The sequence below is a fragment of the Canis aureus genome, chromosome 18, assembly GCF_053574225.1.
Source record: "Canis aureus isolate CA01 chromosome 18, VMU_Caureus_v.1.0, whole genome shotgun sequence".
NCBI lineage: Eukaryota > Metazoa > Chordata > Mammalia > Carnivora > Canidae > Canis > Canis aureus.
This window is the reverse complement of record NC_135628.1, coordinates 9,555,837-10,658,547: the sequence shown is the minus strand read 5'-3', so window position 1 is coordinate 10,658,547 and position 1,102,711 is coordinate 9,555,837. Positions and strand designations below refer to the sequence as shown.

Genomic DNA, 1,102,711 nt, shown 5'->3' with positions numbered 1-1,102,711 from the left:
CTTTCTGTTTTTTAATGGACACATGGCAATTTCTATTTTCTATATGTTCTTGTTTCACTTTTGGTAATTTGTATCTTTCAAAGAATTTATTCATTTTGCCTAAATGACAAAATTTTTCAAAATGTGCCCTTATAATCCTTTCAATATCTGTAGAATTTGTAGTGATATGTCATTCTGCTATAGGTCATTTGTACTTTTTTCTTGGTTAATTGAGCTAGATGTTTACAAATGTAAATGATTTTGCTAAAGAACCACTTTTTATTTCATTTTCTTTTTATTCCTTTTATTGATTTAGTAGCTTTATATTTTCTTAATTTTCTCTTTTGAAAGCTTTTTAATATTGAAGCTTTGATAATTTTTGACTTTCCTTACTTTTTAATATAAATGTTTAAAGCTATAAATTTCCCTCTGAGTACTGCTTTATTTGTATCTCACAATTGTTTATATGTTTTCTTTCATTATCATTTGCTCAAAATATTTTGTAATATGCTATGTGACTTCTCTAATCTTTGGTTATTTAAGATAGTATTCCTAATTTTCCAAACATTTGGCAGTATTCCATGACAATCTAAAAAACACAATCAGATCGTTAATTTAATGATGTTGTAGTTAACATACTCAATTTGAGTTCAGTAGTTTTGTATTTATTGAGACTGTATTCATGGCCCAACAGATTATTTATCTATTTTTGGTAAATGTCCCATTGGCACTTGAAATATAAGATTCAGTGTTCAATGAATGTTGATTATATCAAGTTAGTTGATAGAGTAATTCAATAATTTTTACTTAAATTAAAAAAAATATTTCTAATGATTACTGAGCACAAAGTGCTAAAGTCATCATTCAAGAATGGTACCAACACATTTATATTATTATGTCTTCTTAATGAATTTTTCCTTTTATTATTGACAAATTTCTGTCCCTGTCCTTGATAATTTCTTGTCCTACAATCTGTTCTGATATTAATATACCCACTTCCACCTTCCTTATGATTAACGTTTTTATAGCGTATCTTTGTTCATCCTTTTACTTTTTAAGCTATGTATGTCTTTATATTTAAAGAGCATTTCTGGGCAGCCCGGGTGGCTCAGCGGTTTAGCGCTGCCTTCAGCCCAGGTCGTGATCCTGGAGACCGAGGATCGAGTCCCACGGCCGACTCCCTGCATGGAGCCTGCTTCTCCCTCCGCCTGTGTCTCTGTCTCTGTCTGTCTGTCTGTCTGTCTGTCTCTCTGTCTCTCATGAATAAATAAAAATCTTTAAAAAAAAAATAAAGAGCATTTCTGTTAAAAAGAAAATCAAAAACGTATCTTGTCGATAGATCTACATTTTTGTCATGTTTTTGGTCCAGTCTAATAACTTCTTTTAATCAATTGGTTTGATCTGTTTATATTGTAAAATCTGATATAACTGAGTTTAAACGCAAAATGTTTGTTTTCTTTTCATACCATTGTGGGTTTTGTTACTTTTGTTGTTCCCTTGTCCCCCTTTTTCCTGCCCTCCCTTGGATTAAGTTCTTTTTGTCTTTCATTTTAAATTATTATTGAAGTATAATTTACGACTTTATTTCATTTGTATCTTATTAGGTTATTATGGGGTTTATAGTAACTAACCTTATCAGATTCAACTTAAAAATATGGTAACACTCCATACGCTGTAAGACTTTAAAAGTTTACTTCTAATTCCCTCCCATCCTCCCATCCTTTATACTGTTGTAATACATGTTATTTCTACATGGGGGATAATTCTGTAATACATTGTTACTCCTCAATCATTTATCCTTTTCTTTAAATTAATTAATTGATTAATTAATTAATTAATTAATTAATGAGAGAGAGAGAAGCAGGCTCCCCACGGAGCAGGGAGTCCAGTGCGAGACTCATCCCAGGATCCCGGGATCATGACCTGAGCTGAAAGCAGAGGATTTGCCACTTAGCCACCCAGATGCCCTTCATCATTTATCTTTTAAAGAAATTTTAAAATGTGAACAATAGCCTCACCTGGGTAGCCCAGTCAGTTAAGTAGCCATTTCTTGATTTTGGCTCAGGTCATGATCTCAGGAATTCAGCCCTGTGTTACTCCCCTACTCATTGGGGAGACTGCTTCAGAACTCTCTCTGCCCCCCAGAACCCCCTAAAATAAATAAACAAATCTTTAAAAAATGTGAACAAGATATCATTTTTATTTACACATGTAATTATCATTTAAGAAATTCTTCATGGTTTATTCAGATCAGTTTCCATTTAGTACTATTTTTATTGTCCCTGGAGAAATTTTTTTTAACCATTCCTTATAATGCGTATCTAGTGGTGATACATATTTTTTAGCTTTCATTTGTCTAAATATGACTTATGTTCTTGTTCTCTGAGTATAAAATTCTGAAATAACTTTTTTTAGTGCCCTAAAGTTCTGTTTTCTCATGGCTATCATTGTTTTTCAGGAAGTCTCAAATCATTATCTTTTTCATATGTACAAAATGTTTTTTTCTATGATTGCTTTAAGGATTTTCTCTATTTGATTATGGCATGCCTTGGTGTGGCTTACTTCATAGTTCATTTTATTCTTGCTTTTGAGTCATTGAATTTCTTACCTCATGATTTCTTCACAATTTTTTTTTTTTTTTTTGCTGATTTCCCTTGTGTCATTGAAATTAAACATGTCAGACCACTTTAAATTGTCCCACAGGTCACTATGGTTTTGTTCATTTTCTTTTAGACATTTTCTCTCTGCTTCAATTTGTATATTTTCTATTGCTGTGTCATGAAATGTATATATATATATTTATAAATATTTAATATAAATATATGTATATATGTTTCTGTGTGTGTGTATATATATATATATATATATATAGAGAGAGAGAGAGAGAGAGAGAGAGTAGATAGATATATAGTCAGATAGATCTATATCTTGGTAATGTTCTTTGCACTTAGCTTAGCCTTACTTCTAAGGTACTGAAGTCTCTTGTTGTCTCCTATGATAATTCAGCAAGGTTTCCCCATTCTGGCTGATGGGTATGTGAATGCCTCCCGGGGTAGTCTGATCTCTGGGAATTGTTCTTACTAGCTCTCCATTAGCTATCTGCTTGGAATTTGGAATTTTATCCTATGCTTGATAGCTTAGCATTCAAAAACAGACTTAAGAAAAACACCACAAATGTTTCTAGAGTTCTTCCTCTGTATATTTAATCCTCTCTACACTCTTCCAAGAAAACTGCAGCTTCCTGAGAAAACCTTAATTCTTATCCTGGTGTAAGTTCAATGAAACGGCCATGCTGTGCTTGGGTTTCCCCTCCATGTGTGGCAGTCCACAGTGTTTCTCCAGGTCAAAAGCCAGGAAGATTGAAGAGCACACCTTTGTTACCTTTCTCTCAGAGATCACAATGTTCAATTCCTAAAAGCAGTTAGTTCATATATGTTTTCAGGGGTCTGGCTGTTTGGGTTTGGGCAAGACCAAATTGCTTACTTCAGTGTGGTATATAAGCCTTAGGAAATGGCATACGGTGACAAGTCAAGAGGCTTCTTTTAATGTCTGAAAGTGATGTCAGTGTTATAGGAAGAGGAAGCTTTCAAAGTATGTTTGGTGACAAACAGAAAAGAAAAAGTAAAACCATTTCATATTTGCAACTCTCCAAGTTGAGACTGTTTAGTAGACTAGGAATTAGGATAATAATACTGCTTTTTAGAAATTCTTTTCTTGGTTTGCATCTGTATAGGGAAATAATTTGAGCAGAAATAAAAGTGGAATGGTTGCTCTGGTGTTGATATCAAGTTCAGAGGAGACTGATGTCCAGATTCCTGGTTTGTATTAGAGAAACCAACTTCTTTATGCTCCGATTTAAATCCCTGTTAAGTTCAATATGGTTTCCTTCAGTATTTACATCACTTCTGCCAAGTTTCATAATGTCTGCTTGGATATCTGATCATATTTTGTTGTTCTTTTAACCTCTCTCTATACTTTGAATCCCACAGAGTTATTATTTCTGGGGATTGGTGGTGGGATCAATTAAACCACTGAGAAATTTAGAATATTGCTTTTCTGTGGACCATGCCTCTAGGGAAAAGAGAATCAATCAAAATAAAAAATTCCTCACCACATTTATCTATAAACACAATGTGCTGAAGTGGAATAAATCTTGGGGTAATTTAGCTTAGACATTCTGTGATTTTGACCTCTGAACTTTTGTCTATGAGACCTGTCTTTCTCATCCTCTTTGCTTATTTTAATTACTATCTGGGGCCCAGCTAAAGTTCCATTTCATCTACCAAGTCTTTCTTGACCACATCAGTGCATATTGATCTCTTTGCCCTCTAAATTCTTAAACCATTTTGTGACTTGCATATAATTGACCATATATTGTTAGATATTTCACATATTTAATTTATGCAGTGTTCTTGTTTCTATCTCCACATATATGAAGTAATTACTATTTGCTTGTTTGCTCATTTATTCAATATTCATTAGATATCTGCTCCTTTGGGCATTGTGCTAGGAGATATCTATATTGATGAAGTAAACAGACATAGTCCCCACCCTCATGTAGTTTGCAGTGACAGAAGACATATGGATCAAGAAAAATATATACAAATGTATAATAATAAATTGTGATAAGTTCCTTGATAGAAAGGAACTGGGTTCTATAAAAACTATTAAATGAGAATTAATTAACTTTGGGTGTTTAGGAAAAGTCTATCCATGAAAAAGATAATTGTGCTATGAAGAATGAAAAGTAGTTAGCTAGGCAAAGAGTGTAGGAGAAGAATCTTCTCAACATTAGACATGGTATTATACAAAACTATGGGCTGGTAGGAATTCAACAAAATAAAGAAAGTGGAAGACAAATCGTTGCTAGAGCACAGCTGACATTAGTAAGGGATGAGTTTGAAAAGGAAGACAGATTTGTGGGTCCCTATAGCTCCATTGTAGAGAAAATTGTATTCTCACATCTATAGAAGTTACTTAATTGGGACTTCTGGGTGGTTCAGTCAGTTAAGCATCTTGATTTTGGCTCAGGTCATGACCACACGGTTGTGAGATCAAGCCCTTCCTTGGGCTCTGTGCTGAGCATGGGGTCTGCTTAAGATTCTCTCTCTCCTTCTCCCTCTGCCTCTGCAGGCTCGCACTCCCCAACCCCCAAACCGAGCAATCAAAAAGAATTTGGTTAATCATTATATTGTGAATAAAAATGAGCCTAGGAGGCAGAACATTACTTAAACGATGAATAACCTAATCCCTAAGAGTATAAGATAAAGATGTGCTAGAGTGATAGTTTTCAAACTTTAGTGTTAATCAAAAAAAAATCTGTGTGCTTATTAAAAATGGAGATTGCTGAGATTTCTGCAGAATCTCAACCTGAGAGGTTTTGCATCCTTATCTTCTGTGTTTTTATAAATACCTAAGCTATTCTTTCAGATGTAGGTAGTTATGATTCCATTTTATGAAATATAGGTCTAAGCAATTAATCTTTTCCTTTTAAAAAACAAATATTAGACTAGAAATTAAGCTGAGCAACTACAAGGGGAATAAATAGAAACATAGACAACTTACTGGAATAAAAGGTCTGTATAAGAATTTGTTGTGCAATGGAATATAGATTAAGTATTGAAATATTAAAAGTTCCACTCTTAAACTCAAAATTACAAAAGTCCCAACTTGATTTCTCAACATCAAAGAATAGGTAGCAATGCCTGATAGAGCTTTTCATCCTGCACAGTACTTGTCATAGAGTTGGGGTTTAATGCATAAATGTTGAATGCATGAATGACTGCATTAATGAATATTTTCCTGATACCTCTTATCTTGCTTTAATTTTCCCAACATACTTATCACACTCCTCATAGCTTAGGGGAGAGGCAAGGTCCTGATAGTTTCCGTAACCAATGTATTGCATCTTGGAATAATTTGAATAAAATACTGTCTGGGAAAGAACAAGGATTAACCCAAAGAAAATGATATTCAGCCTATATACTCATAACACTTCATAAATGTTTTATATACGCATGTAAAGTAATTATGTTATTTCAAATTGGACTGAGGTTCTTAAGAGTAGGAACTATGTCTTTATTATGTATAAAGTCACCCATTGTCTCTGCTTTGGTTGATACTAAAATAATTTATGTTGAATTAAATTATGATTATATTGTGAATTTTGGCACCTGGATTGAGACAATTTTTGGGATAAAAAACATCTTTTTAATATTTCTCAATTCTTACAGTTGTACTTTTCATCGTTCTCCCAAATCACAATGGGAGCCAAAGACACAGACATTGACTATGCAAGCACCATTGAGGGAAAAGATCAGCACTCCCCAGCTCTAGGGTTAGAATTTAAGTTATGGAAAAAGTTCTATAACAGATGCTGAAATGCCACATTTTGTTGACCTTGAAACTGGTGCCAGCAACAATAGAACAAACTGTCATTAGATAGAGATAACCTTAGTTTGTGGGTTGAAGGGCTGAGGAAATACATAGGTTGATAAAGAATGATCTCAGAACTCTGAGCTGGGTGGTCGAAGGTCCATAATTTGGGAGTTGGGTCATCTGAATCCAGAGCTATAATCTAATGATGATGGCAGTGGAAATAGAATGGGAGTTATATGGTGGTGTTCAATTTGTAACACAAGCAGATGCCATTTGGCCAATAGAGGTTATTCCATGTGTGAATTTTGGAGATGGAATCACATGGGAAGGCATGGGTAGCAGAATATAGGTCAGGTGAAAATGGTTTGTTAAGAAGGCCATAAGCTGCAGCTTATGTCAGGATCTCAGCTTTAGAAAGGGGGCTGGAGAACTAGAAAACTAGGTAAATTGATGTGGAAATCATGCCAAATCAATGTCCAGTAAAAGACTTCTAGTTAATCTGTTATATTGATATGACAGTCACTTTACATATGTGGAGGGCTGCAGAATGTGCATAAACAATTCACTTAAACTGCACTTGATCTGATCATTTTATAAGGCTGACCTCACTCATTTTGAAGCAAGCAGTAGACAGAAGCAGTATTAACTTGCTTGGTTAAGAAAAACATTGCCTTAATAGCCTTAGTATTATTTTACAGAAGAGCTCCCTGCCCCCATCCACTAAATCTTATTTATGAAGAGCATTTTCAGTTTTTCTCTAAGAACATTTTCAACGGACGATTTTGTGTCAGCTGGTGCCTGGCTCTTCATCAGCTTCTTTCTAAATTTAATTTTCCTGTTTCCTTTCCTTGCTCCACTGAGCCCTTCCTTAATTATCAGATTACAGTGTTCAGCATGATTCCTGGAATTGTTCGTTTTGTCAACCAGAAAGAAAACAGACCTTTGATATATGTAAGACTGTGCCTTCTCATTTAATGATTCTCCAATTAGTGTCCCAGTCAATCTCAGGAACTGCATCTAAAATAACCAGTGAGCAAACTTCCCTTCTTTGCTGCACCCCAATCTCTCTTCCACTGTTGGCTTTCTCCATAAATTATAAGATAGGATTTTGGTGCAATAGTCATATAATGTTATGTGGATATCACATCATTGGGCTCAACTCTCTTACTCAGTGAGTCTGTCCTAATCTCTTTTCATGTAGAACTCAGGATGTGCATGTCTTGCTCTGCCCCTGTACCTAACAAATTTTACTTTCATTAATTATGTAAGTAGCTATTATAAGCTTTTGGGTGCACTGAAAAGTACTTTGGCCAAAAAGCCAAAGTAATACATCAGGGCTGGTGTCATGGATGTGCAACCTACAGAGCTACAGGGACCTGTATTCAGAAAGGCCCCACCTTTGATTTAATGCTGTGGTGCTGGTGTTTGAAATTCTTAACAATCTTATCTTTGAACTTGTATTTTGTAAGTGGCATTTGATGGCGATGGAGCATGTCTATGAGTAGAGAAGATTAGAACAAAATGTATGCTCACGTTTCTGGCTCCTTCATTTGCATGTCATGCTTATGATGTTCCGTGAGCATAGAATTCTGGTGGATGGAAAACATATGGATGTCCAGCAGAACAAAAAGGGAGTATAAGATAAGCATATTATACCTACAACTAAGCTAGCAATTGTGAACCAATCTGAGGTGCTGTGCTTTCTATCTGAACCCGAACTTGCTTCAAATGGAGAAAGAGGTCAGTGACACTCTAAAAATATACGGATGACTGTGAAATAATAGAAAATAAGTATGTTGGTTTCTGCCTCAGTTCCTAGAGCTTCTAAAACCTTTGTAATTTCCAAAGTGATAAGAGCGCTATGAGCGTCTTTCATGTTAATATTTGGTTTTTGATCCTAGTTCCTGACATAACATCTAAAGCCCTTGCAATTCCCTGGGTGATAGACAGGAGTGCCCTTGGTCTAAGGAGTGTCTCTTGGTAGGCTCCTGGATAACTTCAGGATACGGGCTGGTTACCAGAAAGATGAATCCATGATTAGAATCTTGAAATGTTCAGCTCTACCCTTCATCCTCTAGAACGAGGAGAGGGGCTGGAGACTGAGTTCATGATAAATCACACCTTTGCACTGAAGCCTCCGTAATAATCCCAGGTGTGGGGTTTGGAGGGCTTCTGGGTTGGTAAACACATCCATGTGCCAAGGGGACGATCAACTCCTATTCCATGGAACAGAAGAAGCTCCTTTGCTTGGGATCCTTTCAGACCTTGCTGTACACGTCTTCCATCTGGATATTTATCTGTATTCTTCATCATATCCTTTTATAATAAATTGGTAAATATAGGGTGTTTCCCTGAGTTCTGTGAGCCATTCCAGCCAATTACTGAACCCAAGAATATGTCATGGGAACCCCACTTAATTGTCATCAGTCAGAACCACAGAAGACAATCTGGAACTTGAGATTGGCATCCGAAGTAAGGATGAGAGACAGTCTTGTAGGACTGAACCTGTAATCTTGGGGATCTCCAGATAGTATCAGAGCTGAGTTACAAGATATCCAGCTTGTTGGAAAATTACTGGTTTGGGAAACCTCCTCCCTGACGCACACGCACATACACACACACACACGCACACACACGCACATACACATACACACACAGCTAGTGATCAGAGGTGTCAGAAGTGAAGCCTTCTGTGTGAGTAGTAGTAAAGGGGAAACACTAACAGTATTTTTTTTTCTACACAATGTCCAAGGAATCATGTTGTATCCTTTCTTGCTCATGTTACTTCCCTGTATTAACCAACCACTTAGGCTGAAAATGATGACATGGAAGGAAAGGGAGATAGGGAAACCATAGTTGCTTTCCTTCTTCACTCATCAGTAAGCTTCAAGTAGAGAATATTGGTATAATGTGTGCACATCAAGAAGTGAAATAAAAACAATTGAGATATTTTATGCAGTATTTCCATTGTTCTAAGGACAACATGATGAATATGCATGTACAAGCTACAAAATATGAATTGTATAATTTTGGTGATTCTGTAGTTGAGTTAAATGTTTCTGTGTTTGGATTTAAAATAGGTATTGCATGATATATACAGGAATGGTAAAATTCATGTTAAAAATAAAAAATTTAATATTTTCTCTCCTTAGAATGACATCCAATGCAAACAAACAAACAAAAAAAACACCATGACGAGTCAGGAGAAAGACCAGGAAGAAAGGGAAAAGTTTTGTTTTAGCACCTTTAATGGCACTTTGTTCCCACTTTTCAGAGAAGAAGCCATACATTTTCATTTTACTTGGGACCCTGCAATTTTATAGCCTGCTCTGTAGAGTGTTCTCAGGATCACTTCTATTTCTCCTTTCTTTATTCGTGGCTCTGGGAAGAGGCTGAGCGAAAGACCTGTCTGTGTAAACCTCCACAGTGTCATGCACATCATACAGGCTGGTGACTTTGGTACATCTAGAGGGCAGTCTTTATTTAAAAAAAAAAAAAAAAAAAAAAAAAAAAAAAAAAAAAGTCCCTATTTTCCAGAGATGGAGACTCCATCAGAGAAGAGGTCTTGCTGTGTGAGTCCTTGCATTGCCTTTTTTCCCCTTTTCTTTATTCACAGTTGATGGTGGCCCCACAGCACTTTGGTTACCCGAGGCTTTAGAGTCAAAAATGGAGAGGACTCTGCTTCAAATGATGCATCAGTTCTAGGTTACTGGCAGCTAAGAACACACAGTTGGAGTTCTATAGTTAGTGACTCTGGTCCAGCATAGCTCTTAGATGTCAAGGCCCTGAACCTGTAGTAGCATCATCGTGTGAGTGAGTTTGTGTGTGTGTGTGTGTGTGTGTGTGTGTGTGTGTGTGTGTGTTTGAGAGAGAGAGAGAGAGAGAGTAAGGGCATGTGTTAGTAGTGACAGAAGACCATGTGTGGGGATCATTTTTCTTCTTCCCCACTTCTCTACAATGAACCTACCCAAACAATGAGAATTTTCTGAAGATTATTTTCTTCATGTGAAGACCATACAGTATGTGTTCTAACTTTTAAAATACTGGCTTCTTCTGATTATAGAAGTAGCACATAGGCTACTTTGGAAAATATATGACAGAGTATAAAGATGAAAGAAAAAAATACCTATAATTTCATCGAGTAGCCAGTACTAATATTTTAGTATATTTCTGTCTCTTTCTCTTCCTTTCCTTTTCCTCTTTCTCTCCTCCTAATGAAGCCCTTCTTCATTTCCCTCTTTATGTATAACATGCAGCATTGTGGGTTTATACTCTTTTTGTAGTTTTGTCACTTGCCTTCTTCTTTAACATTTTGTGAACCTTTCCCATGTCGTTAACTTGTCTCTGAAAACGTTGTTTTAAAAGTCACGTCAGAACAGTGCTTACATAGATGTGCTGTAGTTTGCAAATCAGTCTCTTAACACTTGTACATGTGGGTAGTTTACAAATTAATCTTCTAAGGCCGTTTATGTATGATGTCCACACTTCTTAAACATTTAGAAAATATCATAGAGACTAGTTATGTCCACAATATCCATTGAATTAAGCAATGGCCAATCTGGTACTTTCTGTAGTTTTAAGATTTAGATTACAGTACAGTCAATTCAATCAATTGCATGGTGACAAAGAATTTTAAATGACCAAAAATAGAATAGATTCAATTTGATATCCGTGAATAGGAATAGCTTTAGTCATCACAAGATTAATCAGTAAGGTGTTAACATAAACCAATAAAGCAGAGAGACTTCACATTAAGAACTTTATATCATTTAAAGTCTCACCCCATTATCCTTTCCATGCAAGTGCCCTCAGGCTTTCGAATTAATTGCGTGCGGTTTAAGAAGATTTAAGATGAGGGCGATACACTCAGCAGAGAGCAAACTTGACCATTGCTATCTTACTTTAATTAATCTCTTTATTCTCTATCTTTTCAGTTCACCCAACACCTGAATCAAAAAAAGTAAAATCATGTCCTTTTGAGGTGAGGAAACAATTGAGTTACAAAGTAATCTGATATAGAGAGGATCAAGGGCTGTAAAACTTAGAATTCCTAACAAGTGGACCAGAATTGAAAATCCTTTTACTGTGGGTTTTTCATGCTTCAGTGGCAGACTTTTCTTCCAGGTTCCCTGGATCGTGCCCTTAACCCCTTGGGGTTTGTGAGCATAAAGCTTTCTCCCTTTGACTTACAGCCTAGGCTAGCATTCTAAAAATGATCAGGTTCAAAAAGCTACAACTTTTTTTTTTTAACTCTGTAAGAATTTAAGTCTCCTTTAGAAACCAAAATCCTCTTGAGACAACTGAAAAGTGCTTTCTTTTTCCATAGCAACCCTTTTATTGTACATTTGGGAACTTGATAAGATTGTACTTTTGTTCATGCATTCATTCATTTACCCTCGAATATTTATTGACTACATATTGTGCTCGACACCATGCTATATGAATAAAACCATAGCCTCTTTCGTCTTGGAGCTTACTTTTTGGGGAGAAATAGGCATCAATCATATGATCAAAGTGAAATAACAAATGTGAAAGATGCTGGGAGAAGAGGTGATTGGTGTTATAAATGCCTATAATAGAGAGATAATAGTCACAGAGAATAGGAGGCTTCTGTGAGATTAAAAGATGAGTAGATATGTGCCATGGGAATGGGCAGGGGAAGTAAGAGCATTTCAGAAAAGGGAATTGTATTGGCAAAGGCTGTGAGGAGAAGCAGTATAGCAAGTAAGAGTGTATGACCTGATCAGATTCACATTTACAAAAGATCACACTGGCTATAGTGAACTAAGTAGATGGGTCTTGAGGTCCTAAAGCTGTGAGCTTCTCTGGGTTGCTGACGAAATCCCTGCTATAAAAACCCTCAGAGATGATACAGATTAGTCATATAAAAATGTTGCTAAAGCTGTTCACCAGTATACTGTATTATTTACAATTCATTTTACTCAAACCATGAAAACATAATTAAGAAAAAAAAAAAAGGTTGCACCATTAAAGGCCCTGTGGTGCAAACCATGTTTGACAGAGAAATAGTCTGATAAGAAAAGACAAAACATAGCATCTTCAGGCATCTTCAGAAATGTTCTGTTCAGGAAAAAGATGACAGCAAAGTAGGAGGACCCTAGGCTTGTCTTGTCCCACAATCACAACTAGATAACTATCAAATTATCTTAAATACCCCAGAAATTGACCTAGCGATTGACAGAACAAACCCCACAACTAAAGGGAGAGAAGAGGCCATATAGAAGAAGATAGAAACTGATCCTGGGTGCAGAGGGGAGGAAGCTGTGGTTACAAGTGAGAGAGGAAGACACAGAGGAATGCACACGGAGAACTTTCCCCAAAGCCATTGTCTTTGAAAATAAGAGGAGCTAAATTTCAGGAGTTGTCACAACCAGCAGGGCTTTAAGACTAGAGTTTAAGGTCAGCAGCTTGGCTAGGATAGAGCCCAGAGGGCACTGTGCTGCTCCTGGAAAGAAGGCAAGCAAACAACCTGGGGACAGTGTGGACACAAAAATCTGAAGAATGCCTGGAGCACAAAGGGAAAGATTATTCACTCTTCTCAGAGCTATTCCCTCACAGGCAACATTCATAGAAGCACATCTGTGGGAACAAAGAAGCTGGCTGGTGCCATTTCTCCACCACCACCTCTCAGCATAAACATAGAGCCACCTGAAGGAAGCAGCACAACACCAATACTGGAGACCTAACTTGCTTACGTCAAGCCCCACCCCCCTGACCTTGGCAGGACTGTCTTGCTCAGTCATGCTTGATTCAGTCCCAGTGGGCTACTCCCCTACAAGACCAGCCCAAACGCCTGCCCACACCATGTCTCCCAACCAGAGAGATCTGCAGGGTCTCCTTTCTGGTGGAAATGGTGGCAGGTCTCCTTTCACAAGAAGACCAGAGCCGCCTACTTAAAACTTGTCACATTCAGGCCAGGGACCAAATACTGCCCACAGAAGGCAAAGGAAGCCTCTGCAGATGACTGGCCTGAAGGATAGAGCAGCCAAAATACAACAGCAGAGTGCATGCAGTACCCACCACACAAACTCCCTGAAGTACCAGGCCCAGTGCACTACTTGACCTTTTCTTCATAAGGCCGTTATTTCAGGAGCAGAGGCATTACTAGCTCTTCTAACACAGAGAAGAAGGCAGAAACTCGGACAAAATGCCAAAGTGGAGGAATTTATCCCAAATGAAAAAACAAGATAAGGCCACACACAGAGATCTAAGTAAAAAGGTGTAAGTATCATGCCTGATGGAGAATTTAAAGCTATAATAATAAGAAAACCCCTGGGATTGAGAAAAGATTACACATCAGTGAGACCCTTACCATAGAGATAAAAGAGTTAAACCAGAAACGGAGATGAGGAATGCAATAAACAAGATAGGAAACAGATTTGATGAAAAGAACATCAGGTTGGAAGAAACAGGAAAAAATCCATGGCCCAGAAGACAAAATAATGGAAAATAATGAATAGAGAAGGAAGAATTATGCAATATGAGACTAGACTCTGGGAACTCAGCAACTCCATCCAACCTAATAAGATTCATATTATAGGAGCCCCAGAAGAAGAAGAAAGGGAAAAGGGAACAGGAAATTTACTTGGAATTTTCTGAAAATAGCTGAAAACTTCCCTAATCTAGAGAAGGAAACAGACATCCAGATCTAAGAGGCACAGAGAACTCCCATCAAAAAAAAAAAAAAAAACAAAAAAAAAAACCTTAAATTTACAAAACAGAGTGATAAAGAAAAAAATGGTAAAAGCTGCAAGACAAAAGTTCTTAACTTATAAGGGAAAACCCATAATGTTAACTGCAGATTTCTCAATAGAGATGTGGCAAACCAGAAGAGAGTGGCATGATATATTCAAAGTGATGAATGAGAAAGACCTGAAGACAGGAGGAATCTATTCAGCAAGGCTACCATTCAGAATAGAAGGGAGAGAATCTTTCAGACAAACACTAAAGGCATTAATGACCATTAAACCAGCTCTGCAGAAATATTATAGTGGACTCTTTAAATAAAGGAGAGACTAAAAGTGACAGGAAAGAATCAGAGAAAATCCCCAGAAACAATAAAATAAGTAATAAAATGGCAATAAGTACATATCTTCCAATAATTACTTTGAATATAAATGGAGTAAATACTCCAATCCAAAGACATATTGTGTCAAAATGGGTAAAAATAAAGACCCATTTATATACTGCCTACAAGGGACGTATTTTAGACCTAAAGTCACCTGCAGATTGAGGTAATAGAAAAACCTTTATCACACAACTGGATGTCAAAAGCCAGAGTAGCAACAATTGAATCAGATAAACTATACTTTAAAACAAAGACTGTAACAAGAGACAAATAAAAGCGCCATATAATCATAAAGGGGACAATCCAACAAGAAGATAGAACAATTATAAATATTTATGCACCCAACATGGGAACAGCCAAATATATAAAACAGTAACAAACATAAAGGAACAGATTGATAATAACACAGTTACTACTATTGTAGTAACCTTTGATATTCAACTTACATCAATGGACAGATCCTCTAAACAGAAAATAAATAAGGAAACAATGGCTCTGAATGACATACTGGCCCAGATGGATTTATAGATATATTCAGAAAATTCCATCCTAAAACAGACTATACATTCTTTTCAAGAACACACAGGACATTGTCTGAATAGATCACATACTAGGTCACAAATAAGGCCTCAACAAGTACAAACAGATCAAAATTTCTGACCACAATGCTATGAAATTAGAAGTTAACCACACAAAGTTTAGACCACAAATACATTGAGGTTAAACAACATGCTACTAAACAATGAGTGGGTCAACCAGGAAGTCAAAGAAGAAATTAAAAATACTTGAAAAACAAATAAAAATTAAAACACAACCATCCAAAACTTTTGGGATATAGCAAAGTCAGTACTAACAGGAAAATAAATAGGATATATATATATATATATATATATATATATATATATATATATACAGGTCTACTTCAAGAAGCAAGAAAAATTTCAACTGAACAACCTAATCTTACACATAAAGGAACTAAAAAAATAACAACAAATGAAGCCTAAAGCTAGCAAAAGGAAGGTAATAATAAAGATGAGAGCAGAAATAAATGATATAGAAACTAAAAATAATCACAATAGAACTGATCAATGAAACCAGGAGCTGGTTCTTTGAAAAAATTAATGAAACTGATAAACCTCTAGCCAAACTTATCAAAAAGAAAAGAGAAAGGATGCAGTTAAATAAAATCAGAAATAAAAGGGGAGAAATAACAACGAACACCACAGAAATACAAATAATTACAAGAGAATTTTATGAAAAACTATATGCAACAAATTGGGCAACCTTGAAGAAATGAATAAATCCCTAGAAACCTCTAAACAACCAAAACTGAAATAGGAAGAAATAAAAAATTTGAACATACTAATAACCAGCAAAGAAATGGAGTCAATAATCGAAACTCCCAACAAACAAAAATCCATTACCGGGTGGCTTCACAGGTGTATTCTACCAAACATTTAAAGAAGAATTAATAAGTATTCTTTTCAAACTAATCCAAAAAATAGAAAAGGAAAAAAAGAAACTTCTATGAGGCCAACATTCCCCTGATACCAAAACCAGATAAAGACATCGTATGCACACACAAAACAAAAACAAAAACTGCAGGTCAATATCTCTGATGAACATAGATTCAAAAATACTCAATAAAATATTAGCATACTAAACTCAATAATACATCAAAAAAATTCTCCATGCTCAAGTGATATTTATTTGTGGGTTACAAAGGTTGTCCAATATTCACAAATCAATCAATGTCATACACTACATTAATAAAGGATAACCATATGGTCATTTAAGTAGATGAATAAAAATCATTTGGCAAAGTACAATATCTGTTCATGATAAAAAAAAAACCCTCATAAAGTAGGTGTAGAGGGAACATACCTCAATATGATAAAGGCCATCTATGAAAAACCCACAACTAATATCATCCTAATTGGGGAACAACTGAGAGCTTTTCCTCTAAGTCAAGAACAAGACTAAGATGTGTACTCTCGTCACTGTTATTTAATATAGTATTGCAAGTCCTAGCCACCATAATCAGACAACAGAAAAAAATCCCAACCAAATTGGCAAGGAAGAAGTCAAACTTTCACTGTTTGCAGATGACGTGTTATTCTATATGAAAAATCTGAAAGAAAAAAAGAAATCCGAAAGATTCCACCAAAAACATGCTAGAACTGATACATGAATTCAGTAAAGTTTCAGGGTACAAAATCAATACGCAGAAATCTGTTGAATTTCAATACACTGATAATGAAGCACCAGAAAGAGAAATGAAGAATACAATCCCATTTGCAATTGCACCAAAAATAATAAAATGCCTAGGAATAAACTTAACCAAAGAAGTGAATGATCAATCCCATTTAAAATTGCTCCAAAAACAAAAAGATATCTAGAGTTAACCTAACCAAAAAGTGAAAGTCCTGTACTCTGAACACTATAAAACACTGATGAAGGAAATTGAAGGTGAAACAAAGAATGGAAAGTTATTCCAAAGTTAATCCATACTCATGGATTGGAAGAACAAATATTGAAATGTCTATACTATCCAAGGCAATCTACACATTTAATGCAGTCCCTATCAAAATACCAATAGCATTTTTTTTATAGAACTAGAACAAGCAATCTTAAAATTTGTGTGAAACCACAAAATCCCTGAATAGACAAAGCAATCTTGAAAAAGAAAAGTTGGAATCATCACAATTCTGGACTTCTAGTTATATCACAAAGCTATAGTGATCAAAACAGTATCATACTAGCACAAAAGAAAATAGACACAGAGATCAACAGAACAGAATAAAAAATCCAGAAATAAACCCACAACTATGTGGCCAAATTAATCTTTGACAAAACAGGAAGGAAATATTCCAAGGGAAAAGTCTCTTCAATAAGTGATGTTGGGAAAACTGGACAGCAACATGCAAAAGAATGAAACTGGCCCACTTTCTATACACAAAGAAATTCAAAATTGATGAAAGACCTCAATGTGAGACTCAAAACCATTAAAATCCTTGAGAACAGAAGCAGTAACCTTTTGACATCAGCTGTAGCAACTTCTTTCTTGATATGTCTTCTCAGGCGCAGGAAACAAAAGCAAAATAAACTATTGGGACTTTATCAAAATAAAATCCTCTGCACAGCAAAGGAAACAATCAGCAAAACTAAAAGGCAACTCTTGGAATGGGAGATGTTTTCAAAACATATCCAATAAAGGTTTTTATATTATATGCAATATATATATAAAGAACTGATAAAACTCAACACTCAAAAATTGAATTTTCCAATTAAAAAAAGGGTCAGGGGACCTGGGTAACTCAGTTAGTAAAGCATCTGACTCTCCATCTCAGCTCAAGTCTTCATCTCGGGATTGTGCATTTAAGCCCTGCTTTAGGTTCCATGCTGGGCATGGAGCTTACTTTAAAAAATGGGCAGAAGCTAGGAGTAGACATTTTTCTGATGAGGACATACAGATGGCCAATTGATACATGAAAATATGCTCAACATCGCTGACCATCAAGGAAATACAAATCAAAGCTACGATGAGATGTTACCTCACACCAGTCAGAATGGCTATAATCAAGAATATAAAAACAAAACAAGACAAAACAAGAAACAATAGGTTTTGGTGAGGATGTGAAGAAAGGGGAATGCTCTTGCACTTTTGGTGGGGGGTGCAAACTGGTGCAGCCACGCTGGAAAACAGAATGGAGTTTCCTCAAAAAGTTAAAAACAGAACTACCCTTATGATCTAGCAATTGCACCACTAGATATTTACCCAAAGAACACAAAAACAGTAATTCAAAGGGATACAGGCACCCCAATGTCTTTAGCAGCATTATATGCAATAGCCAGATAATAGAAACAGCCCAAGTGTTCATCGGCTGATGAATGGATAAAGAAGTAGTAGCACACACACACACACACACACACACACACACACACACACACACACACTGGAATATTCCTTAGCCATAAAAAAGAATGAAATCTTGCCATTTGCAATGACATGAGTGGAGCTAGAGAGTATTGTGCTAAGTGAAATAAGTCAGACAAATACCATATGATTTCATTCATATGTGGAATTTATGAAGTAAAAAAAATGAACAAAGGAAAAGACAGGGAGGCAAACAAGGGGTAGACTCTTCAGAGAGCAAACTGATGGAGGGGAGAGTGGTGGGGGGATGGGTTAAATAGGTGACGGGGGATTAAGGAAGAGACTTGGGATGAGTACTGAGTTTTGTATGAAACTGTTGAGTCGCTACATTGTACACCTGAAGCTAATATTACACCATATGTTAACTAACTGGGATTTAAATAAAATATTAAAAAAAAAAAGGAACTCTCTCCTCAACAGCAGAGTGTATCAGACTAGGATGGCAGTGGTAGAAAAGTTCTGAGAGAGACACTGTTCTAGGCAGTAAAGGTACAGTGAATGACAAAGGACCAACCAAGTGCCTCCACCAGTACTCAGTCTGGTGATATAGACACGTGACCAAGTCACTACATGACATGTTTTCAGACAAGGGACCATGGAACACAGATCAAAGAAGCTACAGGACAGAGCATCCATCCCGATGGTATGGGCCATCAACAAGGTTTCATGGAGGGTGAGATGCTGAATCTGATGCTGAAAAGGAAGAATTTTTGAGGTGATTGTGAGGAGGAAAAGCAAAAGGAGACAAAGAAAGGATAGAATGAGTGAAGGCATTATGTAATGCTGCGGAAATTACTACGGAACAATGTTTTCCAAAAGTTGGTTTGTGGTTGTGTTTTCATGGCTACCTAACAAAATGTAAAAAAAAAAAAAAAAAAAAAAAAAAGAGAGAGAGAGAGAGAGAGAGAGAGAGTGATAAGGAACACATATATTTTCAAAGAGAAGCAGATGCCCCAGGGGGGAAGGAACACAACAGTAAAGAAAGGGTGCCTGTGTGAAGCTTACCTTCTCTTCAAGAGACAACCAATAGCCACATGAGTGCAAAGTGCTTTTAAATAGAGATCAGTGCTTTGGAGAAAAGTAAAGTTGTATGAAAGAAAGTGACTGGAGGTGATATTTTAGGGACTGTGGGAGGCATTTCTGCTGAGGCGACACTTACATGAAGACAGGAATGAAGTGAGAAAGTGAGTCATGTCACTAGCTGGACAAATATCTGTTCCTGGTAGAGGGGATAGCAGGAACGAAAGCACAGGGGCAGGAGTGTCTTGGCATGTTTCAAGAGTGAGAAGAGCAGAGCTGGGGTGAAGAGAGTGGAAAGCAAGGAGATAGGATGTGAGCATGACCAGACAGCCGGGGACCAGGTTAGATGGGTCACGTTTCTGCCTCACGTTTTCTCGTAGGAGCTCAAAACAGGGAATTTGGATTGTATTCTATGTTGAAAGAGAACAAATGTATCTCTTTGTTTCCATGAATGTATTCTTTGGAGCATCAGAGATAAGAAAGGTTCTTTTAAAAAAATTGTTTCACGGGAAAATAAATTATGAACCAGCATGCTAGGTCCCCCTGTGGCCCAATTCATTATGTGTCTTAGCATGGTTCTTCTCGAAAGAAAACCTGGCACAAGGATGTAGGAGTCAATGCTTTTTTTTTTCTCCCAGAAGTGAGCCTCAAGGAACAGGAGTGAGGGATTGGGAAAAGGGGGAAAAAAAAGGAATGTTAAGCTGAGGGTGCTTTCCTGAGTTGCTGGTTGAGAAAGGGTATCTAGAACTATGTAAATCTCCACTTGGGGCCTGATCCACCGAGAATGTTCTCTTTAGCGCTGGGCATTATTCTTTTGTTAATTTGATTTAAAAGAACATCTTTTTCATAATTACTTCACATTTTGAGGTGAGAGCCCATGAGCACTCCCGAGGTTTTGTCCCACATGTGGTAATGTGCTGACTCACTGATAACGAGGTTGGAGACCTCACGTGGGCGTTCTGGGCAGCTGCTAATAATTGTTGCTTTAGTCCTATCTCTCTTGACAAGGACATCTATTTCCCTGTTACTTAAGGGGCTTAGAATAGCTCTGAGATTGTTTTTATTCATTTGGTATGTGTTTGAATTACTTTTTAAGGACTTGAATGAAGGACTTTTAATCTAATTAAGCTTTACCTTGTTAGAATTAGAGTATCAGTTGAGTACTGGTGGTATTTTTAACACTCTATTGGATACTGTATGAACTTTTGTCCCTCTTAGCTTCATCATTAGACATGAACATCTCATCAAATGCCATAAATGTTTCTAGACAAGTCATAGATAAGCACAGACCATAATGGTTCTTTCGAATTTTAGTCCTGGGGAGAAAGCTCAGTGACAATATTACATGCTGCAATCCTACATACTATGACTAGGTTTTTTGAGATATATTTTGCACAGGGCCACTCAGTGAAAAATCATAAGCTATTGGGAATCCGAATGAAGAAATTCAAGTGACATTGATTGATTTGCTACAGGTTACTTTGAAGAAAATACTTCACCCAACTCAATTGTTCTGCTAATATTAATTTACACATGGAATTAAAAGACGCAGATCTCAATATATCTAATGCAGGAAACTAACATACCTAAATACCAGAGCAAAGCAAAACAAATGTTTTTAAATCCTCACAACAAATAAGATGCAATAGGAATGCAATTAGTTTTATTTAATGAGTTACCATTTTTATGAGGAACAGTGGCAAACATGACATGATCTAATAATTTAAGATCTGAGAGCTTTTTGCATTCTACATTCCCTATTAGACAGTGAGGGGTTTTTTTTTTTTTCACAGAAAGTTTATGGGAGTTTAATTATTCTCCAGAGCCTAATATCTGCCAAACAGCTCACTACTCCTTTAAATTTGGTTAAATTCCCCGTGGAGTAGTAATATGCAACTTTTGACCTCCATTTTAATGGAAGGAAGGATTTCATTTATGCCCTTCCTTAACTACCACTCTAATTAATATGTACAAGTCAGGGATCCCTGGGTGGCGCAGCGGTTTGGCGCCTGCCTTTGGCCCAGGGCGCGATCCTGGAGACCCGGGATCGAATCCCACATCGGGCTCCCGGTGCATGGAGCCTGCTTCTCCCTCTGCCTGTGTCTCTGCCTCTCTCTCTCTCACTGTGTGCCTATCATAAATAAAAAAAAAAAAAAAAAAAAAAAAAAAAAAAAAATGTACAAGTCAAAAGAGCTGATTTACACTACCTGGCTTTCATAAAAAAGAGAACCAGGAAAGCATGCAATAAAAGCTTTATCTAAATACACAATAAGATGCTCAACAATGCATACTGAAAGTGAATTTCTCATAGGGGAGCATCTAGCCAAAATTCCAGTGCCAAGCGATTCCACTGGCAAAGTATAAAGTTGTGTTTTCTATCATCAGGGGGCTCTGCTGTAAAGAGAGCTCAACAAAATTAGTGGTGTTTGAATGAAGGCCAGGTGAAAAGAAAGGCAACTTCTGTTTTATGGGGACTGTCTTAAAACATTTCAATACCTTTTAAAGGCATTTCAATAACTCTGGTTTTATTTTAGTCTTTTCTCTGCCTCACAAACAAGCAATGGGAAAAAGGTTGGTCACTCTTATTTCTTTTATATCATCTTCCTAAGAATGTTATCTAAAGCGGGTTCCTTTTTATCTCCACCCCCTGAGAGTCAATTTGTGATGACAACAATCAAAGAAACTTAAAAATTCTTTAAAAATTCCAAATTTCACCTTCATCTTGTGTTCTAGAATTACAGCAAAACCTACCCAAGAAAACCCTGAATATAAAAGGGATTAAGAAATATGAGCTATGGGGACACCTGGGTGGCTCAGTGGTTGAGCGTCTGCCTTTGGCTCAGGGCGTGATCTTGTTCTGGGGATTGAGTCCTGCATTGGGCTCCCTATGAGGAGCCTGCTTCTCTACATCCTTGCCTCTTTCTCTCTCTCATGAATAAATAAAAATAAAATCTTTAAAAAAATAAGAAAGAGGGCACCCTGGGTGGTTCAGCAATTTAGCACCACCTTCAGCCCAGGATGTGATCCTGGAGACCTGGGATCGAGTCCCACATCAGGCTCCCTGCATGGAGCCTGCTTTTCTCTCTCTTTCTCTCTCTCTCTCTCTCTCTCAAATAAATAAATTATATCTTAAAAAAATAAGAAAGAAATATGAGCTATGATTACTCTGTGAAGGTAGCATGTACAGATTTTAAGGAAATCCCTGCAGTAGGAGGGGGAGGAGCAAGATGGCGGAAGAGCAGGGTCCCCAAATCACCTGTCTCCACCAAATTACCTAGAAAACCTTCCAATCATCCTGAAAATCTATGAATTCGGCCTGAGATTCAAAGAGAGACCAGCTGGAATGCTACAGTGAGAAGAGTTCGCGCATCTATCAAGGTAGGAAGACGGGGAAAAAGAAATAAAGGAACAAAGGCCTCCAAGGGGGAGGGGCCCCGCGAGGAGCCGGGCTGAGGCCGGGGCGAGTGTCCCCAGGACAGGAGAGCCCCGTCCCGGAGACGCAGGAGCTGCACCGACCTTCCCGGGTGGAAAGGGGCTCTCGGGGAGGTGGAGCAGGACCCAGGAGGGCGGGGATGCCCTCGGGCTCCCGGGGACACTGACAGACACCTGCGCCCCGGGAGAGTGCGCCGAGCTCCCTAAGGGCTGCAGCGCGCACGGCGGGACCCGGCGGGACCCGGAGCAGCTGAAGGGGCTCGGGCGGCGGCTCCGCGGAGGGGGCTGCGCGGCCCCGGGAGCAGCTCGGAGGGGCTCGGGCAGAGGAAGAGGCTCCGTGCGGAGGGGCCTGCGCGGTTCCAGGAGCAGCTCGGAGGGGCTCGGGCGGCGGCTCCGCGGAGGGGGCTGCGCGGCCCGGGAGCGCGTATCCAACAGCGCAGGCCCCGGAGCACAGGGCGCCGGGACACAGCCCAGGATCCCGCCTCCCCCGGGACAGGCAGAGGCCGGGAGGGCCCAGGACAGCGAGGACGCTCCTGCCCCAGCTGAGCACATCAGCGGCCCCGCCCCGGAGCCTCCAGGCCCTGCAGACGGAGAGCTCCGTGGTTCCTGCCGGAGCTGACTCCAGGGCTCCAGAGCTGGCCCCGCCACTGGGGCTGTTCCTCCTGCGGCCTCACGGGGTAAACAACCCCCACTGAGCCCTGCACCAGGCAGGGGCACAGCAGCTCCCCCAACTGCCTACACCTGAAAATCAGCACAGCAGGCCCCTCCCCCAGAAGACCAGCTAGACGGACAACTTCCAGGAGAAGCCAAGGGACTTAAAGTACACAGAATCAGAAGATACTCCCCGGTGGTTCTTCTTTTTGTTTTGTTTTTTTTTTTTTGTTTTGTTTTGATTTTTGATTTGTTTCCTTCCCCACCCCCTTTTTTTCTCCTTTCTTTTTCTTTCTCTTTTTCTTCTTTTTTTTTTTTTTCGTTTTCTTTCTTCCCCTTTTTTTTTCTCTTTCTCTTTTCTTTCCTTCTTTCTCTCCTCTCTTTTTCTCTTATTCCCAATACAACTTGCTTTTGGCCACTCTGCACTGAGCAAAATGACTAGAAGGAAAACCTCACCTCAAAAGAAAGAATCAGAAACAGTCCTCTCTCCCACAGAGTTACAAAATCTGGATTACAATTCAATGTCAGAAAGCCAATTCAGAAGCACTATTATACAGCTACTGGTGGCTCTAGAAAAAAGTATAAAGGACTCAAGAGACTTCATGACTGCAGAATTTAGAGCTAATCAGGCAGAAATTAAAAATCAATTGAATGAGATGCAATCCAAACTAGAAGTCCTAACGACGAGGGTTAACGAGGTGGAAGAACGAGTGAGTGACCTAGAAGACAAGTTGATAGCAAAGAGGGAAACTGAGGAAAAAAGAGACAATTAAAAGACCATGAGGATAGATTAAGGGAAATAAACGACAGCCTGAGAAAGAAAAACCTACGTTTAATTGGGGTTCCCGAGGGCGCCGAAAGGGACAGAGGGCCAGAATATGTATTTGAACAAATTCTAGCTGAAAACTTTCCTAACCTGGGAAGGGAAACAGGCATTCAGATCCAGGAAATAGAGAGATCCCCCCCTAAAATCAATAAAAACCGTTCAACACCTCGACATTTAATAGTGAAGCTTGCAAATTCCAAAGATAAAGAGATGATCCTTAAAGCAGCAAGAGACAAGAAATCCCTGACTTTTATGGGGAGGAGTATTAGGGTAACAGCAGACCTCTCCACAGAGACCTGGCAGGCCAGAAAGGGCTGGCAGGATATATTCAGGGTCCTAAATGAAAAGAACATGCAACCAAGAATACTTTATCCAGCAAGGCTCTCATTCAAAATGGAAGGAGAGATAAAGAGCTTCCAAGACAGGCAGCAACTAAAAGAATATGTGACCTCCAAACCAGCTCTGCAAGAAATTTTAAGGGGGACTCTTAAAATTCCCCTTTAAGAAGAAGTTCAGTGGAACAGTCCACAAAAACAAGGACTGAATAGATATCATGATGACACTAAACTCATATCTCTCAATAGTAACTCTGAATGTGAACAGGCTTAATGACCCCATCAAAAGGCGCAGGGTTTCAGACTGGTTAAAAAAGCAGGACCCATCTATTTGCTGTCGACAAGAGACTCATTTTAGACAGAAGGACACCTACAGCCTGAAAATAAAAGGTTGGAGAACCATTTACCATTCGAATGGTCCTCAAAAGAAAGCAGGGGTAGCCATCCTTATATCAGATAAACTAAAATTTACCCCAAAGACTGTAGTGAGAGATGAAGAGGGACACTATATCATACTTCAAGGATCTATTCAACAAGAGGACTTAACAATCCTCAATATATATGCCCCGAATGTGGGAGCTGCCAAATATATCAATCATTAACCAAAGTGAAGAAATACTTAGATAATAATACACTTATACTTGGTGACTTCAATCTAGCTCTTTCTATACTCGATAGGTCTTCTAAGCACAACATCTCCAAAGAAACGAGAGCTTTAAATGATACACTGGACCAGATGGATTTCACAGATATCTACAGAACTTTACATCCAAACTCAACTGAATACACATTCTTCTCAAGCGCACATGGAACTTTCTCCAGAATAGACCACATATTGGGTCACAAATCGGGTCTGAACCGATACCAAAAGATTGGGATCGTCCCCTGCAGATTCTCAGACCATAATGCCTTGAAATTAGAACTAAATCACAACAAGAAGTTTGGAAGGACCTCAAACACGTGGAGGTTAAGGACCATCCTGCTAAAAGATAAAAGGGTCAACCAGGAAATTAAGGAAGAATTAAAAAGATTCATGGAAACTAATGAGAATGAAGATACAACCGTTCAAAATCTTTGGGATGCAGCAAAAGCAGTCCTAAGGGGGAAATACATCGCAATACAAGCATCCATTCAAAAACTGGAAAGAACTCAAATACAAAAGCTAACCTTACACATAAAGGAGCTAGAGAAAAAAACAGCAAATAGATCCTACACCCAAGAGAAGAAGGGAGTTAATAAAGATTCGAGCAGAACTCCACGAAATCGAGACCAGAAGAACTGTGGAACAGATCAACAAAACCAGGAGTTGTTCTTTGAAAGAATTAACAAGATAGATAAACCATTAGCCAGCCTTATTAAAAAGAAGAGAGAGAAGACTCAAATTAATAAAATCATGAATGAGAAAGGAGAGATCACTACCAACACCAAGGAAATACAAACGATTTTAAAAACATATTATGAACAGCTATACACCAATAAATTAGGCAATCTAGAAGAAATGGATGCATTCCTGGAAAGCCACAAACTACCAAAACTGGAACAGGAAGAAATAGAAAACCTGAACAGGCCAATAACCAGGGAGGAAATTGAAGCAGTCATCATAAACCTCCCAAGACACAAGAGTCCAGGGCCAGATGGCTTCCCAGGGGAATTTTATCAAACGTTTAAAGAAGAAACCATACCTATTCTCCTAAAGCTGTTTGGAAAGATAGAAAGAGATGGAGTACTTCCAAATTCGTTCTATGAGGCCAGCATCACCTTAATTCCAAAACCAGACAAAGACCCCACCAAAAAGGAGAATTACAGACCAATATCCCTGATGAACATGGATGCAAAAATTCTCAACAAGATACTGGCCAATAGGATCCAACAGTACATTAAAAAAATTATTCACCATGACCAAGTAGGATTTATCCCTGGGACACAAGGCTGGTTCAACACCCGTAAAACAATCAATGTGATTCATCATATCAGCAAGAGAAAAACCAAGAACCATATGATCCTCTCATTAGATGCAGAGAAAGCATTTGACAAAATACAGCATCCATTCCTGATCAAAACTCTTCAGAGTGTAGGGATAGAGGGAACATTCCTCGACATCTTAAAAGCCATCTATGAAAAGCCCACAGCAAATATCATTCTCAATGGGGAAGCACTGGGAGCCTTTCCCCTAAGATCAGGAACAAGACAGGGATGTCCACTCTCACCACTGCTGTTCAACATAGTACTGGAAGTCCTAGCCTCAGCAATCAGACAACAAAAAGACATTAAAGGCATTCAAATTGGCAAAGAAGAAGTCAAACTCTCCCTCTTCGCCGGTGACATGATACTCTACATAGAAAACCCAAAAGTCTCCACCCCAAGATTGCTAGAACTCATACAGCAATTCGGTAGCGTGGCAGGATACAAAATCAATGCCCAGAAGTCAGTGGCATTTCTATACACTAACAATGAGACTGAAGAAAGAGAAATTAAGGAGTCAATCCCATTTACAATTGCACCCAAAAGCATAAGATACCTAGGAATAAACCTAACCAAAGATGTAAAGGATCTATACCCTCAAAACTATAGAACACTTCTGAAAGAAATTGAGGAAGACACAAAGAGATGGAAAAATATTCCATGCTCATGGATTGGCAGAATTAATATTGTGAAAATGTCAATGTTACCCAGGGCAATATACACGTTTAATGCAATCCCTTTCAAAATACCATGGACTTTCTTCAGAGAGTTAGAACAAATTATTTTAAGATTTGTGTGGAATCAGAAAAGACCCTGAATAGCCAGGGGAATTTTAAAAAAGAAAACCATATCTGGGGGCATCACAATGCCAGATTTCAGGTTGTACTACAAAGCTGTGGTCATCAAGACAGTGTGGTACTGGCACAAAAACAGACACATAGATCAGTGGAACAGAATAGAGAATCCAGAAGTGGACCCTGAACTTTATGGGCAACTAATATTCGATAAAGGAGGAAAGACTATCCATTGGAAGAAAGACAGTCTCTTCAATAAATGGTGCTGGGAAAATTGGACATCCACATGCAGAAGAATGAAACTAGACCACTCTCTTTCACCAGACACAAAGATAAACTCAAAATGGATGAAAGATCTAAATGTGAGACAAGATTCCATCAAAATCCTAGAGAAGAACACAGGCAACACCCTTTTTGAACTCGGCCATAGTAACTTCTTGCAAGATACATCCACGAAGGCAAAAGAAACAAAAGCAAAAATGAACTATTGGGACTTCATCAAGATAAGAAGCTTTTGCACAGCAAAGGATACAGTCAACAAAGACAAAGACAGAATTGTTGTCTGTTGACAGGTTGTCAAAGACAACCTACAGAATGGGAGAAGATATTTGCAAATGACATATCAGATAAAGGGCTAGTTTCCAAGATCTATAAAGAACTTATTAAACTCAACACCAAAGAAACAAACAATCCAATCATGAAATGGGCAAAAGACATGAACAGAAATCTCACAGAGGAAGACATAGACATGGCCAACATGCACATGAGAAAATGTTCTGCATCACTTGCCATCAGGGAAATACAAATCAAAACCACAATGAGATACCACCTCACACCAGTGAGAATGGGGAAAATTAACAAGGCAGGAAACAACAAATGTTGGAGAGGATGTGGAGAAAAGGGAACCCTCTTACACTGTTGGTGGGAATGTGAACTGGTGCAGCCACTCTGGAAAACTGTGTGGAGGTTCCTCAATCAGTTAAAAATATACCTGCCCTACGACCCAGCAATTGCACTGTTGGGGATTTACCCCAAAGATACAAATGCAATGAAACGCCGGGACACCTGCACCCCGATGTTTATAGCAGCAATGGCCACGATAGCCAAACTGTGGAAGGAGCCTCGGTGTCCATCGAAAGATGAATGGATAAAGAAGATGTGGTTTATGTATACAATGGAATATTACTCAGCTATTAGAAATGACAAATACCCACCATTTGCTTCAACGTGGATGGAACTGGAGGGTATTATGCTGAGTGAAGTAAGCCAGTCGGAGAAGGACAAACATTATATGTTCTCATTCATTTGGGGAATATAAATAATAGTGAAAGGGAATATAAGGGAAGGGGGAAGAAATGTGTGGGAAATATCAGAAAGGGAGACAGAACGTAAAGACTGCTAACTCTGGGAAACGAACTAGGGGTGGTGGAAGGGGAGGAGGGCGGGGGGTGGGAGTGAATGGGTGACGGGCACTGGGGGTTATTCTGTATGTTAGTAAATTGAACACCAATAAAAAATAAATTAAAAAAAAAAGAAATCCCTGCAGTATTTAGTTAAGAAGTTAATGTATACAATCTTCCTTCATCTGTCTTTTCAGACCTAATGTTGGTAACAATTCCAAATTCTTACTCTTTCAATTTGCCATCCGCACCTGAAAACCTATGAAGGAGTTTTACAACAGTTTTCTCTCTCTGGAGTGATAATCTCCCATGGAATTTTTGCAAAAATTCACATGAAAAACTCATTTGACTAATCCATAAAGGTGTTATGCTAGTTGCTAGGGATTATTCATATATGATGAAAGCATGATTTCTCCTCTTGGAGACTGTGCAAGGGAGAAGAAAGATAAGCAATTAGGTAAAAATAAAAAGAAAAAACAAAACAAAAAAACAGGATGTGCTCAATACTGTAACAGATACACATAATAATTGGGAGGGAATTGTGAGTAAGGATGTTGTATCTGAGAAGCTTTACGATGGCAAGAACATTTGAGTGGGTCTGAAAAGGTTTGATTTGGGAAGGGTCAGTTCAAACAATTGACTACATGAGCAGAGGCAAAAAGAGTGGAAAGTGTTGCCTACCTCAAAACTATGGTGAAGAATCTTGATTGCTTAAGTGCAGAATTTTGAAGGGAAAGACCTCTTGAGGGGAAGAGGTGGGCAAGAAAGCTGGAGAAACTGGCTGGGGTCGCAACTCAGGTGGGTTGGAATGGGGCTGTGATGGTGGTACATGCAGGTTTTCCCTCAGAGGAATGGCATGAATGAAGCTATGTTATAGGAAGGTTCATTTGAAACTTGGAGTAGGGTAGATTGAGGAGAAAAGGCTATGATAAGGAGGATAATTAGGAAGTAAATATAGTAGTTCCAGGTAACAGTAGTGAACATGTTAGGCTGGGGCAGTGACAGTGTGAATAATACATATATACACCTGTTGGTTAGTGTGTCTTTGTACTTCTAACACCCTGATTCTAGAAAGGGATTTGTGAGCTGAAAAATTATATTTTTTATACTAGAAGATAAGGATTTTAAAATATTTAACTTTTTTGATGTCTTCCTCACCCTCCTTTTAGATAATTAAAAAATTCTCATTGTCTAATGGCTATTTATATCAGAAATACAGCCTCAAGGTGTCTAAGTATTCAAAACAAAGTATCACAGCTCATGTTAAAAATGTAGGCCTTTTACTATTTATATGGATTCGTCTACTTCTGCACAGGAAGCATAAAGTATTCTTATGATCACATCCTGTCTGCAAAAGAAGTCTTTTTTTGAGATATATTTTGCACAGGGCCACTCAGTGAAAAATCATAAGCTATTGGGAATCCGAATGAAGAAATTCAAGTGACATTGATTGATTTGCTACAGGTTACTTTGAAGAAAATACTTCACCCAACTCAATTGTTCTGCTAATATTAATTTAAATGCTGATACTTACAATGTTCACAATTTAAACATAAATGAAATGTCCCAAGGTTTCATTATGTAACCCAATTTAAGGATTATAAAAGATGGCTGATGCCATACATTTTTCATTTAAATATTTGTGGATAATCACAGAGTTAAATCTATTCCTGCTGTTACAATGTGATAGAATCATCATTCCTCAAAAGTTTCTATTAAAAAAAAAAAAACTGCAAGTGTACTGTTAAGCTTTGGCTCAAGGGCACACTAACCCTCACACATCAATACAATTTAATCATCAACGTAACTAATGGAAAATTAAACTTGATGTTCAATATGTTGTAATTCCTGCCTCATACATCCCATGACTATAGATTTTCTAAAATGAGTTAATTTTACATAATGAAATGGCATACTAGACATAAAAACTCTTCTGTATTCTTTTGTAATTTTATTTTGGGGTAGGAATTATCTCATTTTTCCTTTATCTAATTGGTAAATGATTTTTTTTACGTTTGAAAATAATTCTTGAAAGAATAATTTGTTTTCATAGACCTACATAACAATGAAAATTAACAGAAATTTGAGAAATGGAATCAACTTGGACTTTACAGTTTGTGTAATGTTTCACTAACCGTCTTACCAACTCTACTAGGTTTGAAATAGTGTCCTCCCCAAAATTTGTATCTACTTAGATAGAACCTGTAAATGAGACATTACTTGAAAATTGGATCTTTGCAGATATAATCAAGTTAGGATGAGTTAGAATGAACCCTAAATCCAATATGACTGAAGTCTTTGTAAGAAAAGGAAATTTGAATACGGAGACACATAAGGATAATGTCAGGTAATGATGAGGCAGAGATTGGAACAATGGGTCCATACATCAGGAAATGCCAAGGATATAAGCAACTACTGGAAAATAAAGAGAGGCCAGGAAGTATGCTCTGCAAACTTCAGAGAAGTTATGGTTTTGCCAATACCTTAATTTGGTACTTCTGGGCTGCAGAACCATGAGAGAATAAATTTCTATTGCTTTAAGCCACCAAGTTTGTTGTAATTGTTATGACAGCTCTAGGAAACCAAAGTGTCTAGGCAGAAGCAAATTATTTTTTTCCGTAAAATATTTCACCTTTCTTCCCTCCCCAGAAATAATCAGCTTTTAATTTGGTCTGTATATTTCTGTTTCACATATGTATGCGTGTGTATTGCACGCAAACACTTCTCTACAAAAATACAGTACTATGTTATGATTTAAAATTTTATACTTTTAAAGACTATATCATAGTATATATACTATTATTCAATTTCCTTTTCACTCAACTTCTGCTTTTGTGTCATTTTCTTTTCGGTAAATATAGATCAAGGGTTTTTTTTTTCATTTTTAAAAATTTCAGTATAATTAACATACAGTGTTATACTTTTTGCCTAAGTTTATTAATAAAGTATCTGTGGGGAACATGAGTATTTTTGACTGCCTACTGGGGGAGAGATCTTTATTTAATTTTTTAAATCTGATCTTCATAGTAACCTGCAAGGCAGATACTAGACCCTACATTTTAAAAACTTAGGAAATGGAGGCTCAAAAAAGTTAAGAACATTTAGTGTCATCACTTACATGTTTTAATTTCAAAGTCTTCCATTCCTTCTCTTGCTTAAGGCTGCCTTGTGAAGTAGTACAGTGTTAACAGAAGTTCTGGCCGTGTCTGGGTGCTTGTCTATAAGAGTTGTTCTATGAAGGATTCATGTGTTAGGTGAAATGTTAAGGAAGATAACTCCTAGGACTTTTCCAATTCTGAGATTCTAAAAAAGATCCACTCAGTTACACAGAATTCTAGAATATTAATGGATTTTAGATCCCCTACTAAAGCCTAGGACTCTCCACCGAAGCATCAAGGCTGCATCCCCATATAGTGCACGGAATGGGGAGGCAGCACTTACTGAGAATTGTTCAACTCATTTAATCCCTGACCACAATGCTGTGTTCTGTAAAGGCACAACAAAAGTGTTCTTGGTTCCCGTTGAGGTGATGACTTTTAAAAATCTTCAGTCTCTAAGTGGAAATTTTCATATATCTAAATTCTTCTTTATTATATTTGTAACATATCAAAATTCTTATATCTGTATAATGTTAACAGTACAACTAGACTATGGGGTCAGAAGGCTTGGATTCTAAATCTGGATTTGCCATAAATTAACAAATGGTGCAATCTCTTTACATAGCCATATCTATAAAATGAGGGAGAGAGAGATCATTGTTTATTCAACAAGCATTCAGTGAGCTTTACTATATACCTGGTACTGGAACTGATCCCTCAAATGGTAGAAAGCATAGAATGGAAAAGATAAACATGTCAGTATGTGCCACATGCTACCTATATCTGCGTTACATTTTTATAGGTATCATTTCTTCTGACATTCTATAATTTTTTGTGTCTATAAGAAAAATATTTTCTAAACCACTTTTTAGTATTATATTAATTAACCAGAATCCTTTCAAAAAGATATTTGTCTTCATTTATTTTTTTTATTTCCATAGATATTTAGATCAGAAAGCTAGAGCAGACCATCACTCACTGATAAACACTAAGAAAAGTATTTTTTTTTAAAGATTTTATTCATTTAATCATGAGAGACACAGAGAGAGAGGCAGAGACACAGGAGGAGGGAGAAGCAGGCTGCATGCAGGGAGCCCAACATGGGACTCGATCCCAGGTCTCCAGGATCACGTCCTGGGCCAAAGGCAGGCGCTAAACTGCTGAGCCACCCGGGCTGCTACACTAAGAAAAGTATTAAACAAGGCAGCCAACTTTTTTTTTTTTTCAGAGTCAACATTTTAATACGAGCATTTGAGGAAAAATTTATCCAGTGTATATATGTAGATACTATATTCCAAGTTGAAGTAGTAGCAAATGACACAATTCCCAGATCAAAATAAAAGCAAAAAAAAGAACATTAAGTTACGTCTTTATACTCAGGCTAGTTTACAAAACAAAAGGAGAACTTGTAAGATTTTGGATTGACACTTCAGAGTGAATAATGGTTAGAGATCATCTTTCCTCATAGTTCCAAGATTCCTAGTACATGAAGAGATTGAATTCTGGGTGCCTTCATGGAACTACAGAATAATATCAGAACAAGAAGGAACCCTAAGAAAAGATCATCTAGTTTAATTTCCCAGATAAAATCCCTGAAGTCCAGAGTTGACTAGAGGCTTGCTCAATGTTTACTTCATAAAGAAGCCAAGAATGGCTAGGATGAACACTGGGTATGTCTGTCTGTATTCAGGTTGAATATAATAATTGGTTTCCTATACCTCAGTCTTTTAAGAGAATTTTTTAAATGACTTTTTACATCTATGTGTATTTATCTATTGAGCATTTTACACATTTTGGTATAAAATTCAAAGAACTCTTTCATAATTTTCCCAGCAAAACAATATCATTATTTTTATTCTTCAGTCATCCAATTAGACTGACTCGATTATATAGTTGATGCACTCTTGCATATCTTTGTCTGTAATTATGTATGTAGAATATGACATCTACATTTTTTAGTATTTTTTAATTCATGTCAATAATGGTATGGATCATGTGATGTTATCAATTAAGCATGAGCTATCTTATGTTAGAGGTTAATTGTTCTCATTTTTTCTTAATAGCAGTTAGTTACTCTATCTCCATTAAATACCCCAAGATGCCCAGTAGATGATGGTAAATGATGTCATTAACATTTATGAAGCTACTTAAAAGCTCATTTCTCAAAAAATAATGGCAGTTTATCCACAGTCAAATAATATACACCAGACCAATTATAAAAGTACTAACCAACCAAAAAGTACTTTGAAAAATAGTAATTGCCAGCAATGCTGTCTCTATGTATTAGGCAATTGTTAAATAGCAAATGGTATCCCATTCTAACTATTATATAAGAGCTTATCAAAATATCAAGGAAGAGTTAAGATACAGTTTGAGAAAGCATAACCAACCATATCACTTTTATTTTGGAAAGAAATGCACATCTATTGGTTTCAGAAGGAAAGTCACTGACAGTAAAATTGGGCAAAATTCTTCTTGACTTGATGGGGACACACAGAAGAGATTTATTTTCAACTCTTACAGGGTAACCTCCTAAAATCTATGTCTGAATCTTTAATGGTTTATGGAGTTTTTATGTTTATTCAAAGTGATAATAGGTTTAAAAATATTTGAGAAGCCTGTTTCTTGGTTAATACTTCTGGAGCATGCATTAAAAATAAAAAAATCCTGAGATGCAAAGTGAGTGCCCAAATCATCAATGAACAGTTTTATAAGAATAGGACAAGCAATCTACATTTTATATTCTGGGTTTTGACACTTAGCCAGGTCGTTTGCACGTTAGAGTTACATTAGTTCAAGAGCTGTTCTGTTTTCATTTATTTTTGTCTTCCTCCATCTCTCTCTCCTCTTTTTCTTTATTTTTGCACAGACATAATGATTATCATAGCTGCTTACTATATTCCTCCTTACCCCATATTCCTTTTTGCTAGTTTACTCTCTGATTTAAATACGACGAAATTTCATGAAAACTATTAACATTGTTTTGCTGACTTTTAGTGGGAAAAATATCAGAAATTATACAATAAAGTCTATCTTTTTAAGACAGTTTGCCCTTCATAATAGACCCAAAGGAGCAGATGGCTTAATAGCCAACCATACATTTTTTAATCTAAGGCTACCTATGAATAAATCCAGGTTGAGATCAGTTGAACTTACTTTTATAAAACAATAGCTACATTTCACATATAGATAAAAATCTGGTTATGAAAAATATTCAGTGACAGATATTACTTGGTACTTGGATATGCTCAAAAGATCATAATGAATAAAGGTTTATCTATGTCAGATGGCATACTGCCAAAAAAAAAAAAAAAAAACTATTTTGTATTTGTCTTTCTTTGGAGTTCCCCAAATCAACTGACTGAAAGATTACAACTGTTGTTAGTTACTTTATGACTGAACAGTTTAGCTAAATTCACATTTTAAGGACAAATCTGAATCCAGTCAAATCATTACTGACTCAAAAAAACTGTGGACAAACTTCCCCAAGCTTAATATGGTAGTACATGAAGACTATGAATACTTTAAAAAAGTTCTCCAAAATAATTGTTAAATGATGAGAATATACTTTTTTTTATGAGAATATACTTAGATTGCCCAAGCCAAGTGGGAAATCATTCTTAAACTATTCTTTAAATATATGTATATTAAATGGGATAATATATGTTTAAAATTATAGTGGATTGTAGATTTTATAGAAGTAAAAAGATATCAATAATAAAAGGTCTTTTGCATGTTAAATTTTCCTAATTCAAAAGGGGGATATAAAGTTGACCCTAATAATCTTGCTGATACATGGATTGGAGTATAAAATTCATGAACTACTGAAAGATGTCAGGATTTTATTATAATTCATATTTTAGCCCTGTCATTCTGAGTCTCAGGCAAATCCTTAAACCTTGTGTTGCTTCACTTTCCTCTCGTGCAAAAAATGGTTTAGTAGTATTTCCCAACCCACCTATTGCAAGATTATTTAAGGACTTATTGTGATACCTGGCACAAAGTAGGTCCTTAAATGTCTGTGAAACATTGGTGAACATGATTTTAAGGTTAAAAGAGTAAGGCAGAATGCAAATAATGTGCCTAGCTGTCTAAATGTTTACCTGACTGTTTCGTTTTGTTATTTGGATTTCATCAGATTTTCCACTGATGTCCTTTTTCTGTTCCAGGATTCAATCATTCCATTTAGTTATCATGTCTCCTTAAGTCTCTAGCATTTTCTTAGTCTTTCCTTATCCCTGAGAGCTTGAAACTTTTTGAAGAGTACTGAAACTTGTGAAGAGTACAGTCCTTTTGTAGCATGTCTTTTAGTACAGATCTGATATTTTTCTCATGATTAGATTAAGGCTATGCATTTTTAGCAAAAAACTTCAAGTGATGTACTTCCCTTTGAGGGTGCATAATGTCAATGTATAAAGTGGATTCAGAATTTCTAATCCATAGACTTATGAGAAACAAGTTTACTAACCAAGGTACAGTACCTGAGTGTTTTTTTAAGTGCTGAGATAGACATATATGCTACTTCAGATCCCCGGAGGCCCTTTTGAGTGCATTTTCTCTTAATTCCATACCTGATACAAGAGCTAGAGTTCCCTGAGAGCCACTCCATGCCTGCATGCCCACACAGCTACAGGGAATATCTGGTTTCTTTCCATTTTCACTTGGGACCATAGGCTCAAGTGTAGAATTCAATGATTTGTAGCTAAGGTTATTCTGTGTATGCTCTTAAAATGGGTAGTTAATCTCTTGATTTTTATAATCTAGTATATACACTTATGTACAAGTTTATTTCACACACTCAAACATGTGAAAGCAGTCAAGAACTGAAGGGGCTGAGATTTTTTTCCCCCTATTTGAAAACCAATATGATAGCTTGTTTGAGTTTCATTGATTAGCATAGGACATATGACTCCTGGGTCAGAAGCCAAAATGTTATAACTCATAGCACAGCAGCTTTATTTGCATATTGGTTGCCTCATCCCCAAGTCGTACAGAAGTGGCACGGAGGCAGATCCAATGGGATGCTGTGCACACAATAGCTTTGTGTCACAGTTAAGAGACCTCAAACTTTTATAAGGAAACCGCAAGCCAATGTGCTTACTTCTTGCCCTAGAGGAAGATATCGTCTGTTTTGCAAAGCTATTAACTACGTAAACACTCTTGAATAGAAAGTACAGAAAAAAAAAAAAAACAGTGCCCATGCTCCCAAGATGTGCAGAAATGGGAGTCCCATTGAGAATTTTATCATGAGAAGAGAATGCAGACATCACCACACTTTATTCCTAGATACTTTAATGTGTATTCCCTAAGATTGAGGACATTCTCTTACAAGGCCTCATTACCATTATCTCTCCTAAGAAAATTAGCATTGGCAATTAACTTTCTCTCCGTTATTTGTTCACTTTCTTCTCATGCTAGAATATTAGTATCTTTGGTACATACAAGTATATGTGATGGTGACTACTAATTCACTAGTGTTCTATTTAGAGTTGTCCAGTAAAAGCAGTTATGTGTAAATATATATTAGGATCCTTGTTGTGTCCTATGGGACCATGAGAAAGATTTGAACTGGTAAAACTTTTTGCTAGAAAAGAAAATGTGATTTTTAAACATTGCTGCAAATATAACTGTGGCGAATACAATAATAGCAGCATCAATAATAATAGCTGGCATTTATAAAGCTCTTATTATGTACTAGGCAGTATGCCAAGGTTTTACACCACTTATTTAGTTCATTCTTACAGCTATACCATCAAGTTTTTGTAGATGAAAAATTAAAGGAACTTTCTCAAGGTCAGTGAGTAAACATTAGAACCAGCGCCTGAGCCCAGGTTTGCAGAACTATGCTCTCAACTGCTATTCAGTATTTTACTGTTCACCCCCTGCTGGTGTGAACTTGCCAGTGTGAGCTGTGCCTGTGTCCCATTAGCACAAATCATTTCCACAAAGCTATCTACTCTTTGAAGGTGGTCCTATACAGGCTTGGTGATTTCCCACACCCTTTAGAAACATCACCATATTCAAGATTTGAACAAGAGAGACCATGTGGTGTCAGAGGAAATGGTTTCAAAGTCATCATTAGATACCTCAGTCATAGAGTCAGACATAACAAAATTCAGATCCCAGCATATCATTTAACTTGTGTAGGAATTTGGCAGGACAGCAAATCTCCGTGTGATTACTCTTCTATAAAATGTGGATGTTGGTGGTACTTGTGGCCTAGAACAAAGTCAGTGATCAAAATACTCATGTCATTGATGATTCTTCACTTAACACCTACCTCTGGGAAGGGTCCTATCCCCATTTCCATGGGTGGAGAGAGTGAGAACGGCAAGAGCAACCTAAGCCTGAGGCAGAGAACTTGCTCTAGTCTCAGGACAAAAGTATACACACAAGACCGCAGAAGAGAGTATGTCACATTTAGCCAGTTCTTGGCTCCCTTCAGGCAGCACTGATGACAAGCAAAAACCATGAATGTGCAACAGCATTATTTATTGGCTGAACTGCCTTGACCTGACTCAGTGAATAAATCAACTGGTGTCCTCTACTCAGAAACACTCATGAGAACACTGACTTAAACATATCTCTTTTGCAACTTTATTCTTTTTCTGTGTTAAATACCCTTTAATAAACTCCCTCTGATCTTGTAGAGTGGATGCAGCCAAGTTGACTTTGCTTCTAATTACTGTTCACTTCATTTGCCTGATACCACCTTTTTTTTTAAGACTTATTTATTTATTTATTCATGAAAGACAGAGAGAGGCAGACACATAGGCAGAGGGAGAACCAGGCTCCCCGGGGGAAGCTTGATGTAAGGCTCGATACCAGGACCCCAGGATCATGCCCTAAGCTAAAGGCAAACACTCAAACACTGAGCCACCCACGCATCCCTGATACATACCCTCTAATCCCATAGCCATGAGATTTTTGGGGGAACGGTGGGGGCTCTCACTACCAGTGCACCTGAGCTTGGGGAATGGGCAGTGTAATTCCAGTTTAAGCCCCCAGTCAGACTCTAGCCATGTTCTGGGCTTTCCTTACTTTTATAATCAGTTTTGTGTACTTGTAACTTTCCAACATTAAGTTAAAAGTTGCCACATGATCTGGCTAATACTAGGCTTTTCCCCATCCTCTTAATATGTAGTAGGGATAGTTGCTTCACAAGACTATTTCATTGAATATGGTATCAACCTCTTATTGCAATAAGGGATTCTGGGAAGTGCCTCCTCAGAGAATAATCTCTAATAAAGTTTATTGTTGTCCATGATCGGTAGTAAAACCCCCCAAATTTGGTATGATTCATGCCTCCTCTCAATCATGATGTCCTTTCAACATTCCTGAAAATCAGATGAGGGAATCTTTCCCAAAGACTCACATTCTAGAACTTGGTGAATTTGACATGTTGGATTATTCTACAATTTTCTTCCATGAGATTCTGGAACACTTTACACAAATGAAGTACACCACACCCACCAACACCAATTTCCCACAGCAACTTCTGTTATGTAAATGCGTGACATACATTTGATTACATGGATTCAGCTATGGAGTCTTAAGAGGAAAGTGGATACCAATGACATAAATTCGGAAGTGAAAGAGGGACCATTTAATCCAATAGTTTTAAACCTTTTTTAGCCATACATTGCTTTGTTCAAACAAAGTGTTCAATAGAAAAAAAGATGAAAGAAAAAGCACTCTGACTGATGTAGGGTTAACTGTGACTTTGCTGACGGTGCAGACTAGAACTCCTGCATGATCAGCACCGTCTCCCTGCAATTCTAGTGCCTCTCCTCACATCAAGCAAGCCCTAAATAATTCTTAGAGTTCCATGGAGCACATATGGGAAATTATTTATCTAACCAATCCTCTCAGTTCAATGATAACTCACCAAATGTTTGTGGAGCGCTTCCTCCATCGCTGATACTCTACAAAGTGCTTAAGATACAATTGACCTCAGTTCTGCCTTCAAAGGGCTTACATTTTAGAGAGGATCCCATTTCATAATTTAGTGGGTTTGGTATTCTGATTGAACTTTGTTTGGGGCACATGGAACTGCAGAAGTACAGTCTGGGAGCTGTAACAGTGGGCTGCTTGTAGACGTTGATCAGATGTTTGGCTCACTAGAATGAAACTACACTACGAATGTAAACATGATCCAGAATTGAATTGGCTGGTATAGAGTTAAGAACCTCAGCTTTGGAGTCAGGCTGACTGGGTGGATCAATTTGGTGTAGAGAAATTAAACCTCAGTGCTCACCTATAAGATAGTGGATCACACTCGATGGAAGGTGTTACAAATATTAAAGTAGATAAAGTGTGCACAGTCCTGGATCTCATGCCCAGAGCATGGTAGCCATGTGAAGACTCCTCCTTCTGCCTCAAGCCCATGATTTCAGGTGAAAGAAAGACTAGTTATTAGGCACAGCGCCACAGAAGAGACTGCTCTCTAGAAAGTCTCTTCAGGGTGCTACCATTTTAAAAATTGCCACTTCGTGCACTTTGGGTCGAAGAATAAATGCCTCAAAAAGTACAGGCTTCTGGAATTGCTACTGACACTGCAGAAAAGCTTTTTAGCATTTAGAATCTTTTACCTACCCTCTACACTTGGTTGTTAGGGGATAAGCTTGATGCCATGAGTCATTTCTGCAACAGTTCCCTCTACAATTTGAGAGGCACATAAATTCAAGAGTAAAGGTGATCTGCTATAAAAGGAAGTGGTAATTGATACATACCTACCATTATTGCTTTAATGCAATTCAACTGAGAACGTGTACACATCTTTCATTATAGGGCAATTTAAATTTATATATTTTAATCATGTCTGATAGAGATGAAACAGGTGAATTGCTATCGACTTTTTTTTTTTTTCCCAAGAAACTCTTTGGAAATAAGTAACAGGTAGATAGAATGAGCTGTGTCAGACCAGGACAGTTGGCTGTTTTCAGTTTCTCCTAAATTTGTCACCATGACTGAAAATAAGATTCTACAAAGGAGCCTTCCCCTAATCTCTGTGTATGCAGAAGATGAGTGATATTTTCATGTTACTATTTTTCATGTTTCTTATGATTGACTGATGAAAATTTCATTTGCTGTTACTTTTTCTCCAGTTCCTATCAGTTTGAAATAGATGTTGAAAGATGCCCCTAGGTATATCATAATTGTTTCCCATCAACTTTTTTTGCCTTCGGGTTTCTGTGCATGCCCTTATTAAATAAATGTTTGTAAAAGTAACCTTACTATTCTGATTTTCCACTGTGACTTTACTAGATAGATTGTTCATCATTTATTATTATCTAGCAGACATGCCTCAAGACTTTGATTTGAATCCGATGAGGCTTGCTCAGGGGAAAAAATAAATGAACCTACTACTAACAGAAGCTTTAAAGGGATTTGGCTTTACTTGGTGCATGATTTCTTCTTTGTGTGCTTCAAAAGGAAGAAATGACCTGTTCTGGGGGGAATTACAGCTAGATTTTAATTTTCACCTCTTCCCAGAGTGCTTGGAAATTCACACATCCTCACCCAAGTTTTCTTAGCTATATTTTAAAGGCTTGACATTAAAAATTCTTTGCTTGCATTTTCTATTCTGCTTCTATTGTCTGACCTAAATGACACAGAACAATATCTTAAGTGGCTGTACTCTGAAATTCATTTCAAAATGGACTACGTTTAGCATCCAGTCCAGTGACATTTCAGAACTTCTTTCATATTGATCTCCAATTGTGGATCATGCAGAAACAGTACAACTGGGTTCATTCCAGCCAGTTCTGGGAAATGTGGCTCCTAAGCATAAGTGGTCAACAAAAATACCTGTTTACAGTAACTGTGTATTTTGTGAACAGTTCATAAACACTTTCAAAGTAAGGCAGAAAAACATTCTTATGAAAAAACATCTGTCCATCCAAGAGAATTCCCCCTCACTCTTCTATAATTCCCACTGGAGACTGTTCTGAGAACTAGATTAATTTATTTCTTGATTGTCAGACACTCACAGTAAAATTGTGAGTCAGACTAAATTCCAGATTTCAAGAGTTCAGAAGTACTCTGCGCTCAAAACAAAGAAGTTGTCATGCAGTTTACTGCACTCAGTCATTACTGTGCTTGTTGAAAACATAAGTAACAATTCCCTCCCTCTATCCCTCCCTCCCTCCCTCCCTCCCTTCCTTCCTTCCTTCCTTCCTTCCTTCCTTCCTTCCTTCCTTCCTTCCTTCCTTCCTTCCTTCCTTCCTTTTCTCCTTTCTTTCTGAGTGAGCAGTGGGGGGAGGGGCAGAGGGAGAGAGAATCTTAAGCAGACTCCACACCCTATGCAGAGTCCCACACAGGGCTTGATCTCAGGACCCTAAGATCATGCTTAACTCACTGAGCCAGCCAGTGATGCCCCAGGACATCAATTTGTTTGGCAGATGATTCTACAGTGAGGCTGTGTAGCCCATTGTGAATCTTGGTGGGGGGGGATGTTTTTCTATGATGTGTGGTGAACATTTTTAATGGTCTCATGCATTTATAATTTTCTGTATTCTCCTAATAGAAACAAATTTTAGGATAATAGCTATGACTACCTCTGGGACTTCTTCCTACTATGCTATGGCACTCAAAGGGCACCAGTGGAATGGAACATACATTAACATAATTATATTCATTCTTCCATGCAACAAATTATGTTAAGTTTATACTATATGTGGGTACTGTAGGAAATATTGGAGGGAATAGAGGTAGACCAGACGATTTATTCTTCAGGGATTTCTTGATGAAAGAGAAGCCAACAAGTGAGTCAACAGTCTAAGTAGAGTGAAGAATGTTTTGGCAGAACTATCACTTGCTATGCGGGGGCACAGCAAGGCAACTGACTCAGCCTGCTCCTGGGATCACGAAAAGTACAGCTAACATTTAGCTCTGAAAGACAAAAGAGGAGTTGCAGGGGTTGTTGGGGAGAATAAGGCCTGGGATAATGTAAACTAGAACATCAAGTATGTGGTGAAAGAGACTAACAATAGATAGGAGTGGGAGTTACAAGAGATGAACTGAAGAGGGTAACAGGAGCCATGTCATGGAAGGGCATGGATATGATGTGAAGACGAGGTACTATGCTGAGAGCTCACAGAAGACCCTATGGGTTGTTTTTTCCTCCCTTCTACTCTTCCTTTCTCCATTCTACCCGAACCCCCACCCCCACCCCCAAACTCTCTCTCTCTCTAAATCTTTATTAGGTATAATAAAGGCCACATATTTTTAAAAGGTAAAAATTAATATATTTTTCACAGACCTCTTTACCCATGAAAGCATCATCACAATCAACATAATGAATATATCCATCATCCCGAAGGTCTCCCCCTGTTCCTTTGTAATGGATTTCTTCACCATAGGTTAGTTTGCATTTTTTAGAAAACTATATAAAAGAATAGCAAAGTAAGTACTGGAAAAAAAATCTGGCTTTTCATTCAGCTTAAGTATTTGATATTCACTGATATTGTTCAATACTCGATTGTATGAATATACCAAATTTGTTTATCCACATACCTATTGGAAGACATTTAGGTTGTTTTGGTTTATAAAGCTATTAAGGACATCCCCACAAAAGTGTGTATGGAAATATGGTTTCACTTTTCTTGGGCAAATATCTAGGAAGGAAGTAGATGGACAGTATAACAGGTGTTTAGTGTTTAAGAAAATGTCAATCTTTTTTTTTTTCAAAGTATTTCATGTTTTCTCCTGCAGTTATGAGAATTCCAGTTGCTTTCTATCCCTACCAACACTTACTATAGTCATGTTCTAAATTTTAATTATTTTAGTGGATCTGTAGCGGTATAGCATTTTGGTTTTAATCTGCATTCTTCTAATGATGAATGATGTTGAACATCTTTTTCTTTGCCTATTGGCCATTGACATATCATCTTTGGTAAAAATTTCTATTCAGATAGTATGCTTATTTGCTTTTCTTTTTGTTATTTAGAGGGTTCTTTGTATATTCTGGATACTAGTACTTCAACAGAAATGTGAATTGCAAATATTTTCTCCCATTTTGTGGCTTATCTTTTATTTTCCCAGTAATATATTTTATTTATTTTATTTTATTTTATTTTAAAGATTTTATTTATTCATGAGAGACACAGAGGCAGAGAGAGGCAGAGACACAGGCAGAGGGAGAAGCAGGTTCCCTGTGGGGAGCCCAATGTGGGACTCCATCCCGGGACCCCAGGATCATGCCCTGGGCCAAAGGCAGGCACTAAACTGCTGAGCCACCCAGGCATCCCCACCAATAATGTATTTTAAAGAATAGAATTTCTTAATTTTGAGTTTATCAAAATTTTATGTTGTGGATTATAATTTTGGTATTGTACCTATGAAGTCATTGTCTAAGCCAAGGTCACAAAAATATTCTGTTTCTTTAGGAAATTTTGGACTTTTAAATTTAATATTTAGATAATAAAATTTGAATTTATTTTTATGTTATCAAGTGTATTATTATTATGCTCTTTATCAAGTGTAGGGAGGTCCCTTCTTTTTCTGGTTGCCTAAGAGTTTTGAGTTTGTTTGTTTGTTTTTTTTTTAAATGAGGAATAGATACTAGATTTTGTCAGATGTTTTGTTCTGCATCTACTGAGATAGTCCTATGTATTTTTCTTTTTTTAGTTTGTTGATGTAGTGAAATACATCAATTTTCAAATGTGCTTTTTTAAAATATTTTATTTATTTATTCATGAAAGACACAGAAAGGCAGAGGGAGAGGCAGGCTCCCTGCAGGAAGCCTGATGCGGGACTCAATCCCAGTACTCCAGGATCACGTCCTGAGCCAAAGGTAGATGCCCACTGAGCCACCCAGGTGTCGCCAATTTTCAAATGTTAAACTACCCCCGTACTTCCCCAATGAACCCAAATTGGTCATGACGTATTAGACTTTTTGTATGTTGTTGAATTTGATTTGCTAAAATAATAAATTTTCCATGTATATTCATGAGAAATTTTGGTTTGTAATTGTCTTGTAACATCGTTGTCTAGTTTTGAAATCAGGGTCAACTTGTTCTCCTAGGATAAATTTGAAAATAGTCTCTCTTCAATTCTTTGTATAGATTTGGTAGTCCTTCTTCCTTAAAACTTGGTAGATGTCACATCTGAAGCCATCTGGACTGGATTTTTCCTTGTGAGAAAATTTTAAACTGCAAATTCAATTTCTCTAATACTTAGGGGCTACTCAGATTATTTCCTTCTTCTTGAGTAAGTTTTAGCAGTTTGTGTCTTTCAAGGAATTTCACCCAAATTACTGATTTGGGGGGCATACATCTGTTTAAAATATTTCTTTATCTTTATAATATCTGCAGAATCTGTAGTGATGTCACCTCTCTAATTTGTGATAATGTATTTACTTTCTTTTTCCTCATTCTGGTTAAAGATTTACATATTTTATTGATTTCAAAGAATTTGTTGATATCTGCTCTCTATTATTTCCTTTGTTCTGTTCCATAGCTAGTTAATTTAGTCTTTTTCTAGTTTCTTAAGTTGATGCTGAGGTTACTGATTCAAAATGTAGGCATTTAATGCTACAAATCTCCCTACTTTTTTAGCTGCATCTCATAAATATTGTTATGTTACAATTTAATTTTAATTGAATTGAAAAAAGTTTAAAATTAATTTCTTCTCTTTTAATTTCTCCTTTGGCCTCTGAGTTATTTTGAATCCGTTGTTAGGTTTTCAATTTTTTCTTAAATGTTTTTCTGCTATTGCTTTCTAATTTAATTATGTTTTGGTCTGAAATAGATTCTGCTCAGTTTGAGTAATTTTAAGTTTATTAAGATTTATTTTATGCCCTGGAGTATTATGGTCTGTCTTAATAAATGTTTTGTGTGCACATGAAAAAGATGTGCATTTTACTTTTGTATGGTGAAAAAGTCAATAAATGACAATTTTGTCAAGTTGGTTGGTAGTGCTCTTCCATTCTTATTTTATCCTTAGTGGTTTTAATCTAATCTTTCCATCAATTAATTGAGAGAGAAGGATATTAAAATGTCGGACTATAATTATGGATTTGTCTATTTTTCTTTGTAGTTCTATTGGTTATACTTCATGTGCTTTTGAAGCTCTGCTGTTGCATGTTTAGATTTCTTAGGTCTTCTTGATGAATTGATTTATTTGTCCCTCTGCAATAACCTTCTCTATCCCTGATTATATTCTTTGCTATAAAATTCATATGATGGGGCCGCCTTGGTGGCTCAGCAGATGAGCTTCTGCCTTTGGCTCACGGTGTGATCCTGGATCCCAAGTCCTGACATGGAGCCCCACATCTGGCTCCCTTCAGGGAGCCTGCTTCTCCCTCCGCCCGCATCTCAGTTTCTCTCTGTATGTCTCATGAATAAATTAATAAAATCTTTAAAAAAATCCATCATCTGATACTATTTTAGTCACTCCAGCTTTCTTTTGATTTATGTTAGCTTGACCTATCTTTTCCCATTCTTTTACTTTTAAGTTAACTGTGCTTTTATTTTTAAAGTAGGTTTCTTATAGATAGCTTATGGGTGAATCTTGATATTTTTCATCCAATCTGATGATCTCTACCATTTATTTAGGGCTTTAGATCATTTATATTTAATGTTATGACTGATGTGGTCAGGTTGAAATCTATCATTTGCTATTATCTATTTTTCCCATATATCTTTGTTACCTTTTAATTGTTTTCTTCTTTCTTTTGGATTGAATATTTTGAGTTTCCATTTAATTTTCTTTGACTTGAAAGTTAAGACATGTTCTGTTTGTTTTACTTTTTTTTGCATGTGGTTGTTTTAGTTTTTTTGCATACATTCTTAATATATCACAATCTAATTTCAGATAATATTATACCATTTGCATACAGGGTAAGAATTTTACAACAGATTAGTCCCATTTCCTTCCTCCTGGTCTTTTTGCTATTGTTGCCATAAATTATGTCTCCAATGTTATAATGTCTCAATATTTGTTGTTACTTATCTTTATGGGTCATTTAAATTTTAAAGAAAAACTATTATATTTGCCTGCATATCTTCCATTTCTTGTACTCTTTTATTTCTTCATGTGGATCCAGATTTCCATCTAGCATCATTTTCTTCCTGCTTGGAATGGTTCTCTCTCTCTCTCTCACTCTCTCTCTCTTTCTCTCTCCTCTCTCTCTCTCTCTAGTGCAAGTCGGCGGGTGATGAATTATACCAACTTCCATATATCTCAAAAAAACTTTGTTTTCTCTTAATTTCTGAAATGTATTTTCATCAGTTAATTCTAGATTGGTAGATATTTTTTCTTCCTCTACTCTAGAGGTGTTATATGCTCTTCTGTTTAGTATTACTTCTGATGAGAAATCTGCCATCATTTTATCTTCACTTCTCTGTACACAATATTCTTCCCCTCCTTCTTCAACCTAGACTTTTTTTTTAGATTTTTGATGTTTTACTGATTTTAAACCATTATTATTATCCTAATATTATTGACTTTATTTTTATTTTGCTTGGGGTTCACTAAGCCTGTTGAATTTATTTGCATTTTCTTCAAATTTGAAAGCATTTGGCCATTTTTAAAAATATTTTTTCTGCACCCACTCGTCATCCTTTGGAGACCGCCATTATCATTACATGTGTCTTAGACTGCTTGATGTTACTCCATAGTTCAGATATCCTCTGCTCAGTTTTTAGAGAGGAATGGTTTAAATAACTTTTATAATATAGAAAAAAATGCAATGTGAACCTGAATACAGTCTGTTATAGGTGGAACATGAGGTAATTAAATATTTTGCTAGCCATTTAAAAATAGAGTTTACAAGGACCAAATGGCATGATTGAAAACAAGTTATAACATTAAATTTTAAGAAGCAAAGTACTAAATCATTTATATTATATTTTACTAAGTAAAAAAACAAAAGCCTCCTATAAAATTCTGCTTTGGGACAAAAAGTGTTGCAGAAGCACATAGCATTTGTACTTATTGTATAGTAAAATTATGAGTGATTATATTTTTTACCATTTTCCTGTATTTTCTGAATTTTATTTCATTAGCATTTTCATTTTAATAAAAATAAACTTTCCAAGATTTTTAGAACCTAGAATAAATAACACTAAACATTGACTGATGTTAGTAAATAAGTATGAAAAAGGGGTTTAGGCTAACCATTTTTAATTTGGACTTAGATAACTAATTATATAGCCACATGGAAGAAGCTAGTTTATTTTGAAGCTGTTAAATATGAGAGCTGGGTAGAAATGTCTAGTAGGGCATTGGTTTCAAGTTTTTGAAACTCAAAACTGAGCTCTTGGCTAAAAATACACATTTGGGAATCATTGATAGTAGTTGAAGCTGTAGATTTAAATAAGGTTACCTAAATGTCATAAAACTTAATATTTTATTATGATATTTTTAATTTAGCTCCTTAAATGGACACACTCTATATAAAAATCATAATTAAGCAAATGTCCTGTTTGTTGGCCTAATAATAAATTACAGAATAATTCATGTACTTATGATGTATGCTTGATTTTAATATAATTGGTTCTAACATTATAGTACTGTTGATTAATATTAATACTTCCCCAAATATAAAAAATTTTCCAAGTCTAGAAACTAACACTGCATGATGATAGTGCCTGATTAAACATTTTATCTATATTGAATCTTTAGATGCCACTCTACTCCAAGCTTTTTGAAATCAGTGCTTCTTGTTCATCTTGCATGCAGGCTGGTACATAGTAGAAACTCAATGAATTTCTGCTGCATGTGTGACAAAGACTGTATAGCAATGAAATGAAACTGGAGATTATACATAGAGAGAAAATTGTATCTGCCTGGATGTTGTTTCTTGCCCTCTTTTTCTCTTTCCTTCCTCATTACATTCTCTTTAATCATTTCACATAGATAAAGACTGAAGGAGTAAAGTTTTTCCAACCTGTTATGTACATTTTCAGACATACAGTGAATTCAAAGAATACAGTGGCCACAACATTTAAGTGGATTCTTACTATTTTACTATTGTTCAAATATATTTGCTCTATCATATATTTATCCATCTGTCCCTCTATTAATCATCAGTCCATCTTATTTCTTGATATGCTTAAATTGAAGATAGTAGTTAAGCTCATTTTAAGTACTTCAGTGTATATTTTATAAATATATTAAAATGAATATCAATAAGTAAAAAATAAATAATTTTAAATAAAAATATTTTAGGAATTTAAACCTTTTAAACAATCTTTTTAAGATAAAAATGACATACAATGGAAAACACATAAGTAAATATTTGCTGATTTTTGGCAAGTGCATACAGAGTGTGACCCAAATTTCCATTATAATATCACTCCGGAAAGTTCTCTCATGCTCCTTTCCATTTTATTCCCCTATCACTATTTTAGAGGACATTGATGTATTATCACTACACATCATTAACAAATCACTGATTTGTTATCACTACAGATTAGCTTTATTTGTTCTAGACCTTATAATAAAAAGGAACATAAACATAAACATAAAGAATCCCATAAAGAAATAGGGATTCTTTCACTCAGTATGTTTTGAATTTTTAAAATTTTACATTACCAGTATTTTCTTCTTTTTTATTGTAGAGTATAATTTCATGAGTTAAATATTTCATTTTGTTTATCCATTCTCCTATAGAATACTTCTGGCTGTTTCCAGTGCCAGACTCTTATGACTAAGCTGCTGTAAGCATTTCAGTGCAAGTTTCTTGGTGGGCATATATTTTAATTTCTCTTGGGTAAATACCTGCTGGACTACAGGGCATATGTATGTTTACTTTTATTAAATAACCTCTAGACATCACTTTTCCAAAGTAGTTATACCTTTTACATTGCCACTAGAAATATATGGGAATTCCAGTTGATCTCACCCTTACCTGGTCTTATCAGACTTTTTTTTAATGGTTATATAGTCTTACTTTGAATACCACTAGTATTTATTTGCATTTTCCCTTATGATTAATGATGTTGAGCACCTTTTCAGGTGCTTATTGGCTATTGATATCATCTTTAATGAAGTATCTGTTCAAATATTTTGCCCACATTTTATGCAGTTTTTGTATTATTTAAGTTATGGGAATACAAAACTAGATAAATATTAGAAGGAAGGTCATTTTATAGACTGTATTTTTCACTGAAACTAGTTCCAGGGTCTTGCACATAAGGAGTGACAAAAATATTTGCTACTTTTAATTTGAAATACACACTTTGAAAATACTTTATATATTGTGCCCACAATTTACTACACTCTGCTCTCCAACCAGTAAAGAACTTAACTGGCTTATTCTTTCATGATTTGATGGAATTTTTTGTTTTGTTTTGTTTTTGTTTTTGTCAATTACTTTTATTGAAAGAACATCAGGAAGAGAGAAACAGCTTTTTGTGTCTTGCAGTGGACTATGCCTGGGGTTGTCATTTCAATGCGACTATGACAACCTTGGAAAGGAGAGATTTTTTTTTCAGCCTTCAGAGGACTGGTTGAGTTGTTAGAAATCACAGAGAAGCCTGGGAGTTATCTGTGATAAAGGCATAGCAAGACAAAAAAGATTTTGTTTTAAAAGAGATGCGCTAATCTTGACTGAATTTTCCGCAGTAATAGTCATAAGCGTTACAAATTACAGTGTTACAAGCAAGGCCCACTTGAAGGGAAGGGGTTTGATGCTAACAAAAGTGTAAGGCATTGATGTTCATTCAATAGTAGACATTTTGTTGTTGTTGTTGTGTTTTGTTGTTAGTTTGTTTTAAATAGTGGCCAGTTTTTAATAGAGGGTAGATTTGCTAGTTGGATGGCATTCTCTTTTGCCTTTCAGAAGCCTGAAGGACCAAGTATGACAATGGTGTTCAGTGATGCTAAGCCTCAGGTGCATACCATGAGAATTTGCACGTAGCCAGAGCACTGGTTCTTAGCTCTGCTCCTTACTTACTCTTTGATTTGGGGGAAGTTACTGGTTTTTTCTGAACCTCAGTTTCTTGAAGATGGGCATGAGGATAGTGCTTGTATTAGAACAATGTGTGGAAATTACTGAGATGATACGTGTGAAAAACCTGGCACACAAATTAACACTTCGTAAATGGCAGCTAGTATTATTTTTACTGTTTATAGTAGTAGAAGTAGTAGTAGCAGCAACAATGTCAGCACTCCAGCTTTAAGGGGGATGTCAACACCAAGCCTTTCCCAGTGATGTAGCCTTGGTGACAGACCATTTTTATCTTTTTCCTTAATTTGCACATAGTTAGAGATACACTGATTCATCTTGAAGCCTTTCTTCCTTCTCTAACATCCAAATCAGTTGCCATGGTCACGCTTCCTCCTTCATCACAATTTTAATTCCTAGACCAACTCTCTTTCTCCCTTTTGGAAAAATCAGCACTTAGAGAGTCACCACCTGTGGTCATTGACTTCTATTGTCAGCATTTTCCCACCCCTGATGATCATAAAACCTGAGGGAACTGAAAACTTGTACCTTATCAGAAAGATGCAGAGGCTCCTGTCCTGATGCTCCCATCAGGTTTGCAATTAAACCTGGCTTTAGGGAAGAGGGATGTTTCACAGGAACCAGGGACATTCACCCTAGACAGGACTGTGGTTGTCTTGCACTTGTTTAAAGCAGAGACAAGAGAACTCAGAGCAAGTACTTTGGGTGACCAAGAGGTAGGGAGAAGCTACTGCTCCTTGAGGCCTCCTCTCTTCCAGGATTCTAGGCCTGGAATTTTGAGTTGTGATACTGTTGAGGCCACTTCTGGTGAACTGACCATATATATCTATGTCTTTCTTTAAATGCAAAGGAGTTAACCCTTTCTCCCGTAGATCCTGCTTGGAGTTTGGCTCAACCTAAGGTCCAGCAGCCTAGATGTACCTGTTGGAGGGCAGCGTGATTTTGTCAGAGTCATGCAGCCTTCAGGTGTGTGTTCAGGCAGCAGGAGAGGAAAGGAAGCATATGGGCTTCTGCTTTCCTACTCTTCCCCATGCTGGGGTCAGTATTGGGTTGTGCCAAAAAAAGATACCTTTCTGATTCCTCTTCATTTAAAGAGACTTTTTAATATAAAGTGAAAGTCTTGCAATAATCCAACTTGAGTTTATTGTGGCCAATAAAAGAAGAGGTTAATTTAACAAATTTCTTCCAATAAATAAAACTGCAAGTGCTAGTGAAATTGTGTTTTCTTTCTTTATGCCTTCGAAAAATGAAAATTTTCTTTTCAACATCTAATTATATTTTTGTAGGATTAGGAGCAGGAAATCTACTCTTTCATTTAGTGACCCAGAATTTGCTATTATGGAATAAGAATGACTAAAAGCAAGAGACATTAATGCCAAATGAAGAAGAAAAGAGTAAATTACATATTAATTTGGTTTTGAGTTTTCAATAGCTTTGTCTAAAGGATTTTTTTGAGCTAAAGATAAAGTAATAATTCAGTCATTAATCTAGTTTCCCTCTCCACCCTGTTTGCCCTGCATGGTAATATAAGATCTACCAAAAGTGGTGAAGTTGCTACATTAAAATATATGATAAAGAATGATCCATCTGGAAACACCATATCTCAGAAAATAGTAATATTTTCAAAAATACTAATTAAGGGGACACTTGGGTGGGTCAGTGGTTGAGCGTCTGCCTTTGGCCCGGGATCCGGGATCGAGTCCCACATCAGGTTCCTTGCAGGGAGCCTGCTTCTCCCTCTGCCTATGTCTCTCCATCTCTTTGTCTCTCATGAATAAACAAATAAAATCTTTTAAAAAAATACTAATTAAGGAAATAATGTCCTTGGAATTACGATCAAAATTTTAGTTGGCCTCACTGAATACTTTCTGGCCTGTGGTAATAAGAGTATCAAGGAGAGTCCCTTCAATTATGAAAACAGAAATGCACTTTGATCTCAGGGAATGATCATATTCCATGAAAAGATTGCATTAATTACCTTCTTCCTGGAAGGGGTTGTAGAGGCTTCTGGTTATCATGAGTCTTTTACTCACAGGCACCTGGTGCCCAGGGTAAGAACACCTTTAAAGTCTGTAGGAGTGAGACTATAATATGGGGAGATAGCAGGAAGGGCTTGTGTCCAGCGGTAGTTGAAGCTCTGCTGAGCCTCTTCAGGTGGATTATCTTAAATCTTAAGGAAATCCAGCAGGTCTCGAGGATGTAAGGGAAAGAGTTGCAACCCCTTTTATTTCTTTTCTTCTACAGGTGGGGTTTTAATCAGTCCTATGATTTTGTTTTTCATTTTGGTGTTCAGAAAATAATTTCTAAATGTACAGTGACACTTGTGATTACCACTGCTCTTTGTCTTAGGAATTAAGTAGAATCTAACTCATAAGCAATATACCTTAAAAATAATTCTTGATACACACATAACACTTTGACCCATTTGTTCATTTTCATGCAAAGAGTGGAGCTTTATTCTGACTTTGGAAGTTTATTATAGAACATATTTATATTTTTTATTTTTTTATAAAAACAAAAATAATCACTCATAATTTTACCAGCCAACACTAATGTCTGTAACTATTCAGTATATATTCCTACAGTCTTTTAAGTTTTGTGCATATATAGCCATTTTATTCAGTAGCCCAAACATAGTGGAGGAGGAACTTGAAATCTTTAATTTTTCTTCTATTACTGCCTATCTTGCAGACTAGGTTGCTGAATTCTTTAACAAAAACTTGTGTAGATTCCAAAACTTTCTGGTCACTTCCAGTTTTTAAAGCAAATAAACAACAAGAAACAAGAACAAAAATAGACCACTGTCTTCTCTAGTCGAAAACTCCTGTCTCATATCCCACATAAAGCACTTTCTTGGCTTCATCTTTAGCCAAGTTTCAGATTTAGGGCATGAGAAAAGGGTATGCTTTACTCTTTGCATTCTTTCCACTCCCTCACCATAGTGTGAGAGATGTGTGGTCTGCTCAAATACCCCACACTCTCATTCCTGCACCTGGGAATTAGCTTGGATGTGTCTCCCTCTGGGCCAGAAAGAGGGAGATGAAATGGACTAATTTCACTTAGGGGACAAACACTGCCTTACTTGTGGAGCCTGCATGACTCTTTCAACTCCAGTAGCTATTTAATTTCTGTTCCTTCTTCCTTACTCTTCCACGTACATAGAGTAAGAGTTGGGGCAGTTGGGGAGAGGAGCCAGTGAAGTCGCTGGAACAGTAGAGCTTGCGTAGTCATCTCTTAATAAAACTCCAAGGGAGGTTTCTGACACCTCTCATTGGTGTGTCTCTTTGGAAAGTAAAGTACTTGAAGCCGCTTCATCCACAGTTTTTGATCCTAGCAGGTAATTGTAGGATTACAGAAAAGTCCTCCTTAACATCCTGTTACATGTACACCGAGGAGATGAATGTAATGCGTTGAAACATGTTAACATACTTTTCTCTTTTGCCTTTTTTCATACATGCTCTTCTCCAGTAAGACTAAGGCATCCTTCTGTCTGGAAGTTGTGTGTGTGTGTGTGTGTGTGTGTGTGTAGGGAGGTTGGGCTTTTAGACTTCAAAGTTATTTATGATATTGCTTATAAATGTCATTAAAAGGCTATCAAATTTTATTCTAATTATTCACTATTACAAAAATATTGCTATGTTTAGGAGCACCTGGGTGGCTCAGTAGGTTAAGTGTATGACTCTTGATTTTGGCTCAGGTCACCATCTCCAGGTGGTGATTTCGAGCCCCACAGTAGGCTCTGTGCTGATTGTGGAATCTGCTTAAGATTCTCTCTCTCCCTCTCCCTTGGCCCCTCCTCCCTGTTCATGCTCTCTCTCTCAAAAAAACCTAAAAAATGCTATATTTAGTTCTGAAAATACATTTATGTACACATGAGCAAGTATGTTGTTAAGATATATTTTTAGACATAGAATTCCTCAGCCAAAAGTTACATGTATTTTCAATGTTGGTATATTTTAACAAATAACTATCATGAAGTCTATACCAATTTTCACTGCTTACGATTATGTATGAGAAAGGCCTGCTTTGTCACTCAGTCTTTTTGGCAATATTCAGTAAAGTTAGAAATGCTTAGAGCCCCAAACTCGTGTTTAACTTCTTAGATCTGTAACAGAAAAGTTATTTATGTTTACCAGAAGACATGCATTGAGATACTAATTTTTGAAATGTGAAATGTTTCTCAAATGAAAAATTGGAAGTAAACCAAATATCCACCAATAGTAATGAATAAAGGGTGATACATTCAAACAATAGGATGCTGTATAAAAGTTGAGTACACTAGGATGTGAATAGATCTCAAAAACATAGTAGGGGTTAAAAACAAGTTCCAGAAAGTAATGTATTATGTATAACATATATTTATGTGTGTGTGTATATATATTATATATATATATATAATATACGTGTATATATGTCTCTCATGAATGAAAAATAAAATCGTTTAAAAAATTTACCAATTCTTTGTAAGACCTATATAAATCTGATTTCTTCTTGTAATTTTAAAAAGTTTTTTCAAAAAGAGAAGAAACCCAGGTCCCTTTGTTCTTAGCTTCTTAGAAGTACCTTAACCCAACAGCTTTCAGGGTTCCTGCCTATTTATTTTACAAATATTACACATACAGTAGTGGAGTGTTTAAATCTGCTAAAGTCCCAAGGCTAATATATTAATAACCAAGTCTCTTTAGTTTGCTCTATTTTCTTGGAATATTTTTCTTTTCCCAAGTAAAATTCACTGAAACACTTTGAGATTGGTTGATCATTTTTCATTATTAATTAAATCCAAAGTTTTCATTTTCTTGCACTTTTTTTTTTTTAAGACTTTATTTATTCGTGAGAGACACAGAGAGAGAGGCAGAGACACAGGCAGAGGGAGAAGCAGGCTCCATGCAGGGAGCCCGACCTGGACTCCATCTGGTCTCCAGGATCAGGCCCTGAGCCGAAGGTGGCGCTAAACCGCTGAGCCGCCCGGGGTGCCCATTTTCTTGGACTCTTAAAGTAGCAATGAAAATTGCTTTTTCAACAGTAGATAGTGAAATTCTCACTTTAGTTGAGCTGAGTGAAGTTTTAATGGAAAAGTTTTAGATTCAACCAAACCAGCTTTAGACTGGAAACCAAAATATTATGAGAACTAGTGAAGTGAGTTTGGACTCTGGCATTTGTGTTGCATGTGTGAAAAATTCTCTTTGAAGTTACAAAATATAATAACCTGCCAATTGCTTGTCCTATTGCATTGGACAAAACCACTTTATTTTATGTACATTGGTGGAGCTGCTGACTGAAATGTGTAGAAATAGATGAGACACTGAGAACCTAAGCTGATTTAAGAATGCTGAAGAGGGAGCCCACAGCACCAAAATGATAGCTCTTAGATGGGCTCGTAACCTGCAGCTACAATATTTTTTGAGCCCGCTGTGAGTATATTATGAAGTTATATTTGTGGATTACACAGGAAGAAATGCATGCTATTTGTTTTGTAAGGGAAAGAGCATGAATTTTGGAGATAAACGGGTGGCTGAGACTAAACATTCCCTCCAACACACCCCCCTCAGCTCTGGCTAGATTACTATGCAAAATATGATCCAATTTGACACTTCTACCTGCAGAGCAGGAGAGTTCTTGTTGGCTACAACTTCCTTAGCATTTGGTATATTCAGACTTTTTAATTTTGGCCGCCGTTGGTATTTATTTATTGTTTCATTTACATTTCCCTTATTGCTAATGAGGTGGAGCTGTTATAAGTTTATTGGCCACTTGGTTTCCTCTTCTGTGAATTGTAGCTTCATAGACTTTCTTCATTGATTTGACCTTTTCTTATTGATTTGTAGTTCATTGATATTCTGAGTGAACATCTTTTGACTGTTATATATATTGCCAACTATTCTTGCAGTCTTTAATATGTCTTTTAATTTTGCTTATGGAGTTTCTTGTCAAGCAGAATTTTAAAATTTTGATATTGTCAAATTTATCAACCTATTTCCTTCTTTGATTATGCTATTTGTGTCCAGTTTAAGAAATTCTTTACTATGTCAAGGCCATAAAAATAGTCTTTTGTAAGTTTCTTCTGAGGGTTTCAAAGGCTTTTTATTCTTTGGGTTTTGTTTTGTTTTCATTTAGTTCTCCAAAATATCTCGATCTCACTTCAAAGTAGTTTTAAGTAATGATCTAATTTTTTCCATATGGAAAGCCAATTTACTTGTGCCATTTACTAAATATCTAAACTTTCTCCATGATATTTTGTTCCATTTCTATTTTATATACCATGTTTCTACATATTTTAGGATCTATTTTGACATCTGTTATTTTGTTCTAAATATGTAATTTTTCATAGCTTTCATTATGATTTATTCTTCAACCTATATATTATTTAGCAGTATGACTTTTAGTTACACACATTTTTAAAAAGCTCTTTTATTAGCTATATCTAATTTAATTGTTATGTGATGATAGATTATGATCTGTAAAATAGCTATTTTGGGGAATTTTTTGAGTCTTCCTTTGTGGACTAGTGAATGGTCAGCCTTTGAAAATGTTTATATGCAGACTTTTAAATAAAAAAAAAAGAAAGACAAAAAAAAATTATTTGTGCCCTGGAAAATTAGTTGAATGGAGAGTTCAAAGCATACCTAATAGATGCAGCCTGGTAATGTGTGGTGTTCAAATCTTCTCTACCCATACTAGCTTTATAAACACTCGATCTCAGTTTCTTAAAAATAATTTAAAATGTTCTGCTTGGATGGCGGATTACTGACTTACTCCTTGTAATTCTGTAAGTTTTTGCCTTATATGTTTTCCATAGTGATGTTAGTTACGTAGAAGTCAGGATTTCTGTGTTTTCTTTATGTATTTTTCATGATTATATATTGTGTGCTTATCTTCATTTTTTTCTGTTATTTGTTTTCCTTTGCAAGTTTCCTGATGTGAAGTCAATTTTAAAATGTAGTTTCCCATTCCCTCAGTCTCACCCCATGGTTTCCATCATTTCTGATGTAATTTCATAGTAACTTATTGGGTTTTGGTCTTGGTTAATTACTTCTATGTAGAATTCTAGTTTCTTATGGTTGACTCTTTTTTCGTTTATGGCCCTATGTGAATTGTAAACTTCTTTTTTTTTTAACTTAAATTCAATTAATTAACATATCGTATATTATGGTAGAGTTCAGTCATTCATCAGTTTTTTTAAAGATTTTATTTATTTATTAATGAGAGACACACACACAGAGGGAGAGACATAGACAGAGGGAGAAGCAGGCTCCATGCAGGAAGCTCAATGTGGGACTTGATTCTGGGATCACTCCCTGAGCCAAAGGCAAACGCTCAACCGCTGAGCCACCTAGGCATCCCTCATCAGTCTTATATAATACCCAGTGCTCATTACATCACAGGCCCTCCTGAATGCCCATCACCCAATTACCCCATCCCTCTACCCTCCTCCCCGCCAGCAACCCTCAGTTTGTTTTCTATAAGTAAGAATCTATTATAGTTTGTTGCCCTCTCTGATTTTGTCTTATTTTTCCCTCCCTTCCCTTATGCTCCTCTGTTTTGTTTCTAAAATTCCACATATGCGTGAAATCATATGATAATTATTCTCTGACTGACTTATTTCATTTAGCGTAATACCTTCTAGTTCCATTCACGCCATTGCAAATGATAAGTTCCACTGTATAGATGTATATGCCACATCTTCTTTATTCATCTTTTTATGTACATCTGGGCTCTTTCCATAGTTTGGCTGTTGTGGACATTGGGGTGCAGGTGCCCTTTCAGATCACTACATGTATATCTTTAGGCTAAATACCTAGAAGTACATTGCTGGGTCGTGGGGTAGCTCTCTTTGAAATTTTTGAGGAACCTGCGTACTATTTTCCAGAGTGGCTGTACCAGCTTGCAATCTCCCTAACCACCCTTACCAATATCTGTTGTTTCCTGTGTTGTTCATTTTAGCCATTCTGACTCGCGTTAGGTAGTATCTCATGGTGGCTTTGATTTGTATTTCCCTGATGCCAAGTGACATGGAGCATCTTTTCATGTGTCTGTTGGCCATTTTTATGTCATCTTTGGAATTGTAAGCTTTTTAGTATATTCTCAGAGTAGGTGGAATTTTTCAGGTCTCATATCCAGGTCTTCTTTGAAGCCATTTGTGTCTCTCAGTGTTATGCTGCTAGAGCAGCTCTAGCACCAGGAGAGGTTTGGATGCATGTTGCATGCCTTCTTTTCCATAACCCTTTAATATTAGGGTTTATATTTGTTCTAATGGCTTGTAAACCATTTATCTGCAACCTCAGATCACCCCACTGTATGTGTCCTGTTATTTCTAGCTCCTGAATTTTCAAGGAGCTCTTTTCAATTTTATGTTAGTTATGTATTTTCAATTTTTTTCAATGTAATTTTACTACATTTCCTCTTTAATTTCTGCATGACTGTGTTTGTGTGTATGTGTATGTAAGAGGAGAAGAGATAATAATTCCAAGTAATTTAATTTGCCAAATTAACCACATATACCCAAATACATGAGTATTTTTTTGTTTTAAAATTAAAAAGAATTAAAAATAATGTCTTAGAGACATGAGATGATAGATTTTTCTTTTTTTGACATATTTCTCTTATTAAACTATAAATGATTCTCCTGACCCTAGATAAAATCTAAAATAAGTATTTTGAGGGGTGCCTAGGTGGCTCAGTTGGTTGAGCAGCTAGATCTTGGTTTAAGCTCAGGTCATGAACTCAGGGTCCTGGGATTAAGCTCTGCATCTGGCTCCACAGTCAGCATGGAGTCAGCTTGAGTATTTTCTCTCCCTCCCTCTGCTCTTCCTCCCCTGCTCATGCTCACTCTCTCTCAAATAAAGACGTCTTTTAAAAAATAAAAAATTGGAAAAAATAAATAAAAATAAAAAAATTGGGGTGCCTGGGTGGCTCAGTTGGTTAAGCATCTGCTTTTGGCTCAGGTCATGATCCCTTGTTCATGATCTCTGCTCAGCTGGAGTCTACTTATCCCTCTCCCTTTGCCCCTCCCCTTCATGCTTGCTCATGCTCTCTTTCAAATAGATAAAATCTTTAAAAATGAAAATAAATAATTATTTTGAGTAGTGGCATAATAGTACATGAAAGAGGAAAAATACATATACTATTTTCCTATTAGTTTCATTTATTGCTACTATATGCAATGCTGTACTAAAAATATCTTCCACTTATTATTAAATATTTGCATTTTTAATCTTTAAAGTAGATAGCCAAAAGTAGAATTTCTTAGTTGTATACATTTTATTTTACCTCATTTTAACAGTTATATAGATTATCCTAATTTTTCCTATAAAATTTACATCCCTGTCAACATTTGATATTGTCAGTTTCACCACATCCTTTCAGCATCATTGGGTATGACTGCAGCTTATTTTTTAACTGAAGTTTAGATGACATACAATACTACATCCATTTCAGGAGTATAACATAGTGATTCATTAATTATATACATTATAAAATATTCACCATGATAAATCTAGTTACCATCTGTCATCATACAAAATTATTACAGTATAATTAACTATAATCCCTATGCTTTACTTTTCATCCCTGTGACTTAGTTATTTTACAACTAAAAATTTGTACCTCTTAATCCCTTTCACTTATTTCTCCCCCTTCTCCCCGCCCCCATCCCTTCTGGCAACCACAATTTGTTCTCTGTATTTATAAGTCTAGCTCTGTTTTTGTTTATTTGTTTTGTTATTTAGGTTACACATTTGGTGAAATCATATGGTATTTGTCTTTCTCTGTCATATTTAACTTAGAATAATGCCTTCCAAATCCATTTCTTTTGTCATGAATGACAAAAGTTCATTCTTTCTCATGGCTGAGTAATGTTCCTGTGTGTGTGTGTGTGTGTGTGTGTGTGTGTGTTCACATATTCTTTACTCATTTTTTGATAGATACTTAGGTTCCTTCCATATCTTGGCTATTGTAAATAATGCTGCAATGAACATAGGGGTGCATATATTCTTTCAAATAGTGTTTTCTATTATTTATCTTCCTTGAGTAAACACCAAGGATTGGAATCGCTGGAATTTATGGTATTTCTATTTTAACATTTTTGAGGAAACTCCATACTGTTTTCCAAGCGGCTGCACCAATATACATTCCCATCAACAATACACTAGTGTTCCTTTTCTCTACATCCTTGCCAACATTTATTATTTCTTGTCTTGTTGATACTAGCCACTCTGACAGCTATAAGGTGACACCTCATTGTGATTTTGATTTACATGTCTCTGATGATGGAAGATGTTGGGCATCTTTTCATATACCTGTTGACCATCTGTATGTCTTCCTTAGAAAACTGTTCAGATTCTCTGCCCATTTTTATTTATTTCTTAGATGTCTTTATTAGAGAGCACTAGCAGGAGGTACAGAGAAGAGGAAGAGAGAATGTCAAGCAGACCCTGTCCTGAGAGTGGGGAGATATCATGAATTATTATGATTTCATAACCCCGAAATCATGACCTGAGCCAAAACCGAATCCAATGGACTGCTCTGGCCATTTTCAAATCAGATTTATTATTTTTTTTTTTGCTCCTGAGTTGGATGAGTTCTTGATATATTTTGGATATTAACCCTTTATTAAATACATAATTTGCAAATTTACTGCCTATGTTTCTTGAGGAGTTTCATGGTTTCTTCACATCTTACTTTTAGGTCTTTAATCCATTTTGAGTTTATTTTTGTATATTGTTTGTGAAAGTGGTCCATTTTCATTCTTTTGCAGGTAGCTGTCCAGTTTTCTTAATGCCATTTGTTGAAGAAACTGTCTTTTCCTTATTGTATATTCTTACTCCTTTGTCCTAGATTAATGGACCATATAAACGTTGGTTTATTTCTGGGCCCTGTATTTTAATCTATACGTGTCTATTTTTGTTCTGGTTCCATACTATCTAGATTACTGTAGCTATCTAGATTACTGTAGCTTTGCAGTATAGCTTGAAATCTTGTGATACCTCCAGTTTTGTTCTTTCTCAAGACTATTTTGTCTGCTCAGGGTGTTTGGTGGTTCCATGTTAATTTTATGATTATTTTTTTCTAGTTTGTTGGAAAATAATAGTAGTATTTTAAGAGGAATATATTGCACTCAATCTGTAGATTACTTTGGCTATGATGGACATTTTAACGATGTTAATTTTTCTAATCCATAAGCATGGTATACCCACTTCATTTATTTGTGTTATTTTCAAATTCTTACATCAGTGTCTTATCAGAATTCAGAATTTTACTTCTTTTTTTTTTTTTTTTTTTTTTTTAGAATTTTACTTCTTGATTAAATTTATTCTTAGGTATTTTATTCGTTTTGGTGCAATTATAGATGGTTTTCTTTATTTGTCTTCCTACTAGTTAATATGTATAGAAATGCAACAGATTTCAGTAATTGGTTTTGTATCTTAACTACTGAATTCATTTATTCTATTTTAACGTTATTCTATTTTCTGAATTCATTTATTCTAAGAGTTTTTTCCTCAAGTTTTTAGAATTTTCTGTATATAGTATCATGTCATCTATGAATAGTGAAAGTTTTACTTCTTCCTTACCAATTTGGATGCCTTTTATTTATTTTTCTTATCCGATTGCAATGGCTGGGACTTCCAGTATTATGTTGAATACAAGTGGCAAGAGTGGACATCCTTATTTTGTCCCTGATCTTAAAGGAAAACCTTTCAGCTTTTCATCGTTGAGTATCACATTAGTTGTGAGTTTTTCATAGATCATCTTTATTATGTTATGTTCCCTCTAAATTCATTATTTTAAGAACATTTATTATGAAGGGATGTTGAACTTTGTCAAATACTTTTTTCTTCCTCTATTGAGGTGATCATATATTTTTTATGTCTCTTTTTGTGAATTCGATACTTCACATTGATTGATTTGTGGATATTGATCCCTGGAATAAATCTTACTTGACAGTGGTGAATGATTCTTTTAATGTATTGTCAGATTTGGTTTGTTAATATTTGGATAAGGATTTTTGCATCTATGATTTTCAGGGTTATTGATCTGATCTGTAATTTTGTTCTTCTTGTTCCTTTGGGTTTGGTATCAGGGTAATGCTGGCCTTATAGAATGAGTTTTAAAACATCCTTTCTTCTATTTTTGGAATAGTTTGAGAAGGGTAGGTATTAACTCATCTTTAAGTATCTGGTGGAATTCAACTATGAAGCCATCTGGTCTTGGAGTTTTTATCATTTCAATTTTATTACTAGTATCAGTCTGCTGAGATTTTCTGTTTTCCTGATTCAGTCCTGGAATCTTGTGTGTTTCTTAGAATTACCCCATTTATTCTAGGTTGTCCAATTTTTTGGTGCATAAGTTTTTGTGGTAGTCTCTTAAACCCTTTTTTTTCTGTGTTACAGTTTGTATCTTCTCTTTCATTTCTGATTTTTGAGTTTCTTTTTCTTGACAGATTTTCTTGCAGTTTTTAATTTTTGTGAATTTTATACATGGGATATATAGTTCAATTAGCATTTCTCTGGCTACACATGGAATTGAGTATCATGTCAGAAATTATTTCTTTTTCTGTGATTGCTCTGTATTCTTCCCTTTTGATCATTTTCTTTTTATAGATTAGTCACTGCAGATAATATTGAGGATGTTCATATGGCCAAACAAACTTTTGTGATTAAATATGGATTTTGTGTGTAAGAAGCTGTTTCCAATACTGTTTATTCAGATAAAACATTTTTTATAATTTGATGCTTTTGAATATAACTTTTTAACTTTATATATATATATATATATATATATATATATATATATATGTTGTTAAGGGTATTTTTTGGTCATGAAGCTGATTATGTTGGCATAATTTATTTTTTTTACAAATGGGAAAGCTGATTTTGACCAGCAGTACTTGGTGCTATCAAAGTAAATTATTTTTTATCTGAATAGAGTTAATCTTTCATCCTTTTTACCCCTCCCTCACCCATATATTTTTTATCATAGAAGTCTGGAGTTACTTATTGTTTTCTTATTTAGGCTCCGGCCCAAATATTCAGGTCAATAAGAGTCCTCTAAATTAGATTCTTCACTCCACTAAGAGTAGAGGTTCTTAAACTAACATACAGCATATTTATCCAAATACTTATTAAAACACAAATTGCTGGACTACATATCTGTAGTCTGCAATTTAGTAGATTTAGCATAGGGTCAGATAAGTTCCATGTCTAATAAGTTCTCTAATGTTGGTGAAGCTGCTATCCCAGGTACCACACTTTGAGAACTATTAGCTTAGGAAAATGGCCTTTAACTCCAGAGTCATCAAGAGAATTAAAAAAATTGAAAGTTGAAGTCCTACCCCAGATCAATTATATTAGCTTCTAATTTAGAAAATGTTTCCTTGGCTCTATCCTGAGGACAAAATCCACAGTCAGCTCTTTTTATATGTGGAGATGGGGAGGGGCCTGATTATCTCAGCTTTTTGGAAGAAAGTTTTGTAATTAGTTATTCTGGACATCATTGTATTTTACATCCCATTCTTCATAGTTATTGCTTCTACATGCAGAGTTTCTTAGCAGCTTCATTTGGAGGAACAGCTCACAAGTTGTCAGTTCACTGCTGTTTCTGTTTTAGAATGTGGACTGCTTTGCTCTGGTTTCAGAATTTATCTGGTATTTTTTGTCTCTTTAGTATTTATGTTTGAGACTTGGGGAAAAATAATAAAAATAACAAATAATTATAGCTGCATGAGTAGATAGGTTATTATTAACTCTTTACAGATAAGTAAATTGATTCTCCAAGGAAGCAAGTACTATGGTTAGGATTTCATAGTCAGTATGATTATGAGTCCCAGTTACTTACAGACAGTGTAGCTCCAGGTGAGTATACTGAATTGTCCTAGACCGTGTTGGCTCATAACCTCCTCAGGAGCTTCCCAGATGTAATCTGAAACTGACCCCCAAACATGGAGGGTGGGGAAAGACCAAAGGAAAAAGCCAAATCTACTCTAGGTTGGTAGGTGATAGTTTTAATAAACAAATTAGGTGGCAGCAAGATGAATGTGTCCTCATACCCATTTGCCAAATCTTAAAGATTTATGTAGAGGCCTTAACTGAGGTCAGTCAGTATATTCTACAATTATTCTCAACACCTCGTCACTATCTCAGGGCTATGTCCTTAGAGCAGCCTCTGGGAGTGGGAAAGGCAAGTGGAACCCACATTCCAAGGATAGGAGAACAGGTGAGGAGCCTCCAAGCACACAGTCCAACAGCTTACAGGTCAGTCAGTGGTTATATCTTCTTTAAAAATCTTCCCAAGTTACACTGGGTGGCTCAGTTAGTTAAGCATCCGACTCTTGATTTCAGCTCAGGTCATGATCTCAGGGTCATGGGATCAAGCCCCACATCAGGCTCTGAACTCAGTGGGGAATCTACTTGAGATTCTCTCTCTCTCTCTCTCCCCTTATTCCCCTTCTTCTCTCTCTCTCTCTCTCTCAAATAATAAATTTTAAAAAGCCCACCTTCCCCAACAAGATGAACTGTCAGAATGATTTATTTCTTACTCTTGTGTGAACCTACTTACTAGGTAGCAGGCAGTAGGCTAAAGAACCACCTCCTTGACTCTAAGCAGAGAGGTCCACCTTGTTGAAGTCACTGAATGGGGCAAGGAAAGAAATAAGTGTTCTCAAGATGTATACAAATGGATCCAAGAGACAGAGAGGCTGTCTTGTATCTTATAGAAATTTTTTGGCATTTCTGTTCTGCTGATAATACCCTCTTTAGATTCTTCTAGAAATTTTTTGGCATTTCTGTTCTGCTGATAATACCCTCTTTAGATTCTTAGCACAATTATACAGTTACATTTCTTCCTATGTCTTTTCTATTGCTGTGCAGTGTGTTGAGACAGGATAAGGTTAATTTTGTGCTCAGTTTATCAACTGAAAAGAAATATATCTGAATTTCTGGCTTAATTCTACAACAGTCTATGACCTTGAAATAAATACTTTATCTTATTGGGCTTGATTTTTTTTTCTTATGAAAATGTAATAATTTGAAATAGGTTAATTTAATAAAATTATTTCTAATTCTAACATTATAAAATTGAATGATATAGCTCCAAGTATGACAAGTGAAATCTTTTAGCAACGATGAACTGTTCCCATAACGTTATTCTCAAATTAGTTATGTGTCTCATTATACTGATTTGTTGTGATCATGCTATAATTTCTCAGCCCCCCAAAGAACAATCTGCTTACCTGGTTTTTATAAAAACATTAGAGAAAACAGAAATTACTCCCAAACCAAAGCCAAAATTTTTTTTGGGGGGGGGGCGGGGAGGAGAGAGAGGCAATGAGAATATGAATCTCTGATCTTGAGGTGCTGTTAGTCAAACAAATGAGAAAAGAAATAATTCCAACTGACTGTATTTCTATTTTACTGGAATTTATTAATGCATATATAAAATGCTTTGTGGTGCATAGTTAGAATTACTATATCTATGTCATATATTGTCAGGGTGATTGCTATTACCAGAATACATTATATTATAAACCTCTCTTCTGTTTCCAGGGAGATGAACTGACAGTGGCATACAGATGTCTCCAATGGCAGGCAATGTTTCTTTTTGTTTAAAATACTTTACAAAAGAATCCCCAATCGAGAGAGCACTTCTAAGAATATTCACCTATGAGTACATATATTTGCAGATGGGAACCTGACTGGAGACATAGAGATATGGATATATAGGGAGAAGGTGTTTATTTTATTAATGACTGAGTAGTTGAGGAACTTAGAGAACAGTCTCAAATATAACTGCTTTCATCTCTTTCCAAGATGCATGCATGCTCAAGTAATTATGTCATATACTTCTGATTTCTAAGGACAGCTATTTTTAAAATTCTGCATGTATGTTTGCTGTAATTTGCAGAATAGGGAATACATTTTATACAGCAGCAAAACACTTTCCCTTGAAAGTTAGCTGCTCATTTTAAAAGCTTTTCCTTAAAATAAATAACAAACTGATATAGTAAGCAATTTGGAGATTAGATCAGAATTAAAATTTACAATAGTGGTAGTTAACATTCATTCCTTTTGTTGTGTATTCCTTTTTAAAAAAAAAAGCTGCTGAAATTCTGGCTATATCTATGGCTTCACTCTTCAATTTCACTAAACAACAGCTGTACAAATATGGTCATGATGTCTTAGTTTGGGCCCTGAGAAGTAGAATTTGAAATAGAGATTTACAGGTAATAAGTTTATTAGGCAAATGTGAGGGAGTAAAAAAAGCAGGACTTGCAGCAAGAGAAGCTGAACTCTGATGCAGCTGCAACAGAGACCTTGGCAAAGTCCACAGGGGGCTCTGGAGCTGGCATGGTCCTTCAGAGTTGTGAATCCAGGCAAGGTGGCCCTGTCCCCTGCACAGACCAGTCATTGGATGTGGGCTACCCTGAGGAGAGGATGCAACCTTAAGTGAGGCAGATTACTTCTGCAAAAGGTGACTTCTGAATATTTTATTTAGGACTAAGTGCTAAAACAAGCATGGCATAAGAGAATCAGAGTTTTATAGTGTTTTCCACAAATTATGACAGGCTAGGGAGAAATATTATATAGAGTATGAGTATTAGATGGCAATGGTGAATTTCCATTTAGTAATTACACTTAAGTATGAAAATGTATTCTAAAATTGTGTGTATGTAGAATGTGCTTTTCCTAAGGAACTCAAAGTTTAAGTCATCAAATTTGTTTGAATCAAGATGCTTCTTATAATGGGATAACTAAGAATAAATATGCAATCTGAGTAGGGAACATAAGTGAATGCGAGGAATGAATATGAATTTATGTAGATCTTTTCACTACTCATGTTTGCAGAGGACATCATATATTCTGTGTACCCTATGAGTGTTTAAAAGGACTTTCTTGTGGTTGTGAACCTGACGCAGTATTTATTTGACTAAAGTGGCATATGTGGATATATCCAGAATCTGACCCTGTCTTTCAAGTCCATACCATCAACACTCTGGGGAAAAAAAAAAAAACAAAAAAACAAAACCAAAAAAAAACCTGTCACCTCTTGAATAGATCACTGCAGTCGCCTCTTACATTGTCCCCCATCCTTGTTCCTTATATGGTCTGACTTCAGCACATCAGCCTGCATGATATTATTAAAATGTGAGATGATGCAACTGCTTTGCTTAAAAGCCTCTCCTGGTTTCTGATGTTACTCAGTAAAAGCAGAAGTCCTTACAATGGCCTCCAGGCCCTACCCGATGTGACTGCTGACTTCTCTACCTATTCTGTTGTCCCTTGCTCTGCTCTGGGCATCTGGGCACTTTTGCCATTTCCAGGACATGCCCTGTCTCAGCTTGAACCTGATATTTTCTCTGTTTAGAATGCCCTTTCTCGAGATAATTGTATGGCTTGCTTCCTCACTCCCTTTAAATCCTTACTCAAAAATATTCTCAGATATCCTTCCTGGATATCCTACCTAAAATTTCAACAGTCTTTTCTCGCTCCAACCTGCTGGGCTCTTTTCCTTATCTGCTTAATATTTATGATTCTTTATCAGGTACATATTTTACTTATTCTCCTTAATTATTGTCTATCTGTCCTACGGAAATAAAAATCCCATGAAGGCTGAGATTTTTTTCGTCCTTTTTTTCTTTTATCCTTCTAGCCACAGTGTCAAAAACTATTGCTTGGCCCATAATAGATACTCAGTACATTTTTACTGACTGAAAGAAGATTTAGATGACAAGTGTGAATATATAGTCAGTGATTTTCTCAATTGGTCCCCAGTCTCAAGTTGCTACAAGACATAGCTAACACTAGAAGGAAGAAGAAAAGTATTTCTCTGAGGCCTACCTCTTCTGCTTCCTCCAGAGAGCAAGGGTTTTCAGAATAGTGAGAAAACTTAATTAGTGTTAATTATGCCGTGGGCCTTCCTACATGAGTCAACAAGAAAGCTTAAAGGAGAGATGGCTCTCCAGAATCATGTAGACGCATTTGCGCCCAACTATGAATCTGAGAGACAACACTTATCCTGTAGGTGTCAATAAAAAGAAACTTAGGGCTAGTGAGAACAATAAAAATGTCATGCTGATTTTTAACAAACTATATCCTATTTTTTTCTCCCCAAACTAACGATTACCTAGTTCCTGTTCAAAACGGGAGAAGAAACTCCAAGACCAATGTCAGAGATTTGCTCCAGGTTTGCCCCAAGGTCTGCTATCTATGAAATACTCTCTGTATCCAGTATCTAAAAACTGTTTCAGTGCCATTTGCAGCATGAGGATAGCAATTCTTATGAAGTTGCAGGAGAAATGCTTTAGCCTGACAACTTTTTGAAAAGTATGTTGAAATTTGGTTTTCAGTTTGCATTGAAAATTACTTTTTTGTAACACCGTAGGACGTCAAATGCAAAGCTTGCTTCTTGCATGTGACTTCTGTCAGTTTTATAAATCTAAAACTGTGAGATCTGTGCTGTCAGATGTTAGCTCTTCCCCTACGATGCTTCTAGAACCAATACAACATCAGAAAAGTTGTGTCTAACTGCTGGTAGGCCATCTGAGGCATAGTGGGAAATTGAGAACAAAGCGCATGGCTGGTGACTGTATAAGGCTCGTGTAGCTCTACCTTCCCCACGTGTAATCTGAGGCCATCACGCTTACAATCATCTCAGGACTGTAACAGTGAGGAATCTGAAACAAATGTCATGGGCACCACAGGCATTAACCAGTCTGTGGCCTCTTACTTCAAGATCACTTTGGATGCTATTCTAAAACCATCCGATATAGCGGGACCCCCCTCCCCTGCGTGTCTGTGCTGACAGGAAAGCAGAAGAGATGGCTTATAGCGCAGTTCTTCTCAGTTCAGAATACTAAAGATGGAGCATGCTGCTTATCCTTTTTACTTTCAGCAAAGCCTCAGAAAAACCAGAATAGCTTATGGCCCATTAGAATGCAGGTGGTATAGGATGCTAAGCACCTCATCACTGTGGCTAAGTCCCCAGGAGCAAAATCCTGACTTATACATTTTCCAGTCTTCCTTGGCTACAGAATTTTGAAGCTTGGGGGCCTGACAGGAATCGGATTTGGAGAAGCACAGAAGCTTACACAGTATTCAGATGCCCCTAAATGTTCAGTTGCATGCCTGGTCCTTCCTATTCTCTTGGGAAGGAAACATAGGGAGGCCAATAAGCCAGTTGTTTTATTTCAAAAGCTATGTGTACCTACATATATGGCTTTGTTAAAAATGGAATTTATTAAAAATGGGATTTCAGTGCCCAAGGGTGGCACTGATACAGTGTGGTCCACTGCCTCTCTGACATGGTCTGTGAGCATATCCTGCTGCCGGGGATACTGTGATGGCATCATCATAGTCTGTATGGGTTGAGGGCTGTCAGTGCCTGAAAAGGAGAATGGAGCCCACCATGCCCAGGCCCTGACTAAACCTAAGAGCATTGAGGACCTCTCTAAACCTAAGAGCATTGCAGGCAGACATTGGCCAGTCAGAAGCTAAAGAGGGTGGATGCTCTCCATTTTTCACTCTGCTCAGCCATCAGAGGAGTTACCACCTCTGTGTGGAATGCCAGCATGTCCCAAAGGAAACTAAACATTTCACCCGATCCCAAATGGCTTTTCATCATTATGGCTCCAGAATCTTAGAGCCTGAGGTGATTTGTTTACATGCTGCTTAATTCATGCATGTTTTGCCATCAAAGAGACCGCGTCTAATGTAGCTCATCCTACGTATTTGAATCTTAAGCCAGAAGAAAGCTCTCCACCCTATACTGGAACATCTGTCTTTCTCCAGCAAGTCCCAGGTTGTGTCAGTGGAGCCACAAAACCTTGCTCCTGCTTCCTTTCTTCAGGCTCGTGCATGTCAAAACAGCACCTTTTGTAGCACACCTCCCTTTCTCTGTAGCCACAGCACTCGAGTGTGGGGATAATTAGGTATCTTAGAGGCACGGGGCAGTGAGGCATGGAATACTTGGCAACACAAACTGTACAGAGGGTTCTCCACATTCTCTGTGCCTTGGACTGAAAGGGGAGAACAGCATTGACTGTACGGCTGCGGGGAGGATTAGAAGGGATTAAAGCAAAGCCTGGCTGGAAGGGTCTGTTAACCATGTGACTCTCCGAAGGTATTATGAGTTATGAGCATCTCAGATAAAAGGGCGAGGCGCTCACAGTCTCTTTCTGAGAACACCAACACTGTTTCTCTCATAGGCTATTTGACTGTATCTCCACATTACAGACTCCATGGAAGTGGAGGGGGACAACTGTCCTGTTGTTTGCAGAAAGAAAGAAGGAATAATTTTCCTAATATGAAAAGATTAGTTTGTTGTCATTCAGCCCTCCCCCACCTTGTATTCAGCAAGCCTGACGTTTGTCATCCAGGCCTTTGTGGAGGAGCTCATATATAGTCTAACTTCTCTGTTAGACTACATCTCACTGTAGCTGCTGATAAAATCTATGGTAAAGGAACACAAAGACAATCTCATGAAAATGGAAAGAAATTATTCTATGTACCATAGAGCAGATAAGACAGAGGCATATCTTACACTTCGTTCTGCCTTTGGATTGCTAGCCTATCAAAAGCCCAAAGCTAAAAGTGGTATCTGTATTCATGTAACTTGGGAATGTTCCTTGCATTGAGGCATCATTTGACAAGGAGATAACAACCTGCATTAAGAAAGTGAGAGCATCTCTTGGAAGACTGGCAGGAATGGTAATGGAGCAATGTGCCGTGCAGATGAAAATCAACACTTCAAAGTGAGAGTGGTATTGAATTCTCTTTGGAGACAGGGTGGAATTTTTGGTACTTTTTGCCCTAAAGCAAATAGTTTTACTTTTCATCCAAAAGGAAGACTGTCTGATAGAAGGTACTAGACTATTGTAGATTCCACTGAGGCAGGTCCTCTTTCCTCTCTGGGCACATGCCATGCATTCCCAGTTCCTGGCCTTTAATGGTGCTAAAGGCACCATTTTGCTAAAGTTCCTTCCTAGACCATCTTCCCATGCAAATACCATCCACCCTTCATAATATCAGCCATATGATACCTTCTGTCCCCAATCACTAAATTAAACCTTTATATATCGTATTTGCTGCAACACTCATCACTACTAACTCTATAAGGCAAAAACTATTACTACATATTTACAAATAATTAAATTTATGTCATAGAAATCCAGAAACTTGTCCAAAGCCATTCATTCAGTGAATGGAAAAATCCAAATTTGAATCTAGGATCTCTGCACCTGTCCATGCTCTCTTAACCATTATGCCACATTGCTTCCTATAGTAGGCCAAATGTCCTTGCATGCTCATAAATCTTTTACCACAATGTCCTGTCCATAGCCATTTGCTTTCTTTTAATTTAACTTGTACACATTGTTTGCACCTTTCATTCCAGCACTTGACCTTATACTATCCCAGATAAATCTCTAAGGTGTTTATTAAAATAAATTTCCCCCATAAAGTTGTATCTTCTGTAAGAGCACTATATATTTTTCAGTCTGCCAATATATATAATATATTTCTAGTACTATACTGGCTTGATAGTAAATATTCAGTAATACCTAGTAATTGAACTAATTAGGTCAGTTAATATAGATGCAATAAGGTGAGGAAGTGTTGAAAGTAACATCATTCTGAAACCCATTTTGCCAAGTATTACTAAAATATGGCCAAGGAAGCTTCCACACACCTGTATGATCACCCTTTGAAGTATCCAGCTGATCAGAATACTGTAGAAATTCGGCTCTATTCTGCAGGCAGGACAAGTGAGTACATTCCTGAACAACAATTCAGTAGTGAATAGGTCAGAGGGCTGTCAAGTAAGACACTAAAGTGATGTGCTGAAAACAAGCCAGAAGCAATACAAAAATCAATAAAGACATCTGAGAAATAGCTGGGGTTGACCAGACCTTCTGGGCAGGATGTGATCTAGTTTATCCAGAAACCAACCACTACTACAGAGACCAAACAGAAGAGACCCAAGTGGCATTGGGCTTCCTTTTTTTGAGGCTCTGGGAGACATAACAAGATAAACACATATGTATAATTGACACTTCTGAGTGTACTGGTCATCAGTGAGCCTGTAAGCTAATTCTAAGCCTCTTGGGGACCATCCTTGGCATAGAACAAGAAGGAGTTAAATGTCTATTCCAGGGATGCCCCCTAGTCTAGTGATTAAGAAGATGGGCACTAAGCTGAGACTGCCTGACCTTCACTCACACATGTGGGAATTTACACAAGTTATCCAACCGCTCTGTGCCTCAGTCCTTATTGCAAGTTATAGCACACAGTAAAAAGTAGTCTTATTATATTAGCTATTTTAAATAAGGTGGTGATATAAATACTATTACATTCCTTAGCATAGTGCTTGGCCATAATATATACTCAATTATGAAAAAAATACAGTGATAGAGACAGATGAATGTGACAGATGCAAGCAATTAGAAGGTATAAAGTCACTCATTTATTCTATAAATATTTATTGAGAATCTACTCTGATAGGTGCTGGGTACAGACTCTAACAAAATAAATCTGAGCCCTACTTATATGGAGCTTAAAATCTAGTGAAGGAGATAGACCGTAAGCAAGTAAACAGAACTGTATAATTTTCAATTATGAAAAAGTGTGATGAAGGAAAATTAGGGGCAGGGAAGAGGAGTTACTTCAGTATTTTTTTTATTTAAAGTATAGTTGACACACAATGTTATATTAGTTTCAAGTGTACAACAGTAATTTGACAAATCTATACAGTATGCTATGCTCACCATGAGTGTCGCTACCATCTGTCACCATACAACACTAGTAATACCACTAACTCCGTTCCCTATGCTGTGTCTTTATCCCTATGACTTATTCACCCCTTAACTGGAAGCCTATACTTCCCACTACTCATCACTCATTTTGCCCGTCTACCGACCTACCCTCTACCCCTGTGGCAACCATAACTTGTTCCTCAAATTTATGGATCCATTTCTGTTCTTTTTCATTTGTTTGTTTTGTTCTTTAGATTCTGCATATAAGTGATACCATGGGATATTTGTCTTTCTCTCTCTGACCGACTTAGCAGAATACCAAAGAGGACCTATTTTAAGTTGGATGATAGGGACAACCTTGTTTGGGGCATAACATCAAAGCTGAAACTTTATAAAGACCAAGACAATGCAACAATGTCAACAGACATTGGATGGAATGGAAAAGACATCCAGGCAGAAGGAGTACTATCACTTCAAGTCGTAAGGAACAATCTTGACTTGATATATTAGTTGAAAGAAAGCTAAAATGATAAAGCAGAATTGGAGAAGGAGAGAATGAGTTAGAGACAGGTTGGAGGCAGGAGTGTGGGTGTAAGTTGGTTCAGGGCTTCATAAGCTACAATGAGGATCTTGTATTTAATCGTAAGGGCAATGGGAGGTTACTGAACGAATCTAATTTAATTTGTCTGTTTTATGGTGTTGCTGGGACAAGACTGGAAGAATGAAGACCAATGAGGAAGCCTTCCTAGAAGCCCATGCTAGAGGTGACTATGGTCATGAGAGCAGTGGGTAAAAAGGCAGGTAAATAGAATTGAGATGTATTTTAGAGGAAGCACATATAGGGCACACATGCAAAGCCACATTTATTTTTTATTTTAAAAAGGATATAGGGTACCTGGGTGGTTCAGGTTAAGTCTCCGACTCTTGGTTTGGGCTCAGGTCATTGATCTCGGGGTGGTGGGATCAAATCCCAGGTAGGGCTTTATGTTCACCACTGAGTCTGCTTGAGATTCTCTCTCTCTCCCTCTCCCTTCGCCCCTACCTCCCTCCTCACATGTATACACACACTCTGTCTCTAAATAAATAAAATCCTAAAAAAAAAAGATACAGATTGATGATCTCAGTAAAATTCATATTAAACAGTATAATATGAAGATAGCTTTTAAGTCACTTTTGATCTGCAGCCCACTATTTAAAGGTCTTATCAATTCTAAGATGTGAATTTAAAGAAAAGCTCTCTGAAATCAGTATTCTATAATTGAAGACAGATTAAAAGCAATACCATATTTTTCATTTATTTAAACAGTATGAAAAATTCCCAGGTCTTAAATTTATAACACTTTGTCCATGTGTTATTTTAAATTTATCCAGTGAAAGTATCTTTCAAAGAAATCTTCAGGCTCACTCTAAGCAGGACCCTAAAGCTATGAAATTCAGAGCTTCTGACATCAAAGCACACTACAGACAGGACACAACAAGAAATGTTGTATACCAAATGTTTTTCCTATAAATTAATTCCCATCAGCTGAGAAAGTGGGATAGGACTGCCAAAGAAAATGTAGTGGAGCCCATAAACTCAGGGTTGTTATTTATTTCCTGTTAGAAAATTATTCAGCAAGGAATACATTTTTAAAGCATTTATAGGAATTGGGCAGCCAGATCCCCTTGTGATGTTTTGAAATTTCATCCTAAAGGTTTAACTACGTTCATAATAATACCATAATTATTTTCTATCTGACTACATCCAGATTTCTAACTTTTAGCATTACTGTATTTTGTACTCTAATAACATTGCCCATGCACTAGTTATAGGATAACTTACTAGTTTTGCTAATGTAAATCTTGTTCTTTGCTAGATCATCAGGTGGCATAGCCTTTCTGAGTTCATGTGGGATTTCTATAACTATGGCCTGGGAGCTTCCATCAGCGAATCCTAAGAACTGACCATCCTATGCCAGCAGAGCTTTGGATTGCTGCTGAGTCACTACAGCTGACAGACCCATCTGGCCTGTAGCCATGACAGATAAAGAGTTCATTTTGAACAAATGGACCATGTGATCCAGGTGGCAGTGAGCTGGAGTGGCAATCCAGAGCCGGCTAAACACATAGACTCAATGAGCAGCTGTCTCTTTCCTGGCATTCTAAATAACCTTAAAACCCACTCCCCAGCTAGTACCTTTCTTACTGGATACTACCGTGTTGGCTTACATGACAACATCACTAACTCACTAGGGTGATGTTACTGAAGGCTCCACTGAAATGAATATTTCTTAGGAATAATTGTCTTTAGGTTTCTAGGGTCTCCCTACACTATTCAACCAGCCCCATAGAAAAATATGTGCCCAGCATCCTTGGGTTATCTATAGGCACTCTTCAGAATTCATCTCAAGTGACTTGCTCTCTCCTTCTGTACTTCTTTTTGAATCTCCTGATTTCAATTTAGGTCTTCCTTCTAGATCTGGTATTTTCATAACAACTATAAAGAGGCATTTAACACTTAGAAACAATTATAATGAGTTATTTGGTCATGTAGTAAATACTTTGGCCATAGTCTGGCATAGGACAGTGTTCAAGTGTAAATTGATGAATGTGATTGAGGTAGCAAAGTTGCTTAAAATTAGATGTTAGGGGGCTTAGAATCACAGAATAAGGAAAGTAATGGATCAGAATATTGGATTGGGACAGTTAGGAGTCTAAATATAGGCACAGAACGGTTGACTGTAAGAAGAATTTAACTCAGGAAGTAGAGGAGCTACATGAGTTAATTTTACTTTTATCACAATTTAGCTAATCATTAGAGCTACAGGCTTATTTATTAGAGTTCTATAAATAGTAGATAAAAATCAAAGAATGTTTACCAGTGTATTCCAAAGTGCCTTAATCAGAACATCAATTCTGTGAGATGTTTTATGAAAATAGGGTTCTGTGGATTAATAAAACTGAGAAATGCTGTACATGCAATCCTCCTTGTAGAGATTGACTTGGCACATTAGCATACTGGAGACTTTGAGATGTCTAGATTAAAACTTCTATTTTTAACCTCTATTTATTTAACCTCTATTTTTCCAAATAGAAGATTAGCTTCGAAGAACATAGTTTAATAAATTTTGTTTATGCAATTTAATGAAGAAAAAAAAGCCTTTATGAATACTTATACTAATAAGCAAGATTGTAAACCAGGGCTTCCAAAATTTTGAGGTCTCAGCTCTAACAAACCTATTATATTCCTATTATATTTATTTATAGATTATATTACCATGTTATGATATATTACATATATTAAAGCATACATAAAATAGATATCCAGAAGTTGAGAAAAATTAAAATATTTAAAATATGTATATTTCATTTTTTTGGTGTTGGAAAACATTTTTCTCTTGCCAGAGGATTTTAATTAATGACACCTTTTAGTCAACAATGTGATTAAAAATTTTTTTGATTATTGAAATTCTTTGTTTAAATCCTGGTTTAAAATTTGTGCTGCAATGAATGAAAGGAGTGGTTCTAAGTTGAGTTTATTTCCATACTAGTTGTAAATGACTGTTATATATAAAAAAGTTACCTCAAAGATAAATAAAAAAACAATGGAAGATGGCACTGAATTACATTAACTAATACCTGAGGGGATAATATGCATACATGGAACCAAGAATGCCATTAACAATGGTGGTCAGGAGTTTATATTTTAAGTAATCTTTTTGTTATTTATATACTTTGGGCTTCATGTCAGATCTGGTAATGACCCCATATTCTTTTATGGTATTTGGAGAGCGTCACCCAACAATAGAAATGTCTTTTTTTCTAATGATTTTTTTTTCAGTTTCAGAAGTAGAATTTAGTGATTCAGTTGCATATAACACCCAGTGCTCATTACAGCAAGTGCCCTCCTTAATGCCCATCATCCCATTATCCTTTGCCCCCCACCCATCTCTCCTCCAGCAACCCTCAATTTGTTTCCTAGAGTTCAGCATCTCTTATGGTTTGCTTCCCTCTCAGTTATACATGGTTCCTCAGTGGGACCCTTCTAAGGCTTCCCAGACATTTTAACAGGGTTAGTTAGAATCACGTAATATGTCTACTTAACTAGACACAATAAAGTGTAAAACACCACAATATGCTAAAAGCAAGTGAATAATTGAGGTCTCAATTGTCAATCTTTAACCTCACATTTCCTTCAGGATATTCCAAATGCATAGATGACCTATGACTCTGTGACATGCAAATTAATAAGTACCCAAGGCTCATATATTAATAATATATAGTGGTAAAACATCATTCTTCTATTTTTGTATTTACACGTATACATCCCAATATTCTTCCAGCTTTCAGTTGTCTTGCTCATTGCCTGGGCTACCTGCAACCAATTTTGGAGACTGCTTGTCCTATGTCTTGGAATTTCAATTCTAATCTATGAGAGACCTGTCGTACTTTTCAGAGGAGTGGTTTTTTTTTTCTTTTTTTTTAAGCACCTGAGCAAATGAAGCAAATGAAAAGATAAAATTTCCCTTAGCCACCAGGACTGCTTCAAGTGTGTTTTAAAATCCCTTAGACAGGGGATCCCTGGGTGGCTCAGTGGTTTAGCGCCTGCCTTAGGCCCAGGGCATGATCCTGGAGCCCCAGGATCGAGTCCCACGTTGGGCTCCCTGCATGGAGCCTGCTTCTCCCTCTGCCTGTGTCTCTGCTTCTGTCTCTCTCTGTGTGTCTCTCATGAATAAATAAAATAAAATAAAATCCCTTAGACAACTAGTACTCCCAGTTCATTTTTCAACAGAGTTTAGCAGAATATTTTCTGGGAGAAATTATTTGGACCTGGATGTGCAACCAGACAAAATAACAAAAGTTTTTACAAAGGAAAAGAATGATATTCTAGCTAAGACAAGGGGCTATCAGAGCCATTTTCTTTTATATAACATTATGGAAATTATCACTTTAAGCGTGTATGTGTATATACACACATGTATAGTGCCTTACTAGAGTGGGGCACATGCGAAACTTAGATGTGCAATAGACTTGCCCAGATTTCTAGTTTTATATTAGCTAGCAATTCTGTTAAATCCAGCCACATTAAAATTTTAGATCCTGGGCAGCTTGGGTGGCCCAGCAGTTTAGCGCCGCCTTCGGCCCAGGGAGTGATCCTGGAGACCCAGGATCGAGTACCACATCAGGCTCCCTGCATGGAGCCTGCTTCTCCCTCTGCCTGTGTCTCTGCCATTCTCTCTCTCTCTCTCTCTGTCTCTCATGAAAAAATAAATAAAATCTTTAAAAAAATTTTAGTTCCTTTAATTGCTAGTCTTATTCTTTAAAAGTAGTTCCAGAATATGAATGTCTTCACATTTCATGTGTTTCTCTATACCTTACCATGGTGCAAGAGTGGCTTCTGCCCATGCATTTCTGTGTTTTCTCAGCACACTAACTTGCTATAAATGGCATTCTTTCTCTTCCCTTGGAAATTATCCCTTTCCTCCCTACTTAACCCTCCTCACCTCAAACACCAGTGGTAACAACACAGTGGGAAAAGCTATAATTCTTTTACCTACATGTGTGGTCCGTGGTAGATGTGCACTTAGAATATCTTGATTTTTCTGTAAACTCTTAAAATTACTTGTGGATATGATGGACACATCCAAAATCAACCCTCCAAGATACACATCCATGTCTAGTCCCATTGCCTTGGAAGTGTGTGGGGAGGGGAAGCCAGTGGCTCACTTCTAATCAAGTCAATTAGGCAAAGGTGATGGAATGTCACTCCCATTATTATGTTTCATTATAGAGGACTCTATTTTAGTGACTGGAGAGATGCTGGATCCCATCAATCCCATTGATGGGAAGTAAAATGCCATGCTGTGAGAGGGCCATATGGCAAGTAACTCTGTGTGGCCTCCAGAAGCTGAGAATGACTTCTGCCTAACAGCCAGCAAGAAAACAGGGACATGTGTCCTACAACATAAGATGAATTTTACAATCTTGGAAACATATCTTTCCCCAGTCAGGCCTTCATACGAGAACCAAGCCCTGGCAGACGTCTTGATGGCAGTCTTGCAGAGAACCCACTTAAGTTGTACTCTGTTCTGACCTGCAGAAACAGTGAGACAGTAAATGTGTGTGTCTCAAGCTTACACTGTGGTAATTTGTTATATAACAACGAAACTAATAAAGTGAAAAGGTTAATTTTATTTTTTACATGTCTGTAAACTTCAGTTTTTCATAGGTAAACTTACAGGCATGAAATGTCATTGTTTCTTAAACTTTAGAAAAAGAACCCTTGCCTCCATTTGAAAAATTGTATTCTGTTCTGGAAATTATGTCATTTTCCCCACCTCTGTAAAGAGGTAGCCCCTTCTCTTCTGTGGGATCCCCAACACAAACCATATACAGTTTAACTTTGGTTTCACTCCATCAAATTTGTAGTTCTAGACTGTTGTACTTTTTAAGCTTGAATGATAAAAACAATAACAGCTAAGAGCTTATGACCTTAAATGAGTTGTGTTTTTTTTTTTTTCAAACAACAGATGAATCTACCCCACCAGGATATAGACAGCTGTTTATTAAGAATCACTCGATTAGTGGGGCCTTGATACTATTCCCAACACTAATAATCTGTGATTTTTGTGGTTTAAATTTATTGTACCACATGGGCATCTGGACAGCTCAGTCAGTTAAGTGTCCCACTCTTGATTTCCACTCAAGTCGTGATTTCAGGGTCATAGGATCAAACCCCACCTCAGGCTCCTTGCTCAGTGTGGCATCTGCTTCTTCCTCTCCCTCTGCTCCTCCCTACTACTTTCTCGCTCTCTCTCAAATAAATAAATAAAGAGATAGATAGATAAATAAATAAATAAATAAATAGATAAATAAATAAATAAATAAAATCTTTTAAAATAAGTAAATTTATTCTAACCCAGTCTAATGTGATACCAAAACAAACAGGCTCTAGGATAACTTCCCAGTCACACCACTGCTTTCCATACCATGCGCTCTCCAGAAAGGAGCAGACATTTTATGAGTGGGTGATTTTTATCAGGATAATCAGTGAACCACATTTGTCAGAGGCTATTTAAATTGACGCCTAAACTCTTATTGTAAATAAAGAAATCATCTCTTTTACTAAGGTATCCTGAGTCCGAAGGGAGTGGGGAAGACTAGATTTGTGGCTTCTCTGAAATCATAGCTGGAAAGCAGGATTCAATTCCTTCTATGCATACAACTGGGTTTTAGGATTTTCCTACCAAAAGTCAGACTGTTTCCTACTACTTGAAGAATCTTCTGGCCTCTACTTACTTTAGGAACCTGCATCCATCAACCATCATTTAAATGTGCATTGACAACTCTGAGTTTTTTCTGTATAGCTGCCTGGTGATGACTGAGCTATGTCTTTCATACCCTGGGTGGTTTAAGAGTTAGAGTTTGCCTCCTTTAGTTGTGTATGTTACTTAAAACGTACCGTTTATGCAGAAGTTGGTCCATAGTGTTTCAGGATTGGAGTAACTAGAAAATGAAGTCAATCAAGAAACCATATGCCTAATAAATTTCCTGCAGTTTTCAAAATCCATACTTAAAATAAATAGGTTGGTAAGTGTGGAGGTTGTTTATGTCATACCATCTTGGATTTGATTCCCGGTGTAACCATTGCCAGTTAAGTAGTTTAGAGCAAGCAATTTCATATCTCTGAATCTTAGTTTACTCAGGGCAAAATTAGATTTATGACTGTAACAAAATGGAGAATTTGGGCAGCCCAGGTGGCTCAGTGGTTTAGCGCTGCCTTCAGCCCAGGGAGTGATCCTGGAGACCCGGGATCGAGTCCCACGTCGGGCTCCCTGCATGGAGCCTGCTTCTCCCTCTGCCTGTGTCTGTTCCCCCTCTGTGTGTGTGTGTGTGTGTCTGTCTGTCTGTCTCATGAATAAATAAAATATTTTTAAAAAATGGAGAATTTTATTTTCTTAGCAGATAGTGAGAAGAGGTATTCATTAGATTATGTGGAGAAGAATGTCCAAAATGAGACATTTCCAGGGGAAAAAAATAACATTACTTTGCATAACCATGAGATTGAGAGAGAGGAGGGGCAGAAATGAGTAATATACTGGATTAGGCAGATTAGGAGAAGAAAGAAGGCTGCATGTGAAGGAGTCAAACTCTCCTCTGTCTCCTCCAGTACACTTTGGCTAAAATCTGTATTGCTCAATAATTCTTTCAGTAAAAGTGGCTTATTTTTTTTTTCTGAAAAATTCAAAGCAATGCTAGGGTTTTCAATAAAGTTTACAAGAAAAACAAAGACATGTAGGAAAAACTAACCTCTGATTTACATAATATCTGTATCTTAAGGTTGTTGTGAGCATTAATCCAGATAGGGTAAGTGAAGTACCTAGTATAGTGCCAAACACATGTGTCTGCAATAAATTCTTACTATTATGCCTGCTACTTCATCACCTTGTACTGTGGGAAGATCACAAGCCCTGTGCAATGATAATTAAAATTTTCCTTTACGGATACAGTAATGCAGAAGTGTTATTGATATATAATAGCAATAATTAAAAGTTACAAGTGGATATAATATATTCAGTAACACATATTTAAGTGAGAAGTGCAGTAGCCCTTTGAGACTAAAATGGAAAATTAAAGGATAGGAAGGTTTAATAAAGAAAGATCAGGCAATCCCCAAGAATATATAGAAAGGAGCAAAATCTCATTAAAAATCAAGTAGGACATTGTGGATTGTCAGTGAATAAAATCTTAATAATTTGCATTGTAATACATAAAGTTGAGTTATTGTTTTCCAAGTTTTCCCTGGCTACTGAATGATTTACTGTTTATCATATCAACACTTTCTAAAGAAAATTTCCCAATGATAAAATGTCACAGTTGGTTAAAAAAATGTGGCATCTGGCATCATAGTTGGATCCCATTTTAGTGCCAAGCCATGGGCATGATAAAGAAGAGATTGCTAAATTGCCTGAAAATGATAAAAGCTGGTAGTTAAAGGGAATAGTCACCAGAAAGGCAAAATTTTGAAACTCTAATACAGTGCTGGTAGGAGTGAAATGTGTTCAAGTGCTTCAGAAAAAAATTTGGGAGCATCTGTTCAAGTGAACTGCATCTGGATCCTATCACCTAGAAATTCTACTCTTAATTTTGTGCCCAAGAGAAATGCATACACATGCTCAAAGAGACCTATGTAAGAATATTTTAAGAATCTCTTAATAGAAAACTGAAAATTAAATGTCTATTAACAGAATAGAAGGGAAAATTATGATATATAACAAGATACAATGAAAATATATGAACTATAGCTATGTTCAAGAATCCGAGTGATTTTAACAAGCACAATATGGAGTTAAAAATAGATATTGTAATTCCATTTGTATGAACTTCCAAAACCTCAAATGTGATCTATGGTTTGTAATCAGGATAGTTGTTGAGAGGAAGAGGAGCATTGTGTAGTAATTAGGAAAATATATTTGTGGCTCATGACCTAAGGTGGAGGTTCTATGGGTGGACTTACCTTTTGACTCATCGAGCTATATGCTTATGAGTGGTGTTCTTTTCTGTATGTGTACTATAATTCTCTAAAAAATGTTTTTGAAAGATAGAATGGGAAAAAATTTAACAAATAGTAAGGATTCTAAAACATATTTATTTCAGACTTTGTGTCAGGCATTTTTTTCAAGTGCTTTAAATATTGTATAAGTATGTGATATTTTATCCCTAGAATAACCCACCTCCATTTTGCAAAGGAGAGACCATAGATGCAAAGAGATTTTGTATTTTTCCCCATTTCTCACAGCTAGTAAAGTAGAAGTGGAATTTAACCTGAGGCATTTGGCACCTAGGTCCATGTTCCTAACCCTACACCGGAAGGCTTCCCATAGTTGCTAAGTACATACAATGACCCAGAAACTGTGAAGTACTTCCACATGTATCACAGCTGCCTGGGCACCAGGTACTTATCCTTATTTCTCTTTAGCAGAGTTGCATCTTACATCAGGGTCAGGCTCCAAGTCAAAGAAGAAGACAAATACTGCACAGAATCAAAATTGTTCTCAAAAAATATATGGAAAGTGCCTGTATCTACTTTGAGTCTAAGTCCAACCCTATCAGTTCTGTCTTTAGTGTGGATGGAGGACTGTTTCCTCCATTGAGCATGAACGTTTTGAGTTTGTATTTAGTGTCTTTCTTATATAAGAAGTGGTTATTCCATGAAAAATTACATTTAAATCAGGGTGGAGAGCTATCTCACTATGAAAAGCTGTAAGTACTGACACTAGCTAAAGGAACAAGAGATTTAGTCCTCTGTCTTATGATCAATATGAGATACATGCAGAATCAGTCACATGATTTCCATGTGAGTAGAAATACTCTTTCTTTCCTCCTCTGAGGTCTTTATATGGTTGAATTAGGATGACTTAAATGTATGAGAAGCCCCTCTCACTGTTCCAAAGAGGGGAGTTGTAATACATGGAATCTGGGCTTTTAAAACCATGGGGAGAACTCTGAAGTGGCTTCAGAACTCTGAAGTGGCTGCCAGAGGGGTAAACAACTGGAGTGTGCCTAAAAGCTGCTATGAATCTCAGGCACCTGGGGAGGTGGGGTGCATGGATGATCTTCTTATTCACCTGATGTATCAAAGAGGGGGTGATTCTCAGGAGTCAGTCCTCCTAAAAACAGCTGCAAATCTCAGTCTAATTTCCCTGGCATCCTGGTGTGGGCTGAATTGTGTCCTTCCGCCTCCCAGTTTATATGTTGAAGTCCTGACTGCCACTACCTCAGAATGTGAATCTATGTAGAGATACTGCCTTTAAAGAGGTAATTAATTTCGAATTGGGGGTCATTAGGTGAGCTGTAATCCAATATGATTAGTGTCCTATAGGAAGAGGTTAAGTCACCAGATACATGCATGCGCATACAATCATGTGAACACATAGTGAGAAGACAGCCAACTGTAAGTCAGGGAGAATAGACTCAGAAGGATTTAGACCTGCTGACACCTTGAGCTCATCTTCTGGCCTCCCAAGCTGAAAGGAGAAATAAAATGTTGTTTAAGCCAGTGTCTCTGCACTATTTTGTGATGGCAGTCTGAGTAAACTAGTAAGGAACCAAAGTGGGCAATTCTCCAACCGCTGCCAGCAAACATTGGTTTCCTCTTATCTTCTGCCTTCCAAAGCAGTGCCTCTCACTGGAATGTTGTTATCCAGAATTATATGAGAAAGGGGATTCTGAGCAGGGGAGTTCCAGGCCCAGTGATGCTGAGTTGACATCAAAGAGTTCACTACAATTGATCCTCTAAAAATCTAGAACTCTAGGATATCTAAACGTTGAATGTCTAGTAGTCTAAAAATCTAGAACTCTAGACAAAAAATCTACATATCTGGATGTTTTCTTTTCCCAGCATGAAAATGTATGCATACTAATTCTGTTATTTCTAAAGGTAAATTGTAAACACTGTGGAAAAGAAAGGGGAGGGTATGTGGGAGTGGTTGTGAAAGGGGCTGCAACCAGAAAGGAAGAGGCATCTTGAAGACAACATTCGCTGAAGGGTCTTAAAGAACCTACAAACTCAGGGAAGTAGCATACTGGCTACAATTGTCATCAAGACCCATTAGGATAAAGTATTTAATTTCAAAAATATATTGTAAACAGTCTTCAAAATAGAACAAATTACTTGGAAAGGACCGTAAATATGTATGTGTATGTTCCTACACTATGTGCAGTTCACTAAACTGTTCATTGAAAGCAGATAAATGTAATGTATGTGCACAGACCCCTGTAGTAGGATTCTCCAGAGAAACAGAACCAACAGCATGTGTGTGTACATATGTATAATAAGGTTTATTATAAGGCCTTGGCTCACATGATTATGGAGACTGGCAAGTCCAAGAGCTGCAGTGGCAAGCTGGAGACACAGGAGAGCCATTGGTTCACGTGAAGCCCGAAGGCAGTCTGCTGAAAAAAATCCTTGTTCATGGAAAACAGTCGTTTTGTTCTAATCCATTTTCCAACTGATTGAATGAGGCCTACCCACGTTATGAATGCAATCTGCTTTACTCAGGGTTCACGAATTTAAATATTAATGTCATCCAAAAACACCCTGCAAGTTGACCCTTAAGTTTAAGCATCACAACCTCCCACATATAACTACAAATAGTCTAATATACGGTTTGGGCATTAATTTCTATTTCCTGCTCACAAAAGAACTGATCTTTACTCAGACAGGTTTGATTAAAAAGATGCGCTTGTCTTGTTTCCAATTTTTCCACCCTAGTTTTGCTTCATCTTTCTACATCGTTTGTGAGCATTGAAATCTCATGCCCTGGTACACTGTACTATAGTAATTGAAAAGAATTTGTTGAGTTATGGGGTTGACACATTCTTTATAATCTTCATCAACTACTTATTTTTAAACTTCTTGGCCAATCCCTGCTCCTAGATTTATGTCATAGCCCTATGACATGCTAGAGAGTAAGGTAATGCTCAATCGCTCTGTAAAAATGCCTCTTGCAGTTGGCTGTCACTGAGGCCTGCCTCTTCTTCCTGCTTCCGTGTTGTGGTCATGAGAGGGATTAACCATTTTAGTCTGCTGTGCTTCTGGATGGAAATCGAACAGCTTCTCTTAGATTCCTTCTGACCATATAGTCACCCTCCTCTCTTTGTATTTTTACTCTCCAGGGGGCCCGGGATTTAGCTATAGTGTGGAGAACTCAATCGTGGTTCTATCAAGAGCAGCTATGCCAACCTGAACTCATTTCTTTAATGGGTTGGATTTACTAGCTTAGCAAATCAGGGACATGTACTACTGTGTTTATCATGATATCCTTGTGAACAGGAGGGAAAAATGAGGACTAAACATGAGCACAATTGCAGTTGATTGAAAAACCACGATCAAAGAATGTTAAGGGATTGATTTCATCCCCAAATAGATGAGTACATATGGCTTGTTATGAAGCTACTTTGTTTTCTTCATTTTTGTGATTGTTCTGTTCATGAATGGAGGAGAGCTATTTAGAATGCTGTTGAATGCGAGATATCACATATAAAAGATAATAATTTAACAGTGTTGTAGGGTACAATGATAAAGGCACGTGTAGGTAGGGTTACTATGGTGGTACTGTGGAAGCTACCTTCTCCACATGGGCAGAGGTGGGTAGAGAGAAGTGAGAGTCAGGTACAACTTACAGAAGCAGGTGAATCCCAGGTTGACTCAGTTTCTGGATTTCAGCAACTTCTTACAATACTTGTATCCAAGTAAGTGCCTCCATGGGGGAAGTTATTAGAGAGTATTATTTACCTAAAACAGCAACAAAAACCAAAAGACCAAACAACCTTGTCCCCATCCTACCCCCACAATCTAGGCTGATAGGAGCATGCAAAGATTAGAGTAAAGGCATTAGTAATTGTCACTGGTAACATCTGGGAACAAGATTAGAAGTAGGATTTTAAATCATTAGCCTTTTTCCTCTTCAGTAAGCTTGTGACTTCTATAACAAAAAACTAATCTACTTCCCAATTTTAAAAAGAAATAATCTCGGATGCCTGGGTGGCTCAGTGGTTGAGCATCTGCCTTCTGGCACAGGGTGTGATCCTGGAGTCCTGGGATCGAGTCCCACGTCAGGCTCCCTGCATGGAGCCTGTTTCTCCCTCTGCCTATGTCTCTGCTTCTCTCTCTCTCTCTGTCTCTCTCATGAATGAATGAATGAATGAATAAATAAATAAATAAATAAATAAATAAATAAATAAATAAATGAAATCTCTAAAAAAAAGAAATCTATAACCACATATTGGAATAAAGAAAAAGCTACACCCTCTCTCAATAAAAATTCCATAACTTGCTTGAGATCTCCTCCCCTCTTCCTTTTCCAGGTCATAGTGCTGTTATGTGTCTTGAAAGGACACTTGACCAGCTTTGGAATGTCATTTGTTTCTTTATGCCACTAATACTAGCTTCTCTAAAACTGTTATATGGCAGAATGACTTAACGCAAAGAAATATGTCATCTTCAATAATATTCTTAATATCTTGTGCATTTGTCCTTCTCTAAATAATACTGATTGTTTTTGCTTGGGTTCACTAGATTAGTGCCAAGAAAGAAAATAGATTTGTCAGAGATATGGGTAATAATTGATGACAATCAACATGCAATTGAATGTCATTCTTTTCAGGTGTAGAGGTAGCAAAGTACTTTTAGGCACTGTTGCTATTGATACAACTTCCTGACATGGGTTAAAAGCACAGGTACCCACTCCTTTTCCTCCTATCACCTCCCATTTCATTTCACACATCCAGAATCCACTGTTCACACATTTGTGGAGTTCAAAGCCTTTGTAAAAGTAAATCCCTTGGGTATCGTGACTTCCTTATGTCCTGTTTGGAAGGCTGGTTCTCAGAACTTCTAGATAGGATTTCCTACCCTAAATGCATGTTAACTATTGTAATGAGGTAATGGGACAATATCTGCCAAATTTCTCAGGTAATAAACCAGAAACCCCAAAATATTGATGGATAAGTGAGTCATAAGTTTCCATCTGTGGTTTGCTTAATAGTGTTTCCCCAAAACTATATGCCCAAGCCCTAACCCTCAATACCTAGGAGTGTGACCTTTCCTGGAAATAGGGCCTTTACACTGAAAACTGAAAACTGAAATCGTCCTGAGTTTGGAGCAAACTGTAAATCGAGTGACTGATATAATTTTAAGGGAAGACGACACAGATACACAGGAGAGAAGTTCATGCAAAGATGGAGGAGTCATGCAGCCCTAAGCCAGAAAACCATTCAAGATACCAGAAATTGGGAAGCCCGGGTGGCTCAGCGGTTTAGCACCGCCTTTGGCCCAGGTTGTGATCCTGGAGACCCGGGATCGAGTCCCACTTCTCCCTCTGCCTGTGTCTCTGCCTTTCTCTCTCTGTGTGTTTCTCATGAATAAATAAATAAAAGCTTTAAAAAAAATACCAGAAATTGAAAGAACTAAAGGAGTTCTTACCTCCGGAGTCTCTGATGAGATGGTGGCCTTGTCAACACCTTGATTTTCAAATTCTGGCCTCCAGAAGTATGAGAGATTCCATTTATGTTGTTTTTAGCCACCAAATTTGTGGTAATTCGTTACAGCAGCCCTGGGAAACTAGCAGAGGTTTTGGTGCCAGGAAGTAGGGTGCTGCTATAATAAACAACAAAAAATGCAGAAGTTGCTTTTGAATTGGGTAATGGGAAAGGTTGGAAGAGTTTTGACATGCATGATAGAAAAAGCCCAGATGGCACTGAGAAGATAGCTATTAGAAATATGGAATTAAAGGTGATTTTGGTGAGGGCTCAAAAGGAAGTGAAGAATACAGTAGGGAAAGCTTCCATTGTTTTAAAGAATATATATATTGCCATGAACAGAAGGCTAAGAGAAAGATGAATGTTAAAGGTACTTCTGGCAATGTCTCAAGGAGTAGAGGAACACACCATTGGAACCTGGAGGAAAGGTGGCTCTTGTTACAAAGTGTAAGACGACTTGACTAAGTTGTATTCTATGTGGAAAGCAGAACTTTAAGTGATGAATTTGGATACTTAGCTGAGGCGATTTCCAAAGTGTTGAAGATGTGGCCTGATTTCTCTTTGCCATTTATAGTAAAATGCAAAAAGAAAGAGAATTGAAGTAGGAAATGCTGAGCAAAAAGGAAGCAGCACTTAGTGATTTGGGAGGTTCTCTGTGTAGCCAGATTGCAAAGGATGCTAAAATTATAAAATTGGTTATTGAGAAAACATATTCTAGAGGGAAGGCCAGGAAAACTTTTTGCTGAAGAGATGAGGTATGGGACACGTGGGCCCAGCTGACCATTTCAACAGACAGGAGCAATAGAGATGGGGTTATCCAGGAAAGATCTGTGGAGGACCCTCTTGTCTAATGGTGTGGGTGCCTGTGACAGACATCGTAGGACTACAAGGTTTTTGAAAATATTTCATCTCTAGAAGCACAGAAAAAATGAACTGAAGGGGAAGAGACAGGTGTATAGAGAAAGCTATGTAAAGATGGAGGCAGAAATTGGATTAAATCTGACAAGCTATGGAACCCCAGGAGCTACCTGAAGCTAGAAGCAAGGACACATTATCCCCTAGAGGCTTCAGTAGGATGGTAGTTCCGCTGACACCTTGATTTTAGGCTTCTGGCCCCCCAGACCTGGGAGAAAATAAATTTATGTCGTTTTAGGCTGCCAAGCTTGTAGTAACCTGTTATGGTATCTCTAGGAAACATATCATCTGCTTCTTTTTTTTTTTTAATCTTTTTTTTTAATTTTTATTTACTTATGATAGTCACAGAGAGAGAGAGAGAGAGAGAGAGAAGCAGAGACACAGGCAGAGGGAGAAGCAGGCTCCATGCAGGGATCCCGATGCGGGACTCGACCCCGGGTCTCCAGGATCGCGCCCTGGGCCAAAGGCAGGCGCCAAACCGCTGCACCACCCAGGGATCCCTCATCTTCTTTACTTTACTTCTTACTTCTTTAGGAAGTGGTTTACTTCTTTACTTCTTCTTTACTTCTGGTTCTGCTGATGCACATGAAGAGATCTCTCTCACCTAAGCTCAGACTCTGAATAGCTCAAATGCAGTCACAGATACACTTACTCTGGTCCTGGATATTCCAAGAGAATAAATCCCCCTCTTGTCTCCTGTTAACTGATTCTGTGAACTTGCAAAGCACTGTGAATTGTAACAAAGCCTCATAAGCATCTAAATCTTATCTTCTTGGAAACAATTAATTAGAAGTCATTTTAAGTGTTTTGAAAGACTTAATTAAAATTTTGCAGTCATAAGGGGGCTGGGGGATGGATGAAATAGGTGACAGGGATTAAGGAGGGCACTTGTCATGATGAGCACTGGGTGATATATGGAAGTGTTGAGTCACTATATGGTATACCTGAAACTAATATTATGCAGTATGCTAATTAACTGGAATTCAAATAAAAGAATTTAAACTAAAAAATTGATAGTCATGATGATAAGTAAAAGACCATAGGTTCATGTACATACTCTATCAGACCCTAATTGTTAGACTTCTTTGCAAGTGACAATGAAATAATATATAAATCATTTGCTTTCAATTTCAGAACCTCTTAAACTTTGATATAGGAGGGAAAAAAGAGCAGGACAAAGGGCTGAGAATATCAGAGAAAGGTAGTGAATCTTTGGAGTACATTGTGTGGATATTGTGAGAGTTGGTCTCTTTTTAAACTAATGTAAACTCATGCATGAATAATCATTCCTTTAACTATCAAGTGAGTGAATGGAAATAAAAAGTATCTAATAATAGTTCACCTTCTAGATTCCATCATGTGTCTTAAGCACCTAATAATTATAGCAGTAATAATGATTTAAGCTAATATTTAACTTCACAGTTTACAAAAGGTTTATTAGTAAATTATGTATCTGGGTATCCATAAAAATTGATTTTTACAACTCTGAGTGCTACATAAGGGAAGTTGTTATTTCCCCAACTTACAAATAAGGAAGTTGAAACACAGGCTTTCTAAGTTTACAGAACGAGTATCAGAACATTGACCAGAACTCAGGCCTCCTGATTTCAGCCAGTGATCTTTTGACCATTGACTGTGGAAACATTGACCAAATTATATGGATCTAATCAAGATATATTTTATAGATTTTATTCCACTTCTATATTATGATTTGAAAATTCACACCTATGGGAAAAAAGGTGCAAGTCTCTTTGTTTAGTGGCTTGCTTCTCTGAACACATGCTTTGATATTTTATGGCTTGATAATGAAGTGAAGCAAAAGGTGGAAATGAGCTGTATTTCAACTTATTTGTTTCATTGTGAAAAATGGCATGCTACTATTAATATTGGTGGTTTAAGGAGAAAATGCTCACATTGTGTTGGACATAGGATGGTGATTTTTTTATGATACAAGATGATGGAATAGATTTTTTTTTTTATGTTATCTAGGACCTATGGGTGGAATGAAGTTGACCCAAAAGGGCAATTCATTATTGCTGTAAGGCCAAAAAAACTTCTAGGAAATACTTTTAAAATATTTATATACTGAGTTCCCCTAAATCCTTAAGAAAGGAAAATGATTCATGATTCAATGCAATGAAAGACCAATGTGTTTTATGCTAGTAATTTGGCAGGTTTACAAAAATAACTGTTAAGGTTTTTTCTTTGAACAGAATGAATATGGACATATTTTGAGGGAATATTCAAAGACGTCCTTTAAAATTAATTATTCAGTTTTTAAAAAGAACCATTAAGGAACTAATGACTTAGCTGAATTGATACCTGGAAAATAATCTCTCTCTAATAGAAATTTGCTTCAAATGCAGAATGCTTCCCAGAAAATTGCTAAAAATATAATAAATTAAGCATACCAGTCATGACTATTTTCTTCTTGCCACTGTTGATGATGATACAATAATGTATTTCCAGGATAACAGCTATTCAGGGTATTTGCAACACTGGTGAGTTGAAAATATGTGTCTTTGGGAAATGTATACTCATGAGCCTGAAGGAAGTGGTTAGTCAAGTAGTGTGATATGTTTCTATATACCTATGTAAATGCACATAAGAACAAAATGAAAACACCTATAGCATTTGAATATTTAAATTGAAGATATAAACTTGAGAGTCAAGAAATGCAAATGTTAATATTTTTGTGCCAACCTTGACATACATGGTGCATAAGGAGGTTTTCTGAGATGACTATCATAATAACAGACACCTCGAGTGGGAGGTGGGAACACATGCTGATGTTCTCAGAAGGGGCATAGACTGTGGATGTTACCGGTCCTAGAAGTATAGGAAGTACTCTAGGAATGCCTGGGCATCTCAAGGATGTGGAATCCTCATCTCCCTTTTCCTGAATCTGTAATGTGGGCTTTCCTTCCTGTCTACCATGAGTGACCATTTAATATTTTCTGATTTATTTGCTCTCTAAAGTAAGTCAAAATTTGAGTATATCTGTTTATCCGATTAAGGCCTTGATAGTTGGAAAAAGGGAAACAGGCCATTTGGGTTCATGCATTGAGTTGTTTTTAAAAGTCAAGATTTGGCCATCCAAACTGGTTTGATAATCCATGCATCGTTTTACTTTGCGAGTGAATTCCAGGTTCCAAATCAGAGTCATTAGTAACCACTACTTTATTGTGGTTCTCACACGAATATGCCAACAGAAAACATAAAAGCCTTGTTTCAACTATCTAAACCAGAGAATTCCAAAAAAGATTTAGAAATTCCTATCTCTAACTTGTCTGCTTTCCCCACCACTAGCTACTGAGGCACGCAGCTATGGTGTCATTGACCTGCCACTGTTTATTTTTCTTACCTCTGACAACTACTAGTTCCCTAGTCTATTAATCTTTTTTTGGGGGGAACTAGATGCTGCTTAGAGCCTGTTCTCTTCTTTCTGTTTCTGTTTATAGATCCAAAAACTTCTCTCCGGGGCATAGCCTTCCCTTTTCTCTTTGTTCAAGTTTGATGAGCTCACTCTATACACACAACTCCCAGGGCAGCTTTGCACAGTGGCTGAGGTGGGAAATTGGTGGAAATGTGTTTGATAGTAAAAATAATAGCTGCTGAGTACAGATCACTGGTAGAGGATAGTGAGCTGACTGTCACAGGTGTTAAAGCTCTTGATGAGGAGGGAATATCAAAAGGTACTACTGAGCAGCCTGTGAGTTCCTGGGAAGATTGACCCTATCATGAGGGAGCTGGGAGGGCACATTCGAAAGATCCTTGTGTGATCCTGATGTTTCTCTTTGACCTCAGCTTGTTTTTGATACAACTGAAGAAATGACACGCTTAGCTGTGTATACACCTGTCAAGAGGCTGTCCTCTTCACACAATGCCACAAATACTATCACCCCCTTAGAAAACACCAGTATGAACTCCATTGTGCCCTCTGCCTGAATTTCTGCAGTCACACAGGAGCCCAGGACCACACGGGTGCTCATTCTCAAACAGCTGGGAATATTCTGTAATTAGGATGCATCTCCCACCTTCCTCAACCCCAAGCCATTCTTATTTACCATCTGGAATATACATTCAGTCATCAGAAAAGCCTCCCTTCATACTTAAGCTCTTCTCGGAGTATTCCCACTTTTAACTAAAATCTGGCTTTCCCTTGAGGACACTTAAGTCTTTTCAAGTAGCAGTGGCATCTCATACTACTGCATCTGGATTTAGGATAATTGTCTTTCATGATTCTTGTCACTGTCAGACCTTTATTCCTCCTTCTCTTCTTTAAAACCCCTGATTCCTTTTAAAGTTGATACTGGAAGATTACCCACTATCCCAAAGTATGGAGTTTATCTAACCAACTCCCAGACTATTTTTCTTCTTTCTTGAGGATCTTAATACACAATTTGTTCTATCCCTACTTCTGTCACAATTTTTTATTTTAATATCCATGCAGAGAATCCCGCTAATATACCCCCCAAAAACTTTTTCGTTCCTTGTTCTCTTTTTGTTTGTCTAGAATCTCATCCTCTATGTACTTTACCCACTCTCATGGGGTTATCCCAGACTTTATCATTAGGTAATAGCTCTCCCTACACAATCTCAACGTCAAGCACCCCACTCTCCAATCCAGTCTTCACATTTCTCTAACACATTACTTCTATTTCTTTTCCCAATTCATTGGCCCATCTCATTTTTCAGTCCATACCATTGACCATACCATTTTTTCACCCCATACATTTCTCAACTCCCTCAAATTCTCATATTCCTTCCTCTAAACTTAATTTCTATGGTTCACTTTAATGCTTACCTTTAGCTTAAGGCTTCATTTCTTTGACCCCTTTCATTGCATCTTCTCATATACTTGCAAAATTCAACTCTGGTCATAATTCAATTCTCAGCTTGCTCCATATCCGCAGTCTTCTTCATTCTCAACCACCCATCTCTGCCACCTTCACTCTCTGAGATGTCAAACTCACTTTCCTATTTCACTGAGAACAAAGAAACAATCAGAAGAGAACAGACACACACTGCCACGACCAAATCTACCCATCTACGTGTTTAGTGACAATGGAAGAATTCTCAGTGACCCTTATCTAAGGGCTAGGTCCATGAAAAAAGCACTGGATTTCATACTTTCTGCCCACTGCAGGGCATGGCTCCTGTAAGAGGTCATTCTCTGCTGCAGCATCCATTTTTCCCTCTTATCTTTTTCATTCTCATCAGGGGATAAAGAGGCTATAATACCATCTCAAAAATAACCTGACTTCCTTATTTCTCTCAACATCACCACTTACCTAAGAGCTATCCTTGGCTCCTCCCTATACCTTTGCTCTACTCAATTAGTTATGCCTCCTTCATCTATTGTTTCCTGGCGCAACTTGGCTCAGTCCCTTCCTGCCATCTCCCTAAATATTTGAATAGACTCCTATTACCATTCCTTTCCTTGGTTCTCCAGCCCAGACAAGAGCATAGGGTTATATCAACATACAATGAATACATGCAGATATCAAGAACTGAATCTTATAAATTCTTTTTTGGGGGGGTTCAGTAGCTAAAAGAACAACATCTATCACATTTTTCAAAAACTTCATCAGGCTACTTACTGCTTATTGAAGAAAATCAGGATTTCTTACTCTGGTAATGAAAGTACACAATAATATTTTCTGATTTATAAATCTTGATGGCCTTGCTGCATTATTGACCATTTCCTCAATATGTATTGTGGTCTTTTTTCCATTCCCTGTCTGTATATTTAAAGAAATTCTTCCATCCTGTTTTAAAAGAAAAAATAATTATAAATAGTAATATAATAAATATCCATATTCTCCCCACTCAGAGTGAAAAGCAGTTAATAATTTAGCATCTTTACTACAAACTTTTTGCCAAAAGAAAAAAATATCATTGTAAAGGGAGTAAGAGGGTCTTTAATCGCCACCTCTAGTCTCATTTCTTATTCTTCTAGATTATCCCCTATCATAGGTCATACTATCATCTTTATTGACCTATATTCTCCCATTTACTCTATTTTTTTATCTATAAAAATGTATGATCGAATGCTTTCTCAATGTTCTCTTCTCTGGAGCAGAATCAAGGGGTGAGGAATATTCAGGCATATTCCTGCATGAACTTAATGTCATATAGACATAGAATTCTCTACCCTACTTTAAGCCCAGATCTAGCACTACCTCTCCATGATCCATCATGATATACAGAACTCCAATGACAATGAACTTGGGAATCTTTTTTATGCCATGTACCATGAAAGTTTGTGTGTGTGTGTGTGTGTGTGTGTGTGTAAAATTTAAGTGTAAATATGTTTCTTAAGATGGGTGCTATCTTTTGTTATTTTTGACACTATCTTTAAGCATCTACATCTATAAATCGCCTAGCAGAACACACACATGTACACACAACCCCCTTTACGTATACTCACATAGATGTATAAAATATATCTTTCTCTCTGTTCACTTCTCCTACTCCTATATAAGAATAAATGAATGAACAATAGAATGGTTGACTAAGGAACATGTAATGCTTCAAATTCAGTAGGTGCTCATTATCTAAGTGATGTGCTATACTGCTAATTCTTCATTCCTTTATTACACATAGCACTAGTAAAAAGTAATAAAGGGCTCTTAGCTACTTGAAGTGTTCCCATAACCTATAGGAGCATCATTTGTCTTGGTGGCAGCTAGGAAAGGAGCAAAGAACAATTTGTCTTTTTTCGACTCATATTTCCACTTAAATGTAGAGAGATAAAAAGCAAGAGACAGCTTGTACTAATTAGAAGGAGAAAATTTAAGAGAATATTGCTCTTGGCAGTGTTCAAAATACCAAGGTCAAACATGTACATTCTGTAACTCTTTACTTCTCAACAGAATAGTGCATTGGGCGAGAGGATTTCATGGAGGAATCTCTTTGGATTCTACAACCAGGGCCTACCAACGAAGAGTCAAGAGGTTGCATGTCAATTTCTTAAATGGTCACTGGGAAACCATAAGATCCTGTTTATTCATTAAATATAGTTCTTAAGAAGATTAATCTAAGCCAGAAAGATGAATAAATCCGGGTCTATTGCTTCTTTGGGGTGCCATTACATTATTTTAAAATGGCTTAAACAAAGGTTCAAGGACTCCTTCTCCTACTCTCACCCTTTTATACATCATACAATTTAACAATGTCATGACTACTTGACTGACTTATGGCTCATTTGTATGGAATAACTAGTTACCAACGATCTAGTTAACTTTCCTCCACAGAAAACAATACTTCCTGAAAAAAATAAGTCTGTGCACTGTCTTTTGATCATTTACAGACAGGTTAAGAAATAAAATAGATGTTTTGTAAAGATTCTACAATTCTTAGTTTGTTAATCTGAAAACCCAGGTATGCCCATAAAGCCACTCATCAATACTATCCATTTCTTAGGGAAGAAGCAATAAATCAGTTTTCTGAAATGTTCTACAAGATCAATAACACAATACTACCAAAATTATCTTCACTAATTGAAGCTAAATTGTACCTGTCAAATAAGTATATTTTGGAATGTGGTTCCTATGATTTCTACAATACACATTGAATTTCTAATTTATACATTTTGATAGCCCATAATGGATCTCTTAGGGTCTCTCATCTAATTGTCAAGGTTCCTGTGGAGATCATTAAACCCTAAGCAGAATGAAACACAACTTTTCTTTCCATTTTAAACTGCTAATAAAACCTGTTAGTCCTCTTTGTTCAAAGGAGGCTTAAATTCAGTTCCCTTCTTGGCTTTTTTTTTTTTTCAATTTGGCATTGCAAAATAATTGCAATATGCTTAGGTGTGATTTTACCTCATCTGGACTAGTTCCTTTTATCACTAATACCATTAGGTAGGTGTCTCAATAAAGGAAGCAGGCTTTTAATAACCCCACAAAGAGAGAGAAATCCCATAACAGGAACATACTATGTTTCCTAAGAACTACATTTTATTCTACCAAGTGTAAGCTCCGTGGGGATAGTCGCTCTTTCTAGCTTACTCATGACTATATCATTGAGTCTAGTGCTTGAAATAACCAATGCTCAGTAAACATCAAATAAGTGATGTTTCTGACGTTATTTTACTAACACTAAATTATCCAAATTCTAAGGTCAGTGTGGTAAATATCTGGCCTTTAGTGGTTTAAACAAACTAACTATATATCCTTGTTATTTTACACACTAACCTAGAGCATTGACCTTAAACTTCTACATGATGCATGACTTAAAGCTGTGTTTTAGATTTGTTGTAACTCATCCACCTAAATCCCACACGTGAGAGATTGGATTTTTTTATTTCAATCAGGAATAAAAGAACACTCCGCTAGGTGAATGCCATTCCTCTCTTCAGTTAGAAAACTAAGGTAGATCCTATTTCAGTGGCCCAACAAGAAAAAGAGATTAGCTCATAACTGAGAACTATTGCTTTTCTTCACCTCTGTATTATACTTGGATTCTTCCATTTGAGATACCCTGGAATTTTCCCCGTTTTTAGGGCTTTTTATTTAGGTCTTCAAATCTCTGTATCTGGTGTGTTGTCTAACAGACTGTCATTTGGCTTTTCTTTAAGGAAGCAACTTTGGAGAACACCACAGACTCCAGCTTTTCATGCTATATTTAGAAGATAATTTGCTGCACCTTCTCGGATCGATTCTGCTGTCTTGGTGACTTTGTGAGAGATAATTGACATTCTTTGTGCTATGACAACTGTATGTGATGGATTAGTTCTAGTGGTTGACACTGGTTAGCTTCATATCAGTCACAGAATTTCATGAGCAACCAGATTCAAATTCTATGCAAGACCCAAGAGATTTCCGGAATACAGCCAGACTGAACTTTAGTAAAAGAGCAAACACGTTCCGTCTTTAAAGAAACCTTCAGTTTTCCAAAGTCATGAGAAAGATGCAAACTCAGTAGACTATTAGTAAACCGGTATCTACCGGTCAGCATATGTTGGAATTGTGGATTTTCAGGGTATGACTATAGCTAAACATTATGGTTCTTTTATATTTAAGCATTTGAGCCTTAAAAACAATATAATTGAAATCGCTTTTTATGAATTAATCAAGAGAAAAATTTAGTGTATGAAAAATTAAAAATTATTTCAGAAGGCTATAGTGAGAAATACTTTAGTTATCTTTAAAGGAGTATATATGTTCTAGAGACAATTTCCACTTATATTCTTGAAGATTAATGAAATATTTATAGAAATAGTAATGTCTGTTAAAACATTGAATGGCAGGGAGGGATCCCTGGGTGGCTCAGCCGTTTGGCGCCTGCCTTCAGCCCAGGGCATGCTCTTGGAGTCCCAGGATTGAGTCCCACATCGGGCTCCCTTGCATGGAGCCTGCCTCTTCCTCTGCCTGTGTCTCTGCCTCTCTCTCTCTCTCTCTGTGTCTCATGAATAAATAAATAAAATCTTAAAAAAAAAAAAAAACACTGAATGGCAGAAGGCACATCCATAAGAGTTAGCATCTTTTGAGAGACCTTGAAATTTTATGTTATATTTTCTTTTGTGATCATTTATCTAGTTATTTATCTCCTCATATTCTATACTCCCAAAACTTATTTTGCTTTAGTATTCAAGTTTAGGTATAATTTAAAGACCTAGTCTCTGTAGCCCTAAAAATAAGTATTATTCACTCTTTCATTTAAGTGTTTTCGTATCTTGCAGTTCTTCTACACGCATCTGATATTACTGTATTTAACCTCCCATTATTCTGACTGAGAAGTGATGGGACTGAGTAATATCATCAGTATGTTGGTGACAGGACAGGAATGACTTGAATTTGAACTAATGCCAGCACAAGGCCAAAATACCCGATTACATAGTACAATTTTTATATCACCCCAAAGTATCCCAAAAAAATATAGAGAATAGTTTACTAATACACAGATTTGTTATTAAAATGGATAGAGGGAACTTATTAATTCTGGTCAAATTCTTACTGTGTGTTTCTGTTTCATGGAAATTGGCCAGATGGTCCGTATTTCCAGACCTTCAGAACCATGTCTCTATACTTTGTTTTTGTAAAACTATTTGCATTCAGACTTCATGGGTCTTGATTCCTGTGAGTGTATTTTTGGCCACCAATCATATTGTTCTTTACTGAATCTTGTCTAACTGAACCAAATCACTTTAAAGGATTTTCCTCACTTTCAAATATTTTTTATAGTACTTTTAGCTTTTTTACTCCTTTTTAAATTAGACATCTTCCCTCCTTCTCTTCCTTCCCTCTGTATTCTTCCTACCTCCTTCCCTCCCACCCTCCCTCTTTCCTCCTTTCTTTCATTAGTTCTTCTTTATTCAGTTAACCCATCCTAGGTCGAGGCTTTTTTTTGTGCCAAAGTGTTTCCATCAAAATGAATTCTCATTTGCAACAGTTTCAGAGCTATATACATAGAGCATCTTTTCTGTATTCCAGTAAATAGAGATAGCAACATAATTCACCCCAAATTACGGGCCATGTAATTTAGCCCATGGTGGCTAAGTGATGCCAAATACTGATAGTGCTCATTTGCTGAACATTCCTTCCTTGGGAAATGGATGATTTGCTCAATTTTATAAAACAGGAGCTATGGTGAATTGTCCCATTCTCAAAGGCATGTCTAGTTTAGTTATCTCAGCTTTTTATAAATAGGGGAGCTATTGGTCTATGTAAATATGGGTTTTATGAAGGTCATTTTTGTAATAGACAGTAATTAGCCAGGGGAGACTTTGTAAAAAGGTACGCACTTCCAATACAACATGAATACATTCTGGGCATTTAATGTACAGTACGGTGATTGTAGTTAATAATACTGTACTGCAAACCTAAAATTTGCCAAGAGAGTAGATCTCACACACAAATGTAACTGCGAGGTAATGAATATGCTAATTAGCCTGATTGCAGTAATCAATTCACAATATAGAGGTATGTATCAAATTGTCATGCTGTACCTGGTAAGTATGTTAATTTTTTTGTCAATTATACCAAAAATTACCAAATATTAAAGTAGCAGATACTATGGTTGTGTATGGAGAAGTGTGCTAGAGGAGTTACTGGGTGAAAAATACTCTAAAATAAAGAAGGATAACTCTGAATTAAGAAGCCATTATTGAGGGTGAGTATTCTTTATTCAACAGTGAGAGACAGAGAAAGCATCTGAGTAATACGACATGGGGCACTTAGAGAACAATATAAAAAGTATAGATATCTGTACATACACACGTGCGTATACACCTTCTACTTATGTACACGCATACCTTGTGCCATGTGTCCATCAAGAAAGCATCAAGGAGAAAGGGTGGGTTGTCATTTGCTAAGGGAAATAGTTTCAGTCTCGGTCTGGACTAACCAGTCAGAATAGCCCAGGTTTCCTTAAGAATCAGAGATGTATGCAATTCGAATTAGCTCAGGTAACTTACCTGTGGTCATTAGGATGAGAATTTAGACTTCTCTCTAATTTGCTTGCCCCCAGATTCCTTACTTGGGAAACTAGATAAACTTCCATATCCCAAATAAAAGCTGAATATGAGGTGAAACCACCACTTTACCCTAGAGATGAAAGAATTCAAACTTGAAACTTCAGAATTCTTTTTTTTAAAAGATTTTATTTATTTATTCATGAGAGACACAGAGAGAGAGAGAGGCAGAGACACAGGCAGAGGGAGAAGCAGGCGGCTCCATGCAGGGAGCCTGATGTGGGACTCCATCCCGGAACCCCGGGATCACAACCTGAGCCAAAGGGAGCCACTCAACCGCCTAGCCACGTAGGCGTCCCAAAATTTCAGAATTCTCTACTTTATTTTACCTACCCCAAGATACCTACCTGGAAAATAAAGCAGATTTCTATACACTAAATATAAGCTAAACCTGCAGTGAAATCAGGAAATGCAAAGGAGAGGGAAAGGGGAAAATGCTAGGGTCCCAGAGCTTCAGGGATGATGGTGATTATATATATTTCTTTAATTACTGGGATGATGATGATATGAAGAAAACTTGCCAAGAGCTATGGTGGGCCTGGAAAGAAGGCTTATGTTGATATGATTATGGACAGTTCATTAGAGAAACAGAATTGGCACATAACGCAAAAACATTTCTGCATCATTTTGCTGAATAGTACTTAGAATTTTCTGGATTTCTAAAATAACCTCAGTTTTAATTTTGGATTCCCTTAAATTATTTCTCGAAACAATTCAAGGTCAATTTATAGATAAAGAATAAAAATTTATGAGTTTATTCAACTTATGATCAAGAGTTTTTCCTTCACTTAGGTATTTCTATTTGAGGACAGCTTACACAAGGAAACTTCTAAGCTGGCATGGGGTAAGCAAAGTTTGCTATTTTTGTTGTTGTTGTTGTTGTTAGGACTTTTGAACTGTTATGTTGCTGTAAGTAAAAAGATTTTGTTTGTTTATTTATTTATTTTTGAAATTTGCAAATCCTTTCATTTAAGATCAGCAAGAGTAGCCACATACCTGCTACTGTGGTTTAAATTTTAGAATGAATAGAAAAAAAAAAAAAGACATTTGGGAAATTTAAAAAGCCAGAAATACTCAAATTCCAGAGATCCTACATACACGAATATTTCCTATCCTTCTTTTTTTAATCTATTCATTGTTGAAATAAATGTATACTCTTTTGTATGTAAAAATGAGACATGAAGTGAGGTTTTTGCCGGATGCTGCTTGTTCGTTCAATATTTGTATTGGAGTTGGAACTTCCCAGCCCAGCAACCCTGCCTGTCATAAAACACCCATGGTGGCTTGATGACTTGTTACTATTTGTTCTTCCTGCTTTATGTAGACATCATTCTCTCAGACATTCATCATCACTCTAATGTAAATAATCATCCTTCAAAAGCTAAAGCTCCAGTGGTTTCATTTGATCAGAAATCCTTCAGTAGCAACCTCACGTGGGTTGTAGAGGTTGACTCAGCATGAAAGCCTGTTTCTTCTGTTCAGCCCCTGTGACCTGCCTATGTTTTAAATGGAACATTCAATTACTATTACTCTTCCTGTTTTCTAACCTTTGCCCATTGGGAGCCCTTCAATATGAATACAAAGTTCAGTGTTCCAAAGTGGAAATAATGAGTCCAAAATATATCCATCAAGTATAATGTAGTTGCCTGGACAGCTCTAGGCATAGAAAAAGAAGGACTCCCTGCAGTGCCCTCCTGTCTGAGAAAAGTGTTCGCTGACATCTTTTAGTCTTTTCTCCATGGGAGCTTATTTCCTTTTTCTCCATCCACAGCATTTCTAAGATCCACATCCTCATAAAAAGAAAAGGAGAAGGAAAAAGACAAGCATGAAATGCAACTGTAAACAGCATCTTGAAATCTATAGTAGCAATAGGACAATAAGGCAGAGGCTCCATGGCCTTCTCTCAGGGTTCAGTTTCAAGGGATGACTAAATATGCCTGAGACTTTTGCTGCAACCAGGAGGCTACTACCCATCAGTTTCAGGCATCAAACTGCAGCCCTTTCTTTGATCTCAATAACGGATGATTGGGAGGTGGCTGAGGTGGAGGCTAAACACCATAGTTGGAAAGCTATGTAACTTTGAAGTTTGTGAGTAGCTGCCTGTGTTAGGGAGCAAGAGGATATGGACTATGAATAAATGCCCTGAACAAAACAAGTAGATATCATAATACCTTTTTCTAAATCTTACTCATCTTTTTTTTAATATTTTATTTATTTATTTATTCATTCATTCATTCATTCATTCATTCATGAGAGACACAGAGGGAAAGAGAGAGGCAGAGACACAGGCAGAGGGAGAAGCAGGCTCCATGCAGGGAGCCTGACGTGGGACTCGATCCTGTATCTTCAGGATCAGGCCCTGGGCCAAAGGCGGTGCTAAACTGCTGAGCCACCTGGGCTCCCCTAAATCTTACTCTTCCAGTATTATCCATCTCAGTGACAGGAGACCCAGTAGTAACCTGGAGACAGATGGTAACCTCCCTGTCTCATGTTCTCTCAATTCAAACTTCAAATCCTACCATAATTAACTCATCCATTCACTTTTGTCTACCTTAGTCTCTAATTTATGCCATCACCAAATTTTGCCTGGATTCCTAAAAACTGTCCTGAGAATGATCTTCCTAGCTTCAGTTTCTGTTTTCGTTCATTCTAATGTATAGTCTACACTGCAGACAAGATGACCGTTCCGAAACATAGAAATCCTTACAATTTCCAATATTGTTATTGTACCCAAAGGCTCAGATTCCTTGGTATTGGTTTGCAGTACTGTGCAGTATCCATTCCCTACTAATATCCCCATACTCCTCTCTCATCCTTTGTCCATAGTAAACTAAGTGCTCCCCAAGCTCTCCTACCTCTCATCCTACATTTTGACATATGTTTTTTCCCCCTCTAGAACATAATTTCGGCTTACTGGCTTCCTTCTACTGATCTTTCAGGTCTCAGACTTCTCTGGTCCTTGGATGTGGTTAGGCTCCTCTACAGCTATCCTTTTAGTTCCTTATTACCCTCATTTACATTGTTGTAATCCCTGCAGGTATATCATACCTGTCAGAATGGAACTCCATGATGGCTCTAAGGACAGAGAAGGCACCTCAACCATTGTTTACTGTCATATGCCCATGACTCTATAATGTCTGTTGAATGAAAGGATGCATAAACTTATTTTTTTACACCCTCTGAGACCCTTCCTTGCTTCCTTCTTTCTCTCCCTCTTTTCCTCCCTTCTACCATCCTTTATTTCTTCCTCTTCCCTCCTTCCCTCTCTTCTTTCCATGAGCACATAGTATTTATGAGCCTAAAACATGCCAGGTACAGTTCTAGGTCTTGAGGATGCAATGGTGATGATATGAAAAACAGAATCAGATTCGCTGAGCTCATATTTTAGTGGAGAGTCTAATAAATGTATAATACAGTGTCAGGTATTGATAAGTGATACAAAGGAAAATAAAGCAGAACAAGGCATAAAGAGTGATTAGATTTAGGCATGGCGAGGGTGATGAGAATAGGCTATTCTAGGGGTCAGAGCAGGCTCTCTGAGTAGATGTCAAGGAAAAATTGCACTGGACAGATGTAAACAGGCAAGAAAGACTTTATTCAAGATACTGTAATGGGGGTCAAGACTATTCCAATAGAAGAAAGAGATTGAGCCAACACTGCTGATACAAAAAGTAGAATTTCTAAACACTGGGGTGAGCTACTGGAAAAGTATTGGAGAATATTAGAGGTAGATGGTCAAGTGATTTGGGCAACTCTGTTTGCTAATTTTCCCTTATAGAACTTAGGCTCCTGTCCTCTCATAGAATGGAAAATAGTGGTGCTACCTTCCTTGATGATTACATATCAAAGGGATGGCTCCCAATTTCTTGAGAAACACATCCCCAGGTAGTAAAACTGGCAAGTGACTGGAAGAAGATTTATGTCTCAAATTGGACAGAGGAAATTTTCTAAAGACAATTCTCTAAGAAAGGGGAGGTCAGGAGCCTAAATTCAGGAATAAACCTATCTAAAGAAAGCCATATTTGTTAATGGTGGCATTTGTCCAGAGACCTAGGAGAAGTGAAAAGGGGAGTCCTGAACAGATTCTGAGCATAAACACTGTCAACTGATGCGAGCAGGTCCAAAGGCAGGAATGAAGCATCAAGCTTGAATTTGGAAAAGGCCTGTAGAGTTCTTATGGAGCAAGCAAAGAGGCGACAAACAGGAAGTGAAACCAGAGAGCTGGGCCAAAGTCAGATCATGGAAGACTTCCAGAGGGAGAAGCTTGAAATATATTGTGAAAACCCTGAGAAACCACTGGAGGGTTTAAGGAAGAGAATTTCATGGTCATATAAGAGGACCTCTCAGGCTGCTGTATAAAAAAATGAGTTTAGAGATTTGGGGGTAAAAGAAGGGAGAATGGTTAAGAGGCTGATACAATACTCTGGGCATAAATCCTGGAAAGGGTGGTAATAGCGGAGGTACAGAGGCTTGACATACACAGAGATGTATATTCTTTGCTGAAGAAATAGATAGGAGATAAAAATAAAAGTGAAAGGAGGCTCAAAATATTTTGTCCTGAGTGACAAGGTGAATATTGGTGCTTCCATGGGATGGAGAAGCCTAGGTGGAAGAACAGATTTGAAGGCTTATAGGGGATATACGATAAAGAGCTCAGTATGGGTAAGCTAAATTTGAGGAGCTAAGTATGTCACTTGGACAGTTGTATATATGACCCAGTAGCTCAAGGGAGATGTCTGAGAGGGAAAGCGTTACTTGGGTGTCATTGGAATGTAACTAGTACTTAGAGATGGGCCAGATTTCCTCCAGGGTATGCAGGTAAGAAGAAAATGGATTCATTTTTTAAAATTTACCTCTAACTGACAAGGCTCTATTTACCGATCCATCCTAATATTTTTTTAAAAAATTCCATTTGAATTAATAGCTACTCACTTTTTCTTTCAGTAAGTCTTTCTTCTGATATATCCAGGGCTGAATTATAGACTACACAAGTGCTGTAAGGCAAGAGCAAAGCAAATGTATTAGTCTGTTCAGGCTGCTATAACAAAATACCATAGACTGGGTGGCTTACAAACAATAGCAGTTGATATCTCACATTTCTTGAGGTTGGAAGTCTGAAATCAGGGTGCCAGCAGAGTCACATCCTGGTGAGAGCACTTTTCCCAGATGCACACTGCCAACCTCTTTTTGTATCCTCTCATGGTGGGGAACAGAGAAAGGAAACAAGCTCTCTTGAGACTCCTGCAGGGGGATTGATCCCATTCATGAGGGTTTTACCCTTATGACTTCTACTAATAACCTCCCAGAGATCCCACTTCCTAATATTACCACATTAGGGGGTAGGGTCTCAACATAGAATCTTGGGACAACATAAACATTCAGTCTATAACAGCACAGATACTGATATGTTTTAAGAAATGCACTTGATATTACAAGACTTTATATAAATACAAGTAATTGGAGAAATTTCCCAACCTTATTTTATAATTTTGTATTTATAGGATAAGTGTAAACAGGGATAGAATATACTGTAATTTTCAGTCTTAATACTGCCTTGGGCAGACTCTTAACTTGATACTGGCCCCCATAAGAAACAAATGTCAGTTCATCCTGTTCATTTTTTGGTATTTTTAATTTTTTTTTTTTTAGTTTTTACTTAAATTCCAGTTAGGTAACATACAGTGTTGTGTTAGTTTCAGGAGTACAATATAATAGTTCAACACGTCCATGCAACACCTGGTGCTCATCATAACAGGTGCACTCCTTGATCCCCATCACCTGTTTAACCCATCCTTCTCTCTCCTCTCCCCTGGTAATCATCACTTTATAGCTGAGTCTGTTTCGTGGTTTGACTCTCTCTCTTCCTAAGATGATTTTTATTTTTTTTCTTGAATTCCACATTTGAGTGAATCTGAAATCAGATGTGGAATGATTTCTCTGACTTTTTTCACTTAGCATAATATACTTTAGCTTCATCCATGTCATCGCGAATGGCAAGATTTCATTATTTTTGATGATTGAGGAATATTTCATTATATATGGGAATATATACCATATATATTCCATTGTAATATTCCACATATTACATATGTGTGTGTGTATATATACACACATATATACATGCACACACACATACTGCACTTCTTCTTTACCCATTTGTTAGTCAATGGATGGACACCTGGGTTATGGGCTATTTACATAATTTGGCTATTGTAGATAATACTTCTATAAACATTGGGATGCATATATTCCTTTGAATTAGGATTTTTTTTTATTCTTTGGATAAATACCTAGTAGTACAATTGCTGGATCATAGAGTAGTTCTATTTTTAATTTTTTGAGGAAACTCCATACTGTTTTTTAAACTGCATTTTTTAAATTTCAGAATTAAACAAAGTAAAGGTGACTATGCATAAATGTATAATGGTCCTCTGCATTTAACTAGTGGGTATTTTACTTCTTTATTAATTTTAATCAGTGGTGGATGAAAATTAAGGGACTTAAAGAATCAAGTAAACCTAGATGAGCTTCACAAAAGCAACATTTTCGTCAGAACTCTTGAGTGTCTACTATAAGCCTGGCCTGATTCTAAGTGCTGGGGTTATAGTAGCCATTTGTGAAATGGATAAAGTATTTGCTGTTAATGCACCAAATATCCAACAAGCTAAATGAATTAGTGAAATTTGTATGCTAAATGATAATGCTACAGATAAACACAAAACAGTGTTGAGGAAACAGGGAGGGTTGGGTTTTGGGTAGGTTTGCATTTTAAGTAGAATGATTATTTCATTGAGGGATTGCCTCAATGAAAATATTTGAGCAAGAGTGTGAAAGAGGTAAAGGATCAAATCATATAGACATCTCTGAAAAGAGCATTGCCAGTAGAGGGGACAGGGAAAGCAGAAATGAAGAGACTGAAACATGTCTGGCATGTTTGAGAAACAACAGAACAGCCAGTCTGGAGCCAAGTAAAGAAGAAGGGAAAGTAATAAGAAATGAAGTTGGAGAAATGGTGGGGATCAAATCATGAAAAACCTTTAAACCATTGTGACTGGACACTAAAATTAGTAGAAAACCTTTGGAGTTTTTAATCAGAGGAGTAACATAAGCTGATTCACAATTTGAAAGGATCCCTTCGGTTGCCATGTAAAGAAGAGATATCAGGAACAGGGGACAAGAGGGAAAGCAAGGAGAACTCTAGAAGGCCATGGCAATAATACAGGTGAGGTAATGATGAGCAATGACAGTGTACCCTAAAGGTACCAGTGGAGGTAGTGAGTCGTGACCATAAATATTTTGGAAGTACAGCTAGTAGTACTTGCTAAAGCAGTGTACAAGGATTGCAAGAGAAAGGAGTCAAGAAGGGCATCAGGGTTTTTGGTCGATAAAATTGAAAGAAAGCTATTACCATTTACTGAAATAGTGAAGACTGTAGGAGATCCAGGTTTGAGGATGAAGATCATGAATTTGTTTTAGAACATTTTAAGTTTGATGTGCCTATGAGAGATGAAGGTGGAGTTATCATTGAGAACGCTAAATCTGGTGTTCTGGGCTGAGATCTAGGGATATCTGTTTGGGATTCATCTCCTTCTCTCTGGTATTTAAACGGATGACTATAAGTAGACAGTCTGAAGACTAAAGCCAGGAGGGCTCCATCTACATACATTTGGAAAGATGAAGAGGAGCCAGCAATGCAGAGTGAAAGCAGTGATTATAAGGAAGAAATTCAGCAGAGTGATGTTGTGGAACTCGAAGGAAGCATTTGAAGGAGTGATCAACTGTGTTCAATAAAGCTTCCAGGTCTAGTGAGATGAGGACGGAGCATGGAACATGACATTTATCAAGATGGAAGCCGCTGGTGAACTTGACTCAGCAACCTTAGAGGGACGGTAGGGCAGAGGCCTTGGTTAACAGAGAATTGAAGGAGAGGAGGTTGGGATTAGTGACTACAGGTAACCCTAAAAAAAATGTGTTAAAGGTGAGAAAATGAAAAAGGTCTTGACTAGAAGAACAGAAGTCAGTAGGGTTTTTTTGTTTATTACTGTCTTTAGATGAGAAAAACATATGTCAGTGGCTACAAATGGATTATCAAAGAGAGATGGATATATTGGCGTTACAGGAGAGGGGGGTGGAATTGCTACAGTCATGTACTTGAATAGGAACTAGGTATGGGCTTTAGTGCTCAAGTGGAGAAGATGCCCTTGATTAAGAAAGGAGACCAAGAAGCTCTCTCTTCTCTGTGTCTGTTTCTTCTTCCTTTGTTTTTAGAATTAAGATGTGAAAAAGGAGGTGAAAACCTACCAGGAGCTTAGTATTTTTAGCACTAAAATGAGAGTAATGAGCTTAGTATTTCTGGCCCCTAGAAGTATTAAAATCCAATAAATTTGTAATATATTAATGATGTTATCTCCTATGAACTATCTACTAGTTCAAATATTACTATTCCTTTTGTAAGTTTGACCCAAATATATAACGCACTCCATTTGTGTGTTTGTTTTTTTTATGTAGAACAAGTTACTTTCAAAAAGTATAGGGTAAATACTTGTGATATTCCATCACGGTATGGCTTACACATGATTTTAAGAACATTTATTAGGACTAGCTTTATATGGGATTTCAAACCTTTTTATCAATTCATTAATTTTCCTAAATAAAATGAACTCTACAAAATGGTGATAAGTACAAAACTGAACTATGCATCAAGAATAACTAGACATTGAACTTTAAAAAAAAAAAACCTCTTAAATGTTTTTATTCCATTATCTTCTTAACTCTCCAGGAAAATGAAGCTAATGTGCATAATATTGGAATCCAAGTTCCTTTGCAAACCAGAGTGAAAGTATGAATTGTTCATTATATGCTGAAATCTAAAATAGATGAATTTTTATCATCCTTATCATCCTTTAACTGCTCTAAATGGTCCCTCTGGAGGTCTATCTTTCCCACTCTCTTTCTTTCTCTCTCTTCCTACCCCACCTCTTTCACCTCCCCCCCCCCTTTTTTTTTTTTTTTACATAAAAAGCTGTGAATTCTGTTATCTCTTAAAAACAATATCATGGGCAGCCTGGGTGGCTCAGTGGTTTAGCACCTGCCTTTGGCCCAGGGCGTGATCCTGGAGTCCTGGATCCAGTCCCACATCAGGCTCCCTGCATGGAGCCTGCTTCTCCCTCTGCCTGTTTCTCTGCCTCTCTCTCTCACTCTCTCTCTCTCTCTGTGTCTCTCATGAATACATAAACAAAATCTTAAAAAAAAATTTCACTTCCTATCAATTTTCGTGCCTGAAGACTTCCTTGATACTATAATCACCAGCAAAATCTTCAATCCATATTTTATGTGTAGCAATTCAGCACTTTTGTTGTAGTTTCTCAAACATGGTTTCTCAAACACACCTGACGGATGTGTGACATTGATGGCTTCTCACAAAAATGGCTGGATAGTCAGCAAGTCTTTGACTCTGCTCAGTACTCACAACACTATGTTGAGGCTTATTGGCTCTTTCAAGCCTAAAGACTGAAGAGCTTCAGTCTATTTCTGGCAACCCAAAATATAAAGGCTGAATAACTAGTGAAGTAATTCCCAGACTGGATTGGTTCTTAAAAATCTGTTCTTTGGCATTTAATGATGCCCCCATTTGGTTTATAATTGGATCTTCCATTACAAATCAAACCAAACCAAATAAAAATTCTTAAAATTTTCTTTCAGCCCAGCTGTCACTCTTTTTCCTCTTTAAAGCCAGCCTCCCTTCCCACACAGACTGCTGAAACTGTTTTCATCACAGGTGATCTTTGAATTGACAAGTCCAGGGAGGCCTCTTATATCCTTCTCTCTGTTTTTTAAAATTTATTTTTAAATTTTATTTTAAGTAGGTTCCACACCCAATATGGGGCTTGAACTCATGACCCTGAGATTAAGAGTTGCATGCTCTACTGACTGAGCCAGCCAGGCACTTCTATCTTTCCTTTTCTGTGACCTGAGCATTTAATTCTCTTGGTCCAAACACATCTAACCAAACTCTTCTCCCCTTTGCTCTCATGACACTATGCTCTCTTTGTTTTATTCCCATGTTTACTCCTTTATTAGTAGGGCCCTCTAATTCTGCTTTTCCTTAAATAGTGATATTTAATTCATCTTCCTGACTCGGAATTCTTCTTGATTTGTGAGAAGGGTGACCTTAAAAGTGCTGACTACAGGTCAAAGACATGAGAGCTAAAATTTTAATCAACTGGCATTTTAATATATGTAGAACTTTCATTATAATAGGACAGATATGGAAATAATTGAGAAGAGAATAAAGCAATAAATAGATCAGAGGAAGCTAAGCATGTGGTGTGGTCACAGTATGGGCTTATAGACTAACACATGAAAGTGATAAAATGCTTGACAATCAGTGACTTGGAGTATTGAATCCTCATCCTCTTAAATTTTGGAATTTATGATATAAAAACTGCTAAATATTGGCAACGGTATGTCCTTGGTGAATGATAATGTCTCCCTAACAGATAAGTCTACTCAACTCTGCAAATACGTAGATTTAAGAACAGGAATGTTTAAGATAGAAAGTAGTATATAATTGTTTTTATGTCTATAATATTTAGTATTTTATACTATTCAAGAAAAATTTGTCATATATGAGTTATAGGCTGGTCTTAAATTGTTATTTACAATGAATAGTGGCACCTGGATGGCTCAGTTGGTTAAGCATCTGCCTTCAGCTTGGGTCATGATCTCTGAGTCCTGGGATCCAGCACCACATCAGGCTCCCTGCTCAGTGGGGAGCCTGCTTGTCCCTCTCCCTCTGCCCTTACCCCTCCCCCATGTAGTGCTCACTCTCTCTCTCTCTCCCACTCTCTCAAATAAAGAAATAAAATCTTTAAAATGGATACTTATTTTAACTTGTGATTTTAAGTGGAAATCCATGACAGAAATTGGGTTTGGGTTATTCACTGCTCATTCTAAATCAAAACTAGAAAGCTGAAAGCTACATTTTCCAGATTCCCTTGCAGCTCTGGTTCTACCCACAAATGAGATGCAATCTTGCATAAGACTTGGGTTCATGGGCAGCCCGGGTGGCTCAGCAGTTTAGCACCACTTTCAGCCCAGGGTGTGATCCTGCAGACCAGGGATCGAGTCCCACATCAGGCTCCCTGCATGGAGCCTATTTCTCCCTCTGCCTGTGTCTCTGCCTCTCTCTCTCTCCCTGTGTCTGTCATGAATAAATAAATAAAATCTTTAAAAAAAAAAAAGACTTGGGTTCATAACTGAGTGACCTGAGGCTAAGGGGCACCCATTGTGTGGGTAAAGATTATAGCAGAAGCAGCATCGCTCTGGAGCCAATAGCCCTAACAGTGGCTTCCTGATTCAACAGATAGCAGCTTCGTCGTTTGGAATCTTCCTGATGGTGTGGCTTCCTTCAGGAGTCAACACTGGGCAATACCTTAGTGATTCTAGATCGACCATGTACAGAAACAGGAGCAGCAGCAGCCTATTTTTTCCCCCACTCTCCTGTGTCTTTAGTAAGCTGTTCTCTGCCTCTGAAAGGCTTTTCCTTTATCTGCCTGAATCACACAAACTTGGCTTTCCAGACTCCGTCAATGTATAAGTTTATCATAGAAGGTTTTCCTAATAGTCCCTACACTTACACCCTGTTGTCTTGGCTATTAGGTCACCCTCCCATGTATTCTCTTTTATACTTTGTTTATTATCCCCAATTTACTAGGTGCCACCCTCCACTATACTCACTGGTTTATTTGCTAGTTCCTAACCATCCAGGAAAAAGCTTGGAGATAGAAACACTCATTTTTGCTTTTAATTATAAAACCCTACCCCCAAGTATGAGACTTAGTACATAGTAGGTGTTCAATACAGGAATTAATGAAGTAATAAGTAAATGGATATCTGAGTGCCCGTGAAAAGTTTCAATAGGCAATTCGGCCTTTCCATTAAAATAATTATTTCTAAACACATATGTGAAAATATTCCCCAAAGGAGAAACCTAATCACTCTGTAATTCAAATGAAGTAGCAATCTAATCCACTCCTGTACAGAGTTTTCATGAATATCAGGTCCATGAAGCACCATCAAATTCCCTAATTCTTTTCCCGATAAGAGCCCATTAACTTAACTGAAAAAAGGGGCTTGCTGCCAGGCTCTGTTTTGGTGTGAGGCGAACATTATACTACCAAAAATTGTAAGAGGGCGTAGTGAAATTAAAGTAACAAGGCTGGTTTCTTTAGTAGCTTTTAGCCTTGAAATTGTCCTAATTTGTTCAGTTAGTACCAAAGGAGAGACAGAATTTGGACTCGGGATAGTTGGAAGAATTTTTTTTAATGTTAGATTCACAATATAGACATTTTAGAATTGCAGCACACAGATAAAAAAAAAATTAAAAAGAACCTTTTCATTCAAGTTCTTTTACATGTGATTTTGGCAATGGTTGTAGGTTTTTATATCAATCAATGGTTGTAGGTTTTACAATAGTATTGTCACAAGGGAAACATAAAATTGTAATACAGAGGAAAATTTGGTAGTTGTGTCTGTTGATGACAATACCTGGTAAATTAAGTATAACTGTCTTTTAAAATCTGAATTAATTGTGTTTGTCTTCTAAACATCTAACTGCATTGGTAAAGGTAACAGTAAACTTTTCCTTTTCTGATAAAGTAAGAAGAATGTTTTATGTGCCAAATTATAGATCGTTAATGAAAACATGAAACCATTAAGATGGTGTTATACTACTATGCTGTCTATATAATAAACTGATTTTTTTTTTTTAAGTAGGCTCCATACACTGGGCATAGAGCCCGATGCAGGCTTGAACTCACAACCCTGAGATCAAGACCTAAGCTGAGATTGAGTAAGATTTTAATCAACTGAGTTACTCAGGTACTCTGAGTTGAGGAAACTTTTAACCTAATATGGTTACTGTGGTACAGTGAAAATCTTATTTTTGATTTATTTTTTTTTAATTTTCTGTGTTTGCCAACTGGCTTTCACTGGATATGTGTTCCCATCAACAAAACGCAGGAGCACAGCCTGTCATTCAGCGTCCCTTACTTAGAGCTGCAAACCTTCCAGCAGTGCTCTTATTTGGACTGGCGTATGTTGCCTCTCACATTGCTGTGAGCACCATTCATTCAATAAAGATGCATTTTTGTCCCTATTCTGTACTTAGCACTATTGCAGATACTAAGGAGCCAGTGGTAATAAAACCAGGGACACGGCGCTGGTATTGGCCTTGTTCAAATTTATAGGTGGTGGTTAAAAAACAAACAAAAAACCAAATTTATAGGTAGTGGCTAGAAAAGGGATGGATAAGTAACATTAAACAAAGAAAGGATAGTAATAAGTGCTATGAGGGAAATTATCAGTAGACATGACTGTTCGTGAGCTCTCAGCTCACAGTGTCTTTGCACACCGCTGGGCATCTCCAGACTGCCCCCCAAATTCCCCATGATGTTGACATGTCCCCCTACACAGCTATTAACTATGCTAAATAGCTCTCACGTCATGCTGGGCAGGCTTTTCTGGGAAGAGGAGCATCTGGCCATCTTGCACCGGGCTTACCAACACTTAATGGTCCTCCAGCTCCTTTCTCTCTTATAGAACTTTATACTTATTACAGAATACTTAATACCTAATCAGAAGTGTTTGCATTTGAATGACTTTAGTGGTCTGGGCTTTCCTGACAACACATGTGAGTATCTGTTCAACTATAATTAGGCAGGAAGAATCACTCGTGGTGGTATCACTTAGGTAGACAAAGTGGTTCTGCACTGAAACAGTGAATATGCTACTCATTTTATGTAGTCAAAAATCAAGAATTAGGAAAAAAATAAGAATAAGGTAAATTTTGATTTGGGATGATTTGTAGAACCTCATTAGCAGCATCGTATGGCCATCTAGCTTGGACTTTGAGGCATGGCAGTGTTCGGATTTATCTCAGGAAAATGGGTTCAAGTCCAGGTGCTACTAGTCATCAGATTTCCTACAATGACATTGTACAAATTATGTTTCTGACACGGGTTCTATCCCTGATAAACCCAAGTAGAGACAACTGCTCTGCTTGATTTCCAGTAGCCTGGGGGGGTTAAATGGAAGTATGCCACAGAATTATATATTGATATTGCTTTTCCCTAAATTTAAAATTAAAAAAGAGAATAAATTATATTTGTGAGGACCAGCTATAAGCCAGGAATTAGTTAATATAGGCAAAGTTGTCCTGATTTTATTTTATTATTTATTTTATAGTGAATATACTAATACAGGGTAAGTGATTTCCCCAAAGACACACTGGCAATAGGTATTGCTGAAATGAGAAGTCATTTGGTACAATGTCCTGATCTCTTTTTCTTACGTAGAAACATTTACAATGTGACTTGTATGTTATGTCATTAGAAGACGAGTATTCAAACGTGGTTTTCAAACTCCACTCTTCAGAGTGGAGACTTTCAGAATGATTTGGTTCTTGCTCTTATCCACCAAAATGGGCCTTTTTCCACCTGATTTGCCCACTGTCCTCTTTAAAAATCTAGATTTCTTAGACTAACATGAATGAGTGAACGATGAATGAATGAATGCCCTTCATACAGGCGATTGTTGGCAAAATTACTTGAGAACTAGGGAGCAGTTTGCCCTCCTAAGGAAGGGTGCATAGATTCTCATGATAATTTTATAAAACAATTGAAAAATACCCAAGCAAAGGCTAAGGAATGTTGGTTGGTTTATTCAGTATTGTCTCCAAGGAAACTCTCTCTCCCTCTTTTTTTTTTTTTCCGTGTAGCTTGAAAATTAGTGTGTAGGAGGGATCCTGTGGAAGGACCTGCTAAATTATGTTAAATATTCATTTGCTCATTTTAGCATCTGGATAAAGACTTCTTTACACTTTGGAAGATGCATTTCCAAAGGAAACTTTAATTGACTTGGAGAACTATCTTTCTCCCAACAAGAAGGATAAATAAACTGGAACCATTATATTTTCTCACATTGCAAAAAATATAAAAATACCATTAAAGGGAAATCAAAGTAGTAATGGGTTGATAGAACTGTTGAGATAGTTGTAATATTGTTTCAAACACTTGAGCATAGTAGTATTGATTTTTCTCTCATATGTATGAAGAGATATACAGGTGTTTACAATCTTGGTATAGTTTGTAATGAATTTTAAAGGTGTTACAAACAACAGCAGCAACCCATGAATGATTAGAATTTCAAATCCAAGGTGGATAGAAGGTATGATGAAACAGCAAATTATACTTTTTAATAAGTGCATTGTTCTACTGAAAGAGATTATTGTATTCACTGACAGCCAATTCTGTAGTGATGAATTATTGTTTAAAAGCCTTTCCTGATGATATTTTTGGTAAGCAGTTAACAAATAACTACTCAGCTAATTTTTATGTGTGCATTTATAAATCTTTGCTTCAGTTTAATGGATACATGTTTTTGATGGTATATGTACCTTCCCTACCTTCTCTTTCACTTAAATTTTCCAAAACAGAATAGTTTTCCCAACCATGAAAATGGAACATAAATATGAAAAACGGCATGGTTGAGCGTATAATTTTGGGTTTTGTACCTGTTGCCCTTTCTAACAAGAGGCACTAATCACCACCTAGAATTCCATTGTCACCTTGTCTTCAAATAATGAAATATTTGTTATGGTCCTTCAAATTGTGATTAACCCAAGAGTGAATTTCCATCTTACTTAGAACTTCTCTCTACGGGTCTTTAAAAATTAAAGAAATTCTTCTATCCCTACACATTTTTTGACCTTAAGGTAGGTAAAGCATAAGGAAAACTAGCTTGTTTATTTTTAAATCAGAAAAAGTTAAAAGTTTACATGGCATTGAAGTTTTATATTCAAAAAATGTTATCAGAGTTCAGGGGTATATTATTAATTATCATTATGGTTTTCTGATTGACCAATAGTTTTCAGATTAGTCAATCATATGAGCTATTTGTTTCTGCGTAAAATATCTAATGACAAATAGGTGACAGCAGAGATTATTTAGTTATGGAAATTTAAGGTGTGCAGAAAGCTTGCCTTCCAAACAAAACAGTGTCCTTCAAGGATCTGAAAGATAAACATTGGATGCTTTACTTTTTGATTTTGAGAGCTTTTTGGTCAATAAGAACCTCCAAATGAAGTGCAGATATCCAGCTAGTGGGCTCAGGCTGTGTCCTTCCCAGAAACAGCAGGAGCAAAGAAGACCAATAGAAAGGGAGGAATGTTAGTTAGAAACTACACTGATTTACCTTAAAATTTTGCCTCCAGGTGCACTGAAAATTCATGGCCTCATCATGTCATCTTCTCCTTCACATCAAGTTGTTTAAATTTAATTTTTTTGGAATATTTCTCTTGTAAGGAATTTATTTTTAAAAAAGATTTTATTCATTTATTTGATAGAGTAGAGAGAGAGAGAGAGAGAGGACAGGCGGTGGGGAGGTGCAGAGGAAGAGAGCGCGAAGCAGACACCCTGCTGAGCAGACTTGGGGACTTGATCCCAGGACACAGGATCATGACTTGCACTGAAGGCAGACGCTTAACCGAATGAGTCACCCAGGTGCCCTCTCTTGTAATGAATTTCTTTTATTCACCTTTGAAAGGTGATTCGCCTTTTAATCACCTTTGGCTGATTTCCATTTTAAGTAAATAACAGGACAATAGTAATTATGCATTTTACCAGGTTTTTTTTTTTTATCATATAGTTCTAAACAATAATGGCTAATACAAGGCATGGATACTTGGAAAAGTTTACAACTTTCTGTCCTTTACCTCACCAATACCTTTATATTCATATATATTTACAAATTTCCTCTACCTGCAGAGGGGGTCCCTAGAAGAAGGACTATTCTATAGCATTAGTCAATTAATAGTCTATTGAGGATTAAGGGGAAACAATGAAATGCAGAACAGGCTTTTTAATCTCCACATTATCCAGTTTCCTCTTAACATTCTTTCATTCATTTTATTCTTTAAATGTCAGTAAATTATCATCCACCTAAAAAGGAATGAGTAACTACGAAAAGCATTTTGCTTACCAATGAAGTTCTCTATGATTGTTCTTGCCTTTAAAGATTCAGGTCGTGTGTGAGGATTATTTATTCCTTGGTTGGTAAGGATTTCTTACTTTTGGTCCTACAGAAGTAGTCTGGACTGACCATGGTGTGGATTGCTCCCCTGGAAATAGGTTGGACTAACGGGTAAAATTACATCCTGTGGATGACTGAGCCTCTCTCTTTCCTGGGCTGTCCATTCAGGAGAGCTGCTTCCCTTTCTCGCCGAAGGAACCCTTACTGACACCCAGAACTGGCATGGAGATTGCATGTTCTTCTTCCAATTCAATCAAGCCTCTCACCTTTCAGAAGGCCGTGTGAGGTTGTTCTATTTAAATAAGCTTTCGCTGACAGAAGAGTGCCTGAGGCCAGCTGGTTAGCCTAGGTAAGCTAGAGCTCATCACAGTAGACAACAGAAACAGCAGTTCAGATAATGATTTTTTTTTTTTTTTGGTCTCTTAGGGAGCATGTTTTTCATTGCACCAATGCAAAAATTGCATTGGACAAAGTTGAGCAAGGAAGACTTTGTTCTGGTTATTGTGGTAGGGAAAAGAAACTGAACTCAATTCCCCTGAAACAAAGGATATGAGTGTTGCGCGTGTATATATAGATTTATATATACACACCACATCTTCTTTATCCATTCCTCTGTCGTTGGACATCTGGGCTCTTTCCACAGTTGGGCCGTTGTGGACATTGCCGCTATAAACATTGATGTGCCAGTGCCCCTTCAAATCACTACATTTCTATCTTTGGGGTAAATACCCAGTAGTGCAATTGCTGGATCATAGGGTAGTTCTATTTTCAACTTTTTGAGGAAACTTCATACTGTTTTCCAGAGAGGCTGTACTAGCTTCGAATCCCACCAGCTGGAGGGGAGGGGTTAGGGGATGGGGGTAACCGGGTGATAGGCATTGAGGAGGACACATGATGTGATGAGCACTGGGTATTATATGCAATTGAGGAATTACTGAACTCTACATCTGAAACCAAGGATGTACTATATGCTGGGTAATTGAAAGTGAATAAATTTTAAAAAAGGATACGAGTGTTTTTAAGTACCGGAGGAAGTCTGAAGGTTGTAAGGGAAAGAGGTCAGTCCATGGGATATATCCGGCACATTGACTTATTCTTGAATTAGGAAATATTTTTTCTTTATCATTAGATCATCTGTGCTGGCTAATGGGTTCCCTTCTAAATTAGGCTCCTGCCCTCCCACAGAAACTTGGGGATAGGGTAGCTATCTTCCTTGATTATATTTCAAAGAATTGGCTCTCAAATCGTGAAGAAAGACCTTCCTGGATTATAAACCTAGCAAGAGGATTTTTAAATGATTTATATCTCAAAGGGGCAGAGAAAGAATTTACAATTACAAGTTTTCTAAAGCAAGTGCTGTAAGAAAAGGATTGCCAGGGGCCTAGGGTTAGGAAGAAGCTTGTTTAAAGTTTCCTTAAGCTGAAGGAGATGTTAAGGTAAGATGTTAAGGCCTTCTTGATCAATAGTAAATATGATTCTGCTCCTACTAAGCCAACCATAAAGTCTCCTTGGTTTTTTGAAAATCTGTATTATTTTGGACTAAGCTTGAACTGATGTGCATCTCTATAATCGATCTATAAAATATTCTAAACAAATGAATCGTTGAAGTTAAAGGATTGAGGGCATTTTAAAATTTCTGGAGAAACTTTTTAAGGTACACTTTGAATTCTTAAACTGAACCCAATATTATCTTGCCACTGGTTTAAAAATTATGAATCTTTCCTATCCATTAAAACAAATCACTTGACACCTCTACCAGTCATTTTCACTAAATTTACTTATCAGAGAACTGGTGATTTTTTTGCATAATCATATAATCTCTAATTTTAGCTATTCACTAATTCCTCTAAATTAGAAATATAATCTGGGCTCCATTTGTGATCATAATATAGCTATCATATAACATATGTATATGTAATACAACCCAAGTAGTTGAAACTTGAAATAGTATTTATGATTTGAAGGAAAGAATAAATGAGCAACTAGTCTATTAGAAAGTTTAAGTTTTTGGATAGAGGCCAGAATGGAGTGTTATTTTAATTATTGTACTAATATTCTACTTGCTAACATGACATTGTTCATGAGTATTTAATGACAAGTGCTACTGGACAATTGCTGAGTTTGATGCTCTTCCTTGAGTGAAATGAAGACCTTAGCATATTTTACCTTCTCTAACACTCTTTTAGTCCTCAGAAGCAGCTCTTAGTATGATACCCTGCCTGACATTCAGCACAGCAGCATTTTGAGTACCTTACCATAAAAAAAAAAAAAAGTGATTTGCATATTTCATTTTATCACTGTGAAATTCAGGTCTCTATAGTTCTTTTTTCCCTACTTAACTTTATTATTGTCTATGTTCTTGGGGTTACTTATTTTTTTTCCCAATTCCTTTGTATTGTGCTAGAATTACACATAACATAAAATTTACCATCTTAGCCATTTTTAAGTGTACAGATCAGTGATATTAAGTATATTAATAATGTTGTGCTTCTGTCACCACCATCCATCTTCAGACCCTTTTTCATCTTGTAAAACTGAAACTCTATACCTATTAAACAATAACTCATTATTTCCCTCTCCACCCAGTGCCTGGATACTACCATTCTACCTGCTGTCTCTATGATGTTGACCCTTCTTAAGTACCTCATACAAATGGAATGCATTATTTGTCTTTTTGCAACTGGCTTATTTCACCTACCATACACTGTATTAAAGTCTCATTCATGTTGTAGCTTATGCCAGAATTTCTTTGCTTCAGGTTGAATAATATTCCATTGTACACACACACACACACACACACACACACACACACACACACCCTGTAATGTAGTTATCCATCCATCCAGAGATGAATGCTTGGTTTGCTTCCACATTTTAGCTATTGTGAATAATGCTGCCATCAGCACAGGGTGTACAATGTCCATTAACTCTTTGAGACCCTACTTTCAATTCCTTTACGCATATACCTGGAAGTGGAATTGCTGGATCATAATCATAATTCTACTTTTAAATTTTTGAGGAACAACCATGTTTTTCCCCCCACCCTGTTGTCATTATTCCCACCAACAATGCACAAGGGTTCTAAATTCTCCACATTTTTGCCAGTTTGTTACTGTTTATTTTATAGTAGCCATCTTAATGAGTGTGAAATGGTATCTCACCGTAGTTTTGACCTCGCATTTCCATAATAATTAATGATTTGAACATCTTTTCATGTGCTTTTTGGCCATTTGAGTATCCTCTTCAGAGAAATGTCTGTTCAATCCCTTTGTCCCTTTGAATTGTATGGTTTATTTTTTTGTTGAGTTTTAAGAGTTCTTTGTATGTTCTGGACATTAATTCCTTACCATACATATAATTTGTAAATATTTTCTCCCATTCTGTGGATTGCCTTTTCACTCTGGTGAATAGTGTCTTTTGATGTACAAAATATTAAAATTATCATTAAGTCCAATTGGTTTGTTTTTTTCTTCTGTTGCCTAAGCTTTTACCATCTTATCCAATAAATCACTGCCAAATTCAATGCTGTAAAGATTACACCTTGTTTTTTTTCTAAAATTTTTATCATTTTAATTGTTGCATTTAAGTCTTTGACCCATTTTGACTTAATCTTTGTATACAGTGCTAGCTAAGGGTCCACCTTCATTCTTTTGCATGTGGATATCCACTTTTCCCAGTACTATTTGTTGCAGACTATCTTTTCCCCATTGAGTGATCTTAGCAGCTTAAATGATAATGTATGTGAGGGTTTATTTCTGGGCTTCCTATTTTATTCTATTGGTCTTTACATCTGCTGTCTTTATACTAGTACCTCACTGTTTTGATTACTGTGACTTTGTAGTAAGTTTTGAAATCAGCAAATGTGAGTCCTCCTCCTTTGCTCTTCTGTTTCAAGATTGTTTTTGGTTATTTGTGGTCCTTTGAGACTATATATGAATTTTAGAATGAGTTTTTGTATTTCTTTTTTTTTTTTTTTTTTTTTTTAGTTTTATGATAGTCACAGAGAGAGAGAGAGAGAGAGGCAGAGACACAGGCAGAGGGAGAAGCAGGCTCCATGCACTGGGAGCCCGATGTGGGATTCGATCCCGGGTCTCCAGGATCGCGCCCTGGGCCAAAGGCAGGCGCCAAACCGCTGCGCCACCCAGGGATCCCGAGTTTTTGTATTTCTTACAAATTTTCATTGGGATTTTGATAGGGATGACATTGAATCTGGATATCACTTTAGGTACATGGAGATCTTAACGATATTAAGTCTTCCATGAGAATGAGATTTCTTTCTGCTAATTTATAACTAAACTTCTTCAGTTTCTTTCAGCAGTGTTTTATAGTTTTCATTATATAAGTCTTTCATCTCCTTGGTTAATTTATAATTATTTTATTCTTTTTGATTCCCTGTAAATGGAATTGTTTCTTTAGCTCCCTTTTCAGTTGTTCATTGTTAGGATATAGAAATGCAACTGGTTTTTGTGTGTTGTATTTGTAAGCTGATACTTTGCTGAATTCATTGATTAGTTTTAACTGTTTTGAACTGTAGTGAACAGAGATCATTTTACTTCTTCCTTTCTGATGTGATTGATTTTTATTTCTTTTTCTTGCCTCTGGCTAGAACTTCTAGTACTTTGTTGAATGGAAGTAGTGAAAGTGGGCATTCTTGCTTTGTTCTTTATCTTAGAGGAAAATCTTTGTCTTACCTCATTAAATATGATGATCACTGCATATTTTTCATGCATGACTTTTATTATGTTGAGGTGGTTTCTACTATTAATTTGTTGAGTTTTTATCATGAAAGGGTGTTAAATTTTGTCAAATTCCTTGTTGGCATCAATTGAGATGATCACTTTGCTACTGAATTCAGTTTGCTAGTATTCTGTTGAGGTGTTTTTCATCAGTGTTCAAAAGGGATATTGGTCTATAGTCTTCTAATGTTTTTGGTTTTGATGTTAGGGTAGTGTTGGCCTCAAAGAATAAGTTTGGAACTCTTCCTTGTTCTTCAAATTTTTGGAAAAGTTTGAGAAGTATTGGTGTTTATTCTTATTTAAATTTTTGGTAGACTTCATCAATGAAGCCATCAGGCCCAGAGCTTTTTTTTAAATTGGGAGATGTATGATAATTTATTCAATTTCCTTACTAGTTGTAGGTTTTGCATTTCGAGGAATTTGTCCATTTGATCTTGGTTATCCAAGTCATTGACATAAAGTTGTTTATAGTATTAGTATTCTCTTATAATATTTTTCATTTCTGTAGACTTTGTAGGAATGTCCTCATGTTAATTTCTGATTTCAGTGATTTGAATAATCTCTCTTTCTTTTTTTAGTCTAGTTAAAAGTCTGTCAAGTTTGTTCATCCAGATCCCTATTGTTATAGGCTATTTCCAGCTTGACAATGTTCAAATTTTGAGTGCCTAATATGTGCCAACCAGTATACAATACATGGGGTTTTATTTGTAAAACCATGAAGACTGTCTATATCACTTTGTTTTATCTTCACAATAACCCAGTGGGTAACAGTGTTATTATTTTAATTATATGGATTAGAAAACTAAGATACAGAGAAGCTTGTCCAAGATCACAAAACTTGTAAGTAGCAAAACCAGTTTTTAAATCCAGGCAGTCTTCCTACAGTTAACATACTTAACCACCAAGCCAAGCAAGTAAATGTAAAAATAAATCAATAATTATTTCTTCTGATTTTGATTTTAGCCATTCTGACAGATGTGAGGTGATATATCACTGTGGTTTTTACTTGCATTTCCCTGTGATTAGTGAGCATCTTATATTGAGCATCCTCTCATGTGTCTTTTGGTCATCTGTATATTTTCTTTGGAGGAAAGTCTGTTCATGTCTTCTGCCTGTTTTTTAATTGGATTATTCTTTTTTTATGGTGTTAAGTTGTATAAGTTCTCTATATATTTTGAATATTAACCCCTTATCATATATATCATTTGCAAATATCTTCTCCCATTTGATGAGTTGTCTTTCTGTTTTGGTAATGGTTTTCTTTGCTGTGCTAAAGCTTTTTATTTTGGTATAGTCCCAAAAGTTTATTTTTACTTTTGATTCCCTTACCTTAGGAGACATATCTAGAAAAATGCTTTTACAGCTGATATCAAAGAGATTACTGCCTATGTTTTCTTTCTGTGTTTTATGGTTTCAGGTCTCACATTTAGGTCCTTAATCCATTTTGAGTTTGTTTTTGTGTATGGCATAAGAAAGTGGTCCAGTTTCATTCTTTTGCATGAAGCTGCCCAGATTTCCCAACACCATTTGTTGAAGAAACAGTACTTTTCCCATTGCATATACTTTCCTCCTTTGTCATAGATTAATTGGCCATACAATCATGAGTTTATTTCTGGGCACTTCATTCTGTTCCATTGGTAAATAGGTACATTTTGTGTGTGTGCCAGTACCATAGTGTTTTGATTACTATGCTTTGTAGTATGTCTTGAAACCTGGAATTGTGATACCTCTACTTTTGCTGTTCTTAAGATTGCTTTGGCTATTTGGGATCTCTTGTGGTTCCATACAAATCAATATTTGATAAACGCTGTAAAAGGGAGGAAAAAGTTGACATGAGAGAAGATACAAATATGATTCTCTTTTAGAATGGGTAGTCTGACAAGGCCATTCTGGGTGAGAATGTCATGAGTTTTAAGCTTGAATAAGAACCATCATCTAAAAGACTGAGACCTCAGTAATCTTTTATAGTAATTAATTAACCAAGCCAAACGCCTCCAACCACCATGTTTGACCTCGTCCTTCCTACTTTCATGACTTGACCTGTGCCCTCCTACTCTTCCCTGCATTGTCATCTTTTCCACTTAAGGATCTTTTTTTGGCCAAATATAAAATTTACCTTCGTATTACTCTGAAATCTTATGACATATGCTAATTTATGTGCAAGTTGCCTGATAGTCCCTGGTCTTATATTATTGGTATATATGTTTATATTCAATGAGCTATTCAAACACTGGCTCAGTTACATGGCCCCTCCACTTAATCTGAGAGGTTTGTTATCTCTGTAGGTCATGACATGTAATACCATGTGAACATTACCATGCTAGTTACAGGGTCTAAAACCAGAGCTGGACCTCTGAGCTGAGAGTGGTCAGTCTTGAGACTGTTAAAGGACATAGCAACATGAGGAATCTCTCTTGTTATCTCTCATGAAGTCCTGACTATTCACTGTTTGAATAAACCTGACTCTTCCTTTTGTGGAATTTAAATAGAAAACACAAAGATAGAAGGTCACTGGTTTTTGTTTTGTTTTGTTTTTGTGTTTTGCCTATAGACTTTAAAGAAAGGCAAAAGAACCTTTCTTAAAACCATTCTGCCTTTCAGAGTAAAGAGACACAGCATAGGAAAAAAAAAAAAAACATACCTGAGAGGGGAGAAAGAAGACTTTCCATTTGATATGATGGATCAGTCAGTAAAGTCTATAATTTATCCTATGGAAGGATTGCTATGGAAAGAGTTGGGAAGATTGAGGGAAGAGTCCTTGTGCTAAGAATAATCACATCAGTGCTAGGGACCTGAGAAAGGGGAATCTAGGGAAAGACAATGTAGTTTCTTGTTAAATGTCAGTTGAGGAGCTGAAGCTTTGGAACTAGAGAAGGAAAGGAAAAATATCTGCATGTTGTATAGATCATTGCTTTGAGCAAAACTGAGATCAAATATCTGAGAAAGTATATGAAAAAAATTAATCCAGCTTACATAAATGACAGGTTATTGAGATGAAAGAACTGTAACCCACTAAGTTTAGGTACTATCACCCAGGTAGACTAAGCTCTCCTCCTCAGATTTGAAGTCCTTCTCACCTATGTGGCTAGAGACCAGTTATATTCATGCTTAAGCTCTATAATTCAGACATTTTTGGTCTCTCACCTATAGTGACTGTGTATGAGAGATTTGGGTTCTTGGAGTATAGTCCTCACAGAACTTGAATGGTGCTTTTTAAAAATCCGACAAAAATTATTAATTTAAGAGAGTCTTGAGAGAAGTAATTTTCCTTTCATCGAGTATTTTCAAACAGAAACTGTTGCTTGAGGGAATGCTGTAGAGATTATTAATCAAACATTAGCTGGATGTTGGATTAATCGACCTCTTAGAATCTTTCTACTCTTTAACTCTGTTTCTTTGAAATAAAAAGAATTAAAAGAGAAAAGGAGGCAAACTGTTTTACTCTGTATCATGTACCAAAACTCTGGGATATCCAAAATGAGTAGATAAAGATCTTGCCTTTTTCTGATATTTTATTTGCAATAATTAGGGAAAGTTTAACTCACATTTGGTTCTATTTTATTTCCAAAAATTGGTTAGTTTTACATTTTGGAAATATTTCTAAGCTGATTCCATTAAATAAATTTGTTACCAAATAATTCAGAGGCTTACTGAAAAGCATTGATCTTTTGGAAGTCAAACATTATTTAAAGATCATTTGCTGAATTAAATGTGCTATAAAAATTGCAAAAAGAATTTATAACTTACAAAGCTCATTTTTTGTATTTAATGTTTGCATTTTAATGTTTTATAGGGATATTTGCATAGGATATTTATTTTCTTAAAAGAAAGCATAACACCTAAAATTAAGGTCTACTTTTAAAAAGTCTGTGAATCTATCTGATCTCTTTCATCTCTGTATTCTCGTAAGTGGAAAAAAGAACCACTGGGAAAACTTAAAATACTCAAAAAGCATACAAACTGGAATTTTTTATATTGTTGAAAGAATTGTTGATAAAATAAAAAAATACAAAGACTGACATGATGTATTCAAACTTCTGAGTAAAACTGACTAGTGCACCTAAGAGTAATGTTTAAAGATAGTTAATTTTTTGTTTGATGGTGTAAAGAAAGAAGTTTATAGTAAAATTAGATATTCATCTTGGCCATTAAGATATTAAAATCATGCATAAGGATAATGTAATGCTATTGAACATTCTACGGGTTAGACTTAATATATTGAACGCAGATTTTAGAGGCTGCTTTCTCTTATTCTCATTTCCTTTAAGTGTCGCTCCCTTTTTCCCTTTTCTCTCATTATTATTATATATATGCCTTAACCCACACCAGAGACACAGACAAAACCACATACTTTGAGCACACACATACACAGATAAAAAACACAAATGTGTGTGTGTGTGTGTGGTGTACGTGCATTAGAGATGGTTTGCTGTACACTTTCTGCACTCCCCCAATTTTGGTAGAAGAGGTTAAAAACTAGAAAATCTATGATAAATAGTAAGTATGTATGTAACAGGCAACAGTAGCCCAGGCGATAGCAGTGCTAGATTGCCTAGGGGTTGATATGCCAACTCTCAAGGAGAAGCTGTTGTCTGATGTGAAATAGATGTGATAAACGGAGAAGCTAATCATTGATTTTGGACCCTGCCAGGTATATGTATATCCTGTATCCTGTCACTCCAGAACAGCTAAAATAATGTGTTATCCACTACCAGCAGCTAAGTTTTCTTCCTTGAGGGAAAGCCTCAGGAAGAATGTTTACCCATAAGGATGCAAAACTATCCTACTAGCAATAAATGTTATAAATTTGATTCATATCTATGACAAACTCAAAATTAAGGTAGAAATAATTTTGTCTAGATTGGTTTTGAAATACTTTAAATGACTACCAAAGGGCCCAAATTGGTTTTTGTTGCCATGGAACTGAATTTATTAAATGGATCATATTTGTGAGGTAAAATAGCTGGAACAACTTCCCGCTACCTTAGAGGGAGGAAGAGAATTAGAAACCAAAAGAGATGATGAAAGTTGTCCACTTGGAAATCTTTTAAGAAGTCATATCTACTGCCAGTCCCTTTTAGGGGAAAGCTACCTGTAAGGCGGAGGGAGAGAAATAACGAATCAGGGATTAATGTTCATCTTTATAAAGACCTGGCCAACAGGAATCGCTTTCTTCCATTCCCTACTCCTAGCTTCACTGAGGTATGACTGACGAATAGAAATTAAAAATTGTACATTTAAGGGGTACAATGTGATGTTTTATAATATACATATTGCTATATATATAGTTTTGTAATGTATATATATATATATCACTTTATATATAGAGAGAGAAATAATAACCACAAACTATTTAGCATACCAGTCACATAACAGAGTGACCATTTCCTCCTTTTTTTCCTTCCTCTTTCCTTTCTTTCTCAGTGATAAAAACACTAAGACCTACCTTTCAGCAAACTTCAAGGATACCATACTGTGTTGTTAACCATAGTCACATTGCTATACTGTAGTATGGCCCCAGAACTGTTTCATCTTACAGAACTGAAACTTTGTGGAGAGGCCAGAATGTAGATTACCTAAAGGATGTAGGAGTTCCGGCTGCCATTAGCGAGACATGAGCTAATATAGTCTCACTTGCACAGTGTCCTCCAATCCACATGGGCATTGGCATGAGGTAGTCCAACTTGTGAGGATTAGGTCAGAGAACGCATGTGAAGCTCTTAAGTGCAGTGAATGTCAGGCACATAGCAAATGCCTTAATAAATGTTTGCTGTGGACTGGTGGTGCCAGTGGTGATAAAGATAATGGTGATGGTGTCATCTACACCATCTACCAGTCATACACCGTCTTCCAGCCAGGGACTATGGCATCAATGAACTATATCACTGACCTTGCTTGACCCGGGGCAGAGTTCTCCAGTGGACCAAAGCACTGTATAACTTGTGTGTGGCCTAAATGATTATTGCTTACCTTCATGTGAGTGACTTATTAGCAAATGCCCTGGAAAGACAAAATAAAACATAGCTCGGAGAAGTAGGGTGAGACTTTCTGTTGGGTAATAATCCTCATTCTAAGTTTGCTGGCTTTGTTCATTTCAAACATGATACCCCATTACAGTGTTTAATATCTCTCCCTTTAGGATGGTCCTTTACACACCTAATCAAATCCCCTTTTCTCTCTTTTAAGTTACTTTTTTTATTCTCTCTGAAGGATCTCCGAGAATTGCTGGACAACCTACTTGATCAAATAACCTTTCTGATACTTGTAGTCATTCATGAGTTGACCCTTTGACAATCTATTCAGGATAAATAACTTGTTTCCTTCTAATGTTTCTGTATAGATTTTATTTTATATATAAAAAAACTTTGATCAATTTTTTGTGGTTCTTCCCTTGATCTTTAAATAGTTTTCTTAAAAATGGTCTTCCCGTTGTAAGATGCCTTTTATCTATAGCATCCAACACAATGCCACGCACATAGTGGATGCTCCATAAATAATAGTTGAAGGAAGGTAGGCAGAGAAGAATAAAGGAAGAAGGAAGAAAGGTGACAGCAGGGTGTAAGTATTTGCTTGTGTTGTATAGGTTAAAGGATTTTTGAGAGGGACTTCTTTTAAAATGCTCCTCTAAAATATCTGAAATTCCATCACTGAAATTTATTTCCAAATATTACACATTTCTGTTTTCAAATACACCTAGAATGAGTCCTTAACACCTTAGTGAGAATTAGTTCATGGGGACACTTTGTTTTTCCTCTCATAGAAAAGGCTATAATAGTGTCAGAATATCTGTTCCTGTAACAACTATTATCTTGTTGCCTTTATTAATATGGGAATGATGTCAACATAAAGGTGAAGTCACATGGATTGATAGGTCACTGATGCTAGGCAAAGAGAGCTGCTGTAGCAATAATTAGAAACTTCTGCAGGAAAAGAAAATCCATTCGCTTGGATGTTACACAGATGGGAGTCCTTTTGGCTATATTTTAAGACAATGGAAAATGAGCTCTTACACTTTGGGATGCATCTACAGAAAGCTGAACCCCTACTTTACCCAGCTTTCCACTTTTGGCAGTTCATTCATCCTCCTGTGTTCCATCCACAGTGCCTCTGCACCTGTAAGCCAGCATTCCTACATTACTGGTTTTTTGTAAATTTTTCATGTCCTCAGAGCAGCTTCTAGTCATGCTGAGTGCCTGTGTAGCTGTCCAAGTTATCTCTGGAGGTACCAGTTAGGGTTTTGGTGAGTGCCTCTGCTTACCAAGTAGCCCAGAATGTGAGTGGTCTTCTCAATTCTGTTTTCCCCCACCAGTCCTGACTTTAGTACAATCTGGAAGAACATGCATTTGGGGGATTACATTTATAGGGTTATAGTAGACATTTTCTTAAACATTACCAAGGTGTTAGTAGGGGAGTCGGCGATGCTGCTTCGAGACAAGTACACATAAAGCAGGGCTTCTCAAAATTTAAATGTGTTGGAATCATCCCAAGATCTTGTTAAAATGCAGATTCTGATTCACTAGGTCTGGGTGGAATCCAAGATCTTGTCTTTCTAACAAGCTCCAGGTGATGCTTTCTGGTGATCCAGGGATGACACTTCAAGAAGCGAGAGGCTGAAAGGTAACAATTTGAAGAAGCATCATCTAGGCCTGGACCAGTATGGAACATATTTTTTAGGAGACTGTGATGTGTTTTTCTGACTTGCAAACCAGGATCATTACTAAAAGCTTCGGTTAAAACAAAAGTTTGGCCAGTGTTCCTGTTCCTTTTCTTTTTTTCACACATGCACTTAGAAATCCAGGTTTATCAACTGGTTGTTAAAATATTAATACTCAGAAAGAGACTTGTTCTTTTATCTTGTGTTAGAAACAACTTAAGTTATAATCTCTAGATGTCTCCTGGGCTAATGAAATAGGCAGGGAAGGTAACCAGGTCCAATCACTTTTATTGACTAAACAAAGTGAGTTCCCTGCCTTACTCTTAGTACTTGACATTTCGCTTTTACTTGTCTGGTTTCACAATAACTACGTTGTGTTTTCAGTGACCTTCAGCACTACGAAAGGATGCCAAGATATATTGTAAGTTTGAGCTAGCATTTAAAAAACAAAATAGGGCCTACAGAAGCTTAAAAATAATTTCCTTCTATAAATTAAAAGTTTTGAAGCCATTTCACATATAGTTAGATGTTGTGTGGGTATATATATGATTGCACTAACTGAGACCCACTCTTGATGACAGGCAAAATATTAATAATTTTAAAAATAGGTTTTAGTTCTCATGTCTTGTGTTGCTTTACATATGTTATCTTATCCAGCTCTCATGAAAACTGTGAGACATTATTGGCCTCATTTCACAGAGAAAGGAACCAAAGCTTGGAGAAGGGAACTAACTCAACGTCACATAGCTAGTGAGTGACATGCCAAGATTTACATCTAGATTTGCTTGAGTCCAAAATCTCTGATCTTAATCACTAAGCTCTCAATCCATTTGGAGCCACTAAAATCTAGGTGGAAATTATGTCTGATTTATATGTTATGACAAACAAAAAGACCATGAAATTCTCTTTGGCATGTGGCCCTTCCTCTCTGGCAGTTACCTAAAGTCATTTTTAGAAGTAAGTGGTGTGTAAATTTCAAATAAATAAAATTTTAAAATGCCTTTTGCTCACCTCCACAGACATCTTAAGTAGAATCTTTTTTTTTTTTTTTTTTTTTTTTTTTAATGAGTACCATTAGCATTAGCCCACAACCTCCAGCTCCAGGATCAATGTAGTATAAGTACTTGAGGGTTTCTGTCCCGTGACTGTAGAAAAGCACATAAAATAAAATCCCCAGGGTCTGAAATACCTGGTACTGTATAGTCTGTTTTACTACAGTCTGTTTCTTTGAGTTGAACTGCCTTGTGTGCTATTGGTAAATTAGGTTAATGGTATGACTGTAATGTGGAGTTATGTTGGTTCACACACAATTATTCTCAGCCTGTTGGTATTTTGAAGCAATCAGGGGCAAGCTTCTCCAAATTAAAAAGACCACCTTTGCAAGACATGAATACTTTCATTTAGAAGAAGTGGCTGTTTACTTGCTTCAAGAACTGTGAGGCTTTCCACAATGTTCAGCTGTCTGGGGAAGTGCAGATGAAGCAGATGTGGAGACATTTCACCCTCAATTAAAATAACGTAGCAAAGGAGAATTCTGATGGAAAGTCTCTATCAAAAGTGAATGCCTTCCAGATTCTGAATCTGGAAGCAGGAAACACAGATAAAACATTGCAAAGGATTTTTTGACAATGATACTAGTAGAAATGTAACTTTACTAGGATTCTTTAAATTAGGACTGTTATTGTTTTTGTTAGACCTTTAGTCACAAAGTTCTACAATAGCCCCAATTCTGTTTTTCCACAGGTCCTGTTACCTTTAGTGCTCATTCTTCCAGAATATGAGACTATTTAGGACAAGCCTGTATTATGTGTATAGCTAGGTTGAAGCAGAGAATAAACAATTCTCAGAAGCGCATCATTTTTCTTTTTTTAGAGAGTACCTGAAATTTGTTGTGTACATGACCTAAAGCTGCTTTTCTATGCAGCAATGGCTTAAGCATTTTTTTGGACATCTTGTGGGCTAAGCCTGGGAAAAATACCTTAAGGCATGACTTCATAACATGGAGCGTATGGAATTAATAGATGTCTGATCTTTCGCAAAGAATGTTCCTGACACAATTACTTTTGACACAAAATTAAAACATGTATGGGGCAGCCCCGGTGGCATAGTGGTTTAGTGCTACCTGCAGCCCGGGCTGTGATCCTGGAGACCCGGGATCGAGTCCCACGTCGGGCTCCCTGCATGGAGCCTGCTTCTCCCTCTGCCTGTGTCTCTGCCTCTCTCTCTCTCTCTGAATAAATAAATAAATAAATCTTAAAAAAAAAAAAAACATGTATGTTTATATTGGATTACTCTAGAGGGTATTAATAAGACTCCATATATATATTTATAAATATATTTATATATTTATAATATATTACATATTTATATATTTATAAATTTACATTTATATATTTATATATGCAAATATGTAATATTTATATATGTAATAAAAATGATGATCCACCTAAGAAGGGATCTGCACAAGGAAAAAAAATTAAAAATTAGGATTGTCCATGAATGGATTGGCCCACCTTGTAAGCTTAGTGAGTTCCCTGTCAATGGAAATGTTTTCATGGAGATTGCTTAAATCTCAGTCAGAAAGATTATAGCAAAAAAAAAAACAAAAACAAAAAACAAAAAATAAATAAAAAATAAAAATAAAAAAAAAGAAAGATTATAGCAGTGGCATCTACACTGTGTGAGATGTTGGAGGAGACAACAAAACGTTATTTTCTAAAATAAAAGTAGCTATCGTTTCTTGAATGTTAAACAGGTATCAGGCCCTGCACTAAATTTTTGCAGTGATTATCTGTACAAGGAGGAGATATTATCCTCAGTATACAGATGATAAAAAGCTTAACTAGCTAGTCCAGGGTGATAAATATCAGAGCCAGTAAGAATTAGTGAGAATTCAACTATACTATGATGCTTTTCAACTTAAAGGATATATGATTCTGTGCCCTATGTAATTAAGATGATCCTGGAATGCTACATCTCTTCATAACCAACCACTCCAGGTTCTAAAGTGAGACATGAATGTTGTATACTTGTTCATCCATTATAAGAAATGTATTTAGCACACATAGTATGGTTGGTACTTTATTTCAAAAGATGTGGAGGATAAGAAACAATGCTGAACAGATGAAATGAGAAAAAACTGGCAATGGCTTTAAAATTCCTCATAGCACAGATGAGAATAAATATTGCTGAGTGAATGAATGAATTTATTTTGTGCTAGCTCTTTAAAAATATCCTCAAATTATTCTTACGATGTCATATTCCAAATAAAGTTGTATTGACCTATAATTTTTGTTCAGACCTCCTTTCGTTGGTATGTCATTATCTTGCTCTTTACTTTGGTTTCTGACCGTGACACACATTACAAGGGATCTCAAATTCTTTCTGTTTCATATGTAATAATGGACCTTCTTTCATTCTTAGACTCTGCTCTTGCCCCTGTGTGTTATTTAGTTTACCTGCTCATCTCTGGAACTGTGTTGTGACCAATGTGTGACACATAAGGGCTCTGTTAACTCAGTGAAAAAAATATTGAGCCATAAGATTAGCTTTGAATAAAAATGATCATTGATATTGAGTTTATTGCCTGAGGATGGTAATTGATTTTACTACAGTTTGTTCAAAGAATGTGAAGTGTATAAACGATCCAGGAACTTCTTGGGGTATGTAAATATTGTGTCACCTATACATCAATTTTGATCCTGAACATCAATATTTATGATAAAAAAGGAACTAAGTAGAATTGGAATTTTTCCTAGAACATCTGAATCAAGCACACAGATTAATCAAATTTACTGCATCAATTGGTATGGAGCAGTTGCATTACCTATTCATATTAACAAAAATGGAAAAGATAAATTTATAATTGATATGTAAAAATGAATAGCCTTCACATTCAGAATTCTCAACATTTTTGCACATAATCATTTACAAAATCAATCTAGGTTGTTGAAGCTGTGTAGAGGTAGTGATGCTCATCCAATACCCCATGTGTTCGTCTGTATTCTCCAGCCCTCTTGCAGTTAGATGAGGCCACGTATGTCTGGTTTCAGTCAGTGGGTTGGAAAGAGAAGTAATTTTGTTACTCCTAGGCTGAGGCAGTGAAATGCCATGTTGAGTTTTCCATCTCCCTTTCCCTGGCATAGAGAACCAAGCACATCTTCTAGTCCTGCTCTTCTCAAACTTTAATGTGTGTATAGATCTTGTTAAAACGCAGATTCCGAATTGTGTCTGAGACAGCATTTCTAACAAAGCTCCTAATGATACAGTGATGCTAATCTGCAGGCTATGCCTTGAGCAGCCAGTTTCTAAATGAAATACCTTCAAGATAGCACAAACTTCCTCAGCCAGGGGCCCTGAATGACTGTGTGGAATAGAGCCTTACACTGAGCATATAGTGTGAGTGAAATAAATGTTGTATTGGGTAAATTTCTCTAGAAACTGACTTTATGAGTAATTTAGAAGCCAATTATAGATGAGTTAACGGGAACTAAATGATTCTAGTTCATGGGTTCATAAATTTAAAAAAATGTGCCACACTAAGGCAAGATGTTCACAATAGGGGAAACTGTGCATGTGGCATGGTGAGGGGTATCTGGGCACTCTACTTTCCTTGATTTTCCTATAAACCTGAGACTTATCTAAGAAAGGTCTATTTTTTAAAGTTTAAACAAATTAAAAACACTTTTTCCATCTTTTTTCCACTCCGATAAATAAATAAATAAATAAACAAATAAATAAATAAATAAATAAATACAAATGCTAATTTGATCATGGAAGTAAAGAAACAGAGACTGTAATATTACGGTTTTCTTAGTAAGGCAATAAATTCAATTTAAAGAGTAAAACTAAAAGTAAAGAGTAAAATTCAAATTTTGCTATAGATGAGATTGATTATATCTCTTAGTTCAATATCTACTTCATATGTGAAATAAAAGATTAATGCAAGTACCCTTTTATCAGGACACCTTTCTTTAAAACATAACAAAAATTAAGCACACAGAAAAGATAAAATTGTAGTTGGAATTAAAGGGAGATTAATTTTTTGTATAAGAAGAAATATGACTATGGGAATTTTCAGAATTCTGAAAATGCATATTTTAAAAGTTAAGAGCTTCATACTTGCAGAAGCAGTATAAATTCGGGATATGGTGAAGTATGAAAAATTGTATTTTTTTAAAAAATTATACAACTAATAGAGTTAGAAACAAATTATAAAAATATGCATTAAAAAATAAAAGCCTCTTTCACACCCTTTCCTGTTTCCAATTTCAGTCTAATTTTGAAAATTATATTTCTAACACTAAATAATATATCTGCATTGATTATCAAAATTAAGAATGAGGAATTAATTGCATTTATATTACTTCTCTTTCACTTCCTCCTCATTTTGTCTTTTATAGTATCATTATTTTATTCCTGATTGAATATCAAGTATTTTACATAGTTCAATCTGACCATGAAGGTTCAGGATTCATTTATATATGAACAGATAAATGTGTATATGTTAGCTTTTTTAACTTTAAATTGAATATAGACTTTAAACCAAGTTATAGTCTAAACTTTGACAATGTATCTGGGTTCCCTATATGTAAAATTAGGAGATCTGTGTTCCTCATATGCTCATCTCTATCCTCTATGCTCCACCTCATAATTTTCTTAGCCATGGTAATATTTTAACATGATACAGATGGATGACATGACCAGTAGTCTAATTCTATGACTATAACTAAATCTATGATATAACTAAATACGGTCTAAAACTGAAATGAATAAACTTTTAAAGAAAAATTAATGTTACACTTACCTACAACATTGTTATCCCTGTAAAATACTAAATGTCAGTGTGTTTTAAGTATCAAGGTATAGGTATAATAATTGCCTCAACATCGGAATGTAGAAGCTGAGATTTAGAAAGGTGGAGGTACTTCTGGCATTACAGAGTTCCCTAAGTGGTGGAACAAGATAAAAACCAAAGTCTGTCTGCCTTTGAACAGAATGCTTTTAAGTATTCTAGGCTCTTAACCATTTACATCAAGAACATACATTCTAATACTTCGGTTTGTTTGCTTCACTTCTCAATAAGTACGATCAGTAAAGTGTTCAATGATCTCTGAATCTTTGTCCAGCTCTGAGTATGTGTGGTTCTGATTCATTACTTACCATAGTTAAGAAATATTGTTTAAGGGGGACGCCCGGGTAGGTCGGTGGTTGAGCATCTGCTTTAGCTCAGGGTGTGATCCTGGGGTCCTGGGATCAAGTCCCACATCCGGTTCCCTGCATGGAGCCTGCTTCTCCCTCTGCCTGTGTCTCTTCCTCTCTCTCTAGGTCTCCCATGAATAAATTAAACAATTTTTTAAAGTATTTTTATTTAATACTATTGTAGACTAGGCTCGATGCCCCTTGAAAAATGCATCACCACTGTAGGATTTCTTTTTCCTGAAAAAACACACATAGAGCGTATCATACTTTTTATAGGCTATATTTATTGTACTAATAGAGCTACAAAGTAATTTTTCTTATTTCTACGTAACTGCATTTATAAAATTATTACTATTTTCTCCACAAATGAGGGTTCAGCAGTGGATTATATGTTAAACTGTATAAAAGGGACACCTTAAATGAATAGTCCAGTTTCAGACATACAGAATAGTGGAACTTTTTAATATTTTCCCATTTTTAAAAAATATCTTCCCTTGATACTTTTTCCATATCACCAAAATTTCAATAGGTATTTCCATTTCGAGATGTAGGGTTGTGTGAAATGACAGTAATAATATATGAAATAAAGTTCTAGCAATAGAAGATGGGTGCATGGCATTAGTGAATTGGGGACTTTGATTCCTGTAAGAATGACAGCAAATAAAACCCCGCCAAATTGTATTTTTTACCTTAAAAATATATGTGCATCTTTGTTTCTCTGACTTATTTCACTTGGTATAATGCCCTCCAGCTCCATCCACGTCATTGTAAATGGCAAGATTTCATTCTTTTTGATGACTGAGTAAAAGTTTCATAGTTCGGCTTTTTCCATATAGTTTGGCTGTTGATAATACTGCGATAAACATCAGGATGCAGGTGCCCCTTTGAATCAGTGCTTTTGTATCCTTTGGGTAAACAGAAATGCAATTGCTGGGTCATAGGGTAGTTCTATTTTTAACTTTTTGAGGAACCCCCATAATGTTTTCCAGAGTGGCTTTAATATTTTACTTATGTGGAATTAAAGAAAACAAATAAAGGGAAAGGGGGAAAAAGGAGAGAAGCAAAACATAAGACACTCTTAACTATAGAGAACAAACTGAGAGTTGATGGAAGGCGATGGGTGGGGAATGGGGAGATGGGTGATGGGTATTTAGGAGGGCATTTGTTGTGATGAGCACTGAGTGCTGCACATAAATGATGAATCATTTAATTCTACTCCCAAAACCAATTTTACTATATATTTATCATACTAACTAGAATTTAAATAAAAACTTGAAACAAAAAAATAGAGATGCTAATTTTATGTTCTACTTGGTAATATAGCTGTAGTTGTGTTAAGATAAATACACTTTTTAAATTACCATTAGTTAAAAATAGCATTCTAAGTTTCTCATCCCAGAACACCACAAGTGTGTTCCAGTTTGAGAAACAGAAAACTAAGGTCAAGAACAGTTATCTCACATACAATTGCTGTTTACTATCAGTTTGCTAAGTCTTTTAAATAGTCCATTTCTTTGCTCCCTACTTAGGACCACATGGCCTGCCTTTCCTTTCCCTTTCACATTCCTCAGGGATTCTTTTGGCAATAGGCTACTCTTTCTCCATGCACTTTGTCAGTGTTGCTTTTACAACTTAATTGCCATATATGGGTCTATTTCCCATATAGGGTCTGTGTTCTTGACTGTATGTGGGTGTGAGAGTTTTGTCCTACACCTGCTCCTTCTTTTGTCTCTGCTCTAGCTACTTTTTTTGTTCTTGTCTAGTTCCTATTGGTAACTGAGCTTTATTGCTGCTGTGAATCAGTCCCTGGAACTCTAGGCTAGCCATCTGTCTTCCAGTAGCATCATGATACCGTCAGTGGATGCTCATTCCTTCACTGCAGTATCCCCACACTTCAGCTAACGCAGAGGAATAGAGTTCAACAGAGTATGATGATGGTGTGGAAATTTATGGAAGATATTATAATGTAGTAAAAAGAACACTCTTTGAGCTGGAAACTAAATAAAACTTTTCATCAGGTCCAAAGGGAATACATGAAATCCATCAAAGGGTTCCCTCATGGGAGCATTTGTTTCTCTCTGGTTCTACCTACATAGCTGTCTGTGCCAAAACAAGAAAAAAAAAGTGAGAAGAGGGGCATCATGTTATATTTTTTCCAAATCTAGTCTTTTGTCTGGCTTAATAGAAGATAGCTTGATTCTTGTATTTCCTTGTACTTTCAACCTCTTACAATATCATACGTCATGTTGCCTCTGGACAACTCAGCCGTACGCTCATGAGACAATAGGGAATGAAAATGTCAAATGATGAATTACTATTATTATGGAAATAAGTTGGAACATGGGGATACATCAAAGTTCCCTTGATCATACTTTGAAGACTCCTGATAGAGAGTATTTAAAGGTACCTGACATAGAGTAAGTCTAATTGAAATGATCAGTTATTATTATTAACTTTATTTTAAAAACTAATAGGAATGTCTTAGCTAATATCAGTTCATGTTTTTAGTATCCCCTGCCTGTATCAATTCTCATATTTCCTTCACTTCCCTGGTTGTTCTGTTTTACCTTCTTTCTCTAGCTCTCTTTGTTAGTCTATCTTTTCAAAATTGCAGACTTTATTTTGAGCTGTTCTTGGTTGGACTTTTGTTTTACTTTGAACACATAGCTGCTATTTACTCTCATAAATATGTGTTGGGGCCCCTGGACTTGCTACTTCATTATCCTATCCTGTGTACTCAGATAAAGCTACTTTTTACCTCGTCTTGCAACTAGGGAAGGAAACCCTAGCCGTGATGTTGGTATGAACAGGCCACCAAAGCAGAGATTAGGCGCTACATTGGACCCATATGAATACAAATACTTTTCCCAGGGTTGATACATTGCCTCTTTGGTGTTAAACAAACCTGAGATAGGACCAGGTGATCGTGAAATGGAGGAGGTGAATGACAAAAAAAGGAAAGTAAGAATAAAAATGCTAAATATATGAGGAGGTAACCAGAAATAAATAACAAAAATTATTTGTGACCTAGAATTAGGCAGATATTTCGTAGACATAACACCAAAGGCATGACCCATAAAATTGTAAAAATGGATTAGACTTCATAAAAATTAAAATGACAAAGCACTATTGCTCTACAAAAGACCCTATTAAGAAGGTAAAAAGGCTAAAGAGGATATAAAGTTTTTCAGCCACTAGAAAATATTTGCGAATCACATTATCAGGTAAATTGCTTGCATCTAGAATCTATAATGAGCCCTAAACTGAATAGTAAGAAATCAATCAATCCAATTAGAAAATGGACAAAATAATTAAAAAGACACTTCACCAAAGATGAAATATGGATGGCAAATAAACACACAGGAAAGATGTTTAACACTGCTTGCCTTTAGGGAAATGAAAGTGAAAATCATTGTAAGTTATAGCTCCATACTTATCAAAATGGCTAAAATAAAAGAATATTGATGTAACAAATGCTGGTAAAGATGCAGACGAACTATCTTTCGTACACTGTTAGTGTAAATGTAAACCACTACAGCCGCTATGGAACAGAGTAAGGTCGTTTCTTAAAAAGTTAAACATTCATCTACCATATGACCTGGCACTTTCCTCCCTTTTTCTTTTTTTTTAAATTATTATTTTTTATTTTTTATTTATTTTTTTATAAATAAATTTATTTTTTATTGGTGTTCAATTTACCAACATACAGAATAACACCCAGTGCTCATCCCGTCAAGTGCCCCCCTCAGTGCCCGTCACCCATTCACCCCCATACCTATTCTCCTAAAGCTGTTTGGAAAGATAGAAAGAGATGGAGTACTTCCAAATTCGTTCTATGAGGCCAGCATCACCTTAATTCCAAAACCAGACAAAGACCCCACCAAAAAAGAGAATTGCAGACCAATATCCCTGATGAACATGGATGCAAAAATTCTCAACAAGATACTAGCAAATAGGATCCAACAGTACATTAAGATTATTCACCACGACCAAGTAGGATTTATTCCTGGGACACAAGGCTGGTTCAACACTTGTAAAACAATCAGTGTGATTCATCATATCAGCAAGAGAAAAACCAAGAACCATATGATCCTCTCATTAGATGCAGAGAAAGCATTTGACAAAATACAGCATCCATTTCTGATCAAAACTCTTCAGAGTGTAGGGATAGAGGGAACATTCCTCAACATCTTAAAAGCCATCTACGAAAAGCCCACAGCAAATATCATTCTCAACGGGGAAGCACTGGGAGCCTTTCCCCTAAGATCAGGAACAAGACAGGGATGTCCACTCCCACCACTGCTGTTCAACATAGTACTGGAAGTCCTAGCCTCAGCAATCAGACAACGAAAAGACATAAAAGGCATTCAAATTGGCAAAGAAGAAGTCAAACTCTCCCTCTTCACCGATGACATGATACTCTACATAGAAAACCCAAAAGCCTCCACCCCAAGATTGCTAGAACTCATACAGCAATTTGGTAGCGTGGCAGGATACAAAATCTTCCCTTTTTCTTTCTCTTCATCCCTCATTGCTTTCTCCAGCCTCTCTTTCTTCCTTTCTACTCCTCTTTTCTCCTTCTGCTCTAACCAAGACATATCCATTAGCTTTGGTTAAGTCTTAGGCAGAGAGTTATTAAGCAACTCTAAAACATGCTTCAGTTACTTTAAATAGACATCTACTCAGCACATATTAGAATGATACTGGCTGCGAGTAACAGAATGATTCACTCACATAAGTAGAAGTCTAAATTGCAGAAAACATTTAGGATCAGCAAAATTTCAATGACTTCAGCTCCATCTTTTGTGGTCCTTTGGTTCATTTCCCATTTCCTTTTGGCTTTATAACCATACACTGTGGTGCTGAGAGGGAGAGAGTTGCTTAAAGCAACCCCAACCGGACGCCTGGGTGGCTCAGTGGTTGAGCATCTGCCTTCAGCTCAGGGTGTGATCCCAGGATCTGGGATCAAGTCCCACATCAGGCTCCCTGCGAGGAGCCTGCTTCTCCCTTTACCTGTGTCTCTTCTCTCTCTCTCTCTCTCTCTCTCTCTCTATCTATCTCTCATGAATAAATAAATAAACCTTAAAAAAAAACAACAGTGAGAAAATATTCTTCCTAGAAGAACCCACGAAACCTCTTCTTGGGTCTCAGTGTTTTGGAATGAGTCCCATATCAATTTTCAAGCAATGCCTGTAGAGAAGAAACTTTCAGGTCTGTTTATCCCTAAGCCACACATTTTAGCAAGACTCATGAGATCATCCTAACTACCTTAGGCTAATCGCAGCTTACCTTTGGAGGTGGGGGGTCAGTCCCCCAAGCTGCATGTTACAGAGACCAGGCAACCTGGAAAGAGATGTTCAGATGTAAATTACAACGTCAGCTGCGCAATATGTAAATCTCTTCTTGTGCACATTGTTGGAGGGAGCAAAGCATTTTATACCAATCATGTAAGCTATATTTTAGAAGATGACAAAAATGCTTAAGCTTGTCCTGCAAACTGAAAGAACATTAGTTCTATCAAAATATTACATTTGCTTATATCAAGCCAAGAAACGTCACATTAGAGAACAAATGTGAAACATTCACCTATTTGAGAATTCTGTAGTAGTTCTGCTATCCAGCTAGGTAGCCCTTAATGTTTTTGACAATTGAGATGTCATCTCTATGGTAATACGTATAATATAATTTTCTGCAGTGAGAGCAATATTCTGGCTGAGATATCCATCTAGAGCCATTATTGAATGATGAGAGAAAAAAAAAGATTGCTTTGTAATAAGACTCATTGCCAATTCATTGGTTTCTCTTTTCCTCAAATAATAATAAATGTGCTTAGAGATATTTACACATGGGGCCAAATTTTGCCTAGATTTCAGTTCTGGCAGAAAGTTTGACTAAAGGCTTTTTTCTATTTCATTGACTAACCTTATTTAGTGACCCAGGTTTTCCTTCCTTTGTGATTCAATGTCAAGGCATAGATTTCCCATTGGGTAAGATAACAAATCAAACAAAAGTAGACTTGAGACAGCAAGCTGGGTGAACAAACCTGTCTTTTCTTGCAGTACCTTCCAGAAGATTAACTACCTGCCTTATCTTTTCAGTCTCTCTAGTGTCCCCTGGATTTTGGCCAGTTTGAGTCTTTTAATATTCTCTTTGTCATGGTGCCCAGGAACTAGTGACAAAAGCCCAGCTCTTTAAAGATCCTTGCAGTAATTGTGCACACATACATACACAGTAAATTTAGAGTGAGACTTTCTAGAAGAATACATTTAAAGCAGCAATCTTGGTGATCTTGGAGTGGCTCCAAGGGAATCATGGAAATGAAATGAGATCTTTCTCCTTGTGACTGTCAACATTTTCAGCATGGTCGCCTCACCTCCCTGTTACCATCTGTTCCTCGCCTCATTTCCCGATTGTCTCATTTTCCACTTTGTCATTATTTCTTCAGGCTCTCGAATCCGAAAAAAGAAAGACCATAAATCTGAATGAATAATATTATTTACAAATTTTGGTATTACCTCTTATATTAGTGATTCATCCTGTCCCTGTTTAGCGAGCACTTCTATATGCAAAGCTCTAGTAAGGTGTTTCAAAAGATACAGAAATGAGGCCTAAAACTTTAGAAAGCTTTGCAAGAGGCTTAAAAATAAATACCACGTGAGAAGAGCAGATAAAGCACTATGGCCACTCAGAGGAATGAGAGTGAATGTGTAAATGGGGAGATAATGGTATCAGAATTGATCCTGTGTGTTCTAGGGTCAGTGTGGGGAGGCAGCCTCTTGCCCCAAATAGTTTTTCCTCTACTTTTTGATGCTTTACTATCTGCTGTGCCACACAGTGATTCTCTTTAATTATGGGTTTGATCTTTAATGAACTGATTAATGCTTAAATCGTATCTACCTTGTGGCAAACAATTGGGTGTTATCGGAGCCCGCCTGTTTTATTCCTTCTCTCTGGCTCTCAGCAAATAAAGGAAGCCTTGAAAGTGTACTGCACTCCTGTCACCCTCTCTGCCTTAGGAGTATCTTCAATGGAATGGGTGCTTTTTCCTATCTGCTCTCCACAGCATTCTACATGCTTCTCCGTTACACATTGTAGGGCATTTTACTGCAGTTACCTACTTGTACAGTTATCTTCCTCATTAGATGGTGAGTCCTCAAGGACTGAGGCTGGATCCTGAGCATGCCTACTTTCTCAGCATTTTTACAGCGCTCAAAAAACAACGGGTAACTGTTGGTTAAATGAATGAGTGAATAAACAAATTACTAAATCAACCTAACGTGTAGTCTACGCTTACTGGACTCCATGACCTGGAACTTCACGATACAGAGATAAAATGAATAATGCTTTTCAACTGCTCCTTGCCAGTGGAGCTGTCACTGAGGGGAGCTGTAGGAAAAAAAGGAGCATCATCATCATCCCGTCTCCACAGAACTCTTTCCAGTTTGAGAGCACACACTGTTTTCATTTTCCTTGCAAAGACAGTGTGGCGCCCACTCAACACTCCCCACTTATGTTAATTTATTGATGCTTTAGAACCTTTTTGTCCTGAGACTTGCCTACACATAAATGTGTTATGAGAGAATCTCAAACATGCACAAAAGTGAAGAGAATATTACAAAGAGTCTCCATAAGCCTATCACCTTAATTTAATAATTAGCAAGATTTTGCCCAAAAAGGGGGCGTAAATGATTCCCTTTCTCAAGCCTCACACCCCAAAAATAGAGAGGTGTAAGAGGGATTTCATATCATTCCAACTTTCCATTTAGCATAATTTCTTTGTGTTTTGGTGATAGTTTCAGGACCTTAGTTGAGTCAGAAGTTTTAAAACTGATATCTGGAAACTTATAATTTGCACACATTCTCCAAATCCTGAGATCCTCAGTCTAACTTAGATTGAAATAGGCTCAGAATCATTTGAAGGTTCTAGGCTTTCCTAAGGACAGAAATGACTTCCGAGCTCTAAAGTGTCGGGAAAACACATGGTGATTCTGAATTTTCAATGCCTTAGGAATGAATCAGGTGAGATCTGAATTCTGAATAATCAGAATTTCAGCTTACGACAGAATTGGGCCGAATTCCTAGCATTTCCTTATAGGGTATGGATGTTTGGTTATAGGACGTGACACAGAAAAATCTCTTTATGTAGGTCCAATATGTATTACCTAATAGTTGCTAAGAGACCTCTGTACTAAACTAGTACCCGTAAAGTGGCTTCTACCCAAGGACTCAAGGGAAAGGAATCAACTGTGGGCTTAGTGTACCTACACTGTGTAGATGCAAAGTAGATTAACTCTCCTCTGAAACTCTCTGGCCTTGGCATCTTATTTTTGTCTCGCCAATATGTTATAAAGCTGAAATTCTTTTCAATGTATTATTCCAAGTTCCAAATGAACCTCTTATTAGGTGAAATAAAAGTACTAAAGGATTTTAAAATAATAAATCTCTCTTGGAACTAAAAAAGACAGTAGAGAGAGAAAGAAAAAGGTGGTAAATAGTAGACATATTTAATGTGAGGATTCTGTTTACAAGAAGTGAAAAAAAAGTCATACTTGGTATAGAATAGGAAACAGAAAACAAAACCAATAATATATAATATGTTATAGAATAGGAAACAGAAAACAAAACCAGTAATATATATTTCATGTACTAAAACTCAAATATCAGGAATAAATTATTTTTGAACTCAATTTTAAAAGAATTAAATGAACTAAAAGGTGAAATCATTCTATCATGTGCCATAAAAACTTAGGCCCCTGCAATTCTTGAAAAGGTGATCACTGATAAAAATTCGATAGTCTTTCATACCTAGTCTCTCTTCTTATGTGCACACACACACACACACACACACACACAGGTTTTCACCTGAAGTGTGCACATATCTGAGTGCTCTCTTTAGAAAAAGAACACAAAATTATAGACACAAAATTAGGTACAGTGATAAAATTTTTTAGAATGAGAAAAGGAAATACAGCAAATTAAAAAAAAAAACCTAACAAATACCACAAGATTATAAAATCTAGGAAAAAAATGTCTCTGTTAACTACCTGACACACCTCTGTAATACTTATTCCTTTGTATTTTGGGGAGAAAAATAGGCAACTTTATCACGAAGGAGGTATAAAAGAGCACAGAACCAGAGGCAGGGCTCAATTCCATGACCTGGAGATCAGGATTGGAACTGAAACCAAGAGTTGGATCCCTAACTGACTGAGCCACCTAGGCAGTCCCTGGCATTTGAAATTTCTATCAAAAAGTCAGTCAACAAACCACAGCTGTGCCCTTCCCTAGCATGTCTTTTTTTTTATTGCAGTATAGTTAACACACAATGTTACATTAATTTCAGGTGTACAATACAGTGATTTGACAAGTTTATACCATATGCTGTGCTCACATGTGTAGCTGCCACCTGTCACCATAAAATGCTACGTCCCATCTCCCACCCCACACCCCTCTGGCAGCCACTAGTTTGGCTCTCTGTATTTATTGGTCTGTTTTGCTTTCTGTTTGTTTGCTTTGTTTTTTAGATTCCAGATATAAATGAAATCATGTAGTATTTGTCTTTCCCTGTCTGACTTACTTCACTTGGCATAATACCCTCTAGATCCACCCATTTTGTCATAAATGGCAAGTTCTCACTCTTTCTTACAGCTAAGCAATATTCTTTTTCAAAAAAAATCTGAGAGAGAGCACAAGCTGGCAGAGGGAGAGGGAGAAACAGACTACTGAGTGGGGAGCCCAACACAGGACTTGATCCCAGGACCCAGGGATCATGACCTGAGCTAAAGGCAGGTGCTTAACTGACTGAGCCACCCACATGCCCCCACAGCTGAGTAGTAGTTTTTCTTCTTTATCCATTCATCTATCAGTGGACACTTGAGTCACTTCCATATCTTGGCTATGTTAAATAATACTGCAATAAACATAGGGATACATTTTTTCTTGAAATAATGTTTTCATTTTCTTTGGGTAAATATCCAGTAGTAGAATTACTGGATCACTTGATATTTCTGCTTTTAATTTTTTGGGGGACCTCAATACTGTTTTCCACAGTGGTTGCACCAATTTACATTATGTTGCAATTTACAATGAAATTACACTACAGTTTCCAACGGTGCCTGAAGGTTCATTTCCATGTTTTTGCCAACATGTGTTATTTCATGTCCTTCTGATTCTAGCCATTCTGATATAAGATGATATCTCACGGTGGTTTTGTTTTTCATTTCCCTGATGACTAGAGGTTGAGCATCTTTTAATGTGTCTGTTAGCCATTTGTATGTCTTCTTTGGGAAAATATCTATTTAAAAATCAGATTATTTGTGTTTTTTGGTTTGTTTTTTGTTTTGCTGTTGAGTTGTCCAAGTTCTTTATATATTTCAGATATTAACCCCTTATTAGATATATAATCTGTAAATATGTACCCTATACAGTAGGTTGCCTTTTCATTTTGTTGATAGCTTCCTTTTCTATGCAAAAGCTTTTTATTTTGAAATAGTCTCAATAGTTTATTTTTGCTTTTGTTTCCCTTGCCTTAGGAGACATATCTACAAAAATGTTACTATGGCTGATATCAAAGAAAGTACTGCCTATGTTTTTTCCTATGAGTTTCATGGTTTGAGGTCTAACATTTAAGTCTTTAATGCATTTTGAATTTATTTTTGGGTATCATGTAAGAAAGTGGTCTAGTTTTCCTAGTTCGATTTATTGTATTCTTTTCTCCATTATATATTCCTGCTTCCTTATCATAGACTGATTAGCCATGTAAGCATGGATTTATCTGGAGACTATATATTCTGTTCCATTGTACTGTGTGTCTGTTTTTGTGCCGGTACCACACTGTTTTGATTACTGCAGGTTTGTAGTTTATCTTGAAATCTGGAATTGTGATACTTCCAGCTTTGTTGTTCTTTCTCAAGATTGCTTTGGCTATTTGGGACCTTCCTTTAGGGTTCCATACAAAGTTCATAATTGTTGTATTTCTGTGAAAAATGCTATTGGTACTTTGATAGAGATTGCATTGAATCTGTGGATTGTTTTCTGTAGAATGGACATTTAAATGATATTAATTCTTCCAATCCATGAGTACGGGATATTTTTCCATTTGTTTGTATCATCGTTATTTCTACATTTTATAGAACTCTTTCATGGCTTCTTCATATGGTAACAATTATTAAAACTTATTTTCTATGGAGATAATGAAAGATAATTCAGTCTTTAGGTGCAACAGAATTTTTTTTTAAATTCGAATTGATTTATGATTTTAAAGTTTATTTCAGCTTCATAAAATTTTTCATATTGTGTCTTGTGAAAATTTAGCACTGTTGTTGAATTAGGAAAAGTCCCTTTTATGTTGTTTTTTAAAAATGTACTGTAAAATTTGAAAGAATTTTCTACAAATTAGATTCTGGCTCCATAAGTTGCCAATTTTGTTTCTCCATCATTATTCACATGCTTCCAGTAGAGGTGCTATAGAATAACTCATGTCATAGGATGACTTCTGTCCCTGCACCATTGCGTCTCAACCCTGAAGGCTTTTCCTATACCAGACTACTGTCAGTAATGAGGCTATGCATGGAAGCAACTATACACTATATATATATATATATATATATATATATCACTAAACCCAAATCAAATGCATTTCTAAGGTGACTTCCAAGTAGCCAAGTCACAAAATGTCTTTATTAATTCCAGGTATAATGAAAGGAAGTAGGTCTCAGTGGAAAGAGAAAACAGTAAAATGATGTCAATATATTTCTTTAAAAAAAAACTTGTCTTATGACTGTCACCTAGATTCTTGATTTCATTCAAGTGTGTGGCTATAAAGCTTATGCCTCATTAACCCTATAGTAAGTCTTTCTGCATACAAATCACCAAAACAAGATTCTAGGAAAGATAGGTGGGTAGATAGTAATATAAAAATAGTGATGTAGATAGATAAAGATATAGTAATCTTTCACTATAAATCAATTTATACAAATTAACATAAATATTAGAAAAAGTCACTTATAATCATAATCTAGATACTAAAAATTACTATGTATGCTGCATGATGTAATATAGTAATTAGACATAATTATAAACATCAGAAAAATTTTTCATTCTTTATATTTGCAACATTAATAGATTTTTATGGCAAAAGATGCTGACAATATAGAATGAAAAAGGAAGTCAATAAAAATAAATAATTATATAACATGGATAATTATAGTTTACACAATTATATATATATATATATATTTAAATTTATATATGTAGATACACTCCTGTGATCATACTGTATATATACTGTGGTACTCTCACTTTTTCTGCTTGAAGCTTTATTATTATTTTTTTAAGATTTTATTTATTTATTGATGAGAGACACAGAGAGAAAGAGAGGCAGAGACACAGGCAGAGGGAGAAGCAGGCTCCACGCAGGGATCCCTACATGGGACTCATTCCCAGGTCTCCAAGATCATGCCCTAGGCTGACGGTGGCACTAAAACACTGAGCCACCTGGGCTGCCCTTGAAGCTTTATTATGATCCTTTACCAAAGTCACTATTTTTAAAAGAAAGAATTCTAATGCACGCATAGTGTCCAACCTCCAAGATGTGCCATGATATTTGGGCATTTAAATGGTTGTCAATACTTTTTCACAGTATTCAAAGTCCTGTTGATCATTTATTCAGTTAAAATGTGACTAAAACTACAGCAAACAAGGTATTCTTCTAGACACTGAAATTTATGTACATAGAACTTTGTACACATTTTGATTATTATTTAAGATAAATTAATAGAAATAAAATTATAGGCCCAAGGTCATGCTGACATCTTAGGTTTGATACCCCTTCAGAAATGTAATAGTTGATGTTCTCAGAATGATGTGTAAGCAATCCCCTTCTTACTTTGACAATTTTATAAAGTAAAAATATGTTGTACACTCATTATTTGTGATGGAGATAGCAGTAAGGAATAAGGATGGGGAAAGAATAGAATGACAGTTGCATAAATGAGATTTTGTAGAGGATTTTATCTGGGGTCACAGTTTGTTTGCTTAACCAAAAGTATGTGAGCACTTTTCTCAAGTTGCTTTTGTTTCTTTAATTTTTGTAGATTTTTTTTTTAAAGATTTTATTTACTTATTCATGAGAGACAGAGAGAGAAAGAGAGAGAGAGAGAGAGAGGCAGAGACACAGATAGAGAAGCAGGCTCCACGCAGGGAGCCCGTCGCGGGACTGGATCCCAGGTCCCCAGGATCACTCCCTGGGCTGAAGGCAGGCACCAAACCCCTGAGCCACCCAGGGATCCCCCTTTTATCACTTTTTTTTTAATTGAAGTATAGTTGACACACGATGTTACATTAGTTTCAGGTGTAAAACATAGTGATGCAACAATTCTGTGTGTTAGGCTGTGCTCACCCCAAGTGTGGCTACCATCTGTCACCATGCAGAGCTATTACATATCATTGACTATGTTCCATATGCTTCACCTTTCAACCCCCTGACTTACTCATCCATAACCGGAAGCGTGTATCTCCCGCTCCCTTTCATTCCTTTTCCCCATACCCCTACCTCCACAGTTATATCCTCTTCACATTATGTTTTTTCTCTGTATGAAGTATACTATTAGTAATTGTGTATAATCCTGATACTATTTAGAAGGATTTTTAAAATTCAGTTAGAAAACTTTCTTCCTTGTCTGTTGCTCTGAGGTGTTGCTAGGTTGGTTCAATAATCAGAAATAGAAACCCTTCCAAATGAGATTTAAAAAAAAAAATGAAAGTAACTTGCTGCTTAAAAACACAAAAGCAAATTTGTCATTAAGCCAAATTGGATTAGAAGACTACACCTTCTTCCCTCATTTTTTTTCTCTCAGTGTTAGGAGAGAACTGTAAGAAGCGACACAGAGAACAAAGGTTACATGAAAGCCTCTCCTTTAGGGAAGGCTTGAAAGAAAACTTCTTGACATATTTCTCTCTCCTTCCCGTATTTTGAGTTACTTCAGGGCTCTGAACTGGGACCAAGGCCTAGGGATTCAATCGCAGCTATGATCATGTTTGTCAGAGGTCTGACTTATGTCATTCTTTTTTTTTTTTTTTAAGATTGTATTTATTTATTCAGAGAGAGAGGCAGAGGGAGAAGCAGGGTCCCTGCAGGGAGCACGACTTGGGAATTGATCCTGGGACCCCGGGGTCGGACCCCGGGGTCACACCCCGAGCCGAAGGCAGATGATCAACCACTGAGCCACCCAGGCATCCCCTGACTTATGTCACCCTCTTCAAAGAATTAGTGTGTGAATTTATTCATCCATAGTATTGCTTTAAAAAATCTTTTTGTACATTAAGCTTATGCCTTTATTTTACTTCTTGTTTTGAGTGAAACGCTTAATAAGTTTCCTCTATACATTTTCTTTTAAATATTACAAAAAGTTATAAAAATTTTTCTCCAAGCACACACTGGTTGCATTTATTAACTTTTGTGTATGCTGTTTTATTTCATGTATATTCTAAATTGTTTGTATTTGTATATTCACCTCTAAGTTCGGGGATTTTTTTTCTTTTTATTTTCTTTTTTTTTTTTAGGGTTTGATTTTTAGGCTCCCAGATGTGCAACTCTGATAATTGCAAACTTTATTAAATTCTTATCAGAGAATTTGATTATCATAATTTCTGTTTTGAGAACTTGTCAGTGTTTTCCTTGTAACCTGCCGTGTAACTTTTAAAAAGACTGCTTGGACATTTGAAAGTAATGTGTAGGGAATTAGCGTTTGGCCTATGAATTATATTTTAAAAAAAAGTGATAGTTTATGTATTCAGTAGTCCAGTTCTTGGCAAATAAATATTTAGACTATCACATGTGCATTAGGACGTGCCTTCTATTAACATAAAACAGCTGTGAGCCATTTACTGTTTTGAGGTCCTGACTTACATCTTTTATAAAGACAATGATCTTGGAGATTTCAATGCTAAGTTGATGGAGTAACTGCTGTGCGTACAATGCCTCTCCGTGAGGCCAGAATAGGAAGGGCACGGAAAGACCGTGGAGAAGCCTGCAAAAATATTGCTTTGCTTTTCAGAAAGGTGTTAAATTGACTCTTTAGTATATTCCAAAAGCAATAGGCCTTATGAGGAAATGAGAGGATTTAGGCGAAGCCTGCTCTTGAGGTATCTTTTGATGGAATTTTAATAGAGAATCTCAAAAAATTATTTTGTCAAAATTCTGCAGCAAGAAAGGAATTCAAACATTTTATCTCTTGCAGTTCTCTGCTCAAAGTACCTCAAGATTTTTCACTATTCGGACTATATATATATTTTTAGAAACTCTCAATTCTCTTCCCTTCCTTACATTTTTTTTTCTATTTCCCGACTATCTAAATGCCTATTCTCTCTAGACTGCCAGGGCTTCTCTACTCGTATAATATTCCTCTTCTGTGTGTTGACTGCCAACTTCTCAAAAGCCCACCAGAAAACTTGGTTAAGCGAAGTCACAGCTGTAGATGTACTACAGTAGGGGGGGATAGAACTTCCCTCAAATTTTACTAGTGAGATCTCAAAATGGGGAGATTACGAGAAGGTATTTCAAAGGACCTGGGACCTGGGATGTATCACTTTAGGATGGATCTAACAAGAAGGGGGAATTTGGGACTAGACAAGATGATGTAATATGACATAATAGCCTTGGATTAGTGGACAAAACAAAGTCACAGTCTTGAAGTTAGTCTTGATGACTAAGCTGTCTGGACAGTTCACGGTCTTAATTTCTAGAACGGTTACTGCAGCTAGGTTAATTTTTGCTCAATCTCAGTACTGTTTAACCCAGGGATGGAGAATTAGGTCACTGTATAAAATGTGCCCCCTCCCCAACTTTCTTGCTATTACAGTCATTTCCTTTTCACTCTCAAGATGTTTTCAACTCCTCTTTCTCTTCACAGCCATTTCTACCCTTTTCCCTCAGAAACATGAAAACAATTGAGGACGGAAAGAACTCTTATGAGTGAGAGGACTATATCTCCTCTCAGAAAGGAAGACCTCTGAATAGTCCCACCAATTCTAAAAATAATTCATTTTCCCTCTGACTATACTTGTTACTCTGTTAGTCTTTTCCCCACATCCTTTTCCTCCTCTCTCCCTGCTTCTCTTCATGGTTATATTCTCTACATGTTATTCTACTCAACTCCACTTCACCTGCCCAAAACACCCACAGAACAAATGAATGGAAACTGGGCAAGAGGGGAAGAGTATAACGTAGGTAGAAAATAGTCATGAATAGTAAGCACTCCTGGAAGCTTTTTAAAAGAGTTCTTTTTCGTAATGGATTCCCCTTTCCCAGTTTTCTATCTTGGTTTTTCTTGCAGATGATATATGAAAGTAATTAGGAAGACTTCCTTGTTATAGAAGGAAAAGAAAAAGCCAAAACACAAACTAATCCCTGAAAGAGCAGCATGAAGATTGTACTGAAACAGATTGCAGTATCATTGTCGTGGTGTTATTTATACATTTTCCAGGAAGCTGTAGAGGGAGAGTAGTAAGGCAGGAAGCTATTGCTTTATCCTTATTTCTTATACCCTCCTTCCCACTCCCATTTTTAAAATTTTGAAACTTTCAAAACTGTAGAAAAATTGAAAGAATGATATGATGGGCACCTATATCCCCATCACTTATACTCAACTATTTAAACATTTTTGTAGGATACCATACCATACTCTAGTAGTATGTAGCCCTAAATACTTCTGCATGTATTTCCTAAGAATAATCACATCTTACTTCATAGCCACAGTGCACCTGTCACCATTGTCATTATGTTGATAATTGGTGGGGGTCGGTATAGATATTGGGCTCATTTCTCTATTGCACATGTAAGATACTCTACTAAAGAAGGGCTTGGTTCTTTACATTTAATTTATAAATATAATGGGAATTTCAAATTTGTCACTCAAAGAGTATTTAAGAATGATCTTGTCTCTGGAAATAAGGCTTGAGAATATTTTCCTGGTGATTTTAATACTCATGTCTCATTTTGAAAAGTGAAAGCCATTTTTTACTCTCCACTCTTTTCTCTTTTTTCCCAGCTTTACTGAGGTATGATTGACAAAAGATACATATTTAATGTGTACAATATGATGATTTGATATACATAGATATTGTGAAACAATTACCGCCATCAAGCTAAAAAATTCTGCATAGCAAAGGAAACAATCAACAGAATGAAAAAGCAGCCAGTGGAATGAAAGAAAATATGTGTAATGAATTATTTTTCTAGCTGTAGTTCTCAGATGGTTCCAAGGTCACAGCATCCTGAGCAGAAACTCTCCTTTCCCCAAGACTCAGAGATCACTAATGGGATGATTATACACACAAAAAAGAAGAGGTTGAAAGACCCCTGGAGGGTGCTAATAGGAAGAAGTTGAGAAGATGACGAGGAAATTACTAAATAGGCATTGTTAGTGAAATATAGGGACACCAAGGAATGCTCACTTCCCAGGAGGCAAGTGAATGAAACATATAAGGGAGAGAATGAAAAGCAGTATCAAATTGTTGAAAGGTCAAGTAAAATGAGGGCTGCGAATTGACTGGCATATTGGAGTTTTCAGTGACCTTGACATGCAAGATTGTAGTTGAGTGGTGGGAATCAAAGCTGGAGTGGCTTTGGTTTCAAAGGGAAGAAGTAGGGAAGAAACTAGAGACTAGGTATGTGAGCAATTCTTTTGAGGAGATGTTTCATAAATGGAGAAGAGATCTAAAACAGGGACTAGACTACAAGGGAACAGGTGTCAAGGGAAAGGTCTGTTAGGTGGAAGAAACTATAGCGTATTTATATACTGATAGGAAGGATTAGGAGATAAGGAAAAAATTGATGACATAGGGGAGAGGAGTCAGTTACTGGAAGACTTTCCTTGACTAGGTTAGAGGGCTTGGATCTAGTACACGTTGGACATAAGATAATTCTTATGTACATTTTTTCAAGTACTTTGTACTGCAGTCTAGATGTATTTTCAAATTTATCTTCCCAGTCATGAATTTAATTTTCTGAAGTAGAAAAGTGCATTTTAATTACTTTATCCATAAGAACAGGAAGGAAGCAGATTACATAGATTCTTATATTCTTGTACATTCTCATTAGATTGAAAGTCATTGGTTGAGGGTGAGCATTAGGAGAGGGTGTAAAAGGTTTTGGAAAGTATGAACTCATCTTTTAGGAAGGTGAATAGATGAATTGGATAGATATAGTGGGAAAGGAATAAAGATATGCTGTGGTTTGGAGTCTGGACAGCATTTTTATCTAGGACATCTCTCCAGAAAAGAATAATGCTCTGGACAAAGAAGGCAGAAGCTGCAGCAGTGTGAGAAAATTGATGAGAATTTTGTTCTTGAAGAAAAGAGTAGGGTTGGGATGATCTGAAGGGAAAATAGGTATACTTAGTACTCCCATTTTCTTCTGTGATCTTGGATATAAGATTTGACAAGAATGAAAAGAGTGGAACTGGAAATCCATGTTGGAGAATGTCGGAGGAACCTTACTTATTCTCACGCCTTGGAAGCTGAGTTTGGAGATGCACTCTCTTGTTAGGGTCCTTAGGTTCTTTATGTGTACTTCCAGTTAGTTCAGTGATGGGTAAATCTAGAAAATTTGCATTGGGGGATTGGATCCTACCCTCTTTTTAAGCTCTTACTAGGACTAAATAAAGGCCTTGTTAATCTTGTGATTAAAAATGCATAAAAATTGTTATAACTTCAACATAAATGCGAGGTCAAACTAATGTGGAAAACAAGTTGAATCTCTTTGATCATGTACACTCTTCAAGATAGACACTATTTTTCCTGAATTTGGTATATTTCCTCCTGGTGAATCTGACACCCTTCCCATTTTGTCCTGCCCAGTGAAATTTCACATTCTATAATCTGTCCAAGTGCGTGTATATCAACATGGTTCAGAATGGTGTTTTGTGTATTTGAAGACCAATATTGAGTAATGAGCTGATTAGCTGATTATAGACTAAAAATGTATATAAGGTTATCAAATCTGTCAAATAGAAACCGGAACTTTTTAACGGTGGACATGGTAGTCTTGGCGCAAAGCAGAGCTGACCCAAAGACAATTATTTTTAAAACTATACTAACAATTTTTTTTCTATAGAAACCTCTCTTAAATACCCTACATTAATTAGGGTAGACTTGCTTGTGCTAACTGACATCACTATTTCAGTGATCTTACACAACAGAAATTTGTTTCTTACTCACTAATCCTGGGAGGAAGTTCAAGTTGGGTTTTGTTACCATTAGGGTCTTATAATCATGAACATCCCACTGGAAGAAATAGGAAAAGCCTGGAATTGTTCACAAGAGGTTTTAAATGTCAGGTATGTTACAATCACTTTTAATCATAGTCTGAGTTGGCAAGAACTCAGAAACATGGTCATAACCTAGAAAACATAAGTCAGTGATATTTAGGGGAAAAGAGGAAGATGGTGTCTGTGAACTATTTGGTCTCTGCCATACTCACGAAGGAGAGTGAGACTATGTGAAGATAAGTACCTTAGTGAGGATTTTGTTATCAAAAGCCATTTGTGAGGGAGTTTCTCAAAGTATTACTTTTTAAAAGATTTATGTATTCAAGAGAGATACACAGAGAAAGGTAGAGACACGGCAGAGGGAGAAGCAGGCTCCCTGCAAGGAGCCCGATGTGGGACTCGATCCTGAGACTCCGGAATCACATCCTGAGCCAAAGGCAGATACTCAACCACTGAGCCATTAAGGCATCCCTCTTAAGAGATTTCTAACTTTGAAAATGTTTTTAACAGAGGTTTATTCTTATGTTTTAAGGAGGAAAATGGGTAGTGTGGGAGGATGGTTTTTGCTGGAAAGTCTGTAATTTGGCTCACTTCTTTCTCTTGGATTTAGTGGGAGTGGAGAGAATTTATAAGATATCAATGAAGGAAGACCCAAACTGGCAGCATAGATGTCTCCAAATTATTGTTTTTTTTTTTTTAATTTGAGGTATAATTGTCATTTAACAATATGTTAGTTTCAGATGGGCCGCATAATTCAGTATTTATATACATTGTAAAATGGTCACTACAATAAATCTAGTTAATGTGCATTGCTGCCCAGTTAAAATTTTTTCCCTGTAATGAGAACTTTTAAGATTCTCATTTTACCCTGCCAACCCACCATCTTTCCTCTATATCTGTTAGCTAATATTTTTTTTTGTTTTTAGATTCCACTGTAAAGAGATGACACAGTTTTTCACTTAGCATGTGTAGTCAAGGTCCATTCATGTTGTCAAAAACAGGGAGATTTCTTTCTTTTCAGGGCTGAATAACAGTCCATTGGATCTATGCGGCCTATTTTCTTTACCCATTCATCTGTCAATGGACATTTAGGTTGTATCCATGTCTTGGCCACTGCAAACATTGCCGTAATGAACATGGGAGTGCTTACATCTTTTCAAATTACTGATTTCATTTTCATCCAATAAATTCCCAGAAGTGGAATTGCTAGATGATGTGGTAGTTCTATTTTTAATTTTTTGAGGAACTTTCATACTGTTTTCTATCGTGGCTGTACCAGTTTACATTTCTACCATTAGTGCACAGGGTTTCCTTTTCTCCATATCCTCATCAACACTTGTTATTTCTTGTCTTTTTGATCTTAGCCATCCTAACAGCTGTGAGGTGACATCTCATTGCGGTTTTGATTTGCATTTCCCTGATAATTAGTGATGTTGAGCATCTTTTCATGTGTCTGTTTGCCATCTGTATGTCTTCTTTGGAAAAACGTTCAGATCCCCTGCCCATTTTTTATTTATTTTTTTTAAAGATTTTGTTTTGTTTTGCTACTAAGGTATATGAATTTCTTACATATTTTAGAAATTAGCCTCTTATCATATATATGGTTTGTAAATATATTCTCTCATTCAATAAGTTGCTTTTTTATTTTGTTGATTTTTTTTCTTGCTGTGCAGAAGCTTTTTACTTTGATGTGGTCCCACTTCTTTATTTTTGCTTTCACTGCCTTTTCTTTTTGTGTCAGATCTAAAATATCATCACCAGTACTGACATCAGGAGCTTATTGCCCAAGTTTTCTTCGTTTTATAATTTTAGGTCTTATGTTCAAGTCTGTAATCTATTTTGAATTAACTTTTATGTATGGTATAAGATAGTGGTCCAGTTTACTTTTCTTGCATTTGGCTATCCAGCTTTCCCAACATCATTTTTTAAAAGATTTTATTTATTTGACAGAGAGAGAGTGAGAACAAGAGACAGAGTGAGTGAGCGAGCATGCGCACGCAGGGAGAATGGCAGAGGGAGAGGGAGAAGCAGACTCTCCACTGAGCAGGGAGCCTGATGTGGGGCTCAATCCCAGGACTCTGGGATAATGATCTGAGCCGAAGGCAGATGCTTAACTGACTGACCCACTCAGCACCCCATCAGCACCACTTCTTGAAGAGACTGTCCTTTCCTTGTTTTATATTCTTGACTCCTTTGTCATAAAGCAATTGCCTATATTTGTGTATGTTTAGTTCTGGGGTCTGTTCTGTATCTGTTGAAATGATCATATGATTTTATTCCTTATTTGGTTAATGTGGTGTATTACATTGATTTGCAAATGTTAAGCCATTTTTTCTACCCTAGTTAATCTCATGGTGTATGATCCTTTAAATGTATTGAATTCAGTTTGCTTACATACTATTGAGGACTTTTGCATCTAGGTTTATCAGGGATATTGACCTGTAGTTTTCTCTTCTTTTGACATCCTTGAATGGTTTCATTATAGGGTAATACTGGTCTTTTAGAATGAGTTTGAAAGTGTTCCTTCCTCATCTATTTTTTAGAAGAGTTTGAGAAAAACTGGCAGTAATTATCCTTTCAATGTTTAATAGAATTCACTCATGAAGGTTTCTGGTCCTGCCCTTTTGTTTGAGAGCTTTTGGTCATTGATTCAGTCTCTGTGCTAGTGATCAATGTATTTAGATTTTCTATTTATTGGGATGCTTGGGTGGCTCAATGGTTGAAGATCTGCCTTCAGTTCGGGGTGTGACCCCGGGTCCAGGGATCAAGTCCCACATCAGGGAGCCTGCTACTTCCTCTGCCTGTGTCTCTTATGAATAAATAAAATCTAAAAAAAATCTTCTATTTATTTATAATTCAGTCTTGGTAGGATGTATGTTGCTAGGAATTTATCAATTTCTTCTGGGTTGTCCGATTGTTGGCATATAATTGTTCATAATAGTCTACTATGAGTAGGTTTGCTTTTTCATTTTGCTATGTAATGCCATTCTTTGTCTCTTATTAAGTGTGTGTGAGTGAATAATGTAGGTATAGGAACCCCAGCTTTCTCTTGGTTTCAATATGCATGAAACACATTTTTCCATCCCCTGACTTTGTCATTGTGTGTCCTTAAGTTTGAAGTGAATCTCTTGTAAGCAGCCTAAAAATGGGTCTTTTAAAAAAAAGTCCAGGACCTCCTGGATGGCACAGTCAGTTGAGCAGCAGACTCTTGGTTTTTGCTCAGGTTGTGATCTCGGGATTGTGAGATTGAGCCCTGTATCAGCTGTGTTCAGTGCAGAGTCTGCTTGAGATTCTCTCTCCCTCTCTTTCTGCCTCTCCCCCAACACTCATACTCTCTCTAAAATCTTTAAAAATACGTTAAGCTGATCTTTTGATGGAGAATTTAATCCATTTACCTTTAAAGTAATTACTGGTAGGCATGTCCTTATTGCCATTTTGTTGTCTTCTGTATGTTTGTGATTCCTTTATTCCTTTCTTCTCTTGTTCCCTTCCTTGGTGATTTTCGGATTTTCTTTAGTGCTATACTTTGTTTCCTTTCTCTTTATCTTTGGTTTATCTAGCATAGGTTTTTGCTTTGTGGTTACCATGAGGCTTAGATACAACAACGTATTTTTATAATGGTCTATTTTAAGTTGATAACAAATTTAAACACATTCTAATGACCTACATTTTTACTTTTCCCTCCCCACGTTTTATGGTTTTGATGTCACATTTTACAACATTTTACATTTTTATCTTTTATATTCCTTCACTAATAATAACTATAGCTATAATATTGCCAAAATTTTAGCTTCATACTAGCTTTATAAGTGATTAATCTACCACCTGTTCTAATATTGTTCTGGATTTTAAGTTCTTTATTTATTTAAGCAATCTCTACACCAAACTTGGGGCTTGAACTTGTGACTCCAAGATCAAGAATTGCGTATTATTCCTAAAGAGCCAACCAAGCACCCCTAGATTTTACTCTATATTTACCTTTACCCGTGAGATTTGTACTTGCACATTTTTCCCTGACTAATTGGTGCCCTTTTATTTCAGCTTAAAGAAGTCCCTTTCACATTTCTTGTAAAATTGGCTTAGTCATGATGAACTCCTTTAGCTGTTCATCAATTCTACGTGACAACTTTACCAGATAGAGTATTCTTTTTTTTCCACTGTTCAAAATGTATTTAGTTTTTAGTTGGTAGGATAGATAGTTGGTTGCATTGTCTTTTTACATTATATGGCAATGTACACTATATTCTGACATACATAGTACACAAAATAAGATCCTTTAGAAGAGTTATGCACAATATATGCAATATTGAATTTATATATTGGATCCCAGGATGTGACTGAAGAAAAAAAGATGGACTAGGCATGTTGGGTGTTGGGGTGAAGGAATCAGAAGCTACAGAACACAGTAAATACACATATGGTTTGAGGAGTAACTGCAGCATATAGGACATTGGCAGTGGTGCCTGTGAGATGGTGAAACTATATTACATTAACCAATTTAGGACTACACAAGACAGGCATCATCCAGCATCAGGATATAGCTGCAGGGTTTTGTGAACCATTCCCATTTGTAATGTTAGGAAACTGATGTTTTTCTTGGGCCGTTTTAATATTACTACTTGAGTAACAGGTCAGATAATAAGAACATACACAACCTCCAACTAAAATCTTGTAGTCTAGACAGTGATGTGGTACATTAGAAAATTTTAAAACTGCAGCTCCTTTTGGATCCCCCAAAGTGTATCTGCACCCTTCTTCAAACGGGCCTCTTCCTCAGGAGTCAGAGTCACCTTCACAACATCGGAGATTCCTTTCTGTCCCAAGATGCAAGGAACAATAAGGAAGACATCATCTTTTATTCCATAGAGACGCTTAATCATGGTGGAAATTGGATGCACCCGCCTAAGATTCTTCATTGTACTTTCTGCCAAATCTGCCACAGACAGTCCAATGACCCAGGAAGTGTAGCCTTTCCATTTGATCACCTCAAAGGCACTGTCAACCACCTGTTTGTGAACCTCTTTCCACTGTTCCTTGTCTGCATCAGTGCCTAAGTCAGGGTGCAGATTCTTCAAAGAGACACCATCAACATTTACTCCACTCCATACAGGCACACTGGAGTCACCATGCTCTCTCCAAGGACACACCCATGACAGCTTAATGGGTGAACTCCCAGCCTTTCTCCCATTCAGTAATGGAACCGGGCTGAATCCAGATTGCAACCACTTCCAATAACACAGTTTTTGGGAAAGCCACTTATCTTCCAAGTCACATAGGTCAAGAGATCCACTGGATTGGAAACAAGATATTCACTGGATTGGAAACAACAAGCAACTTGAAGTTTGGGCTGTATTTGACAATATTAGGAATAATGAACTTAAAGATGTTCACGTTACACTGGACCAAATTAAGACAACTTTCTCCCTCTTGCTGATGTGCCCCAACTGTGATAATAACCTGCTTGGAGTTTGCAGTCACATTATAGTCTTTGCCAAAGACAATTTTTGGTGTTCTAAGGAAAAGGCTGCCGTTGTAGAGATCCATCATCTCTCATGACATCAACAAATCCTTCATTAAGATACTGATGACATGAGCCATGCCAACAGCACCAACCCCAACAACTGTAATCTTATTCTGGGGAATATGGTCTTCCTTAAGATTCTGAATCGGCTGATCCTTGAGAGTTACCATTTTAGACTTAAAACCAAAAGGAATCGGGAGTGCACATTGGGCAGCAGCAGCATGCAGGGTCAGGTTGGGACTTGGCAATGGTGGCTCTGACTCCCAGATAGAGTATTCTTGATTGAAGGATTTTTCTTTCAACACTTTGAAGGCCAGAGGGAGTGATATAATATAGTCAAAGTTTCTGCTAAAAAATCTGATGGCCTTAAGGAGTTCCTTGTTTGCAATAAGTTGCCTTTTCTTGCTGCCTGTAAGACTGTCTCCTGATCTTAAACTTTGGCATTTTAGTTATAATGTGTCTTAGTGAGGGTCTCTTTGGATTCATCTTCTTTGGAACTATGAGATTCCTGGATCTGGATGTCTGTTTCCCTCCATGGGTCAGGAAATTTTCAGTCACTAATTCTTCAAATAAGTTTTCTGCCCATCTTTCTCTTCTCCTCCTGGGACCCCTATAACATGAATATCAGTCCACCTGATGTTGTCCCATGAGGCCCTTAAACTAGCTTTTTTTTTTTTTAAAATCCTTTGTTTTTCCTGTTTTGGTTGGATGAGTTCCATGACCTTGGCTTTGATTTCATTAATCTTTTCTCTGCCTTATCTAGTCAGCTGTCGAATCCCTCTAGTTTGTTTTTCAGTTCAGTTACTGGATCCTTCAGCTCCGTGACTTCTATGTGGTGCTTTATTATATTTTCTCATTGTTGAATCCTCAGGGTGTTTATGCATTCTCCTGAGTTCAGTAAGCATTTCTATGATGCACTATCATTTCTTGCTGTTTTTAACTTTTAACAGGTAGATCATTTATCTCTCTTTCATTAAGGACCTTTTTATGAGGTTTTATCTTGCTATTTCATTTGGAACATATTCCTGTTTCTTCGTATTCATGACTCTGTTGGTTTCTATGCATTAGCTGCCATCTCTCCCAGTTTTGAAGAAGTGTCCTTGTATAGGAGATGAACCTTATTGTTCTACCCTTCTCTATCTCTTGGTTGTCTCTCAAGACTTGGTGATTGGCCAAGCCACCTATTTTATTTCTAGTGGTTCCCAATATTTAAAGGTTCCCCTAGACTTGCATGGTTCCTGGGGGTGGGGGTGGGTGGGGAATCTTAGCCTCTAGATTCAGGCTCTTTGGAAGCAGAAACTCTTAGGTGGCAGCTTTTAAAGTAGGCAAATGTGTACAGTTCTGTGGGACCACAAGTGTAGTCTTACTGACACAATAGCCAGACAAGGTAGAAATGTCCCCTGGGTGTCATTAATAAAAATTAGAGCAACAGACAAGCATATACATCCCTTTCTGGGAGTTGCTGGAAATCTGGAGTGAGAGAAAGTGCAAAGATAGTGTGCACCAACTTTTATCCCCGTATCCCTACCTCTTTAGGCCCCTAGGTCTATACCAGACAGTCTGCTTGCCCACTCATGCCAAAGCTCCAGGAATCAAAAAGGCCTCTTCAACAAAATAATGTGGTGTGTTTCAGTCCACTGTATTGTGGCCTGGGTGGGGTAGCCAGATAAGAACTCACTTTCAGATTGTTACCAGAGCTAGGTGCTCAAGAATGTCCCCTGGGCAGCAGCCATAAACAAAACAAGGCACCAGACAAGCATATAGGCTTCTGTCTGGGAGATACTGGCACTTTGGAAATTGTCAAAGAATATAAAGATCATTCCTGCCCTCTGAGGTCTCTGGGATGTGTATTTAATTAGAAACTTGGCCCTCACATTGCAACCATGGAGATAAACGAACAGGCCTTTTTCACAGAAAGACTGGCTCCTGGGTCTGGTGCCTCTTGCTGTGTCCAGGGAGTGGTAGCTGATGATGAACTCTTTCTCCATTGGTTAATATTAGGTGATTGTCTTATCTGGTAAATAATAAGTGCACCAATGATTAAGTCTGCCTAGAGTTGCATTTTTGAGGCGGTAACTTATAAGCTGAGTTGTTTGACAGCATCAAGTATTAACTCTGCTGGTGATGTGTTAGATGGCTAGAGAATATGAAATCAAATAAAGAGCATTTATCAGCTTCATCAGGAATCGTACAAGTAGTGAGTAAGGTAGCAAGGATGATAACCAGTTTGGTAAACTGTTAAAATATCCAATTTTTCTACACTGGCTGGTAAATAGTAGCTATTCTCACAGAACTTCTCTATTTGTTTTGTCTGCCCTCAGCAGTACCTCCAAACCCCTCTTCCGTGGTCCCCAGAATTTGCTATTTTCTAGCAACTAAAAGGCCAATGCTCTTACACACTCACTAGTTTACATCTAATCCCAGGGGATGCAGTCAAGAGACAAGTTACAAGCCTTGAAATACTAATGAGTAATCAGTAAACTGGAGTTAAAGGTCAGAGCATGAAATACATGCTGGGGAACAGAGAGAAATGGAATTGATAAGGGGCCACCAACAGATTTTAGGCAGATAATTTTGACCAACCTTAGTCTGTAAGTACTCACTGCTACTTGCAGACTGAGCTGCTACATATAGTGTTTAAGGAATTATTAGTAACAGCTGCTGTTAAAATGCCTATGGGTTTTTACTGTTACTCTCTAAATATAGACTTGCATGAAGGAATTTACCTCTTTACCTATGCAGTTACAGGATATATTATGCTAACATTACCCCGCTTTGCAGTTGGTGATTTCACTTTTACAGATGTAAACATGAAAATCACTGGGAAGGAAAATAAAACTTGGAAAAAAGTCAGTCACGTTTGACCATTTCACTCAGAACATTTCACATAGTGGCTGAATACTGATAAATCAGTTTATTCATCAGTGTGAGCAGGCAAGAGATCACTCAGAAGTTTTGATTTAAAAGGGTCAATAAAGAAGGTTTATTTATATGGAAGTATTGATAGAATTGGTTCTCCTTCCTTTAAATTCCTTGCTTAAAAAAAAAAAAGATATTCCTCATTAATGAAGGTATGGGTTAAATGATAAATACTCAATACAATACCTGAGCAAATCAATGTTTTATTTTTACATCACAGTTTACTGTTCTTCCTAACTGGCAGTCACTGCATTGTATATACCTTCAATTCCAATATAATTTCCATCACTGTATGTTTCTTCATGTTCTATCTTAAGAGTAAATGATATTACTGAATTACTTTCATCAAATACTAATTTTCATAGTCTTTCATCAGCAAGCACCAAAATTAAAACCCAACAATCGATGGGATAAGTATACATAACAAATTCCCTGTCAGACATGGGAATAAAATGTTCATATTCCCAAAGGTCTGCATTTTTTTTGGCATTACACAATAGGGTATTACAATTAAACATAAAATCAGTTGCTATTTAATACTGTTTAATAACGCAGATCACTTCATTTGAAACAAGCTTTGCCTTTTGAAGGTTCCTCCTTCCCATCCCTTCTACAATGCTTCCCAATGCCGCAGCTGAGGGAGCTCCATGCCATCATTCACTCCTCTTCTCTCTGAACTGGCAAGCGCTCTGGAGGAAGAACAGATTCCAACTTCTGCCAGCGCTCTGGCGGCCACAGGATATGTGTAGCATGGGCATGCAGAAGTCCTAGGGAAACCTGAACCCATGAGAGACACAAAGAAAGCAAGCAAGGAATTATTTTATCAGAATTATCATTAATATCTTAAAAACAGAATTTGATCCAGGTCTGATAGATGATTAAAAATAGTTAACATTTATACAGTACTTTTCTAGGTGCTTTATGTACCTAAATGCCTTTAAATTCTCACAACCATTGGAAGTAGGTGTTACACTCATTTTTCATATAAGAAAACTAAAATTGAACTGGTTAAAGATCTTGCCAAAAGTCTTACAGCAACCGACTGGTAGAGGCTGGCTTCAGGGCTGAGCTGTCCAACCCCAGGGTCTGCAAACTTAACCCTCATCCTCAATAATCAGTTTGCATGCAGCCAGGGAACACAAATCTGGTTTGCATTCTCAGAATTTCCTATGGAATTACCAGTATTTTAGACACTTTACTTTGTGGATAAGTCAGAGACTTTTTTTTTTTTTTTTGTATAAAGCATTTCCCTGCCTACTGGCCAAGCAGCAAGAGTTACAGTGAGACTAAGTAAACCACATGGAGCAACACAGAACTAGTGCTCACAGAGGGAGGTGGAAAACTAAGGGAAAGAGCAATGGAGAATAGGAAGCAAGGAAAAAGAATAAATATGTGCTAACTAGCTACTGCAGGTTACTGCAGGTTCACTTTATATTTTCAAATGTTTTTCCTATAAATTGGAGGTCCATAGAGATTAACATACAAGACTGCTTTCATTGAAGTTGTTTCCTAGCATATGCATTCAAGGAGAGACTCAACTGCATGTCCAGGGAGGGACTCTAACAAGAAAACTAGAAACACATTGATTTGAAAAACAAAACCAACTTCACAACTTGGAGTACAAATAAAATAAGCTCAGGGGCCCAGTAAAGGAACATTACTTTGGAAAAAAAAAATCAAACATACAGAAAATTTGAAAATGTGGGGGGCGGGGGGTGGAGGGAGCAAGCTCTATTCACCCAAACTCACTAGTTATTTACATTTTGTTGCATTTGTTACTTTTCCCTTGTGTGTGTGTGTCTGTGTACATACTTTTTTTAATGACCCATTTGAAATTTGCTGACATTCTGAATTTACTCTGAATATTTCCACATGTATCTCCTCAGAAGTAAGACTCTTTCCTACATAAACATAATACATTCTATGTAAGATATTATTGATACAATATTAACATATAGCCAACATTCTAAGTTTTTCAGTTACAATAGTGTCTTTTATAGCTATTTTAAAAATTCTTAAGGGTCAAAAATTGCATCATAATTGTTGTTATTTTTGTTCAGACCTGTTGCCTTGTAAAATGTCCTACATTTATAATGGCTTGACTTTTCCCCTCCTAAATAGATTCAAGGTAAGGGTTCTGGGCAAGAACACAATGTACTTGGTAATGCATTCTTCTTATTCTCTCATGTCAGAAGACACAAAATACCTCTCCCATTCCTGTGAAGTTTGGTCACTTGATTAAGGTGTTATGGACTAGGTTTCTCTACTGTAAGCAAATTGTTTCCCTTTTATAATTAGTAACTAATCTGTGGGGTGATATTTTGAAATATGTAACTATCCTGTGTCAACATTTCACATAAAATAATTTCACGGTCTCTCAAGGAAGCTGGTTTCTAAACCATCTAATGAGTTTAATATCCATCGATGATCCTCCCTGAATCAGTTATTACATCGATGATTATAATAGTGAGTTTCCAAACTTATTATTCCTTTTATATTTATTCGCTGCTATTCTTCTCTAAAGTGATTCCCCTTCCAACCCTGAACGCCTCTTTTAATATCATTTTTTTTTTTTTAAGTCTGTTATGAGTTCTGGGTTCAACATTGCAGACTTACTTGTACCTGTTCAGCCTGAGATCAGACATCTCGTTAAGGAGGCTTGGGTCTACTCAGGAAAGTATTTAGAAACCACCACCTGCTACTCTATGTACTCATTGCTCCATGGGTGTCAATATTCAAGGCCATTTCAGAGAATAAACAGAAAATATCCAAAAACCCAGGGTTTTCCCTCATCTTCCCCCATTTGATATGTCTATCTTCCTTCTTCCAGAGTGAGCACTCTGGCTCCCAAACAAAAATTTACTGAGTAAAAATCAAAGATTCTTTACAACTATTTTAATCCCTACAGTAAAACTCATTTTAAGGGTATATTTATTGGAATCTGACCTTTTTTCCTCCACAGTGTAGCTGTGTTAAATACTGTGTGGTTTGTTTCTATTTGTATTCAATTTTAGTGTGCTTTTGGGATCCTTTTTGATGAAATGTTATTGTTAAAGGGTGAGGTAGGCAGAAATGCCCCTTGAATACACACTCCAAAGCGGTCCATATCCCAATCCCCAGAAGGTATGAATATGTAGTGCTATGGAGCTAAGAGGAATTAAGGTTACAGATGGACTTAAGGTTGCTGATTAGTTGATCTTAAGATAAGGAGACTATCCTATCGCATTCTAGGAACCCAAATGTAATCATGAGATTCCATTAATGTAGATGAGGTAGGCAGAAAGGTTGGATTCAGACAGATAATGTTATACTGCTGGATTTTGAAGATGGAGAAAATGGCCACGAGCCAAGGAATGCAGGTGGCCTCCAGAACCTAGCAAGGAACCAGATGATCCCCTAGAGCTTTTTTTTTTTTTTTTCTCCCATAGAGCTTTCTGGGTAAATGCAGCCTTGCTGATACCTTGGTTTTAGCCCAGTGATCCATACTGGACTCATGACCTCCAGGACTGTAAAATAATTTTGTTGTTTTAAGTTACATTATTTGTGGCAATTATACTAACAATGGGAAAACAATACAAAAAATATACACAAATGACAGTCTACCATCTACTACTATACCTCTAAATGCTTCCATTTCTAGCAGTATATTTTCCTTTTTTGGAAAAAGAAACCCAAATATACACTTATTTCCTCATACCAATGGTAGAACACTACACATTCCCCTCTGCACGTGGCTTTTAATTCTCACCAGTATATCTTAGAAACCATTTCCTAACACTTCATAGGAAAGGGAGACTGGTTTTTACAACCCTCCTCCCCCCAACACCCCCCCCCCCTTAGTGATTCTGATTGACCTCGTTGGGAATCCAGCATCTGAAGTTGCCACTTGGTGTCACACCCAGAAAAAGCAAACTTAACCAACTTGAAAGAATCCCTGAAACATATTTTGGAACATGCTAAGTAACCATCACAACCATGTAACCTGGCAGGAACCTAGATCTAAATGGTCTGTAATAGTGAAGTTTTTATCTACTTTTATTTTTTTTTTTCTGGACTCAGTGGAGCTATAGGGCAGCTGATTTCTATCTTCTCCACAATAACCCTTTTTAGATTTGATAACTGCTACTCTGTTTTCCCTCAAGCCTTTATTTGCCGTTTCAAGTTGTTGAACTTTTCCCATATGGTTGATTTGCCAGGACTCCTGCCAATATATTTGCTTGCTTGGTGCTTCAATTTGTTTTAATCAACATTCATTTTCCTAAAACCTAGGATTCTTTTATTCCAAATATTTATTAGGTATACTATGTATTTCCTGAAAAAAATAATTTATAGTCATGAATGTGAAGAATCTCACAGATGTAGAATATTACTATTGTTTAAAAGTATGGAATGCAAAATTTAAGCATTTCTTTAAGAAAGGCTGATAAGAGGGCCTATGTACGCTCAGCTTTCTTGTCACAGATCTTTATTAGTATGTATATAGACATGCAAAGAGCATAGTGAATACAGGGCAGGAAAAAAATCCAGAATTAATCCAGAAATAAAAAAAACTTAAAAGCTGTACTTCAAGGTACAGCTTTGGTTTCCACACATACTGTAGTAAGCAGGGTCCTCCAGAGAAACAGAGCCAATAGGATATGTGTTTATATATAGAAATAAATTTATGTGAAACATTTAGTTCCTGTAATTATGGAGGCTTGGTGGGTTCAAAATCTATCTAATGGGGAAGGCCAGAAGGCGGAAGACTCAGAAAAGAGTTGCAGTTTAAGTTCAAAGGCAATCTGCTCACAAATCGCTTATTGCTTGGGGAGGTTATCCTTTGGTTCTGTGCAGGCCTTCAACTGATTGAACAAAGCCCACCCACCTATTGGAGAATAAAATGCTTTACTCACCCTTACAGAAACCTTCAAAGGGCTGGGCACCATAGCCCAGCTAAGCTGACACACAAAATTAACCATCACACCTGACAAATACAATCCTCCTCCTTATTGCTTACTATACCCGGGGCAGTGTTCTGAGTGACTTAGGCATCCTGATGCATTGAATCCTCACACTAACTCTGTGATGCAGGTTCTATTATAGTCTCCACCGTGGAGGAAACCTATGTACAACATGAGATTTTTTTTGAGCCAAGACTGATGTGTATGCCCTCTGGCTCTTGAACCTATCAAGATCCATCATATAATTTATTTTCTAGATAAGACACTTTGACCGTCAAATGGGGTACTTTTTAAATTAAGTCAGGACAATAGTAAAATGGAGCTATGCTAGACAAATCAAGATCGGGTCAACTTAATCATACTGCTGTTCCACATACTTTCCTGAAACACCTAGATTGATCAGAAGGAAATGATTGTTAGGAGCTGTATTTTTTTCAAAACTCATATGTTGAGGCCTTAATGCCCCAGTAGCTCAGAACAAGACTCTATTTGAAAATAGTTACCTCAGTAAAGGTTCTAAGTTAAAATGAGGCCACTAGGGTGGCCCTAATTCAATCAGGCTGGAATTTTGTTAAAGGAGGACATTAAGACACACAAAGAACCAATAGGGGTGCATGTGGAGACACAGAAAAAAAAGTCAGCCATTTGCAAGCTAAGGAGCAAAGTCTTGAAAGAAAACAAAACAGTCTTCAGAACTGAGAATTTTTTGTTGTCACTCAAGCCATGCAGTTTATGGTATTTGGTTATGGCAGTCCTAGCAAACTAAGACATAAATAAAAAGGAATAACTGTGCTGGAAGCTGCTTTCCTAAGATGTGCCAGTATTCAGTCAAAATAGGTAAACAAAGAAACATGTTGAAGAAAAAAAATCCATTTGTTATTAAAGAGAGAGATGCTTAAGCACGTATAGGCATACCTAGTTTTATTAGGCTTTGCAGCAACACTGTGATAAGTCTTTCAGTGCCATTTTCCAATAGCATTTGCTCATTTGTGTCTGTGTTACATTTTGATAATGCTTACATTATTTCAAATTTCATTATATTTGTTATGGTGATCTATGATCTTTGAAGTTACTACTGTAATTGCTTAGGCGATCTACAAACTGTGCCTGTAGTAGATGGCAAACTTAATAAACGTGGTATGTGTTGTGACTGCTCCACTGGCTGGCTGTTGCCTCATTTCTTTCCCTCTCTCCAGACCTCCCTATTTCCTGAGATGTAGTAATATTAAAAGTAGGCCAATTAATAACCCCATATGGCCTCTAAGTGTTCAAGTAAAATTAAGAGTCACAGGTCTCTCACTGGGAATCCAAACTACAATAAAGTAAACTTAGTGAGGAAACATATCAAAAGCCAAGACTGGCACAAGAGGCTTAGCTTTTGTCCTAAGCCAAGTTGTGAATGAAAAAGAAAAGTTCAAAGAAATTAAAAAGCTATCAATGGTAAGAAAGTGAAACAGCCTTATTGCAGATATGGACAAAATTTTAGTGGTCTGGACAGATGATCAAACCAGCCAAAGCCAGACCAAGGCCCTAACTCCCCTCACCTGTTTGAAGGCAGAAAGGTGAGGAACCTGCAGAAGAAAAGTTTGATTTAGCAGAGATTGGTTCATACGGTTTTAGGAAAGAAGCTATCTCCATAAGGTAAAGGAGCAAGTTATCCAAAAGATCTAAGATCATTAATGTATGTGGCTACACTAAAAAAACAGATTTTTAATGTAGATGAAACAGTCTTCTATTGGAAGAGGATGTTAGCTAGGGTTTCCATAGCTAGAGAGAAGTCAATGTCTGGCTTCAAAGAACAGGCTCTCTTACAAGGGGATAATGCAGCTAGTGACCTTAAATGGAAGCCAATGTTCATTTACCATTTCAAAAATCCAAGGGAGGGGATCCCTGGGGGGCTCAGCAGTTTAGCGCCTGCCTTTGGCCCAGGGCCTGATCCTGGAGACCCTGGATCGAGTCCCACGTCAGGCTCCCTGCATGGAGCCTGCTTCTCCCTCTGCCTGTGTCTCTGCTTCTCTCTCGCTGTGTGTCTCTCATAAATAAAATCTTAAAAAAAAAAAAAAATCCAAGGGACCTTAAAGATTATGTCAAATTTACTCGTCCTGAGCTCTGACATAGAACAATAAAGCCTGAATGACAGCACATCTGTATACAGTGTGGTTTACTGAACATTGTCAGCCTTCTGTCAAGACCTACTGATTAGAAAGAGTCCTTTCAAAATATTAGTGCTTATTGACAATGTACCTGGTCTTCCAAGAGCTCGGATGGAGACATACAATGAGATTCATGTTTTCATGCATGCTAACACAACATCTATTCTTCAGCCTGTGCATCAAGGACTCATTTTGACTTTCAAAGCTTATTCATTAACAAATGCATTTCTTAGGGCTATAGTTGCCACAGATAATTATTACTGATGGGTATGGGCAAAGTCAATTGAAAACCTCCTGGAAAGGATTTGTCAATCTAAGTGTCATGAAGTATACTTCCAATGAATGCATGGAAAAGGAGTCAAAATATCAACGTTCACAGAAATTTGGAAGAAGTTGCTTCTAACCCTCATGGAGAACTTTGAGGGGTTCAAGACTTCAGTGGAGAAAGTAGCTATGTATGTGGTAGAAATAGAAATTCAAGAAAACTTGAATTAGAAAAGGAGCCTGAAGAAGTGAGTGCATTGCTACAATCTCAAGAAAAAACTTTAATGGATGAGGAGTTAATCATCATTTTATGAATGAGCACAGAACAGGATTTCTTAAAATGGACTCCTTTCCTGGTGGAGATGTTGTGAAGATTCTTGAAATGAAGACAAAGGGTTTAGAATATTATATAAGCTTAGTTGATAAAGCAGCAGTAGGGTTGGAGAAGACTGACTCCAAGTTTTGAAAATGCTATCAAATAGCATCACATGCTACAGAGAAATTGTTCATGAAAGGAAGAGTATATCAATGTGACAAGCTTCACTGTTGTCTGAAGAAACTGCCACAGCTGTCCCAACCTTCAGCAACCACCACCTAGCCATCAACAATGATGGCAAGACCTTCTATCCACACACTCAAAAAATATGACTTTTTGAAAGCTCAAGTGATGATTAATTTAAAAATATCCTCTAAAAAAAGGTTAAAGCATATACATTGCAATAGTATTATATCTAAAAAAGTAAACCTAATAGAATACAGTATAATGTGTTTACATTTATAACTTTTATATGTACTGAGAAACCAAAAATTCATTTAACACACTTTAGTATAATATTCACTTTGCTGCAGTAATCTAGAATAGAACCTAAAATATCTTTAAGATATGACTAAAATTTTTTCGAAGTTAGATTACTTGACCAACCAAACTAGTACTTTCCTGGGACTTGACTCTCCCCTATGCTCTTTTGTGTCCCATGTGTAACTGTGTCTACTCTTCAAAGGATTCACAACAGTTTTAGGCATAAATCTTTACAGTAAATTTTAGGACATGACAAAATCATTAAATCATATAATCCCTTAGCAGATCATTGTGTTTTTAGTGTCTGCTGAATGAAAAGACAGATCCACATATATCAATGGGCTTCTTAAAATAATTGTTGCCCATAGACTGGGAATCAGTGATCTAGAATAGTCTATTTTTATTGTGTACCCTAACAGCAAAAATACTAGAGAATTGACTTTGATATATATTTTAAAATATATATTAAACATTTATATTTACTGTATATATTATATATATGTGTGTGTGTGTGCAGTAGTGTTAACATTCCATAAAACCAAATGTTAGTGAAACTTAAACTCTTATTTTTTCAGATCAAGAGTTCTAATTTTTTATTTTTGCCTCCAGGGGATCCTTATACACACCCTCTCCTATTCTTGCTCCCCTCTTAAGAGATCTCTGCTCTAGGAAACACCAAAATTAGTAGCTGAAAATTGATCAGTGCTATTAGTCAATTAGTTTGTTTTATCCACACAATGCCAAGTAAGCACATGGACTAAATTTACACTGAATTACCTATCTTTAATTGAATTGGCTCAACTGAGAAGTTATGTTGGCATGTAGTAGACACAGCTTTCATGAGCCCAGACTTTTCTTCAGGTTCCAGAGGCACAGGTGTGTTACTATGGTTCCCTCCACTCCCTATTCATAGGCCTATAGTCACAGAGAACTCTTCCAATTCTTGGCTTCAGGATACCATCTCTTAAAGGAAGAGCTTGCAAAGATAAGATAAGGGCAAGCAAAGCAAAAGAGCCCAAAGGTAGGACAAAGGGAAAAACACAGAAAAAAAAGGAAAGATGACTGTAAATGGGAGCAAAGACTTTTTAAAAACAAAGATGAGTCGGAACCAGAGCCAGGGTCAGAAGAGGATCAGGATGAGAAAGAGAACAAGCACAAAAGTTCATCTGATTAAAATATTTTCCATAAAGAAAATACAAACACATGTTATATGCACTATTAGCAAATAAAATCTGTTCCCTAATGAATTTACTTAGTGTAAGAAGAGAGAAAAATTTCCACATAAACAAGGCAGCAGTCAGATGATATTTATTCTACAATATTAAATTACCTACAATTACTTTTGCAAGTCAAATCAAAATGGAACAATATTGGAACCGGGAAGAACACTGTTTAAAAGAAGGGTTGATTTGCTAGAGCTTAAAGAAGTCAGTCAGCTTTGCTGCATGATACCTCAGTATGCAAGTTCTACTCTAACGGCCTCTCCACCTAACAGCACATGCCGTGTCCACCTTTCTGCTTCTGATGATTGCTCTACTCCAGTTTATAATCCTCTTCCTCATATCCGTGGGACCCTCCTGTAAAATCCACTTTAATCCAACTTTTCCATGGAGTCCTTTCCAGCCACCTCAATTCTCCTCTTTACCCAAGTATTTGAGGCCTGCTGTTGGTCTATCCAACATCCGTTCTCAAAAAGAAATGAAGAAAAGGACCAATGACTTCTGGGGAATAGAGCTGAGTAAGAGGGCCCTAAGCTCACTGCCTCCCACTGATGCAACTAGATAACACCACATCAGTGTAAATTACTGAGAAAATGACCTGAAACTGGCAGAACAGACTCTCCACAGCTAAAGGTAGAGAAGAGGCCACATGGAAGAGGATAGAAGAGCAGAGACATGGTTGGGAGCTAAATGGACTTGCAGAGACTGTGCATAGACAGGAGGGATGCCTTAGGCATTCTCCCCTGGATAAAGGAAAAAAAAAGAGCCCTCACAGCAGGCACCCCAGGCATGGGGAACCCTCACAGGGAAGATGAATTCCTGTAACATTTGGCTTTGAAAACCAGAGGAGCCAAATTTCATGGGCCCTTACAGTAAGTGGGGCTTAACACCTGGAACTTTCAAAATTAACAGGCTCTGCCCTGGGAGAGCATGGAAGGCTAGAGGAAATTGAATCTATGCCTTCCTTTCAAGAGACAGCACAACAAAGAGCCTGCCGAGACACAGCATAGAAGCAGCAGTTTGAAAAATGGCTGAAATATAAAAGAGAGAGATTTGTTCACTCATCTCAGAGTATGTGCTGGAGGGAGAAGGAGCCTTTGGAGATTTCTCAAAAAAGAAAAGTGCTGGCAGGAGCCATTTACCTCCCCCATACCCTAGCCTAGACACACAGGTATCTGCAGGAACTAGTGCCAACACTTGCTACCTAGCTTGCTAACAATGTGCTCACAAATATCCATCCTCATACGTTTGCTAATCCATGCCCTCCAAACCTGCCTGCCTTAGTTTGGGGCAGCTGTAGGTCCCCTCTTGCAGAATGCAAACTGTGAGAGAAGAGAGCAAGTGAAGAAGGAACAGAACTACAGAAAACAACCATAAAACAAAAGCAAAATGGCCAAGAAGTACATAATGATCAAAAATTACTTTGAATGTAAATGGACCAAGCACTCCCATCCAAAGACATAGGATGATAGAGTAGATTTAAAAAATAATAATAAAAAAAGCAAGATCCACCTACATATTACCTACAGGAACTCATTTCATACCTAAAGACACATGCAGATTCAAAGTGAAGGGATGGAAAAACATTTATCATGCAAATGGAAGTGAAAAAATTGGAAAAGCAATACTTATATTGGACAAAACAGGCTTTAAAACAAAGACTGTAACAGACAAAAACACTATGTAGTCATAAAGGGAACAATCCAGTAAGAAGTTATGACAATTGTAAATATAGCACCCAAATACATAAAGCAGCTAATAACAAACATAAAGCACCTAATCAATAGTAATACAATAGTAGGGGACTTTAATACCCCACTGACATCAAGAGACAGATCATCCAAACAGAAAACCAACAAAGAAACAGTGGCTTTGAATAACACACTAGACCAGATGGATCTAACAGATATATTCAGAACATTCCATCCTGAAAGAGCAGAATACACATTCTTTTCTGGAAAATGTTCTCTCTGCACTTTAAAAAAGATTGAAGTCCTACATCTTTCCTGATGACAATACTGTAAAACTAGAAATCAACCATAAGAAAAAAATGAAAAAGCAACATAAATTCATAGAGGTTAAACAACATGTTACTAAAGAATGAATGGGTCAAGCAAGAAATCCAAGAGGAAATTTTAAAAAAATACATGGAGATAAGTGAAACTGAAAACACAATAAACCAAAGTCTTCTCATTGCAGCAAAAGCTGTTCTCAGAGGGAAGTTTATACCAATATAGGCCTGCCTACCTCACGAAGCAAGAAAAATCTCAAATGACTTAACTTTACCCACAAAGGATCTAGAAAAAAACCAAACAAACAAAACCCTAAACCAGCAGAGGTAAAGCAATGCTAATGATTAGAACAGATATAAAACCAGGAACTGGCTCTTTGAAAAGATCAATAAAACTGTCAGACTTTACTCAGACTGATTAGAAGAAAAAATAGGACTCAAAATTACAAATGAAAGGTGAGAAATAACAATTGATATTACAGAAATATAAAGGATTATAAGAGAGATTATGAACAATCAGATGCCAACAACCTAGAAGAAATGGATACATTCCTAAAAACATACCAACTCCCAAAACTGAAATCAGGAATAGAAAATTTGAAGAGACTATCAATAATGAAATTGAATCAGTAAAAAAAAAAAAAAAAAACTCTCCAGAAACAAAGTCCAGAATCAGACAGCTTCAGGGTAAAATCTAGCAACATTTAAAGAAGAGTTAATACCTATTCTTAAACTATTCCAAATAATAGAAGAAGGAAAGCTTCCACATTCATTCTATGAGGCCAGAATTCTCCCAGATACCAAAACTAGGTAAGGATACTACAAAAAGGACAACTATAGGCCACTATTTCTGATTAACATAAATGCAAAACTCCTCAACAAAATACTAGTAAACCAAATCCAACCTACATTTTTAAAAAATGATGTATCACAAACAAGTGGGATTTATTTCTGGGTTGTAAGGATGGTTTGATATTTGCTAAATCAATCAACATGATCACATGTCAGCAAGAGAAAAGATAAAAATCATATTATCATTTCAAAAGATGCATAAAAGCATTCGACAAAGTACAAGATTGATTTATGATTAAAACCCTCAACAAAGTAGGTCTATGGGGAACATACCTCAATATAATAAAGGCCATATATGAAAAGCCCACAGTGAACATTATCCTCAGTGATGAAAAACTCAGAGCTTTTCCCCTAAGATCCAGAACAAAACAAGGATGTCCACTCTCACTCGTTCTATTCAACACAATACTGGAATTCCTCATCCCAACAATCAGACAAGAAATTAAAAGCATCCAAATTAGTAAGGGGGAAGTAAAACTGTCACTTTTTTTTGCAGATGAGATGATACTATATATAGAAAACCCAAAGACTCCACCAACCAACTACTGGAACTGATACATGAATTCAGTAAAGTTGGAGGATACAAAATCAATATACAGAAATCAGCTTCATTCCTATACTAATAATGAAGCAGCAGAAAGAGAAATTAAGAATTCCATTTACAATTGCACCAAAAATAATAAAATGCCAAGGAATAAACTTAACCAAAGAGGTAAAAGACCAGTACTTCATAAACCATGAAACATTGATGGATTGACACAATATTGTCAAAGCAATCTCTAGATTTAATGTACTATCTATCAAAATACCAACAGCATTTTTCCAGAATTAGAACAAATAATTCTAAAGTTTGTAAAGAACTACAGAAGACGTTGAATAGCCAAAACAGTCTTGAGTTATCCAAAGCTGCAGATATCACAATCCCAGATTTCAAGATATACTACACAAAGCTCTAGTAATCATAAACAGCATGGTATTGGCACAAAATTAGACACAAAGATCAAGGGCCGCCTGGGTGGCTCAGCGGTTTAGCGCCTGCCTTTGGCCCGGGGCGTGATCCTGGAGACCCAGGATCGAGTCCCACATCAGGCTCCCTGCATGGAGCCTGCTTCTCCCTCTGCCTGTGTCTCTGCCTCTCTCTCTGTGTCTCTCATGAATAAATAAATAAAATCTTAAAAAATAATTTAAAAAAAAAGACACAAAGATCAAGAGAACAGAATAGAAAGCCCAGAAATAAACCCATATATATATATATATATATATATATATATATATATATAAATTATATGAACCATAAATATATGGCCGATTTATATATATTATTTATATAATATATATATAATATATATATGATCAATTAATCTTTAAGAAAGAAGGCAAGAACAAGCAATGGAAAAAAAGAATCTCTCCAGCACCTGGTGTTGGGAAAAGTGGACAGCTACATGCAAAAGCTTGAAACTTGACCCCTTTCTCAAACCATATACAAAAACATTCAAATAGATTAAAGACTTAAATGTGAGAGGTGGGATCATAAAAATTCTAAAGTGAGAACAGTTCCTAATTTCTCTGACATTAGCTGCAGCAACATTTTTCTAGATATATCTCCTGAGGCAAGGGAAACAAAAACAAAAATAAGTTATTGGGACTATATTCAAATTAAAACCTTCTGCATATGGGATCCCTGGGTGGCGCAGAGGTTTGGCGCCTGCCTTTGGCCCAGGGCGCGATCCTGGAGACCCAGGATCGAATCCCACGTCAGGCTCCCGGTGCATGGAGCCTTCTTCTCCCTCTGCCTGTGTCTCTGCCTCTCTCTCTCTCTCTCTCTGTGACTATCCTAAATAAATAAATAAAATATTAAAAAAAAAAAAAACCTTCTGCATAGTACAAAGTAAACAATCAGCAAAACTAACAGGCAACATACTGGATGGGAAAAGATATTTACAAATGACATATCCCATGAAAGGTTAGTATCCAAAATATATAAAGAATTTATACAACTCAACACTCAAAAAACAAATAATCCAATTTAAAAATGGGCAGAAGACACAGACATTTCTCCAAAGAACTAATCCATATGGCCAACAGACACACGGAAAGATGCTCATCATCACTTATCATCAGGGAAATGCAAATCAAAACCACGATGAGATAACACAAAAAACAACAGGCATTGGTGAGGATGTGGAGAAAAAAGAACTCTCACGCAGTGTTGGGGTTAATGTAAATTGGTACAGCCACTGTGGAAAGTATGGCGGTGCCTTCAAAAATTAAAAATGGAAATACTGTATGATCCAAAAATTATACTCCTGGGTATTTACCCAAAGAAAATGAAAACTAATTTGAAAAGACATATGAACTCTTATGATTATTACAACTTTACAATAGTCTCTTTAATATTTTTGCTGCATAATTAACGTGTTTGAGTATATAGAAGCTTCCCCAGACCTTGCTGGGAATGTTATGTTACATAGTGTGTAGACATTGTTTACAGACAGACACTGTTTATAGACACTGACACCACCTTTCTGACATCTGAAAAGTCCAAATTCTGAAACATCTGCCTTCCAAGGTTTGAGATAAAATATTAATATCTTTAAATATCTGTAGAGGTGAATATTTACCAAAGAGGAAAAATGTAATCAGAGTTGTGGATTTAGTCCAGGGCAGGACGGACACCTTGCTAGATGCTGGAAATATAAACTATAAAGATGAACCCTGTCCTCTAGGATCTCATGATCTGGTGGGAAGGACAGACATTTCAACAAACCATCAAAGTACAACCTGACGTGGTAGACGTACAAAGGAGCCAAGTACCCTAAGCAGAGACTGTGGCCAACCCTTAGGAAGGCTCCATGGAGTGGATGCATTTAGGGTGGCTCTAAAGAATACTGAAGATTTCCCTCTCCTGAGCGCGGATCTTCACTCATGACAATCCCCTTGCCAGATTTTTATCTAGAATACTCTCCAAGTCCTCCTTGTCCTCCACTGAATTTCAAATTGAGACAATGTAATAGGTTTATACAAGCCAATATTTTGCAATGAAAAAGTAAAGCCATATGCTTTACAAAAGATTCAAAATGAGATTCTCTCTTTTAAAGTCCTCATTCTAGGACAAGTGTTTTCCTTCATTACCAACAATTTTAACTTTAATCATTTCAAAGCAATTTTCCTGTTCAAGACTTAGCTTTAATCAGAATGCATTTTAGGTCACTTCATGGCCTCTTCATGATTCTCTCTAGATAACTACAGAATCATGCATAATCATTCTAGTTCCCCCAAGACACCTTCAGTAAGTAGTTAGTTCAACATTTTATGCAAAAATAGATACAAAACAGGCCTCTAGGGGTATCTTCAGCTAATTTTCATGAATTAATTTCCCAGGATTAATGTTTATGCACCACTCTCTTTACCACATAATCAAATCACTGGAGTTGAAGTGGTCTAACTCCTTATTTTGCAGCTTGATTAAGCAGGTGATGAAATACTTGAATATCATTTGGATAGTTAGCAACTCATAGTATCCACAATAATCCACAGTAGATGGATGACATTACTGACGTCTCATTGTTTACTTGTGCTCTCTCTAGTAGCTGATGTCCCACATGCCATTTTTGTGTAGGAGGTAAAACAGTTCATGTAAATACATGAGGGGAGGGGTGTGGAACTCTTTGTTGTTGACACTGTTTTAAGCCATAATTAGAACAAGTGGACAGGCAGCTGCAGGAATAGATTAGTTTGCCCTGGGTAGGAGGATTCAGGCCAACAACGTAACTGATATCCATTGCCAGGCCTGCTGCTGTGGCGGATGCCACTACTTCTCTGCCATGGTTACCTCTATTCATTGGGTGGCTGGCATCCATCTCTCCCCACTTCACATCCCTCTTTCATTCCTTCCTTCAAAAAGATTGTGAGGGTTTTTACAAAGTAAACAACCAGGAACAAAAGAAGGTAAATAAAAATGACAACTACAAGGGTGAAGACAGTTGCTGTAGAGAGCCACACCCTGGGTTCTTGGCTGCCTGAGAGCCAACGTAAAGCAGAGAACATGCTAACTTACGTAGCTCTTACAGGACAAGATGAAAGTTTTCCTCTGATTAAATTTCTGCAAGCTAGTCCTCACATCAGATCTATGACAACATACTCTTAAGTACCTTAATGGACTGTGTCACTGGAAGGCTCTCCCAGATAGTCACAACAGAATTCACCTTGTAGGCAGTTGGGTGAGTGTTGTTCTGCAAGAGACTAAGGCAATGTAGTCTTACATTTAATCTAGGAATCTAACTCCTTCCAAGGATAGGTATTTATATTACCTAGAAGTCTCGATGGGTAACACACTCTTTAAATGGTCTTTTCTAAATATTATGTCCTCAACTATGTTTTTCCTCTACAGGATCTATGCTGGGCTCAGCCAATTGGATGCCCACCTGTGGGACTCCAAACACAGAGGGGGAGATGCAGAAACAAGGATACCATCAGAGTTACTGGCAGAGAAATGAATGCCAGGAAGTGTCCAGTGGCACCAACTGCCAAACTCATCACCCTGCTCCTGTGTGAACATAGGAGCACCCTGTGCGGATGTCAAATTCCTCTACCTGGTTTTCATCCTATCCATTCAGCAGAATCTTCAATATCCTTCCAATAACACCTTTTCTTCTCAAATGAGTCAGGATGGAAAAAAAAAAAAAAAAAAGGAAGCCAGGATAGCTTTGTGATTTTTGTATCCAAGATAACTGATTGACGTGCTACTATGAAAATCCTGGTAATAGAATATTGATGAGGATATTTGGAATTAATGTCTGATTCCTAATTCTAAAGGTGTAGAAATCAAGGCTCAGAAATGTTGCCTACAGGTACCCAGTTAGTTATGGCTGGGACACAAATCCTAGCCCTGGCTCCTAGTTCAAAGCCCTTTTCAACATACCTGTCAGTGAAATGAGGTGTAGAGCCCTGGAAATTGTAAAGGTTGGCAAGGGGCCCTGCATCAGTGCTTTCTAAACCTGCTTTTACCCCAGGGAAAAGTGAGGCCTTTCACTTTCTGCAGACAAAAACAAACATTGTGCATTAAGGTTTGTACACATCCATGCCACTCTGTTTGGGAACTGTTGCTGATATGTAGCAGCGGGGCATGTTACAAGCCACTGGGCTGTAAGGAACACTCGCTGGCAGGGACAAGAAAGCCGGTGCTTATTACAGTAATGCGGTTATGTCGATGTGCATAAAAGCACTTGGAAAATGAAGAAATGTGGAAAGACTCTAAAGTGTGTTCCTTTTACTCGATACAACCGATCTAAAAAAGCCTACTATGTACAAAGTATAGGTCATGGGGTTCTAAACAAACCGAGATGAAGGAGCCATGGACTCTGGCCTGAGGAGTTTTAACTTAGAAGGAAAGACAGTTGTCACAGGCTTGATCCACGGGACGCGTTTGGCACAAGTGAAGGTTGCAGACGATGAGTGTCATCGGTCCACACAGGCCAGTGAAGGATTAGGAGAGAGGTGGGTTCTAAACTCTAACAGGGGGGCCACCTCTGACTGCAATCTAAGCAGGATCGTGCCCTGGGCCAAAGGCAGGCGCCAAACCGCTGCGCCACCCAGGGATCCCTATAAAATGGTTTTAATCATAAAAACAAACCATAAAAAATGATAAAATGGCATAGACCTATACATACGCATCATTCCAACGTCCATTTCTTAGTTTTGCTATGGTTCTGTAGTTCATGTAAGATGTAACCATCCAGGGGAATTGGGTGAAGGACCTTTCTGTACGATTTTTGTTGCTGCCTGTGAATCTATAACTATTTCAAAATTAAAGGTTCCAACAAACTTAAAAAAAAAAAAAAAAGGCGAGCATAGAGAACAAGAGAGCAGTCAGGAGATTTTTTTGCACGTTTCGGGGAAGAAGAATGAAATCCAAGTTTCATGCTCAGTGTACAGAGCCCTTCATAAATGTCCCCCCGCTTTATTTCTTGGCACTCCTTAACGTGTACCTGGGTCACTCAAACACCTCCTGGAAAAGACCTCGCTGTCTCTCACATTTCTGTACCTTCGCATATACTACTTTTCGTCTACCTTCTGAAAGCCTTTCTTCTGCTATTTACATAGGTCACTCCTCTTCATCTTTCCAGGTGTAGCTTAGATATCACTTCCTCCTGGACGTGGAAGGCTTCCACCTTCTCCTCCCAGTCTCAGCAACCGGTGCCTAGTTAATGCCAGCTAATAATTATTATACTGTCTGTTAAATAGTATATTTCAAGAACGCCTGGGTGGCTCAGGGATTGAGCCTCTGCCTTCACCTCAGGTCCTGATCCCAGGATCTGGGTTCGAGTCCTACATCAGGCTCCTCGCAGGGAGCCTGCTTCTCCTCTGCCTGTGTCTCTGCCTCTCTCTGTCTCTCTCTCTCTCATAAAATCTTTTAAAAAAATAAAAAATAATAATCTATTTCATTATTTCTCTCTTACTAGGTGTGGAGCTTCTCAAAGTGGGCGCTATCTCACATATTAAATCCATGGCATGAAAATAGAAGTTCAACAAATGTTGATTAAAGAAGTGAAACTACACAATATTCATTTAAACTGGATATAAAGAAAAAAAGAAAAAAAGAAAAATAAACTGGATATAATTTGGCAACTGATTGGACATGGGGGTAGAGCAAGGAAGGAAGAATGGAGAGGACTAAATTCTCCTCTGCCTAGAAAGATGGTAATTCCTTTAACCCCAGAGGAATCATGGAAGAAGGAGCAGATTTGAGAAACAATGAGTTCGATTTGGGATTATTCAATCTGAGATTACTACCGACTGTCACAGAATACCACAGACCATTCTCTGCAAGAGTTCAGGCAAGTGTGTGAAGTAGAACTTAGAGATCTAGGAATCATCTGGTTGTACCCACAGGAATTAAAGTGCTTTCCTAGAGAAGAAGAAAGTAAGAGTGCTAAGGACAGACACCTAGGGGAACACAGCATTTCAAAGATAATGCTAGGAAGCCATCAGCTATATGTAAGAATTAATAAACTTCCTTGAGCAGTAACACATGCACCCCTAGATCAGAACTCATGGGACTTCTGTGCAAGTAGAGTCCTAGTGCTCAGCTATACAAAGGTGAGCCTTGACATTAGGCATAACAGAACAGAGCAAAGATTAGGGGAGGAAATATTTGTAAATCACCTATAAAACTGCAGCTATTAGTTCTGCTAGAGCCTGCAGAACCTATAAAGATCCAGACAAAAGCCTATTAAAATTTCTACATTCCAACTTGTTATTTGCTTGATTAAATCATTTGAAAATCATGTCTCTTTTCATTACATTTATGTATCTATGCCTGGGAAAAGGCTGGTAACTTCCATAGTAGCCTAAGGAAAATACAGCAGGGACAAATTTATTTTTTCCAGTATAAAGTTACAAATTATCTAGAGATTATCCACTGCTATGGATTATATATGACTTTACTCCACTGACTCAGATAATTGAATGCTGACTCTTATAAAAATTTTTTGCAAATGATACAAACTTGTTGTGTGATGCATAGATTGATTTTGATAGTGCAGGAAGCTGAGATTTACTGTTAAAACTCCTGATGCTTTATAAATCCATGGATACTATTAAATTGTCAGGACTTCAACCTAAAGAGTGAGGAGGGCTTAGGCCTTATGGACACACTGCTGGGTAGAAACACTTACTGTCCTATGGAGAGGAAGAGAGGTTTGGCTGATGATGAAGGTTCCACAGATTTGGCACTCATCCTCATGCATGCTACGTGCCATCCTCCTACTGTTAGGAGACTGTCATCAATCATTTCCTCTAACAAACTGGAGAGGAATGAGGTATGCACAAAGCACCAGGAGTAGACCCATGAATATTCCTGGCCATATTTAGCCCACTGTGTCTAGTACTGACATTTGAAACTACAGCTCCAATTAGTTTTCCTTTTCTTTTCCATGTCTTCCATAACTTGAAAAGACAACTGCTTCATTACTTTAAGGAAATTTTAACTGAATGGGGTGGAGGGAATTAATCAGCCTAAACTTATTTTTTCAATCAGGGGGTCAAAAGAGATTTTTCTTTAATCATCAGAAACCTTGATAATTCAGCATCGATAGCAGACTACCCCTATTCCTGGAATACCATGATGTACATATGGTCAAAAGAAGAGAAAAGGGGAACCATCAGTAAGCAGCATGCATGCATGGTTTTCTGACCCCAGAAGATTTAGGGTCAGAAAACCACATAGGGATGCAGACTCAGAAAATTAATAGCCATTTCATCTTTGGTAAACGATTTGACTTCTTTCAGTCTTTTGTCCTTGTCAAAACTGGAGCAACAAGATCAGCTTGGTGAGGTAGCTGCAATAATTAAAGGGTGTAAAGTTTACATTTTTCTAGCACAGAGCCCTGCTACACACTAACTGCAATGACAGCCCCACAGTAAGTCAGGTACAGATGAAGCCTGAGGTGTAATACATTAATAACAAGAGATAAGAAAATGAGGTATTGAAAACAGCTACAATGTATTGTTTCCCATTGTTGACTGTTAATGCTTCCCAATTAGAAGTTATGCCTTTGAGAAAAATTCTATTCAGTTGACTTGTGTTAATCGTTTATAACTATAAAAATGATTGCAAGAAAAAAAAATGATTGCAAGAAATCTTGTCCCAACAAATTTCCTGTTTGGGAACTCTTTTCTCCAACAGCAGTAAGACGTGGCTGTTGTTAGGTTTCATTTTTGATGCAGAGCTGAACTTTGAAGGAGCTTTTTTTTTTTTTTTTTTTTTTTTTCCTGTACCAAGATGAGCTCAATAAAAACAAAATCCTTTGGATTAAGGTAACATCCCTAAGAGACCTCTGCCTCTCGTAAAAGCATTTGCAGTAATGAACGACGACAAAAAAAGAGTGGAGGCCTTCTTGTTGCTTTAAATTACATATCTGACAGATCACAAGGAAACTGCTTTTAGGTAAATGAGCATTATTTTTCTTGATTTTTCTTCTAGCTCCACAATACCAGTTAAAAGGTCCACTGGAAATATGAATTTTCTTAGCAAAATAAAGCATTATAAATGGTGCCAGCTCCTGACCACTGACTCATTCCTTAACCCCTGCAGGCATCTGTTTTCACTATTCAACAGAACTGAGTTTTTAAAGATCACCAACATTTCCAGGGAATGTCTTCAATCTCCACCTTCCTCTGCAATATTCAACCCTGCGGACGATGCCCACCTAGAACGTCACCCTAATGACTACCTTACTCCCCTTCTTAGTGCTCTGAACACACTGTAAAGCTCTGCTCACTCATCTTTAGCCACCTGTTTCCTGAACATAGATATACCCTGAGGTTATGCTTTGTTTTTCTCCACTCTTTATATGTTTTCCCTTGGTGAACTCATCCACTGCCATTTCTTTAATTCCCACTAGGACAAAAATCCCTCAAATATCTATATCCAGACTTACCTTTCCTCTTAACCTCCAGATTGGATTCTCAGTTGCCTGATGGATGTACTCAAGTGGGTGTCCTCTTTATTACACAAACATGAGGTACACGATGTACCAGCTCATTATCAAATCTCTCAAATGAGTATCTGACCCTAGCTTCTCAGTTTGAGGATCTCCCTTGTGCCCAGCTTTATTTTTTTTTTTTTTTAAATTTTTTTTAATTTTTATTTATTTGTGATAGTCACAGAGAGAGAGAGAGAATGAGGCAGAGACACAGGCAGAGGGAGAAGCAGGCTCCATGCACCGGGAGCCCGATGTGGGATTCGATCCCGGGTCTCCAGGATCACGCCCTGGGCCAAAGGCAGGCGCCAAACCGCTGCACCACCCAGGGATCCCTTGTGCCCAGCTTTAACCACAACTTTATTTTTTTAAGATTTTATTTATTCATGAGAGACACACACACATACAGAGAGGGAGAGAGAGATAGAGATAGAGATAGAGATAGAGAGAGAGAGAGAGAGAGAGAGAGGCAGAGACACAGGCAGAGAGAGAAGCAGGCTCCATGCAGGGACCCAATGTGGGACTCGATCTGGAGTCTCCAGGATCATGCCCTGGGCTGAAGGTGGCGCTAAACTGCTGAGCCACCCAGGCTGCCCTTAACCACAACTTTAGATCCATAATTAGACTTCTATCTTGGCTTTGCCATCTTCTTATCAAATTAGTTGCCAAGATTCTTCCTTGTATGAATTCCTCTGCTCCTTTCCATTCACACTGCCATCATCAAGGGACAGGTTCAGAGCTCCTCTTCCCTGGATGAACTCGGTCATCTATATACCAAATTCCCCAATTCTAGCCTTGTTTTGCTCCATCTGCTATATTCTCTGGTACCAGATCAATTTTCTAAAGCTTGGCTTCAATCAGATCATTCTCATAATTAATATATTTCAATGGTTCCTCACTTCATAACACAAAAGATGTGCAGTCTGGTATTCAAGAACCATCACAATATTATGGCCACTACTGATCTTCCTATTCTTTTTGTTCAGTATTCCTTTACTCTATACCCTATACAAGCTCCACACAAGTTCTCCAGGGTGACTTAATTGCCCACCAAAGCCTGAACACTACTGCTCTAAACTACAACCGAACTGAAATGGTCACAATTATTATTTGGTTACTCTATATTTATGCCTTTACTCCTGTTCCTCTAAGTATTCATCATTATCTCCAATCCTCATCATACCTATCTCTTGACATCCAGTGACACTTTCCATAAAGCCTTTGTAAAATGTCACTCTTCCATTCCCAATTCTGTTGCTCTGATCTTATTTATAACTCTATATGATGCCCCATCTGCTCTAGATTACTATAAGATCGTGTAAGTGAGAACTCATGTCTAATTTATCTTTTATTCCTTAAAGAACTTAATGTAACATGTTTTTTCCAAATAGGATGTCAAAAATGACACTTAGACAAGGCTAGGTTAGGAAGGAACTACCACATGTGCATGGCTAACAAAGGCATATATTATTAATTGTAGCATAAAGTATGTTTCATAAATTACTTAAAATTTAGATATATTTATTGATCAGAACAACTTATTTTTAAAACTCAAGATTATACATTTTGATGGAACAGTCAATGCATGTACACATTAACAATTCTTATTTATTTAAGCAACCAACTTGTGGCACGTTGTATTTTTCAAAGATGATGACAAAAATAAATGCTCTTAAGCAATGTGATCTTTCTACCTTATGCTCCTTTCAAGAGGTGGAGTTTATTTCTTCATCTGCTCAAATCTAGTCGGGGGTGGGTACCTCTCTCTGCCTTTTTTTTTTTTTTGCTTTTATTTATTCATGAGACAGAGACAGAGACAGAGAGAGAGAGAGAGAGAGAGAGAGAGAGAAAGGCAGAGACACAGGCAGAGGGAGAAGTAGGCTCCATGCAGGGAGCCTGACGTGGTACTTGATCCCAGGTCTCCAGGATCAGGCCCTGGGCTGAAGGTGGCACTAAACCACTGAGTCACCTGGACTGCCCCCCCTCTGACTGCTTTGATCAATTCTGGGTATAGTACTTAACTGGACTGGCAGCTTTTTTTCTTGCCTCTTGGAAACCAGCCATCATGTCACAAGTGTAGCTCTGTGAGATCACCACGCTGGGAGAAGACCAAGCTATACTGAGACACTTGGATCATGAAATGTCATATGGAGAGAGAAGGGCAAAGGCCAAAGAACACTGAACACCAAACATCTCAGTGAAGAAGCCATGTTGGATTGGATCTTTCAGCCCTGGCTGCTCCACTTGATACCATATGAGTCAGACACAAACTATCCAGCTGACTCCTTCCCAATTTCCTAACACATACAATTGTGAGCACAATAAAATGGTTGTTTTATATCACTAAATTCTGGTGTATTGTGTTAAATAGCAATTTATAATAGAAACACTACTTATCACCACTTAGGACATGTAGAGCTGTGGTCATGCAGGAACAAAAGGAAAATGGTATGCTTACAAAAGAGGTAGTTAATCGTACAAAAACCCTGCTATGTTTGCAATTTAAGGGATGCTGAATAAAACCTAATGCTGGCCAATTTACTCACTTTCCTTTAATTTTGTCCTTAGCAAAAAAAAAAAAAATCAATCATAGGAAAATATTAAAGATATTTGTCATATTTTTCAAAGTCAAGCCTCCATTACAGAAGTTACACTAAAGAGTAAGTTACACAGTAAGCTGAAGACTATCGAGAAACACAGGATATAAGTAAACAATAGGGAAAGTTTGCAAAAATGTGTTCTGGTAAGCCCATTATTAGTTTATACAAATTATGATGTATTCTAACACTGAAATTCTACATAGCCATTACAAATGATGATGTAGCTATAAGGATAATAAGAATGTACATGACACATTAAATGCAAAGAGCCAGTTACAAAACTAGATGAACACTACGATCTCATTTTGGGTTGTTAAAGAAAAGATACATATTGGTCCTCTACCTCCTACCTCCATACATACACACACATACACAGTCTTTTTCTGCAGGAAAAAAAAAAGTCTGAAAGGATGTATGTCCATATGTCATTATCCTTAGGGGTGGCATTATAGGTCATCTCTATTTTCTTTAACTTTATGGCAGTGATTCTTAAAATATGTTCACCAACTAGCAGAATCAGCATCACTTGGGAATTTGTTAGAAATGCAAGATTACAGGCCCTACCTTGGGCCTCCTGAGCAGAAACTCTAGGTGTAGGGTTCAGCATTCTGTGTTTCTACACTGCTACCGATATAAGCTAAAGCTTAAGAACTACTTGAGTCTTACTGCATTTTATGAGTTTTAAATAAGTGTTTCCAGCACTGCCTAATTTTTAAAAAGTGAGTTTCTTGAACTTCTGAGAAAGATAGAGTGGGAGGATCCTAGGCTGACCACATCCCACTGATATACCTATATAACACCCATGTCCGGGAAATAACCCAGAAAACAACCCAAAGACTGATACAATGGACTTTCCACAGGAAAATGTAGAGAAGAAGCCACAATGAAGAGGGTAGGGATAGCTAAGATGCAGTTGGGGACCAAATGGATCCATGAGACTGTCCACAGGAAGATGCCACATTCGGCTTTGAAAACCACAGGGACTTAACCTTCCAAGTTCTTACAATAAGGGGGGATTACAACATAGAGCTTTAAAAATCAGAAGCTTGGCTCTGGGAGAACAAGAGGGAGATAGGAAATGGAGTCCTTGTCTTTAAAGAAACAGCATAACAAACAACTACTATGAGATACAGCATAGAAACAGCAGTTTGAAAACTGCCTGGGGTGGGGTGCCTGTGTGGCTCAGTTGGTTAAGTGTCCAATTCTTGATTTCCACTCTGGTCATTACCTCATGGTTTTGAGATCGAGTCCCACATCAGACTCCATGCTGGGCATGAAGCCTGCTTGAGATTATCTCAACCTCTGCTCTCCACCTACCCTACCAATTGTATGGTTGCTTTCCATTAAAAGAAGAAGAAGAAGAAAAGAAAATGGAAAATCTCTGGGGTATACCAAACATCTCAGTGTTAGAGATGTAAAATCTCCTCTCTCAGGAGAGAGATTTGTTCATTAATCTCAGAGCATGTGCTAGAGGTGCTGGTATGTTCAGGAGACTTCTCTAAGAACAAGAGTTGGTGGGTACCATTTCCCTCCCACCCCAGCCTAAGTACACTAATAACTACAGGACAGGAACCAATGCAGGACAATATTCAGCTGGTATCTAAAAGTGTGCCCTGTCCTTGCATTCTCCTGCAGACCTGTCCCCTACAACACACCTGCATGGGAGTCCATCCAAAGCAGCACCACAAGCCTAGCAGTGTGCAAGCTGTCTGGACAGTAGTCAGCACTCCAAGGACTCCTGCCCCAGAGAGAGGAGAAGAAAATCACACATACCAATTCAACTGCAGCATCAGCAGCGGACTGGGCCAAACATCTAGTCTGATTGCAGGCCCCACCCACCAGCAAAAGCTTCAAGGGAACACAGGAAGAACATTCTGCAGTTTGGAGCTTTTTCAACTCTGTAAAACTACTGTTCTGATTCAACCTAAGATCAAAGCAACCCCAGACTGGCCCACTAACAACAGAGGGACCACACCCTGCCCACCAACAGGCCAGACAGTTATCACAGATGATCGGACTGAAGGCAAACACAGATCAGCCACATTAGCAAGGTTCACACAACACACATAGGAGACACCCCTGAAGAGGTCAGGTTCTGCATGGTAGGGCACTACAGGACCTCTTCTTCATAATGCCATTACTTACAAGGCAGAAGATATAATTGACTTTCCTAACATAGAAACAGCCACAGGGAGTTAGACAAAATGAGGAGACAGAAGAATATGTCCCAAATGACAGAACAGGAAAAAATTTCAAAAAGAGCTAAATAAAATGGATATAAGTAATATGCCTGAAGGAAAATTTAAAGTTATGATCATAAAGGTACTAACTGGACTTGAGAAAAGAGTGGAGTATCTCAGTGAGACCCTTAACAAATAGATAGAAAACAAAATAAAGAGGAGTAAAGAAAGGACTCAAACATAAGTGACTATCAACATAATATGCTCTGTATGCAGAAGATGTTATATATAATACCTAATGGTAAACACAAATTGAAAACCAGTAATAAATATACAAAAAATGAGGAGAAAGGACTTCAACTAAGTATATCACTAAAGAAAGCCAACAAACCATGAAAGAGAGCAAGACAGGAAAGGATGAGAGAAGAACTATAAAAACAACCATGAAACAAGTAATAAAATGACAATAAATACATACTTATCAATAATTATTTCAAATGTAAGTGTACTAAATGCTCTAATCAAAAGACTTAGGGTGATAGAATGGATAAAAAAAAAAAAAACAAGACCTCTATATGCTCTATAAGAAACTAACTTCAGATCTAAAGACATAGGCAGACTGAAAGTGAGGGGATGTTTCTCCATGAAACATTTATCATGCAAATGGATGTCAAAAGAAAGCCAGGGTAGCAATACTCATATTGGACAAAATAGGCTTTAAAGCAAAGAGGGTAACAAGAGATAAAACAAAAAAAGGACACTAAATAATAAAGGGGAAATTTCACAAGAAGACTTAAGAACTATAAGTAATTATGTACCCAATATGAGAGTACTCTTATGCATAAAAAGGTTAATAAGTAAAGAAAATTACAGTAATAAAAAATAGTAGGGGACTTTAACACCTCACTTACATCAATGGAAAGCCATCCAAACAGAAAATCAAAAAGGAAGCAGAGTCTTTGAATGACACACTAGACAAGATGGATTTATAAGATAGATTCAAAATATTCTATCCTGAAAGAGAATACACATTCAAATGCACATGTGAACATTCTCCAGAATAGATCACATATTAAGCCATAACACAAATCTCAACAAATTCAAGAAGATTGAAGTAATACAGTACATCCTTCCTGACCACAACATTATGAAACTAGAAACAAACCTCAAGAAAAACCTGGAAAGAACACAAAAAACAATGTGCTACTAAAAGATGAATGGGCCAACCAGGAAATCAAAGAAGAAATAAAAAACTACATGGAGGAAAATGAGACATAATGGTACAAAATCTCTGGGATGCAGCAAAGGAGGTTCTTTTTTTTTTTTTTTAAATCTTTTTTTTTTAATTTTTATTTATTTATGATAGTCACAGAGAGAGAGAGAGAGAGAGAGAGAGAGAGAGGCAGAGACATAGGCAGAGGGAGAAGCAGGCTCCATGCACCGGGAGCCTGATGTGGGATTCGATTCCGGGTCTCCAGGATCGCGCCCTGGGCCAAAGGCAGGCGCCAAACCGCTGCGCCACCCAGGGATCCCGCAAAGGAGGTTCTAAGAGGGAAGTTCGGAGCAACAGATTTACTTCAGAAGCAGGAAAAATCTCACAACCTAACTTTATATATGAAGGACCTAGAAAAAGAACAAATGAATCCCCAAAGCAGCAGAAGGAAGGAAATAATAAAGATTAGCATAAAAATAAATTATATAGAAACTAAAAAAATAATAGAATGAACAATGAAACCAGGAGCTGGTTCTTTGAAAAGATCAACAAAAGAGAGAAACATTTTGCCAGATTTATTGAAGGGGATAGATTCAAATAAAATCACAAATGGAATAGGAGAAATAATAACTGACATCAAAGAAATACAAAGGATTATAAAAGAATATTATGAAAAATTACATATCAACAAATTCAATAACCTAGAATAAAATGAATAAATTTCTAGGAACATATAACCTCCAAAAATTGAAGCAGGAAGAAAGAGAAAATATGAATAGACCAATTACCAGCAATGAAATTGAACCAGTCATCAAAAAACTCCCAAGATACAAAAGACCAGCTTCACAGGTGAATTCTAGCAAACATTTAGGGAGGAGTTAACACTTGCTCTTCTTAAACGTTTCCAGAAAACAGAAGATGAAAGAGACTTTCTAGATCCATTTTATGAGACCAGAATTACGCTGACACCACTATCTTTGGTGAACATAGAGGCAAAAATCCTCAACAAAAATATTGGCAAACTAAATCCAACAATACATTTTAAAAAGTCATTCATCATGGTCAAGTGTGATTTATCCCTGGGATGCAAGGGTGGTTCGATATCCACAAATCGATCAGTGTGATAGATCACATCAATAATAGAAAGGATAGGAACCATATGATCATTTCAATAAATACAGAAAAAGCACTTGGCAAAATACAACCATCCATTCATGACAAAAAAAAAAAAACTCTCAATAAAGCATGTATAGAGGGAACATATCTCAATATAATGAAGGCCATCTATAAAAAATTCACAGCTAATATCCTCAATGGGAAAAAAATGAGAGCTTTTCACCTAAGGTTGGGAACAAGACAAGATGTGCACTCTTACCACTTTTATTCGACATAGTACTGGAAATCCTAGCCATAATAGTAGAAGTCAGACAAGAAAAAGAAATGAAAGGCATCTAAACTGGCAAGGAAGAGGTAAAACTGTCACTATTTGCAGATATGATACTATATATAGAAAATCGTAAACATTTCACCAAAAAAACTATTAGAAGTGATACATGAATTCAGTAAAGTCACAGAATACAAAATCAACCTACAGAAATCTGCAGCACTTCTAGACACTAATAATGAAATAGAAGAATAAAGGAAAACAATCCCATTTACAACTGCACCAAAAAGGATAAAACACTTAGGAATAAACTTAACCAAAGAGATGAAAGACCTGTACTTTGTAAACTATGATGAAAGAAGTTGAAATAAATAAATAAATAAAAATTTTTTAAAGGGATGTCTGGGTGGCTCAGCAGTTGAGCATCTGCTTTTGGCTCAGGGTGTGATCCCAGAGTCCAGGATCGAGTCCCACATCAGGCTCCTTGCAGGAAGCCTGCTTCTCCCTCTGTCTATGTCTCTGCCTTTCTCTATCTCTCTGTGTCTCTCATGAATAAATAAATAAAATATTTTAAAAAGAAAGAAATTGAAGACGACACAAAGAAATGGAAGGCTATTCTATGCTCATGGACTGGAAGATCAAATACTGTTAAAATGTCTATACTATCCAAAGCAATCTACAGATATAATGTAATCTCTATCGAAATGCCAGGAACATTTTTCACAGAACTAGAACCACTAATCCTAAAATTTATATAGAACCATAAAAGACCTCGGGTAGCCAAAGCAATCTTGAAAGAGAAAACCAAAACTGGAGGTATCACAATTTTGATTTTCAAGTTATATTATAAAGCTGTAATAATCAAAACAGGACAGTGCTGACACACAAAAAAATAGACACATAGATCAATGGAACAGAATAGAAAACCCAGAAATAAACCAATGATTTTACAGTCAACTAATCTTTGGTAAAGGAGGCAAGAATATGCAATGGGAAAAAGCCAGTCTCTTCAACAATGGTTTCAGGAAGATGAGGCAGCTATACACAAGAGAATGAAACTGGACCACTTTACCACACCATCCATAAAAATAAGCAAAATAGATGAAGGACCTAAATATGTGACCTGAAACCATAAAAAATCCTAGAAGAAAATGCAGGGAGTAATTTCTCTGACATTGACTGTAATAACATCTTTCTAGGTATGTCTCCTAAGGCAAGGGAAAACAAAACAAAATTAAACCACAGGGACTACATCAAAATAGAAAGCTTCTGCACAGTGAAAAAAACAATCGACAAAACTAAAAGACAACCAACCTACTGAATAGGAGAAGATATTTCCAAATTACATGTCTGATAAATGGTTAATATCCAAAATATAAAAAGAATTTATACAACTCACTACCACAACAAATAATCTAATTAAAAATGGGCAGAAGACATGTACAGACATTTTTCTGAAGAAGATAAACAGATGGCCAACAGACACAAGAAAAGATGCTTAACATCAGAGAAAAGCAAATCTAAACCATAGTGAGATATCACCTCACACCTGTCAGAATAGCTCAAATCAAAACCACAAGAAACAACAAGTACTGGCAAGGATGTAGAGAAAAAGGAGCCCTCATGCACGGTTGGTGGGAATGCAAACTGGGCAATCACTGTGTCAAACAGTATGGAGGTTCCTCAAAAGACTAAAAATAGAATTACCATATGATCTGGTAATTCCACTGAGTATTTACCCAAATAATACAAACAGCATGACTTTGAAAAGGCATATGCACCCCTATGCTTACTGCAGCATTATTTACCATAGCCAAATTATGGAAGCAGTCCACAGGTCTATCAATAGGTGAATGAATAAAGAAGATGTGACATTACACACACACGCACACACACACACACACGAACATTCCTCAGCCATAAAAAGAAGGGAATTTTATCATTTGAGACGACATGGATGGACCTAAAAAGTATATTGCTACGTGAAATAAGTCAGTGAGATAAAGACAAATGCCCTATGATTTCACTGATATGTGGAATTGCAGAGACAAAAGAAAGAAACAAAGAGAAAAGAGATGATCAACAAAACAGATTCTTTTTTTTTTTTTTTATGATAGTCACACAGAGAGAGAGAGAGAGAGAGAGAGAGAGAGAGAGGCAGAGACACAGGCAGAGGGAGAAGCAGGCTCCATGCACCGGGAGCCTGATGTGGGATTCGATCCCGGGTCTTCAGGATTGCGCCCTGGGCCAAAGACAGGCGCTAAACCGCTGCGCCACCCAGGGATCCCAAAACAGATTCTTAACTATAGAGAACTGGTGGTTACCAGAGGGGAGGTGGGGGGGATGGGTGGAATAGGTGATGGGGATGAAGAGTTCCCTTATCTTGATGACCACTGAGCAATGCATAGTAGTGTTCTATCACTATATTGTACACCTGAAACTAATATAATTGTATGTTAATTATACTGGAATTAAAATTTTAAAGTAGATATTTCGTTTATAAAAAGTTTAAGTAGCTATAGAAAACAAAATCAAAGTAAAAGAAAGTTAAGGTGGTATGCACATGATTTTTTCCCCTTATTCAATTGTTCACACACTTCAGCTTTGTTATTTCGCAAACCTTCATATTTCTCTGTACTTAGTTCCCAGTTTGCCAGTTTTTTAAACTGCAATTTGCCTGTTTAACCTGTCCATTAAGTTTTAATTTCAAGCTGTGTTATTTTTCACTTTTTTAAAAAAAGATTCTATTTATTTAATCATGAAAGACAGAGGCAGAGGGAGAAGCAGGCTCCCTAAGGAAAGCTGGATGTGGGACTTGATCCCAGGACCCCAGATCACAACCTGAACCAAAGGCAGATGCTCAACCACTGAGCCACCCGGGGGTCCCTATTTTTCACTTTTTAAAGTTTTTATTTTGTTTTCAAATCTGTCTGCTTTTTTCATAGTGACCTCTTTTTCCCTTTGGGGTGTATCCCTGTTTTTTTATCTTTTTCATCATTGTAAGTACACATTATGCTACTCTCTTCGAGATCATTTTTGTACCCTAAGGTCTTTTTTTTTTTGTATGCCAATTGTCATGTTTGTTTTACCTACTGACCCTCCTTCGTGGTGGATATTTTCATCATATAGTTTGTAATTTTTCTAAAGATTTTATTTATTTATTCATGAGAGACACACACAGAGAGGCAAAGACATAGGCAGAGGGAGAAGCAGGCCTGATATACCGGACTCGATCCGAGTACCCTGGGATCACGCCCTGGGCCAAAGACAGACGCTCAACCACTGAGCCACCCAGGGGTCCCTAGTTTGTAATTTTTTATTCTGAGCCAATCTTTAGAGTATAGAATAAAAGCCTAGGCTCTTTTTCTCGTAGGAGCCCCTTTTTTGTTATCATTTTTCAGTGTCCCAGGTCAAAACAGCTGAGTTAGTTGTTGTCTCCTTCTACCTTGGGTAAGTTTCCCGGTTGGCCTTTTAGAGAACAGGCCTGATCAGGTTTCTGGCTCAGGTGCCACTTACTCCTCAGTTCATACCATGCCACATCTCCTGCCCCATGATGCTAGGACCTGATCATCTTCCAAACTGTGATAGCTTCACATCTTGAGTTCACCCCTGCTAGTTTCATGCCTTTTCTTTGTCTTCTCTGCATATAAATTTTTTTTACCCTTCAAAGTCAAAATTAATAATGCTTATGGTGGGGGGATATTTGATATGAGTTTAGTCTGCCATATTGATGGAACCTCATATTTTCTTTACTGTCGTTATATTGTTCTTCCAATTATTTTAATTCCTATATTAAAAATGGGCTCTGCTGAATATAGTATCTCAGATTCAAATCTATGGATTGTAATTAGAATAGTTGAATGTGATTTTAGGAGCTGAAGTCTTATTAAAGAAAATAAGGCTCAAACTTTATTAATGATTTAAGATTTTATTTTTTGGTATAGAGTATTGCTAGAGGTAGCAATACTCTATACCAAATAGCTCTTTCTAGGAAGAGTTATAACTCAGAGCAATTTGAACAAGCGTGAAAATTGCTAGAAGCAGAAAATTAAACTATCATTTATTCCTACGAAAGGCAAGAGAGTCTATGAGATATGTTAAATGGCACTTATAATCACTTAGTGATCTCTTTGTTAGTTGCTAGCAATATGGTAATTTATTAGTTTAACAATACATCACAGAGGAACTAGTACTGTTTAAGAAGGACGGAGTAGGCTCGGATACTAAATATGCCTGTTACTAGCTGTGTGAACTTATACAAACCATCACATTCTTTTAGAGTTATGATGATCAGAAGACAGACACTGCTTAATAAGTACTATTTTTATTGATTTTATTATTAATAGCAGATTGGAACTTGAGAGAACAGGGTTAAGAGCATCATTTCTCGAAATGCAGTCTAAGACCTAAGTGTATGAATCTACCAGGTGCTGTTTAATCTCCATTTAATTTTTTTAATTTAATTAATTTGAGAGAGAAAGAGCACATGAGCGGTAGGGAGGGGCAGAGGGAGCAAGAGAGAGAAACTTGAGCAGACACCACACCAAGCAAGGAGCCTGACACAGGGCTTGATCTTACCACCCTGAGATCATGACCTGAGACAAAACCAAGAGTTGGATGCTTAACCGACTGCACCACCCAGGCGCCCTGAATCTTCATTTTAAACAATCCCTATGTGTGATGCTTATTAACATTGAAGCCTGAGATTAATTAGTAAGTGTATAAAAGTAATAATTTTTATGAGAAAACATAGGTCATATCAAGAAGAATATCAACTGCATTTGTGACAAAGAAGAATGAAAACCAAAGACACTTTGTGTCAACTACAGGATATGTAGTAAATTGTCTACTTCTCAAGAAGGGCAGGAGTCTTGTGCACTTTAATGGTGGGTGATAGCCCAGCTTTAGGAGAACACAGCAGAAGAAAATCACATCTACTCAACCACTCTAGTCTTAGACACCAGGATGATTGCATTAGCCTCCTGATTGGTTTCAAATGTCATCTCAGAAAAGCCTTCTAAGTCCCCCATATTTAAAACAGAATCATCTGGTGTCTCCCTCTGTTTTCCTTACCCTGTGCTGCTTTTCTCCATACTACTTATCTTACCATATATATTCATATGTAAATATTACATATTATACAATTATTAATTTTTCTGGGTCTATAGTCCACTTGCTAAGCTGTGAAACTCTGAAAACGTGGACTTGGTTTTGTAAACTGCTGTATCCCTAGTGCCTAAAAGACTGCCTGGCACATACAGAGGCCTGACAAATATTAACTGAATAAATAAATGAAAGGGCTTCAGGAAGGCCTGTCTTCCTTTTGGATTATTATAAAGAATAGAGGATTCTGAGAGAGAGTAGGAAATAATCCAGAGTGGAAGATGCCCTATGGATGTTGCACAAATCACACCAATGTCATGAGTTTGATGTGGGGAAGAATTTCCCAGCAAAGGGTGGAGAAAAGGAAGAACTTCTGAGCCTCTGGAACTATTTGACAGAAATCAGTTTCTTAAAATAGAAAGTCAAACCAGTCCTCCTGGAATAACAGCAGTAGCAGTGATACAAGAGAACCTAGCAAGTAGGAGGTCCTGTGCTGGTGATGGATGCTTTCCTTCTGAGAAACCACGGGTGGACAATCATCTCTACCAGGTGCTAGGTTTCCTCCCTGGGATAAATATTCCAATATAGGAGACTACAGATACTGCAATTTCTGATGACTGACCCTGGGAGAAAGACATATTTATAAAAATATAAAACTATTTCCTGTGTGAAATCCTGGAATACACAAGAAGTATTTTTTTTTCTTCCTTTTTTGCCAGTTAAAGTTCTCGCCTTTGAAAAAAAGAAAAGATCACATACAAATGAATAGCTGGCTTTAAAAGAGGACTAGACTAGAATTTCTTTTTCTGGATGATGACTAATTTTAGAATAATTGGCTCCTGGCAGGGACAGAGCACAATCTCAAGGAGACAAGGAAGAAAATGTTCAGCAGCCTTGCCCACTAGATGAAGATGTTGTAAACCCAGATAAAATCAGATACAAAAGAGAACAACAGATGCGATATAGAAAAAAAAAAAGAAGGAACCACAGTGGAGGATAGAGTTCAGTGACTCCCCAGGAAAATTAAGGGAAAGAGAAATTAAGTCTACTACTCAGATCCTTAACTGCCTGTGAATCAGAGCATTCGTTCTGATACAGAAGAGTAAATGTGATCTCTCAGATATTATTAAGGCTTTGTGAGAAGGTACTCAGGGCTGAACACATACTGATTAAAACAGAGAGAGTGAGTGTTTGGTGGTTCCTCTTAAACATAAGATTTCCTTGTGACCCAGCAATTATACTTCTAGGTATGTATTCTAAAGAATTGAAAATAGAGATGTATTCAAACAAATACTTGTTCAGGAATGCTTATCAGCAGCCCTATTTATAATACATAATAGCCCAAAGTGGAAACAACCCCAAATCCATCAGTGGATGAACAGAGAACTAAAATGTGATTTATACATATAATGGAAAATTACTCAGCTATAAAAAGGAATCAAGTACTGATACATGAATATGGATGAACCTCAAAAGAGAAACCAAAAAGCACTATTCTAACTGAAAGAAGCCAGACACAAAAGGTCATATCTTATTTGGTTTCATTTATATGAAATATCCAAAATAGGTAAATCCTTGAGACAGAAAGCAGATTTCTCATTGCCAAGGACTAGAGAGGGAGAAATGGGGATTAAGTGCTTAATGGGTATAGGGTTTCCCCTTGGGGTAATGAGAATGTTTTGGAACTTGAGAGAAGTGGTGGCTGCACAGCATTATAAGTGTACAAATGCCACAGAATTGTTCACTTTAAGGTCATGTGCATTTCATCTCAAGAAAATAATAAGCACAGTCTGAAAGGTTAAAAAAATTCTAAAATTTTTTTAAAGTACAGGGAGAGAAAAGGTGGAGAGGGAACAGCAATACATGATCAAAAAATGATATGCTGATAGGAACAGCTTAAACCGAGAGTAGCAGCACAATGTAGGCGACTTCATGAGGCCAACAGCGTAGAGACACACTGAAGCAACAGAATTATGAAAGGAAGATGCAGACAACCTAGTCAGACAAGACCATTAACAACAATGTTTCCCAATTAAGGATGCAAACATAAGGAAAAGATGAACGATGTCTTGCACAGAGGACATATACTCGGGGGACTGCAAAGGTTAATAAGGGGAAGTCGCTGTCTCCAAAAGCTAACACTAACGTAGCTGAGACTTTCAGAAGGCCTCGTGCCATGATGAAGGTAAATATAGGTGTCAGGATCATTTGGAGGAAGAAGAACTTGCTTTTCAACATTTGGAACAGCAAAAACTTCATCAACATTTGCACTGTTCCTTGTTGAATGAGCAGAGAAAGATGGGGGTGGGGGAAAAGAAGGGTGAACGAGCACATGGAGACACAAGAGACTCTACAAGCAATGAAACCCGCAAGGAAGGCTGTGTCCAGACTAGTGCCGAGTGCCAGGCTGAACAGTCTGGATCTTATTCATTAGTTGATGGGGAGCCATGCAGATTCCTAAGTAGCGAATGACATAAGCTGTGTTTCAGGAAAATAATCTGGCAGGCATGTGTAGGGTTGATGAGAGGGTAAAAGAGTCTAGTAGTCAGGTAAGAGATTTTCATGCATGCATTGAGATAATGGCCATGAGTTGAGGAAAGGGACAGATAAAACACATATTAGAAAGGTGATGAGAAGTAGGGGTTAAAGAGGACACTCTAAGAATTTGATTTGGGGAGACTGGGCCGGTGACTGGGTCATTATTAGCTAATAGGTAGTACCACAGGTAATTAGAAGGCAGATATGGCACTGACATGAGTTCCATCTTACAGATATTTGAAATGCTGGAAGAACGTGCAGGGGAAGATGCCTAATAGACAGCAATAAAGCCTGAGGGAGATGAGAAAACTAGTAGACCTCCAAAAAAGTTTAAAGGTTAAAATTTGATTGAGGTTTGTTATGCAGATGGCCAGTGAGCTCCTGGGGAAATGAAATCAACCAGAAGGAAGTACAAGTTTGCTGCCAACTAGTTATGCCAAATCAACTTCAATTTCTTTGTGACAAGGCTTCTAGACTATAAATCAAACAAGTGTTCTAGACATAGCATATCTTGATTTTAGCTAAATATTTCACAAGCATTTTGTGATTATGACCAAAATGAAAACATGTCAGGGACTACAGCAGATAGAGATAGAATCACAGTGGATTGAGCATCATACCTGAAGTACACTGATTTTGACATTCGTAGCAACATAACCACAAACACAGGAGAGCCTAGAAGAGTATAACTTTATACTAAAATGTATTTACTTTAAAGAAGTGGCTTATTTATCTCATTGGGGACTTGGAAATCCAATAGAATTATGACAGAATATTCTGTTGGTTTAAAGTGCTATCTGATGGTTTGGAATTTTTCCTAAAACTGACCAGAGAGATAATTCTTATGAAATTATCACAAAAGAATAGAGTTTCTTGTGAACATTATTTGGAAGGAAACTGATAAAGCATGTTGTTGTCTCTGCACAGTGTCCACACATAAGTTTTCTATTTAATAATTTGGGAGGCCTAAATGATCTGCTGTTAAAATACCACAGCTAATTGTACATGTCACTGTATGTTAATCTCTGTTAAAATATTCATTATAAAAATGCCTTTCAATATTTTAAATCATCAGCTAGTTCTGTTTGAAGAATTCATTGTTCAAATTCCAAGAGGAGGTGGCAGGACCTGGGAATTAAACACAAGGGAAGATGCAGAGAAGTTCCTATCCAAACTCTCCACAGTCGAGTCTCTGGCTCTATATAATGGAAGAGCCAATATGTAATTGCAAAACACACTAAAAATAAGGTGTTAGAAAGGTGCCTAATGAAGACAACATGTTCTCTGCAAAGAGAAATCTATCATCTCTAAATGCCGCCCAATAAAATAGGTGTAATCATTATGTAGTCTTGAGATATTAATAGTGTCTCCATATAAAACATAAGCTAATATTGTCTCTTACTAAAAAAACTTACAAAGTAATTACCCCTAAATATATAAACTGTACCATTTCATTTTAATTCAACCTTTAAAATACAGAATTGTACAAGAATCAATGGATGGATGAATGGATGGGTGGACAGACGGATGGGTAATCCTTTCCCCAGTTTAGACACTACTACAAGATCATAGTTTGTGGTATGTGGGAGAGCTTGCTGCTTGCATAACCAACACTTTTTTTTCTGATTACAATAACCTTGATTTTCTCCCTATGGCAATATACCATAAAGACTGCATTTTCCAGCCTCCCTTGTTACTACCAAGGTTGGCCAGTGATATGAAAATGGAAGTTAATGGGTAGAACTTCCACAAAGGATCTTTAAGAAGGGATTGAGGGGATATTCTTTTCCCTACACTTCCCACTGCCTTCCCCTTTCATCCTTTCTAGAATTTAGAAGTAATGGCTGGCATCTTAAGCTCAGCGGCCATAAAAACTGACATAGAAACTTCAGTTGTCTTTTTTTTTTTTTTTTATTGGTGTTCAATTTACTAACATACAGAATAACACCCAGTGCCCGTCACCCATTCACTCCCACCCCCCGCCCTCCTCCCCTTCTACCACCCCTAGTTCGTTTCCCAGAGTTAGCAGTCTTTACGTTCTGTCTCCCTTTCTGATATTTCCCACACATTTCTTCTCCCTTCCCTTATTTTCCCTTTCACTATTATTTATATTCCCCAAATGAATGAGAACATATAATGTTTGTCCTTCTCCGACTGACTTACTTCACTCAGCATAATACCCTCCAGTTCCATCCACGTTGAAGCAAATGGTGGGTATTTGTCATTTCTAATAGCTGAGTAATATTCCATTGTATACATAAACCACATCTTCTTTATCCATTCATCTTTCGTTGGACACCGAGGCTCCTTCCACAGTTTGGCTATAGTGGCCATTGCTGCTAGAAACATCGGGGTGCAGGTGTCCCGGCGTTTCATTGCATTTGTATCTTTGGGGTAAATCCCCAACAGTGCAATTGCTGGGTCGTAGGGCAGGTATATTTTTAACTGTTTGAGGAACCTCCACACAGTTTTCCAGAGTGGCTGCACCAGTTCACATTCCCACCAACAGTGTAGGAGGGTTCCCTTTTCTCCGCATCCTCTCCAACATTTGTTGTTTCCTGCCTTGTTAATTTTCCCCATTCTCACTGGTGTGAGGTGGTATCTCATTGTAGTTTTGATTTGTATTTCCCTGATGGCAAGTGATGCAGAGCATTTTCTCATATGCATGTTGGCCATGTCTATGTCTTCCTCTGTGAGATTTCTGTCCACAGCAAATATCATTCTCAATGGGGAAGCACTGGGAGCCTTTCCCCTAAGATCAGGAACAAGACAGGGATGTCCACTCTCACCACTGCTATTCAACATAGTACTGGAAGTCCTAGCCTCAGCAATCAGACAACAAAAAGACATTAAAGGCATTCAAATTGGCAAAGAAGAAGTCAAACTCTCTCTCTTCGCCGATGACATGATACTCTACATAGAAAACCCAAAAGTCTCCACCCCAAGATTGCTAGAACTCATACAGCAATTCGGTAGCGTGGCAGGATACAAAATCAATGCCCAGAAGTCAGTGGCATTTCTATACACTAACAATGAGACTGAAGAAAGAGAAATTAAGGAGTCAATCCCATTTACAATTGCACCCAAAAGCATAAGATACCTAGGAATAAACCTCACCAAAGATGTAAAGGATCTATACCCTCAAAACTATAGAACACTTCTGAAAGAAATTGAGGAAGACACAAAGAGATGGAAAAATATTCCATGCTCATGGATTGGCAGAATTAATATTGTGAAAATGTCAATGTTACCCAGGGCAATATACACGTTTAATGCAATCCCTATCAAAATACCATGGACTTTCTTCAGAGAGTTAGAACAAATTATTTTAAGATTTGTGTGGAATCAGAAAAGACCCCGAATAGCCAGGGGAATTTTAAAAAAGAAAACCATATCTGGGGGCATCACAATGCCAGATTTCAGGTTGTACTACAAAGCTGTGGTCATCAAGACAGTGTGGTACTGGCACAAAAACAGACACATAGATCAGTGGAACAGAATAGAGAATCCAGAAGTGGACCCTGAACTTTATGGGCAACTAATATTCGATAAAGGAGGAAAGACTATCCATTGGAAGAAAGACAGTCTCTTCAATAAATGGTGCTGGGAAAATTGGACATCCACATGCAGAAGAATGAAACTAGACCACTCTCTTTCACCATACACAAAGATAAACTCAAAATGGATGAAAGATCTAAATGTGAGACAAGATTCCATCAAAATCCTAGAGAAGAACACAGGCAACACCCTTTTTGAACTCGGCCATAGTAACTTCTTGCAAGATACATCCACAAAGGCAAAAGAAACAAAAGCAAAAATGAACTATTGGGACTTCATCAAGATAAGAAGCTTTTGCACAGCAAAGGATACAGTCAACAAAACTCAAAGACAACCTACAGAATGGGAGAAGATATTTGCAAATGACATATCAGATAAAGGGCTAGTTTCCAAGATCTATAAAGAACTTCTTAAACTCAACACCAAAGAAACAAACAATCCAATCATGAAATGGGCAAAAGACATGATCAGTTGTCTTTAAAAGTTGTGCTGTGAGGACAGCAGGGCTGAAAGACAGAAGGTGTTCTGGGTTCTTTAAGAGTGGGGAAAAAGCCAAATGGATGTTCCATTATATATAGTTAAACTTAACCACAACTAATGTACACTGTGTCCAGTATTCAGTTCTCACCTTTCCACTACATACATCCTTCTTGTCTTAAGATGCTGACTAATTCAAGGTTATAATGTTTGCAACTCATTCAAAGGTTTTCACAAATATCAAAGCAGAGAAAGGCACTATCGCATGCCTGGATAGTCCATAGCCTTGCGTCCATCTGAGGTACTTTGAGAAATGCTTTGAGTTTATATTTTTAAAGTAAATGTTAAAGACATGGTAATTGTTTTTATGAATTTTCCAGTGATGGGTGAGATGGTGTGACAGCTGTCAGCAAAGCGTCAGATAGACTGTGGCAGCAAAAGTAAGAGGATTTAAAAGTCCTTATTCATGGTAGCCTTAATTTCGTCTGATACCAAGCTGCTAAAAAATTGGTATCCGCTGAAGAAATCATGGTTACTCACCCTCATAACCTCTCCACCTCCTATGTTTTGCCTAGCCTCAGCTTTCCCAAGCTTCTTTCAGTTGTTTTCAGAGATGACGTTAGTTGTAGAAATGATTCTGCCCTAGACGGTCAGTCTCAATTGAGTCTTGAAGCACCTATCATTTCTAATAACCCATTTAATGGGGTCTACGCTATTAATCCACACATTAAGACCTAGGGCTTCTCACTCCTAGGAACATCGCTGAGCTTACTCCATGTGGTAGGAGGAATCCTGAGATGGCCTCTGTAATCTCCACTCACTGAGTAGCCTACCTCCCTTTGAGTGCAGGTGGAACCTGCAACTTGATTCTAATCAGGGAATGTGGAAACAGTGGTTCCATGATTCCACTGCACTATGTCTATAAGACTCTGTCTTAGCATGCTTGGGTGTGAAGAATTTTCCTCTTGGTCGTGAAGTAGCAAACATGCCCTACTGTAAACTGCGGATAGAGAGGGCCACATGGTAGGGAACTGAAAGCAGCTCCCATGACCTAATGGGGGCCGACAGTTGACATCCATCAAGAAGCCAGAGACCTCCGTTTTACAGTCACAAAGAAATTAATTCTGCCAACAACCTGAATGAGCTTGGAAACGGCTTTTTCCCTAGTTGAGCCTTCAGGTAATACCACAGCTCAGAGAACACTTTGATTATTTGAGAGGATCCAACTCAGTCAGTCGTGATCCTTGACACACTGTGAGACAATAAGACTGGTTTTAAACTATGAGCTTGTGGTGATTTGTTACATATCCCAGGAAATGAGTACTCTACTCCCGGGCCTCTTTTGCTTCCAGCTTGACCTGGGACCAGGCAACCCAGGGTTGACTTTCTCACTTTCTCCCAATTGAAGCCCTTTGAGTCCAAGAGTTCTAGGCCACAGCATTGAAGCTTTGGTCACTTTTCTAAGAACCACTCCTTCCTCCATCCCTACACACACACACACACACACACACGCACATTTCCACATACTCATCAACTGGTAGACCTGCTGAGCCTTGTAGATTCTACCTTATGTCGGTGAATCCCATTATTTCTAAATATACAGGTCCTAACTACTGCAGTGCTCACAAAGACTGGCACAAAGCTTGTCCAGAATTTAGACATTACCCATGAATGGGTTTCCTAGTCAATAGCTACCTGACAGCCTGGATTTCTAGAAATATTCTCCCCAGCCCTCCCATCTCCAAGTCCTTGTATCACCCTACCTTGTATGCTATCTTTTCTCTTACTGTAGACTCTCGGTGTTGATGAGTTTACTTTAACTCTAACTTGAGATTACAACATGTACTGGATAGCAGACTTTCTTACTTGGTCAGTTATTTCAACCTCTACTTCCTTCTACATCTAAAACAAAACAAGGCAAAACTAACAAGAACAACAACAACCAAAATAAGCAAAAAACAAAGGCCTACTCATTAATTCTAAGAATAAAGCAAATTCAGTATCTTTACTTACTAAGGCCAGCATGTCAGTGCTTCTATACACTGATATAAATACATAATTTAATCTTGTGTATGTTCAATTTTGGGAAATAGAAATGAATTTTAACGTCAAGGGAATATTTGCAAAATGTTTGCATCCATTTTACAGGTCTTGAAACATAGTTTTTTTTTCAAATCTATTTTTAACAGAAATTGTTATGAAGTATCATAATTAACAAATCTGTTTTATGATCTAAGTTATACTTCTGAAAAACTTGAGGGCATCTTGAAGCTATCTTGAATAGGAAAGAAGTATCATTTAATACCATATTCATGTGAGAAAGTTATGTGCTTTAACTGATCATACTGTAGATTTTATAAATTAACTGAAGTGAATATTGGTTATTCATTTGTTATTTTCTGTAATATATGATGTAGTATATAGTATTTATTGCCCCTAATAGATTACTATCATTATCAATAATAAAAGCTACCAACAATTTAGTGCTTACTAATAGTAAGGCATTATTTAAAATGCTTTATGTACATTATCTCACTACATCTGGGCAAAACATGATGTCAAAGGAGTGATTAATCCTATTTTGTAGATGAGAAACTAGGAGATTAAAGACCCTAGATAAACTTCAAAAGATAACATAAACCTAAATCAGGATTTAAACCCAGGCTTTTCTGACATCTCCTATATTGGTGTGCTGGCCTAATTCATTTCCTTTATCTACACATCCAAATAAACTGTATTGCTGTGAGGTTCCTAAGTTTTAAGTTGCATTGAAAGATAGCGTATGTTATTAACTTAAGACAAAAATCTCCATTCTTTTTGCTCACATGTTATTTGGATTTAATACACACAAGCATATATATGCATGTATGTTTGTGTATTACATATTAACAGAAAATTTTGATTCAGCAATTACTTATAAATAAAAAGTGCTAAATATATTATAAATAAAACTTTCAGGAAAATAGCCAATGCTAATCATAAATATTAAAACCAGAGGGACTGGGATTTCATGGAGTCTGAAAATTAAATTATGGATAAACAACATCTTAACAATAGTGAGTCTCCAAGGACATTATATATTTTTCTATTTACTTAGATCTTCTTTATTTCAGCATTGTTTTATAGTTTCCAGAGTGTAAATGTTGTGCATATTTTACTAAATGTATCCCTGAACATTTCATGTTGTGATGCTATTGTAAATAATATTTAAAATTTTTAACTTTCAATTGTTCATTCCCATTGTACAGAAACACAACTGATTTTTTTAAAATAAATTTACTTTTTATTGGTGTTCAATTTACCAACATACAGAATAACACCCAGTGCTCATCCCGTCAAGTGCCCCTCTCAGTGCCCTTCACCCATTCACCCCCAACCTCCGCCCTCCTCCCCTTCCACCACCCCTAGTTCGTTTCCCAGAGTTAGGAGTCTTTATGTTCTGTCTCCCTTTCTGATATTTCCCACACATTTCTTCTCCCTTCCCTTATATTCCCTTTCACTATTATTTATATTCCCCAAATGAATGAGAACATATAATGTTTGTCTTTCTCCGATTGACTTATTTCACTCAGCATAATACCCTCCAGTTCCATCCACGTCGAAGCAAATGGTGGGTATTTGTCGTTTCTAATGGCTGAGGAATATTCCGTTGTACACATAAACCACATCTTCTTTATCCATTCATCTTTCGATGGACACCAAGGCTCCTTCCACAGTTTAGCTATTGTGGACATTGCTGCTAGAAACATCGGGGTGCAGGTGTCCCGGTATTTCACTGCATCTGTATCTTTTTTAAAATATTGGTCTTATATTCCTAAACTTGTTAAACTTGCGTATTAGTGGTATTTTTATACATACCTTAATATTTTATGTACATAGAATCGTGTTGTTTTAAAAACTTTTACTTTTTTACTTACTAATCTATATGCCTATTTTTACTGTAGTATTGTACTACCAAGGACCTCCAGGACGACACTGAAAAAGTGGTGAGATCAGTTATCCATGCTTTGTTTCCTATCTCAAAGAAGAAGCATTTTGATGCTTTATGGCTATGAAATTCCTTATGATTTAGTAAAGGATTAGGATTAACTCTGTGGTACTGTAGATTTTTATAGATAACTTTTCTCAGAATAATGGAGTTTCCTTATATTTCCAGCTTTCTCAGAATTTATATTATGGATGTTGAATTTTGTCAATTTCTTTTTCTGCATCAATTTAGATAATTGATTTTGCTCCTTCATTATGTTAGAATGATAATTTACAATGACTGATGTTTGAAAGTTAAACAACACTGCATTAAACCACTGCATTTGCTCATGATATATTATCCTTTTAAAAACATACTGTTGTATTCAATCTGCTAATATTTTGGTAAGGATTTTGTTTGTGGGAATATTAGTCTGTAGTTTTCTTTCAAGGTCTTTGTCTAGTTTTGATATCGAATAATTACTGCCTTTTCAAATTGCGAAATGTTTCTCCTCCTCTTTATATATGGCTATATTTAGAAATAAATGTCCAGATTTCAGTAGTTTTACCAGCATAATTTCTGCTTCACTTACCCACACACATCCATCCCCCAGAGATAATCCCTTTTACTTAGGTGTTTCGAAATCTCAGTGTGTAGCTCATTCATATTTTAAAATAGATCGATATAAAATCAGTTGGCCTTGTAGAAATAATTTTGTAGAAGTATGAACTATGAGAAACAATGAGGTGCAAGGAAATTCAAAATATCATTAGAATACTGTGGTTCAGAAAATAACTGATGTTTTCAAATAAGTCTTTGGGTGATGAAGACTACTGCTCATATAATGACTAGGTTTCAAAATAAAACACATAATATAGTCAAAATCTTATTGAATTCTAATTATATAGAAACGGATAGTTTTCTAAGCACTCTCAAAAGGGTTTTCCTTTTCTTTCTTAAGATTTTATGAGTTACCCCCCTCAAATTCCTAATATTCTCAGTTGGTTTTATAATTTCTAAGGAAGAGAGTCAAAGTAACTGTAAGTGCTAAATGTGTATAGTGGGAAAATCACCAATTTAATGTGTTAATAACAACTTTTAGATTGCTGAATAAGAAAAACCAAGCCAAAGTTACTTCAGGTTGAATAATTTCCTTTAGGAATATCACTCCTTGCTAACATTTCTAAGTTTCTCTTACAGTATTATCACACCTATTAAATAGTGCAACTGTACAATGCAATGTGTGACTATAAATTATTCTCAGAAACATAGCTCTTATCTTAATTGCTAAGAGACTTTATCCTAACCATTAGTTATGTGGTGAATTCAGCATCATGGAGAATCACTGCTGTGACAGTGCTCCCTCACACTGTCCCTACCAGAACTCAGGTGACAACATGGAACATTAGATCACATGCTAAGCCATTTATTAAGCTATTAACTTTGTCTGACCCAGTTTTAAGTTTTTGTGTTCTAAATGTCAATTTCCATTCACTTGATTTCTTTCCACTTGGCTTTGCTAGACTAAGAATAAATTGTCTTTTTCAAGGAAAAGCAAAGGAAGTGAGACTATCAGGAAAAGTAAACTCAGAGGACTCTTGGGGAAAAATTAAGTACTGTTGAGAATCATCTTTAAGTTAATTAACCAGTTTGGGAGGTAATTGAGATTCCTGCTTCATCTTCTTTGCCTAACACTGCCCTTCTGCCCTGCATTTTACACTTGGGTACTTACTACTGTTTACCCTGATTCCATAGCACATGGCAAATCTAAAGCATTTGCTTAGATTAGATCCAGTTTTTTTTAAATCAATTTACTTTATAATATAGTGATAGAGAGTCAGTAGTCATTTTTATACACAATCAGTTCATTATTATTATTTCCACTGGAAATAATAGAGAACTAAAAGGAGATTAAACTAGACATATACTTTCTGCTCTTTATTAGTATGTATCATGAGGGATTTGGTGATCAAGGAATTTATGGCTACTGGCTAAAGAGACCGTTTAAAATGACCTGTGAATATCTTTCATCCATGCTGATCCATTACCAAGGATAATCAAAAGTTGGCTAAAAAACTTCCAACATCTCATCAAATACATTATTTTCAACAGTTGGTTGGGCTTAGAGAAAAGAGACTGTTAAATGGTTTCTAGCAATGTTTCAGGTGAACAGGAAGTATCTGATTATACCTCAGACTGGGGGGGAGGGGAGTGCAATTTTAAACTTACATCATAGTACTTTTATTATTTACTAAGAAATACCATATTTGCTTGTTGTAAACTGATTTATCCAAGCCCTAAAATATATTCTCTCAGGTAATTAATGTTGCCAACCTGATAAAAGGTTAAAAAATGTCAAAACAAATGCAAAGTGTTGAGGAGGGTAAAAATAATTTGTTTCATAAGTTTTCAGTGTTATGCCAGTGCAGAAATTTTTAAAAATCCCAGTATTTCTGGTGTTAATATTATTGAAGGAAGGAATGCTCAATTCTGGGAAGAGGAGATAGCTATTAAAGATTCATAATCTGTAGAATATCTTGACTGGTGAGATGTGATTTAAAATGAGAGGGAATGGGTAGAGTCCAAGATAACTCCCAAGTTTCTAGTGTAAAATGGTGGTACCAGTCATTGGAAATGGAAACTGTGGAAGCAGTAAGTATTTAGAAATATGAAATTAAAGCCCATGCTAGCTGTCTGGACTGGAGAAATAATTCAATCATGAGAACATGAGAAATTGAAGTCACTGAAGATTTGGGTAAGTCATTTTAGGAAACAACTTAGAATGTAAAAGAAGACTTGAAGAGGGAATCCTAATGGCCAATGATATCTAAGGGTTTATTTGAAAGGTGAGGAAGCATCTAAATGGACTTGAAGGGCACAATCTAAAATATAAACAATGCCTAGGTAAGCTCTAAACACTAGGCATGATGTCTGTATGGCTTACCATGGTGTGTATTCACGGTACCTGGAACACAACAGGTAAACATTTGTTATACTCCCTGGAACACAACAGGTAAACATTTGTTAACTAAAGACCAAACAATCAAGAGAATGGTGTCCTATCAAACCAAATGCATAGAGCACGTCAAGAAGAAATAATGTGCAGTAGTGACTACTGGATTTGGCAGTTAGAAAGTCAGTAAAAAATCTTATCAAGAACAACTTCTATGGAGGGTTGCCTGGCTGGCTCAGTTGGTAGAGCATGTGACTTTTCCTCCTGGGATTGTGTTTGAACCCCAGGTTGGGTGTAGAGATTACTGAAATCTTAAAACAACAACAACAACAACAACAACAACAACAACAACTTCTGTGGAGTTTTGGTGGTAAATTGAAATGCATTGAGGGGCAAATGCCTGATGAAGCTATGGAGATGTTCAAGACTGATGTCTTTTTCTTTTCTTTTAAGATTTTATTTATTTATTCATGAGAGACACAGAGAGAGGGATGCCTGAGTGGCTTAGTGGTTGGGCATCTGCCTTTAGCTCAGGTGTGATCCCGCAGTCCTGGGATCGAGTCCCACATCAGGCTCCCTGCATGGAGCCTGCTTCTCCCTCTGCCTGTGTCTCTGCTTCTCTCTCTTTCATGAATAAATAAAATCTTAAAAAGAAACTTAAAAAAGAGAGAGAGACAGAGAGAGGCAGAGACACAGGGAGAAGGAGAAGCAGGCTCATGCAAGGAGCCCAATGTGGGACTTGATCCCAGGACTCCAGGATCGTGCATGGAGCCAAAGGCAGACGCTCAACTGCTGAGCCACCCAGGCAACCCAAGACTGATGTCTTTTTCAAAAAGAATGGCAGAGAAGAACAGAAATTATTAATAGATCAATCTAAGAAGGAAATATTAAGAATTTTTTTCATAAATTGGGGGAGATTGAGCAGTTTTACGTACTGAGGGAAAAAGCCAAAAGGGAAAAGAAATTGAAAAAGAAAAAAAAAAAAAAAGGAGGGGGCTTGAGGAAGATTTGATAAAGTATGGTCAGTCCCTGGGACAAGGGAATGAGTTCTAGATCAGAGATGGAGAAATCAGTCTAAAATGAGAGGAAAGTCCTCTCTGTCAACAGGAGTAAATGTGAGGAGCAAGTGGAAGAGTCAATGTTAACACTGAGGTTTCTGACGTAAGGTATGCTCATTAGTCTACAAATAGGAAGTCTGAGGCTTTTATGCTTTAAATTTCTCAGTGAAGTAGCAATGACATCATCTTTTTAGAAGGGTTGGGGTAAAGTAGGGATTGTGAAAAGAGTGGTAGATATTTGGGGCCAACTGTGACACCAGATTAGGTAATTAGACAAGGATATATGGAAATGGTTACCACTGTCCAAGTGAAGAGGAGATGATAGATTTTGGTTAGTTGTACCAATTTGCTTCAGTGGTTTGATTTTCTCTAGTGGCATTCACCAGTCCTGGTATAGGAACCCAAAAGTGGATGGCAGGTTTAATTCAAAGCTAGAAGTTGACAGAGAAGTATGATAGAATGGATAGGAACTAGGGAGGTGACAGTGCTAAAATTGATGCACTTGAAAGTTAGACTGTGTGGAAAGGGAGGAAAGTGGCAATGTTTTAAGTTTACAAGAAAGAGGTGGCAGTGATTGAAGTGCTTCAAGAGTGTGAAGGGGAACAAGGTGTTACGTAAGAGGGTATGGGAGCCTCAGAGCTAAGAGATTATGGTCCTGAATCCCTCCATCAGGGTGGGAGAGAAAGGGCCCAAAATACATGGTAGATTTATCTGGGTATGGTTCCACACCTAAGTGGGATCATCCAATGCAGACATCGGGTCAGCTGTTTCTTTTCTTTTCTTTTTTTTTTTTTTTTTAAGATTTTATTTGATTTATTCATGAGAGACACACAGAGAGAGGCAGAGACACAGGCAGAGGGAGAAACAGGCTCCATGCAGGGAGCCTGATGCGGGACTCAATCCCGGGTCTCCAGGATCACATCCTGAGCCAAAGGCAGATGCTTAACTGCTGAGACACCCAGGCGTCCCAGCTCAGTTGCTTACGTGAAAAATCCAGAAGCAGCAAGAGCAAAAGGACAGATGTAAGCACCCTACAGCAGTTGGGGCACATATTAAAAATGTTAGTATTTGTTTGGCATGCTGGAATAAAGAAATGAGGCTGCCTGAAGCTGTAGATGACTGGATCAAGGGGTTGCCTACTGCTTGATGTACATCCCAGACACACCTATCATCCATTCCAATTCATTCATTTCCTGTACACTAGAGCACACTGATTCAGAAAAACTTTACCTTAGAAAACACTGAAAGACAAAATTAAGAAAATCAAATGACTAATGACATAGGTCAGAAGTTAAGGATGAGGGGTCCAAAACAAAAATATTAGGGTCTGAATCCAGGCAAACACTGGACTGGACATAGGAGAAAGGAGCAGGGATAGGAATGAAGGAAGAGTCTAGGACTTTTGTTACAAATTGTCCTTGTGTGCCATCTGACATAAACCTATGATATATGGATGAGTCAACATTGATGTTGGTTGAATATGAAGGCGATACTTGGAGTTCCTAACTTCAGAAGTGGGTATTTTAAGGTAATAAGCAGTAAGGATTACTTCCACTAGTTCTTTTTTATTCATATAACATAAAACCAAGCATTGGAGGCAATTAATCAGGAAATTAAAGAAAATAGGTTATTTAAAACTGTAGAGTTTTTACAAATTAAGTAATAGTACTCTGGGGAAAAAAAGAAATCCAAACCATTGTTTAAATACAAAAATTTACTTCTAAAAATATATCCTAATATTTTTCTCTTTGGCTACTGTGTAAACTAACAGGAAATTCTTTTAAGTCCGGGATGCTTATAAGTATAGCCTTGCCTGTGCGTCAGTAGGATACAAGATGCTTTATTCTGCTTGAACATCTTTGAAGGAATGATCAAACAAGTAGAATGTCATTTGCATTGTCAAATGACCTTCGTCTGTGATCTTCATAGAAAACAAACAGCTTTAAAAGAGAAGAAGCTGTTAATTGGCCATATTACAATAACAAGACTTCATCACATGCTCTATCCTATAGTTCAGAATTATGGCACTCTTTTATGTAGTTACACTGTAAATCACTATTTATGGCATTTCTGCACTTCTAGCCAAAATATCCAGTAAATCAAATTGGAGATGAAATATTTTTGGCTTAAACCAATTCAATATGTTCTCACTTCTGACAGCTGTAAAACTCAAGAGTTATTTTACATCTCAGTGTTTGAAGTCTAAAAATCACAATTTTGGATGACCAGATGCACTCCAACTAAAATCCTGGAAATCTCATGATGTCTGGGGAAATTAGCTAAGAGGGGCATGAGCAGGTCGTTGTTACTGGATGAAACTCATAGGGAATCATAGCAAGGGATCATTAACTAAAAAGTCAAAAGCAAGAGATTATAAACCACAAAATTTTAGGAGATACCCCAATTGGAATTAAAGTGTGCCTGTTAACAGGATGATAAAACAAACGACATACACTCTGTTTTATTCTAGAAAGTCAGCTAAGGGGGCACTTGGGTGGCTCAGTCAGTTAAGAGTCTGCCTTAGGCCCAGGTCATGATCCTGGAGTCCTAGGATCCAGGCCCAGTTTGGGCTCCCTGCAGGGTCTGCTTCTTTCTCTCCCTCTGTCTCACCCTCAGCTTGTGTCCTCTCTCATTTACTCTCTGTCTCTCAAATAAATACAATCTTAAAAAAAAAAAAAAAAAGTCAGCTAAGGATAGAGTCAGAGCCCCAGTTGAGTGTGGTGATCATTCTAACAAAACATTTATGTAGAAGGTAATCACTCTTCTTCAAGGCTGTTGTAACATTTAGTAAAAGAAGTAAAAGGACTGAAGGGATGAGCTCAAGCAAGAATATAAACAATAATGGAACAGTTCACCACCATAGGGGAATGTTGACATAATTCTTTGAGGTTTTCCAAATAAGAACAGCTATGTCTGTGTTGTTATTTTAAAATAATTTAGTAAAGCCACAGATTTATATACATGTACTAGAACCATTCAAATTTTGAAAAATAAGATGTAATGTAGTCTTTGCTCTATTATCACTGGTTGAGATTATGATACTGGCCTCAACCACAGTGTGGAGCCAAGCCTGTGGCCCTTCTGTCCTTACGTGAGCTGTCTTCTAGTCACTGGAATATGACTGTTGGAAATGCAGTATTTATGCTAAATATTTCTGGAATCTTTTAAACGTACTTCACTTAGTGGCTATGACTACTTTAAAATAGCAAAGAAATAGACCTGCCCTATGACCCAGCAATTGCACTGTTGGGGATTTACCCCAAAGATACAGATGCAATGAAACGCCGGGACACCTGCACTCCAATGTTTATAGCAGCAATGGCCACAATAGCCAAACTGTGGAAGGAGCCTCGGTGTCCATCGAAAGATGAGTGGATAAAAAAGATGTGGTTTATGTATACAATGGAATATTCCTCAGCCATTAGAAACGACAAATACCCACCATTTGCTTCAACGTGGATGGACCTGGAGGGTATTATGCTGAGTGAAGTAAGTCAGTCGGAGAAGGACAAACATTATATGTTCTCATTCATTTGGGGAATATAAATAATAGTGAAAGGGAATATAAGGGAAGGGAGAAATGTGTGGGAAATATCAGAAAGGGAGACAGAACGTAAAGACTGCTAACTCTGGGAAACGAACTAGGGGTGGTGGAAGGGGAGGAGGGTGGGGGGTGGGAGTGAATGGGTGACGGGCACTGGGGGTTATTCTGTATGTTGGTAAATTGAACACCAATAAAAAATAAATTAAAAAAAAGAAAAAAATCTAAAAAAAAAAACAAATAAAATAGCAAAGAAAAAAGAAATATTTTTAGATTCTTACCACCCTTTTTCCTGAATAGGGGGAATCCAAAAGTGAATTTTCATTCACAGGTATGTTAAAACACAGACTTCTTTCCCTTTGTGACTGTGGATTGGAACTGTAGAACCAAGTGGTGCTTTGGGAGGGTTTAGTCCTCCCTCTTTCTCTCAGCTGCTCCCCACCCTTAGGCACCACCAAGATTAATACACAACATGAAAAAATAGTCTTTGTTCTATCAGATCAGCTGCAGGAAGAATTATCTTGCTTCCCTTCCGAAGGAATCACCACCCTACACCCATCCTATTCCTAGTGTCATCACTGAGTGGCAACACTGTATATTGGTCAGCTACATGGATTTGAGCATCAAACAGATTCTGACCCATACCAGAGACAAGCTGAAAGAAACAGACAGCATCTCTTTCTATGTATTTGACCTTGAGAAACTTAATACCTCTCTAGGTCTCAGATCTTTTTAGAGTGGGTACACTGACCTAAAGTATTCCAAAATGCTTCAGTAGTATCTGGCAATATTGAGTGTTCAATTAAGGTCCTCCATTTTTAATATTGCTATTACTGGTATTATTATTATTGCAAATAGTTGATCTAACGAAAAGTATCCACAATAAAAACCACAAGAAGTAATGGGAAATGAAGACTATAAAGAGGTTTTGCTTACTAATAAGCAATATAAAATATGGTACAGGTTACTTAAAGATTTCATCTGTGAAGAATTGTAGGACCATATGTTATATTATTTTGAGGGGGACTGATTATCAGGAAATGAGGTTTTCTTGTTCATCAAAAGTCCTGGTTAAAAATGAGTTGTTGTTTGTTGTGGAATAAACTATGTTGACTCAAAATCCAGATGTTGAAGTTTTAACATCCAGTACCTCAGAATGCATTTGGAAATAGGAGCTTAAAAGAGATGATGAACTTAACATAAGATTCAGGATGAGCCCCAATCCACTGACCAGTGTGTCCTTCTAAGAAGAGGAAGGTAGGGTAGACAGACACCAGGGGTACACATGCACAGATGGACAGCCATGTGATGAAGCAGCAAGAGGGCAGCCAGCTACAAGCCGAGGAGAGACACTTCAGAGGAAACCAACCATGCCGGCACTTTTGTCTTGTATTTCTAGCCCCTGAAGCAAGAGAAAATAAATTTCTGGTAAGCCACCCCATCTGTGGTATTTTGTTAAGGCGGCCCTAGAAAAGTAATCTACCATCTATGGGTGAACAACTATTGAAAGAACAGAATATGACAAAACAATTCTAAAACACGTTGAATGTGATTTGATCATTTAAAGAACATTTTGGTCTCTCATATTGCCTCAGAGTTATCTATAGGACTATCAATTTTCATTTTATTAGCAAAGAAATGCTATTAGAGAATTATGTATAACAATTTAATTCAACAAATATTGATTGAATTATGACCATGTGGAAGACTTGTGCTCAAGTGAAGACTATACGGAGTAAGAGAAAATAAAGATAAGCAAGAAAGTATTTCAAATACCTCACAATACAAGGGGAGAGAGAGAGTGTGTGTGTGTTGTAAACAGCTGTAAGATAAGAATGAATTAAAGTGTTGTAATAAGGTGAAAACGAAGGGCTTTGAGAGCATAGCCATATAAAGGATTGATTTTAACTGGGTACACTGATAAAGATTTAATGAGAAAACACATTTGAGCTGGAATTTTCAAGATGAATAGGATTTTAATAGATGAGAAGCAGGAGAAAATTCCAGGATGAACACGAACACAAAAATATTTTGGAGTATTTGGAAAAACATAGGTAAAGGCAAAATAGTCAAATAAGGAGAAAAGGGTAGGGTTGGAGCAACGGTAAGCCAGAAGAGTTCTGAATAGTGGAGTGGACTAATGACAAGTATTAATAGAAATATAGCAGTAGGAGCAACATCAGGAATTATATTAGTAAGAGTAGAATTTGTTAAGTAGCTAATACTTTTTACCACCCACTATGGGCCAGGCTCCTAATAAGCACTTCATGTCCACGATCTCATTTAATTCTCAAAAACCAGTCATTGAGATGTGTAGCACCTATTTTGAAAAATGAGAAACTTGGTGCAAGGAAGGTAAGGAACTTGCCAGAAGTTATAAAGGTAGTAAGTGGTAAAGCTAGAGTCCCAACAGATCTCGCTGACTTTGAAACCAATTTATTTAATTCACATTAATATTTTCTCTGTAAGATGAAAACTTAGGGGGTGCCTCGGTGGCTGCATCGGTTAAGTGGCCAACTCCTGATTTCCGCTCAGACATGATTCCAGGGTTGTGAGATAGAACCCCAAGTCAGGCTCAGGGCTCAGCATGGAGTCTGCTTGAGGTTCTCTCTTTCCCACTCTGCCCCATCCCCCTGCTCATGCTCTTTCTCTAAAATAAAATCTTTTTAAAAAATGAAAACTAAGAAATCATAAAATCCACCCTCTCCACATAGTTGGATCTAGTTTTGTTTGTTTTGCAAATAGATGTCATACTTTATAATCAATGTGAAAATCAAGTCAAACTTTTGTTTCTATGGAAAATGCTAAGGGTTTAAAAAGCAAACTTAAAACATTTTCATTCTTTCTGGCAGGAAATCAAGGCCTCTCTTCTAGGCCTTTCCTATAATGACTAGGGAAGAGATCCTAACTCAATCAGCTTTTCCTAGGAGTTACCAAGTGGGGTAGTTTAAGGATAAATGTTAGGCATTAAGGATAAATGTTAGGCATAGGGTGGTGTTGTGGAGCAGAGAAATGTGTAAGCAAAGCAAGTTTCTAAAAACAAAAGCTCTTCATTGTTCACTACCGTGTTTTTCAGGCCACAAAAATCTGGGGAAAAAAATGGTGTAGGGAGCAGGCACTCATGGAAAACCCATCAAAACTCTCTAGCTCTGTGTCCTTATCAAGCCTTCATTAGAAGAAAGAGTTCTTTGTTCCTAGGATTTTGCATTGCCTTCTCTAAAACAGATATACCAAATATAAGCTAAAAAATATTCTCGTATAAGTAACAAAGAATAAAATGGCCACTACACTATAGCCTGAAACCTTGGTCATTGAACCATAAATGGGGATGTCAAACTCTATTAAAGTAGGGACTTTGAGGGATTCACCAAAAGGGACAGAAATTATATGTGTGTAAACATTCTCCTCCAAGCAAAGATGGTGGCTGCAAGTCAATGTCACACCAGCAAATGAAATAAACTAGCACCAGTCTGATACAAAGACCTGACCCAAGCTTTTGTTCCTACGGTTGTGATGCACCTGCCACAGGGCAATCCTACTCATAAACAAACTTAAATTCACAGTGTATGTGTTTTTTAAGTTTTTGAGATCAATATCTTTTTAAAAGATTGTATTTATTTATTTATTCATTCATTCATTCGAGACACAGAGAGGCAGAGACCTAGGCAGAGGGACAAGCAGGCTCCTTGCAGGCAATCCAATGTGGGATTGATTCCTGGACCCTGGGATCATGCCCTGAGCGGAAGGCACAGGCTCAACTGCTGAGCCACTCAGGCATCCCAAGATCAATATCATTTTCATTGACCAAAAGGAATAAGAGGTAACTGATAGTGATTCATTCTTGAGTGTTGTTTGTTTGCTTGTTTTATATATACTGTTAACGAATCTTTGCTGGTTAGCAACTGAAACAGTTCTAAAAAGCAAGTGTTGGAGAAAGAAACAATCTATTTGTCCAGAAATAGGTTTTAATAAAATGCTTTTTGTAAAAAATAAAATAAAATAAAATAAAAAATAAAAATTACAACTCCCACAGTATTGAAAGACAGTTACTGGAACCTTTATTCCATAGCCTCTGGTTATGGTCATGAAGACAAATGAGTTAGAAAAAAGAAGTAATTCTAGAGCTATCCCATGTAACCCTCAGCAATGATCTCAAATATTCTTACACCTAACTAAGAACATAGATCTTGGATTAGTAATAAGGAATTTAGAAGGGAAACTCTAAGAAAATATTTAGCAGATACATTTGCAAATGTTGAAAAGAAAGGGCTTATAACTAATTTCTATGAATAATAAGTTACTCAAGTGTTTATGCTACATTTTGAGATCTTATTTTGACTAATATCTTTTCTAGTTATTTTCTGTTTCTTACCTAATTCTTATCAACAAGTCCTCAAAATACTGTAGGACACTTAGGATATTTAAAGTGATGTGTGGGCAGACTGGGTGGCTCCACGGTTTAGCGCCACCTTCAGCCCAGGGCCTGATCCTGGAGACTCGGAATCGAGTCCCGCGTCGGGCTCCCAGCATGCAGCCTGCCTCTCCCTCTACCTGTGTCTCTGCCTCTCTCTCTCTTTCTCTCTCTCATTAATAAATAAATAAAATCTTTAAAAAAATAAAATGATGTGTGATGGTGTCAAAATATCACTTTATATTTTAAGTGTGGAAAATATTGTTAGTCTTATTAATAACTATAAAATAGATTTCAAAGGATCACCATTTATTTGGTTGGAAATTTTAGTGAGTGTGGTTTGCCATATGGAATAGAATTATGCTTCAGTAGAGTTAAGGAGAACTTTTAGTGAGATCTTGCCCCATATCCAATTCCTGCAAATTAACCTTAGATGGAGAAAACACTCGTGACAGAGTTAACACTTTAACTTCCAAACTGGATCCCTTTAATGACATCGTTTGCAATGTATCCCTATTGAGAAATGTTACTGTGCTTCATTCAGGAATAATCTGGAACCAAAGCGTCCATTTGCTTTACTGTAGGGACGCAATTACTTTGAGAGTAATGTTATAGGTTCCTGAGGAATGTTGGGTAGGTGGCTCTTCAAGGTTGCTAAGTATTAGGGAAAATGTCCCCAGCCTCTTTTTGGGTCAGAAAAGAGGTATTTTAAAACTTAGATTTGGGGTAGGGGGAAGGCATCCCAATCATTCCAATAGTTTTGTAAATATGTTTTCATAAATATGGTTCTTAGCCTTCACGGTTTTTGTTTGGTTTGAATCTATCAAAGTTCACAAGAACTAAAAACCAGGCTTCTTAGCTTCAAGAATCACCTGACCTTTCCTCTTAACCCAAGAATCATCCACATTAAGGGCATCATATACTCTGAGTGGCTTATCAGGGTTTGGCTGTGAGATGTTAAAACCTTCATGACCTTCACTAAAATGAAAGCATTTCTAAGTACAATTCATTTAACTACACCATTATACTGGATGACAGGTCTGAGACTGAGGGAGTAGGAGAATGGTAAAGCTCCAAGTCCCCTGAGGTAGACAGATAAAATGAGGCAGAACCTGTCCAAACAACACATTTGTTACAACTAGTTGTGGTGATTTCAAAGTCTTTGCTCTGGAAACTACACGGACTATGCCAAAGTTCACCTTATCACTACTGCCACGAGAGCATTTTAGACACACATCGAACTTGCCCACCTTGATTAAACCAGAAATGACAATATATATAAATGACTGAATCCAGATTCACATTCTTCATTAATATGTAACTCAGTTACTAATGAAATTCTTGTCCTAGATGTTTTGCCACTCTACTTCTTCTAAGTCAGTGTTGGCTAAATCTTGGCTTTTGATACTTTAAGCACAAAACAGAATGTTTTCTTGATCCAAAATCAACTGTAAACATATAGCAGACTTCATTAATAATTAGCAGACTTCAGTTTTAATTTATATGATATTTGCCTTCTACACACTACTTTTAAAAAGAATATTCTTACTTTACAATATTCTTTAAATATTATAAATTAACTTCGATCTTAAGGGTTAGATGTAACCATTCAACAAAAATGGTAAGGGAAAAAAAACACTACTATTTGCTGACTGGGTCTACTGTGTTTAAGCACTGTGCCCAGCGAGGCAAACCACGACCTTGAAATGATCACTGGCTAGTGGGAAAGGTGATATGCTAACATTGACCTTGTTACCCTGGGACAAGGGTGGTAGTAAAGCAAAGAAAGTGCTGTAAGAACAGATTAAAAGCAGGCTTATTCTGACTGAAATAATCGGTGTAATTTCCAGTACCAAAAGACTTCATAATGTAGGTGACATTAAACTGAACCTTAAGGGATAAATAGGAGTAGTAATAATAATGATAATTACAACTTCTGCTACTACTCATATAGCACTTGCTAAATGGCATGCATTGTTCTAAGAGTCACACAAATGTTAATTCATTTCTCATAATAACTCTGCAAGCCAAGTACTATTATCCCCATTCTACACATGAGAAAACTGAGGTTCAAAATGCTTAAATGAATTGTCCAAGGATACACAACCTAAAAAGTGGTAGGGCTTAGATTTGATCCAGACGATCCAGCCCTAGAATCTACACTCAACTACTATATCAATTTGTCTCCCATACGGAAATTCACCAAGAAGGATGGTTAACAGGCCAACCCAAGCAGAGGGAATAATAACACAGCATGAAGTTAGGAGATAAATGATTATGCTGTCTTAATTCAGTGGGCTCCCTGAATATCTTTCTCACTATCTGAGTAGATATGGGAGATATTCAGTACTCCCTTATTTCTCCCACCATAGGCTTCCATTTCAGTTGTTTTGATAGGAAAGGCAAAAAAGGAAGAAAGTGATACAAAGCATACAAAGCATGGAAATCCATTTTATCTGAAATTACTATAGATATAATAGAATATTAAAATGAAAGTCCTGGCTGAAACAATAATTAACAAGACAATAATTAACACATTCCAAAGGAGGTGTTAGACCATATGCTGAATATCCAAAGGAGGATTCTGAGAACCAGTTACACAATTCTTAAATGCCACGTCCACACCAATGTTCTGAAGTCGGAAATTAGGGAGAAGAATTTATTTGGACTGATAAGCTGTGAATTAAACTCTAAGGAATAGGAGATGTCTGCCTGGGCAAGAGACTTTAACAGGACCTTTCGGAGACTTTAATATGTGTCCCCTGCATGGGACTAGTGTCTGATTTATGCAGGAGAAACCTAAATGCCAAGTGATTGGTTAGTTCCACTTATGGTGGAAAAAAGGGGAGACTGCTATATTGGGAATCACCTGTGTGATTCTTAGAGTACATTGGAGTTCATAATGTGTATGTTTCCTATGGATCAGACATGAGCATTTTGTAAGAAGAATCAGAATGAGGTCACCTATAGTTATATCCAAGACGACCATATGGATAAGGTCAACAGCTCTCAAAAACTACAGGGACCATTTGCTTTCTGAGCCAGAATAGGGATGCTTTGTCCCATTAAAACGACTGCAGATGGGGAGGTGCCTAGGTGACTCAGTCAGTTAAGTGTCCAACTCTTGACATCACCTCAGGTTATAATCTCAGTGTTGTGAGACCAATTGAGCCCCACACTGGGCTCCAGGCTAGGGGTGAAGACTGCTTGGCATTCTCTGTCTCCCTCTGCCCACCCCCACACTGTGCATGTGTGCTCTAAAAATAAAACAAAACAAAAATAGAGGAGAGAGTCTACAAATAACCAATAAAAGCATTTAAAAGGAAGCCAGCTTTTATATAGTCAATTAATCTATAACAAAGAAGGCAAGAATATGCAATGGGGAAAAGACGGTTTCTTTAGTAAATAGTGCTTTGAAAATGAGACAGCTACATGCCAAAGTATGAAACTGTACCACTTCCTAATATCATACACAAAAATAAATTCAAAATGGACTAAGGACCTAAGCATAAGAAATGAGACCCTAAAAATCCTAGGAGAACAGAAGTAGTGATTTCTCTAACATTGGCTGTATGTAGCAATATTTATTTAGGTAGGTCTCCTAAGACAAGGGAAAACAAAACAAAAATAAACTATTGTAACTACATAAAAATGACACCACCCTCCCCTGAAGTGGTTATACTTGTTATCCCCCATCTTATTGATGAGAAACTAGGACTTAGAAGGATTAAGGACTTTGCACCAACAAAACCGGTATGTGGTAGGACCAGGAAAAACAGTTACTGTCAAAGTTTTCCCAATTAAGGATAAGCATTTTATTCATAAAAACTTGTTTCATCCTGGCATCAAGTTTTCACTATGCTATATGTCATAGGGGTTTCACTAGAGACCACTAGTAACTCTAAAGCAATGCATCTTTTAGGAAGAAATAATCTCTCTTTAGTCATGTTCTATAATCTAGTTTTAGAATCTATTTGAAGTTGTAAAGTTAAATTAAAGATTGTCTTTTAATTTCAAGTTAAAGATTTTAATGTTAGAACACATATAAAAACCCAAATAATAATTAAACATACTGCAACTGATGGGTTCACTATTTAATGTGTGTGAATAGAAAGAGGTAGCAATTTAAATGTACTTAAGGCATAATATCCAATCAGGTGAACTCTTCTGAACAGTCATGTTTTATCTCATGCCTTTTTGACCACTTAGCCTCAGGCTCCTGACATCTAAAATTGGGATTTGTTGTTAAAATTTAAGGAAATCATATATACACATGTAAAAACTACGTTTTTCACTGGAAAAAGCTATAAAATGTTCTAACTATGTTTACTATAAGAGACATCACAAATATGCAAAATATCACCTAAACTTTAAAGATAAATATTAAGCTGCCCAAATGCATGTGATGCTTGACATATGGAGGGTGCTCAAAAAATGTTAAATAAATGTCTGTGCTCTGAGTTCCTTATTAACAGCAAGATAGGCAAATACACAAACACAACCATGAAAAGCAACATTAAAAATAATACCTTCTGAAAAGTAGGTGAAGAATTCTTGACATGCTCAAATTTTACAGTTTGTGTCATGACTATGAGATCAAGAAATCTGTTTTCTCCACTGACATCATAATAAGATAGGTAAAAGAGACACAACTAATGATATATCATGTAGTCATCATCCTGGTTTTTTTTTTATTTTTTTATTTTTATTATTATTATTTTTTTTTTATTGAGCACTTGCTATGTGCCGGCTACTGAATTAGGTGCTGGATAAAAAAGTGGCTTCCTTGGGAAGTTTTTAGACTAGTTAGGGACACATACAATTAACTAGCACTTGGGAAAGAGTAAGACATCTTCTAGGAGTGGGAAAGTACTGGAGATCAGAACACACAAGAGAGATATTTTTCAGAAGAGTTCCTTGTGCACAGTGATGTCAAAGCTGATACTTAGGTGGGGGTTGCGCAGGGAACTGTCCTAGGGGAACAGGTATGATGGTGATGTTCAGAGGATGGAGAGCATGAAGAACTCAGTGGCCTAGGAAGTGTGGGTCAGTAAAGAGGGTGCTGAAGAGGTCACCGGGGACAGATCATAAAAAAGTCTTATGAGCTAGGACTTCTCAGGAGAAATGTAAAGAGTAATGATACTGCATAAAAATATATCCTTGTATTGCAAGCATATTCATTTCTTTCCCTCTATTAATTATTATTAATGATAGCTAGTTGCTTACTAAGAAGCTTCAAAATTTAATAAAAAGGAAAGAGTACAAAGATCTAGAACAAGCTACTCTAAATCTTTCTTAAATTAACAATAGAGATATTTGGAATGGCCTCTCCCCACTTCTGGCAGCGTGCATTTTGAGAGCTTGGAAAAGGGTACTGATTCGCCTTCCTTGAGAAGGAATGGACACAGATTGCAGGAAGGAGATTATTCCTTTGGCCTTACACTAGTTTGCTTTCACAAGGGTTTTATACTTTGTCCATGAACACCAGAAATCCATAAGAAAATTAGTGTTCCCTAAGCTAAATAACTGACTCTTAGAAACATGTCAATAGGTTCAATCTGCTGATAGTGATTTCCTAAGGGCAGGGCAAGCACCTATATACTCTTTGCTTACTAAATGACCTAGGCATCTGGTCTAAGAGTTGTTAAATGCAAAGGATGAACACTCAGGTTCAGTGGACTCCAACTTTGATACCTTATTAAAGACTGGAGTTGGCTGCAAGGAAGAGAGACCCCCAAAACAGTGACTTAAACAAGATACAAGTTGTAGTTATGCTGTCTGTTGCTAGTGTGACAGCTCCACACGGTTTTTAGGTCTAGTCCATCTCTATCTCAGCTTTCTAGCTTTAGTAGCTGCTATTCCCCGGATGAACACAAAGTTCAAGCTAGCTGCTGAAGTGCAGTCATGACATTAAGGGTGAAGATGGAGGAAAAAGATGAAGAATGCCACGCATTCTCCCTTTTAAACCATCCTCTGCAAAGTATACATAGTTCTGCTTAAATTTTATTGACCAAAATTGAGTCATAGGGCTCTGCTAAACTGCAAAGAGAGGCCAGGGAATATAATTTTCAAGATAGGTGGCAAAGTGCACAGCTGAAAAAGCGAGGTGTTTTGAAGGAAGAAGGAAGAAAGGAAGACAATTGAAAGTCAATGGTCGATCTCTGCCATAAGCACATAAATTAAAAAATGTAAACTTGTAATCTATGTTGGTTTATTTCTAAATTTTATACATGCTCTATTGTGCTACTGTTTTACAGAATTTATAAAGTATGAACAAAGGATTTAAAGAATAAAATAAAAAATAAATATAAATAACATTTTCTGTATTAATCTTTCAAACCTCAGTGGACTGAAGATCCACTTTGAAAAATCACTGCTCAAGAAGACAATTAGTAAAAACACTTAAGATGCTACTTCTACAGATTGGCAAGAAAACATCCAAAAAATGTAATTCTATATGAACTATTCCCTAGATTGTTAAGGAAAAAAATCAACTTCCACTAGGTTTACCACTCAGACAGCTAGACTAATTCTGAGTATTGGCAAGATGAGGAGCTTTAATATAGCCTCAAGAATTATAACTTTAGCATATGTAGCAAATGCCAGTATTATAGAACAAAAATGTGAAAAATAGAAACTATATAAATTAATATGTATTAGTTTATGAAGACACTAGGTTATTTTTGTGTACTTCCCTTAAACTGGGACTTTTTTTCCCCTAAAATGTAATTATACCAATATTTATGGAAAGTATAATGGCAGTATGAATTCAAAAGCATTAAAAATGTTTATATTTCATGAGTAAACTTACAAGAATTAATCTTAACAATCTGAGATGTGATGATGTAAGTTTATAAATAAAAGTTTTCAGGGCAGCCCAGGTGGCTCAGTGGTTTAGCACCGCCTTTGGCGCAGGGTGGGATCCTGGAGAACGGGGATCAAGTCCCACATGGGGCTCCCTGCGTGGAGCCTGCTTCTCTCTCTGCCCCCCTCCCCTTCTCATGAGTAAATAAGTAAAATCTTAAAAATAATAAAAAATAATAAAATAAAATAAATAAAAGTTTTCATTGTAAAATAATTTATAATAATATGTAACTAGAAACAACTTGTATATCCCCAAATAGGCAAAAATAGTTAAGTGAATTGTGATACATCCATACAATGAAACATTATGTAACTACAAAACATTATATTTTCAAAGACTATTTTATGACACAGAAAAAAATGCCCATGATATAACAGTGAGGAAAGCAACAAGAGATTAATTAACATACACCTCTTTTTCCCTCTTACACACATGTTCCTATATAGATTACAAAGATGATAGTCTAAAAGGAAGTATATTCAAATTGTAATGTTCTCTAGGGAGTTATATTGGTGATCATTGTTACTACTCTTTATAGTTTTCTGTATTTTCCAAATTTCCTAGTACAAATACATGTTACATTTATATAACCGGACTCAATGTTCCTGAACATCAATCTTACTGAAAGTTATCTAGATAGAAAATACAAGTATGTAGATTCTCAAAATTAATAAATATTAAAAAGAGCAATATAGATATATGTGCTAGGCAACAGAGTGACTCACAGTCCTTAGATTTCAGAAAGGGTAGTTTAAGGACATTCAGGTAGGCAGTTATATTTCATGTGACAAGAAACATCTAAATTATAATTTAGATAGCAATTCTTCATATTATAGTGATAATGCACTATCAAATAATGCATTTGAATGTGAATGCACATAATTCATATCAGTATTAGTTAGAGATAACTTTCAGAGTTTTAAATCAAAGTTAATCAAAACAGAGTATGCTATTTATTTAAAATGTTTTGTAAACAATTGTCATTATCTTAAACTTCAGATCAAACTTTATAGCTAAGATAGCTAAGATTCGGCTCCCAGAAAGTAATGACTTTACTTAAAAAGCTTCCAGGACCAAACTGTAACAGCAAAAGTATGTCACTAATATAAAAAATTTCCAATAGATAAACACTACAAGGATTACCTGGTTTAAGTTTCCAAGTGCAAATTCAATCTGAAATGATATTGCCAAAATCTCTGTGGTCTAAAGGATTTTTTTTTTAAACAACTACAAAGAGAGTGTACAGTTATAGCTTCTCCTCACTGATCTGGGCCTTCAGAAACACATCAATACATGCAGTACATAAGAACCAGCTGTAAGAGATTTTTCTGTCAATACAAAGCAAGGTCACTGCGTTATAGGAAGACTCAGCACTGTTTATTTCACATCCATAAAGGGATTGTTCAAGGGCAAATTCTAAAAGAATGATTCTGAGGAACACTGAAACCCCTGGAAGGACAGACAACTTTGGGAAAACTCTGAATATCTACTGGAGTATTTTTGAATTATGCTGCAAAGAGAAACAAAGAGTATATATATTATATATATGTACATAATAAAATATTATTTTAATGCATATTATGTTCCATTTATCTTTATAGATTTCAACTAAATGTTCTTAGTCCTCATTTTATAGCAATTAAAAGGAATATAAAGGGATGCCTGGGGGGCTCAGTGGTTGAGCATCTGCCTTAGGCTCAGGTTGTGATTCCAGGGTCCTGGGATCGAGTCCCACATCAGTCTCCCTGCAGAGAGCCTGCTTCTCCCTCTGCCTATGTCTCTACCATTCTCTCTGCGTCTCTGATGAATAAATAAAATCTTAAGAAAAGGAATATAAATACCAAAAAAATAATAAATTGATGGCAATTATGGTGATTCACTCAGTAAAATTTACAATAACAAAGAGAAAAACTTGCAACAACCAAATGCTGACCAAAATTTTAATCTAATTTGGGGGATGCTGGACACTGTGCTGGTTGCTGATGTCTAGTGTTAAGACTTCCTAAATACTGTACTTCCTCTCTATTCAGCATATTAACAATGAGGAATAGGGCCAGTTTTAAGTGAGACCACTTAAGCATTTACTTCAGGCACCAAATTTAAAGAGGGACCACAAAATCCCTCTTAACCAATAAGTATTTTAATGAAATGTTTCAAAAAATAAAATTAATGCAAAAAAACCATGATGAAAAGAGCAAACATTTTAATTTAGGTAAGATCCATCAGAAAGCATGCACCAAATACTACTTTGTTCGAGTGGAAATAAAAAAATTTCCACATTAAAAGTTTAGGTACCAACTTTGAGATATCAAATAAATAAGTCATGGGGATATAATAACGTACAGCATGGTGAAAGTCAATAATACAACATTGCATATTTGAAAGCTGATGAAAATAGATCTTAAAAGTTCTCATCACAAGAAAAAAGAAATGGAACCTACGTAAGCTGCAGTTATTAACTAGACCTACTGCGGTGGTCATTTTGCAATGTATACAAATACTGAGTATGTTATATACGTGAAGCTAATACACTGTTATATGTTAATTAAAACTCACTTTTAAAGAGAGGGAATTTAACATTATAGGAAAAAATGTTTTAGAATCAAAAGAAGACACTTTTTTTTTTGTAGAACATCTCTATTTTTAATACTTTAGGATCTCTACCAATCTCTACCTAGTTTCCTCTTGAGAACATCATGACAAAACACCAGCCAGAGTAGTTCCACTTTGTCCCTCACTAAGTGACTGAAAAAAAAAAATTGTGTGTGTGAGACACAGATCTTCAGAAGAAAGCCATTATGGAAAAATAATACATCAGTATCTACAAAGCAAATCTCATTATATATTATGGATGGTTAGAAAAGAAAAAAAAACTTAAAAAAGTCATATGATACTCCTCTAGAAACATGTATTTAATATTTGGCTAATCTCATATTTTCATTGTCTAGACATTTCAACTTATTTCCCCAAGCCTTTTACAAACAATCTTTTCAAAAGCCAACATTCAAGCAACTCTAAGAGGCCTTGAGGAAATGAGATGAAACATTCACAAGAAACAAAAGCAAGAACACTACAGAGGATAAAGAATAGCCCTGATAACCAGTCAGGGCTCCAGGAAATTTTCTTTGGAACATTGAAATACAATCTAGCTGTAACATAATAAATGGTAATAAGGTAAAAAGGGAGCCTTGTAACCATGACACAGTAACTTAATAACCAGGAAACTCTAATATTTAATGAACTAAAGACTAGCTTGTTTAATCCTCTATTGGATGAATGAAAATAGTTACTTTCAAATTAATAATTCAGTGATTACATGTAACATTAAAATATTTTATATTCATTTATGTTATTGTTATACATACTCTGTTAATTACATTATATGATTATTTTATGCCTTATGAGTTTAAAAAGTAAATTAGTACTATTTTATTAGTACTATTTTAAAATAAATGAATATATGGATATGACTTTAGAAGATTTAGAAAATTTGATTACCTTCTGAGTGACTCTCTTCCACTCTAAATTCTCATCTCATAAATCCTCATCCTTTTGGTGGGGTAAGATTATTGAAATTGCTAATTCCTAAGTCCCATATTAAGGTTTCTATTTTAATTTTTTTTTTTTTTATTTATGATAGTCAGAGAGAGAGAGAGAGAGAGAGAGGCAGAGACACAGGCAGAGGGAGAAGCAGGCTCCATGCACCGGGAGCCTGACGTGGGATTCGATCCTGGGTCTCCAGGATCACGCCCTGGGCCAAAGGCAGGCGCTAAACCGCTGCGCCACCCAGGGATCCCCATATTAAGGTTTCTAAATCAGTGTCTTTAGGCGTAGGACCCCAGAAACTGCATTTTTAAAAAGCTCCTCTGGTAATGCTTATATGTCCAAGGCTGAGAACTACTGTTGAATGTAGAGGCTTAATCAGGGATTTTAAAAATCAGCTCATGGGACAGATTTGAGGTTTAGTATTATAGAAATGATCAGCTACAAAACATCTTATAGGCCCAAAGATCTCTTCCTCTGATTCAGTCCCACTGAGGCTGACTCATGGTAAGTACAATAGCTTGCTTCGGGCTCAGGATAGACCGTTACTGCAGAAGAAGAAAACAACAACCAAAAGCACATTTCAATGCCTATCTTAGGATGTCTAAAATTAGTTTTTCTGATTTTTTTTTTTTGAAGTTTTGGTGTCCTATATTACAAAAGCTTATGGTTACTAACTTCTTGCCTCTTTATGTATCATATACAAGTAAAACTTACTTTAAAATCTTGGTTTCAATTCTGTTAAACAACAGAATGACTGGAACAATCTGTATTGTTAATGCTGCCATTGTTTTCAAGTCTAGCAATCGAGCATTTTTGGATTCTCCACCCTCCCATGCCATGCAGCATGGTTGTTCTGGCATTGTGAAGATTCTCTGATACACATCTCTCTGCCTCTTCAGGGAGGCAGCAGGCCTACCTTCAACTAATCTAGGAGGAAATCCCCGCACTGCAAAGGGAGGTGGGGGAGAAGAAAGGACAGCTTGCCTAAAGAAGAGGTGAAGTTGAGAATATATTGGTGGGAAACAAGGAAAACTATATCTGCAACAAACAAAATGTCACAGATTATAAAAGGTTAAAGGTAGAACTTTACAGAAAAGTTGACAGAAAAAAAATAAGACTCCTCATTTTAGCGATGAAGAAGTAAAAAGCAGAAAGAAGTTAAATAAATTATTAGGTCCTTTAAAAGAAAACGTCTCATGGAGCATCACAGTGACACTACTATGGGTTCCATGAAGTTTCTTTAACCCTTACTAGAACATGTAAGCTTTTTCTCCATAGTAGTTATGCTTTTTGGAAATGCTTGATTGATTTTAGGGAAGTTGAAGATAAAGAAACTGGAGGAAAAGACTGTAAATATCCCCTTAACCAAGTATTTTATCCTACATCAACAATCACTTTTTAAATCCCCTCAAATCTTTCTCCCTCCAATAGTCTAGTTAAGGAGTCTAATAAGCTTTCAAACTATCTACTCAGATAGAAGACTCAACTCAAAAACATAGGAGATATTAGAAAAAGGGAAGGGAGGAAAGTATGAATGTCCCATGGCGGTTTCCTTTGATCACAACACTTATTTTTAATTGCTAATTCATAACCAAGAAGTCAAGATCCAGTTTATTTTTACTACTGACCTCTGTAAATGGGCAACTAAATTCTGACACTCTTTAACTCTTACAACAAAATCCCATACAATGGTATAATGGAATTATAAAGAATTTCATGTTTCAGTGAAATGTTGAATCCTAAACTGACAGAGTAATGACAAGATACTTCCATTTTCTAACCATGCACAGAAATCACAACTTATTCATGGCTGATGGCTCTTAAATGGACATTCATACCGGTACATACCAAGGACATATGGTAGCATATCATGTCCGATCTTTCAAAGGAAAACAGCTAAAAAGAAATGGCAATAGAGATAAGAAGCTTTCATTTGAAAGTGTGTTTCTGTGTGTGTAGTTTGTTAATGGAAGAGGAAGGGAAATGAAACACGAAGAGAATATAGGCAACCGAAGAAAATTGCATCTAAACATCATTGTAATTAACTGACCACCCACGGTCTTGAATTACTTTATACTGGATGTGGATGGACAAGTGGAGGTCCAGCTACCTTTACTTCTTGTCAGAAGGTTTTGGGTAGCACCCAAGCTTCCCAGAAGACTGGTCTTGAATTTCTTTCTACAATATCTGGTGCATAATATAAAACCTCCATCAGGTGTATTTCAGTATGAGGGAAATTCTTCTGGGCAACATTTTCCCAATCCTCTCTCCAAGCTTACACATCCCCATCAAATAATGGATCTTTTTTTGAAGTCATCCTTAAAAATGGGGTCAAAGGATAGAAGATATCAACATTCAATTCACAGTATCAGAGAAGGAAATATTATGGATTTCTACTTCTCTTTGTATATTTTATTGCTATTTTAAAAATAATCCTGTTCCAATTAATGATCAGTAAATACTGATACTACTACAAGGTGAATAATACCTTACTTCAGAGATGACAAGGGTTAGCTAGATTGTCTTTGTTCAGAAAGTCCACATTTAATAGCCTGTAGATGTATAGTTTTTCTACCTATGAACTGTACTTTTTGTAGAAATCTGTCAGCTTTACTCAGGAGCTATCTCTACCCAAAGGCATATCTATTCTAGATTAAATGTCAGTCTCTCTTCCCTTCTTCTTGCTTTTCTATGGGCACAGAAATAGTTTATAGAAAGTGAAAAGTTATTTTTGGGTCCAGTGATATTAACTTGGATTTTGATTTTGAAAATTCAATTTAGGATTTTTTAAGTGTACACATCTGCTTACTGCTTAGTGTAAAGCTAATAATCAGGCTCATTAAATAATATGTAATAAAAACTAATATACAAAAGGAAATTTTCATGGTACTGTAACATATTTGCAATAAGCCTTTTGCCTGTAATTAGAAGATTCGGCTTCACTTCCCTGTTTAATCACCCACAAAACTGTTTATTGCCCTATATATTCCTCCAACAAGAACATTATCCTTTTAATGTGTCCCTCAGAAAATCAGGGAACACTGCACAGTTATAGCACATGCTACTCTTTTCAAACATTATAGCCAAATTTTAATCTGACCATCAGGCTCTGATAATGCATTCTAAAATTAGTATATATTTGAGCAGAATGCAGTTATTATTTGATGCAGAATGACACAATTATGGGGCTAAGACATATATGGCAATAACTGCAACATAAACTGTGTATATAAAATATTAACTTTTAATTAAAAGTGGTTGATCCTCAATTTAGACCATAAAACTACAATTTTTTAAAAACTTCTGAGATATTTTATTCATAAGTGTCATTAAGTGGTGAGTACTTGTGTACATCCTAAAAGATATATTTATTCTCCTTCTAAAGCTTTTAAACAAATTTAACAGTTAAAAACTAGTAATTTTTTACTTATAAAGTAACTTCTCACAATCAGTCTAAACAGATCATTACAATGTGCTATGCAAGGCTATCACAGAGTTGTTACATGGTACAGTAGAAATAGTTGAGAGGGAAGTGAATCTTCTTGGAGAAGCAGAAGTGTGTTGGGTTGATAAGACTAGGGAAAGCATCCTCCATAGGATGAACAACATTAGATAGAATGGAAAAGATCTGGTTGGGTAAGTACAGTTGCTTGGTAAAGTAGCATATGTTGAAAAGACTTTGAGAGAATACCTTGGAGGATTTTATTTGCTATCTAAAAAAGCTCAGATGTTATGCTATAGGTGAGAAGGAGCTACTGAATGAACTTTACCAGCAAGAGACATGGTAAGATTTTCATACGAGAAGGCCACTTCAGGAGCATTGTGAATGTCAGAATTAACAACATATTAAAGGCAAGAAGACCACTTAAGGGATTACTGTCAAAGTAAATTAGGGCAAGAGAGGCAAAGGTGAGAAGGAAGACAAGGATAAGAGAGATTTTTAAGAAGTGAATAGCAATGGTCTGTGGGGTCCATTTGATGGTGCTTGAGGAAGAGGGAGAAGTCACCAACGAGTCCCAGATTCCTGACACTGCTAATGGGGGATAAAGATGCAGGAAGAGCATACTGGTGGCTAAAAAGAGAAAAAGGAATTGCAATTACATGCATGCTGCGCGAGTTTGAGATCCTTAGGAAGTCTTCAAGTAATGATATGTGGTAGGCACTTAGACTGTAGCACATACACTTCAAAGTTCATGTGGAAAGTAGAGGCTAGAGACCATGTTAGTGCCCCATTTGCTTTGAGTGTTATTTTGATCTGATGGCTATAGGGGAGTTTGTTACAGGCAATGCATACATAGTGAGAAAAGAAGTAGGCCAACCACTGACTCTGGCAAACACTGACTGTGGAGTGAGTGGGAAAAACCCCAAAGAATATTAGCTAAGTTCATACTAGAGAAATAATCCTTAGAAACCTTAAAAATATTCACATGCACATTTTTATTCTAAACATCAACTGCTAATTTGTAAGAGGCCTTGTTTTGAGTTCTGCTTTTATATAGGAAATTGTTAAGACAGATGACCTTAAATACTGAGAGTTTAAAAATTACCCTTTCCGATGGGAGACAGGAGCCCGCACTTAACTTTGAGCTATGGTGGGTGAAGAGAAAGAGTAGGGCTATTTACCAATGTAAATCATTAGATGGTCCCTTCCTGTAGTCTTTCTTCTCTTTTTTAGGAGAATGGTTTATTCATGTAAATTGTATATATTTACACATATTTATTGCATTTACTATATATCAGGCAGTGTTTGAAGCATTATATGCACAATAATAAATAAACAAAATAGGCAAATTAAATTATACGTCATTAAGATCAAGACAGGTGTCAAGGAGAAAAACACAGTAGGGAAGAGTAGTAGGGAATTCAGTGCTGGACTCAAGGATTGAAATCAAAGCTGGCTTCATCCATATGTGGCCTAAACTGTCACACAGGGCCTCAGACTCAGAAGGGTTCCATACTGTCTGTGATGCTCCACTGTCACCATCTTGAACTTCCTAATAATTTTTCAACACGTGGCCCCTTAAATGATAGAGTTGGACCTGGTTGCAAAATTTGCATATGGTGGATGAAGAAGCTCTTTGTATTTGGCTCACCATGTATACTCTCCATCTTCCTCTAGTCTCTTCTGTTGCAGGGGGCTGGCCACATAGGCTATATCAATTTACCCCTTTGCCTCTGGTTTCAGATTTCGTTCAGACAATAAGGACCCTAAATAGGAGTTCAAAGTTGCTGTTTTTCTAAGGGGCCCTTGTCTACCCACTTCTGTTCTAGGTTCCATAACTGTTCCCACTGCTTGTCCCACCTGAGGCTCATCTAAGGCTCTGCAATACCAGGCCTGGTATATACATATCCCTCCTTGGTCTCCCTAATCTCTGCTCACATCATTGCTAAACTTTAATTTTTCTCATATGAGTGTGCCATCTGTGTTCCGCCAGTACTCAGATTGAAAAAAAAAATCTCATTAAGAAGAACAATCTTTTGAGTAGATCTACTTGAGTAGATTCCAGTAAGAGGTGAAGGAGAAGCCAAGCAGCTCTCTGGAGGAAGAGGATTCCAGGCATTGGGAACAGTCAGTTTTAAGGTAGGGGTTTGCCTCATGAATCCAAACGGGTCTACAAACCACAGTGAGACAAATCCAGGCTGTGGTCTTTTATTGTAAATGAAGTTTAATTGGACACAGCCACATCTATTCATGGTATTATCCATGGCAATTTTTGTGCTACAACATCAGAGTTCAGTAGTTGTGACTGAAACCATATGCCCACAAAGCCTGAATTATTTACTCTTTCCCGTTGCAGAAAACATGTGCCAACCTCTGAATTAGCGGCATAGGAAGAAGACCAGAGAGTCTAGAGTTTCATGGGTGAGGGGGAGAATAATAGAAGACAGTGTCACAGAGATAACAGGAGGGTAGATGACTTAGAGCCTTATGTGCCATTGTAATGGGAAATTGGGAAGTTTCGAGAAGACTTCTATTTTACCAGGATAACTAAGACTGATGCCTTAAGAATAGTATGAAGAATAGATGCAAGAGATTAATAAGGGACTAGTGTGAAGGCCAGGAATAAAATGATGATTGTTTAGATCAGGGTGGTAGCACTGAAGCTAGTGAGAAGTTGTCAGAGTTTAGATGGATAGTGATGGTAAAGTCAAAATGATTTGCTGTTGGATTGAATGTGAGGTGTGAAAGAGACTGAGTAACAGTTGTCCTACAGGAGCAACTAGAAGTATGGAGTTGCCATTAACTGAGTTGGGGAAACTGGTCGGAGGGAATGGGGATGTAGAGGTGGGAGTGGCATAATTCCTAAATTCAGTTTCAGACACTATAAGCTTTATATTTGGATTACACATCCAAATGGTTATGACATGGGAGGAAAACATGTTGTCCTGAGAGTTCAGAAAATGTTTCCAGTAGGAAGGAAGGAGGGATCTACTATATCAATGCAACTGGAGGTCAACTAAGACGAGATTGGGGAAAGATGCTGAAGTCAACTACTTGGAGTGCACTGATAACCTTCCCAAGAGCAGTTTATGTGGAGTGGTGTGGGTAAAAGCCTGATGAGAGGGGGCTTGAGAGAGATTAGACAGGAGAAGAAATACACACTGAGTATAGCCAACTGTCTGAAAAGAGTTTTGCAGTGAAGAAAAGGAGAGAAGTAGTAGGTTATTAGAGGTAGAAGCTGAGGAGACAGACTTTTTTCTAAAAAAAAAAAAAACAGATTAAAGAACATCATGTTAGTATGCTCTTAGGAAAGATCTTATAGACAGGAAAATATTGATGATGCAGGGGAGAGGTTAAGGATTACTGGAGTGATGTCCTTGTAGGTGAAAAGGGATGGGTTCTAATAAGTCAGTACCAGTCTTAGCTATAAGCAGAGAGAGTTCTCAGGGCATGCGACACTGAGCTATTTAGTAAATAATCAATCAATCAATATTGACTTTCAGTCTTCCTACAATAAAAACCTCCTAATACTTTGTGAACAGTTAGGACATTAGTGTATAATTAAGATCTTGAAGTTCAATTTACCATTTTGTTACTGATGAGCTCCGAGACCCCAAACAAGGCATCCAACCTTTCTATGACTTAGTTTGCCTTTGACTATAAAATATAGATTCTACTGGTCATTGCAGTGTCTGGAAAAAATTAATAGATTATATAAGTAAGCCTTCCCAGGCTTCAAATATCTCTGATTTTTGCTGCTATAGAACTGCATATAGAGTAAAAAGCAAAAGGTACTTACAGACTCAGATGTCTACCTACTAGCAAGAGTCATGTGGAGGTCTTTTCACAGTGCATTGTTCCTATTTTGTGGATCTTCTTAAACTTCCTCCAAAAGAAAAATATTTACTCTCCATGACTTCACACTCTCTAAAATTAAGCTTCATTTCTGAGAAGATTTGTCTTTTATATAAACAGCATACATATAATCCAGATGAGATTATTTCCACAAGAATCTTGCATGGTAAGCTTGACTACAGATTCTAAATATACCCTTTTCATCCTTAGAGAGACAGCTCAAAGGTCATCGCCACTGAGAGGCATCCCTGGGTCCCCCTGAGGAGAATGTCTTCTTCTGTGTCTCCATTTCATTCTGTTTATCCCTGTGCTGCAACCTAGATCAGGCTGCCTTGGAGTCATCTGTTGACATTTCTGTCTCCTCCTCTAGACTATGAGCATCGTATCTTACCCTTCCCAGAGTTCTCAGAGACTTCCACGGAGTAGATAGGAAATAAATACTTGCTGAATGAATGAATTTCGATGTACAAATTTCAGAATGGAGGCTGGCCAAATAGAATGGAATGATACTGAAGTCAAAAAATGGAGTCTGTGAGTACTAAGAAGATGTATGTGTTCGTGAGAGAGACTCATAGTACATATACTGACCAGTTCTGACTGTTTTACAAAAGATTCTAGTTTTAAAGATTGCTTTGGTAAGCAGAGTCAGGGGACACTTTCTTGACTAGGCATTTTAATATTAAGAGCATATTTCTGAGCTGTTCTGCTTCTTCTCTTTGTGACATGTGTGTTACATACACTGGGGGGTTTACATGTTTCTTTCAGAAAGTAGACAAATGCCCTTAGCCAGCTTTTATTTCAGACAGAAATGAACTACTGACGCCATAGCTCTAATATTCTCAAATAAGAGAGCACATAAACAACCTGACTTTACATTATGTCAATTTTCAGCATTGCACTTCCTGGCGGAAGAACTAAAGTTGCTTATCACTATTAGATTCACTCTTTCCCAACCTAGTTACTCTCTTTCCCCTGCTGTGAGGTCTCTGTCTTTGAATTTTCTATTAAGTTTTTTTAATAGACAATCTGCTTCAGCACTTTCTGAGGAAAAAAAGAGAAAGCTTCCTTCCCCCTCCCCACAATGGCAGTGAAGCCTTCCATTTATGATGAAATCTAGTGGAGACATCTGTGCTTTGTCATCTGAAAACAAAAACAAAAAAACAAAACTTTTATTTTTCTAATTATTATCTACTTATCAGCCTCAGTTTAAGAATTCACATGCTTTTGTGTCACTTTGAGAATTCATTCTTAATTTTCCACAACCAGGCCTAAGATTGAATCGCTCCTTTTCTGTTAGTGTTTATTTACATCTGCCTCAGAGAAGTTGTTAATGTCCAAAGTTGGACCCCCACTCACATTAAGTTTAAATTGGAAACATTTTTTTCCTAATAAAGATAATCTGTATCCCATTTGTCTTCAGGAAGCTCTATAATTCAGCAATAGAAGGTGTTTCAGGGCTGTGAAGGGCTTTGAAGCTGATGTTTTCCATCACCAATTGCTTATGTAGATAAATATATTAAAGGTCAGGGATGAAATGGCCACATCAACCTCTATGAAGTCAAAGGCTTTCATCTATTATGAACGGCTTTCAGAAGGAGGAAAGAAGGGAAAGGGAGAAAGGGAGAAAGGGAGAAAGGAAGGAAGAAAGGAAGAAAGAAAAGAAAAGAAAGAAAGAAAGAAAGAAGAGTTGTTGTCCCCACCTCCTAGGAAGGCAACTACTGGGAAGGAATGAGGTGCCTCAAGATACCAGATTACACTGAAAGACAGGAAAGAAAGTGGTCTTTTTTCCTCTAGACACACCACAGAAATGGACTTTCTGAGGTTTCTGTTTTTGTTGTAGACTATATTTATTTGGAAATCTCTCATAGTCCTTGATACTCAGAAAACCTCAAAAGGTTTGCTGACTATTACATTTCTGACTGAACACTCATTTCTTACCACAAATGTAGAACACCACCTGGTCACTTCCACTGGAATCTTCTAAGCATCTTGCAGATCTCAGAGAAAATTGGGGCCCAGCTAACCACAGGAGCCAGACCATAAGTCAAACCAGATTTCTGAGTTACATAAATGGACCTACTGGGATGGAGAAGAGAGCACACACTGCAAAGCAAGGAAATTTAGTGAATTAACAGCATTTGCTGCCAAACACAGGACTTGCTGTTGAGTCAGGAGTAAGGTGAGCTGTTAGTTGAATCAAAGTAGCTGTCTCCCTGGACAGGTGAGATTCCAAGGTAGTCCAACATCCAGAACAATCAAATTGTAAACTTTTGGTCTTTGCAAACCTAACATGGTGGTGTGTTCCACATGGACTGCTAGTGATTTCTTAGTCTTTGGGACACCTACCACTCCACCAGGAAACCAATGGACTGCTTTGAAAGAAATCACGACATCTTGAGGTTGAAGGTGGTAAAAAAATAGGAAAGTATAGCAACTCCTTTTTATTCACTTAACATCAAGCCCCGCTGATTAAACAGAGAAGAGAGCTGTCTGATGATCAATGATGTCATTTCCATGACAGAAAAATCTTGACTTCTTCACCTAGATTGGGATACATTAAGGTAGACTTAGAGCCATCTATACTCATTATAAGAGATCAACAACAATATGCTTGAGCCCCTCCTAATGATCTCCAAAACTCAACATATTTTACAGAAGAACCGTAACACCATAAAATTAAAGTATAAATGCATCCATCAAGTAGATTTTAAATTTTTACAAGAATAATTCTACTTATCAGGTGCTTACTCTATGCTCGGAACGATGCATAAATGGCTAACCTAATTTGCATGTATCATCTAATTTAATCATTACAACTATCTTATGAGGTAAATACAATTATGAATCCAATTTCACAGATGAGGAATTTGAGGCTTAAAGAGTTCAAACAAACACACTCAACTGTTAATTGGAAGCCTGAGCTCTTAACCTCTATACTGTGCCGACAATAAGTCACACCCTGTTCGTTTCTCTAGCTTTTGACCCCTGGTGTCATGATGACAATTGTCAGGTCTATGTGACATACTTCAAGTGTTTGGTTTTTTCTAAACCTAACTAAGGCCCATAGTCCATCTGGCCAACATTAGGTCCACACTCCAACCCCCAGCACATTTGTGCAGATTCTGTTTAGACCAGTGTTCTCTAAGCAGACAATGCCTTGAATTCTCTCTACAGCAAAGACATCATCCTTTGCCTTCCAAAGGATCATGAAATATGAAAATATCTTAACAGCTATATTAAAGTATTTTATAAGATTTAATTGTGACTCATTTCATTTGCCTCTTAATGTATTTCTAAATTTTATTTCCCCTAAAAGTTGTAAAAAATGACTTTTCAGAGCTTCTATGGCGGGGGGGGGGGCATGGATAAAAAGCTTTTGGTAAACATACCACTTTTTTCATCATTAATGTACTTCAAAGTGGTATAAAATGTACAAAATACTTGAGCATTAGTACAATGGAAAAATTCTAAATTGCTAAGCTTGTGTGGGTGGACCCAGAAGAACTATAAATCCTGGTCTCTCAATCCATGGAAGTAAAACAGGTTACAGCCTTCATGGTAAGGTCATTACTGGCTGTAAAGTGGCAGGTTATGTGTATGATACAGACCTTCACTTGGAGAATTTATCACATTGCCTCAACATGCCCTCCAGATTTGCGTTAGTGTCAGGGTTACCTTCATTCTCCTAGTCACCTTTGCCTCAATATCTTGTATTTATCCTTCATTCCTCTGGGTCCATCTTAATCTTCACAACAGCACCAAATCTTACTATTTTTTCTTTAAGTAGCTTTGTCTGGGAGGGCACAGGTCAGAGACAGGTTGGTAGAAATGGACTAGTGAAGTCTTTGGGAGGCCTCTAAGGAAATCTTATCTGCTGAATTGAGTTAATGTCCACTTGTATTTTGGACATTTGCCCAGAAGCTAGTGGACAGCAGGGACTTTTAGAAGCAATACAATTCCCAAAAACATAAAGCAAAAAATAAAAGGCAATGTTTGGAGAGCAAGGGCGCCATAAAAATGTATTGTACTCCACCTTATATTTGATTTGGAAAACATTTTCCCCATGTCTATTATTAATCAGCATTTTTTAAGGTTTAATTTTAATCGTTCTCCTTTCCTGTAACACTGTATGTAATAAAACCATCCTTTGAGCTGGGGAATAGCTCCATGGTAACAGATTCTCAAACATCAGCGCAGGATGGAGCTTTCAGTGCGTGATCACAGTTCAGAAAAGGAGGAGAAAATGATGAAATTCCATATTGGGTCTCTTTCCGTCTTCGGGATAACATCCCGAGAAAGAAGTCCACAGTCTTGTGAAACAATTGGTAGTGTGGGGGAGGGGGGGAGAGGGTAGGGAGTCAAGTGACAGACAAGCTTAAACTGTTAGTAAGCTAGTTATGGAATTTCAAGGTATGAAATAAGTCCTTTATGGTAATTCCCTAAAGAGACAGAAAATGTATTTCCTATTCAATAGAGCAGAAAAGAATTCTCTACCCTGATGCCACACTTTCCAGCACATACTAAAATAGATTCACTCATTCATTCACTCATTCAAAATCTGCTGGGTACTTACTATTCACAACGCCCTGTGGTGGCAGTGTGCTAGGGTCCAAGGCCATCGACTTTTGTATGGCCGATTTTTGTGAAAAACTAATGTACAGCATATCCAGACAATGGATTATTATTCAATGCTAAAAAGAAATGAGCCATCAAGCCATGAAAAGACGTGGAAAAAACTTAAATGTATATTGCTAAGCATAAGAAATCAATGTGAAAAGGCTATATACTGTATGATTCCAACCCCATGACATTCTAGAAAAGGCAAAACTATGGAGACAGTAAGAAGATCAATGATTGCTGGGTAAGAGGGAAGAGATGAATACTTAGATCATGAGGTATTTTTAGGGCAGCCAAAATATTCTGTATGATATTATAAGGATGGATATAGGCCATTATACATTTGTCCAAACCCACAGAATGCACAACACTAAGAGGGAAACCTAAGGTCAACTATAGTCTTCGGGTGATGCTGATGTGGCAATGTAGGACCATCCTTGGTTAAATAAGTAAGTAAGTAAATAAGAAATGCACCATTTCCATGAGTAATGTTGATAGTGAGGAGGCTAGGCATGTGTGGGAACAGAGAGTACATGGGAAATCTCTGTACCTCCCTCTCAGTTTTGTTGTAAAGCGGAGAACTACTCTGAAAAAGTTAAGGTCTCTAAAGGAATTAAAACACTTAAAAGTGAGTATTATACACAAGATGAATTAAACATTCCCATTTGAAATGGTTGGCTGTTCTAGAAGCTGGAGCCCAAAGCTGGACCTGAACATTACTAATCAGGAAGGATCTTCTCCACTCGTCTAGTCATCATTATGTAAAACTCACAAAATCCACTGGGATTTATATAAACCTAGTCTTTATATAAAACTTCATACTTGGCCTGCCCAGTTCAGGTAAGCCTCACTAATTTGGAATAACTGAGTTTAAAGCAGGGGAACAGTGAATTAAGGAAGTATCTCAAACAGGGGCCATTTTGAACTCTCAGCATTGCTGCTGGACATAGATCCTGCTTTAAAAAAAAAAAAAACTGGGAATATTTTATATTTTGAGTTTAGATAGTCTTTAGGCATATGGGTGCTTTTAAAGTGCTTCAGGGTGTTTAATGCCATTTGTTCTTCCAATCTTGTTTGCACTATTAATTTGGCTAATGGGTTAGTAATCCTTTCTTTATAGATAGCAGGAAAGTAAACTTCAGTCCAGCACTTTTCTAAATTATTACATCCTCTGAACAAATGGGGTACAGATTAATGAGGTTTTACTCAAAGCTTTGAATTCACAGGAGCCTTAAATGAAGGGACACATCCCTGTTTCCATTTAATGAAAACAACAATCAAGAAATGTAAATCTGACTTGAATGCAGGGCAAAAAAATTGGATAACTACCTGCCAACACTGAAATCACCTTCAAAGTGGATCTTCTAGCAAAATGAGAGGACTCTGACCACCCGCTGACAATGCCAACTACATAATAATTTAAAGAGAAAAAAAAAAGTCACATATCCTCCCTTCTTTGTCACAATGAGGCTCGCAGTATCACATAAAAAGGTACAACCTTGCTGCATAAAAATGTACAACCTTATCACATATTAACAATAACCAGAGTTTCTGATTTTTAGGTTTTGGGTTCAAAAACTTAAGTCTCTCCTTCTCCAAAATGCCAAACATTCCCATTTATTTCACCTAAAAAGAAAATGATGAGACAATACAGTTCCATAAAATATTTTCTATCGTATCAGTATATCATGTCCAAGCTTTTAAATAACTCATTGGTATTAGGAATTCTCCATATAAGCCATAATTAATTTCAACAAAACTTGTGTATAAAAAATATGAATTTGCCAAATCAACAAACATGTATTTTGAAATGATTGCCCATAAAGTAGCACTAATTACAATAATAAAAAATTCAAATGTAGGAGGAACGAGTACATAGATGAGAGAGTTATGACCTCATAGAGGGAAAACAAGTATCTAGCTTCTTCTGTGTTGCTAAATTACTTGAGAAGAAAATGTTAATATTTAAGTAAAGCATCACTACCCTTGAAACAAAGTACTCGTAAATCTATCAAACTCAAAATAAATGCTACTATCCTTTTACTTCTAATCTTCTAGCCAACCAAGATGCTATTAAAAGTATTTAAAAATGCTTACTAACTTTGTGGTTTCTTGTATTGATCCAAGATGACAAAGGGAAGAGCTACCGAAATCCACACTACTCTAATAAAGGCTCAAACTCAAATCCCAAACCACAATTTTTCATCTGTAAAATATGAAGAAATATTGCTAAACTAGAGAATAAACTACATTGGTTTATTCTCAGCCGGCAATCTGAAAAGAAAAAGCTTCATGTCCATAATGCAACGCAATGTCAAGGTACAAGATAGTTTGTACACTTGAAGGTGCATTATTTCAATGCAAAATTAGGTAGAACAAGAGGAACAGTTTTCTTTTCCCTTCATAAAGTATTATATGCCTACAGTAAATCAGATTGCCAAGGTTAATGATGAATAGAAGTTTCTAACCATAAACATTATCATAGGAAATTAAATACTTACAGAGGAGAGTGATAGGCATATTTATACCCCTGAGGAGAAGGCAAGATTACTAATGAGATCCCAAGTTTGCAAAAATCCTGGGTAGACTGCAGCAGTTCGGGCTCCAAGTATACGCCCATTAAGAGTGAGGTGGGGGGTCAGTATGGACAGAGAAGAAGGCTCAGTATCTTTCAAATGATTTCCTCAACATGATATTACCATAATCACTTTATATATTTAAGATTTTAAAGTCAGTCCATCATACTTTGCCTATAATTAGGGTATGTTGCCACTAGATGGCAGCAGTGGTTAGATCATAACCGCTGCCGATACAATTTGTTCACTGAAGATCTCTTTAAAGTACTTATTATATAATATACATATTACATAATGATATATATATATATCCTTACACTTTTCCTTACAGAAAGCTTACTTTTAAATAAATCTTCACATGACAGCTAAGCTTAACAAATTACTTAGTACTAGAAAACAGTTTTTAAAAAATCCAGATTCACCTTTAAAGTCACTGATTTAGTCCAGTTTCTACCAATTTTTATACATTAACCCAATCTCTAGCCATTTTTATGCATTAATCAAAATATCTGGGACTTCAGGGTATTTTGGTGTCAGAGCTATTTCTGTCGATAATACTCTATTTATTTGAAGTATTTTTCCATTTTATCTACAGGATGCTTATGCTGCTAAAATTGTTAGACTCACTTAAAAAGAAGGGCTTTAGTTTATATTTTAAGGCTTCTTAGGACATTTAAATATATTTTTAAATGTTGTGATACATGATAGTATGTCACTTATCTGTGTACCTAATATGAAGAATAACAAAAGGATACTCAAGGCCTATTTAATTCTGATACAGAATGTATCAGAATTAAATAATGGTAAATATTGTTTAAGATGCTTCGTCCCAATTCCATTCTCTGTGGTCCTTCCAAGATTTAGTCCCTATCTAGTCTTTTGTGTTCATCATTTTCTTGATCTCTTAAAAAAATCTTGGTTTCCAACTGGTTCATTTTAGTCTAATTTAATTTCTTTTAATTGCTGATACACTTCGATTTCTTTCCAGTATCTTGGCATGCATGCATGCACGCACACAACATGGATGCACTTAAAATCTATTCCACCTTCTCTATTTTTCTCCTTTCATGGTTCTTTTGCCCTATTGATTTACAATTTCACTTTTTTCCTTGACTAGTTTGACAATTCCCATTCTATAGGTTCTCCCTGAGGGATTTCCCTAGAAATTTCAGTGTGCTCATTGTATTAATTTTTCCTTTCCAATTTATTATTGTTATTTTTAAGTCTAAGACCTATACTACTAGGTAAAAATAAGTGATGACAACAGATATCTTGAGCTTCTTATTGAAAGGTAAAAGGAAAGGTTTCTAACTTTTTACCCTAGAATGGTATTTTGTTGTTCATTTTTGGTAGATACCAAAATGAGGTATGAGGATAGCAGAGACCCCTTCTATACTTAGTTCACCTGGAAAATTTTTAATAAATGAAGGTAAAATAGTATCAAACATTTTCTTCATCTGAGATAACCACATTCTTTTCTCCCTTAATCTGTTAATAAAAATGAACTAAATTTTGTTTTCTAATGTTAAACCCTGCATATATGTAATAAACCCCCCTGGTCATACAGATTGTTATTTGTTATATATTGGACTTGGTTTACTAATATTTAAAGAACCTCACAATATGGTTATCAATTTTTTTAAACGTGGAAATTCCTCATTTTCTTCTAAGTATAGAAGGCATTATAAATATTTTTTGGTCCATGTTTTCCACATCTAGTTATACTGCTATAGATGTCTTTCAGAACTTTTTTTTTTTAAAGATTGTATTTATTTATTCATGAGAGGCACAGAGAGAGAGAGAGAGAGAGAGAGAGACAGAGGCAGAGACACAGGGAGAGGGAGAAGCGGGCTCCATGCAGGGAGCCCGATGTGGGACTCGATGTGGGACTCGACCCCGGGTCTCCAGGATCATGCCCTGGGCGGAAGGCGGTGCTAAACCACTGAGCCACCCGGCTGCCCTGTCTTTCAGAACTTAATGAGTTTCCTATACTTCCAGAACCAAAACTCAGGTTTCATTCTTTGTTTTTTGTTTTTTCTTCTTTAGGGAGGGTGTTCTTTAACTTCTGGCTTTTCTGGCCTTCCTATAAAATTTATGGCAGAGCAATTATAGTCCTAAGATTGTAAGTAAAACTCCATCATTATTAACTTGGTGAAAAGAAATATTCCATTCCCTGTATCACCTTTTCAGAAGTGAAGACAAAAAAAGATCTCAACAGTCATTTCCTAAGGTTCTTCTTCTTTTTTTTAATGGGTGGGGAGGAGATTGGGGAAAGGGCTATGTTACAAAGACTTCAAAACAGCTAAATTTACCACCAAAAAAACAAAGTTTATTAAGTCTAGGCTTTTCCCTAATTTTTCCAATTCACTGTGAAGAAATGCCACAAGGGGATCCATCGTTTTGGGGTATAGCTAGCACCCATCTAGATGTCCTAAGAGACCTAATTTGTACCTTTGAGAAAAGCCTTTGGTGCAGAGTTGACCAGTAAGATACAACTTCTTTAAGGAAAGGCCTTCTTCAAGGTGAATAAAGAAGTAGGCATGGGATCCCTGGGTGGCGCAGCAGTTTGGCGCCTGCCGTTGGCCCAGGGCGCTATCCCGGAGACCCGGGATCGAATCCCACGTCGGGCTCCCGGTGCATGGAGCCTGCTTCTCCCTCTGCCTGTGTCTCTGCCTCTCTCTCTCTCTCTGTAACTATCATAAATAAATAAAAAAATTAAAAAAAATATTAAAAAGAAGTAGGCAGAATGTCACAAAGGGTTTTTATTTAACCATTACAATGTACTTATGGAGCACTTTCTGTGTGTCAGCTACTTTGGCAAGCTCTTGTCCTACATTATCTTCTATAACCTTCCAACAACATAGGAAGCAGGTGATATCACTAGTCCCATTTTAAAGACAAGAAACAGAGGGCTACAAGTTATGTATCTTGCCCCCAAACAACCCAGAATGCAGGTAGAAGACGCTGGATTTGAAATCAAGCATTTTGTCTCTAAAGGTAATGTTTGTCTCTTCTGAAGACAGAAGTTAGGAACTTGGGATTATTAGGGTTAAGAGCTTTATAAGCTATAGATTTAAAAGTTATCAGCTTGGCCAGAAATTCCCATTACAGTGTTGTACCAATTACTTAGTTGCAGGTAGAGTCTCTTCTGCTAAGGAATGAAGTCAGAAAAACATGGATGTAGCATTGTGTCAATGCAGTGTTCTAGTATTTTCCCCAGAAGAAAACAAGTAACTAAACACATCTGAATACAGTACTGTGTGAGATGCCCCATCATCTCATTCAATCCTTCCCAGCTCAGGTTGTCTACCCACCTGTCTCGAGAAGAGCTTAATGGAGTTCTCTCATGCATTTGTTCATTTCATCTTGGTCTTGTTTTTATAACAGCCTACAACCTTACTTCTGCTGATTTTCCATCAAGCTACCTTCAGTTTTCCTTCCTTTCCTTACTAAATTCTGTACTTACTATAAAATCCACCTACTTACTAAAGAGGAATTTAGCATGTCTTTCAACCAGGTTAGTATTATTATTATTATTTTAACTAGGTTCCATACCTAGCATGGAGTCCAGTACAGAACTTGAACTCACAACCCTGAAACTGAGACTTGAGCTGAAATCAAGAGTTGGATGCTTTAGCAACTGAGCCACCTGCATGCCCTAACCAGGCTAGTTATTTTGTTAGATTTCTTTCAAGTTTGTTTTTGCCACTGCTCTGGTTGCAATGTTGCGTAAGTTCTCAGTGGTCTACCTCAAGTCTATTTTCTTCCCATAAACTTGGTTACTTTCAGAGTGTGGTTTTTGTGGATTTTGAGTATTTTCAGGACTACATGTAGAAGGTTACAAGGTTACAGCAGAAATTCTGTATCACTTGGCATAATTTATTTACCATGTAATTCTTGGTTCTTAGGACTTTATTAAATACTAGAATTTGCTGTGACTATATTGACTATTGAGTTATCTGCAAATAGATAAATTAAACATTTCCTTTTTAAGATTTTATTTATTTATTTGATAGAAAGTGCTTGACCCAGCGAGAGCACACAAGCAGGGGGAGTGGCAGGCAGAGGGAGAGGGAGAAGCAGGCTCCCCTAGGAGCAGGGAGCCTTATGCTGGGCTCCATTCCAGAATGCTGGGATCAAGACCTGAGCCAAAAAAAAAAAAAAAAGACCTGAGCCAAAGGCAGAGGCTTAACCGACTGAGCCACCCAAGCACCCGAATTAAACATTTCCAAACAGCACAGAGATCATTTAAATGAATTAGTGAAACACAGGTTAAATATAGGCTATTCCCAATTATTTTCTGGCTCTTAATACATTTATATTTGACTCCAATTCTGAAGGGTTTTAACTTGTCAAGTATTAGTGAAACAATATATATGTATGTGACCTAGAAAAATAGTTTTTCATTTCTTATATGGGAATAAGAGATTTTCATGGTGGTGATGAGGATAAGGAATGAAATCACATTAACTTATTTTTTAATCCCTTTTGAACTCTGTTTCCCTTATGAAAACTGGGAATTTACATTTGTTCTAACTTCTTATTTTTTCAAGAGAACATGCTTAATATCTTGGCTTTCGAGTCTCCTACAAAGAAGACAGAATCATAACTAATTAGAAATTCTGATGAATTCAGAGAAACTGTAATCAGTAACTTCGGGCAATAAGTATTCAGAGGGTAGGACCTGGTGTTCGAGTTCCCGGTGCTTCTGATGAAACTTCTGGCAGTTTTCATGCTTAATTGGGCCATTGGATCTTGTCTGTATGAGGGGAGGAAAACAAGGTCCTGCTTGTTTGGCATTTAAAATGACTTGATTAATGATTACCTGGAAGCATTAACTTAGAGTCATTATAATGCTATCAGTATTTCCTGTTTTTCTTGTGCTAATATTTATTTTGCAAGATGCAAAACTGACCTTTCAGTCTGTCATATAATTTATTTGCCCCATTATGCTATATTGCTGTTGTTTATGAGTCAGGCAGAATGACTGTCAATACGACCTTACCTACCACAGAACTAGTTTACCTGTTTTAGCAAAGTCGAAAATATCGACCAGAGACACAAACACACAGAACCAGAAAGAGGCTTCACACAAGAGAGGAATTACGTCCTCATACCCAAATTTTCTAATTACTTTACTTTCCATATGGCTTTAAACTTAAAAAAAAAAAACTGATTTTGAATCTATATGTGTACCTCAGGATGTCAGCCTTTCGGGTCTCCAGGTTTCAATTTCTCCACCCTCTCTCCTGGATGATCTTCCCCAGGTTCATGGCTTTGTTTACTATTCATTTGCTAAGGACTCTCATTTCCAGATCGCTGCCGGTGCATACTTCTCTCTTCACTCAGTTATGCAAGAAAAACACCCGGATATCATCTTGACTCCTCTTTCTGCTTCCTATGCTTATGCCATTAATCATCAAGTTCAAAGTATTATGTTTCTATCTCACTCTGTTTCCTATGCCATGCCTGTGGCCCAGGTCAGCATTTGGGATGGGGAGAGAACTGGACTAACCTCAATAGTCTCTTAATTAGTCTTTCTGCTTCCACCAAGCCTCAAACTCATACTTTATGATTCTGCAAGGATGGTTTTCCTAAAGCACAAACTTCTGAAAATGTCCCTACTGTGCTTAAAACCCAGAGCTTTCCATGTAAAGCCCTAAGCTTGGTAATTTAAGATATTTTATGGAGCTGATCTCTTCTTTCTCTGCTTTTATTAAATACCTAGTAGTATGTGCTTAGTACTATCCGGTACTGAGAATATAGCAAGAACTGGTGTAAAGAGTCCCTGCCCACCAGACCTTACCATTAGGGATAGAAGGTAGAAAACAAACAAATGACACATTTTTACCAATTTCAGGACTGAGAGATTCTATGAATAAAATAAGAAGAAATTATAGATAGTAACTTGAAATGCTGCTTAAAGAATGGTTGGGAAAGTTCTCAAGGAAGAGATGGCATGTGAGTGGAGGCTTAAATAAGCAAGAACACGTAAAACCCAGAGGGAACCTGACTTTACAGACTCTGAGGCTGGAAGGAGCTTAATATAATATGTCTCAGGGAAAGAAAGAAGAAGAACAGACAGACCAGAGCAAAGAAGACGAGGCCAGTGTTGAAAGGGGAGCAGATACACAGGGCTTTGCAGGCCATTATGCAGAATTTCAATTCTGTTTCACTCCCAGCAGGAAAGCACTGCAGGGATTTAAGTAGAAAGAGGAGTAACCTGACTTATAATTTTAAAAGCTCTCCTCATCTATACACCGAAAACCATAGGACATTGGTGACAGATATTGAAGAAGACACAAATAAATGGAAAGATACCCTATGTTCATGGATTAGAAGTTAACGTTGTTACAATATACATATGACCCAAAGCCATATATAGATTCAATATGCAATCTTTATCAAAATCCCAAGGGCTTTCTTCACAGAAATAGAATGAACATTCCTAAAATTCACACAGAACCACGTAAGACTCTGAATCACCAAAGCAATATTAGAAAGGACAAAGCTGGAGGGATCACCATCATCTTTCATCATTGTCTTATAGTTTTCAGTGTACAGCTCTTTCACCTCCTTGGTGAATTTATTCCTAGGTACTTGATTCTTTTTGATGCAGTTATAAATTGGATGGTTTTCTTAATTTCTCTGACAGTCTCTTCAATAAACGGTAATGGGGAAACTGGTCAGCTACATGCAGAAGATTACAACCAGATCACTAACCTATACCATAAACAAAGACTAACTCAATCAGATTTGACACATGAATGCAAGACCTGAAACTGTAAAATTCCTAGAAGAAAACATAGGTGGTAAGCTCCTTGAAATCTTTTTTAGTGATGTTTTTGTGGATCAGATTCCAAAGTTAAGGGAGACAAAAGCAAAAATAAAAAAGTAGGACCACATCAAACTAAAAAGCTTCTGCAAAACAAAGGAAATCATCATCAAAACAAAAAGTCAATTGAATGGAGAGATACTGAATGGGAGAAAATATTTGTAAAGCAATACCTCTGATAAAGGGTTAACATCCGAAATATGTGAAGAACTCAACAACAAAACACAAACCTAATGAAAATGGGCAGAGGATCTGAACAGACACTTTTCTCAAAACATACAGATGGCCAATAGACAATAAAGAATATGTGGTATTTATATCCAATGGAATTGCTGTTCAGTCATAAAAAGGAGGAAACCTATCACTTGTGATGACATGGATGGACCTTCAGGGTATTATGCTAAGTGAAATAAGAAATCTACTGTACACTATTATTCATATGTGGCATCTAAAAATATTGAACTTACAGAAATAATATTGTGAAAGCTAAGGGGTAGGGGAATTGGGGAGATGTTGGTAAAAGGGTACAAACTTTCTGTTATAAAATGACGAAGTCATGAGAATCTAATGCACATAGTCAACCATACTGTATTGCACACATAAAAGTTGCTATGAGAGTATATTTTAAATATTCTCCATAGCAACAACAAAATGGTAATTTTGTGAGGTGAAGGATATATTACACAGCCTCATTGTGGTAAACATTTCACAATATACGCATGTATCAAATTATCACATTGTATACTTTAACTTTACACGATGTTGTATGTCCAGCATATCTCAATAACCCTAGCAAAATATATTCAATAAGTTCCCTTGAGCCCTCTTCCCTTTCTTCTCTCTCAGGCTATGCTGTAACTACAGTGAACTACTTTTGGCCTCACAGAGTTCCATTCTCTCTCCCCAGGTGGGTACACACTTTATTCCTTTTGCTTAGAATATCTTCATTGACATCTCTTCCCATACCTCCTAGCTTCCACTTACCCTTTGGCGCTCTCAATCAGGTATCATTGTATGGAGGAAGCCTTTTCTCCCTCCCAGACTGAGGTAGGTCTCCTTCCTTCCATTTTCAAGCTTTAGCATCATAGCATTTGTTATGACATGTCAAGTTCTCTGCGTCCCTTACCAGATAATTAGCTTCTTGAAAACATGCCTTGCTTGGTTGATTACTGTTTATCTGGCACTAGCACAGAGCCCTAATACAGAGCAGACATTTAAAATGTATTTTCTGATTAAATGAAGGATTTTTTTAGTGACTACTGAGTGCCTACAGGAGAGAGAGGTAGCTTTAAGGAAATAAACACAGAAGTATGTATGTTTAAAATTTTTCAAAGAAAATAGAGTATGTTCCTAAAATCCTTGTAAATGTCCTGATACCTTTTGGCCTGATAGCACAATTCTGTAAGTACCTTGATCCCTCTGACCCAGTCTTTTGAATGCATTTTCATTTTTTTTAACAAGCATTTCTCAATTGCAACTGTATTCTTCTACTCTTTTCTGCTATTTTTCTAATTATTTTTTTTATTGCAGGTGCTCTTTGTTATTTTCTTTACCTTCTTCGATTATTATTCACTCTTTCCTGGCTCCATCTCATATTTCACCCCCATCCCCTTTGGCTCATCATCTTCCACATTCACTTCTGTGCCATTTTGTATTCATCCAGCATTACAGAAATGATTTCTTATACAGAAAAGACACACATTGTTCTATATCGCCATCCATTTGCCTATATGTAATTTCGTAGTAATTTAGGCTTGTAATTTAGTAGTCAGCTAATTCTTAATTATTCTGAGATTGATTATCCAACTGATAGATTACCTAGGTCTCCTCTCCTTCATTCTCCCACTGCCCATCTTTTGGGCATAGCGTTTTCATATTTTCACTAGATAATACGCAGAGATGAAGGGTAGCAGTGAAATGCAAATTAATCAATTCTGGTCATTTTGAGCAGCTCTCATAAAAAGATTTGATGGAAGACAAGGTTGAAATTATTGGCTCAATTGAGAATTATAAACTGTCCATGAATGTCACTTATCCATGCTATTTCTAGTTACCATTTAGTATGGATAATTGGAAAGGAAATGGGAAGAGAAAAAAACAAAAGTTAGTAATAAATGAAAAGTAAGAAAAAAAGAGAGCTCAAAGATAGAAGTTATACTACAAAATGGCTCTTCCAAACTCTGCCCTGGATTTGAAGCAGTTTCCACTGACTATGTCTCATGATGGGGAAACAGTTCAAATCTGCAGACAGATAAACATCCATATGATTGATTATTAAGCACAGTAGAGACTTAAAAACCAACAGGTCAATTATCTAAACTGCTCTGCTTTATAATGGTTCTTTATTCAAGCAGATATGAGTCACTGCAGAGTCCCCGGCCCCTATCTGCCCTCACGGACCCACAAACATAGACATATTACGAGATGGCACAAATTAAACTCTCAGGAATCTAGTGAGTCAAATTTTAAGAAAATCTACAAGAAAAAACTACTAGTGCTCTGAAACCTAAGGCACTTAAGTAAAGCAGTAACTATTTTCTGTGAAGAACTCAAAGGATGGAGGTTCTCATCCTTAATTCCCTGATAGTCAATGTGAAGCCATCTGCATTTATGCAGGGTCATTCTCGCATAAATGCAATCCTCTGTGTGCAATGTGCCCCTCAATATAATGGCACTCATTAGCGAATGTACAAACATTTCTGTGAATATATTAAAAGGTTTAAGAGAAATTAGCCTTTGTTTATAATTAGAAAATATCAGTAAAAATGTATTTTATTTCAAAGACTTTTCTGAATACATTAAAATTAACAACAAAATAAGCTCCATTCCACCTCCCAAACTTCTTCATAGAAGTACAAATCCTTACATTGTCATGCATTGTCTTGTTCCTGTCAAAATCCTTTTGATGTCTGGGTGTTAGATTTTTCTAGAGTTATTTATATATATGGCAAGTGTTGCTCTGAAGCCGGTTCTGCATCTTCATAGGAAGGTACTGAAAGTTGTACTAACGTTCTTATTTCTGTAGCAATGTACAGAAAATTGTTGGGTTAAAGATGTTTGCCTGAAGATACTATGTTATCAGGTGGATATAACATTACTGGAATATCTGATCTTCTATAAGACATTCTAGGAGGATTGGGAACTCCTATGCAGCACATTTCACTTTACAGTAAAAAGAATATCCCTCTGGCAAATTCACCATGTAATTAACATTAATATGGCTCCCACAGAACCAATTTCTCCCAGTGGGACTTACATGGCACTTGCTCTGTGAGTCTGTGTTGTACTCATAGGATTCATATCCAGGATTGGTTTAACTATTAAGGCCTGAGCAGGATTCTGAATGTACACGGTAAAAAGGAAAAGAAAACATTGGACAATGGACAGTAAAATTTAATCGTTGGAGGATCCTAATGGTAAATACCTGGGATTTCCCTAAAGGAGGAATAGCGGTTTTGTGATTTTGTGGCAAAATTGCTGTAAGTTGGGAGGTGAGATTTGGTCAAGAAGGCCACCTGGGATGGAGATACTGGACAAAAATCTCAGTGAGTTGGATCTGGCAAAGCATTAGTTTGATGTCAGTAAGGAGGAGTATGTTGCCCAGGACTTCCTTGCTAGGGGCTGGAGTCTCTGGGTTTTGCTATACCTTTAAGAACTGGGGAAAAGACAAGACTCATCTTAACAGGAGAGAATGAGGCTACTGAATAATGGAAAGGCCTTGGAAATGAAGAATTAGTACAGCAGAATGGTTAAGAGCAGGGACCACCAGAATGCCTGACACCCAGCTCTGCCACTTATTACCCATGTGCCCTCAGGCAAGTTATTGAACCTAGCTAGATCTCAGTTTCCTTACTTGAAAACAAGGATAACAAGGCACCCATTGCTTAGGCTTGTCATGATGTTTGAACAAGATAAAATATAAACACACTTAAAATGGTGCCTGATACATATCAAATGTTATATGAGAGCAACTTTTGCTAGAAGGGTGAAAACAACAAAACACAACGACTAAGACTCCTATGGCACTTACTGTATGCCAGATGTTATTCACATGGTTTAACAGGTATTATACAATGCAATCTTCATAATGACCCTAGGAGGTAAGTACTGTTCCTTTACAGATGAGGGATATGAGACCTCTAAAGTTTTAGCAAGGTAGAGAAGCAACATCTGGACACAGGCACTTGATTCCAAAATCTGTGTTCTTCACCAGTATGCTAGACTCCTTCTTATGTATTATTAAGGAGAGGTCTTAATCATGACCTTTCGGTAAAAGGGTCTCTAAAGAGTCTAAATCTTACAGAATTGAATTTGGCAATGTATCAACCCTTACATAGCTTCCTGGTCCCTTGTGGATGATGGTCAGGCTTTAATCATCAGAGTGAAGGAGAAGACAGTGGTTCTGGATCACAGAGGTGGGAGAAGAGGAAACAAATCCTGCATAGTGCTCTTGAGTGCCTGGAGTCTTGGCTCAGCCAACAAATTGAGAATGGTGATTCCTACGTGCTGCAGAATGCTGGGTAGTATTCATAGGACACAAGGGCACATGTCTGAGCATGATGCCAGAGTCCAGCCTGCTCTCTTCTCATCCTAAAGGCTATACTCTGGTGTTTGGTCACAGGATTTGGCTCCTGTCTGCTGGATCCCTCAGGAGAGCTTCACCCAAACAGAGGCAGCCGCCCACGCCTCCTGACCCACAGCTGCCACACAGCTCACATTTCCAAAGTTTCACCTCCACAATAGCCATGGCCAGCTTGGCTGGGAGTTGTCTCAGTGAATGTGATGCAGAGGAACCAGCAAATTCTCTCTCAAAGGGAATGTTGCTGCTCTAACACTTGTAGGTACCACTGGAGGGGGGCATTTTTTCAGCATTTTTGGCTTTGGACAAAGCTCACCAAGGCCAGTTTTTATTCAATAGGTAGGGCCTCCTGACTGCTGCGAGATGGGGCCAAGTCATTTGTAAGCACACGTAACCCCAGGGGTACAGAGCACCAGGAGGGTAAAAGTTGGACTTCTGGGCTTCACACTGTTACTAGGAAGAAGGCTTTAAGCACTGCATTCCAGGGACTAAATGCAATAACTTACTTGCACTCTAAATTGTGTTGAGCGAAACCCCAGTTAGAACCAGAAGCACTATCTGCCATTCTCATTTCTTTTTCCCTTTGGATTTTCAAATGTATGTATGTAATTACTCTTAAAGTAATTACAAACATGGAATTTTAGGTAGTAATTAAGCATTTATGTACATGCATATACACATAGATACATGTATACATTTATATGTGTACACACATGAATACATGTACATATACACAGGTACGCATGTGTATACATATTCCCAAGGCAATATATAAGCTACAAATAACAAGACCTAAAAAGGTTTCTGGTCATCTTGGAGCAAGGTTTTATAAGAGTGTATTAAATCAGAAGTGGTATTATTAGACGGTGTGTGCTAGAAAACCAAGAATTTTCAACTGTATAAACAAATGAAATATTGAACCTTTCAATATTTCAAGGTCTCTATACTGACAAAATGTTCACAATCTGCCTAGGGCTATGATCTTGCAAGTACTTTAAGCAAAGAACCCTTAAATCTACCTCCTAATTGGATGAAACATACACAAAAATTCAGGTGTTTCAGGAAATAGTAAAAATGATTCATTAGAACACTCTTATCAGAAGACATTCTGAGCCAGCACCTCAGCCTAATATTATGAAACATTTTATATCAGGGGTCTGTCTATAAGGTCAAAAAAAAAAATCCGTCATTAAGTGTCAGGTGCAGAAATAGATTACATTTGGAACTTTGGCCAAATGCTGTCTTACAACATATAGTTGTAAGAACAATTTTCCTCAGACTCTATTTCCCACAGAGCTACAAACATAAAAACAACTGCAACAAAAAGCTATGCTAATATACAACCTGACTAGTCTGTTCAGAAATTGATCTAGCAACTTGGCCATCTGAGCTTGAAGTTGTAGGTTAGAATGAACAGTTAAGTCATCCACTTCACTTGAGGGGTTAGATGGTCTCAGAGGGTAATCAAGCTCAAAGGCAACTGAACAGTCTGCTTTTAAAAATATATATATTTTTAAAAATTTCTGGACGTGTATTAACTATTTTCCACTAGTTCCAAGCCATCACATTGGAGGAAAGAATTTGAAAAGTTACATGATTAGCCATTTCAAAAGGATAGTACTGGAAATGGACACATTTACTTTATCTTTAGAAATGAGATCACTTTGGGACGCCTGGGTGGCTCAGCGGTTGAGCATCTGTCTTTGGCTCAGGGCATGATCTTGGAGTCCTGGGATTGAGTCCCACATTGGGCTCCCTGCATGGAACCTCCTTCTCCCTCTGCCTATATCTCTGCCTCTCTGTGTCTCTCATGAGTAAATAAATAAAATCTTAAAAAAAAAATGAAATCACTTTCTTCTTGTCTTTGCTCACTGCTACTGTTTGAAATGTTGATTTTCAGCAATGCTTTGGGAACAGGGCAGACTGAAAAACTGTATGTGTGCCACATAAAGATATGGTCTACTGTTTTGTAGTTTCATCAGATTTGAAAATAACTAGTCCACATAACTGTGGGAACATTTTACAAGGGGAAAGAAAATAAAATCAGGGATTTGTAAATCCTCAGTTATGCAAAATTTGATCATGCTCTTTGTTTGGCTAGTAGTTGAAATTGTTCCTCAGAACAGCTACCCTGACCAAGCAAGGAAGGAAAGGGCAAAATTCATATATAAACATATTACCAAATGAATATCACCAGCTACTTGGCCTGGCCCCAATACAAATGGTCATCTATAATATTCTTCTATTTCTAAAAATAATTTTATTATTTTTATCGGGATGCAAATAAAAAAAACCCTTTACTATATCAAAACAATTTAAGTCTTATTTTAAAACTTTGTTGTAATCAACTTAAATATATGTATATACACACATATTTAGAAAATAGATTTTAAATTGTACACCCAAAACCCCAAAGTTTCAAAAAGAATAAAAAGGTGGTTAAATCAATTATGGTAACTCCATAGAATAGAATATTATACAGCCAAAAAAATCAGATCTTTGATGACTAGTGGTATATGCAGATGATCATAATAGGTAAAATGGAAGATATCAAACTTTAAATACTTTATTGCAATTTTAAAATAACAAAGTATGCATATAGAAACTAATAGCAGGGAACATTAATACCTCAAGCATTCACCATCTCTTGATATTGTGATTATGCACATTCTCATACTTAATTTTCCAACATTTTCCAGTGAGCATGTAATGCTTAAGTCAACCATGTTTGTGTGTGTGTGTGGTTCTAATCTAACATTAGCTTATATTTGTAGCTTAAAGTGAAAACAGTTTCAAAACATTGACAATAGGTTGAGTTCATTGCTGACAGTAATGTCACCTATTTAAATTACAATTAAACACTTGACAGCAGTTGGAAACCTAAAGAAGGAAATTGTATGAAGTCTTTTCTAGACCTAACCTGGTAGAGAAAACTATTATTGAAGAAAAGACCATGTGGCTTTTGATATTCCAAGAAAAAAAAAAAAAAAAAAAGGATGTTGAACGTTTTAAACTTTCAAACAAACATATTTATCGTTAGTTCAAAGCCATTTGCAGAGAAACCCTCAACCACTTTCATCTTGTTCAAGCGCTCTTCTTTCATAATTGAAAGCAATGAGGAAGAAAAATTTATTTTGCTTTTGTTGCATCTAATGTTACTCTCCTTTACTTGGAAAACAAAATATTAAATGTAAATATAGAGTAAAAGTAAAGCAGCTACCAGAGACAAAGTGATCTCAGTTTCTCCTACAGAAAACAACAACAACAAAACCCCATGGGAGCTGTTCCTGAACAGGAAAACTGTTTCTCCGTGTTAGTATACCATGCCCACACATCACCCTAGTTCTGTGCAAGCCCAGAGGTAACAAGATCAACTTGCTGTTAAAAAAACAAAAAACAAAACACACAGACACACAAACATCTGTGAAGGAATAACTTAAGAACTTATAAACCTCAGAGTTAAAGCAGCACACTCTGGCCAAAAATAAATAGTCTATTACTTATAAGAAATATTTCATAATAAATAGCGACTGAGTATATATAAATTACATTTAATCTATACCCTGTTAAGTTTAATGAACACTTAAGTACTCCTAATCAGTAATTCACACTTCAGGGTAGTTAGCATGTGAAGATCATTATCAAGAGTCCACACTCCAGAGATGACTATGTCATATACTTAAAATATCACTAGTATATCTGTACCACAGGGTAAGTTAAGTGGCTTAAGTGATATTAAAAATAAATATTCTTTAGTAAAATTATATTTATGAGAAGTGGCTTCCTAAAAAGATTGTACAGGTTTCTCTGCCCTTCCTTGTGCAAAGTGTGAAACCCAATAGGTCTACTAGTCAACAGTACTCAAGGTCTAGAATTTCTTTTAGCTGTGTGCTCCTTTAATGGAGGTCACTATCACCTGAGAAAACCAGAGGGCTTCCCGATCTCACCCCAATATCCTTGCACCTTCTTTGGAAGGAAGCTTTCATTAAAGCTACTTGGAGTTTTTAAATGGGCAAAGAAGAGACTGATTTTGTGCTTGGCCTGTTAATAAAAGTATGGCAAGATTCAGATGAAGACTTGCTTTTTTTTTTTTTTTTTGACTTGCTTTCTTTTAATAAGGGGGGAGGGAACTCTATCTCCCACTTATCCTCAAATTCTGGTAGTTACCGGTATTTAACAAACAAAAAAAGCCCGACAACTATACTATAGCTCAGTTCAAGGGTCATCTTCTTTGCGCTATATTCTCCTGTATGCTTCCCACTGTAAATGGTAATGTATTTATTCTATCATATTGAGAAGTATTAACCTTTTTTTTTTTAAATTTGTGTATTTCCCACTGATTGTTTCTTTTTTACACTTTAAAATTTAGAGTCGGAGGGATCCCTGGGTGGCTCAGTGGTTTAGCGCCTGCTTTCAGCCCAGGGCGTGATCCTGGAGACCCAGGATCAAGTCCCACGTAGGGCTCCCTGCATGGAGCCTGCTTCTCCCTCTGCCTGTGTCTCTGCCTCTCTCTCTCTCTCTCTCTCTCTCTCCCTGTCTCTCATGAATAAATAAATAAAATATTTTAAAAAATAAAAATAAGTAAGATTTAGAGTAGGGACCATTTTAACTACATCCCTCTTACTTCCAGGATGGTGTTAATATTTGTTTGACAAATATTAGCTCTAAGTTTGACAGAGGCATCATATTAAACTTGGGTTAAAAAAATAAAAAAGTAGTGAGGGCTTAGTTTCACTGGAAGTTCCTGGGAATATCTCAAGTCCTCTTCTATGGGTTTTCATCAGCACACTATACTGGACTGTGGGTTTCTTGGATAGGACTCTGTATCCCTGTGCAACCATCACAGGAGCCCATCTCAGTAGGTATGCCTGAAAATCACCCAAGCAGGCCACATTTGGCCAATACAGGGAATAAATAAATATACAAACGTAACTCATCTGAGCTATGACAGCCCCAGAAGCCATTGTTTCTTATGAGGGAAAAATAGGTTTGTAGCAATATTAATAAGCAAGATGCAATTATTTGGGACAATTTGGGAGCAATCAAATCTGCCACTCATACACATTCCTCATGCTACATTTTTCCCCAGGGGAAAAAAAAAAGTTTAAACCTTCTGCTCCAATAAGACCCCATTAATTGAAGTTTCTTTAGACCATTAATTTAATATGAACATTCTATACCAAAAATAATATTGAGGAATACTGCTGAGAAAGCTGCCGAGCTAGAGAATGAACACTGCTTCTAGAATAGGATGTCTTATGTTATATAAGCTTCATTCTATAAATACATCTAGCAGAAGTGTCATTTCTGCATTATTTTTGCTACAATATGTGTTATTCTGAGGATCTGTTATAGTGGTGGCTTGTATGTAGATCTACTATACTAAAACTTCCATATTGACAGTTACAAGAGAGAAAATAATCTTAATACAAAATAAGCTGTCAAAAAAGACCTATGGTTTGGTGGTTATAGATGTAGTCTCATTTTAAAACTAACTAAAATTATTTTAATTTTAAGATGCTGGAAATCAGTCTTTCCTGTTCTAAGACTTTAACTTGTTTTTCATTTATTGTTCTGGCAGTCTAAAAAAGGAAACCTAACATTTCCTAACTGATGGACAGCAGTGAATTTTTTTTTACTGAAACACCCACACTTAAAACTTCTTGGCAGTTTTTAAGGCAGTGCTGGGTTAGGAAGAAGACGACGAGAATATGTCACCTTTACTAAGACGAACATCTGGCTTCTACAGCCACCAAATGAAGGCAAAAATGTAAGATTTGAAAAATATTTTGTCATATAAAAGTTTTCCAGTGAAGAAATTTAATGGACACACAGTCTGAAAGCTTTTGTGAATAAAAAAGAAAAATAGAGTTGAAATTTGGTGGGTGTTTTCACATGTGTGAGTAAATAGGGATCTTAAAGGAAACAGTGTTTAAGACACAAAATAGCAAATAGAGGACAAAAAACTCAGAATGTTGTGTTTAATTCAAGGAACATCTATTTAGCATACATGCCAAAATTGGAAGAACTGGAGATATAAAGATAATCTCTTAGGATGCATATATTCATCATCATTTACTTCTGTTTAACTAAGTGAATGATTTTATTCTTATTGTTTTTGCACTACTGTTATGTGATTTAACCTTTTTTTAACAATGTAAAAATAGACTAAAACAGAGCAAAATTATTATTACTTCCACCATAATTTAGAAAGCTCTACAACAGTTTTCAAATTTTAGTGTATAAAATAATTTAGTTGGACAAAAGAACTGACATTCAGGGATAGAATCAAAGAAGCTATGGTTTTAGATAAGCCCGGGAGGGGACTATAATTTATAATTTAGGGGATATGAGAGCCAGCATTCGAGAGATGCTGCGTAAGAACTGTAATAGCACCTACCTATTCTTTTCTGATAAAACTCAGCTATAAGAAGTGGTGTGTTGGAAAATGTTCAACAATGGACTCTCAGTAGGATGGGCTGCTATTAACTTGCAGTGTCTGCCTAGTTCCATGGTGTAAATACTCCCAATGTGGCCAGTTTCAAGCTACCAACATGAAATCACTAAACATGGAGGTGGGAAGACATGCTCAGTAGCACACCATATGTCTACCATATGTAATAGTCAAGTGTAGCTAAATAGTTAGAAAGGATGTTTTGAGGATTTATTACTTTCATTTTTAGTTCAGTTGATTTGTAAGTTTATAAAATGGTTGTTTTATCAACCATTCAAAAAGTCCTTAAAATTTTAATGATGGGCTCCTATAAGCCAGTTCAAGCCAGCTCTAATGCATATTGGCTATTAGAGTCCTTATTTTGTCTGCTTAGCATCAGTTTGATATATAAGTAAAAAAGAGAAAGATTCCACCATTTGCCTTATACCTGTTACTATATGCCAAATACAACTGAACTGAAAATTTTAAAATATAATGACTAATAAATTTTCTTTTTATTCAAACTTCTTCCACATTGGAAAGATAGTGTTACCACAAATACATCATGGTGGAAGCAACGCAAATTTGGGTCACAAGGCTCTGTCTTTACTAAACTTGAACACTGGAGGTTCAGTTACTGACAAGGGCATGACTTGGAATGAGATACAGCAGGGAGAATATGGTACTTCTAACTCATGGGCATTTTTCGTCATGTGCTAATGTATGCAACTAGTTCTTAAACTATCAATAGTATATGTAGTAAAATAGTCTACAATGTACACACAGTGGCATTTTACGAATAGCCTGACGGCTTATTTAAGACTTCCTGACTTCCACTTATGAGTAAGGAAACATTGTTTAAGAGGTATATTATCACCTCTCAACACTATAGCAAATAATAAAAAGTAATTGAATAAATGTTAATCAAGTGATCTACAAAAGTTGGTGTTTCTTTCTTTTCCTGGAAGGATCCCATTTGTTAGCTGTTCATGGGCTGTGGTAACAGCAATAATTGCTATTGCTCTTTCTACAATAAGAGAAACAGAAAAATAAAGTTCTTAGAGAACTTTCTACCTGTGACATTAGTAGCCAACTTGGACTTTCAGGGTTTTTTTTTTCCTTTAAACCACAGGAAGACCATTTTTGTATGGTCTTGAAAGTCATCTTTGACACGCAAACTATTTATCTGGCTTGCTTAGGAAAGAATGCCCTCAGTGCTAAGATTCCCTTGTTCTTTCCTCTGCTTTATTATATTAAAATGTTTTGTACCAAAGCTTTAGAAACAAGGCTGATCCAAATCAGTGTTCAGAAAATTAAATGTTCTGTTCAATTTCTATAATTGAAGTAGAAAGTGACTGTCTGGGTTATTTTCCTATAAATTAGATGGGAAAGGGGTATCGTGTTAAAAAAAAAAGTCACATATTATGGTTTACACTGGTGTTGAAAAGCAATTTGGGAATTCACCATTGGTGAATTAAGGGAAGTATTATTTAAGAATATCATTTCCCAAGGTGTCTATATACCTGCAAATGTTGTAGAACTAACTCTCATGTAGACATCAAGAGTATACTTCTGGACTCTGATTGATTTGGACTTCTATTACCTCTCCTTTCATAATTCTTCAAGCATACAACCTTCTCTACCCTGACAGTGTCTCCCCATTGCCACTCCCCCTTACCCTCTGCCAATTTTATGCCATGTCCATTCCCTCTGTGGTTTGTTCTTAATCAGGAGTTAATTAAATCTCGACAAAGTGTCAGCTGATTTTTTTAAAAATCTAGAAGTCTTACCTTAAAACTTCTCTCCATTTAAATGGCATACTTGTACTTAAATTCAAAAGTGTATATAGTATTAACCTACAATTACATGATCATCTATCTAAACTTTGACAAAGCAGCAAAGAATATCCAATGGAAAAAAGACAGTCTCTTCAACAAGTGGTGTTGGGAAAACTAGACAGTCACATGCAGAAGAATGAAACCGGGCCACTTTCTCACACCATACACAAAAATAAATTCAAAGTGGATGAAAGACGTAAATGTGAGACAGGAAAGCATCAAAATCCTAAAGAACACAGGCAGAAACCTCTTGGACCTTGACCATAGCAACTTCTTACTAGGCACGCTGCCAGAGAAAGGGAAACAAAAACAAAAATAAACTATTTGGACTTCCTCAAGATAAAAACCTTCTGCACAGTAAATAAAACAATCAACAAAACTAAAAGGCAGTCTAGGGAACAGGAGAAGATATTTGGAAATGACATATCCGATAAAGGGTTAGTATCTAAAACATATAAAGAACTTACCAAACAACCAGAAAATTAATAATCCAGTTAAGAAATAGGCATACAACATGAATAGACACTGTTCCAAAGAAGACATCCAGAGGGCTAATAGACTCATGAAAAGATGCTCAATATCACTCATCATCAGGGAAATACAAATCAAAATCATAATGAGATACCACTCATATCGGTCAGTGTAGCTAAAACTAACATAGGTATTAACAAATATTAGTGAGGATGCAGAGAAAGGGGAATCCTCTTACACTTTTGGTGGGAATACAAAATGGTGCAGCCACTCTGGAAAACAGTACAGAAGATGCTCAACAAATTAATGCTATAACTACCATATGATCCAGTAATTGCACCACTATTTCCTCAAAGGATACAAAATACTGATTTGAAGGAGCACCTGCACCCCAATGTTTATAGCCGCATTGTCAACGATAACCAAATTATGGAGAGAGACCAAATGCTCATTGACTGATGAATGGATAAAGAAGATGTGGTGTGTGTGTGTATAATGCACTACTACTCAGACATCAAAAAGCATGGTATCTTGCCATTTGCAACGACGTGGATTAGAGCTCAAGTGTTTTATGCTAATTGAAACAAGTCAGTCAGAGAAAGACAAATACCATATGATTTCACTCACATGTGGAATTTAAGAAACAAAACAGATGAACATAGAGGAAAGAAAAAAGAGAGAGAGGGAGGCAAACCATAAGGGACTATTAACTATAAAGATGACACTGAGGGTTGCTGAGGGGAGGTGGATGGGGGATGGGCCAAATTGGTGTTGGTTATTGAGGAGGGTACTTGTGATGAGCACTAGGTGTTTTATGTAAGCGATGAATCACTAAATTCTACTCCTGACACCAATGTTACACTTATGTTAACTATAAATAATATTTTTAAACAAACCAACAAAAATAACAATAAACTAAGTTAACTGTTAAAAAAAAATGGGTATGGTATCTCAATTAGGGAAGGAATGTCCCTTCACCAAATCTTTAGGTCCCCACAGCATACTTCAGAGTGCCAGCCTTCTTTCTCTGAGTCCCTGCCTCTCTCATGATTTGCATTCACTGTCTCTTGAGTTTAGAAGCTGCATGAAACAGTAGTTCTACTAGCGTGTTGTTTTTTTTTTTTTTTTTTTTTTTTTTTTAGCGTGGGTTTATTATCTGCTAATGCCGACTTTTCACCAGGAGCCTAAAAAGTTCAGAGTTAAGGTTTTATATGTGTATCACTTGTTAACCTTGCAAAATATAAGGATAATTGTGGATTATAATTTTATAAGAATGCATGGATCACTGGAGAGGATTTTAGTTATTTATGTCATGTTTGACATTAATAGGGGGCAAGCACCAAGTGTGTACGTTTTTCTTAGTAATGTATTTGATCTCAGGCTATATAAAACCCTCTATTTGTTAAATAAACAGTTGAAGAACTGTGCCCTTTCTTCTCCAGTAATGCAGAACATCTATATAACTATACTAAGTAAAAATTCTCAGCATAGTGCAACTTATATTATATTGCAATGTTGTAAATATATTTTATTGGATTTTTGAAAATAGTGTTAAAGTGAATTAAACACATTGCTTTGCCCTTTAGTATAATAAAATTTATTCTCCAACTTCAAGATGTCATAAAACGAATTACCAAATTTTAATTTACCATTATGGTATTATTATTTGTGATCAATAATATCAAATACCTACTTAATTCATTATTTCTAAGATAAAGACAATTTATAATTTATCCCAAGAAAACTATGCGTAGAATATGTTCTTAAAATGAACTAAAATATTCATTTTCCACATTCAAATATAATTTAGGCAAGATATAAATGGAACATATCTGACAACATGTTATGAATTGTCAAAAATCTTCATCCAAAATAAAACAGACCCATATAAAATATTAACAATAGCCTACGCCTGAAATAAAACTTTATAGAGATAATTATAAGGGAAGTCAGCCTATCTAATTATACTTATTTTAATAACAAAAAGTACATATAAAGTTTCATTATAATTACATACTAAAGTGATATGCTATATAGCCCTTAAACTTCTTTGAAAAATAGGCTATAGAAATCAAATTCTCACTTCCATTAGAGGAGAATAATCACTTTATTCAATTAACTTAAAGCCCTCTCCTTGAATATAAAGCAGGTAAAGATTAGCTTGTTATCCCAGTTGCAGGTGAAAGAAATGAGACTTGAAGATTAACTTAGCCACTGGCTGAATCAGCCCCATTAGCGCCTGGAATGGGGTATGACCCAGTCTGGGGCAGTAACGTCTCAGCTCCCTTCAGCCTTGCTTCAATAGGACTCCTCGGCCATCTCCAGCCTTTAAATCCAGGCATACATAAAAAAGAGTTTCACAGACATGCATTGGACTTATAATTTATGACTGCAACATATTTTAAAGCCTAAGGTGGAGAAGGTACAATTTTAATCCGCAGGAAGATTATATTTTCTAAGACAGGCAATACACATGACTACTTTAAATCTGAATCAGTAGGGGGAAAAAATCAAACAGGATAAGAGTATAACCTGCCATGTGATTCTGACAGTTTTAGGAGGTTTTACATTAGCATTTCCAATTTGACAGCTTCCTTTTCTGACAATATGTTGTTTGCTTAAATGTGTTAATGCAACCTAGCTGGGGAGGGAGAACAGATGGAAAGGCACCTGTATGAACCATGTAAGCCCTTCTCAAAACTTCATTTTTTTATACTGTGTTGATAGTCTTCAAAGAAATTGCACACAGTATTCCCTTTACAGCATGTAAAATTTGCACATATTCAGTCCCTCAATTAAAAAATATATGTGAGAAAATTGCATTTATATCCACAAAAAAGCTAAGACTTAAACTAGGTAATTACTGTGTGCTAGGCACTGGGCTATCTCCATATGAATTTGAGAGCACTAGATCCTCTAGCAAAGCCTGGTTTAGAATTGCTTTAAATCTTCAGGTATGTATAAAAGTATCACCTTTCTTGGAGAGAAGAAATGGTTAGGTGGTATTTTCAATACTGTGGGAAGTTATTGCCTCCTTGCACTAAGAAGAGGTTCAAAGAGTAAGGGTAAAGAAAAAAAAAAAAAACAGAAAAGACTGAAAATAAAGCTTCAGAAAGGACCAGAAGTCCTCATGAAGATAAATAAATTTTAGTGCATGGTTTCTAGTCATGAAAGAGTAATAAATAAAGGAAAATCGTAACTTTTCCCAGGAGAACATAAGCTGGAAATGGGACCTCTTGAGTATGCCGTTGTCAGAGCAGAGACAGGGGTACATGGCGACAAGTTTCATCGTTGTCTTTCTCAGATCTAATTTGCTTAAACCCAGTTCCCAGGGAACATGTAAAACAGGGAGAGCAATAATATGCTGTTACTCAGAGACAAATATTTTCCTCCCAAGGATCTTAATGGGTCAGGAGTGCAACAATCAAGGAATTACTCTTCCATTTGCCTTTCCCTTGGATGACACCTTCTAGGTAACAGGAGTGGGACAAGTAATATTTCTCTATGATATAATTCTTAAACACCGTCAGTGCTACAGTTAATGAATTAAACACATGATAGCAAAACCTGGGGGGCATCTTCAGCAATGGAAACATCCTATTTCACCTTTTTAAAGCATCTGGACAACACACAGGCTCAAAACTCATGATAATGTAAAAACTTGTGTGTTTGACCTTTCAAAAGCGTGTAAGTTTTCCATCTTCCTGCAGCATCCACCATGGCAGTGAAGGAACAGCATTTCTCCGTCCTGCTCCACATTTAATCTGTAATCAAGACTTTTCATTTTTTTTAAAGGATTCTTGATTCCACCTCGATCTACCATGAAGCCATCATCACTGAACTGGGCTTCTGTCAAACCCACCTAAAGGAACCAGTAGCATTTCTGTGTATGGTATTTTCCTCTAATCTGTTCTCCGTGATTTCACCAGAGAGAACTTTTAAAAATGTAAACCTGCTTTATGCTATACCCCTATTTAAGACTCTTTAAAGATTTGTCATTGTTCTAAAATAAAAGAAAAACCCCTCAACTAGGTCCCCAGTCCACACATTTGTCCTATTTGGCTGCACATTAAAATTCCTTGGGAAGTTTCTAAAAAATATCCTGACACCTGGGCTCCACTCTCAATTATGATGTAATTGGTCTGGGTGGGTCTGGGCAGCGACTTTTTTTTTTTTTTTAAAGTTCCACTGACAGCAAGCCTGTGCCACCAGCACTGAGAATCCGTGCTTTAGAAGCCACTTGCCACATGCGGCCATCATGCACCTGAAGCGTGGCTAGTCTGAATGCAGACATGCTGTTACTGTAAAATGCACACTGGGTTTTAAAGACAGTATGCAAAAGAGTAAAATACCTTAAATCTTTCTACATATCAAAATGATAATGTTTTGGAAATATGTATGAATTAAAACAATATAAAAATTAATTTTGTTTAACTTCTTAATGTGGCTAATGGAAACTTCTAAATTCCATATGTGGCTCCCATTACTTTTCTTTCAGACGGCATTACGGTAGAGCCTTATCCAGCATCACATTCCTACTTCTTCTGCTTTACTCTGACCTTTTAGCTTCCCATTTTGTTCTTTATACCGTGAAGTCTTTGCCCTCTGACTGGGCTGCATTCTTTCCCTTCTCTCTTCTAGCTAGCTCTGTTATCCTTCAGATCTCAAGTGAAGAAGTATAGGCCACATCCCTCTCCAATGGGCAAACACACATACACACATTTCTGAGACTGTGTAATGTCCACTTCTGCTGTAGTAACCTTTGTTTTCCCAGAGCTTAATATCTGCTTTTGCATAATAACTGGATTTAGATATCTGCTAAAAAAAAAAAAATGCCCTAACACCAGAATAAAAAGTATAGAAACAGTCATACTAGAAATACTAAATTTTATACATTTGTCCACATAATCCTTTGCATAACATATACATATACACACATATATAGTATATAATAAACTTTAGACAACTTACTGATCTGGGATGCACATACACACACGCATGCATGTATGTATATATATTCTCTACTTCTTCCTATAGTGATACTCTTGGAGTATAATTTATATATATATACATATATATACACATACATATATACACACATACACATGTATATATGTATATGCACACACATGTGCACATATTTATATACATATAAGCTTATATGTATATATGTTTTTAATGATATTTTTCTTATTTAATATTTTATTGCTAAATCTAACCATGGGGATAAAAATTTGCTTTTAGCACAGTAAAAGGAACTATATTATTTATGAAGATGATTAAGAAAAACACTACTTTCTATATGAAAAGAAGGAAATATCTTTCTTTTTTTTAGAAGGAAATATCTCAATGCTGCTCAGTTCTTCAGAATGTCTATAACCATTTCTAAGTGAAAAACACGTACTTCTCCAACATTTTAGTAAATAATTCCTTCCTTTTTGCCTCAGTAAATTATGCTCAGGAATAACCTCATTCTATAGTCTTAATACATAATGATGGTATTCAATGCAAAAAGAGGGTCATATTTAAGTTAATATGACCCTCATCCCTAGCCTTACTCTATAAACCAAGTTGAGTCCCAGCAACTCATTATTGGATCCTTATCATTGCAAAGTGGGTCTCTGTGAGGGAGACAAATGGGGTGTGAGGCCTTTTTATTTCTGACTTGTCCACTCAGTAAGATGCAATTCTTCCTATTTTAAGAGTACATGATGTAACTCTCAAGAGATGACCAGGCAATTAAGCTGAAGTACACAGTTCATAGACCTAATTGGAGAAGTACTTTGTCCCACGTAACGGATTTTAAATTTTCTTTTGAAAATTAACTTTTCAACATTTTTCATTAAACATGATTCAACTCAATATGAGGATTTAGATCAGAAGTCAACAAACTTTTTCTGTGAAGAGACAGAGTTAATATTTTAGGTTTGGTGGGCCATATTGTCTCTGTTGCAAACATTCATCTTTGATGTTCGGGCATGAAAACAGCCATAGGCAATGCATAAAGGAATGAGCATGGCTGTTTTAAAGTGACTTTACTTCAAAATAAGTAGTGGGCCTGATTTGGCCTGTCAGCTGTTGGTGACCAATCAACTTAGATGAAAAACAGTAAATGGCTCTAAAAAAATTAACCATAGACTTATCAAAAGGAAACTATGCAAACAACTCCCCAACTGAAATTTTACTATAATATTTTTGCTCCTAGAGCAAAATACTTTTTCTTCCCGTAACTGAGTGTTGATTTGCAGTTAACATAGCTGCTGATGTTACCTGATGACTTCTTACAAGAACCATGCAAGGTAGCTCTTACTGTTTCTCACTTAATAATTGAGGAAACTGAGGTCAGATATAAGAAATTATTCTGCTAAGATCATACAGGTAAAAAAAGCAGAGCTGGAAGTCACACAGTCCTATATTCGTGTGTGTGTGTGTGTGTGTGTGTGTGTGTGCATGCACATGTATTTCCCTACTGTAAATCACTGGTAAGTTTTAAGATTGTAGTTATATTTCCATGTTATAAAAGTCATGATACTTTTTTGGTAGGATACCAGAAACATATTTGTAGTATATTTTGTGAACCATGACATCAGAGGTTATATTTAATGAGAAATAAGCCAATTGTAATTTGCCACTAATTTCATAATATATCCCTTATTTGAAATTTTTAAAGATTTTATTTACTTATTTGAAAGACAGAGAAAGAGAGAGAGCGTATGCAGGAGTGGGGGTAAGGGGCAGAGAGAGAGAGACAGGAAGACTCCCCCATTGAGCAGGAAGCCCAACAAGGAGCTGGATCCCAGGACCCTGGGATCATGACCTGAGCCAAAGGCAGCACTTAACCAACTGAGCCACTCATGGACCCTTCATTATATACTCCTTTTAGAACAATAGTTCAGATAGAAGTGAATTTTGATGTTAAGGAGGTTTTAAGTTAGCAAGGCTATAAGTAAAAACATTTAATAATGGAAAAACAGTGCAACCAAACAACTTTACTCCAACCTGTAACACTTATTCATTCCACATAATTTGTCAGCTACACATTGATATCTTTTCATATGTTTATATCTAGTTTTTCAAAAACACTTTAGGTTCCTCAAGAGAAAAGAGAAGTTATCTTAAGTGTCTCTCACGTTTTCCATAAGGCAGCCCGAACTTGGCAGCCAATAGATGTACCATAAGTCCATTTATAAGTGAAAATAAGGAATTCAGAAAAATAATACTTATTAGATTGCCATATTTTTGTACACTGAGTTCTAATATGTCCTTTTAAACTAACATAAGTTTCCATATTTGTTCAAATAGTCTATGATGGAACTAGGCACATAAAGGGGAAAATAATTATTTTAGTATAATGTTCCTAGAATTATTTTTCTAATAAACTGTATGAAATATAATACATGGTTACTTGAATCTAAATATATATCTTGTCACAGAAAATAGATAAGATGGGATTTTCAGACATTTAAATGCTAGCCAGCATTATAAATTTACAGGAGAATTATTCCTCTGGAGACACATGAGAGTTCATATAAGAGCTGTTCTATCTTTTTACAGAGTAAAGACACTAAAAATAGCACGGGCTTAAGCTGGGCCAGTTTTGTGAAATTGCTATCACTTCAATGGAAAATGCAGGAAATGAAACCAGTCTGTTCTGGGGGGCCTCCCGTAGATGATGGATTGGCACTCACACACCAGCCCTTCAGTGCCGTTACAACAAAAGCCTTTTACAGTTTATGGTTAAACTTAACACTAAGTATAATCTAAATATACGACACCTCATTGTACTTGTATTACAGTATGCAAATATAAATAAAGTTACCACAAATTGGTGAACAATTAATGAGATTCATTGCAGGGATATTTCATCACTGAATGCTGTTTTCCTGCCAACTGAGACATAATGTATTTAATTCTAAATGACACCACCTGCTCCCACCTCTAAGTGAAATGAAAAAGCTGCCAAAGGGCATGTTGGGAATTAACTTGCAGGCTTCCTTTTAATCAGGCATTTCTCCATAATACTGAAAGCCAAAAACATAACATAATGAAAAATAACACAGCTTTGTAAGTCGATAGTTGAATTTGGAGTGCTTGTTAAATAAAAGAAACTTCGGATATACAGCATGATATTCCACGACAACAGTTTTCTTCTCTTGCTGTGAAATTACTTTCTTACGCTAAGGTAGGAAAAGAAAAAAGATGTGTAATAAGATACAGTATTATCTGACATGACACCAGTAAGGGGTGACTTACATAAGACAGGAAAGTGAAGTGAATGTTTTCATTTGTCATAGTTACCATGACAATGACAACTGTGAACTTTGAGTGTCTTTTATTGGAGGATTTGAAAGTGCTTCCCTAACATTAATTGACAATATTTCAATATATAGCCCCCAGTGAAGAATCCATGGGTTATCACGCGCATCTTCCAAACAAGGAAGACGACGTAGAGTGTGGACATTTTCTTTTCTAAGAACCTTGCAGTACCTTCCTTATAACTTTTCTCTTGATTTTTTAATCCTCTTTCCTGACCAACAGCACCTTCAGCGTGAAGACTAGAGGGTGGCAAAAGGCATCCACACTGGCTTTACACCCATTTCTTACCTAGGGAGCTTGTGAAATGAGGATTCATTTTCAGAACCTGAGTTGCAAACCACAAACTTAGTACTAGGCAGTGTAAAAATCTGCCAGATTATTTTCCCATTAAATTCCGTTTTCATCCTCAGAAGTCTCAAAATGGTGCCCTAGTTAAAAAGCGATGTCAAAATCACATTTGAACTGCTTGTGTTTGTAAAATCATTGTGCAAGGTGCTAAGCCGGTACAAAATGATTCATTTGGAGATAGGCACTCTCCCCTCCATTCAGCAGTCAGTCACTCCCTTGAAACATTTTCCTCAGTTCCCTCTGTGTGCCAGGATTCAGGTGCTAGGAACGGGTCAGTGAATGAGACAGGCAAAATCCTTGCCCTCATGGAGTTTACAATCTGAGGAAAGATAGGAGATAAATACCTAATGGAAGAATGCCACGAAGAACAATAAAGAAGGCTAAGGGAATGGGGTAGGAGCTTCTACAGAGTAGTTAGAGCAGGTGTGCCTGAGGAGAGGGCATTTGAACAGGAATTGGGATAGTGAGGAACAGCATCATGCAAATGATGATTACACCACATGCCTCCCCTTCTTGCCTGCTCAAGGACTTTGCTCCTACAGGTCCCCTCCCCATAGTTATTTATTCCACTTTCTACTCTTTTTTCCCCTCACCAGCACACAAATGTGTTCTAACATATTCCATTCTAAAAATAATAAAATGCGTAAATATTTATTTTATATTTGACCTGGTAGCTTCCTCTAAAATCCATCCCACTTTATTAATCTATTTCCCTTTACAGCCGAAGTCCTCAAAATAATCATCTATACTCAGTCTTTTTTCCTTCCCATTTGTTCTTGAACCCACACAAAACTGGTTTTGAGCTTCACCACTCAATGAAATAGCTTTTAAAAGTCATCAATAACCTTCGTATTGCCAGAGTCAATTCTCAGTCTACGTCTTTCAACAGCAGTTGACATAGTGGATTCTTCTTGAAATACTTTATTCTCTTGGTTTTGAGCACGCCAATCTCTTAGCAGCCCTGGCAACTCATATCAGTCTTCTTCACTGGTTCCTTCTCATCATCCTAACTCAGAACAAGTGTTTCAGGCCTCTACCCTTGCACCTTCCTTTCACTATCTACACTCACCCTGGCTCATCCAGGCCATGCTTGCCAGCTAGAGGACCTGCAAATGTACCTGGCACATAGAACCTTTGCAGATTCAGATACCCAACTGATTACTTGACATCTCCACTTAGTTGTCTAATAGCTATCACAAATTAAAGGTCTGAAATCTAATTCTTTATCTCATATCCTCACACACACTTGATACTCCCACAGTCTTCCCAATCATGGTAAATGTGGCTGTTACAACATTGTCCACCCAATATGTTCTTGCAATGTGACTTTAACCCGCCTTCATTGAGTGGTATTGTGTCTGTCTCTCTCCCTTTAATCCGAGTGTACCTTTGTGACTACCTTGCCCAATAAAGTATGGATGAAGTGACAGGTGATTTTTTTTTAAGACTACATCTTGAAAATTCCATGAATTTCCATTTGATTCTCTTGAGTCATTCATTCTCGGAACCTACCTGCTGTGCTATATGGAAGCCTGATCTGACCCACATGGAAAGATTGCCTGAGAGGTCATATGTAGGTCCACCTAACAGCAAAGCTGAGGTCCTGACCAAAAGATAGTATCAACTGCTAGACAAGTGAATGAAGATAATTCCAGTCCTCCACTGTTGAGTCAAGCCCAGGCTTTCCAGATATTGTAAAAGAGAGACAAGGGGTCCCCTGGATTCTGTTTAAACCTACCCATTGAACCTGTGAGCAAAATATGGCTATGTTTTCACCACTTAGTACAACAATAGTAACTGAAATGGATTTGCCAGTTGTAAAACACCTATTTTTTTCCTTTTTCTCATACCCACACTCAACCTATCAGTAAATCCTGTGAAATCTAGCTCTTCCTTTGAAATCCATTTAGAGTCTATGAATTCACATCACTCTCACTCTGTTTGGACTATTACAGTAGCCTCATAATTAATCTTGCTTCTACCTTCCCTCTTATACTATCTATTCTCTACATGATGTAAAGAACAGTCTTTTAAAAATATATGTCACTTCAACACCCAAAACCCTCCAATGTCTTTCTCTGTGATACAGCTTAAAAGCTAAAGTCCTTATGGCCTATAAGACACTTCACGATCTGGACCTCTACCAACTTGCTAACCTTATTCTTCTTTCCTCTCTCCGCCTTGCTTATCTTATTCTAGGTGCAATGACCTCCTTGCTCTGCCTTAAAAATACCTAGCACACTCATACCTCAGGGCCTTTGTACTTGCTGTTCCCTCTGCCTGGAATATGTATGCCCCAAATAGCCATGTGACCACCTGCTCATTTCCTCAAGTTCTGTGGTCAAAAGTTACTTTGTAAAAGAGGTCTTCTCCAAACAATTTACATAAAATAGCATATCTTATACCCATCATTCTCTATTCTTTTTTTTTTTCATTCTCTATTCTTATTCTGATTTACCATCACCTGAATTGTTATACATTTGACTTTTTTTTTTTTTTTTGCTTATGGTCTCTCTCCTATAGGAGGAAAGCTTCTTACAGACAAAAACTTTGTCTTATTCCAAGTTCTAGTCCCCAGAACTACAGTGGTCCCTCGTGATAGCAGAACTCAATACTTATTGCTTTGTCGTTAAATATCATTCCAAGCAAAGGGAAGATTAAGTATAAAGACCCTAAAATAGGAACCAGCTTGACTTGCCTCAGAAGCAGTGTGACCATGCCAGAGTGTTCATGGGGGAGAGCAAATCATGTGAGGCAGCACAGAAATCAAAGGGCAGACCACACAGGTCCGTTTAAGGCTACGGCAAAAACCAAGGGGAAAAAACTGAAGGACAGTGATGTGATCTCATTGGCGTTTTAAGAACGTAAGTCTGGATATCTATGGAAGATAGCCTGTAGGAAGGCTAAGAGAAGAACTGTTAGGGAGATCTGTTCAGATGGCTTTAGTAATTCAGATAAGCAGAAGATGACTGTGACGGTCATGACAAAGGGCTCCTAGGTGATCAGACACAGAATGTGTTTTGAAAGCAGAGGTGTCTCTCATGTATTGTCACCCTCAAAAAAAAATACAAAAAAAAAAAGAAAGAGGAAAAAAAAAAGAAAGCAGAGGTGAACAGATTTGTATTTTGAATATAAGTTGATGAAAGCCACTAGGGAGGACTCCTAGATTTTTGCCCTTAGCAAATGGCTAAACCATGGTACTGTTTTAGCAGAGGTCTGACTTTTTTTTTTTTTTTTTTTGAGGTCTGATTTTAAACAAGGGTCCTATTTTCATATGATGAATTCAGAATTGACAATCAAGTCTCAAAGTGATGCTCAATTATATGATGATTTAGAAAAACTTAAGTTCTGAGAACCAATGAGAAAATACTTGGGAGTCTCAGAAAGCCCTAGACATGGTACCTAAACTGGAATAAAAATATGCTTAGAGGTTAGCAGTGACATCCTCACATAATGGAAACCCATGAATGCCCCTGTCTTGGAGAAGCACCCACAACACCTGCATGCATAGACAGCCTAGAACAACCTGGTATCTGGCAGGCAAGCCATCAAGAAAATTCCATAAACAAAGACTTCTGTCCATGGAGACATAGCCCTTCAGAACATTTATAGATGCTCCAGGAAAAGAAATTATGATAAAACCCCCAATATGAAACTACTCATATAAAGAATTAAGTACTTACACATCTTTCTCTGCACATAAAAGAAAACAAATTTGTAGGGCAGCTGTTGACGAGGGCTAAAAGGGAATGTAAAATATTGAACCACGTATAAGAAGTATAGGTCTGGAGGGAACAGCCATTAAAATGGGCTCCAGTGACTTGGCGCTATCAAAACAGAAAAAGGAAGCTTGCCTAAATATCTCTTCTCTTCCATAACTATGAAGACTTTCAACATATTTGTCATTCAGTTCCCTGAAAATATTTTGGCAGTCATTTTCTCCCTTTCTTCTCCAGAAGTAGAAATGAAAACTGATACTGTATTATCTTTTTTTTTTAAGATTTTTTTTTAATTTATTCATGAGAGACACACAGAGAGAAGCAGAGATATAGACAGAAGGAAAAGCAGGCTCCTCGCAGGGTGCCAGATGTGGGACTTGATCCTGGACTCAGGGATCAAGCCCTGAGCCAAAGCCAGATGCTCAATTGCTGAGCCACCCAGGCGTCCCTATTACTGTATTATCTTTAGTGTAATTATTCTGATATATATATATTTTTTTTTATTTTTTCTTTAAATATTGACCCTATGGACTTTCTTTGTCCTGCCTATTTTTTAATTTTTCAATGGCCAAAAAAATAAAATGATTTTCTTCTCCTAGTCTGGAATCAACTGAGAGATAGACAAGTAAGAGGATCAAATGTCAGCTTTATTACTGATAAAGCTGATCAAAGAATGTAGCTTACAGGTGCAACCACAGTGAGCCCTTTAACACCCTCTAATACCCCCTGAATTGGACAGTTGCCAGCAATACTGGATAGCTGCCAGCCACTCAGGGGAGACCCTGTCCTGAAAGCTTCCGATAGAGGAGCAGAGAATGTCTGTGTCAGAGAGGAAGGAGCCTAAAGGCGCAATCTGGGCACAATCATTTCCTCCTGCCAAACCTAACCCCGATAGGAAGAAATGATGAGATGGAGAGAAACAGACATCTTCCTCTCATCCTTTTCTCTCCTGGAGAATGGAATAGAAATTACCCTCCTCCATGAAAACATGAAGAGTTAGGAATAAATGTTCCTCCATCTGACCCTCCTAAATTGGACAAATGAACTAAATTTTATCTTTACTTGTGGAGCTGGATTTAAAAAAAGAAAAACAGGGATCCCTGGGTGGCGCAGCGGTTTAGCGCCTGCCTTTGGCCCAGGGCGCGATCTTGGAGACCCGGGATCAAATCCCACGTCAGGCTCCCGGTGCATGGAGCCTGCTTCTCCCTCTGCCTCTCTCTCTCTCTCTCTCTCTCTCTGTCTGTGACTATCATAAATAAATAAAAATTAAAAAAAAAGAAAAACACAAAACAATCTTCTACATATGTTTTTCCTTTTCATTATATCTGACATACATGAATGAGATTGTTGGTGACTACAGGTCACAGATGCAGAAGTTTGAAACCTACTCCTTCCACCTCTATCTTATGGAATTAAGCAAAAACCAACCTTTTTGTTTTACCTGAAAAGTGACTCTACTCTTTCCTAGGGCTTTGTTAGAATCAAATGGAAACACATTTGAAGGGCTTGGTACTTGAGTGCTGAATTAATACCATCTTCTTTTTTCTAAGTCTGATTCAAGGCTGGTATAAGAATTAACATTTGTTTTGAATAAAACTTCACAACTTTGCCACTTGGTTGATCCTCACAGTCACTGGGACTAAAACTCAGGTTTATAAGGTCTTGTTTTCCATGTTAATGAAAGATTCCTTTCTAAAAACAAGAAACTACCATTGTTTATATATATATAAACTTTTTTAAACATTCAGGACATCAATCTTTGAAACACACACACAACAAAAGAAAACCCCACTACAAAACAAATATCTGCAGACCCTGAGGACTCTACCACAGTGCATGAACATGGCTAATATCACCTTGGGACAAAGTACTTTTCCAGGTTTACTTAGTAGGCCATGTGGAAAACATCAGATGTTTCGATCATGAGATGAAGATACTTTACAATCATGTATATTAAAAGCTAAAGAGAGTTTTATATACTTCCAACTCCTTTATTTTAGAAATATCTCAGAATCAAGATAAAGAATGGTTAAATGACTCAACATTGCACAATTCGTGTTCTAATTGTGTTTGGACTCCCGGCTCTGTGCTCCTTCCTCTCCTTCAGATCAAGGAGGGAAACACAGAGAAGGGGATGTAGTGGGGATGTAGGATGACTGCAGACAACAGTACTATGAGAACCGAAAGAATAAGATAAGGGATGAAAGCAGAAAGTGGCCGGAACATTCTGAACACAAACATTGCTAATTTTGTGATAAGGTCCCAAATAAAATGTGTATTATGATTGCACCTTAGCCCTGTCCTGATCACAGAAGCAAGCTTGTACAATTTCCCTGGCCATTGACGCATTTATCACATTGATTCCATATTTCTACTTAGTGATGATTAAAAAATCTAAAGCAAGCAGACCGTTTGTAAAAATCAGTATCCTATCATGGTTTAAATATGAATTATTGAGCAAGTGGGCCAGAAATGGGCATGGAACTTTCCTGTAGCAGTAATAATGAACATTGTCATACAATTCTCTTGAGGGCAAGAGAGTGTGCTGACAGTGCTTTTTACTTAACAACCCTGACAACCAACTCAAGCATAAGCATAGCCTCCATAGAGAAACATCTGCTGAACCAGAAATGTGGAGACACATGAAATCTGTGACCAAAAGAGAAGACAGCAATGGAAATGTGACTGCTCTGGGATTCAAGTCTGTAACCTGCTCCTTAGCCCTACAGCTGATGCCCTGTACATTGAATGAAGCACTCACTCTAGGCCTGGTCATATATATGTGGGGAATCAATAGGAACCAACCAATATTCAAGAAGCAACTACTAAATCCCAAGCTCTGGGATGCAGAGAATGAACCATCTTTCTTAGTTTCAGGAAAAGGGTACGAAGAGCCCTACAGAGCAGGGAGACAGAGACAGACTTAGAACTCATCCAATGTCTCCCCTGGAAGCCAAGGCACAGAATGGTAAGGAGTTCCAGGTAGTGGCAAAAACAGAATGCCAGTTTCCTGACTCCTGGCACAGTGTGGTTTCCCATATACCAGCTCAAAATGAAACTACTCTATTTGACACCATTTTTTCCCTTTCTTTCGGGTTTAAAAATCTTCGTTTCCAACTTTTAGAAGAAATTTTCTAGCCAAAACTTTCTAATTAAATATCATTGAACCAGGGTAGCCTGGGTGGCTCAGTGGTTGAGCAGCTACCTTTGGCTCAGGTCCTGATCCTGGGGTCCTGGAATCAAGTCCCTCCATTGGGCTTCCTGCAGGAAGCCTGCTTCTTCCTCTGCCTATGTCTCTGCCTCTCTTTCTGTGTCTCTCATGAATAGATAAAATATTTAAAAAATATATATATCATGGAACTATATTCCCATCTGATAGCATAAAACAATCTCAAACTGAGGGATTTCCCCCAAATACTAAAAAAAAAAAAAAAAAAAAAAAAAAAATACACTGTTATAGCACATAGTCTATTTTATTTGTATTTTTAAAAATAATCTCTACACTCAAAATGGAGCTCAAACTCACAACCCCAAGATCAAGAGTCACACACTCCACCAACTGAGCCAGCCAGGCACCCCAGCACAGAATATATTTAAAGGGAAAAGAAAACCATTTAATCTACAGAAGGAAGAATCTAAGCAGGTTCTGCAGACCAATAAGAATTATGCAGTCACAACCCACAGCTCCAGTTCTCTCCTAAGCAAGCCCTGCAATGGTAACAAGTGAAAAGATGGGCTTTATTCTTTGAACATTGGACAAAGATGGCCTAGGTTACCCGAGACCTCCCAAAACTACTGCATTTACAATGCACACTGCATATACAATGTATAACTAAATTATACAGAGTGTGAGTTATGCACTCTGATATAACTCACATTAGCTACTCTCTTATTGAGAATTAGGAGCTCTCCAAATAATGAGTTAGTTCTACACAAACCCCTCTCCAAAAAATGTCCCCTGACAAGGCCTCATTTTCCTTACCACCTTTAAGTAAACAACTCCTTTGGAACGATTAAAATGCAGGCATCTAGAGAGCTTCAACTCTCAATGTAAAAGGCAGAGACTGAGGTTATCTTTCCTGATCTTTTTGTTCAGGGAATAAGTTGTTTTTGTTTCTGCCTCAGCACAACAACAAAAACAAAACTGCTATGAAACTGAAATTATTACCTTAGCTCAACAAATGGAAAAATCTGAGTGAAAAAACACAAAACCCAAACCAGAAAAACCCTTAATTTTACGTGAAACATTTCACCTAATTTGAAGCTTCACCAAAATCACATGATATACCTTATGCAAAATACCAGAGCTGGCTTGAGGGGATAAATACTGTTTGATTAAAAACAAAACAAAACAAAACAAAACAAAACAAAACAACAACAAAAAAAACCCTGCCTTTATGTAAGGATTAAAAAAAAAGGCAGTTTGAATTTTTGGAATGAATTAAAGCATAATCTTCCTATCTTTCTTGTCCTTGCTATAATTAACTAATTCAGACAGGTGAAATTTATCTTATTTTGAAACATTTAAATATATTAAGCCTGAAAATTAAGAGGCAATCAGTTATAAAACCTATTTCTGTTGAGCTAGAGCAAGTTCATGCTTTCAAATGTGAACACAGCAGATCCAAGAGTACCTGCCACTGCACACGCCTATATTATACACTGGGACCTAATTTATTCATCCGTTATTTATCGGTTAACTTATTATGGGGAAGAGATTCTGCTAGACCCTAGGGGAGATTCAAGTTATAAAATAATCCCTGCCCTCCTGGAAGTTGAAACATAATAGAAATAAAACACATACATCAATAATTATAGTACACGATTGCATGAAGTAAGGATCATGTCTGTATCGAGAAGTACCGAAAATATCCAAACATAGGTTATTTGCTTTTAAATAAATTCCTTTAAGAAGATAAATTTAAAGACTAATCACTACGCCTGAGAATAAAAGAAGGGCAAAATAAGGGTTATTTAAGAAACAAGAAATATCAAAATATAGAATCAGGTATACTTTGCAATTCATCACAAAGTCATAGGAACTCTTGAGATCAGAGAGTTTATGACTAATTTTTACTAAACAAAATATAAAATATTATGTTCTTCATGTAACTAATACAAGGACACAATTACAGGGGGCAAAATGCGACCTTTTAAAGTTTAAGTGCTACAAGTAACTAATTCAGGCAGGTGAAATTTATCTTATTTAAAAACATTCAAATAAATGAAGCCTGAAAAATAAAAGAGGCAGTTAGATAACAACACATACCTGCTGAACATTTACGCTCTGCTTGATGCACAAAGAATCAGAAAGGAAGCTCCCTGAAAGTAGGGAATATATGTCATTCACAACTCCATCCACAGTGCCCAGTATACTCCCTGGTGCAAAGGACACAGGCAGTTAATACTGTTAAGAAATTAACTTAAGGGGCACTTAGCTGGCTCAGTCAGTTGGGTGTCTGCCTTCGGCCACAATCCCAGGGTTCTGGGATCAAGCCCCACATGGGTTTCCCAACTCCACAGGGAGCCTGCCTGTCCCTTACCCACTCTCCCTGCTTGTGCTCTAAGAAACAAAGTCTTTAAAAAAATAAACTTTGAGGAATAATTGAATACATGAATGATAGAATCCTAACTTTTGGCATTTATCTCAGTTAACTTGTTCCAAACTACTCCTAGGGAAAAAAAAAAATCTATCAATTTGCAGTGGGGAAGCTAAGAATAAAGCAACAACAACAACAACACAAAACAAAGTGAAAAAAGAAAAAGGGGAACAAAGATGATTAATGTCAACACAACATATCTATTTCTGAGTTTCCTAGCAGTCAAGAGAAAAGGGAAGCAATTAATTTTGCAGTTCTCATTGTCTGACTAAAGGAAGCACCAGTCTTCAGAGAAGCAGATATTTTCTTGAAACTTTATTATAAGAGAAATTTTTCTTGAATAAAGTTGTACGTATAGGACTTACATATATATGGAACTCTGAGTATCTTAATGGGCAATGATGTCAATAGCCTTTTGCAGAAGATACACAAAAGCTCTTTCTGGGGTCCTTTGTTTTAACAGACTTGATAAAAACCAAAAGAATGGGAATAAACTGTAACTAAAATAAGGCATTTTTATTGGAAGTTAAGTTTGCTGCTTTCTGATACTTTAACATAAATAAATTTTGGAAAAATGTTGAGGAATAAGTGTAGAATGCCACCAATCTCAAGTGCCAGTCATCTCTCCTTGATGCTATTGATAGGAACTGGATGGTAGTCAATTCAAGGTCGTTGAGGTCTTTGGAAAGAATGCTCAAACTCTAGACTCCTGTCTTTCTTAATTAGAGGCTTACCACATATACCTCTAAAGCTTAGAATTAAGACATAAAAGTCTAAATTTGAAGACATTAAAACCAGTTTTTAAAAGGGGGCTCACACTAAAAACAAGTCAGAAGGAAACTTGGAGATAATTTAATAAAAACTATGTGGACAACTTGCTTTGATCATATTTTTAAATCTAATTTATTGAAGATATTGTAAGACCAATTTAGATTTTAAGATTTCTATAAAGATTAAAAATTATCTCCTGTTTTTAGATCTTTAAACTTGTTTTTGGAAACAGTTCATGTAAAGGATGAATTATCCACCATTTTGATTATCTATATAATTTCTCAAATACTTTAGTAAAGAGGAACTTACTAGATTTAGTAAAGAGGAACTTACTAGATTTAGTAAAGAGGAACTTACTAGAACTTACTAAAACTGGATTTCTAACTATGTTAGAAATTTACTCAAGGAACTCAAGGAACATTACTCACATTTACTCAAGGAACTAGAATATATAATTTCTAGAAGATCAAAGATTACAATTTACCATTCTTCCTTACCAACAATCATTTTATTTCTCCAAACCAAAGACAGAAAATATTCAGTAGCGGCATCTAGAAGCAAAGTCAAGCACCACAGGCCAAGGAGATGGCAATATTAACAGTTTTGCAGAAGTTACCAATTCCACTGGTTGAAGCTTTGTTTCAGTTCACCTAAGAGTCTTAACAACTAGCTTAGCTGTACACCAGTACAAATCCATTGCAAATCATCCCATGACAATAAGGATGGGATTTGAAATTCATTTTCATAGAAGTTCCCTGAAGTCATGCTATAAATTTTTTTAGCACAAAATTGACCTTAAAGGTCTGCTAAAATATTAAATGCATGTTTAAAATATTAATCATTTCTTTATTGTAAAATCCTATCTGTTCAAACAGTATTCATGCACTTGAAAGAAAAATCTGATTGCTTTTATTTCTAATCCCTATTTTCTTATCACTTCCAAGTTTCTAATTTGTTATGGTTGTATATTCCACAAAGCGCTTAACTAAAAGAGATCATTAGGAAATGCGGGGAAATAGCAAGCAAGAAGTCTGAGGGATGAGTACTTAAAGCGGTTTGAAAACAAATAGGACATTATATAAAGCAAGTTATCAAGCTCCCTCCCACCCACAACTGAATAGCAAGTACATTTGATTTAATGATGTGTAGCTGATTTTTTAGTGTTTACCACAGATCTGTAGGGAATTTCTGAATGACCAACTAGGCAGATGGAGAACCAAACCAGAAAACATGCAAATACATATTAAGCATCGAAAATGCCAAATCAACAAAAATTTGTAAAGTATCTCCTGCAATAAAGGGTCTCCTGTTGGAAATTATAAAGTATTTCCAACTATGTGCATACCTGCCAACTCCATGAGATGTTATGAAAAGAATGAATGAAAAGATGGGTTCTGCCCAGAGTTTATATGCTTGTTGGAATGAAAACATATTTATGTAACTCATTTTTTCTCATAACCAGTTTTCCATGACACAATACTTTAAAACCGTATTATACTTTTACTCATTGTACGAAGGACACCTGTACATTTTCTTAAGAATGGTAACAGGTTAGAATCCTTTGGCTTGGGGGATCCCTGTGTGGCTCAGTGGTTTAGCGCCTGCCTTTGGCCCAGGGCGCGATCTTGGAGTCCCGGGATCGAGTCCCGCGTCGGGCTCTTGGCATGGAGCCTGCTTCTCCCTCTGCCTGTGTCTCTGCCTCTCTCTCTCTCTCTCTCTCTCTCTCTCTATGTCTATCATAAATAAATAAATATTTAAAAAATTTTTAAAAAAAGAATCCTTTGGCTTGTGTTAGAAATGTATGCTTTGTAGACCTTGTCCACAAAACTGGATTTCTAACTATGTGCTTGACTTATACTTTTGTTGTTGTTCTCATGAGAACTAAGTTGGTTGACATCTTGAATGATTGTCCTCCCAAAACAAACAAAACCATAAACAGCAATATTCTTTAATCAGATGCTACAAGATGGTTAAGAGAATGCTACAATAGATGCTACAAGATGGTTTATTTATGCTACTTAAAAGTCAAAGTAGAAGTAGAAACTGAATAGGATGGTTGAACGTGAAGACAACTTTACTCTTCAATAATTCCAGCTGAAACCCTCTGAAATTAATGAAGTAGCTAGTGATGTCCAAAAACAGTTCCAATATGGGTATATATGAAAAATACCTAGGCCCTGTACACATGCATTGGCAAAGAATAATTTCCCAGGGCTGGCACAACAAGACTGTCAAGGCCTGGAGCTCTGGATGACAGATAATAGGCTGAGTGACATGGCTTGTTGACCAGAAGAATTACTGCTTTGTATGGCTCTGTCTGGTGCTGACAGGCTGGGTGGGAGAGAAGGCAGCAAGTCCATAGTTTTAGGCTCCTCTGACTTGGCAAAGAGATCTCACATTCCATGTGGCAGCCATAATCACAAAAACCTCAGGTGTGTCTCTATGAAACACATGAAGCCCTGCATATACCTTGCAATATATATTCTTTGTCAGAAATGACCCAGAGTAAAAGCAAATTTGAACTCCAAGTCAATGATCTTGCCCATTTTGAATCTAAGTAAGACTCCTAGGTCTAGCCTAGCAGAAATACAAAGTAGGATTTAGAATTAAAGTTAAAAGTGGGTTACTAATAATTATCTTCTAAACTTTCATGAAATTGGAAGACTTGAGGTTAACTCAGTGGTATAATTGCATTGTGTGTGTGGCCACTGCTACTTTTTATATCATTTCCACATTGTTAGGTAGAATGCTGTGGTTTACTTCAAATTAATATCCTATAGCACTATTCCATAATTTTATTTATATATGCACTGTAAAATATTTAGGTTACAAAGAACTCATTATCTTGGGATATTATAAGTATTCAAATACTAAGGAATGTGTAATAAAATTGTAAGACATGGTCTTCTATTCAGGATATATATTATTAGCATGTTCTTTGTTATGGGTCATAAAAACCACTAACTATACAAAGTTTTTTTATTCACTAAGTATTTATGGAACATCTGCTTTCTTCAAACCACAACACTCAGAACCATGAGAACATAAAGCCAGGAAACAAAGCCGGTCCCTGAGGAACTTATAAAGAGAATGAAGTGTGAAGATACCTACGGAAGGCCAGGAGAGAAATTTCAAGGCACAGAGGCACATTCCTCAGCCCTGCCCAACACTGTGGTGCCTACTTCTGGACCAATTCTCTGTTCAAAGAGAGCTACAGGTGTGCTCCTTGCCCTCAGGGAGTTCACAGTCTACTAGAAGGATAGGTATGAACATTAAAAATGTCCATTTCTCAATACTACATGATGTTCCAGAAATATGCACAAGTACAGATTAAAAATGTAATTACTAGGAGAATGTCAAGATCAGCTCTACAGTGGTTTTATAGAGATGACTTCCTGTAATAAGGGAGTCTGAATCTGGGCATTAAAAAGGACACAGAGGATGAGGACAGAAGAAAGGACAGCATTGCAGAGGCATTTTGGGTGATGGGAACAAAATGCACTTAATCCCTGAGACAGGAATCCATAGCAGGAGCTGTGTAGGGCTAATAAGGATCAGACAGACAGGAGACAAGGGATAGGAAAGCAGTGGTGAGGCAGGAGTTGCAGAGTTCAGGAATGGTCAGTGGAGATCAGATTTGAATATCAAACTGCAGGGTGGGACTCAGTTTGATGGCCACTGAGACGTACTAGGGGTGGAATCATTACTGTTGAAGAGTGAGATCTCTAGAAAGGCAGACTCTGAAACAAAGTTAAGGTTTAGAGAGGTTCTCTTGGGATCAACGCCTGGGCAGGAAAAAGGAGAAAGCAGAATGGGCCCCAGGGAGAAGTCCTGACTCCACAGGGAGCTTTGCAGCAGAAACGGCCATGGAGCAAGAGTGTCAGGTGTTGGGTCTTTATGCTTCTGCTGCAGGCTGTCATTGTATGTGGCCCATTCTGGGACAGGTGTGACCTTGGACCAGACAGCTCTCTGACACCACAGCAATCCCTAAAAGGGGCTGTCCACTTGTAATCCTTGCACTAGCTGGGACAAATCACTTTTTGAAAGAGGATCTGGAGAATTATGGATGTCAGATTTATGTAACAGTGCAATGCAGTGGTTCTTGATGTATGGACCTGCAACCAGCAATAGTCCATCACTTGAGGCCTTGTTAGATATGCAAAATTCCTGACATCACACAAGACTTAGTGAAATAATCTCTAAGGAGATTGGAGAACAGGACCATCCAGGAATTTGCTTACCTAGATTTCCAGGTGCTTAGGATACACATTGAAAAATGAGTTAAGTAAACCAGTGAGTAAATAAAGAATAGTCTCATTTCCCAAAGTTCTACATTTACTGCTTTGAAACATGTAAACGCTCTTAAAAAATAATGAATAAGAAGCTTTATTATCTATATACAATAAACTCAAATATCAAGGATTGATAAACACTCACACTATGATCATGCTATTGGATATTTAATAGTCTCATTTCCCAAAGTTCTACATCTACTGCTTTGAAACATGTAAACCCTCTTAAAAAATAATGAATAAGAAGCTTTATTATCTATATACAATAAACTCAAATATCAAGGATTGATAAACACTCAGTATGATCATGCTATTGGATATTTAATTTTTTTTGGATATTTAATATTTAAATACTATCCTCCTTTCACTCCAATTACTATTTTTGGATTAAAAAATTCTGCATAGTAAGAAGCTTGTGAACCCTGAATATGTTCATAGCACAAGTTCATATCACCCTAAACTCTTCTGTTACAGGTTGGTCTGCATTTCTGGAGCAAAACCTAACTTCATGCAGTCTGAGGTCTCATGACTAATAAATAGTTCACCTATCACTCATGGGATTGACCAAACCCAGTCAGAAGTCAGGGTACTTGGAACTCTGGTTTCAAATGTACACTGAATCCTGTGGTACCCTAACCCCCAAATGCATTCTCCTGTTCTTTCTGGGCACATGATGGCTCAGCTAGAGGCAATACCTCCTAGCCTTCCTTGCAGCGTGGAATGGCCATGTAAGTCCGGGTCAGTAGAATGTGAACAAAATGAAGCATGCAATTTCTGGCTATCTTCAAATAAAAGACAACCAGCTTTCCTTGAACTTCTTTCCCAACCCATTTTCACCAGGGGCTGGAATGCAGAAGTGTCAGGAATCTAGCTTTGACTATGCTGAGGAGTATAATTTAGAAGACATAAGTAAAGCACATAAGGAATCTAGGTCTCCAAATGGTGTAAATGTGCAAAAGCAACCCAGACAGTCTAGGACGGAAATTTGAGAAATAAACCTCTCCCATTTTTGTTCAACCGCTTTACCTTTACCCTGACTTGTACACTTATAGCCAACTGTGTCACAAGGCAGCATCCGTAATTAAATAAGGAAAGGAGGTCACTGATGTCCTTCATATTCCTGAACAGCTTGGAAATAATTTTTTTGTAAATATTATTATGGATACCACATTGAAGTGTTTCTCCTATTCTTGGACAGAGGATAAGTTAGCCCCATCTGCTTTTCAAAGATAGGAGAGCAATTCAGAAGTCCTACGGAATAAATAACAAAGACACCCAGTAAATACTTCATCTACTACTGATATAATGTAGATTACTTAAAGTTTAACAGAAAACTTAAATTTCCAAGGACCAGACTTACCAGAATGCTATCTGGTAAACTTTGGTCAGTAGTACAAATCAGTACTAGATTTGAAGGTAAGCTTCATGAGGGTAATGAATAGCATATTAGATAAATCCACAGAACCCAGAAAAAATTCCTGGCACGTAATAGGCACTAGGTAAGATTATAGAATGAATGACTTCTCTTGTGCTCTAATATTTGAATGATCAGAGTAGACAAGTAGAGAATAGCTAAAGATTTTCATGTATCCTAAAATACATTAAGCTTTCTCAAAATAAACTATAATCAAGTATTTTGTTATTACATAAAGAAAAATCCCATGATCTAATTAACCTAACTTTTGCTATTGAACTTACTGATTAAATTCAAGATTTATGAACAATTGTGTCAAGGGAAAAATATAAATTCCTAGAGCTATTAAGAAAAATATAGAATATGAAATTGCATCTTATCACAACTGAATAAACACAGGGAGTTCTCCTATAACAATGGAATAACATTGGCCATTACAATCAGGCTTGTTATGTTTAGACATGGTATTTTGAAGCTTTTCTAAAATCTGTAAATTAATAAAGAGATATGTCTAATGCTAAACGCAGAGCACATATTTTATATCAGGTAAAAAGATTTAAAAAAAAAGACTATTTTGACATTCTCTAGTCTGTTTTCAAGCTTTCAGTAAACGACTCCAGCTGGATCAGTTGCTAAAGCAGGCAAACCATTAATCCAATAAATCCATTAGTGGACCAGTTATCTTTGTTCCATTTTAAGGAAAAAGACTCTACCCTTTACTAGGAAGGCTTATTATTGATCACTGAGGGAGTAGTAAGATGGATAGGTTAATCCATAAAACTGTGTACTAGGAAAACAGTGCAAACCTTTTGTATATTTTCAAGGCAAGGAGTTCAAATGTTAGTGTTCAAGAGAGTTGGTTCATGTTCTGGCTCTGAAGTTCATCAGTCTGGGTGACTCACGTTAGACTTCACTGTACCATAATTTTTCATTATATCCAATGCACATGTTATTTCTCATCCATTTACCTCATGGAAACATTAACAGATTAACATGATTAACTGTCATAAAATAGAACCAAGACTATGGAAAGATGTATGGATCCAAGATACTATTAAACCTATTTTATTACTAGACAAGATTTATCCATAGTTTCAAAAGTATTCCATGTCTCAGTCCTTATTATCTGTGTGCTTTAGAAGATAATCCTCTTCATTCTATGTTAAGCATGAAGAATTTTTAATCTTAGGAGAAAAAAAAAAAGAAATGGTTGGCCTCAAAAAACATATCCAATTAAAGGGATACTACACACTAAAATAGCAATTAAGATAATAAGATATTTCTGTGCTCAGATCTGTGCCTGCCAAATTTCTGGTTAACTTCCCAATATAGAAATATGATCCAATTCAAACGCTTTAAAAAAAAAAAAAACCCTCACATTTTCTGGCATATTCAGAGAATGGTGATGTGAAAGAGGAGAAAATCTTAATCTTGCCAGAATTTACAAGGGAATGTGAGAAACTAAAAAGCATTAAAAAAAGTTAAATATTTTCTTAGGATGAATTGCTCCCATAATCAAGCAGTCAGTATCCATCTCCATATCACTTCTTGGTCACTATTGATCGGCTTATTATGGCTCTTAGTTTTAAAATGTTTCTGCGTGCACATTAAAGTCAATAACATGCTCTCATTTTAAATATCCTTGAAGACACTTACCCTGGTTTTCCCTTTTCTGAGCAGCTTTATTCTTGGAGCAGATTCTTCTAGTCCTCCTGGAGTTCTGCTCCATTTTAAAACTGATAAAAAAAAAAAAAAAAAAAAAAAAAAGGAACTAACTCTAATTTAGTAGCCTCTTCCTTATTTTCAACCCAGAAAGACATTTCTCTGTTTGGCCGTGAACAAAAAAAAAAAAACAAAAAAAAAAACCTTAAAGGGGCATCTAAACTTTCCAACATTTGGATAGAAAACTCTTTTACTCCATCTCCATCGTGAACAAAAGAAAAAGAGGGAACAAACATCCCCAACACTTCCTAATGATTTCCCTTTGTTAGTGGCACCTTCCTCTTCCTAGTCACTCAGACACAAAGTCTAATTTATGCCAAGGAGTACTTGATAATTTGAAATACATTACTTAGGATTCACGTGAAAGTAACTGGTATTCCCAAAACAGGGATCTGAGATAATCACTTAAATACACACACACACACACACACACACACAAATTTTAAAAATGATTAAACTTTAATATTTTGGAATCTTTAAATTCATTCTTTTTTTTACACCACCTCATTAATTTTATAGTTATTTAGAGTGTCAGCCTCCCAGGTAAACAACAAATTATCAATTCCATATAGAAGTCCTATCATCCTCACAAAACTGACGCCCTCCCCCGGCTAACTTACTGACTCTGGACTTTCCTTCAAACCTGATAGGTCAGAAGAAATCAGGGTAACTTCTGCTCCAGTTGATGTTATGCATTGCCTTAATATCTGTGTGTTAGGATTATAATGGTTTTCTAGAGCTACACACCGCCTAAAGGTTCTTGCTTAAGAAAAAGTTACAAGTGAGCTGGCTGAAATATTTTCAAACAGTTTTAATTTTACCTTAAAAAAAAAAAAGATTGCTAAAGGTAAGGACAGGAAGTTGTAAAATAATGATTTTCTTACAATAATTACGTTTCACTACATACTCTTCACTCAATGTCCGCTTAAAATACATATTTGGATAGAGACATAAGCTGTCTTAAGATAAGCTAAGGACTGTAAAATTCCATTTAGATACCTTCTGTTGAGAATAATTTCATTTTTATTTTGTGCCAATATCCTAGCACACACCTAGGAAGGTGGCATGGTGGCAGTAGGCTACAGAAATTGGAACATCCGCCATGGGCTAATGATCTCGTACATTTGCTGTCATCCAACATTTCAAATCTTTAGTCTGCAATTATAATAGGGGCAGGGAATCAAGAGTTTCTTTATTTTAGGCAGCCCTTTATTAATGAATGCAGTCACTAAAAGGCTAATTGTATCTTCTGAGCTATTAATTGACTTAGCTCCAAGACGACTGTATAAAACATATGGTGCAAGATCCAAGCAACTGTCCAGGGCTGTGCACAGGGGGCATTTGGCTTCTTTTTGAAAAGAAGAACCAAAGGTAATCCCTTTGCAGCTGCAGTGCAGATGGTTTTCTTTACACCATTTCACTGAATACTAAACAGAAACTGGGAAAAGTTTGAAAACATAATAAACAAACAGCTGAGTGTTAGCTTAAATGCTCTCTGCATCTATCAGAGAGAAGCATTCAGAATCTCTGGATGTTTACCAGATAGTTTAAAAGAAAAACAGAGATGTGAAAACTGAATGAAATGATTTTAAATTTGTACCTAAATACGGTTCTATGTGGTTCTCTTCAAAGTAACAATATAATTAAATCTCTCTGAAACTTCATTTATGGGTGTCATGATTCATAATCCTCGACATCATCAAAAGTTTAGGTTTTTCTGAAAATATGCTGAGATGAGTAAAGCTGCAATCACCTTTCCCTAAAGGAGTTACATGGAATCATGGAGACATCTGTTACTTTCATTCTTCTTCCTTTCTGTGGCAACCTAACACTGCCTTCCCTCAAAATAAAAATGTGCAGTGAAGCTCAGTTACCGTTTCAACTTCACACTCACTTATTCTACTTTAGCAGGAAGAGAATATTAAATTGAAGACTGGTTTGTAGACAGGAAAAGAGCAAAATCATATCAATGAATGGGTGTGGCCTCTTAATAGCCTCAAGGTAATAAAAGTATATTAAGTTCAATGAAGAACACTAAGATATTAATATTAAAAAAAAATCTGGTTACACAGATAGGGATTTGACACTCCTCTAGACATTGGAGTTGCAGCAATAACAAAACACTGTCATGCATATAGACATACACACCTAATACTTCGTATGTAACTAGAAAGAAGACCAAAATATCACCACTTTTAGTTTCAAATTATGGATTCAACTAATAGGATTATGGCTACTATTTATGCGTAATGTTTCTTGTTTTTGCTTAGCTGCTATCTGAATTTTCCAAAACTAACATATATTACATTTATAAGAAAGAGTTATTTAGAAGACTATGGTAGATGCATATTAACAGCAAGCAGTTTCCAACCAAATTATGGTATCACTCTATGTAAACTTACGGACTAGGTAAACACAGTAATTTCTTCCTGGGTTCTCAAACCTCCTAGAAAAATCAAGTATTAAAATAAAGACCTTCAAAAATCGAAATAAACCATTACTGCATTTCTCGAACAGGGCAACGAGGTGCTTCATCACTTAGATAGTTCTTGAGCTTGTAAACAGCACAACAATTCAGTCGAAATATGTTCTGAAGCCCGGCTAGCCAATGGGATCACACCCAGAATAACCTCAAAGAAAAGAAACACTCTACCTCTTCTCCACTGCTCTCCTCTTCCCCATACTTGAGTTCCATAAGCTTTTCACACACTTTGCAAAACAGCAATAGCCTTGCATTATGGAAAAAAAAAAAAAAAAAGCAAAGACAAACCAAGCCAACGCCAGCTCTAAGTGGTTGGTCGCTGGCGTGACGTCTCGTCTCCTAAATGCCTGCCATCTGGAGCGGGCATCCTTGCCGCTCTGCCTTGCCAGCATCCAGCTCCTTCCCGACTCTCAGCTCAGAGTGTGTTTGCTCATCCCTTGTTTAGGCCTCTTAATTTCTTTCTTCTCACTTGCTTGCCTTTCACTTAACTTGGTAAAACACTACAGCGGCTGCATTTCATTCACTTACCAATGTTCAGCTAGAAAGGACCATACAGGATTATCATATGGCTGCTGTTATCATTTCCAGCCCAACAAGTACAAAGATTCCATCGAGATCCTTCGGGCAGAGAAGTTGTGCTGTGCCACACTGGGGAGGCAACTGGTTGAAAGTTGAGAGGGTGCGTTTCCCATAGGAACCATCTTTTCTCCCCACCACCCTCCAAAAAAAAAAAATGTTAATAAACTGGGAAGCGTGGGAGCCCTTTCTGTATATTCGTTAGTTACTAAACAGCCTACAAAGAAAAAGATATGTTGAATTTTTGACATGAGTATGAAGGTCGAAGTCTAGGATACACAGCTGCTTGTGAGGACTTGGGCCATGAGGAGAGCTTCGATGGGCCTCAAATATCCCTAGAAGGTTACTGCTTCTCAGTAGCAGAGCTCGAAGCTGAAGGAGAAAGAGCCTACAGCCTAATTCAGCTTGAGAGTGGATTAGTGATGATGAAAGATACTCGAATTCGTTATAGGCTGCTGGGAAATTACTTGGGTCTCAAATATGTGGTCTTCTTCAAAGTAATAATACAATTAATCTCTCTCAAACTTTAATCATGAGTGCCATGACTCATTATGAAAAGCTTAGGTTTCTCTGAAAATGTTCTGTGATGGGTAAAGCTGAAGCCAATTCCATCTCTGTCAGGCCTGCAACCCAGAACACCACCGTACATTCCATAGGAGGGCAAAAGAGGCTGAGGTGGGTGACAAGGGACAGAGTTTTCAGGTGAACCAAAGACTCCCAGACCCATTTCCGAGGCTGAGGGTTTCTCCCATATGCTTGGATGTTTCTAACTTGTTTGTCAGGTAATGAGACCAGTAAAATGTATTAGTTCTTTATTGGATTGTTAGTCCTTTTTCTTAAGGAACATTATTACTTCTTAGCAATTTTCTCTATTCCTACAATATTGCAAAATACTTTAATTTCCACATGGAATCCAAAAGCATCATAAGGTTTAATGAAAAAACTTTTACTTTGCAATTCTAGAATAAGCTTAGTGACTATAAAAGACGAGGTCACAGAAAAAAATCCTAAAATTCACAACTCTGAGACCTTAATGTCAAGCATTAGTCTAATGAGCAATGTGGTAAAGGGTAATATATTCATAAACAAATGAGGGTGGCAATTTATTTAGAAATAGCATACGGGGTTTATTCATCAAAGTGTCTGAACAGGTGAGGGCTGGGTATACAAACAACTTTACATTTTCTTTCTGTTTGGTTTTATCCCTATGAATTCTGGCATAAATGGTAGTTCAACTTCTGTAACAATTTACTTAGAATTGAAAATATTCTATGTATTTTGTTGTTTTATTTATTTTTAAATAATTTACCATATGTGACCTTGATTACTGGAGTAGTACGCAAATCTTGTAAACAAATCAAGAAATCTGTGACAATATTATCATGGAGAGCAGCTCTGTTTACTGTCCAGCATTCAGTACCCCTTCCTTTGGGAAAAGCCACCCTTTCCCAGCTGCTAACACGTGTGGTTTGGGTGGGCCTCACACTACCTCCTGGTTTTAGGGTGAGGCCCCCCCATGAACAATAAGTTAACCATCTGACCACAGAGATTGGCTCAGATACACCAATAACCCAAACCATTTATCAAGTAATGTTGAGAGCTTTGCTGCTACTTCTGCCTCTATTTCTCTTATGTAAGGATAATCACTGATACCAATTTGGTATGATTCCTTCCAGACTTATTTTTCTGTCACATGTAAGCCTATATATACACATATGCACACACGTATATAGACATTTATATACACCAATGCTTGCACAAATACCCCTACATGTATAGCTTCTAATTAGAGTGAAAGACTGTATGATACTAATTTACTTCTTTCTTTTACACTTAGATTATTCACATCTTTCCATTTAAGGGGAACATAGGTACTTTTTTTTTTTTAAGATTTTATTTATTCACGAGAGACACAGAGAGAGAGAGAGGCAGAGACACAGGCAGAGGGAGAAGCAGGCTCCATGCTGGGAGCCTGATGTAGGACTCGATCCTGGGTCTCCAGGATCACACCCTGGGCTGAAGGCTGTGCTAAACTGCTGAGCCACCCAGGCTGCCCCAGAGGTACTTTCATTCGCTTAATTACTGCATAATATTTTACCATATATAGAAAACAATCTATCAAATAACCAGCAGGATATTCTATCCCACAGTGATCTATTAAAGGAGAAAAATACTGGCTCGAAGCAATCATCTCATTTCTGGAACACACCCTGTATCACTATTTGCCACCGCAGGAATGCCACCGACTTAGAGGGAGCTGTTGCTGGAGGGACAGAGTCCTGTGAAGAAGGTGGTGTTGAGGAAAATGAGAACAGAAACTCAGGACAACTCAAAAATAAATAAATAAATAAAAGAATGTAATCGGAACCAAATCTCATTTGCTATCTTCCTCAGATTCTCATCTGGAAGGATAGGATCTAGTCTCAGGAGGTTTTCTTTATTAGCAGGGGGGACAATGATCATTCGTTGGTTCTAGTAAAACCAAGTTGAGGTTAGCCCTGGACCTGAGCTAGGACTTCTGAGTTGGGAGTGGAAGTTTGCAATGATGATTTCAGTGGACTCACAGGAGAGGGAGAAGGGGGGTGGGGGGTAGGAATGAAGGCAGCATCCAGGGAAATTGTAAGTAAGTGAACACAGAGCTCTAGGACCACTGATGGGCTCATAACTGAGCTTCTGAAAGCCCAAAACTCCACAGGTTATCCAACTGTCCAGCTCACAGGAAATGCCCATATGTGAACCCTAGTGACTAGTAGGTCCTAAAGTGTCAATTTCTTAGGTCTGGAACCTTATTTACTCAATATTCCACAGACACAATTTTTTTAATGTACACTCATTCTATTGTATACAGAGTAATTACTGAAAATTGGTATCCCTAACCCTCCCTAGTTTTGAAAATTTAATCGACTGTAATGATTGGCTTAAAGCCTATTTTATTAGAATTTTAGTTCCTTAGGGACAGTAACCACATCTGTTTTATTCTGTAGTATATGACTGGCACATGTGCCATATGCTTCGCCTAGCCAATACATTCTATTCAGTATATCTGTACAGTGAACTGTGAGTGAGGGAAAGGAGGGGAGAAGAGAAGGAAATGAAGGAAGGAAGTGACAGAAAGAGCCTAAAGAAGAAAAAACTCATTTCAAAAATCATGTATGTTCATTGGTAACAGTATTCCATGAAGAGGAGATCTTTCTTGCAAAGAATAGGACACAGGATGAAAAGGAGATTACAATGGCTCCATTTGGTTTTTCTTCCATTCTTACCTAAAATTCTATATATAAATTGTACTTCCTTACACATTGTCCCTTCTTAAAAAGGCAAGTCAGGCAAATGCCAAGTCTATTTTTATTATATCATGATATATCTACACCCACATAACTGGCATTTTCAAATGGTATTGTGTTTTTTGTTTTTTGTTTTTTTCTCCAGCTGGTTTGCTTAATAAATCACCCTAGTAGACCAAAAGCTGCCAGAAATGGAGTAAGGGTTATGAGAAATCACTCTACAGTTAAAGTGTTTTCCCCTTTATTTTAAGGCTATGCTTTCTTATCAGGATTACATACATTGCGAAAAAGTTATCATAAAAACCAAAGGATATTGAGTGCAAAGGGGTATCTGAAGGGTTTTTCTAACTTTCTAAATCATCTTATTTTTGCATCTTGATATTCAATAACTAGTTCCCATTCTAAATGAAACTTTTGTCATTTGAGCAAAAAATGAGGTCAAACTACTTTTCCTTTTTGATTGGGTCATTTCAGGAGGAAAAATGCAGAATTACTTCAGGTCTGTGCTGAATATGATGATTCCTAATTGTAGATTTTGGATTATTTAAAAACATCAAGGTAAAACATTTTTTAATCAAAGTGGAGCTACCAGCGGGAATGGGAGAAGGATGTTTGACTGTAGTTAATTGTAAATCTGACATAAGCAAGCCAAGGTTTTAATTCCACATAGAAAGATCAAAAATTCTAGGTAAATACTCAAGATTTCTTCATTTCCATATAGATACTGCCCTTGGCTATTTTAATATTTATTAAAATACATTTTTAGTACTTTATCTGAGTTTAAGATTAAAAAAAAGGAACACTTTAAAATTACACCCAAAGGAAAGTCATTTTACCATGCTGTTTCTGCAGATAAAACATTTTCATCTAAACTAACTACTAGACAGAAAAATATTTTCTGTACTTAATTTAGAACATAATCTATCCTCAAAAGCTTAAAAAAATATTTTAACTAAAGACCTTAATTCCCAATGAAGCAAAGGGTACTCTTGCTTTGATTGGCAGGACTGGGCCCCCTCTGCTTATGAAATTAGCCAGGAAATTGCTACATTTCAATTCCACTTTTTTCTTTTCAAGACCGCTCTAGATGAAGAGTCAAGCACCCTTCCACATGCCATTCCTGTTTTTTTCTATGTCACAGAAATGGGGTAGAATGTTTTTATATCAGCAATTCCCATTTCAGTTGATAGCAAAGTCATTAAACAGGGCCCACTTGAATTTTTAATTTTGATCAGTTTTGCATATTTTGGCACAGAAGTCATGATTAAACAAAGACTGAACAACAATATCTGCGCTTAACTTACTCCCAAGACTGAAACGTCTAGAACCTTGAATAAACAAAGTAAAACAGTTTTATATAGAAAACAGCAGCAACAACCCATTATCAGAGTATATGAATAATAGACAAAGGATTAAAACAGGTAGGGCTCTGGTCTAAAAATACCATTACAAATGAATTAAGTGTTTTGGCTGTTAATATGTTCTACATTTAACAAGACAATTTGATTTCTTTTTCACCAAAAATGGTGTCATGCATAGAGCTGTATACAATTAGAAGTAATTTTATATAAATTGCTAATGATTGATGGCTCAGAAAAAGTTGAATCTCACTATGAACAAGTATTGTAAATACAAAATGGACTTTTAAAAGCACGGTGCAGTCACAGTACTTAACTTGCTAACAGACATTTATGATGACGTTTAATCTATTTTCTCCTCACTGTGCTGGGTACTATGCAGGTTACAGAAATGAAACACATGGTCCTTTTCCTTTAGAAGCTTAAAATATAATTGAGACAATAGCAAGCCTCATAAAACCAACTGAACAATAATTGCTCAACTGTGAGGTGTCAAAAGAGAGTGCTCTAGTAGCAGATCATCAATCAGTGTAGACTGGAAAAGTCCACACAGGGTTCAGGATAAAAATGGAGATTTGTGTGGGACCCTGATGGAAAACAGGAGAGAGAAGCAAAGAGAAGAGAAGCAGCTTTCTGTGTGTTTGGAGAGGTTATGAAGGCTTCAGGAAATGAGGCTATGATAGGGATGAGAAAGGCCTTCAAGCCAAGACAATCAGTGTGTGAGCTGGACATTCCTCTACATGAAAATGTGAGGTACATGTTCTGGCTGACACGCAGAAGTGGGCCCATTAAGGCACAGAGTTGGAAATCCGGGAGGGCTGGTAAAAAAAAATGTAGTAGAGGTAAGAACAGGGACTCTGTACGTATGTTGATGAAGGGTTGCTTTCACTCACCTTTTTATCCACTTGAGCAAACCCAAGGTGCCAAGATCACACAGCAACAAGAATATGCCCACAGTAGCATGAGATTGCTAGATATTCACTATGAACTTTTCCCCCCAAGTTTTTATTTAAATTCCAGTTAGTGAACAGTGTACTATGAGTTTCAGTTGTGGAATTTAGTCATTCATCACTTACATACAACACCCAATGTTCATCATAAATCCTTTCCTAATACCCATCACCCATTTAACCCATCCCCTTGCTCCCATCGCCTCTAGTATCCCTCAGTTTGTCCTCTATTGTTGAGGATCTGGTTTGCCTCTCTCTTTTTCACCCCCCTAAATTCATTTGTTTTGTTTCTTAAATTCCACATATGAGTGGAACCATATGGTATTTGTCTTTCTCTGACTGACTTTTTCACTTGGCATAATACTCTCTAGCTCCATCCACATTGTTGTAATTGCACTACTAGGTATTTACCCAAAGGATACAAAAATATTGATCTGAAGAGGCACCTGCACCCTGATGTCTATAGCGTCATTATGAACAATAGCCAAATTATGGAAAGAGCCCCCAAGTCTATCAATTGATAAATGGATAAAGAGGATGTGTGTATACACACACACACACACACACACACACACACACACACACAGGAATATTACTCAGCCATCAAAAAGAATCTTTCTAGTCACCGTGAACTTCTTAAAACTGCGCAGTATGATTTTTTTTAGAAGGTAGGTCTTAATTATTTTTACAAAGTAAGATGTCCCACTGAAAAAAAAAACATGAATTTTAGAGCTAAACAAACTCAGAATGGAAAAAATGAGTAACACAAAATGAAAAAGAGGAAGAAAGTCCAATTATAAAACGTATCTTCCAAGCAAAGTGATAATTATTCATTTTCATAATGTGCTTAAATTAAGGCTGTATAAACATGTGTTAAGATCAACTCTATGTTTTAATTTCTCTATACCATTATAATTAGTATTTGCCTTATTGTTCATTTTGTTTTATTTGTCACCTTTATCTTGGTTTCTCATATTTAAGGTCTGACAATTCAGCTATTGTCTGGTAACACTCTCAAAGGTTTTATTTGGCACCACTTATTATGGGCAGATGATAAAAGTCTGTGCTCATTTTTATCACTTCTACCTAACTCCTAAAGTAGACTACACAAATTCAATAAGAATCCAAATCTACTTATCTTCAGGGTACAATGCAAAATCCATCTATTTATTCAAGTCTTTGATTAACAGCATCTATATTTATGAAATGCTCTGGGCTCTGCAGGTGAAAATATTTTATATGAAGCTCAAGTATTATTAAATAATATTCCTTGATGCTATCAGTGTTTTGTGTGCATATGTGCAAGTTCAATAACTTTAGCCTCAGGTCTATTATTTTAAGTTTGTAAACTCAGAAAACAAGAAAATATCTTCTTTATGTAGGAATTTAACTTATTAACAAATCAGAAAAATTAATAAGATCAAAGTTATATCAAGAAAATGTCTCTGGTTATCTTGGTGTTTTGTTTCCCATTGAATGCTGGGAAGTCTGAAACTACTACTGAGTAACTATTAAATACTATTGGCATGTGTGTGTGTATATATATTTTTCTCAATATTATCTGATACTCACACATACATGGCCCCATAATAGTTCATGTTCAACTTGAAGTAACATCCATAAACAAGGAACTTCTGACCATTGGAAAATTCAAAGAATAAGGTTTCCAACTCCATTGTGCATGAGACCTACATATTACTGACTACAATTATATTTTCTTTTAACCTACTCATGAAGGCACAAGGTTCTACTTTAACGAACGGTGGCAAGAAGTGCACTGAGCTGAACAGTAGTTGAGCTTCAGTCCTGTCTTTTGCTAGGTGTACATGTTGGAAAATATCTTAATTATTCTGAGCTTCCCTTTCCTCATCTCTACCACAGACATAATTATCTCCGACACTACCCCCCCACCCCCTGGCCCCACCACTGCCTGCCCTCACTGCATTAACATCCTGCCAGTTGATGACAACAAGGGAGGATGATGCCATCATCATCTGATGAGGATAGTAAAAATAGCTCTTACACATGAGGACTTAATTACTTGTTGGCCACTGTCCTCTATACTCTATATATACTCATTTAATTTTCACAACAACCTATGTGGTAGAAACTCTATTTTCAGTTTAGAATAGAGGTTAAACATTTGGCCTAAAGTCCAAGAGGTAAGTAAGTGGTTGGTATCCAAATCCAGGCAGTTTGACTCTGAGCTCACACTCCTAAGTGTCATGCTACTTTATGAAAAATGATCATGTCTATAATGGAACTATAAATTGCACTTTTAATCAATAAATTTACTAATCATTCCATTGCTGCTGACCTGAATCTAAATCTTTAATTGCTATTTTTGTCATTCTCTGCTTGTATGTGCAACATTTTAAAGGGATTTGAATCATCAAAAAATGTGATCCTTAAACTTGTGAAGAATATTGAATAGTTTTTTTTAATTTGAATTTCATTTGAAAAATTTTAGAATTAAGACCCAGACATTGAGGAGACTTCCTAATTACAAAGTTAAGTTGCTTTTAAGCTCTCACAGAATAAGGTAGAACTTGCTAGTCATGAAGCCAATGGACAACATAGCCAGGTTAGAAACTTGGGATGCCTGACTTCTACTCTTGTCTAAATGTTTAGCATTCTTGAACCTTTTCTCCAACCTAGGTCTCTCCCCTAAGGTCTTGACCAACCATATTTAACAAAATGAAATAAAGGTTATTATTTTGTTGCAAACCTATACCTCCTAAATTCCTTCTTCTGATTAATGTTACCAATACTTACTTCCTTAATCAAAAATCTATAAAGCTCTTTTCTCCCACAATCTCACATTGTCAATCAATTCCATAAAAATCTACCTTCAAAATACTGCTCAAATCTATTTATGTCATTCCTATAGAAATAAATCATTTGTAGGATATAAAATGTCCTCTGTGATTAAGGACCATTAACTTACCCACATCATTTCAACTCTTCCATATTTAGGCTACAACTTCCACAAAGATCCACTGTTCCTTATAGTTTAGCACAAGTTCCATGCCTTTGTGCATGAAAAGTTCTCTGCTTGGAACTCTTCCCTTTGTTATGAACACCTCCCTCCTTATCCTACATACTCCCTCCTCTAAGAAATTTCTCCTTACCTGTCCCCATCTTCGAATTCATGACTCTTTACTTTCTTGTCAATGCCTATATTATAGTACCTTTCATGTTGTAGGTTAAGGGTAATAAGTACATTTCTTTTGTGAGATTTAGATCTAGACTTTGTTCATTGAATAGGTTTTGTTTAATCCACAAAAAAGCCCATGGGCTGAAAGTATCATCCCCATTTTACAGATGAAATCCTTGAAGCAAGGAGAGGTTAGAAGATTAATTCAAAAGTGATGAAAGTTTTAAATTTATTGATCTCAAAACCCCATACTCTTCCTATTTTACCATAGTACTTTCTTACATGCTTGTATCTGTCTGTTCTACTGGCCATTGAACTCTTAAAAATGCAATAAACCGATCTTATTCAACACTGAGGCTGCAGGATCTGGTACATGGTCTGGCGTGCAACAAATGTCTGGTAAGTAAATGAATGAGCCCATGTATTGTTTGGCTCACCAAAATCCCACTGTTATTAACTACCATTTAAATAGAAATGGTCGCTTCATGAATATGACTAATAGGGAAAGAAGATTTGACCAATGTTTATGAGTTTTTAATGTAATTTTTATTGAGTTTTTTGTATCCTAATTCATTAATATAAGAAATAAAGAATAATACTGGTATGCTTTATCTCCCAACATTATTCAAATCGGCCTTTTCCTTTCAATAAGATGCGTAGGATAAATTATTAATTTCTGTTCTTCCAGAAAGGTCCACCTGTTTTTTTTTTCACACAATAACCTAATAATGTCTTATAAAAATATTTTTTCATATAGTCTGTATACATTTGTGCAACCATATTTTGACCCTTCAAAAAGCAGTATTGGCAATCACTAAGTGATTTTTAAGGAATACAATAAAATCTGAAATGTCTTTAAGAAGGCAAATGTGTTCTTTGTTTTTTAGCCGAAACTTATCTTAAAGATAAGCTTATCCTAAGAACAGAGGCATCCTATGAAACAAATTCTCCTTTATTGAAATTAACTATTATGAAACAAGCATATTAAATTGTCATATATTATAAAGGACAGAGAGCTCCTAGCCACTGCAGAGCACCAAACAAAGTGTGTAATAGTCTCTATCCCAGGAACCCCTCCGACTTGGAGCGCAAAATTGAAGGGAAAAAGTGAATGCTGTGAAAATTAATGGATGAAAAGAATTATGAAGATTTTTAAAGTGGCTCAGAGAGAACCTTTTGGTGGAAGACATTTGGTATACATCTTCCATTCTTGAAATACTATGGCTGTTCTTTCACAAATATGAAGATCAGAGAGCATCAGAATTCAACCCTAGAAGTCAGATGTATTCAGGCTGAACTCTTGTCTCGGACACTTCTGTCAAGCCAGTATTTAGTAATTTCTTAGAGAATGCTCTGCTGATGGCATCATACAAATACATGAAGCAGTAATTCACTTGTCCAGCTGATACTTAGCATATAAGTCATGAGACTTAGCATTATCTCAACAAGTATCATCACCTCAATTTTTTAAAGAAGAAAGCACATGTGATAAAGAATAATAAAACAGTGTGGAAAGGAATGAAGCAAAAAGCAAATGCCCCTCAACTATCCCGTTCCTCAGTCTCTCATTACTGTTTCTCCAATACAACTCTGGATCCTGGTTTATGGCCATTTAGCTCTATAAAGAGAAATATGCAAATTATATACATAATGTAATCTTATTAAAAATAATTCTCTGGATCTTTAAAAATACTGTCATACTTTACTACCTTGAAAATATTTTCATAAGTTCCACATAAATATGCATTTTAATACCTATTTTTAATGTCTGCAACATATAGCTACCTTACTGTATAGGTAGCCTATTTAACCTGCCTCTATTATTATGTGTTTTTTTTTTGTTTTTTTTTTAAGAACAGGAGGGCAGGGGTAGAGGCAGAGGGAGAGAAAGCATCTCACCCAGGTTTCATGCATAGATCAGAGTTCAATATGGGGCTCAATCTCATGACCCTGAGATCATGACCTGAGTCAGATGCTTAACCCACTGGGCCACCCCAGGCATTCCCCCTATTTCCTTGTTTGGCTGTTACAAACAACATTGTATTACATTGCTGATTCGGTGACCATGTGAAGTTTTGATAGGTATTGCCAAATTGTTTCCAAAGAGTTAATACAAATTTACACTCACCACAAGCTTAAGAGAATGCCCATTTGCCCCACATCATCTTAGGACCCCTGCCTACTCTTAATAATGAAAGAACTCTGTTTTTATTACATGAGTTTTACCTCCTGGTATTTAACATATTTGAAATTAGAGAAATTAAGCATTTATCTAAAATGAAAATTATAACCATTATAATCATTTTTATGATCAGTAACCATAATCTGAACTTTCAACTAAGGTTCATAGATTAAGTAACCTAGTCAAAGCCAACAAAAAAATTAGTGAAAATAGCTTTGTTTTACATTTTTCTGCAGGTTGGCTTTAATATCAGCCTCAACAGAAGACCCCTGGATTTTCCTATCTGCTCCAGCTTTCAATCTGTTGTAGGATGTTTTGCTTGAAGTATACAAATAAAAGTGACCTCACACAGCAAATATATAGTTGGAAAAGGGCAGTGCACTTTAATAGCCCTTTCACCTATTTGCAGATACTCTTCTTTGATACTACACCAAAATTTGACAGTAGTAATTTCTAAAAATCATTGCAATGTAAAATCTGAAACTTTATCAAAACTCTTAATGTAATAACTCTTGCATTAAAATTTATTAGTTGAGACATATCCATCTTGTACTTTGAAGGGATCTTTACCTGTGCAGGACTTTGTAAACTCATGTACTGGTCAAACACCAGTCTTAAACTATGAAGATCTTCCAAATATTATCTTATGATACAATATTCTAAAATCCCATTTATATCACCACCCATTTTTCAGAAAAGTCTAAGTACTGAGAAGTTCTCAAGCTCATGGTACAAGATACAAGTTTTCCAACATTTGCAACATTGCAAAAAAGCTTAATTCTATAATTGACAACAAATATTAGTTATTTTCCTTGAAGTGATAAGTTCATTTCATTAACTTTTGAGAAGATATCGGTCAAATACCAAAGTCTGAATAATTATAATGTGTTAGCGACTCTTCCAAGTTAAAAATAGCATTACTAGAAGCAGTGGCTAGTTCAGCTGGCAACTCAACAACACTAGTACTTTAAGGCCACAACTGTACTTCAAAATGTAGCAAAATGGATTTATACATATTTCCCATTTCATCACACAAAATATATCACACTGTATCTAAAGGTTGAAACTTACAATTAGTAATTTTACTCCTTCATCAAGGAAATTCTTAAACTAAATGACAGGCTTTTGTTTTTCTGACAGTGTATGATGAAGAGAAAATAATTACTATTGGTTAAACTTGGTATCTTTACTTGTGCAGAGGCAACAAGAGCTTCCCTACCATTGCTCTTGCACTACCAGTGAAACTCAGTTACAAAGGCAAATAAGGTCTTAGTGTTCTTATAAAAATAGTTTTGACTTCCCAGACTTCTTAGAAGTATGTTAGGGATCCCCAGGGTTCTACCGACCATAGCTAAAAATTGCTACCTCTATCACTTCCACTTCAAAAGACAAGGAAACTGAGGTACATACATTAGGTCATCTACTCAAACGGTAAACAGCAAAGCCAAAATTCAAACCCATGCATTCTTACCTCGAGTTCTGGTCTCTTGAGGATGGTGCAGCTTAGAATATCTTTCTACCAGTTGGCAGTGCTGTTGCAAAGTTGTTTGTACTAAAATGTCACACTGGTCCTTGCTTTGCCCTCTCAGATTATAATATACATTCATTCATCAATCATTTAGATCTACTATGAGCCAGAGACTGAGCCCTACGATGGGGACGCCAAAATGAATAAGGTATTGTCCTCACTTTCAAGGATTTCACCATCGATTGGGGAGACAAATGTGTGAACCACTACCTGTAATTCAGTGTGATAAATGCCATAATAGTACACTGTACAAAATATTTTGGAAGCACAGGAGAGTGATTAATTCTGCCCCAGAAAGGGAGGAGGGGGATCAGGGGCTTACCAGCAGAAGTGCATTTTAGTTGGACTTGAAGGACAAATACATCAAATCCCTTTTTTCACAGGATAGTCCTTCACATACTTGAATACAGCTACTGTGCTTCCTGCTAAGTTTCCACTACTTCGTATTAAGTATCCATTGCTCTCAAAATGTATTATGAGGACAGGAAACAAATCCCTGTATTTTGGGAAAGGCCTTCTGAACATATGTATTGACCTTTCTTTTGCAAGCATATATTCACATCTATTAACAGTAACCTGTAATTAATTGTGAGAGCCAGAAAATTTTGCCTAATAACCAAACAGCTTATACTAAATTACAATCAGGACCAAATGTACTCAAGAAGCTGTTCACAAAGTGCCCCAATCAGACCTTTCAGTCACCTTTTTTTTTCTTCTAAAGCAGAGGGCAGCAAACTTTTTCTGCAAATATAGTCAATATTTTACACTTTATGGGCCAGATGGCTCCTGACTCAACTATTTAGCTCTGCACTTAAAGTGTGAAAGCAGCCATAGACAATATGCAAATGAATAGGCAAGGCAGTGTTCCCATAAAACATTACAAAATAGTCCGCGGGTCACATATAACCCATAGGTCACTGTTTGCTGGTTGCTGCTGATTTCAGCCATGTTTCTTTTTGTATCCTTTTCCTCACTGCATACTGGAATGAACATTAGACTTGGAATTAGGACAACTGACTCTTAATTATGCCTTGCTAAAAACCCACTGTGTGATCTTAAGTCAGTTGGTTTACCACTGTTAGCTCTTTCTTGATCAAATCAACTATCTTTAGATTTTATGATACATAATGACCCTTTACACTAAAATCTGAAGATTCACTGCAAAGTAACTTTGTCCCCCCAGGTATTCCTATTTTATTCCATCATGGGATCAAAAGAGTGACATTGATTAAAAAAAAAAAAAACGAATACGACCTTAGGTGATACTAATAGAAATGTTTATCTCAAATGAAGAGACCCTGCTTCACTCTACAAAAGCATAATTCTGAGTAAAACACTAATAAGACTGTCCAGGGGAAAGCAACCCACGACCTAAAAAAATTTGGAAGTTTTAGCAAAAAGAAAGAACAGGGCAAAGAGTAGAAAGCAGAAATTCAGCAGGCATAATACTACTTTTTAAGTGCTTGGAATCAAGGATTAGAGCCTAATTAAAATATTCTAGGCTGGAATGATCACTCTGGTTCCTGGATTTTGACCAATCAACAATTCTATGCCTTCTGAACTGTAACTCTATAAAGTTATTGCTAATAACAGTGTTGAAATAACATGATCACTAATCTCATATTTGTATCACTGTGGAGTTTACATGCTTAAGCATTCCATCATTTGAGTTTCCGGCCCCATAAGACTGGAAAAGATAAGTATTACTACCTTTTTGCAAGTAAGACGGCAGAAAATTCAAAGGCTTATATCGTCTCCCTAGAAGATTCTTGACTTAATGTCCTAAAAAGGGGCAGGGCTAGAGCTAAACTCCCAAATCAGATTAGACAATGTAGACCGAATCCTGAAATCAGCACCAAATATTTTGTACAAGACGGTCTCTTTTATATCCTCAGGGGAAGGAGAGCTTGGGGGCAGTGGGATTTAACAGCTTAACAGCTTCAAAGCACTTCAAATTTGGAAATAGTTGTTTAGCATTTCACTTTAGCTGTTAGTGTTCAATTCACCTAGTTTTTCTGCTAAGTGCTTCAATCAAATGTAAACGCTTTATTAATACACCTCATAAAATGTACAAGGGGGGTTCTATGCTAAAACAAATTCCGCTGGTAAGGGCTCTAAAAACATAAGGTATTCCTTCAATGTGACTGGCCTCATAGATAAAAGCCATATTCTTATAAAGATAAAATATAAGTGGCTGTGGGTAATTCAAATTGCTAAATGGCATGAATGGATTAATATTTTAATGCTATACTTGCCTTTTATCCAGACATAACTTTGAACATAATAAATTTGGTTTTAGAATGGAAATCCTCAAAATTCTGAATTTGGTTTCTTCTTTTGATATGTATAATTAAATCCACCTTTGAAGCCTCCTAAAGGTTATGGAGGGCAGAAGAAATGTATTTTTATTAAAATGAGTCTATCTGTGGCAGACCTACAGAGAAAACTACAAAGAGATTTGAGAAAGCAGCAACAAAGAAGCTAGATCATGCAACGACCCAATCTATTATGGATGAGGAAACTCCTCTTCACTGGCTTGTTGTTCCCTGGCAAAGAGGACGCCAGGGTGGAAACTACACTGGAGTAAATCATAGCTCGTGATTCCATCCTCTCCCTCATCCTCCATTTTGTCCATAGATTGGGTCAGGTTACTTATCACTAATACCTCAGACTACCTTGTCTGGGGATAAAAGTAAAAAGGAACCATCCGTGATGTGTTTAGAAAAGAGAAACGTTAGGGTCTACTTTTGCTTGGAGAAAATTGAGGGAACTCATGTGCTGACCTTGTACACAAATCTCAGGACTTTCTAGCAACACAGGGTGAGGCTCCTTCACTTTCCTGGGGACTGCCTCCTTCTAGAGCTTCAAATTCTCCAAAGGCTGTGGCTGGGAGAGAGCATGTGGGACAATGGTGTATGTTACATGTGAGTTTGTTTCTAAAATCAGCCTATAAGGCAAAAGTGACCTAAAAATCAAGAGATACTTGAAGATCCCTTATATTTTCCTTAAGGCATAGCAGGTATGGTTTTGCAAATACAACCTTGTACGTAACATACATAAATAAAATGCACAAAATGTACAGTTTATAGTAAAGAAGGCCATCTTGTAACAACAAAAAACCATGAATTATTTAAGTGTTAGAAGTACACTCAGTCCTGTGACAGACTAATATCATGAGGCATGCAACAATCCATTTGGTATCAGTCTCCTTAAGAAAAATGGAGGCTGACTTGCTTTCATTGTTCTTCCTGTTAGACCCCTTCTCTCCTTTTAGTTCTCATTCTTTCTTCCTCCCTTAATAGATCTCTCTTCCTGACTAGTTACATTCAAATTCAAGTAACAGTGGACCCTGAGGTACCCTAAGGCATTCTGAGTCTTACAAGCATGCGTTTTTTATTGCCACTGTAACTAATTACCACAAACTTAACTCTGACCAAATACACACTTGAAACAACACAGATCTGTTATCTTATGGTTCTGTAGATCAGAAAGTCTGAGGGGCTGCCCTGAGTCATCGGCTCTGGATTTTCCAAGGCTGAAATCAAGGTCCAGCAGACAAGGCTCTTGGAGGGAAATCCATCCGAAAGGTCATTCAGGTTGTGGGCTAAATTCAAGTCCACACAGCTGGAGGCCTTGGTCTTATATTTCCTTGCTGGCTGAGTTCCAGGGGTCTTTCTCAACTTCTAGAGGCTCCTAAGTCCCCTTTGTCCATTTTTTTTTCCCTTTGTCCATTTTTTAAAGCTAGTGGTGATGGGTTGAGCCCTTCTCATGCTTCAAAACTCTCTGCTTTCCTCATCAAGCACCTCTCTCTGTGCAGTGTTCCATCCCACCAACCCAACAACCTCTGATTTTAAAGACTTCTGTGATTTTATTGGATTCACCTGATAAAACCTAGGCTCCTTGCCCTATTTTAAAGTCAGCTGATTACTAACCTTCATTTGGTGTGCAAAATGCTTTCACAGCAATTTCTGGGTGAGCCTTGGTTAAATAACATGAGATGGGAGTCTTGGTCTTCAGTATTCTGTGCCCCCCCACCACCACCACTGTAAGGACAAACTCTTGGTCTCTCAAACATACTTCCTTATAGCCCCGAAAATGTATCACACATCTAGGCACAAGTTGCAGGCTTTTAGCACTGGTTGCAGGCAGCCAAATTGGTAAATGAAAATTTGTTTGCAAAATGAAGAACCTGATGAAAGCGTATCAAAGGAAACATTTTGAGACATTACAAATATTTCAATAAAACCATAAAGAGGTGCAATATCAAGTGTAAAAATAAGCACACACTAAAGGAAGAATGCCCTGGCCTGACAAAGACAACCACAGAGAAAGAGCCTGCAGAAGCTTCATTGTTCTCTAGACATTTGGGGTCACTGATTTATTGAGAGGTGCCCAGGTGTTCCTTCTTGTCAGGTGAAACCTGAAGTGCTTCATGCTTTGAAACAAACAGCACTCCGAGTCTTGTTGGAGGCCTCACTGAAAGTCCCTAATTGAATCTAAAGATCCCAGCTGGAGTTTGAGAAACTTGCTTCCAAACTGACTTGACTTCAAAACCACTCTGTCATTCTTAGTGAGTGTTCGCACTGCGCTGTCTCTATCGTGGCACGTTCATGGGTTTTGCTAAGTAACGTCGGAGCAAAGTAAGCCATCCAAGAATTCAGGATTCCCAGCAGTTAATATATTTCTTGTCTAGTTGCCAGAGGTTTGTCTCCTCTTTTCAGACAAATCAGCCTCCCTTTATTGTTTCATTGTCTAAAAGGGGACTGCTGGTGATGTTTTGTCGCTTTACTTGGTCTGGGTGCCACTGGTCAACTCAGAACATTGTGAAACCCAAGTGTTGCGGGATGCAACCTCCCCTCCCCTCACAGTCACTTGGAACTAGGTATCTATCATGTGGCCTGCCAGTCAACCCTGGACAGGGATTTCGCTGAAATTTCACATTGACAATGCTGAAAAGTTTGTTTTCTCACAAGTACCACCAACCAACTAAGAATTCTTCATAGGGATTCCAGAAACCAGAAATTACTACATAGTAAGAGAGTGCAGAGGGGGAATTCAAATGATAGAACCATATGTAACCTGGAGATGACTTTTTTTTCTGACCTGAAAAGCTAACTTTAGGTAACCAGGCCAGTAGGAGGGAGGATTAGAGGAGGCTTTTCTAATCCTTCTAGTACATTTTCTGATCTGTTTTCCTCAGGGAACTTTAGAGATGATGTACAATGCTCCTCAAACACAAGATGTAATCAATACACCTTGAATGGCATTGCTTCTTATTTAACTCAAGGGCTGCAGAAAGTTTTTTGCATTGCTAACTCCCAGGAATGGGAGATATTCTCTCCAGCACACGGAAAACAGGAGTTCTTGGAAGTGCTCTAATCACCAAATCGAAGTATCCTTAATTAAGTGTGTCCTGCCACCTAGGGGCATTCTTAGGCCACTCTGGGGCATATTCAATTTCTAAAGACTTCAAAGTATATTCAGTAAGGCAAAACAATAATATTAAATCTTCAGCTTTTCCAGAAGTTCAACTTTAGAAAGACCCTTAAAAGCAACGACCATTTCTGGGCTTTTCCAATAAAATAACTTATGCATTGTCCATTGTATTTTATGTTATAGGATGCCAAACAGACCTGTGTGATGCATTTCTTCTAGATTTCAATTGTAGTGAGAGTTACTAATTGATGTCTCAGGTTTTATTCAGTCAGCAAGGATTTTCCTCCAGTTTGGTTTTAGTTTGAATTCCTTTGGACGGTACAAAAAGAGGCTGGACCATTCTCTCTGGTTCACACCTAGCCTCTTTACCTACTTTCCTACCATCCTTGGCCCTGAGCCCCGGAATAAATAAGGAAGCTCTCTTTAGTTAAACAATGGGATCTAGATAAAGTAAAATATTTTCTTTCTTTCTTTTTTTTTTTTTTTGGCTTTAGCTGCCAATAACTTCAGAATTCAGTTTAGTGCTCATCTACATAAATAAATCCATTTGAAGTTGCTTCTATATCCTTTCTCCTTATACTTTCATTGTTCTGAATTTATATCAAATTTTCTGTTTTATTTTACTGCAATTTATTTTTAAAGCTTTCTCAAATCTTCTTTATAAATAATAAATAAATCTTACTTGTATTTTTAAAATAGGGGCTTATACAGAAATGTACCAGATGTGTGTTTCTTGCCTTAATAGAGGCTGCTCCTATCCTACCACAGTTGTCTATAATTTAAGACACAGCTGCTAGATGTAAATCAGACTTTATCCATCATATTAATACAAAAATCTAAGTGTGGTTTAAGCCTACATACCCATTACATACTGAAGGAGATTGTGACATGTCACCCCCCAAAATACCACTTTGGCATATTGAGTATTTTGAGCAGAAGACACTTAAGAGACAGCAGATGCAGAAAGGGCTCTCTGACCTCCCCCTTTCTACCTAAAAGCAGGTCAAAATTATCCCATAAGACACATCCACTCTCTGTAACAGAGAACATTCTTAACGCTGGAGACTAGGAATCTTTGGGAAAATAGATCTATAAACAAACAACAACCATAAACCCTATTAAAACAGCCCTTTTCTTTCATTAATTTTCCCCATACATATCCTAGTAATGTTCCCACAATTTACTACCCTTAACCCAAATTCTTTTGCTTGTCAAATTTGTCATCCACTGATTGGGGGAAAAAAAAGTATATAAGCTCTAAGTTCTAACTGCTTCTTTGAGTCTTTGATTTTTCTTATGAGGTGAGGACTCTCCTGTGCCTGTCAAAGTATTCAATAAAATTGGATGTTTTTTTCTTGTTGATCTGTCTTAGGTTAGTTTAATTCTCAGGCCTAGTCACAGAACCTAAGAGAACAGAAGGAAGATTTCCCTCCCTCACAATACATATACATTTACATAGCATATATGTATAAAAATTAGCCCAAATTAGTCCTGCAAGGAAGTGTCTAATCATTGTTCTTGCAACCAGTCATAAGGGAGAGTGACAATAGAACAAGAGACAACTGCTGGAGGGAAGAAATCTTTGTCTTCCTTCTAACTGTGTTACCAGTATAACATTTTTGAACAAACAACTGTAACTTTTGTGCTTTGGTATTTATTATATAATCAGAAACTTGTGAATATCACCCAGGTTGAAGAAAAGAAAATTATAGCATGTGACAGCACAGGGCAGGAAAGTAGACAAGGGTTAGGGTTTCCTCCTACAAAGAGAAATTGTAGAAATTAAAAAAAAAAAAAAAAAAACAGAAAGCACTAGAAGAATTGATTACAGTCAGCAGTGGTGATCTCAGGGATCCTGACGTTATGGAGCAAAGCAGAACCTGGTTCCGTGACATGAGTGCCTTTTGCCACCAGCCAGAAGGCCATGTGCTTTCCATGGAACCAATCAGCCTCAAAGAACAGACTGAGAGCCATCTGTTAAGGGTGGGCTTCAGGTAGAAGGCCTCACGTGGAAATTTCTTCCTGGATATGGACATGTCATCAGGGCTCGTAATGCCACCATAAGAGTAACTCAGAAGGAATAAGTATGTCAAACAGGTAACACATCACCTCCAGCACTCAGAGCAGGAAGAGCAAAATGGATTCTTGTCGCAAAAGGCTCAAAAAAGATATGGCCCAAGGACCCATGTTAGGGAACACTGTGCAAGAATGTGTCTGGATAAGGTTAGTGTGATCTGTCATTGTATACTGAAGAATACAGGTGGTTATTACCTGAGACCAAAGGTCTCATCACCTACCTAATGTGGGGTGTGGCCGAGCTTTTTATAAACTGGATAGTTTTGTCCTCAGAAGTCTTGGGTTATCAGACAAAGACTTAGAAAAATGCCAAGAAGTTAAACATCTCTGGCTTATCAACCTGTTCTCCCCAATGTAGAGAACCCTGGGGCCACACACAAACAGAAACTGAAGCAAATGACCAGGGGTAGCAAAGCCAGAAAAATTAGGTTATTTGGCTATAAATTTCTAATTATTTCTCCAACTGACACATTTGCCTTTGTTCCTAAAGATAGTTTTGTGCTAAAATTAGCAGCTGTTTTTCTTTTCCTAAATAGTTTCCCCTACTTTGTGAATTCAACTGGATAGGAATGAGATCTATTATTTTTGTGTATATGAAATTATTTGACAAATGCTAAATAATAGATTAGAAATTTTTTTTGATTAGTATTTTTTTTAATAACCCTGTTTATTATTCTCATGGTCTATTTTCTCTTGTTCTTCTCGTTTAACAAATCTTTCTTTAAATGCATCACATTGGGGGGTTGCTATCTACCTGGATGGGTCATTGACTTTGTAGAGCATGGCATATGCTGAATTGAACACTGTAATTACATTTAGACCTAGGGCAACACCCAATTGTTCATTCTCATGTGAATCTGGAAGCACCTACAAATGACATATATTAATGAATTACAGATCCTGTGGTGAGTTAATAGGATAACAAATCTCAGTCAGTATTGGATAAATTGGGGTGGGGAGTAGCTGAACTCTCTGTAAACATATGAGCTGGTGTGATGGAATTCCTCTGGAAGCAGTTAAGAAATGATAAGTTTGAGTTAATATCAGTCCCTGTGTTCTCATTGTTCTGTCAACCTACTCGATTCATATGTTCCAGCTAGTTGTTTCCCTGAATTTCTCTTAGGGTAAGGCTTGAACTTACAAGTATTATTGTAATTTGGGGAGAGGGAGCATACACATAAACACACATGGAAAAATTCTCTCATGCATCATAGATTATTAAAGATCCCCTTAAAAACCTCTGTGACACTAGACTTCTGTTTACTATGCTCACATTTAGGTGGCTGATATGGTATGATGAAACATAAAGCATTAATGGAAGTCTATTTTATTTTTAGCCATCAAATTGGAAAAAAAAAAACATGGAAGAGATTGATAACATCCAGAACTAGCAAGGATAACTAGGGACACAGGGAAACTCTCATTCACTGCTAGTGGTCATGTTTACCATCACCACCTTTCTGGAAAGGGATACAGTAACACATGCTATAATTTAAAGGTAGAGATACCTTTGAATCAGCAAATCTCAGGTTGGGAGATGTTTTTGTACATATTTAAAGGAACATACATAAGGATTCATGTCCAAGGTTGCTTATTCCAGTACCGTTAGTAATGGCACAAAACTGGAAACAGGCTGAATGTTCACAGTAGAGGAATGATTAAATATAATACACCCGTGTGGAATATTATACAGCTATTAGAATGAATTAGATCAACAGTTATGAGCATCAGGAGAATGTCTATGATGCACTGTATAAAGAGAAGCCAGTTGCATGATGCATGTGTAAACTATCATTCCAATTTAGGAAGAGGAGGGAAAAGGAGTGGGGAGGAGAAAAGAGTGGAGAGTAATGGGGGGGGGAGAGAAGAAAGAGATGAGTATAGGAAAACATAAAAATCTGTTTATGTATCTATTTTTATATGAGCATAGAGAAGGGATGCTTAGCTGCAGGTAACCACCTAACACTGGGCATTCAGAGTAATAACACAGTAGGAGAGAAGGTAAAGTTATAAATGTTTCTTAATACAGCTCTGTAGAGTATTACTTGGCTACAGAGAACGTGAATAATCTCTGTTGTCTTTGTTTAAAAATAGCAATAATTAAATGTGAAAATGACAGAGTGATTATGACCATGTACGGACCCTCAACTACCTGGTGAGAAGGAACCAATTTTTGGTTCAGTGAAGCTTTCAGATGGCCAGAGTGGAGTTGAGGGTGAAGGCTAAAAGCTGCTTTCCTTTCTAGCAGGAAGTCCAGCCTGGTCTGGACATGAAAAGGCCTGGAAGGCCTGGCAATTGAGTCTTCAATTTCTACCTGTAAATTTCAACCTATAGATTAGGAAACATTCCTGTTGACAGGCCAGCAGACCATGGAAGACCATACTGCTTCCTTCCCCATACTAGGGGCACCCACATTGTTTTTGCCTAATAATCCCTGAAATAATCGAATGCCACTGTTCTTCCAGGACAAGCCTTGGCTTAAGATATATGCTTATTGTCTTAGGAAGAAACAGTAGTTAGAATTTTTTAAAGACTAGTTCCTAGCCCCTTAAATAATCACTTTCAGTGAGCAGCTATCTGTGCCTTTAATCATATATTCCCGGAGTATCTCTGAACATGCATTCCAAATAAATGTAAATTTATTTATAACTAATATATATGTTCTACTGTCAATCAATAATTTAAGTAGGCTCCACATCCAGTGTGGGGCTTGAATTCACGATGCTGAGATCAAGAGTCACATTCTACACTGACGGAGCCAGCCAGGTGCCCTGTTAATCAATAATTTTATTTAATATTTGATGAAGAGAAATAGTAGGTATTTTATTATTTTTTCCTAATGCATCCCTGATGGATTGTTCTTTTTGTGTGTGTGAAGTGTATAGCCCTCTTTGGGATCTATGGCTTTATACGTACTAATTATTTATTAAATCCATTTATACTTTCCATTAGAAACAGTTAATTCATTTGACTCAGAAATCATATCATAAGGATATCTGCCATTCAATTGTTGTTCTTAATGTAGCCTTAAATGTTTTGAAAACTAGTAATTTTATTTCCCACGAATATTCAACATTTTAGATCTATTAAGATGTCCTTATTAATATGGCTGATAAAACACCGCAATCACTGCATTCTTCAAAGATCAGGTCTACTGTGGTTCAACAAGTCATGTCAGTGCTGTTGTTTGACCCTGAAATCCCTTGAGTTGAGCCATCCTGATACACAAAAGTCTAGACTTAAAAAATAAATTAGGAGATAAAGGTTCACATTAAAGGATTCTTTTGTTCGGTGAAGAAAAGATCTTGGGATATCTCTAAATAACTAACTCCATTAGTTATTTGCAAAATGATGTTATTTACATATGTTAGTTATGGATAGACAGCAGTAGAAACAGCATTCATTAGGTCTCGTAAACAAGCCTAGCTAGTCAAAACAAAAACAAAAAAAGTCTATTAGACTAGTCCAGGTTATGCGGAAAGGCTAATTTATTTTCAATTTAGGTTAATACAAATGTCATTCTCTGTTGACCTGGGTACATATTTATCAGAAATCATATTTATGACAGCAAAGATCAGTCCCTACAAAAATATGTTGGGTATGCCTCCCTGAACTCCTGTCTCCTCCTATTGTTATCCCCTTTCCCAAGTATTCGAATAGATATATGCTCAAATTAATGGCGTGAGAAAGAACAATGAAGTTTATTTAAGCCCTTTATGCCCCTACACCATCAACCAGAATTAAGCAAATATATTTTAGTAAGTTGAAACCTTTAAAGACTTTATCATTAATTCAACATCTCTGAAGCTAGGTCATCCCTGTTTGCAGGAGTGTCTGCCTCCCGCACATCCATCTCCTCTCTTTCTCCATCTTGCCCTATGCTTGTGGCTACAATCTTTGACAGAATATGCTGACTGACTTCTTTGCCTCTGGTTTTTGTTTGGGCTTAGACAATGGCTGGCCGATGAAAAGCAGTGGGAAGGCATCAGAGGACGAGGCTCCCTTTCTTCTGGGCTTCAGTTTTGCAGTAGCTGAGCTCCTCTAAAGGCCACAGCTCTTACCAGCAGTTCCTTCCTTTAGCTACAACTCTTGCAGATCTCTTCCCACTTCTCCCCCTCCAACCAAGGCACAGTAATAGCTCCCTGCTTTTGCTAGCCCAAGAATACTTCACAGTCCTTGTTCTCCCTATCTCAGCTTCTACCTTCATAAATGACCCCCTTAGTAAATACCCCACAATTACACCAATTAAGCAAGCCATCTATTTCTTTGTGGGATCCTGACTGACCATACATATGTATGCAAAAAGAAAAAAAAATCTACTAAGGGCTCCAGAACACATAAAAATAAATTAGAAATCGATTCCGCTCAAACAGTTTAAAATCTGGTGTAGGAGATGAGTGTGGTTCTTCTGATATCATTGGCTAAGGTCTGTTCAGATACAACTGAGAAGGTGATAGTATTGTCACATTAATGTAGGTGATAAAAAAGAAAGAAAATTCCATGGGATGACTTGTTATCTCCTGATTGGAATAATTCATGTTTACATATGACAGAATGAAACTGTATGTAGAAGCACTTTAACAATACTTTAAAATGTCTATAAAATTCAGTGTGATAATTGAAAGGGCAATTAAAAATTATGTGCCCATATGACAAAAAAAAAAAAAATTATGTGCCTTGCCCCAAATAATAATTTCATATAGACTTACTTTATGAAAAAACATCTTGTTTTCTACATATTTTTTAAACTTTCGCATATAAGCCCACATACCAGAAGTTACTTTCATAGGATTTTTTAAATAATCTGGAATTTAAAAGGGATACATTTTAGCAATTTGGTGGGGATATGCTCAATTTTGTTACTAATTTGATTGTAGTAAACAACTGGCTGTGTTCTTACAGTAAAAGACACTAAGCTTTCAAGCAAAAAGGATACTATTTAGTGCTTGTTTAATTCAAGGGTCCCTTCAACAAACTGGAAAAAGTAGCACATTTACATTTATAGTTAGCTTTAGATTTTAAAGCTCTAGAGGTAAATTAGCTGGGTTAACAAGTGTATAACACCTCTCAATAGAACATTTACTTCAAAAATTTTAACCGAGATTTATATTTTGTCAATATATAAACAATTTTTAAAAAAGAGATGGCTCTTATCCTTACAATTTGTAAGGGGAAATCTTTGCATGGAAATTACTGATAGATTACAAAGTGGGATCATTTCTCTATAGGTATTTCTTTTTAGACAACTTACTTGTTGTCTAGGCTAATCTAGAATCATCTAATTTAATTGGAATTTAGACAAATATTCCTACATGAAAATGCTCATGCTTGCCTTCCAGCTTCCTCCAGCTTTTCTTTTATCATAATAGATTTGTCATTCATACTGCATTTCAAATCAAAATTTACATGACTTCAATAGATACAGTAGGAAATTAAAAATATTGAAATACTATCCTTGAAGTTTTCTTTTAAAAACTATAGAGTTTAGGAGAAAATTAATGTGTAGGTAAGAGCTACTGAGTACAGGTTGGATTATATCTGGACTGGCAAAGGAATGGTGCTGAAGTATTTGCACAGGTAAGTGTAAAAAACGAGCACATGATCAAATCCTCTAAGAACAGAAGAAAGATTTTAAAACTTGCCTCTGTCCCAATGGCCTGGTTTTCAAAAGGGCACAAACATAAATATGTCTCAGTTAAAATAAACACTGGGCCAATAAATCTCAAATTCATAAAATACACTCAAAGCTTTGAACTGTTTAGCCTCAAGTGATACATTAGCAGTACAGACATACATTAAAGCATTTAGCATGAAAACCATCCACTATAAAATAGGGCAGAGACACATTAAATATTCTTATCAATCTCAAATCCAAAAGGATTACAATTTAGAACATATGCAGGATCAGTTATGCAAAATGGACTCAACAGCTTCCCCAATAATTTTCTCACTATTTGGGGATTTTTTTTTCCTCCTCTACTTCTGAATCAGCTGAACAGAACGAACAGAAAGGAAATATTTCAATAATTTATTTTTGTTTATTTGGCTAGAATAGCAAATCATGAAACACTCACTGAACATAATTAGCTCCTCTACACTGTGATTCCAAATCTCTTTGAATACAGGGCCAGCTGACCAGATGGTGTGCTGTAACATAATGCCTTTGAAATAGAGGCTTGAGTTCAGGTTCACAGGCCACAGGACAACAGAGGCAGATTGCGACGTGCAAGTGATATATTCAACTAGGAAGGACCTGGGCTGCCAAGAGCTGCCGTACTTTGCTGCCAAAGGGCAAATCAAATGCCATCTTCCTTACGCCCCTGCTCTATCTTAGTATGTGGCTGCTTACTGTGTTTTTAACCTTTTGGGGGTAGGGAGGGTAGGGCAACTTGGAGAGGTCAGAGAGACAAAAAAGGTGGGGAAACAAGTCCCCAAAAATCAGTTTCCAAAATACTCATAACCTGTTATGCTGAGAAAGAATATGTGGGCATTTGAAAATGATGGGCCATTCCTCTAAATTACCTTGTATACAAAGGGATTTTCTTAGAAATCTTATATTGCTCTTAATTAATGAAACTGATTGGTTAGCAGTCTGCCTTATGACTAAGTCTGACAGAGCTTAATGGAAGAGAAGCTTAATTGCAGAAAAGCAATGGAAGAAATTCATTAGAGAAGTCTTGAAACCTGAAAATTATGGGCAAAGCAGGCTACTCGAATGGAAATTGAGCAATTTAAGATGTCTTAATTAGATTTAAAACCAGAGCTTAGAAAAACTAAATTAGCTCTATCGAATCAGATAAAAAAAATCTAAGATAAAATGCATGGTTATTATTGGATTACTCAAGATAGTCTGTATAGCACTGTGTTGGTGATTCTACAAGTTAGCTTTTATGAGGAATAATATAACAACAACGAAAAGACAAAGAAGATACCAAGCATGAACTTTAAAAGTATTGCATTTATTCCTAACCTCACAGTATAGATTTTAAGATGTTTTAATAACTGCCCCCTGCCAAAATATCATTAAGAAAAGAAAGAAAAATGGGACGCCTGGGTGGCTCAGTGTTTAAGCACCTGCCTTCAGCCCAGGGCCTGATCCTGGAGTTCCCAGATAGAGTCTCACATCGGGCTCCCTGCATGGAGCCTGCTTCTCCCTCTGCCTGTGTCTCTGACTCTCTCTCTTTATCTCTCATGAATAAATAAAATCTTTTAAAAAAATAAAAAAAGCAAAGGAAAGTTTAATTTCAACTCTGCTGGGCAAAAAAAAAATAGAAGAAACAAACCAAATATTCCAATTTATTATTCATTTGAGTTAAAATTTATGCAAAAGACTGATTCAACAAAGGTGGTAACAGTATGAGTATTGAGAGGGCCAAAGAGTCTAAGAATAATATATTTAGTAGATAAGCATGGGGCATCAGGATTAACAATAAAGGGAGTGGAAAGGAAGAGAAAAATATCTACAGTATGCACAATTCTAGAGCTTGTCACTCTTTCATTCATATTCACTGGACAAGTAAGTCTCAGGCAGCATGCTGAGAATACATCTTGGAACAAAATATTGAAGGTTCCTGCTCTAATGGAGAATAAAGGCTGGTAAACAACACAGGCATTAAACAAAAATAACATAGATAAATATAAATTATACCTGGAAATGAGTACCATAAAATGTATAAAGTCACCAGTATAAGGTGATACTAGGGAAATGTGACTTGGAGGCAGGCCTGGAGGAGGGAGTGATGTTCAACCCAAGACCTGAAACTGGAGGAAGGAAGAGCTAATCACTCCAAAGGGAAGAATGCCCCTCTGAGGGAGCAGCCCTGTGGAGGCGCCATATATTTGAGGCGGAAAGGGTGGTCAGGGTGGCTGAGGCATGCTGCATGAGGTGCATGGAGGAAACGGAGGACAGAGGAGCCAAATGAAGGGTAGGGGCAGCCGGGTGGCTCAGTGGCGTGATCCCAGGGTCCCGGGATCCATCGAATTCCATGTGGGGCTCCCCGCAGAGAGCCTGCTTCTCCCTCTGCCTATGCCTCTGTTTCTCTCTGTGTGTCTCTCAAGAGTAAACAAAATCTTTAAACAAAGGAGGGGTGGGTAACAAACAAAGGGACTGCAGGCTAGTAAAGATTGTGGATTTTATGCCAAGGTTTATCATCTACATGAAGCATGGAGATTGGATGGGTTTAAGCAGAAAGGTGACATGATTAGATGTGGGTTTTTAAGAGAGTGCAAAGCCAACAGTGAGCCAACAGTATTGCAAAGCAGAGGTCTCTGGATTCCCAGAGCACACTGGTTAGTGTATTCATTTAATACTCATTTAAGAACCATTTTTCAAAATCTATTGTTTGTTGGTTCCACTGAAAAAGAGAGAAATGCAAAGACTGATAAGGCTTGAGAGTTTGCTCTCAGGAAATGTAACAAACCATTAAATAAATATTATTAGAGGTAAATGCACATTTAGAAGTATGTATAAAATGCTAAGGGAGACCAGGGGAAACACTTCGCAGAAGTGATAAACTTTGATCTGGGTCTTGTAAGGCAGGAAGAGAGGAAAAATATCCCAGGTAATGGCAAAATGATGCAGGCATGCAAGAATATGGAATGAGGGCACCTGGGTGCCTCAGTCTGTTAGGCGGCCAATGCCCGACTTCTGCTCAGGTCACGATCTCAGGGTCATGAGACTGAGCCCCATGTCAGGCTCCATGCTCAGCAGGGAGTCTGCCTGAGATTCTCTCCCTCCCTTCTGCCCCCCACCCCTGCTTGTGTCCTCTCTCTCTCGAAAATAAATAAATAAATCTTTGTAAAAAGAGAAGAAGAGGGACGCCTGGGTGGCTCAGTGGTTGAGCATCTGCCTTCAGCTCAGGGCATGATCCCGGGTCTGGGGATCCAGTCGCACATCGGGCTCCCTGTGGGGAGCCTGCTATGTCTATGTCTCTACCTCTCTCTCTCATGTCTCTCATGAATAAATAAATAAAATCCTTAAAAAGAGAGAGAGAAGAAGAATATAGAATGGAATGGAAACAAAAAGGGTTCAGGAGTACTAGATCTAGAGAAAAGTATGGAACAGGGGGATGGGAAACAACTGGATTGGGATATTTTAGCTACTAAGGGATTTGAATTTTATTCTATGGTTAATGAGGAAACTGAATGAATTCAAGCAGAATTCAAGTCAGATGACATATTGTATTTTAGAACAATAATTCTAGACCCATGGTAAAGGCTGATGGAAGAGGAAAGCTTTAGGGAAAGGAGTATAGTTTAGAAATTTTTGTAGTAGTCTAGAGAAGAGATGCTGTTACCAACTGAGTATGTAGTAATGAATTCATATGTTAAAATCTAACCTCCAGTGTGATGGTATTTTATATATAGATACACATTTATTTACTTATATTTTTACATATATATATATATGCATACTTTACATTTTTATTTATTTAAATAATCTCTACACCCAATGTGGAGCTTGAACTCATGACCCTGAGACCGAGAGTCATGCACTCCTCCAACTGAGCCAGCCAGGTGCCCCTCCACTGTGATAGTATTAGAAGGTGACATCTTTGAGAAGTGATTAGATCATGAGAGTAGAGTCCTCACAAATGGATTAGTGTCCGTAGTAGCTCTCTTTCTGCCATGTAAGGACACACCAAGAAGTTAGCAGTCTAAACCCTGAAGTGGGGTTCTCACCAGAACCCAACCATACCAGCACACTTGATCTCAGATTTTCAGTCTCTGGAACTGTGAGAAATAAATTTCTCTGATTCAACCCGGTCTAACGTAACCAGGTCTATGTTATCTTGTTACAGCAGCCACAGCTGATGAAGACAGGAAAGGCATGACCCAAGGGAAAGTATGGAGATGCCAAGGATGGACAGAATTGCTCTCAATTCCTTCACATTTCTATCTTGGCTCCTCCCACGATGAACCTATAGACAAGAATTTTACAGGAGAGCCACGAGGTTCAGTAATCTGCACACCAAGGGCAGTATAAGAGCCCCCGAGGTCAGTATGTAATAAGGAGGAATAGAAGAGGGGTCCCAGAAAAGGAGACCAGGGAGCCCGAAGCATAGATTTCCGACTTCCTCATTTTGTCTACAAAACTGGATGGCTTCAGCTTCTATCTGCAAACTCTCATTAGCTGAGATTTTAAAGTGGCACGTGCCACAACTCCTTCGTTTCAACCTGGCATTCAAGAAAGCAGCTGCTTCACTGCCAAAACCTGCCCAGACTTCTCTGTCTCCCCTTCCTTTCCCCCTTCTCCTCCATTAATTGTCTATCATTTATTTGCATATCTGTCTTCCTCAGCACCTAGCACAGTGCTTAGCAAGTAGTGTTCACTGAATTAATATTGGTTTAATGTTTATTTATGAAGATAGTAATTGATGACTGAACGGATGAATGGAAATACACATTATTTATTTTTCTTTCAGTCCAAGAGCTTTTGAAAGTTCTGCTCCCCAATCCCCAGATTCTGATTTAATTTAATGATCTAGGGTGGGGACTGATCATCAATATATATATATATATCTTTTTTAAAGTCCCAGGTCATTCTCCTCTGCAGCCAGGTGAAGAACTTGTGTCCTATAAAATGACTGACTTTGTTGAGAGAGAATCAGAATAAGAATAATGCCTAATAAGGAAATAAATTCAGGGGGGAAAAAGACACATACCAGTTAATGCCTAATAAGGAAATAATAACGCCTAATAACGAAATAAATTCAGGGGGGAAAAAGACACATACCAGTTAAAACAAATCTGGAAATACAATATAAAATAAAACATAAGACTGAATGCTCAAAAGTTAGAAACTACACAACAAAAGACAGATTTTCATCCTCTGACAAGGGAGATGATAAACAAAATTAAAAGATGAATGAAAACTGGAAAATACATTTGTAAACTTAGACAAACCCTTCTTATTTATAATCTGTATAGTAAGTGAAAACATCAAAAAGAAAATACCCTCTATAAGGAAAACAGAAAAAGATACAAAAAAACAATTTACTAAAGGGAAAATGAGGATGATCCATAAACATGTGAAAAGATGTTCATCCTGACCAAAAGAAAAAGCAAGCAAGCAAGCAAGAAAGAAAGAAAGAAATCAAATAGAAACTAGGAAAACAAAAAGATTCGTTGGTTCATTTGCCTATTAGATTGGCAGTAATTAGAACACTGATTAAGTCTGGAGTATGAGATTAAGTTTTATTTTTGGTTCCTTGGTAGAGCATAAATGTGTATAAATTTTGCAGAGGGAAAATAAGTAATAATTGTCAATAAACAATAAAATTTAAAATATATATTCAATGATCTTGAGACTGTGATTCTTTAACTTATTTTCAGTATATAATTTGTTAAGTCCACATAGATTTATGTAGCCAAACAATCTTTCCACTATAATTCATGATGGTAAAAAAATAAACGTTCAATGCTTCTTATAAGCCACTTCAGGTTTACTAAGTTTGATGCAGAAGAGGCGTCATCCAAGTACTGCAAGATGCAGAGAGGAATGAATGTCTGATGAGAACACTTTGACCAACGGGAGATGAAACTCAACAGATGAACTACTCTCCCTTCCCTCCATGTCCTGAGACAATATTTATGCTGCTTCTTAGGAGTTCTGCAAGACTAGCAATCAGTTGGATACTGAGTGGTTAACTCAATGAATCAACCTCATTTTGGTTCTTCTTGTCATCCTTGTCTCACTCCCTTTCTCTCTCTCTCACTTACCCCCTAGGACTAGACTAACCCATAAAGTCATGGCACAAAATCTTTTGTCTCATACATTGCTATCTAGGAATTTCCAGGTTAAATGGAAAGTCTAAATGTCCATCATGAGGAATTGAAATATGCAGAAGTTAAAAAGGATGAGATTCCTCCATTTATTTTCATATGTGCAACAGATTGAATTTTCCAAAATGGCCTACCAATATTTTGATTTCACATTCTCTTCTAGAATATTGATCCTGTCCTATTAAGGATTAAATCTACTTCCTCTACTCCTGAACCTATCAGGCCTTTCGGAGTGACTGACTCATGAAATCCAGCAAGACCAATACAGTGGCTTCTGAGGCTATTCTATTAAAGGGGATACGACGTCCACCTGGTTCTGTCTCTCTCTCAAGACACTTGCCTTTTGAAGAAAAACACCATTTTTTTAAAAGATTTTTTTTTTATTTGGGAGAGAGAGAGAAGCAGAGACACAGGCAGAGGGAGAAGCAGGCTCCATGCAGGGGGCCTGATGTGGGACTCAATCCCGGGTCTCCAGGATCAGGCCCTGGGTTGAAGGCAGCGCTAAACCGCTGAGCCACCTGGGCTGCCGGAAAAACACCATTTTGTGAGGAAACTGTTATGTCAGAAACTGTGAAGGGTCTGAGATTTTACCTACTTGCAAGTAAATGATTTAGTCTGGCACAGCATGTGTGTCTGCATGCATGCATGTATGTATACAGATATACCCATGTATCTAATATTATAAATATTATCTGATACACACACACACACACACACACATACACGTAGAGACAGACAGAAGACATGAGGCCTCTGGGTTAGAGATGAAAACTATTATAGCAAAAGCATCAACCAGAACAACATCTTATGTGTTTCCCAGCCCTAGTCCCACCCTGCAGGATGACACAGTAATGGCCAGATGGTACCTACATAGGCAGTGGAGTGTATCATAGGATAGAAACCCCCAAATTAGGAAACTCTGATCTTAAACAGACCTGCTGGTGATGTGCCAATCCTCCCTTCAAGAGAGAGAGATTGGCTTTATCTCTGTTCTGGAACATAATCAAATCTTCGGGGGCGGAGAAAGACGAGTTTTTATATTTACTACCCTGATTACCTCCAGGGAGAGAGAGAGACAGAGAGATACCTCGAAGCTTTACCATCTCCTGGAATATCTCCTTATAAAAACACTTCTAAACTGGCTGTTATGATCTTTGTTCAGAGGACCAGGACCATATAGAGACATGACATACTCATGGATCATCATCTCCCAGGCCATGTGGAGAGCCCAAGTGGAGATGTTCCATGGGGAGGCACAGCCAAGAACCATCATCAATTGCCAGATACATGAAGTGAACAAGATTTTTACTTTTGGCCTTAGACTTTGAGCCATTCTGGCTGATGCTGGGTACAATAGAGATGGGCTGTCTCTGGTGAGTCTTCCCCAAGACTGAGGATGCTACTATTGTTTTTAATCCTTAACTGCATCTTCAGCTGGTTTGTTAGGCAGCAATAGATTACTGGAACAAAGGAAAATGTCATGACAAATTAAACAACATAAGCAGTTGCAGAATGAAATGAATAACTTGGTTTTGATTAAGACATATACCTGAGTATGCATAGACAGACATAAACGGAAAGCAGATAAACACAAAAATATGATGATGATATACCAAAATGTTTCATTTGGTGGGACTTGAAACTTCTACTTTGTCCATATTTGTATTTATTAATTTTTTAAACAAAGACATGTATTAGTTTTATCAGAAAAAAAGATTTTTGCTTTTGTAAAAGAGTATGTATATACCTTAATCTTTGAAGTGTGTGTTCATATGTCTTTGGTTTTCCTTGTATTTTCCACCCGCCCTCCCCACCCCACTAAGTTTCTATAAAGAGTAGGCATTGAGTACATATATAGTGATGTGAGGTAATTAGGATAGCAGTGGGAATGCTTTTAGACAGTAAAAGCTGGTTTCTTTTAAAGTAGAAATGTCAGGCCATTTTTCTACAGCCTTGGTTACCATGTGAGATGATAGGACCTTTAGAGAACTTTTAAAGAAGAAAGTGCTCTCCCATATATGAAGATAGATAGCACTGGTTCTATTATTATTTCAAAACTTGATCTTGACTATCATGTTCCTATTTTTCTCTCTAGAAGTACCTGTTGAGAAAAGATTTAAGAAATTCTAAAAATTGAAATGATAATTCTTAAAGATAAAATGCTAGATACAATAACTTTACATAGCATTTTTCATGAAATAAAAATTCAATTAAAGATACTTTAAAGCAAAGTACTCAATGACTATTTATGTAGGTTATCTAGCAAACTTGTATTTCATTGGAAAATGTACTTTATTATGAAATAGCCAAAGAAACTATAACTTTTATTGTAAACAATAAAAAATCTGTATGGACTTCAGTACACCTTATAAATGCTGTCCTAACATTAGACAGAATTTTTTTCCTCATTAAAAGTGTGACTCACTGGAGCATTTGTCTGGCTCAGTGGGCAGAGCATGTGACTCTGGATCCCCAGGTGGTGAATTCAAGCCCCATGTTGGGTATAGAGCTCACTTAAAAGAAAGAAGGAAAGAAGGAAAGAAGGAAAGAAGGAAAGAAGGAAAGAAAAGAAAAGAAAAGAAAAGAAAAGAAAAGAAAAGAAAAGAAAAGAAAAGAAAGAAAAGAAAAGAAAGAAAACAAATGTATATTTAAAGTGTAACTTATTATTTACTAAGAATATTTTCAAATCAAAATGAAAACAAAAGAATGTATTTCTTATAATCATCAGTAAATAGTCCCAAATTCTTAAAACTAATTAGTTTTACTAATGAGGTGCATATGTTTTTTAAACACGTGCATTCTAATATTCTACAGATATATGATACTACCATAAATTTAGAAAAAAATAATTACCTACTTTTCCACTTAGCACCCTATACTTTCTAAAAAAATTTTGACAATGGTTATGAGTCAGCAAGAAACATAAAGAATAATTTTAATAGTATACCCACTATGCTTTACTACATCCCTCTGGAATGGATCCTGTGGGACAGTAACAAGGAACACATATTTACTCTGAGTAATTTTGGAAAATCCACAGGAAAGAACTATGTAGTCTTTCTTAACATTAATATAAAATACTGCTCTCTGAAACTGTCACACATTAAGGTTCATCTGTCAAAATAATACAACTATGCTATTTGCTCCTCCATCCTAATAATAGTAAAACTTAAGAAGTACACTGGAAACATTACTGAATAGAATACAATATTACTTGACCTTGAATTCTATGACAAATAGTTAATCTGGTCAAATGAAATAAAAAGAAAAGATAATTGATATGTGAACATGCTAAGATTCCAAGACTATCATTACTTTAAAAAACATATCTAAGTCACACAGACTCTGAAGACCAATACATAAGAATTGGCTAAGGGGATTTTTATCAAATGATCAGACGTCAAATTACATGACCTGAAATACAATGGTTTGCCTGAGTTCCTGGTATTATCTTTTGGCTTCCTTAGACTATTCCCTACCAGACTGTCATGTTCTGGAATCAGTGACCACATACATCTTTGTATTCCCTGGGCTTAGACCATGCCTGGTATATAGCAAATGCAAACAAAGAAACAAATCTCTTGAATAATACCAAAAAACAGGTTTCTAGAATTGTGGAATTTATTCTCTAAAAAACTATGTATTTTTTTATTCCCAAACTCATGTTAATGATGAATCCTATGAAAGGATTATTACTTTTTTTTAGGCCAGTTCCACCACAGTTTAAGAAAATACACCAAGATGAGAACAGTCCAAAGATATTCAGTCAATTTAAGAATACACACTAAGATAACAGGGAAAATATACCACTGTAATTGAAGATCAATCTTATCTTAAATGATTACTAAAGCTTTTGCCCAAGAAGAAATAGCTTGAAATAGGAACAAAGAAGATTAAATGGGTAATGAAAGTTATATAACCTAAAGTCCTGCACACTGGACACTTCTATCTTCTAAGTCTACAATGTTTAGAATAATAGAGATTCAGTGCCTAGGGGGTATATAGGGCTGTAATGTAGTGTAATGAACTGTTAGAAACCGGACATTCCGGCTGCACCTCAATTGCTGCCAGTTGTTTGGCCTATAGAAAGCCAGCTCGCTTATCAAGGCTTCATTTCATAAGGTACAATATGCAGGATAACTTAGCCGATCTTCCAAACACTTTTGATTCTACATTAAGAATCATCCTGAGCAGAAGCAGCCCCTGAAAAAAAAGGGAGGTCATGCTTCATGATCCTAAAGAGAACACCTAGTATCCCTTGTACCCTTAGCCATCTGTCAATTTGTTCAACTGGGATATTTCTATTTTCTCAGTCCAAACTTGCCCCTCCTCTTTCAAAATCTGTCAAAACTCATCTTCTTCAAGATTCCTTGCCAAACATCTCACCTTTATTTGATCACTATAATCAGTCCCACAATAGCTCAATTAGCTGTGCCACTCCTTAAAGTTAAAATTAAACAGGCACTTGTCAATCTGTGTCTTAATTTATATAGGGGCACCTATCTGGGTAATCTCTTCACAAATTATACTTAATATAGGAGCATTAACTAATCAATCAACTCTATGCTCAAAAAAATAATGTGATAGGCACAACAATGGAAAACTGTGTGCTTATAGTACAATACGTTTTAGAAAAAGTTTTGAAAATATCTAGTCTCAAATTGCCTCTTCCACATACTTCTTATGAGGTTTGAGCTGCTCATCCACTATAGCACCATTTTTCTGATTTTAAAGTAATCTTTTTCAAAACTATCACATTTGTAAAACTTTCAGAAAAAAAAAAACAGAACTGTATCAAAACTACCACCTAAAAATACTCATAATCAAGTCTGTTAAAGTGAGATTATAGGGGAAAAAGGCAGTTGAAGGGTTTATATCTTTTTAAGACAAGGGTCTTTTTTGTGCCAAAAAAATTTTTTTTAATTCCTCAACTAAAAAGCCTGTAGAGATTCTGGAAGTTTATAAGTATACTTAGTTAAGGGCAGAGTACAGCCATGCCAAGATAGGTAGAAAACCCATGTTAATTTCTAGAAGAGAAACCAATCACCTAGAGCATGAGGCAAGGCATCTAGAAATTAAGGCAAGACAAAAGCAGTCGTCCATAAGTCTAGTGATGTATAGTGGAAGTGACATTATTTTATCTGATACAAATTCATGAAAAGGGAAAATAAGGCTACTTTCTTATAAGAGATCAAAAATTATATAAGTGTCTTGAGCAGCTAGCAAGACCTGACATGTCAACTCAATCTTCCACTTAAGAGAAATTGATTTGAAAATGGGAGAATGTCGATCTCATCTTTCTTTCTGATACAAAACATAATAGTGGTGTTTAATGAACACTTACAACCCGATATGCTTTATAATGTTACCGTCATTCTAAAGTTAACCATCAGCAGCTGGGACCAAGGGCCTTTAATGAATAAGAAATAAAGACTCTGTATTTTAGCTCTCCTAAATGCCGATGAAATGGCTTGATGTTCATGAAACAAGAGTGGACTGAAGACACAAGGGGTTCTGGGATCCACCAGCTGTTTAGAAGAATGATTCATCATTAACCTTGATGAAACAAAAACCACTGCCTCTGGCAGACATTCCCTAACATTCCTCTGATCGATATTAAATAGCACCATATTAGAGGTCAATGTGTTCAATCATCTGGGGGAACATTTAGCCGTTCAACTCATCCTGGCAGAAGTATCTGGAGACTTGTACAGGGTCATTGTTAAGGCTTCCTGGACAGCTATGATGTTACATTGGTAACACTTTTTCCAAAGATTTCCAAACAAATACTATCTCTGACTGGTTCTAACCTGACATTTGAATTCATTAGTGACCTAAGTGCTGGAACAAACTCAAACTTGTTTCTTAAGGGAAATCTGGCCTTGACCAGGAGACACCTATGGATGGATGATGGCCTCTTATCTAGCCAACGGTGCAGGCCTGGCTCTGTAAGTTTTATAATAGAATAAAAGTCCTAGCATCTGCATGATCTCTGTATCAGCACTATACAATACCTGTCATCTAGGCTGTCTTCAGATAGTGTCACACTGAGTTATGTGTAATCTAATTTCTATAAAAATTGTTGACTAACATAGAAGAAATCTGAAAAAGAAAGTCCAAGATAATTGTCTTCAAATGCTAGTTTGACTAGCTGAATTACAGTTGTATCATGACAATTCAAACTCATGACTTAGAATTCAGCAAAAATATAGGGGGCTGAATCTTATCTCAAACTGACTAAAGTATACATTCCAGGAAAAGAGCCCAAGAATCTGTATTTTAAACAAGGACTTTATTAGATTTTCATAAACACTCAAATTGAAGACACCAGTTTAAGGAATTCAGAATTCAATCAGTCTTTAAGGTACCTGAGGCTCTTGTCTTTGACTTGCATTAAACCACTGCAGAGATTAACTACAACTTCACCATATGAAATATTACTTTGATTTATAAGTGTTTCAATGTTAAAACATCAGCTTTTTTATTTTGCTCACTATCACAAACAACTGTGATTTCTGCTTCTGTCTTTGCTATTAAAATTGTTAAGAAGGGCACTGCTAATATAACACTCAGTGTTAACTCTAAGAAGTCGTTTGAATTCATTTTCCTAATTATAAAAACTGTTATTCATAACATCTCCTTTTCCCCCTGGGCTGCCAGGAAGCTCAGAACCAAAACAATGCCTAGCTACAGCAGTCACATTAAACTCTACTATAAGCATGGTTGTGTTTTCCTTCTTTTTGATCTCTTCTCCCTTTCAATGATATTTATAATAATCTTTTTTTCTGTGAGTTAAAAAAGGACAAACTCATATTTCTCTTGGAAAGAGGCAGCCCACAAATTTCTGAATTTTAGTGATATTATAATTTTTAACCTCTTTGATTTAGAATATTCATTGGTAGCCATTTGGGGACGGGCTTGCTCTATTTTTCTCCAACACTTACCTGGACAGAAATGTAGTAGGTTGAGATTAGTCATAAGGAATCCTTAGCTCCTAATAAGAACTCTAGAGTGATATCACTTAGCTCCTAATAAGAACTCTAGAGTGATATCACTGTTTCCACACTAAAGTTTTCATAACATCCAAAAATAAATAAAATTCCTTGGAATAGCAAGGGGAGAGAAAATTAAAACTAACCATTAAACTGTTTGAAATCCTACAGTCCACTGCCAATCCAAACTCATGACTTAGAATTCAGCATTGTGCTTTAAAAATGCCTGAAATTCATCAGATTGGCTTGAGTAGACTTGTGGGAAGCTTGTATCAATTTGAATGAACTTTCAAATTACTCCTTTCTGCTTTCTAATCGAATCTTTTTAAGATGATTAGATCAACTCTTTCGGTGAAAAAGATAGGCCAAAACAGATAAATAACTGGTTGATGTTCTTTTTCTTTATTGTTTCTTTCCTCTTTCACTGGAAATGACTAATTGATTAGACCCTTTGATTAGTGTAAAATGTTGATTTAGAATTCTATAGGCAGAAATGACAATTTCATGATAAAACTGAGAATGCTCATCAAAATTCTGAGGATCTCAAGGTCTCTTTAAAGCCTTTTGACTGAAGGAACCGTATTAGAGAACTTTGAGCTTTTGCAAGTCATTTTTTTTTTCAGTTTTTAACTATGGCAGTCTGATATCTACTACACAGAAAATCATGAATGCAAAAATAGAAGAAATTCAAATAAAGTTCTTAGAAAACATTTCAGGGTAAAGTAGGATATTGAAATGTTTAGTCTACAAACTGATTTTTGCCAATAGAGATTTGATATTTCAAAATATGGTGCTCAGACAACTGGACATTCACATTTATAAAAAGTTAACTAAAAATGGATCATAGATCTAAATGTAAAACACAAAACTATCAAAATCCTAGAGGATAACACAGGAAAACATTTGGATATGTCTGGGTACAGTAAGGACTTTTAGATATAACACCAAAGCCATGCATCATCAGTGAAAGAAATAATTAATAAGCTGAACTTCATTAAAATCAAAACTTTTCTGTGAAAGAATGAGAAGACAAGCCACAGCCTGGGAAAAAAAAATATTTCCAAAGCACCTCTCTTATAAAGAACTGCTATCCAAAATCTATAAAGTACTCTTAAAACTCAACAATAAGAAAACAACCTGATTAAAAATCGGGCAAAAGACCTCAATAGACACTTCCCAGTGAGGATACATAGATGGCACATAAGCATATGAAAAGATGTTCTGCATCAGAGTCATTAGGAAATTACAAATCCAAACGATAATAAGATACCGCATATCTATTAGAATGGACCAGATCTCAAACACTGACAATGTTCAAATGCTAGGACAGGATGTGGAGCAAAGGGAACTTTCATAGTATTGCTGGTGGAAATGAAAACTGGTACAGCTGTTTTGGAAGATAATTCAGCAATTTTTTTTAACACTAAACATACTTGTACCATATGATCAAGTAGCACACTCCCTGGCATTTTGTTGAATGAGTTGAAAAGTTAGTGTCCACACAAAAACCTGCACATGGGTGTTTATAACAGCTTTACTCATAAATGCCAAAACTCAAAAGCAACCAAGATGCCCTATATCAGGCGAATGGATAAATAAACCATGATACATCTAGAAAATGGAGTATTCTACAGCAATAAAGAAGTGACCTGCAAACCAGGAAGAGACATGGAGGAACTTAAAGGAATATTACTCAGTAAAAGAAGCCAATCTGAGAAGGCTGCATACTGTATGATTTCAACTATATGACATTCTAGAAAAGCCAAAACTATGCAGCTGGTAAAAAAAAAAAAAAAAAATCTGTGGTTGCCAGGTGTTAGTGGGGAGTGAGAAATAAATAGGTAGAACAGAAAAGATGTTTAAGGCAGTGAAACTATTCTGTATGATGGTGAATACAAGTTATTATACATTTGTCAAAACACACAGAATGAATGCACACCACCAAGAGTGAACCTGATGTAAATTGTGGCCTTTGTACGGTAATGATGTGTTAGTAGAAGTCCATTGATTGTAATAAATGTGCCGTGCTGGTGTGGGCTATTAATAGTGGGAGAGGCTCTGAGTATGTAGGGACAGGGGCTTTGGGGGAAATTTCTGTAACTACTGCTCAAGTTTGTTGTACACCTAAAATTGCTCTAAAAAACAAAGTCTATTAAAAACATGTCTTTGGGGAATAAAATGTCATACAAATACAATCTTAAAAACTGTCCCCTTCATCAGTGGTATAGTTTTTCAGTTTTAAACTTAGAAATAAATGCAAAATATCTAAGTTATTAGAGACCATCCTTCATAATCATACTTCTATGGAATTCTGAATTATAAATTTATTGCTTGATCTTATCTACAATGGACTTACATGCCTGCTATATTTTTGGTTTAAAATATTAATATTAGGAATTCATGAACTAATCTGCAATGCGTATTATTGTTTATTTTTGCCATTGTTATATTCAGCAGTTAGTCTGTTCTGAACTGATGAGGCTGAGATCAACCTCAGTGTTCAGTATGGTCAGAGCAAACAAATCAACTGCTGGGCAGCATTATGTTCCATTGTGTAGTGTGGGCAAAGTAAACAAACTGCATTGGGTTAAAAGACAACTATTAAAGGATTAAACTACCTAACTTTTAAATAACACATTTTCCACTTTCCCTCATATTTCTAAGCTGTTTCAGTCATTTGAGTATGCTATGAATAGAAGAGTAAGTTGATAGAGAATATTATCTCCAATAGAGAGGTGTTTGCATATATAGTGTGTTCTTGGATTCCCGAATATCAGTTAAAAAGCAATGTCAAGTTGAGGGTAGTATTTTTATTGGCCAATTTAATGTTGACACACATACTTATAGAACTGAAAAATATATTTCCTGGAATGCACAGAAAAGATATCTTCTTCCCTGAAAGCATGTCTGTCGCTACTGTATAGTTAGTACAATGAAGGTATTATCAGAAGCTTAGCTTAAAGATTCATACAGCTGGATTAGTGCTAGTATCATTTGCTATTCAAATGGGGAAAAATAATTTGTCCTTCCATTGATGCTACAACTCTACTGACAGTTTACTAATATAGAGATTAAATTTATAGCAGCAGCCTTTACATCTGTCATCAATACCTCCAAAATCACAATGTGCTCTCTTCCAGTCACACTTTGTGAGTGAAATCACATACTTCTTTTTGCATTTCTCAAAGCCATTTTGGGGAAAACAACAACACAACAACAACAAACTAAGAAAACTAAAACAAAAGTTAACTTCCTTTGTTAAAGTTTAAAAAAGAATCAAAACAGTGCTTTGAATTTTGAAAGCTCAAATAGTTACACTTACATGAAATTAGTCATATTAGAAATATTAAGCAATTCAAGTGTATATAAAGAACCCAAGCAACTATGGAAAAATACTGACATCAATATTTTCATTCTTTTCTGTGTGTGTGTGTGAGAGAGGTAGGAGGAGGGGCAATGGGAGAAGGAGAAAGAGAATCTCAAGCAGGCTCCACATCCAGCCAGGAGCCCAATGAGGGGCTCGATCTCACAACCCTGAGATCATGACCTGAGCCAAAATCAAGGGTAGGACACTTAACCAACTGAGCCACGCAGGCACTCCTGACATCAGTGTTTTCTGATTACAAAAAACTTACAAATTATTTGAAGAGATTTGTTTTATCTTAAAGTCAAGAGCAAAAAGAATGATGAACATGTTTTGGGTTGTCCCGCTGATGGATTTATTGTGTGTGAGGAAAGAATCTATTGTAGAAAAAAGAGAAGACAACTGAGCTAAAATCAGTTTGGCTAATTTAGTTTCCATTAGGAGAAAATCAACTATATTTCTACCAGATAATGCTTTTCGGTGGTTTTCATTAAGGAGAAAAATCATTAAAAAAAAAAAAAAAGGAAAGGCTTTACATACCAAAACATTGGCAAACCTTTGAGAGGTAATTTTCTTACACTGATTAAGAGCTTAAATTTTGGTAATCTGAAAACACAATTCAAAAGTCTCCAAAGCTGTGACTTAACCAGAGGCCAGAAAGAAGAAAAAAACAAACAGAAATATGTATTTCTTATTTCTCAATTAGCTCTAGAGTTTGACCAATTATAAGTATATTTCTGAGAAAAAATTTAATATAATGACTAAAGTAATATAATATAAAAATATATTTATTGCAATGTCCAAATGCCTAGAGTACATTCAGAGAACACGGAAAATAGAGTTATTAATTCAAATTAACATTATAATTTTACAAAAATCATGTTATGTCTACATGACCAACATGATTTATTTCTAAAACGTGTATTTTATGTGGTACATACATACCTTAACTTATATTTTTTTAACTTTTTTTCATTAACTTATGTTTTAGAAATTTTTTAGGGGATCCCTGGGTGACTCAGCAGTTTAGTACCTGTCTTTGGCCCAGGCCATGATCCTGGAGTTCCAGGATCAAGTCCCACATCAGCTTTGGATGGAGCCTACTTCACCCTCTGCCTGTGTCTCTGCCTCAATCTCTCTCTCTCTGTGTCTATCATAAATAAATAAATAAAATATTTAAAAAAAAAATTTACACCTCCAGTATACCATGTGTCTTTTTAAACAAATTGTGTGTAGTTGTATAAACAGCATACATTACACATTCATACATACATATATGCAGATTTTTACACAGTCATTTTTCCCCAGGGGGTAGCTGGAATTTCTTTAAAGTAGATTTTTAAAGTGAAAGTCAATAGAAAAAGAAAACCTTTAATTTGGATTCTCAACATGATTAATCTTTATTCATTATTCCAGTGTCTATAAAGACCTCTGTATTTTCTGAACATACTAATTTATTTCAAATGATTTTTTGGGGGGGATGCCTGGGTGGCTCAGTGGTTGAGTAATGGCCTTTTGGCTCAGGATGTAATCCCGGAGTCCTGGGATTGAGCCCCACACTGGGCTTCCTGTATGGAGCCTGCTTCTCCTTCTGCCTATGTCTCTGCCTCTCTCTCTGTGTCTCTCGTGAATAAATAAATAAAATCTTTAAAAATTAATTAATAAATATTTTTTCGATGAGGATCAATTATATTTTTATTATTATATATTTAAATGTATTTAATAATAATGCAAAATAATGACAAATATCTAAATTTTGTCATGAGAATATGATAATTTTGAATATATTCTTCTTAATTGATTAATGTCACGGTTTGTTCTGCATCACTGCTGGAAAATATATAGAGGATAGAAAAGAAAAAAATTATATTTGGTCCCAGCCTTCTGAAATTGTAAAAGGAAAGAAAACAGTCTCAATGCCTCCCCTTATAAGGGTCAGGAGACACTACCATCGATAGATGGTAGTGTGTATGCCCATTTTATCTCTTCTTACTAATCTTTCCCTAACTTCTCATTAGAATGGAAGGTACTTGAGGGCTGGACTGGTTCTCAGCACTCAACACATTATTTGTTGACCCAATTATTCAAGAGACTCTACCCTTCAGGTTTACAGGTTCAAATTATTTCAACAACCTAAAGGTTCTAGAAAAAAATGCTCCTGCTCTTCATTGCATAGAAATTGTGATGATGTTTGTTTAAATTGGTGATTTTCTGGAATACAGATGTCTGTGGGAAAAAGGCCATTTATCTACGGCATATTTGCTGTATCCAATCCTCTTTACCTGTGGATAATAATTTTTAAAAATAGAAACTGACTACCTTCCCCACAGACACTGGTTCATTTCCTTATTTTATAAATTCTCTTGGCATGATGTGGGCTTTATTTTGTAGCATTTGTTTTGGTTATCATTTTATATACTATTTATGAATGTCTAATGGCTTCTGTTGGCCATGTGATCCATAAAGGCTGATCCCATTTCTGTATTGTCCTCCTCCTAGCTTAACATTATATATAATATATAAATAATTACATAAAACATATAATTAAAATATAAATACATACATACATATATACACAGAAATTAACTTTGAATCAGGCCCTCAAAATTCCATATACAAACTCTCAAAAGAATATACACCTATATTCATTTAGAAGTTTATTTTGTTCCCAGAACAGATCATGAGATTGCTATTGGGGTGTGCTAAATACCTATTCCTTAGTTTCTTTTGTTATGAATCCTAAATCAGCAATGGCAGTGTTCCAAGGGGTCTAAACTACAAGCAACATTCAACAACCCAAATTTGCTTAACAAAGTACATAAAAGTTCTGAAAATGATGGTCCCAGAAACCATGGATGCATATACAACCATTTAGAAAGGAAAGCATGGTTTAAAGGGGCCAACTTTGTTTAGTAAGAAAAATACAAGAAAAGACATGCAATGTAACATGCATTCTCTTTTGTGATAGGGCCACTTGATGGCTAGGTTGAGCAGTTTGACCAAAATCCCCTCACAATATCCTACGGCAAAATGAAAATGTGAGGGATGGATGACAATCCAGGTGGGTGGATTCATAGGTGGTTAAACACTAATACCCAGAAAGTTGCTGATGAGGAAGTAGATCCAAGGTACAACAGGAATTTTTCCTTGGCTCATTTCTTGCTGATGATTTCATCAGAAAGACTTGGTAGCATATTTATTTGATGTAAAATCACAGCTTAGTGGGAAGGACTGACTTGAGGGACACACAAGTCCAAATCTCAGCTCCTCAGATTAATAATAGTATCACCTTGGGCAAACTATTTAACCTCTTTGGAGTTTGGTTTTCTCATATGCAGAACAGAAATAATAATAATACCTAGCAGACAGAAGTTATATGTTTCAGTTCCTAGTACTGTGCAGAGCACTTATATAATGAGCACTCGATAAATTATTGTTATTTTTATGATAACACAACAAATGAAGAGTCCTTGACATATAGGAAATGTTTTATTTCCAGTATGGTGTATGTGGTGGCTTTTGCTAGATTATACTGAACTAAGAATTGCTAGGAGACCATTTCTCATAAGTCTCTTGCAATATGGTGCATCTGCTGGGCAGGGACATAGACTATCTTCATTCCAAGCTATTTTTCAAGGACGTTTGTAGAGTAAACAGCCTTGGAAAATGAAGATAATGTCTTCCCCGCCAGCAAAGGACAGGTTTCCTTATAGCCTTAGAAGATGGAGATATCTCCCTCAGAAGCCTTGGGCTGGCATACGTACCTCTCCTCATAGAAGATTCAGATTCCCTAAGCTCAGGATTCCTCTCCTGTAACACAATGCACTATATGTGTGGTTGCCACCTGGCCCACTTCACATCGCCCTGTAGAAATTAGAGCTAAGGGAACCAGCACGAATTCTGATCGTATAATCGCTGGGGTTGCTGTGAGTAGTAAACTACCCTCTGCCTCTGGGCCAGGAGTCTGTAGTCCTCTGCCAGCATCCATGATCCTAGTGCAGACTAACTCATTAGCTTACAAGTAGGGTAAAATTTCAGACCCTCTACAGCTCTTAACAAGTATCTCCAACTCTCAGGAGTTTATCCTGGCATAGGTTTATTTCTCACTTTCCTTACATTTTGTTCACCATAGGTCAGCTTGGCTCTGCTCCCCTTATCTTCTTCCAAGGCGAAAAGAACAGCCCCAGTCTGGGACATGTCTGTTCTCAAGGCACAGAGAAATGAGCAATAAAGAAGCCATATTATGGTGGGTTTTTTTTTTTTTAGATTTTTTAATTTATTCATGACAGAGAGAGAGACAGAGAGACAGAGAGACAGAGACAGAGACAGAGGCAGAAACACATGCAGAGGGAGAAGCAGGCTCCATGCAGGGAGCCCGACATGGGACGCAATCCTGGGTCTCCAGGATCAGGCCCTGGGCCAAAGGCAGGCGCTAAACTGCTGAGCCTCTCAGGGATCCCCCATATTATGGCTTTTAAAGTGTTTATTTGGTTATGGCATCCACCACTTTCTCTTATACTCTGTTAGCCAAAGCAAGTCACTTGACAAGCCTGATATCAATAGGGTGAGGAAGTATACTCTTCCCACAGAAGGACTAAAGTATTCTCATCCCATGTGGAAAAAAAGCAATGATGCATAATCTTCCTACAAGGAAGGAGAGTGAACAGTGGAGACATACTCAGTAATGATAGTTACATTAGGACTAGTTATATTAGGATATGGCATAATGTAACAACTAATTGTATTAGGACAAAACAAACACCTTAAGAGATCTAAATTATTTCAAATATTACTACTTGTTCTGTATTATACTTAGGATAGTAAAGAATATACCAAACTTCAATGATTATTTTTCTAAAACTTGACAAGATAGAAATGGGCCCAATAAGATGGTATATAAATTGGAATAAATGTAGTACAATTTGTATGCATGTGTTCAAACATGCACGGGGCGGGGGGGATTCAATCCTTTTAAAAGGAATGAGGAGAAATAAGTTTGTTATAAGTTTGTTACTATTAACAGAATATGTATATAATGCAAAGTTTTAACCAAGCTATAATTTAATAATCACAACCAAAGCTCTGAGAATTCTTTAAAACTGTGCTTAGCCTCTCCCACGTTACCTTTTAAATTTTTCTGTTGTTTTTCTCAAATTACAAGCAGGAAACAGAGGGTGCATAAAGGGTTATTTATCACTTTTCCCGTAAATTATTTTAGACATAATCATCCTCTGAGCCATCTTTTCATCAAATAAGATCTTTGAACTCATTACCTGTGCATTGCTACATATTATACTCTAACTGGGCATGAAATAAACATGTTTTAATTTGAAGCCAATGAACCAACTAAAAATTATCTACTTACCTGATACAATTTCAAATCAGAAGTCATAATTTTGGAATTCAAAGACCTATCAATCAACTTCATTCTACCCCCCTCCCCCTTTTTTAACCTTTAAAGGTCTTTTACCTCCTCTTCAATTTAACAGGCCCCTGTACCCTGGTGTATTGATTACAACTTTTTTTCTGTAAGTGGCTATGTTCCACTCAAGGGGTATTTTCTAAATTATCTAAATGATTAAATATCTAAATATTTATCTGTTATCATGCTATTTATCTAACATTATCTGGGATATTCAATTACTTAACCATTCTCATCCACATGTATCATAAATGTATTTACTGTAGTATTTGAAATCTATATTTTAAAAATAAATTTTATCTATTTTTATTACTCATATGAGATTTCGAGTGGCAAGAAGTGCATATACCTCTGTGTACACACACATACACACACATATACGCACACATAGTTTCTTCACTCATTGTTGAGACAAGTATTCATTCAATGAGTGAAAAGACAAATACATTAAATTTTAACCATCTTCTTAAAGAATTAAGATTGCAATTTTTCTGATATTTTTCCAAAAAGAAATGTAAACACACTTCCTGTCCACATCTTGTCTCAGCTCTCCCATGTTATCCTTCATTTCATTCTTATCAACTACATTCAATCAGCGTTTACTCTGAATTCTATTTCTTAATTATGAACAATTGTTTGAAACTCTAGCTATAGCTGATGTATTTTTACCTTACAAATGCTATTCTCTTGAACTTCCTGCCGCAAGAATGTTAGTAACAGATGGCGGAGCTTCTTGAGATATAAAATGAGACTTTGCATATCAATGCAAATCTGACAAGTGACTTAATCACAAAAGACACTCTCCTTCAAAAAACAATCAGCGAGGCAGCATTGATGAACCCGAAGGAAAAAAGTCATCTTAGATATAGACTTTTCTGTATTTTTCTCTTTTCATTAATTGAGCAGGTTAACATTTGAGGTAGCTTTCCATTTATAGTGTTTAACCTGATTTCAGCTCCATTTTTAATGAAGGACATTAAGAACCTCATATTAGTTTTTCAAATAAATTTTTTCAAGGAGTATGTGGGCCTTGGTGCACTTAAGTATAGATGAATAATTAATCAAAGCAGAATTACTTCAAAAATCATCTAGGTATGTCAGGATGCATCTAAGCATTGGGTGGTGTGGGAATAAAGGAGTAGAGAGAAGGCAAAAGTATCTCTGAGAAAAATTAATTCAAGGATTTTGTCTAGCCAAGAGATTTCTATGATTTCTATCCTTTGGATAATATTTTAAGAACATAATTGACACGTTTTAAAAATTGTGATTTTTTTCAATAGCAAAAACCTGATCACAAATCCTTACCCACCATAGGACTTACTATATTTGTTGTTTTGGCTTGAATTTCAGGCTCTCTGCTGTTACTGTACTTTGGGTAATTTCTTATTGTGTAAAGAGAAGAAAAGATGGAAACCATTAATTTCAGCAAGAAATCTAAGTGACAGAAAGGGAAATGGGAATAAGCAAAATGTAAGGGTCATATAACTAGTCTGGGGTCTGGTACTTAGTTAACAGAGATGGGAGCAAGGATTTAAAAAACAAAACAAAACAAAACAAAACAAAACAAAACAAAACAAAACAAAACACAGAGGGCAGCCCAGTGGCTCAGCAGTTTGGTGCCTGCCTTCAGCCCAGGGTGTGATCCTGGAGACCCAGGATCAAGTCCCACGTTGGGCTCCCTGCATGGAGCCTGCTTCTCCCTCTTCCTGTGTTTCTGCCTCTCTCTCACTCTCTCTCGTGAATAAATAAATAAAATCTTAAAAAAAAACCCACAGAGGTAGTGGTTCGAGAACATTCAGATTATAGGGCAATGGCAGAGAGAAGGGAGACTGAGCCACAAAACAGAGAGGACAAAGTAGCTCCTCCTCCAGGCACATTCCAGGTGCTTGGTGCCATCGGTGCTCCCTTTGTCACCTGAGCTCTCCCATGAAGCACTCTGTGGTGCTTCCCCTATCTCCCCGTCCCTGTGGCATGTCATGGGCCCTCACTGTGCAACTCCCCTATTCTAATCTCCTCTCCCTCAGCTGCTTAACTCTTCTTTCTAAAATAACAATTTGCCAATCTTCAAGATTACTCCAATCTTGGAGAAATTACTTGAGAAAAGTAATAGCAAAGTTTCAATTTATTATTCTTTGAGGAATATTTACATTTTACCAAGGGTTTTCTGGAGACACAAAGGCTCAAACCTAAAGGAATGAATCTCAAATCCTGGACATTTCATATTCATGGAGCAGTTCTTAGGACATTTCAGTGTTCCCTAAGTCAAGCCATAGATATGCAGTTGCCTGCTCTGCTGTGCACCAGCCATGGCAGGATTTTACAAGATGCCAAAGAATCTAAAATGAGTGCAAAGAACCTTCAACTACAGTTAACCAACTACTAACACACCGATAAATTTTCATATACAAAAAAAAAAAAATCACACTTCTGTGTACACTGTTGGCCAAAAGAAATTTTATTTAGGTGAGATCTTGTTAGTCACACCCTCCTCAACCAGTAACCCATTTATATGGTAACTAATTATTACTATGTGAGTGTATTAGTCTACTCAGGATGGGTCAACGAAATACCATAGCCTGGGTGGCTAACAGAAATCTATTTTCCCACAGATCTGGACACTGGAAGTTAGAGACCAGGGCACCATTGTGGCCCACCTCTGATGAGAGCCCCCTTCCTGGCTTGCAGATGGCTGCCTCCTTGCTGTCTTCACATGGCAGAGAGAGCTCTAGTGTTTCTTCCTTTTCTTCTAAGAGCACTAGTCCATTCACGAGGGCCCTACTCTAGTGACCTCATTTAAAACTAATTACTTCCTGGAGGCCCTCACCTCCAAATGTAATCATGTTGGGGGCCAAGGCTTCAACATATGAATTATGGGAAGACGTAATTCAGTCCATAGAAGTGACAGAGGACTCCTGAGAAACCCTTTTACAATAAAATGTAACGGAGTAATAAAACAATGTATGTGAACGTGGTGGAAATGAAAGGTGAGGGGAAAAAGCACAATAATTACCAGAAAATTTAAAAAAAAAAAAAAACTACCATTTTTTTTTAAAGAAGTTTCTCTGAGTTTAATTGTCCCTGCATATCTTTTCTTTACCCTCATCTCTAGATTTCACTTTGGATCAAGTTGAATGGCAATGCTATTCCCTGGCATGTGAAAGCAACCACCAATCCGGATTCCTCCAGGCTTTTGTTTGAAAGCTCCTTATTTTAGCAGGTGAGCCTCAAGCTCTTATATTTCAAAAATAAGCATGACTACACTTGAGTGCTGTTCTCTGAAGCTGGTTGGCTTCTGAAATGCCTGAACTCATTATCCTCATGTTGAGCTTTCTGACGCTGACATCCCCCAGCCCCTTGAATGCACTGCTCAGTCAAGGCCCTGCCACATTAGGGACGACTGACCCCCCTCCCACCCCCCACACTCCCGCTCTTTAGGGCTCCAGATGAAAATAACACACAGGCAACAAAAGAGACCAATTAACTAAAAAGTCAGCTGGCCTTTAAAGACACACAAACTCAAACTGAAAAGTTCCTATCTGAAGTTCCTTTTATTTTAAATATAAAGTTCTTGGGAGTTAAAAAAAAATGTGTAACCGACTTTAAAATTCAGTGATACAGACAAGCATGAGGTAGTGGATGAGCAAGACTAACTACATCAAGCCGAGAAAAAGAACACCTGGTGTGTATTATTTTGGCTAAAGGTTTGTTTGTTTTTCTTATTCCCCTAGCCAATTTTTTTTTCCTGTTTGAAACAAGAGGCATGAAATCTGTAGATTCAGTAATTACAGAAATAGTAACTATGGTGGATCAAGACTAGTCTCTGAGCTGGTTTAGCCACAAGAACCAAAATCAATCATCCCAAGTCTACCAGCAGCCTAGAAGGTCACCTAGGCTGACCTAGGTGACCTAGGATTATAATTTTGATCATCAGATGTGGGCCCAGGGGCTCAGGGGTCCAAATGACAGCACAATTATTGGACACCATATTCCAAACTGCTCCAGTCAAATCTAGACATTCATTAACCTTTGAGTGTCAGGCTTTGGTATGGGCAAAGACACAGGAAGATCACGAAGGCTTTTCTATCTTCAGAAAATCTCTAACCGTAGGATATATGAAGTGGTATAGGGCAGGCACTGCTCTGTTTATACCAGCAGTCAGCCACTGTCTTTAAATGAGTCATTGTAATGCACAGAACACCTCACTAAACACTGTATTTGGTGCTTTTTACACATGCAATTTTCCTTGAATCAACTCGCCTATCCCCATTATTCTTTCTACAATCTAATCAATGCCTTACTCTGGAAAATAGCCAAGTTTTAACAGTTCTTGAACTGAATGCAAAGAGAAACTTCAGAAAAAGGAACAACATTTCTGGGGGAAAAAAAGGGAGGGGGGAAGGAGCAAGGAAGACTATTTTAACATTCTCTTGGAAAAGTAGCTCTACATATTTCTAAGGCAAGAATGTTTCTCTCTATGGATTGCAATCACTTTTGCCATTTTTACAATTTAAATAGTTTCTTGGGGGACTTGGGAGGCCCAGTCAGTTGGGCGTCCAACTCTTGGTTTTGGCTCAGGTTGTAATCTCATGGTCGGGGGATCAAGCCCCACAGTGGGCTCCATGCTCAGTCCAGAGTATGCTTGAAATTATCCTTCCCTTTCCCTCTGCCCCTCTGCTCGTGCTCTCTCATTCTCTCTCTCTGAAATAAATAAATCTTTTTGGGGGGATTCCTGGGTGGCTCAGAGGTTTAGCACCGCCTTTAGCCCAGGGTGTGATTCTGGAGTCCTGGGATCGAGTCCTGCATCAGGCTCCCTGCATGGAGCCTGCTTCTCCCTCTGCTTGTATCTCTACCTGCCTCTCTCTCTATGTCTCTCATGAATAAATAAAAAATCTTTAATAATAAAAAAATCTTTTTTTTTTTTTTTAAGTTTCTTTAAGGGCACCTAGGTGGCAGAGTTGGTTAAGCACCAACTCTTGGTTTCAATTCAGGTCATAATCTCAAGGGGGTAAGAGTGAGCCTGGACTCTGCACTAGGTGTAGAGCCTGCTTAAGATTCTCTCTCCCTCTCACTCTGCCCCTCCTGCTCATTCTTTCTCTCTCTCAAATCAATAAATAAATATCTAAAAAGTTTTTTTTTCTTCAGTTTTTACTTGGTCATATGCGAACTACTTAAGTAAGTAACAAATAGTGGAAATTTTGCTCTCAGAGTTCAGGAAAATTATGTTGGGTAGAAGCAATTACATGTGGGGCCATTAAAACTTCTAATAAGAGAAAATACATATTTAATTAACATACTCTCCCATTTGTCCCTTCTAATTTCCTAATTTAAAGTCTGATTCTGTAAATTCAAATAATTTGTAAATTATCTGAAACTAATTACGTTTTACAAAACTCAACCAAGAAAAAAAAAAGGTAGAGCATGCATAAGTGTAATAAAAATGAGAATGTTCAATCCTTAGAATGAGATGTGTCTGGAGTTCGCTATATCTATATAACCAACAATTACAAACACACACACATACTTCAGCATTCCCAGTATTTCTGAACTCTGTTTAAATGCTATGTGAAAACAGATAAAACTATAGGCTTCTATAAGTCAGTGTTTATCAAGGCATGGCCTGACCTTGCATTAGAATGGCCTTCCAAGTCCAACTGACTTGGAAAATACTTGCTAAAACGCACCTTTCCAAAACCCACACAAGTCCTACTAAATCAGGATCTTAAGGAGGCCAGAAAATCTCTATGGTTAACAAGCACCCTCAGCTGTTTCTGATGCACCCTAAATTTTGAAAAACATTGTTATTTTAGTATGGATCATAGAATTCTGTTGAGAAAGCTTCAGAATGAAATGAGAAGCTTTGGCTCCATCCTTTCTACTTTCCGAGGGATATTTTATCTACCCTTAGATGTCAGGTTATCCTGTGCCTTCTTGGCAACCCAGTGATATCCTGATAGCACCAATATCTTATAGTCCTACTACTTATACCTTAGATGAGGAAGTTAGCTTTCTGTTGTCGCCATAGATTCCTATCACCCCCATTTCTACTGAGTCCCTCTCTTCCAGGTCTCAGCCAGCCTGGTCCACTGACCTATTACAAAAGCCCTATGTGCCACCTAAAATAAATCCTTTCCTTGGCCCTGTTTTACCTTGTCCTGTTTGCTTTTGAATGAATCTCTATCATCTGTTTTTTTTTCTTTGATTGTTTTATTGTTCTTTTATTGTTAGTTTAGAGCATGAGTGTTCTAGAGCAAGTGCCTATTTAAGTAAGCTTTATTTTATCCATTGTCTTTTCTATTTTTTTCAATTTTTTCAGTTTTATTGAGTTATAATTGACAAATGCTATTTTTAAAGATATTTAAAGTATACATTGTGATAGCTTCATATATGTATGCACTATGAAAGCATGCTGCCCATCTAGTTAGTTAACCCATCCATCACTTCAACATTATATATTCAACCATTGTCCTCAAGTTACATGTTACATTCTCAGGCCTTAATCATCTTATATATGATACTCTTAAACTTTTACCAACATCTCTTTATTTCCCCAACCCCTAGTGCCTGGCAACCACTTTTCTACTTTTTGTTTCTATGAGGTTTGATTTTTTTTTTTTTTTCAGATTTCACCTGTAAGTGATATCATGCAGTATTTGTGTTTCTATGGCTTATTTTACTTAACATAATGCCCTCCAAGTCCATCCATGTTGTCCTAAATGGCAGGATTATTTTCTTTCTCACAGGTGAATTATATTCCACTGTGTGTGTGTGTGTGTACACAGAGCTAAGCTCATTTACAGAATGAAATTCACTTACCGATTTAAAAAAAATAGATGTTAAGTGCCTATTACGAGCTAGGCACTGTTCTACAATAATGAACCCAAAAAGACAAGGTCTCTGATCTCATGAAGTTTAATTTCTATTAGAGGAGATAAAATTTAAAAAAATAAAAAGTAAATAAATAAATGAAATGTAAGATAGTGATAAGAATTATGAAGAAAAGTAGTGCCTGGGTGGCTCAGTCAGTTAAGTGTCTGCATTTAGCTCAAGTCATGATCTCAGGGTCCTGGGATGGAGCCCCACATGGGGCTTCCTGTTCAGCAGGGAGTCTCCTTCTCCCTCTCCCTCTCCCTCTCCCTCTGCCCCTCCCCACACTTGTTTTCTCTCTCTCTCTCTCTCTCTCCCCTCTCAAATAAATAAAATATTGAAAAAAAAGTTATGAAGAAAATAACAGTAATGATAGTGATGGCAGAGGTGTGTGTTCCATTTTATAATGGGTATACAAACAAATCTTCTCTGAAGTACGGAAAGTAAGGAGCCAGCTATACAAAAACCTAAGAGAAGAGAATTTAAGAAAGAAGAGTCATTTAGCACAGAAAATCTTGGCTTGCTCAAGGAACTGAAAAAAGACCAGAGTGGTAACCAGCATTGAGAGGAGAACTATGCAGGGAGGCCCCTGAAGGCCATGGTCAAATGAGTCAGAGAAAACTTGGTGAGGGAGGCCTTTCATTCTGATAGGCAGAGAGCCACTGAAGTGTTTCATGTAGGGAAGGTACCCATTTGAGGTACAATGACCTCAACTGCTATTTAGATATTAGAGTTGAGAAGATTAAGAGGGAAAGCCCGGAGGCCAGTCAGGAGGCTATTATGAGAGATATGACGATGACTTGAATTAGAGAGGCAGCAGAGCAGATGGAAGAAAGCAGAGGAGTTTGGTATATATGATGGTGGAAGAGCTGATAGGCCTTGATGGTGGGCTGCAGTTGGGAGTGATGCAAAGTGAGACATCAAAGAGGCCTCCTAACTGCTTGTCTTGTGTAACTGGGTGGATAGTGACGCCCTCTACTGAGGTGGGGGAAGTCTGAGGAAAGAAGATGGGGGCGGGAAGAAACGGAACAGAGAGTTTCATTTTAGACACCTTAACTTTGAGACGCTTATCGAACATCCAAGTGTGATAAGATCTAAAGATATAAATCTGAGCACCAGTGCATAAGAACATCATTGAAAGACCTGGGATCGATTTTCTTAGGGAGAGCTTTAAATAGAGATGGGAGTTCAGGACACAGCTCAGGAGCATGCCAAATTTACAGAGCTGGCAGGGAAGGGTGGAAATGCAAAAAAGGCCTAGAAACAGTGGCTGGTTGTACAGGTTCGAGGAAGCTAAGGGAAGAAAAAAAATCTCAAAATGTTTTAAAGAGGAAGTGGTCAACCATATCGAATACTGCTGAAAGGCTGAATAAGATGAATACATGGAAACCATCACTGGTGTTGGCAACAGGAACGTAACCCTGACAAACCCTGAGCCAAGTGAATGAATTATCTTTTCAAAGCCTAGGCATCTAGCTGAGCTGCAAAAGAAAATTACGGAAGAAAGGTAGAATGGTGAAAAGGAAAAAGAAGAGGATATGAAGAAAATCTTACTACGGTTTCAGGACTTTAATAGCTTTTAATCTTCGATAAATTATGGTGAGACATACAAAGCACGCAAGAATGACTTACAGTAGAATAAAAAAAATACTATCTGGCACACACATGAAATCCATCTAAATTTGGATCTTAGAATTTATCAGCACAGAGTAACCATGTTATTGCTCCTAATTCAGGAGACATAAGGAGACTTTTTAAAAAGATTTATAATTATTTAACAAAGAACAGCCACACAAAATCTACTAATACACCTTTCCTATGTAAGTATTCCTGGGAGTACTTAGCACTCCTCCCTCTCTCCAGAGCAAGACTGCCAAAAACCAGATGATTAATACCAATTTCCCATGTGTTAAACAGCCCAAATCACCCTTTGTCATTTAAATTGCACTGAATTTGAATTTGCATAGGTTGCAAGTAGAGAACAGAATCTTGAAGCCACATAAAATAATCACACTTAGTCTTAAAACAGAATACATTAATCTTTTCTGGCACTGCTCCCCCACTGTAACCACAGAACTCAGTGCTACTCTTCGAGTGAGTCATGCTGTAAAATTTCTGGTTGACTTCTCCACAGAGAGACGGCACCACGTGAAACAGAGCCCACGTAAACTTTAGAGAGGAGAGAGCCTTCATGCCTTCAGCTTTCTGCGTGGCTCAGTGTACGACACCAAGACCAAGGCTGACTTCCAGAACTCTGAAAGATCAGCAAGTTGCAAGGGTGAATAAGGGCTCTTTAAAGCAGCAGGCCTAGACATCTGCATTTTATTTATTTATTTTTGACGTCTGCATTTTTAATAAGCTACCCAAGTGCCTCCCAGTAGACTGAAGTCTGATCTGTTTACTGTGGATTATCCTGTAGATTCTGTAGGTTCAGGATTTTCAGCTTGTGTTTCTTCATTCTCCAACTCATTTTACACAATACTGCCAGATGTTGCTCTTAACTGGCTGTTCTAATCATTTCTCCACTATGCTCAAAGCCTTCTGGGTGCTTCATGGCCCGCAGGATAATGTCCAGACTTCTTTGTGTGACATTCAAGGTCCTTAGTCATGGCTTCAGACTTTGCCCTTTCCATAGCTGAACTTCAACCCACATGAAACTGCTCAAATACTCACTATATGTCCTAAGCACTTCCACCTCCCTGCTTCTGCTAATTTGCCTTCTACCCCTAGAAAGTGACTTTCCACTTGCCCACAACCCAAATACTACATATTCTTCAGAGTTGAACTCATGGAAGCCTTTCCTGCTGGAAATAACCACCTCTATAAACTTGGTACTGTCTCTGTTGTGACATTGATGCTTTCTACTTTCTATTATATGATAGTATGGTCTATTCTTTGGTCTGCCCAGCACTCTATAGAAACAACAACCTCCTTCTCTATGCTGGCACCAGCAAAATAGGTTTTCAGGGAACTGCCACACATTTTATAAACCCTTGCCCCCTGGCCATACTAGTTGGTCTAGAGGTAGATATCTGATCCAAACTACAGTTACCAGAGCACTCCACCCCTTGACAATAATTGTGCCAGGACGCGCACCTGACTCAAGCGAGGCCAGTCATAGTCTTTTCTTACCTAGATCTTGCTCCACTGGTCACAATTAATTGGTTCAGGATTGGCACATAATCTGAACTGACCCTGTAGATTGAGAGCCAGAGGTTATCCCCTCTCCTCTGGCTCAAACTGGGAAGCTGTCCAGAGGAGCCATGGCCAAGGGATCAGGCTTCTTCACAGCTTCAGAGGGCCTTGAGACGCAGGGAGATACGCATCTGGTCAGCATGAGGCTTTAGCTCTCACAGTACAAAACACTCTCAAAGCACTATTCACCGCTGCCTTCAGAGACAAGGGAGGGGACCTGGTGATATTTTGAGAGAGTATCACCACACAATTCCTCTGCCCACTAGTTGATATCTATATTATTTTTAAATTTTTTATGGTGATGCTGAGTGGAAGAGAAAGGTTCATGCTACATTTATAAAAAGTTAAAAGTAACTCACTCTGTGAAGGTTATTAGATCTCCTCCTATGGGGGGAGGAGCAGAGGAAGAGGATTTTGAGAGCAAGAGAGATCAGACTCCTGAGGTAGAAGGAGGAGGTTTACTGCGGGGTAAGAGAAATCAGGAGCTGGGAACACAGAAGGTATGATGAGCCTTGAAGATGTTAAAATTTACTCTAGGCTAGTTTACTTTCAATTAAGCATGAAGAATGTACAAAGCATATTTTTCATGCATTTGAAAATGATTCTGCTTTGCATGATTCACGATGTTTTGGGCTGGTTTATTTTTAAACTGGACTGAGGTTAGAGAAAAGCACATTTGAACAGATATACTAATCCAGGGATCATGGTAATAGTCCCCATGGCCATGTTGGAGATGTTTAGAAATTAAAAACAGAGAATATAGAAAATAACTTTATAAAATTTTATAATTATTATCCTAAACCTAAAGGATAATAATATATCACTTCAGTGTAATGTCCTCATACACAGGCATATCCTATTTAAACCCCTTCCTATAAAGGGACATCTTATTCATAATCTTTTTTTTTAAAATCAAATACCAAATTTCTTTTGGTGAGATAAAAAAAAAGATATTGTGAATAATGAACTCCAAAAGAATGAGGAGTGAAATAGGGGCGATGACAGAGTGTAGAAACAAATAATAAAATTTCACATTAATATTACTGTTATATGACACATACAAAGGCTATAGAGGGAATTTCCTGCAATCAAATAATAGTTTCGTCTAAAGGGGAAAATACTGCGGCTAACATGTGATGATTTTTTTTTCAAACTATAATAAAATCAAATAAGAACTTACTCTTGAAATTTTATTTAAAGTTCTTATAAAGTATACTATTATGTGACTCAACAGTGTCATACTAGTTGAAAAGATATTGCAGTTTAACCAGCTATGTCCATCTGGGCAAAAAAGGTTATTCAAATACCATGCACTTTGATGAATGACCTTTTAAATGGCCTTGCCCATTTTGTTCTATTAGTTTGCAGTTAGTTCAGGGTAATGTATTAAATCTGGAACAGCAGCCCAGTGAAACCATACCTGTAGATGTAAAGAATTCATTCATTTAATGGCATTACCATTCTCAAATCAGTACTTAATTTTTTCTTTGTCTGAAAGACTGAGCAAATACTTATATTTTTATTTGGGGGAGGTTTTTTTGTTTTGTTTTGTTTTTGTCTTCAATGTCAGAAGAAGCACACAATTAAGTTTATTTTAAAAACCTCTGGACAGGGCAGCCCGGGTGGCTCAGCGGTTTAGCACCACCTTCAACCCAGGGCCTGATCCTGGGGACTCAGGATCAAGTCCCACGTCGGGCTCCTTGCATGGAGCCTGCTTCTCCCTCTGCCTGTGTCTCTGCCTCTCTCTCTCTCTCTGTCTCTCATGAATGAATAAATAAAATCTTTAAAAAAAAAAAAACCCTCTGGACAAAATATTTTAAGATTATAATTTTTCCTTGACCAGATTTACAAAATTTCAATCATAAATAGTAGAAATGACATAATATATAAGCTCATTAGCCTTTCTTGTAAATGTAATAATTTATATGAATGACCTAAATATAATCATGGCTCATTTAAGAGGGATCTTTCATTTGCCTGCAGTTTCCCAGTAGATAGGAGACAGATAGAATTTAAAGCCTCTGTAGGGAAGAGCAAATATAGTTCACAACAAGAGATATTTAAGTAGCTTTGAAAATGGTTTGGTTAAAGCTCTTCAATTATAAATAAAGTCACTGGAAATCTATGTAAAACTTTACCCTAATATAGTTGTTAGTCTGAAAGTAGATTCTAATTAATAATTATTATGGTAATAGAAATCAGATTTAGTATCAACCCCAGATTTCACAACTTAAACCCCAGATTTCACAACTTGATGAAGACTTATAATTTCCCCTTTCCCTTCACAGATCACAATATCAATATATTTTTAATACTACAATTTTATTTAAAAAACAGATTAGTTATTGTAAACTGAAATTAGTGTGAATGTTTTCTATATTATTCCATCATCTAAACAAATAATTTCTTTTCTTTTTTAAAAACACTTTAAATTTTGAAATATATAAATTTATATTTTAAATAATAATTTTAAATAGTAATAATATTGGAAAGGAAATCTTTTTTAAAGAGAATGAGAGCACATAAGGGGGAGGAGGAGGGACAGAGGAAGAGAAAGAATCTTAAGCAGGCTCCATGCCCAGTGCAGAGTCAAATGCGGGACTCTATCTCAGGACCCTGAGATCATGACCCGAGCCAAAATCAAGAGTCAGATGCTTAACCAACTGAACCACCAAGAAGCCCTGAAAGGAAATTTTTTTAAACTTGCTTTTCTGTCAGCCAGTTTAATAGTAAAAATATTTACTTTTACAAAATATATTTCCTTCTCGGTGTCTACATTTCTAGGAATTCCCTTCTCCTCTTGAAATATGTGAGAACTTTAGAAAAAGAACAAAGAAGGTCTGTGAAATGGGTGGGTAGTGCATCAGCTGGGATGGATGCTAAGTGTATGGGGACAGAATTTTGATGGAATAATACTTTGCTCTAAGTTTTAATGAGTCATGAGCACGACTCAATTATCTCTCCCACGGTCAGGACAGCAAGTGTAATCATGACGAGGCACGAAAACTCTTGTCAGGTAGCCAAGACTGCTCACTGGAATCTCTCTCCAAGTGCTCTGCAAACTAAAGGAGCTTGGATACATAACTTTATCACTTCCATCTTTTGATCTTCAACATAAAAATGATCACAAATATATGGTTATTCTTTAAGCTCTTCATGCTTAATTTTAAGGTTTGATCTGTCATAGGTGAACATGAAGGCAGTTCAGTATTTTAGCTGGTGAACTTCTCTAACAGATATGGTGCATTAATTCCAGGCCACAGAATCTAACATGCATCCAATCAATTCTTGGTTCCCAAGGACTCTCAAATCAATCCACTTCTTCATATTTTTATTACAGCCATTTTAGTCTAGGGACTAATCATCTCCCACTTGAACCAATGCTATCATCAATAATTGCATTCTCTACCAATAGCCTGTTTGCAATCTAATCTTTCACTCATAATATTCCCAAATAAATCTTCCTGACATGCCTCTTCTTATTATGCTCCAGTCCAAAAATTTAAATAACTTTTTAGTGCCTCTTAAATTTGTATGTATGTAGTTCAGGATGTAACATGCATGAAACACAAGACTAACTCTTTACAGGGACAACTATAGAAACAGACCCTTAACATGTACATACCTTTATTTTTATAACAACATATGAGATTAATAGATTTTTCAAATATTTTAAAATTCAGTTTTATTCCAATAATTTTGATTTTTTATGTCTGTTAGCATTCATTTTATCTTGCCTTTTGATTTTAAAGGGGATTTTTGATATTTTTCCAAAAAAGGTTTTGGAAAAAATCCAAAAAGAAGTTACTTTTGTTTATATTTATTTTCACTTACATATTGATAAATATATATTCAGATTTTCTCCACCACAAATGAAGTTAAATACTATGTTAATCTCTTATATAACTATTATAAATACAATTATGTGAAAATCTGTATATAACAGCATAGTAATTTTGCTGAAATGGAGACCAGAAAAATTTTAGTGATATATATAATAAATTTTGAATTATATGTGTTTTTATTATATTACTCTTCCAAACATCACAGGCCTTTCAACAGAATATGCAGACTAGAAACAATTAAATTCAGTCATCTTTGTTGTGTTTGCCAGTTTTAGCCATCCGAAGGTACATTTATCAAGTTAAGAGAAAGGAATATATTTAATTTAATAGTTTTTTAGTTTGATTTAAACCTGTTAAATATTTAAATATATAGTGTGTGAGCTTCTGTGCCGTAGACCCCACAAATATTAGGGGAAACCTGCCATGTGACATATGGCCACTGATACCAACTTTTAATATTTTTTATGTAGTTATTAACAATATTATCACTCATAATCAGGGAAATACAAATCAAAACCACAATGAGATATCATCTCACACCTGCCAGGATGGCTAAAATTAACAACACAAGTAATAATAGGTGTTGGTGAGGATGCAGAAAAAGGGGAACCCTCTTGCACTACTGGTGGGAAAACTGGTGCAGCCACTCGAGAATAGTATGGAGATTCCTCAAAATGTTAAAAATAGAACTATCTTACCATCCAGCAATTGCACTAGTAGATATTTACCCAAAGGACACAAAAATATGGATTCAAAGGACACATGTGCCCCAGTGTTTATAGCGGCATTATCAACAATAGCCAAATTATGGAGAAAATTCTAATGTCCATCAACTGATGAACGGAAAAAGAAGATATACATATACAATTGAATATTACTCAGCCATCAAAAGAATGAAATCTTGCCATTTGTAACAACATGGATGGCGCTAGAGTGTATTATGCTAAGTGAAATAAGTCAGCCAGAGAAAGACAAATACTATATGATCTCACTCATATGTGAACTTAGAGAAAACAGATGAACATATGGAAGGCAGAAAAGACAAAAAAAGAGAGAGGGAAAGAAGCCATAAGAGACTCTTAATGATAGAGAACAAACTGAGGGCTGATGGAGGGAGGTGGGAGGGGAATGCGCTAGATAGGCGATGGGTGGTTAGGGAGGTACTTGTGATGATGAGCACTGGGAGTTGTATGTAAGTAATAAATTGCCGAATTCTACTCCAGAAGCCAATATTGCACTGTAGGTTAACAGCCCAAAGTTTAAATTAAAAAAAAAAAATTCTATCATATTTAAGACATAAAAGGCATAAAGTATAATATCATGAACACCTAAATACCTCCCCCAACTCAAAATATAAGATTGGACCAGTAATTCGGTATCCCTATTCACCCCTGCCTAATCACATTTGCACCTTCCCCTTCCAGAAGCAACTACTATCATGAATACTTTATTGCTATTTTAAATGGCAAATTCTTTAAGGGTGTATTTTTATTTGTTGATGATGTCCACACAGGGTTAATGTTAATGATTGTGTATGATATGATACTAGTAAAGTTGCAAGATTGTCTTAATAATTCTGCTGATTTTTCTTTGGTTTTCTAAGTAGATAGTAACATACTTAAAGGGGAAAACAGTTTGGAATCCTCCTTTCTGAGCTCTACATCTTTTGTCTCTCTCTCTTGCCTTAACCTGTACTAGTATTGACATTTAGCACAACACTCAACAGAAGTGGTGAGGGTGGACCTTCTTGCCTTGTTTCTGACTCAAAAGGGAAGACTTCTAACATTTGTTCATTAATTATGATAGGTGCTGTAGGCTGATGATACTGCTTTAAGAAGTGGCATGATGTATGTGATCAGAGCTCTTCTGAGAAAAATTCTTAGTAACAGGATGGATTGGAGCAGAATTCTCAGGGAGTTGCTGGGTCAGAAATCACTTATTGAGCACAGAAGCCTTGATGTCTCCAAGGTCCCATCAATAGGACACGTGTTTCTTGGCTCTGATTCTGACCACCGTACCAGAGAACTGCCCTTTCACTTGCTCGATCCACCAAGTTTGACAAATTTTATTATACCACAAACCCACATGGGTCTTCCTATCAATAATATCTAAAACTGTGGTTACTGTGATTCATTATAGGCTCCACACATGGTTCTATTACACAGAAAAAAATCACCCAAGTCACTGACAATCAACTGATCTTTTAATTCTCTTTCAAGTAATTTCAATAAATAGAACCTGTAAGATGCTGACACAAAGCAGTCATTTCTTTATATTATCTTACAAGCTTTAGGAAAATTTAAAATTTCCAAAGGAAGTTATCTACCAGAATCTCAGTCAAAAGACAAAGTCTTTTATATAACTCATTGTTTGCATACTTAGAGAAGTGGAGAGCAAAAAATTATCTGGTAAATATTTTATAAGTAGATATCCATTGAAATGAGGAAATTCACTCTCAAACTTTGAATCACTATATTTAATAGCAGATATTTTTCTCCTTTTATTGTCTAGACTAGGCAATAGCAAGTTTGTCTCCTCTTCTGGACTCCTATTTTCCATTTTATTTTTCTGTGAAGACACCAATCATGTAGACAGACACCAATTATGTCTTACAAATAATAAGATAAAGGTTTCAATTCCACTTTAAAAAATTCTAAAGGCTTATGAAATTGCTAAATTAATAACACTGCATGGATTTCACCAAATCTTGGCTCCTGACCCACTGTCAGTAAATATACATTTCTAATAAAATGAACATGCTTAATTCTGTAACTAAACAGCCCAAAGGAACGGTATCTGCCATAGCAATGAAGTCTAATGACAATTCTGCTGACATTTCTCCTATCTGAAAATGAAGCCATGTGGAAAATGATTTCTACACCAGCAGAATAATTAAGATAGAAGGCAAAATTTGATTCGGTGGAAATGGAAGCTCAGATTGTCCGTGTTCTCAGTGGGGCGCATGGGGAAGATGATATTATTTCCTTCACCACTGTCTTTAGTTGGCATCATCTTTCCACACTCTCGTTTTTAAATCATATTTTTTGATGTTCTAGCTGTACAGTAACAAATCCAACTAAAAGCAGTGCTAATCCCAAGGGACCTTGGTTTCCTTTTGCTGGACATACCTTCCTCTATTCTGAACATTGATCCAGAGAACAGGCTCTTTACTGACTCTTGGCTGTCTTTGGCTATACAGATGTTTTAATTAAAGGGTATTTCTTTTAGCTGGCTTTGGAGTTTTTATGAAACACGTGCCTTTGTTGACATCAGCCAAATGAAAATTGTACCTAAATAAAAGGTGAAGTTGTTCAGTTCCAGTACTACTTAAGGGGAACTGTTAGAAACAATGGAAGGAAAACACCAAGCTATAGATGTTAAGAATCATTATTTTTCTATAACATATAGATTATTTTAGTTCCTAACAAAAATTTTTAATGAACAAAAGCATGTACTACAAGAAAACCAGAAAATATCACCAATTAAAGTCTAAGCAACATGTTTCAAAGAAAGTGTGAATAGAATACTTTATTTGGATCCTGTCAACATAGTCTAATGACCTTCTTCTCTATTTGAAAATGGCTGATTTTAAATAAAAGTTACTCTAGCTGCTCAAGAGAACTTATGCAAGGAAAGTGCTACACTTCAACAATAAATAAAATGAAATGTCAATTCATTCTCATATGTCCACAAGATTATTCTGTATTGTATAAGCAGAGTGTTTTCAATGCAGCTGAAACCAATTAACCACTCCAGGCATAAACCACTTCATTCACAAAACATGCAGCATCTAAAGTGTTTCATGCAATATGAGATTTTAACCAAATAGTTATTATTTCACAGATTTCAGAACACTCTGTTCTATCAAATCCCCCCCAGGAAATTATCCAGTTTTTTTTTTTTTTTCCTTAAGGTTTTTTAGTACACAAACATCTACTCCTCTAAGAGGCCCCATCACATTCCTACTTAGATCACCTCTTATACTGTGTTGTGACTGTCTGATTGTCTGCCTCCCCTCTAGGCTATCCCTCCTTAAAGTAGAGGTTAAAATTTAGTCATTGTTGTATCTGTTGACTCTCATTCCTGATTCCTCCAAGTATCCCTGGTGACAGAGACAAAGGTTTGGGAAGACCCAGAACACTCCTTATGATCCAGAACGTGAATCTCTGTCCTTATAACCCCCGAAAGTCTTTAATGTCTCCCAAAATACCACCCCAATTCCTCCTTTTGTGCTGTGGTTTTAAAAATACAAAAACTTCCCAACTGTTATCTTTCTTTCAGCCTTCTTGCATCCTAAGAATCTTGTTTTGTTGCCCTAATCACCTATTGTATTTCTCCTTTACCAAAAATGTGTAATGTAAGGGAAAAGTTCCAAACAGGCAAGGCTAGATAGTAAACTTCTTAAAATGTTCATTTCCCAAATGTATTACATAATCTAGCAATCTATCTCTAGTTAATACAATCCCCATCTCTGCTAATCTATTCTACCCATCAGAATCCAGGCCCAAATCAAATCTGGACTAATAGCAGATGCTCAAAATGTGCTCTGATGACATAAACAAAAGGTTCACATGATATAAAAACAGAAAATTTGCTCCTCTCCTTTACTTTTTCACTAGTTTTTTAATGAATATTTTATATTTTTATTTGAGAGACAGAGATAGAGAAAGCATGAACAGGGAAGAGAGGGAGAAGCAGGCTTCCCACTGAACAGGGAGCCCTATGGGGAGTTTAATCCCAGGGCCCCAGGATCACAACCTGAGCCAAAGGCAGACACTTAACCTACTAACCATCTGAGTGCCCCTCACCAGGTTTTGTTTTGTTTTGTTTTGTTTTGTTTTTTAAGTAAAAGACTGGAGGGCAGGGCAAGATGGTGGAGAAGTAGGGTCCTCATGTCACCTGTCCCGACCAACTTACCTAGATAATTTTCAAATCATCCTGAAAACCTATGAATTCGACCTGATATTTAAAGAGAAAATAGCTGGAATGCTACAGAGAGAAGAGTTTGTGCTCCTAACAAGTACAACTCGTTTTTAGCCACTCTGCACTGAGCAAAATGACTAGAAAGAACTCACCACAAAAGAAAGAATCAGAAACAGTCCTCTCTGCCACAGAGTTACAGAATTTGGATTACAATTCGATGTCAGAAAGCCAATTCAGAAGCACAATTATAAAGCTACTGGTGGCTCTGGAAAAAAAGCACAAAGGATTCAAGAGACTTCATGACTGCAGAATTTAGATCTAATCAGGCTGAAATTTAAAATCAATTAAATGAGATGCGATCCAAACTGGAGGTCCTAACGATAAGGGTTAATGAGGTAGAAGAAAGAGTGAGTGACACAGAAGACAAGTTGATGGCAAGGAAGGAAGCTGAGGAAAAAAAGAGAAAAACAATGAAAAAAACATGAGAAAAGATTAAGGGAAATAAATGACAGCCTCAGAAGGAAAAAAAAACTATGTTTAATTGGGGTTCCAGAAGGCGCCGAGAGGGACAGAGGACCAGAAAGCATATTTGAACAAATCATAGCTGACAACTTCCCTAACTTGGGGAGGGAAACAGACATTCAGATCCAGGAGATAGAGAGATCCCCCCTAAAATCAATAAAGACCGTTCAACACCAAGACATTTAATAGTGAAACTTGCAAATTCCAAAGATAAAGAGAAAATGCTTAAAGCAGCAAGAGACAAGAGATCCCTAATTTATATGGGGAGAAATATTTGATTAGCAGCAGACCTCTCCACAGAGACCTGGCAGGCCAGAAAGGGCTGGCAGGATAATTTCAGGGTCCTAAATGAGAAGAACATGCAGCCAAGAATACTTTATCCAGCAAGGCTCTCATTCAGAATAGAAGGAGAGTAAAGAGTTTCCAACATAGGCAGAAACTGAAAGATTATGTGACCACCAAACCAGCTCTGCAAGAAATATTAAAGGGGAACCTGTAAAAGAAAGAGGACCCCCAAAGAAATAATCCAAAAAACAGGGACTGAATAGGTATTATGATGACATTAATTCATATCTTTCGATAGTAACTCTGAATGTGAATGGGCTTAATGATCCCAACAAAAGGCATAGGGTTTCAGACTGGATAAAAAAGCAGGACCCATCTATTTGCTGCCTACAAGAGACTCATTTTAGACCTAAGGACACCTACAGCCTAAAAATGAAAGGTTGGAGAACCATTTACCAATCAAATGGTCCTCAAAAGAAAGCAGGGGGAGCAATCCTCATATCAGATAAATTAAAGTTTATCCCAAAGACTGCAGTAAGAGATGAAGAGAGTAAAGGATCTATTCAACAAAAGGACCTAACAATTATGAATATTTATGCCCCTAATGTGGGAGCTGCCAAGTATATCAATCAATTAATAACCAAAGCAAAGACATACTTAGATAATAATACACTAATAATGGGAGACTTCAACACGACACTTTCTGCAAATGACAGATTTTCTAAGCACAACATCTCCAAGAAACAAGAGCTTTAAATGATACACTGGACCAGATAGATTTACAGATATTTACAGAACTTTGCATCCAAATGCAACTGAATATTCTTCTCAAGTGCCCATGGAACTTTCTCCAGAATAGACCACATACTGGGTCACAAATCAGGTCTCAAGGGATACCAAAAGATTGGGATTGTCCCCTGCATATTTTCAGACCATAGTGCTTTGAAACTTGAACTCAGTCACAAGAAGAAATTTGGAAGAAACTCAAACATGTGGAGGTTAAACAGCATCCTGCTAAAAGATGAAAGGGTCAACCAGTAAATTAGAGAAGAGTTAAAAAGATTCAGGAAACTAATGAGAATGAAGATACAACCATTCAAAACCTTTGGGATACAGCAAAAGCAGTCCTGAGAGGGAAATACATTGTAATACAAGCATCCCTCAAAAAAATTGGAAAAAACTCAAATACACAAGCTAACCTTGCACCTAAAGGAACTGGAGAAAGAACAGCAAATAAAACCTACACCCAGCAGAAGAAGAGAGTTAATAAAGATTTGAGCAGTACTCAATTAAAAAGAGACCAGAAGAACTGCAGAACAGATAAACAAAACCAGGAGTTGGTTCTTTGAAAGAATTAGTAAGACAGATAAACCATTAACCAGCATTATTAAAACCAAAAGAGAAAATACTCTAATTAATAAAATCACAAATGAAAAAGGAGAGATCACAACCAATACCAAGGAAATACAAACGATTTTAAAAACATATTATGAGCAGCTATACACCAATAAACTAGGCAGTCTAGAAGAAATGGACACATTTCTGGAAAACCACAAACTACCAAAACTGGAATAGGAAGAAAGAGAAAACCTGAACAGGCCAAAAACCAGGGAGAAAATTGAAGCAGTCATCAAAAACATCCCAAGACTCAAAAGTCCAGGGTCACATGGCTTCCCAGGGGAATTCTATCAAACATTTAAAGAAGAATCAATACCTATTATACTAAAGCTGTTCCGAAAGATAGAAAGGGATGGAATACTTCCAAACTTGTTTTATGAGGCCAGCATCACCCTAATTCCAAAGCCAGACAAAGACCCCACCAAAAAGGAGAATTATGATGAACACAGATGCAAAAATTCTCAACAAGATATGAACACAGATGAACACAGATGCAAAAATTCTCAACAATATACTAGCCAATAGGATCCAACAGTACATTAAGATTATTCACCATGACCAAGTGGGATTTATTCCCGGGATGCAAGGCTGGTTCAACAGTCATAAAGCAATCAATGTGATAGATCGTATCAACAAGAAAAAAAACAAAAACCATTTGATCCTCTCAACAGATGCAGAGAAAGCATTTGACAAAATACAGCATCCATTCCTGATCAAAACTCTTCAGAGTATAGGGATAGAGGGAACATTCCTCAGCATCTTAAAAGCCATCTACGAAAAGGCCACAGCAAATAGCATTCTCAATGGCGAAACACTGAGAGCCTTTCCCCTAAGATCAGGAACAAGACAGGGATGTCCACTTTCACCACTGCTATGCAACATAGTACTAGAAGTCCTAGCCTCAGCAATCAGGCAACAAAAAGAAATAAAAGGCATTCAGATTGGCAAAGAAAAAGTCAAATTCTCCCTCTTTGCAGATGACATGATACTGTACATAGGAAACCCAAAAGAGTCCACCCCAAGATTGCTAAAACTCATAGAGCAATTCGGCAGTGTGGCAGGACACAAAATCAATGCCCAGAAATCGGTGGCATTTCTATACACTTACAATGAAACTGAAGTAAGAGAAATTAAGGAGTCAATCCCATTTACAATTGCACCCAAAAGCATAAGAAACCTGGGAATAAACATAACCAAAGAGGTAAAGGATCTATACTCTAACAACTACAGAACACTTCTGAAAGAAATTGAGGGAGACACAAAGAGATGGAAAAATATTCCATACTCATGGATTGGAAGAATTAATATTGTGAAAAAGTCAATGCTACCCAGGGCAATTTACACATTCAGTGCAATCCCTATCAAAATACCATGAACTTTCTTCAGAGAGTTGGAACAAATCATCTTAAGATTTGTGTGGAATCAGAAGAGACCCCAAAGAGCTACAGGAATATTGAAAAAAGAAAACCAGAGCTGGGGGCATCACAATGCTATATTTCAGGTTGTACTACAAAGCTGTGATCATCAAGATAGTGTGGTACTGGCACAAAAACAGACACATAGATCAATGGAACAGAATAGAGAATCCAGAAATGGGCCCTCAACTCTATGGTCAACTAATATTCGACAAAGCAGGAAAGACTATCCACTGGAAAGAAAGACAGTCTCTTCAATGAATTGTGCTGGGAAAATTGGATAGCCATATGCAGAAGAATGAAACTAGACCATTCTCTTAAACCAGACACAAAGATAAACTCAAAATGGATGAAAGATCTAAATGTGAGAGAAGATTCCATCAAAATCCTAGAGGAGAACACAGGCAACACCCTTTTGGAACTTGGCCACAGCAACTTCTTGCAAGATACGTCTATGAAGGCAAGAGAAACAAAAGCAAAAATGAACTATTGGGACTTCATCAAGATAAAAAGCTTCTGCACAGCAAAGAAACAGTCAACACAACTAAAAGACAACCTACAGAATGGGAGAAGATCTTTGCAAATGACCTATCAGATAAAGGGCTAGTGTCCAAGATCTATAAGGAACTTATTAAACTCAACAGCAAAGAAACAAACAATTCAATCATGAAATGGGCAAAAGACATGAACAGAAATTTCACCAAAGAAGACATAGACATGGCCAACAAGCACATGAGAAAATGCTCTGCATCACTTGCCATCAGGGAAATACCAAACAAAACCACAATGAGATACCACCTCACACCAGTGAGAATGGGGAAAATTAACAAGACAGGAAACCACAAATGTTGGAGAGGATGTGGAGAAAGGGAACCTTCTTGCACTGTTGAGGGAATGTGAACTGGTGCAGCCACTCTGGAAAACTGTATGGAGGTTCCTCAGAGTTAACAGTAGAGCTACCCTGTGACCCAGCAACTGCACTGCTGGGGATTTACCCCAAAGATACAGATGCAGTGAAACAGCAGGACACCTGCACCCCGATGTTTATAGCAGCAATGTCCACAATAGCCAAACTGTGGAAGGAGCCTCGGTGCCATCGACAGATGAATGGATAAAGATGTGGCCTCTGTATTCAATGGAATATTCGTCAGCCATTAGAAAAGACAAATACCCACCATTTGCTTCAACGTGGATGGAACTGGAGGGTATTATGCTGAGTGAAGTAAGTCAGTCGGAGAAGGACAAACATTATATAGTCTCATTCATTTGGGGAATATAAAAAATAGTGAAAGGGAATAAAGGGGAAAGAAGAGAAAATAAGTGGGAAATATCAGAGAAGGTGACAGATCATGAGAGACTCCTAACTCTGGGAAACGAACAAGGGTTAGTGCAAAGGGAGGTGGGCAGGGCGTTGGGGTGACTGGGTGACGGGCACTGAGGGGGGCACTTGACAGGATGAGCACTGGGTGTTATACTATATATTGGCAAATCGAACTCCAATTAAAAAATATATAAAATATTTAAAAAAATAAAGTAAAACACTTTTTGAACTTCATTAGGTTCAAAAGGAATTCTATAGAATTTTAATCTTCATTTCAATGACTGCTTTTATATCATTACTTTTAGAGAATCAGTTCATTTAATTAATACGTAATATTTCTATTACTCATTTATTCTAAAACTATAATTTCCTGTTAGGTATATTTTCTTCAAGAAAAAATTCTAGAGGGCTAATATTTTATTTCATTATGTATCCATGAAATAGGTGATTAGATTGCCTCTTTTCCAGATGACTTGGAACTAAAAAGAATTCATATTTAGTATAACTTGCAGTTTCCATTCTTAGATAAAGGCAGTATATCATGCATAGTTTCTACATCCAAATTGTTCAGTTCTGCTTCATGGCATCTGCACAGAAATTGTTCACAAGGTGACACTATGATCACAAACCTAAAAATCAAAACACTTTCATACATTTTTGGAAAGGTTATCTTTGCCTTGAAATGTTTAAGCCAAAAGTTCTCTTTCTAATGCTCCTTGATCAATGAAGTAAAAATAAATTACTCAATTTAGATACTAAGTAACTAGAATTATAACATATATTCTTTACAACAAATCACTAGACAGCAACCACTGAGAGGATCTCAGTGGCTCATGACTTAGAGCTAGATGGAATGAAAAAAAATTTCAAAGAGAGAAAATGTATAAACACAATGGAAGACATGGAGAGTCACATTTGTGTTTTCACCACATAGAATGAACAGCTCTGAGAATATTTCAAATATAAGTAGTGAAAGGATACAATAAATGGAAGAATGAAATGCTATATACATTTTAAACTGATGAAAGTTCTGCTAATCTGAAATAGTTAAAATTTTCTATTTGAAAATTCACAACTATGCATGCATACACACAAATACTTGCTTTTTAATGCGCTTTCATTTAAATGTTTTTTAAAGATCTTATTTATTTATTTACTTATTTACATATTTATTTATTTTGAGATAGAGAGAGAGAGCATGAGCAGGGGTTGGAGCAGATAGAGGAGCAGAGGGAGAGGGACAACCAGACTCCCTGCTGAGCAAGGAGCTAAACACAGCCTGGATTCCAGGACTGGGATCATGACCTGAGTCAAAGGCAGTCACTTAACAGACTAAGCCACCCAGGAGCCCCAAATGCACTTTCATTTTCAAGCAAGCAGAAAATTCATCAATATCGATTATAATCAGTTACTCCTGAGCGCTAGCAAAGAACAACAACATGGCTACAGGAGAAAATGTCTTAATGTTATCTATGTGGAAGTAGGTACAGTAATTTCATAGAACAAAAGAATTGGTTAGAGAAGAGTTTATCAAATATCCTAAACAATAATAAACCAATATATCAGAATCATCAGATATCTTTAATACATAATCCAGTAAAATAAGGTAGTTAAAAACACAGGAAAATACTGTGAGATAATTATCATAATTTTAAAGGAAAACCACAGAAGCTATATTTCACACTGGAAATCTAAACTAAAGTCATACACTAGTGAATCCATATTATGAGAAAATAGGACATTTTCTATCATTGTGTTATGATGATATATTCAGGAGTTTTAATATGATGATATTCCACAGAGATATTTTTCATAATTGAAACATTACCTACCCAGCGACACCTGTGATACTTTTCCCTCTGGCCATAGAACCATAAAACATATTTATAAAACTTAAGAGTCAGGATGAAACTTGGAAGTCATTTACTTTAAATACCTTTATCCTCCTTTTTAAAAGTGTTAGTTTTTCTTTTTCTAATTATAAAAATGATAAAAACTTGTTGCAAACCTTTAAAATAAAAAGTACAAAAGTATAAAAAAGAATCAACCGTAGTCATAACATCTGTAGACAATTAATATAATACTCTACATTCATGTCTTTGTGTTTTTATTTAAAACAATGTCATGAATATTATGTCATGCCATGTCACAAATATAATTTTTAATGATTGCATAATATTTCAATCTCTGAATGAACCACACTTTATTTAATTATGCTCCTATTTTAGGTTCCTGAGGATGCTCACTAAAATTGTGATGATATATCTTTTGAATATATATATTGTAGGAGTACAATTAAATAAATTTTATCACTCATTGATAAAATATATACCCATTTTTATTTATTTAAGATGAATTCAGAGAAAAAAAAAAAACTCTTCCTTTTATACATATGGAAATGTAGACCCATACAAGTTTACTGACTGATGAGGTCCATAACCAAAATTATCTGATTTTCTGTTTCTTACTATAATGTCATTCTCTATAATTTAAAAGTACAGCTGTTGGATCTTATTCTGCTGTATGTATTCTATCACTATATCAATATTGCTATCTTTAAATTCATAATCCATTATTCATCTTTTACTCATAACTATTTCATTCCCTCTTGAAAGCCTACATGGAGTGGCAATAAAACAAATCAGAAAAGCAAATTGAAATGTTAAAGAATAAATAAGAAATAATAAAACAAACAAGAAAAACACCAGTATGAGACACTCTTTCTTATTCTTCTTTAGATTTCAACCGAAAGTCTACCTGAATATGGAAAAAGGCAGCTCCATTATGATTGCTAGTAGGCCACAATTTAAAATAAACTAGGTAGATTCTATCAAAAGTACAATTACTATTCAAAGAGTTAAAGCATGTAAAATGATTTGGATACATTTCTGAAATTATTTGGGAGGCAATTGAAGGGTAAAGGCTTCAATCAGTTTCCACAAAGTCACGATAAGCATCTCAGAGACAATCCTGGCTGCCTTAAGATAGATTGTTTACATCAAGAAGATGTGCATTCCCTACTTCCAAGGGGAGAAATGAATCAACCATCCAGAAAGCCTAAAGTTTACTGACCTTCCACATATGACCTTCAAGTACGCTGATAAGCCAAAAAATGCAACTTAGAATTATTGGAAAAATATAATTTTCAAGTATATATGAATTTTAAAATTCAAGATTATTTTAGTTTTTTAGAATTACCAAACTTACCTTTTAGTTTTTAGAATTATAAAAACTTTAAAATAATCACTAAAATATTACAATGACCATTTTTTAATAAAAAATGCAATAAGAAAAAAAATGCAATAAGAGGGATGCTTGGATGGCTCATTAGGTTAAGCACCTGCTTCTTGATTTTGGTTTAGGTCATGATCTCCAGGACCTGGGACCCAGCCCCATATCAAGCTCCATGTTCAGTGCTCAGTGCAGAGTCTACTTGAGATTCTCTCTCTCTCCCTTTGTCCCTCTCGCCACTCATGCTCTCTCTCTCTTTATATATATATATGATATAATATAATATAATATAATATAATATAATATAATATAATATAAATAAAATATTGTAAAAAATGTAGTAAGAAAACTCTATACTCCAACATCACAGTTTAGCTTTAAAAAAGGATTTCAGGGTTTTATTTCACTTCTTTCCCCTTTTGTCCTTTTAACATGTGCTTAGGATCATCAATATATTAACTTTTCATACTCATAAGTGCTATTGGTACACAAAACATGAGAGTTCATTGTAAAAGTAAAAAAGATGTACTGTTAACTCATCAAATACAAATAGCTTTATACATGAGATGACAAATGTTTTCCTTTATCCTAGAAAGGTTCTTCACCTAATTATGACAAATAAAAATGAAACTAGTTAAGTGAATGGATATTGATAGTTTAGCCCACCCCATCAACCAAGAGCCTTGTGCTTGTTTGTTTATAGAAATTAAAAAGAGAAGAAAAAAAAACACTAACTTTCAAATGCTTTTTTTTGTGCCTCTGACTCTTATGATCAGTCATGTTATATTGAACAAGCATATTTCATTTAAAAGCACAATTTAAACCAAATGACATCAAAGTGCTGCACACAATATAAATGTCAATGTTTTGAATACTGTAGTTTCTTATTATAATAAACACACAGAGATCCTTCATACATGGTTCTTACTTTCTTCATTTTATTTATTTATTTAGAGAACATGAATGTGAGCAGAGGAGGAACAGAAGGAGAGGGAGAGAGAGAATATTAAGCAGGCTCCACCTCTAGTAAGGAGCTCTCTGAGGGCTCGATCTCAGGACCCTGATATCACAACCTGAAGAAAATCAAGAGTCAGATGCTTAATGACTCATGTGCCCAGCTCTCTCTTCCTTTTAATTTTTTTTTATTTATTTATGATAGTCACAGAGAGAGAGAGAGAGAGAGGCAGAGACATAGGTAGAGGGAGAAGCAGGCTCCATGCACCGGGAGCCTGACGTGGGATTTGATCCCGGGTCTCCAGGATCGCGCCCTGGGCCAAAGGTAGGCGCTAAACCGCTGCACCACCCAGGGATCCCTCTCTCTTCCTTTTAAAGATACAAGTGACAGAGGATATTCCCAGAGCTGATACATCTTCCTGGGTATACTCATAGTTCAATGGTACAAAATGTTGTTAATAAATGCACAACAGAAGACTGAGCCCAGTAAGAACTGCACAATAGATATGATACACTGAGGGTTACATGCAATTTCTAGTATTCTGGCTATCAACTCTATCCTTTTCTCCCCCAAGTAAGAAAGCATATGGAATAGGATTGATTGACAATAATATTAATTATATAAGCATTATTGTATTGGCTTTATTCATAAAGAAAAAACTAAGCAATTTCAAACTTTATTACTTCATTATGAGTATCTAATTATTCACTACACATCCCACACCTGATAACAAAACATAATAAATTTAACATTTGATTTCAGAGTCACTATCCAGATTAATTAAAATCCAAACTAAAGATAAAAAAAAATTTTAAAGATTTTATTTATTTATTCACTAGAGACAAAGAGAGAGAGAGAGGCAGAGGCATAGACAGAAGGAGAAGCAGGTTCCCTATGGGGAGCCTGATGAGAGACTTGATTCCAGGACCCTGGGAACATGACCTGAGGGGAAGGCAGACACTCAACCACTGAGCCACTCAGTTCCCCCTAAAGGTAACCAAAATTTTAATGTGGACTTGGTCAACAATTTGATACACTAAATAGATTTAATCTAATTGATGAGAGAGAAATAAAACTGCTTTTAGATTATCTATTTTCGCTTTCAAGTTGTTACTAAATTTTTTCCTAAGTCACTTCTACTACACTCTTGATGACCTACAACATCTCCACTCTGTTCATCCCATCTTTGATATACCCTAAAAAGATTAAATTACATTTTAGTAATGATTACTATTCAAAAGCAAAAAAGACCTTAGAAGGTTCTATCATCATTGCAACATCTCCTCCAAAAAAAGAAGTAAGAGTAGCCTCCGATAAAGTTTTCTTCCACTTATCCACAACACCCATCCAGCCCTACCTTTCTTACTGTACTTTTAGCCAAAGGTAAGTCAAAGTGGCTGCTTCTCTAGTAACAATAACAGTGATCACTCATAATATGTGATAGAAATCCTTTTATAGACCACCGACATTTAATTTTAGACCAACGAATGTGGGTAACTGTTTTTGCAAACATATCTAAAGGTGCTCAATTTTAATTTATACATACATAACAAGGATAGAGAGGTCTAGCTATAGGAAAATGTGCTAAAGATCCAAGTTTTTAAACAGATTAGGTAACTAGAAGTCAGGTTCACTTTCTGTTAACTAAAATATTCTTCACTTTACATAATGATTTATTTCAGGAGTTCATAGAGAACTTCTATATGCATTCAAAATGAAAACAATTACAAAATATCAGTCTAGTCGCATATTTCATAGGATATAAACAAGGTACAAGGAATGTCTGCATTTCTGATATAAATTAAATGTGGACAAAATGGGACTCACCGATATGATTTCCATTATAGCTTTCATTTAAAAAAATGATTTAGAAAATTGATGCTTATAGGTCTTTTACACTTTAGATCTGTTAAACACTAACTGAAAACACACGGCACAAAGTGTTTCTGTGGAGAGAAAAACCTCCTACTGGGTTTAGACTTCCTACTAGGATTACTTTCTCAGCTAAAACCATCTTTGGTACTTTACTGACAGTCTAAGTTCTTTTCTATGAAACACACACACATACAGCTTGACAGCTTATATTTTCTGTATAATATTTAAAAGGAACTTTTCAAATATAAACTGCTTCGCTATACAATTCACAATCACTCTTGGCTGGACTACCAGAGCAACCCGCCTGACATAATTTTGTTCCCACATGTGATATCCAATAATTATCATGAAACAAGACGACTTACCGGCCCAAAAGAATTACTGTCAAAACTGTGTCCATGATGATCACCTTCAACCCAGATGTGACCCCGGGGAACTTTGACATACCGGTTTTTGTGGCCCATGGTTCTAGAAATAAAGAGCATACATAACCATTGAGATAAGAACAGAAAGACCAAGTAGTTGAGCATACAAAGAAACAAAGGGCAAAAATGCTATTATAAAAATGCCACAGATATTTACAGGTGACCATGAAGCTACCCTATAACTATTTTTAAATAACATATAGTTAGGACCTTATAAACCTATGCACAGTATTTTTTTTACTCTTCTGTTAAATATAATGTACTAGCACCAAATACAATGTTTTACTATCATATTAAATTCTCAATATCCTAAGTATGGTTTTTATGAAATAAACTCTAACAAAAATACAGATCAATTTATTTTCTGATATTTGCTTTTATGTCAATGTTCAACATGATCAACTGTAACTTCGTTTTTTTAGTCAAACTTTTCAAACCAACAGATGGCATTTTTCATGACTTCTTAATAGTCTAAAAATCGGCATATATAGAAACAACAACAAAAAAACCCCTGAGAGATCTCCTGTCAGATTTAAACTATCAATATCAGCTGAAAATTTTTTATCAGTATTATTTTATTTAGTCAATTATTCTTGAAAATGAGGAACTTTTTAACAATTTTTAAGACTATTAAATATTAATAATCAGTAATACACATTTAGTGGAACATTCTTTACATTGCTTTTTTAAAAGATATTTATTTATTTGAGAGCGAGAGAGACAGGAGAGGGAGAGAGAGAGAGAGAGAATCCTCCAGCACTCACCACTGAGCACAGAGCTAGATTCCACAACCCTTAGATCATGACCTGAGCTGAAATCAAAAATCAGACGCTGAACTGACTGAGCCGCCCAGGCTCCCCAGGAACATTCTGTATTCTTAAGGCTAACATGGAAAAGGAATAAGGAAAGGCTCTCTCATACAGTATTGGTGGCAATATAAATTTTTTTCCCCTTTTTGCAATTTGGGGCTTATTTTCATTAAATTTGTTAAGAGACTAAAATGTACATGCCTTTGATCTAGTTATTACACTGTTCTGTAGAAATCCATTCCAAAGAAATAATCAGAAATACGAATAACTATTTATTTTCAGGAGTATTCAACACAAGCTTTTTTTTCTTTCTTTCTTTTTTTTTTTTTTTTTTTTAAGAAGGGCAAACTGCCACATGTAGTGCCTCATTTGGATGTCTGGAGCTTGACTACATTACTTTCTACAAATGGACCTGGACAGCTCATTTGGAGGTTTTAGCAGGGGAATGCAGCTACTCCTGTACTCTTGACTGAAGAAAATTCCTTCCCTATTGGGAAAGGTCCCTCTCTTCTACAGATCACGTGTCAGGAGGGATGCTCAGGGAGCAGTGATGAGAAGGGACACCTGCCTAGCCAGCCAGATCAGCTGAATCAACCCCGGTGATCAATGGGGTGACAGATATCGCAGCAAGATCTCCCTCATATCTGCAACACAAGCTTTTTAAAAGAAATACATAAGCTTTTTATATCATATATGTATTTTCTAAATATTCTACAACATGGCAATGGTTAAATAAATTATGACATAACCAATTTAATAAAATGAACAAGATTATAATAAAATATTACCTGATATATAATAATAAATTATTTTGAAGACAGAGACTATTTTTTTTTCTTTTTTTACTCCCCAAAGCATCTGGGAAAATGCCCAGCCTAAAGAAACCTATCAATAAATATTGGTTGAATGAATGAATGAATGAATGAGTACATCTCACCCCTAAGTGTACAGAGTTAAGCACAGAAACTGAGCTTTGTGAGCTATTCTTTGATGTAGAGTCCCTTTCAGGCCATTTTTGTTAGTTAGCACGTTGTATGTGTGCAGAAGAATACATAAAAAAAAAGACTACGCATAAATTGGTGCTATAGAAATTGAAACTATTCATTATCTAGAATGGTTTTTAATTTTCAAGATAACTTCAGTGTTGAATTACTTTACTTGAGATCAGTAAATCATTCATGCAAGGAAGCAATGTTGTGGCCATTAGAAGCCCACAGTAAGTTAATGACTGCTGTTTATTTTTAATTACTACTGGCAAGAAGAGTTTCAGCTTTTTAAAGAAAAGCAAAAGACAAGCTGAACACATCTCACCGTCATATACTCTGTAATATAAGTGTTCTTCAATTAAAATCTGTCAATTAGTTCTTGACATCACTACTGCTTTTATCATGAGATTGCCTCTAAGAACTAATATCCCACATCAAGTGTTAATGATAGGAGAAGACCCTTTTATTTAATTGTTGGCAAGGCACACTTTCCTAAAAAAGTCCAAATGTTTGTTCACCTTATAAAGCTGACTATTTTGGATAGTTAGAAAGAAAACAATTACTCATTTTGTCTCTTCAAAAAAAATTATGAATTAAAACCAGCATAAAATCATTTCTGCAATGAGATGGTAGATGTGAAGTCAAGCATATTCTTTTGGAAACCAGAATGTTATGAAACTCAGATTCAGTTTCAATGTCATATGAACCAGGGAGTCAAGATACTTGTGATAGAAAATGACAGTATCGTAAAATTACCAGTGACAGTTGCATATTCCCTTGCATTGACCATCTTATCTAACAGATTTGAATACACCCATCTTCCCATCATTGTCTAGCCTCTTACAATGCCTTATTTTTCTTCATTGCAGCTACCAGCACTTGACATTCATGTATTGGTTTTTTTGTTTATTGCCTATCTCCCTCTCTACTAGAATGTAAACTTCAGAACTTTGTCTTTCTTCTTCCCTTTCTTTGTATCCCCAGAGCCCAAAGGAAAGCACTGTACAAAGTGTTCAACAAATATGTGTTAAATAAATGACCAAATGACTGAATAACTGAAGAATAAAAAAACACTGCAACAATGGCAGAATAATAGAATAGAAAGTTCAGAGTCTGGAACCAGACTAAACTAGTTCTACTCTTGCTACTAGGACTCATAAGTAATCCTGTGCAAGTCACTTAGTTTCTACTTCCATCTGCCTATTTTTAAAATAGAGTGAACAAAATATGCCCCAACTGGGTTGAGATGAAGGTCAATAGTTAAATGAGAATATAATGGAGAAGTTAATAGAGAGCGTAGTCTCTGCAATCAGCCTATTTTGGCTTTTATAGCTGACTGAATGCTTTCAAGTTCATGTAACCTTGGGAAAGTTGATGCAACTCTGTCAGTGTTCTCACTTGAACAATGGAGCAAATAATGGTACCTAACTCAAAAAGTTGTTCCATGAATCAAGTGGTATGTATTAGACACTTGATAAATGGATTCTGGTATACTTGAGACTGTTTTTAAGACTCAGTACCATTCTGATATATGGTAAGAATCCAATAAGTGGTAGTTATTATTGCTATTGTCTTCCTTGGTCCACTATTTCCTTTCTTTTCATAATTCAGAATGTATTCAGCTTCCACTATCTATTAGCATCAGTCTCTTAAAATTACCTGAGCTACGCTTCAATAATTTCTTTTCCTCACAGTTGCACTGTGACTATAGACTATTTTTTATGGTACAATAAATCTTTTTTTTTTTTTCTTTTTATTTGTATGTCCTTCTGGGATACTCTAAAACTTCTATGTGAAAACACAACCTATCTGTTTGTGCACATTTAAATATGCAGGAAGTAGTAGGTGAAAACACAAATAGATTGTATTTTCACTTACTAATCACTTGCATTTTTGAATGTCACAGCGCTAATAGGAGTGGTTTACTGTGATACCAGACAGGTGTGAAAGAACACTTTGAGCTACAGAATTCTCATAAAATTCATTCCATTTGCATAGTGCATATTTCTTAGGTTTCAATCTAACTTTTAAAAAAATAACCCAAAGTAGCTTTAAAAAATATGATGTTAAAATATCGAGCTGGTTCCTTTTAGGACTGCCAAAGAAATATAAGACTCCTAATAGAAGTCCTCTGGAGAAGGAATTTTAAATAGCTTTGTGCTTCCGAATTCACATAAAAGAAAGACAAGATAATCTTTCAGGTGATTTAACAGTTAAGTGAGGTGTCAGCATACAAGGTTGTATGTATCTATGGCTTGCAAATAATTTTGGTTTGACAGTCAAAATGAGTTCTGTATGGTATTTTAACTACCTGTCTACAAAGAGGCATTTTTTTGTACTAGCTTTACCATGACAAGTTACTAGATCTTTTAAATGGAATGAAGAATGATTGCCTCCAATTTGATCTGACCTTGAAAACATTTTTTAAAAAAATTCAGTCTTTAGAGGTCATCAGTTGAATACAAAATTATCAATATGATCCTTGATTACCACAAGAAGGAAACAAATTCATACTCAAAGTATGTCCCAAATACACACACACACATATACACACATTCGTAACTTAGGTAACTAGTATTAATAATTCATGATTTATTGTAGTATTTTTATTTTTTCAAATAATATTTTTCAAACAATTGCATTGATTCTCATTATGCAAAGTAGGGGCTTCCATGAATATGTTTACTACTCCCTAGGTGCTAGACCCCTGGGATTTCATTGTCCTGAAGGAACTAGATGTCAAGAGTTCAGGACTCGGCTAGATCAGGTTTTTGAACTAGATCTCTTTCACCATCATCATCACTGATAGACTAGACTAGAAAGACATAATCTACCATCAGGAAAGGAGAACAAGAAGGACACTTGTCTCTCAAGGGTTGGCATCTAGAAGAGACAATAATTCTCCTGGGGGAATCCACATCCTGCCTGTAGGTGAGATGGTGGTTCAAATTCACACTGCTTGTGTGGTCTAAGAAAATTAAGAATTAACTTTAATTGGTCCCCAGGAATCTGGCAGAAGGAAATATGAGTCTCTTTAAGAAAAATCACTCATTTCAGAATTTTCAGTTTCTATAGGTAAGTACCAGTTGGTAAGAACTCATAATCCAAAATAACGGAACCCACAAGGAAACAGCAATATTAATGAGTCAAGGCATATAATATACAGCAGAATTAGATCCTCAGAAACTTAAAATACTGTATTTATCAAACACAGATTATAAATTATACATATTTAATTATTTTTTAAATTAAAAAGGGAACTTTTAAAAATGAACAAGAAACACTACCCTATTTTTAAAGGCCACTCGAAAAAAATCAAATAGAACTTCGAAAAAAATCAAGTAGCACTTCTAAATTTTATTTTATTTTTTTATTTTATTTTTTAAAGATTTTATTTATCTATTCATGAGAGACACAAGAGAGAAAAGCAGAGATGCAGGCAGAAGGAGAAGCAGGCTCCATGCAGGGAGCCCAATGCGGGACTCGATCCCGGACTCCAGGATCACACCCTGGGTCAAAGGCAGGCATTAAACCACTGAACCACCCAGGGATCCCAGAACTTCTAAATTCTAAAATGCAGTGGAACCTTGAATAGTGTGGGAGTTGGGTGCTGACTCCCACCCAGTGCAGTAGAAAATCCTCATAAAAATTTTGACTCTCCCAAAACTTAACTACTAATAACCCAATGTTGACCAGAAACCTTAATGATAACAAAAGCAGTCAATTCACACATATTTTTATGTTATGTGTGTTCTATACTGTATTCCTACAACAGAGTAAGCTGAAGAAAATAAAACGCTATCAAGAAAATCATAATGAAGAAAAGATATATTAATAGTAGTGCACTATGTTTGTCAAAAGAAATCCACATATAAATGGACCCACCCAGGTCAAATCCACATTATTCAGGGTTCAACTGTATATAATTAAATAGGTGGACAAAAAAGCAGATTACTAAATGCTAAAGAAAAAGCTATTTAGAATTTAGAATGGAGGGGTAAAGAAATAAAAGAAAGTATAAGAGGTGCTAAGAGACATGGAGGACATTACTAACAAATGTAACATACATAAGTGTAATCCAAGTCTCAAAGGAAGAGAATAAAAGAAAACAAGGGAAGGCAATATTTGAAGAGATAATGGTAGAGAACTTTTCAGAACTGATGAAATCAAGAATTCTGAGTATGCAAAGTGAACCAAACACAAGGAAGATCAATATGAGGAAATCACATCTTGATACAATGTAATGAATCTGTAGAACCCTAAAGATCCTCTTGCCTCCACTATTTTTTGAGAAGCTGCCAGAGGAAAAAAAAGGTAGATTATCTTTAAACTAACAGTAGAGTTCCCATACAAGGGTATAATTTACATGAAATATAACCCAGTCGTTTTTAAGTATATAATCAATGGATTTTAACAATCTATACAATCATATAATCACTAGATCAAGATATAAAACACTTTAGGGCAGCCCTGGTGGCTCAGCGGTTTAGCACCGCCTGCAGCCCAGGGCCTGATCCTGGAGACTCCAGATCGAGTCCCACGTCGGGCTCCCTGCATGGAGCCTGCTTTTCCCTCTGCGTGTCTCTGCCTCTCTCTCTCTCTCTCTCTCTCTCTCTCTCTCTCTCTTTGTGTCTCTATGAATAAATAAATTAAAAATCTTTAAAAAAAAAAACACTTTAATGATCCAACAAAGTTTCCTCACACCCCTCAGGAGGCACATCTGTCCTCACTCACATCTTTGGTTCTAGGTAACTGGGCTGAGCTGCTCTTATCACTACAGTTTTGCCTTCCTAGACTTTCCTTCAGATTGTATCATTCAATATGCATTCTTCTATTCTTGGTGTGTTTAAATTAGTCTAATGTTTTTGAGATCAATTTATGATGTTGCATGTACTAGAAATTTGCTATCATTTTTTTCTTAATAATATATCATATAGGTAAACAGTTGGTTTGTCAAGTAATAGTTCATGGACACATGGGTTGTTTCCAGTTGGGGCCATTATCAACTAAGTAGCTATGAATATATCAGTATATATATTTATGTGGGCAAGTTTCTATAAGTGAAATATGGTAACTGAATGCTAACCTGTCTTTTCCCTAATGACTAATATTTCTGAGTATGTATTTGTTATTTGCTTTCTTCTCTGGTGAACTATTAAAGCTTTTATAAATTAATTTCAGTGGTTTGTCTTCTTATTATCAAGTTGTATAACTTCTTCATACTGGATATAACTCTTACCAGATACATGTTTTTGCAAATATTTTCTCCTAATCTGCGGCATGCTTTTTTTCATTTTCTTAACAGTTTTTCTTCAAAGAACAAGCATTTTTTTTAATTTTCATGAAGACTATTTAGCAATTTTTTTCTTTTATAACACCTGTTTTTTATGCCATAAGAAATCTTTGCGTAATCCAAAGTCACAAAGCTTTTTCTATTTTTTTCTTCTACCTTTCTAGTTTTAGGCCTTTTTTTAAAATATGGTACAAAAGAAAGTACATGTTTCTTTCTTTCTTTCTTCTTTCTTTCTTTCTTTCTTTCTTTCTTTCTTTCTTTCTTTCTTTCTTTCTTTCCTTCCTTCCTTCCTTCCTTCCTTCCTTCCTTCCTTCCTTCCTTCCTTCCCTTCTTCTTCTTCTTCTTCTTCTTCTTCTTCTTCTTCTTCTTCTTCTTCTTCTTCTTCTTCCTCTTCTCGCATATGGACATCCAAATTTTCTAGCCCATTTTTTAAAAAAGATTATTCATTCTTAATTGAATTACCTTGTGCTATGGACTGAGTTATATCTCCTCAGAATTCATATGCTGAAGCACTATCTCCCAGGTGGAAGGGTAGGGCCCTCATGAGAGGATTTGTACCCTTATAAGAAGAGATCAGAGAAAGCTTGCATGATCTCTCTCTTCTTCCCCCACTCTCCATTCCTCTCTCACTCTACCACATGATAACTTCATAAAATAACATGCAGAAAAGGAGGAAAGTGATTGAAAATAAATTTTAAGGTTTTTGAATTTTTCTAGTAAAGAGTAGAGATATTTATTATCTTTGGACTTTGGTATACATTTAAATAATATTTTACAAATCATAATGGAAATGTAATCTACAACTCCCCAGCCAGTAGACGGAAAATAGAATTTAAAAATCTCAGTTAATGCAGGCCTGCCTGGGTTGCTCAATTGGTTAAGCTTCATCACACTCTTGGTTTCAGCTCCAACTTACGTGTGTGCTGTCTCTCTCTAAAATAAATAAAACTTTAAAAAATCTCAGTCAATGCAAAAGAATGCAGAAAATTAAAAAGTAGAGGGGCGCTTGGGTGGTTCACTTGGTTAAGCATTGTCTTAGGTAAAGATCTTGGAGTTCCAAGATTGAGCCCTGCATCAGGGTCCTTGCTTCTTCCTCTGCCCCTCACCCCACTTGGGCTCTCTCTCTCGCTCACTCTCTCTCTCTCAAATAATGTTAAAAATATTTAAGAAGATTAAGTAGAAAAAGCAGGATCAATAGAAAGCACAAAATAAGATGGTATTTAAATACATCACTAATCATAATAAAAGTAGATGAACTACTATAGCTAATTGAAAAAAAATTATTGTCCAACTGTGAAAAATTCTAGCTACATGATGCTCATAAGAAAGATACATAAAACAAAAAGATACAGAGAATTTGATGATCATAATAAAATGATAAATCAGGAAAATAATAGCTTCATTAGTACCCAGACAAAATAAGATCAGGTCTCTGAGACATGATTAAAATGTTTATGGGACCTAATCATGAAGCCATTGTTGCTTATTTGATCCTATAGAAAGATTTTAAGAAGGGAAGTGAGCTTGAAACTGTTTAACGAATAAAGTTAAATTTTGTACATCAAAATCCATGATCAGCACCAATATTCTAAAAAGCCCAAAGACCTCTGCTATAAACATGGTAAGCTTTTCTGCTGCTCAATAGACCCATTCTCTACTTTAACTTTAAATGTTACCAACTGTTATATTTGCATAGTATAAAAATGCTAAGGTATAATACTCTTTTCTTTGGAGCTTATATTGAATTAGAAAAGCATGTAATTAAAAAAATAAATGTATATAATTAAAAGAGGGTGAATTTAAGCAAATTAGGTGATACTCTTTCTAGGAAGTTGGATCACCTGAGCTACCTATAAGTGAGGACATTTCCTAAGATCACAGTTGGAAAGACACCAGCGATGATCTAATAAAATTCATCTTTGTATACATAAAGCAGAGGCCAAAAGCATTTAGGTGAAGTCACCTAGTTAGTTAGTGTCAGGGCAAAGACTATATACAGCAGATTCCATAATTTCCTTTCCATTGCAACATGGATCATAATTATTTGAGATTCCAAAGAATAGGTCCTTAACATATTTTCACTGGAAAAAAATGAAATGTCATCTTCTAAATAGACTGCAGATTGTTGCTAGGTGATTAGAGCAAATCTATTTAGTTCATTTAAACAAGAAGTAAGGTTTATACATCTTCACAATAAAGTCATAGAATTAATTTTGTAAGTTTAATATGAATGCTCTTAGTACAACTAAGATTTTTTATAGTGAATATTTCTGATGTACATTTTTTTTCTAAATTTGGATTATAGGAGCATAGATGTGACAATTTCCTTAAAAGAATGTTTTCTCCTGTATTAATAATATCTACAGCTAGCCATAAAAATCGCTGTAGTCATTAATGAAAATTTGAAAAAGATATCAACATTAAGAATTAGATTCTAAATCAGGCCACATATATAATATTTAGGCTGTGTTGATTAATCCAGCAATGAATGAGGTGGCAGTTTATGCTGTGTTATTTTGTGAGTTAGGGTTAGTTTATGAGGGTAAGTTTAAGAATTCTGTGAGAATGTGGACTCTGCTTTTTATTTCCTGTTATAAACACACTTTTATTGAGTGACTACTATGTGGAACAGTATAACTAGTGTGCCTGTGAGCACAGAAAGGAATAAAATCTTGTCCCTACTACCAAGATTATAACTTATATCATGATTTGAACATAAGCAACTGAAGTCTGTAAAATATATATGACATGAAATTTAACAAGTTGGAAGCATCTGCAAGAAATATAATTGACGAATTGAGGAATAAATAAATATCAAATGTTGCTAACCAAATAGGTGTTCAAAGGATGGTATTTTATTTTAGTCTACAACAGCCAGGAAAGGTATTATGAATATCTGGATCAAGCTATGAGGAAGGGATAGGAGAAAGCTAACAGGTAAAGAACATAAAATTAATTCAAATCCCATTCTCTTACAAAAAAAAAAAAAATTCTCTTTTCCTTAGTGCATTATTTCCTGAAGATATAGCATCATAAATTAAGGAGATATTTTATAGGAAACTTTATAATGAAGATTTCCAGTCATTACAATAGTATGGAAAATTAAGTATATTTAAATTATTTCATTCTAGGGGCATGTGGGTGGCTCAGTGGTTGAGCATCTGCCTTCAGCTCAGGTCGTGATCCTGGGATCGAGTTCTGCATCGGGCTCCTCCCTCTGCCTATGTCTCTACTTCTCTCTCTGTGTCTCTCATGAATAAACAAATAAAATCCTTTAAAAAAAAAATCATTTCAGGGCAGCCCCGGTGGCGCAGCGGTTTAGCGCCGCCTGCAGCCTGGGGTATGATCTTGGAGACCCGTGATCGAGTCCCATGTCGGGTTCCCTGCATGGAGCCTGCTTCTCCCTCTGCCTGTGTCTCTGCTTCTGTCTCTGCCTCTCTCTCTCTCTCTCTGTGTCTCTCATGAATAAATAAATAAAATTTAAAAATTAAAAAAAATAAAAAATAAAAAAATTGTTTCATTCTAAAGATACTATTATTAATTATTCTCTAATTCTCCTTAATTTCTTATTCTTCTCCTATTCTAAATGCTATTATAATACATCCCATATTAAGTTATTTCAGATAAGATTAAGTCAAAAATTTTTATGTAGGTAAATGAATTATTGAGTTATAGCATAATTATAAACATTATACAAACTATCTGAATATAGAAAAGATAACTCCACATAGCAAAGAAAAGAATGTATCTAACTTGTATATATTCAGAATGAGTTTTTGCTAAAAATGATAAAAACATGAAATATCAAAGGTTTAAGCACCATAATCAGTATAGTTACTGTTAAACTGGATCTTATCAGGAATAAAAAAAGTGACTCATATCATTATTCCATGCAAAGCTTTCTAGCAAAACAATTTAAATAAAATAGTGGGCTTGTAATACATAATTTTATTTTTTTTTAAATCAATATTTATTATAAATGGTATTGTACTTGTTTACAAAGTCCTCTCTCAAAATAATTTCCTGGGTATCTGTATCATTCATCATTTATGTTAGTAGGTTTTTCCTACTTTATATTTATACAGGGGGAAAAGCACATCTCAGTGCTTCTTAATGTAAGGTCCAATAATGCTTAGATATTGGAGGAAATATGAACAATTTTCCATGTGTTTGCTTTGATCTCAGTTCTGCAAACTGAATATTCCTTTTAATATTAATAGGAATGTATGCTATTTTCTTTATTTTCTACAAACAAAATTAATGAGCCTTTGGGTTCATTATTAGTAATTAATCTTTAAATTACTAGTAATTAATTTTTAAATCACTAGTAATTGATTACTAGTAATTAATTTTTAAATCACTGTTTAAAGTTTTAATTACACACCAATAACATTTCTAAATACAACCACATCACAAGAAGCAATTGGAATTTGGTTAAATTTGAATTGAGATCCTTCTTTTTACATGACCACTATTGCAAAATAGTAGACTACCTAATTAATGTCAGCAGGGATTCATTTAATCATCAATCATTTCTTCCAACTGAATATTCCTTAATATATCTTTAACAATTTCATTCAAACAAATAGTATTATACAGAGAGAATATAAGGACTTCGTAGAAGTCACTATACTAGATTACACATCCAACAGCTACAGATTACTCTTCATAAAATGTAAATGTGAATAAAATTGGTTTTAGTAAGTACCAAATATGAGATCTTGCTAATTCAAGCCCTACTTGTTCCAGCCTACATGAATTTATTATAAAACCATAATGTCTAGAACACCAGAATACCATGTAAATATGTGACTGAATTGCTTGAAAGTCAGAAAAGATGTTTTTTTTCCCCTTACATAGGACTATGATGTGGTGACACAATCCTGACCAATGAAGACTCTGGGCTACAGAGCATGAATGAAATTATGGATCAGAATGCCTGCATGCCATGTTGTTTTGTTATAAACATAAAGCTTATCTAAAGCTTCCTAGGATATTTTGTTTCATACTTATCTTTGAATATTTGCCATGAATGACCTAAACCCCAAGTAAGCAGAAAGCAATCCTCTCAGCTTCCAAGGAATGTGCTCTCGAACATAAGCCTGACTTTTCCATTTTGGAAGACAAAATTCAGGGGATGTTCAATTCAGATAGGAAGAACAGGAATTCACTTTAGATGAGCTCTTATTAAACTTCTAATGTAACCCAAAATAATATTACACAACATAAAATAGGCTACTATATCCACTGAGTTTGTACGGGGATCCTCTTGCTTGCAAGAAATCAGATGCATGTGCAAAAAGTGAATTTTGAAAAGATGTGATCTCTTATATTGTGTGCCATAGAAATTGAAAAGTCAGTCCTCCATAAGTCACATCTTCTCGATAGTCTTCTATATAGACAAATTACTGTCCTCTTAAAGTACATTTTTAAATAATATAAATCACTGTGTAAAACTTGAAACCACAGAGAAAACCCATAGCTTAAAAGAAAAAAAATTGGATTCACTTTTATTTATACCTGAAATCCAACAACTACCTTCTTCTTCCTGAACTATACCACTCAGCCCAAGCCACCACCATCTCCTACCTGGACTCCTGTAGTCACTTTCTCACTGGTGTTTATATCTCTGTTTTCCACGTCATTTGCCAAACAAACCTAATTGTGTCATACTCCTGCCCTGTCAAAAAGTTTCCAATGGCTTCCCATCACACGGAATAAAATCCAAATTGCTTACTGTGAACCAACAAGCCCTTACATCCAAGATTCCCAGGCTTGGCACTCTAGATAGGATGAGCCAGAAAAATTCTTAGTCATGAATTAGAATGTTTATTAACATCCCTGGCTCCCATTCACTAGATGTCAATAGCATCCCTTCCACAGTTTGACAACCAAAAATGTCACCAAGCATTGCTAAATATCTCCAGGGTGGCTGTGGGGGCACAAAATTGCCCCCTCCGGGAATCACTGCTTTACAGGATCTGTTTCCTCACAACACCTTCAGTCTCAACTCCTCTTGTTCATTATACCTCATCACACTAGCCTCTTCCATGTTCTTTCAACATACCATGAGTCCTCTTGACTCTGGCCCTTTTCCGTACTTGGCTATCCTCTGCATGGAATGTTCTTTGCATTCTGTGTTCCCATTTAAATATTCTATCTAAAATAACTCCTCTTGTCACCCTCTACCCCTTAGCATACCTTTCTTCACAGCACTATCTGTTCCCTGGTTTTAAAATCTATCTCACGGTATACTTGATTTTTATCTATCTTCTGGACTTCACTGTAAATTCCATGGAGGCAGAGACTTTAAATATCTTGTTCAACACTGTCTTATTAATTCTTAAAATAGTTTCTGTCTATATTCTCAATAGGTGCTTGGTAAACATATATTAACTAAATGGACAGTGCGAAGTTTGGTAGTAGTCCCCTTTATAATACTATTAAAAAATAAGTTATTCTTTTTCTCATTTTTGACAATAGCATCATATAGTATCTTGAATTAAAAAGGAGTTTATATCTTCAGACAACACAGTCATTTTACAGATAAGAAATTTGAGACTTGGAGAGGTTACTTTGTTAAAAGTAAATTGCCTTAGTTTGTGTTAATTGATCTTTAAAAATCAAAATGGTGAGTACCAAATTTGAAGGCTTCTCTCTATAGTCTTCCTCATGGGCATTTCATCCACATTGCTGGAAGCTTCATTTACAAATTAATTTTTTTTAAAGATTTTATTTGTTTATTCATGACAGACAGAGAGAGAGAGACAGAGACAGAAGCAGGCTCCATGCAGGGAGCCCGATGTGGGACTCGATCCCAGGTCTCCAGGATCAGGCCCTGGCTGAAGGTGGCGCTAAACCACTGAGCCACCAGGGCTGCCCTACAAATTAATTTTTAAGAGAATTTGAACCAAACCTAAGTATAGGTATTGAGTATTAGATACTTATTTAAGGAGGCTATCAGTTGACATCTTGATAAGGGAAGAGCATTTTGTCTTAGATTTTTAGATAGGAAATTCCCACAACATACCAGATAGGGGAAAAAATCGATGGCTTATAGTTAATAGAAATGAAATTAACTTATGATCAAAGCTAAAATAATTCAAAATATTATATAAAGGATAGAATTAGATCACCGGCATCAGCACTATCTGAATGGATTAATTTCATGGGCACTGTAGACTAATTTGAACAAAGTGTATTCAGGAAGATTAAAAAGTTAAAGGATGGCAAAGCCTCTGACCTCAAGAAACATAATATAGAGCAAAAGATGATGTACATAGAAGTTAAAACACAAAGCAGAATGCCATAAATGATGGATGTGAGATCAAGTGATAATGATAATCGAGTACTATTTACTGAGTACTTATCGTGGTCCAGGTAGTATAGTAAATGACAATAATTTAGGCTTTGTCAAACCAAGAAAATAGCAAAGGATATGAACCCACAAAGCCTGTGCACTTAATGACTATGATATCTTCCTTTAAAAAAAGATTAATTCTGGGGCAGCCTGGTGGCTTAGCGGTTTAGCGCCGCCTTTAGCCCAGGGTGTGATCCTGGAGACCGAAGATCAAGTCCCACATCGGGCTCCCTGCATGAAGCCCGCTTCTCCCTCTGCCTGTGTCTCTGCCTCACTCTCTGTCTCTCATGAATAAATAAATAAAATCTTAAAAATAATGATTAATTCTGACTGAGTTGATCCTGTTCTAGAAATCAGAAAAATATAAATATGGGCATGAGTGGTACAAAATGTGACCAGAAATATGCAGATGATAAAATATATCAAGGATTCATGTTACAAAAAACCCTGAATTCCCTGGGTTAGGCTGGAATGCAGTTTAGTGGAAGTTAGCAAATGTACATTATAAGCTGGGGATGGACTTATTGTAGAGAAACTTAAATATCAATCTATGAAGTATCTACCCTATGTTGGAGGCAAAGGGGGAACATTTGAAAGGTGTTAATAAAAAGTGACAAGATCTTGTCATACATAATTATCTTCATAGGACTAGCAGCCCAGAGCAAAATGGACGCAGTTGAATGTTGAGCTGTCACTGAAAACTGTTCTTCCACTTCCAGATATATTCAAATCCATGAATCTCTACTATAGTAGAGCCCTTGCTTCCTACACATACCAAGTTCCTATTGATTATAGAGATAATATTTTGGTGTACATGGTGTGTGGCCACTTCACCCTTGGGGTAATGGTTCTTATTGAGACGTAACTGCATTCATCTCACCCGCTTGTTTTGGGGGCTTGCTATATAGACAGATCACTAGGGAAGCACAACATTTAAGTACTGCAGCTTCACAGCTCTAGTGCATCTTAGGTTAAATGGCTATTCGCCAGTGAAAGTGAGTCCAAGAGAAGCATATGTTCTCTCTTAAGCACCAGAACCACATAATTACCATAATCTTTATACCTTCTGATTGGATTTCTATCTCATTCTAATAAAAGCAATCCTGTTTTACCCTTATCAAAAATCATCCCACTTAGATAATAAATGCTTATAATTATATCCTCTTCATGATTACAAAGTATCACTTTGATTAGATGAAACAGGCTTACCATGGAAACCACTACATCCACCTGAACCTACTTTGTTGTTTACTGCTAGTTATATACCAAATTTTGTAATCTGCTTTGAAGTTGCATAACTATTACTAACAGCTTTCCCTTTCACAAATAATCAGAATGATCACGATACTTTAAAAAAATCAAGTTTTGGAGCTTGGTATTCTCAAATCAAAATTTCGTATGATTCCTTTGTCATATGGGTTCTATCTTCAGCACCGTAATATTATTAATCTTTAAGTCATAGCCAAGTATGTGATTACCCTGTAAATTTATTTTGGATGGGAAACTAGGATTAGAAAGGTTTATTACTTTTCATTCTATTTTTAAAAACCATCCTACCATGTCTTCCCCATAAGAGAAAAAAAAAAGTGTAGAAAAGGCTGAATACATTTATTTCCTCCAAATTTTTAATTACAATACATTTTGTCTCGGTAGTTGCTTCTAATAGACATTTAGAGAAATATACAGCCAATCTTGAAAGGAAGGAAAGATATTGCAGACTTGGTAATATCTAAAACTAACAGATGAATCAGTTAGCAAAAAGAAGGTTAGGAAAAGGCATTTCAGGCAAAAGGGAAGCACATTCAAAGGCAGAAAATGAGACATCAGAAAGTGCCTCATAGGTAAATACTGGAAGAACCCTAAGTTCTGTGGTTTGGCTAGCATGTGGGTGTGACACTAAGTATGGTATCATATTCCAAAGACAGATATCCTCGCATCCAACACAATCCAGATTGATATTTGTCAGAGTGATATTTTTTAAGTTGGCAAGGGATGGAACTATACTAAAAGAAATTATAAATTCATATTTCTTTTTCTTTAGAGAGAGAGAGTGACTGCAAGTACAGGAGGGGCAGAGGGAGAGTGTGAGAGAGAATCTTAAGCAGGCTCTACACCTAGTGCAGAGACACACCCAGGGCTTGATGTCACAATCCTGAGATCATGACCTCAGCCAAAATCAAAAGGCAGACCAACTGAGCCACCCAGGCACCCCTCATACATTCATTTCTTAATCATATCATTGTATTACGAAGCACATAATGCTCAACTAATTCAATTTCTTGAGATAAGAAGTCATTCTCTTTGGGTAGACGCTCAAAATTTGAAGCTCTGGTAAATCTTTTCTAAACCATATTCATATAACAGCGTTTAGAATTCCCAGTTAAGCTTCTTTACTTTGGAGTAAAAACTTTAAAAATCATATTTCAAAATCTGAATAAAAAAGCATTCTAGACTTTCACAAATTTTTCCCAGGCATTTATAGTTGTCTGATCATATGTGACCGCTGTTTTAAAAAAGAAAACTCATTGTACATTAGTCTTTCAAGACACTTGACTCTTTCTTTCTTATTCGTATTTCATCAATTCATATAATAATTAAAGTAAATGTGGACCATAATAGGCAAAACTAGCATAAATATGTTTGGAAATAACTACAGCTGATTTTTTTTTTCTTTAGGCTGTCCGTTTTAGCAGGTGGGAACAAGAGTACATAGTATTACTAGTGTGTAACCTTTCAGCTGTGAACATGCTGGGTCATAACCTCAGACAAATGTTTTACAGAAGCAATGAAGAGCTTGAGTGAACCAACGTGGTCCAGGAGAAGGATTCATTTACAAGAGCGTCTGTGTAGTTCAGTGTGATAGAAGTCAGAAGAATGCAATGCCAATGGAAACTGAGGTTGGTGAAGGAAAGCCGGATAAGTTGGCGAATTAGGCACTAAAATCAGGGAGCTTCTCTGGAAAGGCAGCAGGAGCAGGGCTTCAGAACATGGACTCTGGAGCTAGTCTGTCTGGGTTTGAATGCTGTGTTTCCACTCATTAGCCATATTACCTCGGGCAAGATGCTTAACCTTTTGTTAATGATTCACAATTTAGTTTCCACAATTAAAAAAAAAAAAGGTCGTTATTCATGAAATGTTGTTGGGATTAGATGAGTTAATATTGTCAGGATTGTCAGGTGTGTGCTGAGAACAGTGCCTGGTCAAAACAGGTACTCACCCAACATCAACTTTATTATTATAGAAAAGTGATGACTACTAACAGTTTCTAGATTTACTGTCTCAGGACACAGTCATGACTTAATATATGTAAAATACTTTGAATGGTACTGGCATATGTTACAATTTTTATATTAATGTGTTGTTGTTGTTGCTATGGGTCATTTAAAGTTTTTAAATGATAGAGTGGTTAGATTTGTATTTCAGAAGAACCACCATGTCAATAGTGAGAGAGAGGGACTGTCGGGTGGGTGGGGGCCAAACCCCAAAGTGAGAGAATGCTTAGTAGGTTGTTGGTGCTGAACATGGACATTCCTAGAATGGAGAGGTAGAAGACATAACAATCAAGACAGTCCTGTGGCAGAACTGACAGTAGTCACTTCTTGACTGGATGTGGCTCATGAGGGAGAGGCAGGGAGGTGAACACATTGACCATGTATGCTGTTTTCTAGGCAGCTGTACTCAAACATCGCCTATCTTTTGGTTTATGGGTATACTCAGGAAAGTAGTAAGAAAGTCAAAGCAGATTCTTGCTAAGAAATTCAGAAAATCGGCTATGGAAGGAGAAAAAAGCTTTATCTTTACAAACAGTATCTCTGCATTCGCAACCTCAGGGTCAAGAGTGAACTGACCCCTTTCTTATTAAGCCATCAAACTTCTCTCTCTCCTTCAGAATTATTTATAGTTTAGTATCACTAAACCATGCAGGCATTCCTTGAAGATCTAGGCATAAGAAGTCTTGTGGAATAATTCTTTGAACATCTTGCCTTTAATATGAACTTGCTGGATAACTGATTTAGTGTTCACTCTACTGAGAAAACTCTGTACAACAAAGTAGAGTAGTAAAAGCATTATGCTCCCTCTATTGAAATGTACCAGGCTTTGAGGATGTTTCAGATATTTCTGTGTATATTCTTCCCAGGAATCAGACAAATATTGGTGCTTAAATTGTATTTAAGGTTTCCAAAACCACATGGAGGAAGGTACTCTATCCTTAAAAAAACTGTCAACATACCCTCTTTATTGTGGAAAATACAAAAATTAATATTTGGCTAGATAGGCAATTATGTAACAAGCAAAGCCCTGTTTTCAACTATTTATGCTTAGAAGTCTTTTCACATGTATTTGGATTTTTTTTTTTTGGTATATTAGAGGGTTTAGAGAACAGGGATAACAATGTTATAGAAAACTGTATCTATGGAGTAGTAAAATAACGGGGTTCACAAGTGAAATTTAAATTCTCACTTCATTTATTATACATTTACTGAGTACCTTGTAGATACTGGGATACAAAAATGAGCAAAAATTAGATACAGTCCATCTTTTCAAAGAACTTCAATTCTCGTGGGAAAGATGGACATTAATCAAGTCATCACCCAACAATGTGTTAAGAACTTAGCTGTCCTATGAACTATGTGAAAGGTACCCGAAGCCACAAATATTTCTAAAAGAGGAATGTGACCTAGCCTGGGAGAGTGAAGAGGACTGTGTAGGGAAGGGACATTTCAGGTTAGATTGAGAACATACACGAAAGTCCTGTGTCCAGAGGAAATCCTGGGGACTTGAGTAACTCAAAGAAAGAGTAGTGGGAAGGCAAGGAGAGTGGGGGAGTAGTACGAAATGAGGGAGAAGTTGTGAGCAGTAACCAAACCGTGGTGCACTTTGCTGGCAGAATTAAGAATATTAATGCAGTGATTTTGTTTATTCAGCTGGTTAGGTGCCTAAATAAATAGTTTAGTCAAGGTAGATGAGATAATTGCATATTCAGTCCGAAGAAATATGAGTCCATTTTATATAGAAATTCACTTATTGACGGCCCTAAAAGAAGTACCTTATGAGGCATGATAGGGTGTAATGAGGTTATACGACTTTCACCTAAAGGTTCTCGAACAAACTTCCAGTGCATTAATGGCCAGAGTACAATGCCATGAAATTACTCTAGTTCTGCAGCCCAGGAAACAGGCTTATACTAAAGCAAAATTTTGAAGAAGGAAACATTCATTTCTAGAGCTTTTTATTTTGGTGAACTTCCTTCTCTTTCAGAGGCTACTCTCTGGGTGTTACAGGAACTGTCCCAGCCTCTGTGCCTTCTTGAACTCCCCTCTACCCTGATGCAGTCTACAATAGCAACCTCCTGCTCCATTCATCCTTCTCCATCCTCTATCTGCAGACACTCAGAGATTATAAATTCCACCTACCATTCCCACTGTTCAGAAAGCTATATCTGCATTCCTCAGGGGAAGAGAAGAGTACAGAAGATTCTTACCATCACGAGTTAGGAGAAGAAGCCTAGTATTCAAGAAAAAATGGCAGTGTTAAGGAAGAGTGGTACTTCCTTGGGAGCACCAAGGAAGGAGATACTAATGTGGATCAAAGTTGATTAGGTGAACTTTTAAGCATGGAAGTTAAGCCTTTGGCTTAGAGGAGAATGGACAGGTTAGGTGATTCTAGAGTATACAACACCCTGGCATCCGGCCTGAAAATACAGACTAAAGGAACAAGGCATGATAGACCTGGGGTGAAGCATGAAATATTAGAGCTGGTTTAAAAATTAGCATGACTGCAACAGAACATCCAGAGGAGAGTAGCGATAAAAACAAAACAAGGACAGCAAGTTCTCAATGGCTCTTAACACTACAGTGAGGAGTTTGGTCTTTCCCCTGTTGCTATCTGAGATCTACCGAGAATCTGCAGGCTGCAGAGTAACTTGATGAGAGTTGTACTTTAATAAACTATTACAATGAATCTTTGTAGGGTTTATCCACTCATTCAACATATATTTACTTAGTTCCTATAATGCCCCCAACCCAGAGCTAGGTGCCCCAAGAGTAGACCATAAACCAGTAGGGGGATATTCATTATTACAAATGCTGAAAAGTTTGATGTGAGACAACAACATTGTGAAAAGAAGTAGCCCCAAGACTTTGCCATTTTTATCATAGATTAATTGTTGAGCTGAGAAAAGGGCGTCAGAGCTGACTCCATAGTTTGAAGTCTGTGAGATGAGGAGACTGTTATATCAAGCAGAAGACTGGGTCACATTTGGGGGAAAGGTGATGAATCTCATCTATCAAATTTGCTTCAGGTGATGAGTGACTTCATCAAGTGGAGACATCCTCCTGACAAATGGAGCTCATGATAATCTTATCTTCTCACTCATTATTTTTGGTTGGCAATACATAATTCTAGTAGTTTGGACACATAATATTAATACCTAGTCACTGAAGATGATATTTTTTTTGATTCAGGAGAAGCTTTTATTTCAACATTCTCCCTGCAGGCTCATGTTAATGAGATTTAATATAGAAGGTACCAAATGGGAGATGGCAGGATGTGTGAAAATCAAAGGTATTTAAGAAAAAACACTATAATTTACTCTTAAGTATATGTGAAGCATGTTTATGTGTTTATGAATATACATAACCACTTATATATACATAAATATATGTGTCTGTATACATACGTATACATATTTTATATATATAAACATGTGTCTGTGTGTATGTGTGTGTATTAGCCATTTCTTCAAGACACCACTCAAATAAACCATCAATAATTCTGCATATATAAAAGGAATTTTTGAATGCTTTTTACTGAAGACAAGGCATAAATATGAGCAATTAGAAATTAAAATTAGAATATACACACAGCCACAGGACAGGAAATTACACAACCACCAAGTACACACTACTTCACAACCATTTACCTAAGCTATCGTGTATGGTAAGAAGTTTAAATCTAAAAGACAGAAGTTATAAAAATGCATGAATTCAAATTCAGCTCACAAAAGTAAAATTAAAAATACATTACAGGGGGTTGGGGTGACTGGATGATGGGCGAAAAAAAAAAATACATTACAAAATGTAAATCAAAAAGCATTAATTTATGCTAAAATTACCTTTCCCTCCAAGGGTTTTTAAGCATTCTGCAAACTTGATTTTAGCAGTGAAGGTCTAATTTCTATTATGTGGATATTATTCTATCTTCATGGACACAAAAACAGAAGAATAAAGAATCAATGACTTGTCCTTGTTTAGACAGTACATCAGAAACTGTACAAATAGGGAGATTTATATGTGAGAAATAAGTACCCCTATTACACCAAGTTGACTAAAAGAGGCTGAAAGGGGAGTTTTGAAAAAATCCTCTGGGGGGTCAGGAATTAAAGGCATGCCACTGTACAGAATTGCATATGTTTTTATTTCTCCATCTTGACAACAATATTCCTATTCTCTATTCCTGGAAATGCATGCAAAAATATTTTCTCTACCTTAACCCACACTTATCAAGGAAGGAAGAGACAATTATTACTGCTACTACTTGTCTAATCCTTCAAATTCTTTTCAACATTTCCCAGAAAATTCATGTATTTATTTCAGGTACTTGATGGGATAGTAAATATGTATCAAAATAATTTCTGCTACTGAAATCACAGTAAATGCACTTAGAAATTTCTCCTCTTGGGAGGGGGAAGGGGTTCCTAGGAGGCTTTCTATGGTACATGCAATGTTAACCATAGTGGTTAGGCATCCATACCCCAAAACATAAGTCTAGCCTTTACAGATATACACTCCTTTCCAGTATCCAGTTAAATGCAAGAAATAAATATACAAACAAATCAAAGATAAAAATTCTCAAGTACACTATACATGAGAGGGGGTAAAATCATTTATCCCTCCCCCACCTTTTTTTTTAACATGCAATTTGGCTGAAACTACTAGATTTTAAAAAGTGTGAATCTCTAAGCCCAGCAAATTTGAGACTCCATACAGCAGAAGCAATCGTAAAGCTTGTATGAACATGAGCACTGCAACATTATTTGTAATAGCAGGAAAATTATAAACAATATGCATTCAACAATGAATAAACGGCTTAAAATTTATAAGACATTTAAACTGAGGAATGCTGGGCACAGATGACAAATAATGAACTAGATTTTTTTTTTTTAAGATTTTATTTACTTATTCATGAGAGACTCTATGCAGGGAACCTGAGGTGGGACTCGATCTGAGGACCCCGGGATCACGACCCAAGACAAAGGCAGACACTCAACCACTGAGCCACACAGGTACGCCACAAATTAGACTGTGATGACATAGACAATGTTCATGATAGATCTCAGACTAGAAGTATAAAGTTAGAGAAAATCCAAATTTTGGATTTTAAAAAAAGTCAAATACATTCAGGGATGTACAAATGCGGTTCTATGAGCATTAAAAATAATTGGAAAAGACATTTAAATGTTAAGATTGCTCACCTCATGTGAATAGGATACTTTTTTTTTTAAGTTAGAGAAACTCTTATCTCTATTTTATACAATTCAGTATTTGGGTTTTGTTTTGTTTTGTTTTAATGTCATGTGAAAACAAGAAAGCAAGCAAAAGTTTGACTAAATGCCAGAGAGTTTCTGGGAAGCAGTTGCTATTTGCTCCTTAAATATCAAGGTTTACAACCTATATAAAATTGAGGTAGCTACCTCTTCTCTGCCCTGCTGTCCCAGCATCCCATGAGAACCTGCTCCTTTCCATCCATCCAGGGACGACATATCCTAGGAGACAGCAATGACAGGGAGGACAGACATGGCTAGAGAAGGAATAGAGAGTGGCAAATGAATTTGGGAAGGTTGAGATTATCTCGTAGTAAAAATATGTGAGTGAAGAAGAGTTAGAAAAAAAAAACTGGGGGCAGTAAAGTTGGGTAGTTGTGGTTTTTGATGTGATGTCAAAGAAATCCAAAGTCTGACTAAGGACTGCTTGGTAACATGCAGTCTTCCTTAGGGATGGAGAAGGAAGTAGGGAGGGACAGATGTCTCACCTGCAACAGGAAGGTCCTGGTAAGATTAATAACCACTGGGTATTGGACAATAGGTGAGACCTATGCATATACCCTGTCCTTCCACTTATTTTTTAAAAGTTTTTTTTAAAATTTATTTATTCATGAGAGACACACAGAGAGAGGCAGAGACAAAGGCAGAGGGAGAGGCAGGCTCCCTGCAGGGAGCCTGATGTAGGACTCGATCCCAGGACCCCGGGATTGTGACCTGAGCAGAAGGCAGACGCTTAATCACTGAGCCACCCAGGCATCCCACCCTTCCACTTTAGATCTGACAATGAGATTGCATCAATACTGGAGGGCCAAGAATAATCTTGCTGGACAAATATCAAACAGAACTAAGTTTTACCTTCCTCAAAAAACCACCAAACAAAGTTGCATCAGTGAAAATATTCTGTTAATTAAGAGAGGAAAGCATATCTCTGAGTAGGATTTAGAAAAGCTTTAAGGGTGAAAAGTTTAATAATACACTGGAAGCTATTTACTAGTGAAAATCATACATCTCTTAAAGCATTCCTAACACATAGGCTGAGGAGTGAATTAAAAAGACTAGTAAGGCATTTCTTAGCCAGTGAGAGGTTAATTGTTTAACATGGCCAAGAGTTTTTACATTCTGCCAACTAAAAAAATGTTTATGAAAAGGCTAACATCACAGACAATGCCTCTAGCACTCGATTACTTTATGGACGTATGATGTTGCTATAAGTTAATCAACTGCAAAAGAAATCAGAATTAGAAATCAGTGTCTTGGCCATATACAGATTTAGGACATTGCAGTGATGATGATGATACTGGTGGATGAAATGAAGACTTTGTAGCATAAGTTACCTCTGTTTGAATGCTTGTATAGCAATCAAGAGTCTACTTTCTTAGAAATGGCGGTTCTTTGAAGCAGAATCATATGTATTCTAAACAAAAATTTTAATATTCTCTCTCCTCTTGTTGTTCCAAAAGATATAGAGGAAATACATCTGGTGCCTCTATATCTTCCGTCTCTTTTGCACTAGGACAGCATGAATAGGCCATTCCACTATTATGTACAGAAGGTGGGTCCCCATTGGGATAGGAAATTTACAACAGAGAGTAAAAGTGAATCCTTGAAGATGTGACAAGCCGATTCAAGTTTCTGTTCTCAGGTGGGATTAAAATCCTCATCAGTGTATCCTTTTTTTTTTTCTTTAAACCTCCGACTCCATTTCCTTCCCTATTCCCTGCACAAACATACATATAGCGCCAAAGAGTGGCAGGAAAACCAAACAATTTATTGGCAAAAAAAATAATATTTATGCCTATTTTATTACCACCAATTTGATAATTTTATATTTTGTAGGTTGCCAGTAAACTTTCACTATGTGAGTATCACTATGTGTGATACTGATATAAAACAAAATGCCAATTAATGCTTCCATGTTTGCAGTATGACGGTTTGCAGTACATTAACGGTTCTCAAGGATACCTTCTGTATTATTAAATGAATCATCTGTATTATTAAATGAATCATCCTGAAATAAGCAAAAAAAGAAAAAAAAAACACACATTTTAATTGGATTGGTTGGTGTCCCCTCCATCCCAAAAGATAAGCCTGCATTGTAATTCCGGTCATCTCTAATCCCCAAATGGGGCCTTATTGGGGAAAAGGGTCTTTGCAGATGTAATTCAGTTAAGGATCTTGAGATGAGATTATCCTCCGTGATCTGGGCAGGCCCTAAATCCAGTGACAAGTCCTTATAAGAGACACACAGAGGAACAAGGAGGTGGAGATTAAATCCATACAGACAGGGATCCCTGGGTGGCGCAGCCACTTAGCGCCTGCCTTCAGCCCAGGGCGTGGTCCTGGATCCCGGGATCGAGTCCCACGTCGGGCTCCCAGCATGGAGCCTGCTTCTCCCTCTGCCTGTGTCTCTGCCTCTCTCTCTCTCTGTGTGTCTTTCATGAATGAATGAATAAATAAATAAAATCTTTAAATCAATGCAGACAGCCTAGAGCCTAGGAACATGTCAACAACCAGAAGTGGAAGAAGCAAAGCGCAGAGTACCACCTTATAAACAGACTTCTGGCTTCAAGAAATGGGAAAGAAGACATTTCTATTGTTTTAAGCCTCCAAGATTGTGGTAATTTGTTCTGGCAGCCCTTGGAAATGAATGCATTTTTTTCTTTTCACGCCCCTCCATTCATTCAAAGGTTATAAATAATGATAATCATGCTCACTGAGCACTAGCTGCATGTCAGAAATAGTGGTAAGTTTTTTACATTCCTTGTCTCATTTAACCTTTCTAACTGTCCTGTGAAGATGACATTATTAGCTCATATTAGCGATGAAGAACTGAGAATCCAAGTCAGTCTGATCCCAGGCCATGCTCTTCCATTAAAAATACCAGAGAAGAAGGACAAGCAGAAAGTAAATGAATACTTTTCTGCTTGCATACGTGTTTATAGAGTCTCTGGAAGGAGGGGGGATGAAGAGGGAGGTGAAAGACAAGGTAAGACAGTATCTTGCATTCCATCCCATTTTTAAAAATATCTGAGGCATGTTAAAGTAGTATATACTTTTAAAAATTAATAATGAAATTCCCTTTCACTATTATTTATATTCCCCAAATGAATGAGAACATATAATGTTTGTCCTTCTCCGATTGACTCATTTCACTCAGCATGAGACCCTCCAGTTCCATCCTCGTTGAAGCAAATGGTGGGTATTTGTCATTTCTAATGGCTGAGGAATAAAGGGAATAGAAGGGAAGGGAGAAGAAATGTGTGGGAAATATCAGAAAGGGAGACAGAACATAAAGACTCCTAACTCTGGGAAACGAACTAGGGGTGGTGGAAGGGGAGGAGGGCGGGGGGTGGGGGTGAATGGGTGACAGGCACTGAGGGGGGCACTTGACAGGATGAGCACTGGGTGTTATTCTGTATGTTGGCAAATTGAACACCAATAAAAAATAAATTTATTTTTTAAAAAAATTAATAACGAAAGAAAAGTGCAGTTGCCAAGCAAAAGAAAAAAATATTAAATCTCTAAATGAATCACCAGAAATGAGTGAAAATAAAAAATATATAAGCAAAATGAACAATTTTCAGAATCTAACTGAGAAAACAGGGAGATGCACCAAGAAAGTATTAATGATCACTAGTGATCATAGTAATAAAAGTGATCACTAGAATGCTGCTGTCCTTTTTGTTGTTATTCAAATAAAAGTCAAGCCTCTTCTACCTACGTCCCACCTTCTGCTCCACTCCTAGGCATCTACCATGTCCCCGACGAGAGGCCACCAGCGAGCAACAGGAGCTAAATATGCCAGTGTTAGGTGTGCAAGTCTCTCTCGCAGGCATTTCTCTTCTGTTTGCTCTAGTTCTTACAAGGTTACTAATGTGGCCTGAGAGACAGGAGAAATTGGGTGTCTCAAAACACAGATTATGAAATTATTATCAAGGGAGTTATAAGTCTGTGTTCTCTGGATGTCATTTAAGAAAATGGAGATTTTCGGGCCTGAGCGATTTGCATTTAGACTTAGAATTCAGAGAAGGAAATGTTTATGGCCTCTGATGGTTACTCCTGAACCTACAGCTCTAGAATGTTGGTGCCTTTCACCATGATCCTCCGATCTAAGATGTGGGAGCTACAAAGATACCAGCGAAATCGGATCCTTACTTTTATTTCCCTCTTCCTGGGATTCTTTCTTACTAAGCCACTCCTCTTTTCATTAAAAAGGAATTTCTCTAATAATTTTCAAAAAAACAAGAAAATATTTATCAAAGTAGTGACTCAATCTTTTGATTATTATCAATTAGCATTTTATCAAATCTTTACAACTACTCAATATGCCAGTCGAAGTCAGTGCTTCATCCTTCCCAGAGACACATGAAAACCCCCAAAGATAATTGAGTAGATTAGAGTGAACACCAATAAAATCTAGGTCAAACTTAATAACCTTCAAACAGCAGCACCCACACTGCATACTAAACGCACCAACCATGGTACAGGATGCTTCAATGAAGTCAAAGCCAGTCCAGGGCTGTTTGAGGATGATCCATTTCCATATGCTGACTTCTGCCTGACTTTCTCTTTTCATTATATTTTCTTTCAAATGGTATTTTTCCCCTTTTACTTTCAATAGCATGTTCAAAATGACAAACTGATAACTGGCAATTAATTTTTGATTGATTTGCCCTCTTGGGACTTATTGAAATGAGCCATAAGAGACAGAAACTGGCCCAGGTAGAAATTGTGAGATATGTTCGTCTCGCCTATACCCTCAGGTAACCAGGATTTCAGTATTAGAAACCACAGATGGAACTTTAAAAGAACAAACTGACAAATGTATTGAGACTATGCCACCCAAGGCTTTTCTCATAGAGGCCCCACTTGTTTTCAGGATCATTTAAATTTAATTCTATATAGCAGTGAGGGCATATTTCAAGCACCCTCAAGTTGGCAAGGGCTTCAGAGAAGTGTTTTCCTCATGGCTTGTTCCTCACTTGAACTCTGGGGAGGACACTGAACCAAAGGTGCTCTTACAAAAAAGGTTTTACACTGTACATGTTCTGCTCCCCCCCTTACCCCCTCCCACGCCAAACAAATTCACTGATTCCTTGAAAAAAAAAAAAACTTCTCCAAGTACCTATTGTGAATTAAGGCGTGAGGGAAGATAAACAATAAATAGGTATCTGCCTTGAGGGGTTGGCACCCGAGTTAGGAACGCACTGAGATTTGTTAAGTGCCATAGGCGGTGGTGATGTGGGAAACACGGGGGCGGGGGGGGAGTTCATTTATTCTGGAGGGATCAGAAACATCTCACAGATATCTCTGAGGTAGAAAAGCCATCGAAGACCTATTCTTTTAAAGGTTTTGGAAGTAACTTGGCTTTTTGCTTCTTTCAGTTGGAGTATCTCATAATTTACCCTGCATTATTGAGGTTCTTGCTAGGCGTCAGGTAAATCTGAAAGTCTGAATGCTGGAAATTGATTACATGTGATCCTATACTTTTGAAGTCGCATTTTCATATTTGATGGGCATTCCTAAGCTTCTAGCTCTCCTATACCTAGGCTTTTTAAAAAGACTTTGTCATTACAGGGTATATCCCATTCATTTAGTTTATATTCGTGTCACCCCTTTCCCCCAATAACTAGTCTGAGGTTTTTGTCAAAAAAGTAGTTTGAGATACTTATAGACTTAGAGAGTTACAAAAATAGTAGGGAGGGTACCCATATACGTTTCACCCAGATTTCCCTAATGTTAATATCTTATGTAACCAAATATAAGAAATTAGCATTGGTCTAATACTATTGACTAAATTGCAAACCTGATTTAGATTTCAACAGTTCTACTGATGTCCTTTTCCTTCTTCAACACCTTGACTTTTTCTTTTAACTATTTTTTTATATATAGTTTAGTAAATGACCAGTTATATGAGTGAGAAAAAGGAACAGGGATTAGAATTGCCAGCTTCCTCAATGAAACATTCATAGTTAAGAATATTTCTTCTTTTATCCTTTGAAACAAACGTAAGCTTTGTTCAAAGAGATAAGCTTTGATCAATGTCATTTTATATCCACTCATTGTATAATCTTGGCTGAACTGGGATACATGATAAATGCACAAAAATACATTTTCACAATTCCATTCTCTACCAACAGGAGATGGTTCCGTATGCTAGGGATAGGAGTTTTGGTCCCGTAGGGTGAGGTTTCACAAGAAAGTAGCATCTGAAAGTTCTATGTTTCAGCAGGAGAGTGGCAGTTGCCGACACCCACATCAAGATTCTCATCTGCTGGAAGCCAGAGCTCCTCCACTGCCTAACGTCAAAGCAAGAAGTGACTTGTTATCAGAATCTCTGTACATCCCTCATTTTTCCTCTGCATTATTTCTTATCCAATTGCCCAAGAGAACCCATGGTGGGTGCTTTGTTTCATATCATTCCTTCTTTGAAGGGTTTTGTTTTAAACCCTTCAACATTATTTAAACAAAATAATGAAAGGAAACCAGGCCAGGGATGAAATACCTGAGATGATCCCCTCATGTTTGTTTCTTCTTCCATTCTCCTTTTCAGATTGGTAGCATTTGCTGGGATCACATTATATTTTCATTCATTCAGTAATGTGAAAGCTTGGATCTTGGAATAACAAATGTGCTCAACTACCCATGGTACACCACAAGGAACATTATTTTGACATATATATGAAAACTGGGAGTAAAAATTGCTCTGGCACAAGGAGGATACTCCATCTCTCCTAGAAGTTAACAGTAGACTACTTTGATATAACTGATCAGGGAGTTGCTTTTTTATATTCTCCAGAGTCCCTGGCATTCATCAGAAATTATCTCTTCTTGCAGTGTCATTTCTAAGTGCACTGCAAGGCGCTTGCAGCACGGCTGGAACCTGTAGCCTTATAGATTTGGTCCATTAGCCAGAAAAACATATTAATAGCAACAGTATTTCCTTTGGTTAAATAAGAATAAATTTCAGGCCATTAGTTTTTCACCACTCCCACCCAGATGCTATGAAAATAATAATTCCACTCTGCTTTGAAAAGAGAAGCATTTATAAAATTATGGAAAAAATTGTTACTTATTTAAGAAGTTGTTGGAAGGCCTAGGTTTCAGGAGAGAATGTATGTGCTAATGTTTGCAAACTGTAAAGAAGTGTGTAAACTTCAGGCTTCAATGCAATTCTACATCTTTACCTTTTCCATAGACCCCTGCATATAAAAATCCTAAGATGTTTGTCAACTGCCTGATATTCTTGGTCCAAGGGAACTTGATAGTAAAAAGAGATGCTAAAATAATTAATTATATTTAAATAAACATAATAGGGGCACCTGTGTGGCTCAGTTGGTTAAGTGTCTGCCTTTGGCTCAGGTTATGATCTCAGTACTGAGCTTCACATTGGGCTCCCTGCTTCTAGAAGCCAGGAGCCTGCTTCTACCTCTACCTCTCCCCCTCCCTGTGCGCTCTTTCTTTTTCTCTCAAATAAATAAAATATTTTTTTAAAATTTTAAATAAATAAACAAACATAATAGAAACATATACTGTATACAAGATATAAAAGCCATAATCATATGAAGGTTGCTATAATTTGTTAACATATTTTAAAAGGGTGGGGTTTGTTTTTGTTAATTTACTTGAACCATTTAAACCCATTTGACACATTTACATCCCTAGGAGAAGACTTTAAAAATTAAACGAAGCTTTAAAATATTATTTTTTCTCTTCTCACTTACACTATTGATTGGGTTTGGCTGACGGGCCCACAGAAATTAGACCTATACCTCAAGCAGAACTTAGGATCATGAAAAATTCTTCCACCACCTACCAAGAGATGAGGAGGCTGACCTGTTGCTCCAGACATCTATCATGAGCAAGGCATTTCTTTAGCAAGCTTTCTTGCTAAATTTTGGACGTAATGTTTTTCTTATTAGATTGATTGTCAAGACTTTCATTTGATGTGTAACGAGATAGGAGCTGGAAACTGGGGGCACTTGATTGATTTTCTGATTTGCCCCACTGCATGGCAACAATTAGATTAGTTGTTTCAAAGAGTTTCCACATTTCAGATCTCCACCCAGGAAGAAGCAAGCCCGGGGCAGTTGCTGTGGTGACCGTGCCCAGGCCAGGCCCACAGGCATAAACACACTAGTCCCACCAGCAATCTTTGAATTTTAGCTCTTGGACTGCAATAAGGAAAAAGAACGCATAAGCAGTGAGTCATCTGTTGATCATGAATCAGCCTTGATGATGAAGAAAAATGGATATAACTTTTTAAATTTTTTTTCAAGAATAAGTAATTACTTGTAATACTGTACATTAACTATATAGGAATTTAAAAAATTTTTAAAAAGATATAAGTAATCTTGTACTATTAGAGAAAACTTCTATCTTTTGACCACAAATACAGGAAAGAAGTTTTTTACTTTTTATTTATTTTTTAATTTTTTTAAATATTTATTTATTTATTTATTCATGAGAGACAGAGAGAGAGGCAGAGACACAGGCAGAGGGAGAAGCAGGATCCATGTAGGGAGCCCAATGTGGGACTTGATCCCGGGACTCCAGGATCCCGCCCTGGGCCAAAGGCAGACACTCAACCACTGAGCTACCCAGGCATCCCAAGAAGTTTTTTTAAAACGTACTATTTTGAGAATTAATTAAAATAAAGTTTTTGTTAGGGTCACTTACCCAACAAATGATCTTTCCATATAAAGATAAAGCACATATGCATTTGGTGTCATTAATATCACAAGAAAAGAAACAAATAGAAGGTGAACTCTTAAAAAAAAAAGTGAACTCACAAAAAGTAAACTCTTCAATACAATGGGTTTTACCTGAAAGGAATCTTTACTATCATTTTACTTTTAAGAGAGATTCTACTCTTGTGTTACTAAGACTTTAAAAATAATTCACTAAGGCTACTATACTTAAACATTACTTCTTCATAAAATCTGTCAAACATTTAAACGTAAATATTTTGGTCACAGTTAATTATTGCTTAATAGCTGAAATACATTGTCAACACATTGTTAATTTCATCTAACTTGTGACTCAAAGGATCTCATTTTTCAGTTAGAACATTACAGTCTTTAAGTGCTCCTTTGGGATAGAATGGAAACTGACTTCCAAGAACTTAGGTTAATGAGAACACTATATCCCAAGGTCCTACAGATTATTTCACATTGTAGCCTTAATCTTACTGATCGACATCAGAAGCCCAGATTCACACTTGCCCAGGAGTAGTTACTCATAGTTGTACTGGGGAATCAAAAGCCTACCCTTCTCTGAGGCTTTAAGGTAACATTCCGCTCACCTTGTCACTCAGTGGCTAGTCCACCTGATTGAATCTAATGTGTAACAAAGTAACAGTTCACAGTATAAATTAAAATTCTGTGTTTTATCTAAAACTTCCTTCCCCCATCCCCTTGTAATTTTATGTGGGATACCTCTTTTTTTGAACAGCCAGCCTGTATCAGCAGGAAGCCAGGCTTTGACCAAAGAGGACACGGACAAACTTTATTTTTCTCCCCAGAGTTTCTCCGATCCACTTTATTAAAGGAAAACTGAGAAAAGTTTTCTGGTGAAGACATTTGTAGTTTTGTAGGCACATACAGTGGTGTGGACAGGGATTGGGATTTTTTTTTTTTTTTTTTTTTTTTTTTTTAGGGATTGGGATTTATTTGTTTTTGGTTTCCTTCAATATCTTAGAATCAATAATAATAATCAATAATCAATAATAATAATAATAATCAATAATCATCCCCGGGGAAAGGATCTCCAGATGTTAGAAGGCCTCAGAAGAGTCCAATCTAGTAGTACCTTTGCCAAAGGAGTCCTGCAAAACCTTACAGGAGCCCCATCCTTCCCGTCAGTCACGGGGCCCTCTTGGCTGCAGGTACCACATTTATCTGATGTTTCTGTTGCAGTGGGGGGCTGCACAGACAGGTTGTATTTTAAATATTGTATATTCTGATAACATAAATGAACTATGGGTAATAAAGTTCTGACTTGAAAAACAGGAATCTCAAGTAAGAGAAAAATATGTGGATAGTTGTTGGATGTTTCACTTTTTACCACATCTTTGTGTTGTGATTATTACTCCAAAGCAGAATTGGTATACAGATGGTTAACCAATTTGAAGGAATGCTCTTACTTATGCCTCTGCCCCTACATTGCCCTAGAGCCTCTCATACCTATCTTTGGAGAAAAAGTTAAGGGTGTTTTCTCTAAGAGAGAGAAAACAAAAGGAACAATTGAAAAACTTTAACTATCTCTAACCACTCATGGCTATTCATGATAACAATGGAAAAATAGGTAGCAGTTGGCAGGAGAAAGGTCCTCTCTTAAAACTTGTTTTGCCTGGGTGAACAATCAACTCAAGGCACAAGAGGTAAGGAAAAAAAAGATGATAAGAAACATAGTAGAGCTACATAGCAGGGACAAAGGAAAACCAGCTTTTATTTTCCACACAGATATATTCAAACATTGAACTATGTTATTTTTTCATAGGTTGCATGAACTGAAAATAAGCAGCTGTGCATACTTTTGGATATTTGGTCTTGAGTTAACTCTAATTTCAAGGGTATGGCCTCACGCAACAGCAGTCTTTCTAGGCATAACGAGTAAATAAGGAGCTATCTTTGAAAAGAAAAACAGCCCTTGGAGGGCCCCTCCTCTAAATACTGTCACAGCTCCACTTTGCCATACACTTTTATAGGAGAGGCTGCCTACCATTTCCATGGAGATCCACTGTCATTATGTCTGAGGTAAAATGATATGAGACTACTTGACAGGCATTCAGAAGATCTTTGTAATTTCCTGTTTTATTGGGTAGCAGTAGGAAAAAAACCCACAGCAATAATCAAGTATGGATACTTAAATGAAAGTACATTAAAAGCTGGTGAACTTGGCTCTCTTAAGTGCGCCAAGTAATTAGCTTTTATTCATTCATTTCACAGTCTGCATCCTGTAACACTCATTGCAAAGAAAGGAGGAGACTGCTCTCGTGTGCACACTAATTGCTAAACGTGTAAGTGACTTGAATGATCCTGATCTCAATCCATGACAGAAAAATATATTAATGAAGACAGTATGACTAAGGCAAAAATAGGAGGACAGAGTCAACAGAAGTTTATACTGCTCTCGTAGTAAAACATGATTCAAGAACAGATAGCAGAAGGACACATTTAATTAACTCTTGTACTTGATCTTACTCATTTTATTCATACTCCAAATTAAAACAAAATATACGTTACACAAGGTTTAAATATCTGCAAGGAAATAGTGATGATGACAATCGATTACTATAACGATTTTACCCACAAGAATGGGAGCTCAAGAACAGCAAAGTACATTTGCTAAAAAGCTGTTCCAATGAAACTTGAAAACAACCATATTTAAGTTGATATGTTTTCATCTATATTAATAAATGGTCTGTGTTTATTTCTGTCTGAAATTGGTGACTATGTGAGGAGGAGTGCAGTTTACTCACTTCATCCAAAAACTGAATGTCAAACGAGTTTAAAAACCAAAAGACCGGGACACCTGGGTGGATCAGCAGTTGAGCGTCTGCCTTAAGCTCAGGGCGTGATCCCAGAGTCCCAGGATCGAGTCCCACATCAGACTCCCTGCATGGAGTCTGCTTCTCCCTCTGCCTGTGTCTCTGCTTCTTTCTCTCTGTGTCTCTCATGAAAAAATAAATAAAATCTTTAAAAACAAAAAAAAACAAAAGACCTACCCTTAAGTAGCCATGAAGATTAGTCTTACTCTTGGTTCTTGTCAAGGAATATAATCCTGACCTCTGTGATGCAGAAGTCTTTTAAAATGTTTTATCATAAAATATATTTGTGAAGGATCAGGAAAGGATGCATAGTCCATTAATTTCCCTTCTATAGTCTTTAAATTTTTGCCTGGATTCTCTTTAGTCCATTGGAGATCTGTACACTTTAGATAAAAGCTTTAGCAATTTATAGAATTTTTTTTCCTGAAATGTACTTTGGTGCTAGCACCTAGAAATGCTATAATAAACATCTCTATGAATTTTATTAATGCATTTTTTTAGGCATAGATACTGGTGAGGCCATCATCTTTTACATCACACCAGTGTGCTTTTATGAGACCTATGTAAAATATGTATTTGTTATTCCCAAGAAAAGATGTTTAGAGGACACAGTAAATCTTTTAAGAGACTATAGTGGTTTTAAAACATGTCTGCAAATTCTTTGACACTCTTCAATCTAATACCCCTCCATTGACTATGACTTGCTGTTGTGACTTGGTTCTAGCGAAAAGAAGGTGATAGAAGTGATGCTGCATGATTTGGGAAGCTAGGGAATGAAAGGCAACACAGTTTTCAGCCATTCCCTGCCCACCACCACCACCACCATGCCTTGGAGACCTTAGCCAACATATGTAAGATATGTAGCTTCCTGAGCCACTGTGCGAGGGAGACCCACATGGAACAACCATACAGACATAGACATGCCCAAGGAATGCCAACTGTTCCAGTGTCAGCTTTTTGAATCTTCCTATCATCAACTGCCAAATATTTGAGTGGGAAAAACTTCAAATGATTCTAGTCCCAGCGTTCCAGCCAAGCTGGCTGATGCCAGGTGGTACAGAAATGAGCTGTCCCCATTAAGTTCTGCCCAAATTACAGATTCATGAGCGGAATAAATGTTGTTACTCTTATGTGATAGGCATAATAATGGCTCCCCAAAGATGCCCATATCCTGTCCCCTGAGGCCTACGGATATGTTAGTCTACGGGGCAAAGGGGAATTAAGTTTGCAGACGGAATGAAACCTGTTAATTAGTTGACCTCAGGATAGGGAGTTTATCCTGGATTATCCAAGTGGGCCAAAGTTATCAAAAGGCCCCTAAAAAGGGAGGAAGGAGAAGAGAGTCAGAAGGAGAGAGGAGTGCAAAAAGTAGGGCCAGAGAGATGCAACATCACTGGCTTTGAAGATGTCGGAATGGGACCATGAGCCAAATAATATGGAGAGCCCCCAGAAGCTGTAAAAGGCAAAGAAACAGATTCTCTCCTAGAGCTGAAGAAATTCAGCTCCATTTTAGCCTAAGACCTAGGTGGGACTGCTGATCTCCACAATTTTAATTATAAAGGTTGTTTAAGTTACTAAGCTTGTGATACTTCATTGCAGCAGCAAGAGAAAACTCCATACTCTGGTTTAAGTCTCTAAGTTTGGAGCGCTTTCTTTTTTTTCTTTCTTTCTTTCTTTCTTTCTTTCTTTCTTTCTTTCTTTCTTTCAAGATTTTATTATTTATGTGAGAGAGAGAGAGAGTGAACGAGTGAGAGAGAGAGTACAAGCTGAGGAGAAAGGCAGAGAGAGAGGGATAAGCAGACTCCCTGATGAGCAGCAGGCCCAAAGCAGGGCTCCATCCCAGGATCCTAGGATCATGACCTGAGCCAAAGGCAGATGTTTAACCAACTGAGCCACCCAGGCGCCCCATGGGGGGCTTTCTTACTTGCCATCCTATAGTTGGGATAGTGACCTTGTCCAATTCTCACATCTGGCCTATAGGAAGCTTAACCAAATCAACAAACAACCTATGGCAACTTTGCAGCATCTCCTTTTTCCACCCTCATGCTCCCTTTCTCCTGATATGTTTCCTCGCTTTTGTTATGTCTATTGTTTTATACTACCTCGAATTCTTTTAGAATAGGACCATTAATAAATAAATAAGATGGGTTAAAATGATATATTTGCTATGACCTACCAGAAGTAATGAAGTAGACTGAATGAAAAGTATCTTTTCTTTGTCTCTGCTAAAAACAAAACCGAACTTCTAAAGCTGATCCACAGCTACGGACAGCATCAACTGAAGACAAAAGCAATGTTAGTTTAATTTTTTTAATGTTTAATGTTTTTCTAAAAATAGGGAAATAAAGTGTCTAACACTTCTGTTTTTCAATTTAAGAACAGGAAATGAAAACTCATAGAAAATGTAATAAGAACATCTATGTATGTACATATGTTTGTGTATGTATATCTATATGCACATTTTATGCATATAATATAAATATATAATCAATGTATAAATACATAATATATATATATATATATATATATATATATATTTCAGCTTTGTATTGTATCTGCTTAAGGAAGAGAGAATTAAAAAAGAGGTAAATAGAAACCAGAAATTGACAGAGAAAGACACAGAAACAGAAGGGAAAACGAAATGGTATTAAAATGTTTGCTATTCAGGGAAGGAAAGAGACACCTGGGAGCTCACAGAGACACACAAGAGATAAAGAACCAAAAAGGAATCCATACGAAATGCTCACAAAAAGAGGAACATTAAGTAAAAAGAGAAAGACTTTCATGGAGTAAGTAACACTCCTAGCATATGCCTTTTGAAGATATTCTCATTGAGAATTTCTGATACTACACTAGATTTTAATATTCTAAAATGACAATAGGGAGATTATATATCTCTCAGCAATACCTGGCCCTCCCTCAGGTCTTCCCAGCTGCAGAAACCAGGGGCAGAGGTCACCAGGGCCAAGAGTGCAGAGCAGAAGCATCACCTGACAACTGGGATCCTTCCTGATATATTAGCTGACTCTTCTGTACTTGCCTGTCCTCTACCTGCCACCTGTCTGCAATCATCGCATATGCGTAACATCTGTGTCCCTAAGCCTCTACCTCAGCTTCCCTTGCCTGCCCTGCCCCCAGCACACTTCAGGCTGCACAACCCAGTAAACATGCACCTGTTTCTTTTATGTACTTTATGCTACTGGTTGGGGTCTTGCTCCAAAACATATGTACCATACAAAGCCACAATACATAGTGACCTAGCCACAGACTCCTGCTATTCCCACCTGGCCAGTTTCCTATTCCCTTTCAAAATTATAATTCGTATTTTGGGTCACCTTACTGAAGTCACTATCCCAGCTCTGTCTGTATACTTTTGCTTATAAAAGAAAAGGCAGAAGAGTCCCCTCACGGGGTGGGGGCGGGGGGGGGGATGCAAAAGCAAAGTTACCCTATATGCCAACTACCAGCCAGAAAAAAGAGAAACAAAAATGATGCTTGAGTATATATATATATATACACACACACACACTCCCATCTCAGCAGAGTCCTTTGACTTGGCAAAGTGATTCGTCTGTTGGGAGTCAATGTGGAAAGAGAACAAAATCTTGGGAATTCTTAAGGAGACTGTATCTTATGCTTCCTTGTATCTCTACAGAGGTAGGGACTTGATGCCCAAAGGCTTTAATGACTACTGAAATTGCTCTCATCATCATAATCGATAATACATGGAAACCTGCAAAGCAGTATATGGAATTAAGTAATACCAAGGTATCTACCCTTTTTGAGAGAGTAAGGTCCCCTTTAATCTTGGGTGTCAAGAGGAACTCTTCATTATCCTTGGGAAAGGTCCATCCATGTTCACATCAATGTTGCCTGTGAATTCTACTTTATCTCAGTAGAGTATGTCACAGTTTATAAAGCACTTGTGCATTAATCATATAGAATGAAGTCTCTTTCTGTTCAGGCTGCTTCTATACAAGTACAGAGTATTATTTGCAGATAATGTGCTTCACTGAGCCTGCACTGAATTGTTCACGCAACAGCTGTAAATCAAGATTGACTTTTTGAACCTAACTTTGCATAATTCAACAAGCTACTGAACATCTTCTGCCTAAGCAGGCTCATGACTTAGAGGAATCGGCAAAGCTAAATAACTACCCAATGCTGCCTCAAAACGATTAAATAACAAAAGGTTTCGCATTAACAAATCAGGAATGAGTCACTTACTGTCTGATTCTTCACTGATCAAGAAGTGACAGAGAAGGTGCCATTTACAAAAAGAAATGTCATAAAATGATTGAATTGTGAATTTCTTCTAGTCTCCAATAACAAGAAAATGACCATAAAAGGAGGTGGTAGATGGGGAAAGATAAGTGCTATTAAATACTAGTCTGTCAAGAGACAAATCTATCGTTGTCTTGATGGTAGAGTTAGTCTGAGCTCAGAAGAAGTAATCAGTTCTGTAGCTAATGAGTATACGGCTCTTAATAATTGCATTATAGTGAGGACTAAGCTGTATAAATCAGAAACCCTGTTATGTCAATACATAGTTAACAGGTGCTTCAAGACGGCACAACAATAAAACTTCATTATTGTGCTGAAACTTTTACTTCCTTTCCTTCTGCAGTACAATTATTTAGAAAGATGGTGACCAGCTCCTCCACCAGCCCATTTCCTTTAGTAGCTCGTTTCTTTTATCTTTTTCCACCGATATCACCCTCCTTCCCTTGTGGCATGGTCTTGAGCAGCATTAGACCTGCTGTTACCGTCTTTTTCTCCAGATCCACCTGCCCCAGGAATTGACCTATCGTCAGGCAGCCTGTACCTGAAAACTCTCAATGTTTACACCACTCATGCCAGCAAATGATAATGATGATAAGAAGGAGGAGGACAGCTGAGTTACTTTTTACCACATGTCAGACAGTTTTTTCAAATACTTGTCACAAAAAACATATAGGCAGCAATACCATTATTACCTTTTTTCCAAGGAGGATGGTGAGATTTGGAAGACTTAAGAAACTTGCCTAGAATCACACAAAGTAGCACAGAAAGGGCTTAAACTGTGCTATAAAACTCAGTGCACTTAATCATCACATTAATGATTTACATTACTAGTAAAGTTTTTAAGTCATAGGAGATCAGAATTACTATGATATCACTATAATCATACTCCAGTGAGTAAGCAATCATATGGGGCCGGATGGTAAACTCTGCCCTATGTTTTCCACAAAGCTTAATTATCTAGTATTATTATTTCATATGAATGTGTTTTATATCTTCAAATATACTCTAAACTCATAAATAACAAAAGCTATGTTCATATAAGTTAAATTTGTTCTTTAGCGCCAAACACAGTGTTATCCATGAGAATGATCAATATACAATGATTGAATGAATTCTAAATTGTGTGATCTCAAAATACTCTTTTAGGCCTTTAAAGGATATAATTACCTAAAATCTAAAAAATGGAAATGCAATTCTTTGGGGGAGAGGGGGATAAACAAAGAGAAAAGTGATAATGGTCCAAGAAGGATGGGGTGGGGGATAAGTGGTGGGATGCTACACTTAAGTAGAGCTCAGAAAGGCAAGCAGATGGAAAGTAGAGCAACCCCTGATGAGATGAAAGGATGAGAGTCCTAGATTGGGGATGCATAAGGGATACACTTTCCTTCCTTATTATGTTCTAGGAATGTTCCAAATGTTTCTGTGGGGACAAAGAAGAGAGATGATCAGGAATTTTCCTGGCCTAAGACATACTGGAATGAAGGCATGTTACTAATCCCTAAAAAAGGATGCCACTGGCAGGAATAAAAGAAAGTAACACTTCTTTCTTTTTTATAAATTCTATTTATTTATTTGAGAGAGAGAGAGAGAGAGAGAGAACACATGAGCAGGGCAGAGAGAGAAGCAGCTTCCCTGCTGAGTAGAAAGCCTGATGTGGAGCCTGATCCCAGGACCCTGGGATCACGACCTGAGACAAAAGCAGCTGCTTAACCAACTGAGCCACCCAAGTGCCCCAAAAGTAATCCTTCTTAATTGAGTACAGTGTTCAGGTCATTTTTACCTCATTCCTATTGACCTATATTCCCATCTAACTTATTCTCTCTTGCATATCTCTTCTCAGTGAACATTCCTACCATGGACCAAATAGTTCAAACCAAAACCCATGCAAGGGGACATCTTCCATTCTTCCCTTTTCCCTCAGCCCCTATATCTAATCCTCAGCAAATCTTTTGACTCTATCTTTAAAACACATGCCAACTCCATCTACTACAGCTCCTTTCCATTTCCGCTCTATTTCCCTGGTTGAAATCACCATCACCTCTTGTCTGGATTAGTAAAGCCCCCACCTCTGCTACTTAGCTTCTTGCTTCTATTCTTGTCTCTTCCTGTCATAGCCTTACACATACCAGCCTCATGATCATTACACATATCAATCAGACCACATCCTTCTCTTACTTCAAACACTCTAGAGGCTTCTTATCTCACTGAACTAAAGTCCAAGCTCTGCCATGGCTCCCTGGCTTTACATGGCCTTCCCCTACCTCTTTCTCTGGGTTCATCTTCTACTCTTGTCCACTTCATAGCCTACAAAAGGACCATTCTTTCTTTTTGTCATATGTGCTAGCTCATTAACCCTTTAAAGTCTTACCTTTACTTCTCCCTTAAATCAACTCCGTATCTTCACAGTACTCCAGTTGCTCAGTCTGGGCCATCTACTCTGACTACCTAAACCGTCAAACATGGTTACTCCACTGAATCCAGTCAATGGATGTCACTACATCTTCTATTTTCTTCATAGATCCTACCATTGTCATTTATTTATTTGCTTGTGCATTGTCTTTGTGTCCTGTTTCTGGCCCCTACCTGCTTAAACCACAGTTCATATAGACTCAGGGGAGTAGGAATTCTAATTTATCCACATTGTCTAGAACAACACCGGTTACATAGCAAGTCTTGATAACTATTTCCGGAATGAATGGATGAATGAATCACATGAATAGTCTTATGTGCTTAAGCCCCTTGTGAAATGCTAGGTAAGAATTTACTTTGGAGCGTGTGAAATATGGTTTTTACTTTCTCAGATGATATAAGAGAAAATATTTGATATTTTTGCCTTCGCAAAGAAACGAGGGCATATCACCTACATCTCCCTTATACATACACTTTCAAAACTGTGATTTCCCTCTATGGGAATCTAACCTCAGAATTATAATGTGAGGATAAAAGAGATAATTGAAAGAATAGCATAAAAAACTCCATGTTGCCTTGCTGGAGAATGCAATAGAATTTTCTAGCATGATATAGTACTACACATGCCCTCAGTAATAAGGAGAACCTGCGAAAATGTTATTTCATAATATTACATCAGGGAAGAGCTCTAACTCTCTTCAGTTTTGCCACAGGGTTTTTAAGATTGCTGTTACTGTGCTTACTTGAAACATAATCACAAACAAGAAGTGTGTGGAAACGACAGCTATATTAACTTTATCATGTATAGTTAAGTATTCAGCACACTTGAAAGCAGCGCTCCTTCATTTTCATAGCACGCTACATAGAGAAATAGACTTGGCAGAAGGGCCTGGTGAAGATGTAGCTGCACTCAACTCCAATAGTATGGCCAGATGCCCACAGGCTGGTGGGGCGGTAATGGGGCACTTATCAAACACTGAGGTCTCTGGCTCACACCTCGCAGAACAGAGATGAAATATCTAGAAACGCTCAAAGTACAAAACCCAAGGGAGGAAGTAGTTAAGACTATGACGTTTGTCTTTGCAGACTTTCTACCTCCTTTAAAGGAACTCCCACCTACCTCTCTCCATAGTTTCAGACACTTTTCTGTGAATACAATAGATACATAATGGAGGATTAATTTTCCTTTGATATTAGAAGTGAGAAATCATATGATTCTTTGTAGTAAGTATGTACTTTTAAAAAAACAGGACGCCTAACGATTTTTAGGGTTGTCAGCCTTGCTCTATACTTGTCCACTCAGATGCAAAAGTTTCAGGCTCTAGGACTTTGGGTTCAGGAGATGTTTTCAGTCTTTCTTCATAGTTTTTTTTTAAAGATTTTATTTATTTATTCATGACAGACACACAGAGAGAGAGAGAGAAGACAGAGACACAGGCAGAAGGAGAAGCAGGCTCCATGCAGGGAGCCCAGTGTGGAACCCAATCCCGGGACTCCAGGATCACACCCTGGGCTGAAAGGCTTAACTGCTAAACCACCCAGGCGTCCTTTAATCTTTCTTCAAATCTCATTCCATGGATAAGGCCTTTGGGCTTTAACTACTTATAGGGCTCTCCCTGGCCCCTGGTTCTTTTTCTATAAAGAGAAAGTACATGTTCTCTTTTTCTTCAGATTTCTGTTCCTAATAAATAATGAAAATAAGCACAAACAGCAAAAACAGTAAGAAGTAGCATTTTTGATAAAGGTCCCCTCTCAGGATGTAAATGTTATTAAGAAGAGTGGACCAGGGCACCTGGGGGGCTCAATCAGTTAAGTGTCTGACTGTTGGTTTTGCTCAAGTCATGATCCCAGGGCCCCGAGTTCGAGTTCCACATGCAGCTCTAGGCTGGGCAGCAGCCTGCTCCCTCTGCTCCTACCATTGCCTCTCCCTCCATATGCATGCTATCTAGGAGGAGGAGGAGAGAAGAAGGAGGAGGAGGAGGGGGAGGAGGAGAAGGAGGAAAAGAAGGAGGAGGACGGGGAGAAGAAGGAGAAGAAGAAAAAGAAGAAGAAGAAGAAAAATAAGAAGAAGAAGAAAAAAAAAAGAAAAAAAGAAGAAGAGGAGGAGGAGGATGAAAGAGGAGTGGAGCATAAGTGGGCTCATGTTCACCTAGTCTACAGCAGTGGTGTGAGGAGACACGTAGTTCAAGACTCCAGTACCAAGACTTTCCACATTTGAGGATAGGTTCAGAGCACTCTAAATTCTAGAAGTGACTTACAGCTCTGAGACATAATGGCAAGAGTCTCTGTGGAATGATTCTAGTCCTTCTAGCCCAGGTGTTATGCAACTGCTCAAACTGGACCATATTCGGCTGACAAGATGGCAGTATCATTTGGTTTCATCTCCTACAACTGGGGTGTGAGAACAAGAAGACGTTGACTTTACAAAGCCAGTGCAGCTGGGCTCATACTACTAGTCTGTCATTTGCGGAAGTACAAAAGCCACTTTGTACTTTATCCCATGTCCCAGTAGAAGAGAGAAGGGACTTTTTATGCTCTCACAGAACCTCAGTCTCCGGACCCTCCACTGGTGAATCTTGTCTAAGTTTCACCTGTGCCCACAAAAATTCATTCAGAGCCCCTGCTGGCTTCTACAAGAAAGCCGCAGACACGAAGCATTTGAATTTAGAGGCTCGTTGGAGAACTTGGGAGTCTACTGAGTGGCCTCTTGTCCCCTGAGTAGCCCCTTTCTCCCTCTCCCCTTCCTGCTCCTCACATTCCCTGGTCTGTCCTCACTCCCTGGTCTGTCCCCTTGGCTTTTGCACATTGTTTCAGCTCCTCCTGGCTCCTGATCCCCCAGCTTCAGTGTTATCATCTATTAGGTAGATGGCAAAACAACTGAGGAGGATCTATCCTCTTTACAATGCAGTCCAGGTTATCAACACATGATTCAACACACATTTATGGCCTGCCAACTAACTCACTGATGTGTGGTCAGCGTCATGCTAGGTGCTGGAGGGGGTATAAAACAATGGGCCCACAATGCCTCCTGGCTGAGGAATTGTATAGCCAGGTAGGGCAGACATTTCAAAATAAAAAGTTTACTGCAAAGGAATAAGGATACATACTATGTGATGGCATTTTCTGAGCCAAACGGACTTGGAAACCATAAGACAGGAATCACATATTCTTACTAAAAATACGCCTCTAATAAATACTTTTCTATAAATAGAACAAGAAAAATATCCAAATAGTCCCTTTAAAACTAGTTCCTGTATATGTGCCAATTGCGGCTTAAACATTTGGATAAAGTAAACATTGATAGAGTCTTGATGAAAACGAAAATGGATTTTTTTCCTAATGGTCACCTAAGAGGAGGACTATCCTTAAAATATAATGTTCAGTTCCTCCTAGAAGATGAGTTGGCAGCGAGTGAGATAAAGCAGAGGCCAGAATGCTAGATTATTTTCTATGCAAATCACTTTCCTTAAAACTATCGGGAAGTCTAGATAGACCACTAAAAGTTAAGCTTCCAATAGTTCAGATTCTGCAGCTGACAGCACGGAGATCACCTCACCACTTCCCTCATAAACATACAAATGACAGGCAGAGAGCGAAGCTTACCTTACCCTGAAGGAAAGATGCTGAATCCAAGGGATGGAGGAAAGTTTAGAGAGGTGGTTTTCAACCCTGGTTCCACATGAAAGTCACCTAGGGAGCTTCTTTAGTGCTGGATTCTAGGGCATTACCTCCATCAATTCAGATTTAATTGGCCTGGCAGGGAACCCAGCCATTGTTTTCTTAAGTGTCCCAGGCAAGCTTTTAAGAATGACAGATTCCTGGGCTCCATTCCTAGTTGTTTCCAAGTCAGTTGATTTGAAGTGACTTCTAGGAATCTGTGTTTTAAAAGGTGTCCCAAGATCTTCCCTGTTTGGCCAGGTTTAAAAAACCACGGACCTAATGCACAATTGCAGAAAGCAGAGGCAGTTGGTTCCAAAAATCATAAAGCTAGAGCAAAAGGGTCTGAAAATAATGTATGTATGTGCTGAGACTCCTTGCGCTGTGGGACAAAGGGCCCGAAGACTTAATGATTTCTGGGCTACCTGGAAAGTAGTGCTGCAACACTATAAAGCAGTGATCAAACCTCCACTTCTTGAATCCTTCCTCCTAAAAAGTAAACCAAAGAACTTCCACTTTGCTCCTATTTTAAGGGAAGACAAATACATCTACCCCTAAAAAAGCACACCTAAGGCAGCCTGGGTGGCTCAGCGGTTTAGCGCCCCCTACGGCCTAGGGCGTGATCCTGGAAACCCAGAATCCAGTCCCACGTCGGGCTCCCTGCATGGAGTCTGCTTCTCCCTCTGCCTGCGTCCCTGCCTCTTTCCCTCTGTGTGTCTCTCATGAGTAAATGGGTGAAATCTTTAAAAAAAATAAAATAAAAATAAAAATAAATAATAAATAAATAAATAAATAAGCACACCCACATTAAGCAGCCATATAATCAGGCTTTAGGGCAACAGCTCAGTAGTTAACTTTAAGTAAAATGCAGGCATCTCACTGTACTCATTATACCAACAATAGAAGGATCCAGTAGGCTGTTAGAAAAAGTTACCATGTGACACACCAAAGCACAAGTGCAGCAAAAGAGATCTTACACAGAAAAGACCACTAGGAGTTTCAACACAGACACAAAACAGAGGGGAACCCTCTGCTGAATCTTGTTGCAAGGTGAAACAGATCTTGACATTATAAACTCACACGGACAAAACAGTAGCACTAAGGCCCACCATTAACCTTAAATTCCCCACATCTGGAAATAAAGATCTAATTTCAGAAATTTCATATCCAGGTAACCCTTAAAAAAGATAAAAATAAATATTTAAATGTAATAACACAGACAAGTAGAAGTAAAATTTCAGATATGCACAGCTTGTGGTTATTCATTAGAAATCATACAGTTAGAGAATCTCAGAAATAAGACCCAACCACTTATCCACCCACCCAACGAAACAAAGGACAGCGGCAGTGAAATTTAGATTTCCAATGAGTAACATCTGATCAGGCCAGACTACGAGTTCTAGTTCATTAGCAGCTAGCTGTGGAAGCTTGGGCGAGTCGCATAACTTCTCAGGCCTCAGAGTCCTTATCGATGACATGAATGAACTGAACTCCATCTCCGAAGTTCAGACGCACAGATGCAAACGTATATTCCCGTCTTTTAGTAAACTAGTAACTGAACGAAAACAACAAATATCCTTAGATGCGCTGGCCCACTCAGTAGGCCTCTTCTAAAGGAGACTGACCTCCTGGAACAACTTACGGATCTGGAGATGCCTCAGGTGTCGTGAGAAAGAAAAAGTGCAAGATTATGTTTCAATTACTAGATGGCTTAGGGGGAAAAATGAAAGAATTTAGAAAGTCTTTATGACTAATACACTTCTGAGTGGTGTTTTAATAATTACCACATCACAGGCTGACAGTGTGCTGCATGAAGGAAGCTGGTCTGATAAGATGCTTTTGGGACCCATCATCGCTGTTGACACTCGTCCAGCTTGACAGAGGAAATCGCTACTCTGGAGAGTTATGTTCAGCATAATCAGTGGTAATACTGCCTTTAAAATGGAAAGCAGAACCTAAAGTAACACCACCCTTTTAGGTTGAATGCATCTCTCAAAGGAGTGGTTTGTGCATTTCTCATCTCCAGCATAAGTAAAACATTTCATTTTACCCAGCAACCTACTGGGAGAAACATCCCATTTTCAGGGATATTCTGTTGATGACAGTATTATAGCTACACGGTATATCAACTGAAGCACCACAAGACGACTTGCCTTACAAGCTACCTTGCTTAGCATAATTCCTTTTTAAATCTTCATTTATTTGCAGCTATTGTGACTGTCTAGAAAAACTTACTGAGGATCTCAAACATCTTTCTTATTCTTTGGTGGTCTTTTGAATAAACAGTGCCTTATAAACCTTTTGCTTAACACAAGCAAAAAAGAGATTTGTTCAGTTGGGATGAAGTAATACTTTGAAATTCTTATAATTACATTAATGCACTTAAGAATATAGTCAATGTTGAATTTACAGTTCGTACTTCTATTTAGAGAATAAAGCAGGACACACTGTTGCATGGGAAACAAGAGGTTTGAACCTGTGAATAATTTAAATAAATCACAATTTGGTTTATTTACTGCATTCATACCCAGCAGGCTTAATTTAAACACCTTTATGCTTTTAAAGTTTTTCCTGCATGCCTTCCCTATTGAGAAGGTGAAATCTAAATCTTAAGAGTGTTCCTTCACAGATTCAATGCATAATAAGACACAAAGGAAAATCATGAATGCAATTCAATAACTGAATGCATCTGCAAGTTTCTTAGGGTCTGACAGTATGGTAACAAATTCTAATTCATTAGGCTTTTTTGTTCCTTCTCCTTCACAGAATTATGGGTGTACTGTTGAGCTCAAGTTTTTGTTAAAACAGCATAGCTCTCCTTTAGTAATTTAAAAAAAAAAATTGTAACTTGGTTAAAAGACTTAAGGATAAGCTCAAAAACACCACAACTGAATATTAAATCTGTTTTATCAGTCTCATTGTGATGTTCAGAATCTGCTGGTAATTTAATAAGTTTTTAAAAACCAGTGGGTTGCTCTGGATTATTTTCGCGGCTTATATAACAAATTCTATTTGCAAAGTATAAATTCACCATTTATTTTCATCGATGGGTTGCATTTCATTCAAGAGTTAAGTTTCTTGCAATGAATATTAACACAACGTGGGAAGATCTTACAATTTTCCAACTGACTAGGAATCTTTGACATCCAAATGCTGAACTTAAATTGTAGAATAACTCATTAGGAAATATGCAATAGCAGTGTCAAGATTTACAACAAATACACTGGAAGCATTTTAAAAATTAATATTAAGCTGCTATGCTTGGCTTAATTAACTTTCTTCTTCATTTACAAAGCATATCTGTCTGGTTTTATGAACTCGGTCTCCAGTCCCCTTTCTTACAAACCTGTTTAATTAAAGTTTAACAGCTGTGTATGCTTTAGAAACAGCAGAATGGTTTTTCTCCCTTGAAATACTTAATCCGTTCTTAAAGTATGATCCTTCTGAATATATATTTAATAGGCAATGGACAAGGAATAATCTACCAACAGAAAAACTCTCGCAGCTTAGGCATCAGCACTACGTATTCAGTTTGTAGACAGAATAGTAATTTCTAAGCTAGGAAATCCAAGGCCACATGGGGCATGAACAGATTTTTATTCTCAAAAAAAAATAAAAAAGATAGGTACATAAAACAAATAAGTAAATAGAAAAATAAACAGAATACTTAAAAATACAATACTTTGCGGGTTTTAGATGCTACCATATACATCCAATACCCAAGGAGTACGACGAATGAGGTAACACCAGATATTTTGATCAGTGTTACCACTTCATCATCAACATTAAATTATTTATTAAATAAATATCTACAAGTACATATATGTGTATATATAACATACATTGACATACACACAACATAATATTTCTGAAATGATGAAAATAATTGAAGAGCAAATGGATGTGATGAAACCTTGAAAGGTATAGTAACAATATGGAATTAATTCCAATATCAGTAGCTAATGCATATGATTTCATGCTTATGCCAATCCTAACTATCTCTCCTCCAGGTGCTCTCTCCACCAGCACCCACCTGCCCACTGTGCAGGGAGGTATTTTTATGCCCTTCTGGTTGTTAGGTCCTTGTAAAGAGTCTCTGACTTAACGTCATCGCCCCTCCCAACACTGCACTCCATTTGTGGTACACATTCAATTAATGTGTGTGAAATAAGCACACTGATGCAAGAACAAAACCAACTTATTTTCAAGAGAAGAACTCTGAAAGAGGCTTCAGTAGAGCACACTATTGTTCAACCTGTTTGCCTCCCATCCCTGAGGGAGAGTTGTACAGACCCACCATATTGATAGCAGGTGGTGCCATGTGACTGGTTTTGGCCAAGGACACAGGAGTAGAAATAGAAGCCTCAAATTCCATCTCATGGTTCTATCATGCTTCCTCTTCCATCTCCCCTATGACTATTAAAACCTGTCATCTTGAACCCCTAAGGGAATAAAACATGGAACAGTGTTTCAGGCAGCCTATGGTAAACCTATAATAGAGTGAGAAGAAAGCCTCTACTACAATAAACCACTGAGATTTGGGGGTCCTTTGTTATCACGGAATAAGTCTAGACTGACTGACAGAGCACCCATTTAAGCCGTCTCAATAAGAAACAAGCATATTCTCATCCCCTTTGCTTTGCGGGAACAATCCCTACAGCATTTATGCTGCTGGAGAGAGCAAAGAAAGACAGATGGCTGAGACTCATGTTCTTTAGCGCTTGCTTTCCTTAACCTTCAGCAACATTGAAAACGTTCAGCAAATTAGAGAGTTTACATTTTTAAAGATAAGGAGTTGGGACTGATACTAATTGGACTAAGCTGAAATATTTCCAGAATAAACAGAATCATTTCACAGAGTGATATTCAGGATTGATGTTTTATAAATACTGCACAGGGCTTTCTGCAGTCATTTAATTTGACAAATACTTATTAGGCACACCCTCAATATGCTAAATTTTGTAAGATGGGACTGTGCTAGATGCCAAGCCCCAGAAGTGAGTCACTGCCCTTGATTCAAATTGGACACCAGCAGAAAGATGCATGTACGACTGGCTCTAATACAATTAGGTGCATTTTATACCTGTAGGATCAATACAGTACTTTGGAAACAGAGAAGAGGACAATCATTTCTGTCAGCGTAAGGCTGCAGGATTCTGCTAGATGGGTGGGGGAGGGTGAAGCATCTGCCATGCACAGGATGAAACATGAGCACGGATAGAGAAGCATGAAAGCAGTTTTTAAACTGTAAGAATATAGCTGTAGCACTGTGTGTGAGAGAGAAAGAGAGAGAAAGAGAGAGCACATGTGCACGCACACACACGTGCGCCCACACGGGCACATGGGTGTAGGAAGAGTGGGTAGGGGAAGGAGATGAAAGCGAAAAACCGCCCACCGTGAGTGGTAAATGTTATGAAAGAGGAAGCTAGTATTCAATAGGAGCACAAAAGGGATGTAATCCCAACCATGGAAGGTTTTAAAAAGAGATGCCAGAATGGAATCTTTGGCTTACACACACATCTACACATAAGTGTGCATATATCTCTACACATAATATGTGTTTGTATGTGTGTCTGTATGAGACAGAGAGACAGAGAGAGAGAGAGAAATGTTAAAGACACAATCCAACAGTATTAAAGGATATACTGTAAAATTCCCCTCACACTCCTGCCCCCTCAAGCCTTCCAGTTCTCTTCTCTAAAAGTGGAAGTTACACATTACTAGTAATTACTGAGCAATTTAGAGAAACTGAGTATGAATGCCTAGAAAAATGACAGGGGTGGAAGTGGTGTTCAGGATCTGATATCAGGATCGGAGAGTTTACCCATGTACGGAAACTACGTGTACTACGTACACATCTATGTGTGTACGTATAGGTCTATCCTTTTTTGTTGATCGTCCTGAGTCTCTATTTTATGAACGCATCACAATGTCCTTACCTGTACGGATGTCCATTTAGGGTTCAATCTTTTGCTATTATAAACAGCCCTGCAAGTAACTCCCTTGTACACACTCCTCTGCACTCACGTGCAGGTCTGTGTACCAGATAAATTCCTAGAAATGCAATTGTTGAGTGGGAGTTAGCAAGGCAAAAGCAAAACAAAGGAACTGGACAAAAAAAAAAGTGAGGGTGCTTCCTATAAAGGCAAATGTATGTGAGAAGATGCGGAACTGCCGAGAAACTACAAACTATCACTCCCCCTGGCTAGAACACAGGGGGAGACTGCAGCTTGAGAGACACAGGGGTGGACCAGGGGGGACCTTTATAAACCGGGTTCGTGGAACGCATAAAGGATTAACACTTTATTTTTTTTTAGGATTAACACTTTAAAAAACATCATTCTCATGGGAGTGTGGAAGATGAACTGGCAAGGGAATGAAAGGGAAATCAGTTAGGAGACAGACACGGTAATCCAGGGAGGAAATCATGAAGGCCGAGTAGCCCATCTTCCCTGACACTATTAGAGCAAGTCCTCCCAGGCTCGTCTCTCAAGCTCTCTCCTCTGGGGAGACTTCCGAGACCCACGTCTCATGGTAAAGCAGCAGCCCTGGGGAATGAGCCAGGGATGGGATCCACCTCTCTACTCTGGAATGGGAAAATAATCCTCCCTGGTACTAATCCTACAAAAATTTGTGTACTGACTGCCTCCCTCTTTTCTATAGAATAAACATCATAGAATTTAAGAGCTGAAAAACATGTCCCAAATCACTTAGTCCAGAAGTCCTTAAATTTGTGAGATGCTTTCCATTTTCCTAAAAGCATGACATAACAGGGAGGTCAGAGATTATGAGGAAAGTAAGGGCCAGCTCCTTAGAAAAAGATTATCATGGTTTGGTGGTCAGGATCTGACACCTCGTTAAAGCTGCAAAGGGAACAAGGGGTCATGACACTACTGTTTTTTCCACTTCCAAAATTCCCAACCCAAATCCCAGCACTGGAAGTTTAAACTTACCCAGGGTGGCATTAGAGCCAACTTGAAGAAAACACCATTTCATACCTGAGTAGACCAAAATCTAAACAGGGTAAACTACTCAAGTAAGAACAGATAACTGGTGACAGACCTAATATTGCAACATTTCCTCAAATTTCAGCATGCACCAGTCACCTTCAGGGCTTATTAAAACATAGATTTCTGGCTCCGGCCTCAGAGTTTCTGATTCATTACGGGGAAGCGGGGAATCAAGAATTTGCATTTTTAACAAGTTCCTTGGTGTGGTTGATGCTATAGTCTGGAGATCACACTTTGAGAGACATTCTGCTAGAACAATGCCACCCTCCATATGGTAGATATGTTGCCTATAGAACATACATACATATATGTGAATGTATATAAATATGTATGGTCTTCTACAATAAAGTATTACTAGATATTTGTAACTTTGCAATATTGAGAGAAACACATTACAAACTTTTAGTGAAGTCTCATTTCTCTTTATTTGTAAAACTCATAGATTAGCATTAACACACTAATAGCATTAACTCAGCAGATAAACGCATACAAGTTATGTCAAAGAATTCAATTTCTAAAGTTCTACTTCATGGAGCTTTAATCACCAAAACTAAAATTAAATGGCTTAAAAAAAAAAAAAAAGACCTAATTTCCTTAAGTAACCTATGAGAATGACTAAAGCTAAAAGGCAAATCGTAAATTGGAAATATATTTGATCTAAATATGACAAGGAATTAACATACACCTGGGTAGTTCAGCCACTTAAGAGACCGATTCTTGATTTTGGCCTAGGTCATGATCTCAGGGTGGTGAGATGGAGCCCTGCCTTTGGCTCTGCACTGGGCGTGGAGCCTGCTTAAGACCCTCTCTCTCCATCACCCTTTAACCTCTCTCCCCCTGGTACTCCCCGTGCACACACACAGACACACACACTCTCTCTTCCCCCTTCAGGAAAAAAGATAATAAATACAAACAGAAGAAAACTGAATACCATTTTTTTTTTTTTTTTTATGATAGGCACACAGTGAGAGAGAGAGAGAGGCAGAGGCACAGGCAGAGGGAGAAGCAGGCTCCATGCACCGGGAGCCCGACGTGGGATTCGATCCCGGGTCTCCAGGATCACGCCCTGGGCCAAAGGCAGGCGCCAAACCGCTGCGCCACCCAGGGATCCCTGAATACCATTTAAAAATGGGCAATTCTGAAATAGTTCTTAGAAAAGGAAGTAAAAGACCAATAAATGCATAAAATACTCATCCTTATAAACAATGAAAATTATACAACAGTGAGAAACATTGCTTCACCTTTTATATTAGCACCGACGGAAAATGATTGTTAGTATTCATCACTGGCTCAATACACAGTGCAATATTCATACATTGCCAGAAATATGAAAAGTGAAACTTTCAGATAAGTTGCATATGCATATCCTCTTGATTTCCTTCACTTCATTGGCAAGGAAGTTGTAAGTTTTAATTTTAACAAATCATTATTTTTTAAAAGTAATTTGAGAATACTAGAGCTCAGATGCATAAAGTTAGGAGTCACTTCAATTTCCATCAGGCAGTAAGCATTCTCTTGATTTTAATGATAGTCATATGAGACTTAGAGTTCAGGCTTGATTTACATAATCCCCCAAAGTCGGCCCCAGAAATCCATTTAAGGTCACCTTACTTTTCCATACACATACCAAATTCTAATCTGTTCATTCATTTCCCCTTCTATTATCATACGCCTTGCTCTTGTAAAGCTTACTGCTTATTATACTTTCATCTCAAATAGAAAATCTTTCAGGTTGGCTTTCCGTCCTACTAAACTCCATTCCAGTATGTATTACTTGCTCCTCTTCATGTTATAGTCACAGATTAAATAGTCATTTACTTTTTGATATATGTAAAATTGGAATCCAAACTGCAGAAATGTTCCTTGGAAGCATCAAAACACCTTGAGGTGTAGCAGTGTGGGATACAGCGTTTATCACTGCCTGCTCTGGGCTGCATATTAAAACCAGGTATCGCATAATGGGCAGGGAGTAGAATTTATTTTTGTAATAAGCAAAGTAGAAAATCTCCTTAGTTCCCAAGTGTCCAGTCGCAGAAGCCCAAAGTTAATGACTTGCTATTCATCATACCCCAGATATACAACTTTCATCACGTAATCGACTCTTCTGAAAGGAAAGATCAACAACTGTCAGCTCCCTTAATAATGAAAAAAAAAATTAATTATTTTCACTCAGATTCTCCTTTGAGTTGAGGATGATCAATTTCAAAGTCTTATTAGTTCTGCTAGTGTGAACCATTCAGATTCTTGGGAGAAAAAAAAAAAAGAAAAACTAGGGAGGCACTCTTCTTCTAAATGAACAATTTATGATTAACATTTCTGTCAACGAACATTTTCCAATTTTATTAAAACTGCAAACATAGACTTTAGTTTCCCAATTGACATTTTAAATATGGGAATGATTACTGCCTGTGCCTAACTGAGATGCTATAATGTATAAAGGTACCCCTCATAATAAATTAGATAACATTTGAACATTTTCCTTAACACAATGAATAAACTGAGGAACTAAAATAAATTATTTTATTTTTAAAAAAGATTTTATTATTTATTCATGAGAGACACAGAAAGAGAGAGAGAGAGAGAGAGAGGGGCAGAGACACAGGCAGAGGGAGAAGCAGGCTCCATGCAGGGAGCCCAATGTGGGAGTCGATCCCAGGACTCCAGGATCAGGCCCCAGGGCTGAAGGTCGCGCTAAACTGCTGAGCCACTGGGCTATCCGAATAAATTACTTAATAAAAAAAAAAAAAAAAAAGAAGATTGCCTAGATTATTAGCTCCTTCTGCATGGCACTATCAGTTTAGTCCAGTACGGGCAAGATTGAGCTCAAATAACAGCCAGAAGATAATTGGAGTTCTAATGCTGGGCTTATAAGAAGAGCTTAAATAGCCTGGGGTAGTATTCTGATACAGAATTTTCCCATCTGCAGGGCTATTCCTTTTGTATTAGGAAGAAACTATTTGGGCAATGAAATTTATTCTACTCTTTTATGAGCATTGTGGCTGCTCACCAGTGAAGACACTCTGCAGCGTTCTTAACGTATAATAGCTCTTCCCCATCCAGCTCAAGACAAATATCTTCACTGTCCAGGTGTATCTGTGCGGCTTCGAGCAATGCAGCAAAAATCTCACCTCGAGTAGCAGAGCTACTCCGTCTCAACCAACATATAACCAAAGAACCCATGGCTCTTAGCCGAATTCTTCCCTACTATTTAAACTGCTGGCCAGGACTAGAAAAAAGTTTAGTATTTTCTATTTATTTCTAAGGTTAAAGGAATGAGAGTAGATAATATATTCTATTTTTTAAAGATTTTTATTTATTTATTCACAAGAGACACAGGCAGAGGGAGAAGCAGGCTCCCTGCAGGGAGCCCGACACAGGACTCGATCCCAGGACCCCAGGATCACACCCTGGGCTAAAGGCAGACGCTCAACCGCTGAGCCACTCAGGCATCCCAAAAGTGATAATATAGACCAGGATTAGCAAACGAGGGCCGAGGGGCCAAATCTAGTCCAGGATCCGTTTTGTAATTAACGCTTTATTGGAACACTCACTTTATATGTCATTTATAGTTGCTTTTATGCTACAGTATCAGGATTGAGTCATTCTGTCAGAGACAGTATAGCCTGCAAAGCCAAAATTATTTTCTATCTGACTGTTTACAAAAAAAGCATATTGACCCCTGCTATAAACATCAGGTAACTGTGCCTGAGGAACCAGTTCAAGATATCAAAGATACAGTAGCTAGCATTTGAGTACTTGCATGGAACATTGTAAAAGTGTTTTTTTTTCCAAGCTTCAGAATTTACAAAATATGGAACTATACCTTGATTGAATGGTACAATTAAATTTTTTTAACAACAACAAAAAATTGATAATCTAAAGTGGCCAAGGCATTCTGTTAAGATCTGGGGAAGCCAAATAGAAAATCAGTTAATAATACACTAAATATATTAGATGTATTTAAATGTATACATTAAACAATACATTTTAGTAGTGTGTTAAAAATTACAAAGAATTGGGAGATATTTGGTCTTCAAAATAACCCTGATAATAGAGAGTTGTCTTGTGTTTTTTTTTTTCTTTTTTTCCAAATCAGAGAGGTCAATGACCTTTCCAAGGCCACAAAGCTTTTAAGGAACAGCTAGAATTGAATCTATCATCTTACTCCAAGTGTAACGTTCCTTCTACTATATTGCGCTACCCCATTGCCCTTAGATACCTAAAAGCAGCTTTCATACAAAAAAAAAAAGTTACAGAAATTTAATAGCATCCACAACTAACTTAATACCTTAAACACACCTGCTCCCCACATGAAATTGTTTCTCCAAACATTTTAAAAGAGGAACAGTGGTCAATGTTAAGTTTAAGCAAGGTTAACTAAAACTGCACAAAAACAGAAGAGCTATCTGTTCCTTAATTATTAAGTAATTATTCAGGTTGAAATATTCTTAAGTCTTTCTGGCATGCTTCTTAAGCTTAGTTAAAAAGGTATTTTAAGACAATCTTTTTAGCTTCCTACTAAGATAATTATACTTATATGCCTTTTCCAAATATTTGACAGACTTATATTACTGTGAGCAGAGGAAAAAAATAAAAATCAATATTTAGTTCAAAGGAATGTACAAAAGTCAGCATTTTTCTATATTTTTACTTGGAGGTCACAACTTCAAAAAGTTATACTACTAAGAAACATGATTAAGCCAGCAGCGAAGAGGGATAATAGACTAATACGCTAGCTGGCCCCCGGAGTGATGTGCTTCGTGCTAGGAAACAGCAGACTGCACAAGAGCACTTCACATGATCTGTCTGCCCTGGGGGAGGTAAGGGGGCTCACGGCAGAATTGGGGAGTAGAGTCCCCAAAGCCAGCCCAAGAAGGGAGAAAACCAACTTAGTGGAAAGCATTCAAGTTAGAAACTGACCACTATATTTTGGAGAGCAGCGAGGAGATGTTGACAAGGATGGAGTCAGATCAGAGCATCCTGCTAGGCAACCAGCTGCAGAACATTTTCCCTAATTAAGCTAAGCCAATGGGTTTCCCACCTGAAGCACCCTGGTCATTGTAGTCCAGGCACTACCTGGAGAGAACACGATGGTTCTAATGCTTTTAAGATTTTTTTATTTATTCGAGAGAGAGAGCAAGAGCACAATCACCGGGGATGGTCAGAGGGAGAGGGAGAAACAGACCCTCAGTTGACCAGGGAACCTGATGGGGGGCTGGATCCCAGGGCCCCAGGATCATGACCTGAGCCTAAGGCAGACAACCAACTGAGCCACCCAGGTGCCCTATTGCCTGTAATTTTCTATAAATGGTTTTGTCTGGATCACATTTTATTGTTACCCAGTAATTTGCTCATAGTCTCTTTGTGTACATAAGTCCCAGGACTATAATTTATTATTTAGAACTTAACAAATGAGTAATTCTGGAGTTGCCATGTTTTCAAATACCTACTAGTAAAGGTATACGAGTATATTACTATAACGTAGGTATATCTACCTGTGTAACACACACACGGGGAAACATAAATTCTTGTAGTTATATCTGAATCATTTTTTTTCTGGAATATTCAAGGGAAAATGCTATCATATAAATACTTTTCTAATCCTTTCAATCTCCTACTATAAGACAAAAATCAGGACTTCTAATCATACTCCCAGAAGTATATATACTGTGTATATATACTGTCTATAAAAATTAAAAAATACACAGTATATATACCTCTGGGAGTATTATTAGAAGTATGAGGGAAAAAAGGACTTTTTCTTTTTATCCCATTTTCCCCAGTATTATTTCAGTTTTCCTAGATTATATTAAGCCTATATTGTTTTTGCAATTAAGGAGGGAGCTGTGGATCTCTTATTCATCTCAAATTTTATCCAAAGAGTTGAACACAACACAGCCCAGCCCCTCAGGCAGACCAGATGCTCTTCCTCTGGGGATGCTCCAGGGACCTTTGTACAATTTAATGGTGACAATTCTCTTGTTATATTGTATTTGTTGCTTTTGTTGTCTTTCCACCAGAGCATAAACTTCAGAAAGGCAAGAACTATCTATGGCTTTTAATCTTATAATCTCAGAATTCCACACAATGTCTAGCAACAGTAAATACTCCAAGCACTCAATAAATAGTGATTAAATCATGACTACTGCTAAGAATATCTGATAATTACTGAATACATTCTTATGTGCTGAGCGCTGTGCTAACAAAATCATATATATTATGTCATGTTATCCTGAAGAAAACCTTATGCAGTATGTGCTATTATAATTTCCACCTTACAGATGAGGAAAATTAAGTGTAGAAAATTAAGTGATTTGTAACGCAAGAAGCGGCAAAGCTGGGATACAAATCAAGGAAGTCTGAATTTGTAGTTTGTGCTCTTGACCCCCACACCATACTACATGAATAAATGACTATGCATGAGAGAATAAATAGTGAAGATGTTCATATCTAAAGAAGAATCTTATTCAAGAGACAGACTAAGGTAGAAAATGAAACCAGAGAAACCATTGATGGGCTTGGGGAGAGTACCACAATACTTACTGTCACCATTATAAGAAAAAGCAATTCAATCTAAACGGTCTAGTGACTTCCAGCAACTGTCACATCCTCCTACACGAAAGTGTACACACTATGTTTGGTGTAGTGCCTCAGAAAACCTCCCTATATTGCTAAATTGATTACAGAAATAATCTTGACTTTAAAAATCAGGATCAACATTTTTACATATAAACCTAAAGTGACTATCTCTCTGATGGTGAGGAAGAAATATCTATTGCTAATGCACATAGTTTTTATTAGCAATTCCATTTTTGTTCACTGATACAGCAGCAGTGTGATAATCATCTACGACTACATAAAAGAAAGAAAGATCTCCAACAAAGTCATGGGTTACCTACCAATCTATAATTCTTTAGTAAAGAAGAATTATTATTCTTTCAAAAAGAAAGGAAGAATGTCCTGAAGAAATTAATAATTACTCAAGTTGATATCAGAGCAAAACTATGATTTTTTTCACAAATGCTTCTAATTTACTGGTACCTAAACCTTATTGGACAGATCTTGGGATGCTTAATTTCACGGTGAACATCTTATGTATTAAATAATTGTATTGGTCAGACCCTAAGTACTAAACAAGAATGCACCATGCTATTTTGATTTGGGAGAATTCAGAATTCAAACTAAACCAGGCTTAAGAGGCTCAGAAATTTGTAAAAACCTCCTGTTCAGGGATCCCTGGGTGGCGCAGCAGTTTGGCGCCTGCCTTTGGCCCAGGGTGCGATCCTGGAGACCCGGGATCGAGTCCCACGTCGGGCTCCCGGTGCATGGAGCCTGCTCTTCCCTCTGCCTGTGTCTCTGCCTCTCTCTCTCTCTCTCTCCTCTCTCTCTGTGACTATCATAAATAAATAAAAATTAAAAAAAAAAACCTCCTGTTCAAATTACTAACAAATAGGGCCCAGAATAATATCCTCCTGTCTTCAAAAGCAACCACCTACCTGGGTCCCATTTGAGGGACATTAGCTTTCATGCTCTAAAACATTCCATTCAACAATCTTAATCAGGGTCCTTGACACAATTTCTTTTCAAATTTCTTCTTCATTCTGTCCTTTCTTTTAGTAAAGAATATATTCCTAATTCCTAATCTACCAAAAATGTCATAAATCAATGCATGGTTTTAAAATAGTGCCATAGAGATACATTAGGCTTCTATAATTCAAAGCTACTGCACACACACACACACACACACACACACACACACACACGAAAAAGAATAAAGAAAAAAGTTATTAACCAAGCATTACTTTTAGTTTTACTGGGGAAAACTCAATTTAGTTCTGTTTTTCTTCCTATAAAACTTCATCATTTCCTGGAACATAATATGATTCAACCATCTGTGATAGGCTAATATTGATTTCTGTATCTTCACTAGCACGTTTAAAATCAACAAGCTTTAAAATGTTTAATTTCTAATGATTCAATGGACTTTTTTGCTAATATCAAGTTATTTTTAATAAGTTAGGCTGTTTTTACATTTTACAATATAGTCTCTAGACTTGAAGAGGAAATATCATTTAAATGTTTTGCAGTGAGAGAATACTTCTGTACTTGTAATTGTTATAGAAAGTCCTGCACTGTGCTTTCTAGCATGGAAATGACTATGTTGTGGGCAGGACATGCTTCTCCATAAAGCCATTGATCCTGCCCAACCTAAGGCCTCCCTGGGGCCAGGAAGTGATTGTTTTCTATGAACACTTCTTGGAATTCTCCTGAACAAGGAGAACCACAAACTAAAGAAAATCAAATTACGTAAAGTAAATTATAAAGTAGATTACATATTGCTGGTGACCATTTATTGCAGTTTGTCTTGGCAGCCACTGTATGCTGATTATTACAATATAATAATCATCCCCTTTTGCTCTCAAAAGTATCCTAATTTAAGTGATGAATTATATGGCTACTCTCTTCACTGGTGACTAACTTCACTGAGGTTGCTAACTGCAAGGATTCCCAGATGCTGAGTACCTGTAAGTGTATTTCAGTAGGTAACAAGAGAAATGATAAGAGGCTTCATTTCTGATGGGGCTGAGAAAATCTGTGAAACAGAAACACAAGTGCCCAATAAAAAATGTTGATGTCCTACAAATTTCAGTTGTGGTTGATTCATATTGACTTCCTGCAGTTTGGTGCTTTGTATTCATTTTATCTTTTTCTAAAAGAGTCCTTCTATATGAGTCATAAGAAATTAGTAAGAAAAAGCAAATAACTATGAAAAATATTTTGGTGGATCTAATGGCCTTGTCTAAATATTACTTTCATTAGCTTTTTACTATTCGTGTTATAGATAAGTAGACCCATTTGGGCTAACATTATGAAAATGGCTATACTCCTAGCTAAGCTATCCACACCATCAAGTAACTGTCTTGTGATGTTAATCAATGTTGACATCATGACAGCAGAAGAAAGTTCAAACTTGCAAAAGTCACCTCTCTTACCATCCTAGGAATATCTGGCTGAATTCACTGAACAAATACTTCAACTCTACTTTTGCCTTGTGTAATAACTGTGATTACAAATAATGTGACTACGTTTATGAGTCACTCTGAAAATATCGAATCAAAGTAGTCATCATTCATGTCATAAACAAGAATACTTAAAAGAAGAAGCTACATATTATTTAGAGGAAGCTACATATTATTTCCCCAAGAGAAAAATGCTTTGACCAGTTAGTTGGGTCAGACTGCACACAGCAGACAGAGGGATTCTTTAAAAATGCCAATCACACCCTATGTATCGCTCATAGCTCAGACCATTCCACGAGCTTGCCATCCCACTATAATAAAATGCAAAGTCCTTACTATGACCCACAAAGTTCTGCAAGCCTCTTATATCTAGTCTCCTACCTCAATTTTCCCACCTCAATTTGATATGCTGATTTCTTGTAATTCCTTAAAGTCACTTAATATGTATCCATCTCAGGATTGCATTTATTTCTTTGGTGTGAACCACTTTTGTTCCAGATACTAGTATGGCTCTCTTTCTTTCTCCCTTAATTTAGAAGTTTGCTCAAGTATCTTCTTATTAGAGAAGTTTATAGTGAATATCCTACCTAAAATAGCAGTCCCAGACCCCTACTCTATACATCCTTTATGACTTTTTCTTTAGCACTTCTAGCTCAGGACATTGCATTATGTGTCATGTATTTTCCTATTATCTCCTTCTAATCACTAGAATGTAATCTCCACGAGGGCAGGGACTTTGTCTCTTCTATTCCATCATGTCTCTCTAGTGGCTAGACTAGTGCTCATTAAATGGATGTTTCTAAGGCCTACTATGTTAGCAAACTGATTAAAGTAAATAGAACCTACTCAATCTAAACTAATTTCAAAATTTGTGTTGAAATGTTGACTTCTGAATCTGAACTCCACGACTTCCCCATCACATTTGATCTTTAAATCAACTTCCTCTGAAAAGCAGATTTCATGCAGTTATTGGTAAGATGTAAAACAAACCACTTAGGAGGGAAATCTGGCTGTATGCATTAGAACTAAAAATAACAACAACAACAACCACAACATATGTTAACCCAGTATTTCTACTTCTAGCTATCAATTCTACAACAATAAACACACAAATGTCCAAAAGTATGCCTGCAAGGATGTTCATTACAGCATTTTGAATTTTTCCAGTTTGTGTTATTTCTATAACTTAAATAAGTAAGTAATTAAGTAAATAAATAAGTAAATCTTCTCCAGAGAGTCATGTCGAAGCAATTACCAGGGAGAATATAGTTTTATTGAACACAAAGTTTCAAAGGGTAATGCTGAGTGAAATGAGTGATAATCACAATGCACCAATTTGGGAGGCCTTGCAGTACCTGCCATATCTACAAGCCCCTTCCAAGAGGTTCCTCACAGCCACAGGGTCTGTATAGTAGACTGGCCTACACAGCCACGACTGACCAGACCAAGGAAAGGCACCTACCAAGGAAGGCCATTGACTGATTGACCAGTAGCCTGTCAGGTGGATATATCCTAGTTTCATACTGAAAGGAACACACTCAGATTTGTCTCAGGTAGTTTAAATGAGAGGCACACCCAAGGAAGTTAGCAGTTGGCAATGGGGCAAAAGCCAACTGGAACACAAACAGAAAAACAAGAACAACATGCCAGTAGACATCATACAGAAAGTCCTGCTGTAGTCACATTTCTATTCTTCAGTGAGGCAAGCCTGATCCTTGGCTTCCACCACCCTTCTTTTCCCAGGTAGAAAAGTAATATGATTCAACCATCTGCTGAACTATCTTTAAAATAAGTGCTCTTTAAAACTATATTTTACTGCATACCTGTTTTTTATAACTAACAGAACACTAAATTGAGGTTTAGATTAAGCCTTTAAAGTGCTTAGCTCTGAAGAGATAATCGCTTCTTCTCTACCCTCTAATTATGTGTAATTCACAATAAAAAATACTACAAAACCCACAATAAGGGTAACTGAGTTCTAATAAGACAGATTTTTTTCTTTCATCACTTTATGAAATATCGAGTTCTTTCCAAAAAAAAAATATTCTGGTGATATGCATTTATGTTTAACTTGCCTACCAAGTAATCAAGTATTATCCAAGACAAAAGTGGGAAAGGAAAATCCACACCACAGACCAAAGCATCTTGTATACTACAAGTTATGACACCAAATAGACAAATGACTTCTGGTAGTAGAAAGACAGCATATTTTTAAATTTGTTTTTTAGATGTTCTGGCATTTAAAAAAAAATGAGTCACAGACCACAGCATGTCAGTAAATAATACTGTAATATCCCTTAATGTTTTTCAATGCCATTAGAAAATTATTATAGGAATATATCCAATTATAAATTTAAAGCCCAGGAAGCCTAGAATTTCTAAGTACCTATTTTATTCAGAGGAATAAAATTTTAAATTTTCTTTCAAAACAACAAATTAAATGTTTTTTTTCTTATCAATTACCAAAAGGTCTGTAGAGGCTACGTACTAGCAGAGTCTTGAGCCTTGATAGCTCCATACTTTATGTTATCCAAAACTTCATGATAGATGTGTAGTGAAAGGGGAAGGAAAGGGCCATGTGTCCAAAGTGTTAATTTTCAGTATTAGAATAGAATAATGAAGCCAGCCTTTGCACATGTGGGGAAAATAAGGTATAAATCTCTTAGATCCCCATCTGCCTTCACTCATCTCCCAACACTACACCAGTAATGCTTATTCTATCTCAGTCCATGGACCCAATACAGTATTTACATTTACTGAGGAAAGTTAACAACCCAGGTTTTTCTTCAGGGAGGTCTCCTGTAGGATTTCTAATTACACAAGAGTTTTTTTTATGTCTGATCAAGTTTTACAATCTCACATTGTTGACTCTTCAGCTAGTGACCAATAATGATACATCTGAATTAAAGCTATGTTCTCTTTGGATTATAACGTAAAATGAATCCCTTGGCATTCCTAATCTTGTAGATTATTTGACATAGATAAAATTTTCGCTCCCTTTGTTGACCAGTTCTCTCTTTTTTTTTTTTAATTTTTATTTATTTATGATAGTCACACAGAGAGAGAGAGAGAGAGAGAGAGAGAGAGAGGCAGAGACACAGGCAGAGGGAGAAGCAGGCCCCATGCACCGGGAGCCCGACGTGGGATTCGATCCCGGGTCTCCAGGATCGCGCCCTGGGCCAAAGTCAGGCGCCAAACCGCTGCGCCACCCAGGGATCCCAGTTCTCTCTTTTTTTTAATAGCTTTATGGAGATGTACTTTATATGACGTGTACTTTACCCATTTAAAATGTACAACTTTTTGTTTTTAATATATTCACAGAGCAGTGTGACTTTCACAATTTATTTTGGAATGTTTTCTTGCCCCCTACCAAAACAAACAAACAAAAGCAAAAATCACGAAAATCATTGTATCCATATCTCTTATTCCCCTTTTTAATGCCCCTAGGAACCCCTAATCTATTTTTTGCCTCTATGAATTTGCCTATTCCAGACACTTCATATAGCATAAATAGAATCAAATTCTAGATGGTCTTTTGTGACAGGCTTCTTTCATCTAACATAATGTATTCACGGTTGCTGACTCATTCCTTGAATGGGATTTGTATCATATCCACACAAACTGTTTTCCAAATATTAAAAGCACATTTTAGATATTTATGGGTGTCTATGAAATAGTATTCCAAATTTATTGCTCTTCTCAGTTTCTTACTGAAATCAGAAGGCTAGATAGAATCTTCAAAACAGAAAGCAGTCACCAAATTCTGCAAATTGACTATGCAAATCCTACAGGTAACATAACTAAACTCTTTGATATTAATACCTTTACACCTGATTAAAATCACATTATTAAACACACACATTCACCTTCCCCTAAATGCCCAATCTATTTAAGGAATCAAAATCAATGGACCTCTTATAATTCAAAATATTAAATAACCAAAATGAGCAAATGCATTGAATAGACACTTCACTCAAGAAAATATACAAAAGGCAAGTAAGCACATGGAAACATAATCAACATTAGGAGTCTTCAGGGAAATGGAAATCAAAACCACAAGATTCTACCTCACACAAATGAGGATGGCTAGAATCAAAAATATTCATAATACCAAGTGCTGGCAAGGACACAAAGAAACTGAAACCCTTGTACATTGCTGGTAGAACATAAAAAATTAGTTACTTTTGAAATAGTTTGGTAGCTACCAAAGTTAAACATATACTTCACCATAAAAGCCAGCATCTTCACCAATACAGCCAGCACTGTATCTTCACAGTGATATATGTGACTACATCTGAATAGAAATAAAAACGTTTTTCCACCCAAAGACACAAATGTCCATAGTATTTACACAAATGTCCCTATCTCTACTAATAATATTACCAAACTGGAAAAATCCTAATGTTCATTAGCTCATGAATGAACAAACAAAATGTGGTGGTTCTATACAATGGAATATATTCAACAATAAAAAGGAACAAACTACAGATATACACACATGGGGAAACTGAAAAATCATTCTTATATGGGGGAAAACACAAATAAGAGACTACATTTTGTATAACACCATCTAAATAGATTTTCTAGAAAAGGCTAAACTATGGAGACAAAAAGCAGATCCATGGTTACCTCAGACAGGCGGAAGCCACTGGGACTGTGGGAGCCTCAGTTAAGTGTAAATGGGAGGAGGGAACTTTTGAAGGCTTTTAAATCGAAAACTAGATTGTGGTGAGGCTTGAACAATCGTGTATATTAAAACTAAAACTCATTAAACTGTATATTTTAAATGGGTGAGTTGTTCAGTATATAAATTTTACTTCAATAAAGCTTTTAAAACAAAAAAAGACTGAACAAATATTCATAATTATAAACCACTGAAACCATACCACACCACTCCATTCATACCACACAGACTACTCATGACCAGGTCATCATGACACAAAAATTTTTACCATTCGTTCCTATATCAGCAATTTCTCAAACTGTTTGGGATGAGGGCTCCTTTATATTCTTAAAAATAACTGAGGCTCTCAAAGAACTGTTTGTCAATATTAACCACATTAGAAAATATACTCTGTCAATATTTACCATATGGGAAATTAAAATGGTAAATTAAAAAAATCTTTATAGATTCAGTCTAAAATAATAACCTATATGTTAACACACACAAAAATATGTTTAATGAAAAGTATAACTATTTTCCAAAACAAGGGAAAAAATAATGAGATCAGTAGCATTTTTTATATTTTTGCCAATCCATGCAGTGTAGCTTAATAGAAGACAACCATATTCCAATATCTGCTCCTGTATTCCCTCTGATGCCACAGCCCACATCACATACCCTCTGGAAAACTCCGCTGCACACTCAAGAGAAAATGAGAGGGCAAAAGGCAAACAGCATCTTAGTATTATTAGGAAAGTAGTTCTGATCTCATTGACCCCCACAAAGGATCTTGAGAATGCCCAGAGATCCTCTGGCCACCCTTTGAGAACTGCTGGCCTTGATTCTGCCCTAAAACCAATTGAGATTCATTTTAATGAGACTGTTTAATCCGTAGGATCACTAATACTTGAGGATTAAGTTTTTTGGCAAACAGGATCAGAAAATTTTCTGAATATTGGGGGCGCCTCGGCGCAGTCAGGTTTAAGCATGTGACTCGGTTTCAGCACAGGTCATGATCTCAGGGTCATGGGTATATAAATATAAAAGCTCCCACTTAGTTTCTGTAGTCACTTCTAAAATGATAAAATGTTCATGATTTTTTTCTAAAAGAAACTCGATACCATAACCTAAAACAATCATGCTAATTTTAATATTTGAAAAAATAACTATTTAGTGGTCATTTTAGAAAATATAGTTAATTTCAGTTAATATTTATTTCTCCTGTGGCTCACAATTAAAAGATAATAATATAATCAGAAGTTTATGTATGCCTCACATCCTGAAATGGTTGATGATTCTTGCTGAAGACATACCAGTGCATTTGGGATGTCTCCAAAGCTTTGGTCCTCTTTGAATTGAGTGGTACTTCCCAAGTGATATGACTTAAAATTCAACAAAGTTCCAGAATTTCTAACTTAAACTCAAAAACAACAGTTTCAGTACTTACTTTACAATATCTCCTTCAAGAGCAATCACTCTTTTAATGATCTTCTGTTCTGGGTTTTTAGGGGACCTAGAATAAAATAAGGTTATACAATCAGTTATGTCTTTATTGTTTTAAGACAATGAAAAGCAATTTTGCAACTAAATGGACTATCTTAAAATCATGACAGAGTCTTTCACACCCATGACAGTGACATCAATCCTACTTAGGTCCCAAGTGATGGAAAGCTCCTATTGATGTCACTCATTTTAAACCTCTGCAGAAGGAGAAGCCATGCTGAAAGTGTATTAAAATAAAAAAAATATGGAGTGGTAAGAATTTTAATATTAGGGCTAAGCACTTGTAAGAAAGAGGATTCATATAGAAGAAAATGATTAGGCATTTCTTTAAAATCACATACTTCAGTTTCTTTATTTCATTTAAAATAAACAGTGGAATTTGATTTAAATCCTCAAGAAAACAATGAAGATGAGAGGTGTTTAAAAAACACAGAAGATCCTCTTAAACTGCATTTAGGTTTAGCCCTTTGAAAATTATGTGATTCAGAGTGCTAAAACAAGGGTACCGACATCCCAGTCCATCCCTAGAATTGCACTCTGGGGAAAGTCATGTCTGTCCTAAGCAGCCCTACTGAGAGACTCATTTGGTGAGGAAATACGGTCTGCCAACCGTGTGAGGGAGCTTTAGCAGCAGAACTTTCAGGCCTAGTCAAGTATTCAGAGACTGTAGCTCTGGCCAACAGTGTTACAACAGTCTCATGAGAGACCATAAGCCAGACCACCCATCCACACTGCTTCTGGCTTCCTGATACTCAGAAAATGTGTGAGATAATAAACATCTGTGGTTTTAAGCTTCAAGATGTTGGGGTAATTTGTTACACAGCAATGACTAAATCTTAATAAGGCCAATTTCCTGCCAATAACATTTTAAGTCTTTTAACAGACACATTTCAAGGAACATCTCATACATCATCACAAAAATGATCATTTAATATGAATTTGGAAATCAAGGATAGATATTTTCCTTGGAAAATATTTTCAATCCAAGTCACATTTTGAATTGAGTTGCTTTTAAAAAGGAAAGTAAATGCACAAAAACTAAGATTAAACATATTCAAAATGTAACATTTCATCAAAGTAAATATGCAGTTTCAATAAGATTTATATTTCACATTATATCTTGCAGAGAAAATGAAATCATCTAAACCATTTGCATCTACTTGTGAAAATCAGTCTCACAATTTTTCACTAAATTTCAAAAATTCTTTATTTTAAGAGGAAATTTGATCAGAGTCTTTGACGGAACTGTCCCCTTCACTGAACTGATTAATCATTATATTTCTATAATTTTCCTGTCATTTATATATAGCCAGAGCAAGAGATCTCAGCACAGTGAAACTAGTAAAATTGTGCAGGACTACTTACAGACATTTAGAAAATTCTCCTCTCATGTCGCTCTGTTTTAGATAACCAGAAATGTATAAGATAATATTCAGCCTCAGTGGTCATCAAAGAATTGAATATTAGAACTGACAAATAATAATAATAATAATAATAGCAATACTAGTAATATGATTTTTTGTTGAGGTCTAGGAACATGGGCACTCTATATATGAAGCATATGGTCATGTAACATGCCTTTCTGTAAAAGTGTCAAGGTTTTATATTCTCTTTAACATGACAATTATAGGGATCCCTGGGTGGCTCAGCAGTTTAGCACCTGCCTTTGGCCCAAGACATGATCCTGGAGTCCCAGGATTGAGTCCCACACAGGGCTCCCTAAATGCAGCCTGCTTCTCCTGCTGCCTGTGTCTGCCTCTCTCTCTGTCTCTCAGGAATAAATAAATAAATAAAATCTTTTAAAAAAATGACAATTCTATTTTTAGGAATTTATCCTAACGAACTGATTATGAATATATGCAAAATTTTAGCTATATGGATGTTACATATTTTTAAAAGGAAAAAAAAATCAGTAAAAGTAGATTGGTTAAATAGCCCATTTGCATAATAAAACATTTTCCAGTCATTTAAAATTATATTATAAAAGAATTTTTAATGATGTAAAAATATCAACATAATCTATTGATTAAAATGGAAATAGACAATATTGTGTGTACTATGACCTTGCCTCCATAATTAGAGAGAGAAAATTCACAGGTAACTGTACTAGAAAAAAATCAGGAAGGACATAAAAACAAAGTTGGAGGGTATGGAGTTCTGTATCTGATTAAAAAAAAAAAAAAAAAAAAAAACAGGCCTAGATTTTTTGGTTCAGATTTGTGGGAAGTCTATTAACAGATGACAACTGTTTGTGTCATATGACATTATCTGAGAAGAAATGCTTCAAGAAAGGGGTGAGACCTGAACTAATTGCCAAGTTCCCCCATCTAATATGGATGCAGTATTACCATCAATGAATATGAAAAGCAATCCTTATCACTGTAAAACAATATTTTATGCCAACAACTTTTGAGCTTTTGAGGTACTTGAAAAGTATTTCATATTGTAAAATAATCTATATTTTAAGATCATGAGGCAAAATAGAATATGCAAAGTGAACTATCTATATAATTAAAGTCTTATGAATTACCACTTCAAATATATCTATAAATTTTAATGTAATATTAAACTCATGAATCTAATCAAATGATTCAAAATAGAAAAAAAGCTATTACTAACATTAATCCCATTACTGCTCAAAATCTATATCTATATTTTAATCATTAGACTGTTGAATGCACTACTTTGATGTAAGTAGAAGTGGTATGAGAGTTATTATAGATTTACACTGTGAAAGTCATTGAACTTCCCTTTGTCTAAATTTTATTGGCCATTTGGCTATCTCCTGGGAAGTGTCAAGAATAACTATGAAGGATTATATGCCTTCCTTTAGGGATACGATGTATGCTGTCCAATAAATACTAAAATTTGCATTTAAATTTGTAATTTCAGTGTTTTCATATTAAGCATTGTTTTACAATATTTATTTCTGGAGCCTGAATTTTAAACATTCTGTTTTATGCCACTGATTTAATTAGGCAAGATTTCTCCAGAGGCTTGGACAGGATGCTTCAAATTGTCTGCACAGGTCTCAGATCAGTTTAGTGTGGAAGAATGTGTGTCTAACGGGAACAGCTGTAGGGAGGGGAACAGGGTCTAGCACAGTCCTAAGATTTCTATGACACTTAATGTTCTTCTTGAATTTCACTTCCTATCTTGATAAAAATGCTGTTTTTGGGTCTCATAATCTCTGAAACTGATTTCATGTTCTCTTATGTTCTCGCTGCACACTGTAATTTTGATCCTGTCTGGAGCACTAGGAAGGTACTTTGGAATACTCAGGAGATGCCCTCTTGTGTTTTGTGGGGATGGAAAGATTAGCAAGTATGCCACACTCTCTGTTTCTGCTTTCATGCCCATCCTGACATCACACATATACCTTAAATCTTTGTCTAGGCTCTCAGTCTTCTCTCATTTATAGTAAAATCCTAAAACCTCCCTCTGGATTGTATGGATTTTTATGTTTGCATGGCTCAGGGCTGCCCCAGATTACACTAGAATTAATCTAATTACCAAAAGTTATCTTAGCTACAGTCTAATTTAAGCATTAATTCCTCAAAAATGCCATAGTATATTGGTCACTAATTACATACATCCCAATGCAGTCTAAATTCTAACTCTTCATTAATGAGATAAAAGATCTAATATTCTGGGAATGCCTCACATTGGTTTTTTTTGTTGTTGTTGTCTTAAAGAATGGTCATTCATTAAAACATATAATTTTACATCATCACAATAAAAAATGAACATTGCTGTTTGAATCATCAAAAGTCTATTCAACATAGTTATATATATATATATATATATATATATATATATATATATATATATATATAAAAAGTAAGTCACACCAAATGATGGCTTCCCTCTTCCTTTTGAGATTAAGTAACATAAAATATTTTATTAGTTTTAGGTGTACAACATACTGATTTGATATTTGTATATAGTGCAAAATGATCACCAAAGTAAGTTTTGTTAACATCCATCATCACATAGCTACAATTGTTTGTTTGTTTGTTTTTTTAGATTTTGGAAAATGTTGCCTGGGTTTGGCATGGTTTTCATAAAAGGCTAGAGCTAGAAAGGCCCGAGTGTATCTAGTCCTTTCCCTGCTGCTTGTGATCTCACCCATTCTCTGCAGCCTAAGTGTTTGCCCTGGGTCACCTCATGCTTTGCAAAGGCTGGAGTGGGGTACAGTTTCCATGGGGTACAACCCCATTACGATGGAGATGGCTATCACTTTTCTGCTACAAGCAAGCTGCCGACTATAGGCACCATCATAACCAACCTGGGTCTCAATTTCAGGGAGATAAGGCTAGATCAGAGGTCATAAACCAAAAGTCAGATAATCAAGGCTAGCTTGTAGAAATGTTTTGTTTGGTTCATGTATAATTTTTTCTTTTATCCTGAACTAGCCAAGCAAGCAGGAGACAATATAAAAATTCTAATTTCTTGTTCCTCTTGAAAAAAATAGGAAGATCCAGCAATCCTAGGCCCACATTCTTGCATGAAACAAAGTCCACAGGAGCTGAGAAGCAGATACTGAGGATGAGCCAGAGTCCCCACAGCGTATTTAACAAATCTCTAGCGCCTGAGGACGTGTGAGGTTAGGAATCTCTAGAAATCTTGGTGACATATAACCACTGGGTCAACATGTATGAAATCTCTAGAAGGGTAGGTCTAGCGCACAGTAATTAGATACATTTTAGAGTGATCTTTTCCTAAAATAAATTCATAAACAAGATCAACTAACTGGGCTCAAGCAAACGTCACAATCTTTCTTTTATGCTCATAGAATATTTATTTCAAAAACCCTCTAATAAATGGATTTTCACAGTCTGTTGCGTTAGAAGGCAAAAAAGGAATTTTAAAGGTTTGGTCAAGTTTTATTATACAATTAACTAAAGAAATATTAAAACTAAATATAATATTATTCACATGGAAAAGGACAGATTAGCCTTAAATGGATATTATCTGTAAAACCAAGATTAAAATGAGTAATTTTCAATGTTAGATTCTGTACACTTGCTTCACCATCAGTAATGTGAACTTTGTGCAAACAGCTGCATTTTTAATAACTCTTTTTTTTTTAATTCAGTGCAGTTTCATTAATTAGTTCTCTGCAAACTTTTTACTTGTGTCATTATTTCAGCCACATTGTTGCCCCTTGTAGACTTTGCTTTGTATCACGTGACTCTTAAATTTAAACAAAAGAAACTACATTGACTTTTGTTGCTCTTTGGGTTCATTCTTGAAATCATCACAAATGTGGAACTTACTATTTCAGCTATATTTTCAGAATTTTAATATTCTATATTTCAATATGTTTATATATTCAATATGATTTTCAATATAATGCTGAATACGTTTATTTATTATTTTGTATTTCAATCCCAATCACTTCTGCCCTGATACCTCAGAAAGTGCTCCAACCCAACAGCCTTACTATTTGTTAAGGTGAAGTACAGATGAGGTTGTTAAAACCAGGTTAAAATTTTTTTTAAGATTTTATTTATTTATTTATTTATGAGAGACAGAGAGAGGCAGAGACATAGGCAGAGGGAGAAGCAGGCTCCACGCAGGGAGCCCGATGTGGGACTCGATCCCGGAACCCTGGGATCAGGCCCTGAGCCAAAGGCAGACTTTCAACTGCTGAGCCATCCAGGCGTCCCACAAGTCAATGTTTCAAATGTGTTTTCTAGAATACCTTAGTTTCTTAGATAGGGGTCAGCTCTTGGGGGGAAGGAAGATTATGGGAAAAGCACCATTAGGCAGGGGCATAGGTGATTATGTGCATAGAAAACCCTGAGAAATGAAATGGGCTCCAGAGCACTGAAGCCACCGCTCTTCAGTAGGCTTCTATGTAGGGTAGGGATGGCATAGGGAAGGGATGATTTATGTACTTTGGCTATTTCCTCACAGCATATCCTACCTGAATCAGACCACTGAGCAGCAGCAAGAGAGTCTTTCAGAGAACCCAAGAGATTCTACTTGGGGTTCTCAGTGATCTAAGAACGTGGCAGCAGGAGCAACAAGCTGTATCAGATTTATCTACCATAATTACTAATTACTTACTCAAAAGTATTTTAACAGTACTGATGAAACAACAGGAGCATGGACTTCAGAGAATTAAGATGTTGTTTACTGATAAAAAATTTTTCTTGGTTAAATTGGAGAGTTGTTTCACTGTCGATAACCAGGATTGTAAGAAATTTAAAAAGCAAATGGTGACAACTGGCCTTCTAAGTAAATCAGCCTTGATACAGAAAATCAATCAAATGCGTATTATGACTTTTTACTTCTGTACTTGGGAAGAGCCGAAACAGCCTCATAATTGTGTATTTTGATTATGAAATAAATGTTGTCACCTAACTGTGAACATTTTGAGGAATTTAGTATAATCATAACAATGAGTTAATTTCCACCAGTTTATTAACTCAAGCATGTCAAAACCCAGAACACTGCAATATTTGGGTATTGAACATAATTACAACGATACCTCATGGTCTAGGATAGGTTGTATGTAAATGAATATATTTATATAGCACACATATAAAATACACAACACATATGTAATACTTATATATCATGTGTATCTGTGTGTGTCCTACCATGCAATATGGAATCTTGCTATTTAAAGAAATGCCTCTGATCTATAAAGAAACTCCTGGACTGAAAAATATATTCACTGAATTTATTTTGTAAATCTGGGTTTTCACACATTGAATATGCTTAGAGTTGGCATGTCTGTGGAACTGGAGGAGATGAACACTTAACATAAATATGTATACTGACTATACTTTTAGTTAGAATCTACTGGACCTTCAGACCTTCACATAGAACTACTACTATTCTGTTCCCAAAGTACAACATGCACTCAGGAGTATCGGAGTTGTTCCTACTATAGTCAAGATAGATTTTGTCCCTTTATCCACATATCAATCAGCATGTCTTTGTAACAGAGCACCAGTTAAGGCCACAGAATGAAAATTAACCAGTCTTCAAAGGAATCAAACTAGCCTCATAACCCTAATTCTGCAATTAGGGTTTGTACTTTTAGCTTCAACCAGGCTAGCAAATAGTGCCACATTCTTATGGTAGGCTTGAGGAAAATACAAACCATGAAAAAGCCTGAAAGTACAAGATACATCAAGCCATCTGCATCCATTAATACATCATGGAAATGGCAGGCCAACTGAGATACAAAACAAATACAGCACACAGGAGCAGAAATGAGAACACTTAAATTGATGGCCATGTAAGACGTCCATAGCATGTGCAATCACCTAGAGAATGTTTTTGGAAGAACGGGCCAGGGGCCAGTCTGTGTCTAACATCCTATTTACAGTTGGCCTCCATGTTGTTCAGGTTGTGGGGTGTGAGATAACAAGCTTCGGGCAGGAGGTATCTTGGTAAAAGTGAGGAGAGAGAACAAAGGCAGTCTTGACTATTTTACCTGGAGCCAGCCTTTAACCCCCACCCATAACTAATTTCTCACTGGACAAATATCAAAAAGAAGAAGGAGAGGAAGAAACAGAATTATTTTCCTTACAAATATAAAGTGAACATTTTCTCTTGGGTAAAGTAAGCTTCTGAAATCTGCCTAATTGTACTCAACAGGTGTTTGTGATGGACAGAACCTGTGAAATTCACATGTACACATTAGAGCTGTGCACTCCAAGCAACATGGCTAGAGCGTCTTCGTGGTAACTTTTTGTGGTCATAACAAATGTGAGGTATACATTGATGTGCCGATCTGCCACCTTTTTGTTTTATGGTGATGGTTACCATAGACACTTTCCAAAATCAGGCAACAGACCATCAAGAGTCAGATAGGGAGGGGGGCATTTCAAGGGCTGCCAGCATGGATGTGGGGGTGGAGGATCTTTACAACCAGACAGGCCAGACATACCATTCAATGGATAAAAGCCCAGAGAGATGTCAACTGAGGTTAAGGTGCCCTCCCCTGATGTTATCACACTATAAACTCCCCAGAGCTTACAAGCTACTCTGACAAGAGGAAGACCATAAACAGATTTAATTTGACTTGAATTACCTTCGAAAGTTCTTGAGCTTAGCCTGATTTGAAAAGAATTAGGTTTTGCTTGCAATAAGAAACCTAAATCCCAACAATGGCAAACTAAAGTTGTATGTTTCCGCATACCTTATTGTTATGACATGAGAATGGGCACCCATTCCATTTTCTTTATTTCACCAAATATATCAGTGGACTAATCTGCTCTCTAGTGACTGTGGTGACAAGCACTATTAATGTTTCAAGTGAACTGCTGAATTCAAATTCTTCTAGTAAACTTGAATTAGATATATATATGGGGAGAAGTGAAATGCTACATGATCATTGAAAGTATCATAATTTCTCTAAAATGCTCAGTCTCCTAGAGAATATTGACAGTGTGAGGACAGAATATAAGTAGACTATAAAGCATCCTGGCTTATTTCTGTCCTAACCCTGTCGAACTTATTAATTTTTAAAATACTGTAGAGTACCATTGCTCTGTGGAAGAGTTTTCAGCGAGGCTCCAATAACTAAACACAATTTGTTCCCTTGAAAATGTCAACTTTATGCTCCCAGTAGTAAACTGAACAGCATTAGCAAATTGTCTCCAGGAAAAAAAAAAAAAATCCATGAGGTTCAGGATTTTACAAAATCAACTATAACTGGTCACCTCTGAAAACAGCAGTATCGTTTACTTGCTCAGCTTGAGAGCCGTTACATAGCTCCAGACACTCAGCTATCAGTAACTTTTTCCATATCTATTTTTTTTCTGCTATTTATGCTGCAATAACCTGCTCCTGTGATGATCAATGCTTTAAACTAAAAAAACTACTAATGTTAAAAAAATACTAATGGTAAGTTTAAATGTCTAATTCTTTGTTTAATGGTTTGCATTTGTATCCAGGTATCCTAGTATGTATGACTTTCTTCCCCCTCTGCTGGATGGAGTCCATGGAGTGACAGAGGACAAGAAGAATATCATGTCCAAGAAGCTATAAGGGTTTCAAATTAGAAAGAATTTTGAATCGCCGAGAATAAATGTCTTTTGGTGAGAAGAGGAGAGTTGAGAATGGCAAAAAAAAAAAAAAAAAAAAAAAAGAAAGAAAAAAAAGTGATGAGGAGTTAGAAGAATTATGAGCGATTGTAAGGGAACTTTGGGGACAATGAAAGGAAAATGGAGAGAATATTTCCAAGGACTGAAGTTACCTGATTAGAGTAAACCAATCACAGAGGAATAGAGCTGTGACTAGAGCAACACAGCTAGGTGAAGCACAGTGTTGTGCCAATGGATTCACCAAAGGGAGCGCAGAAGCCCTGCCCACCCTACTTGGAGACCAAAGACCCTTGGAGTTGCTCAATTTGCTTTCTAGCAGCTTAACAGAGCCTCAGAATCGGGGCAAGTTGGTTACGTTGTCATCACAATCCCATGATTGTCCTTTCCCTTTTTAGGTTATCCTGGAGAAGTTTTATTTTTTTGCAAGAAAATTCAGAGATCAAAATATACCTCATTGCACCAGTTCTAGCTCTAGAACATCAGGGAACTCCCGTTCCAAAAATCACAACCACATCTCCACCTATGATGCATCCTTTCACAAGGCTAAGGATTGTCCTGCTATTTTTAGTTGATTGTACATAATGAGCCAGAACTACAAAATGTGCTCAAGTAAGCTTTTTTTTTTTTTTTTTTTTTTGTAAAACCTGAGTTATGTTGAGGCTACAGTGTGCCAGATTATTTACCCCTTCCTATCATCCTTTAGTATGCACATACCGTAGTCACTTTTTTTTTTTTTAGCCCATAAAATTGTATTTTGAATAATGGGTACCCACTTAGAATGGAACATATGATGTCTACCCACATGTGTTGTTCCTTACAGGAAGTCACTTTGATTCTAGGATGAAAGACAGTGATTAATGTGAGAAGGCTCGCCTGCTTTTCTGAGCACCGGTCTCCTAATTCTGTACACACACAAAATGGACTCTAATCTCTACAGCTGTCATGTTGATGCTCTTCGTGAGCTGTACATTTCACAGGCTCTAAAACCACTCTGCAGCTCAAACATGATCAACAGCTCTCCTCAAACCAGAACAGCAGTGTGAGATTATTAAATCAAAACGGGAGCGAACCCTCATCTTCACATGTGCAGGAAATTCATAGGGGGCCTGATTTCCATACGGTTCCCACAGCTAAAGCTTAATGAGTATCTTCCAGATACAGGTAAAACCGTTCATAATCCTCAAACACCTTTACAACGGAGTAAAACAAGTCCACGTAGAATTAAGGGAAATAATCTCCAACTGGTTTTATATGCCTGTGGGTTAAATGTATGAAGGAGGCTTTGATTTAAATAAAAGCAGATTCTCAGAAACATATGCTCACCACCCACCATTCTTCATCTGAATGGTAGAAACTAAGGAGTTTCATTTCACTGTAGCATTGGAGCTTTGCCAAGAGGCAGGAGCACAAACATCAGCAATTAAGAAAGATCTCCAGTATAAAAGATGTTTTCAGGGGTCTAATCTACCTTAGAATAGGTTTATAGGCAACGGCATCCTGTTTTGGACTGACCACATGAAGAGATGTTCTCATTTATATAACATTATTAAACTCTATTTTGGACTTTTAAATAACCTAAACCTACTGCCTAACATAAAATACCTTCCTTGAAAAGATATAACAAAATCATAAAAAGACTTCTCTCAGAAATCTTCTGATTCAGCTTCATTTAAAAATGTATAGCCCCAAAACTGTGCTAATGTATACCCTGTCTCCCCCACCTTTTATCAGTTCTTTCTTGCCACTGCCATCTGTTTGCCTGGCTTTTTCCAGCACACTGCCCCTCTGTCCAGTCTGTTTACTGGCACCTGGACACCTCCTTCTAATTCTTTATAGAACAATCCAAGAAATGTCCATGTCTTTTCCAAGTCATCTTCCCAAGGATTCTCCTTAACACCACCCCTTGTATATTTTGGATACGCAGGCTTCTCGGATGTCATTTTTCAATTAGGTAATGTGCAAGTTTGGTTTTGGTTTTGGTTTTGGTTTTAACACAATGATTTGCTCCGTGCCATGCTTAGGAGGAAACTTTCTGGCTATCTCAGCTTTTACAATTACAATTCAACAAAGTCCTTGTAATTCCAGGCTTTAATGATTTAAACACCATCTTCAGAGAAGTTCTATGGTGAAGAAGTAGTTAGTTCAAATGTTTCTGGAAAAGTAATGCTTCCTTTTCATTAACTTTTAATACATAAAATCTGTCTACTCATAGGTACACTGACCTAATCACATAATCAATATGCAACTGCAGAATGATCACAAATTTAAAACAAATATGTAACATGATTTAATAAAAAGAAAAGGCGAGGAAATGGAATTCAAAGGTTGTAACTCTACAAAACCAATGAGAAGACAATAAATAAGGTAAATGACCATATTTGAATCTCTTATAGTATCTTTCAAGCTATATGACTACCTTCTAAATTAAAATCTCACTTTAATTAGTTCCCAACAATCCAACCTAATCACTTTCAAGTCAAAGACTCGGCTGTTTAGAATGCAGACTGTATCACTGCTGTGGTTATGTGTACTTGACCTCCTGCCTGTTAACAAAGAGACTCAATTAATTATTTGCTGTTTTGAATGGCTATTTCATTTCACCTCCACCTTTCTTTAAGTGTTAAAAGGCTCAATTGCTTTATCACCTTAACCTTAGCTTTGGAGAATGCACACAGAATTTCTTAACTGCCAACTAATAAACCATCTTGATCCAGAAAGCTAATTTACAGGACCATAGCTCCTACGTATCTTATGCTAGAGTCAGCTAAAGTAACATATTGACCTGGTGGCACATCATCTTCTAAGAGGGCCTCTTCATTCTGAATGGCAGCTTGGGTGCTAAGCTATTACCTTGGTATAGATAAAGAGACACACAAGCACTACAAAGAGCTGTGTGGTGTCACGGTTACAGGGAAACGCCGGTTTCATCAGAAATCTTACCAAACAAAAATGAAAGGCTTACACTATATACTGAAGGTATGTAAATTAATAGTGTATTGGTTTTTTCAACATACTTTTCACTTTTCCTATACACTTTTAGTTACATTAAACTCAATAGTATAATCTCATATTGCAATCCTGAAACACCAAAACAGAACAAGAAAATAGCTTCAAAGGAAATGTAAAAAAGGCTTTTGCAATGTATATGCAAAGTATTACTGATACCTGTGAAGGTCTAACTGTGAAAAACGAGCCACAAAGCCAAAAGATAGCAAAGAACCTTCCTATTTCTTTTAAATTCCTTTAATACTGATACTGTGTAACATTTTACAAGTTCCTATTTGCTACATATCTGTTTATAGATTATTCCTGTCTTCACAAGTGTATCATAAGATTGAAAACATTGATTATCTTAACTGTTTCATTGTATCCAGTCCTAAACCAGTTACTGGCACTCAAAATAATAATAATAATAATAATAATAATAATAATAATAATAATAATAATAATTTCATGTAATTATAATAATAACTATTATTATTAGATGATGATGATCTAATAATCTAACAAATATACCAAGGTCATAACAAATATACCAAGATACTGCTTCCAGGCATCTTGTGTAAGTAGAATCACACAATAACTGTTCTTTTGTGCCTGGCTTATTTCACTTAGCATAAGGTTTTCAAGGTTTCAGCCATGGTGTTGCATGTATCTGAATTTCATTCTTTGTCATTTTTATGACTGATACTAGTTACTGTTTCATGAATACCCAAAAAGATTTATCAACCTAGTAGCAATATCTTGGTATATTTCTTTATTTCTTATAATCTAATTTTTTAAATGGCAACTGAAATTTTGAAAACAAAACAAAACAAAAAAACTCGTAACTACTCAATTATTTCCAAGAGAATTTCTACTGACACAAAAATAAATGATTCTGTTGTCTGCTGATCTTGGTCTGTAGATAAGTGGTTCTAAAACATTAAAATCTAGAGTTCAGCCCTGGAAATCTAGAATCCACATTTTAAAAAGCATCTAGATAAATAAATAAATAAATAAATAAATAAATAAATAAATAAATACATACATACATACATACATACATACATACATACTAATAAAAATAAAGCAAAACCACTTAGGTGATTTTTTTTTTCACTTAGGTGATTATGATGCAGGTGGTCCTAGCCCAGCTTTCATAAACACAGTTGGGAACCCTCACATGAAAAACATAAGTTTCATAGGATACTGCCCCCCCATACACATTCAATAAAGATATAGGGCATAAAGAAATATTTTAAAAATGAACATAACAAATAATACAAATATAATAAAAGGTACACGTTTCTAAATCAGTATGAAAGCAAAAATTTCCTACTAGGAAAAAACATTCTAATAATTCCATATTTAAATTCAACCTTGAACTGAATCTACAACTACTATGAAATAGCATAACTCAAGCAAGAAAAAGCAAGACATTCCATTTCCAAGGTTTTTTAGAATATAAAAACAGCATTTAGAACAAACACAATGATGAGAAACTATGACGTATCAGAAAGGCTATGGTATTAGATACAAAATTTCTTTCTTTTTTAAAAAGATTTTATTTGAGAAAAAAAGAGCACCAGCAGCAGGGAGGGACAGTGGGAGAGGGAGAAGCAGGCTCCCTGCTGAGCAGAGAGCCCATCATGGGGCTCAATCCCAAGACCCTGAGATCCTGACCTGAGCCAAAGGCAAATGCTTAACTGATTGAACCATCCAGGCGCCTCCAGAAAAATTTATTTCTTGGAGTCATGAATCCATACAACAAATATTTGTGAAATGAAAACCAGGTGCCAGGCACTCTGTCTACATATAGCACTAGTTTACTAAAGAACTCTTATTAAAATTAATGACACTCATGGTATTTTTAGGATTCAGGACCAATGCTAGCTGTATTATCTTGAGCAAGTCCTGTACGACTCTAGGCATCTGTTTTTTTCTTGAGTAAAGAGAAGTGATGATAACTGGTACAGCTGACCCTCCCAAATGCTGCTGTAGGGATCAAATGGGCTGTTAAGCATAAGCTGATTCTAAGCATCTGATTTTTATAGAAGGAATCACAGAATGTGATAAATTATACTGGGGAGCTCCAAGGGTCCAATTCCTACTTTAAGTAGGAGAGAAGTTATATTCTCTGAAACTAAGGCCACGCAATGAACTTCTCACTACAAAGATCACCAGGTAACTTTCTGTGAAGTGTGTGTTGTGCTCTCTTATACCTAGACAGCAACTGTGCCACCAAAAAGAAAGCTTGACCCTACTTCCAAATAAATGTCAATAGTTCTTTTTTTTCTCTCTCTCTCCTTCTTTCCTTCTTTCTACTCTTCTTCCTACCCTTTTACTTTTTTATCCTTCCACCTTCCTTCCTTCTTTCTTAGAACTTTCTTCAGAGGATCTTGTTAATAAACTGAGGATGGTATACACAGATGAAGCCATTCTGAGGCCCAGTAATTTGATTTTTTTCATTAGTTTGTGAGTTGTTAAGTTTGTAGCTAAATGTATTTTTAGTGTGCAATTTAATTGTTCCAATGAAATGCAAAAGTTCAATCAACCAATTTTGTGTAGAAAGTGAAGGGACTCTAATTATTCTATCTGTTGTGTATTTTAATTAATTGTCCCTCACTCAAAAATGAGGTAGCAAAATGAAGACATGATATTGTATTTAAAATGCTCAGGAAATACAGCAAACGGTTCACAGAACATCCTTGAGAACAAGCACAGAGAAATACAAGGCCTAAGAAATATTCAACATAACCCACTAGCAGGTTGACAAATGACAGACATTTGTCCCCTTTTCAGTCCCACGTTGTTTCAGTTGTTTCTGTCTAGGATAAGGGACTATGCTATTTTTTAGGTTTTTATTTTGAATATTTTAAAGTGTTCTGACTTAATTATGGTAGTATTTTAAAAGAGTGAAATAGTGGGTATCTACATTTTACAATACGAAAGGTACACCATAAACCAATGAGTATTTTCCGAAAAAGTACAAATCGGATTCGAACTAAAACCAAGACAACAGGTATGAGGCTATTACATCTATTACTCAGAATACTATATTATAATTTCTCATGGCGGCATTATTTCCAGTAAGCTCTCAGTGAACAAAATAAATCAATATGAAGAAATGTGTTAAGTAACACCATCATAGAGAAATCAGCGGTGGCAGCCTAAAATTACTAAAATTACTTTCGTTCTTCTAAAAAGTTGTATATCCACAATAAATTTGATATGAGATAAACGTATCAAACCACACTTATTAAAAGTGACAAATCTTATTTAAAATAAGATTATCATCTACACTAAATACATCATATTTTCATGTGAGAAAGAAAAAAATATTTAATCCTAGTTTGGGTAGATTAATGGTTGATACAAAGACCCTGTAAAACCCTCCAGCTAATTTTCTGACTTTTTTGATCTCTAAAATTCACTGATAGATCTTTCAAGGTGTATATCAAAACCATAAAGCCTTCTTTCTAAAAAAGGAAAACTCTATAATTTTGCTAAACTCAACACATTTTGTGTTAAAGTGTGAGTTAAAAAAATAAATTTATTTATAAATTCAAAATATATAAACTTAAAATAATTCTTACTAGAAATTTAAATTAATTAATGAAGAGGAAATTAAGAAGGTTTGGTGTTATTAAGAATTTAAGGTCAACAGTTGGTATACACTTAGAGAGGATCATGATTTAGACCAACTGTTGGTCCAATAATGTGTTCTTCAAGAGTTTCATATGAATTATATACAACTTCCCAAGAATATCTATACAACATGACTATCCACATAAACCCACATAGATTAAGCTAATTTTCTCTGGGGCAGAATGTACTATGTTGTCTAGCTATCACTACAAATCGCACTCCTGGTACTTTGGGTTTCTTACTACTTATTTTTTCTTTCTTTCTTTCTTTCTTTCTTTCTTTCTTTCTTTCTTTCTTTCTTTCTTTCTTTCTTTTTTTTTTTTTTTTCAAAGTCAACCTTGTTCCCATCATCCAGAAATAACTGCTAGTAACATTTTGGTATTCATCAATTCACATTTCTTTTCTAACTCTATTTTTTTCCTAAGAAAGGTTTTTGTTTTTTGTTTTTATTGAAGCCTAGTTGACATACAATGTTACATTAGTTTCAGGTATACAACATAGTGATTCAACAAGTCTATATATGATGCTATGCTATGTTCACGAGTATGACTATCATCTGTCCATATAACCATCATACATACTTATATTTTTATATTTTATAATTTATGATGTTTTGCAGTCTTCTTTTTTCAAAATTTACTAGTTTGTCATGACAAGTTCTTCCAATTCTTAACCCCTAACAGAAAGAGAAGTTTCAGATAGGACAAACACAAATTAAAAGTGAAAGATTTGTGATTATCTGATTAATTCTATCAATACTAATGGTCGATCAGATACTAACCCAAAGTAGGGCTTTGAGATAATTGAATTATTGGGTTTGGCAGCACTCACACTGTTAAATTATGTGGGTGATTAGCAATTCTTGCCTACAGTTAGATCTGCCTTTGGCAATTCAGGCCAATTGGTCATGCTTCCTACAGCATTTAGGAAAACCTTGCTCTACTTACAATTAAGACTGGGACAGACAAACAATTATGACTACTCTTCTGGGGCATAACAAAATATTTAAAATAAATGTGAGGGTTGTCTTACTAACTCACTCACTTTTCTTTCCCTGCATCTGGTCCTCTTCATTTCTGCTGCCTTCCTTATTTTTGCTCCATGGAGACAAACCCTGCACAAAAGCAACACCTGCCACTTTCTCAGTTAGGAGAGTTGAAACAACAGTATTCAGTGTCTGGAATAATAAGTACCTTCTCTTAACCTTTGTTCTCTCATTTAGTGGAAAAATGAATGGGAGGCTAAATATAGAGGGATTAATTAAAAAGCTAATAGTAGGACATCTAGGGTGGAACATACATTGCAAGGTCTTTTTCAAAGACTTTTTAAAATGGTAAATGTGAGGACTGGTCATGTACTAACTGCAAATTCACTAATACCTGCATCTAATTTTAGTTTTGATGAGAAAATCTGAACCAACCTAGTGATTTGTCCTGTGTAACTCTCATGTCTTCAAAAATAATACAGATACAGTTCAGCCACCGTCCTCCAAAAGCTAGACCCTGCTGCGTCATTGAGGCAAAGGCATAAAACTGAATCAGGTCACATATCCAGAGACACGCCTCCATGAAGAAGCCATTGATTTGGAACTCCCGTTTAGGGCAACATTTTGACCCTAGCTAGATCACTAGTTACTCAAAGTCAAGTAGTTTTAGTTGAGTTCTTACTGCGTAAGTGCTCATATTAGGGGGGAAAAGATACACAGAACATCAAAATTTGCACCTCTGTTGGCAGTCTCAGTAGAGAATCCTGGGGCTGAATAGACATGAAGACCTCGCAACTCTCTGATCCCTGGAGGTGGTCCTACTAGGTCAAAAATGAAGCATATTGGTGGGCATCATGAAGGAGCTAACACAAGAGAGTCCATGAACCACCTAAAAAGACCCACTGTGACTGCACAAGCATGCTTTGTAAGAGCTAATGTATATTTGAAAAGACACGAACAGTATATACCAACCACATTTATTTTTTCTTATAAGTTAAAGTTTTCTCAATTATCATAAATTAAACAATCCAGTTTCAAGTACATAGTAACTAAAGGTATTCTTTTTAGATAGGATTTCTGCAATTCAAGACTCTTGTGGAAATGGTAGTTTGCCAATTTTCTGAAGTCACATAATTTGTCTTATCTAATTTGAAAAGCCATGTGAGAGTACCACTATGATCCCTTAGTCCCTCAAAACAGAAAGCCATAGGTTAAAGATTATTACCTATAACCTCTTAGCACCCTCCCCCACCTTGATTTAGGAGCATATCTTTAAAACAATACTTACCATCATTAAACATCACACATATAGAATTTTAATTTTATTTATACTCATGCAACTATCAACCAATAAATTCTCCTTGAAATGAAAGCATGTGATGAATTCCACATAAGTAATTTTTGTAAAGAAATATAGATAAATTGGCCAGTTCTTCCATTAAATATAAGTTATTGGAAATTATTCTACATGAAACAAAAAACAACTAAGTATTAAGAGAAAGTAGAGTAAGTGAATTGACACCAGACTTCAAGGAAGTCTAACAGCCTGATTGCTCAAGTATAATGCAGCCGTCAATATAATAAAAGATATGCCCTCCTTTCCAAAAATAGTTGATATAGTCTTAATACTATTATTTTGGCAGATTGATAGTAAATATTTACTATTGCTTCTTTACAATTACTTAAAAAAAAAAAAAAAAAACAAGATCTTCTCAATGTTCATTTCAGAAATCAGTGCCTCCACACATTGCCTCCCTTCCCCTCGTCACTTAGAAATTTAATTACCAGTTGAGGAGTGCAACTCCATCAACAAGTCACGTAAGAAATGATCTTAACACATTCTACCATTACAATCTCTCTTAGCTCCTATACGCAACTTAAATATTGGACTATACCTGTTTTGTTAAAATTGTACAAAGAACTAGAGATGAAATTCAAAGTACTTATGCAGTGTCATGATAAAGCACAGACCAATTACAAGAAAGGTAGGCTGTAAATGAGCATCTAGGTATACCAGCGCATACTGGCTGAACATCAGCACTTTGAAGTACTTTATGTCTACACACATTCAGGCAGCGTGTAGTACTTATCCAGGGAAGAAAATGGGAAAGAGAGCTATTCCTCATTATTTATTTAGTCACCAATATTTTAGTACTTAAACTGTATGTTGGAGTACTTGGCTGATTCAGTTGAAAAAGCATACGACTCTTGATCTTGGGGCCATGAGCTCAAGCCCCATGCTGAGTATAGTGATTACTTAAAAATAAACTTAAAAAAAAAATAAAGAAACTATGTATGGTTTTATCTTCCCAGTTCATGACCACTTAACCACTCCCCAAAAGGGATAAGACTATGCTCTATAATTTTATCCCTTCCAGTCTTTCAAGACTTAGTAAAGGACAAACACCTGACACAAACTAGAATAAGCAGAGTCGGGCACTTGGGAGGCTCAGAGGTTAAGCGTCTGCCTTCGGCTCAGGGTGTGATCCCGAGGTCCTGGGATCGAGTCCTGCATTGGGCTCCCTGCATGGAGCCTGCCTTGTCCTCTGCCTATGTCTCTGTCTCTCTCTTGTGTCTCTCGTGAAAAAATAAATAAAATCTTAAAAAAAAAGAAAGAAAGAAAGAAAGCAAGCAAGCAAGCAGATTCTCTTCCCTGGGGATTCAGATATGACTCAATCACTTAAGACTTTAACAGAGGGCTTGTAAATGCAGCTCTGTGAGGTAGGCATGTACAGTGGTATACACTCTGAGGAATGAAACCTAATTTTTGAGGAAATAGGGAAATGGGTATTTCAGACCTCAGATTCATTTTAAACATCCACTTTATCCTCAAGCTAGTTTAGGGGTTTAGTGTTTCATCGTACAACACACAAAAAAAGCCTGATTCTTAGAGAAGGAGCATCAGTAAAAGCAAACTCCTGTCTTTAAATCAAATTCAAGAAAACTTTGGATTATCAAGCTAAATCAATGAATGTCTTTAAATACAGTGTTTTAGATTTAATCTCAAAACACTGGAATTGAGAATATACCCCAGAAGAGTTAATGATTTAGGTTGCATAAAAATTAAGACAATCGCTTAAGCCTTTCTAAAACCAGAGATGTATTAGTGACCAAACTTGAAAAGATTAGGAATAATTTTAAGTGTTCATGTTTCCTTAAATCGTCTTTTAGTGATATTTTACCCTTTCCAAAATCAATAGTCAATGTTTATGCATGGCTATTTTGATAAAAAAAAAAAATTTTGTTCACAAACAAAAACCATTACTCTTTTCTTCTGTTATGATTACTTAATTATTAGGCCTTGACCCTAGGTGCAGTAAAACATCTAAGAAACAGTAGTGTCTTCAGGGCTGATCTTACATTTCAAACTTTTATTTAAAGCCAGCATGGTAGGCAGAATAACTGCCCCTCCACGATGCCTCCATCCAAGTCCCCAGGCCCTATGAATGTTAGTTTATAAGGCAAAAGGACATGAAGGCTGACCTTAAAGTCCCTATCTTAAAATAGACCATTCTGGATTATTCAGCTGGTCCCAATGTAATCAGTAAGGCCATTAAAAGCAGGGAGGGGGAGGCAGGAAAAAAAGAATCAAAGAAAGAGGTGTAATGACAGAAGTAGGGTCAGAGATCTTATGTTGCTGGCTTTGAAGACAGAGGAAACTCCAGAGCCACTTTTTTTTTTTTTAAGATTTTATTAATTTATTCATGAAAGACAAAGAGAGAGAGAGAGACAGAGAGAGAGGCAGAGACACAGGCAGAGGAGAAGCAGGCTCCATGCAGGGAGCCTGACATGGGACTCGATCCCAGGTCTCCAGGAGCACGCCCTGGGCTGAGGGCAGCGCTAAACCACTGAGCCACCCGGGCTGCCCAAAATGCCATGGTTCTTAAAAGCGTTTTTTTTTTTTTTTTCCCCTCTCAAGTGAGTTAGAACATCAAAATCAAAGTGATGAATGCAGTTTCACATGAAGTCAACAAAATCTATATTTTATTCGATATCCATAGGCAGAAGGTACTATACATCCCTAAAAGGATAAAGGTTATTAAAATGCAATGTTTATTAGTAAAAACCAAAACAGCAAGTCACATTTACTAACTTAATGGTAGTGTAATAATAACACAACTTGTAAACTTGAGCGAGTACACGAAGTTCACTGGAATATTTCCTTTAAAAATAAAAACAGGCACCTGAAAAAATAAATAAATAAAAGCAGGGGCATCTGGGTGGCTCAGTGGTTGAGCGTCTGCCTTCAGCTCAGGGCATGACCCCGGGGTCCCGGGATCCAGTCTCTCATTGGGCTCCCTGCAGGGAGCCTGCTTTTCCCTCTGCCTTGTCCCTGCCTCTCTCTCTGGGTCTCTCATGAATAAATAAACAAAATCTTAAAAAATAAATAAATAAATAAAAATAAAACCAAAGTATCACAGGTAGAACCAGTAATCATGCAGGACTTCTGAAACTTGAGAAACATACAAAAAAAAAAAAAAAAAGGTTACTCATTATCTCATTGAGCTTTCAGCATAGACTGAGCATTGGCAAACCCAAGTTGCCATCTGGCTCCAATTTCTGCCTTGCAATATCAGTGATTCCATCTATCCACTCAGAATTTGTTAACTCTCCATTTCATTTCAAATCTACTGATTGAACAACAATAATTTATACAGGGCTGGTTCTGCTTCTAAGGGAGGCAAAACTTTAGAACCCTGTTACCTACCTTGCCTGCTGAGCCACATACCAGCCCCTACTTGGGGCTGTCCTGTTTACTCTTCTCCCCAGGGTATTTGCTCTCAGCCATCCTGGTTAGAAACCAATTTAATCATGTAATCTCTGAGACAAAATTTGAGCCTAGCTTGACTTTTAGAGAGATTCCTCCAGGCATAGTTACATTTTAACAAGAGGCCCTTAATGACTAAAAGGCCATTAAAAACATGGAGGGGTCCATCTCTATCAAGTCAAACAGGACAGGGGGTGGGAGAAATAATCTGGATTTGGGGGCTTCCTGAAAATCCTACCATAGAGATTGTCATCTACTACCCCCAGGTGAAGCCTGTCCCAGCTAAGAGAATTTTTAAAAGATAAATGAGAAACAATATGCTATTATAGCAGAAAGAACACATACTTCAGATTCGAGAAACTTAGTTTTGATTCCTGGCGAAATCTCATAGCCTCCCGGATCTCAAGGGTTTATTTGTAAAATGTGATCTCTACACCCCCTCCAGTGCTGTCACTATGACAAGGGCAGGTTAAAGCACATCTTCACGGCTGGTAAACAAAAACAAAACAAACCAAAACAAAATCAAACAATAATATTGTTTCTCTCAAGAAAACACTCTAGGACTTGCTATAATGCTCCATATATTTTGTTTTCTAAATATTTTCCCTCTTGGATTACCTATTTTCTTATGAGATAAAGTGCTATATAATGTGATAGTTCAGATCTCTAGTCTTTAGTTAATTCTCACTGAAATAGTCAAAAATTCTTAATCCAAATAGCAACAACAAAATAAGAAAAATAAACATCAAACTAGTGGATAGGAAGGATAAAAACTTGAAAGTATCAAAAATATCCCTTTTTAAGATTACTCCATCACTTTTATATTCACCTACAATGTATGGGCAGGTAACAAGTTAAAATTCAAGAAAGAGACAAGTTGAACAGCTTACTTAACTGAATTAGATAATCTATAATATTTGTAAAGATGTCAAGGAAGAAAATAAGAGTTGAATTCTCACAAAAACAAGTGTTCTTGTTATTTTTAAACTCTTGACAGAGGAGAGGATAATCAGAGTTGACAGGTATTCACAATGCACCGTATTCTGCTCAATAAACCTATTTTTTGAAAACACAATTGACAACGCTTTTTGAATCAGAATAGTTATCTCTTTAATACTACATGCAAAGTTTTCAATGGTCTTTCCATTTGATTTTGTGTGTGTCAGCCATTTCAAAGTGTTCTTTGATTCAAACATCCTGAGGAAAGCATGTCCCAAATTGTGCATCATGGAACACTAGCTTAGGAAATGCTAGCTTTCCAAAATGATAATGGCAGAACACTAAGGCAAGGGATCTATGGGCATGTAAGCTTTGGAAACACAAGGTCAGAGAAGGGAGAGGGGCTTCTTCACTGCAAGGTTTCTTAGAGCTTTTCATCTGCTAATATGAACTATACATTGCTAACAGATGGATAGAGTATGCAGGTGTCCAAAATGTCTTTAAGAATAGAATCTCTTTTTTTGCCGAAAACGTGTTAACATCTCACAGATGGTATGGACGGCATTGCTCTATGATTTAGTTAAGAAGCATTACATGCATTTAAAGATAATAATTAAAAACTGAAAGTTGTCCTCTTAGCTAAGGTCCTTAATCTCCCAGAATATTCTACTAAAATAAAAATATTCTTGAGAAAGATGGCATATTATCCTATTGTCTATCTCTAATAGCTTGGTTCTAGATCAATTTAACAGAAATGCCAGAAAAATAAATGGAAGAAAGTAAAAGAGATGTTTAGGAAGCATGGGAGGCTGACTATGGAGGGCAAAGTAGAGAGTCACTTCTCAATCTCTAGAGGCTCAAGGAAGAAGCTTTAGAGTAACTTTAAGGTAGGCCAACTGCTCCGACAGAGTGACCCCAAAATGCATCAAACCTTGTAGTGATGTTGTCATGGCTCTTTCCTCTTCAAAACATGGCTACCAAGATCAACAAAGGGGTTGCCTCCATCCCAGTAGTGGGAAAAAAAGTTAAAATAGAGGTGCAAGCACGGGAGATATTTTGGGCCAGACCTATAGTTGGTGAATCCTGTTCACATTTCTTCGGCTAGAATACAGTCACGTGACTGTAATAACTGCAGAGGAAGGAGTGAAATGTGGTCCAGCTGATGCACAGGAAGAAGAAACAAGCAGAGATTTTTTTATCTGTGCCACATAGGGGGGAAAAGATGTAAAAATGAGGTTGTAAAGGAAAAGGAAAAGTCACAAAGCACAACAAGGGCAACACAAAATGTGTCATATGTGATTATCAAGTGTTAAAATTGTACCATAGGGGATCCCTGGATGGCGCAGCGGTTTAGTGCCTGCCTTTGGCCCAGGGCGCAATCCTGGAGACCCGGGATCGAATCCCACGTCAGGCTCCCGGTGCATGGAGCCTGCTTCTCCCTCTGCCTATGTCTCTGCCTCTCTCTCTCTCTCTCTCTCTCTCTCTCTCTCTGTGTGACTATCATAAATAAATAAAAATTTAAAAAAATAAAAAAATAAAATTGTACCATAAAAAATAAGAAAAAAGAACTATTTTTGAAAAGATTAAAATTAATCCAAACATCAAAAGTAAGAGAGAAATTAAGTAAATTAAAGTGTTAAGAGTATTCCTAAAATAGACTAGTTATGTACTCAATAAACATGGTGTTGTGGAAAAATATCTGAAAATCTGGAAGGACTCCACAATATATTAAGATGTAACAAATATGGTGTGTTCAATCTGATATAACTTTTATAAAAAAAATCTATAGGGTTATGAGCATATGGAAGAAAATACCTGGAGAGAGAGAGATATTAAGATATTATTTCTGGGTAGCTTTATTTGAGTGTTGGGATTATATGTGTTTAATGTTAAAATTTTTATCTGTAATTTCTCATGTTTGAAAATATGTACTATAGTTATAATAAATAGTATTTCTAAATAAAAATATAAATATGTAATTAAATATGTGCCAATGACAAAATTTGGGGGATGTTTTATAGTAAAAGTAAAAAAAAAAAACAAAAATTATATATTTCATCTCTTTCCCCACACATATCCAGAGGGCAAATTCTTTTAAGACACAAAAAAAGAATGGAAAAAGTGATTGCTTATGGTGAAAAAGTTACTAACTTCAACTTTTATTGTAATCTACTTGTTTTATTTTATAATTTCAACAAAGAAAAAAAATATTTCTGAGCATTCACTATGAACCTATGTAGACAAATGTCAACACTATTTTGTGCCACCAATTATCTGTGCCGACTGATGTGCCGGCAATTACTTTCCATTAAGAGTCTTGCACAATAAAAACCCATACATTATTTTCTGTTTACTGATCCTAATTAGAAGCATATAGGAATGAGTAACAAATGATGGTTTATAAAGCAATGATTCTAATATGTAAGTAAATATATTACATGCATTTAAAGATAATAATTAAAAACTGAAAGTTGTCCTCTTAGCTAAGATCCTTAATCTCCCAGAATATTCTACTAAGATAAAAATACTCTTGAGAAAGATGGCATATTATCCCATTATCTATCTCTAATAGCTTGGTTCTAGGTCAGTTTAACAGAGAATGCCAGAAAAATAAATGGAAGAAAAAGAGATATTTAGGAAGGCCATATTTAAGACTAGAGAAGAATTTACATACATATTCTTATATCTGTCACCACTGTTGTCCTGATAGCTAGCACCATTCCTCTAAATATAGAATCCCAGGTATTATAATTATATCCCAACTAGATGGTAAGTATCAAGAAGACAGGATCCTTACACTTATTTTTCATGAACAACCTGTAATAGTAGAAATTTTTCACAGACATTGGAGTCAGACTGACTGGTTTTGATTTCTTATCTTGTAGCTGCATTACTGTATAAACCTCATAACCACATTCCCTAACTCCAGTGCAGATCTGCTTTTAGCTACCCTACTATCAAGATTGGCTTGTAAACACAAAAGCCTAAGGACATCATTTACTACTTAAAAAACCTTTATTGGTTGTCCAGTTAAATGACATATAGGAAGTTAGGACTTTAAGATCTGACCCCACTGCAGTGAGCTGTGCACTCTTAATGGCAAATTCTAAAGTGTTACTGGACAAGAATAAACCCATATTCACACGTGGTACCTTTCTGTTAATAGCACATGTTAATGTTCTTTCTTTTTTCTCTCTCAGAATTTTTTCTAATTTTCATGCAATAAGATGAAAATGTGTGTTTCATAATTAAAAGTAAATTTCATGAGTTACACTGGATTAGCACAAATCCTATCAACTGTTTACACAGTACTGGTATTTCAAACCACATCATTTAGAATGATCAATGAAAAGTCTACAGAAGATTAATAAATGATAATGCTCTGTACATAAAAGAAAATGTTATGGCCCTGACAAAGCCTCTCAGAGGTCAAGGTAGGACCATGCCACTTCCATTTTTTGAGCCTCTCAGCAAATTAAAAAGTGGAGAAGGGCTAAAACATAACTATATATTGTGTAGCTCGTTCTAAATGTTTATATTTAATAGATTAACATGTTCAAGATTTAAAAATAGAATGCAATATAATTGTATTCCTCACAAAATAATTAAGATTCATTATCATCACAATGGCTATTTCACAATTTACTAAAGGTGGTCCAGTAACAGGAGCAAAGCTTAAAGTTTTTTGATGACCACCTTTTTTCAGTCTCGTTAGCATGTCTTTGTCACTGTATGATGACATTAAAGTCTCTCATTTTAGGCCTTTTCTCAAATGGAAACCAGGTCCACAGGGCCATTCTTCCCCTTGCCCCCCATGGTTCACGCTCCTGTCTTCAAACATAGATCAATTGACTAACCTCCTAATTTTTGGAAGACATAACTATGACTAGACTCTGGAAATTGCAAAGGAAACACACAGCTCTAACAATAACAATCACCGCCAAACAGCTTCCTCTTATCTACGAGTCTAAGTAGTTGTCTATACCTTCCGCTAGCTAACATGCTTTCCACAATAACTCCCTCCTCATCAATCTTCAGGTTCAGTCCTGCATCCAGTCTACCTCTTCAACTCCAAATTTAGATCATGCTCTTCTTCTCTTTGCTTTTGCTGAGGCTATTCACTTTACCTGGGAAACCCTTCTTATTTCAAAGCCCAACCATTGGCCAAAACTTTTTTGAAACATACTTCTCTTTTACGAAACTGTCCGTATTCTTGATTTTTAAAACCTTGATTATATTTCATATATTTTTCATTACATAAATTATAGGTTGCAATTATATGCACATTTCTTTTATTTCCCCAAGGTATTATAGGTCTATGAGGGACAAGGAAAATCTTGTATACATCTCTACATTACCTGTGCCCTCCAGCAAAATGTATTACACATGGTAAACATTTGATAAATATACATTAATTAGAAATTACAATAGCTGCAGATTTTTGCAACATGCTTATTCGAGAAAATATTTTTTGTGGCCTCAGTAACTTAAATACCCAACTATGTATTTAACAGGAGAGTTATTAAATAACACGCATAATAATTTAGATTTGCTACTCATTTCAAGCATAAGAGGCATAAAATATATAGTTCATAAATATTAAGCAAAGAAAGAAGTCTATTGTTAATGCATCAATAATGTTATCAGCCCTTAAAAGATAAATCAGAATCATGATATAATTTCCAACAAAAATCTAAGCCATATTTGAAATTCGAATAAAGATGTATTACTTCTTTTTTTATTTTAACTTAACTGAGTTCCTAAATGTCTTGGCAAGAGCTTTATAATATACAACAGATTCATTAGAAAGTTTAATCAGATCAGTCAGGCATTTGTCCATATGGAAAGTTCATCCAAATGCATCAAAACTCTTAGCCAATATCAATATAATTATAATTAAGAATATATTCAGAAATAATGCCATAATTAATGTTTATTCAAATTGCCAACTTCTTAGCAAATAAATTAATGTTGTCCTTGTAGGCCACTCATATTCAGTCCCTGGAGTTAAAATAACTTGGCTGGGCTCCAACGACAAATCACTTAGGGAAGAAGATCATTTCGTTAGTGAGAATTCACTGCATCAAAGAGGGTACATAATGTAGAAAAACAATAACCTACTTACATGTACTTAGTTCTCAGTCTAATCCTGTTATGTAAAAACAAGATTGTGTATCTATTAAAAACACAAGAGTAATGCAACTAATTGAGAAAAAAGTCATATTACAGTACCCTGTCAAAAATTTTAAAGAAAAAAAGGCCAGGTCTCCTTAAGTCTTACCTGCCTTTTCCACCTTTCAACCTGTGCCAGCTCCTTCCAGCTCAAAATAATAGACAGATACATGCCATTTTAAATGACAGAAATAAGAAAGAAAAGGAGAGATCCAGCACCCTGGCTCCCCTTCTGTTTGCTGCCCACTCTGCACATTAGTTATTTGTGTAGTTGTGGCTCGAATCCCTGCTACTCTCCTGAAACTGGTCTCTTAAATGTTATAATAATTTTTTCAGTAAGTAAATCCATTGGGCTGAATTCTTTCTTCTTATTTTCACTAGAAATTCTACCCTGGTGACTGCTTCTCTCCAGGAAGTGTCTTGGGGTTTTTGTTTATATTAGCTCCTTTACTAGCCCTTCTTGCTATCCTCCAATAAATGGGTCCCCCCCCAAAAAAAAATTGGCCTTTTCCTCTCTTTACCTGGGAATCCTCATGTCTCCAATTATTAGATCCATAAAAATGACATGAAGATCTAAAATCTCTTTTCTTTATCATACAGTTCTAAAGCTCTTCTTATTTCCCATCCAACAGTCTGACTTCTTGTGAACATAACCACCTGCATGTTGCATTATACCCCAAACTCAAACCGTCAAAAATCAAATATACATCTTTCTCTTCTCCCATACTGCCACAAACCACAAAAAACAAACACAATAAAACACAAAACAAAAACACTCCTCCAAATTTCCCTATTTCTCCTACTGAAGACAAGGTCCCCCTAGAGGCCCGGGCTTGACACTTTAGCGCCAAATTTGACTCCTAGACCCTCACTTCCCATTACAGGAGTCTGCCTCTCCCCTGTCTCTCCTGTCTTTGCCCTTTTCCTAGTACACAGTCCACAGCCAGCTTTCATTGGTTCTTCCTTAGAATAAAAAGATTAAGTCTTTTATTTACCCCTAGCCATTCCATTCATGCCAGTCTCATGTTAATGTGCTAGGAATGGCTCTGATTATTCACTCACGTTCACTACTTTTGTCTTTTTTTTTTTTTTTAAGATTTTATTTATTTATATATGAGAGACCAGGGAGAGAGAGAGAGAGAGAGAGAGGCAGAGACACAGGCAGAGGGAGAAGCAGGCTCCATGCAGGGAGCCCGATGTGGGACTCGATCCCGGGTCCCCGGGATCGCACCCTGGGCTGAAGGCGGCACTAAACGGCTGAGCCACCCGGGCTGCCCTATCTTTTGTTTTTGTTTTTTAATAGAGAAACCACCGCACCTGGCTTTCCACTGATCAACTCCTGATAACCTTTGGTCAGGTCCACATCAGTTTCCTATGTTCTCTCTTCATTTGCCACAAGCCCTAGGAACTTTGCCTACTGTGAACGATGTTCTTGGGATTCCTTTTCCTCCCTTGAGCCTAAACACACATGGGCTAAGTTGTTCCTGAATGATCACTCTCACTTTACTGCGTTTAGCAATAGAAAAAACTTAGTGCCCAGCTAAAGGTGCCATTTCCTAGTCTCCCTGACTGCTGACTGCAGCCAAATGACCATCTTTTCGTCAATGAGATACAAGCAAGTGGATAACACCTGAAGCTTCCAGATTGTGCCCTTAAAAGGAAGAAGTATGCCCTCCACTTCTTTCCCACTTACCGTCATTGACAACACAGATGCCAGAAACACCCTAGGGGTTGGGGAAGAATAAGGAGTTTGGTTCCTCAAGAACCTCCAGGACCAGAACCATGCTCTCTATCCTCCTTTTCCAGACTACTTGTCTGGATGCTTGTACATGAGAGAAATAAACTTCTACCTTGTTCAAGCCTTTGTTATTTTGGTTTCTGTTAAATTAGCCAATATGACAGGCTATCTGATAGACACAATCTCTTCAACACCTCTCCTACTTGTTAGGAGCAGTGGCCTGTGTGGCTCGCGAGAGACTATATAGCAAGAAGGACGTAAGCAGACACATTCTTGAGCTTCTAACACCAGGAGAAAGGTTTGATTAGTATTACATAGAGACGAACACGGTGCAAGAAGTGAAGAAATCTATTTTCAGTTTGGCCCCTAATAAGAAAATAAATCTTCCCTGAGAAAGGCCCATAGTTACAGCGCAGTCAACGTAGATAGAAGATTAGAGAGCTACAGCAACCAACCCCACTTCTCTTAAAAAGGAAAGGAGACATTTTGAAGAGACAATAGAGAGAAATAAAACCAACAAGAACATTACTCATTTTCTCATACAAGGACCTCAAAATGGGAAATAAGGAGCCGAAAGAACAAGGCTACAATTCTGAAGTGGACCACCATGGTGTGTGCACATTATGGGGGCCAGTGAAGAAGAGAGGTGGAATCGGAAGAGCACAGGAAGAGAAACTATCAAAGGATCAGAACAGAGACAGAACCTCAACCAAACATTATCACAATCTCTGTGCTAAGGAAACATCAGGAGTTGATACCAGAACCCCACTGGAACGTATCTGTGGTTTTCTGGTCATCGATCATATATGTGTCTATGTTAAACAGTAGTTGTGAGAAATTGGATTCCCCCAGATGCTGATCATCAAGAGGCTAACAAAGTGATCAGGGACACAGTGAAATCACTTTGTTTCTTCCCTGAGACAAGGAGGTGCACTGTTGTTACAAAGTTTGGTTCAATGACAAAAGGGGTCCCAACAGCAGAAATAGTCCTTGAAATAGACATGTGTGGCACACAAACTCTATGTCGATTCTTTCTGGTCCAACTTTCTAAGAAGCAGGTAGTTTCTCAGATCTGGCAAGATCCTAAATATTCTTGCAGCATCACAAGCCAACTGTGAGCCCTGTTAGGGTCCCTGGATGAAGGAAAGACCGGCTAGCAGATGCTGCAACTCCCTCCTGGTTTCTGCTAGTCTTGGTATCGTTAGCCAAATGAATCACAAGCTGTGTGTGTGTGTGTGTGTGTGTGTGTGTGTGTGTGTTTCTTACCTATCTAAAATCCTCCAGAAAAACTGCAATTGTAAGGAAATATAATTCTACGGGCTAGGTCACTTCAACAAATCCTTTTGTGGCATTTATAAAATCCTAAAGTAAGAAATCCCTCCAGATATAATAGATGTAGGATGCCATAGAACACAAGAATAAAAGCATGGGGTTAGATCTTAGGTTTACCCAAGTAGGAGGTAATTTTGGAGAACTTACAGAACATCTCTGAGGTTTGGTGTATTACACTACAAAATTAAGATCAAATAACAATACAGACAAGCATACAATTGCATCTGTGGTAAGTGCTACGACAAGTCAAAAAACGGCAGGAGTCTGTTACACGGCACTTGACTCGGTTTGGAAAATCAGGAAGGCTTCTCTGAAGATGCAGTATTACAGCTAAGATCTGAAGGAAAGAAAGGGCTAAGCAGGGGTTGGCAAAGAGTTCTAGGTGAAGAGAACAGCAAGAGAAATGGCCTGTGGTGGGAGAAAGTATGACATGTTTTTGGAACTGAAAGAAAGCAACTGTAGTTGGAGCACAGGACATGGGTGGAGCTCGGCAGACAGTGAAATCAGAGAAGTATGCAAATGTCAGACAATACAGAACAGGATATGACACTTCCAATGAGGGCTCTGAGGTAGCAGGATGACATGCACAAGGTAAGTACTTAGTAAATATTAGTTTTATCACCACTGGTGGGAAATAGCACCTAAGCTGGGTAGAGGTTGACTTAAGGTCATTGATTCTGGGCCCAGAAGACAGGAGAGCCACCAAGTAATCCCTCCTTATAGAGTGTTATCTTTTTTTTTTTTTTTTTTTAAGATTTTATGTATTCATGAAAGACACACACACACAGAGGCAGAGACACAGGCAGAGGGAGAAGCAGGCTCCCCATAGGGAGCCCGATGTGGAACTCAACCCCCGGAACTCCGGGATGACGCCCTGAGCCAAAGGCAGACACCCAAATGATGAGCCACCCAGGCGTCCCTAGATGGTATCTTTAAAAGCCTCAATCTGTCTGAGTGGGCTACAACAACACACAGGTCTTTTAGTTATTTTTCTCGATTTTTAATTTTGAGATAATTGTAGATTGACATGCAGTTGTAAGAAATAATACAGACAGATGCTGTATAACCTTCACTCGGTTTCCCCTCTACATAACTATCATAAGATATCTCGGCCAGAATACTGCCATCGACTTAATCCATTGACCTTACTCGGATTTCACCAGGTTTACATGTACCTTCGTAGTATGTACGTTCTATGCGATTTCTCCATACATATCCATTCACGTGACTATTGCCATGGTCAAGATCCTGAACAGCTCCATTACAAGGGGCCTTCATGTTATCCTTGAATAGCCACACCCATCTCTCGCCTTCCCTCCCATCTCCCTAAACCCAGGCAACCACTAAATCTGTTCTATCTCTGTAGTTTGGTAATATCAAGAATGTGATATAAATGGAATCATACCAAATTTATCTTTTCTGGATTTTTTTTTCACTCAGTATAATCCTTAGAGATCCATCCAAGTAATTACATGTGTCAAAAGCTCATCTCTCTCTTTACTCCATAGTATAGACATACAGAGTTTTGTTGAAGCATTTGCCTGTTGAGGGCTATATGAATTTTCTCTACTTCTGGCTATCACTAGCAGCAACATTCATGTTCAGGGTTTTGTGTGAACACATGTTTTCATTTCTCTAGGATAACTGCCTAAGTGTACCATTGCTGGATCATGGTACTTAGTCACATGCTGAGTTTTACAAGAAACTGTTAAACTATTTTCCAAAGCTGCAGGATCATTTACATTCTACTTCACACATTACATCCCAATAATGTACGGATGAGCCACGATGGCATTTGGTGCTGTCACTATTTATTTTAGCCATTCTAATAGTTGTGTAGTAGCATCTTATTGTGGTTTTAATTTGTGTCTGCCTAATGACTAATGATGTTTAATATCTTTTCTTGTGCTTAACTGCCAACTGTATAACCTTTTCAATTATTTTTTTGTCTGTAGCTTTTGCCCATTTTATAATTGGATTTTTGGCTTTTTACCGTTGAATTTTGAGGGTTCTTATATATTTTGGGCATATGGTTTGCACTGCAACCACTACTTCACCCACTCCCACATCTGCCTACTATTTGTATGGACTATTTCTTTTCATAATATGTCATTATTCTTAGGAGTTAATCAATACCAACAAGAGCATATTTCTGTGTCCAAAATTGATGTTTCTCATGAAATCTGATTAGATGGGTCCCAGATCCAGGACTAAGCTTTTGTCCTCTTCCCAGGATGGCCTGAGAGCAATCTTTCCTTCTACTTACCAGCTCAAAAATCTTTAGTAATCCTCACGGACTACAAAAGGTATGAATTTGTCAACCCAATATTTAAAGATTATCATAGTGTGACCCAAAGTGCCTCCTTCTTCCTACTTCCTCTGCCCTAAAATTTTTACCAGAGTCATTATACCTTAAAAATTGCCTCTAAGACTTGACAAAAGGCCCCAGTACTGAGAGGCCTATATTTGGTCTCCTAGATGGGAGCTGTCATGGGAACAAAGAATATGCAGAGTTCTATAACACAAGGCACATAATCCTCTTACTCTGAAATTAAATGCCTCATCTACATTTACTTTCTCTAGCAATTATCACTCATCATTGCAAAATAGTAAATATTTAATCTAAGTAATCAAAGTTTGCTTACTTGGCAATATATATACTCTGCTCTTTCAAATTTCATATATTCAAGTCGTTTCTCATGAAAATTTTGTTAATTCAAATATGGTATCACTCACATGCCCTTGGCAGAGGTGACTGGAAAGCTGGGCTCATCAACTAGAAAGCTGACAGGGAGCCAATTCAAGAAGGCAGTTGCAGGGCAGTTGGACTCCTAACATGGTGACTCAGGGATCCCATCAAGAGTTTTCCAAATGATAGGAAGTAAAAGTTGATATATTCAGAAGGCATGGGCTAGGCAACTGACACGGTGTCCCTTCCACTGTGCTTCACTAGTCAAAGCTGACATAAAACCTCAGATTCAAGAGGGAGAGGATACAGGGATCACATCTCTCAATTCAAAGTATGCTGAAAAGTTTCTGGCAATTTTTAACCCACCATAGGATTTGGTGGTAGATTAGGAGAGAAATGGTCTGAGTTCTTAAATATGTGAAAATGCCTTTAGTCTGCCATTACAGAATAAAGGACAGACACTATCGAAAGTTGAAAAAGAGATTTTCCCTCAGAATTTCTAAAACCATCTCTGCCTTCTGGTACCCTGTACTGTGCCTGAGAAATCAGATGTAAATCTGATCCATGGTCTTCTGTAAGACATTTTTTTTTCTTCTATTGAAGTTTTTATGACCTCATACTTATCCTTGGTGTTTTAAAAATTCAATACCTTCATGTGGATAATTGTATAGAGGTAATCAAAGGACAAATTTCCTTCTACAGGTCTTCTACTATTTTCTTGTTAAGTCTTGGTTTTTATTTTCCATATTTTTTTCTGAGATTTCTACCTTATACCTCTTTTCTTGGTATCTATGCCTTACAGCTTTATTCTTTATACTTATTCTCTATCTTTTTGCTCTATTTTCTGCATGATTTCCTCAGAGTTGTTTTCTAACTTTATTGATATAATTTTGACAATCATATTTTTCGTGCTCTATGAGTGTGCTCTATTTCCCTCACGGATCCTTTATCGTATATCCTTAATTCTTAGTTTAAGAATACAAAATGCCCTCAAATATTTCTGATTGTCAGATGAGTAAATAAAAAAAAAATAACAGATGTATGTTCCCTGATTGTCACATTTCATCTGGCCCATCTTTCTTCTATTTTTATTTGATCTTTTACTTTCATGTTGTTGGGTAGCAAGAGGGAGTTGCTGGTGTAGGTTTCATCTCCAGTTGTTAAAGAAGGATTTTTTTTTTTTCCTTGTTAGGTCTTTTCCATGAATGAAAATTCTGCCTGGGATATTTGTTTGTGGTAGGGTATCATGGAAGGAAGGAATCAAAGGCAAAGAGTTAAATTTATCAGCTTGTAAATGAAGGTAAAAGAGTGAGAAGCCACCAGACAGATTTAATGGAGCCCCCCTCTCCGCAATCTTTCAACTGACAGAACAGGAGGAGGTTGACTCCCTTTGCTCTGGAACATCAATATCCATAAAGAAGCCTTAGCTTTCCCAAGTCAATCCTTCAATTTCTTTATAGAAGAACCATCTGTTTTGTTGTTGTTGTTGTTGTTTTAAGTGAATAGCTGCCATATGAGTCTGTTCTAAGAACAGAAAGTAGGGAAGAGGATGGAGGGATTCTCCATTAATCCCTGCTTATAGCTGAACTTCTTACCAAACCCCCTATGAGCCTTGCTAACTCTCAGCCCAGAATTCCTCTTCTCTGAAAGGTTTATCCCTTTTAAAATATTTCATGAGAAATGGAAGGCAAGCACATGTTCCTGGTCTTCTACCTCTAACTAAAAGTTCTTAATAATCTTTTATATATAGTCTCCACTTAGCAGTGGTAATAGCTCTTGCCTTTACAAATTTCAAGATCACCAGAAGATAATACGATAGAACAGAAAAGGAAGTTGGGTGACAATATATCTGAATGAAGGTAGGGCTTCATTTTGTAAATGCCTTTTATTATATACCATTTAGAATGTATTAACAAGTGCTCACTAAAAACCAGATGAGTGACTTCCCTGTGATAGGCTGAAAACATGGAACATCTTACTAATATTTCGACATACTTTTATCTGTTTTGCAAATGTTGAAAAAAGATAATGAAAGACCTAGAAAAGCCAAAGTTAGTAGCAAAAGCAGTAACAAGAATCGCTTATAGATGTTTCTATGTTGACAATGATATCAATTGGCCAATTCATGAATGTGTCAAAAGTTGGTGGTAATGTGTAGACAGAGCATTATCAATGAATCACAAGTTATCCTTCGCATGTACAATCACAGTGTATGGACTTCATTGTCACAGAGGATTCGCCAAAACATCAGTTTTAAATCTCTAACACAGGCACCAAAACATCTGTCAGTTGTTATTATACAAAACATTATTTTGCTGCTATAAAATAAAATAACATAGTATTTAATTATTTCAAACATCTTTTTAAGCAATCTTTCATGAGGGTCCCAATGTAATTAAAATCCAGTGAGGCATAACTTCAACTTACATATTTTTCATACCTTATATTATTGCATTCAATCATGTATGAAAGTATGATAAAAATATAAAACTATTTAAAAAATATAGTAGGTCCTTTAAAAATGCTTTGACAGATTCATTTTAAAGATTAAAAAAACTTGTGAGGACAGGCTAAAGTCAGCTGTTTTATATCAAAAAGGAGATCTTGTTTCACTATAACTAAGTATTTGAAAAAGGACTATTATGGAATTTGGAAGGTGATTATACTCTTACCTGACTCAATTAAAGAACCATTTATTAGAATCTCACAATTAATAATCTGTCAAAATCTTTCATTGCTAAAACATGATGAAAATGATATTGAAGTGTTAGGCCAATTTCCAATATGAACCGCTAACAGTGTTAGTGGCACACTAAGGTCAATCGACAATTCCCATCTGTAATGGACTCGGGACTCTTTTACTCTTTACCGAAAGATTTCAGCCTGACATCATCCCCAAAACCATTCACTAGGAAAACTAGATACATGATCCACTTCCGTATTTGTAAGATAGAAGAAAACAATTAGTGGTAGAGAACTTGCTACAGCTATGGGTGACAAAACCGACCACACTCAAATTCTTCCAACACACCAATGCAATCTAGAAAGGGCCTCAAGGAGTTATAATGGAACTGAGCAAACTAAAATGAAACTTCAGGACCCACTGATGCATCAAACATCAATATGTTACAATAGCTGCTTGACAAAACTAACTGAACTTCCAGATACTGTGAGAGTGAAGTGAAGGAGGTATAAATGAAGAGGTCCTGTGGGATACCTGCAGAATTCTGAAAAGGAGTTTTAATAACATCAGCACTAGGCAAAGAAGTGAACGAAAAGCAAAGTTACCCTAAAGAATTCTCAGGTCCGCAAGGCTGGCTATTATCCAGTCAAACTTATCACCCACATAGGAGAAGAACATGTTAATGGGTGAAGTTGGTCAGGAAAAAAAAGAACAAGGAATGGAGTCAGGGAGCAACCAAATTGGTCAAAGTTTTATGCAGCAAGGTCTTCAGGGAAAGAGGATGAATTTGGGGGATTTGGGCTATCTGTCCCTTTCCCTAAAGATGTGTGTCTTTTTTAAGACAAAGATACTTCTTTGCAATTCTCTATGTCCCAGAGGAGTGGTTTCCAACCCTCTATGCCTTGAGTTCTTGCAGCCACTTCAGAAGCTGCAGTGGGAAATGGGGGGAGGGTGCAGGGTATGGTGGATTGTTTTGTTTTCTGTTCTGTTTTCATTGGCTTTTATACTTCATCTACATCTCTAAAACCATGGAAAAAATATGGGCTTAGTTGAAATTGTTTCTGCTACTCTGGTTGCAGGTTCATCGCATGGTATTCCAGACAGCGTTTCACTTTCCGTGCATCCTGGCTCTAGAAATGATCATGGGCAGCAGTCTCAAGCAAGTAAGGTCACTAGAAAGTAAGATTCTTTTTGGAGATAACACACTTGCACTCTGTTTCTTTTGTCTTGGTATAAGTGGCTCTTAAGAGTTTGGTGAGGGTGAGCCGGTGCACAGAAGACTGAGTATATTGGGGAATGTGGGTAAAAACATTTCCCAAGCTGCACAACCCAAGGTTGTGCCAATGATGCCACCCAGGTGACGTCTCCCCATATATCTCCTCTGAGAAACTAGAACATTCTCTTGCTTACAAGGCATTGCCACTGGAACCTTCAAACCATAAGTGCCCTTTGAGAGAATTTTTACACTTCTATGTCACTATTGTTACTACTTTTATTATTCTTAGTTTATGTTAGCATTTTATCATACACTGAGTCAGAACAATCTGGGTTTAGCCTGGTTTTAAAACTTTTTTGTTTTTGTTTTTGTTTTTTTTTTGTGAGAGAGAGAGAGAGAGAGAGAGAGAGGAGAAAGACTGCACACAAGGGGTGGGGGGCAGAGCAGAGGGAGAGAGAAGCACACAGACTGCCCTGGACATGGAGCCCAATGCAGGGCTCGATCTCATGATCCATGAGATCACCAGCTGAGCCAAAACCAAGAGTTGTATGCTTAACCAACTGTGCCACTGAGGCACCTCAAGGTTTTAAAATTTTATTACTGATAATTTGATGTAATTTTTCTTCACTATAATTAGAGAGAATACTAATCTATATCCTCTGTTCTCCATCCTAGAGGCTTGTGTGATCCAAAGACCAAATAATATATTCTTTTTGAAACAGTATGTGAGCTATTAAACTACTTGTTTCTTACATATTCACTCACTCCCTTACTTAATCAAAATATCATCAAAATATCCCTTATTAAAGCAGAGGTCATAAAGACATCTTCTTATTTTGTAAAGTACTACACAAATAAAAAAATATTACTGCTATTAAAATATCAGTGATTTTAATTTTTGTAAATCCCAGATAGATTGTTGAACACAAAATATCACAATAAACAGTAAATTTGGTAAAATAAGAAAAAAATGTTTGAGTGATTCAACATCAAGAATTCCAAATCATATATTCTTTTCCCACTCCTCTCAGGGCATCTCTTATTTTGTGACTTGAAATTTCACTTAAACCAACTTTTTTTTTTTTTAAACCAACTTTTTATTAAAAAAAATATTTAACAAATCAAATGATAGCACTTTGTATATTTTCAACTAATATATATTGATACATTTTAGAAAGGAAGCCCTGAATCATTGCCAAACATTACAGATTCTCTAAAAAGGTGAGAGATGGGCAGCCCCAATGGCCCAGCGGTTTGGGGCCACCTTCAGCCTGGGGTGTGATCCTGGAGTCCCGGGATCAAGTCCCACGTCGGGCTCCCTGCATGGAGCCTGCTTCTCCTTCTGCCTGTGTCTCTGCCTCTCTCTCTCTCTCTCTCTCTCTCTCTCGTCATGATTAAATAAATAAAACCTTTAAATAAATAAATAAATAAATAAATAGGTGAGAGACGATGAGAATAGGATACCCCAATATAGCCAGTGAAGTCCGAGTTTGGGAAGCAGACTACCTCGGTAGGAACACTTGGTTTTACCACATATTATCTTAGTGAGCTTATACAAATTGTCCAGGAAAAGGAAATGATATCTCACCTTCAGAGAGTTGCCATGAGGCTTAAATAATTCTCACAAAGCACTTAGCCTAAAACTATCTGATAAATGTTATTTGACACAACTATCATTAGAGTTCCAAGTTTCCACTCCTACCTCCTTACAAAAAGGGTGTTCCATGATCTTCTGAGAAACAAATCATTATACCCAGAATGAAAGCAATACCATGGCATATAACATCTGACCAGAGCTGAATAAAATGAAAGGTGTTCTCGACCACCCGTTCTCTTCCAAGAATGCAAAGCTTTACAGAGTCTGCATGAAGCATATATTTCTTGTGATGTGCTCTGTGACTCCTATATCTGGGTATGGTTATTTCTTCAGTGCTTGTTGCAGGGGTGGTTTACTTCCTTACCCTCCAGAAATAAATTCATTAGCAAAACAACTAAGCATTTGGGAATATACAGAAGTTAGATTTTGAAATCTCAAGGTGGATGTGCAAAGGAAGACAAAAATACTGTCACTTATCACATCAAAATATCAAATAAATGTATCTAAATCCATTTCAGTATGTCCCAGGTTGCAATAGATCCAATATATGGCACAGCTACTAAGTCATGAGCAACTTAGGAGCCCATCCTAAGGACAGCGAATTTTATCACCAGAAACATTGGAATATGTGACTTTAATATTTCCAGAGTCAAAGAATTTGAACCTGTAATCCTGCCTGTGTGACCATTTCGTCAGTATTTTGCTCTGCTGCTTTGCAAATTAGTGGTTTCATTTCGAATCTCACCTGCTTTATTGGAGGTCTACAAATTGGTCTACCCAGAATCACTGGCATACCTCCAGTAAAAATTGTTCCAGCATCATGCTATCTCTTCTATAGGTTGAAAAAGAAGGAAATCAGATGCAATGTTTCTTTTTATTTATTTATTTATTTTTAAGATTTTATTTATTTATTTGACAGAGCGAGCACAAGCAGGAGGAGGTGCAAAGGGAGATGGAGCAGGAGAAGTAGATTCCCCGCTGAGCAGGGAAGCCTGCCATGGGGCAGGGGGGGCTTGATCCCAGGACCCCGGGATCATGACCTGAGCCAAAGGCAGATGCTTAACTGACTGAGCCACCTGGGTGCCCCAGATACGGTGTTTCCTTTTAGCAACAAGACTTCTGTTTCATAAAGTAGCCCTCAGAAATCACTGAGCAGTTTTGACCTATATGTAAAGCTAAATAAGACCTAAATTACACAGAGAAAAGAAACTTAAGCATACCTTGCTATGATACAGTCCTGAGAAACCACTTACATCTAGTATATACATCACCATTCTACACAAAACTACCCTAGCATCTGTTGATCACATACAAGCAGAGTCCTGAATTTGCGATTGCCTCAATGAAGCAGATAATTAGTCTATACAGTTCATGACTTACGGAGAGTCACAATTGTGAATAGTGGCCAGACTGCTTTCTGTAATTAAACAGTTACTAAAGACCTTTAATCCCTTTCTTTGAGTTTGATTTTGAAGACAGTCATTCAGGAGTACTCTTTGATAAGGTCCTCCTCTCCTTTCTACTCACTAAAGGACTAGTCACTTACGACTGCCCTCGGGGATAATTCTTCCTAGCTGGAGGATGCATAAAAACTAAACTAGTAGCTACTAGTAACTACTGAACTAGTAGGGAATGAATATGGCTTAGTGAGCAATAGAATATGAAGTATACAGAAACTAGTTTCAACTAGGTCAGTGGTTTTCCCAATTTCTTAAAACTATAGACCGCTTGGTACTGGATCACTGCTGATGAAAGTCGAACTGCTCTAGTCCCTCCACACACCCTCTCCTCTCTACCAGCTCTCAAGGGGTCCATCCAGTCCTGAGCTGAAAGGCATGCTCAGGTTTGGGGTACTACACCTCATACGTGGTTTAAGAAGGACTTAACTGTTGCTGTCATCTTGTAAGTATATATTAGTGATGCTATATAAATTTGATCTTGAATGTCAAACCAATCATAAAGTAGTAGCTGACGAACTTAAAAAAAATATTCTAAGGACAATTTAAGACTAATTGAGAATGAAAAGAGTACAATGACCAATATACCATGACTGATAAGGTTATAACAAAGGAAAAATGACAGCATTTGTATCTTATTATTTGCCCTCTGCATTGTATAATATGCTCTTTTTTATAGGTTCGTAGACTTTCAGCACAAAAAGTGATTTTATAAAACAACCAGTTTAATCCCCTCAAGCAAAAGCACATTTCCCCACAACAGCCATTTATTTTAATATTCATTCATTCATGAGACATTTATTAAGCACAAATCGTTGACAGATGCTATGCTGGAGGAAGCATATTTTCCTGCTTTTCTATGTCTTTCATGAGCAACAGTTTTATTCAGTGTCCCAGATGCCAAAGTCCTCACTGTCATCAGGTGACTGTCACCAGTTCCTTCCAGGGTCTCAAAATCTGATTGTTCCAGTTACCTCCTTATCGGAACCACTGCCGCCGGGCTCTGATCTTTTAAGACCATGTGCTTCTCCTTCCCTTCCTGAAACCCCGTCATAATCATAGAAGCTCTCTGAGAAGCCATCTCCATTCACCCAGCCAAGGAAGTTGCTCTAAGAATTCTCTCCTCTATCACTTGCTTCATCAATTTCTTTCCCTTTGCTGAATTATTCCTAACAACACACACATAAGCTCACTCCCTTGACCCCGTATCTCTGCAAAATCCCTGTCTTCCCTACTTTCCTCCTTGTTTCTCTTCAACCCATATCGCTTGGACTTTGGTTCCAACCATTCCATCGAAAGCTCTTGCTAGGGCCTCTCCATGTGACATGGTTGATCACTCTCTCTCTGAAACTCACACTTCACTGGGTTTCTGGGATACAATCTTGTCTTAATTCTACTTCTGCCTTATAAGCGGCAACTTTTCAGTCTGCCTTGTCAATTTTTCCTTCTCTCCCTGACCTCTAAATGTTAGAATTCTGTGGGGCTGACCTCATGCTTCCCTTCATCTACACTCCCTCACTAGTTCACCTCATCTGGTCTCATGTGTTTAAATACTATTGATAGGCATACGTGTACATATATACAACACACACAAGTGTGTACACACACACATATGCATATATGTACATATATTCATTCCAAACTTCTTCCTCTGGATTTCACATTCATATATCCAACTGCCTAATTGTTATCCCCACGTGCATGTATCATATGCATCTAAAACTTAACATATCCCTAATAAAAAGCCTGATTATTCTTCACTTTCCACCCGATTTCTGTCTTCCAAACTTCAGTTAATAGCAACTTTGTCTTTCTAGGCTAAAAACCTTAAGGCATTATTGACTCTTCTCTGTAGGTCTCTCCTATATCCAATTTATCAGCAAATCTTGTTCACTTTTTCTTCAAAATATATCCAGAATCCAACGACTTTTCATCACTTCTACTACTATTGGTTCAAGCTACAATCATCTCTTTTCTGGACTATTGCAAGAAGCTCCTAACCATTTTTTCCTATTTATTTCCTTGCCCCTCCTTCTTCTCCATTCTCAACACAACACCAATGTGAATATTTTTGCCATGTTAAGATTGGCACAGTCCTCTGCCTATACCCACCAACAGCCTCTAAAGCTCTATAGAGCAGGACTCCCCAGTTTTTCCCTGAAGTCATTTCCTTCCTTCCACCCTCTCTGGCTCTACTCTCAGTGGCAATGGCTGTCCTATGCCTTGAGCATGGCACAACTGGTACTATCTCTAGGGACTTTGTAACTGATAGTCTCTTTGCCTAGATCACTCCTGCACCAGATATCTATCTGTAGGGTTCCCTTTCTCATTTCCTTCAAGTCTCTGGCCAAATGTCATCGTATTAGGAAAAGTCTTCCCTGACACTTTTAATATAAGACATCCTCCTGCAGGCTCCTAGGTACTTCCTATCCATTTTAAATGTTATTTTTAACCCTAACCCTATTTACGCTCCCCCCCCACACACAAGGTCACTATTGCTGTTTACTTTTATGTCTCCTCCCCCATCCCTACATATACACAGAACAATGTGGGTTACATGTGGACAGGGACTTTGGTCAGCTGGATTTACTGCTGCATCCTCAGGGACTAAAATAATGCCAGGCACATAGTCAGCACTCAAAACTCTTCGTTGTATGAGTATCAAGGAGGAAGATACAAAGAAACATATAATACTGGCCTTTCCTGAGTTCTAAAGAATGAATTGAAGATTCCCATAAATGAAATAGGCTATTCTAAGCAAAAGCAGAAATATGCGTTCATCTTGTGCCACATTTAGTAAACTTGGAGGTCAGTTATTCATGAAGGACTCCTCCCCAGACACACATCAGTCTCAGTGTATACTGACTGTTTTCATATCTAAATATTTTTGGTATGTGTGATCTATAATACATAATCTAGCATTTACTTCAATGTTATTTTTTTCTGGCTATTCTTTTAATATAATCAATAAGTATTTACGTTTACCTATTTTGTGCCTACCATAATAATCTACCAGGGTATCTCCTCCCTAAAAACAATAAAAACCTTAGTGATCTGGCCTTATTAGATTGTTCTAGATAGGAAAAATTTTGCCACTTGAGTACCTTTACTGTAACACACTATTCTTTTAGTTTAGCCAATATGAGTACCTATTTATTCAGTAAAAAGCTAAAATACAATGATATTAATAAGATATATTAGCAAGTCAAATCAATTGCAAACATAATGCAGAACATACGTATATTTCTCAGCCAATTTTTTCATATTAATTTTGATTGTAACAATTTTCCTAAGACTGTAAATTCCACCAGGGCAGAGACTATGTACAGCTCAAGGCACCTAGCAAAGTACCTCACACATAAGAGGCCCTAAAAACATGCCAATAATGATGAACCAAGGCATGAAGCACACATATGAGTATCTTGCAAATGAAATCGTTCCAATTTAGATTGTTAATCTGTGAAAATTTAAAATTTTGACATACTGAAAATGTTATATATGGCTTTAACCACATTTATTTTTTGTGTTTGTTTTCAGTCTGTCTCTGAATTGAATAAAAAGAAAGAGTCAAGCTTTGGCAACTGTAAACACAGTGCAAAGGCTCTCAAAGCCACTCCTCCATTCATATTCATATGCCACCATGGAGAAGGGATTTAAGGCTCTTGGAGCATCCTGAGTAGGAGCTGAAAAATAAATGCTAAGGTTTTGAGAGTGCTGCAAAGGCACTGAAGAGAAATTAAACAAAGGCTCTGAACCTTATTTGTGTTCGGTAACACTGCTTCAAGGCAACATTTTTACTTCTAAATGTATGCCCTCATTTACTTAGGAAATTAAGAAATGAACTCCCTGTGTCAGTGTCCCTGCTACCAAAATAACCTACCCATCGGCTGATTTACAATTGAATCCTAATTGAACAGTTATGGTTTTAACTATATCAGCATATCTGCAGGTTCCTTAGATAAATATTCCAAGCCATTTCCCATAGATTTTATATGCAAAGAAAACAGTAAAGAGAGTGTTAGAGCAGACAAGATTCTGTGGAATATTTAGCATATCATTCTGCTTATTTTTCTTAGTTCTATCTCATTTTTGACACATATTTTCAAAGATCTGCTATTTAAAATATAAATGTTTTCATTAGCAACAAATAAGAGGGTTTAGAGAAATCAGAGTTTTCTGTCTTTAGTAATGTAACAGATACTTTAGTTTAACAATTATTTGTATGGAGACAGATCTTAACTTCCTTCCTGTTACCCTGCTTCTTTTTCCTCCTAGTCCCAATAATCACGTTTAATCATTTTAATGAGTTCTTCCATTCGCATGGCAGTATATTCACTTAGATGCTTCAGATGAGGAAAAAACTAATCAAGTAGCAAACTCTCACACGTATGTATAAGGGAGCAAAAATGGATACTTCCCATTAGAGCTATAGAGAATTTATAATTTAACTCAGCATGCTTACCTCAAAGATGCTTATTACCGATCATAATTTATAAAATTTTACAGCTGGAAGGGAACATACAGCTCTAGGCCAGCAACCATTTTGCACAGAAAGCAATCATGGTTTGTGAGCATCTAGTGGATATTTCAAGGTCATAGAGCTACCTGGGTCATCCACTCAAGTAGGCTGAGAGAAATTAGATAACTGAAGCTCATGTTAGTGCACAGGGTGGGTTCACTGAGCATAAAGGAAAGAGAGAATTGCAAGCATAGGCCATTTGTTGGCCTGAGAAGGAGTATTCTAGGCTCAAGACCACAAAAGTAGCCTGATTTCAACTAAAGCCAAGTGTGACGGATACCTTCACAGATGAATAATGAGGCTATGAGAGTTTTAAAGAAAAAAGTCAAGATGTAGACTCAGGTGTTGACAGTGTCCCCAGGATGAGATGTGTCAGGTGCCTCATCACCATGGATGGCAAGAGAGTGCTGCCCGTATCAGCAGACAATTAGGACAGGGCTGTAGAAGTGAGTAGCACAGAAGGCTAGAGGGACAGGAGTGCCTGCGGAGAGTAGGAAGAATCACAGAAGATCTTCAAATGCATGAAGCCAGTCACCATGGGAAAGAGAGATAATGGTGTGCCGGTTTAATTATGTGGTGTTACTGGGACTAAATCTTACAAGAACTTCTACTTGCTGAGAGCAGGATTCATTAATATCTAATTCAGTGACACTTACTACTAACATTGTGAGATTGTTCACCTAGAGAAATCCTGCTCTTGCCCTTTTCTGAATGCCATGTGTTGGCCAAACAGACGGGTATATATATTATCATCGAAGAATAAAAACACATGCTCAAGGGACATTTTCCTGCAGGGATGCAGCACATCTGAAAAACAGTTTGCTGAAGAAAAGAGGCCCTTCCTATATCATCCCTCTTAAATGAAACCTGTGGGGAGGGAGGTAACAAATAGAGCACTTGAAGGATATTAAAGCCTCCTTCCGTAGACCATGATCATCCCCTACATTCATTATCCTCCTAGCCAATATGCTTCTTTGACATGATCTGGTAGTCTGTAACTTTGCACCAGGCAAGGAGTGAATTCTGACACCTTGTTGTACTGAAGACTTGAACAACTGAGAAAGAGTGTCAGGTGATTAGTTTCTCCCCAAAGAATGAATGAGGAGTAAGCAAGTGAACAAAAGGGGAAACTATTTATCTGCTCATGTGATTTTGGTAGGGGATGGATCTGGTCTCACCAGGAAGAAGCTGTGCCTGGTGTGGGGAAGGACAGAGCATCATCAGCTTGGAAATGGTACATCTTCAGGAGAAGAACAGAGCCAAATTCTCCTGACGTGCCACTTCCTGTCATGCCACATGTCCCTCTGGGACTTTGAAGCCCGGGAAACATATAACTGAGGCTCGCTTTTCCAGAGCCACTTCTACTCACATGTGGGAATGCAACAGAGGCCAGTATATTCAATTCCTTAGCTCCTGGCCATGTTGGGCAACACAGGAATTTGGTGAGATTAAGTGTGTAAAGAGATACAGGGAAGGAGAATTCTGTTAGTAAAAAAGCTGGGATGTGGTGTAGATCAGAAGTACATGAATAAAATAAATTTCTATGGCTTTTTCAGTTAATATTTGATCTAGCTAATTTTTATATACATCATTTCTAATAAGATGTCCAAGCATGAGTTTTCAGAGTAGGCAATACAATTATTTCCATTATTATTTTGAATCTATATTGTATTATTTCTCCAAAGAGCTTCAGTAATTCATACAGTACAGCAATTGCCCTCAGAAATATCCTCACTGGAGTGGCAACAGTACTTCATAATAAAGCAACTATTAAAATAAAAACAAATACTATTTCACAGAGGCAAATAAACATGAATGCATTCATTTCTTGCACTTTTATAGCTTTTCAGTTCAGAGTGAAGGGATTTACATATAGTAATCTTTATATATGATTCTAACATAGAGGCAAATCCAACATAACTTGAAAAAGACACATACTTGACATTAAAAACAATTAAACAAACCTTAACAGAGATTAGGTTTAAAAAGGCAAATAAATATAAATTTAGAACATTTATATATTTATATAAATTATTATGTATTATCATATATTAGGCATAAATAAGATATTATAGATATTAATATAGATATAGATATAGATATAGATACACACATGCATGTATATGTGTAAAGAGAGAGTTTTAGGTGAAGTGAGAGTGCCCCATGTATATAGGATCACGGAACTGAATTTCAGAAATGGCCTGGTTTAGCCCCTTTCAATTATAGATTTATCTGCAAAGGCTTTAGTCTTTATGTTGCACATGAGGAAATGGAAACTTGGAGAATCCACTGTCTGATTTCTTCAGAACTTGTCCAAGCCTCCTCAGAAGTCAGAAAATAGTATAAGTACTATGTTATTATCAGAAAATTTGAAATTAAGAAAAGGACAAGGGTTCCATATAACCTACCCACACTGTAGCTCTCATTCATTCAACACATTCTCACGGAATGACTCCTGTGTTGCACATTGTGCTAAGCAGGCTCTCAGGCAGTAGCAGTGGGCTACAGAGACAGGATCCCTGACCTCATGCCTCACAGTCCACCGAGGAATATAGACAGGTAGAGAGGCACTCAGAAGACTCCAAGATAAAGGCTCAAAGTGGGGTGTTTAAATGACGGCAGACGAGGTTGTTGGGAGTATGTCTGTGCCCAACTGTGGACGGTCTTGTGAGCTATGCCAGCAAGTGTAACATTAGTCTTAAGAATAAGTGAGAATTGTGTTAGGAGTTCTAAGGAAGAGAGAGATGTGAACAACTTGTATTTTAGAAAAACGACTTCTGATTTTAAGGGGGGCAAGTCAAGGCAGCCAGACCAACGAGAAGGCTGGGGTAGTATCTGAGGCAGAATGCTATGTCCTGCACAAGGAAAGCAGGAGTCACAATGAAGAGAAGTGGCCTTATATTTTGGAGGTAAAACTGAAAGAATTTTATGACTGACTAGGTGTGAAATATGAGGGAGATGAAGACAGAGATGGCGCCCATCTTCCCATTTCAGTAAGTAAATAGGAAGCCATCCATGCATAAATAAATAAATACATACATAAATACATACATACATACATACCATAAAACAGAGGTGCCTAGTAGCTCAGTCAAATGACTGACTCTTGTTTTCAGCTCTGGTCATGATCTCAGAGTCCTGAGATCGAGCCCCAAGTCAGGCTCTGCACTGGATATAGAGCCTACTTAAGATTTTCTCTCCCCTCTGCTTCTGCCCCTTCTCTTGCTCACTCTGTCTTTCTCTCTAAAATATATAGTAAAATAAAGTAAAAATAAAATAAAAACCATAATACAAACAAGAAACACAGGAGGAGAAAGAGGAAGCATTGAATGTAGGGTATACACTCAATGACCCAAACTAACTCCTCCCACATATAAACATATATATATATATACACACACACACACACCTCTGCTGGAAAGTGGGAAAAATAATTAATTTCATAGCAAAGTAGCATAAGTCCCTCTAACTTGGGCATTCTTATAACCAGAAGCTGACCATGCATATACATTTGTAAAAGACTTTTAGAATGATGTCTTGAATATGTGACAAAAAACACAAGCAAGAAAAGCAAACACCGGCAAACATGACCACATCAAACTTAAAAACTTATGTATTAAAGAATACAAACAACAGAATGAAAAGGCAACCTACAGGATGGAAGAAAATGTTTGCGAATCTTACATCTGACAAGCAGCTACATCTAGACTTTGAAAAAAGGGGGACACCTGGGTAGCTCAGTGGTTGAGTGTCTGCCTTTAGCTCAGGCCATGTGATGGAGTTCTGGGATTGAGTCCCACATCAGGCTCCCCGTGGGGAGCCTGCTTCTTCCTCTGCCTGTGTCTCTGCTTCTCTGTGTGCCTCATATGAATAAATAAAATCTTAAAAAAATAGAATTTAAAAAAGAATCCCTACAACTCAAAAACAAAAATGATCCAATTTAAAAATAGGCAAAAAACTTGATTAAATATTTCTCCAAAGATTATATACAAATGGTAAAAAAAAAAAAATGTAAAAAATAAAGCAAGATCACTAATCATCAGAGAAATGCAAATCAAAAGAACAATGACATATAATCCCATACCCATTAGGATGGCTACAATAAAAGGCAATGAAGAAACAGAAAATAAGTGTTGGCAAGGATGTGGAGAGATAGGAACCTTTGTGTACTATTGGTACAACTGTAAACTGATGCAACAGCTGAAACAGTACAGTGGTTCCTCAAAAAAAAAAAATTAAAAATACAACTACTATAGCATCCAGCAATCCCACCTCTGGGTATACATCCAAAATAATTGAAAACAGGGTCTCCAGGAGGTATGCATGCATCCATGTTAAGAACAGCATTATTACAATAGCCAGAGGTGGAAGCAACTCAAATGTCCATTGACAGCTGAGTGGATAAATCAAATGCAGTATGTACATACAATGGAACATTACTCAGCCTTAAAAAGGAAATCCTGTCACATGTCACAACATGGATGAACCTTGAGGACATGATGCTAAGCGATGTAAGCCAGTCACAAAAAGACAATTAGTGTATGATCCCACTTACATGAGGCAGGAAAGTAGTCCAATTAATAGAAACAAAAAGTATAATTGTGGTTAGCAGGGGCTGTGAAGAAGTGGGGAGTAGGGATTTGCTTTTTCATGGGTATAGAATTTCAGATTTTCAAGACAAAAAGTTTTGGAGATGTGTGTCACAATGATGTGCATATACTGCTGAACTGTACACTTAAAAACGACTAAGATTTTTTTTAATGGTCAATTTTAAGTTTCCTGATTTTGATCACATTAAAAGAAAAAAAACCACATGTCTTGACATATGGAATGTCAAGAATAGGGAAATCTATAGAAACAAAGTAGAGTAATAGCTGCCCAGGGCTGGGGAGATTAGAAGAAATGAGGAGTGACTGCCAATGGATATAGTTTCTTTTGGGGGTAATGAAAATGTTCTGGAATTAATATTGGTGATGGTTAGCACTCTGTGGATATTAAAAAACCTTTGAATTGTGCAATTAAAAGGCTTTTTGATGTCTAGTGATTGGCATACTTGTTGTGTTCCCGCCCATACAGCCTCTCTTAGCTGCCAAACAAAGATTGTTTTAAGCAATTTCCCACTATTCAGCACCCCCTTCAAACACTAATATATAAAGTATTTCTTTCGGGTATCTTAATAATTATTTTCTTTGAGCCACTGCATTCAGCTCCCTAGGAATCCTAAGGCAACAAACTCGAATGCAGCATTAATAATGTTATGCTAAAAACAAGGGCATAATGCCAGAGAATTTCAAGGATAAAAACATGAAATTCCTTGCTTGAGATTTAGTGTGCACTGAAGAAACAACTATATGGATCACTCAGCTTGAATAAGATGTTTTGACATCTTATCTCAACATCTAAAATTAAAACTACATCTTCAATTTGCACTAAAAGCTTTGTGTTTCATCTAGGTTAAACTCAGATAAGAATTCAGGATGAAGATTAGTTATAAGAATACTTGTTTGTCTTCTTCCTCTCTCAAATGTGAAAAAAGTTCAGTAATTTGTAAATATCTTGCAATAACATGATAGCTATTTTGAAGATATATCATGATTACACTTTAATAACAGTTTGAGCTGAAAAATAAAGTAGAAATTTCACTAAGATGACAGCAATCACTTCATCTCAACAGATAATTCACAATGATTATAATCAATAGAACTTCAAATTGTATTTTCTAAACATATTTGCTTATTTTTTAACTCTATTGCTATTACTTATTTTCCAGCAATCTCGAAAGTCCAGGATAATAGAATGTGTCTTACTTCTAACAAAAACCAATATGTGGGCAGCCCAAGTGGCTCAGCGGTTTAACACTGCCTTCAGCCCCGGGCCTGATCCTGGAGACCCGGGATGGAGTCCCACGTCAGGCTCCCTGCATGGAGCCTGTTTCTCCCTCTGCCTGTGTCTCTGCCTCTGTCTCTGTCTCTCTCTCTGTGTCTCTCATGAATAAATAAATAAAATCTTAAAAAAAAAAAACTAATATGTGCGTCAGCTGGAAGGGAGGGTATGTGTATGCCAATCTTTGCCTATAAACTCAAAGATCACAGATCAGTGAACAAAAAACAATAGATTTATATATCCCAGTCCTGGTTATAGAAATTGTCTTCAAGCCTCTTCCTTTTATTATCCTTTCTTTTCACTCCCCATTCAATTTACTTTCAACTTGTCCTTATGTTTGATATAATCTCTTCTTTACAGTCATACAGACAGGTGGAGGTCTCTCTGGTTTTGACCTTTGGTGCTGTGTTCATGTCCTTTCCCCCAAGAGACTGAACTCGGACCCACCACGAAGCCTCCACCCACTCAAGGCTCAGAAAAGTTGCCTAGAAAGTAGACAGATATAGCAGGAACCACCAGGAGAACAGATTCCACAGAAACAACATCAGAGAAAACACCCATTGAGCAGAAAGAAAGGCTCCTGACTTTCCAAAAAGATGTGATTCTGAATTTTACAAAGGTTTATTTCTTTCCAAAGCAACATATCCACTTAATATCTTTTGGGCAAACCGTTACCCATTTTGGCAAATGAAAGAGATGGGCATCTTTAGTTTAGGCTCGAATCTGGAGTATCAGTCACCTGTAAGTCACATCCATTCTTAAACTGTCTTGGTTTGCTTCTCTAGTTTTCAAATCTAAGGCAGCACCACCATGCTATTACTTGAACTCAAGCTATTGCTCAGAAGTAGGAAAAAATCTAATAATTCCCTACAAGTTCATTATTATGAAAGGTAGCAAGACAATTTTCACCGCTGCAGAGCCAGCCTGGGTGTTCATTAAAAGCACCAGGCAGCACGGTGGGACCCAGAATTAATGGAACAGTGTTAGCAGCTCTGAGGAGCAAGCATTGATACTGATTGCGAATTGTGCCTGCTGACATACACAGGAATCTCTAGATAATGGTGTATGAAAGGCAGGGCCCCGAAACACAGGCCAGTTTCTGGGAAAAGAAACATTTTCTTGTGTTCAAACCATGAATTTAAGTCCTGCTGCCTGCTCCATCATTAAGACCTAAAGAAGTAAAAACACTTCCAGTAGTGACTAAACACTTCCATTGCACTTTACAAGCACCAGCCACTGTTTTCTGTGCTTTGCATATACCTCTTTAATCCTTAAATACCTCAGCTACCCCAAAACATAGATAGCACTACTGTTGCCATTTCACATAAGGAAACTGAAGCTCAGGGCGGGTTGAATCACTCACCCCATACCACACAGGGAGAAACCAAAATTTGAGTCACATAGTATGGCTTCCAAGTCTATGCTCTTAACCAATCAAAAATAGTGTGTAATTTCCAAGTATCAGTATCAGTACCTTTTTTTAACAACTCTCCATTTTATAGCAGCATTGACTTTTTTTTTTTAATTACTTAGGCAACACCTACATATGCCTGATTTAATCTTTCCAATAAACATGCTTAGTTAGTCAAGACAAATTGTCAGCTATGTCAGTGAACATGTGCAGCCTAACTAGGGGTACAGGCAAGCCCAGTGGGGAAGCCCACTGTGAAGACCAGTTATGCTACCTCACATCACTACTCGGATAATCCTACTCCGGAAATCAGGACTTGCCATGTTTGTATTCTGAGCACCTAAACTAGGGTAAACATTCAAGAAATGTGTGGAATGAGGATGGCAGGTAAATAAATCACCAGTACGTGAAGGGACTGTCTGGTGGCACGAGAGGGGAGCCCGAAGAGGGAGGATGAAGGGGAAGGAGTGGTGTTCAGCAGCTCCTCCTTGCTGCTTTGGCCATGTGGCTTCCTTATTCTTTGCAGAAGCCGGTGGTGGCCCCAGCTCTGCACATCTCACTGTGCTTGAAAGGAGTTCAGGCAGCAGAGCAAGGGGCTGGGAAAGCCAAGAGGGAAGTCAGAAATCAGAGGGCCTCTGGTGGGGAGCGGCAGGGGCTGAGTCACACCCCCATCCAGGGGCACCGGCAGGAGGGAGGCAAGGCCTGAGGGGGTGGAGTGGGAGGCAGGCAGCAAGGGTCCCCCCTCCTTCCTTCTCACACAAAGAACCCAGGAGTCAAACTGAAAGAAAAAAGGATTTTTTGCCTCCTCCTACTCAGGGTCTTCTGTCTCCCTTTGAAGATGATCTTAGAAAAGAAAAGGCAGGGTTGAAAGGGAGCACACAGGAAAGTCAGATTCATGCCTGGAGTTAAAACACATTTTAAGAGCCAGTGTAAATCAGCAGTTAATACCTTTGGAAGGGACACGCTACCACGGGGTTCTGGAGCCCGGCCTGCTGACACTGTTAATTATTCCCAGAAAAAAAATTATCAGAGGTAAGGGCATAAATTGAAAGAAAACTCAATGACCTTGCTTCTCCGGGCTTTCCTGAATCACACCTTCACCTTTTCCTGGAATACTGCCATACATATCCACATCATGGTCAAAATACCGTCTTTCTGGTGAGGCCTTTCCTCATCACCGGAATGATGCTTTATCTAGATAGCTCTTAGCTGTCAGTGGCATATCCTATTCACTTATCCAACACACATATACTGCATGCCTGCCCTGTGCCAGGTTATCCTTCTAGACAATGGAGATAGGATGAATAGAACAAACTCTGGCATCAAGGGGGCTCATACTCCACCATAATATATTGTGTATTAAATTATAGTTGTTTTACTATATATTACATATTTTATAAGCTTCATATTGAACAATAAACTTGTGATAGGCAGCCTTCATGTTTCATATATTTTTAAAATCTCATCTTGCCTAACACAGTGTCTTGCACAGACCAGGCAATGCTTTAAAAAAAAACAAACAAACAAAAACTGAGTTTAACCTTTTGAAATCAGTAGGAAATCTGGACTGGAACATGCTACCTTTGATGAACTTGCAGGAGACAACTTCACCTTTGTATTTGGCATAAATTCTTATATATGACCACATAACTCTAGACATGAAAGAGTGAAAACATCACACTTTGTCAGAGGAAAGGAAAAAGTCCATTTCTATTTCCAATGTAATAAAAATGATATAAGAAAAAAAGATAATATTGTGAAGCTTCTATCCCCAAAAGGGTATTTACTAAAACAAGTTAAGGGAGAGGGGCAGAGGGAAGCATTTTTAAAATCAGTGACTGACATAATTCAAATTATTCTCAAAGGAATCTAAATAAGTATGTTATTAAGTGTTTCTCAAATTCCTGCTCATTTTGAGAAAGTATGACAACTGTAATAACTAGAATAGATTAAGTACTTCCTCATCTGACTTTAATCTCTAAAACAGTCAAATGCATTGATGGAAATCCCAGTGTAATTAATAAATCACCCTGTAGTGACCACACCATTGAGAGTGATACTGCTCAATATAGATAGCAAGTCTATAATGCACTATTATTTATACCAAAAAACACTTAAGTTATAGGTTAGTGACTTCTTTGGGGGAGATGGTTCAATCCATCTTCTCTTCTCCCTCTTCTCATTTCCTTTTCTCATTTAATTTGCAAATATTTGTTTTTCACATAAGCCTCAGAAAATTCTATCTCAAAGTAAGCAGGGTATAAATAATAAATATTCTTCACAACTCCATCCCTTGCTTATCCTAATCAATCAACAGTGTTTCTTAAGTGGACTGCCCTGTCCTGAGCATTATGCTACGCTCCTTTCACCTGAACTAAAACTAGTCTGGTTGTGTCAACAAACCCTCCTCTGAAGATAGAGCCATTTTCTAAATCTCATCTCTCCCACCTGAGTATAGGTGAGACATGAACTTAGCTTTAAAAATTCCTAAGGGACTAGTGTGATAGGTCATGGCAGAAATTCAGCTCTCTGGCATCATCATTTCAGGATTTAAGTAACATCCTTAGAATGAAGACCTCATCAAGCCAACTAAGGAAACACCAGAGCTTAAAGTTTGGTCTCCATTGCCATGATCCTCCAACAGATGCAATATCATGCATCAGCCTATAAGTATCTTTCAACTTGGGAGCGTGGAGATGAACAGGCTTCTCCAGAGGTGTTGGGAGAAGTTAGGATCTCTTAAACTCTACTTCCCTTCAGACATTCTGAGACATCCTGCTCCTTAAAAATCTTAGAAATTAGCTGGTGTTGATGGCCCTTGCAAATGTTGGGGGGATAGGAGAAAGAGAAACACTGATCTGCACTCACTAAAACCCTTGACTCTCCTCAAGGATGAACTATATCCTATAGTTCCAACACTAAAAACAGAAGCAGAAGTCACCAATTCATGTCATGACACCCAACTGTTGGGTCACCAAATTGGCTGATCCTTTCTCCAACCTCCTGTTTAACAGACTCAAGATGACCTTAAAAAACATCCTGAAAATCTGATCAAAAATAAATTTCATTAATTTTTAATGCTGACCTTTTTTCTCTTTTTTTCCTTTTTTTTAATAATGGGAAAATGTTGAAAGATTGAATGAGAAAGACAAAGCAGATGTGACACGTTTCTGACTAGATACAATACAAAATCACTCTTGCAGTTTTGTACCAAATGCTCATAACCTCAATAAAAGAGTCATACATAGTGTAGCAGTGAAACTGTTGACAGGGCTACATGGTCACAGAAGACCCTGCAAATCTGCTGCTGTGGACATGAGGATGTGATGTGTAAAGTTGGACCCTTTGAGATTTTGCATCTGCTTTAACAGTGTCCTGAAGGCAAACTCTATTCTTTGCTTAGCATCTGCAGTAATGTGAGCACGTATTCAAAGTAAAGTTTTGACTTCATACACTTTCTGTATAAGCTAAATACATGTGCACGCAAAATGACATCAATTCCTTGTTAAACTGATACCTAAATATTTGGGTGTTCCTAGTCTTGGTAAAAAATATATAAATAAATCATCCAGATTATTAAAGCTCAAAATGCCCCCATTTCAAACACATATATTTGTAATTTCCTTCAAGTCATGGCTTCTCAAACTTCATGATGTTGGAGGTGAGTGGTTAAGCCACAGGCCTTCAGAGGGTTATAAAAACACTCAGAATCCCCTGTGTATTTCTTCCCCATGACTCTCTACAAATTTCCAAGAGGCTAAATGACTCTAGGAAGGTTAATAATCACTATTTTAGAGAAATGAGTGAATAGTCAAGGGTATATTCCATTGTAATCCCATGCCACAAGCAAGAGAAAACAGAAAATATCAGTTATGTGTAAATGGCCATGTTAGACTCATAACCTGAATAGATCCAAAATATTAGGCCATGAGGAGCTCTACTATAAAATTATGAATCTGGAATTTATTATTTGGGGGAACCTATGCTACCAAAGACAAATTCTGGGTTACAATTTCAGTAAGATATTCCCTATACTTAAAAAATAGCTTTATTAAACTATAAGTGGTATATAATAAACAGTTCATATGTAAATTATACAATTAGGTAGGTTTTGACACATGAATACATTTGTGATACCATCACCACAATCAAGATAATGACTATGCCCATCATCACCAAAAGTTTTCTCATAATCCCTTAGTAATCCCACTTTCCAGCCCTGTCCCTGTTGCTATACATTAGTTTACATTTCCCAGAATTTTATATAAATGGAAACATACATAGTAATTTATACTAATTTACAATATATATAGTAATTTATACTATATACATGGTATAAAATTATACTAATTTACTATATATACTAATTTATAATAAGATGCTAATTTAATACTAAATATAGTTGGTTGAATGGTGGTCCCTCAAAATATATGTCTATGTTCTAATCCGTGCAACCTGTGAACATTGCCACATTTGGGAAAAGGGTCTTTGCAGATATAATAAAGTAAAGCTTTTGGAGATGAGGAGATCATCCTAGATTACTAAAATAGGCCCTAAATCTAATGAGAAGTGTGATATCACTCAGAGATGAAAACAAGAGAGAACACAATGTCAGCACTGAGGCAGAGAAGAAACAGAGTCTACCAGTTTCAAGCCATAAGACAAGGAATGATGTAAGCCACCAGAAGCCGAAGAAGGAAAAGAAGAGATTCTCCCCTGGAACCTCTGTGGAGAGTACACCTCTGTCAACACCCTGATTGTTTTACTTCTAGCCTTCAGACCTGTGAGGGAAGAAATTTCTGTTTTAAGCCACCAAGTTGTGGTAATTAGATATGACAGTCACAGGAAATTAATTCATATTCTCTTTTGTCTGGTTTCTTCCACTCAACATAATTACTTTGAGATTCATCCACATTGCAGTATATATCAATTACCCTATTCTTTTTTATCGGTGAATAATATTTTATTATATGGATATACCAGAGTTTATTCATTCAACTGTTGATAAATATTTGAGTTGTTTTTAGTTTGGGACTATTACAAATACTAAAAAAAAAAAAAAAAAAACAACTTTGATTTACAATTGAATTTTTGGTACTACCATCCTTTTAACTTGATTTCCTAAACTGTTAAATGCATGGTTAAATTAGTGTTCCATTAGGAATAGGGCCAGGAAGAAATCAAAGAAGACCTGCAGGCAGCAAAAATAAATTTAGCAGAGAAGACGTATTTATTCATAGAAGACATTCTCACTTTATAAAGGACCTCTTATTTTAAAAATAGTTATAATTATTTTAATAAGGCTAGTAGTCCTGTGTCCATACTCATCAGAGATTAAAAAGATTAATAAGAGGGGTGAGAGAAAAGGAAAGTTTCTGCTATGGAAGCAAACACAATGACCAGCAAGAATACAATATCTGACAGTCTGGTAGTCAGAAAAGAAATACAAACCCAAATCAAAAAGAATAATGTGGCCACCTAGGTTATTTAGGTATTGAGTTACAGGTCAACATAATCTCTAAAACGATGATCCCAAAAATAAAATTATTATACCAAATACTTTCTACATAGGGGTTTATCTATTAGAAAGATTTCCATCTGAAACTGTTAAGCTTAAACAGTTAACTCTTAACCAACCATCTATCTGGAAAGAAAATATTCAGAACCATGTAGCTCCTGAAAATGGAAAGTAGCTAAACTTTTAATGTAGTTTTCATTCAACTGTGTATGTTGGTTTACAGATTATAAGACAGTACTTCCCATGGGGGCAATGTGAGTTTTCTGATTACTACTGTAGTCCCAGCAGCCAGCCCAGTGCTCAGGCCCAGCTGGGTATGATATTTCTCGAAGGAACAGATAGATGAATGAAGATTATCTGAATGCATAGCTAGAGGGCTGCATGAATAACAAATCTCTATCTGAGCTAATTTAATACTAAGTCTTTTCCTTACCATTGCTTGCTCCAGAATAGAATTTGGAATTCAAGTATCTTCTTCTCAGATTCCTTAAAGTTTAAACATTCCATGATTTAGGGGTGCCTGGGTGCTCAGTCCATTAAGCATTTGCCTTTGGCTCAGGTCATGTCATGATCCCAGACTCTTAGGATGAGTCTTGTGTCTGGCTCTCCGCTGAGCACAGAGCCCACCAGGGAGCCCTCTTTTCCCTCTTCCCACCCCCACCCCTGTGCTCTCTATCCCGCTCCCTCTTTCTCACAAATACATCTTTAAAAATAAAAAATAAATAAACATCCCATTTTTTAGAATAGGCATGTAACAAGTTCCCTGGAGAATTAACATAGTTAAATGTCTCTATCTGATAGCTCTTTTTGCTAATATTTGCCCCCCCCAAAAAAAACAAATTAAGAAAAACACAAGAAAAGAAAAATTACTTTGGTACCATTATTACCAAAGCCTCAAGTAGCACCTATTTTAAAAAATAAAATAAAATTCAATAAAACAGTCACAGCCCAAACAATTGTGCAATCTTCCTTTCATTCTACTACCCGAAGCAAATAATTTAAATTCCTATTCCAAGTAGTTAGAAGTTAATGATATCTTTTTGCTCCCTATAAGACCTGGCAGCTCCATCTAAGACGGTGTGTCACAAAAAAATTTCACCATTTAATCCTTAAAACAAAGTTTCCCTATTCTTCGCCTTATTGCAAAAGAGAGTGATGTTGACACAAGGATCAAACTGTTTGCCCTCAAATGCCACGATGAATGTATAACAGAGAAGAAAAAAATGTGCAACTTAGATTAGATTACTGGACCTCTAGCAAGCTCTCCCGTGCCAATTACAGAAGACTTTCCATTTACATATAAATAGCTCCGAAATTCCAATACAAATGTACTTGAAAACACTGAATCAAGTAGTTCAGAAAAACATGGATTAGGTGTATTGCAATTTAATTTGAAGGTGTTTACAACAAGCATGTGTTCCAGTAAATAAAAGAAATGGAATCCATTTTTATTACAGAAAGCAACATCTTTTTAACTTATTGAAATTATTCCCGCACTGCTCTTAAATCCTTCAGTCCAGTTTCTTTTAGCATGCTGTCACGCGGGGGCCGGGGCGGGGGGTGGGGGGGGGTGGTGGTTTACTTTAAAAAAAAAAAAAAAAACAGAATAAGTAGTTGTATAAAGTTGTAGTGTGATGTCTGGAATATATACTGCAGTTTTTTGGTTTTTCCTGCCTACGTTAGAGATGAGTCTTGAACTAGCCAGTGCCTTGTAAAAGATACAATGGAATCGAGGTGCTTTGGCCAAGAGAACTTGTTTTTCTCTTTCTGTACAACCTGGTTTAAATTTCTAGTCCTTGTCATGTTCTCTCCCACTGGAAGACATTCTGTCCTGAGTATAACCTCATCGGCAGTCTTAACCTACCAACTCACCACAGATTGACCACTCCATTTATTGATCTATTGCTTATAAAGAGCCACCTCTACTTCCACTGCCGTTTCACAACTGGATTTGGTACACGGCTTACACAAACAATTCTGTCTGTGACCAGTATGAGCTGAGTTCAGATTTCTCAATTCACCTGTGGGTCTAGATGGATACACAGAGACAAGGAGGCTGCTTTGGTAACCGCTCATGCATTGAAATAATATTGGTGTTTTTTTATGTTTTACAAATTATATCACAATTATTCGTCCTGTGTAAATAACTGAAAATACTTAGTTCACTGAATTTTGCAGATAAAAATGGCTAAAATCTCTCCTCCTAATAATGGTGTGTGTGGGGGTGTCAAAGGGGAAGAGAGGGAGAGAGAAGGAGAAAGAGTAATAGAGACAGAGATGGAGAGAAGTGGACACCATTCTGTAAATGGCAGGGGTAAGGGGATTTAGTGGGAAGTCTGGGGGGTACGATACTGCAGAGTGTATGACAGAAATACAACTGATGTACATACATAGCTCAAGTGTTTGCAAAAAATGACTACTATGTAAGTTTCATGTGTAATTGATAAACCACATACATCACTGAGTATCTACCATGTGCAGGAAGTCTAATACTGTTTCTCTGAGTTGCACAGTGTTCAGACACAAACCTTGATATACGTACAGAAAAAAACAACAACACTAACTTCACATTTCATGGGGTAGATGATCTCAGAATAGAAAAAAAAACTAAATTCACAGACTAAAGCAGTATTGTTATTATTTTTAATCTCAAAAGTTTAACAACTTAGACTAGGAGAAATGATTTCTTCCAAGTAAAAGGCAGGAGCATCTGGGTGGCTCAGTCAGTTAAATGTCTGCCTTAGGCTCAGGTCATGACCTCAGGATCCTGGTATCAAACCCTGCTCAGCGGGGAGTCTGAGCCTCCCTCTGCCTCTCCCCCCATGCTCTCTCCGTCAAATTAATGAATAAAATATTAAGAAAACAAAAAAGCAAAAGGCAAAAGCAAAATGAAACAGATATGTAGCTAAGAGATTTTAATGTAGGGTAAAAAATAAATATGATGTATTACAGAGAATTAATTTCTTAAAGTTTATAATTTAAAGGTTTGTACCCTTAAGAATTTTAGAAGCTCAGAAACAAATGGCAGATTAAATTTTATGAAAATAATCAAAGTGCAATTGTCAATCAACTTCTGCTGTTTCTTTCTTTTTATAGACCTGTGAACAACCCTGAAGTATAAAACTATTCTTTATTAATGTTTGCAAATAAGTCACCAAATTCAGCACTGAACATGAGATTTTTTTGTATTCTTAGCCAAAACATGGCAAAATGAATCTGCATTATTAGGGCAAGCAATCATAAACTACAGTAGCTCTGCCATTAACTTCCACATCAAACACACTCATGCTGAACACACGAGTCAGTGATAAATTACAAGTATATCGTTTGGCATGTGACTTTTTCCTTGTAGTCAACCAATGTCCTCTCCCTTCTGCTCTTGCTCTACACATTATACAAATTAGATTTTGCAATCAGCATTAAAAAAATCAGCACAGGGAAATCTCTGTGCCTGCCATTATTGTTGAATATACTCAATAATCATCTTCTTTCCAAACAAAGATAACAGCAAAAGGCTACGATGAATTTTTTATGCAATGGAAAAACTGTGTAATTTATTTGTAATGCACATGGTACTGTCTGTTAATTGGCTTACTAAAAATGCCAACTAAAAGGAGTTTTCTGGAAAAAAAGAATAAACTAAGTTGTGGTTCATATAGGCCTCATTATTTGAGAACTTGTTTTCTCTAACAGGTATTACCTGCTGCTAACACACTAAGCTTTTAGTATTCCATGGTTTTCCTTGCTCTTTCCCTTTAATTTTCTCTTTTTTTTTAAAAAAAAATTTTCTCTTAATATCACAATATGTTGCTAAGGAAAAGCCTATGTATTTAAAAAGAAAAAAATGACATATGTTCACAATCTAAAATGATTGGGTTTGGGATAGGGAAAATTTGTATGAGTAGTACTGTGAAAACTAAGTTATAAAATAAGATTTTCTTCAAATGTCACTGGAATTTGAAACTTTCTCTTAAGAAAATCTGAGCTATACCCTAATGATTAGGATATATAGTACATCAATTAAAATTAAATACTCTTTATATAATCTCATATCTTTAACTAATCTTTACTACTCTTTGGTATCCAGTGGAACTTGTAAAGAGATTTTTGAAATGTTTCCACTTGTGATAAGCATAACTCAAGATATAGAGAGTAGTTGAAACACTATGCTGTATACCTGAAACTAATGTAACATTGAGCATCAACAGTACTCAAATAAAATTTTTAAAGATTATTTCCATTAATAAATTTCAGTAAACAGCTTTTATTAAAGAGTCTTCTGAAAAATCACTATTTAAAAGATACTGAAGAAACCAGACAGACTTAATTTAAATGGAGCAAACATGATTCTTCTGCGTAGTTATAGTTGATCAGATGTCACTATAGAACAGTCAGGTATCACATGAGTTTTCAACAAATTTAAAACTCGCGGACATTGATCCAATTTCCATAAACCAGTGGTATGACCTAGGTGCAATAATGGAGACTTTAACAACTTCCATGGGGTATAGTTCATGGAAGGTCAAGGAGAGAATTATATAAGCAAAAGAAAGAGGTGGTTTCAGCTCACTGCTTCCTGGGGCCAGCCGAGATGAGAACAGACAATGTCTCACAGTTTTCGGAGTCATCTTCTGAGAAGTGGGGTCCTCTGGGGAGGCACTCTTTCCATTTTAGAGGTGAAAAAAATTGAAATATAAAAGGTCAAGTGACATATTCAGGTCAAGTTACCAATAAGCCATCAAAGAGATGGAGCTACCTGTCTCTCCCTATCAGGTGGCTCTGGACAAGCAGGAGTAAACTCCTTTCAAAGACTTGTTTTGTCCCCAGAACCAAAGGTTATAATGAAACTCACACAGCCTCAGCAGAGAACTAAATATGTCAAATTCCCTTATCAATACCTAGAGTCCACCAGTAATGGTCAAACACCTTGTGACTCTTCTGCCATGAACCTAAAAGCAGATATAAATGTAGGCCTGCCATGTTTAGAGGAAAGTGAAATGACTATTATACTTAGAAAATAAGGTATTGGGGTATTTCAATTTATTGTTCAGCACTTTCCACACCAGCTACAATTTCAGCCAGCAACACATTTCTAAAATGACTGAAGGAGCAAACCTGATTTTTAAGAAAATCATTGTTAGTCAAAGAGGACAGCAGCTTTTAAAAAATATATATTGACAGTGTAAGAGAGGTTTCTGGCCAGACTCCAGATCATGTTTCACAGGCAGTGTAAAAAGAGAACAAAAAAGGCAGTCATTGTAATGGGACAGTGACAGAACACAGTGACAATTCTCCAACTCAGTCTGCCAGATTTGCTGCTCCTCCCGAGTTCCCCCATTCCTTCCAGGCAGCCATGCAGCCATTATCCAGCTCCATCCAGCTCCTTCCTACAAAGGAAGCCTGGATCCTGACAGAGCTGCTGGGGTTGGGAGGGTTGTTCAGGGTTCTGCCTCCAGAGCCAATGGCAGTTAGAAGGAGGTGCAGAGCTTGGGGCTGAAATCCCATCTAATCATTGAATGGAAATTAGAGAGTTGAGTCAGTTACTTTTTAAAAATCAGCCACTTTCTACAATTTCCCCATCACTGAAAATGTAAAAAAAAAAAAAAAAAAAAAAGGAACAAAAACTATAAATGTGCTGAAGATTGATGACACTTAAAAAGCTTTTTCCCTTTTCTTAAATCCTTAATTTCTCTGTTAATGTGAAAACATATGATCAGATAATAAATGTCAATAGATGGCGGGACGAGTTGTGTTATCATGAAATATGTTGGCTTCTTTTCCTCTTCTTTACATGGACGTTGTACATTTGGAAGGTTCTACAGAACAATAATGAGGAAATCATAGAAGATGCCAATTTTGAGTCATAGTAAAGATTTAGCTTTGTTGCTCCTGAAGAAATCTCACTGAGTGCTGTCACTAACACTCAAGCTAAGAAACGTCCTGGGAGGAAGGAAAGGCTACTGAAATGATCATGTATGTGTGGCTGAATAGAGTAATAGTAACATTGTTTACATTAGTAAAACATGATTTGCATAGGTACCCATTGTATTTACCACACTTTCAAGCAAAAATGTATATGGTGTGGACCAAAGCTGAAAGCTAAAGAAAGTCATCAGTGATACTATACTGATTTTACAAAATCACTCTCATGTTGAATTACTGACCTGATAAAATGGACACATAAAAACATTAATAGTATTAGTTGATAGATAGATAATATTAGTGATAGATAACCACTCTTAGAGGTTTATAATACTTCTCAGTTGAAAAAGCACTGTCTTGTATATTTCTAGATTTTCCTACATAAATTGCTACCCTTCACTTATGTATTTTGAATGGCTGACCCTGGAGTCAACCTGATAAATGAAGTGTAAACATTTTAAAAAGGCTAAAAAAACTTAAGGGAGAAAAATATGCCAAGATGAGGATGACAACAACAACAACAACAACAACAACAACAAAACTGTATGACTCCTCCCCCTCCCATACTGAACAATCAAGTAAATGGGTAATGAATGGTGGGAGCCAGATTCCTTGATGTTGCAGTGGGAGGGCAGGGGTAAGCAAGGGAATGAAGGCTAGGATGATCCATATGCTAACAGATTAGAATAGGAGACACCAGTATAAACTCATGTTTAGCTTAATATATACATAGATGATTACATGTAAAAATGTGTATACTTGTATGTATATACATATATAGACAGGTAAGTAATAGACAAATCTATTTCTTTGCTCTATAAGGTAAGAGGGCCAAAAAGCAACCACCTTCAGTAGCAAAAATAACTCCATGTCTTAGTTTCTGAAGAATTCTGACTAATTCAAGCACACACAGAAAGGAGATGGGATGGAGAGGAAAGGAAGGAAAAAAAAAAAGAAAAGAAATACTGAGGTATAAGTCTAGCAAAACATGCACAAGGTCTATATGAGGAAAACAGCAAAACTTAGGAAAGAAATCAAAGAAGATCTAAATAAATGGAGAGCTGTTCCATGTATATGGGTAGAAAGGCTGAATTCTTTCAAGATATCAGTTTTTCCTAACTTGATATACAGATTCAATGAAATTCCAATCAAAACCGCAGTGGATTATTTCTCAGATATCAGCAAACTGTTTCTAAAGTTTATGTTGGAAGGCAAAAGACCCAGAAGGGCCAACATAATGTGGAAGAAGAGCAGAGTTGGAAGACTGACACCACCTGACTGCAAAACTTATTAGACAGCTACTAGAATCAAGACAATGTGGTATTGGCAAAAGAACACACAAATCAGTGGAACAGAATAGACAGCCCAGAGACAGATCCATTCAGATATAGTAAACCGATCTGTGACAAATGAGCAAAGGTAATTCGGTAGAGAAAAGGATATTCTTTTTTAGTAATGGTGCTCCAACAACTGGACATCCACCTGCAAAAGAATGAATCTAGACACAGACTTTTCATCTCTCATAACAACTCAAAACAGATCAGAGATCTGAGTGGAAAACAGAAAATTATAAAAGGCCTGTTATATAATTTAGGAGAAAAGCTAGGTGACCCTGGGTGACCCTGCTAAGGACTGTTAATGAGACTGATATGCTGTCTACAGTGCTAAGGAGGCAGGTGGTAGGCACTTTTTAGATATAACACCAAAAGTACAATCCATGAAAGGAAAAAATGGATGACTTGGATTTTGTTAAAATTACAAAAAATACACTGTTAGTAAAATGAAGACAATCCATAGACTGTGAGAAAATATTTGTAAGACATATATCTGATAAATGACTTATATCCAGAATATAAAAAGTACTGTTAAAACTAATAGTAACAGCAAGAACAGATTAAAAAATGGGCAAGAGACATGAACAGACATGTCACCAAAGGAAATATAGATTGCAAGTGAGCATATAAAAAGATGCTCAACATATGTCATTAGTGAATTACAAGTTAAAACAGTGACATACCACTACACCCCTATCAGAATGGCTAAAATCCCAAAAACTGAATACCAAAAGCTAACAAGGATGTGGAGCAAGAGGAACTCTCATTCATCAGTGGTGGAAAAGAAAAATGGTACAGCTACACTGGAAGACAGTTTGGCAGTTTCTTACAAAACTGCACATACCTTTACCATACGATCCATACTCTTTGGTATTTACCCAAAATAGTTGAAAAAATGTCCACACAAAAACCTGTACATGGATGTTTCTAGCAATTTTGCTCACATAGCAGTTTTTTTCGCCAAAACTTGGAAGAAAGCAAGATGGGCTTCAGTAGATAAATGGATAAATAAACTGTGGTATACCAAGATGGTAGAATATTAAGTGCTAAAACAAAAGAGCTATCAACTCATGAAAGACATGGAAGAATGTTAAATATATATTACCAGGTGAAACAAGGCAATCTAAAAAGGCTACATACTGAATGAGTCCAAATATATGATATATCCTGAGAAAAGCAAACCATGGACACAGTAAAAATATCAGTGGTTTCCAGGGGTTGGGATCAAGGGAGAAAAGGGGATGGATGAATACGCAGAGCAGAGGACATTTTTAGGGAAGTGAAAGTATTCTGTATAATAATTCTGTCATTGTGGATACACGTCACTACACATTTGGCACAACCCAAAGAATCTATAACACAAAGAGCAAAATCAAATGTAAACTATGGATTTTAGCTAATAATAATATATGAATATTCACTTGTCCACTGTAACAAATGTATTATGTTTAGAAGATATTTATGATAGGGGAACTTTGTGCATTCTGTTCATTTTTGTGTAAATCCAAAAGCGTCTCTAAAAATAGTCTATCAAATTAAAATTCTTACATATGTGACAAAAAAGCTAAATGACAATACAATGTAAAATCTCACATGTTGAATGGTAGAGATTATAGCTCTGAAGGAAATTTAGAGGGAGTAGAAGTAATTTCCAATAAGGCTGATTAGGAAAAACTCCAAGGAGCAGAAATTTGAGCTGGTCTGTGATGCATGGGTAGTATTTGGACAGGAAAAGAATGCACCAATTATTAATTATTAACATGCAATCTGGCTGAAACAAAATAAAATTACATTTCTCTCTATATAGCTCCAATGTGCTTTGAAGACATCTGTAAGATGTTATTTTGATATATGCAAATCATTTTATGTTGCCATACTACAACTATTTTTTATAAAGGGAAAGTTGTTCAATCTTGATATGGTAGTTTGCATTATATTACAAATGTGATTAAGAAAGTAATATTTTTTTCATATGACTACACAAAAGAATATGTCCATAGTCATAGGAATCACCAGATTTTTCCTCTATTGCAAAATGCAACCATATAGTCTACTTAATACAATTAGTCTGTTAATTTATATATTAATTTTTATAATATATCCTATCCATTCCATTAGATTTCCCATGAATTATCTAGTGAGTACATGTAAAAGAAATGTTGCAGTCAAGACCAAGGTTTATCTTCCCTAGGAGAATATAGGGGGAAATAAACAAGATATTCACCAAGAGAGTGTACCTTAAAGCTTAGCAGAGTTCTCAATACTGTTTATTTTTTAATCACACACACACACACACACACACACACACACACACACACACACTAAAAGAAGGAATTAAGATACATGTAGGAGTAAGAAATGTTGCAGTCAAGACCAAGGTTTATCTTCCCCAGGAGAATATAGAGGAAAATGAACAAGATATTCACCAAGAGAATGTACCTTAAAGCTCAGCAGAGTTCTTAATAAATACTGTTTAAAAAAAATACACACACACACTAAAAGAATGAATTAAGATATGTTTAGCCTAGAATTTATTTTTCAATTTGGCCCTGACTCAGTTGATTAACTGTCTGACTCTTAATTTTGGCTCAAGTCACGAACTCAGGGTCCTGAGATTGAGCCCTGCGTAGAGCCCCTTGCTTAGAGTCAAGGATGCTTGTCCCTCTAAAAAATATAAAAACAGATTTGGCCCTGGCTAGGACTTCCAGTGCAGTGTTGCAAAAAACAATGTTGAACAGAAGAGTGTTGACATCCTTTTCCTAAATCTTAAAAGGAAATATTCAATCTTTTGCTACTAAGTATGACATTCCTTGTAGATGTTTTTCATAGATTCTTTTGGAAAGCCAGGCTGCAGGATTTCCCTTCCATTTAGTTTGCTGATAGTTTTTGTTTGTTTGTTTGTTTGTTTGAATCATGAATGGGTGTTGAATTGTCAGATGCTTTATCTACATCTTTAGAAATGATCATGTTTTCTCTTTCTTAGTCGATTAACTTGGTAGATTACCTTAGGTTGTTTTCATGTTAAACCAGCCTTTCATTCCTGGAATAAACCCTATGCAGTCATAATTATTTATCCTTTTTATATATTAATGGATTTGATTTGTAAAACGTTTGTTAAACATTCTTGCACCTGTGTTTATGAACAACACCGGTCTTCATTTTTTTCTTGTAAATTCCTTTTTATCACCAGGTCTGTACTAGAAGAAATGTTTAAAGAAATTCTTCAAGCGGAAGGAAAAATGACACGAGATGGAAATGTGGATCAATACAAAAGAATGAAAAATGCCAAATAAGAATCCTAGTAGAAATTGACAAGCTGATTTTAACAGATGTGCAGAAGACTTGAAATAGACCAAATATTTTTGAAAAAGACAAAATTGACCCACTTACACTACCTGATTTTATGACTCACCAAAAAGCTATTTTAATAAAGATACTGTACTAGTGGCATAAAGATAAACATAAGGTTAATTGAACAAAATAGTCTAAAAATAGGCCCATATTTATATGGTCCAATTATTATCATTTTTTACAGAGCCTCCAAGGCAAATTAACTCAAAATGAATCATAGACCTAAATATAAAACTTAAATTTATAAAATTTTAAGAATACAAGAGAAATTCTTTATCACATTATGCTAAGCAAATATTTCTTAGAGAGAACACTACCCACATGCAGAATCATAAAAGAAACAGCTGGTTGATTGTACTTCCACAAAATTTAAACTTTTGAAAGACCCTTTGAAAGACTCTCTTAAAATGAAGTTTAGACTAGACTGGTGGGAAGTATTTAGGAGACACATATCTGATAAAGACTTGAATGCAGTAAATATAAAGAGATCTTGCACTTCAATGAGAAATAGAACCCCCTGCAAAAAAACAAAAAAAACAAAAAACAAAAAAACAAAAACCAAACCTGAATTTTAAGATGTGCAAAATACTTGAACATACACCTTAGCAAGAGTTATACAGACTATGGCAAATAAATTCATCAAAAGATGGTTAAATCATCAGTCACTGGGAAATGCAAAATAAAACCACAGTGGGATACCACCACACCTGTTGGAATAAGTTAAAAAAGTCAAGACGAACCAGTATCAAATGTTCGCAAGGATGTAGAACAAGCTGAGTTCTCATGCATTGCTGGTATAGATGCAAAGTGGTACATCCACTTTGCACAACATTTAACAATTCCTTGTAAGTTAAAACATATCTTTACCATGAGATTCAACGATTGCACTTCTAGATATTTACCCAGGAGAAATGAAAACATTACGTGAATATAAAAATGTATATGTCAGCATTCGCAGCAGTGTTATTTATAATAGCCAAAAACTGAAAATAACTAAATGTCCATCAAAAGGTTAAAGGATAAACAAATTGTGGTATTATCCATATAATGGAATACTACTCAGTAATAAAATGAAACACATTACTGATACACACAAAAACATGGATAAATCTCAAAAAGTATTATGTTAAGTCCAAGAAGCTAGATATATGAAATTCATATGTAATGCTAGGAAAGGCAAAACTGTAGTGACATAAAGTGTTTCAGTAGTTGCAAGGGGCCAGGATGGCAGGGAGAGAATAACTGCAAAGGGGAACAAGGGGACTTAGGGGACTGAAATGTTCCTAATCTTGATTTTGTTAGGACTTTTTGATCTATACACTTCAAGTTGGTGAATGTTATTGTGTTATTGTAGGTAAATTATATTTCAATTAAGATGGTTAAATATAAAGTAGTTATTAAACTGGGGAAGGTGAATGGATGCTCCATTACATACTGAGCTTTTGGAGGTGCAACAATGTATTAAGGTTCTACAAAGAATTCATGTTCTAGTGGAGAAGACAGATATGCATACAAGCAACTATAATATAACTATGGTAAATCAATAATAGATGCATAAACAGAATTTCATAGGCATAGGGGAGAGTGACTAATTCTGCAAGAGAAATCATGATAAAAGCACGACAACCATGTTGGGACTTAAGAGGTGCTTAGGATTCTAATAGGTGATCATGATGACATAGTCATTTATCTATAGATTTATCTATCTATCCACCCATCCACCTACGAATCCCCTCACTTTTCAATTATCTATCACTGGAAGTAAATAGGCATCTAACATGTGTTTATGTATATGTATGTATTTAAATAAATAGGTGCCCTTTAGCTAAATAGTTTTTGTCCAGTAATCACTTCATTCACAAAACTGAGAAAATCAAATCTTCAAATTTATATACAGTTAAGGGTAACCAACCATCCAGTTGCTAAGAACCAAGGGGTTTCCATGCTAAAACTGGGAAAATTTGAGGCAGACAGGGAAGAGTTGGTCATTCCAGATATGACATGTCAAGAAAGCTGTTGTAAAGACAGACACAAATTTTATGAGTACATCAATCTCTGTATAACTGGCTATTGAGTTCTTATTTGTTTTGATGTTAACTTATAAAACGTTATTCTAAATTTTAAATATACTTTGCAGATTTTTTAAGTTTTATTTATTTATTTAACAGAGAGAGAGAGAGAGGGAGATGGAGAGCAGAAGTAGGAGGAACAGCAGAGGGAAGGGAGAAACAGGCTCCCCGCTGAGCAGGGAGCCCGACTTGGGTGTCAGTCCCAGAACCCTTAGATCATGACCTGATCTGAAGGCAGATGCTTAACCAACTGAGCCACCCAGGTGCCCCTACTTTGCAGATCTTTAGAGTTTACCCAGCATGTTCTCTAGATATCACCAAATGTCCCAAATAATAGTCTATTTTTCACTAGCTAAAACTAATAGAAAAAAAGTTTGATATATACACTAATTTTAATTTTTTTCTACTGGTTCTATAAAGGAAGAAAAGAAGGAAGGTAGAAAGGAGGAAAGGAAAGAGCTGTAGACCAAACTGTGTATTGTAGAACAGCAACACTTCAGACCTTGTACCATAGAATTTATTATCTTGTGTTTTATGTCTAATAATTTCTGAAGAACAGCTAGAATAAATTTAAGATGTATGACACTGCATATTTACTGTGTACCTTAGCTACAAAAATTTAAATCTGATCCTATGAAAAACTTATCTACTTCCTGTATAACCTAGAGTAGTAACACACTAATGACCACAATAGCAGATGCACACTCTGGCACCTGCAACAGTATCTAATGCTTCCTGGGAAGTAAATACTGTTGAATGAAAACAAAACAGACAGATTATTAATTAAACTTTATCGAACAACACAGAGGAAAACTCCACATATAAGTAAACTGTATTTCCATTATAGATCCTGTACAGTTATACTATTTTTTAACCATTTTATTAGTCAATTCAATAAGATGTTAAATGAAACCAGAGAACATTAAGAAATCCAATAATCCTTTGAAAGGATTAAATAGTTCTGCATCAAAATGGCATCAGCTTCTCCAAGCCTACAAAAATGGGTACTTTTCCTGAAACCACTATCACTACCTTATTCTGTATTTCCTGCCCCACTTTGACAAATAACACTGGCAGATACCTAAAAGGTCAAGACAAGCACAGGAATAAGAAAGTATAATCAGTTAACCCTCTTCACATCTTCCCACATAAACAGCTGGTGCTCAGTAAAGTAAAAAAAAAAGCTCCACAAAATTTCTGAGAGCATGCAAGAAATGGAAGACAGCACAACTCTGAACAAAAATATGGAGCAACATGAATTAGTAGTTAGTTAGAAATACTTTCAGGTATAGGATTGCTCAGTGAGAATGACACCTTGAAGCAAAGAACACGGAAATAAACAGTGACTGCATCTACGTCTATGACAGATCACAAGCGCAAAGGACCAAACACACGTGCTCACATGTCTGCAGCCATATTCCCTGCCTCAGGCATATGCATGTTGACATATTTAAGTGCTAGCAATAATATCTATGAGAATTATGGGCACAAGCTATGACTAGACAATTTTTCAAACCACTAATTATTCCCTCTATTAGATGGGGGAAACTATAGAAATATTGGACACAATCATGTTACATGATTAGTAACATGGCAATATTATTAATGATTAGTTAGTAAGGCAATACCAAGTGGTTCTTTTTTTTAAAAAAACATTTCTCATTGAAGAAGCCCTTCTTAACTAATATTCATCAACACAGTACCTCCCCTCCTAAATAGAGTCACCTGACATTGACTAGGCTGGTTGTCCTGTATATATATTCTTCTTAATAACATTCCATGTTTGATATTTTTTATATTCCATGTATGATACTGAACAAGTTACTTCTCTGGGCCTCAGGGTCCCCCTCTGTAAAATGGGAATAATAGTAGTAGTTAACCTCACATGGTAATTGTGAAACTAAGATGAACTAATGAATGTACAGTGCTTAAAGCAGAGCTGAGCTCATAGGAAATTCTACAGATTTTAGGTCAACATTGTTATCACTATTCTCATTATTATTTGCTCATATTATTCCCTCTTTCATACAATCTAAATCAAGAAATAGGGGATTTTCAGTCTAGATAAATCTTATAGCTGACACAAGAAACCTAAATTGCTGGTTCGAATTCAGGGCTGTTTATAATGTCATTTCCTTTAAGTCCAAGATTTGCATCTTCCCAGAAGCCTTCTTCTGTATAAACAAGTCCCCTTCTTGATAGTGAGAGAACACTAAAATTAGGCTCTGGTCCCAGCTTTACCAAGGACAGCTGGTGAGCCCCAGGTAAGTCACCTTCCTTTTGGTGGCCTCAGCCTCCTCATTTCTAAAATAAAGTGTTTGTACTTGAAGATTGCTGAAGTCCCTTTAGTCCTAATATTTTGATTCAATAAATCCCTTAGTGTTCTTCAATGTATTTATATGACATTATAAATTTGGCTTTTTGACACTTCAGAATTTATCTCTAGGCACTTAACTAGATTATAAGCATCAGGATCCTCTAGGGCAGGATCTTTATTCTCCTTTTCCTTTCTCTCCATTGCACTTTGCTCATTCAGAAAACAGATGATTAGCCAAAAAATATCAGTGAGTGAAAAATAAGGGATTAATAAAACCATCAGTACTTACTGAAGCAATCGGGAATTTTGTCAATGTTACACTTATATTTTATTAATACTGCTACCTAATTAAAAAGCTGCTTAATTCTATCATGCAAAAGGGTATTTTTAAGGGTAATGTACTCATGTACAAGGGTACTTTCCAAACCAGATACCTTTACATTTTTTGTGGTTTGGGATAGATGAATATGGGCCCTAACATGTTCAAAATCGGTGCCACTTATATTCCTAATGCATCCATTAAGATTATAAACTTCTCCCTAAACGCTGTAAGAGATCACCAGGTAGGAGTCTTGTGATTAAAAGGAAACATTTTTGTTTATTAATGTTTTCAAGTGACACAGTGTTTTACAACAGAATAAATATGCATAGGTACTAAATGTCAAGGACCAATAATAAGCAGTCAAAACTGCTGAGCAGACCCCTCACTCTTAGCTAGTGACACTGTTGTATAAACTCACTCAGACCGAAAATGAAATTTTTTACAAGGAAAAATTTAATTAACATTTTGTCGTCACCATGCTATTTTGTTGTAAGCTGATTTTCTTCATCAAGCTGCTAGGTGCTTATAAATTTAAGAGGCTAAGATGACCTTAAACTACCGTATCTACTCTGCAGCATTAGTCTTAAGAATTGTGTGTCCAAATTTGTAAAGGTCTAAAGGTTTTCAAGGCAGCTACAAACACATACTTTTTCTGACATGGAGGTTTCTCAAAGATCTGAAGTGCAACCAATAAGATATATTTACAAAGTCAGAGGAGAAACAGAGGAAAAGTAAGAATAATACAGGAGAATCACAAGATGTAATTGAGGCCAAAAGCAGAAGTCATTAATTTCTCAAGAGTGCCTTCAATGGTTTAAAGTCCACTTCAGATGCATTACTAGGAGATCATTTTCTATTTCAGGAGGAGTAATATCAAACCGAGGCAAGCTTTGTAGTAAATGAATGCCACAGCCTTATTTTGTGAAAAGAGGTCATTTTAATTTTAGAGTCTTTATTATACAGGAAGGTAACAGACTAAATTGCAAAGAAAGATTTACAATATAAATAAACTCAGTTGTCTTCAAAGCACATGATTATTATTCAAGTATTTACTTTCAGGTTCTCTCCTGTTTTGAGATATACGTGATAGAATCTCAGTCTTTTCAACAGCAGACAGAAAGTAAACTACTAAAACAACTTAAGGTAATTAACTATGTATAATTTTAAATAATCTAAGGGGGGGCAGTAAAAAGAGACTAACGATTTGCAAAAACTACAGGAAATTGATACAGAAGTGCTCAAGTTTACATATCTATTTCCAGGTGACAGTTTAAAATGCAATGTATTTTATCAAGAAGTAAAAAAGTTGTGTTGATCTACCCAACCTAATATCTGTGCATATAAAACAGCCATCCATCACAGAAAACTCTCCCAAAGGTGATTTTGAGATCGGTAAAATGCTGGTAGGGCACTGGGGCACCTTGGGTAGCTTAGTTAAATATCCAACTCTTGATTTCAGCTCAGGTCATGATTTCAGAGTCATGATCTCAGGGTGAAGGTAAAATCCTGCTCCCTAGACTCCCTTGTTCACCAGGGAGTCTCCTTGAGATTCTCTCTCTCTCTCTCTCAGCTCTTCCCCCCACCTCACTCATGGCTGCATGCCGGCTCTCTCCCTCTCTCTCTCAAATAAATAAATCTTTGGTAAATACTGGTAAAGCATCAAACACACCACAGATAGCAAATGTTGCAATGAAGGACTCTGATTTGAAGCTAAAATATTTTCTCATACGAGTGGTGGGTACAGCACTAATCCTAAATCAAGAGAAGAGCTTGTGACCATTCAGGAGAACTTGCAGAATTTACAAGACACAGAAAGGGAATGAGGGTCCAAAGATTCTTATTTTTACAAAACCTCTTGTAATTATTTGGAATTCCTGGGTGGCAAAAATGAAAAGCAATAGATTAAGGGAAAGCAAACTGAAAGAGCAACAGAAAAAGAGGTAACACACAGCTGCACCTGGTTTTCTTATTGTTGCAGATTCTATCTTCATCAATCACTACCAATAAATGGGAGGCAGGCAAGAAAAGGGAATGAAAGTCATTCTCTTTTTTAACTTGCTGAAGCTATCCACTGGTTGAAACGAAAGGGTACATTCAAAGACCCTAATGTAGGTTAGCAAGCCCACTAAATTCAACTATAATCCTGAATAGTGTGCAATGAGCAGTCACAATGACTCAGGCACCAGCATTTAACTAAAATGGAAAGAGGTGAAGTAGAGTTCCAGTTTGTTCAGTAACATGAGCCCTTGGGCACACACCTGCTTTTAGTTGTAGAAAGATAATGGAAATATAATGAACAGTATACTGGGTATACTGGTTTTTAAATTGAGTATGTATGGAGAAGGGTACCATTTTTGATGCTTTTATAAAACCAATTTTTTTATCCAAAATAAGTTGAAACAGAACACCGTTTAAAATCAAAGGAGAACATCCTCACAGATCATGTTATTAAAAGAGAACAAATTAAGAAATCTGGGGAACAAGATATTGGGAAGCTCCTCAAAGCATAAGTAATAGCTAAGGTCAAACTTGGGGATGATAACTCATTAACTAAAATTCAGGTTTCCACTTTGATCTCATATAAAAAAGATGGTAATAGAAATACATTTTAAGTCTCAGAACTCAGGGAATTTTTTTCTTTTTCACTTCTGACTTAAAATATTTGGGAAACAGGTATCATTTCCTTTTGAATATAATTTATCTTCCAAACTCTGACAGCCACAAGGCACAGAATAGGATGGTCTGCATTAGTAACATGAAGACAACTTTGATCTTATAACTTTTGTCATTATTTTTTATATATGAGGTCACTACATCTGTTCCAACCATTAATTCAGAACATGTACTTCATTTTAATTTCAGAAAATATAAAAGCTCAAATCTGAGAGCTAAAGTTTCAGGATTTTATTTAAGAGTAAGTTATTCAAATTATAATTAGAATGAAAACATGTAATAGAGTGTTCCACCAAGGGAATCATAAAAAAATTTCCAAACAGCTAGTTTATTTTTAATAAAACCAGAATATACTTCTATAAACATAAGCATATCTATTAACATAAATATTATACTTATAGCACTTTAAGGAAGACATGTTCAGATGCTATGTTTGGTGATTCTCATTAGTAGGTAAGTGTTACCCACACAGTACATTATATTTAGCATCAAGTGTGGATAGCCCAATTCAAAGAAATCCATGTAAATTTAGATCAGTGAGCTCTCCTCCTTGTATTCCCTATTTATTTATTGGCCTATATAACAAAGTATTAACACAGTAATAAAACAATGACAACACAAAAATTAATATTTGCTATAGTAATCAAAAGTCCACAAACATATGGAAGTCAGGAAGTAATCCCAACATCTCTGTTCATCCCTTAATCAGATTAATGTGCAAATGTTACCTACCAGGTATTTCTCCATTTCTCTATGTATGGTATTGGCCGCCATGTATTAAATAAACAGCACATTGGCCCAATTCTTCTTCTTTTTTTTTCTTCAGATTTTATTTATTTATTCTTGAGAGACACACAGAGAGACAGAGACATAGGCAGAGAGAGAAGCAGGCTTCCTATGCGGAGCCTGATGTGGGACTTGATCCCAGGACTCCAGGATCATGACCTGAGCAGAAAGCAGATACTCAACCACTGAGCCACTCAGGTGCCCCAGCCCAGTTCTTTATATCCAGGCCCGTCTCATAGAGATTATGGCCATAATAGATGTTATTTTCATTAATGAGAATTTTAAACTAAATCTCCTAAAATGATTTATTAGTAAAGAATTTTATATTTCCAATAAATAACTAAATTACTTACATAGTTGTAGAAGTTACCACACTGACCAACATTTTACAAGTTGGGAAACGTCAGGATACACAGAGTTGACAATAGTGACATTGAAAATAATTCAAACAACCTGAGTTTTAATTCTTATTTCAGCAATCAACCAGTTTACGGGCTTTTTCTCTCTGAGTTTAATAAAATGTTGAACTAAACAATAGAGCAAAGAGTTTGCCAAATCTAATATATGGTTACATACCCTGAAATACTTCTTAAAATAAATTTATTTATTTATTTATTTATTTATTTATTTATTTATTTATTTCAGTGAAAGAGAGAGAGTGCAGTGGGGAGGGACAGAGGAAGAGGGAGAGAGAAACTCAAGCAGACGCACTGAGCACAGAACCCAATAGGGGGCTTGATCTCAACACCCCGAGATCAACCTGAGCCAATACCAAGAGTCAAACACCCACCCAGCTGCACACAGAACCCAATAGGGGGCTTGATCTCAACACCCCGGTATCAACCTGAGCTAAAACCAAGAGTCAAACACCTACCCAGCTGCACCACCAAGGGGTCCCCTCCAATACCTTTTTAATCTAAAACTTTCTTTTCTTTATTTCAAGAATCTATGACTGGTCCCACATTTTAGGACATATTCTTCAAGAATGACACATAACAAAGATGTATAAGACTTTAACTATGGCAATAAAGCACTGTATGATAAATCAAGTTTTAGTTACATCAGAAAATATCATAAATTAATATTGTTGCCATTACTTGGCTCAAATATTGCACTGAAGGGAAATATTCAAATCTCTTACTTTAGCATGCGTTCAATTATAAATGCAAAATGTCATCATATAATTATGGCTGTTCTGAATTATGATTCACAGCTGGTATTTTTGGTATGATAAATCTTCCAGAAGATAATCCTGCTTAGGGATTAGTGGCTATTTCTGATGGCCATATACCACCTAAGGAAATTTAAATTATTGTTTCCCTGAGGCTTATAAATTTTTGATATTCCTTTATTGAAGAAACATGTAAGTGCCTACAAGGTAAATATATATAAAACTGAGCTGCGTTGTGGCCAAAAGAATTAATTTATAGGGAAATAGAAGGTTCAAATCTACAAATTTGTTTCCAAAATAAGTAACAACTAACTGTGTTTAAATTAAAAAGTCTAAGCATGCCCTTGCCTTAAAATGTGTCTTTGTGGGAGCTCATTCAATCTTCTTCACTCTCAACACCCAACTGTACCAAATGCCAACACGGACCTCTCAATTGCCAGATATAGTGACTCTTACCAGTCTGCCTTCTTTGAACTTCTCAGGGACACATGACAAAGTTAACTTGTTGAAACTCTGTTTTCCTTTGGAGTCCAAGATTCCACTGTCCTGAATCTCTTCACTCTTGTCTTATTTCTGATTGCTCTTCCCAGGAGTCAAATGTTGCTAAATCCCAGGTCCCAAACTCTGAGAAACTACTCTCATCATTCCATTTGCAATCCTTGAAGGGATTTTATGTACTCTCATGGTTTCAACCACTCTCCATAGGCACATAAGTTTTGATTTGTTTTTTGCCCAGGCCTTTCCTTGGGATTTCTACTGTGCCATTGACATCTGGACATCCTGCATAGGACCACAGAGATCTGAGGCAGTCTAATGTAGTTAACATGAAGAGCACAGATTCTGGAGCCAGAAGGCCTGAGTTTGAATCCCAGGTCCACTAGTTGTGTGAATGTGAGCAAGACACTTAATCCTCATGCTTCAGTTTCCTTATCAGTAAAATAGAGAAAATAATAATAATCTACCTTAGAAGGCTGCTATAGAGTGAAATGATCTTAGAATGGAGGTTGGAAAAAAAAAAAAAAAAGAATGGAGGTTGGCACAGAATAAGTGATGAATAAAATATTTGTTAAATAAATAACAAAATAATTTAAGATTCTTAAAACAGCCCTTATAATCCCTTTATGTACACTTGTATGGGTAAAGCCACTTGTCTTGATAACTAATATGGCTGGCCATCATACATAACATTTAAAGATTTTTATCTCCTGGAAAAGATTAATTCACTGGTGAGATCTGAGCTTAAAGTACTTGGAGGAAACAATAAGCTCAAGCAGAGAGCTAGAATGGTGGCAGGGGTCTTTGGGTCCAGTGTAAGCAAGAAGAAACAAGGAGGTAAGCAGGCCAGATAAGAGCTTGATCCATTTAAGACTCTGCCTAGGATCTTAGTGATGACCATCAGTATCCTGAACAATATGGCTTACCAGGCAACAAGAGATAGTTGACATCTAAATTGGAATTTCACGGGTGCCTGGGTGGCTCAGTTGGTTAAGCATCTGCCTTCAGCTCAGGTCGTGATCCCATGGTCCTGGGATGAGTCTAGAGTTGCGCTCCCTGCTCAGTAGGGAGGAGTCTGCTTCTCCCTCTGGCTCTGCCCCTCCCCACACTCATGTTCTCTCTTTCTCTCTCAAATAAATAAAATCTTTAAAAACAAGCAAATAAAGTAAATAGGGATTTCAGGATTTTTTTTAAGTAGTTCATAAATCTCCACTTTTCTCCATTGCCTCTAATTCATGATAAAATTGCCTCTCTGCATCCTCTGGTATTCTAGCGCTAGGAAAAGCAAAAAAGAAGTAAAAGATAGCTAAACACTTTAAAAGGGCAGAGACGGGGTCTTATGTGCTGTACTCTAGCACCTAACAGAATGCCTGACACGTAACTGGAGTTCAACAAATAGTTCTTGAATAAAAAGATAAACTGTCAAAAGTGAAACAGGAAAAAGAAGTCAAATTCCTATTTCTATAGCTAATTCTGTTGACTCTACTTGCCTGAGAAACAACCATCTACCACACCCATACCCTACTTCACACCATCCACATGCACTTCTACAATACTTAAAAGTAGTGGCTACTTTTCCAACCTGTGGTAGGTTCTAAAGGCATTTTACTGTATCCTCCTTTAATTTTCAATATATAAAAAGAAGAACCAATATTTACATAAGTTCCTTTCTTAAAGGTCTCTTGAATTAAACATACCCAACAGGTTGATTTTTAAAAAGTAACAAGAAAGGTACAAAAAGTATTAATGTAGTACAGTAATGTGGAATTAAAATGAACTCAGACAAGAAGCCTAGAATTTCATGGCTACTTAATGTCCCACCTTCTTACCCCTCCTCCTCCCAACATTAACATCTAAACAGTTTATTTATACAGTACCCAAAAATGCCTGTAGGAAAATACAGAAACATTAAAGGAGATGCAAATTTGACATCTGCCACTTTAGTCTTGCAGAATTTTATATTCTCCATCTTAGCTGAATTTGAGATTTTTCTTTAGGTACGAATTCATCCCCTCTAAATAAATACTATGGCTTAAAAATTATATGTAAAAAAGAGGACAGACAGAAAACAGTAAAAAGCAGCATTTCACTATTGAAAAATGCCAGTATTATTGTGTGACCCTTGATAAAATAGTTTTTTAGTCTAAAACAAAAATAATTATATCTGTGGCCTTCTTCATGCAATCTCTGCAGAGGTATAACAAAGAAATTTTAGTTAATATGCTCCAGCAAGAAAGTAGCATAGAAGACAATGATTTTAATTACTAAATATGAGACAAAAACAGTTGCTGACAAGAATATTAAGTAGAGATCATCCTTTGCCTTCAATTATAAGAGGATGACGATAATTTGTCAGCTCTATTGTCACTGAAGGCATATGATAGAGATGTATAAGAAAGGTCATAATTCACGAGGTACTGATCCTTTAACAAAAATAATAAAACACTGAGACACTCACTAAGCTGATTCTTGTCATTTCAGTATCAATCAAAAAATCTTATGTCAAGCAACTTGGTTCTCTGAAGTAGTTCCAGTGGAGTGAATCTACTGTTCTTTAGATGCCTTCTGAACTATCTAGAAGTTTCCTCACCTTTATCATTAAAAGCAAGATTACCATCTCATCTTCATATAGCATGGAATAAAGAGGATGGAAAAAAATTAAGCCAGTATTGCTTTTGACTTCCAGAAACTTAGAATCTAATATTGTACACACTCTGCTATCTTGGACGTCTTTATGAACAAACCAGATCAAACATTCATCAATATATTAATGTGTTCCTTCTTAACTATTCAGAATTGGTTAATGAGTGACAGAACAACAAATTCAGACAAGACTGATGTAAAACCAAAAAGACAAAAACTAACAATTGATTAAATTTGAAACTGTTTTATACTATCAGTAAATGTGTGTATGTTAAGTGAAATAATACATAATGATCATTTGGAAGGGTATATATGTGGATAGTACATAACTGACAACTCAGGATGCTATGTGATTATAATTTTTATAGTTTATTTATACTCTACATTGATTTAAAGCAGCTTACAGAGATGTGAATAATATAATGAGAAAAATAATTTAAAAGTGAGAAAGAATATAAACACAGAAAAGTATTAAGGAGATAATAGGGAGATTAATAACGTAAATTTCAGTAATGAGACTCTGCTGGAAGAAATTGCTGAAAACAACTCACAAGCTGCAGTCTTAGCTTTCAGACACAAACATCACAACAGCTATGACGTAAAGCAAAACCTGCTGTGCAAAAGCACAACTACTGGGTTTGCTAGTTAGCCTACTCAGCCAAAGTAATGAGTCATCCTTGATTTTTCCTTTTCCCTCACATTCCACATTTTCTATTAGTAAAATTTGTAGGTTTTATTGATGAAGCACATCCTCAAAATATGCCTACTCTTCTCCATTCCCAGTATTGACACCCTAGTCCACCATACTACCTTCTCTCATTTAGATTATTCAAAGCCCCTCCTATCTGGTCTTCTCACAATTTATTCTTCACATAGCAGACAACAGAAATATTTAAAAACACAAATCAAATCTTGTTCTTCTTCTGTATACACGGATCCATGGCTTACTGTTGTATTTTTAATTAACTGCAAGTCCTTCCTCATGAATTTTGGTCATCTGGACATGGACTACCTCTTTGAACTCTTCTCCTGTGACTCTGCCCTGGGCCCACCATTCTCTAGCATATTCATTCTCTTCTTCAATAGATGCCAAACTCATTTCTGCTTCAAGGCCATTGCTCTTGCCCAGAACATTCAGTCTTTAATCTTTTAACATGACTCACACCTTGTCAGGGCTCAATTCAAATATCATCTCCTTGATAACTTTACTAAAAACCCAAAGTAAATATGCATACACACACACTCGCACACATTCACACAGTTAGTCATATAATGCAGTTTTATTCTCTTTACAACTTTTCTAAATAAAATTATCTTATTAATTTCCTTGGCCATTTGTTCATTGTCTGTCTCCCTACTGTCAACTAAAATGTATGTTTAATGTGAGGAGAGAACCTATCAGCCCCATAACATGAAGTCAGAGCTCAACACAATGAAAATTCCAGACAATGGGATCAAAAGAAACTTCTCCACAATAAATGACATTTTTTTCTCCTAAAATAAAGCCAGCACTGACATGACTATCTATTAATTCAGTAAAAGAAACTGGATAGGAGGAGTGAATACCCGTGCGTGTACTTCCAGCATGCAGCTCCCTGTGGTCTGACATAATCAATGTATAGATCTTAAGAGTGTCTAGAAGGATTGCTGAACTCCATATTCTCCACAAACTTGTTTCTCTCAACCAAGATTTTGAAAGGAGGAGGAATGAGTCTGAAAATCTGCTGGCTGCCCAAACATGCAAAGCAGCTACTCTAGGCAGTCAGGTTATTATAACTAATATGGTACATTCATTAGTCCACCATACTGGAAAAGTAGAAAATAACCTAACTTTGTTCCCATTCCTATCTGATAAATATATTTTGTACAAGGTAATTTTGGAAAGATTTTCAGTCAAGATCGCAGTGTGATTTCATGCTTTGAGGCCATCCCTCTGTAACAAACACAAAGCAACAAAAGATAAATATGAGATGAGCAAATTAAAAAGAAATTCCTGTATTAAAAAACAAATCAACATCTCGGCACAAGTCAACCATCCTAACCCTTCCACCTACACAAACATCTCTACCACAAAAATAATAAGCCGCCCGACATACATGTCAGTGGTGCCCCTTTTGAGTTGTCCAACACAGGCTCCAGGAACAGAAACACCAAGCAGTGATGGAGCCTGAGGCTCTGGGCTTCCAGCCTCCAGATCCAGAGGCATGCAGAGGCATCTGGGAGTTACAGACTGCACGACCCAGAAGACAGGCTGGAGGCAATGCAAATGACTAGCCAGACAGCAAAAATGGTGGAGGTTGTTTAGTAGGCAGAACATGGTCCTAATCCTAAAACAAAAAAACATCCATATCCTAATCTTTGGAACTGTGAACATGTTATATTACTTGGCAAAGGGGAATCAGGTTGCACATAGAATTAAGTTGCTAATCAGAAAACTTCAAAATAGAGAAAGAATCCTGGATTATCCAGTGGGCCCAATGTAATTACTAGAGTCCTTAAAAATAGAAGCAGGAGGAAGAATCAGAGTAATGCTATATAATAAAGTCTGACCAGGCTACTGTTAGCTTAGAAGACATAAGAGAGCCACAAACCAAGGATGCAGGTAGCCCCTAGAGGCTGGAAAAGCAAGGAATCAAATTCTTCCACAGAGCCTCCAAAAGGAACACAACCCTGCAGACACCTTGATTTTAGCCCTTGAAACATGTCAGGCTTCTGACTACAAAATTATAAGTTAATAAATTTGTGTTGTTTTAAGTCACTACATTTATGGTAATTTGTTACAACAGCATTAGGAAACTAATATTACTGATTGTAATTAAACCTCCCACAGAAGAACAAAGGCAAAAACACCAAAATACATTTTAAAATAATAATGATAAGAAGCAAAGCAAATAAAATGAAATTGGGAGGAAAGTATTTGCCAGAAAAAAATAATATAATCTAAAATGACTTGAAAATTAGGATCATTTTTAAATTTAAAAAGATAAGACAAAGAGTAAGTCCCTAAAATGAAGCATAAGAAACTTAAAATAGAAATTAAACAACACCAAGTACACATTAAAAAAAAAACAGAAATTTGGAAATAAAAATTTGAAATTAAAAAATAGATTGAATAACCTGTAAACTTACCACAGTCCAAGAGAGGATGAGTAAATTTCAGAGTCTCAGAATGCATCACAGTAAGGTAATGGAAAAGGAACATGACAGTGCATTTAAAGGGCATGGAGGGGAGACTCAGAAGCTACAACATACATTCAATAGTAGTTACACAAAGAGACAAAAGTGTGGGAGGTAAAGAAAAAAATATCAAGAGAGATAATGGATAAGAAGTTTCCAGAACCAAAGAAGGTTATGTGGGAATTTATACACTGAGGACCAAAGAGGAAACCAAAAAAATAAACATAAATCAATCTGTAGAACCATCCCAGGGAAATTGTAATACAAGATAAAGACAGAAACTTAAATGCTGCCAGAAAGAAACAATCATCTATAGAAGATGACAAATAGACTGGAAGCAGATTTCTCATTAGCAACAGATTATGGAAGACTATTAAATATTATCTTCAGAGTGTTGAAGGAAATAGAACTCTATAGCCCCTAAAGTACTGATCAAGAATGAGGCAAAGAAAAGAAAAAAAAAAAAAAAAGAATGAGGCAAAGAAAGGATGGATATCAGTCAGGGAGGGGTTTAGCGTAAACTAATGAAAGGTAAGCATCACTTTCTTCATGTGCACAGGCGCCTACCCAATAATGCTGAGAGCTGTTGGAAATTGCAGAGTGCTCCAGACAGAAAGGGCAAAGCATATCAATGATGCATTTCTGGAAAACTGCCTACAGAGATTTTAGAAGGAAAGGGCCTGAATTTTCAAGGCTTGAGTGATTATTGTGTCTTTTCCTATTCTAAAACAGAACAAAACAACACACAGTTCCGTTACTAAATTTGCATTTTATTAAAATAAGGCCCCCAAAGTGTATTATCTGCAGGTTTCATAAAACTAGACTTTACCCTTGACGTCAGCAAAAAGAGAAGTAAATCCAGAGAAAGTAACAGAAATAATAGTAAACACAGAAATTGGTAAAATGTTTTCAGGCGCTCAACTGATAGTAAGGTATCAAAAATAAGTAAATTTTGTATTTAAAAAAGAGGGACCAAACTATTCTATTTGATATTAACATGGGTGGTTTAGAGGTACTACATGGCATTGTAAAGAGGCAGTATAAATGTGGAGAATCACTGGCCTCAAAAGCATAGGATGATAATTTATATAGAAAAAAAATCTGGCACATTTTTAGATGGAGTAGCTATTAACTAAACCTTTTTATAGTCTGGGGGTAATGAAGAATTGCTCCCTTTACCAATGAAATTCTTGGCTTTGCATTCAATCAAGCTAGGTCACACCCTGAGGGTTGGCAATGGGAAACCAGTTATCAAGGTTCAGCACCCACTATTAGGAGAAATCCTTAAACCCTTCACGGGGCAAGACATTTTCCTCTAGGCTTGTTCTGCTTAAGTTACAGCTGTGCAGTATAAGGAAGCATCATACAGACCCACTCAGAGAATAGCCTGGAAGCCCTTCACATATTATATGAAGGAAGGCTTCATAGAATAAAGTTCTGTGGAAACAGCTTTTCAAAGTTTATGTCATTGAATAAAGAAGACACTGGACTGTAAATAGGGAAACTTAGCTTTCCCTCACATTCCTTCACATCTACTACAATCTTTTTTTAATGTAGGTTCTTGTTATTCCTATCTAGAAAATGAAAGAAGACACCTACCTCAGAGAAAGTATTATAAAATAAACTAACTGACAATCATAAACTAAAGCAAGCCTAGCTCTTCAGAGAATATACTCCATTTGTCATTTTAGAGGTATACAGAAAATGTGTGTGAACTGACATACTAATAGATAACAATATGTTATCAGTGTTGAGATTATATTTAAGGCTCTCTCCTCAGTGAACGGCTGATCAGTTAAAGGAGGAAACAGAATACAGGAGGGTTATGTTTACCTGTGCCTGAGGACAGTGAAGAAACCAAGAGAATCCAATTTCAAAAAGGAGAGAGCAAGAGAGCAAGTGTTCACTGCCTGGTGAGCTCCTTTACCTAGTAGCCATATTAAAAAACAACAACAACAACAACAACAACAACAACAACAGATATTTAGCAAACTGTATTTGCCACTATCTTAGCATCTTATCATAATGAACTGGAACAGCCAGTTCTTGAGTTTCTTGAGACCAGGGGCTATATCTTAGTCATCAATGTATCTCCAGTACCTACCATGACACATGGTACATATAAAGTGCTAATAGTACTTGTAGAATTATTGAACCAAAGGAACTGAACTTCTCTCTATAAAGTTAGGAAATCCTTGGTAAGAAAGGGTAATTGTTGACTACAATATATTTAGCTACAGATGATTCTTGAACTAATTCAAAGGGGTAAATCTGTAAAAACAACATCTAAGGCCACAAGTCATGGCTATTCCGAGGAGAAATTGGCAGAATGACTCTGAAGCAGGGCAGTTTATAGCCAAGGAACCAGACCTTCTCACTTGTTGTTCAAAGTCTTTATGAGAATACATTAACCAAACCATATTCATTTTCTATAGCTTCCTTAGAGACAGGATAGATAACAAGCATTGGTAATTAATTGCATGTTTAGTTAGAATGCATAGTAAATTAAATCATAAACCCAACTATTTAGAAACCACTCAATAGGTGATTGAAGGTTTAATCAATAATTAAGTTATCAGATTCATCAAAAGCCTCTATTTCTAAAAACAATATCAACTTTTGGGTCTCTCTGAAGGAGTGGTTGGAAACCCTGGCTGCGTACAAACCTGAGCCCCAAACTTACCAATGTGATTGGTATGACGTAGGATTGAAGCAGAGGTATTCTTCAAAGCTCCTAAATGAATGTAATGCAGTGATCCTCAAAACCACCTGCACATTGGAATTAACCGGGAGTCCTTAAAATTCCAAACCCAGAACATACTCAGAGATAATTATATCACTCTCTGGAATTGGGGCCCAGGTAACAGTACATCCTGAAGCTTCCCGGGGAATTCCAATGTACAGGCAAGTGTGGGAACCACTTATCTAAAGGGCCTAAGTCTTGAAGAAACTTTTTAACCATTTAATCATGAGACTGTAAGTGATCCAAAACCCCCTATGCCCATAATAGCAATCCTAAAGACAAGGTCTCAGAACAACTAAAGGAGGTAGGAAGCATACTATGTCTTCAGAGAGTTATTTTTATGAGGCTCAATGAAAGTTCTAAAAGTTCTAAAAGTTCCTGACATTTGCTTAAGTTTAGGTAACATAAACATGCTCAGCATTTTACTGAAATATACTCTGTATAAGCAACTGTTCTGCATTCATGGCTGAAAAGTTGGGACATACATCTGAATATCTTGCCAGCTTCCACAAGGTATTTCTTTAGAGATTTGCAAGTGGGATTCTAATGTTACTGTCCACCCAAGGAAAAGGAGAGGAGCCAGGGAGAAGATAGCCAGTATCAGAGAAGATGACAAAAGCAACAGAAAAATGAAATGCAGGTGTATTTTACTTTGCAAGTTATTTAGTTACTTAGGACAGCAATGTGTATTTGTACTGACAATGATCTTGAGGTGGGAGTTAAGTGGCCAGTCACTTGTGAAAAGATCACCAGTGACTGTTTTCCTTATTTAAGGAAACCATTAACACACAAAATGAGTTGGGATAAGGCTGGCCAGAACTCTCTCCCTAGCTTTTGAGAACAGGCTCACAGATCAGCTCATGACATCCAACCCCTAAACTCTGCAATTTAGAATTGTTCTGACTTTATTTTTTCAAGATTTTATTTATTTATTCATGAGAAACAAACACACACAGAGAGAGAGAGAGAGAGGCAGAGACACAGGCAGAGGGAGAAGCAGGCTCCATGCCCAGAGCCCAATGCGGGACCCGATCCTGGGACTCCAGGATTCCAGGATCCCGCCCCAGACCAAAGGCAGGCACCAAACCTCTGAGCCACCCAGGGATCCCCGAATTGTTCTTACTTCTATTCAAATTGACAATTGCCCGGCAGCATAGAACCCAAGTAACTGCAACTTTTTTGGCCTCACTCAGATGTAAGACATCCACCTTTTCTATATCATGTATGAAAAGAGAATATAGTTTTTTTAATGACTGTGATAATCTAAAAAAAATGGAGTAATTTGGGTAGAGCTATATCTTGAAGTCAGCTTTTTATTAAAAATATACTTATCGGGGCACCTGGTTAGCTCAGTGGGTTAAAGCATGAGATTCTCAGTTTCGGCTCAGGTCATGATCTCATGGGTGATGAGGCTCCATGCTCAGTGCAGAGTCTACTTGGAATTCTCTTTCCCTCTCCCTCTGACCTCCCCCCACCCCTAGCTCTCTTTCTCCCTCTCAAATAAACTTAAATATATATATATTTAAATATATACAAAATAAAAATTATACATAGCATAAAAAATAAAAATTATATATAGCATATAATATATATTATATATAAATATATTAAATCTAAATATATAAATATATTATATATATATAAATATATATCAAATATATAATATATATTTCTCTAGGTCATTTATTTGATCAATTATAAGCATTATTAGCTAAAAATGCTAAAAAAAAAAAAAATGCTGCTGCAACCAGTGCAGGATACAATAAACTAATTCAAGATCTGTTCTGCAGTGACTCTATGAGCTGTGCCTTCTGACACAAGCCGGCAACACCACTGAAGAGGTTCAGAACATATCCAAATACTAGATACATCAATTTGAAATCTAAGAAAAATCATCTGCTAAGTAGACTCAGAGTTGTTGCACTGGCATTTTCCCAATCGACTAGCAGAGACTGACTTAAATATAGAGCGTTACACATCCGATACCAACTACCTTCGGGGCCTCTTTTAAAATTACAATACTAAAGAAACTGCTCTGTTTAAAATTTAGAGCATTGATTTTTATGATACTTTTAAAAAGTGCTATGGGATATTATGACTTCAGCCCATAATTAAGTGGCTTTTTATTTCCTCTAAAATTCTGATAACTGATTACTCTTAATAAAAAGCTAGTTATTACCTTGGAACATCATTTCCCTTTGATTCACCTAAATTCTACTTTACATACTGAGTTTTCTTTCTTTGTAAAATAGTGTATAACAACAGGATATTAAATTGGGTCTCTTTGTCCTAATTTACCTGATGCCCCAAAAGGTTGAGAACAAAAGTTTTCAAAGTTAAAGTACCTCCCAAACACATTTCAAAGCACAGGCAAACTGCTAGCTTACTTTTTCAGGACTTGCAAATGGAGGAGTTAAAAAAAAAAAAAAAGTGTTACAGTTCAGAATCCCCTTCAAGGGTGTAAGGTTTTGTCACTTTGGGAAAACTAGATCCTTGGGGGGAGGTTTTTTAAAGGGCTGAAAACCAAAGGAACCACTGGAACATGCCATTTAGGAGCACAGTGGACCAGTGGTCTGATTCCCACCTAGAAATCTAAGGAACCTATCTTATCTCTTCTTGGTCAAAGGTTTGGAGTTTTGAGTTCCTCCTGGACCCCGTGTGAGGAAGACTGATAAGAAAGGCCCGGGTAGATTTTCAAATTTCTGATTCATTCCATTCTAATTGTGGTATTCAAGTAAATGATTATGCTCCAGAAGTTTCGTTTCTAGGAATGAGGTATGTAATAAGCATTCGATAAGCACTCGCATAATCCTGGATCCATTCACAAAACCCTAATGTCTCTAATGTCCCCTGAAGCTTTCCCCAGATAGAAGTTGATATTGCTGGGGGCACTAGAGCAAAGAACTGGACATGTTTTGAAGTCAAATTCTCCCTATTTCAAATTGGTACTCTGTCACGACGGCCTTCTAAAACTCTGGGACAGATTCAATTAATCTCCATGAGCTCGGCTCTCCCATCTGTAACCTTATTAAAGGGTTGTTGTGACAAACAAACAAAAAAACAAACAAACAAACCAACCACGCAGTGTAAAGTGTCTGCATAACAGCAAAAGGTCCTGAAAACTTTCGTCCACTGTCTGTCATCCCCTTCCTGTTGCTACAGTCTTTCTGAAGGTATGTTAACGTTATGTAGTCTGGTTTAAAGTGAAAACCTCTTTTTCTGCTTTTTGTCTGGCAGATTGCCAGCCTCCATAAAGTGATGTTGCCAGATTTGTGAATTATCTACTGTGTGTGGATTTTAGTAAAGTCTCAGCTTTATAGATGACTCAATGTTGGGCCTAATTACCGCCTAGCTATGGCTGCGAGCCTAAAACATACATCCTTTTGGGTTCAAACACATTTGTGCTTAATGTGTAACATACCCCCTCAAAAGTTTTGTTTTGTTTTTTTTTTTTTTTTTAATCCCTAAAACATGCCTCTTTGGTATCCATGGGATATCTCTAAAAGAAGTCGGAACTGGGTTAATTGAAACACACAGGATACAACTTAAGTTGTTTTACTGATCAGGCCTCTTGTCTGGAAAACCTCAGTGGAAACGAATGAGTTGATTACAGGAAAAGAAATTAACAAATGAGAAAGCTGACTTAAGAGTTATTGGAAACCAAGGATGAAAGGAACATATTCAGCATCCTCCAAAGGGAGAGTGTGGGATAGTTTTTGTGTTTGTTTTTTTAATGATCTAAGTATTTTTATACAACTCCTCCACTTGAAAAACAAAGGCAAAGAAAGGCTAGCACATGACTTCCTTTCTATTTTGTCAGCATTTTTACTAAAGCCATGCTTTGTTCTTCTCTTATGTCACTAAGTTATTTTGTTTCTGAGACCACAGTAAATTTCTCCTGGGGAGCCTGAGAAAGGCTCTAGGGAACTTTCCTGAGTAAATGCATCTAGTGAATGGAACACAGGACAAAGCAACCTGCGATCAGTCTTGGTTCTGTGCATCCCGAAGAGTCACCTCTATTCTTATTATCATCAGGAAACATTTCTAAAGTGTTTTTGAAGCCCTTTAATAAAAAATTTCTCTATACATACAAGGCTGCTTATGTCTGTATAAAAAATCTCAGCGATTCACCAAAGCTCATGCTTTCATACTAAAAATCTCCTGGGGAAAAAAAAAATTTGAGAAATGTCTATCTTTTGAGATAAAGGTTGGCTATAATATGAAAAGTAGGTTCACTTTAATTGTAACTGATCCCAGAAGGCATTATATTAAAAAAAAAAAATCTTCAAAGCAGCTATATATTGATACATCTTTATTTTGAAAGCTTAGGTTGTGCCATTTTAAAAGCAATCATGATTAATTATAAAGGGCCTCTTTTTTAGAATAAGTGATAAAACTGGTAAGTTTTACCAGCCTGCAGAGAAAGGAGAGAGATTTTACAGTCCAAGTCTCTCTTCTGAACAGGTGCTTCTCCAGCTTTCGGGCGGATATTAATAAACAGCTTCAATTTAGTTTTGGTCATTCCTCTATCTTTCCCTTTCATCTCAATGGGTTTATTTTTTCCCACCAAAATTCAGCACCACATAAGCTTAGCAATGTAGCAGACAGCAGACAATAATATAAAGTCAAAAAAGAATCTTAAGAAATACATCTGGATAGGAGACTACTCACGGTGTAAAATGTAGCAGCAAATGCTCTTCTGACAAATAAGTGTATCTCTGTTTAATCAATTCCACAAGACTTTGCAAGAGGGAACTATATCAGATTATACAATATTAAAACCCTTAATTGCTAAACAAATTAATCATGTTGTATTTAGTATTTTAATTCAAATTAATCAAGGTCTTTATGGTAGCAAGTTAAGGTAATCCGGGAAAAAAACAAATCATTTTCAAAAAGAAATTAGATTTATATGAATCATTAGTAAGAGAAGAATCAGTGAAGTGTTAATTTGCAATAAAAGGAAAAGAAAAAATGGGTCACTAGGGAAAGAAGCAATCAGCGTACTAAAATCTTTAAAATCACCATCTTTTTATGAAAACATATTTTTAGGGCTGCACATAAAAATAATTCTATTTGATACATTTTAATCTATATGCATTTAAAAATTCATCTAGACATGGATATTTCAGTTGTTGTTTTTTTTTTAAATCTATACCTTAGGGCAGCCCCAGTGGCGCAGTGGTTTGGCGCCGCCTGCAGCCCGGGGTGTGATCGGAGACCCGGAATCGAGTCCCACATTGGGCTTCCTGCACGGAGCCTGCTTCTCCCTCTGCCTGTGTCTCTGCCTCTCTCTCGCTCTCTCTGAATGAATAAATAAATACATTTAAAAAAATAAATTAAAAAAAATCTATACCTTAGAGACAGAAGATTTTTAATCATTTGGTTGTTTTGGCTTTTTAAACATCCTTTTCTCTCTTTCTGCTATTTTTTAACATGATAAAATCTTCCCTGTCTTGAAGACATTCCAAAATACTTCATTTTGAAGAAACTATCAAAGGGGCATCAACTGGCACATATGCTTGGCATCAGGGCACACCAAATGGCCCAATTAAACCATTTGTAGTCTTTGCAATACACGATTTAAATGTACCCAAGAAATGTCAAATGGTTCCTCATGCAGAATTATCTTTACCAATGAGCTATGCCTCAGGAACTGAGCACATAAATCCCTGCAGAGGTTTGTCTCAGACACACGCTGGAGGATAGTAGTAGTTACTACAGAAGAGAAGAGACTCTTCAAGCTGAACAGAATGATGGTAAATGCCTTCTTCTGGTGAGGTGCTGTGGCCAGAGGAAAATGAAACCACCAGCACCTCCTTCTTTTGGAAAGAGTACTCCCCACATCAGGCTCTAAAAACAACAGCAGGAAGAAAGCCTCTATAATGTTTCCTTTCTCCAATAGACAATTCTTCAGTAGTTCAGAAAAAAATTTCTGAATGTGATAAATTTGAAGGAGAAAATAGTAAAGGAGGAGAGAATTAGAAGTTAAAATGATAGGCTCAATGGATATCTTCTTCACTTGAAAAGCAACAATAAATTAACAGAAAATGAAATACTCCGGCTGGCTCACAGGTGGCCACTAAATGTGGGCCACCGAGCGAGTCTGTGCTCATGCATGTGGTTCCGGGTCTGGAAACTCCCACCTCAGAAGGCAAGGACTCTAATAGCAACTCTGCTCTTACTTCCTCTTGGGAAGCTTCCCTCTGTTGCTAAAATACCAATTGGATTCCTTACCTTAACTTGTTCATAAGCCCTTGCCTGGACCTCTGCTGGCCCCATTCTGTTCTGACCCCTGCCTGCCTTAGGGAACCTCTCAACTGCTTTCTTGAGTTGGATGATTGGAATGCAGCTCTCTGCTCCTCTGCGCTAGCTTCGTATTATACATGGTAGAATGTATAACAATGTTTGAAAGAAAAGCAATCCATTAGTCTTCAAAGGATATAGTGAGCAGAAGAAGGAGAGAATTCAGGGGAGACAGAGTAATGGCTTATAAGCCTATACACATCAGCCTAATCAGCAGCTACATATATTTATTTACACATGCCCTCTTATAATCTTGGGATACAATGGGTGACTTCTAGCAGCTAGTACATGCTAACACCGGAAATTTATTAGACTGACATATGTGTGGCAATAACATATTGAAGCTAGTGCTTCTGAATTGGTATATTTCATAAAAACTTGTGACATTCCACTTTTTTGATATTTAGTATGATTTATATTTTATCAATTAAAGACTAAATTATCAATAAATTGTGTTATTTAAAATTAATCTCTAATTTTATATTTAAAGATGCATTTCAGGGTAAACTATTTATTTTTTTAAAACTGTAACATGTCTCTAGAGCACCTGGTGGCTCAGTTGGTTAAGTATCTGATTCTTGGTTCCAGCTCAGATCATGATCTGAGGGTCAAGAGATCAAGCCCCATGTTGGGCTCTGAGCTAAGCTCAGGATTTGCTTGGGATTTTCTCTCTCTCCTCTGACCCTCGCCCCCCCTCCATGTCCCGCCTCTCTCTCTTACATAAATAAATAATTTAAAAAAATAACATGTCTCTGAGAATATTCATACCTATTTAGTATGGAATAGCATTTAACAGCATTAATGTTAATGAAAGTTTTCTAGTAAAAATTAAGTGAGTAACACTAACGTGGGCTTTATCATCTATAGCATATTCAATTACATAAAACACTACACTAATGGCATTTTGTCAGCCATATAAGTCTGGACAAGAGCATCAATGATTTTGCTCCCTGATACCTTCCTCCTGCCTCTTCAGCCTAGACCCAAGATGAAGCCTGAGATGTGAAAGTAGAAGAGAAAGAAGCTTTTATAGTTACACATTACACATACTGGAAAGATACTCACAGGGTTACATGCCTCTAAATATGCTGATATATCAAGACTGTCCCAAATAGCTTTAAATTTTAGATATTTAAAATGTTTGACAGAAAGCCCCTTCATAATAATTATTCCAGAACCCCAAATCTACATAATAGAGCTTATCATGTTCAACTGGATTTCACTTCCAGATGTAATTACCTTGAAATATTTCATTTTTGCTCAGAGAAATAATTTTTCCAAATTGTAAATAACATTCTTTTTTTGAGTTCATAAAGGACATGACATTTTGGCTTCCAGTGATTGTAACTAATTTTAGAATTCTCTCTCATGCATCACACCTGCCCTCTGCAGAATTTCTCAGCGCCTGCTTCCTATATTTGATTCATTGGCAATAGTGCATTCACCTATAGCAGGCCGATGATGTCTTCCATGACACAGGCTTTAGCCATCTGTCTCCTCCATCTCCCCAGAAAACTGGAGAGACTCATATTGCTTTGAGCTAATCATCTCAGAGAACAAAATGTGATAACCAGTTGGTCTTGAAATAATAATATTTTTCAATTATAATTCTTATTTGTTACAGCCTAACACCAAAACAAGTCTAGCCAAAGAGAAATGCAAGTAATATGACAGATAATTGGTTAATATCCTTGGTTAATTTCCTGTGGACATCTATTTTAAAGAGGGTTTAACAGTATTTACCATTCATAGGAGTCTGCATACGTATTAAATGGAACTGAATAAATGACAACCTATAAGACAAGATTTTCAGTGAAATAACACCTGTCATCAGCACTAGTACCCTTACATCTAATCAGTGTACCTTCTGGGATCATGAATATTAATTAGGCTTAACTCTTCGGTTAAAATTCACATCAACTGGATGTTTATTAAACATCATTTGGTGTTTTCAAGTCAGATGAAATGCCACATTTGATAATTCAGCAATAGAAAGAAAATAATCACTGTAAAACATTTTATCTATAAAAATTTCCTCAATTATATATATATATACATAAAATTTAATTACATAAATTTTATATATGCACATAGGCACATTGTTATATGCATATCAGATGTATATTATATGTTTTCTAAATGAAAGATTATTTTAATTTTGTTACTTAGGCTCTTCAGCAGATTTCTTACCCTTACAACATACAAGCCCCAGGTAACCAATATTTTCACTTCTGCAAAAGGCAGAATTTGGTCAACTAAAAATTACAATGCCTTCAATTTCCATGAACTTATAAATCTGTCTCCTTTCTTCTTCTAAAAAAGTCATATAAAAATAGATGCAGACATCTGAAAGGTAAAATAAAGCCAAAGCCTTTCTAACTTAAGCTGTCATTGCAGTCAAAGATTATTTCCAGTTATGTCCAAATAAAAGATAATTAATAAAAATGTATCTATAAAGATTTACACCATGACTATACAAAATTATAAATGTATATTTTACACTTATTTCTGAAATGCACTGGCAAGCCTATTTTAAAATAATTCAAACTTCATACATAAAAGAACAAACAGTTCTTGTGAAGAAAAAGCTTAAACTAAGAAGATTTCTTGGTGCTTGTAGGACACAGTATGTTTCCATTAAATATGAACCATAACTGAATCATAAATAATCTTACAATTAAAGAGAACATGATCCTTTATGTTATATATTTTAAAAAATTAAGTTCTTTGTATCTATGAAAATGGGGACAACTAAGGGCAAAGAACAAACCTACAGAATTCAGTTGGCCACACTACTTCCAACCCATTTGTCTTAAGAATGAAGCTTTAAGAAACTCCAAAAGATACTAGCATATATAAACCCAGAATAATCATCCAAAAATTATTACCATCTTTCTTGCCCTTCAGAGAAATTAACAAAAGTCTTAAAGAACCACTCACTTTTGACAAATGTCCCAGTGTATACTGGCATAAGCCTTAGTACCAAATTTCTGCTTTCAAAAACTAAACCTTTGATAATCACACTGAATAACTGAAATAATTTGATTTTTCTTTAAAAATTGATTATAGGGCAGCCCGGGTGGCTTAGCGGTTTAGCACAGCCTTCAGCCCAGGGCCTGATCTTGAAGTCCCGGGATCGAGTCCCATGTCAGGCTCCCCTGCATGGAGCCTGCTTCTCCCTCTGCCTGTGTCTCTGCCTCCCTCCCTCTCTCTCTGTGTCTGTCATGAATAAATAAATAAAAAATCTTTAAAAAAATAAATAAAAATTGATTACATAAAAAAATTGATTATATTTTTTCACCTCACTGCTATCTCACCATGTTTCTTCCTTCCTTATGCCCCTTTCTCATATCTTATCAGGGGTAGTTAAAAAGGCAGTACTTTAGCCATAGAAAATAGGACCATAAACTGAAATGAAATTAAAGTTTTTTAAAATATTTGACCTTACATACTCATATATGGGATTATAAAAAATATAAGCCTTCCCTACTTGTTCCAGGGCAATTAAGCATTTTCCCCTCTACAGTCCAATATAATAGTCCATAGTACCTAGTTTTAGTTGCCTAAAATAGTTATTTACAGACCTACCTTCTTTGCTAGATTAGGCACTTGATGAGAGGAAAACTCTTATTATCACCTCTGTTCTCCCAGGGTATAGAAAAGTGACTAGAACCTTATAGGGCACTCCCTAAATGTTCAAGGAATTGATTTTATATATTTTGACATGATATTTGTCACCTACATATTCCACTGACCAAGAGGGAAAATGCATTGAGCTAATACTCAAAATTTCAGCAGTAGACCACAGAGTGAATTCTCCCCAAGGGTAACCTTAATATCCTCACCTTTTCATGTTGGTGACGTCAAGTGTCTAAAATTATAGCCATCTGTTTCCATAAGAAGGTAGAACCTTTTCATTCCAGGTATATACATATAAATATACTTCTGACTCTACAGCATATGGTAATAACTTTAAGATTAAATACCTAATTGTAAAAAAGAGCTGTTCTTGCCAGAATCCAAGTCCTGTGAAAGTAGCCAGTGCTGTCTCATTAGTTAGTAAGCTAATAGAAACTTTGCCAGCTTTTCTTTCAGTGTCTAGAAAACAGAGTCTGCAATTTGCCAAGTCTTCACTGATTTATTTTTGTAAATAGTGGTGTAATAAACCCAAGGAAGCCAAAAAAGCAAATTTTTTAAAAATAAATATTCATTTGCTATCAAGATGGATATGACCTTTTTACCTAAGCCTATTACAGACAATTCAGAAAGACTATATGAACTAGACATTCATTTATCTTAACTACATTTGCAGGAACCACTACAACTCAAGTTTTAAAATGCCCTCAATTTTGCATTCCTGTGGCTTTTATATAAGGAGTCACATTATTTTACCCAGGTACCTTATTATTTTCTGACCTTTCAGGAAAATCCAATAATATAAATCTGCAAAGTGAAATAATGCTCAAGAATTCCACTTTTCTCCCTCACCATGTCTGCATATAGCCTTCACTTTGCATTAATTATATTACAAGGAGATTCTATGAAGAGGCACCATAGCAGAGTATGGGGCTGGGCATACTTGGGAGTCAAGCTGTTTAAGTCCTGGCCTGAGCATGTACTGGTTGTAAGACTTTGGGGCAAGTTATTTTAATATCCTAAAGCCTCAGTCTTAAATCTACAAAATAGAGATCTTTTAGTATCCATCTCGCTGTTTTCTTCAAATGATTAAATGAATTAGTTCATGTAAAATGCTAGGGCATGCCTGTGATACATTAAGAACTCAATAAAAGTTCATATCCACCAATATGGATCACTGATTTAAAATTAAGCTGCTTGGGAAAATGGATACTGTATATATTTTCGGAGCTTGCTTTATCTCTGTTTTGATTCAGATACTCTTAAAAGCCTCGTTATTTCACTGACTTAGATGAATTTCACTCCCACAAACTATAGGAAACCATGGCATTAGGTTGCTAGGTCTTAGACCAAGTTAGGATTCAATGCCCTTTTTAAAAAAATTCTGAAATTTTGCGGCACCTGGGTAGTTCAGTTGGTTGAGGGTCTGATTCTTGGTTTGGGCTGGGGTCATGATCTCGGGGCCAAGGGACTGAGTTCTGTATCTGGCTCTGCATTCAGCAGGGAGTCTGCTTGGGATTCTCTTTCTCCTTCTCCCTCTTCCCCTCCCCCTGCTTATCCTCACATGCACACACACAAGTGTTCTCCTTCTCTCTCTCTAATAAGTAAATACTTAAAAATATTCTGAAATCATAATTTCATAATAAAAGATAAACTTAGAATAGAATGGTATTTGTTTTCATGCATCTATTTGCATTCCTAAAATGCATGTCTATTAGTGTTTACGTAAACATTTTTAGTCTAGTTTTTTACAGAGAGTAGTAGGGGTAGGAATGGGAGAGGAGGTTTATGCAGAAGATCACCTATCGGTTAGCTTTCAAAAACAAGTAGGATTTCAAAGGTAAACATGGCAGGCAGTCTGGGCTGTCAGGTGTGTAGAGAAAAGTGGGCATATCGTTCAGAGCATAGCAACCAATCAGACTGGCTAGTGAACCATATGTGCTGGTGAAGAGGTGGTCAGTAAAGTAAGAAAGGTCAGGACCAAGGGTCTGGAATTCATTATCCAGGCAAGGAGTCTGGAATTCATTATCCAGGCAAGGAGGTTTGTTGGTCTTGCACTATTGGAGTTCCAACTAGGACTGCCTGTAGGCACTGGAAATGATGATGCTGATGCTGTGTATCTACGGAGAATCTTCTCTAGCTCAGAGCGTGGCTGAAAGGGGGTGGAGTAGGTAGGGGTAGAGAGTCATGCTCCATTCCTACTTCTCCTTTGCATTCCTCATCTGCAAGTCCTATCAAACCTACCTCCAAATCTAGCTCAAGTCTCCAGGCTTTTCACCATGCTACTGCCAGTTCCATCATCCAAGCCAGGCTCAGCTCTTTGGCCACTCTAACAGACTTCGAAGAAGTCTTATGGCTTCCAGTGTGACCTGTTCCTATGCAGTTTCCAAAACCTACTGATTCTCCACCTTGTAGTCAATGTAATATTTAAAAGTATAGATTTATTTCATTTATTTGCATAAAGGCCTTTTAATGATTTTCCTATGATATTTTCATTAAAATCAATGTTCTTTATCATAGTCCTTCAATTACAACGTACTCTAGCTGTGTGTGTGTGTGTGTGTGTGTGTGTGTGTGTATATATATATATTCTATAACTTAAACTTCACATCAAGCTTTTTCCTGCCTCTAGAAATACCGCTTCTTTTTCACAGGATGTCCCCCATCACCGTCTAACCATTTTGGAGCTGGTTTCTTTCCTACCTTAGCACTACAACTTGAAGGTTATCTTCTTCCCCATTCAGCAGGCTTCCACTGTAATTCTCTGACTCAGCACCTTTTCTTTAAAGTACTTTCTGCAATTTGGAACTATTCTACTTTCTGTTTATATACCTCTGTGTGTGTGTGTGTGTGTGTGTGTGTATTTGGTTTAGTTTTTGTGAGTCTCTTCTATTAGGCTATAAATTCTATGAGGACAGGAACAATGCCTGTAGTGGGATAAAGTAGGCACTCAAATACTTAGTGAATAAATCAATGAACAAAGAAAAAAAAGAAAGATTTTAAAATATGTGAATCATCAAATAAAAACTAAAGTGGTCATAGGAACGAATGCTATTTTTGAAGTAAAAGAAGAGAAGGATCAAAGAAACTGCTTAGAAAGAGCATTCTAAATACACAGGGACCATGGTCCAGGTACCACAGGAGGTATTTGGCACTGGTTATTTCCTTTACTCTTAAAGGCAGTGGGCCTAACTGCTAACTTTTGCCCCTTCAGATCCACTCAGCATTTCTTTTCTGCTGTACGGTAAATATTCTAACCTTGGCTAAAATGAGGTCTAACCTTTGCTCTTGGCCCATGGAACATAATCTCTATTCCCCTGAGATGTTAGAAGTCTCTCTAAACTTAGGTCATGCTTGATAGTCTATCAATATGATTTAGGGTAAAGGCTGGCCATCCCAGAAAAAATAACAATGTGCTTTAGGGTGGGGGCTTTGGGTCACATAGTCAGTCAACCTCCAGACTGAGATTAACCACATAGACAATCAATCAATCAATCCCGCCTATGTAATAGAGCCCTAATACAAACTCTGAATGCCAAGGTTTGGGTGAGCTTCCCTGGTTGGCAACAATACATGCATACGATCATGCACTGGTGCCAGGAAAATAACGTGTCCTGACTCCACAAGAACAGTATAATAGAAGCTTTGCATTTGGTACTTTCCCAGACTCTGCCCTATGTGCTTCTCTCATTGGCTGATTTTAACCTGCACCCTTTCTCTATAATAAACCATAGCTGTGAGTGCAACAGCTTTCATTTAAGTTAGGTGAGCCCTTCTGGAAAATTATCAAACCTGCAGGTTGGTTTTGAGAATCTCCTCCCAAAATGCAAGTGGTGGTAGAAGTAAGGGCAGTCTTCAGGACTGTTCCCTCCAACTTTGTAATTGACTTAAACTCCTGCACACACCATGATATCTGACTTGGAAAATTGACCTGTATGGATTATATAAATGGGCTGTATCATTGGCTTAAGGTTGAGTGAAGCCAATGGGAAGCCCAGATGAGGACAGAGAGAAGGAAGAGAGAAAAGCTGGCTTTTAATCATGTGTTCCTCTTTCAGCAGGACTCAGACTGGCTGTGTCCATCTTTGAAAGAAGGTCATCACACCTGTTAAGGCAGGATGCTCCACATGATCCTTACACCCTTTTTCATTCTAGAATCTGGTTAACTCTCTCCTCCCATTTTCCCTTGGGATGCAAAAGGAAGATATGGAAGTGAGGGAGGGTGACAGCAGTCCTGACAATGCTGGCTTTGGATTCCTGCACTACTTTCCCTGGTTATTCCCCTAGAACCCATTCACATTTTTGCAATCAGTATTTCTGTAAATAAATTATTCTGAATTTTTTCTAAACTGAGCGGGGCCTTCCCCCTGCCCCACTCTGTTAGGAGCGTTACTGATACAGGAAAGCACTATATCATTTTACACATGTGAAAACAGAGGCTCAAAGAAGTAAAAATAAATTGTTTAAAGTCACATAAGTGGGGCAAAAGTGAGACTTGAACCCAGGTTTGTCTAATGGCAGAACATATGTTCTTTTTATTATAAGCAGGAGGAAATTTGGCAAAGGAAATAAGAAAAGCAAGAGAAATAGGCAGAAAACCAGAAAAATGCCTGGTTACAGTCTCTAACAGATAGGACTATTTCAGCAGGAGACTGAGGATGTGAGGAGCAGTATGAAAGATACAAAATCCTTTAAAGAATAACTGAAGGTTTGGTGATTCCTGAATTAAGCCAATGTGACACCAGGACATTTGAAGTGTGAAGCAATAAATATATAAAAATAAAAATAAATAAATAAAATCATGTAAACATTATCTGGGTCAACTAATCATGGCAAAGAACAGAGTGTGTGTATCTGTGCATGTATACATACTTACCTACATTCATGTACACTCACATATATAAAGAGACCACAGTCAACATAGAAATATAGAATAAGAGAAGGAAAATCTGTAAGAAGACAAATAACTAAATATATTTCATGTATCATTATTAATCTTGCAATTGGGGCACCTGGGTGACTCAGCTGGTTAAGCATCCCACTCTAGATCACAGCTCAAGTCTCAGGGTTGTGAGTTCAAGCCCCATGCTGGGCTGCACACCCAGTGTGGAGCCTACTTAAAAAAAAAAAAATTGTGACTCAGGGGCAGCATTTTTTTCATTGAAGAGAAGGAACGTTTCACAATAAACTTTAGCAGGGAAAAATGTATTCTATATGATATAATTTCTCACATTTCCAAGTTGATATAAATTAATATGCAAAAATCACCAAGGAAAAAAGTGATTGATCACCATATTGTCATGAAATCAACATGCAGCTTAAATTTGTCATTCTATGCATATTTTCTAAAACAGTACTGCTTTCCAGTTCCAGAGGGAAAAAATGACAGCACAAAGTGTGGGATCTAAAATGTAGCAAAGATTTTTAAGTCAAACAAAACTGTTTTTGAGAAAGAACATCAACCAATAAATTATGATCCAAATTACTATTGTTTTTATAAGAGCATGTGTGTCAACTTCAGGCATTAAGAAAAAAAAGCCTCTTAGTGCTATCAAAAGCAATTAAAAGATTCCTTTAATACCCAACTAAAATTTAACATAGAAAATAGTAGTGTTGAAAGACACCCCAATTGTCTATTTTCCAAACTTTAAACTTCTGAGAACAAATCATGAGGTCATTCTAATTTTAGAAAAGACATCTCAGAAGTCTAACGCAAATCCCTTTGTTCTTTTGTTCACTGGATTAATGGGCTAATCAGAGGGTGAAGCCAGCTATCTCTCTGCCAATAGCAATAAAAAAAGAATTCCTTGAGAGAGTTGCTTTTTCCTCAGCCCTCAGTCTGGTACTCAGCTATGAGGGAAGGCTGAGTGTGTGGATATGCTCTGGCAAAGTAGAGCCAATGGCTATACCAAGAGTCAAGAGGTCTGCTCAGCAAATAATCTTTCTGCAATCTAAGCACACAACTCCACTATCGTTTTTCTTTAATCTTCCTCATCTTTAAATTGAAGGGACTGGACTAGATGTAGCAAGGCAAATAGATTCCTTCCCTTGTACCAACTCTTTTTTACTGGTAATGACTACTGGGCAAGCAAGGAGTTAGGATGAGGAGGCTTGGACCTCAGTAGGAAAAAACACTTTGATCAATTAGAAATGTCAGCCATGGGCAAGCTGCAGTAAAAAAATGCTGTTTATTTGCCAGGTGATTGTTAGATATCCTTTGAACTCACATATTTGGCATAACAAGGAATAATAATGAACCAATCTATAATGACAGACCATAAAGACCACTAGAGTCGAGTTTTTTCACCTGTAAAATTGGAAAGTTATAGTGGATAATATCTGGGATCTCTTAAAACTAGAAAATTCTATGTTTCCAGGTAGAAAAGATTTTAAATGTGTCTTAATTGCTATTTGGCGATTAATAATTATAAGGAACACTCTCATTCTATTGACCAATGTTAAGCAGCATTTGGATTCCCAACATACAGATGTGTACAAAGCGGTGATTCTCCTGGCACCATTGGCTCAATGTCTCTCTGATCCCCACCAATGTCCAGGGGACATGGGCCATCCCTGGGAGGGAGACAGCTAAGGTGGAAACACAGCTGCACCAATTTCAAAGAATTGATATCCAGGCTCTCTTCAGATCTGCCCAGAACACGACACTGAACCAGTTCCCAGGGACAAAGAGAGGGCAGTGTTCCCCCAAAATTTCTTTCAGGATTTGCAAGTATATCACAAAACACCACAGTTCAGTCTCCAGTACAGCCAGCCATCAGGTTTCATATTCACGGTATCTGCCACTCTTGCCCTTCTCAAAGGCAGTCCATATATAACAGAACAGAGGCGATAAATACTATCCAGAAACTTGTAACATAGATTTATAGGTTGAAAGAAAAACAGTTTTATCAAAAGTAGTTCACATTTTTGTCAGAAATATAGGACCAGATGTAAAACCATAGTGAGAAGAACACCTGCCAATGTGTAATGTCCAAAGAAGCTTTGAATACTGAAAACAAAGCTATAAATTCTATTGGGGAAAAAAAAAAAGTGAGTGCCACAAAACTGTAAAGGGCTGCAGTTCCCACCTAAAAAGGAAATCTTTGCATCTGAAAATGTCAGTAATCCAGCATGCTGCAAAACATCCCACCAAAGTATTAAGGAACACACCCCATGGCTACACTGTTGCTGTCTGTCATGGCAAAGGGTGATTAGTAGCAGTCAGTTAATAAATGATAGCATAGGGAAGTAATTATATGTAGAGGTAATGGCTAGTGAATGCTTTTTTCTTACTTTTTTGTTTGTTTGTTTGTTTGTTTAAATAAAAATGTTACTTGTCTAGAAAGGACTAGTGATTGGAGAATTTTTGATTAAAAAAAATAAGAAAAATTGGCCCCCCAGAAAAACTTAACAAGGCTAGGTTGTTTTGCAAACTAGAGTTTCCAAGTCTGCCAAATTGAGTCTCAACAGGGAAATGCTAACTGAGTGTAAAATTATTTTTCCCTGCTAAGTTTGAACTAGAGTTCATCGGAATACCTCAAAAGCATCTGTTGTGCCATTATGGCCACACTAAAGTGTCTTGAATAGCAGATATATAATATTTTCACTGAACCCTAGATACTTAAAGATAGAACACACATATCTTAATTGCTAATATAAATATATATTCAAATTTCAGTTAAGTAATTAAAAAGGGTTATCTATTTGGTATTTTTTTACACTAATTGAAGTCTCAAATTTCAGATCAGGAAAAAATAACTCTAGAACTTTGCACTTTTTAGTTTTTAACTATGTGATATGTATTACTACAAGTTTATGGTATATGAAGAACTTCTAGAACTCAGCAAGAAGAAACCAAATAACCCACTTCAAAAATGGGCAAAGGACTTCAATAGACATTTTTACAAAGAATATATACAAATGACCAATAAGCACATAAAAAGGTGCTTATTAGGTATTAAAGAATTACAAATCAAAACTACAAAATATAACTTTATATCCACTAGAACGAAGACAATTTTTTTAAAAAAGGGAAAATAACAAATGTTGGCAAGAGTGCAGAGAAATTATAACCCTGACATACAGCTGGTGGAAATGTAAACTGCAGCCACTGTAGAAAACAGTTTGGTGTTCCTCAAAAAGTTAAACATAGAAGTACCAGATAACCCAGCAATTTCATTCCTAAGCATATACCTCCAAAGCTGAAAACAGGTACTCAAACAAATACTGGTACATAAATGCTCATAACAGCACTATTTAAAATAGTCAAGTGGTAGAAACAACTCAAATGTCCACAACTGAGTGACTGTATAAACAAAATGCAGTATATCCATTCAATGGAATAGCATTCAGTCATAAAAAGGAATGAAGTGCTCACACATACTACAATGTGGATGAACCCATAAAACATTATTCTAAATGAAAGGACCCAGACATAAAAGGTCACATATTCTATGATTCCATTTATATGAAATATCTGGAATAGATAAATCCATGGAGTCAGAAAGCCTAGATTGGTGGTTGCCAAGAGCTAAAGGGAAGGGAGAACAAGGAGTGCTTACATAATAAGTACACAGTTTTTGGGGGACATGGTAAAAATGTTTTGGAATTTGACATAAGTGGTGGTTGCACAACACCATGAATATAGTAAACGCCACCGAATGGTACACTGTGTGCTTTAAAATGGTTAATTTTATGTTATGTAGTTTCACTTTCGTTTTTTTTTTTTTTTTAATATATAGCAGGCTTCCCAAGACTCTGCTGCTGATAAGTGTCCATAAAAAAAAAAAAAAAATGATGGGGTCATGACAAATGAGTGAAAGAGAATTTTAAAAGGAAATATTGCCCACTGCCAAATCTGGGACAATATAAGAATCACAATGAACAATGATGGTAATAGCTTATAACACATTGTGGGGAAAAAGAATCCATTAGCCCTTACTGGTACTAAGCAAAAAGAGAGAACAGAAAGCTATGCTTTACAAAAGGATGCCAACTAATAAATATAAAAGAAATGATAGGGTTAGAAATAACCATTTGCAATAAGCATCATAATAGTAGTTGATTCAGGCAAGGATCAGCCCTAGATGCTAAAACCATTGCATAAAATTTGATAAGGAATGGAATATATACATAGAGTTGTTACTTTTTTAAAAGATTTCATTTATTTGAGAGAGAGAATGAGAGAGAGACAGAGAGAGAGAGAGAAAGAGAGAGCATGAGTGGGGGGTGGGGAGAGGCAAAAAGGAGAGAGAGAAGCAGACTTCCTACGGAGCAGAGAGCCTGACATGGGGCTCAATCCCAGGACCCCGGGATCATGACCTGAGCTGAAGGCAGATGCTTAACCAATTGAGCACCCAGGTGCCCCGAAAGATGTTACTTAATACACACACACACACCCATAGTAACACTATAGCACAGAAATCTGCCAAATGCTACCTTTACTAAGGGAACAAAGATAATGTCACTAAGACTGGAGCAAACTGACACCCTGTGCCTCTTGATATGATGTAAAGTTGTACTAGTCCCAAAAGGCAAAGCCTCAATCCAATCATGAAGAAATATTAGGAAAATCCAAAATAAAGAAGATTTTAGAAAATTCAAAAAATGTCAGTGTCATGAAAAACAGAGTCTAAACAACCGAAGGCAATGTATCATCCTCAGCTGGATTCTTATGACAAAAGTGGCTGTAAAGAATACTACTGGAACAATTCGTGAAATTGGGAAATGGGTAATATATTAGATAATAACATCGTACTGATGTTAAAAATCCTGAATTTGATAAAGGTACCATGATTATATAAAAGAAAAACTTCTTAGAAAGGATTTAGGGCTAAAGGGTCATCATATCTGCAACTTACCTTCAAGTAGCTCAGCAACAGTGATAGTAGTAACAGTGACAACACTATGTCCACCTACCTATATACACTTATATATATTCGTATATAGACACACACACACACTTGGTGCGGGGGGGGGGGACAACAAACAAGCAAATGGGCCAAGAAGCTACTAATTGCCGAGGGTATCTGGAAATTCATTGTACTATCTTTGCAACTTTATTACAAGTCTGCAACTTTTTTTAAATTAAAAACTATTTTTTATTGGATTTCTGAAATAAGTTTATTTTCACTAAAGCCTGCAATCTTGTTCAAATCAGAGATTGTGTTCTCAGCCATTTTCTCTCCTAATTGCTATTTTCCTCTTAGAAACATGGCAAACAGAAATGAGAAATTTCATTTGCTTATTGAGTCTATCTGCTTGCCAGTGCAAGATTATTCCCCATGGCATCACTTTTACTGCTATTTTGGGTCCATTTTTAGGAATCTCAAATGTATGGGATTCCACTACTTCCCCTGAGAGGTATCTTCTGTTAACTGTTGTTTGCTCAAATAGAGGTCTCCCTCAAATGTTTCATTAGCTGTGTTACCAATTGCTCAGCAGAACTTGTCACTCAGAAAGATACTTATTTCTAATGGCCTGTGCTTCAACTTCCTTTAATTATTAACATTTGGCTTCTTTGCAGGGAAATTTGGAAAATATTCTATTTGGAATAAAATTGTTAAATGTAAAAACATATGTGTTTACTGACTTGGCCAGAAGTTTCTTTCTCTCTATCCCTTGGCCTGTTCTTAGTATCTACAATGAATGCTTCATCTCCAATAGCCAAACATTCAGATGGAAATCACTTCCATACAGAAGACACCTCCTGGATTCTTCCTAGTGATTTGGACTATTGAACTATAGTCTCATAAAAGCATCAGAGCTGAAAGGGACCTCAGAGACAACCAGGTTTAATTCCCTCATTTTATAGATAAAGAAACAAGGTCCAGAAAGGCTAAATGACCTGCCCAAACTAATACATTAAATTGAGGTCAGAGCTAGAGTAAGAAACCTGTTCTATTCAATTCCTTTTTTTTTTAAATATTTATTTATTCATGAGACACACACACAGAGAATGAGAGAAAGAGAGAGAGAGAGAGAGAGAGAGAGAGAGAGGCAGAGACACAGGCAAAGGAAGAAGCAGGCTCACTGCAGGGAGCCTGACGTGGGACTCGATCCCAGGTCTCCAGGATCATGCCCTGGACTGAAGGTGGCGCTAAACCGCTGAGCCACCCGGGCTGCCCTCTATTCAATTCCTGACCTGTAGTCTTTCCACCTTCCACGATCCTTCATCAAATGGTTCAGGGTCTTTCTTTTAGCTGATTACCACTCTAAATATCCATGAGAATTTGTAGAATGCTAATTTGCTTTTCATAAACACTACACTTGCAATCATCTTTGAAAGCAAAGTTTATTTCTAACAAAGTTGAAAGAGCTTTATTTATTAAGGTTTAGGGCAAAATGCAGTTAATCTTGGTCTCATGTAAATACACAGGCCCATGAAGTGTATCTTTAGCTCTCTCATTTTTGGACACAGCTCTGCCTAAGTGCTTGTTCTTCTGCCAACTACCTAGACATCTCTGAACAATATTTAGCTCACTTTGGAAGAGGGAAGTTGGCTTACAGAGATCTCACCCGTACAGACACTGCTGGGAATCAACATTCTAATGTTCTTGCTAATGGGGCTTGATTACAAAAGAGGGTGACAGAGTCCCAATTTTTCTTAAAATGCCATGTTTTTTACTTCCAAAAACATGTCAATGCCTATTTTTCCTTCCACTTCTGGTTCCAGCCAAGACTGTAATCACATATCAGATTTCAGCAATAAGAGTAGTTTTGGAGTAATTTTTGCCATAATCAAAAAAAAAAATAGAGAACTGCTAAAAATCTTGAGAAAATCTATTTGTATAGAACCTGTAAGAAAAAAGAAATCTGGGAGAATTCATCAATATGAAGGTGACTGCTAGGAACCATTCAATGGAATGACAGACATCAAAGGCCAATCAGAGTGGAATGAAGAAGACATGATGGGAAGCCAGAAAGTGGAGATAATGGCTGTAAGGCAACAGTCTCATGGAGTCAGATTGTAACAGGAACAGAAAAGTCTAGCAGTCATTTTTAGTTTGCTTTCAAATTTTTAAGTTTTATTAGTATTTGTGATAAATCTGTATTAGTAACTGCCAAATCTGATGGTCAATAGTCTGTTTTCATAAAACTCAAAATTGCAGAAGGATTTAAAACAGCCATTCCTTTCTTCTCTGGGCTTCGAAAACACTGAGCTCTTCTGGCTTTCTCCCTGCTGGGTGCTCCTTTCCTTCCTCTTCTGGTAGCTATTCCACGTTGGGCTCAAATTAAATGATAGAGGGCTTCAGGTCAAATCTCCAGACCTCTCTATCCTCCCTCTACACACTTTTCCCCAGGGGGGTTATCTAAAGACATGCTGATGACTTCCACAGTTATGTCTGCAGCTCTGTTTTCTCCTCTGGGCTCCAGGCTTCTACTTCCAAAATGTGATGCAGCCATTATTTGGCAAAAAAGCAACCCAAGATTAACTCACTATTCTGAAATGTGTAGAGAAAAAAAGTAATGTTTCATTTTTATTTACAGCCAATCTTTCCCAGGCTTCTACTTGCTTGCTAGAAGAAAATTAAAAAAAAAAAAAAAAAAAAAAAAAAAAGATATCTTATCTAGTTTAAACTTGGTCAAGTCTGGTAGTTTGAGAGATCCTTTAATATTTTATTTTTCTCTAGGGAAAAAAAAAGCAAAAAAAAAAAAAAAAAGACCTACCTGGTTCTTCAAATAGTCTCCCTCATGACATTGGTGGGAGGCATCCACTGGCTTTTGTCGTAATCCTATTAATGTATAAGCTCCTTGCTACTCAAAATGTGGTCTGTGCGCCAGCGGCATGGACATCACCTGGGAGCTTGTCCAAGATACAGGATCCCAGGCTACACTCCAGCCCTACTGAACCAGAATCTGCGTCTTAACAAGATCCTTAGGTGATTCACAAGTATAAGAAGTACTGCCCAAAGCTGACATCCATGCCTCTTCCTCTGCTGATGTTCAGAACTGTGATCTATGGTTGCCACAGTTTTTATGAAATTTTGATCAGTTGGTTTGCTTTGCTTTGCTCAGAATCTTGTAGTTCTGTGTTGGTGAATCAAGTCAGCTTCGACTGTGGCACTCCTGACTGGCTGATTTGTCCTCCATTCAGTGTGTAGTTCAGGGACCAGCTCAGCTCCTTTTATTTTTATTTTTATTTTTATTTTTATTTTTTATTTTTTTATTTTTTTTGCTCAGCCCCTTTTCTAGGGACTCTCTGGCCACTGGCTCACTGTCTCCAGCTCAGCTTTTATGGCTTTGGGAAGGTTACTCTTGAGGGATCTTTCTGCTATATATGATATGGGTAAATTGCTATGGCATGGGGTAAGAGTAATAGGAAAATGTTGAGGTGGTATTTTAGAGACCTAAGCAGTGATATTACTGTTTATCTAATGCATCCACCATCTATAAGTCGAAGGCTCAAGGGGTCTTTGGAAGACACTGCTCCAACTACCTTACTGTCATCCCTCTCCCCTCTTTTCTTCCTATAGTTCCTTGGACTAGAGTGAATAAAAGGCTTTTTCCTTTCCTTCCACTACATCTTATTTTTCTTTTTTTTTTTTTTTTGATTCTACAGAAGCCTTAATAGTAGATAAAGTTTCTTCCCAACTAAGGAAAAATTACATAAACTGAGTCACTTGGGCTCAGAGAGAATTAGGAAAATCTTATCTCCAGATAAAAGCCTACCTAGCTTGCCATATTTGGTTTAGAAATCCACATCTTACAGCCTATGTATAATTGTTTCTTTTGCTCATTGCATAGTTATGTTTTTTAGAAACAGAGGTAAACATTATAGTGACTTCCAGGAATTCCCTTTTTTTAGATAGTTTATATTTATTTTAGTACAGTTTATTATTACAGTAAAATAAAATTCCCAAAGAATGAAATATAATTTTTCACCAAGTATAGATCTATGGTAGTCTATAGAATAATGTATCTATATACCTACCTTCTATGCTAAGCATAATTAGGAAAGGTCTACATTTGGAGGTACAGTGTGATCTTATTACAAACTAAAAACTCATATTGAGTATTGAACATTGAATTCCTTCTGTTAAAATGTTTAATCTCCCCTCTGGGAAATGAATGATAGAACTGAAGAGGGTAAAGTTGGTTTGTGCTTTGTTTTTCATTTGTTCTGTTTTTTGCTTTCGACAGCAGAGTGAAATATGAAAGCATTTTAACTTTTTAAAAATTTTTACCCCTCCATTATACAGGCAAAACAACTCTGTGCGGGGATGGGGACAACTTGCTCTTCTCTCAGAATCCCACATCTCATTTAATAGTGAAACCAATCACCCACATAGGTGGTTTCAATGTAGGAGTCTTGCTTAAATAATTGTCTCCTATATCCTTCACACACCACCCACTAGCAGTCCTTTCACATCTAAATTTAAAATACCTCTGGAATCCTACCATCCCTCACCATCTATTTATCATGGAAGTCCAGCCTTTACTGTATCTTTTTCCTCTTAACTCCGACCTTCCTCTAACCAATTCTCACTCTAGCAGCCTAGTAATTTCTGAAATGGTGAATAAAAAGCAAGCCATTAAAACCATTTATTTTTTTTTTATTTTTTTATTTATTTATGATAGTCACAGAGAGAGAGAGAGAGAGAGAGAGAGAGAGAGGCAGAGACACAGGCAGAGGGAGAAGCAGGCTCCACGCACCGGGAGCCCGACGTGGGATTCAATCCCGGGTCTCCAGGATCGTGCCCTGGGCCAAAGGCAGGCGCCAAACCGCTGCGCCACCCAGGGATCCCTATTAAAACCATTTAATGAAAAAAAAAAAAAAACATTTAATGGCTGCCCACAAATTAAAATCCAATTCTCTCTCATGGGTTTCCAAGACCAAAGATGAACTCAGTCCTGGTCCCATCTGCACCTCACGTCCTACTACTTTCTCTTTATTCATTACATTTAGGCACACTGGCCTTTTTCTGTCCTTAGGACATGCTAGACTCATTCTTGCCCTCAGACTTTTGTATGCACTGTTATTCTGCCTGGAACACTCTGCCCTGGTGTCATGGCCCAACTGTCCTTTTAGACGTTCATGTCTTGGCTCAAATGTCACCTTCTCCAGAAGAACCTCTTTAATACTATATGTTAATCATCTCTCTTTGTTATTCACCATGCTATTAGCTTGTTCTAATTTTTTAAAGCAACATATACCAATCTCTGGAATCATCTCATCATATATTTGCAAGTTTATCATTGCCTATTTATCACCTATCTCCTACATGTCCCCAACAAAAAACTTTTTTGACATTGGTGAGTTTTTTTTACTTTTATAGTCCCAGTACCTAGTCCAACACCTTAGTGTTCAAATATCTCTCTTAAGTAAATGAATAAATGCATACATGCATGCATGCCGGCAAGGGCATGGTAGGAAGAAGATTCATAAACTGCTGTGTGAATTTGGTATTAGGTTTCAGGAAAGCTAGCTGTAATACATATGTCAAGAGTCTAAAATGCCCAAATCCTTCAATCTAGAAAGTCATTATGGCAATCCAATCCCATGAACTCTACCACTGCATTATCAACAATATGAAACATTGAAAAAACTGTAAAAAACAAATGTCCAATATTTGGGGAATGAGTCATCCATATGATATTAATATACATGCTAAACATAATTAAGATTTCTTTTATGATGTAATTTTTAAAATATGGAATATTTTCTATTATTTAAGGATAAAAAAATGTCCTACAACAAAGCATCCTGAAGTATATGCCATGCCTCCTTGGTGGGCAAATGCTTTTCCTCTCCTGATTCTTTCTGAATTTTCCGAATTTTCTACAGTAAACCTGAGCTATTTTGTTAATAAACATGTTGAAACCCACATTTACCTAGTTAAAACATGGAAAAGAAATAATACAAGTTTTGTTGAGTCAAATATGACAATTTTTTTAATAAGCTCACTCTTTCTAAATATAATACCACATGAATGAGTATAATTATTTTTAAATTCACTATATTTTGATCATCCTTAAATTTGATCTGTCCTGGGAAGATAAGTTTTGACTTGGGCTTTAACACAATGTCCTAAATTATATATGAGATATGTGCTTCATAACAAAACAGGAATGCTCGAATATGCATATTAAGGATTCTAACTTTCCAAAAACATTACTAAATAAGCTTCTAACTTTATCAAATCATAACTATGTGCTAGTAATTTAAATTATAACTGTAAATTCTCAGTTCTTATTCAGATCTCTTTGGTCTACTGACAAATATAAGCCTTCTAAACAGGACTTACTTCTCCAAATAGGATGCTGCTTGGTGTTAATCAAAGGTATGATTGTTACAACAGACTGCAAATATTCTTGCTGCAGGCAAAAACAGAATTATAATGAATATCTGATGATTCCTGGTACCTGGAGACATTTTGAGAGTTCACCCATTAAAGGAATGAAGTACAAATATAACCACATTGGCCTGAAAAAGAGCAAAGGCTGTTTGACAGAGCTGACTCAATCCTTTCAGTGCAATGGTGTCACTTTTATAAACATACAAAGAATATTTCAAAAAAGTATATAGGTGATCTAAGGGACATGGAAAAATTAGACTTTATTAGCTGAATGTTAAATCAAGTCAAACATTGGACACGTTTCCATCATTTAACACTCAATTAAGCCAGGCTAATAATAAAGATAAATTTAATAATAATGCTGAGTTTGCTCCTATCATACAATTCCCTTCAATCTCCCCTGTGATTGCTCACTGGATACCAGGCATCATGCTGAGTACTGAGAATATGGAGATGCATGCACCCTGATCTCTGCCAAACCATGACAGGATAACCTGTAAGGGACCTAATGTATACTCATGTTGAAAACAGAAACTTCGTAATAAGTCTCGGTATTAGAACTCTCCTGTCAGCAGCCACGATAGCTAAAGTGCTAAGCATACACTCTAAGTAAATACTCCGTAGGCACATCGGATCAGAAACAGCTGGCAGCTTCAGGCGTTCATTTCAAAATGAATTGAAGGCTCATAATCAGAACTAGTGCGGGTATTATCGACAGGATAAGTACTTGTGTGCTTTCACAAGAATAAACTTTCTTTCAAATCTAGGGCCTTTTAAGTGGTGTTGGGATGCAACAAAATTCTAGAAAATAGCCAAGTTTATGGTATTTCTTAAACCTGGTCAGGCAGGAGGTCTGAGAAGGACATCTACTTGAAATAACACATTTATTAAAAATGTACAACTGTCAATGAATTTAAGGATACTAGAGAAAAAGGATTTAAACACACATACAAGACTTTCTGACACTGCTGAGGGCTTTTACATTTATTAGTTTACACTACTGATCTTTAAGAATTTATGAAGGAAATAAACTTGTACTTGCTTACTCTGTTCATTGTCTAGGTTTTAGACTTTGTTAACATCAGTGCCCTAGGACACACTTGAGCAGTTTCTTCACATAGGGACTGTCCAGAGTCCAAAGGTCTCCTTCAGTCACTGGCTGTCATGCAGACAAGTCATCTAACTGCTATGAGTGTCAGCGACCTAGCAAAATGGCAAGGAATCTATAAATATGCATTAATTTCTGCATTTGTGGATTAAGTGATGTAATGTTACATCTCTTATTTGTTGAAAGGATTAAAGTAGCTCAAAAAGGAAATAATTATGCCTCCCTTCCCTGCAATGGAAGCTCCTCCTGACTTTCATTATGGGCTTAGAGGTGGCAACCTCTGACTGGCGTGTCTGCACAGCACTTTCCGTACATTGAAAAAACTATCAATTGCCTACACTGCACAATGGTGGGGGGGGGTGAAAATAATTATATTGTAATCAAAGTCCCATAAACCATACTTTCCAGAGTGAGGAAGAAAAAAGATCTTCTGATTTTTCAGCAGGAGCTACATTCTTCGCTGTGGTTGGCAGGGGCTAGAGAGCGGAGCAGGAGTCTTCTACAAGCAGCATTTTCTCACTCCTTATCTGAATTGGATGCTCATTAAAGAACACCAAGCACCAGTCTGCAGTAGCCATTCTGAATTTAACAGTGACAATTTGGAGGCTGCAAATTCGAAGGTCTGACTCTAAACATGTGTTTGTTTACTGGCACAGAGATAGCACTATACCATTTAGTTACAAAGCACAATGGAGCGAATCTAGATTAATACAAGAATGCATATTTCTGTCCTTCCTGGCCTGTATGTGACACTTCTGAGTGAGACCCTCACAAGAGCAGGAATTAAGAATAGGTCAGAAGAACATCTGCTTTGCTTATTTTGATTACGTGGGCAGGCAAAGGAATTTGCTTTTATAACACCAAAATAACTTGGGATGCGGCAAAAATAAATGCACCTTCTGTCTCATGGCATGTTATTACAGTAAGACGCTCTGTGAATGCTTGGTGGCATTTTCAAGCCCTTTTTGTTCCCCTCATTTCTTTCTAGGCTCCATAATGCAATCCTCACGGTTTGAGCACTAGACTTCAAATGAGACATCTATTCAGAGCATGTTCAGACAAAACGAGTGGTTTCCTTAGTAATGGGAACGATGTGAAAGCACAGCCCCTCCAGCCAGCCAGGCTTCTCCCTGCCTTGCAGTGAGCACATAGGCTCTCAGTGAGCATTATACAGCTGGGGAGCACCTCCAAAGTCTGAAATGGCTAAAACACTGAATATTCATCGCATGTCTAATAAAATGTACCCTTTATAAAAGGTTAAGGATGTAAGAAGTACTCTTAATGGTGAGGGTTAATTTACCCAATTTCTGTATCATGTCATGAGATGGAAAGAAAAACAGAGATTTCAGCAAAGAGACAGACACATGTTTTCCTTTGAGTACATTTTAAAACATTTCCTTGTCTTAAAAACATAAGCATGTCTTATTATTTTTCTGGCTATGCCTAAAGACTGCTTCTTCTGATTTTTCAGTTTTCTGCGTAGTGATCATCTTTGATAAAGCTCTGAAATTCTGTTGCTTGGAAAGGGTATGGATTCTGCCTTTTTACAGTCTCAAAGTTAAAAAAAAAAAACAGTAGTTTTATGTATAGCATTGTTGAAGTTTTATGTATGTGTACATATTTATCCATTTACTTATTTATTTTCAGGACAATACAACTAAAGAGAGAGAGAGCGAGAAAGACAAAGAGAGAGAGACACAGAGAGAGAGACAGAGAGAGCTGGTTACTTTAACAGAGGAATATAATAATCATTCATCTTAAATATTGACTCCAAAGGGCAATCAAATATAGGCTATCCTAGAATAAAAACCAACATGAAAATTCAGAAAAAAAAAATAACAGTGTTGGTAGGATGCCTGTTTTTGAGGATAATAGTTGACAGATATCTTCCTACTATGTTGAAATCATCCAAGTAGGAAGAATGGGATACAATAAAAGATTTTGACATGAGCAAAGTAAGGCACAGCTAAATTATGGTTAGCATTCTTTCATGAATCTGATTACAAATAATCAAACACACAGCAAAAGTTATGCTATAAAACACACAAAGAGATGAATGAACATCAAGAGATATTTGGAGGGAAGAAAATACGGTTTGTAGAGGGTTGGCTTTGGTTGATCTACATTCCAGCCTCAGGTCTTCACTATCCCTGTGATTGCCAACATTAACCAAACTTTCTGAAGCTCAGTTTCCTCTTCTGCAAAAAGGGGAATGTTCCTGAATGTTTCACAGTTTTGTGAGAATAAAACCATATGTACACAGTGCTATACACACTTGAGTATCTGACATGAGGTTAATACTCAACAAATGCTATTTATTATTACACTAAGTATTCTTATGATTTCAGCATGCATAATTTCTGCACTTGCAAAGCAGTATATATTTCAAATTCTGATGTATTCCATTGTGTTTTGTGGATAGCTCAAGGAAAATCATTTGTATCTCCCTGAGCAACAGCAATAATAAATGTAACAACAGAATAACAACAACATGAAATTTGCTATCAGAGAGAATATTGCATCCCCATCGTTGAGAGTAGTGAGCTGTTTCTCGCCAGAAACTGTGATGGACTCCTTCTCATGGTTTCTATTTGCACAATGGTTCTCTATGCATCAAGAACAAATGTCTCTGACCCAGTTAGCCATGGATTATGGCTAATTATCTCACACAAGAACCAAAGCACAGTCTTGTTCTCATTTATGCAAGTCTACACATCCACTCTCACAGATTTAAAGACTCAATGCTGCTATGCTTAGACACTTTGCAATTTTACTGTCTTATCCATTAAACTGCTACTCAAAATTCATTCGTCCATTGATTCAATAATGCATTCTGATCAATTATTCTATATTATGAGCCCAGAGGCAGAGCACTAAACCCAGACTCTTTGAGCAGGACAGATTTCCCACAAGAGGGGCTATTTAAACTGAGGATTAAAGGTGAACAGCCTTGCTGAAGAAAGCTGTGTGCCTACCGTACAAGCAGTACAGCACTCCAAGTACCCTGCTTGGAATTAGGAAGCACACAAAGCAGAGAAAAATCAGCATGTACTTGAGGAACAGCAGTTTACATGGCTGGAGCAAAAGGTGACCTATAATGCGTACCTGGATCCAAGAGCCAGATTATAGGAGCAACTGAATGCTAAGGAGCTTGGGACATTTTTCCATTTATGATGAGACACAAAATAGGGTTTTGTTTGCAGAAGATGGACTGGAGAGGATGATACTGAAGGCAGGAAGTTAGGAACAGTTGCAGCAAACAGACCATGGGATGATGGAGGCCTAGCTGATCAAGACCAAGATTCATGGAAATGTGGGAGTAAAATCAGCAGGATTTAGACCAGTTCAATGCAGGACATAAGTCATAAAGAGGATCAAAGACCTTGAACCCCCCTGAGCAAATGGGTAGTGCTACTATCACTGAAATAAATAAAAAATAAAGGAAGAGCAGTGATATACACTTGAGGGTAAGGATTACATAAGAAGAGATTATATTATCTAAGAGAGCATAGGAAGAGGAGGAGGAAAAAGAAGAAATTTAGTATAAATATTTAAGAGGCAGATAAGCCCACAAGGACAGGAGGCAGGGTGTGCAGGCATGTATGAGCGGGACCAGGAGGCTTCGATGTGCAAGAACCAAATTGGGAGGGTACTGGAAAGATTCAAAGGGGAGTTTCGGTGGCATGGGTGGAGTAGAAGCTGGATAAAAGTGAGCTGGAAAAGGAGAAAGTGATGAATGCAACAATACCAAATATTGACAGGACCCTTAAGAAATTTATGAGGAGAACAGAGATGGAATGGCAGAGTAGGCCTAAGGGCTAAAGGAGGATTGTTGTTAATATTTTAGTATGAGTAAGAAGCATGCCCATGGATATTGTGTAAATAAGTCAATTGCAGAGTGGAATGGGGAAAAAGGCTTTTAGAGACAAATTGCTAAGAATACAGAAGTGAATGAATTTGGAAGAAAAAAAGGAGGGGCATAAAGGTTGGTAATAAGAAAATGTCTCATCTTTCAAGACTACAAATGAGAGATAATGATGCATGTGAATAAAGAGACATTGGTAAGCTAAGACGGTGTGAAATAAAGGGCGTTCACACCTAAAGCCGAGAATTCAGTGAAGTTAAAAGCAATGACATTTTCCTAAAGAATATTTAGATTGAAAAGGCTTGTTGAAGAGAGCATGAAAGTTTGAAATCATCCCTGTAGATGATGGGATAAAGAGTGGCCCTAGGATGAATACCGGAATGGACGGGTACTGCAGAGGAGCCAGCTGAAACACGATGCCCTGCATTTATTGGGGGTGTAGTGTGTGCACCACCACATGATTTCCTCCAGGAGCACTTCACCTCCTGGGACAGGAGCAGAGAAGAACCACCATGGTGTTGTTCAGGGGTTTGATGCGCAGGAGAGGACCGGAGCAAGAGAATCAAGGTGACTGCTGAGTTTACACGACCAACCTTGGTGGGTAGGAAAGAAAGAGAAAGAAAGATGACCATGGAAGAACCGGTCTCAAAGGATTTGAGGTCTTCGTGGTGTCAAAAAGCAGATGTAGGAGAAGCATAGTTTTAAAATAGCCAGATAGATAGAGTTATGGAAGAAAGAAGGATACTTCAGTTCAAGATTTTCAAGATAGAACAACTCGAATTACCAGTAAGATTACAGGAGCATCTCTGGGAGTGGGTTTCTGAAATGAAGTAAAAGTGACACTTATTTTCTTTTAAGGAACTGAGTTATTTGGGGCTGGTTTTATACTTAAAGGTTGAAATCTCCGGAGATTTTAGCAGTATTTGGGCAGAGTAGAATACTTTTCACTGGGTATCCAGTCTGTAATCTACTGACAAGTAGAAAAGAACAAAATAGGAAGGTAAGAAGTGGCATGTGTTTTACAGAAACATATAATAATTAATGGCTCGGTATTGGGAAGCCAGACGATGTGCAAGAACATGGTCCCTTCCCAACACACACGCACACTCAGGGGCAGGCACCTGCACACCCAGTCCTGAGAGGTGGGATGAAGAGTGGTCTCCAAGAACAGAGGTCATAAAAATAATCAGGTCCTGAAAGGCGACTGGATTTTAGGTAAAGGAGGAAATGGAAGGGGAGGTTTGGGAAGTTGTCAAAAGGATGGTAAATCTGCTCACAATTGAATGATAGGAAAAGTGAAAATAGGGGGGATTCGGGTATATGAAGCCAAGGGCAGCTATGAATGCTCAAGGCTGCCAGGGCCTTGTTATCGCAGACAGAGAAACCCAAGCAACATGAGCAGCGCAGGGACACGGCCTGCCTCAAATGTCTGTAAATACCCAAGAGGACCACAAAAGGCCAAGTCTCGGGGAGTGACCTGACTGAGCCACACAGATGGTGAGGGTTACAGGACTTTGAGCTCCGCTAAAGGTTATTCGCAGTTTGAGGACAGCAGAGAGGACATGGTTCAGTGCCTACCCTGTCAGGCTCCCAGTCCTCAGGGGCAGGGCACGTGGTGGCCTGCAGCCCCAGACCCCTGGCACTGAGGCGATGGTGCCAGGAAACAGAGGCCTGCCTGGCTGCATGATGCCACCATGCTGTGTGCTCGGCTCTGTGTCATTTGATGACAAAGCCACACTTAGCACAGTTGAGTGGTTCGGAACTCAAGCTTGGGAGCCAGACAGATGTGGCTCTGAGGTCTGGCTAAGCCACTCACAGGCCACGTTACCACAGGAGGTGAAGGAACCTGCGTCCTCTCTCTGCGAAATGAGAAAACAGCACCTGCTTCCAAGCTGACTGTAAGAAATGAAAGAGCTGCTGCCAGGAGAGTGTTTATTCAGCTCAGAGCTTGGGGTACTGCTCTCGGTAAGGGGTACCTGGTATCCGCAGGTCCTTATTGCTCGCTGTACCAGATACCTTCCTCTTCCAGGGGCATGACTCCTTGTTCCCTGCCCTCTAATTTGGGGGGAGAGAGATGACAGAGGAGGACTTTAACCAGGGACAAGCATAGGGCCCAAGTAGACTAGTGGAAGGTCTTCCCCCCACAACTTTTAAATTCAAGCTAAGAGAAAGGGACAGTCTCTCTCTGGTGGCAAGTAGTGTGATGAGGGACTGGGCAGCCAGTGGGGGCCAGGCTGCTGGGCGCAGAAAGAAAGTTGGTCTGTAATGAGAGAATAAAGCGGGTGCTCTGAGAACAGCCCACTGGGGAGAAGACAGACAGGACCTCCAGGAGTATCTGAGTCCATGGTCCATTGGTGTCTGAGGTCCAGTTTCCCCTCTGCCCATACTAGAGCACGTGAGACCGCATGACCCTTGTTACAAACCCACTTTGTAACCACAGCTAGTTTAAATCTAAGCTAGTTTAAATAGGGTTTGTCTCCCTGGCAGCCAAAAGTACCCCGAGTGGGGACGGCTATTGATACATTTAAAATAGTGCAGACAGAGTGGAGGGTGGCAGAGACCACGGCTGTTATCCCCTTGTCATGATTCCTTGAAGAGTGCCCTACACACACTCAGGTCAATACATGCCATCGAGAGACAAAACTTGAATTCTATCGGCAAAGCCTGGACACTGACCCATATGCATTTGGTCAGACTTGAGTATTCCTCTTGCTACCCAGAACTCTTCCAGCATCCTGAATAAGAAACCAGATGATGAATAGGTGACTCCAAAGGAAGTCAGGCCCGAATATCATATAAATAATAAATGAAGCAGGAGCTCTCCATAATAGATGCACATTGAATGCCAAGTACATGCCCATAACTACCTCTACGTGCTCATCTAATTAACTCGGTTTTTTTTCTAAGATTTATATATTCATTTCAGAGAAAAAACTTGCATGTGCACTGGTGTGTGTTGGGGGGGAGTGGATAAAGGGAGAGGGAGAGAAGCAGACTCCCTGCTGTGGGGAGTCAGACCTAAGGCTTGATCCCAGGACCCTGAGATCATGACCTAAGCTAAAATCCAGAGTCAGATGCTCAACTAACTGAGCCACCCAGGCACACCAATCAACTCATTTTTAAAGACAGTCTAAAGACCAACGATTAGAGCAACCCCAAATAGTCCTAGTAGAATATAGTAGGATTATGAGATAGAATTTAAAGCTAGAAATTCAGCGGGCGCCTCAGTGTAGGCAATAACTATAAGTATCTTTCATCATACTCTGCCAATCTCGAGAGTGGTAGTAAGTGCCTTTCATTCTTCAAAGTACCTTCCCAACACTAAAAAGAATAACTCTATGAAACAATCACTAGAAGATTAGACAGAGAAGTTTAGCTCTGGGCCTCCTGCCTTCTCCATCAATGAAGGAAGAAAATCAGATGAGGATGCTAACAGTCACCTTTGTTCTCCTGCCTAGCAGAAGTCTAGAAGCAAAAGTGACATAAAATATTCATGAAAATTCAAATGACCCTTTAACTTCTAGATGACACAATATAACTGGATGCCTAAATATTTTAGTGACAAAAAAATGTTTGCTTTCTCTTGCAAAGAAATCACTGCTTTGAGCTCTTGTTTAGATACAAATGGATCACTTTCATTAGCCCACCTTTACAAAAGAGCCCACCTAAAACCAGGGAAATTCTAACAGGCTTTGCATAAAAATATCACACCAGGGGCAAACTGTCACCTCATGCCATTTTGGTTCTTAATTTTTGCCTAAAATTTCCATGACTGTACGTGCCTTCTTGGTTCTTGGGAGTTTTATTTTTGCCCAGAACTTACATGTATCTTAGTAGTTTTATGAACCCAACTCCAGTTAATGTGTCCTAATCAAAGAAGATGAAAAGAGACAGTGACCAGCAAAGAAAAAGGCAAAGTCAAGAGACACACTCTATTCTACCATAAAAAAAAAAAAAAAAAACAGCTGTCTTAGGAATAACCTTATCCGTAACTGAAGTCACTGATCTGCCCAAATCTATCCTCTTGGGGGAGGTAGGTTTTTCATTAACAATTCTCTGATTTTACTCAATGATTGGAACAAAACCAGCACACAGAAGAGAGTAGTAAATTACTCTTTCACTCAGTGAGGTTTAATTAATCAAATACTGACCTTTTAATATGTAAAGTGCACTATTGAATATACAAGGCAAACAGGACGTTACTTTTGCCTTCAAGTTGCTTACTATCTAGGCACAAATAAACCATATGTGATAATGCACGTTAGGACAAGAGAAACATAATAACAAGTAAATGTAAAATGTGATAAAATAAGGAAAATACTCCTTTTCACTGAGATAGGGGAGCTTCTTAAAGGATGAGGTCTTTGAGTAGAAGCCTTATAGAACTGGCACATTTACAGGAAAAAAAAAAAAAAAGAGAGAGAGAGAGCTAAGAATGCAACACACAGGATCCATTCAGGAAACGGTAAGCCATGTGATGTGCTGAGGATGGAGATGTGTTGGAGTTAGGAGTAGAGAGAATGCCCAGCGATACGGGAAACGCATCAGAGTTGATAGAGCATAGTGGCTGCAAGTCTCAGCCTTGGAGTCAGAAACACTTCTGTTTGATTGCTGACGCTACCAATGAGCAGCTCCATGAGTTTTTGCAGACTCAGCCCTCGGTTCTCTGATTTGCAAAATGAAACTAACAGCTAGTACTTTAATAGGGAGGACTGAATGAGACAATCCATGAAAAACTACTAACAGACCACCTGGCACAAAAAGAACGCTCAATAAATGTCTACGATTATTGCTGTTATCTTAATTATCATGTCGTGGGAGAACTAAACACTAAGTTAGGAAGGTCAGATATTTTACCAAACAAGACAGCTCCAGTTGTAGACGGAAAGCTCCACCTCAAAAGAATTTCCTATCTTATTTTTTAAGTAATACCTATTATTTCTGATTATAAAAATACTATGTATTTACTGTGGAATGTTTGAGAAGTATAAATAAAATAAAAACCACCTATTATCAAAGATAACTACTGCTAGGGATTTGGTGTATTTCCGTTTTTGATGTATTTCTTTTGTTATTTCTGTTCTTTTCAATTATTTCTGTGTAACTTACAAACTATCTACTTGTCTATTTACCTGTCTACCTGCTATATTTTTTTAAATGACTTTCATGTTTTATTTCACTGATTGTTTACATGGCTAGGGAAGTAATATTCAATTCTCTGAAAGAAAAGAATAAAGGGATGCACAGAGAGAAGCCAAGATAAGAGACAGAGAATGGCAAGAAGAGAGGGACAAAGAAGTCTGGGGAAGAGCCAGACAAAGACAGAGATTTTATCTCCTTAATTTCTGACATCTTTCTTATTCCTGGGGGTAAATTCCTTGAGTGATAAAATTACTTTTGTTGTTCCAGTGGAGTTCTAACCTTCACTAAAAATATGCTTGGTTACAGCAAAATACAAATCTTACCTCCCTAATCACCCTCGGCATGGAAAGATGCCATCCTGGAGAAGCAGAGTGAACGGGGTCCCTGCAGGAGCAGCAGATCTATACTTCTTGCTCACTTGTCATAGAGGGAGGCCATGCCTGCTTTATGTTTATTTTTCTTTCTTACACTTCCCATCAATCCTTGTTTCTTTTCATGTCTGCTAAATTCTGATAGTTGAATTTGCATATTTTAGCATGTAAAGATCTCTTTCTTCTCCAGTTCTAATATTCTGTGAATCTCTGATTCTAAATGTTCACAAAAAGCCATAATGAGGCTGTAAACCATGTGAATGTACTTGTGCCATTGAAGTACAAGCTTAAAAACTGTTAAAATGGCAAATTTTGCATTATATATTTTACTATAAGAAGGAAGTCACACTAAAAAATATAAAAAATAAGACCTATAGTTAAAGGGGAATCCACTTTTGTTTCCATTTCTACTTTCTCAAACCCTTTTGAGAAAAGAAAACTCTCTGATCCGATGTGCTTTTGTTCAACATTCTAACAAACAGCCAATGCCACTCCCCTTACATCATACTTCTAACTTAATTAAGACCTAATCTGCTATCAGAATTAGACTACAAAGGATCATGTCACTGAAGATCTTCCTAGTACAATGTCAGCCCCTCCTCATCAGTGGCCCATGAATAGTTATTTAGCTTTCTGAGCATATCAACTCACTTTCCAACCAGACACTGCATTACTTCAGAGCTCCATTTCTCAAACAGAGCTAGTAAATTCTTTCATTACACCGAACAACCATAACTATATAAAAACATCTACTACCTAATGCAAAAATTCATTCCTTTTAAAAAATCGTATTTTATTTTTAGCCTCCCTTGTTGCTGACTATATTGAATTGGTTGGCTCAGTCATCAATCAAGCATTCACTTATTTTACAAATGAATATTGAGTGGCTTGTTTAGTAAAAGAGCCTTGGCTCTGTAGGCAGACAGAACTGAGTTCAAATTTTTGCCCCATTATTTCATAGTTTTGGTACATTGGGCAAGAAACCTAACTTCTCTGAGCCAATGTTTCTACATTGTCGAATGGGGATAAAACATCTATTTTATGTTGTGGAGATTCAATAACCTTTAAAACATACATAGTTGTACTCAACAAACATTGTTGTCTCCATGATTATGTAAGCTATGGAGCTTAAAGACGAATAAAATATAGACTCCTTCCAGGAGACTTTACTCTATAAACTAAAAAGGGAAATGAGTCAAATTACAGAAACAATTGTAACACATTTTAAAAAGTGATAAATGGTAGGTGGGGATAAAGATCGTGATTGTGGGTCTAATGAGAGATCCTATCTTGCTAGAGGGTCAGAAGAGGCTTCACAGGGGAAGTAGCATTTGCACTGTGCTCACTTGTTTAGGCCTAAGTAGAGGCAGGCACCTGGAGTAGAAGGTAGAAAGGCCATTCCAAACAAAGCAGAGAACTGGAACAGATGATGATGATGGGAGTGATGATGACAAGAGTGACAGTGACAATAACAGCAATAATGTTGTTGCCAAACATCCATAAAAGCTTACTATATCCCAAGTACCTTTCTAAGCTTTTACACATATTAACTGCAGTAACCCTTGTAACAATCCTAGGAGGAAACTGAGATGCAGAGATGTTAAGTTCTTGTTCAGGGTCACAGGGCTAGGAAGTAGCAAGGTAAGCACTCAAACCTAGGAAGTCTATTCCCAGAAAGTGCACTCTGACCCACTACCCAGACCACTTCTCCCACGAAAGTGAACAGGAAACCAATGTCCAGGATTCCATGAAATATTGAGAAACCATTAAATTAATTAATGGAAATTCAACCATTAAATCAACGAATTAATACTTATTGTACCCCTATGGTTTACTTGATGATGAAGGCAGAACTTTTTCAACATAGTTTTGGGCTGTAATTATTCATTTATCTTTTAAAATCATTTTAAAAACTGAACACTCATGCAGGAAACCCTGCAGATATTTACTATGAGGCAGCTGACACATACGTCCATGTAACACAGTATATTTGGAATGTGAAACTGTTCTGAAGTTTTACTGGGTTCTAAAGATAAAATCTTGAGAAAGAAAAGAAAAAAAAGTAATAAATGGAATGGAAAAAGAAGAGAAAGTGGAGATCTATCAATTATCCAATAGATGAGAGGGTGAAATGGTAGGAAAAGCTTGGAAGATGGTGGGGTCTACTCTTGCTCTCTCTGACCAGCTGTATGCACTTAGACAAGTCTCCTGACCTCTTTAAGACTCAGGGCATTAGAGTCTAAAGATTCTCTGGTTCTCATTTGATGACTATTCACAATTGTACTAATTCAAAATCACTGAAATCCTTAGTCAATCACAGTTTAATGTTTTTATATGGCACTTCATTATATAGATGTGATAACTAAATAAGTTCTTAACATGGTTTTTTTTTTTTTGGAGAGCTACCTTTCATATTTCCAGTAAATGGCTGATAACTAACAGTCACCTGAACATATAGTGATTCTACTAAAGCTTCCTATGCTCTTGTAGCAAGAAGGAAACTACAAAGAACAAACTCTTCTCCCTTTTCATCCAAAGCCAGAGCTATTTTTCTCTCATACATTAAAATCTCACTTACTTCTAATGTCCATGATATGAAATTTATAAAAATGAAAGCTTTTAAATTTGTCATGTGCCTACAGCAGAAGGACAATTGCAAGAAAAGCAATTTCATCCCCATATGCCAAAGAACAGCTAAACAATGAGTGAAAACAATTTCCTATGATATAGCATCAGGTAGCATTTAAAAAGATCCAACTTTCACTAAATTAAACTTAGATTTTTCTTTTATTTTTTAAAGAGACTGAAATTTAAAATATTAGGTATGATTGCTGGTTTCATTTATAAACCAAGAAAGTGGTTTAATCATGTATCTGATTATCACCACTTACTTTCATTATGGAAGTGCATTATAATTGGTTTGATTACTGAATTTGTCTATTATACAGTCAATACCAATCAACCAAAATGAAATGCTTAAGGAATCAAGAGTAGAAAACTAAAATTCCTTTTTAAAATAATTATCACAATGTTATTATAATTCTTCCAGCATGCAGAAATATAATCCTGCAGATATTGAAATGCTATGGAAAATTCAAGGAGTAAAACCTGGAGAAGGTAAAATCGAGGGAGGAGTAATGAGGATGATTATTACTATTATTAAAAGTACATTAAATCATATGCAGACATCTCAACATCTCAACATCCCCAATACTTGGCCATAATCCCTACCATTCCCAGAGCAATGCTTACAGAGTAAACATTATATAGCCAGTAAAGAATAAAGTCTTACAATAGATTTTCTGATATTAGTGTTAGTAGTTTAAGCAAGAAACAACTTTTTTCTCAAACTCATTTTTATTCAAAAGATTAACAGCCATTTAAATAAAGTTTTAGAGAAGGATAAAATAAAGCACTTGAGAACTTTAAAAAAAAAACCTAGAGTGAGAATATTTACTGGTTAGAAACAAGCTAATATTTTAATAAATTTCCTGCCATTATGATTATAATAACTTAAAACTATTGGTCTTTGTCATTTTGATAAACATTTAAGCAACAATTAGATGTGAAGCCCCCCCCCCCCCCACACACACACACACAAACTAAATTTAACATGAAAATGTCATTTTTTTTTTACTCCACTAGAGGGTAGTCTTTCAAAACTAGGGCTTGGAGCCATGAATCTAGCCTGTTTTTGACCTGTTGATAAATTAATCCTCATGTTCCAGTCCTCTCAACAAGATGTTCCCCTAGGATACTAATTAAGGTTGTCAAACATGCATTTTTAAAATTGCTGTCTACTTTCTTATAGGTGTTCTTTCAGTAATATACACTGCTATACTTTTCTGTGTTTCTTTTCTAAATTTCTGATAATTGGGTAAGTGTCTTACATATGTGGTATATGTGTCATATTTTCCGGGTGAATATAATTCAGAACTAGTAAATTTAAAAAAAAAGGGAAATCGGTTTCTTGAGGATTTAATTGATTAGAGTTGAAATACTCTCCCAAGAGTAGTAAAACATACCTTCTAAACATACACATAGAAATACCCACACGAACACCTTGACACGTGTACCCATTCATCTACGGCCGTCAGATTAATTGCACAGATATAAAGAAATGAATATAATTGGAAATACTTATTTTTAAATACCCTCCCATATGCCATAGTGTTGTGAATTATAGAGAAAAAATTAAAATGTAGTCAATCCAGATAAGAAAGGTCAGTGCTGAAAAAGAAAAATGCTATTGAACAGTAAGCACATGCACTAAATTAAGTAGCATCCAACAGAAAATCAAATGCCACTCAAAACAGTTTTGAGCTACTCTTCTTAAATAATAGAGCCACTGGTGAACTTTACAGAGGAGTCAGAGCCGCTGCGTCCCTTCCAGGTGTTTTTAATATTTGGGAAATCCTTATTTGTAGCATGCCTGCTATTTCCAGAGAGAAAACACAGTTTCTCTGGATGGATGATAACCTGAAAATGGGAAAACTTGTCAAAAATTTCTTCCTCTCCAAAATAAAAATAAAAAAGGAAGAAAGGACAGAGGAAGGATGGGAGGAGGAAGGAGAGGGGGAGGAAGGAAAAGGGGAAGGAGGGAAGGGAGGAAGGAGGCAGGAGGGAAGGAAGGCAGGATGAAAGGCAGGCAGGAAGGGAATGGTACCTAGGAAAATATGCAAGCCTGGTTCATTTATTTGTATCCTAAGCAGCAGTGTCACAGAACAGACAGGTTGCTTCAGCCAACCAGACGGGAGCAGCTGCGAGTGCTACATCCTGGCAGTCCGAGGCGATTGGCTCCTCTCTGGGGAGCGGAGGGTGTTCGGTTATTAATGACCGCCAAGCAGGCAGCACCATGTCAGTGTGACAACTGATCGGGTGAGCGATGCACCACTAACCACCATGGAAACGAGGCGAGAGAAAGCCAGCTCCCAGCACCTCGGTCCCCGGCACTGAGAGCCCCAGCCCAGCCGGCGGAGACAGAGTTCCCGAGGAGGGAAGGAACCCCAGCCGCAGCCTCCTGCCTCCCTTGAGAGCTTAGAACAGACAGACACAAGCTCGCTCGCATGTGTGCCCAGCTGTAGCACATGTTTGTGCATACTTTATCGCACGCACACACACATGCACCTATTTACACCCGGGCGAGAACACCACCATGTGATTATCGCTGCTAAGAGGACTGAGGACCCCAGCACGGAGGGACACGGAGGGCGGTGTATCCCCGAAACTGCTTTGGCAAGGTAAGTTCAAAATATACATTTCAATGGAAATAGGGCTCGGTCTCCTCTGTAGTTGATGCTGGTGGCGGTGGTGGTTGTGGTGGTGGTTGTTTTTCCTCTCAAACCTAAATTCTCCGTGGATGTTTTCTTCTTGTCTGAAATCTAAAGCATGCTGCTTTCCGTTTTTACTTTTGAGGGGAAATTCAAATGCAAAAGCCCTCTGGCTTTGGGGATGCTTAGCTGTGTTTGTGGGATTCTCCAACATGCATTTTACTAGCTTGAACGCCCATCAGAGGATGTGAGTGGGAGAGAAAAAGCAGTGCTGGGGAGAGGAGGGAGAGGAGGAGAGGAGGGAGGGAGAGGGGACAGTGGGAGTGAAGAGAGGAAAGAGAAGAGCAGAATTTTCGTTTTTCTTCACATTATTTGTCATGAAAAGCAGACCACACATCATTCTGTATTTTGAAACCAACGCCCCCCCCCCCAAAAGGGGGCATCTTCCTCCCTTTACACCCAATGGACGGAGATTGAGGCAAATGGTGGTGTTATGTCAAGAGCTAAGAACCATTAAGCGGAGTGGCGGAATGAGCATATCACAAACAGTTCTTGAATTTCCGCCAGGCTACATCTTACGGCTCGGATCGGGGTAAATGACTTCCCTTTAATAACATCCTCCCGCCGCTCTGAAGGGACAGGGCAATGCCTGATTGCTAATGCAGCTGCAACTGACACACGCGTGGTAAAAGGATCCCATGAACCAGAAGAGTTCTAATCTTCTTTGGTAATTAACGGAATCACAGCAGGGTGGCTGGAAAGTACGTTCGCTATTTCCGAAGATTTTTGTTCAGACCGACTATTCTATTCCCTTGGCTCTTATTGAGCTTATGTGGTTTGATTCGCTTCTAGTTTATTTATTTTTGACAGTATGTCCTTGTTTCCATGCCTCTAATTTTAGTGAGGGCAGGCTATGAATATGAGTGGAACCTTCCTAATTTGGTGCAAAGGGGATAATGTGAGGAATAAAAAAGGCAAGAAGTCAGCATTCAAAATACCTACCTAGGAGATAGTGTGCCCTGGCACTATATATGTATTACTCATATCCTACATTTCTCTTTAGTTTCAGAAGCAATGCCTTTGAGACAGAATTACTCTCAGTAAACTATGAGCATCTATGTACCGATGATTCATGGAATACAGTGTGGGTTAATTTATACTTCCAGTCTTGTCAAAGGAAGCCAGCTACTTAGAATATGCGTTCAAACAGACAACATCAATTAAGGATGTTCGTGGAAACATTCACTACCTCCTTTAATGGGTCCTGTACAGACATTAAAACAAACTTAGTATTTGCTTTTCATCTTCCGGAGCTCTCTCTTCCCTTCCTTTAGTTTAACTAACCAAATAGTTAATGGGGTCAGCTTCTTTCCAACTGCAAGGTATTTTTTTTTCTACAACTGTGATTTCAGAGTTATTACTGGTTTCCTAGTTGATGATATGAGCTAAAACCAAAAGACAATAACCAGCCACTTAGATCTTGCCACTTTCCCATAAATGTCTCAAAATATGAGTCACTTTACAATATGTAAGAAGAAGTCAATTAATTCCAGTGACCTTTGTAAATGATGACAATAAAGCAGCTCTGACAATATGCCACTGGCTTCGATTTTCCCTCTGTAAAATGAACAAGTTTAAGAAGAGGTTTCCTGCTCAGAGTGAAAAATGAAAGGTGCTGAAGCATTAGCTCGCAGTATTGGCAGGCTTGCTCACTCTGCTTCAAATGCCACATGCAATCTATAGAAAAAAACAAAATGATTCATTACAAAGAGGAAAAGGTGTTTTCTTTGCTTTTTGCTGTTCATTAGAAGTGCTGCTTTTGCCACAGAGCAGATCTGAGATTCTGAGGTAACTCCTAAGTTGCTAACCAAGAGGAAAAGCCTGAAGTAGATAGCCTCCCAATCTCAAACTCCTAGATAATGTAGCACTGCAGTACTGATTTCAGTTTTTTCTTAGACCTTTTACTAGGAAACTTCCCATATGAAACGTACACATACTTAAATCCTACGGAGCCTATTTTTAAATTGCAGTCAATGACACCTAAGAACAGTGGATTCACTCTTTAACCTTGGTTAAATCCACATACATATTTTGTGGATTACACAGATCAACACTGTGCCCACTTGAGTCTGAGAAATACTACCATTCCAGTCGTCTCCGTGTGTTCACCCCATGTGTGCCGGTGAGTTTGGTGATCTGATCAGCAGCTGCCAATGCCAGATGATGGACCTAGGAACATGCCCGGAAGACTTAACCGTAGTCTCCCCAGTTGTGTAGCTATACCAGAAATAGCTTTCTGGCAAGACAAGCTTCAAAGGACCATCTTTTCAAGAGTGTCGCTTGTCACAGGCAACACACTGAGTGAGAATGCTGATGAGTAAGTGGCATTTTTTTTCTGTGGTGGTTGTTGTTGCTGTCAGTGGTTCCATAAACAGTGTTATCTGCTTTCTAGGTCAGAAATTTAGGGACCTATGAGACAGGTGATCAACTTAGGATTCATTAACTGTATTTTATTATTTCTTTGTTCTTTTTTACACCTATTGCTTTTTTTTCCTCCCTTTTTTTCTCTTTTTTGGCACAAAATGAGCTTGATGTTTTACTTTCTCTTACCCCCCCCCACACACACACACACACTCTGAATTTTCTCTAGTGCAAAATTCCTCCGGGATATGGCATGGTGATGTTTATTGCAAACTGATGAAGTTGATCAGAAACGTTTGTAACCTGAGTTTAAAAAAACAACACTTATGTAAGTTAAATGTTATTACTTAGCAGCCCCTGAAGAGGGTCATAGATGAGGTATCTGTTGGGGAATTTGAAGCAGATCATTAAAAGGAAGCTACTAGCATACTAAAAACATGAGTCCCTCCTTCAAGCCTCAGTAAGGATGCCCCCAAAGAATAATTTAAAATAATGTAGCTGTAGCCAATCTGAAGAAACAATAGACACATCTGCAACCCACTAAAATGTTCCACGTATAGCTGGTTATAAGGGTTTAATCACTTATGAATCACTCTTTAGTCCCATGAAACTAACTAAGGCAGGTAAACAGCGGGCAATACATCAGCACATCTTGCCTGTGCTGTCAGAGATAAAGCTCTCTGATGCTGGCCAGGCAGTGGGTACTGAGGAAAGCTGCACCGTGTTGCCGCTGAACACAGGTCCCGCACACAGCTCAGTGAATCCTCCCTGCCTCTCTTCTGATAAAGTGATGTCTGCTTCCACACCTGGGAAGTAGAACGTGGTAACAACAACTCTTCCTCTGACCACAGTGTGAAAGCAAATCAAATTCTAATATAAAGAAAGTAGATGGTGCCAGAGGATAGAAAAAGCAATGGAGAAATAAAAATGTTTTCTTTAATATGATGGGAGGGGTGAAAGAAGATCTCAGTAGATGCTATTTAGAGGTCATTACATACAAGGCTAGAGAAAAAGACAAAATGCTCATCTCAAATCTTTATGAAGAAATATGGTACCCAGCCAGCCATCTGCTATATCTGTATAACTATGAAGTTTGTATATAAGTGCTTGCTATTATGTTAATATATTTTTAGGCCATAATAAGGGAGGGCTTTTTTTTTTAAGGTGCCATTAATAAGAGCACACATAGTCTCAGCATAAGAGAATAAAGAAGGAAAACGTATTTTCATATAAAAATAGAATTTTAGGACTGAAAAGGACCTTTGGAAGATGGCCTAATATGCTCATTTCACAGGTGTGGAAACTGAGGCACAAAGGGTTTAACATGTTTAGTCCAAATCACACAGTTCTTTCTGGAAGTCTAGAGTAGATCCCTTTAGAGTGCTCCCTCCAACACTCCATTAAAAGTCCACCTACTCAGTCTTTCAACTATATACATTTTTTAAAGATTTTATTTATTTATTCATGAGAGACACATGGGGCAGGGGAGATAGAGAGACAGAGAGACAGAGAGGTGGAGACACAGGCAGAGGGAGAAGCAGGCTCCATGCAGGGAGCCCGATGTGGGACTCGATCCCGGGACTCCAGGATCACACCCTGAGCCAAAGGCAGAGGCTCAACCGCTGAGCCACCCAGGTGTCCCTCAAATATTTTTTAAAGAGACAAAAAGCTTATGGATCTGTGCAAAAAAAAAAAACCCAACAAAACAAAACAAAAAACCCTACAAAACTTAAGGAAATGTTTATCCAGATAGTCAAGTATTTTAAAAGCAAAAGCAGGAATTCAACAATAGAAGCAATAACAATTTGTTAAGTACATACACCCAAATATTTCAAACTGATCATCTTTTGAATATAGCCCACTATGTTTTGTAAAGAGTCATAAGAATTCGAGCTTGACCCTGTTTTTAAAACATCTTAATAACATTATTGCTATCCTTCAGCTATAAAGATTCAAATATTAGTCATCCATTAGAAGTTTTTACAGGAATTTTGAAGAGAATCTCTACCTCCTTTTTTACTGGGTTTCACTGTAATACTTTAAGGCATTTACATGCACCCTCGTCCATTCCCAGGGTCTGTGCTTGGCTTACACCTTACTGAAAAACAGTGAGGACAGTCTCAGGATAGCAATCCCTACACTTCCCTCTCTCCATTCTCCCCATCCTGCCTTATATGTTTTCATTTCCAAAGTTTGAATGAGAGTCTGTAGGCAATGACATCTCCCCTGAATTTCACAGCCCTATTTTTTTCTTCCTGGCAAATTTTTCTTGGTTTCTAAATGTGCTGTCCAAATTTTGCTTAGGATAATAGTAATGAACTGACTCAAAAACTTTGCAGAAGTTGAAAAGGATATAAAAAAGTAACATGATGATTGTGAATATTTGTGTAGAGCAATTATTATTTGCTTACAATGTGCTTTCTTAACAATGACATTTGCTCCTCACAATAATTTGGTTAGGTAGGTATGATGTTATCATCTTCCCTTTAAGATCAGAGAACGAGGTTCTATGGGATTACAGATTTGCCACTGTGAGGGAGCTAACATGTAGAGGGATTAGTGTCTTCTGACTATAAAGAGGGGTATGGCGCTGATCATAGTACCCAGCACTTCATGATTCTGTTAGAAAATAGACACTCCCATTTTCCTGATGAACTTCCACTCTAGACCTACCCTTCCAAGGCCTATATCCTTTGCACCATACCACTCTATGCAGGCAGATTTTTGCAAATAAAAATCTGTACTTCTTAATTTAAAGCAAAGTTAATGATATGATCAAGTTAAATATGAAAAACACACCCAACATCTATCCTTGGAGGAAAGGACTCCATGTTGTTTTACCTGCTCCTCTGTATGTTTCTCTGACGGCATTAATATTTTGGTAAACAGTTGGCAAAGGTCTCAAAAACTAGATAAAATTGAATGAATAAATTATTCAGGCAGGTTCCATGTTGCTGGACAATTATGCACAAAGTTCTCAAAATCTTTTCATGTACCACCAATGGATGAAAGGTCAACATAAAAGCACCAACTTTGGCATCTCCTTCCTGGTTAGTCTGTCTTAGGGAGATAATGACACACAAAGACCTCAATATGCCAGTAAGTGTATTCACATTATGCTGAGAGCTCTCTAGGGGAAATTTTGTCTTTCAAAAATAATGTTGTCCTTGGAATAGGTGAAAATGCCCAAAACGCATGTACTCAAGGTTGTCATACAAAGTCTTATTTCCAGAAAGTAAAGCATTCCACAAATAATTGGTTACTCTATTTGGGAAGGAGTGTAAACATTTTTCCTATCATTTTTCCACACCTATATTGAAAAAAGCCCACAGATTCCCCAACCCCCTGAATCAATTAAGGGCCTGGAATCAACAGGAAACCCTTTCTATTTCCAGAGGCTTGAAATCCCTGGGATTTAATTCCCCAAAGAGTAAGAGAGAGGCAATGTTTACTGATGTGTTCAAAGTAGGGATTCCAAGAATGGGAGAATGCATTCATTCCCCCGGGGACCGAGCCTGCTACTGTGCCATGGACTAAGCAATGGCCATCAGGAAGGCTCAGGACTTCCGACACTTACAATGACTTAGAATAATAGTATATTTTGACTACAGAAAATATTTAAGGAGGCCTCACTTTCAATGTGGTTGAGAAAATTGTGCTTCTTAAAAGTTTTCTCTAAAATTACAAAACTGAATTAATAAAATTACTGTAAAGAAACAAGGGCAAATATTTTGGTAGAAGTAAAATTTATCATAGGAATAAAATTTATCCATAATACCTTACAGTCCCATAATATTGAAAGGTCAAGGCACTTAAATTACATTGTCAGCTAATTTACAGTTTCCTTAAGAAAAAAAAATAAAAACTCAAAAAAATTCAAAAAAGACATGTACTTTCAGAAATACAATTCATAATGGCCTTTATATATCCTTAGAATATTTTTCCCATTGCTATGCTATACTCATATGCCCAAGACATAGTGGTCTTTATCACCATTCACTAACAGTATCTCTGGGCTCTACCCCGAATTTTATTTTCATCAAAAATTGGCCACTCAGAATCACCAATTACTGAATCTATTCTACAAAGAGTATATGGAACCACAATGGCTTTTATTGAAATTTCAATAGTTGCAGGGGGTAATTTGAAACACCCAGACAGATCATATTTTGATTTCTACAAAGGCTAGGGGGTTAATAGCCTTCCACTGCATTTGTCTAAGGGCTGAGAACAAAGCAATAAAGTAGGCAAAATGGGGCTCAGTCTGGGTTACAATGCTGTATCATTTAAGAGAAAGCACAATAGGATGGAAAGAGAAAAACAAAGCTACTACCTTACGCGGGGCGGGGGGGGGGGCGGGGGGGCGGCATTCTAAGCACACAGAAACCCTGGAAGTTCTAGTCCTAGTAATTTTTGAGTGAAAAACACATGCCATTATTAGATATGAGCTTAGACTGTATTCATCCAACAAGTCAATTTCTTGTGTGACGAGCTGAACTGATTCACTTACCAAACACATAATTTATATTTGTTCCTCTTCTGTAGTTTATCACCCACGCATTTTCTTACACAAACACTACAGCTGCTCAAGGAGTGTCATAAGGTGATGTTTAGCTAACTTTTTAAAATCAGTGAGACATTTGCCAAACTACCATTTCCTTAATCAGTTACTTTTATTTTTAATGAGCAAGTAAATTCCATGTAAACATCTGAGGCTCATCTTTCGTTTACACTATAAATTGTATCACGACGTAATGCTGTTGGACAAAACAGGGAAGAATTACATGTTTTATGACATAAAATACTTCCAGTAGAGACCTTAAGAATTCAGAGCACACTATCTCTTAGATAATCCTTTACTGGCTAAGGGAATGGTCATAATATTAGCCGATCTCCCTTATTACATACAGGTGTTTTCTGTGCCAAACATTGTACTAAGCGCTTCACAGGTGCTTTCCCTTTTAATTCTCATAATAACCATATGGGGCAAGTACTATTACTAACCCCCACTTTACAAATAAGGAAATTAAGCCTTAACAAAGAAAAGCAACTTGCCTCAACTAATGAACGGCAGAACAGGAAAAGGAACCTAAGTTGGTTTGGCTCTAAGGAACACAGCTTTTGTGCAGGAGGCAACACTGCCTCTTGTTGGTAGTTCCTGAATATAGTTTGTCCATGTTGCCTTCTAGAAGTCAGATTCTCTATCAAATGAAATCACTCCATTTATCATTTCTTACCATGCATTCTGTTCATACGAGGATATTATCTCTGCAAGATTCATTCACATTTTCTTTTTGTTGTTGTTTCTGGAGGAAGTGATTTATTTATTTATATTTGGGTACCACTGTGTGATTAACTAAAATGATTTTTGCAGTTTAGGACATAGCCAGACTAGAGAACTGGCAGCTTATAGTCCTCTTCCACCATTTTTCCATCAAGTAGAATGCAACACGCTTCTTTACCTGTGGCCATGGATTGTGGTAACTGGTACAAAGGAAAAACGCAAAGCTTAGCCTTTAAGTCTTAATTTTCATTATTTGTAACAATCTGTCCACTGCCCTAATTCCAATCTGTGGGTCCTTCCTTACTCATGCATTCCCTTTTAAACAGGAAGCATCAAAACAATGAATACTATTTCATACTGCTAGTATGATCATCAATTTTCAATGAAGTTCATCAATCCTCCTCAGTATTAATAAGCTTCCAGCTCTGCAGAGTTAATAGACAAAATCTGATTTTCAAACTGAGCATGCTGAGCCAAACCTAAAACTTCAGCAGAAGTATTCTATGCCAGCTGTTTGCAAAACTTCAGCGTTTCTCACTGAGTGACCTCCTCAAAGAGCTATCTGGGGAGTCCTTCAATTTGTCCTACATAGAAAAAGCTGAATGTGAAATTAAGGCCAAAATGTTACTAAGGAATCTTCCCATGATTAGGAATGGGGTTTTGAGAGCTCATGTTCATGTATATTTTCTTTTCAGAATGAAGATTTTTTTAAAATGTAAGTAATTAGACAAATGAAAATGAAATTCAAGTTTAAGGTGAAAAACAGCTAAAATATCCATGCATTATGAAAAACCTAACTCAACACATGTAAGAAATAAAGGATGTGTATAATTTTAGATTAAAGTTTTGGACTGTTTTTTTGTTTTCCTACTACTTCTTATATTCTTATACAACAATGAGGAGCAGAGAGAAAGAGGATGCTGGTCAACAGTTTTTCAACATGTACCACAGCCTGGACCCCAGTTAAATTCTTTCATACTTTATGTTTTTTGTCCTCACAAAGGCACTGGCTCAGAATGGAGAAGCATCCCCAACTTCCCACTGTGCCCAGAGGCCCGAGTTGAACCCTGAATTTCTGACTTCAAAACCTATTCTATTAAAACCACATTATTGTGCCTCCTACATCACATATTTCTTAGAATAAGCATAATATATTTCTCCTTTGGGAAGCATTTTACTTTTTATGCAAAAGCATCCAACAATAGGTTTCTTCTATAGTTTTAAGCTTCTCAGCAAAGATCAGAAAGCTTATATAATAATTAAGCAAACTTGACAGTTTTGCCACCTGGTGCAACCTGATAGCATTTCACAAGTGACATAATGAACATTTAACATAACTCAACTAACCTAAAGTAAAAGTATTACTTGTGGATTTTTTACTCAAACATTCTCGTTAATCTGTGTAACTTCAGAAGTGTAGTGTGTTTAAAAAAAATCATGGTTGAATTCCAAAAGGACTTATGAATAGCTAAGATCTTTATCATTTCTTAGGAAATGCAAATCAGTAACAGAATAAGATTTTTTTTTACAGTGAATATCTTCCAAATTGAACATACAGAACAGGATTTCAACCCAATTTCCCCCCCTCTCCTCCTCAAATGTTTCTTATCAGATTTGGGAAATATTTGAAATATTTTTTGAAATATTTTTAAATATTTTGTACACCTAGGAAAAATCGTGAACACTTGAAAGTTTAATTCTGCTCCATAAAGAATTTTTCCTATCTAGAATGGTAACTCCTTGACTGCCACATCCTGCCTCCACTCCTTTCTACACTGCACTGAAGGTAATGGTATATTGAGTTCTTAACCTCACTTAAGCAAAGGGCTTCCTGTTTGACATAATCATGTTAAATTATAAATCAGTGTGCTACTCTGTACTTTACTTGATTGAGGTGTCTATGAATCTTTGAAAGGAGAGATATTCTAAGATAATATACCAATTAGGCATTCATTTAGACACATCATCACATCATGGTCATTTACTCAATCACCATAGATATAGGATAGTCCATAAATAGGATCTCAAGATTTAATAAGGAATGATGTATGTGTGACACAGCAAATAGAATCAAATGTGTCTGTTGATCCCTCTAAATTTTCCCATCTTAAGAGATACCGTTCTGTCAAGATTTTTGAAGGCACCATATTCCAAAAGTATTTATAAATTCATTGTCTAAATGTTATAAATATGTTTGTATATTTTGCTTCATTTTTAATGTGAAAGCAAAATTTATTAGGCTGTCTCTGTGATGAGCTACATCATTTTCACTTGGGCACTTATTTTTAACACAGAATATTAAAATGTCTGGAAGAATATAAGAATCCCTAGTGTTTTTTTTGGTTGGGGGCGGGGCACAAAGATTCAGAACTGAAGGTTAAAGATTCAGATCCCTTTCCTTTGTCCATTGTCTGTCGTTCTTGTTTCAGGTTTATAAAGATTGTTTATTTGAGACAAACAATTAATTGCCTGAAATGATAAAATATTCATAAAATAGGCCTACCATGTTGTGTTTTTCCCCAAAGGACACTGGGAATAATGTCTAATGAGTTAAGGATTTGATAAGGATTTTATAAGAATAATAGGCTAACTGAGTTAAGGATTTGATCAAGGATCTGACAGTCAGGTGGATGTTTTTAGTAATATGATTGTAAGTGTATGGTAACAATGGTCCCATTCTCTACTGCCATTTATAGTCATTTCTTGGCTCTCAGATAATGCCTGTGTGTGGTAGGGTGCATATCCTCAGGGGGAGTATCACCAGAAGTAGACAATACCCTTTATTCCCACATGTTCCTGAACTCCTATTTTCATGCACTCTACTACATTTCACATCCAATTCAACTGAGGGTCACCCAGAAACTGCCCACTGACATCAGTAATGAATGGATTCTATACTGCCTATTGATTTGCTTTCAAATGTCATTGACTAATATAAGGAGTCAGAGCTGGTATAACAGAATTGTTAAACTGAGAGAGATTTTACAGATCTTAGGTCACTTGCTCAAAGTGACTCATTACTTAAATACATAACTAGAACCAGAAACCAGGTGATTCAATCCTTGTCTAGTGGTTGTTTCACAGCATGTGATGGTAGGGTTTCAAAAACATTGGGCCAACTGCTCCTGTCAAATCATTCATTTTTTTTTTTTAAGATTTTATTTATTTATTCATGAGAGACAGAGAGACAGACAGAGAGAGAGAGAGAGAGAGGCAAAGGGAGAAGCAGCCTCCATGCAGGGAGCCCGATATGGGACTCGATCCTGGATCCCAGGATCATGCCCTGGGCTGAAGGCGGGTGCTAAACCGCTGAGCCACCAGGGCATCCCAAATCATTCATTTTCTTAAGCACCATCATGACCCAGAGTTCCCAAAGTCAACCCTGTAGGGAAATTGGGCAGAGCCTTCTCTGTGAGGGACCCACATATGTACAACCTCTTAGCTGTTGGGAGTCTTGCAGAAGCCCAATTCATTCTCCACTCACTTTTTAAGATGCCTCTTTAGAGTAGCATTTTATTGACGGTAATATGTTGCTGCTGCCGCATTAAGCATATTAAGTATATGGGACTGGGGTTTTGAATATGCGCCCTAAAGCAATTTTAGCTGAAGAGTTGTTTTGTTTCCCTTTTAAGTCAGGCAAAGAGAGAGGGAGAGAGAAAGACAAATTCTTAAAAAGAAAAACATACAAGAAATGACAACTCTACAAAAAGTTTCATATTCATCCAAAACAGAAATAGAATGATCCCAGTTCTTTGTGCTACTCCTTTGGAAATTTCCTCTCTTCTTAGACACTCTACCCCAAATTTAAAAGGCTCTGAGACCATCCCACTCTAATCTTCTTTGCCGGGGTCCTCAGAAACTTAACAACACACAGAAAATAACTGCAATCTTTGAAATTATAAATCTCATTGCCAAGTTATTTTTGTGAACTTTCATTAAGACTCAGTCGTGAGTTTCACCCCAAAGAATGCAGAGTCTAGGATAATGGGGACTCAAACCGTTGAGTTGCTGCACTAAAATTTTTAAATTGCTGACAATAACATGATCTTCTTCAATACCACCATGTCCATTTATTATAGTGGTTTCAAAGAGAGAGTTCTCACTTTTCTCTCATGTGAAAAATCCTCCTTGTGAATACAAATGAATGATGGTTAAGTTACATTTTAACAATCTATGTACAATTTTGTTTCCCCCAAAATGTAACCACATCTTAAGAAATGACAACTGTCCTATTTCATCACCTCAGAAAAGCGGTATTATCATTTTTGTAGATTTCGTTAACAACTGTGCCATCTTAATATAAGCATGCATGCACATACACAAATATTAGACTTAAAAACATTTGCCATCTGTTAATAGTTTCTTTCCAGTTTTCAAACATTTCAATTAAGTCTAGGAACATTTACGTGTACCTGGTCGCCAATAAAATTTCTTCTTCTAAGACATGCCACATAACTGAGGTGAAAAATACCATGGTGTCTTTCAAGAGTTATTTTCATTGAAAACTCTGGAAAAAAAAATCCACTGGCCAATAAAATTCTGCAATCTTTAATGGAAATTAAGAGTCAAATACCATCTCAAGTAGCTCCATTTTGCTCTGCCATTTCTCCTGTTCTCACATCTCCAATTCCAAAATTAGTCTAAATTACAGTATATTCTAATAAGCTATAAGCATTATTATTACTATTAATAATTTGATAGCGATTAACATTTAGTGATTATTTTGTTTCTGATGCAGTAGTAAGAACTTTTTTGTACTAACAATTTTTAATGCACTATTTGTTTTAATTTTCATGACATCTCCCTGTGCAGATACTGTCATCACCCATCTTTTAATAGATAAAAATCAGTGTCAGAGGAAGAGAAAGAACTAGAGTCCATGTCTGATCCCTTTATTACTAGGCTGCATGTACTGACCACCATTTTAAGAGTCAGAGAGCAGGAGAATCAGATCAAGCATTTGCATTGGTTACTTAAGGAATCTTAAGGTTAAGTGTGGGGTAAAGTGGGAAGAGTGAAGTGATATTCCTATGATACTGCTTTGGAGGGAAGGCTTTATATTCATTTTCAATTTTCAAGCTTAACACCACATATCTCTGGGTTTGGGCTTATACTCAGGCAACATTTCTGAAAGTCAACCTTGCTAGAGAAATGAGTCCTACTGTTGAAGAATTCCTTCTTTCCTTCCTTCGTGCATGCCTTCATTTTTCACAGCTCTAGCTGGTTTTACAGTTAGAAACTGATGGAACCCCAGGTCGAGAGGAGACAGAGTCATACAATTCTCTTTCACCCACTCCCTCTGTGTCCTCGTGTCCCATAAATGCATAGTTCTGTAAGCCACAGTCCAGTATTAGTCTAGAGAATGAAACAGTGTCTTTTGTCATCTGCTTTAGATTTACCCAATATAACCGTTCGTTATAGAAGTTCTCTCACATCTGCCGCTAGTGCTTCCAGTTTATATATTTTGAGTATCATTATGCTGTCACTTGAGTAACTACCACCATCACTTCAGTTGCTGCTGCTCTCAGTTTAAAGAGGGAGGAGAGGATAGTATACATGAAAGTATTAAGTATGATTGCCAGCAGTAGTTTAAAATGGTGCTAAATAATAGAAAAACCTCATCATTAATCCCTCTACCTAGTCTCTTTGGGCTTGGCTTTTTGGAGCACCTGCTAAAGAAAGATTTTTAGGTGTGGGGGAAAAGGAGGGTTGTTAGTAGGGATGGAAAATGTGGAGGACTTGCCAAGGGGAAGCAGGGGAAGAGACGTCAGTGTATTCCGGGAAGTTGTAACCTGCACTATTTATTAATTTAAAATATGCACACAAATACCCAGGCTCTCATTCCACTGGAAGCAGAAGCAAAATCTGGAACAAGAGAGTCATGACTTCAGGAACAATGGGGAAGAATGGAAATGCAAGCAGAGGGAGGGGACAGTCTTATACAAATGAGAGAAGAAAAAATAAGAGGAAGGACAGAGGAGTTGCAGGTACAATAGCAGTTAGAAGTGAGTTGAGTCCAAACTGTGGATCCACTTGCCAAAGCACAGATACAAAAGCATGGCCATGGACTCCAAGAACTCCCAGTGCAGAACGATTTCTATTGCTACAAACAACAAAAGAATCATGAAAACAGAAATGTACTCATTTCTGTAGATTGAGAATTTACAAATAAATTGTAAATAAATCTGCATTTCCAAATAAAATAACCACAAAACCTTTTAAAGTGCCCCTTAAGAGTTAATTTGATTCTTCTCCCTGGGATAAACCAAAGAATCCAAGTGTCACTATGTCGAAAGATGACAAAACAGATGTCAAATAACCTTTATTTTGCAACAACCACCTGCTATGAATCTGACATCTAGTTATCCCACTTAACATCATGTATGAAACTCAAAAAATTATGTAGCCAAAGAATGGAATATTAATTCACGACAGCACATGGTGAAGAGCAGATGAGAACAAAACACCACAAAAGTATATAAATTGACCAAATGAGACTGCATATGTAACCATCTTCTATGACAACAGACACTTATTGACTGACAATTTACATCTGGTTTGCTCCCCGATTCTGCAAATCACAAAAATGGGTTGCTGTGGCAACTGTCATGTGTTATTTAGCTTGCTGGAAGGAAAAAAACAAAACAAAACAAAAACCTCAAAGTACCTTTTAAGACACAAATACAGCATGCCTTTTTATTGTTCCTCCCGCCCCAGGGGAACAAATCTCCTGACAGTAGATTTACTTTTGCATAGCTTTAAAAATGGGCTTGCTTTCTGTCATTTGCATTTTCTATCATGTATACTACCAATTTATGCAAGTAGGAAAGAAAAAAGAATCCACAGAAATATAAAGGAGATGGATACAGATTGCCTGAGTCACATGAATGTGATAGGGCCGTTGTCATATATAGCATCCCCACTTTTGTCATCAGCAGCTCTTTTAGCCAGTTTAACTCCACCAATGTATGTATTGAATTCACGCATGATACGCCGAGGAATACACCAAGAGCTCAATTCTTTAAGCATCAGCAAGGGCAAGCTTATTTTTCTGAACCGAAAATAAGAGCAAGGTGCAAAGAAAAGATCATTAATTTTCATGGAAGCACATTCTTAATCTCACAGTAACATATAACATAGTCTGTTCACAAAGATGCTATGTGGGACCTTGGAACACATCAGGTTTCCAACATCTGTGCACAATGGAGCAAGCAAATTAACACCTCCACGCTGAATAAAACAGGAAGAAGAATGCTCATCCCCTCATTACTTCTCCACTGGGACCTAAGGGAGTGAAGGCAAATATGTAGAACATTTAAGGCCCTGAAAACAGAACAATAAAAGCTCCAGTCATTGTTCTCCTTATTGAATGGCCAGTTAGATAACTTTTCAACCTCCCCAGATACTGCTCTGATGTGGGCAGTTCAACTCTGAAAGAGCTCAGTTATCAGCTCTTGAAACAATAGTATTAAGTCTCTTCTCTCTGGAACTTTGGGGACTTTGAGCAAGCCAAGCAAAATGGTCCACTTGAAGAAAGAACAGATAGGTCCTCCATCATCATCACAAATGCCATATGAAAACCCTCCCGAGTTTCTTACCACCCTAGGCCTGACTAAAGGATTGTTTGGTGGCAGAAAGTCAAACAGGGCAAAGATTGGGGAGATACGGCTGCTAAAATATACTAGGGATTTTATAATATAAATAACTATAAGGTAACAGGAACTGAAGCCTCAGTGTGTGAAAATACTATCTATGCAGTATGCAGATAAAAGTGCCCTTTATAGATCTTAGAGGGAAAATACCTGACTGTATGCTGTCTTTCTTAGTCTGCTGCTCCATTTAATCATACTAAGAAATAGAATGAACACACAAATAGATTTTTTTTTCCCACTTTTCCTTGGGCAACAATAGAGAACAATCAATTTAAAAATAATTGGAGAAATTTGTGTTTTGTTCAGAAGAGAAAAGGAAAACATTCATTCAATAGTACCACATAGAATCATTTGCTTAATAGCATTTCTAATATGTTATGCATTTATTCAATCTACTTCTTACTATATTAAAATGCAAAAACAATTACTCTGAATGTAAATCCTAGAAAACAATCAAAGTTTCTATTAAATCAGGAAAGAGACAGTTAAGCTGCAATGTGATTTGCCGATGCTCATGAATAGACAATACTTAGAGTTTCTCTCACTCAAAAGTGAAAGAGAGGCTGGTGGACATTCAGAGATTCCCTCCACCCTCTCTCCCTCCTGTTTTCCTTCCTCCTTTCTCTATTCTTTCCTACCCTCCCTCCATCTCTTCCTTCCTTTCTTCTTGGACACAGAATAAGGAGAGTTTTTATTTAAAGTCTAATACTAGAAATTATGTAGGCATGTAAAATCACCTCACATTGGTGGTAGAAGGGGAGGAGGGCGGGGGGTGGGAGTGAATGGGTGACGGGCACTGGGTGTTATTCTGTATGTTAGTAAATTGAACACCAATAAAAAATAAATTAAAAAAAATCACCTCACATTGTAGTCCAGTCCTCCAGCAGGGCGAAGATTCCTGACAGCATTCAGTTATAAATAGTTTACACTCAACTGGTCAGTCACAGGGGAATATGGGCAGTTTCAGCCCTCTGGATCACACACAAAAAGTCTTGGTTTGTTCCTTTGCACATTTACATTAAGCCCATTTCTATTCATCAAAAAACTCAAAAGCATGTTCAAGAAGAGGCGACCGAACACGAAGCAATGAATAAAAAAGATTCTGCACATGCACAATAAGCATATTTGTATCTCACTATGTCCAAAAGGAATTTTTTTTAATTCACATGCTTTAATTGTGGTGCTCCTGAAGTTATAATCTCCAATAGGAGATTCAATAAATGTTTTTCATGCTCATATTAAATGTCGAAGCCATAGATTTATTATTTCAGATATAGTGAGCAGTATTGTTGGATAATAATGAACCCCCAAAGATTTCTTTGCTCAACTGTCCATTTCAAAGCTCTGGGTCATCCTATATATTTCCAACTCTGCTAATAATATTAGAGAATCTAGTATACAGAACTTCAATTTCCAAGTAAATTTTACTCATTTCATATGTGCTTCATGAATTCTGAGTGCTTCTGCTGAAACTTAGTGCCAACAATATTTGCCCAAACCTGACTCAGAACAGCTATTGTTTTGGTTTGCATTAACTCTTTTCTTTTTTTTTTTTTAATTTTTATTTATTTATGATAGTCACACAGAGAGAGAGAGAGGCAGAGACATAGGCAGAGGGAGAAGCAGACTCCATGCACCGGGATCCCGACGTGGGATTCGATCCCAGGTCTCCAGGATCACGCCCCGGGCCAAAGGCAGGTGCTAAACCACTGCGCCACCTGGGGTTCCCACATTAACCCTTTTCTATAACAGAGTATATATGAATTTTATTACAGCAAGGGTGTTTTCTTATGCCCTAAAGAACTCAGGGGAACAGCATCTTCTGTAAGTATCATTTTCCAGCACAGATTCTGTATTCCAACTAGGCTTCATTAAAGACACAAACTTGAGGCTGTTGAAATAATCACTACTTTTCTACTTGATCACTATCAACTAGCGACCAACAAGGTCTGGCCTCCACCCACAACAAACCAAAAAGTCTGTCAGTCTTGAGAAAAGTCGTCCAAATTGGTTTGGTGTGGTGGGAGGCAAGCAATAAACCAAAAGTAAATAAGTCCTTTCTGAAAGTCTTAGAGGCTATGAAAGGAAAATGAAACAGAGATAGTGACTCAAAGCAGAACTTTTAGATAAGGTGGTATATAATAAGGTATCAGTTGTAAAGAAGGTATAGCAGCATATGCCAGCAGGATTGTTTTTGGGAATCAAATAAGGACGTAAGTGGAAATTGAACCAAATGTCTGCAACGTAGCAGAATTTTGATTGAATTATGATTGCCATTACTTTTATTGTTTTTGTTTGCTGATATTGTTATATGATAGAAATAAGAAATTAACAGAAATGACAAGGACCTTCAAGAATTTTTAGGATCAGGACCGTAGTAAAATATGAAAAGATAAAGAAATCATCAATAACCCTATCTGTCCATGGATATTGAATTAAATCCACACTAGGGAAAATTATATGTTTTTTCTAATCTATGTTTCTCTAATTAATGGGAATCAGTCATTAAAGAAAATCAAACTAAAATTTTTCAACTCCATATTCTTCATTATCCTGAAACAGTTTAATTCTTCTATGTTAAGGAGAGCTTTTATTCACTAAAACAAAACTACCTTCCAAGAAAATCTATACAACACCAGGAATAATCATAAAGATATAACTTACTAACCAGCAACCTGAATTACAACAAGCAGAAATCAGAAAAAAAAATTTATTCTATTTGCAATTTAAATCTTGAACTCCAAACCACAGTAGTTTGATCTAAACTTTATTACATGGTTGTATGTGAAGAAAATATGTAAAATATGAACATAATATAAAACAGTAAGTAAAAAATACATGCAACTCTTAAGCTTCAGAGAAAGTTTCTCATAGTATAAATCAATGTTGACTAATTCTTCATTGAGCAATATGAACTATTCCTGCAATAGAAATTAATGGTAAATTAACTTTATTTCACAAAGTAATTTCAGTTGGACACATGAGAATAGTAAATCTAGGTGAATGTCCCAGATCAAATTTAAAGGATTCTAGATTTTGAATCAAGTAATAGAGTGAAGGGAAAATGTCTTTTCATAACTGCAATCCAGTAATCAAAAAAAAATATTAAATCCTACCCTGTGAAGATATTATAACATATTGTAAAACCATTTGCTTTTCTTTGCCTAAAAGGATAGTTTGAAACATATTCTTAAATTTCTATAGAGAGTTTATCACTGAGAAATTCTTTCAAACAGATATTTTCCACCTAGTTTTCATCTAATCCACATATGAGTTGAATTCCAGGCTTTTAAGTGTAAAGTGGATGCAAATTTTCATTATTATGAAAGTACTCTCTCTTCCCATTAAGATCTAGAATTCTTTTTCCATAACTGATTCTCTAGCCATGTGCAACCTACCCGTCCCCCAACAAAAAAAGATGCTGAAGTTGGCATATTACCCAAGCTCTTCAAGAGATGGCTGTTGTAAAAGAAGTATGTTAGTGAGGACCTATATATAGCCCATTAACACAAAATTAAAATTTGGTAGGCACCACAAATTGTACTACTCTCTATTTCAAAGAAATAGCCATTTTGCCTTTTTTACTTCCTCATTTAACTTTAGTCTTTTCTATTCATTACCTAAAGGCAATACATATTTCTTTTGTTATGTCACTATTTTTAGGGATCTCGCATTCCCTCAAATGTTCATTACTCAGAGGTAGTCTAATCCTTAAAGAGTATAGTGTTCAAATATCCCTGGAAACTTATAAAGCCCATTATGAGCAGGTATAATATGAATTAATTTGATCCTGTTTGTCAATAATAATTTCTAATGAACTCAAGGTAGTCTTAGGCAACTAAATCTCACAAGGTTGTCACCCTGAGGCAGGCCTACATAATGAACCCTGTGTAAACAGCTGTTGTGATATTCCTGTAAAGTTAAGTGGCTGTAAAGTAGGTGTCTCCAGAAGGAAACACAGCTTTAACTTGCATGTAGTACCTTTTATTTCCACACATGAAACATAAAATAAAGCTTCACTGACCCTCTACACATCCAAGAACTAACTCTGTCTGCCCTTTCAGACTTCTTCAAAGTACCACCAGGTCATCTCCCATTGATCATTTGTTAACACAAGCATTAGAGATAGAGTCCAGGACTGGATTAATAATGAGTGTCTTCTCACTGGAAGATGCAAACATGCACAAAGACGTGTAAACTGCCTCTTTTCCTTGATGGTTACTTTCGAGACTCAACACCATAATCCAGGAGGATTTTTTCAAGCTTTCAGTGTAGTTTTTGTTGTCCTTCTGTTTTAAAATCTTACAGCTCTGGACACAAATATGGCCCCGTTGTTTTAAGCAGTGTGTCAGGAGTCTTATGGAGAAGTCATATAGCATGAAGGAAGTCTGGCACTTTCCAAATGAAAATAAATAGTTCCTTGCTCATTATTAAGGAACTAATGACATAGACTATATCAGTATTATCAGTTCTAAGTTACAGTAACAGAAAAGCATCATCTATCACTGAACTTATGGCAGCCACGTGCTGACCCATGACACACTCGAAATGTGGTGCTATGATTTATTCTCTTGTTCACTGCATTTGAAGAAATTTTTCAATCACAGGAGCTCATTTTATTTTACTTCCTTTCAAAATTTATTTTCATAATCCTTAGTAAAAATATAAAACACACTGATATTTATGCTGTTATGTTTAGTAGCAAAGAAAAACAACATTTTATCATATGCAGAACAGAAACTGAACTCCCCAGAGACTCTCTGCTCTCAGTTCTTGTCAGAGGAACATGCTTTACTGGAATGTAATTTTGAGTTTTCTCTAATAATACTACAACTAAAATATTCTTCATTCTCTATCTGTAGTACATCATAAGATTTTTGTCCAGAAGCTTTCTTATCTTCTTTACAATGACTTTCTGTTCTGCCAAACTGAGCTAATCAAGGAGTACAGATGTGATGAAAACCTTTTTTGGCTACCATCCTTCTGTAACAAATCTATGCTTAAGAAGTCATCCTTTCTGAGAGTGGTATAAAGGCATTTACTTGCAGCAACAATATAGAACAAACTATTTTTCTTTCTTTTTTTTTTTTTTTTTGAGGGGTGGGAGGAACACACACATGCCTATTATGTGCTCTCATATATAAGACCTAGGGAAGGCAATGTAAGATCAGAAACACAAGGCAGCATGCATGTACCTAGTCCATGTAATCAACTGAAGCTGGAATCACTGTTTTTCGTTTTGTTTTGTTTTGTTTTGTTTTGTTTTTTTAACTACGCCAGGAAGATAGATAGTCGTCAGGTGACTCAGAGAATGGAGACTTCAAAGACTCAGGTTAGGGTATTTGGCTGTCTTCCAATGAAGAAGAAAATGATTTAAAAATCGCTTGAATTATCTGCATAATTACCCCAAACACTTTCATCTGAAACGTAGAATAATTGATAGCAGGTCTCCATCAGACATGCATTTCCAAACTACTGTACTGCAATACTGTGAGTATTTCTTGTCATTCAGTCAAGGGATTGCTAGGGAAGCTATCCCCAAAGGTAGGTGGAAATGCCTCTGAAGATAAAAAGATGGCATCATATAGAAATAAATTATCCCCCTGCCTTAGCTTCCCAAATAAACTGGAACTGAACAATAAGAATGAGCTCTTTGAAATCAAAAGTATCAAGGAAAAAAGGAAAGCATATATACAAAGACTTTCCTCTTCACCCACGTGAAATTTTTAAATATAAATTCATGCCTAGTGAAATCAATTATCCTTAACATCTACTGATAGGAATAAAAATTGGAACAAAATGGGAAATTTTAGTATGAGAGTTTAGTCAATCACATTGAAGATTTTTTGAACAGAAGGGATCTTCATATAAACATGTATATGCATGCACACATTTTATCAAGACAGTAATTATTTTGCCCATAAAAATACATAAATTGTTTCTGAGATACAAGTAAAAAATAGTCTCCAAAATCTCTATAAATTTGTAAATGTCCTAAGAATCCTATCATAGACTACTTCTCACCCTAGTAAAATTGGTTCCCTTTGTGTATGCCATGGTTTGACACACATGTAAAATGTAAACAAACATAATGAAAACCTGAAAGTATAATGAAATGTCTATGTAAATTTATCTGTCCTTAAGATTATTTTTGCATAAAGGAAAATACTGGAAGAGCTTTGAGCTTATTTATTTAAGAGTATTACAAAACTTATGTAATTATAGCACTTAGGGGGCATCTTTCTTTAGAAATGAAGTCACTACAGATCACAAGGTCTTCTCTCAATTCTTGGGTCTGCATGCTTTCAGCACCCTGCTGCCAAAGTACCGTCAATCACCCAAATAGAGATCTATAGTTCAATTATGACCTGAAGCAAGATTTCCATTACCCTGTTTCCCAAATTGGAAAATAAGATGATTATACTACAGTCTAACATTAGTGAATGTTAAGGATAATGCATAAGTGAGTGCTTTTCCCCAAAGACGCCTACAACTTGGGGCTAAACAAATGCTAAATAACAAGGGAATAATAAAAAAGGATTTTAAAAAGTGATTTAGGCAACCAAACTCCACTGGCTCTCACAAAATATTGAATGAAGTACTGTTATGTTTTACTATACAGTTCCTCAATACATGAAGTGATTCTCATAGACGTCAAGCATAAAGAGACGAGTTCTGGTTTAGAAATATCATTTGTTTTGCTAATCATGTACAAAAATCAACTTCACATATAATGCTATTAATGAAGTGCTCAGTTGAGCAAAAACTATAATTAAAAATAAATACAAATCAGAATTCTTTTCATAATGAGAAATGACAGTATCATGATAAGCTGGTAATTTGTGAGTATACCGAAATCACTACACCAATATGAAACAGTTCTGAGACTCGGATTTCATTCCTCACCTTTTAAACAAAATTATAAGGAAGGAATTTCTGCACTGAAAATTATCCTACTTGATTGTCGCTATGCTCTAACTAGCTTCCACAAATCTCATGTTTTGGGGGTGCTGAATTTGGAATTTTTTTTTTTTAAGAAAACTATATGACCCTGCTTTACTTTATTCCTATGGATCTCCCCACATAGCACAAGCCTCAAATCTGAAAACAGTAGAAGAAAAAAAGATAAAAGTCCAAGACTCCCTCAAAATCTGCCTAACAGCATATTTTAGGATTTGGGAGAAAAAAAAGAATTGTGCTATTTAAGTTACTCTTGGTTTCTCTAAAAGAAATTCATTGCAAGCTTAATTTCATAAGGGATGGAAATAGTACATGATTTCAGATCTGCAGGAATGTTCTCTGTGTTCAAATATAAGGTCTTGAACATGACAGGGACACAAAATAATATCAAATCTACTCTCTTCTTTCTTTCTCTGTACCTATAGCTATTCCTATCATAAGGGCAGAGACTCTAAGCCAGTTTGAGAATCTCAAAATATCTGATGTGAGAATCTGAAAATGCCAGAATCTAAGGAAATCAATCTCAAATGATGGTATCCATGAACTGTATGGGTATCCATTACATTTCAGCACATAAATTCAGTACAATAACAAAAATAATTTTGCTCTAAGTGCAACATGCTTCTGTATAATGGCAAGTGTATAGGAAATCTCTATGGGATTCATAGAATATTAATAATCAATTTGTACACAATAGTGAAAATTTTATTCGAACCCCACATTTTGCAAAGAACTAAGAGAATGGCACAGCAAAACTCTGACCCAGAAAACAGGTTTTCTTATTCTACAACACTTAGCTGCCTTTGAAATTTCATTTGCATAAAACTTTTTTTTTAACCAGATAAGGAGAAACAAATAAGAAAAACCAGGTACCCATCTAGTTGAAGGAAACACCTTTCTGAAAAGCTAAGATGATGGTTGCTATGTTAATAAACACTTGAGAGAAAGTAGAGTTTACTAGCATTAAAAGATAAACTGAAGAGTATTAAAATTTCAAGTTCATTTGAGTGAAAATCCATTCCAGTAGGGCAGCACCAAACTGGAAGCACCTCCACTGACAGGCAGTTGAAGAGAGACTTATAGAGACAATGTGGGAGCAAAGAAAGAGAATTATTGATTAACTCTAGTTTAAAGTCGCCTTGGCTGGTTCTCGTAGGTTTCTATTTCATAATCTTGAGGCATTTGCAGGCTTAGATTCTGGTTTGCTTACAAGGGCCTCTGGTTATGGGCCACTTCAGTCTAACTGTCTCCTTGTTTAATTAATTTAACAAGACTGGGCTTCAGAGGCAAAATGAAGGGATCTGAATATACATCTGAGAGGGTGTGAACTGGCAAGTCATTTAACATTTTTGGCCTTATATATAGAGTAAGGATAATAATAGTGTCTACAAAAAGAGCGGACATGAGGCTTACCTTTGAGAATACATGTAAGGTATGAGACCAGTGGCACAGGACATGTTTGGCATTGATGTATTATTATTATTAACTGCTACTACTATACCCACCATCTTCCTGAGCATTTCCCTTTTCTCTGCCCATTCCTTAGGCAGCTAATATTGACCATGAGGGCTGAGTGCTATCACATCACACTTGGGGATTCTTCCCACCTCGCAAGCCAATTTGGATTCGGCGAGAGCCAAGGGAAATAAACCTAACTGTGGCAGGCCTATAGACTGAGATGACAGTGGGGGAATTTGCACTAGAAATAATGACTAAAGTCTCCAAATTTTCAATAATACTTTAGAATAAACCACCTTTGCATGAGTCATTTCATCTCTGAGGGCCTCTACCACTTTATTTCTAAGAGAAGATGGATGGTTCAGAAAGTGAGATCTTTGGAGCCCTTTTAGGATCAGATACTCTGGGCAGGAAAGCCAAGCTGGGTACCATCTAGATCTTTCCAGATGTCTGCCTTCCCACACTCTCTACCACCACCCTACCTCCTGTGCTAACCAGAATAGATCTTCTTTCCTATGTTTGATTTAATGTAAATACAGGTAAGACTTTATGTGAACAAAGGGTTTTATGTTCAAACTTAGGTTGAGAACAAATGGATCTCTATAACCATTTCCACCTAAGAATTTACAACACCAAAAATAATGCTGATTTTATATGATACCAAATATATCCAGGTGGCTGAAACTTCAATAGTATCAAAAGTCCTTCTCTCTCAGGGTGCCTGGGTGGCTCAGTCGATTAAGCATCTGCCTCCAGCTCAGGTCATGACCTTGGGGCTCTGGGATTGAACCCCACATCAGGCTCCTTGCTCATCAGGGAGTCTGCTTCTTCCTCTCTCTCTCTGTCTCTGTCTCTGTCTCTCTCTCTCTCCCACTGCCCCTTCCCCAGCTTGTGCTTGCTCTCTATCTCAAATAAATAAACGTAAAAAAAAAAATCCCTATCTTCCAATTTAGCAAATAATCATAATGGTTATATTGTATATATGTCAATATTAATATTTACTGACAACTCATTTTTTTAATATTTTATTTATTCATGAGACACACACACACACAGCAAGAGAGAGAGAGAGAGAGAGAGTGAGAGAGAGAGAGAGGCAGAGACACAGGCAGAGGGAGAAACAGGCTCCATGTAGGGAGCCCAACATGGGACTGGATCCCTGGTCTCCAGGATCATGCTCTGGACTGAAGGTGGCGCTAAACTGCTGAGACACCTGGGCTGCCCAGACAACTCATTTTTCAATCAAGGGAACTAATCCAGGCAATTTACTTACCCAGTGCTTAGTATGCCTTAATTTGATGACTAAGGTAACTCTCTTCATTTACTACTGTGTAGATATAAACATGAAACAAAATAGCAATAACTCCAGGAAATTAATCTGACAGTGTTTCAAAACCTCATGACTAGAATGCACTGACCCTAACATGTTAATGACATAGGCCTAGGGTGCTGAATATAAACTTGTGATCAATTACATACAAAGGTTAAAACTGAGTAAGTCAGTTTACCCACAACTATTTTTTAGACATCTTTCTAAAAACCACTCATGTTCACAGAGATGTATATATCTTTTAGAAATGGAAGGAACCTTAACTGTCATATAACCAATTCCTAAATTTTAATAATCTATAACTTGAAGTACAGGAAAGTAAGATGTCCTGTCCACAATTACAAGATCATCTAGTAACTTGACCCATGTTTCATATCCAAAGCAAATTTTCTTCCCCTATATCGATTTTTTATTAACAGATGAATACTATAACGTTCACTAGACTATTCGAGATAGTTACCATTAACTACTCCCTGAAGGTTGATCTACAAATTCAAACAATTAATTAGTTTTGAAAAACTGGAAAATAAATATTTCTCAAGGAGAAATGAATACTCTTTCACAGAAATGCATATAGTATAATTCAACACCACCTTTGGGATATGGAACCTTCAATCAGGATCAAGGAAAGATTAAGTCTTACAACAGAGGAATATAAAGTCACATAATGGGAAAATAGAATTTAAGTTCCTTACACAAATGAACTTAGCTAGTAATTTGCTATAGAAGAAAAGGAAAAACTGGGCATTAATGTAGCCATGGCAACTTCCTATCTTCACCAATTTTTTAACTTAAATATCCAAATGTTTCTCTTCTCCTGATTCTATAGTCTTTATAATACACATAATAAGATACAGGAAAGAAGGCACGCTTTGTTCTGAAGCTTTAACATTGTAAAAATTCATCTGAAAGACAGTGGATTTTAAATCTTCTTCCCCACCATGTTTCCTCAGTATAATTTTTTTAAATTTGTTTTAAAGATTTTATTTATTTATTCATGAGACACACACAGGCAGAGACATAGGCAGAGGGAGAAGCAGGCTCCCTGCAGGGAACCCCACGTGAGACTCCATCCTGGGTCTCCAGGATCATGCCCTGGGCTGAAGGCAGGGCTAAACCGCTGAGCCATCCAGGCTGTCCTCCCCAGTATACTTTAGTTGTTGTTGTTTTTTCTTTTTTTTTTAATCAGCATCATAACAGAACACAGAACATCCAGGCTGCTTCTGTTAGATGGCCAGAACTAAGCATCCCCTCTTTGGTACATCCACGGAGAACTGCATAAACTTTTATCATGTCAAGTCTGTTGTACAGCACTATGCATACCCTCGATAACTGCAAACTTGGTGAGTAGATATTGCCTCTGATGTACTGCTGACTCTCCAGCAGCTACAACAGTGCCTCCCCAAAAGTAGTTGTTCAATAATGCTTCTTAAGTGATAAAACACAGATGAAGCTAAGGAAAAAAGAATTTTTTGATTTAGGAAAAGGAAGCTTTCGCCCTAAAAGTTTCCACATATAATTATGTCTAGAAACAGTTTCTCTTTCTATTTAGATTGAAGAAGCCTCAAGTTATAATGAGTATCCGAAGGTATTAAAAATATTGTAAGATTTGAGAAGTCCTAACATTTCTTTCTCTCAATATCCTAAACTGTTAAGTTTCATGTTGTTGGCCAGAGTAATTATACATGTGTTATACATACAATTTGAAACATAAAATGTTTTAGGACTTTGACTCTTTGTTAGGTAAAATCTACATGGAGAAGCCAATAAGAAAAATGAAAGATACTGTGAAAAAAAATTTAAAAACACAAAGCACTATGTTGAATTAAATTCCACAACTTAAAATGCTTTAAAAAAAAATTTTTAGGGACACCTGGGTGGCTCAGCAGTTGAGCATCTGCCTTCGGCCCAGGGTGTTATCCTGGAGTCCTGGGATCGAGTCCCATGTCGTGCTCCCTGCATGGAGCCTGCTTATCTCTCTGCCTATGTCTCTGCCTTTCTCTCTGTGTGTCTGTCATGAATAAATAAATAAAATCTTTAAAAAAAATTTTTTTAAAGGTCTTCTGAACCAACTCCCCCTCCACACACACACAAAAGCCTTAACTGTCAAATTTTATTCTGTCAATGAAAAATAATCTTTAATCTGTAAATTTTTAGAAATCTTATGAGATTAGAAATGAAAGCACAGTGACTGATACGGTAGGCCCTCAGCAAACATTTAGGGAAAGACAGATGGAAGAATAAATGAAAGTAGATAAATGATAAGTTCTAATGAGGGCTGATGTTGAACTTGTAGGACTCATTCATTCAAGTCATTTAAAGTCATTCAAGTCATTTAAAAGAGCCTTTCTATAATACATTTCCCTGAGATGTCAGTTTTCATTCCTGGTGTCATTAACGTTATCTTCTGAACTCTTACAATACTCAATTATAGTTTATTTTGCTTTAATATATAATAAAAGTTCAGTCGCCTTTAAGACTAAAAGAATGTACAAAAATGACCTTCTAAAATAGTTTTACATTTAAAAAGCAACTGAAAAGAAAATAGTTAATTATGAGCTTGTTCTTAGCTCCCATGAATAGGACCATATACATGAATGTCCACCCTAAAAAGAGGAGAATAAGTTATTGACAATGCATACACTGTCAAGAGTATATACTGTAACAAGAGTTTGTATGGCTTATCTATTATTTCATCTCATCTCTGCATATGTAGAGATATGCAGTGTGGATAATTAGAAAGAGATGCCAAGCCTAAACACAAAACTTGGGTTCTATTGTTACCCATCATTTATTAGCTGTGTGATCTCTGGCTGATGGATCTCAATACTCTTATAATAAAAAAAAAAAAAAAGGGAATTTAAGTTATCTTCCAGCTAACCCCACAAGGTCATTATTAACATAAAATAAACAATGAATAAGAAAAGGCTTTAAAAACCATAAAGCATTAAGATATAAGATATTATTACTGCCTTACTATCCTGAAAACAATCTATGCCAAAGAGTCCATTAGTGAAAGTACCATAATCATTTCCAAAGACATGAGAAAAAAATCAATATTATAATGAAGAAAGGCAAAATTTCCACATCTCCATTGTGCTTCTCATACTGACAGTTTCTTCCTACAGATCTGGAGAAATAAAATTTGACTTGCTCACTACTATAACAACTCTCCTTATTTTCAAAAGCTTCCAGAACAAATCTAGTTCAAATGTGGTTGTTTCTGGCATATGGCTATATAAATAATGAAATGAGCTCAGAAAAGAGTTTCTAATTAAACAAAGATATAATTTAAGAAAAGAGAAGAAGAATTTCAAACTGAAAAGTGGCATTATTAGGTTAATGTCCCCCAAAATAAGTTTTCATCTTAAATATTTCTAATCCTGTAGGTAACATATGGATATAGGCCTCCCTTTGCTCTACCGGAGAAAGTCGATTTAACTGATTAATTGGCAGAAGTTATGTTTTCTTAGTTTTCAACTGACTGATTTATGGGAACATGCAGAAAAATATTTTGTACTTTGTACTTTAGGCTTTTTCTCCATTTTGGAAGAAATAGGAAGTAGATTTCTATTTTAGTTGTATTCAGGTATCCTTCCTATGCACTCCCGTATCAGCTATACAGTAAATTGTAACCATCTGTTTACTTGTGCTTCTCCCTCCAGACTAAAAACTTAAGGAGGGATGAGAACATGTCCAGGTTATTTTTTATTCTCATGCTATTAACACAGTAACTGGAACACAGAAGGTACTCATTAAATGTTGACTGAATAAATTAAGGAATAAACTGCAGATATAATATTAGACTGACTTTTCTTTAATGCCTAATGTTCCTTTGGATTATACTCAAATTTAGTCTTTGGATTTTAGTAATATAGGCAACATGCATTCTGTGTAATAGATTTATGCAAGTTAAGCAGCTGAATATTGAAATTAGTAAATTAAACAGATTGAATTGCTTAAATTATATGTAGAGAAGATGAATATATACATTTATTAATATAACTCAGTTATCCTTTCATTCAAAACATTTCTGGAGAATTTACTACATTCTAATTACCATGCCCAGGAGCTGAGAATGGAAAGGCAGACAGGCCTCCAGATCTCAAGGAGATGAATACTGGTTGAGGCAGAGAATCAAGTAAATATTCTGACAGAGATGTGTGCTAGGACCATGGGATCACTGTGGATGGCAGGGAGGTACAGCCAGAGGGGAGGGGTTATACAGAAGGCTTCACAGAGAGGTGATGCATGAACTAAGGTTTGACAAAAACAGAGTTAGCTTAAGACAAAGAAACAGGAATTCTAGACAGGGAGAAGATGAGGTGCCCAGAGCCCTGCTGACAGAGTGAAGGCTGTCTGCAGAACTGCAGAAGATGAGGAGAAACAAAGAGAAAGAGAAGAGAGACCACAGATTGTGGAGGGTCCTATGGGCCAAATTTAACAGGAATCTTCAGTGAAGAAGGAGCTGTAGGAGATTCTCTTCTAAAGGGACTCAGTCTACTTACAAGAGATTAGGAATAATAGCTAGAAGGTCCGGTTTAAAACAAAACAACAAAAAAGGACTCAATCATAAACAAATAATGGCATCTTACCATTTGCAAACAACATTGATAGACCTAGAAGGTATTATGTTAAGTGAAGTAAGTTACAAAGAAAAAAAGACAAATACCATATGAATATAAAAAGTAAAACAAATGAACAACAAAACAACACACAAATAGACTCATAGATACAGAGAATGCACTGGTGGATGCCAGAGGGGAGATGGGTGAAATAAGTGAAAGAGAGTAAGAGGTATGAACTTCCAGTTATAAAATAAATAAGTCACAGAGATGAAAAAGTACAGCATAAGGAATATTATCAGTAATATAATAACTGAGTACGGCAGTAGATGATAACTACACTTACTGCAGTGAGCATCTTGTTATGTATAGAACTGTTGAATCACAATGTTATATGTAAATGAATATAATATTGTATGTCAACTATACATCAATTAAAATAAAAAATTTTAATTAAAAAGTGGAATTTTCCACTAAGGAGGGCACTTGATGGGATGAACACTGAATGTTATACTATATGTTGGCAAATCGAACTTCAATTAAAAAAAATAACAAAAAAGTGGAATTTTCGATCAGCAAACAGATGAACTGATGAAAAAAGAAAAGCAAAAACACTTTTAATTCAAGATAACTTAATATGTTATCTGAACTTCATGATCCAGTTTTTAGATAAAATAATGTCTCAGGGAACCTGGTTGGTTCAGTCAGTAGAGCATGTGACACTTGATCTTCAGGTTATGAGTTTGAGTGTAGAGATTACTTCAAAATAAAATCTTAAAAAAAATCACATCTCTAAAAGGATAAGATGAAAATAATTAGGTGTGACTTTGAAATGCAAATTTTTTATAATTTTGAAAAATAAATATTTTACTTAAAAAAATGCTTCTCTCTCACTGTAGAGACTACATCTTCAACTATATTTATCCCTGTCACTGAAGCACCTATCTTAGAACGAGTCTACAGTATTTGCAAAATGATCATTCAGCAGACCACTATTGCTGGTAGGCAAAAAGCCCCAGAATGAAGAGCCCAGGCATGCTCCAGCTGTCCTGTAGATTTGCAGGAAGAGCTCACCAGCAGTCCAACTGATGGAGTATTTATCTAAAAGTAGTATGGTATTTTAAAATACAGCACATATCAAAACTGCAACTTGGTTTTGGATTGCTTATTTTCATGTGATAAAGACATAAGTATCCATTTAAAAGAATGAATGTCTAAGTGCCTGTTTTACTGATGTAATAAAGTTACTTCTTAATTGTTAGTGACTAATGGAACATAAGTTATTTTCAGGGAAAAATAAAAGTCAAACATTAATCTGAATTTCAGTAAAGAATGACAACATACAGGCACATCTATGGCAAGTTAGACAATCTCTTCCAAACACTGGGAAATTCAAGTCACTTTACACAAAGGAGACTAGGGAAAGAAATATGAATGAAAAAGGGGAAATCCAGCTAAATACCACTACTTCTCGGTCATTTCATGAACATGAATTTGTTTCTAAATGTTGTGTCCTGGGGACCCGAGGAACCATAGGCTAATTCATCTGATTGTAACTGAACAGTATTATTTACTTATAACCATTTAATTTTTCTTCTCTAAGAGAAAAAAGCAAGCCACCATCACTGAAAGATTTTTCATCTTTTTCCCTAGAACTAATTGTCAAAGAGAATGACAAATATGATAAACAAAATTACCAAATGTGAACAAGTAAAGATTGGAAGTAACAAAAAAAAAAAAATACTGGAAGCATATTCATTACGTTTGATATAACACCAGCCTTCTAAAGATTCAGTTTCTTAGCCTGTCCAATGTGTGGGCCAAGGAGTCATAACAAGGACAAAGTCATCAAAACATATTGAATTAATTGTAAACTCTAAACAATTATATGTAAGAAAATCACAATCAGTTAATGGATATTTAATTATGGTATTTTTTTCCTTTGGACTAATTCTTCTTCTCTTTTTTCTTTTATGTTCCATTTTATTATAGTCAGCATCATGCTGCTATTCCTGCAAGTATTGAACAAGCATGGGATTTGAATATTACACTCCTAAATAAATGAATTGCTCAATTTCCTGTGACCATCTATACATACTCCATCTTCAGAAAGTTTACCAATATTCTACCATAAAGGGGACAGTGATCTTTTTTCCAATATGCATGACATTTCTGGACAAGACAATTGTGACACGAGCACTTATTTCCATGAAGAAAAACTTTGCAGTTTTATGGCATTCATCATTTGACAAATGCAACTATTTTCCTTATCAAGCAACTCTTACTGAACTTCCTAGCAGTAACTGTGGAATCCTTAAGGACCCATTAAATTTCTGAAGAAGGAAGCTAAGATGAAGGACATGCCACTCCGAATTCATGTGCTACTTGGCCTAGCTATCACTACACTAGTACAAGCTGTAGATAAAAAAGCGGATTGCCCACAATTATGTACATGTGAAATCAGGCCTTGGTTTACACCCAGATCCATTTATATGGAAGCATCTACTGTGGATTGTAACGATTTAGGTCTTTTAAATTTCCCAGCCAGATTGCCTGCTGACACACAGATTCTGCTCCTACAGACTAACAATATTGCAAAAATTGAATACTCCATAGACTTTCCAGTAAACCTTACCGGCCTGGACTTATCTCAAAACAATTTATCTTCAGTCACCAATATTAATGTAAAAAAGATGCCTCAGCTTCTTTCTGTGTATTTAGAGGAAAACAAACTAACTGAGCTTCCTGAAAAATGTCTGTCTGGACTGAGCAACTTACAAGAACTCTATATTAATCACAATTTGCTTTCTACAATTTCCCCCGGAGCTTTTATTGGCCTACATAATCTTCTTCGACTTCATCTCAATTCAAATAGATTGCAGATGATCAACAGTAAGTGGTTTGACGCTCTTCCCAATCTGGAGATTCTGATGATTGGGGAAAATCCAATCATCAGAATCAAAGACATGAACTTTAAGCCGCTTATCAATCTTCGCAGTCTGGTTATAGCTGGTATAAACCTCACAGAAATACCAGATAATGCCTTGGTTGGACTTGAAAACTTAGAAAGCATCTCTTTTTACGACAACAGGCTTATTAGAGTGCCCCATGTTGCTCTCCAAAAAGCTATAAACCTCAAATTCTTGGATCTAAATAAAAATCCCATTAATAGAATACGGAGAGGTGATTTCAGCAATATGCTACACTTAAAAGAGTTGGGAATAAATAATATGCCTGAGCTGATTTCCATCGACAGTCTTGCTGTGGATAACCTGCCAGATCTAAGAAAAATAGAAGCTACAAACAACCCAAGGTTGTCTTACATTCACCCAAATGCATTTTTCAGACTACCCAGGCTGGAATCACTCATGCTGAACAGCAATGCCCTTAGTGCCCTGTACCATGGTACAATTGAGTCTCTGCCAAACCTCAAGGAGATCAGCATACATAGCAATCCCATCAGGTGTGATTGCGTCATCCGTTGGATTAATATGAACAAAACCGACATTCGATTTATGGAACCAGACTCACTATTTTGCGTGGACCCACCTGAATTTCAAGGCCAAAATGTTCGGCAGGTGCATTTCAGGGAAATGATGGAAATCTGTCTCCCTCTAATAGCTCCTGAGAGCTTTCCTTCTAATCTGGATTTAGAAGCTGGGAGCTATGTTTCCTTGCATTGTAGAGCTACTGCAGAGCCACAGCCTGAAATCTACTGGATAACACCTTCTGGCCAAAAACTCTTACCTAATACTCTGAAAGACAAGTTCTATGTACATTCTGAAGGCACACTAGATATAAATGACATAACCCCATCAGAAGGGGGCCTATATACTTGCATAGCAACTAACCTGGTTGGTGCTGACTTGAAGTCTGTTATGATCAAAGTGGATGGTTCTTTTCCCCAGGATAACAATGAATCCTTAAATATTAAAATAAAAGATGTTCAGGCCAATTCAGTTCTGGTGTCTTGGAAAGCAAGCTCTAAAATTCTCAAATCCAGTGTTAAATGGACAGCCTTTGTCAAGACTGAAAATTCCCATGCTGCCCAAAGTGCTCGAATACCATCTGATGTCAAGGTATATAATCTTACTCACCTGAACCCATCAACTGAGTATAAAATTTGTATTGATATCCCCACCATCTATCAAAAAACCAGAAAAGAATGTGTAAATGTCACCACAAAAGGTTTGGACCCTGATCAAAGAGAATATGAAAAGAGTAACACCACAACCTTTATGGCCTGCCTTGGAGGTTTACTAGGGATTATTGGTGTGATATGTCTTTACAGTTGCCTCTCTCAACAAATGAACTGTGATGGTGGACATAGCTATATGAGGAATTACTTACAGAAACCAACCTTCACATTTAGTGAGCTTTATCCTCCTCTAATCAACCTCTGGGAAACAGGCAAAGAAAAAAGTACAGCATTGGAAGTGAAAGCAACTGTTATAGGAGTGCCAACAAATATGTCCTAAAAACAACTAACTAAACCTACTTCAAAGAAAAGCTTAAGACTGCAGCTGTGCTTGAAAAAAAAAAAGGCAGAGAAATATTGCTTTCTAGAAAGAAGTTTAAGCTTCACCAATGCTGCTCCTGACCAAGGGAAATATGTACAAGTTCAGCATTTTAATTAACTGGCTTCAAAGGGTACTGTGGCAACCAAATAAAATAATTCCATTTTCTAGAACTTTCATGTAACTTTTATGTCTGGACTACAGTTAAAGTGGACAAAAACATTTCTGTATTTTTTTTAAGTATATAAGAGTAGTTGAACTGAGCAATACCTCCTCCTGTGTTGTATTACACATATTAGCCACGAGTTTTTGCAGTGACTAGGTAACTTGAATTGACACGTGGTGTAATAAAATGGACAAATTCTGTAGAGTAGACACAGTGAGTATGTGGGCCTCTTTTATAAGAAAAAATACATTTTGGATTAAAACCAATTGCTTTTGTCTTGTTTTTGTTTCTAAATAAAGAATAATTTCTGGGAAATGTCATCTGACCAGGTATCATTTAAATGACATTTTTTTAAAACTGTTTTTTTATAATGAAATTTGGTATCCTAAGACACTTTTATTGGGTTCTGTAATTACATTTTTATAAAACACAGAAGTGAATTTAGAGTTCTTTATCAGTATTGAAAGGCAATAACAACATTCTTTAACCCTATATTGACAGAAACAAATCCTCAAGGATATCACGTATTCATTTAAATATTTTCTTAACAAGCAGGTTTTAGAATAGATTTAATTGATAAGTTCACATAATATAAATCCAATATCTGAGGAACTGAAATTTTTATTTTAATAATTAATAGTAACTCAAATGAAAGCTGCTTGCTTTGCAGAAAATATTGCCAATTTTTTCTAGGATTTATGATTTAGGTCTAGTATTCAAATCTCTGTGATTCTAAACACTTAATGTGCCTGACTGAAGTAATAAGCAAAAAATCTAATAATTTTCTGTGCTGCAAATGTAACAACCACATGAACTCAAAAAAGGTAGGTTTATATACTTGTATAGCAACTAACCTAGTTGATGCTGACTTGAAGTATGCTCTGATCAGATTGAACGGTTCTTTTCCTCAGGATAACAATTAATTTAAGAATTTTAGAAGATTAGGATTTTCTTAAGACTAGAATTTTAAAACTTTAAACATACTGGATTATTAATAGAATAAGTTTTTCAAGTACAATTTTCTGAAATTTTCCCTTTTATTTGGTTCACTGTCATATAAAAATGACATAAATCAGATAATTCCAGAGTTTAATAAAAATTTGAGAGAGAAGTTTTGGTAATAAAAGAAAAAGCTTCTAAGACTGATGTAGAGTAAAAGAGGGGCATCCAGGTGCACAGGTGATTGAGTGTCTGACTCTTGGTTTCAGCTCAGGTCATGACCTCAGGGTTGTGAGAACAAGCCCTGACCTCAGTGCAAAGTCTGATTAAGTTTCCTTTTTCCCTCTCCCTCTGCCCCTCCCTCCCATGAGTGTATGTGTGTGTGTGTGCATGTGTGTGCATGAGTTCTCTGTCTCTAATAAGTAAATATTTTAAAAACAGAGTAAAAGAAAAAGATGAAGTGTAGTTCTCTATGACTATATTTAAGACACCTAAAAAACACAGCTTAAAAAATGAGAATAACTGAAGTGCCAAAAACATTCCTAATTATTTAAAGAATCTAAAATAAGAAATCTAAAGATTTCATTTGCAGAAAATAACCAAAATCTTTTAGGGTTTTAAGTCATATTTCCAAACAAAACCCACAATCCTGCAAAATAAATGTATTTGTGTACAAAACAATATCCTGAAACAATAAAAAAAATCTAAGATAATAAGCCATACTTTTTACATGCAGATCACTTATCTCTACAAAGCTACAAGGCTTCCATGTTAATTGCTGCTGTGCCTGTTCATAATCAAACATTTAACTTTTCTTACAATAGCTTGGTGCATGTTATCAACATGTCACTGGCCTGTAAACACTTCCAGCACTGTAGTCATATCAATTTATTTGTTAATGTAGACATTTGCTTTTATGATAGCCTTGACGGTTTCTAATTAAATCCTGCTGTTTTTAACAATGTGGAAGGTAATTGTTATGAACTCTTTAAAACGAAAGGACAAATTGCGTTAATTTTAACACATCAAAATATGAAACTTGCTAATTCAATGTGTTTCCCAAACGCAAATTTTACAACCTGATGAATCACTATCACACAGCGGCTGACATTAGAATTTATCAGTAAGACATGCTCATACATCATGAGATGTTTCAGCACCACGGACAGAGCTTTTTAGAGCCAGGCTATTTGTCAAAAATATAAGAGCTGAAATATGACCTATTAGGAAGCAGGTATTGCATAGGTCAGCAAGAACTTGCTCAGGTATCTTGTATGTTTCTTTTAAACCTATATGCCTGAAGAACTATAACAAACATAGCATAAAGCTTAAAATGCTTTCAAGCTACATTTTTCCTAGAAAACCTGTAGCAAATAAGCACTTTGAATAGTTACCTAACAGTGAACACTGAAATGAAGTATCTTTGTTACAGCCAAATAAATACAGATGGTCAAAGCAAATCATGATCTTATTTACTTGCTTATAATTTAATCTGAATTGCCAGTGAGAACAAAAAGACATTTGTTTCAATAATAAGAATGGTATTTCATACTCTCTATGTTCCCTTCTAAACCTCACATAAAATTAAGCTCTAGTCAAAGTACTTAAAGTATATAACTTTCAATTTGGTGATACATATAGATGCAATGGCAAACTTTACCTATAACAAATAAAACTCTAAGTTTATACCACTGTGAATGTCAACTGATCTTCTCACCTTGTATGGAGAAAAACATTTTTTTCATAAAAATGATTTTTAAATAATTATATATTTTCTAATTTACACTATATAATAAAATTCAAATTTTCTGAAAATAAACATGTCTAGTTGAATACAAATAATGTATAAAACGAATGTGGAGCAAAATGTGTGATTGTCAGCAAAGCCAATCAACAGTATGTTGCCAGTCATGTGCTATTTTCCCTAGAAAAGAAATGAAATCCATTTATGGTATGTATATCTATCTTTTGACACTCGTTTCAGTTCCTACAATTTTATTCTAATTAGATAAAAAGTTTTTAAGCAAAATTATATAACAGCAAGCATAAGTTTAAAATTATAATTCCTGGGGATCCCGGGGTGGCTCGGCAGTTTAGCGCCTACCTTCTGCCCAGGGCGTGATCCCGGAGTCCCAGGATTGAGTTCTGCATCGGGCTCCTGCATGGAGCCTGCTTCTCCCTCTGCCTGCATCTCTGCCTCTCTCTCTCTCTCTCTCTCTCTCTCTCTCTCTCTCCGTGTGTGTGTGTGTGTCTCTCATGAATAAATAAATAAAATCTTTAACAAAATAAAATAAAATTACAATTCCTTAGTCTATTTAACTATATATTCTCGGGCTACTTTCAATAAATATTTACTGTATGGCTATTACTCCCTGGAAAAACAAAGTGAACAGAACAAACTTCATGCATTAAGGAGATTACATTCTACTGGATTACATGCTGGTTACATACCACTGCTTTCATTAGTATGTGTTAACTATGTTACCTAGTAGAGAGTCCCAGCCTCAATCCGTATTCTCACAGAATATTAATACTCAAAAATATCACAAATTTTGTTCTTGCTCTAGAAAGATTTTACTTATTATATGTTGATATAAGAACTTAATTCAAATTTATTATTGATCTTAACACACACACACACACATACACACACACACACAAATAGCAGCCTAATACTATCCTTAAACTGGTTAAATTAAAAGGCACTTAACTATGAAGAAAAACCTTAAAATTTCACAGATTAGCCTTTTACATGAAAAAAATCAGATATGTGAGTAACAAAGCCAATAACAAAAACAACTAAAAGTTTAAAGATATGTATTTGCTAAATAAAGGGAAAATTCCAATGATATATCCTCACAGCTATCACAAGTATTAGAAAGAAAAAATTCTAATTGTATATGTCACTATTAAACAAAACCTTCAGCTTCATCCCAGTGTTGGTAGTCTACGAGATAAGGAATAATGAATAGTGATTAAATTGTGGCTAAATTTTCTTTCTTTTTTTAAAAAAGTATTTTATTTATTTATTCATGAAAGACACAGAGAGAAAAAGGCAGAGACAGAGGGAGAAGCAGGCTCCATGCAGGGAGCCCGATGTGGGACTCGATCCCAGGATCGCCAGATGATGCCCTGAGCCAAAGGCAGATGCTCAACCGCTGAGCCACCCAGGCATCCCAAATTGTGGCTACATTTTCTTTGATCAAATCTCAATCTCTCCCTCTCTCCCCCACTCTTTCTCATAACAAGTTATAATAGGTAAAAGTTTGTTTTAAATATACTTGCCAGATATGTTTACTATATTGAACATTCCAAAACCACAATGATCTTCTCTTCTACCACCATCTCAGATGGTAATATTCTCACCCTTAGTTCTACAACCTGTACTCTATATCATTTTACCCTGACTAACGCATTGATAACTAGGTCACTGCTTGGGATCATGGCAATATTATAGTGGAATGAAAGAACTATACTTAGAATCAAAATGTTATAATCAGCACCATGGAGGTCAGGAAAAAGAAAAAAACTAATTGGAGTTTCAACACAATAGTGGATGCTTTTGTGTGTTCATTTGTAAAGTGGGGACTATTATTAAGGGTGACCCCTACTTTGATTTATCTTACTCCTCTGAAGCAAGGGAAAAATAAAACACTATTTGTACCCAAGGATAAAATCACAAAATCAGAGTTCATTCTGAAAGTTATAATACATATAACCAATCCTAAGACAAACCATTAAAAGATAAGTGTTTTAAAAAGAATATTCCAGAGAAATATACATTATTTACAAAATCTTGCCTAAACGTTTTATTAATGACATCACAAAGCTCCTCTTGAATTGACTAGTAAGCATTCAGTATGCTCAAGTGAGAAGATCATATGAAATAGAACACGACTCCTTTTTATTCCTACTGAAAATAGACAAGCCCACAGAGATTTGAATTTACTATTCTGGTTCACTTTACATACACATCAGAGGGCTCTTAAAGGTATGTTTGAAATAAGCCATATAGCCAATACCAACTAAGGGGTTAGATACATCACAGAAATATCAATACAACTTTTTCTTAAGAGTGAACTGAGGTATTTAAATAAGTAATAAATTCAGAGCAAATATCATATATGATTTCAAAAATAATGTAGAGTGGACAAAGTAGCAAAGCATAGCACAGAGAGTTATGGTTGACCGTGGCAAGCCTTCCAGGAGAATGAACTAAAATGGAATTTGAAGAACTCATGGTACTTTATGTTCTTCTATTTGTCTTTTCTGACTCTGATATATCATCAAAAAACTAATAGTACTATGTGACCAATGTAAGGAAAACCCAGCTTCTCATTAAAACATATAGTTCAGGGGATCCCTGGGTGGCGCAGCGGTTTAGCACCTGCCTTTGGCCCAGGGCGCGATCCTGGAGACCCGGGATCAAATCCCACGTTGGGCTCCCGGTGCATGGAGCCTGCTTCTCCCTCTGCCTGTGTCTCTGCCTCTCTCTCTCTCTCTCTCTGTGACTATCATAAATAAATAAAAATTTAAAAAAAAAACATATAGTTCAGTGTCTGAAGTTATTGATTCAAAATCCAATTGCAATATCCATTTATAATGTTTACTAGCCACTGGACAAATAACAGAGTAAGCTTGGGAAATATATTGACCATCCTAATCCTAGCACTGAGAGAATGAAAGTATTAAGCAAACAACAACAACAAAAAAACCTCCCTGTCATTTATGGTACCAGATTCAGGGCTAGTAAAGAGAAATAGTTTTTAAACCATGAGAGCTGCCATTATTAAAGCAAAAAGCAATATAGTCAAACACACCAAAGGAGTTCTTCAAAAGAATACTTTATAAAGATGAAATCTATTAATAGAATTCAAATAAAAGGCACCTCTGGTAAACATTCTTTTAATAATAGCTAGAGAGACAAGTCACATACTCAAAGAACATGAAAACATGTCTCTAAGAGAACTTTGAGTCTTCTAGGATCCTCTTCTCTGTTTTACTAGTCAGTTAATCCACAAACCAACATTCCAGTATATGGTTTTCATATCAAATAATTTATTTTATCAGAGTTTAAAATGCATTTACAAACAGAATGCATGAATTTATATAATTATGTAATTTTAACTACCCAATTTAAACCACTGAGCTTAAAAACAAAAATCCTTCAGATGATGGATATGATATAGGAAAAGTATAAAAACAGAAGGAAAGAAACATTCATTTCTTCCTACTAACAGAATTTTTATCAATAAGAATATTTAAGAAGTAACAGATTGCACTGAAAAGAGGATTTACAGCAAAAAAACTGTGTGAGAATAAGGGTAGTTAGAGTTTCTGTCCAATGGATTATGTGTGTCTCAGTCCAGGCTCAGTCCTGAGGTGACAATATGATGCTTGAAATATTTTCCTGACACATAAAATGCATAGAAATTAATAAATACGTTATGACCCTATTATTATATTTGAATAATACGCATTAATATATACTCGAGAGGCAAGATGAAAATTAGGAAGAGAAACATTTACTGAATCCTGAGCATGTGCCCAACTAACAATTTGCTATGGTCTTAAGAAATCCCCTACAGGGACACCTGGGTGGTTCAGCGGTTTAGTGCCTGCCTTTGGCCCAGGGCCTAATCCTGGAGTCCCGGGATCAAGTTCTGCATCAAGCTCCCTGCATGGAGCCTGCTTCTCCCTCTGCCTATGTCTCTGCCTCTCTCTCTCTGTATCCCTCATGAATAAATAAAATAAAATAAAAAGTAAAAGAAAAGAAATTTCACTACACATCTAAAGGAGAAGGGGTGTGGGAAAAATGAACATTTACCATTTTAGAATGTCAGGCATACTGATGAATGCACTTACTTCCTCTCTTGTCTGTCGTCTGTCTGTCTGTCTGTCTGTCTCTCTCTCTCTCTCTCTCTATATATATATATATATATGTAGATATATATATATATATATGTAGATATACATATATATACACACACATATTTTAATTAATTAATTCAATTTTCATTACCAGGAGTATTCACATTCCCATTTTATAGATCAGTCTCAAAGAAGTAATCATTTTTCCCAAGAGAACAATAATAATGACAACAAAGCAAAAAGCCAAAAGATACAATATCATGAGAAATAATAATAATCAGGCACTTTTTTTAAGCATGCATAACCCACAAAAATAACTAACAATCCATCAAGAATATGCCAGATTTATTAATTGTGCCTACTATTTTCTATCTATTCCATTAACATGTTTCTTTATAATATCCTTATCTCAGTTTGCATGAGGACAAACATTATATGGTCTCAGTCATTTGGGGAATATAAAAAATAATGACAGAGAATAAAGGGGAAAGGAGAAAAAATGAGTGGGAAATATCAGAAAGGGAGACAGACATGAGAGACTCCTAACTCTGGGAAACGAACTAGGGGTGGGGGAAGGGGAGATAGGTGGGGGGTGGGGGTGACTGGGTGATGGGCACTGAGGGGAGCACTTGATGGGATGAGCACTGGGTGTTATTCTATATGTTGGCAAATTGAACATCCGTTTGCATGAGGAATTGGAGATATAGCGCTAGTATTTGTCAACTTCAAGTTATTACTTGCTGAAGACTGAACAGTGAGTACTAGTTTATCAATAGCAAAACCTGCAAATATTCTTATAAATAAAAATTTTAAAATAAGTATATTCACTAACTACTCACTGGGTACAAAGCACTTCTAGGGACTTTTAAAAGACTTTCTTGTGATTATTTCCATGCATGGATCTCCGAGTCCCAATTTTTTTCAATCCCATCACTGTAAAGTACAAAATGGTCAATTACCTGTTTAACCTGCTTTTTTGACTCCCAGATAATAATATCGTACACAGTTACTCTGACCTTAGAAGGAGAATCCAGCTTAAAAAATAAGGATTGAGGGGGAAGGATTTTCTTTTCAATCTTTTGCCATCATCCCCATCCTTGCCAGTTCTGGAGCACCACCACCACCATCTTAGAGAGTCAGTAGTCAGTGTGCTCTGACAGAGTTAATCTTTGTTAGATCTCTTGTCTTGTGTTATAAGCCTTGGCTCCTGAGGAGTTCTAATTTATGAAATGGAATTTGTGAGTTGGTTTTGAGGAGTTCTAATAAATGGGTTTTGCTCTAGGAGAACAAAATTACTTAATAAGCAAACGTTAGATGTTACAGAGAGTTTGTGCATAAATGGGACAACAAAAATATTAAATAAAAACACTGCCAAACTTATCCATGATTAAAACCTACAGATGCCTATCTAAGAAGTTCATCATCTATACTTCCCAGCAGACGCAGGGTGGTTCAGTAAAATAAACAAATGAACAAAAACAAACACTTCCACAGGTTAATGAACTTCTATGAAATTAAACTGACATGCAGAAATAATTTGATGTGTAAAGAAGTTTCTCAGTATTCAGTGAATACTAAATTTTGCTTGCAAGTATTTGAAAGCCACTATGCTAAACCATGTTCTAATTCCAAATGATATGCCCCCCACTTTGGTTATTTTGCAATGAATCATTGGTATGGTAGACCTTCTTCTAAGGAATGTGACTTGGAAAACAACAGCAGCAAAATTTCTAAACAGAAAAGCAAGAAGTGGCCCATGTTTTCATTCATATAGGCATCTTACCCTGCAAATGTGCTAAATACAATATTAACTATTAGAACTTCAAGACTGATTGTGATAGACAAATTCCTTGACATGATAACATTTACCCTCCACATGTAGGTGGCAACAAATAAATCCAGTAATTGCAATACAAGCTAATAAAATTTGGTAGGTATGGGGATAGCTTATATATATGTGGGGTACACAGGTTATTATAAGGGGACCCAGAAAGGGTTCTAACAGCTAAGACTATCTTTACACAAACTCCCAATTAAAAAAACAGAGAAATGCAGAGAAAGTGATAATACATGGAAGAGTTTGAATACCATCAAGGTATTGAGTCACTGAGAGAAAGTGCTGCAGAAGGAAAAAGCTGGAGCTGGCCTTCAGAAAGAAAAGTGGAAACATGGGTAAAAAAATCAAACTTAAAGTTGTTACTAACAAATAGTTTGTGGACACTAATATCCAAGGGAAAATGACAAGGTCAAATTTAGAAGACTAGGAAAAATAAAACACTGGGACTAATCAATAAGGCTACAAATACTAGTTCTCCATCTTTCAATCCTGTCTCCCTCTATAGCCAAGTCCTAGGCTCCCATCCTATCCCTCGTCCTCCATAGCTAAAAACATGAGAAGTAGGAAACGAAAAAGGAAATATATAAGCACATTTTATACACTACTCTCTCAGGCAGGCCTTCCCTAATTTGAAACACACACACACACGCACGTGCGCACACAACACCCTCCTAAACATACACTCAGGTGTACACCTTCACATTCAGGATTAGCAGAGTCCATTATTTGCAAGTTATTCTAATTTCAGATATTTTAAAATACATCTCCTATGAAACCAACAGAGGTTTAAAATGTCACTACAGCTCTTCACTCTCTGCCCATGAGGCAGATAAATGAAAGAGATCGTAGGTATTTTGAGAAATTTTATGCATAAAAAACCAAATGTGATTTAAAATTAAGGTCTATATCTTTCAACTTAAGAATTATCTAGCTCCATTTTCATTACCAATTGTACTTCTCTTTCAGAAATTTCATGAATATGTGACATAGACTTTAATAAGTATATGAGTATAAAAACAGATGTAGGAAAACCAAGGGGAAAAATAGTGTGTCTAATTTATTTGGACTATGTTTTCTGCAATATTAGACACAGTTATGATGAGATTTCATAGGTATCACTTTTGTTAGATAACAGAAAAAAAAACTGTCCTTTATTATATGTCTCTAAGTGAGACCCTGAACTCAAAATAACTTTAAAATAGGAAAGAGTATTTGCAGAAATACTCACACAAATTGGACACTCATTCCAGATTTTCTCTACTTACTCACCACCGTACTCTCTCAAGAAAAAAGGTTTTATCAAGGTTGTCTAATATAATATAGGTTTTCAAAGTAAAGAGGTACATTGTAGCACAATAATTTAAGGTTTGATTTTGAAGATGTACTTGAAAATAATAGAGGAGCTAAGCATTAAAAGACATAATAAACATAATGAGAGATAACATTAACATAAATATTTGAGGATACTCCTATTAAATTTTCTCAAAAGTGTTTTAAAAGAACTGTAATACATAGACTATTAAATTAGTTATTTTTCAATTCTTCAATAACTTGTTTGAAAATGTTGTTGGACATTTTCTGAAACCAAGGGGCAATTCCAAACAGAAAATAAAATGGGTAAAAGCACATCTGCTTTCCCAAGATATTTAAAATGCCAGTGTCTGAGTAGCCCAGAAAGACTTCTATAATATCCTGCTGCTAGCCACTAATTTGTGGAGAGGATGCCAACTCACCATGGCAGATGTGTTTGTTTCATTTCACTCTGGGAGAGATAATAGAGAAAGGCCAGGGAGCTCTAGGACAAAATGATTACTAAATAAGTGTAATGACAGAGTGGTCTCTATTTTATTAATAAGAGTAACTCTCCCCCACGACTAGGCTATGGTAGCGAGGTCACTGTTTTTCAGTGTGAATACTTAAAACACCAGGTAAGAATATGTATGTCATATCCTAACTGTCATCCCATTCTTAAAAAAACAAAATTTAAGTTTGAACTTCACGGAAGCCACAAGATATAAAAATACTAGAAAGTCTGAGATCAGTAGCCCTAGACTTTGGAACTAAAGTGAAAATCTTAAACTTATAAGGGCATTATAAAATTTTACTGATTACATCTCTGTAAAGTACGTCTGAAGATATGACATTTTCATACACAATATAGCTGGCATTTGAATATATTACCCATAGCTACTCTGTGATGTCAGAAAAATTATGCTAACCTACCTTGATGAATTATTGGTCATGAGGTAGGAGATATCAAATAAAATTATCATCAGACAAATTTTCAAACCCTTTGAATCTTTCTACTCCTACAAAATGAGCACTATCAAATATCTGCAGATGCCTTTCCCAGTGGCAACAGGCTTATCAATAAAGATTTTTGCTATATTGTGACAAGACAACCCTGTGATCTTTAAATAATCTGGCTTCAGAAAGGAGCTTTTATATTAAGGGTCTCCTAAAGTTCCTCTTGACTTAAAATCCCAAGCTTATCATGAGGATCTCACATTATTCTTTTAAAATATAATATTTTAAAGCATAATTGTATATTCTCTTAATATAGTTTATAACGCATAATTATATAACATCAAGACACTACAGAAAATAGAGCCTCACATTCTCCATGTCTGCCATACAGTTTTATAAAAGCCTGCCATTTTGCCTTGTGTAAAGACGCTATTATCTGACTCTATTACCTTCACTCTTAGTCCAAGCTAGAGCTGTCCAGACATTGAAAGTGGCAAAGACGTCCAATCTCAGAATGAAAGAAGACTTCAGTGCTCACCCCATCACTTTACCAAACCCCAATATCCCCCCACAACACGGTTGACAGAAGTTATCTTTCTTTACTAGATAGGTCCCTTATATGTCAGCCTATTACATTTTTCAAAATTCTGAGAGTAAACAGATCATTCCCCTTGCGTTAAACTAAGCATTTTCTTCTTTCTAATCTACACCAGGTTTATTTTAGGGATCAACAACAACAAAAGAATAAATGTATCTATGTACCATAGATAGCAACCCTTCAAGTCCACTATGCTATCATGCCTCTATGTCTTTGCTCCACACTGAAGAAATCCACATCTTTAAAGTACTTCGGGTCACTCTTCTTTGGAAATGATCCAAATCATGAAACTCTCAAAATATAAACAGAATGCAACCCTCCAGGTGTGCTAAACTCTAATCTCTTTGTTAGGGAGCAATGTTAATTAAATTCTTGCACTATTTTCAAATGATAACAGCCAACTCTAGGCAGACGAGGGTCATTACACTTGATGACAAATCTTGTGGTTAGCAACATCACCCACATCACCAAGCACTTAATAAATGCTGACCTACAATACATATAAATTCGTTTAACTTCTATGATGAAGATTCTAACGATGGCATATTTTATATTACAGGTGAGAGATTTTAGGCTTAGAAAGTTTAAGTAACTTCACAAGTTAGTGTTTATGGGCAGTGATGAAAGGGACTGGAATTTATATAAAAGTAAATTGGTTGTTAGCTTACTAACATCTATAGCTTACTAATACCTATAATAAAACACCTATTAGTTCGCTTATCATATGAACCAATATGACCTCTTAAATAAAGGTCATTCAGCAGGCAAAAGGAATGGGTCTTATGGCAACTTAATTAGTCTGAGAAGTTATAACAACAGAGAATTAAGAATCTCTATAGTTAGCAATCATATTTCCTTGATTGTATACTTTCAAAAGTAAAGCCTAACTCAAACTAGGAATGAGAAAAGACAAGCAGAGTCATCACACTTTTTTGATGCCACAGTCATTAGAAAAATCCATAGAGCTACAAGGCTTTCAGTCACAACCAGAAAGATAATCCCAGCTACTCAAAAAGAAAACTAGTGAAAGGTATTCCCATATATCCTGGTTATTTTATAATTTAGTCACAGTACTCAATCCCCACCATAAGTAAATAGGATGCTGAGGAGGAGAGCATAGATTAGAATAACTAAAGCTTGTTTTCATCATTTAGCTACCTGGCTTCTAAACTGGTTTTAAATTGTATTCTACATAAATATGATCGCAACACTAACACAAAATTTAAGTTTCAGGAAAAAGAATTTTATCCTATTCTGGGCAATGTAAACTGATAGTATATATTCTATTCTAGGTATTTTCTTTAAGGCTAGATGGTCTATTAATTGATTCCATTAACTACTAGTAAGTCAGGATCTGCAATTTGGAAAACACTGAGCACCTCAAGAAATGAGTGTGGAAGTGCCATTTTACTCCTCTTTTCTTGTCCAAATCAGTTCAAAGCTTAATACTGTTTCTCTTCACTCCAGAAAAATGAGGGGAAGTAAAAGAGAAGAAAAGATGACAATAGCAGGTGCTGAAGTGGTCCTACATAAGGAGATGAGAAAAAGGTGAGCATGTTACATATACGCTGAGGCAGGCTTGAACATGTCCTAAAGAAAGGTTTGGGATTAAAACCCTTATCTGTATGACTCCAAAGTTCCTAATTTTTTCTAACTTATGAAAGTTCCTATTTTTTTCATAAGTTAGAGAATGGACTACAGGAATATAATTAATATATCTAAAATGCATCTGTCTAAAGATATCATACTAAAAATCTCTCAAAGGAGATAATAAAAATCTTGAAATAATTAAATCAGTAAATTTTCAGATAAACTCCTTATAGATTTCTAAGCAAGAACATCCATTGGTAGATTCCAATCTGAAAGCCATGGGGCTTTCAACTAGGAATGTTTTCCTGGGTTTCATTTCAAGAAAGGAGCAGTGAGTGAATAAGCTGCCATAAGAAAGTACCTCACAAAAAAAAAAAAAAAAAAAATTAAAAAATAAATGTTTGTTCATCTTCATACAAAAAAACAAATGTCTTTGTTCATCTTCATACAAAAAATATAAAATGTCTTTGTTCATCTTCATACAAAAAAAAAAAAAAAGGAAAGTACCTCACAGCCTTCTGCCCTATGTCTCTATGCCTCAATGCCCAAATCTCCCTCTGCTCTCTCTTATAAAGTCATTGGACTAATTCTAGTATGACCTCATTTTAATTTGATTAAATCTGCAAAGACTCTACTTCAAAATAAGGTCACATTCACAGGTACTGGGGTTAGGACTTGACAATGTCTTTTCTGGGGATACAATTCAACCCACTACAAGCAGAAAGAAATGCATAAATCTAGGATGTCAAGTACATAGTTTAGGCAAGTTGGAATATTATGAAGATATGGTGGCTTAGTTCAAGTTCTAGTAGCAGCAGAGTATGGATGGAACAGTGTCACACTCCTTCCAACTCAGTCCTTTGAACATTTACAATGGTATAACAAAAATGCAAACAAAGTAAAATTATTTTTCAGGAAGAATTCATCCTACATTCAGTTTATACTAATTAACATGCTGGAAGAGCCATATAGATGCCTTAGAAAAAAATTTTTTTTCTGTTTGAAATTAAGAATTTCTTAATCAGTGTTTATTTAGTTGCTTTTGATTCATTTCACCGTTTCCTAATCATTGCAAAAAAAGATGTTAAGCCAAAATTACAATTTTCCATTATGCAAAACAAAACTTACACAGAACACTGGCATATTGCTTTATATACTTAGGAAGATCAATTTTTTTCTATTTCACACTTTCAGGCCACATTGCTTAAAGTAAGAAAAGGCAAATGTAATCAAGCTTGATAAGCCAAGAAGCCAAGCAAATGATAGGAAAAAAAATAATTTGATTTGAAGGGTAAAGACATTAAATTACCACCTCAATGCTATGAATGATAAAAAGCAGAGTCAAAAAGCAGTTCAGTTTTCTGAAAACCAAGTGCTATTTCAACAGTTTTACCAAAGAACAGAAATCAGTGTCAAATTTCTGTGTGAGCTTTAATACGAATGAGTTAAGAAATTATACTTAAAATATTGCTTTGAAATACAATTGGAATACAGATGGATTCACTACACTTTTGTATAACGCTACTTTAAAATACAAAAAGTTGTCTCATTCATTCTTTTCAGTATATTTGGTGGATGTGGATAATGTCATATTGCCTAAAGTAAGTAATCTTGATGCCTTTGTTCTACTGGAGGAAACAAGATCCCTCCAGCTAGAGGTTTTCCTCTGCTTTTGTCTGTTCAGCACTAACACAACTAGGGTGACAGACTCATAAAGAAAAAAAGTGAAGGCACTCAGTCTGTCCAATGAGTTGTCCAATGAGTTGCATCCCTCCAGCACTGGCACTCTGTGCTTTACATTAACTCCTGGAGCCACAGGGCCAAAATAAGAAGGAAAATATTGCGCCTTTCTGCTTAGTTGTGGTAGCTACTCTGTATGACACAGGCAATATAATTCATTGTTTCTTATTTAACTACTTAACCCATCTTAAATTTTAATAGCCATCTACAAACAAACAAATAACAGAAGTGTTCCAAGTTAGGTGTAATTTACAGATACGACCCTGCAAAATGACTTACAATAAATTAAAACAGTCCTGTGAGAAAAGTGGAACACAGCTAAAAAAAGATTAGAGATAAGGTTCTACCAACATACACTCCTCTTGTTTTTTTAATTCATCTCAAGTCATATTCCATTCTTACAAACTGAAAAGTATAGTTCGTTGCTTTGCCAATGAAGGATGCCAAAAATTTTGTGGTCACTTGCCTGAAATAGCTTAGCATTTGTGCATCTTCAAATAATATAACTTACTTGTAAAACTCTTTAAGGCAAAAGAGAACTGCTTGCATCTATATTCTAGGGGGAAAAATATCGAACATTATGATGCATTCAAATACCACAAATACAGCAGAAAAAAACACTGCTAAGTATTCTTTAGTTAACATGATTTTTTTTTAAAAATATCACTACTGATCCCTTTATTTAAAATACTTTTTTTGGCCATTGTGACAATAAATGAGCAAACAAATGAATACTATGTCCATTTGATGTCAAGTATTTCAGCAACAGATAAACCAAGGATAAATCTGAAATGTTTTATCTTTGTCCTATTTACATTGCACATTGAAGAAAAGTTGTTGGAACTGAGCTAATAAAAGACTAAGTGAAGACACAACTTTACTGCTCAGGAATCTCAGTGGCATCACTACCCAAGAGGCAAAAATCCTAAATGATTCTATGAACAGATAATAAATGAGAACAATGGCCAGAGACTGGACTAAGTTGGTATTGCTTTGTTCAATAGTATTTGCTAAGAAATTAAAATGTTAGAAGTTTCAGTATTTACAAAGATGGACCAGATATGCAACTTCCCTGCAAGTGTTTAGAGAATTCTGTATGGTAGGGAAAATTATGCAGGAGGAAAGAGAGATAAGGAACATTGGAGCAATTAAGTAGCTTCCAAATATATTTTGTGAGACTTCCAGATAATAGTAATTAACCTGATCCTGATATGCAAGTTAATTACCTCTCCTATCTAAAAAGTTGTTCTCTTTATAACAGAAGACACATAAAATCATCTTTTTAAACAATAAATATAACAATCTCCATTTTTCTAAAATAGAAAAAAATACATTTTTCTCTGAGTTAAAAACCTACTCTGAGCCAGGAAGATAAAAGACCTATTAAGATGTATTGATGATGATGAAAATGTGGCTCACCTAGCAATTCCCCCCCTTGGGGCGGGGGTGGGGGTAGGTGGAATTAGGATCATTCTTTCCCCGATAAGACCACCTTATGTTGTTCTTATTAGCACTTCTTCAAAAGCTGAGACTCTAATTTTATTTCTACAGTTTCTCATCTATGAAACCCCAGTACAATTACATTTCAATTTCCTAATTTTGTTGTTTTCTTGGAGTACAGTGAACAGGAGTGGGGGGAAAGAGGGTGGGGAGCAGAAAAGAAAGGGGAGAGACAAAAACAGAGCAAACTGATCCGTAAATTTGAGACACAAGAGACAAAAAGCAAGGTAAGAAAAAAGATACAAACAAACAGAATCGAGTGAGAGAAAGAGGGCAGGAGAGCGAGACTGAGATTCAGGGAGATCTAAGAGAATGAAGCTCCAAGTCCACTTGAACGAGGTAATAGCTTATTTGCCCTCTCCTAATGTTAGTTTGTGTCTATTATCACCAATTCTTTACTACCGTTTAAAAAATTGGTTGGCAAAGACAGTTACAACATTAAGTGGCAATGACCTGGCTAATATGAACCTTTTGGACAGGACCATATATTCCTGAGCCCAAGTGAGTTAATACAATTTTCTGCTCACACATTCAACCTGCAGGGTTCGGAAGATGATGCAATTCAAAGTGATAGCTAAGTGCCCTTCAAAAAAATGATAGTTCACTTAATCTGTTTGCTATTGAACAAACTTAATAAAAATTTGCAATGCAGATTATGAGAAACTGAAAAAAATCTAATTGGCAGATTATGAGAAACTGAAAAAAATCTAATTGGCAGAGGTTAAATAAGTTAACAGGGCCAAGGCATTTTGGCCAGATGGCTTTTTGTAATTTTGGAAATATCTGAACTTCTCACAAACGTCACAGAGTATAAGAAATGAAAACATTTCCATCTGCCTCGACTAAAAGAACTATTGCTCTTCATTCATGCTTATGGCAATTCCATGCTGTTCTCTGACTTATTAAGACTGTTTGGCTGCTTGAGAAGAAAAATTGTCTCTTCACCTAAAAGGGTGAAGCCACTTAGGTAAATGGCTGAGTGACAAAGCAAAGCAAAAATTAACACCATTGATAGACCTGCGAGACATAGTCTCTTCCTGTCCACCATGCTAACAATAGAGGAAAATATCTAGGACATATCACATAGAACTTGAATAATGAAATACCATAAGGATCACGAATATTATACCCCTTTTAATTGAAAATGGCATGCCTACTTGGTGTCAGAGTAGGACTAGCACTCAGATCTTCTGACTGTTAATGCAATGGTTTCTATACTGTGCATCGATAGCCACAAATTCTGGCATGGTTAGAACTGGGAGAAAGCAAAGAGAGACAACTAACATTAATTGCCTATTATTTCTGGTGTTGGCATTACATCCATACCTATATTACTGATATTAATTCTAAAGTCTTAGATATAATTTGCTAACTAGAAATAATTCTATGAAGAATGAAAATTTCATTCTCTAATACCTCACCACCTTTTCCCTCCCACGCTTTCCTCAAAATAAAAGTTATCACCTTTAAAACAATTTTTAAAAGATTTATTTATGTATTAGAGAGAGAGAGTGAGAGAGAGAGAGCACAGCAGGGGGAGGGGCATTGGGAGAGGGAGAGAGTTCTTCAAGCAGACTCCCCACTGAGTTCAGAGCCCAACACAGGGCTCAATCCCACAATTCTGGGATCATGACCTGAGCCAAAAACAAGAGTAGGTTGCTTAACCAACTAAGCCACTCAGGTGCCCCTAAAACAATTTTTTCTTTGAGTATAGGTGACATACAATGTTACATTAGTTTCAAATGTACAATATAGTGATTCAACTTTTCTATGTATTATGTTATGCTCACCAGAAGTGTAGCTACCATCTGTCACCATACGAAGCTATATTCTTTCCACTGTGCCTTTTATTCCTGTGACTTATTTATTCCATAACTGGAAGCTTCTATCTCCTACTACCTTTCACCCATTTGTCCACCCTTCTCCCAATCCCCCACCTCCTCCACAACCATCAGTTGTTCTCTGTATTTATAGGTCTGATTCTGCTTTCTGTTTGTTTATTCATTTGTCTGGTTTTTTAGATTCCACATATGAGTGATTGATAGGGTATTTGTCTTTCTCAATCCGTCTTATTTTACTTAGCATGATACCTCCTAGGTCCACCCACATTATCGCAAATGCCAACATATCAGTTTTTATCACTAGGTAATATTCCGTGGTGTGTGTGCATGTGTACATCACCTTTTCCTTATCTATTAATCTCTGGATGGACACTTAGATTGCTTCCATTTCTTGGCTATTATAAATAATACCACAATAAACATAGGGCTGCATGTGTCCTTTTGAGTTAGTGTTTTCCTTTTCTTTGTGAAAATACCCACTAGTAGAATTATTGGCTCAGATCGCATTTCTATTTTTAATTTTATGAGGGTTCTAGTCTGTTTTCCATAGGGGATGTACCAATTTACACTCCCGCCAAGAGTGCATGAGAGTTCCTTTTCTCCATATACTCTTCAGCTCTTGCTATTTCTTATTTTCTTTATTTTAGCCATTCTGACCAGTGTAAGGCAACATCTCAATGTGGTTTTGATTTGCATTTCCCTGGTGATTAGTATTACTAAGCAATACATTAAAAGGGTCATTGAACAGTCAACTGAGATTCATTCCAAGGATTCAAGGATGGTTGAATATTTGCAGATCAATAAACATGATATACCAAATCAACAAAACAAAGGATAAAAATCATATGATGCAGAAAAAGCATTTGACAAAATTCAATACCCATTCATAATAATAATTCTTTAACAAAGGGGGTTTAGAAAGAAGATACCTCAGCATAATAAAGGCTATTTTTAAAAACTCCACAGCTAACTTCATACTCAAAGTTGAATAACTGAGAGCTTTTACCCTAAGACCAGTAAAGACAAAGATGTCCATTAACACTTTTAAAATCAACTTTCATATAGACATTGTTGTGAATTATTCGAGCATATTTAAGAGTCCATGTGGCCCTTTTTTTCTTTGTTCATTTGTTTTATTTCTTAAATTCTACATATGTGTGAAATCATATGGCACCCGTCTTTCCCTGGCTGATTTATTTCACTTAACATTATGCCTTCTAGGTCTAGCCATGTTGTTGCAAAAGGCAAGATTCCATTCTTTTTTATGTCTGAGTAATATTTCATTGTGTGTGTGTGTGTGTATGACGGTACATACCATAACTTCTTTATCCATTCATCTATTGATGGACACTTGGGTGGCTTCGCTTTATTGGTTATTGAAAATAACATTGCAAAAAAAAAAAAGAAAAGAAAAGAACATTGCAATAAACATAGGGATGCATTTATCTTTTTGAGTTAGTGTTTTCATTTTCTTTGGATAAATACTCAGTAGTAGAATTACTGGATCATATGATAACTCTATTTTTTAATTTTTGAAGAACCTTCATATAGTTTTCTACAGGGGCTGCACCAATTTATATTCTTATCAACAGTGTATGAGGGTTCCTTCTTCTCCACATCCCCTCGAAACACTTGTTATTTCTTATGTTTTTTTTTTTTTTTTATTTTAGCCATTCTGACAAGTATAAAGTGATATCTCTTGGTGGTTTTGATTTGCATTTCCCTGGTGATTAGCGATGTTGAGCACTGCATGTATATTCAGGTCCTCTGCCCATTTTTAAATTAAATTATTATTATTCTTTTTGGTATTGAGTTGAATGAGTTCTTTATGTATTTTGGATGTTAACCCCTTATTAGATATCTTCTATGACTCAGCAGATTGCCTCTCCATTTTGTTGATGGTTTCCTTTACTGTGCAGAAGCTTTTTATTTTGGTATAATCCCAATAGTTTATTTTAGTTTTGTTTCCATTGCCAGAGAAGACATATCTAGGAAAATGTTACTAAGGCTGATGCCAAAGAAATTACTGCCTAGGTTTTCTTCTAGGAATTTTATGGTTTATGGTCTCACATTAGGTCTTTCATCCCTTTTGAGTTTATTTTTGTGTATGGTGTAAGAAAATGGTCCACTTTCATTCTTTTGCATGTAGCTGTCCAATTTTCCCAACACCATTTTTTGAAGAGACTTTTTTTCCACTGTGTATTCTTGACTCCTTCACTGCAGATTAATTGACCATAAAAATGTGGGTTTATTCTGGACATTTTATTCTGTTCCATTGACCTACATCTATTTTTGTGTCAGTACCATACTGTTTTGATTACTACTTTTTTTGTAATATATCTTGAAATCTGGGATTGTGATACTTCAGCTTTGTTCTTCTTTCTTAAGATTGCTTTTACTTTGGGGTCTTTTGTGCTTCCATACAAATTTGAGGATTATTTGTTCTAGTTCTGTGACAAATGTTGCATTGTTATAGGAATTGCATTAAATCTACAGATTGCTTTAGGTAGTATGGACATTTTAACAATATTTGTTCTTCCAACCCATGAGCATGGAATATCTTTCCATTTGTTTATGTCATCTTCAATTTCTTTCGTCAACATTTCAGAGTTTTCAGAGTACAGATCCTTTACCTCCTTCATTAAGTTTATTCTTAGGTACTTTATTATTTTTGTATAATTGTAGATAGGGTAATGTTATCTTCGTTTCTCTTTCTGTTTTTATTCTTTATTGGTATATTAGTGACATTTTAAGGAGAGCAAATAAATATATGTGTTCCATCAACCATATTTAACAAAAAACTAGAGACTGATGTTTGTTACCTGTGTGCAACAGTGAAACATTAACAGATATTAATAAATGCCAAAAGTCATGAAACACAGAGTATCAACACACAAAGAGCAGATATGGAAGACTTTATCCATTATAAATGGGTTATGATTTTCAATGAAAATAACAAACCTAAAAATAAGCCAGAATTTTCATTTTCATTTTTTAGATAAATGGTTTAGATTTAGTTTAATATAAATCTCTCTCATTATCTCAAAACATTAAAGCTGCTAGAACTTTAATGTGCATGTGACTCCTCTGGGGAGTTTGTGAAACTACAAATTATGATAAAGTCTTCATTTTTTTAAAAGATTTTATTTATTTATTCATGAAAGACACAGATGGAGAGAGAGAGAGAGAGAGAGAGGCAGAGACACAGGCAGAAGGAGAAGCAAGCTCCATGCAGGGATTCAGATGTGGGACTCGATCCCAGGATCCCAAGATCTTGCCCTATGCTGCAGGCAGATGCTAAACCATTGAGCCACCCAGGCATCCCTAAAGTCTTCATTTCTAACATGTTCCCAGATGACACTAATATATGGTTTATGAACCATACTAAAGCAAACATCATTACTATGCATCTAAGCAAACCACAACTGCCATTTTGTAGTACATTTCAACAGTGATGGCAACTAAGCACCTGAATTTGGTGCAGACCCCTCAAGTTAGGGTTTCAGTCTCCGCAAGACTGCTCTCCTGCAGAAGCCAGCCGTATATAGGCTCTCAAGTCACCTGCATATCTGATCAAATAACTACAAATATGGGGCCTTCAACTGACCATACTTAGATTTGAGGACTCTATAGAATGACTCACGGAACTCTGTAAAGTGCTATCTTTACAATTACAGTTGAATTATAGTATTTTTTTAAGATTTATTTTGGGAGGGGGGAAGGGGCAGGAGAAGGAGAGAGAATCTTAAGCAAACTCTACACTGAGCATGACTCATGACTTGATACCACAACCCTGAGATCATGACCCAAGCCAAAACCAAGAGTTGGATACTGAACTATCTGTGCTACCCAGACACCTCACAGTTGTATTACAAAGGATACAAACAAGAACACTCAAATGAAGAGACACACAAGGAAAGGTATTGAAGGGTTCCAAACCCAGAGCTTCTGTGCCGTCTCCCTATGAAATCAAGGCATGCCACCCTCCCAGTACAATAATGTGTTCACCAAATAAGAAGCTCCACTGAGCTTCACTGTCCAGGGTTTCTATCTGGATTTTGGTCACATGACTTAACTCAATCTCCAACCTACCATCCCTCCTTGGAGGTTGGGAGGTTGGGATGATTATCATGTGACTCAAACATTCTAATCAAATGATTGGTCTTTCCAGCATGACCAGCCCCCATCCTGATGCCATCGAGGAGCCCACCATTAGTCACTTTAATAACATAACTTCAGATGTTGTGTAAGAAGCTCATCAACAACAGAGTCCCTCATCTGTATCAGAAACCTAAGACAAAGACTATTTGAATTCTTTATTATGTAACATCTTCTCTGTATTCTATTTGGCAAATTTCACTACATTCTCTTTTACCTTAATTAAGAAATAAATGCATTCTTTTTAGGAATGAATTAAGAAAAAGATTAAAACAACAAAAAAAAACTTTGTTTTTGTTTTGATCAAAAACAAAAAAAAAAGTTTAAAAACTGAATTCTAGTCTGGCTCCTAACTAAATTGGCAATATACATGTGACAAATCATTGTATCTCACTGGGTCTTAGTTTCCTCCCTATTATCAGTAAGGAATTGAATTGGATGACCTCCTTGGCAATTTTATGACTTTAATATTCTATAACTCTATGAGTTTTAAAAAAAATCTGCTTTATTCATTTGCCCAGTTATGGAGTGATTTAGCCAGTTGCCAAAATTATCACCTTCTAGATTGGTCAAAATAACAACTCTCACAAACATCCTTGTGTTAATTATATTAAAATAATAACCCAATATTCAAATAGTGGGGAAAGAAAAAAGGCTTTAGGTATTAGCTTGCCCTAAACTGCATGTTTTGCTAAAACTCTGTTCTCTAAATTATCTTCTTCACTAACTTTAAAAAACTAAAAATTAACTCAATCTGTTAATTAATTATGCAGCTTTAGGAATGTATTTATTATCATTTTCTAGGACTTTACTGTGGACATTATGGATTTGGAATTAAATCCAAATTCCATGGCCATCTGTGTCAAAGAAGGCAAAACAATATGAGAATATTTAATCCACCATAAATTAAGAAGAACATAAAATAGGACAGAGCCCTCTAAACTTAATTATCAGTTATCCTTCATCTGTCTTTCTCATTCCAGCTCTACTAATTGTTATTTGAACAGCAAATAGCTTATTATTTGAAGTAAGAAACTCATGTATTATCTCTAGTATCAAAAGCATGACAAAGCTGCCTGCACAATTCCTATAAATGGAGTCATTTTAGACAGACACATGTTGAAGAAATCAGAAGAGGCACAGCAAGCTGGATTCATTCTGGTATTTTTCTTCCCTGAACAGGACAAGCAGATCACTACAGTGAATATCTTTTGTGAATTTACAGGAATTCAGTTAGAAAATAATTCACATTAAACACAGATTCTCAGCCTCTATTAACAGAGACTGAGAAACTGGGCCAGTATGCATGAAAGCATAAATCATAGAGGTCATGTGTGTTAATGAGAAAAAGAGCATTTATTAGCTTGCAATTTAAAATATAAAGCTCTTCTACCTCAATGGCTTAAAAACGGAACAATATTCTGTACCTGAGGACAGGAGAAAGCAATGCCCTCAATTAGATGAACAACTCTCCAGGCCCCAAAACTTTCATTGTTGTCACTGAAATTCATCATACTGATTTTATTTTTAGATTGTGACATCTTTGTTATTATGAACAGAAAGCAGAACATAACCTGCCCTACACTACTGCCTACATTGCAGAGTTGTATATTCCTTTTTAAGATATTTCTGAAGTTTGCAATCACTCAGCAGCTGAAGGACCATGATTCTTTTTGGTGTGAGCTCCAATTAATACTTTATACTTACATGTTTGTTTTGAGGTAAAAAAAAAAAAAAAAAAAAAAAAACAGAACAATGTTTACAAATAAAAACAAACAAAATACAAAGTCACAGAAAAAAATCCATCCTTAGAAATGACTATATTACTCTGCAAACAAGAAATAAGCAAAAGCATGGATTTTAAAAAGGGGTGACACAGTATATAATCACAGTAATATAGAACTATCAGGAAGTAACTTGCTGTTTTGATACATGTTTGAGGAATCCCATCTCTCCAACTCCTTTCCAGGCTAAATCAATGGAGTACATACCATGACTACATATCCATGACTATAGACCAAGCAGCACTGACTCTTTCAAAACAACCAGAAATAAATACATAACACCACGGCTACGCTAAAAGTACTGACAAGACAGTACCAGTAAAAGGCCAAATACTGTTGGATCACTTTTTTTTTTTAAAGAAAAATAAAAATGTTCTATCCCATCCACATTTTAAAAACTTTGGATCATTTTTAAAATATTTATTTTTTAGAAATTTATTTTCCTTTGCTTCCAAATCTGTTCCGCTGATGCAGGAAGAAAGCATTCTTTATAGACACTCCTTAGTGAAGTCAAGAGAAAGAATAATACCTTTAATGAAAATGGCTCTCACAATTGAACGACACAAAAGTAAATTGAAACCATACCCAATAGCTGATCCTTTCATCAGGGCCATTATGAGATGGCATATCTATGGAGCTATGAACTGGGGGAAAATGCATTCTCATTTTAAATGATAACAGTAGTAATCATTTCGCGCCTTAGAGAGAAACCAACTTAGGTACTATATATTCAAAATGCATATTACTCTTATGCACAAACTAGTGGCCTAACTGAAGCTTTAAAATAGGTTTATTTTATTCTTTCTTTACTCTGATCCATTTTGGAAAACATTTTTTAAAAATTATTATTTCAGTTTTAGTGTGATAATTTATACACTGCAAGCCTATCAAATGACAAGATTTATTTGCTGGACTAATGAAATCTCTGTATTATTATAAGGCAATTTTACTTGCAAGGCAAACCCACCCTGTTATGACAAAATCTACTATGTTTACTAGACAAAAGCAGAGCCCAAACCATGAACACAAATAACACTTCTTTATACGTCCCCATGTGCTAGATTCTCCCTGAATGACTATTCCTTTTCCTACGATACTTCTAAGTCAAACACAATGCAGCCACATTCAATTTAAATTCCAAGCTAGCAAATATTTATTTAGTGCCTATTTGCCAGGCATGATAGTAAGTAGTGGGAATATAGCAGTGAGCAAGACAGATCACCATCTCTGCCCTCTGTGGATCTTAGAGCTGAAAAGCCATGCAATCAGGAAAGGGATATATTTGGAGTGCTTGCTAAAGGGAAAATCACACCTTCCGTAGAGAAGCTGAGGATAATGCTGACTGGCGGGCTAGCTCAAATATAACTTGTATAACCCAGGAATCCCCTCTTCCCTTGTGCTCGCATAGTTTTTACTTCTTTTCCCCCTCCTTACTATCTGAAATACTATTTATTTGAAGGCTGCTGAGGTAAAATACCTGAAACTCACAGCCGGTGGGGGTTCTGGAGGACTGGCTGTTTAAAGAAACAGCAACTGGGTTGCTGAGAAACAACTGACCTGGGTGACTTTGAGAGAAGTGCTCCCCAAAGGTGAGCGAGCCCCCTCAGGAATGTATGGGCCATTCACGTGCTAATACTGAGCAACATAATTTAACCAAATACAAGTCCTAATGGTATGTAGAGTCTTGGAAAGGAGAGAGAAATTAACCAATCACTAAATATAAAAACACATGGTGACGAGTGCTATGAAGGCTAAATGTAAGATCCTGTTTCAGAGGACCCTGATCTGGACTGTGAGTTTGGTGAAGATTCTCCTGGGAAAGTACTGTTTAACTTGGAATATTACATATGAGTAGGTAAAATATTGCTAGAGAGAGAACAAAGAAGAATCTATAGCAATAGAAATACTGCTATTGAAGAGAACAAAGAAGAATCTTCCCGGCAGAAATGTGGATAGCACGTGTAAAGAGTTCAGAAAAAGCAGGGGCGATGGTGCAGTGTGGCTGGAGCAGAGAGAACTAAAGAAAGTGCTGAGCGCTCATAGACCCAGGCAAGTATGTCAAGTAAGTCTTTGGGTCTTATCCACTAAGCAGGTGCTTTGCTAATAACGCACATGTGTCTGCAAGAAATACACAGAGTGCTTCTGAAGACAGAAACTAAGAGGCTCTGGATGGCAGAAGGAGGAAGGAGGCTTACTGTTCACTGCACTGCCTGTTCCACCTTTTGAATTTTATATCTTTGTACTCTTTAAAGTACCTACTTAAAAGAAAACAATGTTAAATATATTTCAATCACTGGCTCTTATAGGAAGAATTGATTGGAGGGACAGTGAATGCTAAGGGAATAAGTAGGAGGCTACTGCTGTGGTTTGTGTCGGCCTAGGGAGCGAGGGAGAAAGTAAAAAATCAGAATGATGACAGTTTTAGAAGATAAAACCAACAGTGCTTGCTAATGGATCAAATAATGGAGGTCAGAAAGAGAATCTGTCAAAAATGAATCCTAGATCTCTGACTCATACCGGTATGGATGGTGGTATTATTCACTACAAGAAAACTCTAAAAGACAATCAGGTATGGGCTGAAAATCTGTTTCTCACATGTGTGCCTTTGAGGTGTTTTTAACATCCAAATGGAGATGTCAAATATAAAGAGTGAGAGCTCAAAGGAGAGAACTGGGCTCAAGCCATATCTTTGAGAGCTATTACCATGCAAATTGTAATTAAGCCACAGGTATAAAGGATACCACCAAGAGTGATCGCCTACTGCAATTTGTTTTAATATATTACATTAGGGATGCCTGGGTGGCTCAGAGGTTGAGCATCTGCCTTTGGCTCAGGTCATGAGCCCAGGGTCCTGGGATCGAGTCCTGCATCAGGCTCCCCAAGCCTGCTCTCCCCTCCTCTGCCTATGTCACCGCCTCTCTCTCTGTGTCCCTCATGAATAAATAAATAAAATCTTTAAATATATACATATATAAGCATTAAATTGGGAATATCTATTTCTTCTTTCAAATAATTAAATTTTAATAATATATACTGATCTTGGTGAAGTAAAAAAGTAAAAAAAGTAAAAGTAAAAAGAAGAAATAACAGACCTTTTGAGCAACAGAAAATGGCACACAGAGCTGAGCCAGCATGGGACTGACATTTTGGATGGCTGAATCTAATTATAAACAAGTCACAGATGGCAAATATCTATTGTAAGGGGTAACAATGAAGAAATCTCCCAGAATGGATGTATAAATCCGCTAGATCACCAAAATCAGGAATTACCAAATAAGATGATGTGATAGCAATGATATGTCTCCTAGATGATTCATTACAATGAACTTTTCTACTCACTCGCAGGGTGTCACCTGAACGTCAGGGTGATTGCAGAGTCGATAATCACAGACATTAAAACCAAATTAAGGGATTTTAGAACCATGACCCACTTCTTACTAAGGAGCATAATTCTGTGAAGCGAAATCTGGGGGAGTAAGAGAAACAATGTGCAAAACGAGCAATTAAAAATAAATTAATAAATAAAAACATTATTCCAAAGGATGGCTTTGGAGAGTATGCTATTAAAGCATATGCTAATGGGTAGCTGCTCTCTGGACAGGCTAGCTCGATTCTTCATTTGAAGTCAACTCAGTTGCAGCTCCTGGAAACTATGGAAGCCAGAACACAGACATCCCAACCTGCTAAGACAGACTAAAGTAATATGAGCCAAAAGTATTTTTTTCTACAGAATTTTTTTAAAAAACAAAGGAACAGAAAAACTAAATGAAGAGAGGTGCAATGTGATATACCTGCAGATGAATATAGTAGCTAAAAATATCTCTCAGGTAACTGATAACATTAACTAAAAACAGAAGAACTTGTAATTCAAAATTAGGGGATCTGTACCATTCTTGTTACTAGTTACTGTAATATATCTTTTTATGAAAACTAAGAAAGCATGAGAATTGGTCTTATCATGTCAATATGCATAGGGCAAATCAGAACATGTTGGCAATACCTATGAATCCACATAAAAAGGGAATCTCCCCTATGGGTCACTTCAGCATGTGGTCCCCCTAGGCAGTTCTTATTCCCTCAGTTTTCTACTGTGAAGGCTCAGAGACACCTCAGCCATCACAAACCTAGTCCTGCTTTTGGACTTGAAATCACTTCAGAAAACTTAGCCCTCTCTAGGTCAACTATTTCAACCTCAGTAGATAAGAAAAACACTTCTGGAATGGTGAACCCAGGACCTCCATTAAAGCAACGAAACCACTAAAAACTATGAACTCTCTCAATATGAACTCTATCAGAATCCTAGAAAGTAACCAAAGACTCACAACAATCTGAGAAGCATTAATTGAACAACAGTAGGTGACTCTTGCTAAGATCAGAGAGCTTCCTCGTATTTTAATTGTCATTCTAGAAAACAACCTGGCATTTCCTAAAAAGGTGAAACACAGAGATATAATATGATCCAGTAATTCCGTGAGACCCAGAAACAGACTGTCCCTCATGAAAACCTCTACACCAGTGTTCACAACACCATTACTCATAATAGGCAAAAAGTAGGAATAACCTAAGTCTCTACTGACTGAGGAAAATACAAAATTGTGTGTCTGTGCAATGGAATTTTTTTTAACAAAAAAAAAGGACTGAAGTTCTGATACATGCTAACATCGGGAACCTTAAAAAGATGCTAAGTGAAAGAAGCCAGTCACAACAGACTACATATTGTATGATTCTACTTATAGGAAGTTGCCAGGATGGGGCAATCCTTCATATATGCAGAGTAGAAGTATACATCAGTGCTTGCTAAGGCTGGAGGAGAACAGATCAGAGAACAAATGCAGAAGAGTATGGGTGTCCCCTTGATGTGATTAAAATGCTCTGAAATTACATAGTGGTGGTAACTACACAAATGTGTGAGTATACAAAATTGAATCATATACTTTATGTGTGACATGTATAGCAAATGAATTATATCTCAACAAAGTTAATTTTAAAACATTTCAGTAGGTGACAGTTTTTACCTGAAGCAAAATTATCATATAATAAGACATAGTAACATAAAAAAAAGCTTAAAATAATTTGTTTCACAAAGGTCACCTGACAGATTTGTTTACTTCCATCTTTATTCGTTCTAGAAATTATTTCTGGGAATATGATCTCACAAATGCAAATAGTAGAGGAGTGCATGTGTAGGGTAGTAGTATTAGCAAATGCTTATATTTGTTTATTTACTATCAAATGCTTATTCTTAGTTATCATAACATAGAGTTGTTCTAAGTATTTTGTGTGGAATAACTCACTGATTTCTCAAAACTACTCTAGGAGGTGGGAACCATCATTAACAGCAAAGAAAAATGAAACCAATTAATGAGGCCAAAGTCAGCGATCTAAGTGATGGAGCTGAAATTCAAAACAAGGCTGACTGGCTCCAGAGCCTGTGCGTTTAACCACGTGCCATGCTGCTTCTGTAATAAAAACCTTTAAGTAGCACATTAAAAGAAACACAGTAAGTAGTTATGTTGAAGATATCACAAACATAAACCACAGGGAGAATGGGAGGGGCGGGGAACTAACAAAAATAATTTCTTCATGTTTTGTAAATAGGTTCTTAGAGCTTGATATATAATTTCCATTTAGAACATCATGTTGGGACTCAGCTTAGACAGAAAAGAAGATGATGCATTCTGAACCACTACTGAATGACTCAGTGAGGCTCTAGCAAGGAAAACACTGATGTTGAAGATGCACATAGAAAAATGAAATGTTCTTTATGAAATATAACAGGATAAAAAACTATTTAAATCAGTAAGTTATATATGTGATTTTAAATAAATGTAATAAAATTAATAAAATGTTAAATAGGGAAGCCTGGGTGGCTCAATCTGTTAAGCATCTGACTATGGATTTAGGCTCAGGTCATAATCTCAAGGTCATGGGATCGAGCACCTATAGGCTCCACTCTGGGCATGGACTCTGCTTGCGAGTCTTCCTCTTCTTCTCCCTCTGCACCCGCCTCTTAAAATAAAATACTAAATAGAATTTGAGTCCTCTGCAATCATGTATATGAAAAACAGGGGATCACTTTATGCCCAAGATTACTTTTCTTCGGGGGACCAGGTGACCTAACAACAAGTCACTTTTCAATTGAAGCCACGAAACAACAACTTTTAGCTATTCTCATAGTCCACGAAGTAATACTTGTTAGTCTGCTGATAAATTTGGATAATGCCAAAAGGTCCAACCTCAGCAGAATTTTATTTTACTTTTTGTTTTTATTTTCTTTTCAAGACTACTTTATTTTATTTGACTTTGTGACACCTGCCCTCACCATGTGGGAACTTTCAAGAAAATGTAAAATCTCATCCATGACATGAAAACCAAACAGAATACAATGATCTCTTTTCAGGATTAAGTAATATATTAAAGTTTGATAAAGGCATTGGTAACAAGCCACCATAGATACATAGATTTTGAATTTTTAAATATGGCCTTTCATTATCTCTTCAAACAATTCCTTAATCTCCCAATCATCTCTAAGATACATGGTGTGCTCTCATCCCTATAGGCAGTCAGTCCAGGGACCCTTGTTCTGAGACATGGACAAAGTTTCCTCCACCCTTTCCACAGCAGTCAAATGAACTTCCTGGCATTAAAGAGTACATGATCTGCTGTTACCTTTAAGATCATGTAACAAACCACTCATCTTGACAGTACAAACTTGGACTATACTTGCAACTGAGTCCTTGGGACTGAGTTTGACAGACCTTTGCTTTAATTGGCTCTGCCACTGAGCTGGCTTTTCATTTCAAACATGAAACAAAGCCAACTAAGGAGAAGCAAGGTTTGGATATTTTCTGCACTTTGTTTTTCCACTAAGCACTCAAGATATTGATTGCTATGTAATTTTTCACCCTTGAAGTAAAAAGATTACTTATATAAATATGTACGTGTGTCTACAGACATACATATGGATCCATTTTATGGCAGAGACACAGCCTCATTGCTATCCTTTCTCAAAGAAATAATCAGATTTGTTTAAATCACTGTACTGTTCTTGCTTCAGCTCAATTTTCTCCCTGGCCTCCTAGTAGATTACTTGGGGTTACCTGCTCTTCTGCATGGCTTCCACATGACCACTGGGCCATTTCATTAGCCACAGTCCAATCCTGATGCCTGGAGAGGTTATAAGCAATGATGGCCTTTACTACATAGGAAAAGCTATTTGTCACTAGAAAGCTGCTCTGCCTGCCTATGTTCGGGTCAGGATGTCATAGAGAAAATTGTCCCAGGGAGTCCTGAGCAAGCTGGCCAGTGTTGTTCCTGTGTCACGAGAAACTATTATAAGTACTATAAGCACTTGAAAAGAGAACTGGAATTTTATTGAACTCTGTAATGCCAAGGCCATAGAGAAGATTCAACCAGCATTTGTTAGCCTTAAATAATTTGGAGAGGGACAACCTCAGTTCTCCTGAAACCCACCACAGGCAATCCACTTGAATTTTCATTCTTTTTTTTTTTCAAATCTTTAAAATAATCTAGAAAGGTCTAACTACCAGCTTACATAAAGCATAGGGCACAGAGAAATCAGCTCAAAGACGATTCACGTATTTAATCAGCAAAATCCAACTTGCCACAATGCAACTAGCTTGGTTTCTTCAAAAAGTAAATTGTAGAGAGAGAAAGAAAAAGACTAAGTTATGGATTTTAAAACGTACTTAAAGGACATAGTCAAAATGCATAATGTGGATCTTGTTTAAGATTCTGATTTGAACAAAACTGTAAAAAAAATCAAGTATCAAGTAATAGTGGAAATTTTAACACTGAATATTTGATAGTAAGGAATTATCATCAAAGTTTTAGGAGTGACAATGGTATGATGGCAAAGTTTTAAGACTTTTTATAGGTTCAGAGAGAAATATTTATAGATGAAGTAATGTCATATCTCTGGGTTTGCTTTAAAAAAATCTTAGAAGGGAGGAATCAAGTAGAACTATTGAAGTTGGGGACTTAGGTACTCATGAGTACTTAAAATGACCACCATACTGCTTTGTTTACACTTCTTTGCCTCTCCTCTTATGTGTAACTTCCTAGGCTCCTCGTCAGTTCAGCACACGTGTGGTGTTCGTTTCTCCCACTGCGTCCTGCACACACCTCTATTACTGCACACATCCCACGTTAGTGTGGTTTGTTTCTCATGCTGGCAATTTCTCCAGTACAAAATATTTTAGGAAAGTAAATCTTAACTTACTTGGCCTGCTATAGTAAAAAATAACAGTTACACATACAAAAAACCATTCCTCATCATCCTTCCTAAGGAACAGGATCACTTCCTTAACTTCAGCTCTGCCCATAAAACTTCTAACAGCAGATGCTAACAGGATGTTCTGCATCCTTTATCCACAATTCAACTCCTCCTAATGGACAAAAAGACCATTATTTCATCTTCTTTAAGATTTTACTACGAAAATCATCTATGTCTCTTTTACTTTCTTCTAATGCCACTTCTTCAATTTCTCTTTTTAAATTACTGTCTTTACTGGATTGTGAGCTAACACATTAGGAACCAATTATTATAGTATCCTAGGGATTAGCACAGTGCCAGGTATTTTCATGAATTTTGAAAATGAACCAAGAAAACCCCATTTTTTTTTAAATTTGGATAAACGAATATCAAACTCCAATGCAATATTTTGTGTGTGTGTGTGTGTGTGTGTGTGTGTGTTTCTGAACTAAATATAAATGCAAAACCCTCCAGTTTTACTGTAAGGAATTCTAAAGGCATTTAAGAAAACATATATTACAAGGAGAGGAAAATAACATCTTCTTAAAAGAGCATTTTTATGTTTGGAAGTACTGCCTGATGGGAAACAGCAAGTTAATCTACTTTTAAAAGAAAGCTCTCATCAAAGTAGTATCTAAAACTCATCACAACTTTGGAAATTTTAAAGCAGATTAATTATAGGTATTCAAACTCCTCTTATTAAAATTTCAACACAAGGCATTATACCTACACTAAAGATGAATTCTTTGTTTTACAGATTACGACATGCTCTAAAAATAAACACTAGGCTACTATGTAGAATTAGTGCTGTATTTTGATTTACAACAAACTCAATAATGAGTCTAACTTTCTGATGAGTAATCTTGACTGTGTGACCTTTTGAACTGCTAAAGGATGTCTTGATTCACAATGTAAAACTAAACCTCTCTTGCTAAAGATGAAAATTAGTTTATGCATAAAGCCACTCCTGGCTAAGAGAAATCAGTGAACTCTGGAGCCACATTATTTCTTTACCTACATTGTTCTTGAATGTAGAGCATCTAAAACTGCAAATGAAAAATGGTTAAACTTTTAACAAAATACATATAAAGTACAGAAAAAAAATTTGTTCACCTTTTAATGAAAACTATGTATTTTCTTTATGGTACTTAAACAATAAGCACACAAATCTCCAAAAGTTACCAATACTAGGACACTATAAAAATCAGTTTTTCATTGAATGAATGCTCATATCCATCAGCATGAATTATTGCCTTATTAAGTACCAGGAAATTTTTCCCTCTAAACTGCACACCCCATTGTACCAAATCTGGTTAGATGAAGCGGAAACAAATTCATATCTCCTAACACTTATTCAAATTCTTTGGACTAGAAACTGCACTGCAGATAGACTTCACATTTCATCAAATTATTCTCCCAGTCAGATTCATACTAACAAGGCTCTCATGTATCATTGCTTTTTGCTTTTCATGAAAAAGAAAAGGATCCCCACTAATTTCACAGTACAATAATTCATTCATTACTTAATCTTGTTTCTTAGTCTATGAAAATTAAAGATGCATATGCACTGTTGTGCCACATTATTATATTCAGTAGCTGGCTTTAAAAATGTTAAAAATGAAATTAAAACTACTCTAAAATATGTTTCATGGAAATTTCTAACTACTGCCTTATCTTTTCTGATTTATCATATACTGACTGGCTAGCTATTTATTTCTCACTTAGATTTTTAAAGTTCTCTTAGAAACATAAATGATGGTAGATAGAAAGGTATTAGCATTATTATCCTATGGATATATTGCTTAGGATTTGCCTAATAAGAATTATAAGCATCACATCAGCAAACAGAATTTTATTTTTAAGTACAATAAGAAAAATAACACCAGGTAAGCCCATACTTCAACATGAAAAAAAAAAAAACCTTTTTATCACTAAAGTTGTTAAATCTGACTTTCAAATTAATTTCAGAAAAGAGAAAAATGGTAATGATGAACCAATGCAAGCAACACTATCTACAGAAAGGAATTTCCATTGGAATACACAGCCTCAGTGTTCTGAATCTTAATGGCTGTGAACTGGAGATAATCAATAAACTCCTGAGTAGCAGTTTCAGTTTTACATTTCACAAAGGAGACTGTTGTAATATAAAAATCACTGTAAATTAGTTCTTATTAAAACTATGCTGGGGGAAGAGATATAGGTGTAATAAATCTGCTTTCTTCCTCAGGATTAGGATGAATATGGCCTTCCTGCTTGTGAAGTAAAAATACAAGAGTTAAAACTTTGTAATACTTTCCTGCACAGAAGCACAGAGAACATGTCCTTTCTTTGGGGGGTGGTGACACATGTCCCGAGAATAACAATGTGGTGGCAAAGCATAACATTCAACTCTGGTTGGCTCGGACTGTGGGGAGAATGTGACTGGCAGCTGCTTGTCCGCTAGAAAACCAAGGGGCTAAGAAATATCCTCTCTAAAAGAAGCAGTATTTGAACCAGTTGCAGGTAGGCATTATCCTTTTGTGAAATTCTGTAACTTTGGCTAAATAAATTGGAACTTCATAGTGAGTAAGCTGTGGTCTCTTCTGACCAATCCCTAAGCCACCTGAGATGCCAAAATATCAAAAAGAATTGTTTCACTAGGAAGCCTTTCACCTACATTACATCTGCCGATATGTACATAATTGTACACAGTTTTCTACCACAATGCATGTTTTCAACTGAACCAAAATAATCTATACTTACTTTTAAAAACATTTCACTGTTGCGTAATATAAATACTGTAAAATGCACACATCTTAAGCATAGCTTGGATGTATTTTCCTGACATGAACACAGTTGAATACACCATTGCAGGAAGCTGTTCCTCAGGCCTTATCTGAGTCATTATCCTTCTTCTACAGCAACAAAAATTTCTCACTGTAACACCCCAGATTAACCTTGTCCGTCTTTGAACTCATAGAAATAGGAACACAGGAGTACCTGTGAAATTTATATATGTTCTCTGTTATAATATTTTATTACTTTTTGCTGATCTATAAAATTTAAATTTATATCCCCAACTTACTCATCAATCCTATTCTAGATAGATATTTCATTGTTCTCAGTTTGGAGCTATTTAAAATAACGTTGTTTATGAACACATAATTTTTAAAAAATCAATCACCACTTTCTTTCTGGAAGTTGTTTCCAACTTCTTGCCACTTAAAAATAAATGTAATATAAACATTATTGTATAGTAATATTTATACACATCTTCGATTATTTCCATAAAATAAATTTCTAAAAGTTAATATTAATCTTAATGATACTGCTAAACTCCTGTCTGGAAAAATTGCACCAACTTAGTCTTCCCAGCTGGAGAACATTTCAGGTTAAAAAAGAGACACAAATTTGCAATGAAATGTTATGATTTTAAGTTTAGAAGACAAAATGATAATATTAAATACTGTGCACATACAAGATATATTCTAATCACAGAAATGCTTTCTTATTCTTTAAAAATTTAATCTCATGGGTCCCTGATACATTATGGAACAAAATGCCAAACTCATTGTACTCTACTAATTCAGCACCATAGGACTAGAAATTTAAAAAGACTCACATGTACAACTGCTTTATTATTTTATTATTACTGATATAGTTACATATCATAAAAGGATGTAAAACCATTCATTTTTCACTGTAAATAATGAAGCAGGTATTTTCTTCTCCTCGTGCATCATCAAAGAGCATACACATGATAAGATCTTCATCATCTTCTATAGGAAAATCTGGATAAGATTTTCCCTTCTAATATTCAAAATGATCCTGCAGTATGCTATAATGTCTATAGAATTTTGTAGGCCAAGACTTTTTATTGATGAAAACTATGAAACTGCTATCCTTAGAAATCACTGGAATGGTCAGAACATAATCTGTCTTATGTGGGAATTCCCTGCTGTGGCTGGAGGAGTGGCCCTTGGTTGAAGGCTGTGATTCTGAACAACTACTCAGAAGCACTTGTATTACTTAAATCTGTCCAACAAATCTATCATTTTCTAGATCTATCTCCTAGTAAAAATTTCTTTACATATCTGTTATGAATTATCCTAAGCATCCATTAATAAAAATTGATTTTTCCTGCATGACAGAACACACTCTGCAAAGAATGGGAAAAGGTAAAAGTTTATCAGGTGATAGAACTTTATCTTCCATTTTGAAAACAGCATTATACTATACAATTATAAGGTCCAACAGAAGAAGAAAAAATATAATCTAATAGTGAAACACATCTTGTAAGTTCATAGAAGTATTTAATAATCTCTAGACAATTATTGATTATTAAATACTTTTTTAAAAGATTTTTTATTTATTTGTTCATGATAGACATAGAGAGAGAGAGAGAGAGAGAGGCATGGAGGCAGAGGCTCTCCATGCCAGAAGCCCGACGCAGGACTCAATCCTGGGACTCCAGGATCACGCCCTGGGCCAAAGGCAGGTGCTGAACCACCGAGCCACCCAGGGAACCCTGATTATTAAATACTTATATGAACTTATTCAGCTACATGGTAGCACAAGCAGGGGAAAAAAAAATCTAACCTCAGTGATGACACAACTCAAAGGTATTACTGTCAGCCCTGTTTATTCTTTCAGTCCAAATTCTTTTAGTTTTTTACCATGCGAACGATCTCTGGACCCACATTCTATATACAAAAGGAACATTTTATTCTAGCTTTTTACTGTTCAAGAAGCAAACACATATTTTGACACAGAATTAGAAACCTATAAAATAAGATTATTGCATTTTTTATGTCAAAGAAAACTTATTTCAGTATTTCCAGCTCTTCAAAGCAGTCTGATAAATGATAGATAGATAGATAGATAGATAGATAGATAGATAGATAGATAGATAGATAGATAGATGATAGATAGATAGATGATAGATAGATAGATGATAGATAGATGATAGACAGACAGAGGAAGAAAGATGCGTGCGCGTGCACACACACACACATATATGGATAATCTCCAGTGTTGAATACAAAATAAACCCAACACCAATGACAGACAGTCAACACACAATTCATAAGGGTGAGATTTTTTAATTGTGTAATATCATCCATTATAGCACTTACAACTAAACACTTTTCACTTCATACAGAAAGTAGTGGTAATTAAGCTTCGAGGTAATTATGTGCTTTTACAATTGCAAAGTGTAATTTTAGAATGAAAAACTGTTATGAAATGCAAATTTAACTTCTATCCAAAATGCTAATTTTTCAAATCACACTGCTTTCAGTTATTTTAGAACATTGCCATATTCATGGATGCTATAGAACACTCTATGATGTTGATTCTAAACAGGTAAGAAAACTATACTGTGTATACATTTTCTCTAAGAGTCACAAATATGTATTCCATTGGATAATGTAGATAATAAATAGGATAGTTTACTCCAGTTTTTCCTTTTAATTATCAAACTGAAAAACAAGCTGTTCTGTAAAGTAAAACCCAAGGCTCCATTGCAAACTATTCAGCCCAGGCATAACACAAAATGTAATTTGAAATCAGAGGTGGGTCTAACCATTCTCCAACAGATGCTTTGTAAATTCACCCAAATTTATACTATCAATGAAATGAGCATGACCATAATTAAATTGAAACTCATCTTCTTCTCTAAACATGTTTACTAACAAAAGATATTTATTTCTCTGAGTGTCATAATGTACTTTCAGAAATTCTAAACTTGGTCATTTAAAATTATAACTTTTTGAAATTTAAAATGTTTTATGGGGCAGCCCGGGTGGCTCGGCAGTTTGGTGCCTGCCTTTGGCCCAGGGCCTGGTCCTGGAGACCCGGGATCGAGTCCTACGTCAGGCTCCTCGTGTGGAGCCTGCTTCTCCCTCTGCCTGTGTCTCTGCCTCTCTCTCTCTCTCTGTGTGTGTGTGTGTGTGTGTCTCTCATGAATAAATAAATAAAATCTTTAAAAATAATAATAATAATCTAAAATGTTTTGGGAAGCATTCTACTAACTAAGAATATTTTCTGTTCAGAATATTGCTCATAATGTTTATAATTTAACACTTTATCTGGTTCATATGTTTTACTTGATAAAATAATAGCGCTTCCTGTTAGATTTTATAACTTCTCCAAATTAAGAAAACACTCAGCTAGCAAAAATAAACTCACTGAACAAAAGAGAAGAGAAGAAAATAAATTATTTTTTGTGCTTTAAATAGGCAATAGACAGGCCTGGGTTTTGTTAATCAGTTTCTTACCAATTCGCCACGAAAGTATACAAGAAGACCAGCATGGTTCACCAGATATTTAAGGTAAGCCATACATGTAGTTTCAAGTTTTCTAATAGCCACATTAAAAAGGTAAAAAAGAATAAAAGGTGAAAGTAAATTTGATGATACACACTATTTAATCCAATATAACCAAAATATTGTAACTCCAACATGTAATCAATATAAAATTTATTAATGAGATGTTTTGTATTCTTTTGCATCTTATTTTTCAAAATCCAAAAAAATAAAAAATAAAAACAAAACAAAACAAAACAAAACAAAATGCAATGTGTATTTTACACCTTAGGACACGTCTCTGTTCAGACTGGCTGTATTGCAAGTGCTCCATAGCTAGTAGTACCACAGTGCAGCTTTAGGTGTCTGGTTCTTCACCTACTGAATGACATAATTTGTAAAGGATATTTTAGCACTCAGTTTGGAAAATTCTAATTCTGTTTAAAATTGACCAATGAAGATATGAGGTTTGGTTTCTCCCTCATCGTAAATATGCACAAACAGAATACATTATTATTAAGTATCTCAAAACAAATAAAATGTCAAAGTAACTGGAGGCAAATTTCACTTATATGCATAAAACTGTTATTATTATTATGTCCGGGTCTCCAGGACCACATATTATTATAAAGTTACTCAAAAAAATTTGAAAGTTAGAAACAAAATGCTCAATATACTTGCCATCTGTAGAAGAAATGATAAATCCCACTAACAAATCTTTAATCAATATTTCTGTTTGGATTTATACTTAACAGAATAGTACACTGAAATCTCCATATTCTCCAGTTGGAGTTACAAGAGTTTTTGCTAATACTCAAATTTAAATGATACATGGTTTTTTTTTTAATTTTTTTTTTATTATTTATTTATGATAGTCATACAGAGAGAGAGAGAGAGAGGCAGAGACAGAAGCAGAGGGAGAAGCAGGCTCCATGCACAGGGAGCCCGACGTGGGATTCGATCCCGGGTCTCCAGGATCGCGCCCTGGGCCAAAGGCAGGCGCCAAACCGCTGTATCCCTAAATGATACATGTTTTAAGGTCATATAGTGAGCAAGTCACTTTGCTTATAAATAAGCCAAGTATATTAATGAAACCAATTGGGTCTCTACTCATTATCACACATACCAAGAAAACTCTCTGCTAAAAGTTCAAAGATGTTTAACATTTTATTAAGACAGAATAAAAGCTATAAATTCATAAGTTAAGTGTGGCACTTAGAAAGTTAGTGAAAAATTAAATTTAATTGAAGAAATGTCATAATAAAGAACAAGAAATAAATAGAAAGTAAAAATTAATTAGGGAATCACTAAGATCAAAGGTAAATCTTTAAAAAACACAAGTAATTCAGATAAACCTTTGATGAGTTTGAAAAATTGAAAAGAGAGGCCAAATAAATATTAAGAATGAGAACTAGAACATAATCTGAGACATAACAATTTAAAAATATTATACTATATGTTGGCAAATAGAACTCCAATTAAAAAATACAAAAAAAATAAGATAATTCCATGAATACTCGTATTCCAGCAATTTGGGAAACTTTCATGAAATGGATAAACCTTTATGAAAATATAATCAATCCCAAGAAAAAATTAAAATCCCAATATATCTACAACTATTACAGAAATGGAATTACTAGCTTAAAAAGTTTTCCACACAAGTATGCCAGAATCAGAGATTTTAGATGCAAGTTTTATCAGACTTGCAATAAACAAACCATTTCAGTCATAAAGTTTTCCAGAGAATGGAAAACAAGGGAGTGGGAGAGAAAGTATGGAGTTATTTCTCAACTCCATGAAGCCAATATAATCTTGATAACAAACCAGAAAATGACCAGATAGCAGAAAAATAATATGCTCATCTCATTTGTGCATTTAGATACAGGTATAGTGAACAAATATTTTTTTAAACTCCAGTGACACATAAAAACACTTTTGTTTAAATAAGATAAACTTCTAGGAATGCAAAGGGGATTACCACTAAAAGATCTATAAATGTCACTGATAACATTAACAGGTTAAAAGAGAAAATCATTGTCAGCTCAACAGGTGCAGAAAAAGCATTTGAGATCTAACACCTAGTTGTAGTAAAAACTGTTAGAAAACCAGAAAATAAAAGGCATTTATCAAAAAACCTTCAGGAGTAATTGCTAATGATGAATTATTAGATATCTTAACACAACATATTCAAATTCTGCCAACCCTTCAGCACATTTAAGAATTCAAGAATCTGAGTAATTAGTATTCTAAGTGGACAGTATGGGTAACATTAATAAATATCGATTTGGTGAACAGAGTTACAGAAATACTTCAGGATACTCATTAGCTACAAAGTTTGAGGTTTTTAAAAAATTCTATCCAATAAAATGTTTATTGTCTTTTGGTAGCCAAGAAACAACTCATGCATTTTAGTAGTACATACTTTCATTGACAGGTCTATACATAAGATGATTTGACAAAATGAAATGTTTCTACTTCAAGTAAAGGACCCAACTTTTTTTTTTTAAGTTTTATATTAGTATATGCCTTAAATAGAATTCTGAGGCTACATCACCACCATATATGAGTCAGCATGCAATAACTGTTATATATCTAACTGTAGTCCAAATAATGGTCTTCTGCTCTGAATCAGCACCTTAGAACTTTTTATTGAAATCATATAATCAATTATTGTAAACCAAAAGTAAGATCATACCAGTACTTCTACACTTATTAGTAAACAAATTGTTGATTACTAGCTTTTTGTTATGTGTCTTCTACATCTCCCTTAATGCATATATGTATGTGGTTCCAAAGGGTTTTACAAGTGACCAACACCTGAAGAAATAAAATCTGAAGAAACTTAATAAACTTTTATTTGATTAGATTTATATTCGAATTTGTCCCTAAAATCACCTCAAGAAGCAATGACCTCAAATAACTATACACTCTCTGCAGAGTCATATGTGATTAAAAACAGAAAAGAAGTTTTGCCTGAATAAACAGGGAAAATGTGGCATCTTAACTACAGGGAACAAATGGAGGGTTGCCAGTGGGAGATGGGTGGAGGGGAGAGGGTAACTGTGTGATGGGCATTAAGGAGAGCACTTCAAGTATGATTATTTGATTATGTAACTGATGAATCACTAAATTCTACCTCCCAAATTAGTAACATAGGATATGTTAATCAAATTGGGACTCAGGATCCCTGGGTGGCTCAGTGGTTTAGCTCCTGCCTTTGGCCCAGGGCGTGATCCCGCAGACCTGGGATCGAGTCCCACGTCAGGCTCCCCACATGGAGCCTGCTTCTCCCTCTGCCTGTGTCTCTGACTCTCTCTCTCTCTGTCTCTCATGAATAAATAAGTAAAATCTTTAAAAAAATTGAATTTAAATATTTTTTAAATATGAGTACAATACACATATACTAAACTTTGTAAAAATACATATTAGAATCATCCGATGCCATGCTCAGTTAAGGGAGGGCACAATCTTCATGAAGATGCATCTATTATCTGTTTATAAATTGATTTTTCCTTTACAATAGTCATGTTTGTGAAATAAAGAAGATTCTAGATCTTGAGTTCTCTTTCTTACACATTGTGGGTAGTCTCCAAGCCCTAATGCTGCATATATTCTTGACAAAAATCCTTGGCTTGACCAAACTCTAATCAGGCTTCTCTAAGCCCTCTTCTCAACTAGGCCTCAACTGTAGCCTATAAAAAACCACATACTTTGAGCACAAATGATTTTGTCTACTCCACGCCTCCTCTACACACACACTAAGACTTGAACTAACACTAGTATCATTTCTAACATACAGGGTCACACCCCTGGTAAGATCCCAGCCCCATTAAAGTGTCAATCTGCAAAAGCTCAACACTGACAAAATGATTTACTATTTTTATTATTATTATTAATAGAGTTGGTGATTTATCTATTTAATTTTACTTTTTTAAAAGTAGGTTCTAGGGCATGTGAGTGGCTCAGTCAGTTAAGCGTCTGACTCTTGATTTCAGCTCAGGTCATGATCTCAGAGTTGTGAGATCAAGCCTACATTCACCTCCACAATGGGCATGGAGCCTGCTTGAGATTCTCTCTCTACCTCTCTCTGCCCTTCCATCCACTTGCACAGGCTCTCTCTCTCTCTCTCTCTCTCTCTCTCAAATAAACAAATCTTTAAGCAAACAAACAAATAAATACATAAAATAAGTAGGTTCTATGACCAACATGGAAATTGAACTCACGACCTCAGGATCAAGAGCCCCATGTTCTACTCACTGAGCCAGCCAGGCATCCCATAATTTACTATTTTTAAATTAAAAAAAAGGTTTTCCTTTTTTTTTTTTAAGATTTTATGTATTTTTTCATGAGAGACAGAGAGAGAGAGAGAGAGAGAGAGAGAGAGAGAGAGAGATTGGCAGAGACATAGGCAGAGGGAAAAGCAGGCCCCATGCAGGGAACCTGATGTGGGACTTGATCCTGGTCTCCAGGATCACACCCTGGGCCAAAGGCAGGCACTAAACCACTGAGCCACCCACGGATCCCACCAGGTTTTCTTCTTTATAAATTCATTTAGGTATATTTAAAGGATACTGGATATTTAAACCCTTCTGGTGAAATCTGATACCTCATTTTCTACTGGATATGTTTTCTGAAAAAAAAAAAAAAAAAAAATGGATTTAATTTTGAGTGTTAAAATTATTTATATACATTCACAAAAAATATTTGCACATGATATAATTATCCATGATTGGATTTTACTTGTGATATTTCTTAATTTTTTTCTTTTCTTTCTTTTTTTTTAATCTGAACCTTTGCTTTTATTTGAGCATTCTAAACTTATTTAACTGGAAAAGCAAATTCCCTGTGGTCCCATTAAGTATGTTGCTAAGCAAACCACCTAGCAGCATCTATAAACAGGAGGTTTGAATGTGAGCCAGTCTTACAGGTTGAGAGTAGGTCAGTGCATTTTAAACCAGCACATCATTAAAGAAGAAAGGAGTCTTGCTGCTTAGCCATCTTACATTTCTTTCTGGGCAAATGTATATACTTATTGACCTATGCTAAATTTATTTTGCTGTTTTACCCCTGCATCTTCCATACTGCTATATAGATTTGACTTAACAAAGACTTCCTTAATTTAAAAAACAGATCTAAAGATAATCTTAAAGATCTACTTGTATACCTTTCAAGCAAGGTTGTAAATGATAGCCTTTCCCTGCATTCATTCTATAGGAAATAATTTGTCATGAGAAATAGTCTAGACTCTACAACTGACACTAAAAATAAAGTTGCTATTGCTTCTCAAATGGATATCAGACTACGTGTTATTGAATTAAACCTGTGTTAGTCGACTAAGGCTACCATAACAAAGTACTGAGTGGCAAAATAAATAGAAATGTCCTGTCTTAGAGTCTGGAGACTACTAAAAGTCTAAAATTAGGGTATCTTCAGGTTTGTTTTCTTCCAAAGGCTGTGAGCAAGAATCAATTCCATGCATCTTTCCTAGCTTCCATTGGTTTGCTGGTTTGGCAATCTTTGGCTCTCCTTAGCTTATGGCAGCATAATTCCAATCTTCAGAGGGCATGCTCCCTGTGTCTCTGAGTCCAAGCTTCTGCTTTTTATAGGAAAAGTCATATTGGATTAGGGCCCACCCTAACGACCTCATCTTAACTTGGTCATCCATAAAGACTATTTTCCCAAATAAGGTTATAGTCACAAGTACTCAGGATTAGGACTTCAACATCTTTTGGATGGATACAATAAAACCCAAAACAAAATTAATTCATGAAGAAGTGTCATAAACTTCCTGGCACACTAGTATTTCCACATTTCTATAAGATCCAGTGATTCTACTCTTTCGCTATGTCTATATTGGTGTTTATTGATTTAGTTTTCTTTATTAGATTTTAAAAACACTTTAAGTAATTCAGGTTCAGAAAAGAGAGATGTATACAGATTTTTTTAAGTATTTGTAATAATGCATATATATTCTTGATGAAATATATTCACATCTAATTTTTTTCTTTATATATGCCTATGCTTACATTCAAAATTTGTTTTAAAAAGCAACCTAAAGTTTAACAAGGAAAACCTCCTCAAACAATTATATTTTGACACATAATATGGATTAGCACTTGGAGGGGGGAAAAAAAAAAACTAATTCTGAGAATCCTTTCCTACAAAGAGAAAAGTTCTCTTTCTTGGTTAATTTGTTAGTTCCTCTTCCACCAGAAGACCTGAATACTAAGCTGATAAATCAAGGCAACTTTCAAACCAGGGAATTTGGATGTGTAATCAACAGGTGGATTGGCAAGCATATAAAGGCCAACTGAAGAATAGAGACATTTACTTCTTCAGTTACTCCAGATGATCATGGCAGGGCAAAAGTCTGGAATAACTGGAGGAAACATTAAGGCCAAAAACAGAGTTGTTTGAAAGAAGGCTGAGGCCAGAAGAGGAGTTCACAACACAAAACTTTAGGCAAATATCTTTAAGAACTAGGGGCAGCCTGGGTGGCTCAGTGGTTTAGCACCTGCCTTCAGCCCAGGGCATGATCCTGGAGTCCCGGGATCGAGTCCAACGTCGGGCTCCCTGCATGGAGCCTGCTTCTCCCTCTGCCTGTGTCTCTGCCTCTCTCTGTCTCTCATGAATAAATAAATAAAATCTTAAAAAAAAAAAAAAAAAAAAAAGAACTAAAGCTGGGCAATTGTTTCCAGAAGAAACTAAGAGCTTTGGAAGGGCACATGGAATGGAATCTAATAGGCAGAGTAGCTCTAGCAATGACAACCCTACAAACCTACCCATTTATTGGCATGTCGAAATAACAAGGTCTGAGATTTCCTGTTATTACCTTCTAAGCTCCTAGTTCACCAATAGTATCACTTTGCCTACAATTGTTTTCTTGTACTTGGAAAGATTCTTACAACAGAAAAATGAAGCTTGAGATACATGATCACAGTATTTAAAAGACAGTGATTTTATCTTAAAATCAGGCTATTCTAAATAGTTCCAGTTGCTCACAAGGCAAGAACAAACTTATGAGTGTAATTGCACTTCATTGGTCCATTTTTGCCTATAGTGATCAGTATAAGAATTCGAAATTTTTCTAAGTATAAAGCAATGAATGTAATCAATTTCTGTCACAAGCACTTTGACTACCCTTTCCTGAAAAGAAAAATATGCATGCAAGACACATACACACAGCCAGATGGTACATATTTATATTTAAAATTACCACGTATTACACTTTCCCCTTTCTCATAAGGCATTTTCAATATTGTACCACCCTGAAATTATTAGAAACTATTGGGATCACATAAAACTAATGTTGGGAATCAGTGATATCAAGGGAAATGATATCTGAATCTCCTAATTTTATAAATATCACACAACAAAACTTTACATGTTTGCTTTTAAAGCCCAGAAAGGCAAACACAACTATTAAGGGACAATCTGTAGAGCATAAATCATGCAAGGCTTTTCTGCCTCTACTCCCAGGGCTCAAGATTTTTCTGCCTCAAAAAAGAACATGGTCAATCCAACGTTTACGAAAAACACATTACATAACATTTGATGTTTATTTTTTTTATTTTTTTTTATTTTTTTTTAATTTTTATTTATTTATGATAGTCACACACACAGAGAGAGAGGCAGAGACACAGGCAGAGGGAGAAGCAGGCTCCATGCACCGGGAGCCTGACGTGGGATTCGATCCCGGGTCTCCAGGATCGTGCCCTGGGCCAAAGGCAGGCGCCAATCCGCTGCGCCACCCAGGGATCCCACATTTGATGTTTAAAGACTACAGTCATAATGTTTATAACAGAAGAATTTAAGGGGGGAAGCCTAAAATCCTGAAGGAAACTTAACATCCTGATCAGGCTGGGATTTGCTTAGGGTATGTCTTAAAATGCTCGTTAGACAAGAAACCGCGTGAACAATTTTTCTTCTCAATTACAATCCTGCTGCTTCAAAACAAAACAAAAATCAGGTAGCTTACACTAAAAGCAGACAGAAATGTAACTAAAAAATATTAAATCAAGAATTAAAACAAAAAAGTAGGAGAAATGTTCAGAATAGACAATAGACGGAGGAAGTCAATTAGTGGTGACCAAGGGCTGAGAGAATGCAGAATGGGGATTAACTGCCAGTAGGCATAGGGTTTCCTGGGTAGTGAAGATATTCTAGATTTAGATAGGGGGTGATAGTTTCACAAAATTGTAAAAAGACCAAGGAAATCATTGAACTGTACACAAAATGGTAAATTTTATGGTATGTTAATTATGCCATAATTTTAAAAAATAATAATAATAAAGCAATATGTCTTTGCAAATTCAAAATAAATAAATCTATGACTCAAAAAAAATTAAAAGATAAGGGCCAGGTAATAAAGTAAGGTCAGGGGTGGGAAATGGAACAAGAAATCCGTAACTTGAAGAAAAGAATGAGTGGAACGTGAGTTTGGTGAAAAATGGGCAGAGGCATTTGGTAAGTTTTTCTCTGACTTAACAGAAAACAGTATTAACCTCAACCAAGAAAGTAATATAGGCCCTGAAGAATCTCCTCCATACTGTAAACATGAGTATTGTTGAGACTATGTTGTGAAAATAAAGAAATCATATATGTCACTTGCTAAATCTGTTTGTTAAACAATATGAAATGTAAGAGATTTTCATGATACAAATATGCACCATAGTGCTGAGTCTGAAGCAGAATCCACTCAACTTCAAGTTCTTTGAGGAAAAAAGAAAGGAAACTTAGCAGCTTTATTTATTACTGATGTTGGATTTAATACTGAATTTAATCTACAAATTGAAACACTCTATGATGTAATTTCTTATCTCTGTCAACACTTCTTCAATCTGGACTTGTATATGCTATGTAATAAAAACATTTTTAAAAGGCAACATACCATCAAATTAATTAAAATCAACTTGAAATTAACAAAAAGGCAGAAAATGCATGGTAAAGTGTTGGAAAAACCACTGTGCTGACAATGGAGATAATGTTGGACTACTATTGTTTTCTATATGGTAAAGAGAGAAACATAACCTGCTGAGGGACTGTTATTGCACCATATGCTATAGACAAATGAACAATACATGAAGTCAGTAAGAATTCCAGCAAAGAATAACTGAGAGTTTAGGTCATAAAAGCCCCAGGAGATTCTAATCTCCTAGAAGTAGAAGTTTCTCTCAAAGCATTAACATCATTAACCAAACTGTTCCAATCAGAGAAAGAATTTTAATAACTTGAATTTCCTTTTCCAGAATTTAACATAATTAGACAATGACATCTAAAAACTTAATAGATAAAATACAAGCCTATCTGTCAAATACTGCACTTCCCAATAAATTGATTTTTTACCAAATGATTTCTGAAAGACACTTTTAAACAACTTTCTGCATGAATGAAAATTTAAGAATACACAAAATTATTAGCTGATGCAAAAAGGAAAAATGAAAAAAATGATTCAATATCTAATTAAGCATTAAGTTGGCATCAAGTAGGAGTATGCTTGCTTAATTTTTATTTTATTATACTTAATTGTGTTAAATGTAACTCATAATTAAGAACTCATTGCACAATGTCATGTGAGCAGAATAATCCATTTTATAGACCAAGAGTCTTTTACACTCACACAAGAAATTACTTGCCAAAGGCCACGTTGCTCACAAGGCCATCATGGTACAGTATTAATTTCCACTGTGTGTTCTATGTTCGTAATAGTGCATGGAATCTAATAGAATCAATGCACAATTCAGCTAAAATGTCTCACTCTTAAGTAATTAAGTTACTTAATTATACAAAGAATGGTAGGATTACCATTTTCACCTACCACAAGCAACATTCTGAGCATAAGGTAAACTGAAAAAACTGCAAATGTGTATGAGTATTTCCCTCTCCCACATGATCACACGCTACTCGACTGCGAATGCTCCCAAGCATTAGCTAGTATGCCCCATGGTATACTTTCCTCACTGGTAACATGAAGGGTACCTCTATATTTTCCAAGTGAAATGGTATTTAACATAACCAATAATTTGTTTAAATGACTAGAAGGCAGCATAGGGTAATAGTTAAGAGCTTGGACCCTGGAGAATTTAGCATGTGGCTCTGCTAGTCCCTATGCGAAAAGTGAACACGACTTCTCTTTTTTTCCTCAACTGTAAAATGATGGCAAACACATCACATAGTTATTATGGCTGCCATTTAGGTACTTTCGATGTATTTGTTAATCAAGTGCTACACATACATGCTATCAGGGGCACAATGGCAGAGCTATTATTAACAATTTCTATAGAAGAGTTCAAATAATCTCCTATAACAATTTACAAAGGACTGAGTACAAGTGCTGGCAAGGGAATAAATAAACACTGCTGTTCCAAGATGTAAGTTGAGATAACCTAAATCACTGAGTTACTTGTCTATGCTGTAGCCTCTCACATTCATTCTGGCACAGGTTCCTTATGAGCTACTTCTCAAATTTTTTAAAGATACTGAGAATGTTAAGGCTGTATGTGCACAATAGAAGAAAAATTCTGCCAAGAAAGTCTGTGCTTTTTATATATTACTTGAACAACTTGTGACTACCACAATGGTTTAGGGATCTATGCAATCGTTTCTTCCTCATGGTTGGTGAGTAATAAACTATAACCTGTATGTTCCCTATCAGAGAGTAAGATGAATGCATTTCTGGAGTAACAGTGTCACTTCCAATCCCCAGCAGAAGAGCAGATACGGGGTGCATCCTAGGATGTTAATGTTATTATCAGAAGCACAAGCCAGGAGTGAAATGTAATTCATATATTAAATGAAAATAAGAAGAGTTGAAGGTTTATTAATTATAGAGCATATCTATCAAGAAAATGAGGTTCAAATATAAGGCTTATAAGATTGTTATAACATTTTAGAGAATCACAAACAATAATCAGCCTTTCTCTGTTACATCATTTCATGATCTTCCATCTCCGAAAAGGGAAAGAAATTTAAAATTTCAAACTATTCTAAAAATATCTACCTTTAGTGAGGCTAAATATATTAATGTAACAACGGTTACTGATCACTTTAAACATCTCTTCAAATGAATTCTAAATATCAACACTTCTCACAAATAGGTACCTCTCATGGGCATTCATCTATATGGAATCCCATCCTTAGATTTCACTATGTGTCTAATATCATAAAGTAAAATTACACACATACATACACACACAGAGTCATAAGAACATTTTTATTTTTTTAAAGCTTTTATTTATTTGCATGGGGAGGGGCAGAGGGAGAGGGAGAAGCAGACTCCTCATTGAGCACAGAGCCCCATATGGGCTCAATTCCAGAACCCTAAGATCACAACCTGAGCTGAAATCAGACACTTAACTAAGCCCCAAAAATATTTTCTTTAACCTTAGGAACCTAGCCTCAGACTCATTAAAATGATACTACAATCAATGGTGAATTGGCTATAAACACAGACATATAACAATATTTCACAATTTAACAATTCTATCATTTTCAGTCCTTTCACATAGTTAATCTCATCTAATTTCTTTAGAAATGAGATGGGCAAGGCAAGTTTTATTATAAACCAGAAAACTGAGGCAGACAGGGGTTTAATGATTTCTTACAGCTGGTGAGTGACAAAACCTAGTCTTCTAACTCCTGATCAAACAACATATTACCATGCACACACATAAGCATCTTTATATGCATACCGCCCACAGCTATAATCTCTATTTTTATTGTATGTTTTATTTTTTAAGTTACTACCTCACCCAATGCAAAAACATATTGCTGGTTTCAAAGTTCACGGTACTTACAGGAAATATACTGCTTAAATCTTCTGGCCCTTGTTTGCTTATTTTTAAATTTCACAATTACATTTTCTCTGCTTCAGAAAATTCTATTACCATATGAAAAACTATTAACCAGCCTCCTATTGACTCTAGTAAAACAATTATTGAAAAAAAAAGAACATAGCCCCATAAAGCATGTGCATGGCAACAAATATAATCCCTTCTTGGCAAAGATGCACAAATTAAAACTGCCGAGAAAGAAATCTGAAAGATATTTCAAATCAATACATGTGCAGTAAATGGTCACAGGGAAATATGAAAGGCAAGGGAGGTGTACATATATAAAGCTTAGCATTTAAAGAATTCCTCTAAGTGGGCTGGACTTTCCAATAAAGAATAAAAAGCCAACAAATCGAAGATAGATAAGACCCCTGGTAGAATGAATACGAGGCATACAACAGGCACTGAATAGTTTCTTATTGCCTTAAAGAGACTTTACATTTTATGAAACCAACTATTAAGCTCTATTAAACTGAAAAGGATTTTCAAAATATATATATAACATTTATATATCAAAAATTAAGTGAAAATCAGAAAAAACTACTGCCTTCATTTCAGAGTCTTCGTAACACTGTATATCTCAGCTGTATGTAGACGGATTAGGATTAACTCCAGAGCCCCCTGTAACCTTTTGTCTTCATGTCTGACTCATTCAGTATGAGGGCTAGCAGAAGGTCAAGGAAAACATTAAAACAGCCAACACTTCCCCCATCCTGGCTTAGCCACATTAAAAATAAATAAATAAATACCATCTTACTCTATCCCACCATTACTACGAACTTTTCTCACCCACTCAAAGAAAAGAAGCTTCAGAATAGCCCAAGTACTTGCTGTTATGTCAGTTCAGGGGGAGCTGAGTTAACACCAATAGACAGGTCTAACTTCTAGAACAAAAGCCATTATCCATAATAAGAGACTGAAAACTTTTACCTTAACAAGCAATAGGAAGTCAGCTTTCTGACTTTTGAATTTTAAAAGTTAAACTTAAAATCCAATTTTCCTCCAGAAGAGATGAAAACAAAACCAAGTCTGAATGAAAAAGATCCTGCCTTTCCCCCTGGCATCAAGGTAAGCCCTCATGTTTTTCCATGTTTTGATTTCTTCTTCTCTAAAATGAAGATTATCTATCCTAAAGGAGTTGATATGAAGATTTTGATATTGTGACATAATGAGTATTTTGTCTTTGCTCCCAGTTCCTGGTCAGAGCTCCTAAAGCCTTTGTAATTTCCTACATGATACAGTGCTAAGAGCACCTTTATTCTAATATTTGGTCTATGGTCCCAGGTTCTGACACAGAGCTCCTAAATCCGCTGGAATTTTCTAGGTGATAGGAGCATCTTTGTTCAAAGAAGTGACTCTTGGTGGGTTCTGGGATAGCTTCAGGATAGAGGCTGGTCACCAGAAAAACCAAGCCACGGTTAGAAGCTTGGAACTTTCAGCTCCCCCATCCCATCCTCTGGGGAGGGGAAGAAGTTGAAGACTGAGTAATAATCAATCATGTCTATGTAATGAAGCCTCCTTAAAAATCCAGGTTAAAATTGAAAGGTTTAGAGAGCTCCTGGATCGGTAACACATCCACATGCCAAAGGCTCCTGCATTCAGGACCCTTTCAGACCTCACCCTAACTACATCTTCCATCTTGCTGTTCATCAGATTCTTTATTATATAATAAACTGGTAAATAGAAGTCTGTGTTTCCCTGGGTTCTGTGAGCCACTCTAGCAAACTGTTGAACCTGATGAGAGATTAGTGGGAACCCTGATTTATGTTTGGTGGGTCAGAAGTTTGGGTGAAAACGTGGAACTTGTGAGTGGTATCTGAAGTGGGAGCTGAACTCCTAACTTGTGAGATCTAACACTAACTCCAGGTAGACGGTGTTAAAATGGAGCTGAACTGGATGACATCAGGCTGGTATTAGAGAATCGGTCAGTAGAGGGACCATACATCTAGCATCAGAAGTGTTTTAAGTGTGGTAGTACTAGATACTAGAGGAGGAAATAGGAGTATTTCTTTATAAAAACTAAATTTAAAAATAGGTTAAGACAATAATTTTGTTTTTACTTCTTTATTAAGGTATTATTTACATAAAGTAGAACTTACCCTGAAAGAGGGGGAATTACTGCTGATCCTACAAAAATAAAGGTTATAAATTAAAACTATGAACAATCTGTGTGGCATCTTGTATGATAATTTAGATAAAATAGACAATTTCCTAAAAAGACACAAACTATACTGAAATTGTCTCAAAAAAAAAAAACCCAGATAATATGAAAAGACACACAAGAAATGAAAGGTTAAGGGCATGTGGGTGGCTCAGTCAATTAAGCATCTGCCTTCAGCTCAGGGTCCTGGGAGCAAGTCCAACCATGGGCAGCTCCCCACCCATCCCCTGGTCAGGCTCCCTAGTCAGCAGGGAGTCTGCTTCTCCTTCTGATGGTTCACTCTCTCTCACACTGTCTCTCAAATAAATAAATATTAAAAAAAAAATGAAAGATTAAAGTAGCAATAAAAAAATGCCCAGATCCAGATGGCTTCTCCATTAAATTACACCAAACATTTTTTTTCTTATTTAATGGAAATCTTATTAAAATTTAGGTAGTTAACATACTGTGGCTTCAGGAGTAGAATTCAGTGGTTCATCACTTACATAAAACTCCCAGTGTTCATCATAACAAGTGCCCTTCTTAATACCCATCGTCCACCTAGCCCATCCCACCCACCTCCCTCCATCAACCCATTTGTTCTCTATCATTAAGAGCCTCTTATGGTTTGCTTCCCTGTCTCCTGTTCCCCTGCCATATGTTCATCTGTTTTGTTTCTTAAATTCCACATATGAGTAAAATCATATGGTATTTCTCTTTCTCTGATTTATTTTGCTTAACATAATACTCTCTAGCACCACCTCTGTCATTGCAAATGGCAAGATTTCATTCTTTTTGATGGCTGAGAAATATTCTGTTGTAGATATATATACCACATCTTCTTTATCCACTCATTATTGGATAGACATTTGGGCTCTCTCCACAGTTTGGCTATTACTGATAATGCTGCTATAAACGACAAGGTGCACATAGCCTTTTGAATATGTATTTCTGTATCCTTTGGGTAAATACCTAGTAGTGCAATTGCTAGATCATAGGTTAGTTCTATTTTTAACTTTTTGAGGAACCTCCATACTGTTTTCCAGAGTGGCTGCACCAGTTTGCACTCCCATCCACAGTGCAAAAGGATTCCCCTTTCTCAATATCCTCACTAACACCTGCTTGTTATTAATTTTAGCTATTCTGACAGTACACCAAACATATTAAGAATTAATACCATTTCTTCACTAACTCTCACAAAAGATAAGAGGAGTATATACATTATAGCTCATTTTATGAGGCCAGTTTTTCCGATACCATAACCAAACAAAAACATCACAAGAAAGATACAAATATCTCTTATGAATATAATACAAAAAAGACCAATAAAATGCTAGCAAACTGAATATAACAATGTATAAAAAGATTACTCCATTTTCAAATGGGATTTATCCCAGAGATACAAGGTTGATTCAATATCTGAAAAATCAATTAATGTAGTACTTCAAACCAAAATAATAAAAAACAGAAATCATATAATCATCTCAATAGATGCAGAAAAAGCCTTTGACAAAAACTGAACACCCTTCCACAGGGGGGAAAAAAGCCCAAAAAACCATAGAACATTCAACAAACTAGTAATGGAAATGAACATCCTCAACTTGAAAAAGGGCATCTATGAAAATACATAATGGTTAAAAATGGGATGCTTCCCCATAAGATCAGAAGCAAAGCAAGGATACCTGGTCTTGCCAAATCTAGTTAACACACTGTACTAGAGGTACTAGCCAGAACAATTAGGCAAGAAAGAGAAATAAAAAGCATCCATATTAGAAAGGAAGAAGTAAAACCAACTCTGTTCACAGATAACATAATCTTGGATATTGAAAATCTTAAAGAATCCACTCGAAAGCTGTTAGAACTAATAAACAAGTTCCTTAAGGTTTCAGGATGCAAAATCAATATACAAAAATCAACTGTACTTTGCGATTCTTAGGCAGAAGGGATGGGAGGAAGTGGGGTGAAAGCTAACAGGTCCTGGATTTCTTTTAGAAACAATGAAAATGTTCTAGTACAGACTAGATGGTTGCATGTATCTGTAAATTCACTAAAAACCACTGAATTGTATATATTAAATGAGTGAATTGTATAATTTGTGAATTGCAACTCAATAAATGTGTTTAAAAATCACTAACAACTTAGAAATGGAAATGTTTGACTTAAAAACCATGGACCATTAAAAACTTCCTTAAAGTCAGGGGAATGAAAACTATAACACTGTATATTGAAGCAAAATTTATATGATAAATAAGCCAAAAAAAAAAAAAAAAAAAAAAAGCATGGATTAATCCAAAGGGGGACAAATGGCAAAATAAAGTATTTTCTGGTAACCCTTCCATCATATCAGTGCATTATTCTTCCCAAAATTAATGCATTTGAGTTTTAATTTTTGAGGTATCTGAACTATATTATCTAAGACTTAATATCATTTACTAATATCATCAAAGTCATTTCCTAGGGTTTCTTTCCCTGATGAAGAGATTGTAAATTCACTAAAGATTAACTAGGCTCTTTACTAATTCCTAAGTTATGCATTATATACTTTTTTTAAGCAATAATCATCCTAGGTTTATTGTTGAAAAGAATCTATAATTTATTTATGAAAAAGTACATATGGATTGGAAATCAAATAGTTCAGAAAATCATAAATTACCTGAGGAAAAGCAAAATAGATCTGTGATATGGAACTTTAAAAACAAAATGCACAGAGTAAGGGAGAAAATTAAGTTTAAGAAATACATGTATTCTTTTATGAAAAGCACAATATGTGACTTTATATTGGAAAATATAGCTAAAAAAGTCAACAGAAGAAATATAGTTGTCTCATTATGATCTACAAGTATCCTACATTTTTTTTAAGATTTTATTTATTTATTCATGAGAGGCACAGAGGGAAAAACACAGGCAGAGACACAGGCAGAGGGAGAAGCAGGCTCCATGCAGGGAGCCCCATGCGGAACTCGACCCCCGGACCCCAGGACTACGCCCTGGGCTGAACAAAGGCAGGCACTAAACCGCGGAGCCACCCAGGGATCCCCAGTATCCTACATTTTTAAAGTATCATATACATGTCAGGTATGAAATGAAGTGTCAGAAAGTTTAGTTTTGGCATATGAATGTCATTTGTTAAGTCTACAGCATATTGTAAATCTATTCAAAAATGCAGATTGACCAAAAGGCATCAAACTTTCACTGTTTGCTAACTCATGAAAATCACAATATATTACCTAAAAAAATGTAAAATAACTTAACCTCATTTAAACCATAAAGAAAAATGGTCCATGGTGTGGACTCTTATTACCATGGTTTTTCAATGATTCTCTTTCAGTTCCAGAACATTATTTATTTAATCTCATTTATTTTATAAACATAATGAAAATCAGAAAGAAGAGAACAATGTGTCATCTTAATATCTTTTCTTTTACTCATTTTTTTAAAGATTTTATTTATTCATGATAGACACACACAGAGAGAGAGAGAGAGAGAGAGAGAGAGCGCGCACGCCAGAGGCACAGGCAGAGGGAGAAGCAGGCTCCATGCAAGGAACCTGATGTGGGACTCGATCCCGGGACTCCAGGATCAGGCTCTGGGCTGAAGGCAGGCACTAAACCACTGAGCACTCAGGGATGCCCAACTCAGTTATTTTTTTAAAGATTTTATTTATTTATTTGAGAGACAGAGCACAAGTGAGGGGAAGAGTAGAAGGAGAAGTCAACCCCCGCTGAGCAGGGAGCCAAATGTGGGGCTTGATCCCAGGACCTGAGCCAAAGGTAGATGCCTAACTGACTGAGCCACCCAGGAACCCTACTCAATTGTTTTCTTACCAAATATGCACCTCATTTGATGACTAACAACCTCAATTTCATTGGTGAATATGGATGAAAAAATCAGGAAAAAAGCTGAATCTTCAAAGTACTCCATAAGAAATTCATTAAAAAATAGTCAGGGACAGTTTTTGATGACAACAAAAACCTGACTCAATTCTTGACTATCATTTTCACAATATTAATTCTACCAATCCATGAGCATGGAATATTTTTCCATCTCTTTGTGTCTTCCTCAATTTCTTTCAGAAGTGTTCTATAGTTTTTAGGGTATAGATCCTTTACCTCTTTTGTTAGGTTTATTCCTAGGTATCTTATGCTTTTGGGTGCAATTGTAAATGTATCAAACTGCCCTTCTTTTTGAAAATTTGTCCTCTTTCCTTTGTCCTTCTCTTTGTTAATTATTATTTTCTATCATTTACACATATCCAAATTTAAAAGCTGTAGGTGTCAAATAGAGTAATATAAAACTAAAGATCCAGATGGTTATGTACTAATTTTAGATCCTTTAGTTCATGAAGTAACTAAAACATTATTATAATGACCTTTGGATATGACCCACAAATTTAATTTACCTTGCCTTTGCCCTAAAATGTTCCCTGACAGTTAACTACCTGTGAGATTACTTTTATTTACATACAGAAACATCAAATATGACAGGAAGATGAGGTAGGAGGCTTCATGTTGCCAAATATAAGGGCCTGCAAGGGACTTGGGAGTCAGAGGGCAGGAAATGGAATCTTAGCTTTCACATCGCCTGTGTGCATTTGCTTGGATCTTCACTTTCTTTTACTGTAAAAATGGGGTCATAATGACAACCAAAGAAAGCATCTAATACCCTGAATGGGACATAGTACAGGCTGGAATATGCTAATTCCTTTTCACATTACTATTTCCAACTAGCTAGGGGACATCTACATTCTCTAAAGAACCAACAAGTATATTTCCCATGAATCACATAACCAAAAAATAAAATTGTGCTGAAATGAATGTACTAATTATTTTTGATTCAATTATGCCTACATAGTGACAAAGTCTCCAATTTTTTTTTCATTTTGGCTGTTCTATATTTTATTGCATAAATTAAGAAAAATTTTGACATACTGTTTATTAAGTTCCTATGATGTTTCCAGGGTAGAAAATGTTATCTTTGAAGCTAAATCTAGCATACTAAAGTAACATATTATGGTGCTTAGTTGGTGCTATTGAAAAAAGAAAGGGATATTTAGTTTTTATAACTACCAAATATACCATTATTGCTATATTATCTTACTATTATACCATTATGACTATCTTATCTTACTACTTATTATCACTATATGGACACCTATTTAAATATAATTAGGAGTATACATTACCCGATGTCCCTAATACCATACTATTTTTGTTGTAAGTAGACAATTTGCACATACATTTAAGATCCACATTAAAGAAAATGTCGATCACTGAGCCCAGTTTTCTCTGCTGTGGTTGGCAGGAGAATAAATAAAGCAGTATCTTCACGTGGTTTTCCAAGGTAGGAATAGATAATATTTCCCCTAAGAAACATGTATCTGATAGTAACTCTATACTTTTGTCATTCTTGGCACTATTCTGATATTTTCTTATTTATGTTTAAAGAATGTTAATAGAATATAAGCTCTGAACAGGGATCTTGTCTGCCTTGTTCATCATTATATATTCAACCCTCTAAATATTGCCTAACATATTATAAGTGCTCAATACATATATATGGTGAATGAGTCAAGTGTGTATTTGAGCAACCCAAAATGCTGAAAAGGGTAATGGTTTGGAGAGAAAATGTGGAGTACGTAGTACATATATTCTCATGGGCGTACCCAGCTTCATTCACAGGCTTTGGCCCTACATACACAGCCACCATTTGGCAGCACAATAATGAGTCCAAATCCAGATGATCAATAAGAGGCAAGAAGGAAGGCTCCAATCCCCTAAAATACATGGTTGAATTTTCCAATTTTGAAAGTAGATAATGGAACAAATGCAAAGGTTTTATACAATCCTAAACAAATGACCAGCATTATTTAATCTAGTTGTATGCCATAAACCATAACCAAAAAATGACTTGTAACTCCTTTTAATAACATGATAAAGCCTAACACAGAATAAAGTACACTAAGGCCTTATCATTGCTTCCACATTTCTGATTACTTCTTATAGTTAAAACCAATAACTATAAATTTTGTAGCCAGCTAATCCGTCACTTTAGATATGCTCAAACCATGCTTACAAACAGAATGAATACTGAATAAAGTTCCTTGGGTTCAAAAGGTTTAAAAATACGCATCTGCATACACAACCCATTTCTTACTTCAATAAAAGAAATAAGCATAAAAATAAATAAAAGGCATCTAAAGGAGAGTTTTTTTGTGTGTGTGGACATATCTTTTAACTTTGCTTTAGTAAATAAAGAGAAGCGGAATATATGGGTCATATGGTTGTTGTAGGTTTAAGGTTTTTTGTTTTGCATTTGTGTTTAAATTCTAGTATAATTAACATACAGTGTTATATTAGTTTCAAGTGTACAATACAGTGATTCAACAATTTTACATATTACTCATTGCTCATCACTATGAGTGTACTCTTAATCCCCTTTGCCTATTTCACCAATGCCTCACCCACCTCCCCTCTGGTAATCACCAGTTTGTTCTCTATATTAGGAGTATGTTTGTTTGTTTGTTTTTTGCTTGTCTCTTTTTTAAAAAGAGATTTTAAGTGGCAAAAGCGGGAATGAATGTGTAGCTGATATATAAAATGCAGAATCTTCTTTTTTCCCTAAGTCCCATCCTCAGTAAAGTCAATTCTTTAAGTGTCCATCACTGTCATGTTTTCAGGACTCAATTACTTAGCATGCTCAATGGAACTCTAGGGCAGAACTTCTAGCTCCCAAGCCAAGAGCACTAATGGAACTAAATCCACTGTTTTCTAGTCTCTACTGCCACCAGGTATTTACCACTTCTTTGATCCTATTAGATCTAAGGAAGTTAGAGGCTGTTCAGAAATCTCAACATGAGTCAGTTGCAGAGGAGGGAGTCAGGGTGCTGTGCGCCTAATGCCCTCCAACCTCTATGATACATTCCATTCAAAGGAATCCTCGGAGACTTTCAAAAAATCAGCTTGGATTCAAAATAGAGTTTGTCAGTTTATGTATCAGCTGAAAAGGAAAAAAGGAAGGAAAGAAGTCTGAAAAATAAAAATTAGCAAATAACCTAAAGTACCCCCAGGGATGAAAAAAAATTAGGAAAATTAGGAGCCAAGAAAATAAAATCAATCATGTTCCTCAAAGAAGAAAGCTCTCGGGTGGAGTGAAGGTGAGAATGTGGTATGAATCCAGGGCAATCCTGGTTTCGACAATGCATTTAGTTGCAAATAAGAAAGAAAAAAGCTAATCTTAGTTATATATCCAATGGACTTAGAAACAAAGACATGCACAAGAAAATCAGAGAAGTCAGGCTAGTTTTTAAGTAGTTTGGATTCTGTCAAGTGCTTATGTAAATTGAAATTTGGAAGTCAGCAATTCACTAATCAAATCAACCTTAATTTGTATTATGATTTGAATGCTAAACCTTACAGACGTAGGCTGGCAGTTTTCTCTTAAATTGCTTCCTTGGAAGATTACATAAACTTTTATATTAATGATGATTTTATACCAAAATCTAAGATATCATTTATATTAAATGCAAAGACATATTAAGTATTTATAAATGCATCTTAAATGTTTACTTTGTGGCTGCATCTAAACCAAAAAATAAAGCCATTATGTTCTGCTTAACCCCATGCTGCCTACAGATGAATGTCATGGTATTTCAAATAAGTAATAATGTATAAACACTGTGTTTTTATGAAATGCATGTTAAAATTATGCCAATAAAATATCTCTATCCTGGAAGGGAAGTAAACCATTTTGATGCATGCTAGCGTCAGCCTTTACAAGGGATATTAGTCATATACTCAAATTTAGTTCTGATTATAAAACAAAAATATGCTGGAAATTCCATAAAGATCAAACTAATTAAAGTACTTAATTGCCTCTGACTAATTATGGAAATTGGCAAGCTCAGTAAGGAAACAAGTTTTTAAAAAAGAGTTTATATTTTAGGCCACAGCTTCCTTGGCTTCTTTTTCCTGGGAGTCACTTCCATCATCTCACATCTGATATTGCAAACTCTGTCCACAGAGAGTTATAAAGAGAAATGACTGCATATGCATTCACAGCTTAACTGGGACAAGCAGAAGCTATATTCTCAGACTTACAGCCAGAAGTTGCGTTGGCACTTTCCTAGACAGCTACATGTACATTAGCATGACCTCTCATTTATAAGATTTTGTTGTTGTTAAGAGAGCAATTCCTTCCATAGGACTTATTTATAGATCCCATGGCCCTTTTCATTCGAAAGGGCAAAGTGCCCAAATCAAGAAATTACAAATCCCTAGGAAATATTTGTCATGAAACAAGAGACACGATTTAGGCATACAGAAAAGAACATGGACTCTGGAGTTCAACAGACAATGGCTTTTTAAATCCAGTTCTACCGCTTAAGGAACCTGAGGAAGTTACTTAATTTCTCTTTGTCTCATTTTTGGCATTAATAAAATGGAAAAGCTAGCACCCTAGTTTGCACTGTTGTCATAATAATAAAGAAATTATAAGGTGTGTGGCTCATTTATGAAAATAGAAAGTGCCTATAAATGGTAGTTATTACATTTCATATTCAATGAAAGACAATTTTTTTCATATTATGCTTCACTACTTATTATAGGTATATAAGCAGCCATCAAGAATCGAAGAATACTCTGGGATCTTCCTGAGAGAAATTAAAATTCTGCCTTAGGAATCAAAGAGAAGCCGGGGGAAACAAAAGTGAAAATTCAGTTAGTAAGTAAATGTTCTTCTATATCCTTTAATCTTTATTTTAAATTATTTGCAGTGCCAATTTTCATATAAAATGGCAGGCTCATTCTTTACAAAAATTATATTGCATAGAACAAATTACATAGAGTATTCTAGCACATACATACTGATAATTTGAAGTCAGCAACATAATTATAAATATTCAATTTCTCCATATTCAACTAAACAAGGACATATTCCATTCAGTCTCTCTAACATTGAAAAAGTTCCCTTGCCTTCTCTTTCTCGAGCTTCTGGTCTCACCACCACCATAGAGCCCATTAGGAGCCCCTAGCAAGCAGTACCAGAAAGGCAGTTCCTTCTACTCTGCTTCAAGGTTGGCATAGAAACCCCATCGTAAGCAAGGTTGCTGTGCTAACGGTAAACTTCAAACAGCAGTGTGATTTCTGGTGTTACCTCCAGCCGGTCCCAGACACTGCCACTTAATGGCTATAAAAACATTCAGAACTGCCCATAGATGTGAAAATGTGGTGTGTGTGTGAAAGACACGAAGACATAACATCTGATTTTTGGAGTATTTGGTTATGGTATAGAAAATCACTTTATCTATATCCCCCACCTCCATCCCAAAATTACCCTACAATAGTATTGTATGAAATTTATACAAATTGATAAATGTACAAAAGTTTTGAATCCAATAAAGACACTGTTAATAAAGATGCTCTCTTTCAGGCCCTATCAATAAGTATACATTAAAATAACAAGTCTCTTTCTAAACAGTTGCTGTTGTGTTTTGTTTTTAAGTGGCTTATTGCCAATCTGTACATGAATGTCATCACTGAATGGAAGTGGTCCAAGGATTCATATCACTCCCATTAGAAGGAGAAGCTTCGATAAATCTCTAAAGCTATGGCGGTGGTCCAGTCCCTGTGCCATATGGCATTCCACCTGCCCCAAGAAGTTTTGTTAACGTCCTCTAAAGCTCCAAATAAAAATACTGAGACATAAACAATCAAGTCTGCTTTGCAGTGGGTTTTTGAGCTCTGTGTGGTAGCTGCAAAAAGTCCCCATGCTGTGCGTGTTAATGAGACCCTCCATAGGCACCATTAATACATAAAAGCAATCACCCATAACTCACAGGCCTTTTTCTTTTGACTATGTCTGACTGTGTTCATTGCATTTAGCAACTAGAAATAAAATACACTGGGAAAAATAAGTCTGGATGTCAGGAGGCATGAAGACTGAAGATCTAAAAATGACAACAAAATAAGAAAATCTATAGGTTCTAGGCATATTACGTCCAAGGATTTATTTCTAAATGAACTATGCAATTAAACATAAAAGTACATTTACATCAATATATATAAGTAAACAGCAATTACCAAAACTGAGAACTCAAACTTTGTGCATTATACTTGTAGGTCAGAACAATAGGAGACTATAATGTCCATAACCTAATGAAAAGAATAGCAAGAACATTAGAGCAAACCATATGGCATATCCCTTTTCATTATTACAAAACCACTTTTTTCATTCAAATGTTTATTTCAATGGTCCTAAGCATTTTAGATTAAATAAGAGGAGAAGTATAATCAGAAACAAGTGATTAGTGTGCCTAACTTTGTGAAAGGTAGGGAAATACATTTTAGTCCCATAATGAGGGATAAACGTATCTATCGGAATAGAAAAACATAATCCTAAATTATCTCTTATTATGTTATGAAATCTTCAAAGGTTAAATCAAGAAAATTATATGGTTCTATGATTTTTTAAAGAAATCAAGGCACTATTATGGAAAATTTTGAAAAGGTCCTAGAAGTTTGAAGAATATCTTACTACAAAAAGGTATAGCTTTTAATTTAAAAAAAAATGGAAGGTAAATTTCCACCATCATAGAGCATGTCATCACTATAGAGTTTTCCACTGTTTTCACTATATCTATCCTAATACTCTGGCATTACTGCCTTCAGGGCTGCTGCAATACAGTTCTTAACTTGGGTTTCAAGGACCCACGGGCCCATTCACAGAATTCAGGAATATTTGTAAACATGGAAGGAAAAAAATACATACGTATTTTTGCTAACTTCTGCCTGAGCATCTCTTTCTAATATGAAGAAAAGAAAGGGAAAGAAAAGAAAGGAAAAACAACAGACATACTAGCAGTTCCTGTGACTTGGTCACCCATGTTATCTTAAAATACTATTTATTTTCAACACTACTTTATTTTCAACACAACCATGACCATGGTTATTTTTAGATCCAATGTTAAATCACATCTTTTAATATATTTAAATACAACATGAAAAAGCACATATATAGGGCATCATAAATTTTTTAATATTTTGATAAATGTATTCAATATAACTGTTTTCTCTTATAACTCTATCCTATTTCATGCATTTAAAAATTTATTCTGAGAAGGGGTCCATAGGCTACAGCCTACCTACAGGTTATATGCACACCAAAGGAGTGTACAATACAGGGATCCCTGGGTGGCTCAGCAGTTTAGCGCCTGCCTTTGTCCCAGGGCATGATCCTGGAGACCCGGGATCGAGTCTCACATCAGGTTCCCTGCATGGAGCCTGCTTCTCCCTTTGCCTGTGTCTCTGCCTCTCTCTCTCTCTCTCTCTTTCTCTCTCTCTCTCCCTATGTCTCTCACAAATAAATAAATAAAATCTTAATAAAAAGAGGAGTGTACAATACAAAAAAGGGGTGCCAATTATCATTTTTAAAGGAAACACCACACAAATAGATAGTGATGCCAATGTATAAGCATGTGCTTCTGGCACATGACAGTCACAACACTTGGAACTACCGCTATCAGATTACTCATTCCCTCTTGCCTACTTAGGCCTTCTTTGTTCCTCTTTTCTGTCTAGTACATATGTGAATATCATTCTGCTTCATTGTTTTAAGCTTCCAGGACTGTATCTCAACGTTTATCAGAAGACTGATGAGAAAATTAATTTCAATATATAACCTAAGGATGGTTCTTACTGCCCCATTTTTCAATAGTCTCTTGGATTCATAAATTAAGGATGGGGTCAGACTGAAGCAACACTGGGAAGAGCCACATTTGTTTTTTGAAAATCTCTCCCCACTGTTTTCTGTAACTTTCCCCCTTCTTCTTCTTCTTCTTTTTTTTTTTTTTTAAAGTTTTAATACCTTCCCATCTCGCCAGTACAGTATAAATTAGTCCACTTGGTTCTGGGAGTAGAATTAGTAGTAGGCTCTTTTCTTCCCCAAATGAGTATACCTTTACACACACACACACACACACACACACAAAAAAAAACCCTCAAAAAGTCTGGGTAAAACATAAGTACACATCAATGTTGTCTAGAACAACTGAACACACATGATGTGTGGCACAAAATGATGTCAAAGGGAGTAAGATGGAGTCACTCCCTGTGCACCGAGTCACTAGCCTCTGCACGCAGGGGAATTAGGTCCTTACTCTTCTGGTCAAAAGGGTTATTACCCCTTCCAGCAGTGAGTCTCAGCAGAGGAAAGGCGTGGGCATTGTGGTGGGGGGGGTGGGGGGGGGATGGGGGGCGGAGGGTACTGCGGCTATAGGTGACCATCAGCTCCCTTTCAGAATCAAAGTAATCTAATCCTGCCACTTAGCAAGAGTACCTAGACTTCCAGGCAACATGACCCAAGCTAAAGTTACACACTAACCTTTTTAAAAGAGTGTGAATAAAAGCCATTTACATGCTTACATCCCAAAGTGCTGGGGCAGGCATTCAAAATAATAATGTAATTATTATATTATAATAATTAGTTTTGACTTCACTTATAGTATGAAGCCTGCTGGGAATGAGACAAGATAGAATACTGTGCCTAGCACATATGCTCTTAACAATTATTTGTTGAGTGAGTGAATGAATGCTGCATTCAATAGGACAAGATAGAAGAGAATGGTTTACACATCAGTCAAGATTATATTGTAAATCATCATTACAGCAAACACTTAGAAAGAGCTTATTACATGGCAGGTATTGTTTTAGTGCTTTATAAATACTAATTCACTTAAATATTTTCATCTTTAAAAATTTACACAAGAAGCATTTGAAGCACAAAGATCTGGAATCCTCTGCCTAAAATCACTGTTGTAGTAACTACGGATTTTGGGATCAAATCCAGGCAGGTTGGCTCCAGAGTCTGAAGGCCTCAACCCTTTACCATACTGCCATGTGTGAATAAGGTTTACATCTATAGTGATGATATTGCTTTGAAAAGGAAAAATTATTATTTTCTTAAGAAACAGCATTGGAGAAGGTGGAAATCAGGTTTAGACGTGTTAGAGAAGGCAAGATTTTAGTTGGAAGGGTTGGGACCTGCCAGACAGGGTCTGAAGAGCACAAAGTCCAGGCTTGTCTTCCCTTGCCAGCTTCTACTACTCTTGCTCCCTTTATTGCCTGACAGCCTCAGTTGCACTATGACTTAAATTCCCTGTTGCTCTTTTAACAAGGGCTTCATAAAGATTGTATGCCACATGTTTCAGGTCAATGCATAGTACTCAGTAGAGGGCTCTGCCTGTCGTAGCTGGATCTTTTAGTTTAAGGAAAGAATTGTTTTGTCCTGGGAGGAACCAGGAGTCAAATTCCCAGTGAAATAGTCAGGCACATGTGCATGATAGGAAGAGACCCAGACCATGACCACTTGACAAATTTGGCATTACTGATCACCCCAAAAGAGGGATATTTATGTCATTATACACACTAGCTTGTTATTTAGCTATTAACCCTCAAGAAAACCACTTCTTATTCAATAGAGAGATCTCCTACCTAATAAGATATTCTTTAAAACTTTATTTATTGGGGTTGGGGGCCAGGGCACAAGTCTGAGGGAGGGGGTGGGGCAATGGGAGAGGGAGAGACAGACTCCCTGCTGAGCAAGGGGCCCAATGTGGAGCTCAATCTCAGGACCCCATGATCTCAGGATCATGACCTGAGCTAAAGGCAGACGCTTAACTGACTGAACCACCCAGGTGCTCCCCTAATAAGATATTTTTAAGCCAAGGACCTTATCTCAACTGTCTGATTTCATGTCAGGTCAGACCTACAAAAAACTGCCTATTAAAAAAAAAAGTTTCTCTTGTTCAAGCACCATTCCAGCATGATGTTTATACAGTGACATGCTACTAACAAAGCACTTTGAAATATGGACTGGGGGACCGATAGGCAAATATACACAAGATGGTAAAGAGAGATGAGCAGATGTACAGATAGAAATCCAGTAGAAACTAGCTAGAAGTCCTTTACCAGTAAACCTAAGAGGTAAGTACTTTCTACTAACATCAGCCAGCTATGCTAATCACACTGACAAGGAGAATGGTGGAGAGAAAATTGCCCTCAAGTAGCAAACGGAAGCGAACTCTAGAGAATGGTCTATGTGCACCAGAAGCTGAAGTGTGCTACTTAGGAAAACATGAGAAAATTGACATTTACTGTGGCCATTCTCCAATCAAGGCTCTATAGGATTCCATTCCTTGAAATCAAAGGTTTCAGTCACAATAATGAAAACAATTAGGGATGGATGAAAAAAGAGAGGACGTGGTCTCACAAGCAGAAGCTTTGCCTCTGTGGTCCCAGAGGTTTGAGAGTACTCTGTATCAATTAAAACCATTGAAAGATATCAATGCTTTCAGGGAACCTACCCTTTTATAATTTAAGAAAAAGAAGGAAAGAAATACTACTAGGGCCTACCTGAAAGGAAATTAACTAGACATTAATGACTATACTAATGCTTAATAAGTATGGCAGTTATCTTCTCAAGAGCTTTCCTTTAATGTTTTTGTGCTCTACTCATGGATTTTCCTTTAACTTTTCTGTCACTCATAACCCAAGTACAGAAAGTAAGAGAAAAAAGAAAGATGTACTGGTCCACATTCTCCTAAACTACAAATACTAAAGAAACTATGCATCCCTCAGCAAAGAACTAGGACAAAGATGAAGGTAAGAGAATAAGGATGCTATTTTCAGTGAAGTTTCAGAGAACTGCAATTCTTTATAGCTTTTATGATCTTGAACTCACTTGGCTTGAGGTTATTTCTCCACCTCCAATCCACCCCAGTGATGGAGAGTAGAAGGGCTGGGTGGGGGCTTGGGGGGGGGGGTTGGAGAGGCAGGTGCAAGCAGGAAGACTTACTATATCTTTTAAGAGGAAAGAATGTCTTTCCTCGTCTAAATGCTTGTTCAAGCAAACTGCTACCATAGATTAGCCCTAATATATCAGTTCCAGTATAATAAAGTTTTGTTTACAGGACAATCCTATATGTTTTGGCGGGTGGGGGGGATTGCAGTATATGTGTATATTCATGAGATAATTTCAAGTTGTATTACCAGCACAAATTAAAGTGGCCAGTTGTCAGCATATCAAAATAAATAATGATGAGAAAACTGTCTACAGATACACATTTTAAAGCATCATCACACACCATTTTTTACACTAAATTAAATGTCTGGCCAATAGCTAAAATCACTGATCATGGAGCTGGTAGGTGTATGCTTTATCATTTCCTTTTATTTCCAGGGCAGCATGATGGTTATTATTTTTTATTCCTCTAAGCTTTCTAGCTACTCACTCTATTTTTCATGTTCAAGGCAAACAATGACATCCAAGAAAAAACAAGGCTTTCGCTGATTTCACTAGTCCTTCAGCCTTCAGTTTGAAATTAAATCTAGCATTACCATATCACTGAATTCAAATTATAGAGCTCCTTCATTTGTCATCAAATACACTTTAGACTCAACAAAAGTAAAAATTATTTGCTTTGCATAAAATATGTTATATATATAATACAAAATACAGGACTGTAGAAAATATTTCACTCTTTTATACACTAATAGAACAAACAGAAAAGCTAGGTAGAGAGGAGAGGCTAAAAGTGGTTCAAAGGATGGGCACTGAAGTCAGTCACACTCAGGAGCAAATTCTTTTATAGATGTGTCACCAATAATATGTGACCCTGGGCAGGTGGCCATCTCTGGAGCCCTGCTTTCCTCAATAGTCTGGCTTCAAAAGCCACACTCTTTTACCACTATGGGCATACTGTTTCTCTATATAAAACAAGATTATTCATCTCTGTAGGTGGGTAGGCACACAGGTATCTGTGTATATCGTTATATAATGTAAATCAGTCTCATCACGTTCATGACTAAGCAGTTTGACTATCTAGAGTGTGACTCTAGGGAAAAAGAGCTTCCCAAGTTTGACAGTCATCCTAGTGACCCAAATGAGAATACATGTATAACACCTAATAGAAAGTCTGACACAGCAAACATCAATTATGCTACTTTCTTTCCCTTAGAGCAAGCTTTGAAGAATAGAAATGCATTGACCACCGCATATCTGAACTAGGAGGTAATAGAATGTTCCAGGGATGGCAAGGGTAAGAAGGAATAAAGGCATACAGTCTTGTTCACCACTTCTTCCAAGGCCAGCGTGACTTACCAGGTTTCCAGTTTAACAAAGTTAAATGACTTAATACAGGCCACAGTACATTACTTTGCATTTTGAATGATTTCCTTTTTTTAATTAATATTCTTTGCAGTGTTCCTCCCCCAAACTGCAGGTTAGAAAACTAAGGCAAAAAATAGATTCACTATTTTACTTAGCCTCACAAAACAATTTAAATTCCATTACTGCATGTAAAATGCATTCGTTACATCACAGTTACATTTGCTAACAGAACACTTCCAGAAATATAGTCAAAAACTGCAGCTAGGTAAGATGTTGCTGTTTAAATGCACACGCACACACACACACACACACACACACACACACACACACACCTGTATGCTCTTACTTCCAAACAAACTGCGTTGACTGAACCTGACTTTTAATGTACTATTAAAAGTAATTCCTGTGAAGGCAAATAACTTTATATTCCTTCCTCCTGACTTGGAAGTATTTTAGGTTAGTAGCACAATCCAGTTTCTAAAGTAAGATGATTCTAGCATTTTTTACTCTCAAACACGTCTTGGGACTAGTGAGTGCCTTTAGAAAATGAAGTCAGGCCAAACAAAAATTGAACTTCTATGAGCTAAGCAAGAAAACCTTTTCGAAAAGGGCACTTTGCATTTTACATCCTTTCTGTACACATCTCTCCCCCCACCACCCTGCCCTCATTCTCCATCTCTGTTTAGGGATGAAAGCATTCATTCCCCAAAGAAGGCTATGTGGCACTATTTCTACATCAGGAACAATGTGGGAGAAGCAGTTGAAGGGGGATGCTCACAGAGGCAGGGGAGGGGGGTAGCTACATGGAAATCTAGATTTACCGAGATTGGACAGAAGGCAACTGGAGCAAACAGAAGTTACGTTTACACAGAACAACCTGATCAACTATATATCCAAGTGGAGGAAGTAATTTTCTCCCAGACTTACCGAGAAACCAATAAAATCAGAATACAACAATGAATTTTTAAAACCTTCATCAACCACCATCAGATTACCTTATGCCTTGAAAATAATTATAAGGTCCCATTCCCCGTATGTTAAAGGCAAAAGCAATTTTTTTTCTTATTTAAGTAGGCTCCACACCCAGCATGGAGCCCAACACAGGGCTTGAACTCTCGACCCTGAGATCAAGACCTGAGCTGAGACTGCAGGTGCCCCAGAGGCAAATATTTTTTAAATAAAAACACTACACTATAACATAAGTATAAGCAACTCCAACAAAGTTCTTTGTTTCCTGTGATAACTTTTAAAAATATCCTATGCAAATTTCCTTAAAAAAATTGTATTTTTGTTTCTCTTTCCCTGGGTTTGTATTTAGTCTGCAAATTGAAAAATCTAAAACTGCCACCATCACTAATTGCTTTTCTTCCTATGTCTTCCAACAAAATATTAAATATTTTAAGATGTAAAATATTTAGTTTAAATAAAAGTGCATGAATTGTTTGTTTTGAAAGAGAGAAGTCTTGATTCTAGCTGACACCAGATATAAATCAGTAAAGGGTTGGGAACATACCAAGTTTGGAGTGCCTGGTCCATCCAGATGGAGCTGCAAGTCTAGAGCTCAAGAGAAATTTGGATGGGAGCTCTGGATTTGGGAGTCATATGCACAGTTTAATCAAGGAAAGTGGATGACTGCCCAAGAGGGTGCGAAGAGTAAAAAGAGAAGATCAAATACAGAGCTCAAGTGAATAGCCACTTTTTTGAGCAGGATAAAGACAGAAGAAACAGCTAAGACTGAAAACAAGTCACAGAGGTAAGAAAACCGAGTCACAGCTCATGAGGCAAGGGAGGAGTTTGGAGAGGGGAATAGCTAACCATGTAGACTGGGCAGCGATCAAACACCGGAGGAGAGGCTGAGTTTGGCAATCTGAAGTCCATGGCAACCTCACTGAGCTGTGCTTCAGGAGAATGGATGACTTGGGCAGAAGCCAGGCTTCAGTGCATGGAGTGTTAATAGGAAATGCATAAATAGACACGCTGAGTAAAAACAACCATTTAAAGATGGAAAAAATAAAGATGGAAGAAAAAAGAAAATGGAAAAATTTGAGGGGAAAAATTTAAGGTTTTCTTGCTTAGCTTATAGAGTCCCTGGTCTGAGGGACTCCCCCCCCCCTTTCTTCTTCTTTTTGAATGATTTAGCCTACTTGAGGGCTCTCGGGAGAAAAAAAAATAAAATACAGAAGAAAGTTAATAGGAAGCAGACAGTGATAGAAGAGCACAGGTGGAAGCTTTGCTCTCTGAAGTGAATTCAAATGCCTTTCTCCCACTCCAGCAGTAGGGTAAGAATGAATGAGTGGATAAACAAATCCAAAGGTACAGTAAAAATAAAACTGGGAGAATTTATGTCCAGGGGTAGAAAAGGGGTGGTAGAGATTTGTAATAAAAAACTTAGAAATGCTCTTAAAAACAATAAAACACTGAGCACCCATCCCCAGCTTCTTTAAAAGAAAAGATAGTTCTCATTTCTCCCAGCTTTTATAATCCTCAGTGGTGATTATTTCAGAGTAAGAAATGGAGGGGTGCTAATATGGTCCTTGCATGGGGGGTCCTCAATACCCAGAGATCTTGACTAGAGCGTGTTTGGGATTAGGTTGGTAAAAGCCTTCTCATCTGAGTGAGCAATGACTTAGAGATCAATAGGGAATTTCCTAGTAAATAGATTGTTCGGTAAACCTAGTTAAGAGATTCTAGATGGGTTAGCCAGTAGCACACTTAGAAGAGTGTAATTTAGATCCCTTTTGACATAACTTATTTGTACGTATTATTTTACATTACAACACTTACTCTGACCACACTATAGGTCTGCTTGCCATTATTTAAACTGTATCTCACCCATTCATTGTCTGTGAATCTTCAAGGCTATGTCCCATGTGTGTTTTTAAACTATTACTGATTTCTTGAAATTTCTCTCTTCCTTCATGTCAGTCCATTTTTAATTCAGTACTCAAGAGGCTAACTTACTTAGAAAGTCTCAGCTGTCTCTTTGGGATTTAGCAGTTACACCATGGCCTGGATAGATGGCACAAAGTCCACCCAGAACCTCTACTTGACATCGCCTTACACACCGCTCTCCCTGCACATGCAGGCAGGTCTGTGAGCGCCTCCAGAGAAGGCGCCAGACATTTTCAGCTTTCTAGCCTCTCAGCGGCTAACACAGGGACTTGCTCCTTGCAGCTGTTTGGTAACATTAAATGAGCTGAGTACTGTTCCCCTTGCACATTTAGTATTCTTTCAATATTGGAATAAACATTTCCTTAATTCCAGTCTACCTGTGATAACCATTACTGTTCTGCTCTGTTAACGCTCTTATTTATCCAGCTTCAAGCAGAGCCTCTGGGAAGGATTCCTGAGATCCCCAGCAGAATCAATCTCTCCTTTGTACCCCTACATCTGTTTATAATAGGTGCTACTACATATCATAATTATTTTTTAATGCTCTTTCCCTTTTAATACCTTTGAACTCCATTATCTTTTCTATCACCATATCTACTGCCTGGCACAATGTCTAGTACACAGCAAGTCCAAATAAATGTTTGCAAATGATTAGCACTTCCTCACTTTTCAATAAATCTATTTGTAGCTAATAAAAATATTAATTGGTATTTGTTTCTAGAAGAAAGGAAACACCTGAAACATAGTATTTCCTTCATAAAATTTCTTTTATAAATTATTCTCACCAACTCTGTGAGGTAAGCACATTTGCCACTATTTCCAACCTTATATTACAAATTGCAAAACCACTTACACAGAACATACCTGCCTAGCTCCAGTCAGTATCAGCTTCTATAATTACATTTAGCATGCAGACATCAAATAGTTTACTTTGCTGTACACTTAGGTTATTCCAAAAAAAACCGCAATAAAACATTTTTCACTTATTTTCAGAGGTTCTATTGCCTCAGCAGGAATATATTATTAATATCTTTTATAGGTCTAACAATCTTTGAATAATGCATTTTAGTGAATTATTGAAAAAGAATAAATTATTTTAAAGTAACACAAAATTGCCAATGTTTGGTATGTTATTTAATATGTTAGTTTCTAAAGGTGTAATAGACATTACTTAAAACTGACGTGGTCAGGTATAGGAAAGATGTACCCAAGTAATAGATTTTTGGCTTCCATTTACACTTACATGGAATTACAAAGATTTTATTAAATATTTGGATTAACACCATTTACTCTCATTTAAGGACAGTGGAAACCTAAATCTCATTAGTATCTTTGGAAGATGGGATGAGAGGCTAGAAACAATTTTTTTTTAATTTTTTTTTAATTTTTTTTTCAATTTTTTTTTTTAACTTATCAGTTCTGCTTCAAGTGATGCAAGTTTCTATGATCTAATTACACACGGGACTGACATTATCAATTGCTTCTGAAGACTAATTTCACAAAAGCATACAGTTGCAAGGAATAAAAATGAGACAGGCTGGGAGAATAGGAGAGACAACACTAGTGCCTCCTATATCCAAAGTAAAGAATCAATATAGTCAAAATCCAGTATAAAATTGCAATTGCATCACTCCACCAATTACTACACTACCTTTTTATTGTGTAAGAATTTTAGTATGAAGGTATTTTCATTTTTAAAAATAGACACATATAAATAGTTTTCTGAAGGCCTATTATGTGACCAAGTCCTTCCTCAGGATGCTTTACATGTTATCTCCTTTATTTTCATTTAATTACCCAACGAGAACTTTTTCACAAGTATATATGATTTTAAAATTCCTATTCCTTTCAGAACATTATAGATTTAATGTTTAGAAATTATCAGAAGAATACAAAATAAATTAAAAGCAACATACTCAGAACAGTTTATCTGAGGTCTCTCCGAATCTACAAATTTGCTTTGGCAATATGAACAAAACACTGCAATGTGCAGTCAAATTTAATTTTTCAAACCATGTTTAATTATGGCAGTACAAAAACTAAACAATCAAGATAATTAATCTTGTAGAATGAAGTAAATGTTTACATTGTTCACTCAAAAGAACAAAATGCATTGCAGTAGTAATCTTTTTACACAGCACCACACAAGTGAAGCATTGCCTTGCTCTTCATTTTAAGAATCAAACCATAAAATCAAACTAAGGGGAAAAAGTTCAATGAAATGACCCATTCAGCACTAGAAGTTTTAAAATTAAACAATGTGGCACTTTTCCCTACAGTTTTTTTTACAATCATTGTGAATATTAGAGGACGATGAATTTTCATTCAAAAAAAAGTTGTCGAGGACACCAAAAGAATGGTCTCATATTATTGTTTTCTAAGTAAATGTGTACTTTTTATAAAAAAGCCTTTCAGGACATCCACATGCAGAAGAATGAAACTAGACCACTCTCTTTCACCATACACAAAGATAAACTCAAAATGGATGAGAGATCTAAATGTGAGACAAGATTCCATCAAAATCCTAGAGGAGAACACAGGCAACACCCTTTTTGAACTCGGCCATAGTAACTTCTTGCAAGATACATCCACGAAGGCAAAAGAAACAAAAGCAAAAATGGACTATTGGGACTTCATCAAGATAAGAAGCTTTTGCACAGCAAAGGATACAGTCAACAAAACTCAAAGACAACCTACAGAATGGGAGAAGATATTTGCAAATGACATATCAGATAAAGGGCTAGTTTCCAAGATCTATAAAGAACTTATTAAACTCAACACCAAAGAAACAAACAATCCAATCATGAAATGGGCAAAAGACATGAACAGAAATCTCACAGAGGAAGACATAGACATGGCCAACATGCATATGAGAAAATGCTCTGCATCACTTGCCATCAGGGAAATACAAATCAAAACTACAATGAGATACCACCTCACACCAGTGAGAATGGGGAAAATTAACAAGGCAGGAAACCACAAATGTTGGAGAGGATGCGGAGAAAAGGGAACCCTCTTACACTGTTGGTGGGAATGTGAACTGGTGCAGCCACTCTGGAAAACTGTGTGGAGGTTCCTCAAACAGTTAAAAATATACCTGCCCTACGACCCAGCAATTGCACTGTTGGGGATTTACCCCAAAGATACAAATGCAATGAAACGCCGGGACACCTGCACCCCGATGTTTCTAGCAGCAATGGCCACGATAGCCAAACTGTGGAAGGAGCCGCGGTGTCCAACGAAAGATGAATGGATAAAGAAGATGTGGTTTATGTATACAATGGAATATTACTCAGCTATTAGAAATGACAAATACCCACCATTTGCTTCAACGTGGATGGAACTGGAGGGTATTATGCTGAGTGAAGTAAGTCAGTCGGAGAAGGACAAACATTATATGTTCTCATTCATTTGGGGAATATAAATAATAGTGAAAGGGAAAATAAGGGAAGGGAGAAGAAATGTGTGGGAAATATCAGAAAGGGAGACAGAACGTAAAGACTGCTAACTCTGGGAAACGAACTAGGGGTGGTAGAAGGGGAGGAGGGCGGGGGGTGGGAGTGAATGGGTGACGGGCACTGGGTGTTATTCTGTATGTTAGTAAATTGAACACCAATAAAATATATAAAAAAATAAAAAATAAAAAATAATAATAATAAAAAAAAAATTAAACAAAAAAAAAAAAAGCCTTTCAGTTTTAAAAGCAATACCTGCTCATTGAAAAAGAAAGAAGGAGAGACAAGGAGAAAGAAAAAAAAGAAAAATCAAAGCAGTGTACAGAAAGAGAAGATGAATATATGAAAATGTAAATCCTTCTCATTTTTCCTTAGTTTCTTTCTTCAGAAGTAACATTGTTAATGGTTCCTTGGAAATTAAAAGAAAAAAATCCTCTCTATATATGTTTGTTACTCATGTATCTATATAGCTTTGTCTATGCATAAATCACTCATACTATTTGCATTTTACATTTTATTTATTTTACTCATTCATGTATCTTAGACATCTCTGGTGGTACACTCAAAACTCTCTTATTGGTTTTCATAGCTGTGTAGTATTTCACTGAAGTAGTATTTCACAATTTATTTTATTCCTATGAGGTTGGTTCCAGATTTTCACTATTACAATGCTGCCCTAAACTTCCTAAAGTTTCTAGATTTCACACAGACTTCTTGAGATGATGATATATGATTTTACATGCCCTGAGGCTTAAAAATACTGAAAATGTTGAGGAAATAAAAACAGCAACTGTCATCAAGGTCGAGTAAGCCAATCAATTACTTTGTAAATAAACTAAGTATTTATAGGAAAATAATTCTCAGAGCAATATGGCTAATTTCTGACAAAGCAATCTTAATACATCCTTAAAAAGGTAAACAAAGATAAACAAAATTGTAGCACTGGGCTTCAACAGACTGAAGTGGAATATACCATCAGTTAAAAATGAAATATGAGCACCAATTCAACAAACCTTAAGGGAGGGATCAACTAGAAGGATGGAAAAAACAATAATGTTTAAAAACTCAACAGAACTAGAGCTTTACTCAGTACCATTACATTCTATCAAATGATAAATTGGCCCAATTCTAATGCTGAAATTGCAGTCTCAAAAATCTAAAGTAATTTTCTTCCCTGGAAATTTCCTGAACACAAAGCCACTGCTTTCAAATTAAAAGATTCTTCATACTTTGGAATTGCCACACATTAGTAGGGATTTAGAGGCAAATATCTGCCTTACAGTAACAAAAGTAACCAACAAGAAGGAAAAATGCTGACTGAATATAATTTTGAAACCAGTAGACAGATGACATTGCATAGTGTAATAGAGATTATGTGGATAAGTCAATTTTAGGGATACTTAGGTTGTAATTAAAATTTTTCTCCAATAATTCCAAAGCATTTTGAGATAAGTGTTTTTTTCTTGTCCTCCAGGAAGAATGCAATTACAGGAGGATAAACAAAGCCCTCTTTTTGCTCATTTTATTAAAAGAAGAAGAGGATGAAGAAGGAAGGGGAAAAGAGGGAGGAGGAGGAGAAGAATAAGGAGACAATAATGTTCTCTCTACTCTTTATAAACTTGCTGAAGGTTTGGCCTGACATGATGATTCTTCTAAATACAGCTCCAGACCCACCCACAGAATCATATAATACAGTGAGTGAGAACATGGGTCAGAAAGGTCGGGTTCATATTCTTGGTTCAACCACTCAATGGCAGAGTAACTTCAGGCAAGTTCTCTCTGAGCCTTGTTTTCCTAACTTGTACAAGTAGTTATTAACTCATAGGATCGCTGTGTGGCTTAATTGAGATAACAAACTCAAAGTGACAGTGCTGGGTCACTCTGGTTAACTGCAGCTCATTATGAAACAGTGATGCTTCCACTTCACATGTAGCTTATGCAGGAACCAGACCAGAATTGACAAGTATTCCCTAACTATGCATTGTAGATTTTTGCCATTATTCTTACCACTTCCTCTATAATCAATTATTTTTCCTCCATCATCAACTACCATAATTTTATCTTTTGTTGACACTTCTGCAAATGCATGGCATAAAAGCCTCCCCTCCGCCCCCCACTCCCACCCAGTCCTCATTTGTTATTGGAACCCAGTCACTGTAGGATCTTGTGTTCCCGTAATACTTATATCTGTCCTTATAGTTCTATGTCTTTGTCATATTTTTCTCTTTAGACTATAAGATCCTTGAGAGTACACTCTTACTTATTTTTGTAACCTCTTCAATACTTTTCATGTTGGGCCCAACTACTGAAGTGAATGTTTGAGAAGAGAATATGTGCTTTTCCAGAAGTATGTACAAACTGGCAGAGATCTGAAAAAGTATGTTTTAGCTCACCATGTCCTCCCGCAATGTGGTCCAAATTCCACCGAACGTGACAAACATGTTAGTCATTGTGTCTTGGAATTACAGTTCCCTAGTTTTCTTGGTGATATAATTTTTGCCCATTTCTCCCATGATTTTGCATTTATTTATATATGGAATGTGTTTCAAGAAAAGAATTAGAATAAACACATGCTCTGCCACCATTTCCAGAAATCTTGCCTTATTTTCTAAATAAATCGATATGTCTACTAATTAAAATACTTCAATTCTCTCATTTTTTAAAAGATCTTATTTATTTATCTTAAAGAGCGAGAGTGAAAGCATGAGGGGGAAGAAGCAGAAGGAGAGGGACAAGCAGACTGCGTGTACTAAACACAGAGCCCAATGGGAGGCTCAAACCCAAGACCCTGAGATCACAACCTGAGCCAAAATAAAAAGTCAGACACTTAATCAAATGAGCGATGCAGCACCCCCCCCCCCAATTCTCTCATTTAAACATCCAAGAATCTCTTTTTTAAGCTGTTTGATTCTAAAACTAAGTACTCTTACTTAGAGTCGATTGGCCAACTTACCTATCATTTTACCTGGTTTCTTTTTCTACTTTAAAATCACTATCACCAATACAACCACAGTCAACTAAAATAATACAGAAATAGGTGCATGGAATATGTAAAATAGAATCAAATATCAAATGTGTAGAAGTTGAAAGTGCTGAAAAGCAGTCTGAGGCTAAAAGGAAATGATTCTCCTTTAACACACTAAAAATATTACTGTATCTGAAAGGAGGAAAAAAGGCTAATTAATGTTAATCACTAGAATGTTATTATCCCGCAACAATGTTACTCTATATAATCTGACTTCAGTAAGAAGTTTACAGAATGATAGATTGATGTAACACACCAATTAGTGGGAGCATAAGCTTTATCCTTCATGATTGTTCTTTTTCTTGAAGGAACTTTAAGTAATTTACTATTGTTATTAACCTGATTGGGGTGCATTTTCATCAGAAGCTGCAAACTCTGCTAAAATAAAAATTCTAAACTTATAACATGAATGGGTGTCCTTTAGGGATCATGTTAAAACCACCAACTTCATTTCAGTAGATAGCTGATCCCACATAAAGTAGGTTGCTAGACAAAGTGTCACTGGTTTACCTCTAAATGATCCAGTCTCTTCAGGAAACGGGGTGTAGTTTTAATAAAATGGGACTCATAAGTTTTTATTACATTTATAATGAATGCTTTTCAGTTTTATAGGCTCTTTGAAGGAGCAATTTAGTTTCTCTATTAAAACATGACTTTATATCTTTCACAACTCTCAGGTTTCAATTTTATGTTGCTACCACTCTAAATATAAATGAAGATATTGAAGTTTTAATAAAGGTATAGAGTTATTTTCGCCGACGTGTATGGGATGCAAGCTTACAAAATCACGGGGAAAAGTACAGAAGATTAAAATCTCTTTCTAATCTGATTCCTTCTATATCCTTTCCATCATACAAAACCTCTCAAAACCAATCAATGGTTATATCAAGATATATAACATATTTAGATATTAATAAAACAGGATTTGTGATATTGCCTTTTCAGAATAAAGTATAATAAAATCCTTTTACATTGACTTATTGGTGCAGTAGAGAGTGTAACACTGTTTAATTTAACTTGGAGGATCTTTAATCAGTCCTTTTATTATACCTAGCACATCCATATAAAATTGTCAGATAGACTCGCTTTATTTACACCATCAAAGTCAAAGCCAAGCTCAAGAGCAGGGATTATGACAAATGAACTAACGACAAATATAGGCAATTAGGTATGTTTACTTTCCCAACTAAAGAACCCCATTATAAACTCAGTCCCTACTTAAGGAACTGATATTAAAGAAGTAAAGCAGGCCCATGAAAAACTCACTATCTGCTAGAGAAAAGGGAGAAACAGATACATAACCATCTGTAATCTGTTGTGATATGGCTATAATAGGAATCTGTATCTAGAATAGATAATGCAGAGCAGTAGTAGGGCCAGAGGAAGAGCAACCAACCCTGCCTAGCAGAGAAAAGACTTCATGGAAGTGCTGCTTCATGCAGAACTTGAAAGATTACTAGGAGTTCGTCAAACAGATTAAAGCTACAAAGGCTTTGTAAACAATAAGAGGAACCCACACATGATGGCTAGTCAAATTTAGTATGACTACACAAATTAAGATTTTAATTCTTTCTTGGTTCAATAATAATCTCAACAAAAATATAGTATTATGGTTAGAAAACAAGGAAATTTTTACCATATGCTTTTAGATTAAGTCTTCCACAAAGGCAAATTCAGATCCTATTCATACAATCATGATTCCCATTTTAGCTTGTTCAGGTATTTGGGAACAATTTATCTGTTCTCTTGAGAAAGTCGTATAAAAAATCTAGCATCACACACATATGTTTGGAGGGCCCAAATACATCTTTAAAAACACAACTCTTCTTTAAATGGAAATGCAAAGCATGCCTACATCCTACAGCTATATAATGAAAATCAATGTGTTGTCCCCAACTGACATTTATCATATCAAATCCACAGGCAATTGCCTCAATTTCAGGAATGCAATCTTTATGCAATTTTTAGAGAATTACACTCTACCCAAACTATGTGAAAAACTAGATACCAATCTCAAAGCACATCTTTCAAGAAGCAGCTTCTTTACTTGACTAAACATATTTCAAATGTTGTAATAAATATATCACTCCTAGGGATGCCTGGGTGGCTCAGCAGTTGAGCCTTTGGCTCAGGGCATGATCCTGGAGTCTGGGGATGGAATCCACATTGGACACCCTGCAATGAGCCTACATCTCCCTCTGCCTATGTCTCTGCCTCTCTCTGTGTCTTTCATAAATAAAATAAATAAAATCTTTAAATAAATAAATAACTCCTAAGATAAGAATTGAGAAACAATTAGAAGTCCAATGAAGGATTTCTTTTTCCTTTAATTTGCACGATCCCCACTCTTGGAAGAAAACATCAGTGCAATTAAAATTTACTAATGTAACTTAAATTTGCCTCGAAAAGGAAACTATCAACTGGAGTGCTGGCCCCTACGTCTACCTTACTAACAATTCTCTGATGACAAGTTTCAAGAATCAAAAATAACTGCACTTGTCATGCACTCAGAGCTTCCTGTCATGTAGAATTCATTGTCAGAGAAGTGTCTTCCTTTCTCCCATGGAAGCCTATCATTTAAACTGATTCTACTCCAAATATACCCAGAGGGGCAAAGATGAGTGTCCTCACAGTTAGTTTCACTCATGAACCCAGGCAGCGATTCAAGTGCCTCTTCTTTGTTCTAGGTGGCTGTGCTCTAATGATCGACAGTAAAGAGGATATGTAGAATTGACTTTTCACAGAGACTGGTTGAAACAGTGCTAAAAAATAGCATCAAAGGAAAACATTACCTGAGCAGGAAGGGAGTTTGGGAAAATGGACTAGTTCTCTTTAGGAATGGGATGAAGAGATAATGAGCGATTTTACTCAATGAACTCTAGGTGACCCAATACTGATTGATTAGTAGAGTAGAAATGGAGGTGAGTGTGCATGCGACGTTGGGGATTTGTAGACAGCTGACCACCTAAAATTCTTGGAAAATGGTGGATGGACACAACCAGGTGAGCAAGACACAAAGAAATCTGTAAGTGCCCACCATATTGGGAGACCAAGTAGAGATGACTTGAGAGGTAGTTCTCGGCCCCAAATTACAAACACTGATAATCATGGGAAAGTAATCTAGACCCTTATAAAAAGTCCATTTTGCTATCTAGAAAATCAGCAGTAAAAATTAAAAGCTGCCAAAATAGAAATATATATTCAGAGATATCAGAAAAAAGGAAATGACTAATATTTAAAGGGATATTTCATTTAAGATGAATTGATTCATGAAACCAATGCTTCTGTAGAAAGAGCTCAATCACCTTAAGAAGCAAAGCATAAGTTTTGTGTTGTTTTGACTACATTTTTTTAATTTTTTTTTTTAACTGAAGCTACCCTATACGTCAGGCATTCTTCTTGGAAACAGGATACAGTGGTACACATAACAGATATACATTAGTGCTTTTGCAGTTTTGATTCTAATAGAGGAGACAGACAATAAGCCAATAAGAAAAATATACAGTAAGTCAGATGATAGTGGTGGTATAAAGCAAAATAAAGAAGCCAGGAAGATAGGGAATTGGGGGGGAAGATGTTACTTTAAATAAGATGGTAAGGGAAGGCAAGATACATATTTTTAAAGAAAATAAGCAATAATGTTTGGGAAAGAATAGGGATTACATTACACTTTCAAAAGTAAATGTTTTGTTTTGTTTGTAATTAAAACTGGAGGAGCAAAAAAAAAAAAATGCAAAAAATTAAGATTCCAGTGTCATCTGCCACTGGCTCTGTCACTGTCAAACATGTAAAATAATGTATCTCTGGCTCCCTCTTTTTCCATTTCCTGGAAGGAGGGGCATGGATCTGATACAAAGGACCCTAAACACTAAAAGGATCCTCAGGATATCATCCCCAACATTCAGTAGCAGAGCAACGTAATCCCCTCAAAATAGTTCCCGATTGAAAAAAAAAAATCACTGAAATTTAAAACTTCTCATGGAAACAATTTCCTTGTCTTGGGATCACATTACACTGCTTACCTTTGTAAGAGCTTTGTTAGGAATAAGTTTAAAATAGTTACTTTATTAATACAAAGAATCTACCCACTATAGAACTGCTGAATAGACCAGAAGCACTGATCAGTCATGCTCCTAAGTCTATCCATCCTAATCTATACTCAGAAAGGAAATAAATCTCACTTTAAAATAGTCATCTATCACCTTTTACAAGATCTGCATTTTAAAATGTTATTCTACAATAATATCATTTCTCTAGTGGGTGAGAAATTATTATGTCCTGTCCAAGAATGTTTCAATGACTGAGACAAATCCTGCTGCAAGTAGCTTTGAAAATACTTTCCAGAGTCCACCGTGTGCATTGATGCAAATGTTTCATAAGAGACATCTATCCTTAAAATGCAATTTACAATCCCCTTCTTTTTAAATAAATTACAATATGAACTGCAAGTCATAAAACAAAAATCTCATTTTAGTTTATAATAAACTCCAGAGCATATAGTCACCTCTGCATTAAAACACACATGAAAAATGTATATGTATAATTTGCCATGCATACTATGTACTCAATAATGTTTACTGATGTTTATTATATGTATTAGCACATACACATAAAGTAGCTGTATCTGATAATATTTCAATGATCTAAAAGCTCTCTTTTCCCATGAAAAATTTTAATACTATATACTTTGCTATTTAGATTAACAAAGAACAAATTATAAAAAAATCATTTCTTGATCACCACCTATATGTAGGTATTAACTGAATACTTTCATATAATAAGTCACTTACTCTTTACAACAGCCTGTAGGGTATATGTTGCTATTCTCATTTTAAAGATAGACTGAGACAGAGAAGTTAACAGACCTAACAAAGATCACAGGGTAAGAATTTAGGATTCAAACCTCAGTTCACACAGTCAATTGCCAAAATCCCTCCAGGAAAAAAACAAAATCATTAAATCAGAATGATAATAAGCTGATGCTATTTCCTCAAAGATATGAAATTATGAGATTATAATCCTTATCAAAGGCCTAATGCTAAAAGAATCTGAAGAAATAAAAAGCATGTTCAATTAACTATTTTATAGACTATCAATCACATAGTTCTGAGATATCTATAAATCATATAGTTCTGAGACACCTAAAGGTAATAATAATCTCTATGTTACATGCTCTTTACCACAATAAAACAATTAAATTTGAAAATTAATTAAATTAAATTTGAAAATAGGTGAAAGAAAAATAATAATCTAGATTTAGGTTTCCATTCCAAGTTCCTACCCCCAAAAGTACCCCAAAAGGTGTACTTTTGGTACACCTGACTTGTTTTTATAGAAGCAAACAGAAGGAAAAGGTAAAGCAAACAAACAGGAAAAAAACCTCAAGGACAGATTTAAGGTTCTTGCAGAGAGATTCTGAGAGTTGGACATGTACCTGAAAAAAGTATTCTGTACACCTCTCTGTGACAGGCACAATGCAAGGAAGGAAAAGCAAAAAAATAAAAAAATAAAAAATAAAAAAATTATATATATATATATATATATATATATATATATATATATATATATATGAAAGCAAGGTTCTTATCTTTAAAGAAGTCCCATTTGACAGGAAAAAAAGACAATAAAAACACTCATAATACAAAATATTAAGTACTATCTGTATAACATAAGTATGCAAGGACAGAAGGCTTTAGAGGAGATGATTCTGGGTCAAATAGCAATCCCTGATGGCTTTTCCAGACAATAGCTTTCATTTTTAAAAGAGTTTATTGTACCACTCTCATTGTCTCAAAGCAAATTTCCCTGGATAAATAGTATGGGTCCTTTAGTGTCTGTGCTGCATGTACAGCCTGCTCTTTGGTGACATGCAAAAGCTTCATGGGTGAACCAATCCTCAATCGCATCAAATTTTCCTTGCTTTGATCTCTCTCATTATAGGATTTCTTCACAATGTCAAAAAAAAACCCACTTTAAAGCTTTGACCTGAATAATGACAAATACCAAAGGTACAAAATTGACATAATCAAGTCTTTCTTTCCTATCTAAAAATGGTATTACTGGTATAGTCATTCCTTGAACATTGTTGCTAGAAAGTCTGCTTATATTATTTTTCCTTAGGATATACTGGGATGTAAGGCGTGACTATACAGTACAGAGACTCAGTTCTTTTTCCTAAATATATCAAACATAATGCATACGTATAATACATCAAGCATCATACATCAAATGAGTGCAGCCCTTCAAAGTATTTTTGCTGGACGGGCTATATATTTATTTCAAAGACATTGTCATTGCCACTTTTAGAAATTCTCTATGGTGACTTTCACAGAACCAACTAACCAGCTCTTCAAGAAACAGGTCCCACTGAATGTCACAGGACATTATAGGTCAAAGAGGTCTCTCCTGCTAGCCAAATACATATTCTTCTCCTTCCTTCCATCTTTACCTTTTTAATTTCATAAATGAAATTTACAAACTAGGGCAGCCCCAGTGGCTTAGCAGTTTAGCGCCGCCGTCAGCCCAGGGTGTGATCCTGGAGACCCGGGATCGAGTCCCACATCAGGCTCCCTGCATGGAGCCTGCTTCTCCCTCTGCCTGTGTCTCTGCCTCTCTCTATGTGTCTCTCATGAATAAATAAATAAAATCTTAGGAAAAAAAAAGAATTTACAAACTAATCTTTTTGGTACACAATGATTAACAGTAAGTTATAATAACTAACAATGACAACTAAATACCATATGTTTTATACACACACACACAGAAGGTCAAGTCAGGAACTATGGCTCAGTTTATTTTGCTCCCACTCTGCTCTCTCTTAGCTGCCACTGCTCTGGAGCTGAATCTAATCCTTATACAGGGTTCCATAGAGGAGCGCATGGGAACAAGCTGAAGTTGTTGATGAGGGGGCCTTATTTGATTCACGTCAGGAATCAGACAAGCAGGGGTGAGTTCATTTGTGCCCTGCTTGCATTAAGTGCTATTACATAATAACACGGGTAAAACTGGCTGGCAGCCTTTCTGCATCATCTAGAAGTGCAATCACCCTAAGTAGAGAACTGCCTGTACAGCTCCAAACCCAAGTGCACACACAATTAAAACATGCTACAATATACAGTGTTAAATCTTCAAATACAGCCCAATGACACCAAGTCTGCTTTCCTAATGACACACTACACTGTTTTCAAACCACCTCATATACTACCTTATTCTTGAACAACTGTGATTTTAAAAAATACATAAACTCCTTCAGATCTCACTACTAGTAAAGTGCAGAGGTTTTTCATTACATCTGTTTTAGTACACTAGATCCTGCTTGCTTTAACTTAAGCTTATTTTTTCTCTATCCATCCAGAGGAAACAAACAAAAACATGATTCTTTTAATATCCCTTCATACGAAGTAAATCCCCCTTAGCTTTCCACTCTCAGCATATATGTCCAGACTTGCTAGGCAATTTTCCAGTAAAGATACCACAGTAAAGGTAGGATCTGTACTTATGCTCTTTTTGTACTACAGTAGCCTACTCAGTGACTCTGATCTTGAGATTTTTTAAGTAGGAGCACAGCCTTAGAAGCCTATTCTCATCTCTCAAGCAAGAGAACAATGAAAAAGAACAGAACAGAACAAACAAACAATAAGCCTCATCAAGGGAGACTTTTCCAGAGGGATTGCTCTTAGGCTCCTGATGGGCAAAAATGGGTAAAAATTTCTAGTAGGCAGATAAAAGACCAGCAATCGCCATTTATCACTCTTCCAATGTTTCTGAATAAAGTAACTTTAACAAAAAATATTTTTAAGATATTCAAGGAAACCTATTCTATGATTTAACTCTCTCTCTCTCTAATAAATAAATCAATTAATTAAATCTTCACACACACAAAAAAGAATTGGGTTGCCTTGGTCAAACACCTCAGCTCAGACACTAATGAAGTAACTATGTGCCTCAGTTTCCTCGTGGGAGACTGACATATTTCACAGGATTTTAAGAACTGACATGATAAACATAAAGCACTTACTGCAGCCCCTAGAATGAAAATTTCAATTACTGTTGCTCGTTATTATGCTGAATTCTATGTCTCGGCTCACCTCTGTCATCCCCAGACTTCAAAGAGATTTTTAAAAATATAGAATCAACTAATTCCTAACAAAAGACAGATCCTTTCTATTTCAAAAGATTGACTCCATCAGCCTTTTGGATTGGTTCTCAAAATTAACTTTTCATTCTTTGGTATTCCAAGAGCCACCACTGTTACTTGTTCCCTGTCCTTACCATACCTCATCCCAACAGTACCCAACACTTTACACATCTGCTTTCAGCTTAGAGGGTTCCCTGCCAAACAAATTATTATTAGCCTCCAGCATTCAATTCTTGCTCTTTTTTCAGTCTTCAATCAGGAAGTAATGGCCTCAAACGGAGTCCATTACAAAGTTTTATATATTCCTTGACTCACTCAGTTTGGATTTAAAGGCTCACAGCAAAACATTCCTTTTGACCATATCCAATTTGTTGATATTTTAACAACATTCTCTTAGGTGATTAATCATTCAGGAAAAGAACAATAAAGTAAAATTTTCACTGACATGGTTTTATTTAATATTTTTAACAGTCCAAGTAATGGGAATGGTAAAAGCAAGAAAGATTTTCTCCATAACATAGTTCATTATTGATTAGAATTCCAAAATCAAAGTAAGTCCCTAATTAATAACCCCTTTAAATTATTTTATTCTGTTGCTGAATTACCACATTGATACTCATTCATTTAATTATGTCCTGGCCCAGAGATCTGACATTTTTACTGACCGGTTATGAAATGTTTGTTAAAACTATGAAGTATAAATTACAAAAGACTTCTTTCTGAGGCTCGCAAAGGATAGAGAAGAGTGAGAAAATTATCTCCCTGGTGCCAAAGGAAGAGTTATAAAATAAATGAAAACAAATAGAGTGAATCAGATGAATGATATTTGTGTAGGTGGTTTAGAGTGCTCACATGTATGGGAGGCTGAGCATAGAATACAAAGTAGAAAATGCAGATTGGTCTGGTGCCATCCTTTGGGTCTTTGTAGAAAATGTTAACATATTTATTTTCTTTTCTTCAGCGGGGTTGGCTGTAACTGAAGTTTCATGACTGCTAATATGTTATCATTACTCAAATAATTAGACTTGGGAGCAATAGATTTTTTTAATTAGCTATCTCAAAGCAAGTACCATTATAATCATCTAATTATCCTTTGAGGCAGCTTATGCACAAATGGTTTTACACATTCAGTACCTTACTACCATGGGTGCTGGTTCCATGTGTATCATTTAAAACTAAGTGTTTATGAAAATACAGTGATGAGAACCTAAAGAGCATGATTTATTTCTTCAAAAATTTTAATTTTCAGAAAGAAATAACTAATTACATTAAAACTCAAAAATTAGCATGTAGTTTCAGCCAACGCAAGTAGTAAACTAATGTTCATCTGCAATTTATTCACATACCAATAGAGCCTAAAGGTATTCCCTTAGCCTAAATGCCAAACATTTAGCTATATTCAATCAACAAGATTGCTTAGCTAAATAAATAATTACCACTTTTATCAGGAAAAGATGCCTTCCTATAATAACACAAAGTATGGTTCAATTAGCCTTTAAGAGCAAATGACTTTTTAGAAGACATAATTGTATTAAATGAGTCTCTAAAGAACGTATCTACCTGATTACCCTAACAACAATATAGAAGGGTATTTGAAATATAAAATAACTTTTCTTCATTTCTCTTTATAGCATGCACAAATATGGTATCAAGAACCTGCCCAGAAATAGGTGGGTAGGACACTTCTAGATAGACCTGAGGGTTTGGGTCAGGTAAAGAAAAACAATCCAGGTATCCTTAGTCTGTAGGCCTTATCCTACCTGCCCCTCAGCTCTATTCCAATCTGCGAAGGGAGGCCAAGTACTCATTCTGTACTTTCAGATTCCAAGCGAGGTGTTTCTTGCCAAGGGTGAGCGATCCATGTCTTCTCCTTTTCCTCTCTTCTAAGTAACTCGTTTGGGTTGAGACTTTGATTCTTACGTCCTTGACTCCCTGCCTCATCTTAACTAAAATTATCTCAGCCTTGGCATTTCCATAAGAAGAGACCCCTAATGTAAAGATTACTAGAAATTCAGTTGGCACACTGTCTTAAAAATTTTGAAGTTCGTTTTTAAAGAAAAGAACACTCTTCCAACATGATTATTTCACTGTCTCTATTCATCGGTTTGAAATTTCCATGCTGGGTTTGTTTCACATCTAAACTAAAAACTAGAACATCTTATAAAATTCATCTAATTTTCTCTGATGTTTCTAGGTAGAAGTCTCTTCAACCAGGAAGATAGGTGCCTCATTATTCTTAGAAAACTAACTACTATCTGCAAACTTATTTTATAAACCCAATCATTAAGGTGTCTTCTCACTGCCATAAGCAGGAAGCATTTCTCTTTCTCTATGCCTGATATATTGACAAGTAGTACGCATTTTTAGGTTTCTTTTCTTCTCTAGTTTCACCATCTGCTTAAAATACAAGACATACTGCATATGCCTATACTTATATCTTCAATCACAGTACTGTCCTTTAAGGGAAGGTCTCATAGAAAACAAAAATTGCCCTTGTATCATGATAGTAGCATGAGTATTGAAGTAAGAATCCCAACAAAGAAATCTTCAAAGTAACAAAAAGCATTCTTCTTCTGAGAGAACTGAAGCATTAGTCAAAGTGGGAAATAAAACTAGAACTTTAGAATTTTGTGATATGTCCCCCAACAATATAGATATGGATAGGGCCCCTGCCTTATCTGGATGAAAAGAGAAAGAACATACATATATATATATATTTCTTCTATAATAACATATATTTAATATAATATATATATATATCAGTTCAGTTTTCCATCCACCAATTCATTTAAAAAATATTTATTAAGTTCATTCTATATATAAGATTTTGTGCCATCAGAGGATATGAAGAAATATAAGAAAACTATAAGTACTTCAAGGCAATAACAGAGAGGGAGCTACAGAAGTTTAGAGATAAGAAACTATACCAGTTTGCTCTATGTGGATACGAAAGCATTCCAGATAGGCCCTAAAGCATGAATTCATAGGGAACCTGAAGCCAAAGAAAAAGAATTTAAGCAGGAAATGCTGGTCAATGATGCAAATATCACAGAGAATTCACAGAAGAAAAACAAAAGAAAAAGCCACTGAACCAGACAATTTGTGGCCCTTCAAAAGCAGCCACTTCAGGGGAGCAGCAAGTGTAGAAGCCGGACGACAAGGAAGGAAAAGGCGAATAGACATGGGCAAGAGGAAACAACTTCCACAGGGGCTTTCCTCTCCTTTGAAAAGTCTAAGAACAAGTGGCAAGATTGAGAAATGGGAGCCCGAGGAGGGATTATGAAAAGGATGGGAGAACTCTGCATAATGCCTTCATCTGGGGAAAGGAAGCAATGGAAGACACAGGAGTAAGGGGGAAATCATTTCTTAAGCAAGATCATAGAAGAAGGTAAAAAGGGGCACCTGGGTGGCTCAGTGGTTAAGCATCTGCCTTCAGCTCAGGGCTTGATTCTGGGGTCCTGGGATCAAGTCCCGCATCGGGCTCTCTGCCTGGAGCCTGCTTCTCTCTCTGCCTGTGTCTCTGCCTCTCTCCCTGTCTCTCATGAATAAATAAATAAAATCTTAAAAAAAAAAAAAAGAAAGAAAGTAAAAGGAACAGGTTAAAAGGCCTCAGGAAATGTTTGAGTCAGAAAAAGGATGGTGAAAGAGTTTATATCAAAATACTTGGTTGTTTTAGACAATTAAAGACACAGTCTGCAAAGAAAAGACAGAGTTGGAACTTGGAGACAGTGGACAGAGGGGAAGCAGCCTTTGTAAGATCCTTAGAATGATTTATCAAGAGGACACATTCCAAATAGCAAGCTCTGATGTCACAGCACTCCTGGACTAAGTTTTTTGTGGCCCAGTTTTTCTCTAAAGGGGCTATAGCTGTCATGCGGGAGTACTCATGAGCCAATATGGTAATACTGAGAAAACCAATCTACCAGGGAACACAGCATTATACACTTTAGAAACTCATGCCCTTTGAAAAAGGTTTTTTCTTCTTCTTCTTTCTTTCTACCCCCCCCCCCCCCCAGGAATATTTTGACAGAATTTGCCTCAAGAAAGTTTTTGAGAGGGATGAGAACACCAGACAGATAAGTTCTGAAGCAGGAAAGAAAGCCCAGAGTATAAACACATTGGTAGTCTTACACTTAGAAGACAGCAGTGGAAAGGCCCTGTCACCTGGGGGGAGACAAAAAAATGGAGAGGACTGTACAAAGGGAAATTAGAAGTTTCAAAAGTCCACATCAGAAGACTGAAATCATGCTTAACATTGCTCTTGTCTTTTTATATGAATGAAACTAACTAATCATTAAATCACCCTAACCATCCATATTCCCACCCGTCTGCTTGATGTACCTGAACCACATCTCTCACTCTGACTCTGTTGCTCTATCTGTATGTCTCCATCTCTCTCTTTCTCTCTCTCTCTCTCTCTCCCTCTCCCTCTCTCATCCTCTCTTTCTCTCTCAACACTTCCCAGAAAATTATAATGCAGCAGGTCTGAGAACCCTTATCTAGAAGGTTAATTTCACTTCATAAAAGAATATATATTTTCCTTTAAAAAACAAGCAAATGTTGTTAAATTATTGTGTATTGTTTCTGCCACCACAACAGTATAGATGTTTTAAATAGATTCAGCGGATAAATACGATAATGTTAGAACCCAATTATAGAGAAATCTATCTACTGCACAAAAATAGATCTAAGTGGGTGAAAAAAAGAGGGCAATGGTGCCAAAAGTAGAGGACAATCTAATGTTAGATCTGTGAAGACCCTAGGATGTCTGCAGTTTATGTCTGCCCAGGGCCATTCTCAATTTCTGCTCTTTCCTTAAGAGGACCATCCTTCTCACTCCACATGTTCTGGTAAGGTTCTCAATTCTTATACTTAAATTCTGCCAAGAGCCTAGCCAATTATAAATCCTGGACCCTTTGTGTACAGCGCCTATCTCAAGAGTTGGCCAGAACATCAAAACAAAGTCAATTCACATTATTCCCTGAGATTTTATAAATGTTCACTGAGAGAAAAAGATACTCTTCTTTCTGGGAACTGAGATAAGACTATGTATATTCGAAGATACTGGCTACCATGTGCCCCTCCTAAACATGATCTCACATAGGAGAAAATACAGAGAAGCACAGCTGAAAAGGATGGGACCAAAGAGGAGTAAGAGGGAAATGTGACAACAGTATTTGAGCACATGGAGTTTCTGAGGTTGCTTTCACTTCTGGAGTTTCTAATTTTGTTAGTCAATAAACCACCCTCCATATTTCCCAATCCATTCCCTTGAAATGAAAAGCTAACTGAACTTAGATTTCTGTCAGATGGAATCCAAAACCTCTACAAATTACAAATGTGTGATGACGCCCAACAATGAATCAAGTGGTCAGTGCAGTGCAAATGCCCATCCAGCTGCTGAGCATGGCGGTTGTAGAGGTTGAGGGCTGTGCAAAAGGGAATTGAGGAGAGGCAAGTGGGGAAGCCTAACATTAGCTTCACTGGAGAACAAAAAGAAAATCTTGCATCTGCTATGATACCATTGCCTCTGCTTCAGGGCACTCTCGCTCTTCCAAATTCATTTAAAAATTAGATGTAACTAGAGATAGTCTGTGCCGCACCAGAGGAACATCTTTAATACTTAACATAAACTAAGACTGACCTGTGCTTTTGTCCAGGCAAACACATTCCATACAGCATATTTCTCAAGGGTCAACTGGAAGTCGCATTTTAAAACTGAAATGATTTCTTCAACTTGTTCTCATCTTCCTTTTTAATCTAGTCACTTAGTCAATTATTATAAAATAGCCTGTTATTCCTGAAAAACACAAGTAACCAGACAGGCTACACCACAATTTGAAAGGCATTCTCATTAATGGAAGTGATATAAGAGAAGAAAGACATCAAAAGCTTGAATGAGGAAAAATAAGTAAAGATCCTACTTTATTCTAAGGAGCTTGAAAGTTCAGTTGAGAAAAAGTAGCACTTCTTACATTGCGATACATTGCGATTTCTTTAATGAAACTCTTAAAGTCCCAGAAGGAGCTATTCAAAATTAAATTAAAATTGTTCTATGTTTATTGCCTTAATACCCAAGCCCCAAATGAAGCAGAGAAGGCTTTGATCTACCAAATCACTAAATCTTTACTCAATTAAACTATGCTGGCAGCGATGAGTCTCTTTTTTTCTTTTTGTTTATTACCAATAAAATATTCATTGCTTTGATCATCTATGTAACAATAACAATACTTGTTAGGCACTTACTATGTGCCAGACAGTGTCCTATGGGTCATGTATTCATGTATGCATTCATTCAACCTGGTCAACAACCCTGCAAGATAGGCACTAATTATTTCCTTTTAAGAGAGGAGAACATTAAGGCAAGGAGTGATTATGTAAGATCTCTGAAGCCAGAGAGTCAGAAGCAGAGACAGAACTGCTGGATCTCAAGCAGTTTGATTCCAGGACCAGTGCTCTTAATCCTCATGCTCTATTTTCTTTTATACATGAGACTGTGTGATTCAAAAAAATAAAAACAAAAAAAAACAACCTACATGCAAAAACAAAACAAAACAAAACCAAAACAAAAAACAAAAAAACAAGTACATAATGGCAGAATGGAAGTAGGACTTTAAAGGATTGCTAAGAAAACCTATTGGGGGGTGTGGAAAGGAGGAAATCCAGAAAATGGGAATGGAATAAATAGGGGTGCTGAGAAGGAGAACAGAACAGCAAGCAGCATTATCTGGTGCCCTCATAAAATCCTCACAGATGAGTAGTGGTCAAAGAATTGGACAGGGAAGTAGAATCTCCTTTTGTAATGCCTGCAATAATAACCTTAACTAATTGAGACCTAATTATGTATGAATTAGAGATTTCATGATAATTTTTGAGCAGAGTGATAAGATTTTCCCCTTCACCTTATGAATAAGTATCTGGAATTCTGGAAAGGCAGAATGACAGAAAAGTCACTTAGAGGTGAAACTTATCATCTAAGTGAGAGATAATAAGGACTCAATGCTGTGTCAGTGGAGATAGAAAAACGCAAGACTTGGAGGCTGTAAACATGTAGGAATGGCAGGGGCAAAAACTGAGATATAACCTATTCTAAGAAGGGATTCATGGTTTAAGAAAAAAAAGGAGGAGGGAATCAGCAAAGGCTTCTTGGAGGAAAAGAGATCTTGAGTGAGACCTGCTGAGTGATTAGGAAGGAGCTGGGCCACAGTGGAAGTGGGAGGGAGCAGAGATGGGGAGGGGGAACTGGAGAAAGAAGACTAGTGGGTGCAAAGACTGCCGCCAAAAGAAAAACCCTGGGTTGTAAGAATCCCAAAAAGAGCCTTGATAGAAGCTGAAGCATGGGTCCCGAGTTGAAGGGCAGCTCAGTGGCGTCAGCCTTGGGTGTTCCTGGACATTCATTCTGGTGCTCTGTTGTTCTTCGTGTGCCTTCTCCTCAGAGTAGAAATTTTGTTTTGCCTTGGCTTCTTCGTGAACACTCCCACCCCTCACACTGCATGTTTTCATCTCTGTCTCATAATATCTTCTTTCTATCCATCGTTTCTGTTTCATGGCCATCTGCCACTTCATGGCATTCTTTCTGCGTTGTTTGAATTATTAACTTTCTCTTGATCTGCATAAAACCCCTCCCGTGTTTCAGTCAGGCTGGGCCACAGAGCCAGTGACCTAGAGTTTGACTCTCTTTGGAACAGGTGCCCACTCCCAAATCAATCATCTGTGAGGGTAATCTGATTCAAACAATGGCTGCTTCCTCCATTTCTAGAGCTTTCCCTAAAACCAAAAAGTAATCAAATGGCCAGAATTAAATTACTCTTAATTTGCAATTCTATGGCCACAGAATAGCAGGAAACGTTAAAGGAAGCACTTGAATCACACAAACAATGAAGTGTTGTAAGTATCCATGTTTTTCTAACATAAAGCAGATCAATAATTAGCTTCAGTTATCCTTAGAATAGAGATATATTTTTTAAAACATAGAGGTCAGTCAAATAGAAATAATGAGGGGCACCAGGATGGCTCAGTTGGTTAAGCATCTGCCTTCAAGCTCAGGTCATGATCCCTGGGTCCTGGGATCTAGTCCCATCTCAAGCTCCCTGCTCAGTGGGGCATCTGCTTCTCCCTCTCCCCCTGCTCATGCTCTGTCTCTTTCACTGGCTCACTCTCTGTCTCTCTTTCAAATAAATAAATAAAATATTTTTTTTAAGTAAATAAAAGTAATATTATTTTGAAAAGACTATTTTAATAAAAATGCTCCATCTTTCACCTTTTAGTGTCCACAGTACTTCTTTTATTTTAAAAATTCTGTAAGAAACAGAGAACAAAGTTTATGATAATGAATCAATAAAAATAAAGAAATGAAATCAATCATCCCCTCCTTCACAATCCTTCCTGGGCTTTAATAGCAAGTTTATTTTCAAATCAATAAAGTTTTTTTTTCCAAATTGAAGTAAAAGTTTAAACTTTATCTAAAAAAAAAAAAAGGACATTAGAAACTTCCTGGAATATTGTTCAACGTTTAAAAAGTCTAGTACAATGCCATTTAGCTTATCAGAATATCAATACACATTAAGAAAAAGAGATTAAAGTGGAAGACCCAAAGTGTAGCCACAGGCTGCCTCTGGCTCAGAGACTTGTTTTGCTCAGCCCATAACAGTGAGGCAAAATTGTTTTTTGATGAACTGAATATCTCTCTCTCTGTCTCTTTCTGTCTTTCTATCTCTTTCTCTTGTCTCTCTCTCTCTCTCTCTCTCTCTCTCTCTATATATATATATATATATAATATACATATATAGATTTGTGTGTGTATGAAACTTCACTAAAAAATCCAAATCTCAGTCTTCTCATAAAAATAAACAAATAAAACAAAACAAAAAACTGTAAGTTCTTATAAAACTAGACCTGCAATCCCACATGTCAATAATCATGTTGAGCTGAGAAAAGTACTACACTCTCTAGTCCTGGCATACAGACATGGGTCTCCACTAGTCTTCAGTGTTTACCACCGGTTCAAAGTGCTATGGTTGCCTCCACACATAGACATTATATCAGAAAAAAATCCAGAAGTACTATTTCCTCAGCAATTTTAGGTATTTTCCAGATCATTTATATAAGCCATTCCATTTCCTCGCATACATACATCTGACCATATCCTGCCTAAAATAATTGTCTTGCTCAGAGTCAAAATGCTGCTAAATGGAAGAACCAGAGTTGAATTTGAATCTTCAGACCCAAAATCCAGTGCTTTTCCAGCTTTGGTACAGCTAATGTAGCTAGCAAATGACTAACAGTCACTTCTCCCAAACAGGAATTATGAATTAGGAGTTATTCTAGTTTCTGAATATGGCCATCTTTACATCACAAGATCAAATTTACTCCACACAACAGGCAAAATAAGGAAGGCACCCATTCAGTCTAACTTCTAAAATGATATACATCTCTCCTCTCTGAATTGTCCTCTTATTCCCCACAACAGTCAAAGGAAAGTGAAATAGACAAAGCATCAGATCACCCACCAATGGGCACCTGTGATTCTGTCTAACTTCAAGGAGACCTCACAAGAAAACTTCTGCAAAACATTACCTTTCTCCTTTTCTCAGAAACGTCTCTACTGAAATTTGACTCATTCTTTCTAATACAAATCTAACGTTGGCTCTTACACAAAACAGTTGAAGTCATCCTTTTGTTCCCTCTACGTTTCTCATCTGTAAATGTGCTCATCAACTTATCAACCAGACTGTTAGAATTTATACTTAATCTTCACATTCCCTCTCCGCTGAAATTTTCTCCTATTCCTTAATAATTTCCTATCTTGATTACTATAATTTCTTTTTTTATTGTCCTCTTGAAATTCATACTCTTTAAGTCATGGAGGGCCAGAATATGTGGCTAAAATAACATTTCCCCCCAACTGTCCCTCCTTCTTACAAATGCATCTTCATTTTCTCTTGTAAAATTCCAATTTACCTCTAAATCACTCTGGATACCTCACTGTAATTATCTCTTCTGTCATTAGACCATAGAGTCACACATCACCAATTTTTTCATCTCATATTCCTTTCATGAGGTCCCAAGCAGATATTCTTTGAGGTATTCTCTTTTCAAGAACATTGTTTTAAAATGGTGCCTATCAAGGCGGAAGAACAGGAAATCACATGAAGGACTAACTAAATCCCATTTTCTTTCTTCCCTAGGAAAAGAGGGAATGGTTCAAAGTGTATTTGCATTTTAGATTTGCTTTGAAACTTAATTTGGGGGATACAATTTTTAATAAATTTGAACTTGCAAGTAAATAGTTTCTCAGATTCTAACATCTTTTGGGCAAAAGATAAGTCCAATTCTATCATATGAGGAACTAATAAAAACGCAAACATTAGAAAACTAACTATATCATCAAAAGGACATGATTTTAGGCAATAAGCCTTTCAACTTCAGAAGGCTTGGCTTACGATTTTATATCCAGTCAACCACATAAGCATTTTGAAATTTTTCAATGGGAAAATAGAGCATCTTTGAGGGGAAAGGGAACAGAAGAAAAGATATTTTATTAAATGCTTGCAGATGATTTAGTTCAGAAAGATATTTAAAATAAAAGCCCAAACAGTACATTTTAACTTTCCCTTTGTGAATTTCTGAAAAAAAATGCAGATTTATATTTTCTAGAATGTTCCCCCATTGACTATTTCTCCATCTCTCTCATTCTCTCTCCCTCACTCAGACACACACACACACACAGACAGACACAAACACACACATTACAACAGTCCTGATTGGGAATGTTTTTTTCTGCTCTTTGATCCACAGTGAATCTTTGTCCTAAAGCTAGTTTGCCTTTTGGTATTAAGATGCAGTCAATAGCCCAGCAGGAGGGAAAGAGGAGCAGTTCTGGAAGCTTTCTCTTGGTCAGAATAAGGAAGACCTTTCCAAAAAGGCACCCAGCAGCATTACTCCTAACATTACTCCTAATATCACCTGACCCCTCTTCATATGAAAATGTGAGAGGTACCAAAGATGGGTGGTTCACTGTAGACAAATCGAAACAACTGCTGAAGCTGAGACTGGGCTCAGCTCCTTGGAAAGCACTGTACTGCAGAAGAGCAGAGTGGCTGCATCAGGAAAACTGGGGTATTGTAAGGAAAGAGGCAAAGAGAAATGGATGCTGGATGGACAGCTAACTAGTGACCACTGTCAAAGTGAATGTTGTAACTCAATGTTTTACTTTTTTTTACTTTTCCTTTTGTAAACAACGACAAAACTAGCAATATTCTGATTAGGAGTAAATTACAGTAATTGCAGGAAACCTTCGACCTCAAAATCATAAAACTGCAAAATATTCACATGAATCAAATTCTAACTCAAGGCAGAAAAAGTATTAGGAAATAGCTATCAACCTTCCCTACATATTCTAGGAATCACATATTTGATATAAAATTAAATTGAGTGGTTTTGGAATGCTTAGATCTCTATTATTAATTGATATCTTCAATATCTCTTTTGGGGTGGTTGAGGGGAGTAGGATGCTTAGAATGCTCAGAAGCAACAGCATTTCTCCTTTCACTTTTCTTTTGCAAATAGTGAGCTAAAGAAATGCTTGTACTTTAATAAGCAGTAAAACTCAAAGGACTGTATGGTAGACAGAAAATTTGAAACATAAACACAACAATAAAAATTTTCTCCCTTTAACCGACCTTTCCTCATGTGAAACTGGTTTAGCCTGACATCTATGGTCTTATAAATAAATACCCAAACATAAACAAATGTTCCAAGCTGGGAACTAAGTCTCTGCTCCTGTACTAAAATTTTCTTGCCCAGGCATCAACCAGGCCTGGTAAACCAACATTTTACAAGTCCTACCAATTTCTGTGCACACTCTTTAAGCTGCTCAATCCTTATAAATGTCACATTTCCTATGAAAATAAATGCCTTTCTCCTGAAAGAGCTGCAAATCAAGAACATATGAACCTATGTATGTTATTATATGCTATCTTTGCTACATTTAATGAAACAAAGGGGTAAACTTCCAGCATATCTTCAGAAGTTTTATCAGTTGTTTCCATTGCAACATCAGAGGAAACATAAATAAAATGTCCCCTATACAGTCTTAAAAGAAATCACAGAAATATCTAAGGCTTATACATTCTGCTAGATATCTAAAATATTTTCATTTAACCCAACAGGAGTTGTGAAAGTCTCCATTGTTGAAAGATATCCAATTAACCTAGTTTATAAACTATAAGATTGGAATTTAATCAGTTACTAAAATAGTTGTTGTTTCTGATTAATTATTTCAGGCTGACCAGTTGTAGGCCAGGGCTATATGTGTCAAAGTCACTCACTTAGTTAGCAATGACACCAGTGGAAATTACTTTCCTATGAGCAGTTCTGAAATTTGGGCCTCTGGCTAAACCCAGTTATTGCAAAAGAGTAATAAATCTGAGAACTCAGTGACCTGTCCTTTCTAATACAAAATAATGAATAATAATAAAAAAAAACAGGATCGTGCTTAAAAGTTGACATAACAGATATTCCATAACTTAGAATGTTCTATACAAGTTAAAAAGTTATCTATATTGGAGCCACTAAAACTAAAAGAGTTAAGGAGTTTCTGAAAATAGTTAATGAAATAGGGGAATTAGGTAGAATGGAAAAGACTACATTGCTGACTAAGTCAACTGTTGATATATGTTCCAATGGTTCAGTTTAGCTTTTTAGCTGTTTACTATCCCAAATTATTTTTATATCAAATTTCTAAGTTACTGTACTTTAAATACCAGACTACAGAAAGAATTTTAAATGTTTCTTTATAAAGTCTGGAATACTGACCCAATTACAATAAATCACAACTGTTTTTTGTTTTGTTTTGTTTTGTTTTTTCCCATTTGAGGCACTGTTTCTCAAAGTGTGATGCAAAGAGTACCTGTGATGTTCAATATGCTAATTTTCAGGCCCTTCCCAGGACCTGGTGAACCAGAATATCTGGAAATGGAACCTCAGATCCTAAACCTTAACCAAAAATTCTAAATTTAGTCTGCACTGGTTTGAGCTGGGGTTTTTTTGCCACTGCATCATTTTAAATAAATAGAATTGGCTCAAAACAAATTTAGCCCTCCTGATGACATTTTTATTAAGCTCTTCTAGGATACCTCTTCTTATGAAACAGTAAAATCACACCTAATTAAATATGGTTGTCTTTTTTCCTTAGCTGCCAATTTTCTATGATCTGAAATCAATGTTTAACTGTAATAAGTAAACAGCACTACATTTTCTGTTCTATATAACAGAAACCTAATTGTGTTTCTTACCTTCTTTGTTCTGTTTTTTTTTCATGTTTAGTTTGAAAAGCTTCCTCAAATTCTTAATGGAAGTAAATGAGGTATAAATTTTAAACAAATAAGTGATCTTAGAGTCATTTTAGATTGATTCAGGCAATGGGAATATCAGTTTAACTTTCCTTCTCAGAAGTGAATAAAAGGCTAGTAGGGAAAGAATTCTCACAAAATAAATTCTGATTCTAATTTTTAGACTAGGAATTCACACTCATAGTATTTCTTCAGAATCTACTAAAGAATGATGCACTTAAGGGAAGGGAGAAGAAATGTGTGGGAAATATCAGAAAGGGAGACAGAACGTAAAGACTGCTAACTCTGGGAAACGAACTAGGGGTGGTGGAAGGGGAGAAGGGCGGGGGGTGGGAGTGAATGGGTGACGGGCACTGGGGGTTATTCTGTATGTTAGTAAATTGAACACCAATAAAAAATAAATTAAAAAAAAAGAACAAAGGAATGATGAAGTTAGAAAATCACATTTTTGCAAATAGAATAGTAAAAAGTGATTCAGGCAATCATCATCAGCAGATGCTAAATCTAAGGGGGAATGGTTTGATTATAAACAGAGTATTTACAACTTATCAAAGTATTTCTCTACAAATTACCTATTAATTTCAAAAGGAATAAAAGTAAATACAGTAGAAAAACTGAATGACTCTCTAACCAAAGAATCCAAATAATGTCAACCATAAGGAACAATTCCTTACAAGGATACATCATCACTAATGTTCATTTCAGCCAAAAATGCATAATCTGAATCTAAGCATGAGAAAACACTGGATACACAAATTGAAAAACAGTTAATAAAATAATCTCCTTGATTCTTTAGAAATGGCAATGTCATAAAAGACAAAGAAAGGCTGAAGAATCTTCTAGACTAAAAAAATCTAAAGAGACATGACAGCTAAATACAACATGTCATCCCACATCACCCCACATCATCCCACTCTGGGCAACAACAACAACAACCCCTATAAGGACATTATTGGGACAACAGACAACACTGCAAGATGGACTGTAGGTTAAAGTATTACTTCTATGTTAAATGTCCTGATTTTGTTAACTGTATTGCGGTTATCTGACAGAATGTTCCTGATCCTAGGAAAGACGTGGTGAAGTATTACAAAGTAAAGAGGCATGATCAATGCAACCTACTTTCAAATGGTTCTGGTGGGGAGACTATAGTTTACACACACAGACACACACACTAACAGACAACAGACAACATTAATATTTGGACAAAATGTTACCATGTGCCCAAAGAGGTATACCTAAGAAGGACTGTTAGGATGTTTCTTCCAAAAAAGAAAAAAAAAAAAGATGTTTCTTCCAATTCTTGCTGTAAGAATCAGTCTAAATTACCATCAATAGTAGAATGTATACATGAGTTACAGCATTGTCATTAACAAACTCTATGCATTAGATACCTAGGTCAGAGCTACACATGTTAATATGGGCAGACTCAAAAGCAACATTGAGGGGAAAAAACTATTGCAAAATGTTACCAAACATCATAAAGTATTAAGACATGAAAATGAAAAAAAAACATGAAAATGTACCATATATTTATCAGTATATGTACCAAATAGAAAAACAAGCATTCTGAACACTGAACAGTAAATTCAGAATAATAAACAACTCTGCAGAGTGAGCAGCACAGCTCTAGGAGAGGTACACAGAGAGCTCTAATTGTCTTAAAATATTTTATTTAAGAAAGGCAGAAAATACAGCAAAATGTTAAAATATGATAAAACTGGATAGTGACTACATGTCTATTTATTATCATTATTCTCTATCATTTGTTGTGTTTCAAAAATATTATCTAACAAATCATTTTTTTTTATTTCTAATGAAACTAAAAACTCTAGGAAGCTCAATTCAATCCTCTTGGCCAAAAAGGACTACCACAAAGAAATATAATAAACTAATGTTTAATTAAATTTTACAATATGCAAACACTCCTTGCTATTATAAACTCTTCAAAACCCCTTTTCATTAATTCTCACCATGTACTTTAGCCTTTTGTATTATTAATCCCAGCATATGATTATAGATTAGTCAGTCAACTTTACTTTGTAACATGCTTAATTACCCAGCACATCTCCATTCTCTGTATTGTTTTGCTTCATATTAGCTGTAGAGTTTATTTAAATTGTTTCCTGCAGTTCTCCTTGCAGCTGAAAATTTCATACCTGGGCTGGCTGATATTTATTAAGGTTAAAAAGGTATTAACCTTCATGGTTACAGAAGAATTCTGAGCACTATCAGGCCTTCACTGAGTCCAAAGCTCCTATGAGTTGCTGCCATCCCTTCAGTTGTACGGTATTTTTATCTAAGTCAACAGCCTATGTGGGCATCATGTGATAGGAAATGATAACAGAAATGTGCTGCCTAGACTAAGGCGAAGAGTATGAAATGCCTTCTAAATTGTTACAAGAAAAGCAATCGTGCTCTTCAGTGAAGGAAGCAAGAGATAGAAAACAGAGCATCTCAGTTCTATTCTACTACTTACTTCTCATGGCCTTAGGCAACCCACATCCCCTCTCTCAACCTGGGATTACTCATGTGGAGAAAATGGCAAATGTCCTGCCAATCTCTCAGGACTGGCATGTGCTGGAAAGAGATGATGCATGTGGAAGTGCTCCATGAACGATAAACCGTTCAAAAACCTCAAAATGTGATTGCCATCTGATTCTTTTGGAACTGAAAAACATACTTATAAAATAAATACCTTAAAATTCTCAGAAACAAAGAGATAAGAGTAGTTAAACTGGTAACCTCAACAAGCTGGGGTTTGTCCATGAGTAAGTATATCCGTTAAAGTAGTACTTCTATGAGAACATAAACAACCACTAATGATAGTTTAAGAAGGAATTCTGTTCAAAGTAGGCTTATTCAAAGAAGTTGAAGAAAGTTGTCCAAAGTACTTTATCCCAAAATTGCTCAAGGACTAAATTAAATAGCAATTGCAATTTGTGTGCAAAAATTACAGTAGACACTAGGTGAAGGAAGTTACAAGATGAAGTATGCCAAGAGTTGTTGCTTTCCTTAGAACAGTGGTTCTTCAAGTGAGCTCATGGACCCCTAGGGTCCCTGAGAACCTTTCAGGAATCCGTGAGGGCAAAATTATTTTCATAACAACACTTAGATGCTAATCGCCCTTTTTTTGCGGTATGGATATTTGCACAGATGGTATGAAAGTACTGATGGGAAAATTGTTATTGCTTTACCATAAAGCAGGGCCACAGCACCAAACTGTATTAGTCATCATTGTACTCTTCACTGCCATGCACATGCATTGAAACAAAGCAACAAACACAATCAGTTTAATTCAAGAACATCAGTGATTAAGTAGTTAAATTTTTTTTTAATTCTGTTACATCTCAACTTTTTAGTTCAATGCATTGTTTCATTCTGTGTAGTGAAAAGGTAAATACAAAGAAAGTACTGGCTCCATATAAACTACAAAGGGTTGTTTTAAGGAGTAGCACCTGTGTGGTTGTTTTAGTTGCAGGCTGAACTAGCCACTTTTTTTCATGGAACAACAATTTTACTTGAAGGGACAATTGACAGACTGCAAATATTCAAACTTGGACTTTTGGCAGACATTTTTGCTAAAATGAAGTGAATCTGTATTCACCAATGGTGTTCAATGCCAACAACAACATTAAAGCTTTCAAGTAAAAATTAGAAGTTTGAAAAGCTTATAATGACCTACGTGAGCAAAACAGGTTCCAGTTACAATCTCTAATGAAATCAGTTGGTGATATCAAGAAATGGGATTTGTTTATACTGTATGATGAAATGTATCCACATTTGGAGTATCTACAAAACTCAGCAAATCAATATCTTCCAAATGACCAATGCATGATGTTACAATATTATATCTGGGTTAAATATGCATTCAAAGTATAAGACAGATCAATGGATTTTAGAGCAAGAAAACCAAAAATTCATCAACATGATTTCAGATTCCACATTGGAACTAATCTTTAAAAAAAATGCCATTTGATGATTTTTAGTGTAGTATCAAAAAAAATGCCCATAACTATCCAAGAGTGCTATTAAAATATTCTTCCCTTCACTAATCAGTGAAGTTGGCTATAACCAAAAACAAATAAATGAACAAATTTTTAAAATAAATTTAGGAATGCAATGTAGAATAGCAGAGTAAAGTAGCAGAGTGGAAAAGAAAGGAAAAGAAAGGAAATTACTCATTTCCATCACACAGTTCTTAGCACCTGCAAGTGTTCTTCCCTCACCTCCTTTACCCTCCAATCCTGTGATTCCTAATCAATGGTTGACAAGCACACAAGAATGAACATCCAGCTCATTTAACTTGGGTTGGAACAGAGGCATAATTCATACTACAGAGCTCCCATGAAAGTTTAAATGGAAACTACCATTGGAGACACTGTGCTGAAAATTAAACCTCTTCTTCCCTTTCCCTACCCTATCCTTCCTGTTTGTCACCTCTGATTTCTCACTTTAATAAATTATTTTCAAATAAATCCTTATGTTAGAATCTGCTTCTAGGGAATCCAGCATCAGATAGCCAGTAAAGAGTCATCCAATTGTTTGATCAATGCTGCTCTTTAAATTTCTGGTAAGCGATGATCCATTTGACTCTCATGTAATGAGAAGGTTAATGTACAATTTCATTTTATATCAACCTAATTAAAGCTAAATGTGGAGTGAATGAAATGTGAAAGAAGAAATTTTAACTCTGCCAACAAAAACAAATAAATAAATTTCAGTTATGATGCTTGGTTCATTTTTCAGAAAGGATATTATCAGCTATAAAATTTTTGAGTCTATAACATTGTAACATTCTTCTAGAAAACTGGCTGTAAGGAAATGGAAATAATATAGCAATACTATGATGGGATAAAGAAATAATATAGCAATACTGTGAGCAAGTTTATAGGTCAAGTTAATAATCAGTGGAAAGGAAAAGACCGGAAATGTCATTAGAAAGGGGAAGATGACTGGTAGATTGAGATTTCTAATGAAATGGGAAAGAATAAGATAAAGAGATCATGGATGAGAGGGAGATTGAACATACAGAAAATACTGAGGCGGAAAAAAAAAAAAAGGATGGGAAGAGCAGGGGTAAAGTAAACAAGCAGTGTTTAATGATTTCAGACATCTTTCTTGGGTATTGGTGGCACAGAAGAGCAGCACTTCCCACACAATGCCACCTGGTTTTACCTTACAAACAACCATGATGCCATTTTCTACTCACCAGTGCTCTATTTGGACCAGAATGCATTTCTACATTATTCCATGACTGTTGCTTGTTGAGCCTCTGTCCTTCTTTCTATATTTCAGTTGCTCTCCAAATCATTACTCTAGGAAACCGTAAACTTCTGCCTCCAGACAACACACGTTCCCAAAAATCAATAAGCAAAGAAGGAAGTAGGATATATTATAGAACGTCTACCTGTTTTCTTTTGGGCTTAGACTGTAAGAGTCCATTATTTTTATAGCACCAAAGAGGGAATGCTAGTCATAGAAACCTGTTCTGTACAAAACTATATCTACCTAAAACTTTTCTTGCCAGTCTCACAGGACAATGGTAAAAAAGGAATCCCAAGGCATAGACCTGTCTACAAAAAGTCAGTGCCTATAAACACAAAAACTGACTAAAAACATTCAATAAAGCTTCTCTCATGATTCCAGATAAGCCAGGAATAAACCACTTCTAGTACTGTAAGCATACAACAGACATCTGATGCTCAGTATAAATAATTGTCAATATACATCTTTTCACATTCAAAATGTTATCACTAAAACATTCTTATAAACAAAATTCTAGCAGCTACAAGAAAGAAATACATTGCACAGTAGTCCAGTTTAATGTTAATCCAGATTAGTGATTCTAACGTTTTGAGTACTTTAGAATATTTGAAATTTTTTCTCTATTATTAACCTGTTTTCTCATTATTTGTATTTGTTAGAGTCTAACATGACAAGTTTTGGTTTGAATGGCATCTTCAACGTCTCTCTCCCTTGTGTGCTAGAGATACAAGAAGATGGGGGAACAAGTGGAAATTCTCCTTTGCATCCATCCCAAGAAACTGACCATACATTGGACACATTTGGTGAATTTTGTGTGAGATTTCCTAACTTGATCAATGGTGACATTTTTACCCCTGAAACGATATCCAAAATGCATAAATATTCTATAATTATTTACACAAGGAAGACTATACTTAAATATAGACCCTGAGCATATATCTATTGATCTATTTATTTATTTAAAGTAGGCTCCATGCTGGACATGGAGCCCAATGCAGAGCTTGAACTCACAACCCTGAGATCAAGGCCTAAGCTGAAATTAAAAGTTGGACATTCAATCAAATGAGCCACCCAAGTGCTCCACAGATATCCATTTTAAGAAGAGATTTAACCAAAGACCATTTCAGGTAAAAGGTATTTAACTATATTGCAAAAATATTAATAGATACATGTAAAAACAAAGGTAAAACAATTTATACCTCTCAAAAATGACCAAGACATATCAGGAAGCATTAAAGTACAAAAAAAGAAGTAAATAAGCACTAGCATTGCTAGTTTCTCTCTTAACCATCTACTAATAATGTCTGATTGGTCATGTATCTGAAATACTAACAATTTACCAACATACTAACAGTTTATAAACCTTGAGGTCTTCTACTTAATCACCTTTATTACAAAGTAATTTCTCTCCACATTGATGACACATATACTCCAATGGCAACACTAATTAATTCTCAATAATCACATTTTGTAATTATTTTTAAAAACTGTTGCTTTAAATAATTCTTAATTTCTGTTTGAAAAGAAATACTAACATTATTAAACTATGGTTTAGGGTGGTGATACATATCTACCAGTTATGATTTTATCAGCTCTGGATATGAAAATTACAATCAGGTGATCAAGAAAACTGCTTTTTCTTAGTGTCAAAATCATGCCTGGTTTCTAATAGGAAGGCTACTGATTATTCACTACAGTTATTCCAAATGTTCGCACACACCCTGCCCTATACCTCTCATTCAACATCTTGTTCCATCTTTTTAAGTTAATATGTATCACTTAAGCACTTAATTTATCATTGAGAGCGACCTCAATCATGGATAAAATTGGATTTACTGAAGAATTTACAGAGTGTTTGACTGTAAGACAAAAGGAAATACTGTATGTATCAAAGTAGTCCAGGGCTGCCCTGAACGGGTCACTCTGTTAAGCGTCAGACTCTTGGTTTCCACTCAGGTGATGATCTCACAGGCGTGGGATGGAGCCCTACCTCCCGCTCTGTGCTCAGCGTGGGGTCTGCAGATTCTCTGTCTCCTTCTCCCTCCCACTCATTCTCATGAATAAATAAATAAAATAGTCCATACTGTTAGTGTATACTAGGCTTTTCCATTTCAAAGGCAAATGTTTGATAAGGTTCAATTAGAAGAATTTTTTTTAAATTCACTATGTCTAAATATGTGGGAAATGTCACATTTGAGAAATGCTCAGAAAAAGCCTAAGTGTAAAGAACTGAAAATTATGTAAGCTTTGGTAAAAATCTGTGTTACATTTTTCTCAGCTCTTAGATATACTTCCAAAAAGGACTCTGGACAGTGTGGGATAGGCTAGCATATGGTTTATTTTGAGCTTTATGGAACAACAAGGCTTTGTAAGTTTCCATAAATTTCTAACCACAACCACAGAACATCTCTTTGGACTTCACCAAATAGAAAAGAAACAGTAATAGGTTGTGGGATGCCAGGGTCTTTATTTGTTTTGATGGCATAGAAAAAGAAATGTGTGCCTAAGGCATTTGTTTTAATCATGAAAATGGGTTAGTTAGTGCTCAGTGTTCTTCCTCTCTAGATCATTTCTACAACCAACTTAATAACTGTGAAGGACTGCCTCTTGTATTGTAAATAATTCGTTTCTTTACCTCATAAGTACCTCCGGCAATCTGGTATCAACTCAAAATTAGCAAGGTCCTTCATACTCTAAATCACATAGGGATATGAGGAATAAAGAGATTTAAAAAGGAAGAAATAGTGAAGGAAGATGAACAAGGTGAAATATTTATTTTATTCTTATCTTTAAGATAATTTTGATGATAGTGTTTATATATTCATAAACATGTAATTTCAAGAACTTTAAATAAGTAAACTTCATAGTTTATCTTGAAAGAAGATAAATGCAGGACAAAGCTAGCTCTGTTTTATAGGACACTTGAGGCTGAGGTAGTATTACACTTCTTCATTCATACATTCACTCTTTTTTTTCCCCATCAAATATTTATCACCCAACACAGGTGTCAGGCTCTGTGCCCATCCTTATATATATTACGATGCTACAATACATCATAGTTTAGTGAGGAGGTGTGAAAGAAGAAGACAGTAATCAAACACACTATCGAGTATGGAATGAAATACCATCTAAACAAAGGAAACAGAGCTAGGAGTATCTGTGACACAGAAAACTGTCTTAGACTTGGTTACCAGAGGAAGAGTGGATAAGGAAAGCCTTCTTTGAAAAAGAGATGCTTGAGTTGAGAGCCAAACAATGAGGGAAAGTTTACAGGGAGGGGGTGAGATCTGAAAAAAATAATAAAATACACAGAATCCCTATGATGAGAAGGCGATAGGAGGAGGAAAAAAGCAAGAGATAATCCCGGTGCAAAAATAATTAGACAGTGAACCTGGAATGTAGACAATGAACTGAACAGATGAATCTGAAAAAGACTTTCCCCTCAGATCACATAGCAGACCAAGACTGGGGGAGATCTTCGATGGTCTACAAGCAGATCCAGTCTTAACAAAGTTTCAGTGGCAGTGCTGGTAAGGGAAATCCCTACATAGTAAGGGAAACTGATCTCTTCCTTTCCTTTTCCCTCTCTGATAACAGTTTTGTTGTTCTTGTTTTGTTTTTTTAAGCAAAGATTTGTTAAAACACAACCTTTAGGACAGTGGTTACTTCTCATCAAGGAGACAGAGGGATGAGAATGAAGAAGTACACACATGGAGATGTGATTCTTAGGATGGGGTGTAGATTCATGATTGTTCAGTTTTTTACTGTTCTTTACAACTTAGATTTTTTGCAAGTATTATCTTATTTTGAACATTACATGAAAATGGGGGGGATGACTCTGGAGAGGTAGGCAGGGAACAGACATCACATGAATAATTTTGGTCTTCAGACAATGAAGGTTTTTCACATGATAGTAAGTTTGAATTTTCAAAAGATCTCTGAATGCTGAGGGGCAAAAGGTTATGTGAAGTTGACTGGATGAGATGAGGAGAGACAGGCTAATCAATGAGTACAGTAGTACTGGACACAGATATTGTCACTAGACACAGACAGGAATGGATGAAAATCAGATGAGAGAACTCTGTGGTTGGAGAAATATGAGGAAAGGGGTAGCAAGATGTTTCAAGGATAAATTTGAGATATGGTGTTTATTCCACTAGATGTGTTGTGATGTCATTCACTGAGAGAGAGAACACTGGAAGAGAACCTGGTTCGTTCTGGAGCATGATGAATTTGAGGTGGCTCTGAGATATCCAAGTGAAGATGTTAGGCAGATAATTAGAGGTCTAACTGGAGCTCAGACAAGAAATCTAGCAGAGCAATCAAAGAGTATAGCAGGATAGCAAAAATACCATTTTTTAAAGAAAATATCCCTAACAGAAAATGGTGCTTGAGATATATAAACTAAGAAAAAGGTATGAAATAGTCATATATTTTACATCTAAGTTCAACTCGCAATATTTTAGTGCACTGTTTATTCCTTTGACTTAAAGCAATGAAAAAAAATTAAGGTGTGAGGTTATCATTAACCAATAACTTACCTATTTTAACCAGTTATGCAGATGTAACACATGTCTCCATCTTCCAAACAGTTAAATCATTTTGATCTTTACACCATCATATAACTACTGCTCCTAAAATCAGTACATGAATGCTTACACAACTCCACTTCTTACTTGGAAATGGAAATCATTAAATTGCAACTCTGGCACAACTTTGGCCTTCACTCTTAAGAGCTGCACAGGTCGGGGATCTCTGGGTGGCTCAGCGGTTTGGTGCCTGCCTTTGGCCCAGGGTCCGATCCTGGAGCCCCGGGATCGAGTCCCGTGTCAGGCTCCCGGCATGGAGCCTGTTTCTCCTTCTGCCTGTGTCTCTGCCTCTCTCTCTCTCTCTATGTCTATCATAAATAAATAAATAAATAAATAAATAAATAAATAAATAAATAAAATCTTAAAAAAAAAAAAAAAGAGCTGCACAGGTCTTCTTTGATCCTTCAGAAATGCCTAGCTCTTTCCCTCCTCAGTTTATTTACATAGGTGTACTCCTAAGTCTCTACCAAGCTACACAACACACCCCTCCCATCAGATCCTCCCCCAAGGAAATTCACCCAGTGAAGTTGCCCTTCTTCTTCATTCTAGTGGGTTGCTGGCATGCTATTCTTTTCCTCGCACCAGTTGTCATCTTATTTACTAAGTTGTTTAGATGTTTATTTGTTTAACCTGTCTTCCCCAACAAAGAAGACAGTGTAAACCTCACAAGAGAAAATATTCATGTCTCGTTTATCTATGAAGAGCAACACATAAGTTACGGGCTTGGTAAGTATTTATTTACTGAAAATGAATGATGACTGAGTAAATGAGTAAAATAAAGTTAGAGAAACACAAATAAATATGTATTATAATGTTTATTTAAAAAGTTCTATAAGTGAAGACATTTTGAAATACTCCTCTGAGAAATTCTCAAGGAATATCACATGATCTGTCAAGTATAATGATTGTTTCTATGAGGAATACTGCTCAATTTTGGAATGCTATCCAGGAAGTTGATTTGAATCTTAAGAACATTCAAAATGGAAAATAGGAAAAGAAAAAAAACTTCTTACAAATAAAAACTCCTACTAAACACAATCACTTTCACAAAGATTCAATCATACATAATACAGAAGAAAAAATAAAAAAAAAGAAATGTTCAATAAATATGGAAGGAATGAATACATGTCTAGTATTTCTACAACTGTTTTCTTCACAATTGTAAGTGCAGACAAGTAACATGAATTTACATGTGACACTTCAACATAATTATCCTTCTTACGAACCTTAGAGAAAACTGAGCATATAAAAGTGTCACTGGTATATTTATATCTACAATAGCAGAAACAGTTTAAAATGGGAGGAAGAATCTTCAACTTAAAGAATTCATCAAACAAAACATCAATAACAAGAGTTAACAAATCCCACAAAAGTGCATATATTTTCATAAGTAATTTACCATATTAACTCATGTTGGGGAGTGGGGGTGAAAGGATTTTAAGAAAAAGAAAGAAAAAAATCACTTAGTTTTTTGTGAACTTCAAAGCCATCATCTGTAGAGAACTCAGCAGGATGTGACAGCAACACAGACACCAGAACTGAACTGCAAAGACAGGTCCTAAATCAGCTACTTCTGTCTCTGATATGTTGAATATCCCAAACCAGTAAATTTCTTTCTTCTTTCTTCCTTCTTCCTTCTTCTTCCTTTGTCTTCCTTCTGTGATTTGTTAACCATACTACAAATATATCAGAATCTTACATATACCAAACATTCAACAAATGATTCTTATTATAAAACACCAGGAAGACTGGAAAGGGGTAAAAACATCAAATGAATGCTTCTAGAGATGGATAAAACAGGACAGGGGTAGATCCCAGCATCAGTCTAGGAAAATAATTTCAGCAGCTGCCTCTCTTTTAAGCCCTCACCCCAAATGATCTAGAAGATGGGTTTTAGAGTAATAAAATACTTCTTCAAAGGTAAAATATCCATGTGGAAAATAGCTTTTTTGACATAAGCTGAACTGAAAGCTGACCCAAGATAGACAACATTGCATAGAAGAATTATTCTAATTTGGTGGGGGGGCAAGGGGAGGGAGGGAGGTAGAGGTCATTTGTACTACCATGCAATGAATGGAAAAGTCAAGGTTTTGTAATCAGAAAGACCTAGTTTGAGTCCAAATTCACTTATTAGCTGACCAACCCTGATTAAATTCGCTAAATTCTTTGAAACTTAATGTTCACATCTGTAAAAATAAGCATAGGAACAACCATCTTTCAGAATTTTTCTTAGAACTAAATGGGAATACATGTAATGTACTTGCCATAATTGTAATAATTGTCACTTTCACGACTGGAGCAGAAAGGCAGAGAAGATCAAGATGTCCCCCACCTAGCTGAAGAGGTCGAATAAGGCTTCTGCTCACTACACCCAAAGAGCAGTAGGCTTTCTAGTGTCTCCACCTCAGAACATCTTCCTCATATGCAAATTTGGACTGATTCCAGGTCCCTGTCAATTGGAACTTCAATGGCTGGTTCAAATCCACATTAAATTCAACACTGTCCTGTAATCAATTTGCTATCCAAGCTTTGGGTTTGAATAAATACTAACTAGCTTCCCTGAAATCATCTCCCTTATTTCTTTTTCTTACATAAATGAATTTTAGTAGGTATAGCATTCAATATGATCAGACCTCAAAGCCAGCATTCAACCTCCTAAGCACTAATTTCAACAAGATCTATTTTATGCCAATTAAAAATGGTACCATTTTCCAACTGTGAAATTTCACACACTTTTCATAAAATTTGAATATAATGTCCTCACACTTAACTGACAAGACAAAGACAAACTGTGCAAGAATTATAAACACCTCCTTGGTTGAACCCACTAAATTTTTGAAAATCTTGGAAACAAAAATAACGCTCTTTCTTAAGGCAAGGATTCTTAAATTAGGTCTAGTTGATTATGACTGAAAACAGACAAACTCATGATGCAGCATGCCAACCTGATAAAACTAACTTTTTGTAATCTCTTTATCTCTGATGATCATCTATGAAATCCAGAAAACTTAATCTCCTACATTTTCAACTGCTTATTTTTTACTGCCAAGTCCCATCAATTTGGCAAGCAGATGAGAGCAGTAATCACTGGAGAAAATATAGGAGAAAAAAATGAGCCAAATCAACTGATTTTGTTTCGATAGACTATGTGCACAATGAGTAAGCCTAAGTGTTCTTACTAAATGTAATTAAGTGTTATTTTGTAATTTTTCCTTTTTAAAAAAAAAAAGGAGGTCTTGTCTAAAATACATCTTGTGTCCTTAAGGAAGAATGGTTAGAAATAGTCACTAAGATAATAGTTTGGGATTAGCATCTTATTTTCACAACACATGTTTTGACTTTGAAAATGAATAGATTTCCTCATTAGTACAGTCAAAATTCAATTTGAATAAAGTTTTGGTAGTGGCTCTTAAGGCAACCAACCAACTATGTCAATACCATAGAATGTTTCCTTAAGGATACACAGTGACTGCTATGTTTCCATTTCTTTTGGTCAAAAAGCAATGTCACACCAGGCCATAATGAATGGCTGCTTGCCAACTCTACTTAAATTGACTGAAACTCATCATTTCTTTAAAATCTATTCTTCTAGAAAGTGTAATTTAATAACTTGCCTTATTTAAGTTTGTGATTTGATTCCAACATATAATCTAACAATGGTTTGGAAAGCATTTTACACTTAAGGGAAAAAAGGCTGTCTTTATTATTGTTACAGATGTTTACAACCTAGATAATTTTTAAAGGAAGGACAGAAGCTGAAGTCAATTATTAGGTACAGATTCACACCTGTTGTATGTCATGTTTTAAACCCCTAGGCGTGAGATTTAGTCAAGGCAAATGAAAATGGAGAAGGACCAGCTGCAAAAAATGATTTTGTTCTCATATGGTAATTAAAAGGAAAAACTGTACAATGTGTTGTATCTGTGACAATCCCATTATTTCATATCAAGGACAGTTCTACTTCTTTTAACAGATTTGTGTTGCTGTCAAATCTGTTATAAAGGCTAGTACTTGTAGGTCGAGGCTCTGGACCTACTTTATATTGGTACTCAGTCTGATGACCTTTGTTAAATTTCTCTGTGAAGCTTGATGTCAGAAAAATTAAACATTATCTTTCTCACTGCAACACCTACTCTTAAGTCTCTACTATGGTGAAGTGTTTATCAACATCACATCAGACATCACACCTACTCAGACCCTATATCCTAGAGACACTGAAGAGCTGTGAACACTAAGTGCTTTCAAAACGCAAACCATGGGGCACCTAAAATACAGATGGTACAATAATAACTGAGCACATCCAGCACAGGCAAATCCTACAGTGTTATGAGCATACTATTCCATGAAACACCCTAAAGCAAAATATGTCACTTTTGTGCTTGAGTGAGGCAAAAATGTATATTTCCATCTTATTTTCTAAACACTATTAATTGAATATCCTTTTGAATGTTACCAACAAGAATGTGTCCATATAAAACACCTGTTAATACAAACCATGTCACTATGGGTGTATCTCACTTGAGAAAAATAAACAGTAACTCAAAGTTACAAATACAAAGTTACAAATGTTTAAAAGTTAACTTTTAAAAAGTTACTTTAAAAACACATTCACTGCTGTTTTCTATCATGTGTCAAATTGAAAATATGATTTGCTTTGTAAGAACTTTATCCCTATACAAGACAAAGTAGTAGGCAAAGACGAAGTATATAAGCTTTGGAGCTAGAGTTACCTGCAAATTTTGGTTTTCCAACTTGCTAGCTGTGTGACTGAGGGTAAGTCATTTAACACTTTTAAGTGTCAGATTTCTCCACTGTAAAAATGGAGATGATATTTACCTCAAGTTAGGGTGCTGGGTGGCTCAGTCAGTTAAGTATCTGCCTTCAGCCTTGGGATCTAGCCCTGTGTCAGCAACTTGCTCAGTAGAGTATACTTCTCCCTCTCCTCTGTGCTCCTGTTTTCTCACCTTATCTCTGTCTTTCTTGCAAATAAATAAATAATCTTTTTAAAAAACAGAAAAAAAAATATTTACCTAAAGTTAAATAATATATGTAATGTGTCTAGCAAAAAAAAAAAAAAGCTTAATAAACTAATGCCAACCTAGCCTATTCACGTGAACCTATCCTTACAGATACAGTATAACTGACCACAGCAGTACTTATGAACCAAGGAAGCAAAGTACTACTTGTGGCATTTATAGTTCAATATCTAGGATCTAGCCAAATGTAACTAGGCTTTAAGTTTTATCTTTATACATAGGTATAGGGTACATGCTTTATATATACAAATATATATATATAATATATATATATTTGTTCCACCAAAAAGGAAAGCTATTGGATTTTCTGTCTCCAGATGATTTATGGAACCGAATAACTTGAAACAAAATGAAGTAGATATACTTTTAATGGGGACAAAAAAATAACATTTTTACAGTCAACGGAAAGAGACATTTGCAGGTATTGCTAAGGTTTTTGAAGCCTCTAGCAAAAACATGTTGTTAAATTTTAAAATGTCCTAACATTATATGTGAAAAATGTGATTCACCTGACCCAACCATGGAAAATGCCCTTAACCAATCTATGAAATAGGTTTTCTTTCCAGATCATGAAGAATTATTCACTGAAAGAGTTTGCATCCTAGAACTGACTTTTTTAAATGGAGGCTAAAATGAAAAGAATAATTTGGAAAATAGAATATTTGCTTCCCTTACCATAAACTTTTGTGGAATACGCTTTAGGGAAATAGAAGTGACTACAACAGAGTGGGGTGAGGACAAGTGTATGATGCTCAGTGATCACTCAGTTCACCAGTAAATCAGTCCCTCTGAGACACTGATTTTAATGTACAGTTGAAGTATATCAGCTAGTAGAGAATCCAATCTCTTCCAAGATTATTTATGATGAAGCACTCCTAACTGAAGTCCAATTTGTTTGTGGAATTGCAGTCATTCTGATTCAACTAAACAATAAATGAATCTGCCTTTCATAGCTCTAACTCCTGAGCATAAAAGAGAAACAAAAAGAGAGCTGCATCTCAACAATATTTCACAATCCAGGGGATGAGTTAAAGGAACAGTGGGAAGAGAGGTTACTAGAGTGCTGAAAAATTGAACAGGCTACAAAGCACAGTTCATTACCCCGAATCACCCAGGTACTTTGCATCAGCTGCATGTCACCTAGTGAGCCATTCCTATCACACGGAAGAACTTAACTGGGGCCATTTTTGCCATCCTTCTCAGATGCGAAGGCTTTGTGCATCATCAAATTGCCAGACATGTTAGATGACAACACTAAATGCTCCTACAACTCAACCAAAGACTAGAGCACAACTAGCTCATGAGGCATGAGAGGGAGCAAATCTGGGAGGCTAAAGCCTGCATCATGTTTGAGAATTTTTCCAAAAATGAAAGAGAAATTTATAAATATTCTTCAATAAAGTTGGGACTCTGGCATACTATTATCTTTTGTAATGACTATTACCTAGAAATTGGCTATTATCTGGTCTTCTCTAACTACTTTTTAATTTTCTATATATACGATGCTACATTTTACTAGGAAAGAAAAAGGGGACTTTGGGATTTTTTTTTCCTATCATATAACAAATCTTTTTCTGTACACTTTTCTTGGGACTCAAAAGTCTGAAGGTGAAAAATACTGTTATCAAAAGAACGACCTCACCTAACTAGCCATTGTCTTCAGAAGAAACAGCATTAATTTAAAAACAAAATGCAAAAAATATGGCATGATGCTGCCTTGTTCACTGGCCATTCAATCATTCCAGAAATATTTAATATGCTAAATGTTAAATATTTATTAATATGTTGAATTATGAAACACTATGCTTATGTTGTTCACTATCACTGGTAATTCTCCATCTAAATCCCTTACAGCATTATAAGCTGCAATGTCACTGAAGCACACAACAGGAAGGTACGCTGCACTTGTAAACTCCCAAGTTGTGAGAGCTGATAACTGCATGGATTAGTGAGTCCCACAATGACAGATCTTAAAGCCCTTCATGTATTGGGTTGCTATCCTATATGACAGGAAAGTTACATGCTTTAGATAAGTAAAATTTTCAACTTTAAAGAAGTGAAAGGCAAATCCCTATCTCCTGCTTTTTATTACCAAATGTTCACAAAGTGCTTCGAAGGATATAAAACTATTCATCTGGGGGGGACAATACTTTTTCTGCTGAATTTCCATCTTAACATCTAGAAATGTAACATCTCTGTCACCCCTTTCTTCATGAGTTTTACTCCCTAACATAAGAACCTCTCTAAAGACCTACCCAGTACACTGTCTCCTAAACAAAACATTCTCCCATCTTTGAAAACTGTGGCATGAGCAGAAAAGGGGAACAGAATTTACTTTAACTAGAAGAGAGTATTTCTCAGAATCTCACCAATCATCACTTCTTACAGTGAGGTGGTGTACCTCTCTATTCTAAGGTGAAGAATGACGTTCCTCTCTACTTTAAGCCCACACACAGATATCTTTCCCTTAGGAATGAGTATGATGAAATGAAGTAACAATTTCTTCAGCTGATGGTACATACAAAAAGTAGGTACATACAACCAACAAGAACAACAAAGTCAAAGCCTGTGTGTGCATGTGTGTATGTGTGTTTGCATGTGCACGGATGCGTGTATGTGAATGTTATAAGTATTTGTGTATGGGGCTTTTAGAAATATGCCAATGGAATAAATTCTGCATTGTGCAGTACAAACTCAGAGCTGGCCAATAGATTCCAGAGATATGTTATTTTAGCAGATGAACAAGCACTCTAAATACTGTCATAAGAATATTTTAAATAACTGTCATATGATTAGAGAAGAGCAAGGTTAGTGGATATCACCAGTGGAAAAGGGAAAGGGGACAGGGAACAATTTGGGATGGAAGGTAGGAGAGGAAAAGAATACCAGCCACTGATGAATAATATGCAGCCCCTATGTTGCATTAGGCTCAAAGCCAACACTAAACTGTGCTTTTTGAGCATTTAAATTAAAATTCTATTTTTGAGAACCTGTGAAGAATCTATTTAAGATTAGTAACATTGGCACAATATGAAGATAATTATTCAGAGATATCTTTTGATATTGTTTCAAATGCAAGAATTTGGTTTTTTAGCTCTAAGCATTAAAAAATGGTGTTTTCTACTGCATGTTATTCTAAAATATGAGAGTCTTGCTGGAAGACTACATTTTAAAAGTTAGTAAGTTCCAAGACTGACAATGTCATTATTTATAAGAACAAAGATTTAGTTTGCATCCATATAAACTGCTTCCTTTAAAAGTAAAAATGATATGATTGGAGTCATAAAACTTTCACAGATTTTACTAATACTCCCTAGGCTTCCTAATTTCTACAAATGTTTCCAATTCTATCTTAAGTAGAAAATATAGTTAAAATAGAGAGAATATGAAAGAGACTTAATGTCATCCATTATAAAATGTTATGTGATAAAAGTCTTGCCTAGAATATCTACTGGGGGGCAGGGGAGAAGGAACTCTGTCACTCCTCCACTAAAATTAAACATTTCTCAAAATGTAAACTATCTAGATTTCAATGTGATGAAGAATTATAACAGACAAATGACACCAAAAAAACTTAATAGCCATTTACTAAATGAATACTCACAGGTGCAGTGAGTAGGTGTAGAGTGCAGCAAAAGATGACCGTGCCAGATCTCAAGGAGCTCCCAGGCAGCAGGGAGGGCACCCTGCTCCAGAAGGTAGAGGGAGCATGAGGGCAAACTGCCCAGGGAAGAGGAGGAGCTCTAAGCCAGATGAACAAGGGTGGGAATGCACTGCAGGCAATAGAAGATGTACGGTTCAGAGGTAAGAGGAAGCCAGAGGTCATTCTGTTTGTTGCAAGGACTGCCAGATAATAAAGCCCTTGAGAGAACGTCAAGGACAAGGCCATGAAGAGCAACATCAAAGATCTGGAAGGAGAACCCCTTAAACTTCAAAGAGCTTTCTCAAATTTATGTTTCAGAAAGATCACACAAACTAGGTGGGGTCCAAGTTTGTTACCAAAGAATCACAAAATACATATCAATGTGTATTAAGGGCTCTCAACACAAGGTACATATAAAACTTTTAAGTCAGATAAGTCCTTAGGCCAAGGTTGACAAAGTCAAACGTTTACAAAAACTGGGCAAGCAAAGGAAGTAAATGAACAGATCCTTCAGGGACCTTAGTGAACTATGGAGGAGAATGTTCAGTCAGCCCCCGAAAACAACTGCCAGGCAGAAGTGTGGATACAGAATATCCTAACACTTAAGAAAACTAACTATCAAGATTCTTAGATGAAATATATTGATTTTTTTTAAACAACAGCCAACTACATCAATGCTGTGCAAAACACTGAAATACTAAACAAAATATTTGCAGAAATTATCTAACTGCACAGATTTCAAGGACATTTAGAACCAATTCACTGAAACACAGAAGACATGCATCAAATTACCTCTGATTTCAGCTAAGCATTTTTTTTCTCCAAAATAGCCTTATTGGAAGGGATTTCTGAGTGATAAGGCCTTTAAAAAGTTTGCTTTGGTAGCTATGAATGGTAGAGGAAAACAAGTTAACTAGTTTTCATTTGAGCAAAAATCTATTTGCCTTTGTTTTATTTGGTTTTGCTCATCTCAAAGTCAAGTGGATTGTTCCTAAGCATTCTAAAATGATCCTAAAAGGCTTTGAATATATGCAAATCTTCACAAAGGAAAGCTTACAAATATGGACAATAACAAACATGGAATACTTTTGTTCTCACCTATCAACATCTGATCTGGTAAACAGAAATGAATAAAGAAATGCTACTTCATGAATGAAAAACTCCTCTAAAACAAGACTTCATTATTTAATACCATAGACAAAGTGCTATTTTAATCCTCAGGTGGACTGTCAGTATACTTAATACTAGTTTATCAGGTAAACAATGAGGCCAATGTATTAAGATAGCAAAAGGAAAATAAAAATCAGACACACACACAAAGGCTTATCTAGTTTGCATGTTTTGTTTCTGGTAAAAAATCTTTAGCTCTTTATTAATGTTAATTTTTGCAAGGTAAACGTATATGCAACTCTCAAATGTAACTCAGTCAACATGAAGTGGAAAATTTTTAATTACCCATAGTCTCATACCCAGATATGACTTTACATTTTTAATCTGTTATTCTAAACTAATAGGTCAGCAGTTCTGGACTGACTGTATTGTCAGTTCTATGGCAATTCCATCTCCATTCAACAATACCTACTTTTATAAGCACCACATTTTTTTCTTATATCTACAGATTTTTATTGACAAAAAAAATATATATATATATATATAATAATTGGATACAGTTATTTTGTAATATACTTCTACTAATGAGAACAATGTGATTCTTTCATGGGTAATAATATTTTGCTAAATTGGGATTCAAAGTTTGTCTTAACTGCAAATACTCAAAATCAACTTCGTCCGTATGTATCTGAAGGAATCAAAGCTCTGCACGTGGATGCTTATAAAAAGCTTTATTCATAATTGCCAAAACCTACAAACAACCAAGACATCCTTCAGTAGGTAAATGGATAAATAAAATAGATGTGGTAAATCCAGACAATGGAATATTATTGAGTGGTGGACAGAAATGAGCTATCAGGCCATGAAAAGACAAGGAGTAAATTTAAATGCAAATTACCAAGACATTTTTTTATTTTTATTTTTTTAAGATTCTATTTATTTATTCATGAGAAGAGACAGAGAGGCAGAGACACAGGCAGAGGGAGAAGCAGGCTCCACGCAGGGAGCCTGATGTGGGACTCAATCCCGGGTCTCCAGGATCACGCCCTGGGCTGAAGGCAGGTGCTAAACCGCTGAGCCACCCGGGCATCCCACCAAGACATTTTTAAAGCGTTTCTTCTTCCCATGGTGATCAAAATAGGTACCAATACTGGGGGTGCCCAGTGGCTCAGTCAGTCAAGCATCTGACTCTTGTTTTTGGCTCAGGCCATGATCTTGGGGGTCCTTGGATGGAGCCCCAAGAGAGGCTCTGAGCTCAGTGGGGAGTCTGCTTGTTTCCCTCTCCATCTGCCTCTCCCCTTGGTCCCACTCTCACACACATGTGCCCTTTCTCTCTTTAAGTTTAAGAAGTGCCAATACTGACAGATTAATTTCTCTTCCAGAAAATACCACAAATATCCTAATTAAAGAATATAAATAAACCACAACTACAAACCAAATACTACCTTTTCCATGAGGCTTGCATGTGTTCTCAAATATATCATACAAGTACAATATCAACAGACACAACTTTAAACACAGTGTTTGAATATTTCTGGGTACAAAATTAGTAGAACAAAGGACTGTTAGAAGGGAGAGAATGAAAGATAGTAATCATTTACTTTACAAAGAATTTTCCATCTAAGATGATTCAATATAGGATTCCTTTACAAAGAAACTTAGTAATAATAATAATGATCTTATAAAGTATAATTAACAAAAACATTCACATACGAGTTATTTTACACTAATAAAAACCTGTGAGTCATGAGTTATAAACACAAGTTTACAAGTGAGGAAAACGAGGCTCAGAAAAGGTAAGGAGTATGTCCAGTAAAATAAAATCTAAAAAATAAAAGAGCCAGGGATAGAGGAGCCAGGATTTGAACTAAAGCCTACTAACCCAAATCTCCTGTTGTGGCTAATATGAGCATTTCTAGAACACTCAGAGTGCAGAAAATGTCCTGTAATAATTATTACCCCAACCAAAAGCTTTAACTAAATATTAGAATTCTTTTCAAGAAAAGATTATCTATCTATATGCTGTTTCTAACCAGAAAATAACTCCACAGACTAGCTTTCCCTGTATTCTATTATCCAAAGCACAATTACCAAGGACTGTTTCTGGAAACAATAAATTCTTTTGATCTTTTTTTCTATTTTTCAGAGATATTCAATAGCTGTAACATTCTAAAGTCTTGTCATTTGAAAGAATAAACCTTGGAAAATTCTTCACCAGAAGAAAGCATAGAGATTTATACAGTACCCTCATGTTGTTTCTTTGGAAAAGTGAGATTGTTTTTATTTAAAACAAAAGAATTAGTCACATGTTTTACATAATATTCTAGCAAGCTCATAAAGTAATCTGCTCTTTTTTCTTTTAAAGTATTATGCTGGGGTTTTTTTTTCCAGTACAAAAGCATTTATTTCCAAAGTTACAGAGTTACAAAATATCATATGTAAATGTAATACTTTGTTTTGCCTTTAAACCAAAAGGATTTAAGGTTCTACACCTGCAACTTATGCACATATGAACTATAATAATTTTTGGATTTGAAAAACATTTGAATCTAATATTCAATGTTTTCTAAAAATACCACTTTATAACTGTGCAGAGTTCAGGTTGAAGAAGAAACACAATCACATTCCTAACACTAAATGCTTACAAATGTGACTCTAGGGACACAGTTTTGTTCACTGCATTGACACGACACTTGTTTTTTTTCTTTCAGTTTAATTTGGAAACCAACTCCAAATGAATAAGATATATCAAGGAGTCATCCTATTAAAGGGGTTTAAGACAATAAACTGTACTCCACATTTACAAAGAAGTGTAAAGCATACTTGTAGCTTCTCATTCTCATCACAGATGTTCTCTACATGTCCATTGTTCAGAGGACCATGCCACCTAGAGTGAAAATTTGCTTTTTTTTTTAATATTGAATGTAAGTGTGTGTTTCCACATCATAGGATTAACCATAGAATGAGTGTTCCTAAAGTGATGCAAGGTGGCTCTTCAATAATTCAACTCCCTGCCCCGAATTGCCACATTTAATTATCATATACTGTGAATTCATACCCTCTGAGAAAGAAGTTTCCAAAATACTCATAATTTGAGGATAGTGCTCTAATTCTAAAACATGGAAAACAATGCCAAAAAGCAGTTTCAGGTCCTTAGCTGAAGCATATTTGGGTCAGTCATCAACCCCAGAGATCTTTCTAAATATGAGATCAGTCCATCTTGTTTTTATTTAATCATCTTAAACCACCTACAATTTATAAAAGCAGACCAGACTTACACAATTATATTCCAGACAAATACCAAAATAAGATTTCCTTCAAGGTGTTTATTAAATTATGATCTTAATGTAATCCAAACAGAAAGCAACACAAAGCATTCTCAGATTCTCTAAGGGAAAAAAAACTAACAAAGACTTAATTTGGTTGACTGTGTTTCACATAGAAACCATAACAACCCCACTGAAAGCTGCCATTTCTCTAACTAAAAACAAAATAATATGAAATAGACCACATTTATATATTAATAGGAATGGTTATTCAGTTATTTTGTTTTAACTGAAAATTAATCCAAAGCTTATCATCTGTAGGACAGAGTGATTCAGGTCACCCGTTACTAAATTAAACATTTTCTACTCTCACTGCATCTCATTAAACAAGCCACTGCAAGTTTAAATAACTCCATGCTTCCATCTGCACAGTCACCCATTTTGTTATTGTTTATAGCAACCTAATTTGGCACATAATAATTCAGGCAGCACTGGTTTCATATTACACTGAAGTATTAATTTTTAATGTAATTACATTCTTTCGTCCAACAAAAGCTAGATCAGTGGGGATTTTACCCAAGTGATTCTTCAATTATTATACAAGGCAAATTCTTCTAAGACTTTGCACCTCCCTTTGCCCTACTGATTCATTTCTTTATAAATTAAAAACTCATCATGAGCCTATTTAAACTAGCTTATTTACTTAAGCAACATAGTGAATGATTACTTTCATATAAAATATATGGCCTATACATCTTCAAAACACCTTTTTCCAAAGGCCATTTGATTCAGTAATTACACAAGGCAAGTTTTCCTACCACAAAAATGTATTTTTGTACTGAACCCACTACTTTGCTCAATAAAGAATAATTTAAAAATTCTTGGAATATCAATAAAATAATAACTATGGACTGCTCCTGTATCTTTCCTTCTATCACAAATTTGAACAAAGAAGATATTTGGAAGAATAAATTAAAGATCAGCTAACATGTCATCCCTCAAATGTGAGGTGATTGCAAAGATATTACTGAGAAGAAAAAAAGGTGATTGATCAAAAACAAGAAGACCAGAGTAAAATATAAAATATGTTCACAACATGGCAGGATGGACATCAATTAATCACTAAGAATCTTCTGTTTTGTTCATTCATGTTTGTATATCTTTATATAATAGATCATCTGTTTAATAGTTTAATAGTCCCCTTTAAAATACTGGCTTTCTGAAGAAGAGTATATTTTAAAACCAGCATGTTAAAACTCCAACTTTCAAATGCTTATATTTATGGCCACTAGCATATAATTGAGGAAATAATTAATTATCTAAATTGTAATAGAAAGGCTACAATATTAAATAAATAAGTAAATCTACAATACTGAAATTAAGCTATGCTGTCCATTGGTCAGTTCACTACAGAGCGGAATTTAGTATGAGGTAGGTCATTTTTGGTCTTATTTTAAGGAGATTATGGTAATTTAAAAAGCAAAATAAGACAATATTTTAGGATAACACCTATAAGGCAGTGTGGAGGTCTAAACCTGTAAAGAATATTCGCATATCAATTCTCTTCTACACCTTGTAAATCTATTTCCCAAAACATTTTAATCATAACAAATTGCATTACCTTAAAAAGTATAAGAATGAATCATTTTTATATGAAATATATGAGCAGGACATTGTTTTCTCAAAAATACAATGCAATAATTGAAAAAGATATTACAAATTACAGGAACATAAATTATATTTAAAATACCTGTAAATATAGAATTTTTCAACTTACTCTATCAGGTTTCCTATCAAGTTCCCTATGTGTAGGAGTTTAATAAAGATATAGCAGCCTAAATTAATAAATTAGTAGGTAAATGACATTTTGTAAATGATTATTTTTATTTATCTTGATTTCAGTGCAAACATCTACAGAGGTAACAAACTGTGGTGTTGTAAATTATAAATTTGGATGTTTAGAATCAAAAATAACAATTCTATCAAGCCAAGAGTTGTGAATCTCAGTGGAAAATGTGCCCTTCTCTAGTTAACACTTGACTCACAGCATAATATAACAAGATCGTGGGTCAAAAAATTTCCATTAAGTTCTTTAAGTTGACCTATTTAATAACACTACAAGGATTTAATTATGGCTAATTTCTCCAGAGCTTTTAGGTATAGGATAAAGATGAACAAGGCTCTTCCTCAAAGTTCCCTGCTCACAATTCAGCATTTTGAAGGAAATGTACCCCATACTATTCTCTGAGCATTCACCAACATCACCAACATTATCATTTTCTCCCAGACTTTGATCCTACCAGGGATACCTACTTAGTTGTTATTCTTTTCCTATGAGACCTGATCAAGGAGACAATCTTCTGTGTCTTGTGTAACCAAGTCAGAACTATTTTTTAAAGCTACATCTATCTCAATGTCCTTTATTCTTTGGTGTAGGGCTTCACTCATTCAACACATTTTGAGGACCTACTGTGAACCAAATTACCAAATATCTTGGAGATACAAAATGAATAGAAGTCAAGAATCTTGAAGTCTAGGGAATAAGACCTACACATTCAAGGACAATTACTACGTTGCATATAAGTGCTATAGCAGAGGCAGGCACTGGTTGCTACGGAAGAAGAACCCTTCATCCAGACAAAAGGGAAGAAGGCAAAACATTACAGGAAAGAGCTTTAGGCTAAATCATTAAGGAGCTAGTTATTCATTTGATTCAAATAGATCATTTCAGGCACAAAAATTCAGGAATAACATGCAAGGAAAAGTCACATAAGTATAAGTAAAGGAGTTGGAAAGGTAAAGAGGGCCTTGAGTGTCATGCTAAGAAATATGGAGTTTATACTGAAGGCTATGGGAGGCAATGAAGAATTTTAAGCAGGACTGAGATACTACCACAGAGCAGACTTGAGTTTGAAAGAAATCATGTTGGAAACAATAAGCCATAAGTCTGTTAGCAGATGACAGCAGTAATCAATGTGAGGAATGATGAGGTCCTTAATTGTGGTCATGGCCCTGGGGATATATAACAAATTTAAAATTAGAACCCACCATGGTTACATGCTCTGCCAGGCACTAGGGATACAGCTATGAACAAAAATATCTACCCTCATGGAAGTTATATTCTAATTGCATAAACAATCTACAAACAAGATGAATAACTGAAATAATAGGATTGCAGATAGGGAGAAGTACAAAGGGGAAAAGCTAGGAAAAGGAAGAGAATGTATTAGGGAGTGGGCTTGAAATCTCCCCCAGAAAGTTGGTAAAGATCTGAAGAAAGTTAAAGAGAAGGCTGTGAGACTATCTGGATCAGGATCATTTCCATAAGAGGATCACCCTTGTAAGTAGGACTGTGCTTGCATGAGTGGGAGGAAAGGGGGATGGGGGACAAAGGGTCACAACTACTTAAACGCCTGTCATCTAGACTTCCAGATAATTAAACTAATGGGATTTACCCAGGAAGAAGAAACAATCCCTGAAATGCACGTAGCAAGATATCCCTACTTAAGGATGACCTAAGTAAACAGAAGCTAACATTTAAAGGTATGTCTCTCTGCATATTAGATATGCGTCATATCTGTATCATGTACAAATGCAACACCCTAGAGAGTACAAAATGGAGATGCTTCAAAATGTAAATATTCCTTCTGTCTGAGGTAATCTCATGAGCCTCATTTGGGTACTTGATCTATGCTAAGCCAGAGGGTCATGTCCAACGTAGGAAGGACCTTGACATCAGGGACCACTCTCTAGTGACTGCCTGTATCCCTGGCAGCATCTAATAGAATAATACAGGTTAAGAGCACTGATTCATGTCAGTCTCATTGGACAGTCTGGCCCTATGTTTGCTCAGGGAGGGATAATAAGAAGGCCAGTGAGGCTGCCCCATTATGACTGGAAGGAGAGTCACAGAAAGAGGAGTTCATAGTGGGAAATATAAGGTTGGAAATTATAGTGCCTTTCTAGGATTGTAATGCCTTTCACTCTTACTCTGAGAGAGATGGGAAACCACTGAAGGGTTTGGAGTAGAAGAGTGACATGGTAATTGTGACTCGTGTTTTGAGAAAAGATTATATGATGCCATGGGACAGAAACAGGGAGACCAGTTAGGAGGTCATCACCAAAAGAAAAAAATAATAGGTAAAAGATGATGGCAATCTGGGGAGGTAGAGGTAATGAGAAGTAACCTCTATTCTGGATATATTTTAAAAACAAAACCAATGACATTTGCTGACAGATTCGATGTAAAGTATGAGAAAAAGAGAGGAATCAAGTATAACCCCACATTGTCTTGGCCTGAGAACCTGGAAGGATGAAATAGCCATTTACTGAGATGAGAAGAACTATGAGAGGAGCAGGTTTCATAGAAATGATCAGGAGTTCAGCTTTATATATTAGACTTCAAAACTAATTAGACATTTAAATGGAAATGAGAAGTGGACCGCTGCATAAATGAGTCTGCACTTCCAGAGAGTAGTCTGGGCTAGCTATACAAATTTGGGAGAGAGCTTCATATAGATGGTGTTTAAAACCATGAGCTTGCATTAAATCACCAAGAGACTTTAGTGCCGTTAGAGAAAAGGTCCAAGAACTGAGCACTGAGGGACTCTAGTTACTAGAGATCAGAAAGAGGAAGAACAGACAAAGAAAACTGAAGAGTGACTAGGGAAACAGGAGGAACCCCGGGAGGGCACAGTTTCACTGAACACCAAATAAAGAAACTTATTTCAAGAGAAAGGGAACGGTCATCTTTGTCATCTTACCTGATAGTCAAGAAAAATGAGTAAGGCTTTTTCACTGAATTTAGCAAAATAGAGGCCACAGATGACTTAATAAGAAAAGGTATTTAAAAGGTAGAGGGGCACCTGGGTAGCTTAGTGGTTGAGCATTTGCCTTTGGCTCAGGTCATGATCCCGGCATCCTGGGATCAACTCCCACATCCTGGGACTCGAGTCCCTCCCTGCAGGGAACCTGCTTCTGCCTCTGCCTGTGTTTCTGCCTCTCTGCCTCTCTCTGTGTGTCTCTCATGAAAAAATAAATAAAAATAAAATCTTAAAAGGTAGAACACACGGGTTTTAGATATTTATTTTTTTTTAAATTTTATTTATTTATTCATGAGAGACACAGAGAGAAAGGCAGAGACACAGGCAGAGGGAGAAGCAGGCTCCATGCAGGGAGCTTGATGTGGGACTGGATTCCAGGTCTCCAGGATCAGGCCCCCGGCTGAAGGTGGCACTAAACCGCTAAGCCACGAGGACTGCCCGGGTTTTAGATATTTAAAACTGGTTCCTCAGGTTGTGACTAGGGTGACTTGGTGAGTGATAGTATATTCAGATAACAGGAAGCACAGTCATGATTCTCCTTGCTTAGCTTCAGAGTGTAAGAAAAGTTCCCAATTAAATTTTTAACCCACAAAGTATTAACATCTGAAGTGAAATACCAACATATTAATATGAAAAACTTAAAAAATAAGTCTCAAGGCATAACAATTCACTGTTTTTCACCTATCTCTTCTTAAAATGAGATGATGACTATCACCTGAATAAGGGTGCTAGGCTCATCTATGTTATGTAGGATTAAAATTATGTAGGATTAAAAGGCCTCATCCCTCCAAGAGAGATCCAGTTTTGAGTCTATGAGCTTGCCCAACAGAGTCTAATACTTTGGGTAGGAAAGATGCTTCCAAATCCTTTCTGCTAGAAACAGCAGATGGAGATTTTGTTTATTTTGTTTTGTTTTATATGTACCCTTTGGCAAATTCACTTCTAGAAAACTTACCCAGAAGAAACTAATCCTCTAAGCAGGATTTTTTTTTTTTTTTTAATTTCTGCCCAAAAGGAATCCAACCTATGGATGGGAAATTCAGGGCTAAATTCCAGCATTAGCCATGAACTGATTGTAAGCCAGAAACTGAGACAGACAGACCAGAAGTTGACCAGATAATTAAGACAGAAAAGACTAGATGGTAAGGTCAGCATCCATGGAAAATTCACGTAGCCACCTGGGAAACTGCCCCTCCATCCTGATTCCAGGGACGGGATATTGCTTATAGAAGCAGCCAATCATTCCCAGACTTTTTTCACTACTGAAAAAGCAACTCCTACGTCATGGTAAATGTGGATTCAGGTGGAGAAAAGGCTAAATCTTCTAGAGGCAAGTCTTTGGTATCACAGCTGTGCAGCATGGTAGTCAGGGAAAGAACCAATGGGCAAGGACACTGCTATCCTGAATTGACCCTGTCAACTTCAATCCTTTATTACTGGAGTCTTTCACATTAACAAAGCAAATGGGTTAACTGCTTAAAGTAAGCTTGTTTACAGATCATTGGAAACAATTATTAATTTGATGAGCTTCAGGAAGCTGTGGGATAATTTAGTACTAATCTAAAGAGATAGACAACATTTCTAAATGTTGCTTATTTTAGCAGAAAACAGTTTAAGGCAGATTCATTTCCACATGGCTCAGCTGACAGCCAGCTTCCCACATAAATTCACGTGAGTACATTCTCTCTCCAACTGTCCCTGAGCATAGAATAGGCTATATTACTGAGAGTCTTCCTGTCGGAATTATATTCTATTCAATACTTTTTCTCCTATACTCTGGCTACATTTTCATGAGCGTTATATTGAATCCCCACTGAAAACTCAACTCTCTGTTGAGATACCTGATTGTCAGTGGAATCTGATAAGGATCATTCAGTTTGATTCCACAAACCCTTATAGAGCAGTTACAGTGTGCCAGAAGCCATGCTGACGAAAAGATAGAGTAGAAGACCAATTCTTACCCTCGAATTGCAAACTGGATTTTTATTCATGGGAGGAGGGAGAGCAGAGCAGGAAAGGATCAGGAAAGAAAACTTCATGAAAAGGGACATCATTTGAGATGAACTGTAAAGATGGCCAAAGTTTCACCCAGTAGAAGAGCACTCCTAAAAGGGGAAAGAGTGAGGCAAGATGGAGAGGGAGACCAATGAGGGGCCTGCCCAAGCATGAGGGGGTGCTGGAGGGAAGAGGAGATATGGCCACGTGGAAAGACTTGAACGTCCTGGTCAAGAGGCCGTGTGGAATGAGGCAGGGAGTATTATGATTCAGGTCTGATTTCTTGAAAATTAGGCTGGATGCAGGAAAAAGGATGCCTCACAGTTAAAGCAGAGAGGACAGAGAGAGAGAGAGAGAGAATCTGTGGTCAGGAAGACACACAGTGAGAGCTTTTTGTTTCTCTTCAGGGAAATGGAAAGCGAAAACCAGAAGTTGTTGACACTACATGGGTAGACCTTACATGACTAGGAAAATGACTGATTAGCTACTGAGGTCTTCCCTGACCACTCTATTGAAAATCACCACAGCCTCCTCACACACACAACCCCATGCCTCTTTTCCACCTCATCTTTTTCATAGTACTTACCACCACTGGACACACTTTAAACATATTGAAGCATACTTTAAACCATATCTTACTTACCTAGTTTGTCTGTCTTCCTCGACCAAAATGTGTCATCAGGGCAGGAACTTGGAGTTGTTTTATTCACTGCTATATCCCCAGCACTTAAGAACTTACTAAATATTTGTTAAATGAATAAAGGCAAAAATGACTGAAGAATGATGGTATCATTAACAGAAACCATGGGGTCGGGGTTTTCTTTTTGGAATCTTGAGACTATAGATTATCATATCATATCAAGAGCATTAGGGCAGGGCAGGAGACCTGGGTTCAATCTCCATCTCTGATACTAATGATGTCTGTCACTTTAAACAACTCAGTTTTTTTTTCTTCTAAACTGCATTTCTCTCCTTTGTAAAAACAGGGATTAATTGAATTTACATATGCCCACTGTAGGATTACACAAATCCCGATTTAATTAGCCAAGGATATGGAATCTTACTACCAGATCTGTGAAGTGACCAAATGCTTGTCATCCCACTGCCCTTTTATACATGTGATTAAAATCACTTACCCAGAAGGAACTTATACTTCCACAGACATGTTTCCATTTAGAGGAATGTTTACAAACAGCAGCTCTTCTAGTTGTTGAATCAAACTCAGCATGAGCAAGGTCACAGCCCCCATCCACAAGGAGAAAGCAGAGTCAGGGCCTGGGTGTCCTTGGTCAATTTCTCTGCCCTAACTTTCCAATGTTCCAGAAAGCTTGCTTCTCCAAAGGCTATTATTAACTGATTTAAAACCTGTTATCTCTGTAGTTATGATAATGAGTTTGTTCTGAAGATCCCAGTCACAAATCATTTCCTCCCAACCTCCAAGATTCCCTTTATGCTATATTTCTATAAACTTCTATAGGACCTCACCTAGTTTTAAGGTTGATAACCTTTCTCCTCTAAATACAAATTCACCATCAGAGTATGTATGGTCCTACCAGATAGCTATTTCTTTAAACATGAAAAAAAGCATAGTGATTTTGAATTAGAAGAATTTTAACTAGTTTGAGTGGATTATAAATATAACTTAAAGTCCTTTGGAAACAAAGTTATTGAGATATATTCAAAGCCATGATTTCAACACAGCCTAATTTGTTATTATTTAACATTCGCATCCCACTTGGGTGGCATTATGGCTCAAGAGCTGTAGGGTGATAGGGGAAGCATGCCATCTGCTTCATTGCTAGGAGATGTGGTCTCCTGAGGTCACTAACTGTGATTATTAACATAGCCTCAAAGGAAACAGTGACTGCGTGCCCAAAGAGGCCAGAAGCTCAGATGCTCTTACTGCAACTCTCTGACTGATTAACTGGGCAACTTCTTAGCAGGAGACCCTTAACCTTGAGCTATCTCTTTAACCCGATCTTTAACAGATTTGATAAGAGCAGTATTTTTTTTTCCTCTCATACTTTCAGATTAGATTACTTTCTTTTTTTTTTCTATATGTGATACTCCAGGGATAACATCACTTATCACACACAAAGGTGTTGGCTGGGTTAATTAAAATACGATTCTAAGACCACAAATTGAAATACTAAACAATGATTGTTGCCTCATGTCTGTGAGTTCATGAGCCATTGTATAAAAAGTCTCCGTTCATTCTTTATATCATTACAGTGTATCTTCCTCAGAGAAGAATAAAGAAAAGTTGGCCCATTCATGCCTGTACAATATCATATTTCAGTATAATTCAAGGGATTTTTAATTGGCACTAATTATTACTAATAACCCCAATTTTTCAAAAGGAATAGAGGAAACAGTCATTTACATATTTGTTTTAGAATTGGAAGGTCTTGACCTCCAATTTTTCACTCATCGATGCCCCCAACAATGAAACTTTAAATTCTGCTGTTAGAGATGTTACTCCCCCCAGATAGTTTCTAAAAAAGTTTATATCCCTGGAAGACGTAGGATACAATCAATCACTAACACTGTCTGAAGCCCCTCAGGCAGGAGGAACTCAGGAGTATTGGGTGTTTGGGGGGTAGCAGAGTTAGAAAAAAAAGGTAACAGATGTCTAAGACAAACTTCACCTATTTCATGGTTTTGCCCAGGGCAGCCTTCCAGTAATAGTCTTTAGCTCTGTGGTGGTAGCAATGGGAAAACACAATGGCAAAAAGGTAAACTTGCTGGCTTAAAAAATTCAACCTCGACAAAAAACAGAAAATGAAAACTATACCCCTAGGGTAGAGATATGAATAAAATTTCACAATTCTATACAAACTACGATCTTTGCGATCGTTGGTAACTGGAGGCATCTGCAAATCTTGCTCATTCTTTATTGCTTCTAAATGAAGTAGAGCCAGGCCTCATGACTATGTACGACACAAAAGCCAAGCCCAACCAGGGAAAGAGGACCCCAGGCTCAGAACACTGGCATCAGGACCACACTAGGTCTGCCTGCAAAGCTGCCAGCATCTGAGATCACATACCCACACATGAATGATTCCATGGCAGGGCACTGTTTGCAGAGGGAGGAGATACCTCCATGAAAATGTATATCCAAAGCAGCATCTGCCCATTTAAGAAACACCTTTATTTGATTCATTTCCTTGTCACAACAAACGTCAAATCTTTTTCAGGTTTTTGTCTTATTATATTGTCTCATCATGCTGAAGAAAATGTAAGCAAGCATTAAGAAATGCAATCTGCATAAGAAAAAAAATCATTCATGGGGAAGAATGAACAAACAACAAGATTTTTAAGCCAAATCAGGCCCATATTATCTTGGAAAACATGAAAGTGTGCAAATAATTGTAAAAGTAAGTAGCAAACAAAAATTTTATGTGTTTGCTATATACTATGACCTATCTCTTCACAAAGATGTCATTTACTTCATTTTATAGTTTAAGAATAAAAAGATAGAACTGTTATAAGTATTTTAAGTATTAAACAATGAATAAGGTATTTTCCTTTCTATGTATGTGATGTTAAAAATGAATTTTAATTGCTGGTAGTATGTATTACAGTTAAAAAAAAAAAACAAGTTATTGGGGATCCCTGAGTGGCTCAGTGGTTTAGCGCCTGCCTTTGGCCTGGGGCGTGATCCTGAGTCCCAAGATCACATCCCGTGTCGGTCTCCTAGCGTGGGGCCTGCTTCTCCCTCTGCCTGTGTCTCTGCCTCTCTCTCTCTCTCTCTCTCTCTCTCTCTCTATCATGAATGAATAAATTAAAAAATTTTTAAAAATTATTAAAAAAACAAGTTATTAATGTTGACATCATGAAAGAAAAGGTAACCAATTGTAGAATTATGTTGTCAAAAAATGGAATCATGTATTTAATTCCAGGTAAGCTCCACTAACTCATCAGCAAGAAGGCTAAGAACAGACAAAGACACCACATGGAAAGCATTTCCTAATCAAAGTCCCCTTAGAAATGAACCTGGAGCTACACCATTCTTGGCCACTTGTACCTTCTCTCAGAGGAAACACATCCATCTTTTCTATCACCAATCCCACCACCTTGGTGCTGAATCCCATTCATTCTACTTCCCTCAGGGACTACAATCCATCAGTGTTGCCTTCTCTCTTCTGCATCTTTAATCTCCCTCTCTTCCTACTGCACTTTTACCTAAGCAAATAAATAAGCTCAAGCCTCCTGCAATTTAAAACCACTGCTCTCACATATCACCATGTCCTATCACCCTATGTCCCTTTTTTCCTTTCTTTCTCAGCTCACTGAAGGAACAACTATATACTCCAACTGTAGTTCTACAATGTATAATTAGTCTTCAGCACTCAACATTCCAACATCTGCCTACCCTCAATAACCCTGTCAAAATTGCTCTCTTCACATTGACCAGCAACACCTGTTTGGGGAAAAGCAATCGAGAATTTTTAGTTCTTATATAATCTGTATCTAACATTTGACACTGTTGGCCACTAGCTCCCGTTTGTAATCCCTCTCTTCACTTCTGAGGCATGCACACATCTAGAAACCATGTTCTTATCCCCCTACCTGTCTGCTCAATGCTTCTCTGGGACTTTTCCTGGGTCTTTTTCTTTTTCCAATCCTGTAACCTTCATAAGCATCAAACTGCGTTTGATAAATAAAGATATGAGCAAAAAGATAATCAGACTTCTCACTCAAAGCCAAAACCTGGGAGCCATCCATGTCTAAGGCTTGTCCCTTCCAGTACACGAACAAAATAATGTGCAATGATCTTTCTAAAATGAAAATCTGAGTATATGACTTCCCTATTTAAAATCCTTATATGGCGACCTAAGTCTTCAAGATAAAGGTCAGAGTTGTTAGCTTTGCATAGGAAGGTGTTTGCAATCAGGTATCTACCTATTTCTCTAGCATCATGCTGAATCTCTTTCTTAAGCACCCAATATTCTGGGCATATTATCTTGGACAACCTGAACTTCTCAGAATGTGCTGTGGTCTTTAACACCTCTGCCAATTTGTAATTTCCAAATACTATGTTGTGATTCTAGAATACCTTTCTCCATACTGGCTAACTACTCTTGCCATTCAAGATTCAATTTTGGCATCACCCATTGGCATTTGCATACTATTAACCTTTGCAATTCCTACCCATTGCACCAACCAGGTGTGTGTCTGTGTGTGTCTGTGTCTGTGTGTGCGTGTGTGTTGTGTGTGTGTGTGTGTCTTCCCCATCAATCTGAAAACCACCAATTAGCTTTTCATAGTGCCTACAATGTAGATGCCCATTAAATGGGACAAGAGGAAGCTTTACCTTTCCTTTAATATAAAAAAAAAACCACTATATTCAGAGGAAAATGTGTCAAGTGAATGTACTATAGCATAGATTCTATTACTTGAAAGTTATCATTACCTGCCTCCCATTATGATAAATAAACTTCAGTGTTACCTTAAAGAAACCTCTTCTACTGATCTGCTTTTCATTTTTTCAAAATGTTCAGTATTATTCTTGGGCATAGTGACAGAATGCAATCTCAGGACCGAAAATCTAAATGCATTCCATTTATCATGAGTATTGTATTTAGCAACTTGAATTCTTTTTATGCAGATATAATCCATCAATTATCTCATATTTATCAGAGTTCATTATAAAGGAAAATTTTTTTCCTCTTTTTAAAAATAAAAAGAGAAGAAGAAGAGAAGAAGCCTGGTGCTATTATGTGCGCAAATTAGCTGTCAAAAGCAACTTTTAAAAGGCTTACCAAATAACGTCCTCCCCTTTGGAAAGTAGTTTCCAAGGTAAAGAGTTTAATCAAAGTAACTTTTACATGATACCTATGTTTTAATAATTTACAGACTGCAAGGTGGACCTGAAAAGACCTCCATTTAATGAAAATACAAATATTTATCTTCTTATTTTCCTATTCATAGCATTTTTCCTCAGTCCTCTGGAAAGATACAACAATTGAATTTTGCTTATGTTATACATACAAAGGAGACATCACTAGAAAGAGGACTTACACCTCCCTCATGAAAACACCCTACACAAAATTTCTCTGCAAAACCTACCTTAAAAAAAAAAAAAAAAAAAAAAAAAAAGGCCCCACCATGTAGCAAGTTAGTAGCTCAAAGTTCCCAAGTCACTCTTAACTATTCTCTCTGGCCACATCTAATCAATTGGTCAAAACTGTCTATTTTATTTCTGCACATCTTTCCCATCTACCCACTTGACTTCTTCCCCACTTCTATCCTGATGTAGCCAGCATCGTCTAATGCTCAGATCACAGCAATAGCTTCTTAACCAGATACTCCTTTTCTACCTTCAATCTACTTTCCACAGTGCAGAGAAAGCAATCATGCTAAAACAAACATGATGAGGTTAACTCTCCAATGATTTCTATATCTTTTAGAACAAAGTCGAAAAACCATTAACGTGGGGGCACCTGGGTGGCTCAGTGGGCTAAGAGTCTGCCTTCAGCACCAGTCATGATCCCAAGGGTCCTGGGATCCAACCTGCATCGGGCTCCCTGCTCAGCTGGAAATCGGCTTCTCCCTCTGTCCTTCACCCTGCTCCTGTGCGCTGTGCTCTCTCTGTCTCACTCACTCTCTCTCTCTAATAAAGAAAAGCTTTAAAAAATAAAAAATAAATAAAAGTCTTAACACCGTTTCCCACAGCCTCAGAGAAAAAAACCTCTGCTATAGCTCTTCGGGCTCATATAACTCTCCCCTCTGACCGCGCTGGCCTTGTGCCACACCTCTCTATCTTACCTCAGGATTTCTGCTTACACTGAAGACTCTATACATTCTCCACCTTACTTTTTCTAGGAAACTCCTCATTCCTTGGATCTCTGCTTAAGTGCCATGTCTACTACAAACCTTCCCTGATTCCCCAGAATAAATTAAATTGAAACTATTTTATCCCAAGTCACTGTGCACTACCCCATTAGTGTGATTAATCACATTTGAAATTATTTGTTCGTTGTACATCTACTTCACTAGTTAGACTCCATAAGGAACCAGTGTGTCTTGTTCATTCCTATAATTCTAACACCTTGTACATTGCTTAACCTTCAGTAAGAGTCCCCAAGTAATCACTGACTGGATGATACAAATGCAATTGCAAAAATGTTGATATGTTAAAAGAAATGGGAAGTGGACAAAAGTAGAAAGAGGTTAGCCAAGCTCACTGTAATGTCCAGTCTGGGCTTGCTTCCAGGAATGCTCCAACCTTCTCAACAATGCTACTTAGCCCTCCTCTTTGTATCCACACACCCCCAAATCCAGAACCAATCCTGGGCACTGGCAAAAGAAGAAAAAGATCTGCAAGTTATTTTCTTTTTCTCAGCAATCCTTGTATACTTTAAATATTCTAGCCCAGCTTTGTAGTAGTCAAGCTTCTATCTAGTTAACCTGTGACCATTTCTCTTATTTGTCCAGCTCTCCTCCAAGATTCCAGCCTGTGTTTCAGCCTAATTCCCCAGTAAGTGCTTTCCAGCCTCAAAATTCAGGCTACCTCTGAATCCCAATGGAATAAAGATGAAATCCAGGCTATCTCCTTAAAACCATTCCCAACCACAGCCACCTATCTGAATCTTGAAAAGTAGCCTTCTCTCTACTAAGCATATACCTGCCCCAAAGGGATATTTATGCAGAATCTATATAGGCCTTGCACAAGAGTTATACTGCTAACCCTTATCCCCACAGACTCATCTCTTAAGTCCGAAGCTACCAACAGAATCTGCTACAAAACTCGTATCTTGATTTTTCTCCACAATTTGTATTCCTGGCCTTTCTCCTTATGGCCTGTGGGATATTCTTAATCTCTGCTCTTCTATCCATTCATTCAAACACTTACTGCAAATCTACTGTGTGCCAAATACAACACTACACCTTAAGGAAATGATCATAATATCACTAAGATTATAATACATCTAAGAATTCAATATGCCATAATATACTAAGAATATAATACAAGTATGTATTGAGATGTTCTAAGAGTACAAAGAGCAGCTAACTTTATCTAGAGGCCTTCCTGGAGGAAGTAATAATGGAGCCTTGATGGATGATCAGAAATTAAACTATGTTTTAAAGAAAAACATTACCAGCACAAGTTCAGAATCAAATATATCAGAAGTCTCACAGTGAAATAAAATTAGCTCACCACTGCTGGAATATAAGGTATGAAGAACTTATAGTGGGAATTTGGGCTGTAAGAGGACAGAGGTCAGACCACAGACAGCCTTTTTTAATTTGGCACACTGAGGAGACTACATTTTGTTCTTATAGCAAATGGCACCTATGGAGAAGACCAGCATGGTCAGACTGGAATTTTGACAGATACCTCTAGAGGAGAGTGTGCAGAAGAGATGCAAGGGCACAAAACTGGGGACAGGCACAAAGAAGGTCACTGCAGCCATCTCAGTGAGGACAGTGAGGACTTCAACCAGCACAGAGGCAAAAGAAATGGAGGAAAAGAAATGCATGTGAGAAGTTAGAACTCCTAGCCTAACAGGAAAGATCTGGAAAACTAAAGGTAATAAAAAGTAATAGACTCAAAGTTAAAGGAAATGCTAGGAGACAAAAGGACAGTGATCTTACCATGAGAGAGAGGTTATGATGAAGAGGACATGTAAGCTTCAGTTCTGAGGTTCCATGAAGATTCACATACACTGTTGTGGGACTTCAGAGGTAGGGGCCATTCATTCCACCTGTTTAGGGAGGACTTCCTGAAGGAGTGGGATTTGAAGGGGTCTTGAGCTTTGGGCATACAGATGTTGGGATTAGAAGGCTTCAAGGCTGAGGATAAATCACTCCCCAAACCTCAAGGTGCACTGAATAGTCTAAGAAGTAATAATTACGTTTGGGTGGAGCACAGGTGGCATAAGCGGACAGATTAAAAAGGGTGAAACGAAAAGTTGATTTGACCTAATGCTAGAAGGGTGCATAAACCTGAGTCTTCAGCTTGACATTTTGCTTTGAGTACCATATATAGTAAGCAAAACAGGCTTGAGTACTACATATAGTACTCAAAATATATATATACATATATCCTGAAATTTTTGAAAATTGATAACTTACCTAGAGTTTCTTTGGCCAACACATAATTATGAAAGTCTTTCTATGGGAAGAAAATGTGCTTCTCTAACTTTTCCTTTATGGGAAGAAAATGTGCTTCTCTAACTTTTCCTTTATTTACTCTGGCAATATCACCCAAAATTATTACTTGCACCTGACTTTTACCTACACCTGTTTTTTCCCCCACAAAACAAAACAAAACAAAACAAAACAAAAAATAGCATAAGTCAAAAATACAAGTAGCTCTAAGTAGCAGGTAGTTCTAAGATGTCAAATTAGTGAGAATAGCCTAATAACACAAGAAAAATTTACAAGTCTCTGATCTGGTATGGTAGCGTTTTAAAAAGCAAGAAGTCATCATTACATAATAGAAAACATTAAAACTCTCATTAAAAGGAAGGTAAAAGTGAGTCTAAGTAAGATGCACTCATACAAAGAATTTTTTACAGTAACTGAAAAGAACCTTAATTATTTTACTTTACTTGAACCTCTCTAAAAAACTTTATTGCTAGTAATTTGGGCTGATGAATGGAGTCAATAAAGAAGAGCCTTGATTTTAACACTCCTCCCTCAAAGCTTGTCCCTCTTGTGGTTTTCCAATGGGCTATTGTTAGATTCATTTACAGTAAAATAATTACCAGCTCCCTAAGCAAGACACATAGCAGGTTATCTATTGTCCCTTAGAGGACTGTTGGACTATTCTTAACAAGCATTCTAAATTACAATAGCAGCTTTATTGCAATTAACAAACAGACGCGAACCACCAATCCAGTTATATCTCAAAAGAGAGAAGGGTTTTCTGAAGTAGACTGCTGTGGTTGTTTTCAGAACAACTGTTTTGCAACCCTAAATTCAAAGACCAGTCTTTAAGCAAATAGGCACATGTCCCAGGAGCAAAGAATACAGAGAGAATAGCTTTTCTTGCCATTCCCAACAGAATGAGTAACACTTTAGTGATTTAGAGAATTGAGAGAGTGATGACATGGAAAGATGCCAGCATTCCCCATCAGTATGTACAGCACTCACATAGTAGTGTTTACAGCTCAGTCTGCTGGACATCCCACAGTCCTGGGTCCCAAAGTGGTAGCCCCAAGGCACAACTTTGATCTTCCATTTATACAGACACTAATCTTGAGACGTGTCAAAATTAAACTTGGCAAGTTTCCAGCTTATTTGAATTTATTCACATTTAAAAAAGAAAAGAAAACAAAACAAAACAATTGCACTGTGCATATTCAGAGGCATCCCAGAGAAGATCTGTTCAGAGGGACTTAGGGACTGCAGGTTGCTGCCTGTTAAGTCAATAAACTCACAGTGCCCACTAACATGGGGGACCCTTCTAAACAGACATGGATGTGGCCCAAATGACTCTTTCTATGCAAATAACAGTAAAACACTCTTACATAAACAGTTCTAAAAACAAACTCAAATATTTCCAAGGGAAATGAGCTTGTTAGAAAGGTAGTTTATGTTCTATATTGAATTCCTAATGGCTCTGGACCAGAATTATTGTTCTCCACTAGCACTTCTCTACTTGAACTACTTCCTATAATGCCCCACACTCCACAAACATTTGTGGGGGGTTGGCAAGAAAAGCAAGTAATTATATTAAAGTTTTAATAATAAAAATTCTACTTTTAACAGATCAGGTAGACTTTACTTGGACTGCTTTGTGTGTATGAGCATGTATGTGTGTATGTTTGTTGTACCCATGAGTTACTCACAAGGCAACACTAAGTTTGAGCATATATACTTTGCAGTGTTTCCCAACCTTTTCTGCCCTAGGACACAGAGAGAAAATTGTGGCCTTTGTATGGAACATGGGTAAATATGCAAACCTACTTGTGCAGCTGGAAATAACTAACCTGGGCACCTCATCCATCTCTTACTTATTATGGCAGAGTGTGTTACAAACACTTTTCATGGATTAATTTATTTCATCCTAAAAGCAACCCTATAAGTTAGAAAAACCACTGTCTCCAAACTAAAGAACAAAGAGTCTAAGATGTGAAATCAGTAGAAATTCTAGGGACAAATCTAAGATTTGAACCCTGAAAGGCTAGCACCACCGCATGCACTTTTAACTACTAAATATTATACTCTCATCTACTTGAAGCGTAAAGTATATCTTGGAGTATAAAGGAAAATAAATAGATATATAAAAAGGTCAGGTTACAAAGACCTTGAAAAAACTGACAAAAGATTTTGTCCATAACACAGAAGATAAACAACAAACAGGTTAGGCTTCCAATGTATTGTCAAGTCCATTGGCTCCACCTTCAACATAGATCTTGAATCTACCTGCTTTTATCCACCTGTAAATGACACTATTCTAGAATAAGCTACCAGCATCACTTGCCTAGAACAAATTTCAACCTCCTAAGTAGTCTCTTGGTTTTACTCTTGCCCATTCAATCCATCTCGCATTCAGAAGCCACATTTCCTTTTTAAAAACAAGTCATTCATCAATGGCAGGGTGCCTGGGTGACTCAGTCAGTTAAGTGTCTGCCCTCAGATGATCCTGGAATCCTGGGATCCTGGAAGCCCCACCTCAAAAAGGGAGTCTTCTTCTCCCTCTCCCTCCCTATACCTCCCACCTGTGCTCTCTCTATATATATCTCTCTCTCTTTCAAGTAAGTAAATAAAATATTTTTAAAAAATCATCAATGGCTTCCCAGTGCTCCTCAAATAAAATCCAGAGCAAGATCCTCCATGATCTGGCTTCCTCTTTAACATCACCTCATACCAACACTCTCATCCTTCAGCATGCTCCAGTGACAACAGCCTCCTTTCTGTTTCACAAGCATGTCAACGGCCCTTTGCACTTAGTGTTCTCTCTACAAGAAGTCCTTTTTTCCCCAGTTCCTTGTGGCTAGCTCTTTCTCATCCTTCAGGTCCCAGATCACATGACATCTCCTAAAAGAGGTCTTCACTTGGCACCTACCTCGAGTGCCATCCCAAAGGTACTCCATCATTGGATTTATTCCTCCCATATAGCATTTACCATGATGTGATAATCTCATTTACTTGGTTACTACCTATTGTAACAAACAGCAGAATGTCCAAGAGGGAAGGGACCTTGACTAGCTTATTTTACCACTAAAACACAGCAGCCAGAACAGTTACTGGCTCATAACAAACACATCAGAAAACAGCTCTAATGAGAATTAATGAAATGGCATGATGCACTAGAATTCCAAGAAACTTGGTCTGGGTAATAGAGTACAGCATGGATTCTCAAAAGGCACAGGCTAAAGAAAGAGATGAATTAGGAGGCTATTAGTACAAACTAGTGATGAGTGTTTTAAGGCCTATAAGAACTGAATAGGCAAAAACACCAAACAAAGACTGAAATGCAGAGACCTCTAGAAGATAAAGGCAATAAAATTTGGTGACCCATTAAATACAAAGAATATAGGAATAGAAATGTTGAAATTTTCCCAAGCCTTAGGCTTCGGTTCCATGGAATACTCCCAGACCATTTAGTCTATACTTCACAATTTAGTTTTTGGTTTATCTGACAGTAACAAACATAAAGTAAGAAACCAGCAAACATACTCAGGAGGCTTTCCAAACTTCACAGAAGTTTCATCCAGTATAACTAATGTGAGAAATATCATTTTTGCCAAAACTAAACAACAACAACAACAACAAAACATATTATCATATCCAAGTTTACAAGAAAGAATGGTGGACTGAACAGGTATAAAAATACACTGTGAATCAAAATCAAATACATTAGTATTATGCAGTAAGTCACAGATAGAAGTTGATGTGAAATGGCACCAAAAACAAAAACCAACCAAACTTGATAAGGTTATGAGGAAGGTAAGTCAGGGAAGTAAACGCTCCTCTGCATGTGACAGGGAACTGAAAGGAGACCACAGGAATGGTAGAAAATGTGGTTGTTTTTATAAGCACCAAATACTGTTTAACTGAAAGAATAAATGTGTCATAATTATTGCTAAGTTATTTAATGTTACTCTGATCATTTTAATGACTTCAAGTGTTCCACCAAAAATTTCAGTATTCAAAACTCTCTAAAATAAAAAATGCTTGAGAATCACTGACCTGTAGTATTTCAAGTATCATACTAAGTCTAGGCAAACAAAAATGAGTAAGTTGCAATCTCATAAAGCTTATAAAACTCATCAGCTATTAAGGAAAAGGAACACATACACACAAACAAATTATAGAAAAAGGCATATGGATCAACTGGCATGATAGCACAAGGAGCTCTGCTAATCAGTTTAAAACTGGAAAAAAACTAGTGAAATATTAAAAACTGGCAAAAGTACTTGAAAAATTTAAAGACTTTGCAAATGATCCTAACGGCAAATAGTAAATTAAAAAAAAAAAAATCTATTCAAGAAAATCTATGGAAATTCTGTAAGAAAAGAAAACCCTGTGGTTTGTGAATGAACATTACTTCCTTCTCCCTGCTCGTAGCTGGAAGATAAAGAGGAAAATTTTACAATGATAAAAGGTTCAGTTCATCAGGGGGTTATAACAATTATAAGCATATATCCGGCCAATAACAATGCACTGAAGTATATGAAGCATAAACTTCCAGAAATGAAAAGAGAAAGACAATTCTACAATAATAAAGATTTTAATATTTGACTTTCAATAATGGATAGGACAACTAGACACATGATCAACAAGGAAACAGAAGACTTGAATAGCACTGTAAATCAACTAACCTAACAGATATCTGTAGAACACTCCACCAAACAACAGAATATATATTATATTATTTTTTATTTATTTTTTTTAAATTTTTATTTATTATGATAGTCACAGAGACACTCCGGGTCCATGCACCAGGAGCCCGACGTGGGACTCAATCCTGGGTCTCCAGGATCGCACCCTAGGCCAAAAGGCAGGCGCCAAACCGCTGCGCCACCCAGGGATCCCCAGAATATATATTATTTTAAAGCACAAATGGAACATTCTCCAGGACAGACTATAGGATAGGGATATAATAGAAAAGATAGATATAATACAATTATTTTTGTGCAACAACAGATGGAATTAAAAATTAGTATCAGGTACATTTTGGGAAACTTATGAATGTGTATAAATGTAATAATGGACTTTCTATGGACTGAAAGCTTGTGTTCCCTGGCATAAGGAGTCCTTTGGACTCCTAACTCCTAAAGTGATGGTGTTAGGAGGTGGGGCTTTTGGCAGGAAATTAAGTCATGAAGGTGGAGCCCTCATGAATGGGATTAGTGCCCTTTTAACAATATATACTGCTCCCCTCTCTTTGCTCTCCAACACTCTCCTTGTGAAAATACAAGGAGAAGATAGTCATTTGCACATCAAAAAGAGAAATCTCACCAGAACCCAATCGTGTTGGCATTTTGATCTTGAACTGCTAAACTCCAGAACCAAGAGAACTAACTTTGTGTTGTTGATAGGCCACCCAGTATATCGTATTTCATTACAGCAGCCCAAAATGACTAAGATACTCCTAAATAGCCCATGGGTCAAAGAAAAAATCAAAAGCAAAATCAGAAGAAAAAAAAAAAAGAACAAGAAACAATGTGGTAAATGATAGAAAGCTAGCAAGGAGGCAGAAGAACATATAGAGTAGATACTAATTTTATCTAGGAAAATGCAAGAAACTTCTGCAGAACTTTGAAGTAGATCTTAAAAGATGAACATGAATTTATGTGACAAAGTCAGGAATAAAGAATAAAATTAAAAATTAAATAATATTAACAATAATAATAATAATAAAAATAATAATAATAAAGCAGTTTACTAAAGCAGGAGGGTATTAAAGTGGATGATATATTCTAGAATAATAAGCACACCACAGTGACTAGGCACATGGCAGGAGGAAGCAATGGAGGAAGACAATGCTGGAAAAGATGGTTCGGACCAGGTGGTTAATGAGCAAGTACTCCGTTCTATGGAGTATGGACTCTATTCTGGGGAACAGGATACCATTAACCTTTGTAAAAAAGGAAGTGACCTAATCAGCTTGTGTTTTATATCACATTCTGTCTCAAAACATTCATGTGTACTATCATTTTCTCTTCAATGTATAATATACGCTTTTCAAGTTGGACAAAATATCCTGTACTTCCTACAGTCACTGGTGCGATGCTGGGATACTAAAGCACTTTAATAAAACAATTACTTCTTTACTGCATAAACAGTGCAAAATTTCTAGAGATATTTGGCCCATAAGCTAACATTTATTTTTTAATTTATTCAGTCTTCTTGTCTATCTGAAATAACTGAACAAATTATAATTGAATTTTGCTTTCTTACTCTTTAATGCCACTAGTAAAGAAATCTTAATAACTTCTTCTCTTACTTCTATGTAGCAATTTTTAAAGTGACAATGCTTAACAGGAAATGAGACCAATTAAGCACCAGATCTTTGTTACTGTGGTTTATATCCACAAGAAGGTAAAAGCCATTGGCATCTAAAGACCATAATAAAATCTGCAACACAGCAATGTGCCAAATATATTAAGTTTATTGTAACTGTTCTAGAAAAAAATTGTAATGAAATAAAAGAACCATAATTTAGAAACCTACCAGCAAATTTAATCTAAAAGCATAGATCCTTACCACCATTCACTATGAGAAGACTATCTCCCACCTCTCCTAAAAAATTACAAAAATGTGTATGGGACTGGGTACTACAGTAAATGTGTAAAAGGACAGTGAAGCAGACAGGACTGTCCAACTGAGGTTATAAAGCCAAAAACTGTTATTTGATTCAATCATCTTTGTTTCATGATTTTCATAAGCAAAGCTTAATTGCCTGAAAACAAAAGCATAGGCAATCCAAGGTTCAGAGAGAAGATCAGGAAAAATCAAAGAGAACTTTCAAAGATGCTAGTAAAAGCACTGTTAATAACCGCTCATGGCAGTGGTGGAAGCCAATGTTCATGTGGAGAGAACCAGAGTAAGAAATTGAGAAGGAAAGCTTAGTTCACAGAAAGGAAACTTGGAAATTCAAGGTCCTTGGAAGGAGGAGCTTGGAGATGGGCAAACTGGAATGACAAAGAGGACTTCACTCAAGGGTAGCAAGAGTGAAGAGGCAATAAAGTTGATACCACTGAGAATGTCTATGATTTGAAGCACTGAGAATGCCACAGACAAGAAAGGTAGCAGGCCTTGAGAGAAAGTAGAAAGCTGAATGAGGAGCTACCACCCAGAACAGAAGGAAAATACCCAGAAGGATTGCAAATAGTGGGGATAAGGCTAGGAGAATGGGACTAGAGAAATAAATGCAAATAAAGATGTGGCATCTTAAGGGAAATTGTTAAATAATTTTACAGAACAATGCTCTCGAAATCAAAATGAGGAGGAAAAAAATGACATACCCCCCTTCTATTTTCATAAGAATAAGTGCAAGTAGAATTATTCACTAAAGAGTTTGGAGAGAAGTCAAGGGCAAATGTCAGAGGTTTTACATTAATTACTAAGGAAGTGCAGTAGATTCCCCCTTCATATATATATTTAGAGACAATGGTCATATTTACTAAATTGACCATGTTATAGCTAAGACTACTAAAGAGCATTTTGAAAAAAAAAATGTATTCTAAAACTAGAATTCAAGTTAATCTAGCTACAAGAAGATGGTGTAATCTAGATCAGTGCTTCTCATATTTTAATGTTCATAGAAACCACCAGGGGATCTTGTTAAAATTTAAATTCTGCCTCAAGAGGCCAGGGATTGGACCTGAAAGTCTGGATTTCTAACAAGCTCCCAGATGACACTTACGTAATGGTATGCACACCACTAACAGTAACAAGGACCTAGATTTCAGTACCTTCAAAACATGTATGATGGGTGTGTGCCTTTGAGGAATGTTTCTCAAACTCTAGTGTACCTATAACTCATTCTGGAATTTTGCTAAAGTGCAGCAGATATGGCTAAGTAGATCTCAAGTGGAACCAAATATTCCACATTTCTGAATATCCCAGGTGTACAGATGCTGCTGGTTCATAGACTATACTTTGATCAGCAAGGAATTATAGAGCATACAACTAAACCCCAGTTTTGCCTAATATAATTCATGCTGTCAGGATATACTTTCTATTATCCAAAATCAACTGTATAAAGTAATACAGACAAGAGGTTTCTCCTGACATTTTCGAAAAATCAAAATGTTTGCAAGAAAATAATAATAACCACAAAATAATATTGTTTAATATATATTGCCTGGAGGAGACATCATCCTAAAATAATCTCACCCAGGTGGCTCCCAGACATTGCCTACCTTTCTAAAAATATCAAGAGAGTACTAGGTCCAACTATCAATGAGGATTAAAGCCACAGAGCCATTTGTGAGAACCAAATGTAGGAATTATTAAATAATTTGTAAACAGTCCCTGCTTTCTAGCCTGCTGTCAATTCCCACACCCATACTAAGAATTTCTTCTGATGTGTAAAATAAGTGAAGGCAAAAGACAGAATCAGAAGAGTAAATAAATCTGCACCCAGTTTTAAGATGAATATATATGCAAAATTAAAAAATAATTGGTAATACATTTTTTCTACTAGTAAATGTGATGTACAACCATAGAGCCACCTAAATATACATAACTTCAGGAAAGGAAGAACTGACTTCTATAAGGAAACATGACATCTGACCAACTTCTATCAATTTCCCAAAGGGGTGCAGAGAGACATCTGGTCAAGTTTCACTCTAAAAAGGTTTTTAAAATCAAGTTAATATGGAATTAGAAGTCTTTAGAAGTATACAACTAGGAGAGAGATTTGCCTAGCATTATTCAGGTTAGACAGGATATAGTTTCAAAGACCCAAAATCAGTATGATAAAACAAATTAGGTTCTGAGGGTTTTTTTTTTTATTAAAAACTTCAAATTTTCTGCAAAAAAATATAATCATTTAGCCACATTTGCCTAATTTTATATTGGTCATAAATAATTTATTTAAAGAGAAGGAAAAAAAGACAATAATGAACATGAACTTCTCTGATAAAAGTAATTTAAACAAGTGTTCCTCAGAAAACCTCTCCAACATAATGCTTATTTAACATGTTTATAAAAAGTGCAGAGTGAAATCTCCAGCTCAATCATGACAAAAAGCTCTGTGAGGCAATGAGAGTTCAAGAGGTTTGTGATATACTGCAAGATCGTGTATCTTTATGAGTAGACAGAAAACTGCAAATACAGAGGTAGCTCCCTCTACCAAGCGCTGGAGAAAGTTAAATAAAATGCAGCCATGGCCTTCTAGGAGCTCAAATCTTAGAGAGGCAGAAATGCAAATTATTATTTGCAATCAATGAAATGAGGACAAATAGAGCTGTGTGCCTAGAGTCATGAGGTGCAGGAATAGTGTGACTATGTTGGGGGGGTGATCATGGAAGGCTTCACAGGTGAATGACAGCATCATGGAGGAGGGGGGGCATTCACATAGAGGGCATCATGCAACAAGGCCTTTCAGCGAGAGACAGCAGCTGCCCCTATGACATGAAACAGTATGGCTTATCAGGAAGAAGTGAAAGGACCCAGGGCTATAAAGGTCATCAGGATGGAGACCTCAAACGGCCTTTAAATTAGTGCCACAGCCCAAAGAACAACCTCAAAGGCAGCTTCTGAATAAGATGTACTGTGCAGGAAAATAAAAACAAAAATTACCCAAAAAATCAGAGATCATCATTTATAAAACCATGGGTTAAATAAGGTTTCTTTGGAAAGCTCTAATAGGACTTGAGAAGGTCCAGATAAAAGCTTTTAAAATATTCAGAAAATGAAGGGAAGAGGTTAATACACCAAGACAAACTACAAAGATTAAGGTTCTAAAGTGTGGACTGGAGAAGACCAAAGTCTATTACATCATAACGTCAATAAGATCTTTTCTTTAAATTTCAGAACACCAACTTAAAGGAAAATCCTTGAAGCTTGAAGAAAAAAAGTGCTTCTGGAGCACACAAGAATTGTATAAACATTCACCCAAATCAACTTTCAATGCTAAGAGTGGAGGGCCCCGAGGCAGTCTGCCCCTGGGAAAATCTCATTCATCCTTCCAGACCCATCTAATGTCACTGCTATGCCTTCAAGAATCTGGAACCATTTTTCCCTCCCCAAGACTTCCACAGGACAGCTCTTAACACAGCCTTCCTTTTGTCCCTCCAAACTGTAACTAAATTTCCTAAGGCTAGGAACCATATTTTATTGATATTTGTAGACCCAACAGCATTTTAATTCAATAAATGCATATTCATTTAACAAAAAATTTTCATGGAGAGCCTATTAAATGCAAAACACTGTGTTTAATACTTCCACACAATAAAGACATGAGCAACACGATCTCTACCCCAGAAGACCTCACACCTGGTAGGGAGGTTCGGTAAAGAAATGTTACTTGCACATAAAATCAAGGAAGGAGGTGCAATCAAAGTATTCATTTGTATAATTTTTTTTCATTCATTCCCTACCTCATCCGGAAAGGATTTTTTTCTAAAGGATTTTTAAGCACTTATGGAAGTACAGCATGACACAAACAAGCCTAGCTAGTAAAGTAAAGCAAAAGTAACCCAAAGATGGAGTCAAGATAGTTCACAGAAGTCTAACAGAAATTCAGAGATGCATGGGAAAATCAGGTGCTAGGGGCTTCTCAGGGACAGTTCCACCCCCTTCATCATCTCTGCTGTGATGAATACAATAACCGCTTTCCTGAGGCTGCTTGTTCCTATTGACCCTCTATCTGGCCGATGACCTAATGCCCCAGGGCAACTAAGAAAAAGCAAACTTGAGGGAGGCAAAACACAGCTCTGATGGTCTGACTTGAATTAAGTAAAACAACTGAATCTCCAGTGTGATGAATGTATTACATATTCCTTAGGAACATCCCACAAATATTAGTTACCACGACTGAGTTTCAATAAGGATAAAGCAGCACTGAGTTAGAAACTGTGGTCTCTGAGAAGAAATAAGACTCAGTTAAGGGTATAGTGAGTTTTGTTAACCAGCTGACCAACAGCCAGGCTTGTATCACCTCATGAAGACCTAAGAGCTACAGGTGATTATCATCCCATTCTTAAGCAAAGGAAGGCTAGATTTCCTTCAGAAAAGGTGATGGGTCCTCTAGCATACTCATCAATATGTGCTTGAGATCCTAGAGACTTGGGGCCAGGTCACAATAATTTTAGGATACACAATTTTTGAGGTCAGCATTCTCCATCACCACACTATAAAAGAAAAGACTTGATAAGACAGCTTTAGAGTAATTAACATCAGGCAATGTTTCAAGATATCTTTCAAGATAAACTGGCTGTAAAGTGAGATAACTTGCTTTATGTAGCTGTTAGCAACAAACTAATAAAATGCTACAGGATGTCTGCAACTGATTTTAGAGCAAGTTCTATGAAACCGTTCTTAATGACAATAATTAAAGATAAGAAACAGTTTCTTTTTACAGACCACCCCTAGTTTGTGATAATAAATTCCAAATAATCAAAAACTTTTTTTTTTTTCTCTCCAGGTGGGAAGAAAAGTGAGAAGGGGCATATACCCTGCTTGCTTAGTAGTGAATCAAGCTATTAAGATACAAAGTAGAATTCCCAAACATATTTCTCCTTCACTTGTTCAAAAGTATTTACTATGCTATCAGGAAAACATTGATAGATTTTGATTTTACTGTCTTGTTTAGGCACCGCAACATGGTGGAAGAGGAGGAAGGCACTTATATCATAAATACAGAGGTAACAGTCTTCTGTTGCACAAAGAATCCCCCACAAAAATAATAACAACAACAACTACAATAAAACAAAGGCTTCCTTGTTAAGATATTGCCTTCGAGGAACAGAGTATGAAAATATCAATAGCTGCTTGCTAGTTTTGTTCAGTTGTCATGAACTAAGAGCTGCCAGATATTTTGATTTGGGTCCAGTGTGGGGGGAAAAGAAGATCATTCTTTAAAATAAAAAAAAAAAAAAAAAAAAAGAGGTATAGTTTCTGTGTCCAATCACAGAGAACCAGAAATGTCAAGCCAAAGAGGGTGAGGAATGGAAGCCGACCTTTGAAATGGTCCTCAAACAGTTTCAAAGACAGGGAAAATTCACTGGACTGCCTCCAATGCAAGGTATAGTTACAAGAGAGCAAGAGAAAAAGTATAAAGTCTACAATATTTTATCTTGATCCATGAAGCTGAGAAATGTAAACTTTCCAAATACCAACCCAACAGGATCTAAGTTTCCACGAGCGCCATAATAAAATTCACTTCATAAGCAAACATCAAAAATTGTCCACCTTATGTATTTTTTAAAAGACTTTATTTACTGATTGATGAGAGACACACAGAGAGAGAGGCAGAGGCACAGGCAGAGGGAGAAGCAGGCTCCATGTAGGGAGCCCGATGTGGGACTCAATCCCAGGACTCCAGGATCACACCTTTAGTGGAAGGCACTTAACCCCTAAGCCACCCAGGGGTCCCAACCACCTTATATTTCTTAAGAGTCACATTAAGATTGTCTTGCAATTTGGAATTTTTTTTTTTTTTTTTTTGCTTAATGCTTTTGTTGTTACTGTTGTTTCTGAGGTACTGAGATATGTATATTAAACAAAGTGTTTACATCAGTTCCAAAGAAAGGAGACATTGCATCCGATTGTAGATAAGCGACCCTAAATAAGAATAAAGATTGTCACTGTATGGTAGACCAAACTTTGTCAAAAGGAATTAAGTATTCTAAACAAGGAAATTCCTTAGGAAATTTTTTTCCTAAATTAGTATTTAGGGAATTTTTTTTAAGAAGTAGGGAAAAGCCTGGAAAGACAAGTTGGTGGCAAATTCTGAATGGCCTTAAATACTGAGGCAAGGTTTAAGCAATGGTGATGGTGTTGAACTGAACTTGGACATGAAATTACAACACTGGGCAAGTTTCCCAGGTTATTCCTTCAGTGATTTCAAAGGGATATACAAATCAGAATACCAATTCTGGGAATTTAAGGGAAGAGATCCAAACCATTTTAGAGTTCCAGAGAGAAACTCCAATGCCTTTATTCAAAAATTGCAAATATAACTACCTCCCTTATCTTTGACTGTTTTGTCTTTGAAGTGTTCTGTACCCAAAGAATTTTGATGTTAACACTGCCCCAGATTTCACGTTTTTTTTAAGACAGGAGTGGGGGCATGGGGAGAGAGAGAATCTTAAGTAGGCTCCATGCTCAGCTCAGAACACAGTGTAGGGCTCTATCTCATGACTCTGAGATCACAAGCTGAGCCAAAATCAAGAGTCAGACACTTAACTGACTGAGCCAGCCAGGCACCCTCAGATTTACATTTTAAAAGCCATTTGAATTGGAATTTTATTAATGAACATAATAACTATTAGCACAGTTAAATTTCTCTTAACTGTCACCACAAAGGGGGAGCCTTGAACTGAGTCACACTCTCTTGAAACACATCTACCACAAATTACTAATTTCTACTAGATTAGACATTACTGCAAATCTCTAACCCATACCCTATTTCTTAATGTCTTCCCCACCCAAACTTGCTCCTACACAAAGAAAACAAGAATGTAATTCAATTGCATCCCATGCTTACTGCAGTAATTACACATCATTCTTTTTTTTTTTTTTAAAGGGCTTTCTTCAAGTATAAAGGTTATGGTGTTACCTGCCATCCCTGGATCATGTGCATTCAGTAGGCTTTCTGGGAGTGGGGCTCTTGAATCCCTCCACACTCCACACCAAGCTGCCCTTTGCAAAAAATCATTCACATGTGCAACATGCAACATGAGATAAAATATAAAGGGGGGAGAATTGGAGGTAATTTTAAAATATAATTAGTATTTATTAAAATTTGATGGATGGACTTCTTTTTTAAAAATGAAGTTAATGACATAAATCTTGCAGGCTCTACTTATATCAGAGGTCAGCACCCCTATAGAAGTGAAGTGCCAATCTGCTGATTCCTGTTTCTGGCATGTAAGAGGGGGAAAGCAGCAGAAGCCCAGAATGGGCAACTCAAACATATCTTCAATGTTTAGATATGTGAGGCCTTCCTGACAATGTATTTCAAATCAACCTTTTGATCTTATATAATCCCTTTCTTATGCTTCATTTTCCCCAATGGCATTTATCACAATTTAACAAACTATATATGTTATTTTTTTATCCACCTCTCCAGGGCAGAGATTTTTGTCTGTTTTATATTCCCAGTGTCTAGAACTTTGCAAGTTTTCAGAAGCTATTCATGGAAGAAAGGAAGGAAAGAAGGAAAGGAGGGAGGGAGGGAGGGAGGGAGGAAGGAAGGAAGGAAGGAAGCTAATCCAAATAAAGATCCTATAGGAGGTATTTGTCTGCATTCCATACCTTCCTATTCACTTCAATTGGAAACCAACCATCCCTTAAAACTTAGATGAGACTAATGAGTAAGGAAATGAATGTTTTTCTAGATATAAAGAGGCAATGAAGAGGCACAAATAATATTTTGCAATCTGGGGAGATTCAGTCAGAAGAGAGCTTTGAAGGAACAATAACCACCAAAAAGAAGGTTGAGGAAGAAAATAGAGAAGCCTTTGCAGATGACCAGTATCACAGCCTCTCACATCCTCTGCATTTCTTTTCTCAAAAATCAGGATCTTCCTGGGCTTGGCCCACAAGTACCTCAGAAAGGGCCTAAGTGGTTCCACCAAACTGAACCAGGCTTGAAATTTATAACATGAAAATGCCTCTCATCCAGCCTGATTTTTGACAGGTGCTCTCATACTTGTATAGCACTTAGAGAGAAGAATCTCCACCAGCTGAAAAGTTCTCCTTAAATCACTCCTGTGGTGATTTAAGCTCTTTCTTGCTTGTACCCCTGCAGGGAAGAAAGAACAGCTGCTCATCATCACTCATATAATATCCTTTCACATGCAGTGAAAACCAAGAAAACAACCATATTTGAGAATGCCTGTCAAAAGACAGTTCTCCTGGGAACCACTCATGGCCTCTGTGTCTATGATTTCACTGAACCTGAAGACTGTAATTAAGTCCCTATTCAGACTCTGCTTCTCTAGGCTAAATAAACCCAGTCCTTCAGACTTTCATCACAGAGCAAATCTCTCAACCCTTTTATAATATTTTCTGTTGGATTCCTCTGGATTCTCTCCAAATTCTACATAATTAAGTCATGACCAGGGCTGCAGGAGAAAAAAGAGAATTGCCTGGTAGCCTCTTAATGTTATATACTCTTGCATTTGTACACCTTGTTTCTTCTCCTCATGTGAATTACCCTGCGTAGATCTCTACAGAGCTACACTGTTTACATTTACTGGTTCTCCCAATTTGCCAGGATTATCTTCGAATTATAATCCTACTTTTCTTTTTCAAAGTACTAGAACCCTAGCCTGGCCTGGTCATACTGACATCATCTGTTACTAATGAAAATGAATAACTCTAGGGTCAGAACTGCGGTCTGCAGAGTATCATTCAGAATGCACTTCCACAAACTTCCCAGGATGAGTCGCATGAGTTGGACACTCCTGGGTTTAAATTTCAACTCTGCCATCTACTAGTTTCAGGACTGTTTGACAAATATTGACTTTCCTGAGGATAATACACCTACTTCAACAGGGCTATCATGAGAAATGAATTGAGTTAATAATGGAAAGGATATGGCAGAGGGGATATGTACTCTACCATAATACTGACATGTACTTACTATTTCATCTTCTTTATGGAACAACCATCCTTGCCATTTTGAACTACTTTCATAGCACAATGGCAAAGGTCAAAAAGGTTCATTCCTCTTCAGAATGAAACTCAATGTGGAGGATGCAAGGCTGGACAAAGTAATAACAGTAAGTCAAAGGACTTAACATATACCACACAATCCCCTGTTTTTCAGAAAGGATAGCAGCAATGAAAGGTAGAATGGAATATAAGCACTGGTGCACAGATAAAAAGTACAGGGAAACTCAAAAGACAGTAACCTGATAGAGGCAACATAAACTCAGAAACCAAGGGATCCCTCGGTGGCTCAGCGGTTTAGCGCCTGCCTTTGGCCCAGGGCGCGATCCTGGAGTCCCGGGATCGAGTCCCGCGTCGGGCTCCTGGCATGGAGCCTGCTTCTCTCTCCTCCTGTATCTCTGCCTCTCTCTCTCTGTGTCTATTATAAATAAATAAATAAATAAATAAATAAATAAATAAATAAATAAATCTTAAAAAAAAAAGAATATCTAAATCAAGATAGAAATCTCAAGTCAACCCAGTTCTGCTCATGAAATCAAGTTCAGAGGTCATGACCAGCATTTCTTTTAAAAGGATCTAATAAATAAATAAATAAATAAATAAATAAATAAATAAATAAATAAATAAAAATAAAAGGATCTAATAGGGTAGAACAGAATAGGACCATAAATGGTAAAAGAGAAAGAAACTTTTTTGGAATGCTACTTCTCTACACCAGTTATTCCAGAAGTAACTAAGTGTCTAGAAATAAAATGTTAAAGCTTTCCAGAATACTCGGAGATCATTTAGTCCTACTGTTCTATTTCACTGTATAGATGAAGAAACTCAAAGTTTAGGTGACTTTCTATACCCATATTCATGTGGCTAGTTGGTGGCAGGGTCAGAACAAGAGCCCAGGGGTGTTGAAAGTAAATTGATTTAAGAAATATATTATAAGGCCTATTTTACTTTGAGAGTGAAAGGGGATACTATCAATAACTACACTGGGAACATAGGCATAAACCTGAACTGTCCTGAGCAAACCAGAATGTATGGTATAAGGCTTTAGAAATAAACCTAACTTGTCTATTAAACAAACATGGCTGAAAAAATTTGTGTGTCAATAGAAGTCTCTCTCTCTCTTTTTTTCTTCAAACAAGGCAGAGCAGTTTGTATACATAAATCTGTAAGCAAGTAATGGTCTTATTTCTATGCTGTGAATTCTTTTTTCTTTTTGTTTTGATATTTATATAATTTAAACACTAGGCTACCAGAGAAACAGGAGGGAAAAAATAGACTTTATGCAAGATAGCAAAGAATCTTTTAAGACCTTGTCAAAGATGAACCTGGATTCTCAGTATTTTCCAGTTTTGATACCAAAACTAGCAAGGGCAGATTTAAACTAAATTGCTGACACTGTAAAATAATGCTCACCAGATGCAAGCTACATTTAATGCAAGTAATAGTATCTATAAATGTGATTCATAACTAATATTAATATTCAAAGAACTTAGCAAAGAAAACTAAAAAAAGGAGTATTTATTTTCACATGTCATTTTCTCAGAACTTCAGAGTGAAGATTAGTACGGGTATTCCTTATCCCAGCTAAGTGTTATGTAGCAATGAATGGACTTTTCAGTGAGAAGATAACTAATATTTTAGCCTATAAAATCATTATGTAAATTTAACTGGCTTATACTGCAGCCCTTATGACTTGAAACATCTGTTCCATACAAGTTTTTCTTATAATACATGAAGTTTCAAACTGCATATTACAGCAGTTCATAGCATATTTATAGTATGATGGTTTTGTCCTTTACTAGGTAAGAGACTTTTAAGGTGTGACCTGTATTGAAGTACTTAAATTATTGCTCACATCACCATCTGCTCATATATATTTTCACCTAAAATTATATGGCATTCATAACTATATTAGAATATTATCTTCACACAATTTGGTGCTTAATTATATGTATTAATACCTCACTTACCTGAGGTCACCAATTCAACATCATGAAAATAAGGATAAAAGATGAGAATGAAAAAGGAGATAAAAGAGTGGTCAAGTTGGCAAAATACATATCATAATGCCTACACACTGAAGCAATGGCACAGCCCTAAAGCCTTCACACTCAGCCTCTGTACTCATAATTTAGACACAGTTCAAAGAGTACCACAAAATATTATAATAACTAAATGGAAAAGAATCACTTGACTGTCACAGAGAAGCATGCTAAGAACAACATAGTATATAAAATCAGAGTTTGTAAGCAAGTGAAGGAAAAACATTAGTATTTAATTATTTATAAGAAGTCAAAATTAAGGAAACAGGAACTCTCCTGCCATTCTGGTGGGAATATAAACATACAATCATTGTGGATAATAGCTTGCATACACGGAACCATGTGTGATAATGTGTCATCACTGTTATTTATGCTAGTAAACCTAGTAACTATTCAATTCACTAGGAAGTAGGATTAAAATGTAGCACATACACAAAAATTAACTCCAAATGGATCTTAGAACCTAAATATAAAATCTACAATTATAAAATTTCTAGGAGAAAATGTTCATGACTTGTGAATAGACAAGATTCATTAGAAGGATGTAAAAATGCACTAACAATAAAAGAAAAAAATGGACAAATTTAAATTTATCAAAACTAAAAACTACCATTATAAATAAATTATGTAAAATATGAGAAAGGCCAGCCATACAACAGAAGAAAATATTTATAAAACATGTATCTAACAAAAAGGATTAGTACCAGGAAGAAAGAACTCATAACTAAGACAAACCAACTTAAAAACATGCAAAAAAAAAAAACTGAACACGCATTTCACAAATATGAAAGGATGACCAATAGGGAATTGAAAAGATGCTCACATCTGAATTTATCAGGAAAACAAAGATTAAAACCACAGTGAGATACCAATGCACTGCAATAGAATGGCTAAGATTCAAAATTGGCAAAAGAACACATGAACAGACATTTCACCAAAGAGGATATACAGATGGCAAATAAGCACATGCAAAGATGTTCAACACCACTAGCCATTAAGAAAATGCAAATTAAAACCAAAATGGGATATTATTACACAACTATTAGAGTGATTAAAATAAAAAAAAATAACAGTAATGCCAAATGCTGGCAAGAATGCAGAGAAACAGAAAAAATCATACATTGCTGGTGGGAATGCAAAAAGACATGACCATTCTGGAAAACAGTTTGGGAGTTTTGAAAGAAAGAAAGAGAGGGAGGGAGGGAAGGAGGGAGGAAGAGAAAAGAAAGAAAAGAAAGAAAGAAAAGAAAAGAAAAAAGAAAAGAAAAAAGAAAAGAAAAGAAAAGAAAAGAAAAGAAAGAAAGAAAGAAAGAAAGAAAGAAAGAAAGAAAGAAAGAAAGAGAAAGAAAAGGAAAAGAAAAAAGAAAGAAAAGAAAAGAAAAAAGAAAAGAAAAGAAAAGAAAAGAAAGAAAAGAAAAGAAAAGAAAAGAAAAGAAAAGAAAAGAAAAGAAAAGAAAAGAAAAGAAAAGAAAAAAGAAAAGAAAAGAAAAGAAAAAGAAAAGAAAAGAGAAAACTTAACATACACTACAGGGCATTTATCTCAGAGAAAGTAAAATTTATGTCTGCAAAAAAGCATATACACTCTAGCTCACAGCAGCTATGTTTGTAACAGTGAAAAATGGAAACAATCCTAGTTTCTTTCAATGGGTAAGTGGTTAAACAACCACTTGCCATATTCATGTTACTCAGTAATTAAAAGGAAAGAACTATTGATATACATAAGACAATATCTTGCATTAATATTAAGGGCATTATGCTGAGCAAAAAAAGCTAATCTCAAGACGTTACATTCTGTATGACTCCATTTATATAACATTCTTGAAATGAAAAAATTATAAAAATGGGAAAGAGACTGTTTTCAGGGCATCACAAAAGGAGCAGCAAGAGGTGAGGGAGGGGAGCCAAGAGGGTTGAATGTGAATATAATGGGCTTACATGAGGAATCTTTGTGGTGATGGCATAGTTCTATATCTTGATTGTGGTATTGGTTACATGAATCTAAACACAATAAAATTCTATAGAACTACATATACACATACAAAGAAAGTAGTGTATAAAACTAATGAAATCTGAATAAGCTTTGTGATTTGTACTCATGTCAATTTCTCGGTTTTGACACTGTCCTGAGGTCACACAAGATATTATCATAGTGGGAAAAACTAGGTCAAGAGTACTCAGGACCTTCTTGTATTATTTTTGAAATTATGACTCTTATTTTCACAATTATTCCAGAAAAAAAGCTATTAGAAAAAAAGAGAGGTGAATGATCCCAAGTATTGCCAAGAAAGGTGGAACGCAAACTCTTACTCATTATTAATGAAAGTGTAAATGACATAAGCACATTGTAAAACATTTTGTAAGTTTTTCATAATGTTAAACATGTATTTATCATAAAACCCAGGAAGTCTATTCCTAGGTATTTGCTCAAGAAAAAATGAACACCTATGTCAATAAAAAGCTACATGCACAAATATTCTTTCCAGCTTTATTTATCTTAGCCAAAAACTGGAAACAATCCAAATGTCCATCAACAGATGAATGTATAAACAAATTGTGGTACATCCATTCAATGGGAAATTACACGGTAATGAAGAGAAATAAATTACTGATTCAGCAACAGTATGAATGAATCTCAAAACCATGCTGAATTAAGCCAGATTAAAGAGCACATACTATTTGATTCCATTTATGCAAAATCTAGTATAGGAAAAACTAATCCACTGTGACAGAAAAATCAGTGGTGTCTTATGCCAGAGGTAGAACTGAGGGGGGCAAGAGGCATCACAGTGTATTCAAGGGGAAGGAAGTATTCTGTATGCTGATTGTGATGCTAGTTATAGGGATGTATACCTTTCTCAAAACCCAGTAAATTACATACTAAAAATAGGTTTACTTTATTGTATGTATATTATACCTCAATAAAGTTGATGTTTGTAAAATGTGGTATTGCAACAGAGTTGTCAGGTAGCAATTAGAGGTCATGAATTTGATGTACCCATGGAAACATGGACAAAAGGGAAAGAACCAAGTAGGATTTACAGCACAATACCTTGGTATTCATGGAGACACAGCTAATCGTTGTAGTTCAAGGTGTAGACTCCAGAGCTAGAGGGCCCAAATTGAAATCCTGGCTTCACACCTATGAGTTATGTACCCTTAGGCATCTGAGTAAAAAAAGTTACTCAGTCTTTTTTTGACAACAGAGATAACAGTGCCTACCCTCACAGCATTACTGTGATGACTAAATAATGTTGGTAAAAGCTCAAAACAATAACTGGGATGTGAGAAATCCTAAGTATTTGTTAAAAATAAATAGAAAAAAAAACCAAAACAGGATAATTCTTTTTCAAGGATGCACATATATCTAAATAAGCGAATGGAAAGCAAATTGTAGGGACATCCATTAAATACTTGATACTGATGCTTAATGAAGACAGAGAGGAATGCAGACAGGAGGGAAAAAGTAATAAACCGAACTAAAAGAGGGGATAAACTGATCAATGATGAGAATCTTGCCATGAGCAAACAAATTCTGTACACTAGAGGTCACAAATCGGAAAAAAAGTTTTGTCAAAAGACAAAACAGTCTGGACCACACCTGATTCAGGGAACACCCACAGACATCACTCTTAGTTCTGAACTATCAGAGCCATAAATTACAGGTGTATAACGATGAGACTGAGGCATAAGAACAGAGACTGAGAACAAAAGGTTAGCACACTGTTACATACACCTATACATGCGTGTGTGCACACACACACAAACACAAGGACTCAATAAGTTTTAGGGGTTCCATAATGTCCAATAGTGGAATATTAAAATAATAAATCTCCAATGATTCTCATTCTTTATGTATCTCACCACAAAACTGAAAGCTATATGAAGATGGGATGGTCCACTGTGCTGGTACATAGCAGTGATCCCTAAATAGACAACAATCACTGTATACCTACTATGTGGTAGATATCCTGCAGAGCTCTACATCAAATAAATAATCCTCCATATGCAACACTAATTAAGTGGTCATTAAAAATTAGACAAGAGTTTGACATTGTCAGGAGCAAATACAATCTACTATCAGTGGGGTTTTGTCAGAATATCCTTTAAAAGTATAGCTGAGTAAGAGGAAAAATAAATGTATGCTTCTCTATTTTAAAAAGATGAAAAACAAGTAGGTCTCCTGGAAAATAAAGTATTAAACTTATTCATAAGGTAATAATTTATGTAGTTTCTAATCATAAACAGCATGCACTCAAAAGAGGAATCTCAATGTGAATTAAATATTTTTTTTTTTCAAAAGACTCCTGCAGCTACCATGCAGGAAGATTTGCATGTGTTCTGTTTACACATAGGATTTTACTGCTCAGCCAGGGACCATATTAAAGAAAAAGAGAAACAAAAGGAGGAACAGCAATCTGCAAACATGAATAAGCAGTGCCTGCATCCTTACCAACAAAATTACAGTTACTACAAGTAATGAAAATAATTATTTCAACAAGCTGAATAAAGTTCGGGTAGAAAAAAACATCAGAGTCCAACTTACTTTCAAGGGAAAAGTATTAAGATATTCATAGATATATAGATGCCTCAAACATTCTCAGCTGCGTGGTCTCAGCTGAGGAAGTGACAGTGGTCCTCTGGGATCACATCACAGGCTTGCAAAGTCAAAAGTCTGTAACAAGTATCACAACCTAAAGAAAGCATGGGTAACATCCTGTACTTAAAAGCCCAGTGCGATTTGTTTGTAGCATTGCAGAACTCCTTAATCCTGTCTCCACACTAGAATCCCCTGAAGGTCTTTATAAAAGTACAAGACACAGACCACACAACTGACCAGTTAAGTCAGAATAACAAAGGCTGGAGGCTCTACATTCTTGACTAATCAAATAAAATAATGTATTTTCTTTCATTAAACTTGTTATATTGAGATAATCGTAGCCTCATATACAGTTTTAAGTATACAGGTATAAGCCATGTACCCTCTATCCAGTTTTTCTAAGAGGTAACATGTTTCCAAAACTGTATTACAAAACCACAACCAGGATGTTGACATTGAAGCAGTCAAGATACAGAATAATTCCATTGTCCATCGCCACAAGGATCCCTCCTGCTGTCCTTTCATAGACACAACTACCTCCTATCCCCAACCCCTGGTCCTGACACCCTGGCAGCCACCCATGTTCCCCATTTCATAATTTTCTCATTTCAAGAATGGTTTATAAATGGAATCATTCAGTATGTGACCTTTGGGGACTAGTTTCTTTTACTCAGAAGAATTCTCTGGAGATTCAGCCAAATTGTTCCATGTATCATCCCTTTTTTATTGCTGAGTAGGATTACATGGTACGTATGTGTCACCATTTATTTAACCATTCACCTTTGAGGTGCATCTGGGATGTTTCCAGTTTGGGCTGATTACCAGTGAAGCTGCTATGAACATTCCTGTTCAGGTTTTTGTTTGAACTTAAGGTGTAATAACCCCAGGATTAATTCATGTGCTTATTTGCCACCTGTATACATTTGGTGTAATGTTTCTTCATGCCCTTTGCCTATTTTCTAATTGGATTGTTTGGCTTTTTGCAGGTAAGTTTTAATAGTTATTTACATATTTTAGATAGATACTAGTTTTTGGTCAGATACGGAGTATGCCAATATTTTCTGGCAGTATGTAGCTTATCTTTTCATTTTCTCAACAAAGGTCTTTTACAAAACAAATTAAATTTATCAATCTTTCCTTCTATGTATTGTGCCTTTGGTGTCAAGGCAGAACTGTTTGCCTCGCCATGGATCCTGAAGATCTTATCCTATTGTTTTTTGTTTCTAAAATTTTTATTTTTATTTTTTTAAAGATTTTATTTATTTATTCATGAGACAGACAGACAGACAGAGAGAGAGAGAGAGAGAGAGGCAGAGACACAAGCAGAGGGAGAAGCAGGCTCCATGCAGGGAGCCCGACGTGGGACTCGATCCCAGGACCCCAGGATCATGCCCTGGGCCAAAGGCAGGCACTAAACTGCTGAGCCACCCAGGGATCTCCCTGTTTCTAAAATTTTTAACTTTTATGTTTCACATTTAAGTCAATGATCCATCCTGAGTTCACTCTTCTATAAGGTGTGAAATTTAGGTCAAGGTTCAGGATTTCACCTGTGAATGTCCAATTGCTCCAGCACTATTGGTTAAAATGACTTCCCTTTCTCCATTAAAGTGCTTTCATACCTTTGGGAATATCTCGGCTATTGGGCTATCTGAGCCCAAGTCTATTCTGGGCTCCAATTTGCTGCCATTGATATGCCTATCCCTCCTCGAACACCACATTGCCTTGATTACAGAAGACCTTCATTAAGAGTTTTTACAATATGGATTAGGTCATGTCAACCTTCCACTTAAAAACCTTGCAAAACTTCCCTGCCACACTTAAAATGATACCCTAACTCCTTATTGAGGCTCACAGAGACCTATAAAACCAGATCCCATCCACTTCAGGTCATATCTCATGGTGTTTATGCCCAGGCTACTACCCATCATCAATTTTTGTTCTCTGTGCACATCTTAGAAACTCTTCACTGGAATGCTCTTGCCCCAGATCTTCACATGATTTGTTCTTTGTCATCAGCTCTCAATTTAAATTTCATCTCCCTTAAAAAGCCTTCCTTGACTACACAATTTATCTCATCACTCCTCTTTAATCCTCTATATAGCAGTTAGCACTCATGATATTTGTATCACTTAACTACTTGTGGAATTATCTCTCTGGACTTCCCAAACTAGAATATAAGTTCCATGAGAACAAGGTCCTTAACTGCCTTTTTCATTATGGTATGCCCAGTACTTAAGAGTAGTGTTTGGCATACGCTGGAGCCTAACTAATATTTATTGAAAAAAATGAAAGTATTTATGAAGTCTAGTACGAATAATAGTGATAGCATTAATGGTAACAGCTAACACCTACGTATAGCAACCTTTTAAGATGTCTCTGTACACATATACATGTGCATGCACACACACACATACTCTTAGGCCTATGTGTTCATTGACTCCTAACAATAACCATAAGAGGTGTTATTACTGTCCTCATTTTATAAATGAAGAAACTGAGGCACAGATGGATTAAATACCTAACCAAGGTCATCCATCTTACTAAAGGGCAGAGCAGGAAGGAACTCAGGCCTAGGCTGTTCCTAGGCTAAAACATCACACAAAAAGGCACTGGAAAAAGAATGTTCTCCTTTTTTCTCTTTGGCTTCTCTGATGGAGATTATGCCAGCTTTCACCCGCTATTAATTAGCATCTCTTATTTGATTACTTCTAGTTCCAGTCCTCTACAAAAATATTGCTATATCAGGAAAGGCTATGACATTGAATAGATTTTAAGGAGAGTTTTCTCAACATGACTCACTTTAGAGATAATTACTAGGGCTACAACTTCCGTAGCTTTCCACTCTACTCCAGCAACTTAAATTCCAAATACAGTATTTACTAAATTTCTTCTCAAACTTAATTATATCTTACTAGTCTTAAAATAGCTTATTATACTGCTTCCTTTGCCCCCCCCCCATCCTTGAAGCTTTAGGAAGTAAAAGACAGATTTATATAAATATCATGTGGAATTTTGAAATTGCATAAATATCCAAGATACAAACTTTTAAAAATCCAAATGAGTTTTTAAGTATAAAATTTCCACCTTTGATTGCCTTGTTCTGCTCTACTAAGAGTCTTCAAGGTGCTTTTTTTCTCTTTCTAATGTGACTATAGAGACCTAAAAAAAGTAAAACATTAATTATTTACAAATTATTTCACCATTATATTAAGTAGTAAGTATTAGCAACTCCTGAGTATGAATATGTTCTCAGTCCTTCCTTCAAGACAAAAAATCACATAAAAAAATCAAAGTAATGAATCTTGGGCTGAATAAGTGAAAAAGCTCAGCCTCATAAAGAAATTTTCTTTTATGACTTACATACACTTGCTGTTTGGAAGCAGCCAATCTTAATTATTTATTTCTGCAATGCTTTTCCTTACCTCTAGAAAGTACATTAAGATTTCAATTCTGTAATCATGACTACGTAAAGTTGGAATATCCTGTATTTTAGTCTGTGAGACTCCCTTCTAATTTTGAGAAGAAATAAGTTAACGTTAATTCTCTTGTTCTTTGGAACTATGCCTGATCCATTCATCAGAAATAATAATAGCATAACAAGGCAATTTTTCAGAACTAGGTAGACAGTTTTCTTTTAATATTAACCTTCCCAAAGATATGGGCTTCTCAAATTTGAGTATTTTTTTAAAAGGAAACACAAAGATCAATCTCAGGGTTCTTCAGGGATTTCATAAATGCTTTTTGTTGTTACCTCATAATTTCCCGCGCAATAAAAGAAAAAGGTGTAGATGGAAGGAACAGAGTGTAGGGAACACCTAATAAAACCACTAACCCTCCAAAAGAGCTTTCTCTGAATACTACAAAATACTCTGTTGGATACTACAAGAGTAAGCTGTATAGGAAAAGAAAAAAACATAAAAGTTAATCTCCTACAATTAATGGAAAGTTTATAGCATCAGAAGAAAATGAATTCCCATATACTATTAGCTTCATACACTAAAATGAATTGAAAAACTAATTATTCAAAAAACGAAGAATGGCCTTTGGGAAACTCTGCTGCCTAAAAGGATTTAATGGTCAAAGCTTGTCTGGATTATTATCATGAATTAAACTAATGAGAGGATGAAGATATTGTTAACAGAAGAGAAGCTCTCCTGAAATGCTAACCTTGCCATTTCTGTCACATGATGAGAAATCAATGTCCAAGTAAAATGTGAGCTAAAGCTTTTACAGAAAATAAATGCCATGGTATTTATGGAGATAGCTCTTTCCAAAGCAAAAATATACTAGTGATGGTAGGGTGGAGAAAATGGAGGACAGTAAATATTGCACCCCAAATGGAAATGAAGTTAATACCCTGATAAAGAATTGAGAAGGGTCAAAATGTAATATTCAGCCATTTGTAGAAATATCATGAGCTCAAAAATATATACATTTTTATATATACACACATTTACATATATATGCACACATATCGTTATATATTAAATATTTTTTTCTGAGAAAAAGCCTGGAAACAGGAGATTAAACTATCTGGGCATCGTGACGCCTGGGTGGCTCAGCGGTTGAGCATATGCCTTCAGCTCAGGGTGTGATCCCGGAGTCGAGGGATCAGGCTCCCTTTAAAGGAGCCTGCTTATCCCTCTGCTTATGTCTCTGTCTCTCTCTGTGTGTCTCTCATGAATAAATAAATAAAATCTTAAAAAAAAAAAAGAAGGTAAATATGGGGTGCCTGAGTGGCTCAATTGCTTAAGCATCTGCCTTCAGCTCAGGTCATGATCCTGGGGTCCTAGGATGGAGCTTCGCATCCGACTTCCTGCTCAGTGGGTAGTCTGCATCTCTCTCTCTCTCTCTCTCTCTCTCTCTCTCTCTCTCTCTCTCTCTCTCCCCCCCCCCCTGCCCCTGCTCATTCTCTCTCTCTCAAATAAATAAAATCTTAAAAAAAAAGAAAACGTAATTATGATCCTTGCAATTCTCCTTAAAAGATAAAGAATGTGCCAAAAGAGGAGTGATCTAGATGACATCTATAAAAGGAAAGATCCAGAAATAAGAATTTCAAAGTTTGTCTGAGAGAGAGAAGGTCTTCTATTGGAGAAGGTGGCTCCAGATTTCAGATTTTTCCTTTACTCTGTATTTTCAAACTACCATGAATGATAAAGCTTTTTTTGTGCCTCTCAGTCCAAACTAGTGATTGCTATTCATTCCATGAAATACACTTCAATTTAATGCCTCCATATCACCTTCTCAGCCTAAGACCTGTTTCTGAAATATAGGTGTACTTTCAGTGTTATAAAAATCTAAATACAGAAAATCAAATTTGGGCCTTCCTTAACAAATTCACATCTTCTTCTGATAAAGAATAGGATTAGTCTCAAATTTTATATAATTTACCTCAATGGAGTTAATTCTCCAAAAAAATCTCAAATTTTATATAATTTATAAATTTATATAATTTACCTCAATGGAGTTAATTCTCCAAAAAAAAAAAAAAAGAAAGAAAGAAAAGCAACGCATGAGAGAAAGAAATTCACAAAATCAAAAAGTTAATCACCTTGAATTTTCCCACAGCACTTCTAACATTATTATAGCACTCAGCACTTTGAATTGTAGTTTATTTTATATTATCTATATCCTCCAATTTAATAGTGAGTTGGGAAAGGCCAGAAATGCACCTCATTATCTTTGCACCATACCAGCACAGGGACTAGAACACAGTTATGACAATTTATCTAGAATTTTCAGAGGCAATTTCAGTTTCAAGTATCTGACTCCATCTTTACAGATTATGTCAATTCACAGACTGGTATTCCTCTTCTACTTAATATTTTAAATGCTTCTTCCCACTGTTCATACGATGGCATATAGGCCCCTTTCCTTCTCTTTAAACAGAACTCCTAACATAACCTTCAAAACCCTGGGCTGTACTATGTTCACAGTACTTGTGTGCAACTGTGTGTGTGTGTTTGTGTGTTTGTGTCTTCCCCACTGTCTATTTACTTCTTGAGGGCAACATCCAAGGGTTATTCATCTTTGTATTGCTACCAGAATATCTAGTACATGATAGCTACCAACACTTGTTTATTGAATGAAATGACAGCTGAAATCTAGCAATTCTGCTTTTGGTTGAGCTTGATGAATATAAAGCCAATTATTCTCAGTTTTATAGAGGGATTTTGATGTGAACTTTCAGGAACTGGACTAAGCACAATCAACTGCCAAACTTTATTACTAGTTTCAAAGTGGCTCAGTAAGATCAGGATCTATAACCTCATGACAGCATCTAGAAAGAAAAAGCCAAATCAGATATAGCCTGTCACTGTTTCTATGTGTCTTTAACCATTAAATGGAATCTAAAAATGCTGGCTATTTCTATGAACTATGTTCTAAACAAGAAACACATGTGGATTAAGTGCTACCAGTTTTTTTTTTTATTTCAGAGTGCAGTTATAAAGCTCTTGACCAAACTATTCTATCAGGTGATGTCTCCTAACTTTTATCCCTTGGGGCGAATCAGGGAAAATGAATAAGTTAATACGATTAAGAGTCAGCTACCCTCAGCAAAATGAAGGAGAATACTATAGTAAATATCAATATATATTAGCATTACAGTTTTAAAATTTATGCTTATAGAATTGATCACTCATTATTTAAAAAGACTTTCTGATGTTTAAAAAAATGATTAATTTTTAGAAGCATTTTTAAAGTAATTTTTATTCAGTTCTTAGTTTATAATTTCAGTCCATTTTTCACATAGGAATAAAATGGAAAACTCAAAGACAAAACCAAAAAAGTCAAAAGAAAAAGTGTATACCCAAGATCTTCAATTATGCTATAAAACTTTAATACCTCATTATAATTATTTAACCCTAAAAAGTTTTTTTTGATGTATGTCACAATGGAAAGATTTTAATTTATTTAAATATTTGCTTATTTGGCTGAGAACTGTACCACAAACATCACAATTTGGTTTTTTTTAATATTTTACTTATTTATTCATGAAAGACAGAGAGATACAGGCAGAGGGAGAGCAGGCTCCCCTCAGGAAGCCTGATACAGCACCCTGGGATCACGTCCTGAGCCAAGGCAGACGCTCAACTGCTGAGCCACACTGAGCAATAAGGCATCCTTATTGCTATTTTTATTTTAATAGGCTCTAACATTACTTTTAAGTCACTGAGTTTTGATTTTTGGTTCCATTCTTTCAAATTTCGCTCAAGAATGCTAGTTGTGTACTTTGTGCAAAGCATGTTCATATGTGCTCTCTTCTATTATAAAATTCAACTAGGAAAAGCTATGATTATCTACCTCACAGCAGGTCAAAATATAAAAGGCCCCAGAGTAATACTTCCCAAAGTTATACATCTATATTTAATATATAAACTTTGCTTGAAAACTTAATGTACTACAATAAGTTATACATACAATATTTTTAATTCAACAAAATAAGTTTCAAGTCCTACATTTCCCTTAAGTTTTAACCATATTCATAATTTACACAGTTTATCTTTATTCTTTGACAGGCTGTTTTTCCCTTACTTACAACTGTTTCCTACATGTCCTCATTCCATTTCTAATTTCCTTAGAAGATCCATAGCAGTACAACGTTCATTGCTGTAACAATTCCTGGGACAGTACTTCTAGCTGTTAGATTTAAGTCTAGTATTAAGACAACAATATAACTGTTCCACCTAATAAAAAATGATCAACTAAAATCAGGCCCGAGGGCATCTGGGTGGCTAAAATAGTTAAGCATCTGCCTTCAGCTCAGGTCATGATCTCAGGGTCCTGGGATCAAGCCCCGCCTCAGGCTCCCTGCTCAGCAGGGAGTCTGCTTCTTCCTCTCTCTCTACCCCTCCACCTCCCTTCACCTCTGCTTGTGCTTGCTCTCACTCAAATGAACAAATAAAATTTAAGAATAAAATAAAATAAAATAATAAAATCAGGGTCCCCTAGGTGGCTCAGTTAGTTAAGTATCCATCCAACTCTTGATTTCGGCTCAGGTCATGATCTCAGGGTCATGGGATGGAGCTCTGTGTCAGGCTCCTAACTCAGCATGGAGTCTGCTTGTCCCTCTCTCTCTGCTCCTTCCCTTGCTCTCTCTCTTCTTCTCTCAAATAAACAAATAAATAAATAAAATCTTTTTAAAAATAAAATAAAATCAGGCCTGATATTCATGATATTCAGAACCCCATAATAAATATATAAAATATAACTGAACATTTTAAGTGATACTCTACATTTAAGGAAATAGAGATGCAGACTGAACTGTTTTACAAAGTAGAACAATTACACTGGTGCAGTTTCCACTCAATCTTTACAGTAACAACTGTGTTCCTACAACTCTATTCCTTATCTTTCCCATCTCAATTGCGTCCATTTTCTAGCAGATCATATGTTTAGGTCAGCAAATATAAGGGAAAGAGTTCCACATGTAAAGCAGATGTAAGATCCAGACATAGCACAGTGTCCCACTTCACAGAGGTACTGTGACAAAATGATCCTCTCTGAAAATATTACGGTACATTTCATGAAAATGTGGAAGTTAAATAAGTGTATAAGGCAAATAAGACAATGGGATCTTCAGAGAAAGTTTGTTTTTGGTACATTAGGCACAAATGCAAAGGAAAGGAAACTGCCTCTTATTTAGTGGTGTAGGAGTCGGGGGTCAAGGAGACAGGCAGTGAGGAGGATGAGTCAGGAATGGAAAAAAATAGTTATGGAAAATTATTAAACTTTCCATCTCCATGATCATCACTTACTTCTGTATATAAAGAGCCAACCTTTTTCTAGGAAGAAAACTATTATGAAATTGATAACACAAACTGTCAGCTACTACAATTTCAAATGATCTGATTTTTTGGGGCCAATTTGACTTCAATGGTATCTTCAGACAAAAGAACGAAATTTACAAGGAATAAATGAAAAAAGGTACCACTGTCATAAACTTTGAAATATAGCATTATCATGAAAAAAAAAATCCTAAAAAAAAAAATTGGGGGAGAAAAAGATACAATTTTCAATAATAATTTAACTTGGCCTGAATTCATAAGAATATCCTTTAGTTTTGCAAATTGCCTCCAATTTGCTGAGAGCCATTCTTTTATGCCAGCTTAAAATAAGCAAAGATTACACAAGTACCATGTGCCATCCTAAATAAGGAAAGAGGAAAAAAAACAAGTACAATATGGTATTTAAACAGCTGTGTGAAGATACTGGTTAAAGCAAGTATCATTTTTTCAGCTGAGCTTGTTATGCTTCATTTTGCTAAATATAAACTAGTGCATCATTAAATTAACCACTGATTTGTAGACTAAAGCACAGAGCCCCACCTGCAAATAATCCAATAAACATAATAATTTTTCAAAATGCTGGTGAAATTGTCATAATTCAGGGTTGACATTGTAGAGAAGGAAGAAAATAATGCAGAAATTATTTTGTAGCTATAATGGGTGAAATGCAATTGTTTTCATTATTTGGAGTTTTATTTGAGTGAACTGACAGATACACAACAAATAATACATTTGTAAATACTCTAGTAAGAATATTACACCAGGAAATTAGTGAAGATTATTGCAGAAACTCAATCATTTGGAAATAAAAAATTTAAATGTCATGTAGCCAGTCTACTTGAGCATTACAAGTAAATGAGCTTGAACCAGTTGACAAAATGGAAAACAACAATGTATCTTCAGATTTTTACCACAATAGGTCCATGAGCATTTAGTATGCTAGAGGAGTTACTTTACTATGTGGTATCTCAGTGACCAAAGAATTAATACTTATTCACATAGATTTACTTAGTCTCCTCTTTCCATTATGTTAGAGGATTTTGTTTCCCCATAAAGTAATACAGTATTAATGGTAGAAAATATGATTAAGCAGATATGTTCAAAAGACAGTAAATACTCTGGGCCATTTTGTTATACAAATCTATTTACAGCAGAATTCCCTAAATAAGACTCACGTATCCCCCATATGCAGTAAAGTGAACATAACCCCAATCAAAAAGTTCAACTGAGAGAATTCAGGGGAAAGAGGGAACGGTTCCCGTATAGGGATAAAAAAAAAAAAAAAAAAAAAAAAAGATTTTTATTTTCTCTAATATCTAAGTAAATACTTAAATTTCCCTCCTTGAAGAACACAGACAATAAATGACAATAGTATTTAGCAGTACCTGTGGCCTACAGAAATCACAAGTATTTAAAAGTATTGTTAGACTTATTGCTAACTCTAACTCTACAGTCCTTACAAGAAATAATGCTGATTTTTATTTATTATTACTATACATATGTAACAAATTGGAAATTTCCCAATCTTTCACCATTGCCTTCTTTCCGCTGACCATTAGAGAAAACTTACAAGCAATGGCATCAGGATGACAGTTCTCAGGTGTTTTATGACCACCACAGAGTATAAATGGGCAGCTATGGAGCTGAGAGATGATAGCACTAACCAGCACAAAACTAACCACTACTGGTAAAATGAACTATGAGCATTTTTATCCTTTCTTAGCCATTTATAAAGTAACTTCAGTGGCATAATGGTAACTGTAGAGAAAACGGAATATCACAAGCACTCAAAATGCCACTTTCAATCTAACCTAAGCATTCTTATCATTCAACAAGGATTTCCTGTATCTATTGTACCTGATATGTTTCAAATGCTGGGGAGACATATACAAAATCAACTACAGGAGTTTCTACTCTAGTTGGAAAATAGATTCAGAGGAAAAAACCAAAATACAATATAGTAGTTAAGACCAGACTATGTGTAGCAGTTATAGAGGAGAGAGAACCATGGCTGGCAGTAAGAATCCAGATGGGTGCAGCAAAGAAGTGACTCTTGGAAGAAAATCAGAGCGTGGCCAGAATACAGAAAGAAAAGGGTATTCAGGTCATAATGCAACCTGTGCAGCAGCATACAGCCATGACAAAGCATGGGCTGTCCTGGAAAGTGTCAGAGTTGTATATGGTTGGAATGGCAAGTGAGGTGATCACCCAAGACTGGACAAGTTAAAATGAGGAAAGTATGACTCTCTCTCTCTCTCTCTCTCTCTCTCTCTGTCTCTCTGTCTCTCTCTCTCTTTCTCTCTCTCTCTCTCCTGCAACTGATCAGATGGTGTTTCAGGGCTTGATATAGTAGCATGGTAAGAGTAGATTTGCATTCTACAATGGTGACTGCCAGAGGAGTAGAGTATTGATTAGAGTGGTTATAAGACTGGGGGAATGGGAGATCAGTAAGAAAACTATTCAAAGGTGATAAAACGGAATCAAAGGTTCAGTAAAGTGAACATAACGCCATGCATCCTCTATCTATACTCTAAGACAAGGCAGGCTCTCATCCTCTTTCCATAGGTAAGTCCCCTAGCTTCTGATCAATCTCTTAGGCCTAGTTTGAAAACAATTAATTAATAAAAATATTAATATAAATGTTAAGGTATATTAATATATTAATTTTCAATGTCCATTTTAATAACATATATTTCTTTACTGAGATTAAATAAATAAAATTATCCCACAGATTTTTCTAAAAAACAAAAAAGATGGAGACTTACGGACTCTAACTAAAAAAAGTAGCTAGTAAAAAGTAATGTAAATTAAGCTGTGGAATATATTCCATTTTTTATTTGCCTATTTCGTTATGATTGTTTTACAGTAAATCTACCTCTTAATAATATTCTGTTTGGGTTATCATTTAAATTCTGTCAGATTTCCTCATACATATTAACTAGAAGAACTAAAGTTGCCCAAAGGAAACCAAAAGGATATAGTATTTTTAAAGCACAGTGAAAAATACCACCCACTAAAAACTTAAGAATCGATTCCTACTGCTTTTAAAGTCACCCTCCCCCAGAATAGCATGGACTTCTTTTATCTCATAAAAAAGGCAAATCATTTGTGACTCTATCACAGTCCATTTTATATAGCTGGTCAGGAAAGAGATGGCCCTATTCAATTACAATCAATAGTTTCACACAAAATGTATTTTATTAGATTCCTGCTATGGAAAATTTGGGCATTTGAGCAGAGTAAGATCCAAAGAGGGCAAAAAATAAGGAACTAGCCTTGACAGGTGAGAGGACAAAAGGGCACACTGGTGTTTCCTCAGCATCTTACTTATACTTATATTACCGTACTTACAACACTTTGCTAAAAATTTATGACTCCTCCAGTAGCATAAGAGACCCTTGACAGCAGGATCAATTATTATTCACTTCTGTGTTCTTTGTACATAGCACAGAATGGGCACACAATAAACACAGAATAAATGCTTAATGAAAAGGAACAGAAATAGATGGTGAACAGAAGGGACAGATACTGAAAGATGAAGTAGGAAAAAGTTCAAAGACAAAATATGATCCTCAAGAAAAAAAAAAAAAATATATATATATATATAATCCTCCACTTAACCCAGGGAATCTAATCTCTAACAATTCCCTTTCCTTAATAAACTAACCCTTTAACAGTTATCATCACTCATAAATATCGTTTTTCATTTAAAATATCAAAAATTAATTTTGAAAATTTTTCAGTGGGATTCTGGAAATATTGCCTTTCTTTTAAAAAAGACTTACATGTTTATAACTATTTCTAAGGCTTTGGGATTTCTTAAACATTTGCATAGCTATTTTGGGGATGGGGTAATAAATAGATGAAGATGTTATCATAGGATCTCTCTATACAATGCAATTTTTTTTTTTTTTACAATGCACTTTAATCCCCCAAATTTCATTCCATCCCAGCTTCAGAGTTAAACACTGTTCCATCTAAAGCAACATCAGGGCAATATCTTCCTTCACCACCTACTAGAACTTCAATAGTGAAACACCTAGGTCAATTTAGGCAATTGACACACCAGAAAAGAATCTTTAAGGAAAAAAAAAGTCTTCCTCAGTAGTCAACTAATAAAAAGATGAATGTTAGAGTTCACCATTACATAGGAAAGTAAGAAAAAGAATAATTACACTGGCTACAGTGGTCTGGATAGACTTCATGGGGGAGATAAGACATCATGCCTATAAGCAAAGAAAGAATCGCAAGAGTGGAAAGGAACTGCAAAGAGGTAGATGGCATAAACAGAGGCAATAAAAACAAAGAGCAGATGATAGCAGATATATTCAAAGCACACGCTAGCAAAGCTACGTGAAAGATTGATAGACAAAGAGAATATACGGAAAAAAAAAAAAGTAGGAGTAAGGGTTTGAGAACCAGTATATATCTCATCGTGTTAAGAACCAAGAGAGTAAAAAAAAATAAAAAAAATAAAAAATAAATAAAAAAAAAAAGAACCAAGAGAGTAAAATTCTTTGATGTGATTTAAATGTATCACTTAATCATTTAAGGGATGAACACATAGAGGAAAAAAGAAAGTCTTTTTGAACTTTTTAGCAGGACATAAAATTATAACACTACAGTAGTTCTTATAATTCTTTAGCACTCCATTCTAAAGGGCTACTGCTTAGAAGACTCAGGCTACCAGGGACTTCAATTTCACACATAAATTCTTTTATAAAGGAATAAAGAGAATAAGTACATTTTTAAAAAGTAGAAAAGGGGAAAAATTAAAAAATGAATGAATGTATCTGATAGTCAATATGTATTGTCTCACATATTTATATGCCCAAGCAAGAAAAATTATATTCTCATATTTATAAACACTTATAAAGGAGCATTTTTAAAGGACCTCCCATATATTAGCTCTTCTGATTCTCACAAAACCTTTGTGATAGAGGTTTTGCTAACTCTTTTAAACAGGCATGAAAATGAAATCATAGAAGTTAAGTGGACATGGAAGAGCCAGATTCTCATCCAGACCTCTGGCCCTATACCTTGTTCCCCCAGCAGCCTACCTCATTTCATCTAAGTGATACCTATAATACAAAGTTCAACAACTTCTATAGCCATTCTGATGTACAGATATATGAAGACTTTAATTGTTAACACATCATTACTGAGACATAAAGCAGAAATGAAAATTTAGTCAAGCTGAACATGATTTGGCCAAAAGCAAGATTTATATGTTAACAAAAGCAAAGAAATATTACATGACTACCTAGAAATTGAGATTTATCATTCCAAGAGCACCTATATGGTCAATATTTTGAACACATAATAGTAATAAATCACAAATAGGAACAAAATATTAGTAACAAAATATTTAAAGTTCTAAAAGGTAAAGGCAGTGCTTCTCAGCAAAGGTAATATGCGATTTTAAAAAACACAAAAATAAACAATTCATCTTCATTCTCTTAAGGCTAATTATCATGGCCCAAAAGAGACCATTATAAGGCTGTTGGGAACAGCCTGTCAGTCACTGATTTCATTAGGTCAGGAAAGGATGTTTATTTTGTTGTTGAATTACTTAAGGGAAATATAAGACTCTTAAAGCAGGTTAACAGGTTTTTTTTTTAAGTTTGTGACTTTAATATTTCATTACTTCCTTAAACCTGTCAGAGTTAAATCAAACTTTCAAAATGTCAAGAAAGGTTGAAAAAAAATCATTAGAGGTTCTATGTGTTCTCATTTTTCTCTTACTTATCCTCAAATTTATGGTCAATTAATATTCGACAAAGGAGGAAAGACTATCCACTGGAAAAAAGACAGTCTCTTCAATAAATGGTGCTGGGAAAATTGGACATTCACATGAAGAAGAATGAAACTGGACCATTCTCTTACACCATACACAAAGATAAACTCAAAATGGATGAAAGATCTAAATGTGAGACAAGATTCCATCAAAATCCTAGAGAAGAACACAGGCAACACCCTTTTTGAACTCGGCCACAGTAACTTCTTGCAAGATACATCCATGAAGGCAAGAGAAACAAAAGCAAAAACGAACTATTGGGACTTCATCAAGATAAGAAGCTTTTGCACAGCAAAAGAAACAGTCAACAAAACTAAAAGACAACCTACAGAATGGGAGAAGATATTTGCAAATGACCTATCAGATAAAGGTCTAGTATCCAAGATCTATAAAGAACTTATGACAAAAGCTTATAACAAAAGCAAAAATGAACTATTGGGACTTCATCAAGATAAGAAGCTTTTGCACAGCAAAGGATACAGTCAACAAAACTAAAAGACAACCTACAGAATGGGAGAAGATATTTGCAAATGACATGTCAGATAAAGGGCTAGTTTCCAAGATCTATAAAGAACTTATTAAACTCAACACCAAAGAAACAAACAATCCAATCATGAAATGGGCAAAAGACATGAAGAGAAATCTCACAGAGGAAGACATAGACATGGCCAACACGCACATGAGAAAATGCTCTGCATCACTTGCCATCAGGGAAATACAAATCAAAACCACAATGAGATACCACCTCACACCAGTGAGAATGGGGAAAATTAACAAGGCAGGCAACCACAAATGTTGGAGAGGATGCGGAGAAAAGGGAACCCTCTTACACTGTTGGTGGGACTGTGAACTGGTGCAGCCACTCTGGAAAACTGTGTGGAGGTTCCTCAAACAGTTAAAAATAGACCTGCCCTACGACCCAGCAGTTGCACTGCTGGGGATTTACCCCAAAGATGCAGATGCAATGAAACGTAGGGACACCTGCACCCCAGTGTTTATAGCAGCAATGGCCACAATAGCCAAGCTGTGGAAGGAGCCTCGGTGTCCATCGAAAGATGAATGGATAAAGAAGATGTGGTTTATGTACACAATGGAATGTTCCTCAGCCATTAGAAACGACTAATACCCACCATGTGGTTCGACGTGGATGGAACTGAAAAACTGAGTGGGAAATATCAGAAAGGGAGACAGAACATGAGAGACTCCAAACTCTGGGAAACGAACAAGGGGTGGTAGAAAGGGTGGTGGGTGGGGGGTGGGGGTGACTGGGTGACGGGCACTGAGGGGGGCACTTGATGGGATGAGCACTGGGTGTTATGCTATATGTTGGCAAACTGAACTCCAATAAAAAATAAATTAAAAAAAAAAACAGCTACAGGAGACTTAGATTAAATCATATGTATTTCCTAATAATTATTTCTTGTCTAAATAAAAAGCTCTTAGTTTGCCAAAAGAAAAAGAAAAAGAAAAATGTTAAATAGGGAGCTATGTTTTTTAAACCTACATTTTTCCAATCTGCCCTTTGATGAGCCCCAAGTATGTTAAATATTTATCAACAGAATATAAAGATTTATTTATGATGTAATCACCTGGTGCTATACTTACCCAAGCTATGGAGGATTAGAGAAGTGAAGAGTATGTTGGCTTACAATTTTACAGTTACGTTTTCCAATATAGATCAAAATATAAAAAGTCTAAGTGTAAAGGAGTGCCACAGGTGCCAGGCGAGGGCCTTTAAGAGGCCCTAACATCAATATAATTAAAAGGCAGATAGATTCTGTCCACTAAGCAGATGGCAGCCTTTCCTTAAGATGCCATTAGTACAGACATGAAAGCTTACAGGGTACTAGCAGGGGTGGTAAAAAAAAACACCATGTACCAAACATGTCTGAAGAAACAAGGAAATGGGAACTCTGGAAACTCACTCTCCGTGAAAATATTTTACCACAGAAGTGATCACAATCATTTATAAGCCTCAGATCAGATGCAGCCCACAGCAGGCCTCAACACAACTCAATGTGGACCTTAAAGACAAAACCTCACCATGCCACTTCAAGACTAAATAACTAACCAACCATAACATAATTAAGAAAGATTGCCCTTATTTAATAGATTCTTTTAAAAATATTTTAGTTACTAAATTAGGAGCCTTAAATAGCTGGTGTTATTTACATTTCAACTATGGAAATAACAGTTCTTTCAAACCAATTAATGAGCAAATATATTGTCTCTTCTTCACAAGGTTCAGTGTTAGCCAGACTTCACTGAATAACTCTTAGATTAGCATGCTAATTAGTCAGGGGCCAGCCATGCATATGAACTCTATCTTTGTTAACATTACCTCAAATTTTGTCCACACACCGTAATAACAAAAGGAAGAAAATATCCCTCTCATACCATCACAGTAATCAGAAAATCACCATGTGGCTTAATGTAGGACTACTTTAGACTTTGATAGTCTGACTAGAAGCTACCAACTATATCTGTGGGAGGGCAAGGCTGAGGGCATGCTTACACTTACAGGATGTTGTGAGGAATCATTTGTAATCATGTCACACTCCAAAAGTGCTGAGAGCATCCTTTTTTCACCCCACAGCATCCAGAGAACTATTCAGCAGTATCAAGTCATAACCCTGTTGTGTTGTTTCATGGTCCTTGCAATCACTAAAAACCATTTCTGCACAGGAAGTGGAAGATTCTCCTACACTAATATGCTACATACTATATACATATTATAGACTTCTTCAATATCTTCCAAATGTGATACAATATTATTTGTAGAACAGTAAGAGATTCACAATATAGCATATCAAAGTAGGACTCATTTTGCCTGATGAGGTTGTAGGACTGGATTAGGATAGGAGGCAGAGGAAGCTGACTCCAAAGAGAATGTTATCAGTGAACTAACAAAATTCTCGTAATATATCAATTTTAAACATTTGATTTTTCCAAAGGCCAGCCCTTAAGAACAATTCCATAATCTGTTTCAATAGGGAAGAATACGTTCTATAGGGACAGGTAATATTTTAGCAAAGAGATAGGTTTTAAATTATCAACATTGTAACTGAAACTAAGTTTCCTGAAATGTTAAAATAGTTATTATATAAAAGGAAGCAAACAGATTACAGGAAGGCAAGAACATTGGTTTAAATATACCTTCAGGGCAGACTTCAAGGCAAACCAAGGTCTATTAGGGAATAACTAATGGTTAATATTTCAGGTGCAACATTCTGTAAGATGTGGTAACAATGACTTCACATGAAAATTGCTTTCATTTTTCTCTCTTACCTACATTTTTAACTTTAGTACTGTTAACTGGAATCTTTTCCTCCCTTCTTGGCTAGTTATTACTGTATCCGAGGCATAATGGCCTCTTTGAAAAAATACCCTCATCACCATATCATCCCCCATCTTGAAGGGAAGACATCTAAGAAAGGACAAATCATTCATCCCCATCTTTAAGTCATGTGAGGTTTCAACCACACCAGCAGATCACACCTGGATACTGCATATCACTGGAAAATGGAGAACACTGGGCCAGAATGTCATTCCAGGACAGAAGCTAATTCTATGGTTTACATCTGAAAAAGACCAGAGCCCCAAACCGCATTCCCATGTTGCTCCATTCACTTATTCAACGGCATGACTACCCACCCACCTTCTTACCCAGATCAAAAACTTGAGAGTCATGCCTTTTTATCCCACAATCAGTCCAAATTCTTGTTAGCTCATGAATCTATCTATTCACTTCTCCCCAGCTAAATGCCTTGGCATTCATGTAAGGCTGCCTGCCTTTCTTTTTCTATCTCTTTCTCTTTCTTTCTTTCTTTCTTTCTTTTCTTTCTTTCCTTCCTTCCTTCCTTTTTCCTTCCTTCCTTCCTTCCTTCCTTCCTCCTTTCCTTTTCTTTCTTTCTTTTCTTTTCTTTTCTTTTCTTTTCTTTTCTTTTCTTTTCTTTCTTAAGAGCTGGTGGAGAGGGTCAGACAGAGAGGGAGATAGAGAATCTTAAAAGCAGGCTCTACGCCCAGCACAGAACCCAATGTGGGGCTCAATCTCACAACCCTGAGATCATGACCAAAGTTGAAATCAAGAGTCCAACGCCTAACCAACTGAGCCAGCCAGGCACCCTGCTGAAGCATTTCTAATCCAGGTTATTTAACCAAATTTCCTAACTGGGTCTCTGCCTCTGATTCTATGACCCACAAAATCATGCTCCAAAACACAGCCAGAGTAATCTTCCTAAACCTTTATGTGGTTCCCCACTGCCCTCAGGTCAAGTTCTAACTTCATAACATAACTTAAAAGACTCTTTATAATTGAATTCTGTTTACTTCTTAAGCTGGATCTCTTACCAGTTCACACTCAACAGTGCCAAAGTATTAGGAGTAATTCAATTGGCCATACTCTTTTTCCACCAAGTTCCAAAACTTCTCATTCATCAGAGTGTAGTTTACTTGTAATCCTCCAGAAAACATTCTTAGAACTTTCCTGTTTGGCCAGGTGATCCATTCATGAGCTCCCAAACTACCCTGTGCTTATAGTTACCATACTATATTGTCCTGTTTACTTTTTTTCTCTCCCTCCCTCCATCCCTGACTATAATATCCTTAAAAAGTAGAAGCAACCTGATTCAAATTCATATCATGGTGCCTAGCACAGTATTTGAAACATGTGAAACTCTCAATAAATATTTGCTGAATAAAATACATAAATAGATGTGGAGATGAGATGATAAGCAAATTTGTGTTTCCTTTAGGAAAAAAATGCCTACCAAAATACATACAAACTATGCTAGGCTACTCTCCAGGTCTGCCAAGTAAAAAACCTAACTAAATAAAGAAATAATAACAACTAAGAGTTTCTCAGAAATTCTAGGACACTCCTAGTGAATCCAGGAAAGTTTACTGATCAAGAAGTTATAGATTCATGCTGACCTTTAGATCCAACTTGCCCAATTGTCTCCCCACCATAACAAATAAGCACCTGTCCATACTGTAAATTTAAGTCAACACTCAATTGGTTCAGTGTCAGCAGATTAGAACTTCTATTGAAAGAAAAGGATTTTAATCAAAATCCTGCTTCCTTACATGATTTAATCATTGCACACTGATTAAATAAATGACAGTAATTATAAAGAATGTTTCCATCCATTCTGAGTGCTCCTTAGAAGCTCACAACTGCTCACAACTCTGATTTGAGATAACATATGTAATGTCCTAAATTAAATGCAAATATTCTCAACTGGGGAAAAACTGCAGATATCTTTTTTTTCCCCTAAATTATTTATCTTTAAGGTTGAGGTATTCAGGTGTTAGCGATGCATCCTGGGAGTGATAAGAAGTTCTTTTAAAAATCTGCAAATGAAAATTGTAGTCCTGAATCTAAAGTCTGGAATTATGCTCCAAATGTCTAAATTCAAAAGTCCTTGGATATAAACACTTGAATGTGACTTCAATTTAACCATCCTCTTTATAGACTCACTCTTCCAAGTCCAAGAATGAGGGAAACAATATGAACAGCAGGTTATTTAATTTAAAAGTCTAGTATACAGTGATTACTATAGAAAATTTCAGCATGCCTTTTCAAAGCTTCTATAAAAATTTTAAGACTACTTTCATCTTTGCCTTGGTTACTAAGTAACTTACCTTAAAATACCTTTGAGTTAAAATGATATAAATCCTTAAGCCTAAAATGCCTTATGTTAAAATCCAATGCATTTTAAAACCTAAAACATAATAAACAGTATACCTCATTCACAAAACCTACTTTCCTTCATGTTTGAACTTACATGATTTCTGCAAAAGAAAACAATGCCAAGAGATATCCCTGTAGGAATGTAAGATAATGGCTTTCACTTTGTAGTACTGCCTGCATAATTAATCCTAAACACAGACCCTATGACTTTAGGATTTGACATCTACTGAACAATCACTAATAAATAAGAGCTTGTTTCCATAATTTCTTTATACCTGACCCACTGGGGTAGTAGAGAACAGATAATAGATTCCCAATAAACACTTGTTGAAGTCAAAATAACCCCAAAACTGGTTATGTAGAATTTTATTTCACATCATCAAGGTACCCTGAAACTGAAGAAAACACAAGCATAGCTTCAGCATAATACCATTATGGATTATACGGACAGAATCATGTCACTTTCTGCTCCCAATCAGTGAAATACTGAAGTAGAAGGGAGTAACAAAAGACTTTTGGGTTATATAGCCAAATTTGAAGTAAGTGAAAGAAATATCCAGGAGCCAAAGTGAAGAAGGAACTCAAAGTCTGACTGGTAGCAGGAAGTGAATCCAAAAAATGAGAAATACACTTATACTAGTATTAGTATATTAATACCAATGCTATAATAGTATATACAAATACTAAGTAGTGTTCTATTATCACAATGCAATAACAAAAAAAAAAAAAACACCCAACTTATTAACTAATGATGTCAAAGTAAAAAAGAACTTTTCACCTAGAAATTAAAAAGCTATTGAACAACTAATAAACAACTTATAGTCATGACAAAAGCACTTCTTTAAAGAGAATTCATCGTGTTATTATTTACATAAACATTTTTTAAAAAAAGAAGTGATTTAAGTGTTCACCTCAAAAATCCAGAAAGAGATCAACAAAGTAAACAGAAGCAGAAGGAGGAAATTAATTTAAAAAAAAAAAGCAGAAAAGCAATAGAATAATAGGAGGAAATTAATTTTTTAAAAAGGCAGAAAAGCAATAGAATAATTTAAAAAATCTAATTCTTCAGGCACCCAGGTGGCTCAGTCAGTTAAGTGTCTGCCTTCAGCTCAGGTCATGATCTCGGGGTCCTGGGATGTGGAGCCCCAGTTGGGCTCCCTGCTTGCTCAGCAGGGAGCCTGCTTCCCCCTCTGCCACTCTCCCTCTGCTCATGCCCACTTGCTCTCTCTCTCTCTCTCTCTCTCCCAAAGAAATAAAATCTTTTTTTTTTCAATCTGGTTCTTTTTCTTTTTAATTTTAGTTAACATACAGTGCAATACTGGTTTCTGGAATAGAATTCAATGATTCATTACTTACATACAATAGTAAGTGCTCATCACAGCAAGTGCCCTCTTTGATACCCATCACCCATCTAGCCCACCACCCACACACCTCCCTCCTCCAATCCTCAGTTTGTTCTCTATCATTAAGTCTCTTACAGTTTGTTTCCCTCTTCCTCTTTTCTTTTCCCCCTTCCTATATGTTCATCTGTATCTTTCTTAAATTCCACATTTGAGTGAGATCATATAGTATTTGTATATCTCTGACTGACTTACTTCATTTAGCATAATACTCTCTAGCTCCATCCATGTCATTGCATATGGCAAGATCTCATTTCTGATGTCTGAGTAATATTCCAGTATGTTTGTGTGTGTTTTATTATTATTATTATTATTATTATTATTATTATTATTATTTATTATTATTATTTTAGAGAGAAGGCAGAGGGAGAGAATCTTAAGCAGGCTCCACACCCAGTGTAAGCCTGAGAGGGGGGCTCCATCTCACAACCCTAAGATCATGACCTAAGCTGAAATCAGCTTAACCACCTGAGATACCCAGGTGATCCCCATATCTTCTTCAACCATTCATCAGCCAGTGGACATTTAGGCTCTCCCTAGAGTTTGGCTATTGTTGATAATGCTGCTTTAAACATTGGGGTGCATGTACCCCTTCAAATCTGTATTTTGGTGTCCTTTGGGTAAATACATAGGAGTACAATTGTTGGGTCATAGGGTAGTTCTATTTTTAACTTTTTGAGGAACCTCCATACTCTTCTCCAGAGTGGCTGCACCAGTTTGCATTCCCATCAATAATGCAAGAGGTTTTCCCTTTTATCACTTCCTCACCAACAGCTATTGTTTCCTGTGTTGTTAATTTTAGCAATTCTGACAGGTGTAAGGTGGTATCTCATTGTGGTTTTGATTTGTATTTTCCTGATGATGAGGGATGTTGAGCATTTTTTCATATGTCTGTTAGCCATCTGGATGTCTTCTTTGGAAAAGTGTCTATTCATGTCTTCTGCCCATTTCTTACCTCGATTATGTGTTTCTTGGGTATTGAGTTTGGTAAGTTCTTTATAGATTTTGGATACTAACCCTTATCAGATATGTTATTTGCAAATATCTTCTCTCCTTCTGTAGGCTGCCTTTTAGTTTTATTGATTGTTTCCTTCACTGTGTAGAAACTTTTTATCATGATGAAGCCCCAATAGTTCATTTTTGCTTTTGTTTCTCTTATCTCAGGAGACGTATCCAGTAAGTAGCTGCTAAGGCCTGTCTGTGTTCTCCTCTAGGCATCTGATGATTTCCCATCTCACATTTAGGTCTTTTGTCCATTTTGAATTGTAAAAAATCTGATTCTTTCTAACAGACACATGGATCAAAGGAATGGAGAGCCCAGAAATAAACCCATGCATACATGGTTGATTCATTTATGACAAAAGAGGCAAGGATATGCAACAGAGAAAGGATAGTCTAGTCTCTTCAATAAATGGTGCTAGGAAAAATTCTTTTGCCACATGCAAAAGAATAAAACTAAACTACTATACTACTATCTTACACCATATACAAGAATTAACTCAAAATGAATTTAAGATCTGAATATAAGACCTGAAACCACAAAACTTCCAAAAGAAAAGAGTAAACATCTTGACACTGGTCTTGGCAATGATTTTTTTGACTCCAAAAGAAAAATCAACAAAAGCAAAAATAAACACATGAGACTACATTAAACTAAAAAGTTTCTGCAAAGGAAATCATCAACAAAATGAAAAGGCAAACTACTGAATAGGAGGTATTTGCAAAACATATATCCAATAGGGGTTAAAATTGAAAATATATAAAGAACTAATACACCTCAATAGCAAGTAAACAAATAATCCAATTTAAAAATAGGTATAGGATCAGAATCGACATTTTTCCAAAGAAGATGTATACATAGATGGCCAACAGGTACATGAAAAGATGTTCAACACCACTAATCATCAATGAAATGCAAATGAAAACCACAATAAGGTTATCATTTCACACCTGTTAGAACAGCTATTATCAAAGGGACAAGAATTAACAAGTGTTGGCCAAGATGTGGAGAAAGGGAATCCTTGTTTGTATGCTGTTGGTGGTCCAGCCACGGTGGAAAAGAGTATGGAGATTCCTGAAAAAATTAAAAATAGTATTACCATATGATCCAGCAATTCCACGTCTGGATATTTATTCAAAGAAAATGAAAACACTAATTTGAAAAGATATATGTATCCCCCCGTTCACTGCACCATTATTTATAATAGCTAAGATATGGAAATAACTTAAATGTCGTCTTATAGATGTATGAATAAAGAAGATGTGAATACACACATACACACACACACACGAGTACTGTTTAGACATAAAAAAGAAGAAAATCTTGCCTTTTGTGACAAACACTGATGGACTTGAAAGCATTATGCTAAATGAAGCAAGTCACACAGAGAAAGATAAATACCATATGATGTTACATTTATGTTAAATCTAGACAACAAGACAAAGAATCCAAAAAAATAAAATAAATTTAAAAACAAGCTTATAGACATAGAGAACACATTGGTGGTTGTCAGAGGAGGAAAGGGGACACAAAATAGGCAAAGATGGTCAGAAGGGGCAAACTTGCAGCAATAAAATAAGTAAGTCATGGGGATGTAATGTACAGCATGGTTACTATAGTCAACATGCTGCATATTTGAAAGTTGCTCAGAGAGTAATCTTAAGAGCCCTCATCAGAAGAAGAAAAGCATTTCTGTAACTATGTGTAATGACAGATATTGACTAGGCTTATTGTGATGATCATTTCATAATGTTTACAAATGTCAAATCATATGCTGTACACCTGAAGTAATATAATGTCATATGTCAATTGTACTTCAACAAAATAAAATAAAAATTTAAACTAGCTCTTTGAAACACTCAACAAAACAGACAAACTACTAGTCAACCTAATAAAAAGAGGGGTGGGCAGGGTGAGTAGAAAACTCAAAAAAAAATGATAAAAAAAAAGACAAGGAATAAATAATCATCAAAAGAGATGAAGCAAAAAGAGAAAGGGAGATGAACTGAAGAATAAGATGAAAAGCCTACTTACTGTACATCCAAATTTGAAAACAAGGATGAAATAAAATTTCATTCAGTAAAACTGAACTTAACAGAGAATGCCACTGAGAAAATACATAGAAAAGAGGTAAAGTCAATTCATCATCTACAGATTATAATTTCTAACAGGTTCCTTAAATTAAGTTGAGGGATGTCACCTCAATAGAAAGCCACTGAATGTTTTTAACAGTAGCGGGATTCAAATAACAAAATCAATTTAAAGTCATATATAATTTTTAATTTACATGTAATTTGTTAAATGATAAATTCCAATTCAAAAGAGAAAAAAATAATCTTCTGTAGTTAAAAAGTAAATATTCACTATTAACAAGTGTCTATTTAAGGGCACCAGGGTGGCTCAGTCAGTTAAGTGTCTGCTTTCAGTTCAGGTCATGATCTCTAGGTCCTGGGATGGAGCCATACTACAAGCTTCCTACTCAATAGACAATCACCTTCTCTCTCTCTCCCTCTGTCCCCCCTCCCCACCTCCCCACCCCCCCTTTCCTGCTCGCGCTCTCTCTCTCTCCACTCTCAAATAAATAAATAAATAATAAATATTTTTAAAAGCTAAGTATCTATGTAATGAAAAAATGTATTTTTACTTTTAAAAAAAAAAGCAATAAAATGGAAACAAACCTGAAGTCAAAGTACCAAACAACTGCACATCAAGGATTGTTTTGGGATACTGTAAATCTACAAGAACAACTGCTCAGCATTTGGTTGCTTCACAATCTGGTTTTTTTTTTTTTTTTTTTCAAATATGGCTGGGAAAAGTCTGTCACATCTAATGTTAAAAACATTAACTGAAATTAATATGCAAATTACGGTACCTGTGTGAGATGGCATTTCATTAATTTCAATTCACTGATATAATTGTGTTCTCTAAATTTATGAGTTTTGCAAAGGCCATCCACAGAGAATACAATATTTAGTGAATATTATTTTACTAGCACAAAATCCAACAATAGTTTAGTCCACAGAAAAGAGGTAATCTGAGATTTTCATCACAAAATAATTTATAAACATCCCTAAAAATGTATATTATTTGAGCTGTTGGTTGACAGTGTTTTGAAACAAGTATTTCTTTACTTTTAAACTAACACTTCTTAATGGTAAAAGTTTGGAATATTAAAAAATACATATAAAGAAACCATTTAAAAATCTGTTATCTTTATAAGTAATAATTGGTATATTTTGTTCCTACATTCTTGTCTAGTGATATATTTTTTAAAAATATGAATGTAACAGTAAACACAGTAAATATAATTTTGTATTCCATTCTTTTTGTTTACTATTAATATTATAGACATTTTATCATATCAGTAAAAAATTCCAAAATGAAATTTTAAATGAGTGAATACATGTTGTGATATCCATATGGGTCTATCAAATTGTTTTTAATCATTCTATTATTTTATAGTTTTTATTGTTGTTGAGGTTTTTTTTTAAGATTTTACTTATTTCTTTACTTGAGAGAGAGAGAGAGAGAGAGAGAGCCAGGAGAAAAGGGAAGGCAGAGGGACAAGCAGACTCCATGCTGAGTTCAGAGTCCCAGGCAGGGCTCACAACAGAGCTCGATCCAAGATCATGACCCCAGCTGAAATCAAGAGTTGGTGGCTTAGCGGACTGAGCCCACAGGTGCCCCTATTTTTTCAGTTTAAAAAAAATGTATTAGTTATTAAAATTCTTCATTAATGAATACTTCAGGTATTTATTTCTATAGCTCTTTGATGATTTCTTCAAGAAAAAATTTCCTTGATGTGGAATTACTGAATCAATGGAAATCGTAATATATATATCATCTAATTACTGTCCAAAAAGATTGAAGAATTTTACATTCCCACCATGAGGATATAACTTCTATTCCCTGGAACCCGTGCCCATATTCTATATTATTGTTTAGCACTGTCTAGGTGCTAGATCTAACTATCTCACCATTCATTCATTTGCATTTCTTTATTAAAGAGGTTGAACCTCTTGTGAAATTTTACTGTAGTAATAATCTGCTGGAATTTTAAATTAAACTGTAATATGGTTTTGCCTATAACTGAATTATGATCAACCGTGCTATTCATAATTTATTGTTGCTTAAAGTCACATACACTAATATATGCTGTGCTTAAGTTATGTACAGTATATTTTTTTAAGTTCTATTTCATAACATCTCCCAAGCCAAACCAGAGTAAACATCTTCTCACCTTACTTCCTATTGCCTTAAGATCTATAAAGATACAAAGGAAATTACACTTAATAGAGTGTTTTATATTTGAGGTATTTTGAAATCATCATTCTTCAATTAAAAGTATCAATTATCCATATGTAAGAATGAGACTGGAAAAAAAATTGAGTTTAGCAAATAGTTGATAAAATTAATGAAAGTATTTTCAATTTTCTTGAAACCACAGAAAAACTTTTTAATAAAGAGAAAAGATTAGAATTAAAATCTCTCTTCATCGTCTTCTCTCTTCATCGTTATAATAATTTCAAAACTGTCAGCATGTAATCTTCTCACAGAAGTACAAGTTTCAAGACAGTTCAATTTTCAGCTGCCTCCTATACAACCTGATTCAGAAATCCTCTTAGCTGTCTTCATTCCACATTAAGAGTCACGAATCTGGAAGAGAAGTCCAAGGGTAAAGTGCAAAAAGGAGGAGAGCAAAAGTGCAAAGGGGAGGAGAGCAAAAGTGAAAAGAGGAGAAAAAGAAAGGAGCTGTACAATATTGTTTCCTCCACTGTTAATCCCACTTGAATCAACAATGGAGGCAAAGAAGGGTTTCAGCACTTTGTGCCACGATGAGTTTGTGTGAAATGCTTCCAATGTATCTTTTTTTTTTTTTCTTAAACAAAGAGAGGCTATTCCCTGGGAAAGACCCACTGTTTTTTATCGTAGTCACAGCTATCAAACAGAAGGCACTGGATTTTATTTAAAAAGATGTATGAGATACAACAATCCTGTGAACTTTAGTTTTAGTACCAGAAAGACACTATATAAAAGATACTTTAGGGATAATTGTGAACCAGATACTAGATGATATTACAAAATTAACTTGAGAAGACATAATCACAGCTCTATAGACTTCTTTCTTGGAAGAATGAACATTCTAAGTATTTGTCTTCAAATGTCTGATTCCAAATTACTCTCTTGAAAACTGAAATTAGATACAGTAACAACAGACATCTCCTAAACTCAGTTAGAAAACATAACTAATTCAGAAAAGTTTAACTCAAGATACTAATTCTTAAAATTTATGTAAGAGAAAATATGATCTCAATAGAATGACTCATTTAACCTGCTTTATCTGAGTTTTCACTCAACTTCTAGTAAATCATGATGTAGCTTACATAAATGTGTCACTGTAAAGAAATAATTTCTATGACTGTGTAAACATGCTCTCCCCTTGCTATACATATAGATCACAACTGTTCTTACGAGGTATAATAATTGTACATTTATCCATATATCTCATTATACCCTCAAAGACTGAACTAAATCTTTCATGGCATGTGGTACAGAATATACAAATATATGAATATATGAACAAACAACAGCTAAATAAAAGTGGGAGAATTTAGCTCACCAATGCATTGATTCTGAACTGAAAAAGTATTTTTAACTATTTTTAGAGGTAAATTAGAAGCTGAGAAGTAATCTTACAATATCTCGATGACTTAAATGTTATCATCAAATCCTCTGGTTTATCCAGGTAAATGCAGAAGTAGAAATAAGAGAGTCACAAATTCCTTAAGGTCAGAAATGGAAACAGAAAAACATGGAGCATATAAAATATGAAATGTTGAACTCTCCAGATATTTACATATGAAAAAGCTCCTAAAATTTCAGTATGGAAATGGAGTTTAAACAACATACATGATCACCTGTCTGGGGAGAGGAGATAAATATATAATACATAGTATTAAGTATGGGAATAGGAGCATTATGAAGCACAAGATCTGCTCATATTTTTCCATCTTATCATTGCTAAGCTGAAGAACATAAAAGCTAACTGCAGTAGCCACTTCATGACCTCTCAGTCATAACAGAACTAATGAAAGTACAATGATCCAATCTTACTCAGAGAACTTGTATGATTTTTAAAAACAGTACCATTGGAACAGCTCTCTCAGAGTACTCTCCTATAAGCTCTTCAAAGTTATTTTAAAAATTGCCAATACAGCAGGAGTTCTTTTCAACTCTGCTGCAGGTTACGAAGAATTATTAAAGAAGCTCCAAGAATTGATATAATTCAGAAAAAATAATTTAAACAATAGGAGTGCAATTATGATGTTACAATGAAATCTATGGCAGCTAGTAATGAATAGGAGCTCAAAGAATGGTAACTAAGAATGCATTTACAGATTACCCAGTTTTCTCCAGTAGGAAAGTTACTATCCCTTCTTGCTCCTTAGTGTTACAAAAAACTATTTCAGGGGCCACAGATTCTAAAAGTATTACAAAGTTTGAAGAATACAAAAAAATCAGTCAAAAGGTAGATTTTACAAGCCCCAAAAGCAAGACTTAGATTTAGTTAAATAAATTAGAGGTGTGTTATATCTTAGAGTGGGTAACAGCTGGATACTATGCAGAATAAATGTTCGTGCCAATGGGTGGGATGTTCGTAATGCTGAAGGGCAAGAGAGAGATGTATAGCTTGGGAAGTGATGTGGATAATTACTTGTCATTAAACAGCAAAGTAATTGCTTCAGCAAATTCCCATGTAACTATTCCACATGAAACTTCAACGTGCCCTTGGACTACTAAACATGCATAGTTGTCTCAAATAATTTAGCAAAAAGGCAGCAGTCAATGATGTATCACACTGAAAAAGAAGATCATTGTTTTATCATTTAGTCTCACAAAACACATTAGGACCCTAAACATTAATAACAGAAAGACAAAAACGCATTGATTTTTACAGTAGTTAGACCTTGGTAAGACCTCAAAATCCACTTTTTTTTCAAACCTGCTGAACCTACATGCTGATAAAGACTATGATGTATAAATTTAATTAGTTAAAATATCTTCTCATCATTTGCAAAGCTTTTGTATATATTCAAGATTTGAATCTCAAGCAAAACTAAGAAACATGTAAATTGTTACAGGATATTGGGTGATATCAATGGAGAGAGAAGATTCTGGGTAGTCACAGCAATGGCTGTAGTTTAAAATCTCAAAGTCCCAACATATTCTGGGGCAAAAAAAAACAACTTTTAAAAAGAACAGGAAGAAGAAATAAAACAACACAAACTCATGACTTCAACATAACTAGAAGACAGAAACTTCTCAACTTCAAATTACGCGTAAGTACAAAACTAAACCTTAAATCCCAGCAAGCTCTCAGTGGTGCTCCTGCCACCAAACGTCATGGGGACCAAGGACAGTTTGGGAGAAATTACACTGAAGGTAAGAAGAGGGGAGCTGATGACAGACCTAAGTCTTAAAACCACTGCTAAAAAGTTGATCTTCTACATGAAAATACTGAAAGGTCAACAGTTAGATAAGAGCACTGACAAGAACAAGGACTTGCAAAGGTATTTGGGGCCATGACAAGGCAACATAGAAAAGCTTCACGTTGGAGCAAGAAGGGAGTTAAAACAGAAGGAAAGGTTTCCTTGGCAACTTTACATAGAGAGATAAAGAAGCAGTGGGATGTTTAGAATCCCTGAAGACATAGGAAAATTTAAAAATCAAGAGCCATGCTATTCAGTAAAGAAATAGTACTTTGCCTATGTGACAAAAGAGAGTGGCTCTTGAACTAGTAATGTCATAACCATCCCAACCCACTGAAAAGAAGCCAACAAAAAAACTGTCAAAAGAAAATTGAAAGTGAGAACCCAAACAATTTGGCTGATGGAAATTCCACCCCCTCTCCACTAATTGCCAAAACAGATGGAAACTTTAACATAACATTCCCAGCTTAATTAAATACCCACAGATCCAGCTTTAGGTAGATAAAACAGAAATTAAAAACTCGGAAAAAAATGCATGACAAGAATGAAGGAAGAAATAAAACAAGAGTTAACTAAACCCAGAAAAAAAAAAAAAAAGAAGAAAAATACAAATCATAGAATTACTATACTTTTAACAGACTGAAATCTAAATGCCACATTTTTCGACCCATCCACAAATGGAAACTAAACTGCAAGATGCTAAAGGGAAAATAGATTTGAATGAAAATACAAAAAAGGTTACTGGAGAAACAACAAAAACAGCCAGGTGAATAAAATGAAATAGAGAATAAAGTAAGCAGGATCAGAGAGAAAGTGACTAAAATGAAAGACAGGCAAAAGAAATCCCAACGTACATGTAAATGGAGTTCCTAAAGAAGATTTTTGTTAAATGGAATAGCATTAATATTTGAAACTCCAATTCAATAAGGTTTTCAAAAATGAAAGACCTGAATCTACACCCTGAATGGGCACCAGGGGGAAAGGACCTGCAATGATCAACTCAGAGATATATCCTAATAAAATTAGCAGATGTTAAAGGAAAAGTTCTCAGGGTCTCCAGGCAAAAATTTCAAATAATGTATGAAAGAAAAAGAATTAGACTGGCAACAGATTTATCAAAAACAAGATACAAAGTAACACACTATTGGAGCTGCATTTTCATAAAACCCCAGGAAACAAATGCAATCTCAGTATTGATATGTAGTAAAGCAGCCTTTGAGTATCAAAGCTACTGAAAAACACTTTTAAACATATAATAGCTCAAAAAATTCTATGTCCATGAGTCCTTGAAGAGTGTACTTAAAGATGAACTTAATCCAACTAAGCAGTGACTGGGAAAATTACACAAAGAACAAATAGTGTACATTTATATCCTCATTTGTAGAAGTAAGACACAAAGACAATTAAGCATGGGGAAATAATATTATGCTATATGTGATATATTATGATCTGAATGTTCTCATGAAGTATAAATAATGATAAAACAGTGAAATAAGAAATGAGAGGAAAACAAAGTAGAAGGCACTTTTTGTACAGGCCATAGTAAGTATACTATTAAACATTACCAAACCAGACATCAAATGAATAAAATTTTAAACTGGGAATAAAGGCATTAACAAAGACACAACTTCAGTGCAGCCACTAAAAACCTTGCTAGAAAATTCAAAAAAAAAAAAAAAAAAAAAACACGTAGAAAAAGACACCCAGCAAATATACCATAACATATATAACAATTATAATATGAAATAACATAATAGAATTAAGGCCAAACACAGCAGTCATTTTAGTAATTCTGAATGCAATTAACCCATTTTAAGGAAAAGACTGTTTAATCTGGCTCATAAAGCAGAACCTAACTACGCACTGTATACAATGTAGATCCTTAAAAGAAAATGAGTCAACAAGCCCAAATATAAAGGGATAAGCAAAAATATCAGGAAAATTGAAATAATAAATGAGCAGGGATAGTAACATGGGTATCAAACAAAATAAAATGGCAAACAAAAACCATTAAATGTAAAAAAGAGAGACACTTCTTAATGTTAAAAGCCAAAAAAATACAGTGAAGATATAATAAATATCTACATAACATATAACAAAGTATTCTTCTTTTTGAAGCAAAAACTAAGTGGCACCTGGGTGACTCAGTTGGTTAAGCATCTGACTCTTGATCTCAGTTCAAGTCTTGATCTCAGGGTCATGAGTTCAAGCTCTTCTGGGTTAGGCTCCACACTGGCCATGGAGTCTACTTTAAAACAACAACAACAACAAAAAAACAACCCTCAGAGATACCAGGAGACAAAGACAAACCAAAACTATTCATAGGAGTCTTTCACATGCCACTAAGTAAAAGATCAAGTGGACTAACACTGCAAAGATTCTTTTAACCCTGAACATGTAATTAATAATGTCGATTTTAGGGTCATATATTAAACTTAACATGCAGAAAATAGAAATCAGCCTTCCTTTTCACATGTGTACAGAAAACCCCCAAAATTAATACTATTTTAGGTCACAAGGAAAGTATCAGTAAGTTCTGCAAAAGAGCAGTATTAGAAAACAACAATTTCTGGTCTCAATGAAATAAAAACTACAAATTAGTTAAGCAATTTTGTAAACAGCGCTTCTACCTATTTTGTTGTGTGTTTTTTAAAGCAACTCTTGGGTGAAAAGGTGAATACAAACTGAAATAATAATATTTTTTTAAATATTAATGAAATTACAACACATGGATGTTTTGAAAGCACAGATCAGAGACAAATTCAAAGCCTTCAACATTTCTATCAATGAAATGGAAGGAATAAAAATATGAATCACTGCCAAAGCCAAGTAGTGACAGCTTCAGGCCCTCTCATGCTTCCCATGTTTTTCTTCTTATGTCCAAGCTCTGAACACAAGCTCTGAACCCTTAGAAAAGGTGCTCCACTTTTCAGGACTCATGTACACCCAGACAGTCCAGGCTAACCCCACCAGTGGGAGGTTGGTAACCAAAATCATGTCTGCCAAATGCCTTTACTATGCAAAATAACATATGCAAAGGTGCTAACAATTAGGGTATGGACATCTCTGATGGGGGCCCGGAGCATTATCTTGCCAACCTCATAAAATATACATTCCCTTTTATCCAGCAATTACACACATAAACACAACTCGCACACTTTTCAACCTGAAATAAACGAGAAAAGAAATTCACATATGTAGATGGATGGATGGATAGATAGATAGATAGATAGATAGATAGATAGATAGATAAAAATCTCAGCTCACAAAGGTGTTCACAATAAAAACTAACTTGTATAACATGGTGTTTCAGATCTGCATGACTACAGAAAGACAGCACCCAGGTACGCTGCAAGTTCTCACTGCTTCTTTTCCACCTGGTCCTGACAGTGCAAAAGAGCCCCTGGGAATGGAGCTCCCTGCAGATATGCGGCACCAGCTGCCCCAGCATCGGAGATATCAAGACTATGAAATGCACCTTCTATTTTAATCTTTCACTTTCACTATCTTTATGCCATGTCACATCATATTCCATTTCCCTCCCTTTTTCCATCATGCCTCACTACACAGAAAGACAGAAAGAAAAGGTAAGTCGATTTTAGGTAAGATTGGTCAAAGACCAAAATTTTGAGACATACCTATTCCTTCTTTCTCCAATCACATCACTCTTGCATGTATTAATCATCCTGTTGAGAGCTCTGATGAGAAGCTTTTATTGGCCTTTGATCCTGAGACAAGAACAAGTTACAGGCCAATTCCCATGAGCTCAGCAGAGATTCACTCTTACTGATGCTCTTGTGAAATCTAAGCTTAACTCAGGCACAGGGAGCAGGGGAGACAGGAATGGTGCTCTGATAGAAAAGATACAAACTAGAGCTTTATTTTTGCCCCCTTCACCCTTTCTGAGTGGATGACTCAGATATTTAAAATTGTATTTGATGAAATGATGCCTCCCTTTATGTAAGATCAATTTGAGGATGATACCAGGCATCTACATTATAAGCCTGAAGAGTTCTAAAAACTCAACTATGCAACATGAAAGATAAAAGGTCCGCAAGTGGAAATATAATGAAGTCAAATGGCAAATGGATGAGAAGGAAACATGTATATCACATATAACAATGAAAGGTTAGTACTGATTATACAAAACAAGTCAAAATAAGGATAAGTAAAAGTTATGAACATTCAATTAACAGAAGAAATAAAAATAAACATAAGAAGTTGAAGAGATGTCCAACATCACTAATAAATTAAGAAATGCAAATAAAATCAAGATACTTTTCCAATGAAATGACAGATTGAATAGTTTCATAACAACCAGAGTTACTGAGAGTATGGGAAAACTGTCATTCTCTTATAATATTGGTGAGAATACAAAATTTAAAAAAAAATGGTACAACTTTATTGAAGAACAACATTGCCAGTACCTATCAAAATTTAAAATTTGCACACCATGGGCACCTGGGTGGCTCAGTAGTTGAGCCTCTGCCTTTGGCTCAGGGCATGATCCCAGGGTCCTGGGATCAATTCCTGCATCGGGCTCCCCGCAGGGAACCTGTTTCTCCCTTGCCTATGTCCCTGTGTCTCTCTCTGTGTCTTTCATGAATAAATAAATAAAATCTTTTTTAAAAATTTGCACATATTATTTCCATCTCTAATCATCTATTCTGGAGATACACATGATTACAAAGAGACACAATTTTAAATGTGGATTTTTTTAAAAGGTGTGTAATGATATGAAAAATTTACATAGGAATAAAGGTCTGAGATGATACTGTGGATGGTTAAAAAGAGTAAAGAAGCACTTGCACTTTTTAATTCAATTATATTCTTCCTTAATTTTGATTTTTCTGTCAAAAATGTTTTTATGTATGCTTACATAATCTCATTTTAGTAAATTATTTCTAAAGTGAATAGGAGGGACACCTGGGTGGCTCAGCGGTTGGGCGTCTGCCTTCGGCTCAGGGCGTGATCCCGGCATCCGGGATCGAGTCCCACACTGGGCTCCTTGCATGGAGCCTGCTTCTCCCTCTGCCTGTGTCTCTGTCTCTCTCTCATTGTCTCTCATGAATAAATAAATAAAATCTTTAAAAATAAATAAATAAATAAATAAAGTGAATAGGAGATAAATGAAGAGAGCATGTGCTTAAGATGTTTTAGATCCTTTTAGTCATGATGGCACTTTTTAGCCATTCCTTTAGTCTCAACAATATTTTTTTAAGATTTTATTAATTTATTTGACAAAGAGAGAGAGAGCATGCAAGCAAGGGAGCATGCAGGCAAAGGGGAGGGAGAAGCAGGCTCCCCGCTGAGCTGGGAGCCTGATGTGGGGCTTGATCCCAGGACCCTGGGACCATGACCTGAGCTGTAGGCAGACACTTAACCATCTGAGCCACCCAGGTGCCCCTCAACAATATTTTTTTGCTTTTTTATTTTTACCTATTTTTTTTTATTTTGGTGTAGATTCCTCAACCATATATTCCAGTTCAAAAACTCTACCAGTGTAGTTTCTAGAGTTTATCCTGAGTCATGTTTTACTGTAAGTGACATTTTTCAATTCTACAATTTCTGATTAGTTCCTTTTTATATCCATACATTCGTTTTTAGGTCTGCCTGTTTTGTTGTTACATAATCTCTTCTCTAATCAGTTAAAGCAATTGCTTCACTTATATCCATGAAAAAAAAAAATCAAACACATTTATTTTAAAGTTTTTATCAGATCCTTCCATTAAACAAATTTTATGTAAAAAGCAAATGTGTTCACATTTTTAATCAGATTGTCTTTCTTAAAAGCGGATTTCAGGTTTTTTATGTCATTTACAGTGGGTAATGTAAAGTGGCCCAATAGAAACTAGCCCCAATGAGGTAGACCAAATAAATAAGCATAGTACCAAAAACAGATTAGCACATATCATATATATAATCTGAGTTGGTCAAATCTTGTTTTAACTCCATCTTTAAATTTTAGTCAAGTTATTTAAAAGCAAGCCTACATTGTTATTATTTAAATTTGAATATTTGGCCTTCAGAAATTCTGCAGCACTTTCTTGGCTCAATAACATTTTTATATTAGGATTAAAATTCTAACCAATGCAACAAGGACCAGTAGTTATCACTTAAATAAAAATGTCATAGTTTTCTTTAAACAAGGAATCACAAAAACTAGTACATTGTATTAAAATGTTTACTTGAATTTAGAAACATAAATAAACCCTGAATTGCCAGTCTTTTGAAGTTATTTAAAGATACAAAACAATTATTTAGGAATAGCAATACCAGTAATTAGTTTAATCATCCCTTACCAATTGATTTTTTCCTATTTCCCATGGCTCCTGGCACATGCTTTGTAATTAAAGTATTAAATAAATTATTTGGATGGATGGGCAGATCAACAAACAGATAAATGGGAACGAATCAAATACTCAGCTCAAAGAACCAAGTCTGACCTCAAATTAGTCAAAACTTGAGTGTATTAGTTACTCAAAGTGCCATACAACTAGAAGCAAATTTTTGTCCTTTTTTAACATCAGCCGGAGTAGAAGCAGCAACAGTACCAACAAACTTTCACTACAAATCTACTATGTGAAAGATTCTTTAAGTTTTATCAGACACACACCACACACACACACACACACACACACACAAAGACTGCCTCTACACATAATCAGGTTGTAGACTTAAAACACACATAACAGGGCAGCCCCAGTGGCACAGCGGTTTACTGCCACCTGCAGCCCAGGGTGTGATCCTGGAGACCTGGGATCGAGTCCCACATCGGGCTTCCCTGCATGGAGCCTGCTTCTTCCTCTGCCTGCGTCTCTGCCTCTCTCTCTCTGAATAAATAAATAAATCTTTAAAAAAAAAAACACACATAACAAAACATATTACAATTTGAGGTAGCTATGCTAGGTGGCAAGAAGGTGAGACAGAGGAAGAAGACAAGAAGCACAGTACAAGAATTTCATGGAGGAGGGAGACCTCAGTTATGATGGAGTGCACAGTGGCAGAGATGATGGCCTATGAGGTCCAACGAGGTCCATGTTGAAGAGAGAGCCATGGGAGAAAGGTGGGCAGAAGTTGTGCATGATCAGACTAGACCCAAACTATGCAAGGAAGGAAGGAAGGAACAAATGCTATTTCTTCTTAACGCATCCTTGTTTTGCTCTGACTGTAAATATTATAGATAAAAATCTAAGACTAAAGGTCAACCATCCACCCCATCCTTGTCATTCTGGCTAGAGAAAACTATTATCAGCCATAAAAAGAAAATAGCTGTTCTGAGCAATCAACAACTTTTGTAAAAACAGTTAACAGATACAACAGGAATCAAACATTAGAGTATAACAACTATGCTTGGGATGCCTGGGTGGCTCAGCAGTTGGGCGCCTGCCTTTGGCTCAGGTCGTGATCCCCGGATCCAGGATCGAGTCCTGCATCGGGCTCCCTGAGAGAAGCCTGCTTCTCCCTCTGCCTATGTCTCTGCCTCTCCTCTCAATCTGTGTCTCTCATGAATAAATAAATAAATCTTTTAAAAAATAATAACAATTATGCTTAATGGTAAAACTTGATTCATATAACTTCAACTGTCTTTGATAACTTAGAAGCCATATAATACCTTCTAGCATCATGAAGGAAAAAAAAAATTGCTGATATTTATTGAGTACCACTGTATGCCAAGTGCTGTAATGAATGCTTCTGGTTATCACTTCACTTAGTATTTACCATGTGTATTTGTGAAGTATTATTATTCTTGTTTTATGCATTAAAAAATTCAGGTGTCTAATATTCCTTATTCATTCATGAGAGAACTAGCAATGGGTCTGATTCCACAGTCTTGACCGTTCACCATACTACTGTACGTGTATGTGTGTGTTTTAAAACTATTTATAGTTGGCGGGACACCTGAATAGTAGCTCAGTGGTTGAAGGCATTATCCTGGAGTCCCAGGATTGAGTCCCACATCGGGCTCCCTGCATGGAGCCAGCATCTCCCTCTGCCTATGTCTCTGCCTCTCTGTGTCTCTCATGAATAAGTAAATAAAATCTTTTTTAAAAAATTTATAGTTGGCAACAAGTTTTGCTAAAAATAAATTAGTCAATGTGACTATTTACCTTGAGTCTCAAGTATGTTATCCCAGTAGTCACTGACTCTTTTTTTTTTATCATAGTACACTACAGGTGAGTTCCTCTGGATTTTATTTGTATAAACGATTCTTCCTTCAAACTAAATTACTTTAAAAACACTTACCACAAAGGAAATTGCTAACAAAATCATTATCTACCTCAGTACAAACTAATGTCATTATCTCCAGGAAACAGAAGCAACTGAATTATATAATAGAAATATTAGTTTAAAAGGTCACTGGATGTCAGAATGTATCATTTTACAGAAGTCTCAGGAGACACCATTCATCAGAAATTATAATGCCTAGAACACCAAGTTCAATGCCATGATTTAGCAGATCTCTCTTTTCCTTGGTTCATTTTGGACCAGTTATGAAGCTCTGAAAAGGGAGAATAGTTATTTTCTCTCAAAATATTTCCTTCCACTTGCAAGGAAGAAGAAAGGAAACCAGAGAGGCATATCCAAGCAATGCTTTGTTAAAAATACATCTAGTACCCTACATTAATATCACCCAAAAATTAGCTCTAGAAGAGACCAGCTTAGGCACACATTCTCAGTAACAGAGAAGACTCAATTAACAGAAACTAAGACTCAATGAAGTAAAAGGTTTATCTAAAGGTACAGAAATACTGATTGAAAGAACCAAAGTCAAGAATGGTAATCAAATTATACCACTGCTCTCAGCTAGATTAAAGTAAAACTGAGCGGGAATCCCTGGATGGCTCAGCGGTTTGGTGCCTGTCTTTGGCCCATGGTGTGGTCCTGGAGTCCTGGGATCGAGTTCCGCATCAGGCTCCCTGCATGGGGCCTGCCTCTCTCTCTGCCTGTGTCTCTGCTTCTCTCATGAATAAATAAATAAAATCTTTAAAAAAAAGAAAGTAAAACTGAGCATGAAATAAACAAATAAATGAAGTGATGTTTTCATCTCCCAATCTCACAAATTTCAACTCAACTTTTTCTTCTGGACTTACTCTTACATTAGTAAAGGAATTTGGTAAAAATTGAGCAATTAGCCTCTGCAATACATCCAAATACTTTCCAAACACTGTACTTAATATAGTACCTGAGGCTGAAATAGTCTTCTGAAACCATATTAAAGAAGATGTCTATGTTTTAAAACACATAGTGAGACCTGCATGTACCCCCTAAGTGCTAATTTTGGATTATTAGAAAATTATCATTGCCAAAGAGATAGCAATTCTATGTTTATCACTAATACTATTATTCTGTATACAAAATTCTTTAGACACAGTCCGTTGTCTGTAACGTGTTACACATTACCAAGAAACCTTAGTAGAGGAGAAGAAAAGAAAGAAAAAATTTTTGAATGTCAAATGAACTAAACTTTCCAAGTTTTTTCATGATTTCAAGTCTATGAGTCACTCAGTTTTTATAGCATACAAAAAAAAAAAGAAGAAAATTCATCACTATTGGACATCAAGTACATCTTTAGTAGTTCCCTGAACATTCCGTTTTTAAAGTTCTGTTACTGAGATATCTTTGTACTTCAAGATGACTGCTGCAGGACAATATACTTACCCACTTCACTTTTTCCCATATGAAATGGAAAAGTGGGGACAAAAAGAGAAGTACAAAAGACATCATTCTAACTTTTTTTTTTTTTTTTTAAGAATTTATTTATTCATGAGAGACACAGAGAGAGATGCAGGAAGAGGGAGAAGCAGGCTCCATGCAGGGAGCCCGACGTGGGACTCGATCCAGGGTCTCCAGGATCACACCCTGGACTGAAGGCGGCGCCAAACCACTGAGCCACCGGGGCTTACTTACATACATTTAGATTTCTCAAAATTTAAAACCATGCGTGGTTTCAGCCATATAACCCCTTTTTCATCAAAATACTTCCCTAGTGTTCACCATATTCTAAAATATAAATATAACACAAACACTATAGAAAAATCTTTAGCATCGTCTCTTAGAGCTGGACATATGATACCCTGTCTCCCTACAATCCCACTCCTAGGTGGATAGCCAAGAGAAATTCACACACATAAAGAAAAAATTAAAGAGTATCTGTAGCAGGAATGAATGAATGAATGAATGAATGAATGAATGAATGAATAGCAATCTAAATGTTGACAAAAGAATGAAATATAAATTGTGGAATCATTTTACTTCAGAGCAATAAAACTGAACTTCTGCTATGCACACTTGGGAAGAACCTCATCTACAGAATGTTGAGTGAAAGAAGTCAGACAGCAAGAACATATACTATATGATTCAACTTATATGTACTTCTGGAAATAAGCAGAACTAATTATGGTAATAAAAATCATCCTGGCGGGGCAGCCCAGGTTGGCTCAGCAGTTTGGCGCCGCCTTCAGCCCAAGGCCTGATCCTGGAGACCCCGGAATGGAGTCCCGCATCGAGCTCTCTGCATGGAGCCTCTTTCTCCCTTTGCCTGTGTCTCTGCCTGTCTCTCTCTCTCTGTGCCTCTCATGAATAAATAAATAAAATCTTAAAAAAAAAAAATCATCCCGGCGAGGCAGCAACACAAAGGAAGCAAGCAACATGAGGGAGACAGAGTCCTTAAGCATGTATTACATTTGTTCTGAGATTACATCCTGGGGTAATGATTTCATCCCAGCAATGGTAACCAGAATAATCAGAATCTAGGAAGGACATCTCAACCAACTAGCCTTATGATCTTTCACATAACAACTTTTCAGTGGCAAGTCTAATAGCCAATAAATCTCACCAAGATCGTGGAGATTTTTTAGGAAGACTTTAAATCACTTTTATTCAATGACAAATTCAATTAACAAATATTTGTTGTGATCCTACTATGTATAAAACAGTGTTCTAGGCACCTGCCACTTATATTCTAGTGTAGAGAAATGGAAAATATGCAGCAAACACAATGAATGAATGAATCATAATGTAAACTGCAATCAGAGTTTGGGGAAAAAATATATAAGTACATACCAAATGAGACTTTCAATCCAGTCTGAACACTTCTGAGCACACATAAACACAGAAGGGAAACTAGCTTTAAATAACTATTTCATTATACTCTGAAGTAAATCCTTTCCCAGGGTTAACACTCCAGCATAAATCTTCATGAATAAGTCTTGATAACATATGAAATATTTAAACATATCCTTGAAACCACAGAGGATAGAGCTGGAGCCAAAAAGGCAGATTTTTCAAAGAAAGAGATTAGTTCTGTATTTCAGAAGGAACTTCAAATAATCAAAACATTTAAAAAGACACGGTAAAAGAGAAGCTTGATTCTGGATTGTAGAAAAATACATTGTGTTTGGGAAGGAAATTAGATTTGACCTACAAGACCCTTCTGGGATTTAATTTCAAGAACAAGAATTAGCAATTAGGAGTTTTGAAAATATGTTCAAATATTGTTTGCTTTTAAAATATTTACGGCACATATACACTAATAAAATGAACAAATGTCATATATAATCTTACGTTCATAAAAGTTGATATTTAAACTACTCAGTATTTTCTTGCAGACCTTAAAAATGTTGTCATAATTACAGGTAAATGTACTTATAACAGCAATAAAATTTTATATTCCTTTTCTACTTTGTCCTCTTGAGTATGATCTCTAGAAGCATTTGAAATATGTTAATTTTTACTGTAATTCTAGATAGGCTAATAAGAACATGTGTATCAGTAAACATACCCTTTTTAATAGAAAAAGATATACAAATCTCTAAAAAGTTACAGGGTTTGTTTACAATTTATTTTAATATTCTTCTAGCATAAAGATGTGCAAAAAATGAGCCAACTTTCAAGAAACTTATTATATACTAAAAATCAGACTGCTTAAAAATTCTAATAACAGAATAAAAAAGCAGTAATGCCTTATTTATACCATACCATATGGTTTTTAAATCTTTCATGGTTTGAACTCAACCAAACTGAAAATCCTCAAAACTGCCTGTCATATATATGAGACATTTGAAGAATATTATCAAGTATTTATTGAGTGGTTGTACCCCCTTCTAATTCATTTTCCATACTATAGTTACCATGGCCTTTCTAATATGATGATTTTTATCAAACCATGTCCTCTTAAAAGTATAAATGGCTTCCCTTCTACCACAGGATAACACCCAAGTTCCTCAAAATAACTTGCCCTGCTTGCCTATGCAGACTTACCTCTCCCTGCTCCATCTGAACTTAATTTTTCAGCCACATGTCTCCAATTTCAAATTCTCTGAGCTTTGTGAATTCCTGGCTTGAAATATGAGCTGTCGCTTCTGTCCAGAATATGATTTCCTGATCTTTCTTCCTAAATTCTCCTCAGTTTTCAATGTTCAGCTAAGACAAGACATGCCCTTCACTGAGAAGATTTTCCTGGCTTCCTTCATATCCAGTGCTTCTTCCCAACCCAGTCGAGTATTGGCTATATCACTTGATGGCCTACCTTCCTCACCATTTCTCTTTGTTACTACTCTGTACCCAGTGATACTTAAAGAATTCACTATCTCTTGGATAAATGAGTGAATGATATGAATGTCAGCCTTCAATATAAGTGAAGTTAAGTGCTGAGTCCTTGGGACACAACACAAAATAAGAATATAATTCCCACACAAATAATTTCATATTGCAAGCATTTGCTTAAAATGAAAACACAGAATAGAGAAAGAGGCAATCTTGGGGATTCAAGTTTTATCTTCCTCTTCTATTAACTGGGGTACTTCACCACCTCATTACATAGTACAACCATCCACTCATCCATCAAGTCAGAAAACCAGTCACCATTCTCATTTCCTCTCTCTCCCTCTACTACTATAGCCAATCCAACCAAAATGTCTATATATCTACCTCCCAAGAGGTATTTCAACCCATCTGCTTCTATTTTTTCTGTCCCCACAGTAATCCAGTTTCTTTCCTAGACTTGTAGGTATATTTCCATTCTTATTTCATCCAAATTATTATTATAGTCAGAGAATCTTTATCAAACTATAAATTGAACATCACTCTACTTAAGATCTCCCTCAAATTAGTGCCTGCCTTTGGCCCAGGGCGCGATCCTGGAGACCCGGGATCGAGTCCCACGTCGGGCTCCCGGTGCATGGAGCCTGCTTCTCCCTCTGCCTATGTCTCTGCCTCTCTCTCTCTCTCTCTGTGTGACTATCATAAATAAAGAAAAATTAAAAAAAGAAAAGATCTCCCTCAAAGACTTCCTCTGCCCTCTTAAATGATACGGCCCTTAACAGCATATCCAAACTCATCTCATCCAACTTCACCTGAACGAAACTCCAGCCACACTGGCCTCCTTCCAGATCTTGCAACATGCTAAGCTTTTTACTGCCTCAGAGTCTTGGCACATGCTGTTCACTCTGCCTACCACACTCTTTGCTTCATTTTTCTTGTAGGGCTGATTCCTTCCTTCAGTTTCAGCATTATATATCCTACGAGGGACTTTCCCTCCTGTTCACCATATCCAAACTGTTGCCTCATCCCACATTCCTTTTATTCTCTAACACCACACATGAACCTTTCCTTCCTTCTCTGCCTTCAGGCATGTGTAGAGACATGCCTGGTACACAACAAACAGACTAAAATTCTTTCTGGAAGGCAGAAGAAAAGAAGGGAAACTGTACACGGGCAGAACATGTGCAGTCTATTTTGATGTGAACACAGGTTTCCTATTTTCTTTAAATTTCACCTTCAACAGTCTAACATCTACCAGTAGAATTGGATAAATGCCTTCTGTTTAAAATCTACTATTGGGATGCCTGGGTGGCTCAGTGGTTGAGAATCTGCCTTTGGTTCAGGGTATGATGCCAGTTCGGGGACTGAGTTCCACATCAGGCTTTCTGTGAGGACCCTGCTTCTCTCTCCCTCTGCCTATGTCTCTCTCTCTCTCTCTCTCTCTCTCTGTGTGTGTGTGTGTCATGATAAATAAATAAAATATTTAGAGAGAGAGAGAGAGAGAGAAAGAAAGAAAGAAAGAAGAAAGAAAGAAAAGAAAGAGAAAGAAAGAAAGAAAGAAGAAAGAAAGAAAGAAAGAAAGAAAGAAAGAAAGAAAGAAAGAAAGAAAGAAAGAAAAAGAAAGATTTTTTTAAAGTCTATTGTTAATACATACATTATCTAAAATAAGGCATGGGATGATATAATTGAGTTGACAGAAGTAGATAGCTCTTACCTCAGGAAAAATGAGTAGGATCATGGAGAAATAGAAAATAAAATGCTTCAGAAAGTAGGTCCAGAAAGTTCTAAAAATGAAGTGCCACCTAAGGGTGGCAGCATCAGGATGAAGCTACATGATAAAGTTTTGGATGAGAAAATGAGGCAAAACATATGAGTTCCAGAAACCCAGGCATTTGAATACAAGTAGAACTGATGGAGACAGAAGTAGTAGCAAAGATAAATTCTAATTATTCCACACTTCATATGTTTCCTCCTAGACTTTTCCTTGTGCTGAAATACTTAGCATGAAAATTAGACATTTTATATAAAATCATATATAGATTGTAATCCAGATTTTATGAGTCAATCAATTGTTTGTAACTCCTAGACAAGTCTAATAACTGCTAAATGTATGATATTTCTAATTTGAGGTCAGGTGAAAATGTCAAGTAGATACATCTTACAACAAACTGCTTTAGTTGTGCTTCATCAGAGTTCAATGCACTCAGCTTCATTTCATGTTGGTCACTTGAGGCACAATTTGCTACCCACCACTCTGACATGAGCAGCTGTTTGCAATAATCCCATGTTGCAGACAACAGTAGATTGTCTCCTGGGGTTTACAGGATGTTGATTCCTAAAGGGCAGATTTAACACTTTGGGGAAATTAAAAGACATCAAACAACTACAGGAGAAATAGGCATGGTTTTTTATTATTTGAGGACTGCAACTTATTATAGGGATTGGTTGCCACAGAAACTATGATCTGTAAATGGCCTAGGTGGAATAGGCTAGAAAATATGTTGTACAAAAACGGAGTTGACACAGAACAGCAGAGATGAGTGGCACCAGGAGACTAACTGGCAGCAGTTCTGGCTAATGATTAACAAGTCTGAATCTCTAGTCAAAGTGCTGATGTACCACTTGACAATCACAGTCTCCACTGGAATGCCTGCTAGAGTGGGCAGGTCATTTTAAGGCAGTTCTGTTAATAGAATTCTTTATATTGAGCGAAAAAATCTACCTCAACTCTTAAATTCATATCCATTAGGTTATGGCCCCTAGAGCCAAAAGAATGAATCAAACTAATCTTCCATATCCCCACAAATATCTGGAAACAATTATTACATATCCTCATGCCTCATTTTATCTTTGGACTGTATCACTGTAGGTTATTCAACTGTAATGTTTATTGTAAAACATCGTGTTGAGTCACTTCAATTACCAGACCATTCTCTTCTAAATTTGTTGCAATTGTTGTATTTTAAGAAGCAAAGCCAAATGTACTAACCTACCAATAAGAACCAATAATTGTACTAAGTACTTTGCATGTCTCAGGTCACTAAATCCTAATAAGGATGGAATTATTATAATCAGAATCATATAATGAAGATACTGAGGATTACATAAATAGAGGAAGGTCAGGAACTGAACCCATGTCTGACTCCAAAGCCTAACTAACCCCTGTCCTAGACTACTTCAAGGGAGACCTGACCAGGGTAGAATAAGAATGGGGAAGAGAAGGTTCTGACATCTGCTAAATCCTTATTCTGTTATTTAATATATAAACTGACTCACGTGTTTGAGCCAGCTACGTGATCAATGTACCAATTACATTTTTCTCCATGTAATTGAAAAAAAAAAGGGGGGGGGCTAAACAAAGCGAGGACGAGGATGCAGTCTTCCAAATGCTCCAGGAAGAAGTCTGAACTTACCATAGAGTTATGAGGCCATTGAGTATTTTAAGTGTTAGAATTATATGTTTACTAAAGTCATTTTAAAAGATTTTTCTGGAAGTAGATATGGAGAGAGAAAACGAAAGCCATAGGAGGGGCTGAGAGCAGCAAGAAAGCTCTCATAATAGTTCAAGTGAACTCTGGACAAGAGTCTGAACTGCATTAGTGGTATGGGGATGGAACCAAGTACGTGGATTTAAGAGATTTAAAAGCAGAAGTGACAGCACTTGGTGACAGTTTAGATTATAAACTGTGGTACTGCTGTTTCAGACTGTGGGCTCAAGTCTGATGCCAGGATTTGAATTACAGCCCCACAGCTTCAATTTGTGGGACTGAAGCTGTTCTTCAGTGTGTGTCTTGGTAAAACAGGCACAGGAGTACCTAACTCAAGGAGATGCTGGTACCTTTACCTGTGACAACAGACACAGAGCATTCAGAAAAGTCCCCATTACATACAAAATGCTAAATAAATATTAGTGATGATGACAAAAAAAGGGGAGGGGGGGAGAAGGAGAGAGAAGAGAAATAAGGAGGTAGAAGGTAGCTCCAGGTCTCTATTCTGTGACTAGGTGAATTCAGAGAGGGAACACAGGCAGCAGACCAGGCTCAAGAAGGTAGACCGTGAGTTCAGATTTGAAGATGATGAGCATGAGACATCTGAAGTTATCCAGGCAGCGATGAGGTGAAGAGCATGGAAGTGAACATTGGCTTGACACTAGCCTTGTAAACAAACTTGGCTATGAAGGGAAATAGAAGGAAGGGAAGAGCCGGAGGGAAGAAAGTGACTTATTTTGATGGATGACACAAGCACTAGTGGTTTGAAAGAGAAGCACCTGGAGACAGGGAAGGATGGAAGGTATCAATGATTAAGGGGTTAAGTGGGTGGAAGTGGTTTCAGAGAAGTTGGAAAGAAGTGGGCCCAGAGCATCAGAATAAGTCTCAAATAGGAGCAAAAGATCTTCCTTCTTCTAGAAAAGCAGGGAAGAGGCAAAGGCAAAAGCATGGACAGGTTTATGGCAGGAAATTGAGGGAGATTCTCTATAGTGTCCCTATTTCCTAATAACCTGAGATCCAAGGGAGTTGAAGGAGGCTAGGGAGTCAAAGTTTGGGACACTAAAATGAGGGTGAGCCTGACAAAAGAAAGGCATCTCTGTCTTTCAGGGCCCAGTCATCCCCTATGGCATTTCCCCTAACTCTTCTCTCAGAAAAAATTCAACTTATAGCTCTTCTATAACATTTGGTTTAAAATTCTATGAAAGCATTTATCATGATAAAATATCTGTATGTTTATCTTCCCCACTAGATCATGTTCAGTTCAATGTCAAGTTTCTCTAAAATACAGGAGGTGTTCATGCTTTCTTAGAAGCAGGAAACCAGTTATCAAGTCATCTGACTGGACTCTACTCCCACCCACTTGCTCATGCTACTGTGTTGGAAACCAAACAATGTCATTTTAAATCTAAGTAAAAGAAAATTTGCAAAACTTTTTCAAATAGCAACAAACAGTGATTAGGGATCTGCTCTCTGAATAAGGTCATTGGGTTCATAGTTTTTTAATTATTATTAATATTATGCCCAAATAGCATTATTAGCCTCATTAATAGGACCAGAATTGTGAGATAGTTTTTAGAAACTGTTAAGACAGGCTTAACTACACCACATAGGCCCCAGATGTTCTAGGAGAAAATGAACCTCTGCCATTACTTACAAGCTGACTCTGCCACCCAAAAGCTCGGATATCTTAAAGCAAGAAATATTTCTTCTTCTGTCCTTATGTGTACATATCATAAACTCCTAATGATCTTCCTAGAATAAATTTAAACTAGCAAAGAAATCTTTTCTTCATCAAAAATCCTTTCAAGTATTCATTTTCTTCCCAAGGAGACTGAGTTCTGTGTCTACTAGTTAATACTTTATAAGCTTGGGCTTGCATGCAAGAACACAGAGGCTCTTTTATTTCCAGAGATAGTTTTCCTGCAAACAAGTATGCCATTAGGAAAAGAATGATTTTTGAACTACAATCGCATTATCAAAACAGAGGAGTTGTTTTGAGCTAAGAGTCCTAATTACCAGAATCAGAACATAGAATAACTATCTCAATCCTATTTTTCTCTAAAATTGGAAGGGGGGCAGAATTAAAGATTAATTGTTAACATTAATAGCAATAAATTTTTTTACAAATATGAACGAGCACCTATGTCGGGCAGCCGTTATGTTAGGTATAGGAATGCTAACAAAACTACAGGAAACATTATTCCCTCTCTCCAGGAATTATACAGGCAAGTGATATAGAACATACATGAAGAAAACAAAGAGTTTAAAGAGTTCTGAGCAAGAAATTCAACAAATGTAGCGACTTAATTTACAATAGGTGTCTTTTAGATTCAAATGTTAAAAATCAGCCTTTCTTTCTAAACTTTACTAAAGCAAATAATTTCTCTTGGCTTTCCTAGAGCTCTATGAGCCTTAACTATGTAGGTGTTAAAACACTAACAGATAAACATTCTAAGAATGTAGAAGAAGCATGGTGCTATGGTACAAGGGAGAAAAGTAGAATGGGATCCCTCGCTTATGAGAAGAAGAACTGGAATAATAGCCACGGAGAGCAAGAAAAGGAGTGCCAGGCCAGAAAAAGACGTGGTCTTTTCCAGACATGACCAGACACTCCACTCCCCATCCCGCCCCCGATGACATCCCACAGAGGCCCTCTCCCTATTCATATCAAAATTAATGCCTCTGGTTCTCTGATGCAGAAAGAGTCTCTGCACTCTCCCCCCTCCAATATGATGGTTCTCATCTACTCCATGTGAACTCATTATGTTCTTTATTCAAAGATGTTCCCTTCATAAGAGGAATCTTGATGCCAATTATTAAAATAATAAAATATATTCCACACCATTAATTTTACACATATACTTATATTGTTGGGCTTATCACTATTTTATAATTATTAATTCAATATATTATTATAAATTATTAGGCAATGACACCTTAAGGGCAGGATCTTCTTAGTATCCCCAGAGCCTACAGCAGTAAGTGATAGTAATACATTAAACATTACAACATATATGTACATGTACATTGCAATGTATATGTACAGTACATAATACATTACAATGAGACAATATTCCTCCTGCCTAGAGGAGGATCTAGGTGTTTACTATCTGAATCTTATTCTCTGTAAGTAATCATACCCACTATGACAGATTATTATCTGAAGTGACTGATTGGAGATTTTACCTTCACCATAGGACAACTTTTTCACTTCCTTTCTATAGAATATTTAATAGTAAATAAAAGAGAACTTCACACCTTTCCAAAAATAATCCAAAACATGTATGTTTATTCACAGTCATAAGGATTTTCACCTCTTATACCTTTGATCGATTTTTAATTTTATTAAATTAATTTCCTCAGAGTTTCTGTTTACTTCAAGCAGAATGATGAACACGGTAATTGTTGGGGATGAAGAGTTAGAGGAAAAACTGACTATGCATTTTCAATCATTATATTTAATATTATTAAGTTAGATGGCCAGCTGTTATCAGAGATGAAAGTACCACACAAACTGATGAGGAAATCATGTTAAAATTTGCAGTAACAGTCTGGTATTGATTTTGATATAAAACGAAGAAGTTTACTTAATACATTTTTTGCCCAATTCACTATTGAATGTACGCTATAGGAAAACATTCATTTGGGGAATATAAATAATAGTGAAACGGAATATAAAGGAAGAGAGAAGAAATGTGTGGGAAATATCAGAAAGGGAGACAGAACGTAAAGACTCCTAACTCTGGGAAACGAACTAGGGGTGGTAGAAGGGGAGGAGGGCGGGGGGTGGGAGTGAATGGGTGATGGGCACTGGGGGTTATTCTGTATGTTAGTAAATTGAACACCAAAAAAAAATTTAAAAAAAAAAAAAAAAAAAGGAAAAGATGGTATGTTGTATTCCACACCCATTAAATCAAAATGAATGGGGGTGGCATCTTTTTTTCTTATACTGCACTGTAGATAACTCCTAATTCAAGATAACCAGCAACAGGAGCAATTCATCACCAAGATCGTTTTGTCATCAAGTTCTGCTTCCATTCCTGGCCAAAAAATATAAATAAATAAATACAAGTATTCCTTCTGATATATGCAAATTCCAAATGGTTGCTACAGACAAAAATTGCTAAATAAGTGGCTATAGTAACGAAAGACTGCAAAAATAAAGTCATCCACTCACTGCTCTTTCTCTTTATCTAATTATTTCATTGTTATGTTAAATAACAAACCATGCTTTTGAAATGAGTAAAAGCAGCAGGTTGTCCATCTCAATTTCATCCATGTTGTACCACGTATCCAATAAATATGACTTTTGATTTTTCTGACCTGTGTATATCAAGAAAGCTGCTCCAAGTACCTCACTATATTTTATTTGATTTATTAATATAAAAATGAATCCGATTAGGCTGCAATTCTTCAGAGAAATGATAGTCACTTACTTAAACATGTCACCAATCTGGGACTATTTCCTTTTTCTGTGTCTTTTTTTTACAGTAGAATTTTATATCAATCTGTTTCTCATTAAGAGAATAGATGTATTCGTAATACCAACACTTACAAGGAAAATGTATAAATGCAGTCACTCAACTGTAATTTTGCAATCAAGCGCACACATACCTGGGGCATAAAAGAGCCTATGTGAAGGGTGATGTTTGGCAGGCTATGGGAGAAGAAAGAGGAAAAGAAAAACATACACACACATACACAGTACCAAGGCAACAAAAATCTAGACATGGCAGTTAGTGGAAATGCACAATGAAGAATTAAGAATATACAACATAGGGAAACATAATACTTGATAATCACTGGCTCAAAAAATGCTAGGCAAACATGGAGGCTCATACATTGTGTCTGTAAAAATTTACTCAAAGGAAAAACAATAATCTTTCCAACTTTTTTCTAACTTTTGAACGGGTTTCAAAGGACAAGGTAAGTAGATAAGAAAACTATGGGTGATTTCCACATAAATGTCCCTGATGTTATCTGAAACATAAATATCTAATATTCATGTATCCAACAAGCATAAGCACTTAGTAGGAAAAGCATATTAGTCAATGTACATATATCTCTAATCTTCACAAGTTCTTGAGAATTAAACATTATTGTCCCAGTTTTATAAATAAACAAAGTGAGATTTAGAAAATTTGAGAATCAGACTCAATGTGATTCAGATACCAATCAGATTTCAGTCTCTGTACTCTACTTTCAAATCTCCAATCCACGGGCTGGCCCTAATGAGTCTGAGCCAATGGTTCTCAAACTTGTTGTATATAGGACTCCCTGACATTTCTAAAATTCACTGAAGATCCCAAAAACCTTTTCTTTATATGGATTTTGCCAATTACTTTATGCTACATTAAAATTTAAAATTGACAACTTAAAATGTGTTAATTCATTTAAAAATAAAAACACAACCCTTACACGTTAACAAAATAAGCTTTTGTTTAAAATAACTGTATTTTTCCCCAAAATAGTTAAAAATGGCTTTTAAATTCTTGGTACTATATTGCAAATAGTGTTGCCCTCATAGATACCATACCCTAAACGGATTTCAGGGATCCATCAGCATTCCCTCAACCGCATTTTGAGAACCCTAAGTTCCAAAGTATACTATCAATATTTCATGTTTTATTTCATAAAATAAAAATTCAGATATATAACAATTTTTTTCTACTGTAAAGTTTTATCAAATATCTCTCAAGCTCTTCTTTCTCCTAATGTCAGAAAACCTAATCTAGTCATTTATAGATAAACTTAGTCACTTCTGGGTTTCCTCAGTAATTTAACTTACATTCACAATTTCATGACTCTTCATCTTTCTTCTCCTTGAGGCGAGGGTTCCATGTGAAGGGGCAGTTCACACAACAGCCATAGGACATTAGTGGGAGCATCATCAGATCTGCAGTGCCCTACTCTGGCATCTTCCAAGTCTCTGATAAACAGCATTTATGCAATCTGGTTCTCAGAGAATTATCCATAGTTGCTGGCCTCCAATTATGTATACCATGCTGTCATTTTGGACCATGTTCCCTCATGGTAACAGAGCTGTACTTTCAAGCACTGGTCTCTCAACCAACTTCCCTGCCCTGGAATGCAAGAAGTTCCAACTGCCTTCCTGAATTGACAGTAAATTGGGGATTATTATTACATCTCCTTAGTCTTCAGACACTTCTCATAAACATCTCTATCCTGCTGACCCCATGTCACTTTAGTGTAGGACATATCCATTAGATTGTATTATTACATCTTCTTAGTCTTCAGACGCTTCTCATAAACATCTCTATCCTGCTGACTCCATGTCACTCTAGTGTAGGACATATCCATTAGATTGTTGCTCCTCAAAGTTCTGGAAGAAGTGGGAGGTTCAGCTATTCCAATGCTACTAGTATCACACCATACTCAAAAAGGACCATGTAAACTGTCATGTAAGTCTTTCCATCTTCCTGGCTTTCACCTAGACAGTAAAGCTCAAATATTCATCTTAAGGGATTCCTAGCATCATTATCCCTCCCATAACTCAGCCTGAAGAGGAAAGGAAGACAATGCCATGTCTATCAATTCTTGCTTCTAATGCAACTCTCCTTCTAGCCAACAACACTTAGTGTTTCGATGAGATCATCTCACTTTTTAGCTATTTTCATTCTAATCTATTGTTTAAGTTCAAAAAAAAAACAAAGAATTTATGCACTGGTATTTTCAGAGCTTTACTTTACACTTTTCAAAATGCTTTCTATCTCATAGAGCACCAGCTTCTTCAACATAAACATCTTGGATTTCAAGACTTTCGCATCAACTGTCAATTTCAGCAGCTTACTTAGAACTCAAAAAATAAGAATTTGACTCTTCTTGAAAAGCTTAACTCTTTTCTCAGACATAAGGCTGTAATTGTCATAAGCTTCAATCTATTTTAATGGGAAAAAGGGATTTGAGTATTAAACCCATATGCATACACACAAATACATATATGTTAAAAAAAAAAAAAAAAAAAAAAAAAAAAGGATTTACTGAGCAGCCCGGGTGGCTCAGCGGTTTGGCCCCGCCTTCAGCCCAGGGCCTGATCCTGGAGACCCAGGATCGAGTCCCGCATCGGGCTCCCTGCCTGGAGCCTGCTTCTCCCTCTGCCTGTGTCTTTGCCTCTCTCTGTGTGTCTCTCATGAATAAATAAATAAATGATATTAAAAAAAAAGATTTACTAAAAAAATTATACAACTTAATATATCAAAAGACAACCTGTTCTCATTTGTATAACAGATTCTATATACACAAATGTAGTCAGTTATATATGTTACAATAATTATGAAAAGGAAACACTGGTTTTATTAACAAATTTTAATATCCCTTCTCCTCCTCCTCCTTCCCCCTTACTCTTAAATCTGAAAACATTTGAAATATCAAATAATGCAGCCTACAGAGGGTCCTCTGGTAGGATTCTAGTGGTAAGATAGCATGGTAGACATGAATTGGAGTGGTGAGAACACTACCATTTAGAAAGAATGTAAAAATAAGAATAGAGCCTAGAGCTTTATATTTATGGAGATATGAACCTAGAATATCTCTAACACTAAAAATTAATAAACATATCCCCAAACCCTACAGATTCTCTTTATAAATACTCAAATAGGGGCACCTGGGTGGCTCAGCGGTTGAGCGTCTGCCTTTGGCTCAGGGTATGATTCCAGGGTCCTGGAATCGAGTCCCCCACATCAGGCTCCCTGCAGGGAGCCTGCTTCTCCCTCTGCCTATGTCTCCGCCTCTCTCTCTGTATCTCTCTCATAAATAAAAATAAATAAAATCTTTAAATAAATAAATAAATACCCAAATAAAATCTTGAGAAATCCAGTTGCACAGTTACAAATATTCCCTCATTACCAAACAGGATTCTTCACAAGAATACAGGGCACATTAATTTAAAGATATCTATTAGTACAATACATTCACCATATTAACAGATAAATACAAAACACATCTATTGCTACCTTGATTGATGCATAGTACAAAGGCTCAACTACTTAAGATCTAACTTCCACTTTAAAATAAACATTTAACAACCAAAAAGAAAGAAAGAAAGAAAGAAAGAAAGAAAGAAAGAAAGAAAGAAAGAAAGAAAGAAAGAAAAGAAAAGAAAAGCCTCTTAACCAACTGAGAACAAAGAACACTTCTTTAATTCCATATACGGAGCCAAGGGAAATATTACATTTAATGGTAAACAGTAAAAGGTTCCCATGAAGCTCAAGAGGGAGGGGAATGAAGGTTTTAGTCAAAGAAGGAAAGAAAAATGAGAAGTATAAGTTTTGTTTATGCCTACCCAGAAAGACAGACACAATCAACTGAATGTATTGATGTTCAGAAATGCAGCCAGAATCAAGAGCAGTATGAATGATTTTCCCATCCACAGAAATAATCAATTGCAAATTTTATCTGGAAAAAAAGATCTTTTGAACAGTCATACAAATCTATGGAATAAGTAGGAATAAATCTAATGTGCAAGAAATATGCAACCATAAATAAAGAATATTATAAAATTTTACCAAAGGAAATAAAAGTTCTGACCAAAAATTAAATCCTTACTGTGTATCAAACCCCAAACAAATTCCAGATGTCTTAAAAATCTCAACAGAATCTATAAAACTGTAGGTACTAGAACAAAATATGAGAGAATAAAGAAAAAATGAGAAGCTGGGAAGAAGATCACTTGGGAAAAACGTTAATGAATTCTGTCTTCCCTGAGTTAATTTTTAGCACTATCATCAATAGAAAACATTTTATGAATGTTTCATGAATGTATTCTATTACATGAAACATGATACTTTGTATTAAATATAAGTAACAGTGGTTGCCTCTGAAAGGAAAAATTAAATTTGCCATTTTAATAATTGTCATATTTTCTTTTTTTTTAAGATTTTATTTATTCATGAGAGACACAGAGAGAAAGAGAGGCAGAGACACAGGCAGAGGGAGAAGTAGGCTCCATGCAGGGAGCCCGATGTGCGATGTGGAACTCGATCCCGGGTCTCCAGGATCACGCCCTGGGCTGAAGGCGGCACTAAACCGCTGAGCCACCCAGGCTCCCACTAATTATCATATTTTCTACAACAAACATGGAATTTTTTTTTTTTAATTACAAAGAAACATGGGCTGCCCCCGTGGCTCAGTGGTTTGGCGCTGCCTTCAGCCCAGGGCGTGATCCTGGAGACCCGGGATCAAGTCCCACGTTGGGCTCCCTGCATGGAGCCTGCTTCTCCCTCTGCCTGTGTCTCTGCCTCTCTCTCTCTCTCTCTGTGTCTCTCATGAATAAATAAATAAAATCTTTAAAAAAAGATTACAAAGAAACAAATGTTGAAATTTTTTAAAAATCACGAGGAAACAAATGTTAAAAAACAATACGACATTTTTATGGATTGTTTTTGGCAGGATTTTATTCTTTTTTAAAGATTTTATTTATTCATGAGGGACACAGAGAGGCAGAGACACAGGCAGAGGGAGAGGCAGGCTCCATGCAGGGTGCCTGATGTGGGACTCCATCCCAGGACCCTGGGATCACCACCTGAGCCAAAGGCAGATGCTCAACCAAGGAACCACCCAGGTGTCCCTTTGCAAGATTTTAAATATATGTAGGTGTGATAATACTAATGCGTAAAATAAGTTTGATGAAGTGAAACCACAAATTAATTATGAAAATAAGTAATTTATATACTTTGAGTCTTTTGCCAGAGGTACTGTACATGGGCAAAGTGCTATTTCTTTTCAAAACTCTATGTAACTGTATCATTGAGCAGCATTATTTAGTTTATAGAATGCATGTACATCCTCTTAATTAGTAATTCAATATTGTTCCAAATTTTCTTGCTTTTCTTCAGTTCCCTTCATAAATTTCCCCCAGTGTACTTAAAACCAAAAAACTTCAACTCAAAAAAGAAAAGTAGTTAAAAATAGGAAAACAAAGAAACAAGCAAACAACAATAAAAAAATACTTAAGACCTTCTACTCATAAGATGTACAGAAATGTCACTGATAGGAAGGTTTCAATTTTTCACCTACATAACAAATATAATCTGTACTAAGGAATACAGAAAATCATTTTCCTTTGGAGGAATGATCCAAACATACCTAGAGCAATTTTTTAATTAAAGAGAACATACAGGGCAGCCCAGGTGGCTCAGTGGTTTAGCACCTGCCTTCAGCCCAGGGCCTGATCCTGGAGACCTGAGATCGAGTCCCACATTGGGCTCCCTGCATGGAGCCTGCTTCTCCCTCTGCCTCTCTCTCTCTCTCTCTCTCTCTCTCTCTCTCTCTCTGTGTTTCTCATGAATAAATAAATAAAATCTTTAAATAAATAAAAAAATAAAGAGAACATACCTCCAGTGTAATCCATTTTAATTTTGCTTCATATCTCTAAAATACACATTTAAGCTTTATTAATAGTATTAAGTTATTTTTATATCAATAGGTCTTCAATTATATTTATTTGAAAATATCTAATTCTGTTAGAAAATCTTGCATTTCTGAAAATATTTGCTTTCATGAGTATGCAATGATTATTTGAGAAACAAAGTCCAAAGAACAACAATTAATCCACATGGGGTACCACATATACAGAATTTATACATTTAGGTACACATACTATATATATGTGTGTGTGTTTGTGTATACATACACACTCATACACACTCTTAAAGCTGTATATTAAATAAAATATAATCAGTTACAAATTAAATAGACCTAAATTACCTTTGAGACTAACAAACTCAATGCATTCCACTAATTAACATAATGCCTTATGTGCTATCAAATCCAAAATGTTCACTTTTTAACACAAAATTGAAAGTTTGTAGGAGAATTCTCATATATGCAATAGTGTTTCTGAGAAAACTAATTTTCTAGGTCGGCTGGGAAAAAATCCTTGTTTAAAAAAATAAAACAGAAAAATCTGACATTTTTACAGATTGTTTTTTGCAGGATTTTACATACATGTATGTACAAATAGGAGATTATCATCAACCAGTACAGTACTGCATAAACTGCAAACTCATCTTTGCCATGGCACTAATTTTAACCACTTCAAGAAGGAGATGTGAACACAGACTGGCCCAACATGGTATTTAAAGGGTTTTTGTTGTTGTTGTTAAATACACACATCTGTGTCTTTCTACTCAAAAACTGACAAGCTCTGAAACACATTTAAAATCTTTTTTTTAAATACCATGCAGCAATGATCCCTTAGAGGCAGCAACTTTAGATGGTGCTTAAACAATGAATTTTTTTTTCCAACAATAACAATTTTCTTTAAATTCATTTACAAAACCTCACCACACAGCATGAGGCATAATTTCCTGGTAAGCAACTATAAAGCAGAATTAACTATCCTCAAATGACTATGAAATTAAGTCAGCCATATCAGATTAAGATGACCATAAATGCAGTTAAAAACATGCTAATTTACATAGCCCCCTAACCATGTTTAATTGCCACATTAAAATTCCTAAATGCGTTCCTTTCAAAAGCTGGTCTGTGCTTTTTTCAAAGTAGAATAGTGTCAACTAAATTAACTTGTTTTGCCTGTATGTTGCACCTGGTTTTTTCTTTTATATTACTGGTAACATTCACCAGCTCTAGCTATTATGTCTAAATATTTTTATTAAATGATTAAGGCAATGACATCCATCAAACTGATTTTCACGAGGTGAACAATGTGTTTAAAAAAAACTTTAGCTTTTGGCAACATGAGCCATCATAAAGAATTTATAGGAAAAATATATATATGCTATTGTACATTTCTATCTGGCATCTTTAATCATCTGGGACATTCTCATCTCTCTGTGAACAAGGAAAGTGAAGCCAAAGCAAAGGAAGTAGCCAGCACTGAAATGATTGCTGTACCACCCCTATACCATGACCACCTAGTCCTCTCCCCTTATACTGTCTACATGTAGCCCTAGTTTTCCACCGTAGGCCTATCCAGACCTTTTACACACCATAGCTCAGCTCTGGAAATCCAGTCTTCATTGGGCTGTCAACAACTCATCTTTTAGATTCAAAACACAAAACCATTTGGGTTGTCTTTGCTACACCCTCTGGGTGCCTGATGCTCCAGAACAAACTATTCGAATTGCAGACCCCAGTATGTTTAGATTTGCCTTCCTTTCTAAACTATTTTTTCATATTTCTTCACCTGCATCATAGCTTCAGATGCATTACCTTAAATTCCTCTATTCCCTGTCTCTTAAAAGACTGGGATATCACCCAGAGTTGAAGATAAATTATTTATTCCACCAGTTACTTAGGCAACTCCAAGGCATTAATCAAAGTATCTTTGCCCATTACGTACTATATAGAATCTTCAACAGGCAGCAGTGCAGAAGAGAGAAAAGTGATTGATTCTGACATGCCCAGGGGAAAAATCACAAAGCATAAAATTACCTTGGTTTCCTCCACAAGATAATACCCTTCGGTTACCATAATGCCAAAGCTCAGGAGTTAGCAACCCCAAAGCATCCACACATGGCAGCGAAGTGGTAAAGATCTAGACTGACATATTCCAACATACACATAGTTTCACTGAAAGATTCACTTAGCCAGTTCACTAGATGACCCCCATCCCCATGAGAACTATGCAAGGGTGAAATTTCTATAGTTTTCACGGTAGAGATAAAGTCTAGAAATGACCAGTTCTAACTGTTGGTTGGCCTCGTGCTCTTCTAACAAACCAGATACTCTGAATTGGGGAAAGGGGAAATCTCTTTCAAAATAACAAAGATTAAAAAAAGTAACAAAGATAACATGGGTGAGGACAGAAATCAAGACAGTAAAGGAAAGAGAAAGTGCTGTAGATTTAATTACCCAGGGATAATCGCTATCAACATTTGAATACATTTCATTTCAGTCTTTTGTTCTATGTGTAAATTGGTTGCCTCAACTCCATTTCAGTTGTGCTCTTTAATGCAGGCCAGGGAGACAACTACATGACTATGCTAGAAAGCTGACGTTCACTTCCTGAACTCCCCGACAGCTAGACTGGGGCACAGGATCCCGCTCCGCCAAGCAGATGCAATGGCATGACTTTGAATCAGAGTTAACACAGTGAGTGAGGCCAGGCTGGCTGCTGCTGCCTCGGCTGCTTGTACTTACAAAATCAGTCAGAGAGAAATCTGATTTCTCTGCAGCATAGATCCTAATGTCCAATCCCTATTTTCATGAGCGTCAAGAGCCAGCGCCAGTCATCTGTCTTACTAATGTGAATCGTGGCACTGATGATGTGGTCCTTGGGCCTCTCCAGATTCCTAAACATGGCAGAAATTGCAGTTTCCTTTTCTGGCCACCTTTGCAATGCACAGACCCTCCCACAACAGAAACATGCTCATTGGATATAGCAAGAAATAAAGTTTTCTTCTATTTGAATCAGTGTAGTATGCTTTTATCTCTTTGTTCTAGAAATTACTGCTTCCTAGTCAGTGAAAGAGAAAAGAGGGAGGGAGGCTAGAAACACTGAAAAAGATAGTCAGATGAAGATTATTTTAAAGGATTTATGGAAAAAAGGTTTTCCTGAAGTTTGGAATTCTCTGTTATCATTACAAGTACTTTAATTTAATTATAATATATTTGAACTTCTTTTCTATTGATTTTTCTAAAAAAGAAATGTCTGTTCAGCATTCCTATCCTATGGAAACTTACATTCTAATATACCCTGTAATTTTACTTAAATGTTTTCAGGTTAAAATTATAATTTTGTCATAAACCTCATTACACATCCAAGAGTTAAGGAAAAAGTCTTCCATAATACATGAAGCTAAAATCAAAGGCAGACAACATCAAAATAACACATACTATAAAAACTGTACTCCCATTTTACTATGTGCATGCAAATTATGATACAGCATTTGTGACAATATTTTAAAGCAGCAGTTCTCACAGTGTGGGTCCAAATGTCTTGCATGGTCCCCAAGAACCTTTCAGGGGTTCCAAAAGGTCTCCCTTTTCCAAGTATATATCAGCATGAGGGCAGATTTTGCTGCATGTACTTCAACCAAAAAAACTATCACGGCAGACTGAATGCAAAAGTAGATATGGGAATCCAGCTGTTACTATTAAGTCATACATAAAGAGATTTATAAAAATGTAAAACAGTGTTACTCTTCTCACTAAATATTTTTGCTTTCGAAAATATAGTTATTTTCCATAAGAATATCTTATTTACATTAGCATAATGATCAGTTCATTGTTTTTTAGTGAATTCAATACATATTTTTAATTTTCTCAGTTTTAATTTATAATATGCTAAATATTGATAAAATGATCCCCCATAAAGTTCTTTGGGGTCCTTGGTTTTTAAGTTTTTAAGAAGTATAAACAAATTAGCAAAATCCTGTAACACTGCCAGAATTCCTTTTAGTAAACAATAAAGTCTATTTAAGTTTAACCAGCTTTCTGAATGTATAAAATACTACGCAGCCTTTCTAAGTGCTACAGTAGAAAGCACATGATACTCAATACATGGGATTTAAATACCAGTTTCACAATTTATTAGCTAAGTTGGCATCTGGTTCCTATTATTCTCACTTATACCAATATGACAAATTCAACAGCACGCATATCAAAACTAAAATCACTGCATTTCTCAAGCATTCTTGAACATTTAATTACCCAGGATTATATACAGTAATTTTTATATAATTATAGCCATTAGCTAATTTGATTATCTGGGAGTCTATTTCCCAGCTACTCACGATCCAGAGTTACAGATTCTATAGAAACAGTTGCAGCATAGCTGAGTATAGCTGAGGCCATTACAAATTTTTTCCTTGCCCAAATTACATCTGCCTTGCTCCACCACGTCTCAGCAAAATACTCATTTGTTCAAAGGCCTACATGGATCCAAAGATTTCTGTCTCAGGACAATCTGTGTGGTATTTAGGGGTAAAATCTAGAGGTATTCCTACCTTTCAGGGAAGAAGAGTTCCTCTAAGAGAGTTATCTGGAACACTCATCTTTGACAGCAGAAGATTCACTTTATGGTAACTTGTTTGTCAGATATTCAAACCCTTAGGGATATCCTCTCCATTACGAACAATGTAATGAGCTCTCAAAGAGCATGGTCTCCTTTTGTCATCTCAATTTACCAAAAGTCTTTTTGAGGAAAATAAGAGAGATGAGAAAAGTGAGAAAGGTGCTCTCAACAATAGTCTTCATTTGATTTTTCTCCCATACTCTGGAAAGAATTTTCTAAAACCCTGCAATACACTTTTTTGGTTGACATCAAAAAGTTTTCATCACAAGTTTAAATGGTTACCAAAGGCTTAATTTCCAGTATGTTGTAAATACTGCCTTTTTAAACAAAAAAGTTACATCACTCAGGGGTACCAAAGGAATCTAAATTCCACAGCAATTTATTAGACACTACCATCTGTTTTTAAATGCATTCTTTAAGAGTAAGATATTTTACATTGTTCACCTCTATGCTTGAGCTCATTTTTTCCTCACTTCCCCAGAGAATTTCACCCTAATTTGGGTTTGCTATCTCTACTGTCCATCACACTGTCCCTTTCTAAAATACACTTTCCCACTTACTGTCTGGCTAATTCTTAACTGTCCTTCAAAGCCCAACTCAAGCATTTTCTCTTCCAGGAAACTTTTCTGGATGCCAACAACCCTACACACACACACACACACACACACACACACGTACACATACACATACACACAGGGGAAAGTTTATTTTCTTTGTACTCCCACAACACTTATTTTATATCCAAATCCTTTCTTTAAATGCCTTTCTCCCTAAATAAACAGTAACCTCCATGGACTGACAAAATAAATGGCATAAAGCAGGTAATGAGTACTGAGTCCACCTGAACAAAAAACAATTAAATTCCTAATCACAAGGACTGTAATAGCACTTGCAGTTAGCATTTTTGTTTCTTCCCTTATTTTATGCTTTTGGTGTTTTCATATTATCTAATAGTTCTTATGTTTTGATTTTTATTTTGTTGTTTTGTGGGTTTTTTTAAAATTTCTACTTCAATTCTCTTTGTAATTATGCAAAGTACAAATACATATATAGAGCATGGCTATGTGATTTTGATGAAATTATGTAATCCGTCTCAGTCAGTTTCTTTATATTAATTAAATTATAAGATCATGTCAGGTAGGTAGTATCAAATTAGAGATGCATGTGAAAATTTTTACATAAACTATAAACATTATACACATAGAAATTATTTTTATTAAAATCACAACCTATCATATCAAATTCTAGTCATTAGAACTTTAAACCAAGAGAATGACTTAAGAAATAAAACAGACTTCAAGCGATTAGGTTATAACCTTTCTGCTGCTGAATGTTGAAATTTTAATTTAGTATAATATTAATAACCTGGAGTGGCCTTTGCACAATTCTGTATTTCCTTCATTTCCTGTACTTCAAAAAAAAAATGTAGAAAATAAGTGATTTTTTTTAGATTGGTCAGTTTCTGAAACATAAGCTACTGTCATGAATATTTCATTTATTGAAAATATATTCAAGCTTATCCTTTTTCAACAATCTCACATCATAATGCTTTATTTTCCCTGCTTGTGACAGATATTATTACTAATCTCATACAGCTGCTCATTTCATACCACACCGGAGCTGTTATTGGATGTCCTACAACATGGCAGCCAATCCTGACACTCATGAGGAATACTATCACAAATACATAAACGACTATAAATAAAGCAAACAGTACTAAAACATCACAGGTTATAAAGGATGCATTTTAAGTCAGAGAAACTCAATAAATAATCAGGTTGCTTGAGAATGAAAAGAAGAAACAGTCACCAACTGGTTCAAAAACCACAACTTAATCAACTTACAGAGCCAGTAAATCTAGTATCCAGATCTTGGTTTTTAGTGCCATTCCTCACTAAAAAGAACCAGGACTCCCTTGAAGGAAAAAAAAAAAAAAAAAAGGCTGATTCCAGGGCTGGGCAGAGAAGGCACACAATGACCCTGGAGCACCTGATTATGCCAGAAAGTACAGAAATGATAAGAAATGTCACAAGGACTCAATTATAAACCACTGGGGGGGGGGGAGAATAGAAAAATAATAAATATAGAAGGAAATGTTGCAAAGGGAAGGCTCTTTGAGTAAAATGCTGAGAGCTGACTGGTACAAGTCGAGGTTATTGGTATTAAGATATCCCTCACTCTGCAACCACTGCAGTAAAGCCTGGTTCAGGCAAGAATTAGCAACAGATGCTAAATCAGGAGGAGAAATTTCCTTTAGGAGGAGAACATATGCATGGTTTCAAAATGTATCAGCGGGCTCACCAATAACAAGGGGAAAACAGTAACTATAAAATGGAGAACCTGGACAACACCTTGACCAGGTGGTCAGTGAGGGCTTCCAGACATGATATCTGGAAAGGAAATATCACTGATAGAGTTATTCTGGGAAGATATAATCTGAATGTAACTCATAAGGAAATAGCAGATTTACCTCAAATAACAGGCATACTACTAAAAAAAAAAAAAGAGGTAGAATCTTGTATTCTTCAAATATACCAATGTTATAATAGACAAACGGGCCAAAGGATTATTATAGAATAAAGAGACTACAGAGACACAACAACCAACTGCAATGCTTGGTCTTATATTAGATCCTGTGCTAGAGAAAAAATAACAATAATTGCTTCTAAAGTACATTATTGGCTGCAATGACAAAATGTGAATAGGGATGTTAAGATAATAGATTACACCGAAGCTAGACTTATTGAAGTTAAAAACTATACTGTGGTGATATAAGAAAATACCATACTCTCAGGAAATCGCACTTAAATATTTAATGGTAAAGGAGGGCAATGACAGCAAATTACTCACAAAAGAATGAATATATATTCTGCGTGTCTGCGTGTGCATGCACATTTGTGTGTAGGTGTAAGTATATATATATATATGTATATATATGTGTGTGTGTGTGTGTGTATTTAAGTGTATGGGTATTCTTTGTACTATCCTTACAACTTTAGCTTAAAATTATTTCCAAATAAAAAGTTTAAGGAAAAAAAGCAGGGGAATGGTAAATACAAAATTCATCAAAAGTGAGGGACCAGAAGGGGAGGTACATGGATGGGTGTGAGATATTCCTGATCCTGGTGAAAGGAGCATGACTTCCTCTTCTTAGTATGCTTTATAACTATACATATGTGACAGATACTCTTATGTGTGTAAATTAACACATTAGAGAGGAGAATAAAGGAAAAATTGATTCTCTGTAAATTGTTTTATTAATTCCTTCAAAACTACTGTAAGAATATGAAAAGTCCTCACAATGCAAGCACAAAAGGACATAGACTGATTAGTTTTCCTAATGCAATAATCACCAATCTGTTTTTATTACACTGGGTCAAAAATGTAATACTGGTTTCAGGCCCAGTTCTTTAGTTTTCTTTCTTCTTCCTCTAATTAATAATACGTTTTAAAACTCCCTCAACAAAAGGTTTTTGGCTTCTTTAAACATAACATATAGTACACTTAACAAGTTTCATACAGATAGTTATTATAGTTAACATATTGCTAAGTGCCAGGAACCATGCTAATGAGCATTTGATCTATATCTTTAAATTTTATAATCACTCTTATGACAAATTGTGCTATTTCACCTCTTTTCAGCTGGAGAAAAACCAGGAACAGAAAGGTTAAGTAACTTGCCCAAGGTCACACAGCTAGCAACTGTCAGACTTGAATATGAATGTAGAGAATGTCACTCCAGACCCCATACTTGGAAATACCATGCTTCACTGTGTCTTTATTACCTTCCTGTACTCAAAATTCTGACCTCAAATTGTTTTTGCACTGAAAACATAGGTAAAATGCCCACATAGTACTTTAAATCCAGTACTTTAAGCCAGCAGGTAAAAAATAAATTATAGCTATTATTTCTATTCAGTGTGGGCAGAAAATGCTGTATTTAAAATTTAGAAACTAATACTGCTTTAGAATTGAATTCCCCTGTTTCTTCCTCTGACCACTCATGGGGAGAAAAAACTGTTGCTGAATAATTGAAATGCTACCAGAGACAAAGCAATGAATAGAAACACTATTAAAATATTCTCAATCTATACAGACTAGATAATCTACAGTTTTTAGATACTTAGTATGCTATTCATAAAAGGCTGATTTTGCTGAATACAGAAAAAGAGGCTTCTAGCATGGTATGATCACTGATAAACGGTGGCCGTAAGTCATTTTGTGGCTGCCCAGAATTCAGCCCCTTTCCTGACAGCACCTCAGGTCCCTTTTGGGGAATGTTCTACTCTACCATATAGTCCTGGTGGGAGCATACATCCAAGTACATGCTCTCCAACTATGGCAACCAAAGGCATCCCTTGGAGGCTGCTTCCAGAGAACTTCAGCTCACTCACTGATATAGGTTGGTGGGCACAGAGCCCAAGCTTAGCCAGTCAGACACAATCTCTTAGGACTTTGGTATATGAAGCAGAGTCCATGCATAAACTAAAGATGTAGTTAGAGCTGATTTAGGTCAGCAACCAAGCCTGCCACCAAGACCTTTAGAACTCTGTCTCCCTTCTAAGACTGACTATACAGCCTCCCTTCAATCCGGAGAACTTCTCCCATTCTATCTAATAAATTCTTTTTTTGCTTTTAAGTCAGAGTCTGTTTCCTGTGCAGGCAAAGACAATAACAAAAGTGATAAACATGTAAAACAAAATATAAAGACATGAGGGGAGAAAATTACCTAATTTTATTTAGTATTTCTCTGAATGGCATTTATTTCTTTTTTTTTTTTTTTTTTTTAAGATTTCTTATTTATTTATTCATGAGAGACACAGAGAGAGGCAGAGACACAGGCAGTGGGAGAAGCAAACTCCCTGCAGGGAGCCTGAGGCAGGACTCAATCCTCGGACCCTGGGATCACAACCTGAGCCAGAGGCAGACACCCAACCACTAAGCCACCTATGTGCCCCTTTGGCAAGTTTCACTTTTTTTTTAAGATTTTATTTATTGATTAATGAGGGACACAGAGAGAGAGGCAGAGACACCGGCAGAGGGAGAAGCAGGCTCCATGCAGGGAACCCAATGTGGGACTTGATCCTGGGATTCCGAGATCACACTCAGTAAAGGCAGATGCTCAACCACTGAGCCACCCAGGCATCCCTCTTTTTTTTTTCTTAAGTATGGAGCCCAATATAGGGCTTGAACTCATGAACCTGAGATCAAGACCCAAGCTGAGATCAAGAGTCAGAAGCTCAACAGACTGAGCCACCTAGATACTCCTTGAATGACTTTTATTCTTATCCATCAGTTTGGTAAAGCGGAAAATATGTTGGCCAAAGAATTTGAAGATCGAAAATCTACTCCAGGCTTTCCATCAGTTGGCTTTAACATCTAAAGTGAATTCACTCTTGTTTTTCATATCTTTTCTCTCATCTATGCATTAAAGTGGTTTGAATTGCAAGTCTTCTTGCATTCATAAAACATTAGGTTTTTTAGAAAAGATCAGATTCTTAATAACAATACCAATAGCATAGGTCTTCTTTCAAGAAATTTGCACATAGATGCTACTGAACTTAGTATTTCCCATTCCTCTTAAATAATATTGCTTTTCATACAAATAAAATGTTCTATAGTTTCTAACGTGACAAACAGAAATCACATAGTTTCAGACTATTTCCCGAAGGGAATAACATCCCTTGCCTCAGAAGATTTAGCTGTAAGAAATACAAGGATTTGAAACAGCACTGCGCAGTAAATACCATTATATTTATAAGATCACAGGTAAAGCAATATATTTTCTATAAATTTTTACATTTTCTAATATCACAATATTCTCCTGAAATGTGCTTTCTTTCTTGTTTTCCAATATATAATGCCATCCTTACAAAAAAGTTTCAAGTTCAAGAGAATAAATAATTCCTTTTAAAATTCATTAATGGTTTGTTAACTGTGTATAAAACTGTTTGGTTCACTTACTAAGTAATATATCCTTAACAGTACTGGGGGTTCAATTTTTCTAAAAGACCTAAAATTACTTGTGTCAAAGTCAGCCAAAATTTTAAGCACTGGCATTAACTATGGATTGGTGTGGATCTAAAATACCAAAGGAGGGCATATCATGAAGTCAATAGTTTTAGCATGAAGCGAAGACAGGGATGCCTGGATAGCTCAGTCAGTTAAGCATCTGACTCGGCTTCAGCATAAGTCAAGATCTCAGGGTCCTGAGATGAAGCCCCACATAGGGCTCCTGCATTGATCTCCCTTTCCCTTTCCCTTCCCCTCTACCCCTCTCCCCACTCATGCTCTCTCTAAAATAAATAAATTCTTTAAAAAAAAAAAATCCACAGAAGAGTACCATTACGAATTCTTTAAAAGTTAAAAAGTGGAGCCATCCTCAAAAAGCTATTCAAACTAAGAAGACTGACAATCATTAAGTCAAGTCTACAAAATAATGGTTATTTAATATTAACATTTAGCAAGCATTAATTGTACTTGAAAGCCTATGAGATTTTGTTTCTGTCATGAAAGTTTTATTTCCCTAAACCTAAGCTTGACTATTCTATTTGTTACTAACTCTCAACACAATTCAAAACACAGGGAACTCTATCCATCTTGTAAATCACTATGCTAAATTCCAGGGTAGCAAAGAGGAGTAAGAATTGGTCCCAGGCCTTAAGGCACATACAGCCATGAAAACAGACTCAATGTAATATGATAAATGCTAGAAAAGAAATGGTATCTAGTGCTATCTGTCAAGGGAGAAATTAATTCTGTTTGGGGACAGAGAAAAGGCTACAGAGAAAAAGTGATACATTAAACCTTTATTTAAAATATTAAAAATGGGTAGCCCGGGTAGCTCAGCAGTTTAGCAACACCTTCAGCCCAGGGTGTGATCTTGGGGACCCGGGATTGAGTCCCACGTCAGGCTTCCCTGCATGGAGCCTGCTTCTCCTTCTGCCTGTGCTCTATCTCTCTCTGTGTCTCTCATAAATAAATAAATAAAATCTTAAAAAGATAATAAAAATAAATAAATAAATAAAATGTTAAAAATACAAATACTAAAACTTTTATCTAGAAAAGGAACTTCATAGCTTGTCATATCTGAATTTAAACTCGATTTCTTTCCTTGTTGGCCATGTGAAACTGAGCAGTTTGTCTGGAAATCTAGAATGTAGCCCCTATTCTGGCACTCACTACTTGTGATCTTAGGCCATTCACTTCACCTCTCTAGACCTCAATTTCCTAATCTGTGATGGAACTCATGGAGTCTTGGTTTAAGATCTTTAATTTCCCCTCTAATTATAACATGAATCTGTATTTTACATCAAACTATAGAAATCTCTATCTCGGTTGGAAGTCTCCATTTAGCAAGTATTTATAATAGAGTACCTACTATGTGTCAGGCACTGTTCCAAGAACCTGGTATGCATCTGTGAACAAAATAAGCCAAAATCTCATGGAAATTACACAGAAAGTAGCTTTTGAAACACTTTGCTACTTCCTTCTTCATACATCATTCACCTATAAGTTTTACATATGTGTAAGAAATTTAACACTGGGAAAACTGAAATAACTATGAACATTAACATACAAAGAGAAATTTACAGATGAGGTATAGTTGGCAACACCACATCAAGATAGGTTTCTCTAAATCCACATTGAATCAGTGCTTCTTAGCAACTTCACACAAAAGGCAGCATGTTAACGAGCTCTCTTAAACCAATTTAGTATACAGACATCTTTTCCTCTTCATTTAAGCTATTAGTTTCTTGAGAGCTACAACCAGGCAAGCTTTATTTAAAGATACATAAAATTTGTACATGGTATGAAAAAATAAATTCAAAAACCTACAATCTCATTTCCTTTTCAGAGATTCCACTTCCCTAATACTTTTCAGCATGTTCTAGATGAACTATTTTATTATACAAGGTCTTTATTTGAGAGTTATATATTATCACTTTTCAAAAACTGATTTATTATTCAATAAGCAACTGTGAGACATCAGCAATTTCAGGCAGCTCCAAGAAATAAACTCACTCTGAGTATGTCAGGAAACTCAGAGTGTTGAAAGGATATGAGATGAGGTGAGGTAGAACAGAATCCACCTGTTCTCATAATATACAGTGACAGGAGGAGGCCCGTGGCAACTCGGTCTTCCATGCTGGACCCCTCTTCTCTGTGTGCTCTCTCCTTTACTAAGCTACTCATTTCTTGGCATGCCCTTTCCCGTTGTCTGAAGGCAATGCCTTCTTCACATCTGCGACAGCCTCCTGGATTCTGCTGCCAGCCTCTCTCAGAAATTCTGCGCACTTCTGCATCATTCTATGCATCACACCCCTCTCCTTAGGTCTTCCTGGGGTTGTGGCCACTCTCCTGTATAGGGCAACCCTATGGATTGTGCCAGTCTCCTGTATAGAGCAACCCTGTGGAACAGAGTTCTCAAGCCCAGCGCCTTCAATGACTGTGTATCTTGTCTGCCTTTCTATAATCAATAATAAAGATGATGGAATCACATGATTAAAAAAAAAAAAAACCTGATGCTATATGAATAAGTCATCCTTTAAAAGAGGACTATAGCAGGGGCACCTGCATGGCTCAGTCAGTTAAGGGTCTGCCTTCAGCTCAGGTCATGATCCTAGGGTGCTGGGATCAAGCCCCAGATAGGACTCCCTGCTCAGCAGGGAGTGCTTCTCCCTCTCCTTCCAATCCCCCTGCCCCTCCTCCTGCTCACGCTCTCTCTCGTTCTCAAATAAATGAATAAAATCTTTAAAAAAAAAAAAAAGAGGACCATGACATACCACACAGTTTTGTAGACACACCATAACTGTTAGGCATCCACGGGCTGTTTAGAACCAAAGATATTGTCTCACCAGAGAGACCTTATGTATAGAAACTTAACTCACAAGTCACACCACAAAGTTAGGCCATTTCTTTAAAGATACAGGAAGCAAGTATATATGGCATATACTACAAATTTAAAATTCAAAATATTGTGAAGAGGTGGGTATGTGTGTAATGTGTTTTAGAATAAACAAGCTCAGTTTGGGAAATGACTCTTTAAAGCCAAACAAAATAAACATCTATACAAACAAAACACACTGTGAAATACCTACTTTGCTTGTTGAGCCAGTCAGCATCAAATGTGCACTGCAAAACATCTTGGACTTCAGCTAGTCAACCATAAGGGATCATCTTCACACTGTGAAACTCAGACTACATTAACAAATGGCCACAATTCTGGATGAGAGAGCAATCACCCTGGCAAGTATTTCCCAAAGCTTCAGCACTCCAATTTTACCAGAGAGGGGCAGAAGCGCTGCACAACTGCTAGCCTGACAGCTCTGTTCTGGCCTCATCTGTAAAAGTTGCAATCAAACTACAAAACAAAACACGGCAAAGAAGACTTTGGGATAAACTTGTTTTATGACTACTTCCATAAGAAACTATTAGAGACTCATGAAAGAAAGGACACCCATCTCTTCTTGTTCTTTCTGTGGGTAAATGGCCAGGCAGAATGCATAGCTGTGAGGTGACAAGAGTCATTTTGGAATGAAGCAGATGACAAGGAAAGCAGAGAAAGGATACACGAGTGGCATACACAGTCCAGACTCACCTACACCTGACCCAGCTTGTACCTGCACAAAAGACCCTTGGGGCTTTCACACTTTGGATAAGACATCACCTACTCGGGGCACCTGGGTGGCTCAGTCCGTTGATCATCTGCCTTCAGCTCAGGTCATGATCTCAGATACTGGGATCAGCCCCACATCAGGCTCCCTGCTCAGTGGCAAGTCTGCTTCTCCATCTCCTCCTGCTCCTTCCCCTGCTCATTCTCACTCTCTTTCTCTCTCGCTATCTCACATAAATAAGTGATCCCAGGGTCCTGGGATTGAGTCCTGATGCATCGGGCTCCCCTCAAGGAGCCTGCTTCTCCCTCTGCCTGTGTCTCTGCCTCTTTCTCTGTGTCTCTCATGAATAAATAAATAAAATCTTAAAAAAAAACAGACATCACCTCCTCTGGCTCCTGGGCCTCCATCAGCATAAATCAGACAGGCCAAAGAATTCTAGATAGGACCACCTCTCTTCAGCATATACACAGGCAGGGACAGCATTGAAAACTGACAACCATCACTACCTCTCCCTCAGCAATGCTTACAACCTTAACATGTTTAGACAACCAGGGATTAGCAGAACTCATCTTTACTTCCCTTTCTCATTAGCGTTCAGGGAAGCCCCAGACGCAGGTCATACCTAATTCCCACAGAGCCCTGTGAGCATTGAGACAACCCCAAAGTCACCAGGGACACATTCCCCTTCATATTTACTTTATGTTTTCTATGACTGCTTGTAAACATCTGATGCACTATGAACTCTATTTAAAATGCAAGCCCCATGAGAGCAGAGATTTTTGTCTTTTTTTCTGTTAACTGCTGTATCTTCTGCATACTGGGAGAATTTTCACATTGTTCAGTGAAGGACTATCCAAAAGATTTAAAAAAAAAAAAAAAAGATGATGGGATTTTTCCAGACTTCACAGATTTTACTCTTTTGGGTGTGAGGAAGGGATTGGACTCATAATATATAGAATTAACATATTCCGTGCACAAAAACATTACCAAAAATTATGAATGTCAATCTGGAACACTGCTTTGAAAAGAGCTAGTTTGGCCTCTTTTTAGTTCTATAATAACTCTTCATATAAAATGTAAACATTCTCAATTTCAAAAATTCAAAAATTAACTGCTTTCCTAATTATTTCTAAAAGGTTTCTGTTAGGCTGGCGAGACGGAACCTCAAAACAGCTGACCCCAGGCCAGCAACCTCCCAATAAGCCACCTTGCTGCCCCATCTCCAAATTCCCTCTGAGGCCTTGCCACCCTACCCTAACTTAGCTTACAAAGACCTGTAACCCTTGCCCTAACTGGAATGCCACCCTGCCCCCACTTTCCCGCTGAGAACTCTTTATAGAGCCCCCCTGCAGTTTGCCTGGGTGAGACTTCCCATTCTCTCCCTCCCCTGCAGGCCGCGGAACCTCGCCCAAGAGCGCATCCCACTAAAAGCCTGTTTCGACCAACTTTTGCCAGGCCTCTCTATTCCATTTCACTACCGATCAGATTAAACCTGACAGTTTCCATTGTCCACAATGCATATTTCAGAGCCAAACACATATAATCATTTTAATGAGCATGTTTTCTATCTTTGATATGGAATATTTTAAGACTCTAAAATATTCATAATCATTCTAATTTTCTGAGTGTTAAAAAGGTATAAACAATCCTAGTATTTGCCTAAATGTGTTCAAAACATATGTCCATACTGAAACCTGCACAAAAATGTTTATACCAGTTTTATTCATAATTGCCAAAACTTGGAAGCAACTAGATATTCTTCAATGGGGGAAAGGATAAACAAACTGTGGTACATCGATATAATGGAATATTATTCAGCAATAAACAGAAATGAGCTCTAAGGATACAAAAAAATATATATAAAGGAGCCTTAAGTGCCTATTACTAAGTGAAAGAAGCCAGTCTGAAAAGCCTACACACTGTATGATCCAAACTAAGTGACATTCTAGAAAAGGCAAAACTACAGAGACAACAAAAAGATTGGTGGCTACAGGGGTTCACAAGGTGGGAAAGTGGGGTGGGAAGGAGTGACGGAGCAATAGGTAGAGCACAGGGAATTTTTAAGACAGCAAGGTATGATACTATAATTGTGGACATGTGCCAAAATCCATAAAACTGTAAAACACAAAGAGTGAACCCTAATGTAAATTATGGACTTGAGTTAATAATAATATATCAATATTTGCTCACCAATTATAACAAATGTTCCATACTAATACAAGTTTTTAATAGGAGAAACTCTATGGTGGTTAGGGGAAGGTATGTGGGGATTATCTAAGGATATTTAAGTTTATAGCCATCCCCCTCCAGTCTATCCAAGAAGTCATGAACACTATGAGTGAGCCAGGATATTAAGAGACACTAGTTCTACACTAGGGAAACAAAATAGAGAAAGAAAAGTCTAAGCAGTCAGAATTTCTGATCAGTTTTGTTTTCCTGTTTCAAGTACTATGACATCATAGATCATATTCTTACAAATACCCATAAATCATTACAGAGAATTAAGTGATTTTACCCCAAACACTGAAAAGTGGCATAAATTATGAGGTGGCAGGGTGGTGGCGGGGAGGATCATATATAGGGAAAGTGTAATGGCATGCCTTCCATAGAGTGGTTGGTTGTTAATGAGTATTTCTTAAATTTCTCTGAAACTATATGTCAGAGAAAGGAAACACATTTTCTCTGTAAAAAGAAAAAATACCAGAGATTGTCAGAAAAGTTACTATAATAGAGTTAAGGGGTACAACATGCTGGAATAAAGGCTGATACCACCAATCTTAGGAGAACTGCTTTGAAAACTGGATGAGATAATGTTTGTAAATGTACCTGGCAAATACCAGCTGGTAAAAACATAAAATTGAGAAAAATACTGAGCAAAGGAAAGAAAATGGTCTTTCAATGCTGCAAGGTAAGACAAAGTGGAAAGGAGGCAATATAGTCAGGATTCCCTTTCCTGGTTCCTTGCTGCTCCAGGTTCAGCCACTTGCAAAATTGCTCTAGGGTAGACTTTAATACGTCTGTTTTTATTGACAACTTCAATTATAACCTTTGCTAGTGCTTCTAAGTTCCTGCAAGAGACAAATAGGTTCGTGAAAATACTATATAAAATATATATTTCACATATATATATGAAAACAGATTTGATCCTACATATTTTGTGCCAAATTAATTTCTCTTCTGCTGAGTACAGTAGTTCATAAATCACCTGCCTCCTAAGAATGAATGAAGAACATAGAGAAATACATCAGTGATTTAAATGAGCCTATTTTTAAGTTAAGGACAAGAATGGCTTATGTTTTAGAAAACACTGTTTTGAATCAAAGCAAAGCTTCAAAATGCTTTCCTGTACCTACTTTGTTAACAATGGAGGAAAAAAATGCCAAGCACTTCTTTCTGATTCTAGGTTTGCTCTGACCCTTTCGTCTTCAGTAAAGACCCCATTCGGTTCCTGAGAGAAGGGAAAAAAAAAGAAACCCTTATCATAGCCTTATCATAGTCACTTCAAATTATTTAATGGGAACTGCTTTGAACTACCAGGTATAAGCCAGTCTTTAAAAATTGCTCACATGCTTGAGTTTGACAGTGTCATAAGTGCCTGTAAATGAATACTGAATAATGCAAATTGGTAACCTGTTGACAATGCATTTGCATAAATCAAGAGAATACTTGTGTGATAAATTCACATCTGACCTTTTTAACCTTTCCTACTATTGATCATTCTGCAGCTGCTAAGGTCCTGGACTAGGCTGATGACAGTATTAAAAAAAAAAAACAAAAAACATAAAGGCCTCTAAGAGAATGCCTGAGAAAAAGCTATAGAATGAAATGATGAGCTAGTTCTCAGGGGGGAAAAAATCTAACATTCTAAAAAAAATAACAAGACTTAGCAATTCTACAAAATTAGCTTTTCCAAGTCCATGCTGTCTCCACATTATTACTGTCCTTTTATCTAGCACTCACAGGTCATCTGATGTTCAAGTTATCATAAAGCTCCTTGCATTTTTTCACAGTATTAAGAAAGCAATCCATACAGTTCTCATCAAATTAAAACCAAAGGACAATCAAATCCTGAGAGTCAGACAAGTAAAGACATAAGTAAAATGGCTTGGGTCATAAATCAAAAGCTAATAGAGCCTGAACACATGAGTCTGACTCTTTAATAGTATTCTCTCCTAGCTTGGTAACCCAAGTGAGAAAACAGAGTATAGGGGTTATCGCCTGTGCAAAGACACTGGACACTGCATCTGATATTGGCAGTAGCTATCACATTGTTCAGAATACCTCTTACGTGAAATCAAGTAAAACTATTATCTCTAAGACTGCACTTCTGTCTTCAGAGAAAAGAAAATATGAAATTTTCACATCACGTACTTTCAAAGATGGTATCATGATTAAATAGACTTGAATATTTTTGGTTAATGCTTAAAATTCCTAACAGAGTTTTGCCTCTTTCATAGCAGAGGTTATGCATAGCAGTGCTGTCTCCCACCTATTCAGGAGGTGCTGAGCAAGAGATTCTTAACTGAATGATTAACTCAGCAGAACTCCCAGGATGGAAACTACAGACTAAAAGTCCTTTCTATCAGCACTCGAGAGCCATATTTGCCAAGCATCAAAGAGAATATGCCTATTGAGTGCTGCTGTAGAGTAGAGGCAGATCAAATGATAAAAGCTACCAGGAAACATGAAAAGCATCAAACAAAATAATGGTCTGGTGAGATATCTGCCACCGAAGAAGTGGTTCTCAATCTGCTCACTTAAAATTTTGTTTCCTAGGCGGGATACTCAACTGGCCTGTTTATGAAGTCGAGGGTGAAACTTGGAAATGTGCAGTTTTAACAAACAACTGAGTTGATTCTGATGTAGGTGGAAAACAATATACAATCCTGGCTAAACAACCAGGCCTTAGCAAACCTGTGGACAGATTACCTACATTGGGTAGAAGTAACACTTGATGAACTGTCAGTTCCCTTTGAATTTAAGAGTCTTTGTTTCTGTAAGATTATAAAGTCAACAGCAATAGACTAAACTTGAAAACATATATGATTTAATATACATTACAGTGTCATGTTTAAGAAACCAGGCACTGGATTTAAAATGGCCTAGGTTCCAAACCTATGCAACTTGAGCAAATTACTTACCTTCTCTAAGGTCCTTTTATTTTTAATGTCATAATACTCAGCTCAGAGAAAAATTATGATTAACTAACTTTCTGTTAAACACTCACCAAAAATTATAAAGATTGAAAAGCAATGGTAAGGAAAAAGTGAAAAACTCTGACATGTTTTTAGTTTAAAAAACTATGAAATGCAGAAAAAGTCGTAACACCAAACAGCATTTACAAAAATATTTAACATCATTAGCCATCAGGTAAATGCAAATCAAAATCACAATGATATACCACTTCATACACACTACTAGGATGGCTATGGTCAAAAAGACATTTAACATGTTAATAAGCATGTGGAAAAACAGAAACTTCCCTACCCTGATGGTGAGATTGTGAAATGGTGCAGCCACTTCTAAAAAACGGTTTGGCAGGTCCTCAAAAGTTTAAAATACAGTTACCATAAGATCCAGCAATACCATACCTAACTATATACCTAAGAGAACTGAAAACAGGTAGCCAAACAAAATTTTGTAGCTGAAGGTTCCTAGCAGCATTATTCATAATAGGCAAAAGGTGGAAAGAATCCAAATGTCCACTAACTGATGAGGGGATAAATAAGACATGGTATGTCCCTATAACGGAATAATATTATTCCACCATAAAAAAAGAATAAATTATGGACATGTGCTACAACCTCATGAACCTTGAAAATACTGTGCTAAGTGAAGGAAGTCAGTCACAAAGGACTACATATTGTATAACTTTATTAATATGTAATGTTCAAAATTGGGAAATCTAGAGACAGAAGATGAGTGAAAAATAGAGGCTGAGAATAGAGAGATGGTTTGGAGTTGATGGCTAAAGGATATGGGGTTCATTTTTCGGAGTAATGAAAGTATTCTAAAATTAATTATACTGATGAATGTACAATTTTGTGACTAAAACTATGCCACTGAATTATACACTTCAAATGGGTGAATCATATGGTGTATGGATTAAATCACAACAAAGCTATTTTTTAAAAAGACATAAAATAAGAAAGAAAACTGTGATGCTATAGTAGAAATCTCTGATGCTCTTCATGAACAGTACCCTTTCCTCTTAGTGAACTGCCATCCACCACCATCCCCCTACCTCACCTCCTTATTATGTCACTGTAGTAAGGCTATCAGTTACAGGAAGTCTTCAAACCCCACTCCTGCCATAGAAATTGCTCACAAATCACTGTCACTTAACTCTGAACTGTTTCTACTTCTGGGCTTCCTGAGGCCTACTTATTCAACTCAATTTTCAATTGTGTGATACACCCAAACTTTATTCAATAAATTACTCTTTTTTTGCTTAGATCATCTCTCAGTTTGGGTTGCTTGCAATCATGAAACTCTATTTGATATACACTCAACAATTATATTGTTTCAATCCCTACTGTAAAAATAATTCTATCAACAATTTGCTATGAATCCTAATACAATTTTTCTATGCATATAGTTACATATGCACATATATAAATGTCTTAACATTATAATACTATATATAGTATGACTGTATCATAACTGATTTTATTATTGCTTCATGAATAATTAATTGTTTTATTTATCCATTTTTCTTTTAAAATCAAGGGGACTAGAAAGTACCCATCAAAAGTGTATCAGGTTACTGTTTGTCTAGGAAACTCTTTATGTCACCTATTCTGAAAGACAGCCTTGCTGGATAAAGAAAGTTTTTAAAATACCAGACATAAATTGCTAACCTCAGAGTACAAGCTTCAGCTCCCTTCAAAAAAAGCAACAGAATGTGTTTCTCTAAAGTATTTGAGTTTATTATAAGTGAAAAATATCTAACTATTCTAGTTCTACTGTCATATTTTTTTAAAGATTTTATTTATGTATTTGAGAGAGAGAAAGAGAGTATGCACAATTGCGGGGAGGGGCAGAGGGAAAGGCAGAAGCAGATTCCCGGCTGAGCAGGTAGCCCAACAAGGGGGCTCAATCCCAGGACCCTGAGATCATGACCTGAGCTGAAGGCAGCTGCTTAACCGGCTGAGCCACCCAAGCACACCAAATCTGTTGCATTTCTATGCACCAATATTAAAATTATACTTAATATCTTCATATATATGTGTGTGTGTGTATATATATATATTATGGAATGGAATGGATATATACTATATATATATATTATGGATATATATATATAGTGGAATGGAATGATATATATATATTATGGAATGGAATGGATATATACTATATATATATTATGGAATGGAATGGATATATAATATATATATATATTATGGAATGGAATATTACTCAACCATCAAAAAGAATGAAATCTTGCCATTTGCAATGATGTGGATGGAGCTAGAGTATATTATAATTAAAATAAGTAAGTCAAAGACAAATACCATTTGATCTCACTCATGTGTCAAATTAAGAAAGAAAACAGGTGAACATATGGAAAGGGGGAAAAGAAAAAAAGGAGAGAGTAAATAAGTCATAAATGACTCTTAATGATAGAGAACAAACGAGGGTTGATGGAAGGAAGAGCTAGATGGGTAATGGGGATTTGTGATGAGCACCAGGTGCTGTATATGAGTGATGAATCACTGAATTCTACTCCAGAAATCAATATTGTACTGTATGTTAATTAACAAAATTTAAATAAATTAAATTAAAATAAATTTTAAAAAGTATATCAGGTTAAAAAAGATTAAAATCTAACAAACACTTACTAAACAGATTTGGTGGTTAAAATTTTTTTTTTTACCTAATTTTAGACATGTAAGAGAAAGCTGAAAAATAATTTCTAATCAATTTTTGTTTAAAATTTACTTTGGCAGATAATACAGAACAATTATAAAATAATTATATACCAGGAAACAAGCAAATTTGTATAACAGTCATCCCATACCAGTTGAAACCATGCAAATTCAAATCAACTTTATTAAATGTGAACTATGTAATGTTTTTCACTGGCCTTCAAGAGGTTAAAAAAAATTTACAGTGGTATACTTATTCACTTAGTCTATATTTTGTAATTATCACAATGCAAATATTAACCAACAAAATTTCCAGCAAACTGAAATATATTTAGGAAGAAAAAGTTCACGACCTTTATTATTATGATAATAAAAATGTAGTTAGTAAACTTAGTACTTAGTAAATCTTACTGTCTCAATTATTTCTCAAAAAATGAGCCTTTGAGGCAGGTATTACCATAATCACCCAATTGACTGTGACAGTCAATGCCAAATCTAAGATCCAAATTAGGTCTCTCTCTCTCTCTCAGGTGCCTTTCTTAACCAATATCTCTGGAATATCATAAAAATGATTTTAATGAGTAGCTGAAGAACTAAAGTAAAAGAGTTTTTATACATTAAAACTTAATTGCATTAAAGCATCTATACTTAAGAAAATCCCACAAGCAACAAATCGATTTTCTGAATCAGCAGTTATTAAACTCAAGTTCTTTGCTTCTTCATACAGGTGAAGAACTTACACTATCAATTCCATTAGCACTGTGATAAAGGTGAAGTCAAATTAATTCAAGCCACCTACTTGTGATCTTTATAAACACAAAAAACAGGTTAGTATAGACTCCTAATGGTGTAATTATTCTGCAACAGAAATAGGTACACAATTCCATAATAAGGCAAAATAATATAAAATACATTGTAATTACTACAGACATTGTTACAGATCTTTCCATATTTATGCATATTTAATTAAAATGATATTTATCAAAAGGCTAATGAGATCATTTTGAATCCCATTTACTGAAAGGCTAATGAGACAGTAGAATATGAGCTGTTTATTAACTGAAGAACAAGATATGTGGCAACTATACAAAGTAAGAGAGAACCAGAATTAAAAAGTAAAATATCACTGAAAGCTTCTCATAAACCTTACAGTGAAAAAAAAAGTCATATTAGAGATAAGAAAAAAACATGTACACAATGAGGGGGGCACTTGGCCACCCCAAGTGTACTTGAAAGCCACAAGTATATGAAAGTTGCCTAAATAACTCAAGGGAGGAGCACTGGGTGTTATGCTATATGTTGGCAATTTGAACTCCAATAAAAAATATTTTAACAACAAATTAAAAAAAGAAAGACCATGTACAATGTCAGCTTCCCACTTAAACGGATAGATAAATGAAAGTTTATAGTCTTGTCAAAGAACCTATCTAATGAGAGTATATAAATTATTATTCCATTTTCCAGGATTAGAGTCATTATAGGTATTTAAATACAAGTCATTGCACAATGGCAAGATAAGCCATGATGCTCACAAGGTGAAATAAAATTTCATAACACTGCACCTAAAACAATCTCACAGTAGATGGCTACACCTCAGAAAAACACTGTTGATATTTCATTGAGCCAAAAAGCAAAGTTCCCTTACCATGTGAATATAGTGGAACGTAACCATACTGAAAGGCAAGTGGAAATGCCAGTCATTTTCTCAAATGATAATTAATAGTAACAATATATATCTGAAGGCTTTGAGGTTCAAGAATGGAAAAGTCCAATGATATCAAAATGGCACATATTATCAAACTCTGAATAACAAAATTGTTTAACATGTAAATGCAAACTATTTGCTCATCACATAAACAGGAACTCATTTTAAGAAGTAAGAATAAGTAGCAGGTCAGTTCAAATTTGCAATTTTTAGATGAAATAGCAACTTTCTAAGTCAGGACCTCAGTTAAATATTTCCTAACATTCATAACAGCATTCATACATATACAAGTAAGTCTAGGTAAAAAGCAAAATTCACATATATATTGCAAGTAGCAACTCTTTTCTGCAGATAATTTAGCATCATAAATTATCTGAATAAAAATCCTAAGTAAATTACTAGAAGAGGGTAAAAATACTTCCATCAAAAACTTTTCTGTTCTGTCTGTATTCCTCAACATAAATTTACATGAAAGCATTAAGGCATCACTAATTTATTTGTTAGGAAAAAGTGATACCTTATTATTTCACGTAAATAATTTGAAGGCACTTCACAGTAATAGGTCTTTTTGTTAACACTTATTCGATGGTATATTTATTAGTTGTCACATTAAGGCCCTGCCAATAGAGTTTTTAAATATTTATTAAGCAACACCTCCTACATTCAAAATGAGATTATACTTAATATCTTCAAAGAATCTGAAATGGCATATTATATATTTATTGACTCCTAGAGTATGTTCCAGCCAGATAATGATCTTTCGTCAGTGTGAGAGCAATCTTCTCGTGTGGCCATCTTCATACAGGCTTACAGAATGTAATAAAGGCAGAACCATTCCCCTAAGTGGAAGTGAAAGGATGAGTTCTAAATGTTGAGATTTTTACTTTTCTTTAAAATTTCAGTCCCTTGAAATCCAACTTCTTGAGTTAATACACAGCTATTAAAAAGTGGCAGACTTGTAATCAATACCTTTACTAACAGCTATTCCCCAGGCTCTCTTACATATAAGCACCCGAGTTTTGCAAGATGGAAAATACCCAATTAGGTTTTCCTGAACCAATTTAGCTTGTCCAGCTATTGAGTATTTTGACAATAAATATATTCACACTCTGGAGTTTGTGAGAGAAAAATTAGCCCTTTAATTAGCAATGAAACTAGTCTAGAAATGAGCCACCTGGTTTATCTCTGATCTACTCTGAGATTGTATCATGTCATCAGGAAATTTTTTTAAATACTAGGCATAAATTGCTAACCTTATAGTACAAACTCCTTTCATAAAAAGTAACAGAATGTGTTTCTCTAAATTATTTGAGTGGATTCTAAGTGCAAAACATCAAGTTGTTCTCACTGCTATCCATTTTCCATGTTGCCAGAATAAGAAAACAAATCTGAACTCCTTATTCAGATATAAGTAGATCTGGGAATAAAGAAAACCTTGTTATTACCCAGGTGCTTGTATTTCAGTCAGCCAGGCCTAAACAATACTGCACAAATTGTTGTAGCTAATTAATATTGATGGTTAAAATGATGCCTTTGAAGCCACGTGAACAGCTCTTCTGAACTTGAGTCAATCAATAAATATATATTGAGCACACACATTGCACCAGGCATTGGACTTGTCACCAAATAAATAAGGAATTTAAAAAAAAAAAAGATATAGAGTCTAGGGAGAGCAGATATATGCCAAAAAAAATCTGTGCAACCTGGTAAATGCAGTAATAGACTTACGTGTAAAACTGCCACTAGTACAGACCTATGTTTTTCAAAGTAGGTATTCAGACTCATTTTGTGAGCCTTAGAATCAATATGGGCAGTTTCAGGCAGTTTTGTTTTTGTTTTTTTGTTTTTTTGTTTTTTTGTTTTTTGATAATGTAATAGAATATTAAACACTATAATGTACCTCATGAAATAAAACAACTTTGAACTTCTGTTCCAGTGTCTTATAGGTATAAATTTAGATACAGAGTATAGTTATAGACAAAAATAAGGAAGACACACACACACACACACACCTTGGTTACAATGTAAAATATGCCTCTTACTTGGTATGGCAAAAAAATCCTTGAAAGCCACATGTATATGAAAGTTGCCTAAATAACTCAAGGAAGGATTCATGAAGGAAACAGCATTCGGGTGGTACTCTAAGACGAAGTTTGTTCAGTAGAAGAATTGGAGGCTTCCTGACAAAGAGAATAGGGTATATATAGGTTGAGGACATTGAAATGTGATTAGGGCCACATACTGAAATAATATTTTGGATACACTGGATCAAATAAAGTTCATTATTAAAATCAGTATCACTTTTTTTAAATGTGGCTAATAGAATATGTAAAACTACATAGATGCTTCAATTGGACAGTCATGGTGGAGATGATAAAGTGGAGGGAGGAAATTACACTAGCAGTGATAATGCCAAAGTTAAGCTTCTGAAATAACCAAAGTGAGGGAAGATGACAGCCCAGAACAGTAAGAATGAAGAGGAATAGGAGAGAAAATTTCAAGAGAAGAAAACCAAGTAGAAGGGACAGAACTTGGTGACTGAATGGATGTAAGGGATGAGGGAGAAAAAGTTATGTATTCATTAATTCATTCATCCAAACATAATACTGGATGCCTCAGATACGGCAGGTACTATGCTGGTTGTGGTATCATGAACTAAATGGAAGTCTGAAATGCTTATCAACATTCTGGGCTAAGAAATGGAGTCAAGGTTGTTCCACACACCGAAATAGCAAATAAAGGAGCAGGTACAGTTCTGTTATCATCACATGTGTCTATCATCTTATGGTTGGATATTCTTCCATTTACCTTCTTCTATCTTCCAAGATATTTAATGGAGTATCTGGAAAGCAACTGGATGTCAGGAAAAAGGTCTAGGGTAAAGCTTGAAAGTTTTGAGTTATTAATATATAACTGGCATAATAATTGGCAGCTAATCCTTAGGAGGGGCTCTGATTACACAAGGGGTAAGGAGCCAGGATCCAAGGAAGAACACTAAGGACACTAAAAAGGAGAGGAAGGTAGAGAGCAAGTCCACTAACAGAGGGTAGCCAGATATGAAAGAGAGAAACCCATAAAGAGGAGAGTCCCAAAAACCAAAAGAGAAGTATGTTTTAATGAACTAACATTCAATAGAAACCAGTAAGAAGAGTGGTTTCAAAGAAGCACTGAAAAACATTTAACATTTGGCAAGTCAGAGATTGACGACCTTCACAAAAGTGATCCAGGAGAAGGCTGTACAACACAGGGGAAGCAAGGAAGTAGAGAGGCCAGGTAGAGACACCTGTTTCTAAAAACTTACTTGTGAATAAAAGAATGATCAAGCAGTGAGTACATAATTAAGGGAGGGTGTAAGGTGCTTCCATCTTTGTGCTTTGACTCGGGAGAGACTTGAACATGTTCAAAAGCTCAGAAAAGCAATCAAGGCAGAGGGGATAGTTCAAAAGGCAAGAAATAATTAATGGAACAAAAGCCAAAGTTCCTGGGGAAAGAGAAGACCTGGAACACAGGAGCACAGGCAACTTTGAACAGGAGAAAGAGCAGCTCTTCCACAAAGATGGAAGTGAATGTGGCTAAAGAGATGACAATCAATTCAGATGCAAGTAAAAACTCTTTCTGTATTAAAATATTACCCAGGCTATAAAGTCATCACCAGGCTCCTTTGGTTATAGGTAACTACAAATGTGGTTCTATGGTTCCAAGGATCTGATCCATACTTACAGCAAATGTTCTAAAGCCAAAGGCACAGATTTATCACATTAAGGGCAAGTCAACATCTGTCTACTCCATGACCCATGATTTACTATGCTCTAATACAAAAACAAAACAAAACACAACCCTGTAAGAAGTGACTATCATTAGTCTCAAAGAGAAAGGAGGGAGAAAATGTGGGCTAACTTGTCTTGGGTCGAGGAGCACTTATGTCCCTCTAGGATTTCCACCTCTGTGTACCTGGAGTGGAGGGGGTGGGACAGAGCCTTCCTTCTCTCCACATAAACCCTCACTAGCTCCTTCCCAAGGGAAGAGTCACAGCTATCACATTGAGCCACAGTTTCAGCCATGTGGTGGAGTTACTTACCGTGCCTTAAAGACTGAAACCCACAAATCCTTCTCCTCTACTCTTAAAGTTTCTGGTTTGGGGTAGTAAGCATGAGTGCCTACGCAGGGTCTGGAACCCCAAGCAGAGAGGTCATGATCATTTTATGATTAAAAAAAAATCAGACCTAGAGCTCCTCATCCCCTCTCTGCTCCAATTTCTCCACTTGAACCTGAGGAGGTAAGGGAAATTGAACCTCACTGGAAACACAGAGAAGCCTCCAAACCCAAAGCCTCATGGTTCAACAATGCTTACTGGAAAAGCCAGACACTAAAGGTTACCAAAAATTCAACCAGCTTTGAAGAAGCACTTTATTTCCCTGCTGGCTCCTACACCTTTTTATAAATCCATTCTTCAGTCCAGAAAACACAGAAGGCAGAAAGGGTAAAAGAGGATAATTAAGATATCAAAATCTTACCTTGAAACTCCCTTAACTCAAAAGCCCTTAGCAAAAGGGAAACTAAAATTTACACGAAGTTTTTCTGCCTCTTTGTCATTTTTCTTTTCCTCAGTCTGACTCTCCTGAAATCCTCTCTCTTTCTGCTTTCAACATGTTCAAGTCCATGAATATCTATCTCATATGTCACCTTCCCAAGGGAGTCCTCCCTGAACCCTCCAGTTAGATTTAAGTATCACTGCCTCATCTATGTTCTCACAGGCCTTGCTTATGTCTCTATTAAGTCCTTAATTAGTTATTCAATTGTATCTCCCCTAGTAAATCAGATGGAGTTTGAAACATTCAGCTGTGTATCCCCGACTTGAGCAGTCCATCCAGGCTGGTCCCTGCTCTATGCCACAATTCATCTCTCCTTCCCCTGAATTCCCACAGCACTTTGTAGGGAGCAACTGGGCTCAGGAGCCCTTAATCAGCACCCTCCCTCTTTTTTTGGAAGAAGAAAAAATTAAACAAAGAAAAAGAAAGGAAAAAGGAAAGGAGACCTAGAAGGATATTTTATCATGGATAACCAATCCGAACTAATCTTACTGACCAGACCAGAAGAACCTAAGGAGCAATCTTTTGACTCCTCAGCCAATCACTGTTTTGGCCTGGAGCTATGAGAACTCTTAAATTGCCAGGCTACAAGGAAGATGCACAGGCAGTGAAAATGAGTCATGAAGCAGTCCATGGGCCTAAGGCCCCAAAGACAGCCAGCAGCTGGGGTTGGTATCCCAGAATTTCAGGAAGAGTACTTCATAAACATATTTTTTAACCAGTTAAAATATGCTAGGAAGTACATAGATTATGCTTAACAAATAATGAATTTCTAACTTGATTATTAGTAATGGGAAAGTCCCTTATAAAGTACATGACAACACACAGAGTACTTCTAAATATTTCCATTTTACACTTGAGGAAATGAAGTCTCAGATGATTTGGTTGAGTTCTATTAAGACCTTATTCACCAACAAATATGAAATAAATACTTTCTTGGGGGGGAGGGGCAGAGGGAGAGAGACTCTTAAGCAGGCTCCATGCCCAGCGTGCAGCCTGACACGGGGCTTGATCTCACAACCCTGAGACCTTGACCTGAGCCAAAATAAAGAGTTGGATATTTAATCAACTGAGGCACCCCAAATAAATACTTTCTATATGCAATGCACTGGATGTAAGCAATTCTGTTCTCATGGAGCTTATTTTTAATGGGAAAGCCAGATAATAAAATAAATAAAATATATAGTAGCCAAATGGTACTGCTGGGAAAATAAAGCAAGGTAGGTAGGAAATAGGGGTTTTGAATTAGATGGCCAAAGAAGGCCTCAAAGGCAAAAATGACATTTAAGCAGAGACATGAACAGAGAGGAAGAGAGCCAAGTGGTTGGTGTTCTAATCTGAACTATTATCCAAATCTTGGGTTTCTACTGCTTTTATGTTCCTTCAAATATAGCAAGTTGCCTTAAAAGAAGATGTTGGATCCTGCACGAGTTGCTATGCCAAGAAAAGTGAAGAGGAGAATGCACTGACAAGTCCATGCTGGTATGGGATGTGCAAGGTGACAGAGGCTGAATATCCCTGAACCATTGGTTCATATCTGACAGCAAAGATAAGGAACATGAGGTACTGTTCATTGGAGACTCCTGGGTTCAGCTAATGTACCAGTGCAAGATCTGGCAGGAGCTCTTTTCCCCTCTGCATGCACTTAACTTTGGCATTGGCAGTGATAACACATAGCAAGTGCTTTGGCAAGTGGAGAATGGGGAGCTGGAACAAATCCAACCCAAGATTATAGGGGTCTGGGTGGGTACTAACCACCACAGGCACACAGTGGAGCAAGTGACTGGCGGCATCAAGACCATCGTGCAACTGGTGAAGCAACAGCAGCCGCAGGCCCGAGTGTTTGGTGCTGGGCTTGTTTCCCAGGGCCAGTATCCTAACCCACTTCATGAGAAAAACTGATAGATGAATGAGCTGGTCCAGGCAGCACTGGCTGGCCACCCACAGGCCCACTTCCTAGATGCCAACTCTGGCTTTGTGCACTTAGATGGTACCATAAGTCACCATGGCATGTACGAATACCTGCATCTGAACCATCTGGGCTACACAGCTGTCCACTGGGACTGGCACTCCCTGCTTCTGCATATGCTGGCCCAAGACTAGGGCCAGGGTATCCCCTTGCCAGAGGCTAACCCCTAAGCATCCTCCTTCTCCAACATTAAATTCTCATTTAAGAAGAAGAAGGAAGAGGAAGAGGAGACAGAGAAGAGAAAGAGCCATAGACTGCAGAGCCACAGGAATAGCCAGGTCCTCTTTGGAATCTCAATTTCACATTGGGCCTCTTACATCTGTAGACACTGCAGGCCAGCAGAAAGGATATTGCGTCCTATGAGATAAAGCATGTAACCAGAAAGTGCCTTTAGAAACGGCTGCTGTACAACTGCACAGTCAGTATCATAATCCAATGTGTCAGTGCTAATCACATGTGGTTCTTGGGGACCTTACTAAGATTGTTCTCGTGATTTGCTACTGGTACCTGCTAGAGCTAGAACACCAGATGACAGGACATCAAGTGACTATATGAATAATCAAACTACCATCATAAACTGGTGTTATCTGATTCACCAAACCATACAACTATCTGGGCCCAACAGCCATCCATTCTCCAGAAGACTGGGAACATGGCCACTATTAAGCTGAATGAGCAGATGACTCAGACTACTAGAGTCCCTGCCCCTAATCCTTCAGCACTTCTCCTTCAATCCATATAAATTGGCATCATAAGAAGTTCTCTCTGGCCAGTTACTGGAAGAGAAAAAAGGGTAGGTCTTCTTCTTTCACAAAAGGATCTGTATTGAGCTGGCAAAAGCTAGGTGTAAGTGGTCATTGTACAACACCACCACTCATTAGTGGCCCTTCCATTGGGTAGAACTTTAGTTAGGAGGCATGGCCTGAGGTCAGGGCATACATTGGTTAATTGTTAGTGGCTTAGGAGTTGACAAGCTAGACAATAACTTAGAACAAACTGGAAAACTGGTTCAGTTTATGGGGCCAGCTGGCAGGCAGTAACCTGCAAATTTGAGATGCTGCTATAAAATGAAGTATATGCTTAAAACCAGTAATGCATATATAGTGCCATCTTTTCCAGAAGGTATAAAGTGGAGGTGAGAGTGTTCCCTCTATTTCCTTTAACTCTAATCAAAAAAAATGTATTGGCAGTATGTTTTCTAAATTTGGTGAAAAGCATGAAATTACAGATTCACAAAGCTCAGTGAACCACAGTAGGAAAATTACAATGAAAATCACACCTATGCATGCTATAGTCAAACATAAAACTAAGACCAAAAAAGCACCTTTAAAGCATCCAGATAAAGTAGACATTACATACAAGAGGGCAATTACATCAATTTTTAAATAAGTTTTTAATGGAAGCATAACACATGCGGAACAAATATAATTATTTGCCACGACTTATCACAAAGTGAAGATGACTATTTAACCACCACCCACATCAATAACTACAACACAAATCTTCCCCTTCTTAGTTATCATTCTTCTTCCTTCCCAAAGCTAATCACTATCCTGGTTTCTAAAACCAAAAATGAGGTTTGCCAATGGTTAACCTTTATACAAATTGAATGCATAACATATTTTTTGTGTGTGTGTTTGGCTTCTTTTAACATCATTGAGATTCATCTATGTTCTTACCTGGACCAGTTGTTCATTTGTTTCTATGGCTATACAATGAGTGATTATACCACATTTAATGACTAAACCACAATTTATTCACTGTACTGTTGATAGACATTAGAGGTGTTTCCATCTGGGGCTATTAGGAGGAGTGCTGCTATGAACAACCTGTGTTCATCTTTTGGTGTACACATGCATGCATTTTCATTGAGTTCTCTATCATATCTAATAACCCACTTGAAGAATTTTTTCGTTCCTGAAATTTGGACTTAGTAGTCTTGAAGGTCTTAGTAATGAACAGAGGAAAATGGTTTCAGTGAATTTGAAGTGGACACTGCTCACTAGCAAGTTTGTGCTTTTTCCTCTCACTAACCAACAGAGAGAGAAGGGGATCACTCTACTGGCAGGGTGAGAGATCCCTTTTAACAGGGGGGAACTGCATTGCTGCCACACAATGGAATAAAAATAACTATGCATGAGAAAAAAAAGGAAGATACTGACATTCAAAAAAGTAGCAGGGGAAGCAGTGCCCTGCTCTCAGCATTTCAGGCACATTAGGAAGTAGTTCAGAAAATCATGAACAGGGCTCATAGCACTATCTTGTGCCCAAGTGGGTCCCTGACCACACATTTAGATACTCCAAAAAGATGCCAAGTGGTAATTTTCATTGACAGGACTAACAGTACCACTCCAAACTGTAAAATGTTAAAATGGTAACTAGAGAATGTTTGATCCTTTTATTGTTGTTTTTAAAGGCAAATGTCCTGCATGGTTTGCTATGGTTTTCTATCATACAAAAGTCATTTTGCTCCACTCTGAGTTACTCGGCTGTCACAAGACATAAAATGAGCTGCAATCAGAAAAGGAAGGAAAAGTACACATATCTGTCCCATACACAGATCACTGGTCTTCATCTAAGGCATGATTTACCCGTTCCAGGGAAGCATCTGTACAGTTCAATTAATTACCTTCTGTCAGTCAGAAATAAATGTCAGTTCAGAGAGGTGGGGTAAAGCAGCTGACTCAACCTAACGACTGCTCCATATAAGTACTAGATCATTCTGGAGTAGCCATCTCTACAACAAACAAATCTTCGTAGCAGAAATGATGTCTCCATGAGACTCTGCCCATTCTTTTGCCTGCTCGCTTCAGTCCTTAATATCACTTGTCTTTTTGGACTCATTGATTCATTCGCTTAACAAATGTGAGCTGCATACCTACAATAAGTCAAGTAATTTCAGTGGTCAACTATTTGAATATGGTCCCCATGTGTGTAAATACGCATACATATATACAAACACACAATTATAGACATAGGCACTGTGCAGCCTCCAGCTGGAGGCATACCAACTACTTAAATTCAAGTGTGAAGGTGTGAAGTGTGAAGGTATGTGTATTTGTGTGTGAGTGAGTTTGTATCAGGGAGAGAGGCAGAGTAAAAGAAATGAGGGATGGGATAAGAGGCAACTAAAGTTACGTCCAAAGAGAACAGCAGAAGTCATAAAAGACTCACGAGAAAATGTGAACATATTTAAAGCACAAGAACGAAGCCGGCCTTCACTCACTCCTCTCCTCTGTAAAATCACATTTACTGCTCACCAAATGCTTCACCCATACCCCGTGTGCTCCTTACAGGTTATATACAATCAAGATCTACCTTTAAAGCGATTTGCAAAAGTGTCTATGCCATAAACTTTTGGCTGACAAGTAACTGTATTTTATCTTCCAAAGAAAATCAAGCATAAAACTGCACAAGAAAAGATGAGAAGAATTGGTAGCCTAGCCCTGCTTCAGAAAGGAGGCAAAAGAGATTTACCCAACACCTGAAGTTTCTGTCTCACCATCCATTAATTTTCAATTTGGTTTTGCTCTTTGTATCACAAAGCACTTATTCAAAAATAGCATAAGAACCCCTATATCCATATGTTGTCCTGCAAAAAGAGAAGAAAATACTATTATTTGTATTTCTTGTTCAAACACTCTAAGAATAAAAGAACTGTTTTCAGAAATGATGAGGTTCCTGCAGATAACATTTACCCATGGGATTTGAGGCTTTTTTGTGACATAAAGTGCAGAGTACTTTGAGGATGGTTACAGATTCAATGGCACAGAAAAGGCTTTTAACTTTGGCTCATTTCCTCTGACCACCATGCCTCCATTCTAAATTATAACCTCTCAAAGCTACGGATCCTTTAAAGCTAGCTTTTAAACTGCTTTTCCTTAGTATCATCACAAAATAAGAACACTTTGTTACTTGAAAATAAAAGCACAAAATTATCAGACTCAACTGTTCTCATTATTGCAAACCAATAAACAAGGCTCAACAAAAATTGTCTTTGCTAATAGCTATCACTTATTGAATGGCCAAGAAATAAATCCAAAAGAAACCAAAGAGAGATCTGCCTTAACGATATAAATGGTTTCTTATTCAGAAACTATATTTAATGTCAGAAATAGCTAGCACATATCCCAGTGCTATTATTATTGTCCATAACAGAATCTTAAGCTAAGCACTAAAATCCTGTCATTCACATCTTAGAAGAGTAATAATTTTGAAAAAACAAATAAAAAAAAAGAAATGACTAAACTATTAGAGAATCCCATTTTTAATTTAGGAATGTCTTCTATGATATAACGCATACCAAAAACTACCTCCTCAGCTGAATCTTTTTCAGAGTCACTGCAACACTTTATATCCACAGAAAAATAAGAAGAAGAAAAGGAAATATAAGAGTATCTGGGCCCTTTCCCCTTGCTGAGACTGAGCAAGTAGTAGGCATGGCCAGCAAAGCCAAAACCAAATTATCAATCAGCTGGTTGGGGAAGTAGAGCCAAGCCAAAGTTGTGACCCACATAGCTGAGAGATTGGTTATATACAGGGGGAAATGAGGAAACAGTATACAGTTGAGGTTTTGGGGAGCTAGGTTTTTCAATGGTGGAGAGGAAACTACAAGTAAAAAAAGGAGGTATCAGTGTGAACATATTCTTTAGATAGATCAATCAATCTACAGATACTTACATATATGCGTAGATAGAGAGTATGTAAAACCCTTATTTCCTCATTTCATTCCCTGGGAAGACTTAGCAGGAATGAATCCAGACCTTGGTTTCTAAGTGTCTAAATGTCATTCTCCATTAAAAGGAACCAGAATTCCTTAGTGATTCCAAGGCTGGAACAAGAAAAGTATAAGATAAGCCTGACCACGTTTTAACATGATGAATGAACTAAGAACACAGCATCACTGCTATGGTAATCCTGCCCAAAATACATCTGCACCCGTTCATAAGGAAACATCAGATAAAGCCAAGTAGAGACGCAATATTTGGCTGAACTCTTCCAAAATATCAAGATTATGAAAGATGAGAGAAGACTAAGGAACAGTTCCATATTGAAAAAGACCAGAAAACCAGGCAAATAAACATAGAGTGTGATCCTGGATTCTGGACTCATAAAGAACATCAATGGGACAACTGGTGAGTTGTGAACAAGATCTATGGATTAGATGGTAACATAATTTTAATATTTATTGGGTTTATGTGGGACAACGTCCTTAATTTTAGGTAATACTCCTTGAAGTACCAAAGGAATACTCAGGTATCATGTCTGCAATTTTTACTCTCAAGTAAAAAAAAAAAAAAAAAAAGAAAAAGAAAAATCTTCAAAATGATAATGTATCAGAGTAAAAAATAAGGGAGAAAGAGAGAGAAAAAAAATGAGAATATGACAAGGCAACTGTAGTAAAATACTAGTAACAGGGGAATGTGAGTGAAGAACATATGCTGGCTCTTTGTCCTATTCTTGAAATGTTTCTCTGAGTTTGAAATCATTGTAAAATTAAAAGTTTTTTTTTAAAAAATGTCTGTTTATAAATGTTCATATACTATTAAGAAAAGCCAACTCTCTATGAAGGGCCACAATCTGCTCTGAATTTTTTAAAAAAGGATATGCTGTGGCTAGAGAAAAAATACAACCTACATAATTCAAAAAACACTTAAACCAAATAAGGACATTGGTTTTTAAAAAAAAAAAACCTTTTAAAGGTTTTTTATCGTCAATATGTCTAAAAAATGTGAACACTTGCCTGATTAAAGGTGATGTATACTGAGAATTATAAATACCATAAGGATAAAACTGCAGGATATCCCTGATACTCATAGGAGAAAAAGATGGATATAGACAGATGTGTCTCCCCGACGAGCCTTCAAGGACACACTGGCTCACTGCTGTGTGCAGGGAGTGTGGTCAGGAGGCGGGCTCCAGGTCCAGAGAATTCAATCTCCTGCAGCTGCAGACAGGAGCCCCCCAGGGGGCCTCCCACAGCCCACGACAAAGCAGGGGCCACAAGAGGCAACCCTCAGGGAATACTACCTGAGTTTCATCAGGCCTGCCGGACAGTTGGGCTTCTTTTTCTTTCTCTTTTTTGGCCAATCCTGCAGCTTCCCTTTCCAGCCACAGCACACAACCCCCTACACACATCTTGCACACCAAACTCCGTGTCAGTGTTCACCTCTGGGGAGCCCAGCCTACGACAAGGACTTCCTTTGTTATTTGATGAAACATAGCTTGGTATGGACACCTTTAACAGTTCTGCCTTGTGAGTGGGTCATATTATTTCTGCTCACAAGACAGCTGTAAATTTTCTTAAGGTGAATTCTGCCTCTAACTCTCATCCATTTACCTTCTCATGCTGTGTGACAAAAGAATTGTACTTTCCCCTTTTCATGTTAGCCAAATATAAAAGATAATCATTATTTAAACAACAAATTTCCCTCTTATGGTCCATTAGCTCCTGCTGCTTGTTCCTGTAGTGAAATTGAAATATAACAAAACGATTTCCATGGCAATAGATAATAATCTAGTAAATGTGAATTTCTGGCTTAGCAACAGAACAAAATAGGAGGAGATTATGGGACTGCAATGGGACTAAATTTCAATTTCTGTGTATTTTTAGTATCACATTTTAAAACAAAGCAAACACAGACAAATTTATACACACAGAAATATGAAGAGTAAAACTCTAATTATAGGATAAGTTTAAAAGACAGATCTCAATGATCAATTTGTAATATTACTCCCTACCATTACTGCCAAAATACATTCAATTATCATTTGAAAATTTACTCATGAATTTGAGAATTCTTACAAGTTTGATTTGAAAGTCTATTATCTCCTTTAATACCAGCTCCAACTACTAATATATTCCATTATGTTCATTTTTAGTAATAATTAAAAATATGGTTTAAGATTAATATATAAATGAAAGAGTCTCAAAAGACCTCCGAATCTCTACAAAGCCTAGAAACAAAGGAGCTGGAGGGTTTAGGACCATAACAAATACTGCCACAGATCTCATCGGATACCCAGTGAGCCAAAACTCCCCATTTCCCCTGTGAAACGTGCACACTGATGCCCTGGGGCAGCACACTCTGTTGGACAGTCTATTAAGCACATGGTCCTCTCCCTACACCCCAAGTTGTATACTCACCGAGAGTAATGTTTTGTTCTCACACTTATTACCAACTGTCCTCACTACAATGGCATAAATTGTTCACAATCTGATGAAATATAAGTGCAAGAATGGAAGAATTATTGTATCTAAGAAAAATAACTACAATGTTTTGCAAAGATCTGATAAAAATGAGTCACAAAAAAGTACGAAGAAATCAAATTGAACAAAACTAGACTTTGGACAACTAAGGAAACAATTATTCATATCTAAAAATATTGTACACTCAGATTGCTTTGTGTCTTAAATTTTTGTTCTTAATAATCCAAACTGCAAATTGTAGACAATGCACTGTGTCTGTACTTTATTCAATACTGACTATGCAAAACTCCAAGCTGTTGAAAGGAAAAAACTCCAGCCTTACAACAAAAAATGACAAACAGACAAATAAGTGAGACAAACATATGAGTTCAAGGAAGCCCAAATAGAATTCCTTCGTGTTAGTTATACAAACGCACGACTCTCTGATTTGCTTCCCTTCTCCAGGTGGGATTCCCCCTCTTTAGGGATGGCACTGAGCACAGCCCCCTTGTCCCTGACCTGCAATTCAGACAGCGTCAATCACAGGCTAATTCCTCCCGGCTGGCGGTGAAGGCTTAAAAGGCATTCTTCCCCTGCATGCTTCCCTGTCCTCTCCTTGCTTTGCAAATATGGATTCTTCATTATCCACCTGATTTCACTCGTATCCAGCAGATCGGGCCAACAAACCATACTTTGTCTTTGGTCATCTGCTACCCAAGGTGGCCTGGATGGGAAGGTATTCCTAGCCCCGGAGTCACATGGGCAATTGCTTAACTGGACACATTTCCAATCCTTTTAAACACCTCTGTCAATGGATATATTGGCTAACCAGGAAAATGTTTACCTAGGCGATTCAAGCCTTTTTTTTTTTTCCTAGTTTAGTGACATTTTAATGGCTGATGTCCCTTCCCTGCCCACTGAAAATGTACAAGAGCAACCAAAAAAAAAAAGTTCCACCATGGGTCCAGCATTTGTAGATTTAGATCCTAAGGTACCTTATCAGACCACTGCTTGCTCTAGTCTATCAATTTAACTTCCTCAGCCTTCACTGAACTCACTTCCCATCAACTTACTATATCCTTACTTCTGCCTCCAATTCTCTGGCCTTTAACTCCGTGCTTCTCCAAATTATGCTTGAGCTGCTTTTATTCACATCACTTCTGACACCAATGAACTCTGACTACAACTGGGTATCTTACAATTCAATTCAATTCTGATACAAACTCCAGAGTTAGCATTAGACTCCACAGGTTCAAGGGCTCAGTCTCCCACAACTGACCACTTCAGACATCAGTCATAAGACACTCCATCCAACTTGCCTACAAAGCCAGGGGGTTCCCCAATCCCACACTTTTAGATCCAATAAGCTGCCAGAATGGCTCAGAAAACTCTGAAATTTTTTTTCATAACTATTACTGGTTAATTATAAGGAGTACAAATGGATAGTCGGATGAAGAAGGGTCATGGGGCAAGGTCTGGAAGGCTCCCAAACACATGGGTTTCTGTCCCCTTGGAGGTGGGGTATGCACCGTCCTAGCACATGGGGGTAACTCACAAGCTCTCTGAGCCTTGTCATTTAGGGATTTTTATGGAGGTTTCATTACCTAAGCATAGCTGACTAAAGCATTGGCTATTGGTGATACACTCAATCTCTAGTCCCTTCCCCACAGGTTCTGTAATGGCTGAAAGTTGTAAGTTTCCAGTCAAGACTTGCTATTTCTGGTGACCAGGTCCACCTGAAGCTATCTAGGGGCCCACCAAGAATTGCCTCATTAAAACAAAAGATGCTCATATTACCTTTACCACTCAGAAAATTCCAAGGATTTTAGGAGCTCTGTGCCAGGAACTAGGAACAAAGACCAACTCTCTATCATAAAACAATGCATTAATAACTCTTTTTCCTTTTTCTCCCACAGACTACAAGTTATAGCTCTCTGCAACTATTATTAGATATACTAATACTATGCTAGATATTGCAGTTTCTAGCCCTTACAAGTGCTCCTCTTGCATTACCTTTTAAAAAAACACAAAACAGGGGATCCCTGGGTGGCTCAGAGGTTTAGCCCCTGCCTTTGGCTCAGGGCGTGATCCTGGAGTCCTGGGATCAAGTCCCACATCGGGCTCCCTGCATGGAGCTGCTTCTCCCTCTGTCTGTGTCTCTGCCTCTCTCTCACACATCTCTGTGTTTCTCATGAATAAATAAATAAAATCTTTAAAAAAGATAAATAAAAATAAAAAAATAAAAAAAACACAAAACAAAACAAAAACCTTCCATTTCTCCTTCCCTTCCCTCTTCCTTCCTCAAGTTTGCACCAGGTAATAGGCAAGATTTAACTCAAACATAGTATCAGTTAGACTTATACTTTGTTGTCCATTGTGTTGGGGGGGGGAATATATGCAATCTGTAAACTGTATACTAGTAAGTGTTATTTAATTTTGCTCCTAAAGCCTTACATGTAAGAATGGCTTACATTTCAGTATCTCCAGAAACAACATTCCCCGAGTAACAACTAATCTATTTCTCAATAGCCATTTACTGTTTCACTTTAAACATCTTCCCCATCACCAATCCTCACTGCCAGGAGTACAACTTTGCAGTCTAATATGTAAGACCAGCAGAAATAAAAGCTTAGCTTTTGCTTACAGAAAAAGCTATGCCGGGATCCCTGGGTGGCGCAGCGGTTTGGCGCCTGCCTTTGGCCCGGGGCGTGATCCTGGAGACCCGGGATCGAATCCCACGTCGGGCTCCCGGTGCATGGAGCCTGCTTCTCCCTCTGCCTGTGTCTCTGCCCCTCTCTCTCTCTCTCTCTGTGACTATCATGAATAAATAAAAAAAAAAAAAAAAAAAAAAAAAAAAAAAAGCTATGCCTCCCTAAAGATTGACAGACCCCTGGGAATCCCTTTTTTTTTTTTTTTTTAATCTTCTGTTCACATAAAAAGGTGTTGTATAATTTTCCCAGAAAGGACAGTCCTAAAGATAGCCAAGAGATGCAGGAAGACATTCACTCTCATTCTGAACTGAACCACTCATCTTTTATTTCCATGTTCGCACATTTATAAATTCTCTCCTTTCCGTGATAATAACTTTCTTAAAAACCAACCTTCAAAAAAAAAAAAAAAAACCTTCAAGACAGAAACCAGCTACTGATTAGTCTGCTAGTCAAGTCTCATATCTACCAGCCAATGCATTTCATTTATCACAATTCTTTAAATATTTTGTCATTTCTGGCATTAGGATATATGTTGCAGTCTGGGATACTATAGTTTAATAAGAGTGATTTTTTTCTTAGTGGCACGTAAAATAAGGATCCACCTGAGATTTGACAAAATAACTTTCTCTCCCAACAGGCTCTGGTTGACTACTAGAGATAATCTATGTGAAGCAGTGAGCACTGGAGATGGCATACAGTAAGTGTTCAATAAATCTTATTTGCTATCATCATCATGTTTCTAAACCAATAACCGAAGCTTCAAAAATAAAGGTAAATTAAGTTAAAGTTTGGATACATTCCCCTTATACTACTTTTTTTCTCTGAGTGCCTTTTGTTTGTTTCTGTCTTAATTTTCTAAAGTTTCCATCTGTCTCTACGTGAAAGAACAGTAAAAAAATCTGATGGAATTGCTAAAGGTTGTGCTAAATGATAACTCATAGTATTCAAGCCCAACAGGTTAGGATATTTTCATATCAAAGGAATTTGAACATCAGATCCTTTAGCTACCAAATCAAGAAAGTAGGAATCTCATTGGAAAATAGACTATGGGACAATTTCATCATGAGGAATCTTTGAAAATGGCTCTAATCAATCATCTTTTTTCCCCAACTAAATGTATCAAACCTATTTTTAAACCATGTGAGCTATTTTCTTTCACAACACTCTTCTACCCTCAGTCTTTTTTTTCCATTTCCATAAACAGCAATTTGAAATGTGTTTCTGCTTCAATTAGAAATCAATTGATTTTAAAAATTGTAGCCTAATTTTATTTGCCTACATATTACTACTTATACTGTTTTACTTCTTATACTGATTCATGCAGTCATTTTGGAATTGTCAATGAATATGAAATATAACAAATATCCAGATTTTAATGAAAAATATAATACAGCTACAGCATTTCTAAAAGTGAACAAATAAGGCAAACAGAATAGCTTTTTGGTATTTTTATATATGAAATTGTTTCTTTATTTTGTTCTTTATGGTTTTGCCTTTCTCATATTTAAAATAACTTCACTGAAATCATAGTATAATTTTATCTCTAGTCAGGTAAAAAGTATACAGCTAACTGTAGTAACATTATTCTGTAGCAAAAACTATTAGATATTGATTCAACTTGAATCCTCATCTGAACAGTGTAATACAACAAACTTAAACTATAGTTCTAATTATTGAATTTTGATGTATCATATTGCCCTAAGATCAGAGAAATAGAATTGGCAAATTATTTGCATAAATACAATATGGTTATAATTCAATATAGATTGTTAGTCTTCAGTTTTTAATTTTTTCTCACTAAAATGTATGAGGCCATAAGAAACATGAAAAGTATTTTTAAATTCTAAGAAAAATCACATATAAGACACATACTCACAATACAGTCTATGTTCCTCTACTCTTTTATCTACACATACTTTATTTTTTAAATATTAAAATTATAGCACCACCATTTTGTAATTTTTTTTTAAATTTGATGATATAATAGCATTTTCAATATCCTTACATAATCTTCAAAAACATAATATTTGAATGGCTGCAACTGTGCAGCCCACCATTTGGAGAGGTCATAGTTACTCAGCAAATGACTGCTTTGGACATTTAGAACTTTACTGCTATAATAATGCAAGAGTCAACAAACCCTTATCTTTGCTCTGGTCTCTGACTTGTTCCTTAGGAAAAATTTCTAGAAGTGGAAAATGTTTATTAGTAAAGTTATGTAAACTTTTCCCAGGCTTTTTATGACCACCACCAAACTACCTTTGCCCACTTTCCCTCAAAGTCGATGCTTTTTCTCCACCCACCCCACTTTTTTTTTTCCCCGTGGCTGCTCTTCATACACAAGTGATAGTTTAGATACTGCAAATACTTTTTAAGGTTCTCATTTGCTTTTAAATATCATTTCAAGTTTTTTGACAAATAAAAAATGTTCATCTTACATAATCAAATCATTAAACTTTCTTTCATTAATACTTCCTTTGGTTTTATATCAAAGAAAGCTTTCCTCACTGTACTATCAAATGATTCATCCATGCTTTCCTCTAACTATTTTACAGTTTCCATTTTGGATATTTACTTTTTTAACCCATCTAAAATGTATTTTGCATAGAGGCTCAGTGGAGAGCTAATCATATTCTTTTCAGACAAAATTGTTCTAACACACCAAGTTTAAACCACCACTTTTTATATTAAATGTATAATTAATGGTCTTCTCACACTTTTTGAAACCTTTTTTTTTTTAAATCTAGGGTATAAATATGTAGTAGCATATCCTATGTTTTTAGCTTCTTTTCCAGAGCACAGTATTAAGATTCTCCTTCATTTCTACTCTCTTATATTATCAGTACTATGAAGTACAAGAATCAACAGAACGTCCTTTTTGGGTTTTTTTGTTTGTTTGTTTGTTTGTTTGTTTGTTTGTTTTTTGTTAAACGTCCTATATTATAAAGGAAAGTTTTATGTTTTAGATCAATATACATCATGACAAGTACATCTGTAATGCACTACTTTAAAAAGTGGACTCAATTCCTCTAGCTATTGAAAAAGATCCAAAATTAAAAGCAGAAGATAAAGCTACCTAAGTTCTATCTTAAACTACCATGAAAATGCCTGCACTATTTCCAGTATACCAACACAGTACAGAGTGGGCTTTGATGAAATGTCAGCTTGCCCCAGAAGCATTTCCTGGCCCTAGACCCCCAATCCAGCTGGTTGAGGTGCCTCTCCTGGGGCTTTCCAAGCCACCTGAACACGTCTAATCCTAACACTTAAAACCTTGTATTCTACTTTCTGACTTACCAACAAGTTTCCCCACTAAAACATTAGAGCCTTAGAAGTAAAAACTTTATCTCAAATATCATTTCATCCCTATCATCAAGCTAATAGAAAGCAGTTTGTAAATACTTGTTACGTGAATGCATGAGTGCAGGATTTCAAGACTTCTAGGCTCTTTCAAGTCTGTCAATTATTAATGATTAAAATAACAAATGAGTCATTTAAACTTTGTAAGCCATGCTGTCAAATTCAGAAATGGGTTATTTCTTAATAAAATTATCTATTGAATCTATTCAGGATCAAAATTCTGTAAGGACATGACCTCTATTTCCAGAACTCAGTCTTATACTCCCTCTGCTTTGTCTCCTCCTTGATGGTATTTCCAAGCTCTGACCAGTTTGGTTCTTCTAAACTGTCTTGACCTTCTCCACCCCACCCCACCATCCATTTCAAATGTTCTTATCATGTTCTCCTTAGGGTTTTTGTACATGATCAACCACCTTTACCTGTAATCTGAATGACAATACCTTTTAAGGTACCTTCTTTGTGCTAAGTTTACATGCAGGTGCACTGCATGACTTAATGGGAAGGTAGGAGTGATATGAGACGTTCAGGCACTAAGTCTGTGGAGCAGCTCTCAGTCTATCCTAACTACATCTTTGGAAAAAGCAAACAGCATGAGGCATGATTGCATTTCTACTCTGAAATAAATTATCTCTGTAGTAAAGGCTATTTTATAATTTTACTACTCACATTTCCATAATGATCACCAACAGAAAGGACACTTATGATTTTTTAGAATCATACCAAAAGAAAAAAAAAAAGGAAAGAGAAAAGGACTAGACTAATGAGCCCTTCTCAAATCTATTCTTATAGGTCTTATGTTTATGTCTTTCACTTTTTCTCCTCATTTCTGTTTTTTAAATACTTCCAGAAATTTTCAGAGTAACTTCACTTTGGACTGTACAACTTGCTTTTATTTTTTTTTAAGAATTTGATGACATGTGGTGAGATTGTGGATTTTTTTTGAGTTGCCTTAAAATTTTAGCCTGTTGTTTTAAATGTAATCCAAGTTATAACAGGAGTTAAAATGAAATCTATAAAAAAGAAAGGAAGAAAGAAAATCTGTAAAAATATTCCAACTTGCTAGTGAATATTTATATACAAATATTTAGAACAGCATTTTAATTCAACAAATATTTTCTATTGCCAACTTGTGCTAAGTGTTACAGAGGAGCTAAGCTCAATTAACAATAATACAAGGTAGAATAAAATGGTCTTCAAAAAAAATAAATAAATAAACACATTCTCTAGTGGCATGAAAGAGTTTTAGCATTAAAAGAATATACAGGTAAGTAGAGAGAATTAAAACTATAGCTCTAATACCCTTCTGACTTTCAAGTATTCTTTGAGCAATAAGTAAGGGAGAAATTACCCAACCATGGCCTTTCCAAAGACACACTGCAGATTATGCTTCCAGCAGCACTTACGTAAAATGGGCTCTGACTGGGAGTAGACCACTGCTTGCTATTCAGTAGACCCCTCTACTATCCATGGGAAGTGAGTAAGAAAAAAGTCAGGCAAGGTATGGTCATACACAGCAATTCAACTGGTAAACGTGGACTACATGACTACATACCAGGTCAGGTGAAAGGAAAACTTTGAGATGCTATTTAACAATAGAACTGGGAAGACTACAAGTTCATAATTAAACCAACATTTATTTAGAGTTTCCAATCATCCAAACATAATATGAAATGCTAGGTTAGTAAATAAAATCAAGGAAAAATGTTCTCTGGGAGACTGTGTCCCATGTTATACATTCATGTTTTAAAAGAAAGCAATAAAATCAGAGACCAATCCTTCATATATTTACCCTGAAAATATCCTATATATTCAAAACAAAGCAAATCAAAAGCCTTTCATTCTGAAACTACCTTTTTATAAAACACCTCAACTGGTAATCTTGGTCTGTCGCATCAAGTTCTCTTATTATATATATATAGATTCAAATCTATACATTATCCACATGATGAAATGGATTCTCTCTTTTCCTTAAGATATTGTTTTTATGACTATTTGCTGAAAAAACATAAGAATTTCCACTTACCACAAAATCAGATTGAAACTCCTCAAGGCAGCATTCAAGATCCTCCATCTCTATATATCCAACCTGTTTCCTAATAGCTTCCCCATAGGAATTTTCTGTTCTAGTCACAATATCCTACTAGTCCCACAAACACATAAAGTTTACTTGTATCTATTTATACTTGTTTTCTCTATGGCCATCCTCATATGACATATCTCTACATCCTATCCAAACTCACTACAGCTTAACTCCAAAACAATTTCTTCCAAAAAGTCCTCTTATATCCTTCCTTCAAATCTACACTACTTTCTCCCTTATTATATATAATGTTCAGTTTATCTTAATGCTGTTTTAAATTATGATCAGCTGTTTTCATAGAGATTATATGTTAACATTCTCAAGGTTTACCTTTTATTTTGTACTTCCTAGGATATTTAGTATATCACAGAGTGAACAGCAATTGTTCAAAATATATGCACTCTTTAAAAATGGTTAATAATGTAATCAAGTCTAAAAGTCTTTTTTTTTAATATATGAAGAAACAGGGAACAAAAAGTATTTCAAAATCACATACAATTTGATAGCTAAATCTGAAACCCAAAACTCTATACTTTTCAGATGGTTAAGAATCCTGCAGAGGATCCTGGAAAGGTAGAAGCAAGGACCCCTTCCCATGCAACACTGTAGAAGTTAGGATCCTTTGATTGAAAAAGCAGCTTGAATTCTGAATGTGGAATTACCATCATAGCCAAATGTAATATTTGGGCTAAATTAGTCATGTTATTTTGAAGTCTTTTGGATGGTTTATGTTTATTTTTTAATTGACATTATTGTATGGGCCATACCTAGAACAACCCCACACATATAAAGTAATCAATAGCAAATAACAGTATACCGTATAAGGAGTTTTACTGTGAAGGCATTACTTAGCCATCATATTTAACAATGCCCTAGCTCACAGTACTTTATCTACTTGGCTAGAAAAATAAATGGCCGGGCAGCCCCAGTGGCGCAGCGGTTTAGCGCCGCCTGCAGACCAGAGCGTGATCCTGGAGACCCTGGATCGAGTCCCACGTCAGGCTCTCTGTATGATGCCTGCTTCTTCCTCTGCCTGTGTCTCTGCCTCTCCCTCTCTCTGTCTCTATGAATAAATAAATAAAATCTTTAAAAAAAAAAAAAAAGAAAAAAAAGAAAAATAAATGGCCACATAAATTCATACTAGTCAATTTCTTTTCTGAAATATTTTGGAGTACAAAGAACATAAATTCATCTGAGAAGATCATTAATATATCATGGAATCAGGCTCAATGTAACACAATTAAAACTGGTTACCACAAAGAGTTGAAATAACAGGAGTGTTAGGAGACCCTTTTAGCAAAAAAGGGTTTGCCCAACTGCTATTGTAATGACAATGAAAAATGTTCTTTCTTGATGATTTCATCTAGAACACATTATATTTGACAGAATACAAAAGCATTCAAATATAATAGGCACACATAGGGACATCAATTATGACCACCCTCTCCCACAAATAAAAAAATAATTTTTGAGCAAAACTATAAAGTGTTTCCAATGCTTCCTGGAACTCTCTTTTTCCATTTAAGAATAAATGACTATATACAAAAGTCTGTGGAACACTCAGGCACCTAACTATCTTAGTAAAAAAAAAGGTAAAAACAAAGTCTATATACTCTATTTCTCATCCATTTGAAAAAAAAATTTAATTTGGAAAGCACATCATTCCATTCTTAAAGTCCCTATACACTAAAATTAAATTCATTCTAAACTTTCATATTTGACAAAGACAATAATATCAAACAGCAGCCCACAATTCCCTAAAGGAGTGATGTCAATTGGTATTTCTTAAATTAATTCAGTGACCTACAATAATGTGAGTTCTTTATACATAATGTCTGTCAGTTGGCAATACAAAAATTTCAGAATCACTTCTGGTGTCTGAACTCCTAAAAGCTACTGAAAAAAAAAATGTATCTTAAGTAGTTCCTTAATTCCTACCTCACCTGGATCTGTTGCTTACAACAATATCAGAAAAATAAAAATTACACCAGGAACAGCTTACTATAAATTCAATTCTACAAATTAAATACAAGTTTAAACAAGATTTCTGCTAAAAACCAGTCATTTTTCTGAGCTAAAATCCCAAAAATCTAGGAAATCCCTTCTACCCACTATGAGTTAGTGAGCTTACAGGTGTTTACACAGCTCATTTTTTAAGTTACTTCATAGACAGTGTACAACTACATTCTTCAACTAAGATTTTAAAGGTCTTGAGAAATGGAAATACTCAAATTTAAGATTTATTTGTTATCCCTGAACTCTACTTTGACTATTCCTGAGAATGTAGGTGCCCCCCACACAGTGACCACCTGAAAATTCAGGAACAGAAAACTTCAACTACATCACCTTAACACATAACCCTACACATCAGATACAAACAATATATGCAAACGATAATATATGCATAACAATATTTGGAACAATGCACTAAAAATTTTGATTAGAATTCCACCCACAAAATATATGAAGAGTTCTGAGCATTTTACATGATACTACCCGTAAATTCTAGATAACAGTTAATAAAGAATAATATCAGAGAAATAGTATGTTTAAGACCAGAGGAAGTCAGAATATTACATATTTAGATTTACATATAAATTATTTGTACAATTACAAATATAAGTGAGAGGAGAATAAACATAAATTGTAAATATAAACACATTTTCTGAGCTTCACTCTGGCATCATTAGCTCTTCCTTCTCATCCCCCTGGTTCTAAGTTAGATTACTGGGGCTCACTAAAGGTTCAAGTCTAAAATCTCTTCTTTCTCCATTTACAGGCTAGCTCAGAGAAGAGCAAACCACTTCCTGCAGGTCAAGTCCAACCTACCACCTATTTTTATAAATAAAGATTCATTAGAACACAATCATACCCATTTGCTTAATTATTGTCACCATATTTCACAATACAAGAGCAGAGTTGAATAGTTGCAATAAAGACTGCATAATGTACCCATCTGACTCTTTACAGATAAGGTTTGCCGAACCTTTAAATCTATGACTTGACAACTCACAACATTCTGTCTTCCGTCTCAACCTAGATTTGCATTTCAACTTTTCAGGCCACATCTACTCTTGGATTTCTATTAGGCATGCAAATTTCACAAGTCTAAAACTGGAAATTTGCTTTCCACCTACCCCCTACCCGCTCCTACACCTCTCCTTTCTCAGTACACACATTTCTACTCATTCAATTGCCTTGGCCAAAAGCTTTAGAATCATCATCGTTCATTTCGCTGTTTCTATTCCATCCCATGCCCCAACAATCAAAAATTTATATCCTCAAAATATATTCAGAATCTTGCCATTTCTTACCTACTCCAATGCTACCACTCTGAGTCAAGCCACAACCATTTCTCACCATTCTCACCATAGGCCTCCTGAATGGCTCCCTAGTTCCACTCTCAGCCCCTTACATCCTATTTTCACAGAGCATCTGGAATGATCATGGAACCCCACTGCCAAAAATACTTTAAAGGCTATGCAGAGTATGGCTCATCAAAGCCCTACATGATCTGGCCCTTGGGTACATCCACCTCTTCTCCCTCTTTTGTTTCTTCACATGGCGCTCCTTGCTGTCAAGCATAATTCTGCCCAGGATCTTTCCACTCACTGCTGTGTCAGGAAAATTTTTCCCCTGGATAGCTAGTTGGCTCACTTCCTCTTTTTTATTAGAGTCTGCTCAAATAGTAATTCAGACTAGAGGCAGTCTCTAAATTAGTGACTTCTGTCAACTCTATTTCTGCCATTGTTGGATTCTCTGGGAAACGAACTCCAAGACTGAGATTTGCATGCATTTGGAGGAGTGCTCTCAGAAACGACATCTGGAAATAAGTGAAGGAAGCAAGACAGGCAGAAGGAGACTGGACTGCAATGCATTTTTATCAGGGGCTTTAGCCAATGACACAAAAACCTCAAGTTGGGAATAGCCTTTCAGAATTACTCCAATTAAGGCAAGGGGCTGGGTCTTTGAGCCCACATACTGATGTATTATGAGATGTAGGGTATCCCAGAAAGGGGGCATAAACCAGAAGAAACATGAAAATGTGCTTTAGGGAATTTAGGAAAATGAAAATTCAAACCGCAACAACATAGTATTTTATGCACACTGGAATAGCTATAATCAAAAACACGGAAAATATCAAACATTGGCGAAGATATAGAGAAACTGGAGCCGTCACACATTGCTGATGAGAATGTGAAATGTTACACACAGCTGCTTTAGAAAACAGTTTGGTAGTTTCTTTAAAAATTAACATAAATTTACCACACAAACCAGAAATTCCACATCTAGGAATCTACTCAAGAGAAACAAAAATATAGGTCTATAGACTTATAAAGAACATTTGAGGATGCCTGGGTGGCTCAGTCAGTTAAGCATCTGCCTTTGGCTCAGGTCAGGATGTCAAGGTCCTGAGATCAAGCCCCACATCGGGCTCCCTGCTCCGCGGGGAGTCTGCTTCTCCCTCTCCCTCTGCCTGCCACTCCTCCTACTTCTACTCTCAATCTCTCTCTCTTGGGCAGCCTGGGTGGCTCAGGGGTTTAGCGCCACCTTCAGCCCAGGGCGTGATCCTGGAGACCCGGGATCGAGTCCCATGTCAGGCTCCCTGCATGGAGCCTGCTTCTCCCTCTACCTGTATCTCGGCCTCTCTCCCTCTCTCTCTCTTTCTCTCTCTCTCTGTCTCATAAATAAAATATTTAAAAAAATAATTTAAAAAATCTATCTGTCAAATAAACAAACAAAATAATATTTGTAGCAGTATTATTCATAGTATCTAAAAACTGCAAAAAAAACCCTAAGGTCCATCAAATAGCAAACAGATTTTTGAAAGGGAGTACATACATACACAGAATATTATTCAGCTATGAAAAGGAATAACACATTTATACTTACTACAACGTGGATGAACCTCTGAAACATGCTCAGTGAAAGGAGCCAGACACAAAAGTCCATTTGTTGTATGATTCTACACAAATAAAATGCCCAGAAAGGACAAACTTATAACAACAGAGAAATTACTAGTGGCCTGGGCTGAGGGTAGGCAAGAGGAGTGACTACAAATAAGCATAAGGAATACTTTTAGAATGGTGGAAAATGTTGAGGCACCTGGGTAGCTTAGTCAGTTAAGCATCTGACTCTTAGTTTCAGCTCAGGTCACGATCTCAGGCTCATGAGATCAAGCCTCACACTGGGCTCATGTCTCCTTCTCTCCCACTCTCTCTTCCTTTGTCTCTGGCCCTCCCCTCACTAGCATGCTCTCTCATTCTCTCTCTCTCATAAATAAAATCTTTTTTTTTAATTGTAGAAAATGCTCTAAAACTGGTTTGTGGTGATGGCTACACAGCTCTGTAAATCCACTATGTATCACTGATTTCTACACTTAGCGTTGGTGATTTTTTGGAGATGTAACTTACACATTAATAAATATGTACAAAGGAAAAGAATAAAAAAAATTTTGGGAGATTCTTGAATTATCTAAAGTGATAATAATGATAATAACAAAGACTCACTGAGTTCGCTAGGAATCAAGACAGGTTCTAAGAGCTTAACATGGATTAACTCATTTAATTTTCACCATAATCCCATGAAACAGGAACTATTTCATTTCCATCTCAGAGATTAATAAATGACACACATGGAAGTAAGTGGCCCAAGATCAGAGAAGTAATATATCAAGAATGTATTAATTTATACTCATAAAAATAACTAATTCTACTTTGAAATGCTAAGTAACAGCATTTACTATATACAACAAACCAAGACAGCATCTTATGTGTATAAACATGGTAACTTTACCATAAGTAGCATATTTAAGATGGTCTAATAAATTACCATATTGCAATACTTCTTTCTGCTAGCCAATGAAACCAGCCATTAATATATGTTCATTGTAAGACAGCTTGGTCAGTAACAAACATATGTGTTAGGGACTTAATTATTATAAACAAATACAAAGAATATCCATCATCTAATCCACTGAATCTCTGTATTCATAAAGCTACAAAAATATAATCATGGTATATATAAATATAACTTCATTCTGCAAGAATCATGCATAAGTATACTCACAAACACACATTGAATGACATATACTGTATAATAAAGTTTTTCTAGTTCACCATGTCACCAAACTAAAGGCATATCATTGCTCCTATAACTGAAAAGTACAATGGGACAAGATGAGATGACAGTGTGTTTTATCTTCTTCATATGAAAGGTTAGTTATAAATTTCACATGGCAGTAAACCAATATAAATGGAAAACCTGGTGACAATAACTTCTCATGTATCTTTCAATAATACACTTCCAAATTTGAAAATAGCTCTAGATAAGAGAGCTGATAAATAAACCTTGTATGTAGCTAATTTTTTTTAAAACTAAGGCACTTCATATAAATGATCAGCAAGCCTACATATTTGACAACAAAGTCTTTTGAACAGTCTAATAAAACCCAATACTCGGACTATGTAGGAAACAGGATATCTAACTAAAACTACATTCACCTTCAATACATTTGCAGGCTAAGACTGAAAAGCCCACATCAGCACTTTCTGTCTAAATGATATATTGATGGAAAGCTAGAATAAAAATGGTGCTGAAAAATGTACCATTTATAACTGAGAATAAATGTTTTAAGTGCTGACAAGCTTCTGTCAGTTAAATTGCTTTAACATAGAAATATTTTTCCCTAAATGTTTCTCTAGTATTTTTATTAGAAAACTTTATAATTAATTTATGTTCTAAACTAATAATTAAACACTTTTTTGCGTGTTAGTTCCAGGAATTAGTAATTGTGTGTTTAATGAATTCATTTATACTTGAAGGAAACATTCCATAATAGAAAATTAATTCCTATTCTTAATTCTCTTAGAGCATAATATGTCTGCCTAGAAAGCAATACATCAATAATAAATTTATGATTCAATATGGATACCAGAACATAGCTAAAAATTTGTAGATCTATACAACCAAGTACATTAAATAGTCCCCCTGGGTAACATACAGCCACGCGTATTTCACAGAAGTCAATATATACATACATATAATACATGCATACATACATACAATAAGAACATTATAACAACGTGTGTTCATTTTGAGTCCCAGTCCATTTTAAAAGAAGCTGTAGGTGTTATGAATGTAATGAATGAAATCATCAACTTGAACCCCCCCCAGAAAACAAAAGAAAACAAAACAAAAATTAACAAACAAAAAAACAAAGAACAAAAATATGAACTAAAAAGTATCTTAACCACTGTGAAAAAATTCTATTTTAGTTTTTTTTTAAGATGTTGGTATAATTTTGATACTTTGATTAAATAATCTTTTGATTTCTATATAAACAATTCTTTGAAATTCCTGAAAATAAAAATACACAGTGGGACACCTGGGTAGCTCAGCAGTTGAGCGTTTGCCTTGTCTCACTCGGGTCCATGGTCCCGTGGTTCAGGGATCGAGTCCCACATCAGGCTCCCTACATGGAGCCTGCTTCTCCCTCTGTCTCTGCCTCTCTCTCTCTGTGTCTCTCATGAATAAATAAATAAAATCTTAAAAAAAAAATACACAGTAACATAAAGCTTGCTTCTAATAGTAACCAGATTCAATATTCAGGTTTAAATAAACTTCATTCACTACAATAAATATAAGCAGAAAAAAACAATGATGCTGGACTGCTAAAGGACTACTTTCCCAATCATGTGTGTAACTAGAAAAGTAAGCAAATTATATGAGTTTATCTCAGCTACTGGGGAAAATGGCGAGACAGGCCTGTGACTATTAGGAGAAGGGAAACAAAGTAGGTGCTCTCCAAAACTGCCCACATTTCAAACTGGAAACCAAGTCCAGATTGTGGTATAGGAAAAGGGGACCCAAAAAGAGCCTCACAGGCTGAATATGGAGAGATACTGAAACTAGTGTTTGAGAAGGCTGAGATAGCCAGAATTTGTGGGACACAGTGCTGGTGAAAAGGGAGCTGTGCAGAGAAAAAAGCTATAGTAATTGACATAGAAATCCCCTTAAGGCTTTAAATATCAAGCTGTGTTTCCTTTTTTTTTTTTTTTTTAAGATTTTATTTATTTATTCTTGAGAAACACAGAGAAGAGGGAGGCAGAGACACAAGCAGAGGGAGAAGCGGGCTCCATGCAGGGAGCCCGATGCGGTACTCAACCCCAGGACTCCAAGATTATACCCTGAGCTGAAGGCAGCACTAACCCACTGAGCCACCCAGGGATCCTTCAAGCTGTGTTTCTTAGGGTGAAACTTCAAGAGGTCAATTGAAGAACAACTAGAAAGGAAAAATCAATTTCAGAGAAGCTGTCAACTGAACAATTCCTTAATTGTAGAGACCATGTTGAATACTCAGTAAATTCCATAGACTCCAGAAAGTTCATGCCTTAATAGTGAGGGTAAACTAGCTCTAGAATAAATACTATCCTAGATCATCCTATGAATCCTGATATTCATTATCTATTTTTAAAAAATACTAGAAAGGTATCTGACAGGTAAAAAGTCAGAAAATAGTACCCATAAGTAGGGGGGTGGGGAAATCAGTCAATAAAAATGGACCCAGAAATTGAAAAGATTAATATAAAAGGACTTTATAATAGCTATTAAAATAAGCTAGGTAGGATTAAAGACTTAAAGGAAAACACAAATACAATGAGAAAGGAAAAATATTTAAAAGAACAAATTAAACGTTTAAAAAAAAATACAGTAAAAAAATAAAAAATAATAAAAAATAAAAAAATAAAAATAAAATACATGACATAAAAATTTCACTGGATAGGATTATCAGCAGATTAGACAGCATAGAAACAACTTGTCAGTGAAACTGAAGACATAGTCCTGTGAATTATCTTAACCAAAGTACAGAGGAATAGTCAAAACATGAATACAGTCTCAATAACAGGTAAGACAAAATCAAATAATCTAACATTTGCATAATTAAGAGTCCTAAAGGAGAAAGAAAGTCAAAAAAATATTTAAATAAACCATGCCCCCGAACTTTCTAAATTTAATACAGGCTATGTACCTATGAATCCAAGAAGTTCAAGAATGCTGAGGCAGATTAATAATAATGAAAAAACACAAGACATGTTATAATCAAATTGCTAAAAACCAGTAATAAAAACAAAATGTTAAAAACACACTGGGGAAAAAAGGTACATACACCCACAAGAACAAATATACAAATAACACAAACATTTCGTCAGGAACTATGCTGGCCAGAAATATAATAGAAAAATGTTTTGTTTTGTTTTTTAACTTCTAAAAGAAAAAACTGTGAAACTAAAATTCTCTATCCAGCCCCAATAGCTTCCAAAAATGAATACAAAAGTAGAGGGAACTTGGAAAGATGGTGGAGAAGGAAGACCCTAAGCTCACCCTGCCCCATGTTTACAAGTAGATTCCTTCTACATCCAAGTCAATAAACCAGAGAGCAATCTGAAGACTGGCAGAAAAAACTCCACACCTAAATATAGAGAAGAAAATAAATCTGAAAGGTCAGCAAGGTCAGAAAGGTGGAGGGAAATAGCCCAAGGAGGGAGGGAGCTGCACATAGGGAGCGGACAGAGAAACAAGCCCTTACACCAGTGAACTCACATAGGGGAGACTAATCCCCAAAAATTTGGCTCTAAAAACCAGAGAGACTGAATTCCCTGGGCTTTTAAAACCAGTGGGATTTTTGAGCCTGGAGCTTTAAAAATCAGCTGACTCAACAAAATTTAACTATTAAAGAGACAACTGTGTTTCGAGACAAAGTAGAAGAGAGTTTTAGTTATTTTTAAGTACCTAAAATGTTCAATTCCATTTTATAAAACTTTAATGATTTAAAATTGGTGAAAACATAAAAAATAAAAATAAATAAATAATAAATAAATAAAATTCAGCTGATTCAGCACTGAGCTGAAAGGGGGAGTGATGCCTAGGTTGCCACCCTTAAAAAGAGAGCAGCCTACACAAAGAGGCAACATAAAAACAGCAGTATACACAATGCTAGGGACAAACGGGAAACAGATCTGTTCATACTGATTTTGGAGCATGTTGGAGGACTTCTCCAAAAATGAGGGAGCTGGTAGGGACCATTTTACTCCCCTACCCACCAGCATAAACATAGAATAACCTGCGAGGAGTGGTGCTACACAGACACTTGTGCCTAACCTTCTAGCAGCATTCCACACCCACAAATTCTTCTGAGGATTCATCCACTCCAAACCTGCTAGGCTGGACCCCTAGCTTCAGGGCAAATTTTGTTAAAGTTGCATGCATGCTCTACTTAGCCTCCAAATGCACTGCTGCTGCCATATGTCATATCCAGCCACCCCACAGAGCCTAGCCACCACCTGGTACCATGCCCAGGCTCAAGTCCCCAGCTGACCCAGTACACAGTCCCCAGATATCACAGTGCTTCGGAGGATACAGTATAGGCTAGGTGCCCAGAACAAATTTTGCTAAAACCACTGCCCTGCTCCCAAGTTCCCTGGCAAGCATTCCCTCTCAGAGCTGGTCTGTCTGGGTCCCGTTAACACCAAAAAGACCAAGTGGAGCCCACAACAGGCAGGGAGTCAGTGCAGCCAAATGCACTGAAAGGAAAAGTGACTCAGAAACAATAGCAGGATATAATCCAAAAACATAGGTTACTCTTCTGAAGAGGAAGGGTCAAGCAAAGAGAGGACACTGCACTACAAGCGCACTCCAGAACCTCTTCTTCATAAGTCACTACTTTCAAGAGGAGAAGACATAGCTAACTGAGAGGCAGACAAGAGAGAGGAGAAAGAGAAATGTATCCCAAATGAAAGATAGATAAGGCCATGGCCAGACGTGTAAGCAAAACAGACATAAGCAACATTCCTGATAGAGAATTTAAAGCAATGACCATAAGGATACTCACTGGACTTGAAAAAACAGTGGAAGACATGAGTGAGACCCTTAACCCAGAGATAAGGAATAAAATAGTTGAGATAAAAGGCTTAATAAAAAAAAAAATGAGAAACACACTTGTCAGAATGAACATCAGATGGAAGAAGCAGAGGAACAAATCGGTGATCTAAAAGGTGAACAAAAGAGAGAAAAAAGAATTATACAAAACAAGAATGGACTTAGGGAACTCAGTGACTCCATTAAAGGTAATAACATTCATATTATAGGAATCCCAGAAGAAAAAGAGAAAAGGGGACAGAAATTTATCTCAAGAAATAATAGCTGAAATCTTCCTTAATCTGGGATATCCAGATTAGATATCCAGATCCAGAAGGCACAGAGAACTCCCACCAAAATCAACAAAAGCAGACTCAAACCAAGACATATTGCAATGAAATTGGCAAAATATAATGATAAAGAGAAAATTTTAAAAGGACCAAGACAAAAAGAAGTCATTAGCTTACAGGGGAAAACTCAGACTAGCAGGAGATTATTCAACAGAAACTTTGCAAGCCAGAAGAGAATGGCATGATTTATTCAAGTGTTGAATGGGAAAAATCTGCAGCCAAGAATACTCTGTCCAGCAAGGCTATCATTCAGAACAGAAGGAAAGATAATAATTTTCCCAAACAAAAACTAAAGCACTTCATGAACACTAAACTAGCACCACAAGAAATAATAAAGAGGGATCCCTGGGTGGCGCAGCGGTTTGGCGCCTGCCTTTGGCCCAGGGCACGATCCTGGAGACCCGGGATCGAATCCCACGTCGGGCTCCCGGTGCATGGAGCCTGCTTCTCCCTCTGCCTGTGTCTCTGCCTCTCTCTCTCTCTGTGACTATCATGAATAAATAAATAAAATCTTTAAAAAAAAAAAAAAAAAGAAATAATAAAGAGAACTCTTTGACTGGAAAGGGAGATCAAAAGAGCCACTATAAAGGCAGAAAAAAAAGCAGTAAAAATGAATACTTCTGTAAAAAATAAGACAAGGAACTCACCAAAAAAAGAATATAAAAAAAATAACATATACCTAAAACATGGGAAGGAGAGGAGAAAAGAATGGGTTCAAACTTAAACAATCATCAATTTAATATAGACTGCCATATGCAGAAAGAGTTATATACAAACTGAATGGTAAGCATATACCAAAAGCTATTAGTAAGTATGCAAAAAATAAGGAGAAACAAACCAAAATATATCACTAAAGAAATTTAGCAAAACATGAAAGAGAGAAAGCCAAGAAAGGATCAGTCAAAATCATTAGAAACAACCACAAAACAAGTAATAAAATGACAATAAATACATATCTATCAATAATTATTCTGAATGTAAATGGACTAAATGCTCCAATCAAAAGACATAGGGTGATAGAATGGATTAAAAAAAAAAAAAAGACCCATTTATATGCTGCCTACGAGAGACTCATTATAGACCTAAAGACACTTACAGATTGAAAGTGAGGAGATGGAGAAATAGCTATCATGCAAACTGATGTGAAAAGAAAGCCAAGGTAGCAATCTTTATATCAGACAAACTAGACTTTAAAACGAAAACTGTAACAAGAGACAAAGAACGACACTATATAATAATAAAGGGGACAATCCAATAAGAACATAATAATCGTAAATATTGATGCATCCAATATGAGAGTACCCAAACACATAAAACAATTAATAGCAAACATAAAGGAACTAATCAATAACACAAAGTAATAAGGGACTTTAACAACCCACTTACATCAATGGACATATCATCTAAACAGAAAACCAACAAGCAATCAATGTCTTTGAACGACACACTGGACCAGATGGACTTAACAGGTAAATTCAGAATATTCTATCCTGAAAAAACAAAATACATATTCTTTTCATGTGCACACAGAACATTCTCCAGAATAGATAATTTACTAGCTCACAAAACCAGGCTCAACAAATTCAAGATTAAAGTCATAACATTAAAAAAAAAAAAGCCATGCTATGCATCTTTTCTGACCATAACGCTTTGAAACTAGAAAGCAACTATAAGAAAAAAAATCTAGAAAGAACACAAATACATAGAGATTAAATAACATGTTACCAAACAATGAATGGGTCAACCAGGAATAAAAGAATTTAAAACTACATGGAAAGAAGTGGAAATGAAAACACAATGGTCCAAAACCTTTGGGATGAAGCAAAAGCAGTTTTAAGAGGGAAATTTATGGCACTACAGGCCTAACTCAAGAAGAAAAATCAACCTAGGCTTGCATCTAAAGGAGTTAGAAAAAGAAAAACAAAATCTAAAACCAGCAGAAGGAAGGAAGGAATAATGATTAGAGCAGAAATAAATGACAAAGAAACTAAACAAATATACAAAAACCATCACTGAAACCAGGAAATGGTTCTTTGGGATGGGGGTGAGGATGGGAATCAATAAAATTGATCAACGTCTTGCCAGATTTTTCAAGGAAGAAAGAGAAAGGGCTCAAAATCACAAATGAGAAGAGAAATAATCACCAAAATCACAGAAATACAAAGAATTAAAAGAGAATATTATGAAAAACTATATGCAAACAAATTAGACATCCTGGAAGACATGGATAAATTCCTAGAAACATATAAACTACCAAAACTGAAATTGGAAAAAAAAATCAAATATTTGAACAGATTGATAACCAGTGAAGAAATAGAATCATTAAACAAAAAAAACCCCAGCAAACAAAAGTTCAGAGCCAGAGTTTTCCTATCTTCTCAAACTATTCCAAAAAACAGAAAATGAAAGAAAACTTCCAAATTCATTCTAGGCAGCCAGCATTATCTTGATACCAAAATCAGATAAAGACACCACAAAAAAGGACAACTATAGGACAGTATCTCTGATGAACATAAAAATAAAAGTCCTCAACAAAAGACTAGCAAATGAATTCAATAATACATTCAAAAAATCATTCAACACAATCAACAAGGATTTATTCCTGGGTTACAAGGGTGGTTCAATATTTTTAATATATCACATTAAGAGAAAGGATAAGAATCATATCATCATTTCAATAGATGCAGGAAAAGCATTTGACAAAGTACAGCATCCATTCATTTTAAAAACCCAGAACAAAGTAGGTTTACAGGAAACATACCTAAGCAGAATAGAGGCCATCTATAAAAAACCCACAGCTAACATCTCCCTAAATGGGGAAAACTGAGAGCTATTCTCTCAAGCTCAGGAACAAGAAAAGGATTCCCATCCCCACCACTGTTATTCAGTATAGTACACAGCAATCAGACAACAAAAAGAAATAAAAGCCATCCAAATCACTGAGAGGTAAAACTTACATTATGTGTAGGTGATGTGATGTGATACACTACATAGAAAATTTGAAAGACTCTACTCAAAAAAAAAAAAAAAAAAAAAAAACTAGAACTGATAAACCTTACCAAAGAGGTAAAAGAACTAGGTCTTTTACCCTGAAAACTATAAAACACTAATGAAAAATCTTGAAGATGACAGAAATAAATGGAAAGGTAGTCCAATGCTCATGGAATGGAAAAACAAATATTAATAGTCTATACTACCTATAACAAGCTACACATTTAATGCAAGCCCAATCAAAACACAAAGAGCATTTTTCACAGAAATAGAAAAACAATCCTAAAATTTATATGGAACCAGATAAGATCTTCAAAGCCAAAGCAATCTTGACAAAGAAAAGCAAAGCTAGAGGAATCACAATTCCAGAATTCATATTCTTTATGAAGCTTCAGTAATCAAAACAGCCTGATACTGGCACAAAAAAAAAAAAAAAATAGACACATAAATCAGTGGAACAAAATAGAACCTAAAATGAACTCAAAACTTTATGGTCAATTAGTCTTTAACAGAGTAGGAAAGAATATATAATATAATATAATATAATATAATATAATATAATATAATATATAAGAAGAGTGTCTCTTCAACAAATTATGTCAAGAAAACTGGACAGCAACGTACATTAGAATGAAACTGAACCACTTTCATATACCATACACAAGAACAAATTCAAAATGTATTAAATATCTAAATATGAGACCTGAAACTATAAAAATCCTAGATGAGAACACAGGCAGTAACCTATTTGACACCAGCTATAGCAATGTTTTCTAGAAAAGTCTCCCGAAGCAAGAGAAACAAAGGAAAAATAAACTATTGGGAGTACATCAAACTAAAAGGCTTCGCATAGCAAAGAAAACAATCAACAAAATTAAAAGGCAAACTATGAAATGGAAGAAGATATTTGCAAAAAAAAATATATCGATAAAGGGTTAGTATCCAAAAAATACAAAGACCTTATAAAATCCAACACCCCCCAAAAAGAATAATCCATTAAAAAATTGGCAGAAGTCATAGAGACTTTTTTCCAAAGAAAACATCCACATGGCCTACAGACACATGAAAAGATGTTCAACATCCCTCATCACCAGAGAAATGTAAATCAAAACTACAATGAGATACCACTTCCTATCTGTCAGATTGGCTAACATCAACACAATAAACAACAGGTCTCCTCAAGAATGTGGAGAAAAAGGCACCCTCCTGCACTGCTGGTGGGAATGCAAATTAGTGCAATCACTGTGGAAAACAGTATAGAGGTTCCTCAAAATTTAAAAACAGAATTATCCTAGGACCCAGTAATCACACTACTATATATTTACCCAAAGAATACAAAAATATTAATTCAAAGGGATATATGCATCTCAATGATTAGTGCAGCATTATTTACAATAGCAAAGATGGAAACAGTCCAAGTCCATCGGTTGATGAACAAATAAGGAAGATTTGATATACATACAATGGAATGTTATTCAGCCTTAAAAAAGAATGAAATCTCATTTGCAACAACATAGATACAGCTACAGTATACAACGGTAAATGAAATAAGTCAGAGAAAGACAAATACCATATGATTCCATTCATATGTGAAATTTAAGAAACAAAGCAAATGAGCAAAGGGGAAAAAGAAAGAAAAACAAAGAAACGGACTTAATTAGAGAACAAACTAATGGTTACTAGCAAGGAGAGGAGTATTTGAATGAGCTAATAGGTGTTGGTTATCACAGAATGCATTTGTGATGAGCACCAGGTGATGTAGAGAATTGTTGAATCACTGTATCATACACTTGAAACTAATATAACACTATATGATAACTGGAGTTTAAAAGTTTTAAAAAATGAACACGGGGTGCCTGGGTGGCTCAGTCAGTTAAGCACTGACTCTTGATTTCAGCTCAGGGTTGTGAGATCAAGCACCAAGTTGGCCTCCATACTCAGCAAAGAGTCTGCTTGAGATTCTCTGTCTCCCTCTGTCCCTCCCCTTGCTCATGCACTCACACACACAATTTCTCTCTAAAATAAATCTTTTAAACAAATAAATAAATAAATATTTAAAAATTAACATCAAATAAAGGCAGAGGTGTTGTAGATAGCTCATCTGCATTTTAAGAAATGTTGACAGTGGTTTCTCAAGTAAAAGGAAAATAATACCAAGGAAAATAATAGCAGTAATACCTTGCATCTACATAAAAGGCATGAAGAATATATATAGACACAGTATTTTCCCCTAAGTTTTCATCTCTTTAAAAACATAACTGACTATGAGGACACCTGGGTGGCACAGTTGGGGTTTAGCATCCAACTCTTGATTTCAGCTCAGGTCATGATCTCAGGATCATAAGATCAAGTCATGCATTGGGTTCCATGGTCAGCATGGAGTCTGCTTAAGACTGACTCTCAGTCTCTCTCTCTCTCTCTTTCTGCCCCTCCTCCCTGCTCTCTCTCTCTCTGCCCCTCCCCCCTGCTCTCTCTCTCTCTCTCTCATACATAAGTAAATCTCTGAAAAAGTTAATTGATTGCATACAACAAAAATTATGTACTATGGAGCTTATAAATATGCAGAAGCAAAAAATAAGACCACAATAGCACAAAAGATGGCAGGGGCAACATAAAGTATACTATTTTAAGATATTTTTATGCCATTTCACTAATAGTTATTTGAAAGTACAATGTGATAATTTACTAATACCTACTAGTGTAACCACTAAAAACTAAAAGAAAAAGGTATAGCCAATAATGGAGATAAAATGATATATAAAATATACACAATTTTCCCAAAACCAGGCAGGAAAAGAAAATATTACAAACAAAAAGGAGAGACAAAGAAACAAAGTGGCAGATTTAAATTCAACCCTATAAATAATCACATTATATGTAAATAATCTAAACCAGTATCTTTACCAGGGCTCCCAGAAAGAATTAAGCCCTAATGCTCTAAGTCATAAGTCTAAGTCTTACAAAGCAATAAATTAACTTGTCTTCTATGTTACCTACATTGGTACTTGAAATGTCCCATCCTCAAGAAACTGGGAAAACAATCATTAAAATCATTTTCCATAGGGTTTAATTCTCTTGCAGAAGCCTAACTAAGCAAGGCCAGTACATGTCCAATTTAAAGGCATAGATCATCAGATTTAACAAAAGCAAATGCATGCTATCTAAAATGAGCCCAAATTAAATATAAGGACACAAGATGTTAAAAGTAAAATGAATTTAAAAGATACATAAATCATAATAACACTAAACATAAGAAGGCTTGAATAGCTACAACAATTTCAAAGTAGGTATCAGAACAAGGAATATCACCAAGGATAAAGATAGATATTTTATTATGATAAAGTAACCAATTCATCAAGAATACCAATCAATTAGGCGTCTGGTGGCTCAGTTCATTGTCTGCCTTTGGCTCAGGTCATGATCCTAGGTTTCTGGGATGAGGCCTGTAATTGGGCTATCTACTGAATGGGGAGTCTGCTTCTCCCTTTGCCCCACCCTCCACTCCTGGTCTCTCTCTGGTTCTCTCTCTCAAATAAAGTTTTAAAAAAATACCAATCAATCCTAAATACATATGCATTAAAACAGAATTTCAGAACACATGAAGCAAAAACTAATAGAACTGAAAAGAAAAATAAACCAAGATACAATAACAGTTGTAGATTTCAACAGTCTTCTTCCAGTAACAGATAGAACAATGAGAAAAATCAGCAAATTATAGAACACCTAAATAACACATCAACAAATTTGACCTAATTGAAATTTATAGAACACTCCACCACCTATGAGTGACAGAATACATATTTTTCCTGTGCACATGAAAAATTAACAAAGAGAGTATGTGACAGGCCTTGAGGAAAAAAACAAAACAAAATCAAAAACAAAACAAAACAAAAAAAAACTCAATTTGAAAGGACTGGAATCATTCAGAATACTTTCTTCAATAGCAACATAATTAAACTACAAATCAATAAAAGCAAAGCCAAAAACCTCTAAAATACAGAAGTCAACCAATATACTTCTAAATAATCAAAGGAGAAAAAGAAATCACAAGGGAAATTTTAAAGTCAATGAAAATGAAATGAAAACACAAAATATCAAAATGGGGAGGGGGGAGCTAATGTAATGTTCAGAACAGTGCTTCATAAAATGTGCTACACACTAGAATCACCTAGGGACTTTTTAAATATCCCATTGTACCCATTATCAATGTAAACAAATAAACCAAAATGTCTGGGGTTGGAAAACAGGCATCAGTAGTTTTTAATGATTCTCATATGATTTCAATTTATAACAAAATTTGAAAGCCACTGGTTTAGAAAAAATAATTTATTTTTAAGAAACATAAATTTCTATCTCAAGAAAGTAGAAAAAACAAATTAAAATACATAGAAAAACGAATAAACAGTATCAGATAAATCATAAACCAAAAGCCACTTTTTTTTAAACTTTTTTTATGATAAACCTCTTACAATGACTAAAGGAATAGAAAATATAGAAGACACAAATTATAAATATCAGAAATGAAAGAGTACATTCTAGAGATGCTTCAAGCATTAAAACAAGGGAATAGCATAAATAAGCTTACACTAATATTCTTGATAACTTAGGTTACAAGGATAAATTGCTTATATGATGCAAATTACAAACAGGATGCTAAACCAATAAACAATTTCATAAATTGAATTTATAACTAAAAGTCTTCTCATGAAGAAAATCTTAGGATCAGATGGCTTCACTGGTTAATTCTATAAAATATTTAAGAAAAGAGAAAAATCCTAAGCAAACTTGTCCAAAAAAGAAAAGGAGCACTTCCCAAGTTAACTCTAGAGAGCCACCAAACCACCAAAACCAGATGCATATTCCAGGAAAAAGAATATGACAGACCAATATACTTCATAAATATACACATAAAGATCTTTAACAAAGTAACACCAAATCAAATCTAGCAACATATAAAAGGATAACACATCATGATCAAATGAAGCTTATTCAGGAATTCAAGAGTAGTTTAACATTCAAAAATCAAATCAAAGTAATTCACCACATTAACAGATTACACAAAACCAGAGGACCATCTTGATAGTTGCAGAAAGTAAGCTACCATATTTGTTACTGATTTTTAAAAATTCAAAAGCCAGGTCGCCGCCTGTGGCTCAGCTGTTTAGTGCCATCTGCAGCCCAGGGCCTGATCCTGGAGACCTAGGATCGAGTCCCACGTCGGGCTCCCTGCATGGAGCCGGCTTCTCCCTCTGCCTGTGTCTCTGCCTCTCTCTCTCTCTGTGACTCTCCTGAATAAATAAATAAAATCTTTAAAAAATAATAAAAAATAAAATAAATGAAAATTCAAAAACCACTCAGCCAAGTAGAAACACCAAGTGTGGAGTTACAATTCCTTGACTGTTGGCTTCAAATCCACCCTCCATTGCCCTGCTGTGTTATACTGCAGCAGGGCTCTGTATTTGTTCCTTCCCAGCTGCCATGACGTTGTTTTGTCAGGAGAGGGTACTACACGAACACTGCAGTAAGAAAATATTTGTTTCTGGTTTCAGTGTGATTTATACTTTTCCTGCTCCTCTGACAGCCAGTAGCATAGGGGTACCCGGAGGCCCTCAACCCCATTTCCCCAGAAGTTTCAGTAGCACCCACCTGAGCAACTTCTCAGGCAGTTTCCCCAGCAAGTCCCACAAGCCCCAACCAACAGTTTCCCATAAACTTTCAACAGCACCTCTGTGATCTCCTTCCCTGTGAATTCTGCCCATTGCTCGGGGTGGCTCATCGCTACCATACACCACAGGAGTAAGACAATCGGGCACACTGGACCCACAAAGAGAAACTCCTTCCTCCTGCCCTAGCAGGAGGCTGCCAAATGAATTTCAGTGACTCCTCCACAGACAGCTTCCCCAAAATGCTCAACAGGACCAGGGAAGGTGGCTTACTCGATAAACAACTATGGTACATCTATATAATAGGATATTATTCAACAATTTAGAAAAATGAGCTGACAAGCCCTGGAAAGACATGGAGGAACTTTATTTTTTTAAAAAACATTGATTTAAGAGAGAGAGCATGCACAAGTGCATGGCAGGGAGAAGGACAGAGGGAGAGGAAGAGAGATGACCTGAAGCAGACTCTACTCAGAATGAAGCCTGATGCGGGGTTAGATTTCACAACCCCAAGACTAAATCAAGAGTCAGACACTTAACCGACTGAGCCACTAAGGCACCCCACATGCAGGAACTTTAAATGCATACTAGTACGTGAAATAAGATAAGTCTGGAAAAGCTACATACTGTATGGTCCCAACTATGTGGCATTCTGGAAAAGTAAGCGATTAGAGAAAACAAAAAGGCCAGTGGTTACCAGAGGTACAGGAGGAGGCAGGGAAGGGTGAATAACAGGTGGATCACAAGGGATTTGTAGGGAGATTAAACTCTTCTGTTTGATACTGTAATGGTAGATATACAATATTATGCATGTGTCAAAACTGATAGAACTAAACGCAAGGAGACGCAAGGAGTGAACCCTGAATGTTAAGTAAGAACTTGCCTTAATAATATTTCATCAATAGAGGGTTCATCAATTTTAACAAATGTACCACATTAAATATGAGACTAATAAGAGAACATATGTAGAGAGAGCAGAAATATGTGGGAACTTTACTTTCTACTCAACTTTTCCATAAGCCTAAAACTGCTCTAAAAAATATAGTTACTGATTTTAAAACACACATTTTTAAAATATCACATAATTTATAATAATGTGTGGTAGGGAGAATTCTAAGTAGCCTCCAAGATTCCTGCCTCCTGCTGTACACACCCCATAATCTCTTTCCCTTGAGTGTGGACAGCACTGTGAATATGATAAGGTTCACTCCCTGTATCAGGTTACATTATATGACAAAGGTGAAGCGATTTTACAGATGTAATTAAGGTCCCAAAGCAATGGACTTTGAGTTAATCAAAGGGAGATTGTTCGGGGCTAATCAGGTAAGCCCTTAAAAGGGACTTAAAGCCTGGGACTTAAAAGAGAAAAGCCTCAAAACTTGGGAGAGATTCTCTGGTTGGCCTTCAAGAAAAAGGATCATATGGGATCCCTGGGTGGCTCAGCAGTTTAGCACCTGCCTTTGGCTCAGGGTGTGATCCTGGGGTCCCTGGATGGAGTTCCACATCAGGCTCCCTGCATGGAGGCTGCTTCTCTCTCTGCCTGTGTCTCTGCCTCTCTCTCCGTGTCTCTCATGCATAAATAAAATCTTTAAAAAAAAAAAGAAAGAAAGAAAAGAAAAGAAAAAGAAAAGAAAAGAAAAGAAAAGAAAAGAGAAAGGAAAGAAAAAAGGAAAAAGGAAAAAGGAAAAAGGAAAGGAAAAGAAAAGAAAAGAAAAGAAAAGAAAAGAAAAGAAAAGAAAAGAAAAGAAAAGAAAAGAAAAGAAAAGAAAAATCACATAGCAAGGATCACCTCAGAAGGATTGAAAGCAGTCTCCAGACAATAGCAAACAACAAAATGGGGACTATAATCATACCACACCAACATGGGATAGGACTTCATGAGATTGCAGCCCCACCATGACCTTGGTTTTTACCCTGTGAGATTCTGCTCACAGAGTCCAGCTACGCCCAGACCAGATTCTTCACCCGCAATAACTATGGGATAATTCATGTTCTCTTCAGCCACTAAATTTGTGGTAATTGTTACATAGTCATAGAAAACAAACACTGTTACCCTCCAGCTGACAAACTACCAAAGTCAACAAATTAGGCCAAAGAAGTCATTTGGGATTTTTGTTTATTCTGAAATAAGTACTGTCATTGTTATAAAAATGCAAATTACTTTATTTTGCATATAGCTGGCATATGACATTTTGAAAAGCCAAAATACAACAAGCCTATATGACACAACCAAGGCCTATTTTTAAAAATGCACAATCAAGAATAAAATACAAGAACAATTCTTTTGGGAAGCAACTTTATATATATATATATTTTTTTTTTAAGATTTTATTTATTTATTCATGAGAGACCCAGAGAGGCAGAGACATGCGCAAAGGAAGAAGCAGGCTCCCTGCAAGGAGCCTGACACAGAACTCGATCCCAGGACTCTCTGGGATCACAACCAGAGCCAAAGACAGACGCTCAACCACTGAGCCACCCAGGTACAACTTTTTTAAATGCTACTTAGTATTTTGTAAAATGTCGCCAAGTGATAACTTTAAAAATAAAGGGGGGGGTCAAAAGACCCCCAAAAGAAGTACAAAGAGAAATCAAAAGTGTAAAAATTTGCAAATAAGACATATTATGAATCTCGAATTTCTGAATATAGATTTTACATAATTTTCAAAAGCAGAGTCAATATTAATTCTTTTCTATGTGCCAATCTCTAAACTAAAAAAAAAGTAAAGCCCACCCTAGTGAAACAAGACATTACACACCAAAAAAGCCCTTATACTATGATGTAACACATCTTATATCACAAAATTCAAAATTCTGGTGAGACTCACCATTTTTAAAAACATGTATATTCACTGATATTGAAAAGAATATTGAAAATTTGAGATCTAAGTATTTTTATGACTTTTCTTCTCCGTGTGGATAAAGAGTATTTGATTTCTATCTTCTTTTCTTATCAAATTATAGTGGAAAAAATGGTATCAGTCTCTGAGAAACCAAATTTTCTTTTTCTTCCAGCCATATCATTTTATGATTCATCATTAAATTTACAATTGTATTAGACTATATTATTAACATTTAAATAAATACTTTAAGGGGAAGGTCATATGGTCAACCAAGGCTTAGAACTGGTTAAGATAAATTACTGAAAAACATAGTTCAACTGTATTTTAAAAGTTATTCTAATGGATAAAGCAATAAACAAAATGTGGTATATCTATACAATGAATTACTCTTCAGCGTTAAAAAGGAATGAAGCAGGGCAGCCTGGGTGGCTCAGCGGTTTAGCGCTGCCTTTGGCCCAAGGTATGGTCCTAAAGACCCGATATCGAGTCCATGTCAGGCTCCCTGCATGGAGCCTGCTTCTCCCTCTGCCTGTGTCTATGCGCCTATGTCTCTCTCTCTCTCTCTCTCTCTCTCTCTGATGAATAAATAAATAAAATCTTTACAAAATTAAAAAAAAAATTTTTTTAAAGGAATGAAGCAAAAAAACAAAAAAGAAAAAGAAATGAAGCATCAACACATGCTATAGGGTGGGTGAGCCCTGAAAATATTATACTAAGTGAAAGAACCAGAAACAAAAGGCCACATGGTTTATTATTTATATAAAATATTCAGATAAGTAAATCCATTCTGGATATGGGAGACTCCGTTAGGAATAATAGCTTTTTGGAACTAAAAGGTGACACAGCATTGTGAATGCCAATGAATGATATGCTTTAAAATAATTTTATATTATGTGAATTTTACCTCAATTTTAAAAAGTTAATCTAGTCAGTCTAAACACTGAATTATTACATATAGGTGACAGAAATTGGGAATAGATGGTCTCTGTACAACACTCAACTGTGCAAATAAAAATCACTAGCACATGAACAGAAAATCATTAACTATCCTATTTTAGTACACATTAAAACTTTATACATGATGCTTGAAAGGTCATCTGTTCACTGCATGAACAATAATGGAAATGTTCTATCCTGTGCTAGACATAAAATATTTGCAACATTTTTCAAAAATTATATAAAATGTTAAGTGACAATGGCAGTTCACATAATTGTACTGAACAATATGCATGCTTTCTCTTTTCTCTACCAATTAAATATTCATAAATTATTGCCAAATGCCATGTTGCAGAAAGGTAAGATTTAACCCAAATTTTGGAATCTGGTTTGAATTACTAGGATTAGCAAACAAAGCAGTCAAATAAAATATTAAGTACGTCAACCAAATAATACACTTTCCTGTTGTTTTTGGAAACACTTTATTAAATTTCCAAAGAGAAAAACATTCATACAAAAGATCTTAACCACTGCTTTGAAAACACACGTTTTAACCCATAATTGAAGATTTTTCAGTATGTTTGGTTCAAGATTATTTTCTAGTAAGACAATCAAAAGATTCCAATCAGAAGAAACACTTTAAAGGTATTTTTTCAATAATTTAAATAGATTTACAAGCTAAAATCTTGTCCATAATTACGAGAGTTGCCTACTTTACTCAGTAGGCAATAAATGTATCATATGAAATACAGAATGTAGGTGACAATTCAGAGTTCATACCTAAATGACATCATAAGTTAAGCAAAATAGAATATGTACTATCTTTAATAAAATTAAATGAGTACTAATATTATATGCAAGTAGTAATGAAGAAGGCACTAGACCTGCACTGTCCAATAGAGTAGCCATTAACCACATATATCTATCTAAATTTAAAGTAATTAGAATTGCATAATAAAGACTCATTTCTTCAATTGCACAAATTATTTTTCAAGTCTTCAATAGCCACAGAAGAAGGTCTAGCAGCTACCATATTGAACAGATTTCTATCAATACAGAAAATAGTACTTTTTGACTTGTTAACCATACAATTGCCCATGAAGCTTAAGCTTCAGGGCTCCTTGCTTGAATAGACCCTTTCAGGGACCTGGGAGGAGCCTTAGCAATGTGTTCTCATGATGATGCATTTTCATACACGATGCAAAATTTTAAGATGCTTTAGTCATAAAAAAATTCTTTCTCTTGCCCCTCCAACTTACACTTCACCACCCTTGCACTTGAATGCACATTGAATGGCATGAGTGGGTAGACTGGGATTCCAGCAAAAGAAAAGGTGAGTTAGAGATATATTCAGTTTCGGTTTAGTGGGACATATGCATGTGGGTCTCAGTCATTTTCTCATGTAATAAATTACTGTCATATTGCAGGATGGCTTCTGGGAATATACCTTTTTCCTACTACTTCACCTCTCCTAGAGTCATGAAATGAAGATGCAAAATCAGATATCAGAGGTGACATGAACGTGTCTCATGGCAACTAGAATCACAGGATATATAAGTAGAGGAGAAACAGTCTGAAATGTACACAGCTAGAAACGAATCATTGGGAAATTTTTCCAATCATGAGATACGAAACAGTATAAGCAAATAATTTCCATTTTTAATCAATACCTGGCCAAATTTCTCTTATTATGAATATAGTTGATAATATATTTAATTATAAATGCACCATATTTTTTTTCTTATTGATAGGACTCATGAAATGGAATTTCTCTGAAATTGTACAGCACAGATTTGTAACACTTCTACAAATACTGGGCGTGTCTGTAAGTGAAACTGCATGTTTCTTATACTTCAACTATCAATAAAAACAAAATTTTAGGGGCACTTGGGTAGCTCAGTGGTTGAGTGTCTGCCTTCAGCTGAGATCAGGATCCCAGGGTCCTGGGATCAAGTTCTGCATCGGATTCCCCAGAGGGAGCCTGCCTCTCCTTCTGCTTATGTCTCTGCCTCTCTCTCTCTGTGTCTCTCATGAATAAATAAATTAAATGTTTTAAAAAAATTATTAGCCAAGTTAGAGCAAAGATTTATCTTTGGAGTTTCTTCATAGAAAATCGTATTATAAAAGCATTGTGATAGAAGCAAACACTAAACATCCTATACTTGTAGAAAAAATAATTTAAAACTACAATCAACAGTTTTAAAATGTCATTTTCTAAATATTGTGGTGATTATGTCATTGGCCTCTTTTGCAATCTGTAATCTGTTCTTTTTTCATTCTAAAAAAATGTTGACTTTTGTACATAAACTTGTATTTGTAATTTTGTACTTCTTTCTTAAAAGGGAACCCCCCCCCCCCACAAAGATCTGTTTCGGTCCCCAACAAAACCTTGATCTGCTCATGGTGCTAGGAAATTATGTCTTGATTAAAATATATACTTACTAATTAGCAATATCCTCATTTTTGTTTCTTCATTTTACATTTGTTACAACATTTAATAACCCAGTCACATCACTATCATTAAATCCCAGAATTTGAAGTGGTTAATTTGAAATATATGCCTTCTACTCTCACTGAAGCTTATCTGATATCTCTTCAACCTTCAGTACAAAAAAAGTTCACACCTCACTAGCACAGATACAAATGTCAGTCCTGGTAATTGAGTTACACTGGGTGCCTTTGAGCTTTGTATTATACTGCTGCTAATGGCAGTTAAGTTCTTAATACAATTACAGTTATAGTTATTCAAATGACCAAGGCTTTTTTTTTAAGTAAACAATATATTGAAACTAAATGCTGGGGAGGGCAGACAAAAAAAAAAAAAAAGAAACTAAATGCTAATCTAACAATAACAATTCATTTAAGTAAGACAAAAAGTTTAGTCTTTTAATTATATTTAGAAAACGTTCTATCAACATTTTAAACCAACTTTATGTATTATGAAAATGTACTTACAATAGTATAAAAATGCCCAATAGGTAATGCCATTCATGCAAATATTCCCTAAGTTACATTTTATTTTTTATTTCATACCCTTTACACTTCATTAAGCCATACTTCAGATAACCTAATTTCTCATTATTGTATTGCAAAGATATTCTCAACCTGAAATTACATCAAATAAATTGTAAATCAAATTTCTGAAAGCCATAACCATAGGTGGAAATCAAATGAAATGCTTAATTTCACATAAATGGCTAAAGCTTTAAATGGATTGCACTTATTTAATTGCCTAGGCACACTTATTCAGAAGTGTTTTTGTTGCTGTCTCCTCCTATAGCTGTAGGATGTTATTCTAATATGTAAACAATACATTGACAGTTAAGACAAAAAGATTTCAATCAACTAAAAAAAAATTAGAGGCTATGTGAAAAAATTAACTGAAATTAGACTTGGAAAGCATGTATTCTAGTATATTCCTTTTCTCTGATTAACCCTGTTTGATAAAAAAGAAAGAACTGAAATAAGATTAGAAGTAAAGAGACAACCTGTCACCCTTACTCAAGAAAAATGGTTTTATTCAGAGACAGAAGGTGGAATGGTGGTTGCCAGGGGTTTGGGGCCAGGAAGGGCGGGGCAAGGTTTGGAATAAGCGGTTACTGAGTTACTCCTTAATAGATACATACTTCCAGTTTAGGGAGATGAATGCTGATGGTTGCCCAATGAGAATATACTCAAATGCTACAGAACTGTACACGTAGAAATAAATGGCTGAAGTGATATGTTTTATGTTATGTACATTTTATCACTAAAAATATTTAATTCTTCTAAAGTAAATATACTTACATTTTTATGTTTTTTTTTTCTTTTCTGGGATTTAGCCTGAATTGAAAAGTACTTTGTTTTAAATAATGAAAACTAAGTACTTAAGTGAATCATTAAAAGTCATAGCTAATAAAATGGAGAAAACTAATTCAGTTTCTTGCTTCAGGCTCTGAACATTTTTCTCTACTACTACACAAATTGAGAGATCACCTAAGAAATTCCAAACTTCTCTCAGAATACTTATTTCAAAACAAATAAAATTATATATTTTATATGATTTTATAATGTTTTTATATAATTTTATAATTATATAAGGTCCTATCTATTGGACAAAGGCTCAAGTGAAAATTTTTCCAAAAAAAAAAAAGATAGCAAACTATACCTATCACACACTGAGCATGAACAGTTGATACAGTGGGCAGTATCAGTAGGAAAGCAAGTCCAGTTGTCAGTTGTGGAGAGAAAGGAATGAAGTCAACAGTATGAGCATGCAATTAACTTCCAAGAATCTATCCTATCACAGATACCAACATGTCCCATCTTCTAGAAACCCCGTTCACAAATTCTAGGATGCATGATATTTTTAAAAATGAGTTCTAAAAAAAAACAAATAATAAAAAAAAATAAAAATGAGTTCTAGTTTATTAGAAGTTTATGTTTATAAATCTGAGTAGCATCTGTAGAACCCATTTTACAATAAGGGATATGCAACAGTAACTCCACCTTCTAACATAGAGTCACATAGGAGGTAGAAAATAAATATGTTTAATTAGCAAGAAAGGAAGGAGAGAGGTAAAGGAGGAAATTGAGGGGGGAAAAGAAAGGGAAAGTGGGCAAATGGTTCTATGCACTTTAACAATCCATCAGCTGGCACTCAGAGTCTGGCTGTGCTGTACAGAAGAGAGGCTGGAAGCCGTTGATGGACAGTCAGGGCAGGTGCCCCGACTAAGCTGTGCAATTTTGTACATTTTATTGCTGGCTTCTTTCTTTATTGAATTCAAATATATTAGTGATCTATACAAAGTACCTGAACAACATCTGGGATTCATTACAACCATACATGATGTACAACTACACCATTAAAACTTTAAATACAGTCTTAATCCAGAGCAGTTTTATATATCCCAAAGTAGGTTTCTTCTCTGTGCAATAACTAAAACTCTGCATTTTTATCAACATTTTATGATAGATCATTTTGAAGCCAAATAGTAAACAATTATATCACAAAAGCAAAACATTTGAAATAATCATTTCAAATATTTCAATTTTATAACCTTTATAAAATATGAGCTTGTTTTGGCCAGAGAATTGTGTCGCTTTTTGCTGACCACCAGGCAAAAAACCTCTGTCAAGTGACTTTCAGGTTGATACACTATGTGCCATTATAAGCAATTACAGGCTGAACAGAATGCTAGCTGTGTGTACTTCTGGCATTCCCCTCAATCCATGTCATTAGTCATTTCATGAATCATTTCAGCTTTCCTCTGTCAACTACCCTCTCAGATTTTTCAGCTATCATTCTTAAGATCAATTCACAAAGCAATTCTTCACCTTTCCGTGTTCTTTTCAGGCAAACATTTACATATTTTGATTCCCTAAAGATGTCATTTTTTTGGCAAAACTAACTGGTACAGGGTTGGGGGCAATGAACAGAAAAATGGTTGCCTGTAGGGTGTGAGGGCAGAGTTTGACTAGTAATGGACATGAGGGAACATTCTGGGCTGATGGTAATATTCTGTATCTTGATAAAGGTTTGGGTTACACAGGTCTACACATATGTCAAAACTCAGCAAATGTTTCCTTAAGACTTATACATCTTTGTTGTATTTAAATTTTACCTCAAGAGGAAAAAGAAAAAAAAAAAAAAAAACTATGACTGAACTCTAGTTAATGATATGCATGCTGAAGTATTTAGGGATAAGTTCCTGAAATTTACTTTGAAATGCAAAATAAATAAGACGGATTAACACATGAATAGAGGGATGAATAGTGGATAGATATATAATCAGAAAATGTCTGCTAAAATATGAGAGGTAGGTATTCTGCTCTTCACTGTAGAATTCTTCATTTGAAAATTTCCATAATAAAATGTCTTAAGGTTTGTAATTTCTTCATAATCCTTTTTTTTTTTCATAATCCTTTTCAATTTAATATTCACCCAGTAAAGAAAAAGGCATCAGTAAATGTTCCCAAAGATTTTGACCATGACCTTGGTTACCCCCTTGCTTGATAACTTTCGATATTTATAAAAGTTGATCCAAATAGCACCGGATAAAAATATTGTTAAATTGGGGTGCCCGGGTGGCTCAGCTGGTTGGACATCCACCTTGGCCTCAGGTTATAATCTCAGGGTTCTGGGATTGAACCCGCATCAGCATTGGGCTCCCTGCTCAGCGGGGAGTCTGCTTCTCCCTCTCCCTCTGCCCCTCTCCCGCTGGTGCTCACTCTGTCTCTCAAATAAAATAAAATCTTTAATTAGTTAAATTAATTAAATATATAACCTACTCATCCATTCCTTCATTCATTCTACAAATATCTGTCAATCACCTTCTATGTACTAGATGTCTGTAATGCTAAAGGAAGAAAGCCAACTTAATTGTAATACGATGTGATACGTATCAAGTGATAGAGGAATATGACTGGCAGGACATTTTCCGGACTGTAAAGAATGAGTATGATTTTTCCAGATGGAATACAGGGAGGGGGGAAATTAATTCTAGACTGGGGAAAATTGAATAAGTAAGCATATAATACAGAAACTTTATTTCACATCTAAAATTAAGTTTATGGTAGTTGCATCTTAAACTTATCAAAATATCTAAAGTCAATTTACATATATTAGATGTCTCCTCCTACTATCTTACAGACTACTTTTGGAAGATTCTGCAGTCTTTTTCAGTCACCAATATAAATCTAGGTGTATCTTTTTTACCACTGACTTCAAGCTGCATATATTTCACTTAAATATTTAAAGGTATGTTCATATTTGATTTTACTACTAATTAGGGTTGGGTTGTTGTTTGTTTTTTTATATAAAGCTTTTTAGCTGGAACTCACTTTGGGAAGTTCTGGTCTAATGTCTTGAAATTCCAGGAGTGAATGAATACTAAGAGATTAAAAAGTTTCCCAGATCAAGCAGCAAATAAAAATGCAAATTTCTAACACTGCAACTCAGCTCAATATAAAATGCACAAAGGACAAATGTCAAAGTACTGTCTAAATTGTAGACAATCTATTTAGATATTTTTAATATTTTATATCCTTTTAAGATATGTAGATGGTCCTTTAATGACTACTTTGTCTCTCTAAACATTTCCTTTCATGACTACTTTGTCTCTCTGAACAACAAAATTCTAGTATCTGTGGGTTTACTACAATGGGTTTTATCCACAAAATGTGTGTAGTGCTATAGAGCTCACATGCTTAAGAAAATTAAGTGAGATTTTTTTAAATGAAAAGGAGTTAGTGCTACTGTTCAATAAATAGTAGTAACTCATATTAAAACATAGTTATCCACATTCATACTCATGCAATTGCACAGATGTGCTTTTTGATCTGGGCCACAAGCTAAAGTGAGCCAGAATTCATCTTATCTTTTCAGTTTAGTTACAAAAGTCCTAACTCTTAGTCTCATTGCATTACTGACCACTTCAATGTCATGATAGCTTTTCATTTGCTCCCTTTCAGATCCAAACTCCTTACTTCACTGCTCACCCAAGACTGGCACTCTTTACAGAGTTCACTAGCAAAGACCTTAGAATTCTTTTATCATTTATCCGTTAGTGGCTGAGAATAGAAATATCACTGGACCTTGACCTCAAATAATCCTCTAAAAAAATTCCCAGTGACTGAGTTGGGCTAGAGGTTCAGACTCAAGATGCTTTGTAATTTGTTTCAAACCATTTTCTATAGGTACCTTCAAATGATCCCTAGGCTGAATGAGATGTTTTGTTCTGAGGGGCTTTGAAAAAGTCAGTTAGGAAAGGTAATATTAGGGGAGTTCTTTAGGGCTGAAAACTGAATTTTATAAAGAATATTCAGAGACCCTATGGAAAAGATATTTCTAGGGTGAAAAAGAATTAAATAGCCTGATTTCACTTGTTAGTACCTATAATGGCTATTATTATTTAATAATAAAGTACATTATCACTTTGAGCTAGAAAAAAGTGAGGATTTGAGGTTATACTTTGAGATCCAATTAAGCAGCCTAACTCAATCTTCAACAGAGGGGGGACGTTTGTGTGCAGAGTGTCAGAACAGTCTGTAAATTTGGGAACAACCCTGCAAAATGATCTTTACTATTGATCAATTTATTAATCTCCATGTTATGTTTCCATTAAGTGAAAACTAAAATAGTCTAGAGATTTACTGTTAAATTATAAATCTAGCCCAACATGTCATAAAGATTTAAAAACAGTTAAATCTTTAATAATGCCATAAGAGCAAATAGAGGCTAACACTCAATCTTAATAGGCAAGTCCATAACATGGACATTTTCTTCTCTTAAAACAGGTTGAATTTAAGATATAGGTATGAATCTTGTTTTGCTGGAATGCTAATTATACTCATTAAAAACCTGAAAGCTATTAGTCCTGATTTTCACTTTGTCATCTTTATGATATGCTCCTGATATGAGTGGGCTGTGAGCAGCTGTGCTCATGCTGCCCTCCTCAGCTGACTCCTGCCAGCAGGTTGTATGCATTTGAAGCTTCATGTTGCTCTTATTTGCAATATTCTAACAGAGTGATTTTCTTTACTGTCCCCTAGTCCTGTATTTCAATCTTAAAGAAAATGAGAGGGCCATTAGGGTCTTATTTAGCAAATAAGTCACCCTGCTTCCCTTGTCAAATGAATGAATGAATGAATGAATGAATGAATATAAATAAACAGATGGTTTCTTAAACTAAATGAGGACACAAGGTAGCAAAAAAATGAAAACTAAAAAGGTTAGAAGAAATGGAGATTTCAACAATAATTGCTTACAGAGTACATAAAAATTTGAATGTCTAAAAATACTTGGTGAACCCATACAATCCTAAAAAGCCTTTACAAAATGATTCCTATGATAAATAAATAAACCTGTTATTTCAAAAAGAAAAGCAAAACTTTTTAGTAAAAGGAATAAAATCTGATTCCATTTAAAACTTTTTAAAAAGTACTTTGATAGGGAAAAGGAGAGAAAATAAGTGGGAAATATTAGTGAAGGTAAGAGAACATGAGAGACTCCTAACTCTGGGAAACGAACAAAGGGTAGTGGAAAGGGAGGTGGGCGGGAGGTTGGGGTGACTGGGTGACTGGCATTGAGGGGGGCACTTGATGAGATGAGCACTGGGTGATATATGTTGGCAAATTGAACGCAAAAAAAAAATATTTAAAAAAAAATAATAATAAAAATAAATAAATAAATGGCCAGGTGCCTAACAATTTTTTTTACCCAAGAAAATCCTATTCTGTCTTTACTGACAATATGCTTTATTTTAAAACTAGAGTAGTACAAAAAGTTCAAAGGAAGACTTCCCAAAATACAAAAAAAAAAAAAAAGTCTAGGCTATACTAAGCCACAGCTAGAATGACTAGCTATACACCTTCCCAAATCTGTCAGGCTTAAAAGTATATTATAAGACAACATAACTATTTATATATTTCCTACTTGTATAGTTCTCAGTTGCCATGACTTATTCTTTCATTTTCTGCAAGTATTTAAAAAGCAGTACTGATTTTAAAGGAAAGAAAAAAATAAGTAGAAAAATAAAATGCATTAAGTTTTCACAAATAGAAAGCATATGATAAAAGATGGATAGATGGGCAGGGGGCAGATAGATTATGGGTGGATACACAGGTGGGTGGGTAGATACACAGGTGTGAATCAACAGATGCTCAGAAAGGCAGGTGAATGGATAAATAAGGTGCTTTCTATCAAAGCAAAAACAAAAAACAAAACAAAACAAAAAACCCACAATCTTTCTTTTCTCTTTTCACTCTTACCTGTAGAAGTCCTTAATACAGGTGTTCTCAAGGTCAGGAGAGAGTTTATGAGTCCCCATGGAGTCCCAAGGAGGGAGATGCACATTGATAGGGGCAGACACATGAATGTGTATGTGAAAGAAAGAGTGTGAGTCAGTGCGTGTATAGACATTCACTGATGCATTTACTGGAATTAAGAGTTCTTAAAGGTCTGATGACCTAAAGGAAAGTTAAGGCCCACTATTGTAAAGTGTTTTACATGATTCACTAAATGATAGGGCAATGCTAGAAAATATTCTCAAAGCTGGGGAGCCATGCTAATAATTGCAAGAAAACCTAAGGGTTTTCTCAAACTCAGGGTACTCAGTTAACTCTTAGCTGCCTTAAAGAGGTTGAAAATTACACTGTTTAAGACTATTTTTTAACAAAATTAAAATTAAAAGCCTAAGCGGGCACTGACTGTTCTCAAAATTTACTTTTAATAAGACTGAAGTTAGGACACAAAAGTTCTCAGTTTTATCAGCATTCAGTACTTTGTGCAAGGAAAATTCTTAGCACTGAGTTCCCACAATGTGCCTTAAGATAACATACAGATGCATAGAATAGAAATAAAGTCCATTAACAAAAGGACCCCTTCTTTTGATCTTCAGAAACAATTACCCTACTCTTTTTTAAAAGTGTACTTTGGGGACACATGGGTGACTCAGTGGTTGAGTGTCTGCCTTTGGCTCAGGTCGTGATCCTGGGGTCCTAGGATCGAGTCCCACATCAGGCACCTGAGAGGGAGCCTGCTTCTCCCTCTGCTTGTGTCTCTGCCTTTCTCTCTGCGACTCTCATGAATAAATAAATAAAATCTTTTAAAAAATAAAAATAAAAGTGTACTTTGCCAGAGTCACCTACCATCCAAAGAAGCAAGGCCTGAGTAAAAAGAATCTGGCAAAGCAGCTTGAACAAACATTTTCCATACATATAGGGAAGCTCTGGCACTCCCAGATGGTGCCAGGCATGGTTCCTGAATTCAGAGCAGCAGGATAATATCCACCCAGTACATAACAAAAGTGCTGAAAGTCAGCTAAAAAAAATAATTAATTCACAATATCTTCCCTGATTTCATATTTATTAAACATCACCCTTTCATAATTGCCTGGGTGAATTAAGTAAAGGATTTAAAGATACACAGAACTGAACTCCAACCCAGATGAAACACTGTGTTTCTTAAGATTCCAAAAGCTAAATTTTGTCCTTCAAGAGTAGCAGAACTTCAGAAAAAATGGTATCTTACCAGAGATCCCTTTTGAGATTTTCATAAACATTTATCATGGTGGCAAATAATTTCATAAGTTACTTTATTGGACATATCAGCTCACATTTAGAGAAATTCAGACCCAAGAAGCAAATTCACTGCAGGAGGGGTAACACAGCACTGTGGAAAGTATGTTAGACCAGATTCAAATCAGAAGACATAGGGTCTTAGTGTTAACATCACATGGATGAATGTGAGCTCCTGGGCAAGCATGATCATGATGTAGTTTGCTTTCAGTTACTGCTGCCACATGTATACAAAGCAAACATGGGCGGGGTGGGGGGGGGGGACATTATAGCCTTGAGCCACTCTAGTTTTTGTCTCTCTGGCTTTATCTCATAAATAACAAAGTCCTGCTTGAGATCCTGATTAGAATACTAAGTTTTTTAAAAATTGGAGAATACATAAAGATATTGGAAATTATTAACATTAGGGAAAATGTATTTGATATTTTCACAGTTTCTGCAACGTGCATCCTAAGTATGCTAAATGACTTATGCCTGAAAACTACTGCCATTTTTTCTAAAAATAACTCAACTAAAATACTATTCTTCCTCTCTTTCCTGGTATAAAAAAATATTTTAAAAAGAAAGTAAACTTATAAAGTCTTAGGGAAAGCTAAGGATATCATCAAGTATGCCTTTTTAGCCTAGTCTAATATATTACTTTTTCATTTGAGTTTATTTTTTTTAAAGATTTTATTTATTTATTAATAAGAGACACACACAGAGAGAGAGAGGGGCAGAGACACAGGCAGAGGGAGAAGTAGGCTCCATGCAAGGAGCCCAACGCGGAACCCGATCCCGGGGTCTTCAGGATCAGGCCCTGGGCCAAAGGCAGCGCTAAAGGGAAGCCACCCCAGCTGCACTTTATCTGAGTTTTTAACAGACCTATAGCTCTCAGAGTATCTCTTGATGCTAGTCTATGGGAAAGATAAAGACAAATTTCTTATCAGCTATTCCTTAATTTACTAGATATTCTAAGCTCAAGTCAAAATCCTTACTTGAGTAAAACGAGTAAAATTAATCACTTAGAAAAGTAATGGGATAACTGTTTTAAACTATTCATTTACAAAAATAAGCTTTAAGAGATCTAAGTAGGGTAGCCAAGTATTTTCCTGAATCTTAGGTGTATAAAGTAAGAACTTGTACACGCGTGATTATTTTTACCATTTTGTCTTACTACAGGAAATAAACAGACAATAGACACTATTAAATTTAAATATGCTATGTCCTTTTTTATCTTGAGAACAAATGGGCTCCATCTCAGTAGTGGTTATTATACATGCAGCACTTCCATGGGATACAGCCAGGATTTATAGAGCTTCTGTTAGAAAACAAAACCTAGATAAACCAGAAAAGAAATGCAATCCTTGGTCAGATAATATTCATCACTCATGCATTTTGGACTTTCTTAAGATTTTACTGGCCAATGGAACAGAAAATTGTGCACTCATGAACAAGTCATTTTGCTCAGTGGGTCTCAGTCTTCTCATACATAATATTTATTATAAATTTTATTCATCTACAAACCTTTGTCAGAAGAGCTCATGGTACCCTGACATCTACCCATAATAGGCTGACAAAAACTAATGTGCAGGATACAAAATTACAAATGTTCTTTCCAGTCTATTTATTCTTCATTTCTTTAATTTCTTAAGTATTATCTTTGTGTGGGTAAGTCCATAAAATGTAGCAGAACATTTAAGAGAGTGGAAGATCCATAAAAATGTGGTAAAAATTGAAGACAAGAGAAAGAAACAATTTGCCAGAGTTGAAGATTAGCTAAAGAACCATTTGCATTTATCTTTTATATTGTTAGACCAAAGTTTTCAGAGGATTCCAGAGACAGAAATTAAGATATGAGAAGATAAATTAGATCAGTTAAATCTTAAAATTGTTTTTTGATAAATATAAGTAATTCCAAGCTTTGATTATCCAACTTACTAAGAGTTGCCTGCATCAGATTTTACCAAAACTCTATCTAAACCTCTAGTGTTAAATTTTATAGAAAAGCCATAGAATTATAGTTTCTCTTCCGATTTCTCTTTGCTTGTTTTTTCCCAGTTAAAACTTTCATATAATGCCTAATCATAATTTGAATTACCATAAAACCAAAACCTCTCTAAATTCCTTTTTTTGTTCGTTTTTGTTTGTTTGTTTGTTTGTTTTTTTGTTTGTTTGTTTGTTTGTTTGTTTGTTTGTTTGTAGAGGAGGGAGAGGAAAGGAAAGGAGAGAATCTTAAACAGATTCCGCGCCCAGCAGGGAGCCTAACACTGGGCTCCATCTCACAACCCTGAGATCATGACCAAGAGTGGTACAATCAACCAACTGAGCCACCCAGGTGCCCCTTCCCTAATTTCTTTTTTAAAATGTTTATGCTTTTTGGGCAACAAAGAAATTAGTACTTAGAAATTCACATGTGGACAATCTTCTTAATATTCCAATATTAAGGAAAAAAGCTGTAAGCCACGAAATATTTAATACAAAATTATTGATAACAGTAAAATTCCAGAATTAACTAAAAATTATTAAAATAGAATGATTATAGAAATTGTAGCATACCAACTTGATCCTCCATTTTGAAGCCATTAAAAATGATGGACATAAAACCCACATTATGATGTGGAAATGTTTTTTTTAATACACACACACACACACACACACACACACACACAAATAGGCTGAAAGGAACTACATTATCCCCCAAAAAGGGAACAGTTTTAACCAAATGTTGTAATAACACAAAAGCAAAATCATTCCTCATGGTATTTCTTAAAGAAACTAGAAAAGTTAAATTAAATAAACATCTTTAACTATGATAGGTCTGAGTTATCTTCCAAATCTTTTCTCCTCATACTTAGTTATATATAATCACTGAATACTTAAAGAATTTTTCTCATTATGTAAAAATCCAAATAAAGTCACTCAATTTTTTAAAAACTGTTTTATTATGTGGAATCCTGCCACTGAGTTAAACTCATAGAATTTAACATTAGATCATTATACAAAACTACACTTGTTTTTTTATGAAAATCAGACAAAATAGATCTTTAAAAAAAAAAAAAAAACTCATTGCTGTAAGAGTTTGAAAAAAATCCAGAGAGCAAAGAACTGTGTCAGACTTAGTACCCTCAGTAACAAAAGTATAAAAACGACACTCTCAAAAGATATGAATACAGAATAAATTTAATGGTGTCACTTAGCAAAGATTTTACTTTCAAATTACCATTTCTTTTCATTTCAGTATTTCTTCATGACCACCTAATTTATTTTTTTTTAAGATTCTATTTATTTATTTATTCATGACAGACACAGAGAGAGAGAGAGAGAGGCAGAGACACAGGCAAAGGAAGAAGCAGGCTCACTGCAGGGAACCTGACGTGGGACTCGATCCCGGGTCTCCAGGATCATACCCCGGGCTAAAGGTGGCGCCAAACCGCTGGGTCATCGGGGCTGCCCGTGACCACCTAATTTAATCTTGCCATCAAATTACTACCACAGCACACTGTTTTAATTACTTATATAGCACTTATTTTAAACTGATATATATGCCTTTTATTTATGTATTATCTATCTGGCCCTCTAGCAAGTAGGCTCCCATAGTAAAGGAGTGTTTTCTATCTCATTAATAAGCCCAAGAGTCGTCACATATAGACATGTAGGTTCTTCATACATGAATAGTATCTCACTACAGTTATGCAATGTGCAACCTATACAAATGAATATGACAAGTCTGTCTATGAATAATTACCATACATGTCATAAAATACCAGTGATCTTAACAGTACCAGGTCTTCCATGGTGATGGTAATCTCACTCTCAACCTGCATGTCAGGAAAAGCTGTTCCTCTAATTTTTCAATTCCTACATTTTCTTTAGCATTATTTCACATAAGCATGTATGAATCTGTTGTTATTCTATGAAGTTTATAAAAGCAAACTATTCCTGAGGCAGAAACCAGTCCATCAGAGTTACTTATTAAAGGCCAATCAGTATGAGTTATGATCATAGCAAATTTTTTAAAGTATTTTTCAACCCAAAATTACTCAGTTGTTTAGCACTAGGTACATAACATTATTTTTAAAATAACTTTCTAATGGTTTCAAAGAATACTATTACATTACATATATACCATAATATAATTCATAGAATATTAAGCATAGAAAGAGATCCTAAACATTAAAAATTATAGAACTATTCTTTCTAATAGAGTGCCATTTCTGTTTCATTATAGGGGCTTCAGAGTTTAAATTATTACATTCAGGTATCCATCCCATACTGTTTCCAAACATAGTTCTTTTTATAATAATGTCTGACAATCCTACAGGAAACGAAAGCTCTACTTGTAATCAAAGTTAAGGCTAAGAACTATTTCCTGGGAAATCCAATTCAAAATAAGCAATCTCTTTTTTACTTGAGATTGTCCTATTCACACAAAACTGTGTGGCTGCAAGAAATGATAATGGAATATAAAACCTTTCTCTTCTGGGTTATTGTTTACAATCCAGATGAAGCTGATAGCCAAAAGAAAGCATACAAAGGTCAATGTGAAAAGAATCATTGGATTGGTCATTCTTCTTTCTACAAGACAAATGCTGACCAGTATGACTATCAGCTACTCAATAACCTTCTCATGCCCACATCCAGACCCCACACACCCACATAAAATGGAAGTTATAACCCCTAATCCCCACTTGCAAATATGAATTAAACAAATTTTTGTCTACTATATGGTAGGCATCAAGACAATAAGAACTAGGAAAACACTACTTGCCCCCCAGAGGAGCTTCACACTCATAGGAAGACATTATTTGACAATGAAGAATCATGGACACAATGTCAAATCAAGGTGGGGCTCAGCAGTTAGAATTGGCCCTTCTATGGCTAGACCCAGGGCAGACTAATCTCAAACCATGCTGTTCTGCATCCCAGTATATAATCCTCTTCCGGAACTGCTTCCTTTGGAAGTAAGACTCCTTATGTAGCTATTCTAGCAACTTATTCCACAGCTAATATCTTCATCTCTGCTTTTCAGAAATGGTGCTTCCCAGTGGTCTCTTCCAATTCTTGTTTTAAAACTCCAAGGTCCCCATCTGAGGCACCCTCTCTACCTCAAGAGTCCTCACACCTCCTCAAAACCACACTCCCAGACTTGACCTAGGGAGGGAACATCTGTGTCTGCATGTGATGTAAGAAAAAGACAAATACACATCTAACTATAAAATAAGGAAGACAGGAAGAAAATGCATGAGAGCTCTGCAGGTAATGTGGTCTGAGTTTTTTATCATAAAAATGCCCAAAGATATATAGATGTTTACTGCAGAGTAGGGATTCCTTTTGGGGAGCCACCAACCATGTACTAGAAATTGGTCTGAAGGTAGCTATAGTGCATTTTATCCACAGGAACTTACAGTCAAAACTATTTCAGTCTTTTGCCTTCTCAAAACAAGCTTCAATCACTGGAAGTAGCTTTAGGGACATATATTTGAGAACTTCATCATTTGCAGTTGACTGATTTTCTAGACCTTCTCAATACTGAATTTTACCCTCTTAATGACCCTCTGCTCCCAATATAAACTTTCATCAATGCCAGGATATTGAACAAAATAACTCTGAAACCAGCCTTCAGATTAAGGGTGGCAACAAAGTACATCTCTAACCTTCAGTAATGGCCTGTGCTAATGAGGAGGCACAGGTGTTCGCTGCAATATGTATGTGTAGCTACCTCAAACGATTGCCAAGTACCAACAAAAAAGTCTGGCACGAATAAACTAGGACTCGATGCAGCTAATAAAGCTCAGAATACTACAAGGCTGAATATAAATACTAACAGAATTTTCTAAAATTGTATGCCAGTAGATCCTTTGTACATCATAGGAGGATAAGTGTTTTAACATTCAATTCCCCCATATAGTTAACTGCTGTGCCCAAGCAAGTCCTGGGAATTGAAAAGTTAAATGGAGCTGGCTTGGACCTACTTATAATTACCATTTAAGTACAAAAGAACAAAAGTCTCTATGTTGACAGAAACAGTATCAAAGTGGAACAGAGGCCTCACACTATCATCTAAAATGTCTCAATTTCACATTTGCTTTGGAAATACAGAGGATTTTTCACTTCACTTTCTCCTTTACAGAACCTCCAACAAAAAATCAGTTAGTAAAAATATATACACATAATAGCATTGATTTTTTTTAAGAAGGAGGCTTAAAGATTACTTCCTTCAATCCTCTTCATTTTAAAGATGAGAAAATAAAAGTGAGAAAGGATGATTCACTCAAGACCACACAATCAATTAGACAAGAATCCCTCTATTATTTATACTTATGCCCCATAAAATAACCCATTTTTCAAATAAAATAGAATAAATTATTTTACAAATCTACCAAAGTAACATACTACCTTCAATACATTCAGAGTGTTAGACCTGTCGGCAGAGGAGGACACTTGAGTAGGCTGGTCAAGGAAGCAGAGGACACAATCATGGTCTCTGATTTAAAAACAGTCCCAAGAAACACGGTAAACTTGAAGTGACTTGGTACAGCAAGGTACAGTGCTCCAATATTTATCAATCATCCTCTGTACACTTCTGAGTATGATGACATATTCGTGTACTGTTTTACATTCCTTCTCAGTCCAGGCTGCTACAGATCAAACTCTCCTCAAAATCTCTAAGAGGGACTTCAGAATCCTTTTTTTTTCAAATGTTCTGATTTAACATTGAAAAGGCTGAAATTATTAAAAAATCTCAAAAAACTCAAAATCTCAAAATATTTAATTCAAATACATGCAGCTGCTACTCATTTCCTTTTTTACTTTTAAATGTAGGAGTTATTGTAAATATTCTAACACTTAATGCATTGTCACTTCTTTCTATACAGCCACAACAGAAAGAAGTGGTGAATTAAAAAGGGAATAGTTTGATTTTCCATCCCTTTTATAAAGGGAGGAAATTTTTAAATGACATTATATGTGCAAAAATTGGACCTTAAAAAAATATTGGGTGTGCATCTTGACAGCATCAAATTTCAAAAGGTAAAAAAAATGTTTAGGCTTCTAAATGACTTCTCTAAAAATAACACACAACATTAAATATACAGCCTTAATTTTGTTAAACACAGCATTTTTATAAAAAACTCAAGTTTCTTTATCACTTGGGAGAAATAAGGTTGTTACTATTTTCTATATTCCCCCATTATCAAACTCAAATTTGTTTGTTTTTCCTCCATTAATTATAATACCCTTTGTCATAATTTAAAATAATCTCCTTATTCATTTATCTGTTGTATACCCCATATTTATATTCTGGCTCAGCTAATGCACAGGCAAATATGTACATGTACACATACCCACATATGCAGTCATATGATACATATATACATATGCACAGCAGGAAGACAGTATAGTGGTTGAGGTTCTAAAGCAATACTACTTGGTTCAAATTCTGGCTTCACCACTCAGAAGCTTAGGCAAGTTACTTAACCTCTCTGCACCATAGTTTCCTCACCTGTAAAGTGAGAATAATAATAGTAACCTGCTTCTTAGGATCTAAATATGACTAAATAAAGATAGATCATTTGTAAAGTGATTAAAATAGTCTATGGCACTTTTCTAGTATCATTGAATAGTGTTGAATTTTAGAAAATTATTTTTAACTTCCTTTTTCTTTCTTCTCCATCTCTCTCTCTTTCCTTCATCATCATTTCCACGGCAACATCTTTGTCAAGTGCTTAAAATCAAACCCAGCACCACAGATGATATCTATACACTTCTGACCCTCAGAAAATAAGTCACACTTAACCCTGATGATAATGTACATTTATTTCTAACACAAGCAAGAGAGTACGAGTAATAATCAAGGACAGAAACTACATAGTACAATCTACTTGGTCTTCTACCTGCAGTATGTCTACTCCTATAATGACGTGAAGACCTTTCTAAAAGGTGGTTAGACACACAATATTTTCAAGGGAATCAATTCCCAGAACCTCAAATTCCATATAAACTCTTTGCTAAAACCAATCTATGTGATAAAGCTCCTCTCACATAGGACCTCCTTTTCCATTTCCCTTCTCCCAACTACCCTCTTCTCTCCTGCTTTATAGGAAAACAATTGTGCTCTCACAGATCCCTAAGCATACTACAGTGTATCGTTCTGAGATGGAAAAGCCTGCATCAAAAATAAAAGTACAACTCCTCGTGTATTTTGCCACTGTTGGCACTCCCTGCTGAAGATAGGAGTATCTCCCCAAGTGAGCAAACCATACCCTCTCTCTCCTTCCTAACAAATTCACCCACCTCCTTCTTAGAAGAAGGATGGGGAAAAAAAGAAAAAAAGAATAGATACATGCAATACATACATTAGTATAAGCTGCTTTAGCCTTCAAAGGAGCAAATACATACAAGGTCATGGTGAATGACAAAGAAGCACAAAGCTGAAGACTGAGAGTAATGAAACTTGAAAGTATGAATAGAGAATGGGAATTCAAGCACGTTCTCCAAGACATTCTGAGCATTTTCAGATATGTTTCAGAGCTCAAATTAGAGGATCCTTTTTGTGCATTGCTGAAAGGGTAAAGGTTGGAAAATAGGATTAACTGAAGAAAAAGGAGGAGCAAGAACAAGCAAAGTAGGAAAGAAAAGAAAAAGCAAGGCAAACTGATTTAGAATTAAAGGAAGAAATCCTATGAAATAGACCAATCACATAAAGGCCACAAATAATTAATAGTGCATAATCAGTGACTGAAATGCTATATTATCAAAACAAAATGCCTAAATTCTACTTTGTCAATAAAGAAATCCTAAATTTTCTCTGGACATATCACTAGTAGCATAAGAAGAAAATCAATAAAGACTTGCTTAAAAGGAAGGCTTAAGCAGAAGATAAGAGAAAATATATAGGTCACAGAGAATATAAAACTAATGGTGTCTCTACATACAGACTTAAAACAATTCTGGGCACTAATGGGCAGTGGGGCTGAGGGAGAGAGATACCTTTAGGAGATACTCAGTGATACGTGGAATAGTTTAGACTTATCTTTTCCTAGTAACATTTCTATATTAATCAAGATGCAGGTTTATAGTTTAATTCTGAGTCTTACTGTAAGGTTCTTATCAACAATAATTTCGTATAATCTTCCATGACTATATATATGCATCACATTCAGTAAGGCTGTTACAGGGTGAAACTTAGCACGTCTGAGTCCATAATGCCTCTATTTCCCTTGCTGCTGTGATCTATGGCTAGAAACTTCTGCTTAGACATGCTACAAGCAAAGATTTGCAAAAACTGCTTTTTATCAGAATTCTGCCTCAGATAAGGGAGTGCATACATACATGACTATGCTATCTTCGATATTTACAGGAATGACGTGACCAGATTCTTACACACAAAGATCAACTGACCAAGGAAAAAGAAGTTACACAACCTTCTCTGATGTCAACAGATGTTGGTCACCTTTTGACCCAGCCCCCTCCTTCCCCCACTCTTTCTAACATAAAAGGAGCTCAATCTCATGCTTGACATATGGGCCTCTTGTGTGGCAGGTAGAATGAGCTTGGACTCAGTTGAAATTAAAAGCCAGAAGCAAACAATTATTTTAACAAGCCGTGAAGATAGGCAGTTTTGTTAAAGAAACATCGTTTATACTGGTCTTTTGAAAGTAGATGAAACTTAGAATTCCCTCAATAAACCTGTTACACAAAACTGTCATAAAATTCCTATAAAGCATGTGACCCAAATACTATCAAAATCTTTCCTAAATGAGATTCATTTTCAATAGACTACTAGTTTTTAAATTCTGACAATTTCCTGCCCCTTTTTCTTTAACATTTTATTTTCTCTTGCTCAAAGAAAGGACAAATGAGCATCAGAGGCTTATCTTTTATTATTATCATTAGTGAATTTATTACCATGTTGAAAAATACCCAACAGCTGACTTCCTGTTCCTCTGCCACTAATCTCTCTCTGGCAGGCCCAACCCCCCATCCTCTGGAGTTCTAGGAAAGAAAAGGAAATCTGAGTATCAAGTTGCTACCTCTCTTGAACTCAAAGCCAACATATTATTCCATTTATGTCCTGCCATCATCTCCTCCAACGCTCCTGGATCCCCTTGAGACCAATCTTTTCTAAACTTATATTTTAATATGCCATATAATTTGACATTTATTATATATAATATTTTAAATAATCTCTTGTCACTAGAAAAAAAGTAATCTCCACATGGGCAGGCATCTATATCATTTTGTTCACTGACCTATCCCAGCTACCTAGAACAGTACCTGACACATAGTAGGTACTCAAAAACATACTAACCCAACAAATTCTTATTTTGCCTAGGGTTCTACCTGTACCAAATTCCCCATCTGAGGTGCCACAACTAAACAGTTGCTCCAATTTTAAGTACTTAATTTACATGTGATTTTTCTCACCCTAATGTCATGGTCATGGGTAAGAATTTGTTGCCACAAGAATGGAAAGTGATATCAGCACAATTCAGCTTTCATTAAAACCCTAACAAGTACTTGTGTTCTTCATTTTATGGCCACAAAAAACCAAACATGTAAGAGTTTATCTTGTTTCTTTTCCCTCCTTGGGCAGTGTCTTCAGAGTCTCCTGCTCTGACTACCTCTCCCATAAATTTACTACCTCCATTCATTTCTACGTACCTTATCCATTATGCCTTCTCCCAACCCTTACAGTAGACCTACTCCTCTGACTTTCCCTTGACCAACACCAATGTCCCTCAAAAACTTCCATAAAAAAAAAAAAAAAAAACTTCCATAAAGGCCCATTAGCAGAAGAAGAGGTAATTAAGATTAGGTCATTGGGGTGGGCCCTCATCTCAAATGACTGTTATCCTCTTAAGAGGAAAGTTGGAAGGAGTCATGTGCACAGCCAGAGGAGAGATCATGTGAAGATACAAAGAGAAGACAGTCATCTACAAGGCAGGGAGAGAAGCCTGTGAAGAAACCAACATTGCCAACACTTTGATTTCAGATGTTGTTTAAAACCAAAAAAAAGTCATTGGTAATAGATTCACATACACATTTGCGAATCTATTAAACATATATAAGTAAATGCTGTAACATGTATTAGTATAAAAATATTCACAGTAAACTGTAGCTTTACTTTAATCTGATACATGTAAAGGTAAATGCTACTATAGAAAAGAATGAAATGAATAGCTCACTTTATTGTGAATATGGAACAACTCCAGGGCTTGACTACCTGCTCTTGAGTCAGTGAGGGATAAGGAAAAGAGACTGGGGTGGGGGGTGGGGGGAAGATGGCTGTCACCAGGGTGGTTTTGAGTAGTGCAGGTATTAGGTGATTAGCTACCTCCTACCTATAATCAATGTCTCAAGCTAACTGAAATATGACTATTTCATAAACTCAATCATTCCTGTTCTTTTAATTGTAAAAAGGAAAAGCTCCCTAAAATAAGATGCATTCATAAGTAGTATATAGAAAGCATTCAATAAATACCTGCTGAATAAATTAATGAATCAATGAGTATCTCCCTACGGTTTGGGAAGTTCAGCCCAAATTAAATGCCAAAATTTTACATGTAAAAGATTAGGTCTCAAAAATGTGTATTAATATAATAACACAATAATATATAATAATAATAATGTGATAAATAGAATAATAGTTAAAGAAGTATAACTGGATGCTCAATAAGAACTTCATGCATTCATACATTTCATACATTCAACACAACCTCAAACCAATGTGAGCCAGTTTTACAATAAATTGAAACACTTTTGATTTGAATCAAATAATTCTCTAGTGACAATTTGTCAGTCATACAGCTACCAGAAAATGAGAATATTTGTTTCCTAAATTAGTGGGTCAAAAACAGTAAGAAAATTAATTTTAATTTACTCTCAATTTTGAAGTAATATGTATTTTGTTATAATAATTTTGATTCTGCCCTCCAAAGACATTTAATTTTCCATTTTTCCATATTTAAGATTAATCACATAAAGTAGTGAAAAACATTTCATTCTCAGCTCACTAAAATATAAAAGGCATTAAACACAAAGACTCTTTTTCAAATATAGACAAGCTCATTGCAAATATCTGTTGTTGTTCATAACATTTCAAAAGAACATTGCTAAAAAGTGTTGCTAGAATTCTTTTTTAATTTGCACAGCCTTCTTACTAAGAATTCATTCTTGAGACAAATGTAATTATTTTAATTAACTGGGCCATTACAAGGTAGGTGATCAAAAAGTATTAGTAGATTCTTGATTTTAGGGATCCCTGGGTGGCGCAGCGGTTTGGCGCCTGCCTTTGGCCCGGGGCGTGATCCTGGAGAACTGGGATCGAATCCCACGTCGGGCTCCCGGTGCATGGAGCCTGCTTCTCCCTCTGCCTGTGTCCCTGCCTCTCTCTCTTTCTCTCTCTCTCTGTGTGACTATCATAAATAAATAAAAAAAATTTTTTAAGAAAAGATTCTTGATTTTAAAAGGTTTTTAAATAATTTTTTCTCCACTCAAAAATAAAATCTGGGCTAAATTTGATCTTCCAAATCAAAGATACAAATGAGAAATTCCAAATCATTAATACCTTGAAATACAGCTAAAATATAGAGTAATGAGTGGTAAAGGAAAAGGCCATTAGAAAACAATAATCTTTCTAGCATAGTGTGAATATAATCCTCCCTAACAAGTTCAAGTTCAGTAAAAGGCCTGCTGGGAAACCTTCTAAACTCTAAGATTTGTCAGGAAACAATGTGAAAAACTGTGAAATAGTCTAAAAAAATATATATGACATTTTTGTCATAATACTATCAATATATGATATAAATACATATTTATTGAAAATGCTACATATTATATTAATATTTATTAGTGGGTATCCTGACTAGTATACCCTTCTAGGTTATCTGGTTCTATAAGTCAAGCTTTTTTTTAATATTTTATTTATTTATTCATAAGAGACAGAGAGGCAGAGACTTAGGCAGAGGGAGAGGCAGGTGTAGGACTTGATCCCAGGACCCTAGGGATCACGACCTGAGCCAAAGGCAGATGCTCAACCACTGGCCCATCCAGGTGCCGCAGTGCTTACGTTTTTTTAATTTTTTTTTTTTTAGTGCTTAAGTCTTTTATTGTCTTTCAGCTACTTTACAACCCTGCAAGGTGTAAAACACGAAATAATATAAATGATTCTTTTCCATTGAAATGCAAATAAATTCTCACATTGGAGAAAAAAAAATCCGTGGTGATCATAATCTACAAAATCATTGCCCTATGCATATTGACCAACTTTGTATCTGTTGTACATTCATTTCAACATCCCTAATTGCCTGTATCTATGTGCTCTTCTAATTCTCCGTGAACAAGCTGTAATATCATACTGGTTCCCTCAATTAAGGAGCTAAATAAAATCTTTGATACTTATCCATTTGATATTTGAGTAAGAGCCATGATTTTTTTTAAAGTAACCTTTAGCACTGTCTATAACTAAAAGTATGAGTTTTGAAATGACAATCACTTTCCATGAATACACATTCTTAAAATTTCCACTAGGTCATAAGTCATCCCATGTAAATTATTCAAGCTAAAATAATATAGTATGCTTCAGTGAATCCAAAACTCTATCATTATATGATATTCCTTTATTGTTTATATAAGAAAGGGAAAAACTGCCAACCAAACCATGAAACAATGTTTTCCTATCATTTAAGATTTCTTGTATTTTTTTCTCTGTGTTTTTCACTTTTTTCTATTGCTCTGCTTCCATGACTCTGTATCTAAGGCCAAATCGAGGATCTGGGAATTATGATAGTACCTAAAATACACTTAAACTCAATTAAAGCATTGATGCTATCCATGTAATAACAATAATAATCATATCAAAACCACCACCAAGGGCAACCCAGGTGGCTCAGCAGTTTGGTGTCTGCCTTCGGCCCAGGGCGTGATCCTGGAGATCTGGGATCGAGTCCCACATCGGGCTCCCTGCATGGAGCCTGCTTCTCCCTCTGCCTGTGTCTCTGCCTCTCTCACTCTCTCTGTGCTTCTCATAAATAAATAAATAAAATATTTAAAAATTTAAAAAAAATCACCACCAATCCAACAGAGAATGTATGAAGCTATCAATTTAAAGATGCTTGCCAATTTCAAGTATGTTGAAATATGAACCGAAATGTCCATCTTAGAAACCACAAAATACCATTGTGATAAATGTATAAACCTATTATAACATGATTATAAAAGGTAAATGGGAAACCCTATCAGAAACCCTATCACTAGATGGTCATCATTTGCTTCAATCAGAAACCCTATCACTAGATGGTCATCATTTGCTTCAATATTGGAACTAGTAAAATCCATGTAGATTGCTAGAAATGTAATTGTCTTAAAAGTAAGACCCAAAATCTCAAGTGAAGGCAAACAGCTCTTTAGAGGTAAAAATGAAATGTGTGGTCCTCAAATGAATCAAGGTTATTCAATCTCCTATTGACTGAAAGATTAGTAATGGGTCTTTATCTCTAGTAGAAGGGCAGGAAAGATACAGCATGAAAGGACTGGCTTATAATAAAAACAATGACAAAAAAATCTCCACCATCCTTCTTAAGCAAATAATCTTCCTTCTCCTTTTTGATGAACTAATTACATATCTTTCCCATTTTCAGTCTAGTATAGATTAACAGCTTGCTAAATTGTTATTTTAACAACCACTTCCACTAATATAACATAAGGCTTTTTTCTTAAAGGATTGTAGCTCCAACTAGTTGTAATCTCCTTGAGGATAAAGGAGACAAAATTCTTCTTGAAGACTCAGGTACTTTTTCCAAGTAAAAAACCTAGTATTGTAAGTACTTATCAATGACACAATCAGATTTCCTGCTGAATTTTATTTTTTAATTTTTGGCTTTCCATAATTTCATAAAACTTTTAAAAGTTTTCATTGTCTCTTTATTGCTAGGGTTTGCAGTATTGCCTACAATACCACAGTAGTCATAACCACTAGTAAATTTGTTCTTGACTCCACAAGAACCTGGATTCTCACCACCAACCAGTGAAGTAAGTATGGCAACAATCATTATTCCTCTTCAATACATGAAGAAACTTAAGTTTAGGACTTTGCTCAAAGTCACACGGTTAATAAATAGAGTTGTCAGAACTGAATCTCAGGCCCTTTGACTCTGGGTCCAGAATATTTCTTATAATCACAGACTTAATGCCCATGGCTAGGAGCTTTCCTTCCCTCTCTCTTCCGTCATATAACATGATATTTCTCCCTACATCTGGCTTGCTCAGTTACAGAAACTCTTTCAACAGGCAGTAAGTCATTCTTAATGTGGTAATTCTCTACCTGGTTACATGCAGCTAGCACAGATATGGTAATATTAAGTACAGCAGAAACCAGTGGAAATACACAATATTGACAGTCAGATTCCCCTGAGACTTGAACACTTAACTTTCCTATGCCTCAAATTCTTCCTTCACAAAAGCATGGTGAAATGAAGATGATCTCTCAGGTCTTTTCCTAATTAGAAACTGAATATTCTAAATCCTTATCAATGATAACAATCAGACCTAAATTTTCTACTTCTGGATATCTAGTCTTTCATAATGTGTTGAAAGAAAAAGAGGAAACTATAGAAACTTAGCTGTTAAATTCCAGCTAAGGATTTCAGTGGGAGAAGAATGGAGAATACATAAACAGAAATGTTAATATATTCCAACCATTGCCTAAGAATACTGACTGTACTCATTTCAAACTAGACAGTTTTGAGGATAAAAGAGATCTATATGGACACAATTGCCACAGAAGCCCTTCTAGGTATACAGGATGCTGTTAAATTTTACTGTACATCCTTTTTTTATACATGGAAAAACTACACTTTTCTCATTACAAATGCCCTAGTTTTTCCCACAAAGTTATTGTCAAGTCCCAAACGTCACTAATTTGTCCCTTAAAGCAACATGTGAAATACTCTGCCATATGAAAAATGTTCACCATGTCCTTTAGTTGCTTCAAGATACAGCATATAAATCATTGAGCTTCTAAAGAGAACGATACTATCTAGATTTTTTTTGCCTAAAAGATTTTAAACAAATTTCCCATATTCCGCCCCCCCCACCCTCATTTGCAGCTTTCAGGTTACTTAACCTGCTTCAATCTCCAAGATATAAATTATTTTTTCAATCGGTGAATAAATAAAATTGATATTTTAGACTACCTAGGTAGCATAAAAAGGGTTGTATAAGCTAATTTTCCTTGTATGAGTACATCTTTGTAAGAGTAAATTTCTATTAAAATGTAAATTATTTCTATCAGTTGAGCCTGTCACTAGAAGTACTTTTTAAATGGTCAGAAAACTTTGATCAACTTTTATAGAATGCTGTTACTACCAACTAATTTCTATGATAATGCTTTGTTTTAACAAATGCACTACCACTGTGCTGCCTTAACTTATTAAAAAAAAAAAAAAAAAAAAAAAAACCTGCCCTAAATCATCAGTAAAACGATTCTTCCAATCCCTTTCTCCTTTGCCTCTCTGCCCTATTTCCCTTCAAAAGTTCTCTTCAGGGCACCTGAGCCGGCTCAGTCAGAAGAGTGAGTGACTCTTGATCTCAGGGTTGTGATTTCAAGCCCCATGTTGGATATAGAAATTATTTTTATTTTTTTTTAAAGATTTTATTTATTTATTCATAGAGACACAGAGAGAGAGGGGGGCAGAGGCACAGACAGAGGGAGAAGCAGGCTCCATGCAGGGAGCCCAACATGGGACTCGATCCAGGGTCCCCAGGCAGCGCTAAACCGCTGCGCCAAACCGCTGCGCCACCAGGGCTGCCCTAGAAATTATTTTTAAAAATTAAACCTTAAAAATTGTTTTTAATTCTCTCCTGAAAAATTTCCCAAAATGACCATTTTTTTCTCCTATCTCTCCTATCTCTTCATCCCTTTCTTTGGGATCCTCTTCATCCTTTCTTCCCTTTGATTCTCTGCCTATATTCACCTTCCTCCTACTTCACTCCTTCATAGGTCATTCGCTTCCACAAGCTCTGAACATTTCTATGATGATGAATCCCCAAGAACATCAGCCCTCATCTCTGACCAATCTCTAATTCTGCGTTTCCAGCTGCCTTCAGGATATATCTACTTGAAAGACTTGATATCCTGTTAGAATTTAAAACTTCTAGTTTCTCTACATACTCCCAATCTCACTAGTCATAATCTCATATTTAGGGACATCTAACTCTCCTAAGTAATTCTAACAATTTCAAATCCTGACCATACTGCCAACCACGATCCCAGAATGAATTAGGCTACCTCCTTTATTTCATCCCAGGATGCTAAAATGTCACTAAAAATAGTCACACACACAAAAAAGTGTGACAACTGTTTTCAATACAAACTGACAAGTTCATAGTATTCTCTCTTTTATTTTTTAAGATTTATTTATGTATTTGAGAGAGAGCGAGAGGAGAGAAAGAGTGAAGGCGGAAGGGACAGAGGGAGAGAGAAAGAGAATCCTCAAGCAGACTCCCTGTTGAGTGTGGTGCTCACTCAAGGACCCTGAGATCATGACCTGAGCTGAAAGAAAGAGTTGGCAGCTTAATCCACTGAGCCACCCAGGGGCCCCACAGGTTCATAGTATTCTATGAATAAATGTACTATGGTTCACTCTTTCCCTACTGGACATTTGCTTCAAATTTTTCGATTTTACAAATAAAGTTACAATGTTCATTATTATAATTCTTTTCATGTTCAAAAGTATTTCCTTAGTCTAGCAATACAGAAGTGGAATTACTGGATGATAAGGTAAAACGATTAAGATTCTTGATTAACACTGACAAGGTGATTCTTAAATAGTGCTATCACAAAAATATTAGCTCCAGGAGAACAGGGATCTTGTCTGTTTTGTGTGTATTACAAGTACTTAGAACAATAAGCAGCAAACATTACATGCTCAATAAATTTTGATTAAATATATGAATCAATCAACCAATAAGACCTATGAAAGTGTTCACACATACTAAATAAACAATCCTGTCAATCCTTGCTCTATTTTCCAGTCCTTTTTAAGAATGGCCATATCAACCTTTAACCAACAAAATATGAGCAAAAAGGACATAAGATACTTCCAGGCAAAAGTGTTAAGAGCCACTTGTCATGTTCTTTTTCCCTGTGACAGCAACCAAGGTGACAGGTAAATGTTTCTCTTCTGTAATTATTATTTATCATCATTATTTTCACAGAGTAAAAGGTAGAGGGTTTTTTTCCCTTGAAATACACCCTTTTATTAAGCAGAAAGTTACAGGTAATGCCCTTAAAAAGATCTGCATGCAGGGAGGCCCTTTGATAGGAGCATTACAGGTGTGGAATCCCAGTCCTAAGAAAGAATATAGAGCAATAAAGAAAATTGCTAAAGTCAGAAGGCATTCTTGACTCTCTGCTTTGAGATCAAGCAGACTTTGAAAATCAGAGAATACTTTAATTCAGAGAATTCCACTAAAGTTTTGTTAGAGTTCAGTGAAATAAAAATGCTTCATAGTGCAGCTCACAGATAGTTTTATTGCAGGTCTAGAAGCCCCAAAAAGCATCGAGAAACCAGGCAACATGCTTCATTTTAAAATTCCTATATACGAGGTGAAATGCACCCTAGCATAAGGCCAAGGAGATAAAGAGAAGGTAGCCAAAGCCTCAGATACAAAGTATAATTCAACTTGATATATTTTAACTGCAAAAAATAAACCAAACAAAACAAATGTATAAATATGGGGGCACATAATTTGATTTTCTAAAGAAATTTTAACCGTATGATCTAAACCCCATTAGATAAAGAATATGTCTTCCACAGCTAAACACAGATGTTTAGGAGTTTTATTTCAAATTCTAAGACTTAAAAGAATGTAGAGGAAGTCCAAATGGAAATGAGAAGTTTAATACCAATTAACGTTTCACAAAAGATAGAAGAGGAGGGTATTTTCTTATTGTTTTGTTTGTATTTCATAAGTAAAGGCATTTGTGGGAGATGTTTAAATAAATACTGGCTTCTTTATTTTTTTAAATAGTAAAAGAGAAAAAGTTAACTAGGAAAAGGAGGGAATAAGAGCAGTCATTTGCAAATTTTGCAATCCAGAGGAATCCTCAGAATATCCTTCTATGATGTTATTTGTTCTCATACTTAGTTCCCACAATTACCATAAATGATTACAGTCATGTAGTACAATTATCTAAAGCCAAATATAGTTTGTCATGCTTTCATCACAACTCAAGTTTGTTATATTTTTCCTATCATTAAACTAATTCATGGTCAATATAGAAGACAGGGAATTCAATGAACAGCAGGCAAAAGGTGGAGGGGAAAATCATTTCCAAAACTGTGATCTAAGTAGATCATTACTTCATATCTTGGTATAGCCCCCCTCTCATATTTTTCCCAGAAGAGTTTCTGCTTGTTCATTTGTTTCTATATACTTTAATTCTCCATTTTTATTACAAAACATAACAACATAAGCTTTTACTCATGTTACCTCAATCTCTTCACAGGCTTCATTTTAATATAACATTCCATCAAGTGAGCATTTCACAATATGTATTTTGCCTTAGTGCTGGGTAGTTGCTATCAATTTCTTTTACTATCATAAATAATTCTCTGAAGAACATATTGGGCATAAAGTTTTTCTAGTATTTAAAATTCTTTTCTTAGAATATATTCCTCAAAAGTGAACTACTATATAACAAAAATGATAAAATTAAAAGGCAATATGATGTCTGGGTTTATAACAAACTAATACAGGGTAGGGGGGTGAGTGAGAGTTACAGATGAAACAAGATTGTGCATGTAGAAAAGTTTCCACAATAAGATGTTCAAACAAAAAAAAAAGCAGAACACATTCCTAGAATATATAATTTTTTTTTTCATTTTAGCAAAGATGAAAGTTTAAGGGCTCTTGATGCACATTGCCAGACTGTGTCCCTAAGGACTATAATCATTAATACCAACATAACCTTCAGGTTTATTGTGAAGGCTTCTTTTTTTTTTTTTTATTCATGAGAGACAGAGAGAGAGGCAGAGTCAAAGGTAGAGGGAGAAGCAGGTTCCAAGCAGGGAGCCCGACTCGATCCCAGGTCTCCAGGATCACGCCCTGGGCCGAAGGCGGCGCTGAACCACTGAGCCACCAGGGCTGCCCGTGAAGGCTTCTTTAAGTCTTCTTTTCTTTCAAGTCTTTGTTTATACATGGACTTTGGTGTTGCCTCTCTAACCTACTACAATTTTTTTATATTGAGATAGGTTTCTGAGTTTTCACTTGATTCTAGAAACTGGTAATTGCTTTTATGTGCTCTGTTGTTCATCATGGAAACATGATTCCACTCAGAACAACTGGATAACACAATGATTTACCTACAGGGGTGTTTATCATATTATTGTTTACAAGGCAAAACTGTATCCTAGCATTATTTAGCAAAATTTAGAAGCAATCATTACAGTATCACTTTCAGGGGCTATGCAGTACTTCATTTTTTTTTTAATTTTTATTTACTTATTTACTTATTTACTTACTTAGGCACACAGTGAGAGAGAGAGGCAGAGACACAGGCAGAGGGAGAAGCAGGCTCCATGCACCGGGAGCCCGACGTGGGATTCGATCCCGGATCTCCAGGATCGCGCCCTGGGCCAAAGGCAGGCGCTAAACTGCTGCGCCACCCAGGGATCCCCTATGCAGTACTTCAAAATGTAGGCTACAAAAATGTTTGTGACATAATCCTGCCTTGCTTATATTATATACACACCCATATGTATACACTCACATGGAAAAAAAAACTAGAAGTACATATACTAATAAAAATAGTATCTTCTTAGGGGGTTGATATTGATATTATTAGTGATTTTTAGAAACATCTTTATTTATATGCTTTAACAATAAACATTCTAAATTTTTTAATTAACAACCAAAGTAATTCCCAGCATATAAGTAATCACAACCAAGTCAATCTAGCCCCAATTATTTTAAGTGGACCCTATCTCCCCTATCAAATGTATGCTAATAATATATAAACACATAGCCAAAGAGTTTAACTTTTACTATCCAAACTAAAGGCCAAAAGGTCAATAAGACTTATCACTCCTGCTATACCTGACTCGCTGACCCCTATTTGGCAGTACATCTTAAATCCTCAGGAGTTTTTATGTCCTTACAATTCCTGTTTGATGATTTCACTGTCAGACAAGATTTTGATATTCATCAATCTCCCAGCCAGGCTATTCCTAGGTACGTGTAAGATACCACATTCAACTTACTATCCCAAGCTCTATTTAGCCTGTTAAAAGATAGTTAACAAATCCTCCTTTAGCCAGAGATAATGGCACTTTATAGTGATTTTCATCCCAAAATGTGTATGCTTGATTGGGGGGGAGAGGGAGGTTGGAGGAAGGGTTGGTTTTTTTTTGTTTGTTTGTTTTGTTTTTCTTTTAAGTAAGCTCCACACTGGGTGGAGCTTGAACTCACAACCCTGAGATCAAGATTTGAGCTAAGATCAAGAGTCTAACATTTAACGAACTGAACTATCCAGGCATCCCTATGCTTGATTTTGTTTAGGGTGGAGAAAAGAGATGATGTTTGAGGCCAGATGTCACTCTTTAGTAGCTTTTTTAGGAATGGGTAAGGAGCTGTGGAGAGAACTTGCAGAAGAGAAACTCTTACAGATATTTGGAAATTGTTAGGCTTCTTTTTAACTTAAAAACCTTAATTTAAAAAAAATCCCTTACTTGGCTTAGCAGAACATATCTTAGCTGCAACTATAATCAACAAAAAGTGAACACTGTTACTGTATAAAACACTTGAGATACATTTAAATGTACTGTATGTGTGTGTCTTATATAAAGGAGTAGCTATAGAGTTCATTGTTACAAAATCAGACTGACTGCCAGGCTAAATGACTAATTACCGGAAGAGAGCAATGATCAAGAGTACAGCTTTGAGGGGAAAAGGCCCTGGTCTGAATCCTCACTCCAGCATTTGCTGGTGACCTTGGGCAAGTTAACTCATCTCTAGGGTCCATAGTTTTCTCATTGTACAATAACACTTCTTTCCTCATCCAGTTATTAGTATAATTAAATAAGGTAATTTATAGAAGTCATTTAGAACAATTCTCATCACATAGTAGGTCCTCAGAAACTTCTGGTCCTAAAATTTCCAGCTGTATATATTGTCCAGCACTATATACAGTTCTACAAAAGATGGAATTGGTTGTAACAAGAGCATTTTGTTGCAGCTATAGTTTTTGGCTTGTTTCCTTCTACTTTTATGAGTCACACTGCTTACATTCACTTAAACACACATAGTACAGGTGATTTTAGAAAATAAATTTTCAATGATAACTGATGTTTACCTTGGATGCTGGATCCTGAGTTCATGACTAGGCTTCTTAGAATTACAAAGATGAGGAGGTTAATTACCATTTTAAACATGATGATTGGCTGTTGCCTTGTTTCCCTTTTGAGAAAAGGGCAAAACATTCTTACTAAATGCAAAAATATTCCTGTTGACAATTTATTCATTGCTGTTTATGACCTCTAGTTTTCTTTCAAATCAAGCAATTAGATTTTAAACAAACACTCATGAAATAGAAGCAAAAACCACTTCCTCAGCATATTTAGTACTTCTTAAAGGTCTCCCACAAGTAACACCCTCCAATTAATATTTATTCTCTTCCTCGAAGCATCAATGACTAGGTTGCCTAAGAGAAGCCAGTTGCCAGCTAAGGCATAGAAGGATAATAATAATGTTGCATTATAAAGAACGAATATCTCATCCAACTGAAATATGCTAGGAGAATAAAGAAACCAGGAGACAACCAACTGTAAAAATATTAAGAAATACATAACAATTAAAGTCATTCTTTCTCACTCCAACTAGATCTACTAACTGCCAGCGTTACTTTCTTCTTACATTAGTATTACCTCAGAGAATCTATTGTTTTCCTATAAAAGCCAGCCAGCTGCACAGCTCAACCAAGGTATTTCTCTATATTAGTTTTCAAGTATAGAAAGCTTATCTGTAAATAAAAGCATACATCATTCATTGTTACCAAGATGTTATTAACTCTTGCTGCTCAGGAACCAAAATACAGGGATTTTCTTATAGAAAAACAAAAGAAATCTACTTGTTAACCTAACTCACATAAGAATCATGTAAGTAAACCATGTATTCAACCATTTGTTATGAGTATAGGAATGCTGTCAGGTCATACTATTCAAGCATGATGACTAGTTTCATGCTTGACTGGCCATTAAGAAGCCTAAAGTTTCATCACTAAAATAATTTTAGGTCTTAAAGGATTTCAGAGAGGGAAATGCAGAAGAGAATGTCCAGATTTAGACATAGAAGAGTCATCTAGGACTTAGATGCCACATAAGAAGAGAACAAATGGAATCAGTATGAGTTTTAAACAGACTAATTATCTAAATTGTGTTGAAAAGAACTCTGGAAGTGACATGCAAAATATATTAGAGAAAACAGTCAAAGAAAGAGAGAACACATGGGATCTTAGTAAGAGGATCCAAAATGAAGCACTGCAAAAAAGAGAACAGAGAAATACCCAATACATATTTCATAGGTAGATCCAAAAAAGATTCTGTATCTAACTGTATGAAGATGGTAAGAAAATGGAAATAAAGATGATGGCAAAATTTCTAACTGTGACTTGTAACTAAATACAGTAATGTCAAAAACTAAAATTATATGCAGAAGGAGAGAGCACGTTTGGTATGGGGAGAAGGCTGTGTTATGTTGGAAGAACCACAGAATATCATCATGTAGATATATCCAGTAGACAACTAAAAATTAAATCCTGATGCTTAGGAAAGAAGTCAAGTAGACAAGAAGTCAAAGACAGTGGGCAAAGAACAAAGAAGAGAAAACTGAGAAAGTAACCAGCAAAACAGAGAGCTAAAAGGAAAACCAAGAAAAAAAATTAAGGTAGTACATGACAAAGGACAAGAAAGTTCCAAGGATTAAGTATTTATAGTGTCTGATTCTGCTAAGATACCAGGAAGCATGCATATTGTGACCATTGTATTTAAGCATTGAGAAGGTATGGTAATTTTTCCAAGGAGTTTCTACAGAGTATTTGCGATTTAGATATGATTTCAATGGATTGAGGAAATAAGCAAATTAAAGAACTGAAGAGAATTCAGACTACTCTTTCTAGAAGTTTGAAAATAAAGAAAATGTGCCAATTTAACTCTAAATCATGATTGATTCTAGGGAGTGAGAGTCTCTGTTACCACTGTATAGAAGAGTGAAGAAAACAAAGGAAATTACAGGTAATTCTAAAGTCCCAAAATTTGGGTAGTGATATAGGGATCTAATGACCTCCGCTACACTGTCCAATATAGTAGACATGAGCCTCAGGTAGGCTACTGAGCACTTGAAATATGGCTCATCCAATTAGAAATATGCTCTGTGAAACTCACACCAGATTTTCAAGACTTAGTATTTCAAGATTTAGTATTTCATAATATTTTAATATTTAATATTAATATTTAATATTTAATATTAATTACATGGGAAAATAATATTTTGGATAAATTGAGTTAAATAAAATTTACAGGGATCCCTGGGTGGCGCAGCAGTTTGGCGCTTGCCTTTGGCCCAGGGCACAATCCTGGAGACCCAGGATCGAATCCCACGTCGGGCTCCCGGTGCATGGAGCCTGCTTCTCCCTCTGCCTGTGTCTCTGCCTCTCTTTCTCTCTCTGTGTGACTATCATAAGTAAATAAAAATTTAAAAAAAATTTACAACTATAATTAATTTCTCCAGTTTCTTTTTCCTTTGTTAACATGCCAACTAGACACTTTGAAAGTACATATATAGCTCATGTTGTGCTTCTGTTGGATAGCCCTGATCTAGGGAATAAATACTAAATTGGAAGAAGAGCAGGATTCAAAAAGGCTCTGAAAGAATTGGCCCTTATGTATCTTTTAAGGTGAAATTTCTAAAGAAGTCACCCAGGAAAACTTCATGATTATATAGTTTAAAAAGCTAAGGTCCTAACTGATTAGATGGTTTACTCAGGTCACCTGCTTCATTAGAAGGAAAACCCAGAGGAGAACTCATCCAGAGGATTACCTCTATTATTTCACTTCTTGATTTGTCAGTGAAAATTAAACAATTTGAATTTAAAAAATTATAATAACTTAACTGTTAAATACAACTGATTCTATACCACATCCAATAAGATGGCTACCTGTGGTAAAAAAAAATAATAATAATAACCTCCAACATTAAAATCATGACCTCAATAAACATTCAGTTTCCTATATGCACCAGCCAACCCATAACAATTTAAGGCATGTCAACCCAGAATTTGTTTTGCTTCTGTTTTACTTTGGGCATATATACACTCTGAATTTATTTCAACCTAATTCCACACTAATTTTAAAGATGGTATCACCCATTCAAGTATATACCTCTTTTAAAAAGTTGTACAAAACATATTTGAACAATTTCAAGGAATTTATTTCTCAACTATTATGTCATTACCTGTCATTTGCAAGTGGTAACTCACTAAGACATCATGGTGCTCCTAAGTACGATACTTACAGCAAGTTAAAAATTAGAAAGTTCAAAGTATTGCTATGGTATATGATCGTATACTATATATTCCAAGTTCAAGCAGCATTTCAAGTCCTAGTTTGCCCAATGAAACCTTCAAAGCTCATTCAATGACTATGTTAAAGGTCAGCCTCAGTTTCAGGATCACCAACCAAATTATAACCAACCAAAATCTCTGGCTATAATTTCTTGATTATTCTAAGCTATTATAAATCTATTTATACTTCCTATGTAAGAAAGGGCATATCAAGAAGGTGAGGAAAAAAATGATATTTATGATATTTTTCTTCTCATGCTAATTTTCCATGTGAAAATTGAAAAAAAAATCACTTTAAACTGTACATACACAGTACTTGATTTTGTAGGGTAGCTTAAAAAGCTAATAACTGCTAAAATCATGCTAGTTATTTTCTTCATACAGTTATTGTTCCAAAATACAGAGCTGAAAAATGAAAAACAGATTATTTGATTAGACAGCATGTTTACTTCATTCTGTACATCCACCCTCTATTTATTTTAAAAAATAAAACTACTATTAGTATTCTAAAACATCATTATGGAAATTGACAGAAATAAAGAATTCCAGCTCCCACTTCTTGAATATCTGCTGCTATCTCAATGCATCACACAGATAAAAGGCTGGTGTGAACCTAGCATGGAGTTAGGCATGCACAGGGTGACTGTGCATTTCAAAGCAGGTTTCCAATTTTGATCTACATGTTTTCAATTCTTTGCCTTATGGTTTGTGGCCCCTCTACAAATAACTGGAGTTTGTGTACTCATCCATTTCAAAGGCATTCTAGTCTGGACTCCTATAGGGCAGCATGCCCACTGGCTGCAGTTATCTCCTAAAAGTACAGATCCAGGTGTCATTTAAAGCTGAGCAGCAGCACATTCTTAAAAGAGTTTTCCATTTTTCCCTCCACGCATGTGTCATTCAGCTTAATGCATAGTAGGTACAAGTGTCCCACCATCATCCATTCTTAGCAAAAGCATAATCCAGCATGATACTACAGAGGATCATTCCCCTTCAATGTTGGAAGACTGCATCTCACAGTGCTGGGTGTTTATGTCAACCTACCTTATATTAAGAATAACTGATTTAACATGATGGTGAGGAGGTTGTCTAAGGATCTGCAGCAGATTCAATATCAGAATTCTACACATAACATCTGAAGCCTTCAATTTGATATTAAGCCCAAAATTTGGTAGAAAGGATTGTTTATTTCCTTAACTTTCAAGGCATCACTCAGAGATAAGGTCACTAAATTCAAAGAGTCTTCCATTTTTCACTGCTAGTGAAAACCTGGCCGCGTTTAGGACTTCACTAGGACAAGGCTAATAAGGGATCCAGACATTGTCATGCTCATATGAAGCTAATGTTTGACACCTTGTTCTAGATCAACAAACCTACTCACCACTTCCTCCATAAAACTGTAAACACTTGCCTCAAAATGTTTATACATGTTCTCTCTAAAATTTTCTTGCTGCTTCTCTGGTCAAGTATGTATCACTTCATCTTTAAAATCTAGTTTTAAATTCACATATTTTTCTTTCAACTCCTCTTCAGTAATTCATTAGTATCAGTATCCTATCAATGGTTGTTGGTATGGCTCTATAAGCTCATTACACATCATGTGTCTCTGACTCATCTCTTTGCCTGACCAACGATATACACAGGTAGAAACTACGTCTCCATTTCTGCTGTGGCACCTAACAACACTCTAACAACACTTAGCACCAATGGTATGCTGTTAAACCAGATTACTTAAAAAAAAAAAAAAAAAAACACTTTTAAAGCCCTGATGTGTAGTGTTGACCAATTTTCATGATATAAATACTCCCACCATAGCTGACTTCAGGCTACCACCACTGACTTGGGAGCTAATTCAAGACAATGTATGATGCTGCACACAATGGCTGATTTGATGAATATGCAGTTTCCCTTCTAATATGGCCACCTGCCAGAATTTTGACAAGTGTCAAAAAAAATCTATTTTTAAATCTGTCTTATTCGAGACATATTCATTCAGTAGAATGGTTAAGTCCCATGAAAGGAGGTATTTTGCCTGTCTGTTTTCTTTACTACTATATCACAGTGGCTAGTTCTATGCCCAGGGTAATCCCTTAGAAAATATTTGTGAGATGAATAAGTTGTTGGTTATTTAAATATAATAAAATACTATATAAGCATCCAATAAAAGCTGTGATATGTCTCTATCATAAAATAATTAACCTATACATGTAGAAAATAAAATAATCACAGAAAAAAAACAACTGTCAAGTTAAAGCGTATGTTAGAAATTATTGAGTGCAATCCCTTCATTTTATTTAAAAAAAGAAAAATCCACAGAAGTTAATCAACAAGAGTCTCTTGGTGCCAGAGTGGGCCTTGAACCCAGCAGGGCTGTTGGTATCTGGTCCAAGTCTTTTCTGAATAGAGAATAATGACTGCCCCTTGGGTTATTGTCTTCTTGAGCTTATATCCTATTGAGGAGCTGCCATTATTTTAAAAAGCAGATTTTTCATTGGTTTTCCACATTAATATACAATGCAGAACTATATTTGGTATAATATCTAATAAAAGAAAAATCAAGGTAATTATAAGACTATCAATGACCAAAAAAAGACTATAATTATAAAGGATATTTCTGTATATATCAGATAACCTTTTTGTCAACATAGCATCACAGAAGCAAAGATTAGTCCAAATTTTGTATTCATACCATCTTTAAATTTGGAATCATCTATGAACTTAATTATATTGATTACTCTATCTGATCATTAGTACAGAGGTCATGTGTAAAACTAGACCTTATATTGATTCCAGAAATGATTACCAAGATCTTCCCACAATTCAAAGGCCTAAGACAAACTGTAAAAATGGTCAAGAATTTACCAACATCTTTATAAAATTTTAATAATTTACATATATATAAATTATTCGGTTAATTTGAGAGAAAAAAAATCTTCCTTTAGACAATATTTGGGATTTCTACCCATTTATGTCTTTAATAAGACCTGAACTGAGAGAAACCCTTACAGGAATCCTAATTTCTTATATTGCATTTCTCTGAATGGTTCAATTAGGTTGGCAGCCTCTAAAATGTTTCCCTTGTCAAACACTTAAGTAGAATCCAAATTTAAAGAATTAATCAATAACAAAAAATACATCATAGCTAAAATTATAGTATTTTACTGAACGATAGATGATACCCTTTTCATGAGAAATTATTTTACTCCATTTCTTTATTTGTTACCATTTAAAAGTCTACATACAATAAATGTGTTTAAAAAATCATACCATTCTGAAGATAACTAAAAACATCATTCCCCTCCATTTCTAAAGTAAAAGTGAGTATTCAAAGATAATTGCAGGAGGTTAAGTTCATTAGCCAATATTCCCCTAACACCTAAGGCAGTTTTCTGATTTTTTTTTCAGTATGATCTTATTACTGCCTAATTATCCATAATGCTTTTCTTCCTTTTTGTTCAACTGAAATTCACAGAAGCAGTTTAACCTTTCATTTAGAATCATTAAATATACCCCCCTCCTTCACTAATAATTGGCCTCTTTCTTTATTAACTGATTTCCCCTCTTGATTTATTATACATCTTTTTTGCCAAATTTGGATCCATTCTGTTAATACATTTTTTACCTTCCTTCAACTCAATTAACACACTGTCACGGTTACCAAAACTTTCCTATTATTTCTTCAAGTTCTTATTGCACTTTAAAGATCCTCTAGAAGAATAATGAATTTTTAATAAACTTGAATATTTAAATGATTCTTCATTAATTCTATAATGAAATTTACGTGAGACATACTACTCACAGTGAAATGTTTCCCACTGTTTTGTCATAACACTCTAGAGTAACTTTTCAGCATCCAAATACACAGATCTTTGCAATGTAACTTATGACCTCTAAAAGAACAAAAAGCCATATTATAATTATCATATCCATAGTCAAATCCAACTGAGCCAGCTTCTCTGTCAGCAGTTTCAACATCCATACAATTTTTAATAAAGTGAAACTTATATTTGTGGTGCCTTCAGTAAATATGAACATGACCTCTGAATGTGAGTAAACCTGTCACTAGATTATCCAAGGAGTAATCTTTCATAATATGGGGCATTGAGGCTTCTCGCTAATGGAAATAAACAGTAAAAAACAACAGCAGCAAAAACAGGATTCCTGTTCCCTTTTTGGACAAGAACATTTTCCTGAGCTCCAAAGCACAGATAAAGTTTGGTGGCTGTTGCTTTTAAGCCCTTTCCCTTTCTTATCAGCCACAGCCACATTTCCCAGCAACTGCTACCTCCACTCACCAAAAACAGTGCCTATTTTTTTATAAAAGGTAAAAAAAAAAAAAAAAAAAAAATGGAATGGTGACTACTGACCTTGGAGCAAATACAGTTATGTTGAAGTTTTGAGATTCCTTCCACATTTCCAGGACCTAAACTATGAAACAAAATATGGACACTGGCATTTCTTGTAAGAGCAAATGAACAGTGTTGACCAGCAGGAAGTGCATCATAAATTAACAAAACAGATAACCAGAACAAGAATGACCATTAGAAGCTTAATAGCTCAATTCTCAGGGTAAATTAGAAGGAATAAAGAAATGTACACTTTCTACAGCTTTCTTACTTATTTTAAATAATTGTAAGCAAGCGGGAAAAGATTTTGCTCTCATCCTCCTGTAACACACCTACTTGCCAACTTTTAATTTCTCCATTTTCAATAATTTCTACTGAAGACATAATCTTAACAAGCAGATTCATTTGATGCCTTTGACCAAAAGAGCTTTGGTGTTCAAAGTCTCCTTATCCATTCTAAAACTTCTGTTTCATATGCCAACATGGCTTCTTTTCTTTTAAAAATTTAAAATTCGTTTTGACTACTGCTTCACAAGTATGCAAAAGTCTATATTTTTCTGATATTCTGAGTGATTGATTCTTATGTCCAGCTCCTTAAAACTATTGTCATGCAATCTTAAAATGGAAGAGACCTTGGAGATCAACTGTTAGCCTATACTTTATATTTTGTATATGCTAAAACTGACACAGAGTAAATTAAGATAACTGGTACGAGGTCACAGGACAGTTAACAAGTAATATAGCTGAAAGGAGAAGGAAGATCTCCTAAGGCTTTATACTACACTTTGTACCAAGAAACTGGCAGGTACAGGCTGACAGAGTTGTTTTCTGTAAAAGAAAATAATTTTTATATTTTTTTAAGATTTTATTTATTTATTCATGAGAGACACAGAGAGAGAGAGAGAGGCAGAGGGAGAAGCAGGTTCCATGCAGGGAGCCTGACGTGGGACTTGATCCTGGGACTCCATCCTGGGACTCCAGGATCACACCCTGGGCTGAAGGTGGCTCTAAACCACTGAGCCACCCAGGCTTTCCAAGAAAATAATTTTTAGATAGTTGGTCAAGTTACCTAAATAAAATCAGTATTTACAAATGCTTGTAAGAATCTTTTGTAAAAGTTCACTTTACTTTTCCATATATTTTAAGGGTAATATTAGAACTGTTTTTAATTTTTAATTGTGTAACAAAATTTTCTACTGCCCCTAGAGCAAATTAAAGCAAACTTAGGAAACAGCACTCATTCATTAGCTCACCATTCTCTAGGACAGAAGTCCGGCAGGTTTGGCTGGGTACTCTGCTTAAGTTCTTCAGAAGGCCAAAATCAAGGTGTCTGCTGCTCTGGGCCCTTATCTGGAAAATGGGGGAGAATCTACTCTAGGTCTTATAAGGTTGTGGGCAAAATTCAATTCTATATAGTTACAGGACTGAGCTCCTGATTCCTTTGCCGACTTTTGGTCAGGCGTTATTCTTAGCTTCTAGAGGCAGCACACTTTTCTCTGCTCAGGGCCCCTGACTCTTCAAAGCCAGCAATAATGCTTCAAACCTTTCCTGCATTTGGATCTCTCTGACTTTTCTTCTACATCTCCCTCACGTCAACCGCTGCTTTTAAAGACTCATGTGGCTGGGTGACGGGCATTAAGGAGGGCGCACGATGGGGACGCCTGGGTGGCTCAGCAGTTAAGTGTCTGCCTTTGGCTCAGGGCATGATCCTGGAGTTCTGGATTGAGTCCCATATCGAGCTCCCTGCATGGAGCCTACTTCTCCCTCTGCCTATGTCTCTGCCTCTCTCTCTCTCTCTCTGTCTCTCATGAATAAATAAATAAAAATCTTTAAAAAAAAAAAAAAAAAAAGGAGGGTGCACGATGAGATGAGCCCTGGGTGTTATATTGTATGACGGCAAACTGAATTTAAATAAAGTAAAATTTAAAAAGAAATTAACTCGTGATTAAATTGGGCCTGGATAATTGAAAATAATCTCATTATTTTGAGGTCAATTAAAGGTCAACCTTAATTACATCTGCAAAGTCCTTTGGCAATACAAGGTCACATATTCATGGCCATGATATTTCATCATATTCACTGTCCTGGGGATTAGAGTATATAATCTTCTTGGAGACCAAAATTCTGTCTACTATACTTACCACCTATTTTGTTAATGTAAACTTAAGGAAATGTGACTGGTTTGGGGTGTTTTGTGTTTTGTTTTAAGATTGATTGATTGATTGATTTTGAGAAAGAGAGGCAGAGGCCACATAGGAGAGGAGGCAGAGGGAGAGGAAGAAAGAAAGAATCCCAAGCAGACTCCCTGCAGAAAGTGGAGCCCAGGATAGGGCTTGATCTCATGACCCTGAGACCAGGATATGAACTGAAATCAAAAGTCTGACACCTAACCAACTGAGTCACCCAGATGCCCCAAAGAAATGTGACTTATTTTTTAAGAGATTCATATTGTTCACACTTTAACTAAACATTCCTTTTCTCACCTCTAATATTTATGCATCTGTTTCCAGTAATTGCTCACATCAGCCCAACTGATGTCCAATGCTGACCCCCATACCAATCACAGGGCCAGCTTCCTAAGGTTGCGACCAGTGCAATCACACAGGAGTCTGAGGCTCAGACAGACCACACACTTGGGCCTTAATGCTCTCCAGCTGCCATCTTAAAATTCTTACTAGTTTGAATGTTTTATAAGTGAAATCCAATAGGACAATGGACAATATGCTAGGGGGTGGTTGTCTGAAAAAGAGTATATTTCTCTTTGATTTTTGAAGAATAGTTCTAAAAGGTACAAAATGCTAGGCTGGAATTTTTTTTTTCCCTTTAGCACCTTACAGACATCATTCAGTTATCTCCTGCCTTCCATTGGTTAAGAAATCAGCTATTTTTTGCTTCTTTGACAATGTCTTTTTTTTTTTCTCAAGATTTTTCTCTTTTTCTTTGGCTTTCAAAGGTCTATCATGTGCCTTAAATGTCTTTTTTCATTGTATTTATCCTGATCAGATTTGTAGTGCTTCTTGATTCTGTATGTTGATGTCCTTCATAAGTTCTGGAAAATGTCTGGCCTTTATTCAGATAGTACTTTCTCTGCCCCACTCTCTCTTCCTCTTCTGCTACCCCAATTAGATAGATGCCAGCCCTTTTCACTATGTGCTACACGCATACCTCTTGCACTATTCATTGTATGTCACAATCTTTTATCCCTCCGTATTCCAGTCTAGATATTTTCTAAGTCCTTTCACCCTGTTCATGAATCTTCTCCAAGACTATATCTAATTTGCTGTCAAACTCATCAACTGAGTTCTTGTCCTCAGTTAATACTAGTTTTCATTTCTAGAATTCCTTTTAATTTTTTTTTATAGATTCTGTTTTCTGATGAAATTATCCATCTTTTCATCAATTTTTCAAAATATTCATTATAATTATTTTATAGCCCATATCTGATCATTCCAACAACTAGATCATTATGATTGTTTCTATCATTTATTGTTCTATTTTGTTTTTATCTTGGTCTTGCCTTCTGACATGCATGGTGATTTTTTATTGAATGCCAAGCGTGGGATACAAAAAACTTAAGATTCTGCATGATGCCTCTTGCTTCTGGCAAAGACAGTTAATGAAAAGGCAGATCATCTTAAAATCAGGATTTAGTTTATCAGAGACTGCATCTCAATTATTTTAAGTTATGGTCTATTTCTAGTTCTCCCTAACTCCTAGGATATACCCTTCAAGGATTCCAATTAAAAGTATGGAGTATTTACCAGGGTCCTGCCTCCTCCTCCTTGAATTCTAGTTTGACCTCCTAGCAGGGTAAAACTGTCAAAAATTCTGCTCAGCCTCTTACCATCTTAGCTGCCACTCTTTGGCTTCTCAGTTTCATGCCTGTGGTGCTTACAAAGTGACAAGTAACCCAAGATAAAAAGTAGCACTGAATACAGGGCGCACCTCAATGTGTTTCTCTTCACTCTGGGATCTTTGCCCTTTGACAAAGCTACAATGCATGTAATTTTTTTTTAAATGCAGCTTTCCCATGTTTCTCAGTATGGGACTTAGTTTGAAATAAACCAGTCTATCACAGATGAAGATGGAAATCAGATACTGATTGATATTAGTGGCCTATCTTTATATATGTACCTATATTTTAATGGTTCCAGAAGTATTTTTAAAAAGTTGCCATACCTATGTAATAGTTTATTTTTCTGAGTTATATTTACTGTTTGAAACTTAAATTGTCTACTTCCCCAAAATTCTTATTATTTCTCTGTTACAATTATTTAAGCTTATATTCAAAATGTTTTTTTTTTTAAGATTTTCTTTATTTATTCATGAGAGACACACAGAGAAAGGAAGAGACGTAGACAGAGGGAGAAGCAGGCTCCATGCAGGGAGCACCACGTGGGATTCAATTCGGGGTCTCCAGGATCATGCCCTGGGCCGAAGGCAGGTGCTAAACCGCCAAGCCACCCAAGGATCCTTCAAAATGCTTCTCCTTAAGAGTTCAATCTGACTCAGTACATATAACATAAAATGTGTATACCTTTATGAATTCTGTCCTGAACTTTTTTTTTTTTTTTAATAAAAGTCACAGTGTTCTCAGATACTGGATTTTTCCACAGTGAAAATAAAACAGTTACAACATAACTAACTGTTTACAATAAACCAGTTACAAACCTAAGTACCTACTATTTCATAGAATATCCCCTGTATAAATTTATTCTTTGACAATTTCTAGTCATCTCTCGAAGGATATAAGATTTAGGAAATGGGTATATATCTTGCTATACAAGATATCCATAGCTTCTGCTCATTACCATAAAATCTCGATAATTCAAAAGTGAAACATATGATCACTGAAACATTTCCTAGCCCAGAACTAAGAAAATGTTTTATTGCGTAATTAAATGTATAACAATTGTGGAGGTAGTTTATCCTACTCAAGAAAGCAAATCGATATTAAGGGCTACCTCAAAGGCACCAACTTTTTGCATGCCTATGAAGAGCAGTTACAAAAACAGTTTAATCTATATCAAATAATAGCAATAAATACTTACACTGTCTCATTTTTTAAGGAATTGTTTGTAAATAAAGTTAGTAATGACTGCAAACAACAACGGGTAATTGAAAGTGCTGAAAACTAAATCTCTCATCAAAATAAACTGCAAACTGGATTTCACTGTACAACATTTTCACAGTCCATTAATTTAAAAAGAAAAGAAAAAATTCTGCTTATAGAACTTTTCTTTGAAAGTCATGGTCTTTCTAACTTTGTGTCCCTGAAATATACAATATTACCTACAAACTCAGAAAAATTTTTGGTTATAAACAAAAAAAAAAATTGGGAATGCATACAGATTCAACAGATAAGCATCCACAATTCTTCTAGCTCAAGAGATAACTGGCTTTTAATACAATTACAGGTCATCAGTCAGTATTATCACCGCTCTGAGTATTTGTTCAAAACCTGAATTTGGTTTTTTAACAGATTCCAATTAATTTACCTCAGGGGATTAAGGGATATTTAAAGATTTACAAACACTCCAGACACAAAGAAACTAGCAAATTTCATTTTTTTTCCAAAGGCTCTATTCTATTTCATCCATTTTCCTCGCTGAAATCTTCGTAACTCTTTGCTCACACTCACTGCTAGAAATGCAACCATTGTGGTGGCCATCTGTCAAAAAATGGCAATTAGTTTACATGTCACAAACCAGCTGTAGAAATTGTATGCACACTATATGTTCATAATAATGTCTTGCTGCTATTAATGAAGAGATACATTTCATAAACCACTATATCAGAAATTTTATTACAGAAATGGGGATATGATAGATGCCAAGATATTAGGGCCTGCTTGACTTCTCTGCTGAGAACGAGTAAATGTCCTCAACCAGAGCACCACCACTATATATAGAGGCTTTACAGTTTTAAGGTTAAGACCACAGGATTTGAGGAGAGGCACGTCAAAACTTTGCTTTTCCATTTACTAGCTGTACATTCTTAAGCAAGTTACTTAACCTCTCCATACCTCATTGTTTTGTCTATAAAATAAGAATAACAACATTATCTACTTTTGGGGGGTAGTTAAAATAAGGATTGAATAAAAATAAATATAGAACTCTTAGCCCTGTGCCTGGAAAATAATAAACAGTCAATACATATTAAAAACTATTGTGGGATGCCTGGCTGACTCGGTTGAGTATATGCCTCTTGATCTCAGGGTCATGAGTTCAAGTCCCATATCTGGCATGGAGTCTACTTAAAACAAATTCAGTTGTGAATATTTTTTTTCCTCTCTCTCATAGACTGCATGTATTTTTTTTTCTTTTGAACCTTATCACCACAATACTCTTACCAATACAAAGTGTTTAGCTATCTTGGGGAGACTGCCTTTGCTTCATAGAAACTACCTTAGTATTTTGCCACCCCAGACTTTTGAATCTAGGAAAGCAGCAGTGGTTGATGGAAAGGGTTTAAACACTGCGGTCTCCGTCCAATAAAAACAGAATGTGTGTCACATGTTTAATTTTGAGTCTTCTACCAGCCACATTAAAAAAAGAAAAAGAAGGAACGCCTGGGTGGCTCAGTGGTTGAGCATCTGCCTTCAGCTCAGGGCGTGATCCCAGTCCAGGGATCGAGTCCAACATTGGGCTTGCAGCGGTGGGCCTGCTTCTCCCTCTGCCTCTGTCTCTGCCTCTCTCTATATATCTCATGAATAAATAAATAAAATCTTTAAAAAAAAAGTTTAAGTTAATTCTAATAAAGTATTTTATCTAATGAATATATCCAAAATTTTGTCATTTTAACAAGTGATAATAACTACTTCAGCTGCTCAGTAGCCATATTTACCAGCTATGTCCAACAGGACAGGTTCAGAGTCAAGTAGGCCTGGATTCTCATTCTAGCTCTGCTATTCACTTGCTATTTACTTGTTAAATCTCATCTTCACTGGGTTAAAACTAACTATCTCCAGATATTGTTATGAGAATTAAGTAAAAATAGCATACATAAAATGCATAGCACAATGCCTGATATACAGGGCACTCATTAAAAGAGAATTTCCCCACCCTCACCTTCTACTAGATCTAAAACCTCACATGGGCTCAGTATAGTATCATCTAGGACCCAGCCTTAGCTCCTTCTCTTCTATCTGTACTATAAACTTTAGACTTTCCCCCACCTGCACAGCTCTTCCTCCTTGCTTCTTAGCAGCAGTAACATGCTTGTGTAGACTTCGGGAAGCCATGGCGTCTCTCAGTCATGACCCACGTATGTGGTCCTAAGAAACCAGAATGACTTACGCCAGAGTATTTGCTTCTCTGGCCCTGTCTCATCTACCTCCCCAGCTCTTACCACCACTACAGCTTCCCCCGCAACTGCCATCAACAGCAATGCTTCTCCACTGGAACATACACTGACCTCAGAATTTCTAAAGGTAAGTATTTTTCTACAAAATAACTGGCAGAACCCTTTAAAGGTGTCAAGATCAAAAAAGATGAAGAAGAAATGAGGAACTATTACAGATTGGAGGCAACTAGAGAGACATTAAAAAATAAAAATGAAATATGGGATCCTACAATGGATCTTGGTGTAGAAAAAGGACATTAGTGGGAAAACTGGTGAAATGCATAGTTATTTAATAGTACTGTATCAATGTCAACTTTCTCATCTCAGTAATTGTACCACGGTAGTGGACAATATTAATGTGGGGGGGGGTGTAAGATCCATACTCTATGGATCAAATGGATAACATGGGGACTACAGCTGATAACACTGTATTGTACAACTGAAATTTGCTTAGAAAGTAGAACTTAAATGTTCTCACACACACACACACACACACAAAAGGTAAAGGTGACAGATGTGCTAATTAACACAATGAGGTCAATCCTATCATTATATATATACAGATATATATATATATATATATGAACCATCTCATTTTACATTTTAAATGTTACAATTTTATTTGTCAATTGTACATCAGTAAAGCGGAAAAAAAGATTATATGAGAACTCTCCATACTACTCTTACAACCTTTCTTGACATCTAATATCAAAATAAAAAGTTAAAACACTTTTAAATGTGATCATTTGAAACTATTATGAAGGAACCTCTGTCCCAATGGATTTGTTCATTGAAACATCACTGTAAATATGCTACTTATGTTAAGCCTATTGCAGTAAGGCCATCACACAGGTTAATGAAGAGTCAATTCCAAGGTATAGAAAATCCACCTTAATCACCACTATTAGGTTGCAAATCCACTAAGAGAGTATGATGTCACCTACATACACTCAATAATACTAAGCACTTGATGACAGCAAATGTTTTATGTGACTAGTAATGTTACTAAATAAATATAACTTTTGATTTAACGTTACTGAATAACATGTTTAAACATTAGCTCCACTATTCATAGAAAGAAAGTGACAGGAAAAGATAAGGAAGAGATGAAACGAAGCATATTCTAATCTGTAGCTCCTCAGACCCTTCATGCTTTAGGGAACAGCCTTGGTCAATAATCTCTGAGCAAAACCCACTGCAACAGAAAAGAAAGTCTGTTCTGCTACAGCATGTGTTTCTGTAACATAAATTAGCTCATAGGCACCATGGAGAAAGAGTTACAGTATAAAGCAGACGTTGCATTAGTTCATAAGGAATTTTTTCCCAGATCATTAATGCACTGTCTCATCAATAATAGCAACTGAAGGCTAAGTACACTAACAGCAATAAGCCAGAAAGGAATCTGTATTACATATTCAATCTTCTTAGAAGTGCTTATTGCAAGGTTAACTCTGATCTTTGTTTTAAATAAATAAGTAATTAGGTAACACTGAACAATGAGCAGAGAATATACCTCCAGTATCCGTACATTTTATACAAAGCTTGCAATCTTTTCACTATTTGTAACTTCTAATGAAAATGTCCATCTGCCCTTCCATCAGGTTACCTTCAGCTTTTTTGTCTTAAATAAATCCTACATTTATTGCAGTGCTTATTTATAAAAAATTTCATGTCATTTAAACTGTGATAGCACTTCTATTGAATTGTTTTTGTTTTCACTAGTGCTCTAGTTACAAAGTTGCACAAGCCCTACTACTTTATGAATTTGCAAACTGAACTTTTCCAGAAATGTATATATAATACATAATAAAAATGCTGTATTACTACAAACACCGAATATATGCAACACTGTCCCAGGATTTTTTTACTATAAACTGTTATACTACCTTGTTTCCAAAGATTGTATGTATCAATGAAATATGTTATATCAATTTATAAACAAAAAAAATTACAAACATTTTCTATTTAGCCTTAAATTCAAGTTTAGTCACATATTTCTTGAGTCACGCATCTCTTAAATACAGAAAATGTTCTGATGTACTAATGATAATTATGATCTAAGTTAAAACCAGACTGATAGATTTTCTAAGAAAAGCAAATATTCAGTGTTGATGTGAATTAAATATATATTCATGAACATTAATCAAACCAACATTAATCTTTTGAAATGAAGCAGTCTATAAAATATATATAAATATAAGGACATTTAAAAAGTACTTTTGTTCATAAAATTAAAAAGATACTTTAAATACTGTCTTTTATATAGTATTACATCATGCTAAAAAAGAATTTAGCAAAAGACTTTTTGTCTCTTTCTCAAAAAAAATCATTGCTTAATGATTATTTGTTCTTAAAATATATAATACCAATCACTAAGCATTCTTTTATGTAAATGGCTCCTTCTAGCAACAAGAATTATAAAAGAAAATTTGTGTTATTTGTACATGACAGAGATATAGCACATAATTAACTCATTAAAAATATAGCTGAACCCAAGTAGCTATAATTTATTATATCACCTTCAATTCAGATATGCTATTTTTCAGTTAATTTATATAATATGTATCAATTAGTTTAATATTTACATAAGAGAATAGTGTTCTGTTTTTCACATAGTCCATGATATGCTAGTGTACTTTCACAAACCCATGCAACCCTGAATTTCAAGGAGTCTCCTTTTTCCAATTATCTATTCAAATTTACCTGCTTCGAGATAGTCAGCATGTTTCTCTTGGAAAAAAAAAAAAAACTGCACAATTGTCTGCCTACAGTGTGACCTCTTTCACTTGGGTGGGTATCCTCTCCATCACCGACTAAGTGAGAATGTAACCTTGTCAAACCAAAGGCAAAAGAATAATGAGCACACAACAGGCTAACCCAGCATGGAAAAGGTTGTTAAGGAGGTTGCAAAAAAAAAAAAAAAAAAACTACTCTGAATGACAAAATAAGAGTCCAAAGAGTAGGTTAATATTAAAGAAAGCACTCAAGAACATGAGAAGCATTTAATCCCTATCCTTGGATGTCTGCCATACAAAACTCTATTCAAATGTTTTTATTTTATGAGTTACTACCAGATTTAGATAATAAGTTTTTTCAAATGAATCCTAGAAAAACAGGCTTGAAAGAGACACATTTATGAAACATCTATTTCCACAAAGTACTAGCCAAAGATAAGTTTGAACAAGTAGATCATGTTTTACATTTACCGAACAATTATAAATTCTCATCCAACAAAAAAGCAATCATTCCAATTAAAGAACCAGAAATATAAACTGGAAGTCTTCACCAAACACCAGGAATTTACTATCATTAAAACAAATGACAAAAAAAAAAAAATGACAGTAACTGCTATATTAATTGCTACCCCGACACACTAACTGCCATAACAAGGAAGCATATAAAAACATTTTTATAAGTAGCTGAAACCAGAAGAAGTCAGGCAAGTTCTGTTAGTCTTCTCAGTGTGAATTTACTTTTAAAACAAACAAATCTCAAATCTAACCCATTCAAGCATGTGCTGGGACTGACTATGTATTATATCATTGCATTAGTTATGCACACTTTGACATTCTTTTTCTACATTAAGACTGGAATGAAATTTTTGCTCTGGACCAGTCAAAATGCTTTAACAGAGAAACAGTGCCACCTTTTGGTCCCAGACAAAAGCCTCCAGTCTACTAATCTTCCAAACTGCCTTATTTCAGTTCAATCACTGAGACATACACAGAAATATCAGTGAATTTCGTGTCACAATTATCACCTTTTAGAAATATTGTGTACCTACACAAAGTAATAAAAATGAAAGTAACATAAAGGTTGCTTCCAAGATGCAAAATTCCCAAAATAATCCAAATTGATACCGATTACATGTACTTTATGATCATCAATATAATATCTAATCAACATTTCATTAAAGACATTTTACCAAATTCAAGTATATCAATCACTGGATATATTTTAGACATAAAAGAAAAATCCTTTTTTATGGCAATGTTAGGTTTCAAAAGTGATTTTTAAAAATATATTACATTTAAAATGTACCTATTAATGTAATAATTGGCAATGATATTAACAGCAAATTACGAGGTAACTCAATTATAAATAATTCTATATGCAAATATTATATGTTTCTGATTTACTTACACCAATGACACAATGTCACCACGTTGTACTTCAAAATTCCTCACTTTCCAGTGGTTCAAAAGCACCACATCAGATGACTGGCTCCCCCCAGGATTCAAAGAAGGCTAAAAAATAAGGAGAAAGAGACACATCTATCATTTGTATTTTTCAATCTTCATGGTTCCTTGCACTTCATAGCTCTAGTGCAGTGCAATAAAACATTTCTAATATAGTAGCTTTCAATAAATTGCTGTTCTAAAGTAACTGCCAATGATGAGTTTTCAAAAAGACTCATCGGTATTCTTCACAGGTGAACTGGGGGGAGAAATACATTACCAATACTTATTTGAAAGGAAAATGTGCTAGATATTCAAATCTTTACTAAGCTCCAGTAAAGAGGTATGAAAAGCTTTAAGAAGGATTATTTAAAAAAAAAAAAAAAAAAAGAGGAGGAAGTGAATCAAACCTCCCAAAGGAATAGTCACTTGGGATCTAATTTCACAGTAGTGCACATCACTGTTCCGTTTGGGAAAAAGAAATAATCTTCAATCAGCCAGGAAAACAGCCCTAGGAAGAAGAGAAGGGAGTGGAAGAAACAAGAGATGGGATAATCATGGAAGATGTGGGCATTTCCACTTCAATCTCTCTTTTCTAGAGAGAGCAAGGAGTGAGGGTCCTGGTCCCAGTTGAAACCTAATAAGGGACATTCACGCTAGCATTCAGATGAGTCTCAACGTGCCTGAGGATTGATGGAGCAAAAATTGAGACGCGTTTTGTGTGAGAATTCATCTGAAAGTCAGGAGCCATCTAGGCATAAAAATTTGATGGAGGAACCATGAAGCCAACACACCTGTCACTTGGATAGGGGTGCTGAAAAACCCGGTGAATAAGAAGTCTGAAACCTGAGGTGGGAATAGAGAAAATAAGAAAAGAATAAGAAAAACTAGGAGAGCTTTCTCATCATTGACTCTCCAGGGTCTCTGAGAATGGCATGAGGGGAAACGGCACTCTCTGTGCTAGTGGGAAGGTGCCAAACCACAGCTGAGCCTCTCCTGCCTTCATCGACAGTGGCAGCAAGAGGAGACACAGCCCCAGCAGCCAGGGCAGGAGCCAGGAAAACAGTGGATGCCAGACAAGAGCCAATCCCAGAAGCAGTAGTAATATACTCTTTTTCAAAGATTCCTGAAATTATTTGTAGATTTCTGCAAAGCAGATGTGGGCAACACTGTAGAAATTTTTGTGTGGGGGCAATTATCCATGATCTTATTTTTTAACTCCCCTGGTTTTGTCATGGCCAAAATATATGGGTCATTTTTGAAGATCCCACACTCATAGTTTCTATCAACTCATTTACATGACGATAATGCCAAAGTATCTATATCTTTAGTTTTGAATCCCTGGCTACTCATTTTCCTTGACTGTCTTACATAAAATTCAACACAATCATATGGAATTTGTCATTATTTCTTACCAAAAAGAAGGTTTTCTTCCTTATTTTCTTACATCTTATTTACCACTTTCCCAGTCAACCAGCTTAAAATCTTAATCATCTTTTTACTTCATATCTAACCAGTCACCAAGCTAAGGAGGTTTTTTTTTTTCCCCCTCACAATGCCTTTCACTTATGGCCCATCTTTTCTCTTCCCTCTCCCATTAATGTACTTCAAGCACCAATTATATAACTCATCATGTATCTACACTAATCAGTCTTTCACCTCCAACTCAGAAACGAATGATTCCATTTCTTTCTAGATATACGATTTTCGGCAAGTTACTCACATTTATTACATTTCAATTTCCTTACTGGTAATTGTGGTGATAATTAGTAACATAGCTAATTAGTAATAATACGCAATAATAGCCAATACTGATCCAATGCTTGCCATGTACACTGTTCTATGAATAATAACCAGATATACTGAGTGCTTACCATGTGCATGGCACTAAGGGCCTTACAAATATTCACTTACTTGGTGGATTATTCACTTTAAGTACATAGAACAGTTCTTGAGCCATAATCAAGTTCTCAGTAATCTATATTATTAGTAATACTACATCATGATTTTAATTATAGTTTCGTGTCCTCTCTCAGGTTCCTCCTCTAGCTCCATAATAAAGAACATAGTTGATATAATTGGATGAATCCAAGGGGCTTTGTTGGGCCACGTGCTATGAACGGAGCTTTTGCCATCACACAGTAGGGTTAGATTAAACATTCAGCTTCCGTTGGGGGTTTGTTCTCTAATTCACATTCTCTACCTCCCTCTCAGTCTTTGAGTTTAGTATCTTGTGAGTCCTTTTCCCTTATTTCTTTTTATTTTTCTTCCTATACAACTGATATAATTAAACGTGGCCTATGGGGAAACCATCTGAATCATCAAAGAGAGAATCTCCTTCCCATTGCACCTTCACTGACTTTTTCTTTTCCTTGCCATCCGATTAGTGAAGAACAAAAGTGATTAAGTCATTTCTGATTGCTCTTCCTTACTTAGTGTCTTTTATTGGAGTTTTTCAAGAGTTTGTGACCACTGCACATAATGAGAAATGCACTTTACACACATGCACAAATGCACAATTCTGAACAAAATTTCACAATAATTACCTTTACTACATATACTGACATTTGTTCTCCCCTAACCTGTTTTTAAAATTCTGTCTATAACCACCACATTACATTCATATCCACTGTCTTTATTTTGTAACCTGCTAATAAGTTGCAATCCACAGTGCTAAAACCATAGATTTAGATGATTCTTCTTCAACCATTATCCTATGAAGGTTGCATTTTTCCAGAATTCTACCTATAGTTCATTCATTCATGTTATTAAATTCTTTCCCTGAAAAAAATCTCATTAACATTCTTAGTTGCAACTACCACCCATATACCAATGACTCCTAAATGCCCGGTCCCAAAATCACTTCCTCCTCAATCCATAGCACTTCACACTACAGCATGTACATTCTGTAATGTAATTTTTGCTTACCTGTCTCCACAAGTAAGTAGGAAGCACTTTTTATCCCTTATGTTAGCCCATGCTTAGATTTATACTTTAACACCAACTACTTCTCTGAGATTCTTCTCTGCCATCTCATCTCAAGTCATTCTCCTACCTTAAATCCTTCACTAACTTCCTAACACTACCAAAACAACTGCCTTCCATCAATCCCCACTCACACAGTTGCTTTTTTAAAAAAAAAGATTTTATTTATTTATTCATGAGAGACATAGAGAGAGACAGAGACATAAGCAGAGGGAGAACTAGTCTCCCTGCAGGGAGCCTGATATGGGACTCAACCCCAGGATCCCAAGATCACGACCTGAGCCAAAGGCAGACACTCAACCACTGAGCCACCCAGGTGCCCCCCACTCACATAGTTCCTACGGGTTACATTCACTGACACTTTCAAGGCATCATATAAGCAAATATTTCTGTCTGAAATGCTTCCCCCTCTTTCTACCTTCTGCCATCTGGTTAACTCCTACATCAAAACATTTGAGTCTCATGAGGCAATTTCACAAGAATTCTTTCCTAACCTACATCTCTCCTTCTCCCCATTCCCAACTTCAGTGTCCACTAGGTTATCAAAACTCACAAGTTCCTCATCACCAACCTGTGATCATTTCTATCACATCGTATTTAAATGTGCACTGTTATTATTGCCTTGTCTTTCTTTCCAAGAGCCTGTAAGCATTTTGAGAATATGTTGTTTCTTATGTCTGTGTTCTTGACCCCTAAGCACATAGGATGATTAATAATTTTCAATGGAAAGAATCAAAAATATCAATGACTGAAATTCCCAAAAATTTCCCAAATTAACATGCCCAGAACAGAGATAATGTTCCACACCAGCTCCCAATTGTATTTCTGTATTCCCTTCCTTAGTTAACAGTATCACTATTCACTCTGCTCCCCAAACTAAAATACTTTTGAGTCAGCCTCAGTTTCTAACTCTCCCTTTTAGTCTCTCATCATTTGACTATCTCCTCTGCCCTGAACACGTTTCCCCTACTTGGAAAATTCTACTTACCTCTCAAAGCACAGTTTGGATGGTGACTTCTGCATGAAGCCTTAAACAAACAAACACCTGCAGTTTCCTTGTAGAAATTAGGAAATTACACCCTGGTGCTCCAAGGTCGAGAACAGAAGAATCCCCATAGACTCAAATCTTGACACTTGGATTTATTTACCTTTCCCTTAGAGACCACTCATCAACCAGCTTTTCTAACTCCAATTGTTAGAACTAAAAGGTAATGAGTTGTAAACAAAAGATCTGTGTAGGGAAAAAAAAAAATCCCAGAAGGAAGCATATCTAATTTCAAACAGTAAAATATTAGAATCATCAGTCAACACTTAGAAGCCCTTGTTTGATTTTATAAAGGAAACAATAGTTTTCTTTTACCTTTCCTCTCCTCTACAAGGTTACATTTAATCATTCCCCCATCAGTGCTCCCTTAGCTATTTAGGTTAACTTCAATGATACTTTCTAAAACCTTGTTATTGGTACCTGCCTACACATATGATTCTTTCACTCAATTGTAAGCTTTTCAGTTGCAGAAATCATGTCTTACCCATGTTTGTATGCCCAGATGAAAGGCTGGAAAATAGTATTTCTGTACTTTAAAAGATTAAAGGTTTTTAAAAGTATATTTAAATAAGATGGTTCCTAGGCAATGTACATTATCTAAACAACTTATATATTTCTTTCAGTGAAAACATATTCTACCTAAGTCTAGTAAGAAATCTATTGTGTTGCATCAAGTTAGGCAATTTAAACACTAGAAATAAAGTTGAACAGTGCTTTATATTATGCATAATGAAATAATACTCTTGTATTATTCATAATGTGAAATAGAATAAAACAGAATAAAATTTTCACAACAGAATAAAATTTTTTCTTTACTGTTCATTTATGAATATGAATTACACTTATAAAGAAAAATTTTCTTAAATTACAAAACTGTTCTACAGTACTGTAACAACCATAGTTCTTTGTACTCCAATTTAAAAATTTATTAAAAAGAAAAAAAAGCACTTTAGTTCCTGAGTTTTCTAAAACAACTTTTGAGAAGAAAAAATAATGAACTTCAAAATGAAAATTTTATATGAAAATGAAGAAAATCTCATTCGAATAATGCTATCTCAGAAAAATTAGTAAGTCATGTTATTACTTAGAAATTTTACATCTCATTTTCCCTTGTGGGAATGGCAGTTTATGCTTCAGACAGAGCAAGTAATCTTTTCGAATCAAAGAAGTTATACACATGAAATCTAAATTAAAAGTCATAAACTTCCGGAATGAAGAGTCTGTATTTTCTTGTCATGTTGTTAATACCTTAAATCCTATATTCACCGAGACTACATCAAAATTATAACCAACTTAAGATAATAAACTTTTTGGAAGTAAGAAACCTGAGAATATTTAATTTAGGAGTTTCCACCTCTATTTAAAATGTGTGACTGTGTTAGATGTTCCTCCTAGTAGTTTAGGAGATTTCCAGTAGTAAAGGGAAAACCACTGATAGGATTATCAAGAAAGAACAAAACAAATCCCACAGCTGTTCTGTCTTCCTTTTCTTCAGTGATTTACATCCTCAACACTCAATCTCTTCACAGGCTTCTACCATGAAGGATTAAGATTAAAAATCAACAATTTACCCAAAACCAAAGTCCTCACCAAGCAGAATTACAGACCAATATCCCTGATGAGTATGGATGCAAAATTCTCACCAAGATACTGGCCAATCAGCTCCAACACTACATTAAGAGGATTATTCACTAGGGCAAAGTGGGATTTATTCCTGGGCTTCAAGAGTGGTTCGGCATCCACAACATCCGCAAATCAATTGGTATGATACACTGCATTAATAAAAGAAAGGACAAGAACCATATGATCCTTACAAAAGATGCAGAAAAAGCATCTGACAAAGTACAGCATCCTTTCTTGATTAAAATCCTTCACAGTGAAAAAAAAAAAAAACCTTCACAGTGTAGAAATAGAGGGAACATATCTCAAAATCATAAAAGCCCACAGCAAATATCATTACCAATGGAGAAAAACTGAGAGCTTTTCCCCTAAGGTCAGAAACATGGCAGGGATGTCCACTCTCACCACTGTTGTTCAACATATTACTAGAAGTCCTAGCCTCAGCAATCAGACAACAAAAAAGAAATAAAAGCCATCTGAATCAGCAAAGAAGTCGTCAAACTCTCACTCCTCACAGATGATATGACACTCTATGTGGAAAACCCAAAAGACTCCACTCCAAAATTGTTAGAACTCATATAGGAATTCAGCAAAGTGGCAGGACATAAAATCAATAAACAAAAAATCAGTTGCCATTTCTATATACTAACAATGAAACAGAAGAAAGAAATTAAGGAGTCGATCCCATTTTCAATTGCACCCAAAACCATAAGACACCTAAGAATAAACCTAACCAAAGAGGCAAAAGATCTGTACTCGGAAAACTGTAGAACACTTATGAAAGAAATTGAGGAAGACACAAAGAAATGGGAAAAAAGTTCTATGCTCATGGATTGGAAGAACAAATATTGTTAAAAGAGCTATGCTACCTAGGTCAATCTATACATTCAATGCAATCCCTATCAAAATGCCATCAACAGGGATCCCTGGGTGGCACAGCGGTTTAGCGCCTGCCTTTGGCCCGGGGCGCGATCCTGAAGACCTGGGATCGAATCCCACGTTGGGCTGGGAGCATGGAGCCTGCTTCTCCCTCTGCCTGTGTCTCTGCCTCTCTCTCTCTCTCTCTCTCTCTCTCTCTCTCTCTGTGTGTGTGTGTGTGTGTGTGTCTGTGTCTGTGTGTGACTATCATAAATAAATAAAAATTTTTTTTAAAAATGCCATCAAAATTTTTCACAGAGCTGGAACAAATAATCCTAAAATTTGTATGGAACCAGAAAAGACCCCAAATAGCCAGAAGAATGTTGAAAAAGAAACCAAAGCTGGTGACATCACAATTCCAGACATTAGGCTATATTACAAAGCTGTAATCATCAAGACTGTATGGTATTACACAAAAAGAGACATACAGATCAATGGAACAGAATACAGAACCCAAAAATGGACCCTCACCTCATCTTCAACAAAGCAGGAAGGACTTTCCAGTGTTAAAAAGACAATCTCTTCAACAAACGCTGTTGAGAAAACTGGACAGTCACATGCAGAAGAATGAAACTGGACCATTTTCTTACACCATACACAAAAAAAGACTCAAAATGGATGAAAGACCTAAATGTGAGACAGGAATCCATCAAAATCCCAGAGAAGAACACAAGCAGCAACTTCTGTGACCTCAGCCACAGCAACTTATTGCTAGACACGTCTCCAAAGGCAAAGAACACAAAGGCAAAAAATGAACTATCGGGACACTTCATCCAGATAAAAAGTCTTTGCACAGCAAAAGAAATAGGTGACAAACAAAAGAGAATGGACAGAATGGGAGAAGATATTTGCAAATGTCTTATCAGATAAAGGGCTAGTATCCAAGATCTACAAAGAACAAATAATCCAATCAAGAAATGGGCAGATGACATGAACAGATATTTATCCAAAGGAGACATATAAATGGCCAACAGACACATGAAAAAAATGCTCAACATCACTTGACATTGTGGAAATACAAATCAAAACCACAGTAAGATACTACCTCACACCAGTAAGAATTGCTAAAATTAACATGTCAGGAAACAACAAAAACAATTAAATGTTGGCAGGGATGCATAGAAATAGGGGAACCTTTGTACACTGTTAGTGGGAATACAAGCTGGTGCAGCCACTCTGGAAAACAGTATGAAGGTTCCTCATAAAGTTGAAAATAGAGCTACCCTAGGACCCAGCAATTGCACTACAGGTGTCTACCCCAAAGATACAAATGTAGTGATCTAAAGGGGCACCTGCACCCCAATGTTTATAGCGGCAATGTCCACAATAGCCAAACAATAGCCCAGATGTCCATCAACAGATGAATGAATAAAGAAGATGTGGTATATAGATATATTGGAATACTACTCAGCCATCAAAAAGCAAAATCTCACCATTTGCAATGACCTGGATGGAACTAGAGGGTATCATGCTAAGCAAAATAAGTCCATGAGAGAAAGACAATTATCATATGATCTACTTCACATGTGGAATTTAAGGAGCAAAACAGAGGATCACAGGGGAAGGGAGAAAACAATAAAACAAGACAAAACCAGAGAGGGAGACAAATCATAAGAAACTCTCAATCATATGAAACAAACTGAGGGTGCTGGAGGGGAGGGGAGTGGGGGATGGGGTAACTGGATGATGGACATTAAGGAGGGCACATGATGAAATGAGCACTGGGCATTATATAAGAGTGATGAATCAATGAACTAATAATACACTACATGATAATTAATTTAATTTAATTTTTTTAAAAAAATCAACAACTTACAGGAGTCTTTTGGATAGCCCTCTGTCCAAAGACAGAACTGTGGTCACATCTTGGTACCATTTCCTTACTAGCCAGATTACCTTAACCAAATCATGTTTAGAAAGGTTCTCAAATCCTCATTTCCACAACTACAAAATGGGGATTGCATACCACCTGTTAGAGGGTTGTCATGAGAAATAAAGAGGGTCCACAAAGTGTTAACACAGTGCATGATACAGAGTAAATAGTCAATAAACTAAGGAAACAAAATCAACTACAGTATTATTTCTGAAGGATTCAAGGTAAGAATAAGCATTTACATATTGCCCTGAATGTTTTCCCTTTTAAATAATAAACTGGAAGTCTTAAGACTGAAAATTCTACCTCTTCTTTCTAAATGCTTAGATTCTTTCTTCATTTCTTTTTTTTTTTAGAAAAGTAGAGAAAGAGAGAGAAAGATGAGAGGGAGAGCAGAGGGAGAGAAAATCTTAAGCAGGCTCCATGCCCAGCATGCAGCCTGATGCAGAGCTCGATCTCAGAGCCCTGACATCATGACCTGAGATGAAATCAAGAGTCGGAACCCTAACCAATTGTTAGGGTTCCAATTGTTAGAACAATTGTTAGAACTCTAACAATTGTTAGAGTTCCAATTGTTCTGATTTTAGGAATTAATCTTCCCAAAATTTAATGTGCACAACTATTTAGTTAAAAATATTTTCTATAGGGACACCTGGGTGGCTCAGCAGCTGAGCGTCTGCCTTTGGCTTGGGGTCCCGGAATCGAGTTCCACTTCGGGGGCCCTGCATGGAGCCTGCTTCTCTCCCTCTGTCTATGTCTCTGCCTCTGTGTGTGTGTGTGTGTCTCACATGAATAAATAAAATCTTTAAAAATATTTTTTCTATAAAAACATTACACCCATTGTTTGAAGTTACCATTTTTAAACATACACACATATATATACATATATATATTCATTAAAAATCCAACAGTCATTATCTCTGATTGATGGTATTCTGGTTTCCTTTTCTTTCCTTTTTCTTGAGGGGGGGGGAATTTGTAATATTTAAAAAGGCTATGGTATGATTTCCTCTGACCTAAATATTATATCATTCACTCTAAGAAAGGCAACATAAGTCAGCAGATTTCAGCAGATGTTAATAAATTATGCTAAAGCTAGAAATAGCAGATTTCAAACCTGCTTTTGGAACAAGTACAACACAGCAGTTGGGCTTTAATGCTATCTCTGATCAAAGACTTTGCTGAAGGATTTTTTATTCCTCCTACAAACAAATATTATTGTCAAGGTATCCTAAATTCTCAGCTTGTGTCTAAGTTCAAACCATATGACAGTTTTAGAGGAATTTATGTCTTGGTTTAGAAAAATAAAACTCCCCTAGAGAACTGAACAGAGACATGATGGACTTCTTACCTTGTAAAATTTAGCCACAGCCATCAATCAGTAAATGATATTATTCTGACTTTGATTTTTTTCTGTAAATTTCTCATTCATGTTTTGCACATTCGTTTTTTAATTAAAAAAAAAAAAAAAAAACAAGTTCACAACCTATAATTCACTATCATCTACCAACAAAGCCTGGTTTTAACCTCACTTCTCTGGGTGCAAAGCTTTCAACTCCTTCATGTCTAGAAAGAGCACTACCCACCCTGGCTATATACAATCTAAAATGTTGGAATATTAAATATTGTGCTTTTCATTGAGATGGTCCCCAGTTGCAACCATGAGGAATGAGCAGTAGCCCTCAGATTTCTTTTGAAGAACCATTATTTTAGAGAAATGATAATGGCTTTTTTTTAACTGCAGCACTGGCCAAGAAGCATGAAATACAGTTAAAATAAATGTATATTCTGATTATAGAATTATTTTTACTATGAGGAGCCACACTTTTGAAAGAATGTGGATAAAATGGTCTAAAATATCATCTTCCTTCTCTTGCTACTGAGGCTTCTAGAGTTCTTGGATTTGTCTCACTAGATGTACAAAATAAAATGGGTAATAACTGTGCCCTAGTCTCTGTGAAGGTTTAAGTTAGAAACGGACCATTCCTTTCAGACAAAGGATGCTTATTATCCCTTCCCCTTACTACTTGACCCCCTTCAAGAGCCAACCATCTAATTCAAAAATTACTCAAACTTTTGTCCGTAGGGCCCTTAACCTGGCAAGGGTATTAAAACCTAGAGTCACACATACATAACGCTTGAATGCTAAAAGAAGAAATTCAAATCATAAGTCATTGCAGGAAATATATACTTATAAGCCCTAGTTATATCTGACACTTTATTAATAAGTACAGAATAGTGGGTTCTTCATGCCTGCTCCAGCTTCCAGAGGCTCTCCCACAGGAGCATCCTGGCAATATCATGAAGTTCCCACTGAGACCCCTCCTTACCAAGTCATTTGAGAGCCCTGCTCTAAACCAAACAGTCCTGGAAGCCTCTTTCTACTCACATCTGTAGACTTTGGACAGGCCCCACAGGAGCTGGGTAAGAAATATATTCTTCACATGTCCAACTTAAACTACAATAGGGAGAAAAAGGATGCCTTCACTATAGATGTGAAGCTATAAAAATTCATTCATGCTTCCTTTCACATATTCATTCATTCCTTCATCCCTGAAAAACTACTGAATTCCAACTCTGATAGGCACTGTGCTAGGCAATAGGATTCTTCGTTTTTGCAAATCCAGATATGGACCTGACCACATTTTATTCCAAGATCTGAGAGCCTTTTAAAAAAATAACTTTGCTTTAATCTCACCCTCTATTTTACAGATGTACAGTTCTTCAAGCATTCCCTGCTTAAAATTAGAGTGAATATTTTCTTCTTCCTTTTGATATTTCTGTATGAAATTTCATTCACATAAAAATAACTTGTATTTCTGTAGACATTAACTTTCTTCTTTTTTCTTTAAAAAGCAGGTCCTGGGGATCCCTGGGTAGCTCAGTGGTTTGGCGCCTGCCTTTGACCCAGGGCGTGATCCTGGAGTCCCGGAATTGAATCCCTCATTGGGCTCCGGGCATGGAGTCTGCTTCTCCCTCCTCCTGTGTCTCTGCCTTCTCTCTCTCTATCATAAATAAATAAATCTTTAAAAATAAATAAATAAATAAATAAATAAATAAATAAATAAATAAATAAATAAATAAATAAATAATACCAGGTCCTGAGAGCTATATTAATACAATTTTTAAATGGACTTCTACCATATTAGTTAACTTGGAAGTACAGTGAGTTGCTAATTTCTCATTCTTCTAACCTTTCAATATATTTCCTATGCACCATAGAATGACATATCACAATTTTATAGGTACTCTCATATATTACTTGTACAAATAAGTGATTACAAACTATCTACAAGGAATTTGCCAAAATAAATCTAGTCTATAAAGTGGTCCTATCCTTAGACCTGGAAATGTCATATTTGGTTAAACAATATGGTACAGGGATATTAAAAGCCATTGAAAATCTTACTGCAGAAAAATATTTAAGAATATTTGGATATGGGGCACCTGGGTGGCTCAGTGGTTGAGCATCCGCCATGATCCTGGGGTCCTGGGATCAAGTCCCACATCGGGCTCCCCGCAGGGAGCCTGCTTCTCTCTCTGTGTCTCATGAATAAATAAAATCTTTTTTTAAAAAAGAATATTTGGATATGTTTGGCAATATAAATTAGGTGGTAATATATTTTTTCAAAAGGTATAATTCAAAATAGAGAAAGAAGGGAGAGTAGGTGGGGAGGGAGAAAGGAAAATTGTACAGAAAAGGATAAGAAGAATCTATAGTGGTTCAGAAATGCAAATTTTGAAGTCAAAAACCTGGGCTTAAATCTGTGTAATCTTCAACAAATTAATCTCTTTGCTCCTGTTTCTTCATCCGTAAAATGGGTAATAGTACCTTCACTATAGAGTTGTGGGGGATTTTAAATAAACTATTATATTCACAGTGAATGGTGTCCTGAAATACAGTGATCTTTCAATATTTTCCAACTATTATTATTATTATTGCAGAATAATAATGTCTTAGAGTAAGAACTAATTTTTTAAAAGTAAAACTATCTGATTTTTGCACCCTCTTATTACAAATATTTATGAAGTATGTTTTCTTCTTTAACAAATTCTTCAGTGTCTAAGCATCCCCCTAGCTCAGATCGCAATCTAAGCATCTGCCTTTGGCTCAGGTCATGATCTTAAGGTCCTGAGACTGAGCCCCTAGTCTGGCTTCCTGTTCAGTGGGGAGTCTGCTTCTCCCCCAATACTCTCTCTTGAGCATGCTATCTCTCTCAAATAAATAAATGAAATCTTTAAAAAAAAATGTTTCTGTTCATAGTTAGCTGGGTCCCAGAGGCCTCTTTTTAAACTAACCATCCCTCTTATTTTTCTTTCTCATTGTTCAAATTTTAATTACAGTACAGTTAACAATCATATTAGTTTAAGGTTACAATATAGTGATTCAACAATTCTATACATTACTCAGAGCTCTTCGGGATGAGTGTACTTTTAATCCCCTTCACCTATTTCACTTATCCCCCCCATCCACCTCCTCTATGGTAACCAACAGTTTGTTCTGTATAGTTAGGAGTCTGTTTTCTGGTTTGTCTCTTTTTTTCCTTTATTCATTTATTTCTTAAATTCCATGTATAAATGAATTGATATGGCATTTGTGTTTCTCTATTTCGCTTAGCATAATACTCTCTAGCTCCATCTATGTCATTGCAAAATGGAAAGATTTCATTCTTTTTAAGGCTGAGTAATATTCCTTGTGTGTGTGTGTTTGTGTGTGCATATATATTTAACACTTCTTCTTTACCCATTCATTTATTGATGGACACTTGTTCTGCTTCCATAATTTAGCTGTTGTAAATAATGCTGTAATAAACTGAGGGGCCTATATCTTTTTGAATTAATGTTTTCATTTTCTTTGGGTAAATACTCAGTAGCACAATTGCTGTATTACATGATACTTCCATTTTTAAACTATTTGAGGAACCTTCATACTGTCTTCCAGAGTGGCTGCATCAGTGTGCATACCCATCAACAATGCATAAGGGCTCCTTTTTCTCCACATCCTCACTCACTAACACTCACATTGTCTCTTGTGCTTTTGATTTAAGCCATTCCAACAGGTGTGAAGTAATATCTCATTGAGGTTCTGTTTTGCATTTCCCTGATGAATGATGTTGAGTATGTTTCCACGTGCCTATTGACCATCTGTACGCCTTCTTTAGAGAAATGTCTGCTCATGTCTTCTGAGGCATTTTTTAATGGATTGTGGGGTTTTTTGGTGTTGTGTAAGTTCTTCATATATTTTGGATACTGACTATGATATGTCCTTTGCAAATATCTTCTCCCATTCAGTAGGCTGTCTCTTAGTTTTGATTGTTTCCTTTGCTGTGCAGAAACTTTTTATTTTGATGTACTCCCAATATTTTATTTTTGCTTTTGCTTCATTGTCTAAGGAGATATATCTAGAGAAACGTTGCTGGAGCCAATGTCAGAAAAATTACTGCCTGTGCTCTATTCTAGGATTTTTATTTCAGGTATCACATTTAGGTCTTTAGTCAATTTTGAGTTTATCTGTGTGTATGGTATAAGAAATTGGTCCAGTTTCATTCTTTTGCATGTAGCTGTCCAATTTTCCCAACACTTTTTGCTGAGGGGACTTTTTCCCATTCATATTCTTGCCTCCTTTGTTGAAGACTAATTGACCATATAATGGTAGGTTTGTTTCTGGGTTTTCTTTTTTCTTTAATATTTTATTTATTTATTCATGAGAGACACACAGAGAGAGAGAGAGAGAGAGAGAGAATGGCAGAGACACAGGCAGAGTGAGAAGCGGGCTCCATGCAGGGAGCCTGATGCGGGAGACTCAATCCCGGGTCTCCAGGATCATGCCCTGGGCCAAAGGCAAGCGCCAAACCGCTGAGCCACTCAGGGATCCCCTATTTCTGGGTTTTCTCTTCTGTTCCATTGATCTATGTGTCTATTTTTGTGCTGGAACCATACTGTTTTGATTACTACAGCTTTGTAGTATAACTTGAAATCTGAAATAGTGATAACTTCAGTTTTGTTTTTCTTTTTTCAAGATTGCTGTGACTATTCGGGGTTTTTGGTGGTTCCATGTAAATTTTGACCATCCCTTTATGTATTCACCAATTCAAGTTCCTCAAAACTCTGTTGACTTCCTATTCATCTGATTGACATTCACTCCATTCCCATATAACTATATTCATAACTCTTCGCAAACTAGAGCTCTCTCTACTTTGTCAGGCTGCTGTGGTACAAGGACCTTCAGAATCTTACACCATTATAATCTCTTTTGTCTGGCTAAAAGGATCTACTCAGTCACACCTTAAAGCTTTCTGAGGTCTTACCAAAGAGTCTTCCAGTCAAGATTTGATATTTACCCCAGGCCACTTTTTACTTTGAGGATCTTTGTCTGGCAGAGACTGCTAAAGAAATAGTTTTATTTTTTAAAACAGAAATTACTGGACACCTTGTATTCCTCTAAGTTCTACTTTAAGTTCTTTTCTTTCTTCCTATACCTTGTACAAAGCTATAAGTAACCAATTGACAATGTCAATATTCTGCCTAGAAATCTCCTTAGCCAGATCCATAAATTTGTTAGGTACACCTTCTATATTCCAAGTTCCTACAGGTAAGTTTCTCAAACTGTTTCAATACCATGAAACATGGTCACCACTATTCCAGTCTCCAAAAACAGCTCCCTTACCACCTTTCCAGCTTCTAGTAACAGTTGTCTGTCATTTGTCCAACTTTTGCCAATAATCTCCTAGCATTTTTCCAGCCCCCCACTGCTACCCAGTTCCAAAACCAATGCCATCTATTTTAGAATTTTGTTTTGGCAGCTCCTCCCTAAAAATGGCAATTTTTGTTTGGGTTACCTATTGCTTCATAACAAACCACTCCAAAACTATCAGTCTCAAAATAACAACCATTTATTCACTCATAATCCTGCAACACAGGTTTCACTCAAAGGAGCAGATCCTCTGCCTAAGGCCATTCATGTGTCTGCAATCATTTGTGACTTGAAAAGGGCTGGAAAGGCCCAACGTGGTCCTATTCACACATCAAGCACTGAACTGGGGCTCCCTGGCCAGGATGTTTCACTTGTCTTCCAATGCCCCCTCTAGCAGGACAGCCTGAGTTTCTTACATGTTCCCAGTTCACAAGTACTGACCAAGTTTCCACTTGAGTAACATCTGTTGATGCCCAATTGGTTTAAACAAGCCCATATGGCCAGATTCACTGTGGAAGGGAACTTTGTAAATCAATGAGGGAACTGTGTTTCACTGAGGAGTCATTACTGTAAAAATCTACACATCTCCCATGCTAAGTAAATGGGCCATTCTCTCAGGTGACACTCTATGCTTCTTCTTGGTCATTTTAAAAACTACAGATGGGTGCCTTGGTGGCTCAGTCAGTTAACGGTCTGTCTTCAGCTCAGCTAATGATCTCAGGATCCTGGGATCAAGCCCCACATCAGGCTCCCTAATAATTGGGAGTCTGCTTCTCCCTCTTCTGCTTCACTCTCCCTGCCCAACCCCTGCTCATGTACACTCTGTCTCAAATAAATAATAAAATCTTCAAAAAATATAAATAAATAAATAAAACTACAAAAAAAGAAAGATGGTTTATATTCATAAAAAAGAAAGAAAGAAGATTAGCTGGCAAAATAAAAAACTGAACAAAAAAGTTAAAAGATCTGTTGATGCTTTAAGCTATAAAGTACAGCCCACACATTTAAAAGTTAAAGTAGCGGGACTTTAAGCTATAAAGTACAGCCCACACATTTAAAAGTTAAAGTAGCGGGACACCTGGGTGGCTCTGGAGTTGAGCATCTGCCTTTGGCCCAGGGTGTGATCCTGGAGTCCCGGGATCAAATCCCACATCAGACTCCCTGTATGGAGACTGCTTCCCTCTCTGCCTATATCTCTGCCTCCCTCTCTCTCTGTCTCTCATGAATAAATAATTAAGTAAAATCTTGCTAAAAATTTAAAAAGTTAAAGTAGTAAGATAATATAAAATCAAAACTAGAAGAAATTTAAAGTACAGTCTACAACTAGAAAGAAAAATCAAAATGAAAAGTATAAATTGATATAACTATTGATGCAAGAGATTACAAGCAATAAAATAAGCTAAAACTAGCATAAATATATAGAGAATGAAAAATGTATTTTTAAAAGGTACTAAAAGTTAGAATTCAAAAGCTTAACACACTAAGACAATCAGGAGTTTTGAAGCAAAAGCAGTTTCCAGGTCTGGCAAATGCCCCCAAAATCTGCCCTACCCAAGAGTTGGGATTCTCTACAACAAAGGTTTCTCAAACGTATTTTTTTATTAAAGCATAATTGAGACATAACATTATATTAGTTTCAGATGTACAACACAATGATTCAACACTTGTATACACTGTAAAATGATGACCCCAGTAAGTCTAGTTACCATCCATCACCATACATAGTTATGAAATTGTTTTTCAAACCTGAGTATTTACAGACCTTGTCACAATGCAGATTCCAAGGTCCTAGTAATGATTCCATTTTCATAGAACTGGGATCGGGCTCAGGAACTTTAATGAATAAGCACCCCAGGTGATATTAATAAAAACCTAAAAATGGCACTAACTGTCAAAGGGCTTTCTCAGACCATGGGCCTCCTTATCCTTTGCATTGCATTTACAGCTTGAAGCCCTTAGGACAAGCCCACATTTAGAATTCCAGATTCAAAAGCTAACATCCTCCTTAGCTATAGCTCAATTTGAGCAGCTTCACCCTTTCAAGCCTCCTTCCAGCAATAAAGCAGCTTTTTTCAAATTACAGGTCATGACCAATGAGTGAGTCATAGAATCAATTTAATGGGATGCAACCAGAATAGAAAATATCAGAGGGCACTGCACATAATGATGGTAATTACAATTTTAGTATTGTTACATGAAACTTCTGTTTCAGTTGTGTGTGTATAGGTACAATGAAAAACTATACTACTTAATGAGTCATGAGCAAAAAGGTTTGAAAACCTCTGCCAAAAGAATATGATGGATTCATCAAGAAGCTAAAAAGTTTTCAGGTGAAGAGTGCAGAAACACCCTCAAAGTCAAAGAAAAAAATTTTAATGATGATAATTTCATTTCATCATATTTCTGTAGGGTTTAATTATTCAAGCACTTCAATGCTTCAAAGAACAAATTTAATATGCATTTATTCAGCATCCCTCTGAATGGGTAGGTGAGAGGAATATGGTTCTTTTCTTTTAGAAGCTTACAAAGTAGAGTTAAGCATTAACCCATGAAATAACTAGAAGATTACAAGACAATACAAAACATGTATAATCATGAGTTAAATTTACAGTGCTGTGGGATTTCAAATAAATGAGTGACAGAATTAGGGAAAGTTGCCTGAAGAAGATAGGACTGGAGTTTAGCCTTAAAGGGAGCATAAGGTAAAAAAAAAAAAAAAAAAAAAAAAAAAGCAGAGAGGAAAAGGTATAGTAATAAGTCTTGTTATATAGCCAAATGAGGCTAATGCCTATAAAAGTCTCAAACACTTGGCATATAACACAATAGTGAGTACACATACCACACTCAGTCATTCAGAAACCCAGGTTCTTTCTATCTTATAGATCCACCATCTCCTAGGGCCTCAGAGCCAGACCGAGTCTGGAAATGGCAACTTACTTTTCATCCTCTTTCCATTGTCCAGAACTCAGCCCCATTTTACTAGTAGGAAAGGCAAATAATATAGCCTAGGATCAAAATGGAGTGCCTCCATTCATTGCTAGTACTTTCTCTTACAACTAAAGTATCCCAAACATAATACAAAGAATAAATAGAGGAAGACTCTGAAAGATAGAAAGAAGACAGACTGGAGGTTAGGGACCGTAGGACTTGAGGAACGACACTGTGGCAAGTTCCCTGGGTTCTTTTTCTCAGATATCCTAGATAAGGTACTGAAGAAGCCTGCAACCAGGAGCCACCAGAACAGGCAGAACAAAAAAAAAAAAAAAATTAAAGAAAAGCTTACTTTCTAGCCACAGGGCCAGGAAAAGGATGTCCAAGGATGGAAAACACTTCTAATACCTATCTTAATCCCAACAAACACCAAAGAAAACCCTGCCCCAACACCAGATGTTAGTGGGCTAAACAGGAAACTGGGGCTAAAACAGCATCAATGAGACTGGGTACATTCCCTTCACTTCCCCCTGTCCTAGAACAAAGAGGTAGAATGAGAATGCAGGACATGTTAGTCAATACACACACTATCATCTAACCCAGGATAGTTTGATAATCTCTTTAAAATGAAACATAAACGTACCATATGACTTAGCACGCCACTCCTAGAAGTATTATTCACAATAATGAAAATGTGGAAACAACCTAAATATTCATCAGCTGGTAAGCAGAAACAACGTGGGAAAAAAAATCCATACAATGGAATTATTTTTGATAATTTAAAAAAAAAAAACTATTGATATATGGTACAATGTAAGTAAACCTCAAAACACATTATGGTAAGTCAAAGAAGCAAAACATAAAACACCACATATTGAATGGTTCTATTTGCAGAGAATGCCCAGAAAAGGCACAGGTAAAAATAAGAATTAACTTAAAATAGACATGAGGGATCATCTTGGGGTGGATGGAAATGTTCTAAAAGGTGATGATTACATAACTCCATAAATTTATTAAAAATTACTAAATCATTCACCATGGATAAATTCAATGATATATAAATTATACCTCAATAAAACTTTTTTTAAAAATAGACAGAAGGGTACAATGAACTACCATTTTACCCATTACCTAGTGTGCACAGTTATGAAGTCATGGCCAATCTTGTTTCATCTATACCATCATTCCATTCTTCTTCCTCCCATATTACTATAATGTAAATCTCAGCTATTATACATTTCGTTGTAAATTTTATGTGATGAATACAGAATTTTTTAAACTAACCACAATACAATTTTTATACCTTAAAAAAATATAAAGGGCAGCCCAGGTGGCTCAGCGGTTTAGCACCGCCCTCAGCCCAGGGCGTGATCCTGGAGACCCAGGATGGAGTCCCATGTCAGGCTCCCTGCATGGGGCCTGCTTCTCCCTCTGCCTGTGTCTCTGCCTCTCTCTGTGTCTCTCATGAATAAATAAATAAAATCTTAAACATACACACACACACACACACACACATATAAAAGTACAAGTGATAAAATGGAACTTTGGTCATTTTAAATAATCTTTTGTTGTTTTCTCATATTTTCAATTTTGTCTTTTATTTCTTTGAACATATCACATTTAGCCACTCATCGTTCTAATACTAGACTTTAAGGTCCAACTCTGCCAAAGGATGTTACAGACTCTCACTTGTAATAGTGATCTTTGCCTTGTGTGATATTTTTACTGTGAGATCATGTTTATCAAACATTGTATGTGCCCAGGAAGATTGGTGATAGCCCCCACTGAGTGCCTAGGCACCACTAAGTCCAAAGAGAATGAAAATCTCAATTTAGGGTATTTCAATTGCAGTGAAGGTGAATTCAAACCTCAGTCCCGCATTTAGGGCTTTTGTCCTTTACTCAGAGTCTAGAATTTTTTTCTTGCAGAACAGATTTTGGTTTTAGTGTATGCATTCCCTAAAGATATGTCTCCTCCATAGTCCTGAATTTATTCAGCATTCCTGTTCCACCTCTCTACCCTGTCTGAGCCCAGGGCCTTATCTTCTGATCCCCACGTGGCTGTTAAAACCAAAAACTCTGAGTTACCCGGAATTGACAAATGTCCATAGGACAGCTGCTGGCTTGAATGCGTACTTACTATTCTGGAAATGTACTCCCCCTTATTTGTGGTCTCAGATCATTTCCATCATTTCCCTCACCTCCCTGCAAGGTCACTATGCATTTTTAAAGATTTTTAATGTTTTATTTATACTTTTTTATGAGTTTTGCATTGAGAATATTTTCTAGATATCTACTCTGCTGTATTTCCACAAAGTGAAATCTAACTCCTTCTTTTATGAGGTCTAATTATAAAGTTTATAATCTTCAGTTTAAAATCGGGCATTTTCTATAAACCTGAGTTTCAAAGTTTGAAATGCTTCATCTCTCACTATAACATTAATTTCTACCTTTGTTTTAATTCCAAATGTATACAGAATGATCCCAAAATTAAGTAACTTACCAATTACACCACTGCATAAACAAAAATAAAATGGAACAAAATAGCTCTGTGAGCAATATTATAGGAAGGTATTATTAACACAATAGTAATAAAGCATGACTTTTATTAATTATCATTTAGTAAAATGGAAAGCATTACCAGAGTTAGCTGGAGTCAGTTCTAAAGCTTGATGGCTATGTGAGTTTAGGTAAATTACCTCAAATGTTTAGCCTCAGTTTTTTTTAAATGTGCAGTTTAGAACTTGGGTCAATATCCTTTAATGTAGCAAAAGTCCTATCCAAGGGAATCTGAAGAAAGTATTACATTTAAAATTATGTAAAAGATAAGCATTAATATGCCAATCAGCAATGACCATGACTCAGAAGAGTATATAAAAGTTTCATTAAAGGGGCATGATGTACCCAACTTAAATGGCTCAATAACAATGTTTTTGTGTATGTAGATACATACACAGGTATGTACGTGTGTGTATACAGAGAGACATCAATACCTATGTTTGAGAGAGAGAGAGAGAAAGAGAGGGAGGGAAAAAGAGAAAAGGAAGAAAATAACATAAATGTGACAAAATATTGAGAACCCGTGGGAGTTCTCTGTACTACTCTTACAACTTTTCTGTAAGTCTAAAATTACTTCAACATCTTTTTTAAAAGTGTTATAAAGTCAGCATTTAAATAACAGATATAACCCTGGCTCCATAAAACAGAAGCATACTGTTCTTCTATCATGGGAAGTGAAGGAAATCCATGAAGGGACATTATAAAGTTATCACTCACCAACTGTTTCGGTTTCACATATGTTTGTTGCTATAAATACAAACTGATCTATTTGAATTCTCTATTAATGACAGGTTGCAGAACTACATAAAAATGTAGAACATCCTGAGGGGTAAACACCTTAGGTGAGATTTTTGAGCCAAAGGTAATTTGGGAAGAAAGCTCACACATAAGCTGAAAAAGCATTCCAACATTAACTCCTGGCTTCCTCCAAAGTCAGCCCCAGACGGCCAAGGGGAGTAAAACACAGAGCATTCAGCATCACAGGAAATGTGTGCCCGGTGGTTCTCAGCATCTTGGAAGTGCAAATTCAGCAGATAAAACTCCCTAAATCTACAATAAATTCTGGTGCATAAGTCACAATATATCTCTTTCCTTAAGAGTCTACATTTGTATCTAGCTTCTCAGAATGTAATAATAATAATTATAAACAATGATGATTGTTGGATATTAAGCCCACTATAGATTTAAAACTTTTTAATAAAATAAATAAATGTGACAAGGAGAGAGTGTTAGCCTCTTTGCTTATGTATTTGACAGAACTTTTAATTTTAAACTCAGCAGGAAACAAGATAATGACTGTAAAGAGCCAAGAAGGAGCCTAAGAAGTTTATTACAAACGAGTTTCTTCAAGATCATTTGCAGGTAGCTGAAAGTCAAGACAATTTTGAGCCAATGAAAGTGTGTTACTGATTAGTAAATACCTCAATGCTGATTAAACTCTATTTTCTCTCCCATTCTCTAACTTTCTAATATATTCTGCATAAATCTTTCTCTGAAGTCTGAGCTAGAGAGATGGAATTGTGGAGTAATGTTTTCAAGTATTTTCCCCTCTGGCTATGCCAACTGGAAAAAAGAAGACAGTATACTATATAAAAATTCTGTAGCAATTACAACAAAACAAGACAATGATACCTACAGTTATTTCCTTCACTAACTTCTTAAAGTCTTAAATCTTAATTTTAAATGTAGAAGGCATACACCTTTTATAAGAACCAGTGACCCTACTGCAGGCATTCTCACTCAAATAAAAATCTAAAACTCTGGTGTGAGGTCATTAAACTATTCCTAGGGCACCTTTTTTACTCTAAAAGCCTCAGTAAGCGATTGAACTTCTAATTTGAATAATTGCATTCCACCAACATAAATTCCCTCTGTAGTTTCAACTGTATGCAGTATCAGTCTCCATTTCCTGAGTTAAATTAATGTTGAGTAATGTGGTGCTTCTTTAAAAAAAAAAAAGTGCATCTACTTTCACAGGAACCTTTCAGCAACTAGTAGAAGTGATTCATGCGCAGTAGAGGGGAATAGGTCAGTATGAATAATCATTAAGCAACAATTTCTGCCAGCATTCCCTGTGTGCAGAGCATTGCTAAAGGTATATCTCATCTAATAAAATAGATATATCTATATAACTTTATTTTAAAAAATCAAGTGTTTCATAAACAATCCTATTTCCCATTGAATTATATCATATCATTAAAAACTTTTTCATTTATGACTTACCTTCAACAACTGTGAGTCCTCATGTTTCATCAACTCTATCCTTCTAGTCAGAAACCTAATAGATTATAAATTAAAACTGGAAAACCTAACCTACTCAATAGGGTTTAAAAAGTAAAGATTTCTTGTAAGAGGGGATCCTGGAAATAAGCCTCTTCTATTAAATCTCAAGCCAGCAGAATTCTAAAATGACATAAGAAAGTTCTGATGCGGGGCAGCCCGGGTGGCTCAGCGGTTTAGCATCGCCTTCAGCCCAGGGCGTGATCCTGGAGTCCCGGGATCGACTCCCACGTTGGGCTCCCTGCGAGGAGCCTGCTTCTCCCTCTGCCTGTGTCTCTGCCTCTCTCTCTCTCTCTCTCTGCCTCTCATGAATAAATAAATAAAATCTTTAAAAAAAAAAAAAAAAAAAGTTCTGATGCAAAATTTGTTACCAAAGTGAATTTCCAGTGTTCCTATAACAGCATTTATTCAATATACTCAAAAAGACTGGTAATATAGTCTCTCTAATGAGATTTGATCTTTGAATCCTTGGATTTTCTTAAATAACATTTCTAGAAGTTGCAGAGTAACTTTTTAAGAAAAGCCACTCTAAAGTGATGATCCAACTGGCCCTGGGTGACTTCCAACCTAAAGACATCTAAAATGGATCAACCCATTCCAGAATTCAGTGACTCAAAATTTCAATCTATTAGTTTTGTCAGTCTTTGGCTCCAAAGATTAGGGTCATTGTAAGTAGACTCAAAGGTGAAAAACAACTCTTTAGATTACCTCTGAAGTCAACTAAATACCATTGGAGTCATAGTGGATGTACTCACCTACTCACTATTCTTCCTTACCTCCTCACTTTACCATGACTCCCTGATCTCATTGACTTTGGGTTTTGACATGTGACTTACTTTGACCAATGGAATGTGAACAGAAGAGTAGAAGTTCTGAACTGAGGCTTTAAGAGGTTCTGACTTTTTCCACTCACCCTCCAGTATCCTGCTATCACCCAGGAGAACATACCCCAAGCACCCCTGGCTCCTTCAGCATAGGTCTCATAATGAAAGATACATGAAGTGGACTGAACCAAAACCATAGTCTAGAGTAACTACAGTTAATCTATTGACTCATGTGTAAGAAATGATTGGAATGCAAGCAAATGAAATCTTAGAGTGGTTTATTTATTGCTGTAGTAAAAGTTAATACAGTGGACAACAGTAAGAGGGCTCAACATATTATTTTCTGGTACCTCTCTGTTCCAAATTAAAAATTTCCAGGTCCAGTCTCCAAAATAGTATGCTAAAGCAAACTGGTTCTCATTTCTGATGCACCAGGCATTGGTCAAATATGTCTGACAGCTTGATATCTTCTCGTCTGAAAATGCATCCATCATTCACGATTAATAACTTTGAACCTCTCCTACTAAAGTAAAAGTACATTGAAGATGGAATCCGTACCTGATTCGCCATCCCCCTATAGGACCTAAAACAGTGTTTCACACTTTCTAGCCATTTGATAAATGACTTCCTATTCCAACTCAAAGTTACCACTGCTTTTCATTATTATCCATATCCCAAAATGACCTCCAGAGTCACAAAGTGCTTCATATATTTGAAATGACAGAAATGACTAGATATGATCTTTCCACCTGAATATACAGGTATTCTAAGGCACTACACAATGAATGATGCTAAAGACTAGTAACCTACACCAACATGAATTCCTTTGAAATGGCATAGATTCCTTCAATGAATAGTGAGATATAGAATAGGTGGCTATATGAAATATCTAATAGTGCCACACATAAAGCATGGTGCTGCCATGGAGGCATGTCAGCATTCAAGGGAGGTTTCACAAAGGGACCTATCAATGCCTTCAGGGGAGCACATTTCTGTCTTGCTCTCTTTCAACATCAGCACACATCCAGAGAACTCCCTTCCTTCACAACAAATCAACCAACTGCCAAATACCAGATATAATCCTCAGGTCTCAGAGTCAGTAAAAGCAGGTGTGTTCCCATGGCCAACAAGCACAGGAAAAAATGCTCCACATCACTTGCCATCAGGGAAATACAAATCAAAATCACAATGAGATACCACCTCACAGCAGTGAGAATGGCTAAAATTAACAAGATAGGAAACAACAAATGTTGGACAGGATGTGGAGAAAGGGGAAAACCTCTTGCACTGTTGGTGGGAATGCAAACTGCTGCAGCCACTCTGGAAAACAGTGTAGAGGTTCCTCACAAGTTAAAAATAGAGCTACTCTATGACCCAGCAATTGCACTAGTGGGGATTTACCCCAAAGATACAGATGTAGTGAAACACCAAGACACCTGCACCCCAATGTTCTTAGTAGCAATGTCCACAATAACCAAACTGTGGAAGGAGCCACAATGTCCTTCAACAGATGAACGGTATATACTCAATGGAACACTACTCGGTCCTCAGAAAAGGTGAATACCCACCATTTGTTTTAACATGGATAGAACTGGAGGGTATTATGCTGAGTGAAGTAAGTCAATCGGAGAAAGACAATAATCATATAGTTTCACTCAAATGTGGAATGTAAGAAATAGTGAAAGGGATTATAAGAGAAAGGAAGGAAACTGAGTGGGGAAAAAATTAAAGAGGGAGACTAACCATAAGAGCCTCTTGACTCTGGGAAACAAACAAAGGGTTGCAGAAGGGGAAGCATCTGGGGGGATGGGGCAACTGGGTGACAGGCACTGAAGAGGGCACTTGATGGGATGAGCCCTGCGGTTATGCTAGATGTTGGCAAACTGAATTTAAATAAAAGAAAAAAATTAAAAATAAATAAAAATTAAAAAGCAGGTGTGTTCCTTGCAGGATGCTCAAGAACTTCCAAAGATGTCCACACACCCTGCCAGCTATTTTAGTACTTGTGTCATTAGGGAGATTTCAAGACAAGAATTTTTTTCAAATTTTTGGTCAAAAATTCTGCTGAACCCCATGGTCTAAACATGTTCAGTTCATCAGAGCTGAATGGTAGTAAAGATATCTTCAAAAATGCTTAATTAATTAATCACTATATCCCATTATTGCAATTTCTGCTCCTAAATAATTTTAAGTATAATTTAGTAATATCTAATGAAATATAAATAATTATAGTTAGAAAAAGTCAAAATAATCCCCAAATACAGACCCAACTGTAATAAACATACACCTTTATTTTCTTCCCAGAACATCCTTTCCTCTTTTATTCTGAAAATAGCCTGCCTCTCTTGTGGGAAAGGTCATGCCATCTTACCCTGAAGGCTGAAAGTCCCCGAGCCACAGGTTAGGGGTGTATACCTGTCTGAAGCTGGGCACCCCAGGCCACTGATCAAACTTTATCTATATTTGTATAGATAAGGGCATGTGACCAAAACTGAATAAATCAGTCTTTTCCCAAGATCTTTCAAAGTGAAATTAAGGCAAGAGGAGAGATCTCTCTCATTCCTTAAGAGATGATTCCTTAAGATCTCATTCCTTAAGATCAGGCATCTGATCAGGCAGCCATGTGCCCCGCACTGTGAAGAAAGCTGGTCGGAAAAAAAAAGCAGCAGAAGTCAGAAACACAGAAGACTGAGCACCCTGCAGCATCCAAATCCCTGGTTCCAGTTGTCCCTGATGATTGCCACACTTTAGTCTTTCTCCTAGGTACATAATAAGCCTTCCAATAAACTCTCCTGTATATCTAACACAATTCAAGCTGTTTTCCTGGAATCAGTAGCCAAGGAAGTTCTACATAATATATCAAACAAACTACAAGGTAACAAATTTGACTTCTTGGGAGTAGGGTCAGGAACACTGTAAGAAATGTACCTGCAGCAAAATTAGTATGAGTTAATAGAATAACACTATTTAACACTTTCTTCACTACCTTCCTAACTGGGGATAAGCTTTGTCTTTTCCTAAGCCAATCAACTTCTTGTATTTTTTAGTGAATTAACCTGTTAGCAACAAGTCATGAACACAGATGTTCAGTGGCTATATACTGGGCTAAAACATGAAGATTAGGATACTATGATTGCCATATGATTCTCTGGACTATCATTAGATCCAAAGTAAGAAGGCTTGTGTTCTGGAAAAATCTACCTCAGGACAGTAATGGTTGTAAACCAAATAGCACTCACTACCAGAACTCAGGAAGAGATCGGATTTTCCATACAATAATTACATTTAAAAAAACAAACTCATTCTAACTCCTCAAAGCTGATACCTATGCCCTTAACTAGTTCTGACTAAAACAAAAAGAAAAAACAAAATGGTTTTTCTTTATATAACTTCAAGCTCTTATCAGCTTACATATTCATTTTACTTGTTTTATACAGTTATTTAGCACAATGTGAACTTCATACAAGCTCATAATGGAAGAAAACAAGTCATATCACAAGATGCAAATTCTTCTGAATTACATAAACTTACTTACACGGCTAGATTCAAGACACAAAGTTTAGAACAACAAAGTCTTCTCTAAGTTATTCCAGAAGACTATTTGCATATTAAATTTTAGAAATCTCTACTGCAAAATTCTTCCAGTGTAAACTGGCATTTAATCTTTTCAATCTGCAACATGCTTAAAAATAATATGTCCAGAACATGTGGGACCAGTGCTCTAGACTTTTTTACCTGCTAAAAGTGTCTATGTATACACATATATACATATACACATATATAAACATGCATAGATATGTGTATTCATGTGTATATATACACACATATATATAGTTTGTATATATTTTCTATGTGTATACATATTTTGGGTGTGTGTACATATATATATACACTCATATATTTATATAGACATAGAGATAGATATAGCAATCATATATATATATATATACACACACACACATATATACACACACACACATACACCCACACACACATATACACACACACACACACAGTGACTGAATTTGATCCAAACCCATCCTGCAAGTATACTAATTTGGTCTTAAAAGGATATTTAAGTGTGGATTCAAATATAGATAATCAAAATATCCTAAAATCCCAGGCCATATCCACAGAAAATGGTGTCATTTAGTACAATTTCTTTAGAATCTCTACTTAGAATTCCTAAAATAAATAAAAACTAAAAAATAAATAAATAAATAGACATAAAGAACTATTTGATAATTATGTTTATTGAACTCTACCTGTTTATAATATGACCACATTAAAAGACCTTTTAAAAAAATTTAGAAAAGTTAAATTTCAGGCCAAGGCCTTTTTAAAACTTTTCAGGTCCCAGCATAGAAATAATATACAGAAATCCCATTGCTGGTACATGAGAAACCGTAAAGCATGTGCTACAAATAATGAAGCCAGATTCATTTTTACCTGCATTGATGCTCCCTCCACTCTTGCAACACAGGCCACCCGGTCCAGGAAAGTCACTGCCACAGGCACTGCCACAAAAAAACCCTTACAGAAGGCCTTAGCATATCTTCTCACCCAGCCTTGTGACTGTGCCATACCTTAAAACACACAAAAGAAAGTATGAGATTAGCTTCTAAAAAAGGTAAAAAAGAAACAAAAACAGCACAAGAAAAGAGTTAAGGAAAAACCTCATCTCTTAATATAATTAATTGTATTTAAGTATATAATTATCAATAATACATAATATAAATATAATTAATAATTATATATAATTAATTATTATAATCTTAGTTTCACACTTATCCCTGTAAGTAGTGGAATAAATTTGACTTAAATCTCAAAGGCAAGTACACTAACTCAGGTTAATTCTCTTCAGCAACTAAAGTCCACTTGCTAACTTCAGTGGAAACTTTCTCTTCACAAAGCACTACGTTAGAAAACAAACAAGCATTCCAAAAGGAAATCCTTTCAGGTTGCTGACTATTATGGCGGAGATACTTCTTACACTCCTGAGATCTGTTCTCTTCCATAGTCACAGAAGTTTTTGTGGGACATATGGCTTCCTGGCCTCCCTTGCAGGTAAGTGTGACCAGGTGACTAAGTCTGATGAAAAGGCCTAAGAGCAAAAATGATAAACTTCTCCATCGTGCCCTGAAAAGGAAAATGTCCTCCCCTTTCCTGTTGCCCTTTTTATGATACCATGATAACAAGGTAGTAGTAGGAGCAGAAATAGCCATCTCAAGTTAAAGATGGCAAAGCAACAAGATAGAAGGGTCCCAGGTGCCCAGCACCATGGAGGCACTGTAATTGTGCTGCACTGCTTACCTTTGAACTATTAAATGAGACATCTACCACCTTCCATCGTGTTTAAACCACTCCTATAAGAGTCTGTATTACAGTAACCAACCTAACCCTAACTAATACAACAATGAAATCTATGATACATCAAGAAAAAAAATCACTGAACGTGAATTCAATACAGATAACTATGAATACTCACTCACTCTGTAACCACTCGAAAATTTTTCAGATTTTCTAGGCATTAGAAATCCCTTCATTGTCTCATGTAATTAAAAATAAAATAGTGGGGATCCCTGGGTGGCGCAGCGGTTTGGCACCTGCCTTTGGCCCAGGGCACGATCCTGGTAGACCCGGGATCGAATCCCACATCGGGCTCCCGGTGCATGGAGCCTGCTTCTCCCTCTGCCTGTGTCTCTGTGCCTCTCTCTCTCTCTCTCTGTGACTATCATAAATAAATTAAAAATTTTTAAAAAAAATATCTTTAAAAAAAAATAAAATAAATAAAAATAAAATAAAATAGTGAGAGATCAAGATATGCTACCCTACCAGACCAAATAGAGGCAAACACGGTCCAACAGATCAAGAATCTTGATGGTTGGGAAAGATAAATGATCATTTTGTTCATAGTCTTACTTAGACAAGCTCCAAGGGCTACCCAATACTGAAGGAGGTGGTGAATGGGACGGTGAGATGAGAGGTCTCTTGACCTCTCCTTCTTTGCAGTGTGCAACTAGATCAGAGTAACTGAAAAGTTCCCTAAAACAATCACAAGGCTTGTTTAGCCCTAAACCTACAGGTCAGTTTGCTTCCAAGAGATGACCTAAGATTTCTTGTCCTTTTGACAGCAGGTTCAAAAGGGTCCAGAAATGCAATTCACACCAAGCATATACCAGAAAGGCATACACCAGAGCAGTATTTAGACTTTTCATTTTTAAGTTCCCAAAAGTCATACTTCCAATGAGAGCAGTGTTATGATAATATTAATATTAAAGACATAAAAATAAGCTAAAGATAGTATAAGAAGGAAAAGAAAAAGATTAAATATATTCATGAGCAATTTAGGGAGAGGGAGGCAGAAAATAAGTAAATATAAATATGTAAGTATAATTATTTACTTATTTACATAATACCAAAAAAAAAAAAAAACAGAAATGTTTCAGTTAAATTCAGTCCAAGTACTCAGTTCTGAAGATTTACCCACTGACCTATATAATTTAAACTTGAAATGAGAGACAAGAGGAACATATAAACAGGGGATCACTTCCAATAGCTTCATCCAAAAGACTTCACTTCTCACTTTATTTTAAAGGAATTTTTCCTTTAGAGACACATACAAAAGAGGGTCATATGGTAATGAAGAATGCATAACCTTCTCAACCTGACAGAGCAAAAGAATTCTCCAGAGTTATCGGTATAGGACAATGGCTTTCAAACTGCTTTGCTCAGGTCCCACATTAAGAAATACATTCTATAGAGCAACCAAGTACTCAAGTACTCACTCATACACACATACACACATACACACACACACACACACACACACACAAAGACTTACACATGTACCCTCAAAATACAGCAAATAGAATTGAAGTTTCACAAAACAGCATTTATTCTTATTACATAATAGCCTATCATTTTAGTCTGTTCTATTTCACCGGTTGGGACAAAATGGACGTGGGGAGACCAGATTATTCTAGTGGTCCTGAGCAAGAGATGATGGTAGGTTGGACTATGGTGGTGGTGACAGAGATAGAATAAAATGAGCAGACTGGGGTGCCTGGCTGGTGCAGTCAGTGGAGCAGGCGACTCTTGATTTCAGGGTTGTGAGTTCTAACTCCATGCTGGGCATGGAGCTTACTTAAAAAAAAAAAATGAGCAGACTTATGATACATACTTTGGAGGTTAAAATGACAGGATTAGACACAGGTGGGCAATGGCAGGGAAGGGGAGAGAGTTAAGAGAAGAAAGCGCCAAGAGGCAGTAGTGACCTATGAAAGCATTGTGATGAAAGAGAAGAGAAGAGGATAGGACAAATGTAAATAGAAAAGCATGCTCCTATATATCTGTGGCTCTTAGAATTAAAAAAAAGCAAACATGACAGAATGAAAATGTTATCTTTGCTGATTCCTTGTGTCCTGCATGCATGGACCTTCACTAAATGACTAGGGATATGCGCAGAATAGAAACTAGGAAAGCTTTTTAGAATATGATGATGCCGTAGCAACCTTGGTTATAAGGTAACATGCATGCTTACAACGTAAATTAAGGGGAAAAGAGAACATAAGTTGTATTAGAATTAAAGTCCCAGAATTTTGAGCCTCCCCTTCTTTTCCGATATCCACTCCCTCATATGCTGCCACTCCATTTGGTCACTGTGGCACCCAGGAAGGATCCAGGGCCCTGGGGTGGCCTATAACTAGCTGTGTGTCTCACCAACTTACTTTCAGGCCTCAGTATTCTTGTCTGTAAAAAGAAAGAGGCTAGATTCAATTTCTAAGGTCCTTTCTATGCCCAACATTCTTACTTCTATAAATTTTTCAATTGTTTCTCCAGGACTTCAGCAGATACTAAAATTTTAAAAAGTCAATCAGGTTATTACTAATAAGAGACAGGAAGTTGCCTTTTAGATTTGCTGATTCCTTGTGTCCTGCATGCATGGACCTTCACTAAATGACTAGGGATATGTGCAGAATAGAAACTAGGAAAGCTTTTTAGAATATGATGATGCCGTAGCAACCTCAGTTATAAGGTAACATGCATGCTTACCTTTGAGAGTCTAAGTGTTAAAAAAAAGAAAATACTTTGCTGTTATTAAACAGGTAGTTAAAAAAAAAACAGAAGCTAGAACAAGTGCAAATCATGTCAAAGAAGATTTAATTATAGTGAAAGCCACTGCTCATTCACTTCTTGTCTTTACAACTTCACTGCTGACCATCTCCTACACAACAAAATCAAGACAGGTATTTTTCCACCGAGAGACTCTCAAAGAGTATGTGGGAGGATGCCAATCTGAAGCTGCACGGATTCTGCCCAAACCAAGGGAAAAAATAAAGCTACCTTGCAAACATGTTGTCACTATTTTCAGAGGCTCAAAAGAAAAGATTCAGTATAGTCCAGTCCTACCTGAACTGTGAAGGACACCTATACAACATAAAAGTCAAACACTTTTAAAAGCTTCTATCACTAAAATGTTAAAGAAATCACACATAAATGAAACAAACATTACATTTCCATGTCAGGTCATACAAATAAATTAAGTTCTATGTTATTCACATTTTATTAAAGTTTATGTATTTCTTTTTCTATAGAAATTGCCAAAGAATCATCAGAATGATCTGGTCTTTTGTTCACACCTTCAATGTTTAAAACCTCCATACTAATAAGTACCTAGCATCTGTTTCCTCTGAGAAAATTTCCTTTAAGCAATGACAATATGCTACTAACACCATCCCCAGTAAAAAGGGAATAATTTTTATCAGTAACCTCATTCTTCTAGTAACCATGCAAGTCATTTAGGTTCAAAACATCACTCCTGAGAAAATTGATGTGTAAGTAGTAGGCACACCTGGTTCATTGCTGAACTGAGAATATTTTTAAATAAGCTTTCAGATTCAGTTGAAATCATATTTGCCACTTGCTATATAGCACCTGCAAGGGAAAGTTTCTTGGTGATGCTGACCTCAACCACATAATGACCTACATCATAAATGCCTCTTCCCTCTTATGACTTGCAATGGCTTGATCATGCATGAATTCATCTAAAATGATTCTTAAACTTGCTATATTTTAGCCTCTACAAAGTCACCAGTCACTCATCCATAGCAACCAGGTGGATAAATACACCTCAAGTCATCCTAATTACAAACACTATTTAAAAATTGTGTGGGAGTCTTGAAGGTAAGAGGAAAATAATAAATTACAAGGCAGTATCTTATATAAAATGTAATCTTTCAATCATAATAATGAGCCTGCACATTTGGGTAACCAAATCAAAATTTTATTTCTAAACTCAAATCATATATATCAAACTATGAACATCAGAGAATATAAGAGCAGAGATTCAAGCAAACTGGACACCTAATTTTCGGCTAACTCAATATGTATTTATTGCTTACCTGCTATGTTTCTAGGAATTGTGCTAAGGGATGAGTACACAATGCAGAAGAAGGTAGGTGTATGGTCCTTGGTCACACTGAGCTTATATTTCATTCTTGCTACACTGTCTACTTTGCTAGATACTGTGCTAGGACAGCAAAGGTAAAAAGACAAAGTCAAGTTCCCTCCAAGGGAGACTTGTTACAAGTTCATAAGAAATGAGTAGATGACCATGCATGATCAGACTACCCTTCTCCATGGAGCTCTCCAGGAGCCCATTACCAATAACCTTTGGATACAATTGAACTAACTAATGCAAGATAAAAATAATAACTGATGAACTATTACAATTTTTTTAAATATTTTATTTATCTGTGAGAGAGAGGAGAGTGAGAAGAAGCAGGGGGCAGGGGCAGAGGGAGAGGGAAGAAGCAGACTCTACTGATCAGGGAGGCCCAGGTGGGTGGGGCTCTAGGTAGAGCAGCTCCAAGTAAGGCTCAAGGCAGGGCAGGCTAGACGGAGAGCTTGAGACAGGGTTCCATTCAGGGTTCGACATGGGGGTCAACAGGGGGCTTGACTCCAGGACCCTAGGATCATGACCTGAGCTGAAAGCAGATGCTTAACCCACTGAGCCAACCAGGTGCCCCTGAACTAGAACAATTTGTTTCTACCAGAAGCAGATTCGGAAAAGTAACCTATGGAAACCAACTTAAAAAAAAATTCAGGACCACCTTGCTCCTGTCATTTAACAAACAATAGATGATAAAATAGACCATTGGTAATCTTTAGAACGTGAACTCCAGCACCAATTCCTTTATCTTTTAACTCATGTGACTTAGCAGTTCTTACTCAAAAATTCTTAGAACGGACAAAATGGTAAGAAAAAACAAAAAATAAAGAAAAACTAGCCAAAAATAATAAAGGGGATAAATGTAATGCAGTTGGACATAAAGTGAACCATGTTCTGGCAAAGATACCCAATAAAAGTCAACACTAGTAGCCTAACGAAGATAATAATAGTCCTCTGTCTTGACCTAAAACTGCTTCTTTGATAGAGATAATTGTAATTCTCTATTGGTAAACTAACGAGCATCTGGATTTCAAGAGAATAGAGATTAAAATTGATGTATTTAATTTTGAGCCAGGAATGTTTAAATGTAAATGAGTTCCACAGTTATGTTCTACTATAACTGGCATAGAGAGAAAACATCACCAGAAAACAACTAGGTTATACAACTTCATGAGTTTTTGGTAAGGACTCCAATTTGCAAATGTCCAGCATTTATGCTCACTTTCCCTCTGCCTCAGAAAAGGAGACCTCCCTCTGTCTGAAGAAAAGCCAGCATTGCTCTGCAGAGGGAACATCAACAAAAGAGGGAAAGACAGTAGAAAGTTGGTGGCCTCTGAATCTGACTTCAATTCAAATCATGATTCAGTCATGCAACTTTGGACATATTACTTCATCTCGTTGAGCCACAATTTTTTCATCTGAAAAAACCTGCAGGGTGTTTTGGAGATAACAAAATGTTCACACATGTTGTTCTGTTTAAGAAAGCATTTGTATGAAGAAAAAAGAGTCCCACAAAGCTACGATCTGAATACAGAATATTGGAGAACAATGGCTAGAACATCAAATAAAAGGTATTTCTTCAGGTAAAAGCATTAGCCATATCTAAAGAAAGGGACTAGCTATAACAAATTGAAAAAGGACAAAAGACTTAAGGATGTCTACTGCATGCAATAAAACCAGTAAAGCCTATCTTCTAGGTAATGGGATATCTACTAAACAGAGTGATGCTTTTATTCTGCTTTGAACTTAATCTTGTTCTAGGATTTAACTAGTTAGGGACTATCATATTTACTGATATTAGCTAGCTAACAATTATGAAGTGCCAACATTGTAGCACTGTCTTAGATGATTTGAGATTATTTTAAAGGCAGAATAAAGGAAAAAATGCCTTACTGCCAGAATTAGATCACAGGAATAAGTCATAATAGCCACTGAAGAAAAAAAAAAAGATAGAAGCTGAAATTGCAAGAAAAAAATTCACAAGAAAAAGTGGAAAGAAAAAAATGAATTTAAATGTAGAAGATAGGTTTAAGAATGTCCACTAAAAAATTCTTACAACTTTTCAGGGTGCCTAGGTGACTCAGTTGGTTAAGCGTTTGCCTTAGGCTCAGGACATGATCCTGGGATTTTGGGATTAAGCCCTGCATCACATCAGGCTCCTCGCTCAGTGGGGAGTCTGCTCTCCCTCTCCATCTGCCCTTTTCCCTATTTGTGCATTCTCTCTCTCTTTCTCTGTGTCAAATAAATAAATAAAATCTTTAAAACATAATAAATAAATAAAATAAAAAATTCTTACAACTTTTCTTTACATTTAAAAACTGCCATTATCGAAAGCTACATTTGTAACTAATGAGTATACTATATGTTGGCAAATTGAATTTAAATTAAAAAAAGGAAAAAACAAAAAAATTAAAAATTAAAAATTAAAAAATAAAACTGCCCATTTAATCTTAGAAGATTCTTATGAGGATTAAATTGGACCACACATACAATACATCCATAAAATGTTAGCCCCTTTGTCAAATGCTGTTCCAAATATTTTAACTCTGATACTCCCGAAGGTCGTTCTCCAGCTTTGGTTCTCCAGATGTAGTTCTAGCCTGTAGCTGTATCTGTGGAACTGCCTTGTGACCAAATTAATTATGGTATAATTTGCATAGAATAAAATGGCACAGCATTGGGTAGGTAATGCTGTGATGCAATTTGAAAAAAAAATTGCCATTAAAGGGCACCTGGGTGGCTCAGTTGGTTAAGCAACTGCCTTTGGCTCAAGTCATGACCCCAGGGTCTTGGCATCAAGCCCTGCACTGGGTACCTTGCTCAGTGGGGAGCCTGCTTCTCCCTCTCCCTCTCCCTGCTGTTCCCCCTGCTTGTGCTCTCTTTCTCACTATCTCCTCTCTCTCTGTCTCTCAAAAAAAAAAAAAAAAAAAAGTAAAAATCTTTTTCAAAACGTTGCCATTAAAATGTTGGAAATAAAAAGAGACATTATATTTGGTAAATTTCTCAAAGAAAAAGAAAATAGGATTCTGAGAGTAAAGATATCTATGGCCTGAAATAGTGAGAATGCTGGCCAGACCACAAACAGGATATATGTTAAGAGAATTGAGGAAGGGGTAGCCCGGGTGGCTCAGCAGTTTAGCACCACCTTCAGCCCAGGGCGCTACCCTGGAGACCCGAGATCGAGTCCCAGGTCGGGCTCCCTGCATGGAGCCTGCTTCTCCCTCTGCCTGTGTCTCTGCCTCTCTCTGTGTGTGTCTCATGAATAAGTAAACAAAATCTTTTTTAAAAATTCTTTAAAAAAAAAGAATTGAGGAATAAGACTGGATTTAATACTTATTTTTTATTTTGCTATTTTGTCCCTTAATATGGAAACCTTGACTTCACTATTTTTGAAAACCATATAAAACTAAATCCATAATACCATGGCTTCTCTAAGAGCTGGTTCAGTCTACCCAAATCCTATAAATTATCTTTATATTTTAACTCCATATAGATACCATTTGACCACATTTACAACTAATGCCCAATCTTAAATTTGTTATTAAAATGTCATAAATTCTGCAAAAATAGTTTTGCATAAAAATTAACAGGCAAGTGGATAGCTTTCTATAGAGTGAGGAAAATCCTATAAAATGACACCCATTAGCAAGGAGAAGTTTGATAAGCTTTAACTCTCATAATCACAAAATCTGGACATCAACACCGCACTCTTTTTTAATAGAAAAGCATAACTGCTGTCATTAAGTAGAAACTAAAGGCAATGAGGATTTTAAGCTAACAATGTGGCAACTTAAATATATGTGTAAATGAAACAGACCACGTACTCATCTATAACCCAAAGTAGTTAGAGAATTTTGGACTATTCACCATAAGCCTACTTATTCCTGAAACACTAACCTTTTGATTTAGCAAAAGAACATACTTCCAGTATTATAATATTTACTGAATAGCTTTAAAATACACACACACACATACACACACAATTATGTAGCATTCACTGTGTGTGAAATTGGCTTTTAAAAAAATCACGGGGGCAACCCCGGTGGCACAGCGGTTTAGCGCCGCCTGCAGCCTGGGGTGTGATCCTGGAGACCCAGGATCGAGTCCCACATCGGGTTCCTGCATGGAGCCTGCTTCTCCCTCTGCCTGTGTCTCTGCCTCTCTCTTCGCTCTCTCTGAATGAATAAATAAATAAATCTTAAAAAAAAAAGAAAAAAAAAAAAAAGAACCAGAACAGTTTAAAAAAAAAAAAATCATGATAGTTTGTAAAAGGAAAAAGCTTCCTTCTCAAAATCTTAAAACCCTTCAAAAATCAAAACTAAGAAATAGGAAGTAGGGAAAATAATGAGAAAAATGTAACATTGAAAAAAACGTAACATTGAGAATCTAAAAAAGAATGGCACAAAATAAATAAGAATATTGGAAAGTAACCATCAGGCAATAACATGAGTAATGGGAAAATGTCCCTGGAAACACCATGCGACACACAGTTCCTGGAGCACAATTATCTGAGGTAGAAGCTTTGCTGGTCCTTACCTACCTTACGATATCAGATTCTGGCCCACTTTCTAACTGCTTCATATTCATTTCTCTTAGTTACTATGTACACTACCCCTATTTTTGCCCTATTTCTAAATAGGGTCTCTAACGGGTTCAACAGTAAGTGGAATAAGCAATTTTTTAAAAGAGCATGATTTAAAAAAAAAAAAAAAAAAAAAAGAGTGTCTCATGAAAATCCTATCCCTGCCTCAAATAAACTGCTTTCTTTACTAAGCTACAAATGCCTGTAAGTGAATATAAAACATCAGCTCAAATTCACATGAAGAGATAAAGGAGGAAAATGTAGCTTTTCCTTTGATGGGGGTTGGGAATGGGAAGCCTGAATGTTTCTCAAAATAACCAAAGTCAACCAGACCCTAAAAGGGGCAAAGAGGAGAAAGCAAGGTCATAAAAAAAAGAAAAAGTAGGACTAGAAAATACAATGTAACCATCAAACTTCCAGCCAGCCCAGGGATCGTTATTACTCTTTACAGAATGACAAAGATAAAAATTAGAAACACAGGCTCCCCCAGCAGGGAAGCATATTAAAGCTCTGATTAGTCTGTCAAAAATAAAACCTGTCCAAATGGTCGGAAGTTTTGGAAGGTTGCCCAAGGCCCAACTCTGGCAGCTGCATGTCCACGGGGAGCTCAAATAAGAGTGGTACAGGCTCAGTGCTCAATAAAGATGCAAGCCAGATGAGATTTATGCAATTTAAGGTAAAAGCAACAGTAACTGATGCATTTGGAAGAAGTAGCTACATCCTTTAAATTTACAAGTGCAAGTATAGGGTGCGGAGTGCACACTTGTTGAAATGGCAACAAATGCCAGGCTGGCAACATAAGTTTAAAAACAAATAGCAGCCAAAAGGTCAAAGTACAAAGAGGCTCATCCTGTGCAGCCTAGAGACTAAGGCAGATGGAGCACAGCACTTTCTGGACTCAAGTGTCTGCTGCACAGAAAGTCCAGGGATCATAATGAGTCCCTGGTGAGTATACAGCATATGGAGCTGAGATGTTAGTTAGATTGCTCCCCAAACATAAATACCTTATTTTGGTTTTACCTACTTGCCAGTAACTCTTAAGAATTACTGTTTAAGATGCCTGTGAAATTGCATCAACATGCAATGCTCTGAAGCCAGGATGTATCTGCCAATCAAAACATTCAAAATTACTCAGAGCAGTATGAAATAATGTAAAACAAAAATTTTTTAATGCTGTAAGCAGGTACCTTCAGTGAAATACAATGATCCCTATGATATAATTTTTTAAAGACATTTATTTATTCATGAGAGACAGAGAGAGAGAGAGAGGAGGAGACACGGACAGAGGGAGAAGCAGGATCCCCACAGGGAGCCGGATGCGGGGACTCGTACCAGATCCCAGGATTACTCTCTGAGCCAAGGCAGAGGCTCAACTGCTGAGCCACCCAGGCATCCCTCCCTATGGTATAATTTTAAAGAAGGAGGAGAACTTGGGAAGATAAGACAACTTAAAATGTCACCAGATTATTATTAATGTTATTTTGTATATCTGTTTTTAGATACTTAACCAGTAAGTGCCAACGGCTGTCAAACACAGTGGATCATAGCATTAGGTGACATTCCATCAGTTTGATACAACACTCTTAAAAAGTGCGATATTCATACAAAAATAGTCAAATATATGAATGGAACAAAAAGGAACCATGGTGGCTTCAAAATATGTCTACAAATTCCTTGACAGGCCTCTTTCAAAATGATGAGCCTAATTCCCATCTTCTTAAGGGTGGGTGGGACTAGTGACTGGCTTCCAGCAAAGAGGAAGGTGGCATAAATGACACTATGTGATTTGTGTGGCCAGTCATAAAAAGGAATGCCACCTCCTAGTTCTCCCTCCTAATCACTTCTAGACAAAACATCATCTCCTGAGAACAGCTAGCCATGGGAGAGGCCCAGTTGGAAAGGAACTGAGGCCATCCTCTCCCCAGTCGTCAGCACTACTGTGGCCAGCAATATGAGTGAGCCAACTTCAAGGCTGATCTTCCTACCTGAGTGAAGCCTTCACATGATGGTGGCTTGGGCTGAAATCTTAACTTCAATAGTAAGAGAGACCTGAATCAGAACTGCTCCTAAATCACAGACCCACGGAAACTGAGAGATGATACAGGCTTTAAGCCACTCTTTGGGATAACTTGTCTTGCAGAAATACCTAATAAAATAGTAAACCCAGAAATAGCAAACCCAAAGAAAGATACAAAGAAACACGCTAAATAATGAATATATTAGCATTGAGGGGCTTGAATTAACAAATCATGTTGAGGGATCCCTGGGTGGCTCATTGGTTTAGTGCTTGCCTTCAGCCCAGGGCATGATCCTTGAGCCCCGGGATCAAGTCCCACATCAGGTTCCCTGCATGGAGCCTGCTTCTCCCTCTGCCTGTGTCTCTGCCTCTCTCTCTCTCTCTCTGTCTCTCATGAGTAAATAAATAAAATTAAATTTTTAAAAAAATCATCTTGAAATAACCAGCCACAACTTGAAGAGGCGGGGGGGGGGGATCACAGATGGATATTTACTTAACTCATTATAGAAAAAAATCTCATATAACTCAAAGATTAAATATAAAAAATACAAATATAAAATAAAGGAAAATAAAGGCAGATAGTCTTTTAGGGGTGGAAAGAGGCATTTCTGAACATTTTTAAAAACCCAGAAAACTCTAAAGAAAAATACTGATGGGTCTGACTACATAAAAATCAAAACACACCATAAATAAGGGTAAAAGATAACTAGAATGATATAAAAAGCTGCAATATATATTAATCCTCAAAGTTTAATATCTCTAAAATTATACAATTCTTACAAATTATAAATGTTCTGAGTGAAAAGTGAGCAAAATATGTGAAAGGCATTTCATTGAAAGCAAAATATGGATAGTTATAGAGCTATAAAGAAGATGTTCAACCACACTAATCATAAAATAAATACAAATAAAAATCACCTTTTTCACTTATCAAGCTGACAAAGATGTAGAGAACTAAAAGCACCCACGGTATAAAAAATACAATCTCTCATGTTCTCCTGGTAGTACAAATGGGTAAAAGCTTTCTTTTACTCATTTTTTTACCCATCCATCTATTATGGAGATGTGCACCAACAGGTTACACAAACACACCTTCTGTGCAGGGCCCCACCTCTAGGGCACAAAGATATGATCATGGATTTTTAGTACTCCATTACTAATAACAGTGAACCTGAAAGCAATCTAAAAAATGTCCATGAACACACAGACTATGACCTGCATGCATGAAGTAGAATCATTTGCAATCATTAAAGAGGATATTGTATACCTATATTGCTTGCTTGACATTCACTTTTGAAAAAAAAATTGGAAAACTTTAAGTTTCTAATAAAAACTCATTTATTTGAAATTTTATACACACACACACACACACACACACACACACACACACACAGAGTATCATCACCATATCATCGAGAGAGGTCAAGTGAGAGAATATGAACAAAATGATGGCAGTAAGTGTTTATTGTAATCAAGGGATTTTTACTTTTTACTTTGTACTTTTCCATATTATTTAAATTTTTAATAATGGGTTCGTATTATCTTTACAAACTAGAGCAAATTAGTCTTTACTGCTACAATAGATATCTCTTTCATGTAAATTAGCTCATATGCAGGAAAATAACTTCAGTTGTGCTGGCTTATATATTAATTTTCCTCAGCACTTCAGGAGCAAGTTTTCTCACACTTAATGAGAAAATTCCATTTCATGACTTCAAGACTTCCACTATGTTAAGCTACCTGAGGAAGCTGGGGGTGCAGATAAAGAAATGCACTTTTTTTCTTCCTGTCTTTAGAATAAAATAAAATTGGTAAGTCAACACCCTGGATCAGACTTTTAACTTTGATGAAATTAGTCTCTGGTAGAAGTGGATGATTTTAAGGATTTACAGCTATCAGGAGGAAAGCCAGGGTTTAAGGCTGCCTAAGATTAACTGTGATGCTGGGTGTAAATGCCAGTTGAGATTTAGCCATTTTTATTACAATTGTCATTTTTTTTTGTATTAGTTATGTTTACAACATTCCACTGGTTTCAAATCATCTGTTCTCATCTGTTCCTAACCCTGTTTTCTCTATAAGCCCTATCACTTCTAACACATGACTTTGCAGAATTAAAGATTTTTCAGGAATGCAAACAGCATTAATAGAGAAATGCCTATGCTATTCTGAGTAAAATGCAAAGAGATAGAGAAACATTCTATAAGTAAAAAAAGAAAAGGAAACAAAACTTTAAACTTTATTTTGCTTCAGCCACAGTTTCTAATGAAAGATGTGAAACACAGGGCAAAACAATTTCAATATTCATGATTTACACCATACATTTTTATTGCATCTTATACATATAAAGAAAAAGAAATGGTCTTTGCTCTACTATCCATTTAAAATCTAAACAAGACAGAGAATTAAACAGGCATCAACTATGGAAGAGGCAGTGATCCAATTAACTTTTTTTCCCCCTCACTGGCACAAACAAGAGAAAGATTTATTTCTTTCTCATATAAAAGAATACCAGAGGTGGGCAGTTCATTCTGACCCTGCACTGTCCATCAAGGCAATTCACCCATCATCATTACTTTTTTTAAAACCACTTTATTGCAGTATAAGTGACATAAAAAAGTGCATATATTTAATGGATATACCTTGATAAGTTTGGAGATAAGTATACACCAGTGAAACCATCACCACAATGTATTTCACAAACATATGGGACACCTCCAAAAGTTTCCTCCCACCCTCTTTTAATCCCATTAACTTTTGAACACAGTATTCAATTATATACCCTCAGTTGGGATGAAGAGAAAGAGAAATGTAAATGAGTGAAGCAGCTCTGAAACTATTTTAGAAACACTGCAGCATTGACCAAATGAATAAAAGTGTTAGTTGGAAACTCTGGTGCTCTGTGGAAAAGAGGAGATATAAATACACAGGGGGAAGTCAAGACAAGACCTTCTGGAGACCTAAAAGCAAAGATACTTCAGTAGGGACAAGTACTTCCAGTACTAGGATCTTAGGTTCTAATACCATTCCTTACTATAAGGAACCTAAGCTCTTCAGAGAAAGGGTTGACACCAGGGCTGGGCCTGAGAAGGTACAAAATGAGCCTGGAATATTTTGTTATACCACTAAGCAAAGAGGTGCTCAGCAAAATGATGGAAGAACAGTAGGACACAGGATCCTGCTTGAAGGTATTTCTACTGACTAAATGCAGGAAAATTTGATCACTAAATAATTCACATCAGTAATAATTATAAACTATCAAAAAATACCTTTCAATTTGCTTATTTTCTGAAATTGGCAGTATTAAAGAATTGAGTATTTAGCCCCAAAAGGTAAATTATGCAATGTGAATTTAATTTAAGTAATACCATGAAATTATGTATAAACTGTTAAGTTTAATAAAGTGCAAAATATTACTTTAAAATGAGTTTCCTTTGCGATGACCATCAGATATATGATAGAAATGAAGTTAGTTCCCTTGCAGGTGCAAAATACATTCTCAATTCATAAATTTTCCTTCTATATAATTTCCAAAGTATAATTATCGAGAGGAGTATATAAGGCTTCCCACTACTTTTTGATTTTATATCTGCATGTCCAGCTGTTATGTGACTTTGCGATCCAATGGTAAAATACAAAAGTGTGAGCCTGAACCACTTTAAATGCACATTTTATTATCATTAGTCCTAGTATATAATGGTCAGACCCCTACGGTTTGTTAAGAAACAGCTGGTGTTGAAATTCCTAAGCCTACAGAGCTTTGGGAAGAGCAGAGAAATGATCACCAAAAAAGGAGAAAGAATTAAGTTGGCATTTCTTCCTTCAGTATTTACTCCTTTTATGTCAATAAATACGTAAGTACCTGCTATGTGCAGGGTATCACACCAGTTTCCATACTGAAAGAATGAAGATGTATCTGTGTATCTATATAGATATTGAACATTAAACATTGTTCTTTTGAATTAATCTAGCCTTGTGATAAGGTTACAAGGGCCATAAAACTAAAATGAAGAAAGATAGGTTTTATAAAAGACATAGGCAATTGAGGATGTTATGGAAAGACAAACTACACAGTATTCTATAATCTCTGGTCCTTCTGCTCTCAAAAAATGACTCTATCATCCAAATGGCTGCCCCAAGGTCAACATTGTAGTTAGCTGAAGTGCCCTCTACTAAAAAAACACAAATCACAACTTCCTCCTACTTGAAATCCTTCAATAACTCTCCATGTCCTATAGCATAATATCAAGCTCCTTAGATTTAGCATACACTTATCTTTCATCAGCACATCAGGCTCCAGCCAAACCCAGCTACATGCAATTACTACAAAGTGTCGTGCTTTTACTTGTTTTTGGGCCCTTACATATGTTCTTCTCTGTTTTTGTCATTCTTCCCACCTTCCTTTGTCTTGGCCAATTATTATTTTTTCTTTTTCTTCTTCTTCATCATTTTTTTTTTTTAAGCAAGCCCAATGCCCAATGTGGGGCTTGAACTCACACCCCTTTAGATCAAGAGTTGCAGGCTCTACCAACTGAGCCAGCCAGATACCCATGTCTTGGCCAACTCTTATTTACCCTTCAGGTCTGCTCAGATGTCACCCATCAGGAAGTCCACCCTGACTTAGGTCTGAATTAGATGCTCCTCCTCTGTGTTCCTATAAAAGTTTATGCTTCATCTCCCAGAGCATTTATCACACCTGATATTCTCATCCTTACCTCCTCAATCAACTATGAGTTCTGTGAGAGCAGGGCCTCTTGTTCACTGCCAGACCTCAGCACCTTGCAGTAAAGTGTTCAATGTTCAATACAGTTTTACTGAAGAAATCGATAAATTAGTTCAATAATTACTACAAATCATTAACATAATTTCCTGTCCATGTAGACTATCTGCACTGTATTCAGAATATGATGGATGCTATGGAGACATGGATTGAGAGAAAGGCATTGTTTGACCCCATGCAACAAGTTGTGTGTGTGTTTGTGTGCTGTGTCTGAGCACATGGGTGAGCATGCTCATGTGTGACTACCCTCTCTCTCAACTGATAACTTTACTTGGCAGTTGGAAGATATTTATTGAGAAAGTATTTCTTTTTAAGTTATATTAATGTACGTGTATGTTTATGTATCCTGAACTTCAAGAAGTTGATTTTTTTGGGGTATTTTTCTTCAATAAATTATAGCACAGCGTTCATGTCTAAAGGCAATAAAGACAGGTAACAAAGATCAAGTAATTTTTCACAATCTACTCAATTGTAAGACATCAAGAATTCTTTTTTTCAATTAAAATCTTACTTTCAGGAAGTGTTTAGCTTGGGTTTTCCTTAAAAGCAATGTTTTTCAATCCATATTCCACAGTGGTCCTCAGGATTCCCTAGAGGTACAAGGGCCAAAGGATGCGGGTACAAAGTGACCAAACCTCTGAGTCCCAATTCCCTTCTTCAGTCAGAGCCACTCTGCTTCTATCTGTTTGGTTTTTTTAATAACAGAATTCTAAAAAAGGTTTTCTTTGAAGAGTTCACTACATTAAAAAATAAGAAAAAAAGGATAAAAACCACCACTTTAAAGAATTAGAGGTGGACTGAGGCTCAGACTATGTAATTCAAGTCCTAATGTTTTTATATTTTTTATTTAAATTCACCTCTGTCAGGTTTATAAGCCCTTATTTGTGCTAAAATGAGAAATACCATTTGAATGCAGAGATACCCAGGTAGAGTGAAAACAACATGGGTTTTGAGAAGTGAATTTATTCTCTGACGCAGCTGTAAGATTATTTATCTTATAACATTTAATAGCATTATTTATGTACCAATCTTCAAGTTAATGATTCATAACACAGAAATCAAAATAATATAATGAACGACAGAAAAGCTCACTGTAAGTGCTAGCTACAGCTGTTTTATGTACAATAGATGAATATCCCACCCCACTTTAATAATTTCTTACTAAAAAGATCACCTTAGGTGGGAAAATTCACCAAACTCACACTTAAGTAGCAATTTTAACTATTTTGCCAATAAAGAAGGGGGAACAAGGTAATTGAAACCAGGGGTTGCTCTATACTGCAACATTCAGAAGACCATTCAGAACACCAGTAGGGAGAATTCGATCTGCTGGTGAACACACTCAGGAGTGATATGCAGAATAGGAGTCTCAAAACAAAACCTTCAGCCATCCTCTGCACAACAGCATTGGAATTGTGGAATGGTATTCGACTGCAAGTCAGGTAAATACCTGAAAATTCCCAGCTCTGTAACTTCATAAAGTAGGTAAATCTGAAATCTTTAGAGCTAAAAATATGTAATTGTGCCTAAGATCTACTGAGCTGAGCAACAACTAATCTAATTTTCATCTCTTCTGAGATATATTACATGAGTACTCTAACCCCCAGCACCATTGTCTAACCCGAGACTCCAATGGCATATAGTAGCCATATCCTCATTTGGCAGCCAGTATTATTATCTTTTTTTTGTAAGATTTTATGTATTTATTCATGAGAGACAGAGAGACAGACACAGACACAGACAGAAGGAGAAGCAGGCTCCCTGCAGGGAGCCCAATGTGGGACTTAAAAAATAAGAAAAAAAGGTTAAAAACCACCACTTTAAAGAATTAGAGGTGGATTGAGGCTCAGACTATGTAATTCAAGTCCTAATGTTTTCATATTAGTCCCAGAATTTTGCTAAGCATTTATAGGTGCTAAGTTTTTCTTGACTGCTTAATCTTAGATATGGTTTCTATTATCACTCACTTATAATGTAATGGAAAGACAGTTTGGTATGATTGTGTCAGACACTCCATTCCTTTAAATACCAGTCAGGAGCATAAGAAAGAAACTAGAGGGCCAGAGCAGGCTTTGTGGAGAGCCATCGAATGAATCTGATACAGCACTTCCCTACACATGCCACTCCCAAAGAACCAAGTGCCCATCTTATTCTAGAGCTTGATCATTACTTCTCTTCCTATACTCAGTACTAAATTAGAAATCAGAAAACTTGGATTCAGGTCCTAGCTATGCCAATGACATAGCAATTCATTTCATCTATCTGAGTAGATTACCTGTAAGATTCTTTGCTTCAACTAGCTATGAGTCTAACTTCAGCCCTTTACCTCCCACATCAGAAATCCATGGAATACACCCCATCATCATCATCATCATCATCATCATCATCGCACCCCTGCTCCAAGACCATTTCTGACTTTTACTGCATGGTTAACATGCTCATGAAATCATGTTCATTCTAATGATGACATGGTTAAATTTCTTGCCTGATCTTTACCTGTGTTCATTTAACAAACACATGTCTCATGGTTGGTTAGATAATACAAAATAACACACACACCTGGGGAAACTTCTAATACATTCTTGCTTTCAGGAGCAAAGATAAGTATAATCCATTTGCAAATAAGCACCATTAATAATAAATAAAATCACTTTCATATGGGTCGCCAAATACATTGTTGTCAACTTAATCAATAGTTCAATAGTCCTGAGAATAATTTCCTGATCTTTCTAATTTTGTAAGAAACTTATTTTTATTGTTTCATCAACATCAAATGATATTAGGGAACATCACAATGGTTGTTATGGTAAATGGCTCAGAAAGAAAATTTAGTAACAATTTTGATAGTTTTTAGGAAGCATATGAGCTTAGTTAAAAATATATGAACCATATAGAAATTCAAAGAAACTTAAATTAACATCTATCACTTTTAAATAATGAAGAGGTTTTCCAGAACGTAATATAGCTTTGTTCTGGAAAAAGACTAAGCATATCACCCAAAGACCTTCCCCTTTGCCTAGCCAAGTAATTTGTTACCCAATTAATTACAAAGAAATGTGACAACTTCACTTCTTCATGTGTCTAGCAAAAAGACCCATAATAAAATCACAGAATCCCCCAGGCAATATTTAAAATGCTATTTTCCCTTGGCCAAAATTATACCAACATTTTGCTATACTTTGGATGTTAACTTCAGTACAAACATTAAACAATCACATAAAAAATTCTGACTAACAGTACAGTGAGGTTTTGTTTCATTTTTAATAAGGATAGAGTGATTGGTGGCCACTCTCAAAATCAGTCAGAAATACTCTTTCACAAATTATAAGATCTATAACCTCTGAAAAAAGCATTAATTGGAAACAAAGAAAAACTGAAAGAAACTATTTTGAAACCATGAAATAAAAATTTCTTTCTAGAAAAGAATATTCATTTGTGTTGTTTAAAATACTGTATAGCTATATTAATATAAAAATTGTTATTCTATTTTGTTACCTCGATTAATCTCTTCCATTAACCTATTTTTATCCCATTTTGAGAGATATAAACTAATACTCACAGTATTTAAGTAATCTTCCTAAGGTCACACAGATAGTAAGTACCAGAGCTAAATCCAGATTGTCTGACCCCATGGCCCATACATTTGAGTACTACATTCCCTGCCTCCCATGTAGTTGCCACTCCCAGTAAATATTCACCACTCCCAATAAACATAACAAGAGTTACTGATTTCATAACTGCTACTACAGCCCTCAAATGCAACTAATGTCAGTGTCCTGAATACACAATTAGTTCAATCCACTATATAAAAGATAAATGTTGTCTCATTAATTTCTAATATAAATTTTCAATTGGGAAAGGGGTTTTACAAAAGGAAGAAAAGTACAAATCTGTATATACAACATCAATTAATAGAAAAATATCACTGAGTTGTTTTTGGACTTACCAAGTACTAAAACTCTTATTACTGTGCTATCCTTTCAGCTCCCCAAATTGGCTCTTAGAATTTGAAATTTCACCAGGGAAACAAAAGAAAGCTGCAAGATACGTGCATTCCAAAACATTGTGCCTTTTTGCAAGTTCCCTTCTACATTTATTACCCAGATCTTTAAACGCTCAACTAGGAGCTAAACCAATTCAACTATATGTATAAAATGTAAAATTGGAAATGCCACAAAATCAACATGACCTTTAAAATGTAACATTTGCCACAATCATTTACTTAATAGTAGAAAAACATTTTATAGTGTTTAAAGCATAGTCTTCATGTGTAATATTTTCAGCAAACATAAAAGCAAATACAGAACAAAGTACTTAAAAATCAACCACATTTTTTCAACAAAAGCTGCAGTTTATTTTAAACCACCACTTTTTCTGCAGTAGTTACCTTAAGTATTAAACATTCATAGCCATATTGGTGTGTTTCACTTTTCACATACAGAGCTGATGTCACCACTACCCAAACCCAGTCACCTACTGCAATTGGTAAGGCCTACCAGTATGACTAATTCTCCCCCAATTTAGCCATATTAGTTTGCTTGAGAACTAAAAGTTCCTTTTTTTTTTTTTTTTTTTTTTTAGATTTTATCCACTTATTCATCAGAGACCACAGAGAGACAGACACAGACAGAGGCTCCCCACAAGGAGGCTGATGTGGGACTCATCTGGGAACTCCAGAATCATGCCCTGAGCGCAGACGCTCAATGGCTGAGCCACCCAGGCGTCTGGAGATCTAAAAGTTCTGTCGGACGAAGGGCCAAGATGAGCCCTCTATAAGCCAACAGGACCACCCTGATTAATTCCAAGACACTGACTTCAACATGTTTTCTAACCAGACTCCTCAAAGTACTGAGAACAAAGATAATAATTAGGTAGTTGGTATTACCATAAAATTAAATTTTGTATAAGAGTAAATGTAGTCTTCTATCTTCAGATCCAATCATATATTTGTTAAAAGTAAAAGATATGCAAATAAATGCTAATAGGATGGCAAACTTTCCCCAAGAGAGAATCACACTTGAGATAAATCATCACTCTCACAATTTTAATTCCATAATCAAGTAGCAATCCTTGAGAATATATCTTTTCCCTTTGACTACTTTGATTAAGTATTTTCATAGAAGCTGATCAGAAAATACTTTTTCTCAATTTTTTTTTTTTTTTTTTGCTGCACTACTTCTAGTAGGAGATTAAAATTAGCAAGACAAATGAAGTCAGAATCTACATCATCCCGATTTATTGCCTTTAACATCTGAAAATTAGAAAGAAAAAGAGATCAAGGAAACAAACAGAGCAATCTAATGCCTGGCTAAAGGACAAATTCTATCTTTAAAATTGAGTATGGTTCTATCAACTCTATGAATTCAGTTCTTTAATGAAAAGAGTGAAAGATCAAGGTTATAGCATGCAGAGACAAAACAGTGCCATATCAGCCAAACAACTAAATTAGATACCTCACCTGTCGCGGAGAAAATCAATAAGGCCCAATGAATTTATATTGTACACTGATTCATTTAAGGAAAAACTGTGAAATACAATGTCTTTAGCTTTTTATGTACTTAACATATTCTGCTCCATTGGCTGGAAGAAATCTAAGAAAAGATGGCCTCTATGGCAGGAAGCAAATAGGACGCAGTACAACAGAGAAGTAGAACAAGATGAAAAAAAAGAAGTTGGGAAGGGGGAATTTTCCATTTGACAGACAAAAATAAGGGCTTTTTTACAGGGAAAGGAATGTGACTACCCTAAGACAGAAATAATCAGAATCAGCTTTGGTAGAAACAAAACAACAGAAGGATTAAAGGAGCCCTGAAAGTGGTTTACACCCCACACAAAACAAGAGACAAACGTAAGTAGGAAAAATGTGGTTCAACAATCAAAGACGAGGCAGCCCGAGTGGCTCAGCGGTTTAGCGCCACCATCAGCCCAGGGCCTGATCCTGGAGACCCGGGATCGAGTCCCAGGTCGGGCTCCCTGCATGGAGCCTGCTTCTCCCTCTGCCTGTGTCTCTGCCTCTCTCTCTCTCTCTCTCTCTCTCTCTCTCTGTCTCTCATGAATAAATAAAATTTTAAAAAAAATCAAAGACGAGAATCTGACCTGATTTTTTTCCAGCACCATCTTGTTCCCTTCTTGTTCTCTCCTCCTTTCCTCTTCTCTCTTTCTACCTTTACTTATGCTACTCTTTCAGCCTAGAATTTCTTTCCAATCTCTCCACTCAACGCCATAGTCTCCTAATACAAGCTCAAAATCTCCCTCCATTTTGTGAAGTCACAGGCAATCTCCAATCTCTTACTTACACTCCATGTGTAGCACCCCAAAGCTTTGTTTATACCTCATTGTGGGCATTTAGATTATACTCTGAATCACAGTCATTTATTTACATATTCATCTCATCTTCCCCACCACTATACCTAGGAGTTCTTATTTTGGGGGGAGTTGGGGATATGTTATATTTTTTTAATTGTGGTAAAATACACATGATCTAAAATTTACCATATTAACCACTTTTAAGTATATAGTTCAGTAGTGATAAGTATATTCACATTGTTGTGCAACCAATCTCCAGAACTTTTCATCTTACAAACTGAAGCTATGTACCCATTTAAACAACTCCTTATTCCTCCCTACCCCCCACTGCTGGCAACCATCATTCACTTTCTCTTCTGCGAATTTGACTACTCTATGTACCTCACATAATGGAATCATACGGTATTTGTTTTCTTGTGACTTATTTCACTTAGTAAATATTTTGTCTATCCATTCATCCATCCATGGACACTCGGGTTGCTTCTACCTTTTAGCTATTATGATTAATGTTGCTATGAACGTGGGTCTTAGAGGCTGTTTCAATTGTTTTTTTTTTTTTTTAAGATTTATTTATTTGAGAGAGAGAGAGAGAGAGAGCGCACAAGCAGGAGGAACAGAGGGAAAGGGAGTGAGAGACTCTCAAGCAGACTTTGCGCTGAGTTCGAAGCCCAGCATAGGGCTCGATCCCAGGACCCTGAGATGATGACCTGAGCCAAAATCAAGTGTGGGTTGCTTAACCAACTATGCCAACCAGGCACTCCTGCTTTCAATCCTTTTGTATGTATTTGTAAAAGTGGAATTGCTGGATCATAATAGGACGATTTTCAATTTTCAAAGGAACTGCCATACTATTTTCCATAGCGGCTAAACCATCTTATATTCTTATTAAAAGCACACAAGGCTTACGATTTCTCCACATCCTCACCAATACTGTTTATTTTCCATTTTTTTAATAGTAGCTATCTTAATGAGTGTGAATTCTTAGTGTCTCACTGTGGTTTCCATTTGCATTTTCCTAATGATTAGTGATACTAAGCACCTTACCATGTTCTTTTCAGCCATTTATATATCTACTTTGAAGAAATGTCTACTTAAGCCCTTTGTTCATTTTTTAATTGGGTTATTTGGTTTTTGTTGTTGAGTTATAGGAGTTTTTATATACTCTAGATATTAACCCCTTATCAAATATATGAACAACTGATTTTTTTAATTCATTCTATTCTCTAATTTTCCAGAGTATATCACATGTAACACAGAAATACATTTTAAGTTGAATATGCTTCTTCCTTTTAAAAAAAAATTTTTATATAATAAAAAATTCAAAATATCCAAAAAGGGATATACAATAGAAAATAAGACAACCTTCCAACCCTGTTTGCCTGCAACTCCCAGAGGCATTTTGCTCTTTCTAATTATTCCCTCCAGAGATATTCTGTGCATATACAAGAAAACATGTATCTTAATTTAGTCTCCTCCAAAATATTAACCTACTAACACCTACTGTTCTGCACCTTACCTTTTTGACTTAATAATTATTCCATTTCAGCATATTTAAACTGCCTTATTCTTTTTAACAACTACTACATATTCTACTATATGTAATATAATTTATTTATCCAATCCCCCAAGAATGGGCACTTAAGTTGTTTTCAATTATTACAAAGAATATCTCTAAATATATATTATCTCATCCAAGTACAAGATCTATAGAATAAATTCTAATAAGAAATCAAATTATATGTGTATATTAATACATATCATTTGATAACTATTTTCAAATCAGTCTCAATGAAAACTGCAAAACTCCATACTCCCATTGTCAATGATGATTCTATTTCCTTATATCCTCAATAACACATTGTGTTTTCAAAATTTTTTATTTATTTCTTATTTGTCAGTCTGATCAACTACTAAGCCTAATATTTGGGTCATTCACAATCCAACCTCAATCTACATGTCCAATGGCCTTTTACTATAGTAAAATAGTTTCTTATTGTTTCTAAATTTAGGAAGAAGGTATTTCCTCTATGCTTTGTTCAAACCATATCTGTTATTTGGAATGTTCTTTGTTCCTTCAAAGGTTAGTTCAAGATGATCTCTCTGCTCTCCCCACAAACACAAAAGACTGCATGGATTTAACAACTATTTAGTAAGTCTACTATATTATAGAAAAGTAAATGAATTCTGTGCTATGGGATATCAGAGTAGGGAAAGTCAACCTAGAATGGACAGTGGTCTCTAGAACATTAAGCTATACAGGCATATCTCATTTTATTGTGCTATTCTTTGCAGATAATTGCTTTTTTGTTTTGTTTTGTTTTTTGTTTTTTTGTTTCTTTTTTTTTTACAGATTGAAGGTTTGTGGCAACCTTGCATCAAGCAAGTGTATGAGTGCCATTTTTTCAACATCATTTGCTCACTACACATCTCTATCACATCTTGGTAATTGTCACAATATTTCAAACTTTTTCATTATTATCATCATTGTTATGGTGATCTGTGAGTGATCTTTGATGTTACTCTTATTATTGTTTTGGAGCACGACGATTCATGTCCATAAAAGACAGTGAACTTAATCAATAAATGTGTGCATACTGACTACAGATGTGGTGGAAAGAGCACTTTGTTATGTCTTTGACCATATGATATATTTTGAAGATAAAAAAAGAACTTTAAATTAGCAGAAATACAAAAAGTGAGATTGCAATATAAAAAAGATGTTAATGAAAAAGGACATGACTATTAGAGTTTTATTTTCAACTGAACAACATCAAGCATTCTCAAACTCAGAAGTGTAGAGTTTTCTATAACTATAATGCATTAGTATGTCACTGACCATTCTTCTAAGTATTTTAAACTAGAAGGACACTTTGAAACAAGAATTGCATTTAATATTATCACTTGCCCCAAGATTTCAATTTCCTGGGCAGCCTTGATGGCTCAGTGGTTTAGCGCCGCCTTCAGCCCAGGGCATGATCCTGGAGACCTGGGATGGAGTCCCACGTCGGGCTTCTGCACGGAGCCTGGTTCTCCCTCTACCTGTGTCTCTGCCTCTCCCTCTCTCTGTGTCTCTCGTGAATAAATAAATAAAATTTTTTTTAAAAAAGAAAAGATTTCAATTTCATAAGACTATTTGTAGTCTCTTCCTCCAAAATCTTTCTACCTAACTCTGCCTTGCCCTAGTGGCTTTAATCACACAGAGACTGGTCACAAGAACTTTAGAATCGAGCCTTTTCTTACCACAAACAGCAAATACTGTGTCGCTGACTCTATAGAAAAGGTAACAATATAATTTGTGCTTCTGGAAGGAAGACTAATATCTCAAGCTAACAACTAGGTAATAAATACGATTAGGAGCCAAGCACACAAGCTGAATATCCCAAAGTGAATATCTTTCATAATAAAATACAAGCAGGCTTAATCAACAAGACATTCAGAGAAAAAAATGCATTTTTTTCTCAGACACAGCTAAATAATCAACTTTTCAGCAGTACTGCCTTCTTAACGCCAAATTATTATTTCCCTTTATTACTTGTCTGCAAAACCAAAAAAAAGAAAAATTTAAAATTAAATGTAATAACCAAGTATGACTTACTAACTGAATAATCCCTTACATTTCTTTATAATGAGTTAAAATTCACATAGGATTTTGTGTTGCCTGGGTGGTTCAATTGGTTAAGCATCTAACTCTTGATTTCAGCTCAGGTCATGATCTCAGGGTTGTAAGATCAAGCCTGAAATCAGGCTCTATGCTGGACCTGGAACCTGCTTAAGATACTCTTCTCTCTTCCTCTTCCTATGCCCTCCCCCAAAAAAAACCCTTTACATAGGATTTTAACAAATGGCTCACATAGGGCTCAAAAATAACCTATAAAGTACCTTTTATCTCCATTTAAAAAAAAAAAAAGTTCAGAGACGACAAGTTCTAATTCACATTGCTGATAGAGCTAGTACTCAAATAAAGCCACTTTTTTTTTTTTCCACTATATATCACCATTTTAAAGTCTAGAAATTTGGGATGCCTGGGTGGCTCAGCAGTTAACCACCTGCCTTCAGCTCAGGGCATGATCCCGAGTCCCGGGATCTGAGTCCCACGTCAGGCTCCCTGCATGGAGCCTATTTCTCTCTCTCTATGTCTCTGCCTCTGTCTCTCATGAGTAAATAAATAAAATCTTTTTAAAAAATAAATAAAGTCTAAAGCTGTAGAAGACAAGGACACTCCTTTTTTCTCAATGCGTTGTAGAGAGAACAAAGTTTTCCTTGGGGAAAAAAAAAATCTTTCTAAATTTCCCCAACAAGAGAGCTTAATGCCCAGTAAAAATGGGGACTATATTGACAATAAATAAATAAATAAATAAATAAATAAATAAATAAATAAATATATAAAAATAAAGTCTAGAAATTTAATGTCTATTGTTTTAGTTTAAAACAAAGGTTTTAATGAAATGTTTAGAATATTAACATCATGCATTCATATATGCCACACATCTCAAACTATTAATCTCAAACTTAGTTATTACTGTCATAACTCAAGTGTTCAGACTACAGTACTTCTCTTACACATGAGAAATCGACTCATAAAAAAGCTAATTAGTTTATGAAGTGCCTCCAACTATCTTTATATAACGATACTAAATATTATTAAATGAAACTAAATAATAATTACTTAATATTTGAATCTGACACTAATAAAACTCTTATTAAACAAATACACTCTTGGAAAAATACCAAAATGCTTTATAAATACTCTGCTATACCAGGCAAACTAAAATTTAAGGAAGTAAGACTCTATGATTCCAACTAGATGACTTTCTGGGAAAAGGCAAAACTAGGGAGACTGTAAAAAGATCTATGGTTATCAGGGTTAGCAGGGTGAGGTTAATGAGGGCAGAGCAGTAGACTCTGGGGCAGTGAAACTACTGTATATTTTAATGGGAGATACATGTTATATGTTTGTTCAAATGTACACTAGAATGTACAACACAAAGAGTGAACTCTAAATACTGACTTTAGGCGAAAATACTGTGTCAGTGTTGGTTCACCAGTTGTAATAAATACATCATTCTGCTAAGAAATGTTGATAATGGAGAAGCTATGCATGTGTACGGGTGGGAGTATATGGGAAATATCTGTACCTTCCACTCAAACTTTGCTGTAAACCTGAAACTGCACTAAAAAAAAAAATCTATTTTAAAAAATTAAGACAACTTATCTGTGGCAACTCTAATCTTTTCCTGCCACCTGTTGCTGTAAGTCCACTATCTACTCAGCAAAAACATCTTTAACCATGAACCCTAACCTTCAGTTGAACTCTTCTTAATATACCCAGGACCCCTCACATTGCCTGCTCTGCTCCTCATAGCCCGCTCATCCTCAAACATGACATTGGTAGACTAAGTCCCAAGACAAGGAGAAAGTATGGTACAGACAACAGATGGAGAAGGAAGGTAATGGAGAAGGAAGTAAAGAATTCCTAAAGAGGAAAATCCACATGAGAGAGCAAAAAAGGAGAAAAGAATACTGAGTTGCTCTGAATTTACTGGTCTACATAATGTGAAAATCATATGAAATGAAATTACTCTAAAATGTAAAAGATATTACAAACATTTCCCTTCTTTAAAAAAAGTTTTTGCTATACGCTATTCTAAAAGTAGAACACTACAACTTGATGTGTTTACTATGTATCCTCCAGCTACAAGCAAGATGATTTTTCAAAAGCTGACCATAAATGCTACAAACATTTTTCAAAAGAAAGATATATAAAAGAGTGTGTGTCAAAGTGCCATTACAAAGACCTAGCTCTCAAGATAAACTTTTGGATAAAACTGCAAAGATTAAATTTTTATGATTTATTACATGGAAGAAAGATGTACACTTTTATCTTCTAGATATTCTTAATCTGAGAAGTCAAAAACCTGCTATGAGTTACCAAGCCAAGCAGGAGTACAATGCGATTTTGAAACAGTCATACAGGAATGACTGTGGGGTGTACGTCCTTACTTGCTTTGGCCCTTAATGAGAATAGGCTAAGCACCTGACAGATCCAAGTATTAAGTCATTAAGGAGAGGTTAAAGGCAATAGTGGTAAACCAGGGACCCATTAGACAGGCTTAAAGATGGTTCTGGCAGGAGCCACCACCACTATCAATTCCACCTGAGCAAATAATGACTCTGCATCTGAAATTTCAGGGGAGGCATAAACACTGCAGCCGTGCTAGTGATCCAATTCAGTTCAGCTAATAGCAATTAAACACCAATGAAGTAACAGGCACTAAGTTAAAGGTGCCATAAGACAATGAAGAGTAAGATGCAGCCCCTACTTTAAAAGTTTCCAGCCCAATACAGGGTACGACACATCTGCAAATGACTATAATCCAGGCAAAGTAGAGAAAATGCCAAAAGAGAGATACAAAAACAGAGATTCAGAGATTGCATCAAAGAGACAGACTGCTTAGCATAAAACTTGTGGTCACTCAGTTGACCAACAGGTTCTTGCTCTGGTTACTGTTCTTGTTTATAATTTTCTCCCACAAGATGTACTACTTCTATACTAGAAGATATGAAAAAATTGAAAAATCTATCTGCTACTTTAATGTTTCACAAATGATTTTCCATAAATTCGTCATTGAAACTCAAAGCTATGCTATGCCAGGTAGAGGTTGTTATCCTATCAAGCAGCCAAGCCCCCAAGACGATCAAATGATCCATGCCTCATATCCTGTGTAGTCTTCACTCTGAATCAGGGTGGGCCCATGAGACCAGTAAGACATCAAAAATGGTGTACAATGTCCAAGGATAGGTCATAAAAGACACTACAGTTTCTAAAGAGATATTTTTTCTTAATTTTTTTATTCATGAGAGACACAGAGAGAGAGGCAGAGGGAGAAGCAGGCTCCCTGCAGGGAAGCCAATGTGGGACTCCATTCCAGGACCCCCGAATCACGACCTCAGCTGAAAGCAGACGTTCAACCACTGAGCCACCCAGGCATCCTGGCACTACTGTTTCCACCTTGGTCTCCTGTATGTCACTCTAGGGAAGCCAGGTCCCATGATGAGGACAGCCCCATGGAAAGCCCCTTGTAGAGAGGAACCTGTGACCACCAGCTTGCCAGCCAATGTGAGTGGGCACTCTGGAAGTGAACCTTTTAGCCTCAGGCATGTCCTCCAATATATGTACCTCCTGCTGGCATCTGACAGCAACCACATGAGATCCTGAGCCAGAACCACCCAAAGTGCTGACCCCACAGCAAACATGATATAATAAATAATTATTGTTGTTTTCAGCCACTGAATTTTTTATTATGTTACAAAGCAACAGAGAACTAATGCATCCCAATTTTACATTTGACGCTCAGAGAAACTAACTTACCTACTACCATTTAGGAGTGGGTAGGGAAACCAGGTCTGGAATCTAATCTCTCGGCTTTAGGTTCATTCTTGCCATTAAACAACATTACTTCTCAGGTAAAAATAAGTTATAGCACCATAAGCATGATCATTCCTGTGATTATACCACCACCACCAATATATCAGGTACCCCCTCCCCCCCCCAAAAAAAAGACATAGCACATGTCCCTATATACTTGACAGACATGAGGAGACCTGCAATAAAATTGAATTCATGTGTTCCTTGGTACTTTGTGTTTTTACTCTGTTCTGGAAGATTTCTGGTTGTTGGTTTTTTGGGCTTTTTTAATGCACAGATTTTAAAAATAAAAACCTGGGATGCCTGGGTGGTACAGCGGTTGAGCATCTGCCTTCAGTTCAGGGCGTAATCCCAGGATCTGGAATCGAGTCCCGCATCGGGCTCCCTATGAGGAGCCTGCTTCTCCCTCTGCCTATGCCTCTGCCTCTCCCTCTCTCTCTGTGTCTCTCATGAATAAATAAATAAGTCTTTAAAAAATAAAAATTTTAAAAATTTTAAAATTAAAATAAAAACATATTTAGAGCACTTAATACTCAAAAATCACATTACAGACATTGAAAATATTTATATAATTTACAATCTTAATCGCAATAAACATCGGTATAATTTTAAACAGAACTTAATATGTCAGACAAGAAATGCTCAACAGCTGATTGCTTAAGGATGTGCATTTTTGCTTTAGGTCTTCAACATTTTAGCATTATACAAATGTAGTATAATATAGCATCAAAATGTTCTTGATGGTGAAGTCTTAAATCCCAATCCATAAAATGATTACTACCTTGCAGGACCAGGTGGCTAGCTCTTAGCCTGTCTACTCCTGGAGAAAGCCAACAGAATATTTCATTGTCACAACCACATCTACCTGTAATATCCCTTCACATAATCACCTCTTTTGACCCACACAATCCTACAAGTAAGACAGGTTTACTACCATTCCCATTTTCCAAAGGATGATGGGGCTAAGAGAAGTCTAAGTAACTTAACTGAGGATACATGCTATTAAAAAGAGTATATAAATTCTTAAATATAAAAGTATTATAACTTTTTAGCTCCAAGTCCCAGACTTTTCTTCTGCACCATATTTTAGCCCAATGGTTCTCTACTCAGGCTGCCATTAGAACAACTGGGGGTATTCTGAAAAATATCAGTACCTGAACATCTTCCCCAGAGACTCTGATTTAATTGCTCTGGTCTGTTTTAGCTGTCTAGCATATAATAACCAGTAGTGGTAAATTCACAGAAAGCTTAGACTGCAAAAGGAGAAATGCAGATATCTCTATATGTAAACTGAAACTTACATTGGGAAACTTCCCAACTTACTCTGGGAAACTTTATTTCCCAAAACTCCCTGAAAGACACAAATCTCTTCAATAAAACAAAAAGAACAAAGAGGAAGAAGGGATGAAAAACTCAAACCCACTCTGCCAGTATTATGGGGTCACCAAGGAGTACTTTATTCCCTCGATCCCACTCTTGAACCTCATCATCCCATACCTTAACTCCACTGCAAGTTCTAGTTCAAGTGTTACCTCCTATGTGAAGTCTTCAGATCACACAAAACAAAGCAGGCCATTTTTTGCATCCATCTTACTTTGAACCTCTGTAACATATTGCCTATGTCATTTACTTACACAGCCATTTCTCCCCCTGACCTGAGGTAAGGGCAGGATCTCTCTCATTCATCCTTCCCATCTTATGTATCTTTCCATCTTATACATCTTAAAGCCTTGATGATAGCAGATATTAATAAGTCTGCTAAATCAAATCATGTTTTATGTTTGGCATGGTTAATTCCCCCTGGGCTTCCTAGTACATAGTCCTTTGAAATTTTTCAGTTTTTTGGGATGCCTGGGTGGCTCAGGGGTTGGGTATCTGCCTTTGGCCCAGGGCATGATCCTGGGATCTGGGATGGAGTCCCACATAAGGCTCCTTGCAGGGAGGCTGCTTCTCCCTCTGCCTGTGTTTCTGCCTATCTCTCTCTCTGTGTGTGTCTCTCATAAATAAATAAGCAAATAATCTTTAAAAAAAAAAAGAAAGAAATTTTTCAGTTTTTAATAAAAGAAAGGGGACTTTTTCCTCCCACAAGTGGATTAGAGATTAGGAATTATGCAAAAAGGCGAGATGTGGGGAGAGCAAGTTAGCAGTGGAATTCTGGACTAGGAAAAAAGGGTAAATAGGATATTGAAGGGTAGGGTCAGGTATGCATTTTGTTTGTTTTAAAGGAAAGATTAGGCAAAGACAGTGACAATCTGATTTTTATTCAAAGAACAGTAATTACAGGCAACCACCTTTTCAACATCTCCCTGTCTGTGGGGTTCCTTCCTCTCAGCATACATACATGCTACCTCTCCCCTCAAAAAAAAGACCCTGCCACAGTGGTTCTCCTCCTGAGACACATATTAGAATCCCTTGGCGAGCTTTGAAAATTCTGGAGTGAAGATAAATGAAGACAAAATCTCTAAGGAGGAGCCTAGCCATACCTACTCTCTCCTCACTCCTCCCCTCCTGTTCACTCATCTAGCCACACACTGTAGTCTCCACTCCCACAAGTCCAAAGGAACCACCGACTTCTAACAGGCACTTTACAATCCTCATCATACTTGATGATTCGTAGCATTCCATTTTTAACTGGGTTCTACTTCTTTAAACTCTGCAAGTTGGCCTGAAAAGTTGTGCTTTCTCCTTCCTCCCAGCCTCTCTCGCCACTCCCCTTCAGCGTCCTTATAGCTGTCTCTGTCTTGGTTTATCCCTAAAATTTCAATATTCTCCAGGACTTACTTTGAGCCCTTTTCTCTATGTAGCTCCTCTAAGTACTTTTGTCCTTACCCACACCTTCAATTACTCTCCATATAGTAAGCTCCCAGAAATCTGCATTTCCAGCTTCCACATCTCTTGTGATGCTCCAAGATCCTATATCCAACTGCCTCCGAGACAGCCCCAACTCACCAAGGATATGCCCTTCAAGTAATTTAATCACATGTCCCAACCTAAACTCATCAGCTGCTCCTCAGACCTGCTTCCTCATTGCTCCTCCCTCTCACTACCCGGAAACCTGGCAGCTATCTATTCCAGCATCCTCACTCTCCCATTCCTGTTACATTCAGTCACCAAAACCAGCCAATCTTCCCTCCTTCTAAATATTTTTCCTAAACATTCTCATTTCTGAGTATCCCCACTACTTCCAGCCTTGTTTCTGCTCTTAGGTTTCCATTATCCATATTAATGCACTGTCGGCTTAGATCGCCAATCTTGCCTCCCCATCTGACACCACCTCACTCCACCACCAATCAACCCAGCACACTGATTTCAGTGACCTTTCAAGTCGCTCACAATGCTGCACGTGGCATAGAAGTGTGCCCTGACTTAGCTATCCAGTTTCATCTCCTTTCATTCCTGACTTTGCCCTTCACACTCTAATATAACTGACCTACATATAGCTCCCTGAACACACTATGCCCTCATAATGCCATACAACTACTCATGCCATTAGCCCTGAGTGGAAATGCTCTCTGCTGCTTGTCAACTGGCCCACTTCTACTCAACTTTCAAGATTCAGCTCAAACATAACCACTGCTAAAATCCTCCCCTGGCATTTCCATCAGGGATCAAGAGCTCCTGCTAGCCTTCGTTTGTACTTCTATCTTCATTACGGCAAATAGCACACAATATTTGAACTGTTGGTCAAGATGTCCACAATTCTACTAGAAGATCCCTGATCAAAGACAGTGACTTTATTTTTATATTATCAGCATAAGTTCAATGTACATAGCATAGAGTTTAAAAGAAAAAAAAATTAATGAACTGTAAGCCAGTGAAAGGACAAGAAGATCAACTGGACTGCAAGTAGAGAAAAAGTCCAGATCTAAAGGAAGTACAGAATCTATTATTAAGTCCCACCTATTAAAAAAAAAAAAAAGAAAGAAAGAAAGAAAAGAAAGAAATTATTATTCAGGTGTTATCAAGGTAACAAAAAAAAAAAAACTTATCAATAGACTAAGCAAGCAATAAGAAGTTAAGAGTCTCTAATGGAGCAGCTGACAAAAGATCAACTGAAAGGCCAGAGATAAAGGTGGTTCTTTCAAGTCATGTAATTCTTCAGCCTAAGTCCATAGACTATGATTGGCATCTTCCTCTGTCAGTTCACCACTCCTCCCCTTTGTCATTATTCTCCATAGCCTTTTCCCAGCCCCCATTATTAAATCCCAGATTTCAGGAGTAATTTCCCTCTACTAGAGCCACAAGTCCTTCCAGTGGATTAGTCTGAGACGTAAGGCAGGGGTTAGGGGGTTGACAATCGTTGTTCTTGTGGCAAGGACCTAGAGGAAAGAAATGAAACTACTATTTATTGAGGGCTAGCTTTGTACCAGATATCGTGCCACTACTTTACAAACATTAAATCTCAGAGTAATCCTGAGTAATTATCCCATTTTACAGATGAAGAATCCAAGATCACAGCTAAGAAATCACAGAGCCTACTTGAAAACTCAGAGATAATAGCCTCTAGAGTATTTCCATACTCCTGACTACCTCAAAATAAAGAGAGTTGTGCTGGGGGGAAAAAAATGAAGAGAGCTGTGGTCTAGCTGTTCTAGGTTGGAACTCAGAATATATTATTCTCTAAAATACTATTATAAATACTGGCTAAAGTCTATAGTACCACGAATACATAATGGGCATACAATGAGTTAAAGTAGCTCAGTTGGTTAAGCATCCAACTCTTGATCTCAGCTGAGGTCTTGATCTCAGAGTAGTTTTTTTAAAAACAAAGAATAAATAAACAAGTAAAAAAAATAGCTTTGGCATCCTGATCTGGAAATCCAAATGTTATTTGTTATTTTATTCCTATATGTACACTGTTCAACATCACAAACAAAAAATGGACTTGAAAATGACTTTTCAGAATAAAATGGGCTCTTAAGTGAGGCTTTTCTTTAAAAATATTTTCCGTCCATAAAAAAATCACCAAGGACAGAAACTATTTTACCTTGTTAACCTGTAAGAACAATGACACTAGAAGACACCTGTGGGAACTGTGCTTCTCTGACCAGGTGCTCGTTTACAGTGTGCTGTCATTTGAATAAAACATCACACTAAACCCTGTAGACCAGAGCTTATGATAGACTGCCACAAACTACAGCAGTACAGCTGATATGCCTATAATCTACTGACAAAATGTACTCCTTAGCAAAGTGAAACCAGATGTCTGGTGTAAAATCTGATGTCTGTGGACTTGTCTTTCTTGGCTTCCAGAGCTGTATTAGATACACTAAATACGCAGCTTAGCTGTATATTAAACCCACAACTTGGCAAAATCATGACAGTTTGGACATGAAGCATCAGCATTTTTATTGTAATTCTTATAAACCAAAGACATTTCTGAAATAGAAATCCTAAATTTAAGCACTCAGCTAAATGTGGTAGTATGTCTTCCCCACATTAGGAACAGTGTCAGAGCTTTTTAAACATATTTATAGAAACTCTTTCCCTTCATTTTTCAAGCTGACACTCTTAGGCATGGCTACGGAAATGATTTTAAAGGGGGTGGGGGGGTGGGATTCAAACCACATCAGGTGTCAGTCCTTGTCCCAGAAATTCCAGGATCAGATAAAACAGGGCGATCACTGTGAAAATGCAAACACCTACCTTCAGGAAAGTTAAGTACTAGATGTCTTGTTTCAATTGCGAAGAAGATCATTAAGAATGTGATAGGTGACCAGATAAAAAGGGAGGGGAAATTAACAGTATCTATATGCCAGACGCTGGTTTTTGCACACTTTTTAATATGCTCAAAGTTCTGTTTTGACAGCTGAGAAGTTAGGGAGCAAAGTTCTAACTGGTACAAAGTTGTAGGGCTAATGAGATAAGAGCCAGAACTCAAGCCCAAGTTTAAAAGACTCTAAAAGACATGCTACTTCTATGTGAGGACTGAGGGTTGAGCTCCCTATGGGGACATAGCCAAGAATATGGAGGTAAAAGTAAGAAATTTACAATTTTGCCATATAGTAACATATAATCATGAAACAAAAAGTTGAAGAAATAAACACAAATAGTTGAGAGAGCTCATCTAAGTTCATAAGAGACTTTCTACTTTTATATCCCTGCAAGACTCATATTTAAGTAACTTTCTTAACCTTAGATATCCTTTGCAACCAGAAAAAGTTATCTTCAATAAAAAATGAGGTTAAATGTACAGAAACTCATACAAGTGAACAATCTAGTATCTTTCTTAAGTGCATCATCCTTACTACTCTCCATGTTTTCTCATCTTATGTCATCTTTATTGGACGATTCAACATATTAGCCTCATCTCATTTTTATACTGGTACATTTATTACACTAGAAAATGACTATAACACATTATAATGGTACTCCAATCTGTCTTAAGGGTTAACTTGCCTCAAGCTTATGCACTCCTTGCTTGCCTACCTAAGTCCCTTGGTCTGTAGCCAAACTAACCTAAATTTCCTTGAGATTTGCAAACCACTGGCCTTGGGGAGTGAAAGACCAAACTTGCCCAGAAGATAACACCTAATCACATTTGAAAACAGCTGCCACTGATACCAGCAAATCAGTTCAGGGTCATGTCGACATATCACAAATTGGGCCCCAGCTTCTCCTGTCTTAAGCACCTCCCCTTTAAAACTCTCCAGCTTTGCCTGGACAGGGAAGATGGTCTTTGGGACATCAGTCCACCATCCTCTCAGTCTGCTGGCTTCCCGAATAAAACAAACTTTCCCTTCCCACTTGTCTCTCAAGTATTGATTTTCAAGCTGCCAGCAGCCAAACCTGAGTTCAGAACTAATTTTCTGTCCAGTAACACTATTCTAAAACAGGACACAAATCACCATGGTCATTAATCCTTGAAAGTTTATCTCTGAAAGTCCTAGAAGGTGGAAAAATAGTACTATCCTCCCATAACACTGTACAGACCTGCACATGACTAAGATCAATAGGAAAGGTCTTATACATTAACACTTAAGCATTCCAATAATCCACAGAAAACTGGTGAAAGGCCTGCTCCAAATGGCCTTCTCCAAAGCCAGTGTTATCATTTTTACCATCTTACCTATATATCTGTGCCCCACACTTTGGTAGCAAAAGTTAATAAATATCTACTGAATCAATGAATGCACCTATCATCAATAAACAACTATTTTCTGGTTTTTCATAAATTATATGGTTGTCTATCACTTGAGTACAGACAAGTAAGAAGACAGGTTCAGGGCACACGCAGCCAACATCCAATGGCTACAGAGAGCAATTCTAGCTTTCTTAAGTATCCAAGAATGGTTTGCTACATTGCTTGTGGCTAACCTGAATTTTAACAAATTTAAAATGTTTGTTTATACGGAGCACATAGGATGCATAAGGTATTCCCAAGCTTCTCAGAGGAGCTGTGTTTCATTTCGCCAGTAAGAAGATAGAAAGGATAGTATATTGGAGAAGTGATGGAAAATTGGCGCAAAAGAACCAATGAGGGATCCTTGGGTGGCTCAGCGGCTTAGCACCGCCTTCAGTCCAGGGCGTGACCCCGGAGTCCTAGGATCGAGTCCCACATTGAGTCCCTGCATGGAGCCTGCTTCTCCCTCTGCCTGTGTCTCTTCCTCTCTCTCTCTGTCTCTCATGAATAAATAAATAAAATCTTTAAAAAAAAAAAAAAAAAAAAACGATGCAAGCGATCACACTGAAAATCAGAGCAAACCTTCAAGGGCTTCTGTGCGCTGTGTGGCTACTTTCCAGAAGTGAACAGAGTATCTGTGAGAGGGTATGGATGTGAAAGTCACGAGCAAAAGGCCCGGCTTGGTAAGGTCACCCTCCTACACCAAAAACAAAAACAAAGAAAAAAAAAAACCCTTCCTCTATGAGCCTGTGAGAAGAACCCAAAAGAATTTCAACAGTTACCATATTGCTATTAACCTTCCCCTTTGGTGTTCTAAAGAATTTTGACAGGAGTGTCTTTTTAAAAGGTAAAGATCTGGGATCCCTGGGTGGCGCAGCGGTTTAGCGCCTGCCTTTGGCCCAGGGCGCGATCCTGGAGACCCGGGATCGAATCCCACGTCGGGCTCCCGGTGCATGGAGCCTGCTTCTCCCTCTGCCTATGTCTCTGCCTCTCTCTCTCTCTCTCTGTGACTATCATAAATAAATAAAAATTTAAAAAAATAATAATAATAAAAATAAAAGGTAAAGATCTGGGGGATCCCTGGGTGGCGCAGCGGTTTGGCGCCTGCCTTTGGCCCAGGGCGCGACCCGGGATCGAGTCCCACACTGGGCGGCTCCCGGTGCATGGAGCCTGCTTCTCCCTCTGCCTGTGTCTCTGCCTCTTTCTCTCTCTCTCTATCATAAATAAATAAAAATCTAAAAAAAATAAAATAAAATAAAATGTAAAGATCTGGGCAGCCCGGGTGGCTCGGCGGTTTAGCGTCACCTTCAGCCCAGGGCGTGACCCTGGAGACCCTGGATCGAGTCCCGCATCGGGCTCCCCGCGAGGAGCCTGCCTCTGCTTGTGTCTCTGCCTTTTTTTTTCAGTGTCTCTCATGAATAAATGAATAAAATCTTTAATAAAAATAAAATGTAAAGATCTGAGGGACGCCCGGGTGGCTCGACGGTTTAGCCCCTCCCTTCGGCCCAGGGCGTGACCCCGGGGGTCCAGGGATCGAGTCCCACATTGGGTCCCTGCATGGAGCCTGCCTTTCTCTCTCTCTCTCTCTCTCTCTCTATCTCTCTGTGTCTCTCATGAATAAATAAATAAATAAAATCTTTTTAAAAATAAACAAATGACTAAATGAGATGTGAAGATCTGCGGGCGGGGCTCCCGCCAGTACAGAGGCAGGACCGTGCCTCCCCAGCAGCACAGCCTCAGCGGTGAATCCAAGTCCGGGGAGAGCCGAGGCAAGGGAAGGCCAGTTCTCTGTCAGGTCAAGTGGCCACGAGGGGTGTAGGCCGAGCTGCCCAAGTCCCGGCCAGTTCTACCGGCTCCTGGGGCTGCGGCCTAGGCCCGCCCAGGGGGCCCCGGGGCCTGAGGGAACCGCGGCGTCCGGCCCCCCACCCCCCGGGGCAGCCCTGGCTCGAGACCTGCTCCTTCCACCCCTGCCTTACTTCCATCCCTTACTTACCCTTTCTCCCGCTCTTCCTCGGCGAGAAGGGGTAAGTGGTTATTTTGTGCCCAATTTGGCCAAAACCCTAAAAGTAAAAATGACAGAGACAGGTGCTTTAAAATCCTGACGGGCCCGCCTCGGAACTCCCGCCACACGCCCCGCGGTGCACGTCCCCACAGCGCTCCCTCCCGGCCAGGGCTTGGAGCCGGAGCTGCCCCCTCAGCGGCCGACGAGCTGGGGCGCGACCCGGGGGCGCCCGCCGGGCGGGGCACGAGCTCGCCCCTGCCCCTCCCCCGCCGCCCCGCGCGGTGTCGCCGCCGTAAGGGGCCGCTCTGCAGCCGCGGGGGGAGGGGGAGGCGGGGGCGGCCGCGCGGGCCTCGGACAAACACGCGCGCGCACACATGCTCGCGACACCGCCAGACCGCGGCCGGGCGGCCCTCAGCCTCCCGGCATTCCCGCCCCGCCGGGCGCCGACGCCCCGGGAACCGGCCCCAGCCCGGGGTGGCGGTGAGGGCCCCCCCGCCGGCCTCTCAGGCCCCCCCTGACCCGCCGCGGGGCTCCCGCCCTCCGCACCCGCTGCGCAGCTCGGCCCGGGTGGGGGGGGAGGGCCCCACGCTGGCCCCGCCCTCCGCCCGCGGCAAGCCCCGCCCCCTTCCGCGGCGCGCGGGAGCCGCGCGAAGCTCCGCCCCCGGCGGAACCCGGGCCCCGCCCCCTCCCGCTCCGCCTGGGATAAGCCCAAAACCCGGCGTGGATGTCGAGCGGATCCAAAAAGGTCACCGGTTCAGCCAGCCAGATGCTCGCGCCCTTTCTCTCCGGTCTGCACCGCGCTGAGCCGCAGGGAGGGCAACCGAGACCTGGAACTCCGTGGAACCGCGTCCCCGGCTCCTCGCCTTCCTAGAGGTCACGAAGCGGAGACCCCAGCGGTGGCTTGGAGCGCACAGTCCGCGGGCAAAGAGCCCTCCCGGTGCTCCCCCTCGGGCTCCTCCGTTACGGTGGTTTTTCTACTCAAGAGTACACAGGAAAACTATTTCAGTTTTGCATTCTCTACGCAAGCCAAAAGGAATCGTCCAAAACAGGTGGTTTTTCTTTGGAAAAGCTGGAGTTTCACGCCTTAGCTTTTGTCTTGAAACTCGACAGGGTTATGACAAACGACAAAGTGAAACCTAAACCTACCAAACAGACCTAAAATACTTATTCTCTCGTTTATCCCTCCCCCAATTATATATATCCCTTATTCCTTCTGTCTTTATCTTATGAATACTGACAAACTACCCTGTGCATTTTCAAATCATTTAATACAAACTATTAGTACCAGATGCTCTGGTTCTTTGGCTCAAAATTAATCCTAAAGGTTTAAGAACCTACTCAGAGACTCCAACGACCTAGTAACTAGAACCCCTAGCGTCTCCTGAGAATAAAATTGCTTTCCTGCAAAGAGGGTATGTGCCAGTTTTGTAGTTTTTCTCATTCATCACTGAAATAATTGCGGTAGGGCAAGCTCTTCTCTGCCAAGGCTCAAGGATTTAATTCCACCAGTACTTGGCTGTGAGGACCACCCTCATCAAATAGCAGTTGTGACCCATCTGTAAATGGGACTGGAATGCACTGGCCTTGTAAAAATTAATAAAGGGAAACCTCACTAAAGTGGAGTTGGATGAGGCCTGTTCTACAGGCCCCAACAAAGCAATGCTCCACAGGAAAGAATCATCAATGACAGTCCTTCCCAGGGAAAGATGTACACTGCGTCTCCCGCACGAAAAGAGGAGCCCAGACGGTGAGAAACCATCATCATTCTGCACTCTTGCTTTTTTCCATTGGTTTTACATTGAAAGCAACACCTCCTGACTTCCTCCTTCTTCTCCTCTCCTTTGTTGCATTTGCCTGTAGTTTTTGCCACAGTTTGCATGTTCCAAATCATTCTCTACTATTCCTAAATAAACCCATTTTGCTGATAAAGTAAGTGGCTGTTTTATTTTTTAGATTAACAGTACTAATAATTAATAATCAATTTGGATGACCCCAAATTTAAATAGATGGAGTTCCTGGCCATTATTAGCTGACCTTCTGGAATGGAATATACATGGATAAATAACAAAGACAGGTAGGTATGATTTTAAAAAATAATAATAATAATGAAAGTTAATTAGCATACAAAGGGTGTTGCTAAGTCTGACTGGACTTTGTCACTAAGATTCATCAAATGTGCTTAAAAAACTGAGGTCACCTGGAAAGGCTTTGGTATAGTGTATGATGCCGAGTATGTGCCATTCTGGAAAAGGTAAAACTATGGAAACAGTAAAAAGATCAGTGATTGCCAAAGGTCGGGGGGCTGCGTAGAGGGAAGAATATGTGGAGCACAGATTTTTAGGGCAGTGAAAATACTCTCTATGATACATCACATTATAATTTGTCTACCAAGAATGAACTATAACCATACACTACAGACTCTTAGTAGCAATGATGTGTCAATGTAGGTTCATTGATTGTAACAAATGTGCCTCTTTGGTGCTGGGATATTGATAGTTGAGGAAGCTGTGCAAATGTGGGGTCAGGGAATATGTTGGAACTCTATACTTTCTGCTCCATTTTTCTGTAAAACTGTCTCTAAAAAATAGTCTGTTAAAAAAATGAAGCTGGGGTAAATCCTCAGAACATCCCACTTTCTTCAAATCCATCAATTAAATTCTAAAGTGAATATTTGGCTCTATGTATGGAGTTGAGATACAATGATTTGTCTTATAATATTAGACCAGTCCTCCAGGGATGCCTGGGTGGCTCAGCGGTTGAGCATCTGCCTTCAGCTCAGGCTGTGATCCTAGAGTCCCAGGATCAAGTTCAACATCGGGCTCCCTGAATGGAGCCTGCTTCTCCTTCTGCCTATGTCTCTGCCTCTCTCTATTTATATGTCTCTCATGAATAAATAAAATCTTTTTAAAACTAAATAAAAATAAATTTAAAAAAAGAACAGTCCTCCATGTGGCATTAATGTCATCAGAGAGAAAATGAATCATATATGTATGATAAGGTACAAAATTAAAGTATGGTTAGATGTGTCTAATATTCAAGGAGATATTTAAGCAAGGTTAACCTGAAATAATTAAATTTACAAATTCTATGAATATGTTTATATTTCAAATCTATTTCTCTTCACGCATACTTACAATTAGTAAACAAACAGTCCAAGACATCACAGACGTTTTCAAACTTTTGGGTGTCTGGACACTTGGGTGGCTCAGCAGTTGAGTGTCTGCCTTCAGCTGAGGGCACAATCCTGGAGTCCCAGAATCAAGTCCTACATCCGGCTCCCTGCATGGAGCCTGCTTCTCTCTCTCTATGTCTCTGCCTCTCTCTTTCTCTCTATATATATCTCTCATGAATAAATAAAATAAAATAACAAACTTTTGGGTCTCAAGATCTCTTTACATTCTTAAAACTGAGAGCTTTACAAAGGTTTTAGCCTGTATGGGTTATATATGTCTATATTAACTGTATTAAAAACTAAGAAAAATTTTAGAGATGTGTTTAATTCGTTTTTTAAATAATAAACCCATTACATGTTACTATAATGAACATTTTTGAATAATAACTACTTTTTTTTAAAGATTTTATTTATTTATTCATGAGAGACACACAGAGTGAGGCAGAGACATAGGCAGAGGGAGAAGCAGGCTTCCTGCAAGGATGCTGATGAAGGACTCAATCCCAGACCCCAGGATCACGCCCTGAGCCAAAGGCAGACGCTCAACCATTGAGCCACCCAGGCATCCCAATGACTAATTAAAAAAAAAAAAAAATAGAAAAAATGGACTTTTCTACATGTTTTGCAAATCTCTTTATTCTCAGGCTTAAGGGAAGCAGGTGAATTCCTACATTCTGCTTCTGCATTCAATCTGTTGCAAGATGTTGTTACAGCTAGGGATATTATGAAGAAAAGCAGCCCTTATTCAAATTCTTAGTTAAAAAGAGGAAGACCTTGCAAACCCCCCAAAAAAGGGTCTCAGTAACCCCAAGGTTTCTCCAACCTCACTTTGAGAATTGCTGCCAAATAGCATTTTGCATTCATTTAACTCAATATTATGCATTCCCACACCAAAGTCTGCTAACACTTGAAATTATAGCCCTTCACTTATTCCTAGCTAAAACTCAAATTTGACAGCTCTTATCAAACCATCACATTTCCAAAAGTTTTTTCAAAGCTTTTACTATAGCAACTCTGATGAAATTGATATTCTTATTTGAATACATATGAAAACATTTGAGATTTCATTTATATCCCTCATTTCAAACTTTCTGGGAAATTTTGAATATAAATTGTACCACCTGGAAAAATGAAACATTGCTGTACCGTTATTAATCTAATTTTAGGTATACTTATAATGAAATGTGTGCATCTTCTTTTATATAAGTAATTTTAAAGTGAGTTTAAAATATAAATAAAACAAGTAATTATAGGTTTATTTTTTACCTAAATAAATACTAGATTCTAAAGTTACTGCTTTGAAATAAAATTTTATTTCATTTTTATTACAAATAAAATAATGTAAGTCACCCATTTTGGCTTTTTAAATATAATTTCCAACTAAAAGAAACTGGAGAAAAAGAAACCACCACCTACCTAGAGAAATGTCTAATTTCAGGTCTGGGGCAGGATATATAGCTGATAAGTGTGGGATAACTTGTGCCACAAAGCCAAGGAATTCATTTACAACCAATAAGGATGTCAAAAGTTCACAAACACGAAAATTACAGAATCCCTTGGCCTAAGATGGGATAATTTGAGAACCAACAAAAATCATGAATGCAATTGTTTGAAACATATTGAATTTATAAAAATCCATGAGTACTTAATGATACTCCAAAGGTAAGAAACCAAAATCAAAAAACAAAGAAAACAAATTGATTGGACACTGTTGAAAGCAACAAGGGCACTAACTCCTTATTCTATAGGAAAGAAAAGAAAGAGAAAGAATTAGAATGCACATTGCCTTTCCTATTTCAGAAAATCAAATTACTGTTGAGGGAAAGGTGTTTCTTATAATTAATGTGAAAGGAATAAGAGAATTGGAAAATTGCAACTTCACAATCCTGTGTGAAATAAATGATTCAGGCAACAATCATCAATGGATGAAACCATTACATGAAAGGTCAATGATGTACTTTGGAGATTGGCATGTCACTACCTCTGTCTAATAGTCTAAGTAGTGCTACAGATGAGACTCAAGATACTGTGTGCCTTCTGAGCTAACACCATCTGAAGCACTCAGCACCCCCATGGTGTATTCTTGCAAACACAAACAAAACAAAATCAAAAATGGAATCTAAGCAAGCCTTAAAACTGACTTCCTACTCACAGGCTTACAGGAAACACGAGGATGACAGGAACAAGTTAAATGACACCACAAAGAAAAGAAACAGATAAATCTAGAGTGTAAAACAGTGTATAAAACAATTGACATAATCTTCACAGCAAGTTAATAACAGGACAAAAGAGAGAGGGAAATGATTAAGAGAAGCTGTAGATTAAAGACACGCAGGAACCAAATGTAAAGTAGGAACCTTGTCTGGGTCCTGATTCAAACATCAGCAGTAAAAAGATTTGTAAGACAATCATGGACATTTGACCGTGAATTGTTGTTAGACAATGTCAAAGAAATACTGTTATTCTATAAGGTGTAGTAATAGCGTGGTGTGTTTATGTAAGAAAATGCCCATCATCTTTGCAGAGACATTCTGGAGTATGTTGAAGTGAAATGACATACTGTTTGGGACTTGCTTTAAAATACTTTTAACAAGAAAAAGAACATAGAGGGGAGGAGGAAGAGAGGGAGGAAGGAAAGAGAGAGAAAAGAAAGAAAAGGAGAAAGAAGGGATAGATGACATAAACGTGACAAAAATGGGTAATTATTGAATCTGGTGATGAACAGATATGAGTTCATTGGCCTTTCCCTCAGCTTTCATCCATGTGTGAAGTTTTTCATAATACAGATTTAAAACTAAATGTAAGTGACTGCTTTAGCCCAGATTTTCCTAGAAAAGAGTGCCAGAGAGAAAGTGTACATGCTAAAACTTTATTGAGTGTGGAGGGTCCAGTCCTAGAGAAGCAAGAATGAGGGGATAGGGTGAGTAGGGTGAGTGAGGCAGGGACAGGAGGAAGGAATATGTAGGTGGTATGTTACAAGCTTCACAGTACAGGTGACTTGACTGAGTGGGGACTAAGTCAAAACTCCACATATAACTTTTGACTCCCTGAAAACTTAACTACTAATAGCCTATTGTTGACCAAAAGCCTTACCATAACATAAGCAGCAGATTAACACGAATTTTATATATGTATTATATACTGTATTCTTACAATAAAGTAAGCTCGAGAAAAGAAAATGTTATTAAGAAATGTTACTAATAATAAGGAAGAGAAAATATGTTTACAGTACTGTATTTCTCTTAAAAATTCCACTTATAAGTGGACATGCAAAGTTCAAACCTGTGTTGCTCAAGAATCAACTGTGTATACAGTTGACTGCTTGGTCACAAGGGGCATCTCAAGGAGACTATGAAACCACCAGGCACTGTAACAGAACTGTCCCTCAGAAGGAGAAACAGCATGCAACTTTTTCTACTGGCTTCTTCCTGCCTTCTGTCTCTCATTCATCAATGTTTGCTCCACAAAGCAGGGCAAGCCTGTGGAGAAAAAGGTTGGGAGGGGCCTGAGAGTGGAAATGGAGAGGCAAATAACCGGGTCTCCTAAAGTGACTGAGGTTGATTTATTACAACAATTTAGAATTTAAACCAATCAGTGACTTTCAGGTTTAGTGGAGACTCGCCTGTTAATGTAACTTCTGTTGACTGGAATAATCATTCTGCTTGATCTTTTTACCTCAGAAATTTTATCCAGGCCAAAGTCATTATTTTTGATTAACAAGAGCACACCCACACAAGTGGTTGCAGGAACTAAATGTAGAGGAATGGCTCTACCATGGTGCCCTGGCAACCTGGCACATCTCCACGCAGGCCGCACGACCCGACAACCACCGCTGACCACAGGCTTGATGTGACACCGTTTGATCCTCCCATGACACAGCATCATGGGAGGCTTGTAAGGCGCTGCCACCAGCCACGCCGTTCTCATTTGCCTCCTGGTCTATCACAAAGGCTGTCCCAAGATGCTTCTCCTTGCCTCCTGAGCCCTGATGAGGTATCAAAGTTCCTACCTCACCCTCTGAGAGCAGGGCTGCAAGCTCTAAAGCTGCCTCTCTGAAGCACGCCGTTGGCTCTCAAATGAAGAGTGTCCAGTCATCCATGGCGCAGTCATCTGGGACCTTTCTTCAGTGTCACCCATGTAAACGACACGGGTGCTGATACCTTTGGCCACACGTGGTTTTACCATCTAAATAATTCATAAGCTGTTCGAATCTAAAAAACGGTTTATTGCTGCCTTACTGCATGAATCTGTCTGCCTTGTCTTGCTAAATCATAAGCAGAAATTTTCACTCTGTTTAACCCCAAAGACAGTCTTTACTCTTCACTGTTTGCTCTTCGGTCAGCCTGCAGTGTGGATGCTCAGCACCTAGTACACACACTGATCAGAAGATATGAATGACTTAGAGTCACATTTTCAGAAACAGTACTTTTTTCTCTAAGTGTTGCAGGATAATTTTTGATCAATGATGGAAGAAGACTTCCTTCTCCTTTTATATATGTATTATATACAAATTAATTAGTGGAATACTTGTACAAATCAGGTAAAGAATTACACCTCCTAAAACATAAAAGTCAATCAGAAGCATTTTCAGGGATCCCTGGGTGGCTCAGTGGTTTAGCGCCTGCCTTTGGCCCAGGGTATGATCCTGGAGTCCCAGGATCGAGTCCCACATCAGGCTGCCAGCATGCAGCCTGCTTCTCCCTTTGCCTGTGTCTCTGCCCTCATCTCTCTCTCTATGTCTATCATGAATAAATAAATAAATAAAATCTTTTTTTTTTAAAGCATTTTCAACAAAGTACACACATTTTCTGTTCCTGGTTTGACATTATCCATGTTGGATTTTAAAGGTCTGGTAACCACTAGAATAAGAGAGAAGCAAGAGCCCTACTTGCTCTTTCACAGGTAGGTGACTGCCTCCCTTTCTTATATATAAGATGATTAATAATGATGCCATCCAGCTAGCACTTGGCCATTCTTATTTGGTACACTGAGAGGCAGGATTCCTCTGTTCTCTTACAGAGACATAACAAAGCAGCAAACAGGAAGATGACAGATGACAGCATAAAACTTAAAGACTAAGGAATAGCTCATTCCTTTCATTCCTTTTCCTTCCTTTCCCTTATCGTGACTTATGCAAATTATTTCTTGGGAATGGAAACGTCTAAGCCTTACTAAATGATTCTATCCTATCAACAGTTAACCATATCCTTAGATCCACAAAGGAAGGAAACGGTGACATGGAAGACACTGATCTGCTTCATATTTTGTCCACGGGTTTCCTGGCACTCTAAAGTGGTAACATGTGCAATTCTTTTCTTTTCTTTTAAGATTTTATTTATTTATTCATGAGAGACACAGAGAGAAGCAGGCTTCCTGCAAGGGGCCCAGTACGGGACTCGATCCCAGGACTCGGGAATCACAACCTGAGCCAAAGGCAGACGCTCAACCACTGAGCCACCCAGGTGCTCCCCATGTTCAGTTCTTTTAATTGGCTTTTGATTGACAATCCTGACATATCTGAAGGAATTGCTTACATTCTCTCATGAATCAGCCAGATAATAATTACAAACCAGCAATCCATAATAACTACTTGTGGGAGAAATGATTCAAAATAAAACAGCACATAGCAAAAATTTGTTAAAGTGGAAAAAAACAAAAACAAAAACCCAAGATTCATTCTTGTTGATAACTGAAAACTGAAAACACTGTGTTAGTAGGTTTAATGGAAATAATCAATACAAAATAATTTACCAAAAGCTTAAACTTCTCATGAATAAGGTATACAATTAACAAATTCTGTTTTCTTTCATCTGAAGGTGTTTTTATATCTCCCTCATTCCTGAAGGATATTTTCACCAGATAGGGAATTGCCAATTCTTGTCTTTCATTCGAAAGGATATTTGAAAAATGTTGGAAAGGAAAACACCACCTGTTTCTGACCTCCACTGTTGCCAAATGAATAACCTGCTCTTGTTCAAATCTCTGTACCTCTGTAAACACTACAGTATTTCTCTCTGCTTCCAAGATGTTTTAATTTGTTTTTAGTTTACAGAAGCATTGGGATGTCTTGCCATGGATTTCTTTATTTATTTGGTTTTGTATTTTTTTCTGTTTAGGGTTTGCTCAACCTCTTAAATCTGCAGGGTTATGTCTTTCACCGACTTTAGGAAGTTATCAGCTATTATTTCTTCAAATACTATAATACTATAAGACTTATATTCTTTTTCCTCTCCTTCTGGAACTTCAAGGATACAAATATTTGCTCTTTTGTTACTGCCCACAGGTTCCTGAAACTGTTCTTTTTTTTTTTTTGTTCCAGTCTATTTTCTCTTTTTTGTTCAGGTTGGGTAAATTCTATTGATCAGTCCTCAAGTTCACCAATTCATTTCCACTCTACAGTTGAACTCATCTAGCAAGGTTTTTATTTTGTTATTGTGTTTTTTAGTTCTGCAATTCCCATATGGAATAAAAATAATTTTTTATTTTTTTGCTGAGATTTTCTATTTTTTTCATTTGTATCAACAGAATTCACAATTGTTAGTTGAACCATTTTTGTGATGGCTGCTTTAAAATCTATGTCTCCTCATTCTAACATCTCATTCATTTTGGTTTTGGCATTTGCTGATTTCCTTTCCCTCTTTAAAAAAAAATTATTTATTCATGAGAGACACAGATAGAGAGAGGCAGAGACACAAGCAGAGGAAGAAGCAGGCTCCCTGTGGGGAGCCTGATGAGGGACTCATCCTAGAACCCCGGGATCACCATCTGAGTCTAAGGCAGATGCTTAAACACTGAGCCACCCAGGTGCCCCTGCTGATTTTCTTTTCTCATTCAAGTTGTGATGTTCCTTGTTCTTGAGTGATGGATAATGTTCAATTATATACTGGATATTGTGGCTATTATAAGACTGGATTTCATTTACTCTTCTTTAAACAATCAGTCTCCAGTTGAGGTATAGCAGGAGGTCCAGGGGATTTTGTATGTTCAGCTTCCTACTGGGTACCACCAACACCACCAAGGCAGAAGCAGAGCACTCACTTTTCCTGCCCTAATGTTGGCTAGTGAGGTGCCTTTCCAAAGGAAGTAAAACACTTACTCACACCACCTAAATGTCTCTGAGTTGAGGTGCCACCAAGGAGAGGGAAAGTAGACAGGTGACTCACACCATTTTGTTACGGCAGGACTGGAGTGGAATCTCAGCTCCCAATTCTGCACTGGGCCTCACTGACACAGCGTGGGGGTGGGGGGTTTTGAGGAGTAAGCAGAGTTACAACTAGTCCCGCCTCTGGGAGTAGAGGCTCAGCCACTCACTGGGCCCTTTAACAGTGGGTGTGGGGTCTGAGGAAGAAAATGGAGAACTGACTAGACTTGATGCCTACCAACTTGTTTAGTCTTATTGGTGCTGTGTGGGATTAGAGGCTTAGCTCTGTCCTAGGCTCCACTTACCTGGTAGTGGATGGGTGGTGAGGTAGGAACTGAGGCATGGCTGTGACAAATCTACCCCCTGCAACCTCACCTCATTAAGTCTGGCTGCTGCAAAGCATAGCTGTAAGCTTGGCTCAGTGCTGGGCCCTGTTGATAACCATGCTGGTGGGGAATTGGTGAAGATCTGCTTCTGCCAGAAGATGGGGGTTAGAGGTCAGTTCCCAGTCAACCAATCAACACCACCCCGTGTGGGAATCAGAGCATTGCTGCTTGCTTCCAGTGAGTGGGGTGGAAAGTCAGCTTTCTCCTTGGTCTTAATAGGACCTCAAGATGGGGAAGGGTGCAGTTTTTCCATCAGTGTTTGACTAGAGTAGGACAGTTATTACCAAAAAGTTGTGGCTAAACAGGCTTTTCTTGGAGCTTTTTTTGTATGTGTCTGTTGGTGCTTCCACGTTAGAAGTTCCTGCAGGGCCCTGTCCAGGACATGTGAAAGGCAACAAGGAAGCCCAGGAAGCCCATCACCATGTCAACCCTCTAGTTTGTACAAATACAAACCTTGTATGCCTGGGGTTTTTAATTGTAAGAATTAGGACCTGGAAGGAATGAGGATACTTCAATTTGACCAAAACCAGAAGTCCTTTCTGTATATATTTTAATACAAGAAATGCAAAGGAGATATGAGTGTACTATTACAACATGAAATCAGAAACTAATCTAAAATCCAAATCAAAAGCAATATCAATTTCTGAAATCAGGGCAAGCAGATAAAATAAATGACCTTATACAAAAGTTATGTGTGCTGTAATACTAACTTCAAGATGCTTTTGGATATGCTTTTAACAATTCTACAGACATAACACAAAATAAAAGAAAATTCTCTATGTCTAGGTCATTTGTTACAAAACAGAGACCAAGGTTACCAGATAGGGCAATTTATGCTTTGTGCATTCTAAATTTTTTATTTTAGAAAGGATAACTTTTAAATATTTGTTCCTTTTTTTTTTGTAAGTAGATGCCACACCCAGCAGTGAGCTCATCACAGGGCTCGAATTCACAACCCTGAGACTGAGACCTGAGCTGAGATCAAGAGTCAGATGTCTAACCAACTGAGCCACCCAGACCTCCCAAATGATTTATTTCTTTTAAATATTTTTTAAAATATTTTGTCAATTTTTAGTCAATTCTCTTTGATATTTAGTTAATTCTATTTTATTTTTTTCTATTATCAGATAAAAGTCATTTTTGATATGTTGAAATATATATTCCTATAACATGCACTTATTGTTTTGTCCTTATTTTTACAGAAAACCTCTAAAATTTTTAGTACAAACCTACAACTAAAACTTTTAGTACAACCCTATTTATACAGTATATACTGATATACTGCTTATTACTATGGTCACCTATCATTGTTAAAAACACTTAAGTACAATAAAAAATACATAATAACTTATGATTTGAGAATTCCTGGAAACTCCTATTTTTTTCCTAAATCATAGATATATCTATTATGAATTTGGAAGCACTATAAAAATGTTAATGCTCTTGACTGATTGTCTTATTAACAAAGTCTCTCTTTTTTTCTTATTCAATAATAAAGGCTTAATCAAATATTTTGTCTCTCCAACTCACGTGTCCAAACTTACTTGGGTATCCTAGGCACTCTGATGCAGGGAAATGATGATATATGTTTAAACAACCTGAAAACACTCAGCCTACAGCAGGAAAGGCTTGGGTGAGAATTTCATAGCTATCTTCATATACTTCAAGGGCTGTCCTGAACAAGAGAGATTGCATTTATTCTTTGTGACCCAAGAGGATAGAATTAGGATAAATGACATGGGAAGAAAATTTTTATTTCATATATATATCCATTTTCTAGCAACTATAGAACTCTGAAAAGAGAACAGATTGCCTCAAGAAACAGTGATTTCCTGTCAAGGAAAAAGGCTGGACAACCACTTATTGGGGATATTATCAAAGGGACTTTTAAGAGTTTATGATTCAATCTATCTCTATTATCTCATTTTATTCTCCTAGTGAGATACATAGGGCAAGTATCAAAATTGCCATTTATGGATGAGAATAATGAAATTCAGAGAGTATATTGGTTAGGATTCTTGATAAATTATAAAAGCAACCTGAGCTAGCCTAAGCAAAAATGAAAGACAGTATAAGATTGAGTGCTATTTCAGAGAACCTAAGGCCAGTATAATGCAGTGGGGCTCCAGAATGGGGCGGAAGGCATCAGAACTATGTGTCTTGACATTGCTTTTTTCTATAAATTGCTCTCTTCTCTTTCTCTACAGATGTATTTTCTGTGCTTCCCAGCCACATGATAGGTGGGAGATATTTCTCCAAGCTCATTGTTTACATCTCTATTATTTAAGAAACAAGCCTAGAATGACTGGCAGTCTCCATTATTTTGGATTTTATGGTGCCAATTCATGACACCATTCTCCCATCTGATTCCTAAGCCAATTGACACATAACTGTAGTAAAACTGGATTGGAGAATGTGACTTGGAGTTGGAGCAGAAATGGAGTTTTCTACAGCTATCCTTGAATTGAGTGCACTCAGCCTCAGGCAGATTACCAAACAATTGCATTTCTTCCCTCTCAGAAGCAAGCCTGACCTGGTGAGCTTATCTCATGGGGGAGGCATGCAGAAAGTGAGCACACTCCATTCACATACAAAAAGAAGAGAAAAAAAGAGTTTGGTCGGAACATGTGCAATGACCCTTTCCCAAACTCATCACTAAGTAAAACTTCAGGGCAGCCCTGGTGGCTCAGCGGTTTAGCACCTGCCTTTGGCCCAGGGCATGATCCTGAAGACCTGGGATTGAGTCCCACGTCGGGCTCCCTGCATGGAGCCTGCTTCTCCCTCTGCCTGTGTCTCTGCCTCTCTCTCTCTGTGTGTCTTTTATGAATAAATAAATAAAGTCTTTAAAAAAAAAAGTAAAACACTTAACAGCGATGAGAGACTGAATGATGGAGAGAAGGGAAAAAACTTGCTCCACAGTATTTTCAAGAAGTTAAGAATTTTATAGGATGGACTAAGGCATGGAGACGGAAAGAGAATATCCTTCCCTCAATTGCTAATTCCTACTTCTGGATGTGGAAAGACCAATTGGCCCACTTTGAACCAGGTATTCATCTAAAGCCAATTGAATTATCATTCTAGCACAGTCACTCAAGAAAAACACATGGCTGGCAGTGGATCACTGTTATGGATAGGACAGGCAATTCCTGGAAAAAGATGGCTAGGCAGTATCCCAATACATACACTTAGGTTATTGCAAGGGGAAGGCATCCAATATATGTGTACTTGCATACATGTAAAAAGTGCACATACTTCTATCTCTACATTATAAAGCTATTCCTGATATTAAGGTCCAACTACTCCATGATCCAGTACAAGCACACACAACCACTAACATACACTTTGCAGCAGAAGACTACTCAAAGTAACAAATAGATAATCCATTACACCCCAAAAATGATGTCTGAGGGCCACTTCTCTTTTTTTACATGATTTCCATGTGATGTCCATCTACTCCTCTAAGCCAGTTTTACTTATGCTCTTATCTTACAATGAGTAGACAAAATACAAATATAACCACCCCCGGGACAGCTAATATATTATGCTAGAGGGAAATACCCATGTAGAGAAGTAGAAAAGAAGAAAACACATAGTGGTTACTGGTTCAGAACATGTGATTTATTCTGTTAGCCAGTGGCAGTATGAAAAGCAAAAGAACCATAAGGGCATAATTTTGACTTTAGTCCTTTGGCAAATTTCTCAGTGATGCAATGGTGAACTTCCAGTGGGTGTTATTGTCCTTTAAATTGGCTTGGAAGATTTCCTAAGACTTGAGTCTCCATTTTATTCTGATTTGAGTCAACTATGGGCCACTTTTATCACATTTAGGTGTTTGGGTTTTTTTTTTTTTTTAATATTTTATGTATTTATTTGACACAGAGAGAGAGAGTACAAGTAGGCAGAGCAGCAGGCAGGGGCAGAGGGAGAAACTGGCTTCCCGCTGAGCAGAGAGCCTGACGTGGGGCTCAATCCCAGGACCCCAGGATCATGACCTAAGTCCAAGGGCAACACTTAACCAACTAAGCTACCCAGGTACCCCATGTTTAGTTTTTTTTACTGGCACTGCAACTCCTATAAAGATTTGTTGGCTGGCTGTCACAGTCGTTTTGGACTCCACTTGCTAAAATCTAGCATCATAAATCTTGCTAGTTAGTGCACTGAAAATTTTCTACTATCTGAATTGAATAACCAGGACTTGGCCACTGAGGCCTCTGTGTTTTGTTTATTTGTTTTTGAAGCAACTCTGAAGGCTCTGTCATCTACACTATACCTTACCCCAGGATGTGAGTTAGAAACTGGTCTGAGGTGCTGCAGTTAGAGTGCCAGAATTTATTTCTTCTAACCAGCTATGGTATATTGTCCCTGTTCTATTTTATCTAGTGAGTTGTACTTTGGAAGGATGAGGGTGAGGATGTAGGGATAAGATCAGTGTTTCCTAACTTCTCTGGTTCCTCTAGAATGTCCGCATTCTTCTTTCCAGAATCCCAGTTAAGACATTTTTCTTATGCACAAAAAGGAGAGACAAATCAGGACTTGATTACTGCAGTTCACACCTTCTTGATTTATTTCTTCATATGAACCTCAGCAATCTGTTTGGAAGCTCAAATTTCTTTTTATATTTCCAGTCATGCAAATTCAACTTGATGTTTTTTCTTCTGCTGCACCTTTTACTGACAACTAAAAAAAAATTGTATATACTAATGTTTTCTACTAAGGCCCCTGATAGTTTGGTGGACAATGGTCTCAGTTCTGTGACACAATAAATAAATTTAACTAGTTACTTTAATGTTGCAATAACTTCTGCACCAAGGCTTGGGAGGGAGGGGGCAAGGCTCCTCCCTGCATTCCGGCTCATCCTACCCCATATCCTGCCTTGACTTGACCAATTTTTTCTGATTAAGAATGTCTTCTTCAAACTGCCCCTGGTACCAATTTTGTATTAAACAGAAGTCTCTGTTGCCCCTAACTATATTTTGAGCCTAACCAAGCAGGAAAATAATTTAATAGTATAGAAGAGCAGTCAAGCCTATGGATGGAGCTGAAAATTGACCAGATCTTTCTCCATGTCTCATGTATTCTTCTGTATGCTTGCTTTGTTTTTCTCCCTCTAAAGATAGGCTTTCTCTTATACTAGGTAGATAGTGGCCACACAACAGCTCCCAAGTTTATATCTCTTTTACTTGACAGATGAAGGATGGTATGCTAAAATCAGCAGTTTCCATTCAGTGATGTTCAAGGAGAAAATCTGATTGGCCTACTTTATCTTTGATCAATAGTATCTGTCCAACATCCAAACATCTTTCTCATGATAGAGAATCTCAAACTAGGTGGGCAGAAATTTGAGCTCTGACCTCTTTGGTTCCTAGAATGAAGACATATGACTTAATCTCAGCCAATCTGATGCTCTTCCCTGGAACACTGAATCTGGACCAAAAAAATAAATTGTTTGTTTGTTTGTTTGTTTGTTTGTTTCTATAGCTGTGATTCCACTGGCGTTGGCATCTAGTTTTCATGGCAGTAATGGCAGTAGCAGCTCTTGGTTTCTGGTGATGCAGTGCTAACTACTCAGCAATGACAGCGGTCACATCCTAGCTGGGTTCTTTCTGCAGCACGACTCTGGCTGTCTTGTGTTATGGCCTCCCTCAGTTATTGCTCATTGTTTTCCAAGCCCAGTTCTTCAGGTCTTCTCATGGATTTCACAAGCATTCATAAATTCTTGCAATAATTATTTTTTCTTTTTGAAAACAACAGAATCATTTTGTATTGTTTACAACTAAGAATTTGCCTGTCTTCCAATCAACTGTTATAGTTGGTCAAGTTCTTGTAGGAAACCTGATTGTCATAGATCCACCCCTGTGAACAGGAAAAGCAATTTCCAGGGGAAAGAGCATGGGCAAATACCCCCAAATTAGTGTCTTTTTGCACAGATATCGAGTTAGTTACATCAGACCATAGAGGAGATTGATATCAGGATTTCAAAAAGTATCTATGTCTTAGCAATCAACATTGGGTTTATTATTTTGTCTTAGGATTAATTTTAACTTGTGAATTAATAATTAATGGGGAAACATAAGGTCATGAATAGAAAGGCTAACATAAGCATTTCAGAATATCAATAACTTGCTATTCCACGAAACTTAAAACCAATTTAGAAGAAAAAAAGTCTAAATTCAGTTCAACAACTTGGTTCTTTCAAAATAACTGGTTACTTAATTAAGCTTTACTATTGCTCTATACTTTATAATCAGATCCTAAATACCATTATGCTAACATGGGTCAGAGGAATGAGATACTAATAAAATTCATAATTACCTAAAAATTCTGTTAAAGCTATTTTAGTACCATGTAATATAAAATACAACTGTGATTTGAGTTTATCCCCTTGTATTGACCTGTTTAATTTCTGTAAAGGAGGTAATTTTTTAAATAAAGCAAAGGAAAAAAAGAAAGGGAAATAATGATTGGAATAATCAGTCCCAAGTAAATAAAATTTGCTATTTGTATTTGACCTGTATGTACATAAGATCAGATTAAATTTTTTTAAGTAAACGCAATAGATGCACAGAGATCATCCTTGAGCTTCAGTAACTAAAATTAACTTGAATTTCAAATAAACTGAGGAGTCTCAGACTCCTGAAGACATGAATAAGACTGTAGAAGTCCTTAAAGTTTTCTCCTACTCTTCCATTAGCAATGGCAAGAACAGATCATAAGGGATTAATGTTTAAATGCCTAAGGGTATATGTTTCAATATTTTTTTTGAAACACCAAGAAGTTCTTTTTGTATTAATTGATAAGTTATCGTGTATTTCCGATACAGACTTTGGCTTTTTTGTAGTAATAAGCCAGACAAAATCTATTCTTCTGAGAGATAGGCTGTGAGAAGCTTATAGAAGAAATGGGAAATAGGATTAGTAATCAAGTATGGATTCTTGAGACAGCAGTGCTATAGCAAATGGAAACTTAGATTAAGTGTCAACGATGAGAACAGATGCATTTTACTCTTTACTCCATGGTTGGGGAAGTGTCTAATTCAGCTTCCAAATAACAGAGGCAAACAGGTCCAATGTACTCCCATGGAATTATAGAATATTAGAACTAAGAGGGATCTTGATGTATTGGTCAGCTATTGTATAACAAACCAACTCAAAACTCAGTGGCTTAAAACAACAAACATTTGCTTTTGCTCATTTCTATGGATTATCTGGGGGTTGGCTAATCTAGTCTGAGATCAGCTGAGCTGACTCTGTTCCACGTGTTTCTCATTCTCCTTGGACCACAAACAAACAAACAAAAATATACTACTGCGTACTTTTAAAGCTGCCACTTGTCGAGGGCTTACTATGTGTCAGACTCTTTACTAAAAACGCTAAAAATATTATTTCCTTTACTCCTCATAGAAACATTATGAATTGATTACCATTATTATCTTAATTTTATAGATTGGGATGCTAAGAAGAAGCTTTCTCAAGCTCATGAAGTTAGTATAAGATGGGCCTGGAACACATAAACACAGGTTTGTCTACATCAAACTTTATGTTTTTGTGTTTGTTTTTGTTTTAAGATTTTAGTTATTTATTTGAGAGAGAGAGACTGAGAGAGAAAGCAGCAGCAGCAGGGGAAGAGGCAGAGGGAGAAGCAGACTCCCTGCTGAGCAGGAAGCCTGACTGGGGCTCCATCCGGGATCATAACCCAAGCAGAATGCAGATGCTCTACTGACTGAGCAACCCAGGCGCCCCATCAAGCTTTATGTTCTTAACCACTCTGCTATGTTCTGCCTCGTAAAATACACTATTCCATTTCCAGAGAGCTCTAACTACCAAAAAGTTGCTCTTTATATTCAGGGAAATTATTTTTCCTATAACATTCAGTCACTGATCTTAATTTGGCCCTGGAACGCACGTAAAATAAATATAATATTTCACAAATTAGATGATATAGTAAAAGGGCCCCCCAAACACTATGTGTGCAACAAAGATTCATCTAAGTCCATCCCCATGATGGGCACAACAGTCATTGGTATAATTTCAGTAAGACAGGGCCAGTGCGAATTGCATCTCATCCAGCTTGCACTTCTCCATTTTATGCAAAAAACTATCAGAAAAAGGTAAATGCGATGTTTAAGTCCAGATATACAGATATACCATCTCTTTAATCTACAAGCTGAGTTTCCTTGTCAAAAAAGGTAATGAAAAAAAAAAAAGGTAATGATTCCTAGATTGGTGAGCAACAATTAGAACTTGGGGGGAAGTAGGCAAAGATGAAAGAACATTAAATAATGTTTTTTAAAATTAATAAGCATATATTTTATTAACAGGAAAGTAGAGAAAACCTAGTAAATGCTGACTTCCTTTGTAAATGGGAGAAAAAATTTTTAATAAATTGGGAAAAATAGAATTTGTTTAAAGGTAAAGTGTTGTTTATACTGAAGATTCAACTAAAGTGACAAAAGAACTAAGTAAATAATCACTATTGAGGATAATAAGGTTGTATTTATTTATTTAAAGATTTTATTTATTTATTCATGAGAGACACACAGACAGAGAGAGAAAGAGGCAGAGATACAGGCAGAGGGAGAAGCAAGCTCCATGCAGGGAGCCTGATATTGGACTCCATCCCCAGACCCAGGATCACGCCCTGAGCCAAAGGCAGATGCTCAACCGCTGAGCCATCCAGGTGTCCTGATAATAAGGTTTAAAAAGATGATTTTTCAAAATGGTAAAATATAAACATTATATGAACACATGAAAAAGATTTTGTTAAGTTCATTCATTAATGAGAGAACCAGTAAGGTATTACAACCTATTCAAAAAAGAATCCGATTAGGGGCAGCTGGCTGGTTTAGTTGGAAGAGTGTGTGACTCTAGATCTCAGGTTTGTGAGTTCGAGCCCTACGATGGATGCAGAGATTACTGAAAAAAAAAAAATAATAACTTCTTTTAAAAAGGATCAGAACAGAGAACTATAAGGCAATCAGTAGTCTTGAAGTGAATTTGCTAATAAACGCAAAGAGTAGATCCTATAAGTGCCAAATGATAACACTAATTATAATATTTGGAATCTTTTCCATAGAGAGGAAATCAATTATTGTGGGCTCCTGGGTGGCTCAGCAGTTGAGCATCTGCCTTTGGCTCAGGGCATGATCCTGGGTCTGGGGATGGAGTCCGACATCGGGCTCCCTGCATGGAGCCTGCTTCTCCTTCTGCCTGTGTCTCTGCTTCTCTCTGTGTGTCTCTCAAGAATACATAAATAAAATCTTTTTAAAAAAATTATGTCTCTGCAATGAAGTTCATTTACATGTCTATGGGCAACAATAATTTGCATTTTACTATTAGTCAGTTTTCTACAATTCCCTGAGTTATAAAATAGCTCAGTCAAGGACAGCTCAAAGAACAAGCCCAAGAGAATCAGATAACCCAAAGATTAAGCCAGACAATGTCCCATGTTCTACTGAAGGAATACCCAGTAATTGTGCCCACGTCAAAAATCTTTCCCAATTCTTTCTTTTTTTTTTTTTTAAAGATTTTATTTATTTATTCATGAGAGACACACAGAGAGAGAGAGGAAGAGACACAGGCAGAGGGAGAAGCAGGCTCCATGCAGGGAGCCCAACGTGGGACTCGATCCTGGGTCTCCAGGATCATGCCCTGGGCCGAAGGCGGCGCTAAACTGCTGAGCCACTGGGCTGCCCTTCCCAATTCTTTCCAATGCAGTTTCCTAATAGGACACTAAAGGAAAAAACTGGGAGAGCTTTGTTGTTTAAATGGGAATTATGATGTTTGGAATATCTTATAATTTTTTCAGAAAGACACTATGAAAATCTATAAGAAATGGAATAATCCAGAAAAATCATGAGATTATTTTCTTAGGTTCTTCTTTGTCACATTCTTCAAGTAAACTGGTTACTCACTATACACAAAACCAGATGGGAACTAGAAAAAAGAGAAAGATTGGAAAAATTAATAAATTCTGCTCATTCAACTGACAAAAATTATATTTAAAAGTGGTGTTATGTAATTGATGACATTTTGTATGTACAGATGATCACTGACAAGCTGAAGATATTCCTGATCTTGTATTTTAAAAAATCATGGGGGGACGCCAGGGTGGCTCAGTGCTTGAGCATCTGCCTTCTGCTCAGGGTGTGATTCCTGAGTCCCAGGGAGCCTACTTCTCCCTCTGCCTATGTCTCTGCCTCTCTCTCTGTGTCTCTCATTACAAAATAAATAAAATAAGTAAAAATAAATAAAATCTTTCAAAATAAATCTTAAAAAATAAGAAAAACACTGGTTGGAATTCGAAAATGGACAAAGAAAATATTAAAAAGGCCAAGAAGCATATGAAAAGATGTTCAACATTCCTAGTTATTAGGGAAATACATTTCAAAACTGAAATGAGATACCAGTTCACTCGCCTTAGGATGGCTATTATCAAAAAACAAAATAAGTGTTGGTGAGGATTTAGAGAAATTGGACCCCTCTGCGTTGCTGATAAGAATGGTGAACCAGTGTAGAAAATAGAATAGTGATGCCTTATAAAGTTAAACATATGATCTAGTCATTCTACTCCTAAGTACATGCCCAAAAGAATTAGAACCAGGAACTCAAACAGACGCTTATATACCAATGTTCATAGTAACATTATTCACAACAGCCATCAGGTAGAAATAACCCAAGTGTCCATCAAATGATGATGGTATTATAAGGGGCCAAAAACTTCCTTCTACCTTCTTAGGTTTCGTGGCTCAGCCTAAGAATTAAACTAACATAAGACCGATCAACAGGAGAAAAACAAATGTTATTTAATACTTTTTTATGTACACAGAAATTTCCAAAAAGAAAATGAAGACCCAGAAAAATTTTGGAGCCCCAAATCTTGAGTACCTTTTTAAACAAAGAATGAAAAAAAATAAAAAATAAAAAAAAATAAACAAAGAATGATAAATATGGAGATGTGACAAGTCAAAGGGCTTTAAGTTAGGGGCAGTAAAGTGTGAGACAGTAACGAGGAACTATATGGAGGACACTGACGGAAGTTTTGTGGTTTTTTTTAAAGATTTACTTATTTATTCATGAGAGACACACAAAGAGAGAGAGAGAGAGAGAGACAGAGACACAGGCAGAGGGAGAAGCAGGCTCCTTGCGGGGATCCCAACGCGGGACTCAATCCCTGGTCTCCAGGATCACGCCCTGAGCCAAAGGCAGATGCTCAACCGCTGAGCCACCCAGGCATCCCCGGCAGTTATTTTAATAGTTTTGTACTAAAATAACTGAAGGATTATTTTAGTAGGTTTGTTTTGCACAGATCCATTTCAGTGTAGGCTCTCAGTCTCCAGTGATAAAAATGTTCTTTTCCTGTTACAGAAAGGATACTTCTCTCATGGGAAATTTTATGGTCTGCTTTTAAGTAGAAAGAAGGCGGTCAGAGACCCCTTTTTGTATCTGTTGTTTCTCAAGTGCATTTAGCTCAAAATAATCAATACACAAAGTGGCATATTTGGGGATGACATGTTCTGAACCCTTTCAGTATATAGATACAATAGAATATTATTCAGCCTTAAAAAGGAATGAAATTCTGATACATGCTACAATGTGGATGAAACTTGAAAACATTATGCTAAGTGAAATAAGTCAGATACAAAAGAACAAATATTGTATGATTTGTGATTCCTTATAAAGTTAAACATGTGATCTATCCATTCTCCTAAATATGTCCCCTAAAGAATTGGCATCAGGAGCTCAAACAGTACGCCAATGTTCATAGTAACAAGATTGAACGTAGAGCAAATATTGCATGAGATACCTAGAATTGGCAAATGCACAGAGAAAGAAAAAGGAGAGATTTTTAATCACTGAGGGAGTGGAGAATGAGGCTATTGTGTAATAGTGATGCAGTTCAGGACACACACACTACTACACACTACACAGTTCATATGGCAACTTGGCATATTGATGTTTCAAACTGAAGGAATTTGAGAAATGGCATGTGCAGGAAGGACTTTCTGACCTTCCCCTGAAGTAGATCATAAAACCCTTCTGGGGAGGCACTCTCCCTATCTGGGGAGAAAAGGAGTGTCCTTATCTCTAAGAAAGAGGGTCATCAAGGAGAATCTGATGAACAAGACTTGCCCTGTTTACTACACTTAGGGCATCTTTGTCCTATCACATCACTCTTCATCAAACCTGGCATAAAAACACTAAGGTTTAACCATTTCTTTGGGTTATGAAGGTTCCCCCCCACCCCCGTCATTGTAAAACTTACATTAGATAAACTTGTATGCTTTTCTGTTAATTTGTCTTTGTCATTTTAATTTTCAGACCCACCCAGTTACCTTAAGAAAGTCAAGGAAAATTTTTTTCCTCCCCTACGATAGGTACAGAGTTTCTGTTTGAGATGATGTACAAGTTCTGGAGATAGATAGTGGTGGTGGTTGCACTACAAGGAATGTTCTTAATGCCACTAAAAGTGCACACTTTAAAAAAAAAGATTAAAATGGTGAGATTTATGTTATGTGTAGTTACCATACACACCTGTGCACAAATTTTATTACTTGGAAGTCAAGTAGGTTTCAAAACTCTTTCAGAGCTCCAAACACCTCAAATTGTCTTTCGATTTTTTCTCTCATGAAGTTAATTGATCAATAAGCATTTGAGAGCTTTATACTAAACACTCTGCTAGGCACAGTAGAAAATTCAAAATAAGACTTGTTTCTTTCCCTGAAATCCATGGTTTAGTTCTTCTCAAACCAAGATTAAGAGAAAGCTGGTTAACTTTTTATATGGTTTTGTTTCTTTTACTGGGAAAATGTTGTTAATCAGTGAGCTGAGGGAAAAAATTTTTCCTCTTTACAAATAAACCATTAAACAAAGTTAAATGGATTTTTTTAAAGATTTTATTTATGTATTCATGAGAGACAGAGAGGGAGGCAGAGACACAGGCAGAAGCAGGCTCCATGCAGGGAGCCTGCCACGGGACTCGATCCCAGGTCTTCAACCCAGGACCTGAGTTGAAGGCGGCACTAAATCGCTGAGCCATCCGGGCTGCCCATTAAATCGATTTTTTAAATTGTGGGACTTCTTTAATATGCAAACGTATATTTTGAATTTCCAAACAGGATTTAGGAACCAGTATTCCTAAATTTATTAGAACAGGAATTCTTTATTCTCTTGAAGCCCAATTAATTGATATGTGCCTCTTTTCCTGTGACTGCGCAAGTGGGGGATTCTCTTTTTCACAGAGCTAAATGTATTATGCAATCTGTAATTATGGTATGAATGTGTGGTTTATCTTACCTCTAAGTGTTTTAGAATGTATATGTTTATTTTTAACATTTAAAAAAATTAAAAATGTAGATCCAACATTAAAAGACAATAAATGTAATTTTCTTTTTTTAATTTAAATTCACTTAGCCAACATATAGTACATCATTAGTTTCAGATGTAGTTCTCAATAATTCATCACTTGTGTATAACACCCAGTGCTCATTACATCACATGCCCTCCTTAATGTAAATGTAATTTTCTAATTTCTTACCTCAATGTATGGTTTTCTATCTCTCTTGGATGGCACTTAATATTCTTTTTTAAAACGTTATTTATTCCCATTTTGAGAAGGACTTAATAGATTTTACAGAAAATTGTGGTGACAAAATTGTGGTATGTAATGTCTAAACATTTTTAATTAAAAAAAATAGAGCTTCGGGCAGCCCGGGTGGCTCAGTGGTTTAGCGCCGCCTTCAGCCTAGGTCCTGGTCCTGGAGACTCGGGATTGAGTCCCACGTCGGGCTCCCTGCATGGAGCCTGCTTCTCCCTCTGCCTGGGTCTCTGCCTCTCTCTGTGTTTCTGTCTCTCATGAATAAATAAATAAAATCTTAAAAAAAAAATAGAGCATCAATCCTCATTTTTTTCTTAATAAAAGAATTCCTGGGATCCCTGGGTGGCACAGCGGTTTGGCGCCTGCCTTTGGCCCAGGGCGCGATCCTGGAGACCCAGGATCGAATCCCACGTCGGGCTCCCGGTGCATGGAGCCTGCTTTTCCCTCTGCCTGTGTCTCTGCCTCTCTCTCTCTCTCTCTCTCTCTCTCTCTGTGACTATCATAAATAAATTAAAAAAAAAAAAAAGATGGCCTAAAAAAAAAAAAAAAAAAGAATTCCTACTAAGCTGTATTCTAATCAATAGCTTTCAGGATCTATGATTTTCCTTTGGATAATCGCAGTGTATTTTGCAGCTAATTGCAATAATTGCAACATATTTTCCATCATTTATAATATGTCTCCATTTCTTCCGTTACTAGACCTAGACTTCAGCCATAACCTTCAACGATATAGTCCTGTATTTTCTACATACTCTCCAATTTTGTACCATTTCTTCACAATTAAACATGGTGGACCAATTTACATACAATTAAGTTGTACTTAATAATATTCAATTAGTTCTAAAGATACAGCAAATTTGAGCCCACTGATGATTTTAATGTTGGTCTTAATTATATTTTCATTAGTGGTATCACTTTCATGTTTATAAAATATCGAGTAAAACACATTAGGATACTTAAATAATTGCACAGGCATTACAAAGAGAGAAAATGAAGTTGCCAAGATCAAACATTTGGCAGTCAGAAGCACCTTGTGAAAATGGGAAATGTTTATCAATGAAGGATGAAAGTCTACATGCAGCATAGGAAAAGATGTATACACTGGATGGAAGCACAAATTATCTGAAAGTCAAACATTCTAAAGCCTAAGACCCCCTGAAACAGAATGTAGGGCCAAAGGCAGACTGCCCCAGCATGAGCCACTCTACCATGAAGATTATTCTGAGCTAAAGGCAATCTAAACTGTACAGGCATGGGACACCTGAGTGGCTCAGTTAGTTGAGGGACTGTTGATTTCAGCTCAGGTCATGATCTTGGGATCCCCTTGGGCTCCACACTCAGTGGGGAGTCTGCCTGGAGTTTCTCTCCCTCTTTTTCTCCCTCTGCCCCACCTCTGCTTATTCATGTATGCACATGTGCACTCCCTCACTCTTTCTCTAAACTAAATGGAAAAATCTTTAAAAAAAAAAAGACTGTACAGTCTGAAGAGAAACATTTTTCCCTCCCTTAACTACACAGAAGACCCTAAATTGGGGCTCTTTCCCAGAATAAAGGCTATTAGCAGCAATACATTTTATCTTGGTGACCCATCTATAGGACAGAGCAAATATCTAATTACCAAACCTCTGCTCTTACTCCCATTGCCTTGTAAATTGGATTCCTTCCCTCTGCAGTCCTAAACCCCCTAGCCCCTTCTCCTTAGTTCAAGAAGACGTATGTACCTCATTGTGCTTGATGTCTTTGGAATTTCCATACCTGTGTGGATTCCCCATACATATGCTATTAAATTCAATTTTCTCCTGTTAATCCATCTCATGTCAACTTGATTTTTAGTCTAGCTAGGACCCTTGAAGGGGACAGGAATTGCTCCCCAACAAAAGAACAAACAATACATAACAGGAACTCAAGGATGAATTCGTATTGGATGACTATGGAGGCCTTCATGAAAGAGGAAACATTTGGCTGCATTCTGAGGGATAAATAAAATTCCCACAATTATTCCCAACTGAGGAGAGAGCCTGAGATATGAATATACATAGTGCATCTAGGAGAGTAATTTGGTATGCAAACTCTAGAGGGTGTGAAGGATATGGATGTAAATGAGACTAGAAAACAATAGTTTGAGGCCAGATCATTAGTGCTAACAAGTTTAGACATTATTCTTTTAGTAACTGGGCGCTGAGAAAAGTTTTTGAGCAGAGGGCATGATCTGTGTTTCAGGACAATTACTCTTGGGCCCATAGGGAATAGATGAGTCTGGAATGAGGCAGGGAGGCTAGGAGGCTAATTAGGATGTTATAATTGTTAGTGAGAAACAAGGAAAACTTGATTGAATGGAAAAAAAGTGTCAGGGAGGGGAAAATTTTCCTCTTACCCTTCTCAGTCCTTCTGGCTGGTCTAATAATTAAATTGACATAAGACAGATTAACAGGAGAGGAAAAAAATTAATTTCATATATAGAGAGGTCCCATAGATATAGGACCTAAAAAGGGACCAAAGTAGGCTTCTTATATACCTTTTAGAAAATAACCAAAAAATAAAATAAATTTGTGAACAACTGACAAGGCAAAGAAACTTAGGGTAAGCAGAGTTTGTTTACACAGCCTTCTCTATGTCTCTTCTATCTTTTAACTTTTCTATCTCTTTGATAAGGATGTCTCCCTATCTCCCAGCACACAAGGGAGATTCATTTCCTGCTTTCAGGGGGACAGAAGGAGAGTCAGAGTATCTATCTTTCTTGCACCAGCTGTTTCTCAAGTAATCTTAATTCAAAATAATATGCCACTTTGGCATTTTGGGTTGGCCTGCTCTGAGCCCCATCAGAAACAATAAATAGGAGAGACATTTCAAAATGAAAACTAACTGAACTTAGTGAATAAATCTATTAAAAATACATTTGGAGGGACACCTGGGTGGCTCAGCGGTTTAGCGCCTGCCTTCAGCCCAGGGCGTGATCCTGGAGTCCTGGGATCGAGTCCCACATCGGGCTCCCTGCCTGGAGCCTGCTTCTCCCTCTGCCTGTGTCTCTGCCTCTCTCTTTGTGTCTCTCATGAATAAATAAATAAATCTTAAAAAAAAAAAAAAGGAAAGTGACCAGATATTGCTAAGATTCTTCATTTTTCAAAAAGATTACTTTATTTAAATAGATGCAGGTAGGCAGTGCTGGTGTCCGTGCAGAAGTTTCACAATATTAGGGACATTTTTCAGTTCTCTTATTTTTGAGTCAAGCTGTTGAACAACCCTCTCCTTCATAGCTGATTGAGGTGTCATTAGCCAAAGCAGAGTCATATGGCAGCTTCTAGCTGTAGTACAGGCTGGGAAAATTGGGAACTGGAGAGTCTTGATTGCCTGAGATTGACCATGGTCCACAACTAGGGGCTGATCACATTGTCTTTTTTGAAACAATTATTAGCATGGAATAAATAGGCATTGGGTATTAGGTAGAGAATTAACAGTGACTAATTGGATAAATGAGGTGCAGTGGGATGCATGCTGTCCCTCTAAAATTTCTGTCCACTCAGAACTTCAAAATAGGACTTCATTTAGACATAAGATCTTTGCAAATGTAAATAAGGTGAAGAGCATGGTGAAATCACACCAGAATAGGATGGGCCCTACATTCTTATAACTGTCAAAGACAAAACCACACTAGTTAAAATGGTAAGGACAGGTTTTAATCAACAATAAACTATCACAATGGGGAGGAGGATCCATCATGAATTGATTTCAACCTTGATTTGTGCACAGGTGACGGGGCATTTTAAAGGAAGAATGAAAGAGTAGGGAGGGAGAAAGGCAGGGTTTGAGCACTCTGGAAAGGGACCACTTAGAAAAAGTGGGAGGAGGAGGAAGGGTTGGTTCATGTGAAATCCATCAGATTTGCTAACTGCCACTGCTCAAAGTTAGGCTTCTACTCTCACACATAGACTGGGAGACAAGGGCGCCATCTTCCTCAGGTGTTGCCTGGAACAAACAGTAAGTCTTTTTGGCTGCCTTGAGCTCTCCCAGGCAGACACTTAAGAGGTCTGGACTGATTTTCCTAGGAATTTGGCCTGTAATTATTAGAAATGATGGTAGTGTTTGTTCAAATCTTTTAATGCATTTGGAGGGGGTAAGGAAGAGGGGAGAATGGACAAAACCAAAATGCAGTTTTTATAGACTAAATTAGAGGACTAGTAGAGAAGAGAGATTAGAGGAACCTGACCAGAGGTTGATCAAGGAGATAATCCTTGTCATTAGAGATGCAAAGTGAAAAGGCTATATGAAGACAGAGGCAGAGACTGGAGTCATGCTGCCAAAACCCAAGGAGAACCAGGACCCATCAAAAGCTGGAAGTGGCAAGGTAGGATCCTCCCCCAGAAACTTTGGAAGGAGCACTGCTCTGCTGATGCTTTGTTTTCAAATTTCTGGCCTCTTGAACTGTTAAGAAAATTAATTCCACTGTTCTAAGCCACTCAGTTTGTCACAATTTGCCCCAGCAACCCTAGAAAAATAATACACTGGGTGAAGGAGCATAGGAGCTGGGGAAGGTACCATTGACACGGGTTAAGTGTGTTCGCCATGAGACATTTAAGAAATGTTCATATGGGGATGTTAGGCAGGAACGGGATCATGGATTTAGGCTTAAAGAGTGACTTAAAGAGTAAAGAGACTGCTGGGGGAAAAAAGTGAACTCCATCTCACAATAGTTTATAATTTAGAATATAATTGTGGTGCCCACTTCAACACAATGGTTTCCCTCCTATCCATTTCCAAATTGTATCTCCATGTGGGAGGAGAAGAGAAAGCTAGCATTACTGAGGATTAATGAATTTGGTTTACAAGGACCAGTAAATTTTCACAAACTAAGACTGGAAAAAGTCCTTAGCAGGGCTTTGATTTCCTGTTTGCCTTAGTAGCAAATTTAGCAGCATTTTCTAAACTTCACTGTGGATTACTGTCTTTGTTATTTTTTTAAATAAAAAAACAACAAACCATATTCTCACTGCTCCTAGTGCACTTTGCTCAGAATCCTAGTATTGCATTTATACTATTATTTTAATTATCATTCCATCTCCCCCCCCGATTGTGATTTTTTTGAGGGCAATGTACCATTTTTTATTTTTTTAAAAAAGTTTTAAATTTATTTATGATAGTCACACACACACACACACAGAGAGAGAGAGAGAGAGAGAGAGGCAGAGACACAGGCAGAGGGAGAAGCAGGCTCCATGCACCGGGAGCCCGACGTGGGATTCGATCCCGGGTCTCCAGGATCGCGCCCTGGGCCAAAGGCAGGCGCTAAACCGCTGCGCCACCCAGGGTTCCCAATGTACCATTTTTTAAAAGTAATTAATTTATTTGAGAGAGAGAGGGAGTGCAAACGCAGTGTGGGGCAGAGAGAGGGGGAGATAGAAATTTTAGCAGACTTCTCAGCAGACTCCTCATGGAACTCAGAGCCCCCACAGGGCTTGTGACCCCTACCTCTACCCCACAGGGCTGTAGGGCTTGATCTCATGACCTAAGAGATCATGACTCCAGTGAAACCAGGAGTGGGATGTTTAACCTACTGTACCACCAAGGGGCCCCCAGTGCACCATTTTTATTTGCATTTGTATCTCAATTATCTAGCACGATATTCAGCATTTTAGAGAATTTATGTAATAATTGTTGGATAAATTGCAGTAACAATTGTATAATGGCACAGTTTCTGAAGCTAGACCATCTGGAATAAATCCTGGTTCTAATGCATATTAGCTTTGTGACTTTGGACAAATTACTAAAAAAAAAAAAAAAGTCACTCTGTGCCTCAGTTTCCTCTTTATAATATGGAATAATAATAAGACCCTCCTCATGATACTGTTGTGACAATTAAGTAAATTCATACATTTAAAGCACTTAGTACTGACCATATAGTAAGTGTTCAATACATGATCGATAAGCACAAATATGCTATCAAATTATTAAGTAGAATAAAGCCTTCTGACACTCTGTACTGCAGTCTAAAGTAGGCCTGCCTTGTGCTTTTATTTCACATATTCTTGTTTCCTTCTTGACAGTATCATAATCTGTAGGTTCATTAACTTCTCTATTAACAGGTAAGTCCCTTGCGGGCAAGAACCTCGTCTGTTTAGTTTTCCGCCCATTCTATGCTTAACCCTTTGTCTTCATCCAGTGGAGATTAGTAACAGTTTGTCCAAGGAATAAATTGTTGAATGATCCATTTCAGTCAATGACCATTGAATACTTTGTAAAGTCTAAGTAAAATCTTTCTCATGGAGCTAACTCCGAAACTCCTTGTTCAAAGTCAAAGGAAAGGTAAGGTGTAGTAATAATCGACTTTCAGGCAGATCTGGGAAAGGAGACCTTGCTAGTACATCCAGGACCAGCTGTAAGGGTTCCCAGAAAAAGGACAAACGTCATTTGATTCCCCCAGCTATTTTTGTGATCTGTGCCTTACTAGCCCTACTTGCCCAGGCCTACTTCTTGCAGAACCTCCTAGGAGGTGTCAGAATCACGGAGAAATGGAAAACTTTCAGTAGTTTAGAGTTTTAAGGGAACAAAGGGAATGTAAAAATGAACAGCCTAGAGCCTTAACCACATCAGACACAATCAGTGGCCAGAACTCCCAGTGCTGTTTCACAAGTAAGCCCGGCCCTGAGTTCCTCACCCAGCAGAGGAGCTAAGACCCTACCCAGAGCACATCCAGAGCCCCTGCCCCCAGCCCCACGGTCCCCTCTGCTTCATTACATGTCAAAGACTCCACCCTAAGAGGAGGGTGAGCTTCCCTAACCTAACATAGGATGATGCTCTTACAGCCAAGTTTTCTACCTCCTCCCCGCCTTTACCTGAGATGACAAAGTTCTGTTTCTGAATATTCATCCTAACCCTAAATAAAAGGAGCTCACTCATCCCTGCTCAGGAAGTCAAGCCTTTATAAGTTATTCCCAGCCATCTCCTTATTTGCTGCAAATAAAGTCCAACGCCTGATGGAGCCTCTATCTGTAACTCACCAAAGAGCAAATTCAGCATTAGTTCCCTTACAGAACTACCTGAAAATAAGATAATACTTTGCATCATTGCATTAACATACTCATTTTTATCCTGTTTCTGCTCTTCCGGGCAGCCTTGATAATATCATTCTGTTATTCCAAATGCTCTTAGAAAAAGACTGATCTACTCACTGGTCACAGGGTTCAGGACAGGTTACCCAAATATGGCAACTTGACATCTTAAGAATTTTAAGCTGAAGGATTTTGAGGAAGGGCATGTACACGAAATACTTGTTGAACTTCCCCAGGAGCAGGCTGTACAATCCTCACGTGAGCAGCGCCTTCCCCATCACGCAGACAGGCTGGGTCCAAGGGGGTCCTTGGCTACATGCATAGGATAAAAATCAAACTTGAACCAGTGGTGAGAGCAGAGTTTACTGAAGATACAGAGAGAGTGGAGGTACAGAGTGTCTGGGAGACTCGGGATGAAAAGGGGAGAGAGTGTCTTTTTTTGCTCAGGGTTGTAGTCTGGGATATATGTCCTCTTGGTCATTCAGAGACAGGTTAGAACAAGGACAGGGGTCCAGGTGTCCCCCAGAAGTCGCTTATTTCTTGGAGCCATGGGGTCTTGGTGCCGAGACATCTAGCATCACTGGTCTGGAATAAGCACATGACAGCTTCATCTCATCATTCTTGCCTGATCCCTTCTTAGATGTTATCGATGGTGCTGAAAAACCCTAAAGAAATCATGAATTCCTTGCCCTTTACAAGAGGACATACATTATGAGGCAAGTGTGAGAGGGGGTGCAGATCCTAACAAAAATAGAAGCAGGAAAAGGAGCAAAAAGCAGATTTTTTATGGATTCTCTTCAGCTTCCTTACCTCATCTATACCTGGAGGAAAGGAGCATCCTTATTTCCAGGGATGAAGGGACACAGAAAAAAATTGCTAGGTACCCCCTTTTTCCCCAATGTACTACGCTTAGTTCACATTTTTTATCCTGCTTTATCTTCCCATGACTTCCCACTCCTCATCACACATAGCATAAAAACACTCAGATTTAACCATTTCTTTGAGTCTTCGTTTCCTTAGGAAGACTCCATGTCACATAAAGCTTATAGTAAATAAATGTGTATGCTTTTCTTTTCTTAATACGTCTTTTGTGATAGAGTTCCCAACAGAGAACTTAGAAAAGTAGAAGAAAAAGATATTTTTCCTCCCCTATACTGCAATAAAGTGAAAGTTTATTTCACACAAATGTTCATTTTCTAATATGATCCGTATAGAGAGCGTCAATGAAGACAAATCAGCCATTTTTCAAATTGATCCCTCCATCAGGATACTAAAAGGATTTGGGAAGTGAAAACCTAAGAGAATCTTTGTGGCATTAAAAGTTTCCAAACCAAACTACAAAACAGCCTTACTTAACATAAAGGCTTTCACATTGCTTTGTCCTGCCATCCTTCTAAATACACACTGACTCGGAGGGGACGGCAACAAAGGAAGAATATGTAAACATTTAAATCATTTCTCACTTGCCATCTGTGACAATTCACAGTGCTGAAATCAGAAAGGATGGGATCACTTTTCCATTTCTCTAAGGTCACCAAGGACAGACAAGCTCAGGACATACTGTATTTGTCAGAAGCAAAAGAGATGACTGGTGAGGTGGCAGTGACAAATCTGTTCTAGGCTTAGCTCATTTTACTGAAGAATGTGTGTCCCCTTCTGACATTTATCAAAAGAAATTCAATTTTATAAAAAGAAGGATGTCAAATAATAGTACATAGCTAACACTCATTCTACTGCTGTCAGAAGGCCAGATGGGGGCAAAAGGGAAAGGGTAGATGGAAGAGAAAGTCATGCCGGCAAGAAACAAAAAACCAAACAGGGTGGAAGGTCAGGGCTACTGTACTTACAGGCTTGAATACATTTCTAATTGAATCACCTATTCTTGAGATCCCCATTAGTGCCTGATTCACACTTTGGAACACTCGTTTTTTCATGTGCTCTGGATAAAAGGAACGACACCAAGCGGGTTGTTGTTGGGATTTTGTTTGTTCGTTGTATTTGGTTATGCTTTTCTGTTTGTTTTGTTTTGGGTTTTGTCTTTTGTTTTTGTTTGTTTTCCTGCAGCCTCACAGAAGAAGGCTAATGAAACCTGGTGAAATCCCGCCGTCCAGGTACAATGAAGTACACCCTGCGGGCAAAGCCGTCGGTATTTCTCGGGGTGAGGGGAACGATTTGTCTCTGGCAGCAAAGGATATTCTGGGTCAAAAAAATAAAACCAGAAGTTGTGACAGAGGCGGCAGAAAAAATAAATGTCAGATTAAGATCAAAGGAAGGAATTCCATTAGGAACTAATGATGAAGTTGACAAAACACTGTAGCCAGTAATAGTGTTTTACCATACTGCATAAAAATATTGGATTAAGGTACAAATTAAATCTCTTTCTCGGTAAGGGGTTTCTGCAGGACAGAAGCAATTAGACTGCTGTCTAGAGAAAGCAGAAAACTTGATTAACAGATCCAAAAAGACAGCGTAGGGAAGATGGGTTTAACACCAGGAGGTGAAACACCAACTGTTATGCAAATTGACTTTTCCCAAAATGTTGGATAATTTCAATCAAGGACCAAAATATACTTAAAAAAAAAAAAATCACTGTTTTCTGGGCTTCAACTACTCAAAGGAGTTATATTAAGTAAATGCTACTCATGCATGTGTCCCAGTCAGTCTCCTGAGGTGAGAACTGAGACCCTACAGCACAATGAACATGTTTTTGCTCCTCTTCTTTCAATTTCCTGATATTCAAGGTGTCCCAGCTAAGGATGGCAGAGCAGGGAACAGCTTGTGGGACCTGGAGAAGGATGCTGCCCTCTGTAAGGTGCCTATTGGACGTGATCCAAGGCAGTCTTATTTAGAATAGAGACTTTAAGAAGATGCTAAAATTAGTCAATGACAAAACACTCTTGTGTATTTCTCCCACCAATAGGGTATTAGATGCTAAGTCCAGAGGTAGGAAACCAGAAATCCAGAAAAAAATCATAACTATTAATACTCAGTGCCCAAACTTGTACTTACTGTCTTTGAGATTTTCAAAATCAAGGCCCTAAAAGTTTTGCAGAATATTTTTTAAATGTAGCTGTTATCAAGTATCTCTTCTTAAGCAAAAACAAATCAAGTTCGGTAGCATATAAACCACGTCTTTCTGCTTCTTCTTAGAAGATTTTTGGAAGAATTAATGTCATATAGATGATCTTCTACATGGCATTAATATTGTCATTTTGAGAAGTTTTATGACCAGCCCAGCTTTCAAGGTTTGAAAATTTGCACTGGGCTGGCCACAAACATTTGCATTAATCCTTTTGAATATAGGGAATAATAAATAATAAATGATCCAATAAACGAAATAAGTTAACATACAAATTTCAACCCTTCATATCAAGGGTTGGCAAACTTGGCGTTCTGTACAGCTTCTTGAAACTACTCAGTTGTGCTGCATGACACAACTGCAGCCACAAACAATACTGAACAGGGGCGTGGCTGTATGCCAATAAAGTATTATTTACAATAACAGGCGGTGGACTTTGACCTGCAAGCCATAGATTGCTGACCCCTGCTTCATTTCATCATTTCCCCTTCACTTCTTTTCATTCATCCTCTATCACAAAGTCACAGTTTTACACTCAAAATGCAGCAAAGCTGTGGCTACAGGCCAAACATTGTAAACAAAGATTGCAGGGGTGAACCTGAGAATCAGTTAAAAGTCTGTGCTAAATCATTAATGAAATATACGCTGGGAAACATTAGCGTTAACAACCCATTTCCCATCCTGCTGCTTGAATAATTTTTTTTAAATGCAAATTTGATCACGGAAACCCCTGGCTTAAAATGCTTTCAACTGGTTCTTCTGGCTCCTCCGAGGTTGACCTTGCTTTCCTTCCCTATCTGATTGGCTGCCATTTCTTCCTCTCACATTTTAGGATCCAGCTACCCAGGAGGAATTGTAATTTCCAGAATGAAATCTGCTCTCTTGCTTTCCGACCCATGGCCTTGTCACCCACTGTCCCTGAAACATCCTTGACCTTGCTAGCTCCTTGAAGATTGAGCTTAGGTGTCTTAGGCGACTTTGACTCCCAAACTGTGTTCCTAAGACATCCTTTGCATACCTGTATTATTACATTCTCACAACTCTCTATAGATGCTTATTTCCTTGTCTACTGCCCCAGATATATTTAAAATTATTGAATGCTGAAAGTGCATTTTCTTTAAGTACGGTGCCTAGCACATGGAAAACAATCCATGAGTGATTATTGAATCAATCAGTCCATTAATTAAATGGTCTTTGGGCCCCTTCACTTCAGCCTGTAACTTCAATTGTTTCCAACTACAAGCAATTTATTTTCTTTTGCATACTATTTATAATGATGCCCAAACAACTAATAGAGAAATGGAAAAAAAAGTCAGCTAAAAGGGTAGCTCAATATCATATAAAGTGGAAAAGTATTAGTAAAACCACTTTGCATTTACCACGTAAGTAGAAATCCTTTCTCAACCGCTGGTTATATGAGAGCCAGGTTTTTTCCTGAAGAACAATTAAACATTTATGGGGTCTACAGGAGACATGAACAGATGCTATATAAAGACGTCCAGAAGAACAGACAGTAGAAAAAATAAATTTGTGTTTCAGGGGAAAACCATGTGTTAGCTACATATAGCATATATCCTTCTGGGTTATTAGAATCTAGCCTTTCAAAATCTTTGAATTACTTGACAACTCTTTGAAAAAGTGAATACACATGCACATTCTCTCTGGTCTGGTAGAGTTTCAATTGACTTCCCATCCTCCTGTGTAAACAAGTTTTGCTCCCATTGGCAATTCCATTTCTTTACTCCATAGAAATGTGTGCCTTTTGACTTTCCTATAAACCAATTATAACATCTACCTGGTTCCTTCATTGAATGAGTAACATAAAATCTTTAACACATGCTCGTTTTTATATCCATATGAGAGTTGTGATTTTACCTTGCCCAGAAAATTATCTTTTAACAGTTTTTGAGGTTCCACTGAGATGCCCAGTGGATTTACCTACCAGAGCCAGGAAAATTTCATAAGCCGAGAAGCACACTCCATGGGCAAGTGTATGCCCGAGCTGATTTTTTTCTCGGTTCCCAAAAGTGAATTCAAAATGGCAATAGAATTTTTTGCTCACTGCTTTTGTAATTTTAAGTTTCCTCTCTGCCTATTTTATATTTTGTGTTCGGGTTTTGGATTGTTTGTGGTGTAAAACAGAAAACCACAGGCCTGAAATGCTGCCACTTCGGTTAAAGCCCCAAGTCACTTAACCTAAGCTTAATTACCTAACTTGACTGCAGTTTCAACCACCCAGAAATGTAAACTTTAACGGGGTTATTTCCTGATCAGCACTAGGAAATTTACTGATAAACGCTTTCCGCTCACTGTGATAGGGTGACCTTGCCTTTGCTAATAATTTCCTTTCTTCCACACCTTCTATACCGTTAAAAACCCTCCCTGTAGCCCTTTGGAGCTCCCCTCTGCTTGCTCTGTAGGCTGCTGCCTGATTCATAAACTGATTAATAAAGACAATTAGATCTTTAAGATTCACTCGGTCAAACTTTTCTTTTAAGGATATCATAATAGTTTTTTATTTTATTTAAATTCAATTAATTAACATATAATGTATTATTGGTTTCAGAGGTAGAAGTCAGTGATTCATCATGATGTCTTTTTTTTTTTAAGATTTTATTTATTTATTCATGAGAGTCAGAGAGAGAGAGGCAGAGACACAGGCAGGGGGAGAAGCAGGCTCTCTTCCCATCATGATGTCTTCTATAACGCCCAGTGCTCATTGCATCCCATGCCCTCCTTAATGTCTATCACCCAGTTACCCTGTCCCCCGCCCACCTCCTCTCCAGCAACCCTCAGTTTGTTTCCTATGATTAAGAGGAATGGTTATGATCTCTTATGGTTTGTCCCCCTCTCTCATTTGAACTTTTGTTATTTAACAGTAGTCAATACATTATTTCCCAGTAATTAAGAGGAATTTGGTTTTATGATTGGACTATTTGACAATCTCCATAAATGGATTAAAAGTTTATAGAGATCTCTGCTGGCAGAGAGATGGCAGAGAATCTGGTGTGTTAGTCTTTTCTGTTTGTCTATTTTGAGATCAAATTAAGAATTGTGGGAAGGTGATATCTAAACTGATGAGCTTATAGTTCTTTTTTTTTTTTTTTAAGATTTTATTTTTACTTACTTATTCACGAGAGACACAAAGAGAGAAACAGAGACATAGGCAGAGGGAGAAGCAGGCTCCCTGCAGGGAGCCCAATGTGGGACTCAATCCTGGGACTCCAGGGGTCATGCCCTGAGCCAAAGGCAGACACTCAACCACTGAGCAACCTAATGAGCTTATAGTTCTGTGTTTATTCTTGACACATGGCTAAAATTTTAGATTGGAAATTATAAGCTTTCTCCCTCTCTGTGTGTATATATGTGATGATAATTCAGGAAAGCCTTTATTTTCATTGTGTGAGTGTGTAATATTTTCTTGCTTTCAATACTGTTAATAAATTAGATTATAAAAACTCTTAAAGAAATTTTATTTTGATTGGCCAACAAAGCTAAATAAACACATATAATTAAAATATTTCCAAAATCCTCAGAAAATAAGGTAATTTAATTCCTCATGTTTTCAATGTGTTAGATTTAAAAAGTATTCAGCCCAGAAATGTTTTAAGAATTCATTTTCATGGGCAGCCCTGGTGGCTCAGAGGTTTAGCGTCTGCCTTCAGCCCAGTGTGTGATCCTGGAGACCTAGGATCGAGTCCCGCATGGGGCTCCCTGTATGGAGCCTGCTTCTTCCTCTGCCTATGTCTCCCTCTCTCTCTGTCTGTATCTCTCATGAATAAATAAATAAAATCTTTAAAAAAAAAAAAAGAATTCACTTTCATGAGAAAAGCACTGGGTGTTATATGTTGACAAGTTGAATTTAAATAAATATATAATAAAATAAAATAAAGAATTCACTTCCACGTAATTTAATAAATGAGACAAATTTAATATTACCAGTTTTATTTTTAAAAAAATAGCTCTGTCTTCTCTGCTTTGTTAATGCTATATACAAAAATATGTATATACATATACAAACATATACACATATAAATGTATATAAAAGAGAAGGTTTTTACTCACATATATTCTTTCTAATCTTAAACAGATTTACTGATCGAAGTTTATTATGTTACTTCTACTTAGTGTTTTTTTTTTTTAATTTATTTACTCATGAGAGACACACACACAGAGAGAGAGAGAGAGAGAGAGAGAGGCAGAGACACAGGCAGAGGGAGAAGCAGGCTCCATGCAGGGAGCCCGATGTGGGATTCGATCCTGGGACTCCAGGATCAGGCCCTGGGCTGAAGGCAGGCGCTAAACAGCTGAGCCACCCAGGGATCCCGCTATTTAATGTTTAAGATTATGAAATATTTAAAATTTGTGTTTACCCCAATTAAATCATTATTCTGATAAACTCCATTTCAACAGTAATTACATTTTGTCATATGTCAGTTTGAAGACAATTCACAAGATCTATAGTTGACTTAAAACCTTAGGCTAATGCTAACTGAAGTTAATTAAGGGACATTCATTTGATAATTAGCGTGTTAGTAAGTATTTAAGATAGTATGATAGAATACTGAAATACTGATTAGTAATCATAATTTTAAGTTTATATCCATTTGCTTCGCATTTTTATGAGCCTATCTCTTGGGTCTGTAATGAGTATGCTCATTTTTGCCACTTTGAGGAATGTATATAAATGATGGCATGTGGCTGTAGAAAGCGATGTTATGTGTATTCATGAGCCCTTCTAGTGTGCTGCAAAATGCTGGTGTGTGACAGGCAGACAATTATCCACTCCTCAGTTTTCTCTGTGAATTAGAAGTTTGTAACTTTCATTAAAAGTTATAATTCATGTGGTTTAGATCATACTTAGGAGCCATAGTTTTAGAGAAATACAGCTGTGTATGTACTTCCATTTTTTTTTTTTTTAAGATGCTATTTATTTATTTATTTATTTGAGAAAGAGAGTGAACAAGTGAGAGACAGAGATTGAGGGAACATGTAGAAGCAGAGGGAAAGGAAGAAGCAGACTCCCCACTGAGCAGGGAGCCCCATGCAGGGCTTGATCCCAGGACTCTGGGATCATGACCTGAGCTAGGGTCAGACACTTAACCTACTGAGCCACTCAATACCCCTCTACTTCCTTTTTTTTTTTTTTTTTTTTTTTTTTAAGGAGAAGAGTAGTTTTGTCCTAAAGGAGTAGGTTATCTTTGGTCTTCAAACTCCTTTGTGATCTTCAAGCTAATTGAGGACCCCAAAGAACTAAAACTATTTTTGAAATTTCTCAGAGGTCTCCTTTGAAATCACAAAGATTTGTTCTTTCACATCATAGAGAAGTGCTAGGGGAAAAAAACAGGTTTATTTGATATGCTATCATTGCTCAATTGTGTAGGAAGAGTAGTCAAGTAAGAAGAGATGCTTAGCCTACCCTAGGTGAAACTTATATGAGAAAAATCTTGTTAATACAAGTATTTCAGAAATTGAAGCCAGAATGTGAAGTTCCTAAGAGACTTGTTAATTCCCTCATTGTCCAAAATGTGTTTCCATTTATCACAGTTCTGGCGCTGCTTTGCCTGATATCAGATAACAGTATAATACTATCAGTCATACTTCCAGTTATTATTTTTTACTTAATTGCCTTATTGAGATATAATTCACCTACTGTAAAATTCAACCATTTAAAGTACAATCATTCAATGATTCTTGATTTATTAGACGACCATCACCACAATCCATTTTAGGACATTTTTATCACCCCAAAAAGAAATCCTGTACCTATTAGCAGTCACTCCCCATTGTTCCAAAAACTCACCAACTTGGATTTGCCTATTTGAGATGTTTCATATAAATGGAATCATACAATATGTGATTTCTTTTTTTGTTATTGGTTTCCTTCCCTTAGCATGTTTGAAGATTCATCCATATTGTAGCATTCCTAGTGCTTTATTCCTTGCTATTGTCAAATATTATTCAACTGTATGAAACCAACACATTTTATTTATCCATTTCTCAGTTTATAGGATTGTTTTCCCACTTCTTGGAATGCTGGTCTAATTATCCATGTACCAGGGTTTGTGTGGACATACTGTTTTCATTTCTATTTGGTTTATACCTAGTAGATTTACTGGGTCATAAGGTAATTCTATGTTAATTTTTTTATGGTAACTCCGTGTTTAACTGCCAAACTGTTTTCCAAATGGCTGCACCATTTTACACTCCCACTACCAGTATATGAGGGTTCAATTTCCCCACCTCTTTGCCAACACTTGTTATTATATACCTTTTGATTATTGCCATCTTTATAGGTGTAAAGTGGTATCACTTTATGATTTTGATTGACATTTCCCTGATAGTAATGATGTTGAATGTCTTTTCATGAGTTTACTGGCTATTTGTATGACTTTTTTTTGAGAAATATCTACTCAAATCTTTTGTCCATTTAAAAATTGCATTATTAATTTTTATTATTGAATTGTAAGACTTCTTTTTTTAGTATTTTATTTATTTATTCATGAGAGACACACAGAGAGAGAGAGAGGCAGAAACACAGGCAGGGGGAGAAGCAGGCTCCATGCAGGGAGCCTGACATGGGACTCAATTCCGGGTCTCCGGGATCACCCTGGGCTGAAGATGGCGCTAACCGCTGAGCCACCCGGGCTGCCCAAGACTTCTTTATATATTCTAGCTACAAGTCCTTCATAAGATATGATTTGCAAATATTTTCTCCCATTCTGTGTTGTCTTTTCATTTTCTTGATGGTGCCCTTTGAAGTAAATTATGATAAAGTCTGAATTCTTCTTTTGCCATTTGCATTTTTGGTGTCATAACTAAGATGGCTTTACCTAACCCAAAGAAACAAAGATTTACCTCCTAAGAGTTTTATTGTTTCAGCTCTTATATTTAGGTCCACAGTCTATTTTGAGTTAATTTTGTGTATAAAGTGGGAAAAGGGTCCAACTTTATTATTTCATATATGGACATACAGTCATATATTTTGGAATGATGCTCACTTAATCAAGCTCACTTATGATCATGTACTCTTTTTAAAGATTTGTGTATTTATTGGGGGGGGGGGTAGTGGTGGAAAGAGAGAGAATCCTGAAGCCGACTCCTCACTGAGCATGGAGCCCGACCCAAGGGCTCAATCACGGGATCCTGAGATCATGACCTGAGATGAAATTAAGGGTTGACTGCTTAACTGACTGAGCCACCCAGGCACCCTATGACCCTGTACTTTTAACAAAGGAAGGTTTTAGACTTTATGAATAAGTGCTTACAAAGACTGATCAAGTAAACTAGCCTGTACCTGGCTTATGGGGTTCCCAGCCTTCCAAGTGAGTATGGTCACTTCTGGTAGGTTCAAGAATCTTAAGGTATTTTGGGGAACTGGAAAAGAGAAGAATTTGCCCAGATTTATAGGTGCAGGTGAAATCTAGTGGTGAGTTCTTACCTCAGTCTCCTAACCTCAGAATAGCAAATAACAAGAGGCTTTTAAAAGTCCATTCTGAGATTCCTTATAAAAGCTTCCAGCAAAACAAACTTAATACCTATATATCAAAGTAATATTTTTACTGCACCTATTTAAATAACCAGGCTAAATTCACTAACACCAACTTTATTTTGTAATCAAGAATAATCTTTTGAGATTTTTTTTTATAAAAAGGGGAGAGACTGTAGAAAAAATATGTTTTAGTGGAAAACTATGCATTACCTACATATAGCATATTTTTCTATGTTATCAGACTCTAGCTTTTCATAGTCTTGGAACTATTTTACAATTCTTTAAAAATTGATAGCCACATTCTGTCTTGTCTGATAGAGTTTCAATTGACTTCCTTCTCCCTTAGAAGACCACTTAGTCCTCCATTTGCAATTCCATTGCTTTACTCCATATAGATATCTGATTTCTGACTATTCATTTGAACTGGTATAACATCTGCTTGCTTCCCTCGTCAAATAAGTAAGTAAAATATTTAAAACGTTCATTTTTACATTGTTACAAGAGCCATAATTTTATTTTTTTTTTAACTATCTTTTCACAAAGCATTTAAAATGGGATAGAGATGAAAATCAGATAGGTGAGAAAGGGACAAAAGAGAAAGCACAGGTTTTGGATATATCTCATTTGGACAATGTATAGGTAATGAACAAAACCTTAGTGAGATTGACTTGTCCAAGGTGATAGAACCAGAAGATAGGGGTGAAATGAAGGTGAAGGGTAAACAATAATTAATGGAAAAATAAATGAAAATCACCAAAAGCATGTGAATGAGTAGTCAATCCCATGATGGTCTTAAATCCCCAAATAAAACTCTAGAACTCTCTTTTCTTCTCTAAGAGAGTGGCAAACACAGGAAAGGGTGCTACTATCCCGTGTAAGCAAGGGGTGGTAGGAATAGGCACATTTCTGCTTTATGAGTGAGTGTACATTATAAACTCTTTGGAAGACTAATCAGTAATATTTATTAAGATTTAAATCTGGATACTCCTCAACGAGCAACTCTACTTTTGAATATTTAACCAGTAAAAGACTTGCACAAGTGATGATATATATCCAAGGATGTTTATTTCCACTATTACAATAATAGAAACACTTGAGAACACCCTAAATTCCTATCAGTATGGAGTTGCTTCAGAACAGAGTATATAGAATAATGCTTTTTTTTTTTTTAAAGCCATGTATATAAAGTAGTTAGCTTAGAGGGATGGAACTATGGAAGTCCTCCACTACACATTTTTTTTTTGCTTTATATGTATGCATTACTTTTGTAACATGCAAAAATAATATAGTGAAGATATAAGAGAATCAAAACTTGATGCAGTATCTTTTCCAGTGCTCCATGATGAGCCATATCATACAAATCAACTCTTTTTTTTTTTTTTTTCAATGCACCAGTGGAAACTTACCAGTGGAATTGGGGAGAGTTATAGAACATCATTCTGGATTTGATCTACATGGGGTGGAGAGAGGTGATTACTCTCTGAGGAGATTTTCTATGGATATGCTCAATATTTAGACAAAGATTTAATACAGACCCACGTATCCTGCTCAAACTATTCATAGCCTTTACCTAACCAACTAACAATGTCTTTGGGCAAATAACTGGGAGAATTTTACCCCAATTATTTTGAACAGTTAACTTATGGACTGTGGAATATGTGTGTGTACATAAGTTTGTATATACATATACATATACATATTTTTTTAATTGAAATTGTCTAGATGTCTTTTGGCTATAGTGCCCATTGAAGAATTAAGTTGCGAGATGATGAATTAATGCTAAATTATCTGAACAGGCATCATGTAAATAATCACTTATGAATTAATATAATTCAAATGTAATAACATAAAGTATATTAATTTGTGGAGTTAATTGATTTCAAATTGCTTATACTTCCAATTTCAAAATAGGCCAATTTGAAGTAAGTAAAGTACCTTTAGTAGATGCAGAGCATATTACCATTTTAAAAATTTAGATCACAAATTATAATAAAACCTATAGGAAATAGATTTGATCAGACAACCAAACCAATCTCATGGTTCACTCTCCATAAACACCATGGAAAATAAGAGTAATTAACCTTTACCACAGACTTAGTGCATTGGAATCATCTCCATCAATTGTGCCTCCAAGCAACCCAGTGAGGTAGGCTATGATTAACAGGGGTACCCTGGGGCACAGAGTAAGAAAAGGATTGACTCCAGATAGGCCAGGGAATCAAAGCCAGTACACAGACCAAAATCCTGGAGGACAGCTTCATCATATTAGCATTTACAAAGCCACATTTTGGGGCCTTTCACTTATTGAGAACAATTCTAAAGAAATAAATCACACACATGCACACGCAAATCCCTCCACAAGACTGTGTGTATAGATGAGATAACATGATAGTCCTGGCTAGCTTCTATCCCAAAATCGTTTGTTGTTGAATATATATAATTTCTAACTGCTTTCCATTCATACTACAGTAAAACAGGAGGAAATAGATACATCGTGGAATGGGAAGCCCACAGGGAGACTGTTCAAACTTCTTGGCAGCAGTATTTAGCATTATGATCCGTGGTCTAATTCTTCTCGCAATGCTCAGGATTGGGCTCTGAGCACAGTAAACAACCAGTGGAGGCTGCTGATTGACTGGGAAAATTAGACTAGGTCACGGGGATATCAGAGACTGTATTTCCCAGGAGGTCCTCAACAAATATTTATCCGTCGAGAGTGAATAATTGGTGTGGAGGCCATTGGGGCTAGATTACTAAGAGATGACACTTTCAGGACTATAATTCTTGAGAAACTATTTTTCTCTCCTTCATGTTTGGTCATAGAAATAGTTAAATCTAGCCTCTTCTGATCTGGTACCTGTCTGCCATCCTCCCCTCTGGAGAAACTGATTTCTGAATAATTTCTCTTGTACATGCATTTTAGAGGTGTGTAATTAACTGGTAACAGGTTGTTAGGTAGCTGATGAGGTGTGAACCAGCCACTAATTTGTTTTCTTTATTTACAACTTTCCTTGCTCTTGAAGATGACAGCATGGTGTTTTTCATTCTCTGCTTACTTCACCAGATTAAAAAGTGATTTGTGAAGCCATTTTTAATTCCTCAAATTCCATTAAAAAGGAATATCCAGGGGAGTCTTAATCAAGACCTAATAGGCACTAAAATGTGATCACACAACAGCACTTCTCATGTGGCCCGATTTCAGCTGTTAATGGCAAAGAATTGCCTCTAGTTAACTGAACTCAGCCCTAACACTGACCTACAGCCTCTGAAATAACCTCCATGCAGTTGGCACTGGCTTTATTGTAAATGTTTGCAGCTAACATACTTTACAGCTTTAGAATTTATCATTTAACCCCCAGGGATAATTTGTTACAAAATTATTATTATTGTATTATCACCCAAATAGCTTGCTTTCCCCTTCAAATTGCCTTGCCTCCTATTTAATAATGCATTTTAAAAAACAGTTTGAGAAGAAACTAAAATAGAAACATAATGAAATGAGAATTGCTGAAAACACGAGACTAGAATACTGAAAACACAGCTGAAACAGAAATGGCTAAGGGTAGAATCAGTATGTAACCAAAGGGGTCCCTTGAAACCTGGGAGACTGTGGAGTCATCAAATCAGTTTGAAAAGACAAATAAGAATAAAAATTCTGTTCTGCCTGAAAAAAAAAATGACTGAAAGTTAAGCTACAGAACACGTGAAAACATATGTTCAAAACTTCCCATAAGACTTGGACAGACAGGAAACTAACACGCAACAAAACACAAACGTTAGGCAAGCAGCAACATTGCCCTTTCTACCTGTCAAAGCCTACACCAGTACTTCCATCTAGAGCACAGTGGCCTCTGGGATACTATTTTTAAATACAGATATGTCTTGGCGCATCGCCTCTAGAAGCTGCTACGGTGACCAGTTTTGTATGACATGAATAGCCAGTGTTTATTGACTTCCGGATTTAGAGGTGGCATTTTTTCTTTTTAAAGATTTTAAGTAATCTCTATCCCCAGAGTGGAGCTCAAACTCACAACCCCGAGATCAAGAGTTGTATGTTCCACTGACCGAGCCAGCCAGGTGCTTCAGGGAGGCATTGTTTATTTTGAAATTGTAATAACATTTTATTTAATTAAGTATATCCAAAATATTACCAGTTTAGCATATGATCAATATAAAAATTGTTAAGGTATTTTAAGTTCTTTTTTTCCCATACTAAATCTCCAAAATCCAGAGTGAGTGTACATTTCACTTCAAAATCCAGTGTATCATATTACATCTCGATTCTTGAGTGGCCACATTGCAAGTGTACAACAGCCAGTGGTTCCCCACTCAGGGATTGTCTCCTACCCAACTACCTAAAGTGGCCCAGCCACTCACCTTCTACCACAGTACTATTTTGTCTTCTTTGCAGCCCTTACCAGTACCTCAAGTCATCTTACTTGCTTGTATGCTTGTTTGGTTCTTTAAGACAAGGACTCTCTTTGAACAGTGACTGGCACAGAGTAGGCACTTAGTGCATACTGTCCCTGCCTGAATCTGTGTCCAAGGATGTATGACAGACCCCTGGGCCTCCTCTCATCCATGCCTGGAGCCACATCCCTCATCTTCCCTTCCTAGGACCCATCCTGAGATGTTAGTTGGGAATGGTAGATGTGAGTGAGAGAACTCTGCTTTGCCTCTGATTTCCTAGGGAGACCCCACACTGCCCTCCTTTCTCACCAAGGTGCTGCTGCAGGACCTGCCCTGCAACTGGAGATACCCGTTGGTGAACGGAAGGACTTGCTACAGTAGGCACTTCACAGAAGGATCTGTTTCAAGTTCTTTTTAGTGTTCTAGGAGCCAAGGGCAGGCTGTCCCAAAATGGGCCACTTTGACATGAACATTATTTGGAATTAAAAGTAATCAAAACTCAGCAGATTCGGGGAAGATCTTTATCTCTCTCTCTCTCAACTTTCCACTTTACCAGGAAGAGAGGTATAACAGATTCTTCCTTACCTAAGAAATGGATGTATATAATAGGGCAATCTTCATTTCCTAAACATTTCCTTTCACATTCCTGCTAATGATCTTTCTCTCCTTTGTATCCTTGACCCCTTAGAAGAGGAATACCTCTTCTAAGCTCCTATAAGCATTGAATTGCCTCATTATTTGGAATTTCCACATCTCTGTGGATTTCCCATTTGTACATTATTAAATTTGATATTCTCCTTTTAATCTGGCTCAGGCCAGCCAATTTGATTCTTAGTCCAGCTAGAAAGATCTTAAAGGGCAAAGGACATTTTTCTTCCCCAACAGTATTCTTTCACTAAATCTCCATAATAACCCCACAAATAGTTGTACTATTAGGTTTCTTATTTAATAGACAAAGGAACTGAGCCACTATTTTGGAGTTAAAAATAACTTGCATAAGGTTAAGGTGTTGGGGAAATATAATGAGAAACAAAACCTGCCAACCCAGAAAAATCTCTTCACAAAGGTTACAAGAGAAAGTCAACAGTTTTAATATTGAATAAGCATCAAACCAGAATGTGATGTGCATCATAGGCAATCCACTAAGAGACTGCAAAGACAAAAGAAATCTCTACTTTGTTGTGTAGCCAAGCAGGTACAACCCATTACATCCATCTTCTTTACACGAACAATAACTTAGTCCTCCAACAAGGACTGGAGAGCACCTTTAATCATACCTAATTCATCCTTACTTCAGCTGGCCATTGGGGTGGCCATCTGCATATTAGCTCATTGGTTTATTCCAAAGAAACATAAACTTCTCTTTTATTTATGACAAGAAGTTTTGCAACTGGGAGCAAGGTGCCCACCTCAGAGAGGCTCCTATTTTTTCCTGGAAACTGGGAGACTGGGGCACTCTTTCCCTTAATGTCTCCATCTCCCTTCAAAGAGATGGCTCTCAGGTCTTTCAGAAAGACATTATTGGGTCATAAAGCTGACACACAAAAAGCTTATCTAGTTTCGAAAAGGATTTATTTGCATTTCAAAAAAGAGGAGAAAGTACTTATTAAAAGTTTTCTAAAGTAAAGGCTTTAAGGAAAAGGATGGGAGGCAAATCTCTACTCTTATTTTTAACTGAGAGAGTTAAGCCTCCTATTTTTAATTAGTATTTGTCCTTACTATAGCTAACAAATGGGGGAGTTAGAATTCTAGAATTCCAGACAGTCTGACATTAAAACTCTCTTTAAAAAATCAATGGTATATACTACTCTGTCAGCTTCCTACTTGGAAGCCAATGGAAGGAGGAGATGCACTGAGGGAATACATGCATTCACTCATTGGATACTTACTGAGCATCTACTATCAACTAGGCATTTTAAGGATACAATTATGAATAAAACAGACAAGCATTTTGCCCTCATGAAACCTAGGGGCAGGTAGAGAGACCTATATTACACAGTAGCTTTCAAATCAAAATTATGAAAATTGAGAAGAATAAAAGTACGGGGTGTTTTGAGAGCACATTACAGAAAGAATATGAGCGAGTCTACTTGATCTGAAAGGTCCTATAAGTTGAAAATGGAGTTTGTTGGAAAGGAAAGAAGACAATAGATTATTTGAAGTTTAGGGTATTAAATCATTTGGGAAGAATAACATGGAAAAGTAAGTGTGCCACAACCTTTGAATGTTTATTCGGCCAGAGTAAAACAGTAACTTCTGATATAAAACATTGTATCTTTGTCCTTCATTGGTGAGACCATCTTACAACCCATAGAGAAGGCAGTTATGTTGTAGAAAATGGGTAACAATGCAAATGTTTCTTGTCCAAAGCAATGCAAATGCTTATTTTCTTTTATAAAAATCCAAACAAATGTTGTCTGCCAGAGTTATAGTTGATTTCCACCTTTTAGAAAAGATGATTCCCAAATATTACACTTTATTGCTCTATAGAGCAATATTAGCCAATTTGCATCTATTAAGAAGTCATGAACTCATTCTGGTAGTCTATATAAATGTCTGTTCTTTACATTTTTTTTTTAAGTAGTTTTAACTTCTTACCTATTCCCTTATTTATAAATGAGTTAAAAAAAGTATTTGAGGGCAGCCTCGGTGGCTCAGCGGTTTAGCACCGCCTTCGGCCCAGGGTGTGATCCTGGAGTCCCGGGATCGAGTCCCACGTCGGGCTCCCTGCGTGGAGCCTGCTTCTCCCTCTGCCTGTGTCTCTGCCTCTTTCTCTCTCTCTCTCTCTCTCTCTCTCTGTGTCTCTCATAAATAAATAAAATCTTTTTTAAAAAAGTATTTGACGTGTTCATTTTATTTTGTGTAAGAGTCATAATTACACATTTTTGAAAATTATAAGTTAACAAATATGGTGTAAGATCTAACATCATATATTCAGGCACCAGTTCTTCCTGGTTTGGTAAGAAAAACAAACCTGTGGCTGTATTTCCACGTGGAGAAGTGTAGATGTCCCATGAAATGCTCATCAGTCCTTTAAACTCTTCTAAAATTCTACTCCAAGAATTTTTATTAGGCTTATTTTAATCCTTAAGAAACTCTAAAGTTAATGTGATTCAAGAGGGGAAAAACCATATACAAAAAGAAAAAAAAAACTGTACAAAAAACATGAAGTAGCCATAGAGAGCTCCAGAGGTTCCATAAAACCCAGTCAAATTTTAGTTAGCTCTGAGAAAAATTACTATTTGGCTCACATCCCTTATTTCTTATGTCCAAGAAACCTCTCTTTTAAAATTATAACACAAAATCAGTGTGTGCCTGCCCTCCCCAGCTCCTCTAAGCTAATTCTTCCACTCTTACCCCTGACCTTTGTTTTCCCCAGGTCATACTAAATTCCTGAGTTGGCTCCCATCAACATTTAAACAAAACAAAACAGAGCACTGAAGCTCCAGCCCCATCTCTTCCAGTTTGAATTCACTGCTCACTGGAAGAGAAGCCATCTCAGTTTATTGGTTTGTACTGCTCAGTGAGTAGTGTTCATTTTCTGAATAATATTTGCATTAAAGATATAAACAAAGACATATGAATATTTTGAATATTTGGAATCACAGTGAAGTTCTCAAATAGTATAGACAAAAAGTGAGAAAGAACATATCACTAGGAACTACTTGTGTAAATAAAAAAGGAAATAAAATATTCGAGAATAAAATAGAAAAATAAGAATGAATAAGAATTGAAGATTTTAATCAGCAGTGCCTAACTATAACAAGATTTTAACTTTGGTAGTTAGTACTGGAATGTTAAATATCTTATTTAAAGTGATTTTTCTTTAAAATTTGAATTTTATACCATCTCCATAGTCCAAAATCCTTCAGATAGCTTCCCATTGTACTTTATAAAAATAATAAAAATTTTGATGGAGTCAGCCTATTCTTGTCCCATCTTGCACCCATGACCCTTGTTTAGGATTTGAGGAGTGGAAGTGGGGGTGGGTGAGTAGGGCAAAGACACATCAGTAGCAAACTGCATCACTTCATTGTCCCATCCCATCTAAAACAAGCAAATATCAACATATGGGCTCCACATCCAACTTCTAGTCCCTTCTGAGAAAGGAGAGCCTCAGCCATATAATCTGGAGCTTGTTGCTGTGTGGGGGTGTGGCAGCATTTCATTTTTGTTTTTGTTTTATTTTTGTCATTTGGAGAAGACTCACCCATTGTGTGAATCCATATTCAAAGGCTAACTCCACACACCCAGGTTTACGTGAGGAAGGAGGCATTTGCCTTTTCTGAAATAGAAAGTGTGCCTCAAAATGTTGCCCTGCCCAACCTATTCTAATTCTCAGCATTGAAATCAGTTCTATGGGGGGCCTGGGTTGCTCCGTCTGTTAAGCATCTGCCTTGGGCTCAGGTCATGATCCCAGGGTCCTCAGATCGAGCTGCGCATTGGGCTCCCTGCTCAATGGAGAGTCTGCCTATCCCTTTCTCTCTGCCCCTCCACCAACACTTGCGTGCGTTTGCACGTTCGCGCTCTCTCTCTCTATGAATAATAATAAAAAAGTATCAGTTCTATTTGTAAAGGGTTACACTGTTTTAAATAAAATAGATTTCACTTTGGACATAGTTTAGTATAAATTCATTGATTAAATAAGAAGCTCCAATTACTTTGTTAAATGCCACAAGGCTGTTTCTGCCTTTCACACCATTCCCACCCACATTCATGACCTGAGTTAAAATCAAGCATCAGAGGCTTACCCAACTGAGTCACCCAGATGCCTCTTAAGAATTTCTAATCATGAGAATAAAACCTGAGAGAGGAGTGCATTGAATTGGGGGGTGAGGTGGGGTCGGTGACAACAGAGGAAAGGGTTTAAAGATGGATAGAGTGTTGCTCAGAGACAGGGCATCAAGGCCAGGAGCTCCACGGGTACTTGAACCTGGGACAGGGAGGCAGTTAGAGAAGGAGGTGCATGCAGAAGGAGAGTACCCCAAACAAGCTTGGCCCACTTGGTACTTCCAACCAGAGCCAGGGAGAACCTCTCTTCAGGGATTCTCAGCTGAAGGAGAGCAGTTCTGTGACTGTACGTGGAAGAGAAACCTGTATTGGGCCAGTGGCTCAAAAAATAGTTTAAGAACCCAAGTCTTAGCCAATTTCTCATTACTATCTTCTTCCAATGCCATTAAAAAAAAAAATCAACCTCTTCCCTAAAACCTTATCCAATTTACTTTTTTGAGAAAACTTTATATCCTTAGGGATCTGATACTTTCCTCAGATGCACTTCTTAGAGAAAAATCTGTCCTGGTTTGTGAGAACTTTGAAACAATGAGAAACAAGGACTACCTGGAGAAAAATATCCAAAGGCTAAGGAACCTCAAATGATGAGAGCTTGCCTTCAATTGGGAACACTGTGGTGGATTTGTTGGGAATATTTGTGGTGCATTTAAAATCTGCAATATTTTACCAACACATCCAACAGCTTTTTGCTCAAATGCCAAGGAGGAAAGGAAAAGAATAGACAACGATGGGATAAACATGATGGTGTGCGGCCCTGTTGCATTGGTCTGAGGCTGCTCAACACCAACATCAGTTCATTTTCTCCCAAGAAGAAGTGTTTGTAAATTGTATTAAAATGATTCTGGACTTTCAGGCAGGCTGGTTGGCCTGGACTCCTGGAAGCAGTTAGAGAAGCTCTCGTTTGTAATGTCATATTGGTTTCTTATTATTTAATATGTCAGCCAAGGGAGAAAATGCCCAGATATTTGTGCTCACAGCAGTGCATGGTCTCTTCCTGTGTGAAGGATTTTAAGAGGGAGATGATTACTTTGAAGTGCTTGATTAGAAGAAAGAGGTGCATATCTGTTATCGGTGGCTCATAACTATGTTTTCGGTTAAATTTCTGCTGATGTTTTTAAGCATTCTACTCCATATTATTCCAACTGTGTAGTTTCAGATTTTAATGGAAACAACACAGTTCAAAACACATTAGAAATATATTAGTGATTAGAGAGCAACTTTTAAATTCTGTTTACCTCTGCATTTTAGAAATGCTAGAAAAAATATCATTTATTCTCTGCAATACTGTTTCACACTCTGTTAAGAATGTGCAAGAAGAAAGAATATGGTTTCTTTCCGTTTGTTTCTAAATTATCAAATAATGATCATTTATTTTGTTGTTTAATATAAAATATATATACTAAGCTAAAAATGTCAATGCTTTTAGGTCTACCTACCATTTTTCACATTTCCCTAAATGTTTTCATATGTAGTTAACAATACATATCTTAAGACAAAAATCTTACTTGAGAATGTAACAAACCTCCATTACATAGGTTCTTTCATTTGCTGCTCTCCTTGTTTTATGTATTGGCAGGTTACTAAAATTGGAAGAATTGTTTAATAATTTAAGACACCTAAAGATGAGAGGCAATTACGTTTCTCCTCTGTAGTATTGTATTAACTCTTTCAGACTAAGAGAATCCTATTTTCTAGATTATTTTTTCTAATAGACTTCTCAGCATCCCAGAACGGAGGTTAGTGACATTTCAGAGAGTGAATGGGAACACTGAAAAGCATTGTTAGAAGTCGAAAAATCAATCAAGGAATCACTCACTTAAAGACATTTGAGTTCAGCTCAAGTTTGCTGGTAAGAAGCCAGTAGATTGCTCTCTTTTGAGAGGGTTTGATTATTTTTTCCAGGACAATTTAATAGGGTGTATTAAATTACCTTATTAAAAAAAGTAGAACTCCTCAGTTAAAGTTCCTTTGAGTAACATTTTAAAAGCAAAAGAATGCTTTGTATCAGGTAGTATTCTTAGTAAAAAGAGCATATAAATACCATATCCCTAAGGGGTAAGGTTATTGGGATGGGGGTGAAGGGTAAACCCAGGGCATGCAGATAGTTGCCATTTACACTAACCAGGCTGGGCTTAGTGATTCAGTTGAAGAGCTCAGTTTTATATATTTCCAAGGACCAGAAATTAAGAGGAGAAGACAAAGATATATCAGTGGACACGCCCAGCCACCCAGTTCAACCCACAGACTAATTAGAGCAGTGAAATGTTGCTAACCTCTCCAATTGATGCGCTCTTTGAAAATCATTAAAGACTTCCATCCACCCTGATGAAAACAATTTGTCATGGGGGAAGCTTCCACCTTCCTCAGTGAGGATCTCTTAAATGAAGAACAGAGTTTTTTCTTTGAATCCTTTCCAGAGAAGAGGACTTTATTTTCTATAGCTTACATTTTTAAAAATGGCAGAGTTTTTGTTTTTTTTAAAATATAAAATTATTAGTGACATCGGGTGGCTCACCAGTTGAGCATCTGCCTTTGGCTCGGGGCGTGATCCTGGGGTCCCGAGATTGAGTCCCACATCGGGCTCCCTGTGAGGAGCCTGCTTCTCCCTCTGCCTATGTCTCTGCCTCTCTCTCTGTGTCTCTCATGAAGAAATAAATAAAATCTTTAAAAAAGTTAAAATAACTTTAATAAATACATATAAAATTATAATGTTAAATATAAAACATGTTTTTTCAAAGTCCTACCACCACATAAAACAAAAAAGAAACATTTCTCTACTAACTGACTTGAGAGCCCAAATTTCCACATTAGTTCCATCTTTGGATTTAGGTAGCACAGGGATCCTGTTACCACCTAATGTGTCTTCTGGTACTTTTATAGATATTAGTATATCAGATTGGTTCAAATCCTTAGGAGAGTTAACATTTGATAAAGGAGCCAAGATATGTCCTAGGTAGGGCTGCCTATTGAGGGCAGCTTCAGATAAAACTGCTACTGACTGGAATCCCAAGTGGCCATGGAAAGACCCATAAAAAGAAGAGCCCTGAAAAAGTGTGGCTATACCTCTTTTTCCTTAATTGCAATAACATTTGTGCAATCCCTTGAAGGATTAAATGAGTTATATAGGACAGACTTCTCTGCTTGTCCATGGGGCTTCAAAAGATGTCATCAGAGATGGAGCAAGTGGAGCTAGTTGATTGAGATTTACAACTGGCTACAAATCCACTGGCTCATTTTTGTGCTATTGGCTATGTTTCACTGTCAGTTTTCTGGTGAATATGTAGCGTAAGAGGCCATGATGTTTCCCAGGATATACTATCTTTCTTTTGACCACAGGACTTAAAAACATCCTCTAGGGCAGTATGAAGGAAGAAAAATTTCTCCTCTATCTTTCTAGATTATTTTGACTGGTCTAATAATTAAACGGACCTAACGCAGATTAACAGGAGAAAAACAAATAATTACATGTGTTCAGGAGCCCATAAAAAATATGAGACCCAAGGGTGAGTCAGGCAGTTGAGACTTATATGCCACCCTAAGCTAAGGAATAGATTAGGGACCTAGGACTTCAAAGAGGAGGAGGGTCCATAAGAAAATAAGAAGAGCAGATGTTTGATAATTAGATGTTCATCATGCCATGCAGAGAAAATCCGATACTGTGAAGAATCTGAGCAAACCTGTCCTGCAAGCTCCACCCTCACCACCACCACCCCTAGCCCATACTCTTTAGTAGCATCCCTGGTATAGCTCTCTTCATAGACCAGCCTCTCTATCTAAATTCTTTTAATTAATTAAGGAAGATATAAAAAGCTCTTCCTTTTTTTTAAAGATTTTATTTATTTATTCATGAAAGATACAGAGAGAGAGACAGAGACACAGACAGAGGGAGAAGCAGTCTCCATGTGGGGAGCCCGATGTGGGACTCGATTCTAGGTCTCCAGGATCACACCCTGGGCTGAAGGCAGGTGCTCAACCACTGAGCCACCCAGGGATCCCCATAAAAAGCTCTTCTTGAGCCTTTTGGGCCTTTATTGTCTTCAGCTTAAAATAATCCATATGCCAAAGCAGCATGTTTTGGGGAGGCTCATTCTGAACCTCTTCACCAGAGGCCTGCCTGGCAAATAGAATATGATCATGATGCATAGAATCAACTGCAGTTCTCCCCAGAGTTTTGTGTTTGTCACCTCATAATGATACATTTTGAAAAGTTTGAACAAAACCACACTCTTGTAAATCAAATCATATACTACCACTGACTTTTTTTGACTTTTTGTTTTTTAAGATATATGTTTCCACACAAGATAAATCTTGACTCTGAAGCACCATGAAAATTCATATATGCAATGGAAAAATAAAACTTTATAATAAAATAATAGTATCAAATAGTTACATATGATTTTATATGTAACTGCTGTTCCAAATGAAAAAGTACCTGTTTTCAGTGAAGAATAGGAAAGAACACTAAACATTTTGTAAAGGTGCTCGAAGAACAATTTTTCTCAGTACACAATTTCTTGTCTCAATTTTTTAAAAGATTTCATATATTTGCTTGAGAAAGAGAGAGTGAGAGAGAGCAAAAAGGAGCAGTGGGGAAGGGCAGGGGAGAGAGAGAGAAGGAGGCTCCTCCCAGAGCAGGGAGCCCGAAGCAGGGCTGGATCCCAGGACCCTGTGATCATGACCTGAGCCCAACGCAGATGCTTAACTGACAGAGCCACCCAGGTACCCCTCTTTGTCTCAGTTAATTTAAATAATTGGTTTCCTTTCAGGTACCTTTAAACTAAAACTACTAATATCCAACAACAACAGCAAAGACACCAAACCAAATAACAGATAACCTCCCCTCCCTCAGTAGCATTTGCTCTGCACAAAGCACTGTGCTAAGTTGTCTACATGGGTTATCTAATTTTATCCTAACAACAATTATTATTATTATTATTATTATTATTATTATTATTATTATTGGTGAAGTTGTCCTAAACATATAGAGATATGGATTTGAAGTTGTTCTGCAGTGTTTCTCAAAGTATATTGCTCAGGTTGCCTGTGCCAGCATCACCTGAGATCCTTGTTAAGTTCATCTTCTTAGGCCCCTAACACATAGAGATTCAAATAAGAGGTTTTGGTAGGAATCTGGAATTTGATTTTTATTTTTTTTAAAGATTTTATTTATTAATTTGAGGGAGAGAGCACAAGCAACACCCGAACAGGGAACCCAACACGGACTTCTGCCTTTAAAAACTTCCTGTCTATGGAAGTACAGATACAAAAAAGTCTATTGCCTTTAAAAAACAAAGATTTTTTTAAAGAGTGTTCCTTAGGAAGTCAGGATGTTTTTAGAGAAGAGTTTTCCAGGTAACATCCAAAATAAAGGAAGTAGCATGTGCAAAGTCTGAGGTTTATAAGAGCAAGGTGGGTTGGAAATTAAAGTATAGTTTATGTTGCTGGAGTGGAAAGCACAAGGTAAGAACTGTAGGAACCAGAGGACATTAGACTAAACAGGAGGTGACACTAGATAGGGATGTGGGACCAGCTCATAAGAGCTCTTATTTGTCATGTTAAGAGGCTATTTATTCTGTATGCAATAGGAAGTAGACAATAATTTTGAATGCAAATATAATATAATCAGACTTACATGTTTAAAAAAATCCTTAGAAAATTGAGTAGAGATGGCACCTGGGTGGCTCAGTGGTTGAGCGTCTACATTTGGCTCAGGTCATGATCCTGGGGTCCTCATATAGAGTCCTGCATCAGGCTCCCCACAGGGAACCTGCTTCGCCCTCTGCCTGTGTCTCTGCCTCTCTCTCTATGTCTCTTGTGAACAAATAAGTAAAAATAAAATCTTAAAAAAAAAAAAAAAGAAAACTAAGTAGAGTTGAAATAATCTGGATCACAGATTATAAGACTTTGAGGAGCCATAGCAGTTGTGGTTGTAGGCTTGGAGATGACAGGACTCTTGGGATGTAGAACCAATAAGTCTTAGTAATTGATTAGACGGGCAGAGAAGGTGAAGGAAGAATTTATGATGTCGCTAAAATTTCTGGCTCGGGCAAATGGGTCTTTGGTAGTATCATTTTATGAACTAAGAATTAATGAAAGGGAAACAGATCTTTCCATAATCTCTTTCGGGTATTCGCAACCTTATTAAATACAACACGTTCTTTTTTCATCAAAAATTTGTAATATCCTCTGACCATACTGAAAATTCATGGATAATTTAACTTACATATACACATACTTTTTAACTTTAATGCAGCGGCCCAACAGTAAGATAAAGAATAAGGAAAAGAAAAGTAATTGGGGAAAAAGTATCTTTAACAATATGTAAATGTTCAGGCATAATTACATAAAAGCATAATGAAGTAGTCAGATTTTTGGACCTACAGGTGAAGTCACTGTGACTTAGCCATGTGTTATTCCAATATACCAACGTCATGTCCCAGAATGTCCCAGAATGTTGGAAGAGAGTTCATCTTGGTTGCAGTATTAGAGAAATCTTCACAATGCTGGTAACATTTCAGTTTGGCTCTTAAAGGAGGAATGGGACGTTGAGAGCTAGAACTAGTGGAAAGAAGACAAGGGCATTCCCAAGAAAGGACAGGACAAGCAAGGAATAAAGAAAGGAAATCACAGGGTGATCTTTGGCTTTGGCTATGACAGTAGTTACATGGAGTTGGGCATGAAGCTGGCAAAGCATGTTCTGGTTAGTTCAGAGAGGGCCCTTAAAGCCTACCGATAAGCATAGACTTTAATAATCTCAGTTGAACTTTTAACTTGCTTTGGTAAGTTATTTGCATTAATCATCAGCATGAATAATTTTATTTTCCCATAAATATTGAACAGATCATCTTCAAGCTAGCCCTGCCCAAATTATCTCAAATTCCAAAGTGATGGAGTACAAATTAATGAGATTTTATTGTCCAAATTGATAAAGCTGCATTAAAGAGAGTTTGAGGGTAATGAGTGGATATAAAAATAGATTTCTTGTCTTTTCATATAATGTCGGGCTTGAAAGGCTCAAATGAAGTATTTTGTACTTTTTCTTCTGGATAATAATCTGTGAAGAGGACATTTATGATCTCTGCTGGAAGTGATGGCAGGAGAAGAATAAAATGCACGTAGATGATAAGTGCCAGCCTGAGAGAAGAGAATGAATTCTATTAAACAACTTCCTAAAAGAGGGCTCATGTTAACATCCTATCATTTAAATCACAGAAGCTTTCTTTTTCAAAATATAAAGGTGTATTATGTAATAATATTGAACAGGTCTAAGAGGTTTGTTAACTATCCTTGTTAAAAGACAATAAGAGACTTTTCATTCAAGCCAAACTCTTTGGAGAAAAGTTAATCTTTCTCATTTTATTTTATTTTACTTTACTTTATTTTTTGCCTGAAATGTCCCATTAGGTTTTCAAAGCCCTAGCTACCTTCACTAAAGTGATCCATTTGGCTAAAGAGTCCACAAGAATCAGGAATGGGATAGTTTATTTTTATTTTTTATTTATTTTTTTAAAGATTTATTTATTTATATTATTCATTATAGACATAGAGAGAGAGAGAGAGCTCCATGCCGGGAGCCTGACGTGGGACTCAATCCCAGGACTCCAGGATCACGCCCTGGGCCAAAGGCAGGTGCCAAACCGCTGAGCCACCCAGGGATCCCCAATAGGAAAGTTTAAACTACTTATTCTGTGCATTTTAAGTCTCATAAATAATTGAGTTACAATTGATGGTTGCTAGGCTGCAGTTGAATTCCATTTCATCCTATTCCATTAAAATGTAATTTAGATTTGTTTGGTTGTTGTTATGGTTCTTTAAATCTGATGGGAGAGGAGGGAAAGCTTTTGGTGATCAAAGTGCTATACACAATAGTATCTATTCTAAAGCAATGCTTGGAGGTATTTCATGTCAATTTTTTTTTCATGTTTGGAAAATGAATGTGTAGAATTCCCACGCTAGCCCCACCACTGACAAAGTCAAAGAGCATGAAAATGAGTAGGGCCTGAAACTTGCTTTCCTGGGTTCCAAAGTGACTTTTCCCTTCAAGACACTCAGAGCAGAGGGTTCAAAACTCAGTTACATCAGTTTCTTGGGTGGAAGTCACCATATCAATGGAGTCAACACGAGAGCCTTGTAGCATCTTGTATTTCAGCCTCAGAACACTGGATAGGTTCCTTCTTCAGATGACAACTTTAGTTGGTAGTTATTTAGAGCAAGGACCTACAAACTATAGCTGGCAAACTATAGATAACAGTCCGTGGGCTTAAACCAGCCAGCCACCTGCTTTGGTAAATAACATTTTTTTGGACCACAGCCATACTAGTTTCTTGATTTGCAAAATGGACTCAGAGATATGTTTTGTGATATTCTCATTCATTCCATATGATCTGTGGCTGTTTTCACCCTACAATGGCAGAGTTGAGTAGTTGCAACAAAGACTGTATAGGTTCACAAAACCTAAACTATTTATTGTCTGGTCTTTTACAGAAAATGTTTGCTGATCCCTGGCCTAGGGCATTATGTTGGGAAGACTCCTGAGCTAGTCTCAGGAATAAAGAATACTGTGATTGATTTTTTTTTAATGTCTGCTATATTCATACAGGAGGCGTGCCATACATTTATCAGCCACACTCTACCCTCTTCCCAGAAGTAAGAACAGCATGATGAGAAATATGAGCTATGAAAAGATAGGTTCAGCATCAAACCCAAAGCCTAATTATCTCCACCAGGAATGGGAGGACATTGATTAGTATATCAAAAGTGTTGGTGGCAAGGATGTGGGAAGTGATGTCAGGGAAAAGAGGTGACTTGTCACTGGGAATGACAGATAATATATATAACCAAATCTATCATTCAAACTGTAAGTGCATTAAGTTTAGTTTTCTATTCTATGGATTGATTTGCACTCATTAGCAATACAGAAAATCTGGAGGAAAAGTCTCTATAGGTTTATTTAAGGGAAGAAAAGCAGGCAGAGTGGTAGGAAAGAATTCACCCTTCCTCGAAAAAGCCTGGCTCCTTCTTCCCTCTGTATCATCCTTCACACAAATACACATGCACTGGCACTCCAGTCCTCCCCGTCTCACAAAGTTGGCTGATTTCCTCTTTATTGCAGTCAGAACTGAAATATAAAGACAACCCTGTCTAGTGGCCAGTAGTCACTTGTTTGAAGTGAGCTTAAATAGAGTGCTTGTGATTGGACAAAGGGAGTATCTTTCCCAGTCTCTGGATCCTAAAAAGCTTATTCCTATGCCTTAGAGAGTCAGAATAGAATCTGCGGAAAGACAATCTAAAAGTATCTGAAGGTTTTTAGAATGTGGCACTAGGAATGCTCATTAGTTGAATTGCAAAAACCTCAATTTGGGCAAGACACAAAGAATCCATTAATTGGCAAATTTGCAAAATAAGAGTGGTCAGGCAGTCACCAAAACAAATCTTTAGGAAGAAACCAGCAAGTAAGTTTAATTTCTTTCTTTGACACACCAACAAAGGAGAAATGATAGATGATGTATATCCAGACTTCAGTCAGGCTTTTGATATCATTTCACATGACATTTTTTTTCAACAAGCTGGTAATGCATAGCTTGGATCACAGCGCTGTCAAGTGGCTGAAGAGTCGCAATCAAAGAACAGCTATCAATGATTTCGTCTCATCCTGAGGACATTTGTCAAGTGGTGTCCATCCATAAGGGCTAGTTGTGGGCCAGAGTTATCCACAGGGTGATGGAAGTGTGTGTAAGTTCAATAAATTTGCTGATAACATCAATCTGGAGCAGCTTCTTACACTGGCAAGACAGGAACAGCTTTCAGTGACCTTGATTAAGTCGGGCTCGTAGAGTGGGACAAGCTCAAAGCCAAGATGCCAGGCCAAGACACAGTGGGCAGATTTTCTATGCAAGAGAGCTTATGGCATGTTGCAGCAAAATTCGACAGTGTTTTATTTCCAAAATTTTCTGAGGCACTATAATTAAGTAACAACTCTCCACGATGCCAAGTGGTTTAGAGCTACTTTTATTATACTAGTTTCCTGATTTGCAAAATGAAGACTCAGAGATATGTTTTGTGATATTCTTTTAGAATTTAAAAACCCCTGGAAAGTAGTGGATGCTAAATGTTAGTTCTCTTCTTCCTCCCTCTTTTCTCACTCTTGCTGTAGTGGGACTAGCACTGGGAAGGAAAAGCTCTGAATTCAATACAGAAATTCAAAAGGAAAAGGGAATCTTCCAAGAAACAAAAATAATAGCATTGGACCTTAAAGCATCCTCTGTTGGATCAAAACACTATCCTTTAATAATATTTTAATCAAGTGGAAAATTTTTGCAACATTAATTAGCTAATGCAAAGATATAAAAATTTTAAGAAACTGGCCATCAACCATTGGGAGAGTTAGAGAATTACTGCTTCTTTTACTTCATAAATCTTAGAAAAGATTAGTCCCACGCTGAACCCTTGTGCATCATTGGTGAGAATGTAAATGGGCACAACTACTGTATATTGGAAAACAGTATGGAAGATACCTCAAAATATTAAAAATAAAAATACCATATGATCCAGTTATTCCAGTACAGGGAATTTATCCAAAGAAAACAAAAACACTAGCTCGAAAAGATATTTAATGCACCCTCATGTTTATCCCAGCATTATTTACATTAGCCAAGTTATGGAAACAACCCAAGTGTCCATCCATAGGTGAGTGGATAAAGATGTGGTATATGTACATAATGAAATGTTACTCCATCATAAAAGACAATGAGATCTTGCCATTTTCGACAGTATGGATGGACCTAGAGGGTATTATGCCAAGCAAAATAAGTCTGACTGAGAAAGACAAATATATGATTTCACATATGTGTAGAATCTAAAAAACAAAACAAATGAGCAAACAAACAGAAACGGACTCAAACACAAAGAACAAACTGGTGGTTGCCAGGGGGCAGTGAGTGGGCCGGGGGGATGGACGACATAGGTAAAAAGAAATAAGATATACAGAATTGCAGTTGTAGGGATTCCTGGGTGGCTGAGCGGTTGAGCATCTGCCTTTAGCTCATGGGGTCAAGGATCTAGTCCTGCACTGGGCTCCCTGCGGGGGGCTTGCTTCTCCCTCTGCCTATGTGAATAAATAAAAAAATCTTTAAAAAACAAAAAACAAAATTGCATTTGTAAAATAAATAATTCACAGAGATGAAAAATAGAGCATAGGGGATATAGCCAATAATATTGTAATAACATTGGATGGTGACAGATGGTGAGAACACTTATTGTGGTGAGCACTGCATAATGTACAGAATTGCTGAATCACCATAATGTACATTTGAAACTAATATAACATTGTATGTCAACTGTAATTAAACAAAAAGTATTAGTTCCAATGTACATGGTGGGTACTTAGTAAATGCTTGTTGTATTTGCCTTGTATATTGTCAGAAGGAATGAATTTTTTATTGAAATGTAATTGATATCCAATATTCTGTTATGTTCACGTGTACAACATAGTGATTTGACATTTGTATCCATTGCAAACTGATGACCACATTAAGTCTAGTTACCATCTGCCACCATGGAAAATTTATACGGTATTATTGACTGTATTTCCCCATGACCTATTTATAACTAGAAGTTTGTATCTCTTGATCCCCTTCACCCATTTCCCTTACCCCCATACCCAGGAATGAGTTTTTAATAATAATTCTAAAGCAGGTATTCTTAACCCCTATGGGATTAGATCCTGAAAACAAGGAAGGAGTAATAAGAGCCAGTGCAATAACTAAAACACAGTTTTATTAGTAAGATCTTATCCAAGCCTACATAGAAGAAGTCAAGGTCAGTCTTAAGCTGTACTCCATTAGTAATGTAGCTGAACAGCTCCTGGTTCCTGGAGCAATGGAGTGACAGGTTAAGCAATGAGATAGCTGGCAGGCGTTCTTGGTCAATCTCTTTCAAAAAGTCAAAGATGTCCTCAGTTGTAAATATCTTCTGCTTACAGAGGATAAGATAGAAAGTCTCCCACTTGCAATTCCTTAAACTCAACTGAAGAAAATAGAGAACCACTGTCAGGAAAGAAAGTTTCTGGTATTTAACATCCCTTCCCCTATCTTCACTCGTGGCTTTTATTTCATGAAAGAAACTGGCCAGTCAAAAGAGCTTCTCCATATTTCCATCACTGAATATACAAACTTATTTGCATCTGTATCCCAGACTTGGCCCTTTTCCCTATCAAATTCAACTTCGTGCACTGATTCCGTTCCCTCCCACCCCGCCTTATCAGTTGCTACCTCTCCGTCCCCTTCCTGGGATCATTCCCATTAGGGTACATGCAAGTTAGCAAATCTCTAACCTAATAAAAAATAAAAAATCCCCAAATATTTTTAAAACCCTTCCCTACATCCCTTTCTAGCCAGAAGGTCACTCTTCGCTGCCTTTTACCTCAAACTGAAAAGAATTGCCAGGAAACAAAAGCAAAAATGAGCTATTAGGATTTAATCAGGATAAAAAGCTTCTGCAGAGCAAAAGAAACAGTCAACAAAACTAAAAGACAACCTACAGAATGGGAGAAGATATTTGCAAATGACATATCAGATAAAGGGCTAGTATCCATGATCTATAAAGAGCTTATTAAACTCAATACCCAAGAAACAAACAGTCCAATCATGAAATGGGCAGAAAACATGGACAGAGATTTCACCAAAGAAGACCTACACATGGCCAACAAGCACATGAGAAAATGCTCCGCATCCCTTGCCATCAGGGAAATACAAATCAAAACCACAATGAGATACCGCCTCACACCAGTGAGAATGGAGAAAATTAACAAGACAGGAAACAACAAATGTTGGAGAGGATGTGGAGAAAGGGGAACCCTCTTGCACTGTTGGTGGGAATGCAAACTGGTGCAGCCACCCTGGAAAACTGTGTGGAGGTTCCTCAGAGTTAAAAATAGAGCGACCCTATGACCCGGCAATTGCACTAGTGGGGATTTACCCCAAAGATACAGATGTAGTGAAACACTGGCACACCCGTACCCCAATGTTCATAGCAGCAATGTCCACAGTAGCCAAGCTGTGGAAGGAGCCTCAATGTCCTTTGACAGATGAATGGATAAAGAAGATGTGGTCTGTATATACAATGGAATATTACTCAGCCATCAGAAAGGACAAATACCCACCAATTGCTTCAACGTGGTTGGAACTGGAGGGTATTATGCTGAGTGAAGTAAGTCAATCGGAGAAGGACAATCATCATATGGTTTCACTCATACGGGGAATATAAGAAATAGTGAAAGGGATTATAAGGGAAAGGAGGGGAACTGAGTGGGAAAAATTAGAGAGGGTGACAAAACATGAGAGACTCCTAACTCTGGGAAATGAACAAAGGGTAGTGGAAGGGGAGGCGGGTGAGGGGATGGGGTAACTGGATGATGGACACTGAGGAGGGCACTTGATGGGATGAACACTGGATGGGTTTGTTTGTTTTTTTTTTAAGACAGCCAACATGCCAGCTGCTTTATTTTTATTGAGAAGAACATTATCATAAAGGCAGCCTGTTTGCTGTAAAATAAGCCACTACACTGGACACTGGGCCTGCCTTTTCAGCACTTGGAGGTTTAGAGTCTGGCCCGAGCCCATCTCCCTCCGTACATTAAGAAGGGAGTACTATACAGCCTTGCCCCCATGGCCATACAGTGACACTTCACTGTCCCCGCCACAATTAGGAATCTGCTAGCATCAGAAAAATTAAAAGACGTTTTTAAAGTAAGAGAACTGAGCACATTTATAAGAGTATAATAGTTTGGGCCAGAAATCTGTTAACCCCTATTTAGAACAGACACAGACTGTGCGGCAGATGAAGGTTTAGACGCTGGATTGTGGAGATGCTTTGTTTACCTGGAGTTAGGAGGCAACGGCACCATGGAGGCTTTGGAAGCCCTTAAGTTCTCGACCAAAATAGGGCAGGGCAATTTCCTGCCATCCAAGCAACTGAATGATAAAAGCCTTAAGGCTTAACAACAACAAAAACCCACACACAACTTTTTGCACTTTCTTTTTCCCTGTAAAAACACAACCGGCAGCACAGTAAGACAGCTGTCTGTTCTGATGGTTTTATACCTGCTCCAAATAGCCACAGACACGGTACTTTTTCAACCTTTGCCCACCGGTGCCGGGGACAGAGGTTCCCACAATTCGGGGCGACTGGCCTCACTACCCAGCCTGGGCAGCATATTAGCCCGTGACTCAGTTTCCTGTTCTCCAATCACCACAGGGCCTGCCAACTGGCCGTGAACAGGCTCAGCCTCTAAGCCTCTGTGACAGTCAGGTCCCTGGTGACCTGGAAAATGGCAAGGAGAGCTCTCAGCTGAATCTTCTCCTGGATACCAACAGAAAGTCTGTACTTTGTGTCTGTCTTTTTGGTCAGTAAATGTGCTCGAAGCGAAGGTGGGAAGTCAACTCTGTGCACAAAAAGTTCTTTCTGTCAGGCTACCATGTAGCACCAAACCCCTCAGCGTTTTCAACTCCCTAACATTTCTGTAGGCTGTGGGGAAGCCTGGAGTCAGCGTGCAGGCCAGGATGTCAACAATGTTTGACCTGAGGGGGTGCCCGGCACAGGGGTGCACCATTTCCTCTGTCACCTTCCCAAAGGTGGGAAGTCAACTCTGTACACAAACAAGTGTCTCTCTGTCGGGCTACCACGTAGCACCAAGCCCCTCAGCGTTTTGAACTCCGTAACATTTCTGTAGGCTGTGGTGAAGCCTGGCTTCGTGGTGCAGGCCAGGATGTCAGCAATGCCTGACCTGAGAGGGTGCCCGGCTCAGGGGTCCACCGTTTCCTCTGTCACCTTCCTGAAGGCCATATGGGTGCTCCGCAACATGGTCAGAGGCCTCCGCATAGCTCCGCTGGAAAGGGTCACCCGTGCTTTCATCCCGTCCTCACCGAGGCCCACTTTCTGCTCCCCTACCACGTGTTCTGGGTGGGGAGCCATGAGCTCTGGGGTCGGGGGACCGCATGGAATCTCTGCACCGGGCGGCAAGGCCAGGATGATCTTTGACAGTCGTCACCCCTGAGGCCGAGTGAGTATTCTTGGTGAACTTCTCCAGCACTCTCCTCAAGGCATTCCAGTATTTTTGTCTACACTTCCTTTCCTCTAAGTCATTCTCAAATGGACTACAATTACACTTTTGTTTCCTCTGTTGTACCCAAATTCCTATTAGCAAGATTATAATAAACCTCCACATAGATAGACCCAATGATGAATGCCCGGTCCTCGTTTTAATTGACCTGTTTTGATCACTCCCCCTTTATCTGAAACACTTCCTTCAAGATCCCACTTTCTCTGGATTTTTCTTCTACGTCCCTGCTCCCCCTCCTCAGTCTCTTTGACTCCATGCGACTACTTTCCTGACCTCTAAACACTGGAGTGCCCCGAGACTATGTCCTCAGACTTCTTTTCAATTTTTGTTGGGGTCTACAGAGTCAAGTCATGGAAACTCCTCTGGCTTCATTTCCTACACAATCCTTTGCTCACGCCTCTCGAGACATACTGCCCTCTTTGTGTTCCTCTAGTACCATGAACTCATTCCTGCCCCATAGCCTGGGCCCTTACTACTCCCAGTGCCTGGAACCCTTCCTACTCACAAATCTGCATGACTCTCTCTTTCATTACATTTAGGTCTTTGCTGAAATGTCACTGACTCCAAACACCCTATATGAAATCACATAAACACAATTATCTCATCACTCTCCACCCTAAAGTAGGGTGATTATTTTAGTCCCTTTGCACTCATCACCATCAGACTAATATAAATTTATTTGTTGTCTATCCCCATCCACTAGGATACAAACTCCATGAAAACAGGAATTTTTGTCTCCGTAATTCACTGCTTTATCCCCAGCACTTAGAACAGTGTTTCACATAAAATAGGTGCCCCCTTCCTCCAAATATTTGTTGCATAAGTACTGCCTGGTGCAATTACTCAGAACTACAACCTTTGCTTCAGGAGATTGAGCTAGGATTACTTGGAATGATTTAAAAAATCAAACTGCAACATCCACATTTTTCTCTAGAATAATCCTGCAAGTGTGAATACTTGGCAAAGACTTTTTAAGACTTTTTTTTTGTTGTTATGGATATTACACCTAAACTCTAATTTGGTAGTATATTAGTTAGGGCTCTCCAAAGAAACAGAACCAATAGCATAGAGAGAGATCGAGACAGAGAGATAATTTATTTTAAGGAATTGACTCATGTGATTATAAAGGCTTGGCAAGACCAAAATCTGATGGGTAAAGTTGGTGGGCTGAAGACTCAGGGAAGAGTTATAGTTTGAGTCCAAAGACAGAACTCTTTCTTGCTAGGGTGAGAGGTCAGTCTTTGTTCTATTAAGGTTTTCATCTGATTGCATGAGGCTTTCCCACACTATGGAGGGTAACGTGCTTTATTCAAAGTCTACCAGTTTAAACGTTAATCTCACCCAAAAGATACCTGTACAGAAACATCCAGAATAAATGTTTAACCAAAATGTAGACATTGTGGCCTAGTAAAGCTAATACATAAAATTAGACATTAGGTTATTTCAAATATAAATTTTTTGAATTTGCTTGCTTTGTCCCTGCACTTATCTATAAACTCCCTGGGTACATTGGTTTTCAGGAAAGCAGGTGATTAATAAATATCTTGTTGTTATGTTGTTTTTGTTTGTTTGTTGTTTTTCAGTAGACTCCATACCCAGCGTGGAGCCCAATATGGGGCCTGACCCTGAGATCAAGATCTGAGCCGAGATCAGGAGTGACATATTTAACCGGCTAAGCCATCCAGGTGCCCCCCAGGATTGATAAATATGAGGTGACTTTCATATAATGAAGCCAAGGCAACATAATGAACAAAAATCAAAAATTTACTTTCACCTTTAAAGGTCTCCAGAAACTGTCCTGTTAAATTGCTCAGTTACTTTTATAAAAAAAGGTCACTGTCGATTTTTATATCCTTTACACAAGCTAAGAGATAAGTATAGAAAGTCCTCCAAACAACCACTTCCACTGGAGGTGGCCTAACAGAATCTGGGTTCTTTGATGGACAACGACCTAGAATATCATTGTTACATAAGGCTTTTCTTGGCTTGGAGAGACATGTGAAGCCATAAGCCCTGGGTAAAAATCTTAAGCTCTACAAAAAGTTGGCAAAGAGACTATGATCATTACAAATTGTAAAATTTTAGCAACTGTTGTGATCAATGCAAACCACATGGGTTTAGAGATCATTGTAAAGCCTGTAGATGCCCAAAATGAGAGGGTGTGTGTGAGTCTATGGGTGTATATGGTGGGCATGTGCCTTTCTATTTTTTTTTTGACAACAGTGCTCTTGAGCATTGATGTCATCTAGCATTTTGTAGTTAACCCCTAAATGGTGAGATATCACAGGATAAGGCAATGGCTTGTAGTCATTTCATATGCCAGCATAGATTTGGAACTCAATAAATGCTTGACTGTGAATAACTAACTAACCAAATAAGACATTTTAAAGTCTTCATGTGGTTAAGTCCAAGGCCATGAACTGCATTTTCTCAGTAGTTGATACAGTGTTTTAGCAATGGCTGTCTTTTGTCAAGGCAAAAAATTTGACTAACCTTTTAATGGACTAGAAGCTCTTATTTTGTTTTTTGCTATAGATTTAGCAAGAACTATTGAAATATGGGGTCAAGAAAACACTAACAGTAAAAATATAGCTATTCTAACAGATTGACACCAGTAGCTCTAATTTCATATTTCTATTTTTTCACTGGGATCCCTGACAAATTCAGTTATCAGCTGAGGTGATCCTGCCCTTTCAGATTTAAATAAAGTTGGTTTAAATTCTTTGTTCTCTGTCCTGTGGTAAGTCTAACAACTCTCCCTGATACTTGCACAAAGGCCTTCAGGATCATGTTTCTATAATTATATCTGCTCTGAGTTCCCACTTCTGCTGACCTCCTCTTGCCCTTTGGTCTGGCCTCCCTGCCCCCACTCTTGTACTAACCCAGATGTGGACTGGAGCCCCATTTTCTTCTTGAGAAAATCACACAGATGAGACATTTGAGCGTGTAGCAGGCTTTACCAAAGATATTGGGAAACAGAGGTTAAATCACAGCAAGGTGAACAACTTAAATTTTATAAAGCTTGAACCACTCATTGTGGATTTTCCTCTAGTACCTCCCACCCACACCCGTGCTCCCTTCCATTCTCTTAGATAGTCTGAAACCAACAACAGCAAGACTGCCTAAAGGGTCTGATGCTGGCTGTTATAAGTTTTTTTCATCCATATCTGGAAAGGTGACATGGGAAACTCCAATTCTCTGTCTCTGTCTCTCTCAATTTGGATCAGCATGTGCCAAAATACTGATGGACTTCTTGCAGTTTTTGCAATTTTATCCTTTTCCTGATTCCATGACAAACATCACTTTAAAAAAAAATCACCTTTTAAAAGTTGAATGTCCTTTTAAAAATTCTACATTTATATTCTTATAGCTGTAAGTAGATCCTGGTGTAAACTTTTTGTAAGCTGAGAAGCAGTTAGAGAGTCTGAACTGATTTATAGACAGACTTTTATTTCCTAAATATTACCTAATCTACTGTAACAGTTCTCTGCTTACATTATTTAAATTGTTCTATATCCAGAAAACTAGAAAGCAGAGACTCAGTGTCATACTGGAAAATTCCAGAAGTATCAAATTATAAAGTAAATATACTTGGATTTGTACCTCCCTCAGTACATGAGGACTATTTGGGTGGTACCTTGAACAGCATTATTAACAGTTAGTTATGGGTAAATCCAAAGACCTTGGTTTAATGGTTGCTCAAAATAAAACTTTTTCATTGGAGCCAAAAGTACATTTTAAGAAGTAATGTGGTGGAACATTTGGATCCAGATGGAGCTTTCGGTTCCTCAGAGAATTCATTTCCTTTATTTTGACAAAAATATACTTAAATGTTCACTGTGTGCCAAACACTGTGTTAAGTTAAGCTGTATATGAATTAAATAATTTAGTTGTCGCCACCAGCATAGGGGTAGCTATTTTTATCTCCATCTTACATATGAAAATGCTGAGGTTCGAGAAGGTTGAGTAACTTGGCCAAGATCACAAGATGCTGACACATCCAGGTGTATCAGACAGGGTGCTGGCAAGAGATGGTTGGCACGTAGAAATAAGATAATTGAGGAGAGTTTAATAAAGGAAGTGTTAGTCGGGGTGTGGGCAGAAGTAAGCAGGACCAGCAAGGAATGGTGAGCCATACACGGGCTAACAACAGTGGGGGCCATTACCACCTCTAGACCTCCAGGACCACGGGGAAGGAGTGCTCACCAGAACTCAGAGAGACCTGTAGCCGCAGGAGAGGGAATAGTCAAGAGAAGCTGTAATATGAGGTAGAAGAAAGCAGGCACTGCCAAACTGGGGCCCAAAGGGATGGGGATTGACCGAATCAATTCCTCAAGTTCTCATCATACCTCCTGATCTGCTAGTGCAGGCTATTGACCAAAGTCAACCTTTAGGCAGAGGTCAAGGGCACCTGAGTGGTACAGTTCATAAAGATGAGTCTCCTTGAAGAGTAGAAACGTAATCAATGTGAATCCTTCTTCCTCTTGGATGGTAGATCATGAGCTTCCCATCACATGATCTAAATTCCCAGGTTGTGGGTGTCTGGGTGGTTTGGCAGTTGAGTGTCTGCCTTCAGCTCAGGGCATGATCCCAAAGTCCCAGGATCGAGTCCCACATCGGGCTCCCTGCATGGAGCCTGCTTCTCCCTCTGCCTGTGTCTCTGCCTCTCCCCCCCCACTCTCTCTCTGTCTCTCATGAATAAATAAATCTTTACCAAAAAAAAAAATTTCCAAGTTGCAATGATTGAAGGGCCACAGCCTTCTCATCAAAGTAATAGGGCTGTGCATGATTTGAAATGTAAATCTCTGAATTGTAACAGCTGATGGGAGTCCATGTCAGTAATTTCCCAAGCTTTCCATTATCTGTGTTTTGTTAAAACAGAAGCACCAAGAGATCGTCCTCTGGTGATATGGACTGGATGTTTGTGTGTCCCTAGATTCATACACTGAAATCCTAATCACCAACGGGATGGTATTAAGAGGGGGGCCTTTGGGAGGTAATGGGGTCACGAGGGTGGGGACTTCAGGAATGGGCTTGGTACCCTTATAAAAAAAAAACAAAAACATGAGAACCCTTGCTTCTTCTCATCGTGCTCTCCATCATGTGAGGATACGGTAAAAAATTGACAGTCCGAACAAAAAAAAAAAAAAAAAAAGAAAAGAAAAAAGAAATTGACAGTCTGCAACTTGGAAGAGGGCCTTCACTAGAACCTGATCCGGCTGCCAGCATTCTCTCAGACTTCCAGCTTCCAGAACTGTGAGAAGTGGGTTTCTGCTATTTATAAGCCACCCTGTCTATGGTGCTTTGTTACAGCGGCCCAAGCTAAGACACACAGTCTACCACGAGCCGGGCATACTTCTGTGCAGAAGCCTACGGTGGCAAAACCATAGCCCCTACAGATGCCCACCTCCTAATCCCCAGAACTTGTGAATGTATCCTGCGTGGCAGTAGGGACTTTGCAGAGATGGTGAAAGTTAAGGATCTGGAGATGTGGAGATTAGTCTGAATTATCTAGGTGAATCCAATCTACTCACAGGAGTGCTTAAAAGCAGAAAAGCATCCTCAGCTGCAGATGACCAGGAACATGGCAGCATTAAAGGGACTTGAATTCCTCTCACTGGCTTTGAACATGGAGGAAGGAGGCCACGAGCTCAGGAATATGAACGACCTCTGCGAGCCAGAAAAGGTAAGAAAACAGGTTCCTCCCTGGAGCCTCCAAAAAGAAATGCTGCCCTGCCAACACCTTGACTCCAGCCCCGTAACTGTATCCGAATTCTGACCTACAGAATTATAAGATAATAAGTTTGGAACGTTTTAAGTTGCTGAAGTCGTTTGTTAGATCGGAAAGAGAAAACTAATACAAGGCCATGATCTTTTTGGTTCAGGGTAGAAAGAGAGCCTCTCAGTATATGCGTTTCTGGACGTTTGATGATTGACCTCAAATGTGTAACGGGCTGCAAACGTCAATCTGTAAGCAGGGCGTCTCTACAAGCTCTGGGCTCGGAGCCGTATTTCAGTTACATGCTGGTGTTACTTAAGAAGAGGCTGCTGCTTCGTGCTGTTGGTGCTGTTTTTCACACTGTCGTTTTATTTGGGGGAAGGAGGGTAGAGGGAGAGGGAGAGCGAGAATCTTAAGCAGGCTCTGCACAGGAGGGCTTGATCTCACAACCCTGAGATGGGGACCTGAGCTGAAATCAAGAGTCCGACGCTTAACCCATTAAGCCACACAGGCGCCCCTGCCTCCTGATTAGAAAAAGCTTTGTTTGGCCAGTCGTGAAATAGGGTGGTGTAGCCTTTGAAACATGGTCCCAGAGCCAGTAGCCCAACTGGCGGCCTTGTGCGAGTGGAAGAGTGAAAACTTCTTAAAAATCCACCCTGGGTGGCTCAGTAGTTGAGCGCCCACCTTTGGCCCAGGGTGTGATCCTGGAGTCCCGGGATCGAGTTCCCCGTCGGGCTCCCTGCATGGAGACTGCTTCTCCCTCTGCCTATGTCTCTGCCTCTCTCTCTGTCTGTGTCTCTCTGAATAAAAAAAAAAAAAAAAAAAAAAAATCTTAAAAAAAAATCCACTAAGTCAGCCACAGGGCCTTCAGTACAGCAGACACCATTTCTGCACCAAAGTCATCGCTTCTGTTGCACACACGAATGTTTGCGAATTTCTGACTTGTGTTCACCGTGGAAGTTCTAAAACACTCAAGCTCCTCAAGTACCAGATGACTCCAATGGCTTCGTGTAGCCGCACACGAAGTGCATACTGAGTTGTGTAAACGCACGCCCCCTGTACCCGATGGGTAACAATAATAAGGATGAGAGGGGTGCAGGGAAGATGTGAGCTGTCCAGGTAACTCACCTGAATTCTCCATCTGTGAGCCCAGCACTCGGGCCCTCAAGTGTGCTGAGAGGTAACAGCGCAAGAAGGACTTCTGGTGCTTTGGCAACTGTGGAGCCTTAAAGGCTAATTCACTCCACAGAACAAAGCTGATTTTCCAGACGCTTCCCCTGTGTTGTAAGTGGCACCACCTAAGGAGCCTGAGAATCTGTCTTTATACGAAGGCTTCCTTTGTTATTTTTGCTTCAGACATGGTTTCTGAGTTTGAAGTCCCAGGATTTTTAGATGAAAAGAGTTGTAGAGTGAGCTAAGGGAGGGCCCTATGCGCCAGTGCCTGTTTGCAATCTGCCTGTTTGCCATCTCGCGGGGTGCCCACATGCAGAGTGGCTGATTAGACAAAGGCCGTGGAAAGAAAACAAGAAAGTGAGCTGCATTGGGATGGGGGATTTTGAGTTTCACCACGGTTGACACTTATTTATTTTTTACTTGTGATGAGTTTCCCAAGACAGAGGAAGGTGTCTCCCCACCACCACCTCGCCACCCCAGCACCGTAGCACACCCCGCAGGGCAAGGTGCGGGAGTCGCCTGCAGAGGAGCCGAGCAGAGAAACCTGTCAACTACTGCTGATTTTCTCTACAAAAGAGGCTGTTTGTATTTCATCTCTTCATCCTTCCAAAAAGTTTTGGCCCTAAGTATCCTTTTTGCAACTTTGGCAGGTAAACTGGAGACCACCTAATGCATAAGGCAAGTATTTCTGTCCTAGCTCCAAAGAGTGGATTCTGTTAACATCTCTCAGAAAGTTTATTTACACAGGTTCACACCTGTTGATGATTTTTCTCACACCTTTGGGTAGATAGCAGAAATGTGCTTGTGCTTCTGCATGTTCGAGTAGATAGAGTAGAAATCACATATGTCATGTCTCTGGTCTTAAAAATAATCACTGCGTTTCTGGAAAGATTAAGTGTACTTTAAAAAAAAACTACTTACTTTGAAATAGTTACTGAAGACTCACAGGAAGTTATACAAATGGTAGTCTGGTATATCCTTTCCCCTTCTTCTGTAGCTGTAGTGGAATACCAACACCAGGACACTGACATTGGTGGGATACCATTAACTAGGCTATAGGTGTCTGTTTTGTTCTGTGAACTAAGAAAAAAATGTGTTGGTCTCTCTCCCCAGTTCCTGACCCAAATCTCCTAAAAAAAAAAAAAAAAAAAAACACCTTGTCATTTCCTGGTAAGAGTAAAGTAAAAGAGGTGCCAAGAGCATCCTTTGTTCTGATATTTGGTGTTTGATCCTATTTCCTGGCACAAGCTCCTAAATCCTTGTCATATTCCCAGTAATAGGGTCATCTTTTGTGTCAATAAAGTGACTCCTGGTGGGCTCCTGGATGAGGGCTGGCCAAAAGAAAGACCAAGCCATGATTTGAAACTTTGAATTTTTAGCTCCAATCTTCATCCTCTGGGGAGGGGAGGGAGCCAGAGATTGAAATAAACAGGACTACTTTATATGAAGCCTCCATAAATTCAGGAGTAGGAGAGTTTCTGGGTCGGTGAACATATACACAAGCTGAGAAGGTGGCACAGAAGCTTCTGGACTCTGGATCCTTTCTTGTTTAACTCTTTGTACCTCGTCATCTGGCTATTCAACTGTGTCTTTTGTCATCTCTTTTGTAATCAGCCAGGGAACGAAAGTGTTTTCTGGAGTTCTGTGGGTCATTACAGCAAATTACTGAACCTGAGGCGGGACCGCCAACTTGTAGCCACATTGGACAGAACCATAGGCCAATCTAGGGGACTGACTACTTGTTCCTGGCACCTGAAGTGGGAGGCAGTCTTGGGGAAACTGAGCCTGTAACTTGTGGGTTCTGTGCTGACAAACACTTAGTTTGTCAGAATTGAATTGTAGGACACCTGCTTGGTATCCAGAGAGTTAGAATGACAGATTTTCCTTCTTCTTACAGCTGAATAATATTCCATAGGTATCCTTTAACCATTTGTTGATGGACGCTTAGGTTGTTGTCCTACCTTGGCCCTAGTGAATAATAATGCTGCTATGAACATGGGGGTGCAGATAGCTTTCCAAGATGAGGATTTCATTTCCTTTGGATATATAACCAGAAGTGGGATTGCTGGGTCATAAGGTAGTTCTGTGTGTAAGTTATTGAGGAAGCTCCGTATTGGTTTTCCCGGCGCCTGTGGGCTGTGCCAGTCTACATTCCCACCCCCTGCAAACCGGGCTCCCTTTGCTCCACCTCCCTGCCTTGCTATTGCTTGTCTTTTTGTTAATCAACAGATCGAGCTCCATCTCACAGGATGTGAAAGCACATCGGCGCCTTCCCCTGATGATGAGTGCTGTAGAATACCTTCTCACGTACCTGTTGGCCATCTGTATGTCTTTTTTTGACAAATGTCTATTCAGGTTCTCTGCCCATTTTTTAAATGGAGTTGGTTTTTATTTCGCTACTGAGTTATATAAACTTTTTGTATATTTTGAATGTTAATCCTTTATCAGATACATGGTTTGCAAAAATTTTCTCCCATTCCTTGGTTGCCTTTTCATTCTGTTGATAGTTTTCTTTGCTGCATAGAAGCTTTTTATTGGATGTAGTCCCACTTGGTTGTTTTCCTTTTGTTTCCTTTGCTTTTGATGTCAACTCCCCAAAAATTCATTGCCAAGGCCAACATCCAGGAGCTTACCTTTTATTTTCTTGGAGGAGTTTTAGGGTTTCAGGACTTACATTCAAGTCTTTAATCCATTTTGAGCTGATATATATATTTATTGTTCACTTTTATTCTTTGGAATATAGCTGTCCAGTTTTTCCAACTCGATTTATGTCTATTATATGTATATTCTTGTGTCGTAAATTGACCATATGTGTGTGTGTTTATTTCTGGGCTTTCTATTCTGTTCCATTGGTAAATGTGTGTGGGTTTTTGTGTGTGTGTGTGTGTGTTTAAAGATTTTATTTATTCATGAGAGAGACAGAGACAGAGACATATGCAGAGGGAGAAGCAGGCTCCATGCAAGGAGCCTGATATGGGACTCCATCCTAGGACTCAGGGATCACCCCCTTAGCCAAAGTCAGACAGATGCTCAACCGCTGAGCCACCCAGGTGTCCCTAAATGTGTGTTTTTATGCTAGTACTACAATGTTTGATAGCTATAGCTTTGTAACATGGTTTGAAATCAGTAGCATGGTTTGAAAACAAAATCAACTTTGTTTTTCTTTCCCAGGATTGCTTAGGCTATTTGGGAGTCTTTTGGGGTTCCATAGAAATTTTAGGATTGTCTTTATTTCTGTGACAAAATTGGAATTTTGGTAAGAGTCGTATCAATTCTGGAGATGGCTTTGAGTAGTATGGACATTTTAGCAATATTCTTCCAATCCATCAACATGGAATATCTTTTCATTTATTTGTGTCTTCAATTTCTTTCAACAATAGTGTATAGTTTTCAGTGCACAGATAATTCACCTCACTGGTTAAATTTATTCCTATGTATTTTTTTGGTTTTGATGCTATTGTAAATGGGATTATTTTCTTAATTTCTCTTTCTGTTGTTGGCATATAGAAATGCAAATGATTTTTACATTAATTTTGTATCTTGCAACTTTAGTGAATTCATTAATTCTATCAGTTTTTTGCAATTGTCTTCAGAGTTTTCTATATTAAATATCATGTCATCTGCATATAATATGAGACAACTTTACTTCTTCCTTTCTGATTTGGGTACCTTTTATTTCCTTGCTTAATTGCTCCAGCTAGGACATCCAGTTAGTATGTTGAATAAAAGTACTGAGAGTGGTCACCCTTGTCTTGTTATTGATCTTAGAAGAAAAGCTTTCAGTGTTTCACAGTTGAGTATGTTAGCTGGGGGTTTGTCATATATGGCCTTTACTGTGTTGTGGTCTGTTCCCTTTATACCCAATGTGTTGAGACTTCTATCATGAACATGAATGGATCTTGAATTTTGTCCAATGTTTTCTGTGTTTATTGAGAGGATCATAAGACTTTTATCCTTAGTTTTATTAATTATTTATCTGTGGATGTTGAATCCTCCTTGTATTACTGGAATAAATACCTCTTGATCATGGTGTATGAACCTTTGGTTGAGAATTTTTGCATCTGTGTTCATCATTGAATTGAATAGATGCTTACCTTCTAGAAAACTTTTTTGAAGCTTTCAAAAGCAATCCAGTATGAGTACTAAAAACAAGTTGAAGTTATGGATAATAACCCAAACAGTTGAATATGACACTATTAAAGCCTTCCCACTTAGAAACTAAGTTAGGGATAGTTGTGCATGATATATCTGAGATGCATTTAAATTTAAAGTATTAATTACTTCATTTTTAAAAAATGAGGCATGATGCTTTGCCTTAAGATCAAGTTGACAATGATATTGGTTTAAGAACATGTCCATCTTCAAAAAAGGTAGTGGTGGAATAGTTTCCAGGTAAACTAATAGATCCCCTTTGCAATTTTTGCTATATATGGGCACCACCTGGTTATTATCTCTTTAAATCAACTCACATTTTCTTAAATACGTGTGATTATAAAAAAGCTCTAAATCACCGTCCCAAACTGGAAAACATTATTGCTGGTCATGAATAAAAGAGAACACATAAATACAAATGAAACCAGGTCTTCTATTCCAGCTGGTTACCATTTTTCCCAAATTCTTCGTTAAAAAGAGATACTATCATTACCAGAAAGACGTTAAAAACTTATTAACACTAAACTGAGCCTATTACCTTGGTATGATCAGAAGGTAAATTTAAAAAATTTTTTAAAAAATTTAAAAGAATGAAGGGCATCTGGGTGGCTCAGTTGGTTAAGCATCTGCCTTCAGCTTAGGTCATGATCTCCAGGTCCTGGGATCGAGCCCCATGTCAGGCTCCCTGCTCAGCAGAGAGCCTGCTTCTCCCTCTCCTTCTGTCTGCTGCTCCACTTGTTTGTGCTCTCTCTGTCAAATAAAATATTTTTTTTAAAAAAAGAATAGAACAAAATCATTTTATTACTATGATTCAACATCTACATACCTAATGAAGTTTGTGTGGCACCAGCCGAAGCCATCAGGATTATCAAACACTGCTGTGAAGCATAACTTCTCCCTTTCCTACATAATTAATATTGCAGATCTTCATCCATTAAGACCCATGTAGAAAAAAATATCTTATGACAGATTTAACGAGGGGATAATGTCTGACTTAACTAAATGCTAACCTAGGTAACATCTTTGGTATCATCCCAGCTGATCTGTTTTACAATTCTTCTGCAGTCTATAGCATGTCCTCCTTGACGCATCAGCCTATATGTTGGCATGGTACCTGCCATCTGTCCTATAAAGCTATTCCCCTCTGTAATATTTTGGCACCCAAGCCTAGAATTATCATCATGGGAGCAGCCAGTAAAGCCCGAGATGGACACTAGGCAATATACCAAGGATAACACCCCAGCAGACATCCACTGACCTTGTTAACCTCAAACATAAAACCATCAGTTATGGGATCCCTGGGTGGCGCAGTGGTTTGGCGCCTGCCTTTGGCCCAGGGCGCGATCCTGGAGACCCGGGATCGAATCCCACGTCGGGCTCCTGGTACATGGAGCCTGCTTCTCCCTCTGCCTGTCTCTCTCTCTCTCTCTCTCTGACTATCATAAATAAATTTAAAAAAAAAAAAAACCATCAGTTATTCTACCAGCAAAAATGTGTTTATTTGGGAAGAGCAGGGAATTTCAATTCAGTACACACAAACTATTGCAAAACCACAGGCAAGTGCAGAAAACAAAGGGAACGGTTGCTCTTCTGCAGAGGAAAGCCCAAGGAAGGGTAGTTGGGAGGGGTTCTTATAAACAAAAAGCCTATTGGAATAAACTGGGAGTTCAGTTCAATTCACTGAATTGTGACAGTCTCTCTTTGGGCTTTTTCCAGGCCAGGAGAAAACCTTTCTTCCTATTGGGGTGAAAGTAGTATCAATTTGCAAAGTACCACTCCCTGTTGGTTTTGCAATTGACTAAAATCATAGGATGTGAGAGCTTCCCCTCGTGGCCTCTGGACTACATTAGTAAGGTCTCCTTTTATTAATTTTCACAACGCTGGTGAGAACGGGTTGAGTACAGGCAGTCCCTCTCTATTGCTGGATGACGTTTCAAGCCAGCAATCAGGTACTTGTAACATGAGAAAATTGGAAATCATAAAAGGCAATGTGACAAGTGCAAAGAATTTAGAAGGTTTTTGCAAAGGGCGTTTCTTAGAATTGGAGGTCACAGCCTTCAGGAAGGGCTTAGCTGCTTCACCTGACTCCTGAGAACTTCAGCTGCTCCTCAAGGGGTATTAACCAGGGCTGCTGGTAGCAATAACCCAGGGGCATATGAAATGCCCACACCCAGCTTCTTCCCCGGAGACTGTTTTAATTAGTGTAAGGTAGCTTCTAGAAGTATTTTAAAATAGCTCCCCACATGGTTATGAGGTGTAGTCAGGGTTGAGAGCCAAAGAGGCATCATACTCAGCAGACAGTGTCTACTGAGCATTAAGGGCAGTTGAGGGGCTAGGGTTCAATATACACATTTCGAAGGTGGGATGAGATCCACGTGTGTCTAGAAGTAGACACTTCGCCAGCTAGGGTCTGCATGGCCATTTCCCGTTTTCCGATGGCTAGCTACATAAGTTTAAAGCTCTGCTACTAAATCAGTGTTTATGAATAGAACGGGATCCATAGAACATTGACTTGAAGCTGATTTCAAAACATTGAAAAACCGGATCAGTTATTCAGAAGGATGGATAAAAATAAGTATCTTCACATACTGTATGAGTGCAATTACTTGATAGGAAAAGTCACCCCATCTTCCTTTGTTAGAGCAAGTGGAGCATCGTGGTGTCACTTGTAATTCTGGCAGAATCAGCACATCTCCTCCCACAGGTTAGAGCTCCATGTGCTGATTGTGAGTGACAGGAACAAATGTCATTCCAACCACTGCCTCAGCACGAGGAGGACTCCTGGGTAGACTGTGGTCTTCTCCCTTGCTGGGCTATTGCAAAGCTTAATTAATGCTTGTAAAACACTTGGAGGACCTTAGAAATTGCTATGCAATTGCAAAAGATGACTGTGACGGGAAATGCTAGTAGAATTTACTGGGAGAGGAGAAGGATTTAATTGGTAAACCTTATGCTTTACTTTGAAAATTATATTAGAAGCAAATGGACTTGATACGCACATAAGAACAAAGGGAGCTATGTTAAGAATAATGATCTATCAAGGGTATTATTAAGTTCCATGGCTCAATTTAATTTTGCTTAAATTCATAATAGTACAACCCTTTTTACATTAAAACCATTTGTTACAGAAATAAAGATCTGCCATTTATATGATAGCTGTCTTAAAAAAAAAAAAAAAAAAAAAACTACCAAAAAACCCAACCCTAGTGCATAAGCATTCTTGGTTTTCTGTGACCTTCAACCAGCTACCATGATGGTAATTGGGTTTACTTAGAGGTCTTTGCATCTCCAGAAAGCTTTTGGATGCTTGTGGAAGCTGTGTATTATATTTGTTGGATTATATCTTGTGAAACTTGAATAACCTCAGTTATATCTTTTATTAGTTTTTGTTTTTCCTGAAGCAGAAGGTCTCCTTTGTGCTCTCTCTGTCAAATAAACAAAATATTTTTTTTAAAAAGGAATAGAACAAAATAATTTTATTGCTATGATTCAACATCTACATACCTAATGAAGTTTGTGTGGCACCAGCCGAAGCCATCAGGACTATCAAACACTGCTGTGTTTGGGCTGGACTTGATGACGCAATGTTAGAACCATGTAACTTGTAGTGTTCCTCCCCTGCCCCTTTCCCCCCAGTCTATCCTACGGTACAATATTAATCTTATACATGATGCTCCCTTATGTGCTAACAGATTGGGGAGAATCATTATTCCAGCCAACTCAAAGGAGCCCAAGGTTTGCAAAACCCAGTTACTGTGTGACTCAGGGCTTGAGTGGCTGGGAGTTGAGCAGCTCAACTCAGGACTGAGCTTGTTCGTGTGTCCAAGGCTGCAGCTGCCTGTACCCCTACACTGTAGGAAATGGTGCGTAGATCACCAGTGCCAGCCCTTGTCCAGGCTGACAACAGGCTGACTGTAGGGAAAATTAACTAGGTTGGTGCAGCAATCCAGAATTTGCCAATACTTTCCTTTACCCAGGAAGTGCTATTTAACCAAGATACTCCCCCGATGGTTTAGGAACTGTGGGCTGGTGTGATCAAAAGGAGTCAGTTGGAAGGGAGGAAAGAGATAAGGTTCTCTAAGAAAATGGGTTAAAATATGGTGTAAGTCTTATGAGGAATGGTGGTCTTGGTATATGCAAGCCTCAGGGCGAGAGGCAGGAATGGGAGACTCCTGGTCATCAAACTAAGATATGATGCTTGGACGGAGATCCGGGGAGCCTGGGGTTAGTGTCAAAGATGAAAGTGAGGAACAAGACAGGCGCATGTGATAGGCCAGAGGCTCGTGGAAGGGGAAATGAAATGGGGTTACCTATGTCAAGGAGTTTTTAAATGGAGACGGGCTTAGGAGCATCCTCACCAGTAGAACCCTGAAATTTTGAACTGGACCAAACTGTAAATATTCCCAGGACTCAGCCCAAAAACCTGCAACTTGCTACATAGAGTGAGACTTTTCTAGACAAAGCCTTAGTAACCAATTATATTCGATCTAGATGAGAAGAATTCCTACTGCCCACACTAGTTTAAAAAAAAACAAAAGAGGGATCCCTGGGTGGCGCAGCGGTTTGGCGCCTGCCTTTGGCCCAGGGCGCGATCCTGGAGACCCGGGATCGAATCCCACATCGGGCTCCCGGTGCATGGAGCCTGCTTCTCCCTCTGCCTGTGTCTCTGCCTCTCTCTCTCTCTCTCTGTGTGTGACTATCATAAATAAATTAAAAAAATTAAAAAAATTAAAATAAAAAAAATAAAAAAATAAAAAAAAACAAAAGAAAAGAAAAACCTTTGTAATCAACATATACAAGCATTCCCTTTGTGCTTAAAAAAACTCCTGACTTTTGCTCACGTGGGGCACTATTTGGGTTGCTACGATATCTTGTACCATGAATTGCAATTCTTTTATCTCAAAAAAAAAAATATATTCTTGCCTCCTGACAAGGTTAGGTTGGCAGGCAAGTTCTTCTGAGGGGGAGGAGGGGCAAGTGATGGCTGCGGTCAGTGGGGTGTGCCTCATGTGATCAGACTTCACTCCTGCTTCCAAACCTTGAGTGCCTTGACTATCCTCCTTGGGGCAACCAGGACAAAGTCTGATGACTTTGAACGTGGCCTGGGTCTTATGCTGAAGGAGGCTGGAGGTGGGGGAGAAACCACCCACCCCCACCCTTTGTAATCCTGTGAAGGATCAGCCTGCCCTTGTATGTTCCCTGATAAAATCCAGAGACCTTTTTTTCAGTGACTTGCTTGCTGTATAAAATCTCCACTATCCTCCCTCTCTGGAGACTGTCCTCACTGATGAATGCTCTCCCTTTCACGACAGCCTGAATAAAATCACCTCTTTAATTGTCTGATGCATTTTGTCTTTCACAAATCTGGACTCATTAGTATTTCACAGAAGGCCCTTCATGGTCTAACTCCTTCATGCCCTAACTCCACACTCCCTCCCCTCTTGCCACTCAAACAATCCTCCTCGTACTCCAGCCTCACAGGCTGCTTGAATTTTTCCACCAGCACCACATTCCCCTGGGTCTCTCCGCCCTTGCCCAAGCTACCCCAACTAGACACGATTTCTTGCCCAACTTCTCTTCCCAGCTAGTCCCAACTTCTCCTACAGGATGAAACTGAGCTTTCCCATCTCTGTGGAAGCCTTTCTCAACCTCATCTGCAACTCCTGGAATTTTATTGACCTATGTCAGAGTGTTCACCATGCTAGTTTGGGCGTATACCATATCCCAACTGTCCTGTTTACTTACCTTATGACAGGTAAAACCCTATTAGACTCTGAGCTACACAGTGCCTGGGGAGAAGTTACTTAAATTCTGGAAACAAATTTGTTTGAATACTGCTCATTGGTTCAGAGTGGACCATCTATGATGATAACCACCTCTGTGCTGTTAATGTGCAAACAAGCGTTACCGCTCTTCTGATTTGATTGATAGCACTCATCCTTACAAATTGGAAGCCCTAATTAAGTGTCAAAAGGGACTAAATTGCAAAGCATGAATTGTTTCTTAATTAAAGAGAGAGGGAGCAATTGAATTAAATGATCGGGTAATTTTTTTAAATGACCATGCTGAGTCCTTAGAATTATCCTCAGTTTCTTTCTTGTCTAGGTGACAAATGAGAGTAGAGGGGCAGGCATTAACATTGTCAAAAGCAGAGCCTGGAGAAGGAAACCTTCTACTACCTAAATGAGCAGATCCCTTCCTACATACTTGGCCCTTATGACTTTTTTCTCTGGTACACTTTAGTTTACTCTTTCCAACTTTGAGTCATTACAACACAAGATTTCTTTTTTATAATTCCTGCCACATCGATGTCCCATTAATATTTTTACATGGTTTGTGTTTTGTTAATGTACACTAAAGGCAAAGCTAATATGACAACCTTAACCAGTAACCAGTATAACTTATCATGAGCCAGAGATCACCTTGAAAATATATAACAAATTCTAGGGGCACTTGGCTGGGTCATTTGGAGCAGCATGCAACTCTTGATCCTGGGGTCATGAGCCTCACTTGGGTGTAGAGATTACTTAAATATATAAACACTTAAAAAGAAAATTCTAACCTGCTAGGAAATCAGATCCACACTGAACAAGAATTCAGAGAAGGCTCTTCTCTTGGATCCTAAATATGTTCTTCCCCCTTGATGATCCGCTTTGTATGATGGGCTTTGTATAAGCTGAAAAGCTATATTTGAAATGACAATTCAGGTCCTCTCTAAAGCCAAGCAGCTAGTAAGTTGCCAGTGGTGAACACCATGCACCACCACTGGTACCCGTACCACACCTTGGGTAACAATGCATGAGTTTACGCTCTCAAGAGATGAAAGGCTTGTGACTATCTTGATCACTTCTGTGTTAAGTAGGAATTCCTAATTTTTCCCCCTATATGTGCCCTAAACTACTTCTGATTACTTTAACATCTTCACTATTTTACTTTCCAACCATGTTAACCACTTCTGATGCACTGCTCTAGGGTCCTCCTTATGATAATGCAGCTAGATAGAATTTGGAACTGACATTGAGCAAGCACCTATCTTAGGATGATTGATATGGCCTATCTCTTTTAATCTTCATAACAACCTTGAGAGATAGATATCATGATCTCTATTTTACAGATGTGAAAACTTTGCTGAACATTACAGAGCTAGAGATTTAAATGGCTTGTTTGTTCACCCCTGCCCCATGCTGTCTTCATGAAAGTGCTGGAGTTTTTTTAGTAGTCACATCATGGCTGAGTATCATGGCAGCATTGCCTCGAGATTCCTATTGATAAGTGCCCTATTCCTAGTAATAAAATCAAATCAGCTATGCCCATGACTTATTTTCAGTTTGGATGAAATGGTTATAGTGATTCCAGAGATGGCAAATAGGTTTCATCTGAATGTCAATGCCAAGCACAAGGCAAAAGCTGCCTGAAGCTCTGCATTGGGAGACAGTTTGAGGGCTTGGCAGGGAAAGGATAATTAATTAGAAATGTCTCCCATGGGCTCTGGAGCAGGGAGTGGCATAATGAGTACCATGAGTTTGCCATGCTTGATATAATCTTTTCTGGAAGTACTTATGTGCTCGGTCATTTCCCAGTGAGCATTTATATGCTCTATATTTTTTTCTTTTATTTACAGCATAATAGCATTGGGTTTCATATTATTTCTTTGGTGACTCAAGTTTTAAAATTTAAATCCAATTTTGTGAAGGTACTAGGGAAACTTTGTCATTTTTCTTCTTTACATAACTCAGTCTTACCTACCTACCTAAGATGGTAACAGATAAACCAATATAGATACTTCACAGAAACAGCCACTAATAGCCTCCCTGAAATTTTATAATCTGTTAAAAAAAAGATAAAATTCACAAAGTATACAATAAGGTCTTGCCAATTTTTTGCTTTTTGATTCCTAAGTCCAAAATCGTTTGCTTCTGTCTCGACAAGTCTAATGTCAAATGGATCATGTAATTCATTGGCAGTTTCAGAGACTAAATTTTTCTGAGTTTGAAGACCAGCTTAAGGGTTCAAAGACAATTTTGTCTTAAGAATTTCACTGTTTAATTTGTTGCCTAGAATTCAATAAAAAGTGATTTTTAAAATTTACTTATGCTTTTTAAAGTGCCAAATCATCTTTTTTCTTCCTTCTCAAACTTCAGTAAGCCCCAGATACCGGTTTGCACATAGACTTCTAACCAATACCTGAGAGGGTCATATTTTCTAATATCCCTAAAAAGAAAAAAAAAAAAAAAGAAATCCTTTGCTTTGAAATGAAGTTTTATGTAAGTATAGAATATCTTTGAGGAAGGAAATGAAAACATATGTATAAGGTTACAATTAAAATTCTTATGTTTCTAGAGTAAGGAAAGCACAGTAATTTCTTTCCTACAAAAGAGGATGAACTTCGGTTTCATTTTCATTAGTCATTCATAATTACAATATGCTGTGTTTAGTATTTGCATGCTGATTCTTGGTTTAAAAAAAAAAAAAGGTTGACTCTAAAAACTAAAATTATCTGCTCCAAATTACAGTATTTTCTTTGAAAGTCTTGTCTTTTCTCAAGGACCCCAACCACAGGCAAATGAAATGAGAGCTCAAGTCCTATGGCAGTCTCAAGAGAAAATTCATTTTAATTGCATTGATCTTACTTCATAAGGTTAAATACAATTGTTTCCCAAGTTATATATCATTTTTATTGAGGTTAATGTTGAGTCAAGATCTAATTTCAGTGCTTCTTAAAGTTATTTGAACTGTTTCTGCCAGCTACATCATGATACTTATTGTTCATTTGAAATTTCAATTCACAATGTCTTATTCTACTCATAAATAGTTCAATATGCTTTTGATAAATTCTGGTTCAAAATAAGAATATGTGCTAGTTATGCAAAGAAACATCAAAGGAATTCCATTTCTGAACTTTGCCAAAATTGATAGCATTACAAAACAAAACAAAAATGTGTGGTTCTGGAAGTTTTGAAAACACGGCCTCACATTCTTTAACCCATTAAGAGCTGAAGTCAGTACCCCTCCCATTGAATTTGGGCAGGTTTGGAAAGGTGCAACAGTAGAGCTCAGCGGAAGTGACACTAAATGATCCATGATGCTGGAACACAAAAGACCATAAAACTTGTTTGCAGGAAAAGACCTGGGAGCCTTAAGCTACATGTAAGAAGTTTAGCTACTGTGCTCAAGAGGCCCCACATAAGTTCTCTAGCTGATGGCTCCAGTTGAGCCTACCTTTCTGCCCTCATCACAAAGATGCCAGACAAAAGTGAAGAGGCCTCCAGATGGTTCTGGTCCTTTAAGTTACCTGCAGCTATTCAAGCCTTCTCAACTGAAGCCCCTGACCACATGGAACAGAGACGATCCAACCTCCCCGTGCCCTGTCTGACTTCCTCACTAACAGAATCCACGAGCACAATAAAAGTGTGGCTATCTTATGCCTCTAAGTTTTGGAGTCATTATTCAGCAACAGATACATGGAACATAACTTGGTACCTCAAAAAGGGATGTGATCATAATAAAACCAAAAACATGGCATGTTGGGGGCCAGGCAGTCGATGGAAGCCTCTTGAACTTTGAGGAACATGAGGTGAAATATAGAGGGAACTTGACTGCCTTAGGGGAAGTTGGAGGAAAAAAGGGTCCTTGTTAGTGGGACGTTTGGTAGCACTGTCACCTGTGATAACCTAGAAAATAGAAAATAGGGCAGCCCGGGTGGCTCAGAGGTGTAGGGCCACATTCGGCCCAGGGCCTGATCCTGGAGACATGGAATCGAGTCCCACGTCGGGCTCCCTGCATGGAGCCTGCTTCTCCCTCTGAGTGTGTCTCTGCCCCCACTCCCCCTCTCTCTGTGTCTTGAGGAAATAAATAAATAAATAAATAAATAAATAAATATCCTTTTTTTTTTTTTTTTTTTTAAATAGAAAACACACCTGATAAACTCAGTGATCTAGCTGAAGGAGAGTCTGTGCAGAATATAAAAGGTCTCTCCTGGCTTCATTTCTCCCTCTAATGAAATGTGAGAAAAGAGAAATACATTAAAGAGTTTGGAAAAAGTAAAAAAGGCACAAGTGCGTTTTCCCAGCTTGTAAGGGAAACTAAGAAAAAAATCTCAGAGAAAGGACCAAATGCTAGAAAGGACCAAATGTTAGTTGATGTCAGGATAATGTGGTCTCAGGGAAAAGACAAATCTTAGGGTATGACCTTTAAACCCTGTGTTTAGGCTTTTCAAACAAACAAAAATCGTCTAGGGGTCTTAAGTGTGTACCTGGGAGACACTCCCATTAGAGACTTTGTGAGAGAGACACACAAACATAACTTGATGTAATAGACAAATCAAAGACTCTCAAGGTCATTGTTCCTTGGCAGCCTCAGAGGGCCCAAGATAAAGACTTCTCAGTACAGAGTTCTGTGTGTGTCTAATGAAATATATTAATGGATCAACAAGAAACATAATTTTTAAAGAAATACTTCGAATGAAAGGGAGAGAAATAGTATAAAATGAAATGAGGTCTTTGGACCCCTGGACTTCTATGGGCAAGAAGCAAACTGAGAATACTTATCAGATGCAGAAATGAGTTATTTATTTTAGGAAAGGATGGAGGACACACAGAGTAAACCCAGGAACCCAGAGTGTGGAGTCCAGAGTCATGGTGAGTCATTTCCAGGAAGGCACTGGTCTGGAACTTACAACATGGGGCTGACTGATTTCAGAATTGCTAAGGACTGGTGACTGCTGTGTGCCTTCTGGTTAGCACTCCCCTCCCAGCCCCTGTCCCTTTTAAAAAAGATTCTATTTATTTATTTTAGAGTGTGAGAATGAGTGTGCATGTGTGTGCAAGCAGGGGGGAGGGGCAGGGACGAGGGAGACTATGTATTGAGCCCGGAGCCTGACATGGGGCTAATCTCACAACCCTGAGATCACGGTCTGAGCTGAATTCAAGAGTCAGTCGACTAAGCCACCCAGGCACCCTTACCCCCTTTTTGATTTTGAGTATCTATTGCAGTAATTCTAGGTCTGTCCTGGCCCTGAATGGTGATACAGAGGGGTAGATTACTTGTCTCTTTAGTTCACTGGTCTTTCAAACAAGAGAAATCCTATCTGAGAAACTGTACCCCCAAGAGCCTCAGGTACACCTCTGGACCTGATTTGGTTAACAAGATTCTGGTCCTCAAACCTGAACTTGATATTGTAGAAGGATGAGACTTTTGTGAGATATATATATATATATATTTTTTTTTTTTTTTTTTTTAATAAAGTGAGTATATTTTGTGTAGGGGAGGAATGTAAATCCTTGGGACCAGTGAACCAGTTATGGCAGTTTTAAAACTTGGCCATAAATTCTTTGACACTTTCCCAATCAGAAGGTGAGGTTCTATAGATTTCTAGTCCATGAACATGGATATTGACCATTTGTGTCTTCTTCAGTTTTTTATTGGAGGACTTCTATGTCTTCCAATTTCCAGTGCACAGATCTTTTACCTCATTGGTTAAAAAATTTATTCCAAGTATTTTATGGTTTTTGATGCTTTTCTTCTTTTTTCTTTTTGTTAATTTGTTGATGTATAAAAACACAATTGATTTTTATATATTTTTGCATCATGTAACTTTTTAAAAAACATTTATTGTGAGAGAGTGCGTGCATGCACACACACGGGGAGGGGCAAAGGGAGAGGGAAGACAGAGAGTCTTAAGTAGACTCTACACGAGTGCAAAGCCCATGTGGGGCTTGATCTCTCACAACCCTGAGATCACGACCCTGAGATCATGACCTGAGCCAAAATCAAGAGTTTTAACTGACTGGGATGCCATGTTCTCCATGTATTATGAAATTTTACTAAATTTGCTTATTCTGACAGTTTTTTGGTGAACTTTAGGATTTGGTTTATGAAATTATGTCATATGCAAATATAATTTTGGATCTTCCTTTCTGATTTGGATGCTTTTTATTTTTTCTTGCTTGATTGGCTTTGCTAGGACTTCACTACTATCTCGGATGGGAGTGGTAGGAGTAAGCATTCTTTATCTTGCTCTAATCTTAGAGGCAAAGCTTTTAACCTTTCACCATTGAGTATGATGCTAGTTGTGGGCTAGTCATGTATATCCTTAATAACGTTGATGTTTGTTCCTTGTATATTCAACTTGTTGAGAGTTTTTATCATGAGTAGATGTTTAATAATGTCAAATTATTTTTCTATATTTATTGAGATGATTGTGTGACTTTTTTTTACCTTTAATTCTATTAATGTGATGTATCACATTTATTGATTTGTGCATGGTGAACCATCCCTGTATCCCAGAGATGAATCCTACTTGATCATGGTGCATGATCTTTTTAATGCTGTTAAGTTTTGTTTGAGAATTTTTACAGCTATATTCATCAGATATACCTGTAATATTTTCTTCTTGTAGTATCCTTATCTGGCTTTGGTATCAAGGTAATGCAGGTCAATGGAAGTATTCCCTTTCTTTGATTCTTTTTGGGAAGAGTTTGAGAAGTATAAGAGTTAATTCTCCTATAAATGTTTGGTAAATTTACCAGTGATACAACTGGCTCCTGGGTATCCTTCAATGATTGATTTATTTCACTTAGTATAATGTCCTCAAGGTTCACTGATGTTCTACTATATAACAGGATTTCCTTCTCTTTTAGAGCTGAACAATTTCCCATTGTGTGTATATACCACATGATTCCACTTATATGAGTTTTCTAAAATAGTCCAACTCAGAGAAACAGAAAGTTGAATGGTGGTTGCAAGGGGCTAGGGGGAAGAAGAAATTGGGATTTGCTGTTCAATGGGTATAATAGAGTTGGAGTCATATAAGATTAAAAGTTCTAGAGGTCTGCTGTTCAGCATTGGGTTTATAGATTGTATTGTCCTGTACACTTAAAAATGTTTTTTCTTTAAAGATTTTATTTATTTATTCATGAGAAACACAGAGACAGGCAGAGACATAGGCAGAGGGAGAAGCAGGCTCCCTGAAAAGAGCCCAATGTAGGACTTGATCCCAGACCCCAGGATCGCCCCCTGAGCCAAAGGCAGATGCTCAACTGCTTAGCCACCCAGGCATTCCTAAAAATTTGTTGAAATAGTAGATCTCCTGTTATGTATATTTTACCACAATAAATATAAATATATAACTAAATAAAATTACTACATTAAAAAAAAGTTGGGTACCTGGTAGTACAATCAGTTAAACATCCAACTCTTGGTTTTGGATCAGGCCCTGATCTCAGGGTCTTATTGATCCCTGATGCCTGTGTTGCGCTCTGCACTCAGTGTGGAGTCTGCTTAAGACAGCCTCTTCCTCTCCCTCTGCCCCTCCCATCTGCATGTGCACGCTCTCTAATAAATCTTTAAAAAAAATCATGGTTAAGGCACTTTAAGCTACATATATGTCTGGAATAGAGATCATTGTACATAGTAGTATCTCCTTTAAAACTGATCCACTCAGAACACACTGGAACCTCGCTTAGGTTCTAAGCACACTGCTGAGAAGGCCATAGCTGGCCTTGGGGGGTAGTAAGGGATCCTGAATGCATGGTCACAGAAGGTTGGGAGGAATGTGTAGTCCAGTACAGAGCAGATTAAGCTGTATTCAAACACATGAGACATTGTTCTTGAGCAGAGAGACTTGTTTTCCAAAGGGTTAGGCTTCAGGGGGCCAATGTTGCAGTGGGAAAGCCTTTGGCTTTGCCAGAGTGCCCCAGAGCTTCACAGCAAGACAATACAATGTCTCCTGAGGGGTGAGGCTGCTGGGTGGCCATCTGCTAGGGGACGTCAGAGGAAAGTCCCTTCCAGCTTTGAAACTCCTTGACTCAATGACAATACTTATCAGTTAAATTAACAAATTATTCTGTTAGACAATGAATTTTCATCAAGAACTCCCTCTACCTATTCTCTGCTATGTGATAAATATTAGCTGTGACTCAGAACCTGGGGAAAAATGTTTAAATCTTCTTTAGAGACTTCTGTGTGAGCACTGACATGGTGCTCTGACACTCCGGTTTTCTGGCCTCTGTGGCAGGGGCCATGTCACCTCCTGCTTGGAGAACCAGGCTCTTGTGTCTGTGAATCATAGAAATCCTCTTCAAACCAGCATAAGAAAAATGTGCAATTTATCTTAAGTTTCAACAGAGCTATTCCAGAACATCGAAGAGCAAGAAGTATAGTCTAGCCTGAAGGAATTCATTGTAGGAAAGCCATCAGGCAGGCAGCCACTCGGTTTCTCCCTATGTCTTTGTCTCCCTTAATCTGAAGCACATGATCTTCTTATACTCTGAGTCCATTAGCTTTATTCTCCTCTCTGTAGACGAGTGTTCTTAGCTTTTCCCCATGCAAAGCTGTCCCACAGGGCTACAGGCAGGCTTACAGAACTCCCCAAACTGCTGGCACAGTCTTGATTGACTAGCTTGGGTCAGATGTCTGCACCTGTTCTGGGTGGTCGTTGGTCAGTGACAGGTGGTAGAAATATGGGGGTTTCTCTAAATAGAAGGTAAATCTCAGGGGTGCCTGGGTGGCTCAGATGGTGAAGCATCTGCCTTTGGCTCAGGTCATGATCCCAGGGTCCTGGGATTGAGCCCCACATTGGACATCCTGCTCAGCGGGGAGTCTGCTTCTCCTCGTCCCCCACTGCTCGTGCTGTTGCTATCTCTGTCTCTCTCTCTCAAATACATCTGTAAAAAAAAAAAAAAAAAAAAAAAAAAAAGAAGAAGAAGGTAAATCTTGGAGAAAGGGAGCAGTTAATGAATAGAGAAGATAACTCAAGGTGTTATTGAGATGACCAAGGGATAGAAAGTTTTATCACAGTACTTGGTACTTGGTACAGAAAAATTGATAAAATAAATATCAGATTTAGCTTAGCTACAAATACCAAAAGCAAAAAAGTTGACCCGAGATAGGAATTTAGCATGGGAGTGAACTGTAATTTCCTATACTAGCTGGGTAACTTGAAGCTCACAGAACTCAAATTTGTGTCCTAACAGAGTTGCAATTCATAATATCGCAAACTTCCAAGGTCGCTATTAGTAACTCAAGGTAGTGATTGCTGAACTCAATAGTGTCAGAGATCTCTGATAATTATTACAAATAATTATTATATTTCTTTCTGAAACATCCACTACTAAAAATTGCAAAGAAAAATAAAAAGGCCAAGGGTTCAATATTTAATTCTTAAGATATAACATTGATCATGGTCAAATAAGATAAACTTAGGCCACTTAAACATTTCAAATTTGGCCCCACATAATGACCAAAATAATAATTTAGGGGGACCTGGGTATCTCAGTGGTTGAGCATCTGTCTTTGGTTCAGGGCATGATCCCAGGGTCCTGAGATCGAGTCCCATATCAGACTTCCCACAGGGAGCCTGCCCTCCCTCTACCTATGTCTCTACTTCCCTCTCTGTGTCTTTCGTGAATAAATAAATAAAATCTTTAAAAATAATAATAATTTAAAAGCAGCAGGAAGGATTATTGAATATGTTACACCTTTGAAGTGCTTTTTGAAAAGTATTAGGTAAACTTGGATATTTTACTTAAAATCAT

The 1,102,711-nt window shown here is 36.6% G+C and overlaps 2 protein-coding genes, 3 long non-coding RNA genes and 3 pseudogenes across 21 annotated transcripts; 4 read left to right on the top strand and 4 right to left on the bottom strand.

Annotated features, from left to right (window-relative positions):
* Positions 1–9,861: 9,861 nt before the first annotated feature.
* Positions 9,862–14,990, bottom strand: LOC144288257 (uncharacterized). Of its 2 annotated transcripts, none has more exons than XR_013356230.1 (2): positions 14,893–14,990; positions 9,862–10,701 (listed from the first exon to the last, which is right to left on the bottom strand). It is a non-coding gene; the product is annotated as an uncharacterized LOC144288257 (long non-coding RNA). The 2 variants fall into 2 exon arrangements; XR_013356229.1 differs by having other exon boundaries at positions 9,862–10,073; positions 14,893–14,983.
* Positions 14,991–159,815: 144,825 nt separating this feature from the next.
* LOC144288256 (L-lactate dehydrogenase A chain pseudogene) lies at positions 159,816–161,632 on the bottom strand (annotated as a pseudogene).
* Positions 161,633–164,546: 2,914 nt separating this feature from the next.
* On the bottom strand, positions 164,547–1,010,531 carry IMMP2L (inner mitochondrial membrane peptidase subunit 2). Of its 12 annotated transcripts, XM_077856155.1 has the most exons (8): positions 1,010,456–1,010,530; positions 1,009,901–1,009,967; positions 970,672–970,808; positions 942,460–942,563; positions 440,183–440,248; positions 373,092–373,194; positions 283,777–283,829; positions 164,547–165,140 (listed from the first exon to the last, which is right to left on the bottom strand). In XM_077856155.1, exons 3-7 carry the CDS (start codon positions 970,804–970,806, stop codon positions 283,788–283,790), a joined length of 450 nt encoding a protein of 149 aa, XP_077712281.1. In that variant the 5' UTR covers positions 970,807–970,808; positions 1,009,901–1,009,967; positions 1,010,456–1,010,530; the 3' UTR covers positions 164,547–165,140; positions 283,777–283,787. The 12 variants fall into 12 exon arrangements, 11 of the variants coding, with proteins under 11 accessions (XP_077712281.1, XP_077712277.1, XP_077712278.1 ...); XM_077856151.1 differs by lacking the exon at positions 283,777–283,829 and having other exon boundaries at positions 1,010,456–1,010,528; XM_077856152.1 differs by lacking the exons at positions 283,777–283,829; positions 1,010,456–1,010,530 and adding an exon at positions 1,010,429–1,010,447.
* LOC144288564 (uncharacterized) lies at positions 389,775–393,560 on the top strand. The gene is made up of 3 exons (XR_013356513.1): positions 389,775–389,930; positions 390,380–390,496; positions 392,859–393,560. It is a non-coding gene; the product is annotated as an uncharacterized LOC144288564 (long non-coding RNA).
* Positions 568,226–603,518, top strand: LRRN3 (leucine rich repeat neuronal 3). Of its 2 annotated transcripts, XM_077856150.1 has the most exons (3): positions 568,226–568,815; positions 595,140–595,293; positions 600,508–603,518. In XM_077856150.1, exon 3 carries the CDS (start codon positions 600,867–600,869, stop codon positions 602,991–602,993), a length of 2,127 nt encoding a protein of 708 aa, XP_077712276.1. In that variant the 5' UTR covers positions 568,226–568,815; positions 595,140–595,293; positions 600,508–600,866; the 3' UTR covers positions 602,994–603,518. The 2 variants fall into 2 exon arrangements, with proteins under 2 accessions (XP_077712276.1, XP_077712275.1); XM_077856149.1 differs by lacking the exon at positions 595,140–595,293.
* On the top strand, positions 655,397–709,037 carry LOC144288563 (uncharacterized). Of its 4 annotated transcripts, none has more exons than XR_013356511.1 (6): positions 655,397–655,617; positions 664,436–664,551; positions 670,380–670,487; positions 671,843–671,923; positions 679,816–680,035; positions 708,783–709,037. It is a non-coding gene; the product is annotated as an uncharacterized LOC144288563 (long non-coding RNA). The 4 variants fall into 4 exon arrangements; XR_013356510.1 differs by lacking the exon at positions 708,783–709,037 and adding an exon at positions 680,572–680,935; XR_013356512.1 differs by lacking the exon at positions 708,783–709,037 and having other exon boundaries at positions 671,843–671,895; positions 679,816–680,935.
* LOC144288436 (platelet-activating factor acetylhydrolase IB subunit alpha1 pseudogene) lies at positions 850,436–851,098 on the top strand (annotated as a pseudogene).
* Positions 1,010,532–1,075,302: 64,771 nt separating the features above from the next.
* LOC144288468 (replication factor C subunit 5-like) lies at positions 1,075,303–1,083,842 on the bottom strand (annotated as a pseudogene).
* Positions 1,083,843–1,102,711: the final 18,869 nt, after the last annotated feature.

Bases quoted from the DNA above. Each gene is read 5' to 3' on its own strand.
- LRRN3 (XM_077856149.1), top strand. From the start codon at position 600,867: ATGAAGGACATGCCACTCCGAATTCATGTGCTACTTGGCCTAGCTATC.
- IMMP2L (XM_077856151.1), bottom strand. From the start codon at position 970,806: ATGGCACAGTCACAAGGCTGGGTGAGAAGATATGCTAAGGCCTTCTGT. The intron at 942,564-970,671 runs GTAAAAATGAAT...CTTATTTTTTAG, and splicing joins TGGAGGGAGCATCAATGCAG to CCTTCTTTGAATCCTGGGGG. The intron at 373,195-440,182 runs GTAAGTACTGAA...CTTTATTTCTAG, and splicing joins CTTGAAGGAGATATTGTAAA to AACCATGGGCCACAAAAACC.